General features: G+C 41.6%; 9 protein-coding genes and 1 pseudogene across 18 annotated transcripts; 4 read left to right on the forward strand and 6 right to left on the reverse strand.

Moving 5' to 3' along the window:
- Nucleotides 1-87,034: 87,034 nt before the first annotated feature.
- SORCS3 (sortilin related VPS10 domain containing receptor 3) lies at nt 87,035-626,509 on the reverse strand. Its single transcript, XM_033131434.1, has 27 exons — nt 625,396-626,509; nt 457,253-457,320; nt 387,240-387,339; nt 337,289-337,447; nt 278,160-278,233; nt 236,928-236,992; nt 226,736-226,854; nt 197,437-197,526; nt 189,265-189,444; nt 180,309-180,455; nt 178,588-178,690; nt 173,304-173,380; nt 170,294-170,385; nt 161,976-162,083; nt 132,976-133,093; nt 131,821-131,954; nt 122,435-122,548; nt 120,091-120,262; nt 117,557-117,743; nt 112,522-112,655; nt 104,164-104,287; nt 102,657-102,769; nt 98,581-98,712; nt 96,756-96,855; nt 95,685-95,790; nt 90,226-90,386; nt 87,035-88,946 (listed from the first exon to the last, which is right to left on the reverse strand). The coding sequence occupies exons 1-27, from the start codon at nt 626,017-626,019 to the stop codon at nt 88,882-88,884; spliced, it is 3,666 nt and encodes a 1,221-aa protein (XP_032987325.1). The 5' UTR covers nt 626,020-626,509; the 3' UTR covers nt 87,035-88,881.
- A 134,449-nt stretch (nt 626,510-760,958) lies between these two features.
- On the reverse strand, nt 760,959-850,693 carry CFAP58 (cilia and flagella associated protein 58). Its single transcript, XM_033130845.1, has 18 exons — nt 850,556-850,693; nt 845,874-846,155; nt 843,626-843,774; nt 840,472-840,628; nt 839,405-839,599; nt 836,756-836,893; nt 834,624-834,783; nt 831,042-831,124; nt 828,408-828,599; nt 814,748-814,909; nt 813,969-814,115; nt 807,919-808,059; nt 806,936-807,159; nt 804,313-804,424; nt 801,844-801,948; nt 768,258-768,377; nt 765,750-765,883; nt 760,959-762,072 (listed from the first exon to the last, which is right to left on the reverse strand). The coding sequence occupies exons 1-18, from the start codon at nt 850,562-850,564 to the stop codon at nt 761,961-761,963; spliced, it is 2,622 nt and encodes an 873-aa protein (XP_032986736.1). The 5' UTR covers nt 850,565-850,693; the 3' UTR covers nt 760,959-761,960.
- On the forward strand, nt 825,583-826,056 carry LOC117035940 (riboflavin kinase-like; annotated as a pseudogene).
- A 21,148-nt stretch (nt 850,694-871,841) lies between the features above and the next one.
- ITPRIP (inositol 1,4,5-trisphosphate receptor interacting protein) lies at nt 871,842-896,181 on the forward strand. Of its 2 annotated transcripts, none has more exons than XM_033130436.1 (2): nt 871,842-872,498; nt 891,673-896,181. In XM_033130436.1, exon 2 carries the CDS (start codon nt 891,686-891,688, stop codon nt 893,342-893,344), a length of 1,659 nt encoding a protein of 552 aa, XP_032986327.1. In that variant the 5' UTR covers nt 871,842-872,498; nt 891,673-891,685; the 3' UTR covers nt 893,345-896,181. The 2 variants fall into 2 exon arrangements, with proteins under 2 accessions (XP_032986327.1, XP_032986328.1); XM_033130437.1 differs by lacking the exon at nt 871,842-872,498 and adding an exon at nt 887,412-887,822.
- A 6,897-nt stretch (nt 896,182-903,078) lies between these two features.
- Nucleotides 903,079-925,617, reverse strand: GSTO2 (glutathione S-transferase omega 2). Of its 2 annotated transcripts, none has more exons than XM_033129829.1 (7): nt 925,241-925,617; nt 919,376-919,489; nt 919,020-919,128; nt 918,261-918,483; nt 917,247-917,348; nt 904,947-905,053; nt 903,079-903,486 (listed from the first exon to the last, which is right to left on the reverse strand). In XM_033129829.1, exons 1-7 carry the CDS (start codon nt 925,263-925,265, stop codon nt 903,327-903,329), a joined length of 840 nt encoding a protein of 279 aa, XP_032985720.1. In that variant the 5' UTR covers nt 925,266-925,617; the 3' UTR covers nt 903,079-903,326. The 2 variants fall into 2 exon arrangements, with proteins under 2 accessions (XP_032985720.1, XP_032985721.1); XM_033129830.1 differs by having other exon boundaries at nt 925,193-925,617.
- A 979-nt stretch (nt 925,618-926,596) lies between these two features.
- Nucleotides 926,597-936,335, reverse strand: GSTO1 (glutathione S-transferase omega 1). The gene is made up of 6 exons (XM_033130452.1): nt 936,161-936,335; nt 935,825-935,933; nt 932,906-933,128; nt 930,256-930,354; nt 928,514-928,620; nt 926,597-926,825 (listed from the first exon to the last, which is right to left on the reverse strand). Exons 1-6 carry the CDS (start codon nt 936,192-936,194, stop codon nt 926,672-926,674), a joined length of 726 nt encoding a protein of 241 aa, XP_032986343.1. The 5' UTR covers nt 936,195-936,335; the 3' UTR covers nt 926,597-926,671.
- A 6,626-nt stretch (nt 936,336-942,961) lies between these two features.
- Nucleotides 942,962-1,019,596, forward strand: CFAP43 (cilia and flagella associated protein 43). 6 transcript variants are annotated; one of them, XM_033130447.1, is made up of 38 exons: nt 942,962-943,121; nt 944,499-944,752; nt 948,777-948,873; nt 949,921-950,088; nt 951,788-951,938; nt 957,439-957,598; nt 960,872-960,939; nt 962,707-962,838; nt 964,684-964,800; nt 967,008-967,088; nt 969,452-969,600; nt 971,628-971,731; nt 975,085-975,225; nt 976,016-976,188; nt 977,447-977,596; nt 979,477-979,607; nt 982,097-982,244; nt 984,390-984,494; nt 985,221-985,298; nt 990,469-990,594; nt 993,843-993,947; nt 995,012-995,128; nt 996,056-996,283; nt 997,877-998,083; nt 999,744-999,833; nt 1,000,129-1,000,209; nt 1,000,804-1,000,929; nt 1,003,585-1,003,704; nt 1,006,607-1,006,714; nt 1,008,241-1,008,327; nt 1,009,042-1,009,130; nt 1,009,678-1,009,891; nt 1,011,100-1,011,212; nt 1,011,906-1,012,065; nt 1,012,642-1,012,806; nt 1,014,847-1,014,927; nt 1,015,791-1,015,944; nt 1,016,134-1,019,596. In XM_033130447.1, exons 1-38 carry the CDS (start codon nt 943,054-943,056, stop codon nt 1,016,298-1,016,300), a joined length of 5,013 nt encoding a protein of 1,670 aa, XP_032986338.1. In that variant the 5' UTR covers nt 942,962-943,053; the 3' UTR covers nt 1,016,301-1,019,596. The 6 variants fall into 6 exon arrangements, 5 of the variants coding, with proteins under 5 accessions (XP_032986338.1, XP_032986340.1, XP_032986339.1 ...); XM_033130449.1 differs by having other exon boundaries at nt 1,017,058-1,019,596; XM_033130448.1 differs by having other exon boundaries at nt 975,178-975,225.
- A 51-nt stretch (nt 1,019,597-1,019,647) lies between these two features.
- On the reverse strand, nt 1,019,648-1,024,009 carry SFR1 (SWI5 dependent homologous recombination repair protein 1). Of its 2 annotated transcripts, none has more exons than XM_033130454.1 (4): nt 1,023,874-1,024,009; nt 1,022,940-1,023,061; nt 1,021,946-1,022,344; nt 1,019,648-1,020,890 (listed from the first exon to the last, which is right to left on the reverse strand). In XM_033130454.1, the coding sequence occupies exons 1-4, from the start codon at nt 1,023,884-1,023,886 to the stop codon at nt 1,020,699-1,020,701; spliced, it is 726 nt and encodes a 241-aa protein (XP_032986345.1). In that variant the 5' UTR covers nt 1,023,887-1,024,009; the 3' UTR covers nt 1,019,648-1,020,698. The 2 variants fall into 2 exon arrangements, with proteins under 2 accessions (XP_032986345.1, XP_032986346.1); XM_033130455.1 differs by having other exon boundaries at nt 1,023,788-1,023,914.
- A 31,770-nt stretch (nt 1,024,010-1,055,779) lies between these two features.
- COL17A1 (collagen type XVII alpha 1 chain) lies at nt 1,055,780-1,103,882 on the forward strand. The gene is made up of 53 exons (XM_033131250.1): nt 1,055,780-1,055,988; nt 1,060,812-1,060,874; nt 1,062,831-1,062,875; nt 1,063,901-1,063,996; nt 1,065,447-1,065,578; nt 1,068,079-1,068,126; nt 1,069,063-1,069,098; nt 1,070,248-1,070,295; nt 1,071,658-1,071,801; nt 1,073,123-1,073,281; nt 1,073,895-1,073,966; nt 1,075,206-1,075,277; nt 1,076,052-1,076,120; nt 1,077,162-1,077,320; nt 1,077,701-1,077,781; nt 1,078,924-1,078,968; nt 1,079,902-1,080,108; nt 1,080,707-1,080,931; nt 1,081,250-1,081,279; nt 1,081,625-1,081,651; nt 1,082,615-1,082,641; nt 1,082,744-1,082,806; nt 1,083,587-1,083,691; nt 1,084,410-1,084,472; nt 1,085,162-1,085,197; nt 1,085,879-1,085,923; nt 1,086,175-1,086,210; nt 1,086,737-1,086,772; nt 1,087,441-1,087,503; nt 1,088,147-1,088,182; nt 1,088,427-1,088,498; nt 1,088,898-1,088,924; nt 1,089,900-1,089,935; nt 1,091,791-1,091,826; nt 1,092,087-1,092,167; nt 1,093,531-1,093,566; nt 1,094,085-1,094,162; nt 1,095,069-1,095,122; nt 1,095,245-1,095,286; nt 1,095,842-1,095,901; nt 1,096,764-1,096,814; nt 1,097,361-1,097,486; nt 1,097,990-1,098,127; nt 1,098,617-1,098,682; nt 1,099,049-1,099,189; nt 1,099,751-1,099,840; nt 1,099,944-1,100,054; nt 1,100,565-1,100,711; nt 1,100,997-1,101,353; nt 1,101,891-1,102,028; nt 1,102,275-1,102,337; nt 1,102,489-1,102,569; nt 1,102,911-1,103,882. Exons 2-53 carry the CDS (start codon nt 1,060,823-1,060,825, stop codon nt 1,102,961-1,102,963), a joined length of 4,341 nt encoding a protein of 1,446 aa, XP_032987141.1. The 5' UTR covers nt 1,055,780-1,055,988; nt 1,060,812-1,060,822; the 3' UTR covers nt 1,102,964-1,103,882.
- Nucleotides 1,103,883-1,105,428: 1,546 nt separating this feature from the next.
- Nucleotides 1,105,429-1,147,536, reverse strand: SLK (STE20 like kinase). 2 transcript variants are annotated; one of them, XM_033130345.1, is made up of 19 exons: nt 1,146,776-1,147,536; nt 1,136,522-1,136,686; nt 1,134,727-1,134,775; nt 1,134,206-1,134,355; nt 1,132,991-1,133,063; nt 1,132,647-1,132,841; nt 1,132,017-1,132,098; nt 1,130,682-1,130,810; nt 1,128,997-1,130,334; nt 1,126,908-1,127,038; nt 1,126,570-1,126,693; nt 1,124,246-1,124,425; nt 1,121,784-1,121,876; nt 1,115,425-1,115,554; nt 1,114,693-1,114,817; nt 1,113,986-1,114,174; nt 1,113,307-1,113,432; nt 1,112,309-1,112,422; nt 1,107,061-1,109,071 (listed from the first exon to the last, which is right to left on the reverse strand). In XM_033130345.1, the coding sequence occupies exons 1-19, from the start codon at nt 1,146,923-1,146,925 to the stop codon at nt 1,108,925-1,108,927; spliced, it is 3,690 nt and encodes a 1,229-aa protein (XP_032986236.1). In that variant the 5' UTR covers nt 1,146,926-1,147,536; the 3' UTR covers nt 1,107,061-1,108,924. The 2 variants fall into 2 exon arrangements, with proteins under 2 accessions (XP_032986237.1, XP_032986236.1); XM_033130346.1 differs by lacking the exon at nt 1,121,784-1,121,876 and having other exon boundaries at nt 1,105,429-1,109,071; nt 1,146,776-1,147,535.
- Between the last annotated feature and the right edge of the window lie 5,897 nt (nt 1,147,537-1,153,433).

Here is a 1,153,433-nt window from a genome sequence, read left to right on the forward strand (position 1 = left end):
AATATGTAGTGCTGGGAAGACCGGCTCCTCTGTGCTGAAACAGGTCAGTGGCTGACTGATTGGGATGCAATCTGTGCACCCAAAATTGACGTACTGTAAGAGGGAATGTATTACCAAGCCCCACAGATATCGCTGTCATCAGACAAAAAAAAATATTTCTCCCGAACCACATATCCTTCCATTTCTTACAGCAAATTCAGCTCCATTTTAATCTTTTGGGACCACCATCATATATGCAGTCCATCATTATGGGGTATATGACTATAATGTGACAAGTAAATAGGTGTTTAACCAATGTTAAGAGTGTCAAATACTTATTTATCTCACTATGAATTGAAGAGGTAATGCTCAAAAGTACAAATTAACAATTGCTAATAGTATCATAGATACTATAATAATTACTGTAATTACTATCATAGATACTAGTGACTAGAAATATGGAAGTCAAGCCAAGTTTTATTTATAGAGACAGAGATGCATGTATGTGTGTCTATATTATTGTATATTGTATATTATACAACATATACTCTGAGGAGCAAGGTATTCAGGGAGAAGTGAAGTGGGGGAAGGTAGAGAGAAAATGTTTTTGTGGAAGTTTTGCAGTACCGTTTCATCCTTACTTTCATAAATGTTCTACTTTCATAAATAACTTTGGGGGAAAAAGTTTTGAAAAAAGGGAAAAACAGTCGATACCTTCATGTCCTGAAGGTTAATGCATTTAGATGGGAGACTGGAAAAATGAGACCTTTGTGTTGGTCACTATTCCTGTGCATTTTTATATGTTCGAATTGTTTTTGTAATTAAATCCTTAGGCTGTATAGTGGAGGTAGATTCTGCAGAAGTTGTTGACTGCTGGATGAATGGTTTGTGAGAGAAAGTAATAAACGGGTCCCTCATGAGGACAGAAGCAGTGCTCTTTGAATAATCAAACTTATGAAAAAGAATTCAAATGATAAATTTATTAGTTCTTTTCCCAAAGGTTCATTTCCATTTTATGGTTTCAAGTCTTTTCCGCTTGACCTAAGAAACATTCCTTAACCTCTATAGTTCACAACTCTCAATCTTTCTTAGCATAATAGGCCCTCTCTGGTCTATGCCTACATTAGAAATTAACATTCTCTCTCTCTCTCTCTCTCTCTCTCTCTCTCTCTCTCTCTCTCTTTCTGTCTTTCCTCCCTCCTTCTCTCTCTCCCTCCCTTCCTTTGATGTTTCTCTATTCTCTACCATGCACAGAATTAGACACACAATGTGTGGTATTTCAGATTGCTGCCCAGAAGATTCCAGAGCCCAGGGACTGGGGGTCTTATTGTTCTCAGTAGACTATTGAGAGAAAACAACAACAACAACAAAATCCCACAGTCTGTGACATCCGGAAACTGGCTTGACACAGCGAGGTGTTGGTAGTTTTAGAAGCTGGCCTGATGCTCATAGCTAGGCTGTTCTCCTCCTGTTGAATATCAACAATCTTACAAAACATGCGCATCAGACAAAGTCATTCCGAGACCAAGGTGAAGTGAGACAAAACAAGGCCACTTCATAATTGTGTAAGCACAGACAGGACACGGTCCCGGGGCAAACCACAAAATGCCAAAGTCACCCCTCCCAGCAGAATCAAGTAGCAGCTGCTTCTTTACCAATGACAGCTTTATTCTCACTCCAGTTTGCTTCCAGCAACATTCACTTTATTGAGATACTAGAGCACAGAGTTGCCTGTATTTCCTAAAAGCATTCCATCCAGAGCAAATTCTTGCTTCCTTAAACTCTTAAAAATAATAAATAAATAAATAAATAAATAAATAAATAAATAAATAAAACGACCCAACCAAAGCCCAAGTCCTTTAATAGTTTTTGTTTTGTTTTGTTTTGTTTTGTTTTTTAACACCGTCTTACTGAGACATCCCCCGGTTCCCATGGTGTCTGTTCTCCCTCACTGCGATGAGTAATAAACAAAACCCGTCCAACTAACAGTATGTTCAGAATGGGCTTTGGCTGGAGGGTATTAACACTTGGAGTTTTTCTTTGTCCACGGAAGCCTCCTAAACTGACTAGAGACAATTCTCCATGTGAACAAGAGTTGCTTTTACAGTAAAGATGGTATGACTTGGACGAGGTGTGCATCAGCTGGAACAACATGCCCAACAGTTCAAGTACACTTGCTTCTTCCGTCATGATGAAGTTGGTTTTCAATTCGGACTGTCAGATTTCAAATACTGGCCCCACTGCTTACTGTTTCTCTAATTACTTAGTCTCCCTAAGTCTTAGTTGCCTCATCCTAAAACTTGGAAAAATACCAGTTCCACCTACACAGGGCTAACATGACCACTGAAGAGATGACGGTCATAGGGGACCACGCACAGTGACTGACACATTTCAGTTCTCAACAAATTTTTATCATTAGTAATATTGCCTATTGTCTTCAATGAAATTATTTTGAATAAAGGAATTTAAGATTAAATTGTAGAAGACAAGGTTATTTTAAGGTCTTTTAAAACTGTCTAGCACATAAGTAGTAGGCATTCAAAAATATTTTTTGAATGAATGGGTAAAACTTATTTTGTAATATTTTTCCCTCATAGAGCTGAGTATGAATTCCATCTTTAAAAAGCATAGACATATTCAAAGTTGACTTCTGGTATATTATTAGTCAGTGTGAATAAACAAAATTTTGGGACTTATTTTTAAGTTCAGTGTTTCCTTAACATGAAGAGCATATCTGGAATATTGTGAAATACTGAATTTTTAGAGCAATGATGCATCATATAGTAGTTTTTATTGAATATATGTTGCTTTTGCTTAAAAGTAAAACAAAACAAAACAAACAAACAAATAAAAAACACCCATCTTGATGAAATGCTAAACTCTTTTTAATGATGTAACTCCCAATAAGATTTTTCATGGGTGTTACCAGTAGGTGCAATATTTTCACACAAGACCTTCCACTAAAGTATCACTTGTTTCTAAATAAATTCTTCATTTACACTTTGAAAAGAATATGTCCATCGACCATTCTTTTGAGATTTGGGGAGGGAGATGCAAAAATCAGCATGACCTAGCCCTGGCAACCATGATTTAGACCGTATTTCAACAATCAAATTTGACATTGTTAACAATTTCTCTGGCTTAACCTTAATTCTTATATACCGACAAGTCAAAATCTGGCAATGTGGATGTATCATATGCAGCTTCCCTAGTGTTTCAAGTGCTCAGTGAAGCTTCCTTCCAAGCTATTTCAACATCTTTCTGTGCCCTAACTCTATCTTAGAATAGAGTTTTTTCACAGGCTTTTAACTTTGTTTTCTTATTGTTATGCATGACCAAGTCAGGAGTTAAAAAAGGATTTAAACTGATCTATATGACTGTGTTTGTGCATATATATGTTAACATTTTTTTCTGTCAAAATATCTCTCATAAAATCTCAGTGATGATTTTTTTAAATATTATTTATGATTCACACAATGTCATGACTGAAATGCTACTTTTGATTTACATATGAGAAAAAAAATAGTTCCCAACCAAATTAATCCACAGCAGTGATTCTCAAACTTTAATATGTATTAAATAAACTAGTTAATTTTAGAATTTCTATTCTGAGGCTGAATCCCATTCCAATGAAATCTATGAGAATAGAAACTAGTCATCCATATTTTCTGACACCCTTTTCCAGGTTAATTCCAATGTGGAGCCATGTTTGGGACCAGAGATCCAAACCGGCTGCTTATAGCGTGGTCTGTGGGTTTACAGCACAGGTACTGCCTGGGAGCTTGATAGACCCAGGAGCAGAGTCCTGGCTCCCTTCTTAGATCTACTGATTCAGAATACAATCTAGACCAGTGCTTCCCCAACTGTAATGTGCCCTCCGATAACTTGGGGGTTCTTGTCAAAAATGTGAATTTGGATTCAGTTTTTTAGTCATAGAGCCTGAGACTCGGCATTTGTAATAAGCTCTCAGAGGATATCCATGTGGCTGGTCCTAAGACTACTCCTTAAGAAGGATCCAGCTGGTATAGGATGTCATCTTTTTTGGAGCATAATCATCATATCCTCCGATCTAACAAGGATAATAATGGCTATGGTTTTTAGGCAAGTACGACCTATCAGATAATGGGCTCAAAGCTTTCTTAACAAGCTCTATGGGAAAGAACTATGATAAGTTATATATGTATACATATATATGTATACATATATGTATATATATATACATATGTACACATATATACATACATATATATTAATTAAAATTTATTGGGGTGATAATGGTTAGTAAAATTACATAGGTTTCAAGTGTACAATTCTGTATTACATCATCTATATATCACATTGTATGTTCACCACCCAGAGTCAGTTCTCCTTCCATCACCATATATTTGACCCCATTTACGCTCTTCTACTATCCGCCATGCCCTCTTACCCTCAGATAACCACTAAACTGTTGTCTGTGTCTATGAGTTTTTGTTTCTTTGTCTTGTTCCTTTGTTGCTTTCAGTTTTATATCCCACATATCAGTGAAGTCATAAGGTTCTCTACTTTGTCTGTCTGACTCATTTTGCTTAGCAGAATAATCTCAAGATCCATCCATGTTGTTGCAAATGACACTATTTCATCTTTTCTTATGGCAGAGTGGTATACCATTGTGTATACACGTATAGACCACATCTTCTTTATCCAATCATCTATTGAAGGACACTTTGGTTGATTCCACCTCTTGGCCACCATAACCTGAATAGATATTTCTCCAAAGAGAACATACAGACGGCCAATAGACATATGAAAAGATGCTCAACATCACTAATCATCAGAGAAATGCAAATAAAAGCCACAATGAGATATCACCTCACCCCAGTCAGAATGGCTATCATCAACAAGACAAATAGTAACAAGTGTTGGAGAGGCTGTGGAGAAAAAGGAACCCTCATACACAGTTGGTAGGAACACAGATTGGTGCAGCTGCTATGGAAGGCAGTGTGGAGATTCCTCAAAAACTTAAGAATAGAATTACCATATGACCCAGCAATCCCTCTCCTGAGTATCTACCCAAAAAATCTGAAAAAATTTATCTGTAAAGATATATGTGCTCCAATGTTCTTTGCCGCTTTATTTACGGTGGCCAAGATGATTTATATTGAAACAAATACATTGAGGGTCAATGAGTTCAAGAGTGGGGCTCAAAGCTGCGTAGCTTCCCCTACCTATGTCAAGAGCTCTCAGACTTCGGTGTGATTATGAATCCTCCAGTGTACTCACTACATACATAAATTGTGAAATATTCTGTTTCAGTGTGGTTGAGGTGAGGGGACTCAATAATCTATTATGACTCCAAGAGGTAATCTGAGTCCCTTCCTAAATTTCAAATGATGTCATCAAGGCAATAGACTAGGACTGTAAAGTGATTCTCAATGAACATGCCAAACTAATCCAGAAGGATTTCTACTTAGCAACACTTTATAAGTGTCGGTAATATACAGATAACTGTATGTACTTATAGTAACAAGGCATACTATTACAATGCATTTTTTAAGGGATGAGCTTCTTAGGTTTCTAATAAATGGGAAGACACCATCACTGTGCTTACATTGCACAGTGACATTCAAAATAAGTTTAATACACAGCACATCCACGAAGCCACTTCTAGAGGAGACAGATATAAACCCATAAAGTAATTCAATAATAACTCAAGGTGGCATATGGTAGATGCCAAATGAGCAATAGAGGCAGTGTTCATAATGATAGTAGCTACCACTTATTAAATGACTATTATGTGGCAGATGTTTTATATAAAGTGCCTCATTCAATCACTACCATCTATGTAAGATTATAATTAATATTACCACTTCACAGATATGGAAAAGGGAACTCAAGGAGTTATGTGAGTTTTTCCAAGGACTCACTAATATTATATGCCAAATTGGGATGCCAACCCCAGTTCTATGTGACTCCAAGTGCAATTCTATTTCTAGAATACCTTATTGTCTCTCTTAAACTATACTACCTCCTCTGTATTCTTGGAGGGCAATGAAGGAAAACATACAGCCAAGAGAGAAAGTATCATGGGGAGGTTTTACATGAGCTGCTTTTCATAAAAACTGTTGGGATTTAGATAAGTAGAGAAAGGGCAGGAAGAGAAATTGAACCAGGAAAAGAGAATAATCAGGGAGCAGGACCAAGAAGCAGGGTGGTGTTCAAGTTGGATAAGGATGGCTTGTTTGGGGTGGTGTGCTTAAGTAAGATCATAAGGAAGGACCCTAAAAATCAGTCTCAGGGATGCTGGTCTAAGGACAGTGTGGGCTCACACAAGTTTTCAGGATACGGAGAGAAATGAGGAGTTTTCATAAAATGAATAAAACCTTAATGTGATGAATGGTTTGTAGGGTGAGAAAAAAGAAATTTGTAAAGTAGTCTAATAAACCACATTAAAGCTTTGAGGGAATAATAAGATTATCACAGTTAGGGGTCAGAGGGTTTCTTTATAGAGATTGAAAATACAAAGCAGTACTGTCTTGATAGTTCCAGATGGTGGAGAGTTAAGGGATTTGGACTTTCCTCTGGGCAGTGGACATCCATTATGAAGATCAGTCTAGGAGAGAGAAGAAACAGAAAGACTTCTTATTGAAAAAAGGTAGTTTGAATTGTGGTGGTAGCCGTGGAAATGGGGAAAAAGTATAAATAATAGGAGCTAAGAATCTCTAGATCAGGAGGTAAACGCTGACCGACTGGAACTTTGGGATTCAGAGAGAAGCCAGAATGATTCAAAGATGGTAACGTATGGAAGACAATGAATTGCTCATCTATTTCCTTGCACTTTAAAATCTAAACTTTGAATTGGTTTTGTAAAGGAAACTAAATACCACGTAGGATGCATTTTCCTTTTCAAAAAATCTATAGTAATAATAATAGCTTATGTTTGTACATTTTCTTGTTTTTTATTTATACATTTAATTGTCTTATTCAAATGACTCTTAACTAAGTCATCTCATGGAAATCTCACTTATCCATGAAAGAGTCACAGTAGAAATTATTACCCATATTTTACATATGAGGAAAGTAAGAAAGAGAGAGGTTCGGGCGTTTGCTTGAGGTCACTCAATGTGTAAGTAGCCAAGCCAGAACTGGGCTCATGTGTTGTATCTCTAAGTCCAAGATCAGTCCCCTTATATTAAATACAACAAATCCTAGGCAGAAGGAGTCAGGACTGGCTAGGGATGAGCACACAGATTTCTGTAGCAATGTGTCATTCCTTCAATTAGTCCATAAAACAGAAGACAAATCAATAAAAGTAGGTAATGACTTTGCACTTTAGTTGTCATTAGGCTTAAATTACAGAGGTACTTCTCATCAGTTTCCAGGAAAGTGAGAGAGCAGGAGAAATGAAAGTTGAATGAAGGTATAGTTTTTCTTCTCTTTTCTTTTTGAAGTGCAAGTTATATGTATCTAAATGTGAAATCACTTTGCATAAATCACTGACCCCTTAATTACTGAGCTCCAAAGCTATTCATCTGCTTGATCAGAAGTCTACTCTGAACGCAGGCTCTTGGGATCAATAATCCTCAGATACTGATAAGGACCCATAAGGAAGCCAGGCATGGAGGTCAGTATCACTCAACATTTGAGTTTTATTTAGAGTTTCTCAGGCTCCAACTGGTCAGCGAGATGATGAACCTTAAGATTGTATATACCACTGCTTATATCCAATATTGCTTTCTGAAAAGAAAGAAACAAACAAACAAAAAATGCAATTTTGGAGATCTGGACTATACTTGCCCATAAATTTCATATACTTGGGCAATCATTTAATCATTCTGTGCTTCAATTTCCTATCAACTAAAAACCAATGTAATTAATTTCTAAATCTATTTACTGCTTAATTTCACAAATTGGAGACCTTACTGTATGAGGTCTGACAATTAAGTTTGTAAACCTGTTGCAACAATGTTGCTAACTTTTTTTTTTTATATATCAGAGTGCTTATTCATTATGAATTTGTGCCAACTGGACAAACACTTAACCAAGTTTACTATTTGGAAGTGCTGAAAAGGCTGCGTGAAAAGTTAGCCGACCTGAACTTTTCGCCAACAATTCATGCTTCTTGCATCATGACAATGCACCAGTTTACACGGGACTGTCTGTGAAGGAGTTTTTAGCCAGTATTGGAACATCCTCACTACTCACCTGATCTGGCCTCCAATGACTTCTTTCTTTACCCGAAGATAAAGGAAATATTGAAAGGAAGACATTTTGATGACAAGGACATCAAGGGTAATACAATGACAGCTCTGATGGCCATTCCAAAAAAAGAGTTCCAAAATTGTTTTAAAGGGTGGACTAGGCACTGGCATTGGTGCATAGCTTCCCAAGGGGAGTACTTCAGAGATGACCATGGTAATACTCAGCAATGAGGTATGTAGCCCTTTTTTTAGGATGAGTTCGCAAACTTAATTGTCAGACCTTGTATGTCAAGGGTTGAGTTTAGTGCTGAGAAATATAGGTTCTGGGATAATACAGGTTCTACCCCAATAGAATCTTAGAGATTAACAGGAGAACTCAACATTAAGGAGATAATTACAAAAATAATTATATTTAATATCACTAACACCTCAATGCTTTAGTGAGACTTTGTAAAGTGAATGGGTTTCTAAATGTAAGACACTATATAAATGCAAGCAATTTTAAGATCAGGGGACAAGAGCCCAATTTTATTGAGCAGCTACTACTACTAGGTACTATGCTAGGATCTTAATATGCATTTTTTAATTTAATCCCCTCTCTAACTACACATTATTTGCTGTTATATATGTTTTCCCAAAAAGGAACAAAGGCTCAGAGAAGTTAATTAACTTGACCAATTCATTGTGCTGTGGTGCTTAAGAACCCAAATTCTGGAGTTAGGCTACATGGGTTCAAATCTCAGCTCTCTATCTTATTATCTGTGAATTTTGACAGTAACTTAACTTCTCTGTTTCTTAGTTTTCTCACCCATGAGATAAGAATAATGATAGTACTCATCTCATAAGGTCAATGGGCGAATTAAGTGAGTTCATTGTGCCTAGAAAAAAGGAAATATTATGTAAATGTTAACTATTGTATTATTCTTAATATTAGGTGGTTTCATAGTTAATTTCATGCATCATCTTGGCTAGGAGATGGTCTCCATTTGTTTGGTCAAATATCAGACTAGATGTCACTGTGGAGGTATTCTTTTTAGATGTGATTAATATTTAAATAAGTAGACTTTGAGTAAAGCAGAGTACTCTCCCTAATATGGGTAGGCCTCGTCTTATCAGTTGAAGGCCTTAAGAGGAAAGACTGAGGTTTCCTGAGGAGGTAGGAATTCAGCCTCAACTGCAAAACAGAGACTCTGCCTGAATTTCCAGACTGCCTGACCTGTCCTGTGGAATATGGACTCAAGACTACAACATCAACTCTTTCCTGAATTTCCACTTACTAACTTACCCTATGGATTTTCGACTTGCCAACCCCTACAATAGAATGTATCCTATTGATGATGCAGAAAAAGTGTTTGACAAAATCCAGCATCCATTTACGATAAGAACTCTCAGCAAAGTTAGGAATAGAGGGAACGTACCTCAACATAATAAAGGCCATATAGTACAAACCCACAGTTAACATCATACTCAATGGGGGAAAAGCTAAAGCATTTTCCTTAAGCTCAGTAAGAAGACAAGGATGCCCTCTTTCACCATGTTTATTGACCACAGTATTGGAAGACCTAGCCACAGAAATCAGGTAAGGAAAAACAGGGGGGAAGAAAAAAAATGGTATCCAAATCAGAAAGGAAGAAGTAAAACTGTCACTGTTCGCAGATGACATGATACTCTTACTATAGAGAGAGAATCCAAAAGATTCCACCAAAAAACTATTAGAACTGATAAAAGAATTCAGTAAAGTACCAGGATACAAAATCAGTATTCAGAAATTTGTTGCATTTTTACACACTGATAATGAACTGTCAGAAAGCGAAATTAAGAAAACAATCCCATTTAAAATTGCATCAAAAAATAATAAACTACCTAGCAGTAACTTTAACCAAGGAGGTAAAAGACCTGTATTCAGAAAACTATAAGACACTGAAGAAAGAAATGGAAGAAGATACAAATAAATGGAAATATATACTGTGCTCATGGATAGGAAGAATTAACATTGTTAAAATGTCCATACTGCCCAAAGCAATCTATAGATTTAATGCAATCCCTATCAAAATGCCAATGGCATTTTTCACAGCACCAGAAAAATAATATTAAAATGTATACAGAATCACAAAAGACACCAAATAGCCACACAATCTTGAAAAAGGAAGAACAAAATTGGAGGTGTCACACTACCAGATATCAAACTACACTACAAGGCCATAGTAATCAAAACAGCATGGTACTGGTATAAAAACAGACACATGAATCAATGGAACAGAATAGAGAGCCCAGAAATAAACTATGCCTATATGGTCATTTAATCTATGGCAAAGGAGGCAAAAACATAAAGTGGAGAAAGACAGTCTATCCAATACGTAGTGCTGGGAAAACTGAACAGATACATGCAAAAAGAAATGAAACAGGATCACCTCTTACACCATATACAAGAATAAACTCAAAATGTATTAAACACTTAAATGCAAAACCCGAAACCATAAAACTCCTAGAAGAAAGCATAAGCAGTCAACTCTCTGATATGGTTCTTAGAGACATTTTTTTGATCTAACTCCTCAGGCAAGGAAAATAAAAGAAAACATAAAGAAATGGCACTATATCAATTAAAATTTTTTTTCACAGTAAAGGAAACCATCAACAAAATAAAAGACATTTTACTGAATGGGAAAAGATATTTGTCAAGATGACACATCTGATAAGGGGTTAATATCCAAAATTTATTTTAAAAAACTCATATAACTCAACACCAAAAAAACAAGCAATCCAATTAACAACTGGGCAGAGGATCTGAATAAACATTTCTCCAAAGAGGACATACAGATGGCCAATAGATACATGAAAAGATGCTCAAAGTCACTAAACATCAGAGAAATGCAAATGAAAACCACAATGAGATATCACCTCACACCTGTCAGGATGGCTATCATCAATAAATCAACGAACAACAAATATTGGCGAGGATGCAGAGAAGAGGGAACCCTTGTGCACTGTTGGTGGGATTGCAAATTGATGCAGCCACTATGGAAAACAGTTAGAAGTTTCCTAAAAACATTAAAAATAAAACTACTTTATGACCAAGCAATTTCACTTTTGGATATTTATCCAAAGAAATCCAAAACACTAATTTGAAAAGATACATGCACCTCTATGCTCACTATAGCACTATTTACAATAGCCAATATATGGAAACAACCAAAATGCCCATCAATAGACAACTGGATAAAGAATAAGTAATATATATGTGTATATATATATATATATATATATATATATATATATATATATATATATATATAATGGAGTATTACTCGGCCATAAAAAGAATGAAATCCTACCATTTGCAACAATGTGGATGGGCCTAGAGAGCATTATGCTAAGTAAAATAAGTCAGACAGAGAAAGACAAATACCATATGATCTCACTTATATGTGGAATCTAAAGAACAAAATAAATAAACAAGCAAAACAGAAACAGACTCAGATACAAAGAACAAACTGATGGTTGCCAGAGGGGAGGAGAGTTGGGGAGCTTGGTGAAAAAGATAAAGGGATTAAGAAATACAAATCAGTAGTTACGAAATAGTCACAGGGATGAAAAGTACAGCATAGGGAATATAGTCAGTAACGTTGCAACAACTGTGTATAGTGCCAGGGTGTATTAGACTGATTGGGGTGTGGTCACTGCATACATTATATAAATCTCTAACCACTATGCTGTATACCTGAAACTAATATAAAACAATATTGGGTGTCAACTGTAACTGAAAAAAAAAATTAAAAAAACAAAACAAAACAAAAATGTATTCCATTGGTTGTGTTTTCCTGGAGACCCTGACTAATGCTGGTGATAAAGCCTGACTGAGTCCGACTCTGATTGCAAAGGTTGGTTCTTTGCCTCAAAGTTACATTGGACTTTCGTGTGGGTAGACTCAGAACTGTTTAATTTGTGCTGCTCTCTTTTACCAATTGGTATTAAAAACAAACAACAAGCACACACAAAAAGATTTTGATGAGTTTTTACTGAAAATGGCAGGGGCAATCAAGTCCAAAGAAACAGGACTATAGGTCTTTTCTCTTCCTAGTGCAGAATGTTCCTTCCCTGAGGGCTGTGTCATGGTGAATGGGGGCACATCTGACAAGTCATATTTCTTTCATAATAGAGAGAAAAGTTTAAAATGAGATCCTAGACTTTCATTAGTTTTTGTGCTGCCCTAATTTCTTTTTCTCCTTTGCTTTCACACCAGCTGCAGACTTTAATTAAACTGTGGCAAGTCTCCTAAACTTGGCGGGCTTTCCAGAGAAAACAAGGACATCTCCTCCCGGGGTGGACCTTTCCCGGAGTCCTCCAGCTTGCATTTACTTTTCCCAACTGTCTGGATTAGTGGCTGGAAACCTTGCACGCCCTCATATCTCGTTTCCACTCTTTGTTCTCTTCCACTTAGCAGATTTTACTAGAAGTTTCTGAGCTGTGTATTATTGCCATGATTAATTCAAAGGAATATTTCATGGCTGTAATTATGGTAAATTACTGCACTGGTTTATCATTTTGATTCTTAATTTTAAAGTAACGTTCATAGCCAGAGGATAAAGCCATCATGTCTGTATTTATGGATTAAATTAATGCATCCCTTTATTAAAGACAGTGATCCAATGAAAGGTGAAAAGGAAGCACAATTTATTAGACTGCAGACAATGACCAATATATTAGGGACCATCCCAAAATGCTCCTAAAACTCAGTGGCTAGGTACACGGGGCTTTGCTTTATGCACCCATTTGTGATTATCGAAGTATTAATACAGATAACTCACAGGCAAATTAAATATAGCTCATGTGACAATATTATTTAAACAGGCTGGTATATTTCTTTATTTAAAAGGTCATTTTCTTCTACAGAGAGTCTTCTGAAAGCTGCATCCCTGAACCTCTTCCACCTTGAAATAATATGAAACAGTTTATAGGAAAATTACAGAAAATGGTGATGTAAAGGCATTATCAACTGAATAAATAAGGAGGTTAAATGACAGGATAATTAACAGGGGGAAGAAATCGAAAAGTAAAGGCTAAGGAGAAGAAGCATATGCATAGCTTCTGCTGAGGAGTAATAATACAGGGGGACAAAGGCGAAATGATACTGGGAAAAAGCTGAAGAAAAGGTTTTCAACACAAAAGGGGTAAGATCAGAAGGTCCAGGAGAGCAAGCAACACTAGGAAGAAACCTAAACTAGTGCCTTTCTAAAACCTAACCAGGATTTACCTATATTAAAGGGCATTCTTTACCAAACAATAATCTCAAATGATTAGACATCAACCTATTCATCTTAATTTGGCACTGGACATAAATAATTGAAGAAATATTTATTGAGAATCTACCATTTGTCCAGCCCTCAATTAGGTTCTGGGATATGACAGTGAATGAGAGGAATATGGAACCTGCCTGCATGGTGCTTACAGTTTAATTAGAAAGAGACACATTAAATAAATAATCATGAAATAGCTGATTGTAGTTGAAATTGTTAGAAGTTCTGTAAAGAAAAAAACAGAATATTTTGAGAGCATATCACAAGACGGGGATCGCTTTAGCTAGTCAGAAAGCTCAAAGGAAACCTCCCTGAGGAAGTGATATTTTCAAATCTAAAAATGAATAAGGCTTTGCATAGGCTGTTCCCTGTGCCTGGGACTCCTCCCTTCCCTTAGTCTGGCCAAGGACTTAAGGCAGGAAAAGCCTGATCCTCAGAAGGAGGAGACATGTGCTTAGAGGACAATGAAGGAGGAGAGAAGGGGTGGGGGGGTGAGAGGGATCAGGTGGGCCTCAGGAAGATAGTACCAGGGATTCTTAAACCACATGAAGAGTTTGAACCTTCAGAGCAAAGAGAAGCAACTTAAACATTGTAAGCAGAGGAATAACATGATTAGATTTGCATTTTATAAAGATGCCTTCTTTTGAGAACTGGACAGTGGAAGAAGAGCAGGTTTAGGAGCAATCTGAAGGTGACCTTAGCAGCTAGTTTGTATAAAGAGAGTCTAATATCGGGGGTGCCAAAAAAAATATATACACATGACTTGTATTCGTCTTTTGTTATCGGTATATATTGAGTACGACAATTTTAATCGTTTCTTTTTTCCTTTCTTAAAATGTGTATACATTTTTTTTTGGCATCCTCTGTATATGGCAGGCAGTGCACTTAATGCATATTAACTCCCTTAACCTTTGCCTCCACTCTGTGTGACAGGGACTCAGAGCCGGTTGCGTGGGCACGCTGCAAAGGACCCCACACTCAACTCAGTTAGAAAGGGCTGGCACTCAGAAGGGCACTGCATTGAGAGTTTAAGACTCTATGGTGTCTGTCATGAAATTCCTAATGATTTGATCAGTGACTATATTTTGTATGCAGAGTTCAGTGGACAATGGACCATGTACTGGGCTTGGAGCCTCAGCTCCTACAATCCGGCCACCCCCAGTCTCTCTGCCTTGCTGGGTTGGGTTATCAGCTACCTTCTCCAGCCCTCTATCACTGTGGGCCTTACCAGACCTCTCCCTCTCCCTCTACGTCCCGTCACCACTGACAATCTGTGCCCAGACAGTGACCAAGTCATTCCGCCATCATCCTTGTGGCTTCCTATTCACAAGATTGTAGGATGGAGCTCAAAAGCATTGTGGCAGCCATCCCTGCCCACCGCCTGGCGCTGACCAGCACCACAGGACATTTGGTGGGTGACTTGTCAGGGACAAGCCTCCTACCTACACTGATCCAGGTACCAAGCACATCCTGGCATAGAGGATGAAAGCCTGTGGAGGTCACCATCAGCCATAGAGTGAGGCAGCAGGCCCACAGCAGAGGAAACTGACTGTGGCGAGTGCCTTAATCTGGCAGCTGGCTGACTCACCTTCTGTCATGGGGCAGAGGGGTGAGATGGAGGGGGGATCCCTGGACACCTGGGAGTGTCTTCATGAGTATTTCTATACCTCAGTGAGCATGACATTAAATAGCAAAAACTGAAACAAAAAAACACCATGACAGTTCAAGACACATACTGCAAAAGAAAAAATAAAAGCTTTATGCCTTAGTACCTTAATGGCTTTATTCTGCTTTTTGAGCAAGGGCCCTCACATTTCATATTGCACTAAGTTCCACAAATTATGTATCCTTCATATTACCGTTACCTCATTTTCCAGATACAGAAATTAAATTCTTTGTGGCCAGCTGTGTGACATCAGGCAAGTTATTTAAGCTCGCAGAGTCCATGCTTTTAACCAGCACACACAACTCCTTTTTAGAAAGGACATAGTTTTGGATATATTTATTTAAGGTGTTATTGAGGCACCTAAGTGTAGATAGTAAGTGTATATACCGGGTGTGCCAAAAAAATGTATAGACATGACTTGTATTCATCTTTTGTTATCGATATATATTGAGTATGACAAATTTGATAGTTTCTTCCTTTCTTAAAATGTGTATACCTTTTCTGGCACCCTCTGTATATATATTTGTAAATATGCATGTGCATATATACGTGTGTATATATGCGTATTTATGTATATGTACATATTTATGCATATACATACATGTGCATATGTATATATATGCATACATGTGTGTATATGCATATATATTTTAAATTTTTATTGTGAAACAATTTAGATTTATAATTCCATCTGTCTATCTATCTATCTATCAATCTGTCTATAGGTCAGAAATTCAAAAAGAGGGCTTTCAATGGAGTTATACATCTAAATTATGTCTCACAAGAAAATTTGGGAGCCAATTCACATGCCGAGGAATTTGGGGATCTTTATAGTGGAGATGGTCCTGTCAATAATAAACATATTGAGCACTTGTTATATGACTGACATAAATCTAAGCCCCTCATTCCCATTATTTCAGTTTATTTTATAACTTGAAGACCAATTGTTATCTCTATTTGACAGACAAAGGATCAAGTCCTAGAAAGTTAAGTAACGTGCCCGAGATAACACAGCATCATTTACAGGAACAAAATTTGACACAAATCTAGGTGACTTCAAGGCCACTTGTCTTAACCAATCTGAGGTACCATTTCCAATCAGTCCAGCCGTTTTAAACAGCTGGCAAGACCAAAACCAGAGAGTCTAGAAATTTTTCCAAAGTTCTGACAGGGTAGTAATTGCACAATAAATACCAGTACACTCTTCAGATCTTAATGCAAATCTCTTTGCTTTATAAATGGGCTTCCCCAAGCCCACTTAGCCGTTGACCTCAGCTTTACACAGCAGCATTTCGGCTTATGGGGGTTAAGGACACACTTTGCCTGTGTGCACAGCTCACAGGGGTGTGAGATGGAAGTTCTCTTCACCAATTCACCTCGGGAAGAATGAGGGCATCTGTAAACAAGTCAGTGTGTGGTGTGGCCCCTGCTCAGAGTCCACTGGGTCAAGGGCAAGTCCCCTGCTGAATGGCACATCCGGGGTCTTCAGTAATCTCCAGACACTGCCCTGGTACAGAAATTGCTGGTTTTCCACACTCTGGATGAGTGTGATGCAGCTTTCCTTTCAGGAGTCATGCCGAGGCTCCCTAATACACTGACAAGGAGGATTGCACTTTTATACCCCCATATTAACCCTCCCCCTATGTGATTGGGGAAACCAGTAAGAATAAATATAACTTCACAAAAGGCTCCAAGGATAAACCAACTCAACTGATAATAATCATTCATTCATGCATTCACGATTTAAATGTATAGCGTTATTACCTTTCTACTAGGTACCAGACCCTGTTCTGGGTGTTGGGAATTATAGTAGGGAACAAAACAGAAAATGTAATGCTCTTATGGATCTTATATTATAGTTGGGAGGTGACATGATAATATATAACATGTCTAATGCTGATAAATGCTATGGAGAAAAGCAAGCAGGTAAGTGCAAAAGGGAATTCAGGGGAGCAAGGCAAGGTGCTATTTTCATAGGGGGTCAGGGAAAGACTGCAGCTGATATATTTGGGCAGAAACCTGAAAGCAGTAAAAGGCTAAGCAACAGACTTCTCTGGGAAAAAAAAAAAAAGAAAAGAAAAGTAGTTTCAGGAAGCATTCCAGCAAGTGCAAAAGCCCTGAGGCAGAAGTTTGCTTATCAGGTGCAAGAAAGACTAAGAAGGCTAGTGTGACAGGAGTAGAGTGAACAGGCCGGAGAGGTGATGGCATGGAGAGGGGGATATCACCTAAGGCTTTGTAGGTCAAAGCAAGGACATTGTCTTTAACTCTGAGATGAGCAACCACTAGTAGGGTTTCAACAGAGTGATCAGGTGACCTGACATTTTAACAGGCTCACTCTGGCTGCTGTGCTGGCAAGAGACTGAACCAGGCTGGGAGGGGGTAAAGGCAGAAACAGGGTGTCCGGTTTTGATGATCCTGAGAAATGTTGGTAGCTTGGCCCAGAGTGTGGTGATGGAGGTGGGGAAAAGGAGTCAGTTCTGGATAAATGTCAAAGATAGAACCAACTGGATTTGCTAATGGACTGGATGTGAGGAGCAGGAGGAAAAAGATGACGCCGCATTTTTTGGCTTGAGTCATCAACTGTGATGAAGAATGGAGTGTGAGAGCTCAGTTTTGGACGTGTTAAGTTTAAGATGCCTATTAAATATCAAAAATGAAAATGTTGAGTAAACAAGTCTATATATAATCTGTGGTCTAGGGGAGAGGTCTTGGCTGGAAATAAAAAGGCGAAGTCTTTAGCTTATCGATGGTATTTAAAACTATACCACTGAATAAGACTGCATAAGGGGAAATGTACTGAGAAAGAAAATATAATTAAAATATAAAAAATACAATATATGCAATATGTATTAATTTAAGGAAACATACAATAGCTCTGCAAAGTAGGTGGTATTCATCTCATTTCACAAATGGGAAATGCGGGAAGGTAAAGTGGCGTACCTAAATTACTTCACGAAGGAAATGACAAAGTGGGTCTCATAGCCAAGATGCCTGGCTTCAATCCTCACTTCCTTTGGTATAGCTTGCTTGGTCACTGTGTGCTCTGGACACCCCAGCTTTTACAAAGTGCATGTTCTTTTCTCCTTCTGAGATTGTAAATGCTCGTAGGCACTGATCCTCCTGTGTCAAAGCACCAGAAAAAAGCTATTTTTTTTTTGGAAAAAAGCAAAGCAAAGCAGAGAGAGGCTGCTGAAGGATAACGACCCTTGCTTTAACATCCTCAGCCCTCTTTACTGGCGGAACTTTCTTCATATTGAGTCTGCTGCCTTGAAAGTATCCAGAAGGGACCTCAAGAAAGGAGGCCACTGGAATTGAGTGATTGTGTGGCAGAAAAAAAAGGGGGACTACAGAGTTTTCTGCACATCCCAGATGTGCATGTTCCTAAAGTTTATAGCTGATGCTAGAAGGACAGTCTTGCCCTGAGGCTGCTGAGAGCCGTGGGAAGCCAGTCTGGTAGGAGAATGGATCTGTGCGAGCAGCCCAGCCTCTCCAGGGGCGGCGCCCTCTGCTTCCTAACCTGGAGAGCCTTATGGGATTCTTGTGTTTGGTTGATTTTAAGTGCCTCTCTCTTTCCTGAATGCACCAGTTTTTATAGTGTTCACAGCTGTTAATTAATATAGACCTCTCTCCCTGAACAGCCGCTGGCGTCTTTAGTGAAGTTATGGATTTTCTTTCTCAATTGCTCTGGAGTCACCCTGAGGCTATTAATTTGGGCTATTAGCCATGGGTGATTTCAAAATCCATATTGATAATGCTAAGGCTGTTCTGTGCTGGCTGCTTGCTACATGGACCGGAAGTAAACAGTGGTAGCGTCCTCTGTTATTTCTGCTGCTGCTGAGCTTTCGGGAAGCTAAGCTGGATCAGGTCACTGTTATAGAAATCCTGTTCTGCTAATAACTTGGAGACAATAGCTGCCCTTCCTAATGGTGAAAATAACAGTAATCCTAATGACAATAAGTTAATATAATAAATTATCAATATTGTATTGGGTATATTCATTAGCATTGATTAATAAATTATTATTAATATCAATTAACAATAAAATGATTTTAATAAACAAAGATGACAGCTGTTTCTATGGTAGCTCATTTATTGAGTTACTATTACTTGCAAGGCTTTGTGCTAAGCAATATTTTTTTTTCATAGAATCCTCACACTTTCCCTCTGAGTTCAATATAACCATCTTACAGATGAGAAATCTGAAGTTAGAAAATTGGTGCAATCTGCCCCATCACATAGTCAGTGGACAGAGTTCAAACCATATCCGTTTGAGTTCCAAGCCAGCACTTCTGGTTTTAAATATTAGTCCTGCAGACTGGCTGCTTCCCAATCACTTGAAGGCATTTTTTAAATATACAGATTATAATACTGCACTCTAATCCATTCAATCAGAACCTCTGCAGCAGACCCCAAAATCTACTATAGTAAGAAGCTCTCCAAACAATCTTCACATATAGCCCACTCTGGTAACCTCTGTGTAACCAAAGGTGGCTTGGGCCACAACATTTTACAGGTATGGCTCTCAAACTGGACTGTTTGGCTGTAAATTCCACTTATTTGCAGCACATCATTGACAAAGTTACTTAATCTAAACTGGGCCTCAGTTTCCTCATTGTTCAAATCAGGATAATTATAATTAATACCTTAGCATGTTGTTCACTACCCCTCTTTTGACCACTTACTATGTGCCAGGCTGAGAGTGGTCAGGGTAAAGTGAATGAACACGTCGTGGCTTTCCGACAGTGCCAGGCACACAGTGAGTACTGGTTATCGTCAATACACTAGTCTTTGGGGAATCAGAGACCACAGCAGTCTATGGGCTCAAAGTACATGCCTTTTTATTTTTAATTTTTTTAGGACAGCCTGAGTTTTAAAACTGGGCAGAGTAGATCCTTCTCATCTTGATAGCTGAGCAGGATTTACAGTTGAAAAGATACCAGTTAGAATCTCACTCTGTGCCTTTCTATCGTGAGATATGAGTCACATAACTCTTTTTAACTCAGCTGTAAAATGGGTTAATAACACCTACCAAGCATTATGGTGCAGAGACAACAGATATGAAAATGCGCATCTTGATCTTGACGGCAGCTAAATGTTGCATGTGAATATTTGTTGACTTTGAGAAGCACAAGAAAGGGCTCTCCTATATAGTAAATCTGTGTCTCCTCACCATGCAAGACCTGCTCTAATGCCTTTGGAATCCACCATGCAGAATTATTTGGTATTAAGGTATTATTTCAGGTTAGACTGTAAATAATAGACATATTTTACATGTGAGTGCCTCCCAATTGAAATAAGCCAATAAAAAGCATGGATTGCTTGGAAGGATCAGACATAGCCTCCATCCCATTTACTTAGCTAACATCACAAAGGAGCAGGGTACACAGCACACACAGTGGAGTGGTCATAAACATTCTCCCATGTGAGTTGCTCAATAAATAAATGTGCTGGAAATTTAAAAAGCCAGAAGTTGAATGTTCCACTTTTTCGTCTCATCTACGTTCCAAAATTATCATTTGTATGTGATTTTTTTTATTTATTTATTCAAAAGAGTCTACATGTTAATGTTTATCAGGGTTTTTTTTTTGTTTTTTTTTCTTTTTCCCTTTGATGTTGTGTTGTTAGGGCATGGCTGCTGTGGGAGTTAGCAAGTGAGGACGGAAAAATCTAAAAAGGAGGAAGTCAAAGTCACACAGAAACTCTTCCCACACATATATATGCATATTGGTACATTTCCTTCCAAATACTTTCTATGATTGTATAATGGTGGCAATGTCTTTCCGATGGATAATGCAACGTTATCCTTTTTTCACCTAATATTTGTATCAGAAGCTTCCGCCGTCTTTGAAAATGATTTAAACACATCTTTTTATTGGCAGTCACAGGACGGATGTGCCGTAATTTACTCAAACAGCTGATTTTTGTTTGACATTTCAGTGGTCTGAAGTTTTTAGTCATTGTAAAAATGGTTGCACTGAACATGATAGTGTGTAAATCTTTGGTTTTATCTGCATTTATGATGACAATATTTACCTAAGAAAGCTTCCTCAACATAGCATATCAAATCCCACTTCTTTGAGGCTATTGATATCCCCAACCTACTTTCTAAGAAGGTGGTACCAGTCTATACTCCCACCAGCAGTACATTAAAGGGCCCCATTAATGAAACCCCCAGGAACATTCTTTTTACAGATGGCAGAAAGGCTGGGATCGTCATAAAATTTGAACCGCAAGTTCAAATTTTATCCAGCTTTACTACAGACTTATTTGCTAATTATTAACCATGTACATTAAGCAGTCTAATTTTAATCCCATACGTAGGATTTGGGATAGAAATAAATGACTGAAAATCAGACTAGAACAACCTCAATTCACATGTTTGAAGGTTGCCCAACTGACCTGAGTTTTTGTGATTCTATACTAAACCCACTCTCATCCATTCACTTCTTTCATTAATATTTATTGAGCACCTATTAGAATCATTCGCCAATTTAATAAATTATTGGAAACTTATTATGAGACAGGGCATTAACCAGATTCTAAGGCAACACAGGGGCAAGTAAGAAATACCTCCTCGGGGAGCTTCCATCTAATTGGACAAGTAATTACAAGTCTGATAAATGTTAGGCAAGATACAAGCAGAAATGTCAAATCTGGGATACGAAAAATAAGTAGTAGTAGGTTAGCTGAAAACTAGATAGGAGAGCATAATATGCAAAGAACTTGAAAAAGGAAGACACGCTTTCACTTGAGGAACTGAAAGAATGTCAATATGGTCAGAGCACCTAGAAGAAGGTGGACAAGAGTGCCAGGTTTGGATGGAGGGGATGTTGACATAGGTCAGACTTTGTAGGCCATTTATAACTCAACATTTTGGTACAAACATTGAAAAAGATCAAATCCAAGTAATCAGATTTACATTTTCAAAAGACAACTCCAGCTCCTGTTGAGAGAATAAATTGGAGAAGGGAAAGAGCGGAAACCTAGCAGCCGGTTAGCAGGTTAATGCAATCCAGGAGAAAGATGATGATGGTTTGGACTTCAGGATGTGGTAGTGATGATGGAGAGAAGTGGACAATCTTAATATTAATAATGGTTAGTGGCAAAGTGTATTGCCCTTTGAATCCCTTACACAGTGGCTCAAAAACTTTTCTTGTCCCTTGTTCAGTGAGAATAAAGGATTGCTAATCGCCATTAATTCTGTAAGATCTTTCTCCATGTCTAACCTAGATTATAAAGTTCCTCCTGGTCTTTCTTGTTCTCCAGTCAAATAATCCCATTTCCTTTCATCTTAGCTCTCAGGGCTCAAATTCTTTAAACTGTTGTTTAACAAAATTATTTTAGGGGGTGGTGGAAGGAAAGCCCCAAAGCTTTAAAAGGTTAGTGTGTATTTGTCATTTTCCTATTAGGCAAGGCACAGTTGTGGGGTATTTTCCTTGGTTATTGTAGAAATTCGGCATATATTTAATAACCTATTTATGAAATGCTAGAATTTTATAGTTTATAAAGCAATGTTTTTATTCCATTCGCTACAATTTGATGAAAACATTACAGGACAGGAGAACGATATCTGCAAATGTATTTCTTTTGAGGCATGAACACAGGAGTTTCCTCTGTTGGGCAAAGATGCAAAACTCAGAATGGTAATTTTCTGGAACCTTATCCAGTTGTTTTTGCCAAGAAGGTGGGGACAATGAGAATTCCTCAGACTCTTCCATTGTCTTGATCTTCAACTCTTTGCCCCATTTCTGTTAACCAGCTCACTTTATAAAAGAAAGAAGTAAGCATTAAGGAGATACCCTGTGTGACTTTATACAGCTCCTAAAAATAAAAGGGATATATATATATATATATATATATATATTCAATGCATTATGAATCTGTGTTTGTATTTGTGATTTTTGCAAAGTTGACTTCTCCCCAGAAGTTCCTGTTTTCTAATTCTGCATTGGGAGAGGAATTCAGTATTAAACCCTCTAGCAAGATGTTTCTGTTAAATCAGGAGAAACAGGGGGCAGGCAGCTTTCATTCACAGTTTGTCTTCTCAATAGCCAGTTCCTTTCTCTTTTACCACATTGCCAATCTTTGTACTCTCTCTCTCATTTCAAGCAGACACAGCCCTACCTCTAAATGACTTCACAACATGACTGTATCCCTTATTCATTGTTTTTTATCGTTACATGATCTCCACTCAACAGATAGCTTTGCCTCTCTGTTAATTGTATGCTTGCTTTGGGAATCAAGAGAGAAGGATGCTGTAAAAAAATCAAAGACAGCGATATGTGTTCTGCCATTTGCCTCACAACCTTGTACGCTGACTCCTTTCTGTAGGCTTTGGTATCATATTTGATCCTGTTCATTATGTTACGTTTGATGACAGTGACGGGCTGAGAGTGACAATCTGCCGAAGTACGTCAGGCAGTCAGGGGTGGTAGGAGATTGCCCGTCGTAATTCCATGAAGACACCTCAAACCTAAGCTTTAATTGCTTTCCCCGTCCTCAGACATACCTCCCAATGACTTAAAACAATTACTAGAATTATGAGGTGGGCCCACGAATCAGGTGATTTTGTCAGGCTTCAGGAACACCAAAACAAGCCTCACGTTCTTGTTTCTTTACTCTTTGCAAGCTTTTCAGTGCTGAGCAATAAAGGACAAAGGAGCAGAAGTCAAGAAGGTGTGTGATGGGGATGTGAGCTGAGCTTCTCCAATATTCCTGCCTAGAGTATTATTTATGCTTGTAATGATGCGGGCAGGCCAGACCTCTGCAAACCTGGAGCCACTTATATCACTTCCTGTGACCAGCACTAAAGCTTGAACTTTGCTTGCTCAGTTCCTGGATGAAACTCTTGTTTATTTATTTGTGATTTATAAAATTGCACCCTTGGCAAACCACTGGTTTTGGGGAACAAGCACACAACTGAGCCCAGCCAGTAAGTCATGTAAAGACCATTACTGCAATCCACAGCCTATGTCAGCGGGGAGTGACGTAATGATTCTTCTTCTTCCATAGCAGTCAGGGCAGGGATATTTACAAAGACGGGGCCTTCTCTGAGCCCTGAGAAGGGGGAGATAATGTTTTCTTCTCCTAAGACTCAGAAATCCTCTTAGAGCAACTCTATGTTCTCAGGAGGCTGAGACTTGATTCTTGACAGCCAGGAGAGAAATTCTATTCTCAAGGAGTCTGGGAAAGTCTCAGCAAATCTCTTTAATCTAGAGCCTCCTGTGCCTAGCCCAGGGCAGTGTGTGGGGTAGGTGAACATTACTTAATCTTTTATTGAATTAGTGTCTTCTGTGTCAAGCAGAGAAATTATATCTCCTTCTAATCCTTGTCTCAAGGACTTTAAAAGGGCAGTTCCCATGGCCTATTCAGCTGATAAGATGAAGGAGCAGGGGGATCAACCCCAATCATGCAATTGGCTTTGCGAATGAAGGAAAATAGCAAAGCTCTTGCCAGAGGAAGGATGGTTAGGGAATATGTGACATTTTGAAAATGTGGTCTTGCTGTGCTCTTTGTTTAAAAGATACTACACAAAAGCTGAATGGTGACAAGGCCTTACACATATTTTTTATTATGACTGTCATTAGAGCTAAGGAATAAACGATGGACCACTCTACTCTCTGTTTCTGCCTCCACCTGCACCACCTGTTCCCTTTCACTCTCCTCCTCAAACTAAAGAATGAGGGATTCATTTAGATTCAAGTACAGCATTTATTCAAATCTAGACTTTCTACGTTATTGGCTTTGTGACTTTAGGCACTTCGTTGGCACATGTAATGTGTTTGGTGATTAATGAAGGGTGGCTGGCTGTTTTTGCTCTTACAATTATGGATGCTATGTTCTCTGGGCCTGTTTTCTCAGCTGTAGAAATTAGGTTAAAAGTTTACCATGCAGGACTACTGTGAAGATTAAATGAAACCATGCATTACGACTCTCTCTGACGTTCTCAAAGCTATATAGCAAAACACTCATCCCATCACTTCATGGATCCTTCTATCCCAGTGGTAGATCTTTCTAATTGTTATCATAGTTGTCTACGTACTTATGATCACAAGCATGAGACTAAGCTCCTTGAGGGCAGGTATCTTTGTTTGGGGTGCTGTTAAAAAATACCATTGACTGGGTGGCTTAAATGACACAAAATTACTTATCACAGTTCTAGAGGCCTGGAAGTCCAGGATCAAGGCACCAGCAGATCCAGCTGAGCCAGCTTTATTTGTGAAACAAGGAGATAAAGGCTACTTCTCTTAAAAAAAAACAAAAAAAAAAAACAAGGAACAAAAGGCACCAGCAGATCCAGTGTCTGGTGAGAGCCTAGTCTCTGGTTTGTATCCTCACATGGCAGAGAGAAAAAGCTCTGGTCCCTTCATCTTCATAAAAGGACACTAATCCCATTCTGGAGGCTCTACTTTCATGACCTCACCTAACCCTGTAGTCTCCCCAAGGCCCCACCTCCAAATATCATCACATTGAGGATTAGGGCTTCAATATATGAACTTGAGGGGGACACAACCATCGTGTCTATAACAGCAGGGAAATTGACTCTTTCTAGTTTGGACTCTCAGGGACTAACATACTAAAAACTACTCAAGACTATGTATTGGGTGGATGGATGGATGGATGGATGATGGACGAATAAAGTTTTCAGCCCTTAATATAACCTGAATAAAAAACAATAGTGTCCTTCCTTCTAATGTTGGCCCAGGACACCAGGACACTCTATCAATATGGCCATGATAGAGCTTCTCAGATGGGGCTCAATTTCTAGTCTCTCTCTTTCCCTTCCCCACAGTCATCAGACCTGAAATGTATTTTATTCCTAATAGAAAACTAATGGCAGCTGGTTGACTAGGTAAGAAAAAAATAAGCAATCGCACAGCCACATTAGCACTAAAATGCTAATGACCAGCACAGTTTAATATATTTCCTCATTTAAAGATATTTGCATTTTAATCAGGCATAGTGCCTTAACCGAAGGACAGGTGTATAAAGGTAGTTTGTCAGGATTCAACATTTACAAGCTGGATCTTTCTATAGTATCCTGTAGTCACAACCACCATCCATTCACCTATCCCCAAGACATTTTTAAGTATGAAGTTAGTTATGAAACAGAACATCCATAAGAACTCCTTTTTATTTCTTCTTTGATCAAGAAAAAAAACCTGTCACCAAAGCTGTGGCACCACCCTAAAAACTTACAATATGTACCTATGAGATATATTCAGATTTTTGCCCATGTGACGTGAGGGGTGGAGGGAGTGCTCTTCCTGGTTGTGTTTTTGTGCAACCACATACCTGGCCCTTCCCCGCTCAGGGCCAGACCTCAAAAGTGCCATCATTTCCACCATGAGTGTGGCCAGTCCCAGAATCAGACCATGTGGCCTGACAAGTAGACTTTGGGACGTAGGGGTGGGATCATTGAAATCTCAACTTCCGTGGAAAAGGTTGGATGTGGGATTCTCCTGTACCTGTGTGTGAGTAAAATGACTGCCTTTGCCCTACCACATTAGCCCCTTACTGGACAAGTCTGGGCACGTGCAGCCAGCTCTACAGGGAGGCTTAGAATGCAAAGGCACCATCCCATGTCAGTAAACATGTCAGAAAAAGCCATGTAACAAAGGGATAGTCTCATTCTCAGTGGTGTGGCATGAGGGAAAGAGAATTTTGTTTTTGTGGTCAATAAAGTGATTTGTCCAAGGTCACCCATCTATTAAGGAGAGACCTGCCCTGTATTAATGCCTTTAAAAATTGCACATAGCATTTAAAGAATGATTTTTATTACATTTGATTACAAAAAATTACTGTGGTAAGCAGGACAGAGTAATCACTTCCATTATATAGATAAGGAGAATGAGTATCAGAGTTGTTTAGTCACACCGATATCCCAACTTAAATGCTGGTGTTTTTGTATTTCCTTTGTTTCATTGGCTATTTATTTGTTTCAGGGTATGATTTCACCACAAACACACTCTATCCCCTTTCTGAAGGAAGCAGAGTACATCAGCATGAGTCATGAACTGACGTATCAGAACCTGTCCGTCTCTGCCAACATTCAGCTGGGTGATCTTGGACATGCCAGGTGATGGCTCTGACCTTGGAGTTTCCATCTTAACCATGGGGAGGGGGTGCACTATGTGGTTTCCAAAAAACTTTCCAGCTTCCTTTAAAGAACAGTCACAAACTTTGTTCATTCTTCTTGCCAGGCAATGTCCAGGCAGCAAAATCATACCTGGCCTGTCAATGGTCCTCTCGTTGCTTTGATGCCTAATTCTTCCTTTCCATGCTCAGTGGAGAGGAGGAAAGCTGACCAACCCAATCGTATTTCTGAGTTCCTAATGATGGTTACTTTTGTTTTTGCCTCTGATGCTCAGCAGAATTCTGTCAAGAAGGCAGCAAAAATATCATTGCCCAATCTTACAGCAAAATAATTTAGGATATCAGGTCTTAAGTGAGACAGTCCTGGGATCCAGTCTAAGGTTCACGAAAATCTGAGTATGTGGCCAATAAGTGGTGGTATTAGAAACTGAGTATTCAGAAACTGAGACCTGGGAGATTATTCCGCACAGCTGGCTAGGGCTCAGCGAGGACAGAGCAGTGAACCCTAACGTGAGGTAGTGGGACGAGGGAAGAGGGGGGCATATTCAATATTATAATTATTACTAGATTATATTATAATTTAGTATTTGTACATATACATTTTATTTTTGTAATGCACAAAAGAAGAAAAGTACTGCCAATCTGGGGATACATGGCACATATCCAATTTTGCAAAAGGGAAAGAGTTTTCTGTTTCTCAGACACAGATATGGGTTTTCAAAATTGAGAAACCCAAGTGTAGCTTTGCCACTGTGGCACCCACGTAAATCGCTTAACCTCTCATGGCCTCAGTTCCCTCCATTTGAAATAAAAACCTGTGGCCCGGCCTTGCAGAGCAGAGCAGGCGCTTGTGGGGAACGTGCCAGACCGTGGTGGGCACTGCTCACTGTTTGTCCTTCCTCCTGTCCTGATTCACCTTCCAACACTCCCTCACTGTCATCACAACCATCGCGAGAGTAGCCTCTTTGCTCTTCACTGTCCCCTAGGCTGGGTGTCTGCCTCTGACAGCTGCCCTGACAGAACAGGCCCTGACCATCGTTTCCTGTATTACTTCTTCTCAAAAGCCAGGCACTAAAGATGCCAGCTGCTGAGCCCTGACCTTGCTGTCTTAGCCAGAGCTTGTTTCCCAGGCCTGGCTGAGAACAGCGCACCTCATCTCGGAGATTTTTGACCTTTTCCCAATGTCTCTTTGTTGGTTGCCTCTGTCCTTTCTAAAAGCTTCTTATTGATGTTTGGCCCTAATAGGGAAACGTAAACAAGAGATAGATAAAGGTTAACAATACCCAATCAATTCTGCAGAGAGAGGCAGCACAGGGAGGGAGGTATCGAAAGGCCAAATGTAAGAAGAGCTCTATTGACAATTTAATTGCATTCATTCTTTCCCCCTTACATGTTGAACTAATAACAGGGCTGCCTGATAACCTTTCATTTTAGCTTTGGTAACATTTTTTTTCTTTTTAATAAATGAGAATAAAATACATGCAAATAGGTATAGTATCACTTTTCTTAATTTTTTAAAACAAATTCTTTCTCAAACATTCTCATAGGTTGCCTATTTTCAGTGGTATTCTAAGTTATTCTCCCAGCCCTGAAATGTATTCCCCCGTCTTCCATCTCCTCCTGTCCTTCTGTTAAACTTGATCTAACCACGGAAGCCCAGTTCCCCTGCTGGCCTCCCTAGAAAGAATATCCCGAAACTACAATCTACAAATGATGCCTGTTCTTCTGTCACTGCCAATATGCTACCGCTTCCATGGTGCCTGTGCTCTCTCAGACCAAAACTAAAACCAAAACTCATAATATGCACAAGGCAAATATTATTCAACAGCTGAGGAATGAGAAAAATGAGACTCAAAGGGATCACACGTGTTTCCTGGGGTCATACTAAATGTTAGAAGATTTGGAGTTAGAAGTTAGTCATGAACTAACTTCTACTGCATTTTTCTACCATTATCATTTAGTTTCTTACACAAACAGCATGAGATGAACTGGTCAGTAGCACATACTTTAGCTATACATAAAATATAAAAAGGAGGGAGGGAAAGAGCTGGGAGGGAGGGAGACAGAGAGGAAAGGAGGAAGGAAACAAAGAAAGAAGGCTATGAACCATTCATTGGCAGAATCCTATGGAGGAGAACCAAACCTCTCTAACTGATTCCAATATTACTCTTTTTCTTTATAATACTTCTCTTGTCCCAACCCTTGTTTTTCACACCTCTGCCTCTCTCTTACCCAGCTTATAGCCTTGTAAGAGTGAAAAATAAATATTCTCTTCTTCAAAAAAATCTGGCAGGTGAAAACCTGGAATTGAAGAACACATAGGTGTTGGTGGCAGGAGTAGGACTTAACAACAATAAAGCCTATGTCTAAATACTTCCTCCTTCATTACATTTTTATATGATTGGGAATCTCGACATTTGATTTACCAAGTTCAAATTATAGAATCACGTATGTTGAAAAAATAGTTAGGACTGTTAGACAGAAAACCTGTGTTTTATCTACTTTGCCCCTTATGCAGCTTGCCCATCTCTATGTGACTTGCAAATAGCAAAGTGTGTGTCTAAGAACCTCATGTCCCATGACGTGTGTCCAGAATAAAGGCTGTATTTGAGCAGAGATCCTGCAAACCAATAACTGCAGGATGCTTTCTGAAAGTGGGGAGAAGAAAACCAAGGTCTCCACTCCCTTCAGAGGAGGAAAGGAGGGCAATGGGTGCCAGCAACTGAAACCAGCCCATTTTCTGTATTCACCCCCATTTACATGCTGCAGGAAGAGAAAGAGCAAAATACTGTTGCATCAAAGAAAATTGCAGCAACTTTTAATTATGCACTTAATCATCCTCTTCCAGAAGGGAAAGCTGTCTTTCATGACATTTTTACATATTTGAAGACAGAACTGTGTGAGCACATGGCAGGATGCTGGGTTTATTAGATGTCGCAGACAATTTCAACTGACACTGATGGGTTGATCCAAGGCACCAGAGCATTTTAAGGGATGTGAGCGCTAGACACTAGAGAGACATGCAATGCCCACTCTCCGAATTTTATTCTGTTTTGTTTATTCACTAAAACACTTGCTGAAATTAATTCTATGAGGTGTAATATTTTAAATGTTAGAGACAGAAAGAGGAAAGGTAGAACCTACTCTGAAAGAGCTCCCAGTATAATTATTGATGCAAACAAATATGTTAAAATATACTGAGATATGAGCAATATTAACAGAGGCGCAGGGCAGGCTGAGATTGTCTTGATCTGGGGCAAGAAACCATGAAGGGTTCTGGCTTCCCAGAAAATATTTGGAAGGTTCTTAGCAGGGGGTTGAGAGATAAATGGGAATTTGAAAAGCAGGCAATGTGGTACTGTGTGTTTGTGTGTGTCCCTTCATATGCCCAAGGGCACACTTCAGAATAAAGGAGGGTGGTCTCCAGGTAGAAGGAACAATACCTGAAAAAAGCTGTACATATTTTTTTAAAGGTAATATCATACTTTTTACAGTAAAGATGACCAAAAGCAGATGTAGCATAGAGATGTTGAATTATTTTCCACAGTTCTTTCAACATAGAATCTTTGTTTCTGTAACAAGAGTTGAATTCAATCAAGGTAAGATATCAGGACAAAGGTGGAATCCTTGTGATTGACTCTTCAACTGTATTGATTTTTTATAGTGTCTTAACTTTTTATTGTTCCTCTTGTTTTTTCAATTGTGGCAAAATATACATAACATAAACGTTGCCATATTAATATCCCTTTATAAATGCACAGTCCAGTGGCCTTAAATACCATATTTTGCCATGTATAATGCATCCTTTTTTGCCCAAATTCATGACAGAAAAATAAGGATGCACATTATACATGGATAGTACTAATTCCATAGCTATATAAATGTTTTTAATTCTTTTATTTATGCTTATGAGTTAAAAGTGTAACTCTAGAAATCAATAATGATATTGTATGCAAAATAATACCCTGGAATACAATAATAGGTTTTGTTGAACTTAAGATGAACTTGTAACAATGAAGAGTTCTTGGCCTTCTATGCTGTGTAAATATTGTAAATTTGTTACCAGTATATAAAATTTCTTGTACCTTGTATCTGTTCTTGTGTTTTGTAATTATTTGCTACATAAAATTTCTTGTACCATAATATGTTAAAAAGTAAATGCTAAAATTCCTTTGTAATACAAAAAACAAGTACCTAAATGTAAACAAATAAAATTTTGAATTAAAATGAAAGATATTTTTCCTGAAAGTTTGGGCCCAAAATGTGGGTGCACATTATACATGGCAAAATATGGTACATTCTTATTGTCGTGCTACTATCACCACTATCTGCCCACTGAACTCTGATCATTTTGCAAAACTTATGCTCTACCCATTAAGCAATAACTGCCAGTACCCCTTCCCTCGAGTCCCTGGCAACCACCATTCTACTCTCTATGTATTTGACTACGCTAGGAACTTCATATAAATGGAATCATACAGTATTTGTCCTTTTGTGACTGACTTCTTTCAATGTCCTCAAGATTCTTTCATGTTGTAGCATGTATCAGAATTTCACTCCTTTTAAGGCTGAATAATATTCTATTATATGTATATACCGTGTTTCCCCAAAAATAAGACCCAGCCGGACAATCAGCTCTAATGCGTCTTTTGGAGCAAAAATTAATATAAGACCTGGTATTATATTATATTATATTGTATTGTATTGTATTGTATTATATTACATTATACAAGATCCAGTCTTATAGTAAAATAAGATCAGGTCTTATATTAATTTTAGCTCCAAAAGACACTAGAGCTGATTGTTCGGCTTGATCTTATTTTCGGGGAAACATGGTACTACATTTTTTCCCCATCATCCATCAATGAACACTTGCATTGCTTCCACCTTTGGTTATTACAAATAATGCTGCTATAAAAATGGGTGTATAGATTATCTCTTTGAGACCATGCTTTTAATTCTTTTGAATGTAACCCAGAAGTGGAATTGCTGCATCATATGGCTCTTCCCCCTGATGGTAAGGATAACATACACTTCGAGGTATTCTTGTGTTAAATAAATAAAACCCCTAAAACTCTGGCTGCCCCATTGTCCATAATCTTAGGAATTTGTATTCTAGAGCTCTCAGATTCTTTGTCCTCGCCTTAATTTTAACCTCTATTTCTCGTCCCCTTGTCCCTTACATATCCCCATCATGGATTTCAGGTTTTTGTTTTTGTCTCATTTCTCCTGTCAACTTCTGGTCTTTCTCTCATTTTCTTTATCTTTCTTCTGGCTCCTACATTGAGACAAGCTCCTCTCTGCAGGTAAAACATTTAAGATTCTCAAATAAAATGAGGTCACAGATAAGATGTTGGCTTCTATAAAGTCCAGGATACTCAGTGGGGCTCCTTTGGGGTCTTGAGGGAAGCAGGGGAGAAGCTTAATTGAAATAGTTCCATCTGATTCTCAAAGCTGGTGTCACTTCATTTTACTTTTATCAATGTAGTCTCAAGTAAAACATAAAAAAGTTTAAAAAATGTTTTTCACAATAATGAATGCCAACTATAATATTATATATATATATATATATATATATATATATATATATGTATGTATACATTTACAAGAGGCAGAGTACATCATTGGGAGTGGAGATGGTGGAAATGGGATGGCTCGGTGCGATGTCAGAGGGATTGTGGATGGGGGGCGGGGGGGTCCACAGTGTGAGGGATATAAATGATAAACGTCTAAGAAAAAACAAACAAACAAACAAAAAAACTCATAGACACAGACAATAGTTTAGTGGTTACCAGAGGGTAAGGGGGGTGGGGGGTGGGAGATGAGGGTAAGGGGGATCCAATATATGGTGATGGAAGGAGAACTGACTCCGGGTGGTGAACACACAATGGGATTTATAGATGATGTGATACAGAATTGTACACCTGAAATCTATGTAATTTTACTAACAATTGTCACCCCAATAAATTAAATTAATTAATTAATTAATTAAAAAAATGTTTTTCAAGGCTCCCTTTTTCCAAAAAGAAAAATATTATTACATAACTGCATGGCCATTTTCACACTTAATAGCATTAGCTATATTTTTAAGACAGTATGTGATACGTATGATAGTTCATGATCGTCTCCAAAAATTTCTTTTTACAAATAGTTTGTTCATTGGGCATTTACAGAAAATGTCCATTGTTACATTTAGTTGTTTTGTCTCTTCAGTCTCTTTTCAGTCACTTTTAATCCAGAATAGTCCCTCTTTTCCTTTACTTATTTTGCATTTTAAAAAATACTTTTAATAAACTGGGTTAATAGTCTTGGAGAAAGTTTCACATTCTGAATTTGGCTAATTATTTCCTCATCGTGTCATTTACTTGCCCCTCTATCCCCTGTGTTTCCTACATGGACTGTAGACTGTAAATTAATCCTAACGGCTTCATTAGATTTAGGTTAAGCAAGTTTGGCAAGAATACTTCACAGGTGGTAGTGTGTAGTTTAGATTGCATCACACTAGGAGGCACATAATGTCTGTCTCGCTTTTAGTGATGTTAAATTGATCAGTGGGTTCAGGTGGTGACAGCCATATCTCTGCATCGTTCTGTGATTTGCCAGCAGAGAATAGATTAGGTAATTTATTTTAAGTGCCAGGAGCACTGCCTTGTCTAGCCTTCATGGAGACTCTCCATAAATACTAAATGACTGTATGTATGGATAAACAAACGCTTCACTTCTGGAGCCTAATCTCCCTGAGATTTTAACAATGATGCTATTTACTGGGTGTGTACAATTTGTCAGGGACTATTCTAGATACTGTACAAGCCTTAACCCATATGGGTTCACAATAGTCATTCACATTTTACAGATGAGAAATCTGAGGTACAAAGCAGTTAATTAACTTGGCAAGTTCACATGGCTGGAAAATGGCAGTGGTGAACTTTGAATTCAGCCCATCTTACTTCAAAACCTCACTCTCAGCCACTCCCCTCCCAATTCCTGCACAGGTCACCTCACGTCTCGCTGTTCACCTCAAGTCTCACTGTTCCCAGGAAGCCATCTTTTACTCTAGTCCTTTCAATACCCCATCTGACATAATGCAGCACCTAAATTATACAGTGTCCTATATTCTGTATTGCTATGCAGCAGAGAGCATAACCCACCTGAAACAAGAGATGTGGACCCAGGAGGGGAAAGTTTATTTCAAGCTGTCACTTTCTAGCTTTTGTCTTGTTTTGGGGCAACTTAACTTCTCTGGGTCTAGTTTTCTGACATAACAACACTTTTCTCTTAGAGTTCTTATGAAGGTCCAAGGAAGGAATATGAAAAATCTTTGTAACTTTAAGGCACTGTCCCAACATTTTCCACTCTTCTCATTCATTCTTATTCTCTTTCTTCCTTTCTTCCTTTCTTTCTTTCTCTCTTTCTCTCTTTCTCTCTTTCTCTCTGTCTCTCTCTCTCTCTCTCTCTCTCTCTCTCTCTCTCTCTCTCTCTCTCTCTCTCTCTCACACACACACACACACACACACACACACACACACACACACAAAACCTCTCCATAATTAGATTTTATAGTTCTCAGTCAAGGACCTTCTTGACTGTAACTTTTTGTTTTCCCACAATTTTTCAAAATGTGTCATTGCTTAGGACCTTTCCTAGAACATCTGCTGATAAGCTGACTTTGCTAAATACTGAAGCATCAGAGCCCCTGCCTTCATTAACCCCCAAGGCTTCATTTCCCAGTGGACCCCCAGCCCACACATGACTCAGGAACCCAACGGTTTGGCACTGGAGAGTTGCTGGGTCTAGCACTCTGTTAGAATTACACAGGAGGCAAAGAACACAATTTATATCAAAGTCACATTGACTTAGATTCTTTTTAGTCACATCATTCAGACATGGCGAATGTGCTTCTAATTCAAAACCAGCCTTTGGCAACATTATGAGGTTGCAAGACTCTCCTTTGTGTCTAACCCTTTCTCTCCTTCCCCTCCCCTCCAAATCTGCATGTAGAAGTCCCTTGCTTGATCCCGAGATCTTCTGTAGGGTAAATCAATCTTTTGATTTGTGTGTATGTATGCATTACTATAAAATGGAGCTTTGTGTTTTGTTTATGCTTAATTCAGATGAACAATTTAGTTGAGGCCTTTAGATGAGTATAATTTTACACAAGGCGTTAGCTCCAAAAGTGGAAACTGTAGACATTCCTTTGGCGTTAGGGTCATATTAAAGGGAATTTGAGCCAGACATTTCAGAAGTCGTCAAAATGACTTGGAAACAGATAATGTTTATTCTATTAATCAATAAGGAAGTCCATCTTCGATGTAAAGATTGAGAAGTTCTGAATCATTATTTCTTCTGTGAACTTTCGGGAGTTTTTCTGTCCAAAAAGTGAGCTTATCCTAGTCCAAAGTTCACTGCTACATTGCAGTTTGACTAAAGCATCTAAAGGTTATTATTTGAGACTTCAGCTTGCAAAATGACACACTGAATTGCCATGGGCTCACTAGAGTTAATTAATAAGACTTTATTGAGCATCTACTTGGCAGAGAAGGCAATTTAAGCTGAGAAAGATATGAGTTTCCTCCTTATGGTTGCCCATTCGTGTGCAGCACCATGCAGAAAAATGGATATGGACAAACCTGAGTTCAAATCTTGGCCCTGAAACTGACTAATTAAGACATGATTTAACCTCTCACACCTCAATTGCTTTCTCTGTAAAATCGGAATAAGAATTCTAATATGCCAGATATCCTGTTTTATGAATAACTTAAAAGACACAATATAAGCAAGTGCATGGCACATCATGGTCTCTCAATAAATACTAGTTTCCTTTCTGTTTATAATATACTGCAGATTGTGATGAGTTTCATAACATAAGTGCAAAGTATGACAAGCCTATGGGGAAGAGATTAATTCTGACTGAGAGATGTTTTATTGTCAGGCTGTGTCATTTTGTCTAATGGAACCCTTATATATTATGCTTTAAAAAAAAAATCTCACTTAACTTTATTTTCTAGAGTCCATTAATCTCTCAGCTTCAAATATATAGAGAGTTTGGTTTCAGAAAAATGTCCTCAAAGAAAACAGTTTCCAATTCATACTCTCCACTATGCCAAACAATCTTATGTTTGCCCAGGAAACAGCGTTTGTGTCATTCTGCAGTCTCTCTCATTCACTCCCCATTCCCTTTCTCAGTCATATCTAGCCAGCCTGATGGGATCCTTAGATATTTCTCCTAAATGTTATTGTGTATCTCCTACAATCACAGCCTCTGTAACTGTATGGGTTAGCCATGTTTCAAAGAAAACACACACACACACACACTCCTGGACTCTGTGTTTACATTTGCCATTTGGAAGAGAACATAGACTACCAAATAGTCCTGCACTCATTCATTCTTGTGGTTTTCTTCTTGATGTTTTTCTTCCCTTCTGTTTTTACTGTTATTTTTAAACTAAAGCTGACCTCACTGAATACTTAAGTTTCCATTGTGTGCTTTACACTGTTCAAACATAACCAGGCACTTTCCTCATTCTTCTCCTATTTTCCGATAAATGAATGAATGGCTGGTTGAAGCACATGGAGCCCACCCCCACACCTCCAAAAGGAAGAAATCTACGTGGATTCTCAGAGTCAAAGTCACATTGCCATAAAAGGCCCACCCTCATACTGTCATGCACACACATGTTGTTGCTGTTGTTGTTCTTTATAAAAAACAAAGTAAGTAAGTGAACATTTGTCTTCCCAGCAAACGCGAACATTCACTGGCCAACTCTGCATAAGGTGAGATCTAAGCACACACAATGGACAGGCTACATATACCTTTTGGAAAAGTTTTGCTAGGCAGATCTGAATTTGCTCTTATAATTGTGTGCACTGAAGGATATAGCTGCATCTGAAGTAGGGTAACTTTTTACCTCTGTCTCCAAATCCACTGCTTATCTTAGCACTTAACCTACGCTGCCCTGTATATTTTATCATTTTGTGACTATAAAACTTGCCACGGGGTTTTGAAAATTAATCTGGGGAACGTAATTTAGTGGTTACCAGAGGGTAAGGGGGTTGGGGGGTGGGAGATGAGGGTAAGGGGGATCAAATATATGGTGATGGAAGGAGAACTGACTCTGGGTGGTGAACACACAATGGGATTTATAGATGATGTAATACAGAATTGTACACCTGAAATCTATGTAATTTTACTAACAATTGTCACCCCAATAAATTTAAAAAATAAATAAATAAAAATAATAAAAAAAAAGGAACAGCAAAAAAAAAAAAAAAAACTTGCTTTCTGTCCACAAGACCTTGTACCAAATTGAAAACACAAGTTTCTCATTTTCCATCTTATTTGCTATTTGATTAGTTATTGCCTTACAGACAGATAACCATTGAAAATCATCGGGGAAAAGCAATCAAGGAACAGTACATAATTATACAAAGTGCTATGCGTTTGCTTAGTGCATGCTGACCTTCTCTGTGTGCTGGACCCTACATAGAGGCGGCTATGATGCAACAGGACTCACTCACATCCTTAAGCCGTAACATTCTCCTCCATGTCATAGGAATAATTATTTTGAACCCTTGGGGTTAGAATGAAGACAGATTTCTCTGTAAGCCACAAAGTGCTATGTAAATATTGGATTAATGTCATTTTCTTTCCCAGCTTATTTTCACTTATTTTTAACAGATTTGTCTTTTTTTAAGTTTTATTTTAAAGGTCCTAAAGACTTTTCATATCCAGTTATGAATCCCCACACGACATTTGATAGTCTTCACACCTAAAAATAAAATGTAACATGGTAATTCTTGCCTAACGTATTTCTGGTTACAAGCAAAGGACTGATGTCAAAGCAGCACAGGCAAATAGAGACTTGTGCGCTTATGTATTTAAGACAAGTGGCTGTCTCACAAAGCCCAAGGGCAAGAAATACTGCAGCATTTAGCAAACGACTCAAAAGACTAAAACCAGGAATGGGAGAGAGCATAGAAACCAAGCCTGAGGCTTCTCAGCATCACTCTCGGATCTCTATAGTCTCTGCTTCTTTCTGCATGTCTGCTTTATCAGTCTCTTTTCTCTTCCATGCTCATGGCTGAGAAGGAATGCCCCACAGCCCCCAAGTACATACAACTGCTGTTGAAGCAAGCACACTTCAACATTCCAAGGGGAGAAATTCTGTTTCAGCTTAGGTCAGGTCTTCATTCATGGCCCATGTATATGGCTGTCCCTCTTCATCCCTGTTGGTAAATGGGGTGGGTGTGGGGTTCAGGTGTGGTAGAAATGTTCTCCAAAGAAGGTGTTTTCCATAAGTTGCATAGACACTGCAAAAGCTGCTTTGTACAATTACATTCTCCTTTGTTGTGTTTCCTAATTATTTCACCTCCCAGGAAGAGTGTAAATTTATACAGTACCATGTACGATGAGTCAATAAGCCAGAAAGGAATATCCCTTTCTTAAGTGTACTCCACAACCACCACAAGGCACACTGGTTGTTAAGAAATATTTAATTGTTTAATAATAAAAACTCAGCATACTAAATGGACTCTATATGGGAACACTAGAAATTTTAAATTTTTATATATTTATATGACATATATAAATATATAAATTATATAAAATATATATTACATGTTTACATATATATTATATATATATATATGTATTATTTTTAGCTTAAGCCAAGATCTGAATCCATGAATTATATACAGTTCAGTATGTTGGGAAGTGGCCGAAAGGTTGTCTTGAGTGTCCTTGGGGCTGAAAGGGACAAGAGAATGCTCAATTGATGACTATCAATCTTTCCTATATCTGAGACCCTTCACCTAATACGCTCCATAATGAAAAATCCATAGATTGTAAGAGAATTTAAGATGACCAGAAGCCCCCTTATGAACATTCAAGAACTAAGGCAAAAGGGAAAGAAGGATTTGGAGAGAGCACTGCCCTTCCTTAGATCACCCTTCCAAAGGGAAAATGTGCGTATTTCAGTTTTGCTCTCCATTTTCAGTGACTTGGAAATCTCTGTCATGGTGTATTTATGAGACTTTAAATATTTAGCACCATAATACAAGCCTTAAAGATGCATTATTATTGTTTTTTTAACCAACATTAAAGTTTAAACACTGAATAAAAGCTTTGCTCCATAATCGACCAGATTCTCACAACTAAGAAATGGAAGAACAAATCAGAGAGCAAGATTTAGAGTCCATGGGAGGACACATCTTATACTGTTTCTTTTGAGGATGCATTTTTATTTGTATGTTTCTCTACACAGAGTTTGGAGAAGAAAAGGTTTGGTAGTTAACTAGCTGTAGGACATTTACGTTTCCAAGATAGGAAAATGACCTGCAAACTAATTCAGACGGCTGGTTAGTTGCCCTTGGATAGGATCCAGTTTGTACAGTATTGGTCTATCCAGTGTCTTTAAAATGGAAATTAATCATCATTTAAAAATCTGTCATTTTTGCATTCACCTTTAAATTTCTGGCTTTATCTTAAAAGTTCAAGAGATGTTATAGCCTATGCAGAATTTGCTGAGTTGAAAAGAGGTTGTGCCATTTAGTTAGTGTTCCTATGTTTCATGTTTATCACAGTCTTGTGCTTCTGTTGTCTTGTAGACACTGAGATTGCATGCCAGTTGTCATTTACTATATAAAAAAAAAAGTGTTTTGGCTCTTGCCCTAGGACTCTAATCAAAGAAAGAAAACAAAACACACAAAGAACCAAGAGACCATGTATCAAAAAAAGTTGGAGAAAGCATACCGTATGTCTTAGTGGAAATAAAGAACATAACTCCATGTGTATATGTAAGCTATGAAGTAATATAATTTAAGTCACCACAATGATATAAACCCAGGTTGCTCCACCCACTTTTTTATTAAACACCAACAGGACCACGTGTTTGACTCATGGATTTATTAGACCTCTTTCAGTTCTAATACCCTATTATTCGATTCTAAATGTTTACCATTTTGACAGATGTAGCAAAATAATTTTCATGTGGGTTTATGAAAATGAACAGTGGAAGAAAAGATAATGGTTTTCTAGAAGGAGAAGGACACAAAATTAGAGATAGGAACCCAGGGATAGAACACAGATCCCCTACGTCACAGCCCAAGCCTATTTCTACTACTATTTCTATCATTTCTACCCTCTTTTAGATGCATTAACCAACAGTGGAGATATTTGGATCTCCAAGCCTTCTTTCACTTAAGAAGAAAAACAAAACACAGATCTTTTGAACTTCATAGAAATCCTTTTCATTTTCTCAATGACTTTACATTTTGCAATGATAAATTGTATTTTTTTTCTCTCTTCTGTAAGTACTTCTTAGATCCCTTTGTAACTGCCTTATCTCTTCTCAGTTCTTAGAGTTTAAATTCTACTCTCACTGAAACTAGAAGTAAACATTTTCTTAGTTTAACAATAAGGTAGGCTTGCTTCCCAAGACACATAGTCATCGTGCTTGATGCAAAATTGCCTATTGCATTTTGACCATTAATGTTTCATGATGTTTTCTACTCTGCTTGCCAATGCCAAGTTTTATACTCTGCAGGGAAAGCCAGAGTTTCTCCCTTTTCCAGGCTGGAGAAGTTACTGGAGCAGAATCCACAAGGACTTGTGGCTCATCAATTTCACAAAAGAGCAGGGGAGTGCATTTCAGGAGGGCAGTATTTCAAGAAGTCCAAGGACTACGCTCCGGAAAACAGGCACCCACACTCATACACAGGGCAGAACTAAGGCTCAGAATGAGGCCCCCTCGAGAAAAGAAAACACTGGAAAAGTTAGTGCTACAGGAAGCATTCCTCGGCTTCTTACTGTGTGTTTTAAACTGAAGTAATGCTTTATGAAACTAGATTGGAGAGTTTTTGAGGTAAGAAACACTTGTTAAAAGAAATCCTGACCGATAGAATTGTTCCAGATGATGTGACTTCAGGTATTCATAAGTTTCTCAAAAACTAATACTAAGAATTGCATTAACAAATGCAAAATAGCCAGATTCCTCTCTGAATCTGCTGAAAGTCTGCCTACATTTGTAGGTCTGCAAGGTAACAGCCCGGAATCTTGGGGTTTCTAAATAACAGAAAACGTACATTATCTCTTCCAGGAAGGGAGGATTAGTCCAAGACCTCTGACTTCACTTACAACTAAAGTGGACAAATTCTATTTCTTAAAATAAACATATTATGTAAGTTAAATGAATGACATGATGTTTCAAAAGCTATGTGGAACAAAAAAAAAAAGTGACTGTAATTACATGCAACATATTTAGTAAATAAAAACCCATGAGTCCATAATAATAACAAAAGGGGAAAACTCATTTACTACCATTGGAGCTTATTATTATACCAATTCCACACTCTGAAAATTGGCAATTAAGAATGTAGAATAATCCTTTGAATAATAGTATAAAGAGAACAAGATAATGATAAAAATCATTAGATGAAGTTGATGGGGAATGGGATATTTGGACAATTCCCAAGGATCCAAAGATGTATTTGAAATCTGTGGCTACCTAACAAATCACCACAAACTCAGTGGCTTCAAATTACACACAACATACAATATAGGGTCTCACAACGCTGCAATCAAGGTGTCAGCAGGACTTGTTCCTTTGGAAGCCAGCTGGAGTTCATTGCCAAGTGACCTCATAGACCCTCTACAACAGGACAGCTTACTTTTTTTCAAAGACAGAGCAGGGGGAAAGGGAAATGGAGGGTCGGCTGTTCACTGAGTACAATGTTTCAGTTTTGCCTGATGGAAATGTTCCAGTTCTAGAGATCTGTTGCACAACAATATGAATACAGTTCACACTACTGAACTGTACACTTAAAAGTGGTTAAGATCTTTCACAAGCAGGTCTTGATAAGTGTTTATGCATGGGGGCTTGCCCTCTCTGAAAAGCTGCTCTGAGACTACCATGCCATGAAGAAGCCCAGAGTTTAGGTAGTACTTGGAGGGGAAAAAAAAAAAAAAAAGGTGGTTAAGATGGTGAATTTACATTATGTGTTTTTTTACCAGAGGCTTAAAACATTCCAAAATAGGAAGCACAAAACACCTTTTGTCATTTTGAGGATTAATGTTGTAGAAGTGAATTAGTACTAACCTTTGCTAGGTGTTCTGGAATCGTTAGCACTTACCAGTCCTTGTGGCAAGCTGTGGCTCAGGTCCGAAATACGCTCAACGATGTTGGCTCTGTATGGAAGGGAGTGGCTCTTACACTTTAAATAATCAGACGTGCCAAGAGGTAGAAAAAGCTTTCCCAGTAGAGAGATTTCCCTGCCACACACTGCAATCAAGAATAGGTGGAGATGGCTTGGGTGGGTGTTTCTCAAGATTTACCGTGCATAAGAATCACCGGGAGCCTGTTCAACTGCAGAGTTCTATGCAGGAAGTCTGGGGGTAGGAGCTGAGATTTTAAAAGTCTACTAGTATCTCCCAGGTGCTATTGATGCTGCTGGTTTAAGGACCACACTTTGAGTCGCCAGAGCTTAAAGAGATTCAAATAATTAGCAAAGGTTGAAATAACTATGCAGTGTTTACCAATTTCATCTAGTCATAAGAACCACCTGGCACTCTCATTACTACTGGTGTCTAGGCCCTGGCCTTGGGGAACAACTGCCTTGGTTGTTCTTCAGTGGAATTCTGGAATTTGTGTTTTTCACCTCATAATTGTTATGATCAGCCAATTTTGGGAAATATTAACTAAATACTTTTTAAGATGGGTTTCAGTATTGACTTTCCATGATTCTGTTTCTCTGTATTTTTCATAGGGCTGGCTATACACTAGGTTTTCAATACATAGCTATCTCCAGCTTTGTCTTGCTGTATTGTTTCATCCCAGGGATATTAAACTCCCTCGTGGAAAGTATCATCTACTTTATTTTTAATAACCAAGAAAAGCACTCTCTATATATGGGGACCTGCTATCATCATTAGGTCATTAAGTGATTTCATTAAGTGATAAAAATTTTCTTTGTATGACAACTCTGAAGGTTTATATTGTTTCCCTCATCGTGTGGATTAGAAATCAGAAGTCGATATATGTCAGCTGACTTGCTCAAGGTCACACAGATGGAGGAAGTTGTGGGGTCTGGATGTGACTCTCCTCTCAATGCTAAGCCCGGTCACTCAGACACTGGACACCAGATACCCTGTGGTGCCACCTCCCCTTGGTGTTTATGAGGCACACGCCTGTGCACTGATCACCTTTTCTGCTCCTCCCTCCTCAATGTCTCTATCTCCTCCACCTTCTGTCTCCTGCTCAGGACTTGATGCTCTTCCTGTTTTATCTGCTTTGCCTAGGTCATCCAGCACTGACTATCTGCCCTGATCCTGACCAGTGTCCGGTGCAGACTTGCTCTTTCCAACCTCTCTATGGTCGTTGTGAACATCCATATTCCTCTCAGTCTGGAGAAAAAGCCCAAGTGTGATGCAATGAGGTTCCTCTACAGGCTCTTCAGAACAGAAGTGAAATATATTCCCCAATCAGAGCCAGCTGTTGGGCACAGAGCCAGGTGGTGGTGGGGCTGGAGGGGTGGGGAAATGAGCCCTTCCTAGGTGTTAATGACTTTTGTTGGTTTGTTTCTGTGTCTCAGTGATCATTAGTACAAATTGCATGGAGATTACTTGTGTAACAGCTATGCATTGAGCACCTGCCTGCACTGTACAGGGTACTTGGAGATGCAGTGCTGAGCACAAGCTGACATGGATGGTGTCCTCATGGAGCTTCTGATTCAATGAGGGAGACAATTTAAATAATTATAATAATTCACATGTGATTATAAATAGAGATCAGGGCTACGATGGAAAGGAACCAGATGTTAGAATAAAGTCACAAACATGTGGTAGAAATCAGCAAACAGGTCAGGTTAATCTCATTTTTCCTTTTATCCTCTTTAGTAGAGTTCTAATGTTTATAGATGTAAAAGAGCTAACATTTATTGAATCCTTATTATGTACAAGTGGTTTCTTATAAGCACTTGATATGCTTTATCATATTATAGCCACACACAAACCATATTAACCCTATAAAATAGCTACTCTTATTCCACTTCAGTGTCTTCATTGATGACTTTTGGATAGAGTGTTTACGTAACCTGCCCACAGTCATACAGCCAGTGAGCAGTGGGTGCTGAATTGAACACAAGTCTGGCTGCCTCCAATGCTCAAATTTGTAACTGGATCACTTATTGCCTTAGGGAAACATGGTGGGCTTGGTGTGTCAAGAGCCAGTAGGGGTTGCAACAAGTTGTCTCATTTCATAATTGGGCTCAGGATGGAGAGAGCGTGGCAACATGTAAGAACAATCAGGTAGACTGATAACTAGTTGAACAAATAGATCCAAAGGGGATTTTTTGATGGGTGACCAATGGGAGGAAGGTTTGTAATAGCATGGCCCGAGGCTCTGTCCTTGGCTCTTACCTGAAATATTTTGTCTGTGGACCTCAGCAGATGCATGAAAGGTCAGTATTCATCACAATTGTGGATGAAAAATGCTAAGAGGAGGAACTAATATGTTGATCGACAAAATCAGTATTCACAAAAATATCAAGTGAAATGAAATTCTGCGTCAGGTGTGAAATTTAATGCAAATGAAAGCGAAGTCTTACCTTTTGAGTTCAGGGTATCAACTGCATAAATACACAACTGGGGAGATGACACTTAACATTTTAATGTAGGAATTTTGTGGATAGGATACTCCAAAGGAGGCAGGAGTGTAAGGTTATTTGTAAAACCCTAATGAAATCTGTGCTTCACTCTGAAATGTGTAAAATTTGGGAAAATTTAAAAACACAGGAGATAAGAAACAGTGTTGCTTTATCTGAGCTGACAATTTATGGAAAAGGGTATTCTACGGGGTTTTGGCACCTTAAAGTGAGGTTATATATAGACTGAGTCATTTAGAGGAAAGAAGCCAGGATGGTAAAAGCTTGGAAATAATTTCATATGAGAAGAAATTAAAACTTGAATAAATAAAATTAGGTAGATAAGATTCAGGGTAGTTGACAAGCTGTCGCAACATGTGGACTCTTCTAGAAGAGGAGGCATGACATCAAGTTGGGGTTATTGCTGATGAGACCACTGAGCACAGGAAGAGGAAATTATCTTGTTTCCAACTAATAGTTGCTTTTAGTCTCCATTTCACAGAGGAGAAAGCAGAGCTCTAAAAAGTTTCAGTAAGTTTATTCTGGGTTAAGGTCTTGTTCCATAACTCAGGAGAGAGGGAAAGCAGAATAGGTGAAAGCTTTTACGGAAAGCTTCGGAAAGCAGATCAGAAGTCAGTACAAATAGGTACCCAGCCACAAAAATAATTAGAGGTACAAATGTATTGTTCTTATTATATACCAGCCATTCTGTGCAATGTTTCACATCGCTGGTCTCATTTAATATTCCTGGTAAATCCCTTGTCCATTTCAAAGAGGAGAAAACTGAGGCTGGGGGAAATTAAGTGACTTGCTTATACATAGCAGAGCTGAGACTCAGCCATATCCGGGCGAGTGTCCAGAATCTATGCTAATAGCCAGCTCTTTGTGCTTCTAATAGTGTAGAGCAGGTGGAGACCAACAAGTTGGAGTTGGAAGGCAAGGGACACTGGGCTAGGAAAAGAGAGACATTTGCTCAAGGGGAGATATTGCAGACCCTAGTATGCATTGAGCTGGAGATACAAGTGGTCGGGATGGGGAGTGATGACATGAGGAATTATGAGTCACTAAAATAATCAAGAGCGTGGTAGGCCCTGGAAAGCACTGGCTGTAACCAACTCCAGCTTCTATGAGTCTTCCCCGGGGTTGGGTCTTTATAACACATCAAAACCCTTAGACAAACGCATCCAGCCCGATCTCACATCCACATCCTTCCAGGGCAGCATCACTCTGCTTGAATAGTGTTTTCACCTTCTTTTGTCTCCACAGGTTGTCTGCACTCCCTTTTTTAATGGAAGAAAAAAATCATTAAGGACTAACAGGACACATACTAAGTGCTTAGAACAGCAGGGCTATCACACTGATATCCTAATTTGTATTGATGTAGTGCCTCCCGCCCCAGCTTTACATATTTTCTCTCTTGTAGATGTCACACGGTTAGCACTACAGAGATAATCTTTCTCCCCAGGTGCCAGAAAAAGGAAAGACACTATGCATTCTAATGTTAGACTTAGTTCTGGGGAAATGGAGGCTAGCAGGGAGGGTATGATCTGAGCCCTCAACATCAAAGACCAAGTCAGAGGAAAACCCTCCGCAAACTTTGCTTCTCAAAGACTATTCCCCCCAGCGTGGTGCCCCTGCTACTTCCAGAATGTAATAAGACCACGTCTGGAATGGAGCAATGGAGCGAGGACTTAGTGGTGGAAAAAGTATCCCACGCCCACCCCGGTGAGTTCTTGCAGCGGAGGCCTCTCTTCCCGGCTCTGCAACAACTTCCGCGTGAGTTAATTCCTCCCTCCTCCTCATCTTGCTGTGTACTGCTTTATTAAGAGGAATTTACTCTTCAATTTCCTGTAGTGATTTCAAATCCCCAAGGTTACTGCAGTGCCTTGCTTCGCAGCAACAATTACACACCCCTCCCTAAAGTCTTAAAGGATTTGGAAATACATCCTCAGCAGAACCTTTGGATGTCAGATGCCACCAGCCTGCAACAGCATTAACTGTCATTAGAAACTCCCGTGTGAGATGCTCGGAGGTGGGGGAAGAGAAGGAGCCCCAAAAGAACAAGGAGAGGGTTCTTTAAATATCCTGGCCTGCTCTCAACACTCAGGGAGTGCCTTGGAGAGAGGATCACAGCATGGAAACAGCCATTGGTTTTCTCTTGCAGAGAGCAGTTTCATGTTTGCAGGGGGTCGGATTTCTTTCTTCCAGCCTCTAATCACATAGCCACATAACTCTCTTCCCAAGAGTGGTTATTTTAAATGGTTAACATTTTCAAAGAAAGCTACTGCTGAGGTTCTTTAATCTTCAGAGCCAGTTGGTAGGGGGCCTGTATCGTGCTTCTCGTATGGCCCTCTAACAATTCCTTCAGGACAGAGTCTCTAAGAATCATACACTCTCCAAATGGGAGTTGGGGACAATGCTACAGGCCATCAAATGCAACTCCCATATTTTTAAAAGAGGGAAACTGATCCTCAGAGAGGGTATATGCAGCTCAAAAGCTAACACACTGTAAGTAAGTTGGGAGATATTTTTCTTATATTTTTAATGCCCATAAATCCCATACTCACCACACTAAAGATTGATGCATTGATTCACCCACAGGTTACTTTTTTATTTTTTTAATATTATATACTCTTTAATTCAGTTCCGCTTTATAACAACCCAAACTTGAGGGGCTTATGAAGAAAATAAACCAGGAGTGAGCAACTTCTGGTTCTGGAATTAATTTAATCTATTTGAGATGAAAACGAGATGTACAATCCCCATTAATAGCGAGAGTTGGAGAAAGACCAAGGCTTTGGGAGGGGTTAGCAGCAGCATCACCAACAATCACAAGATGAAAAATTACACCACAAAATTGTAACCTCCTACAAGCCTTTCTCAGGCAAGAGGATGGAGAGAAAGAAGGGGCATGACCCCCAAGTCCTTACATCTATCTGCCTTGTTCTTTATTGGCAATCACTAGCTTCAGTTTGGCTATGAAACAGTGGTTTGTAGAAATATCTATCAGTAGATGAATAAGTTTGTATTTCACATGACTATTTTGTAAACAAAAGAATATAATACTCCATGTTTCTATAGCTATAATTGCAGTGGGGATTTTCAAATAGGGTGCAGAATAAGTTGAGGAGTATATGTCAGTGACCTTTCTTTGAAAACAGTCCCTTCTGAAATAGAAGACCTAGGAAACTTCTGAAATTGAGATCTTGGTCAGAAACCTTGCCCCCAAATCACTTATGTTGTTACTCAGTATGCAGTGTTTGAGTAACTACTGCATGTATAGTACATGGCTCAGCCTTTGTTTCAGGTGGGAAATACAGGGGCTCAAATTAGAGTGTTAGTAAAAACTCATCTAGGAGACAATCACAGCATAGTAGCCTCCTAAGAAATTCAAGAATTAAAGTTTCGGAGAAGAGAAGAGAAATGAGTATCTGTTGAGCCCTCTGTCCAAGAAGACATTGAGCTGAATGCTCTGTTAACATCACAATCTTTTCAGTTATAAAAGGAATTTAATACCCCCCACTTTTTTTCTGTGGAAAAGTTTAATTACATTAAGTAACTTTCCCGCAGTCTCCCTTCTGGTAGGTGCATCTAGGATTAGAATCCAGGTTCATCTTGTGTCCAAAGCCCAACACTTCCCATTATTCTGCATGAATTGTTCGTTGGTGTAAGTTTTATATACAGGTGATGAACTAATAAAACCCACAGATAGGTTAAAATTAATTTTTATAGAGTCTGCCAGAGCAGAGTTTTGTCAATAAGAGATGAGTTAAGCCTCGTTCCAAATCAAGTAATCGCTGCTTTTATAGGGTAATGTAACAAACACAGTGGTAACCAGCCTGGGCTCTGAAATCCATCCTTGTGATTTTGAATCCTAGTTTAACCACTTGCCAGTTTTGTGTTGTAAGCATGTTATTTCATCACTCTGAGTCTCAATTTCCCCAACATATTAGTCAAAGTCCTGCTAGGAAAAAGACTGCAGAATTTGAGGAAGGTTTAATAAAGGGATTGTTTTTTTTTCCCCAAGGTGTGGACAGATTCCTGGAAACCTCAAGGAATGCCTTGGTATCCCCAGCAAGTGACAGTGTCAGGAGCTGCTATGTCTCCAAGGCTGAAGAGATTAAAGGAGGAAGAATATTGGAACCCACAGAAGAGGGAGAGCTAGTGGAAAGGGCTGGTTGTCAGAAGAAGTAGGCTTCAGTCAAGAGACGCATCCATCCAGAGGGCATCGCGCCATGAGGGAGCTGGAGGATAAGTTCCCCAACTTCACTCTCACTCTTTCCTACAGTGTCCTGCTCCCCATTAGTAGAACCGTAACAGAAGGAATACCATTCACATAGGTCAGCCTCCCAAGTATTCCAGGAAGATGGAGAATAATGGCAAGTGGATCTAAAAACAAACACACATCTATCAAATGGGGATGATAGTAGAGCCTACCTCTGAGAGTTGCTGCAAGGATTACCTCAATTAAATAGGTAAAATACTGACACTGATACCAGTCACATGATACACTCAGGTATAAATCCAGAATTGAAGTGAACTGAGCATGACCTACTCCAACATCTTCATTGGACAAATGAGGACACAGGCCCAGAGAGGAAGGACTTGTCCCAATTGTATAAATAGGGACAGAGTCAAGACTGAAACTCAGCACTCCCATCTAGTTGTCTACCTGTATCTGTAGTTGTCTACCTAAGGCGGGGCACAGACCCAATCTCAAGCCCCAAAAGGTGAACAAAATGGACTCTTGGATCTGCTGAGCTCATATCTCCCTGAGACTTTCAACATATTCCTTTTAATAGTCTGCATTCCACAGAGTGGACTGTGATTTCCTGGTATAGCAGGTCCTCAGATAATGTTTCATTCCCCATTGTTTCGTTATAACAATGATGAGCTGCTGTAGGAACTTAACTCTTGTTTGTATCAATTAACCTATGGTAAACGTGGTATTGTTAGAAGTCATTTTGCTTAAAGTCACAGAATCTATTGATAAGATTAAATGCGGACTATAGTTGGTGCACTAGCTGACTTGCATTTTTCTCTCTCATGGGTTTCTCTGTATAAATAAGAATCTACATGGTAAATCTTAAAGGACCACTAAGCAAAGAGCAGGGACCTTCTATTTCTGGCCTACCCGTGTAAAGAACAGACCTCGTCTGGTCCTCAGTGACCACGTCACAGTAGGAAGCAGAGCCAGCACATACTACACAGCCGCCTCCCCTTTTCAGGAACAGAAACACTGTGCAGGGGCAGCTTTTAACTAGGGCCCTTCCTGATAACTGGAGCCAATTATAGGGCGACTAACCATCCCAGTTTGCCTAGGATTATCCTATTTTATCACAGAAAGTCCTGTATCCTGCAGCAATCCCCCATCCCACCCCACCCTGGCCAGTCCAGGGCAAGCAGGATGGTTGGTCACCTTATATGAGTTCAGATCCGATGAGTTCAGATCCGATGAGAGCCCTATGCTTAGGTTCTGGACTGTTACTTAATTGCATCCTTTTGGAATTTAAACAGTTGCATTTCTAAGTAATAATCTGCATTTGCCTCTGGGAATCCTAATAAGCAGAGCTAATAAATCAAAAAGTGGTCACAAGGATAGAAACAAAAACTAAGATACAGCTTAGAAACACAGGGAGCGGATGATACAACTAGTAGTATTTTGTAAAGGACTGAATTCCTGCCCAAAACTGCTCGAAGCATCAATTTATCTAGTGAGCAAGGATTGGTGTAGTGGCCACCAGAAGACCGGATGGGAAATAAAGAGGTTCTCAGTACTGACTGGGGTCAGTAAACATATTACTAGTTACTCAAGACATCCCTGTAGTATCATGCAAGGAACTTAGACTACAATAATATGCAATAAATTCTTGGTGAATTAATGACAGAAGCAAAAAGGAAAGAGAAAGACGCCTTAACTGCTACGACAGTTTGAGAAGAGGGTCTTCAGTGTCATTATTTCTAGATGTTTGTGAACTTCAATTTAAGTTTGTTTCCTCAGTCAGCCTGCTGTCACCTGGCCCCATCCAGAGCCTAGTCCCACGTGCTGGATTACTGGGTGACATCAGGGAGAGCTGTGCACTGCCAGCCTTGGATGCACAATGTAAACTCAGTGAGACTCTGATTACACTTGTGATGAGGGGAAAAAAGAGTCAAAGATATCTAGGATGATCCTAGCCTTTTCCTATTCCTGAATTAGGTAGTTTGGCCCACATAGTGTTTATTGTTTTAATTGCACCACATGTAAGACAGTTCTGATGTGCCGGATATCTGTGGTAGAAAATTAAGTGAAAAGGTAGGAAGGCTGTTATTTTGAAGAGTGATTCAGGACAAGAGAGAATGAAATTGGGAGTTTTCAGGGATATTAATGGGGCTATGATTCACCTTCATAATATTCTAGAAATGCAAGTTAGAAAAATTGAATTAATTTATGATTAATTTTGTTGCAGGAACTGTGTTCTTTTAAAAATGTCAGCACTGTGGGATGGAAACACATGGCTCATGAATCTTTGAGTTTAAGATAACATTCTGTATGACACAATTTTACACTACTGATGGAATATGGCAAGGAAATCGGCTATTCTGGTATTTTACAATCAATGCAGAGCTGTTACTTTATATCAGTGAATACAACTTGCCCTGACAGATATTCAAATCTATATAACAGCATACAATTCTGTTGTATATTCTGTTGATATTCTATCACCTAAAATTTTATATACAAGTATTGCATTTTCAAACAAGTCTGTGGTATAAGGAAGTATGGATAATGAAATCATTTCACTAATTTAAATTATGGCAATTTTGTTTAGTAGGAAGTACACAGGATCCAAAATCAGAAATTCTGGCAATCCCAGCTGGACCACAATTTGCTATGTGAGTTTGGGGACTTTCATTCATCTCTTTAGGACTCAGAGTCATACGTAGAGTCATACTAACAAGATTTGGGGGCTCAAACTTGACCCAAGTAAGCCCATTGAGAAAAATCCTCAAGTTCTATACAAATGAAAAGTTACTGTTATATGCACTGCATGAATGGAAACTTGCTAGAGTTAGGAAGATACAAAGTGTAGCTATTATTAAGTGGACTCTACTTTTCCTGTGATGATTCAGAAAGAACAAAGGCAAAGCAGGTCCCACAAACTGTTATGGGACAATTTGGTGCAGTGGCTATGCTTCTGTTTTGGATTTGACCATCAAAGTGTTAAAATTTTTAGTGTGAATTTAACTGTCCTTAGGCTTGCCCTATACTGAGTTAGAGACCACTTCCTGTTGCCTTTCCCAGCTCCTCTGCACACACTGGCCCAATCTTACTGGCCTCTGAATACATTTACTGTAGCAACCGCTGCGTGCACTCTGGAGCCAGGCACGCCTTAGGCTCCTTATTTTTAACTTTAGCCTCAATGCTAACCAGCACCAGGGAACCCTGGCAGAGAACCCCAACTGGTAGAAGGACAGAGCAGTCTCTCTTACGGCAAATCCCTGACTACAGGATTTGCCTTTGCCATGACAAGGTGGAGGGAGTAGCCAGAAGGAAGCTTTGGTGGTCAGTGGAAGCACATTCTGGAATTACGTATTAATTTTTTGAGCCCCGTTTTTTTCACCTATTATATGAGGTTACCTCCTTGTACGGCTGTTTTAAAGACATCATGAGATCACTCATGTTCAACATCGAGTAAAATGTGGGGCACATAGTAAAGTACAAAGTACCTATGTTTTACCTATTATTATTTTCTGACCTTCTACATTAAACCAGTTTCCACAGTTATATAACTCTCACAAAACTGGATTCGTTTTCTTCATGACTCTGATAATGACTTGTGTTATATGTTCATTATTGTCATTCTTTGCTTACAGTCTGTCTCATTGGACCATCACCTCGGGAGCACGGCATTCACATCCGCTTTTGCTCAGTACTGTACCTTTAGCTGCCAATTCAATGTCTGGCACATTGTAGGTGCCCAAGGCATATTTGTTAAATAAATAAACAGTGATGTCCATGGAATTTATACTAATGATCACTAAAGTACAGAAAGGAAAGTCAGCAAAAGTCATTATGAACCACCTACAGGGGCTAATTTCCCCCAGTCCACCAGCCCCATCACATGGGTCTGTGGCCAACGAGTAGCTCTGATTGAAGAATAGCTAAGGGAATATACAGACGGTGCCAAAAAAAATGTATTTACGTTTGAAGAAAGTAAAAAAAATATATTAAAATTGTAATACTCAATATATACTGATAAAAAAAAGGTGAATACAAGTCACGTTTGACTTCTGCAATTACAAGAGGTGATCAATGTGGTTACCATCAGCGTCCAAACACTTCTGATTACAGCGAACTACTGCTTGAGCAATGTTGACCAAAGTGTTCACTTGTATACTGTTTTGGGGCACTCCCAAGATTTTACTGCTATTCTGAAGAGCATGTCAAAGGAACCTCATTGCATCACATTTTGGCTTTTTCTCTAGACCAAGATGAATATGGATGTTCACAACGACCATAGAGAGGTTGGAAAGAGCAAGTCTGAACCCAACACTGGTCAGGATCAGGGCAGATAGTCAGTGCTGGAAGACCTGGGCAAAGCAGATGCAACAGGAAGAGCATCAAGTCCTGAGCAGGAGACAGAAGGTGGAGGAGATGGAGAATTTGAGGAGGGTGGAGCAGAAAATGTGATCAGTACGCAGGCGCGTGCCTCACAAGCACCAAGGGGAGGTGGCACCACAAGGTATCTGGGGTCCAGTGTCTGAGTGACCGGGCTTAGCATTGAGAGGAGAGTCACATCCAGACCCCACAATTTCCTCCATCTGTGTGACCTTGAGCAAGTCAGCTGACATATATCGACTTCTGTTTTCTAATCCACACGATGAGGGAAACAATATAAACCTTCAGAGTTGTCATACTAATAAAATCATATCACTTACCAAAATCACTTTATCAGCTACTGATGATAGCAGTTTCACATAAAATACTTATTCTTGGTTATTAAAACTTAAAGGGTGGTGTGATTCCTTCTAGTAGCAATCTTACTATCTCTGAGACAAAAAAAAAAAAGGCAAAAGAAAAAATAAACTAACAACAAAAACATTTCAAGGCAAACAAAAAAAAGTCAATAGCTAGCTAACCCTCTGGGAAACAGAGGACTAGCATTGTGGAAAGATTGTGAAGATCATCTAGTTAGTGTTTCCCAAATTTGCCTGATCGTAAGAATCTCCTTCTTAAGCACAGAGTTTCTGGACTTCAACCGGAGATCAACAAAATCGCAACTTCCATGGGAGGAAACTAGAGAGCTAGCTTAACAAGGATACTAGGTTATTCTTACAACCAAACCAAATACAGAAGCCGTCTTATGTCACTCTTTCCTAATTACTGGAAAGCACCCAAGTGTGTTCCATGTAGCAGCAGTATGACTATCACCTGGGGATTTGTTAGAAATTCAGAATCTTACGTCCTACTTCAGACCTATACACGATTACCGGGTGATTCTTATGGTCAGTAACATTTGAGAAGCTCTGGTCTAATGCATCCCCATCTATTCTTAGACACAATCAGTGACAGGAAACTCACTCTCTAAACATTAGTTATAATGTGGAATCTGAAGCAATATCAATGAACTTTTACTACTCTATTACATTAAAATTGGTTAGTCTATCTCGCATTTGGGTAGCTTTTTTTATACCATTGAATGGAAAATATTGGTTCAATATTCCAAATATTGACACATTCCATTATAAATTATCAAACAAATCACATTCATGAATATCACCATTGATCTCATCAGAAATGTCTTTAAATTTTTTGTAATTTGTCAAGGTCAGAGTGGGTTAAACATGTTTTACAAATTTCAACTTCTTCAGTTTTTCATTGGTAACAAATATTGTCAGTTGTTTTCCTTCAAGTCACGTACAATATTTATTTTTCTAAAGATGTTTGCCAAATACTTAAGCTGAATAACCTTAAATTCTTTGTCAGTTATTCTTTCAAGTAAAACCTGTGTTCTATGAAAAAAAGTGGCTAGTTCACCTTGCAACTCAAACAATTGTACAAGTGTTTTTCCTAGAAGCCGCCATAGTACTTCAGATGGCAGCAGGCATGCTTTATGCTTTATTAAAATTCATCTGCAAAGGCTGATTCTGATTCAATCAGTCTGAGGTGGGGCCTGAGATTCTGAATTTCTGCCTAGTTCCCAGGTGATGTTCATACTACTGGTACATGGAACACCATTTGACACATTCCTTTCCTCCACGATTTGACCATAATAGGGTTTATTGAAAATATGAATCAGTATTAAATCATCTCTGTATATGTAACAGTCTTTAGGGTATCAATAATTCAATGCACTTATATGTACACTAAAGTTTTACCTACAGTGATTCAATAATCTAATGTGAGTCAATCACCTAAAATGAAAGATATGTCTGGAAAAAATAAAAGCTTACAAAATTTTATTATCCTTGTGTACAAGAAAACTTGTGTTTTCAAGAAAACAGAAGTCACTATATGTATTAAGATCTTCATTTTAATTTAATAGAGACAATTGGTGACAAAGGTTATGGAAAGACTAAAAAGAAACCAAACAGCTGGGAGAGAAATCCAAATTTTAGCCACAGCAAAAAGGCATCACCAAGGAAAAAAGGCTACGATGAGAAAAGGAGAGATATGGTGGTGTTCTATTCCAGGGGCTGGAATAAGTTCAATTCTGAAGTCAATAATCCAAAGTAGACATTGCCTATACAACCAAGAGACAATGTTCAATAGAGTGAATAAATCTGGGAGGAAATAGGCCAAGGATTGGCACACCTTGGCTTTGTGTGATCTTGCCATAGAAAAACGCCACTTATTACTTTTTTTTCAACAAATGTTTATTGAGCAATTACAATTTGCTAACCCCTGTCCCAGGTAATAGGGATTATTGTAAAACAAGGAAGACACGACATGAAGCTGATGTTTTAATGAGGAAAGACAGACAGATAACAAATATCTCCACACTAAAAGTTGTATTAGCTGTGCAGAAATTTAAAACAGGATGATGTGATAGGGTGATTGAGTAGCTCTTTTAGATCAGGCATAGAGGCAGGGGTACACTGAGAAGATAATGTCTAAACTGAGATATTGACAAGAGGGACCAGGCCTGTGAAGACCAGAGGATATAACTTTTTAGATCCTAAAGGCAGAAATAAGCTTGATATATTAGAGAAACAGAAAAAAGGCCAATATGACTGAGATTCGTGGGTAGAATAGAAAGGGAGGGAATTAGGTAGAAGTCAGATAGTATAGGGATTTATCAGTCTAGGAACCTTTCCATTACGAGTTTGTAAGAATTTTCTGTTATTCTAAATGCAATGAAATGTCATTGGGGAATTTTAAACATGGGAGTGACATGATATAACTTATTTTAGAAGGTTCTCCGGAGGGCAAGAGTAGAAGGAGGGAGCTATTGAAGGTCAAAGAACCAAGAGGAAATCTACTACAGGTACACTGAAATCATTACGAATGATCTCGGAGTAGAGGTGGAAGAGAAGACGATGAGCCAGGCATTAGTTATCGATGAATGCAGGGGTCAGGCGATTGCACTGGGATATGTAACAAGATCTGACAGCATGAAATTCACAGAAGCAATGGTTTTGAAAGAGAACTAAAGAAGTGATTTGTCAGTGGCTATGTGCATGTTCTGAGGTCATTAGGGAAAGGCAATGCCTGCCACGCAGCTTCCTCTAGAGGAGACCATTATTTGTAAGGGGATATCCAGATTTCTGTTAGGGCAAGAAGGTGAAGAGAAAGTTTAGGAAGAGGGGCATGGTATAGGGTAGTTCACAGCTAAGCGATCACAGATGCAGAGGGCTCAGGGGACAGTTCTGTGGGAAATCAGAAGTACTTAGTAACTACAGAGATTAGTATGAAGAGGGGGGGTCCTGACAATGAATAGTTTACTGTGTTTCCCCGAAAATAAGACCTAACCGGAAAATAAGCCCTAGCGTGATGTTGCAGGATAACATCCCCTGAACACAAGCCCTAATGCGCCCTTTGGAGCAAAAATTAATATAACACCCCGTCTTATTTTCAGGTATACATGGTAGGTATTATAAGGACCACAGAGAACAGCAGTGTGAGACATGATTGGATTAACCCGGGCTATCCCTTAGGAAGATGTAGTAACCAGGTTAAGCTGGACAGCTACTATTTCTTTATACTTGTGGGCATGGCAAGCAATGAGTGAGCCCAATGCTCTTTGGGGACCCTCTCTTCAGTGGCTGTGATATGGTGGGCAGCACAGAGATGGCAGTGGGGGCTTATGCTGAGGTTTGTCTTGACTCTGAAGCCTTGCAGGTTGTGGCAGCACATGTCACATTAGCCACTGTCACTTCTCACCAAGGCCTATTCATAGTGGATGAGAAACTGGACAAGCATGAGTGAGCTGCAAACTTCTTAGCTGTATCAGCCTTGCTTCCAGCGATCATGATGCGAAGGCCCAACACAAAGTCAAAGTACAGTCTAAACGAGACCCAGCCCACACTCTCAACCCTGAGACTGCAAGAGGACTTCTCAGGTCCTCTCGGTTTTAAAGAGGCAGGCTTCACACACCTCGAAACAGTGCGATCTCTAAACAAGTCCCAAGTCTCAGAATTTGGTAGGTATTATCCACACCATTCTGGCTAATGTCAGCAACCATGACGAATATGGCAGAGCCTCACTAATTTTGAAGAATGAGGCTAATGTGACTCAGTGACAAAACTAAATTACAGACATTTTGTTAACAAAGTGCAATGTTATTACTCTCAAGTAGAGAATGAATTATAAACTGAGCTATACATGGATATTATTAAGCTGAATGGAAAAAGTTTGTGTAAAAATACAGCTCACAATAGACTTGCATAATGTGGCAAGGTATCACAAACATGTACATCCTTTAGCATAAGGGAAATAATTGCTATGGTTGAGAAATTGGAGGCAGGGTGAAAAGGGTCTTTGACTTGAGTCTTTGGTGTATAAAACTATTACTTGTAGTTTAAATTCTCTCTTAAACATAAGACTCTGAAAAATCAAAGATAAAGAAATTATTTCAACATTTACTTGAAGAAAGTAAAATGTAAACATTATTGAAAATCCCAAGTGAATATGGTTGGAGAAAATGAAATTCCGTTGTATATTTTGGCTTGGATCCTTGATAATATTCCAAGACAGGTACTGAGTTAAATAATTTATAGGGGTCCAGGTCTCCTCAAAAATTTAATATGTCATTGCCATACCCATGTAGGTTTTCTCCTATGTTAATTTCTATGAATTTTACAGTTTTTCACTTTACGTTTAGGTCTGCAATCCATTTTAAGTTAAGTGGTATGAAAGATCTGTGTCTAGATTCATTTTCTTTGTAAGTGGCTGTCCAGTTGTTCTATGACTTTTATTAAAAAGACTATCTTTTCTTCAAAAAACAAATCTAATATACTAAAGTGGAGTGTCTCAAACTTTAACGTAATTATGAATCGCGTGGGGATCATGTTAAATGATCCCCATTTAACAGCAGATAATAGCAGATTACAATTCTGTAGGTCTGGGGTGGGACCCGGGATTCTGAATTCTCCATACAATGCCAGTGCTGCAGGTCTGTACCACACTTTGAGTGGACAGGTACTAAAATGCATCCAGACATTATGTTAGAAAGCTGAGTAGGTATAGTATAGCATTTTTGATATTACAGATCTTTTGTGGGAAGAGAAAGAAGCATAGAGTTTTAAGATGATTTTATTGTAAATTTTTGTGTATATGATTTACTTCTATTAAGTAAGATGATCGTTTAATTCCAGCCTCTTGTCTGTTTTCTCATCTGTGTTTCCCCTAAGCACTTAGCAGGGGGCCTTTCATTAGAGAGTATTAGGCAAATTACATAGGAAAATCAAGTACAGAATTCCTTAACCCAAATAATCTGATGTTGGCATAGGGGTCCTTTTTAACTTTTAAAAAAAAATACTGTATTCTCTTTAGGTATATTTATGTCAATTCACTAATGTTTAGTTAATGACTTTACCTTAACATGCTTTCGGAAAATTAGTTGCTTCACATAAAAGAAAAGCCAGCAATTGCTCTTTAGATTCCCAGACTTACAGAATTCTAGATTGAGCAGGTTGTCAGAATATATATTACCTAAAACTCTCATTTTTCAGATAAGGAGGTAGAGAGACCCTGGTTACATCATGTGCCCGATATCCACAGAAAGGTTTAGTCCCGATATCTTCAGTCTTTCTTCACATTTTTAAAGGAAAATGTGAACCTCAGTGCCTCTTGAATTTAAACTCAAATGTTGCTTATATCATGTACTTCTGGCTTATTAAAATAGTTACAACATATTTGCAAGTACCTCAGTGGAGAATACACAAGTTTTATGCACCTACTTGTAACATTTTCTTTACTGTTTCTCAGATGCTAAAAAGTTTGTGCCTTGAACGGTGTTAGGAGAGCAGTTTGAAGGTTTAATGTCAAATTGATTGGTTTGTCCATTTGTCCAAATTGGTTTTGGTTGTCCATGTTCAGGTTTCAGGTCCATAAGAGCCCTCGTTCCCAAGTAGATTTAACAGAATGGATGTAGCGTCCTAGAATGAGACATGTTTAAGGGAGATGCAATGCAGGTTCAGGATCACAGACTTACACAGCTTCTGATTATTGTCCACACAGGGCGCTGAACATCCCCAGTAATATGCAGAAGGCATGCTCTCCAGCTCCAGTTGCTTGCCACTTAACCCCAGTGAGCTGGCTGGTCTCCAATTCAGGTAATTGCATCCTGTCTGCTCAAATTTCCTTTGCAATTCCAATCAGATATGTTATCCTCCTTAGCGTGGCTGCCCAGAATGATAGTTTAGGATTCCCTTACAGCTGCTAAACAGCTGTTGTGTTCAACCCAAGAGGTGACTCCATTTCAGTAGTGGGTAAAGTGATTCCGTGTTATTCCTTTTTGCCATCACAGAGGCATTCCAAGGCTTAATTAATTAAGATGTGCACAGCTTCCAAGTTGCAAGTTACGGTAAAGATGGCAGACATTTATTATTAAGCGTTTTTAAAGGGTTCTGTGCCTGCCTTCATCTTAAAGTGAAATTTGGGCATGATATGTTCCTCACTCTACAAAATATCCTGTTTAAATTTAATAAGAAAATTATGTCAGAAATAAGAATTGGTTGAACTTAGAATTATACAACTTATTGCCTTTTTATCACTTTAAATGATCTTCAGTACTAATGAAGAAAACATCTTAGAACAGCATCGATAAACTTTTCATTGATGGCTCCACATTACTACTTGCAGATACTATTAGGTTGGTGCAGAAAGTAATTGCAGTTTTTGCAATTTTTTTTAAATCTTTTAAACCACAATTACTTTTGCATCAACCTAATACAAAGGTGTAGAACTGTTTTGTTCATCATTTCCCCAATTTTGCTATATGACTTTCTATGCATGCACCTTGCTCATAAATAGGTGCTGCATAAAAAAAAAAAAAAAAAAAAAGACTATCCCAAAGCTTAATGGCTTAGAGCAAACATTATTTTATTACTTCTCATGATTTTGTTGATCAGGAATTTAGGAATATCACTGCTCCGCGTGACATTGACGGGGGTCATATGGTATTCAGCAGAGCAGGACTACTCTGGAGGAGATCTGCGATAGCGTTATTTACATGCTTAGTGTGTTGCCAGATTAGAAGGAAGACTGGGCTCAGCTGACTCCCTGTCCATTTAGTCTCCGGGCCTTTTCCTTGGTCTCTCCAGTAGGGTCATCAAACTACTACATAGAGACCCAGGACTTCAAGAGCCTGAGACAGAAGCTGCCAGTTCTCTAAAAAGGCTGAACCTGGAAAAGGCATAGTGTCACTTTAATTCTACTTCCTTGGTCAAAGTAGCCACAGGCCAGCCCAGATTCAAGGGCAGGGAAAATAGGTCCACCACTTAATGAGAGGATTGTCAAAGAACTATAGACATGTTTACTCCCCCACACTGTCCATTTTAATAGTGTTCTTGTCCATGGTCATTTCAAAGATATTTTGAGTTTTCCACAAGACACATGACTACCATTAAACATCCAGGCACAAAGACAGATATTACCAACCTTGTAGCTTTAACATTGGTCTAAAATACCTTTGGAAACCAAAAGCAGCTATTTCCTCAACATTAGCACCCATAAAAGGTGCTAATCACAATAATAAAATTTCAAATAGTTTAATTATTCCAAGTCCATTTATACCTAAAATATCCGAAAGACTTTCAGTGGAGATAGGTTTTATACATATACATGTATGGGTGTGTGTGTGTGTGTGTGTGTGTGTGTATATATTTTTTTTTTTCTATTTTGCTCCTGAGGAATTTAACATAGGGAGATGTAGGTGATTTGCTAAAAAGTCCCCAGGTAGTGAATGATGAGTCACTCATTGACAGCTTCCAAGTCTACGACTTCATTATCTTTACCCATATTTTTTTTTCCCTGTTAAGATTGGACTCACAACCTAAAAATCCTTGATGAGGATCAAGGTTCCTAACTTCACTATAGTGAAGATGTTCTTGCAAAAGGGCAAATCCATTTTCACACTGGATTCACATTTTCATTGAAAAATGTATAAGTTGGAACTGCTGCTGTTGTCCCTAGTCTGTTTCTCTAGGCATGAAGTAGGACAGTCTTGCCTGGTTGAATAATGTATGGTTTGCTCTGGATGGCCACATCGTGGTCAAAGATGCAAAACTATTCCAGTCTTCTAAATCTTCTCTACCTTAAGCAAAATGCATTGCCTGCATTATTCTTGCCTTTTTCTCTAATTCTTCATATCCTTCTCTGTCTTGAGGACTCAACTCAGTTCTCTCAATTGCTCTAGAAAGATGTCTCCCATAATTTTAGTCCACATTTCACTCTTTTTCCTGAACTCAAAGAATTTTACAGTCTGAAGCATGCAGTGTCAGAAATCAATTATATTCATCCTTTCACTCATCAAAAATTTTCAAATACCTTCCTTGTGTGTATTTCTAGGCTAGATACCCTGCTGATACAAAATCGATTACATGTGGATCTTGCTCCAAAGAGCTAACAACATTTGAGAGGCGAGTCACTGAGGAATCATGACACACCATGCACTATGTATGAAATAAGGGTTTCACATACGTCATCTTACTGACACCTCACAACAATCTCAGAGGGCTTCATAGATGATGGAACTGGAGCACTGCAGTCCAAGGTTACATTACTAGTAAGTCGCAGAGATGGGACATTAGCCCAGAACTGTCTAAGTCCAGAAACAAAGCACGTGGCCATTAGGTTATAATGTCTTTAGATAAATGCATTATATGTATGCATTTCCATTTAATGCATACGTTTGTAGATATAGTCGTTCAGGGAAATGTATGGTGACATTTATATTTCAAATGTCATGTGTAGACAAGAAAGGCACAGACAAGGTGCTACGAGATTCAGATGGGAGCAGAATAACTTCATCTGAAATAAGGTTCATGATACTTGACTTGAGCCTTATCAGGGGAAAAGTGCGTAGTTTGGTTTAACATAAGAAAGGTATGGATGAGCATGAAGAGTAAGAATATAGTAGGACAAACACGTACAAAATATGCTAAAAATTTGAATTTGGACACACGGTCATTTCTAAGATTTTAATGGTGTTTAATGTAGGTTGACAAGATCAGAGATGAACTTTAAAGGATTAATCTGTCAGCCTGAGCAACAGGATACGTTAGAGTAGGACCATGTCAGTGATATAAGTTTAACTCCTTCCAAAAGCAATTATGAGTCTATTGCAACAGTCCAAGGAAAGCAAAGTAATAGAAGTCTGACTTCATTATATATCTAATCTTGGCTTGTTTGTTGATGATTTTAAGAGTGCAATTCCTGAGTTCTTAACTATTAGTCATAACAATAGCAACTGACATTTTTTTTCTCATATTTTCCTCCTTTCATTGGACCTTCACATACATTATCCGATGAATTTTAAATAGTGCGTTGACGCCACAAAGCTGAGGATCATAGACTAGCAAACTGCTGAGGATATAGTTACAATTCAAAATGTTTGGCTAATTTACTAATTAATCTATCTATAAGCAGCCATTCTCCTTCTGTTCTTAGAACCATTCTTAGAGCCATTTTCCAAAGCATCTCTACTTATGGTATTAAAGCATAAATAATAATCACAAAATAATGATAATATCTTCCCATAAATAAGTTACTATTAATAGTCAACATGAATCAAATATAATTTAAGAACAATTGTAAAAGATATATGCGAGGTCTGACAACTAAGTTTGTGAAGGTGTTTCAACAATGTTGACAACCTTTTTTTGATATCAAAAGGATTATTCATTATGAATTTGTACCAACTCGACAAACAGTTAACCAAGTTTACCATTTGGAAAAGCCTGCCTGAAACAGTTAGAAGACCTAACTTTTCGCCAATAATCCATGGCTCTTGCATCACGACAATGCACCAGCTCACACAGCACTGTCTGTGAGGGAGTTTTTAGCCCGTAAACAAATAACTATATTGGAATGTCCTCCCTACTCACCTGATATGGCCCCCAATGACTACTTTCTTTACCCAAAGATAAAGGAAATATTGACAGGAAGACATTTTGATGACATTCAGGACATCAAGGATAATACGATGACAGCTCTTATGGCCATTCTAGAAAGAGTTCCAAAATTGCTTTGAAGGGTGGACTAAGGTGCTGGCGTCGGTGCATAGCTTCCCAAGGGCAGTACTTCGAAGGTGACCATAGTGATATTCAGCAATGAGGTATGTAGCACGTTTTCTAGTATGAGTTTGTGAACTTAATTGTCCAACCTTGTATTATAATTCCCACTTTATACATAAAGGAACGAGGGCAGAGAAGGTTAAATAATTGCCCAGGCTTAGATATCCATTAGGAATAGTTCTGGGATTCTAATGCCATCATGATGACTCTAGAGCAGGGGTGTCGAAACTTTTTTCAACGTTTTTCACCAATGGCCATATGCGGTAAAATACACAAACAGCCGGGCCACTCACTCGAGGTGAAGTACGTCTTGCCTCACCTGGTTTATTTAAGTAAACTAAATATATTTTTGGAATTTGCTGCGGGCCAATTAACAATGGGTTGCGGACCGCAGTTGGCCCGTGGGCCACAGTTTTGACACCCCTGCTCTAGAGCCTTGTATACTTACTCACCAGTCTCCCAGATCTAGATTATCTAGTCTTGGTTCCTGAGTTTCTGCGAGACCAAGAGATCCTCAACTAAGGGCCTCAGGAAGAACAGCTATATTAAAATATATATATTTTGGGACACTCTAATCTAAATAGAGATATTTGGCAATGCATAGCTATATTTAGGGTATCATTTAAAGACTGTCCACATTGCAAATCATGAGTTTAAATTTAACTGTGTTTCCCTGAGCTTAATATGTCTAAAGGCAAAAAGGGAACTTGAAAACCAGTAAGTGGAAAGAATCCAACCTCTTTTATCCAAAATAAGACTTAATTTCTAAATCCCCAACAGGTTTTCTTTCGCTCAGCCGCTGGCTGCCAGGAACGGAGCGTGTTCACCACAGCCCTGCACAAGATTTAATGGGGTAATTAAGAAGTGTGTTGAGTATTTGGCCCGGGACTTGTTTCTGTTTTCGCTCTGCAGATTTTGTGTTGGTGGAAGCAGTTCAGGCAATCCGTTATTTATGCTTGGCAATGCCAGTGACACAAGTCAGTTCTTGGAATGCAGTAAGGTTCACCCGTACCAAGTGGGTAGCCACAGTTTGGCAGCAAGCTATAGAGGCTTTACGGGGCCCTTTGGCTATGGTTAGTATTCCTCTCAAATAACTGTTAGCAGCAAGTGGCAGGGGAAAATGGGACTGCCATTCCCCCAATCTGCCCAGACTTAGATTATATCTTTTTTTTTTTTAATTCTTTCTACAACTATAGGTAGACTTGCTTTAAAAAGAAAGCTTCACATGATATTGCTAATCTGATATAAGTGATAAATGGTATCTGTAGAGTCCGAGAATGTCTAATTATGAGTGAGATCTATCATCTTTTTAAATGTTGGAGAGCCATGTACATTTCCTTTTCTGTGAACTCTGTTCATTCCATGAAGCAAAGATCCACAAACTGCTGTGGTGAGCTACAAAGGACGTGCCCACAAATGATGATTGTAGAATCATAAATGGGCACAACAATTTGTCAATATCTGGTAAAAATTTTAAGGTGCTCATTCCCAATAAGTCCACTCTTATGTATTTATCTTACAGACCAACCTATGTCATGCTTCTAAGCATGACATACTTAGAAGACCTTCACTGCAGCATGTTAGGTAAAAATAAGATAGAAAACAACATAAATATCTGTTAACAGTTGCCTAAATAAACTGTGGAAGGAACATCTACTTCTGGCCACGAGGAAGTAACTGGTATGAGATAGAACTCCAGCCGTAAATATCTGTAAGACTGGACAAAATGCATGAGGAATATTTTTTCAGTATTGAACAATAGACAGCACAAGACTGGAATCTCTGAGAAGAGGGAAACTACAACTGTGAGGCACGTGATTGCCTAGCCTTCTTCCTGGGAATAATTTTCTAACCATGGTACAGAAAGCTAAAGTCAAAGCAGGCCTTGGCTGTCCATCTGGTTAAGGAGGCAGAGATCTGGATGTAGGGACGCTGAGAGGGCTGGACTTTACAGCATGGATACCAGAGATGACGGAAGAGCTAGGTTCAGAAGGAACTCCAAAGAATCTGCACAAAAGCCACGTATACATCTATACTGGCAAAGAACAACTGGGAATTAAAACTAAAAACAGTACTACTTACAAAAGCACACAAAAAAAGAAACTTAAAGGTATAACTAACCCAAATATGGACAACAGTTTTATTCTGAAAACTATAAAACATTATTGAAATAGTTTTTAAAATACTTAAAAAACAGAGATATACATAGCACATTGTCAATTAGAAGGTTAGTATTGCTAAGATACCTATTCTTCCACGATTGATAAATAGATTCAATGTAATTCCAATCGTGTGGACGTGAACAAACTAAAATTTATATGGAAAAGTAAAGGAACTGAAATAGCCCAAATAATTTTTATGAAAAAGGATAAAGTTGAAAGTCTCACACTCTCTAGTTTCAAGATTATTATAAAGCTATAGTAATCAACACATAGATTAAAAGAACAGAATAGAGTTCAGAAACAGATCCACACATATTTGGTCAATTGATTTTTGACAAAGGGACTAAGACAATTCAACCAAGAAATGACAATCTTATCAATAAACGATACTGGAATAATTTGATATTCATTAAAAAAAGAAAAGGAAAGAAACTAAGTCTATAGCTCACACTAATATAAAATTTAATTTAGAGTGAATTATAGACCTAACTATAAAACCTAAAGCCATAAAACTTTTTACAATAACACAGAAAACTAAATCTTTGTTACCTTGTGTTAGACAAAGATTTCTTAGATAAGACACAAAGAACATAAACCATAAGAGAAAAAAATGGATATAACATACTTTATCAAAATAAAAATTGAATCTCTTTGAAAACACTGTGTAGAAAATTAAAAAGATAAGCCATAAACTGGGAGAATATTAGAAAACCACATTTGTATCCAGCAGATATAAAGAGCTATCAAAACTCAATAATAAGCAAACAAACAAATCGATTCAGTTCAAGGGGGAAAAGGAAGTATTTTTTAACAAATGGTGCTTGATCAACTGCATATCCATATTGTAGATTTGGGGAGAAAAACTGATGGAAGGGGAGGAGAAACTGACTCATCTTACACCATCTGTAAAAATTAACTTGAAATGAGTCATAGTCTAAATGCAAAACAAAACCTATAAAACTTTCAGTAGAAGACATAGGAGAAAATCTTTGCAACTTTGAGGTAGGCAAATATTTCCAAAAACACACACAAGAAAACCCAAAACTATTTCAAACATTGGACTTCATCAAAATTAGTATCTTTTGTCCTTTAAAAGACACTGTGGGAGACAGAATTATGACCTCCCATGCACCCCCCCCCCCAAAAAAAAAGACTGTATGCCTAGATTCTGCATATGTTATATTATATGACAAAAGGAACTTTGTAATTCCAAAATTAGGTTACTAATCAGTTGACCTTAAAACAAGCAGATTATCCTGGATCTCTCTGGGTAGACCCAATGTAGTCCATGACTCTTTAGAAGCTGAAGAGGAAGGCAGAAGGGAAAGTTGGAGAGATTTGGACCGCTTGAATAATTTAACATTACTGGCTAGAAGATGGAGGGGGCCACATGTTAAAGAAATAGGGACCTCAGCTCTAGAACTGCAAGGAGCTAAATTATGATAACAACTTCAATAAGCTTGGAAGCAGATTCTTCCTCAGGGTCTCGGGAAAAGCACATACTCCTGCCAACACCTTGACGATGGCCCCTTGAGACTCTGGGCAGAGAATCCAGCCATGCTGTGCCAAACTTAGAACCTACAGAACTGTGAGATAATAAATGGGTGTTGTTTAAAGCCACTCTATGTATGGTAACTTGTTAACACAGCAATAAAAAAAACTAACACAGACACTGTTAAAATGAACAGGCAAACCGCAGACTGGGAGAAAATATTTGTAGCACAATATATCAAACAACGAACTAGTATCAAGAATGCATAAAGAGCTCCTACAATTGCATAATAAAAAAACAAACAACACAATTTTAAACTTGGACCGAAGATCTCAACAGATACTTCACAAAAGACGATATGTAAATGCCCAATAAAACTATGCAAACATTAGTCATTAAGATTCAAATTAAACACACAGTGAGATATTTTTGCAAACCCATTAGAACAGCTACAATTTAGAAGACTAGACATACCAATAGTTGCAGATCATAGCACAAGTGAAATTCTTATATGTTACAAATAGGAAGGCAATAAAATACACCTCTGAAAATGATCTGACAGTTCCTTAAAAAGGTAAACAGACAACTACCATGTGACCTTGCTATTCCATTCTTATATATTTATGAAAGACAACTAAAAAGTTATGTGCACACAAAGACTTGTAGATTTATTTGTGATAGCCAAAACTTGAAACAAACAAATAAACAACCCACAAATGCCTACTGACAGTTGAATGGATTTCTTTTTTTAAATAATGGCATATCTATACAATGGAATGCTTTTGGCAATAAAAAGGAACAGACTACTGATACATACAACAAAATGGTTTAATCTCAAAAGCATGATGCTAAGTGAAAAAAGTCAGACAAAAATAGTACATAAGATTATATAAACAAATCTTTAGTGATAGAAGTAGGTCAGTGATCGCCTAGGGGTAGAAGACATAGATAATAAACTAGCATGAGAAAAGTTTTAGAGTGATGGAAATACTTATTATTTTAAGTGTGAGGATGGTTTCATAGGTCTACACATATGTCAAAACTTATCAGATTGTACACTTTAAACATGTACAGTTATTTACTTCAATCATGTCTCCATAAAGCAGTTTAAACAATTATATGGACCACAAACCACATCTTCCAGCCAGAAAGGCCTGGCCATCATCCAACAGTTTGAATTCTCAGGTGTCACGATTATCATAAAAGTCAGAAGTACACTCTGAGATAATTAGAATTGTGTCACAGAAAGATCCAAGGTGGGCTACCTATGAAAGGCAGGTGGGAAAAGGGGGAATTTTCCTTCTCTGTCTTAACTATATTGCTGACTTGAGGAAAATCCGCCCTCTGAACTATTTTGTGATGGTTGACTGCCTTAATCCAACTTGTCATAAGCCATTGAATCATTGAGTCAATGAGTCTTCCAGCACTGGGCCTGACAAAGCCACAGGGATTTCTAAGATACAGGACTTACTTCTTAGGATTCTAAAGACTTTATATCTGGGCCCCTGCTGTTATCAGCATTGCTTTGAGCTTGTCAGTGGTGGCCAATGCCATAAGCTACAGACAAATCTCAGGGACTCCTTAGGTCTAAGATAAAGAAAATCCCCTTAGGAATTTTCTAGCCAGCCCCAGAGTAGCAAGATGACTTTATCACATCCGGGAAAGAAGGAAATTGTTCTAATCACATCTTTCGATCTTTTTTTTTTTTTTTTTTTTCAATTCCAGGGCCCACTGAGAGGCCTTTCCAGGGCTAGTTTCCCAGCTCAGGCCTCTCCTGAAGTCACAGCTGATGGCTGAGCAGAAATCCAGAAACTGCCAATGCAGGGGAGAATCTTTCTCCTCCCGACAGGAGCGCCTGCAGCATAGCAATGCAAACCAGCCTCCATCCCTCCTCCAGCGTGCCTCAGCCCTGGCACAGAGAACAGCCAGCTGCAGAGACTTTGACCCTTCCCTTCCTCCACTAACAGCAGTCATTGCCAATTTGGGAAACAAAAGAAGATTTAGCTGCTTCTCTGTCACTGGCAGCCAGATCAGCAGGTACCTCAGATAAGGGTCCTCAGAGGACCTCATTCCTCTTATCCTGGAGACATCTTCCTGACAATTCTTATGCTCCAGAAAAAGCATTTCATTGCAACTTGAGTAGGACAAACCATTTAATCTCTTAGTACCTCCTTTTACAGTTATCCATTCATTCATTTATTTGATAAATGTATACCTACTATGTGTACAAGTCACTCGTACATTTCTGGTAGGAATCATTAAAATCTAGATCTATTAGAACAATGTGTTTTTTTTTCTTTATAGCAATAATATTATAAACTATCATTTGTGAACCCACTATTAAGCACCAGCTGTACTGCATACATTATTTCCTTTCCTCACAATGCAAGTTAGATATTATACTAAGCACAATTGTTTAACAAAGGTTAAACAATTCACCCAAGGCCACCAGCTTAACAACTGTCCAATCTGGAATTGGAGCACAGATTTAGAATTATCTGAAATGCATGTACTTTCCACTCTCAGTAGATTACCCAGTCTGTTTGAAGTGATTTTAATACGGTGATGTTTCCTTGTCTATAGCACTTCTGCAAAACTGTCCACACTACTATCTCTGGCACATTTATAGAGCATTACAACAGTAGGTGACATCTGGCTGCACAGACCCTTGGTGGATTCCCATAGTCCAGTTTTAGGTTTTCAGACTTTAGGTTCAGAATTCAATTTGTCTATCAGAAAGTAATTTGCTAAGTACACAGAATTTGATACATAAATAAGAATTCTAACTTATTATTTATAAGGCTAAGTTGGACCAGAAAACAGAGTGGAATATTGGGCATAATGTCTCATCCAGTCCACAAATATTTATTGTGTATCATGAAGTATGATTGAAAAACACAATGAATGTTTAAATTTAAAAAAAGATTATTACAGTAAAAGACATTGCCATTAATCCCCCTCAAAATACTCCCCCTCTCTTTGAACACACTTATCCCACTATTCTTGCCACTTTCTGAAGCAGTTCTGGAAGTCCTCTTTCATGAGTGTCTTTAGTTGCCTGTTGTGGCTGCCTTGATGTCCTGAATACATTCAAAACATTTACCTTTCACGGTCATTTTGACTTTGGGGAAGAGCCAGAAGTCATACGGTGTCAGATCCTGTGAATAACGATGACAACAGAGCTGGATGAGAACACACCGTGAAGTTTTTATTTGACAGAAATTGCTGTACCAGAAGCGATGTATGACACGGAGGCTTTCCGTTGTGATCAACAAATATGGTGAATGCTGCTGCCGAGTGCCATCCAACTGAAAAGGAGGGATCTTCAATATGGGAAGCGGTGTGTGACAAGTTTCTTCTTGTTTGGTGTAGTCATTCAGGGGTGAGAGTCAGGTTGACAAAAGGTGTGGCTTAAAGTGTGCCATAAATCAACCTCCATCATGACAACGCTCCATGTTACACATGACTTCTGGTAAAACAATTTCTGTCAAATAAACACATTATGCTGTGTCCTCATCCACCTTATTCACCGGATCCGGCCCCATGTGACCTCTGGCTCTTCCCCAAAGTAAAAATGATTCAGGACATTGCAGCAGCCACAATAGCGCAACTAAAGACACTCACGAAAGAGGACTTCCAGAACTGCTTTCAGAAAGAGACAAGAATGATGAGATAAGTGTGTTCAAAGCAAGGGGGAGTATTTAGAGGGGGATTAATGGTAATGTGTTTGTTACTGTAATAATTTTTTTATTTAAACATTCACTGTATTGTTTGATCACAACTTGTAGGTGCAGGCAGGGTTCTAGGTGCTGTAGATAAGACAGTACATATGATTAGGATGGTCCCTGCTCTCATGGAAATGACATTGTCAGTCCTGATGATTTAGATTACTAGTTGGGAGGAAAACAATCACACAAGCTATAAGGTGTTCAGCTTTGACTATGTAGAGTCTGAAGTTTCTATGGGTTAATCAAGAAGACAGTTATATAAACAGTCATGGGGCTGTAAAGTACAACATAAGTAATATAGTCAGTAATATTATAATAACTATGTATGGTGTCAGGTGGGTACTAACCTTATGAGGGTGATCACTTGTAAGTTACACAAATGTCGAATCCCTATGTTGTACACCTGAAACTAAAATAATATCGTATATCAACTTTAATTGAAAAACTTTTAAAAATTAGAGAAAGGTGACATTTCCAGCAGATGCAATGGTGTGCTGGGGCTGGCTCACACCAGCTCTGGAGAGCCGATTGTTAAATTTTCAGTTATTTTGTGAACTGGTAGATGTTAACTCAGGAGTTAAAATCAGCCATGATCAGTATATTTATGTCATAGAAATTGGCATATTCAAATCAGAGCCCCTCTTTTCTCTTCCCACGAGAGCCCACTGTGAAAGATTTACTGGCTTATTGTTGGATAGAGGAGCAGAGGCCCAGATATGTAGACCAGGAGAAAGACTTTGACTCCCTTGGGTTCTACAGCATGTAGTTAAGTTTATGGGGTATTAGAAGGCAGATGGTAGTAAGAGTCTTAGGATAGATACACTAACCTAGGGGAGAGTCATAAAAGCAGATGACTGAGAAAAGAGCTTTAAAAAGTTAAAAAACAAAAACAAAACAAAAAACAAAAACAATAGTTAGGCGAGAAGCAAAGGGGGAATAAAAGCCTCCAAAGAGATTTGAATGCATCAGATTTGAAGTAGCAGGAAGGAGGTCCACAAGGGAAAGTTTAATAGGACATTTCCAGAAGGAAGTGTTCCACTTGGCTGCGTTCATCTTGTTAAATTATTGTCTGAAGATTAGAAAGTGTCCAAGAATTTTGGTGGCTGGGGTGAGGTGAATCGTTAAACTCAGACAAAGCATGTTCAAAGAGTAATGGGAAATGAAGTCAGATGCACAAAGGTGAAAAGTAGGTGGGAACTGAAGTGGCGATAACAAGATACAAAACCTCCAGAACCGGAGGCACTCACTCTCCTGAGATTGAAGACACCTAAATCATTGAACTTGGAAGTTCAACTGCTTACCATTTAGGGTAGGTTTTTCTACAGATGGCTAATTTCATTTCCCGCATGTTGAATTCTTCCTAGTGTTCTGCTCAGAAGGTAATGTAAATTTCATGCTTAGGGAGTACCATGAACATATGCTCCAAGAGGGAGTATTTTCTCTGATCATTTTTAACTCATAAAAGATGCAGCAGGCTTGAGGGAGAGGAGGAAAAAGAAAAGAGTATGACACTTACATTGCCTCTCTGGCAGTAACCATCCCAACCTCATCTTAGAGAAGCTGCTTCATCTCTATGCAACTGAAAGGGATGGTCCCGTTCTGCACCGTGATATCCTGCTATCCAAGTCTCAGCGGACGGGGTGGGGGATGGGAAGCTACTCAGCAGATGGCCATTTCAAAATCTCAACAGACAGTGACTTGCTGGCTCCAAAAGACAAGCTACAATAAACAGATTCTCTATCTCTACAACTTTTCTCTAGGACTCTTTCTTTGCTTGAGTCCTTCTTGTTGCAGGAGCATGAACTTGAAGAGCAAGTAAAACTAGGGATGAATATGGGCAGACAGGCAGGCAGGTCGGCAGAGGAAATCAGAGAGGAGAGACCATGTGGTTCCTGTGAGACAGAGAGAGTAAGCTTACCATTGAGCCTCCTAAGAACTGGAACTTAGAACTGGAAAGTCGGAAACCAAGAACAAAGTCAAACACAAAGGCAATCTACTCAAGATCTCAATTGATGATAACAAAACAGTCATAACTAATATAGGCATGGCTTTTATCCAAGATACTATCTTTTCATGATTACAACTTGATTACCCTCAACAAACATGTAGTAAGTTCTTACTCTATACCAAACACACAGGGAAGAAGGTACAATCTTCACCATCCTCAAATAGCTCTCAGAGTGGAAAACGGAAAAGAAAAAGCTCTGTGCTGAGACTTCCCTGGAAAAGGCCGAAAAGGAATATGGGAAGCAGCAGCTCAAGTCACAATTTGGGGGCAGAGAATTTCTCAATTATTGAAGGGCAGCGGATTTTCTATCAGCAGATGGAGGGCAGCTCGGACTCAAAGAGCTGAGCACAGAGGACTTGCAGCTTACTGTGGTTAGAACCATTGCTTCATCACTTCACACAATGATATTTAGCCTACTTGGCAGGCTGATTGGTTTCTCTCTGCTCCAGAGCCATAGTCTGAACACTACCTCTGGGTTCTACCAAAAGGAATATGTTGATTTGGCTTGGCTAACTCCTATAAAATCAAACATGTTTTTCTTCATTGATAGCCACAAATCAAGTCACAAGACTAACACAAACCAAATACACCCAGATGAACACCTGATAAATGAGATTGATTATCTCATGTAATCCTTAATCAGTACTATGCAGTCCCTACTATTATTATTCATATTTTGAGATGAAAATAAAGGAAACTAAGTCTTAGCTTTGTTAAGTCACTTGCCAAAGTCACCCGCCAGAGGTGACAGATGAGACCCAGTCCTATTTCCATGATCTTCATTATTACACTATGCAGAAGGCATCGTACAGAAGACTTCTTATCCAAATGAACACATACCATTGGCAGTAGTAAGACAATCAATAGTCCAAGTTATACATTCACTGATCGCTCTCAGAGGAGTCATTGCCTTTGGGAAGGACAGCTGTAAAGAGCCACCTGGAAAAGGTGGATTTAATTAAATAAAAGATAATGTTTGAGTGCATATTCAATTTTTAATTTCTTTATAACATCAAGGTGCCAGATTATATCTTCCATACACACACATACAAATTTGTGTGTGTGTGTGTGTGTGTGTGTGTGTGATATATTGAAGAAAAAAAAGAAATCCACAGGACTAATAGCAATTGTTATTGGGAATGATGAGCTGATCCTACTTAATTAGCAATAATTGAACAAGGTAATATATGGCAGTGTTTTTGTTGGCAAACAGAGATGGTGGAAACTTGTAATTAGCAAGAAAATCCCTCAAGTTGTGGCTCATGTCCCCTCCCGCCAGGCAAGGGTTCCATAAAAGCAGGGTACGCAGTGATGAAAACACTGAGGTAAATCATGAAGCAGTCCTCCAGTGCTTGGGATGGAAGAAGGATAGCCAGTATTCACTTAGTGTTGACTGGAGGGAGGAAAAGGAAAAATATGTAAGACTTCCATTCACACACCAGATGTTTCCATTACACAAACACTTGCAAGAAAGCTCAGCTTATGGATGATCATAATTATTGAGTTTGAGGGCTTAGCAACCACGGAAGAAAATTCCACAGAAGAGAGAGGACTGCCATCTAAGGCCTAGTGCTCTGACAGGTCCTGGTGCTCTAGCCTTGGTTATGGTGGTGGGGGTGGGGGTGTCCAGCCTGCTGTGTATCCCACTGGACACACAAAAAACCATTGCCCTCCATCTCCCAGCAGTCCTCAGCTCTGGCTCACTACTGGACACCAGGACTGTAGCACTCACCTCTCTGGGTTTGCGGGTAGTTGGGGAGCTGATTTTCCTGCTCCTTGAGATATTACATTGAGAACAACCTAGCTGTGTCTTATATATCTCCTATCTGTAAGTACACTTTGAATCCTAAGGATTGGAATCTTGTTTTGGGATCTGAATACCATGGGATGGTGTCTTAGGTTGGGTTCCTTAGAAGCAGACCATGAGACAGGGATTTGAGCCATGTAATTTACTGAGAGAGTGTTCCAAGGGAGAAAAAAAAGAAGATGCATGAAGTGGGAAAAAGAGTCGAGCAAGGATGCAGTCTCAGGCTAAGTTTGGTTTGGACTTGATCCCCAGGGTCCTCTGGAGCATACATTACACCACAGACTTGCCCCATCAAGGAGTAGGGTTTGGGGTGTTACTTCCAGGAGAAATGTGCAGGAGCAGCTGGGAGACATTAGCAGCCAACACTCACAGATGCTGGTGTTGGATGTACTGCTGCAAAGAAGTGCAAATCCAAGTGTAGGGAGAAGCCAGGAAATTGCCTTCATACTCAGCAATTTGTTGTGGCAGCTCGGAGCCAGTATATTAAATTCATTACAGGACGAGGTCTCTCATTTGATACATACAATTACCTGATAAGATATAGAGGGCAGACATAATTTCTAGTCAGTACAGACTCCTACTTTCTAGCAGAGGAAATGTGCCACGAGAGACTGAATCGTTAGCCTAAGTAAGCCAGACAATATGAGAAGAGTTGGAACTTGAATCTAGGACGTCTGATTTCAAGTTCTGTGTCCTTTCTGCTACATCTCTCTGTCTCTTACCTCTCTCATGGTAAAGCATGAGAAAAGTCCAATGATAACAGCAAGCATGTAGATAGCAGAGCAAACGAATGCTGTAGGGAGCAGGGAAGGGTGAGAAGACTTGAGCAGCCTTGTTGAGGGAGCCACATCTATCCTGGGTCTCTCCCATGTGGTTAGGATTTAGATGAATGGATGGATGAGCACTTCCCAGGCTCTGCTCAGGTAGTACAGAGACCAGAGCGATTGGGGTACCTCTGGCGTACAGCGTGTGGATCAAGCTGGAGAGAGGCTAGATTTGTACCAGCGATATGGAGCTGCATGTCTGTGTTGGGAAGAGGGTCCTCAATCACTGTGGCTTGTCTTTCCTTTCACTCATCTCCCACGTGGCTGTTCTCCAAGTACTCGCCCTACTCCCTTCTCTGGCTTCAAAATTCGATTTCAGGGTCTAGTTGTATCAACTTCTGAATAAGTGGTCCTAGACAGTGGAGAGCTGCATAAAATTGCCTTCCATCATCAGATGAAGTGGAATAAAGTCCTTTTGTCTCAATATTCAGTTTCTATGAAGTAATGGTAGGATTTAATAGAATTTAGATGGTTTAGGAGAGGCCCAAGTATTCAAAAATGCCCAACTTTTGTCTCAAACACTCCTCCCCAAGAGGTTTCCAAGAGTCTCAGGGTAAAGGACAAAGGAAAACAAATTGCCACCTTCTTGTTCCTAAGACCTGGGCCATAAAGCCTGATGCAGAATGTTTTGAGAAACCTGAATGATACACGTGACCCAGTGTAGATATTTATGAGGCCTCTTCACCAACCTTCCCCTCTCCTGGGAGTTCCAAAGAAATCAGAGCATGTGATGGCTCCGTCTAGCTCATGAAAATAGAAAAGTGCAAGAATGCATACAAAATAAAACTCCGCCTTTTTGCTGAGAATGGCACACACCATAGCGGCACGGTGATCCCCATCACTAGCAAAGGAAACCCAGTGGATGTCCTGGGATCTGAGCAATGGGATCACTCTCTCTCTCCTCCTTCAAAGAGAAGCAGAGGCAGGGGTATCAGTGGGAAATAACTTTTAATAGTGGGCCAACAGGCTTGTGAGATTGAAAGACTCGTACGAACTAAGGTATCTAATAATAATAAAGTTCAAAAATATGGACCAGAATAGCATGCTCACAGCACACAACCCGGATTCACTGTAGAGAGACAAAGAAAGGACTGGCACTGGCCTGGTACATTTTAATGGAGAAGGAAGAGTTAAGGGAAAGAAATGAATCATGGGACCTGGCAGTGGATGCTGATTGCTAAGGATGAAGAGCCATCGTGTAATGTTGGTCCCCACACAGATACTCTGCTTATTCCAAGTGTTATCCTTTTGCCTGCATCTTTATCTTATTTTTAGGAATGAGTCTATGGAATGGGCTGAAAGGATGACTCTCCAAAAGATATATCGACCCAGAACCTGTCAGTGTGACAGGTTTCTTACTTGGAAAAGGGATTTTTGCAGATATAACTGAGGATCTTTGGATGAGATCATTCTGAATGAACTGAATAGACCCTAAATTCCATGAAACGTCTCTTTATAAGAAAGGAGAGAACACACAGAGAAGTCATATGAAGATAGAGGCAGAGATTGCAGTGGTGCCTCTACAAACCAAGGAAAGCCAAGAATCGCCAGCAGCCACCAGAATTTAGGAGAGAGGCAGGGAACAGGTTCATTCTCAGGGCCTCCAGAAAGAACCAGCTCTGCCGACATCTGATTTCGGATTTCTGGCCTGAGAACTGTGAGAACAAATTTCTATTGTTTTAAGCCACCTGGTGTGTGGTAATCTGTCATCACGATTTAGGGGACTGACACCGCCTGTTAGGGGCTGCTCTTGGAAACCCTCTTGACAACAATAGTGTGAACAGATGAGTCACCAGGCTGCCCCAGCTCAGGTACCTCCACTGTGAGGGAACAAATCAGCCAAACAGTGTTATAATCTGCATTGAACCATGGGAGTTCCATAGTCTCCCCAGGGCCACTGACCTCACGCAGAAGCTTCTGCCCTCAGCTCACAGGCAGCATTGCAGCTCAAACACATCCGATTACACCCGCCTCAAGCACATCTTGAGGCCCCTGGGAAATATACTCAAATGACAGAGCTGTTCTCCTTTTGGCAAAGGTCTTTATCAAGCAACACAGAATGTATTTTCAGTCATTCTCATCTCACAATGAAGAGATAAACCCTATTAGTGTGTGTTCGCTGAGAAAGGGAAACACACACAAAAAAACACAAAAAAGACGCAAAACGCCATGGCTTGGTACCCCCAGGGACTAGCCAGGGCTTTGAGCCTTCATGAATCTTAGCAGTAGCCAGCGAACTGTAATTCAGTCTTTTTAACGTCATGATATATATTCATGTCAGAGACTTTAAGATAAGGAAAAGACTTTTGTGAAAAATGAAACTTCTGATGAATAACTCAGAGGATGCTGAATAATATACAAATATTGCTTTCCCCTCAGTCAGAGAGATTCCAAATCCTGCTGCGTTTGCATCCCTGTCAGTGCCATTCTTTCATAAGGAAAACAATTTGGAAGAGGAAAGAAAAACCTTGGCATTTGGGGCAGGAGGAGGGAGGAGTGGTGGAAAAGAGGAGGGAGAGGCGGAGAGGGGAAAGGCCTGGAGAAAGAAAGGAGGAAAAAAACTCAGCATATAATCACTGAAAGTTCTTAAAAGATGCAGGGAAATTGGCACATTGGTGATAATCACCATAATAACAAAGTTAATGATAGGCTCTGGGAAGGACCTTGCTTGGTCTCGCGGATTTGTTATAATGAAAAGGAGCCATTCAGCTGGCAGGCGTGGCTGCATTGAACAACGTGTCATTTATCCTACAACAGCTCACCAGTCACGTGATGGCCCTGACCACTTGTCTCCTGCACTGTCCCAGCCCTCATTATGCCTCTGCAAAATTATTGGCATCTTGGCTCTTCTCTGACTCGGCAAAAGAACAGGTGTAAACATTCATGGGGTGGTGGGGTTGGTTTAGGGGCTCTTTTTTCTAAACTTGTTTCATTGTTTCCTGTACAAGGGAGGGGAGGCAGTACTGGGTTGATGGATTGGCTGGAGTAGGGCTCACGTGGCCGTGGGGCAAGGAGCACCCTTGGGGAGTCTGAGCCTTCCTACCCTTCTGTCTTGCAAGGAGCCTTGCGGGGAGCCATACAGGTGTCCTAGGAAATTGCAGAGGAAGGGTGGAGGCAAAGGGATGGTTCATTTATGCCGAACCTATTATATATTTTCTATTCATTATTAATTTTCTTCGTAAGAACAAAAGAGAAAATTGAGGCTTGGGGAGATTAGAGATTTACCCAAAACCACAAAGCAGAAGCTGGCACTGAACCCAGACCTCTATCTAGCTTTTCAAAGGCTAAATCCTTAGGGCAACATCAAGTTCCTGCCACCAAAGGTGAAGGTAATGCCCTAGATGAGTCTGCGGTAGGAAGTGATCCCTTAATTCTGAGAGCTCAGCGTGGGAGAGACTTCATTTGAAGGAAGGAAGGTTGCATGATACAAAGATAAACACATAAAAACTATAGTCTGTCAATGGAAAAATTGTTTAGAGAGCAGACTATTTTCGAAAGCTGGGAGGGCGAGTTTGAGCCCCACCACTCGATGTCTCTCCACTGGGTGATCTCATCCAGGTCTGTGGCTTCCAGAGTTCCCTTCTGAACCTTCAGGCATCACCCTGTTTCACAGTGTCAGGTAGGTGCTAAGGCTCAGGGAAGAAGTTCTTCAGCTAAGTTCTTCACCTCACAGTGTGTGCAGAATCCCCGGCCATGTTTGATAACCACTTGAAACCTTAATTTGTGTTGTTCTGTTCCAACGTTTGTTAACAATGGCAAATTACTTAGGATGGGACGTTGCCAGCAAAATTGTGAAACACAAAAGTGTCTCTACTTTTGCGAAAGGCGTAAGACAAAAGAGTAGCAGAGAGCAACATAAAAGCCATTTCTTTTGCCAAGAATCTTGAGTAATGATTTCCTGCATCTTTAATACTCATTGTGAAGGACCTAAGTAATTACAGTTTCGTTTTCCATTTGTAAAGACCAATAAACCATTCTCTAGCAGATATTATGCTACTACAAGTCTATTTTAAAATTATTGTCCATCTTTGACCTATGAATGTTCCTATTTTAACGATGCTTAATAATCAGTACTGCCAAACAATCTCATTATGCTTTTTTAAAGTTTATTAAAAAGGACTCTAGTGAAATACCCGGAAATCCACTAAATCTCGAACACAATTATGGACATTTGATGTGACTTTTACTTTCTTCTTATTGTTTTAAATTATGAAACGAATATATGCTCATTATATTCATTTATAAAGTTAGAATAGTATTGAAAATACAAACTTTGTCATGGACAGATTAGAAGGTCAGCATTTTTCTAAATTCAACTCCTGATTTTTTATTTGTTATTTCATAGTTGTCTTTCTAGCCCATTTCCCACTATCCCTCCATCCCTATTCATCCTCCAGTTCTGCCACTTCTTCAAAACTCTTATCACTTTGCCAGAGAGAGAAAGGAAAAAAAGATTCTAGATGGGAAAAACTGTATAAACAAATTCCAACGTTATTAATGCCTAGTGTAAATATACTTTCCTTCTATAATTCTTCCTTAACTTTCACCACCAGCCTAATTACGCCTCTCCACCCTTCTGTTACCTTTCTCAAAATTATCAAAGCACTTTGTTTCCTCAAAAAGTGTGATAGAAAATAGAATGCTCTTTAAATTATAGGTTCCACCAAGCCAAGGCAGGGCTTACATATTTGTCCCCGAACTTCTAACACCTAACACAGTACCAGGCACTTATTTTTTTAGTTTATGCTCAATAAATATTGAAAGCATAGTGATTTTACAAGTTACTTGAAAGGTTATTGTAGTGAACATTCATCCTTTGTCTAGCATCTATTGTACCTTCATAACCACTCACGTATTGCCTTTGGTGGTGGAGGAGGGATAACTTTTCTCCTCGTGCATCTAGTCTAAGTGGAATAGTAAATTCAAATGCATCCACTCCCATTTCAAAAGCCAGAGCCACGCTTCCAAGTCTATTTCCCACATGGTTTTCCTCACTGCTTAGTTTTCTAAGGCTGTTATAGCAAGTACCACAGATTGGGTGGCTTAAACACCAGAAATGTATTTTGTCACATTGTGGAGACTGGAAGTCAGAAATCGAGGTGTCCGCAAGGTTGGTTTCTGAGGCCTCTCTCCTGATCGATAATCATCTTCACCCAGTGTTTACATGTTCTTCCCCCTGTACCAATCTGTGTCCTAATTTCTTCTTATGAGAATGTCAGTCAAATTGGATTAGTACGAACCCTAACAGCCTCATTTTAACTTAAATACCTTTCTAAAGTCCTCATTCCCAAATACAGTCAGTCACATTCTGAGGTACAAGAGGTTAGGGCTTCAACATATGTATTTTAAGGGGACACAGTTTAGCTCATCACACTGGTATCATGCAGTGAGCATGTCATCTAAACTTTCCCAGTTGGGAAATTTATCTGGAATTTTGAATCTTTAGTAAGATAGGGATAGAAGAGATGATTAGAGTTCATTCATTCCAGAGGAGACCTTCCGTAGGATGCTATCTGCCAGAAAAACATTCCTATGTTTCCTGATTCTCATCCCTCCAAAGCTAGCTGACCTTCTGCCTCTTTCCAAGCTGTGTTCTCCAAACTTGAGTTGAATCCATGTGCTCCTAATGCCTTCCCATAAATTCCTTTTTACTTGAATTAACCAGGATCAGTGTCTATTTTCTTATTAACTGATATACAATATATATTTATTTAAAAAGCATCTAAAGCTATGCTCACTGACCTTGACTATGTAGGAGTCCACCACCCCAATGAGAGTCCCTCAGAAGACTCCAAGGCTGATAGGGGATCTCCATAAACAGCTTTTAGGCTCAAAGAATTAGATTTCCATCCATAGGTCATGGTCTGAAAGGGAAAAAAACAATCCAAGGGTAAATGGAACATGGACACATCTCTGACTTTATGCTCTCTCTGAATTTTAAGTTAGGATGACTGTAATATCCTGGTTTGCTTGAGACAGTCCTGTGTCATGCTTGTCTTCCCAGAGTAATTATTAATAGTGTTCCACTCTATGTCCCAGTTTGGATAAAAAATGATATGGTTACCCTGCATGACGTGGGTTCTGATCATTGACATATTCCCAGTATCCAGAACAGAGCCTGACAGAGAGCAGGTTTTCCATAAATATTTTTTGAATGAATGAATGAAAGGGTTCTTGCCCCATTATCAGCTACAGATGCATGTTTAATTATTTATTTCTATTCTCCCTGATGTCACTTGCTGGGTCTAAATCATTAAGCCAAGAGGCTTTGGAAGGATAGCACCTTGCTATGGAGAACTCTTAGAAAGGAGACGTGTGTTGGGAGACCTGCCATGTTCCTGTTAGCACCCATTCAAGTGGTGGCTGCCTCTTTAAAAGGGATGCATTTCAAGGCAAGGTGTGAAGTCCACCTGTTGTTGGAAAGTTTGCCAAGGTGGATCTCCACTTTGCTCAGAGCTCTTTCTCCTCCTACCTGCCCATCCCCACCTACTGCCTGGTTGAGGCTCCACCTTGTTCAGCAGGCAATCAACATTCCACTAATTAGGAGGCACAAGGCATAGCATTGGATGATTAGCTCATGATGAGCACAGGCTGCCTCGAGTGGTCTTGTTACCATTATAAATAGTTTAGAAATCTTGGGAGCATTCATAGTTTCCCCTCACAGAAGAGAACCTGAAATTGACAGGTTGAAATGAGAGTATGTCAAGTGGAGCTTTGTAATGGACAATGATTAACTCTATTTCTCTAGACTCATCTCTTCTCTCTTCTTCCCTTGGTGTCCCTCTCTCAAAATGTCCCAGATGCCAATGGAAAAAGCCCAACAATCCTCTAATTGAACCATAAGATTGTGGAAGGTCAGTGCAAGCAAATCATTCTGGTGCTCCAAGGACCAGGTGTGCTGTTTATGGAGACAATTTTATGCTTTCCAGGTGATTCTATCTAGAAACCAAGAAAGACAGATTAGTGACAAGAAAAACAATTCTGTCCTGTCTCTCTTACTTCTGCACAGCCTCCTTTCTCTTCTTATCTACCATGCTTGGACACAATGTTAATTGCAGCTACTTCTTGGAAGACTGATTTTAATAACCCTTTGGAAGGGAGAATAAGCACCAAAAGACCCTATCTCATAGGAAGAGGCTTCTGGGAAGAGGCTCCAGGGAGAAGAAGTAGGGCTTTCTTGGTGGGGAGAAATCCCTGGGGCCTAGGGATTTCTTCAGCACATGGGACACTTTGGGCACAGACATTTCAGCTAAGCAGGTCTCTGTTCTTCAGGGACCAGACCACATACTTTCTCAAGAGCAAATTACCGAAAGCTCCACTATATCTGGTTAATTTCTAATAGCTGCAAACAGCGCCATTCCCCAGAGACTAAGCCATAATGACAGATGGCATGTGTGCTTGTCATGATCTATTTTCCTCTGTCTTTCCTGACATTTTGAAAAGAATCTCAATGTTGTGTTCACTCTCCGAAAGCGCTCTCCTTGAGCTGTGACCAGAATCGAAGGCAAGAAACCATGTCCTCGATACCTCCAGATATATAAAAGGTATATATATATATATATGGCAAATAATTGTTTTATCTGATTATTTTTCAACGCGTAAAGATGTAGGAACTCAAGTCAGTGACCCTCAGAGGGGCTTTGACGGACCCCAAAACCTGGAACTGCAAACATCATCATCAAAGCTTCATACCAGAAGGGGGAGTCAACAAGAACAAAGTTATAAATACTGGAGCCTCAAAGCATAAACAAGCAAAGCCGAACTATTCTTGTCCCAGCAGCATGGCTACCTCCAGAGCATCACTACATTTATCAAGGATGAGCATGTTTCAGAACCTGAGAGCCTTCCATCTATTTTTATGAGTCATTTCTGGCAGTCCTGATTAGAAGCGTCCATGTCTTATCTCTTCCATATTGTCCACGGAAAATTAAATCGGTTGTATTTATAAAATAAAATTTAAAAAGGCAATAAAATGGAATCAAGATGTCAATACTGGATTTTAACCCAAATCTTCTTCCTTGTGAGGGGGAGCAGAGGGAGATGTCTCCCCAGATAATTCTGAATTATATCCCTGGAAGTACAGCCCTAGGTGAGAGATTAGTCAGATCATTTTTACAACTTAAGACCAGGGAGGACAGAGGAAAAAGATGCAGCACAGCAGAACTAGAGCTTCTCAGATTCAATTCATTATTTGTCAGGCCCTCATCATTTTGTGTATGTTTACCCAAATTATCTCATTTCATCTGGGTTCCATCCCTGTGAGATAGATATCATTGTGTTCAATTTAGAGATAGAAAAATTGGATACTGATTATGTCATTTTACCCATCTGGGCCTCAGATAATTAAAAAGTAATGGATCCAAGTTTTATTGAGACTTTTAGTCTCTGAATAAATTGAACTCTGGCCAGGCTCTCCTTCCCCCCGCCCTTTTTTTTTTTTTTTTTTGTATACAATGGCCCTCTGAATGAACCGATATCTCATCATGGTATATGGTCTGAAAACAGAGGCAAAGAGCATTTTAAAGGGTACTGTGCTACTGTACAGTTAATGGTAACAAAAATAAGTTTAAGGGACATCACGATGCCATAGTACTTTGAGAGGGAATTGTTGGGCTACATCTGGTCTCCTTTGGCAGTACTGTTGGAGCAGGTCAGAGAATTTGGCGGGATCTGGTGCGTGTGTGTCAGGATGAGGTATCCTCATTGCTTATGTGTGTTCTCTGGCCTTCTTCCTGTTGAACAAGGCCAACCACTTTAGAGCAACACAGCATGTGAAGCCGGGGCCTGGCAGCTGTCTACTGAGCAGCCTGACTTCCGTCCAGTGAGGGAAGTAAGGGCATCAGGCCATGGGCTGCTAAACAAGTGGGTCAGGAGGGTAACAGGATGTGGACGGATGTGAACTACTGAATAATGAGCACACTTAGGAAGTTAGAATCTAAACCATTCTGGACATTGTAAACATGGGAGCCATATTGGCATAACCATTGGCTCCCTACTGACTCTCAATGATGTGCAATTCAGTCAGCTTTGCATTTGTTAGGGAGTGGTATGGTGGAAAGAAGACATGGATTCTAGCTTCAGCTCTGCACTAGTTTGCTGTGCAACCTTAGAGAAGTCACTTTCCTCTCTGAGTCTCTGTATATCCCTTTACAGAAGAAGAGAGTTCTCCTAAGTACAGCCCATAGTAACCATCTCCCAATCATTTTGGAATTGGCCATGTGCTTTTCAGACCTCTGGAAAGCAAAACGAGCCAGTAAGGCAGGCTTTAAGTGCTTTCCTTTTACAGATAAGGAAATCGTGGTCTAGAATTACTTGCTGAAAGTCAGAGATCTCCTAATTCCTGGCTTAATATTCTTTCCAAAGTACAATCCATCACCACCTTAATTCACAGTGTGTTTCTGTTCCAGATAACTCAATTAGATGACTCTCTCAGAGTTGCAGCTGTTGCCCAGAAGGAAATGAGCAAATTTGGAAGCTGTTCTCACTTCTGTAAATTAGATGCCTGTGTCATGGTGACAGAAACCAGGGCAGGTGACTTTTACTCACTCTCCCTGAACTATTTCAGTAGCAGATAGAGAAGTTATCCTCAAACATCAGTGCACATGAGACTCCTCAGAGAATCTGCTTACGGTGCTGAGAGCTAGGTTCCAACTCCAGAGTGCTTTCGCAGGCTTACTTATCAGGTCTAGAAATGACTTAGAGAAGACAATTCTGATGCAATGTCCTCATCCTGGTGAGACACCCAGCATAGAAGTAGCTACAAAGCTAGTCACACTCTCTGCCATCTGCCTTTGCTCATCTACTATTGAGAAATCTGACAGACCTATGCTGGTGCTGGATACAGAGATTATATTCCTAGCACAGCTTAGCCCGAATGAACCAATTAGTGGTAAAGTGTTTTACCACTTTATTTCACTTTTATCCTTTTTAATCTGGTGGAACAATTTTATCAACCTGTCATAAAATTAACATGGAAAGAACTCAGATTCCATTGGAAAGCAAAAACTAATGCATGTAGAAAATTCACCTTTGACTTGGGATAAGAATATCAGACACTTTACACTATTTGTGAAACTCAAAACTATTAAAAAATCCCTTAAAGACGTACAGGTACTTTATGTTATAAACCACTAATTAGACTGAGAAAACCAAGTACTTCTTTTAGAGGTACCATAAGTGACTCCTTAATATTTAAGAAAGGTACTTATATAATGTAAATTTGTTTAAAAGGTGAGTATAACTCAAGAAAACTTATACCAATAAAAATTTGTAATTTGTTAAATAGATTCACAAATATAAAAAGCCCACTTTTGTTTAATCTTACATGTTCAATTTGAGTCCAGCATATATGATTCCTCCAGAATAGCCAGTTAGTATGCAAAGTGTGGCAGCAAATTATTGACTAAAGCTTTCAGGTTTCTCGGATCTGTGGAAATTCATCATATATTTTGAAACACTAAGAAAACTAAAATATCCAGCTCTTATTCTAGATATTTATTTCACATTCCCTTATTACGTAACATGGAGAAGAGCCATTCACTCACCCTTCCAAATTCCTTACTCAGCACAGGCAAGAGAAGGAGATGTTACAGGTGTGATTCATCAAACAGCATGAAAATGGTAAGAGAGAGCGAGAGAGAGAGAGAGAGAGAGAGAGAGAGAGAGAGAGAGAGAGAGAGAGAGAGATTGATTTCCTGCTGATTTCCTCTCCTGTTTTTATTACTCCTTCTGAAATCTTCAAGACCTGAGTTGGAGTTCCAAGAGGTCACAATCAAGTCCAAGCAGTTACCCAGACATCTGCGTAGAAGTCCTGGCCACAAACATTGGGATGGGAAAGTTGGATACTGATTCTAATAAGGGTTCCCCATGGTGGCCATAGTAAATGAACAGGTAGAGTAAATGGAACTATTGTTCTAAATCCTTCATGCCCTTCCTAGATTGGAATTACCTATCCACACCTTTTATCATGTAACTCAGTAGTGTCTTACACCAGAGTAGGCAGAGTCTGTTTCCCTAGTCCTTGATGTTGGACATGGCCATGTGGTTTGCTTGAGTCCATGAAATGTAGGTGATAGGTAAATAGAGTGACCACTTTGAGCCAAGGCATTAAAAGCATAGGGTATTATGTCAGCCTGACTTGGAATTCTGCAATCCACCATGAAAAAACATACCCTGGGTACCTTCTGGTCTTGGAATGATGACAGCTCATGGAGCAGACTTGAAGCAACTGAAGCCTGCATCCAAACTAGCCCAGGTGAGCCTGGTCAGTCCCAACTGAGCTCAGCCAAAACACAGCAACCTGAAGACTCAAGTGCAAAACATAAATGTCTGTTGTTATAAGCTATTGAGATTTTTTTTTTGGCCGTGAAGCATTATTATAGCAATAGTTGACTGATATAATAAAGAAAACTGCCCAAAGAGAGAAATCTCTGACAACTATATAGCTTTGATGTACAAAAATACATTTATTTTCAACAATTTCAAAACCACTGTCTTTTTTTACAGTAGAAATATTCAAATGGAACAATAAAACCAAGAACAGTATATGTACATATACTGTATATATAGATATGACTCATGCATTTGTATTCCAGTGTTTAGTACAAGTATTGCAATTGTCTGCCCCATTTAACCCTCGAAACAAAAAAGCAGGATCTTTAGAAATACTCCTAACCTTGATCTATGCTGTAGCCAGTAAGATTTCTGTAGATCACATTCTCTCAGTGTCTCACAGAGAAAAATGTGAACATCCCACAAGTATGAACAGGTACAAAATTGGCCTTTCCTCCCATATATACAGTATATCATTTTCTAAAAGTGTGCACAGGCTAAGCCTGGGGGGAAACAAAAAGAAGGTTACAGCATGGCTTAAAGTGACCCTATTGAAACCAATTGATGTGTGTAAATGGGTAAAGGGGCTGGGGTGCTGGAAAAGAGAACACTGGCTTTGAAAGTCAGTCACTCAAGAGGTAAGAACTATCTTAAGGGAACTGAAGGCAGACATTTGACTTTAAGAAAGTTGTGTACATCTGACAAGCAAATAGCACAGCTTTGCTAAAATCATCTTTGACTAATATCATTAAAGACTAGACCCCTACTTGGCCTGCAGGGTTTGCATGGGCTCATGGTTCCACAAATGCCACCCCCCTCCCAACCTCTCTAAGTCCTCTTATGCCAAGAGGCACTCACTGGGCTTAACCTAGTGCCCAGGGAACTTTTCTGAGCTAAGAATAACCCAAGAATTCCCCAGGAGCACAATACATTTCCTTGGAATCCAACCAGAAAGCAGACCAGTGTCATCTTTAGATCCATTGCATGGCTTTGTTAGAGAAACCATTTTCTCAGGCTGATAATATCCTCAACCTTTTCTTTTGGGAGGGGAAGCCTTGTACCCCCATCTCCATCTCAGTTTGAAGTCTCTAGCGGGCTTCATCTTGCAACTTCTCCCATGTCACTGATGGAACAAAAAGACCCCCATGTTCTACAATGTCACCATAGTCCCTCCCTTACCAATTGTCCAACGGAAGCCCTCCCCCTCCCCCCTTATATATATAAGTAGAAACCAGCTATGTCATGGACACAGAGATGCAAGAGTTAATTGTGACAGACAACTGGAGAGCATCCAGAACCCAACACATCAAGCAGTCCTGGGGGTTGGTCAGCTCTGAGGGTGAGTGCATAAGCCAACACACACGTCTTTCTTTTTTCTGTTTTCTTTTTTACTAAACATTAAATTATTTCTTAGGAAATAAAAAGTTATTTACATTGTAATTATATACAATAAGCCATCAGTAGCCTCGCTATTGACATGCACGAGGCAGGGCCTTTCATAAAGGTGTGCACGCTTTCTGCAGCTAATGTTCACTCCCCATCAACCTACCTCCTGCAGATCTAACTGGGAAATGGTTTATGTTTTAAGTGTGTGTGCCAGGGGAAGGGGACGGGAGAGAGAAATGGGAGGTGAATGAGAAGCTAACCCAACTTTAAAAATAAAGAGAAAGAGAGACCACAAGGAAAAAGAGTCATTGCACTATTAATGGCAGAAAAAAGCAAAAAGGCCATGGGAAGATGTATACTTTTCCCATAGCACAAACACAGCCATTTATCCTTTTTGTCTCATTTTAATCAGCTAAGAATCCCTTTGCCTCCCAAAGCTAAGCATCTGCCTGCTATTCATGAAGGGGCCCTTGGTAAACAAAGGTTAAAAAAGACATTTTCATAATAATAGTAATAGTAACCATCAAAAATAAAAAGTCAGAAAGATGGTGGACCACGTGGCTTGTTGGTATTAAACACTAGTGCAGTTGGGGATCTCCTTTGTGCTTTCACTGTTTGCAATGGTGGCAATGCCTCCTGCAGGGGAGAGAAGACAGGGAAAAAAGGGTGTAAATTTCACAAAGGTGGGGATCTTTTTTGTTGTTGTTTAATTTACTGCTAAATAAAAAATCCACCTTGAACAGGTGCTTACTATGTTATTTATTTCATAGGGCACCTGTATATTCCATCTTATCGTGTTTCCCCGAAAATAAGACGTAGCCGGACCGTCAGCCCTAATGCGTCTTTTGGAGCAAAATTTAATATAAGACACAGTCTTATATTAAGACCGGGTATAATATAATAAAATATAATATAATACTAGGTATGATATAATACAATACTAGGTCTTATATTAAATTTTGCTCCAAAAGACACATTAGAGCTCATGGCCCGGCTAGGTCTTATTTTCGGGGAAACACGCTATTAGCTCACTGGCTTACCTCATCTACATTTGACATTTGCCATCTCCCACACGGGCGCACAAGGTAGGAGAAATACCTTGCCGTCTTCTACTCTAGTGAGAGTCCACATGTACTGAACACTGACTAAGTGGCAGGCACTGGGCTAATGACAAAACATCATTTCATTATCATGACAATCTCAGAAGGTACTGTGTTTCCCGGAAAAATAAGACCTAGCCGAACAATAAGCTCTAATGCATCTTTGGAGCAAAAATTAATATAAAACCCGGTATTATATTATATTATATTATATTATATTATATTATATTATATTATATTATATTATATTATTATATTACATTATTCCCAGTCTTATATTATAGTAAAATAAGACCAGGTCTTATATTAATGTTTGCTCCAAAAGACGCATTAGAGCTGATTGTCTGGCTAGGTCTTATTTTCAGGGAAACGTGGTACGTACTATTATTCCCATGTCACAGATGAGGAATGCAAGTCCCAGGGAGGTAACAGAGCAAGTCGATGGGCTGAGCAAGAAAATGGACCTAGGGCTTTCTGATGACAGAGCCAAACTTCCTGTGAGTATTAATTAGGACAGACCATGCTTTTGCTTCATAGAAGAAAAATAACAAAGGCCAACAGTGATGGATACTTGGCCTCATCCCTCCCCAACTCCAGCTCCTGCATTTTCGATCTTCATCTACTTTTAAGGAAAAAGCATTCTACCTGTTTTGTGTGGTTAGAGGTGGCAGGCAATTTTCAAACATGATTATGTTCCTGTATCTTTTCCCCTTCCCTCCAGCCCAGTGCCATCTGAAGAACAGGCCAAGTGGGGTGGCTGACCTTGTGTTTAGGGGACAGAGGACACAGAGCCTTGGGGGTAGCAGCACACATACCTATGACCCGGGTGTCCAGCTCTTTGTCCAGCAGTTCCTCGGGTTCGGTGAAGTCACTGAGTGTGATTTTGGGGGTGTTTTCACTTTGGCTCACTGACCCAATCATCTCCTGCTCCTTGTCATGTTGAACTTGAGCATAAATGTTAATCCAGGGGATTTTCCTACATGATGGGGGAGTAAAATCAGATTATGATCACAGGGCATGTCAAACGTTGGCAGTTGGAAACATGGATAAGAGGGGGAAGAAGCTTTTTACAGGAAAAGCCAATGTCTGGGCAAAGGGCTGGTCACCCAGATACCACTGTGGTCATGAGGCCAAGAAAGACAAGGTCAGAGACCCATGTGCCCAGGGAGATGCACAGAACTCCCTGAGTAACGCATCTTCTTCGGGGGTAAAAAACAAGCAGGTGCAAACAGAAGGGTAACATCGTCATTCAGATATGCACTAAAACCCTGAAAACAGACCTGTTAATAAGTTTTTAAAGGAACTGGACTTTGAGACTCACAAGGTTGTATCATAGTGAAACTTGCATCAATTTAATCAATTCATGTTGGTTCCTTTATGAATAGACAAGAAATAAAAGATTTATAGCCACTGCTACCATTTTCAGAACACCATCCACAGGCTGAGTATCTTAAACACTTTAACAGTCAGTTTCCTCATCTGTTCAATGGGAATCTCAGTAGCTTCCTTTCAGGAAAGGAGTAAGGCAAAGACTGAGAAGCTAAATAACTTCCTTCAAAGACACAGAGTGGGTTTGGAAACAAGGCAGGCAGACTTGAGGTTGGAGGAATAGGCAGGTTCAAATGAAAAGCTTCTCAAAGATTCATCACCTTATTCTCCTGACCCACTGTGCACCAGCTTCTGTAGCCTCCTTTGAATTCCTCTAATCCAGTGCTTCTCAAACTATAATGTGATTGTACATTGCCCACGTTCTCGTTAAAATGCATTTGTGACTCTATAGGTCTGGGCAGGACGCATTGAAATTCTGCATTTCTGCCAAGCTCCTGGTCATGCTGATGTCACTGGTCTGAGACCCAGACTTTGAGTTGAAAGACTCTAATACATCAAACTCATCCCCACTGTGGTGACTTTGCACCAACTGTTTCCTCTACCTGTAACACATCTCCTTCTACCCTTCTCATGACGGTGTCCTTCTTGCCTGTCACAACTTGGCTTACAAGTCATTTCCAAGAGGTCTCTCCTGACCACCCAATCTCTCCTGCTATAGATATGTAAAGGGACTGTGTCTAGGAAAGATGTGAACACGTATTGGTTTAGGGTGATGTAATAGGCAATGTTTGTTAACTTGTTTCCTATCTTTCTCTCTCTCTAGACTATAAGCCCCATGTGTGCAAGGTCCAGGCTTTTTTCTTCACTGTTATACACTTAACTTAGTACAGGGCCTGGCACATGGTTTACATTCAGCAAGATTTTGTTGAAGGAATGAATAAATGATCTGAAGGCCTGTGCTCTTTCTCCGTTCATATATTATGTTCTCAAACAAAAAGATCACACTTTATCTCTTGGAAGAGATACATCTAGAAGAGATCTCTCTAACTCAATAAATGATGAGGAAATTGGACTGAAGTCCTGACATTTCATGAAGCTGACTACTGGCATAGATGTTATTAAAACTTGAGACATCTGACACCCACCACAACCCAGAACATTCTGTGCATTTCTGAAGAAGAATCATTCTGTTGTCCTAACACCAACATGTGATATTTTCAAGCTTCTACATTCCCTTCCCCACTCCATCCCAAACCCCAATGAAGTATGGAGACATTTAATAAAGTTTTTCTACAGCTAATTCAAAAGACAAGATCCAAAAATAGGTTTAAAACACAAGTAGTTTTTACCTTTCTTTTACTTTCAGTTTTCATGTCTCTAATGGTTGCTTTCCATACACCGAGGGAGGTGTCCTTGGGATTCCTACTGGTCTGAACCAGCTTAATATAATTTATAAGAACCTTGAATGAATAGACTGTACGTGAGGCAGCAAACTGCCAGCTCTCTAAATGTGTCTAATTAAAAATTCATGCTGACCGTTACTTTCTTCTTATCTAAATAGAAATGCAGCCAGATGACTTAGATTTCTTCTAATCATAAAAGTACATATTACTCATGAACATTGGAATCAACTGTAATATTTATTAGGTGCTGGGGGCAGTCAAACCATTTCTGATCACACAAGCCTATATACATCAAAGCTGTAGCCAGAGTTCACTGTCTCGCCCCCACCCTTTCCTGGTTTCCTAATGATACCTGTGAGGATTTAGATAAATTTGTCCTTATAAAGATTGTTCACTTTATTTCAGTCTCCAAAAACAGGAAGGATTATTCAACATCTTTAATAGATGGTGGAAGGGAATGAATTTTATATGTCACAATTTTCAGCCTTTAAAAAAATTGTCAAATTGTTTTTCATTTCTTAACATGCCCACTTGTAGTACTGCTGAAAATCTAAGACTAAACCCAAAGTTTGCAGATAAGAAAGGGTGGCAAATAGAGAGGTATAGAGGTATGTCTTGGGCTACACATTCATATAGGTTTTAATAAGAGTAATAAGATGGATCAACCCAAGTCATCTATAAAAACTTAAATTTTCATTTGTTTGTTCTAACTATGCTAGTATTAGAAGCCCACTTGAGGAAATTAGAGAAAGCAAAGTCGTCTTCGGACTATGATGAAAACATTACTGAAAAAAAAAAAAACAGTGAAAAAATATAAAAGCTCAAAAGTTATCTTGGATAACCAGAAAAAAAACAAATCTACAGTAGAGAAAGAACGTCTTATTAAGCAGAGTTTTCAGAAAAGAAAAAACATTTCATAATGATTTTTAATTATATTGCCTAAAACATCAGATAATAATAGTCACTATCCAAGAACAAGATCAAATGTGAGAGACTGGGTGATATTTACTTACAGGAAGCTTGAGGCCAATGGTAACTCTATTCTCCTCCCCTGTGAAGTGATGACTTGGGATATTGAGATTCTTTTCAGTGCCTGTCACACAGTAGGCATGCAAGAAATGTCTGCTGAATGAATGGCTTACTGACTTAATGCTGGTCGTCACAGAGAGAAAATTTGGGGTCTGAAAACAGCATGGCCAGTGATACAGAAACAGAAACAGAGTTGTCCATTCCCTAGACTGTGCTAGCCAAGTGTTTATTAGCCAGGTGTAGCTTTTTAAATTTAAATGAACTCAAGTTAAATACATTTCACAATTCAGCTCCTCGATCACATTAGTACCGTGTTGGACAGTACAGATTTTGGAGCATTTCTATCACTGCAGAAAGTTCTAATGGGCAGTAATAAAAGAAGCAAAGGAGACTCTGGCAATCAGGTGTAAGAACCTGACCTTTACTTGTCTGCAAGCCAGGCACCCTCCACAGCGCCAACACTGGAATTCCAGATGATGGGGAGGAAAGAAGACCAAAGAAGGAAAAGAATATCCAACAGGATGTCCACCAAAGGGCTTGAGCATTGGGAGGAAAACTTCTAGAATAGGTGGCGAGAAAAGAAAATTGCTGATTGGTAACTCTTAGCTGACTCCGCTGTTTATCCAGTTGGACTGGTGTTTGTTTCCTGTAGCCTTAGCCACATAATTCACTGTCAGGGACATAGAAAGGGTTGGCTGCTATTTAGGGACTACAAAGGTAGAATAATTCAGAGATGGCACTACCTGGCGTAGGTTCAAGTATTGAAGTGTACACATTTAGAGATGCCTACTTTCATAAGTTGACTGTCTAAGGAGTTTAGCAGCATTTATAAGAGAACAGAAAACTCTAAGCCACAGGATAAATTTTGCTTGAATTTGGAGATGTCTGACACAAATACCGTTTTGTAGGACTTCCACTGGCCCTGACCTCAGCCACCATGGAGTTCTAGAAACCAGAAAGATAAATTTGGTTTAGTTCATCTTCAAATTCCAATAACCACCAGGCTTCCCCACAATCAAATCCTTGGATGAATGAAAGCGTGTTTTGCATATAACTGAAGTACATCGAGAAATGGGTGTTGCCTTGACTAGACTGTTTGTGTATTGAATCTTTGCTCTCCAATTGTAATATAACCAGTTTTCCGCCCATCCTCAAAGGGAACAGGGCAGGTGGGCTGACACGCATTGATCCAAGAGGACATGGACTCACACACTTGTCTATAAATCAAGTAGAAAGGTAAACCTCACTCCGTCCTTCAGCTAGAGGGTGTTGAAGGATCCCTGCTGTTGTGGCTAATGCTGAGATGGATATTGATTAAAGTGGTGTTCTTAAGCCTGAGATATCCACTACAGGAGAGTTAAAGGGGGCTGGGGAAGGTGTAGAATGAAGCATCTTTACCACAGATTGCTTCCAAAATCCAAAAAGCATCACTTCCAATATCTAGAAAAACTCCCAGGACCAAGTTACGCTTTCAAAACACATCTGACAGTAATTAATGATATTTCTACTTTACCCAGGCTTCCAACGAAGCATATTTCTATGCCACTGATATGATTTTTGTGAACCTACTATATGCCAGTTTGTGACAGAAAGGGCACCTCTGGAAGGTATATTCTTTGTTATTTATAACAATAGCTTAGATTTGTTGATTAGTTAGAATGTACCAGGTATAGATAGTATTACATTTAAATCACATAGCAAACCTATAAAGTGTTATTGTTTTTCCCATTTCACAGATGAGGAAACTAAGACTTAGGGAGGCAAATTCAATTGCCCAAGTTTACAAATGCTAAAAGTTAAAATTGGGTCTGTCTGATTTCACAGTTTATGCTCTTAAACAGTGTACCTCTTGGTAGAGTATTACATTATTCAAATAATAGTACATAAGTATTGATTTCAATTTCATGTTTTTAATAAGTATTCTGTTACATCACCCTTCCTGTGGCCTTCAAAACTAATTTCTGAATACAAGTCAAGTTTGGTTTCCCTGATCAATTTCCCTTTAGAAACCGGGGAAAAAAAGGTGGGGGGCGGGGAAAGGTTGTGTGTTTTTAGCATGCAAATTTAAACAGGAATACTGCATAGCTGTAACACAAGAAAATGTATGTGTGTATCTGTGCATGTGTAACAGATTTCAGCTGCATTTTCTCTACTCCACTATCATGAATGGTTGTTAAGCTGTAGAAAAAGATATCCTGAACATTTGAGACCTGACTTAAGAAATTTTGGTGAGGTTGGAAAACCCGAAAGTTCCCTTGAAGAGCACAAATTGATTTCATAGACTATCTCTTCTTTCCCTAACTCAATATACTTATAAATTGGATAGAGTTCAGATTCTTAAACTTATTTATTCCCTTACCCTCAACCATTCCTGCTTTTCCCCAATGCCAAAGAGAGCTTCAAGGAGAATTAATATCACAGATTTGGATTGAGTTTAGGAATGTTGATTATATGAAGAATCAACTCCCATGAATCAAGCTCCAAGATCGAAACTGAGTGATCACAGCACATACCTTTTAAACTTGTAGATCAAGAACACGGCCAGGCCGACAAACACCACTGACAAGAGCATCAGCATGGCTGAGCTGCTGCGCCCAGCACTGGAGTCCACCAATGGAGCTAGGAGGCAAGAACAGTCATGCTCACTCGGCAGCTATTAGCTGGAGGGCATACCCACTGGATAAAGGAGTCTCCAATTGCCCTGCATGCCATCTGGGCACAGAAAGCTTGGTTTCAATGACGAAATGGTACCCCCAATTACAGCGTCTTAGGGAAGGTAACCTCCTCGGCTCTGCCTGGGGAGACGCTGTTCTTTGTGTAAACTGAGCAATGTGTGTCTAGTAAGGGGAGTACAAGAAGGACTCAGATGCTCTTTCTCCATTGCCTGAGTGTCTATCAACACGATTATAGGTGGTCCGTTGGGAATTTTGGATTAAACACTTATACAATGTTCCACTCTCTTCCTTTACACTGTTCTGGTGAAACAGTGCTAAGATGAGCACATTTGGAATCCCCCCATCTGAAAAGTCTTTTATTAATAAGAAACATTTAGCAAATAGGCTCTCCCAGAGAGCCAGTAGTGGATGCCCAATGGGACAGGTCTTATTTTATTACTACTTTTACAAATCAACCAACTAGAGTTGATCCTGTTTCCATTTAGACTTATACACTGTAAATCAAAGGGAGTTTTAAAGTCCTTCGATCTGGCCTCCAGACCAAGATTCATAGAATCAGAGAATTGCAGAAATTAAGAGAGTTAGAGGACTGCCTAATAGAATCCCAACTGTTGCAGATGAAAACAAATAATAAAGTCAAGGCCCAAAGAAATTGTAGGTTTTCCCCAGATCATCCAGGGATTCAATAGCACAGCCACTTCCAACAAAGTCTTCTTGCCACCTCAACAGGAAGCCTTGAGAAAGATGTAATTGATCTTTCTTAATCATCCATATGCAAAAGAGCCCTGCCACAAAGCCATTTCCAGGCTGTTATGGAGCAGCCTTTGGTAATTACCTCCTCCCTTTTCTCTCCAGGAAAACAGATCACCGTCTCCATTTGCCCCTCCATCCCAACAGGCGCTCACTCACCTAATGTCAGCTGTGTGACATACACAATGATTTGAACTCCTGGCTTCAGTTCAAATTGGACCAAGTTTTGATTTAGAGCATTAAACAGAATCTCTACAATCTAAAAGAAGAGAGAGAGAGGCTGCATGAGAAGGCATGACATGTGACAATGTTCCCTCATGGAGTAAGAAATCAGGCTCAGTAGGCAAAAAAATGACTGTGTTCAATCAGAGGACAGGACCTCGGAACCCTATATCAATTTGGTTCTCTTGGAGCCTTGTGACGCCAAGGAAGTAGTTGGTATTATTCACGTACACTAGAGAGGATCGTGAGACACAAAGAGGTGTGTCCAAAGTCACTTGGTAAATTAGAGTTGATAACGGACATCAATGTTTCATTCATCTCCTAGTTAAGAGCTCTTTCACCCACACCTTTTAACTTACCATAGAAAAATTTGTGAGTCCCAATGAAAGCAAGTCAACCCATCATTTGTCCTTTAGTCTGATCAAATAATACACACAGGGTAGAGAGGCACTTGCTAGAATAAAAGCAGGTACGGATATCCCAGCCCGCTCCTCTGGGTTTTTTTTTTTTTTTTTTCCTCTTAGAGACAATGGTAGGCAAACATCAAAGCAGAAGCTGCCTCCTTTTTATGGGATAATTTTTCCTCTTTACTTTTCCTCAGCAAGTCTCAGAACACAGAACATCGATTTAATCACTCCGTAATTCCCACATGAAAGCAGAGGCAGACTTAGGCTGTTGTCCCTAACTCTTATCTCGCTGTACACGCTTTAATATCACAGCTGCTATTCATCACCATAATTACCTATTTATCTAAATGGATGGATATTGTAGCTTCCAAATATAGTTCACACATGCCACTTGCTATTTCAGAATAAAGAGGTCTTGTAAAAGTGATGCATGCACTGAGAAGTGGAATTTATTTCTGGCCAACTTCAATATGCAACCCTGCAATGCAAGGATCCGCTTCATTTTCCAGAGAAACTGACCGTGATGACATCTATGCTGCTTGAGGAGGACTGAAGATGGATGTGGGGATGGGGGTGATGGCCAGGTGAGTGTCAGAGGGAGGTGCCTATACAATGATTACCTTATATGGGAGAAAATGTATTTGATTCATGCCGATTTCTAGCGGCCTCATTTTCACTTATTTCTACTTCTGACTTAGCATCAAGGGAAATTAGGGGAGATTGAAGCAGAGCACAGCCACTAAGACCCCAGTAAGGGCAGGGAGTGACAGAGGGAGAACCATGGGACTGGCCAACTCCTTTACTTCCTGAATAGTGTGCAGATCACAGGAATGATATGCCCGTTTGGTAAGGACAGTAAATCACAATCTCGTTTGGAAACGCTGCTTCCTTAATCAAAGCAAGATGAGACAACCCATCTCTCTCCAAAGACACATGTTGAAAGGAGTTCATGTTCTCACCAGAAGCAGGACTTAGACTGACCAGGATCACTAAATACAAGAAGCACAGTTTCCCAGAAATAAATGGGGAAACACAAATTCCTCTCCCCCATCTCTCTCCCCTGGGAAAAGTCATTGGGAGGGAGATGGGAGCAAGTTGCAGGGATGCCAGCTGTTGGAATGATGATGCCAGGGCGCTTTTCCTTCCTGGGTGGCCAAATGCTCCCATCTATGTGCATTTGTGTCTATTCTGAGTAAGGCTGATTGCTCTTCAAAGCCCTGGGTGCTGGGCCAATAGTGACAGGCTGATGGGCCAATGGGAGACAGCTTGTCTCTCATTTTGGCTGGAATCATCTTTGGGTCCCCTTAGAATGAGAAGTATAGGCAATTGTTCTAGCTAAGTTTTCTTTCACTTACTTGTTCCAGGTCCCCGTCATTGCCTTTCCTCCTCTCTGTCACGTTCTTCGGGGGGAGGATAAAGAGCTCTGCTGACGTTGGGAGGCCAGGGAACACAGCCACCAGGATCTGGTCTTCGGGGACACTGGTTACCTGTGAAGATGTTTAGACTGAAGAGTGAGGTCCTCAAGGAGGACACAAGTGACAAGGAGCAGAATACGCACAGGGCTAAGGCTTATGCATGGTTTTTCAAGGCAGCATTTTAGGCACAAGTTCCAACACACATCCAGGCTTTCTTTCTGTTGTCCCCTAGAACTGCTAGGTAAAGAATTCTTAGTTTCACTACGACCTCTGCTCTTATATATATACATTTTCACTGAAACTAAAATGCTATTGCAAATGATTTCCAAATTATTGTTTGCTGGAAACTTTTGCAAAAGCCCCTCCCATATTTTCTGTACTTAGAGGGCGAGAGCTTCTGAGTAAAACATAAACAGACTGGCTGCAAATGAGGAATAAGAAGTTATAAACAAACATGCGGAAATGCAAATTAAAGAAAAAAAGCAAAGCAGCACTTGTTTTCACTTACGAAAGCAGGATTTTTTGTTAACTTAAAATAGCTAATATTGGTGAGACTTCAATTAAGATATTTCCTCATTTGTTGCTGGCAGCACTAAAAATTTCTACATATTGCCAATTTGTTTTTCAAAAGACTCACTTTAAGGCCATAAAAATATTCAGACCCTTTGTTCAGTAACTATAACTTGGAGTGTTTGTCATAAAGAAATAATCCAAAATATAGGAAAAAGGCATATCCAGGAAGAAATGCCTACAACTTTATTTATAATATAATAATAGCAAATAAGTGGGAAAAACACAAATATTCAAAAACATTAAGTAAATAATGATATCAACTTGATAGAATGTTACTCCACCATTAAGATTAAAATTAGTACAGTGAAAAAACACTTATGATAGCTGCATTCTGATCTATCTCCTTATATTTCTTGGGTTACAACTCTATAAAAATAAAAATGTGCAGGAGGGAAAAAGCAAAACAAAACAGTAAAAGTTGTGTCAAGGTGCGGATATTGTGAGTTAATTTTTAAATTCTTGAGTGTTTAGTCAAAGGATTATATTGTGTTTTTTTTTTATATAGTGTTTTTGATAAAAACTTAAAAGCTTCTATCTGAAGGCAGATTCCTGAAGAAAACAAAACTCTGAGTTTTCCCCCTGTAAAGGGTATGTCTATTCTTCCCTCCGTGTCTCCTAAAAGTCTTTTATTCAGAACAACACCTCTTCTTCTCCCAATCCAATTATGGTAATGTAGTTTTTAATTTGGCAGAAATGCCTGTCTCCTCCCCTGAGTATCTCTGTTTGCAGTGCACCCCTCCATGTCAGCACCCACCCCCCCACAAGCCCTTCCAAAATACCACCCCCACCACATCTCAGGAACTTAGATCATGACCTCTATGACAGATGAGTACATCCATCTGCTATAGTCTTTTGTCTGATAGGTTCTTACTGTACGTTTGCGCAGACATTCCTGGAGGTCTTTGGGGGCACCTCACTCTTTCAAAAGATGCCCGACAGAGTAGAGACTCAGTAAATAGTTGCCGGATTTAATAGAAGTGGAGGGGTTAGTTGTTTCCCATTTGCTCAGCTCTGATTCCTAACTGTAACTAGGCTGAGAGATTAGAGGTAATTCTCAGAGATGTTATAACGAAGAGTAAGTTTCGACTTGACTTGCGAGATGTAGCAGGCAGCAGTCAGAAGACTAAAAAGTTCACCAAGCAGAGTCTTTCCTTGGAACCTGAGGAGGCTTTGCCAGCTGCCTCCCTATCCTGCGGGAAGGCATGATCCCAAGTAGCTGGAAGTCTCCGTGTCCAGGAGCACTGGGCCAGAAAGCCTTATCTTAACCAGCCAGGGGAAACAAGTCTCCAGAGACCACACTGAGGAGCAAAATGCAGAGAATTGCCCAGGGGAGTGAAGTGAGTGAGCCTGTGAGTGCAGTGACTGGTGTAACCCTTTGTCCCAGGGAATTGTGGTCTTAGGGAGCGTGAGTCAGTTAGGGACCTTGGAGGGAACTTGGAGATATGTGTCTAGAGTCACTTAATCTCATCCAAAGGGGTGTATGGGTAATTGGTCTTCATTTAAGATTTAAATCTTCATTTAAGATTTAAGACCCAGGCATGAAATGGCATGGCTGATTATTATTATTTATTGGGATTATTATTACCAATTATAAAATTATTTTTGAAAAAGCTCGTATGACTTTAATAAATACAATCATACAAAATACAACACAATTCTGGATCTTTCACAGTCAAATGCATCCCAGAGCAGCCTCATTTTCATCCTTTTCTATGAACAGTCTCTTTATAAAAAGATTTGAGGTGAAGTTCATCTTTTAAACAACTCCCCACAGGAATGCTCTTATGGCATTCTCTTTTACTTCTTCCTGTCTGCCGGCCTGTTCTCCATGTCCATCCCTGGATCTTTCTCCTACAACTTGGGAAGCATCAACATTCGTGTCTGTCCTGCACCCCTACTATCCGTGGGGGGTGGGGGGTTTATGGACCTCCACAGCCTCACCTCCCACATCTCCACCTGGCACGGGAACCTCTGTTTGATCTTCAGATCCATAGTTTCAACTCTCCTGGTTATCTTCACCCAATTGTTTCTCATGTGCTCCAAATGCATATAAATGATCACACCATTATTGCTCCCCCAGCATATTTCTCCTACATAGTCCCCATCTTGATTAAAAGGCCATCTCTTACCTACTCTTGTAATCAGAAAGCTTCTCCCTCCCTCTCCCCCACACTACATATTATCAGTCATTAATTATATTGCTCAACTTCCTAAGTAGCCTTTGAATGTTTCCATTCCAGGATCATTTATCTCTAGATAACTAAAGTCATCTTTTAACTGGTCATTTTTGTGACATCTCTCCCTCACCATGTACACTTCCCATCTCAGCAGCCCATCCTCTGTATTGCTACCAGAGTGGGTACCTGACATGTAAATCTATTGTCAGGATTTTTTACTACAATAAATGCAACACATCTCACACTTCCCAGTGCCTATAAGAGATATGTCAAACCCCTGTTCGCTTCTCAGACCCTTCACAAACTACCTACTCATCCTAGCTCAACATTAATCATACTTGCCCTTAAAACCAAAGATTGCCTACACTAAACTCTGCCCTTTCCCAAATATGCTATGCCTTTTCAGTAGTCCATGGGTTTGCACATGCTGTTCATTCTACTTGAAAGATATCATCCTTTTCTGTTAACTACAGTTTATCCTTTAAAGCAGAGTTCAAGTATCTTCTCTAAAGACCATCCTAATAGTTCACAAGTATTTTTTGAGTCACAAATATGTGCTAAGCCTTCGCTTTCCTGGATAGAGGGACTCACACTTCTCTCCACACTCTTTTGAAATGCTGGCCATGCCTCTATCATAGAATGAGTTGCATATTAGAATTGACCATGTTTTAGTCGTTGTTATATTCTAGTACCTAGCCCTGAGCAAAGCGTTAACAGCACCCTCTAAACTTTCTTTAAGGCAAATCTGACGTTGGGTTAATTTTACAGTCTGCTGACATGCTCTGTTTCCTGGCCTGTAGCCTTGATTGCCATGTATGGCCAATGGTAGTCTTGGAGTCTGAGTGAGTGTCTGGTTAAGAAAACCACTTTGTTGGGCAAACAGCCAATAAAGTGAATGATAGAGCGTAGATTCAATGAGTGGTCCTCACCATTTCATTAAAGGAGTCAAGCTCTTGTCTTAGACAAACTTAGGATAAAGATGGCGCCAATCTCCATCCTGAAATGCTCGTCTCTCTCTCTCTCTCTCTCTCTCTCTCTCTCTCTCTCTCTCTCTCTCTCTCTCTCTCTCTCTCCCCCCCCACCGCCTGTCCCCCAAACCCTCATCTTTCTTCACTTCTTCCATTTCTCTCTCTCTCCCTCTTTTTACAGAGAAATAATCCTTATCTAACTGTAGAATGGTGATTTTTAATCCATGAAAACATATTCTGGAGGACACCATGTGGCTCTTTATTCCTAAAGATCGCAGCAAAAATAAAGCCAACTTACTTTAACCAGAGCTCGCTTGATGACATTGCCAATATCTTGCCTCCACTCAGGAATGTCAGGATTGTGGTAATCCAGATTAGGAGAGAATGACAAGAGCTGGGACTGGAAGTATTCTGCAGGAAGAGAGAGCGTGTGACTGAGGCTGAAAGAGGGTGTGATAGGCAAGGGGACAACACAATCCCTGTGTTTAGGGAAAGGGCATTCTGTCATGTAGCATCAGCTATAATTCCATCTTTTCAGCCTGTTTCTTGGCTTCTGAAAGGAAGTGGAATTTGATGATCAGGAGTAGATTTGTGCTCCTACCATTTTTGTTAGTCCCTAAAATCTTAAGCCCATCTTCTTGTAAAAGAATATTACCTGAAATAAAATGTAAGTATGAAACCCCAGAAGAAGGACACTTTTGCTACTGTAAGTGATATCATGCAGAGTTATTGATACAATTTTAACAAGTTGGACTTAATGAGAATGGAGCCTTATGTCCTTCCTTCAGTTCCTTTGTACATCCTGCTAGTAACTGCCTCAGGGCGTTAAAAAGCAGATTGAAATCCTCTATCGAGGGTGTGAGCAACATTCAATTTCTTGACCTGGTTAGCAGGTATACAGCTTTGTTCACTTTGTGGTAATTCATGAAGCTGAAATGCTTATGATGTGTACTTTTCTGTATTAAATTTATACTTCAGTAAAAAATGTTTAATTAAAAACCAAAAATCTTCTAGGTGCCGAATGAGAGAGCCTGAGCATCAAGTTGCAGACATGTAGGAAAAGACATTCACCTGAAGTGAGGCTGAGGAGATGTGGTCTGAGTCAGAGAACCTTAGTACAACTTTCTAGAAAACCCCTGGTGTAGTGGCTGTTTTTAGGGGCTTGGGGGAGGTTGTGTGAGATGGTAGTAAAAGCACAATTTTATTTAAAATAAATTTAATAATTAAGAATAGTGCTCCAGGATTTAGAACAGGAGAGGGGCCATATTTACCACTCTCCTGCCTTGTCTGTCCTTATATTCTTAGCCTTATGTTCAGCCTTTGCAGTCAATGATGTTGGAATCTCCACCAATCAAGAAAACACATAGATTATGTGAGGTTCATCTCAGTACCTGAACTATGAGTTCTTCAAGGGTAGGGACCATGACTCCTTCAGCTTTTGAAATCACTGGTCCCCATCCTCACAAAGAGTGTATGCGGCATGCGTGTTGTAGATACCTCAGCATGACATAAGATCTAGATGCTTCTATTTCTAGTTTAGCATCACTTCAACTTATGGTAAGTCTCTGTCTAATGAGACCATCAGGTTGTGATGCAGACACATCACAGAAGACAAAAAATGCCTGTCTGTGCCTGCTTCTCTGTTCAGGAACAAGGTAGGAAGAAGGTTTCGATACCTCTTGTGGACCTACATCATTTTGCCATGGTCTAAGGAGTTTCCAAAGCAGTCAGCAACTGTCACTAGGATAGGTAGAGGGGACTGACTGCACAGGAGGGGGCATCACTGGACCATTTCCAGAGCTTACCATGAACTGCAATATCTTTTGTATCCTGGATAAGGGCATTCCCAGCGGCCACCTGAACGGTGATGGTGTTGGTTCCCTCTGCAAGGAAGGTGAAGGAAATGCTGCTGTCCAAGGTGATGAGGGGCTAAAAGACAGTAGAAAGACAAATGTAATCCTCTGTGGGATATGAGATGTCCTCCTTTACTATAAATCTCAGATGGTCATAATTCTGTACAGCATTTGCATATCCTCAAGGGGTCCTAACATGAAAAAGAAAAAAGAAAATTACACAGCTTCCTAAAACTGTGATTGTATCCAGTATCCAGGAAGAGTATTCAAACACTCAAAAAACACTGTAAAATGTTTATCCTGAGTGATGAAGATAAGACTGGACACCCTGGATTTTGCTTGTCATTCTGTTCATTTTCCTGGGGCAAAGTAGAAGCAACTTTTGTAACCTCTTTCTATTGGCTCTGGGAAGAGATCATTTCAGTTCCCCAATACTCGGTGTTGCTTGTATTTTCATCCTGTATTCGACTGGACTATAAGACTATTCAGAGAAGTGACCTCATTTTATTTACTTCTGTATTACTTATCCTTGGCATATTGTCTTACATACAGCATAATAGATATGTAGGTTGGATGCAAGGTCATATAACTGGTTTTTAAATTTATTTTCTATTTGCAAGCCATTTCTAACATTGTTAATAGGTTAGAAAACATAAACCTACATATCTGTGATCATTTTTTGATGCTTTTTTTTTTTCTTTTTCTGTTTTATTTTCCTTACCTACCAGATAGGGACTTGACAAGGATAAAGAAAGCAACAGAATGATTCCCCCCCCCCCCCCTGTGAATTAGGATCTCAATACAATCAGGTACTTGTTAGAGAGAAGAGAATGAAGATTTTGAGATTCAAGAGTCACTATTCAGTGGTCATCTCGAGCCCATGCCCTCTCAAGTTCTCCGGTGTTTGCAACGTAAGACATAACACTAGCAGGCTTCTCTAAGGCAGCTCCTAAAGAGATATCACAAGCCCGGATGAGGACTCCCTCTCGGAGCTGTCAGGACAGCAATGGGATACAGAGGAACAATGTAGCCAGTTGGGCATATACAGAGCTGCCCTATAAGGGGGTGGGGGTGGGCCAGTGCTCACACAGCAAACTCACGTATCTAGCTGAACGTCGTCTGGAAGTATGGGCTAGAACCCTGCAGAGGCTCAGAGAGGCAGCTTTCAGACAGCACCCCTGCTGCAAGAGTAGGTCTTTTTTTTTTGTTTTTCCTAACTCAAAAGTTTCAACTGGGACCCTGAAGTAATAATTTGATTTCTTCTACTTTAAAATCCTATAGCTCTATTTTATGCCCTGGCTGATGGCTGGAGTTTGGGAAGATTAGAGATATTGCTCTAAGCTCTGACACCCTTTCTTCTCTGGTTGCTAAATGAAAGAGGTTGAATATGGAAAGAGATATACGCTTTCCCTTATCTAAGGGTAAAACCCAGAATTCAAGCATTCTCCCCTGTATTTATGGCTCTGTGATGAAACACACAAAGGTGTGCCTACATTAATTAAACAACAAATGAGGTACAAGTAGGTTCTGTGGTGCACATCAACTCCAATGGGCCAGTGGTGACAGTTCAGTGTCCTGTGTTGAGGAGGATTCTGAAGTTAAGCTGGACTCAGCATAGCAACATTGGCCATGGTCATTGAATAAGGCAAAAACAACATGTGTACCCTGGGTTGCCACCTTTAGTATAACAAGAACAGAGACTTGAAACACTGGCTCCATTACTATTTTAATGAATGACCTTGGGCAAAGTTTGTTCCCTTTCTGCCTCTTAGTTTTGTTTTTTTTTTGTTTGTTTTTGTTGTTGTTGTTATCTGTTAATGAAAGGTTTGGGTTAGAAAAGCTGTGAGGACTCACTCAGCTTGGAATATATAGTCTAGATGACTGGCTTTATGCACACTTTCTAGTTCCTACTAGTCAACACACTAGGTCTTATCTGTCAGAATCCCTTCAACTGCTTCATTACCTTAGAAAAACTTCAGTTTTACAAGAAATTGCAATAATTATTTCTAAAGTAGTTGTGCCATTTTATGTTTTATGACTTAGCAGTCTCAGTCAAGTTAAAAGAAAATACATGTCAACAAACAAACAAACAAAATGTCCATAGCAGTGTATTTGTAACAGCCAAAAACTGAAAAGAGCCTAGGAGAATTCATCAACAGAAAAATGAATTAAATAGTCATAGTATATTCATACAATGAACACAAAAGTACAAATGCTGATATCCACATCAGTATATATGAATCCCAAAACCATAAGAAGTGAAAGAAGCCTTACAAAAAAGAATTCATATGGTATGATTACATCTCTGTGAAGTTCTAGAAGAGGCAAAGCTGACCTATGATGAAAAAATAGTGATTGGTTCTGGAGATTGGGGGCGGGAATGGACTGGGCACGAGAGAACTTTCAGGAGTGACAGTAATACTACATATTTTGATGGGTGGTATGAGTGTAAACAAATATTGAATTCTAGTTAATGATTTGTAAGCCAAGGCATCTAGGACAAAGTGTCTAAAATTTGCTTTGAAATGGAACATTTAAGTGTCTAAAACTTGCTTTGAAATGGAACAAAACCTCAATATCAATTGGTGATGGATGGAGGGATGGACAGATAGATAGATGTGATAAAACAAGCATAGTAAATGTTAACAGTAGACTACAGGTAGTGGGTATATGGATGTTCACTGTAAACTTCTTTCAGCTTTAGTGTATGTTTGAAGTTTTCAATAATAAATGTTGGGAAAGAAACAAAACGAAAAAGGAATTGATGTGTTCTTATTTTTCTTGATTTCATGAATTACCTCTCTTGGATCATGACTATGCTACAGTGCCCTTCCATTTTGGTGATTGCCCTCAGCTATCTCTCATCTCTTCCTACCTCGTACACCATGATATTTTTCTCCCTTGAAAGTCAGTTCTTTAGGGAAGCTTCACTACTTCCATGTCACCTTTTCAGCTCTCAGCGGTCTACGTGGCCCCCTCTCCTTTCTCTGCACACTCTTCTTCTCTTAGACTCAGTGGTTGGTGCTGTGCTGGGCGTGACATCCCTTTTTGAAGGGACTAGAATTCGTCTTGTCCCAGCAGATTTGATCTCTCTATCCAGCTGCTTTCCTAGGAGAACCACAGGCCAGAGACACAGGGTGGCAGGACAATGGAATGTCATCTGAGGTGGGAAAGGGTGTGCTATCCCATTAGCCAGTCAGGGATCTGAGCCACAGCAAACAAACTGCTGAATGGTCACACTTGGTTTCCGGGTGGCAGGCCATAGGGTTCTGTGCTGGGGAGATGGCAGAACCTAATTCTGTTTTTAAAATGGCTTTTGTTTTTCATCAGCTGTTAGGGCATCATGGCTGATATTACCTTCCTTGCAAAGCTGGAACACTCAACAGGATCCTTGAATTCTTTCTTGGCTACCGATATCTAGCGAACAATGCTAAATTAAATCAAATATTTTAAGGTTCATTTACAAAATCTATTAGGCAAGCAGACACATTTATTAAGCCAGACCTCTGTTAATCCCAGCAAATTAGCCTTGCAGAGCCCCACAAATCCAACAGGCGGCCAATTGACTTCTCCGTCTCTATGCTTTGTCCACACTGCAGGGCCAGCCCACAAGGAAGCTCCTTAGAATACCATATTTGGCTGTGTATAATGTGCACTTTTTTGTCCAAATTTGTGAGGGAAAAATAAGGAAGCGCATTATACATGGTTCGTACTAATTCTGTATCTACATAAATTTTTTAATTCTTTTATGTAGGCTTATGAGTTAAAAGTGTAATGATAAATAAATAAATGCTAAAATTCCTTTATAATACAAAAAAACCCAAGTACCTAAATATAAACAAATAAAAATTTGAATTAAAAAATTAAAACGAAAGACTTTTTCCCCTGAAAACTTGGGCCAAAAATGTGGGTGTGCATTACACACGGCAAAATATAGTAATGCCTCATGCCTGCCTAGGGTTTGGAGTACCTCCCTTTACACAGAGAATCCCTCATGTGCAACACGTCACATATTATCCACTGAGCCCAGGAAGAAATGGACAAAGCTCTGAGTGACTATTTAGTTGTGATATTTTCACTTGACCGATGGAACAGGGAACTTCAGGGAAATCTTTGGACGTAGCTTTCACCAGTTTGCCAGGCACAGTAAGTCAAGTTAATACTGAATATTATAAAATCTGCACAATTTAAATATATACCTTGGTGAAAACTGCCATTCCGAAATTGGACAGACTATGCAATCAATATTCTTGCCTTACTTAAAACCTCCATCAGATTATATAGTAATGTGTGAAAAGGGCTTGTCATATAAAGTGGAAAAGGCAGAATATATAATTTGGATATACTATGATTAGAACTATGTAAAAGCTCTAAAATACACACTAAGAATATTTTGAAAGAAATAAAGCAAAATAGTATGTATAGACTATTATTGTTGACTGTAGTAAAAGTCCTCAAATACACACACACACACACACACACACACACACACAGAAACTCTTCAAAAATATCTCAGGGCCTAAAGTATCACTGTCCATGAATTTGGTTCTATCTTCCATCATTCTATCTTAAATCTGAGTTTCTGTGACAAAATAAAAAGCATCCATTTACAAGTATGTCACTCAGAGCCATCTGTCATCTGTCCTCCCCACGATTCATTTTTCTCTCTGGTTTCTGCTTAAGAGAACCTTCTGCTTTATCTGAGTCAGTCTACACAGACCACAACCATGCCCAAAGCCTTACCTTTACACAAAGCCTTACCCTTTCTCTCCTCTCTGCCTCAATTGTGTGCTGGCCTAGGGCCAACTTCACCCAGGACTTCTTCCATGACCAATAAAGCTTGCACCCATCATCCTCTAAGTTGCTGGACTGGGCCAGTAAGATTATTTCCCTTAATATAGTACCTTAGAGTATCTATTACCTTGTAGAACCTAGCTTTGGAGGTTAACCTCATATTCACAAATAGATTATACTTCTTGAAGGCAACAACTGGAATTTAACAACTTGAAGGCTTTGTATTCCTCACAACATGTAGCACAAAACACAGGCTCTTGAAAAGGATCCATGGAGGTACCGGTGCAATTTCACATCTTCTGAGGATAGGTTTGTAGGTTTAGGAAACTACAGCTGGATTTCAGGAAAGCTTGTTCTCTTTTATTTACTTATACATCACACTTGCACACCAATCATTGCATGTGTGTTCATCTTGCCTTCTACATGGAATGCAATTTCCTTCAAGGTAGGGGCAATGTTCTGTATGCTCTTTCATTCCTAAGCAGAAGGCTGGATATAAAGGAGGGTATTAACTGATTTTTACTGAGAGATTGACTTAATTCAGTCACCTGGGTGAACCTGTCCAATTCACCTAGTCTCAACACACACACACACACACACAAACACACACACACACACACACACACGCAACACTGCCTTCCAAGGTTATTAGCCTAAGTGTTTTCTCTGTAAAATGGGATAATTTCTCCTTTATCAGTGATGATCTAATGATTAAATAAAATAATGTGTATGAAGAGTCTCATACGAAGCAGTACTAGGAATAAATGCTTAAAATTAGTATTAACTCCTTGTACAGGTCAGTTTGCTAGTCTCTAAACTCAGAGAACTCACAATGACACTGAGAAACACTGACATTCATTTATGAAGCAAATATGGTGCTCATTGGATCGGTTATTGGGTATAGTGGCCACCTTGATATGTTTATAGCACAGTGTTAGGAAAAAGCACTGAAAATGTATCTCTTTCAAATGGACCGAGTAACCATTCTTGGAGGTGAGAGGGAAATCTACGGAAGCAAGTCAGGTTTGTCACTGAGATATGGATGAAAACGATGAGAAAGCACAACAGCGACTGTATTTTCAAGTGCTTGCATGTGTTCTAAGAGTACCTTTTTTTCACTCAATCCTCAAAGCAATATCACAGTATAGTTACTACTACTCTTATTCCAACATTACAATAACAAAACTGAGGCCCATAGAAATTACATGATTTGACTGAAGGTGTACAGCCAAGAAAAATCTGAGTCTGAATCCCAACCCAAATTTACCTTATTTCAAAACTATTTTATTCAAATGGCTCTCATGTGTTATCATTCTCTTGTTTTCTTGGGAACAAAAAAACAACTAGTAAACCTCTGAGGTATGGGTATCTGTGTAGCACTTTATGCTCAAGTTTATAGATGGAAAATTTCTAGCTAAAGGAATACCTCAGTTCATCATCATTTTTTAAAAAAATAAATTTATAATGTCATTCTGTAATTTTAAAATGGCCCTTTCATAATATGGTATAATATAGATTAGATAGATAGACATTTCAAATAATAACTCAATGTTCATGGATTAGACATTAGTATCCTCGCTTTAGAAAAAAGAACATTGAGACTCAGACCAGGTGATTTGTTCGAGCCAACACAGATAATCATCAGAGAAATAAAAACAAGACTCCCCAAACCCTTTATCCACTTGCTGCTTATTTATCAAATATTTATGAGCTACTGTCTGGTATATCAGGCCTTAGAATGAGCACTCAAAGGAAGAAAAAAAAAAAAACGGTGCTGTAGAGAAACACTATGTCTCCAGTTCCCCGCGGGCTGCTGAGTAAATCATCCTGTTGATAACAGCCAAGAACTGCCCCCTTGCTCTCAATAGTTTCTCAGTAAAGATCATCAGTGAACAAGGACAGCCAAAAGCTCACATTGTCAGCGGAGAAATGAACTTAAAATCCCTCTCTTTATGACTTCCTCCCTTCGTATGAGCTTCTCTTTTTCCTTCTCCGCATCTGTCTGCTAGCTTTTGAGGCAGGATTTTAGGGTCTGTAACCTCTAGGTGACAGAGGTGCAGCTAAAGCATCCCGGGCCTGGGGGTGGGGCGTGGTAGATGGGAGTGAGGAGACCAGGATTTCAGGTCTAACTACAATTAACCAGCTGCTTGACCTTGGGGTGTTCATCTCACACAGGGAGCTTCACTCCTCTAATGAACCAATGAGGGTCTTATTAATAACCTCCCTATCCATTGTCCTGGTGAGTAATAACCCCAGAGATGCATCAGTACAAGGCAAGGATCTGAAAGTGTAGAGCATGAAAAATGCGAACAGAAAAGGGGCCCTTGGGTCCATGAATCTAGTTTTATTTTTTATCAATCCATCCTAACTCACAGTTTTTAGGACAAAATAAAAAGTATCCATTTAGTGAGTACCTAGTGTGTGCCAGGGAGATCATATTATCTTACTTAGTTTTCACCACATCAAGACGACATAGATATTCTTTCCAGTTTCCAGTGGAGTGAATTAAACTTCAGGTCAAATGTCTTGATCGAGTTCACAGGGCCAGCTGTGAGCATGTGGGAGCCCTGGAAATCTCACCCATCTCTCTCTAATTCCCAGGCCTCTGTTCTCTCCATCACATGCTGCCTCCCTAAAAAAGAGCAGGGATGAAGCCTCTCCCACTCTTGTCATGCAGGGGCCGAAGTTCCCTTTGCTCATCTCAAAACTAGCAAACAAAACCAGCATTGTTCCATCCATGTTTTAGAGGAATTACTACACCAGTAGCTGAGTATTTATTAGCTTTTCTTTAGGTATTCAGCGTTTCCAAGTCTAATATGATAGACTTCCTACATTATTTAAAAAAAAAAAAAATTAAAGGTCTCTCTAAGAATGGTCTCAAGAATGGCCAAGGGAAATGCAAAGACTAAAATAGGAACAGAGAAGAATATGAATCCCCTAAACTGAGGGACGCTCAACCTAACTGCTTTCAGCTTCTGTTATACAAGCATGGTCATTTTTGACACAAGTGTCACCGTCACTAGGGGCTGGGAGCAGGGAGTCTCTGCAAAGTCCAGAGTTTGGCCCCTTCCATTTCTTTCTTTGCAACTTGACAACATCAATGCCATGGCCTCCGTAGAACACCTGGTCTGTCTTGATAAGGATTTTTTACATATCGATTCAGATTTTGCAGATTTTTTAATCTCAGAGATACTAAGTGACTTCCTTGATATTATATAGCTATGAGTGGAAAGGCCAGGATTGAAACATGGAGCAAAAGATGTTTTAGAAATGCTGATTAAAGGAGCAAGAAACCAGATTTGTATACTTTCTCAAAGTACTCTCTTCCCTAGGATTATCGGAACTTTCCCTATTATAGTAACGAAGTTGGTGTAGGGAGGTCTGTGGTACTCAGTTATGTGCATGCATCACTTCACTCAGTGCATCCTCTTGCCCGCGTCCCCATTGTCGCCAACATCAATACAACATCAATACTGCGTAGAGATCTACGCAGAGAGCAAGGAGAAAGGGCCGAACCTTTGTGCTGTTGCCGAACCACCAGAAATAGGTAAGGGTCCCCAGCTGACTGGGCCACACGACTGCACTGATGTTGACCTCCTCATTCCTGATGGCGACGAAGGGAACTCGGAGATGGACATGCTCCACAGGACCTGCAGGAACAAGGAGAGCAATGTCAGTGTTTAAATTCCTGGAATAAGCACTCAGACTTTATCACACTCCCAGATTCTTAACCTTAACCCCTTTTACCATCATTGTAATAAAACAAGGCTTATAAACTCACAAATGTTGAGAGGGGTGTGTGTGTGTGTGTGTGTGTGTGTGTGTGTGTGTGTGTACTTGAAATGAAGCACCACGTATAATAGGGAAATCAAATCAAATCAGACATCAGATTTTTTAAGTGACATTTGAACTTAATTTAATTTAACATCTGATGAGCCAAACCACAAATGCTTGCGAAGCTCCAATCCAAGGACAAAGCTAGTTTACTAGTCACTTAGCCAATATATAGGAAGACAAACAGCAGTCTCTTTCATTTCTGACGATTAGCCTGTATTGTGATTTGGAGTCAGTGCATTGTATGGAGACCGCTTCCGTTATCCTCAATTGTTAGTTGGTTGCATCCTCTTTAATCATGGGCCATTGTGCCTGCGTTGGCAGTACTCCCTTCTTTTACCTTTTCTCTCTTTTCCTTGCTTTCTTCCTTCCTCCTCCTTTCCCTTCATCTGCTTCCTACTAATCAAATCCAATTAAAATATTCTAATTATCTGTTCACAACAAGAGCACATTTTCCTGGTTCCATTGTGATGGTTTGATGAGTGAAAGTGACTAGCGGTCACAACTGCACCAAGGACATCGCTTTAGCCAGTTCTTCTCATTGGTGGGACATGTTTCAGGCCACCCAGCCTTTGCTATTTGCATCCTTGGTCATTTTAAAGATGACTCAGTTTAAACTGAAGAAAAGAAATGAAAACAGAAGGATGCTTCTTGTTTCTGCTCTGAAGTTCAAAGTTACCTATACGGGATCTTTCCCTCTATCTTACAGGGTGTCGACACTACACAGACTATTACAGAGTCCTAAAAATAAGGGACAAAACTTTCCCTGTCTCCCTTGTAGCAATGAGAACATATGAAAGTGATGTGTGGCTGTGAAAAGTATCATATAGTTAATTATGGGTTGCCACTATTCCTACAATGACAACCACAACCACCACAGTGTCACTGTTTCTGTGTATCGTTGTGTAGACTTGCCTCTAAGGACAGTGGGCATTTGCCTGGGTCTCCCTGGGCATATTCTGTGCCATAGGTAAATTTATATTGGGGGAGAAGGTGTTTGGACGTGGACTGATGTTTGGGGGAGGAGACCAACAAAGCCTGCTTGCCACTGTCCAGATTGCACTTTCCTGAACAGTCACCACGTCTTCAAGCACCTGCGTATCAGCTTTCTGACCTGATCCCAGACATACGGCACCTCAAGATTTCTTCCAGCAAATAACGTGAACCTTGTCACTTCAGATACTCATTTGGCTAACGGCTTAATTATTTTCCGTTAGGAAGCTGTTCAATTATTTTTGTATGGCTCCATTGTTGGTGAAAGTGAAAAAAAAAAGTGGGAGAAAACACTGGCTTCCACTGCTTTCTTGACTGATTTTTTTAGGAGTTTACTTGATTTATCTCCCTTTGTGGTTTGTGTTCTACTGATTAATGGAGGAGAGAATGAGGCAGTTTGAAGGAGTCCCTGGCCAGCTCAGGTCCAAAGAGGGAGATGAGAAATCTCCCTCTCCAAGCCCAGGTGTAGACCCCTCATTCTTTCTCTGCTGGGAAAGGGACCTTTTTTACCCTCAAAGTCAATGTTCCTGTTCTCATGGGAGAATGGCCTAAAGGCCACTCCCCTGGCCGGCTCATGGGAACCCGGGGCTTTTCCACAGTGAAGGAATGAGACCACTGCAGCTGTGTTTCTACAAATTCTTCTCAGTAAGCTGTCACTCAGGGGCTGGGCCTTACATTGCCAGGTCCATGGATGCCCAAGAAGATAAAAGGAGACCTCCTTCTCCTTAAACTCACAGAAACACAAAAGGGATGGGGCTTCCATGAATTGGAACTCCATCAAACATGGTCACATTTATTCCAGCTTCAGGACAAGCATCTTTGGGTAAATAGAATCTCAAGGAATAACAATATGTTAGTAGCTTTTTAAGGCAAATAGCCTGGGCCAGAAGTGTCAGGCTTCACCCTAGAGATAGACCATGGATTAGGAAGAAGAGAGCTAAAGGGATTCGAGAGAGAACCCAGCAAACTCCTAAAATCCTCACTGTCAAATAGTGCTCTTTTTGATAAAAAATCTAATAATCTGTGCGAGATTGGTTATTATGGGCAGCTAACAACTACTTTTGTTAGCTAATGGCCCAAGGTGAGGCCAAGAGCAGTTTCCACTGTAATAACTGTCTGGTAAATGCAGCCATGATTGATTTGGAGGGAATTATGAGCACGATAAAAGTTTCAAGGAACATTTCCTCCTTCACGCACATAACCCATAGTATAAACCTGTTCCTTGCTGTTGTGTTTTTTGCCACAGTCTAAGTTTAAGACACAGTCTTTGCACCCTGCAGGCAAAGCCCACTCTTGCCAAAATTAGGAACATGGATGGGGCAGGTTCTTGGGATAGAGGAAAGTAATTTTTTCTTGTCTTCATTTTTAAATGCAGCAGAAGTGTCAGGCAGAAAGTTAACAGGAAATCCTTTGTACAGTTGACCCTACACGTGGATCTTCTTCAATAAATATGTACAGTACTGTAAATATATTTTCTCTTCCTTATGATGTTTTAATAACATTTTATTTTCTCTTACATTTTATTGTAAGAATATAGTATATAATACGTATAACATACAAAACGTGTTAGATTATGTTAGCAGTAAGGCTTCTGGTCAACAGTAGGGTATTTGTAGTTAAATTTTGGAGAGTCGAAAGTTATACGTGAATTTTCAACTGTACAGTGGGTCAGCACCTCAACCCCTGTGTTGTTCAAGGGTCATCTCTACTTACCATAACAGGTAACATTTATCATGTGCTAAGCTGGGCGATAAATAGCATTTTGCACACTGCGCAGAAAACTGTTAACACAGACCTGAAACTGCCATCCTTTGAAAGGTCTGTGTACAAGACTGGCCCTTGACTAGCATCTGGAAACTTGGCTCTGGGAGTTTTCCCAGTCAATAGTTAACTGATAAGAATGGTTCATTCTGTCGACAATATGGTTTATTCTGAACACCTGCTATCCTCTCAGAGTGTGGACTTCCGATTTATGTTAGGCAGAGGATGCCTACTTGATCAGAATCCAATAAAAATCATGGCACTGAGTCTCCAGTGAGTTTCTCTGGTAGACAGCTCTTCATGCATGTTGCTAACCCTCATTGCTAAAGGAATTAGCACGTGCTGAGTGACTCCACAGGGAGAAGACTTAGAAGCTTGTGCCTGGTTTCCTCCAGACTTTGCCCTATGGACCTTCTCCCTTGGATGATCTTGCTTTGTCTCCTTTCACCGTAATAAATTATAGTAATGAATCCGACTATAGGCTGAGTCCTGTGAGTCCTTCTAGAGAGTCACCAAACCTGGGGTGATATCAGGGATCCCTGACACACACAGATAATCCAGTTTGACTCCATCCCTTATTCTGAACCCTGGGCTCACAAACACCCTACACACCACCCACCTGCTGCTTCTGGCCCAGAATGATTAGAATTTGTGTAGTTATCATCACTTGGGCCATTGGTGGCCCATTTCTGACAGCACTCCTTCCCCCATTCCCCATCAGAATGTAAACTCTGTAAGGGTAGGGCCTTATCTGTATTACTGCCTCCCCAGCACCTAGCAGAGTGCCTTGTACACATTAAGAACTCAACAAATAGCTGTTGAACAAATTAGTGAATGATTGGGTGTTTCATTTATGCTTCCTATTTACTGTTGCCAGAGCCCTGTGAGGCAAGGTACCAGTTAGAATTAAGCCATTTTAAAGTTGGAGTTCAGAAGACTGAGCAATAAAATAACTTACCTCATGGCCACATAGTCTGGCAACCGTAGGAATACAATCGATCTATAATCCAGGTCTCTTCCCATGTACTACCTCTATCTCTGTTGGTCCTCGTGCCACTATTGTGACAGGAATGTTAGGAGACTAGCTAGATTTCTATTTGCAAGGGAATTCTTAAATGCAGATTGTTTATAAGGTAGAGTTTATATCATCACTGAGCTGTAATACGAAAGGTGCTCCCTGTATCCCCTCAGACTCTCTTGAAACATAATTTTCACCATATATATAGCATATTATCCAAAAAATAACACTTCAGGATGTATAAGTAAGAGCCACCGCAATGCTTAGACACATGAGTGTTGCTGACAGAGGTTTAGGAAGCCAATACCGGCCCCATAACACCATCTCCTTGACTCAACATTCTAAAATCATAATATTTCAGTTTCAGTTTACATGAGTAAAGTCCCAGGATAGTAAACACACAAAATGCATCCAGAACCAAATATTCAGAACTTCAGCTGTTGCTTTGGTTTGTGCCAAGCAATAGCCAATAGCAATGAAATACATTCTAGGACAGCAAAAACATTTTGGAGAGTTCTTAGAATAGTTTGCAACAAGAATCAACTTGTAGTACCCTTAGATGTAAGAATTAAAATCTTTCGTGTGTTCGGTTCTACATTTTAAAATATCTAAACACGTATTGCTTAATCATTCTTTGGCTCTTCCAACAGAGACAACAAAGGGATTTCCACCTCAATGTGTGTCTGCGCACTTACATCAAAACAGAATGGAGCTGAAAAGGAAGGGCCAGTTGGTGATATGTTAGCCAAACTTTGAAAATAATCAATCAAGTTCAGCATCACGAAACTCTGAAATACAGAGGAGCATGCATCTCAATCTTTCAATTTGGGTCCTCATTTAACGTAATCGTCAGGTCCAGCGTCAGCCCTAAATCCCAGGAAGTCTGGACAGAGGGAGTCGTCAACTGGGAGGAACATAAGTAAAGGGATGGCTTCTGCTACTTACAAAGCACATGCAGGAAGAGGACCGCTGTGTCTGAGCCCAGGTTGTTCTCCGCATAAGCCGTCACCTGGAAGATCCCCGCACTCCTGTACACATGCTTGATGCCATCCTCAATGGGACTGAAGTTAGCATAGGACACCGCAATTCCATCACCAAAGTCAAGCTGGATGTTTGTCCTTTGGAGATCACCCTGCAAAAGGGAAGAATAGTTCGCCTGGCTCCATTCACATGGTTCAGCTTGACTCCTATCTGATGCATTGACCTGTGCCTTTAGCACCACCTTCTAAGGACAGAGAGTCTCTCCCACGGGGCTAAAACATCCTCAAAACCATCATCAGATTCCTATCTGATATCCACTGAGCACTATGCCAAACACTATGGACCTATTGTCCCTGTCTGCCCAAACTCAGGCAGGCTGAGTGGATGTGACACCGGCAATAAAGGGGAAGGTAAAGACTCTACGAAACTTAAAGTGGGAAAGCCCAGGGCTTCTCTGGTTCTCTCACGCATGCTTTAATTAATTATTCCTCTCCCATGTCATAATATTAACAATAGCCATAATAATAAGAGCTTACACTTATCATTTTTTTTCAGTTCCAAGCATTTAACTTCCTCACAACTCTGTAATGTAGAAAATATTACTGTCACCATTTTGGGGACAAAAATAAGTAATTAGACCAAAGTCTTGCAGCTAGTAGTTTGAGAGGCAACTTTTGAACCTAGGCAGTCTGGTTTCAATACTAATATCCTCAACTGCCATGCTCTAATTATAATTTTCTTATTTTGTAGTATTTATTATTATATTCCAAGAATCATGCTAATCATGTGACACATATTATCTAATACCACCTTCAAAATAACTCTACGGGATAGGATGATTATTCCCATTCTACAGATAAACACTGCAGACCAGCCAAGAGTACATCTGTGCTCTGTCGACCTTGGACTTCCTTATACCCACCTAAGCCCCTCTTCCCTGAAGCCTTTCCTGACCCTGCCCATTCAAAGGTACCTCGGCCCCTTAGAAAACCAAGAGACCTGGTCATGTGATATCAACGGTTCAGGGGAGCGTATCTTACCACCCCAAGCCAACACTCAGCTTCTTGAGGGCCAATGCAAACCCCCTTCCTTCTTTGTGCTCCCCCACTCTCTGTAATGGACCAATACTTTGGATAAATGCAATTAAGCCTGACCACAAAATAAGGATACCAGATGAAAAAGAAGAATTGGCTCTCTCTGTTTATATATGAAGATGGTTGATGGAATAAAAAGAGAAATACATCATTTTGGAATCAGGAGCCAATCCTTCTGCCCAGTGAATGTGCATCGATCATAATTTCGCTTTCTGTCTCTTCTTCCATGGCAACCCAGATGTGAGTGAAATATTGATAGCTGCTCCCTTGTCCCACATACAATGGCAACTACCTTTGAGTTTATGAATATAAATTAAAGTGGAAATGAACTGGAGGCAATTCAAACGGATAAGATCATGGCTCTTCACATCCATTCAAGAGAAGGCTTTTATAACGCTGGTCCTGGAAACTCCCTAGTGGAAATGTGATAAAGACCTTCTCTGAATTTCAATTTTTTTTTTTTTTTTTTTTTTTTAATGCAAGTGCCCAGTGTAGGTGAAAGCTGATCTGTCACCCCAGGATAAGGAGCCTTCACCATCCTGTGCAGTGTGGACTTGACTTTAAAGGTTTCTGAAGTATTCACCCTTGGGGAAAAAAACTCCTGATCTGCTTTGGTCTCTTTCCAAAATCTGAAGAGCACAGAACAATTTGCATATAAATCTAGAGGGCTTTGTAAATCAGGTAAACGTTCTTGCCCACAACCTCAGCGAGGCGTGCCTGGAAACCTCTCTGATTTGGGAAGAGATTAAACAGCTCATGTAGGGAGCAAGAAGCACACAGCAGATCTATTTCCCTTCTGGAATGAATGAATACAGTCTGATTTTACTGCCCAGTGTGCAGAAGGCACTAAAAAGTGAACTAATGGAGCAGCTAGCTGATGGGAAAGCAACTAATACGACAGTCTTCGTAAAGATAAATTGAAAGGATTTCAATAATCTTCCCCCATTCTCACACTCATTGTTTTAAGACCTTTTGAAAGCCTTATGGGCTTTTTCATCAGTGAAGTAAAGGGTTAGAATAAAGCAAAAGGGGTTCCTGAAAGCAACAGATAAAATTTGCATTCCCTTCTTCTGGCAGTTCACAGTATATGGTCTTACGGTGATAAACTTTCCTTCAACAAAGCAGAGCTTAAAGGGAAACCTCAAAGAATATATCCAGATCTGCTCTGCCTAGAGACAAGTGGGCCCAACTGCAGCCTGAGTCCGAGTCTGTATAGTGGGATGAAGGCAAGAAGGTCTCTAAACACCCCAAACACTCTTTTCCTCCTTCTCTCTTCTCCTAGAAGTCTCAGCTACTCAACATTGACTTTGGTGCAGGGACCCGAATACACCATATTTTTTTCTTCCCTCAAAGAGAACAGGGAATGACCTGCTTGCGAGTTCAGAGACCCAGGCCAGCACCTACCTCCTCCATGAGAATGATAAAGGTCGCATTGTGCCCCTGCTCTGCCACCAGGCGTCCATCGGTTGTCACCACGTGGAGGCCCCGAGGGGCTTTTCCAGGGCACATCTGGGCCTTGGCAGTGTACTTCTCCCTCAGCCCATCTGTGCAGTTGTTGGACACGATCCGCCGGTACCTAAAGAGTGTTGACAATTGTCAGTGGTTCGGTTGTGTTGTGCGTGCGTGTTACAAAGCCAGTGCAAGGGAGCAAGAGCAAGACAGATATTTCGCACAGCTGCTCCTAAAAACTGAGTCTCAAAGAAGACAGCCATTTAGGGAGCTAAACAGATGCTGAGGAACCGCTCTCCTGCATCTCAGGAAGAGTAGCTCTTTAAACATTATTATTGATCCTACCTGGTGAGCCACGGATCGCATCAGTGTCTAAACCAGCCAAGAAAAATCAATGTCTGACTCACACGAGATGGGAGGAGGCAGACCCACCGGCCTAGGGGAGCAAGGAGAGCAGGTGCTTCTCTCTGAAGGAGTCTTATTTGTGGTTGCTGAGGCCATCCCCAGCTCTCTCCGTACCAGAAAGCGCTAGAAGATGAGACTTCGAACTCTAATCTCTCAAGAAGCCTCTTCCTGTCTTCCCTGCACCCCCAGGATATCACTCGATACCTCAGTACCTAACAGTCCTGACTCTGGAGCCACTGGGATATTTTATGACATATTTTCTCTCTTGGTTAATGTTCATTTCCCGCTCAACACAAATGCCAGATTAGAAGCACAAGTTTGAAACTCCTATTCAACCCGGCCGAGGTAAAATGACCTCAGAGGAGCAGTCAGCATGGGAAAAGCTCCCACAAGGTGCTGTGACCTTCTAGGACAAGGGCATCTTTGTGCAGTGATGTCACGTCATCTCACTTGACCACCGACCCCAGCGTGTGAAGTCAAGCCAAGAGCTTGCCCACAGACTTGGCCTAATGATGGCCATTATTTCCAGGCACAGCACTATCTGTAAGGCTGCAGAAAATCAACATTCTGGTAAAACCATATAAAATAAATGCACCACCACTATCACAACAACCACCACCACCCCCTCCCACCATCATCATCATCATCATCGTCATCATCTTCTTTCACCCTTTCTATCAGGATTAAGTTACCAGTCCATCCATGTTGCCTTCTTCTGGGGGCCTTGAAAGCAGATGAAACCAAATTCTTTATGTGTGATATCGGCCCTCCACTAAACCTGATATTTCTCCTGCCCCCTCCCCCACAACAACATTGCTGAACTCCTAGGTATGCTCTCCATCCAGAGATCTCAGGGGGATGTTAAGCAAACGTCATATGTAATTATTATCTCAGATGGAATTACAATATATGCTCTTGTAAATATATATTACTTTCAATTGCCAAGTGAGCTCATAATGGGTTGGGAGCTGTGTTGCCAAATTTGCTAGCCATGGTCCACCTGTGCCTATTGAGCACTTAAAATGTGGTTAGTGTTACATGTTGGACTGACATGCAATGGCATATTGTGTGAATGGCAGAAGAGCCATTGGAAGAGGTGAGACTGGCATCCAGACACTGTAGTCCCTGGCTACTCAAAGAGTCCTGGGACCAGCAATGTTGACCTTGCATGGGAGCTTGTTAGAAACGAAGAACTTCAGCCCCACCCAGATATCCCACATCAGAAGGTGCATTTTAACAAGATCCCCAGGTAATTCATAGCACATTAAAATTTGAAAAGTGATGTCTTAGACCACCCGTCCACTTTCCAAATCCATTCTGGGCCATGGAAGTGGCCAAGGAAAGGGGAAGGCAACAAATGTCAAAGGACATTTTTTTCAAGCATCTGAATGAGTAACTAATAAATGAACAATGAGAGAGTCATAGACATAATTTGACAATTATAGAAAATGTGACTTGACCTTTTTATTCTAAGAATTCCTAGGACGGAACCTTTGAATTTTCATTATAAGATTTCAGCATCAGTCATGAGAGCTTCAGTTCACCTATCATTAGAGAGCATCACAGCATCTGCATACCACTTGTGTTCATTTATTTCTCTTAGAGCCCAAGAAATAAGGAGGCATTTCTTTCCAGAAGAGAAGGCCTGACCAAAACAATACGTATAGCTATCGTCTGTCAAAATGGTAAAAGGTACTGAAATTGAGTAATCAGAAATATATTCTGATGTTCCTAAAAGGCTCCTCTCAGCTAAAGAACTCCTCAGTTTTTCTCAGAAATCACATAAACAAACTCTATCTATACTCCATCCTGTTTCAATAGTGACGCTCCCTTTAATCTCAATTTGGAGAAACAGAAAAACACTGAGTGGAGTTCCTTCAGGTGTTTTACTTACCCAGTGCTGTTAAGGTAGCTTTGACCAAGGCTGCAGTCCTTTGCTGGTGTTGCTGGATTGTACCAGAAAGCTGGGACACACTGGCTCTCTCCATGTCTCTCATAGCCATAGTCACTGTCCGGAAAATGAATATTGCAAAGTGATATAGATGCACAAATGCTAAAATACCCAGACAAACACACACACACACACACACACACACACACACACACACACACACACACACAGAAACACATCCCTATAGCCATCCACAAGGCTGCAACACAAATCTTTAAAACATTTCCAGTAAGGGCAAATATTCATACTTTGAGAATTAATTTTTAGATTCAGAAATAATCCCAAGTCATTTAGAGTCCAGCCTATAAAAGAAATAGTGGATTATCAAATGGATATTCTAGGTTTAAAAGGGTATGGATATACATAATGTGGCAGGTACACTGGCTTGGGGTGGGTATGAGGGAGGTTAGAAACTTAAACTTATATTTTGGATCACAGTGAAATTACTGAAATAAGTAGATGATAACCAAGAAAATGACTTAAAAGGTCAAGATTCATTTATGTGTTAAGATTCCACATGTGTTATTGAAAATTCATTTCATTTTTATGTTTCCTACAAATTCTCTCTCAAACAGATATATACAGTTGCATTCACGTATATTTATATATAGTCATTCAAACTTCTCCCAATTACATATAACTCAGGTCCCTTGTTTCCCTCAACTAACAAAACAAGACAAACCCTAAACTGTAGCTCTTTTCCATGGTTTCATAAAAGCCTACCCATAATAAAATGAAGAAAGAAAGTCAGGTTCCCTTCCCCTTTCCTCCCCATTACAAATTGAGAAACTAATAAACCAGTGTAGGAGAAGAGGGTCCCATCTGAAATCTAAATGATGTTTCCTTACTTTTTGGAGCTTCATAGGCCCCTAGATATGTAATTGTCAGGGTAGAAAAAAAAGCAATAAAGTATTACTGCTCTGTAACCAACCAGAGGTCATTGAGGGTGCCATCGCATGGCAGGAGAATTTATGTGTCTAAGTTAAGCATCCAAGGGTTTCCTGAAACCCACAGACTGTGCAGAGCAATCTGGACATTTGAATATCGATCCACTGAGTGTTAATGAAACATAAAACAGCAAGGGAAATCATTCTCTCTGAACCCACCCCTCCTTTGTTTCTCTGCCTCCATATTCTTTGAGCCAAGATTTTATGAAAGTCCAGTGAAATCAGAGGCCAATTGTCTATGCGTGTAACTAGAATAGGAGTGAAAGGGAAATAGGAATGAAAGTTTAATTCCACATTTCTTTGTCACTCAATATGTGCCCTGTCTGTAAGAGAAGTACAACCCCTATCCTCAAAGGGTTTTCAGTCTTTTAAAGATAGAGATACAATGAAAGAACAGAATAATGCACTATGAAGCAGAACATGGTATAAAACAGTATGAAACAGTGAAGATGTACCAAGTGATTAATGAGATTATATAAATTATCTTCCCACTTTGATTCCACCCTACTTTCCCACCATCTTCCTCCACACCAAATTCACATCTGAATACTCCAGGCCAACCTTTCCACCCTCTTTGTCTATGTTATGCCCTTGGCATGGAACACTCTACCACCTTCTGTATTTGGTAGTTTTCTACCTATCTTTCATCAATATCTAGGTCAGATGAGACCATCTATGATTCCCCAGACACAATTTTTGCGGCCATAACATGTTAGGAATACTGAGGTTAGGTTATAAGAGAGCAGAGACCTCTGTTGGTTTTGTTTGCCAATGTGAGTCTAGAACGAAACCTGGGCCACTGAAGGTATTAAATAAGTATTTACCGGGTGAATGGATATTCCAGTTACATTTTAAAATGATTGCACTAAATTATGCCATTGCATTTGGTCTGTCTCTACAGGAAGACTGGGAGCTCACAGTTCACTTTTCAGTGTGGACCACACAGAGTATCACAAGTGCCCAACAGCTGCCTGTGGAGTGAGTGTGAGCGAGAGTCATTCGAAATCGCTACACGGAAATGTGGAACTCAAGACCAGCTTTGATATGGCCATGTTTAAATGAAACTGAAAGAAAAGAAGGAGAAAGGGACCTGTGTGACAAGTAAATCTTTTGCCATGCCTCCTGATCAAGGACTGGTGATCTCCCAGCCTGAGACTTCATACGGACTTGGTGTTGTGCCAGCTTGTAACAGCCCATGACAGCCAACTTAAAATTTCAGGGATTTTGCTAGCTGTTTAATGGCTGGTAAACACAACCATTATTAAAAATTATATGAAATTTCAATTAATAATTACATTTAGAAAGTAATAAATATTCAAAACACAGACATTCCTTATTACTTTACTACGTAGTTTTATATATAATATCTATTGTATAAAAGGTTATTAAATATTATCATATTCTCTATGGCCTTGAGCTCATTTACATCTATGTATCTGTACACTAGAAATACTACATACTGTTGTGCTATCACTACACATCTCTCCCCAACTCTGCATTCACAAGTGTCATGTCGGTAGCCTGAAATAGGCCCTGGTGGGAATACTTATAGCAATCAGCAAATGCTGCTCTTTGGGACTTATTTATTTAGTTGTTTGCTCCCAGAGATCCGGTAGTTAAACCTTTTCCATCACACCACTGAATGTCTGATTTCTAAGCACTGTTTATCCGTAGAAACATTGAGGCTGTGGTGTGTCTGTATTACTTCTAGAAATTCCCCCAATTGCTTTATGAGATAAATCTGTTGAATGTCCTGCTAATCTGAAGAAATTTAATAATCTTTGAAGGAAGTGTGCTCTCCTAAGCAGCTTTGGGAGAGAGAGAAATGCCTTGATGCTCTTCGCTAAATGTAACCATCTTTAGCAATGCTGTTCAGCTCTGCTACCTGTTAACCATACAGTAATTAAAAAGGGGGCATCAAGCGTGCTGCTTTGCCCCGAAGAGAAAAGGCACCTCATTAATATATAATACCGTTAATGGAAATATCACGGGTTGCCTCCAAGCTGTGGACTCCTTCATTAACTTCTGATGAATCCATATTAATTTCTCTCATATGGCCCAACCTCCCTCTCAGCTCTGGAGTCTGCATGATTTAGACAAACAAGCAATTTCAGCTGCTGCTCCAGCTGCCTGGGGAAAGGCGTTTTTCTGTTGAATTATGAAGTTTGGAGGGAATGTACCAGGAACTTTGAATTGCCTCAGGGAAATACGCTGCCACAGCTTCTTCAGACACTCAAAAACGGTTTCCTTCAAGAAATGTTACCTCTGCGCCTCTCTTAAAAGGGTTTAAAACTTCTAAAAGTTTAGGGGAAAACTTGTCCATTTCTAGGAACCTGTATGTACAAATCCCATCCAGGGATCCAGGGAGAAGCCTTAGATGATCTAAAGAAGGCATAGACAGGACAGCTTCAGAAATCAAAAGTCTTCTGCATGTCAGAACAGGAAAGGACACTTGTATTCCTAGGGTCCAATCCCTTCAGTTGGTTGATTGGAATGGAGGAGCAAAATGAGGAGAAATGACTTGGTTAAAGATTGTGCATAACTGAAAATGGAGAAATGACTTGGTTAAAGATTGTGTATAACTGAAAATGACAAATGGAGGTGATAACTGAGACTCTTGACACCTGGTTCAGCATTAGGACAGTCCCAAGGGGCACCACTTCATCAGTAGGGATGGCCCTCTGGTCCCCAGGAATGACATTCCGAGACTCTTAGAGCAAGCCAAAAAGTCATGGTGTCTGTTGGCCCAGCTACAGGGGCTGTGCCCACAGCTCCATCGTAGCCCCAGTGACCCCCAGTTCCTCCATTCTCCCATTTGGCAGTTGGGATTCCAGTATCAGTGTTCCACAGGTGGCCCTATCCCATTTTAGGGGTCAGCACAGCATGCTGGGTTTGGGATCAAGCAGAGAGAGGTTTTTCTGGTAGGCACAGAGTAAACACTCAACAAACAGAAGCAACCACAACAAAAACAATGAAATAATAACTTCGTCGTTTAGCTAAGGCATAAGCCTAAATGCAACTGGAGAAAGACAATTACATCCAAACTATTTCAGAAATTGTTTGGAAAACCCAACAATCTTCCCTCAAGTATTTCTTCTAATCTAAGCCCATTTGGCCTTATCCCTCCACTTGTATATCTGCTTTCCCTGAAGCACTGCCTGTTTTCCTTGTACTTACTCAGCAGCAAGTCTACACAGCTCCACCACCACCTCCAGCAGGAAGCCGTTCGATCATTACTCCAGTCCTCAGTGCTCAGGGCTCACTTTGTTCTGACCCTTTCTAGCACCTACCAGTGCTGTCCGATTGAATTTTCTGTGATAATGGAAATGTTTTATATCTATGCTATGCAATATGGTGGCCACTAATCACATGAAAAGTGGCTAGGGAAAACAAAGAACTAAATGTTTAATTTTATTTCATTTTAAGACAAATAGTCACATGTGACTAGTGGCTACTATAACCAGATAAGCATAGATCTGGATCATAAAATTCAGCATCTGATTATACTTTTTATTATTTGCTGTTATGCCTTCTTTGAGTTCTGTAACTCTGGTTTACACATCTTTGAGTTTTCCACAATGCCTACCCTATAGAAAAAACATGCATGATTGTGCTCTATATGCAGAATACGAAGGGTTGAATGGATTTCAGACACACCTGAGTTTATGTACTGTGGCACCCCAAAATCTCTTCTATTCTACTTTCTATATCACCACCTGATAAAATAGCTCTGTGTATCTGGAACCATACTGAACGTGGTGGAGTGTAAGACATCCTAAGGCTTAGGACTCTGAAATCATAACATTATTTTGAGTGAGTTACTAAACTTCTGTGTCTCCATTTATTCATTTCTAAAATGCCTATAGTAACAGACTGTTATTTCAAGAGCTGTTTGAGAAGATTAAGTAAAATAATACATCTAAAGAACTTGGTACATAGTAGGTGCTCAGCAAAAGTTATTGCTAAGTAAATGGCTGGGTGAGTAAGAAAAGAGAACTACTAGGCGCAACCTCTGATCCAACCCAGTTTCTCACTGAACAAGTATATTTGGGTGTCCCAGAGGGTAACTCATTTCTAGCAGTCCTCATATGACTTTAGAGCTAGCTCTTTATGTTACCTTTATGTTACCTATGTTACCTGACTATACACTGGTCTCGGACAAACTTAATTCTTAGGGAAGATTTGTTCCTGGCCCCTCACCAGTGCCACGGTGGAGGTTGCTGCAAAGTGCCTCCCTAGAGTAAGCATGAGACTGGGAGGTTTACAAGGCTATTAAGCAGAAACATCATAATTTATGAAACATCATAATTTACACAACATTCATACATGATTTACACCTGCTCTGGATGGAAGTGTAAAAATTATGAAAGCTAATGGTGTTCCATAAATAAACACTTTTGAGAATCTATAAAACCTTCCCTCTTAGAGCAGAGGAGGCGTACAGGTTGCTCTCCCTAAGTTTTCCACCAAAACCAAGATGTTTGATCATCCTCCCCAGTCTCCAAACCTCCCACCAACCCCAATCTGATTAAACTACGTAGGTTAAACACTCTCTCTGTTATCTCTGAGACCTAAAATTTGCCTGGACCATTCAAATGGCAATGACCTAATATGGCTTAGCGAAACAACTAAGCAGAATATGCATGATAATTTCTTATACTGACTGAGCTGGGAGTTTCAGATTCCTTAGCTAATAACACTTCCTGGTAGGAAGGACCACTGAGGAGGACACCAGGCTACGGAACTTGCCATACACTGTTTTCCAGCATGAGCAACAAAGACAAACAGACCAACTACATTTGATTGAAAAACTATATTTTTAAACTGATAACTATGCTTATTGAAGTTAACTTAAAATCAGACCGTTTTAAATACTCAGTCCCATTGTCCACAAAAATCACTGCAAAAATCCTGGAAATTTCAGAAATCAAACTGCCTATTCCATACTCAAGGGTAGTACAAAAATACTTTTTGGGCCACTCTTGATTTTTTATTATTTTTCTGTTGTTCTCCGTTTACGACCAGTAACCCAGCATCCAGCCTTGTGTGTCTGTTTCTCCTACTTCAGACTCAAGTGGTTCTTCTATCTTCTTTTTAATATGAGGCATGATTGGCTATAGAAAGACAAACATACAATGCCTTATATAATCCCACCAAATTCTATAAAGTCTTCTTGAAAACCATACATCTATTACAATTCCAGTACCAATGGTCAAAACTACTTCATTTATAACTGTTTTAGAGTTAATGGAACATTTTATATTACACTTCATCAATAGCAGTTAACCTAGGTCATTTGAGGATGAGTTTTAATTTTAAAATAACTAAACTTGGGAACCCTATTTCTTCTGATACATAAAGTGAATCGAAAATAATAAAGACTTGTTTGATTTCTTGAGAAGTGGCATGATGTAGAGGCAAGAGCATGGTATAATATTTAGCTAGACTTGCATTTGAACCCAGCTCTTTCTCTCTTGGTTATGTGAACTTGGTCAAGTAATTTACACTCCAGATGCTCATTCTTCTCATTAAAAATGTTGTAATAATGATGCTGACATTATGGGATCTTGGATCCAGGTAAGTACTTCTACCAATGCAAGTGTGAGAAGCACAGAACACCTTGCAAGGACTCTCTCACTTTACTTATAGATGCATTCTGACGGCAATTCCAAAGAAAGGTTCAGAACTATTTTAAGCAATGCCACCAATATTAAAATAAATGGATAACACTCAAAGGTAAGACTTTGAAGATAGTGCTTATTTGAATGTATAAGCTCTGGTTTACTTGCTGAAAATACCATGGGGACCACTTAACCCTGGGGTACAAGATTAACAGCAGCAGCAACTACTGTATGGATACCTACAACACTAGGATAAATGCTTTGTTCACGTTAATGATATATATTAATTCATTTATTCCTCCCTAGAACCCAGTGAGATGCATGCTATGTATTTGTATTTTATAGCTGAGGAGGTAAAATCATAGAGATTAAGAGATTTTCCCAAGGTCAAAAATTGTGAAAATCAGAGCTGGGATTTTTTTCTAGATTCACAAATGTAATTGCTGAAGGAAATAAAAAATGTTTATGTTACGATTCTTACTCTTTCTCAATTGTGTCTCAATTGTGAGGTTTCCCAACAATGGGTGAGGGACTAGAGCCCAGAGAGACACAGGAGAAGATGTAGCATGACATACACAAAGACAGTGCACCTCCATGGAGTCAGTGTACAGAAGGATACAAAGATGCCTGATACTTGTGTGCGGAATATTTAGGTTGACATAGATATGTCATGAATCATAATTCTGAGTGGCCTACTGTATACATTGCTAGGACTATTTTGCTGGATTGCAGTTAATAATTAAAAACTATTCTTCCCAAGTGTGAAGATGTCTTTTGTTTCCAAAGAGTAAAAGTTGACACTGTCATTCATATTTAAATTCCATTTAGCACAACCCATTGGAATGATTCTTCCTGAAGTTCAAATTTCGGAGGCATGTATTCAGGAATGAACCTCTATGACAGTCACCTGGCTGGCTTACAGTTACTAGTTATAGTCCTAGGAGGAAGCAGGAAACAAAGATGGCTTCCAGCACAAATAAACCTTAAGAAACAGGTTGTATGAAATGAGCATGGAAGGGGTCATCAGGGGTAGCTGTTCTGTGATCATTTGGACTTACTTCTGTTATTCAACACCAGAAAAACCCAAGTGCCACTGTCATGGTCCTGCCCCTTCCATGTTTATAGGCTCATGCCTGAGACCTTAGCTTTGTCTTTTAAGCTGGAATGGCTTATGAAAATATCTAAATTGAACTTCAACTTTTTTTTTTTTTTTTTTTTAATTTATTGGGGTTCAACTTTTGATTGTGATGCAGAGGAAGAATTTACCCAGCTGGGATCAGATATGTACTCACTCCCAGAACTTGGAATGTTTTTGACTCTCCTAACAGGAACAATATTTAGAAACATGGTACAAATATTTAATGCTTACTATTGGCTAGATGCTGAGGGTGCAATAATAAAGACAGTCTAAAACTCCTGCACTCATAGCACTTACATTCTACTGGGGAAAGACAGGTGATAATAAAGTGATCGAAAAACATGATCGCTCCATATGGTGAATAATACTTAGAAGATGATAAAAACAGGCCAAGGTAGAGAGTGCCAGGATGTAGGTGAGATTAGATGGTCTCAGAAGGTATTTCTTAGGAGCTGATATTTTTAACTGAGACATGAGTGATCCAAAGGTGCCAGCCATGCTGAGATTTGGAAGACATCCTAGCACACACTATTTCCTCTGCTAGGAATGAGCCTGGATTAATTAAGGCACAGGAGATGATAGTATGGCTGCAAAATGGTGAACAAGGGAAGAATAGTAAGAAATTAAGGCACGATGGTAGCAGCAGAGGCCAAATCACTTACAATGAAGAAAGCCAAGGTAAGAAGATTGGCTTATATTTTAAGAGAGGGGGAAGCCATCGGAGTGTTTTAAACTTAGGCATGATAAGATCCAATTTGGGTTTTTTAAATTTAATTTTGGTTGCCGTGAGGAGAAGGTGACAAGGGTGGAAGTAGAGAGAGAGTGAGTAGACTGCTGGAGGCATCTAGACAATGGTAGACATGGGTAAATGTGCTTTGAGTTAGAATGTCTTTTGGAGGTAAAGACTTGCATGGACTTGTGGATGGCTTGGATCTGAAGGTGAGGGAAAGGGAAAAATCAAGCTCTCCTGGGATTTCAACTTAAGTAACTGAATGGATATCTGCACTGGGGTGGGGATTCAAGAAGAACCAAAAAATTGCTTCCAATAGTGGTGATTCAAGAAGAGTTCTGCTTTGGTCATATTAAGTTTGAAATCCCTGTGAGCAATTTAAGGGGAAATGAATGCTGAATAGATAGACGAACACAAATGTCTCCATGCTAGAGGAAAGGGAGGTCAAAGCTGGAGATAAATACTTGCAAATTTATGAATCATTGGCTCATAGATGAGATTTCACTTTGTTCTTTGTGGTTGTCATTGGAGGGGGGAAAGATATGATGATGAGAGTTCAAATGCAAGAGCACAAGCTGAGCAGACTTGTCTGGAGGTTACTGCCCAAGGCAGTAGCTCCCTAAACTCTGTCAGTGCCCAGCCCAACCTCTCTGGTACTTTCTAATATTGTTGCTAACTGAGATGAGAAGAAGTCCCCTTGGACATACTGCTCCGATAGAACAGTGATCTTCCCAGTAAAAATACCTTCTTCTGTCCCTCCTCCACTAATGCAGACTTCCCATCTGGCTGAGGAAGTGGGGCCAGTCGTTCCTCTGCTAATTCCAACTTCATCTACACCCCCCAAACAGGCACCTGTCTGGTTGGAATTGACAGTGAGATGCCAAGGGACTTACCACTCAAAGTCCCAGTCGGCACAGACACAGGGTTCTGAGACCACTGTCCCCGAGGCGTCTCGGCCTAGGGCACACTGAGCTCCTGGCTTGCGTTTCTTAAATATTTTCCTTTCTCCCATGACACAAGGCTCCCCCTTAGAAAGAAAGTTCACAATGAGAAAGGCAGAAAAACACAACGAAGGTGAAACAAACCAGCTTCTCAACAAGAAGCATTAGCCTATTCGTTCTCTTTTGGTCACTCTATGTAGCAGTCTCATTCCCAGTAACCATTCTGGAGTTTTAAGGATAAAACGGCTGCTGTCTTACTACTACACAACAGGAACAGCCTCCCTATGGGGGGCTAGCCTATCACTACTCATCCACCCAACTTGGCTAGGGATGTCTGCTCCATCCTATTTCTTTTCCATCTCCATAGGAATGCAAAGACTCTAGTCATCCTCACAGACCACCAGGCAATTGCCCAGCTGACTTTAGCAAAAGTTCTAGTGGAAAGGTTCCCACTTCTGGCATACATGTACTTTTAAAATCATCTTCAGAGTAAAACTGAAGTGGACCCAAAAGTTTCCTCTCTATGATAAACAACCATGTCCAAGTCTTTATTCCTAGTCAAGGGCAAAAAGAGCAGGAGAAGTTGGTACAACTTACAAGGACGCAGTGCTTCTAAAGAACACAGAAGCCTGACTATATTGTGTACCGATCAATATCTGCCATTGCTAGAGGCCCTAACCCCCAGCCCTCACCCTTTCTCCGTGGCTCTGTTCCCAATATTCTGAGGCCCCTTCCTTCAGGTTGGCCTGAGAAATGCCCTCACTCTCCTCATGGGAAGGTAAAATGATAGATCCATTCTAGGGTCGCCTAGCTGTCTGGGCTTATTTCTCCATGGATAGAGCTAAAACCCCAGGGTATCATTGTCACCTCTCCCCCCTGCTCTCAGTGATTTCAATGAATAGATCAGGATACCAGGATGCAAATGGTCCCAAATACCATCTACTGGACCTGGATGTGTGGGTTTCAACCCTTCCCCCAAATCCACCATTATCCTCAGTTGGCCCACGACCTTCTTCTTCCAAATGGGGAGGCCCAGGTATGACTAACCAGGGCTGCAGTAGCTCCTCGCCTAGAAGCCAATACTTCCCTCTGCACCGTGTGGTGTACCTGATTGAGCAGGTGCCAGGTCTGATAATCTTCTTTGGTGCAGTGCCGGCTGAAGATAGATTTGTAGTCCACTTTCACCAACTGCCATTCAGAACGGAGGCTGAAGTGGCCAAAAACTCTGAGTGTTCAGGGAAGGGATAGGAAAGACAAGCAGAAAAGCCTCATCATCAGTCACAAATGCACAAAGACTGGGAGGATAGAGCACTGAGTTGCAGTCTGGACTTTAACTGGTTCTGCCAAAGTAAGTTCTTTGAAGGCCATTGAGGAGAAAGGTCACTGTCCACATAACTCCAGCCAATTGACATAGCATTCACAGTGGGTTTAAATTCTCTCTCTCTCTTTTTATTGCAAAAGTAATATATAAGCTTTACAGGACATATTCATAATATAGAAACGTATGCAGAAGGAAAAAAAATTACCCAATAGTCCAAAATCCTCCACCCAGATAGAATTGCTGTCCACATTTTGACATACTTTTTTCTCCTTAATTACAAGCATTGGTGTTTTGTTTACTGATGTCCACTGACAGGGACTCAGTTTCCTCATCTGTAAAGTAGATCATATGTGTGTATGTTAGGGGGAGGGGTGGGTTAGCTAATCTAAAGTGTGACCCTGCAATGACAAAATTCTGACTGAATCTGAGTGCGTTTTAGTTGAAATCTCCATTGCTTATTCACATGACAACCACCCTCCTTCCCCCTTCCCTGAGAAATCTCAGGAGTGTCATATAGAAAACTCATATTTATGGATAGCAAAGAAGCACACCATCTGCGTGACTTAGATAATCAATACTGACCTTTTCAAAGCCCAGCACTTGATAGCCCTATAAATATGAATAATCAATCGTTTCTAGAAAAATAGATTGATCGTCCATACTCCACTTGGATGGCATGTCTTGTAATTACAATGCAAGACATCTATCACAGTGATAGAAAGGAAAGACCAATCATGCCGGGAACTTAAATCAACTGAAGTCTTTCAAGGAATTGGATGGCTTCCATTTCATCAAGACATATTCATGTTCCCAGCCCTGGAGTCTCTTCTCTCCAAGTTAAGATACTTTCATGGTGACACCAAGAGACTAATTCTCTACAAGGGATACTTCCTTCTGCAATCTGAAAGATGAGGATGCTTTGGGAGGGGTAGGGGCTGACTAAAATCGTGAATTGGGGAAAGAAATAGGATTGTTGTGTAGCTCATACAACTTAAAATACATCTCAGGAAATGACTTTTAATGTCCTATAGATAAAACATTAAATAAAACTTTTTAGAGCTTTGTCTAAAAGAAGATTAAACAGACTATGAAGGAAAGGCTGAAGGTCTCTACTGTTGTAAAACTCTATGGTCTTTGTATGAATGTTAGCTTAGCGTTGAGTAGTAGAAACCACAGGACTTGATATCCTGGATTGTGTGACTAACAATGCGTGGAGCAGAGTGAACATAAGTATCTCCCCTGGTTCTCTCCGTTCTCTTTCTTTCTTGCTATATCCAGTGGTCTGCAAATCCAATATATCCCTGACAGGTCTCCACTAAGGTAATTCTACCATTTGGTTCTTGTTCATTTCATGGAGTAGTCATGAGCCAATCCATTTTCAATCTTTAACAAAACAGTTATCCGATTTTAAAAAAGCCCTCTTGTTTTAAAAGAAGAGAGTTAAGTGGAAAGCTCATCAGGTAAAAAAGGAAAAAAAAAGACAGACAGAGAGAGAGAGAGAAAAAGAGAGAGAGAAAAAACAAAAGCAGTGGGAGAAGACTTTGATAAATTTCTTCCTCCCTATCTATCCAGCCCCTCCAAATCCTGCCACATTGAAATGCCACCTTCTCTAGTAAGTCTTCCTTGATTGGAGTACTCTGAGTAGCAGGATATTAGTGATGCTAAACCAAACACTTCTGCCAACTCCAAATAGTTTACAGTTATTTCATGGATCACAAAATACATCATGTCAGATTAATCCCATCCCTTTCTATGAAAGGATGAATAGGCAGACAGAAGAGGGAAATATGATCAGCAAGGCATCTGACATTATCTGCCATAGCAATCTTGCAGAAGAGATGAAAAAATATGAGCCAGGCGCTAGTAAAATTATGTGGCTGAACAGTACCTAATTAAGGCATTAAAATCAACCAGGAGGGAGGGTGTGAGTAGTCAGCTCCAAGGTTCTGCTGTCTGCTCTTTCTTGTTTATCATTTTTATTAATAACTGGAAGACATGAAAATAATGGTCAGCAATGGAAATCACATATGCTGATGACAAAAAGCTGGAAGAAACAGTCAATATACTTGATAGCAGAATCAGGAACCAAAAAGGTCTTGACAAAATGAGAGACAGACTAAATTTAATAACATGTGAAACAGCAGGAAGAAATGTCAGGTTCTCCCCTTGACAATTACATAAGTATTGGATGAAAGAAACGGGGCTTGGTGAAGCTTAAACAACAACAATAATAATGGTAGCTTAAGAGTTTTCATATACAATGTAATTAATATACGTATATACTTCAAAGAGACCAAAAATATTAAAGGTGATCTTAGAATGCATTAATTAATACAGAATTTTTTATATTACCTAGAGCAAAAGAGACAATATCTTGTTCCATTCTACATTAATTAGATCACAAAGAAAAACTGTAGTTAGTTTTAGATGTCATCATTCAAGAATGATGTAGAGTATACTAATGTATAGTACCCATATCGGCTGTGGTGGTGATAGTGGAATTTGAATCTCCCGAAATTTTAAATAAAAATATGCATTTGTTGGCATGTGCATTTATCTATGGAGAAATTATATATATTTATCAGAATTTCTTTTTCCCCCTTTTTTTTAAATTAAAGTTTATTGGGGTGACAATGGTTAGTAAAGTTATATAGGTTTAAAGTGTACAATTCTGTAATACATCATCTATATATCACATTGTGTGTTCACCACCCAGAGATTTTCAAAGGGGTTCACAGTTCCCAAAGTTTAAGGATCACTGAAAAAAAGAGTGATTAAGATGGTGTACTGAAATGAATAGTGGCTCCCCAAAGAGGTATGACCATGTTCTAGTCCCTGTAAAACCTGTGAATGAGACCTTATTTGGAAAAAGTTCTCTGATTTGTAAGTAAGTTAAGGATCTCTAGATGAAATCATCCCGGATTATCAGGGGGAGCCCTGATTCCAATGACAAGTATCTTTATAAGAGCTACAAAGAAGAGAGACATGTAGAGAGGAGAAAGCCATGCAAAGACAGACGTAAAAAAAAAGAGCAGGCCATGTAATGACAGAGGCAGATATTAGATTTATGAAGCCACACGCCAAGGAACACCTGGAGCCACCAGAAGATGAATAAGCATAGAACAAATTCCCCCCTAGTGCATGAGAGGGAGAGATGCCACTTTGATCTTGAACTTTGGCCTCCAGAACTGTGAGAGAATACATTTCTGTTCTTTTAGCCATTCAACTGGTGGTGATTTGTTAGAGCAGCCACAGGAAATTAATACAGATGGTGCTATGACTTGAGACTACTTTTCACCTATCTGTCTAAGAAGTGGTATTAAAAATGATGGCTAGTTAACCTGGAGATGGCTTAGGAAGGGCCGGAGAAGGAAGACCAGTAAGTGGGTACTCTAGGGAGATATCTTGAATGAAATAAATAAATAAAATAAAATAAAAGTGTGAAAGTTTACAAAATGTGAGAGATCCTTTCTAATAAAGTTGCCCAGAGATGGAAAGGAATGCTCGAGAGTAAGGAAGCACAAAACTTCAAGCTCAGGCTTAACCACCTCTCAGGACTGATGTTGAGAAGGACGCAAGCATCACCCAGGAGCTTGGCTTAACTGACCCTGAGCGTCTAAGGATGTCCATGTTATTGGTCTTCCCAACTCTTTGGGATATCTATTTATGATCTCAGAGTGTTCGTTTCAGGACTAAACACAAAAACAGGGGCCCAGTCAGGCCTTGTGGACTAATTCAGAGTCTTCTTTTCTGCTATCTTGGCAGGTGCATGCCTTTCATCTATATTTCTTGGGCGTCTATCCCAAATTTTCTTACACTGTGTGTCCCAGGTTTTTCCCCAAACTGTAAATTGATATACTAATATTATAACTTTGAAGTGTTCTAGTTTTCTCTCCTGTGGTCACTTCCATATGGCCGGTGTAAAACTTCAATCATTTAATGTTAGGATTATGAGCTTTCCTCATTTTCTTACTGGACCCCAACTAAGATATGTTGGGGGAAACCCCTTAACAAGTTTCAGACATTAATGTACTCCCCATCTCTCCATTCGTTATCAGTTCTGGAAAGAAGAACGTTCATTGTGGGTCCCCTCTCGTGGAACATAATTGACTCCAACACAGGGTTTCTCATTTGAACAGATCTAGCTTCCCTAATTCTGTTCAATATTGCATTCATTCATTGCTCTCCTGATTAGAGCTCATGGAAGCTAAGAAAATGGCAGAAACACAGCAAACTAAGCAGGATATAAAATAAGGACTAATTTAAATTCAAGCCTGTCTCATTCCTTTTCATAACTACACTTTGAACAAGTGTTAAAATTCACAACAGGATCTGTGGAAGTGAGCACCCAGCATAGAAATTAGGGTGATCATCATCCGAAACCACGTCCATCACTTTGCGGTAATCAATATTGACAAGGTCCATTTGGTTCTGGATTGGGAAAAGAGAAATCCCAGACTGGTTCTAAATACTTCTACTACTACTACTACTACTACTACTACTACTACTACTACTACTACTAATAATAATAATAATAATAAAAATAATAAGTTTTGAGAGAAAACTTTCTTATCCAGTAGAAATGTTTCTCTAAAGTTAGGGAGCTTCTCACCAATACAGTAGGTGCAGTGTACTCATCCCACTTGTGGTAGCTTTGGGAGAACAAAGTGGTTCATATATCAAGTGAATATGAAAACCAAAAAGATGGGTGGGACAGAGGAATGAAAGACATGGAACATCTCTAAAAGGATAATGTGATTCCCAAATCAGGTGCAACTTTTTCCAGAAAGTCTTCTGTGACTATTCCAGCAACATTGAGCTCTCTTTCCTCAGAAGCTCAAATGGCCCTGATATCTCTAGACCAGAGGTTCTCCACTGTCTGAATCAGAATCACATAGAAGCCTTGTCAAATATAGGGTTGTCCCACCCCCAGACTTTCTGAATAGTATGTTTTAGGTACCTGATTGTGCAATTTTAATAAGTCCCCAGGTGATGCTGATGTTGCTGGTGCCAGGAGCAGCCTTGAGAAACAGTGCTCTAGACCACTGACTCAGCATTTCTTAATTTTCTTATACTGATGGTCAAATTTTTGTCAACCAGTTAGAAAGCTCCTAAGGCTGAGCAGGATTCTTGTACTTTGTACCCCACAGAGGTACAAATTCAACAGTAATTGCTTGACAAAAAATGGCTAATTGATTATTGAGTGCCAATGGAATAAGGCAATTCTAGAGGGTGGTTTCACTTTCAAGTCTTTGGCAAAAAGAAGCTAATTCCTAGTCGATCCACAGTCCCATTTCCTTGCAATTACCAAGATAAACTATTTTGACCTCCTTCTTCAGAAATGTATTCCTAGTCCCCCCTTTTCACTCGAAGTCTATTTTTAGCAACACAATCAAAACCCTATCATGTAAGATAATGTATGTGAAAATCTTGAGAATCTCAATGGACAACAAATGTTTATTACCATCACCATTATTCTTATTACTGGAACCCCATGGAATCACACACAAGGCCCTGCTCAGCAAGAGCTTTCCATAGGTTTTGTTCAAAATCGTTTTCTTCAAGGTACACACTAACCTCAAATAGTGGGGCTTTCTGTGTGTGTGTGTGTGTGTGTGTGTGTGTGAGAGAGAGAGAGAGAGAGAGAGAGAGAGATCATCTATAGAGCCTTGGCGAAAGTACATACCTCATTCACAAATCCAGGTGACTGGATACAGGTAGCCTACCCTTTACTTCCCCTATAGAGGTTGCTCCCAACTACAGGACAAAATAAATGAATTCCCCAAGCCATTTCTCACTATATGGATTTTTAGAAAAATATCTATTAGAAATTATTACTTCTAGTTTTCTTTTTCTTTTTACCTTGCCACCTAGATTTTTTTCGTGAGAGTTTTTGGCTCCACTCAAGATTCACCTTCTTGGGCTCCACAAATCTAAGAGTCTCTCTCTCTCTCTCTCTCTCTCTCTCTCTCTCTCTCTCTGTGTCTCTGTCTCTGTCTCTCTGTCTCTCTCTCTCCTCCTCTTCCTCCTCCTCCTCCTCCTTGTCTTCCTCCTCCTCTCTGGTGCTAAATGTCTACACCACAAAGGTGACTCTGGTCACAGAGTATTATCCCATGCTTTTGTGCTATTATTTCACTTGTAACATGCAGGTGGTCTGGGCATGACAGCAAAGTACTAGGCAAGGAAATAGAAGACTTGTCTTTCCCTACTGCTCATCTGCCACTAAATTAGCTAGCTAGGTAACCTTGAGCCAACGACTTCATCTTTCAAGCTTCCTTAGAGGAGATGATTTTTAATCAGTGACATATATACTCAAGGGATGAGATGCAGAAACAATCTAGACATAATGTGGCCCTTTCAGGATAATTTCTATGAGTTATTTTCTTTCAATCCCTATGTTTGCCTCCAGGTATACAAGCTATCTATCTCCTGGTGACCCCATACACAAAGGATTTATCTAGTCATTCATCTTTGTCTCCACTGACACTTCTTTCATATAACAGATGCTCAATAAATAGTCTGGGTTGATTAATAGATAGAATTAATCTATCAAATCATTCATTTCTTCCAAAATTGGGGTAATAGCTTTATCTGCCCTTATTTCTGGGCCAAAGAACATGGTTGAATTGTGTGTCCTTTGGGGTTTAGAAGGACAAAAGCAATCTCAAGGAAAAACCAGCAGCAGTTTCACTGCCCCTGGTTATCCGGGACTATGCTAGGATTTTCACAAATAGCTGTGATTTGCTGGGGCTCTGAATAATACACTTTCTCTAATCCACCATCCAGATCTCAGTAAACCTTGTGGGGAGAAGAGTAGGTAATTTGAGGGAGGGAGGTGGTTCACAAAATAAAAGACTTCATTAAAATTCCATACACAAACAGGGTTACCTACTCATTAATTAAGTGATTTCAAAAGGGGAATCTTGGTATGTAATTGCTATAATTTAGGTGGAAACAATGCCACACTAAATATAATTAGAGGAGTAGGCTCTGTAAAGATGTTTTTCTCTTTACCAGAGAGCAACTCTGGGTCAGCTGATTTTCTTCTGCATATTAACCCAGTTCTTTATTCCATCTCTAATTATACCAACTTTTACACATAGTTATAAAATCTGAGAGACATTTCAAGGGAAGCGAGGTTGACTAAAACCCTTCAGAGAGGAAGAGGAGGAGGATTCATACTAGGAGGCCACTAGAAATGTGGAAAAGAAAGATCAAACAGCACTTGGGGAATTAGATGAGGAGGACTTCACTGCAGACTGACTTTTCTGGGATCATTTGATTGAATTCAACCAGGATAATAGTGTGTTGTTATCAACCCGCAGCAGAACCTCCTCCTGTCCCTTATCTCCTCCGTGACTCCAGGACCTGCATCACGAGCTCTCCGCAAACACCAACTCTCCCATCTTTATCTGCCTGAAGAAAATCTGAAGAAACAGAACAAGGCCAAAGCTGACACTGTTGGTTTCTTCCTGACTTTGTTCTTTCCGTTATTGCCTCAACTGAGTCTTCAATCATCAGGCTAGACACCTCTGCATCAGCAGGCTCAGTCCTCAACTTGGTCCTCTCCCTTAACCTCCAGTCTGACTGAATCCTTTTCATTACAAGTCTACGAAATCTCTCACATTCATCGGCTCCATTTGAGTCCCATTCCCGTGTGCTGATAATATTAAGGGCTACCACTGGCAGCACGCTTATGTGCCAGGGATTCTGCTCCACAAATTTACACAACTATTATCATCCTGAATGCTTGCAACGCTCTGAGAATCAGAGGCACAGCGATTTCAGATGAAGAAACTGAGCTCTAGGGCCCTGCTCAAGATTAAGGGTGAGCTGGAATTCAAGTTGGCATTCATGTGAAGCCGAAGTTCTTATTGGCTGCCCTTCCTCCTGCTGAAGACTGTAATCCATGCTCTCAGTACTTCTTGCCTCCTCATTAATTTCCCTTGTTTACACCATATATCCATCTGCATGAGACCTCTGCTCTACCTGCTTCCAGACAGTTGTCTTAGAGCATTGTTCCAATGACACTACATGCCTGCTCAGAAAGCATCGCTGTATTATAGCCCACAGTCCTAGAACTAGCATTCCATTCCCGATCTGGACCTCGCATTCCTTTCCAAACCTTTCTTCCTTCATCACTCTTTGTTCTAGCCAAACTAGTCTATTACCCTTTGTACAAATGTCTACTCTACATAGATACTTGCATGTGTGCACACACACACGTACTAGTGATAATAGCTATAGAAACTTTTGTAGAGTTCCTGAAACACACAAACATGCATTCCTGATTCATACCTTGCTTGTGTCATGCTTTTCACTAAAAACATCCTCCTTTATTTTCTGCCTGCCCCAATCCCAGCTCAAGCCCCTACTTAAATGTCACCTCCTCTTAGAAGCAACCCTTAGGTATCTCAAGTTGAACTGATCTCTCCCTCTTCTAAATTTTTGGTGCCTTCTCTTCCTTTTTCCATTTATGACTGCCATAACTTAAGCCTTCTTCTTCTCTGTCCCCGGTCCCTATACTTGACCTTGGCAATCCTATTCATTTCCCCAACTTCCACCTCTATGTAAAAAACTTCCAGTGTAGCTGCCCTTGTCCTTGAACTCTCGCAAGACTTAGACATGAATATCATGCTAATAACTTTGATTTTTATTCAAGAACCTTCTGCATTGGCCTCCATCTACCTTGGAGGTATTATCTCCTTCTACTCTCCATTTTTTCACTTGTGCTCAAACAAAAGTCCATTTTGTTCCACTAAAAGAAGAGTGATTTCCTAGTGTCTGCTTTTCCTCTGCTTTGAATACCTTTCCTATCTGATCTTGTCCAACTCCTACCCATCCTGCAAATCTCAAGTAAAATATAGAAAGTAATTCTTGGGAGGGGAAAAGAGGGAAGGGAAAACCTTTTAATTTTAAATATTTCATAGTGATGTTTTGATTTCCTCTTTAAGAAACAAAACTACTCCAAAATAACCCAGGGTTTTATTTCCAAATATATGTTTACCCCTTTATTTATTTACCTTGTGATCATTTTATTTTAAAATTTTGATCTAATTGTAATATTTAGAGAGAACATGATATCAGCTTTTTGAAATTAGTACAGTGTTTCAGGTGTGCAGTAACTTTACTAATAATTGTCACCCCAATAAACTTGAATTAAAAAAAGAAATTGTTACAGTGTATGGTCCTTTAAAAAATACTATGTTTGCTTAAAAATATGCGTTTGCTACTTGTTGAGAGGAGGGTTGTATAAAAGCCTTCTAAATAAAGCTTGCTAATAGTATTATTCATATCCAAAATCATACTAACTTTTTGATTGCTTGGTAGAAGTTTATTAAAATATTCCCCTAAGATATTTCAAATCTTCCATTTTTCTTTGTGTTTTTTGTAGGTTTTTGCATTATGTAACAATACCCTAAAGGTTTTGAGATTATTCTCTCCTTGATTGGTTCTTTTTAGTTTCAATTCAAACGCTAACTTTTCTGTTATGCCCTCCATGACCTTTCCTCCTGCTCAATGGTGTTTTATCCTCCTTGCTACATTTCTCAGAAATTTGCAATTTATATAACCTGTACCTTACACATCACAAGTGCTTGTCATATATTTATCGCCTGAGAGCCAGTAGAATGAAGTGGTCAAACACACAGGTGTTAGGATCAGACAGGAGAGATGTAAGCCACGATCCTGGACCTATGGAAAGTTCCTTCCACAGAATAATTAGACTTCAGTTTCCTCACGTGCAAAATGAAGATAACAACAGTACACAACAGAATTCTGAAGTTTAAGTGTGTTATGTGTCTATAATGTGCAGTATAAATTAAAAATGAATAATTTAAAACTGTTAACATTTTTACGTAATTGTATTTAATTAGAATAATTTAACGTCTTAGAGTTTTGTGAGCAGATAGTGTGCCTATGCTTTTATGGCTCTACGATCCTTACTACAACCCTTCTAAATAGTTGGTACGCTAGTAGAAGTCAATCAAATAACAATGATCGACCAATATGAGTAAGAATTTATTGAACACTGATAATATGCTAACCACTTTGCATGGATTATCTCGTTTCATTTATCATTTCCATTTAACAGATGAGGAAACTGAAGCTCAAAGAAGTTAAACAACTCATCCAATAACATTACACAGCAAGTAGGAGCTGGAGCCAGGAGTCCATCTTAGGCAGTTGCTGCTAATGTTAAAACACAGTTCTCAGCACTTTGTTTTCAGCAAGGTTCATACCCCGTTTTAAGTGTTTCATGGCTCATTAGCAATCACTTGACTGTACATTTGGCACTAAAGTATGAGCACGGGGGTGCCTCTTAGCTCTAATTCATAATAGGCTTCAGGCACAAGAGGCAAAAACACCTTGAAATATATAAAACTAAAAGCATGGTTGGAGAAAGGAGGAAAAAAGAAATCTACAGAGATGTATCTAGAGAGTTTCAATTATGGCCTTATTTGTCTCAAGGTTTAAAGTATCTAACATGTGGGGAATTACATACTTAAACCTGAACTACGACAATCTTTATTGACTTGTTCTCTAGATGGGAGTCCCTGGGGCATGAAAAGAAAACAAACAGAATTATAAAGGCTTGTTATTGGAAGGGTTCTTAGGAATGAACTTTTGACCCAAACCCTTCATATGTTGGTGGGGAAAACCAAGACCCAGATAAAGTAGTGGCCTGCTCAAGAACACAAAGAACAAGAATCCAGCTCTCCTGAAACCCAGCTCTTTCTCCCACACTGAATGTTTTCCGTGGGAAACCTTTGCAGCCTGCAGGCTGAGTCACAGCACACCACACATAACAGGAGCACCGTGAATAATTGCTGGAGGAATGCAGGGTAGATAAGTGATCACAACCAGGATTATAGTTAGGGAGGGCTTCAGCTAAGATCCACTATCCCCATTTTGCTGGCTTTTCTGCCAGGCTGCTATAGCTAACGGGTGCTCTGGCTTTGCCAAACCCTAGCCTGCCGCTCTGGAACCACAGATGTGTGCCACTCGTGTCTTCTAAGAGAGACGAATTGATTTGGTGTGCTAAAATCTGGCACGTCTTTCCCCTCACTCTGTTGGATCAAATGAATTATCACAATGACACAGACAGTAATGTATCCTGGTCTCTGGGGAAATGAGCCTGCTCCCCTCCAGGGACCATTTAGCTGTTCTCATTGAACCCCTAAGGTAGGTGAAAATCATAGGGTAATGGAGTCTAAATTGGGCTTCCCTGGTGGCCAGAAAGTTGGAAGGCTGGCACAGTCCTTCCGTTTATAAAGGAGAATGCCTGCAAGTGCTAAGGCAGAAGAAGACTTCTCCCATTGGCTCAGGTGTTGCCTCCACATTGACATATAGATAAATATGCCCACATCAAATGCTCTGCAATGACCCTGTCTGGCTACGTGCAATTTCCCCCATTGACACACTGGATTTATTTCTCATTCTTCTAAGTAAACAGTTAAATCTGCTGTGGATTCCGGTGAGTCACACACCATCTTCTCTGCCACCTCTGTCCAGGACTCAGAATTAGCCATTGCTAGGAAACAGCAAATCCCAACTCAATCCTTTTACCAGCCTCGACTTCTTTCACTGGCTGGATGTCATTAATTTGAGAGCAAATTATTAGAAATCTGGAAAACAGTTCTGAAATGCCTGCAAATTTATGATGAAGTCATTTCACAAAAGGTCATAGGCAATCCTGCTATAATTAAATCTTTCATTAATTTTTAAAATACACAATAACTTATAAATGCAGCATAAATTAACCAGATGACCTTGAAGAAATTATTTAGAGCCCTAATTCATCAGAAGCCACTATCTAGTAATTGTCTGAATTTTTATTCTGCAAGTAGGACTTGTCTATTTTTCATTCTTATCTTTGATTGGGTTCCAGTAGCCTATTTATGTGTAATTATTTAGCATTACTTTATTCAGAGCATTAGTGAGAACTGGGAAGTGATGGAGGGTAGTTAAGGTTCTCCCTTGCTTTAGGTCACCACCTCACAGGTAGAGTAAGTATGACCCACATATAGTGAAACACAGCCTCTCTCTTTCATTAATAGGGAGATACTTTTTTTCATGTATCTATTTCGATAAATGAGTTCCCTTTTCTCATTACAAAAAATAAGGAATTCTCATAAAATTTTCGAAAGCAAAAACAATCTATAAATAAGTAAATTTAAAAACCCAGTGGAGATAACCGCTTCTCATATTCTGTGCTGTCCCTTTTCATTCGCGGACAGTGCTGTTCTTGCTCAGGTGAGGAAATAAGCAACGATCTGAAGCGACATTCAGGGTTCGAATCTTTGCAACTTAGAGAAACTCGGAGGTTGATGGTAATATCTTCTCTCTCTCCCTCTTTTTTCTCTTCTCTTCACTCCCCTCCCCTCCCCACTGCTTCCCTCCTCTCCTCCTCCTCCTTCTTCCCCACACGGCCTCTCCACCACCATCACTCTTAAACGCTCCAAATTGGATTGTAGAACAGATTCCATGAACATTAGAACTGATGTAAACCTCATACAAAACTGATCTTTCTTCCGTAAGGTGTGGGACAGGCTTTAGAACATAAAACTCCCCAGCAGCTGAAACCTCGACTATTTTGTTTATGCCCTAGCCCAGCTCCCAGAACTCTTAGAACAACCCCTACCTTGTAGTGGACCCTCAATATGTATTGTTGAATAAAGACATAATAAATGTTCTTGTAATAGGAACTTGATCCATGAGGACCCCTGAGTCCTTTTGATGAACATTCCTATAAAAGTCGAGTTCTCTCTGAAAGGTCTGGCTTCCCCATGTCTCTGCTTGCCTCCTGCCTCCATACTAAGCCCTCCTTTCTGCTTCCATGGGAGAAGCTGCTAAGGACAGATTTCAAATCAAAGCAGAAAGAGCAGTGTTCTGAGAAGGTCAGCCATCAGCGGCCAGCAATTGTCGGTCTCCAGAAATTCAGGCCACAGCTCTGGTTATTGGTACGCGTCCATGCCACCTGATTGTTTTTCCATTAGGATGTAGATGGGATTAGAGGGAAAGGAGGTCAGCAGCTACAGGGAAACGGCACTGAGTGAAAGTGAGACATGAACTAGACCTTAATAGAAATAGGCAGGGGATCAACAGCAAGAAATCTTGCAAGTGGAGCCTGTGTTACTTACACAATATAATGATCGGTGAGATGGTGGAAAGAGGTAGGGATTAAAAGGCTTGAAAGTAAGTACTGGGAGAGGAGGTGGGTAGAGGGAAGATTAAGAAACCAAAAGGCACTGGCACTGAAGAAACAAAAGAAAGAAAGCGGACTTTAAAAAATTAATTTAAAGAAATCCTATGTCCAAACAACTTGGATTCTTTTCTCAAAACCTAAGTTTTCTGTCTCTGGGCTTGAAACCTTAATGTCCACAACAGTGGGTTAGAAACTGTGGTCTGCAAAAGATGAGTCAGGAGTTGGGTGATGTAGGAAAACTTAACAGATGGAAAGAAGAGGGAGAAGATGGATATCCAAGACAGGATTTAAGAGAGGAGGAAACATAAAGGAATTAAAAGAGCTGTAGGAGAGAAGCAGAATGATGGACACCTGTTTTCCTACGTCATTATATTTCTCAGTCTCCTACTTTGTGTCAAATCCTGAACCAAGAGCTAAAAGCATCAGCAAAGGCGTAAAATTCAGGCCTTTCCCTTAAATAGCTTGCAGTCCGGTCCAATAGTATTATTAACTCACCATATGTCTGCTGAGCACCAGTTACGCACAAGCCTCCATGTTCGGTGCTGTGGGGGATGATGAATAAGACAGTTGCAAACCTCATGAATTTTACAGACTAAAAAAGACCTTACACTTTAACTGCAACCACAACCAATACATAAAACAATTAGGAAACTGTGCAAAATAAAGGTCACAATGACAATTCATTGTGACTCAGCAAGTCCACTTGTAGGTATGTAGCTCAGAGAACTTCTATGTATGTACTTGGAGGCATATACAAAGATAGGACAATACTGTTTGTAATAATGCAAAACCAGAAACAACCTAAATGTCCATTGGTAGGAGAAATAAAATTGTGTATATTCATATCATTACAAAATGCCATGTAGTATTAAAAGTTTCTGGACCAGATGGATATACCCCAAGATTGAGTGACAGACACATGTAGAAGAACGAGAGCATTTAGGTACATTAAATATTTTAAAAACACTTAATGCAATACCACCTATAGCTCTATGAATAAATATATGAGATCAGACAATTAAGTTCGCGAATTTTCCACTGTGTATGCGCATGGTGGAAAGTTCCTGAACTTAACTGTTTGACCTTCATATGTGTTAAACGCATCACCTCATGTGCTAGAAGGATATATATCAAAAACATGGCAGCCACTGAACTGCATCGGGAATAGGGAAAGGAGTCTGGAAATGGGCAGTACTGAGAAGACCAGCTCTATGTGAAATGACTTGCACATTTATTTTTAAAGTCTGGAGCCAAAGTGATAACGTATTAATATTTATTAATTCCAAATAGTTAGTACACAGGTGCTTGTGACATTATTCTCTGTACTTAACTGAGTTTTTTAATTTTTCAAAAATAACTATAAAAAAATACAGGTATGAAATTGTGAAATTTACATTGGGAATCAAACACTCAGAATCTTACAGGAGCCACTAGGGCAACTTAAACAAATAATGAGTGAGCTGAAGCAATGGGAGCAGATGCATGTACCTCGGGTATGAGATGAGGCAAGAAATAGCATAACTAGTCAAAAGTGGGCAACTGTCATGTAGTAGCTATCGCAGACTGTTGAACTATGGGCATTTGGGCTCAATGCTGCCAGATGTTTCTGACTTTGCAAATTTTGGCTCCATTTAAAAAAAAAGTGCAAACCAAATGAAATACACCTGTAAGCCAAACCCTCAAGCTTAAGATAGGAATTCATTGAAAGGAAATGAGGTTGAGCTGGGCAAATCGTGGAGGGCTTCATGAAAGAGGTTAAGACAAGTCTATGTGATCTGGATCAGAAATGAGGACACTTCTAAGCCATTTCAAACGATTTTGTCTTTGCAATAGTTCATAAGAGGATGCACCTGGAGAAGTACTTTACCGGGATGGGAAGTTTGTAGAAACTGAGTCAGAAACTCCGATGATCTCTGTAACATATCTACAATGGTTGAAGCTCCATGTGTACTCTCTAATGTTCAGGGTCTGCCAATGACAGCCTGTGGGACAAATCTGGCCACTACTTGTTCTGGATAGCCTAAAAGCTAACAATAGTTTTTACATTTTCAATAGTTTGGGTAGGGGTAGGGAGAATGAAAAACAGTACTTTATGACATGTGAAAATTGTATGAATTGCAAAGTTCAGTGTCCATAAGTAAAGCGGATGTCCAATCATTACATATTGTCTACGGCTTCTTTCACATTAGATGGGGAGAGCCAAGCAGTTGCAACAAAGACCACGTAGCAGGCAAAGTCTAAAATCTTTACAGAAAAATTTGCTGACCACTGCTCTAGTTGGCCAAGGTTCTTCCCTGCAAGTGGCCCACTTCTTGATCATTAGGAGACTACAAACAGCTCTAATGTCCGTCAATGGAGGTTATTTCACTTAACTCTCACACCCACGTGAGGAAACCTGAGTGCAGAGGGAGGATAAGTAAAGTGTCTAAGGTCACATGCTTGGTAAGTGGCAACAAGAGCACTCTCTCCCGGGAACACCAACCTCCAAAACCCATACTGTAAGCTGTCCATCCCACATAGGAATCCATCGGTCAAAAGAAGCCTTTCTTTTTCCCCAGGTTACTGCTAGCCTCCAGTACATCCCAGTACCATCCAAAAGTCCCTATGCAGGCATGCATTCTGCCTGTGTGTTCCTTGGCACAAATGAGAATGGGCCTTTGAGTTGATGGCAAGTCTGATGACAAACTGAAGGATGTGAATCCGGCAGCCAGCCTGAGACGCAATGACTTCGGAGTTCCCCTGGATTTGCCAATTACCCGAATGACTTACTTTAGGCAAAGTCAAGTCAAGCTCTTCCAGCAAACAACAGAGAATTGAAAAACAGATCAATGGAAGCAGTGCTGGTTCATTTCCAACGACTTTATTGGATGCAGTTACTGGAGGCTAAACAATGCATTTGAGCTCAGGGCTGGGGCTCTATGATGTGCTAAGGCTGTATTTCAGAGCATGTTTCCTGCTGAGCCTGTGGTCACAGTTTCTTAAGTGGAAAGTAGGTCTTTGTTTTTGTTTTGTTTTTAAACCTCTACAGCTTTGGGGTTTGCATAATTTCCTAGGCAAAAATGCTCTCTCTCGCCCTTCACTTTGGCTATTAGTTTTGCTGGTATTTTCCAGTTAGAACTGGATTTATACAGTGAGTCAGCAAGGCAATTGGCCCTACACAATTTACTGAAAGCACCTCTATCCTTTCCCGTCTCTCACTCTCCCCTCCCCAGGCCAGGCCTGTTCCTGCTGTTCCATCTTGGCTCGCATGGCTCCCCCACCTGGAATGCCCCCCTCTCCTTCCTCTCTGCCTAGCCACGCATAGCTACTCTAGCTTCAATCACTTCTTTGCTACCAAACGACAGCTATAATTTGTCCCAGACCACACCAGTTAATTGTCCTCTTTCACATGTTTGTCATATCTTTTCAAACATTGGTCTGAATGGGTTTGCTGTGACTGACGTGGTGGGGTCTGGCAGCAGTGTAAATACTTGGTGGGGAACAAATGACCTGCCACTCTTCCCACAAACCCTGGTCCTTTACTGAGCACACCTTGGAGAATTCTAGTACCTTTCCTCAAGTACCAGCTCCGATCCTGGAGTTTGAAATTCATATTCCTTGCTTTCATTTTGCCTCTTTCAGAACTAGAACGTATGAGCTGAGCCCTTAACCTTCTGAGCCTCAGTGTCCTCAGAAGCCTGATGATAATCTGATCTACCTGGCAGGGTTGTTGGGACATTTCAATGAAGTCAAGTTAGTGAAAGTGATCAGCAAGATGCATGACAGGAAGATGTCGAACAGAGATAAGCTGGATGCTGTTCACTCCTGGTAAGAAGTGCCTGCTTTCTTCCAGGAAAGCTGTGCCTCTTCCTTTTTTGGTTATGTATGTATGTATGAATGTATGTATGTATGTATGTATGTATGTATGTATGTATGTATTCTGGGAGGCTGTTACATTCTCACTGGCCTTTGTAAAAGATCAGCTAAATCACAGCCAGTAGGTTGAAACATTTCATATCAAGAATGAATTCTGAATGCAGCTTTGAGGATTCGGGAAAACTGTTTTTATCCATCTGATTTTACATCTGATCCAAGCAAAACAAAGCTCTCCTAAAAGTGCTAATCTGGGGGCAAACCTGTCAAGAAACAGTGGACTAAAGAAGCCCAGGTGCTCTAACTAGCACAGGCAACTCATCAGCTGGAAAGACACAGCCTGAGATGGCAACAGGCCCTCCAGCTTGTCAATCATCCAGTCCTGTCCTATGCCTTAAGTAATAAGAACGGTCACATTTCACTGTGAATTAGGCTAGACTAGATGGTTCCTGTCAAGTTCACCAGGGAGATGTTGAAATAATAACATTTGAAAAGACAGCAGAAAAAGGAGCAATAAAAGTCAGCAAACCGGATGCCTGCAAGCTGAGGACTGTTTCTCCCACACCAATTCCCCTGCAGAGTTATAGTGTTACAGATTTCGGATTCCTGAGCTCTTGCCTTCCACCCTCCTGAGAAGTGGAAGCCAGACAGATTCTTGTGGAAGGTGGAAGAATTCAGAAATCATTCCCAGGAGGGACTTCATTCTCTAGATGCCTTCTTGTGCCCATCTGCCATTCCACCCCCCGCTTTATCAGCCTCCCTCTACACACTTCTGTGCACAAACCCAGACTGCTCTGATTCCTACCCCGTATCTTCCAACTACTGGATTCTGATTATAGTACTTCAGCATCTCTAGGGATCTATAATCAACTTCCTAAAATGCTAGAGCCATGAGCCCGAGAAGTAACTACAATCACAACACTGGTAAGATTACTAAGGACCGTGTGATTCACTAGTTAATTCATTCACTTTCATTCATTCATTCAATACATATATACTATTGAATCCTCACGGCTAGCACAAACTGAGAAACATGAAGAACAAGATAAACAAAGATCCTTCCTGATGGGAACTTATAGTCATATGCATGTGTGTGCCCATGCAGGTGTGTCTGTCTATCTTAAGGGTGGATGTAGGTGGAGGGTGAAGCTACTAAACAGACAAGACCATGTTTTCACTAATATTTATTGCCGAAAGTGTCATGAACAGTGTATCACACAAGAACCCAACCTCACCTGATGGGCTAAAGGAGGGGGTGACAGAAGAAGTGATATTAAGTGATACTTAAGCTGAGACCTGAAAGATACTTACAAGTTTGGTTGTTCATGTGGGAAGGGCAAGCACACTGCAGACAGGTACACAGACAGAGACCTTGGGGCAGGATGGTACCAATGGATGAGAAAGGGGTGGTCAGAGTATGGAGGCCAGAAATGAGGTCCCAGACATCTGGTCAGTGTAGATATTTAGAGGCCATCCAATGAGTGTGGACTTTATCCTAAAGGCAATGGTAAGACCTCCATGGGTTTCTAGATGAGGAGTGGTGTTACCATATTTTCAATTGCAAGAACATCAGTCTGGATACAGGTCAAATTCTTAAGCATAACCTAAGACCCTTCACAGCCTCAACCCCTTAACAACCAGTCATTTTTTTTTCATGGTACTTTCCTTTGATTTCTGTGCTTTGCCTTGAAGTAATTGATTCTTTCAAGACATAAATACTGACATCCTACTATGTGCCAAACCCTCAGTTAGGCACTGAGACACCAGTACTCAACAAAACTATTAAACATATGTGCTTTCTTCAAGCTTACATTCTGTTACGTATCAATCAGTTTTCCACTGGTGAACTACTATTGAAACTTTCAGACCAACTCAGTGATGACCTTTTGTATGTGTAAAGTCTTCACTTCCCTCTACTCATATCCTGGTTATATAACTAGGGTTCCTTGATGATTGGAATATCCCTACACCCCCAGATACAGTGGCCTCAGAATGCTGTAAAGGTAGAATTTTATTTACCTATTTATTACCCCTCAAGAGGGCCTGAAACGTCTTAGAGGCTTTTTAAATGTTGTTAAATGAATAAACTATGTATTAGGGCTCTCCAGAGAAACAGAATAAATAGGAGACACACACACACACACACACACACACACACACACACACACACACACGGCCTAATGTAGGGTGAGTAGGCAACCTGGACACCCAGGAGAGCCAGTGGTGTAGTTCCACTCTCCAGGCTAGCAGGCTTTGGACCCAGGAAGAGAGAATATTTCAGCTGGAGTCCAAAGGCAAGAAAAAGCCATGTTCCAGTTCAAAGCCAGCCAGGCATGAGGAAGTCTCTTTTGCTCAAGGAAGGGTCAGCCTCTTTGTTCTAGTCAGGCCTTCAACTGATTGGACAAATCCTACCCACATTAGGGATGGCAATCTGCTTTACTCAGTCTACTGATTTAAATGTTAATCTTATCCAAAAACGGCCTCACAAAAACACCCAGAATAATGTTGAATCAAATATCTAGGCACCTTGTGGTGGTCCAGTCAAGGACACATAAAATTAACAAAAAGAGGGGGGAGACGTCATCAAAATGGCGGCATGAGGTGATCCTCTGTAAATCTCCCCTGGAATTTACAACTAATCGAACAACTAGAACTCCACAAAGCACTCCCTGCACTGCAGAAAGGCAAGACGAAGAGGCCCACTACTGAATTCACCTAAAGGTGGGTGAATTGCGTGAGCCGGGGATGAGGGAATCCCCGTGTGAAAGTGTGGAGACGGAGCCACGCGGGAGTAGGACGCAGACCTAGCTCAGTGCTCCGAGCTCACTGCCTCCAAGAACTACCCCAGCTGTGGGAGAGGGAAGAACTCGGACTGCTGGGCTCCATTTATGGCCCACAGGGCTGAGGGGACAGCATATAACACGGCTGAACCCAACGCTCATGGCAGAGACTTCGGAGAAAAGACTAAGGGAAGAGGGCTGAAAATGGTGGTTTAAGCCCTCACTGCCACAGAGAACAGATGCCTTAGACACTGAGACGAGCCGCCCCCTCTCTACCTTCCCAGAGATAGCCCCTGCCCTGTGCTAGAAGCAGAACAGTAGCAGTGTCAGATCAAAAGAACAGAATATTTGCTGTTCTGAGAACTGTGGACCACAGACAGCCCAGTCTAGTTCCGGCCCAACTAGTTCCGGCAAAGGGGAGGGAGCTGTGGAAGCAGGACCGGCTGTGGTGGTGGTCGCCGCCATTGCTCTGGGCCACTGCTCACAACTCATCCCACCCCTGGCCTCACCTATCTGGGCAGATCCCTGCAGGAGTAAACAGAACTGCTGAAACATAAGGGCTCTGAATCTGGTAAAGGAAGAGCTTTGGAACTTCAAAAGCTCTCCACATACCCACACGGACACTGCGTCCTGTGACCCAGGCGAACTATTAACAGAGGAGAAGCCTATCTCCCAGGGAATCCCCTCATTGTGTGAGAAGCTGGAATAGTGCAGAGAAAACATAGCACTACCAAACATAGTGTGAGAGAGAAAAAAAGGCTGCAGTCGGAGAGAAAATAAAACATTCTACCAAAAAGTACTGGAAACCAAAAGAAAGACCTCTTCCTATCAACCTGTTGCAGAAGCAACTCCTGTAGATGTCTAGGAAGAGAAATAATAAATCAGTAATTGCCATGAATAACCAAGGCAACAAGACATCTCAGAAAGAAAGTGAAAAGTCTCCAGAAAAGTAACTTAAAGATATGGAAATATGTGACTTAAATGACAGAGAATTCAAGATTGCAGTTCTGAAAAAACTCAACGAGATGCAAGAAAACACAGAAAGGCAGTTTAATGAACTTAAATCAAAGAACAACATGAGCATTTTACGAAAGAAATTGAAATTTTAAAAAAGAACTAAATAGAATTTCTGGAGATTAAGAACTCAATAGAAGAAATTAAGAATGAAATAGCCAGCTTAGGTAGTAGAGTTGACCAGATGGAGGAAAGAATCAGTGACATCAAAGATAGAAACCTGGAAATTACACGGATGGTAGAAGAAAGAGACTTGAGACTTAAAAGAAATGAAAGAACTCTACAAGAACTTTCTGACTCCATCAGAAAGAGCAATATAAGAATAATGGGCATACCAGAAGGAGAGGAAAGAGAGAAGGGAACAGAGAATATATTCAAACAAATTGTCAATGAGAACTTCCCCAACTTGTGGACAGAACTGGATCCTTGAATCCAAGAAGCAAATAGAACACCTAATTACCTCAATCCCAACAAGCCTTCTCCAAGGCACATTGTATTGAAACTGTCTAAAATCAACAACAAAGAAAGAATCCTCAAGGCAGCCAGGGAAAAGAAGACGGTAACCTACAAAGGAGAGCCCGTTAGATTATCATCAGATTTTTCAGCAGAAACGCTACAAGCCAGGAGGGAGTGGAACCAAATATTCAAACTATTGAAAGAGAGAAATTATGAGCCAAGAATAATATATCCAGCAAAGATATCCTTTAGATATGAAGGAGGAATAAAGATCTTTCCAGACATACAGAAGCTGAGAGAATTTTCTAATACACGACCTGCACTACAAGAAATACTAAAGGAGGCTATTCGACCACCATCAACAGGGACAATTTGTGGCAAACAAAACATAAAAAGGGGGAGAGTAAAGGCCTGAACCAGAATATGGGAATGGAGAAAGTAAGCGTGCTGAAGAAAATGGAATACTCTAAATATCAAACTTTCTTTTACATAAACTTAAGGGTAACCACTCAAAAAAAAAATCCAGAACTGAAATATATACTGTAATAAAGAAGAAACAAAGGGAAACATCATAGAATACCACCACACAGAAATAACACAACAAAAAGGCAAAGAAACAAAGGAGACACAGCCTTACCAGAAAACTACAGATAGAATAACAGGAAATCCTCACATATCAATAATCACCCTAAATGTAAATGGACTGAACTCACCAATAAAAAGGCACAGAGTAGCAAATTGGACCAAAACACTAAACCCAAACATATGCTGTCTCCAAGAGACACATCTCACCTACAAGGACAAGCATAGACTCAAAGTGAAAGGGTGGAAATTAACACTCCAAGCAAGTGGTATCCAGAGAAAATCAGTTGTAGCCATAATGATATCAGATGAAACAGACTTCAGGGTTGAAAAGGTAACAAGAGACAAAGATGGACATTTCATAATGGTAAAGGGGACTATACAACAAGAAGACATAACAGTCATCAATATTTATGCCCCCAATCAGGGAGCACCGAAATATACCAAGCAACTACTAACAGAACTAAAGGGAGAAATTGACTAAAACACAATTACACTAGGGGACTTAAATACATCATTGACAGCTATGGATAGCTCATCCAAACAGAAAATAAATAACGAAATAGCAGCCCTAAATGACACATTAGATGAAATGGACATAATTGACATATATAGAGCACTTCATCCTAAAACATCCCACTATACATTTTTCCTAGTGTACATGGAATATTCTCAAGGATAGACTATATATTGGGACATAAAATCAGCCTCAGCAAATTGAAGAAGATTGAAATCATACCAAGTATATTCTCTGATCACAAGGCTTTGAAATTGGATATCAACTGCAAAAAGAAAGCAGGAAAAAACACAAATACCTGGAGATTAAACAACATTCTTTTAAAGAATGACTTCCGGTTCAAGGAAGAAATTAGAGGAGAGATCAAAAGATACATAGAGACAAATCACAGTGAAAATACATCCTACCAAAATTTTGGGGATGAAGCGAAAGCCGTTTTAAGAGGGAAATTTATATCATTACAGAAACAAGAAAAATCCCAAATAAATAACCTCATGTTACACCTTAAAGAACTAGAAAAAGAAGAAAAAATGAAACCCAAGGTCAGGAGAAGAAAGGAAATAACAAAAATCAGAGCAGAACTAAATGAAATAGAGAACAAAAAGACAATAGAAAAAATTAATGTGACAAAGAGCTGGTTCTTTGAAAAGATTAACAAAATTGACAAACCCTTGGCTAGACTCACTAAGATAAAAAGAGAGAAGACACTAACAAAATCAAATGAAAAAGGAGAAGTTATCACGGACACCACAAAAATACAAAGGATCATCCAAAAATACTATGAAGGACTATATGCCACCAAATTCAATAACTTAGAAGAAATGGACAAGTTCTTAGAAACATATAGCCTTCCTAAGCTGAACCATGAGGAACTGGAAAATCTAAACAAACCGATCACCAGTAACGAAATTGAGTCATCCAAAACCTTCCCAAAAGCAAAAGTCCGGGACCAAATGCCTTCACTAGTGAATTCTACGAAACCTTCAAGGAGGATCTAATACCAATCCTGCTCAAACTCTTCCAAAAAATTGAAGAAGAGACAGTACTCCCTAACTCATTTTATGAGGCCAACATTACCCTGATACCAAAACCTGGTAAGGACAACACAAAAAAAGAAAACTACAGACCAATATCTCTGATGAATACAGATGCAAAAATCCTAAACAAAATTCTAGCAAATCGAATACAACAATGCATTAAAAAGATTATTCATCACGACCAAGTGGGGTTTATCCCCGAGGCACAAGTATGGTTCAACATCCACAAATCCATCAATGTGATGCATCACATAAACAAAATAAAGGACAAAAATCATATGATTATATCAATTGATGCAGAAAAGGCATCTGACGAGACACAACATCCATTTATGATTAAAACGCTTAATAAAATAGGTATAGAAGGAAAATACCTTAACATAATAAAGGCCATATGTGACAAAACCCTCAGCTAATCTCATAATTAATGGTGAAAAACTGAAGCCCTTTGCTCTACGTTCAGGAACACGACAGGGCTGTCCCCTATCACCTCTGCTTTTCGACATAGTGTTGGAAGTCCTTGCCAGAACAATCAGGCAAGAGAAAGAAATAAAAGGCATCCAAATTGGGAATGAAGAAATTATATTTTCACTCTTTGCAGATGACATGAAGCTATATATAGAAAACCCTAAAGACTCCACCAAAAAGCTATTAGAAACAATCAATGAATACAGTAAAGTTGCCGGCTACAAAATCAACGTACAAAAGTCCATTGTATTCCTATATACTAACAATGAAATCTCAGAAAAAGAAATACAAAAAACAATTCCTTTTGCAATTGCAGCTAAAAGAATAAAATGCCTAGGAATAAACTTAACCAAGGATGTGAGAGACCTATATGCTGAAAACTACAAGACATTTTTAAAAGAAATTGAAGAAGACACAAAGAAATGGAAAGACATTCCATGCTCATGGATTGGAAGAATCAACATAGTTAAAATGGCCGTATTACCCGAAGCAATATACAGATTTAATGCAATCCCCATCAAAATCCCAATGGAATTTTTTAAAGAAATAGAACAAAAAATCATCAGATTTGTTTGGAACCACAAAAGACCCCGAATAGCCAAAGCAATCTTAAGAAAAACGAACAATACTGGAGGTATCACACTCCCTGACTTTAGCTTGTACTACAGGGCTACAATAATCAAAAGGCATGGTATTGGCAGAAAAACAGACACATAGACCAATGGAATAGAATTGAGAACCCAGAAATAAAACCACATAAATATGGACAGATAATTTTTGACAAAGAAGCAAAGAACATACAATGGAGAAAAGACAGCCTCTTCAATAAATGGTGCTGGGAGAATTGAATAGCCACGTGCAAAAGAATGAAACTGGACTGCTATCTGTCACCATGTACCAAAATTAATTCAAAATGGATCAAAGACTTAAGCATAAGACCTGACACAATAAACTGCATAGAAGAAAACATAGGTACTAAACTTATGGACCTTGGGTTCAAAGATCATTTTATGAATTTGACTCCAAAGGCAAGGGAAGCAAAAGCTAAAATAAACGAATGGGACTATATGAAACTTAAAAGCTTCTGCACAGCAAAAGAAACCATCAACAAAATAAAGAGGCAACCAACTGAATGGGAGAAGATTTTTGCAAACAGTGCCTCTGATAAGGGGCTAATATCCAAAATATACAAGGAACTCATGCAACTCAACAACAAAAAAACAAACAACCAAATTGAAAAATGGGCAGAGGACCTGAAGAGACATTTCTCCAAAGAGGACATACAAATGGCAAATAGGACATATGAAAAAATGCTCAACATCACTAGTCATCAGAGAAATACAAATAAAAACCACAATGAGATATCACCTCAACCCAGTCAGAATGGCTATCATCAACAAGACAAATAGTAACAAGTGTTGGAGAGGCTGTGGAGAAAAAGGAACCCTCATACACTGTTGGTGGGAATGCAGACTGGTGCAGCCGTTATAGAAGGCAGTGTGAAGGTTCCTCAAAAAATTACGAATAGAATTACCATATGACCCAGCAATCCCTCTCCTGGGAATCTACCCAAAAAATCTGAAAACATTTATACATAAAGACACGTGTGCTCCAATGTTCACTGCAGCTTTGTTTACAGTGGCTAAGACATGGGAACAACCAAAATGTCCTTCGATAGATGAATGGATAAAGAAGTTGTGGTATATATACACAATGGAATACTATTCGGCGGTAAGAAAAGATGATATAGGAACATTTGTGACAACATGGATGGATCTTGAGAGTATAATGCTAAGCGAGATAAGTCAGACAGAAAAAGCAGAGAACCATATGATTTCACTGATATGTGGTATATATCAAAATATATATATAAACCAAACACAACAAAAGAACAAGACAAACAAATGAGAAAAAAAAAACTGATAGACACAGACAATAGTTTAGTGGTTACCAGAGGGCAAGGGAGGTGGGGGATGGGAGATGAGGGTAAGGGGGATCAAATACACGGTGATGGAAGGAGAACTGACTCTGGGTGGTGAACACACAGTGGGATTTATAGATGATGTAATACAGAATTGTACACGTGAAATCTATGTAATTTTACTAACAATTGTCACCCCAATAAATTAAAAAAAAATTAACAAAGACAAATATTTAAATCTTCCAAATGAAGGTCACAAGATGAGACAGTAAAATCTTAGTGTGAGTGAGCCAGGCCTTCTTTTTCCTGGACCACAGCTCATCTACAGTCAGGGTTAGCAGTGAGGGGAAGATACAGAATTCAAATAGCCTACATCATTAATAAGTTTTTAGTTAAATTGTGAGGTTAAGCATTTTGTCTCCAAAATGGACTCCCTGTCCTGGCAGTTCCTAAGGAATTGATACCTTATTTTGATCTCCTGCTTCAATCCTTGTGATTTCCATTCCATGAGGGCAAAGCACTGGTCAGCCCTACTGAGCCACTTAGCTTTAAAGTCCTTTTCAAATCTAGGACAGAAACAGAAACTGACTCTTGGCAATCCTTCCATAGCTCACCGCTTTGGCTGTCTGATGAACCCTGGCAAAACTTGTATCATTTGCATACTACAGAAATACCAAATTTAATAAAAAGTTAAAAAACATGTAGCCTGAATTGTTTATACTTGGGTGGACGACTGCTTCCAAACTTATCTTAATTTCATGAAAACACAAATACCTCTCTGTCCCAAATCTCATATAAGAAAATCATGCACTATTCTAGTTCCTTTTCTACTTATTAGCATTGAAAGCATCTCGATAAGCAAGGTAGAAGTGGGGGTAGAAGCTGTGCTGTGCTCTTGAGGAGCTTGGTGGGGAGGAAGGAGACATAGGAGTGCTATCTAGTCTTTTCAGTAAATGGTTTGACCCTGAGGTCAATCTCCCTCATTTCCATGTGACCAGCTAAACTCTATCTGAAGCTGAGGGAAAAAAAAAAAAAAAGTGAACATTTAAGATAAGATGAACATAGAATTTAAACTGTGGCCTTAAACTTGCTAAGGAATGCCAGGTCATGCAGAGATTAGTGTACACGCGATATTGTACACATGTACATGTGATGCCCAAGAGAAGCATGCGGTGAGTTCAAACAGGCCTCATCCAAAAGAATGCAGGGTAAATCACATTATGAGATGAGGAGAAAGCAAAATAAAAGGAGGATCAATATGTCTCTCTGGTACAAAAACAGGGAATGCCTGACTTTCGGACCATGTATATCTACACTGCTGACGCGAGGACCATGTCAGATTTGAATGTGATGAGAAGCCACATCTGGCTTGATAAATTCAAGCAGATTGCATAACCTCCTTGAGTGTGTCTACTTTCCCTTACAGAATTTCCAACTCAATACTTAAACTCTTTGATGTCCACATCAGAGGAAGTCCTAGAAAAGAGGAAGGTTTTCTTTTTATATCTGGTGATTAAGTGAAGGATGGGAAATAATTTGAAAAAAAATATATCAGTTCATGGTCAGAAATCCTGATGAAAATAAAAAAAGATAGAGATATTTCTAGCATTCCATTTCCTTCCTGGAATTCACAAGAACAAATTTTAATCTCTTGACAGAGTATTCTGGGTAATGTGCCGTTTTTACATCACATTTATTTAATGGGCAAACATGCAAACTCCATGAGAACAGGAGTTTCTCTCTGAGTTTTTCATCTAGAACAGTATCTGGCACATAAGTAGCACCATTTTTTTTTTCTTTTTACAGTGTAACTTTATGAAGGTCTGACCAGGACCCTAGATCCTTGAGATTTCTTTCTGACTATATCTCTGTTATCTCTCTTTAGGTATATGTACATGTGTGTACATGTCTACATATGTATACAACCACATATACAGTCACTGCTTATATATATATGTATATATTTACCAAATCATTTCTATTTTAGAAAAAAAAATTATTCTACCTATATGATACTGCCTTTGAACATCGTACTTATGCAACATATTGTTGCTATGTATCCACCAAAGGTTGAAGCTTAGACTCTAGGCATTAATAATATACTATATCTTAAGTGCTGTTTAAGGCCTGTACAGCTAAACTTGTATGCAATATTGTTAACTCTTAATACACTGATGTGGCTGCTTAACGATAGAGCCTGCTTATGACAGGAGTGGGGACGTGGGTTGGTATTGGATGGTGGAGGGTTATCATAACTGTTCCCCATATCTCCCTACATACACATAGGAACACACACACAGAGAGGTGATTCACTTTTTAAGAATTAAAATTTGATATATTTTTAGAAAACAGTATGAAATTATTATCTTTAATATTCAGAAGGTACTTCAGGGCTTTTTACAGCTTTAAGATCTATATCCTGACCACCTATTAGCATTGCAAAGGAGTGTAGTAAAATTTTCACAGCAAATTAATTTAAAGTGGAACAAGTACAACTGTGAGTGTGCGTGTGTGCACACGTGCACGTGCAGGCACCTGCATGTGCGTGTTACAGACTCTACGAGTTGCCCTTAGAATATCCTGTTTTCAATATGTTGGCTACTTTTTTCCCTCTATCCCTGTCCCTTACTGGACTGTGTTTGGAAACAGAGAAATACATCTAAAGACATAAGCTTTCTGTTTGCTTGGGCTTGACTATTGATTATTACAATACTAGTTTAAGTTCCGTTAGAAATCTTAACATTTCAATCAGAAGCCTAACTTCCCCAATCCTATCAGTAGACTGTTCTATTGGTGGTGCAAGCGACATATTTCCATTTTACAGATGAGGAAACATTGTCCCAGATAGTGAAATGCTTTCGTTTCGGGCTCCCTGGGAAAAATCCCTGGCCTCTTTCGAAGTACAACCCAGGTCACTGGGCTCCTTTGGACCATAGCAGAAGAAGTACTTACGTCATGATTTGGGTCTCCATTCCTGCCTCTACCAGAGCGCCGTCGACAAAAAGAGGAACCGAAGTGAAACCGTACTTGTCCCAGGAGTGGCCCTCGTCAAAACTCACCCTGGGTTGGAAACAAATACAAGAAAGAGACAACTGAAAACGAAACTACACTCTTCGGCAACCATCTTCTCAGGTTATTAAATTCTCCTCTGTGTCTCACTCTCTGGCAGTTTGGATTATCAATAGGCATTAATCGCCAACATCTCCCCATATTATTATGGGATTTGATCAAAACTGCATTTCCTGGCCTGGGAAGAGACAGCAACAGAGCTGCAGACATATTTCAATATATTAGATAGAATCAAAAAAAAAAACAACAACCCAAGCAGGAGGGCTTCATGAATGGAGTGTCACGTTTCAAGTCCTCTGAGTGAAACCTGAGGTTCCATTTACAGTACAATCAATTCAGCCCTTGGAGTTTTTGACACAGATAAATTGAATAGTGTGGGGTGTACCCCATGGGAGGGGAGATGTGTGTCTTTCAGATCAAACCTTAAAAAAAAGCAATTTCCTATTTGTTCAGAATGGATGTTTGGATCATTTTCCCTCCCTGATGGCACTTTAAGGGGCTTTCAGGGAAGAGTACTGAGTGTCTGAGATGTTCTACGTAGCACTGTGCCATCTTTCGTCCAACAGTAAGAGGAAGGACTGGCCCTTTGTGGATACAGCATCGGAAACGCTTTAGGGAATGCTACTAAATGGAGAAGACTGGAGTGATCCTGAGTGCTTGCTTCCTTGCTTTTCTTGGTATTATCAAGTACCTGTCTGCCACTGATTTAACCAGAGGACAGAACTAAAACACCATCTCCTCTGGAAAGCTTTTCCAGACACTCCTTCCACAAGGCAGCTTTATTTGCTCCATTCTGTGGGTCTTTCTTGGTCAGGTTAATTCTTAATTCTTCTCTGACTTCACAACACAGGATTCTCTGAGTTCAACTATAGAAACTCTTTTTTCTTATAACACCCAGGCCTTCTCCTATATTAGTGCTGAGTGATGGTTTCTTAACTTATCTTGAATCTCTCAATTCAACATTATAATTTTGGGAGTTCAGGGGCGGGGGGTTATGTATGTCATGTTCATTGAATGACCCCTTAACACCACCTACATATCTTTATTACAGTGCTTCTTTCCTGATATCACATATATATTATCAAAAAATATGTCTGTCTTTCCCCTGAACTGTGAGCTTTTTGAGGTCAAAGACTATACCATTCATTTTTGCATTGCTAGTACTTAGCAGAAAAGTTGGCACGTGGTACTATATAAATGTTAAATGAATAAATTAATGAAAAAAATAAGGAATGATTAAGGACACTCTTCTAATCCACCAATCATTTTTTTCAAGCATAATTTACACTGGCAGGCATGAACTGGATGTGGGAGTCTCTTTTTCCATTACCAGACAACCTACTCAGTCCATTCCATACTTATTTATATTTTTGCCTCTCTCAGATTCTCTGTCTTTCTCGTTGTCTTATCCTCTCTCTCCCGATATATTGATTTTAAAAATTAGGCGGCCCATATCTTTACCCAGCTAGAATAACTAGTCTCTCAAACAACATTTTTTGTATTTATGGTGTACCTAAAGGTGGTGGCAAGATAGGACTACAAAGTCAAACTGAAATAAAATTCATTTATCCAATATTTATTGATGCCTACTATGTACCTGGTCTGGAAGTGGCCTCTGTTCCAGGGATATAATAGTGAACAAGGAAAGGAAGGCCCAAGCTTCAAGAGAACTTACATTCCAGTTTGAGGAGACAAAAAGCATGCAGATAAATGAACACAAAAATAGGAGTAAGAAATAAGTGTCATCAAGACAATTTAAAATGGAGTGCTGTGATAAGTGACTGAACAGCTACTTTGTATTAGGTGACATTTAAACTGAGATCCGAATGACACAAAGGAACTAGCTGTGCTAAGATCAAGGTGAGAGCAATACCAGAGGTCAGATTTAATGTGAAATTAAGTTGCTGTATGGGAAGAACAGAAAGATGATCAGTGGTTGTAGGTTAGTGGGAAAGGAAATTAATAGAAGGAAATCGTGTCAAGAAAGTAGGGCTGGGCCAGACCACAAAGGACCTTTTTCTGGTTGAAATGAGAAAGATAAGATTTGATTTAAACTTTAAAATATAACTTTTATTTCTTGGTGGGGAATGGATTGTTAGGAATCAAAGTAGATGCAAGGAGATAAACTGGAGGGAGGCGTAGTGATTATAAGTGACCGAGTAAGAAAAGGGACTTGGATAAAGGTTATAATAGTACAGATGGAAAGAGGTGGAAAGATTTAGGAAACTTTTAGAGATGAAGTCAATAGATTTTGGTGATGGAATGTATAGATCGCTTGAGTAAAAGGAACACAAACAATGTGGATTTTAGGGGTTAAGCAAATGAGGTAGGAAAATAGAAAGAACGGGAGAAGCAAAGCCTTCTATTTGTTTGTTTCTGTTTAGTCCACATCAAAGATTAGAAGCTTTTTGGACTTCCAGCCTTTGACACTGTCAAGGAAACCTTTGGATAAATGGATCTGGATTTCTTGGGAGTGAGCAAAGCTGGGAATGTAGATTTAGAAGTCACTTATAAGGTGGGACCAAATTAAAGAACGATGCTTAATTTAAAAACAAGCAAACAAACAAAACAAAACAAAAAAACTCCACAGCAGGAGAAAGAGGAGAAAGGAAAATAATAACTAATAAGCTAAAATAACAAACTGGGGTCATTGTCAATCACAAAGTATGTCCCAGCAATAACATTATTGTGAGAGGTAATCAAGCCATTGGGGCTAGTGTGTGTTCACAGATAGATAGCATACACAATAAAAGAAATTATCCTTCTACCACATCCTAAATACTATATTCAGTTTCAGTCATTGTAGAGAACTGACAATCAATATGATTAAAGGTTAAAAAAGAAAAAGTAGGTTGTTGTAGAAATAGATTCTATGAATTGAAGATAGCATAGGGAAAAGAAGCATAGAACTGAATTCATTACCATTGCTTTTTTATTCTAGTAAGAAAGCTTCTAAATAGTTAAACCAATAAACAAACAAAAACAACCCTAGTTAATTAATACTGAAAAGGGGTAATGTCTGTGAAGGAAATCTGAGAGAATATAGTTAGATACATGAAAACATCAATTAAAAAATACAGATAGAATAAAGGAGAAGACTTCCATTCTCATAATTCTTCTAAAGATTGTAGTCAAATATTTGTGTACAAGAATGTAAGCGCCAAAGTATTTTGCCTTGTTCATTGATATATCTCAACCCTTTACTAATACTGGATAAATAGTATATGCTCAATGAATATGTGAGGAATAAATGAACAAATGCATAGAATTTGTTGTGAGTTGCATATCTGATCATTTTCTAGAACCTATAAAGGCTAGGCAAAGAAATCTCGTGAGGTCCTTTCCAGTTGTGTTTCTTTCCATGGCTCTAAAAATCACATGCAATTCTGGAGCAGACATTCTGCATAGATGTGGCCAGCAGAACAGGGACTGTTGGATAGAAATTACAAGTAGGTTCATTATTGCTCAGCACAAAAACCATCTTTCTAAAAAACTAAAACCATTATACAAGATGGGAACTCTCTGTCTTGGGTATTTGCAAGTTGGTCAGCATCGTGGTATTCTGCTGAAGTAGAGTGATCGTCTTAGGTGCCACAGAGGTATCTGCTCTACTAGTTGTGAAAGTAGAGCACATGTTTTCTAAGACCCTTCCTTGCTCCATGGGTCTATGACTTTATGATACTGAGATGAGACCTACTAAAAGGAGCAGAATCTTCGAAGAACTACCAGAACGCTCCCTGGAAGTCTCTAGCACAGAAATAGAGTTGTAATGGTCATTGAGAATCAATGTTCCTCCCTTTGGTGAGATGCATTGCTCCATTTTATTTTATTGCAGTGTATGAGGTGGTGGCAATTTAGCCACCAGGAAGTTCTTCAGAATAGCACATGCACTTTCCCTTCTCAGAGGCATGGATTAGAACTATCGTTTTCATGTGAATGTTTCTCTGAACAAAATACTAATGCTCACAACCATCTAGAGAAGAGCAAAGGAAAAAACAGGGCCAGGTAATGTTTCACTTTCTGCTTCCAAGAGCATCCCATTGAAAGGAGACACTGCAAACAGTAGGACCCCATCTACCTGCCGATTAGCAGCTCTGTCTATTGTGAGGTGTCAGCGTTCTGCATTCTGCGGGGCTCCATTGTTCATTTCACTCTAATGCTTCGAAGGCACAAAGGTAATACTGGATGGAAGACTCACCTGAAATAGCACTTTGGTTCTAATCCCTATGCCTCCCAATGTACATGGTCACAAATAGATGGGCTCATTTGTATGCCATTTGCTTTCATGCATATCTAGCTCCCTATCATTCCAGGTTATAGGAAATAGTATGCCTTGTTAGCCCAGCTAAAGTTTCCCCAGGTTTTCAGTTATGACTCCTATTTTCTCTGAAAGGCAATGTAGCTATTATTTAAATTTGAGAGTCAATATACCCTTGTATAAGAGTGGCTAGGCTGGTGTCCTTTTCACACACACACACACACACACACACACACACATATGTATATATGTGTGTGTATATATACACATACATACACATCCTGTATACAAAATAATGTTGGTCTGAGACATACAATAGAAAATAATAATGAACTGATTACTTAACCTTTCTTCTACTTAAAATGAGCTATGTGTTTATCTCGAAGGTTGTGGCTTAATTAGAAGCTACTGGTAATGAAGAAACTGTGTTTGAGTCTCACAAGCTTGCAATGCATAAGCAGGAAAATCATTTAAGAATGTTTTAAAGAAACACTGATGATAATGGTATGGACAAGCCCTTACAAAACACTCACTTAGCCTTTGAAACAGAAGTGCAAAGGAGAATTCCTGAATGAGTTATTTGTGCTTGTTGCTTTTTAACACACTCAATAGCTGGCATTTAACCATTGCAGCCATTATTTCAGAAAGCCATCAGCCATTCATAGATAAGCAAGTAAGCAGAAACTGTGGGTGGTGCCCAAGTTCAGGGAGACATTTGTAGCATTTATGACAAATGACAGTGTCAACATCCTTTATATGGAGAAAATACTATCTTAAAAACTCAGTCTGAAAAATCATTTTTAATATTGTGTAAGTTGGAATAGGCCAACAAAGGCAGGGTAGTATTATCATTATTATCAGAGGAAATTCAATGGGAATGCAGCTTATATTTTTCTGGGTTCTATATTTTTTTTTTTTTTGCCAACAAAAGAGATATGTAATAGAACAAAGGAAAACTCAAACTTTGTATTGATTACTTTGAAAGGCATGATTTGATCCTGAGTGAATCTGAAACTATTTTCCCAACTTAGATGGTTTCCCTCCAGAATATCCCAGATAAGTGCTCCTTTTGCAACTGATCAGGTCTCTGAAGAGACACTGTCACAGAACAGACTGAACGGTCAGATGTAAGGATGCGAAGATGCACCAGAGCCAAAACTCTCTCTAGTCCCTCTGCTCCATACACTCCTTCCATGCCAAATATACTCTCCCCTTCTATCACCAAAAGGAAATAACAACAAAAGCAATTTTTTTTTATTTCTTAAAACAAGGAAAATTTTGTTTGAAAGGCCCTAAAGGTCAACCGTTAAGTAAATACCAGGTTCCTACCATAATGAAGGAGAAAGAGCAGGAGGTCGATGGTCAAGTGTAAGATGAGGTTGTCACCTCTTCTGCTAGGACGTAAATGGAAGAAATCTGCCGGCTGTATCTGCCTGCAGAGCATTTATCAATTGTCTCTCTGAGATTTAGATGGAGGCTCTTAAAATATCATGATATGGGTTAACAAAGGTTGCCTTCATTAGTTAAAAAACAAACAAACAAACAAAAACAAACTTGTTTTAAGAGTCAAGCTGTCTTCTCTGAGAGGGCAAGTCCTACTCAGCCCTCAACAGAGGGAGCTCTTCCCTCCATAGAGAGAGAGAGAGAGAGGTCTTTATAGTAGAAGGAATTACCTACAGGCTCAATCTGAACCCCTTTAACTGGCATTTAAGTTCTTCTGAGTCCTATCCACCCTTACTTACATTCTTGATTCCAACCAAATGTAGTCTTCTGAACCCTCCCTACATTACCTGAATTCCTGGCTTTGGTCAGAGTTTTCTCTTCCCTTGGTTTGCCTCCCATCACCCCTCCTACTCCTGGCATACTTTCTTCAAGGATCAGCCCCCATGACTCCTACTCCATCCTCCTTCAGGATTCCAGCAATATGTATACCCAATATCCTTTAGCAGGTATTGCTTTCATTTCTGGTGATATGTGAACTAAGTTCTTATCTTGACTATGATCTCCCAGAAGGCCTGGACCATGTATCTTCTGTGTACTCATTAAAGGGTCTGAAAATTGGTAGTTAAAATAGAAGAGCATCTATGACAGAGGCTCAACTGGGTGCTGCCACGTACTGAGTAGCCTTGAGGAAGGTATTTAATATGTCTGCATTTCAGTATCATTATAAATATGTGATGAAAAGAATACCCACATACATAGGGTTGTTTCAAGAATTAACTTAGGTAATTCATGTAAAGAATTTATAACAGTGTCAGGAATGTAATAATCCTTCTGTAAATGTTATCATTAATATCAAGTAATTCCACACCTCTGATACTAACCAAAAATGTATGTAATTGGTAGTAAAAGGATGATAAACAATTGCATTGGGAACTTTTACAGGCTCATTCTTGAGTTGGTAGAGTACTTTTCCTACAAACAGCTTCATGCATCTTTTTAAAATTTATTTTTATAATCTCTAAGAGGATATAGTTAGTGGTTGGTGTAATCATTTTACTTTATGTTAGGTTGAGCTAAAAAAAACTAACAATATTTGATCATTTTGACTTACAAACATGGCAATTTCACATGGTTTAACTTAATAAATGGCCAGACTGAGCAAACTCTTCTTAAGTCCTTGCCAAGATAGCTAAAGCTTGGATTTGGTACCCGGGGATCCTTTGCTTTTTCTTTATTTCAGTATGATGCTTTAGAGTAAGTAAAACTCTTACTCTAAAAATTCTTAGTCAACAAATCATGCTCCTGGTACTTAAACCAGATTCCATTTTCCAGCCCATGGCTAATTCAACCCCACTGAACTCTAGATAACATATTCTCTATCACCAAATATTCACTTAGCTGAATCTAAAGCCTGATATTCTTTCCCTTCAGGATATAAACACCCATGAGACTTATCCAACTCCTGCCCAAAACAAACACAAACAACAACAGCAACATGATCGTCATCTTTACAATCATCGCCATCATAATATATCCTCACTCAGCTCTTTGTTCTCACCGGAGGGTCTTGTATACATACACTCAATTTCATTCTATAATCTACTTTTCTGAAAAGACCTATCTACTCTGTCTTTGCTTTACCCTATTGCTTATCACTCATTCATTCATTCAACTATTGCAATCTACCTTTCAACCTCACCTCTTTTTGAATCCACTCTGACAAAAATCGCCAATGACCTCCTATATTGCTTAATCCTAGATTTTTTTTCACTCTATAACTGACTTGATCTGATTATGGAATTTGGTGCTATTGATCATCCCTTCCTTCAGCATCTATGAAAACATTTCTCCTGGGTTTTTATCTTTTCGGCTATTTCTCCTTAGTCTGTTCCATAATTTCTCCTTCCGCTCTGTTTGTTGGTGTTCACCAGTGTTCCATAGGAGTCCAGAGTTTCTCCATGTTGTACCCACTCTCCTGTGCCACTGAGCCCACTGCCATGACTTTACTATCTAGGCTAAATGACTCTACATCTAGAGTATCAGCCCAGACCTCTCTCCTAACTATCAGATGAATATGTCTGATAACTAATGGTCACCTCTGCTTAATATTCATAGTCATCTCAAACTAAACTAATCTAGAATTGAACTTAGTATGTGCTACATGCACCTAAACTTCTTGAAGCAATTTCCATCTCCCAAATTTTGGATACTTATTCTTGTCTGCTTGAATTCAGAGCTCCTTTCTGCTCTTTTTGGCCTTATCAGATCCTCCTACCTCCTCACCCTACCGATCATACTTCCCCATCTAAATTATCTGGCCTACTACTGCTACCTAAGAGATAGATGATGTAATGTATATCAAATGGATGGATGGATGAATGGATGAATGAATAAACGGATGAGAAAATGGGAAAATGGGCACAAACCCATGCAGAATAACTTGCCCCAACCATTTTCACTAAAAAAGTTTCTCATTCATAGGGTAGGGAGCTCTCCTTACCACAAATGCCTGATTGGCAGAGGTGTGTGTTTCATGGCCACGAGGGCGCCACCCCAGTCTAGGAACCAGACATTGTACTCTTCATCAAAGATCTGGAACAACAACAACAACAACAACAACAATCATAGCAAGATCTTACATTTGCACAGTGCTTGACTGTTTACAAAGTCTTTCACACACATTGTTCTTCTAGATTCTGAGCCTTCCAACAACCCTATCAGGCAGTTTGGCAAGTACTATCACCCCCATTTAATAGATGAAGAAATGGGCTTGCAGACGACAAATAACTCTCCCTAGGCTAAGGAAATGACATTTCCATGGCTCTTTCCACTAGTACTGTAAACCAGTGTGCTACAAGAAGAGGAGGCAACAGGATGCATGCTCAACTAGATAATTCAAAGGAAAATGTAGCTTCAAAAAAGCTTCTCTGTCTTTATCTTAGTAGGTTACCACTCAGCTCTCTGTTCTTCCTCTTCTATTCAGATATTGGCTAATTTATAAATGGCCGGTGTCTAATAGTGTTATTTATAAATTATCGAGGAAGTTAAAAGACATTTCTCTAGAAATTATGCTATTCATGATGACTGACTTCCCAGAGTTAGCCACCACTTCCTAGGTTCCCCTAAAAGATAGATGAAGATCTAGATTTAGTGCTTGGGGATCCTTACTCTAAATGCTCATTGGAGCATAGTACTTCCAGGGACCTAAAGCTATTCATTCTTTAAATTATCCATTGTCCATAACCAATCTCCTTACTCATTAACACGTTTAATGATCCATCCATCTATCTATCTATGTAGGCATTTACTAAGCATTTACTATAGCTAAGAGAAATTCAGACTTAATCCCACATACAGCAATACTTCTATTATATATGACTTTCAAATCACCAACCTGAAACAGGAAGAAACATTTCTCCAGCAGACAACCAATCCCCTACTTTAGATCTTCTAGACCAAAGTGGAATTGGAGAATTCCTCTAGCTTTTAAGCACTTATGATGGCTCTTACAGACTGGATGGAGAGGTTGGGATGGTGGGTTAAGTGAGAAGTACTATGAGGGGTAAGAAGTTATAGGCGGATTGGAAAGGGAGAGAGTAGGAGGAACGGGGCCTCCTACACATATGCCCCAGGGAACACTATAGAAAAAAAGGAAGTGGGTTCTCAGGTCTAAACCTCAATGGGTTTTATTTCCCATATTTGACTTTTAAGGAAAGAAATATGTCAATACTAATGGTTAGTCTTAATGCACAAAGGACATAAGGGGGATTCATTAATATTTCAGAAATAAGTATAGACTCTGAACCTGTAATGCCAACATTTTCTCTCCAGAGCTCATAGGTGGTCTCTGTGATAAGACACATAATGGAGATGCTGGATTGAAGTGTGAGGATAAGGACTTAACAAAGGTTCTTGACAGTGGAGAGGAGAGAGATCTTGTTATGCTCACACTTCCCTCTTGACACTATCATTCCGGCCACTGCCAACTCTTGCCCTGTCCAGCACTAGAATGGAAACTGGAATCCTTAGCTGTTTGGGAAAACAGGAAAGAAAACCCAAGTAGTAAGAGCACAATGAAGGAATGTCACTATCACCAGTTGGCTGGGTGAGCTATTTCTTGATTTGGAGGAATAACAGTTTGTCTCTTTGGAATTTCCATTTGGAAAATGCTAGAGAATTCGCATGCCAGCTTCCATCCTCATTTGGCACTAATCACTAGATTATCTTGTATTTTGAAGGTATGTTTTTATTTATGTGTCTTTTCCTCATCCACTTGGTTATGACCGTGTAAGAATCCTAACTTATTCTTTGCTGTATGCCTTGTAGGACTCTAAAGGGCTGTGTCTAGTAGGTCCTTGGTAAACATTTTCTGGTAGTGGTAGTGAGGACAGGGGTGGCAATGGGGGTGGTGATGATGATGCCGGTGATAGTGACCATAATCCTCACTAAGGGATCCAAACAGGGACTTATAAAACTAGATTTCAGATGGTGACTGCACCTACATCATCAAGATATTCAGTGCTCTTCCCTTTCCTTCCCCAGGTAGAAACCTTATGACATTTAAGACTGAGCAAAATGTCAGCTCTGCTTGTGGAGTCTTTCCCAGTTTCCCCAAAGTAGAACAACTCCTCCCTTTTCTCTGCATGCTCATAATGCCACTAAAATATTACAGTCAGCCTAAGCTTTAGTTGGGTTATTTATGAGCCCATTTTCTCTACTTAATTTTGAACTCCTTGAGGAAAGCTGTCTGAGGTATTCAACTGCCTCCTCCGTTCTGTACTTGACACCTAGTTGACATTGTACAAATCTGCATTGTCCAACAGAGTAGCCACATGAGATTCTTCAAATTTAAACTGATGAAAACAAATAAAATTAAAAATTCAGTTCCACTGTCACATCAGCCACATTTCAAGTGCTCAACAACCCACATGGGGCAGCATAGACACAGAACATTTCCATCATCACTGAAAGTTCTATTGGACAATGCTGCTACAAATGTTTGTACAATTGGATTACTCTTTCATGTAGTCATATATCTATAAAGCTGTTTCATACTTACTTATGGACTTATACAATACTTAACCACAGACTTCCATGGCTTTGCTGGTTTAAAAGGCTACCCCCTTCCTCTTGCAGATACAGAAACAAAGCCAGAAAGGTGAAGAGACCTGCTTGCCAAGATTCCATGGCACATTAATGATAGAAACCATTTTATTGGTTGTATCCTCAGCAACCAGCACAATACTTAGCATCTCGTGACTGTTCCATACATATTGCTAAATAGAAGAACGAACGAAGTGGGAAAATTCCAGTTCTTATTTCTTGCCCAGTGTTCTTCCCATTTGATCCCATTGCCCACCCAACATGCCAGCCCAATTGCCAAGCTGAGCAGCTGCTTCCATTTCTTTGCAACGACAAAGTCATAAGAAGCCTGGGAGTCTATAGGAAGGAGAGAAGTTGGCAGAAATTGTCGTAAATCCCTTTTTCTCCTCCCAGAGTCTCCCAGTTACCTGTCTCCACGTGTTGCCCCCATCGGAAGAAATGAAGACACCAATATCAGTGTATGAGAGTTCCGGGCCAATGTTGCCTGAAACATAAGCAGAGTATTTGAAATTGTCAGACAGTTTACAGATTATGTGTGCTTGGGGTTAGAGGACAGGGCAGCAGTGAACAAAGGTTTTCTGAATGATGTATAGAGATGATTCGTGCAAGCTCTTTCTTAGTGTCATATTAAAAACCCACCAGGAAGATAAACCCAGTATGGGAGAAAGTAAATAACATAACAGGAATGCATCTTTAAACGATAAGACTCAAAGACCAAACATTGATTAGCTTGGATCTCTTGAACTGTTCATTCTGTATACCAATAATCTCTTAAAAACTGATCTTGACAGGTGTTCCCCAAGGTGGCAAAGAGAAGAGTGGACATACATGGAGAAGCTGGGCCCAGGGATACCTTCCTCCTCATATATATATTAGCCTAAGAAAACCTGGTGTGTGCGTGTGTGTGTGTGTGTGTATCTGTGTGTGTCTATATGTGTGTTTCCAACTTTAATTTGTCAACATGTTTCTTACATGCAAGGCAACTGAGTGACCACCCAGAATAAGATAACTATACTTAGCTGACCATGGCCATCGAGCCTGGCAGTAAAGAAGTCACCTGGTTTATATCTAGACTGATCACAGTTACTGCTTCTATCCCTTCACATCCACTTATTTTCTTCCTCTTGTACTTCATCACCTTGTGATTTTATTATAAAAGAAAGTGGTTCAGATTTTCTAATATATCTATATTGCCCAAGTTTCTCCAGTGGACACCTCCCCCTGCCACATAGCCTAGAACAGTGCCCCAAATATAGCAGTTAGTTGCTCAATAATTAATTGTGGAATGAGTGAATGAGTAAACAAATGATTGAATCAGCTGACAATATTAATGTGCATTTGGGGAGGTATTGAGAACTAGGAAAGTACCCTAAGCATGTAAGAATTTATCATTTTGACTGATATTTTTTCTTTAAAAAAAAGCAGGAAAAGAATGTTGGCTCCCACACATCTGTAGCCTAAATAAGAGCACAATAAAAATGCAATAATGAAAATGTTAATTGAGCTCCTGACATTTAATGCTTCAAAATGAGAAATTAAAGCCAGGCTACGTCAAGCTCCCGTCAGCATCAGGAGTGCACAGCTAGCCAACTTGTTTTGACACTCAGGCTTCTAAAAATAACCCTGGGGCTTAGGGCTCAGGCAATAGGTGCTAGTGAGTGGGGAGATGCACTGCAAGCAGCTCTGGGGAGATCTGTTAGGAATTTGGAATTCCAGTCTCCAGATACAGGTTTTGGAAAATAAAGAAAGATAAGATGGATGGGGCAGAGAATATCAGAGTTATTTGGTGATGGCTGCTCGGAGCCCAGTACTAAGAAGGATTCTGGTCATATTTGGTTCCAACAGAATAGAGTGTGGAGATTGATTAGTAATGTCTACAAAGGGTGGGAGAGGGAGGGAGAGAGAGAGAGAGAGAGAGAGAGAGAGAGAGAGAGAGAGAGAGAGAGAGAGAGAGAGAGAGAGAGACTGATTCACCTTAGGGCTAAAATCTGCCATGCCTGCCATAGTTTCTAGGATCTGTCTCATCACCTCTTACCTGCTCCCTTCAGGAGGTGGTTCTGCCAACATCCATAGCCTCCCTTTCAAAGCTCAGCCAGACTGATTGTGAAGACTTTGAGGTGGGGAGAATCGAAGGCTAACAGTGAAGTCTGTCTTTGGAAATATGTCCTGTCAATTGAAAGGAGCCCTGAAAGAAATGCTGCTGATCACAGGGACCAGAAAGTAGGTTCCCCGATGGAGAGACAGAAGGATGTACCCGGGATGATTTGATTTTTGAACATATTCAGTCCCTAAGTGGCCCTCTGGGAAATCTCTGACAGGAAGAGTCTGGAATATCATGTCAGAGAAGGAAGATTTGAGTAACGCACCTCACTAAAGTGGAACTGGGGCGGCTTACCTCCAAAGGTCCGCTGGCCAGGTTGGAAGATATAGCTATTCCCCACTCAAGTGGTGTGATGGGGGAGGAGGGGGAAGGAGGGGAGAGATGGAGAAAAACCCGGAGCTTCTCTCACTCATAGCTTAGCTGGCAAATCCGGGAGGTTCTGTTATCCTTTTGTGCAGCTTTAAAAACTTGCTTTTACCCCTCATTTCCTCCCAGGGCTACCCTTTTCCACTCCTTAGTTAAACACTAGTGAACAAAATGAGAGGGAGGAAGGAAGAGGTGGAGATAGGAAGAGGAAGAGGAGAAACAGAGGGAGAGAGAGTGGGGGAAATAATTTTGGAGTCCTCTGCGGTTAGAGATGCTTCTCTCACCACCTCTGTTACCTCTTCAGGGCAAACGAGGGGTCAGAGGAAGAGGTAGCTCGGTGCACGATCCACTGCAGGGAGGGCAGGTGCCTCCACGGAGGGAATTCCAGTCTCCAGATACAGGTTTTGGAAAATAAAGAAAGACACGATGGATGGGGCAGAGAATATCAGAGTTATTTGGTGATGGCTGCTCGGAGCCCAGTACTAAGAAGGATTCTGGTCATATTTGGTTCCAACAGAATAGAGTGTGGAGATTGATTAGTAATGTCTACAAAGGGTGGGAGAGGGAGGGGAAGAGAGACAGGGTTTGAACACTTGAGTTTCTAGGAAGCATGACAGGGAGCCCGGGGTAGCTGTGGAGCTCCGGGCTAGGTCTGGCTGAATGGTTACTGGACAGACTAGTCTCAGAGCCAGAGGGAATGTGGCCATGGGCACGACACCCTTGGTCCTCTGCCTCTTCATCCGTAACTGAGGAGAACAGTATTAGCCTTTTCTACATCATAGAGTCACTATGTGCCCAAGGCGAGGCACGTGCGTTGCATACTGAAAGTGTTTTGCACGGTGAAGACGTGAACACTACCTTGAAACCACAGTGGTAAGGATATTTAGAACCCTGGTGATTCTGCTTGCTTAAAGCAATTGCCAACCTCTCCAGACTGCAATTCCATCTGCCTTCTGAGACGACCTCAACAGGAATTAGAGATGCATCCTGGGGTGTACCTTCATCCATACAGCTGCCCTGAGACCACATCTCCATGCGAGATGGAAGACGCAGTGAGTAGTGAGAGTGAAGAGGAGAGAGCCCAGGGTCACTGACACCCGAAAGCAGGTGAAATGCACGGATATGGGAAGGGCCCTGGAGAGACATTGAGACAATGCAGGCCATTGAGGAAACCATTGGCTAACTTCATAATTATTTTCTGAGAGCAAACAACCTCCCAGGGAGAGCTGGCAAGCTGAGGAAGGGGAAGCTGGGTATGAGGAGGTGTGTGCCAGTGGATCCAGCTCTGGCTTATCATCCGGATCTCGTCAGCTATATTATATCCCTACCAATGTCCCAGGGTCCAGCAAGTGGTCATACAAACTTACAAAAGTTATAAAAGGAACAGAAAGGAAAATTAAGTCAATTCTGAAATATACGCATAAAAATCAAAAAACAAACTCATCTTTAATGGCTGCACATTTGTTCATTTATAAAGCCTTACTTAACATTAGACTAATTTAGAGGCACGTGCTGGTCACAGGTCATAACATCTACCTGTAATTCCACTCATGACGCTCTGAGCCTCTGTTGGGTATTACAGACACTCTTTCATCTCTAATTCTTACACTGTCACAAGGTAGAAAACATCTCTGTTTTACAGATGAGAAAAATGAAGGTCAGAGGTTAAAGAACTAAGCTGAATTCACAAGGCTAGTCAGTGTTAGAGCTCAGCTCGGAAAGCAGGATGACAAGGTTCCTGAGTGTATTCATTCATTCAGTGTGTGCAGAGTGCATACACATCATTTATGGATTCTATTGAAGTAGATGAGGAAATCCTAGTCTTCCGTTGCAAAAACAGTGGTTGTAAACTTCTGTAATATTAGTGACGGCAACAGGTTAACATATATTGAACATTCAATATGTCCTAAAAACTGTTCTGAGCACTTTAAATCTGTTGCTTCGTTTAATTCTTCAATTCTGTTATGTCAGTACAGTTATACCCACTCTGCCAATGCAAACACTGAAGCTCAGAGTGGTGAAGCCACACAGAACAAAGCCTGGCCACATAGTGCACATGTAAATAACATTAACTTTTATTACTGATTACTGTTTTCCAGTGTTGCTTCTACGCCAGTCCAGGGCTTCCTGTCAACCTTGAGGGAGGCAGAGAGCGCAACCATCCCCTAGTTGGGAGGTGCAAGGCACACAGATTACAGACTATGGGGACCGCTCCCCAAGTCACGAGAATAGCAACAGAGCCTGCCCTTACCTCACTGTCCTGGGCTCCCTGAAGACAGCGGTAGTAAACATGGGGGACCCCCACCCTAAGTGGTTCATAGTTGTTGCCTGAAATACCGGAAGGCTACACTAGATGTCAATCTGATGAGAGTGGTTGGACACTAGTGGCATTTACACTTCACACAGTTGGAGGTTTGGCCAAGGGAGCCACATCTAGGGGGGCAGTAACTGCTGGGTCAGAGCTTCAGGTTGATGAGAAAAAACAGGACGTACCATCTCAGAAAGTCACTGTGAATCTATCTGCTTTTGTGAGAAGAAAGCTGCCTAACACCAGAGCTCTAACTTCTAAGATTAGAAGCCTGCCTTGCTTTATGCCATCAATGAACTCCTGAAAAGGTGCATGTAAATCAAATGCAAGCTAATTGGAGCACCTTCAGGGGAGACTTTTCGTTTCATTTGATGGGCATCTTTCTTCCTGACGGATGTTCAGTGGACATGGTTCCAACAATGCAACCTGTAGTTTTTCGGCCCTTTCCCCCAGGCTCTCAGCCAAGTGGTTAATCATGTATAAACAAACCTTTACATGCATCAGACCCATCATGATTAAAAAGAGCTCTGGGGTGAATCCTCTGGGTAAAGAGAACTACCCCAACTTACATTTGGTGACCTAGGAAACTCACATGTCACATGTTCTTCAAGTGGGAATTCCCTATTACAAACAACCTTTCGGACCAGTCAGTTTACTTTCAGAGGAACTCTGGCCTCTTGCTAAGCCCAGGGACTGCTCTGTGCCTGTGTGGGATGAGGCACTAAGCTAGAACTTCCAAGTGTCTGGAGCCCCTTTCCTGGCTTGTTAGAGTGGCCATGGGGATGCATGATCCCTGCCTTTTCTTCTGGGGAGAGTGCCCCTAACTTTTATCTGTTGCTCAAATGAGTCCAAAGAGGTTATAAACATATGCCAGCAGCCTTCGGTAAAGAAGAAGCCCAGGGAATGTCTTCCTTACCTGTAGCCACCACAAGTCCTGGGGCTGTTGCCTTGCTAGAGATTCTTCCTGAGGAATATGGATTTTCAGAGATCTGTAAGTGCAGGTGTAAGGAGCAGAAGGGCTACAAGGGAGAAGAAAAACACAGTTTCATTCCAGTAAACTCCTGACACCCTCCGACCCGACCCCATCAGAGATGGGGTTTCCAGATGTGAAGGCTTTCAGAAGCAGTAAGGATTGGATGTGAGACACACCCTTAACTTGGGGCAGGAGTCATCACCACCTGAGATCAGCGACATGTTCACATCAGAAACTGCCCTGAGCACCTGTCCCTACCCCCACTGCAACTGTGTGGCAACCCCCCTCTTCCTCCCCTCAGCCTCCATCAGGATCCAGGTCATGGTCAGCCTCCTGAAGCCTTCCTGAACATTCCTTACGGCAGCGTGACACTGACCTTCTCCCATATCTGATCCTGACCGTCCCCCTGTGCTTCTTAGAGCTCCAAGGGCCCACTGAGAGGGCTGAAAAGGATACGCTGAGTGCAACAGTCTCCAAGCTCTCTACCCTCTGCTTCAGCTAGATTGTCTCGGCTTCTGTTTGATGTATTTTGTTCCTGTTTATAATTTTACTTTTAAGTGATTGAAGTTGTTATCAAAAACGTATAAGTTTGTGTTCGTTATTTATTTACTTATTTATACTATTTGGGTATTTTTTTAAATAATTAGGAAGTTACAGGGATATATGTGTATATATATATATATATATATATATATATATATATATATATATATATATTTTTTTTTTTTTTTAAATATAAAAATGATGAAATTGGAAAAAGGGGAAAATTAGGTTAAGAAAATGAGATGAAGCCATGGGTAAGGTAAGGTTTGGGGTGGGGGGGCGGGAATCATGCTGTGACCAGTTCCTAGAGAGAGGCAGGCATTTGTCTCTGACCTTCCTAGTACCCTAAGCAAAAACCATGGAGTTTGTATACTACAGAAGGGGAAAGGCCCTGCCTGCTCTATTTACCACTATATCTCCAGTTTTTAAAACAATGTCTAGAATACAGTAAGTGGTTAATAAGTGGCAGAAAGCAACTTTCTGCTAAGGAGAAACATAACCATTTCTGGGACCTTAGAAGAACTTCTCACATGGGTCCACTTTAAGATGGCACTGAGGGTTGTGAATGTCACTGATAATTACCTGTCTTCCCTCCATATCAGAAGTTGTGGCATTTTATATATCTTGCCCTCCATCGTGCCTACCCCAATATTCCATACAGTTGGAACCCTGGGAATGCTGATAGATGAACTATTTCATATGGATATACCAGACTGACCCTTCCTGGGTTTCCAAGGCAAATTTTGCTTACCTTGATATCCATCAAACACTTATCAAACTGTATCATATCGGCATCGGTTAGCAGGTGTGTTGCCACTACTAAGCTCCATCTGGGACCCTGGAACACAGGCACTTTCTCTTATATGTTTCTTTATCTTACTAGGAGTTAGAACACATGGTATTTTCTCGGTAAAAGCCTGTGGAATTCAACTGAACTTTCCATCTAAGTGGTATGGCAGTCTGAGTCCACTGATCCAACCCTGGAAATTGTAGGAAATCTCAGCCCAGTGTCAGCCAAGTTCCTAAGAGCCCCTGATGAAAGAAGTCCCCTAACACAGCATCCTAGCATCCTTAGGGAACCAGCCTGCCCTGTGGACTGCACATGAGACTGAGCGACTGACCAGCAGGCAGTGTATGGGGCTTCCTCTCAGGTCCACGTCTGGAGCTTGCAATAGGCGCCAATCCCTGCCCTTGTTGTAAGTGATGTATGTCTTCACCTGGTCGTCCACCTTCTTATTTGCCAGAAATATCCCTTTGATACCTGCTACCTAGGAAAAAGGGTGAGAGATGGAGAACCATGTTGGACCAAAACACCTGTAGTCTTGGAGAAGTCCTGGGAGAAGTCCCAGTATGTTCCACAGGGTGCTCAAAAGAGAAGAGGTGGACCATGGGGAGAAATGCCATACGACATGTGGTCTCTGAGAGAAGTTTAAGTTCATCTCTGCATCCTCCACACCCCACCCAGATGTCTCATTCGCCTCTTATCCACCTGCTTTTTTCCACTTTACATGCCTCTGTACTTTGTTCCATAGGACCTTGTCCTTAATTAACCATTAGCATTTCCCCGGAGGTGGGAGGGGTCGATAACAACTAAAGGAGTTACCCCTTCCAAAAGAACATGGGTTTTGCTCAGGAGGGGTTCGTAAACAGGTTTTCAAGGCATCAAGGTATAATCCTTAATGGTGTAAGTTGATATATTTTTGGGGCAGATGACCCAGCTTGGCGACCTGGAATCTATCTCTGGCTGTGTCCCTAGCTCACTGTGTGACTATAGATAGCTCCGATATCATCTTTGGGTCTCAGCCAAGGGTCACTTTGAAACCGGCAGTATCAGTCCTGTCCTCCCTTTTTTCCCACAGTTGGCTGGCGGTGGATACATGAGCTAATACAGAGCACTCTTGCCAGAATTCCCAATTATTGGGGTCTGCATACTCTTAATATTTTGAAAGGAGAAGAGCATCACCACAAAACAAGAAGCTAGAGGGTTAAAAGAGATTTATGATCTAGAAGGTTCTGGAGTAAGTACAGGTTCACTCAAACTTTTATTCTTACTATCTCTACATTCTGGGCAATAAGAATATTGACAGCATCCTATGTCAAAGATAGATTTCCTTAATTTCCCACACAATCCCAGCATGTTCCAAAGCTGAAAGGTAATTCAAATAGACTAAATAGATATAAACAAGAGGTTTAATGGCAGGTTTTCTGGATAATAGAGATCTCAAAATTTTAATTGTATTTATGCCCCGTTCATTAAGGATCATGGTTAACTGAGGTTTATTGCCATTCTGAGAAAACACCAATGGAAAGAAATTCCACAGAAGTGAGCTCTTTTACTTTTTTAAAGACATAATTTAGTTTATGAAATAAGAAGTCTTTTTAAAATAAAAAAAATAATAACCTGACTGGCCTTGAAAGAGAATGTCAAGCCAAATAAAAACAAACAAACAAAATGGACAAAGAGTGTCAGGAGGAGAACAGAATTATCTGGGAAGGACACCACTAGGGGAATTTGACAAGTGGCCAACAGTGCAATTGATTAAATTCCCAACTTGGACAGAGGGTGGGTAAGGAGAGAAGCCAAGATAGGGGGAGGGGCAGTGGTGTCAGTTATACCCTTCCCCAGAGGTACCCTCCTCCCTGCCCTAGCTGCTTAAAGTTAGTGCCACCTCCGGAAGGCTGGCATCTTCTAGGCTCATCCAGGGGCTATGAGACCCTCAGATCACCTGTCTTTAAAACCAACTCAAAGATGTTTTTCTTAATCCTGATTGCCAATTATTTCTTAGAGAGACTAGAATATGTGTTTCTTTGGAACCTTCTGCCGTTTGGTATTTTCTTTAGCTACAGAGCTGGTGCCTTTTCTTTGGACCACCAGATAACGATTCCAAGAACTCTCTCCCCTAACCCCCTCCAACATGTAACTAGGGCCTTGCAATCCACTTTCCAGAAAATACAGAGTCAGACTTAGACTCCTGAGTCTGCTCCTGTGGAGCTCAGGTCACCCCACCCCCTGCCTCCTAGCACGAGGCATTACAGTGTGAATTACTAGTCATTCAGCTGCCTCTTGTGTTTTGGATGCACATGCTTAGCAGATGGAATGGTCTCTACCATATTTTCCCATGGAGAACTCCACCCCTCGGATGGGCATTTTCTGTGTGTCCTACATATTCAGAGAACAAAATCAGGAGACTGGAGACTGAAAAGCTATAGGAAGGGGAGACTTCTAGGGAACCCATGTGTAGCTCTGCAGGCCTTCCCCTGCAGTCGCACATAAGGCACAGCAATCTCACTTGTGTCTGAAAGAACCAGAACACTCCCCCCCTTCTATCTGGATTGGTCAAAGCCTTTATATTATTACTGAATTGCTTCTTGGCTCCATATCTTGTACAAATGGACAACAGGTTTGGAGGTCACTTTACTTCTGTGTAACTTAGGCCAACAACTTTCAGCCTCTTTTACTGCAACCCAAATATGAAATACAATTATGTTGCAGCTAGCAGACTCATACCCATATAGGCATGTCCGTGTACACATATAGGTACATATATATCATAAAACACAACTTACCCTCACTACATGCAACATAAAGGAATTGAATAATGAGACACACATTTTAACTCTTCTCCATCCAAGGAGGTACTCAGCATCTGCCTTACACATGCTTCCTCCCACTGTTGTTTGAAATCAGAAGCCTGGCTGTTGCTGTTGGGCCCAGCAGTCCAAGGAAAAGAGCACCAGCTGGTGATGGTCCCTGCATGGCCCACTTTCCCTCTGGGAATCAATTTGAATTGCAAAGGAAAACTGCTAAGTGGTCCCTTGGAAGAGCACTGAGTCCAGGTGGCATGGTCATCTGTCGTTCACCTTCCTGAGCCCTCAGGACAAGAAAGCCAGGGATCTGCTGAGAAAAGCAATTACCATCGTCTGCTCTGGGCTGTCCCTAGAGTTGAACCTGTAGTGAGGGACTGGTGAAGGTCAGTTTGGAAAAAATGTCCCTGTGGAGTCTGTAAGCAGCTGTCCATCTGGCCAAAGAAAGGTCACCTAAGTTCATGATAGAACAGGGTGGAAGGCAACACTGGGGACAAAAAAAGCAAGGAAACATCGATAAGATGGGCAAAGAGATCAGAACACTGAGCATGGCTCAGAGAGCTGCATTTTATCCATCCAAGTATAGTGGGGTCAACACAATTAGCAATGAGGAATTTCAAATTAAACCCACAATTAGGTAATACTAGGCTCCTATCAGACTGGCTAAACACACACACACATACACACACACACACACACACACACACACACACACACACACAACCTGATAATACCAAGTGTTGGTGAAGATGTGAAGCAACTGGAATATCTCATACATCTCTGGGGGAAACACAAAATGATATTGCCACTTTCAAAATAGTTTGATAACTTTTTCTAATCACATACTTACATTCAATCTAGCAATCTGACTCCTAGGTATTTACCCATGAAAAATAAAAACTTATATTCCTGTGAATATTTATAGAAATTCTGTTCAAAATCACACACAACTGAAAACAACTTAAATGCCCTTCAGCTTCTGGATGAATAAACAATGGTACATCCACCAAAAGGAACGCTGCTCAACAATAAAAGGAACATCTATGGATACTCAACAACTTGGGTGACTCTCAAATACATCATTCTAAGTGAAAGAAGCCAGACTCAAAAGAATAACTACTGTATAATTCATTCATATGACACTCTAGAAAAGGCAAAACTGGAGGGAGAATGAGAGAAAGCAGACCAGTGTTTGCCAGTGACTTTGGGTGGGAGGAGGGTTGACTGCAAAAAGGCCGTAAGATAGAATATTTTGGGGTAATAGAACTGTTCTACATCTCAACTGTGGTAGCAGTTACTCAATTGCATGCCTCTATCATAACTCATAGAACTGCATACCACAGAGGGTGACTTTTACTGTACATAAACTATATTTCAATAAAAAATTAATATGAAGCAAATATAGTGGGCAGTGCCTAGGCTTTTTAGTCAAACAGACATGGGTTCATTCAAGTGTAGTGTCGTTATTTCCTAGCTGTATGATCTGAGCCATGTTACTAAATTGTCTGCATCTCTGTACTCTCCTAGGCGTAATGGGGAATGGCACCTACCTCAAAGAGATATTGTGATACATTTTTAAAAAGTATGTAAGTCGGTTAGGGTTGTGCAATCTAATACCATAGCCACTAGCCCTATGTGGCTGCTGAGCACTTGAAATGTGGCCACTGGGACTGACTTTTAATTTCATTTAATTTTAACCAATTTAAACACAGATACCCAATTCAGTTATTGGCAATCTTTTAAGTATATTTTGTAATAACTTGGGTATATGAATCAGCTTTATCTACTGTAAATTTTATGAAATGTAAATACTGATCAAGTATTTCTGGTTAAAATGCAGCATGTAAATTGAGATGCATGGACAGTGTAAAATACACCCAGGATTTTGTAGACTTAGTATGGAAAAAATATAAAGTGTCGCATGAGTAGTTTTTCATATCAAACATATACTGAAATGATATTTTAGATATTTTGGTTAAATACAGTGTATCATTACATTGAATTTCACCTGTTTCATTTTATATTTTTAATGTGTGTAGTAGAAAATTTAAAAATGCATGTGTAGCTCACATTATACATTCATTCAATAACGCCAGTGTAAGTAAGGCATTGCCTCGTCGGCTGCTGTTGTTATTATAGGAAGTTACAAGTTGGATGCTTAATATCCAGGAAAGTATTGAAAAAAATACATCAGACTGGCAGCTCAGAGCATGTTTCCATAATAAAACTGAGGGTGTTGGAAAGAATATTTGTTTCTTGATTTATCAGTGGAAAACAACTAAGAAGAAATAAAGTTTATAGTTAAAGGTGTGAAGAAATCACCATAGAGCTCTATATGGAAAGAATGTCATAAGAATAATGGTGAGCACACATAACGGACTACATTCATGGCCAACACTAGACTTGTTTTGATAGAATGGGCTCTGAAACCTCAAAGACGAGATGCATTATTATTTGGCCTTCAAGAATTATTTCCCCTCTGATTATGTAATTATATCCACGACAATATTGTACTTTGAGGCAGGGATTAAAGGGAGAACCAGCAAGAGATGTTACACAGCAGTAGATGGTTCCAACAGACTAGGAAAAGAACAATGACTCTGCCTTTTTAGGTTTTAGGGAGTTTAGTAGGTTTGATCCCCATTGGTCTCCAAAGTCTCTCAGTGCCAAGACCTGCTAGGTGAATTCTCAAATAAGTTCTCACTTTCTTTGTCCCCTTTCCATTGTCAAGAAAAGTCTTGTGAGGTCCATGTGGAAGATGGAGTGATATACCAGTAGCTTCAAGTGGCCGTGGTCAGCCTGGGCCACCTCACATCTGCGTTACCTACAGGCATTGCTGACATTTCAGACAAGGGAATACAAGTGTATTGCCCAGTTTTATTATAAAGTTCCACATAAATTTGGCATAGGGGACTACATCATGCATGGAACTATAACTCACTACATATGTAGATGTAGGGTAAAAACAGAGAAATACTAGCACATCGATTAAATGCCCAGCTCTTCAGTCAAGTTCTTTACCAGTATCTTTGCAATGTTTATTTATACTATTCCCCAAGGCCACTCAACCGTCTATAAAACATGGACTTCTACTCATCACACTCTGGTTCTCTTCTCATGTTGGGACTCCACCAAGCAATGTTTTCCTCCCAAGCTCCAGGATTCATCCTTTAAGCCAACTCACCTACAAGTCTACCCAAATTCCTCACGTTAGAATTAACCTTCCACTTTAGTGATGCCACAAAATGGGGAATACCTTTAATAAAAGTTAGACTGTGATCACTAAATCCTAATAGAGTCACTTATGTCTTTCCAACAGATCGTGAGTTTCATGCACCAGCCTCCTTTCATCAAACAAAATACACTCTGTGAAAGTGTGTTAATTTAGCTGAATTGAATGTGAAAGCTTACTGGTTTTCCCAGATGCATTACTCAAGGGCATTCAGAGTCCAGAAGAATTATAGTCTCTTTGCTAACCTTCCATATGGTACACAACCTCAGTTCCTACAAGAATCCCCAGTGAAGAAGGTGAAAGTCTAATGACCTCTAGAGACCAATTAAATTGAGTTTTGTCTCCAAATCACAGAATGTATCTCCGGGTACAAAATAGCATAGCTCTCTAAAAACCTTCAATACGTTCATGGTCTAGATAGTGTCAGGATCCAATTTATTCCCCTAGTATTAAATGCCTTCTAGAATCTGAACTCCAACTATGTATGCAGCCCTCATTCTTATACCTGACAAGTATCTATTCCATGCAGTTAGACTGGCTAACTCACAGTCTTACAAATCTATACCCTCCATCCAATTCCTGGCTCACGCCATTCTTGATACGTGGAACGGCTCCCACTGCTTCACTTCTTTGTCCCCAGAGAAAAAGGATTGATAATGACTGGTAACCTTGAGAAAACTAACTGGGCATGTACAACTCATTCCCAACATCTGCTATTATATTTTTGGGATCTGCCTGCAAAGACCCCATCTTCTGTACCCAAATGTGATGATGCTATAGAAGCTTCCACAGGAGATCTTTTGATTTCTGCCTGTTACTGGATGGATGGGTACAATTCTGGAGTGCAGTATTAGCAAGCCCATTTCCTCTTACATAACTTTTAAAGCGATACAGCTGATGTATGATCTCCATTTGTCTCACCCTTTGTCTCTGTATCAATTGGTTCCAATCTTGGGCAAGTAAAAAAAAGGAATTTTTTTATTGACCCCTCAAAGCCCAACAAACTAGGATGCAAGTTCCCTAAGGGCAAGAGCCATCATCTCTCCTGTCTTCCTTATGGGCGAGAATACAAAGTAGGGGCACAATCAACACTGATAAAATTGAATGGAGAACCATCTCAACAACACTGGTTTTAGAGAAGTCACCTTGTCTGGCACACCTTGCTTCTTTATAGACGCAATGACATCATGCATTTTCCCCCCTAGCAAGACCAAAAATGCAAGACTGACTTCAGCAAAAAGAAAAAAAAATGACACGGCTCTGGGCACATCCTTCATTTTGATCCATGCTCCACTTCAGATCAGAGTGTCTCACTGTTCTAAATGACCAAGGAGTTTCAGTCTCGCTTAGGAAAGAAACAGCACAGTGACAAACTCACCCACCATTATCAATAGGGCCAAAGACAGATATTTTTCAACTTAAAGGTCCTGGGCAGCAATGTCTACCCTCTCCTCTTGGGTTCTGGCCACAGGAACATGCATAATCCTCCTATGTCCATAGCCTCAGTTGTGCAAACAGGAAATGGGTTGGAGTGGCCTAGTCCTGGGAAAATTCGCCCAAACCTTCCCATGAGATGTGACTTATTTCCCAATAACAAAGGTATATTTCTGCTTCCTGATATGATTATAGAGACATGGAAATGGAAGCTTCCCAGAGCCATTTATAAACCTTAGTCATCTTTACCAGTTTTCCTAACTCTAGGAAGATATCTGGGCCATTCTCCAAAGAGACTTTGTTGTTAAAAGAATTATTTCAGCATTTGTCAACTATCTCCTTAGGAAATCAGAATATTTCTACTGGTTTTGTTTTATAACCAAAACATTCACTTCTCTCTTTTTAAAAATATACTTCCATTCATCCCACACCCTATGGAATCCTCTTTCCACCTAATACAGTAACTAGAATCTTACGTATTTCCACCATGATCAGTAACTGAGCAGCCAACTTAGGTACCAATACAGGGACACTGGAACTTTCACAGGCGCGACTCAGAAGAGACAACTGTAAAGCAGATACCCATACACTGATCCCTCTACCGAAAGCCATGCTCACCCCTCAAAGAGAAAAACTCACAAGGGGGCAGCTCACCCAAGCCATCCGAGGCTACCACCTACAACACACAACTTTTCCTTCCATGAGTGAATGACCTCAACCAGCACAGCCTGTGTGGGTCTGACCACCAGCCACTAGTGAATATTGGATAATGAGACACATTTTCTTTGCTCAAATGAATCCATCAAACTGAGTGGACAGTCAAGTCCCTTTACTGCGGCCTGGATGGTCAAGGTCATACACTGTCAGAGGTATAAAAAAGTACTACATCATTAGGGTCCCGGAAACAGTTCTTATACAGAGTCACTGGTTTTCCTAGACAAAGTATTCTTTAACTGGTGATCACATATATATATATAGAGAGAGAGAGTGCCAAAAAAAAAAATGTATACACATTTTAAGAAAGGAAAAAAACTGTATTAAAATTATACTGATGGTAACCACTTTAGCACCTCTTATAATCGCAATGCCAAATGTGACTTGTATTCATCTTTTGTTATCAGCATATATTATTATAATTTTAATACAGTTTTTTCCTTTCTTAAAATGTGTATACATTTTTTTGGTACCCTGTGTATGTATGCAAACTCAATAAAGGTGTTCAAATTAAAAAAAAAAAAAAAACTAAATGTAAGTAAAGGCCAGTTCTTCTTCATGCACAGATTTGCTGACATTTGGTGGCATTTTAGGGAAACCCTCACTTCCATCACTGAAGTTTGATTTTCTTTTCCTATAAAAGTTGTTTATAAACATGATTCTCCAAATAATTTAAGACATATAAATAACATTACTTCCTCCACCCAGAGTCCATAAGAAGGAACATAGAATTGAATACTGTATTTAAGAGATCACCTGAGCCAAACACCTTCATTTCTGGCTTGTAATTATGCTCATATACACAAGAACTTGACTCTAGCTACCATTTGTTGAAGGCTTATTGAGTCAACCATCACATTAGATGTTTTACAAACAAACATTATCTCTCATTCTCACTATAATCTCATTAGATAACTATTTTACCCTCATTTTACAGGTGAAGGAATTGAGGCACAGAGAAATTAAGTCCCTTACCCAAAGTCACAGGATTGCAGAGTGGTGCAGCTGAGATCTGAACCCAGGACTATCTGACGCCAATGCTTGTGTTTATATTATTAAAACTCATGAAAAAGAGAGGCAGATCCAGGGGTGGGGTAATCTTAGCTACATACCTCATACAATTCAATAATGATGTTTCCCATTAGACCTCGGCTGCTCTTAATATTCTCCATGGCCAGGGTGAAGTAGATCCCACGTGTGTCTGAGATGTAGAGGTTGTAGGTGTCATTCTGGTTCCATTCTTGGACCGCTGCAAACACTTGGTTCTCATCGGTACTGATGATGTGCATGTCCTGTAAGAAGATGGAAGGCCTATAAAGGCAGCAGATCTCCATATCTCCCTGCCCATTGGGACCCAGAGTAATTACCATGACATATGAAATGGTTGAGAAAAAGCTTGATTTATAGGCAATGTTAAACAATTTTGTGTCAGACCAAGGCTATAAATTATGAGTTTCATGATTTCTGCTCCTTGCTAAGTGACAGCAAGATGGGTGTAAGGGGCTTTGGTGGGCATGATTTTCCATGGCTTTGAGGGATTCATCCACTTTCATTTTTTATTTTTATATCTGAAAGTTAGTGTTAGTGCTAACAGAGACATACAGCCTTGCAAGAAGAAACTCACACATGCCAAGAAAGCAGGGCCTATCTCTTCTTTAGATCTTCATTTATATTTTCAAACTTTTATTGTAACAGTTTTCACACTTTTCTTTGGAATCAACGGTGTCACGAAGACTGCAAGATGGGTGGCATGGAGGCATTGCCAGGGATTAGGGCTCTAGCCTTCCAACCCTGTTTCAACCAGAGCAGAACCACTTGAATCTGTTTTATACTGGAGTTTGTGTAATATTTAAGGAGTAAAAGGTGACGGAGGGGTTCTTCTACTAATAAAATAATATTTCAAAATCACTGAGATGGAGGAAAAGATACTCAACTTGGAATTTAGTTTGCTGGGTCATAAAAGTGCTTCTATAAATAGGCTGTATGATGTGGAATGTGTCAGTCTCCTCAAGCTTCAATTTTCTTACCAAAATAGTGAAGAGGCTGGGCTACAAGTGAAAAAAGCTAACATTTGGGCACTGCTCTAGTTTATCTAAATGTATTATTTCAATTAAAAATCCAAATAATTTTATAATGGAGGTAGTGTGATTAATCTCATTTGATTGAGGAATAATCTAAGGCAATTGAGCTTTACCAACCTGTTTCTGATTACATAGCTAGTAAGTGGCAAAATCACACCCTTGTCAGGGTGGTGGGAATCACTGGTGATAGGAGCACAGGCAATTGGAGTGGACAGTAAGTAGATAATCAGACTAAATCTAGCCTTTACCTTATTTGGCCAACCTTTCCCAGAAATGGTTTCAACAATAAAAGGAGGCAGCGATGTCTATAATATCAGGACCATGGAGAGATCCTCCAAGATGATTTCAAAAGCAGTGAGCCCATTTGATTGGGACAACTGGGAGGCAGGGAAAGTGAGAAAGCAAGTTCTGGGTTTTGTTTTTGTTTTTTTGTCTTATTTGTTTGTTTGTTTTTTAGTTTCAGGTGTATAAAATAACATGTAAATGTCTAACTAATTACATTGTTTGTACGCAAGTTCTGGATCTTTGCAGTGGAAGTCTGTCACATCTCAGCCTTTGGCCTTGAACTCTCTAGGTCACCTTGACTAACCTTGACTAAGACCTCACTTACACACCTTGTAGAATTACAGGTTCTTGCTGAGCTGCTCGAAAATGGAAATAAGGCTTACTCTTAAAAACCATGTGATGATATCTTGTGCTGGTCTGGAATTAAAGCCTAAGAACCCAGTAGGAGGGGAAACAGCAGCTGCAGGAAACACGGATTAAATTCACTTACTCTTAAAAATGTAATAAAAATGCCTGGCTTTTCCCAGATGTTTGGGTCATAAAAATGAATGAGCTAAGTTATTTTAGACTAAACTAATGTAAAAGAAGTGGGAAAAAAATAACTTAAAACATTGGGGTATGGTCAGGATTCGAGGCAGCCAGTTTTGCTGTGAGTGCATCTTAGTTTAGAACTGCGCTGGGACTGTGTTACCTGGTGAACAGATGCTGCAGGCTCTGGGGTGAAAGACTACTTTCTAGTATCTAGGATTCTAGGATGTCTGCTTGAGAAATTCTTAATCTGCCAAAGTCACTCAGCTAGTAAATGATATTACTAAGATTTGAACCCAAGACTAACCTAATCAGGAAACTAAGCTCTGTATCTGTGGGGGTATAACTTCAATGTGCATCAAAATGACCTGGAGATCTTAATAGCATGCAGACTGTGGGGACACAGCCCCAAAAAGCAGTTTCCAGGCTCTCGGCCTCACATAGAAAGGTGCTGGCTCAGGTAGTAAATGGCCATCGACTGTGATCAAATGGCCAGCAGCTGTGGCTAGTTGGCCGTCAGCTGTAACCAGTGAGCCATTGGGCACTAATATAACTGCCGTGGCTACGCTAGCAAAAAATAGGGGGGCTAGCAAGAAGATGGTGGCTGAGCCTGCAAGCGGCGCAGTGAGGGTTCAGAATTGTGTGGCTCCTGTTTCCTGTTTCTCCAACCCAGCCACCAGCGATAGTATAGAGATATGACTCCTCTACGTATGGCTCCATGGGTGTTCCTTTTTGGCCTAGCCATACCCTGCATTCTTATGTGGGGAGCGGGACCAGAGACCCTGCAGGCCGTCCTGCATGACACTTGGCGTAGTCGGCAGGATACCCCACAGACCCCACAGGCCACCCCGCCTGACACAGACTTATGTGTCCTATTGCCTGAGGTTCTGACTCAGTATGTCTGGTTGGACCCTTAGAGTCGACCATCTGAAGAAGCCCTCCAGATGATTTGGGTGCATGTCATCTGGGAAATCACTCTTTGAAAAGCTCTGAGCTTTGTGTCCTCTCACCTAATAGGTCTTATGGTTGAATAAGGATCAATCAACAATAGGGAGAATATTGTCTTAAGTAATAAAGAAAATTATTATTAGATAAAATTGGTCCATTAGGGATCTGAAAGATGATGAAACTTATTTCTTGAATTCTTTTACCCTAACCTAACTCAAAGCGTGTGTCACCAACTTACTAAAATAACTATAAGTAACAGTCCCCCTGTACAATCCCAATAGAGTAATTTGGGAGGATCAGAGTTGCTTTTTGAAAACCTAAACCTGTGACTTCCTAGGTGAACAGTGGTGAAAATACTTCCCTGCTACTGAAACACTTTCTTGTGATCTGGGCCTAAGGTAACTTCATTTAAAAACATGTTGTTAGGCACACACAATGTGCCAAACACCACAATATAAATACAGAGAGGGACACAGTGTAGAAAGTAACCTCAGAAGGTGCCCACCCAGTGGTGGAGATATCATATGCTCTTGTGGCTGTCCATGAACTTGAAAATGTTGCAACAGAAGGACTGAAAATGGTAATTGGGAGTAGAAAGGTGAGAGGAGTGAGAGGTGAGAGAAAGGGTGTCATATTCAAGGAAATGTGTGGACCTTGGAATAACTTGAAAGCAGTTTTCCTCTGAGGGCAGTGAGGATAGAGAGTAGCCACATAGGAAGGGGTTCTATATGGCACACCTAAGTTTTACCCAGAGGGAAGTACAAAGCTATCACAAGATTGTAAGCAGGAGAAAGAAAGGATTCGAGTTGATCAAGGCATAGATTGGGTTGGAGAAGGTTAGCTTGATTGCATGATCATATTCATTGTGGAAGCAGGATAAAGAGTGGATTAAAGTGGGGCAGGGAGGAAGGCTTAAAAGGTCATTGCAACATCTAGGTAGTAACAAATGAGGGCCTGAACTAAGGAGTAGGTTTTCTATAAGAACCCTATGAAATGGATCAGTGAGACATTAAGGAGTCAGAATCAACAAGGAGCAAGGGAGAAGGACATATCTTTAATATTTCAGGTATATGACTTACAAAATCCTCTGCTTTTTTTTACAGTGCTCACTAAAAATTGTAATGAAACGTTCACTTGTATAATTACTTATTTGATATCTGTTAGATTGTATCTTCTTAGATTGTAAACTCCCAGAGGGCAGATGCTATGCCTCTCTTATGTATCATTTTATTCCTACTACTTATCAGAGTATTTAGTACATGGTAGATATCCAACAAAAGTTTATCAAATGACTAAATGGAGTAAGTAAACATGGTAGAAGGAAGGGATATGAGGGATATAGAGACTCTGAGCTCAGCTGTGGAGCTGTGAAATGGGATCTTTAAGGGGATGTACTTCGAATAGGCAATTGGAGATACTTTCCAGAGTTTAATGAAAAGCTATAGGCTGTAGCTGCGGACACAGGAGTCACCAATATGAAGAAAAGGGATGAGGTCACTCAGGAACCATGCAGAACGCAAGGAGAATTTAGGAAATCATCATTTAAAGAGTGGCCAGGGGAAGAGGCTCCAGAAAACGAAATCAGAACAAAATACTACCAAAGGGCAAGTATCAAGTATGGATTGTTTTTCCCCTTCCCCAACAGTGTCAAAAGCTACAGAGAGGTATAAAAAGACAAAGAGCTCGAGACGACTGTTGGATTTGGCATGTAGGTAGTCACTGGTAATGTTAGTGGAATAGTAAGAGAACAGACGTGGGAAAGCATAGGGCAAGCAGCAGAGCGCTGAAGAGTGAACAACAAGTGAGAAAAGAGGTTAGAATTACAGATACCTCTTTAAGATGTGTGTCTGTGACACAGCAAAGAAGGGTAAGTCAGCATTTGGGGACATGTAAAAATTAAGAAAAATTTTCCTAAGGAAATTAAGGTTACTACCAGCGTCATGATAATTATAATAAATTTTCTAAACTGTATTTCCCTTTCTCTTTACTAATTCAAAATCGGATTAACCCCATTCTACTGTCAAATGAAAACAAACCCAGACTTAAGTAAGAAGAGACTGTGTTTGAAAAGACGGTTGCCACGCTCCGACCATAACGTCAGCACGCACCTCACAGTGAAGGCAGAAGAGAATCACTTTGATAGGGAGAAGTCAAACAAGGCTACAGAGAACCGAGTGTGAGGAGTGGGTGAATAGATGACATACTGAAGCAATTAGATAGGAAATTGTTCTCCTCAGAGCCAGGTGATTCCAGAGGGGCTCCTAGGAGGAGTTGTTCTGAGTTCCAACAATTGGGTAAGCTCCCAATGCTCACATATGCTCAAGAGTGGGTCACAGTTTAGGGGCTTGAGGGAAGCAGAAGAGCTGAACTTAAGTTGATGAAGTCAAATTAGCAAGCATTTTGTCCAGATTGGTCAGTGGGAACAGACACTTCAGCCGATTGTTTATGAGACAAGGAATGGAAATCGGGTCTGGTCAGAGGTAAACACAGGGGATCTTATCAAGGCAAAGGGGAAGGGGAATTCTTTGTAGTAAGCCATGTCCAGAAACACAAAAAAGGGGGGGGGGATTTCTTAATATTGCTGTTTTCCAGAAGTACAGGACTCAGATCAAGTTGAAAGTCATCACAACCAAGTTGAATTCCATATAGAAACAAACAAAAAAACAAATTTTCTCTTGGGGAAAGACTATTAGAATAGCAAGTTAAGAATAAATCCGGAGACAAAAGAGGGTGTATTAGCACCAGAGTGATAAAGTGAGGGCCTCAGACAACACTGAGTCCAAGAGCAGGCTGGGACATGAGCCCACGAGGAGCACTGCTCTCCACCCCGCAAGTTTAACAGCACGTATTTCCCCCTGGGTCACAATCATTGCTTAGCCTTATCTATCCAGCACTTTACAGTTTATCAACAATGAGCCATTCATTAAGTCCTCACAACTTTATCAAATAGTATGACAATGCCCATTTCACAGATGAGAAGACCTGGGCTCACGGAGAAGTAAGTGGTAGAGCTGGAATGAGAGCTCAGGGTTTCTGTTCATGAGCTCCATCACCTTTTCCGGAGGCCACCATGACTCCCCTTCATCTGCTCCCCTTCCCCATACTGGTGGGTGCTTCTCATGCCTGTTGGACAGAGCCGATGCCCAGGGACTGGGTTTGGAGGACCCAGCACAAGGTTGCTGACCCTAATCATGTTGCTTATTATTAATGGCATTCATTTCATTCTCTGAGAAGCACTTCAAAGCCACGGAGTGCAGCAGGTGAGCAAATTCTGAATAGACAGACTAGGAGTAGAAGTGTGAGGGCAATGATGACAGGGAGCTTCTCTGTGTTTTTATTTTTAAGCAAGATGCTCAGCAGCAGCCGCAGAAGTACAGGGAACAACAATAACTTGCTTAAAAGCCATTTCCATTTTTAAACAATGAGCGTTACCCATCTCCCTCCACCTGCTCTGTCCTCACCTCCTCAGCCTTGGCGATGAAAATCTGGGCCAATGTCAGCTAATAAAGGGGATCGATAACCATCCAGCTATTTTCACAGCAGCCCTCATATTAATGAGATGCTGCTGTGGATGAAGTTCTATAAAAGGGGCCGCACGGATGGTACTCCACCACAATAAATGACCACGGGGTTGCTGATCGTTAATGGAGTGTTCTGGGGTTGTGATCAATTCCAGGCTTCATTTGTCTTCACCTGCACCTGCACTGCCCAGGGGAAGCAAACTATTTGTTTTCCTGAGAACATTAAAAATACAGAAAATATGCACACATACACAGGAAAAACAGGCCCTCCATTGATTGGAAAGAAGGTTTGGAAAGTTCCGCACACTTTTCCTGGGCCAATACACAGAAATCATCAGGTTACTGAGAGGCGTCATTCTCCTTTAGAAAGAGCATGATTACAAACTTCCGTTTCCTCATCTTCTCCAGGCAGGGACGCCGCTGTCCTGCTTGGGTTTAGAATATCTGATGGGTACACCGTGCAACCACAATGCTACACACCCTATAAAAGCCCATCACAGACAGGCTAGAGAAAATGAGACATTGGTCCCCATGTCCCTGGGGCTGTTTAATATGGGCCCTGCCCGCCTCCTCAGCCTCTTCACCTCTCTGCAACCCAGTCTCTCGACATGGCTTTTTAGTTATTTGAATGAACCATACTCTCTCTTAAAAGAAAGCCTATGTGTGTGTTTTCTATTGGCTTCTCCATCACTTCTTTGCACGATTAACTCCTTAGTCGTCTTCTTCATTTTTTAAAATCAGTTTACACGTCACTTTCTTTAGGAACGTGCTCTCACTACCCATATTTGGTTAGCTCCAACTTCCATGCCACAATGGTCGTTGAGCTCCCATACCTATAACACCCTCTATACCTACCATCATTTGTTCAGTGTCTCTCTTCTCTACCAGAATAGAAGCTCCAGGAAGGCAGGGCCTGTTTTTCTTATTCACTACTCTACCCATAAAGCTTAGGTCCGTGCTTGGCACAAAGTAAAAACGTAAATGGAAGAAATAATAGTTCCATGGATTAAAAAAAAAAAAAAAAGGAACAGATGAATGAATGGACTGATACATGCATACATGAATAAATGAATGAATAAAAACAACCAAAGGGTAGAAAATTGCCCACCATCTTACCCCACCCTCCCTCCTACCTCTGTACTCAGTTAGCCTTTGACAATATGTTTCCTAGCACCAGCTTAGAGACCCAAGTCTTTGCAACATTACATGTGATATGCGTCCAACCTGAGACTCTGCTTCTGTGCAGCCTCGTTAGGTGATGTCTTATCCAGTTCACACTGAGGTCCTAAGATCCATCTCCTCCCAAAAGCCATTGTTCACAGGGGATGGGGTCCTCAGAGTACGTTTTATGATTTTCCAATAGAGGAGTTAAAATGTCATCATTTGATATTAAAATTATAGTAAACCATTCCTTTCTAATTACTCATAGTGGCAGAAGGGAGTGGAAGTACAGGCAGTGCATTTATAAATTAAAATATAGCATTAAAATCTAGAGAGAAGCAAGAAAACCAGCAGAGTCACCTGTGCAGCTTTATGTACATATGTATATATAGCATCTGTGCTTCCACCTCGGCCATTCTGAGCCTGTCCCTCTATTTGGCAGTAAGGCCCTTGCAAAAGGAACAGGTCCTCGGAAGAGATTCCAAAGCCAGTACTCCTTTCACTACCAATACTGGGGAATGATCCAAGGTTATGCTGGATATTTGAGTCACAGAAAATCAAAACTCCTCCCTGTGTAACCTGCTGAGAGGAGAACACAGAACCCAGGTCCAGCGACATCAGCAAAGGCCAAACCCCGCAGTGGTAAGTCAGGCTGAATGCCAGCTGTCTCCCAGGCAGGGATCAAACCTTCCACAGACCTACAAGGCAGCCTCTCCCTGCCACTTTTTCTGGCAGGACCCAGAATGCAGGTGGTGCATACCTTTGGCAGCGAGTATTTGGGCAGCTTTATCTGAGCGAAGGCTTCTCTTCGATAGGACACATAGTAGCTGGCTCTTCCACCAGTTGTTACCTGGATCATGGGGAAACACAAAGAGGTCAGATGGGGCCATGGATCATGGCATGAGTTGGAAGGTATTACCCTCTCCATCAATAGCCACAGTAGGTTTATGACAACCTTTGAGAGAATATCTCTTGCTGGCTTTGAACCTCCAACCCCAAGGCACCCTGAGTTTCTCCCATGTCATCAAGCTTAGAGAATAAGTGTGTGATGACAAGAGTCTTCCCCCATGGCTGGCACTTTCTGTGAGAGCAGGGACTCTGTATTTGGTACCTGTTCTCGGCATACGATGTCAGATAATGAAGTTCGCGAATTCATCCTAGAAAAAGTGCTACATACCTCATTGCTGAATATCACTATGGTCACCTTCAAAGTACTCCCCTTAGGAAGCTATGCACTGACGCCAGTGCCTAGTCCACCTTTCAAAGCAATTTTGGAACTCTTTTTCTGGAATGGCCATCAGAGCTGTTGTCATATTACCCTTGATATCCTAAATGTCATCAAAATATCTTCCTTTCAATATTTCCTTTATCTTCGGGTAAAGAAAGAAGTCATTGGGGACCAGATCAGGTGAGTAGGGAGGGTGTTCCAATACAGTTATTTGTTTACTGGCTAAAAACTCCCTCCCAGACAGTGCCATGTGAGCTGGTGCATTGTCGTGATGTAAGAGCCATAAATTGTCGAAAATTTCAGGTTGTCTAACTTTTACACGCAGCCTTTCAGCACTTCCAAATAGTAAACTTGGTTAACTGTCTGTCCAATTGGTACAAATTCATAATGAATAATCCCTGTGATATCAAAAAAGGTTAGGAACATCGCTGCAACAAGTTCACGAAAATTGTCAGACCTCGTATGTACACATCTAACAAGTATTTTCAACTGAAAACAGAGAAGCTATTATGTGGGCTGTACCCATGATTTCAGTTTTTAATCCATTGTAACCATGACATGATTGACAAAGAAATTTCTTTCTTGATCGGAATAATTACTATTGCTCAAAGTTCTCATTACTTTTAAATTAATTTCACTTCTGATATGAGCACAATTTTTCTTTTCATATTTATAAATTAATACATTGAGCAGATATTTATTGACTCTTCCCATGAGCAAGTTCCTTAAAGGTGTCAGAAGTCAGAGAGAGAACCCTGGATTTGAAAGCCAGAAATCCTGGGTTTGAGCCCCAGTTCGGCCATCTCATGACTGGGGGTGGAGGAGCCAAGATCTGTGACCTCACTTGGGAACAAATGGATTCTTCACGGAACCTGGAAACCACTCTAAGAAACCAACGATCCTCTGGCCTGGGCTTAGCGACAAGTCCTGGCGACACGGCCTAGCTCTGCAGATGGCTGCTCTCGGCCCAATCAGCCTAACTCAGGGGAAATTAATATTCACAAGAGAAGATAACACAGCCTGTTCAGAGAAAATAGCAGGATGACAATCGCAACCAGGCTGCTGTGCTGAGGAGGCAATTATTAGAAGCACAGGCTCCGTTCTCACCAAGGCCCAAGCACTAGTTGGAGATCAGCCAGTCCTCCCACTTTCACCCAAACCTGGCACCCGTCCACAGCGGCCGCTGAGAGTAGGAGAGGTGGAACATCTCTATTGAAATCCACCCATCACTACTCTCTCTGAGAAATGGTATCTCCCATGGCTCCCCCTGGCTCTGCACAGATTGGAAGCACACAAAGCAGGCACCATAAGCTGCCAGGTAGAGCAGATGTTAGAGGCAGCGTGAAAGCAGAACCTTGGGGAAAAAATGGTCCAAAGACGTAGGCTGTGAACCTAAAGGAGAAACTGGTTTTCTCCCTGATGTTCACTGCTCTCCTTACATCTCTATTTCTAATTAGAATGATTTTTGTCTTGTATTCCAGGACTTTTTTTTGTTTTGTTTTTTGATAAGACATCTGTTCTGAATCTATATTGTTCCTCATTGGCTTCGAGGTGGGGTGTCGACATATGAAGATCAATGAGTTGCTGAGAAGTCTTTTTTTTTTTCCATTTTAAAACAAATCTCAACTGCATGGAATCAGATTAAAATATCATCCTTGGCTCTAAATACACACTCACCATTAGTTTTTGCAGAATCTTATTTATTTATTTGTTTAAGTTTTTATTGTTAATTATAAAACCAACACATGTAAAAATAATTGCCAACCCAAAACCTAGAACAGTAGTTTTTAGACTTTAGCATGCATCAGAATCCCCTGGAAAGCTTGTTAAAACTCAGTCAGCTGAGTATCTGCTGACTGAGATACCCACAGAGTATCTGATTCAGTCAATCTGGGGGAGGCCCTAAGAATTGTCTTTTCTAATAAGTTTCCAGATGCTGCTGACGTTGCTGGTCTGGGAACCCCACTTGGAGCAGCTCAGAACTAGCACTTTAACTACAACTGACAGACACCTCTGTGCCTCTGTGCCCTTCACTTTTCCTGACCCCAGCCTCCCTCTAGGTGTAGCTACTTTTCTGAAACTCTGTTTACAGTGAAGATAATTTTGTTTTAATTGAGGTGAAATTCATATTACATAAAATTAAAACTTTTCAAGTGTATAATTCAGTGGCATTTTGCATATTCACAATGTTGTGCAACCATCACCTTTTACAGAGTTCTACAAAATTTTCATCACCCTCAAAGGAGAATGTGTACCCAGCAATAAAGTTTTTAAACCCCAAAATATTTCCTTCGGTTGCCTATATGACTAAAAATCCATTCCCTACCGGACACGTTGACCCTCACCAATTTTACCCTTAGTGAATTAGACAGGCCTCAGAGAAGACAAGTCCCATCTCTGAATGCCAGTCAGAGCTCAGCAATTAAAAGAAGACCCACTCACATCCACAGGGACCCAGTCACATCTACAGGGAACAAGATGACAGCATCATTAGGCCTCTTCTCAGCACCACAGAGCAAGACTGGACCCTTTAGGATTGCCAAATCACCGAGGGCTACAGGAAAATCAAGTGTTCCCCTTGATAGGGTGATGGACCCCACCTCTTGGGAACACAGGCCAGTCATGCTTGCTTCAGCCCTGTACAAGCACGGACTCTCACTTTCACAAGCTCTTACAACATGGAAGAGCTTGCGGTTGAGTAAATCATGAAGATGGAAGTTACGCTTTGGATCCAACATGGAATAACCCAAAATATTCAGGGGTTGCATGAAGCCCGAAAGCCCAAAGGTTCTCCCAGGACCTCATACTATAGTATCCCCCAGCAGGAACAAGCTGGTTCCTGCAGCTGTTCCCTTGTCCTGGCCATGCCCCTCTCTGTACCATCAAAATCCAACTGATGCTTTAAACCTCAGTGTAAGACCCAGAGTTCACGGAAGGGTTTTGCATGGCACAAATTCATTATAATTTCTCCTTCCTCTAAACTCCTGAACTTTGTTATTTCCATTTCTTCAGCACTCTCAACACTTACTCTTCTGGTATACATATTCCTAAAATTATCCCTCCATGTCTTATTACAAGATTGCAATTTCCTGATTTGTAGGCAGAGCTGGTCTTGTGGCAAGAGATTAGTGGCTACATGATAATAAACATAATGATAAAACTGTCATTGATTGAGTTCACCTACCATGTTCCAGAACTACATGTAGCCCTTATATAAATTGTCTACTTTAATCCTCATGACAACCCGACAGAGGCTATAAGATACTGAGTGACTGGCCCAACGCAAATTTGAACATAGTAAAGCTTGGCTCTAAGGTTTCTCCACGTCCTGTGACTTATATGGGTCCTCTAGTCATCCTACTCATCTCACTGTAACAACAGTACAGTTCCTTGATTCCAAAATCTTTAAAACAAGTTTTTAAATCTCTGTAATTTGCATGTGTTTATATGTTTGTGTTTCTTTGTATTCCCAGAAAATCTGTCAGGGCATTTACGCTGCATTTTAATAAGATGTCTTCTTAAAAAAGAGATGAGGTTATAAGACAGTAATAATAATAATAACCACCATGCAGTAAAATCTTATTACACAGAAGATACTATGATAAGCAGTGTACCTCATATACATATATTATGCATTATGTATATGCATAATACCAAAAAATGTATACACATTTTAAGAAAGGAAAATTGTATTAAATTGTATTACAGTATTAAAATTGTAATACCCAATATATACTGATAACGTAAGATGAATACAAGTCACCTTTGACTTCTGCAATTACAAGAGCTGCTCAAAGTGGTTACCATCAGCATCCAGACACTTCTGATGACAGCGAACTACTGTTTGAGCAACATTGACCAAAGTGTCCACTTGTATACATTTTTTTGGCATCCCCAGTATGTATTCTCCCTACTTGATAGGTCAAGAAATTGAGGTTGAGAGTGACAATGACAGCCTTCCATCGTCACAGCCTCTATATGGCCCCAGCCTATGCTGGGTCCTTAACGAGGCATGAGCACATCCCCAAACTGTCAGGGCAGTGGGTCAATACTTATTGACTAACTGAATTAACAAAATGTGATTAATCCGCTTAAGCAGAGACTGCGTTTAATTTCCTCCAGTGTTCAGTGACTAAATCCTGGAGGTAGAGAAGAACTCTCTATTCCTGCCCAGCCCCTGGATGGCCACAGGATCTTGTTTTCAAACAGAAGCTCTAGCACTCCCCCTTGGAAGCAGGATCATCAGGAGATTGGGATGGTACCAGGTTAATGCATTTGCAGCCTCTCTGCTATTTGCGTGACTCTGGCAACCACACAAGGAAGAAATAAAGTTTAGTGACTATTAATCTATTTTGATGAACTTTTCTCTTCCTTACAAGCAAATTTGCTGGCATTGTAAATCCCAGAGATTATTACCACTTTCCCTTTCAGTGACACCTTTTATTTTATATTTGATGAATGTCATCCAATTATTTGCTCTGGGCCCATCCGTCATGCTAAACACAGAATTAGCTGGGTCTTTTCCTCACTAATGACTGGCTCGTTAATCTGATTTTCTGGATTTCCATTTTACAGGTTTAATTGGGCTCCTGGCCAGTGAAAATGATTCCTTTGGACAAGTGCAGTGGCCATTAAACACATCTGTCTCTTCTGACTTGTTCCCACTCTTGCCGTAACAAAGTCTAACCTGGCATATCCTTTATTTTTTTCATTTCTCCTTGCTTGTGGATAATGGCTTACCCTGGAGGAGAGAGAGAAATCTACCCTCCAAAAAAATGGAACCACAGGGCTTTGGAGTCATATTGAGCCTGTTTCTTCCATAGAAGAAAACTTGACATGTCTCTAAAATTCATAAATAGGCAAAAATAATCTGAGAAGAAAAGCAGAAACTAACATTTTCAAATATGAATTATATGATGTCTGCTTTACATTCATGACATTATTTAATATCCATGATAATAATGATTACTATTCATATTATTGTTAATAACAGCATTAGAACCTTACAAGATAAAAATATTAATAGCATAACATTTTTTGAGTATTTATTATATGTCACGCACTGTCCCTGTGTGCATCCAGCCTTCACAATCTTTGAAGACGCACCACAAATAAATAGTGGAGCTGGAATTTGAACCCAGGTTTATCTGACTACAAAGCTTGCGCTGGTCCCTCAGGCTATGTGAGGTTTTCAAGCCTCTCTGTGGAGGGAAATGGATCGTATTCCACTCGACTTCCAATTTCCCAAATAAGATGCCCACCAGAAAGGCAGATATTTCCATGGGAGGGTTCATATCAATTTCTCCCGAGAAATCAATGGTCTATTGTTGCAGAGGAGTGAATGGTGCTCCTATTGGAATCTGAGAATACGAGGGACCATAATGGAAATAAATTTGGCTTATACAAGAGCTGTTGCCTTCATAGGAAATGACATTTAGAAGCTTTTCCAGCTAGAGGAACTTGCTGGGTCCACTCTAATGTGAATAATCTGTCTAAGCCAAGAGAAAGGACCACCTTTACAGACACACGTTAGTTACTTCTCACACAGCCTCTGCACCATTTCCTCCTCATTTTAAAGAAACAAGAGGGAACAGCCAAGTTGCAGTGATGCATAATTACCTTTTCCAATTTCTTTGCTCATTAATTCTATTCAGATTATTTAAAATAAATCTTTACGTTGTTAGGCCTTTCTCCTCCTCTCTTCCTATGTAATTCCTCCAAAGATCACATTTCTTTTTCAAGAATAAAGAAACAGGCTTCTGATTCCTGGGCCACAACAGTCTATAAATAGCCATAGGTCTCATAGGGATATTGGCCATAAGTGTCAGGATGACCTGGGAACTTCTTCATGGCAGGCTAGGTTGCCACTGCCCTCTAGACCTCATTTTCCAAAAGTGCTTTGCTAGGGTACCACCCTGTGTGTCTGAACCAAAAGTGTGGTACAGCACTGGGAACAATGAGACACCCTATCAGCAAGCCATCTCCTCTGCTAAACTGTTTGATGTTGAATTTGAGTATTTGTCAAACTTGTGCTTGCTCATTTTATGTCCTGGAGACTCTGTGAAATTAATGTAATATGCAGTTTTATCTGCTTGTTTCTTGAAAGAGTGGGTCTAATATCTAACACAGCACTTGCACTGAGGCTGAACCGCCTCTGAAACAGATTTGCACATAAAATTTGTTATTAGAGCCCTAACATAACAACCGAAAACAGCTTCACCAAGAATACCGTGTTTCCCCGAAAATATGATCTAGCCGGACCATCAGCTCTAATGCATCTTTTGGAGCAAAAATTAATATAAGACCCGGTCTTATTTTACTATAATATAAGACCGGGTCTTATATAATATAAATAATGTAATATAATGTAATGTAATATAATGTAATGTAATGTAATATAATATAATACCAGGTCTTACATTAATATTTTCTCCAAAAGACGCGTTAGAGCTGATGGTCTGGCTAGGTCTTATTTTCAGGGAAACGGGGTAGATCTGGGATAAGAGAGTTAACACTGAAGCCAATATTGCTCTCTTTCTTTATGGCTTGTGTGTGTGTGTGTGTGTGTGTGTGTGTGTGTGTGGTGTACTAAAGTTGCCAGCACAGTCATTGGCCAAAAAATACTGACATCTCAAATGTCACCTTCACCAGCACTGCCAAGAAACTTCTTGAAGCCTTTACTATCTATTAGAAATATAAGTCAGGCAGAGAAAAGATGATGATTCAGAATAGCATGAGACAAAGACTATGTATCGAAACCACAACATCACTAGAAGAAGAATCTGTGCGCCTGACTCATTGAGGCTGATTATTCCAAATACAATAAAGGACTTGGACTTGATAAGTTTCCAATTACATATTTTCAAAGAGTCTGATCTTTGCCTTTGATTTGTAAGCATTATAGTGCCTTTGGTTGGGGATCCCAGACTTGTGTTTGAATCCTGCTTTTGCCACTTGCTGGTTTTGTGACCTTGAACCGGTAATTTCACCTTCCTTATTTCTTCCTCTGGAAAAGAGAGATACTAATACTACCTACTGACATGTTTTCATGAGGATTAAACACAATACAGCATGTGAAGGGTTTTAGTCCTGAACCTGGCACATACGAAGTATTCAGTGCATATTATATGTCCTTGCTGAACTAAAGGCACAAATGCCTGCATCAGTCTAACATCTTGGAGGCCTTATGGTGACATGGTGACAGCTGATTCATGCAAACTGGAGGCTTCACGAAGTGTTGGAGTAGCTACGTGGACCACCTGGTCAGAACTGACCAGGGATAGAGGACTGATACTCTTCTTGTTGTCTGTAGCAAGTATGACTTCATGGAGAAGACCACCTATGGAGACCACTAAGCCAATGTGTTTTTGCCAGCGATTTAGCCATCAATGGCTGCAAGACTTATCTTCATGATCTGGCTTTTATGATTTAGAGGGAGGGGAAATGTTCTTGGGATGCTTGCCTAACCTTTCAAAATGAAAGTTCTTTGTTTTTCCTCTCCTCTTTTTTTGGGGGGAGGGGGGTATAAGTGGGAGGATGATGAAAAGGCAAGGATAAGTGCAGAAATAAAAAAGAACAGATATGGATTTCAATTGTTATCCTGGAGGACAAAATTTGGGAGCATCTGGATATTCCCAGTTAATATAATAATAGATAAAAAGCTAAAACCTAGACAGTCTGCTTTGAGTGTTCTAAATTCAGGATGTCAGAGTTTCACACACACACACACAAAAAAACACTACTCATGGAAATACTAAAGAGAAAATTTAATACTTACTATCAAAACACCGTCTCCCTTCCACTTTTAAAATTGGCCCTCTTTCTTGTGGACTCTGAGTTTAATATAGTTTTGCAAAAGATGGAACTGAGAAGAAGCTATAGAAGATATTATAAGAAGTCTAGCTCACAAAGTCTCCCTACACTCATGTAAGCTTTTCTCTTTGACTCAAAATATCACATAGCCTATTTCCTTTATACAGGTGGAGATTACGAGGACAATTAATTGACTGAAATCTTCCCAAGCTATATATTAGCCTCTGTCTTTTCTGTAGTATCTCAGAATTTCAGAAAATCACAACCAAGTGGAGGGAAAGGAGAGGAGGGAAAAGTTGTCCAGCACCTGTAACATCTGCGATTTGAGTTTGGCTCATTCATTTATCAGACATGCTATTTTAGCATGGCAATGAATCTTCTGGAGTTTCAGTGTTATTTTTCTATAAAAATGAAATGAATAATAATTACCATTCACTTACAGAGAAGTAAAAGAGATGATCTAATAAAATGCTTTCATTTAACTAGAAAGTGTTCTACAAATATGATTAAGATGTTATAACTGACCTATGGTATGTATCCAGGAACCTAAAGATTTTAGAATTATTTTAATTGACAAATTGCCATAGACTGAATTTTGCCTCTGCTACCCCAAATTCATACATTGAAGCCTAACCCCCAATGTGGTGGTATTTGGAGGTGGGGCTTTTGGGATTATATCATGAAGGTGGAACCCTCATGAATGGGAGTAGTGCCCTTATGAAAGATGACCCAGAAAGCTCCCTTGTTCCTCTCTCACGTGAGGACATGGCAACAAGACGGTTGTCTATGGACCAGGAAGTGGGCCCTTATCAGACACCAAATCTATCAGTGCCTTAATCTTGAACTTATAAGCCTTCAGAACAATGAGAAATGAATTTCTGTTTTTATAAGCCACCCATTTATGGTCTTCTTTTATAGCAGCCATCAAACAGAAATCAAGCTGGCGATCCAGATATGCCCACTCTATTGATTGTGTGGGGCACTGAAATTAGCCAGTGAGGCTATAGCTCTCCACAGACTGAAAGGCTAGAGACAATAAGGAATATGGCAAAAGAAGAAGGGGACGGATGGGCAAAGGTATAGAACAGAAGTGCTTACGCCATAGGAGATGAACGACAGGTGCATATAGCTGCTGAGAGGGTGATTAAGTTTATCGATACGTTCAAGATATTTTAAATATCTTAAAAGGCCAAAGCAAAGAAAATCACTAATTTTCTAGAGAAGCAAGGATGCTTGTTTGGGACATGGGATTTCCAGATGGCCTTGGAGATATGGGCGGGCTGAAAGATATAACAGCAAACCTTTATCAACATGGGATTTGCATGCCTCATGAGTGAATTTTGGGACAGCAGTGGATGGATTTAAACCATCTGTCAAGCTGTTTCTCAGAAAACACTGCCACCTCTCCAAGAGAGCCATGAATATTTGTGAAATGCCAACTGCTACTTCTCAGAGCTTCCCTGTTGCACTATGCCACGCCTTTCCTGTCCTCCACCTGCAGAAGCATCGTATTAGAGAGTCAAGCTCTGTGCTCACCACCGTCTATGCACTGTCTGCTCTCTTGCACAATGACCATGTAGAGGAGATGCTATCAGTAAAGCAGCCTGATTTACTGATAAGTTAATTGACACGCATAAGGTCACTCAGCTTCAAAGTGGCAGTCAATTTTGAACTTGGGTCTTTAAATCCTGACAATATCCACTACACTCTGCGACCATGAATGAGCCTAAAGTATCTACTGCAGAGCCTTTTCAAAGAAAGGCCAGTTTAGGACCAGTTACCTGGAGGGATTCATCAGATCCAGATCACTAGAAGGTTCCAGCATCAATGAATTTCCCAGTGGATTCTGTAAAAAACTACCTTCTTAATGAAGATTCTCCCCAACCCCAGTTTCCCATTTGGAATTCATCTTGTCTTTCTCTGATTTCCACAGCTTTTTGTTTGCAGCTCTCTTGTTACAGTTACCCACTGCTTTCTTGAATTATTGGAAAGTGGGTACCGCTTAGGTCTCTCGTACTATCTTTGATAGTAGATAATGTTTCTGGTCTCTATTTAACCCTCTCTTAATATCTGGCACCCATGTCATAACAACTAATATTTGTAGACTACTCTATGGTATTAATTTTCATTACTGAACTGAAACTCACTTTGTCGGACCACAACCTTGCAAGTAAGGTATAATTACATTCCCATTTTAGAATTAAGGGGCTGAGGCCCAGACAGGCCACTTTAGGTCACCATTTTTACTAAAAGGTGAAGTTCAAAGCCAACCTCAGGACTTCCGAGTTGAAACACTAAGCTCTTTCCACGTTGCTAGGCTGCTGCGGTCTGTGTTCACTAAATCAAGATCAGAAAAACACAAAGTGGAGATAATTGCATGGATTTTTACAAGTGGGTCATGCTTGTACATCAACTACTCCTTTGAGTGGTTGGCAACAACACAACATGGAAAAACAAGGACGATAAAAGAGTGTGCTTTTCTGTGGGAAACGGGGAAGCAGATTACAAGATGTTCTTTCCCACCCATTGCTGAATTCACATATTAATTAAAGGGCTGGCCAAATTCACATCATTCCTGGAACACTAATCATGTTTGGACATCCCATTATGGATATGGTCCCAGTTCTATTCTGTGTTACATTTACCAATCTATCGGCAAGTACCTATTCCGGTCTTTGTGCCCAGGCTGTGTCCAGGCTGTAACCTCACAGAGTTCACCATTCCTTTGTAAAAACAAGCCTAACATATAAGAAGTACATGTGACAACATAAGATCAGTGATAATGTTATGGTGTCCTGCGCAGGGTAAAAACTAGGTGCTATAAAACAGAGAAATTCCCTCCCCAAAACCACAATACTTTACTCATCTGATTTTCATGCTCCTTCTAGAATTACAATAAAATCAGTGCTGGGCACTGTAGAGTCCGCACTCATCCTATCTCCATTTTCCAGATGATACGACTAAGATATGGAGGTGGCAGAGTGACACTGCTAGCACAGGGCTGAGCTGGACTTTACACTCATGTTTGTCTAACTGCAGATATGGAGACATAACCACTCTCCTGTACCCCCCTCCAGAGTGTGACCTACATAAACACCTGCATGTGGGTGTGAACGCACACCCTGTAATATGTAGTATACAAACCAGAGTTATTTATATTCCCACGGACTTAGGAAAAGATTAGGTCCTCAATATTGAAGGATATTCTGTTTGCTAAAGGTGACGATGGCTTTGAGGTTGGAAGAGGAGAGAAACCAGGGCTTGGCTGAACTGTTCTAAATGACAAAGGGAGAGATGGAGAGAAAAGGTGGGGATGATGTGAAGCTGGATCTTGAAGAAGGGAAAGATCACCAGCAAAGCTACAGTGGTCACAGGAAGAGATGTTCAAGAGGGTGGATCACTGGTTGTAGGTTCCAGAAAAGGTACTTTGGAGTAAAGACAAGAAATGGTGGGAGTGTACAGGTTTTACTCAGGGCTTTTGCTGTGCAGTATCTAACGTGAACACGGTGATTTATTTTTGTTTGACATTTTCTATAAAAAGTCTACATTACACTGCTCAATTATCTTATTATAATTGTATTTATTTTGTTTGTTCATTTTTGCAGAAGTGGTTTATATCAGGGATCTAGTTCTGCTTCAAAAACATGCCCAAAAGATGCAGGTGGGTTAGCAAGAATTTTATCTTTCCCCTCCTTTTGGGTTACTTATTTAGTTACTTGTGAAAATTAACGAAGAGCTCCGAAATGGAAGCCTAGGAATGGATTCCAAAACTCCCTTCCCCTATTGGCTAGTATGGGTCTTTGGGAAAAGCATTTAACTCTCCTTCCAGACCTCAGTTTCACAGGCACACTCAGAAGATGAGGCCCAACATGTGCCTGCCACAAAGTAGGGACTCAAAAGTGTCATATCCCCCATGTTCTCATCCCTTTACTTCCCTGCTTCCTTAGCAGGAAGGTCTTCTTTAACTCCTATATCCGCATAGTTTATGCTGCCAGTTTCTTCTGCAGTCAGTCAATGATTCCACAAACATGGTTTAAGCATCTACTTTGTGTTAAAGCTTTCTATCCCTACTTACTGTCCCTTACACATTACTTGACCCAATTTGCCTCAGGCAAATAAGAAAGTGTACATTGTAACTCTCATTTAAAGAACAGAACAAGTGCAGTGGTTGAGAAAGAAGGCTCTGGTGTTAGCTTGCATAGGTCAAATCTCTGCTCCGCTCTATATTGTGTGATCTTAGGACAATGACTTACCCTCTCTGTGCCTTTTCTGTGAAATGGAGGTAAGAGTAGGACGTACCTCCTAGCATTTCGTAAAGATTAAGTGCATGAATAATAAGCCTAGCTCATACTAACTACTCGGTAAGCCTTGGCCATTACTATTGTACGTAATTGATTCTCCAACAATTACATATTATTCAATAAGAAAATTAATCAGGAGGTCAAAAATCATAGATGAAGGCTAAGGACACATCTTAAACAAGAAAGTGCTGAGAACTACATACAGAAAAGTCATGTGCCATGTACTTCACAAAGACTCATCTCCGGTATTTCACAGGGAGTAAGGAAGCCAACACTTCTACGCCTTCCTCCCACACAGAACACACAGAGCACCCAGAAGCAATTGCATAGCACAATAAAGTAATAAACATAGTCGCATTAAGAGCACTTTGATCATTTCTCCATACTGCCATCTGGAAACCATGGCCACTGGAGGAAGGCAGGCAAACTGCAGGCGTTTATTCTGGAGAATCTGACAGCAGGCCTTGGGGATGGCGGACTCTCCATTTTAACTACGTTCGGTGGAATTACCACTGTGCATTATTACAAGGTGTGCAGACCTTCCAAAAACATTTTTCAGAGAAGAAAGTATAAGCCATTGTGCCTGGCCTCGAGAAGTTACGAGGCTAGAGGGAGAGGCTGGGAGTGGCTAATTTCATACCCTCATCACACACAAACTGGCTTAGAAGAAAACAAGGAAGAGGAGATGATGGAGATTAAACAATCAGACATTTTTAAAGCCCAAGAAGCACAGAACGGAAAAAACCCAATCAATTTCTTTCTTTTTCCTTTTATGCAACAGATGTTTCGCTTGCAGTTTCAAATCTAATAGTAGTTGGTATAGTAAAGATGAAGTAGTAAGAGGAAGAAAAAGAGAGAGCTAAAAAGGAAGGGAGGGAGGGAGTCAGTCTGGCAAACGGGAAGCTAATCCCCTGGGCCTCTATTCTTCCCGACTGTGTTGTGCTAGGTTCTGCCCACTGGGGACAGGCCACGAGCCTGCTACCTAGCCTGCCGTGTGGTTCTCCTCAGGTCTGCCATACAGCCGTCCCTCCCTGCAGGCATTCCTCACCAGGACGGCAGACGTAATCAGGCCCGTCCTCTACACATCTCCATTCTATTAGTTTCATAATCAGCTTCTAATGTTCTGTTCGATAGATGTGGGGCCAACCAGACCAAGGGCTTGAACAGCTGCTCCGGTCACAGAGCTATTCTCTGTGCCATTGATCACACAGACAAAAATCAATCCTGGCTAAGGAGAAAGAAGTTAAAAATAAATTGCCGTGATTAATTTCTGTTCAGACCTTCTGACTCCCAGTTTAGGAAGGGGGAAGGGAGCGTGTGCGTGCATCTGCCTGTCGTGAAATCACTTTCTAAGTCCCAGAAGGATATTTTACACACACACACACACACGTTTCTCTTACTTTGTGCTTCTATGTTGTTTTCGTTGTGTCTCCTAATAACTATCAGAGATAAGAATCTTCTATATCATAAGCTCGTATGAGAAGTGTATTGGGTCTGTCTTGTTCATTACGAAATCCCCAGAGTGTGGCCCCATGCCTTCTAGACAGTAGTAACTCCAGAAATATTTACTGAAGGACTGAGAATAAGTGAATGAATAAACGAATGCCCTCCCTGCCATTACTGTTTATTACAATTACAGTTATTTCTTCATAAATTTAGCACAGTATGCAATCATTTTTCTTATTTATCGCTTTGCTTATGTTTTCTCTCTCTCTCTCTCTCTCTCTCTCTCTCTCTCTCTCTCTCTCTCTCTCTCTCTCTCTCTTTCCTTCCCTTCCTCCCTCCCTCCTATAAATCCTCTTATCCAGGAACTCTTTCTTATTCACATATCAATTTCTTATATGCTGCACGATCTCCGGGGTTATAACTTATTTATCTTTTTGCTTTTTGCTTTTGATTTATTGCATTATCTCCATATTGTGCCCTCAGTAGATGTATGTGGAATGAAGGAAGGAAAGAATAATTCAGCAACTCTCTTGACAAATGAACTACATCCCAAAGATATTATTATTATTATTATTATTATTATTATTATTATTTTGACAATGGAGAAACAAGTTGGGAAATACTTCTGAATGATAGTCCCCTCCCTGCGTCTGAGCGAATGGAGTGTCCTGTAAAGTGGTCAGACTTTTGCACTTCTGGAGTCATATAGACCACTGCCTTCCCAATCGGATTCTACGGAGTTCTAGAGCTCTACAGCGATGCCTTGGGGGTGTCCACAACAGGGTGAAGAAGAGGCTGGGAGAGTGGAGATGCTGCTGATACAGCCACTAATCCTTCTAAAACTAGATCCACTCCACCTGCATCCGTTATAGATACTGGAATTCCTTGAACAATGTTGTCTGAAAAGTAGTTCCCACTGCTAAGGATAGCAACAACGCAAGGCTCACAAGCTCTTCTTTGATGTAATTCTTTCATTTTGTGATAAGGAAACTGAGCTCCAGGGAGGGAAGATGATGGTCCAAGGTCACAGTGTGAATTGATGGTGAGACCAGACTTAAATCAAGGGACGCTGCCCTCCCCACACCTGCCGACCCCATCCTGGGCACACTGTCTCTTGGCATTGAAGGGGCTCTCTTCCTTAGGCGCTGCCTTCTCCAGGAAAGTGTCCCTGATGATAGCATGCCTCAGGGATCTCCCTCACTCTGAGAAGGAGCCTAGCACTTTTGTAAGTGCTCTTGAGCTTTGCTCACAGAGAGTGTCAGGCCATCAAGACCTACTTCCTCCTCTAGACTGAACACAAAATAAGGATACTTTGTCAATTTTATTTACCCTTTCATTTAGAACAGTAACGGAGCATCTTAAGTGCTCAGTAAACGGTTGCTAAATGAATCAATCAATCAATCAATACCACTGTCTCAGACAGAATTTATCACAGCCCTGGGTACATACTAGGTGCTCAATTAAAGCAAGTTGCTTGGTTAGTTAATGGCTCTGCCACTATTAAACTCCAAGAAGACCTTATTCTGGATGACCATGATGGCCTTCAGAACCAGATTCTTAAAAGCTGCTTGCAGAAATCCGAAATGTTTGTTTATTCCATCAGCTAGCGATGAAGTCAAAGGCAAAGTGATTAAAATTTTTAAAAGCTGAAACTCTGAAATAAATAGATATATGCCCTAGTTAGAATGGTAATGGGGAGAGAACTGGACTTAATAGTCTACTTCTCAGTCAGCAGCCCAACTGCCTTCATTATCTGCACTGTTGTTTTTACAACAATATAATTATCTGTAATAGGAGAAGGCTCCAGAAAATGGATCCTTCTGGGAGCTGGCCTTAGCAGAGTGAGTGTTGGGGATTTGCTGGGGCTTGGAAGGGAAGGACAATGGGGAAACCTTGCTGTGTCACAATTCAACAGCTCCTCTGTACCCTGGAATGGGACTCAAGAGAAGCTGTGCCCAAAACGCACCATGGAGATTGGATAATGCATGGCAAGAGGATCAAGACAGGTGGGAAAGGCTGGAGAAGAGTGGAGCTGGGGATGGTAACGATGATTAACCAGGCTGCCACTCTTCCCCGTGGCACCCCATTAAAGAGCGTTTGAATAATCCTCCAAGTATATCTGAGGGACAGCTCTCAGAGGTGCAGGCGTGATTACATTGTGCTGAATCCCATTAAGCTCTTCTTTGGTTAATGATGCAGAGAATTTCTGATCTGAAACAAAATTGAAACAGATCCAGACAAATAGGCCACTAAATAAGGAACGGAGTGAGGTTTTCCTGCCCTCGTACCTACCAAGATGGAGACAACATTTGCCTATATCTCTTTTACAATCATCTGCAAAAGTTTCTGGAAACACCAGCCATTTGGTGCCATTGTGAAGATCCTCAGACTGGGAAAATGAAAAAGAAATAAATCATTGTCCTCTTTTGTCATCCTTCTTGAACGCAGTCAGCCCTGAGGTCATATCCTGACCCTACCATTTATGGAACTATACGACAAAGCGTGATTCTCTAAACTTCTCTGACATTCCATTTCCTCCATTGAAAAACAATGGTAATAGTTAACCACACTGAGATCCTGTGACAATAAAAGTAGAATTAAAAAAAAAGTAAAATGCACCCATGCCAGGCATAAACTGGGCACGAGAGAAATGTGAGCTCCTTCTCCAATGATGACAACAACCATTTCCGTTTGCTGACCGGTGGGTGGAAACTGGTGGTGTGGCTAGGTGGAAAGCACATTCTGAAGAATCGCTGCTTTGCAAATAGGGAATTGCAGATTTCCAAATAGGGGAAGAAACTGAGAGTTGTACAACTGATCTCCCTTCTTTGAGCTGAATATACAAATGCTTGTGGTCCCCTGGACGACAAAACCCGCCTTCCAGACCAGAACTCACAGGCTACGTCTAACCACATGAAGCTTGCGGATAATTAAAGACAATGAACACCACTCTTCCTGTAAAGCCCAGCGCATAGTCTACTTGCCACCACTCTTCTTCCCACGCCCCTGGAGACACCACTAATTAACAACAGCAGTCTCTCCGACGGAGCCACAAGAACACCGCCTTCTGTGCGGCTATTATAAGCAATCACTCAGAGGTGATACACAAAATGAAAACAACTTGACACCCCTGAACCAGACACATGCCATCCATTACACTAGAAAGCAAGTGCTTACATGATAATATGGAGGAAATTACCGAACAAGTCTCTGAGCTTAAGGGAAAACATACCTTGCTATTTTGGCCAAGTGAGAAACATGGAACCTCAGCACACCTCTTGGGAAGGGAGTCGTAATAATTTATTAGGGGCGTGCAGAGAAAAGCTCTGAATGGAATAAAGAGATTGCCATGCCTAAAGGATGGGCGGGCATCCTGTAAATAAGGAGCCCCCCCCCCCCGGGAGCCATCATCTCAGCAGCATCTGGGTAGTGATTAATGCTGTGCTGTAAGAAAGGATGGGGTGGGATTACTCAGGGAGAGGGCAGCAGGTGAACAGAGAAAAGGAACCTGGGAAGGACTGTGAGAAAAACCCATATTTAAAAGGTAGGCAGAGGAAGAGGCACCAGCACAGGAGAAGAAGATCCTGGGAGGTAGGAGGAGAAGCTGGACCACACATCATCAAAGAAGTAAAGGGGAGAGAGCACTTCAGGAAAGAAGCAGCAGTCAAGAGATTCAAATGTTGCAGACAGGTCAACTAAGTTAATTATGGAGAGACGTTCATCGGGATATAATTCTAAGGTATCTTTGATGAGCTTGGCAAAGGTAATTGGAGTGGTGTGGCAGAGGGAGAAGTCAGTCTTGAGTGGGTTAAAGAGAGAAGGAAATGAGAAAATGGATAATGAATAGGGACAGCTCTCAAGAAATGTGGTTGTGAATGAGAGATGGAATCTTTATAGAGAGGAGTGTGGAGGTCAAAGAAAGTTGGGTTGCTATTTTAATTTAAGGACAGTAGATATTTAAAAATACTTAAAAAAAAAACACCTTAAAATAGAGATGAATAAGCTAAAGACATAGGGAAAAGAAGGTTAATCAATAAAGCCAGGACCCTGAGAGGTTAGAAGGGATGGGTTTGGGTATTCGGACTGAGGAATTTTACAAGGGAACGAAGTGGGTTCTTTGTACTTTTCATGCATAATTAATTCTATAAAGCTGGGTACATAGTAGGCACTTAATAAATTTGAGTCTTTCAAAGTTGTCTTGAGTTGTGTTTCCCCCCCATAGTAGAGCCTGAGACAAGGACTTTTATGCAGCTAGTTTTTTTTTTTTGGACGGGTGGGGTGGGGATGGTTATTTGTTTGTTTTTGAGAAATGATCCCAGGGAACATGACTGGCAGAACTAGGACATAGGAATCAAAGAGGAAGAGAAAGCCATCCCAGGGCTTATTACTAAACTGGTTATTACTACGAGAAGCTGGTTCTCAATCCCACTGGGGACCCTATGAGAGAATGAGGCTCAGAATTGTCCTTCTGACACAGGAAGAGAGGAGTACTTACCATTGACTCTTGATTCCTACTGGTCAAATTGTCCCAAAGGGACACTTTGCACTTCAAGGTTTGCATCTGCACCCGAATGGCTAAGGGGTCTCTGTGAGCATCCCACTTGGGGAGAAATGGCCCCCGAACAAAAAGCAAGAGGCTCCTAGTGCAGCTGAGGCAAGGTGAGATCAGACCACCTCTGTGCACAGCTAGTTTCTGAGCAAACGTGAGCCAGAAGGATGTGAGATGGGACACATAACACAGTCAACACAAAGGTCAACTAAACATCACTACTTCACAATCAGATCACTAATTTGCCTTTCTTTATTCAAGGAAGTATTTCAAATGCTAACAGCAACTTTTACCTCAAGTTACTAGAATCATTACATAGAGAGGAGACATATCCCAGCTACATGCTATGTAAAGAACTTTCATTAGTGTGGGCTATTATAAACACTTTTAAGAGTCTCAAACAGCTTCAAGAATATTCACCTGAAGATGTCTTTATTGGATTTCTTTTGAAGATTGTCTCTGCAACTCTTTCATTTTCGTTTAAACTCCTGTGTTGTAAATGTGTCCCTAATGATGAAATTGCTATTTATTTAACATTTCAAATCTCTCCCATTAAGACCAAATTAACATCATTTAAAATATTGCCAAATAGATTTTCTTTGAATAATTACACTCCACTAATTCCTGCCTCAGGGCTCTTTTCTTTCAGAAAGACAATTTATTAGGGAGACAGTAGTCATGCCATAGAGGCTTTCCTACCTCCTGCATCGGTGCATAAAGCAGGATCTTAAACAAAATATCAAAACCCAGGTGAGCTGGGTTACCAAGATATTACAAAAAGGTTTTCAAGAATCTTGAAAGATAATTAAACACCGGAATATCTACAGTTACCTATGTATTACTAGAAGTTGGTTTCTTTGATAACCAGCACTCTGAATGGTATGTGGGAAGATTTTATCATGCACATATGTCAGTACATGAATTGAGTCTATGAATAATTTAAAAAATGAATTTGGGGAAAAGATTTAGTAATCTTTTTTTTGTGTGTGTGATAGGCTGATAAAAACCCTTAAAAGAGAATGTGCATACACAAAATAGTGAGGCGGATATTTGCATGCGGATTAGACTTATTCTTGCTTTTTATAGGACTATGTAGTTTCCAAAGCATTTCAACGCCATTATTATCTCCCTTGATCCTCACAAGACACTTCCCGCTTAGGCAGGGCAAGTAGCATGAGTCTGTCTACAGAGATGAGGAAATTAGTGCTCTGAGAATCCAACGGACTTCCCCAGTGTTTCCTGGCTAGTACACAGCAGATCCCTGATTACAACCCAGGTCTCTAAGTTCAAGGTTCTTTTGCCCACATCAGACCACTTGCTGCTGGAATCATAAACCGCTTGAGAGCAGGGACAATGTGTTCTACCTCTGCCATGTTCCATTGCACCTGGCACACTTCTAGGGGCTCACCAAATATCTGTTCATTGGTTACTGCTACTCACTAATTGCTAATACTCCTAGACACTCCCAATCCTTTAAAGCAGTGCTATTTTTCTATGTGTGTACCCAGAACTCTTAAAAACTAATAGCATCTTGTATCCAAACTATCGACTGGATTGACTGTGGTGCTGGAATTATCCTAGAAGCACTCTTACGTGTGCCATCGCTGCATACTCAGAATGCCTCGCTGTAGAATGGGGCTTCTCTTTTGACTGTATCTACACAACATTACCAGGAGATGAGCGTGACATTAGGTAGCAGATGGATTTACACACTGTCACTGGTCTAGTTGCGCATGTGGGGAAGGATTTGGCAGAGTGGGGATAGCCTTCCCTCCTCCTATTTTCTGCTTTCTCCACCCTTCTAGAGGACTTTACTTGTTCTTTATTATCAATCTGCTTTTTCCTCTTGTATTTCAGATATTTGAAGATACATCAGTGTCATACTTTTTTTTTTAACAAACAATTGCATGCACAATGAAATTATTCAACGAGTGAATGAATCCTTACCATACCGAAGGCCAACTCCCGTGCCATGAAGGGGGGGTGGGGCTGGGCTCCTTGCAGCTCCGTAATGACACACGCACCTCTTACCTACGATGGCTTACGAAGGCTCTGTTCTTGTGTCTTCATCCCACTCCCTAACAGCCAGGGTCTGAGTCCCATCACCGAGCGGATTTTGACGCTACCACTGCTGAGCTACCTATTCTCCAGAATAATCACTAGAAAAGCTACTCCACAGGAGAAAAGACAGGATTTCCAACCAGTTTGGCTCAGAACACAGTAAAAGACTTATATCTCTGTCCGCCTGCCCCTACAGAGGAAAGCCTATTTCTCCTTTATCCGTGTGGAACGGATACATTTCAGGCAGACTCTTTCCCATTAAGACAAGGGCCCTTCTGGGAAGGATTAGCTCCTTTTGATTTCACTAGGACATCGCAGGCCCTGGGCCCCCTGCACAGAAAAGGCACCGACAGATTGACAAATGTCACGGCTTTCTGTACATCTCCAGCTCAGCTTCCCCAACAGCAGGAGAGCAAACACTAGGAACCCTCGAGCAAAACCATCCAGATGATTTCCTTCACTTCTTTGTCAACGGAAAACTAAAAGGTGAGGCAGAACCTTTGGCGTCTCTCTAAGTTCTAGCAGCATGAGTAGTATATGGCCTTTCCACCACACAGAAGATACAGGTCAGAAATAATAACATCATGTCTAGAAAAAGGAAATTAGGACTAGGCACAGGAGCTTTCCTTTAGAGGGAAAATGGGAGAGGGTGATTTTTTTTCATGCAAAATGAGTGTCATGGGGAAGTTCATGAAGAAGAGTTTACTTAGGGTTTGGGTTATTTAAACTGCACTCTCAAATGCAGATGCATTTGTGTATAATGACTCACTGACGGGTAATTGATTATGCCTCAAATACCTACTTCACATTTATTAATATGTAGGGAAGGATATGGGCCTGGATATCACCTGAATTCCTACTGGTTCAGTGACCCGCACCCAAAAAAAGGCTGACCCTTGACCCATGGAGCCAGCAGTGCTACACAAAATCAATGGTTTTCAAACATTTCTTATGAGCAGATTCCTTCTAACAAATTAAAAAGTATTAAGCGCGCTGATATACAGAGCAAACAAAAATAGAGTTGATCAATTTCAGGAGGGGCTAAGAGTCCTAGATTCCCACCCTGCCAGATACCCTCCTGAGACAAGTTCCCTAAGACTCCACGGAAAAATGACCAAGAAACACGTTTGGCACGTAAAGGTAGGGAAAGAGTGAGGGGGACAGACTGACTGGTCTCCTTTTCTGTGATTTTTTTTTTTTCTCCCCTCAGAATTGTATGTCTGTGGTGGCACAAAAACAAAACATATTAATACTTTAAATAGTATTAATACTTTAAAAAGTTAGAAAATTGAAGGTGTAAGTCCCTTAACTTATGAAAAACCAAACCCACCAAAACCATGCATGTGTATCCCACTATTATTTAGCTGCTCAAATTGTAGGCATAGAAGAAAATAAAGTGCCACTACAAGGCTCTTCTTTAAAAGCCAAACTATGGAGGGGCAGCAAGCATCTTTCAGTGGAATTTATAATTCTCAGTGTCAGTTCTGCCTTATTGGTACTCCCTGGAGATGCCACCCAGGAAGGCTGGGCTGGCCCTACGCCTTGCTGAACTATAGCTTCTTCTGCCAAGATCATTCCTTAGATTTCTGGCAGGGTAGGTAAAACATGTCTCACCCTGATGCCTGGATACCTTGTTTAGATATAAATCTGTGGTTTAAACCCTGTAGGATAAGCTACTGTTGGTCTGAGAGTTATCTGCTCTGACAAACGCCTTCGAGGCAGCTTTATCCCAACAAACAGGATGAGGAATTCTAGTCCTTTCCCTGCTTCAGAGGTAGATAATAATCATGGCAGTGAAAATCTTACCTTCTCCATAAAGCCTTTCCTGATCCCCATTTCAATTTTAAAACTCATACCCACCAAAAAACAAAAAAAAAAGAAACCAAAAAAACAAAAAACAAAACAAAAAAACCCCCACACATTAAAAACCTATATTGATTTCAGAATTTATTTGAGATGGCTCCCATACTTTTCAAGAAACAATAAACAAACAAAAGATTTTTAAAAAGCAGCAAAGTAATCAAATATGACCAATGGAAGAGGAGAAAGAAACAATAATACCCTAAAGTTTAATGCAAGAAAGTGGCTAAAATTGACACAAACATTAGTTCTGAGCTTTGTAGCAACTATAAAGAGGGAAACACAAAATTACCTACATTTAATTAAAAGAACTAGCAAAGGTTCACCTTTCCAGAACAGTTTTCTAATTTATTTGCCTGACACTTCACTCCCTCCTAAAAATACAATTGTCCTTAGACAAAGAGGTCCTGGTGGGGCATTCTGGTCTGTCACTTCCCTAACTTTACCCATGCCGTCCCCTCTACCCAGAATGCCCTTCCTTCTTCACCTGGGGAACTGGTGCTCACAGTCTCCCTTCCAGGAAGCTTGTACTGACCCCCCCGGGGCAGGATGAAGAGCTCTCCCCCTGGCTCCAACAGCAACAGGTGCTTGTCACTAATACAGCCCTCAGCACACTACGTTATAATTGTTTAGTTGTCTGTGTGCCCCACTGGGCTGAATACATTTTAATTTATTTAAATGAATGAATATAAAAAGGACACAAAATAACATAATGGATAATTTCTGGACAGCAGTTTTGTAAAAATGCAGACACATTCTCCATATGGTGATTTCTTATGCAGTAAGCAACTGCCAATTACCCTAAGCCGTCTTATATTATTAGCTAGAGAAACAAGGTCCCCTTGCTTTAAAAAGATAACTAACTACACTCCCTGAGAATAAAGACGGTGTCTTATCTTCTCAGTTCAGTTCAGTTCAACACACATTTATTGAGTATCTGTCATTACGCTAAGTGCCGGAGAAACCATGATGAATGAGACATAGTCTTGTTCCTCTTAAAGTTTACAGACCTGGCCATGGAGACATAATGCACACAGATAAGTAGTCAGCAAAGGAGCCTGGTCCGATCCTGACTAAGGAGGTCAGGAAAGATTTCCTAGAGGAGGCATTGCCTAAGCTGAATCTGAAAGGGTGAGTTTGTCTGTTAAAGGGACATTCCAAACAAGAAAAGAAAAAAAAAGGCATATTAGACAAAAAGGACATGGTGTGTGCATGGAAACTAAAGAAGGGTTATTTTTATTGACACGTTAAAATATAACAAGGAAGGTATATGGGGACAATGGCAGGTAAGGAACTCACAGGCTGATGGAGCAGGTGGGATTTGTAGGCAATGCTAAGGAAATTGGATTTTAACCTATAGGTGATGAGCAGCCACTGAAGTCAGGAACATTGATTTTTATTTTAAATAAATTATTGTGAATGGTGTTGTGAATGGATTGGAGGGAGGAGTGCTCATCTGGAAGCAGGGAAATCAGTTAGCAAGATATTGCAACATTTCAGAAAAATGCATGATAAGGGTTTATAAATGGTTTTAAATAGCCAAGTAATAATGGTGCTTCCCCCTTTTCCTCTCATAAATCACCCTGGAGCAACTAGAAAAACAAGAAAGAAAAATGCAAACTCTATACTTAATGAAAATATAACCCTGAAACCCAATATATATGAAACGGAAGCCAAATGCAGTGAAGAACAAACAGGGTATAAACAGTCATTAGGGCAAAAATGCCTACAGTTACAAATCTTAGATCCTAAGAGAGAAAATTAGAATTCTCCAAAGATGGCAGTTCCAAAGGAGCAAAACTAACAATCTATTATTTGGAACCAAGGGAATGTGGCAGTGGGAGCATTCCAGGAACTGAATGGTGACAAGGAGAAGCTGGAGAGGCATGGCAGGAGAGAAGCCACTCAGGTGGTTCTACCTTATGAGAAGAATCCACTCACAGACAAACCATCTTGAGTTATACCGACTCTCACTGAGACCCAAGGACGATTGTTAAGCTGAAACAGAGCTCTGATCTAGCACCAAGATACATCTCCCTCCTCAAACAGTTCATCCAGGAAAAGCTCATGACATTAAAAAATAAAATGGTTAATAGCATAGCAATAAAAGAAAACAGCACAAGAATGAGAAAACAATACAGCAAAATAAAAGACGACAAAGACCAGGAGAAACAAAGAGCAGACATACGATAAAAAATGCTTCCATGAGGCAAATAAAAAGCGTGACCACACTACCCAAAGGAACCTGGATGGCAATATCACCTCTGTACGAGAAGAGTTCACAGCAGAAATACAAAAATTGAGGGGAGATGTTTGGAGACAACAAAGAGGGATAAAATATAAGCTGGCAAAACTCAGGAAAGAAGTTAAACAATAGCAACAAAAAAGGTCAAGAGGAGCTTGGACATTGCTACTCATTCAATGATAATATGAGGGAGACTTTTTTTTTTAATCTCATTTTGCGCAGGGAATTAAAATAGATTAAAAGAAAAAATCTGGCTCTCCTTTGTCTTTCCTGTCCATTGTACATATCCTAAGTGTCTTGGAGGAAGAGAGCCAAAACAATGCAACTAAAATAAAATATATGTTTCAAAATATAAATCATAGAAACTTTTGAGAAATTAAAATGGAAGGAGAAATTGAACCCATTGAATGAGACTTATATTCCAGGGGAAAGAACTGATCCCGTATGACCAATCACAAAACATACACTGGATAAAGTAAATAGTATTCAAATATATATTTTTGAAAAAAAGGACTTTAGGTATCAAGGGGAAAAAAATGAAGACACCTAAAAGGGAAAAATATCAGACCGACCTGATACAGTAACATTCAGTAAATTAATGGAGTGAAATTATCTTGGAAAACAAATGACACATTGATTTTATAAACAATATTAAACCATAAAGGGCATAGAGAAACATACTTTCAACACTAACAAATGAACCTTTCTTGAAAACATTACTAAAGGACAAACTTTAGTCTTCAGACAACTAAGAAATAAATGAGAAAAATTATAATAAAAGAACGGGTGGTCACCGCTGAATACATTTACGTATAAAATTAAAATAAATGCAGGAAGGATGGTTCGGAGCAGGACGTAAATGCTCTAAATAATTTAATTAAAAAACTGAGGTTGGACAGAAGAGAGAGAGTAAGAGGTCATAAACACATGCTATTTTTCTCCACCTTTCTTCAGTGTCTCATAAAATATTTAAGTTTAACAGAATTATGTTTTAAGTGAGAAAAGCAAACACTAGAAGATAATATAATCAAGCAAACTTGAGTGGTGGAAAAATTAAAGCGAATAGGGAGGAAACAGAATTTCATGGAAATACAATAATCGTATAATTACTCACAAGAGGAAATCAATAGATATTATTCAATAATAGATGATTTACCATGTTATAAAAAGTTATATCCATAAAGCCAAGTAGTTAGAACAAACACTCAAATTGTCAAAGAAACACATCGGCAGGAAAGCAAGGAAAACAGACCATGTAGTGAGTTTGTTTTAAAAAAGTGATTACACCTAAAAACTAAGCATACACTTTAGATCTAAGACAAACCTGTACTATAACTCAATGCAAATGGCCAAACTCACCTCTGAGAAGGAAAGGTTTCTCTAATTACATACCGATGGCCAGCCAATTTATATTTGTACCTGTAAAATGGATAACTGTTTATCTGCCACCTATTGACATTCTTTTATATGGTTTCAATCTTAGCCAATTGATAGTTGAAAATAATAGCATTTAATCTGTGTTTATTTGACGATTCATGAAATTCAGTTTTCTCAAGAGTAATTGGCCTTTTCCATTATTTTGGGACATTGTTATTCCATTGCTTCTCATCTATTTCGTAGTGAAAACAAAACAAGTCCTTAAAACAGCTTTCATTCTAATGTTATCTCTAAAGTCTCTTTGTAGGTTCTCATTCCCTACTTCCTTCACATCTCCCTAAACTAAATAAGAGAGTACCCCGTGGCCCAGTCTTTGGATTGTTTGTCTTCTCTCTCTATACTCCCATGGTGACTTCAATGTCGTGGCTCAAAAATATCATCAGGATGCTGACACCCTTCCAATTTATATTCCCAGCCCCTACCACCCCACCATTCCTACTTCTAAACCCAGCCACAAATCTCTACCTGCCCACCCTGCATCTCTGTGAGGAGATGGGGGCCCAGGGCCCCACACACGTGGCTCCATGTCTCCCTCTGACTGCTGACTTCTGCCACCCACTCCCTGGTATACTTCCAGTGTAACCTTCCCAGGTCATTCTAAATAAAATAGCAATACCTACAGAAATCCTAACATTCACAGTCCCTCGTTTATTTTTGTCCGTAGCATTGTTGTCAACTGATATATTTTGTAGATATGGAAATAGATACCCGATGGATAGAAGGATAGAGAGCAATATTTATATAACATTGTTTTCGTGCTTTCATATAATCAATAAATGTAATCCTCCTAGTGACCCATGAAGTGGGTACTGCAATTATCCTCTTTTTACAGATGAGTCAAATGAGAAACAACTCAAGGTCATGCAGCTAAGTGTGGCAAACCAAGGTCAGAATAATGCAGGCCATCAGTCTCCAAACTACAGACAGGCTTTTAACCACAATCCCTTGTAGCCTTTCAAATTAATGTATATATCGATGTATATATCACATACATGTTTTTTCCTGTGTCCCACTAGAACGTAAATGCCACGAAAACAGGAACTTTATTGTGTTTTATTACCTTAACCCCAGCATCTAGAATAGGCGGTCTGGAACATAGTAGACAATAAAACTTTATCGAATAATGGGAAATCATATCTCTTTCAAACAAAATAAAATTTGATGCTGATAAAAGAGAAAATGCCTATTGGTTTCCAGTATAATAAGAAATCAAAAAGAGAAGTGTTTCAAAATAGTTAGAAAAAACTATCTGGATATCTGCCTGCAGAGTTATAGAAAACTTTATGCAATGCAAGGAAAAATGAAACCAAAAAAATGTCAACATTTTAAATGCTAAGTCATGTTTCCCAGAAACAATTCTGGCCTGTTCATCATTATATGCAGTATTAGCATTAAGAAAAGGGCAATCAGATTGGTAAATTCATAAATCACCCCTGTGTTTCCACCTTAAAGAAAATTAAATAGAGAGAAAGTGATAATAAAGCCTTAAACTGGGACCGTAAAAATGGGGATGGAAAGAAAGGAAGCACTTGAGAAATAACTAAGGGTGATATTAGCAAAAGCTGTGGGTTCATTTTAATTTGGTAACATAGACTGACTTCCAGGTTTCTATCTTGAGTGACCTAATAGAAGGTAGTATTTCCACCAATGTATCATGTTGCCACGCAGCAGCCTACCCGTCTGTCTCCTTGTACCTGCCCCTAAGGAAAGAAGAGTCTGTGAGATGGATCCTTTCAGGGACTTTGCTTCACCTTTGTGCTTGCACCTTATGTCTCCCTGTTTGGCCCCAGAAAGATGGTTGGTCAGCCAATGACGGGTACGACTTTCCACATGGAAAGCAACCTAAGACAGGGAACAACAAGAGTAGTGACTGGTGCTGTCTAGTTTGCATTGTATGTGTTCAGTAAATACTTGTGAATAAAAGAAGGATACTGCCAATGATCTGCCAAATTTAGGAACACCTTTCTGAAATTCTGGCTCTTAATTAAGCTAAGAAACAGTGATCTCTTTAAGCCACAAAGATCTCTCTTTCACTCCATCTTTCAAAGTGGCTTTTGAGTGGTTGACTCCTTTTCCTATATTTTATTAAACCTCAAAAATGCATACAACTAACTTGCAAAATGAAGTAACTGTTACATCCACAATCTATCAAAACAAGTAGGTATTGAGCCTCCCGACTTGCAAAGGCGTCTTGCAAGGCAAAAGATGAGGGGTAAGTTGTGTGCATAAAATATTGCCCCTATCCTCAGAGAGTGTAAAATACAATTTGGAAAGAAAAAGACATGTAAGTAACAACTCCTAACTTGGGAATATTCCAAAATTCAAGCTTCCTAGAGGAAAAAAGTCTGTAAAATAACTGATGACAGAAGGGTGGGAAGGCAGAGTGGGGGACATCAAAGTTGCCCTCGAGTGCCAAGTATGACTTCACACACACACACACACCACACAGTCAGTCACCTAGGGGAGCATCATCTTTCGTTTCCCCTCATTTTTTCAATCTATTTTGCACCTTCTTCTAGTGAAACCTAAAACCTAAAACAAGATTTCCTTTGTCTGCCTAAAAAACGTGAGTCCCACCTCTGAGTCAAAGTTCTTGAAATAAAGGATTTTGGACTTGGACATTTGAAGAGGTAATCGGCACTGAAAAGAGAAGGGAAGATGTAGTGCGTCTTAGATTTTCCCAGAAAGAAAATCCTAGAGATGCTTAATTTCTTGGAGATTCTCATTCTCAAATTAGACAGGTCACTTAGACAGAAATAGAATGTGGCTTTGATAAACTACTTAAAGTCAACTACCATTAGAGATTTGACTCCGAATTACCTCAAACCACAGGTCAAATCCCTGCCATTTCAAGACCTCTGTGGTATAATAAAACAGCAACCCAACCGAAGGACTCAGTGGGCCGCTCAAGTTGCCTGGAGATGAAACTGAGCCACACCGCCTTTAACTTTCACTGGAAGTCTCGGATCTCTCCAGGGGGCCCGTCCTCAAAGCAAGCAAGGGGCAGCACTCAGCTCCACACCCTCACAGCCTCAGAAAAATCACCCTCATTTTCCTAGGCGGCACGTGACGTCACCTATGCATCTTCCTTCTATCACTGAGTGCGTTTCCTGGACTCACCTGAATGAAGATGTATTCATCCTGGACCACCAGGGAACTGATGTCAATGGAGCGAGCAAAGGGACCACTCCGCGTAGTCTCGGCGCATTCCTGGATCCTGCAGGTGAGGTAGTGAGCATCTGAAATGGGAGGGCAGAGCAACACTTAGATACAAGGGGAAACAGTGAGCAGACCTCTCATCCACCCTCATGGGAGATCAGTGATGCAATTTAATACATCGCCGAGATGCCATTTTCTTGCCCCAAAATTTAAAAAATATATTTTTTTAAATGATAAAATCAGGCAAAGGAGTGGGGAAAGAGTTAATCTCATGTTCTGCTGGCAGAAGAGTAAATCAGTATACCTTTCTGGAAGAACAAATTTGAAATATCTATCAGAATTTTAACTGTGCATACCTTACACCAGCAATTTCAAGGGGTATTTTCTACAGAAATACTCCTGTATTTTCACAAAGAGGCAAGGGCAAAGATGGTCACTGTGTCATGTTCACAGCACTGAAAAAGCAGAAACAGGCTAAATGTCCATGCATCAAGGAACATCTAAATAAACTAAGGCACACATATTATGGAGTGCTCTGCTGCAAAAGGGTTAGGAAGAACATAGGCATCACTGTGTTGATTTCTCCAAGATACACTATTCTGCAACCTTTAAAAAAATGATGTAGCACCACGTATAGTAAGATGTTTACTATTATTACAATAATAAATTATTTACTTATTACTTATATAAAATTTATAAGACTTATATAAATGATTTGTAAAATCTTTTAAAGATCTCAACAGCTGAACCCCCTTCAAGTAACCGCCTCCCCCCCAAAAAAAAAAAAATCATGACAGCAAGCTGGGAAATCCTTGACTCTCAAAGGCACCTGATTATGACAACAGGGTCATACAAAGAAGACAAGCCATTTGGTTATTTGTTCCTTAGTGAAAAACTACAGGTGCATCTCTGTGAAGAAAACTAGTGTATACATTTGCTTTAAAAATGGTTATTATTCATTTAATAGTATTTAAAAATAATAAATGGTCAAAATGGAAAGTGGGGATTATTTTAGGATTCAAAGCATAGTGTCTCTGTTTTCATTTAAAACCACCTGCATTACCTACCTCATGCATCTAATGCAATTGTCCCCTTGGATATGTGCATGGGTGTGCATTGGTGTCAGGGGCTACAACAGACAGGATGGCAGGCAGTAGAGACAAACAAAGGCAAAAGGTTTAAATAAGAAAAAAATATATGACAACTGAGTTTAAAACAAGGTACTTAAAATTATCCCTCACTGTCAATCTTTAATGACAGCAAGTATTTCTTGTGTCCATGCAATGTATTGGATCTTGCATAGGTACTGCAAATATAGCAGGGAATGAGACAGAGATTTTCTTTTCTAAAAGCACCTGCTCTCCAGGAAGGGGCTTGCTCATATTATTTGTAGGTAGCTATTATACACATGTATTTATAAATGATTCTAATTAAACAATAAAACATATTTTGGTAGAGAATGAATTCATTTCGTGCTCTATTCCTGCTTCTCAAATGTCTCTATCTGAGCAAAGTCTATTTGCTTTGGTATCTATAATCTGAACATGGTCAAACATTGATTTCATCCTCTCCATCAGCAGTCTCATCATCTGCCCAGCAGCTCAAGCCTCTTAACTTTTCTTTCTTCCTCATGCCATACAATCCAGCTGGTTCCTAGCCTTGACAATTCTGCCTCTGGAGTGCTTCCAGAGTCTCTTCTCTCCATGATCCCTGACACTTGCCTGGGACAAATCCTTTCCATCCGTGTCTCTTATTGCATTCATTTCACCACCTGTGTTCATGTGCATGATCAACTGGAAACTGGATGGACCTGAGGCAAGGAGCAGGGGTCAGTTCTAAAACCTAAACCTGAGCTAATCCCTCCTGGCTTCGAAACCATCAGCAGTTCTACGTGCTTCGGGACAAAGCCCAAACGCCTTTCTATACAATAGAAGGCCTTTTACAAGTAGCCAAATAAAATCAAGTGCAGAAGGATTCGGGCAAATGTATAAGAGTAAAGTGAACTGGGGTAATAAGACAAATGGCAGCTGGCACATGGCCTTGGTGTTAGGGATCCCTGAGGAGTAATAGGGACAACAGTAAAATGGCCAACACTTGCCTCTTTAAGGGAGAGGTGCTCTCAGTGTCAGTTCATCATTGACATGCAAAAATAAGACATTCCAAGTTTCTACATAAAGCTAACTGTCCCTACTTCTTAATGTAAAATTTCCTGATTTCTTTTTTTTTTTAATTGACAGCTAATTTGAACTTAAAACAGAGCACAGGCCAGACACTGCAAGTCCAAACAAGCCCTGGGAGCCACTCATTTCCCATGTCTGCTCCGCAATTTGGTTCCTACCTACCTCTCCAGAGAAGAGACAGGCCATTTTCCCCATTCCCTGACCCGTTAGCAAAACCAGCTTGATCACCATTCTGTTTTAAGTATAGCCTGCACGTCCCCTCCTCTTTGTTCACAGAGGAAGCCAAACATGGCCTGGCTTTCCACTTCTGGCTGAGAGGACAAGGGAAGGCAAGAAGCCCAGGCTGCGCTTTGGAGCACGTGGCCTGCCCACCAGGAATTTCTTGGACCCACACAGCCTAGTAATTTGCTCTTAGAATAAAGCACTAAAAACCTAACTAAAAGTTATGGTAAATACATGTAAAGAAACCCCAAGTGTTGACATAACCCACTTCCTTCTCACTAGCAAGTATCTCAGAAAGCTGCTTCCACTGGTAATCAAAGGTGCACACAGGAGGCCTTCTGCGTACCCTCCACACACAAGCTCATTTCCTCCTGTCTATTTATGATTCACTCTGGCATTTGGACACTTTGAAAACAGAATCAAGTGTATTCAAGGCCACCTTAAACAAAGCAACACCTACCTAAACCTTGGCCCACGGCAGGTAAGCCATCATGCCAAACTCATCCCATTTCCTGGCCACGGCCAAGCATGGAATGAAAAGTCCAATTTAACGGGAAAGCAGCCCTAAAATGAGTTTTTGAAATCCACATAAAATTCAGTGGCCTTGCAGCCTCTAGCTGCACTCATGTATTAGAAGTCTCAATGCTTTTATTTTGCAAAACACAGAGAAACGATAATAAGCACCAAAGTGGGAGCTTGGGAAGAGTAAATTATTAGGCAGGTTTGGCCACCAGATGGAGGTGACTGTGGGTCACGAGGGGCTTTGGGTGTTAAAGGTGATCAGGGGACATCATTTGACTCGAGCCTTGCATTTGCAAAAATTCTCAAATTTGGACCTCGGACATTATCTCCAAATGAGGCTGGATAAAGACTTAAAAGAGTCTATAATTAAACTGAAAGAATGTATTTATCATATAACGTGAAATCCCAAAACAGGCCTCTAACAACAGTGGCTTTTTTTTTTTTTTTTTTTTTTAATTACAGCAGATGCCTGATAAAATGGAAGAGGTCCAGATCTCTCAAGCATATTGTGATGCTGGAGAGCAGGGCTTCTGACGCAAGAAAGGGCTGAGTTCGAATTCTGCCCTTGCTACTTGCCAAGTACCCTTGGATAAGCAGCAGCATTGCGTTTCATCTGTGACATGCTGACAAGTTACCTTTTGCCTCAGGATTGTCATCAGGATTAAATAAGATTATGTACGAAAAATGCTTACTTAGTACATTATTGGATACAGTTTAAAAGATCAATAAATGTTAGCTCTTTTTATTGTGAAGAGAGAAGGAAGGGGATTTAACACTCAGCGTCCCTCATACATTCAATTAATAATAAGTGATGTGTTTTATTGTGGAGAATCAAAAGACCGTGACAGCACAGGTCCTACTACAATAGTAAAATCATATTCTGAATTTATATCATCGTTTACTTTCTTTAAGTGCTATGGTAGTTCAGACAAGAAAAAAAGAGAGTCTGAGCTGGAATAATCAAGGAGCACTTGAAAGAGGAGGCAGTCCTGTCTTTAGCCTGGATGGAGAATTATGTTACTTGAGAGTGGAATTCCTGAAAGAGGGCATGGAAACTGAACACAGATTTTTAGGTAGGCAAAGCTCATGGGAGGCACTATATAATTACATGTGGACTTTCATTAATCCTTATTCTTGAACTTCTATTTTTCTCTCCCTGCCTTTGAAACATTCTCAAATGAAAAACTAGAAAGACCAGATTGAATGAAGATCTCATTTGCATATCCCCTTGGGAAAACCAGAGAGTGATTTCCCCAATGATTGAGAGTCACATCACCTTCATGATTAATGTATTTCTAAATGTCAAATGTCTTTCTAATACATTTGTAAGACCTGGTGTGGCCACTGCTCCACTTACAAAAACTAAAAGTCAAAGGCTTTGCTCCCTTCACAGTGAACAGAGACAACTGCTTAATAACCAGAAATATCTGGCCCTATTTCAGCGAGCTGTACTGCTAGCAGGACCTTCCGGGAAGGTGGTACCCTCTTAAGTCATGTGTCCAGCCTCCACGCCTTCTCATCCTAGATGTTGGACCAATGGTCTCATATGGTGAGAAGGGGTAGCCTCAGACCAACTGATTCATTCTTTTGCATTGGCTTACGGTGTATAGAGAAGTTGCAGGTGTCAGAGCGTCCCTGAGATACCAGGAACCTGGGAGCATAAGAAAGGTTCTTGGCCTCAGAAGAATCCCAGGCCAATGATAGAGACAGGATATTCCCAAGTGAACGTGCCTTGTGGTCTGTGCTGGATAGAGGATGATCAGAGAACTGGGAAATGTGGGAACAGGGAATGAAGGAGACAACCTGACATTCTTAGCTGCCTTTTCTTCCTAAGGAGTTGCATTCCTGCTAGGAGTTGTGCAGAGCCTAGGGAGGCAGCCTCTAACTTTCTCCATTCAGCAAGTCGAGCTTCTCATCTGTCTACATCAACAAGTTTCATCACACAGTCCAACATTTCTCACTCTGCCAAACGTTCTCCAAAGAGTCACCTCCTTTGTAGCAGGGATAAAGTTTTAGTCATCTTTGTTTTTCTCCTCAGGCTGATTTTGTAAAGCCTCCGTAAATGCTACTTCAACTGAATTGAATTGTATTAAAAGCCTACATATTTCTGTTATGTTGAATTATATTGTGACTAGTGATTATATTTTGCCTTTGAGATTACTAAATAGTCAAACTATCCTAAACGTCATGCCTCTTGCCACCTTACAGAAAAAATCTTTTCATTATTCGCTCAACTTCCATTTCTTTGGGTCATATATAGTCAAAAACTGCAAAAGGGAATTAAAATTGTGAACAAAAGCAAATTCAGCTGTTCGGGTCTTCTCTTAGAGAAATACCCTAGAGCTATTTATTTTAAATAAGAACATTAACTCTCAAATGCAAATAAGTAAAACCAGGTTCCAGGAAAGTCTTCAAAGTTATTTAGCTTTCCTAAGCTTCCTTCTCTTAGGGGAGTGGAGCTCACCTGTGCATCAAAAAGGACACTGACATTGCTGCCAGTGCCTAACATAGTACTTGAGACATGGCAGATACTAAAAACAAACAGAAGCAACGAACTGAAAAAAGTAGCTTCCATTCCTTCCTGTTGGGCTTATGAATTTAGAGTTTTTGCAGAGCTTCCAATAGCCCATTGGAGAATTCCAGTGTCTGTATCTTCTAATGTCACATGGAGGGGGGGAGGATTGGAAGAGCAACAGAAATCATAGCAACCTTGAATATCTTAGGACCCTTGACACTCCATGCAGGGCTCTTTCCTCTCCACTTGCCAAATGAACTGATGCTGACTATGATGACTAGGTGATGATGGTGGCAATGGCGATGATGACAATAAGTCACATTTTCGAATGCTTCACTCGATGTCATCTGGTGTTGCAGGAAATGCACACAATAACTGATTATTGTGAGAACAAAAGGCAACAACCCAATAAGGAGTTAGGATGATTATCATCCCCATTTCATAGATGAGGAAACTGAAGCAAAGGATGATTATGTGCCTGAATCCCACAGTTCTAGGAAGTGACACACCTGGGATGTGTGCTAAAATCATGTAAATACCTATCCATCTCCCCCAAATTCTGTACACTCATTGAGGACAGGGATGATACCACCTTCACCTGCACGTCCCCCACAGTGTCTAGCACATGTAGATTTTAAATAAATACAGGTTGTATAAAAGAGCTAAATGGATTAATTAATTAATTAATTAGAAAAGGTAGAAAGTTTTTTTAGCACTAGATACCAAGAACTCTGCCTTCTAGGTTTTTTCACCATTGATTTTATTTTAGTAGTCTTTTAAAACAGGTGTTTGTTTTAATTTATGTACAAATTTGTACATTTTTGGCATACACTTCTAAAGTTTTAATAGATATGTAGAGTAATGTAATTACCACCACAATCAGGCTACAGAACATTTACATCACTCTAAAAAATTCCCTCATTCTGCCCTTTCTTGTCCAATACTTCCCTCACACTGGAAACCACTGATCTATTCTCCATCCCTATAGTTTTGCCTTTCCCATATGGTCCTATAAACGGAATCATATAGTATGTAACCTTTGGAAACTAGCTTATGTCATTCAACATAATGCCTTTGAAGTTCATCCATGTTGTTGCACGTATCAATGATGCTGAATGGCATTCTATTTTATAGATATACCACAGCTTGTCATTCATCCATTCAAGAATTTTTAGGTTGTTTCCAGTTGGGGTGATTATTAATAAATCTATTATAAACATTTGCATATAGGTTTTTGTGTGAATACAACATTCATTTATTTAGGGTTAATATGTAGGAGTGAGGTTGCTGTATTCTAAGGTGTGTAAGAGACTTCCAAATATTTTTCCATAATGTCTATACCATTTTGCATTCCCACCAGCAATGTATAGGAGTTCCAGTTGCTTCATATCATTGTCAAAACTTAGTATTGTTGTCAGTTTTGTTTATTTTAGCCATTCTAATAGGTATGTAATGATATCTCATCATGGTTTTAACTTGTATTTCCTTAATATCTATTGAAGGCTTATTTGTCATCCTTATATCTTCTTTGGTATAAATCGTCTGTTCAAATTTTTGCCCATTTTTTTTTAATTGACTTTTTCCTTATTGCTATATTTTGAAGTTCTTTTATGTTCTGGCTATAAGTCCTTTGTTAGGTATATGATTTGCAACTGGTTTTTTCCACTGTCTTTATCATGTCTTCTGAACAGCCAAAGTTTTTTATTTTGATTACATCCAATTTACCAATTCTTTATTTTGACAATTTTGTTCTTGGTGTCAATTCTAGATCACAAAGATTTTCTCCCATAAGTTTGTAATTTTATATTTTACATTTAGAATATGATTCATTTTAAGTTAAATTTTGTACAAATTTTGAACCATAGGTTGAAGTTCATTCCCCCTCTTATGATTGCCCATTTTTTCCAACACCATTCGTTACAAAAATGTTATTTCTCCACTCATATGTTATAGCCTGCAAACTAGCTCAGCCTACTTATTAGTTTTAGAAGCTTTTTCGGTGGATTCCTTGTGATATTCTACACGGACAATCATGTCAACAAGATTAGCCACAATTTTATTTTTCCCTTTGCATTTCATTTTTATTCCTTTATTGCACTGGCTAGGACTTTCAGCATGATGATGAAGAGGTGTGGTAAGATAAGAGTAAATATCCCTGCCTTTTCCCTGCCCTTAGGGGGAAAGCATTCTGTACCTCACCATTAAGTATGATGTTAGTTGTACATCTTTGTAGAGGTACTTTGTCAGAAGTCCCCTTCTATTTGTAGTGTGTTGAGAGCTTTCTGTTCCAGTTTTTATTTTATCAGTCGGCTAGCTGTATGAATCTGGACAAATTCGAGTCTAAGCTACCACATCAGGCAAAAAAAGAAAAGGAAATAAAATACATTTTGTGCCTTTTTGTGATGATCAAAAGATAAAGATGTGCTTGTATGTGTGAGTATAAGAAAGCACTCACCACCATGTCACAAAAGGAAGGTGACATGAATTTCATTAGAATATGTAAAATAAAACATCCCCGAGCTAATGCAGTCTTGTTCTGTGCACTCTCTAAATAAAGGTGGGTTAGAGCCAATTCACTAGGTTGAGAGAAGATTCTTTTAACTATTGAAAATCTAAGTTTAACAAAACCTAGATAATGGAACACAATGAATAAATACTATACTTTAACCTGAGTGTGGCATATGAAATTTATCCCTGTTATATTTCTGCATTTTTTTTTTACAATTCTTCACAATAGGCCCAACTCTTTTATGTGCTTTGCATTTTTAATCTCATAAAATTTCATATCACTCTTGCACCATAGGTCTCACTCAAATTTGGACCAGAATTCTTGAACTTTCAAAAAATAAATTTAAGCTTAATGTAATTAAATTATCTGAAAAAACCCCCTAGGAGCTGTGCAGCAGGAGCGGAGAATGTGTCTTAAGCCTGAGCACGTGGAACCTGAGGATACATAGTAGAGGTTTTGGGGGAAGGTATCCCTACATGAAGTATGAGGTCAGATAGTCCTATAAAGTTTTCTCCACATTTATGGCTTTAAAAGGTTGACATGGGAAGCAAAGCCAAGACAGAGGTTGTCTGAAAAACTAGCCTGTTGGTCATCATCTGAGAGTTACTGTCTGCTCTTTTCTTCCTGCTGCCCTACTAGGCTCCGTCAAACCTCTACACCTAATTTTTCTCCCAGTTTTTTTTTCTTTTCTTTTTTTTTTTTTTTTTTAGCTCTGAGTCAGTTAATATAACACTGAACCTGAGTTTCATCACCCTTATGATCTGTGAATTTGAGTATGTGACCTTATCTCCTAAATCGTAAATAGTTCTTCTATTAAAGATTATTTTTAAATACTCTGGGTTATTCCTCATCCCTGTCTGCTTCAGAGACTTACATGTATTCAAGAATCAAATGGGACTCCCCATCCCCGCCAAGGAAAAAAAAAGAAGAAGAAAAAAAACTTAGCAGACTGCCAGACATATAGTAACGAATGCTGGTTGCTTTCTAACTCTTTGAAAATAAAAACAAAGCAAATACATTACCCAAAATGCATGTTTCTGGCATGCATCTGTGTTTGGCTTCAAAAGCATGTTTGGACAAAACACATGCATTTTTGCTCCATGGATTCTAAATGATATTCCAGCACGTACAGCCAGGTTAAAACAGAATCCCCTTACATTTGTACAATATTTTATAATTTCTACAACATTCATCCCCATTTGGTCAACCCATAACCCTGCGCAGTGGGCAGGGCAAATATGAGTAATCTCTGTTAATAGAGGAAGTCAGAGCACAGAGAGTTTGAAGGGGTCTCCCCTGGTCTTGAGGGTAATGGGTGGCAGAACCCGGTGTCCCGACTCACTGCAGGTGCCTGTTCAGCTGCATTCCCCGGTGACCCCTGTTCCCAAAGATTATTTGTCCATATTTTTGACCTAGGATATGCTAATTATATTTTCATGTATTTTATATATATTGCATATATATATATATATATATCATATGTTTTCACATGTTTTGTATGTTTTTGTTGTGGGTGGTTTTATTTTTCTTGCATAGGGAAGAGACCTATAAATATGATCAACTCTGGGAAGAATAAAATGCTTAAAGTGGTGCAAAATGATACTTATTCGGTCAAATTCTAAGATGCACATAGGTGCATGATGTGCAAAGGTGTCACATGTCCCAAATCTCGGGGTTTCATTGTTTGTTTGCAGGGACAGCATATGTCTTGCTCACCACTGCATCTACGGAACCTAGAACCTTGGCACATAGTAGGCTATCCACAACTATTTGTGGAATGAATAAATAAAAAGTTTTGCAAATAACAGCCAAGTTACTTTTTTGGTAAGCGGGACTCCATGAAGGGTTTGCTTTTTAAAGCTGGCAACTCCTGCAATTCACCATGTGAATGCAAAATCCTGTGATGAGCTATGGATATCCCCTAATTCGAACTGCACCAAGGATGCCAAGAAATTACTAACAGGAGCCTCAAAATTCATCACATTAACTCACATCCCCAGAAAATTCATTCCTGAGGGTTTATTTCAATGAAATGTCTCCCTTGGGACCAGAAGCCTTTCCCCCACTCTAGGAAATAAGGATGGATATGGCAGTAATGAAGCTTAGGGCTTTTCATCTTCCCAAGTCATTAAAATGCAAATTGGGGGAGGAGAGAGAGCTGCAGGCAGGTCTCCCTGGGCCTAGCCTGGCAGAAGCAGCACTCACATCCATCTGCAGTCCTCGCCTCCATGTGTACCAGGTCCGGCTCCTTATCCAATCCGGCCACCGACCTGGGGAAGGAAGGGAGACAGAAGCTCAGTGACCACAGGACCATGGACAACAAATGGTAGCACTCAGGGTGATTACTGGATTTGAAAGTCAAGAGGGACTGTCCTGCGCCATGCGGATCCACAGCATATGGCCTGTAATGGTCACAATGCATGAGTCCTGGAGTTGTGTCAGAGAGTTGGCGACTGTCACAAACCATGAAAGAATACAGAGTCCACAGCAATGCTGGTCCAAATCTCCGTCCTTGCCCCTCCTCCACCGTCTCACACCTTGTAAGAGGTTCTCTCTTCCCCTTGGTCTTCCTTCCATCTTGCCACACCTGATTACTTCCACCACTTCCTCCTCTTCTGCCATCCCACTGAGAGTGTGCTATTCCCTACCCAGCTCTGTCCCCCAGGGAAGGTGCATTAGCCTCAGTCCTGGCTGTTTGCTTCAAGGCACTCTTGCCCTCCTAAGTTGATCCATCTACCCTTCCTCCCTCGTGCCTTGCAAACAAACGTTTGGTGACAAACATTCAAAATCTGGCCTGACAAGGATCAAATTCTCCTGACGATCAGAGTAGGGAAACTTAAATGTCTGTTGCCAAGAGCCAGAAGAAGAAGGCTAAATGAGAATCCTTACAAACGAAACCTCCTGGGCCACAGACCTTCCACACATAAAGCCTAGTCAGCCGTCTCCTGCATGAGATATCCAGGTCAGAGTAAGACCCAGAAACTCAGCTAAAAAAGGCAACACAGACATTAAAACATTCATGCACTAAAGAAATCACATAATCCACCCTCTCTGGAGAGCGCTTACTCATAGTCTATTCACTCTTATTTTAAATATCATTCTAAGATTGGTTTTCTCGCCTTCCAGTCCTCAACAAGTAAGAAGCAGTGAGTTAGAAAGAAAAAGTGGAATTTAAAATGGTGAGAATCGACAGCTGATGCCCAGATCGCAAGAAAAATAGAAAACATATGAAAAACAGACCGAAGAACTCAAAACGCAATCTCCCACACCATAATGTCTACACTTCTCAACGGCCCTGAGATCATTACTGTATTAAAGCATCAGTATTTGACGTCTATACTAAGGGACTAGAGGCATAGGAAACCGGAAACGGAGCTAATGGCACCAGTGCACTCCGTTTAAGAGACTAGGGCGACAAATGATGTATGGTAGGAAAAAGAAAATAATTTTTGTTAAAATAAAACAATTATGTTTTGAATGGTTAAACTTCAGTGACTTAAAAAGCTTGTTTATATAAAATGCATCTTTCCCCAAAGAAGCTAAATAAATGAGGCCTTGCTCTAACACTATCAATAAAACAAGTACTAAAATTGTTCCCTAATCTAGGATTGCTCACTCACTTCCATCTATGTAAAATCTATCTGATCAATGGACAGCTCGGTTGGTTCCATATCTTGACGATTATAAATAATGCTGCGTGAACACAGGGGTGCATATATCTTTTCGAGTTATTGTTTCTGTTTTCTTTGAATCAATACCAGAAGTGGATTTCCTGGATCGTATGGTAGTTCTATTTTTAATTTTTTGAGGAATCTCCATACTGTTTTCCATAGTGGCTGTACTAGTTTACAATCCCAGCAGTTCCTTTTTCTCCACATCCTCACCACTACTTGCTTTTGTTGATTTATTAATGATAGCCATTCTGACAGGTGTGAGGAGATATCTCATTGTGGTTTTGAATTGCTTTTCTCTTATGATTAGTGATGTTGAGTATTTTTTATGTGTCTATTGGCCAATCTTTAGGTGTTCTTTAAATGTCTATTCAGGTCCTTTGTCCATTGTTTAATTGGATTGTTTGTTTCTTTGTTTTTTGATGTTGAGTTGTATGAGTTCTTTCTATATTTTGGATATTAACTCCTTATTGAACATATCATTTGCAAATATCTTCTCCCATTCAGTAGGTTGTCTTCATTTTGTTGGTTTCCTTTGCTCTGCAAAAGCTTTTTAGTTTGATGTAGTCCCATTTGTTTATTTTTACTTTTGTTGCCTTTTTCTGAGGCGTCATATCCAAAATAATATTGCTAAGACCCATGTCAAAGAGTTTATTGTCTATATTTCAACCTAGGAGTTTTATGGTTTCAGGTCTTACATTTAAGTCTTTAATCCATTTGAAATTTTAGGATATGGTGTAAAAAGTAGTATAGTTTCATTTTTTTTGCATGTATCTGTCCAGTTTTCTCAATACCATTTATTGAAGAGACTGTGTTTACTTCTGTATAAATTCTTGCCTCCTCTGTGATAGATTAATTGTCCACGTACGTATGGATTTATTTGTAGGCTCTCTATTCTCTTCTATTGATTTATGTATCTGTTTGGGGGCCAATGCCATACTGTTTTGATTACTATAGCTTTGTAGCACAGTTTGAAATGAGGGCACATGTGACTTCCAACATTGTTCTTCTCTCTCAAGATTGTTTGACTATTCAGAGACTTTTGTGGTTCCAACTTTGAAGACTATTTAGCCAAATAAGCCCATCACACGCCTTTGTTTGTGAGGGTATTTGTATATTTTATTTGCTTAATCCATCCATTCCAAATAGAATAATTTTTATTAATGTACTACCCATCAGACAGTGAGCTTTCTAAGGACAGAGACTCTATCTTTTTTCAGTATTTACTACCACACATTGCTCAAGATGAGGCACACCTACAGATTAAATAATAGGGATAAAAGATTAGTACTTCAAAGCTGCTCTGTCCTTGGGTCCACTGGCAGGAGAGATTAAGCTGCTCAGCTGGCCAGAGGCTGAGCAAAAGAACTTGGGTGCCAAGGGTCAGGAGAGTACTCTTGCTTTTGTCCACTTCTGCAGTACTGCCAGCAGTAGCATAGTGCTTCTCACCACCGGCACAGTTGACATTTGAGGCTGGATAACTTTTTGTGGTGGGGCCTCCCCTAGGCAATGCAGGATATTTAGCAGCATGCTCAGCCTTTTACCGCGTTTCCCCAAAAATAAGACCGGGTCTTATATTAATTTTTGCCATAAAAGACACATGAAGGCACATTTTCAGCAGATGTCTTATTTTTTCATGTACAACCATCTACATTTATTCAAATACAGTCATGTCATCTTCTGGAACATCGTCATAACGTACTAAATGTGTCCGTCTGGCTGACGATCTTAACTGGGGCTTATTTTCGGGGTAGGTCTTATTTTCGGGAAAACACGGTAGATGGCAGTAGCATCCTTGCAGTTCTGACAACCAAAACTGTCTTTAGACATTGCCAACTATCTCCTTGGGGCAAAAACCATCCCCATTTGAGAACCACTGCCCTAGCTGGACACGTTTAATTAATGCCTGGGTTCTGTGTGTCCCCTACTAACAAGGCGCCTTAGCAAAAATAAGCATGCAATGATTTCACTTCTTTACGTAGTCCTAACACTGCTGAGATACCCTTGAACTGTTGCTATTCTGGATCACGCCATCTTAGCAGGAAACTCTGATGTTCATCAGGTAGAATCAATCCAGACCTTAATGTTAAGTTCCCACTTCTAAAAACCTAATGTAAGGAGAGTGCACACAAATACAGCAAGCAAAGAAATACAAGAGGCAGATATTTGGTGATTTGGGGGGAGGAGGTGGAAGTTGTAAGGGATAAACGTGTGGAAATGTTTGAGAAAGTTCATATGGTAATAACGACAAATGCTAATGAATGTTGAGACCCTTCGCATGCCAATCATTGTGTTTCCTTCATAAGCATTTTCTTCATTAATCCTCAAAACCAGGCTTTAAGGATGATACCATTCATCTAATTTTCGTCCTTGGTAAAATGGCGATAATAAGAGCAATTAAGTAATGATCGATGCTCGAGTCATGATAATAACAATCCATAGATATTGAAAGTATTGTGTTTCAGGCAGTGTTTTAAATATAAATGCTGATCTCACTAATCCTCACATCAATCCTATGAGTCGGGAATCATTCTTTTTCCATATTTTAAAAGGGCACAATTAGACTTTGAAAGCTTAAGCAACTTGCTAAAAGTCACACAGCTAGGAAGCAGCAAAGTTAGGGCTCCCACCAGGCAGATGGCTTTGAGTCTCAAGCTGAACCTCCCCTGTAATCTGCCTCCCTGACTGGTGAGAGAAGGGATGGGGTTTGAACCCTGTCTTTTCTTCCAGAGTCAAGGATCATAACCATTGTGCCCTATTGTCTCCTCTTCCCCCATAGGTAAGTCCTTTACAGCAGCACTGTAGGAAAGGTAAGTGCATTCTGCATACATGTTCAATAGTTCTGAAAATTTTGGAGCTAGAGTACATGACCTGGGAGCCACTCATATTGGTGATGATCAGTAAGAAGGAAAAGTACCTCATATTGGTGATAATCAGGAAGAAGGGAAAATGTTGGGGATACAAAAAGGAGGTTGGGCCGATGGCAGAGGAGTAATGAATGGAGAGTTTTGCAGAAGTCTAAGAAAGATAAATAGAGTGGAAAAAAGAAAATTTGGGTTTTGGGCTTGACTGTTCTTTAGGTCTATGAGAATGGAATGAGCCAAGACACGTGTAAGACAAACCATGAAACTGCCATGAGTATAGAGGAGGGGATGAGAGGCATACCGGCTTAGATATGCCAAGCAGGTAAATAATTGACCCTGACACCTCTTCCATCTCAAGTATCCAAGTTTGTGGGGTTTTTTGTTTGTTTGTTTGTTTGTTTGTTTGTTTGTTTGTTTGTTTTAACATCCAAGTTACATTTCTAGGACCCAAGTGGGGCCAGGGTGGACCACAGGTCCAGCAGCAGTATCCTTCACAGAACCAGCCAAGGGACAGGTCAAGTAATGTGTGCAAGTAAGTAGTGGTGAATTTGCAAGCATCCCATTGAAGCTACATGGAAAGAAACTCACAGAAAGTTTCCAGAAAGCACCAAACCCTAAAATGAAATTATATCAGTAGGTATTAATTCTAATGCAAAATCAAAACAAGTCATTAATAGTGCTTTTATTTGGTTTTATTGTATTTCCGGTTTTAACTGACTATAAAACAGAATAACAGAACAAAACAGAGTTAAAATATCAAGAATAGGTATAAATCTATGAAAGTCCTTATGAAATTTTAAAAATCCTCACTGGTGAATGTTCTTAAGATTTTTCAGAAAACTAACATAACTGGGGGAAAAGTAATCTTTTCCAGTGGACCTTTCCGTTCTTCCTCAATAAGGGAAGCAGGTCAGGCCAGTTTCTGCAAACTCCTCGTCACCTTTTGAACATAACGAGGGTGCCAAAAAAATGTGTACAAGTGGACACTTTGGTCAATGTTGCTCAAGCAGTAGTTCACCGTCATCAGAAGTGCCTGGACGCTGATGGTAACCACTTTGAACACCTCTTGTCATTGCAGAAGTCAAACGTGACTTGTATTCATCTTTTGTTATTGGTGCATATTATTACAATTTTAATTGTTTTTTCCTTTCTTAAAATGTGTATACATGTTTTTGGCCCCCTCTGTATATGCACATAATGACTTTTTAGTTTCCACATCTGTAAAATGGGAAGACCATAATACCTACTTCATGTCATGTCATGGGGATTAAAAGAGCTAAGTAGTAAAAACACAAAACAGCACCTGACACAGAAAGCATTCTTTATATTTTAGCTATTTCGTTTCTCATTTGAAGAACAGATAACTTCATCTGCTTTGCTGTCTGACTTCTTCCCTCCCTCCTACCTCAATTTGACATTTGCCGAGTCCCCAATCATTACGGCATTGTTCTAGGCACTGGATATGAAAAGTCCCGGCTACTGAGGAGCTCTGTTTAGGCACATTCCTCTCCATATTGATTCTACATCACAAATCCTGTGAGCCAACTGTTGCTCAGGGCTCCTATCCTGCCCTGTTCTCCTCTCCAGTGTAGGAATCAATATACTGGACTGCAATTGACTGTTTTTACTTACGGGATATAATGTCATGGGCTTTTGCTGGGTCTTTATATCAACACATTCATCACAATGCTTGGAACATGGTAGCTCATCAGTGAATACTTGTTGAATGAATGATTACAACACTTTCATCTAGTCAGACGAACTTTGTTGAGGTCCTGTGTAAGCTTTAAGCTCATCCTTGGGTCTCAAAGACAAACATTTTTTTATGTCTAGAAGAGATCTCATTTTCCTACCTGTGGGTCAGATAGTGTTTACCATGTGGATTGCTCAAGTGGTGCCGAAAAGGGAAGAAAATGATTTTATAACCATTAACCAGCCCAACATCGCACATACAGATCGTGTGGAACTCTGGGAGGAAGGGTAGTGATTATTCCCTCACATTGAGAGCCCTTCTGAGCCCTGAGCACAGACCAAGGATGCAAGGAACAACAGGAAATAAGGAGCCAGACAAACCTCCAGGGAAGAAACAGAAATCGGCTCCTAGAGCCATGGACTCACAGATGTTATGGAGGGAAGTACCTGAAAAAGGTCAAGTGGCCTTCAAGTTTACTTTTAGCAAGTGAACTTGCTGTCCAAAACAGCCTCGGAGTCCCAACATATAAAATAAGTCAAACAGGAATTGATCGGGAACGTTAAGGGCTCACCCAGACACAACAGTGCCCGAGGACCTGGATGCAGCAAATTTTGGACGACCTGATCTCACGCAACCCCTTCATTTCATAGAAATAAAAATTGAGCCTCACAAAACTGTGCAGAAACACACAGCTAATTTGTGTTGTGTGGCCCTAGAATCCAACTTGGAACCTCAGCCCAACCTCTTTGTGACATAATTGGCTGCCATGAGGAAGGGGCAGAGCTAAACCCCTGTGTGTTTTCTGTCCTTGTGGATGTGAATCCCAGAGCAGAAGCTTCCCCAGAAATAAGAAAACTGGACCTTGGGGTAAGCATGAGGCAGTGCTGAGGGGAAAAGACTGAGAAGGTCAAAGTACAAATGCTTTATCAACTGATTAGCTAGACACTTAAATTACAAAATAATCTCATCTCAATATATTTCACCAATTCACACACAAATACTCTCCCCCTTTATGTCTTTGCTCAGGCTGCTTCCCCTCTGAAATACTCGTTCTGTTTCACTCTGCGTATTCCCTACTCATGGCCCAACTCAATACCTGCTGTCCATGAAATCTCCTGACCCTGGCTAAATATTATAATCCCTTGGGAAACTTTCTAAAAACATTGAATAGTAACACACAGTCCCTAGTCCCAGAAATCCTAGTTTAATTGGTCTGGAGCAATAGTCCTCTCATTTCTGTAGCATCAGACTCTCCTTGTTAAAACACAGATCCTGAGCTCCACCCTCAAGGTTTCTGATTGGGGTGGTAGGGAGGAGGGCCCAAGAATTTGCATTCTTAGCAAATACACAGATGATATGATGATGGCAGGGATCTCACTCAGAACCATTCGCCTGGAGTGTAGCCCAGAAATCAAGAGCTTTCAGATGCTCCTGGGTGATAAGATTGTGTGGTCAGAGTGGGAGAACCACACATTATAGCTTGAAACACAATCTCCACGACATTTACCTAAAATAGCCTCTCCTTCTCCTGTACTTGCAGGCTTGTTAAGAGTATGAATTCTGGTGTCTGACTCTAAGTTACAGTCTTGGATCCGTCCAGTCCTTACTAACTGTGGGATCATAGGCGATTTACTTAACCTCTCTATGCCTCAATTTTCTCATCTGCACCACAGAGAAAAAATAATAGCACCCTTCTCATTGCTCTTAGGAGAACTAAATGAACTATAAAATGCAGGTAAAACATTTTGAAGACAGAGAAGCATGTGTTAACACTTGACACTATAGAATGCTCACATGATCTAAAATGCAATGAATATTTATTGAGTGCCTAATGCACCAACATTTTTACTATCAATTTAATGATATCTCACCTTAATCCTTAAATAAACTTTTGAGATAGGTACTATAGTTTTTTTTCCGATGAGGAAATGACATTTTGAGATGTCAAATTGCCTAACCATTGGTACAGAGTAAGAAAAAGATGGAACTTGGATTCAAACATAATCTGTCTTACTCCACCTTTAGTCATTTGTGTACCTAAAATGTGTCTCCTTTTGGATTGTGCTATTCTTAAAGACAGGCTCCAGATCTGATTAAATTATGTTTTCTATTAGTGCCTAGTACTGTGCCTTGCTCTGCATTTATTAAATATCTGTTAAGTAGATGAATAAGTACACAAGTGGGAGCAATAATAACCTCAGTGGTATGTATGTTTGAGACAAATGTTGACAACAGCTCCATAATATGGTAAAACAGATTTCATTTGTTTAATTAATCTCTAGGCAATTAAGTGAATAAAGTCTTCATTTTCCGTTATTATGTTGCTATTTTCACCATTTATCCTCAAAGCCATATTGGATCTGTCAAACACACAGTCATCTGTGATTTGTTTGACAAATGTGATCATTCTATGAAAATGCTAAGGCAGCAAAAACGCAAGATCTCATCCAGTTCAAATGAACATCGTGCCTCTAGTGGGCACTCTGGGAGTTTTCTTCCCAAATCACAAACAATCCCACCTCTGTCAACTGCAGGCTCCCCTAAATCCACAGATTTCTAGCGGCAGATCCCTAAGCCCATGTCTGTGCTATATGGCCCTGCCCCTTACCTATAGCAGATTAGAACAGCACTAGAACCTAAGTTGGGTCAAAGGTATTTGTTTAGGCTTAGTTTGAAAAACTGTAGCATGAGACTTGGAGCAACTTGTCTTAGACAACTTTAACTCTTCTGCAAGAAGGAAGAGAGAAGCAGAAATAAAAGACATAAAGGGGTCCTTAGAGGTCTAACTGCATTTCTTCTCTTGAATCCTAATTATTCTCTTCTCTCTCTCTCTCTCTCTCTCTCTCTCTCTCTCTCTCTCTCTCTCTCTCTCTGATTAAGCTAACTCAAATGATTTACTGTTTGTTGCAACCAGAGAGTTGTTACCAGTACCGTCTCCCCAAAATTTGCTCAGCATATGCAAGGGCTTCTCATGACTCCTGGATCAGCTACTGCCCCTTCAGCCTTCTGTTTCTCCCAGCAAATGAAAAGGGCCATTGACTCTTAGATCAGTGTCACTCAAACTGTGGGTTGTGATCTATTAGTGGGTTATGAAATATACTTATTGATTCAATTCTCTTTTTAATAAAATGGAATGGAATAGAAAATATCAGAGAATATCTCATATAGAAGACTATTTTTCATGTAACTTTGTTTAAGATATATAAAAAGATATAGGTTTATACTAGGTCATAAGTATAACATTTCCTACCAGGTAAGCAATATTTAAAAAAAAGAGAAAGGGAGGAAGGAAGGGAGGGAGGGAGGGAGGGAGGGAGGGAGGGAGGGAGGGAGAGAGGGAGGGGGAGAGAGAGAGAGAGAGAGAGAGAGAGAGAGAGAGAGAGAAACAAACAAACAAACAAACAAAAGAAAAGAAACTATATGGTCTAATTTAATATATCTTTCTAAGTTCTAGATGGCAGAACCAAATCCAGCAATCACATAAAACATTTTCAGGACCAGGCATAGACATATCAAGAGGTCACTCCCAACAGACAAGGAGATTCATCTCAACTGAAGAATCTCAGTGAACCATAGCCAACACCATGCTACATGCCGGCAGTAGTAATTTAAAGCTGGTCATTGGGGTTTCATGATTGTGTTAATGTGGTGACAATCCGTGAAGCTTTACCCAAATACACTGAACAACTGCTCTACTAGGAATATGATCAGTAATCCCTTGACAAGTACTTACTGAATACACACTGTGTGTGAGTACTTGGTCCTGTTGGCCCACCAGTGTGGCCCGTGGCTCCCAAAGCAAGAGTTTCCCCAGAGTGTCCTGTGTGTCATATTGGAGACTGGGGATAAGATGAGGTTCAGGGGGCCAGAGGCGTGAAGGGGTTGGTGAAGTGGGGCAGGATATAATTTGAGAGAGAAACATATTCATAAAGGTATAAAGACCTATCTCTTGAGTGTATACTATTCTGGTTAAACAAAAACAAGTAGAAATGAACAAAACCCTCATTGCCCCGCATTTCCCAAGCTGGAGCTTGGAATGACACAGTTAGTACTTGTTGGGGATCCACTGGTCACAGTGGGTATTATATTTAACTCATAATGTATTTTTAGGATAAGTTGTCTCCTCTACTGTCCAGTGGTTAAGAGAGGAGCTTTGAAGTCGTATGTACATCCTAGACCCAATCCTGCCTTTACACCTATAGCTGTGTGACCTTGGGCAAGTTAACCTCCAATAGTCCATAATAATCACAACTTCATCACTGGTCGTGATGAGGATGAAATGAAATGATCTATGTACACGTTTAGCAAACGTGCATGCTCGATTCTAGGCATCTTATGGAGCATATCCAGATGCACACACATGGACACATACACATCCATGTCATCACCTACTGATTAGGTAGAAAGTATCTAGGAAAATCTTGCATCGGAACATAGTACAAAGAGAGCTGGACTGAACTGAGGGCAAAGACGTCAATTCTGGTCAAAGTCTATTCACTGACCAGCACTTTGGCTTTGAATGTGATACTCGACCCCTCTGGGCAGTTTCTTCCTCTGCAAATGGAAGGGGTTGCAAGGGCTGTGGGGTGGAGGGTGCCCAGGGATCCTATCTCTGGTCTGTGGTGTTGGGTAACTCCACAGCTGAAGAGGGTGGGATACATAAGATTTTCCTTGGAACTGATCTTACACCCCGATCGTCAGGTTCCTCCCTGCTCCATTCTTTGAGGGGGAACTTTTCTAATCAATGGAATTCACCAAAAGGCAGAGGACTCTCCTGCTGGTGAGGTCCCCAAAGTGTCACTCACCCCCAGCTGGAGAGGGCTTGTCTGATCATCCTCACGCTACCCTCATGCTGTCAGAACGTGCCTGTACATGCACCTCCCTGGGGACCAGAAGAGCAAGCAGGGCACAGACAGATGAAGGGGCTACTGGGGATCAAACTGCCACACTGGACAGTTTAGAGAGCACTTTCACAACACTGGCTAATTTCATTGCCTTCATCTTGGGAGGTACGTGTCATTGTTCCCATTCCACAGATGATCAAACTTAGGAAGCAGAGGTCACTTAAGACTGTCAAACAGAGCTGAGGCTCCCACCAGGTCTACTGACTCTGAACCCCGAGCCCTCATGCTGTGGCCTCTCCACGGCTACCTCTTAGATAAGCCAGGAGACCACAGAGCAATTAGATGCAAGATTATGTGGTACTGACTGGAAGTGCTGGCGGAACTCAGAAAGTTAATGTAAAAAAGGCAAAGGACAGTAAGGAGAAGGCTTGGGAGGATATTCTGTGGAAGTCCTAGAGAAGGAAGAGAAAGGGACCAGGTATATTTATAGACTAATAAAAGTGCAGAAGGGGGAAAAATGTGCTGCCTCCGGCAGTTCTCATCAAGTTAATAGATATTGCCAATTACTGTGGTAACAGTCTTAATTGTATCTTAGCCCTAAAGAGAATAAAAACAGAATTTCTTAGTCTTTGCCTCAGGACTGTTAGGGGCAGACATTCTGGCACATTATGCCAGTATAGACATAGCTGCCTAGAGTCTATATAGACAGCCCACGTCACTGAAAAGCCTTACTCACAGCTGTCCCAGACCTATTTGGGGCTGTAAGGAGTAGTTAGAAAAGGGCATCTGCTTTATGAGTTCATGTGTATAAATGGGTGAGGAAGACAATAGGCAAATGTGTGGGGAATCGTTCATAGTCACACGGACACCCTGATGGGATGTTCCCCAATGACAATGTGTAGCTAGTATTTGTGTGCTTTCTTATGATAAGTTGTCCCTCTGATACAATGCTTTGTGTGGGTGGCCTTATTTAATATTCATAATAATTCATGTGATTCTTTGAATAATGTCTGCAACCCCTTCTAGAGTGGAAGGTTCTGGAAGGGAGGGGCCTGGCCTGCTTTGCCCACCAGGGTAACTCCACTTGCTAGCATAGAGCCGACACTAATCATGCTGTTGAACAAATGATTCAAAACTCCCACGAGGGTGGTGCAGTTTTCGTCTGCATTTTACCAAAAAAAAAGACTACAGGCTCAGAGGGGCTAAGTGGCTTGTCTAAGCCACTAAACTTAATCGATGGCAGCTCTTGGATTCAAACCCTGAGTCTGATGGACTCAGCTTGGAGCACATCCTGTGATGCACCACGACCACTTTTTTTGACTAGAGGAAAGCAAGAAAATCACCAGCACATGTTAATGAGCTACTCTGTGTGCCAGGCACCTTATTCTTTTTACCCCATTTCACTCTAAGAAGAAACCTATGAAACACGTATTGCCCACAAGTTGGAAATGCAGAAATGGAGGTTCTGAGAATTTAAGTGCCTTGCCCAAGATTTCTCAGGTAGCAGAGAAGAAAATAGGGAGAATTCAAATGATTCCATAACTTAACCTCGGCAGATCTTCCCTTTACTTCATGGTTCCCATAGACTGATATCATGCAGATCAAATTACAGTATATCCAGAAAACACAAGGTACAGATGGGAAGAAAATAAAAATGTATAGTTTCCTGTTCCTTCAAACAAATCCTTCAGGGATAACTTGGAGACAAATCATGATACAGATAATGCTTCTCTGGTGACCCCATCCCTGTCCCCGACCCCATCTCCCCTTTCAATACTTCTCTGATTTCTTCATCCAGTGGCCTCATTCTTCCCATCCTCATGCCTCTGCCTCCTGGATAATATTCTGGGATCTAAAATCAACCACCAACAGCCCATAGGTATGCCCATGCCCTCAGCCAACAGCAGCCAAGGGGAAATAATTGAATGAATGAAAAGATCTCCTTTGGGAACAAGCAAGGCCGTCTTGGGAGGAGCAACAGGGCAAACCAATATTAACTAGGTATATAGCATAGCAGGTCCTCAAAAAATGTCATTTTGTTTAGTCTTTTGTTATAATGTTGATTAGATGTCATAGGAACTTCGCTCTTATTTATATAAATTAGCTTACGATAAAATTGGTTTTGTAATATGTCGTTTCTCTAAAAGTCACAGAACCTAGCGACGATGTTAAGTAGAGGAGGTACTGCGCTTATTATGCATGAACCAGTTACCGAACACCATCTGGCCAGCACTGTTCTCTAAGCAGGAGATGCATGAATGAAATACCCATTTTGCCTAGGCCAGGAAGGGATCACAGTCTAGGTTCACACAGATATGCAAACACCCCCAAGATCTCTATACCCAAGACCAGCACAGAGAACTCATGGCAAAAGCCCCAAACTTCCCAATTTAGAAAGCTAAACCTGGCTGATGTGAGGATTACCTATCAATTCAAAGTCAGCACTGGTCCCTTCCCACCTTTTCCTCCTTCTCACTTCAACCTTGTTCAGTACATTTTACTATCGTGCTTCCCCGAAAATAAGACCAGGTCTTATATTAAGGTTTGTTCCAAAAGATGCATTAGGGCTTATGTTCAGGGGATGTCATCCTGAAAAATCATGCTAGGGCTTATTTTCCGGTTAGGTCTTATTTGCAGGGAAATACGGTATGAGGCAGTAACAGAATATAGTGGGGTAAAACATGCATTTTGCAAACTCAGAGTACAAATCTCAGCCCCACCATCCACCAGCCAATTGACTTTGACATGCCTCTGACTTCTCTGATCCTTAGAATCCTCATCTCTGAAAAGGAAATAAGAACATGCTTACCTCAAACAGTTGTGAGAATTAAACTTAACTCAAGGAGTTACTGAAAGAATTAAACTAGACAATAGTATAGTTTAGGCTTAAGAATGCTCAAAACATGTTAGCCATTAGTGTTTCTGGTCTTCCCAATGGATCATCAGCCTTTGACTCTCCACTACCATCATGAGCCCCAGCCCCCAAATTTACCTGCATAGACACAGCAATGGGCACATCCCCTGGCTAAGAGGAGAAACACACAAAATTAACAGATCCTATCGATAGGTACTGGAGATATTTAATTTACCCTCAAAAAAATGATTCTTCCAAAGCCCCAGCACATTCTAGAGGCAACTTGTGAAAAATCCTAGGTTCTGGAAAACTGAGTCCAAGATAAGCATACACAACCCTGACACAGGGCACCATCATCCTCTGAGGTAGTGCTCACACCTGCATCCATCCTCCAAGAGAAGGGCTGCCCAGGGGAAGAGCAAGAAGTGACACCCTCTGGGATAATTAAAATTAGAATGAGCCAGACACTCTGGAATCCTCTCCTGGGAGTCTTTCTGCTAGTCCAGGGCTGGGGCAACATCACTTAATAGGCCCTTTTTCATCTTTAATTTCTCTAATTCCGAAAGTTTACTAGATCAATTGCTAAGAAGGCTAATGTGAGGCGATGAAGCAGCAAGTTGCTCTGGGCCCAGAGTCAGCTAATTCCTTAGCTTCTAACTAGAGCCCATAGGGACCCACTTATACAAAGCCTGAGGACTCGCCTTGCACAAATCACCCCGGCCACCCATAAGCCCCTCTAAATATAGAATTTGAATTGCAACCCAGAAAGAATAGCATATCAACCTCAAGCCAGTCAGTACTTCCCAGGAATCTTAGAAGAATCTTGCTTAATACAGTTATGCTTCGGTCCAGGGCAGGTAGGGCTTGTGGGTTCAGAGCCTGCTCCTCTGTTTTCACAGCAAGGGTTCCAGGAAACTTGCATTTTCAAAGATTATCTAAAGCAATGCAACTTCATAATCAAGTCAATGTGCTCTCAAACTGCATGGGTTTACATCTCATTTCTACTTTTTCTAAGCCTTAGTTTCCTCATCTATAGATGGGAGTCACAATAGAGCTTTGTGGGCATATAGCTAAACGATGCCAGAAATGTGCTTATCAACGCACCTGCACTGAGTAAATGCTAGCTGTCACTCACTGTCCATTATACTTGGGCCACCTGGTGCCAGCACACTGTGCTCCTTCAAAGGATTAAGTCCAAATGGACCCAAACTATGAAGCTCTTGTGCTTCATGGGAAAAACAGGACTATACTCAGATTTCATTTTAGCCAGTGCCCTAGTAGCTGCTGCATCCCCTGAAAGGAGTCCCAGCCTTTTCATTTCTTTTCTCTATCTCCTTTATTCCTGTAGTAAGTTAAACCCTCCCCATGGGAAGCCACATCTAGGAACAGTGCTGTCTGATGACAGTCTTACCAAACGATGCCTGGAAAAGCACAGAAGTTGCCGCCCATCCCGGAGACTTACACTCTCCAAATGGAAACACAACCCAAAAGGGGGATAGCTCATACCTCCAGGACCCTTCAGTTTCCCTAACAGGACATTACTTCTCTTACTCCATCATTTTCTGCATATTTTTCTTCATGATGGTAGAATTTTAACAACTCTTTCCGCACAACTGGCTCGGGGGGATTCTAGAAAGTCTGGGAAGGAAGTTTCAATTTGTTCACTTGCTGAGAATGAATTCTGCCTCATATAACTCCTGACAAATTGCCATTTTTAAAGGGTTTGTTAATTTCCAATGAGCAAATGGCACATCAGATATCTTGTTTATTCAACAGATGCTCCTGAGCTAAACAAATGGTTCTTGTTTAACAAACATGGAAACATCTTGTCAGCTTTACTGAGATCATCCTACTTAACTATCAAGGGAAGGTCTTGTGATTTGTGGAGAAAATATGAGCTGTCTCCCTCCAGTGTAGAGTTCTCAAAAGTGTTAGGGACAGTGGTTCCATTGAAAGAGATGATATAAAGCTCCGTCACCAGAGGCTGGGAAGTGGCTCTTAGACAAAGGACATTGGATTTCTCCCTTTCTCTGCAGATATCAGGTATTACAGATTCAGGTCTATTTGATCCAGAAATCTCCTTGGTGCTGAACTTGAAAATAGCCTTAAAGGAGACACCAATCCGACACACAGAGGTGGTATAAAACTATGGTTAACATGGCTTTGGAGTAAGACTCAGTTGGATCCTAGCTCTGTCACTTACTCATTAAATTGTGTGAACTTGGACTGTTCACTTAAACACTCTCAACCTCAGTTCCCTCATCTGTGGAATAGGTCTAACAATGACATGAAAGGCAAAGATGCTGACAATAGTGATAAATGATCATCCTGTCAATCCTAATAACATTTCAAGACATTTCTAAATGGAACTGAAACCCGAAGTGAGTCTAAGGGGTAGAGAGACGGTTGGGAAGAGTCCAATTCCTATGTCCTCCATTGTTTGGAAGGAATAATGTGGCATGTTTGATAATGTGATGGCTCAATGACTCCAGTCAGAAATGAAATTTAAACAGAGTGGAGTCCTTCCAAGCCTTTCAAACTCCAGCCTGCTATCATAATTACATTCAGCCAGTGAGCTAAGGATCTGGCTAGACTAGGAGGCAGGGTAGGATGGGGAGGGCTGGGAAAGGAAAGGAAAGAGGCCAGCTTACCAGGAGCAAACAAAGACACATGGAGAGAGATGATGGCCGACCTCTGTCAAGTCTGAATGTACAAGGATAAATCCATATTCCGATGGGTGCATCACAGTACAACATATTAATTATGAGAGGGATGGCATTTCAAAGCCTCCCTGCTGGAAAGTGTCACAGAGAATTACCTTGGGACAACATCTAACTCACTGAAAATTAATTTACTCCACAGTCTAGATGCTTCGGAGTGATGCAAAGTGAGGTTGACCCCAGCTGAGCCTGGCATTACCATGTAGTGTCTGATAGAGTTGCAGATAGTAACGAATCTGAATGCGTGGAAGGGCTGAAGAACCCCCAGGCGTAGTTAATTACCTGACAGAATCTCCGCAGTAAATCTATGAGGTTGATATCATTATTATCATGACCACTAAACTGAGGAAGAAACTGAGGTTTAGAAAATGTACCCCAAATATTAGAGCTTCTAATGGAGGAGCCAAGATGTCTGTCTCAGGAAACATGTTCTTAACAACTCTGAAAATGTGTGAGTGTTCAGGCAGTTGCAAAAGTAAGGTAATTTTTCAGCAAAACTTTAGAAGATATCAAGTAGTTTGCCTGGAACTACACACCATGCCGTTATTCTCCTGGCAACGGGGATGCGTGAGTGAAGACCTGCAGATAAACAATCTCATGGCACGTATGCAGGAGTGATGGGTCTAGAGGATGAGTGGAGAGATAAAGTAGATGATGGTGAGTTTGGAAAATTGTTACAGGGATGTGGTGTGAGAAGGCACTCTATGCCATGCTAACGGGTTTGGAATTTAAACTTTAATTTCGTTTTTTTCAATCTTGATTTCATGAAAAATCTATGGTGGATGCTGGTCACATAAGACCCAATCAGGCCGGCATACTACGATTTTGAGAAAAATCTCCAACAGTCTTCAATGAATCCTGCACAGCGAGGATTTGCATTCACTACATCTCTTTATGGTCCCTCCAGAAAGGCAGCTTACTATGATCAGTAAGAGAGACAAGAGGCTGGGGACACATTAGCTAGCATTCAATGGATTTTGTTCATTTAGGAATGTGAGTAGGTAAGAACGACATAATTTTACTGACAACCTTGAATTGCCTCAAATTTAGCAAAAAAAAAAAAAAAAAAAAGAAAAAGAAAAAAGAAAGAAAAAAAAAAGAGAGAGGTAACTGATCAACATCAGTTCTTTTTCATTGGCCGAAAAAATGTTGTGACACACTTCACAAGTAATCATGACTCACTAGTGTGTCATTATGCTTATTTAAACTTCTTTTATAGTTCTCTCTCGACTTCAACAGCAGTTTTCAACCAAAGGATAACATCATTTAGTCTGCATTTTAGACAAATTCCAAGACAATATAAAGGACTGACTCAAGTGGTGGCAAAACTGAAGGCAGAGAGGAAGCTGGTGCAGGCAAAAGGTGATGAGAATTTGGCTTAAGGAAGTACCAGTAGGAACAAAAAGGTGTAATTGGGAAAGAGGTCTTGCAGGTGCCATAAACTTGGAATGGGGATCAAGTGGGTGGGGATGACTGGGAGAAGGAAGGAAGGGAGTCCAGAGTGATTTGAGATCTCTAGGTCAGGCAAGTGGACAGATGGTGGTATTCTTAACTGAGATAACCTAAGAAATCAGGAGGAATATTGTAAGCAAGTTGGGGGAAGGAGGAGATGCAGTTTCTGTGCACTGGGGAATGGGAATATGTTCTGTTATGGATAGCTTACGCTTTGAGGTACATGAGAACTATCACAGTGGAGCCGTCCAGCAGTATCTGTGCAATTTTGGGGGAGAGATGTCTACTGGGGCACGGGGACTGCATGTCTGTAATTCCAGAGAGAGCAGAGTGGGGGAAGGATTTGGTGGTCTTTATAGGAATTAAGTAGTGATGAACATGGGTATGCTTTTCTGGAAAAAAAAAATTGATCTCTTTTCAAAAGCAAACAAGACAATGATGAGAAACACTGACATTTATGGGTTTCCTGAATCAGAAGGAGTCAATGAAGGATGCAGCACAGGAATCCTCAGGAAGATGGAAAGGAAAGCAGAAGAAAATCACAATGGTCAAAGAAGGACAAAGACTCTGGAAGGAATTTGACAACAGTGAGAACATTTGCAGAAGTCAGGTAGAATGAAGAACGAAAAGAGAGCACCAGGTTTGGCACTAGGAGGTCCCTGATGATAACCATGCAGGGAGTGGTGGTGCAGAAACCAGACTGAGTGGGTTTGAAGGTGGTCTGAAGGTGAGGAAGTACATTCATCATAAATAATTTCATACAACTTGGCAGTGAAGCAAAGGAGACAAAGAGGAAAATACTTGAGTGGAAAGAAGGACAGGTTTGTTTCTTTTTCCTCTTCTTTTTCAGGATGGAAGAGAATTACTGATGTTTTTTTTAAAACAGAAGGAAATAAAGAGTGAAGATACTAGACCTAGAGAGTAAGTGATGAAGCAAAGCTCCTGAAAGGTGGGAAGAGACAAGATTTTTAAATGCAAATGGAGATTTAAGTTCACTAAGAAAAGGTACATCTATTCTTCCAACACAGCGGAGAAATATAGGGAAAGAGAGAAAACTTTGGGTGGAGAGGGGCAAGGAAACGCTGAGTACATTTACATGTCACAGCCTCTATTTTAGTTGTTTGTGTGTAAGACAGAAGGCTAAATGACTGCTGCTAGTAAGGGCAGGGAAAGGAGGAGGGAGCTGGGGGTGAGTGGTAAAGGTTTGAATTAGCCCACATAAGGACCAGGAGGGGAGCCAATTAGGAAAAAACACTATGTGGCAAGAGCAAGGACTGTTTGGCTAATCTACTAAGAGGAGTGAAAGGGTATCATGGCTGGTGCTGGACTATTATGATTCTCTTTCTTCAAGACGGAAGTGATATGTAGTGGGTGCCTAACAAATAAATGACAGACAACGATAACATATCCCATGAGGTCTCTAGATATAATGATCCACTGTGATGTGGCAAATCCATACCCCTACACCAGCTCTGCTCCTGGCAAGAACAAAGCAGTCTTTTGTGGCCAATGAAGTGGCAGCCCCAGACTGTTCCTAATTTATCTCCAGCTCTTTCAACCTCTAAACCCAGATCCTTCTCCTCATGTCCATTTCTACCTCAAGTCCACTGTTTCCTAGCAAGACCACATGTCTAGAATAGATACTCCTACCTTGAATATTGTAGAAGAAATTGATGTTCATAGAGAAAGGTTTTAGCAGGGATGGGCGTGGGGGAGGGGTGACTTCTTAGTATTAATGCAGGTTTTTCATGAAATGTGGTCACAAAATGTCAGGGTGGATCGTTCCACTGGATAAGCCCATGAATGAATATTAATTTTTAAAAACCCTTTCTGAGTATTAGCTTTTTATAAAACACAGTGTTTACCCAGGGGATACCCATAACGGCAGTTAAACAGAGACACTCTATTTCATTGTGTTTCCAGGGTCTTGGAGAATAGAAATCCTTTAAATACCTTTACTCTGCTTCATGGGAGTTACTTTTCAAAGTTTAAATTGCTTATATTTCACACTACTCACTTCCTAAATTCCATTTATAAATCAAAGTAGCTTTTGAGCAATTTGATGGGAGTGAAATGGATTAAGAAAGAACAAACATCAAATATATATATTTGGTCACCTGAGTTTATTGGATTTTTCTTTCTTTGTTCTTCTAACCTATTTTATGCATATGCTCTGAGTGAGGTCTGGTGTGTTCAGCGTTGACCTGGAGATCAGGTGTATTGCCAGGAAATGACATGTTGTGACTGGCTTCTTAGAATACCAACTTCTGACTCCAAGAATATCATGATATCTGTGCTCGATCAATGCACTGGAATTGACCTGGTTAATGTCTCAGAGACCCAAGCTGAAGAACAGTTGATTCTTTCTACAATAACATTTTCTCATTCATAATTGCACAAGTCCAGGCTCTAGCTCTCACTTTGGGTATCTTTTAACACTGATCTAGAAGTTTCTACCCCATCCACATAGAATCAAAGGCTCTTAGCACTGCAAGCGTTCTCAGAGGTCATCTTGCATAGTTAGTTTTCAAACTACTTGGGATGAATGTATTTTCCCTAACTATTACAGGACGATATTTTGGTAAATGCAGTAAAAATACCACAAAATGTCAAACTGCTGTACAAGTTTCCGGAGACTCTCAATGGATATACTTATTGGTACTTACTTCTTCATGGACCAATAGCAGTTTGTGGACCACCATTTGTCCCTGGACTGTACTATGAGGAATAATAATGCTGATACGAACGGTCATTGTTCAGTTAAGGAAGCTGAAGTACCCAGGGAGAAGGCAATTAGCCACAAACACACAGTTTCTTAGCAGGAGGGTTAAGTCAGAACCAGGACTACTGACACCATCCACAACTTACTGAACCTCCTCAGACTCACGCAGGTATAGAATAAGACAGATGGACGCCCGCAGGAAGACGCCTTGTTATCTGCACCCTACACATTTTGAGTTTGTTCAGTGTATAGGTATATCTGGCTAGGTTTCTTGTTATGTATACACTATTGAGGAAGGCCTTCACGACTCCCAGACTATGCTGGGTCCATTGGTTTTACACTCACATGGCAACGTTTAATTGCCCTTCATTGCTTTTGTCACAGTCACCCTGTTTCCCCGAAAATAAGACCTAGTCGGACAATGAGCTCTAAATGCATCTTTTGGAGCAAAAATTAATACATGATCTGGTCTTATTTTATTATAAGACCCGGTCTTATCTAACCTAATATAAGACCGGATCTTATATTAATTTTTGCTCCAAAAGACACATTAGAGCTGATTGTCCAGCTAGGTCTTATTTTCGGGGAAACACGGTAGCAATTACATCTTTAATTGTCTGACTATTTGATCACTGTCTGTTTTCCCTGCTGGACTAGAAGTGCTAAGGGAGCAGAAACCGTGTCTGTTTTGCCTACCATTATATCATGCTGCCCACTATCGTGCCTGGCTCCTAGTAGGTGTTCAACGGATGTTTGATAAAAGAATGAATTAATGAGTGGAGAAGTAATGCTAGGGTTGCACACTGGGGCCTCCTGCAGGAACTGGGGGAGCTAGCAGGATGGCCCGAGCAGCCAGCCTGAGGACACCAGGACTGCCAGACATCTGAGCCTGACTCCACAGCCTGCTGTGGGCTGATGTGCTCTTTCCTCCAGGGCAGTTCAGTTTCTCATGTCTCGCAGCTTCTCCAGGCTTATTTCCTGTGGTCCTTAATCAATACAGCAGGCAGGACAGTTCCTTTCTCCTCTTTCCATTCCTTCCTTTTCTTCATCCTCCCCACTCTCACCTTCTGTCCTTTCTTTCCTCCCTGTAATTGTTCATATATCTAACACCAGGTGAGGCAATGCACTGAAGGCTAATCTGGCAGGATTTCTGCTAATCTAGTTGGGGAGACAGATAAGTACATATGATCAGTCAATAAGAAAAGTCAGCAAAAATAAACAGACACTGTGAGCTCCAGGCATTTCAATTCCTCTGCCTGGGTTTTAAGTCCTTCATAATGAGATCATATCCTGCCTAGCCATGATTATCCAGCATGCTTCAGAAAGCCCCTGTGCCTCAGCACCTCCAAATATCACAATGTCTGAACCTCTGGCTCCTGCTGTGACTCTGGGAAAATGTCCCCACCCTCCTTCTTCTGGCTTTGCTAGGTCTCTTCTTGCCAGAACTAGCTCAAATGTCACCACCTCCGAGACCTACACTACCCTTTGGTTTTCTATGGCACAAATTATCTGTATGACACAGATGAACACCAGGCATTTGACACCATATGATCAGGTCTCCCAGTTGGATTGTAAACACTCTGAAGGAAGGGATGGTAGCTGGTATATATCCACTGGCCCCACAGTGCTCCAAGTGTGAGACTGAATGAATCCTTCAGTGGAAATACACTGCAAGGCCAAAACAATTTAGTTTCAGGTCATTTTCTGGGACTGCCACCATCTGGAACACATCAAAGCAAATTCAGGGCAACACATGCAAATAGATGTCATTAAAAGACATTGTGCCTTAGCTTAGAAGTGGTTAAAACCTACAGAAGAGTTTGCTAAGACTCGGTTTGTCATTTATAAAATGGAGACAACAAGGGTAGCTGGGAATAATGGGAAAAAAATACATGATTACTAGTAACAGCAGCACGATAGATACAAAGCTGCACCACTGTACCCAGAGTGATTCTGGGTGGGTCATTTTACCTCTCTGGGCCTCAGTTTCTTTATCTGTCAAATGAGGGTCCTGGGTCTGTTTTCTCAAGATTCCCTTCCAGCTCTAATCATCTGGGGATCTCTTAGACACCAGCTTGTCTCTCTTGGGTTCTCAAAGTCCACGGCTGTTCCAGAAATAGCTGCTGATACCTTCTGAGCAGCCGGAAGGAAAAGGTTCTTATTCATTACACAGCCTCATAAATCATCTGGAGTCCATAGGATGTTTAATACGGAATCACTTAATTTAATAGTCATTTTGACATAAGGAATTGTTTTCTTAAAGCTAGAACTGGCTGTAAAACCTCAAGTGATATTTTATGGCTGCCATATAATAAAATCATTCAGCAATTAGTGATTAATGACATACAACGGTAATTTTCTCCATGGTCACCTCCCCCCGCTGCTGTTTCTCGCTGGTCTCTCCCACTTGCCAGTCCAGCAATCGTACCTAGAGTGATGAGCCTCCTTTTATAACCAGGGCAGATGTCTGAGCCTAAAACACCATCCCCTCCATCAAAAAGTGTGTGATGGAGCCTGATGCTGTGAGGGGCCCGAATGGAAACGTCTAAATAGACAGGATCCATGGCAGGGAGGACAGTTAAAACGCACAGGGCTTCCTTGGACAAACCACCAAGGGAGGTATTCAGTACAAAAGAATGAAGTGTTGCTCCCCTAGTTTTTATTCTTTTTCTGACCGGGTTAGACCTTGCTGGGGAAAGGCACCTCAACACTGTGAGCTTGACAGTGTTCTGCACCTACCTGACTAGCAGTCCTCTCTCTTTCACTGCACTCGTAGTCCGGGCTCCCCCATACCCCAAATGCCTTCCACCCTCTCGCTGAGCAAGGTCCCTATGGTGGCACCCTCCTCTGGCTTACCCTCCAATAAACACCAAAAATTAAACTTAACAGTATGGGCTTTGAACGCAGAAAAACCAGCGCCACTACTTCCTAGTTCACATAATACTTGCCACAACCCTATGGGACAGACTATGGGTGTTAGTCATACGAAGAAACAGAGGCCCTGGGTGCCCAAGGTCACACAGCTTAATAAGCAGTACAACCATGATTCACACATAGTCAGTCTGCAGCCAACCCCGCACATCGGACCACTACAGTGTTCTGACTTCATGCTCGTGAAAAAGATAACTGCAATTGTGGGTGCCACGGACCTCGCTCATTGCTTGACATAGCATAAGCCCTAGAACAGGGGCGTCCAAACTGCGGCCCACAAGCCATTGTTAACTGGCCCGCAGCAAATTCCAAAAATATATTTAGTTTACTTAAGTAAACCAGGTGAGGCAATACGTACTTCACCTCGAGTGAGTGGCCCGGCTGTTTGTGTATTTTACCGCATGTGGCCCTTGGTAAAAAACGTTGAAAAAAGTTTGGACACCCCTGGTCTAGATAAATAACTTATCATTATCATTGTTATGTATTGTATAATGTTACTTATTATTGTACTGTTATTTACTGCTATTATTATAAAAGTCCATCTCCCTCTTGGGAACCAGGATAAAAATTGGGAGCACACCTCCCTGGCCCTGCTGTAGTGGATACAATGGTGACTGTCCAGACCCCACTCTGTTCAGGCATTCACTCCCAGGGTTAGAAGTGTGGGTGCCTGATGACTCTCAGCTGAGTCTTTCTCTGAGAATTTTCCACAGCTGGTGACGGCCACCTCACCAAGGTCACAGCCCCTCCTCAGTGGTAGTCCACATTTATGGCTGGTTATTGTGGAGGGCTAAGGCCTAATCCCTCAGCTCACGGCTGGACATCTCCAAAGGGCCATGCCAGGTACACAGTTCCTGCAGGACCAGCTGCTCCAACTGCGTCATAGCCCTTCCTCTCCCCTGCCTGCGCTGCACCCCTCACCTCTCAAAGGAGGTGTTATTCCTGAGAGCCCCCAGGAAACCTCCTGCAGAGTCTCTACTTCAGAGTCTACTGACCAAGGAAACACTGCCTACAACCAATACCCACACTCCCAAATAAACAAACCTGAAACCTCTTAGGGAACATTGTTTCAGTGCTTTTCTATACTGGGAGACATTACACCTAAGTCCAGAGCATGGCTTTCCACAAAGTATGTAAACATCATGCTGGATTTGAACACTCATTAAAAATGGATTCGTAAAGTCTATAAATCTGTGGTCACTACAACCTGTTGATTTACTGCCAAGTAGGATTTGAGTTTTTAGACATTAAAAAGACAAGAAACAACATCCTAGGATGGGAGAAGGATTTGGACTTATTTTCTATGCTTCAAGATGTTCTTTTTCTTTTTTAATTGCAAAGCACATTTTTTTCCTTAGAATTTCCTGGAGTTCCATCTCCTCTTTCCAGTATTCACTACACCCAGTAATGGCCTTTTAATAGGCCCCCTGGTCTCCAGCTCTTCCTTCTATGATTTGCCCTTCATCCCACTGAGAGAACGACCTTCCTAAAAGCCAGTCCTGAACACGCCTGGCTCTGAGCAGACCCTTCAAAGGGGTACTGTGTTAACTGCAAACTCTTCAACCTGGCATTTAAAACTTCTAAGTTATCACTTTAATCTTCTTTCCAGCTTTAGTGGCATCTTTTCTATCACAAGCGTAGAACTTGAACTTTGCAACAGCCTAAACAATTAACGATTTTCTAAACACGCCTCATGCTCTCTTTCGTGGCTTTCCTCCTGCCTCTTCCTCTGCCTGCAACGCCCATCACTACATGACCGCAGAAGGCCCACAAAGCACACACATACTAAGCTCTGCCTGGTGTAATTGAACACATCCTTTACGGTTCCTCTCAGATGCCACCTTCTCCATGAAGGCTTTAGTGATGTCATCTCCCCTGATCCCTCTATCCCAGGTTGTACCTCTCTTGTGGCACTTCACCACTATCCTTTGTGTCAGCCATGTGTCAATTTTGTCTCATCTTTTCTTTGTCCTACTGCATCAGCCGTCTTTGCTGCACAATGAACCATCCCAGAGTTCAGTGGCTTACAACAGTTATTATTCTGCTCATACGTCTAAGGGCGAGCTGGGCATTGGTTTGTCTAGGCAGGCGGGGCCCCATGGGACGTCTTCTCCACGCTAGAAATTGGGAAGAGCTTGGCTCCTCACTGAGGTGTGGGCTTAGGCCTGCCCCATGTGTTCATTACAGAGTCTGGGATAAAGGGCAGGAGCTACTATGGGATGGCAGAGGAAATAGACATACATCCAACTGGGTAGGCATTTTAAAAGCTCCTGCTTGGGTCACATCTGCTAAACCTGGAGAAAGCAAGTCACACGCATGAACCCACAGCTGCGGGGTTGAGGAAGCGCCTGCTGCATACAGTCGAAAGGCACTGCAAAGTTACATGGCAACGAGTTTAAATGTCTAATTCTATTACTTAAGAGTAGGGACTCCAAACCATCTCTAGAACAGAATTCCTCAGTAAGTACATCTAAAGGAACACAGAGAAAATCAATAACTTCATTCAGGCCATAGTGTTAATAAAAACTAGACGCATTATTTTAATAACTTCTATACAACACTGTACAGTTACAAAACATTTTAATAATGCCTTACAACTTTCAACGCGTACTTTATTATCTCACTTAGCATGGATTGTGTGCATTTTAAAAAGATACCTGGAGGTGGCAATGTCTTCATTGGTTGCAATTACTCTTTAACTACGGATGTCAAATAATGCAGAGAAAGGGCAGGGTTTGGGGAAAGGGGTCCCAGACTACACTTCTCAAAACACAACACCTGGTACCTCAATGATTTGCCTCCCTGGTTTTCAAACCACTGCCCATCCACCTCCTCTGGTTGCTAAAACCTAATGTGCAAAGGAATTGCCAGGAGACAGTGCTAAAATAAAGATTCCTGAGGCCAAGTCTAGAGATTTGGATCAAAAACCTGCATTTTAAATGAGCACCTCAGGACAAGCCAGTGCAGGTTCTCTCTTGACCATCATCTGAGAAACAAAATTCTCCCTATCAGAAGAGTGAACAGGCTTTCCTCTCCTGCAAACACCTACTGCTGGAGATTAACATCTAGGCTGCAAGGGGATCATAGACTCTTGGGATGAAATCATTGGACCAAACCTCCAAGACCTTCTAGTCAGCCCTTTGAATTCTATAGATGAATACCTAGAAAGCCAGAGAAATCCCAGTGCCTGATTGCTATTCCAGTGGCAGAAGGAGAATTAACACCCAGAAGCCCTGACTCCTATTCAATCTCTCTTTCCACTACACCTCAAGGTCACAGATTTTCTCTAGCTAATTTATTGAATTTCTCTCAGCTCTGGAAAAAATCCTAACAAATTTCACATTAAAAAAGAAGAAGAAGAAGAACGAAAGAAAAGCAAGGAAAAGAGAAGGAAGGCATGGTCCCCCAATTATGTAATTGGGGTCCCAAATACCTTCTTCCACAAAAGTAGAAAATTCCATTTGTTCTAGTTCACTGTAATTTCTTATAATGACACTTGTTAAACGGGGACAATAATGCTAAAATGTAATGTATGAAGCAGGATCTTGGACCTCTCACTCCCAGCCTCACTGGGACAAATGCACATCCATTCCATTTTAAACACCCTAGTGTATTGGGCCTGGCTTGTTGGCAATTATTGCATACTTTGGCGCCTTTTATAGATCAGAATGGTTACAAGGTTTGACCTTTTAAAGGTTCAGTCTCCTTAAATTCATTGGAAATGCTGCGTGGGCAGATCAGGGATCCCCAGGGGCTGGCTCTCTCTGCCTCCATTGTGCACAGTTCTGCCCAAATTGCTTGACAGCTTCTCTTCCACACTGTTAGGGAAAAGGTTGAAGAATATCTGAATATGACACATCTGGCCAGTGAGGAGATGAGAGGGTCTGGGGCATGCCCCTAATGCATCATCCAGGCGGTCTTTCCAAAGAGCAGATGCAAGTGAGATGACTAAAGGGGAAGGATGTGTCCTGATTTGGGGGGATTTAAGGAGAAGCACCATGGATTCTTGAATCATAATTTTGTCCCTTATTGTACTTGTAACCAAAGGGGATTAAGGTGGTAGCATATGCCGGTTGCTAGATCCAGATGTACACAAAAACATGTACGCAGGAGGAAAACTGCTGCCTTTGAAAAGCAACACTCTGACAGCTGAAAAAGCCTAACTTCCTAAAGAAATCTCCTGTTGTAGGCATCCCTTTGAGAATAAAACAAGCTAGGGTTAACTGATCCTCAGTGCCATTTGCCACCAAGAAAATAAATGGTCCATTTCTTCCAACCCAATCACCATAGACTTAGATCCTCTCTCACAACCGGTTCCATGAATTAGCACTTAAATTGCCAAAATCAAGTCCATGTGAGTGTAGATAGTGATCTTCTCACCAAAACAAGATGAGCGAATGGACACTATCCTCACTAACACAACGGGCTTAGGCAGTTTGGCAGACTAACCATTCAAGCACTGTCTACAACACACAGTTGAACATTTCAGGGTGGTGTAAGCATCGAAGAATGATAATCTGACGACTGTTATACCAGCATGCAGCTTGTGTAAACTAAAACAAAAAAACAAACAAAACAAAAAAAAGTCTATATCAATGATTTTATAAAAATTTTTCTTTGTTTCTTTAATAATTGGTCTTCTATCTTCAAAAGTAATATTCTGAAGAAGCCTAATACATAAAACTAATTAAGAAGCTTAGTAGTTCTGGATGAAGCAAAAATGGAGGGCCTGATCACTAAGCACTCCACAGGCTTCTCAATGTATCAGGTGGGCCCTGGGGTAACTTATCAGAACTCCCACAGAACTTTTAAGGGCACGACTGGAGAAATCACTAGACCAGATTATCTTTCAGAGTGCTTTCCACTCTAACTTTTTCAGAATCCTTTAGTATAAGCGAGAGTATATCAATGCAGTGGAATAGTCTTCCACCATCAAAATGACCTTTATGCATACATACAGAAAATTATTTAGGCTAGGTGTAAGTGAAACAAAAAAGACATAGAATTGGAACATAATATAACTATAATTTTGTGAGAAATTACTTTCATGTGTACACAAATTAGAAAAGGGCAAGAAAGAATGAATGGTGAGTTAAAATGATTAAATCTTTAGTTTAATAAAATTCTATAATATTATACAATTAGAGTATAAACAAAAATGCATTGTTTTAAAAAACATATATTAGGTATATAGTTTTAAGGAGTCTACAGTTCCATAATTTTTCATTGGAGAATGTAACTTGGGATCAGGATGCTTTAAAAGATTTGCATCTGTCATGAGAAAAATCAGTAGTTTATCTATTGACAAAAATGCACTTGCACACCTCAAGGAAAGTACCAAATGTCAATAAATCTTCATAAAACATGACTATCATATCATTTCCTTGCACAAAAGATGAATGTCCTCCATTACCCAGACAGACAAGTCTGAACCACTTATCTGGTATTTGAGGACCCCCTTCACAATCTGAATCTGGTCTATGGCCCTAGTTCTCTTTTTCACTGTTTCTCAACACAAATCCTATTTTTCTGGCACAATGGTTCTCAATGGCAGGGTGGGGAGGGTGGGAGACTATTTTGCCCCTCAGAGAACATTTGTCAATATCTGGAGACATTTTCACAACTAAAGAGGAGCTGTGGGCATTTATGGAGCAAAGACCAGGGATCCAGCTAAACCTGTCCAATGCACATGATAATTATCCAGTCAAAAATATGTCAAAATGCTGAAGTTGAGAAACCTATTCTAGCTGCTAACTGCTCTCCAAACATACCATGACTTAAGCATTTTTCCAATTATTCTCCCTTCCCAGGAAAACCTCTTTACCTTTCTTATGTGCCAATTCAATCCACTTTTCAAGATTCTTCAATTCTCCTCGTAGAAGCCTTTGGTGGGCACACTAGGCTGACCTGAGCCCTTCATCCTCTGAGCAATTATAATTCCCTCTAACATTCTTCTGGTGTTTCCCATTTCTGGCCATGGTCCCTTGGCAATCTGTATGAATCTGTCTCAAATCTGCATCACATCTATTAAAGCACACGTGATCTGACACTGTACAATATTATTTAGGTTATGGTCTTACAAATTTCATTAACATTAAGCCAGAAATAATTTTCTCTAAAAAATAATTTTAACAAATATAATAATAAAGCATATGCTGATAGCTGGTAAAAGAGATCAGAAATAGAAACACTGACCATCAAGCAATGGGATTTGATTGTGGGAAAAAATTTTCAGACATACCCAACCTTGCTTAGTTTCAAAGAGACACTAAGTGCTGTTGGCCACCAAATTAATGAGGATGGTCAACTCTTCCAATTATCCTCTCACAAGTTGTTTTATAATTATTTTATAGCTCATATTTATTAAGTACTTACTATGTGTCAGGCTGAGAAGACTGACATTCAGCCAGGAGGCAATGGCAAGATATACTAGCTAGTGTCCTTTCCAACCAGTGGAGCATCAGGCACAGAGATAAATACAACTGCCAAGGTTACACAGCTATTAAGGAGAGAGCTTTCCTCCTATTTTGATCCCCAAACTCCCACAGGAATGAATCCCTAGTCACATCACACTCTGCAGTCACTTAAAACACACACACACACACACACACACACACACACACACACACACACACGCATTTTATTTATAGCATAAAGAATCTTAAGGTACCAACTATGTATGTATGTAGGCAAATTAGAGATACACCTCCTGGTTACCCAGTTCAGTCATGCCAGTCTAAAGAGAGATGCTTTGTAAAAAATATCTTTACTTAAAATAGCACCAAAGGTAAAAATTCCTAAAAATAATATTAACTAAAACTGTGTAAGACTGATATGAAGAACACTATACAACTTTACTGAGGAACACACAGAAATGGAATAAAAGGAAAGATAAACCATATGGTCAAAAATGGAAACTAGATATTGAAAAAGATTCAGTTCTCTACAAATAAATTTATAGCTTTGCTGTAATTCTAATCAATAGTCTAATTAGTTGCTCTATTGGGTGGGGTAATTGGGAGATTTGGGAACATGACAAAGTGATTCCAAATTCATTTGGATAAATACATGAGTATTATAAGCAAAGAATGTTTTGAAAAAGAAGGTGGTATTTATTTCAGTTTTATTTTTTTATGTTTTTCAGGAAAGGAGATTGGCCCAGCCGGGCACTATGTTGTGTTATAAACAATAATTAAATGCAGTGAAGTCCAACTGAGGGCACAGAGGACTGATGAATCCATCAGAATAAAAGCTGATAAATGCCACCACCATCAAGGGTATCTAACTTATGACCAGTTTCCCCTGCAGGAAACTATGAGAGGAAACAGAAATATGAGCACAGAATTAAGTGGGGACATGTACGTTGGATTTTATTTTACTTAACAAAATAGAAATCCTATAAGGTCTAAAAACATCTATCAGTATGGATAAAATTATTAAACTTATTAAATGATGAGATAGTTACAGGATGAAATATTATTGTGAGATTTCTGAAGCATAATGTAGGAGAAAGCTCAGCATTTTTACATCTGATATATTCTCTAATATATAGAATATATAAATAGTATACATTGTATATATTATAAATTTAATAAAGCATCATTACAAATCAGAAAGCTTCAGATAATAATTACATCATCATTGGCTGAGAGCACTCTCTGAACATAAAGTAATAGAAGGCACTATAATGAGAAAAGTAAAAACATTTGATCATTTTTTTAAACTAAAAAGTATGTTCAAATCATAAGGTAATTAAATCCCAAAGAACAAAATGGGGACAACATTGAAACAAAATGAGAGACCATGTAAAGAACTGATAATAAACAAGGAAAACAGAGGATCACATAAAAGAAATACAATGGCTAATAAATATATGAAAACATGTCTAAACTCACTAGTCTGATAAGAAACGCAAATTAAAACAAGGAAGATCCATTTTTGCATATTAAATTAGATTACTTTTTAAATTAAATTTTTATGAGGTGTAGTGAAATGGTATTTTATTAGTTGAAGTGGAAAGGGGTATAAACTTTCTGGAGAATAATTTGGCATGACAATATTTATATATATTGTTTTGGTAGTTTATCCTTAAAATTATAATAATCAGACCTTGAACAAATAATTACGTAAAGGTTTTCAAAACAACATTCCAATGCCTTCTTCAATAGTAAAAGATTAGAAGATCAATGTTAAGTGATAAAAGAGCTAATTATTACATATCCACCAATTAGAATACAATGCAAGTCATGCAAGTTTTAAATCATGCTTAGAAAGTGTAGAGGATGGTATAGGAAAATTTCCAAGTTCATTTTTAAAAAGTACAAAATTTTATTAACAGCATGATTTCAATTGTGGTAAAAACTTAAATGCATATTTACAATTATACTATATTACAATAGGAGAAAAGTCTATGAAGAAGTACTCGATTTTTTTAAGTGGTGATTTCTAGGCAGTGAAATGATAGGTAATTGTTTTCTTTTTATTTTCCCGTGTTTTCCTAAATGTCTACAATAAGTTTGCAATGTGTCTATAATTAGAAAAAAGTATTTAAAGTGTGTCCATTTCCTTTTAACCTGAGTTTTGTAGTTTTGGCATTGCCTCTCCATCTTTTCTCACCAGCCTTAGCCATTTCTGCTACAGAACTCTTGTTGGTGCGCTCGCTAGAAAGTTTGTTTTCCTTCTCAAACTCTTTCATGCTTTTTATCCTGCTATGGACTCAAACACCTCCCACTCCCGACACCACCAGATTCATATGCTGAAGACCTAACCCCAATGTAATGGTATTTGGAGTTGGGACCTTTGGGTGGTAACAAGGTTTAGATGAGGTCATGAGGGTCCCTCATGATGAGATAAGTGTCCTTATAAGAAGGGATACCAGAAAGCTTGCTCTCTCTTCTTCACCATTTAAGGACACAGCAATAAGGTGGCTGTCGACAAGCCAGGAAAAGAGCTTTCACCAGACACCAACCATGTTAGCACCCTTATCTCAGACTTCTGGCTTCCAAAAGAGGGAGAAAATAAATGTGTGTTGTTTAAGCCACCTGGCCCATGGTATTTTATTATGGCAGCTCAATCATACTAACACACACCCAGCCCAAAGTGGATTAGAACACTTAGATTTCCTCAGGGAGAAAGAAGATGACTTCTCCTGCCTGCAACCCTGTATCCAACCTATATTTTAAGCAGCCTCCAAGCCCTCATTTTGGTGCTTTCGCCTTGTCCTGCTCAGCCCAAATCCTTGGCTTTCCACTCTTTTTAGGCCTCTCCCTGCCCCTCTAGTTCTCATATTCCCCAGTCATAAGGCTGCTGAGTAACTCGTTACTATCAATGAACTCACCGTCCCCACTTCAGGTAAGGAGCAAGCCCTGAATGAGTAATCTGAGTTTCAGAAAGACTATAGCAGTCAGGATGTGCTACTCCATGTGGGGTCTCTACTAACCCACCCTCAAAGGGCAGTAACTGGATGAAATCTTACCCACTGTAAGAATAGTCACATTTGCTCCCCTCTGAAAGTTTATTGTCAATGAGATTCCACTGTCTCTGAACTGAAAGAATATTTCTCACATCGTCTGCATAATCACCTGGGTGGAATAAGCATTTGGAAGCCATGTGCCTTTAATTCTGGAGACAGGGCCAAAAAGCTAGGGAAAGAGAAAAGAATGTGTTTTCATTTCCATCTTGGGATTTCTGTTATACTAGATTAAGTGAGTGGATGTGGCTATCTTTGAACCTGTGTTTAACACATACAAACCTTTTCAGATTCCCCAAGGCAGGATCAAATATAACCCCTTCGCTCCATAGCAAAGGAGTCATCATGTATATAGCTTCCTATGGTTCCTTATTTCCCTTCCCTCACAGAACTCACATGTGCTAGGCATAATTATCGCATGAGTCCAGTATACCTTAATTTCAACCAAGGATGTGAGGATTCTGTCTTCTTCAGTGCACTAGCAGACTACCATGTATAAATTCTGAGCACTGTGTTTTGCTCTTAGCATTACGATAGTTCTTCCAAGGCCAAGATGCAACCAGACATACAGCATGGGCAGCCCCCACCTGCAAAATAGAAACCGTTTTCTGCTTGCAAGCTGAGATTTCACATCTCGACCCTTTTGACCTTGCATGCATTATTTTAGATGTAATGTATTTTTAAATTGCTTCACCATTTTAAAAATGTAAGGGAGAGCTGAATTAAATATTATTTGTGGCATACCCTGGTTTGCAAAGGGCCTCTAAATCTGATCCCTTATATCAGGTCGATGCCTAAATCCCATTATTTGAGATTGCAAATGACTGCGTTTGCAAAATTTTACATGCACATTTAGAGTAGCCTCAGAATTTCATCCCATAATGTTAACTTTGTTTGAAAAGGTCTTGATTTTCCAGGAAGCAATCTCAAGCCGTTCCGCCTGTTCCTTAACTCTGTCTCTGTCGTGGATAATGCATTAATAGCCTAAGGATGACTCGGCACGTGGTTCTTCAGGAACCCTAGTCTAGATTCTAAATGAGTTCCTAGCTGAAGAGATGGAGCCCAATTTTGCAGCAAAACATAGAATTCATTCGAGAAAAGCTGAGATCTACGGAGTTTAAATTGAGGTAAAAGTGCAAAAGGGTTCATACCAGCCACTTTATCTCAACATAATTATTCCCCATTTTCACCTCCTACATCTCAGCCCTATGTTCTCCACACCCACAGCTGCTACCAGGCTGAGATGGGTAAGTCTGAGATCCAGACATAAGGGATTTTTATTCACTAAGTGAAATTAGCACTTATCTAAATGGGCATGTACACACTTGGCTCTGTGTGTATACACACACATATATACACAGACATGCACACATATTCAGAATTAACAATATTCTCAGAAAATGCAATCCTGCCATCAATGTAGGATGGGAATAAAACAGAATAGAATAGACCAGAACAGAACAAGGTCAGACAACCTCATTATATTAAATGAGCCTCAATCAAGCTAAGGATAAGGCTCTGAGGTCGGTTACTCAACCATCAAACCGCACAGAACCTGAGCATCAGGAGGACAGGAATACCAAGACACCATGATATTTCCCTACTGTAAGGGTAGACTCAAAGAATTAGCAAAATACACCATCTGGGGTTGACAGCAATGAATAGAAACTAGAGGAAGTGGTCCAAGACAGAGCAGTTACTTTATGTTCAAAAAATAAACAAGCAAAAACTAATGATCATGGAGAAGTGTATTTGTTGTCTATTTCTGGGTGACAAATTACCATCAAACTTAGCAGCTCAAAACAACAAGTGTTTATTATCTCACTGCTCTTATGGGTCAGGAATCAGGGCATGACTCTGCTGGGTGCCTCTGTCTGAAAGTCTCTCACAAGGGCTGTGCTGTCCAGGGCTACAGTCTCATCTGAAGGCTTGACTGGAGAAGTATCTGCTTCCAAGATTACTCATGATTGTTGGCAGGATTGGGCCTCGGTTCGTCACTTTCTATTGGCTGGAGACCTACCTCAATTCCTTTCCACATGGACCTCTCCATAGGGCAGCTCACAACAGGACAGTTTGCTTTGACCAAGCAAGCAAGAGACCACACCTAAGATGAAAACCATCATCTTTTCATGACTAAATCTGTGAAGTAACATCTCATCACCTGTGCTACATTCTGTTCACTAGAAGCAAGTCACTAAATTAAGCCCAAACTCAAAGGGAGGGGTCTACACAATGGCATGGTCTCCAGAAAGCACAGATCACTGGGGGCCCCTTGGCGGCTGCCTACCACAAGGAGCAAGTAAACATTCATTACAAATAGACTAATGCCGTCATATGATATATATGCAAATATATTATTATATATATATATATTTCACACATCTTTGTCAATATTTTTTATTATAAGTATTAAAATACGCAAAATGTACATTTTGATGTAACTACTCCCCTTCTGGCGGTGATTAAACCAAAAATATTAAACTTTAACAATACAAATCCCCCCTCCTCAATGTTCTAAGGGACATAGGAGTACATCAAAGATACATTGCAGTGATTTGCTGAGGGTGGGGTGGCACTGATAGATGGAGAGGTAAAGAGAGCAGGCAGATCATTCTATACAAGAAAAGCTATCGTATTGGGGAGGAGGGTGTGTGTGGGGGGCTGAGGGCTCTAGAAGGGGATGCATAGTAGCGACAAACCTCTGGGACCGACGGCCCATGGTAGGAGAAGGAAAAGGAGAAATGAAACACTGTGATGGTCAGGACTTCCGGGGGACAGATGAGGACAAGGGCATTTTAGGAACACTTGCTGTGTGTTGTGCCGTGCAATGCTTCTTGCAACCCTTTGCGAGGAAAGGTTTGTTAAAATCTACATTGCTCTGAAAGGCTTTTGGTGTTGAATTTGGGTTTTACTGTTTAAACTTGACACTATGCTGAGACATGGGAAAAACACAATCAAGTTTTAACTTGGGCTACATAGGACACTGGTCCAAGAAAACAATCCTAGGTGTTAAAGAAATATGTACAAAATATTAATGAAACAGATATTCATGATAATAAAAAAATGTGAAAATGTTCAATGTCCACTAAAAATAAAATACAGTAATAAAGTATGTATCTTTACACAATAAAGTGTTGTGTAGACAATTAAAAATTATGGCTATAAAGAGTTATTATAATAACATAAAAATTGTTATAATAGAACATTAAGAAAAAAAGGCAGATTATACAAATTCATGTGTCGCATGTTTAGGCTACATATAAAAGAGCAGATGCATACAAACAGAGGCTGGGAAAAATAAGAACAATGAAAGATTAGAAAGAAAAGATTGTAATAAAAGGAATTTCCGTTTGTTCTTTTTTTCCATATCATCCCTTCCTCTTTTAAAAGACATTTCCTTAAAGCCTCCTGTGTATACACACCAGGAGGGACATGCTTCACGTTTCTGTTCTTCCCACCTCCCACCCCCACCCCTCATGGCCTTTCTGAAAGAGCAGAAAAGGAGCTGCTGGCCCAACCATCCTATAAATCAACAACTAGTAGTCTAACTTAGGCGAGTGCAGTAGAGACTTGGAGCCCCTTCTGACTCTCCCTGTGTCCTAGCAACTCTTCAGCCTGCAAGCAGGCTCTTAACAGCTCAAAAGAACAGTCCTCAAGGACCCCTTCGCTGCACCCCCCAAAAATAGGCTGATCTAGAATTTCTACTCCATCTGCTGACTTTTTCAAGGGTTTCTTACTCTCAAGACCAGTCCATGTTGCAGTCCAAATACCCCAGAAAAGGGGTAAGAATTTAAGTCCGTGACACCTTAGGGTGTATTACTTTATCAGAACATCCTCTTACAGTGATGGCAAAGAAGAGAAACAAAAAGACCCTGATTTTCCAGGAGAGAGAATAATTCAATAAGGAAGAGATTAAAGATAACCTTTCTGTCTTCCACAACATTATACAAGAAAATGGCCCCAGAGACTGTAGGCACTTAGATGCCAGTCCACACAGAGAATTCAGCAAAGCCTAGGATGCCTGTGAACACATTGAAAAAGATGCCAGAAGAGGGTGAACACCTAGGGCGGGTGAGGGGCCACAGAGGCAAAGCTGTGAATAGAAGCAAGTATTCACATTGGATGTGCAAAGAAAACAATCTTCCCACTGCAGCATGCACATGCCTGTTAAATGTCTCCCAGTGGAAGAGTGGAAATACTATTCATTTGCAGCTCAGTAGGATATTAAAAAACAACAAAAAAATAAAACTAAACTGTTTTTTCTCCCATGATAACTCTGCCCAAGCAGAGACCACAAAGGGATTATGTTAGCACAGTTATTCCACTGTTGTGCTTCCCGCAAATTTAATAGTTAAAGCAATTGGGATGATGAATGGGGAGCGTAAGACGGGCCTGATGACCTGCCTCTTAACTATGTAGGTATCAAATGAGTGAAAGGGTCACACATATAAAGGAGTTTTTTATCCTATTCTCGGGGCATGTGTTTGATGGCCTAGTTACTCCATAGTGTAGGATTCCTAGGTGACCTCGCTTGCTGGAGTTAAAACGTCTGGAATTCATTTGAAACATTTTTATCTCTAAATAAAGAATTTATTATTGATGCTAATGAATATTATGCCCCATGCCCTGTGTAACCCACAGGCACTGTGGGCCACTAAGGAGAAAGGGATAAAAATGATGGCCCCTTACAATTTCCAGTGGATTTCCACAGCCATGACAACCGTCAGTCACCGTAGATGAGAAAGAGAGTATGAGACATGCGTGTGGTCAGTTCTTCTTCCTGCACAGAAATCACTTCTGGATCACAGTGTTCTCCCCACAAGTCTCTTCCAGGTCACTACTTTCTATCCCTTGAAGGTGACATGGGAGAAGACATTCATAAAGGATCTATCCCTAGACATATGCAAACCTCCAAATTGCAAATAACAATAGTTGGACAATATTGCTTATGTTCATTCTATTTGTCTACATACCACAAGATACAAATCTTTTTAACATTATTTTTTCATTTCAATATCTTGCTTTTGGCATATTGCTCTTCCCCTAGTGTTTCCCCACCGTCCCTCATGCCACTTTACTCTGTGCCATCCCTCCCAAAGAAGTACTTTTAAGGCTTTTGGCTGTTGATTGTATTTTTTTGTTGTTGCTGTTTTTACTACTTCTTAAGAATTATGACTCAAAGAGTAGAAGAATATAAAGTTAGATTGTGCTATGGATCCCTGGAAGTAAATTAAAACCATTCAGTTGTTATTAGATGTCCATGGGCTGTCTCACCATGCATGGGATTCAAACTTGCTTTGCAGAAAAATGACAAATCACTTTTGTGCCATGGTCTTCAAAACTGCTAATATAGTCCTTAAAGACTTACAACTTAAAATTATCAATCTGAAATGGACAAATGAAATCTCCAAGTGTCCAACCGATCATACCTGGTCTTTCCAATAACATTATGAAGTTGACCAGTAGAATATTGTTCCCATTACACAGATGAGGAAATCACAGCTTAAAGAAGGCCTTGTCTCAGCCAAAGCTGTATTCTACACCCAGAGAAATGCACACTTTGTCTTTTCTCAAGAAGGTGCTGAGCCAATGTTCCACTTCGAACACATATAGGCCATGTCTCTTCGACATAACTGGTTTAGAGCTTTCAAGATTCTGTCATGGGGAAAAAAAAGGTCTATGTAAAAAGTTGCTCTTCCTCTGTGACTCTTATGACACCTAAAAGGATAATCATGGCAATTATACACCAGAAACAAAGAAGTGATAATTACAAAAATGGAATTTGCAGCTATCACTTGGCTAGCCAGCATGAGCTCTGACATTTATATTTCCCCATGGGGGCATATATGAGAGAAGCACAGAGTGGAGGAGGGACGAACACAATTATCAGGACCGCGGCGTTTATCCATTCTGCTATACAAAGGAAGTGGAAGGGCGACAGCAGCTAGAATATTCTCTTCTTGCTCTTTGCAAAGATAGGAAAACACTTCCCCTCATCCATTTATTTTAATTTCCTTCAGAAATGATGACAAGCCTTATCCAGTCTATTGTACTTTCCTTCTCCATCAACATGACTTCCTAGTTAGCTAACTGCCTTACCATCTCAAGAGTTCGTTCCAGGAATAACAGATAGCTTTTTTTTTCCTTTTTGAGGGATTTCTGAGTGATGGTACATTCAGAAACTGGTCCATATTAGCTGAGCAAAAGGCTGTAGTTGTATAGCTGGAATGTCAGAGAAACAAATATTTCCTTTTTTTGCCTTAGTCTATTGAAAAATCTTAACAGTTCAAAATACCGACCAAATATTAATTGTAATACTTGTTACATACCAAAATAATAGTTGGTCTGAAAGAGCAAAATAACTGGGGATAGTCCAAATGTTGAGTCAAGAGCAGTAATATTCCCAACTCCCTTTTCTCTCTTAGTATTCTAAACTGTGTTCATAAAACACAATTGGTTTTCACAGTATGCTTCGGAAGTCATCATTTTTAATTCTGGATATAATTTGTGGTACAGAGTGTACCAGGTAAAGCCACTGCTTCCAAAGATGTTGGTGTGGATGTGCATATGTCCAAGGAACTCATCACCACCTCCCTGACATACTACCCCTTATCTCGTGTAGAACATAAATGGCCATCTCATGACTTTTTAAGGGAATAAAATTAAGGTATTCAAAAAGAGACTAGGAATAGGTACTGCTTCCAAACATTGTCAATTTGGGTTTTAGTCGACAAATAAGTTTGCGAACTTGTGACGATGTTGCTAACCTTTTTTGATACCAGAGGGATAATTCATTATGAATTTGTACCAACTGGACAAACAGTTAACCAAGTTTACTCTTTGGACGTGCTGAAAAGGCTGTGTGAAAAAGTTAGGCGACCTGAACTTTTCCCCAACAACTCATGGTTCTTGCATCACGACAATGCACCAGCTCACACGGCACTGTCTGTGAGGGAGTTTATAGCCAGTAAACAAATAGCTGTATTGGAACACCCTCCCTACTCACCTGATCTGGCCCCCAGTGACTTCTTTCTTTACCTGAAGATAAAGGAAATATTGAAAGGAAGACATTTTGATGACATTCAGGACATCAAGGGTAATACGATGACAGCTCTGATGGCCACTCCAGAAAAAGAGTTCCAAAATTGCTTTGAAGGGTGGACTAGGCACTGGCATCAGTGCATAGCTTCCTAACGGGAGTACTTCGAAGGTGACCATAGTGGTATTCAGCAATGAGGTATGTGGCACTTTTTCTAGGATGAGTTCATGAACTTAATTATCAGACCTTGTATTAAGCATATAACTAATTATATTACACACCTTGGTGCATGCTCCCTAATCTCTATTCCTTTGACCTTTCCCTCTACTGAAATAAAAGCAAAATACAAGTAAGAAGCAGCTCACATTATAGTAAGGAAGAGTATGAGATAAAATTATACCAAACCAAGCTTATTTTATGACAACCAAGAGTATGCACGTATAAAAGAACTTTGATTAAAAAAAACACTTTCTGATTGGGGAAGGCTTAATTTTCCATTTGGAATATGCATTCACTCTTATAAAACCTTATAAAAGGTTTTTTCAAGACGTGCTCCACAGAAGTTGTTCTAAAGCTTTTACTTGTTGTGACACAAGAAAAGGATTCTGTAGTGAAACAAGTTAAGATCGGTGACTTAAAGTTTGGCAGGCTTCCCCAGACTCCTCAATACCCCAACTCATCCTGAGTCTTCAGGAGGGTAGAGTTTGATAATCAGTACTTCAAATTAGTGGACCATAGAAGCACTGATGAAAGGAGAAGTATGTTGTGGAACTAGTGTTTTTCATAGATCATTTTAGGAAATACTGCTTTTCAGAATAGGCATGTACAATACATAGTTTTTCAAAAAGAAAGGAGATTAGTATATAGCTAAGAACACTTGACCATGACCTTCTCACGGAGCTCTGGAGGCCAGTGCTTTCTAAACTTGAATGTCCACGTTAAATCACCAGGGAGCATGTTACATGAAGGTTCCTGATCAGCAAGTCTTGTCTAGGACTCGGCATTTCTAACAAGTTCCCAGGTGATGCCGATGCTGAACCATGAAGCACACGTAGAGCAGCAAAGGGCTAGAACCCATGTGCCTTCAAGTGATGAAGGTGTCCGAGAATTGCCCAGAGTGCTATGCTGTCAGCCCATTCTTTAACCAAGCGGGAGGTGAGTCTGCGGATGGGGCTTACCAGTAAAACCTGTTGGGGGTGATGCGTTCATGCATGACTTGCCACCGTCTCCCAAAGTCCATGGAGCTGTAGAGCTGCAAAACAATGAAGTGAGGAGAGCATCAGCATCAAGGGGCACTTTCAGTATGGACACCTGGGTCTTCCCCCTGGAGAAGAACTTCCCAATACACCAGAATGCCTAATATACCCAAGTAGGCCTCTGTTTTGTCCAGATAAAACATTATGAATATGATTGCTCTATGCTTATCATCATCATGCCTTCCAGCACCAAACTGCTGAGGATAAATCCATTTCTGATGTCATCCATCATGCTCTCTTTTAGGGGTAAAACCTTTAGTAAAATTATCCTTTTTTTTCCCCCTAAAAGCTATGAAAGTCTTTAGCTATATCTAAAACAATCCGGCATCATTTACTTAAAAAGTATTGAAAGCAATAAAGGAACAAGGCAAACAAACAAACAAAAACTCATAGACACAGACAATAGTTTAGTGGTTACCAGAGGGTAAGGGGGTCAAATATATGGTGGTGGAAGGAGAGCTGACTCTGCGTGGTGAGCACACAATGCAATATATAGATGATGTATTACAGAATGGTATACTTGAAACCTATATAATTTTACTAACCAATGTCACCATCATAAATTTAATAAAGGTTTAAAAAAGGGTTTAATGGACAATTCCTACATGTAAGGCACTCTGGTGGATATCAAGATAAGGAAGAGGTAGATTCTGTGCTCAGAGGGAAAATGGGACACCTATGTAGAAATGCTTATCAGCTGGTATGTGACCAATATTCTATGCAAAATAATGGACTCTTTCAGTTTCATCTCTTACTGCTCCTATATACAATCTCAATGAAAGACACCAGGCCCAGTTATACACACATCTTTGCAAGATGGAAAAGATAAGGCCACTTTTATGCCTAAGTAGAAACCACTCATCCATGCAGGGGCGTCATGAGAGTGACTTCCTTTCCAAAGCCGGTTCTGACCACGACAGTCCACTCATCTTCCTTCCTTCTCAATTCACTGTACTTATCTTTTGTTTCCATTGAGCACTTAGCACAGGGTAATATATAGTTATGTGTTTCAGATTTGTCTGTACTATTTACTTGTGTTTATATACCTTGAATACATGTAAAATGTTCACCAAATACCTGCTGCATAAACCAATAATCAAAACAGGCAGGTAAGGATGGAGAGAAACACTTGGAATGAGAAAGAATTCCAGAAGCGCCCCAGAACTTTGGAAAAATAAAACAGAACCTTCTGCATGGCTAACAGAGTCGGTTCCACATTCACTTATTTTATATGTAGAGACTGACCCCTTTGTAACAACACATGCGGGAAAGGCCAGCATCTCTAGAAGAGACTAGCTAGGAGTATGAGGTTTATTTTCAGCTGAATGCCTGGATTCGATTTCTAAATATGATAATAAAATAACAATAATAATAATAATAATAATTCAACCATGTTGCTCTTTCACAACCATTTGAGCCTTACAAAGACATTGAAAGGAAGGTAGGACATTTATTACTAACTTAAACTCTTGCTCCCATGGATTCTACGGTACACCCATACAGGGTTAACCACTCACGCCATGGTGCCACCACTGTTTTTACTGTCTGCCTCTAAGAAGCTGTGTACACTATGCCATTACTGGTTGACATGGCTCTCCGCTACCATACTAGACTGTTAGTCAGAGAGAGGTAGGGATCATGCTTTAATTCACCTGTATGTATCAGTGGTTCTACCATGCCTGGCCCATAACAGGTGAACACACAAACCTGTTTCATAGTTAACGAAATTCAGTCTTAGAGAAGTTAAGTTTCGGTCAAACGAACTAGGATATAATTTTTCTGATGTCTAGCTGACATCTCCTTCCATAGAATGGTATCTAGTTTATAATGAAGATTCTACCATGTTTATGTTTCTCCCACAAACTCTTATAGGTAGAGAAATTGAGAAAAGCAGAAGCAGGTGGCTCTCAAGTTTACAGAAATGGGGTCAGGTGAAGTATATTCCTGTAATCATATCCTCAGTAGCCGCTCACCTGTACGGAGGTACTGTCTGGTACACCACACCACACTGCAGGTAACTTTTCTGTTAAGTTCTGAGTCCATAATCTTACAATCCATATAGAAATAATTTTTGAATGAACTTCTGGTTATTTCAAAAAAGCTTTGAGAGGCTTGGAAATGTTTTGGCCCATTTCAATTTAATTCAGCAAATATTTATTGAACATTGGCACTATAAACTACATAAAAAGTATTTTTGTCTAGTAAATGAAATGTATGTGTGTGTGTGTGTGTGTGTGTGTGTGTGTGTATGTGTGTGTGATATTGCTCCATATACTGTCTTTTGATACTCAAAATAGTCAATAAGGTACTTAAGGAGATATATTTACATTCTCATTTTATAGATTAAAATACTGACACTTGGTTCTACAAAGTGACTACTACAGCAACTACATGGAAAACCAGGATGTTGTCCCTGATCTAGCTGATGGCGAGTTTACACTATACCACACTAACTCCACACCAACTTGACCTGTATTTATCCAAAATGGGCTTTCACTCCATGAGTAAGTACTAACTACTATGTGTGTCCAACTCTGCGCATGGGAAAAATAGGCAACACTATTCCTCATCACTCTTAGTCTCTTTCTTTTTTTTACCAACGCAATGAATAAAACAATACTGTCTCTACACCATTAAATTACAGAGCACACACAACCACATCCAATTCTTCAAGCAGCAAAAATGGGTAACCGCTTACCATCAAAATATACATACAGGTACATCACGTAAAAGGGGAAAGTGGGGCAAAGGCTCCACATGTTGAGAAATGGGCAAGATTAACAGGGGTAGAAATGGAACAATGAGGCTTCCTGGAGCTAGAACCAGGCCCTTGGAGATAGATGGTGTGGACAGGAGAGAAGACGGAGAGAGATTTTGCTGGGTGGAGTAGACAATAATGACAAAGGTGACAACATGGCCAAGGTTTTGAGCTCTGCTTGTGGGGGAACTTTGCAGAGGAAGGAGGTTTGTGATGACTGTTACTGTCCAAAAGGAGGTGGAGGTTGTCTGTCTGTTCATTAGTTTATTTCTCTTTCTATCCATCCATCCATTTGTAGATATTTCTATCTCTACCTGTATGTACATTTATATCGGTGAGGGCTGGGCGGAAGGAGAGGTTTGGTGAGGACCAGATTATCCCACTGAGAAGGATATATCCATATATTTTATCGCAAGGATTGGGTTTTCTATGCAGAGTTTTAAGAAATGGATCACTCTCCTTCCCATGGCAGGTGTCTGAGGGCCAGATGCTCAGACTGAAGACAGATGTTTCTCAATTAAATACAGAAGAGATTTTGGTTGGAACCATCTATAACCCAACGATATCAGACTTTGTCAGTGTGATTTCTATCTTAGCAAACAGAGCCCCAAATTCCTTCAACTAAAACCCAGCATGATTGTATCTTTCTTTGCTCCAAACACTAGAGATGGCAGGGAAAAACCATGAGGGTCACAGTGACACTGTGGGAGTCACAATCCTCCAGAGAAATGATCAGTCCTTCCATCACAGAGGAGGGTGGTAGTGGCAGGGTGCCACCCACTACAGCTCCTGCTGATACCCACTTTGGGAGAAGCATGGCTCCTCTCATCTTGTGCTCTCCCTAACAGAGAAAGAACAAGAGATCAGCTGCTGATCTCCTCATCCAAGTCTGTTCCACCTCCTGCCTCCCTTGTCTCTGGTTTTGCTTTTTCAGCTCTTCAGTTTGACTGATGGGAGAAAAATTAAATTGAATTCTCTGCCTCAAGGCTGATTCAGACGAACAGAGAACAGGCTCCTATTCATTAAGGGCCCTGGGTTAGGTACCTCGTCTCTCAATCTACAGGAAGTTGCTGACTCTGAAATAAATTTTATTTGACCAAGAGCTGGATCTTTGCAGCCTCTCAATTCATACGTTTGCCCATCCTTTTCTTCATTCATTCATTCATTCATTCATTCATTCACTGTAATGTATCAAGCAATTACTAGGCTTTAAGCACTGAACTAATAAAGCATGTAGGCAACCATTCAATAGTAAGTATTAGAAGAGTACTGAATGATATGAAAATGTTCATGATATTTATTTAAAAATATATAACAAAACATGCATACATTGACCCCAACTGTATTTAAAGTAGTATTGCAAAAGCTTGAAACATATTAGAAGAAATTATGCCAAAATATTATCAGTTGTTATTTCTGAATTGTGAGATTATTGGTAATTTTTATACTTTTTAAAGCTTTCCTTCATTTTCAGATTTCTTTACAATGGATATGTATTATATTTTAATAGCAATATAAGCCTGCATTTTTTAACTTATACGTTCATAATAATGTTCTAATTATAATACATATATTTATCTCTTAGACTACCTTTTCAAAGGCCAAGAATTAAAATTCCATTTCTTTTAATGAGGGAACTAGAATTAGACAAGACAGCGTGGGATTTTCCACAAAATCTTATTTCACAGAGATGATTGTGGATAGTGGTGAATCCTTCCTTGGACAGGTAGTGTATTAGCTCACACAGTTTTTAAACTGTCCTGCCTGGCTTCAACCACATGGGCTTCATGCAACATTAAAATAAAGTGTATTTTCCAAACAATAAACATCTTTAAAAACATTTCTTTTTTATACAAAGTGACATATACAAGACCATGTTTTCCTCCATATCCTACCTCATGACGTCACCTCCATGCCCAGACGTCATTCCTGGAACTTTCGGCAGAGAGCATCCTAGATCCTCTCCTTTCCCTTCTCCGCTATATGTCATGGTCTCATCTCTCTTAAGAAGCACGTCCTCAGTGGAAACACACACACACCTCCCTAAATGAATCATCAGAACAGCTGGCAAACATGAAAGAACACGCTCTTTTCCTTATTGATTCAGTTATTAGTTCCCTAATTACATCAGCCTGCCAGGGAAAAGCATCTGATAGCTGAAGAACTAAAGAGGCAATTTAATCAACGTAATAATATTCCACAGGAAGAACAAGTTGGATCTGAGAAGCTTAAGTTCAAAGAATAATGTTTGCTTTCAGAGGCTATGGGATGAATGGTGTCCACCAAAATGATATGTTAAGATACCCCCAGTATCTTCGAATGAGCCCCTTTTTGAAAATAAGGTCTTTGCAGAAGTAATCAAGTTAAAATGAGGTCAGGGTGGGCCCTCATCCAATATGGCTGATACCCTCTTAAGGAGAAATGTGGACACAAAGACACGCACAGAGGGAAGGCTTTGTGAAGATAGAGGACTGCAGTGATGTAACCACAAGCCAAGGGATGGCAAAGATGCTGGAAAATCATCAAAAGCTAGGGAGAAGGGAGGAGCTTTCCTATAGCTTTCAGAGGGAGCATGATCTTGCCAACGCATTGATTTTGGACTTCTAGCTTCCGGTATTGTGGGACAATCAATTTCTGTTGTTCTGAGTCACCCACTTCGTGGTATGTTGTTATAGCAGACCCAGGAAACTAATATAAGCATCTTACACCAACCATCAGAAGTCATAATGATAGGTCTCTTTCTACATTACTCTGTCGTGTTGTTTTTTTCCTTCACTCCTAGGCATTTAGTTATAAAGCCACGGTCTGGTTTAGGGCCAACTGTTGAATCTGTGGTTACAAGCCAAACTCTCATTTGCCAGTATTTTTCTGTCCTATGCATTTTCACCATACCCCTAAGGATATTTTTAAGAATAAATGTGAGTTCATAATAACCACATAGCAGCAACCAGACATAATCAGAAAAGGCAACAAAATACACATTTTTATGGCAGCTTTTGGGAATCTGGCAGCCAGATTCCCTAGAGCCAGCAGGGCTCCCAGATAGAGGAAAAGATGGCATAGAACTCATTTATATAAAAGCTGTCCCCTATAGGCAAATTCAAACTTAATGTATAACTGCCTGGGTTTTTTCTCAAAACATGTGGAGTTTAGGTAGCATTCTGCTGAATTGTGGTCATGGTGATTTTGTCTTTCAAATAAAATGAGGCTGGTTTCTTCTCAAAATAAGAAGGTCTCTGCACCCACTTCCTTGGTAGCTAGCTACAGAGGGAATGGGAGATCTGTGGGGCTGCAGGGAGAATGCCCTGGGCTGTGGCAGCATTTGTGGTAGGCAGGAGAGAAACCAGAGTCACACAGCAGTAAACAGTCCTTTCCAACATGTGCCTCTGGTTCCTTCCTTAGATATTCTCCAAAGAACTCCTCTCTGGATAACTGGTGAGGACAATCCCTCCCAATGGCCCTCAAAGCGCCGGGTACATAAGAGCTTCGGTCCTCAGCAGCCATTTTCCTTTGCCCCTGGAAGATATAAGGCATTTATAAAGATATCCATTTAAAAAGACATAGGCATTCACTTAGTCATGCCATTCTCTGTAGAAGGCAACATCTTTCTTCCCTCTTGAAGATTTCTAGCCACAGAGGTTTTTCTCCCTCTCAGGTGACTTCCATCATTCATTCCTTCATTTAACAAATATTGATCAAACGTCTATGAAGAACCAAGAACTGTTCTATATGTTTAGGATTCATCAGTGAACCAAACAGACGAAACAACCTCTGCCCTCAGGAGCCTTACATTCCAGTGGAGATCAAGAACTTAAATGCTTTCAAGTTCTTAGTGAGAGGATGTGAGGGAGGTATAAGAAAAATAGTACCATTGTCTGTATTTTTTAGACACGGGTTCATTTTGCTGGTGCTTAACACACAAAGGAAGTTTCTTTGCTTGCCCAAGAAGATTTTTATTGAAACATTTGGCACTCTAGGGCTATCTTTTGTTTCCCTGCTTTAGATAGAGACACGAGTTCAAAAAAAAATGTTTCACTTTCCTTTCAGCTCTAAGGAAAACACAGTGCAAGTGTGATAACACTTGACATGAATGGCGGATGACATTCACCACAGAGCTCGGCAGAAACGCAATCCACAGAGCTTACACTCCATCTAAAAACGGGCTTAGCTGTTCCTTAGCTGAACAGGAGACCTGAACAAGTGTGGTCAGGCTTTATAATTCTCCAAAGGAACCTGAAATTTCAGATTTTTTTCTTTTTTTTAATGGGAAGTCTCCATATTTTTCTAATGTGGGCAAACAATTTAAAACATATTGCAGGGCAAATAACACATGTTTTGATCAAGAGGGTCAGAAGCTGCTGGAGGGCCACCAATTTGTGACCTGAATCTTACTGTAGCTGTCCAACTGTGTCAGGTGGAGAGCGGAACTATTTGATCTGGAAGTAGGACTGCCAGATATAGTAAATAAAAATGCAGAATGCCCAGGTAATTTGAATTTCAGATAAAAAATAATCTTGTGTGTGTGTAAATATGTCCCATGGAACATTAGGGATTTTTATTGTTTTAAATGTTGTTATTTATCTGAAACTCAAACTTAGCTGGGTGTCCTGTATTTTATCTGGCAACCCTACTTTGATGTCCTCTCCCGTTTCATTTCTAAGCATCTGGATCATAAGACACACTCCCTTATATTAGGCTTCTTTATTCTTTCACATTAGAAGTCATCAAGTGAATAAAACAATCTCAAAATTATTGTAAGTATGCCCTGTAGACAATTAAATCATTTCACTCAACTTACTTAGCATTAATTGAGCATCTATCAATTGCTAGACTTAGTGCCAGGTGTGACGACACAAAGATAAATAACGAAAGGTCCCCTGACCTCCAGACACTCAAAACCTACATGGGCAGACAGATATGCCAACACGCAATTGCAACACAACATCAGGAGGCTGGGGCCAATAGAGGCAGAGGAGTGCTGGGAGAACTCAAAGGAGGGTGTGGTCAGTTCTGCTGAGTTGGGCACTGGGCCATGAGCTGAGTCATAACAGATGAGTAGGAGCTGGCCTGAAGGGTAAGTTCCCCCAACACACTGCAGCTAACAGAGATAAAAAAAAAAAAAAAAAATCTGGTCATTAGGGAAGATGTTGGAAATGAAACAGAAACATTATCTCATCCTCCTACTAAAGTACAATTCGCTTGGCCCTGCATCGGTGTACATTGGTCCAACTGCCATATCTGAAAGAAGAAAGAGCAGAGGTGGAGAAGAATCCAAACAAGGTCATCTAAAGGATTCCAGTGGAAGAGAAGCAACAACTCCACAAGAGTGTGGGTGTGAAGCAGAACTGAAGACTTAAAGACGGGCTGTGATAGTGAAGGCTGTAAAAGCAGAGAAGTGTAGGGAGACACATACTTGTTTATCGAATTTTGAAACACCCTCCCTTGAAAGCTAAGAGGCAAAATTACAACACCAAACAAAAAAGCATTACTTTTTAAAGTAAATTCATAAAATTCACGACTTATAAGAAGCTGATGAAAAAAGCACAGGATAGCTTATAAATGGTATCAGACCTGGTTTGAGACTCAATGCTTGTCAAAGTTTTTCATCAAAACATCTCTAACAGCCAAAGGGAATGAAGCATCTCACTGAGAATCCGGGGGTTTGCTCTGAAGCAGTGTGACGTAAGGGCAAATGTTTTCAAGTCTCTAATTCTTATCGTAAAATTCCATGGATATGTTGTAGACTATAATATATCTATGCTTAGAATAAAAGATATGTTTCTTCACAAATCTTCCAAGAGAAGCAGACCCACCAGAAAGACACTCCATATCTATTATACTGCCTTTACACCACTGACCCCCAGGGGTCCATTTTTGAGCCCCACTTTGTAGAAGAGGGGGGAGTGACACCAAGAATGCTTATGCATAATTAGCATAATTAGCGGAGGGGTGTTATTGTTGGAGGTGACTCAGCTGTGTTACCTGTATGGTGAGTACAAGTCGGGCAGTGATCATCCCTTGGTGCCTATTTCCATTGGAATCCTGGATTTGATATGAGCCTTCTACCTCCCAAGTCCTACACTCTGCCAGAGGTGCTGGTGACTCTCGAGGTGAATTTGAGAACACACAGAACAGGTGATGCTTGCCCCCAAACTCCCCAATGCCCACCCCACAGTATAGAGTGCTTTCCTCCAAATGGGCACATAGAAACTGGCTCATAATGATATGGATCGCTGTCTACACTCTGTCAACGGGGTGACACTATATTCATTTTCCCCTCACCTTTTCCTCCACGTTTCTCTCATTCTCCCTTATTTTCCAAGTTCCAGCCTCATTGGCCTTCTTTTGGCTTCTCAAACGTGCCATGAACTCTTTAGTCTCAGGCTTTTTGCACATTCTGTCCCCTCTTCCTAAAATGCCCTTTCCCTCTTTCCATTCATGTACTGAACTCCTACTCATATGTCAGGTATCAGCAGAAATAACACGTCGTAAGGAAAGACCTCTTTTGTCACCTTGTGCCCCAGACAGCACTGGGTCCACCTGGGATCTGCTCTCACGCCTCTCCGTTCCCTTATTTCATAATCTTCATCAAAGCATTAAGTTATTAAATATTTGTGTAATTATATGATCAGTGTCTGTCTTCCATTCTACGTAGTAGGGTTCGCTATTTTAATTGTCCCAAGTGCATAACACAGTGCCAGGTAGAGCAGAATAGATGCTCAATAAATATTTGCTGAATGAAAACATGAATATTCCTCTTCAAGTCTTTAAAGTTCTATTCCTTCCCTTCCCAAATTTGTCTAAATTCTATGCTTCTTTCAATATTAGTTCAGATTATCTCCTTTCTTAAGCCATCATTGCCCACACTTGGCCTAAAGAGGCAAGATTACAACAGGAAAACTGAAGAACTACTGTTAAAAGCAAATTTGCAAAATTCATTACCACAAGATGGTAAGAAGGAAAGAGTACCCCATAAAAAGTATCTCTCTTCCACCCATATTTACCACCCAGTGTCCAACCAGATTCTAATGACAGGTTTCTCTTATAAGCATTAACATTGCTTTTATTTAATTCATCCAAACATTAATCTATTCCTTCATTCACTTATGCATCAAAATTTCACGTAATCTCTTCAAATAGATTAGAGGCTCCTAGATGAGAGGAAGTCCATCTGAAATCTTGATCCCCAAAAGAAACTGCCACTGGTCTTCCCAACAACATGGAATCAGAGAACAATAAACTTTTATAGCTGACAGTGGCCTTAGAGATAATCTGGACAATTCTTTTGACACATCAGGGATTCTTTTTACACTCAGAAAACCTAAGTAACTTGCCTAGTGCCCCACAGCTAGTTAGTTGTGGAGCTGAAATTCAAACTTTTTTTACTGTATGGTGCTGTCCTTTTTTGTTAACTGCTTGATTTGGAAAAACAAACACAAAAAAGGTAATAGAACCTCATAGGAATAATGGCTCATTTGCGTACGCCATGCATGAACGACACTGTACCTTGAATTTATCTAGCACTTTTATTTACAAATCAGTTTCACATTTCATTTTATCCTCTTTTATACTGCAGAGTGTTTTCTGAGCTAATGGGCACATAAAACAATCTTACAATTCACACAGTATTTACCAAAATCTATTTTTTTTTGTCTCCACAGTCATATTCTCTTGACCATTTTCTGTTGCAATCAGGTTCTATTCATTGTTATACATTATAATTCAGAAACACCTCATATTTAGCAGTATCTTTTGGACATAAATGTTGGCCTTCTTCTGTGAGTTATTTGTTCTGACCCACGTTCCCCTCCCCCCACCTATGTATCTTCTCCCCTTAATGGTTTGGTTTCACATCACATCCCATTATTACTATCCACTTCATTGCCTGCTATCCTGGCCTTTTCACTGTGTCCAATTTGTCCTTAACTCTTTTCCAAGTGCAGATCTGTTTTTTCCTTCCCAAAGGCCTAAATCTAAAAGAAGTGGGAAGAACTTAAATCTCTTAGTGTTTGGTCATTTATTTAATTTAAATTACTATCTCTACGTATCAAAACAATACCACCTGCCTTCAGTGTGGTACATATGAAGGCTTTATTATCCCTACCATATGAAACACCATTGGAAACAGTTTTCCAGGTGGACATTTAAATATGTTCATCATTGCAGTATTAATATATGGCCAGAAAAATCTGAGTTCATTCAAACTCAAGATAATAAAGAAAAAATAATGTATACTTCAAAGGCTAATCTTTCAGAGGAAAAAAGAAAGAAGAAACTAACACTGACGGAAGATTTTCCCAGACAGGTATTTTTGTATATGATATCTAGTTTAATTGATGCAAACTAAATAAAGTTTGATGGCTATTTCTGTCCATACTTCCTGAAGGAAAACACGGAGGCCCTATGGGTTTTGTGAACTTGTTCAAATCCTCAAAGAATATTTCAGGACGTCTGATTCCAAAACTCAGTGTTCATCCTAAAATACCTGGCTGCCGTTGAGAAATGAATGCTTTCAAGGAAACACCCTGAATTGTGAGGGAGCTCAAACTATGTCCCAAGAGAAAATTTGTAGAAACTTGGGATTGTTGGCACAGAAAACTGACCAATGTGCAAAGAGGTTTATAACTGTTTTCAATGTGGGAAAATGTTCTTCTGTGGAAGGACAATGAAACTTTCTTCTGGGCTGCAGCAGAGGGTGAAACAGGACCAAAAGGTCAAATCTAGGTGGAAATAAATGGTGGCTTGATATAAGAAATAATATTCTAATGGAAAGAACTCCCTGAGGCTTGGAGAAGCTGTCTTGCATGGCAACAAATTCTGCAGGTAGTTGGGGGACGTGTTTCAGTATAAAAGCCCTTGGATTAGATGATATTGTCAGAAAATTAAAATGTTAGATGGGGTTTAAACCAATTAGTTCTTAGGTCCATTAAGATTTTGGATTCTTCATCCCAGAGCAATAATCCTAAGAATAAACCCAAGGGAATATTTACTATTGATGCTCCCTAGAGATTTGTAAAAGCTGGAAGATAAACATTTTTAAAGGCTCTCAAATGCATGGGAAAGGGCCAGGACTCTGTGTAGCAGGCTTTGATGGATTTAGTCAGCCTCCCTGTATCTACAACTTTTGTAAAGGAATTTAAAGCTCCTCCCTTAAAGAGCTAGAATTTGTTTCCTCTCCCCTTAAATTGAGCTTGCCTTTGTTCCTTGTTTTGGCATCAGAGATGACAGTGTTCCAGCTCTGAGTATAGACCCTAAGAAGCCGTGGACACCTCCAATCTTTTGGAATGCTGTCACCCTGAGGTGAACAAACATATGCTAGCCTGATGGAGGATGAAAGATCACATAGAAGAGAACCCAGGTATCCCAGTGGAGACCATCTCAGACCAGGATATAGCCTAACCAGCTGAGCTCAAACACAAGAAAGAGCCCAGCCAAGATCAGCACAGCTGCCCACTCAACCACAGCTGACCACAGACACATAAATGAATCTCGCTGAGACCAGAATTATCACCCTCCTAAACCACAGAGTTGTGACTAATGATTAATATTTACTGTGTTAAGCCTTTAAGCAGGGAGAGATGGTGACACAGCATTAGCTAGGGCTGCACAGACCTAGAGTCAAGTCTTAGCTCTATCAATGACCTTACTGCGTTGTTTGGAGGAAGACTTTAAATTCCTCAGTCTTGGTCTTCTTATGTAAGTATGATGAAGGGCCTTCTCCAGAATAGTGGCTCTCAAATTTCAAAGTTATTCAGACACCTTGTTAAAAATGTACATTATAAGCATGTCTACAGAAATTCTGATTCAGGAGGTCAAACAGATCAAGCATAGAGCCCAGAAATGTGCATTGTAACACACTAGCAGATGATTCTAGTGGAAATGTTGAGGGACCACACATTGAGAAACTCTGTTCCAGACAATTAGGGAAGCTCAGACATGTGTAACTATGCTCATCCCCCTGCCTTCAGGCAACCTCTCCCTCTATCACAGATAGACAATGTCCAGCTGAATATTTGGAGCTCTTTAGAGGTGGGAGTACCACAAGCTTGCTCGGGCCCCTTAGAGAAGAGTGACTTGACTTTAGGTCTGACACTGTTGGACTCCTGGGAACCCACTCCTAGCTCCATCACAGAAGCCATGGTCTCTTGACAAAGAAAATGGGCAAACTATTTCCACTTAAAGTCATTTCAGCCAATTGCCAATTCTGGAGGAGCACAATTAAATAGCAAAAAGCATAGCTTCAGCTAAAATGCACAGTAACAGCTGGACTGTGTTCCCTGAAAGCACGATGCATTTATTACACAGATAATGAGACTTCCCTCTAGATACAAAAGTGCTGTGGTCTGAGCATTAAGCAAAGGGAACTTACCACAGCCTGGCCAACACTTGCCCAAAGACCTCACACAGTACTGAGCCCTGGGTTCTAAAATGAGGTGAGGAGGGAGCTGGGTGGGAATAGGGAGACAGCAAGGACTTTGAGGTTCTCCTGGCCATGGCTTTAATGATCCCAATCAGTGGCTCTAATCTTGGCGTTAGAATTTTCTGTGAGTTTTAAACACCACTGATACCTGCGTCCATCTCAGAATAACTAAATCAGAATCTCTAGGAATAGACTACCCGGGCAGAGGTATCTTTAAAGCTCCCAAGTGATTCTAATGTGCAGACGGCGTTGGTTAAAGCAGAGGATGGCAAACTACGATCTGTTTTTGTAAAGAAAGTTTGATTGGAGCATAGTCATACTCATTCAGAATTGAGTTGTTGCAACAGAGATGGCAGGCATGGCTGGCCAAACCTAACATATTTATTGCTCAGTCCTTTACAGAAAGTTTGCCTATGTCTGCTCCTAAATATGGATCTTTAATACCAATAAGGGGCCCCGACAAGAATTTATCCCGAGTGCCTCCTGGCTTGGCTTCACAGCCTTTTGACCTATTTTTCCAATAGCAGGATCCCAAAGTACATAATAAGAACACATCTAACAAGTACTTATTGTGTATCAGACATTAGGTTAAGTGGTTTGCATCACCTCATTTAGTCCCTACAACTATTCTGTAAAGAATTTTTGATTATTTTCACTTTCTGGAAGAGAAGACTACGATTTGGAGAGGACTAAGTGACTTGATGGAAAACACAGAATAAGTGTGGAAGTCAGAGGCAAACCAGGCTGCCTGATTCCATGGCCCATGTGCTCTAACCACACAGCCAAGATTCACAACATGAAAACATGGAGTCTCTGAGCCAGGCTGTAGTGTGAACTGGGACAGGCCACGTCAAGGGGTGGGGGTGGGAGAGGATCGCTAACATTCTCCCCCCTGCAGACCTATGGTAAAAAAAAAAAAAAAAAAAAAGGAATAGCATGGTGCCTAGCAAAATGAAAATGTCTGGCAGACTAAAATGATTATTTTGTCAGATATTTTGCTTGAGACTTTCTTGACTCTATTTCACTAAGGTTTCTCATCCATTTAATCACTCAGTAATTGGGTGAGCACCTTCCATGAACCAGGCATGGTTCCAGGTATGTAGGATACAGCTGAGAACAAGATGCTGGAAAACACAATTTGCCAATGTCTGACTTCCTGGAGTTTACGTGGTAGTGGGGAAAATGGGCAATAAACAAATGGATATTTATATATACATAAATCAGAAAGCATATGTGTGTGTATTTATTTACAGTCGGTTCTCATTATTCACAGTAGTAATGTTCTTTAAAGTCACAGCAAACACTGATTCAGCAAATACTAAACCATTGCCTCTAGGGGAAACACAAGGTTAGATCCCTGGGAGTCTATGGTCACAACATTTTCATCAAACAACCAATACACACCCTGTTTTAGGTGTGTTTCTGTTTAAAGACGACACCTTATTGAATATCAATTGTTAATTTAGTAACATTGGCCTCATGCGTGAAGGCAGCTTAAGTGACTCACACATTTACTACCTAATGCATATCCCGGCCTTCTCGTGCTTTAGGACCCTCAGCACTATACTTGGGGGCCATTTTTCACAGTGAAATCAACAAGGAAAAAGCACAGAATTATAAAAAATATGGCACAAGGTAGACCACGAAAAGAACAATTCCTTACGACATCAGAACTGAAACAAGAAGGCAGAGCATCCCTTTGTTCAGCCTCAGCTGAAAACATGCACATTGGCCAGCTCAAGTGTTTTGCCTCTCGGCTCATGTCCTTGGATGACCATGAAAACTCTTGGAGTATTGACAAATTTTAGCGAGCAGGTACATTCACAAATACAGAATCTTCAAGTAATAAAGTTGACTGTATAATGTCATGCAGAGATAACTGCTAAGTAGGAAATTAAAGCAGGATAAGGGGATAGGGCAAGACGAGTGGTACTATTTTTAGGAGGGTAGTCAGGGAAGACCTCTCTGAATAGCTAATATGTCAGCGGAAGCCTGAATGAAATGAAAGATCAGGTGGTGTGAACATCTGGAGAAGAGTAACCTAGGATGGAAGAGGAGCCTACAGTGGTAGCCTGGGCGTGGGAGGCGTATTAGAGGGACACTGCAGGCCAGTGCAGCTGGAGCAGTATGCAAGAGGGAGAAGCAGTGGGAGATGAAGTTAGAGAGAAAATCAGGGGCGACCTCATGTCACATGCATGTCTGCCCCAGATAGGACCTTGGGCTTCCTTCTGCGCATGATAGAAATGTATAGAGGTGTATGAGGAGAAGGCTGCCACGATCTGATTTAACTTTTAAATCTGCTCTGTGAAGGACAGAAAGTAAGACAACCAAGAAACAGCAGAGACCAGGGAAGAGACGACTGAGGTGCACCAGGGAGGAGGGGTGTGGTGGCTTGATCCAGCGCGTGAGCAGTAGAGCTGAGGCTGTGGAGGGGTTTGCAAAATATACTGGAGGTAATGCCAATAAGATTCGGTAATGAGACGCCTGTGGGGTGTCAGAGTGAAAGAGGAGTCACAGAGAACTCGGAGATTTGGACTCTGTCAACTGAGTAGTGGAGGAAGGTGACAGAACTGATCATATTCAGGACATATTTTGAAGGTGGAAGTGACAAGATTTGCTGCTCTATTGGAGTTGGGGTTGAGAGAAAGTGACCACTCCAAGATTTTGAGCCTGTGGAAAGGGGTGTCATTTATTGCAAATCAAATCTGGGAAAGGAATGAGTTTGTGGGGGTTTCATGAGTCGCATGCATTAACTTACTCTTCTTTGTGTGTTTTTTGTTTGTTTTGCTTTGTGTGTGTGTGTGTGTGTGTGTATGAGACACAAACAGAGAGACAGAGAAGAGAGAAAATTATAATGAAGCAATAGGAACTTATTAAATATTCATAAATTACTTATTCTGTATGCTCTGCTAAATCTAGGGATAAGGCAGAAATAAAACTCCCTGGAGGAGCTTGAAATCTAATGGGAAAAACCGACAAGAAAACAGGTGATTATTAAAAAAAAAAAAAAAAAAAATCTTAATACAGATTCTGAAGACAGAGAGTGCCAAGCAATGCCCAAGGCTGCGCAGAAAAACAAAAACAACAACAACAACAAAAGAAACTATCAGAATGAGATCCGAAAATCCTAATCTGTGGAACTCCAATTTCTACAAAGAAAATCCTGAGAAAGGATGATTTTGTTCGTCTCAGAAACACGCAGTCATGAGTTTTCAGCTCAGGTAGCTCAGCTGATGATTCAATTGCTACTCGAATCTCCTTGGGAAAAGGCTTCTGAGAAACCTAGTCGGGCAGGCCGGTGGCCACGGTAACATGATGAAGCCACATAAATCTCTCCTCTCTCAGAGGACAGCCCACAGATAGTAGGACCGGCATCCCCATATTCATTAATTCCCCTGCTGAACTTGCCTGTAGATATGCTTGTTGCTTTTTAAGTGTAACCAAGAGCAACTCTTGGGTAGAACCGCCAACAAAACTAAAAGCCCTCAGCCAAGGGGATTGCCTCCACAAACAAAGCACAAATTCCTCCAAGGTTTGAGCAAGGGAGAAAAAAATAGCTCTCTTGAGGAAAATCCCTGTTGAGGGCAGGATACGTTTTCTGAGTTTATTTCTACTCTTCTCCCTGGTTCCAGTGCTGAGAGAGACGAAACTGAAAATAAGACACAATCCTTTCCCTGAGTCCCCTCAGTACAGCTGTTAGAGGCCAGCATTTTCAAAAAGAATTTACTAGAGAAATCCAAAAGGGAAATAAACAAAGAGAATATAAAAACTGTAAAACTGTTGTACTCCCGAAGCAGAGGTCCCTGACCCTACAAAAGCTAAGGATGTACCAGACACACAGACCCTATCTTTTTACACATTCTGTCTGAAAGCTCCATGTTCAGAAAATGGCTCTGCTTAATTCTTAAGCAGGCAGCTCATGAACACATGCACATTTATGTATACACACGGTTTGGCTATCTCTTTTCTAGATAAATGCCTAGAGTGGAAACTCCAGTCCAGTGGCTGTATGGGGGGAAATGAGTAGGTATGGAGGGCAATGAAACTCCCCTGGGTAAACCATGCAAAACTCATATTCCTTCAAGCACATAACAGCAAAGGCACAGGTTAAACAAAGATTTGCTCTCCTCTTCTCCATTGCCTCTGCCCCTATTCCATCCCTATTTCATGCAAACTTGGCATTTCCGGGCTGGGAGGATTCCGTGCGATCAGTGCCGGAATCCCGGTTGCAGCCAATAACCCTGAGCTACGCTTAGATCTGTTTGGCTGTAAAGCGCTCCCACAACCCGCCAATGTTGGCATTTCATACACAAAGCACAGTAAAGGATAATAGTCAAATGCATTCTCAGATACATCAGTGGATATAAGACCAGAAACGTAGGCACAACCTTTTGAGGAAAACCAGAACGACACAGGGGCTAGTCAATGTATTCTCACCCAGAGTTTATTTTTGTGTTATTCGTATCCCACATGGAGTATGAATCATGTATAGTTATGCATGTCCCCTTCTGCCATTTTATTTTCCATTTTACCTTTACCGTTCTTGCACAAAGAACATTAAATTCCAACAGTATTTCCAAGACAAAGTCAAATTAAAGATAAAAAGGGGAAAGGGGAGACTGGCTTCTCCTTGAAATGGAGCCTTCCCGGCTCCTTGCTTGCCCCAGTAAGCACATTGGAACTACTCTGTATGTGACCTCAGCCTTCCAATTCCAACTGGATTGTATAGTGCGATAATTTCTTGCTATTTGTCTCCTATGACCCTATCCCTGTCCATAGGTCATAGTTTTGCAAACAGTGAGAATTTAGTTTCCATTTATTCCTTACTGCATTGCTCAGCAACTACAGAGGTGCCTCAGACTGATTTCCCACCACCCTCCACCACTGTCCCCAGGCAAGGGACGAAAGTTCCTATTGGACCCATCATTTGGACGTGCTCACTCTCTGTGGCATGATTTATAGAGAGACAGCCTCAATTACAATTTCTCTTACTCCTTGCATTGACAAAAATGCTGAAAATACAGAATTGCCAAGATGGCACGGTACACAGCCTCTGACTCAAACAGCGTTCTGCCTACAGCCCCAGGCACACACACAATAAAAAGCTGCAGTGTCAAAAACAATGACTTAATCCATCAGTGTTAAAGAAGGGAAGACCGGGAGCTGTTTTCCTAACTCAGAGAGGTGGCCCACCACCACACCTCCCCTCTCTCCAACCAATACTGGGAACTCTCTGCTCCCTTTCTTCTGGCTGGGAGCTTAGAGGCAGCCACTGTATGGGCCAACCAATTTCAGACAGGAATTGAGAGGAATTCAGACAGCAGCCAGCAGACAGGAATTGAGAGATCAAAAAATAAATCTGCATATGTGTTCCTTCCAGGCCTGGTTTACTCACAGTGATTAAAAAACAAAAACAAAAAAACCAAAAAATGAAAAACACATGAAACCAGTAACTGAAATAAAAACAAATAGACCATTTAACTACCAGCTTTGGTTTCACTTCTATTCTGTTGAGTTGAGTCTGGTGGGAACTCCATCAGCACACAGGAGAGTTTGTGGGAATAGCTTACCCGGTTCTCCTAACAGGAGTGAGCCTGGGGCCAGGGAGAGAGGGTACATTAACACGTGTCAAGTTGGTAGAAGAGGGAGTGTAAGAACAACCAGGTCACTCTTGGACTAGTACCTTCTGGCAGACACTCCAATCTATTTTTAATCCTGTCTCATCTAAAGTCTTCTTATCACAGACTTAATGATCATCATGGCACCTTAGAAATTCTGGGTTTTAAAGCTCAATGTTTGGAAAAGGAACTCAAAGGCATTAACTGTCATTTTTGGCTTACACAGTCTACTTTCAATCCACTTAACCATAGTGATATTTGCAATGTCCCTCCCAGGATGTCCAAATGGTTTGCTGGGTAAAATTTCTAAGAGGTCATCTCTTGACGATTAGGGTTATTGTATTGTCTTAATAACTTAAATTAAGATTTTTTTTAAGTTAATGGACTTTCATATTTTTGGAGCTGTTTTATGTTTACAGAAAAATGAGTAGAAAGTACAAGTGGAGAGTTCCCATATCCTCTCATATCTCCGTCAATATTAACATCTTGCATTGGTGTGCTACATTTGTTACAACTGAAGGTCCAAACTTGATACATTATTATTGACTAAAATCCATACTTCATTCATATCAGGGTTTACTCTGTGTACATTCTATGAGTTTTGACAAATGTATAATGACATGTATCCACCATTGTAGTATGATACAGAAATTTTCACCGCCCTAAAAAATCCTCTGTGCTACACCTATTCATATTTCCTTTCCCCCCAGACCCTGGCAACCACTGATATTTTTAATGTCTCCATATTTTTGCCTTTTCCAGAATGTCATTTAGTTGGAATCACATAACATATGTAGCCTTTTCAGCCTGGCTTCTTTCACTTAGCAATATGCATTTTGTTTCTTCCAGGTCTTTTTGTGGAAGAATTGCTTTGTGCGTGTAAACATAGGGTTGGCACTAGTAACTTATAAAATTGTAAAATGTCTCTCCCAACTTTCTCCTCTCTTAACTGTAATCTCTGAAGTAGATCAGAGACACCATGAAAAACCGGTGAAACAAAAGCTTGGTGCTTCCTCCTAATACTTGTAAGGGCAAAACCACAAAGATGCAGTTTATATTATCCCGTTCATGTTTACAGATATGTCAAGTGAGTCAACCAAAATTATCCCATCTCAGGGAACATTATTATAATTACTAGTTATTAGAATTATTCATTATTAAAATGGGAATGTGTCAGAGTTCAGGAGGAAAAAACTGCTTGAACTCTGTAAAGCAGCACGGAAGAGATATTTATTCAATTGATTGGTTAATTTCATTTTAGTGTACATACCTGCTGATGGAACAAGCACCGCCTAAAGGATGTTATCTGACAATCTAGTAATGACAAGCTTTGCTCAGTGCACTTGGGCATGTGGAAGTCCAAGATACACGCTCTGCACACTAGCAGCATATGATTTCCTGGGGTGGGGGTGGTGATGGTTGCAATAATTACTACAATGTTAGACATTCTGTGCTGGGGCGGGGGAGGTACAGATGATTCGTGTCAGGAAGCTCAGACAAGTAAGGGAGATTGTTTCTGACTGGGTGGTATGTCAGCTGGTAGCCCATCAGGTAGGGCAGAAAGTCAACTATAAACAATGGTACAAAGACAGAACAGCATAAGCCGGACCATGGCCGTGGTGAGGTCAGGTACCATTTATTCATTCATACTTTCATTTATTTTGTGTGAGTGTAGAGGCCTCAACCTTGTGATACAAATCTCGCTTTTGTGATTTGTCTCTGTATGCTTTTTAAAAGGGGAGTTGCTTCGGTTGACTTATTTTTATTATTTTTAAATTTTATTTCTTTTTAACTTGAGTTTGAATATCTTTAGGCAAGGCATGTGCACACCAATTCACTATAGTCCAAAACCTTTCTTATTTATATAATCTTCCATTTCCTAATGTGCATCTGAGATGATAAACCTATGGTTTAGAGATTGCATAGAGAATCAGAGAACAATGTCTCTACGTATGATACAAACTGTGGAAAGGCTGAATTCCATATTTACAAGCTTGTAGTCCATCCTGACGGCAAGGAAGAACCATTTAAGATTTCGCAACTTTGTTTGGAAGAAACTGTGTTACATGGTCAATAGGGATGACACCTTTGCCTTAAAGGATTCTTTTTCCATAAAGAACAAGTCCCATCTCCTGGATGTCCAGTGACAGGTAGATATGGACAGCCCCACGGATGCTAACAACAGAAAGGAAGCTTCCTGATGCAGCAAAGAGCCTATGGCTACAGGGCTTAGAAACAAGAGACTGAGTTTGGGCTCAGTCTCTTGGGCTCTGGTAGTCACTTGCGTTAAGGGAAGTCATAAAGCATTTATTTATCTTCTAAGGCCTTGAAGATCAAACGTAAGTAGTCGGCGCTTCTGCAAAATTCAAGGAAGAAAAGAGAAGGGAATACATTTCTATGGTAACCAGGACCCATCTGATATGGAACAGAAAACTCAACTGCCACTTTAGTCAGAAAAAAATGGGCCCCTGCGTTAAGTTGATCATAATTCAGCAATAATTGCATTCCTTCTTTATTAATTTATTCATCCATTCTGCAAATGCCTATCGATGGTCCTCTATGTGCAGGGACTTGTTCTGGATGCTGGAAGAGTAACAAAGATGATAAGACAGATTCATTCCAACATGGTTTTGGGGTTAAAAAAAAAAGGAGGTGTGTATCACTGAGCCAAGAAGCATAAGTGCTTAACACAGGATATGGAGCTTAGTATGCACTTGATGAATAGCTACTCTTAGTATTAGATGAAAGAAAGAAAGTCAGGTGCAGCCTTAGAGGGAGTGTGATCACTTTGTTAGATGGTAAAGGAAGCTTTATGGAAAAGGGGCGTCTGGTTATGGAAGTTCATTAGAGTGTGAGTTGGAGAGGTAAATGAAAGGTGGGAAAGAGGCAGAACAACAAATGTTTACAGAATGGAACACAACCCACATGTGTCTAGAACATGAAGCGTATGAAGGGAAGAAGTGGAAATCGTAGGGGCGGGGTCTAGAATGGAAGTGTCAAATTTTAACTTGAAGTACGAGCCATGGAGAGCAATTGGTTGGTGATTCTGTGTGGGAATGACATACCACATCACATGGAATACCATGAGCTGACTGAATGGTATTAAGCAGTTATCTGAATTTCTCTTCAGTTTTGTCACATGTAAAATGAGAAAAGAGTAGTAGAGATGACTTCTGAAGAATCATCACATACGCCGATCTGTACAAATTTTAATTTGGTATCAGTATCTAGGAAGCTTGGAAGGAAGAGACATGGAGGGACATCTGAAGAATTAGGACAAAGAAGGTAGAAGTTTTTAAATATTTCCTCAGTGTCCCAATGAACACAAGTTTAAGAGAGAGAGAAAAACTGACTTTAGAGTACGTAACTATAATTAGTCAGGGGAGAATCTGGATGAGCAGCTGTAGCTTCTAGACTCCACTGAAGGGAGCAATTCAATTCAATCGTGTTGAGTCTGTATTGAATCATTACTGTATATTCTGTTTTAAAAGTTAAGAGAGAAAAAAGATGAAAGCATAGACGCACTTGTAATAATCTTAAAATTTAGCAGAGCAAAATACCAAATCCATGTTCTTATGTAAAACAACAGAAGACATCTCTGTGTGATGTTCGTTGCTTTCCTGCTGTGTTCATTTCTTTCTACATCTTCCCGTAACACTGAATCTGATGGTACCACTCTTCCCCCAACTAGTTCAGGAGATTTGGGTGGGACTGTGCCCCTCGCACGCTGATATTGGAGTCAGCATGTGATTCAGGCCAAAGCCAAGGGCAGTGGCCTGGGTGATTAGCGTAGGGGTGGGATGTGGCACAATCAGAAGCAATCAGAGCCAGTCCCAATGCTTTCTGGTAAAGGAGCCCTCTTTCACCAGGGTGACCTACAGACAAGACAGAGGCCTGGAGTTGCTGTCAGCCATCTTGCCACTCCTGAGAACAAAGACAATGTGAGGGGCAAAAAAGGAAGCGTTGAAAGATGCCAAAAAACAGAGCACTGCTAGCATGGTTTGAGCTCTTAGACTCACCCACACTTGAAGCCAGGTCTTCCCTTGAATTCACAGCTACCTTACTCCATAAATTTCCCTTTGCATATGACAGTTAGAGATGAGATTGTTCTCACTTTCACCCAGAATATTCCTTTCTATACATGGCATATGACCACATGTAACACTGCATCATATAGAAACTAAGTCCAGAGAAAGGCATGCAGTCTACGTTAGCCAGTGAACTCTTCATGCAAGAGTCCAGTTATTGGAGGTTGGTGCACTGTGCTTTTTATTAGGCATTGCAGGGAATATAAAAAAGAATCTCAGTGCAGCTCGTGCTAATTGGGGACCTCATGATTTCATATAGGAAACAGTTGCATGCCTAAACTCAACAAAAGAGTGAACAAAGTTTAAAGAGACATAGGGTGGAACCTAACAGAGAAGGGTCTATCCTTGTGAAACAAATGAAATTAAGGAGAACTGTGTTTTGTTTTGTTTTACAATTGCAGCATTCATTGAGCAACATTGTAGGTGCTAGAACTTCTCACATTTATTATCTCTATAGTTCTATTCTCAAAAGCAACACTACTACTCATAATAAAATCCATAAAGCCCATGACTGATTTCCTTTTTTTTTTCATAGACTGGACTGTGCAATCTAAAAGTCCATGCTTTAAGCACTGTATAATACTACCTAGCAACTTTTGGCTGTCTGGCTGATTGAGTCATACTTTCTGTGAATCAGTCAAACAGGACTGCCCGTCTAAGGCAGGGCCTTTCTACTATTGCCACTAAGATGCCTTTGTGGTGGACTCCCCCACCCTGCCCCTGGAGACACACACCCTAACCATACAACCATTTCACACAGACAGGCAGAAGAAGCAAATGGCTCCCTCAAAAAAATTCCCCTTCGTTACAACAATAAATAACCTTGATAATTACCCAAAGTGGCAGGAAAAAATATCACTAGCATGGGAGAACAAGCAAAACTTAATCTTTAAATGAGACATAACGGCTTTTCTTGCACTACATCAAAGTCATTGTTAAAAATCCTGTTCTCCAAATGAGAACACGTCTCTCCTGATTCCAAGAGTCAAATCAGTTTACACACATCTTTCCCCCGAGGCAGTTTTCAAGATTAATAACATAGTACGTTGTTTGGGGAAACTGTTTTCTTCCCCTGAAATTCGGAATAACATTTATTTTGTGAACTTTAAGCAGGCCAGACATCCATTTCCCCCACAGACATACGGAGAGTAGAGACAATGCATGTTTTGCCAGGATGGCAAGAAATCAGAGTGGCTGAGAAGGGTAACAGTGATTGCAGCCAAACGGGTCCACCTTGCAGCCAACATGACAGAGCCCTCAGCAGCCTTCATCTTACATGGTAACCATTTATATAAGAGGGAGTACAGAACAAGTGATCATCATTTGAAAAGTGTTACAGTTATAAAAGTGACAGCTATTGTTGTGTTATTCAGCCCTTAGACTTGCAGGAATGACGCTGAACAATTTTAGCGCTACAGTTTCTTCAGTGCTACGTTTCAGCTTTTTAAAAATCCTGCAGTATTTCATTCTGATAAAATACATAGGTAATACTTGTAACATGCAATATGTAATATACATGTAAGTGATGAAGCACAACGTAACAAATGCCTGGGATCTTACCACCAAAAGTTGGGAACTAGGACCTCTCACTTCTCCCATTGAAATGAACTGTGTGCTCTCTGTCTGAACCCTCAAGGCACGCACTCACCCAAACTGGAGTTTTACTGTCCCTTGCTTTTAAAAATAGTCCTACCCCATAAGTATGCAACTCCAAACACTATTTCTGAAAATTACTGTACATGGCATGACACTGTATAAAGCCAACTTTGATGGGATTTGTTTCCATCCAGGATTAGTTTTTCAAGATCCATCCACACGGTTCAATGTAGTTTTAATTAATGTTCACGGCTGAATAATATTCCACTGTGTCAATGTAAAACAATTTATTCATCCATTCAATAGACATCTGAGTGACTTCCAGTTTTTGTGCTGTAACAAAAATTATGAACATTCATGCCTAGGTCTGCTGGAAAGAATTTCTCCAGAGTCTATCCCCAGGAATAAATTGTTCAATGGTGGGATTTGCACTTAGGTGATATCAAAAGTACTGCCAGCATTAGGAATAGAGACAGTGGAAATGTAATGGCTCTGTGCGATGTCCGAGGGATAGTGGATGGGGGTAGGGGGGTTCACACAGTGTGAGGGATATAAATGATAAACGTCTGAGTATTACTTTGTCTTGTGCACCTGAAACTAATAAAAATAAATAAATAAATAAATAAATAAATAAATAAATAAATAAATAAATAAAACCTAAAAAAAGTATTGCCAGCTTCTTTTTCAAATGGTTGTTCAAATTTAAACTGCTGCCCAGGACATACTAGGATTCATTTCCATCAAACCTCAACCTGCTTCATACTTAAAATGATGAGGTATCTTAATTTTGCTAGTCTGATGGATATTATGTGGTATCTCACTGTCATCTCAATTTGCATTGTACTGATTACTAAATGAGGCATTTTTTTCGTGTTTATTTTCCATTAGTGTTTCCTCTTAAATGTTAAGCCTTTTCATTTATTTTGACAATCATTTTGTTAATCTATGTTTTGGCTTATACACAAATTTGTAATATTTCCTCATATCAAATAGATACTTATCCTGAGATACTTGTTGCAAATACCTTCAAGTGTGTGGCTTATATCTTCACATACTATTTTTGCTGTTTTCTAATGAACAACTATTCTTTATTATTATGAACTTTAATTAATATAACTCAAATGTATTCATTTCATGGCTAGCATTTTTGTTTCTTAATTAAGAAGTCCTTTCTTATCATAAGGTAAAAAAGAGAGTCTCTAAAATTTTCTTCTTAAAGGTCAATATTTTTCTTCCACATTTAAGTCTTAAACCATCTGGAATTTTATTTTTGTGTATGTTAAGAAGACCCAAATAGATTTCTTCCCCATGCATAAACAATTGTTTTCGCATAATCATTAAACAGTCCATCCTATGCCCACTGTTCGGCTATGCCAACTCTGTTATATGAAGTTGCCATATATGCTTTGTATAGATCTGTTCCGGGTTCTCTACTCTGTACCACTTTTCAGTTTGCCCATGCCATATGTGTATATGCAAACTGAACAGGAGTACAGAATAAACCTATCATTCTTGAGAACTGTTAAGTTCTCCACCCCAGTCCAGCAACAAACACTTTATTCTCCTTCAGGTAAGTCTGGCTTATTCCTGGGCCTTTGGTGTCTTTTATGTGTTAGAAAATGAGGTTGATAAGTTTCTATAAACTCCTGTTGCTATTTTGATTAAATTGTACTGAAACACAGCAACTTGCCGAGAAAATGTTTTTAGGTTATTGAGGCTTCTAGTAAATATGAGTGGTATATTTCTCCATTTAGTTTGGAATCTTTGACATCTTTTAATAAAGTTTTTCTTCATAAAGTTCTTACAACTTTATTCTTGTAGGATACATGAAGAAGTTATACCATGTAAATTATATCTTTAATTATGTTTCCTAACTCATTATTACTGGGGAATAAAGAATCATTTGATTTTGCTAAGCTTTATTAAGTTTAATAATTTGTCTCGAGTTTCTTGAGTCTTATATGTAGAGAACCATATTATCTACAAAGAATGACTTTTCACTTTCTTTTCTTACTTTATTATGATGGTTAAGACTCCCAGTGCAATGCTGATTTGAAGCTACAGAAGTGGGTCTTCTTGTCTTACTCCTAATTTTAAAAGAAATGATTCTAATATTTTACAATTAATATTTGTATTTTTGGTTATCAGGTTACAGAAGCACTCGTCTTCCCCTGGTGTACTGAGAATTTTTTGTTTGTTTTTTGTTTTCTAGTTTTTGTTTTGTAAATCACTGATGGGTGTTGAAGCTTGTTCAAGAATCTTTGTGAGTCAAACAAAATGTTAATGCAGTTTTTCTCCTAATAATATGGTGAGTTGCATTTTTAGATTTTTCTAACATTAAATGATGTTGCATTCTAGAAATAAACCAAACTCAATCATAATATATTCCCTTTTGCATGCACTGCTGGATTCATTTTAGTTTATTAATTATTCATATTATGAAGTATGTGTTTTACAATCTCATTACAGAGTATTATTTAATAGGGTTATGACAATGGGTAAAAGCAGAACTTGACCTCAGGTCTGTCTGACTCCAACCCCCAAGATTTTAATCATCTGTCATAGCTCTCTGGATACTTTAAAGTTAACAACTCCGGAGGAGGCCTCAACATACAGTATTGTCATAATGTCTCCTAGGCCTCTAGTCCAGTTTTTTTTGTTCGTGGGACAGTAAGATCCCAACAGGTTAATACAATAATACGTTTGACTGGTGGACCTTGAAAGTCAACACTGTAGGTGTGTGTGTGTGTGTGTGTGTGTGTGTGTGTGTGTGTGTGTGTGTGTGTGTTTAAGGAGGAAAAGAGGAAGAGAACTGCTGAAATTAAAATGTTCAAAGACAAAAGGGAAAGGGTATAAATGAAAACTGAAATGTCCTTTTAGGTCTATTAGAGGGAATGACTAGAAGTTTATCAGGTTGCTATCTTAACAGGAAGTGGCCTGCTCATTTCCTTTCCATGTAAACTTATGAATCTATTAAATCTGTTTACCCAACCCCACCCCCACAGAATTTCAGACGTCTTCTTTAGGACCTTCACCATTAAGTCATTCAATACTTAACTTTATGTTGAAAGGGTTCACCAGAAAAAAATGGCAAGCTCTCACCATCCAATGTCCAAAACTCCATTCAGACTTGCTCCTAAACATGATTTTCCTTCACTTTGAACATACATGTTTTCTTCAACTTACTCCAGTTTCTCCACATCCTTTTCTAAGTTGAGTCACCCGAACCAAACATCACAGAAAATTCAAATACATGTGTTAAGAATGCAGAGCTCTTTGGAGTCCAAAGTCTTGGAAAACGTGAGAATGAGTGTCATGAGGCTCCACCCCTTCTGCACTATTAAAAGCCCGCCCATCTTCCCGAGATCACGCTCTGGATATAAGCGTTACGCTCTGGATATGAGATCACGCTCTGGATATGAGCCCCACCGTTCTGGCTGGAGCCTCTGCTCTGAAACTTTGGGTCTCTCAAATATCACTGTCTCCACGAGCCCTTCCCTGACCAGGCTACTCCTAAGTTGCGGCTGTCCCAGCCTGGCTCTCCCTAGTCCCCTTCCTTGTGTTATTTTCCTTAGAGCACTTAGAGCCAACTAACAATATATGTTATTGTTAGACCAAGTGTAAAAACAATTGGTCAATTATATAGCAACTACTAGAACAATAAAAGTTATTGATATATATATATATATATGATATGTATATCATATATATATATGTGTGATATGTATATCATATATATATATATTTCTTTTAATTTGACAAACAAGACAAACTTCAGGATAGGAAGGATTTTTGTCTGGTTTTTGATTATTCATTTATTTCTTGATGTAACTAGGCACCTAGAACAGCACCTGGGATATATCAGTGTACAATAAATATTGATGGAAAGAGGAAAGGAAACTGGGAGAGAGGGAAGGAGGGGAAACCCACCTCAACCTCTCACTGTGCAACCTGGACTGGGAAATGTTGCTCACCACTGCTGGTCACTAGAGCTGCTCCCATATCCCTAAAATGTGTTAACAAATGACCTCCGCTCAGATATACATAGAGAGTTTCCCAAGTACCAGAACCAGCAATAATAGCTATATGATAAAGTCTTGTGATCATCGTAAAACACCATAGCCAATAGAAAGGAATAACCTACTGATATGCTCATCAACAGGGAATCCTTGTGCTCCACGAAAGAAGCCAGGAACACAAAAGAAGTACATACTGGATGATTCCATTTATTTAAAATGCCAAAAACCTACAGTGATAAAAAGCTGATTATTGTTGGCCTGGGGGCAGAGCTGGAGGGAGGGATGGACCAAAAAGGGGCATGAGGACTCTTTGGCAGAACAGAAATGTTCTGAATCTTGGTGGAGATTTTACAGATGGTTACAACTGTCAAAACTCATTGAACTGTGTACTTTACATGAATGCAGTTTATTACACATAACTAATTTTTCAATAAAGTTGATAAGGAAAAAAAAATACCATAACAGGGACAGGGAGAGGCAAATGGCTCTTCAACTCAGTTTCCTATTCAAAGAACAATAGCAGTCAGACTTGGTATAGTTATCAGGCCAGATAGCCACAAAGTGTAATGTCAACTCTGAAGTGTATTGATTTTCTCTGCTGTGCCCTTCCCCTTTCTCTGGCCATCACTCCTCCTGAGACTAAGAAATCCTCTAACAGCATCTCATGCATGCACCAGTTCCACTCATCCATCCCACTGACTGTGTGGTCACACTACATGTTGTTTGCATCAGTTGTCACTATACTAACACTCTATCTGGACAAAAGCAGGCATAGCCCCCAACATCTCCCTGGAGAATCTCACCTTGACCCTAGTCTGCCTTTCCTGTTCTCTTAGAAGTGTTTAAGCATCAAAAAATTACCAGAGAAAGAAAAAAAAAAAAAGAAATTGTGTTTCCAATAGAAAGATTTTTCATTTAAATGCACTTTATTGTGTGATGTATTCCTTTAATTAAAGTGTGTGTCTGGGTGCATTGGTTGCTATTACAGTGCAATTCCTCATGTTTATTGAATGCAAGAGTAGCTGGGGCAATGCAGTAGAAACACACATTAGCTAGAGTGCAACTTAAAGCTATAGTTCCCTGATCTTTTGAGCTTCGAAGAGGTAATCTTCTAAGATAATCTTCAGGGTGATTTTGGTTAGTGGCTGTGTGTGATGAGATGTCTTGTATCGATTTGAATAGGTCGAGTCTAAAGAAACAAGTTTAATTCCAAATACCTTGTTTGGCTCTATCTTGTTATCTAACTCAGATGGCATCCTTCACCTCTGGAAGAAAGAGCCAGGCAGAGGAAGGGTAGATGCTAAAAGTTTTCACCATCCTCAAAAAGTGGTGTAGGAAAGAATTAACAGTCCTCGCTATTCATATGTGTTTTACAGTTTACAAAGCACGTTTATGTTTCTTCATGGACTCCTATTAAGAGGTGTGTGAAGTATTATTACCTCCTATACTGACTTAGGAACTAAGACTCAGCGGACAAAGTTGCACAGAAAACAGAAGAGATGCACTAGACCCATGCCTTTCACTCTGAGTCCAGTGCTCTTCTCACCACAGCAGAACTAGCAGTCAGGTCTCTGTTCTGATTCTGCCACAAGTTATGGGACAAATTTTGGGACAAATTTTGGAACCTCCCTGGGTTTTAGCCTCCTCATCTGTAAACAGGGTATTTCAAAATCCCTTCAGTTTGTACACTCCAAGAGTCTCTGTCTGCGTCCACAAACTGAGAAATGGGAAACAGAGGAAAAGAGGTTTCATTTTATGATCACCTGGAAGACTGGTTCATCTCCTTTCTAGCCAGGGCTGTGTTATACCATGATAAAAAGCTAGCCTTTCCTTTGGTATCACTCCTGTTTTTTGTTGTTGTTTCATTTCAGACTTACTGAGGAAAACAAAAGTCATCATAAAAAACATCAGACTGAAAAAAATCTGTAATTAATCAGTAATTCCAATAGATCAACCATTTTCATTTCCCCATGATTCCTGCCCAGCCTTGCCAACATATATCTACACGTTTCCATGCAGATATTTCATCTCACTGCCGTTTTCACAAAGAAGATCCATGGTTTTGCTCTTCTCTTGGAATAAAATTGTATATTTTCTCTCCACCTCAATTGTGAGCTTCTTGAAGGCAAAGACCCGAAATAACACCTCTTTGGATGTGCCCTGGCATTTATTGTTTACTGCTAGGAGCACAAAAAGTAGCAATCAATACACATTTATAGTGTGTTCCTCTGCTTCTTGAATTTCTCCTTTCTTAATTAAAGCTCACCTTCCTTTTCCAGATTTTGTTAATAAAATGAATTTCTCATTTTGGCTCTGGAATCTACTAGCTCTGTGTAGGGGAAAATCACACACTCTCTATGATCTGTTTTTAATTCTTCAATTTCCAAATTAGAAAAAGATGATGATGATGAAGAAGAAGAAGAAGAAGAAGAAGAAGAAGAAGAAGAAGAAGAAGAAGAAGAAGAAGAGGAAGAGGAAGAAGAGGAAGAATTGGAAGAGGAACAACAACAACAACCAACTCACCAGGTTATTGTGCTATGAAAAGCACACAGAAACACTTAGCACAATATCTGGTATGTAGTAGGCACTGAATAAATATGTGAGATCCAAGACTATAAAACAACACGTGTCTATATTCACAGTTAACCCTAGAGTTAAAGGGGAAAAAGAGAAGAAGAAAAAAACTGTGCTGTCATAACTTGACTTAATCCTACCTTCTCAGAACTATTCACCATTGTTCTGTCAGTGACATTCAGTAGAATGGACAACATCCTCTAAAATCACCCTGGCTATGAAGCATCTCACCTCTACCCTCTTCTGATGACTCAGCTGCAACAGAAACCATAGCTCAGACAGCAAGTGATAGTTTAAAGCCACATCAGAGGGATGGATGCATCCAAAATGGTGTTACGGCCTACAGGTTCAGCCAGGTTTGAATATATTTCCTTGGTCAGGGACTGCTGATGAGAGGAAGGAGATCCCTTCACCCAGAATTTCTCCGAGACATGAGTAAAATGCATACCTTAGTCCATGAACTTTGGGTATTTACTATTATATTGGGCATGAAGGATTCACAGTAGAAAAGACAAGGTTTCTTCTCTGCTGTTCCTCACAGTCTGTACAAAAATGGGTGATTATAACAGGAAGTGGCACATGCTGAGATGGAGATGTATCTGTGCAGCAGTTGGAAGGGATCTAAGACAGCGCGGTAGAGATCCAAAAGGCTTCCCAGAGATACTAAAGCTGAATGAGAACTTGCTAAACAGAAAACAAACTACACAACCAGAATCATGCTTTGCCAGTGATTTCTCCGTTTTCTCTCCTCCTTTCCTCTCCAGCTACACTATATTTCTTTTCCCATCGTTTAGGCCAACCTTAAATCTCTCCTTCTCTGTGGCATAGCCAATCATCCAGCCCAGAGGGAACTCTTCCCTGGAAGGAGACTGCGATACTTCTGGATTTCCAGATTCATCCTGATTTCAAATGTATGTCCCTTTACCTGCCGAGCTTTTTGAAGACAAGGTCCATGCCTGGGGTTGCTCATTACTTTACGTCCATCACAAAACACCCTGCCTGGTCCCTAGCAAGCACATTCATAAATATACAACCAATGATTAAGCGTCACAACAACTGGCATGCCATGACCTGATCCTGTACTCTAATTTTTGTTGTGGTTGTGGTTGTTGTTCAGAAAACATTGTCTATAATTATGGCCCTGAGAGTCCGCCAGGTGGTTTGTAATCCAGCTTCTGCTGCTGCACTCACTGCCACCATCCTCACAGACTTGTACCTGTTCACCTTGGAAAAGTTACTTATGCACTCTAGGCCTCCATTTCTGCATCTGTTCATTTCTTTCTTTGAAGTGGAGGTTGGCAGGTGTAGAGATAACAATGGTACTTTTCTCATAGTGTTATAAGAATTAAATAGTTTTCAAATGTAAGATTTTAATACAGTGCCTGCAAAACAGCTATTAATATTACTGATATTAATGCTAATTACTGTGTTTGTGTTTGTGTGTGTGTCTGTGAATGTGTGTGTGTGTGAAAGAGAGACAGAGAGAGATTCACCTCAACTAAACTACAAAAGCCCTTGAGAGGTGAAATCATATCACATATTTCTCTGTATTTCTCAGAGTACCCAATACAGGGCTGTACGGAAAATGGATTCCTAATGAACATTAATTGACCAAATGGTTAAAAAGCCCACCACTGGATAGGACTTCAGGATGAAAGGGAACCACCAATGCTAGACTGGAGTAACCCCCCTTCCTTCCTTGGGGAATGAGCTTTCAAAGATAAGTCCTCACTAAAGTGAGGATCTTATGTAAGGACTTGCTCACCTTCATGCATCCAGCCAGTCAACAGGTAGTCTAAAGCACCTGTCCTAAGCAAGGCTGTGACCAAGGTACTGAAGATGGATTTCAGGACAAAAGAAATCAAGTCCCTGCCTTCCTAGAGCTTTAATTCTGGTGGGTGTGACCAACATGCTGCACAAGAATTAACATGCTGTATGGTGGCAACTTGTTAAGAAGAAAAATAAAGCAGAATAAGTGGTGCCAGCAGTGGGTCAGAAAGAAGTTGCATTTCACAGAGGGTGACTGAAGAAAGCATTTCTACAAAGATGGATTTGAACAGATATTCGAAGGCAGTGAGAACTCGAGCCAAGTGAATAACTTGTATCCCAAACACAATGCAAGAGAAGAGGACTGAGACAGGACTTGGCAACTGGGGGAAGAGCAAGGAAGCCTGGGGGCTGGGGCCCAGTGAGTGTGTGGAGAGTAGTGGAAAATGAGGTCAGAACAGGGGCAAGGGCAAGCAGACAAGGGAAGGCTATCCATGACCTTGTGAGCCATGGAAGAGACTTAAGGTTTTACTCGGAGCGAGATGGGATCTATTGGAGATCTTCGTACAAGAGTGATTTAATATTTACATTTTAGTAGATAGTTCTGGCCACTTTATAGAGAGTCAATAGTAGGTGGACAAGGAAGGAAGAAGGAGTCACAATAACCCATGTGAGGGAGTGATGATGGCAGCATGGACCAGATGGAAGCAGTGGAGGAGGGAATTGGGAGTCCTGGGATTCTAGATGCATTTTTAAAATAGAGCCAAGACAATTTGCTTAGGGAATGATGGTAGAGTATAAAATAAAGAGAAGAGGCCAACACTCCAAAGTATATGCCCTAAAAAATTAGAAAAACGAAACTGAATGAGGAGCAAATATGCAAAGGGGAATGAACAAAAAAGCAGGTGTTTAATTTTAGAATGGAATATTTGGTATATTTATGAGATAATCACATTGAGATATCAAATAGGCAGTAGGAGATGAAAAAGTCTGGGGTATAGAGAAAAGAATCAGGGCTGATCATTAGGACAAATAAATGATATTTACAACCAGGGGCCTGGATGAGATCATAAAGGGAAGGAGTGAGAGCAGAGATGGGAAGAGGTCCAAGGACTCGTGAGTATTTGAAGAGACCAGAAAGATGAGGCTGAACCCTGAAAGGCTTCTGAGAAGGAGCCCACTGAGGGAGAAGACACAAAGGAGCACAGGGTTCCGTCTTCCACCTACTTCTGTTCCCACTAGAACTCCTCCCCCTACTACTGAATGCTTTGTGCTGGCTCTGCTGGATAGCTTCTATTCAAGCCCCCAATCTCAGCCTTAGTACTAATTTCTCAGAGAGAACTTCCCCGATCCCCAGTGTAAATGTTCTCCTTCTTGTCACATCACATTGGGCTTCACCTTCTTGACACTCTCCATATGAATCTATGTGTATATCTCCCACGAATATGGCAATTTGTATCACCCCATGTTTGTTTATATGTATATACAATGAATATCCACCTTTAACTAGACTATTGGCTACCTACATGCAAAGGCTCTAATTCCATTCACCCCAGGAATTAATGCAAAAATAAATACTAGGCCCTGGGCTGGGTGTACTATATTCATTATGTAATTTCAACTTAATAGCAAAACTGTGATGTTTATAGAATTAGTCCCCCCCTTATAGATACAAAATTGAGGATAGAAAGATAAATAACTGGCCAAAAGCTACCTCACTGATAAGCAAATATACCAGGAGTAAAAGAAAACCCAAATCTACCTGACTCAAAGCAGATGTCCTTTCCACTTCACTGCTGCCCCTACATAGCAATAGTTCAGTAAATATTTGATGCTGGTCTGTTTAGAAAGTGGCTGATTAAAAATGGTGGAAGAAAGGGGGAAGGGAATTGATAAGCGTGAACCTCATATTTCCAATGCACCCCCCTACTTCTCCCCACTTTCTCCCCATTTACTCCATTACCTCACACTCATACTACACAGTGGCCCACATCTGTCTATGCTGATTAGTCTCCATTTGTCCTCACTCCACAGCCACTTTCTGCCCTTCTCTAGCCTGGTCTATGCCCCTGCAGGGCTCACGTCCATGGACTATGTTGGCCCACCTGGCTTCCTTGCCTTTTGCCTTCCAGGTGGACTGAGCCAAAGAAAGGTACTTGCAGGAGTCTGGCAGATGAGAAGAGAGAGAGGTTAGGCTTTCTCTTTCCACCTGCCCATTTCCTGCCTGCCTGCCTGGGGCCCAAGTTTCTAGCAGGTGTTCTAGCTCCTATGACTTCAGCTATTGATGCCCCCATTCTGCTTCAGGTCACTCCAAGAATTCATGGACTGGTGTTCTGTGCTTGCTCTTTGGGCCCCAAGTTCTAACAGCTTCCTATTGCTGCTAATCTCTGGGTGCCTCGCCCTGCTATACTGACTCCCTTAACCCTGCATGTCCCTGTGAAGAGTCCCATCACCCACTTGTCACTGGAATTCTAGCTAGAGCCAACCTTGTCCTCTGGGGCCTGGACCCTGACTGACACAAGGTCACCGTGCACCCCTTCTTGGTGCTGTCCCGCGCTGATCCCACCCCCTCTCCTGCCCCCCGCCCCTGCTGCCTGTGCCCACACTGGTTGTATAGCCATCCAATCCCATAACAATCAATGGAACAAAAACCCAGAGAATTTTTATCACACCCGACAAATTCCCCATAACTTTCCTGAAACTGTCCTGGATCACCTGTGAAAAAAACTTAAAGAGAGGCAAAAAAAAAAAAAGAAGAAGAAAAGGTTTGCCATCCAGGTGTAAACTAGTGGTAATTCCCGTCTTTACCCAGACTGGATGAAAAATGAGTGCCCACGAGGAGCACAGCCTGTCTGAAGACTGAGATAATGTCTCCTGTCCCTGCACTTCTGAGGGCTGCACTGTTTGCATAAACATTGTCAAACCCCAGTTCCTAACTATGTGGGAGCGAGTCTGCAGCATAAAGCCGAGCCTGGTTAGAATGAAAAGTTAGGGGGACAGGCGCCCACAGCAAGCGCCCAGCCTGGACACACTCGGCTGGGACACAGGGTTAGCACACTTAATGACCCAGTGGCCTGTACGGTAATCATACTAAACACCTGGCATTGCACCTTTTCCTGACACTCAGCGATTAACCGGTTGCATAGTCTAATACTTACACACGACTTGGAATTGCGCAGTGCAAATGAGCACCCGTTTTCATGTAATCAGAGAATTTGGAAAAGAAAACAGAGTCTGGGGACATTTTCTTTCAACCCCCACATGTTACAGATAAGGAAAGTAAAGCAGAGAAGGGGAGGGAAGTGTCCAATGCAGGGAGAACCAGAGCTAAGGGCCCGCCTTCCACTGCAGTCCTTTTTCTGCCATACTTTGCTATTTTCCACTAACGAGAGAAACAAGGTGTCTGCCTCTCCTAGACTCTTGAAAAGAACAAGAATTAGAGTTTCTCCAACTCACTTGAAGGGCACAGTAATAATAACGAGCATTTCCCGTGTTCTTCTCTATGCCAGGCAGACGCTAAGATATCAAGGGAGTAGAAGATTGAATTCTCCCAGCATCACTATGAGGTTTTTGTCATTATCAGGAATTATGATAAAGATTGACAGCACTGATTCTGGGTCCTGACTGCCTAGGTTCACATCAGCTCCATTATTAATGAGCTGCGTGACTTTACTGTTCCTGTTTCTACATCTATGAAATGAGAGCAATAACAGCACCTACCTCACAGGGTAGTTGTACAATTACATTAACTAATGCAAATAAAGCAGTTACAGAGGTGCCTGGAACAGGGTGAGCACCCTGTAAGATGTTCCCTGTATTATGGCTCAACTGCGCTCCCTCTTTGGTAGATAAGAAAGGCAGAGAGATATTTTTAAAACCTGCCCAAGAACATGCACAAACATACAGCTTCTAAGGGACAGAGCCAGGTTCTAACCCAGGCCTTCTAATTCCAGAGCCAGGGCTTGCTCTCCTTGCTCTCACTGACACTGGCCAACAGAACTTTCTGTGATGATGGAAATGGTCCACAGCTGTGCTAACCAATATGGTGAGCACCATATTGGCCACTGAGCACTTGAAATGTGGCTAGTACAGCTGAGGAATATAATTTATTTTATTTTACTTTATTTATTTATAATTAATTTAATTTATAGCCACATCCGTCATTTGTTATTGCACAGATCACCTTTTCACTACCTTATTCATTTTGTCATCCTTTTACCCTAGCTTAGGGTCCCACAGATGGTAGGCACTCTGTGTCTCTCTCTAGGATATAAATCCTTATTCCCATCTTTCTGATGTTACTGCCTTCACAAGTCTGTGCTAATAAAGAGTTATAAAGCCAAGGCGAACTCATCAATGCCTGTAGGATGAAGGAAGAAATGAATGAAACTATCCTCTCAGCTAGGTTGAGAAATGGCTCCAGGTGAAGCAGGGTGGGTCTTCTAGTCTCCCATCCTCTATCATAATGCAGACACACTTTCCCCAGCCTGTAGCCTTCTAGCTTTTTTCTACTCTTAAGGGAAGACCAGTGGGTGAAACTCAGCAACCAAAAAGATCCTGAATCACCTGTGACCTAGGTCCTACCTGGGCACACAATCTCAGGGTCTGGAAGAGAAATTTGGACACACTGATCTCTCATTTTGTTTCCAGAAGTCACACATCTGCCAGGGAAATTACAAGAACCACCTAAAACAGATCTCATTGCCTTTACCCATTTCCACTGCCCCCATCACCCCTTACCCTCTGGTAACCACTTGACTGTTGTCTGTGTCTATGAGTTTTTGTTTGTTTCTCTTGTTCATTTGTTGCTCTCAGTTTTATATCCCACATATGAGTGAAATCATATGGTTCTTGACTTTTTTCTGTCTGACTTATTTCACCTAGCATGATAATCTCAAGACCCATCCATGTTGCTGCAAATGGAAGTATTTAATATTTTCTTATGGCTGAGTAGTATTCTATTGTGTATGTATACATACATATATACATATCATATCATATCTTCTTTATCCAATCATCTATCGAAGGGCATTTTAGTTGTTTCCATGTCTTGGCCACCTTGAATAATGCTGCAGTGAACACAGGGGTACATATATCTTTACGAATAAATGTTTTCAGATGTTTTGGGTAGATACCCAGAAGAGAGATTGCTGGGTTGTATGGTAATTCTATTCTTAATTTTGACTCTTGATGGTGAACACATAATGTAACACATAGAAGATGTATTATAGAATTGTACGATTGAAACCTATATAATTTTACTGATCAATGTCACTTCAATAAATTAATAAAAATTTAAAAAACAAATTACTAAAGTAGTTTCACTATTTTTTAAACCAAAACAAACGAACAAAAATACCAGATCCTAAAATGGTACCTGAAAAATTTAGATGCCTCACTATGGAGTCTGCCAGCTTTTGTTTGAAACCTAATTCTATCATTTCTATCTCTAGTACCTTGGACAACATCGATGATCTAAAACCTTACTTGCCTCATCTTTGAAATCGAACAACAGTATCCTTTTCCAAAGGGTTGAAAGAGACACAGAGCATGAAGAGCTTAGCACACAACCCAATATGTTGTATGTGTTTATGAAAGAATATTCTGTCTCTCCTTGCAAGGCTAACGTGACCACAACCATCTCCTCTAACTGGCCTGTTGCTAACTGATTCTTCCTTTCCATGTTTTTCTCCTGATGGGGTTCTGTAGGCAACGTCCCAAAGAAAAACTGTATTCAAAGTGTAAGCATTAAACATGATCCCATGTTTTTGCATAAATTTTTCAGATAGGAAGTGCAACTTCAAGGAAAATTTTGGATAATCACATCAGCATCAAAAAGAATACTTAAGTGCTTAACCTGTTGCCCCAAAAATAAGACCTAGCTGGACAATCAGCTCTAATGTGTCTTTTGGAGCAAAAATTAATATAAGACCTGGTATTTATTATATTATATTATATTATATTATATTATATTATATTATATTATATTATATTATATTATATTACATTTATATTATAAGACTGTGTCTTATAGTAAAATAAGACCAGGTCTTAAATTAAATTTTGCTCCAAAAGACTCATTAGAGCTGACTGTCCAGCTAGGTCTTATTTTCGGGGAAACACGGTATTTGCAAGTGGTGCTAAATGAAGAGGACAGCACTACACAGCCTCTGCCCTCCTGGCCCTCTTCAAAGAATCACTTGGACACAATCTGTTCTCTTTAGAAAAGGGTTAAATATACAACGATTTTCTCAGCCCTTACCCCTCGAAGAGCATTTGATTCTTGTCCAAATGAACCACATTCCTCTCCTTAAAATCTATGGCATTTTTCATTCCTAGTTTTCCTTCTGCTTCTAGGAACATTCTTCCTTTGTGTCCTTTGCTGGTTGCTATACATCTCTGTTCTGCCACTTACTGGCTGTGTGACCTCTGAAAATTGCCTAACCATCTTTAATCTTGGTATCATCCATAAAATCAAGGTAATGATACCTACCACATAGGGTTAGTTTGAAGACTATATAAGAGAGATAAAAAGGCCACAACTGGATGGGACCTCACGTCCCAACAAACATGTTGACACGATAAAGTAAAACTCAAAATCTTAAATAATTTCTGAGCTTGAAAGTAAATTCCTGCCTGTCAAGAATCAAACTAAGAATTTAAACCAAAATGGTAAGTAGGAGCTGACTCAGTTGGGATTCATGGTGTTTGTGAAGCAAATATAAGCTCTGGTGGGTTGTAATATCTTCACAAGGAAAAGACTTTTGTCCTATGCCCTATAAAGTACATATCTGGAAATAACCCATATATGAAGCTTGAAGTGTCACTAGATAGGTACATGGAGCCTTAAAATATGTTAGCCACTATCTGGGCGACCAGCAACAAATTGCCTTCAGATCACAGCCCTGGATTAGGGTGGGGGGAGGTGAGCATATAGGGGAAAAAAAAATCAGGCTACCTACAACTGTGGATCTGGAGTTTGAATTCACACAACCTGAATGATGAAGAAATCTACAGTACATAAAGACATAGTCTGTCCACATCCACTGATAGTCCTCAGACTCAAACAGAAACAAATTGAAAACCACATATGAGGGATATTTTACAATCCAGACTCTCCTGTAATAAAGCAAATTAGACAAGTCCATGTGAAGATGAGCTAATACTTAAAACACATACATAACCGCACATAACCACCCCCACACACACAACTATGATGTTTTAAATTGACGTAATTGATGAATGCATCAGAAAGAGGTGAGAAGAATAAAATTAGCATAAGTACACTTAGCACAATGCTTAGTGTATACTAAGTGTTCAGTAATTCCTATTTCCCACTCTCTTTTCTTCTATACCCTAAATGCTGGTTCCAAGAGTCTGTTGTTGTCTCTATTGGTTTGGTACATTTATATTTGGTTTTTTTATACTTCATTCATTCATTCATTCATTCATTCACTCAGTCACTCATGCAGCAGGGTAGTTAGTGCATGATCAGAGCTGACTTTTAGGAAGACTGTACTGTATGTGACCACCATACTGATTTGTTCATCACTGGATAAAAAGGATTAAAAGAACCAGAGGCACTAATGGAGACCCAGGACCTAGCAAGAGGCAGGTGGTCCAAGGGAAAGGTAATTCATCTGCTACCACTAAAGGGACGCCATGTGGTAAAATCAAATATGAGAGAAGGAGCTGAGGGGAAATAGCCGGCAGCCACTACGTAATCTCTAGCTCCACTTGTGGACTCTAATGGGCTGGATCCATGACTTGAACCCAAAGTTTCGTAGAATAAAGCATTTTTCCAAACTTTCTGTGTGCACTTAAAAGAACAACAATTGGACCACTGGGGCCTGAACTTGCTAGCCTCCACCTTACACAACAGGGTTGTAATTGAAGTTTTTAAACGTTATCTTGTGGAGTGAGAGATGTTTATCTCAGAGAGGACAAATGATACAAGTGCTAAAGCTATGTCACCTATGTGACGGGTCCTCATAAGGAGACGGTGGGGGGAGACTTATTGTGGATTTCAGAGAGCAGAATGTTTGAAGGAGGTCGTCTATACAGAGAAATTATTTCCGATAAAGGACTAAAACAGGAATATTTTATTTTTACATGTAAGGCCTTAGACAGTAATCAGAATTCTCTAAAACCAGGATTGGCTGCTTTAAGGACCTGAGCTCCCTGAAACTGGAAATGTATAAACAGAAGCTATGTGACTGCTGGTCAGAGCTGATATACAAAGGATTTGGGAGTTGAACTAAAGACCTGTCCAGCTCAAAGATTCTATAGGAATTCATTAAGAAAATGAAAAAAGAGAAGGTTAAAAGCAGCAGCAAAAACAACTACAAAAACATTTACCAACAAGATTATATAAACTGAATTCCATACCTAGACTTATTAATAAAACAAAAATGTTTAATTAAGTAAATGATAAGCACGTTTTTTTCTCTCCCCTTTTCCAGTTTTAAAACAGAGCATGAGTGCATCACACAACCCATCCAAAGAACACCACCCAGGGAGGCTGGCACAATTGAAATGCTAAAAATGTCATAGTTCACACATTGTCATAACTTTCCTCCTCTGTGTATATTTCCATGATAAAGAGAAAGCGCTGGATAATATGAGCACTGCTGTCTTCAACGCAGTAATTAGAGAACATGTGCCCTGATGAATTGCAAATGGATTCAGAACCCCAGCTTGTGACTTAATGAGCAAAGACAGCCCAGTCACAGACGTCCATGCTCCATTTCAATCAACGGCTGATGATTTTCGGCTAGGAAACTCTTCAGTGATAGATGGTCCTATTAGCCACCTCTTTCCGAGTTGGCTTCCTTTGCCTAAGACCTCTGGCCTTTCTAGTTCTGAGTCTGGACAACTAGGCATTAAAGACACTGAAGGTTCAAAGAATCTTGACAGACAATTTCACCCAAGAGAAAATATAATACCACCTGAAGTCTTCGGAAAGTTAAAATTCAAAGTTGCAAAGGAAGAGGAGATTTTAAAGGTAAATAAATAACTGCCTGGAAAGAGAAGGAAATCTGGTTAACTCAGCCAGTGCAAAGACCAGATCGTATGAAAATTAGTGTCATCTACTCAGCTGTGGGGCCTGACAGGACACAGAGCTGGTTTATTCCAAGCAGAGATTTAACCAATGAAAAGAGGCTTAGCATATATATTTCCCTTCTCCCACATGATTCCTACAAAACACCTATGAGCGTTCCATCATTATTCTCATTCAATAAAAAATGAAGCAGGTTCAGAGAGGTTAAGCCATCCACTCCAGGTAACACATGGGAAAAAGAGAAGCATGGATTAAATCCATGCCTTTTGAATCCAAGTCCAATTCTTTTTCCAGAGCCCAGTACAATGTCTTTCAAGGAGGTACACTTTCAGCTGGCTATTAACTATGAGGAGCCCTCTAAAGTATATATTCTTCTTGACTGAGCCTCTTTTATAATAACTGACCTCAGGCAAAGTATGTATTGGGCACATAATAAGTACCTAGTAGGTTCCTTTCTTTGGTGAATACCCCTCATCCTCCAATAGTCAGTTCACTCTCTCCCCCAATATTATGTAATCATCAAAGACCCTTCCCTACTGCTGGTCTCAGAAAGTCACTGGTTCCTAAGGTGCCAAAGACACCGTACGTGATTAAGGGTTCATTATTTTTCCTTCCCATATGATTGAGTTACTTCAGGGAAGGTCTGAGTCTGATTCATCCTTATATTCACACAAGTGCTGCATATAATTATTTAAATCCTTCAAGTCCTCAGTAAAGATTTGCAGTGTGAAAAGTAGGTTCTGGCATGAGGAAATTAGGGTCTTGTTACAGAGCCAAGATGTACACATGAAATAGACAGTGAAGAAGAGAAGATCATTAAATGCTAAACTGTATGCCCCAGATTTTAATTGCTGTAGAGGTAATCCCCAAGCGGGAGTCTCCAGAAAACAAAGAACACATATACATCTCCCTCACCCTAATCCTTGATGTGCCTTCTCTTTCTCCCACCGATTGAGAGCACTCACAAAGGGCTGTTCCCTAAGACTAGAAGACAGACATGTTAGAGGCAAGTCATTGCCTGATCTAGAATGGATTTCTTAACTGGGATGAGATCATTGAGGGAAAGGTCAAGTCTCAGGCCAAGAGAAACAGAGAGAAACAGAGAGAAACATTCACATCTGAAATTCTGATAAATTGGAGATTCTCATGAAATTGATGAAAGGCAAAACTGAAGATTCTCTTTAGGTTAGTTCAGTTAAAGAAATGACTCCCTCAAATAGCCTTTATTATTTTAACATAGACAGTTCCCAGCCTCCACATGGACCATGTTAAAAAGCAAAGAACTAATCTCCAACCTACATAATAAAACAAACTCCCTAGACTAACACACAAAGGCCCCCACTGGCTGCCCTCAGACTAACTTCCTGACTATTCCCCATCATACATTCTGTGCTCCACCCCAGCTAAACTGCGTGCCAGTCTTATAGCTAAGATTGGCACGCAGTTTAGCTGGGGTGGAGCCCCTTTTCCCCCACCTTCACAACTTTACTTAGGTTGCTTGCACTGCCGAGAATATCTCTTCCATGTGCTAATCTGACAGTTTTCCAGGAACCAAATCCCCCCAAGCCACTTTTTTTCATCTTTCACACACCCTGGCCCTCTACTTCCACTGAACTCCTGAAATTTCATCTCTTCAATGGGTTTTCAAAGTAGAAAATTTTACTTATTTAACATTTTAAAGTGACGTTTCAGTAGTAAGGATTTTTTTTTTTTAATTCTTGTCTCTAATGACTTACAAATACTTTCTCATACATTAGGTAATTTCACACTTCTCTGAAACTAGTAAAAATTTCCATTTTAGAGATGAAGAGTTACAGTCACTGTACTCAGTCACAGAGGACCAGTAATAAAGCTACAATAATCAAGATAATGTGATGTTAGTGTCAAAATATAAAAATAGATGAATGGAATGGAATAGAGTCCAAAAATAGACAATTGATTTTTAACAAAAGTGCAAAGGCAATTCAATGAAGATATGCAATAATAATAATACATTTTGACTCATATACCATATACCTTTTAACTTAAAATAGATCATAGGTCTAAATATAAAACTTAAATCTATAAAAACATCTAGAAAACAGCAGAGGAGAAAGTCTTTTTGATGTTGACTTAGGCAAAGATTGCTTAGATTGACACCAAAATCATGATCGAAAAGTAAATAATTAACAAATCATCAAAATTATAAACTTCTCTGCATTGAAAGACACTGTTACAATTAAAAGATAAGCTACAGTGTGTGGGGGGGAATATGTACAAATCACATGTCTGATAAAGGACTTTTATCCAGAATATAGAAGGACTTTCAACATTCAATAATAAAACAAAAAGAACCAAATATTTAAATGGGCAAAATATTTGCTCAGGGACTTCACCAAAGAAAATATATAGATAACAAACAAGCACATGCAAAGATGCTCACAACATTCTTAGTCACTGAGAGAATGAAAATTAATCAAAGTAAGATACAACTACATATTTACTAAATTATTAAATTTAAAAAAAACTGACCTTAACAAGTGTTGGTGAGGATGTAGAGCAACTATAACTCTTATTTACTGCTAGTAGAAATGTGAAATGGTACAACCACTCAGAAAACAGGCATTTTCTTAAAAAAATCATTTACCATATGGTCCAGTCATTTCACTACTAGGTATTTGCCAAAGAGAAATAAAAGCATATATTCACACAAAAAGTTGTACTGGAATGGTCATAGCATCTTTATTTGCAATAGCCAAAACCTAGTCAACTCAAATGTCCATTAATGGGGGAATGGATAAACCAATTTTGGGATACACATACAACGTATACCAGCCAAAAAAGAAAGAAAAAAAGAATAATCTATTGATATACTCAGCAACATGGATGAATCTCAAAATAATTATAGGAGAAAAAAGCCATGCAAAAATACAGAATATACTGTATGATTCCTTTTATACACAATTCTACAGAATGCAAAATAATCTGTAGGTACAGTAAGCAAATGTGCAAATGCGAACATGGTGAGGGGACAGTGAAGAAGGGAGGGAGGGAGGAATTACAAGAAAACTTTGGAGGGGTGATAGATAGGTTTTTTTGTTTTTAACAGTACTTATGACTGCATGGGTGTGTCCATGTCAAAACTTATTAAATTTGTATACTTTAATTTGTGTAGTTATTGAATGTCAGTTATACCTCAATAAAGTTGTTTAAAAAAATATGAAGGCAACTCATAGAGTAACCATAGTTTTATTTTAAATGTTTATAAGCACTTAAAACTGTTTAACTCCAGGAGACCAGGAGAATATCTCAACTCTCCAATACAGTAATTATATCAAACATCTTTGAAGATAGGTCAGTTCTTCTCCCCAATATATGTGTTGATAAAAATCCACACTTCTGTTTTGTAGCACTTCTCACCACTGGCATTAATTATTTATTTGATCAATGTTTCTTTTTCTAAGACAGCAGAGATATTATCAGTATTCTCCGGGTACATAGTAAATATTCAATAAGTATTTGTTGAATATAATATCCTTGACCTGGTATCTGGATAATAAAAAGCAGGCTGTTGATACCTCCCAGGACATACACTAAAAGGTAAGAAATGGTTTTTGCTCTCTGTGCATTTTTCCTTTGTTTTCCCATTCATTGTATCAATATTCACTTGACCAAAAAAAATCAATATTTTAAAACATGAATCTTTGTTAAAACATGCTAGACTCTGATATCTGTTAGTAAGTTACATGGGAGGGAAAAAGGATAAATGTTGTGGCGCAGTTTTCAGTTATTTTTAACGATTAAGTTGTGATACCTGTAAGGGAGATTACATGAATAATGTCAGCTTTGTACCTGTTTATTAAACTGGCATGTTCAACATCAAAAAAGGGAAAAATATTGTATAAACCTAAGGGTGGAGAGATTATATCAGGAGCAATGATCTATTACTGAAACTTGAAAGCTCCCTTTGGGAGCTAGACCCTCTAGGCTAGAAGGTTCTAGAGCCCATCCATGCCTGAGACAGACACAGGAGAGAGTGGATTCCTCAAACACTTTTCAGCATCTCGATTATGAAAACATTCAAAACCAATATTAGTACCACAGTAGTATTAGAAGAAAGGAGAGTTAATACATCTTTGTTCTCTCATTCATTCCCCGGCTGCTTATTACAAATCTTCTAGATTACCACTTCTGGTATCTCTACTGAGCACTTCAAATGAAAAAGTCTCCATTTTTAAAAGCCTTGTTTCAATAACTTAATCAGACAGCTACTGCTTGCTGCTGCCTCCAATGTTCAACATGTCAGAAAAGCAGCTAAAGGAAATAGCAACCACAAAGGAAGGTCATTATCCCCTCCACGGCACAGCTTGGTGGCAGTGCCTACCAAGCCTTCCCCCTCTCTCACCCCATGTTTTTGAGAAACAAGCATCTCCCTTGTCAACAAAGAAACACGCTGTGGGCACAGCCCTTGGTCTTAGATGTTTTTCCAGCCAATCGGACTATCAGATCGATGGTGGCCTTTTGGCTGTTATCATGGTTGGGGTTATCAGGCACCTTTCCTTCCTGTGACTTCTATGCAGTTACAAAGTCTGCTTGTACATGCTATAATTTGTCCCATTTCTTTTCAACCCCACAATTATCAACTTAGTCCGGCTCCTCTTTCTCTCTTGTCCAGGGACAGTTTAGGATGTTTGGATGTCCCAAACACTGAGGAAAATTTTGGTCCCTCCACCCCTTAACTACTTATAAAATGTAAAACTGTAAAATAAAAAGCTTTCCAGTGTGCAAATGTGAAAATACCTTCTTTCTAGATTTTTGTTCAACCTCTTGATAAGTTTACCTATGTTTCCATAGACCAGTTTGTCTAGGGAAAGCTTTCTCTCAAAGGCTTTCTTGCATTGAGTTTTGAAAGGTAAATAGGAGTAGCCAGATGAAGAAGGGGAAAAGCACTCCCAGAGGAAAGCACATGTACTAAGTCATTTTGGGGTGAAACAGGAGGATGCACCGCTGGTGCATGAGTGAAAGTGGTGTTTGGGACGAGGGGTAGAAAGTTAGACAGAACTACGAAGGTCTATATGGTGAGAGAACTTTATCCTCCAAGTTCTGGGGAAGCCAATGATGAATTTTAAGGTTTGTAACATATTCAGGTCAACCAAACCTCTTTCTGTAACATCTGGCACATCTGAGATCTACTGACCCTTTCAAATGCAAAGAGAGAACAAAAATAAAACACCAAAATAAAACAAATCTAGCTTATACGAGCAAATAGCCATGATTCTTAAATATAAGTTTCCATCTGAGATTCTTTCAAACTCTGTTCCCTCAAAGTTCTTCCCAGTGGTCTTCATGGTGGGGGTACCATCTTTTCTATTGTATCCTCCATGATTTCCTAGTCTTTCTCAGGATCAAGGCCAAAGAACAGTTTGAAACCTTCCTGACAGTCTCAGGGCTTCTCATGAGGATGTGCTTTCCATCTCAGGAAATGGCCCCACCCTCGTTTTCTTACCTCCCACCCCCATTGCAAATCCTGTCTGGTGGTTGTTTCCATTCCATGTGCCTCAGGAGCCCTCAGGCTACACAGCAGGAAGAGACTCCTACTTTCACAGAACAGGAGAGACACGAGGGACAACTAGCTTTTCATCACTCAGCAACCTTAACATGTATATATGTTCTGGGCTGAACTCTGTCCCCTCCGAATTCATAAATGAAGTCCTAACTCCCAGTACCGCGGAAAATCACAGTATTTGGAGACAGGGTCTTTAAAGATAAGGTCTTTAAAAGTAAACTGAGGTGATTAGGGTGGGTTCTAATGCAACTAGACTGGTATTTCTGTAAGAGGAGGAAATCAGGACACAGACACACACAGAGGGAAGACCTTATGAAGATGCAGAGAACAGGCCATCTGCAAGCCAAGCAGACAGGCCTCAGAAGAAAATAATCCTGCTGACACCTTGATCTCAGACTTCCAGTTTTCAGAACTAGGGAAACCTTACATTTCTGTTGTTTAAGCCACTCGATCTGTGATACATTGTTAAGAATAGCAAACGAATATGTGACAAGATGATGAATATGTTTTTCTACGGGAATTCCTCTCAGAAGGAACTCTTCTTATGTCAAGACTACCTGGATCAGCGTGAAGAGAAGTCAAAATATGGGTGGGATGGCCTGTGTCTGGGTCTGGACACTTGGGCTTCCAAGAAGCAGGTGAAGATAAGTGGAGGACTTTTCCCTGCTGTGGGGCAGAAGGTCCATTAAAGCTGGGGGAAGAGTCCATGAGTGTACTAGTTTCCCATCACTGATGTAACAAATTACCATAAACTTAGTGGCTTACACAACTTTATGATTTTTCAGTTCTGGGAGTCAGAGGTGTGAAATCAGTCTTATGGGGTTAACATCCAGGTGTCAGCAGGGCTGTCTTACTTCTGGGGGCTCCAGAGGAAAATCCATATCCTTGCCTTTTCCAGCCTCTAGATGCTGCCTACAGCCCTTGCCATGAGGCTTCATCTTCAAAAGGCATCACTCCAGTCTCTGTTTCCACTGTCACATTTCCTTGTTTTGGACTGTTCCTTTTCTGCCTCTCCTTCTGGAACCCTGTGATTACATTGGGCACACCTGGGTAATCCAGGCTACTCTGCCCATCTCAAGATCTTTAACTTAATCACATCTGCCAAGTCTCTCTTATCCTGTAGGGGAACATATTCACAGGTTCTGGGGATTCGAAGGGAGACATCTTTTGGGAAGGGGACATTATTCAGCTTATAACAGTGAGGAAAACCAGAAGGTGGCATGGCTCAGGACAGACTAGGAACACAGAAATGTCACAGGGGACTTTCTGGGTGGAAACCTGTGTGCTGAGATCCCTCTTCTTGACCCCACAAACCTTCAGCTACCATCACCTGAATTGCAAAATGCTTGGCACAGTTGGTTAGAGTTCCTTCAGGTGCAGACACTGAGACAAAAATTTAGTAGTTTATTTGGGAGATGGTATAGAAATGAGCCAGGCAATGGAGGCAGTCAGTATATGGCATATTATAAAGCCAGCTAACACTGTGGGCAACTGAGCTTAATCCTATTGGGAAGTTCTGGAAAAAACTTTGAACCACATGCCTCAGAGCTGTCCCACATGAGAAGAAAGGCAGCCAGGGTATCTATACACCAGTTTCCACGGGTGACTGGCTAAATGCTGCTCCCACAGGTTAAGTCTTGGTACTTCTATAGTGTGTTCTGCAAAGGAGTGAAGTAGCCTCTACTGGGTTTGGAGAAAGTCCTCCAACAAAGAAATGCAAATCTCAACCATCAGAAGCCAGTGGGAACATACTACGTTGGAACTACCGAATGGACTTGGGCAGGATATCAACAATGTCTGCTTAAAATTAGATTCCTCACAGAAATCAGCACCATGGCTGAGTTTTGCATCGTCACTGATGTGGGGTTGAAATAGTCCATAAATATGAGGTAACAGCTGACATCTGGATTACACAGAGAATGAACATCAGTGGAACAGTGACTTCTGCCTATAGAATTGCCACTATGGCAACTCATTCTGTAGACTGTTCCAGAGAAAAAACAGCCTTGAACTCTGTGCTATCTGGCCCTGATTCAGGACTTCTGTGGAGTCCCCATTTCCAGCCTTTCCCTGGTCTGGAGCCAATTTCCCCCTCCTCTCTCACTCTCACCACATTTGGCTTAGAACATCAATCTGCACTGCTACGCATCTCTATTGCTCTTTTGAGTAGATGAAAATGTACTGGATAGAGTTTCTCTCCACCTACTACTTCCTCCCTCGATTAAAAAAGAAAATTTTAAAAGAAATTACAAAGAGAAAAATCACCAACTGTGTTTCCCCTTTCATTTTCTCCCTCCATTTCACTTTGAGTCCTCAGGCTTTCCCCTCTCTTCCCAGCCATGTATCAGGCAGTTGCGGAGGTTCTACATCCAAATGTAAGAGGACAATATGCATGTGGGTACTTTTAAGTAAGAAGTCAATGTTCTATAATTTAATTTTCTCCTTTCACATTAAACCTGCCATTCTTTGCATAACCAGAGTGATAAATGCAGAGTCAGACTTCGTCTTTCTGACATTAATACACATCAGTACTTCAAATGCAAACAATTGTGACATTCGACTTTATAAAAATTACCAAGTGCACCAACTCTGCTTAATTAAACCATTTAAAAGTTGCTTTTGTTACATTTAATGAATGATATATTATACTGCAATGAAACATGCAGCAATACAAATACTTCACAATGCTTCCAATTAAGACTCACTTCACTTATGCCAATTGACAACACAAGTGTTCCACACTTCATTCAGTGTGTGCATTTTAAATGAACTGGTTACTGAGAAGGGTGCTTCTTTGCTAATGAGTTTTGTAATCAAGGCATCTATTTTAATTTCAAATTGGCTAGATTGGGGAAAATTGCTAGACTAAATGACTGGTACTAATTAGGATTATAAAAATATTCATCATGCCGTGGAATTAACATGGGGGTCTGATTTTCCTACATTTGCATATTGCTTGAGTTTTGGGGGAAAAATCTTGACAAATTGTCTTCTCTTTAGCAAATTGAACAAACACTATATCTGTTTTAGCCCTTCTTTTCATTTAAAGCATAATACATATTCATGATTTGTAAATGAAGTTAAATGATTTCAACTTCTATCTTCATTACCATATTAAAGATGTCTCCATAAGCTTCCTTAAAAATCTTCATATCATAGTATTACCTACTTAAATGGCAAACATTTTGGTTTAATCTATATATTAACCCAAATGTTGAAACAAACCAATGGGAAAAGTGAAGCAAAGCTAGACAAAATCTGAGAAAAACACAACCGCCTTGTTTATCTTCTGCATGGCGCAGAATTAATTAGTCCTATGGCCTATCATCCATCAGTAAGCAGTTTGATGACTTCCTTCCTCAAAGTCCCGCCCCAATCATGCCATCAGCTAAGGGGTGTAACAGAAGAACTTCTGCATTCATTTGAAGGTCTGGTCTCTTCATGGCTGATTGTGCTGTCTCACGATCGTAAGTGTTCTCTGGGGCTGAGGTTCAGTGTAAAATGGCCCATAGGGAATTCTGCCCCGAGTTGGTGGAAAGTTTGTTTACTAGGGACAGTGCTGTGTGGTGGTCTGTGGGGTTGTGTGTGTGTGTGGTGGGGAGGGGACGTGAACCTCAGCTAAGCCTAGGATAGAGAGCTAGCCAAGCCCCTCCCAGGCTGTGTGACCTTGAGCAAGTTAATGTCACCTTCAAGAGTCATATGCTGACCTGTAACTTGGAAATAATAATTCCTCTGAGGATTCCTAAGAGGATTCAATGTAATAATATATATAAAAGCACCTGTCAGTGCCCATATGCAGGAGATACTTAAGCACATATATCTCCATTTCCGAGAAGCACCTGTATGTCCAGCATTGAGTAACATAGGGAGTGTAAGGGTTACTCGGCGCAAACCTTAATTCCCTGCATAGGTCTACACCTCCTGGCTCCAGAGCATCTGTTTCCATTACAGCTGTCAAATCAAATAACCAAATACTAATTCAATTTGGGATACAGCTGCAAAATTCATCTGAAAACTACCAGAATAAATCACTTCCTTAACATCTATCTATAGTGGGTGCTTCTAAATAATAAAACCTATATCTATCACTGAGTTATAAATAATATAGATTGAAGTTATATCCAACAAGAGTACACTTTTTGTTAGGAGAAAAAATATAATTCCTAGAGTTTCACAGTTCAACAGGGACCATAGTGAAAAGCAAAGCTGAATAAAAGAGAAACCACCACCTCAGTGTACTCCTAGTTTAGGGAAATTTTCCCCTATGCCACATTGCCTCTTGAAAAGGTATTTAAATAATAATTTGAAATGATTTTACCTAAATTGATGCTATTCATACTTAAAATCTTTTTTAAAAGCACTGCCTTATAATTAGGACTGAACGTAAGCTATTCAAGGTAGATTACTTTTCAGAATATTTTAATTATAAAACTACTCTAATGAAAGAATAGAAAATTTGGAAAACAAATGGTGTGAAAAAAATCCATAAACATAATCCCATCATCTTAAGAGAAACGAGAACACTTCTATTCTTTCTAAATGTTTCTCCTTCCTTCCCTCTTTGCTTCTTTGGTTTTTCTTATTTTTGTATACCTGTATTCAAAGAATACTACTTTATTTAATAAGTGTTATGTATGGATTTATATATATATATATATATATATATTCATATACACATATATAACATATGTAACATGAGATCTATATGTAATAAATAGGTATTAATATGTATCCATGTTGCTAATGGTCATCATGACCACCATTTTAATGGCTGCATAATATTCTTGCAAATGCATATACTATGATTTAACGTCCCTTATGTTGGGACTTCACTAAGTTTCTACCCAGTTTTTCCCATTAGGAATGACTTTGATAAACATTATGCCTAAAGCTTCATGGTATTATTCCATTGGTATAGTCTCAAAAGTAGAGTAACTGAATCACTGGATCAAAGTTATGAATATATACATATCTTCTGATACACATATCATGAAGATTTTTCCTAGGAAGGAAAACTTATGTGCATAACATCAATACTACTTCAGAATATGAGTTTCACCACAACTTTGCCAGCATTGGTTATTTTCCTTATGGCCCAGAAAGGAGCACATTTTTAAAAATGAAAACTGTTAATTTTAAATGAGCATTTTTTTTTTAAGTTTCTTATGAATTCTCTGGATTAGTTATTCAGCATTAATGAATTCTTACCTTTGGTTTAGTCTAATCTTCTGTTGTTAATACTTTAAAAAATTCTCTATCTCTGTTATTTACCTCACTTGCTACTTTCCAACCTGTCTCCTAAGGAATTCATCTTGTATCTATTCCTTCACCAGTTTACCCAGTCATCAGTTACCAACATAAAATTAGAAATGACCGTGACTGATAGCAGCCCCACAGGGGTGTGGAAGATAATTGCTGGAAAAGTACACACGGTATATTCTGGGGTGCTAGTCATGGCGTGTTTCTTGATTAGGGTGCTGGTTTCATAGGTGTAGTCAGCTTGTGCAAACTCTCTGAGCTCATGAAATGTGCACTTTCCTGTATGTGTATTACACTCTGGTTTAAAAGGTTTGAAGATTGACCCCGACTTTAAAAGACTAGGTGCTGCCATACTGGGGTGAGTGGTCAAGATGGACGCCGAAAATGGAGAAAGGATAGAAGGCATGATCAGGTCAAGTAGACAAGATCGTAAATCTAGAAAGGCTTGCAAAGGAAGAAACAAGCAGAAATTCCTGAGTCCAACTGGAAAACTGGAAACCTAGGGTCAGAATTAGGCAAAGGGGTCAAAGTTGGGGGCATCGGGTAGAAGTGGGAGCACAAAGGATCACCGCATGTGTGATGACAAAGTGACTCCATGTAGGAAGTAGGTAGAACACCGAGAAGGCTATGAAGCTCCATGGTTCCACCTCCTCGCCCACCTGTAGCTATAGTCACCTTGTTCACCAAAATACTACCATGGCTGAATTTCTACTGCAAGCACAGTTGTTTGAGAAAGATGTTGCTGGAAAAAAGTATCTGAGTACCCTTCTTAATACATACATACATACATACAAACAGATATACATGTATACACATACACTGCATCTTCCACTATTTTAGCAAATGTCCTTTTCTCTGGAAAAAAAAATGTGTCAAGTTACTAAAATGAACACCTAAAAGGTAGAGGAAAGGAACAGAAAGTCTGGGACATGATATAGGAAAAGCAGGCTTGGAAAGACAAAGCCACCAAATCCATAAGTTTGCTGAAGGTTAGTCCATTGAGCTAATGGTCTCGTGAACAATGTGAACATAGGTGAAGGTCCTTACTGCACCCCTCTCATTGAATACAAGTTAATATTCTACATTAAACCAGTTATTTCATTCAGAACTCAGCCCAAATAGATTAATGGTATTATTTGAATAATACAGTGGTTGCTCCACCTCCTTTACAAAAAATAGGGCCATTCTAGGTCCACTGTTTTCGTTTTCTACAGGAAAATGGCCTCGTGGAAACTGGTGTTTCTATGGTGATGGAGATAGCACATCTTCAGTGTACTGATGAGGCATCTGTAAGAGCAGTGTCAGCTTGTCATTGGTGAGTGGGACTGGATTTTCTTCTCTTAAATGATATGCAAATGATTTTATAGGCATGGAAGAGGTCGTAATGAAAATGCAATGTTTTTCTTTAAACAAAAAGTGTCCTTCAGTCCTATGCTTATTCTATGGGGGATAAGCTTCAAAATCATGGTCATCCCTAGTTAATCCCCAACAGCTTTAGCCTCATCAGGTGGGGAGATGTGATGCCTATTTTTGTCAATGGCTGCTAAGGAAAGTTATCACCACCTGCTAATCCTGGAGGCTCTGGATACAGTTACATTTCTAATCTGAGAGTTTATATGAGCATATAAATGAAAGAAACAGCTTCATTTTTATCCAGCACTCCAGAAATACAGCTTTAAACTTCCTTTTGAATTTTCAGGTCCTCCACACTACAGATACACTCTAATTCCCCAGTGCCCTGCTTGTGTATGATGTGGCAGCCCTAGGTAGGATCCAAGCAGCAACGCCCACATGGAACCACTATCAACGCCTCCACTGTGAACCCTATGTTGCAGTGACCAACTGCATCGGCTTCTTAACCTGCTATTGAACTTGGCTGGTAGCAGGTGATTAAAAAAACCAAACAAACAAACAAACAAAAAAACATAGTTGCACACCCACCTCCCCAACTACTGTAACAGCAACCTATCATTAGTGTGCTAGTATTTCAGAAAGTGGTTTTCACTTTGAAATGATTGGAAATTATAGAATAGCGTTGTCCAGAAGTGTCTGAAAAACAAGAGTCTGAAATCGCATTGAGTTCCTCATCTCTGATCTCCAAAGCCAGCTGTATTTGTTAAAGTTTCATTTTGCCAAGAAGAAAAATGATAATAAAGAGCTTTGCAATACCACCTCTGATGCAGAAAAATAGCTATTGTTAGCCCTCTATCTCCGGTGGAAGCCCCTGTGGCAGGATGTATGCATCTGTGAATATATGAGCACGTGCCCATTTTTAAAAAAACTACAGTCTCTTGTCAAAACGAGGGATGTTTAAACAACCAGCTTTCTACAGCAATGAGGATAGCACCTAGGTATTTATTTATAGGATTGCAATGTCCTCAAAACCTATCTCAAAATCTTTCAAAAATTTTCAGTTTTAATAAGATTATTGATTATCCAGGTAATTCAAAACATCACACGGTAAGCTATTTCAGTCATCAGTGAGAAAATAGCCTGATGAAAACAAAACAAAACAAAAGAATCCTTCCTTTTAAATAATTGGTAAATATACAGCCCTCAAAAGATTTTCTAGAGCTTTGGTTCTCACAGGAGAGGAGAAAGGAAGGGAGGGGAGGGAAGAAGAGGGGATTAGCTTTTCTTTTATTATTTCCAAATTGGTCAACCATAACCTATTACTTTCGCTGGTTGTTTTTTAATTGCAGAGATTCTTGTAAAGCATCTCCAAAGATTCTTATATCCAAGAAAGAATCTCTTGTCTTTACTAAGTACTTTTTAAATTTACTAAGAGTCTTTTTAAATTAAAATTCAAGATTATAGGAAAATCTGTAGGGCAGAGGAGAAGCTGGCACAGGAATTGGCTGGAATTTGGGACTTTCACAGGGAGTCCAGGATGGAAGGACTTGATCAAAAGCCCAAGTCAAGCTGAGCGGGATACAGAAAGGACTTTGCTGTATTGGTACTATCAGAACTGGAGAGGCATGGCCCTCCAACACGGTCAAGCGCAAGGTGCATTTGCCCCTTACCTCACTATCCCTTTGCAGCTTTGGAACTTGGAAGGCTTGGAAAATCTTCACCCACAATCTGACCTTGACACCAAGGCAAGATAGCCATGTTTCCCTGTTGACTCAAAAGCTGCCAAAGGGCACCTCAACTAACACAACGCTATGTGCACCACTAAATTTCTAGATACAATTTTGTTCTCTCCAGAAGGTATTTTCCTAGTTCCGCTGCAGGAGACTTGCCAGGAGATCTCACTTGGTAAAAGGCACTGCTGGGGAACTAGGAAAATGCCTTCTGGAGAGAACAAAATTGTATCTAGAAATTTAGTGGATATTAAATTGGATATTGTCCCTTTAAAATATCATTCAATTAGGTCTTTTGTAATACATACAAGAGAATGTGATAGCCTTACCGATTCTAAAGAAATTGCTAGTGCATTCCATCAAAGGCACAATAATGGAAACATCGATTCACTCCTCATCACAAATATGTCCCTTTGATGCTGCAGCTACCTTAACACTAGCACTTTTCATTTTCTCTAGAAGAAACCAGCTGCCTCATTGCATGCACATCAGACAAGGCTCCAGTCTGAAATAAGGAACTGTATGTCAATCTCAACTACCTTACATCTTCATTTGCTGCTGCATCGTATCACTTTCCTTGACTCTAAACTGATAAATTACCCCCCAAATAAAGAAACACTCTTCTGCAACCTGGATGGCTGGGTCTGGGTGTTTCATGTCATCTCTGCAAATGTTGCCAGAGGCATCATCTGCCTCCTCACACCACTTATTTAAAAGAATGACAGGGCACCGGTTCGAAACCGTACGGGACTGAAGAACATTCAGCCACTTGACACAAAAGGTGTCAACAAGAAAGAGGACCTAAGGGAGAAGGCATCCAGAAATGTGCAGTGTGGTTAGGGAAATCCATCCACACCCACGGCCACATTTCCAAATATTTTTACTAAGTGTAAAAGTAGCCCCCAAGTCTGGAAGTGTTTCGAACGCATTATATCCACAAGGGTAGGTCCTTTTTGAGCAGTGCCCCAAATGTTCTCACGACTGTGGTGATGGAGAAAAAGAATACTCCTTCTGGATAAACATAAGGCACACTGCATTTGGTTTATCAACCTCTTGGCGTGAGAGGCCTGCTGCTTCTAATGTGGATAAATGTTTTTGAATAAATAAAAACATGGTTTAGGACTCCTGAGCTTCTTCTAAATAAATTACCATCCAGCCATGGAACAACATGCAAATCATTTATTTTTTTCAATATAGCTTCGAAATCCCTGGCTATACTAAGCATCTAAACTCACAGACTACCTGACATTTGGCTAAGTCTTTCATACAATATCCACTTGATGCCATGAAAGAAATGTGTTTGCAATGGCTTTTGCTCTGCAAATGTCATGTGGGTGTCCTTAGGGGATTGAATTAAGCACCTGATGCCCACCTCAAGGCTCCATTAATGAGAGATATAAAGGTTATGTTGAAATTATTGTTTAAAGGTGCTGACATCACACATGCACACACACACTCACTCACTCACATGTACAGTCACATATTCAAATATACACTGAAGAGCAACCGCTTTAGGATTTAAGAGAGAACAAAGAGAAGAAGCTATTTCAGCCAAGATTATTCTGTGGATATCTCTATGCGAGACAGGGCTTGAAATTTTCTATTTTCCTTTACTGATTGATTCCACAACGTTATTACATAATAATTTGGCATCAAGCACTGTACTTAGGTTCTGGAGATGGCAGGAAACACGAAGAAGAATCATCTAAAGTCCATTTTCTTAAGTTTAAGTTGACCCTCAATAGAGGGTTTGTTACCATAGCATTTATGCATTCATCCACTAATCCGCTGACTTAACAAATATTTACTGAGCACTTATTAAGTACCACTCATTGTGCTAGGGACTGGTGTTACACAGTGAGCAAAACCAGACACGGTCTTGCCTTCCAGGAGCTTGTGATCTGGGGAGTAATGAAGATGATCCAAAAATCACATGAATCAATGTAGAATCTCAACCATGACAGGTATTCTGAAGGGTTACTGATAGTCCTTCTCACAGCACTGTGAGAAAGAATATCAAGGATGATAAAACTTTGTCAAAGAATTTAGGGAAGAAGTCCTGAGGAAGTGATATGAGATCTGCGATTTGACAGTGACGAGGTTTACTTTAGGGGAGAAGATTCTAGGCCTAGGAAATAGAGCAAGGGAGACAGCTGGGGTGAGGGGCTGAAGGAAACCATCCAAGGGGAAGTGAGTCAAGAGAGAGAAGGAGGGATCAGACCAAATAGGTGCTTACAGATCCTACCGAGGACTTTGGTCTTTTTTCTGTGAGCAATGAGAAAATGCTGAAGGACTTGTAACAAAGTCATGAAATCATAAGATCTAAATTCGGGAAATATATCGTCCAGGTTGTAAGTATGAACACACTGGAAGAGGCTCTGGCAATAATTCAAACGACAGATGTAACCTATGTTTGAGGGGTGGTGGTAATAGAATGAAGTACATGGGAATCAAGAAATATTTAGAGATAAGACTTGACGGATTAGAGATGCTGGGTTAGGAACAAGGAAGTATTAAGGATGACTCCCACGTTTCTGACTTTTGCAACTAAATGTATACAATTAGGGAATACAGGAAGAGAAACAGCTATCCTGAGAGGGAGAGATCCGAAGTTCGTTTATGGAGTATGTTGAATCAAGAGGCTTCTGAGACATACAAAGGACAAGGTCAAGTACACAGCTGGATATATGGATATGGAGCTCAAAGAGGAAGACTTATTGGCCCTCTATATCTGGAATGTACTTTTAGAAAATAACAAAATGGACATATTTGAGGTTCTACTTCCTTTGCTAAACTCAGAACAATGGTATATTCAAATTTTACCAAATCAAGACAGCATGGCGTGATGGAATACACCCTTGACTTGGAATCTGACAATGTGCATTCAAACCCTGGCTCCTCCAGTTACGAGCTGGGTGCATTTGAACACCTCTATTTACAACAGTCACTATAAAACTATTATGAATACACATTTGCTGCTTTCTTCACAGGGTTGTTTTAAATGTCAAATGAGTAAAGTTATAGAGAAAACCATCTTGTATCTATGAAATAATAAAGAGCAGTGCCAATAAATGAAAGAAACCTGCCTGCAAATTTCGATACTAAAGAGTGCAAAGGAAAGTTAGTTGCTGCAAATAAAATCAACTTGGTTGGAATAATGAAATGCCACTGAATCCCCTCCAAAATTTGGATTGCATAAACAAGTGCTTTTCACAAAGTGGTACCTGGGTGACAAAATCTGAATGAAAACAGTTTTTGTTCACCTTTTGATCCAGACTGTAGGCCAGCACCCAGTCTTCTTGCCTGGGATGAAAGAGCAGACTCTGGATATAGAAGGTGAGCCGGTATTTCTGATAGGTCGCCCCTTCGTCTGAGCTTATCAATATGCTGCTTTCCATTTCAGGATCACTAAGAAGCATGATCTAAAAAAAAAAAAAAAACAAGGAGAGAGGAGAAAATAGATAGGGTTAGTAGGAGAGAATAAATACAAGAAATTAAAGCATAAATATAAAGTCATCTGTACTTGTATATCACCACATAGAAAGGGGCGTCTGGGCCTCTATATGAAATATTGGTATTTTTTCACCCTGATTTAGTCCTTCATTTTCTGAATTGAGCTGAAATATTGTGCAAGGTTAGGTCTGCATACAAATGAGGTTTCATTTTTTTGATGTCTCTCCCTTAAGTACTGGAAGCATAATCTTTTGGTTCTCTGTCCCCTGACCTTGGGGACACCTCTCTCTCCTCCTCTTCCCCCACTCAATTCTCCATGTCACTCTTCATCACACTATTGCTTTTATTGCTCTTTAATCATGAAAAGGATTCCCTTATGATTGCACTGTGTATTTTGTTCTTTCTGGATTGTTTTAGTGATTCAGTTGATTGAAGTGGTTTCATGATCCCTTTGTTCTCAATATTTTCCAAAGCACATATCTCCAAAGGACCTTGAGGCAAATCCTGCTGCTCAAGAAAGTTTGTCATCCCCAAGCCAAATGAACAGAAAGGTGTAGTCTCAGGTTTTGGCAGCAGAGAAAGCAAGTTCAAACCTGAACACTTTTCTGTTCATGTTGTGCCACCTTGGAAAGTGACTTAACCTCTAGAGTCCCTGGTTTCTACAACAATGATTGAGTATGATGACACCCACACTGGTTTTGAGCACTAGGTATAATGAATATTCTTGACAAGCGATAGCTATGATTGTGATTTACCTTTCGTTACTTACTTAAAAGCCCCCACGCCCCCATCCAATAGATACAATCTGGCTTTTACTCATAGTAACTCAATGACACTGGGCTCACTAAAAGTGTCACCGACTTTCCAGTATTTAAATCCAACAAACACTTAGGCACTCAGACCTTTTCTTTGGCTAAACTAAGAATTTTTGATTCCACTGGCAATTCCATCCTTCTTGAAGCATTCTCTTCCAGGTGCTTCTGTAACACCATTATTTGTCCGGTCTTCCTTTTCATCCCTTTTGAATACTCAACTTTCTCTATTATCCCTATAATATCACCATTCCTCAACCCCCAGTTTAATCTTCTTTTCTTTTCGTTCAACATACTGTTCCTCAGTGACTTCTTTCACTCTTGTTTTTATTTTCCTCAATTACCATCTTTCTAGGGACAATTCATAAATTAAATCTCAAACTGAGGTCTCCTCACAGTTTCAGAATTGAAAACTTAGCTTCCTGGTTGATTCTTCTATTTGGATGTCTTGCGAACACCTCAAACTCAACATGTACCTTCACAATGTACATCCCCCCAGCTTTATTACTCCCATCAGCATTTCCTGCCTGACTTACTGTTTCTACCAACCATTTATGTGAAGCCAAAAGCCTGAAAGTCATCCTTAACTCTGCTTTTTCACTTACCTCCTAAAATTAATCCCTGAGCCTTGTGTATTTTACCTTCTAATTAGCTCTAAAATCAGATCCATTCTGTCCCTGCCAATTGTGATTACCTTAGTCCAAAATGTGATGATTTCTGTGATGGATTATTATAAAACACTACTAGCCAATCTCGTGGTTTTTGCCTTGTCCCCTCCAATCCTCTCTGCACACTGTGGTGAGAACAATCATCTTATAATACAAATCTGACTCTACATTATCCTCCTTAAAACCATTCAATAGCTTATCATTGATCTCCCTATATTCTACATTTCTTAAAATAGCCTGACAAAATCTGCCCACTGCCTATGTCTCTGGCTTTATCAGCAGCATAGTAATTTCGACCTTTATTATCCAGCTCAACCTCACTTCTTTGAGTTCCTAATGCTTGCTGAGTGACTGAATGAGCACATGACTTTATTTCCTCGTATACTTTTTCCTGTCTTTGGTTCTACTGCCACCAGTTGTTAGGGCTATTTCTACACATGGTATGAATCACGGGGCCCCAAGTACAAAACAAAGCCAAAAAACATTTCCATACATTATAAAATAAAACTATTAAATAACAGGATTTTTTTAAATGTTAGCATAGCATATATTACTATTATAAAGTAAGCTTTAAAGCAAGTTCAATCCCTTTAGCTGCTAAAATTCATAGTCCTTTTCCTCTTTTATTTCTTTACAGCTTCCAAGACAAGTTTACTTTCTTTTTCTGAAATATTTGTTTTGGCTTCTTTGAAATTAGGTATTACTAGTTATCAGCAAATATTTAAGAAAATATTTATATAGTATGTAGCTTGGTTTTTGTTTTTGTTTTCTATTCATGTGTGAATAATCTATGAGGAAAGCTCTTAGATTGCTAATTCAGACACAGAATGACTTTCTCCTCCATAGTCACTGTGACAGGATGGGGACAACTGGGAAAAGCACCCTGCTGCCTTTGAGGGAAACTCAGAGAAGCATCCATGCTCCTTGCAGAGCTTGAGAGGACAAATATACTGGGTCGGAAGGAGGCTTTCATAACTGACCTCACTGGCTTCACCCCATGTACTGATGGGCTACATAACAGGCACTGAAATCAATTTTCTCCAGGTGCTGAGAAATTAAACTGCTCGTTTTGTGCAGGTATAGAGAAGCTGCATGCCTATGATTTTAATTAGAAGATAAGCCCAACATCATAAACAAACTTTATTTTATACACCGTGAGTTACAATATACTGAATAAGGGTTACCAGCGAGTAGCTAATGCAATATATCCTCTTCCTCCAGCCCTGTTCTTTCTTCACACACACCCACACTTGCATACACAAACACAGCAATTCGCACACAAATGTCGCACACATGTGTGCACACATACACTTACACGTACACTGATATGGCATATACGTGCATGCACACACACGGAAACTAATTCACATATAAGGCATATTGAAATTGCGTGGTGGTTTTGGGTAGCTTTTGTTAAGAGCACACTTTTATTGCAACCTTTCCCTGACATTCTCATCAGAAATCCTTTTATATACTTTGATATCACTGGCAGCGTCTGTATTCAATCCTTGTTTCTAAGAAGAATAAAAGGAAGGGAAATAGCAACCTACATGTTCTGGATTTCTAAAGTGTCAGACACTTTTCTGGATATTTTATCAAAACCACAAACAAATTATGTGAAGTATCATTCCTTGCATTTTACAGATAAGAAAACTGAGGCTCAGAGGAGGAAAGCAACTTGACTTTGACCTCCTCTGATCAACTCAAACACTGCCACCTTCCCTGGACACCCCCCCTCCCCACCGCCACATACCCAGTAATACTTTACAGGACCTTGAAACCATAGCACTTTAATATCTTTACCAAGGGACAAGGAAAAGTCAGAGATGCAGGTCTACATCTTTTTTTAAAGCATCGCTAAGAAATATACACACACACACACGCACACACAGAACCCCTTTCCTCCTCTAACACATACCTACCACTGGCCAAGTGGACATGCAGAATTAAATGAACAGGAATCCAACAGGAAAGTATAATGTCAGTGCTAAAAAAAAAAAAAAAATCGGAAGGAAAGGAAAAGGGCAACCATGATATTATATTAACAAATATAATAAGAGACCAAATGCCTCATCAGAAGTTGTCTCAAGCTAAAACATGTATATTGTGTATTGCTATGCTGCAGATATAGAGAAAATCATTCCATGTACACCCACTTTTTTATTGTTAAGCAGGAATTCCAAACACAAATACCTAAGAGGGCAAAGCAGGTAAAGTGAGTGAGTGAAGCAGATAAAGCCAGACAAGGAGTGGTGAGGACAGCGCCAAAATGAAAACCACACACCTTTCCTTAAAATGTTTACAATTGAATTAAACAAAAATGTGCCCAAATTAAATGTCTCTGGACTGAATTCATGAAGTAAGCATATGACTTGTGGTAATGCTATGATAGTTGGTTTCTATCGAAACAAATTTACAAACCTTGCCTTTCCATTTTTAATTCAGTTCTGGAGGTATAAAACTTATGACGATATCTGTTTAGATGTCTGTGAGTTCTGCATTTACGTGACTTTCACAATATGAACAGGAAAGAATTCCTATTGAAGATTCTTGGGATTTTTTTTTCTTTCGCTTTTGCTTTATTTTGCTTTGATTCTTTATCCAGCTTTTCCTGACATAAGATCTGCAGTGAGAGTATGCATGTACTAGAAAAGGAGAAGGGATATTTCAAATCTGGTTTAGCAGTTATTAATGGTATACATTCTTGAGGCAGGTGGCCTGACTTTAAACCATCAGTCTGCTATTTTATGTGTTAACATGAGGCTGTTATTCAATTTTCCCAATCTGTTACCTCATCTATAAAAAAAATAGCAGAGAATAATTGTATCTAACTAACAATGCTGTTGAAATATTTAAATGAGCTAATGATTAAAACAACTTCGCATAGACCCATAATTGCTAAATAAACATTAACCTTTATCTTTAAATCACCCAGATGACGAGCATAAGTACAGTCAGAAGCAGTGCCAAGCTGTTTAAAGACAATTAGAAGCGATTTGGGGATTATTTGCCTCCCTCTTGGCTCTCTTCACTACTGAGCTTTGGGGATAAAAACTAAAGGGATAGGTGGTGAGGAAAAAGGGGACTTGCTGTTCAATGGGAATTGTTCAAAAAAGAGACAACAGGCCCAAAATGGAGTCACCAGTGTTAAGGCCCCACATCAGCAAAACAAGACTTAATCTCATTACAGCTTACTCATGCTCCAGGAATGTGACCTGCGACCAGCAAACCTGGACTTTCCTGGTCACCACTAGAAGGCAATCCTCTGAAGGATCCCCTTCCATTCCCCTTAGGAGGGCGACTGCCTGAAAAAATGCATTCATTGCTAATAAGTTCCTTTGTCCAACCCCTCTCTGCCTTTGAAAACCTCTCTGCTTGCTAGATGGGATGCTATCCCATTCATGAATCAGTTAATAAAGCCAATTATAGCTTTAAAATGGACTCGGTTGAATTTTTGTTACTTCACATTATAAAGTTTCAGTCACGCAAGATGATCAAGTTCTAGAGATCTGCTGTACAATATTGTTCTTATTGTTAACAATACTGTACTATACAACTGGAAGAGTTTGAAAAGGGTAAATCGCATGTGTTTTCTTTTACCACAATTAAAAAAAAAACATAAAAGGAGAGGAGCAAAAAAGTATAATTTACATTTATTTTGCATACATTTTACATCCTGATAACAATGTAAGAAAAATATGCTCTATTAGAAAATATCAACACCACCCAAATGAACACCAGTCAGTAGGTAATTGTCAATTTTCTAAATACAATTGACATTTTTTTTTTTTTTGAATGACCACTCTCATCTCTTCAAAGGGAGGCTCCAACTTCTGCAGCCAACTAAATACACCACTGCCTTTGGAGTGAGAACCTCATAAAACCAGTCTCTGTATTTGATCGTTCACTATACATGAATTGTCTGTATCTCAGATTAGAGATGGACAAATTTTAGAGTTTACCAACATACAAATGGTGCAACATCATTTTTTTTTTTTACTTGTAATGCTTTTTGCAGGAAATTCCTGGGAAATTTGAATAATAGTGGCCCTAATTTTAATGGTGCGTTGCAAATTGCAAAGGACACAGGTGGAAGTCAGGAATCAGGCAAGGGAGGTGCTTAGTCGACTTAAAATTTCAAAAGCCCATAAGCTTATTTATGTCTAAACCAGTCAAAATTACTGTTGGAGATGTCAAAATCCTCCCCGGAAATCTTTGCAGAATGAAACTTTCCTGCTGTTGGGCAAGTCTTAAAATATCAGAGATTAATATGTTATACTTTATTCAATTGTCATCCTTTCTTTTTCTCTTGTGTGAACGCTATAAAATGTGGGTGAAAGCTAAAGGTTTCTCATTCTTTCACTCACCAGAGATCCCAGAAATGCAGAGGAAACAAATTTTAGTCCTATACTTTGAAAATAGTCTCAGAGTAGGAGTAAGTAGATGTCCTCTGACTAGAAAAGGAGAAATACTAGAATTTACTGTACAAAGTGTGATCGAAAAACACGACAAATGTTTAAATTTAAAAAACAATTTATTACAGTAAGAGACACATTGCTCTTAATCCCCCTCAAAATATCCCCCCACCCACCCCCTCCTTTGAACACACTTATCCCATCATTCTTGCCACTTTCTGAAGCAGTTCTGGAAGTCCTCTTTGTGTCTTTAGTTGTACTGTCATGGCTGCTCCAATGTCCTGAATAGATTCAAAACATTTTCCTTTCATGGTCATTTGACTTTGGGGAAGAGCTAGAAGTCACATGGTGCCAGATCCAGTGAATAGGTGAATGAGGATACACCGTAATGTTTTTATTTGACAGAAATTGCTGTACCAGAAGCAATGGGTGACACGGAGACTTGTCATGATGGAGGATGAAGCAAAGACACTCATGAAAGAGAACTTCCAGAACTGCTTTGGAAAGTGGCAATAGCAATAGGATAAGTGTGTTTGAAGTGAGATGGATTAATGGCAATGTGTCTTTTACTACAATAATTTTTTTTTTAATTTAAACATTCACCATATTTTTTTATCAGACCTGGTATAATTAAGTCTTAATAAGAGAATCTCAGCATAATTTGTGCTCAAGAAGAAATAACAATAATATCAACACTCACTCACAAAGAATAAAAGAGAGATATTCTTTAGGATGACCCCTAAACCTATTGACGTAATTGATATATTGTTGAATATTGACTTACACACATATAGAGGCTGTTATAGATCAGGCTTTCAATCATAATATAATAATAAACCAGGATACCCCCCGATCTATCAATTTATCTAACAAACACCTCCTCTTATAACAATGATTCTCGACTGGGGTGTGGGGAAGGGTTGCCTCCCCCCACCCCCCGGGGACATTTAGCAATGTATGGAGACATTTGAATTGTCACAACTGGAGGCCGGGCAAGGAGTTACCAGCATCTAGTGGGTAGAGGCCCAAGATGCCGCTAAACACATTAAGGTACACAGGACAGTGCCCCACAGCAAAGAGTTAGCCAACCCAAAGGTCCATCGTGCTGCTCTTGAGAAACCATGTTAGTATATATGCTGTTATGGGCAAATATGTAAATTACATATACATTTTACAGCTAGGACAGCAATGCATGTGTATGCTTATACATGTGTTTCTTTCACCTACTACAATTTATACATGCCATTATCTTCTCCAAGATTAGACTCCCCACCTTTCCGCCCCAACACAGTGTTTCTACTCATCCTTCAACATTTAACATAAGCATCATCAATAAAACAATAAATCATTGAGGCCAATCAGGAAAAAATAAAAAACACTAAAACAACTCAACAAGAACAACAAAAAAACAACTATGAAAAAGTGGGCAAAGGACTTGAATGGATTTTTTTCCAAAAAATATATAAAAATGGCCAAAAAGCACATAAAGAGATTCTTGAAGCACTAATCATTAGAGAAATATAAATAAATCCCACAATGAGGTATCACCTCACACCCACTGAGATGTAAAAATAGAAAATATAATAGGTGTTGGCAAAGGCTTAGAGAAATTGGAATCCTTGTGCGTTTTTGTTGGGAATGTAAAATGGTACAGCTGCTATGGAAAACAGTATGGCAGTTTCTCAAAAAATTTAAAAAAGAAATTACATATAATCCAGAATTTTCTCTTCAGATAATACTCAAAAATATTGAAAGCAGGGTCTCAAAGAGATATCGGTACACCGATGTTCATAATAGCATTACTCACAATAGCCAAAAGGCAGAAGCAACCCAAGTGTCCACTGATAGAGGAATGGATAAACAAAGGTGGTATATACATGCAACGGAATATTATTCAGTCTTTAAAAATAAGGAAATTCTGACACATGCTACAACATGGATGAAACATAAGGACATTATGTTAAAGGAAATAAGCCAGTCACAAAAAACACAAATACTGTATGATTTCCACTTACATGTGGTAATTAGAGTAGTTCAATTCATAGAGACTGAAAGTAGAACGATGGTTGCCAGGGGATAGGGAAAAGGGAAAGGAGGAGTTGTGGTTTAATGGGTACAGACTTTTAGTTTTGCAAGATGAAAAATGTTCTGGAGTTCAGTCAAGTCCTCATTGAGAAGGCAACATTTGCAAAAGGATATGCCGTGTTTCCCCGAAAATAAGAACAGGTCTTATATTAATTTTTGCTCCAAAAGATGCACTAGGGCTTATGTTCGGGGGATGCTATCCTGAAAAATCATGCTAGGGCTTATTTTCCAGTTAGGTCTTATTTTCAGGGAAACACCGTAGGAGTCCAGTGAGCTAGAACTGAGTGAAGAAGGTAGAATGTTGGAAATGGGGTCAGTAGGTGACATAAGCACCCAGGCTTTATCCCAAGTGATGTGGAAAGTCCTGGTGGGCTTTGAGCGAAGCACTGAGGAGACTATGGCTTGCATTTTGTTACTTTCACTCTGACTGTCATTCTGGGTCAATAGAGCTGTGTGGGAGGTGGGGAACAGAGGAACAGAATCAGCGAGACCAGTTGGAAGCGACTGGAATGATGCAAACGGGGAGGCTAACGGCCTGAACTAAGGTGAAGTGCCGAGGTACTGAAATGTGGTCCATTTCTGAGTGTATTTTAAAGTGAAAGTCAAAACGGTCCACTTACACATTAGATATGGGGTGGAAGAGAAAGTGAGGAGACCAATTAAAAAGTTTTATACCTGTACGTTCATCTCAGTGTTGCTTATCATAATTAAAAACTGGAACTAACTCAAATTGCCTAATAGGTTTGTGGCCTGAACAATTGAGAAAACAGAATTAGCATTTATGAGATAGGGAAGCCTATGGGAGGTGCGTGCTGGGGTCTCTGGAAAAAAAGGAATTTGGTTTTGAAAAGGCTAGATGCCTACTAGACATCCAAAAGGGGACGTTTGTAGACAAAAGATGTACTAGGCCTATTTTCAATAGAGTGGACTGGCCTGCAGATAAGAACTTAGGAGACATCAGGGCTTGAAGAGCATTTAAAGATATAATCTGCAGATCACCAAGACAGCAAATACAGATAGAAAAGAGTCTGGAGAATGGAGCTCTACGGCACTGTTTAAGGGTCAAAGAGATAAGGAGGGACCCGATAAGGAGAGTGAGAGGGAAAAAGACAACCTGGAAACTGCAGTGTCCTTGAAACCCTAAAACCAAGGAAAGCAAGTGTATCAGGCGAGGGAGTGTTCAACTGTGTCAAATGCAATTGACAGTTGAGTAAGCTGAGTGCTGAGAATTAACCATTGAATTTAGCAACTTGGAAGATGCTGGTGACCATGGCAATGGCAGTGGAGTGATGTATGCAGACCGTATTGATGTATGTACAAATTGGCATGACTGTCCTGGAAAGCCATGTGGCTATATGGAACAAGAATCTTATAAATTTACACTTTTGACCCTACAATTTCTCTTCTAGGAATCTGTCCAAGGAAACCATGAGGGACCCGATAAAAGGTCTATCCCCTTGTATGTTCAGCTCAGTGTTATTTATAATAATAAAAAATTGGAAGCAACCCAAATATCTAATAGAATGATTAAAAGAAGTTAAATCCATTCAGTAGAATATTATGCATCCATTAAGTATGAGTTCAAATAGTTTTATGACACATGAAAAATAATATGTTTCAACGGTGTGTAAAAAGCAGGCTAAAAACACATGAAGCATAGTATCAATTTTGTTAAAAATGGTTTATATTTATGTCTGTATTTATGCATAGATAAATTCACTACATGTTAACAGTAGCTGTTACTGTGTGGCAGGATCATGAGAAATTTTCTTTTTTTTCTTTGCATTTTTCTATTATTTCCCAAACATCTGCAATTCTGCAATGAGAAAATATTACCTTATGGTTTTCTTCTCTGTCACTCTACACACACACACACACACACACACACACACAAACACACATGCACGCACGCACGCACATTTCCCCACTAGCCCTCTCAAGAATCTCAACAAGGTTATGCTAACCTGTTACCTGCCCTTGGAAAACCTGAGAAGCTGGATAATATCTGTCCACATTGTGAACACTGCTCTGAGTGCAGGACAGGTGTGGAGTGAAGGTAGGGTAGCAAGGGGACCTCAATGTAGACAGCAACGAAAGCACCTCTCAATTCAGGGAGTAGTCTTCCTGACCTCCCCTCTGGAGAAAAACGCTCTGCCCTCTCCCCCCGTCCACCATGCTCCACATTATGTGCCCCCCACCCCACTTTATGATGGAGCTCTCCCAGTCCAGCTCTGATCGTGACTTTTCCCCTCCACAAGGAACTCCAGCAACTTCTATATGGCACAGAAACCAAGCCTGGCACCTCACACACTCCACAATTGGGACCCCATGTGGTTCTCAGGCTTGACCTCTAAAACACAACCCTATGTTCTTGCCAAACACTCCCTAAAAGTTGCCTTTTTTGTTTTTGTTTTTTCAATTTCAAATCACGAGGCCTTCTCCAACATTCCTGTCTTTGCTGACGCTCCTGCCTTACCCAGAAAGCACAGCATTCTCTCTGCCCAGGCCTCCCAAGGCCCATTCCAATTCTCTCCCTTCTAAGGAGCCTCCCAAATGTTCCAGCAGAAATATCTCTGCCAAATTTGTTGTCACAAATTTGATATGACATGTTTTGAAATGTTTAAAATATCTGAAAGTTTATAAATATTAGTGATATTTGGTTTCACTTGTATTCCTCTCACTTTGTCCCCTAGATATTGTTCTTTAAAGGCAGAGAACTTCAGTGATATCACACTCTCTGGTCTTTGGTGGGCTCAATGAAGCCCACGCTCAGTAAACATCTACTACATGGCTTGATGAAGTTCACTCAAATGTTTCTAAGTTTGCTTGGCCTAATGTTCACTGCATTATATTGTGGCTTAGCAGTGCCCTGGCCAGAGAGGCTGGCTCCATCTCAGTAAGAACAGTCAGCAGATACCTGAAGCACTGCCCACTGGCAGCCCAGACATTACCTGCCCCAGCAGCGGTAGTCGTCACTTAGGGCAGTAGTCCCTCTGCCTCCTCCAGTTATGTATTGTAAAAGTCTAATATGGACAAAGTAACAAATTGTTGGCCATGTTAATTTTTTCAGCAATATGTTTATTTCCAATATTTTTAAAAAGCAAGCTAACCGTGGGAGAAATCTACGGGATTGTGTTGGAAGTAATTTTCATGACTTTGGTTGAATTATCTTTAGTGTTTTGTTAAGATTTGATCTGGGAACTTTGGTTTGTTTGTTTTGTCTTTCTCCACGTTAGGAGCACTGAAGAAAGATGCGAACCCAGATGTGTACTCTGGAGATCAGACAGAGGGTACTGAGATACGAGTTAGACAGGTTGATGGCATGGGATTTGGCACAATGTTATCACGAGCGTAGATGATAACCAAGTGTACTGGGGAAGGTTTTGAGAAATGTCAAATCAGTTGAATCGACTTTGCCCAAGGTGTTTGGTTTTTCAAGCATCCAAGTTGCTACTGTGCATGTCTGAATCCCAGAGTTAGGAGTCACTTCAAATCCTAAAGTCAGAAAGGCAATGACTACATGAAGAGATAAAGAAAAAATGCTTAGCAGCGTGTGTAGTCTCTACCACACAACAAACCTAATTTATAAGCATCTTGTTGAAGCTGTGTAGGAGGAAGATCCTGAAAAGATTCTGGTGCACAAGAGATGGTAAACGGAAATTAATTGCACAGTCCCCATTATGACTAATTTAAGAATTGTAGATTGTCAGTGATACAGTATTTATTTAGTGAGCTATCTTCTGTATTTAATTTAATGAACATTAAAAAAAGAGGGGGCCAGGGCTTTCATAAGTTCACCTGCTGATTCTATATTCCCATTGGATCTTAAATTCTTCATATGAGAAGCTTCAACCTAGGCAGTTTCCGGGTACCTAACATCAGATATATGGGAAGGATTATTTTCGTTAGGAGAGGCAAGATAAGCTTTAGGTTACCATAAGGAAAACGATCAAAGAAGAAAATAAGCTTGGAAATATCCTTGTCTTGGTCGAGTTGGGAGAGACTACACAATCAAGAACTTCATGGCCGTGGCCATTGCTAGCAAGGTCACTACATTCTGGGAACACCGTCCGGTCTAGTAAGAATGGTGATCATGTGAACACATGCTAAATCTCAACTTCTCACCCCAAGTCACTGCCCAGATTTCTGAGGGACAGAGATGGGCTCACATACAGCTAAGTGCTAGATGTGATTAACACGGAACATGGCAACTTTCTGAAGTGACAGCTGTTTGGGCCAATGGACCACAGAAGAGTCAGGTTGTAACAACCAGTAGCATCTTGGAGTGATCTCACCAGTGCAGGAACTGTCCGGAGAAAAAGGGAGCACTGATCTCACTCCCTGAGGGGAGAGACATTTAACTCTCAGAAAAAGTGGAAACAGAAAGGAGCCAGACCATGCAAGGAGTTGGGCAGACCCTTGGTCTGTGCTTTCTACCCCCAGTTCAGGATACCTGCTCTGTGTACCTTTACTTTGGTAGTTAAACAATATCAAAGGTTTTGGAGTTGCATTGCATTTTGTAGTTTGCCAAGTCCTTCCACAGCTATTCTCTCCTTGACCCTCACTCTACTTCATGGGGAAGGCAGGGCAGATGTTATTACCTACTGTCTTAGTTTCCTGTTGCTGAGAACAAATTACCACAACTTCAATGCCTTAAAACAACATAATTTTATTATCTTCACAGTTCTGGACGTCAGAGCCCAAAATGGGTCTCACTGGGCTGCAGTTAAGGTGTCTGCAGGGCTCCATTTTTCTCTGAAGGCTCTAGGGGACAATCTTGTATCTTGTATTTTCTACTTCTAAAGGCCGCCGCCATTCCTTGCCTCCTAGGCCCTTTCCATCTTCAAAACCAGGAATGGACCGCAGTCTAGTCTTTCTCATATGGCATCCCTCTGACTCTGCTTCTTCCCTCTTCCACAGTTTTCAGGACTTATGATCATAATGGCCCACCTGGATAATCCAGAGTATTCTCCTTATTTTAATGTCAGCTGATGAACAACCTTAATTTCATCTAGAACTTTAATCCTTCCTTGCCATGTTATTTAACATATTTACAGTTTCTGGGGATTAGGACATCTTTGGGAAACTGTAATTCTGCCTACCATGCCCCATTCTGCAGGCAAAGAGTTGCCTGAGTTAGAACTGAGCAATTTGCTGGAGGTCACAGCTGGTTACCAAGTGTTAAAACTGGGGTTCAAACTCAGAAGTTTACCTCCTAAATTGAGTGTTCTGTTCTTCCTGCTGTGCTCTGTGTTGGTGACATAGTGAAGGAGAGAGAGAGGACACAGCAAGTGAATGACAGGGTGAGTACAAACAAAGGCAGAAAGAAAATCAAACAGAAATCAGGAGAAGCTAGGAGGTTTTCACCCCATGGGTCTTTGTCCATGGTGTTCTCTTAGTCTTGCCCTCTTCACTATCTTCCCCTTTTGTTTTCATCCCTACAGCTGTACATTTGACCCCATTTCCCAAAAGAAAAGGCTGTGTGTGTGTGTGTGTGTGTGCGTGTGTGTTTTCTGCTGGGTTTTTAGAGTGTTCTGGTTGTTTGCCATTGCTTCCTCTCTTTCCCAACGTGAAGCAGAGAGGAGGGGACAGAGAGGTAGCAATTTTGCCAGGCAGGTACACTCTGTAATGACCCATCATCCTATGCCAGGTAGTCCCCAGACCAGCAGGGAAGAGAAAGCCACAATAACAGTAATAAACGGAGAACAGGGCCATCCAGTAACAGCGTAATGAGGCGCTCCAGCTGCCTCAGTCAGGGAGGTTAGGAAGAGTCAGGAGAGGAAAGACTGAAGGGGTGAGAGATGGAGGCGCCCAAAGGTGGCAGTTTTCCATTTTGCCCCGGTGAATGCTCTGAGTGTGTGTGTGTGTGTGTGTGTGTGTGTGTGTGTTTGTGTGTGTGTGTGTGAGTGTGTGTGTGTGTGTGTTTTCCTCATTGCTCAAAGGAAGAAAGCAACACCACACACACCCTCACAAACTTTTTGCTGTTGTTAAGGATAGAGCAGCACATTTGTCAAAATGTACAAGTGCCACTTCGGATCCCTAAGTTTGGCAAAAGGATCCACCCCTATAGTGATTTAGATTAATTGCTTCTCATTAAGAGCCAATAAACAAACTGCATTCAGAGAGCTCCTCTCAGCCCAGCCCACTGTTGCTGGGTATAATTGCCGAGAGGGAAAGCAGAGGCACACCAGAGAGTTGTCAAGTGTAATTTATAGGTTTTTAAGATCTAATCATTTTCTATAATATTAGATTAAATGATCATCTATATTAAAAAGGAAATTACATTTCAACTTGCTTTCTTCACTTCCCCCCCTTTTCTAGTTCGGCTTTTCAAAAAGCTCTAATCCCACAGCAAAGGGCCAGAAAATATCCTTGACAATGTACTTGAGAAGGATCAACCAAGGGACTTCCCTGGACCCAGCTGTCTGTGCGGAGAAGCAGGACAAGAGACAAATGGGTATATTCTCTTAGCTGAGCCAACTCCATCCAGAAACCCCACAGAGTCCCCCGCGCTTTACTTCAACCAGAGAGAGCTTTGTCATCTTATCCCTTGACCACACTCACTACAGCTCCAGAGGATTTACTTTAGTGCTTGGGGTGGTAAAGAGGGCCTGGAGTAACCCCAAATCTTATAAAATCTCATCACCTTTAGATTTGGCATCAAACAGACCTTGCTTTTTCATTTAGTCATTCAGTCATGTGGTCAACTGTTTGCTCACCTTCACTCACTGAAGCTCTAACTAACTATGTGCCAGGTTCTCGGATGAGTGTGCGGATACAAGGATGAGTAAGATATTACTCAACGTCCATCTCCACTTATTAGCTCATGATTTAGCTCCTTGACTTCAAACCTTCAGTTGTCCTCAACTGTAAAATCAAAAAAAGGAAGTCCTATCCCCCCACCCCCCGGCACCACCACCACCACCATGGTGGGTTTAGAAAAGAGGAGAAAGAAAAATAATGTTTGGAAAGCTCATGACCTATATTTGCACTCAGCAGATGTCAGGGCATTTCTTTCCCTTGTGCTCCCCATTGTGTTTGAGAACCATTATTTTCAACTGAGATGGGGGCAAAAGTACAGAATCTGTTTGTGGAAGGAGAAGGGGAAGTCACTAGGGCTACCCAGGTGGGATGTATGAAATGAATACAAAAATGTAAAGATTGATAACCACTGTCATAGAAGGATAGGTCCAATTCTCAAAGCATAAGAAAGGAAGAGTGACAATCATCTGTTACTGTGCCCTGCTTGGGATAAACCATGTCAGATTATAGAGACTAACTCATTAGCCTGGAGGTCACGGTCCTTCACTTACTGGTTCCAATAGAACTCTCCACCCCTGTGTCCTCTAAGTGCCTATACTCTTATAAAGACTTGCCCAATGTACTATTCTCCACACATCCTGCTTCCCCAGCTGAAGTCACTGCTGTGGCCATTCCTCTTCCTGAATGTTCTTCTTCATACTCTGTACACCTAAACCCTAGTTGTCCTTTAAGGCCAGACCCAAAGTCCTCTAAGAAAGCTCCGTGGATTCCTTCCTCTTCACTCGATCATGCTTTTTAGAGCTCAAAACTACCTGACTAAAATACAGTAAAACTGTAAGCTCCCTGATGGCAGGGAGATTTCTCCCCATCTTTTTATTCCCCCCAGAGCCCAGTTTAGTATCTTTCAGAAGGAGAGCTAAGATCCACGGCTCTGTCCATGCTGCCTGCATTCATGAGCCCAGCCTGAAGGAGCAGACCCTGCCACCCCTGCAGAACCCCTAGAGGATGGAAAGGAGTCATGGCAGGGCCTCAAGATGGTACATAAGGGTGCTGTCCACAAGGCACTAGTCACCTCTTCTCTCACGGCATTCATTGGCCAAAACAAGTCGCATGGCTAAGCCTGTTCCAACTGAGGTAAGGTGTATAATACTCCCAGGAGGAGAATCCCAGTGGCAGGCTAGAGGCAAGAAATGTTTTGTACCAATGATATACCCAAATTCCACTCCTAGGTATGTATTCAAACGAATCAAAAACAGATAAACAAATACACGTACATTCATGCCCATAGTAGCACTATTCACAAAACGTGGCCCAAACATGTGGAAACAACCCAAACATTCATCAATGGATGAATGGTAAACCAATTTTGGTACAAACACATGGAATATTATTCAGCCATAAAAAGGAATGAAGTATGGATACATCTACAATATGGATGAACCTCAAAAACATGCTAAGTGAAAGAAGCCACTCACAAAAGGTCATATATTGTATGATTCCATTAATATAAAATATCCAGAATAGGTAAATCCAGAGATTGCAAATCAGTGGTTTCCAGGGGCTAAAGGTAGGGTAGAATAGGAAGTGCCTGCTTAACGGTTACGGGGTTTCTTTTTGGGGTAATGAAAATGTTTTGAAATTAGATAGGGATGGTGTTTGTACAGCACTGTGACTATATTAAGTTGGTGCAAAAGTAATTGCAGTTTAAAAGGTTAAAAATGACTGCAAAAACCACAATTATTTTTGCACCAACCTAATACTAAACGCCACTGAATTGTTCACTTTAAAATAGTTAATTTTATGTTATATGAGTTATATCTCAATACATAATCAAAAATACATAAAATAAGAGAACTGTGGCCAGCACTCATTGGCTTCAGCCCCCCTCTTTCTTGTGAAGAATATTAGGATGATTATATTAAGCGTAAGATACCAGTAAGCAAAAAACTCACTCCCGTGTAGCTTGTAAAGTGACTAGTGTCCTGATAAACCCTCTGCTTAATGTAAAATAAGTATACAGTTTTCCTAAACAGGTACTTAGACCCCCACCGTAAGGAGAGCCTGAACAGCTACACTAACCCCACAGCCGATTACTGGTTAGTGAATCTTGTTACTGGTCTGCTTTCTTCCTGGATGCCCAGCTCCAACTCAAGCCACAGCCTATAAAGACTCCACATGTCCTGCTAATGTCAGTGACAGTTCAGGGGGACCACCCTTCCCAGGAACAAATACTATTCTAATTGCCTCAAGCTTCCTCTTCCTACTTCTTAAAAGTTTTCACTACCAATGGATTTAATTAACACGCAGAAACCCCCTCCTGCCTAAACGCCGTGCTTGAATGCTCTCATTTTAAAGGATAGTGCATACATGCTAGCTTTATACAGCTTTATGAAGCATGCGTTATAAAAGCACCTAACCTAGATGACTTTTTAACACCCTGGCAGTCCATTCAATTCAATCCCATAAAATCCCAGCAATATTTAAGCGTTAAAGGTGACTTTCACTATGATATTTATTATTAGATAATGAGCAATGGACAGATTTTAGCCTTCAGAACTCCAGGCAATGGAGTAAACCACATGTCTTCTAAGCTTTTAATAACAGGACCACCGTATTTCCTGAAAATGACACAAATCTCCGGAGTCTCTTTTGAGAGTCCCTCTTGGCAGCCTAAGTTTTATTAACAGTTTTGTTTTGTTTCGCTTCTGAGAAACCAAATCCCATGTCACTCAGTGGAAAGTCAGTTAGTTTAATACTTGGATCTGCCTTCTCCAGCAGACTGGACATTTTTTAGGACAACCTTGCCCTTCCCACATGACCAGGAGCACCCATGATTCTTTGTCTTCCCTTGCTGTAGCTATACCTATAGAACTTAATAGAGAGAGCTATCAGAACAGAGCGGGGCTTACTCTGTGTCACTCTTCCCAACTCTGGATCCTCTTGGGTCCCATGTTCTGCTGCCATTATACCAGCCAGTATGCTTAGTGCCATTTATTGCTCTGTATGTTTTTATCCTCAGACTGACATCTCTGAGAACAGTGACTGTGTCTGATTTATCTTCCTTATCCCTGGCACTCAGCACAATATCTGGTGCATTGCAGATGTTCATAGATATATCTGAGTGAAATAATGGTTAACTAACTGAGAAAATTATTATAGAGCAAGATCATCCATCGCAACTACTTAAATATGCAGTTGAGGACACGTGAGAGATTCAGTCATCTTCTTAAAATCGCACAGTTATCAATGATACAATTGTTAGCCAGTAGTGGCAACTTGGAAAAGACTGTCAGAAGCAGCCAAAGTGCTTGCTAAACACTGCACCTGCCTGGGTCCTACCTCCGACATCCTGAATTGGAATTTCTGGCTCAGGGAGCAGAGCCCTGAATCTGCCTTTTAACAATCACCAAGATTATGCTAATGCACACACAAATGTGAACACCACCTCATTAGAATGTTTGCGGCAAGAAAACAATTCTCCTCCAGGTCCTTGCAGAATGGAAGCAAAGTGCCAGTGCCTGATAGCGCCCATCCAGAACATGGCACCAAGGTTCGGAGGACTCTTACTAGGTACAATGGAGTGTGAAATACAGAGGCAGCCTTCATCAGAGGGGTCAGCTTCCTTGGACTCAATTGGAAATCAGGGAATGCATAACACAGTGTTGTGGTACTGGGGACGGAACTGATTATAACACGAGAATTAGGACATCCTTTGTTAGCTATCCTTCTCTGAATAACCTTTGATCCCCCACAATATCAGAAGTGGGGTCTCCAAATATCCCTTTTGCAACTACTAACTATACATCACACCCCCAGAAGGTGTGTGGCTTTTCCCCTCAAAAGCCTACATTTCAGGCTTTCTAAACGCCACCAATTTACTCATAACACGGTTGGAAAGTAATTAGCATCCACTGTGGAGCAATGAGCTGCTGCTTTCACATTCTACATTTACTTTCTAGAATAGAAATGAGCAGGAATTAGCCATTCTCCTTCCTCATTAATAGGCAAGAGTTGCCATCCCTGCAAATTCACAACATGTTAACACAACTCCAGCTATTCTCTGGCTTTTGTGCCCAGCTTACAATCACATCAAAGGGGAACAAGTACCAGTATTTGGTGTTGGTGTGGGCGTGCATTTAGGCTAGAGAGGCAAGCATGTGGGAGGGAAACTCCAATCTGATTAGCAAAGAGTAAGCCTGGCTCTCAACTTAGTCACAAGGTGGAAAATGGAAGGACCTTCAGCATTTGTTCCTGCCCCTTGGGTGAATGCAATCCCCAGGGATCCTGGACATCTCGACTTAGAAGAGCCAATTGAAGGCTCAGGGAAAGAAAGATAGAGTTTAGAGCAGGACATTTCAAACTTGAAGATGCTCATGAATCACCAAAGATTTTATTAAGATACAGATTCTGATTCAGCAGATGTGATGTGGTCCAGAAAGTTGGCTTACTTTAAAATAAAAAGCAATTCAACTTCAGATGCTCCTGTTATAGCATCACTTTGCTGAAGTCGTTGATATTTAGGTCACAGCCTTTTAGTTATGAGACCACTGGGAGAACAGCATTTACATATAAGTTTATGGGTTTCAACTTTAGTGTGGTTAAGAATCCCCGGAAAGCTTGGGGACAACATTCAAAACCCATGTTGCATGCTCTGGAGATGCTGATTCTGGATTTCTGAGGTGAAAACATAATGCTCCCCACCCCTTTTTTTCTAAGACAGAATTTCCCACGTCTGAGCCAGAGGAAAATGGTGCTTTTTCCCCAAGCCACTTGGACTAGCCTTTCTATTCAAACGGAAATTTACAGCAAGTTTTCTTCAAAATCAATTTATAAAACATTTTTGTAACTAAACCAGAAATATAAAAATAGCCTTACAATCATAATTACAATCATAAAGCTAATATTCCTTGCTCTTGCTGTGTGCCAAACTGTACACTAAGATTTTTTTTTTTTTACATGCAATGTTTCATTTAACCCTCAGAAAGACTGTAAGAGCTAGGACTCTTTAGTAACCAGTTTTCAAACATAACCCAAGATCATACAGCTAGTAGGTAATGTTGCAGGAACTAAAATCGGATATTTCAAACCCCCAAACTTACTACTGTACAGTGTCCTAAAATTAGCTTTTCTTTTGGGGAGTGGGGGCGATCAAAAAAGACAATAGACAGTATCTCATGGGTTTCGGTAGTGATCACACATGGCTTCATTTCATATGGTAACATCTTGAATGGGGTAGAAGGTTTATGCAGAAACAGAAGGGTGTTACAAAGCCCGGAACAGAGGTATAAAGGTGGGAAAACTCAGAGGACTCCTGCTTTCTTTACTTCACTTGCTGCTACACTTGATTTTTGCTCCACCTCCACCTGATGTCTTATTGTCCTGGCTCCTACCTCTGCATCTTAGATCGATGCTTTCTGTGACTCACCTGGCATCTGGACAGGTAGGCTCGTGCAGCTTAAACAAATACTGCACACAAATTGAACTTGTGTAAATCGAATCTTATTCCTCCACTGACTCATTACCGTTTCCCTTCAAATTGATATTCAATGTGTAATTTAAAGTTGCTCTCCCCTCAGTTCTCCGCCAAGCAGCTAATGATCTGCACATGAACAGTGAACTACACCAAGGAACTGACCAATAAATTCACTATTTCCCCGACCCCTCCCTCCTCCGTACACACAGAAACTCAAAGCCTACATGTTTTACAATTCAAAATGTTTGTATACTGGACTTGCTTACACGGGATGCAAATTTGAACATGCACTTGGTTTTACTCAAAAAGCTACAACGATCCAAAGCCTAGACCAAGCCAGATTGTTGCTGTAAGATTCTGTTCATTATATATCTATGTGTAAGGAAAATAGAATACACTTATGAAATGCTTCAAGGGGTTCCAAGAGATAGCATCAAATTTCCTAAGAAATAGAAGTCATATTTAACTTCTTTCCTTAATACTCCATACTTTGAACCCCTAAGAGAATGTCTTCTCTATTAAACTGTTTCACTCTGTTACTGGGAAAAATAATTCAGTTCATCTATCATTCCCTTGAACTGCCAATTCAGACTAAAACCTGACTTCCCAGGCATGAACTACTTTCAAAATTATGTTGCTTTCTCTATAGCACATCACCAATAAAGCTCCTTCCCCCACCCTTTCATGTCTCCCCAACTGATGTCCAAACATAAACATAGTATCTGTGGAAAACATAGCAATTTAAAGACAAAGCAAACATAGCAATTTTAAATACAGCCAACTTTCAATTTTCTGCCTCTGGAGTGGGGCGGGGATTACGTGTACTAAAGGGACCTATTGATTTTTTTAAACATTGAAGAAAAATCAAACTTGACTTTTCTTGTCAAAGCTTTGTTATTCATACCGTGGAGAAGACCTCGAGGGGTGTGTTATCCACGTGGTAACTAGTGAAAGCCTTTTTCCCTTTCTGTCCTGGATGATGGTCTTTTTTGAGACAAATTAAATTGATTTAACTTCGGCTACTATTAGCATGAATTCACATTCCTTGACAATATAAGTAATATTTAGTGGGTTGGCTGGGAGGAATGAGGGTGGTAGCAAATGGGACTGGGAGAACAGTGGCCTACAATGAAATACCTCCCGTAGAGACACCACTGTGAGTTATCAGCACTGGGATAATGGAGGCCATGCTGGGTGTGGAGGTATCAGCCCCATTCGATAGCCCCTAAGGAGAGGTAAATCTGATCATTCATTCATTTCCTATGAGCTCTTCCTCTTGGGGAGTTTCCCTTCATTTAAGACTCTTCTTTTGGACTCATAAAGCACGTCAGGGTCAAAGAAAGAAAAAAAAAGAAGAAAGAAAGAAAGAAGAAAAGAAAGGCATTCATAGACATCAAACTGGAAAGTTAACAACATGAGAGCAAGGCTTTATTTGGGCTTTAGCTACTGTGTCCCCAGGGCCTGGCATCATGAAGATGCTGTGAAATGAATTCATCACTATGCAAACTAATTTCCCAGCTGGACCACTTCTCTCACGATTCCATTCCACTCACCTCCACGTTGCTAATTCATCTCCATTTCTCTATAATCACCTCCATACCTTCCCAGTCTTTACCGTTTTCATGCCAAGATGGATGCCTATGTGATGTCTGAGGCTGGCTTCCTAGCTCCTTGATGTTGATTTCTCCATCTTGTATGAGGCACCGACATCAGAATTTATTGGTAATGACCTACTAATTTGGTAAAGCCCTCACTGCTGTGCTTTGCATGCTGTTTTTGCAACATGTACCACACACAGCCGACTGTAAAAGGACTTAAACAGCTCAGGTGGGGTGCAGTTACCACTCCCTTGAAGGTGAGCAGGACCCAGGGACACTCAAGACAGGGCGAGATAGGGGTCAGGATCCCGAATCCATCAGAGAGGTGGACAATGTACAGTTGGGAAGAGCATAAAGGTTGTACATGTGTTATTTGTTCCTCATTGGGGTCCTCTTTTATAAAGAGTCCTTAAATATTCTCAGTCATTTTTATAATGACCAAAAAAAGCTCTAGTGTCCAGACAAAAGGACTTTTGTTTTTTGAATGTTTATGCTCAAGGTCTTTAAAAACCATCAAACCCAGTGTTGGGGTAGGAAGTGGAACCCGATAAGCACTACTTTTCTCTGAGCCAATAGGGTAAGGTATTACTGCTGCACAGGTCAGCCTCATCATCCATGAAGAGACAGCACCTCTGTGTTGGGGCAAGGACTCACTGAGCCTCCGTTAAGAGGAAAGAGAACAAGACTCCTCTCTAAATCCCAGCATTTCCTTCTGTCCCAGCTGGAGTATGTGCATCTTAAAGGTGTCAGTCCTTTCTAGCACCCACAGAGAAGGAGACATTTTCCCTCAATCTGCACAAAATATGGCAGGCATAGATCTTACTGCCAGTCTCTGCCACAGAACCTTCTTTTTTCAAAGTGCACCTCTCTCCAACAGAATCCTTCCTTGGCCACCACACTTCCCTTCCTGGAAGGAGAAACAGAGGAGCTCTTCGTATGTGCAAAAGAAAATGTGAGAATGGGGATAGCAGATAAGACCGGGTAACAGCTAATTTTATAGGCCACACTGCTGTTTTTTCGGGACTGTGAGCTACCATTTCCTCTCTCAGCAAACAACCCAACCTGCCACTCCCAGAGGTAAGTTTGGTTTCATGTTCCCTGCTGTCCCCATTCCTGCTACATGTGCTCAGACCAAAGGAACAGCCTGGGAGCTCAGAGGGAGCGAGGGCTCTTATTTCTCTAGGACTCAGGAATCCTACCAAGGAAACGTCAAACTTTAACTCCAAATAAAGAGAAGCATGCTCTGATGCCTTCGCTCCCACTCCCTCGAGGCACATGCAATTGGTTCTCATGCAGAAGGAGAGAAGAAAGGAGAATGTATCAGTTAATCATGCCCACTGGGAGGAGGGTAGGAAGGAGGTGAGAAGTGCAGAACTGAGTGATCCCGGGAGGTGGCGATATTCCCTGACAGTGGAAACGGAGCTTCTGGTACCAACCTGCAGGCAACGTCATGTCAAAGCAGGAGATGGGTCCTAACTTTCACAAAGAGTTTTGAACGCCCTGTCTCCACATCAAAGCCCCTGCGACGGTCAGGCCACACAAAGTGCAGATCAAACAATTTGGGTTTCTGCTGATAAAGTGAAGAAAGGCTACCTCCATTATAACCACACACACCATTCGTAGACAGCATGAGTCAGGCAGGGAGCAATGGGACTGGAACTCACTGAGCTACTGTGAAGACAGGAGAAGAGGAGAGTGAAGAGAGGGCCCCAATGGAAAAGATGAGAGACAGAGAGAAGGAGGAACAAGATTGGCAGTCCTATATTCAGGACTCTTTATTCTGGGCCCCCTATAGGAATCTTAAACAGTCCCATATACCCTCCTTTGCTGGTAACAGTTGTCCCCACCACCAAACCTGTCTTGTATTGAGTACACTCTACATGCCAGTCTTTGTGTGAAGCACTTCCATAAGTTATCTCATTTGCTACTCAACAACATCCTAGGTGGTAAGTACTAATCGTATGCCCATTTTACAGACAAGACGCTAAAGTTTTCAGAACTCAACCAATCACTCAAAATAACACTGATAATTGGTGATAGAGCCTAGAACTCAGGTCTACCTGAAGCCAACGAGGGGGCTGTGAAAAACCACACCAACTGGGTACAAATGGCAACCACTTGAGTCAAAGCCCTTCCCACAGTGCCCTGCAGGGTCAGCTATGCCACTCCCACTTCCCCAACCTGACTGAGGATATAGTGCTCTAGAGACAAAGTACAGATGTCATGAGGCAAACACACTTCTTTTTGGTGTGTGTATTTATGTGGGGTCAATTTTGTGAAAAATATGTGTGCTGCCAACCAGAGCAACCACAGCCCGCCTTTTAAATCAAGGAGCCTCATTATCGTTGCAAAATTATTCAACGTAAACCATGTATTCAAGTCAACACACATAGTTCACAAATCATAAGGGTACAACAGGTGAGTGTGCCTCTATATTCACTTCCAACATAAAGAAAAAGGATATTAGCAGCACCTCAGAAACCCACCTTGTGTCTCCCCAAAGTAATCCCTGTCCTTTCTTCTACTAACAATGATTAGTTTTCACTATTTTTAAGTGCTGTATCAACAGAGCCACACACTGCATTCTTTTCCGTCTTGCTTGTATGGTTCCACATTCTATGAGCTTAATCCATCTTGTTGCTTGCTTATAGCAGTGACTCGTTCTTTCTCTTTACTGTATGGTCTTCCATTGTATAAGTATTCCACAAGTTACTTGTCCACGTGACTGTTCATGGACATTTGGGTTGGTTCCAGATTGTGAATATTATTGCTGTATGCCATGTGATGCACAGATGCACGCATTTCTGTCGATATATACCTAAGTGTAGAATTGCTGGGTCATAGGCTATGTGGATATTCAGCTTTAGTAAATGCTGCCAGTTTTTCAAAGTGATTTTAACAATTTACATCCCTCTCAGCCATGTCTGAAAGTTCCAGTTGCTTCGCATCCTCGTCAGCACTCAGTACTGTCTACCTAATACACTGATTATATACAGGGATCTCAGAATGGTTTTCTTTTGCATTTCTTGATGACCGATGGGCAAGTTTTCGTGTGTTTATGAGACATTTAGATATCTTTTGGGAAATGTCAGTTCAGTCTTCTGCCCATTTTTCCATTACGTCATCAGTTTTTTTCTTAATGATTTGTATAAGTTCTTTATATATTCCAGATGAGTCCTTTGTCACATATATATATATGACAAATACGTATCTTCTCTTATTAAGTGGGTTATCTTTTCACCCTCCAATAATGATTACTGAACAGAAGTTATTCATGTCATTGAAGGTCAATTTATCAATATTTCCTTTTTGGTCAAAATGTTTTGTAGCCTGTGTAAGAAATTTTTGCTTATCCAGAAGCCATGAAGATAATCTCTCATGTTTTTGTTGGGAAGCTTTCTGGTTTTAACTTTCACATGTCTATCTGTAATCCATTAGAAAAGGTTTTTGTGCAGAGAGTAGGACAGCAGTCAAGAATCTTTTTTTAAATTATATAACAACAACAACAAAAAACAAGTTACATTTATTAAACTATAACCCTTTTATCAATGCATTTCAATGTTGCTTTTGTTGTACATCAAAATACCATACACACACACACACACACACACACACACACACACACACACACTTCTGGACTCTATTCTGTTCCACTGGTCTATTTTTCCATCTTTTTTGCTGATACTATACTGTCTTAATTACAGCAGCTTTAAATAAGTCTTAATATGTGGTAGCATAATTCCTCCAACTTTTTTTCAAGATTGTCTTATGTATTCTTGGCACTTCACATTTTTTTCTATAAATTTTAGAATTAGCTTGTCAAAATCCATATAACAAGTCAACTGGAATTTTTATTGGGACTGTTTTGAATTTATGGATGAGTTTGGGAGAGAATTAACATGTTTATAACATCGAGTCATTCTCTCCAATTTATTCAGGCCTTCTTTAATTTCTCTCAGCAATGTTTTGCAGTTTTTTTTATTGAGGCCTTGCTCATTTATTACTCTATTCATTATATTACTATATTACCTACACTTTTAACACATTATTAAAAATACCATTTTGTATTTTTTAATTTCTCTTTGCTTGCCACCATCATATAGTATATACCATGTTTCTCTGAAAATAAGACCTAACCGGAAAACAAGTCCTAGCATGATTTTTCAGGATGATATCCCCTGAACATAAGCCCTAATGCATCTTTTGTGTGTGTGTGTGTGTGTGTGTGTGTGTGTGTGTGTGTATACTGTATTCAGTGACCTTGCCATATTCACTCAATGATTCTATTGGTTTGTTTACAGACTCTTTTGAATTTTCCACATAGACAATGATCTGATTATTTCTTTGTCTACAATCTGTATACATTTTCTCTCTCTCTCTCTCTCTCTCTCTCTCTCTCTCTCTCTCTCTCTCTCTCTCTCTCTCTCTTCTTTTGCACTGGCTAGAACTTCCATTATAATGCTGAATAAAAGTGACAGTGGGCATACTTATCTGCTTGTCACACTACTGTGATGTTTTCTGTAGCATTTTAAAACATATGTATTTTATCAGATTAAGGAAGTTCCTTTTTTCTAGATGGCTACAAGTTATTAGGAATGGATGTTGAGTGTTAGCAAATATTTGTTTTGTATCAGTTAAGATCATCATATGATTTTCTCCTTTATTACATAAATGTGGTGAATTAAATTTTGTTTTTAATGTTAAAGTAATCTTGCATTCCTGAAATAAACCCAACTTGATTGTGATATGTTATCCTTTTTCTATTTTGCTGGCTTGAATTAGCTAATGTTTTGTTAAGGATTTTTGCATCTACGTTAATGAGAGGAATCAATCTGTAATTTTTCTTTCTTTTAATATCATTCTCAGATTTTGGTATCATGATTACATTGCCTTCATAATGAGTTGGAAAATCCTCCCCCTTTTTCTGTTCTCTGAAGAATTGAGATCTCTGAGATCTCATGGGTCTCTGAGATCCATGTCATTTTTTCCTCTACCATTTGGAAAAATTTACTAGTGAGGCCATCTGGGCCTGATGATTTCTTTTAATTCCAGAATAAGTTTTGCCAATAGGTACTAGACTTTAAGATGTTTCAGTATTCTAAACTGTTTCAGCAGCTGCTCTAGGTAACTATGATATCTGACTCCTAGAAGTCCTTGGAAAATGCTGCACTACGTTCCTGGTCAGATTCCATTCGTGATTCCCCTTGCACAGTCCTGATCTTTCAGTCAAATCTCTTTGATCCTCATCCTATCTCTCTGATGAATGCAAGATGTTTCTGTCATTAAAACAGAAAAGACACTCCCTGTCCTTGTAGCAGGGTGATTTATTGAGAATTTAACACAGCAGGATAACCTATTAAGACGTAAAATTATGTCTTCTTTCTCAATGCTCCAGACTCATCAGGCTGAAACAAAACCTAAGTCCCAATTCCACACATCAACCCTTCCAGACAGGCAGCCAGGTCTTACTTTCCAAGGACTGGACTCTTTTTTGGCCCAGTGGGGACTTCTCAGTTCTTTTGTTACTTTCAGCCAGAGCAAGAAGAGATAGAGACCTGTATTTGGAAACCAATGCTAAAATCATCTTTGCTTTCTTCTCCATGATCAAGACCAGCCCAGGGAAGTTAGCCAGGTTGTCTATGTTTTGGTGGTCAGGTTGAAAAGAACAGAGTCCAAACCCTGAAAGTCTTATTCCATAGCAGTAAGAAGAGTTGTAACTCTCTGAGTCTGATAAGCAGCAATGGAGTGGCAGAAATTCAAATGAGTATGCCTGTGAGTGCCTATATAGACTGTGAATAGAGTTGGTGGTCTTGAGAACCCCAGAGAAGGCACACACAGCCCAGTTCATCACAGAGGGAGTAAAGATGGCTTCAGAGCCAGCCATCTCCAAATGAGTCAGACAGACGCTTGTCCAGGGCCAAGTGTAATGAAGACAATCACTAAATGAGGTCAAAGATGCTCCCATTCTCACCCTGGGTTGTGTAAAATCCAGCATTTTTACATGATCCAAGGAGGAGAAAGCCAGAAGAAAATAACTGATGTGAATTAGAAGTCTGGTGATTAAGGGCTCAGTCTATCAATTTTTTTTAATAGATAAAAAAATAACATTTTATAAAGCGTGGCTTATCTTTTACCCTATGAGTCATGTGTAGCAAGAAAAATCCATGCCCAAATCTCTCCGGACTTTTTGGAGCAGGGTGACTGTAAAAATCTACAAGGAAATTGGTTTTTTGACGAGACCAGTCATTTCCCAGAGCCTCAGAGCCTTCACAGTTTGGTCTGCCTTCACCTCCCTCTTCCCCAGTGGTACTTCCACCCAGAGGACAGAAAATGTCCCCTAAAGTTCTAGTGTGCAAGAGTGTCAAGCTCAATGGGTCACTTAAAGATTTTAAGCAGAGTAGCTGCAGAAATAATATAGAGTCCAGATAGTTCACCTCCTTTTATTGGACAATTTCTGGAATGTTCTCACTTAGTAATTGTTTATTGATCTCAGCTTAGTTGAAATGTCGACCCAGTGCCAAGCACTGTGTTAGGTACCAGAAAGCCTGGACAGATAACGCATGGTTTTGGCCCTAGGGAGTTCAATGTTTAGCAGGGTAGACAGAGACATAAATGGCTGAGCTGTAGGGAGATGCATGTTAGGACAGGAGATAAACAGAATGCTGTAAAACTACCGAGGAGGGAGCAATCAATTGCACCATAAATGTCCCCCTCACTTTCTCCTCCCAGCAGAAGGTTTGAGGCTCTGAATTCTGGCAGAAGATGCTGGAGGAAGGCTATAAGCTACTACAGCTGGAAGCCATTAGTCCTGTTGCAATGACAGGAGAGGCCAGCAGAATGCTGAATACAGAAGGTGAGTCCAGAAGGAACAGCCAAGCTCAGGTGCCATCTGGACTAGGAAAGCAGACCTGGGAAACTGGGATAAAAGCTGAAGCAAAAGCCATCTTCATTAGTCAGCCCTCCACAGGCTTTGCCCAGGGAAACATGGAGAACCATCCACAAGTGGCTGGGATCCAGCTACCCTGGAACTGGCTTCAACACCTGCACCACGGCTTCCCTCCAAGGCAGCAACAAGCATGCTGTGCTCTGAAAGCATGCAAGACCTTGCACTAGGCCCTACAATAGGTACAGGAATGGGGAAAACGCAGTGCCTGCCCCAAAAGAGCTAGCCATATTTCTAGAGGCAAAAGTGGAAATGCCAGTAATGTGGGAGGAAACACTAAGCGAGTTGATCAATAAAGACCTCTTGGAAAAGATGGCTTCGGCATAGGGCCCTGAAGATGGTTAGAATTAAAATAAGAGGGGCAACTATGTGAAAGGGCATCCTAAGAAGACACTATGAGCATAAGCACAAGAGCTGCCATGGAGTCAGAAGAAAACACGGAGTGTCGGAGCCATTTAAGGGTAGAAGAGTACAGGGGAGATGAGGCAGGAGCACCTGTCTGCTGCAGGTTACGGGGGAGATTCCATCCCCTGCTTGGAGTGGGGCCTGCATCCTGAACGCAGCGGGCAGTCACTGGCTGATTTTGAGCAGGGTAGGGAACTGCATAAAAGCAAATTATCTCACAAAACACTTCTCGGAAAACACTCTCCCCTGACCAATAAAGGCCATTCAATGGGAATATGTCAAAGCAAAGCCTGGGCTCAGGTTATAAATTTACCTGCCAACTACTGCGAGCCATACAGCTTGGGAAGGTTTGGGTCTCTGCACTCTATTTATTTCCCAGTCAAAAATTTCAGGCACTAACAATAGTAGAGAAAGAGGCAAGCTGAGGTCGAATGGGCTCCTGATGCACAGAGAGCCCTGGAAGCGCAGGAAACACATTAAACCGCAACAAAAGCAAAGGGTAAGACGGAAGTCCAAACACTGCCTATCAGTCATCCTTCGCCAGGTCAAGCATCTACCACTTGGCTGGCTTCCATCCCCACTGGCACCAGAATGTGAACCACCACTCGTTGCTGTACCTTGTAATTAACGGTAAAAAGTACACACAAGTGCTGCCAAAGGAAAACGACCAAGCACATGGCGAAGCAGCATTTGGAAATGCCCAGTGGTGTGGCAAGGTGCGTACAACAGTGGGGTCCTGAAACGACTTTGCTAAGTGACCTTCAATAGCGCCCTGAAGGAGAGCGAGAACGGGTTCACCTCCTTCTATTTAAGCAGCTGTGGGAAATGAAGCATCTGCCTGGAGCTTGACTTGGCTCCTATGGACTAGAGGACAGTCTAACACAGACACCATCCTCCTGGACTCAGATCTTCCGTGTTGCTTTTCCTCCTACTAAGTGAAGGTGATAGGAGCTTTCAGCCAACCTGAGAGAGGACTCAAGCTGGCTTACGAAACACCTCACCATTAGTTGTCTTAGAAAGGAACTTCTTGAATTTCAGAGGAGACTCTTCTAATGGATTTAACACTCAGTTCTCTGGCATGCAAATTAATTCCCTCTTTTCTGGACTATGCTTAATTTCTAAAGTGAAATTCACCTGCAACCACAATGCATAAAGCGTTGATCCACTGGGCAAACTCTAACTCATCTTTTAAGGCCTGGTCAAATGGAACCTGCGCTCTGTCTCTTCCTCTAGCCACTCATGGTAGATTTAATCACAGCCCTCCTCTGTGTTACCAAAGCTCTCCATACACATCTCTATTATAATATGTTTCCTTGGATAGAGTCCAAGTCTCATTCATCTTGGTGATCCCAGCACCTGGCATTGTGCTGACCACAGAGTAAGTTTTCAATAAGTGTTTGCTGAACTGGTGGCAAACTGGGTTTATTTGCACTTGCTCCTATGTTCAACAACAAGAATTGAAAACAGTCTTTATTGTTGAATTTATCTCTGTTTGCCAAGACTTGGGTGTGCTCTTAAGCATAAGCCTGTCTCCTAGGATCTAGACCCATAAATCCAACTGCCTAAAAGCTTTCTTACCTGGATAGCCCATAGGGTCAGACTCAACATGCCCCAAGCAAACAGATTATCTTTAGCCCAAAACCTTTTTCTTCACTCCAAGTAGACCAGTGATTCTTCAATCCATGTCTTATTAATAACCCCAACCTCCACTCATTTACCCAGCCACTCAACTGAAATTCTGAGAACCACCCTGAAATCTTCTATCGTATCCCACATCCGAGCAAGCACTAAAGTGGGTTGATTCCAGCTCCTACCACTTCTCATAGCCAGTCCGTCCTCACCATCCTTCCACCACGGCAGGAGTCCATGCCCTTCTCACCCCTCGCCTAAAGCACCATGTCAGCCACTTTCTTTGCTTGCTTTATTTCAAGCATATAGTTCTATAACCTGCTTTTTTTTATTACTATTTATATATAGTAATAGCTTTTCACATCAACAAATATGATATTTAATAACCACTTAGTATTCCCTCATACTAATGTATTTTAATTTACTAATGAATTTCTCATGGTTGGGCATGACTTCTAATCCTTTTTGCTTTTATAAGGCAATATCATACTGGACTCTCTGTTATCAGTTTCACCATCCTCCACCCTGCTCCCAGGTGATCTTTCTAAGACACAAATCAGATTCAATGTCATCCTACTCTGTTAAGAAAAAACCAACCAAACAAAAACCTCCTTAGCCCAGTACAAGAGACCCTCACTCATGTGTCCCTATACCACCTCTCTTTCCTTCTCTGCCACCTCCTCACATGTGCTTTCACCTCCTCCCCACCAAAGTTCTTGGGGGCCTCCTGGACATACCTTACTCTCTCACATGTCAGTGGCATCAAACATGTTATTTCCTTTCCCCAGAAAACGCTCACCAACTCACTCCCACCATTGGTCCTTAGTAAACCCCTACTGATATGTTGACTCAGCTGAAATATTAGCTACCCCCTGAGACTTTCTATCCCTGCCAGGTAGAATTAGTGCCTCCTTCCTCTATGACCCATTGCACTTACCAACTTCCAGGAAATGCCAACATGAAAGCAAAGGCCCAGGACACAAGACAGCCTCCAAAATATTCTACACATGGATGAATTTTTCTTCACTCCAAGTAGACCAGTGATGTTTTTTTTTTTTTTTTTAAGGTGGTAAATTTTATGTTATTTTTTTTTCCCATTCATTGGGGTGACAATGGTTAGTAAAATGACATAGGTTTCAAGTGTACAATTCTATAATACATCATCTATATACCACATTGTGTGTTCACCACCCAGAGTCAGTTTTCCTTCCGTCACCGTATATTAGACCAGTCGTTCTTGATGATGGAAGAACTTTAGTACCATCCAGAAAGCTTTATAAATTACTAATCCAGAAACTTGCTCTAGATCTATTAAAACAGTCCCTTAGAGGAGCCCTGGGCATGATATGATTAAGGCTCCTTCAAGAATCCTGAAGGGCAGCCAGAGTTGAGAATCCATGACATTGACTCCAAACCCTTTGAAAGCAGTGATGCACGTTTTCTAGACCCCCAGTAGAGATAGTAGATCAGAGTATGGAATCTGGAGTCAATCATACCTTAGTTTAAAATTTATGTCATCAACTTCTTAGTGAGGCCAAGTTCTCAAACTTTCTTGGCCTCAGTTTCCACAGCTGCAAAATGGGGACAGTAACAGTGCCTAACTCACAAGGGTCACAGGGCTGTTCTGAGGATTAAAGACTTAGCCCAGTCCCCAGGACACAATAAGCATGTTATGGGCATGTTATTTATGTACTATTCCTTCATAGTTCCCATCAGTGCCCAAAACAAACCAATGTTCACCACAGTCATTTGGGGAATGCTCACGAACGAGACAACTGTTCTGCTACTCGGTGGCTCTGTCAGCTCCCTGCGACTCCAACAAGAAGTGCTGTAACTTGTCGCTCAGGTCATTACGGGTAAAAGGAAGCAGTGCAAAAAGTGCCCCTTCCAAGCCGTGGCTGTTTGCAGAGACAATGTTAGGTCAATTTTGGCTACTTCTGCTTCTGCAATCTTAAAGGAAATCACAGTCAGACTTTCCAGTTGGTTATAATTCTCAAAGGCAATAGAAACTCTGGGCAGCAAGACGAGCTGAACAGGAGGAGGCAGACCTGTCTTCCTTTTTGGCAGGAACTGGCAGAGGAAGAAATCAGGAAACCTCTTTGGGTTGTAATTTTTAGAATACTATGTGTATTGATGAAATGAGCATACACTTACCCAAACACACAGAAAAAAATCTGGAAAACATTTTTTTTTTAAATCCTTACACTTAAAAGACTCAACGAAAACACAATTATTCTAAAACTTGATAGAAAACACAATTACTCTAAGACATGTACCCAGGCGGTGTGCTAAACAACCACGGGCACAAAAATATATGACATATGGTCCCTGCTATCCAGCCAGGAAGAGAATTTGAAAAGTTATCCACTGTCTTTACAGTGTGTGATGAAGCCCAGATGTTAAGTTCTAGGAATTAGTTCTAAACCTGGCTATCCATCAGGAATACATAGGAGAATTTTTTTTTTTTTTTTGTCTAATATGTATCCTTAACCTTCTCCAGACCTATAGAATCAGAATCTCCAAGGGTAAATGAGGTCTGAAATTCAATATTCCTCAAGTTTCCTCAGGTTATCTGATGCAGTCAATCCGTAGACCGGCTATAGAGTTTCAGCAATCAGGGGCAGACGTTCTATCTAGGAGAAAGAAAGGAGGTGAAATACTGGGATGTCAGGGAAAACTTCATGGAGGAAAGAAGATTAAGCTGAACTTTGTAAGAGTAGTAAGATTTGGGTAGGTGAAGTGGACGAAAATCATTGAGAGTCAAGACATAAAGATAGGACCGACGGTAAACAGGAAAAATGCTGACATTTACATGATTTACACGGCTTATCTCATTTGATTCTCAGAAGACCCTCATTAGGCAGTGTGGCAGGAATTGTTGGTTGCCTAGACAACATCCATCCATGCCTTTCCTTTTTCCTTCCTAACGGAACCTATATTCTGTTGAGGTATCCCCCTCCTTGTGGGCATGTGCTTGGAGGAGACTGGGCCCCACTCTGGCTCCCCCAGTTTACCCACCACTGCTAGGGGAATGCACATGGGATGCAGTGCTGGGAGCTGTGCTCTTCTGCAAACAGTTCCTTCATTAGGAAAGCGTGTTGTCTCCTATTCTTCTTCTGGACATTTTCATGTCCAGACGTGATGCTACAATCTCTACAACTATCCTCTTATACATTAAGAGGAAAAAGCCTGAGGACCAAGACCAACACTCTAAACGGCAAAGTTAAAAAAAACAAACACACAAAAAACAGAAAGAAACTGGTCCTTGACAACGTCAAGGAGCCAATGAATTCACAACCTGGAAGTGCTATGCCTTTAGATTTCCTCATGTGAAGTAATGATTTCCCCATGTTTCAGCCAGTGAAGGCAGTTTTCTGTACCTTGTAGAGCCAAAAAATCCCAGCTGATATAGGTAGGTATTAGGATTTTCATTTTGTAGATAATGGCCCGAGGTTTGGAGCATTTAAAACATGTCCAAGGTCACAGAACTGATAGTATTCAGCAGGACACAGAGGAGGCTAGACAGTTACACTCAGAACCACTTGCTATCCCACACGGGTGTACTCTCCCACGGATGCTGCGGAGCTCTTGAAAGTTTCCAAGCTACGATCGGCAAGGTCAAAGTTGTCACTCCTGAAAATAAATGAAAACTTCTGACTGTACAGTAGTCCACCCTCATCCGCGGTTTTGCTTTTCGAGGTTTCAGATACCCGCGGTCAACCAAGGTTCGAAAATATTAAATGGAAAATTCTAGAAATAAAAAATTCATAAATTCTAAATTTCATACTCTCTGAGCAACGTGATGAAATCTCACACCATCCCACTTACTCTGTCTTGCCCGGGTCGCGAATCATCCCTTTGTCCAGCGTATCCACACTATATACACTACCCATCTGTTAGTCACTAAGTAGCTGTCTCGGTTATCAGATCGAATGTCATGGTATCAGTGCTTGTGCTCACATCAGCCTTATTGTACGTAATAATGTCTCATTCACCTCCCTTCATCTCATCATGTGGGCATTGTATCATCTCAAATCATCACAGGAGGATGAGAGAGAGAGACCACATTCACATAACTTTTTTGACAGCATATTGTTATAAACTCTATCATAGGTATGTATATATAGGGAAAAATATAGGATACGTAGGGTTCAGTACTACCTGTGGTTTCAGGCCTCCCCTGGGGGTCTTGGAACATATCCCCACAGACAATGGCCTGCTTCCTCACCGCTTCCTTCTCCCTCACTTCCAGGGGTTGATTGTCTGGGCCCCAAGTACCTGCCTTCAGACTTCAGGGTAAACTCAGCAAACATGAGTTCATAGGCAAGCAATTGTGAGGCTAAAGAGAAACAATCTTTGTAGCTGCTGAAGGGAAGAGAGTGACACAGAGTACTTCAAACCGTTTTCAATTGGCTCGGGGTCCAGCTGAGGCAAGACAGTGTCTCCAGACAGCCACGTCACAAAGCTATTAGTGCTGAGGAAATCTCCTCAGAGACATAACTCTTTACAACTTCATGTCTGCAAGACTGGTCTCCTGGGAGCTATGGAATGCTGTTGCTCTGTGATGGGATCAAGGCGGGGCCACTGACACCAGGAAGCCAGCACTTTGTTATTCCAAGCAGGCTTTCCAGTGCTAACCTACGCGCTAAGACTCTGCTCTGACATCAACTCACTGCGTTCCAAAGGTCCAAAGGAGTCAGGAAATCTCCATGCATATATATGCTGTCACTGCCTTCCCCAGGATGATTGAAGGTTCGAGGTTCAGGCCAAAGACCACTTTGGCTAATTACATCCTATCTCTCTGCCGCCCTTATGTGACTGTCCTTCTCGTCTGGCCCACTGACTGCCTTAATCACTCAAATGCCACTCCTGCTACCATCCTCCCAACAAGCAAAAGGTACCCAATAAAAACGTGCTGCGAATAACCTCACAGTCTCGGTCGGGAGGCCCATGCCCAGGCCTGCCTTTTACTCCATGGCCTGTCTTCCCTCCTGGCTGGTCTTCTTGTTTGGGGCCTTTCCTCACCCTTTGGATGTTATCTGACCTTCACTTTAGACCTTTTCTCTTCTTGTTCAACATTGACTCAGACTCTTTGATTCTGCTGCCGTTGGCTTCTCAGGATCCAACTTGGCTTATCTGTGGCCACATGCCCTTGAGCAGGTTCCCTGCCGGTCACTCTGGTCTGAGAGATTGACCTGGCCTCGTCTAATCCCAGAGACCTGGACACTTGAGATCTACTGGACAGAGACACTGAGTGACTCAAGGCTCCTAGCTGTCAGCATCCTCCTTAGCTGCCTGTTTGCCCAGGTCTGCCTCCGTCGTACATTGTTCATTCTGTGCAATTTCGTAAGAAGAGCACTGGGCTTGAAGCCAGAAATCTGACTTCCAAAACCATAGTTCTGCCATTAAGCGGCCATGTAACCTTGAATAAGTGAGACTCCCCCGACTGGGACTCCGTGTTTTCATCAGTTTAACAAGAGGCTTGAACCAGACAAACTTTCAGTCACCACCAGCTCCATACTTCTCCAAAGAGATCACCCGGTGCCCGAGAATGGGCCATGAGTGCCCAGCCAAGCTGAGTACCCTCCATAAATGGGCACTGCCAACATGGGACTACCCTGTTTATAGGAACCAGTTTTCCTGAGATTAGAGCGATGATAAGAGTCACAATAAATAGTATTTACTAACTGAGTACCATGGGTCAGTCACTGGCCAAGCATTTACAAACACTTCTCATCGAATCCTCGTGTCAGCCTCTGAGGTAGGTACTAGTATTATCCTGATTGCACAGACGAGGAAATGGAAACTTAGAAATATTTAATAATGTGTCCACGCCACCAGCTGCTAAGATGTAGAGCCAAGATCTGTACCAAGTGGCTTCTTGCCCAAGTGGAAATAGACCCTTGGGAACCCTGCCAGCCCCCGCCCTATGGGGGCTTCCGAGTGGGAATGCCAGAGCCCAGCCCTGCTGCTTGCTCTTGTGAATTATTTAATGCTAAGACATTCTCCTCAGGCTATTTCCTGCCCCCCTCCACCCCAGCCTGTTGTTTGTTCTATGTTTAAGAAAACTCAGCAACCCGGTAGCACTCTGACTTCTCTCACCAGTAAACATTTTCATAACTTCTCAGCACAGGACCATGGTATTGTTGCACTAGAAGGAAACACATCCGTCTGCATATCTACACTCCTTTTTGTAGATACATAAAGAGGGTCTGGAGGGTGACAGTGCCCATCTAAGGCAAGGGGGCCAACAAGACTCCATACTAAACGCTTATGTTTTGAAGTTGGACAATCTGTTGTGGCCATTCCCTAGCTGGGACAATTTTATGCTTTTGCGGAGGCAAAAAGCTCCCCTCCCCCCACTTCCTTAAGTACCTCGAGTCATTCTCACTCTTTCTCCTCCTGGCCTTTCTCTTAAAATGAGGATAACAGTATTAATCTTTCCATTATATATTTTTGTATGTAAAAAAAAAATGTTCATGTAATACCATTTGCATTATACACAGTAAGTGCTCAATAAACGTTAGCTTTCTTTTTTTGTTGTTGTTGATAATGTCCAAGCTCGTCCTGACGTCTAGCTTAGCAGCTGCTGCCATAACTGCAGCATCTGAGGTCTTGGGCCACGGGCTCTCCTCTCCTAGCTCTCATTCCCCAATGAGAGTTCCACTTACATACAACGTCTGCCAGTGTGGGGTCCAGGCCTGATGTGCCTGCATGTTTCCTGGGCCCGACACAGTGTTCCCCAAGGAGTTCCGTGCATGTGTGGTGTCAAGAAGGATGACGGATGCAGCATCAAGAGGGATCCATGAATCTGGATGTGCGTCTGCACAGATGGAGCTGCTGCTCGTGGGGGTACAACGCTGGGGAAGGTGTCTGGGGCGCAGACGCCAGGGGACCTGGATATGAATCCCTGTGCCACCATTTCTATCTGCCTAATGGGGCTTGGGTGATAATGGGTAGAAATTTGCTTAGCACACACTGCCCAGGGCTGGCACCCATCATTTTTAATTTACACTTCATTAAGTAAGATAGAAGCAATCAATGGATCAGTAAGAAAAGAAGGCACACAAGGCAGGTGGCTGGATAGAGAGAGAAATAGAAGACATGCAAAAGAGCCAAGTTTTGTTTGGGAAGTTGAAAGGACTTTGCCTAATGCTAGTTTGAAGAGAATAGTTTCCTTTTCCCAGGACAGAAAAGTCAGCTATGTGGATATGGGGTCCCTGGATTTGGGAGGTATCATTGAGCAGAGGAGAAAGCCAAGGAGAGGTTCACTTAATGGGGGAGGAGAGAAGTCACATTGCCAAGCACCTACTCTGTGCACTCTGTATACATTATTATTTAGTTCCTACCGTTGTTCTTTTAAAATACTATTGTGAGCCCCATTTACAGATGAGAAAACTAAGGTTTGGCGAAGTTAAATAATACATTCCAGGTCACACAGAAGTTGAGGCACAGACCACGCGGTGAAGCTCTTCCATCCACATCATATCACCTTGCTGGGCACTAGTAAGGAACCTGGAAGAGCTGCCAAGTTTCTAAACTGAACGGTACCCTTTCTTGTCCCTGGCAGCCGCGAGATCCTCATGTGCATTTCTCACACCTCCATCATCCTCTCTGGTTCCTTTCTTTCCTCTGTTTGGTCATCATGAGACAGCTGCAGCCATTTCGCAGTGTTACACTCGTGCTGTGGAACGATAGAGCTGACTGTCTGCATCTGCTGCCGGGGGCCCTGGGCACGGGGCTGCCAGCACCAAGAGAGGCCTCCGTTGGTCACTGAGGTCAGCGTCTCACGCTGCACTGCTGGCTCAGACCCCAATGTGTGGGGACAGGGACTTGCTTGCTGCAAACCTGCCCCAAGCCATTTGGAAGGCCCGAGGATCCCTCGTCCCTCATGACGCGGACACGCTCACCAGCACAGTGTGTGTGAAGCACTGATGTCTGTCTTGCTGACCTTGTGCCGGTAATGGGCGGACAGGCCAGGGGGCGAGGATGCATGCCAGCAGCAATCTCTCTGCTTGGCTGAGCTCACTGAAGAAGAAAAAAATAGAGTCAATTCTTTCACTAGTGATGGTGTTCCTTTCCGTTACAGATATATCCACCTCAGGGGCATCGAGATCCATTTGCTATGTAACCGTGAATCACAACATTAACACGAGCACATCACCCTGCCTTCCCCAAGCTCTGTGCTAAAATCGCTCTGCCCGTGATGTGCAGAAAACACACCCGGAAGGTCTGGTGAGGCCAGGGCAGGGGAGGAGAGGTGGAGTGGACCGCTTAACACGGGCACCTCATCCGTCCACGAGGCTCCCGTCAGCATTTCTTATACTCAGCTCTCAGGCGATCAGCCCCTGCTCAGAAGCCTGCTATGGCTCCCTACTGAGGCCTAACTCCACCCCTGAGCTTTTGGTGGGGGGGTCTCCTATATCTAGTCCCACCCTATCTCTCTCCCGATTTACAAATGCTAAACCGAATATGCCACATCCTAACTAACTCCCTTATCAGATTGCCCTTTCTATTTCCCTTCTTCTCCAAATCCCAAGCTTTTTTCCAAACTCGGCACGATTTTTGCCTCTGCCTTTCACTGGCTCTGATCATGCCACAGGATATCTTTCTTCAGGCTCCATGCTGTATTAACTCTTTCAGATGGGGATGCATTATCTTTCTTTTTATAGGCCATCAAAGTGTAAAATTCCCATGATCTCCACGGGTCCTCCAGGCCCGGTTTAGAAGGCCCATCAATGTCGGTCCTGTTGTTACTTTCTCTGATCCGGCCTGATGCCCTCATGCTGCAGTTCAACGCCCTCTCCTGTGGGTTGGGTCCTTGGTCTTTCTGCCTCTGTTACTGGCTCTGCCTTAGTCTCTACCTTTGGCTGCCACCCACCCCTGAATGGAATTCCTCCTCACAGGCTTGACTGAGCAATGATGGTGGTCAACCAGAGTCCTTGGGATGAACCAGGCAGCAAAACAGATCCAGCATCTCATGTGACCATCCAGAAATATAGGCTTCCTTTAAATCCTTGGATCATTGTAAACCAGAGTTTGCACAGAAGAGAACAAGGCTTTTGTTATTTCTTAACTCTGAAGTTTTCATAATGCCTTTTGTTGAATATCTTCTGTATACACACAGATGCATATGTAAGCACGCGCGCGCGCGCGCGTGCACACACACACACACACACACAACCGAAAACCAATAAAAATCAAATTAAAACAAATAAGTTAGGCCAGAAGCCACTAAGAAGTGCAGTAAGTGGCTAATTTCCATTATTCCTTTTAAATGCCTGGATAATCTTTACTGCAAATCATATCTTTATTTTTTTAAATATGATATACTCAATGCAAACCCCAAAGGGCACTTTGGAGAGAAGCCAGGCTATAGGTTTATATTCTTCCCATTTCCAAATAAAATGCAAAAGAAAAAAACTAGTAATCATTTTAATGAGCCTTTAAATAAATTCTTGGCTAGAGCACACTGCAGTAATTTATACAGGGAACCACACATATATATATTTGCTGAGAAAGGGACTTTGTGACTAAAGAGTGAATTTCCAAGAATTACTCTAGTTGCCTTTTCCGTTAAGTGATTAGTTTGAATTGAACCACACTTCATATCCACTCCTTTGCTGGGTCACACTTGCAAAGGCAGATGGAAATTTGTACCTCTCCTGTTTTCTGATTCTGGTTCTCTTTCTGGGCATAACCAAGAATAAAAAGGTTTGGACTCAGAATCAGTAAAAAAGAGAGGTTTGGTCCAAGTTCTGTTCTCTTCCTTCTTCTACTCCATCCTTTCACATATTTTCCCCTAAATGCATCTCCTGAAAAACTGCTCTGGCCTCTGGGTAACTGTTAATTTATGAGTCAAGAGAAACAAGGTGGTTGTGAATTAACAAGTGTGGGATCATTTCTCTCCACCAGCCGAATCATCAATCTTTCTCAAGCACTCAGCAGGTTTGGTTTTAAGAGACAGGGAAGAGATTGGAAAAAAGAAGGTAGCAGAGTGCCTCCTGGACAGGGCAGGACACGAGGCTCTTAAAAGCCCAGGGTTCTGGGAGCTGCATCCTCCCCAAGGAAGCCAAGATGCAGGCACCCCCCAGGGGAGGCCCAGGAGCCCCTGCAGTCAGCACCAGGGCAGAGTCAGGGAGGCTGGCTTCTGGTCTGTTACCATGATGCCAGCTCCTTCTGAATAGATACATCTTCCCTCCGTTTCTGGATTTTATTTCCTCCAAAGCAAGATTATATTTCTCATTTTATCCTAATGTTGTTCCCAAAAGGAGGGGATAGATAAATGATCTTTTATTCCCACTTTACAGACTGAGAAACAAAGATTCAAAGAATTTAAATGACTTTCCCAGTGTCCCACAGCTAATTAAGAGAAAACCCTGAACTGAAAATCCTGATTCCTTCCTGGACATCTCTTCCCCAGAGGACGGAGCATCTGGCCTCAGGCACGCCACTCCACTACTCTGTGCTTCCAACGTGGGAAAGCAGTTTGGATTCCAGGTCCTTGGTTTCTCATCCAGGTTCATTTGAAATGTGATTCCAACTGCAGTATCCTGAGGGCTTTGGGACCAGAGAACAGTGAAGCTATGGATGTTTGCATGAAGCCTACAGCTATAACACACATTCAGCGAGACTGTTGGGAAGGAGGTATCCCCAGCTGCTCCCTGCTCGCATTCGCCATTGGACCCAGTCAGGGTTCCCCGTAAGATCTGAGTGTTCCAGCTGTCAACAGGCTTTGGGCAAAGAACACTGGATTAGGAGTCCCAGAGACCCAGTTCCAGCACCAGCGCTGCTGCAAATGACTTTGTGACCTGGGGCCAGTCCCCACGTGGCCTCTTCTGTTAAACGAGAGCCCGCACAGGCAGTCTCTGAAGGCCCTTTCAGCTCCCACATGCAGTGAATCTAAGAATTAAATGTGAGGGAAAGTGAGTTAGATGAGCACATTAGACCAACGTAAGTGACCATCAGCAACCAAATGTGAGCACGGCGCTGGCGTCTCAGTGCCAAATTCATCATTTGTAAATGGAATAATGATGGTACCAACATCACAGGGCTGCTGATCAAGTACTAAATGAGTTAATTCATATAAAGCATTTAGCATGATGTTGGCACACTGTAAACCCTCAGAAAATGCTAGCTGGTTATCGTCATCCTCATTAATATCACAGACACGTGTTACCTTTGAAAACAGACACAGATATTAGCACGAAGAGGGACTTCTCGCTCTTGCTCTGTAACACATAGCTTACTATGCACCTTTTCTGAAGGGAAAAAGCAGGGCCCACAGAGAGGTTGCGGCTGAAGCAAGTCGGCGGCCGTGAAGGAGGAAGTGAGCATGGGAGCAGAGCTGGTCCCTCCCTGCTATTGTGGCGCTTGGGGTTCTTGCCCCCCGGGTCGCCGGGACAGATCCAGAAAGGGTCTCTAGATCTGTTTCCCACCGGAGGAGGGCTGCACGTGCCGGGATGGGGACCGTGATGTTCGTATGGGCTTGTATCATCAGCTCATCCTGACGGAACTCCTCGACTGTGTCATGGACGATTCTGCTGCTGTTCTGAGTTTCGCCAGCAGAGCCAGCAGGTTTAAAGGAACCTCCACCTTCTGACCAAGTAACTGTACCTTCAGAAAAGCTGGCCTGGATGGGAGGGCTTGGCTGGCCCACATGTGGCTGCAGAACCTATGGGGATCACGACTTCCAACTGGTTATCCACTGAGCTCAAAGTCCATGGATTGTCACATATCCTCGTGTTGTCTTCTGAGCGGCACTGTCCAAATGCTGCAATCCGGACCACCCGAGCTGGAAGGAACTTCAAATAGTGTAGGAGGACCTAACCTTGCCATTATATGAGTGAAGAAATGGAGGCTCTGAGAAGAGACGGGCTTCTTCAAGAACACTCAGTTCCTCCAGACCAGAAAGCAGATGTCTGCCTCCTACTCCTACTCTGGTGGTCTTGCCCTTACATGACACAAGAGGTCTTCAATGCAGGACCTACTATGTGATTCCTTTGAGTCAAAGGGAGGACTTGGTGAACCATGCTGGACTTTGTTTCTCTCTCACGCAGATCATGAAGGTATCACTTCAGGCCCCAGCAAGAGCGGCTGTGTAGTGTGTTCCCTTGTGGCCCGAAAGACCACTTTGCCAATACCAGCTTTCACCTGGAGATGGACTTACGACTCAGAATATGGCACTGAGACTGGTGCAGCCGTTATGGAAGGCAGTGTGGAGGTTCCTCAAAAAATTACGAATATAATCACCATATGACCCAGCAATCCCTCTCCTGGGTATCTACCCAAAAAATCTGAAAACATTTATACGTAAAGACACGTGTGCTCCAATGTTCAATGCAGCTTTGTTTACGGTGGCCAAGACATGGAAACAACCAAACTGTCCTTCGATAGATGAATGGATAAAGAAGTTGTGGTATATATACACAATGGAATACTATTCGGCGGTAAGAAAAGATCATATAGGAACATTTGTGACAACATGGATGGATCTTGAGAGTATAATGCTAAGCCAAATAAGTCAGACAGAAAAAGCAGAGAACCATATGATTTCACTGATCTGTGGTATATAAACCAAAAACAACAAAAGAACAAGGACAAACAAATGAGAAACAAAAACTCATAGACACAGACAATAGTTTAGTCGTTACCAGAGGGTAAGGGGATTGGAGGTGGGAGATGAGGGTAAGGGGGATCAAATATATGGTGATGGAAGGAGAACTGACTCTGGGTGGAAAACACACAATGTAATTTATAGATGATATAATACAGAATTGTACACCTGAAATCTATGTAATTTTACTAACAATTGTCACCCCAATAAATTTAAAAAAAAGACAAGATGGAAAAAAAAAAAAGAATGTGGCACTGGATGCCAGCTGGATACAAGGGATCGAAGTAGATTTTGAACAGCCCGCCAGCCCCCACACCCTGCACTCCATATCCTAGCCTATCTAAAACATTTCAAAATACAGAACTTTCGTATAAAACTGTACAGAGGAAATCTCTTAAGAAAATCAGAAAATGATGACAGTATGTCATAGCTGCACTGGGCCCTCATTCTCCCATGACAACAGTCATCTGTTGCTTATCAGTGACAGCTCCTTTCCAGAGGCTGCCTCAGTCGCCACCTGCCCCACATCACTCAATGGTATCACCTGCCTGGCCTTTGTATGCATTTGAATTTGAGACCCCAGGTCCATGCATGCAGCTGTTTTTCTGTGTAACATGTCTTCCCAGGTAGACTGCATTTTTCTGAAAGCAGGAACCTCCCTTCATCCCTCCAAAATACTTTGCTCACAGCTAGCCATTAGACATTTAACAAATTGCTTAAGAGCCTAAAATCATCTTTCTTTCCACATTCTTTTTAGCTTTGCTTTAGTAGAGGTTTTAATATCTATGAGCTGAAAGCATACTACCCTAGAGCTTACTTTCCCTGGCCTTCTAACAATCGCAGGAGACGTGGTCGGGGAAAGCAGGAGTCCAATCCTCTCAAGTTCTGTGTTTTGCTTTGTTTAGAGGTTTGCCAAGGTGTCAAAGAGAGCTCAGGGTTATGCTGTTGTATTAAGAGAATGACACAGGAACAACCAACATCTAGCCATACACACATTGCCTCTTAACCGCTTGACACAGGTGGCTTGCCCATCAGAGAAATCTGACTACTAATCCCCACTGTATTTCTGCAGGGTAGCCTGGAAGTAATTATCCTTCTCACTGATAAATCAATTAGAAAAGGAGCTTCTAGCACTCCCTCCCCTCTTCCAAGAAACTGCTGATCTTCTAACACAATGGGCAGAAAACCCCAGGCAACAGAGTTACTACTCATAGAGTGATGACTGCACTCCATCTGGTCTTTACACCTGTGGCAGGGCAGCCAACCTGTATTAGATCAGAGTGTGGCCCTTGTGGCCTGACAGAGGTGAAGTGGGGATCCTGGACCCTCTCTTACTTTATAAGAAGCAAGAGGCTGCCTGAGCCTCAGTTTTGTCACCTGTCAAATAGGGGTAAAACCACCAGGCTCAAGGGATTAGTAGTGAAACTGAGAATAAAGTGTACAAATGAACTTAGCGCAGCGGCTGGGACTTACAGTAACTCAATAAACAGATGTCATTATCCTATTCCGATGGCAGAACTTACAGTCCGCCTCCCCCCAACAACCCCCCCCACACACACACACAGAGGCACACACACCTCTACCCTGCAGTATTGTGGTCTCATTCCCTGGCAGTCAGAACTTTCTGTCCTCTGTCATTTCCAAGCCACTGTTTCCAAATCTGCAGGTGGCAGCCACTTTTGAGCTAGAGCAGTTCGGCCAGAACATGCCTGCATTTTCCTATCCACACAAAGATTTGTTCTGAAATAGACACCCATGGGAACCACACCCCTCTCTTTTTGAGGCACAAGGACGTCAGCCTCTTTGTACAAAGCACAGATCTGTTAAACACAGGCCTGATCTTGACACGTGCCATTCTGCATGGGCCTGAGGTCAAGAGTCACCTAACAGTAATGAGTTTTAGAGACCCAGGGTCACTTATCTCCTACAAGGGGAAGGAGAAGCTGTGACCTGGAGCTCAGAACCCACCATAGCAGAGCCCCTTTCACAGAGGCAAACCTCGCACATACCTGCTTCTAGAACTAAGACAACTGCTCCTGGTGTTCAAAATGCCAGGCTCAGACCTCACCAAGGCAATGAGCTAATTGGCCAGTGATCAGAGAAAGGCAAGCAGAGAGGGATGCAGAATTCACATCAAACATAGCCAGGGCAGGTCAAGGTCATTAAACTAGTGCTAAAGCTACCACACAGGATGGTCTAGAGCAACTTCAACTAGAGCAGCTCCCAGCACTTCATATCAATACTCTCCTTTAGAGAAAGTCTAGTAGACCCTATTAATTCAAATCTTAACTTCCTTAAGGGAATCCAGCATTGTTGGATATAGCTTGATTAATTTATCCCCCAAATAAAACCAATGAAAATGCTGTCACTGAACCACCATTTACAAGTAGTAGAGCTTCTGGATAATTTGCATAGGGTCTACTTTCTTATCTTGCCTGCCTTCTAAAGTGGATGGGAGGATTGCAGATTATATAGATTAAGCTTTTGAAAGGAAGCTTAGTATACCATATTTCCCCGAAAATAAGATCTAGCCGGACAATCAGCTCTAATGCGTCTTTTGGAGCAAAAATTAATATAAGACCCAGTATTATATTATATTACATTATATTATGTTTTACATTTTATATTATATTATGTTATACCCAGTATTATATTATATTATATTACATTACATTATATTATATTATACCCGGTCTTATAGTATAGTAAAATAAGACTAGGTCTTATATTAATTTTTGCTCCAAAAGACGCAGTAGAGCTGATTGTCTGGCTAGGTCTTATTTTCAGGGAAACACAGTAGTAGGTGCTCAATTAATGCTAAGATTATTACTGAAGGAAACTATTCATATGTTAAAATTCCTACTTTCAACCTAATGGCTTACTAGCTATCTGCATTTAGAGATTTTATGTTGTCAAAATAGTGTTAGAAAATCAACAATTGGCCTCAGGAACAACTACGAAAATACAAGCACAATTTACTATCTTGCCAAAGGCAATCCATCTCTGATATTCACAGCCTGCAAGGAAAGGAGTAGCCATCTGTTAAATAAATAACTCTTTAGGTGAGAAGTGTTTCTGTAAGATTAACCGAAAAATCTGCTAGAGAGCAGGACTGTTAGCTGGTTGATGAACGTGGGGAGCTACAGATAATTGGGGTCCTGAGAGAATCAAAGGAGTCTTGCATAATTCAAGCTGAGATGAGAGCCCAGATAAAGACAGGTTTAAACTTCAAGACTTATTTGAAGTTTAATACTTTAAAAAAAAAAAAAGACACTTAAAAAAAAGAAGTCACATTACACAGTCATAATGACCCAGAGCACTAAACCAATAAAGAAAGAAATAAGAGTATTTTCCTTAATATCTAACTGCCATCTTGTCTACATGGGTGGAAAAGGGCAGTTCTGGGAAACTGAATATTCTGATTAGGAGAAAGTCCCTATGGAGAATATTTGTGCATTGTCAGTAGGTACAGGCTCAGAACACAATAAAAAACACTTAACAATAAATTGAAACAAAATCTACTTTCATCTTTCCTTGGATGATTCAGAAAGCACTTCAGAATCACATAGTCTCCTTACGCAATTAATTACTATTGTCATTTTTTACAAAAAAAAATAATAATTCCATGGCATTAGCTTGTCATTTGTCTTCCCCCAATCTGAGTGAAGAAAATCTCACTGCCTAGGTGACAGTGCCTCGTGGGTGGGACTTAACTGTGCTTTGGTGGTGTTTCTCAGAGAAGTCAGACTAAATAGACGCAAGTGTTAAGCAGGCCATCATTCCTGTGAGAATTAGCTCCAGAGAGCCCATGTCGCCCACGTGACAGAGAAGTGGAGGTGGCATTTCTGTGCCAGTGATCTCCAAACCTCGCTTATGTGCCTTCCAACCCTCCGCATCTGCTTTAACCTTCATCTCTCACACTTCTGAGCACCTCCAGGCTATGCTAAGGGGAGTTAAAACCGCCAGGAGTAGAGAAAAACAGCAAAGACCAAAAGAAACATTGTTATGAGTAGGAATCCAACAGGAAATGCACCTGGCAGATGACTACCAAAATGGGTAAAAAGAGGCGTGACTCTTTCATAGACCACTTGGGGAAATTCTCATGAAGATGGCTGACCTACCATCAACATGAAAATATGGTTAACTCTACTGTGGTCCAGACATAGGTCAGAGATCAGACTGAAGGGCACCTGCTATGTGTCAAACAGCCACGTCCTGCTTCTCTCCAAGTGTATACACACCCTGTGATTCCATCTGACCCCAAGTCACAGGTGTGAGATGGGAAGAGCTTTCAACTAGGAGTCATGAACCAATTGCCAACTCAGCTCATCACCAGCTGAGCGACCCGGGTGGGATATTTGTCATCTGTGGGATTCAGTTTCCTTCTCTATGAAGGGAGAAGGGTAGAGGAAGAATTGAGATAGATCATCACTGACTCAATTCAATCAAGTTTTATCACATGGCCATCATGGACTTGGTACCAAGCTTTAATTCAAAGTCAGGAAGCAACTGTCTCAAGCCTCCAAATCAGGACTAGATCATCAATTTTCAAATCTATGCTGTGTCTGTATAGGAGGAAAAGGTGCAAAGTGTGGTCTGAAGCACAGAAATCTGGACTAAAAGTCAAGAGTCCCAGGCTCTGACCTGGCTCCTTGTTTTACCTGGCTGCGTAAAGCCATTTATCTGGGCTTTTTTGGCTTCCATTTTCTCATCTGTGAAATGAGTCTATTGGGGTAGATTAAAGATTCTTAACTGAGACTCTATGAACATCTTTGGTCCATGGGTGGGATTCAAGCTATTCACAAACCCCTAAAAATTGTTTTCAAATTTTTGTGTGCAGAGGCATATTTCTAGAAAGGAAGTATAGAGCTTCAAGCACTTTTGCAAAAGAGTTGAAGTTCAAAAATGATTAATAACTGTATCGGTGAAATCTATGATTGCTTCCAGCTCTAACACGCAGTAATTCAAATAACAGTACCGAACAAAGTGAACATGGCAGTGCTTTTGGACAAAGAAAAGCGAAACTACTCAGCTGAAACCAGTAACAGGTGCCTGAACAGCCATCCTGATTATCAGGGTTTTGACGCTTGACTGGTGGGCACAATATCAGGTCTGGGGACTCCTGAAGCTGCTGAATCTTTGGGCATCCATCAGCCACACTGAACCAGGATTCACCACATCTGCTTCCACCCTTTGCTGGGGATATTTAGGGACATCAGAGGTGGAAGTGGGGAGAAGGGGCGGGGCTGAGTTATGATGCTAAGGATTTGAGTCAAAGCTGCTTTGAGCAGCATAGACGATCAACATTCTAAGTCACAACCTGCACTCAAGTGAGTTGGAGTCAGAGATCAGGGGCATTTGCACAACACTTTGAAGCTCACCCCTGATCTTACCTCACTGAAGGGAAGGTTTGCAAAACCACTGGGGAATGCAAATCAGTTTGCAAGAGGAATGCTTGGGAGTGCCATTTTCAGCCTTTTAGAAACACTGAAATAGCCTCTTATATGCCTGGTGTGTTTATCGGGGCCAGGTCTACCTAAGTTGCTAAACAGCCGTGCCTTCCTAGCTGGAGAAAGATCACTTTTCCCCAAAGCCAATATATTGCACAGCATTTATTTTTCTAAAACTGCCCATCATTCCATGGAATCCAGGTCCCCTCCTCCCAGTAGGACTCCATGACGGAAGTCTGACCATATGTGATTCCATCCACATCCTGGCCGTTAAGTCAAAAGGAAAGACAGAGAAACACAGGGTCTGGCGGAGCCAGGTCCACTCTCCTGTGCCTCAGAAGCAGCTCTGGATCAAGAGGATGAATCCAGAAGCTGCCTATCTTTCCCTTGGCAGAAACTGATACCCTGTTTATGAGAAGTGCTGTGAAAATAGATCAGCCAAGAGGGAAGCTGAAGAAGGGCTAAGCTCTGGAGTCAAGCTGACCCATTCCCAAATCCCAGATCTATTATTTACCTACCGAGCGCTGCCTGGCTTCAGGCTAGAAAATTACATAATCTCTCTGAGCTTCAGTTTCTTCATCTGTAAAATGTGGACAATGGTCATTTTAACTCCATAAATTCATTGTGAGAAGACATGAGATGAGGTGTGAAAATCACTTGGCACCTCCTTGGCACAAAGGAACCCCTTACATGGTTATACAGTTTTACTGTTGTTGTAGTTATTATGATTTCTACTACTAGGACCAAGACTATTGTTAGAATTACAGTGTCTGTGATGACCTTGACATATAAAGCAGGCTCTCTAGAAGCTATTCCATGGCTATTGGGTTTTTCTTTAATGCCTGGCCCTAGGCAGCCCTGGTACATGCAGGGAATGCACCAGACCCACTGACCTCTCCTCTTACCTTCCTTTTATTGGTGGGATTGACGTAGAGGTAACTGAGGACAGTCTTCAGACCCACTTTGTCATTCAGCTTTTCATAGGTGGTGCCATAATTCGTTGATCTGCAGGTAAGAGAGAAAGGGAAAGACTGTTTTACCAGATGGGGAATTGTGTTTAAAGGAGAACTGGGCTCCCCTCACACCAGCACCTTTGTTCCCAAATCATATGAGTGCTTAAAAGTGTTTTTCAGAGATAAAAGTCCCCATCACTTTTAGAAGAGCAATTAGACGAATGTATCTGCTCACTACCTAGGCTCATTCACCTTCGCTCCTGGCCTTTCTCAGAGACCCACTTTCCTGCCTCTTGTGAAGAAGTGCTGAGAAAGGAGCTGCAGGAGAGGGCACCTCCCACGTGCCCAGCCCCTGGTTCTCGGCATGGCACTGTGGAGGGGCACACATTCCCACCAGCAGGAGCTGTGCAAGGAGGCCATAGGGAGAAAGGCTGGACTGTCACTTGAGGTCACTGAGGGGCAACCAATTTCACGCCCCCACCGCTGAGCTTGAAGCAAGGGGATGCTCCGAGAGGCAGGAAGTGCCATACCTAAGAGCTTGTGGGGACCAATAGCCAAATCAGGCCATGGCAGGCAGACAGTTTGAGGTTTCACAGAGGAGCAATGGTTGTCAGAGTGAAAAGCCAATGACATTGAACTGCTTGCCAATAGTTCATCATTCCAATTATCCTGCTGGCTACCTGCTGCTCATTTGGGCCTAATTTTCCAGGACCTGACCTTATACCAAAACAGAGAACAAAGGCAGGCCAATGCCTACGCTCCTTCCTACCGATCTCACCCTTCTGTGATGGAGGAAGGAGGGTGAGTGTCAAATAATGAGATTCAAGTAGCCAACCTCCCTGCCACTTTTCACCTCCCTTCTCCAACCTCTGCTCCATACATATCTCCCTCCTTTTTCAAACCACCAGTATCATCAGGTTCTCATCCTCTCTTTCTGTTACCATCTTCCTTGGCTAGACTCACATAATTTCCCCCCACCTGAGCTTCAGAAAGTCACAAAGTTCCGTTTATTTTCTCTACGGCCAACTAACTTCATGGGAGCCTTCATTCTGCCTTAAATCTCAGTTCCTGACTCTGGCCATGTGCCTCTTCTAGTAACTCCCTGCCCCTGTCTTTCCCTTGAGTTTTTATCTACCTTCTAACTCTAATCTGCTCTTGTCCCAACCCACACAGCTTTATAAACCTAGTAGCCAAACTATGTGATGATCTTTAAGAGTTATCCACACCTCATCCAACCTGGCAAATTCCATGTCCTCCAGCTTAAATACCCACGCTCACCTCTGTTAAGACTTCATTAGCCTTCTTCCCAATCGCCACTCATCTCTCCACTGCTCCAGAACTAATGTCCCCATCCATTATGCTCCCAAGACACACATGCGTGCCTCTTTTTGACTCTTCAACATTGTCATGATTACTTTCTTTATGTTCTGTTTCCCCAAGCACAACGTAAGCCCCCCCAAGGACGAGGAACTTCAGAGAACATTAGGGAGAGAGGAATGAACGTGAACTTTGGGCAGGCATAGCAAAATCTCTGTTTCATTCCCAGATCTGCAGCTCTCTGGTTGCCATGTGCAAGTTACTCATCCTATTGGAGCCTCAGCTTTCTCACCTGAAAGGTGGAGATAATTTAATCTCACAAGGCATTTGTAAGGATGCAAAAATATAACACACGGGAAACCTCCTAAAGGATGTAGGCATACTGAAATGTTAAAAAATAAAAAATAAAAAAAAAAAGGACATTCACTTCTCTTTTCCCAAAAATGTACAGAACCAGGCATTATACATCCTGGGCACTCAGCACATTTACTGAATAAACAAACATCAATATTTCAAATCCCTCCCTAGGCTACTGGCTCCACATGGTCATTGGATCTGCTAACTTTAATAATCAGTCCCAAAAAACTGACGTCTTATCTTCTGTCTCCTAACTTAGGCATGGCAATCACTCTCAAGCTTTCTCTTTGCATTTATCTTTCGGATCTAGATCAGTCTCCAAGTCTTAAGGATTCTATGTCCTAAATAGCTTAGACTACTGGTCTTTACCTTCTCACTCCAATGTTGTGGCTCATGCATCATCATTCTTCCCACAATTTCCCAATCGGATGCTCTTCTTCCAACCTTCTCCCCCTCCCAGCATCCTCTTTGCTGTCATCAAGTTGTATTTCAACTACCCAGATCTGTCTACCTCACTCCCTGGTAGTGACTACATACTGCCTGCATACTGTGAAGTTGTATTTTCCAAGCTTAGACTTGTAAAATCTGGCTTCAACCTCCTTTACTAGACTTGTTTCCAACCACTTGCTCCTCTGCCCCTTTCTTTCCAGCCTCATTAAATTTTCCTGAATGTCTTGTATTTTCATCTCCCTCCATTTCTGCACATCATTCCCTTTGCCTGGATTATCCATGCCCTGTTTCCCCTACTTGGTAAATTTCTCTCCAACCTTCAGCACCCAACTCCAATAACACCCTCCTTCCAACTTTCCTCTGGGCAAATTAATCACAATTTCCTTTGTGTTCTCCTTCCATCTTGTATATATTTCTATTTTAGCATTTATCCTACTGTCTTGGTCATACAATTTTTATTCTGGGACCTCTTCCTTGACTATCACTCCCTAAAGGCAACAGCTGTTTCTTGTAACAGCCCAGATGTCTTGCACCGTGCCTAGTACAAAGCAAATGACGCATGTATTGATTTTTGCATTGTTTTGCTTTGTCTTTATTTGCAAGAATAAATGAATGAACGAACTTGCCCAAACCTACAAGTTCTTGACCAACTGCTAATGTCTAGTGGCAACTCAACACCTACCACAGCTAGAAAACACACCTGACCTTTTAGACTCTGAACACCTGGTAAGGTCTAGCAGAGTCTGGTGCCAGAGAAGGATCTATAGTTCACTCAGACTAGCATTAAGGTTAAATGGCCAATCGCCCTGAGCTCCTATCCAACCCAGGGCAGGGGAGGAGACAGGCCACAATCACTAGAGGCTGTCAGTTGCATAATTTTATGAATCCAAATAAAACATTTTTATCGAATGAACTGCTTCTTGATCTTACACTTTTAAAGGCATGAAGACATCATGGCATAGGGAAAAAATATTGAGCTTAGAGTATGGAAATCTAGACTCTAGAAGTGATTCTGAAATGTCCTCAAAATGTTACCCTGGACAAGCCAATTCTCTCAGTCTGTGAAAGGAAAATCTAATCTGACATTTGTTAAAATAGTTAGGCAGACTTCATTCAGGGCTATTGCAATAGGAAGACTACAGTAATGGGGCTTGCAGTAGGAGATACAGATTGCGCTCAGCTCTGAATACAACAAGGAAAAGCGGAACTTATAGCCAAAAAGAATGGTTGGGGTCGGCTGATAAAACATTAGTATGAGGGTAGGGTAGTTCTTTGCTAAACTCACCTGACAGGACGCTTGCTAAAGGCAGGCCAGGGTGATCAGACATCACCTGGGGCACGGTGGGTGTTGAGGAATCAGGTCAGATCTTAAGCACGATGAGTGCGGGATTCTGGCTAAGCAGACTAAGCAGGAATCTTGCTAAAACTGGGCTCTTAGGACATAGCCAAGGACAGGGTTCAGGTGAAAAAGAGCTCTAGAAGCCTGACTATAGAGTATGCTCTAGAAGAGAATCTTGTCAAGCCCCATTCCATCATCAACACAAGAGGCTCCTTCTGGAACTTAAACCTTATCATCCCACCAACGCAGTGCTAAGCTGTTTTCCAACTAGTGACTTTTCCTCATACTATATGTAACAGACATCTTACTTACATCAGGTAAATGCTCAGGGCTCCCTGCATGACTTGTATCACAACCAATTTCCTTCCAGAATCCAAATAACCCGCATCAAAGGTAGTATGCTTAGCACCACGCACAGTCTCTCTTTCTGCAAGTGTCACAACAGATTCACACTGACTTTGTTGTTTTCCAAAAGGGGCTACTGAGAGTAAGGATTTCCCTACAAAGGGTACTCCACATTTCAGCTTCCACCATGCCTGGGGCAGTCTCTGCTCCTTCAGGCTGACAGAAGCAAGTCTCACTCACTAGAGACACCTCAAAGAGCCAATGAGCCTGTGGGACCAAAGGTGACCTGCCCTCTCCTTTCCAGCATAAACTCTGCACCCCGAGTCAGTTGATCACAGAGTTCTGCAGGCCCCCGTTGTCTGGGGTAAAGGGCAGGTGAAAGAGAGGCTTCAGACCCATTGCCAGAGACAGTTAGGGTCATTTAGAGGAAACAGGCTCATCTCCCCAATTTTAAAGCTAGCCTCCCAAATTTTGACAATAGGCTAAAATGTTCAGAAATGTTCAGAAAGCTGGAATCATCACACACATGCACTGAGCACCCACCATGGGCTGGGCACTGGGCCAGATTCCATTTTGAGTTGCTCAGTACACACGGCTAACCTGGAAGATAGCACGTAATGTGTGCACAGCCCAGAGCATGCAGCCGCTGTGCCTTGGCTTAGGTTACTCCAATTCCAGCAGATAATTCCACTGTCGTGTGCGCGCCCACATGCATGTGTGCGTGTGTGCCTGTGTGTGTGTGTGTGTGTGTCCCTGTCTCTTGCTTTGTCTGTTTTATGAATTATTTCCAGCACACAGAAAAGCACAATGAGATGCCAATCATATGCCCACTACTAAATGTAATGAATATTTGGGTTCATAAACAATCTTTTCAAGTCTTTCCCTCTACATAAATCTTATCTTACACGATACATGTTCCAAAGCTTGCTTGTTTTGCCCAACATTGAGTTTTAGGGATTTATCCATACTGACACTGGGCCATAATTCATGCATTTAAACCGCTGTAGATCACTTAGTTTATAAATAAACCACTGTCTATTTATCTTCCAACTACTTATAATTTTTTTCTTTTAAAATTTGCTATTACAGTGTTTCAGTGAACATTCTTGTACATGGCTTTTTGTGTATTTGTGAAGAAAAGGCTTTCTGGGGAGACATCTTGACGTGCAATTACTGCTACATACTCTGTATAACTTCTACTTTGCTAGTTATCAACAAAATTTTCTCCAAGGAGGTTGTCCCTTCAAAGAGACACTCCCTTAGTCTCTAGCTCCAGCAGCTGGGTCGTTCTTCATTCTCAGAGCCTGAATCCACAGCTCCTGACTGGTCTCGTCCCAGCTACCTCTCTTTCCAGTGCCTGAACCCAACCAGCAGCGGGGGCCCAGAATCCTGGCTTCATGAACACCATCCCTGGTTTTCCTGTTTGCTTCACTGCAGGTCACCTGCTCTGTGGCTCCTTCGCCTGCCCAGCAAGCTGCTAGCTGTCTGGCTGGAGCTCCCAGCTGCCAACTGCTCAGACTACTCCCCAGGTACCAGATGGTGACTGGCAGACTGGATGCCCTTGCTCTTCCCAGAGGTGGACGGGTCTATGCCAGGACCCTGACTCCTAGTCTTAGCCCTTCAACTATTCAGGAACTCTTGTCCCATCCCAATAGGCTTCAGAAGAGCTCCGTGTAGGCAGTACATTCCAGGAGGACCCCTCCAGCCTAAACTGTCATAACTCTGGTTGTTTCACAAGGCCATTTCTCAAGGACAATTTCCAGAGTTGAGTTGTGGGTATGGTATACTTTAATCTACCCAGCGAGCGCCAACTCCTCTAGCGAGCTTCTGGGGGAGAGGCTGGTGGCAACAAGCATATGGGCTGCTATTTTTAAAGTGAAAGAACAGAAAAGAAAAGCTTCCAGCCAACACAGCCAAGTCAGCCTCCCTGTAGAGCTGAGCTGGAGCTTAACACCCACATTCCCAATGTCACGTTCCTGCCAGAGGTGAGAGGATGCTGGGCGGCCCTCTGCCCGTTCCCACCAGACCCACCAGATGTTCAGAGTCGAGGTGGGCACCCGGCTTTCCTCGTCCAGCCACTGCCTTCTCCTCCTTTACCACCGACGCCCCTCGGCCCCTCCTCCTTCTCTGAGAAGGAACTGGGAAATGACAAGTCCTTTACTCTTTGATTCTCTTATCAGTCCCTCATCTTCTCAATGGGACTCCCTTCTGGATGATATAATCTAAAATTAGCAAATAACCTCAGTCATGATAGTTCATTGTCCTGTTAGCAATTATATTTTGCTTTGCGTGTTTCTTAAGATATATCTACGAGATCTGACAATTAAGTCAGACTTCGTATATCTATGTATTCTCTACTATTTACATGTGCCAGGTACTAGGCTTTGCTTCCCCATTCCGGACACTTATGAGTAGCTCTAGCTCAGGTTAGCAAACTGATTTCTCTAAGATGGCCAGAGAGTAAATATTTTACATTATGCCAATCTTTGTTACAACTACTCAACTCTGCCCTTGTAGCTCAAAAAAACAAAAAGCCAAACACAATATATAAAAGAATGGGTGTGGCTGTTTACAATAAAACTGTATATTTACAAAAGCAGGCGGTGCATATAGTGGCCACTGCCCCGTGTGATTGCAACATCAGTGGCTACTGTTGCCACCACCACCCTGGCATCCCACTCTGTTTTAGTCTTTAAAACTTCCCAGGATTCCTGCCAGGGTCTCTGATGCCCTAACTCGCCCTTCCTGCCTGGCTGCTCTATCAGGTCAAAACGCCTGCCTAGGCCTGGCATCTAAAGCTTTCATTTTCTGTCCACTTTACATCCCATTTGCTAATACTCTCCCAATGAACTTAGGGCGAGCAAATGTCCGCCTTTTCTCCTGTGTGACTCCCAGCTCGACTACTCATTCCATCCTGGAGACTTTTCCTACAACTTCAGCCCACACCCTCCTCTGCATTTATACTAACAGCTCCTAGTAGATCCCCATTTATTCTCTGAATATGCATATGTGCTTTTGATTCATTTCAGCAATTGCTAAAAGCTCCTTAAAAGTAAAATAACAAACGAAATGTGTTTTGAAGCTCTGAAATTACAGAGCACAGCTCTTGGTAGAGAAAACAGGGACGATGGGAGCAGTGTAAAGAAAACTAGAGCTGCAAGAACTAGACGTGAGCTCAACTTCTATGGCCCTTGGCTCAGACAAAGGTGTTGTCATGGGGACTGAGTAAAGAGTAGTAAGACGCCTGGCCTAGCATCTGATGAAAGCCCTTGTCCCATAAGTGCTTATGGCTGTCATTTTTATGAACATCCCAGACTATTTTCTTCAAGGGAAATCACCTTGTTTTCTTTTCCTTGATTTAGACTTCTTAAACTTAACAGAGGGTGCTGCACGCGGATGCCAAATAAATCATTAAAGAATCCTTGGCCACTGTTTCCATCTGTCACTGTGATAGTACAATATGGCCAGCTGCCTGGGAATCAAAAGACAAAGCATGCTTCTGAGCACCAGGCCTTGGGAAGCACCCACCAGTCATTCCCCGGAGTGTACGCCCCTGATAATCAGCAATCAAAGCCCATACGCAATTAGGGGCTTCTGTGTGTGGTGAACTTGGAGACCTTCAGACCTCCAAGGTCAAGGTCTGAAGTTTCCCCAGCACAGCTCCAGACCAATGGCTGCCCAGAGAGTTTTTATAATTGAAATGGGAAAACCACTGATACTCCCCTCTGGCCTGTTCCACTCCTCATCTCAGGGCCAATGCTCAAAGCCACATTAACTTGTATCTTTGAAGTGGCAGAAGCCCAGCCTGACCACAAATAACCAGCCATATAACTAATTTCAGACCTCAAGCCAAAAACAAGTCATTTAAAACAAGTCATAGCTTCATTCTCCAAGTGGGTTATGGCCCCACCTTCTGCTTCAGAAAAACCACAGGCAGGCTGGTGCCAAGACAGAAGCTCACAAAGCTCTCAGTGACCTCTTCATGTCGTCTGACTCCTCAGTTGCATTATCTAGTCTCACAAAGAGAGGCACAATGAGACAGCGTAATTAATTCGTCTCTGTGTCTTCCTGACACAGCTATTTGAATGATAGCCATCACTGGGTTCCAAATGCAGAAAACTGGAGGTTAGCTTACTCTGGAAATCAGGCCATGAAGAAGTCGTGGCTTATAGCAGATAAAATATAGAAGCAACAGCCGCAGAATCCCACCACAGATCTAGGAGGGAAGGTTGGGGTGCATGCGGTTGGCCAGACTTTCTGATTCTTGGTCTTTCTTTCTCCCTGTGTGAGCACTTCTGTTCTTACTGAAGAACCTCAGTTCAGACAATAGGGTTGTTGAGATGTTATTTGAGGATTCAAAATGCCAAAATATCTCAATCCCATCAGCCAACCAAGAGGCCTATTTGTGTCATACAAGTGAGGGGAGGAAAGAAGCCCTCCAGGGAAAAGAAAGTATGAGCAGACCCCCAAGAAGCTGTGACATCCCATAATTCACTGTACGTTTGTTCATAGAACATAATAGAATGGCAATCATTAGGGAAAATCATTAGAGGAAACACTAAATAAAATATAGTGTATTTTATACACACACGCACACACACGCACACACGCACACACACACTGTATAACAGCATTAAATAATAAGGTACATATCTGGAAATGGCTCTAAGACTTATTACTAAATGAAAAAGGCAATTGAATAATAAATATATTAAATATACAAATAGTATACCCAAACAAAACAATATATTTCCATTAGGTCTATATGTGTGTACACAACTGTATTTTAAAAATTCGAGAGGAATACACAGACAACTGGGAACAGAAGTTAACTGGGTAGGAGACTGGGGTGGGGTGGGTAGCTTTGGGGACCTGAGTGTATTTGTAATGTTGCAGTGTTTTAAAACAAAAACGTACTCATGTATCACTCCAGTAGTTAAAAATAATAGCAATAAAGTGAATTGTTACTGAGCAGTTACAATGCAGAACAGTAAATTAACACATCCGTAGAGGAACTCTATTATAGATAACGATTTGCATTCAAAAAGGCAGCCCACCATAATCATAAGAGGATTCATTTCAGAGCCAAGCAGATTTTGTTTCAAATCCAGCCTGTGGAACCTCAGGCTAATTACATAAGTCTCATGTTTCATATCTGCTCAATGGGAGTATAAATATTGCCTTCATAGGATTACTGTGAAGTTTAAATAGCCCGAATATCATGGAGTTCACTTCACTGTCGGTTGTTGGGAGACTCCATGGTAGAACAACAATGTAATCCTCGGAGGAGGAATTGTACCACATATTTCTGGGCAGACAGCAGCGGAGTTATAGTTACATAAGCAACAGTGACCAGCTAATGTCATCTCATTCCCACCATATCAGCAGTAAGCTACCAAAAGGCACATGAGAAGACAGTGGTTGCTGCGCCTAAACAGAGATAGCCTCCAGCAGGTGGCCGATGCATACAAATTAAAGTCTAGGGAAAACGGACTCAACTTTTTACACTAAGTTTTCCTGGGGAAAAAAATAATGAGGCACGAATTAGAAGGTCTGGACAGTTTTAGCAAGGCATCTCTGCCTGGGAAGTGGATGTTTACCATTTCCCTTTAAAATGACATGCAGTCAGTTGGGTCCCTCTGACATGCACACAATTATGTCTGTTTGGGCACATCCAGTAACCCCAGGATAAAATGGGTGCTGCCTAATGGAGACATTAGAAAGCCTTCAGATAGAAAGCCTTCAGATCATCTCTCTAACCGAGAGAAGCTAAATTCGGTGCCCCGTTTATTTATAAATCGTTTTCTTCCCTGGGCTAAGCACCCAATGCATTAATTATTTTATCAATGAATGCAAGTCTCTTCCTCATGGGAGCAGTCAGCCATGGAAAGGAGAGAACATCTTCTCTTGCAGCTATCCTCCTCCATGAAGCCTCTCATCTCTCCTGCCTCTGGTTTCCTAGCACCTGGCATCTGTGTTACTCGCAGGGAGCATTGTACCTGCTCCCTGGGGATATACATCTCTTCTCATCTGCTGTTGTTTTATGTCATTATGCAATTTTTTGTGCATGAGGCTTCTTTCTCCACAAAGAATAAGTTCTCTGAGGTCAAGGGACTACCTTGAGTATCTCTTTTAACCCCTAAAGCCTGCTGAATAATGCCAGGCAGAGTAGATACTCAAAATGAGCAAATGTACTCCAGGGACTGAAATAGTCACATTCAGACTGATTCCCTTCCAATGGTGGAAATGTTCTGCTGTGAGAGACTAACAACAAAGCAGATGTTCCTTTATGCAGCTCCGGTTCTATCAGTTATCCTACTGGTCATTCAGAGGAGAAAGGAAACTAAAGTCTCCCAACATCTCTCAACCCAGGAAAAACAAAGGAAATCCCCAGACACCAAGGAGTGGATTACATGCTCTCCTATTTGAGGCTCTTACACCATAGTGACCCCATCTCCACATGGGCCCAACAGCCTGAGGTCTCATGTATCTCTTCCTTTAAAAGAAATAGGCATCAACTGGGATGCTATCTGCACTGTGCCAATTGTGCAACATTATTTAAACAATTGCCTTGTTGAACCCCACGTTCTACACTCTAAATGCCCTTGACAATAGACCAGAGTTGTACGGCACGAAAACCAATCCCAGGTTTTTTAAGCTTTCTTTTGAAAGGCTTAGTAGGAAAAAGCAATTAGCTAGAAGTTGGGTTTATTCTCAAGTCACAGAGTAGTCCTGAAACCATCACTGTGGCCCTTAGAGTAATGCCGCTCCAGGATCTGAGGCAGCACTCACCTGAATCCCAGGTGACACAGGCTGGCTCAGTAGATTGATTCCCACGACCTTAGCTAAAAAGAATGCCACACTCTACGGTCTTCTTAAAAGATAAAAGTACGGAAAATTCATGGTGGAAATATCATAAAATATAGAAAAGGATAATGTGCAATACAGACATCAATTATAGCCCCACCATATAGAGAAAAACTCAGTTAATATTTTAGTGTATTGTTTCTGTAATCTGTGTTCATGTGTGTATTTACAAAATTTGGAATCATTCTTTATATGCAGTTTGGTGTTTTGCTTTTTCACTTAACATTTTAAGCATTTCCCCATGTTGTTAAATATTCTCTAAAAAATCATTTTAAAAGCCTTCCAACATTCCAATGTATAGATGTATCACAATTTACTTTAACTCTCTTCTTGGCCAGTGGGTTAGTTTCTGGCCAAATTTTTACATTCAATAATGTTAGTGTATATTCTTGTACATAAATCTTTGTATGCATATTTATTTGTTTCCTTAGAATAAATTCATGTAAGTGCAATTATTCGTTCAAAGGGTAAAAATGATCATTAAGGCTCTTGTTATAAATTGTCCTACAGAGATATCCTGGTCAATTTGCACTTCTACTAACAATACATGGGAGTATCAGTTTCCCTGCATTCTTCTCAAATGTGGCGTTATCATTTAGAAGGGTCTGGGCACAGGTGTTCTAAGCTGCCCAAAGGATATATACCTTGGCATCAGAGCGTTATAAAACTATGTGAGATCTTAACTGTGTCTTCATACCAGGATATCGTATCTGTAAAAGTGGTTTTCAAACTTTTATGATGGAGGACTCATTCATACTTCTAAAAAGTATTGAGGACCCTAAGAGATTTAATTCACGTTATATCTATCAATATGTAGTATATTAGAAATGACATTTGATAAAATTTTACAAGACTTATTAATTCATTTTAAAATAAATAATAATACATAAATAACATATTAGGTTGGTGCAAAAGTAATTGCAGTTTTCGCAATTATTTTCAACACTTTAAACCGCCATTACCTTTGTACCTGTTAATAGTTTTATAAAAAACAACTGTTGGATTCTTATATGTTTTCCTGCCTTTAATCTATTATGCTATCACATAAGTCATACAGCTTCTAGAAAACTCCACTGTACACTCTTGAGAAAATGAACATAAAAAAGGGCAAATCACTTTTCATTATTTATTAGAAAATAGTTTTGACTTCACTAATCCCCTAAGAGTCATGCACATGTCCTAAGGGTCCTAGGACCTCACCTTGAGAACTGCTACTCTAAGCCAACCAACTACTGGATCCCAAGAGGATTGAAGCTTACAAAAAGTTTTCATTTTTTTTCTTTTAATTAAAAAGTATGGATGTCTCACCGATCTCCCCTCACTTCAAACACTGTTCTTGTCCAGACCCTTTAAAATTCAACTCCAGCCTCCTGTGTGAAGCTTCCTCATCTAGCCGGTCCTCCAGTGATCTTCCCTTTCTCTGATTCCCCATTGTTTTTATATCACGGCAGCACAATCTGGCCTATACCTCTGATGTTCATAGTCTCTTGGCCCCACCAAAACTGTAAGTTTCTTGAGGTCAAGGATCAAGTCCTTGGCATCCACTGGTGCTCAGTAATTGATTTCTCGGAAGAGCCTCACCCTAAATCACTGTGGCATTTAAGTGACTGACATTTGCATAGTGTTCTATACAAACCACTTTCTCTTGAAATATTTCACTTAGTTCTCACAATGACCCTTTGGCATAGGTATTTTATCTTTGTCATAAAAATGAGGAAACAGACTCAGAGAAGGTAAGTGAAAGTAAATGACAGTGCTGGACCTTGAGCCCGGGGCAACTGATTCCAAATCCCGTATACTCGACTAGAATGCTTGGTTTTTTACTGAAGCGGTGGTAACCGAGCTTCTGCTTCACAAGGTGTCACATGGTATGGGTTTCACGGACTCATCCTTTCAGGGGATTTCCGAAGGCATTTCCCACCAGGAGGCATTCAAGATAATAAAAGGGAGTATGTCTGCAATCAAAATTAAGCTGCAATTCCTATTCTCCCAGTTACTAGCAACATGACACTGGGCATATTGTCTTATCTTTTGGGGCCTCAGTTTCCCCATCTCTAAGATAGGAATAATCATTGCCACCAGGAAGGGTTGTTGGGAGAAACTTGACACACTTTCACTCCTTCCTAAGGCCATCTTACCACCAACCCCTACTTCCCCTCTGGAAAACAAGAATGACTTCATGTAATGAAGACAGGTACTTCCTATAGTCTGAGCAATCTATTAAACAGAAAGATATTTTACCCCAGACATCTAGATCTAGGGTCTTTGGAACATAAAGGGTGCAGAAGCCCAGGCCAAAAGTACAAAAGTATCACTGAAAAGAGAAGACAGTGTTTTGTTTGTTTTGTTTTTGTTTGTTTACCAAAAGACCGATGCACGTGAAAGCCTGGGGGGACAGTGGCTCTGGAAGCCAGTCCCCTCTCCGCCCTCTCTCTTGAACATACCCAGACATTCCTCAGGCCCATGTCTTTTCAAAGATGCTGAAACTCAGCACCTTTCTTGAGATGGGCTGGCCCCCTGGAGGAAAGGTAGTGCTCATCAGGCAAGTTGAGGTGTTAAGAAGAACCAGATACCTGCTTGGGAACAGAGTGTTTCTTAGCCCATTAACAAACACCAGCACTGGCAATGACATGATGCTATTAACTGTCTCCAGTGGCTCAAACTTAAACATTTGGCAAGCCTATAAGTTCTGGTCTATTGGGTTTCCAGAATCTCCTTGTTAGACATTCCTTGTCCAACCAAAAACAATAATTCACAGCTCCATTACTCTCTTCCTTTGTAAAATGAGAGGGTTGAAATTAATGATCTCAAAAGTCCCTGCCATCTCCAACCTTCTGTGCATCTGATCAAGCTCCAAGTGGCTTCTGGTTGCTTCCAAAATATGTATCTATGTTCTAAGGATGCAAATCTACCATCACTGAAGGCCACTGAGGTTTTGCAAAAGTGCCCAAGTCAGGGCATGTCCCTGGAATAAGTGTTCAGCTTCCCAAAAGTCTATCAGCCTATGGACGACCTAATTTAGGCACCTACGGGTGTCAGAAAGACTCATTGGGAAGACAAGACTATCTTTCATTGAATAACTAGAAAGCAGGGCATGAGTGAGCCCTAAAGGCCAAAGGATGACACACCTCATTTTAAACACAACACATGGACCACCAGGAAATGATGAGCAAAATGACATAGCACAGACTGACATGTGATATAGTCCCCTCCTGGAAAAAATTAGAGGGAGAAGCTTGGGGAGGGAAGTGGCGATTAGGGAAGGGGATCAAGAACACAATTAGATAAAACTCTGTGAAGACAAGGGCCCCACTGAGACTCTAGTGTCCATTCCCTGGAATTCCATCACTATTTTTAATAAATAAATGAATGAATAAAGGATAAATGCGTGGGGAGTAGCTGGACCAAATGCAATAGGATAGCAGAGTGGTTAAGTGCGTACATTTTTGGAGTCGGAGACATGTTGGTTTCAAGGCCTGGCTCCACATCCCTCACTAACTATGCGATCTTGGGCAAGTCACTTTACGTCTTTGAACTTCAGCTTTCTCTTCTATAATATATAGAAATTATCTTAACTAAGTACCTCGCAGGTTTGAGAACATAATGAAGAATCTATGAGGAAAGGCACACAAAGCATTGATCACAATGTCAGGCATATTACAGGTTCTTAATAAATAATGGTTATAATTAATAGGATGATAATGATGATGGTGATGATGGTAATGAAGACAATAACAGTGCTCGAAGACTCAGAGAAAAGAAAGGAAGACTCAATGGAAGGGGTGAGCCTTAAGGAAAAAGTAGACCATTGGGAGCCCGAAGGAAGACAAATCATGTCCAAAGGCTTGGAACCTGAAACACGCAAATATTTGCAGAAGATCATTAGGAGATGGGCCAAAACTGAAAGAAATGTTCTTACACAGGCAGAGAAGGGGGTAATTTATATAAGCTGAATATCTGCTAAGGACTTTATCTTATAAGCAATGGGGGCATCAAAGGTTCTTGAATAAGGTAGGGACATGATAAGAGCCTGTTTGGAAAGATTAACCTGTTGGTGACGTATATGATGGATTGGTGAAATATATTCTCCTGAAGGTAGAAAGACCTATTTGGAAATTATCTCACCAACCTGATGACAGTAGGTTGTAAGAAATGAAAGCCAGACGGAGAGAAGAAACATAATCTGTTCATTGGACATGGGGCAGAAATGAAGGAGAAGGATCAGGTGAAGAAAGCTTAAAGACTCCAAGCCTGAGTGCTTAAGAGAATAGTGTTACGATTGACAGAAATAAGAGTGAAACCAACATCTCTGGAACAGATTATAAATTTACTTTGGAAAAAAAAAAAGAAGAAAAGAAAAACATCCTAGGCTGAGTTCCCTAGAATCAGAGCCTGAGTCTGTTATTTGGAAGCTCAAGAATAATCAATGGAGTGCTTTTAGGCAAAACCTTACAGCAGAGAGAGAGGCAAGATGGGGAAGGTGCAACAGACAAGCAAGGATGTGGCTCCAGGTAAAGCCTGATCCACAGGGGAGCTGTGGCGCATAAATCTCACCACACACTTGACCAATTATAAGGCAAGGGGCCAGGCTTTTGTGCCCCATACCAGCCAGTCACTGGCCATTCCAGATGTGGGAACGTGGTGACCTCTATAGGGGGTCACCACTCCTCTTGTAGCAGCAATCAGTAGGGAATGTTAACCTGAAGCTTAGCACATAACACTTAACAAATGCCTTCTATTACTATTATGAAGGTTAGCGTTAAGAAGATGACATGATGTTCAACATATTTGATGGATGAAAGAAAACAACTTTGGACAAATACAGTTCTCTGCCCTTGCACAGCCTCTGTACAGGAGTATAATTCACTTACCCTCCATTTCCTGACCTTATTTGTGTAAGCAGCAGAAAGCTAAGTAGTTGTCATTTGCTGGGTTTTCAGCATTGGCCATGCAATTCATCAGAGGTGCAAGAGCATGAAAGAAAAGCTAGGCAAGGCTTCTAAAAGTGTGTGTGTGGGTGGGGGGGGGCAGGGTTAGCTCTTTCTATTTTAAGCATTTAAATATGGATCGGAAAACCTGGCATGGATGCTCCACTTCTTCAAGCCCGTGACATTCATTGCTGGTTCATACATTCTGGCCTGGGGCCCTCTCTCCTGGATGGAGCCTATCTGCAACGCTATTCTAACACTTCTAGGGATCTTTATGGCTGAATTTTCCTTTTATATGGCAGGAATCTCCCTGAAAGGGTGTGTGTAAATTTAATGTTATTTTTAATGTTCCAGGTAACCTGAACTCTCTGTTTAAAAGCTGTATACTAAATCTTGTAGCAGAGAATCACACCCAAATGCATATTTCCTCCAAAATATCAGCTCTAACATAAAACATGCTCGCATTTTATAGGAAGCTGCTGTTTCATTCTTTAACCCAGGAATCAATCAACACATGTTTATTGAGTGCCTATGATGTGAAGGGCACTATGCTAGATGCTGGAAAAACACAGCATGTCTTGGGAATAGTAAATAGACATTATGGCCGGAGAACAAAGCAACTGTAGGAGTAGGAGAGCTGTATATGCATTTCAGACATTGTATACATTGAGGTAGCTAAGAGAAACAGCAAATGCCACCAACATTTCAGTGACAACACTATGTTAAAAGTGGCTCTGCTCTATTCAGCGGTTTGGAGACCCAGGGTCATTTCACAGAGATTCTACTATCCTCTAGATCTTAGGAATTCTCAATTGAACTGATGGTTGGGTAAATGAGTGAGCATGGAGAATGATGCAAGCAGTGTTTTGATCTGGTATAGATGTGGCATCCATCACTTCAGCCCATTCCATGGGACAGAATTTAGTCACACGGCTATATCTCAATGAAAGAATGTAGTCTATCTGCTTGTCCTGGACTGAGATGAAACATATTTAGTTAATATCAAATCAATCTCTGCCACAGGAACATAATGTTGAGGTTCAGAACTTTCAAATGAGTTTTTTGTCTTATACGTAAAAGACTGACCAGCTAATGACTTCTTGCTCCCAACAGATCTGAGCTCACTTGAGACACTCAGAAACACATCCCACCCACCAAAAACAGGAATAGAATTTTTTGATTACCTATTCATTTGCCAAATAGTTATGCAGTGACTGTGATGCTATGAGGCTATGATGCTTGCCTGATGTTATTGTAGATGGTCGAAACACCACAATAAAAGGAAAACAAAATGTGTTGGGAACTTTAGATTAACATAGGTATTTTTTGGTTTTCTCCAAGATATCAAATTTAAAAAATCTAGGTTCTTTCAATGTCTTTTCATGATAGATAAAACAAACAAACAAGAAACAAAAACATACAAAAAAATCCACAACTGTCAACACACTGAGTATGGAAGGAATGTAATTCAACATAATAAAGTCCACATATGACAAGACCACAGTTCATGATATTACTGATGATTACTCAATGGTGAAAAGTTGAAAATGTTTCCTCCAAGACCAGGACAAGACAAGGACTCTCATCACTCTTACTCCATCTAGTACTGCAAGTCCTGGCTAGAGCTACAAGGCAAGAAGGAGAAATAAAAAGCATCTAAACTGGAAAAGAAGTAAATTTGCCTCTGTTTGCAGATGACATGATCTGATATATAGAAACCCCTCAAGATTCCAACAGAAAACTGTTAGAATGAATGAACAAATTCAGTAAGTGGAGGATACAAAATTTATATTAAAAAATCTGTGTATTTCTATATACCAACAATGAACTATCAGAAAGACAAATTAAGAAATAACCCCATTTATAATTGCATCAAAAATAATAAAAACTAAGGAATAAATTTAACCAAAAAGGTGATAGATCTGTTGATTAAAACTATAAGATGTTCATGAAAGACATTGAAGAAGACACAAATAAATATTCTTTTTTTCATGGACTAAAAGAATAATACTGTTAAAATGTCCACACTACTACCCTCTTTAGTGATCTAACGAGATTCCGTGCAAGCCCTATCAAAATTCCAAAAGTATTTTACACAGAAATATAAAAAAGAATCCTAAAATTCATATAGAACCACAAAAATATCAGAAATAGCCAAGCAATCTTGAGAAAAACAATAAACAACAAGGCTGGAGTTATCACACTTTCTTATCTCAAACTATATTACAAACCATAGTAATAAAAACAGTATGTTATTGGCATAAAACAGATATATACATCAATGAACAAAATAGAGAGTCCAGAAATAAACCCATGCCTAAATGGTCAATTAATTGTTGACAAAGGAACCAAGAATATATCATGGAGAAAAGAATAGTTTCCTCAATGAATGATACCGGGAAAATTGGATAGCTACATGCAAAAGAATAAACTGGACCTCTTACAAAATACACAAAAATCTACTCAAATGGATTAAAAACTTGAAAACAGAAGCTTGGTTCTGATATAGGACTATATCAAGAACAGCATAGCAAAAGGAATGGTCAACAGAACAAACAGGCAACCAACTAAATGGGAGAAGTTATTCACAAAAAACACCTCTGATAAGGGGCTAATATCCAAATATATAAAGAACTCGTACAACTCAACAACAAGAAAATAACAACCCAATTAAAAATGGCAGAGGACCTGAACAGACACTTCTCCCAAGAAGACATACAATGGCCAACACATAAATTAAAAAAATGCTCAACTTCGCTAGTTATTAGAACATGCAAATCAAAACCACAATGAAATATCACCTCACAGCTGTTAGAATGGCTATTATTAACAAACAAGTAATAACAAATGTTGGAAAGGCTGTGGAGAAAAGAAACCCTCACACACTGCTGGTAGGAATGTAAATTGGCAGAGCCACTATGGAAAATAGTATAGAATTTCCTCAAAAAATTAAGAATAAAATTACCATACGACCCAGCATCCCTCTTCTGGGTATTTACCAAAAAAAAAAAAAAAAAAAATCTGAAAACATTGTCTATAAAGATATATGTATCCTTATGTTCATTGCAGCATTATTCACAGTGGCTAAGACATGGAAACAACCAAAGTGTCCTTTGGTAGATGAATGGATAAAAGAGATGTCGTACATATACATAATGGAATATTACTCAGTCATAAGAAAAGATGAAATAGTGTCATTTGTGACAACATGGATGGATCTTGAGATTATCATACTAAGAGAATAATTCAGACATAAAAAATCAAGAACCTATGACTTCACTCATATGTGGCATATAAAACTGAAAGCTCCAAACGAACAAGACAAGGAGATAAACGCATAGACAACAGTTTAATGGTTACCAGATGGTAAGAGGGATGGGGGTGGTAGAAGAGGAAAAGGGGGTCAAGTATATGGTGACGGAAGGAGAACTGACTCCGGGTGGTGAGCACATAATGTGATACATATAGATGATGTATTACAGAAGTGTCCACTTGAACCTTATATAGTTTCACTAGCCAATGTCACCCCCAATAAATGTAATAAAGATTTTAAAACTTAAACTATAAAATTCCTAGAGTTATATATAAGGGGTAATTTCCTTGGCAATGGTTTTGTCATGATCTTTTGGATTTTACACTAAAAGCAAAGGCATAAAAGAAAAAATACACAAATAGGATTGCATCAAACTAAAAAAACTTTTGCGGAGCAAAGCAAACCATCAACAAAATGAAAAACCAACCTATGATATGGGAGACAATATTTTTAAAACCACATATCTGATAAGGGGTTAATATAAAAAAATATAAGGAACTCATACAACTCAACAGCGAAAAACAACCCAATTAACAAATGGGCAAAAGACCTGAATAGACTTTTTTTTCCCCAAGAAGACATACAAATGGCCAGAAGGTACATGAAAAGATGCTCAACATCACGAATCCTCAGGGAAATGCAAGGCAAAACCACAATTATCACTTCACACCTAAGAAGGAAGAAAAGGGAACACTTGTACAATGTTGGTGGGAACATAAACTGGTACAGCACTATGGAAATCAGTATGGAGTTTCTTTAAAAATTGAAAATAGAACTACCATATGATCCAGCAACCCCAATTCTGTGTAAATAGCCAACGGAAATGAAACAGGTTCTTGAGAGATAGCTGCACTCCCACGTTCACTGCAGCATTTTTGACTATAGCCAAGATATGGAACAAACTAAGTGTCTGTCAATGGATGAAGGGATAAAGAAATGTGATATATACCGATCTCTCTCTCTATATGTGTGTGTGTGTGTGTGTGTGTGTGTGTGTGTGTATACATCATATATGTACACACATATATACATATTTATACATATATATGTGTATATATGTATATATAACATGTAACACATGCAATGGAATATTATACAGCCTTAAAAATAAGGGAAATCCTGCCATTTGTAACAACATGGATGAAACTGGAGGGCATTATGCTACCATGAAACAAACCAATCAGAGAAAAACAAATACTGTATGGTACCACTTATATGTGGAATCTAAAACAATTTAAAAAGTCAAACTCACAGAAACAGAGTAGAACAGAGATTTCCAATGCCTGGGCAGTGGGGGGCAGGAGGGAATAGGAGAGACTGGTAAAGAATACAAATTTCAGTTATAAGATGAATAATGTCTGAGAATCTATATATAACATGGTGAAGTTGATCATATTGTATTGTATAAGTGAAATTTGCTAAGAGAGTAGAACTTAATTGTTCTCAAATAAATAATAAATAATAAATAAATAATAGAAGTGTTTAACAAATTTGATCACCCAAGTAGTTAAAAACCTCTACTCTAAAATCTATATAAGTTCTGTAAATGGACGGTGGTGATGGTTGCACAACATTGTGAACACATTTAGTGCCACTGAATTACACTCTTAAAAGAAGTTAAAATGGTACATTTATATTTTGTATACATAAAATATAAAAATATATTTTATATAAAATATATTTAAAATATAATATATATATATAAATATTTATATATATATATTTATATATATTTACATAAAATATATATATTTGGTACATTATGTATATTTCATCACAGTAAAAAAAATGTGGAAGGAAGGGAGGGAGGGAGGGAGGGAGGAAGGAAAGAGTCTCAGAGAGGCTAAGTGACTTCCTAAAGTTCACATATCTGCTAAGTGGCAAAGTGGGTGTTTTAAACGATCTACTTGACTTCGGAACTTGCTCAAAGTATCCCATTCTTACGACCCACCAAGTGCTTCACCTGCAAGGAAGACTGTTCTGGACTCACGAGAGAAACATAAAACAGACTTATCTCTCTAACTTCCTTCACTGACCCCTAATAAACTATCATCCCATAGTTTACCAAACTATAAAATGGGTAAGAAGGTCATTAAGTAGATTGTTAGGAGAATAATCGAAAAAAAATAAAAAATCTTGAATTTAATATAGCTTTTCAGATTAAAAAGGTATTCAGAGTATTCCTTAAAGAAAGTAAATAACTTGAACTATCTGAATTACTTTTTGAAGAATCTTACAGATTTTAGCAGAACTGATCTTAGTGGCTGGATATATTGTGATGTCTGAAGTCTGTCCGTCTCCAAAAAGTGTTCCCCAACGTCTGCCCAGTGTGTCAATTTTCATGTGTAGATAGATACTCATTTCTTTGGGTTAAGCAAAATGCATTCATTGCAATCATTGTTGGAAAAGGGAAATTCCTGGGCAAAGTATTAAATGTTCAATTTCTTTATGTGAATTATTTTAGTTGAAGATCGTTTGGTATATGAGGACCAGGATGTAGGATGGAGTGAAATATTGTGGTCCCATAGATCTTTATCTCGTGGAAACTCTGTCTCAAAGAGCAACCCTAGTCTCCCAAGTCCCAAAACGTAAAGGTGTCATTGCTTTGACATCCTCGGGGGATGGGCATTTGGCCCAGGACTACATGGTAAATGAGCTGTCCTGCCCCTAATTAACACTGTTGCATGGGCAGCACCCAACAGTGTGAACCAGGCATGCTGGGGTTCAGAGCCCAGGTTGAAACCTATTGCTTCCCTGAATTTGCTCTCCACAATTCCAATCATAGTTCCTGGGACCCTATGCCAGGGACAGTTAACGTTTTTCTGTACAGGGCCAGATGGCAAATAATTTGGATTTCGTGGGGCATGTGGTCTCTGTTGCAGCTACTCAACTCAGCCATTGTAGTACAAAAGCAGTCACAGACAATACATTAACAAATGAGCCTGGCTAAGTCCCAATAATACTTTATTTATGGACACTACAATTTGAATTCCTCTTATTTTTAAGGTGTCATAACGTAGTATTCTTTTGACTTGTTTTCAAGCATTAAAAATGAAAAAGCTGGATTTGGCCTGTGGGTCACAGTCTGCTGACCCTTGACCTCTGACACTGCCTACTTGACCCCTCCCCACCATGAGCTCCCATGACCTCTTGCTAATCTAGCAGCATCAACACTCCGCATTCCTCCTACCCTGTTTCCCCGAAAATAAGACCTAACCGGACAATCGCCTCTAATGCGTCTTTTGGAGCAAAAATTAATACAAGACTCGGTCTTATTTTACTATAAGACTGGGTATAATATAATATAATATAATATAATACAATACAATATAACACCTGGTCTTATGTTAATTTTTGCTCCAAAAGACGCATTAGAGCTGCTTGTGCATCTAAGTCTTATTTTCAGGGAAATGCGGTATGCCAAAATCTACACTCATACTTTGATCGATGCCTTCTTTGAGATAGCCTTTGCCTGAACCACTCCAGTGCCCACTATTCTGGCATTTGCCCTTGGTGGCTGGCATGCCATCTGATTCACTATAGTTTTAGTAGTAGGAAAGCAAACAAAGGGGCTGCCAAATACTGTGATTCTTCATGACTTAAAAACATCTGCAATTTAAGAATGGCCAAGCTGCAGCTTACCCAATGGACCAACATGCATGATGCCCAAGCTGGGCTTCTTCCAGAAAAGATGGGAAGCATCCACCATTTCACTTCCTTTGCCACAACACCAGTGAGGAAGCCTGTGTCCTATAAAAAGGGGGACTGATATCTCCAGTAGGTGAAAAGATGCACTGAACCCATCTGGTCAGCACAATCTGGCCAGGCCCATGTAGCTATGCTCATGTTGCCTAAAGCAACAGGTTACTTCCAGGTTGGAAAATGGCAGCAATAACAAATTAATGGAACCCAGCCAGATAGCTGGCTCTCAATACCAAAAGACACTGCATAAGAAGAAAGGGGTGGGGGGATATTTATATACATAGAGAAAGATATTATCTTCTTCTCCAACACATTTTTTCCAAGTTACAAATCTATGGGTTCTATTTATTCCCATTGAAGGGAAAAACAAAAGCTCTGAGATTTATGATCAGTGTTGTTTATTTATAATCCAAGAACTCTCCTCATACCATATGCTTGGTAAATTTACAGAGAAACAAAGTGAGAGGAAATTGCCTGCTTAATTCAATGGCCTTGGCAAAGCTAGCAGCAGAGAGAGCATCCCAAACTCTTCCTCTGACACGTGTGTAAGCGTGTACAGGCGTGGAGGCATGCATGCAGAGAGCTGAGGGATCCTTTCCTTGCCAGCAAAGCCACAATTCAGTGCAGTTGGGGGTGAAAATAGCTGGTGAGACCAGCTGAGGAAGCTCGCCTCATTTCTCTATTTTAGCACACAAGTGAGACACAGATACAGAGAAAAAGAGAGGAAAGCAGAGTGAGGGCTGAGGGATGCTGGAACAACCGGTTTTCTGGACCAGTAAAGAGGACACATGGTAACATAAGTTCTTAGGAAAGCCAAGTGCACACAGGTCTCTACAACACTTTTGTTTAATTATTGTCTTTCTTGGTGTCAGTGAGAAATAAGTAAGAATGTCTGATTCTCTCTCTGCTGCCCAATGTGCTTTGCAAAGAGAGGTTATCACTCACTGCCTTTAAGGAACACGACGTACATTTACACCTGATGTTTTTATTTCCTCTGCACTGTACCCTCCACTTTCAGACTAGTGACAAATGAAAAGAACGGAAACCACTGAGGTTGAAGACTATGAAATAGTGCCCAGATATGGCAAGAGATTGAAAAGGTAAAAATAAAAATATGCAAATGACACGATGGGTGGGGTCAGAGGACCTTATTGAAAAAGTCCCACGGACAGTTCCTGACACAGCACTCCATCCGCCTGAAACACACAGCCCCCGGGACCGCTCCATACCACACTGGGGTTCCACACCAGCTTCCTGTAGTTTTAGCTGCCTTTTCATATGCGTATGATTGCTCCTTTGGTTTACCTCCCTGTTCTGCTTGGATGACTCCCAAAACTTAACCTGCTCCAGCCTCTCCTGTGTGCTCCAGTCCCACATTTCCAAAAGCTGGGCAATGAACCATTGCTATTGCAATTCCAGGATGCTAAAACTGAGCTCATCCCTTCCCCCACCTTCCTGTGCCCACTTTTCCTCCCACCACTCCCCGTTCTTCCCTCCTTCTCTTCTTCTATCTCCTACTTCTGTAGTGGGACCAACCCTCTAACTCTCCCAGGCCTGAAACATTATCATCATCTTGACTATTGTCCCTTCCCTCTCCTCGAATCGCTGCCAAGTCCTGTGAGCTGTATCTCAGAAACATATCCTGCATTGGTCCTCCTCTCCCTCCTTCTGACCGACCCAAGTTCAGCACGACGGCCTGCCTGGCTGGCTGCCTGGGCAGCTGTAATACTCCCCTCACTTGTTGTCCCACCTCCAGACAGCCGCCTCCTCCTCCTCAATCCAGGGTTCAAAGTGGTGTCAACTCTACCCTCCTAAAGCAGAGCTACAAGCACCAAGTTTCCAGCTCAGGAAACTTCATGGTTCCATATTCACTACAAAGTATAATTCTGGTACTCAGTACCCTGTCTGCATTCACCATCACCACTGCTCACCCCCCATCCCAGGGCGCTGCACATAGTTGAATCTCAGGAACTGCTTGATGATGAAATGGTTGGTGGCGTAACGATACTGAAAAAAGCAAGCTTTTTTTTTCCTTTTCCGCTCGCTATTGGGAGAAACATTGCTGTTGACAGGACTTGTAGGCTTATAAATATGAGCACATTTGACAGTTACAAATGTGTAAAACAATGATAAGAAAGCAAAGGGTGGAGAAAAGAAAGGAGATTACACCAAAGTTCGTGACAAATAACAGGGAGGAAGCCCAGTTGGTGAGCAGCCAAAATAATTAAGGACAAGACCCTAGAAAGGTCTGTGAATAAAACAGAAGGGCCTGGGTGATCCAGGGAGAAGTAATTTATCGACGAAGAGTAGACACAGCTGAACAATGAAATGAATTTGTCTGTTAGGAGTGTTGCAGAAAGGGAGGAGGGAACAGGTGCTGGAGAGAAGCGTAAATTTGCCGCAGGAGAAAACCCAAAGTCCTTATCAGAATGAGCAAGGAGTGTCTCAGAAGAGCAGAAGCCTGGCCAGACTGGTAAGTGGGACAGGGCTTGGCTCAGAAGGAAATAATTGGAAAAGCAAGGAGCTACCCATCTTGCCACTGAGACCACTGGCTTCCTTTCAACATGCAGAGCAAGTATGGCAAGGAGTCTTGGAAGGCAAGGTATGGCAAGGATCTGGAAGGAAATGAGACCTAATTCATAGTAACAGACTCCACAGAAGCACCAGTTAAAAGTTCCACACCAGAGGACTGGGGGACCTAAAGTCAGACAAGGGACACAAGGGGACAAGAAGGACAAAAGTTTTGTCACATGCCAGAGGCACTGAAACTAATCAATACATACCACTGATAGAGTTCCAAAGCCAAGAAATCATACCACAAGCAGCATCAAACTGGAGTGTACTATGTCCTGCCTTATTCTGATTGCCAAAGCTGACAAGGCAGCGTGGGGACTGTCATTAGTCACTCTCTACCCAGACTGAGGTGTTGTTTGTACTTGGTGATGCCCAGGGGACTGACACACATAGTTGGAGATTCGACTCTACAAGTGCTCACTACAAGGCTCTCCATCAGCCTTGCATTATGATACTACTTTATAAACACAAATTCTAACACATGTAAACCAGCCTCCTCCTCCTCAATCCAGGGTTGGCCTGGGGCCTGGGGCCCAAATCAACCACATCATGAGTGATAAAGCAAACAAAATCCAGCTTCATGAAGCTCATAGAATAGAATGGAGAGAAACAATGAACTAGTACACTAAAAAGTCAATTCAAAACCTGAACTTACGAAGCACACTGAGCGAAATAAAGAGGGACCATGACAGAGAATGGTAGAGGGCAATGTTTCCTAAGAGGCAATGTCATTTAGATTGGACCTGAAAATAGAAGCATGCCCAGAGTGAAATCAAGAGCATCAAAGAGGAAATGCCATGTACAAGGGTCCGGAGGCAGGAAAGAAGTTGACCAGTTCAAGAAATTCAAGAAAGGCTGGAGTACAGTGAGCAAGGCAGACGGAGGCATGCAGTGAAAAGACACTACATGGTCCGGCTTCATGTTTGACTCTGGGAGGACACTAAGTGGTAGAAAGGAGCTAACATGCATTGATTACCTTCTATCTCTCGAGCACTGGGATAGATAGTTTTCAACCACAGCCACTGCCTTTGCCTGTAGAAGCTTACAGACAGAACTAATATGCATGAAATGGAATAGTAAGCCATGCTAGAACCATTTTTATTGGTCTTGGTTTGGTAAAAATTTGTGTGTAAGACATAATCTTATTTTATACCCTCAGCCAAAATAACACCTACTCCCAACTAGCCTGATGAATCTCCCTAAGCACAGCTCTGAGCTAGTCAATTATTCCTAAGTTTTTTGCATACTTAAAATCTAGGTTTCCTAACAACAAAGATGGACAGAACCCTGAAAGGACATCTTAGCTATCAAACTGGAATATTTTTAAGGGACACTTCAAGGACCCTGTATACATATTTTACAACATCAATATGAAGTTGCAAAACTTAAAAAAGGAATTCTCACAAATATTCATGCTGATACACAGTCTGTATCTTCTTCCCAGGGGTCACAAACCTGTCTACAGAAAAATGTGTTTAACAAATACGGGTCAAAGAAGAGGCAGGGATTCCATAAGCTTCACTCTGTTTGTGATTTAAATATTGTCTTTGAAGATTCAAAAGCCAAATCATTACCTTTGGAGGTGGCAGTGGCAGTGTGTGATACGACTGAAAGAGCATAAACACGGAAGAAAAATACCTGGACTCCAGGGCTAGGGCTGCCACTAAACTGGCTAAGCAAACCTTAGGTAAGCATTCACCTCTTTCGATGGCAGTTTTATCAGGTATAAAATAAGGCGTAGGTACTGCTGATTCTAAGCATGATGGAGTAACAGGGACTCAATCCACCCTCCTCACATGAAAATAAAAAAAAATAAAACAATAATTTTGAAGTAATTGGACATCAGAAAAGGAAAAACAGTGATCTTTGAGGGATAGGAAACAAATGAGGTAAGGCTTACAACTGCCCCAGACTGCAGCATGGAGAGTTTCCAGGCCACATGCAGGGAAAAGAAACTTAGTGAAGACTAGTGATCTTCCCAGGTTGAGCAGATGTAATAGGGAGTCTGGGCAGGCAATGACGGCTAGAGATTTCAAGAAACAGTCCCTGAGAAAAGGCAGTTACATAAGTAGAGAGAACTCTAAAGATACACAGAGGATCCCCTCAAATCTTCAGCCAGTTATTTATCAGTTCATGCATGTAAAGAAACTACCCAAGATTGGAGACAGAACCACATAAAAGGACTAGGGGAAATAATCCCAGAAGCTCACACAGAGTCAATAATAGTTACTGTACCCATCACCCAGAGCGGTAACCCTCATAAATCTTGGAATATCAGGTAGAATACTTCAGAAAAGTTCTGCCTCAGTAACAGGGCAAAATTAGTACTGAACAAAATGCTGTTCTGATTCCAATTTATAAAGCTTAAAAGCAATAACTAAAAATGAAAGAATTCAACCATTTCCAAGTAACTTCAGTGTGTCCCAGAACAAACCTCAATAATATTTACAGAAATTCAAAACTATCCAGTACCCAATAAGATAAAAATGATAATATCTGGCATCAAATAAAAATTATTTGGCATGACAGAAGCAAAAAATTACAACCCATAATGAGGAGAAAAATTAATCAATCTAAATCACTCAATTAGGGGTTGATTTCCCACCCCTCCAACCTGGAAACATTAGTCAATGCATTTAAAAATTTGTAATTGTCATTACGGAAGATACTACTGCTATATAGTGGGTAGAAGACAGGGATTCTGCTAAATGTCCTATGATACACAGGAAATTTCCTAACAACAAAGAATTGGTCAACCTAAGATGTCAGTATTAACACTGTTGAGAAATCTTATTCACAATCATCTCAGAAATGACACAAGTGATAGAATTAGTAAAGAACATTAAAACAGTTATTATAACTATTCCATAAGTTCCAGGAGCTAGAGAAAAAGTGTATATGTTAATTAGATACATGAAATGTATTTTAAAAGACACAAATCAAACTTCCAGAGATGAAAGTTACAGTAGCTGAGTTGAAAAGTACACTAAATGGGATTAACAGCAATTAGACTTTGCAGAAGAAAAGGCAAGTAAAACTGAAAACATAAGAGAAAGTGTACAAAATTAAATGCAGGAAAAAAACTGGTAAAAATGAGTAGAATATCAGTGTACTGCAAGACAACATCACGTGTAATTAGAGTCCCTGAAATGGGATGGTGGAGGGTGACAGGAAACATATTTGAAATAGTAATGGCTGAATATTTTTCAAAATTTGATAAAAACTAAACAAACATCCTAGAAGCACAAAAAATCCCCAGCACAAGAATCATGACTAAAACAACATCAAAGCATATCACAATCCAATTGCTTAACACTGGTAATAAAGACATAAGGATACAGGGAAAAGAAAGATGAATCACATAAAGGAGAACAAAGATATGGATGACAGCAGATTTTTTGTTAGACACAATGTAAGTGACAAGAAAGTGAGGTTGCATTTTAAAAGTACTGAATGAATAAAAGAAAACTCTCAATCAAATCCCATACCTAGCAAAAATGTATTTGATAACCAAAGGTAAAGAAAGGCTTTATTGAAAAAAACTGAAAGAACTCACCACTGCAGACTTGCACTATAAGAAAAGTTGAAGTCCTTCAGGCAGAAGCAAATGATACCAGATGAAAATCTGGATCTACGTAAAGGAATGCAGAGTACTGAAACGGTAAACTAAATGAATAAACGTAAGTTTTTCTTATTATTTAAATATATTTAAAGGATAAATTATTGTTTAAAGCAAAAATAATGATGTATTGTGAGGTTTATAACATTTATGAAAAAATAAATGCATGGCTACAATGGTCCAAGGGCTGGTAGGGGAGAAATGAAAGTATATTGTTGTAAGGTTTTTATACCATATGTGAGGTGGTTATGTCACTTGAACCTAGCCTGTTTTAAGTTAAAGATGTGTACTATAAACCCAAAAAGCAAAAAAAAAAAAAAAAAAAGTAAAATGGAATAACAAAAAATTATTCAATCCAAAGGGGTAAGCAAAGAAAAAAAATGAAACAAAGAAAAATGGGACAAATAGCCAAGAAAGAGTAAGGTGATAGACTTCAATCCAAACATATCAATAATCCCATTAAATGTAAAAGGTCTAAACACTTCAAAGACAAAAATTGTCAGATTGGATAAAAAAGCAAGACCCAAGTATGTGGTGTCAATAAGAAATGTACTTTAAATATAAAAACACAAATAGGTTAAAAACCAAATGACATGAGGAAAGATGTACCAATCAAAAGAAAGTTGGAGTGGCTATATTAATATTAGAAAAATGTAGATTTCAGAGCAAAGAATATTACCATGGATAAAGAAGAACATTCCGTAATGATAAAGTAGGCAATCTGTCCATAAAACATATCAACCCTAATGTTTTTGCATCTACTTACAGACTTTCAAAATACATGAAGTATAATAAGGCATAAGCAGGGCTAATATTCAACTATTAAAATGTTAAAATAATGGAATTTGGTAGATTGCTTTTGCCCCTAGGTCCCCAAATATCCCCCAGCCATCCCTGTTTACCCCACCTCCTGGATCTTCCCACAACTGAGAAACTAAAATGGTATTATCTGTCTTAGCATGGCTGGGTAATTTATGATTTAGTTGAGGAGACCAAAGATTCACATAAGCAGTAATTATATGAAAACTTAAATCCTACGTGAACAAATGGCATAGACACTTCACTGCAAAGCTAAGGACTTTAGAATAAAAAGCAATCGTTATGGACTGGAATGGTTGGGAAGGATTCCTCGGGTGGGTCAGCTTGAGCTAAGGCTGAAAGGATGGATAGGAAGAGCTGGCAGAAAAGAGTCATAGAGTATATTCTAGAAAGAGGTACGGCATGAGCAAAGGCTTGGTTCAGACATGAGCATTCATGGGAGACTTCGTGGGCTTCGTGGGAGACTTGGGATCCTTCAGTCCTGCTGGTGTGGAGAGGAAGTGCTCTGTTCCAACCCTATAGCTTCTATTTACTCTGATTGATTGATGCCTATTCCTTAGTATTTTAAATATAACCTCTGGGCTTAGATAAAGGTAATCTCCAAATTTCCTGCCATTTCCAAGGTTTTATCATTGCATTTATTAAAACTAACTCAACATAGAGAAAAGGTTGAGTGCTAGAGGGGTGGTTAAAAGCAAAAAATCAAGAATGGACAGACATCCTTACTTTACACTGGTAATATGTGTAGAAAACATACTTGTAGAAATATGCAAAAGAAGGGCCTCTTCCGCTGGGCCATTTTGCATTTTCATTGAACACCACAAAGTCTGATGTTCTGCATGAAAATACAATTAAACTCAATTCTTGGGATCAACCAGCAGATGAGTCTCTTGGCCCAACTGCTTGGCCAGTCAGGTAGCTAGGGATTTATGGAAGTGATGTCAATGTTTAATTTTCAGTTTTATTCTCAGTAGCAGGGGAATAAAAATCAGAATAAAATCATTTAAAAGAGGGTAACTGTTAAAATTGTATGAGACTCTAAAAAGTGAAAGTAGGGGGACCGGTTTTACAATGCTCCCTAAAAGAAATCTAGTATGAGGTCTCAATGCTGTAAGCAAGAAGAAACGAGGTCCTAGAGGAAAGCACAGCTTCCTAACTGCCTTCAAAAAAACAGACCATAAGCTCAAACTCTTAGAAGCACTCTCTTGGTCTCAGGCTGTCTCCATTTGCTTGTCCCTCTCCATGTTGCTGGGAACATACAGGAGATCAGAGAGGTAGCCTGCCTTAGTACTAAATGTGTAAGCACCTGACACCCCATGCAAATCTGGCCACTGTAAATCATGACAGATGCAGTAGAGCTTAAAACATCTGCAGAAACATGAGTAAAACAATAAAGTAATGGAGGTGAGGAAGAGGTAACCTTACTCAAGAGTGGTACCATTTGAAAACACACCAGTTCACATAGGATCTAGATATAATTCTAGATGAGAGCTGTGCACAAACATCACCACTTGGTGGTCTTGGGGCAGAGAGAATCCTAGGGCAAGCACCCAACAACTTGACCCAGAGTGGCAATTCCACCCCTTCCTATAACTGGACTCTTGTCTGAGGGCTGCCGTCTATGTAACAAGCCACGAGGAGCAAGTCTAAATGCCTTGCTGGAGCTTTTAAAGCTCTCTAATGTCTCCATCTTCCCACTGCCATGACTGTAATTACGTCTCTGCACTTCCTCTCCACACCAGCAGGACTGAAGGATCCCAAGTCTCCCACGAAGCCATGTTCATGTCTGACCCAAGCCTTTGCTCATGCCATACCTCTTTCTAGAATATCCTCTATGACTCGTTTCTGTCCAGCTCTTCCTATCCATCATTTCAGCCTTAGCTCAAGCTGACCCCACCTGAGGAATCTTTCCCAATCACTCCAGTCCATACCGATTGCTTTTTATTCTAAAGTCCTTCAGCTTTTACAATGAAGTATCGACGCCATTTGTTCACATTGGGTTTTAAATTGTCATATAATTACCGCTTATGTGAATCTTTCGTCTCCCCAACTAAATCATAAATTCCTGTAAAACAGACACTCTAAATAATTTGCCCTACTATGCTCTCTGAGGTATTCACTAAATGACTTGCTGAATTAAAAAATTTGAATCATTAGGGTTCCCCAGACACTCGCACCTAAGTATTGATTTTGGAAAATGTTCTTGTCAACCTGCACTAACTGAGCTCTCAGGCAGTAAAGTGAATAACCTTCATAGGTCCCAATCAGGTTACTTAAAAAGTTGGACCAAGAAGGTAGTGTGTAAACTGTGGGGGGACAAAAAAGTCTAAGCAGTCCCGAAATCTGTCACCATAGATAAAACTAAACATTTTATTCAGGAAGTCTAGGGATAAATATTTTCTCCACTATCTTACAAATTTTACATTTTAATTTAAACAAATAGCATAATGGCAAATAGGTTCTGTCTTGTATGCCATTTCCTGTCAATACCTAGTGACTATCTTGGGTTCTCATCTAAAGAAAGAGTCTAATTCTAAATCTATGTTTATGGGAAAAAAAAATATATATATATATATACATGCATACATGCATACAAACACATACCTACATATCTATAATATTTTGTATATTGTATGCATTGTAGTATGTATATAATACACACACACACACGTTTGTGTGTGTGCAGGCATCAGGACATATTCTGTGTAACTGCCTATTCTGAACAATTATAAATGTATATAAAATTAAGTTCATAAAGTAAATGGAATGAAGTCACCAATTATTCCTGCGACGGCACTATTCAAATTCAATTCCCAGGAATACTAAAAAGACAGAAGTAGTATAAGAATTTTAGAACCGCTGATGAAAACAACAGGGCCAAATAGATCTTGCTGCTTCCATACGGGGATGACCAATCATGCATCATAACCCCCAAAATAAAAGCCTCCATCTCCAATGTATTGTATAAAACTATGAATTAAGTTATTACTACTAGATAAAATGTATTAAAGATGTGTTTAAAGACTATGGAACATGGATCCAAGAGATATAAACTGTAGTCCTCACACAGCTATGATCTCGCTGGATATCTGTGAGATCATCACCTGATATTTTTGGTCCCTCAGTTTCCCAATCTGTTAAATGGGAGGAATGGCTACAATGTCTCTTCTAGCTCTGAGGTTCTTCCTTGACTTTGAACATCACCTAATCACCTGTCACAGAGAACAGATATAAGTACGTTCTCTCTTATTTATCTCTCGTTTCTAACTATTCTGCTTGACATTGTTGCCTTTACCGTTCAGCTTCAGATCATGTAAACTAAGAGAAATTCTTGGGACTATTGAATTCTTGGGACTAAGGATAAAAAGTAGAAATCTGTAAACGTTTGGATAGTACTAAGCTGCACCCAAAACGTTCCCAGGATAATGGGCTATTCATCCTAGATGTGTTCTGTCCAGTTTGATGCAGCCATCTCCTTTCCATCATACATCTCCTGTAAGTAGGATGGCATTGGGAATGGAAGAGAAGTAGAAAGAAACAAACATACATATACATATACATATACATATACATATATATATATATATATATATATACACATACATATAATTTTTGGTTATGCATTTTATATTTGAAGGAGAACCTTTTTCTCCTAAGCCTTAATACCCTGAAGGCATTTTAAAAGAGGATGACCATAAACATTTTTCTAATCCTAGCAAAATTAAAATACACGCAGATATACTTTAAAACTCTTGCTGAGTACTTAAGACCATATTATCACAAGGATCACCTACACAGCAAGTTCTCTGGTATAAAAGGGAATGTTAGAACATCTTTGAAGAGCATCTAGTGTACTTGAAACACAAGTGTGTATGCCTTCAGAAATCTACGTCTCCTGGCAGCAGAAACTGAAATCCGCTATCCCTGAGATGATTGTTGACATGACCCTGATAAAGGCAAGACTTGTGATTCCAAAATGTCCAGTAAAGAGACACCATTGACAGAGGAGTCAGTGGGCTACTTGGCTATGTCTATGAGCATCTAGAAGAGGATAGGGAGACAATCTTTCAAGGGTGAGCAGCAGGGAAGTCTCCCTTTCATCAGCCCGGCTTTAGAGCAGAGATCAGCCACTACACTGTATTCCCAGGGCCTGGCATAAGGCCTGGCCTGTACTGAATTCTTGGGACCGCTTTGTTAAAATATTGACTTGGAAATTTACTACGAGTCCACCCACAATTTTCTGACTTCCTACCATTTTCAATGAAGCAGAAGAAATGGCGTGAGAAAACAATCTAGAGGCAATAAAAGCAAGAGATGCTCTAGCAAAGTAACTAGTCTAGATTTGCTGTGATTGGTAGCAAGCATCCATGGAGGGATGCGGAAGAAAGAAAAGCTAGAAAGGTACATGAAACCAGATTGTGGAGAGATTGCTGGTGGGTACCTTCTTTGTCATCTAAATTGTTACCTATGGGAACAATTCATTTTGGAAATGTCTTCTTTTCCTTATACCCAAATGTTTTAAATGTGATGGGTTTTGTATCCACATTACCTCTCAAAAAGGTCACCTTCTGCCTATACCCAAAGGAATCTGGTCCCCTTTTCCTAAGACCGTCCTTTTATATATATAAAAATTTGTATATATATATATACATATATATATATATATATATATCTATATATCCTTTTATATATATATATATTTTTATATATATGATATATATATATTTATATATGTATGTCCTTTTATATATATATATATATATATATATATATATAAATGTATATATAGTCCCCACAATACAACCTGATTATTCTCTCTAACTTCTATTTCTAATCCTCCAACACCCACCCAAAACCTTTAACCGCTCCCAAATTCTGCACACTGCTTCCTTAGCCTGGCAGCCAAAATACACTATCCTACATTCTTTTTTAACTTCAGTATTATATTTAAAGGTCTCCATAGAACATATTGATTGTTACATTACAGACCCTAGATGTTGGACTGCTTTATATAACCAGTTAGATCTTTTTTATTAGTAGTCGTAGTTTCAGGCATACAGAACAATATCATGATTAGACATTTACACCCCTCACAAAGTGAAACCCAAAAAAATCTACTAGCCATCTGACACTGTACATTGCTATTACTCGTTAGCTCTATTTATCTTTTTATCTCCTCCATTATAAGCCAGCAAGTGGTAGTCCTTCCATGTTTAAGAAATAAAATGAATGAATGAATGAATGAATGAACCAACGTATACTCGTACTAAATATCTCTTCTCTTCTCTAAAGGTGTTTATCAGTTGTAGGACTGCAAACTGGAATCTATGGGCTAATTCCTCCTGAACGTGTTTGATTTGGCTTTCCAAGAACTGTTTAAAAATTCAAACTCGAATGACTTCCGAGGCGACATAAATGCTCCTGTTAACATTTCCCCACCCTTTATTACCAGCCCTGCTTCACTCATTTGTTCTCCTCTGGGTATCTAATTCTATAATCCTGGACTTTAAGTTTAAAAATATTTGAATCATAATAATAACTAACACTTATTGAGTGTTTACTTGAGCCAGAACTTCTAGGTATTTTGTACGTACAGCTGCATTTTACACAACCTGATTCTCAACGATAAGGTCATGGTGCTGTGCATTTAATAGTACAGTGGTGTTAGCCACTATCCCCAACTGTACAGTAGGATCTACAATAGTAGAAAGCTGGGTCCTCCTGCAGTTCACACACAGAAAGACCTGAAGGTGTAGTTACTGGCTGCATGAAGGAGAGGTGCTATGCCTTCTTTAAGAAATCCAGGAAAGCTTGGAGGAAGCGGAGTATTATAGTCTCAGGGGCCAATCTAACAAACGCACCTCCCAGTTTGCTCAGAGGAAAAGGAATTGAGTTTCCCTCATCTGGCTTCCTAATACTTAAGAAACTCCAAGTAACGCCATACCTCTCATTTCAGAGCCTAGAAATTCTTAGAAGGGGCACAGAGTAGTACCACCAATAAGAAATAAGATGTTCCCCATTGATACCAGCCCCAGTGGCTGCTTTATGCAACATCTCTGAAAGACTTGACTCAAAGGAGCCATTTTTCTTAGCTCAGACCCTCCTCCAATCTTTTTATGATGCTAATAAAGGAAGTAAAGTCTAAGATTTTGCCTTTAAAAATACATATTTCAGAATTTTCTTAGCTTCTCTTCATTGCCAGTGAATCACTGACAGCCTTCTCAAAGCCTTTGCACAAAGGCACTTAATCTTGTCATCTAATGACACCATCTATGGAAAGAAGCCGCGGTGTCTCCATTCACCAATAGCCAGATCAATCATGTGTCTCCAAGAAAATGAAGTCATACCAAGCTGGTTTTTAACATTACTGAGGGGTGTCATTAAGACCTTGTAGACTTTCTGCCGAGGGGCTCTCATAGCTTATGATTAATTAGGCAGCTCCTTCCCGTAGACTCTCTCCCTGCCTCTGCTGTCAAACCCGCTCACCACAAGGCAGAGACTCCTGGGTTCCCCAGACCCTGTGGCAACCAGCCTAAATGAGGTCCAGAAAACTTCCCCACATCCACTGCTCTGCGGTGATGTAGAAAAATGAAGCTCCTAGCCTGTCTGCTGAGAACTAACCAAGCAGATGGCACAGCCACCTGTAACCTGAAAATGTGTGCCGTCCTTCCTGGTGCTCCTGTGATGTTGGTCTCCTGAGGACCAGGATGCTCTCTTCTGTGCTTCTTTGCAAATCAGCAGCACCCTCTTTGAAGTGGAAGAGAGGGATCAAGTGGGGAAACATTGTGTGACAATGAAACGGTCAATTCGCGTTCTTTTCTCTAGTCCAAATGTTCTACAAAGATGCTCTCATCCCAAGCTGTGGCTGGAAGGCGGCAGTGCAAGGAGAGACTGGAACAGGCAGCTCTTATAGGCAGGTATAAGACGGGATTGGGGAAGCACCAAACGGGAAGGTTGTCCAAGGAAACAGAAAAATCATAGTGTACGTTACAAGCAAGGGAGTGACCAGCTGAATGCTTCTTCCCTAAATAGGAGGGCTGGGTCATATCCATGAACACATTTCCCAATGTGCTTTTTCTCTTCAGGTCTCAGTTTCTTCATCTGTAAAATGATTCTGTAGAATTCTACAGTTCTAGGAGGTCATGCTCCTTTCCCATCATACACACTGAGACCGTACCTATCAGGATTTCCCTTTAAAACCTTAAGCATTCTGAGGATACTTGCTTCATAAGCCGGTTCTCTGACAGTCATTTTTCCTTTCTCATTCACATACTAAGTTCTGTCATAAGAGTGTCTGAAGCCAGATTCCGTTTAACCAAGGAGATAGTCACACTTTTGATCATGCATCAAAGCTGAACAACAACAAAAACAGTGAATTGGGAACTACTTTTATGATAAATATAGTCATTTCACAAGCCGTCAGATTGAGAACAAAACAGACGTAGAAAGGAAATCAGAGTGATCTACCCACAATTTGTTGGAAAAGACATTCAGACCTTTCTTCCACTCTAGAAAAGTGGGGTACTTATCAATGACAGTGATCTATTAAAATGCTTCAAAGGGGAAGCTATAATTTTCAAAGGAGAATTTACCTTTGAAATTACACTGTGCATCCACTCAGCAGCTCATCACCTCTGGCTTTAGATCCCATTTGGGGTTTATTTTTTTTTCCCAGAGGGGAACAGAGATGCTTGCAAACTGCTGAAGATGCAAAGAGCTTTTATCCCATTCGATCCACATGAAAATCATGTGAATTTCCTAAGGTAAGTATTGTTGCTCCCATTTTATCCGTGAGAAAACCTGAGCCCAGACAAGGAGATGGCTTAACCAAGGTCATACGGCAAGTTAGGAATGGATGTGGCTCTAGCATCCACGTCTGATGACACGCCACATTCCATGGTCTTTCTGCTGTGCTACTCTGCTTGGTTTTTCATAAAACAAGTATATACCTCTTCAATCATCAGTAGATAAAAGCCTCTGTCTTTATCGCTGTCAATGTGTGTACTTATCTATATCTAAATAGAAGCAATTGCCAAGTGAACACTGCCCGCCATTCCATTCTTAATATGAAATTCTTCAGTCTGTTACTGTTTTCTCTATTAAAATAATTCTCTTTAATCATGAAAAAAGGCTCAGATTCTATCTGCATGTTGTAGGTTCCCTCCCAAGCTTGGTCTTTGCAATTGAATATTTCCATTTAAATGTTCCATCAATTCAATCAAAATGTTAACATTCTGATTACAAAGTATTGCTCTATGCATTATTAACATGTGTCTTTCCCACTCCCTTCCCCCAGCAAAGCATGGAGTTGGAGTTCACAAATAAGCTGGTCATTTTGGTTTAAAGGGGATAATTGCACACCACAATGCTATAGTAATTGATTAGTAAAAATATTTCAGGAGATTAAACTACAATCTTTTGCATGCACTCACCCATACTCTTATCTCTTTTGTACTCTGCACACAGCTATCGCACAGCTGCTAAAAACTCTGCGTGTTTGTAATGATTGCGGAGACCAGTAAACTAGCATCTGTCCTTTTAAATCTGCATTAAATATGGGTTTAGTGATGTTATCCAGGAGTGTAACTCTTTTTTCATACTTTGCTACATAAATGATGCTGACGTTGGAGCAAATAAATAACCATGGTTTCAACCTCAAGGCATTATCTCTCAGACTACAGAGATTATATATTTTAACAAGTCAGATTCGCAGAACCATCTCAGGGATTTTGAAATATTAATCTCTTTCTCCCCTGTATGTAAAGTGACAAACATGTGGTTTTGAAATCCAATTGTGGCTCACATCATGACATCCCCATTGCAAAATGGATAGCCTACAATGGGGGATCTGCTCAGGAGTGTCCCCATCAAGACGAGCCACCTCCCTGCTTCTCTGCATTATAATATTACAGAGCAAGGCAGGGAGGCCAGGCTGGGGAGAAGCAGGATTTCTAACATGAGGTTGGAGAATGTGCTCAAATGTTCAGCAAGAATGCCTCCTACCCATGGGGTCGGGGAAGGAGGGTTGTTGCTAAGAGGCATTGATGAAGGAGGTGGCAACCTACGTGATAGGATATTCAAAGTACAAAAAAAAGCCCCTGACGCCAAAATGCTTCTCCCATCTGCTCTGACAATTATTTGAACACAAAGTAAAAACATTTATCCTACAATTAGGCATCAAAGGCAGCAGTTAAAGGTGAACCAGGGATGAACGTAATCACACTTGTGTATCAATACCGACGAGCAGATTTTTACCTAGGACAGGAAAAGCAGAGAGCATGAGGCAGCCAGATGGGAGGGACAGAGGTTCCCACGGAGGAAAAGAGTGTTCAGGGAGAGGAGATGAAAACTTTGCTGTCTGATACTTTTTCTCTGTGTTGCTATAAAAACAGACAATGATGGTGTGTGTCGGTTAGCCTCATAGGTCTTTTGCGACTCCCGTGACATTTTATTTGTCATTAGTTAATTTAGGCCACACGTGTCATTAAGTATTTAATAATGAGGTTGGGCTGTAAGGAATGTAAGAAGACAATATAGGCTCGCTGCGTTCCAGGGACTTCTCACCTGGCTCTGGAGGCAATATACTCATGTAATTATGAAAAAGCATAGATAAACGTATGAGGAAGTGAATCCGACAAGGCCTGGGCCCGGCGCGAATGAGCTGAGCTGCCGCATCCTCACCTGCAGCAGGTCATCGCCCAGGTTTACCATCACCCCATCCCCGTCACCCTAGAAACACACGGCAGGTGCAAGTCGTTGGACTTGAACACCTCTCTTCTAGAGGGTTCGACCCCTTGACCTGCATACTGTTGTGCAGAGTGAAGGCATCCTGTCCAGGAAGGGCGTGGATCTAAAACCCAGTCTGTCTTCTGCTCGGCAGGCTGTAAGCCCTGGCTCAGGGCTGCATCTGCCCAGGGGATTCACATGCAGGCTCCACCTTCTTGCCAAGGGGCAGTGTCCAACCAGAGAAGCTGCCTTCGTGCAAACTAGACAAATGTGTGTCCTAGACAATAGGCGAGGGGTGACCGAGCCCCACCATCTTTCTCACCTACATTGCGGTAGGCATCACAATGGTCTCCAGAGGTGTCCACGTCTGAATCCCTGGGATCTAGGAATGGCACTTACAGAAGGGACTTTGTAGATGTGGTTAGGAGTGCACATCTCAAGAAAAGAATATTATCCTGGATTGACAGGTGGGCCCAAACTAATCATGTAAGTTCTTAAAAATGGAGAACGTTTCCGAGCCTTGTCGATTCAGAGAGATGCGACATGAGAAAGACCCACCATTGCTGCCTTTGAAGATCATGATTAACAGAATACAAGCAGCCTCCAAAAGAAGGTGGAAAGAGCAAGTAAATAGATGCCCCCCCCGCCCCCACCCAGAGCCTCCAGGAAAGAATGCAGCCTGCTGTCACCTTGATTTCAGCTCAGTGGGACCTGTGGCCAACTTCCAACACAGAGAACTGCAAAATAATACACTTCTGTTGGTTTAAGCCACCAACTTTATGGTAATTTGTCACAGCAGCAATAGAAAACATGATCCATCATAGTCTGTTCACCCTAAAACCCTCAAAAATTGAATTCTAACATGTAGCAGAAGTCTCAGGAAAAACATGTTCCAAACCACCTTTTGTAACATTTTTTTGAAACCACCAACTTTGCTGACGCAGACTGGAGGAACAGGTTGGCGTGTCCTGGGCTTTCCTAGAGATTCTCCAGAGCTGCAGGGCAAGCCCTTAAAAACACCCACTATGGTGCTGCAGGCTGCGATCAACGGCAGCATCCCGACCTAGAGTCCCCCAGCCCTTCCAACAGCTTGTACAATTCTCTCTAATTGCCTGCATTTAAACCTTCAGTACTTGGAATACATAGGGTGGATTCCGTAGAGACTGAAACATACCGATGATGATATAACTTTACGTACTTACATTCTAACTCACACAATTTTACTAATTTTTTTCACACAAGAATTTTGTTATGTTATTTTAAAACAATTGTAAATCATATCAATGATCAGACAGTATTTTATCATATAAAATAAATTACTTAACCATTCTCCTAATTGGGCAATTTATTTTTTCTTTTATAAACATCTTTTCCAAATAATATATACACGGGCACACATGTACACACATGCACATATGCACGCGTGCACACACACACACACACACACACACAGTTAAAGACAATAAACACAAGAGGCAATAGCTCAAATTATTTGCAGGTTTTAAGGAACTCTTAAACATCAAGTACCTTCCATGACAAATAGCCCTTTGCTCCAAATGCTCATATAAAAGAATTCTCCCCAGCCCCACTCCTACCACCCTGCTTTCCCTATCACAGAATATTTTTATTTTCTTCAAAGTATCTATGTTTTGCTTGTTAATTTATCTGATGGTTCTCTGCTTCCCTACTAGCATGTCAGCTTACCAAGGGCAGGGACCATGAATGTCCTATCCACATCTATACGCCAAGGGCATAGCACTCTTCCTGGAATGGAGTGTGGACACAATGTATTTGTAGAATAAGTGAGCAAATACAGTTCTCCATGGAAATCTCTATGGCTATACCGTTCTCCCTGAGCCAGTGCTCAATGAAAGACAAAAGAATTTCATGAACAAATGCAGTTAAAGAATCTGTATACATTTTCTAAAAGCTGGATTCAAGATCATCAACATACTATCGGGCTACCTGAAATCCTTTCTGGAAAATGGTAAGATATGTACAAATAAGTAAAAAAAAATATCAAAATATAAATGTCATTACAAAGAGACCGCTTAAGAAAACTAATTTTATAACACAGAGAATATAGAAGACTTTCAAGGTCATAATGTTAAAGACATAAACTGTACATTGGAAAATGGTAGCTAACAATACAACAAGGGCAACCTACATGGTATCTGATTCTGTCCCAGGAAATCTCTTTCTTATCACCCTGTATAATTAGTTTTCCTCTCTTCTCTTAGCTTGCTTTCTGTCCCTCATGCAGCATTCCTTTATGTAGCCTTGAAATGATCCAGGTACATCTTTCTTTATTTGATTCTGAGACCCTTGAGAGGGCAGCCAGTGACTAACTTGTTTATCCCCACTGCCCTTGTTTATCCCTACACACAAGGCTTGAAGAAATAAAGGACAATAAGCTAAATTAATAGGGGTGAGAAATTATATTTATTGAACATCTTTTGCGGGTCAAATACCTTTCCACTGACTACTGACTTATTTAATCCTCATAAGATCATAAGAGGTAGGATGTAATTGTATCCATTTATCAGATAAGGAAACAGGTTCTAAAGTGTAAATAAAATTGTTGGAGGTCATATAGATCAGTGTGGGTTAGAAAGAACTGGGGCTGAGCATTGAAATAGGGAGAAAGTTGGAAAAAAAAAAGGCAAAGAACGAAACAGGAGGAAGACATTTAAGGGAAAACAATAAGATGGGAAACTATAGGGTATGTTGGATAATGGTGGGTGGACTACCTGCAGACGAGGTTCTAGTTACTGAGAAATAGGAAATGCTATGCTTAAAACAGGTAGGCCTGGACCAGGACATGGTGTGCATGTGATGTGCCAGCATTTAATCACTGAGCAGAGTTGTGGGCATGTGGATGAGGTATCCCTTGCATTCTACAGTCAACAAGGGTCAGAGCCATGAGAAGCTCTAAGCAAGATTCCTAACGTCCAATGGAGGCTCTTTCTTTGATATCAAACGGAGCAGTTATTATTTTCTAAAAGGACCAGAAGGTCTTTCGGGGTCTCTGGTGTCATGCCCAATGGAAACACATCTTTAATTTACATAATCTCTGTGTTCCTACAGATAATTATGAAGGTTGCGTAACTATAAAATGTTTTGGAAGCTGACTTGCTTTGTTAATAGCTAAAAGGCAGAAACCCAAAGATAAAGGATAGTGGTAAGAAAATAAACTCCACCCTCCAACAGCCAAAAAAAATCAAAGCAAGTCATTAACATCTGATGATAGAGTTATCCAAAACAAACTGGCTACAAGAGGAGATGTCTACGATCCTTAGAATACAATCCCTTTCAGGAATGTTTGTTGTCCTTAGTGACCTACAACAGTTGAAGTCACAGTCCCCCTTTGTCAACAGGATTTGCTGTTTTTCTCAAGAAATGCCAGGTCTAACAACCATGCCAAGGTGAGAAATATGTTTTGCCCCTTACTGGCATTTGACCTTGATGTATGGATTTAATGCTAACTAGAGAGAAAAGACGTGGTTCAAATAATAAACCTTAGGAGGCCGTGGGCTTAGGTTTGTCAGTGTTATGTGAGAAACAGCCACTTCTCCATTTGCCATGTGAGTCTATTTAGCCAACCTCAGGCTTTCCCATCAGTGTTATGGTGTCTAGAGATTCAAAAACACTAATAATTATGTCCATTGTAAAGCTTTGCATTGACCATCAGCATAGCACTTATTCACTCAGACAGGCATGCGGGTTTTACAATTTAGAAACATTCCTAATATGTACCATTGAGCCCGTGAGACCATCTATTTTTTTTCATGGACATGAGCAGGCCAGCGGCAATAACTAACTAGGAATTTCATTAGCAGAGGGGGGGCAGGGGCGCTCAGCCACACTTTATAGAATCAAATGTCTTCAGTGCTTCAGAGCTGAACCTGAAATTTCAGAGGTTCATTTTAAGCAAACACTAATTCGAAACTTTAGCAGGTCAATGACTTCTAGTAATAATAATTATGATTTTCTAAGAGTTTACTAAGTTCTGGGAGTTACGTTAACCACTTTACAAACATTAATTAATATAATTATCACAGTTACTTTAGGTGGACCCGATATAAGAATCCCTATCATTATAAGGCGGACCCTATCAGCATGCCCCATTTTGCAGATGAGAAAATTGAAGTCAAAGGAAGTAACTTGCCCAAGATGACTCAGCTATTTGATGGCAGAGCCAGGACTTCATCTCAAGATTGACTGTTCATATAAACCCCTATTATGAAACCTAAGTGCAAATGATGGGATATGTACCCATACAGTATCCTTGATCCAATGCATATCCCGAAATAGAAGTCAGAGTGTAATTTTCTTCTTGATTGGTCAAACACTCTTGACTTGAAAAAAATCTACCAATGTCAAACACTCATTGAGCATCTATTCTAAGCAAAGCACTGTGTATACAGAAGGCTTGATTCCCAGCTTCAACAAAGAGATAGGCTTTTAAAGAAGACATGTGACTTGAGGACTAGAGACTAAGGAGAGGTTGAGAAAATGGAAGACATCATGCACTCGAACAGAGAGAAATTCAGCAGCCATAAGAGTGTGAGATAATTGGAGAAGTAAGAGAATGTGATCAGAGAGGGATATTTCAGCGTTCAAAGTATTAGGTAAGACAGTCCCATATGATGGTGACCATTTGGGACAAAGATTTGGGAATACTGATAGGTGGCTGAAGAAGAGAGCAGAAGACTAGGAGATTAGAATACTGAAGGCATCTTCTAATATGGATGGAGAAGTCATCATGGAGGACATTAAAGGACATGATGAAGAGACTTGTAAACCAGGTACCTGGTAAGGAACACTTGGCAAGGTATTACAACCTAGAAGAACAGTGGTAGGCAGGATAATAGTTGCCATCCATTATGACACCTTCACAGAGTTGAAAGATACAGTAGCCACTCCTAATTTCACCCATCCTGATTGCATATAAAGTTTGCTTCCATTTACTAAGAAAACTACCTTTTAGGAGTTTTCAGAAGACTCCATAGTCTTGATGTCCTGAACCTTTGGTGAACTAGTCAGGCTACAAAAATCAGGAGGTATAGATGACAAACATTGGAAAGAGACCAGCACACACAATTCAGGGGACAATAAAGCTTATAAATGTTTCTGATAACAATTAGAATAGCTCTCGATGGCAGATGTTCCTAATGTCAACCTGAACAGCAGAGTATGCTAGAGATGAGATAGCAAAGGGAAAATGCAGGTAAAAGAGAAACCCAGCTGAATGTATGTGTCTCATGGTGGCAGATAAGAATGGCAGATACTGAAAAACAAACCAAGGACCGTCTGAAAATGCCTGGTATTTTGTCATTTATTAAAATTTGTTAGCATGACCAAATCCTCTCATTCAAACAAAGAAGGGGGGGATGGGTGTGAGGGGAGCAGATACGATAAGCACACTGCATTCTCACCCCTATTAATGTGATTTCTCTGCCTTGTTCAGGATAAGCTCCCTTCACTGTATTAGCCTCACCATGGCAGTAAATTTTTAATGCAAATCAACTGTCTAACAGTATTTGTATTACAATAATAACCTGGAAGAACTTGTTTAATATCGAAAGACTTAGTGGAGCAGATGAATAATTCCAACATGATATCCATGGGATAGAAATTCAATTAAAAACCGCAAGTAGGGCTGTAGAGAGGTAGTTATTGTTCACCACATACCACAGGGCCCTTTGCCGAAGCACAGCTATTAACTGAACTGGTTGAGAAATTCTGTTTTCCTTTATGGCAATCTGTTAGCTTGTGTAAAGTTAAATTAATAAAAACACTGCGCTGCCTCTGTGGTTGGATTGCAGAATGAGGCCAAGGGCTAGTTGCATATTTTATAATTATGAATTAAGTGCATTATGCCACGCAAATTAAAGATATGCCACAATTATAATAAAAATGAGAGACTGCGCATCTGTAAATGGTGATTATATGAGTACAGCATCCCAAAGAGAATGCGGGGCTCTACCCCACAAAAGGCAATCGTTTCCACTGTTAAAAAGCAGGAGGAAATTACCTTTCATGCACACTTTCCTTCGGAACAGATAGATAGAACGTCTTCTGAAGATAGTCAGGGAAAAGCCAAAAGGGGCTGGTGACTGCCTCTGCTCTGTGCTCAGAACGGTGCTCCAACGCTGAAGAACATACACATTGCAAGGGGAGCACTGTGCAGTGAGTGGAGGTCATCAAGCCTATTTAGGAATGAATGCGTCCCCAGCAAGGAAAAATCTGACCAGAAACTAAAGAAAGAGAGGTCTTATCTCACGGAGGGAAAGTGGGTCCAGGACAAGGAGATCCAGTTTTCCACACACCGCACTGCATTTCTGCGTCAGAAGCCCTTACTATGTTTCTATTTTGGGCTAGTTTTGAAAACAGGAAGCAAAAGCTCTTCTTCTGAAAGTGACTGACACATCGGCATCCCCTGCTCTCTGCTGCCGAGAGGGCGAGGATTTTTCAAACCTCTCTTTGCTCTTTTCTTAACACATTTGTTGAGTGGGAGCATACGCAAGTGGCAAGAGCATGAGTGTCTGTGTGTCTGTGTGTGCGCACGTGATTGTAAATCACATTCTCCAAATGGAATATCAGTCCTTCTAGCCAGAAGCTTTCACGCATGGCGAATGACGACACTTCCAGCACATAACACAATTTTCCTTCTGCCAAGACTTCAGCATATTGTGCTTTTCAGAAAACAAACTTTTCAACCCATATTGTTTGTAATGGTGGGAGTGGGCGTGCGTGTGCACATTTGGGCAAGCCCACGAGACACACACAAGGAAATGGAGCTGAAGCAAGGAAGTTTGTCAGAAACCCAGACACCCCAAAAAGAGGTGTCAATGGAAGTAGCTGTCTCCTTCACTCTTCCCCTGTTACAGGGCATCTCAGATTATGGCTTGTGGACCAACTGTATCGGAATCCCTTGCGATGTTAGCAAAAACACGAGGCCCCCTAGGGCCAATCCCTCACTTACTGGACCAGGATCCCTGGAGGATGGGACCAAAAGCTGGCATTTTAAGCAGGACTGTGCCCTGTCGTGGCCAGGTAACGCTGTTCCACACTCACTCCAGTTGAGAATGAGTCCCCTAGTTTCTTCCCCAGGCCAAAGGCCCCAGTATGCAAACAGATTCTCAAAAATACTTAACCAGAGTATTATTAGACACACACCCCATTTTCCTGGCAATGAAGCTGAAGTTCAGGGAAATAAAACCAACTTGCCAAAGGTTACGGGGGAGTCACTGCCGAAGTTCGATCTAGGCTGGTGACAATGCCTGTCATTTATAATTTAATGTATAATTTAAAAAGCATTTGCCAATTATAATCACACGCCTTTCTCACATCTTGCACATTTCGTGTGGCAGTTGTTATTACATTTATGTTACAGATGTGAGTGTAGAGACTTAGAGTAGGATTTGGTTGACTACAGTGTACACCGTGTGTGCTTTATTCAGCCAAGTAAGCAAGTGCTGGGCTACGTGTGTGAATTGAGGAGTCAGAGTGAGCAGATCCATCAAGAGTATGGGACTGAGAAGAAGCGACCTCCTTGACTGAAGTACAACTGTGTCCTAATCAATTAAGACTATAATCAGGAACATAAGACAAAGGGGTAAAATGAAGACCTCTCAGCAGGGCTGAAAGTGCTCTAAGCAAGCATATCCACAATCCAGGGTCTACCCATCACCCCAGAAACGCCCTGCCTCCCTCCACAAGATTCCAGGAAGAGCAGAAACAAGATCACCTTTAACCTTTGTCTCGGGGGCAAGAGCACCTCAGCCTCAGCTCACAAACATTGATAGAAAGGATTCCAGCAAGGCGGCTCAAATAAAAATGAATCGAGGATTCAAAACCAATTACCAAAACATAATCTCACTCAGATGGGCACGCCAAGAATAATTACTCTCCGTAAGAAAAATGTCTGTTGTAGACACATTTCAGAAGGCTGCATAATTAAATACAGCTGCCAATTCTCATTTATCTTTCCGGCAATTTGTATTTGAGGGTCCACCTGGATTGCCAAAACCCCAGTGCACAGTGGGGTGGAAAGCAGGGCCTGCACATTTCTAAGGAGGAAGGACGCTAATGAGGACACATCACCACTGATGAATAGGACTTTGAAAATCGGTTTGTACCCCTTGTTTACCTAAGGGGACCCCATCGACAGACCACATGCCTTTCCTCCTTCCTTCCCGGAAAGCTCTCTCCTTTCCCTTTGCATAAATAAATCCTAGGCATCTTTCAAGGCCTAGTTCACAATGGAGCTCTCAGTGAAGACTTCTCTGTGCCTCAATTGCTTCATCTCCAAAAGAGGGATCATTCAAGTCCTCAGCTGCTTGGAGTTTTGTGAGAATTTGAAAAGCTAATCCATGTGCATTTTCAAACAGAGCGCAGCAGAGTAATCTCTCAACAGACATGCCCTCATTCTATCCTCTGGCTCCTCTGGCCACCACTGGCTTGTTTCTTCTCTGACTCTTCATCTCCTCGAGCACAGAGGGTCACCCATGAGCATGTAGGACTGTTTAACCCAGCGCAGCAGAGTAATCTCTCAACAGACATGCCCTCATTCTATCCTCTGGCTCCTCTGGCCACCACTGGCTTGTTTCTTCTCTGACTCTTCATCTCCTCGAGCACAGAGGGTCACCCATGAGCATGTAGGACTGTTTAACCCACTGTGATTTCTGTTCACGCCTGTGCTGCCCTCAGGCCCCGGGCAACCTGAACTCTCCCACTTGCCCCAGACCCCCTGTCAAAAGTCTTTCTCCAAACCTTCCCTCACATTGAAATGCCAGGAGCTGATAGCAGTTTTGGGTGTTACCTTTCTTTGAAGTAATATAACACTGTTTAACAAGAACCAAAACATTGATGGAATCTAATAATGATCTGTCAGTTTCATCAAGGGGCTGGCAGGGAGCCTGGCACAGGGTGGGGCTCGGGAATACCTGATGAATAAATGCATGAATAACTGCATTGTCACTGACTAAAGGTGGCTCGATGTTTCTCTTTCCCGAGGATTTCGATTGGCCAACAGGGCAGTTCCAGAGCATAGGACCAATGATGAAAAAATATATATTAGTCTAATTGCGTGCTTTTGTTTCTATGTTTCAACTGCAAGATAGAAATAGGGTAAAATTGCCTCATTCTTTGAGAGCTGTTGAGACTTAGAACATGCATCAACTTTGTGATACAATAATAGAAAATAATAATGATAATAATCAAGTGTATTATTACTAGAACTCTTTATGATATGCCAGGCACTGTTCCAATAACTTTCTATGTATCAACTCTTTTACTGTGCACAACAACTCCACGTATTGGATGCCATCCTCACTATGCCCATTCTGCAGATGAGGACATCAAGGTACAACAATGGTGAATGATTCACAGCTAATAATGATGAAGCCAGCAAGAAAACCCAAGCAGTCAGCACTACACAACATGTTCAATAATCATGCTTCCTGATAGTCCAACTGACTCCTGTGTTCAAACATCTAATCTAGAAAATTTAAACATGATGCCCAGTGTGTTCTGCTTTTGGTTTAAGAAGAGAAGGGTGGTGGCAGTGTCTAAAGAGATTTGAGAGATGGCCATCAGGAAAGCAGAGCAAGGGGGAAATATCTCTGGAATGGTTGGGAAAAGCCTGGCATGGATGTCATGGCTATGGACTAGCTAGATTATGGAGACCTCTGTCTGAAGCAAAAGACTCAAGTGAGCATCTCTCGCAAACTACACAAAATGTAGGAGGTGAGCAATCCCATGAGAACACAGCTTTGCAATTGTGCGAGATTCTTCAAGGGAAGTGCTCCGTCAGACTACATTAGACAGAAAGAGCAATGCATCATACATCATTCAGGAATTAGAACTTTGCTCGTAATTTTGGAACTTTGTGATGCAACATTTAGCAATGATGTATTAATACTGTTAATGTGCTTTTAATTAATGGCCTACAGTTGCACATGTTATTTATAAAGAGACATTTCCCCAAGAAGGCAGCCAAGATACTCCCTCTCAGTCAGAGAGAAAACTCCCACCACATTCTGAAGTCAGAGTAAAGGAGGAAATGAGTGGGACCACCAGGGCTGAGCCACAAGGCTCCTCAGCAATTAAAAATAACCAATATGAACCTACAAAGCAAGGACGGGGGCGCATGTTCCCAAGAACCATGCAGAGCCAGAGTCCTGCTAATTAATACAGAGCAGCTCAGCGTTGTAAAACAAGATGAATACCACCCCTCATTAGTGCTGCATTTGATGGCTGCGTAAAAGGAAGAAAACGATCCACTTAAAAAGGGTCTTTAACATTGATGGGTCAATTTTGGCAATTACAGGATTTACGTGGATATCTTCGCATCACACTGAAATGAGCCACAGCAAATGTAATCTTCACTTACTTGTTTAGCAGACGACCAGGCAGCTCTGCAAAGGCCTGGCTCCTCATTATCTTTTAGGTCCCAGCTCAAATGTCACCTCCTAGGCAGGACTGAGCCGAGCATGAGATGTGCAAGCAGGGCATTTAGGGCTCAAAATTGAAGGAGGCCTCTCTAGGACTCTAAGAGTGAGTGGCTCCTTAAATATCGCACCCTGGACACCCCACCTGCCTCACCTTAGTCCCAGCCCTGCTCCTAGGTGAGGTCGCCCCTGGTCCCTGAGCACTCTAATAAATGGATCCCTCACCTCTGCTCTCCCATGCCCACCTCAGGTCTATCACACCACCCTGTGGCACTCACCATATTCAGCTATCACCTAGTTTATTATTTCCTTATCTACTATCTGCGCTCCCCACTATTGTCTGGGACATTGTCTATCTTCCTCACCCCTTTCTTCAAACCCCTATTGCTTCACACAGTGTCTTGCCTACAGTAGACTTCCAGGAATTTAGCTGTTGAATGGGAATAAACAAGAATGTGAAAGCTTTTATGAGAATGGTGTCCAATGGCTTTAGACAATCCAACAAAACCCTCCTAAACCCTAACTATTCCTATTCATATTCAAGTACATGGGGAAAAAAAAGTGTCATGGGGACGTGTTAAAAATTAAGATACTCCAAAAGAGATTTCGGGCAAACAAACCACCTGAGTTGATAAACAGTAATTCAGAAAATATGATCTCCTCAATCATTTGGGGCCACCTTTTCCAAATCATTGAAGAGAAAAAGTGAAAATGAACGCTCCCATTTAACAGGCATTTCAAGATTATTTCAGTTAATGTCCACATTAAACTCTGAAGTAAATCATATTCCCATTTCCCAGATGAGGATTTTGATGTGAGGATTACAGAGCTTATATAATCTCTTTATGATTTTACAGCAAGTAACTGAGGTATCCGGTGTTTAAATTCAGGTTTCTGTAAGCATCAAAATTATTCTTTCACATGACCTGAAAGAGCACCGAGACTGATTTAACTTCCAAGACTCAACGTGTGAACACAATTACTGACGGTCCTCCCTAAATGCTCCCAACTCTGGATCGTCTAAAGAATTCCTAAGTCAATAAATCCAATACGTCTACCCTTAAAGAGCAGTGAACATAGACCATTTGTTTTTCAGAAATATATACCTTTTTACATATTTTACATATCCATCCTGCTACTTTCCCACCGTACTAGTCATCAACTTGTGTGACATAAACCCCACTCTCCCTTGCCTTAATCTCTCTTTCTTCTTGTTCATACCACAAGGCCCCAAGTACCTGACTCTGAACATTAAGTCAAACTTCAGCTCAATTCCTCAAAAGAAGCTGCTACAATGGTATCCTTTTCCCCTATTAGGCCTTTTTTCTAACTCACTGTTCCCTGTTTTAGCTGCATGTTCAGTGTTATTCCCTTGTTCCCTCCCTTTTCAAATTTCAGGGATAATACATATGAGATACAAACCACAAGCTGGTGAATGAGGGAAGTAAACAGAGATCCCTACACATCTGATCCCTACGCATCTTCCTCCCATAAAGACTCGTGACGAGGACAGAAGCACGGCAGTCAGTCTCTGTGTGTGAAGCACTGCCCTGCAAAGGAGGCAAAAGACGTGCTAGGCTTCCATCCAGAGTCCGCTCTAGCTTTCATTGTCAGGTGCATTGTGCGCAGCTTGTAGCTTCTTTTTAGGGAAAAGAAAAAATGCTATGTTCTTTCAAGGTCCCTTTGGGAGAAAGGCTTTTTCAGACTCACAGCTTCCTCCTGGGTGAAAGCCCAGTATTTGCTTGCCTTCATGTTGTTAGTGTCCCACTTCTTCTATTGTTCCTCTAAAAAGCAGAAGGGTTTAGTCACAAATCCCTGAAGACTGGACTTCGAAGATCTTTCAGGGATGCCTGCCTTCTGTCTGAAAGCGTGCTGGTGTCAGTTTGGGTCCAACCTCTTGTCCTAACCAAGTGATATGGAGCAAGTCATTTCCCTTCTCTGAGCCTCACTTTCTTCTTCCCTGCTTGTAGGGAAGGCTTGCTGATACACGTTTCTCCTAGCATGAAATATCAGCAATCTTGTTAAGAGAATTTATAAAGGAAGAGACCTACAAGGGGTTAGGTCAAGAACTGCCACCAGGGAATTGGAAATCTCGTGTCTACCTGTCCTCCTGGCTTCTGTCTGTGGGTTCTTTGCCTGCCTGCCTGCCTGCCTATTGCCCCGTCTTCCTCCCTCCCTTCTTCCCTCCCATCCCATGACTCCCATCACGTGCAAGCACAGTGCTTGGCGGTGAGAAAACATGTTCTATGAGAAAAACACGACCCTGCTCTCAGTGTGTCTCTGGTTAGTGGGGAAGGTAGTGAAAGAAATCAGTAACCTCTACATAAGACATAAAATGAAATGATTGTGAGTTGTACAATAAGTAGTGCTGACAGAGCTTGAGAGACAGACAAGCGCAGAAACCGCTCTTAGATAGATGGCCAAGTAACACCTCTATGGAGAAGAGATGCCTACATTGAAGAAATAAAAAGTTAAAAAAAATAAATACTAAGCTTGTGAAAAAGGTTATTTGGGGCAGGTGGAAAGGGGGCGGTAGGGAGGAGAATGAGAATATTCCAAAGAGATGTGACCTTCCCAGACAGGAAAAGCTTGATTAGTTTTTGAGACTGAAAGAACACCAGTTTGTCTTTGGTGACTTGGGGTGACATGCATTATCATCCTACTCTGTGCTCTGATGAGTCTATATAAACCTGGTGCCTTCACCTTACCACTGATGCTTTAATCTTGGACAATAAGAAGCATAATGACGATCTATCTCTGCTATCTCTGATGCAAAGATACAGGGAGCACCCTGTTCCAGCACTCATTGGCTGATGCCGCCCACCATCGCACACCAAAGGGCCATGAAAAGAAGAGAGTATCACCCAGTGAGATCCTTATGGACAAACTTTCTAAAGCTTAGTCCAAGGCACCAGTCCAGAAGTAGACTGGAGATGGGAGAGAACTGGTGAACTCTGAAGGATTGAGTGTGGCTTTGGTGCCAGTGGGAATGGAAAGGTCAGTGGAGTTTCCTAAGATATCCAAGGCTGAACAGTTCCGTCTGTGACTGTATCCATCCAGTGATCCCGGGGGCGCCATGCTCCTTGGCACTCTGGGGTTGTGGCTGCAGTAACACTAAGCTCCCCCCACTCCTATGGGTTACCAGCAGAGAAAAATATATTTAAAGTGGTTTTTTTAAGGTTTTTATAAACATATCATAATTTCTGACATCTCTGGACAAGAGAGCAAAACCAAAAAGTCATGCAGCATACATGTAGCATCGTGCCCAGCTCAAACCATACCCAGTACTGCTCCCAAAATCTTGCCATCAGGATGTCTGGATTACAGATAGTATCAGAAAGTACCTATCCCTGCCTCCCAACAGCCATTCAATATATGCTAACAATTATGATAACTACCCCCAAGCACATATTGCCCCCACTTCTCCCCCAATCTCTTGGAAATGTTCCTTTTGTCAATCCTGATAAGCAATCTGGCAACTGCCTCAAAACAGCCAGTGAATTTCAATAAGTGTGGCATTCTCTGTGTGCCATTCTCAGTTATCAGCTGGCTGGCTTCCAACACATTGTCACTCTGAAATATCAATTTATCCCATCCTACACCATCTAACAGTGACAGAGAACAGGCTACAGAGCAGAAAACGCTGCCACTGCAGTGCTGGTGACAGGAGCACGAGCGGCACCAAGAACCAAGCGTCTGTAGTTGGCTGTCTGCGTTTGGGGGACCGGCAGGAACTGAGGCTGCTAGACCCCGCCAGGCTTTCAACAGACTCCCAAGGTCAAGACCAAGGCACCTCAGGCATATCCTGCTCCTCCGCCTACCCCAAAGACATTACAGACATCTACTGAGCACATACGACCCTACAGCACACAGCCAGGTGCTATGGAGGATCTCAAGGAGCCACACGTGTTAAGTCCAAGTAGCAGATGAGTGGGTAGAAAAGCGGATTGTAAGGGACACAAAAGAGAAAAGAGAGGGTGCTGGGCGAGGGGGCTCCAGAAAGTCTCCAGAAGAAAGCAGAACGCGTGTGTGTCCTAAATGAGAGGAGGAGGAGAGAAGAGGGAGTTCCAGAATGGGAGGTGACGTAAGTAAAGGCAGAGATGCTGGCAAGCGAGGCAGCAGCCTGTCTAGATGGAAGCATTTGCTCTGCTGGGAACTTCCTAATTTCCATCTGTACAGTAGGTCCCCAGCTCAGAAGTGATTGGTGGAGCCACCCAGGACACCACTCGAGCTTCCAGCTGAGAAATTCCTTGGTTATGAATAAATCATGAGTCTGCCCATGTGGGTTAAGAGCCCGAATCCACCTGTGTGAACTTCAGCAGATGAGTCAGTTTATTAAAACCTCAGTTTCCCCATCGGCAAAAAGGAAAGTATAATAGTTCCTACTTTGCGCGGTTTGGAGGAGGATTTGATAAGATAATTGATCCCAAAACAAGCAGATGTTTCCCCCAAATAAATACCACAGCTTATTCAACAATTTTTAACACACATTTCCCTTCTAAAGGATGGATGTGCTGCTGCGTCAAAACATATTTAAAAGGTGAGAGCTCTTCCATCTTAACCAATAAAACTAAGAAGGAATGTGATTTTTTAGAATAAAGGTTAGCAGATTTGATTTCCAAAATGTAAAACTCCTCCTTTATGAAAACCAAAGCTATGGTAATGGGATAAAACAGAACGAGGGAAATATTGGCGTCAAATTTAACAATGTTTTCAGGTTATACATTGTATTTTTTAAATGTACCAAATGATAAGGAAAACAAATCACCAACAGATCAATGTACAAACTCATGAAAAAAATGCATATGAGGAATGGCAAGTAGACAACAAAACAGAGAAAACTGTTCCATTCACAATAAAAATTCCCTAATAAAAAATTAAGTTCGCTAATAAATCTTTAAGACATTCATTAAATGATGGCACGCCCCTGCTTAAAGCCTCCTAATTGCCTCCGACTGTGCTCGAAGTCAAACCCAAACGGTTTCCAATGCCTGACAAGACACCACAGAGTACGCCCCTCGCCACAGACCAGTGGTCCCCTCATCTCACGGACCACTCCTTCCTCACCCATTGGTTCACTTTGGCTTTTTGAAAGGGCAAGCTCCCACCCACCACCGGGTCTTTGCACAGACCTGCCTGCAATGTTTCCCCTCAGCTCCTGGTTAATTCTATCTCCTCCTTCATCCCCAGCTTGGGCACTTCCCTGATGCTATGAGTTGAATTGTATGCCCCCTAAAATTCATATGCTGAAGTCCTCACTCCAGTACCTCAGAATGTGACCTTATTCGGAAACACAGTTGTTGCAGATGAAATTAGTCAAAATGAGGTCATAGTGGAGTAGGAGGGGCCCCAAATCCTATTGGATACCATACCCCTATCCATAAGGATACCAATATGGCAGATATCCTTATAAAAAGGGGGAAACTAGGACAAGGCACGCACACAAGAAGGCTGCCATGTGAACATGAAGGCAGAAATGGGGTGATGTTTCTACGAGTCAAGGAGCACAAAGGATGGCCAGCAAACACCAGAAGCCAGGGGAAAAGCACAGACAAGATGCTCTGTCACAGTCTTCAAAAGGAACCAACCCTGCTGACACCTTGATCTCAGGCTTCCAGCCTCTAGACTGTAAGGCAATAAATTTCTATGGTTTAAGCCACCTAGTTTGTGGTACTCTGTCACGGCGGCCCTAGGAAACTAATACACCCAGAAAAGCCCTCCGTGGTCCTCCTGCTGAGTGAGTTCCTGCAGCCCCACTGTTTGTGGAGCCTGTGCCCTCCTTCTGCCAAAAGTACTCCATCCACATCTGCCTCCACACTGGAGGGAAACACTAAAGGAGCAGGCAGCGCGTCCTTTTGCGCCCTGTTCTACCTGCAGTATCCAGCATGTGGGGCACTCCATAAGCATTTGTTGGTTATGTCTGGGCAACACGGGAATAAGTCCTGACAGGCATGAGCCCTCACAGGATCCTCGAGGGATTAGGACAAAAGGCAGACCAATCCTGACTGGAATTGAAGCAAACATTCAACAGAGCACGCACTTCCTCTGAGCCGGCACGGTTTCAAACACTTCACCATTACTAACTCAGGACATCCTCTCAGCTGCCCAGTAAGGTAGGTTCTGTCAGCACTCCTTTAGAGATGAGGAAGTGGAGCCCAGAGAAGCCAGTGCCCAAAGCTCACAGCTGGGCAGGGCGGGGATTTGAACCCAGGCAGCATGCACCAGAGTCAATGCTTTTAATCTCTCTGGATGGTGATTCTCAGGAATGTACAGGTAACCAGGGATAGGTGACAGGTAATGATATGGTGCTAAGGTCTGGCTGCCTGCTGCTTGCAAGAGTTAAAAATTGAGAGACATGGTTGGTAGGAAGAAGAGCAGGTTTATTCCGAATGCCAGCATTCGGGAGGATGGCGCACTCCTGTCCAAAGGCCACCTCCCCATTCCTAGGTGGGACAGAAGGTTTTATAGGTACACAAGAAGAACAAAGGAAAGGGGGAGTCAGTCAGGCAGGTCAAAGGGCTGACAGCCTTCCTGGGGTCTGGCCTCTTTTAGATAATACTATCTCTGGACTTGGGACTCAGATTGGACCACCAAGGCCTGGGGCTTTATGTGTATTCCAGTGTCTGGGCACCTGAGGATTAAGAAATTGCTCTTTCCAGGTTACGATTTTGTTAATTAAATGGATTAACAAGGTATGGGAAGTCTTGAGAAAGGGAACAAAACAGAGTTCTTTAGTTAATCAGTGAGGGGAGAAACAAAGAGGAAATAGCTGAATATCCGGGCGGATCTAACTGCAAACTAGCTAAGTCTAATTACATTATTGATTTACCAAATTTCACCCTTATAGTAAAACAGGTACAGAATAGGTAAGCTTCAGTTTGACAAGTCCTTTCAGGGTTATTAAGAGAAATGGGGAGGAGTTGAGACTTATCCCAAAGCTTTACAGAAAGGAAAGAGACTAGACGGTCCCATGCCCCTCCCCTTGACGATTTCATAACAGACAGTGCCTTGGGTTGGAGGAGTCAAGGGTCTAACACAGGAGGAATTTTCTCATAGCCTCCTTCTTTCACATGAGTCTTCCACTAGGGTCTTGCATTACGGGGTTTGTAATTCTTAGACATAAGAGACCCGCAATAACAACTTCCAGACTTGGTCAGGTCTTACTTAATGATTATCTAGAATAGCGTTAAATGCACAGGCTCTAGAATTCAGGGTCTGAATCCAAATCTGAGCTCTACCATCTACCAAAAGCATTGGCCTTGGGAAAGTTATTTAAATTCACAGGCCCTCAGCTTCCTTGGTTGTAAAATGGGGGGTATTTACCTTACTGGTTTGCTATAAGGCTGGGTTAAACATATGTAAAGCACTTCACTTATTGCCCGGTATATAGTGTGCAGTAAACATGAACAGCTATTGTTGTTGATGTCATTGCTATTGTTTTCATTGTATCTGTTCAGATGGGCCTGGATATTCTCAGTCAGCAGAAGAAATGCAAGTTCTTCATGGAGTCTGGGGGTACATCATTTTCAAGGGTCTCATTACCTACCCAAATCTTATTCCAATAACTTGACAATAATTTTAGACATGCTAATGACCCTAAAGCATGTAAATACAGGTGTGCAATATGCATATATCATACACATATATACAAACTATGTTAACTTTTCTCAATTTCAGAGGTTTTTTTCCCCTGGCATAAGAGTTTCAGAAATGTACCTTTCTCAACAAACTTGACAGTATTCAGTAAGAGTCTTAAAATTTCTCTTCTAGAAGTCTATCCTAAGGAAATAATCTAAAACGCAGACAGAAAAAACAAAAATTCATGTACCTAGATATTCGTTACAAGAATTTTAAAAAAATGGAAAACTGTAAAACAATGTAAATCTGCAAAAATAGAGTAATGGATATAGTTAAGCAAATTACAAAAGAGCAATACAATACACTATTATGCAAACATTAAAATTATGTTTGCAAAACATTTTGAATAACATAGAAAAATGCTTAGTCTAATGTTATATGGAAATAAACAATTATTTGTACAAGAGGATCTCAATTATGTAAAATATATAGGCAAAAATGTATAGGTATACATATGCTGAAACTTAACATTGATTTTAAACAGGATTACAAATGGTAGCTATTTTTATGGTACTTTTCCTTTTTCAAGCTTTCGAAAATTATTTTTATTAGTGAAATTACTGCATAAAAATTTAAATATGCTAAAAAGAGAAAAACTTCTAAACTTAAGAAACTCATTGTTTCTTCCCTGTTGGCCACACAAAATCTTGTACAATATCTCAGTTTTCAAGTCTGAGGGAATCCAAACAAATGCATTGAAAGAGAATGCTAATATAAAGTATCAAAGCAAATCAGAATTAGGTGCAATTCCAAATTCCTCACAATCTTCACTGTTACAATCCTGCCTTTCACAAACCTTTGCTGTTTGCTGTTCACAAACCTTTGCTCTTTCCTCTCTACCCAACAGACAAGGATCTAAACTGCTTGGTCAGGCATTGAAGTCTTCCCCAGTGTGATTTTCACTTCCTTTCCAGCCTCCTTCTTAGTCACCTTTCCTGCACTGCATCCACACTTCAGCTCCACTGGGCTTCTAATCATACTTTACATGTGTCCAGTGAATTCTCTCCTCCTAGATTTCAATCTATTTCTTTATCTAGCATGCACATTCCCTCACATTACCCATCAAAGTCTTTCAATTATATTTCTTTCATGCCATAATATAATATGAACAATTTGTATTCTTTAAACATTTGCATATTTTAAGTCACCTTTATATTAAATTACCAGGAAAGGCATGTGATGTCTGTGAGGGCTATTGATTTGGGATTCCCAGAGCCCTTTCCTAGCTTTCTTCTGGTGGCCCTGTGCATAGGAATGAACAAGAGAGCCAGCCCAGGCCAGGAATTTCTCATCTGTGAGCACAGATAAAGCTTTAACTACTTGACTCAAGTGGTCCCTGCCATTCTCTCTCTCAGGCAAATCACAGAGAAGGTAGTTATCCCTGTTATGGCCTCCAGCTGTCATAGGCCCTGGAAATGTAAAGAGTAGAGCCATGACATGCCATGGTCCCTGGGGAGGCCTAGGATTTTGTTGGTCCTTAGGTTTTGTCATTATCCCTTCCTCAAAATGTGGAGCCATCCCAGGATCCTTCCAACAAATCATCCATCTGGCCCAAGTTAGTAATGATTTCTGTTGCTTGCAACTAAAAATTATGGATGGAAAGCCTTCCAAAGTCACCTGGACACCACCATTCCCCATTAGTTATGTTCTCTGATCCTCCAGGGAGCCTCGATTCCCTGCTGCCAAGTCACCCTCATAGGGTGTATCTCAAACACAACTCCATGGAGAGCAGCGCCTACGACCATTCTCTTATGTTACCAATCTCTAAAATCGATGTTAATTGCCCAATTAAACAAGCCTGATGCTGACAGAATGGGAGCTAATTAGTAAGTGCCAGAGCTCATTCCAGTTATTCACCTTTATGGTTCTCATTTATAAAGAGAAGGGTGCAACTATGGATTTTCGCATGAATGATTGTGCCTGTCATTCTGAACCAGCCATAAGGAAAATGGGTAAGAGTAAAAGGTACCGTTCTGGAAGGAAGAGTCCCCAAAACAAGTTTCCAAGGACCCTTCAGAAACAAAGATGGAGTCTCTTAAATCAGTCTCTTAAATCAGTGCTTACATCAGAATCAAGTGAGGAGTTCTTTATAAGTTCCTCGATCTTAACCCCAGAAATTGACTCAGTAGATTTGGAATAAGGCCCAGGAAACTGGCTTTTTCTTCTATTTCCCAGCCACTTCTCATGATCTACCAGTATTGAAAATCACTTAAACAAATATCCAAGGAAACTCATTCCTAGCCCCCAAAGTAGCCCTTTAGCCACAGCGCTCTTATGAGTTACGAATGGTTGCCAAACTAGAAAGGCCAAGAAAGAGGGATTACTAATGTAACAGCATGAGCACAGGGCTGCTGAGAATCGGGAGACCTAGATTTGGGTCCCAGATCTGTAACCACCAACCACCAACCAATTCAAGGCCTTAGTTTATGCATCTGTAAAATGGAATATTCAATTATCCAAGCCTCATACTCCTGTCAGAAATTTGAGACGTGCATGAGTTCATGTGGGAATAACTACAACTATGATATCAATTTAAGAAATTATTATCATTGAAGGGGGATCTTTGAAAAGATAAACTCTACGTATTGTATTTTAGGACTTGACATTAGCTTTCACTTGGGCACAATACATGTAGAAGCAACAGCAAGAGGTAAAATCCTTCCTTTGTAAATTCAGTGATTCCAGAAAAGAAGCCTCACAAACATGTGACAGAGAGAAGAGGCCATTTTACCAGTTTATTGCTCCCCAAATAATGTCTAGGGCAGTGATCTTTGTGGGGAAGCTGCCAGAAGCCTCCTAAAGACATTTATAGTCTATGTCCAATAATGTAATTGGCCACCAAACGATGAGAAAGTAACTATGAAAGCCGACTACCTGATCTTTACAGTTGTTATATATATAAGCAGGAATGGGGTACGTAAAACTCCACTCTCCTATAAACTTGGAAATAGGTAGGCTCTGTGTGAGGTGAAAATGCCAGCGCCCCCCCCCCCCCCCCCCCCTTTTTTTTTTTTTTTTTGGCTTCAAACCACATTCCAAGGACCTACTGATCATAGTTTTACACACGTGGACATCTGGCAGGAAATAAACTAAAGCTTACCTTAGAGGGTAGGAAAATGTATACATTTACACATGTTATTTTAGGAGGGACTGTCTGATCCTATTGACTTATTAACATCATTAGAAGGCTAAGGAATCTACTGCTGAGAAAATGAGAGGGAGCTCAGGCTGCGAAAGGGGACAGGCAGAATTTCACACCCCTTCTCCAAATGGTGGGGTTATTTATGATTGTGATAAAATGGCACTGCATTTGAAGGAAAAGAAAAACAACATAAAATAACAATCAACAGACACAATCCCCGCAAAAGTGTTACATTCTCTCAGCCACTGGACGAAAATCCAGATTTATACAGGTCTGGGTCCTCCCTAGGGGAAGAAAGAAGACTAGGCCATAAAAAGAACCCCTCTTTCCCATAATAAATAGGAAAGCATTAAATCTGTAACCCAGATCTGCTTCTCCAGTGTTCTCATTTCTCTATTCTCTAGCAAAATAAGATGTCTGCGGGCTCAGTATTTAGAGCAAACTCCTTTCTCATTCTACTTTTTGGAACAAAGGTTTTCATAGATTGAATCTTGCTCCTTATCTTTAATGAATTTAAATTAAATAGTTTGGGCAGGTTTTCTGGCTAACGGCCACTGTCCATGAGTGAACAGCACGTTAGCGGAGTGTGTCCATGTTGGTGACACTACCAGGCTTTTTAAGGAGCGTGGCTGTGCTCAGGAGTGGGGCTGTCATCTACTGGGCATCATAAATCCTAATGTCCGTGCTTCCTGTTTGACTTCCCAAGTTGGTAGAATCTGTGGGCTTTGTTAGGCCATATTTAGGCCAGGAACAGGAAGTTTCTTATCTTAAAAGTCATCTTGTCTTGCTTTATACCTTGTACCTGCCACCTTGTGTTTGCCTTAGGCCTGGAGAAGCCGCCTGGAATGTAGAAACAATCTTATCCTGTCTCGCTTTGTGCTTTGCTTGTCTCCTAGGGGCTTGTGATCAGCAGGCCTGGGCAGGCCTGGGCGGTCAGGACAGAGGCCTAGGGGCCAGGGTGTGGAGCCGGAGGGCGTGGTCTTGCCCCTTGGTCTTGCCCCAAAACCCTTGGTTGCTAGAGACAAAGCAACAAACCCCCCTGAAGCATTGCAGGGGGAACAACCTCGTTTACCCCCTCCTATAAAACTCCATACTCCTTTTTGCTCGGGGATGTTATGGTCTTTTCTAGGCTGACCTCCCTCAGCTCAAACACTTCAAATAAATTCTAATAGACCAATTTTGGTCTCCCGCGACTCATTCCTCCAGCCATAACCAACAGGCTTGGAGTCAGAAGAGACTTGAGAGAACATTTCCCCTAATACCTTTCTTTATGAAGAAACAGAAAGATGGCATGAGTAACCCAATCCATTAGTAACTGAGACGGGCCTAGAACCCAAGCTCCCGCTGAGCTCCATGGTTCCCAATCTTACCTAAAGATAAGAATGCACCAGGGAGACAATGAGGAAAAACTGAGGGTTGCTAGATGGGTGGGGTGGGGGGGTGGGGTGGGGGGGGAGGGTGAGGGGATTGGAGGGCAGTCGGTGACCACAGGATGGCCACGGGGTTTGAAAATTAATCTGGGGAACGTAATTTGGTGGTTACCAGAGCGTAAGGGGGTTGGGGGGTGGGGGATGAGGGTGAGGGGGATCAAATGTATGGTGATGGAAGGGGAGCTGACTCTGGGTGGTGAACACACGGTGTGATTTATGGATGATGTGATACAGAATTGCACAACTGAAATCTATGTAATTCTACTAACAATTGTCACCCCAATAAATTAAAAATAAATTAAAAAAAAAAAAAAAGAATGCACCAGGGAGCTTTTCAGAGTATACATCCTGAATAACACCCAGCCTTTCGAAATTCGAATCTCTTGGGTGGGGCCCAGGAATCTAGTTTTGTAACACATTCCACAAGTAATTCTCAGGATAGCCACGGTTCAAAACCATGCATGATGTCACCCTGCCTTCCAGGTTAATTACTTGGGAGATCACAAAGCTTTTCAATGGGCTTAGAGTCACTAAGAGTTGCATTACAAATAAAATAACCATTAATGAATGCGTTAACACTATGTTAGGGAAACTTGAATCAGATTGTGCTTTGCATCTTGCACCCAAAATCATCATTACCATCATTTGCTGTAGGAAAACTAAGACCTATATTAACCTTCCCTTTGGCGAAGCACAGATGATTAACTAAAGGAGAAGTCTCTAGAATGTTCTCTCAATAGAAATGTATCATTTCCAAGCATTATGTGCTTAGGAGTCTAGATGTGTTCTGCACCCCACCCTCCTAAAGATATCAGCACAGCTGTCATCTGTAGCCTGGTGGAAGCTGCTAGACTAGCAGGATATGTAGGCCTATGAACAAATAATAATTATATTAAGTAACCACTAGGTTGCCAGCATTTTGCATTCCATGAGTCATCTCACTGAATCCTCACAAAGCTTCCATGAGATAGGTCGTCGTGTCATCCCATTACACGGATAAGTAAATGAGGTTCAGAGAAATAAAAACATCGCTCAAGGTGGTACAGCTAGGAAGCAGATCTGGGATTCCCATCCAGACAATCTGACTCCAGAACCCGTTCCTGTAACCACCAGACACCCTCAACCCCATCTGTTACCAGGTGTTTCTGAGAACTCTGGGAATTACTAGTATATGAAATAGTCTTTCCTCTTAAGAGTTGCACATCCTAATGGAGAAATAAGATGTTTTATATTAAACAGAGAAACAAAACATACTATGTGCACATTGATCACTTCTGTAATTCATTGCTAACATGGCTCTGCATCCTTTATAGAATGAGGTGGGGTGACAATACTAAAAGTGTAAGTATTTCCATAGTAGGACCGCGCATCGCAGACGGCACTGTATTTTGTTTACACATACATCTTCTTGCAGATGCCTGATCCTGCTTCCTATGTGCGTTAACCTTGTCTGTCAACCAAACTAAACATTCTTTGAGGCTAGCAATCAGGACATACTTATTCTGCATCTCCCGGCAGTGAGCGCTGGGCTGCTTACATACGGAGGCTCAATTAATATGTTCATTTAAATGCTCGCTGACCCATTCAGGAGTTTCCACCAGATTTACTACCACTGAAAGCAAATAGAAGGCCCAAGTTCTAGAGGGAGGATTTCACAGCCTGTATCAGCCCAGCCTTCGGGACCTCACTTATGACGAGACTAACGAAGAGGACGGAAAGCTTTTAATTAACAGCCTCGCAAAAAACAGTCATTCCAATCTGCAGGTTGTTTCCATTAATTCACTCAGATTCAGCAGGAATGCCACTAAGGAATAGGGGTGAGCAGCTGGAGAGGGAGGAAAGCACATAAATAAATCATGAGTGTCATTAAAATTTGTAAACTAATAACTTCTGGAAAGTCTTAGCAATTATTATCAGGGTTTTCTTGGCAAACAAAAAATTAATAAATCCAAAAGGTCTCCAATTCCTATTAAAAAGAAAAAACAAAAACAAACACAAAAAAAAAGAACAGCGTTCTCCAGAAAGGTCACTGACAGAACAATTAGCGAAGGAAATAAATGGTCCAGACAACAGCTTGCAAAGCATGTGAAAAGTCACAGGATTCCCCAGTGGCAGGAGGTTGAGACAACTCAATACAAGGAAGTGACAGGGCAAAGAGGGTGGGGCTGGGGCTGGGATTGATTGGGGCTATCGGAACGTCAGTGCAGTTCTTCAATCCCTTATTTAGCGTCGCCCAAGTGCCAGGCTTTGTAGATCCAAAAACCAGAAAGACACAGGGCGCCTGCTCTGGAGAGATTCCCAGGCTGGGAACCAATCACAACACAGTGTAAGGATATGACATGAGCAGTGAGCAGAGGAGGGGCACCCCACCCAGGGAGGAAGGTCAGGGAAAGTGTCCGGGAGGATTTGCCCCGGAAGTGATACACTCCATAAACACCCCAACTAGGAACACCTGGGTCTAAAGCCCCCTTTCTCTGAGGGCCCCACAGCCAGGCATACAGGAGGAATGGCTGAGCTGCCTGCCTACTTATCAAAGAGTAGAATGTCTCCCATACTGCTGGGCTAGCAGTGGATGACATGGAGCAAGAGAGCAGAGCGGAGAAGAACCGAGGTGAGGTAGCAGTAGAGGGAGACCATCCATTGCAAAGAATCCCCGGTTCCTCTTATGCCTCCACAATTGCAAATTCGTTCAGCTCTGTGAGTACACCTAATCCGATAGGAAACCAAGAGGAAAGTTTCTGTAAGACCTCACACCTGATCAGAAACGGACCACTAGGGATTAGCGCCTGGGATAGACAAATTGAAGTTGGAGGATTGCTTGCTAGCTCATCTCCCTCCATAAACCAATTCCTTCAACTACTTTTCTTCTTTGAGGGAAGGATGATGTTTTTCAGTCCAAGTGTTAATGTTTAAGACATCTAGAACTGCATCCAAGAAGCAATTTGCCAGTCAGAAACACAAATCCCCACCATGGCTTACGTTCAAAACTAAAGAGTCCAAAACCTCAGGCAGTGGAATCACTGGACTTCTCATCGTTTCCACTTCCTTGCTGTCAAATTGAGGACCATGAATGCCACCAAATGAGTCAGAGATACACACACCTACGCTTGTAGAGGGGCACGAGATGGCACCAAAACGCGTGCCACATGTCATGTCATTGTCAGAGAAGTGAGGAAGAACGTGGCCCTGTCTACGAGTCCACGATGCCTGCACACCACATGACAACAGCCTATTTTCACCAGGAATGAAGGAGACATGAAGTAGACGGTTATATCCAGCTGTAGGGTTTCCATTTAGGAGGACGTGTGACACCGTGGAAAGAGGCTCCGATCAGGAACCAGGGAGCAGTCCTAACCTCAGACTTACCACCTTAGTCCTGGATCCTCTCACTTCTTAACTATAAGATCTGGGACAAGTTCTTTAACCTCTGAAAACTCAATGTCTTCATCTGTGAAATGGGGCCAGTGATACCCAACTCAAGTTTGTTGTAAAGGACGTAACTAGATAGCTTAGGTGAAGAAACCAGCATACAGAAGCAGCTCAGTCACCTGTGGATTACACGATGACTAACTCTCCTTGAGCACGTTCCATTCATAGGCACTATATGCATATGCCAGGCACTTTTCTAGGCAGTTTATATATTTTATTTCAGTGAAATATCATAACCACTCTATCAGGCAAGTGCTAGCATAATCCTCATTGTACAGATAAAGAAATGGAGGCAGAGAGAAATAAGAAACTTCTTCAAGGTTACTCACTGGCTAAGTGGAGAAGCATGGACTTGAACCCAGGCCATCATCCCAGAGCCTTCACTTTAATTAATTTGATGAGGGGGACAATGTTTCGTGCTGAGCCTCCTGACCCTGCCTCATCTCTCCTCCTTGGGCCAGGCTTCTATAAAATCGAACAGAGACAAGGCCCAATATCACTCTTGACTGATGGGCAGCCTCCAGGCTTGACACACTATGGGCTGGAAAAAATACCCTGAAAGTGAAGGCCTGGTTCTTTTTTAAAAAGTCATCCCCTAACCCTCTAGCTTGAAATTCTCTAGCTTGAAATCTCACTAGTTCTCTAGCTTGAAATCTTATACGTAAACTATTATTTGAGTAAGGGATGCCAACAGATGGTTGTGCTAATGGCCAGGTTACACAGCCATCCTTGTATTGGTGGAGAAAAACACTTTAACCACCTCCAATATAACAGCACCAAGGAGTTCCCAAAAGAATGTCACAAGGACACAAGATACTGCTACATTGTTGAATGCTTTTAAACAGTCTGGTCTATTTAGAAGTAGATGGCCTCTGAATTACTAATCCAGTGAGGCAAATAATCATATCGCACTGGTACCTGCCCAGGAGGGTCATCCTGTCATGACAGCGACTGCTCCTGTCTGTACAGAAAATTGAAGAAGAATCACCAAATTCAATTTCAACTTGGTTAAGCACGCTGGGCCAAATCATGAAACTGAAAGGGAGCGTGTTTAATTTCGCTTCTTTTCCCTGCGCGCTGTCTTAGTAAGGGAGATCACAGCGCCCTGGGCCCTACCTCTAAATGCATCCTCATCAGCATAGAAAAGAGAGTGGGAGACACAGACCTTTAGGGGCTGAGCGGAGAAGACAATAAAAAGTCAGAAGACAACCTGTGAGGCCCCAGCCAGTTGGAAAATTCCCACAAAGTGTAGGAGCAGTCCCTTTCCTCAATCATACTCTATCCAGGAGTTCCTAAGCTGGGTTTTATCAGACCTGTGAACCCTCTAAAGCACAGCACAAAAATACATCCTTATGTAACACTTATGCAGAGGGAACGCCCATAGTATCCACCAGCATTTCAAATCCCTAAAAATAAATCACACCGCATGGAATCTGTTATCTGTAAACTACACTCTAAGTCACCCCCTTGGTTTGGCCCCTGCTCCGACTCTGGTGAGTCTCCATACTTCCTACCAGGACCAATACCCAGCTTGCCTCCTGCTTGGCTTCCTTCTCTCCTGCAGGCCAACCTTGCCTGGCCTGTTCCCTATGCTAGGAACATTCTTCCACTATTCCATTTGCCAAATTGCATCCCATCCATCATTCCAACACCCAGCTCAGAGAATCTTGTCCACAAAAAAACACCTCTGGCTAGGTTGAAATTGATATTCCAATTCCCCCCCAGGCAGCACAAGGGACAACATTCTAAATCACACCTCTCTTTTCCCTGTCCCCTACCATTACCCCTTGAAGAGCTCTGTCAAGTCTTAGGTAAGTCTCGGTACCCTTGGTACAATCTCTATCACATGAACCCCTGCAACCATGGATCCTTACAAACAAAGTCAATAATGGAATGAAAACTATACAAACAGGGTTATCGCAATCATTAATTATTACAATTAAGTCAGCAGTTCCTGCTGTCCTAAGTGTTTGTTCATTTATTATTCCATTGAATCCTTGCAATCCATCCACTAATTTATTTATTGAGCAAACATTTATTAGGTCCCTCCAAGTGCCAGATACTGGCACTAGGTGTTGAGGGTACAGTGGTAAATGAAAATGACAAAAAAAAAGGAATTCTCTATACGCTTAGATGGGAGTGTAGGTAGACAATACATAAATCAAAAAATAAATACTTAGCAGGCCAGAGGGTGATAAGCGTTAAGGAGTGATGGAAAGTGAAGTCCTGGAGCCAGGCCTCGCTGATTAGGTGAGCAAAGGAGGGAAGGACTGAGGGAGTACCCACCCTGGAGAAGAGACCTCAGGCAGAGGAAGAGCCAAGTGTAAGGGTTCTGGGGAAAAGAGACCGGTGGGTACAGGGAACAGCAGCAAGGATGTGTGGCTGGAGCAAAGGTAGGTTCTCCGACTTGTATTTAGGGAAACTGAGACTTAGTGAAGTGAGTTGAATGGTGCCCCTCCACCCCCCAAAAAAAGAATATATCCATGTTCTAACCCCCAGAATGTGTAATGGGGACCTTATTTAGAAAAAAATGTCTTTGCAGATGTAATTAAGGATCTTGAGATGAGATCATCCTGGATTATCCTGGGCCCTTCTGATAAGTGTCCTTCAAGAGCCAGAAAAGGAAAAGACAGGCACGGAGGAGGCCACGTGAAGATGATGGAGGCAGAGAATGGAGTCCTGCAGTCACAAGGAATGTTGGCAGCTACCAGAAGAGTCTCCCTAAGCCTCCTCAGAGGAAATGTGCCCTAAACACACCTTGATTTCAGACCTCTAGCCTCCAGAACTGGGAGAGAATAAATTTCTACTGTTTTAAGCCACCCGGTCTGTGGTGCTGTTATGGCTGCCCTAGGACACTGATCAGAGAGGTTAAATAAAGTTCTCAAATTTACAGAGTTCTTTGGGTGGGCAAACTAGGACTTGAATCCTAACAACTGGACATCAGGTTATCCTTAGGGTCACTCAGCTGTCTACGATCTTTGGTACACACCAGTGAATATATTGGCTCTGATGAGCATGGGACACACACTGGGTCACTTAAGAGCCTTTAGCATTAAGTACCTGGCCTTGGCTCCCTGGCTTTGCCTGGCCACCTCCTAAAACTAGCCCAATCTTTCCTGAAACATGGGCTGCCAGCTACAGCTGTTTCCCATTGTAAGGACAGAATTTTCTGGCTTGTTTCATTATTTGCACCATGCAGACAGCATGGGAATCAGGCTGAACGGATCACCACGGCATCGCTGTGATTGGGCCTGAGGGTAAGGTTTCTGAGGCTCTGATTCCCTAGGAGTCCCGAGTGGCAATAGGCTTGTTTTCATCGATTAGAGGCAGGCTGGTTACTTATACCTCTGCTAATTTTCACTGAGCAGCAAAATTAGGTGTTGGACATCCTACGCAAATGGAGGCAGGCCTCAGTCGATAGCAGCAATTAACCCCTAAATATTTAATAGATGCTGTGACTGCTGCTCCTCCCTGCAAACACACAAAAAGGTCAGATTAAGAAGAAACAAGGTGCACAGACACTCATGTCCCTGACCCCTTTGCTCCAAAAGCTCAGGAAACCCTCAGAACAGGGAAACCAAGTCAATGACCTTTTGCGTCAGTGTTGCCCCCAGCCTTTACAAATAACAAAGCAAGCAGAATAGATACACAACCCTTGAGTCCCATGGACAGAAAAAGCATACAACGTGAAGCACCAGCTCAGTGGCTGAAACCACTTGCTGCTGTCCTGTGTGGCCGTGAGCCTGAGAGCGCATATGCATGTAAGGAGGTATACAGAAAGGTAAGTGTGCAGGTGCTTCCTCTCCAGGGACACTCCAAGGCTCATGGCTTCAAGCCCTCCCTGACTTATCCCACCCACAGCCTTCCTCTCCCTCTCCCACATGCCCCCCGTGTCCCACTGCGGCTGACTTATCCAGCACACGCAATGGGTGCAGTGCCTGGGGCACAAGTGCTTTCATTTCCTTTAAAGTCAAATTAAACAATGAAATTTTAGGCTCAAAAAAGTGTTTGAATATATTTGTCTTTACACCAATGCACTCGTAGACTGGATCTTTTAGTATGATTTTATGGAGGAAGCAGCCCACTAAAGCTAGGGACCATGAAAGTCATGAAAGTCACTGCACAGCCCTGACTCCCACATAGGTCTGTGCTCCTAAGGACAGTCGTCTCAAAGCCAACCTTACAGACACGAAGGGCTGAAAACAGTCCCTCCTACAGCCACGGTCTCCCTTGTGTCAGGCACGCTCCCTTGATCTCTCCAACCAGACCCATGTCCATCAAAGAATGAGACACTTGAGGAATGCAGAAGTAACAACACTCCCAAAGAGAATGTGTGACAGGACCCAAAAGAGATAAGCGGAGGGCTGAGGGAATTCACAGGCGGGCGCGTTAGATCCCAGGGCATTAACGAGGGCTTCCAGGAGGACGCCCATCTGCAGCTCCTCCCAGCTATTTAGCTGGCATTGCTCACGTGAGCGAGCCAAGTAACTCCTTAAGACTCGAATTCACTTACCTCCAAAGTGAACTCTCAGTCACGCTGCCCAGGTTGAAGTCATACAGCTTCGTCAGGATAAGTATAACCTGTGAGGAGGGTTGAGGAGGAGGGCAGAGGAGAGGAACAAAAGGGGAGAAAAAGGAAGCTTACTTTAGTTTGTGTAACAAGATACAGTGCCTCTCAGATCCCCCAGAGGACGGCTTAGTCGTTATCCACTGAGTTCAGGGGTATTATAGGATCAAGCAAGGGGGGAAACAGTAATTTAATGCATCCCATAACTGGTAGCATTTCTTTTAATCCTGAAGATGCTTTGCATTTGAAATAAAACATGCCAACAGGAATTAACTGGTATCTGCAGTGGTTTTTCCACATCTGTCCTCCTTTGAGGTCAGGCACAGGCCGGCTGGCTCTGTTCACTAATGTGGTCACCCAGAGATCAGAGGACGGGCTTGCTTTTGATCTGGACATGACTCTAACTTACACACTTGGGCTAAAAGGGAAGAAGGAACTGGGCCTGATTCTGTCTAGAAAGGAGTTCAAAAGGATTTTGTGTTTCCATCACCAGGGCCTCGGCAGCCATAGATACTTGAATGGCAGGCAGGCCCAATCCCCAACAGCTTCTGATGCCATCTGCCAGCTACCATGCAGCATCTGTCCCCATCGTGGAGTAGGCAGGTCATGGGACTCCAGTGGGCTCCAGGACCACTTTCCTGACTCCAGTTGAAATGACGAAACCCAGAAGGAATCTGTACCTGTCAGAGAGCTAAAGCTGTCTGTTAGCAGTTTGCTGAAATGGTCTTGGGCTGGTCAGTCTGCTACCATGACTTTTAAACTTCTCCAGCTGGGGACTTGGCTATCAGACATTTCCCTGCCTGCCCTTCATGTGCCTGGACAATGGCTTAGGCACAACTCCTTACCTACAAGGGCGCTAAGCGCATGCACCTAAATCGATGTTAATCAAAACGCAGGTGCCTAATATACAGCGTCTGCCTGGATGCGTGATAATCCAGTTACACATAATTGTGTTTATCTAAATTTAGTGCACAACTCATTTCACTTTTCTCAGCTCCTTCCCTTTCCACAATTTAACTTCCTCCAGTTCATTTGCACAGCAGCCATTAAACTCTTTCTGAGATAATGAATTTCTGCTACCAAGATGGGCTTTCCCATTCTAGGTATCCATTTAAGATTAAAGAAAAATAACCAGCCATTATATTGAACACTTTTATGGCACTTAACTGACGACAAAACGCACTTCGATATTTATTCTCATCTCCTCATGGGGTGGGTCAGTCCCATTTCCGTTTCTTTTATGTAAACTAAGAAAAGAATTAGAGGCAAGGATGTGACCCATTATAGGTCAAAGAAAGTCCACGGCAAAGTTGGTTTGGGACATTCAACTTTTCTGCAGGGCCATTGCTGGAGAGCTCATAGGTCTCCCCTGTGATTGTGTCCTGTGATGGGGATGGTGGATTAGCAGGAAACAGTGAAGCCCAGAAAGACATCAATGGCATGGTATTTGTAGACTAGTAAAATCTACCCCGCCACCTGTCCTATTAGCATAGTACATACAACAGCTAGGAGTGTGTATCTCATGCAAAAACATTCTCCACAGTCACTCAGCGGTCCTTCCCTCTCCCATTCACAGAGAATTTCTTCATTTGTTAAATTCAGGGGCTAATGAAGGCAAGGGACTCACCCACACCTTCCACAACCAAATGCCTAGTAATGTGCCAGATAATTCCTGTTTTGTTGAATTAATACACACACACATACATACATACGTACAACAGACTTCTTCTCCCCTTCGTTTTACCTTCTTTCCTCTACAAAGTCATTCTCACAGTCAGTATGCAAAAGCAAAAGTGGCTATATGTAAGCCATCTCAAATTCTGGACAAACGGAAAACTATGCTCTTCGAGGACTAGGTCAGCACACCCATCGAGAGCTCTACAGGAGCAAGTCGGAACACTTCAATTTCTCCCAACATCCAGCCTCCAGGGACATCAAACAAGCTCCAAAAAGTGCAAAGTCCACGTATAGAGAAGAAAAGGATGTTGAGGGTTCCACTTAATTACTAGGGCGTCTAACAAATAACTGGCTATGGAAAACCCTTCTAAGAACCCAGAGCCATTCTCGTTCTATCCGTCTCCTTACCCAATGCTTGGACCATTCTCCTCCTTTCCTTTTCTTCCTCCATCTTGTCTGTCCCTAATGTTTCTTGTGTATCTAATTTGATCTTGGTGTCTGCTTCTTGAAGGATCCAGACAAACACAGCCTTCCAAACCTCTATGAATATTATTTCTGCCTTCAGAGTAGAGAGTTTCAATTCTGCTTGAGTTTATTTACTTTCTTGATTAGAAATCTTTACTGGCTCCCTCCATCTAAGGATGAAACCCAGATTCCTTAGCCTGGTATATAAGGCACTCCACCGTCTGGCTCCTCCAACCACTTTTCCCCAGTTCTCAAGAAACTATCATCTGCTTTAGCAATCCAAGTTTCTCAAGGTGCTGCAAACTGTCCAAATCCATTCTCACACCTATTTGGTTTTTTTCCTTCTGTATAATTGCATCATTGCCTGTCCTTTCATTACCACCTGCATGTGCCTTCCTGTTGTTCAAGAAATAGCTCAAAATTCTTCTTCAGGCAGCCTCCTAGGACCATCCCAACCATCAGAGTTATTTCTCTTCTGAAGTCCTATTGTGCTCAAATTCAAATTTCATAATTTGCTTCTTAGTTAGATACTACTTTGACAGTGTCTGGATGTCACATGAGTTACCTTCTCAACTAGATTCTGAATGACTTGAGGAAGGGTTCATGTTTTGTACTTCTTTCTCCCTAGCAGAGAGACCCAACATGTCAAAGGTTCCTAAAAATAATCATTTTTGAGTCAATGAATCATTAACAGAGTTTTGGTGTAAATTATAGTCTTCAAAAAGAGATGGTATTAATCTCGTCTATTACCCTCATTGTACAGGTGGGGAGACTGAGGCACAGAGAGAGGAAGTGACTCAAGTTAAAGTCCCATTAATATATGACCTTGACCAAGAGTCAAGGCGACTATTCTTCCCGCTCCGTGAGTAAAGCTGGAGCCTAACAGTCAATGGGGAGCAGTGACACAGATTCCCTGGCCCCACTCCCAGCAAATATGACTTAGTGGGTCCTGGGTAGAGTCAAGAATTCTTCCTGTGGTGACTGGAGGACCGCAATTTGAGCAATACTCCATCACATCACGGTTCCTCTTCCAACGCTGTGGTGAAATGACACCACACTTCCCCCTTGCTGAGATCCTGACCTAGAAAAGCATCATTTCCTTTGAATTGAGTTTAACCTAACACAGGAAGCAGGCAGTAGGAGAGGATGTCTCTGTAAAGTCACCTCAGCATTCCCCAGAGAAAAGGTCCCAATTCACGTGACTGAGAATTGAGGGCCTGAAGCGTCCTTTCCCCGGGAGCCAGCACAGAAGAACAAGAACAGAGCTATGAAGAGATGATTATCTAACCTTAGCCTTGAAACAGTCTATGCCAAGCGAACAAAACTAAGAGCCAAAAGCCCACCCACCCAAAAACCAAAAGCCTGCCCGCCGCTGGTTTCTCTCACCACTCAAGAGCCTTCCAACGGTTACCAGGCAGGAGGGAATTACCAGAGAAGAAAACTGAAAGCACAAGCGGTAAACTCACCTAAGAAGCCCCAGGCTGCTGGGCAAGTACTCGGAATAGAAAGAGAAGATGCAACTGTGCCTCAGGAATCACCAGGGCATGGATGTGGCGTGCAGGAAGGGTGAAGGACCCACAACAGAGTCTGATTTGACTCCCCTCCAGCAGGGTCCCCCAGATGAGAGTGAACTCAGATTCAAAGAAGGGAAAACACATTCATTGAAGCTCTCCATGTGCTAAACACTATGCCGGATTCTTCGCAAGCCTCACAACCAACTTGAGACTGAGTGAGTGTTATATCCCCATTTTATAGATAAGGAAACTGAGTCCTAAGTGCTAAGCAAATTGCCCCCAAGGTACCCAACTACAGAGCCAGCATTCCCAGCCAGGGCTACAGGACTCAACCATGCTTGTTCTGCTCTAATGAAATATTCCCTCATTCAGGAATATTCATGTGGGATTTGTATGCAAGGCAATGAGTAGGAATACAGAGAAGAAAAAAAAATACCCTGGCCCTCAAGGAGTTTATCACTCATTCAAGGATTCTACAGCATCTCTTATGTGAGTTAGAAAGATACCTGCTAAAATCTGGAAATCAGGGAGGAATCCAGGGCTCAAAGTTCCAGGTGTGAAGATCACTTTTTTCCATTAACCATTAAATTTATTTACATTTTAAATTAGTTTCAGGTGTAAAAAACAATATAGTGATTAGACATTTGTTAGACATTTACCTCACAAAATGATGACCTCAATAAGCCTATTACCCAACTGACACTGTACATAATTATTACAATGGTATTGACTATATTCCCTATGCTGTACTTTATAACCCTGTGACCATCTTTTTTTAATTTAGTTGATATTCAATATTATTTTATATTAGCTTGAGGTATCCAGTGTAGTGGTTAAACATGTATATAATTTATGAAGGTATCCCATCAATAAGTCTAGTTAGTTACAAAATAGTCAATAAGAGTGAAGATAACGTTTGATTTCTTTCTTCTTGGAGAAAAAAAATAATAGGAAATAGAGATATGTACTAAGAAAAAAAACTAGACAAATTGTTGAGAGACCCAGGTTCATCAAATAAGCTTTGGCAAATAAATACCTTTTTGACCTAACAGGCTATAATCCCGGAGAGATTTTAGACAGCAGGAGAAATGAAAAGAAATTAGAATAATTCTTGAGTAAATAGCACTTCTCTCTTAATATAAGCTATATACATACAGAAACACACATAGATAGTAGAGAAGCTCCCAGATATACGTGAGTGTATATGTAAATATAGCTAGAAAAGCTCATATATATTTGCAATATGCTTCTCAAATCTCACAGATGTGTGTGTGTGTGTGTGTGTGTGTATACACATACACACACACACATAACCTATAATTGCCATCTGACAGCTTCTCTGGAATAACACTCTGTTCATACATCTCTTATAGCTTTTAACACATTGGGTTAAAGTGATTTCTCCATATGTCTGTCTTGTCTCATAGATTATGACCACTTTGAGGTCAAAAATCAAGTCTCATCCAACTCTGCATCCCCAATACCTAGCATACTGCCTGCCATTTATCAGGTACTATATAAGGTCCATTAAATGAATTATAAATAACAATAAAAGAAGGGATGAGAAGATAAACGTGTGAAAGAGGTATAGATGATGTGCTATAAGAGTTGATAAAAACAAGCAACTAAGTCCAGAAAATGTGGTCAGCAAAGTCTTCACGAAGGAGAGATTATATGACCTGGGACTTAGAGCATGTTGAGAATTTGGATATATGGAAATGGAACCATCCCTCCCTCTTTCTTTTCTTTCTTTCTATATTTAAGGAATTATATTATAATAAGGGGCTTATATAAAAGGTGCCAAAAGGGACATGGCTGGCCTCTTACAAAGTTAGTTAGTGCTGTCTTTGTTGACTATCCACCTCCAATTTTCTTGTCCCCAGGCATCTAGTGTCTTCTGCTGCCCCCAGATGCTCAGGCCAGCCCTCAGCTAACTGCCTGATCTTTAGACACACACGATGCCAGTTATTAATATCTTTATTTCTCATTTCCCCTTCTTTCTTCCATTTATCTATTGCTGCCTTATGCTCAGCACAGCATAAGATTCTTGGTGATCAAGTAAGTAAAAGAGAACTGATTCCTGTCTTCATGAAATATATAGTCTCCCTTCACCTGCTGCCTTCCAGGATTATCCATATTTGAACTAAGGAGACCAAGTCCCTGGCAGGGTTGGAATGAGTGATGTCTGGGGTTGAGGATGCTTTCTACACTCTCCCACCACTTCCTCAGTGAAAGGAGGTACACATTCTCAGAACTGCAGACCAAGAAGTTTCTGTTCCGATTCTACCTGAGAACCCTTCTAAATTTCCCCATGTCTAAAGTCACTTACCCCATTGGGTCCAACTGGCTGCCTCCCTTATGGGGCCCATGGGGCAGCATGGGCAGATAGGACACTTGGAATGAGAGAGCTGCACAGTAAGCCCCATCTTACCATATGCGCACCTTATTTACGTCTTCAAACTCTGCTCTGATTTCCTGAAATGGGGATAATGATACACTTCCCCCTGCGCACCTCACAGCATTGTTGATTCAAATCAAATAAGGGAAGCTGACCTGCTTTATAAGCTGTACTACACAAATATGAGTTATTAGTATAATAATTATTCTTCCAGAGACCAGAGTTCCCTGTAATCTTTATTTGGTAGGAGGGAAAGGGAGAATTTCGATTCTAGAGTTGCAAGCTCCTTCTTTAAAAAAAAAAAAAAAAAAAAAAAAGCCCATCCATTCTAGACCCCAATGGCAATACAGGAGGCTGCAAATCAGATCCAGTGTGTTGACCTGGCTCCTGCACTCAGCTTCGGAAGGAAGGCAGGAGGCCCCGGGGAATCCTGTCCTCTGAAAGGATAATGCATAATCTGCAAATTCATAAATCAGGAGGAGGCTCTCACCCGTGAGCATATTCAGTGAAGTGAGGACCTTTAACGCCTGTAAAATTTTACTCTGAAGGAAAATTACTTTAGTTCATTAAATCTTCCTAAAATCTTGGTGCCTTTAAATCATGGGGTTCTCTACATGTCCCCCTCCAGTTCCCCCTCACCTCTTACCACCTCATTCTGGCCCTTAACTGATAGTTCTTTGTTTTCAGCCAATTGGAATAGAGACGTTGGCTTTCTTTACCCAAACTAGTTGACAAGGGTAACATTACAAGGATGCTAAAACATACTCCTCCGGGATCTCCTATAGGAGTATATTTTTCAGTCTCAGCAGAGTCTGAATCCTGGGGTCCTCCTCCCACCTCCAGGAGCATTCCCCCAGAAATCCAATGTTTATAATCCCTAACCCAACTGACCCCAGTACAAGACTGCCCGGGCACCAACTGGGTATCCAGAACTGTGTTGGGTGAGTGCCAAATTCCGAATAACATAAGCAGTGCTCCCTGGCTACCATGCGTTTACAATCTAGTTGAGAGGACAAGGAAATACTACAAGAGATGTCAACTTTGTCATATGTGATGCATAGAATTTCACAAAACTCTTGTCCCCCTCCCAGTTTTTTTTAAAGGGCATATCATCAACTCTGTGGCTCAAGATAAAACCTCGCATAACCCTTGATTCCTCCCTCATCCCACACAGAGCAAGATAAACACCGAATCGTCTAAAATGTATGGCTGTCCATGGTATCATCCAATTTCAGGCCCTCATAATTTTTTCATTCACTCACTAACCAAGCATGTATGGAATGCGTCCTGTTTGCCAAGTGCTGTGGATTCAGCAGCGATGCAAACAAAACAGGCTCTTCGTCCTCATGAAGTTTACATCTGGCAGGGGAGATAAACAAACAAATAAGAAGGTAAGTGACACAGTAGTCAGATGACAGTGAGTGTTATGTGGGGGAAGAAGTAAACCGAGAGAGAAGAGTAAGTGCTCATATATAAGGGCAGTCAGGGGTATGCAGGCTCCAGCAGTAAACAAAGAGCCCAGGAAAGTCCACTAAGAAAACTGATGCTCAAGGAAAATCCGGAAGGACGTGAGGGATGAAGTCATATTGCTGTCTGGGTAATAAATATCACAGACAGAGGAAGCAGCAGATCCAAAGACCCTGAGGCAGGAGTGTGCCTGGCATATTCAAGAAACAGCCAGAAGGCCAATGAGGCTGGAACTGAGAGGGAGAGCAGTAGGAGATGAGGTCAAGGAGATATTGGGAGGCTTAGGTCTTGCTGGAACTTGTGAACCATGTAAAGACTCTGCCTCTTATTGAGTGAGATGGGAAGCTGCTGGAGGATTTTAATAGAGGACTTCAGTTTTAACAGGGTCACTCTGGTTGCTGTGTTGAGAAAGGCAGTAAGAGGACAAAAGTGAAATAGGATCCTGTTTCAATCATCCAAGTGTGGGTTAGGCCAGAGCAACAGCAGTGGACAGGAATAGGAATGTGATGTGAATATATTTTGAAGGTAGAGCCAGGAAGATTTGCTAACAAATTGAATGCAGGATGTGAATGAAAGAGGAAAACCCTCAGAATTTAGGACTAAGCAATTGGAAACACAAGAGTTGCCATTTTATGAGATGAAGACTACAGGAGACGGAAGTTTGGAGTAAAGATTAGAAGTTTAGCTTTGGACATTAAGTTTGATAAGCCTGAGAAAATTCAAATGGAGAAGTCAAATGGTCAGCTGGATAAATGAGTTTGGAGTTCAGGGAAGAGAGTCCAGGCTAGAAATATCAATTTGGGAGTTGTCAGTGATTAGATGGTATTTTAAGACTTGAGACTAGAATAGATCACCAAGAGATGAGGTGTGGACAGAGATACGAGGATAGAAAGCTGGGGCATTTCAGCATTTAGAGATTAGAGAATTAAGGAAGGGAAACCAGTATGTGTTTGGACCCCTTGAAATTGGCACAGTGGACATTTGTGTCCTGTGTGAATGCTCACCAAATGGTATTTACTACAGAAGAGACTTTCAATAATCAGAAGGACAAGAGAGCCCTCTGTTGAGGTCTTCAATCTTTCCCCAGATACTCCTGGGTTTGATCTGTGGGCTCTTGTATAAAGTGGCCATTGTGACAGAGACAGATGTTTTGGCCTAGATTTGACGTGGACTTCCCCACACCACGGCTGATGCAGATATCACCTCTGGTGACTTTCCAACCTGCCAACATCAGAAACCAATGCTGAGCCCCCATTATGGAACCTGGTGACAGGTTGATACATTGCACCCTTCCCATAACATAGAGGGAACAATTTCCTTTCATTGGAATTGCATTCCCTGCCTGCAGTGACTATGCTAGAATCAAAATCCTTCCATTTCAGAACGCCTTATTCACTGTCATGGTGTCCCATACGACATTACTTCTAACAAAGGAACTCATTTCACAGCAAATGAAGTGCAGTAATGGGCGTGCCCATGGACTTCACTGGTCTTACCATAGAGCTCATCACCCAGAAGCAGCTGTCCTGATACAGTGGTTAACTGGGCTTTCAAAGATGCAGGGACAGGACTAGCTGGGAGCCAACACTCTGAGGTTGTGGTGCTTTCCTCCAGCACGTGGATTCGACCAATATGTGGTCAAAATATAAAGGTCCGAGAAGCAAGGGGCTAAAGTGGAAGTGATCTTCTCATTATTACACCCAATAAGCCATTACATAATATATTTTTCATGTCCCCACAACACTGGGCTCTGTTGGTAGAGAAATTTTGACTTCCTTAAGAAGGCAATTGTCGCCAGGAGACAAAACACCTGTTCTACTGCACAAGAAGCTGAAACTAATACCCAGCACTTTTGAGCTCCTCAAACCCACCGCCGAACCAATGGGAAAAAAGGAGGTTACTTATGCATAAGGGATGGAAATGGGTACTCAGAGCAGCTAAAGGGGGGGATTGTTACGTTTCTTTAACCTTGGCCTGCTTTCCTGCCTATGTATGATAGGTAACCAGGACCCTGAGAATTGTATTTCTAAGACTCTCCTGTCAACTAGCTTCTAATTGGATTCCGCCCATTGTGGGGGGTCGGGGGACTTGCAGGGACCAGTGGAAAAGAAAGGGAAAAGCTACTCTCTTCACATATCTGTGTTCTGGTGACAACCGAACAGTAACAACAGAGCCACTGGTAGCACCAGCAGTGGTGTTGGTGACAGGAAGTGCAGGCGCTGGGGTTCCTGCTTATGTTGCTCAGCACACAGCAGGACTCTGGGTGGCAGAGACTCTTGGCCTCTTGTACTGTTTTTTCTCCTCCTGTGCAATGGTGTAATGGTTTCTGCAATTACCAATCTTTGAGCAACTTTGCCTTTTTTTTTTCTTGTTCCTCCAGCCTTTCTAGCACTCTTGTAATCAATTCCTGCATTCAATGTCTTCTCTTAGAAGTACTTCGAGTCAGAGACCTTCCGTGACACAGAATGGTCTATGATATTAGAGGAAACCCAGAAGAGTGTTCTGGAAGCCAAGTAAAGAAAATGTGTCAAGGAAGAAGGAGTGCTCAGCTGTGTAAAATGTTGCTGACAGTCCGTGTACAAGAAAGATTAAAAACGGACCATTAGATTTAGCTACTGGATGATTGTAAAGGCCTTCAAAATAACTAGTTTACTGATTTCTGATCTTCATCCCTGTTCCATCCTTACATCAGAATGACTTTTCCAAAACGGAGGCTCAATCCTGTTACTTACTGCCCAATAATCTCTAGTGGTTTTAGGCTGCCTTTAAGATCAACTTCAAATTCCTTATCACGGCATAAAAGGTCTTTCTCAACCTGGCCCCAACTGACATTTTAACCTTCTAGAACCACTTTCCCAAAATGACATCTAAATTCCAGCCACACCAGAATACCCGTCTTTCTCTCTGCTCCATACTCCCACATCGCACAACTTTGTTTTTCTCCTGTGAAAGCCCTTCTCCCATTCTCCACCTGAGGATCTCTTTCTCATTCTTCAAGGTCCACTTCAAAAATCATTAACACTCTGATGCTTCACCTGTTCTCCAAGACAGAACTGATTCCCCCTTAATCCATATTCCCTTATCTTGGTGCACATACTTCCAATTAGGCTACCCAGCAGATTATAATTTTCCATTTGCATATATATCTTCACCATTAATCTATGTGCTCCTTCAGAACAGGGACCTTGTTTTTCTCATTACTCTATTACAAGAGTATTATTACGCTCTTCCCTAACATGGTACCTATGAACCAACAGAAACACAACACATTCATTGAATCGCAAGTGTCGCCATAGTCATTCAAAGGAGGAGAAGATGAGTCTGAGCTGGGGCTATCACGATGCCCACCTAGAAAATGAGAGGTGTAAGTGACATCATAAGAGAAGCCGGGAGGTGGAAATTCCCCACCCTCTTCTTTCTGGAGTATTCTGTAAACTTCCAGATTTTCTTTTTCTTAGTGAAGGTAGACTGCCAAGTCTCTCCAGAAGGGAGAATGCAAAGTGGCTTATGAAACAACTTCAAGAATATCTGTCTAGAAGCGAGTAAGAGAAAGGGGACACAAGGGCAGGGAGGGAAGTTGGTGAAAGCAATCTTCTAAAATATAACTGCATTAAATTTTCAATAGCCTTTTATTCTCTACTGACTTCTGAAGAGGACAAAGGTATATACCTATACCTGATGGAATGTAGGTTAAAGAAAACACTAGATGCACGTACAAAAGCAAGACTTGATTGAGTAGTTTAGACAAAAGCAGAACAAATACAAATAGGGCCAAGGTGGGGACATTAATATATTTTGAGCACCTACTAACTGCCTAGCACCATGCTTGGTACTCTATGTGCGTTACACAGATAATGGGCATAACCACGGTAAAAGGTAGATAGCATCATTTACATTGTCAAGATGAGGAAACTGTCAAGGTCATGCAGCTAGGGAGAGGTAGGAATCAGCATCCAAACACAGGTTTTTCTATTCCTGCATGATCCAAGGAAGGGACGAGAGATAGAGAAATTAATAAGCATTAGTCATCCCTATTTAAAATAGGGCCGTTGTTTAGAAACTACTTTGCAGAATTTGGTAGCTGAATACGGCAAGTGACAGATCAAGGAAATGGAAATGCAGTGTTGTTGAAACAAGGAGCTTGTGAAAAATGGCTATTGAATAGTGGGGGTTTTGTTCTGGTTTTGTGGAATGAGCCATTATCAATGAATTAAAAATCCATTAACTCTTATTCCCTAAGTAACTTTGAAAATGAAAGACAGCCATCTTTTGAAAATAATTGTGTAGCATGCAGCCCAGTAACAGGGGTGGGGCCAAATGACCCCAGAATTCCTTACAGGGTTTGTATTCCATGATGACAACTCACCAGAACTAGAGTTAATTAGCTCCAAAGATGTACCATTAACTAGGGATCTGAGCTCCTGCCTTCCCACATGTCCATCACTCCTTCCATCCAACCACCACCCTGAGGAGGAGGCCAAACGCAGAAAGAGATGTGAGCACATGAAAGATGAAATGGTGGCTCCAAAGCCACTGGAGTGAAGCTTCCAGAGATAGTCATCAACACAGAGGAAACATAAACAATCTTGTTTCTTTTGGAAAAGAGCAGAAGCCCTAAGCCACACAGTCTTGGTGTGGAATCCAGGCTTTGTCACTTACTCTCTATGTGTTCTTAGGCAAGGGGCTTACCCTGTGGAGACTCAGTGTCCTCGTCTGGCAAATGAAGCCAATATCCTTCCCTTCACTGGATTGTAGTGAGAATTATTAGACAAAAGGTATCTTGTGTCAGGTACAAAGTAAACCCTCAGTATATATTAGGTCTCTTCCATTCGCAGTCTCTTAGCAAACCATGTCATAATTGCCACCAGAGTAGGAAAATGCCATGTCTCCGAGAGGAAGTATATCACTTTTTTAGTGATGACTACTTGAAGTTTACAAAATAAAGAGCAACCTCACCAGGCCTCTCACTGATATAGAGATAAAAGCTGGGCGCGTCACCCGAGTGCTGGTGTTCGCTTTGTGTGGACATGCATTGACACCCTTAGCAATGGGAAGACCACAGGTCTCTCAAGTCCATTTTCCCCAGTGTGTGATACTACACACTAGTCTTTTTCTATATCAAGGTCTGTCTCTGCCAGTCTTGCCTGCAGGCACACACACTCCCCTTCCTTCTACCACTCCTGTCAGGGGCACCATTCCCTTTTGTGTCTCAGGAGCTGAAAGAGCTCTCAGCCGAGCTGTTTTAGCTTCTGACACCAGTGGATTTTCTGGGGATCAGCAATCCCCCAGATTGGAAGTAGCTACCAGCCTGAGCTACATCAAATGAAACCAAGAACAGGGACTTGACTATATGTTAAAATGCCTCCAGACAAACACATCTGTCTTCTTACTATAGCTTTAGCACCTAGGACAATGTCCAGCACATCCCAAATCCCCACACACAAGGGTGAGGCAAAATGACCTGTCACCAAACCCATGATCTGGCCTTTATCACAGCTTATCTCCTGTTCAACCCTACAAATCAGTACAAAGTCTCTCTTATGGTAGGTAACATACTATGCTAAATACTATAGAGGATGGACGGATGAGAGCCACAAAGTTCCTGACCTAAGGCACTTTCAGTGCAAGAAGAGAGATGTACATTTGTGCAACTACATTCAGCCGGAATTGGTCTGATTTACAGCAGATTGGCTGGAGACGTTGCACCTATTGTCTCATGTGAGTCTCACAGTAACCCTACAAGGTGGACATTCTGCTAGGAACGGGTGATTTCCTAACAAGAGTGAAGGAGAGAATTACCCTCCATGAAAATTTTTACAAGAGGTGATATTTCATCTGGCTCATTTTAGTAAGTGAAGAAGGCAAAGGGATTTCCAGGCTAAGGAAGCAACATAAGAAAACACAATTAGGTTGAAATTGCCTGTCATATTCCAGGACCGGGGGCTGGTTTGCTTCAGGTGCATGGAAAAGGAGATGGAGAACCAGACTGGGGTCAGATAATGATAGTTTTAAACACCAGCCATGTAAATTTCCTATTGTTGCTCTAATCAATTACTACAAATGTAGTGGCTTAAAACAACACAAGTGTATCATCTTACAGTTTGGTGAATCAGAAGCCCAAATGAGTGTCAAGGGCTAAAATCAAGGTGTCAGCTGGGCTTGTTCCTACCTTCCTTCTGGAGGCTCTAGGGGACAATCCATTTTCTTCTCTTTTCCAGATTCTAGAGGCTGTCCCCATTCCTTGCCTTGTGGCCCCTCTTCCATCTTCAAAGCCAGCAATAGCTGCTCAAGTCTTTTTCATATAAAGACTCCAACTTACTCTTCTGCCATCATCTTCCCCATTTAAGTATCCTTCTGATTACACTGGGCCCAGCCAGATAACCTAGGATGGTTGTTTTATTTAAGCTCAACCGATTACAACCTTATTTCCATCTACTATCTTAATTTCCTTCTGCCATGTAACCTAACATAGTCACAGGTTCCAGGGATTGGGACATGGACATCTTTGGGAAGCTACTACTCTGCCTACCACACTAGATAGAAGAGTTTTGACTCTACTCAGTAATTTTTTTTTTATTTCAGTCTGTTATTTATTAAATCTTTTTATCATAATGAAGCTTCTAATTTTGACATCAGATTTATCAGTCTTTTTTTTTTAATTTATTGGGGTGACAATTGTTAGTAAAATTACATAGATTTCAGGTGTGCAATTCTGTATCACATCATCCATAAATCACACTGTGTGTTCACCACCCAGAGTCAGCTCCCCTTCCATCACCATACATTTGATCCCCCTCACCCTCATCCCCCACCCCCCAACCCCCTTACTCTCTGGTAATCTACTCAGTAATTTTTTTTCTTTTTTTTTTTTTAGTAAATTTCATGGAGATGTCTAATGTATTCGAGCAGGTGAATGATCCATTGGCACATGTATTTTGGAAACAAAACTGTCCAGAATATGAAGAATGGTTCAGTGAAGATGAAAAGCAAGAATGCTAGTGAGAGAAAAAAATATTGCAATAGTCTAAACCTGAGAAGTAAGAGATCTGAATTGAGGCCATAGCAGTGGGAAAGAAAAGAAGGGAAAAAAGAAGCCTACGAAAGTGGTTGCTGAAAATTGCAAACGGAGCATAACAGAAAAGAATGAAGTCAAAGATGTCTCCAATGTTTCCAGGAAGTTAGTGTGTTTCATTGTAATTCCAAGGCCTGAGCTTGAAATCCAGCTCTGGAACTTACAGAAGGACTATCTCATCTGTTCCCATGGCCTAACCCTCATTTCATGCCGCAGGTTGGTTGGTTGGATGAGTTTCCAACTCATTTCCCTGAATCTATGCATCCTCCCTTTCTTAGAAATGAGCTCTTGGCCATAGTTCTTCCTCTGTCCCATCTTGCTCTCATCCATCTGCCTAAGGGCCTGATGGACATGTTTGCTACTACCTGCCCAACTGCCTTAACTTCTGAGAATCTCCTTCCCTAAATTAACATTTCTTATCCTCTCCCATATGTCTGGTCACCTCTTGGGGTCTCCTCATAAACAACTTGCCTGGATTTCCGTTGCGGGTTGCCTAGCTTTCCATGTTCTTCCTGAGTAGGCTTTGCTCTAGCTCTTAACCCAGAACAGCAGAAAACTGGGCCATGACCACCACATCCCAAGACATAACAGATGAAGGGCTGCCCCACTCATGAAGTAGAAAGTGGGGAAAGGGAGTAGATTTTAATGTGTTCAAGCTATTGATTGAAACTCCAGAGGTCTGTGCCATATATCACATAACCATCCATTCAAGCAAAAGAGTGCTCATAAATCCTAGACATCAGAGGTAGAAAATATTTAAGGCATAATCAGAGCCATGCCAGACCCAGAGAAGAATTGCTCCCCTCTGGTCTTTTGCAGTGGCCAGCACTCCTCTCGCAGCCACACTAATATTTCCAGTAGAAACTTATCTGGATTGCCTAAAATAACACAAGCCTGGATTTTGTCTCCATATAACTCCTTCGAAAGGAGCAGAACTTCTACCGGCTGATGGCAGATGATTTAAGAGCCGTCTCTTGTGTAGCCTAAGACATAATAACAAAGAACACATAATTTATTTGTATTGATTCACTAGCACACATTTGATCATATCTCCTTGTCCTTCCTTTCGCTAAGAATCCATGGCCATGGTCCTGAGAAATATATCTTTTGCAAAATATGTCTGTAAAAAATACATTCCCCACATATCTTGGCTATAGCAAGAGTACAGGCCAGAGAGACTTGCCAAGGAAAAAGGGACAGGGAGTTGGCAATCCTTCTTGTGTGTTGACCCTGGTCAAAATAGTCTCCCTCCATGATAGGAAACAGACAAGGTGTGCTTAGGAACTAAAGCCTCCATTCTGGTACAGGACCTGTCAGATACAGAAATAGAAATTAAAGGCAGGTTAAATTCCTGTTCTAGAGGAGTAAGGAGCACAGAGGAGCTGGTCAGATTCTGAGATAAAGAGAAGGGATGAAAAATAAGGAGCAGAAACAGGTTTGTTTCTGAGATGACTGCTAGACTGAGATGGCATAAAAATGCCCAGGTGTTCAGCACTGCTTTCATTCAACCTTCATTCAAGGTTATTTCATTCAAAGAATCTTGTACTGAGTATCTACTATGTACCTGGCTCTGCTCAGAAGCTGGAATAGGTTAGATATAGTTTCTTCTCTTTAGAGACCCTCAATCTAATTGGGGGGAAACAGGCAAGTAAGCAAATATTTTATTTAATGTGATTTCTGTGCTAACAAGGTGCTTACTGCACTAATGAAGAATTTTGGTGACACATGATTCCATGGTGCAGAGGTTTCCTCTAGAATAGTACAGAAAACAATGAGAAAATCAAGTTACATTTTGACACCTGATCAACTTGAGAGGACACAAGGAACTTTAGACCTGATGTTCAGTAGGATACCTGGAAGGAAGCCATTTGCTTTGAAATTGCTGTAACCCACGGTGTTCCACAGAGATGTGGCAGTAACAGGATTCCATCTTTAGACTATTAAGTTGCCCGCAGCATTAACAAGACTGATCTAGAAGACCCAAACAGGAACATAAACCCTCCCGTGTCACCAACAACATGTACAGAGAGTCATCCCTCATTACTTCAGTCCACACTCATCTCTCCATCTGCCGACAACTACGTTCCCCAGTATCTCCCATCCTACATGCTTATCGTATCTTACAATTTGACCTTGACATTCCTTTCATTAAGTGGAGTCCATGTCCCTCCCTTTGACTGTGGACAGATCTTTGTTACTGCCTGGACCAATAGAATATAGGGGAAGTGGTGCCAAGTGCCTTCCAAGGCTAGCTTCTGCATTCTTTTTTTCTTTAATTCAAATTTATTGGGGGGACGATTGTTAATAAAGTTACATTGGTTTCAGGTGTACAATTCTGTAACACATCATCTATATATCATATTGTGTGCTCGATAGATGATTGGATTAAAGAAGTTGCAGTATATATACACACAATGGAATACTATTCTGCCATAAGAAAAGATGAAATAGGACCATTTGTGACAACGTGGATGGATCTGGAGATTATAATGCTAAGCGAAATAAGTCAGACAGAAAAAGCAGTTGTGCATTCTTAGGGAGGTAGCTCTGAGTCCATGTGTGAGGAGGCCCAAACCAGCCCACAGCAGGAAGGACCACATGCGGTGGCTACGGTCCTCAGCACAGGCCCAGTAAGGACTCAGTGGAGAGTGAACATCCGTCACTAGATATGAGGGGATACCCTTTCAGATGACTATAGCCCCAGCCATCGTCAGCCTCAGCTTTGACTTTCCAGCTGAGGTTCAGGACATTGATTATATACATCACGCCCACTCAAAATCCTTGAACTACAGAATCCATAAACATCAGAAAATGTTTTTCTTTTCCACCACGAGTTTTGAGATGGTTTGTTTGAAAGCTTACCTGAAACACTATTCATACAATGCATGCAGCATTTAAGATTTATAATCATTATGCATGTGGAATTTTTTCCTAATGATTCAGGTAGACCTAATCTCCAGAGAGAGAATGTAAACTCCTTGAGAGAGCAGATTAAGAACCTATCAGACATCTTCCCACAGGCGTGCTAAATTCCACATGTCCCAAAGAGTGTTCCTCAGGGAACCACTCAGACCTACCCCACTCCTATTGGAATGCCACATCTTAAATAGGATGCAATCATCCCTTCAGTCGTCCAAGCCACATATCCAGGAATCCTGCTATATTCCTCCCCACACCACCTGCAAATGCACAGTTATTCTGCCCCTAATATTCATACCTCACTCTTCTATGCATCTCCACCACTCCTTCCCAAGTTCAAATTCTCATCCTCTAACGGGTCTCCCTACATCTAGAGACACAACCCTGTTCTACAAGACGCCAGGTTGCCTTCCTAATATCCAAACATGATTACATCATTCTTCAAAATCCTCAAGGACTCCTTATTGCCTATAGTGTAAAATCCAAAGGGAATGGCAAGGTATGGCCATGTCAACCTGGCCCTGGCCTACGTCTCTAGTCTCATTTCCTGTCCCTAGCTTTTCAATTTAGGGTTCTACTTGTGGGTTACTCATCCAAACCACAGAACAGAGAAACAATGAGAGTGACTTTTTTCAATTCTTCCCCAAACCAGGGCATTTAGGCCTTCTCTCTCTCTCTCTCTCTCTCTCTCTCTCTCTCTCTCTCTCTCTCTTTCTCTCTCTCTCTCTCTCTCAAAAACCCTCTCTAGAGCTATAGCCATGATCTTCAATACCATTGCCATTAGCTATATATAGTATTTAAATTTAAATAAGTACAATGAATAATTCAGTTCTTCAGTCGCACTAGCCACATTTCAGGCACTCAATGGTCACATGTGTCCCCTGCTATTTTCTCACCTAAAATTCAGACTTTAAAACCCCATTACTGATGATGTGAAGAGCTGGCTTCCCCATGCTTCCCAGGATCCATGCCCTCTCCTCCTGGAAATAATGCCCCTTTGGGGAAGCAGTTCTCTCAATGATGAACCATGTGGTTCAGGTGGCATGAACCATGGCACTGACCCTCAGTTTGAGGGCAGTCTCTACTGCCCTAAGCCGATCATCCACCCCACCCCCATAGTACAGTGACTGGTTCAGGGAAAAACACGTTGCCTAACTGGAGCCAATGAGACCGAAGATGAGTCTTGCTGGGGTTTCTTAGAAAGAGAAGCATCCTCTTCTTTCCTTTAAAAACATTAGGAGATCCATTTCTTCTAAATAACATAGAACAAAGATGTGAGTCCTAGAATGGCTGCAAGCATTTTGCTAGCTTGAAGGGAGTGCCTAACGTTGCTGAAGGATCACAGTGTGGAACCTAAGGATGCAGCCACCACTGTACAAGCCAGAGTAGAAAAACAAAAGGAATCTAACTCATTGATGATACCATTTGAGCTCCTGGATCAACCTGACCTGAAGATATTAACCTCTAGTATTTCATGTTAAATCAGCCAATAAATCCTCCTTTTTGTTTCAGCCCATTCACGTTCTTAAGTGTCACACTTGAAATACTCTTCCCACCCTTTAAGCCTCAGATCAAAGTTACCTCCTCCACAAAGCCCACCCTGCCTCCTCCAGACAGATTCTATTCCTCCTTTTATATGACCCGCGATCACCCTAACTTTATACCAACTTCCTATTGCAGTGTCATATTAACATTTTATCTTCTTACTACACTGTGAGATATTTGAGAGCAAATTTGAGCCTCTTCATCTTTGTTACAAATAAACAAACAAACATAACCCTACCTGATCCATAACAGATGCTTATAAACATCTGTTAATGAGTAAATATGTGTAGGATAAATTGTAGCCAAGGGGTAAATTTCAGTTAATAATATTGGTAGTAGGAGTAGAAGTCAGCACTTAAATCCATTATCTCATGTAAACCTCACAATAAACCTATGAAATGTTAAGTATGATTATTCCCATTTCTTTCAGGGATGAACCAGTCTGGGAGAGATTAAGTAACTAAGCAAAGTACCACAATACATAAATGGAAGCACCTGATATACTCTTCCTCCAAAAAAATCTGGCTGTTCTGTCCCAATGTTCCATATCCCACCTCCTTCCTGACTAAGAGCGTCAATTAACTCAGCAATTTCAGCATCACTGAAGTTACTGTGGCAACTGGCTATATACTAGACCCTCCTCGGGAATCTCAAGACTAAGTTCAAAGTAAACAAACCCAGCAAAATCCTCAAGATAGAACCTCAGACTCAATCTCAAGACAACCCTATTCAAAGCTCGGTGGTCAAGGGATACATACAAAACTGCAGGTCTGGTTTCATAGCTGACTGGACAACCTCAGCTGTTTGGGACCGAGGACCACGACACTTCTTCTATATATAGTTCCTTCCTGCCTCTCTATTCTCCTGAAACCCAGGTTCCACCGCCATGTTTTGAGTCACACTTCACTCTCAGTTTGTTGCTCCAGACCACCTACAGGGCAGGGCTCAGAGGGCAGGCTCATGAAACAATAGGACTATTGCAATTGCTAACTAAAAATTGAAATAACATGCATGAGCAACCCATCTTAGGTACCTAATAAGTGGTCGTTTCACTTGATTTCCTGGAAAGGAAATTTCACTGGCTATATTCTCCCTCTGACACACAGCTCCTGCTTGGCCAGTTCTTGCACAAAGCATGCTCAGAAGCAGTGTTCGCCCCTTCAAGGTGGAAGTATAACCACATGCAGGTAAAAGTGCCAAGGGGTCCAGCACAAGCAGAAAGTGCTTAGGGCCAAGTTAACACCTAGCGCAGTGTTTCAGAAATAGCAACACTCCTCTGAGCTTTGGGGAATGGACACATGCTGCCCCAGAAGACAGAGAGCGGAATCTAGGCAATGTGAAATCTTAGGTACCTGGGCTGAAGGCTCAGCTTCCTTCCAGACTAGCAGCTGGGTTCTTACTGGGACTAACCTGTGCCTGGAGGTGTCCTCCCATCAGCAACTAGGGGCTTCAGGCTGTTACAGGGGCTCTGTTCCTACACACACCTGAATTATTTGCAGGAGCCTTCAGAGGCCAGATGGCATGACCACCTCTTGGAAAGTTGGATTTGTTCCCAGAATTCCAATGACTCAAGACAATCTAGAACTACATGAGCAATCCCTCCAGAAGTTATCGTCTGGAGGAAGGGGCGGGGCAGGAAATATGGAAGTAGGGCTAAGGTGTTGGGAGCCACACCACAGCTCATGACTCCCAAATATTTATTCCTGGCCCACCTTGAACGAGGAGGATGAATTCCACACTTTAAGGGCCTTTATGTATTTGAGTTCTACGGTTCAGCAGAAGCCCAGCTTCCTTTATATAACACATATGAGCATCACTCAAGTTCTCCACCAGCTTCTAATTAACCCAGCCCTGAGCAGCGTGGGTGGAGCATGAATAAAGCCCCACCCAAAGGTGGGATATGTCCCGCCAGACTCCCAGTATGGCGTGATGTAGGCACAGGGGGCCTATAAGCCACCACTGACAACACGCCTTTGTGCTTCAAGGTGGACCCATCTCGTAGCGCTCACCTCCACCAGACAGCCAACGCCTGCACAGGATAGTCCCCATTGACTGCTGGGGAGGATGGAGTGCTTAGGAAACTGGCTGAGGCTCCAGCCTCCTGGCTGTCCACAGCAGACATGGAGCAGGAGGTACTATACTGCTGCAGCCCAGCACCTAGGTCAGGGACTGGCTCAAAGTTGGTGCTCAGCAAGTATTACTGGTTGGCTGACCAAACGCAAGAACAAAGCAACAATGAGCCCCCGGTGTATATACCGGTGTACATACTACTCAGCAGAAAAGAAACACCCTAGAGACTAAATGTATAGTAAGTAGTTAAAGCCCACATCCTGAAAGCACGCAGTACCGGGTTCAAATCTCAGCCTCACCACTTCCTGTGCACCCTTGGGCAAAGTAACCCCTGGAGCCCCCCTTTCTGCTTCTGTCACCGACTCACTGACCTCATAGTGCTGCAATGAGGAACAAAGAAAAAAAAACAACAATCAAGAACTCAATGTCGGCACATAGAAAAAAGCTGGGCAATGTTAGCTGCCATTAGAATTAGTTCCATAAAGTTCCATTTCTTTTAAAAGGTAGAGGAGAAAAGAAGGGTGAGAAGTTAAGTGACAGAAGGTACAAAGTAAAGAGAGACCACTCTAAGTGACACCAATATGATGTTTGAAACAATCCTCCAAGCCGGCTTCTGTTCTCCCCAGCATCCAGCTAAGGAAGCTCAGGCTCAGAGAGGCTAACAAACATTCACAGGTCACACAGTACAGACCTAGTATTCAAGCTCAGGCCGGACCTCAAAGCCCTTGCTCTTTCCTCAACACAAGATGGTTTTTTTAAAGCCTCTGGTGGGTCTGGAAGGTGACCTGAGCAGAAGCTAGTCCCTACCTGGCCCCCGTGGCACAGCTAAGAATCTACTAAGCTCACAAAGAATCTACTAATGCACACAGATGGACATGGGACTGATGTCATTTGTGTAATGTGGAAATAGACTGGGAGGTAAAGAACATATTCAAGAAAAACAATTAGCAAAGTGTTATAGCTCGGTTCTGTTTTTCCTTGTACTGTAAAGGATAACCATTGGTTAGTCTAAGACGAAGAGCTCTGTTTACAGGCACCAGGGCAAGGCAGAGATGCCTGAAAACAAAGAACAGGTAGCTTATACATGAAGAAAAGTCGAGTGAACCAACCTGAGAAAAATATCCAGCAGCCCGTCTTCAGCTGACTACAAACAGCAAATGAATTCATTTCTGAAATGCCAGGATACCGTTTCAATTAGTGAAACTTAATTTGGAAGTTATGAAGTGGACGGATATTCTAAAGAAACCGGTATCCTCTTCTCCTCCAGGGACTAGTTTGCTGGCTTGGGTCTGCCAGGGAGCATTCTGGCAGAATGACAAAGCTATTTATGCCCATTAACCTGCTAATTCCACTTTGGATATATTCTTGTGTCCCAAGGAAATCATTCAAAAGTAAAAAAGAAAAAAGCTATTTGTATGGAAATGTTCGTAACACTGCTATCCCTCACAGGGGAAAAAAAGCAACGAAACAACCTAAATGCCCAGCAGCACAAACATATTCAAGCAATTAATAGCATATTCTATGATGGACTCCATATTATTACTACAAACTGAAAACTGAAACGACATGGTCTATATTAAAACAGGGGGACTATGTAGGAACCTACGTAAGCTACAAATTAGAGCAAAAGGTATGCTCATGCTTATATAGCTACATGTAAATATGTATATTCATTGATAAACTATTTTATATTAATGAGATTATAGCCTATAAAGTTATATGCATAATGAAAACTAGTTTTTATTTTATGTACTCACTGAGGCCTACCTACAAAAAAAATGTGTGTCTCTTTAATACGTAATTGTGGAAATGCAAATATATTCCCCTTTATACTTCACCATAAGTGACAATCAAGATAGACTAATGTTTTTAAACAAATAATTAGAATCGTGATGAATCTACTTTGTGTCTCAATTTCAAATCTTTACTTATATTTCAATGAATCCAAGAATGTCATGTGCCAGGATCTCCCAAGGCTGACCCTCCAAATTGTTCTTCACGACTATGGATAGCCATTAGCAAGGCATGTGGTTTAGCTGACATATCAGCGATAAGCACGCACACATATCCTCCTTCGGTTAACACTGTTTGTCTCCCCGGCCTCCTCCTTCAATCGCAAGCTTTCTGAGAGGAGGAATTGTACCTTCCCTCTTATTCCAGGTCTATCCGCCAAGAGCATCTTTGAAGTTCTCATTCACAGAGCTCAATTCGGATTTCATGATGAGGACAAAGGAATCTTGTGACAAAAGGAAGAGTCATAAGTATCAATGATATTTACAAGATATAATAATGCTGGGAGACTGAACAATAGGAGTTAAGGACATAAAATTTACTTGCTGTGTTTTATTTTGCAAAGGTCGTGAAGCAAATGAAACACTCTCCATATCCATTATTTAATAGTAGTATGTAGTGTGTCCTAGTCATACAAACATAAACTACACCCATCCCGGCCCCCGCTCCAGATTATTTCATATTTAGTGAGTTAGATACATGAACACCCAATAAATACGTAAAGAGAGTGTCTTTGATGGAGGTTAGCATGAGGTGCTATCAGTGAATAGAGGAGGGCAACTGGGGCAGGCTTCCAGGAGGAGTGATACCTGAGTTGAGTCCTAGAGGATGAATAAGGAATTGCCATACGGAGAGGGGTGTTGATGGAGGAGCAGGAAGGAGACAGAATTTCAGGCAAGAGGAACAATATCTACAAACACAGAGGCATGATAATCAAGAACAGCAAGTAGATCTCAAACACAGGGTTTGAGTTCGAGGTTGCTACGGCTGGGTCCCTGGAAAGCCTGGCCTTTGAGGGGGTCTCACTCAGTTATTTAGGGCAGTGTGCATCCTTGGAATAAGGAAGGAGGGCAGGAAGACTGGAGGGAAGGAACAGAGAAAAGACCAGTGCCATATGTCACTTCAGGGAGAGAGAGAGGGAGGCAGAAGAAAACCGCTTTCTGAGCACTGCCTTCAGCATCAAAGGTAAGCCGATTTCATCTCCCTAAAATGCCTCAAAACAGCAGCACGCCCACTGCAGAGTGACTAGCAACTTGGAAGCTATTCAGACGACAGATATTCTAGTGAAGTGTTACGTGATTAAGAGAGAGAACACATACCAATTTTACTTGATAAGTTGCAAAGTTACTCTGGAATAGGGTGAAAAAAAAATCATGAGTTTTCCTAAATTACTCATAGAAACCAAAAAAGAAAAAAAAAAATTGACTCCCCCAAATACAGTTTATCAGTGAGAGAATTTTTGTTCCCTGCCTAAAGAAACAGCTTTTAGAATTTCCAAAATGTTCACGACAGTGACAGAAGGGAGATATCTTATTTTGTTTCTTACCAAACCCATGAAAACATTGTCGTCTTGGTTACTAATTTCCTTTCAAGCAGAGATGGATTATTGTGTGTGTTTTTTAATGTCATTCTTGCCAGCCCAGAATGTGCTCAGTGGACTCTTCACATTCACGGCCATCAGTTCCACCCATGAAGAGAGACAAAAGGGTACAGAAAGGACCACTCTGCCCAACCTTAAAAAAGGAAAGCCTCCCTGCTCCAAGGATGTGTGATGGTGCCCAGTCACACTGGAAATGAGCTGATAAGCCCACAGAAATGGAATGTCTTGGGTTCAATCATTTGACAAACAGTAATGAAGACTCCTATATTTTGGCCACTGAGGTGGGTGTGTACGTTAATATATATTAGTGTATACAATAGGCTGTCCCTGTCCTCATGTAGGATTAAATCTAGTAGTGAGAATGAGGCTTGTAAACTACACAAAAAAATGAATATCTAATTACAAATTCAACGAAGCCCTCTGAATTATAGAATAGTAAAGAAGATAGCTTTTCCACCGAGAGGTCAGAAATGCCTTTTCTAAATGATGAACAGATCGTGAGAAGTAGCTGCCCATTTGAAAAGAGCAGGAGGAAAAGCATTGCACTGACAGGGACCCCAAGGCTGAAAACACCTGGGCACCTGCCCGTCTATAATACCCCATCAACAAGGCAATGGAGGTGAAACAGCCCACACTGCCATCAGGTATTACCCTGGTTATCCTTTGGGAGGCTCTGTATGTTCCCCTTTCTCAGGTGACATTCCGGGAGAGCACCTCAGCATCACTCTGCTGTCTCCTTACCCGGTCCCCACCACAGGCCAGCCCACCTGCCTGAGCTTCACCTGGACCATCTTAGGAGTGAAATCTGGTTCAGACCTGATCAGACTCCGTTGGGGGCTGGGATGCTCAGGTCCCAGTCTTTCCCATCCTTCTGCACTTGCACCACCCCAACCCTCACTGGAGTATTTCAACACTGTGTGCTATTATTTAAGAAAACAAAGCTTTTGTGCTTTGGGAATGGTGAGCTGGGAGTGGACATAAAAAAAAAATAGAAAGGAAATCATATTTGAGTGGAAGAGGTTTTGTTTATTTGCTATTTTAAATGAAATAATACAACAAAATCTAGGTCAAAGAGGTCTTTTTTTAAACTATGTTAACTGAATTAATAAAAGAATTGCTATACAAGCAAACAAAATCCTGGAATAACTACAAATGGGCCTAACTAGTGACTTCCTTACTCTAACATGCATCAACTGCCTTTGGAAGTGGGACAGCTCTCCAAGGCGGACAGAAGGCTCTATCTACCCGTCACCTAATCCTAGGATGCTACAACAATTAATCTCTTCCAATGTGCACCTCTTGGCAGGCAACTCCCTTGTTCTCAAAATATTAATCGCTTCCCTATCGACCAGCTGAGATCCCTAGCTCTTAGTTTAGAATGCAAGGTCCACCACTTTCCTCCAGTGCTCCCCTACATGACCCTCTGGTCTCCTGCCTGACCTGTTTCCAAGCCTCTTTCCATGAGATGCTGCTCTTCAGTCATTCCAGCTCTAACTCCACCCGTTCCATGGGTTCATCCTAAATTCCAGTCCCCCTTGAGGGACCTAGTGATTAGGACAGAGAGCACAGATCTAGGGGAATCTGTGACTCTGCCACGTTGGAGGTGGGTGACCTCGGGCAAGGCATTTAACCACTGTAAGCCTCAGTTTCTTCGTGTGTAAACTAAGTCCAAGGCCCTTGCCTTTCCAGGCCATTGTGAGGAGTAAACGAGGCAAAGCACCATTTTTCCTTCGTCTCTCCTATCAAACTCCCTCCCTTCTCAGAAGCCAGCCGCAACTCCCCCTGGCAGGCTTTTCCTCTTACAAGTGCATCTGTTTCGATAATTACCATGTCAGTGGTAATTATTTGCAGGTCTGACTCCCGTGATGCTGGGACCCCTTTCAGAGCAGGTACTCTGGCTTTTCGTCTTTGTATTCCCAGGAAATGAACAAATGAAGGAATGCATAAAACACGTGGCCCAGTTCCTAGCACAAAAATGTGCTAATAATTATTTTCCCTTCCTATATGGTCCTTTAGTGTTGTAATTATTGTGTGTGTGTGTCTTATCTCTTTCACAGATTTTAAGTTCCTTGGGAATACGGGCATGTCTTATTCATTTTTTTAAATTTCATTTGTAAAATTTACTCTTTTTGGTGTACAGTTCTATAAGTTTTGACAAATGCGTAAAGTTGTGTAATCACCTATGTTAGGTGTTTGTATTTCTCCCTGGCTACTTTATCTCTCTATAAATGTTTACTGAATAAATAACTAAATGAAGGAAACAATGGACAAACAAATACTTGCTGGGAAAGTTTCTAAAATAGCCACCCAGATAGTTCCTGAGTCAAAGAAAATTCAGAGGATGAGATTATCCCTGCTATACCACCTTTCTGCAAAGCAATTTCTCAATATCTGTCAGAAATCTTTTAAAAAATGGTTATTCCCTCCGGCTCAGAATTTTCACTTCTAAGACTATACCCAGAGGAAATAATCAGATACTCACATGACTTAGGTACCAGAACGGGCACAACAGCATTATTTATAATAGCAAACCATCAGAAGCAACATAAATCTCTAACAATAGAGGAATGGTTAATTACACTGTGGTACTTCCATACGATGAGATAAAATCATATGTTCACATTCTTGTTTTATAGCATTGAATATGATGTGTAATTGTGTAATGTTAAGCGTAAAATACAATCTATAAAGCAGTATATATAATACTAATAACTGTTTGAAAAAATACATACGCACAGGTGTACATTCTGTAGAATGACAATGTTAAATCAAAATTTTTACACAAAATATTAACCTAAGTTTACAGAATAAATGTATATGTATGTTGACATAATCATCAGTATGTGATAGGTGGTTTTTATTTCCTTCATCATATATTGCCAGATTTTCTAATTTCTTACAATAGATACTCCTATGTCTTCTATAATCAGAAAAACAAGTTATAAAAATAGAGTTGAAAGGCCTTTATTTCTGCTTTAAAAATCTCATAACCTTTATTTCATCTCTAGATGATTCAGTGGTGGCTAAATTTTAACATTCAAAATGCAGCATATGGCTGTGCTTACACGAGAACGTGCTTTCTGTCTGAAGCATGTTCAGAAATAGCCCAACCCACTGGTGGGTGACACACCTACCGGAAGCAGCGCCTGTCGCAGGAGGCTGAGACTTCAACAACAGTAACGCAGGAGAATGTCAGATAAAAAACACTGGGTACAGTCTGGGACACGCAGAGCAGGTTTGCCTTCACCACCAACAGGTACGCGATTTTCCTTAACCTCCGTGCTGGGACTATGCTTTACTCATTTCTGTACCCCTAGCAACGAGCAGAGTGGCTAGCCCATACAACAAACAAGTACACTTGTTAAATGAGGATATATGAGACAGAAGTTAAGAGTTGGCCGGTGGAAGAGTGAAGAAGTCCTCTGAAACTGTCAAGTAGTCCCGCTTTCTTGGAGAACATAGGGGACAAACTACCCACAGCAATGGCCCCAACTGCCTTATTTCCCTGTACCCATATCCGTTTCCAGGCGTGACATGTAGCTTCTCCTAAGAGTCAGACTCTATTACCCTAGCCTTGTAATCTGGGTTGGCTTTAGACTAGGTTTGCCCCATCGAATATGGCAGAAGCAATGGTATGCTCCAGTTCTGGGCCTGGGCTTCCAGACATATTGCCTGTTTCTACCTGCTTTTTTAGAATCCCACCTAGCCACCACAAAAACAATCCAGGGTTAGGCTGCTGTGGGATGAGACAGGTGGCCAGTCACCCTGCAGGGGCAGAGCCTCCCAGGTGACACGTGCACGACAGCAGATGCAGGAGGAGGCCTAACTAAGACCAGAACAACTGACCAGCTGAGCTCAGCCCAAACTGCTGCTGCTCAGAATCCTAAACCAAATAGATGGTTTTTAAGGTACTAAGTCTTGGGAGGTGAATGACAAATAAGCTCTTATTTCAGCTTTTAAATCTCTACTTGTATATCTTCAAGGTATCTAAAACCCAGCACACTTCAAACTAAACTCCTGTTCTCCCTTGCAGGACTTCTAGAATTCTGTGAATGACAAGATTATCCTTCCCACTGCTTGTGACAGAAATCTAGAAATCATCCCCAAATCCTCCTTTGTCCTCTCCCACATTCTTCTATATCCGATGCATCACTGAGTTCTGCAGATCCTGTCACCTAAATATTCCTCAACTCCATTTACTCTCTCAGTCTTGATCACTAACACATCTCCAAGTTATTATCAATCCATTTCTGTCATGTGACCTCTGGCAAGTTACTTTATTTCTCTGATACTCTGTTTCCTTGACTGTGAAGTGCAAATAATGCTAATAGCTACTTTATGGAGTTGTTGTGGACATTGAACAAGATAACACGTCTAAAGGACCCAGTAGAAGACCTGATATAAAGTAAGTGCTCAGTAAATGTTAGTTTATTTGCCGTAATAATAAGGCACATAGCACCTGATTATGATGAGTCCTACTAAGTCTTCTCATCTGACAGTTCCCAGCATCTCACTTACATGGAGGCAATAATAAAACTGCCTTCACCCAATGCCTCATTCTCTCTCTTGCCTCCAGACCCTTCCATGTGCTTTTATTTCCTTCTGGAATGTCCTTCCCATCCATCCTTTACAGATGAACTCTTATCCATCCTTCAAAACCCAAGTTATATTTTACCTCCATACTTGCACCTCTCCTTGAGCCCACCATACAGTTAACGACTCCCTCTAATCAGTCCCTCTTTTATGCTATCCCTATGTTCTACACATACTTCTACTGAATTGTACATTATCATAATGTATTTATTTATATGCACCTGCATTTTACTGTGAGCTAGCTGTAGGCAGTGGTCATGTCTTTAAATCCCTAGCATGTGAAAGAGCACCCGGTACACAGTATGTGCTGAATAAATGCTTAGTGAATGGATCAATAAATAAAGGAAGATCTACTATTATGTCCTCCCCCACCTCACAAAAGCAGAATGTGCCCTGAATCAACAGAACCAACTTCTTCTTCAGGAGTCCTAGTTCTTTCAGTGCCAAAGGAACTGGCACCCATGTGGAAAATATTTGCTGTCACTCCCCCACCCAGATTCCTAATTCCAGTCAAAGCCAAGTGCCTATCTCCCTGCCATGGCAACCCACAGCTTTACTGCAAATGTTTCCCTCTGCTCTTTTCCATGTATAACCTTAGCTATATTATTTACTACCGTGAACACCATAATGTGTATTTAAATATGCTGTAAAGGTCAGACAACTGAGCCATACCCCTTCTGGGGAATCCATTTCACACCATGCCAGAGACAGGCCTCCCAGAACTCAGTCAAACCCAGATTTGAAGGTAAATTATGAAGCCTTTTTTTATGGTGTGAGGACGACCTCCTCATGCATCATATTCTATGGAATAATAGCTATAAATCCATCTCCATCTGTTACAAGCCGGGAGAGTAGCAAGTGTTGGAAGCCACAGAACAATTTTAACTTCTGAGCTGTCACCCTCATATACAGAAAGTTCAGCTATAAAAATCAACCTCAAGTTAAAGTAAGTAAATAAATAAATAAATAAATAAATAAATAAATAAATAAATAAATGGAAAAGAATGAAGAAAGTGTCTGTAGGATAGATGCTGCTTCCCCACCACCACCAACCCTAGATGGCTCCAAACACCTAATTCTTAATCTGCTAGAAGGCCACTCATCTCCTCTTCTTCCAGTCTAGTTCTCTCTTTTGTCCCTTGTCCTGATGCCTTCAGTTCAGTTCTCTGAAATTTAGAAGTTCCAAGAGCTCTTAGAGAAATAATTAGATGATGGGTCCTCTCTCCACAGAAACATACACTTCACATAAATTTTTCCACTCAATATCAGGGTGTTTGTGAATCCCCTTAAGCCTCTTAATGAACCAAGGAACCCCCCCAAAACAAACTGGTCCTACATTATCTCTCAGCTGAGACTGAAAAAATAAACAGTGGAGGTTGAAGCCTCCAAAAACAAAACACAGCAGCACCCCACACATACACACACACACACACACACACACACACACACACACACACACACACACATTTTGTGCAGGGAACTTAGTAAAGAGATAATTAGGGAAAAATTTATTAAGAGAATCAGTCCAGAAGTGTCTTAGGATGCTGCCTGGGGATGCCATCCTAGGAGACTTTCCCAGAGGCATTCAGAATCCAAGAAGAGGAAAAGGTTTGGGTTGTGGGCTCTATGGCGCCTGGCTCTGACCCCAAAGCTCCTGGGATCCTGGGAGTTTTCGAGAGTTTGTCATCACCCAAAGTGGCAAGGGAGACAAATTGTTCTCAACACTCAGTGCAAACCCTACTCTAGCAAACACCCCTCCGTTGTCTTCCATATGCTTTCTTTTTATTTATTTATTTATTTATTTATTTATTTATTTATTTATTTATTTAATTTATTTATTTTTTATTAGTTCCATATGCTTTGATTATGAAAACCACAGAACCAAAGACAACTATGGGAAGAGGAAAAAAGTGTCATCCATAATCACACTAGCCTCTTACAACTATTCCTATCTTTATGATTCCTTTCTGGTTAGAAGAAATGTGGACCTGTGTACAGACTTGTGCTCGAGGACACATACCACTTTGAGCTACCTTATGGTTTGCACCTAACCTATCATGAATGTATTCCTATTTTTCCATAAAGCCTTCATAATGATTATTATTTTGATCAGGGAACATACCCTGTTATGTTTCCTTTTTAAATCTTTTTGTCATGTAATTAGCATCTTTTCATTTTTGAACAAGTTCTTAGGATAAATTCCAAGGTGTGGTATTACTTATTTGAAAGCCGTGATCAATGTCATACAACCTTTGGGTTGTGCAGCTTTAGGTACAATGTGACATACTGCTGGCCAAAACAGTTGTTTCGATTTACAGTGTAACCAGCATGATTATTCCAGATTCTCCCCAACTGAAGAAGGTTCTAGAGCTCACAGCACCAGTAGTCACATTCAGATGTGTTGCTGTTATTTGAGGCCACTTTCCATGATCCTACTGCATCATCTGTAACTAGGTTCCCAACTTCTCTATGCCTAGACTTACTGTCTGGGCACACAGGAAATTAACTCAGAGAAGACAGCCTCAAATGGCGGAATGACATAGTATGGACATTTATTCCTAAGTATACTGTTTAGATTCCTGACTCTACTAATTACTAGCTGTGTGGTCTTAGAAAAGATACTTGGCCTCTCTGTGCCTCATTTCCTCATCTGGAAGTTCGGGATAACTTACGGATAACTGGACTTACTTACAAGAAAGCTTACAAGTAGCAAAAAATTATTAATCTGCAAATGTCCATAACTTCTATCCCAATACCCACCCTCATTCCATGAGCTTTATAATGTAGGCTGAGGTAATTTGCAGGAAGATAAGCAGGATATCTGAGACAGAGTTTAAAAATAAAGAACTGAGATTTACTCTCGAAAAATAGAGGAGGGAAAAAAAGGAAGGATAAATGGCAGAAGGAACAGGAGGAGGCAACACAGTTTTGTTGGGGGGGTGGATGTATAGAGAGGGGTCCTGGACTGCAAACTGAAGATGAAAAACATGAGAAGGTAGGAGAGTGACAGTAATTGAGTGTCACTGTGAGAGAACTGGGTGCTATGCTTAATAATACACCGTGTTTCCCTGAAAATAAGACCTAGCCGAACAATCAGCTCTAATGCATCTTTTGGAGCAAAAATTAATATAAAACCCGGTATTACATTATATTATATTATATTATATTATATTACACCCAATCTTATAGTAAAATAATATATTATATAATATAATGTAAGACCCGGTCTTATATTATAGTAAAATAAGACTGGGTCTTGTATTAATTTTTGCTCCAAAAGACGCATTAGAGCTGATTGTCCGGCTGGGTCTTATTTTCGGGGAAACACAGTATTAGGTCCCTTCTCTGCTCTCCACCCCCAAATTCCACTCTCAAGAAGAAAGTGATTGTGACTGGTCTCAGTCTTAATGCTTTCTCAGATCCTATCATCTTCCACTCAGAAATCCCTCGTTACTTCCAAGGAAAGTCCTAATTCCTTAGGATGACAGTTCAGCCCCACTTCCAATTTCCTAAAATGAACCACAACACACCATGTTTATTAACGTCTTCCAGCCAAAACTACTTTTAACCAAAATGTGAAAAAATGAGATTTCTTGACAATTCCTTGTATTTCCCACTCCTGAACCTTTGCTCATGTGCCTTCTTGATATGGCTTCTCTTCCATGAAGCCTTCCCCAGATCCTCCCATTGGAATTCTCTCATTACCCTCTGTGCTCTCAGGACAATTTTATTTATGTCTCTTCTATAACCAAATCACATTCCAGCTGTATTAGTTCTGTGTACACATGTCTCTTTCCTTCTTTTTAAGGGTAACAAACTGAAGTGCAACATGGTTTGGAGACCCTTGATGACTCATACAGAGGAAGCATTCATTACAGTTGGGTGGGCTCTATTGGAAAACAGAATTCATTCCATGCAGTACCTGAGAATCAGCAAAGGGTGACACTCATGATTTGTCTTCCTCTATTTATCTACTTAACTAAACCCTATTTATTTGAATGAATGAATAAATCAATGCACAAGTGAATGAATGAAACTTCAGAGTGTCCAGAGTCATCCTTTCTGAAGGCACACAGGAAGCTTACACCTACCAGCCAGGAAGAGCCAGAGGAGAAAAGAAATCAGAAAAATAATCCTGCCTTTCATGAGAATCCAGAAGCAAAAATGGGATCACTCACCTGCAGTGAGAGCTCGAGTGATTAAATGAGCCTGGGAATTCAACACAGGAACATTAAATGCATTTCTTATAAACAGCCACCCAGAGACACCCAAACAGGGGAAAAGGTGATAAGGTAGAAGAAAAAAAAGTGCCAGTGATGAGAAATACAGAAGATTACAGAAAGTGCTTACAGCACTGGTTTTCAAAAATATTTTAGTCCAGGAAATCTTACTTTAAAGAAAACCGATGTGGAAATCCAGTGCATAAAGCCAGTAAGGTCAAGGTGAACTAGATGAGGAGAGGTTTGGAGCCTCAATGCTCAGCCCCACAGCCTCTCCATCAACTGCTGGCAGCTTCTGAGAGGAATCTGAGGGACCCTAAGGGATCTGACAGCAGATTTATAGATGATGTATTACAGAAGTGTACACCTGGAACCAATGTAACTTTACTAACCATTGTTACCCCAATAAACTTTAATTAGAGAGAGAGAATGAGAGAGAGAGAGAGAGAGAAGGAAGGAAGGAAGGAAGGAAGGAAGGAAGGAGAGAGAGAGAGAGAGAGAGAGAGAGAGAGAGAGAGAGAGAGAGAGAGAGAAAGAGAGAGAGAGAGAGAGAGAGAGAAAGAAAGAAAGAAAGAAAGAAAGAAAGAAAGAAAGAAAGAAAGAAAGAAAGAAAGAAAGAAAGAAAGAAACTGACTTCGTTCTTTCTCTCTCACTGCCATCATGGACGTGACAATGGCTAGCTTCAACCATGTGGAAAGGACAAAGTTAGAGGCTAGTAGAACAATAAGATGGAAGGAGCCTGGGTGTCCGGATGATGGTGTGAGAGCCACCTCCCCTCCCTGGACCACACACCTATACCTGGACATGGGGAAGAAAGAAATCTCCATCTTGCTCAAGACTCAGCATGTTAATAGATGCCCTACGACCCACTAATCAGGTGTGAAGGAGGGAAAGAGAAAAGTGGGAAAAACTCAGTTTGGTATCTCCTACACCATCCCCCCGACAAGATCTTCTCTGAGCAAGATAAACTCTTGGTCACAATACCAGAATAGTGACCTCTTTGACCTTTAGAAGTTGTTCTTAGCTTTGAATTCAGATTCTGTGTATTTTTCATTTTTCAGGGAAAAGAATTCTGTATATGCTCCATAGGTCCTGACTGGATCCTAGGACCAGACTTTGACAGGAGGGAGTTCCTTTCCTCTCTTTGCTGTGGCTCCATCTGGGCCTCAGAGCTGGAACTAGGATTTCACAATCCTGCATATTCTCTACTTTCCCGACACTGTTACTTCTGGGCTATTCCCAGAATAAACCCATTGTTTTCTGGGGTAACCACAGCTTGTAGCTCGTTCTTTAAATCCCAAAGAGACCTATCAGCTCAGGCTGAAAAGTGCTACCTCAATTCCAAGAACTATTACAAAATGTTGAAAAATAACTTTGTATAAACCCTACAAAGTCCTGTCTCTGCTGCGGCTGCTTTTCAGTGCTTCATCTCTTCTATTTTCTCATCTTGGCTGATTCAATTGTCCAATAAAGCCAGAATCAGGAGATTTTAGGTCCTCCATTCCCATCACCTGACAAGCTCACCATCTCTTGGCTTCTGAGATGTAGAATCTTTACAAAACCATTGTTAAATACTAGGACATTACTGAAAATGATGATGTTTGAGGTGTATAAAAGAAACTTAATGCCTCAGAATATAAAAGCTATTCTAATCACTACATCTAATTACCAAGAAGGATGACTCACCAAAATATTTTAAATGTCTTAAAATATAGTAAAAAGAAAAGAGATAATGTGAGCAATTGCTTACTGAGCTGGCAATGAGAATAGATCTCAGAGAATACAATTCCCATTTTAGTATCAAAGAAGTCAGGATCTTTCAAAATCATTGGACGTCCTATTTTTATCAGTGTTTAAACTTAAGACCTTCAGAAGTGGCAAAACTTTTGAATTTTTTAACGAGATCTGAAGTTCTCCCTAGCTATATAGTACAATGACATTATAAACTTTTACATATCTGTAAATTCACATACGATTTTGGTGTTAGATATAAATGCATTAGTTTCTCCTTTCAGGCTCTGTTTCAAAACATACATGCCCAGATGAAAGTCCTAAGATATAAAAATTATGTTTGCAACAGATTCATATCTTACCCTCAAAGATTCCATTTGCACTGCACTGCAATACATCATTCATTCATTCACACACTCACTGTTTATGGCAGCATGAGTGACAGGCATAAAAGGGATAGTAGCACTGACTGAGCCAATCACAAAGCTGGGCCTTTCCCAGGGGTGGTATTTTTCACCCTCAAAATTACCCTGAAAGGTAGGCATTTTTAATTCCATTTTGCAAATGAGGAAATTATGGTTTCAAAAGGTTAATTTTTTTCAAGATCGGAATCAAAGATATGTCAGGCTGCAGAGCCTGTCCATTCCCCCACATTGTCTCCCTCCGTGGGACGGGGGAGAGTAGAAAACAATAAAAGCTGCTGTGCCCGCATCTATTAACCCTCAAGTCCACAGGAGATAGGCCCTCTTAGTCCCCCCATGTTTCCAGGTGACCATGCCTGGGTACGAACAGATTAAGGAGATTTTACGTCCTCCATTCCCATCACCTGACAGGCAGATGTTCCAAGGTGACACCAACAACAAATGGCTGAAGTGGAATTTGAACTCAGGCCATCTGGCTGTACCCATTTCTGCTACATTAAAGCTACCTCTCTATACAAAAAGAAGTGAAATATATAAGTGGGAAAAGAGCAATAAAATAGTCACCAATTTCTACAAATTTGGGGGAAGAGTCAGTTCTGGCTACGGGAATCAGGCAAGGCTTCACAGAAGTGGCACTTTTCAAATTCAGTGACATAAGGGGAGGATCAGCCTAGTCGTCAAAAGAACCATGAGTGAGGACGAAAGTTGATACCCTCAGGTTCTTCCGTGGTCTGACTTGGTCTAACCCCAAAGCCTTTATTTCACATTCACTCTTGCTGTTGCACATTTTACGGGTTTTGACAAATGTATAAAGACATGCAGCCCCCATGACAGTAGCATGAAGAACCCTTCCACTGCCCTAAACATCCTTTATACTGCACCTATTTCCTCCCCCACTAACCGCTGGCAACCACTGGTCTTTTCACTCTCTCCATAGTTTTGCCTTTTCCAGAAGGTCACATAGTCTGAGTTACATAGTATGCATCTTGTTCAGGTTGGTTTCTTTCACTTAGAAATATGCATTGAAGGCTCCTCCATGTCTTTTCACAGCTTGGTAGCTCATTTCTTTTTAAAACCAAATACTATTATTCCATTGTATGGATGTACCCCAGTTTATTCATCCATTCACCTACTGGAGGACATCATGGTTGCTTCCAAGTTTGGGCCATTATGAATAAAGCTACTATAAATATTCATGTGCAGGATGTTGGGTGGCATATGTGTTCAACTCATCTGGTTAAATACCAAAGAGCATAATTGCTGGATTGTATGGACTGTATGGAGAGTACATTTGGTTTTGTAAGAACCTGCCAAATTATCTTCCAAACAGGATGTACCATTTTGCGTTCCCACCATCTGAGTTCTGTGGCTCTAAACCCTGGCCAGCATTTGGTGTTGTCAGGGTTTTGGATTTTTGACATTCTACTAGGTGTGTAGTGTTATCAAAGTTGCATTTTTAAATAGCGTTTCCCTGTGGTTCTCATGCAGATGGCTCAAGGCTTGGAGAAATATGGAACTTATAGAAAAAAAGACTTTACCAGCAGCTTGTAATTTCTCACGTGAGGGTTACCAGGGCTGACACTCAACTGATACAGCCACACCAGTTAAAACATTGACATACTCCTAGGCCCATTAGTAAAAAGCCATTGCTCCAAGCTCCACATTTGTCCCAACACAACTCAAGTAGCCCCAGACATGCTGCTTAGACTTCCCATCTTGTCTGATATCCTGTACAACAGAGCTATGGCTTGGCACTGGGAGGACCTCTAGAACTCCAGCTACAGCCAGGGTTTTTTCTGAGTAGGCAGTGCCCAGGCCCTTCCTGGTTGTTAACCATTTTAAATAGCACCCCTGGGATTGCCCTACAAGAGTTATACACTGTTGCCCAGTCTGTCCTGATGACTGAACATACCTGCTGAGCTTGTCAGATCATCGATCGATCCGGCCTCACTCTCAGAAATGCTGATTCAGTAGGTCTGGGTTGGGGTCCAGGAACATGCATATGTGTGTTGTTGTTGTTTTTTTTTTTTCCAAACATCCAAGATAACTTTTTTCAATCTCCCAAGGTGATTCTTATCTTTGGGAGAGTTTGGCAATTTAATAAAAGGCGCAGGAGGGAATATTTCCACCCAGGCTACAAAGATTCTTCTAGGAAAAAGGTAGCTAAGTCCCATAATGTGTAGACACATTAGCTAGAGATGTAAAATTCAAATTCCAGTGCCACCTTGCCTGCTGTGTGACTTTGGGCAATTGACTTAACCTCTCTGAAGCTTAATCTGTCTGAAGCTACTGTTTGCTATAACGATTAGGTGAAATAAATGAATGTGACACATAGGAGTTAGTCAAACAACTACAGCCAATATTGTAAGTACCCAGCCTACTTATGGATTGTCCCTCAGCTTTTGAAAGATCAGCCTTGATTCTGATTCAACATTTTGCTACCTTTTTCAGAGCATCAAAATTAGCCAATATCGACTTGGCAGACAGCTTGGCTCCATCAAACCAATGCAAATGTGGCTCCTTTGATCTTACTTACCTGGTGGACATCCAATTTCTTAAATCATATTTATAAAAATAACTTTTGAAACTCCATTTTGAGTTAGAAAACATTTAACTCAAGCCACTGTCATTAGTCACTAAAGGTTTCATTTCACAGACACATCTTACCTATGCTATTTATTCTTCTCTTTCTATTTTTGCAGCAGCAAATATTCTTGGCCCAGCTTCTTGTGCTGTTCTAAACTGGGGAGGGACAAAAATAGGCAATTCTTTCTTTCAAAGAATTTCACCCCTCCTAAAGGCAGAATGATTCTTGGGAATCCCAGCCCATCCCATGTCATTAGGGATGAATGCCACCTTGTCATAAGTGCTAGGCTGCAAAGAGTAGAGAAATGGGCAGATAATGAAATTACTGAACACTCAGAGTGTCAGAGACTGACAGGCTGGGGCCATCTATCACCGATTATATGAAGCATTAACATGCTGCGATCCTATCCAGGGACAAAGACAGCAACAAGAATAGTAAGTAGTCTGGAGTGGGTCTGTGCAAGAAACCAGTAATTTAATAAACTGACAACCAGCCAAAACCCTGAAAGTGTGGCCTGCCTGTGTTCTAGAACTTGTTTTACACCCAGGCGTCTGCCCCTTGAATGACATCAAATGGCAGTGTTTCCTAAACGTCAATCCTTCCTGTACCACCTTCTCTGCAAGCTACATCTGTTTGACACCTGTACTAAATGTAATGTATTTCTTTAAACTAGCTCTTCTTTGTACTAAAATTAATTGATTTTGAAAGAAAACTTGGCATTACTACCAAAATAGAAAATCCGTATCACCTGTCATAAATGCCGCATAATCGTGAAAATAATTGCAAAGCAGGGAAAATTAAGGCCATTAAAGTCTAGTCAATACACTTCCCTGCTGTGGGGTCTGAGCCTGAAGCTGGCCTTTTCTTTATTAAAATAGGAGATTATCAAGTGTTAGAAAGGTGTTAAAGAGACACTTTCTAACACACTAGCCCCAAATGGAGGTTTTCTCCTTGATGCCCTAAAGGGATTTAAAGCAAACTGATAAAGGATTAATTATCTCACCAAATGAGCCAATGTTACTTACGCCACACGCATGTACTAGAGGAACTACAAGTCTCACACGTTGGCAAATACTGTTTAGCGCTTTGGCTGTAGACAAGCACTGACAGTCTTTTCACAAATACAGAACTATGGAAACCTCAGAACGTAGTAAGTCCAAATGTGAGAAAAAAATGGCTCTACCCAGCTAAAAGGTAGACAACTCATGGAATCCCTCCTCAGGGACTTTTCTATATGACATCTTACAAGTTATCACCCTTTCTTCCTTTTGATCCAACCAAGAAGGTTTAGCCAAAGTAACACCACGGTCAGAATTGTTCTCAGTCCAAAGCAGAGCAAGGAGGCCTGGTGGGCGGCCTGGCTCTCGGGCACATAAGTCACCTCATGGAGAAAGCTAAAGTTGGCAACTAGAGCCTTGGATCAGGGAGCCAAGAGGGGTCACGCAGTACATGAAATCTGTCGAATGCGTCCACGGGAATCAAATGAGCTTGCGCCAAAGTCTGCGCAGCACCAGAGACAGCTCCTCGCGGGTCCCAAGAATTGATGCAGAAGATAACTGGAGCTCTTCGGTTCCCAGTGGAACTGGTCTTTCCTGACCACCACCAAGACTTTTTTCTTTTTTAATATGCATGTATTATTGGACACCTTACATGGGTTATCCACAAGAGAGCTACTGGCCCTTAGAGGCCATTTTGAAAATTTCGTGGGATGAAGCATATTGGATTTATTGGGCAGAGACAGAATGCTGATCATTGTTCTCCATGTTGTTCCATGGAAAATCATCTCCCGTCTCACGCAGCCTGAAATAGCCAGCCAGCATTCTTGTAGGGAAGGGTCTGTTTGGCATTAACCAAGCCTAGCACCGAAATTCGTTTCCTGTGTAAGCAGAAAATATTTTTGCACAGTATTAACAGAGCCAATATTCTAGGCATATAATTACCATGGAGGTTGAGGGAAGAATGCCTTTTGCTTTATAAAGAACTTTACCAAAAAAGTGTTTGCCATTTTTTAAAAAATCATATGCTAAATGACATCATTTTTTTTATTATTATTATTAGTCTCAGGTCTACAAAACAATGTAATGGTTACACTAACAACATCATTTATAGTGTTTGAATTGCCAGTTTACACACCTGTATCAGGCTGCTTTTGTAGCTGCCTTACTCATGGCAATTGTTCGTCTAGGAGCAAGTACCTGACGATTTCATTCTATCTTCTAGTGTAGTCACACCTGAGCATTTATTGAAATACATTTTGTTATAAATTCCTCTCCATTTTTATCTTCTCTATATTAGAGTCAGGGCTTTGTGTTGATTTTAATTATGTGTGTAGGCAGGTTACATTACCTCTGAATTTCATTTCAGTTCTGTAAAGTGAGTGTTTCAAAACATTTGTTACAAAAAGAGGGGAACTAGGCCTAACATGCCGGAGAATGCTGTTTGCAGAGATCAGGCCCATGGTGGTTTGTCTAAAGCATTTCCGTATCCCCCACTGAGTCCATCTAGGGCCTTCCTTAGGGTAGAGGAAAGCAGGCTCCACATCCTCATCAAGCCCTGTGTGGGTCTTAGGCTATGACATCCAGAGAGCTAATGTACTTGGGCAAGGAGTTCAACTCCAGCGTGGTCCCTCCTGAATCTACTTGTGACCCCACCAGTCTCCTTGTCCTGGCAGCAAAACCTGTAAGAAGGCTTGTGCTCCTACTGAAGTAACTTTCCAGATCTCCTCCTCTTCAGCTATGCTGGATCACAATCATACACACACACACCATCTACCTTGATACCTGTTCTTGATCTTTTGTTTAAATCCTTCTGATGGAGGTTCTTTTGGTCCATTTCCCCTGGATTCTTGTAGCAATGTCTCCTCTGGGCTTTTGAAGGACTCTCCGCCCCATACCACCGGCATCTGTTCTGAGCCCCAGAGCTCCTTTTATCACTATTTGTCTTTCCCATGTACAGCAGCCACTTGGCTCTTTATCACTTTGGCTTTGTGATAAAAAATGTCTCAACCATCAACCCTTGACGGAAAACAGGCGCATTGGGAAATATCTCATGCTTCACTCCAGAGAGCTGATGAGCAATAAGTGTACAACATTTTCCATACCGAAAACCTGGACACAAAATCTGACAAAAATATGGGCATGAAGTCTAACAAGAGAACAACGTATCTGAAATCATGACTGTTCCAGAAATTCAGGGATGAATGATCCAGATAAGGAGATCTTGGAACTCTTCAGAGATAGCTGCCAAGGACACCAACAGCTGCATGTTACTTTTCTCTCGCCTGTAAACTGAGGCGAGAAAAAGGCCCAGTCCTTGCATTCCTAACACTCTGCAGGCATCTCTTTCGGCTTTGTCATCCCTGACCTGCCTCACTCTGCCCCTTCAATTGCGATCATGCCAGGTCCCAACTTTACCCCTCCCTCTCCCTCCACATTCTATTCCTGGGAAATGTAATCCGCTCTGACAACTTCATTACCACCTAAGGGACCAGTGGACCCAGAAGTCCTGTCTCCCATTCAGAACTCCTCCCTACTCTTCAGTCCTATAAAACCAACTGACTCCTCAAAAATTCTAACCTTTTAACTACTGGTACTTCAGTCATAATATGTCAAAATCACACATATTCTCCTTCCTCCCCTTCTGCTAAATAAAACGCCTGCTCCTCTGTTTGTATTGTTGTCTTGCTTAATGGTGCCATTGCTCTTTGAAGCACCCTAAAAGCCATATTCCTGACCTGATTGCTCCCTGAACTCTGTCAATCCCTGCTAAGTCCTAAGAACTCCATCTTAGTGATGACAACTTGTTATCACATCCTCTGTCTTCCCACAACGTCAGTGCAGAGTTTTCTCATCTTTTGCCTGGAATACTGTACTACCATGCACTTCAACGAATCCCTCTTCCTTCCCACGGCTCCTTACCCAGGCCTCAACCTCCGAGCAATGTCATCCTACTAAAACACGTTGTCAAATGTCGCACTTAGCTCCCCATCAAGCCTTCAATGGTGAACGTTAGTGCAGAAGACAAATTCCCAAACACAGCCCTCCATTACTGTGTTCTTTCAGTCAGGAAGGACGAGAATATTTGAATCAGGCAGACCTGAGATTGAATTATAGGTTTACAGATTACTAGCTGTGTGACCTTGGGCAAGAACACGAGTGCAGACTCATTATTGTAATTACCCTAATTGTAGAGTCTGTGTTTACTGTACAGAGAGTTCAACCTCCTTTTCAGCCACTCTGGCTAAAAATAAATAAATAAATAAATAAATAAATAAATAAATAAATAAATAAATCACTCACTCATATGAGATGAGGTTATGTTATCTGACATTCAAAATCACCCACTTCTAAAGTGGTAAGAATCTCTTTCTTCCCCCTCAAAAATGGAGATAATAACAATGCTTATCCCAAATAAGCAATGTGCTGGAAGATATAGATACATAGATATATAGATACACACACACACACACACACACACACACACACACACACAGAGGGTGCCAAAAAATGTATACACATTTTAAGAAAGGAAAAAGCTATATTAAAATTATAATACTCAATATATACCGAAAACAAAAGATGAATACAAGTCATGCATATACATTTTTTTGGCACCCCCAGTATATATATATCAGAAGAGTATGTACACACACACACACACACACACACACACACAGTTCAACTCAAGTTCCAATAAACATAACATTGATACACTGAAATTCCTTATTAAGGGATAAACTTGGAAAATCAATAACCCCAAAATCACTCAGTCCCAGAGAAGGAACACAGCCATTGTGGAAGACCCAAGGAGCCCACAATCTAGAAGAAAAAAAAAAAGAGATAATGCACAACCTACAAAAGTGTAGGAATTTAGACATGGTAGGGCCATATAAATCAGAGTCATTAGAAGTTTCATGAATAAGGCTGCTTTTGAATAATCTTCTTTGGAAAGAATAATTATGAAGAAGAACTGTAGCCACCTTGATACCAAGAATACTTAGAAGTTCACTTTCCAAAGCAGGAAATGCTGCAAAGACCATAAGGATAAGTTTTCATTGCATTTCTTCTAACTGCCAGGAACAGCACAAATACTACGAGCAATCCAAGGGGAATGAAATACTCATTGCCTACAAGGACCAAATAGTCTTCTAAAGTCGTTAACATGCTTATCTAGTGAAGCAAAGCAGAATGGGATGGAGTTGAAAAGAGGAACTAAGCACATGCCACAGGAGGATGACACAAAATAGCAGCAAAGCTGCACTGGATACACAGGCTATAGCCAGGAGACTTAGTGTAAAAATCCAATCTCACTTTTCACTTTTTCCATCGTCTTCCCTCCAAGCCCCATTACCTAGATACCTCTATCAGGATAGGCCCAGGATGTTTCAGGATAATTCTGACTTTTCTTGGGCCCTGAGTTTTTAATTCAGACCAGCATCACCCCCAAAACATGATCTTCTCTTTGCAGGGGATGTAGACACTGGTCCAAGCTTCCCTCTGCACTTATGCCTCCTATCTGTTCCCCTCCCTTCTTTCTGATTTGATTCCAAAACAGAAATATAACAACTCTGGTCTCAGCAAGATTTTAATCACTGGTTTTGTTATGGAAAGAGGTGAGGAAAATATAAATATCTGCTCTGACCACAGCCACTTAAAGATTCCCAATTGGGAAAGGGCTGCAATTTTCCCCCAGTTGCAGAGTACTCTGGATGAGCCATTACGTAGCAACAGAAGAACTTATCTGCTTATGAACGAAGAGGGAAAGGTTAAGGAGACACTCTGGCCTTAGGTGCCGGTGGCTGCTCCAGGTCTAGACCATCTCGGAGCAGCTATCTCTAAGTCTTTCAGTGTCACCCAAGCACAGCAGCCAGAGGACAAAGCCTTTACACTCCAACACTCCTGTGTTCCAAGCTGAGAGTGGAAGTGGAATCAGCTGCTGAGGAGTCTGGGTTTCAGCTGAATTAAGTGCGTTCTTCTACCAAAATCCAAATCTGAAAAAATGTTCACAAAACGGCCACTCCACACACCATTGATCACCACTGGGTTATCATCAACTAGACCTTTAAACTCCACTGAGCCTTTTTCAAGTCGTCTGTTAAACAGAGGCAATATTTTACTGACATAAAGGCAGAGGGCTGGATCAGATGGCTTCCTGAGTTATCTTCCAGCTCAAACTTACCTGCATAGCAACGAGGAAAAGGAAGGGCTGTTTTTCAAGTTTGACAAGGGACTGATTGGAGCAGAGTTTGGACAGATATACGTTTGTTTGCAGGGCTCTGAGTCCACATTGCCTCCGCAAGTCCACAAACACCTACAAGTTGACCAGTTAACGAGAAAGCCGTCTGTGTCATTAATTTCACCAGCCGTCTGAGCCCAGGACCTACCTGCCCCAGGCCCAGCCCTCTCACTCCACCACTGTCCTCCTCCTGAATTCCTGAAATCCACTTTTCGCCTTTTTCAGACACACCCACCATTCCACTGGACTTGCTTTAACTATCGCCTGCATGTTCTTTCTTTAGCTCTCAATGCACCCTAGAAGATGTGTTCCCAACTGTTGGTTAGGGCTATTTCCAGGTTCTACCAGTCCTACTTATTCTTCCATGGACAACGGGCCAAAAGAATGCCACTGTAGACGATAAAATAGAGCAATAAAAGAGTTGCCTAAGATTTGCCTTTAGGCAAACTAAGAGTGTCATTCTTAAGAAGGTCAAGTAGCCATGACCTTAATTTCGTCATCTTTAAGACAGGGAAGAGAGGGTTGATCCTGGTTCATTCAAAAGAGATTGCACATATACTGTGCAAAGAACTGTACTTAATTCTGCCAAAGGTAAATGCCATCAGTGCTAAGACTACAATTTGTTCATCTAAGCATCCCCCACTAGCACTGGGAGTGGTTTATAATAAGTGTTTACTAAAATAGTTGTTAAATTGTCAGCACCAAGTCATCTCTGCCTTCAGAGAGCTTATACGTTTGTAGGAGGGGAAAAAACAAGGACACAATTAACCATCATAAAAGATAGAAAGTCAGCACAGCACTAAGAGAGAAATGAGCAATGAAACAGAGTTAAATACTAGGAGGGAAAGTTGTTTTCATCTGGAACATCAGGGAAGGCTTCAGGGAGGAGGTGGCATCTGAGCCACTAAATAAGTAAATTATTAAACTGTAGAGACAGGGAAGAATTCTTACAACAGTGGGAACAAGGGGTCCTTCCAGTCTACCTGGGGATTCCAATTCAGGACCATGAGATTTTTCTCTCCTACCATCTTGAAAAATGGTTTCCTTTCCTCTGGCCTTCTTTCCAATATAGCTATTTTTTGTTCCCCCTTCTACTACTTCCCCATCTACTGCAAACTCCTGTTGGGAAGTTGTTTGTTAATGTTCTTCCTTTCTTTTTGTCTGCCTTACATTAATGGGCTTCTGGCTAAATACATGAATTTATGCACCCTACGTTGTCTTTACAGCACCGTTTTCAGTAATTTATAGGAACCGTTGTCTGCTGCATTGTTATTTAGTACGGTCGATAGCATTCGGATATAGTCTGCACATGGGTGATTCTGCAGGGGAGAGAAGCAGTGTTATATGGAAACTGGATGGGCTCTCGTTCTTCTGTTCTGGGGAAGAAACTCCTGTACGGGTGAGTTACCAAAGAGAGTTATGGCAGCGTTGGCACAGAACCTCCTGAGTCATGCCAAACCATTAAGGAGAGACAGGGAGATGAGGGAGAAAGTCCTAAATTATCCGACGAAGTTGAGACAGCTAAGATCGCTACTAGCCAGAGAAAGCCAGACGGAGAAAACATTGCCCCCCAGATATTCTTTATACGTGGTGGCAGTAGAGGACTCAGAGTAGGACAGACTAAAGTACGCACTTCCACTTACAGCTACACTTTCAAAGGGCAACCATTTTTTGGTTAATGCTTCTCAAGTCCCTATTCTGAATATACTTGTATATTATGCTAAGAATTATTCCATTTGTTTATTTAATTTTCTCAGCAATTCTGTTCTAGATTGCACATTTGCTGTCACAGAAATATGCTCTGGAAGAGAGCTTCCCAGTTGCAATTCTATAACTCAGCATGACTTGAGTTTTCGAAGAACAGCCCAGGACAAGATGTGTTAACCTTTGCCTTGAGGAAGGAGGTACACAAGTCCTCACCCGCCAGGAAGCTGACGTCCAGTGGAAAAGATGAGATACCTTTTCCATAACTTGAGGCAGAATGCACAGAGATACAAAGAGGCTACTTCCGGCTATCTGGTCAACATTCCCCTATAGATTCAACACCAATGCCTAGGAAGCTGTTTTCTGACTCGTGAGGCTTCTATCAAAAGTGCAGGGTCGAGTGTTACTGAAGGAGGAAGAAGGGACATCAGAAAAAGGTTCAGGAAAGGGATTGTAGAATTTCTCAGACCTTGGACAAAATATGACCTGCAGAATTTTTTCAAGCTACATTTGGTTGTTTTCAAGAAGAGCATGTCCCTCTGGGTGCCAAAGACCTCACGACTTTAACTGCCTCCCATGTGGCCACTCCAAACACTTATGCTACCTCTTTGCTCCCTGATTCACAGAAAAAAAAATTCTAAGAGACTCAGAGGAACGGATTGAGCACCATGCTAAAGAATCACACGACATCCCAGAAGAGGCAGGGAGCCTGGGTGGTAGAAACAATGATGTCATTAGCAGAGATGTCCAAGCTTTAATAGATGGCACATAACAAATCGGTGTGGTATAAATGCAATTTATGTGGACCATAATGTACTCAATTCATCCCCATAAATGAAGGTAAAATCGTATCTCACCTGACAGGTTCCAGTTCTTACTTATCATTAGCAGTGATAAATCCCGCACAATAATGGGAGTTCCTGGAGACAACTTTTCATTTCTGGGTATCTTCAGTTAGTCACATTCAAACCACAATTTGCTCATCCTTCCAAAAGCAAACCTTGCTAGGCATTATTAGATTTGAAATTCGTTTTTTAGCCTTAAGTGATTTTTGAGAAAGTAACACAAGAAATAGTGAAGAAAAAAAAAAAAGCCAGAAGCACAAAGGATTTTCTACATACCAGGTTTGACAATTAAGTTCTCAAATGTATTGCAACAATGTTGCCAACCTTTTTTCATATCAGAGGGATTATTCATTATGAATTTGTACCAACTGGACAGTTAACCAAGTTAACTATTTGGAAGTGCTGAAAAGGCTGTGTGAAAAAGTGAGACGACCTGAACTTTCTGCCAACAATTCATGCCTCTTGCAACACAACAATGTACCAGCTCACACGGCACTGTCTGTGAGGGAGTTTTTAGCTAGTAAACAAATAACTATATTGGAACACCCTCCCTACTCACCTGATCTGGCCCCCAATGACTTCTTTATTTATATGAAGATAAAGGAAATATTGAAAGGAAGACATTGTGATGACATGCAGGACATCAAGGGTAATACGACGACAGCTCTGATGGCCATTCCAGAAAAAGAGTTTCAAAATTATTTTGAAGGGTGGACTAGGCACTGGCTTCGGTGCATAGCTTCCCAAGGGGAGCACTTTGAAGGTGACCGTAGTGATATTCAGCAATGAGGTAGGTAGCACTTTTTCTAGGATGAGTTCACGAACTTAATTGTCCAACCTTATAAATCTTTCCCTCCTCCCCAACTCTCAATCAAGTCTGTCCCTGGTGGCAAATACTATTCCATATTTCTTGTGAATATTCCCAGAGATCACCCTTGTAGATACAAGGTACACACTTATAGATCACTCTTACTTTTACACAAATGGAAGCTGAACTACACTTTATAAACACTGCATTGCACTCTTCTTTCTCATTTCACATTGTGCCATGGAGATCAGTCCTTATCAGTGGAAATAAATCTCCCTCACTCTTTTTAACAGCTGCATAGTATTCTATTTTGTGGATGGACCTTAATTGATTTAACCAGTTCCCAACTGATGGACATTACGGTTATTGTTCCAATCTTCTGTTCCTATGACGCAGCAATAAATGAATGGCCCATTGGCTCCATTTTAGTTTTCTTTCAATGCAGCCACTGCCTGATTCAATTTCCCCATCTTCTGCACGTAGATTCAGGAGCCAAGCCTGAGAGACAGAACAAATGTCTCTGCAGAGAGTCGTGGTTCTCAGCAAAATGAAATAAAATAAAATCCTCCCTCCCTTAGACAATCTGAAGGGAGTGGCTGCTATGAGCCGAGTCTATAATAATAATAAATTTCTCTTGACACAGGAGCCCAGGCTGTGGCAATGGGCTTCTCACTTTGAGATGTCGACTGGCAATACTGAAAGCAGAAAATGCAGCCATATAAATCTGTAATTGTAAGCCCCATTCTCACGGGCAGAGAGCTGCTTACCTGGAGCTGGTTTTCATTACCTGCTTACAACTATAATTTCTCTGTGTTTTTTCTTCCCTATGCTGCTGTTTGCTGGGGATTCAAAGCTGGCGTAGCAGTGCTGGCCTTTTTTTTTTTTATTTTTTAAAGAAGGAAAAGGTACTAGTTACAGAAAAGGGATTTCCTCTTTTGAATCCAGCTACTAAGAATGTCACTGTCCTTCTTCAGGTGAGGACATCGCAACCTCGTGCAGACACAAATTGTTTCTAGAAAAAGAAATCCCACCTGCCCAACTTGCCCAAAAGCATCAGATGGTGAGGCTGGATTGTAGCTCAAAGGACTTGCCAGCTCCAAAAGGTGAGCTCGACCTCTTCCCAGGCTGCCTAAAGTATGTGTCCTAGCCCAAAAGGAGTGTAGTGTTTTATTGGATTCATTAAGATTCATCATGGAGCCCAAACAAGGCAGACCAAACAGAGGTAACCATGGCATCAACATGATTCATTGCAAAGGTGTTCCTCGTGCTGCAAACGTCTCCCTCTACGGAGACTTCATCAGCGAGCCCCTCAATAAAGATGTGATCAGAAAAGTCAGCCTTAATCCCTATCAGGATTAGCAAGGAACCAAGGACATGATTCTACTACACTCAACCCACCCCATTGTGCCTTATGCCCTTCTCCTTCAGCAAAAAATACGGGGGCTGTGGCCCACAACGTGTTAGCCAAGTCCTAAAACCCCAAGATGGAACTCTCTGTGTCATCTGTACCTTTCCTATAATAACTATGAGGCACCACCCAAGTGGCCCCAGCTCTGCAGAGGACACTGAAAACGGGGAGTAGGCCAAGCTGCCTTGGGACACTGGAAGGTTCTGGATCATTTCTTAAAGTGCTTTTCAGGCCAAGCTTGAGCCCAGGACAAGTTGACCCTGCCTGGTGCTGCACAATTCTTCAACCCATCAGGCAGAGCTTAGACTGAGGAAGCCAGTGCCCACAGAAGTCCTGGTCCCAAATGGCTTGCTTTCACTCAGGTCCCGCTCTCACCGGAAGCTGAAGCTACTCCTCTCAGCTTCTATCTTCAGGGCTCACGTGTTGTCTTTCTTTTTGATTCCTATATCCTTTATTGTTGAGAAAGAAGACTGTCTTCTTGTCTTTGACTCTCCAGTGGTTAATACTGCACTGGACATATAGAAACTAAATGAAAGTGTGCTGAATGAATGAATGAGTTAAGACACAAGAAGTTACTAACTCACTGTGTTAAATTATCATTCCCCAAGTACCGGAACTGAGGTGGCTCTTTCTCTTGTACACCCCAATGATGATGCTCAATAGACAGCCCCAGAAGCATCCAGTATCGACAGTGTCCCCTAATTTAGGCATGTATGATTCTGAGTTCATGAACACAGAGGTCCGTGCGCCACTTTAAATCACCTGCAAAATTATGTGCATGTATCTGTATGCATTTTTCTGCAAGAAGTTCATTACTCCCATCATATTCTCCAAGGGATCCACAGCCCCCAAAGAGCTCCATGTTCACTGACTTAGAGAATCAGAACCCCTGAGAAGTAGAAGAGTTTCCTCTGTCCTCCCTGATATGCAGCAGGGTGAGGGAGGGCTGCAGGTGTGAGTTCTGCTGTCCAACAAGCATCATTGCTCTGCTTCATGGAAACCGATAAATCCCCAGGATTGAAAGAATCCCAGTCCTGGAAACACTCCTGTGCTTGACGGCAAGCACATATTTTTCCCACCAAGTCAACATTTCCAGAAGGAGCAGCCAACCCTGTCAGTCCAAGGAAAAAGAAAAGAGGCTTGGAGCAAGATTAAAGAAATAAATAAAGTGCAACATGCAAGCTGGGAAAACAGGCTCTTCCAATAATGATGCTAAACCACTTTATTTTGGGAAGGGAGGACAAAGACGAGGGGCTGGCCATGTCAGCCCTGATGCCCTGCAGCGAGAAGGGGCCTTTCACCCCTGTCCACCTGGGGCTTCAGGGAAACTGAGTGCTCGGCTCTGGTTTGTTACAGTGGTGTCCAGGGAAATATCGCCTGAGTGCACCTCTTACGACATTGTCTAGAAGACATTCCTCATCATCAAAGACAACCTGATTTTGCAGGGCCTTGCACTGCCTTTAAAAAGACCCTGTCCCCTGCCTATCTCTTGAACAGGGTTTCGCAACCTCAGCACCACTGACATCCGGGGCCAGATAATTTTGTTGGGGGGGGGCTGTCCCGTGCATTTAGGATGTGTAGCAGCATCCCCGGCCTTTATTCACTAGATGCCAGGTGCACTCGCCCCGCAAGTTGTGACAATGAAAAATGTCTCCAGACTTCGTCAAATGTCCCCTGGAGAGCAAAATCAACCCCCATGAGAACCACTGCTCTAGAATCTCCCAACCATGTCCCAGGGAACCCCCATACTGAGGAATGCGAAGAGTTGTTACTTAGAGAATAGAATATCATGCTCAAATAGTTTGGGAAACCTTGGATTAAACAAAGATAAACAGAACCCTCCCTGATGGATTTCTCAAAGTCTGAAATAGATCAGGATGTGTGGTGAATCTCTAAGAGGGAAACATAATACCCAGCATTTTCCCAAAGGCATTTGGCCACACAATCCTTTTATCTCAGGGCATTTAGGAATAGTATTCTGAGGGATTTACTTTTGGAAACACTTCTGTAAGGCAAATTGGAAATGTAACTCTAAGACAAACACACTGGGAAGAAGAGGTGAAGAAAAAGCTCAGGGCTGCCGTCTGTGTACACACAACTTCCCGCAACACAAGTTACCCTAGAACCTCCGACTTCATCAGTTAGAGATGCTTTTTACCAGGTTTAGACTTTAAGGACTGAGAAGTCCCAAATATATTGGAAGACATTAAAACTCTGTATCACCCTCAGCTAGCACTTCATCTAGGGAAAGGTGATCAGATAATTGCCTCAGGATGAGAGCTGGCCAGGTCCAATGGTCCATGGAGAGTGGGAAAGCACAGGGGCCCCTGGAGCAGGAGAGAGTAGCTCAGGAAAGAAAGTCAGGAAAGAGGATACCACAATCAACCTCTCTGAATTCACCATTCTGACAAGGACTGCCTCAGATGTAATATTCGCATTCACAACCTGCATGTATGGACTTTAGAAAAGTCGGAGATAGCAGAAAGGTTGTCTTGTAAGAGAAGTCAGAGTGGTTGTGTGAAAAATGGATTTAAAATAGCATTATTCCACTAAATAGACTTCATTATAATTTCTACAGATTTCAATGATCATAAAACATTAGAACTGGAAAGGACCTTGAGTTACCTAGTCCTATTGTTTTTTTAAACTTTCTTTAACCTACAGGAGTCATTTACTCAAAGCCCAACATATAAAACACAAAATCATAACTATTATCATTTAGTATGGCTGGAGTCCCACCCAGCATATACCTCCCACTTCAACCTCTTTTGCAGCCCCTGAGGAACCTTCCAGAAAGCCCAAGCTTCTCAGAGTGCTATTTGAAACCCAGTCCCTCCCATTTCACAGGCAGAGGAAACTGAGACCCGGACAGATTATGTGGCCTGCCTGAGGTCCCACTGCTTACGGTGAGACAGTTACAAGAAACCCAGCTCGTGCCTGACTCTTAGCCCAGTGCCATCCCGTCTCACCACGTGTTGACTAAACATCAGGAAGACTGTGCTAACCCTGCAATATAGAATGAGCCGCCTTGGAAGGAAGCCATCCCCTCATCTCTCCAAGAACAGGCACTGACCATGTATGTGTAAGGTGTGGGTACTGCACTGATGAGAAACATGAACACGACATCTTTGCACTCTCAGTCTCGATATCATTACCACATCCTCCCTGTTTTTAGTGACAGGATGCTCAGGGACACTGTCTCTAGAGAAGCGGCACGGCCTCAGACAAAGGGCGACCCCAGCCCCTTCTGTCTGGCTCCCCAGCTCCTGCCTTTTCTTGCTGGACACAGGCCAGCTGAAATGAACAGCAGGCTCAGCGTGGGTGAGCGATGGTAGACAACCAGGTGACACATCCCTAAGCTAAGTCAACAATTCCAGGCTCAGTGTGTATCAGGCAGAAATATGACAGTAACTGTCAGTCACAGGAAATATCATAAGGGGGTTATAAGATAATAAAGCTGCCTTGGAACTGGTGATCCAAATGATCCATGCACAAGACGGCAGGTGCTGCTCCAGGTTATTGAGTGTGGGGGGCAAGTTCAGCGCAGGCCCGCTTGGGCGGGTGTCTGTGGGTATACACGTACCCCTCTACGCATAGAAACAAAACAAGCACTGTGTCTGTGAAGCTCGATGACTCCCTCTGATTCCACCTCAGTCCCTCTGTCTGCAGGAGACCCCTCTGTGCAAATGATGGCAGAGGAATGGGGCGGACCCCAGGATCTGGGGAAGGGGAGCAGGAAGATCTGCCCTGATACCAAAAATCAGCACAACTACATATGCCCAACTGGGCCTGACGATCAGCAGGAGGAAATGGGGGCCCTGGATGAATCCCACCCATCATCCATTGTGCTCCTTCTGGAATGTAGGAAAGCATAATTGATATTTGGTCATTAGTGAGGTATAGGAATAGTGACACGGCTTTCTCTGTTGCTTGTTTGTGTGTTTTTCTTCTTCTTTTCTTGTGTGTGTGTGAGAGTTTTGTGTGTGTTCTCCAGGAGTCACCATGCCCTCCAAACACATAAGCTAGCAGGTGGCTCAGAGCCATGTCCTCCAACAAGTGATTGCCTCTGAAACCCCCAGCACAAGCCCAACCCTACCTCATACACCCTGTCTCTGTGAAGGTCAAAGGACATGACTGATGGAAAAGGACTTGGAACACAAAGCACTGTGACACATGTGCCACATATGAATATATAAGCATCTGTGGGGTAGGCAGCTGTGGTAGGTGGAACAGTTCTGGCCTTGGCATCACAAGGGATTCAAATTCCAGCTCTTCCACTTACCAGCTGTGTGATGTAAGCAAGCTACTTACCATCTCCGGGCTGCAGTTGACTGCTGGGAAGATCCCATGAGATGTAAAGGTGGATACGAGCTATAAAACATTCTGCAGATGTTAGATATCAGTATTACTACTACACCTGCCTGCAGAGTTTTCTACACATCCATATTGGTCCAACAGTGCTATTTATTACCAGTAGTCGTAGTATGTACTACTAATAAAGTTATGTAATGTACCTCTCTGATATTAAAGAATGATATTTTTAGCAGTGCTGATAACAGTCACATTAGCAATAATAGTCTACAGTTAGTATCTATGTCCTGTTGTTCACTCCCTAAGCAGACAGTGAGCTCCTGAGGAAAGATCTTATCTGACATTTCTGTGTCCCCTGTAAGATGAGGCTCATTTCTCTGACACTCAGCAAATGTTTGATGGTTGGCAAAGAACACAGGGGATTGCTGGTCGGTGCCCATCTCAGCTGGCCACCGGCTTCCCACTGAAGGTAATTGGTATCGGAGCCTGAGTTCAGCATATTCTAGCAGAGACAGCCCTTATCTCCCATCCCACCCAGAGATCCAGTTTCAAACCTTATCATCCCACAAAAGGAAAATTTGCTTTTGGATCAGAAGCCCCTCCAGGTCCAAACAGGGAACAGGACCAGAACTGGCCTTCTCCCTTGATAGAAACAGTCCCTCTGGAAATAAGAGCAGCTACCCAGGGCTCGTGATAATAGCCCAAGGGGACTCCTCTATCATCAGAGTCTGGGCGAGAGAGCGGAGCCTGGAAGGGTACAGTGTAGGAAAGCAGTGAGCAAACTCTGAGGGTGGTGTCTAAGGCTTATTAACAACTTCCGTTTCCTCCTTTCTTCCTCTTTACTTTCTCATCTCAGGGTGACCTCCATAAGTCACACCACAAGAGAACATTTATTAGTATTATAATTACAGTGATCATATTGGTCCGTATGCTCACAGATGCCTCTGAATGTGCACCGTGCTAGTTCTCCTGCGTTTCCAATTCACAGTGTCTGGGAGCCAAAAATACTCTTGCAAATTACGCTCAGCTAGTTTTTTTTTTTTTTTTTTTTAATCTGCCTCTTTTCTCAAGGCAACTCTTCCCAATTCTCTACCACGCAGCCAGTTACATTCTTTGTCCCACTCCTCGCTCCCCTCCACCCCCCTGCCCCACCCCACCACTTCCCTCCTCCTTCCCACCAGCAAAATGGAATGTGCTTAAGGTTAGTGTGCCCGTCAAGCCTCCCTCTGATGAATGACAGGTGAAAGATGTGCACATCTCCTTAAATAATTCATTCCTCTAATAACCATGTTAGTCAGCACTTACACCGCCCTCATCAACTGCCATGGGGTAGTGCAGGGTGAGGCTGGGGAGAGTGGAGACTTGCATGACAAGGAAGGGGAATGAAGAGGGCTTCACCTGCCACCCCCTATAATCAGAGTTACAGCGGGAGGCGGTTAAAGCTGCTTCCAGAGCATGTAAGCCAGCAGCAGGAGCCACTGTGCTGTCTGGAAAGGAGGGCAGGAGACCAGACGGAAGACTCAACGTCTAAGGTGTCAGTGGATCACTGGGCAAGAGAGAAGCCATTTCCAAGATACCAAAATGCCTTTACAAGACATCAGCTGGAGACCTCAGGGGATGGCAGCCTTCCCACTTCCTTTGAGAAATTCCCTGGGATCAATAGGACCAGTGGGGAAGGATCCTCACTCTCAACTTTTCCTCTCAAATGTTTCTTTTTGCTCTTTGATGCGAATTCTCCCAACCTTTTCAGGTGTAGGTGTAGGTATAGGAGTGGGTGAGTGTGTCTGTCTGTCTGTCTGTCTGTCTCTCTCTCTCTCTCTCTCTCTCTCTTCTAACTGTTTAAACAGCAGATGTCTGAACTCCCTTTGACCACTCAGGCTTTGTGGATAGGAGACCGTCATAAGTGTATTCGTTTCCTCTGGCTGCTCTAACAAATGACCACAACTTGGTGACTTCAACACAACACAAATTTATTCTCTTACAGTTGTGAAAGTCAGAAGTCCAAAATGGGTCTTACAGGGCTAAAGCCAAGCTGACATCAGGGCTGGCTCCTTCTGCAGGCTCTAGGGAAGAATCCACTCCCTCGCCTATTTCAGCTTCTGGAAGCCGACAGCATTCCTTGACTCAAGATCCCTTCCTCAAATCACTGCAACCTCTGGCTTCCGTTGTCCCATCCCCTACTTTCTCCTATTTCTTGCCTTCCTGTTATGAGGATCCCTGTGATATCAGTTTCGCCCACATAATCCAGGATAATCTCCCATCTCAAGATCCTTAACTTAATCTCGTTTGCAAAATCCCTTTTTCCATGTAGGGTAACATCCACAGGTTCCAGAGATTAGGAAGTGGACATCTTGGGGGGCCATTACTCAGCCTGCCACAGTCAGAGTAGCTAGAATGTGCCCCAACTATAAAATATGGTTGTTGTGAAGCCTTTTACAATAAAAGATAATTGTAAAAGCATTTAACACGGTGCCTGGAATATAAGCGATTGATGACTGTTAAGTCTCCTTATTATCAAACACAGTAGACTCATCTGACAGGTATAAACACCTACTTACTGTTGGCCAGGAGCTTTGACACAGGTTATCTCATTGTATGCTCACTGCAAACCATGAGATGGATGACGTCGTCCCTCTTCTGAGGATGCGACAATACAGGCTCAGAGAATATGTGACTTGTCCAAGTCACATATTTGACAAACGGCAAAGCTAAGGTTAATATCCAGATTTACCTGAATGGACACATAACGATGTTCTACCAGCACTGTTACCTTATCCATTGTTTACCAAAACAGGCTCCACCTTTGGAGCTAAGTAGCAATACAGATTCCTGGGCCCACGCCTGGACGTTCCGATTCAGTATACGAGAGTTGCATCTGGGAATATATCTTTTTTAAACAAGCTAGATGTATAATTTTGATGGTCAGGCAAGTTTGTGAAACAGGAGCCTAATTCACCCCCAAAATGACATCAACACCCTCCCTGCAGTCACAATGAACACTTGTCTCTTTCAAAATACACCCCCACACACACACACTCACACACAAAATCTGACACACAGAGTTTCTCAACAGCAGCACTATTGATGTTTGAGGCTGGATAAATTTTTGTCGTGAGGGGTTGTCCTGTGCATTGCAGGATCTGTAGCAGCATTCTTGAACTCTGCCCATGAGATGCCAGTAGCGCCCTCCCCGGGTTGTGACAAATGTCTCCAGACATTTCAAAATGTCCCCTGGAAGGCAAACTTGCCCCTGGTTGAAAACTGAGATGAGGGAATGAGAAAGAACAGGTTATGAAAGCAAGGTGATTGCCCGCAGAAACATCCACTCTTTGCTCAGTTCACGTCCCTCAACTAAAACAAGAGGGAACGGGGCAGTAGGAAGCACATAGCCTGGGACTCAAGAGTGCCAAGTTCTCACCCCGCTTGCCTTTCCATCGGTTCAGCATGTAACTGGGGTCCCTTCCTTGAGCACAGCCACTGACTCTCACACATGCCACACACTTGTGGAGACAGCGAGCAGCTGTTGAATTTCCCTCGTCTGGGTCTCAGTTTCCTCATTCGCAAAATAAACATATTAAGCAAGAGTATCTTTAGGGTCATCTTGAGTTCTAAGTTCCTCAAAGGTGAGCCCAACCTTCCTGACCATGAGAAGACAGGACCAGAAGGAAGCTTGTCCTTGGGGTCCCAGGAGGAGGGCACAGCCACGACATCCGCAAAGCCACAGCTCACTGTGACCTGGTCACGTGCAAGGAACCAAAAAAAAAAAAAGTCTCTACTCCCCAACACCCCATTGTTCCCCTCACTCCATGAGCATCTCTATCTCTCACCCTTGTAGGTGTTTTACCCCCCTCTCCTTCTTCTCTCTCTCTCTCTCTCTCTCTCTCTCTCTCTCTCTCTCTCGCTATCTCTATCTCTATCTATCTCTCTGTTGCCATATAACAAAGAAGAACTATTCAGGGCTTTGTGAGTCTTTTTTACTTATTTATCCTGTTGCTGAATAAGCTCAGATTCTTTTATTTTTATTAAAGCTGATATCTTCAGTGAAAATGGTACAGAAAGGTTCTCTGAGTTCTGAGATATATGGTTATTACAATTTTGCCTGACCCAGGCTCTCATAAGGGTGAGCTGATACAGCCATCCTGGGTAAAGACTCAAGAACAGGCTGGTTCTCTGAGGCGGGCATGGTGCGTGTTTATGTTCTGGACTGTCCTTTCAGAAAGATAAAAAGACAACCTTCCTTGCAAACTATATTTGATGTAATTATTTGGCAAGGTTGTCTGACACAAAACAGACAGACAGTTAATTCCATTTCAAATTAATCTTATTTCACTAGCAGAGTGTGATTTGAAAAAAAAAATTTTTTTAAGCCAACAACAAAAATACCCAACTATTAAGCATAAATGTCTTGTCCCATTTTCAAAAGGCAAATGCAATTGACTTTCAGATGAGGGCTTCATGCCAACTCCAACAACCCTTGCAATGTCTGGCCTGGCAGAAAGAACTCCAAACAGACATAAGAATTCCCCAACCTTGGGGAGTGTTAGAGAACTCCATGGCATGTTAGAGCCCCATGGTGTGAAGGAAGAATTGAGTGAACAGTGCTAAGATCACTTCTTCCAGAAATCCTCCCCTGGACTCCATGAACCCCTTCTTCCTACAGCTTGGTGCACTCACACACCCCTCACATTCATGCTCCCCGCTCCGGCTCCCAACCCTGTCCCCATGTCCTTAGCACCTATCATCCATTGCTAAGCATCTGTCTGTGCTTACTAAGATGTGTCTGTCTTCCCCGTCAGACTGGAATCTTTCAGAAGCAAATACCAGGCTCACCCGCTCCAAGAGCCTCAGCACTTAGACACCCCAAAGTGTTGAGTATCTGCTTATTTAATGAAAGGAAAGGAAGGAAAGAAGGGCAGAAGGGAAAGTGCTCCATTACGACGCACTTGACATGGTCAGAAGCAACTACACGTTCTGCCTCTAGCTTCTTGCTATTCAAGTGAGCAGACCTTGTCCCCCAGCTAAGTCAGACTTCTTGGCCTCAGGGGACTGTTTCTGCTCATCTAGAGAATCCCACCACCCGTCTGCATGGTGCCAGTCTGGCACTAGATACCCAAGTGCCAATGCTATTCTGCCTGGAAGGCTTCAAGTACAGTGCTGCCACGAGGGACAAGGTCTAAATGTCATGCCCAAGCCCCAAGTAGCACTGAAGGGCATCATTCTGTCTTTACAGAACTGGCCCCAGCTGCCCTGTGTTTGCCTTTCCTCATTGGCACTGGAGCACGCTGGCCACTGGCTTGCTAGTTCATGACTCTATGGCTAAACATCTCTGGGCCCCAAATCATTGCATCCTTACCTGAAGTGCCGATGGACACCTCCTTACAGACTAGGTGTCTGTCTGCCTGCAGATCAGTGGATGTCCTGCAGACAGGAACCCCCTGACTTCACGTGTCTGTGTATTCCTAACTCTTAGTCAAGGTTGGTACCGAAAAAGGAAAAGGAGTGACACTTATGGAGCATTTGCCTGCCTCAAGCCTTCTGCTCTAGGCACATTCTCTTATGTATTCCTCAATGAGGAAGGCACTCTTTCTACTTTATAGGTGAAGAAACTGAGACTCGGAAAGTTTAAGTAATGCTTAAGTTACTTAAGAACCCAAAGCCACTGCTAACAAATAGCAAATCACAGATTGAAACCCAGGTTTCAACTCAAAATCCTATGTGGCTTCCAGTGCGTCATACTTCAGCCGCAGAGTGGACACTCAGTAAATGCTTGCTAAGTTAAACAGAATTCCCAGAACACTCTTAAATGGAACACACACACACACACACACACACACTCACACACACATACCCCAGACTCCCCATAGCTTACTGCTGCTTATTAAAATTATTCTTGGCTAACAAGAAATAATTAGAATCCCTGGAGTACAGTTCATTAGAAATATGTCCTTGGGAATTAGAACATAAAACAAACTGAAATAGGACTATCTTTGCTTGTTGAAGTTCATAAAATCATGGAATCTCAGTGCAGAGAGGGGCCTTGGAGGACACCTGGTTCAAGTCCATCCTTTAGAAAGAGGTAAGCTAAAGCACAGACGGAAAATGACTTGCTCAAGGTCACACCTCAAGTTGCATCAATAACAGGACCAGAATCCATGATGGTCCCTTTTTGTTCCCTTTGGGTTCTCGGCTCCTGACCCTAAATGTCCTGCTTGTCATTCCTCGCTGCCCACTGCCCTCAGAACCAAGGCTCACGATGGACTCTTGGTCAAATCTCTCTTTCTTGTCAGGTAATTGGGACTCATGGCCACAGACGGAAACTGCCACATCATCTCAGCATTTAATCACCCGCAAAAGCCATTTCTCGCCTCATTTGCTCCACTGCCAGAAATATTATCCTTAAACAATCAACACACGGCAGGCACCCGCGGAGGGACAACACAGTCTTCCCTTTTCCTGGGGACATGGAGATATCAGCAGAGGGTGCAGAGTAAGAAGGGGTGCTGCTCAGCCGTACACCCTCTGAGGCATGGGGGTTAACAATGCAGCCTCAGAAAATCAAGTCATAAATTGCAGGGAACCCCAAGAATGAAGAGAGCCCTTTTCTTGCTGTCAGGGGGAAGGGCTGGGACAGTCTGTTCCGTCAAAAGTAAAGGCTGATCATATTATAATCAATAATGTTGTAAAGATTTTGTAGGGTGTCAGATGGGCACACGTCTTAATTGGGAGACCACTTCATGGACAGTGTAGATGCCTGACCACTGTGCTGTACACCTGAAGCTGACGCTGAATAATAATGAATGTCAACTATAATTTAATAAATATATAGTCACAGGATATGGAGTGCAGCATAGGGAATAGAGTCAATGGAATTGTAACAGCTATATACGATGTCAGAGGGGCAATAGATTGGGGGTGGAGGGTTATCACTTTGTTAGGGGTTTATTACCTAACTATTACATTGTTTTGTACACCTGAAACTAATAATTTTAAAAAATTAAACAGTAAAAATAAAAGTAAAGGCTGCTCTCCCACTGAGAGCTGTGAGAAGGGGTGGAAAGAGGGGGTAGCAGAGGAGCTGGGGTGATTGTAAGTGAACAGAACAATTATTCATAGAGTTCATGCTTTATAAGAAAGCGTATACCACACCTTTTTCCAAAAAAAAAAAGGGGGGGGAGATGGCTGTGAAATTAAATACAACATAGAATGTTATATTTTACAAGGTAAAATTTAAAACCATAATCAAAAACAATTCAAAAGGAACAGAATAGACATTTCCAGTTCGTGAGATACAGGGATAATTGAGAGATGGAGGAAACCAGCCTGATCTGTTTTGTTAGACCTGAACTGGGGGCTCTCATTTCAGCAGCTCTTCTCTCTTTCCTGATACCCATCTTCTCGAATCCATCTCAATAGCTCCATCTGATAAATGAGAAAACTGAAGTTCAGAGAGGCTAACCAAATAACTTGACCAGCAACAAACACCAAAGTATCTATCTCCCAATTCTGAGTTCCTTCTTCTCCTTCTTCTCCCACCTACTGCCTCCTGCTTTATATGCCCAGCACTGTACGGCTGGCGGGGCATACTGGTCAATGGTTCAATACCAGCTCTCTGAAAGGAAAAATACAAGAACCTAGATTTATAGCAGTCACCAATTTCCATAGTGTAAATACTGTCATCGTGGCCAATTTCAAGCAACCCATATGCAATAACCAGCTCACAAAATTCCTGAAAATGCATCAGTCAGCTCTCCAAGTCACTAGGCACCAGCACATTGCTGCTGCTGGGGAAGAACTGGAGGTCTCTCGGTGAAGACCCCACCTGCAAGGAGCTCACAGCCTACTTCGGAGGACCAGATCAGATGAATGCCCATGATGCAACGCCAAGGCAATGACATGCTGGGATGGGGCCGTGCATCCCTTCCCCGTGGGTTTGACCCCTGCTAGCTCTCTAGCCTCAAGACCCTCTTCCAGAAGCCTGGGGCTCATACCTATGCTATTCCAGAGCTTCGATACCGACCCCTTCAATCCTCATCCTAACCCTTGCTTCTCCAGGGAAGCCTTGCTTGAGGCGGGTCTCCCTGTAAGACACTCCCACAGCACCAAGATTCAAATTGCAATAATCCATTATAATGTGGTGTGTCCATCCGTCATCCATCCTCAGCCCAGGGATCCCAGAGTCTCTCTACCGGGTCAGAGGCCAGGGGGCCATTGCAAGAGCCAAGTGCACCCACTTTTGCCCACGGGGGACCTTATTTCCTCACGTCAGCTGTACTTATTAGCTGCATCCACAGAGAATTTGAGGGACAGGAAATCTTGAAATTAGAAGAGATGGCACCTAACACAGCTTCTCAAAGTTTAAGGTGCACAGAATCCCCTGAGATAGTGCTAAATGCAAATTCCGATTCAGTGAGTCAGGTGTGGGGCCCGAGATTCTGCATTTCTCTAGAGCTCCCAGGTGACACTGATGCTGACCTTTGGACCACATAGTAAGTAACAGATCTCTTAGATCCGTACTGTCCAATACGGCGCCCACCGGCCACAAGTGGCTGCTGAGCACTTGGGTCACGGCCAGTCCTAATTAAGATGGGCTGAAAGTATAAAATCTGCACCAGATTTCCAAGGCTTAGTAGAAAAAAAAAGTGCAAAATGTCGCATTAATAATTGTATATTGGTTACATGCTGAAATAACAATATTTTGGATATACTACGTTAACTAAAATAAATCATTAGAAATAATTTCACCTATTTTCTTTTTTTCTTTTCATGTGGTTTCTAGAAAATTCTTAATTTTATATGGGACTCACATTGTATTTGTATTAGACAGTGCTATCACAGATCCTCCCATGAAATACATAGTAAACCCCCAAAAGCATCATCCCCACCGAGTTCCATGGAACTGCTCTGGTAGCCTCAAAATAAGTGTCCCCCTCTCCTCTTATCCAATAAAGTCCTACAATCAACTCTGGAAACACTGAGCTAATCTAAATCAAATATATTCCTTCTCTATTGGATTTCACAGAATCAATCCTGTGCTTTGTGAACTTCCAACAAAGTATATAGTGTACAGGGTTTTCCAAACATACTTAACCTCTCTACAGCAGCACATTGCTTCAGATCCATTTTTCAGGATAATCACCAGGTCCCATTCAAGCCTGTCAAATTAGAATTTCTGGGGGTGGGGTCCAGGAATATAATGTTTTAGTGATCAGATGATTCTGATGAAGATATCGTGGAATCAGTCCAAAGTATTCTTTGTGGCTTGAATTCCCCTAGTAACAAGGAACTCATCACCTCATAAGGCACCCTGTTTCACTATTGTGCAACTAACACTGTTATAACATTATTACCCTAATTGGGGACATTATTATAACCATCATTATTCCCAGTGGCCCCCAAAGAAGAGTCATCTGAATAAAGCTTGTAACTTATAAGATCAAGCCAGGACTTAGGGCTCACCAAACCCAAACCCTTCACTTTACAGATAAGGAGCCAAGATACACAGAAAGGAAAGTCCTACCCCAGGACACACATGCAGAGAGAGGCAGATGTCAGACTCCAGCTAGCGCTCACTGTGACAGCTCTGCCTGAGACCTCAGCAGCTAAATGGCCCTCTGGCTCTGGGCTGATGTTTTAGACCTCTTGGAGGATGGTACCAATTCCTGGCCAACCTCCCTTAGTTGGAACAAGTGGTCTTGAAGAGCCCCCTCCCTCTACCAGAATGAGACCCTGGCGATGCTTGCCAACCTCTTCCATCTGATGCTGAATTTTGTCCTGGGGCCCCAACTACTTAGCAGACATTTCACCACACCTGGGCACATTTCCCAGAACAAGGATGGCGGCTGGCCTCACTCCAAGGGGTAGGAATGCCCGCTGTGGTACTCCAAATATCTCATCAGAGATATTTGTTCTAAAACCGCTTCTAGAAGTAGCTACCACTGGCAGCACCCCTGTGGGCACAGTGCCTGGGGCAGCCTCCACAGCCAGCCTCTGTGAACTGGCCTCACCCCGGCTTTCCCTCTGGCTATCAGCTGGCAGGGGCCCAACCTGCCGCCTGATACAGCCCCCTGGGGATGTGTCATCTTTTTCACTCTTGTGTTCTTCCCTGTGGAGTTGTGAAGAGTCCACAGTCGGCGATTCCTTCATTCCTGGTGAAGCCACACTTTTCTAACACCACAGGATAGATCCTCAAACTCCCTTAAGGGCAAAGAAACTGGTAGTTCTTTGACCCTCTCTTCTGTCACTCGTGAAAATAGAGGAGGTAGGAAGTTTAGAGGAGGAGGATGGGGCAGGAAAGAGGAGATGCAGCAGCAAGAAAGTATTACAATAACGTGAAGCCTGATGTCAGAACTCTACAGAGAGGGTGCTCAAGGGTGCTCAAGTATTTACTGTGCATTTTCATGTATGTAAATCATGGCCTGTGTCAGAAAAGGTCACAGAACCAGCTCTCAGAAGAGTGGAGCTGCCCTCTGAAGCTATCGGGATTCTGTCTGCAGTCAGTAGCACTCCACGAGCCGCCCTTGACACTGACCTCCTTCTGTGCCCAGATCTTTACACACTTGTCCATGTTCTGTGCATCCATTCGCATCGTGTCTCCACGTCGGGTCACTCCAGTGTCATTCAGGAGGAGGAGGACCGCTAATTACACAGAGAAGCAGATGCTTTCTGCATAGAAAATTGGGTTGGAGGGAGCAAGGGGTGACTCCTGACTTGTGAAGCTCCGGAATAGCAAATTCTCCATCAGCAGAAGCTCAACAAGCACTGAATGACTAATAAGAACCACAACTTCGCTATCGCCTTAAAGCACCTCGGTGGATTATTAGAGGTGCTCTGCTTGGTGGCCATGGATACCACACTGTCGAGGAAAACAAAAAAATCAGATTAGCAAAATGATGTTGTTTTTCCTTTTCTGTATGTCAAGCATTTCCTCCTCCCACTTTCCCTGGCCCTATCTCAAATACAACTTCTCTTTAAATGTTCCTTGAATTATAAAATACAATGTACAGAGTGCTGGTTTTAGTTTTTACTATAAGAAACTCTCAGATTTCCCAAAAACTGCCCATTCTCCACCTCCTCGTTACTGAACTCCAATCCAATGTGCCCACTTCTCTCCCCCTGAGGAATGGAGAATGCCTACACTAAATGATTCTCTAAATACAGTGCACAAAAGCATCATGTGGCAAAATTATAAAATGGTCGGTTCGTGGTGCCTCTTTCCTACAGACTGATTTTGTGTGCCTCCTTTGGAGCTCAGGAAACCATAATTATAACAAGTACAGCAGATAATTCTGAGGTGGTTTTCCTCTGAACCACACGTTGGGAAGCTTTGTTCTAACTGTTCTCACCCAGGTCAAGGAGACTATATTTAGAGGCTTCTTTTCAGAAAACATTTGACTAAGTGCTAATTCTGCTTTATCTAGTTAAGCACCTATTCCTGTCCTGGAATATCCTGAGCATCTCTTCACCTGTAGTAAAACGATTCATTGAGTGGCACCTACTGGCCATCTTTTATACTACAGCCAAGCTCTAATAAACTTGTAAATAATATGAATGAATGAATGAATGAATGAATGAATGAATGAATGAATAAATAAATGGAAAGAGGAGAGGGCCACATTTCTAAAGAGAAGCAGTGACACTTAACTTTCACAATAGAACCTAAAAGCTTGCCACTGTTAAGTCTTCTGGAGTTGGCATTACAAAAAGGTATTATTTCTACAGGCCTGGGAGGTAGAGTTTCACCTGTATCTTAAGGTAAAATTTCATCAAGCGTGTAGGCTAGAGATCCCAGCATTCCCTAGAGCTGTGATTCAGAAAGCCGACCTTGCCACCCTCTTGGAAAGGTCATTTTCTCAGCTACTCCAGCATAGATTAAGTGTACAAACACTGACTCAACAAGTATTTACTATGCATTTTCATTCATGTAAACCGTGGTCTGTGTCAGAACAAGTCACAGAACCAGCTTTCAAAAAGGTTACAATTAAGGTGGGAAAATAAGATGTTGACTGTCAGAGCCACATTTAATTAGGGGCAAGGATGACTTAGGCACATTATTCACCAAAAATACTGAAGGAATGTGAATCCAAGGAACAGCTACCTTTTGTATTCTTCCTCTAAACCTAGAAAAACTGGAAACATGACAGTCATTACCTAAGGAACAACGGGTCTTACTGATCATACTGGAGGGCAAGTAATATTTATGTTAATTCAAACCCCATAGGCAATTATGGTGGAGGAAATAATGGGAGAACATGTCACAGAAAGCCGATATGCACCTTTGGGAAGGCCACAGAAAGGAAGCACCTGTTTTCAGGCAAACAATTCAAGTTACAATGGAGAGTTATTCTTTCCACACCGTGGCCCCTCATGTTCTTGAACCCAACGTATGGCATCTGCTCCTCCTTCCACCTACCATTTTCCCAGATCCTGACTTCATCGTGGTCCCTCAGCAGTAGCAAGAGAAAGCCAAAGTGAATGCCCAACATGTCAATATGAAGGAAGAGAGCCTCCCCAACAGACAGCAGGACAAAGGATGCATTCACCAGATTTGGTCAATATTTGCCTCCTCGGTCCAGTGCTGGAGCCCTTCCTACAATAAGTCACTCAGTCACAGTTCATTTACCAACTGCATGCCCAGTGCTTGAAATATAAGAAGACACAGAGTTCACACAGGACACAGACAAGTAAACAAGCACTGAAAATGCCACTACAAGGACAGACATATATAAGGATGCCGTGTTGTTCACTTCCCGCAATGCTCCTCTGACCACTCAAAACATGGGAGTCAGGGTGGGGCTCCAGCACTGGGTCAAGGAGGCAAATATTGACCAGATCTGATGCATGCATTGATTCCACTAGCAATCTCCTGGTCCACTCTCTCAGCTCCTCTCATGTATACCACAGCAGTCAGACCACAGACTCACCCTTTTGGTTCTCCTTGGCCCAATCTTACAGCGTCACTGGGTCTATTCCAGACTTAATCTCATTCCCCTGTCTCCCATCCTGACTTTGCCATGGGTCGTTTCTCCCAAAGCAGGAGCAGAACACCAGAATCAAGGAGAAGTGCTGCTCCCAGAAATTCCAGAAGATAAGAAATTCTCCAGGAAATAAAGCCAATATCTCTGGCCCCAAAAGGCAAGCTAGTGGCTGTGGATACCAGGATGCCCCCCAGCCCTGGCCTAGCGGAAGCAGTACGTTCCAGTAGCTGAAAGCAGAGTCTGCAGCCAGACTCCCTGGGTGGAACCCAGCTCTGACACTGACTAGCTGGGTGATCTTGAACAATGTATTTAGTTTTTCAGCCGCTGTTTCCTCGTCTGTGAAACAGTACCTAATTCACAATGTCGTTATGAAAATTAAATAAATTAATATTTACAATGCACTTCAAATTATACCTGGCACAGAGCAAGAGCCCTGGAATCTTTTGTTACATAATTATCCTTTCTTCCCATCCAACAGCATGCATGAAGGTCATCTAGATTCTATGCCAAGTCAGGTCACAACCCCCACCCTATGCCAACATGCCAATATCATTAAAAAGTGCACACAGTATGCAGAGGGCCTGCTGAAAGTGGAACCAACATTGGCTGAATGCCTACCATATCACTTATACAAAATCACTTACACATTATAACCTCTCAGCAATCCTGAGAGGTCAAAATCACTATCCCTGATCTTACAGATAAGGGGACAGAGGTTCAAAAGTTCCTCTGGCCTATTTAGGAACTAGAGCCTAGTTCCATGTCTGTATAGTGTTGTGTGGAGACATAAACCTCTTAACTTTTTCATGTCTGCATTTGTCTGTTTCCATGGAAAGATTAGGAGTTGGGCCACTAAGGGAATGGAGTTGATGAGGTAAGGTGGAGCTGGGAAGACTGACCTCCTCTCTGTTCAGATCTATGGAGAGAGATCACAGGGGACAGAGGAAGTGTAGCTCAGGTAGAGAAAAGATTAAGGCTCCAGGGCAGCAGAAGGAAAGAAAGGTGAAGCCGGGGAGCTGCCACAGGCCGATAAAGCAGTCCCAAGTTTCATGAAAGGGATTTCTGGCAGTCTCTAGTTCTTGGTGGAAATTCAACCTAAGTCCATCTGGCTCTAGAAATCAGCTCACCACTTTTCCTGTCCTCTGTCAAAGGCGGACATCAATAATCGATCACAAGCACTCCTGCCTACAGACCTGGAAGCAGATTCAGCATTTACACTCCAGGAACCCCTGCCAATTAATCAGAACTGACTACTAGATAAAATCTATTTGCCATCCCTTCTCTTCACCACGCTGCCAAATGTAGGTTAAGAAGCCCCCTACTTCTTAAATTAGTGGGCCATTTACTTAGGGAACTGATTAGGACAAAGGAAATGAGTACAAAATATATTCCTAGGGCCTGCTGGATGAATCTTAGTGAAGGATTCTGAAAAAAAGAAAAATCACCCCATTACAATAGGCTGAGAAATGCCGTGCAGTTAACTGTGCTTTGAGAAACTAATAATTCATTGCTTTTTAGCTTACACTTCTAGACTACTTTATGATATACAAATTACCATCACTTGACCCCCACAACTACCTCACCAGGCAGCTAGGCACCTTGTAATGCATCATGCATAAAATTCTTATTAGTTTTAGTGGCTTGTAAATTTTTTAAGTAGGCAATCAACTTTGCAAATAATGTCCTTTGCAATTCTCATGCCTCTCCTTCCTTTTTCTTATTTTATTGCATCAGCCAGAACTTCAGAGCCATGCTACTCCCTGTACGGTCTATGAACCAGCATCATTGGTATCACCCAGAAGCTGGCTAAAAATGCAGAGACTTAAGCCCCACCTCAAACCTCTCAGAATCTGCATTTTAACAGGATCCCCAGGTGATTCCCATGTACATTAAAATCTGAGAAACACAGATCTCCTACCTGTTGAAAATAGAAATAGTAAAATTTTGCTCAGTAATGAGAATGTCTCTCTATTTTCATCCTTATTTATGATGCTTATAAGTTTTTGATAGATATCTGTGGGGACAGAGCCAGGAATGCAGTTTCCAGGCTCTCGGCCTCATATGGAAAGGTGCTGGCTCAGGTAGTAAATGGCCATCAACTGTGATTGGATGGCCATCAGCTGTGGTCAGTTGGCCGTCAGCTGTAACCAGTGAGCCATTGGCCACTAATATAACTGCTGTGGCTACGCTAGCAGTAAATCGGGGCTAGCAAGAAGATGGTGGCTGAACTAGCAAGAGCAGATTGCAGAGAGGCAGATGCCGCCAGCGAGAATACAGTGGTGTGACTCCCCCATCTATAGCTCCGTGGATGTTCCTTTTTGGCCTCACCATGTCCTGCGTTCTTATGTGGGGAGCGGGAGCAGAGACCCCGCAGGCCGCCCTGCATGACAATATCCTGTATCAGTTAAAGCCAGAAACTCTATGTAAATATTAAAAACAATGAAAAAATTGAAGTCTATAGAAGTGAAGTGTCTGCCACAAGACTACCCAGCTTCTAAGTGGTACATGAAGCACTCAAGTCCACGCTTGTGCTACCTGGATGCTGACTGGCCATCATCATCACAAACCTAAGAAACATAATAATACTAATAAATTATGACAACAATTTGTAACTTGTAATAACAACAAATTATTCATGCCTAGTCTGAGGTTCCTGGCCAATCAATACATATTTGATGAATGAATAAAAATGAATTTCATTGTACTCTGCATGAGGTTCCCAGCCATCAACACATATCCGTTGAATGAACAAATGAACGCATTTCACTGTAATTTGTTTTATATGTGTGTTTCTATATAGCTGAATGAACATTAAATATTAGATCTTTGAATATTTGTGAAACACATGATTCAGTACACAAGAAGAAACCTCTATTTTAAGGTACGCTGCACTAACTAAATCCTTTCACAAAGAGGGAAAAAAATAGCTTGCTTCATGAAAATTTACTCCTTGATAGATTTTAATCATCAAGTATTGATTGGGCACAGCTGTGTGCCTATAACTGTCTTTAGTTCTAATAAGGATTCAGAAGACATAAGAGCGTTCTCAAATTTAGCAAGCCTCAGAATCACCTGGAAGGCTTATTAAACCACAGATTGCTGGGCTAAGTTTCGCACCCAGTGGTTCTGGGGTGTGGACCACAATTTAGCATTTCTAACGAGTCCCTGGGTGGTATTGCTACTGTGCATCTAAGGCAGTGGTTCTCACCCAGGCTGTCCATTTGAATCACCTGGAAAGCTTTTAAAAATACTGAGGCCTTGTTTCCGCCAGTGACCAGCTGAATCAGAAGCTCTGGGGGCAGAGCCTGGGCATGAGTATTTTTCACAGGTTCCCCAAATGTTTCTACTATAAAGTCAGCGTCGAGCACGACTGAACCTTCCAGTTTAGTTGGGGAGGTAAGATAGATATGTAAGAGTCCTGGGGCAGCACATGCAGTGGTGTGCCAGAACCAGCTGGTACCAGCTGGAGAAAGCCAATGAGCACATCTCACAGCTCTGCATTCAGGGACATTATGTCCTTAGCTTGAAATCGGCTACTGTGAGAGTATGTAGGCTACACATATGGTCGAGTCCTACAAATCAGGGTTCTCCCCTTCCCCTAGAGAACCAGTTTTTAAACATTTACCAGCACACCACTGAATAGAAGGCAGATGTGACAAGTACCAAACGAACAAACGAACAGTCAGGCAACGAGCACCAGGGAAGATGAGAAGCAGTGGAAATCCCACAGGGCTGGAGTGAACAGAGAGGACTTCGTGGGGGTAGAGGGGCCAGAGAAGGGCCATAAAGCATGGATAGGATCTATATAGAAAGAAGGCCACCTGCCTAGAAAAAAATGGGAATACATGTTTGGAGGTGGGACAGGGCAAGGAGCCTCTGGGCACAGTGAGAGGCCTGAACATGCTCAAAAGGATGGATGTAGAAGAGTGTTTGTATGAAAATGTGGTTTCAGAAGTTTAGAATTTCCTACAATGGGTTTCCATGGAAAAGTGCATACATGCAGTGTAGGTCCATACATTAGCCAGACTTTCTGTATGATCATTAAGACAAAAGCTGGCCATGGCATAACCACCTCGGTTCCATCATTGCTTCCCAGAGACCCCTGACTTTGTACCAAGTCAACGGCTTGTAGGCAGTGCCTAAGTGGCACCCTGGACCAAACCATTGGTCCCCGTTTTTATCCCTTCTATGACACCAATTGGTTTGATCCCATCTACCTTCTCCCAGAAGCCTTTGGGGGTGGGGGTATTTGCATCTTCAAAATGCTGCTGTAATTCTGAAGGGGAGATGGAACTGTCAAATCCATTCTGTATCCTGGAAATGGTAAGAAGCAGATGCATCTCAGTTTATTGAAAAAACAAGGTGTCAGGATGAGAAAAGAGGAAGTTGGGATTGGAGGGGGAGAGCTTTTTCTATCCCTCCCTCCCCCAGAAGGTCAAAGATAGGCCTGCAGGTGCCATTTCTACATGCTTTCTGTACTCAGAACATCTGGCTTGGATGCTTTTCACTCCTGTATCTGGAGAGGGAAGAGCAGAGAAAAAAGAAAAATACCCATGAATATTTCATGCAGTGCCTCTGCTGACTTTTTAGTTCCCTGAACACCCATTAAAGTGCCACTGTAATAATGTCATTGTTTGCTTGTCACTTTGTACCTGGCTCTTAGGGAGGGAGAAAAACAAAAATAATAATTCCTTGCTCTGATTGGGAGGTCACAGGAAATCATCTACCACTTGTACTGAGGCTTTTGAAGATCAAAGGGCTAAACAATCGCATTTTCATTTATTTGGCATCATTCAATGAAGTGGAATACCATAGAAGCACATTTTTCAGATAAATGAAGCTTATCCTTAAGTACCAGATTTGTGTTTGAATTTTAACTTTTTCAAGTGGAAATTATTCTAGAATGGTACCCACTTTTCTGTTTTCTTAGACAAAATTCATGGAACAAAATGTAACCTTTTTTGTAGTACTTCAGTACCCTCATTGTAAACAGCGTGTATTATTGCCATGCTCTAAAAGATCATGTCCCCGCTTCCTGTGATGCTTAGGGCTGCTTGTCCTTGAATTAATAGCCTCACACTGATGAGCTTTCTGGATTCTTGGTTCTGGTTTTTTTCTTCTCACCCATCTACTTTCTTGTTGCCAGTCTGTCCACAATCCCATCATCCTCACATCATGATGTTTGCCTCCAGTGTCGATGTTCCACCCCTACTCGCTTCCAAATTACAATGTGTTACTCTAAAGTTGATAAAAATTAGGAAATTTAACAACCAACACCATTATAATAATATGTAAAAAGAAAGTTAATAAGCTCTAAACAAGGGCCAAAGGCAGTGTTTGCTACATCAATTGTATGACTCTGAGCCCTCTTGCCTTGGCATGTCTGGACCATGTTGATTTACTGATTGCTTCTTGATGCATCTTGGTTAGCAAAATGTGCCCAAGAAGCAGGCCTTAGATAAATGTGTTATTGCTCAGTGATGTTTAATTAACATGTTTGCATCCAGGTGTTTATGGTTATCCATTCAGCATGTACACACATATATATTAAGGACGACTGTGTGCGAGGCGCTGCGCTGACAAAGGTTACGGAATCCTTTCCACTGCTACCATGTTTCCCCGAAAATAAGACCTAGCTGGACCATCAGCTCTAATGTGTCTTTTGGAGCAAAAATTAATATAAGACCCGGTATTATATTATATTATATTGTATTGTATTATATTATATTATACCTGGTCTTACATTACATGAAAATAAGACCAGGTCTTATATTAATTTTTGCTCCAAAAGACGCATTAGAGCTGATGGTCAGGCTAGGTCTTATTATCGGGGAAACACAGTAGCTCAGTCTGGCAGGGAGACAAAGCTTCCATAACTCCACTCCTGCTCATTTCATCAACCCCACCCCCACTCTCCTGCTCAGTCGCCATTTGGCAACCACTCAGGCCTGAACACGCAGGGACAGTTCTCTCCCATGGGCTTCTGCACTTTGTGCTTCCCTCCCCTGGAACTCTTCCTGCGCAGATCTTTGCATGACTGTTTCCATTCTTTCAGGTCTCAGCTCAGCTACCGCCCTCTTGGGGAGGCCTCCCTGACCTCCCTATCTCGAGCTGCCCCTGTCTTCTTCTACCACATTGCTTTGTTTTGTTTTCTGCATAGAACCCTCCAGAACCTGACACTGTTCTGTCCCCTCACATGCTTGTCATCCACTTCCCCATTTCTGTGTCAGCTCCCTGAGCACAGGGTCTCCTCTGGGTCACCCCCCACCCAGGACAGAGCCAGGCAGCAGCAGACCTTCCAGGGAGCACCTGCTAAATCAACACAGCAGCACCAGCGGTTAGAATACAGTGAGGTAAGTTACAGGAAAGGAGAGCAGAAAACACCTACCCAAACCTGGGAGTAGAAAAATATACATCAAGGAGGTGAGATCTGAGCTGGGTCTCCAAAAATGACATTAGCACATCAGCAAGAAAAGTCAGAGGTATTCTAGATAAAAGGCCTCATATAATAAACATGCCAAAAATATATATTAAAGTAACCCCTACAGAAAATCTCAGCCTGCTGATTTAAATATTGTCCATGAATGCCATGCACTGTGGACGGGCTGCAAAGAAGACAGAGCCTGTCCACTGTTTTCTCCCTCTCTAGGTGATTATTCTTCCCCTCTGCAAATCCAAAAGGGCACTCTCAAACACTTTTGTGTTTGGAGCCTGCATTCGTTTGTTAGGGCTGCCATAACAAAGTACCTCAAATTGGGTGGCTTAAACAACAGAAAATTTTTGAATCATAGTTCTGGAGGCTTGAAATCCAAGATCAAGGAGTGGACAAGGTTGGTTCCTTCTGAGGTCTACGAGGGAGAATCCGTTCCATGCCTCTCCCCAAGTTTTTGGTAGTTTGCTGGCAATCTTTGGTGCTGCTTGGCTTGTAGATACATCATTCTAATCTCTGCCTTTTATCTTCACATGCTGTCCTCTCTGTGTGTCAGTCTGTTCAAATTTTCCTTTAATAAGGATACCAGTCATTTTGGATTAAGGACCCCCCCTACTCCAGGATGACCTCATGTTAACTAACCATGTCTGCAGTGACCCTATTTCCAAATAAGGTCACATTCTGAGGTTCTGAGGATTACAACGTCAATATATGAATTTTAGGGGAACACAGTTCAACCCATAATGACCTTAAATTGGAAACCAGTGTCTCTAGTAGTGTCACTTCTGCAAAGACATGTCTGGGGTCGACTTGGAACACTATGCAAGCCGATGTAGCCACTAAGTGTCAGGCCACTAAGTGGGGAGAACAGATAAAACAGGCCCCCTGGGTCTGAGAAGCAGCCTGGGAGAAGGACTAGAAGAGGGATGGAAGCTCCATTCCCACTCATGGTGAAGCCACAACATCCCAGAGTCCCAGCTAGATTGCCTTTTCAGCTCAAAAGCCCTGCAAGATCCTAGCTGTCACTCTAAAGTGATACGGCACAGGGCATTCAGGACACTAGATCTATCAGAGCCTGGACCTTGGAGAGAGACTGGAAAGATGAGGAGATGGAGACAAGAGTTTCCTCAACTGCAAAATGAGAGGCTGGACAATGACACCTACGGACCTTTCTTGCTATTGTGGTCTCTAGTTCTAGGCTGTGGCACACTTTATATCTGGGAGCCACTTGATAAACATTCATCAGGCAGCTGAAGAAGGAAGGAATAAATGAATGACTCCAGAGCCATAAAGGGTAAGGTGCGGTAACCCTCATTGTACCTCATTGTAGATTGTAGTTAACCCCCCTCAAAAAAAAAAAAGAAAGAAAGAAAGAAAAAACAGACCAGGAATGAATCTGGGTTAAAGATCATTGCCCTCTGGAAGTAGTTAAAATAAAATACTATTGTAGGAACTGCAACAGAGCAGTGCAAACACACCAAGGGCCTAATTAGACTTCTGAATACATATGTGCACAGGTCCTGCCAGAAATTTCGTTGCCTCAAAACACAGATCTCAGACCTTTTCTCCCCGACCAGGATCTGTATCAGGTGCTGGGGTTTAGTCTAAATCCATTCCTCAGCATTGAGATGCCAAACAATCTACTCTGAGAAGCAATTATTTCTGGGGCTGAGAATTCTGTTTCCGCATCCCAGCCTGATGTGAGTTCTTCCTGCAAAGGGCTGAGAAGCTACAGCCAAGAATACAATCAAAAAAGAAGGACAACCTGTAATCTTAACTTTCCCTTTGTACTTAAGACAACCATTATCAGCATCAAGGCAGTGGGGGGAAGAAAATCCTACAAGTGGAGGAATCAAGCACACATCTGTGTAGTCAGACTTCACCCAGAGAAAATGAAAACGCCTCACTTTAACGCCAGCTTTTAAGAAGAGAAATCTCTTCAGAAATGAGAACTCAAAGGAAAGAAAGGGAAAGAGAAAGAAATGGGGAGACAAAGTTCATGGCCCCCAAACTGAATTTCAAACCACCACCACAAAACAATATCCTGCTAAGAAAAAGCCAGCAGAAAACCTATTCCCCCCGACAATAAAACAGCCGCCCTCCGAACAAACAGGAACACAGCTACACAGGCAGAAGATCTGGAGCTGAAGTGCAAAGACGAGTGCCAAATTCATGGCGCCATCTCTGAGAGCAGAGCAGCCTGACGAAGTGGCCCCCTGAGCCAGCTCGGCTGTGGCAGCTGCCTGCTGCCTGAAGGACAAGCATTCCGGGCTGCATCGGAGAGCTTTGCAAATGAGATAAAGATCAGCCTGCACTGCGAATCGGGGTACACGGAGGACAGGAGCTAATGGCAATTATTTAGTTTTAATAACTGGGTAATTGCTGACCAGACCAACAGAGGCCAAAAGGCCAATGCCTTTGCTTTGCCAAAAAAACCAAGGGTGAGATGTTAACTGCATAAAATTAAGTGGGCTGCTGCCCTGGTCACTTGTAATTGGGCTGTGGTGCCACAGGATGTGGGGACAGACCATTTGGGTCAGTGTCCTCTAGAAGAACCCCCTGGACAGAGCAGGCACAAACTTTGTTGAGGTGTAATTGGGCTAAAACACCTTAACTTGGACAACAGCAGCTGTTCAGTGCCAAGGTGGGTTAGGGGTCTGAGGATAATGGTCAAACTTGAATATCAATACAGACCTTCCAGCTTCAGGAGAAGCCAAGGGACTGTCTCAGGGGAATCCTGAAAGCAGGTGGAACTCTTAGAAGGTCAAATCCTTAGCATTCAGTCCCAGAAATCACTAATCTGAAAGTCAGGAAGGTTCCCCCATGCACCAGCACAGACATGACCATCCAGTATCCCAGCCAATGTGCTGCCAACAGCTTGTGAAGGGAGGTACTTAAGCTCCTAAGGGATTTATCTTGAAGTATCACCCTGACCACTCTTAGAGGTGCCACGTGAGGGCCACTCCAACTCCATAGGCACCTTCTTTCTGCACTCTCACTCCACCTCCACCCCTTCTCTCTGTCTTTTTCCACTCTTAGGATGCCTTCTCTTCTCCCATTCAAACTCTGCCTGGTATCTTCCAAGTCCCACCCTAGCCCATCTTGACTCCACCAAGTAACGCGGTTTGTGAAGAAGGCGAATAAGCACTACCTACCCTTCCCAGTTATTAACGCCTGCTGAACTCTTGGAAGCCTCCATGAATTTCAAGTTCACATTAGATATCATTCAGTCCAACTTTATAGATAATAATAAGCCAAGGCCCTAGCAGATTACATGGCTTACCCAGACATTAATTTGTTGATTTCTGTTTCATGTATGGGGATCTTATGCTTCTAATATGCTGTATGTTTCTGAAAGGCGGAGCTCCCATATTATTCTTTACATTAGTATTTTATATACCCCCTTTTAACATAGGAGTAGACAGGAGTGGATCCTTAATAAATATCTGTCCATCATGGGACCTTTTCCTCCGCGGTCCATTGATGACCTAACTCTAATAATAGTACGGCGAGTCTCAGAATGACCTTGACTTCCTCTAACCACACTGATGAGGAACCACATGATAAGCTAACAGTTTTATAGCAGAGCCAACCACTTTGGTTTGTGTTCTACATGTAGCAGGTGACAAGGAAGGGAAGAGGGATTGGTCCCTCACCGTTATCCAGGTATATCACCATTCAGTCGCCACACACTAACTGGGTACATGCTATTTGCCAGCTTTGTGTAAGTAATGGTACTTGAAAGCCACAGTCCTTGCTCTTGAGGAGTTTCAATAGAATGAGAAAGACAGGCGAGAACACAGATCATTATGACTCTGTGTGACAAATGTGATGACAGAGAAAAGGCAAAGTAGTATCATTCTAGATCATTAAACAGAACTCCATAGCTCTCTCTTGACTCACCAACATTCATCTTCTCCATGAACACAACATGACAACATGGCTGGCTTGACTGCTTGCCAAAGCCCCCAGCATACCTCTGCTTCTAGATTTTTGCTCACACCATTCTCCCCACCTGAAATGTCGTCACTTCCATGTAAGTATAACTTATGTTTGAAACTCAAGTTTCAAGTTGAATCCTGAATCCTTTAGGATTATTCTTTTCATCCTTAACAGGCTCTCTTTAACTATTTTGCCACTTCATTTCTGCAACACTTCCTTTGCCTCGCATGATATTTCTTGTTCAATTCTTATGTCCTTACTTAACTCCCATGCAATCATATTACTGATCTAAATTTTAAATCCTTTAATGGTGGGTCTCAAGTTCTCTTCTCTAGAAAATTCCCATGCGGACAAGTATTGGATACATAGCAAGTGGTCAATATATCTCCTTACAGAATAAATGCATGAATGAGTGAATGAATGAATGGGCCATATGATTAGTCAGGTTTCACTTGTTGGTCAATAAGTCCTGATAAATTTATCCTCTAGCTGTCTTCTCCCTATTACCCACTAACACACGCAGACACGTGATACTATTTTTGGTCAACAAGAATGAGTTCACCTAAAATACATTGGCCACAGATCTCTGCTTAGATTAGCCAGGTTATTTCAAAACCCCTTTCTCATTTAATTTTTTCTTTGGCATTCCCCTCCAACCTGCCCTGACTCCATCTGAACTTTTTTTTTTTGGTTTGGGGAAAAGGAGAAAATGAGTAAATGAACTGGCAGGAGTAAGGTATAATTCTGTGGTTCAAATTGCCATGCTCTAATGAGAGGAATAAATCTTTATTGATGCTGATAAACAAGATGCCGATACATGGGCACAGAGGTCAGGGCTCAACCTTCTACGGCCCCAGCAGGGACTGATTTCTGTAATCAGTTTTCATTCCTCTATGAATATCCCAAGGTATCAGCAGGCTGCCTGGAAATCGTTTCCTGCGTCTGTTTCCGTGTCCTAGGACAGGAAGCCAGGCCGTAAGCCCAAACATTGCTTTAAACCACCAAACCCAGGGAAGCCTATCTTTCAATGTCTCTCCTGACTTCTCCCATTACTGTACCTAAATCAGAAATGTCAGGGAATGAAGGGGCTTTCTCACCCTCCCCGCCCCACTATTTTGGACTTTGTCTCTAACATCTGCTAATAGGTACACGTGCACAGGGAAAGTCCTCACTACAGGGCTACTGTCTAAGGCAGGCAGTAATGCCCATCACCCAGACCTGGCCAGGCATCCAAATCACCTAGAGAACTAGCTAACAACAGCGGGAGAGATTCTGACTCAGGAGGTCTTGGATAGATTCTGACAATCTGATTTATAACAAGGGCCCCAGATGATTGTGAGGTAGCCGACCCATATGGCAGAGTGGTAAACAAATGGAAACACTGCATTATATAAACAACATGTGCTTTGGGTCAGGCAGGTCTAGATGGAAATCTCAGCTCTACTATTTACTGTAAACTGGGGCAAGTCAGTTAACCTCTGTTAAGAACAGCTTCTTCAGAAAACTACTGTAGAGATTTAAGCACTCACAAAATTAGTAGTACAGGGTCTGCCACATGGTTAAATTTTAGGAAATAGAAACTGCCCACGCATTGAGTCCCTGAGCTCTTACCTTCCAGACTCTCTGGCCCAGTCCAAATCATATGAAGCCTATCAAATTAAGGCTCTATATCAGGATGTAAGTGTATGGATTTAATCATTCCATATACAAAAATTATCAATTAGAAAAAAAGCGTTTTGGGGGTCTTTGAAAATACAGTCACCAAAATGATAGCACAGGTTTCCATAGCTATAGGCCAGCCTTGGGCTTTCAGGTCATTGATCTCTGAAGAATGTCATGATAATGTTGCCTCATTCGTAACAGAGTGCTCCAACATAAAATCCAAGGACAATGTCATACTAGAAAATAAGATCATGGATGACGAAGTCCTTTGGAAAGTCTTCTATAGAGTAATAAAAGTATCCTTTAAAACCACTTTTAGAGGGAACAGAAGAAAAACCATTAACAACATCACACTCTAGGATCCTTCTTGTACTTCTATTATCAAGGTTAATCATTCGTGTAGTATGAGGAAAGGGGCTCTTAATTAATGCTAAGTGTTGCTATCAACAAATACTTGCATTTTTCTGTTCTTGCTTTTTACAAACACTTTGTATTCAGTGCAACGTTTAGAAGCCAACTTTAATGGAAACTTATGCAGCACATCAGCACATAAGTTCTCTTCTTGACATCACCTGGTCTACTCACTCTAAATGAATGTACTGGGGATCGCTTTTTTCCCTCTCTATTTCTTGGCAAGAAAATTTGCTGGTAAATATCATTTAACCTTTCTCACACAGTGAATGTGGCCCTGGTTCCATCCATCAAATGGATTCCTCATTCTTAATTTAAAATATTAGAAAGTGCGTTAAACCTTTTTCTGTGGGAGAGACCCAATCAAATCTTATTTGGATAGATTCCCCGTGGTTATCTAAAGTCAATGCCACATTCTTAAAAGATACCTAGCCGGGTACAGCCTTTAATTAACAGAATGTCAGTCAACAGAGTAGACATACTCCTACTTGAGTGGTTAATTGCTAGAAAGAGTTCAATAAATTATTTTTTGGAACCAAAGTCCTGGTTTCTGCGAAGGGTTTTTCTTTGTTTGTTTTGTTTTATTTTGTTTTCTTAAGCACTCACTGAATTCTACCAGCAAACTCTTTCTAAGGGTGTTAAATAGCTAAAGACAAACAGCTGTCTTTAGGCATTCACGATATACGGAAAATATATAAACTCTCTTTTAAGTACACAGTAACTGTCTGAAACCCAACAGTAACTTTATTATTATATACTGCCTCAGACCATTCTATGATCTTTTATTTTAAACATAAAAAATTCAGATGAGAGTAATTAATTTCATTTAATGGAATCGAGGGCTGGTGAAAGGAAGTTAAATGTCACTCACCAAGCAGAAATGACAACAATCACAATGGAACACACCTAACATGCATGAGATCTAGTCCTGCAAGAAATGGAAGAGGGAGGCTAAATGAATCAGTGAGCCACCCAGAGAGCAGGCCCAGCCCACAGCAAAACTGAAATGGTTTAAATGTGTCCTCAAAGTCCTGCTTTTTCTAAAATCAAGACTTAACTTCAGTGGTGATTCACCACTCCCTAAGTTTGTTGTAGCAGCTTACCCAAATTTGCAATCCAAACACTGCCACATGCTCTGAGACAAGCTTTCCTTTTCTTAACACCAAAAATTTCTTACATCCCTGTGTTTAGCTTTTAGAGGACACTAACCAAAAACCTAACCCCCACTAGAATTAAACTATTAAGTAGTTTTAGAATTAAACATGGTTAACATGTGGCCCTACCATTAGCATTTGTATATTTTCTAAGAGAAGAGAGGAAGACTTAGTTCAACTGAATAAAACCCGAGTGGTGAAATTCCACTCACTCATTGCAGGGGAATATAAGATAATATATCTGGATAGAAGCCACTGCCACTTCCCTCTTCACATCACACTATTTAAGTGGGCAGTCACACAGCTGTAAATGCACTTTCCCTAAAATGGGATTATTATAGCTCATTTTCATCACAGACTGTCATCAAGGAAAGGGATCCTGAATCTGGTCTCTCATTTCACAGTTGAGGAAGCTAAAGACCACAGCTATTTAATGATCTGCCCCAGATCACACAGCAAGTTATAACCATATCTTATTTACTCGCTGTGTTTTACAAGCAATGGATATATTGTTTTGTGCTTTGGTGCAATGGATATATCTTAGACTCTTCTGCATTTACTTAACCCTTACATCCAACCAGTTGCCAAGTTTTGTTTCACCTGGACAACAGTGATAGCTTCCTAACAAGTCTCCCTGATTTCAGACTAGCATATCTACGGTAGGGAGTAAGAACCTCTGTCATTCAAATGTTCAGAGTCTCTCCATGCAGGATACACCAGAAATCTACAGGAATATCTCTTAAGAGGCACCCTACATGATCTTCCATCTTAGGGTTAACTTCCCATAATACAAATTTCAACATCTCCCAAGAAAACTTATCTCATAACCAGGAATTCCTATGAGGAATTTATTCATTATTTTGAAACCAAATCTCTCTCCCTGTGGCTGCCACAAATCAGCACCAGTTCTGCGATTTGATACCATATTAAGCAATTCTAATATCTCTTGTATTTGACACCATCCCTTATATCTAAAGTCTGCTATCATGTCTCTCCTTTGCCTTCTCTTGATCTTTTCATCTAATACCCTGTTTCTTCAAACATCTGCTGTATGGCATAGTTTGAAGTCTTCTTATCATTTGGTTCTCCCTCTCCTACATATCTTTCAATTTGTCCAAATCCTACCATGTATCCACCAAAACTGAAAAAAATATTCCAAACTAAAATATTACAAATGCAATATTCCAAACTAAAAAGTGTAAAACACAAAGAAATCACACCCATGCTCATTCTAGACTATACATCTATTAACATAGATTAAGGTTTTGTGAGCTCTTTTGGCTTATTACATCAGCGCAGACTCACCGTGACCCTTGCACTTACTATGTCCCGAGTCATTTAATAATATTTTACTCATGCTACTAATTCTCTGAATATCTCCCTCATCTGAATTTGTGCTGTTTAATTTTGGGATTTGTAGAACTTTACGTTTATCCATACTACATTTGGTTCTGTTAGATTCGGCCCAGATGTGTGATCTATAAATATCATTTTATATCCTGTTTCTGTCTTAGTATTCGCTGTCCCACCTGTCTTTGTGCTATATGCACGTTTGTTGAATTTGCCATCAATATCTTCCCCAACCTGTTGGAAATGATGCCTGCATCTCTTACGTAGGCAGGAGATCAGGACCAAGGACAGCACCACATAGCAGGCTATGGGGAGACTATGTCCAGGTTAACTTTCAACCATGGGTCAGTAGCCTTTGAGAATGTGCATTTGACCAGTTGTTAACTATCCAGTTTCCCTGACATACAAATATACATCCATATTGTCCACAAAGATATCACAAGAAAGTTGTTCAGATATGTTGTGGAGATCTTTTCTGCTTGTGTTATTTTTTTCTCACCTAATAGATGACAAAAGAATCAAGATTTATGCTAGCGTTAATTGCTTGCATCAAATCCTCACAACATCCCAGGGATCATCACCTCCTCTTCATTGCTTTAATATTCTCTTCTAAAATCTTGCCTAGGGTCATTTTCACACCTACTGCTCCAGGGTTGTGACGACCATCTCACATCTGTATCTAATTCTTGAAGTTCCACAGTCTTTAACTGCGATTTCCTAGGGTAATGTCTTTCAGAGCCCTTGCAGAAAGTCCTCCATGATACAAGACTTGAATTTATTTAGATCAATATGATATTCTATAAATCTCTTCACATACCTTGTAGTTGTTCTCATTTATCCATGTTCATTTACACATGTTAATTCTACACTGTTGAGTCCAAAGATCATTTTTCCTGACACAGAAGACAAAATTAAGTGAGAACTGAGGTGCTCTGCTTTCTCCTTATCATTCATCATGCTAATATCCTTATTCTATATATTTACAAAAATCTCATTCTCGTCCTTGGGATTTTTTTTTGGAAAATGATATTCTAAAATTTTTCTTTCCAAACTTTTTTTAGGTCAATGCCACCCACTAATTTATATTACACATACCTTGTCTTTGAGCATTTATTCAAATATATTGCTTAAAAATTGTGTCTGATCCTGATTAAGACAAAATAAAGTGACAGTCATTTAATATTTTGATTTTTACCATCTGTTTATTTTCAGAGAATGGATATTCAATTCCATTATTTTGCAAGGGATCTATAATTGTACAATGCAGGCTCAGGAAACACCAATGAGATTACACTTTTTTAAAAAATGAAAATCTTTCCATGTGGAAATTAAAAAAAAAAAGGAAATAGAAAAATATCAGGTATGTGAAAAATGAGCAAAGTAATTTACGAAATCCTATAAAAAGTGAAAGCTAGAATAGTATAGTAGTGAGGAGTGCTGGCTTTCAGTTTAGCAAAGCTTAGTTTAAATGCCTTTGTTCAGCTCAAACTAGGTGTATAATCCTGAGATAGTTACCACCTTTTTCTTAGGTTCCATCTCCCTTATTTGTGAGATACGGATAATCCTAGTGCCTACAGCTTAAGGGCTGAGAGGATCCAATGAGAAAGAGGAAATAATGAATTTGTACAGTCACTGACATAAAAATACCCATTCACTAAACTCTACAGTATTTTCTATGTTTCCATTTAAAATCCACCCTTAATATTGAACACCTGGGCCAAAGATGCTCCTATTTTTTAAAGAGCATGGAATATGAGATATATATAAATAACTTAGGAGAAAAGGACCTAGGGAAACAGCTGATACAGAAGTCACAATCATGTTCAAACTGATAAAGCCCTCTCTCAGTTTGGTTATGGCTTTGCACTATACCCTCCTAAAAGAAAAGGTCCAGGAAATATGCTTGTCTGTGACCAAGGTGTGTGTGTGCATGTGTGTGTGTACACACACACACATGCACGCACACACACACACACACACACACACACCTTGCACAGAGTGAGGTACATGGTAAGTGCTCAATAACCATGGTTGACTGAGCAGGGATCTCAGAGTTGGAAAACAAGAAATTTACAGTTCTGCAGGCTACCCAAAAATTAACTACAGTTGATATACTGTATACCCAGGTCTCCTATCCGTGAGAAGTGCCTGGCCCACACAAAGTGGTGGCCTCCTTTGGTGGTGGTTTTGCTTCATGACCCTATACCTTTGGCCACAGCAACTTGGTTTAATCATGAACATCTGACCACAGCTGGGAGAACTGAGTTCTCTCTTCAGGGGATCAGTTAAGACTCTAGTTACACTACTGGTGAAGATATGGAAGGAAGGTCCACAAACTCCTGCCTCTGAGGCCTTCGATTTTCACTGGTCCCCACACTTTTTGGGGGCCTTCTTGTTCCCTGACATGCCTACAGTAGTACAGTATTTTTCTTTACTTAAGTGAATAATCTTCTTTACTTACTTAAGTGCATTCCAATGGGTCTCTGTTGCCTTCAGTTAAAAAAGGAAAAAGAAGAAAACTGAACTGATACAGAAAAATGAAAAGAAGGAATACTGGTTTCATCAGCCTGGCCCTGCCCATGGCTGCACATGCTTTTTAGGCATTGAAAACAACCAAAACAAGATGTCATATTTACTGTGTTTTAGAACACACTGAATGGGACTCAGTAAAGTTATTTAGGAAGAAGATTATGTAATCATGTCATCAAAAGCATCATCAAGATCCATTAGAGATTATAAACTTTAGAGTCAGACCACACAAAGTCAGAAAAAAACCAGAATTTGCTGAAAGAAAGATTTTTCTGAGCAGATTAATCAAGATTTCACGGCAAACTTAAGAGCCAGCACAGGCTCAGTGCTTACTATATGCCAGCTACTGCTCTAAGGGCATTAACTCAATTCTCTGGACAACCATGTGATGTAGAGCTACTATCAGACCCCGTTAAAGATGAGGAAACTCAGACTGAGAGGTGAAGTATTTCCCCACGGTTTCATGGCTTAGCAAGCAGCAGATCCAGCTTCAAACTCAGTGCTCTTAACCACATACAGTTGGGCATCCTGTAAGCTGACTGCGTTTCTCCAGAACCTGGCATATTCAGGAAGTGCAAAGGAGAGAGGCGATTATCTTGTGGGAGTTGTTTTGCACTTTCCATGTGTACTTGTTCATTCATTCAACAGATGTTTACTGAAACCTCCTACACACCAGACACTGTGCTAGGCGCTGAGAACAGTCTCAGTGGCACCCCTCTTATAGAACATGAATTCCTAGGGTTACAGGACGTGTGCACAGAGTGTAGCACAGTATCTTGTAACGAGAAGGCAATCGATAATCTTCGAGAGTCAACCTATATACTCCATATGGGAAGCATTTCTTGCCTTCCTACAAACTACAATTGAGATTACCCCTTTCTGATTCTCCAGGAACCTCATGTATCACAGACTTCTCACAGCACTTTGGAAATATCTGTGTATCTATTTACTTCCCTATAAGCTTTTTGTGTATGTGACTGGGCTATTCATCTGTCTCACTAGGGCTGGGAAGAATTCCTAGCATATGTAGATACGTAATAAATGTTTGTTGAATGGATTCCTTAATATGATCCATTCCCTCGTCATAAGCCCATCCTTTGGGGGGAAAAAAAGTCATAGTAGGACAAACACTTTGAAAAGCTGGTCCACTGGCACAGTTGGGTTTGTCCTAAACCAAGCATTCTCTTTACTCCTGTCTTCTTTAGGACCAAATCTACCCATCTGGGAGGAGGTCAGCCAGGTGAATTGCAGACCGAGGAAGTTTGCCACTTTGGATGACTGACACCACTCCTAGTGCTGCGGGCGTGGATTTGAGCTCACACATACCTTTGAGTCAAACCCTGCTTCTCCACCCAGCAGTTGTGCAACTCTGAGCAATTAAACTTCACGGAGCCTCAGTCTTCTCATTTTAATACTTGCCTCATAGTCATCCTGAGGATTCTGCAAGGATCACACAAGTGAAGGTGCCAGAAACTAGTAAATGTGAATATGTAGGAACAGCCTACCACTTGGCTAAAGCAGCATATGTCTTTTAAAAATATATACTGATCCTTTTAGTTATTTTAGAATCTACTTTTCTATCTCCTCCTTCTCCATATTTCTGAGTTGGTAGGCTTTTTAATATAGGTGTGACGATAAGGAACAGCTGTGAGCTACAAATGCTTAAAAAGGAAAAACCACACCGCTAATTGAGGATGATGGTCTTATTAACTCAGCTCTCTGTAACATCTTGCATGGGAAACCCCCTTGAAACCTGCCAACTCACAAAAACCCAAGGCTTGCAGCCATGTTCACCGTGCAAATGAAACATCACTCCTCAAACCTCAACTAATTTTGTGTTTAACTTTTTTAAACAAACCATAACAAATACTAAGTGTAGCTAATCATTCCTTGATTCCTTGGGTATTCGTTGTAATAACAGTAATTACAATAAACACATTTGGAATTAATGTGCGTGTCATATGCATATATCAATTCCGTTCTAATTTGCCATTGATTAACACCCATGAAGTGAACAAGGAATCTTCAGTTTTAATACCTCACTCACGCCTTGGGCAGCACAGCCTTAAAATGGGTCCCAAGCAAGCAACGCCTAACCAACAGCCTACAGACAGGCAAAGGGCAAGAGAGAAATTGCAGGAAGAAGATTCTGCTTGTCCTTCGCTTTTCATTGTTCATGATGTATGATAAGAGGTGCAGGCAGAGTCTAGCTTCTTCGGCAAACCCAACCTTAGAAAACATTCATGGGGGAGAAAATGAGGTTTGGGGGCTAACGCGTAGGCTTGGGATCAGACAGGCCTGGCTTCAAATCCTGGCTTTGCTCCTTATTAACTATACTGTTTTAGGCAAGCCACTCAATGTCTCTAACCTTCAGCTCCTTCATCTGTAACAGTGGCGATAATAATACGTTTCTCATAGGACTGTTGTGAGGATTATGTAAAAAAAAAGCAAACACTTCACTATTCTCAGCATATGGTTTGTATTTTAATTTAAAAAATAGCATTATTATAATTAATAGTAATAACCATTATTGCTATTATTAATAGAAAAATTACTATAATAAGGTAGGAATGTTATCCAAGAGGAGGAACTGGTGTAAATAGCACCAAGCAGGCCCAGCGCGTTCAGGGGCCCAAGAGTGAGGAGGGGAGGGGAGGCAGAGCAAAGATTTCTCTGACAGTCTATTTGTTTTTAGTTGTTTGGGGTTTGGGTTTTTCAAGAGATCATTTTAGAGGATTGGGTTCAGAGGACAGCACATGACAGGGCAAGCCGGAGAGCTTGGAGTGAGAAGACTGCTCCATCACCCCAGGCCAGCCACCGTGAGCAAGCCCATCAAGCTTTTAAGAGTTGGCATCATTATAAGAGTTTATTATTACTGTTGTTGTTAGTATAATTATCACAATCATCATTATCACTAAATGAAGGTTTAGGGAAGCACATTCTGAAATCATTCTATTAGAATCTTACCCTTTAAAAAGATGCCATAGGGCTGGCCCGGTGGCTCAGGCGGTTAGAGCTCCATGCTCCTAACTCCGAAGGCTGCCGGTTCGATTCCCACATGGGCCAGTGGGCTCTCAACCACAAGGTTGCCGGTTCAACTCCTCGAGTCCCCCAAGGGATGGTGGGCTCTGCCCCCTGCAACTAAGATTGAACACGGGCACCTTGAGCTGAGCTGCCGCTGAGCTGCCGCTGAGCTCCGGATGGCTCAGTTGGTTGGAGTGCATCCTCTCAACCACAAGGTTGCCAGTTTGATTCCTCGACTCCCGCAAGGGATGGTGGGCAGTGCCTCCTGCAACTAAAATTGAACACGGCACCTTGAGCTGAGCTACAAATGAGCTCCCGGATGGCTCAGTTGGTTGGAGCACGTCCTCTCAACCACAAGGTTGCCGGTTCGACTCCCACAAGGGATGGTGGGCTGTGCCCCCTGCAACTAGTAACGGCAACTGGACCTGGAGCTGAGCTGCGCCCTCTACAACTAAGACTGAAAGGATAACAATTTTAAGCTGAATGGCACCCTCCACAACTAAGATTGAAAGGACAACAACCTGACTTGGAAAAACAGTCCTGGAAGTACACACTGTTCCCCAATAAAGTCCTGTTAAAAAAAAAAAAAAAAAAAAAGATGCCATGAAGTGTGCTTTTCATTTTCCTCTTTCTAACCTATCTTCTAAGCCTTCGTGTCCACTTCTGTACAGACTAGGGAGATTTCCTATTTCCCAGCCCCAGACCTCTGTCTTGAGGAAGCATGCTAATGTGCACAAAGGGCCTGAGGAGAGCATATGGATGGCTCAGAACAAACTCATCCCCTCCCCTTAGGCTGTCTGAGAGCTCACTCTCAGTAATACCAACCTATAGAAGAGATTTTCTTGGGCACAGTTATAGGGCACCCAGCTCCTAAGCCCCCTAATCCCCATGGGTTTCATCTGGTCAAGAAACCCCCAGCACAAGGTAAGTGCTTCTCACAGCACATCTCTCACCCTGCTTTGTACTATACCATTTGAGCATTAAGCTCAACCTCACCACACTGGACCATGAAACCCCTTGAGTGAGAGATCATTTGAACAAAAAAGACTTTTACATTCCCAATATATTAGCCTATTGTGGACGTTTAACAAAAATAGTAAATAAAACTCAAAGATATATATTGGCAAGATTGTGAAGCAATTGAAACCCTTATACACTGCTGGTGAGAATGCAAAATGGTGCAGCCACTATGAGAAACAATATGGAGGTTCCTCAAAAAAATTGAAACAGAACTACCTTATGATCTAACAATCCCACTTCTGGATATATCCAAAGGAATTGCAATCCGGATCTCATAGAGGTACATGCACTCTCATATTCATAGCAGCTTTATTCACAATAGTTTGCTTCCAAGATATTGGAAACAAACCAAATGTCCATGTCAGATGACTAAATAAAGAAAATGTGCCATATACATATAATGGAATATTATTCAGCCTTCAAAAAGCAGGAAATCTCACCATTTGCAACAACATGAATGGAACTGAAAGATGTGCTAAGTGAAATACGTCCATCACAGAAGGACAGAGACTGTGTGATTCCTCTCTTATGAGGCATCGAAAATAGTCAAACATATAAAAGTAGAAAATAGAATGGTTACCAGGGAATAGGGGAAGAGGGATATGGGGGGTTCTTCAATGGGCATAAAGTTATAGTTATACAAGAGGAGTAAATTCCAGAGATGATGTACAGCATAATGACTACAGTTAACAACGAGTGTTAACAACGAGTGTACTATGGACTTAAAATTTTGTAAAAAGGATAGACCTCATTTTAAGTGTTCTTATCACACACACACACAAAAAGGGACACAGGAAATATTTGGAGGTGATGGATATGCTTACCAGGATTGTGGTGATGTACCATGAGTATACCATGAGTCCAAACTCACCAAATTGTACGCAATGATTATATGCAGTTTTTGTATACCAATTACATCTCAATAAGGCTGGAGGACAGGAAAGAAAAACAACAAAGTACTACAATTGGTTACCAAAGGAGGGTGGGATTGAATAGGAGTGTTTGTCAGGGGGGTATCAACATGTTCTTTATAATCATTGAAATTTTTATTAAAAACATTTTAATCTCAAAAAATAATAACTGAAGTTTCCCCAAATTTGGCAAAAGACACAAATGTAAAGATTCAAGAAGTTTAGCAAACCCCAAACAGGGTTATCCCAAAGAAACCCATGCCAAGACACAACACATTCAAATTTCTGAAAACTAAAGGCAAAGGAAAAAATATAGAAAGCTATGAGAGAAAGGCAACACCTTACTTATAGGGGAAAAACAATTTGAATGATGGCAAATTTCTCTTACTTATAGGGGAAAACCAATTTGAATGATGACAAACAATTTTAATGATGGCAGAAATGAGGGACACCCGAAAGAAGGGGCACATTTTTCAAGTGATTAAACAAAAATACTGTCAACCAAGAATTATATATCCAGTAAAAATATCCTTTAGGGATGAAAGGGTGAATCAAATGAAAGAAAGCTAAGAAAGTTTGTAGCCAGCAGACCTATTCTAAAAGAATGGCTAAAGGAAGCTCTTGAAACAGAAAGGAAATAATCAAAGATGGAACCTTGGAAAATAGAATACAAAATGGGGCACAGGAGAAAGGAGATTGCACTGATGCTGCATAGCCTGAAAAACACAAATGCATGATGAAATCAGTGGATACCAGAATGACTATCAATCCAAAGGGCCCTTCTGTTTCCTCTATTCTTACAAAATGTGCTATTTTTCCACCTATGCAACAGATTCTGATCTTTTAAATAAGTCCTCCAAAAATGCTCTTGCTGCACCCACTTGGACTTCAGGAATGATATTAAATGAAGAGCATGTCCAGCCACATCTGTTTCCTGTCCTTACATCGAAGAAACTCGCAGCCCTGTGTTTTGAGCACCCAAATACAAGGCCAGTCCCAGAGGCATAGGGTGCCCTCATCCTGGCCCCACTATTTCTTCATGCAAACTGTAAAGAGGATAATCTCATCACTAAGAACTGTGCTCTTTGTGAAGTCCCAAATTTTGCAAAAATAGAAAAAAAGAAAAGAAGAAAAAACATGTTATGTGGTCAAGGGGCATCGCTTCCCTTTCTACTCAGCCCTCACTCTGCCTTCACCCGCTGACAATTATTTCTTTTTGGAATCCCAGAGGCTGACCTCGTCTGCATAGAGGCCTCCTGTAATGTGACTGGGGCTCCACTTGTCCCCCATTAGGGAGAGAGAGCAGAAGGAAAGGTGACCAACACTGGAAACCCCTGGTTGATGACAGACAACTCCATCTCCTGCCTACAGGCTTCCCATATCCCTACATGCATTTGTACTATGTCATTGTCTTTTCATTGGTATGGATCTGTTCTCTTAACTGATATGCAGAAGAAGAGGGAGGGGAACCAATGACAAAACGCTGGCTCTGGACCTCAGTGCCCTCTGTTCTGGGTGTCTGTGGAGTATAAAGAGGGGAATATGCCCACCAGGATCACAGAGACCATGCGTGCTCTTAAGATGGTTGGGTGGTGAATGTTAGCATTACCTTCTAATGAGTGACAAAAGTCTTTAACTTCCTTTTTGAAACCGAGAACTTCAAGATACAAAGCTAATATCATCGTGTGGATCGAAAGGTAAACTCTGTTTACTTGATTTAATAAGGCCAATCAGTATGCAAGATCCTGGAAGAAAATCAAGCCCTCAACTCCCAGAACCTCCCAGCTTCTACACCACCATTTCTCCATATAAACCAGTGTCCTTGCCTTGAGACATAAAGAAACAAGGAAATTTAAAAAAAAAAAAAAAAAAATCAGTGCCTTTGTAAAGCCTCTGTCTGAGGCACATTAATCCATTGATCTTTCATGGAGCAGTGCACGGTGTGTGCCCTGGATGCTGTGATCTGTTTCTGAGAAGGAAACAGGGACTCCATGCCCTTATGGAAGTTACCTGGATGACAGATACTGAGCAAATTACAAGAGGAGCATTTAATACAATTTCTTTTGTGCTTGGAAGGACCAGGTCCAGGCTATGAGAACATAAACAAGGGATTTCTCAATCTGGGTGATAAGACTTCCCCAAGTAGGTTGCATCAAAGCAGTAAATAGAAGCAATAGGTGAGACATAATAGGGGTCACAGATATTAATGTCTTATGATCATCATCTGATCCAGGTAAGTTCCTACTCTTGAGAAGCTTTCATTTTACCAAGGGATACAAACTTATGAATTATTTGACTCAGTGATATATGTGTGAAGAGAAAGGGTCCCACCAATTTCTAGGACTACATAGTACAGGCAGGTTTTTCTGAATGAATTTGTTATAATCAATGGTAACCTTTCAGTTCTACATAATGAAAATATTACCTAGTTTGTTAGTATGTGTTGCAAAATTTTAAATACACACCTTTTAGTTTTTTTGGGTTTTTTTGATCATGCTAAGAAAGAAATTCTATACGCAAATTAAAGGGAATACTTTCAATCTTGTCAAAAGTAATACTAACTACCATTTTGTGGTCCAACTCTTTCCACTTCACCATTAAACACTCTTATCTCCTTACATACTTCCTACACAAAGGGAGTACCAAGTAAAATGTTGATCGTTGAATAAACAAGAAGCTGCAAATTAATGGAAATACAATCAAAGGAGAGAAATGGGAGTGGCAGGATGTGGGAGAAGGTATGACCTCACCTGTCCTAATAAACAAGCAGCAGTGACTGAAGATCCCTCCAGAAGTCCTGGGAGCCCTCCGAGCCCGATGTCTGAGGAGAGGGCTTTAACTGAAGAGCGTCTATTGGTGAACTCCAAAAAGCATGGACTTACCATGTTGTGGGGATGACTTCAAGAACCCTACTTTGTGAGGTACGAGTACGGACACAGCACCTGTCTAAGGTGACTTGTCTGTTTGGTGATAGAGACAGATAAAAGGTTTTCATCTGCCCAGAGTGCCTTCAGTTCTCCTGGAAGAAGTAAATTCAGGAAAACCTGTCACTGGGCAACGTGATCAGGCTCTCAGAGAGTTGGGGCCAGTAATCAACATGGGCCTGAGTATTCACCCTGGGATAGTGAACATCTATGTGACTATGGCAGAAAAAAGCTCAGAAAAGATTCAATCCAGTGCCTGAACTATATTTGAAGACCCATGTTGACTATTCTGCATGGGCACAGCTTCTTCATCACCTGTCTCATCAAGCCTTTGGAGAGAGAACCAAGATGGTCTTTTCACTTGTCCCCAGTGTTTTGACATCTCTCAAAAACAAAGGAACCAGGTCAACATGGCCCTGCGGCAGCTGGTAGCAGAGATTGAAGCTGACACTGTGCCTATAGTGACCACCTAGTGCTGGATAGTGATGTTCTGTGTTTATGAAAGTCTGCTCCAGCAATGGCCAATGGCTTCCTCATATAGTCTAATGACCTGTAGCAGGTCGGACGTATGAATGGTCAGCAGAGTCTACCAGAGAGCTCTGAGATGTTCATCTCTGTGGCACGTGTCTTGGGTTCTCCTTGCTTCATCTCTCGCTGACACTAATGAAAGGTAGAGGTCGGAGAGTCAGCCAAATAGACTATGGGTGTTTTCAGGAATCTGCAGATTGTCAGGGAACTTTCTCTGTGTCTTCAGACCTTGGGTTCTGGGTTGTGAGTCTTAGGGGAAGACCTGAAGTTGCTATCACTTCTGAACCATGGACTGTTCTCCACGTGAATACAAACTTGCAGAAAGTGAAGATTTTCCTGGATGGTGACCTAAAAGCCATTTCATTTTCAATGCCACTGATGGTGTCCATCTATGCACGCCCAAATGTCTGTCTCAGAGCCTTTGCACCCACTCTTCTACCCAGGGATCCCAAGAGATTGTAAGAACATGGAACTCAGGAACATCCGCCACAAGAAAATTACAAATATTGCAATTTGGTCACAGTGCCCTCAAGAAGTCATTCAAAGTCTGTCCAGAAAGAAAGAGCAAGTGGGGAAAAAACTACTGGCTCACATATTCCAAAGTTTTTCTGATATTACCAGATGTTTATAAGAGGCTGCATCCATGAACTGATGCTCCAAGATGAATCAAGAACCTGTTTCTGGAGAGTGCCTGGGTTGGATCAATGCACAATGTCATGATGTGTGGGTGAATTGTGAACAAAGAAAAGGTCATCGCATTAAAAGTCTAAACACCAAGCAAGAAAGATGACAAATAACTGAGTCAAATTTTCAACAGAAAACGTTAAAGGAGGAATCAGAAGTAGAAACATTTTGAAAGGAAAAGAAAAAGTTCCCTTGCAAAGAGTACAAGGAAAACAGTCTTCAGAAGGACTCATTCCCCAAATAAAGAATAACTATTTAATCGAATAAACCACAAAATTAACAAGGTCTTAAAAAAATTATTAACATGCCAAAGCTCCTTGGATCTGCTGACAATAATACCCAAAACCATGAATGGTAAGTTCATGAAGGTCAATTTAAAATATATTTCAAAGTCTTGACAGAATAACGAAGTATCTCTGTGCTCTCTAAAATTCTCAGGCCTAAGAAAACACAGCCCTCACATGCAATAAAATACACGCGGAGTGTCCTGATTGTGTAAACACACGTTCCCCTAGAGTGTGTCCTTTCCACTTGCGTGTTTATTTCTCTCAGGAAGACATTGAAACATTAAGAAGAAATTCTCCCTTGCAGATGAACAAGAAATCACTTTGTTTTTAACAAGCTCACCACCTCTCCTGTGGCCTCATTCCTTTTCCTCCTTCCATGTTTAAAGTCAGACCCCAATCACCATGCCTTGTGAACTCCACCCAATGAATTCATAAGAGGGTCTGGCTGAGGGCAAATGACTAGCCATGTTCAGCAATGACATTCACAGTCCTGAGGCCCAGGAACTCAAGCATTCAAAAATTACAACAAATTTAGTTCAGTCGCTGGAGGACAATTAAGAAGGCTGGCTGGTTTGTTGCATAAGTAGATTCCTGGGCAGCCGAAGTATGACAGCTGTTTAACACAGGCCCAAGGGGATGAGCCAAGATGAAAGACAAAATGAGTTTAATCAAGCCTCATTCTGCTATTAGAAAGAGAGAGAGGAGAGAGAGAGAGAGAGAGAGAGAGAGAGAGAGAGAGAGAGAGAGAGAGAGAGAGAGAGAGAGAGGAAGAGAAAGGAAGAGAGATGCATTTGACTTCACTTTGAGCTACTGCTGTATTGTGTTTGGAGGGCTGTATATTTTTTTTCCTTGAGGGAGCGTATGGTCAGTTGAGGGAAAGAGGTTACATTTTGAAAGAAAAGGAAAATGGTTATTAGTGAGCAAATCAGAGCTAGTTCCAAGAAAGCTGAGGCCTGGATGGAGCCCATGGCATGTGTGATAACTGTACCCCAAATAGAAATCCTTGTCAGAATGTTCGTCCCTCAAAGCCAGCTTCAATTGCTGCCTTTTCATCTCAGCAACCACCAACAGGCCAGCAGCTCAGCAGCAGCTTTCATTAATTTCTGCTATCATCACTGATCTTGAAGCTTTAGCCAGGAAGGGAGCCAAGGGCTTTGTCTTTTTCATAGGTAATTTACAATTACAAGGGCCAGTTTCCTTGAACCTTAAGGGTGGGAGAGATGGGACTGAGGAGCAGCAAGCTTCTTTCTCTCACAGTGAAAAAAAAAGGATTGGTTTAAAAAAGAAAAAAAAAAGAAAAAAAAAGAAAAAAAAAAAAACAGACGGTGAGAGCTCATGAATATCCCAGCTCTGGCTCCAGCCAGAAATAAACATGAAAAGTAATGAAAGTCCTGAAAGTGAACAGCTGAGGATGCATCTCCGGCTGCACTTGGGGGCAGCTCTCAAAAGGCACCTGGAGTTTCCTGAATCCCAAGTAATAACTTTCAAACTATTTCCTAAGCCAATTTCTTGAGACGCCTGAATGGCGGGCATAAGTGCCAAGAACAATGCAGTGGCAGAGCTTCCACAGAGCAGCCAGCCCCCTGCCCAACCGACATTCACCGGGCAGCAGACCCACGTGAAAGTGAAGCTGCAGGGGGACAGCCCCCTCTGGGATCCTTTCTCTTTCTCCACATTCTTCACCAACTCTTGAATTTGTACTCTACCCATCCTCAAGAAAGAATTTCTAAACTCAATACCTTAAAGAGTAGATTCTTTTATTAACTACAAAAATAAAATGTTACACTAAGAGAAACCTAACTTACCAGATGTATTAATAATAAGTTAGTAACAGGCCCGGCACACATGTCATCTCATTTAATGTCACATATACAAGGTCAGTATTGTTTTTATCTCCGGTGATCAAAAAGGTTAAATCGTTCGGTCAAGGTCATGAAGCTATAAAGTGCCCAAGCTGGGATCAAACCCAGGTGTGGCTAGCTCCGTCCAAAGCTGCAGATGTACTTCTCACTGCAGAACAGGGTGTGTCCTGTCAAGGGGTCCTGAGCAAATCAGCACAGGCTATGGAGAGCGACATCACAGGTGAGCCTCCCTGCCCACATGTGGACACCGCATGATTCATTCTCACAGTGATGGATGCTAAAGTCGTCATGCCTACATGAGGCTGAGACTCACAGACAGCCCTTCCTGAGGTCCTGTGCACAGACAGGCACAGTGTCTTCTATGCTCTGGTGACATACTCTGCCCTGAAGCTCTTTCCATCTGATTGGGAAGCCTAAGCTGAATTACAAAAGAAGCAGTTCATGTTTGGTCGGGGAGCTTTCTCTACTTTCTCTGTCCTTTCCCCTGTTTTGTCTCCTCTTTTCCACCAAGGGCTCCTGGCCACCTCTCACTACCGTAATTTCTCCTAGAGCTAAAAGAAAAGGCCACTGACTAATTCATATTAAAGTTTACAGGACTACAGATGTTCATCCTTACAATAAAGAAGTACATTTCTAATGGTAAAAATTACCGTTGCACACCGGACTAGGAAATAGGATATATTTCTAGGGAAGAGATCTTTCTAGCACCCCTGAAAACAAACCACAAAAGTAAACTTTTGTTTTCACATTTGAGATGAAACCAACCTAACGCATACATACTCACACACAGACGTGTGCACGCACATGTATGCACAGACACAAACAACTTAACAATAGTCGTATCTCTACTCCAACTCAATCCAATTATTACATGCTGAGTACCTACCACTGTGCGGGCCGTGAGAGCACGTTGCCAAGATAAGCAGGACACCGGGACCCTTAAGAAGCTTATAATCTTTCTAGGGACAGACATGCATCTAAAGACACCATAGGAGGACCATCACAGACCCAGTCCTTTTGTTTTAAGGGGATGTAGGCAAAAGAGCAGCCCCATGTAAATGGGGTTAGCTTGATAAGCTAGCTCAACAAGGGGGCTCCTCACCCTCCCGTACCACAAAACAGGGATTGAGGAAATAAAAAAGAAACCTTTGAACCTTACAGCAAAGCACCAAACCTGCTGTTTCCCAAGGGAAACTTAAGGGGAAACCCCGCAACGGTGCTTTATTTAAACACTAGGCTATTGGAATTATATTTCCTAAAGCTAACTCAATGCCTGACACCAAAAAAAAAGTGCCCGAAGATTTGGTGAATGAATGAAAGAACAAATGAACAAATTCTAGAATTCGGGGGAGACATCAGGTCCAGTTCTTTTGGGCCTAGCTTGGCCTTGTACAGGTCCCTTAGCACTCTGCATCTCAGCTGAGGGGACAGCGGTGCCGGCCCTTCTCACCTCTCAGGGCTCCTGGGAGCATCAGGAGCTCATGGACTCCAGAGCATTTTCAGAAGCATTCTGCCAGTTCAGGGGTTGTTATTACATATTCTTTTGCAGATGCCTATAAACAATCCTCAGCAATTCTTGTAGGGAAACTGAATCCATCCCTGATTAATCAGCCTGTTTACTGCAGGCTGGTTGTAGCCTGACTTGCCCTCACTCTGGCTCTGGGGCTCCCTCCTCCACTACTTTGCTGCTCTGCCAGTCAACCTTCAGATGCCAGAACCAGGAATGGGGCCTGGAAAAGACCCTCCTCTTCTATGGCGTTGGTCTGCATAGGGTCCCGTCACCCCCAGCTCTATACGCACCTCCATTCTGGGTACACATTCTGCTGTATCCAAAAGGCCTAATAAAGCCCCCCAGCTAAACAGTCCTTCTAGGTGTCAAAGCACTGCTGGATCCCTGCTCCGCCCCCCAGCCAATCCTGTATTATTAGCATGGCTATTTCTTTTCAGGGAAGTGATGAGATATCTCTGCTCCACAGTATGCACATTTTAGCCCAAGATAAAAGCTTCTAAACGGCAGGGGCAGCAGCATGTGTGCGAAAGCACAGGTTGATCCCAGTTAAGACTGAAGCTCATCTTTCTAGTAATTTCGTACACTCCCATCCCCTCTGGCGGTCAGCAAAGGCACTTGGCACTTGGCGTTTTTAACTTCCCTCAGCAGAGCCTGGTTCTGAGTATTCCTCTCTCTCACTAGCATCTATCGAAATTGTTAAAAGCAGTGTCGTCCTGGAGTGACTTGCCTTTCAAATACAAGTGCCACCGTTTAGGAACATCCTGTCCGGAGACAACAGAGAACACTGACGTAACAATGGCCTTAACCTCATGTTCCTCTAGTTCTCTCTTTGTATCCATAATGTCTGCTATTAAGCCTGTGCACTAGCACAATTCTGTTAAAGCAAAACAATACTGTGTTTTATTGTAAATGTGCTAACCCTTTGCTGAGCCCGCTCTTGCTTTCTTTGTATATATTGTGGTTCTTATCCAATAAGCACTCAAGATGGATTTATTGAGGGCCAATTAAATACCAAATCAGCAGTAGTAAGAGAAGGCGGTGTCTTGCCCTCCTTCTCCTGACACATACGCTAGAGCTAGCTAGGATGTTTTGAACACTTGTGACTAGTAAGAGTGTCATGTCCATAACTTCATTTAAATCTCCTCCCAACAACCCTATGAGATTTCCTCCAGTATTTAAGAAACTGAAGATTAGAGAATTTACCTAACGTGCCCTAGTTAGTAGAAGGGCTGAGATTTGAATCCAGGCCTCTGACTTCTGAGCCCATAGTTTGAAGGCAGCATCAAGAAATCACCAACAGGAGACAACCAGGGAACACTAAAGGGCTAAATGGTGCCGAATGGTGTTCATCCCTTCATTCGTTCTCATTCATTCTTCTAACGCTATCTATCTACTAAGCATCTTTGGAGCGCTAGGCATAGTCTAGATACAGGGATCAGTTACTCCCTTCAGTTACTCGTAGTTCAGTAAATCTGGATGGGCTTAATAGCCCGTGCAGATCCAGGCAGGGGGAAAGAGTACACAGTAAAACTTGGGAAAATAAAGAGCACATCACAATGGGAGAAAAACTGAGGGCCAAGTCCTAGAGCCTGGAAGGTGGATTAAAGGTGACAGGGAAATTGAGGCTCCTAGGATCAGAGTGGAGGAAGAGTCAGGGATTAGGCACTCTTTTCTGGAAGAATCCCAAGCAACGACTCCTGGGAGGGAGATGATTTAGAGTTAGATGCCAAGTCCTGCTCTTTCTCCCAGAAGGAGCATGGCCCAGTAAATAAAGATGCAGACTAAGAAGACACATCACTTTGCATCTCTGCCTCTGGCTGGGACTAAAAAAAAATCCTTTGATATTCTCATGCATCATCTGTTATGCACCATTCCAGAAAATACCATTTCCCCAAAAATAAGACCTAGCTGGATAATCAGCTCTAATGCGTCTTTTGGAGCAAAAATTAATTTAAGACCTGGTATATATTTTATTATATTATATTATATTATATTATACTATATTACATTATATTATATAATGTAAGACCGGGTCTTATATGATAGTAAAATAAGACTGTGTATCATATTAATTTTTGCTCCAAAAGACACGTTAGAGCTGATTGTCCGGCTTGGTCTTATTTTCGGGGAAACACAGTAGCTGTGACTCATTGATGTGAATACTTGGGGGTGATGGTGTTTCTCAGAGGCTCCTCCAGGCCTCCTCACCAGGCAATCAGCTCAGCAGGAGCCAGGGTGGGGTGAGACCAGATAACCACACAGCTTCCGGCTCTCTTTGGGCATGCATTCACTCATAAAAGCACACCCCACCCAGTCCCTGCCCTCCCAACCCTGACAAATACATTCACTTCCAACTCAACCTTGGCCCCAGGTCATCCACAGGGTGGAATGAAAAACCAGGGCTCACGATTCTTTTTCAATCTGGGAGGGATATTAGTGATTATCTAGCCAACTGTACTAAGGATCCATCTGAGGAAAACATGGTGGAGAAAAGTGGCAGGCAGATGGAGGGACTGTAGAGATATGACCCAACTAGTCAGGGGCTGGTCTTGGACTCAGACTCTTCTGGTGCCCAATCCCTCCCCATAACAGCGTGACAATTTTCAATACTCTAGAATGCAAGAGATGAAACATGATAGTATAGACAGGGAGACAGAAGATCAGGTTCTAGCCCTAATTCTGCCCTGGCTATCTGCAGAGCCTTGGTCTAAACACATCTCCCGAGTCTCAGTTTCGTGATAGGTGAAATGCCAGCAAAAGTCATACCTACTTCACAGGGCTATCCAGAGGGCAAATGAGATAATCCAAGAAAATCACTCAGAACAATGTCTGGCAAGTGGAACACATCCATCTCATATGCCTCCAAGTCTACTCCTCTGCAGACTGCAAATCTTTACTTGACATGAATTTCAACTCTTCTTAAAATCTTGTCCATTCCCGTTAGCAGGAACAAAAAGAAATCCAAGACTGGCCGAGCACCAAGTCTGAACAAGGCTTTGTTCTAAGTGATGTCCACAAATTACATAATCCTCACAAAACTTGATAAATTAACCATTCCTTGCCCCATTTTACTGATGAGGAAACTGAGGCTCAGAGAGATGAACACATTCCCCAAGGAACCCAGAGCCTGTCACTGGCAGATTTGGAAGCTACCACGTTCTATCCCCTCTGGCACACTCTCTGCCTTTTGTTTTCTCTCTCTCAAAGTGCTGTGTCCAGAGCGAGTCACCTCATTCCAGGTATAGCACACCCAGGGCCAAGGGAGAAGTACTTTCTCCAGCTTCATCACAGTTTCTGTAGTTTCATTCACACAACCTGACATGGACTGAACTTGACACTTAATAACTTCTGAAATATGAGTACGCCAAACCTCCTCATCCTGCACTTGCGCAGTGGTTTTACTTTTTTAGTGCAAGGATAAAACCAAGCATATGACCCTATTAACCATCATTTTGATAAATTAAGTTCGTTTTTTCAAGCCTGAACTCATCATTTTGGATCTGAATTCTTTCATCCCACATATCCATTATCTCTCCCATCTTCATGTCACCTTCATATTTCTTTCTTTGTCATTGATGAAAGGAAATGTTAACAACTCAGGATCGAGAATAGAACCTTGTAGTTCTAGAAACCTGTCTCTGGCTTAGGAATGCTTCATTAAAATGTACTCTGGGCACAGTCCATGAATAACTGATCCAGCCCAAAGCCCTCTGCCTTGAGCCCAAGGTTATCCCGCAAGGCGTTTCCAATGCCCGGATGAAATTAGGATACTCCATGACTACCGGTAGAAGGGAATGAGGTTAACTGAACCACACTTGCTTTTTGTTTAGCACATGACGATTCCCAATGATTACTGTTTGCTTTTCCAAGGTTACACAAACTATCTTTTTTTTTGTTTGTTTTTAATTTATTGGGGTGACAATTGTTAGTAAAATTACATAGATTTCAGGTGTGCAATTCTGTATCACATCATCCATAAATCACACCGTGTGTTCACCACCCAGAGTCAGCTCCCCTTCCATCACCATACATTTGATCCCCCTCACCCTCATCCCCCACCCCCCAACCCCTTTACCCTCTGGTAACCACCAAATTACGTTCCCCAGATTAATTTTCAAACCCGTGGCCATCCTGTGGAGGGCAAACTATCTTTTAAAGACTGTATTTTAGAAGCTTGCCCAGGATTTAAACAAGCACAGTGAATCTATAAACTAGCTCATACAGACTATTTTGAAAATAGGAATAATTCTGTCTCCAACCTTCTCAAACATTTCCACTCTGCAATGATTTCCTCTAATACTACCAGCAATATTACATTGCACCAAATTTGACATCTAACCCAGGATGTAATTGTTGAGATCAAGAGACTTGACTTCACTTAAGGCAGGTGACTTTCTCTTCTAATCAGGTCATCAGGGCTTGTCATCCATACTTACTAGTCCTAATCTACCCCAGGCTTGTAAACTGTGGGACTAGCTTCCCGGTGAGCCTGGTAGAAACTGTCGCTTGCTAAGCTCAGACAAGCTGGAGCTAGAAAGATCAGCCAGATACTAGGACTTTCCAGGGCTTATAATGAGATGCTCTTTGAGCCTACAGGCCCCAGGAGAGCCCTATCACAGAAATTAGTCCTTGATTTCTGGTGGAACAGGTGTGCAAGTCTTCCTGCCTGAGGCAAAGATTTACTGCAGTAGAGAGGTCCTAGAGATCATAGTGCTTAGTGTAATATATCCCCAAATTCAAGAGTCTTTGACCTGACTTGACCCAGTCTCACCGCTTGCACTGCCCTAACCTGCTTCCCAAACCCTTTCCTGGCTCTGACCATCCTCCTATCATCATCTCAGGCACACACAAACTCCAGGAATCCAAATCCACCATAAAGAGAGTTCATTCTCAGCGTTGGCTCTGCAATAGAACTCAGTCTCCTCAAACCTCCACCATTCAAGACTTAGAACAGCATTAGAAGTGCAGGGTCATGGCCAAAGTTGAGACCTAAGCAAAATTTAACCTCTAAAGCTCGCTGACTCTATCAAGGGTAACCTGCAAACTACAAACTGCACCCTGACTTTTAAAATCACTCAGAAGGCTTTGGCTGAGAAATTCCACCTCTAAGAATTTATCTTAAGGAAATAATCAGGGATGGCAAAAAGATAGAGTCAGAAGAGCAAAATTTCTGAAACAAACCTAAATGTCCAAGAATGGGGGATCAGTTAAAAAGGAAAAAAACTACTGGTACAACCACAAGTTGAATAATAGATAGAAGATAGATACATAGATAGGTATAAATATATAAATGGATAATATATAAGGATAAACATATGATATATTTGATATGTAAGGATATGTCCTTTAAGAATTATGATAACAATATTAAATGCATGAGAAAATGTTCATAGGTTATTAAGGGAAATAACAGGTTACAAAATAATATGTACCATAAGATCCAAGTATTTTTTTAAAGCTATAGAGAGATAAATGATGATTGGATAGATAGATGGAAAGAAGGTAGGGAAGATACCGGAAGGAGAGAAAAAAGATATTAATAGAAGTTACATCTGGATAGTGGGTTTACAAGCAATATATGTGTGCTTTTCTATATTTTACACATTTTCTGCAAAACCACAATGAATATTATTCTGTAATAGATAAAATTGAATAAAAATCAATCAGTGTAGTTATGCTACATACCTTTACTTAAGGGATATAATTCATTAATGCATCCAATAAGACCTGCACACCTTCCATGCAAAAGCACCTATGCCAGGTACTCCAAAGGATCCAAAGAATAGGACATGATCTTTGTCCTTGAATTATTTACACTTCAGATGGAGAGACAATAAGTGAGCATAAACACCTAGGGAAAAGCCAATAAAAACAGCTGGTGCCACATGAATGGATAATGAGTTCTGGAGCTCGGAGGTCCAACAGGAAGCTGAGTGGGACCTTGAAAATGGGTGAAAATTCAATAGGTGGAGATGGTGTTGGAGGGGTGTGACCAACTCTTCCTGGTTTACCCAGAACTTTACCAGTTTGAGTACTGAAAATCCTGTATCCCAGGAATCCCCAGTCCCAGTGAACTGAGACTACGGGTCATCCTCTCTGGGAGGTGCTCTCTGAATGAAAAATGGCTGAGGCATTAAGATGGCATCAGGTAAAGCTTGTTCAGTAGATGGAAGGCAGCCCACTTTGAGAAAATGTAAAGAGGAACCAAACTGCAGATGGCTCTGACGTCTTGCCAGAGCAAATGGATTTAAGCCAGTGACAACAGAGAGCTACTGAAGATTTTAGAGAAGGAGCATGTGGGGACAGAGCCAGGAGTGCAGTTTCCAGGCTCTCGGCCTCACGTGGAAAGGTGCTGGCTCAGGTAGTAAATGGTCATCAACTGTGATTGGATGGCCATCAGCTGTGGTTAGTTGGCCGTTGGCCACTAATATAACTGCTGTGGCTACGCTAGCAGCAAATGGGGGCTAGGAAGAAGATGGTGGCTGAGCTAGCAAGCGGTGGAGTGAGGGTTGCGGATTGCGTGGTTCCTGTTTCCTGTTTGTCTAACCCAGCCGCCAGCGAGACTATAGTGGTATGACTCCCCTACCTATGGCTCCGTGGGTGCTCCTTTTTGGCCTCACCATGTCCTGCGTTCCTATGTGGGGAGCGGGACCAGAGACCCCACATGATGCCCCGCGTGACAGGGCAATTTTGGAATAATAATCTGGTGGTCGTCTACCTGGCAAACCAGAGGAAGAGGAAAGGAATAAAGGGGAGATCCCAGAGAAGTGCCCGAGAGAGAGTCCCTCCAGGGGAAGCGGTGTGGTAGGATGGCACTAACGCCATTTACATGCAAGCATGCAAAGCAGAGCAGGGAGGAGAAGCTCCATGTTGCTCCTAAGGTTTACATCAGATTTTTCAACTCTTATTGCACACACAGGCTCTCATCTCCAGCCACCACCTCATCACCCAATCCCGTTTGTCTAAAGCAAGAACCCAGATGAATAAGCAGGTTTAAATTCCCAGTAAAAAACACACTGCCTAACAAAGTAAAATACTGCTTGCAAGCAAGTGCCTTTACAGTCATGAAGAAACGCCAGGCTCCAGCATTCAGGAGATGGCAAGACCAGATGTTTCTCAGTCTCCCCAATGGGGAGGCGCTTTCGAGAGTACAGGATGGTAACACAACATAGGGAGTTCCTGGAATTCAGAGCCGCTGAACACTAAGTAAGGTACATTTGCCTCTGCTGGCTTTAATTGCTAGGCTTGTTTACTTTAAAGATCTCTCTGAGCAGAAAGCTCAGCTGGCTGATTAGATTTCTGACATGGCCTTACACACATAAAGGGGAGAGAGAAATCTGTTTTCAGACATAGCTCCCCCAGCCCTAAGAACTTTAAGATGCAATATACATTTGTTTCATTCATGCCAACGCCTATACAAACACACTCCTCCAGTCAAAATATGAGAATAAATCATATTCTTGCTACCAACATGGTTTCTTGCTACCAACAAAGTTATCTTCATGCAAAGACAGGGGAGGCCCCAGCTGACTTCAATTGTCTTAAAATAATAATAATAATAATAATAATAATAATAACAATACACCCTGCTTTACATGTGTGCAGTGTTTTTTACCTTTACATCGCTGTTCCTTTATCCTTACAACAGTCCTTGAGGCAGGTGTAAATTATCCCAATGTGCCCATTTAACAGAGAAGGAAACAGAGAAATGGAGAAGTGAAGCAGTTTAGCCTAAGATCAGACAATGATACCTAATAATGTCTTTCTCTGCGTTACATCCACTATCCGTTTTCCACAACATGCCCGAGTCAAATTCTCTCAGGGCCTGAGTCAAGGGACACAGAAGTAAAGGGATGTAGTTCTAGCCTCAAATTCCTTACATTCAATTATACTGACAAAACCTAAAGACCGGAATTAGCCCAATTCACACGTATATGAGCACATATATACTAGACACTCAAGTAGAAAGGGCAAGCAAAACCAGGGACTGATGATAACGACAAAGAAATAAAAGAATGGGGATTTTAGAGATGGATAGAGAATCTACACCCATACTGTCCAAAACGATAACCATTAGCTATGTGTAAAAACTGAGCCTGAAAAACATGGCTAGTTAGCTTGGACAGGGACTAGAGGTGTCAAATACCACCACATTTCAAAGACTTGCATGTAAAAAAATATATATATCATAAATATTTTATTCAAAAATCATTAATATTTTATATTGATTACATGTTAAAATTATAATGTTTTGGATACATTGGGTAAAATAAAATAATCACTAAAATTAATTTCACCTTTTTTCTTTTTACTTTTTTTAAGTTGGCTATTAGAACATTTTAAATAACTCACATATTTAAGTGGCTCACATATTTCGATAGGACAGCACTGTTCTAATTCAATTTTCTTCTTTATTTTTTATGGAATAAAATGAGAATTTCCTGTTTTTCCAACATTCTTAATAGCATGTAAACAGACGTTTCTATAATGGCATATTCCTGACATGTCTCCCACTTTCCTGGACCTCTTTCAGCCCTTCTGGCTTACTTTGTCCATCACGTTGACCTTCTTCTCAGAAATAATCTGAGTTTCCTTTTGGGCATTGCTGAAATTGCCACACCCAACACACGCAATTACAAAGCAGGTTTCCCTCCATTGGTGGACTCCATGTCTCTTTCCTAGAGTAGAAGTCATTAGGAGAGAGTCAGGGCATGATCAGATTTTTCAGACTCTAATTATACTTCAGAGGCACCTCCCAAACTTTTCTTGGCCAGCTTTTATAGAGTAGGTTCCTGAGCTGGCCCCTGATTTGTCCATTTCTATGTAAATGAGGAATCAAAATTTGCACAGTCTGATTGGTCCAAATAGCACTGTACTGATTGGTCAGAATCACATGTCCTGATTGGTCATCATGGAGCCACTCTCAAATGAGAGTGCAAATGAGGATATGGTTGTGCAGCTCCAATTGGACAGGCCAGGTCTCAGCCTATTGGTTAGAAGACCATTTCAAGAACTCCTTTGTCCGGGTTGACTCAGAAGACTGGAATGCAGTATAGGAGGCTTGGCAGCTCAGTCTGTGGCTTTTTCCCTGATAAGCAATGCTCAGGAGAGGCTCCTGTCAGCATGATTGCTAGACTGTGATTATGAATTTGAACCCAATTGACCACAAGGAGTCCTACTTGGCCAGTATATATCTTCTCGGGCTCAACATCTACCATTTATTTCAGAAAGAAAGTATAATGGTTCTCCACAATCTCTTCTAGAAAAGAGAATCAGAGAGCACATTTCCTAACTCATTCCAAGAGACCAGAATTATCCTAACACCAAAACCAGAATAAGATATTACAAGAATGGAAAACTACAGACTAATATCACTTATAAAGATAGATGTAAAAATCCCCAACAAATATTAGCAAATCAAATACAACAGTGTGTAAAGAGAATTATAAAACACAAACAAATGGGATTTATTACAGGTATGCAAGACTAGTTCAACATTCAAAAATCAATCAGTGTAAGCCACCACATTAATAGACTAAAGAAAAAAAATGATCATGGTCATGTCAATCAGTGTGCAAAAAGCATTTGACAAAATCCAGCATCCATTCGTGATAAAAACGCTCAGCAAATTAGAAATAGAGGAGAATTCTCAATTTGAAAAGGAATACATCTACCCCAGAAACCTACAGTTCACATGATGCTGTGAGCTAAAGAGAAGACAGAGAAGTAACCCATCGAAAACGACAAAGGGTACAAGCAGATTTTTTCCTCGGGTTTGGAGAAGGCTGTAGAGGCTGAAGAAGTCGGGGCCCCGTTTTTCTTCCCACCACCCTGAATGCAGTTGAGATGATGCCATGTGCTGAGATGGGAACGGGTGACGTAACACTTCCCTGGAAACCCATGCATAATGGCATAGCCCGTAACCTGTCTCTGTTTTTCTCTGTAGCACTTACCACTTTCTAACATGCTGCATAATTTATTTTGTTGACTATCACCCACTGGAAAGTAAACTCCATGAGCCCACGAGGGTTTTTCGCTGTTTTATTAACTGCCACATCCCCAGCATACTGTAGGTGCTTGTTTATTTTCATTGAATGAATGAACCAGTTTGGGCCTTTGGGTATTGTAAGTTACTTGGGGTCCAAGAACACGGGGAGAGATGGTCCTGAGGTTGGGGACAGGAGGACAACAGCCATCCTTCAGCTGTGGGCACCTTCCCAGAAAGGGACACTACATCACAGAAGCTTCCTCTGTCTCCTGCTCCTCTAGACCTACCCACCCTGCAGGGAGCATGCTGCCAGGCTCAGGACTGCAAACTGGCTCACCTGTGACAAAGGAGGGCATCTCATCCATCCTCAGCCTCCACAGCCCCCCTGAACCCCAAACCTGGAGCGGCTTCCTGAGCCAAGAAAACCATATGTGAGGATGGCCTAGAAAACAGCACCGTGCGAATGTTTTCATTCAGCAGCAAAATCATTTGATTTCACTCAAGCTTGTCTTTGCAAGGGCAATTGAAGCCAGCTTGACAGAGAGCCGTTCAATAGACTAATTAGGAAATGATTTGGAGAGGCGGTGCGGCAGAGTGAGAAAGAGTCAAGCAACTAGGATTGGGTTCTGGCAGAGTTACTTACTAGCTGTGTGGCATCTGGCAGGGCGAGGAACCTCTCTGAACCTCTATTTCCTCATCTTTAATATAGGAGCAAAATAATGTTATTTCACAGGTTGTTATCCCGTTTCAAGAAAATGAGGCATGTGAAAAGTGCTTCTTAAAGTGGGAAGTACTATCGAAATCTATCTGTTGGTATTATTTTATTATTATTATTATTACTATTATTATTATTATTATCATTGGAAGAATCACTAGAGTAGGAAAGGGGAGAATGTAGGTGTTAGGGATGCAGTACAGAGAGAAAAAAACACCTAACAATGGATAGCAACTTGGCTATTTGAACTACACCACAAGCACTTCACAAGAAGCATGGGGAAGCAGGAGAGGCCACGGCAATTTGCTCTCTCCCGCTTCCTTTCATGTCTCCTCTGTTCACAGAACTCACAGGGCACTACCTTAGCTCAAATACCCCCATCACTGAATTGTCCCTAAGGTATCCTTTGAGGCCTGGCCTAAGAAGAGATTTCTGGTGCTCAGTAGCCTATGATGCCTCCCAAAATCCTTCCAGTACAACTCCACCAGCATCCCCAGAGGCTGCTCCTCACCTCCAATCCCAGTTCCTGAAGATACAGGGGTAGGGAGGGGGTACAGCTTGGTGCTAGGGAACTGCCTAAGGCTGGAGCCAGCCTTGATTCTCTCTGCACCCGAGAAAGTGAGTGTGGCCGAAGCTGGGCTGCCATGAGAGGGCAGCTTAGCAAAGCCATTAAAAGCACAGCCTTTGGGTCAGAAAGACCCGTGTTAGATTCTGACCTCCGGACAACTACCCAGCTACGCGTATGTAACTTGAGTAAGATGCCCGATTTCTCAGAGCCGCAGTGTTCTCATGTGAAAGTGATAGAAGGAAGCATTTAGCTTACAGCTCTTGCCTGGCCCAGAGTAAGCGACAGAGATGTTACAGACTGCCCAGTTCCAAAACTTGGACAGGATACTTAGGTGCTGTGCAACCCTGGGTATATTATCAACTTCTCTGTGCTTCTGTTTCCTCAATCATAAAATGTGAACAATAAAAGAATGTATTTCTTAGGTTTATTGTGAGGATTAAATAAGCTAATCCATGTAAAGTATTTAGAATAGTGCTGAGTATATTGTAAGGGCTCGATAATAAGAGCTAATATTTGTTTAATAAAAATAAATAATAATAAGTGAATTATTGCTGAAGGGGCTTGAGAACCAAAGCAGTCCCACTCCATCCCCCAGCCTGTAGCATACAATAGGAAATTCATAAACATTTGCAGTGAATGATCCTAGAAACTTCCATCTAGTCGCTCAATATTGTTGTTTCATCTGCTCATGAATTCTGTTCTGTGGCCACTAGGGGCAGAAAACGTAAATCCATGTTACTGTCCCCTGGTCCTTGTGCTTTACATACAGCCATTCTGTGGTGATGCTGTTTACTTCCTCAGTAGATTTCCTAATGAAAGGGAGACAGAGATGCCATTGCATTCATTCTCCCCAGAGCTGGTCTGGAGGAAGCTACTATGAGCCACGAGAACAGGTAGGCACAGAAGACTCAGTTCAGGTCAATTCATTGCTCTGAATGGGGTGGGGGTGGGGTGATTTGGTCTGAAGATGAGCATAAATCTCGCGGATATGCTGTTTCCTCTGACGGAAATGCTCTTCTTCACTCAAGCTTTTCTCGAATATCACATCCTCAGAGACGCCCTCTGCAACAGCTCCCTTAACATTCTGTACCCGTCATCCTGCTTTGTTCGTCTTCACGGCATTTTACGTGACATTTGTTCATTAGTTTATCATCTGCTTCCTCCAAGAGAAGAGTAGGGAGACTGGCCTGTTGTGTTCACTGCTGAGCCTAGAAGAGTCCCTGGCACATACATAGTATGCACTCTAGAAATACCGAACAAACTAAAAGACAAAGCAAAAGTCCTCCCCCAGCAGAGGTGACCCGCCAGCAGCCTGGCTGGATTGCAGACTTGACACCCCTCTGCCAAATGACTTTTCTCAAGCCCAGGAGGATGGGCTGGGTTGGACTGTAGGGCAAAGGGAAACTATAAACTCGGGTCCCAGCTCCATTCTTTCTGATGGATGGTAAGACTTTGACTGCCTTTTATCTGGAAAACACACTCAGTGACATTCCATCATTCAATTAGAATGTTAAAGAGTTGCAACAAAATTAATTTGCTTATCACCAGGGAAATTAAAATGTCTGCAAATAAATTCTACCCCTGCAGCCCAGTTTCAGGTGGTTGATACATCTGATGTGTTGGCAGCAGTAAGAACCAAGAGTATTGGGAAAACTAGTTTCTAGCTGGAAGGGAAATTTCAGCAAAGGTAAATAATAATAATAATAATAATAATAATAATAATAATAATAATAAAGAAAGAAAGAACCTTCCCTGTGTGTCTGTGTTTTTAATGTCTTCTCTAAAATAGACAAATGTTTAAGGAAATAAAATGTAGGCTATACAGTTAACATCCCTCTCTCTCTTCCTCTCTCAAGCAGAGAATTCAGACGTTAATTGTATCCCCAAATGTCTTGAGTCCTGCCATTTAACACATTATTCGAGAGTATGGGCTTTGCAATTAGACAAGCCTGGGTTTGGAGTTCATCTCTGCCACTTAACGTGTTTCCCCGAAAATAAGACCTAGCCAGACAATGAGCTCTAATGAGTCTTTTGGAGCAAAAATTAATATAAGACCCAGTCTTATTTGACTATAATACCAGGTCTATATAATAAAATATAATATAATATAATGTAACATAATATAATATAATATAATATAATATAATATAATATAATATAAACCGGGTCTTGTATTAATTTTTGCTCCAAAAGATGCATTAGAGCTGATGGTCCAGCTAGGTCTTATTTTCGGGAAACATGGTACTGGCGTAACCTTGGGATAGTTACTAACTTCGATGAATCTTGAATTCCTCATCTGTAAAATCGGGATAATAAAATTAATCTCGAAATAATGCATAATTGTACCTAAAGCAGAGTAGGTGCTCCATACATGAAATATACTTTTATTATTATATTAATGATGTTAAATATCAAGAATGTAAAAAATAACAATGGCAATAAAACATTAAGGATAATGTATCCTATTGACAAGGGGGAATTGTAAATATCAAAAAACATAGTAGGTCTGGCAAGAAATCGCACCAGGACTGCTACTTCTCCTGCAGTTTTCCTCATAGCCCTTCTGTTCAAGACCCATGTGACATTCCTGTTCCAAGCAGGACACAGATGGCCTGGAATGATTCCCAAGAGATGAATGAATTCCATGTGACTCATTCATAACTCCAAACACCCAACCCAAGTCTCCCCACTATCCTGCTGGTTCCAACTCCCACTCCATCCACCTCCTTCCAAACACACAGAAGATGCACACAATTTTTAAGAAAGGAAATTAGTGACTTAGGAAAGCATCCAAGGGGTGCTCGCCTGGGGAACGAGAGTGAGAAACTGGAGATCTAGGCAGAATTGCTCTCAAACCCAAAGCAGAAGTGAGGAGACAGACAACATAAAGGGGGCCAGAGGAGGAGGACGGGGTGAGCTCCACTGCACCCTAATGAGCCCCTGTCACGATGGCATGACGGGATGGCAAAGTCACTTTCCCTTTTGTAATACTACTCTGTTTCCTTAGAGTCACTAACAATTAAATAAAGTAAAAAACTTAGGTGCCTCAAAAGGGCTATGTGATTGCCTGAGGGACAGGAGTAAAGAATGAGCAGGATGCGTTTTTGGTTGATTTATTGATAATAGCCATTCTGACCAGAGTGAGGTAGAACCTCATTGTGGTTTTTCTTTGCATTTCTCTAATGATTAGTGATGTTGAGGAATTAGAAAGTACAAATTGGTAGTCACAATACAGCCATGGGGATATGAGGTACAGTTTGGGGGAATATAATCAATAATGTTGTAAAAATTATATAGGTGCCAGATGGGCACTGGACTCATCCAGGGAGACCACTTCATGGATGATGTAGATGCCTGACCACTGCTCTATACACCTGAAGCTGAAGTTGAATAATATGGAATGTCTGCTATAATTAAATACAGAGGGTGCCAAAAAAATGTGTACACAGTTTAAGAAAGGAAAAAACCGTATTAAAATGGTAATACTCAATATACACTGATAACAAAAGGCGAATACAAGTCACGTTTGACTTCTGCAATTATGAGAGGTGCTCAAAGTGGTTAGCATCAGCATAATTTTAACACAGATTTTCCTTTCTTAAAATGTGTACATTTTTTGGCACCCTCTGTATATGTATGTATATACATATATATATAGTCACAGGATGCGGAGTACAGCACAAGGAATATAGTCAGTGGAATTGTAACAGACATATACAATGTCAGAGGAGTAGATGGCAGAGGGGGTTAGCACTTTGTGAGGGGCATAAATGTATAACTATTACATTGTTTTGTACGCCTGAAACTGAAAAAAAGAAAAGAATCAGCTGGAAAAGGCATCCTATTCAACATGGGAGAAATATAATCCCAAGGAAGGAAAGAGACAGTAAAATATGGCTTCTTAAAAGAAACCCAAGTCAAAGTCAGAGGCCAAAAACACTGATAAGTGTAAAAAAAAGTGGCCAGCCCAAAGTCAGCAAGTGTTGGGAGATTTATAGAAAAACAGGTTTATAACCCAACTCCAGTTCTCTCCAGCTCAGAGCATGAGTTTTTGCTGGTTGTATTCACCAAACAAATTATTATAAGCAATTTAGCAATCAGTTAAGCAGTGATAAATGGACTTACTCTCCCTTTCTTACCAAATTCTCTAGCCTAACATCTTGTATTGTACAATGACTCACATGGGCAACGGGGATCCTTTCTTACTTTGCTACCTTGGGTCTCTTGAGAGGAAAGAGGGCCAGGATGTAGGTTGGTAAATGTCTATGCTTAATTGCAAGGCTGTGGTGGCATGCAGTGCCATCAAGAAGGCTGCACCAGGTGACACTGGCACAGTCCATATTCATTCACAGCTGTGAGTGGGTTTATCCAGGGCACCAATTATCTAATTGCTGCTAATGTTCCATATATTTACTCAGCTGCAAATTTGCAAGATGGGACCTGACTCACAAGAAGAGGATAATAATGGGAGATATATTTCCATTTGAAAATTCATGAGTAAGCAGTAAGAGCCCTGTTTATTAATATTCAGATGCAGATAAACAATGAGTATAGTTCCAGGAATAATTGCAGGGTTTTCACAGTTGCAGAAAACCAGTCCCTTTGTCAACACTTCATTGTTCTATTTATACCGTGGGAGATATTGCACTGAGTTTCTATAAATACAATGGAAACTCATTCATCTCAACCCCTCTCAAGTGTAAAGTTCCAACCTTTCAATAATAAAATAACTGCATCCTGGGTGTATCTGACATTAGGTCTTAAGACTGTCAGAGGCGAGTCCTTCCTCATATAAAGGATAAAGCAGAATAGGCTGGGGTTGGACTTGGAAGGGGGAGGGGAAGCCACAGACATTCTATTCTGGTTTCTGAAATAGATGAAGCAGATACATCTTTTTCAGGTCTCAGCCCCTGAGTGTTAAGAATCTCAGTTCTTAAAAGCAAAGGAAACAAACTGCCCAAGATAACTTGACTCCTGCACTGGATAACAACTCATCAGTGATACTCATTTATACATTTTCTTTGAATACGACTCTGTCCTCCTCTGTGGCTATCAGGCCCCTCTTCTATTATATTGCAAACCTCTATCGTGGTGATCTTGAAATCTACTTCTTTGATTGCCCCACCCCCAAAGTACTTAGCACAGTGTCGATCAGAGTCTGATTCAGTGAAGGTCTCCTGATCTCAAGCAGCCCAGAAAAGTGTCCCCATAGCAGGACAAAATTGTGCTGTCACATACACAATTAATATGTATAACGATATCACATTTTTAAGTGTGTACTGTGTGGTGGGCACTGTATGAATTACTTTCCACATGAAAATCTAACCAGCCCACTAGCTCTGTGAAGGTGGTCCTATATTACTCTCTTTTTTATAGACTAAAACAAAAATCAATAAGGTAAGTTGCCTAGATACTCAGCTAGTAAATAACAGTCCTGGACTTGAATCCAGACTATTTGAATCTAGGATACATACTCTTAGCCACTGCATTAACATATTTTTTTTTGGCTTCCTGGATCCAACTTCACACTGCTGTGTTTTGTGGATAAGCCCGAGTGCTTTGTCTTTATGCCATGGCTCAGACAAATCTTGCTTCTATCAATTCATTACTTTAACGAATCCTCCTCACACACACATAAAAAGCTTTAGTCTCTCTCTCGATAATCCCTAGTTTGCAATAACTGACCCTACATCCACAGCAATCTTCCCTGTGTCCACGTGATCTGTCTCATGGTTAGGGGGAGAAATCATTTTATATAAAAGATACAAAGATATATAAAAGGCAAATAAACTCATATATATTACTCATATATATGTATATGTATGTGTATATATACATATATATAATGCATATATGTACATAAGTGTGTCACACATACATTGTAAGCTTCTTGTCAATGTCTCCGTACAGGTAAGGTAAAATTATCCACAGAGAAGTGGTTCCATACCAGAAACGGGGCTCTGATGTACATACCACACCCCTCTCCAGCTGACGTTCCATATGCTGCAGTAGATCCAGATTCGTTAATGGGGTTTACACATACAGAATTTTAATACAAATGGCTTCCTTCAGTGGCATATTTCTCTAGAAACTCTAGTCCCTAAACATTTCACAGGTTTCAGAGCCTAAGTAGAAATGGCTGAAACAAGAAGTAATGGCAAGGTCTCCGGGGAGTAAAGGAGACATTTTATCCTTCAATCATCAGCAAGACGGCAGCTGTGTTAGAAGGTGGGGTTTGGGGAGACAGCTGGCAGGCTCATCCAGAAATCTGTGCCCTGTTTCTCTTCACAGTCTCATTACACACACGGTGGGGAAAGTTCCAGCCTTTTGAATTGGGCCCAGCACCCCTATAGATAGAGGAGATGGCCAACTATGAGTTGAAATATCGGTGGTCCTGAAAAAGTCAAATCCCCTAAAGTGCTCCCCTTTACTTACTGGATTGTTCATGCATCCATTTAACAAATGACTGAACACCTACTTACACAGGCTCTGGAGTAACTCAGTCAAGACTACTATCCCTAAACTGAACTTTGTTTCCCGACATGCCAGATTAACCATGTTCTCCATTGCTTCTGAGGCCCACGTGACGCAACTCCTACCAACTGGGTCACATGCTGGTTCTCTCTCCTGTACCCGAGCATTGCTTCTCCCACCAGCTGAACTATGTTCACAAGAGCTAATTGTGTTTCTTCTCGAAAGTCACGTATAATTGTCATACTTGCTATTATATTATTTAATAATATGTAAATCAACAGAAAATGAGTAAAAAAAAAAATGTTTCCATAAAAGCTTATGTGAACGTTACGCAAAGACTTGATAAAGATGAGTCACTTTCAAAATGCAGTTGAATTTAGTGTGAATAGGAAAAGTATAAAACACTGGGTGTGGGAAAGACTCTAGAATCTTTAAATTGCCTTGCCAATGTTTTCTTACTTCATGAAAAAAAAAATATCAGGAACTGGAAATTAGAGGTCATGCATTACAGGTTGGGCTTAAATAAGAGAGATGATCTAGAACCCTAATCAGCAGACCAATATGTACAGAGAAGACCTACAGCCTGCCTATATAAAAAAAAAAAATGGGTAAATAAACATACAATACATCTCCCTGTTTTAAATGAAAATAATATGTTCAGGGTATACATGTAGTTTTTTTAATGATTCCCCCAAATGTCAGATAAATTGTTAAATTATCAGTATCTGGTCTCCCTTATAAGATACAAACAACCACAATCCAGAGCCATGAGCTGTAATAAAGGCATATGGAGTGGGCGTTGGAGGGAGCAGGGGATGGAGAAGGTGGCTCATCCGAACCAGTATTATGGTAGGCAAGGAGAGGAAGAGGAAGAAACTTCAGGAAGAAGAAACATATAGTCTTGAGGAAGAAGAAAGAGCAGCTTCCGTAAAGGCACGTGGTACATTTGTGGATCTCCAAACAAGTTAGTATGGCTGGGACACCAAACATACAGTAGCAAAGGTGGTTCTTTCCACAATGATTTGCACACTTGTTGTTTGCCAGTTACCTTCCTAGGATCTGCACTCAAGGGGCACACATTCCATCACACTTTACAAAGCCTCTTCATACACTCTCCAGAAAGTCGGTCCTCTAACGGCTAGAACCAGGTTTGCCTCTGCTTTGGTATCCACCCCATCTCAATCCCATCTCCAGTTTCCAACCCAAGGCAGAGCACAAAGTTTTTTCTCAGTAAATATCATAGAAGTGAACCAGGATAGCTTACCAATCTGATCAACAACAAATTCACCCTAGCTGAAAAGGACCCAGAGTTGAAAAATAACCTTGTTATTTTTCCCTCCTGTTTGCTGCTATTTCCTTCTAAATTGAAATGATTATCCAACAACCCAAATGCCGCTGAAATAGGTGAGAGCTGAGATTACCTGATACACCTCTACACCCTCCAAGAAATTTCCTAGTAATCACAGTAGCTGCTATTTTCTCTAGCTGGTTGCTGACAACATTTCAAAATGAGTCCTCCTACATTTTTATTTTTACCTTTGACTAGTTAATGGTAATCTTCTTAGGTTTGGAGCCCAGGGGAAGTTGAAAATCTCTGATTTCTTTCAGAAGTGAATTTTGGTAGAAAGCAGCTCGATCCGATCACTCTTAAACATTTTGTTTTCATCCTCTCCCTGCCCTCATCCCCAACCCTTACCATTTTATCTAAACTACCATCCCATTGGCTTTCTTGAGAGTTCAGCTTCCAAACAAAGAGACCAAAATATCCCTTGGTCTTTAGGATGATCTTTACTTTATAAGGTCAGGGAAATCTAAACTCTTATATAATCAATCATTTTGAACTTCTCTCTTCCTTAACATTAATTAATTTGATCATTGGTAAGTATTTTGTCACTAGTATAACCCCTATGCCTAGCAAAGCTATGACTGGAAGTAGGTGCTCAGTAAAGGGAAATACAATGAATGGGTACTCCTCACAACAGCTCCCTTGGGGTGAGCAAGGTGGGTAGTCTTACAGGGGAGGACAGACTCCTGAAGGTTAAGTAGTTTTCAGGGTCCCTCAGTCTAGGATTCTATCAATGTTTGTCTAGTACCATTTTACTAGACCTTATACCTGAACTCCAGCACTGGAACAAGAAAATCTTTCTGATCCTTGCTTCTGCAGAGCTAAAATCAGGCCCCCAAATCCAGTCCAAGCTCCACTGATCTTAATACGGAAATTCAGCCATTGGAAATTGGGCTTTTAGAAACACCACTTAAAAATTTAATCCTGTAATAGTTCTGCAGGAAAAGGGAAGGGAGCAGGATGGAGGCTGCAGAAACGCTTTGATAACACAGTGTGTGTCAGCTGTGCTCAGGCAGAGGTGTCCATGTGAACTCCAATAGACTATACTTCTGCAAACTACTGCCCATGGGCCAAATCTGGCCCGCCATCTGTTTTTGTATATAAAGTTTTATGGGAACATAGGCTCACCCATTCATGTACATATGATGTATGGCAGCTTTCACACTACAACAGCAGAGTCAAGTATTTCTCAAAACCAAAAATATTTGCTATCTGCCCCTTTACAGAAAAGTTTTTGCCAATTCCTGGTATAGAGTCATTAAGTAACAACATGAGCATCAACAGCAGCAGCAGAAAAGAAACGAAGCACTACTGCTGTTCAAAGAACTGGAAAGGATAGTTTTCTACCCAATACCTAAATAAATAAATAAATAAATAAATAAATAAATAAATAAATAAATAAATAAATAAATATCACAAACCCAATAATCTCAGCACTTGATACCTGCTTGGAGGCTCTTGTCGATAATATCTACTCTTACACGAGCTCTTGAACCAGATATCTACTCCCTCCATTACTACTGCATTAAGGATTAGTAATCAGTGGAAAAGCTACAGACAACAAACTTTTTTCTACTCTATTTAAAAAGAAAATTCAGAGAAGTGCACATTGAATGCAGTGCTACAATAAGTGGAAACGCAGCATGCCTTGTAAAATGGTTTAGATCACATTAAATGATTTCTTGCCTATTATCCTTTGAGTTCACCAATGGATTTGAATGGACGCTCCAGTGAAAGTGAAAGTTTAAGGTTCTATTCTTTTGAAAGGAAATAACCATTAGAATCAGAAAAGAGGAAGGCCAATTCTTAGGAAAGCTGATTTCAAATTAAGAGTGCCATTTTTTTGTCTTTAGGCTTTGCCACTGATATTCCCCTGCAAATCTCTTCACCCTCCACCCCATGTCTTACTTTCCTACATCTACCAAATGGGGAAAATCCTATCTATCTCCTACCTTCTATCCCCTTCCTCCAAACTAGTAACTAAAAAGGATGCTTAGAAAAACAGCGTTTGCTGTGAGCTTTTTAAGAAACAGTTACGGGGAAATGCTAAACATTGTTGTGCACATGTTCTCCCAGCTCAAGCTGTTTTCCATGGAGGTGGAATTCAGTAAATGTGAACATGGCACAGTAGAACAAAAGCCATGGATCCAACGACAAATGACCCATTATTCACTGATCTCCTGCAAGAGTCTTATCCCAAGTACAGCAATGTAGGATGGAAAACTCTGTGAATTGAATGCCAGTGAATTCTAAAAGAACTTTAAAATCTTCATCCTCTGAAGGCTAAGCAATTGTTGCTTTCTATCAGCATGAAGAGCTTTTCTGGAATATGAGGTGGAAATTCCTAGTTAAGTCACTTTCTCCAGCCTTAAAGAGCTTGAGTTGTGGTTGACTCCAATATCCAGTATATCCCTGTCTTTGATAACCACATCTTTTGTTGCAGTCCAGGCTAAGGTGAAGTCTCAGACAGCAGCAGTTGGTAAGGTGATATCACTTTGATTTGAGTCAGCGCCTCTCTCTCTCTCTCTCTCTCTCTCCATCTCACACACACACACACACACACACACACACACACACACACCTTGGCCCACACTCCTGTCTTTGGAAAACAGTTCCTCCCCACTCCATTTTATTCTGATAAGGCTGTCAGTCAGAGACTTCTACCACCTCAAGCTAACCAGCAATTGGCCCAGAGGTGGGGTTGACACATGAACTAAGCGGGGATAACTTTTTCAAGGACAAAAATTTTTAAAAAGGAAGAGGAAGATGAGGAGAAGAGAGACTGACTCCCTTTGGTCAATGCAAGCTCTAAATTGTCATCTTTTCCTCCCACATGAGAGTGCCTGCTGGAAAATGAAGCTGAGAATAAGGAAAGCAGTGTTGGACATGGAGAGAGAAAAAGACAGACTCTTAACCACACTGAGCCTCTAGGTCCAGCTACGGCTGAAGCTACAACTACTTTGGACTTCTTAGTTAAGTTTTGGTTAACTTTTTACTTTGGTTAAACATTTTGGCTTACATCAATTTGAGTTTAGTTTCTGTCACTTGCCACCAAAGCTTTCTGATCAGGACAGTGAATACACATCTCAAGCCATCTCGTTTACCTTCACAAAGTGATGGAGGGACAGAATGTAGATGGTTCAGGGCAAACCATCCGACACCTAAAATCATAGCTCAATACCTGCCCAAACACTCATGCATCTGAAGCAGTGCTTTAACTTCATGCTGTGCCGTGGTATATTACATTTGCAATTGATCAACAGCCCCTAGAATGGGTATTTATTACATTTTTATTTAGAACTGGGTGAGAAAATAATTTGTAAATATCTTGGAATATATTACTTCTACAATAAACCTCACATCGCATCCAGATGCAATTACCCTAATGAGTAACTGTAAATCACCCATCTTTTAAAATCATGTGTACTTTTAAAATCTATTAGCTCGTATTATTTTCTGACAACCAAGAATTTCCTGATCTTTCTCTTTTTTTCTTATTTTTTTTATTTTTTTTTCTTTACAGTTTATTGGGGTTTTGTGATCTTTTTAATCTATTTTCCTGATTATAACTTTTTAATACTTTGTACCCAAATTCCTAAAGCCTTTGAACCGATATTAAAGACTCCCATATCAGAGCCCCATTTCTCCTCCTCACACCTAATATCCCACAGATACCCTGCCCTCCAGAAGAACCGGTCTACTCTTTCCCTCACATTTGCTCAGGTAGTTCTCTTGACCCCAAAGGGTCTTCCCACTCATCTCCTACTCACTCTTTTAGCATCCCCAATCCTAGCTCCTCTTCAAGAGCCAGTCAGGTCCCATCCCATCTTTGAAACAATACTAGATGTCCTAGCACAGAGTTAACTCTCTCCTCTCTGAGTGTGTAGCTGTTTGCTATTTGGCATATTCTGTACTTGGCAGAAGGATTGGGCAGGCTCCCTGAGGACAAGTCTTCCCCACACCACTGTCATCTGCCCTCAAGAGCTTTGTACACATGTCCCGTGGTGATGATGATGGTGATGACACATGGGGTGATGGCTAGGTAACCAAGGACACCAAAGCTAAAGCCAAAGTATTCAGTCTGAAAGATATTTTGGTGGCCCAGGCTTTTACCCTTTTATGCCCACATACTTGGGCCTTTCTGCATAAAGGAGTCCAAGGAATCAATGATTCAGACACTCTGTGAGCTCCCCGGGAAGCTAATAAACATCAGAAGCAACATCATGGATCACTTCTGCTTATAACTACCTGACACTTCCTCATGAACCTCCAACTCCTGGAGCTCACAGGGTCCTAGAATGTTCTTCCTTTTCCCTTCATCTAAGTGCTACCTAGCTTCTCAGACCCTCCTGTTGTCAGAATACAGGGACCCACAAAATTCTCTCTTTAAAATTCTAGGGAAGGCTTCTGTGGTTCATGATGGACAGTTGATTACAAGTTTCCCTGTGATAGTTAATTGTCTTCTCATCTCAACTAGATTGCAAGCTCCTTAGGGTAGGGACAGTTCTTGGCACATTCTGTTTACCTTTCCTCTGTCCAGCCCAGACTTACAGAGTTGGTATTCAATAGTCAGTCATTTGTTCAATGAGAGGTCTAATTAGATTTCCTTATAATGAAATCACTCCTCTTTCTCCCTAACTGGCTTTATATTTGATTTGTGAGAGGTGATCCACACGTATGTGCATATGTACCTGTACTAAAGAGAATGGTCAGCAGTAGGCTGAACCATGGGAGTGGCAGTGAAAGGGCTGTTAAATTTCAAAAGCAAAACAAAACTCCCAAAACTCTTACCCAGGAATTTGCACACATTGAATTTGCTCAATGGGATGTGTAAGCACACACAGTCTCTGTGTGCACAACTTTATGCCCAGTAAGTTGTTATTTGCAGAAAGAGACAAAGCAGGATATCTGCATCTAAGGTCCTGTCATTGGCCCTCTATGACCTTCATAAACCACTAAACTCTGATCCCCTAGGTTCCAAATCTGTAAAATGGGTCTACTAATGTCTGCCCTGTTGTGCAAAGGAAATGATGGAGTGCTTTGGAAAAAATGAGTGCTGCAAATGAACTTGCATGGTTCATATTTTCCTGGAAAGAGTTACTCCAATTAACAGTCCTCATGAAAACCTCCTCCTCTAAACTTGAGTTAATACAGTCCCCCAAAATCCTTAAGAAGTCCCTTCAATAAAGCACGGTGGGGGCAGGCAGCATCGAGTGGTCTAGACTTGCTTGGGCTCCTGGGTGATGGAATTAAACCACAGGCAGCACCATGAATATGCTGAGTGGCTTCATTACACTAGACTCTTCACTTAGATACATTAATGGGGCTATAGATCAACTACTATGTCTCAGAGTATGTTCTGGATGCATTTTAAAATTAACTCTTCATGGAGGATCATTTTTGATGCTTATTTACATTTGAGAGGCTCTCTGAACAGTCCCCCTGTTATATAAAGCCTGAGACACCTGTGAGCATTTTAACTGTCTTAGGTGTCCTGTGATCATCATCAAATGTGCTTGGATCAAAGTTCATACCCTAAACCTACAAAGGAAGAAGACATTGCTTATCCTAGCATCAACATACAGGCAAAGACCCCTCTTAGGAAAGGTTCCTGGGACACAAAACAAGAGTGGCCGGCAGGACCAGGACCAGGACCTGGACCATCGAGCCAAAACAAACTTCCACCAAGGACTTCAGTGCACCAGACTCTTTTCTTGTTCAAATCTATATGATAGTCAGTCTCTCCTGAAAAATCAGTGCCTGGCTGTGTACTAAGGAGAGCTATGCTCTTTAATTTCTCATTAAGCTGCACCTAGCCTTCAATTCACTGCCATCATTACTGATTCGGCACCTTGCTGTGCAACCCTGTGCGAGGCCGGATATAATGGTAAAAAGAGTGTATGAGGAAGGATAGTCACTGCAGCTTTGCTTACTGTATTGAAAATCTGGAAACATCCTGGGGAGCCACCCAGAGTAGGTGTCTCAAATAAATTTTAGTGCACCATTCCATGGAGTATTACACAGAAACATTAGGAAGAATGAAGTAGGTTTATACACACAGATCTGGAAAGATGTCCAATTAAAGTAAGTGGGGAAAGAAAAGCAAGTTACACAGTAGAATGTATGATGGAATTTTATTCATTTAAACACACACACACACACACACATACACACATATATCATCATTAATCTGTATGCGTATGATCGTACATGTATAGAGGAAAGCTGAGGGAGATGTGAGTTGTGACAATGGTGTGACCTCTGAGAAGTGGAATTTGTGTTGAGAGGCAGGGATGGAGAAGGGCCTTTCCCTTTTTATGTTGTACATTTCAGTAATGGGGGAGTTTCTTTGCATTCCTTTTCTGCTACTATCACAACCACCTACAAAAGACGTTATTTTAAAATGGTACACTAAAAATGTGTAACTATGTTATAGTGATGGGTATTAACTAGAGTTAGTGTAGTGATCCTTTCACCATATATACAAATATTGAATCATTCATGTTGTACACCTGAAACTAATATGATGTTATATGTCAATTGTATCTCAATTTTTTAAAAATGATATACTAGTCGCTCTTCCCTCAATGGAGCTTCCAGTACCCTAACCACAATGGTTACCATCACCTAAGCTCCCTAATGCTCCAGTGAACAAGAAACCACAAATACACTCTTAGGGACACACACACACACACACACACACACTTGGAAGAGTAAAAGAGCAGGTATCAATAATAATACATTCCCTCTTTCCCATACTGGATTTGCACTTCTTTTCCTCATTAATTCCTCACTAAAAGATCAAGTTTGTTTAAGGACTTCCTAAGAGTGAAAATATCATTGGGACTTTGCTTCAGAGAGCATATGATTTTTAGTGAATTTTTTTTTTAAATTACCATGATAAAATTCCATCACACAAAGCTGATCTGAATGTCTCAAACCACTTCTTATAATGAAGTTGGATATGAATCAATAGGAGGGCTTTCTTCAGAGTCCCAAAGAATTCCTACTTTCACTGAAATGTATTGAACACTGCTCACGACTGCATATTCAATATTTTCCCAAAATGCAGACAAGTGGCTTGAAGTTTTACAGCAAAAAGTTTTATGAAACTTTAAAGCTAATAAAATAAAAGCTTTATTTATAAAGGACCTATTGTTTGTCAAGCACTACACTAGGCACTTAAATCAATGATCTCACTGAATTACCACAAAACCCTGTAAAGACGGTGTCTTCAGTTGTGTACCCAGGACTTTGAAGCAGAGATTTGCATGCAGGGATTTTTTTGTGAGGAGGGTGGGGAGTGGGGAAGGCTAGATAAACACCTGTGGGGAAGTAAAGGCTACAGGACTGGGCAGAGGGAGATGAAGTCATGAAAGCAGAGGAATGTTGCAGCCACAGCAGTGGCCTTAGCACATCCATCAAGCTCTGGAGTTATCTTCCTTTAAGTCAAGGTGGCCAGGCCATTACACTTCAGACATTGATTGATACAGATTGCCCCCAGGGAGTGGGCACGACCTTGGGCTTGGAAGCTCCCTTATGATGAAGGCAATTCCTAGGGAAGGACTCAGCTGCCAACACTCCCAGCAGTTCAGGGAAATGAAAGCTCATCCCGAAGGGAGGATTTGGGTGACATAGGACATTCACTATGATACTATGCGTGTCCTAGAAATGAGGACACAGCAACTGAGAGAAATTAACTAGCCCAAGGTAAGCTGAGAGGCAGGATTTGAACCATCTCCTTCCCAAACTCCGTCCTTAATGCCATGCTGCCTCCCCAAACCAAGTACCCACTTGGAACATCTGTCTCAGAGAAGTGCAGTTTCTGGTTCTACATCTCATCCTGAAAATTTGGACTTTTATGCAGAGAAGCATATCCATTTGCCCACCAAGAGGAAGGGAAGAAAAGAACTCTTGAATCTTATGTTCTATCAAGCAGAAGACATCTGTCACAAACACAGGAGAGGGGCTTTGCTGATAACCACACGGATTATCACAGACCTGTTGCTTTGTAATCACTCTGTTATCTGTTCTCTATACAAAAACCTGTGCTCATCATACTTACACTGTGTGTCGTACTGAAGGAGGTTTGGTTGCAAATAGATCCTTTAAAAAATCCATTCAAGTCCATTCCCACGTGCCATGTCCTATACTAAACTATCAAAAATAGAAGCTACATAGGATAAACTGGATGAGAGAGGAATGCACATTTGGTACTTGGAAGAAGAGAATAAGAGAGAGGAGAGAAGGAAAGTGAATAAAAGAATCTCTTTCTTGCATAATGCTTCCAACCTAGAGACTGGCATCAAATCTCACATCCTTCCACTAGCTGCTATAAATCACTGGGCAAGTTATCCTTGCAGCCTCAGTTTCCTCCATTGTTAAATGGAGATTGATGATGCATTAGACCTCCTGAGGCCACTGTGAAGATTAAATGAGATCATGAACATTAAATGCTTAGCACTGTGCATGTACAGAGTGGGTACTTAATAAATATTACCTCTTGGTTATTACTGTCAGGGCAACACCCTCCCAATCACCAACTGTCGCAGGAAAAGTCAGAATGAAAGAAAGCGCAGTATATGGGTTGTGTTTTTCTGGGATTTCTGCGAAATAGGTTGGCTTATAAAAGGCTTTGCATTCCTATGTTTAGAGACAACCCCCAAAAATGGCAAGTCCTCTCCCAAAATTCTCTATCCTCTCCTGCATTTCACAGCTCCCATGATGTGGCCAGCTGAAATGACAGGTTCACCCCCACGGCCTGCGTGCAAACCTCACACACCCAGTGAGGGCACCATCACGTTCCAGTCCATAGACTGGAGTTCAGCCAGTCTGCCTTCGCTTCCTGGCTTCGTGAGGTAAGGCTAAAGAAGGACTAAGTTGATGTTTTCTCCTCTGCTAGGGAAGGCAAGGTTCCTGGGTCTGCCAGCCCCTCAGAGGCTATCTTACTGTTGTTAAAACGATTTGTGAATACCCTAAGAATAAGAAGTCTTGAAACTTTCCTGGCTCAGGGGGTTTCTTTGTATGAGGAATGCCCCTGCAGTAGACCGGTGTTTCTAAGCGTGTAGTCCCCAGTTGATCTCCATCAAAATCACCTGCATAGCTTGTTAAAAATAAAAATTGAAACAGGTTTGCAGGACTGAATCGGCATCTATGGGGTGGGGCCCCAGAAGCCGCATATTTAAACAGATTTCTTTCCAGATGATTCTCAGTCAACTAAAGTTTGAGGACGCCTCGGATACAGACATACTTTTCATTACAGCTTAGATCACCAGCATTGGTTATCATGACCTTTTTTTGAACTTCCTCAATCTCCAACCCCTGCTTCCCATATCCCAAATATTCACTCCATAGTCAGCAAATCCCTATTGTACACTCGAAACGCTGTCATCTATTAATGCCCTGGGGGTTTGATGATCCTTGGAGAGATGTTTCATTTTCTCAGGTAGAGTGTAAGCTTGAAAAGGACAAGAATGATGACTCATTCAACAAACTCAGGTGTCCATCCTTGCGTAGGTGCCATGAGGGATAAAGAACTGCAAGCCATGGACCAACCTTACCAGAGCTCTTTGTGTACACACGAAAAGCTCAACGCATCTTGTACCTAAAGCCTCAAAGACTTTTTGCATCTAAAGCTGCCCTTTCCCACTGAGGCACCTAAAATCCCTGGAAGGCCAATATCCACCTTCCTTTCCTCTGCAACTGTGGGCACAGCACAGCCTGCTGCCATTTATCCTACCCTCTGTTCTTTCTCCCCATGGCCTCCATATTCTCCATGCCACCTGCCCTTCCCCAGCTGAAGAGGAAGGAGAACCCAGACTCAAATCCTTCCTCAGCTCCATGTTGAGATGCTCCCATCGCAGGACTGCCAGGTTGCTAAAAAGACACCAGGCACAAAAGCCTGTTCCCAATCACCTCACCCTGATCAAGTCATGATCAACTCACAAATATCAGCATGTGTCCATCACCTAGGGTAAGAAACCAAACACTTGTCTCCAAAGCCAGGGTCAAATACGCCAGACCAGACAAGGATTAGGAAATCCAAATGGCACAAGTGGGGAGGGGAACAAATCAGGAAATACTTCTAGGAAGATGTGATCTAAAGCCAGATCTGTATTTTTTCTTTTATTGATACTTATCTGTCAGAGCCTTCTCTATTTCTCCATCTTTTAAGAATTTTTTTTCTTTTTTCCAAACCCACCCAAAACAAGTTCTTCCACCCTTCCACACTAGTCATTTTCACTCTTCTCCCACCAACACACCCATCATAGATGGCCATAGCCTGGTTGCTAATGCAATGGGCTAACTGGAGTCTGATAGGTCCCAGGGTCCCCCGTCACTATGTGGATGGAATTCCTCCATTTGGTTGCTATGACACCATGGCACTAGGGCTCTCCAGCCTCGTTACCATGGAATCCTCCCTTCCCTTTCTTCTCTATCTCTTACAACATGTCAGGAGGACAACAGCACTGCAGGGCAAGCTGCCCACAGGCTACTGGCCAAGCCTGGCCCTCTGGACACTGTCCTAAAGTATACAGTGATCGGGGCCAGCTGCAATCACACACTTGAACCAAAACAGTTTAGGGAAGAATTTCCTGGTGGCCCCCTCAAAAGGTTAAATACATAGAAACAGCCTTTTAAAATCTGCATCTGAAAAACAAAGTGCTCTAGACACACTTGGATATGCTCTTTCCTGAAGGAACCACCAGTTGGGTCATTGCTAACAGAGGGGAGCCTTCAGCACAGTCTTGCCTGGTCCCCAGAGGCATAGCTAGAGGTCAGCAGGGCCTATTTGCACCATGGATCACTTGGAAACGCGTTTCCCACCCAGGACCCCGGAACCCACGCCGTTGCCTTCATTAACTCAGTCTTCTCAGGATGATGAACAGGAGAGAGAAGGAGGAACACGAAAGAAGAAAAGGTTTATCTTTGTACAGTGAAAATAAATATACGGGTTCCTGCTGCACAGAAGCCCACCCCTCTGAATTAACATCCTGGACTACATGAGGGTCTAGCTATGATGAGGACAAAGTGTCCCAGATGAGGTGACATGAGACCTGGGTTCTAATCCTGTGTCACCCTGGTGACTTGAGCGAAGCATTTCTTTTCCATAAACCTTGGTGTCCTCCTCCATAAAGCATGGGGCTGTGAACATATCATCCCTCTGCGCCCCTCCCTGGATGGGAAGGACTAAGTCACTCTTAGCGGGGGTGTCAGGGATGGGCCTTCTGAGTCTGCCCTCCTCAGAGGAACGAAGCAGCAGAAGCCAGGTTACCAAGGACTAAATCTTCATATGCACATCCCATTCCTCTGCCCCAAGGAGACCCAGGGTCCAGAGAAGGGCTTCAACACCAAGAACAGGCCTTTGTGGGTGCTGCCACCCAGGGCCACATATATTTGTAAGGGAACCTCCCACCTGTCGGTAAAGGATAAAAGAAACGCCAGCCTCTCGGTGTCCCCAAACCCATAGCTGACCCAGGCATTGTAGCTGCTCTTCATCAAACTCCTCTATATTTTCATAAAAAGAATGATTTGCTTGGCTAGACAGCAACCAAACTGAAGCATTCCAAAGAAACAAACAATCAAAGTAAAACATGCAAAAGGGAAGAAATGAATGATGCCACACAGTGACAGTATCGGCTCCAAATGCGTCTAAAGGAACCACAGACGAGATGGGATGGCATAGTGCACAGAGGAATCAGTCCCCACTGCCCTTCTTCCCAGGTAACCACATCTAGGGATCCTGATTGAAAGTTTCTTTTCTCCAGGCCTCTGTGTCTGCTCCCCAGGCCTCACTCTCCAACCCATAGCAAACGGCACAGGGCCAGGTGGCGGGGATACAATGGCAAAGCAGCTAACAGGGACCTTGCCCTCATAGCTGTTATCATCCAGCGGTGAAGACTGACAAACGAGAGATAAATTTCAAGCTGTAATAAACCATTGCAAGAGAAAACAAGGTGTTGTAATAAATAAAATAATCTAGGGGTAAGGAGAGTCAGGGCAGGCCTCCTGGATGAGGTGACATTTAAGCTGAGACATGCAGGATAATATGGGGCCAGTCTCATGAACAGTGAGAGTACGAGGGCTTTCATGAAGAGCCAACAGCACGTGCAAAGACCCTGAGGCAAGAGTGATTAAAAGGCACAATTTGAAGAACTTCCAATCTGGATGAAGAGACAGATAAGCAAAGAATCAACCACAATTACATAAGATAACAGGGGCTTCACTAGCAACATGGACAATGTCAGCAGACCATAGGAGGAAGCTCTAAAATCCAATTTGGCTAGGGGATTGTCGGGAAGGCTTCTCAAAGGAGAAAGTATCTGAGCTAAATCTTGAAGGCTGAGTGGATCTTGCCCAGGCAGGAGAAACACAGAATGCACAAAACCCTGGAGGTGTGAGGGCCATAGAGCTTTCTTAGAATTATAAGCAGTTCCATATACCTGGAGCTTCGGGTGAGAGGAAAGGAGTGATGGAAGGTGTAACAAGAAAGAGATAAAGGAGGCAAATCATGAAGGGCTTTGATGCCAAGGTAAGACGACTAGGGAGCCAGAGTTTGAGTCCCCTAGAGATGGAAAATTACAAATTAAGTGGTTAACAAGCCACTCCCAGCTATCCTCAAAACTGACCACACCTCTATGTGATATATCCTCCCTTACCTGGCATGCCTGCCCACCTGGAGGGGATGGACTCATCTCCCACAGGTCACACAGAACCTGCCCTTGTTTCTTTGTTGCAGGGGCGATGCTGCCAAGAGCTGGCCAGTGGGGAGGTTCCAAGAGTCCGCAGGTGGAGAGGCAGAAGCCTGGGGCTAGGGAAACATCACGATGCGTCAGAATCCCACCCACACCAGCTCTCTCAAAATGGCTGGTATGGGGGCAATTCTAGAGAGAGGGAGAAAAAGAGAGAAGAGGGAAGGCGGGCGGGAGAGGAGAAAGGAGCAAAAAGCGCAGGAACAGGAAAGAACGGGAGTCGAGGCTGCCCTACACACCCACTGGGGTGGGAAAGCTCTGAGCTCTGCTGGCTGCTTCTTTCAAGAAGAAAAGAGACTCGGTCCCCAATGCTGTGTTCCAACTCTGAGAGCTGCGGAATGTGTGTCTCCACACGCGCTGCTACTCTCTCTGCCCACGGCCTGTTGGCAGGCACTGGAGTCTCCGCACTCTGATTCACAATGCCCGCTGCACCCGCCAGGCACGCAGCTTCTGTGTCAGGCTGAGTGCCACCCCCCAAGTCCGCCCACACACACAGCCCCTGCCCTGGCAGCTCCCGACACCCCAATCACCCCTCCTGCCTCCATAGGCTCCATAGGCTGCAGGACAGCGGTCAGCCAGCGTGCGGCGCTGTGCCCCACTTCGTCCCACTGTCCTAGTTGGGACTAAGAGAAGATCCAAACCCAGCTTTGAGTGGCTCAGTTGATTATAGTTCCCAGATAAAATGCCAGTTAAATTTGAATTTCGGATAAATCCATTTATTTGTATTTGTATTCGCTCAATCTGGCAATGCTACGACTGATGGTTCAGATATGCAAATCCATCTTGCTCTTGCTCCAAATTCCTCTCCTGAAGCTACAAATGATGAGGATGAGGATGATGACAACTAACATTCTGAGCTGTTACGTGCCAGGCACTGCGTGACATGAAGCACGTGCCTTATTTCATCAAATCCTCACAACTACCCTAGGAGATCGGTGTCATGGAGAAGCTGAGGCTTAGAACTTGTCTGAAGGTGCACAGCTGGCAGGCAGGATCTGCAAGTGGAACGACCAGGTCAGACTCCAGAGCCTGTGCCCTCCAGCCCTAAGCTCCCGACCACCCTCTCGAGACACACAGAGATTACAGTGACCCAAAGAGTTCTTATGCTCAAATTTTTGCCTTTCAGTTGGAAACCACTGGCCCAGGAGCATCCTGAAGAGCTTCTGCCCCCATGTCTTAATCCTCTGTGGTATCCACCTACCCACCCACTCACGAGGGCTCCCTCCTGGCCTCTGCTGCCGGTGCCCAGCCACACTCACGGAAGAAGTTCACGTCAGTCATTTACACCTTAGCGTGTATTTATGTTTGGTGTGACCTGTCCCCGACATTTGAACTTGGGGCGGTCTCCTATCAGAATAAAGATGTTATTCACCATGAAAGGAAGCTCAGTCACTGCTAAGCGTTTGGTATCAGGAAAAGGGCTTTGCATTCACCCAGCCACTCCCTACCTGAAGGCAGCAGGAAATGGTAAGGGACCCAGAAGGCTCCCAAGTGTCGCAGGTTGTGCCTCATTCCCCAGGCCAGACTGGATGGATGCCCTTTGAAAAGTCTGTCATGTGCTCTGACTGAGGAAGCTGACTGTCCAGCTGGGAAGGAGAAGCCATCTTGGTGAAGGGAGGACCTGAGGCAGAGCTGGGATGGGTGAGCAATGGACAGATGGATGTACAGGCAGGTGGGTGGGTCGGTGGACGGATGGGATGAGAGCCTAAGAGGGGTGGGCTTGTGGTTCTGAGAGAGACAACTGGCTACATGGGGCTCCTCCCAGCAGCTCTTCCGTCATGTACAGTGACAAGTGTTAAAGACGAGGAGAGATGAGGAAGGGATGGGAACAGGACAGCTAGGAAGAGTAAGGACAGAGGCAGCAAGGCAAAATAACATAGGGGAGAAGAAAGAGCTTTATGGCATTTTGAATTCATCTGGCTCCCTCTGAGTTTCCTGAACTTTCGGGGCTTATTACACCAGAATAGAGGTGGCTCGTAGGAACCCCAACTTTTCATCTCTTCAGTTGACTGAGTGTGGGTGTTCTAGAGCTCACGACACTCAATTATTTGTCACTTTATTTATCCAGGAGGCTGGTGCAGGGGGTGAGTAAGGCTGAAGTGTCTGAGTCTGCAGCAGTTGGCTGTTGGTTTCATCAATTGTTGTGTTCCCTCCTCCAGCCCCAAGCTAGTCGTCATCACTGTTCCTTATTTAATACCACCCCCAAAAACTAAGACATGGAAAGCACTCCTACAGAGCCCATTTGCCTCCAGGAAATCTAGACCCCTGCTTGGAGCCTCACTTCTGGAAAGAAGGCAGCATCCCCCGTCCCAACCTCCTCTTACCACAAGTGGAGTCTGCAAGACAAGCCGGGTCTGCAAGACAAGTCAGAGCCCCGGCCCCTCAAGAGACGTCCTGTGCATTCATTTCCGTGACCATAGCTATTCTTCTCCCTGGTATTTCTTCCCTCCCACCCCAGGACCTCACTGTCACCCAGCAATAAAGGGCAGATAAGAGGGGGTCAGCCAGCCCCAAAGAGGAAGAAAAGTCAGCAAAGAAACCCAAAAGTGGAGAAGCATAAAGCTATCCCATCTCAGCTCCAGTGGATCTCACTGGTGGTGGTGCCATGCCCTAGCGGACATTTGGAAGGGGGAGGGGAGAATACCAGGGACACTGACGGGGGAGCAGGGATACCAAGTCCTGCAATGCACATCACAGTCAGGCACCAGAGACAATGTTTTCCCTGCCCCGGAAGCCAATATGCCCCCTATTGAAAAATATTGCTTAGAGCCATGCCTTCGTTCCAGAAATATACAAGTTTTTATAAGAACTCAGAGGTGGGAAAGGTGAACCAGAGCTGGAGCCAGCAGGCTACGCAAATTCGATAAACTAGCGGAAGCACTGCTGACGTCACATGGGTCTGGATGTGTCAGGAGTGCCAAGTACATGCGACCCTTACAGCTGCTGCCTCTCCATTTTAGCTGGGCAGCAAGAGCCGATGACAGCCCCTGACCCCATGATCTCACTCCAGAAGGGCACTGGTGGGTGACCCTCAAAGCCTCTGCCCACTAAGAGGATTGCCTTGGAGCCAGGGCGTAGCAGCCTTGGTGTTAGACGTGACTCCAGGGTGACCAGTGAGCTCATCCTTGGACACTGAGTGGAGCAACCTTTCTCTCTGCCTTGCAGACACAGGCTGTGCCTGCTCTGTGCTCCCACAATGCTCAGTTCAGGCTTCTTTTAGAACTTCTCTCATTGCATGTCCATTATCCATTTACTGTCCCTCTCTCCACCTTTAATCAACGTTGACATTTATTGAGTACTTTCTACCTGGTAAATAAATGCCTGGCACCATTCTCTTTACACGGAACAGCTCATTTATCCTCACAAAATCCTCATAAGATAGGTCTGACCATGTCCCCATTTTACAGACAAGCTGCCCAAGGAGCAGAGCAGGTTAGAAACTGGGCAGAGGTCCCACAGGTGGTCAGTGGTGAGCAGGGCTGACCAGCACCAATCTGGTCAGCAGAACCACTGTGTCCCACTGCCACACTGCAGTCCACGCCACCGTGCAAGGCCAGGACTCAACCTGATGCCTCCCCGTGTCCCAGTAACTGCCCCTGTGCTTGGCACACAGAGGGTGCTCAATAAATGTCAAACAATTGAAGGAATGAATAGAATGACTAGATGGATGGAAGGATGAATGAATGGGACTCACCTTCTCTGTGCGGCGCTATTCCAGAGGATGTGCCCATGTAACCAACTAAAGACAGGAACAAGAAATGAAGCAAAGGATAGCAAAGCTCAGGGGATGATAATGGCTCCATTTACTGCCACGGACCACACATACTTCACAAAGGTCACTTTCTTTAATCCTCTCAGCCATCCATGATTCCCGGGCTCCCAGTCATTTGTTTGTCCAGAGTCACTTCCCTGGAGAGTGGCAGGACCAGGTGCGTCTGGCACCAGAGCCAGCCGTAAACCACTATAGAATCACCACCTTGACTCCTGGAGCTTCAAGACCCAGTGCCGTGTCACCTCTTCTGTGAATTACCTTGGTGGAGTAGACAGCACCTGTTCTCTGTTCCTACAGAACCTTCTGTCAACCCCTACTAGAGAACTCTGCAGGCTTTCCAAGATCTTCCTTTAGACTATTATAACTCAATGACAGGCCTCTATCTTACCATTATGTACCCGCAGCACAGCGCCCTGAGCCAAGCTTGGGGAAGGAACTCACCAAACGTTTGCAGAAGAAGTAAGCAGGCTGTTTAGTCAGCTGAACAATGAGACTTTTCATGAATGTGGAGGGACTCTGCTATGAACTGAATTGTGTCCACACAAAATTCATATGTTGAAGCCCTAATTCCCGGTGTGATGGTATTTGGACGCGGGGCCTTGGGGAGGTGATTAGGTTTAGATCAGGGTGGAGGCCGCATGATGGGATTAATCCCCTTATGAGAAGAGACACCAGAGAGCTTGCCTCCTCTCTCCATCTCTCCATCCACATACACAGAAGAAAGGCGACGTGAGGACACAGCAAAAAGATGCTACCAGAACCTTAACCTTGCACTTCCAGTTCTCCAACTGTGAGAAGTAAATTCCTGTTGTTTAGGCCACAGATACGATAAGTCTATGGTATGTGTTATGGCAGCCCAAGCAGACCACGACAGGCCCACACCAGGTCTTGCCAGCCAGTGGTGTTGCTCAGCCATCACTTCTGAATCTTAGTTCCGCTCTGCCCAGAATCACCAGTGCTCCATAACTGACTTCCCCATTCATTTCCCAGGTGTGCTTTGGCTGGGGACAAGAGTCAGGAGATGAGCACTAAAAATTACCTCCAGCCTGTGTACAGTGAGCCTGCACAACAGTACCGAGGCAAAAGGGTGAACATAACTTTCTCTCCTGTATTCAGTCTCCCTTCACTCAGGGCTTCGTGCCGAGGGCAAAAAATCACCCTGGAAGCTTCACTGACCCACCAGATCACTCTTGGCTGGCCCCATCTTTTCCATCTCTCCATAAATGAACACGTGTGAACCTGCAATGGTCAGGCAGCCACACTCCTTTACAAGCACCTGCTTTTTCTGAGTCGAAGGCACTGAGAGTCCAGGCGTTCTGGCCCTGAGAAGCACATCCTGTCTCTATGACCAAGGAGCAAACACAGGCTCACACTCACAATTCCTTTTCGAGCACTGTGCCCAAAGGAAAACGCTATCCCTTTCCAAGTCTTCTCAGGCTTTCCGGACTCATGACCTACCTCCAATGTCACGTTATTTGAATGGGTCATTGCAGGGGATGCAGCAGGATGAGGATACCTGTCTCTACCACTGGGACATTTAGGGCCTTTCTCTGAGCTCTGCAAGGACATGGGCAAAGCATGCTTAGATGCCCTGGGTAGGCAGAGTCCCCAGAACACTGGCTGAAAGCCCGTGACTCTCAGATTGGCCATTATGCTGGGGAGGATCTGATTACTACATAAGATCCTGGGCCAGTACTAAACAAGACTCGGGAGAAGGAAGCAGAAGACTTGGGGGCTGCCTCCCCCACCACAAAAGCAACTCTAGGCTATGTTTCAGGGCCCAGAGCCAGATCCATCCACCCCAGTTTCCCCCAGTTTCCTAACCCAGGTACCATTTTGGAATACTTCTCTTCTGCCTAGATAGCCATTCTCCAAAGTCTTTAGCATTATGGAAACAGTGAAGTTACCTGTGCAACCTGGCTGGCAGCCCCACTCTCCTCTAGGGCAGCAAGGGAGGCAGGATGCGGTCACCAAATCAGTGCCTACGGGAGTCATTTATTGAGGGTTTGACCTAAATTCTATGGAGGGGACATCCCCGGCCTGGAAGTAGAATGTTAGAGCTGAAAGTACTTTTCAAAATAATAGTTATCCTGTTGAGCACTTGCAAAATGCGGGCATTCTTCAGACCTGCATGGACCCCTCACAACAACCCTACAAGGTAATTACATCACCATCCCCTTTTCACAGGAAAGGAAACCAAAGTCAGCAAGGCCCAAGGCCCGAGTTCACAGAGATGGTAAATGAGGGAGTCCAGGCCACAGGGCCCCAGGCCTGGCCTCATGTTCATTCATTTAGCAAATATTTATTAGGTACCAAATAGAACCAGCATGAAGATTATTTTTTTTTCCAAATAAACAAACTGCTTTCTGGAAAGGCCATTTCTTTTCACAGCTCAAGAGATAAAGGAGAGCCAGGAAGTTTGCAATCACAACGTGTTTCTACCACCTGGCTTTGCTCAGTCCCCACCCCCCATCACACTCACCCCTGTACTATGTGGAAGCTGGAAACAAAACAGATAAATGTCCATCTTCATGGAGCTTGCCTTCTCATGGGGTGACAGATTACAAATAAGACAAATTAGTGAAATGCATGTATAATATGTGAAATACTTACAAGGAGGAAACTAAAGGAGGGAAAGAAGGTGACTGTGAGGAGAGGTAGACAATCATAGACTGGACGGCAAAGGCAGGCCACACTGAGAACGTAATTTTAAGTAAAAACCAGGAGGCAAGAGAATGAACCATGCAGCCGGCTGGTAACAGAGAATCTGGAGAGAGGGCAGAGGCAGTGCAAAGGCCCTGAGGCAGGAGCCTTGCTGGCATGTTAGGGAAGAGAGAGGCCAGTGTAGCTGGACCAAGTGAAACAGGGGAGCAAGCAGGAGTGACAAGGGCCAATCCAGCGGCCTTGAGGGTCATAGTAAGGACTCTGGCTTTGACTCAGATCAATCCCGTCATGATAGACGAAGAAACGAGGCTCACAGATAGCTGGTGATTAATTAAAAGCCGCACAGAGCTCAAGTTTAATCCAAGGCCCTGAAGCAAAATCAACCCTGATGCGTCATCCCCCTAAGGAGAGACCCCAGGCATCTTCCTCCTGCCCACAGCCTCTTCAACCTGGCACCCCATCCATCTGACTTAAAACAGCTACAGTATGAACTGATGTGAAAAGGCAAGCTGGGCGGTCCTCAGTGGGAAGGCTGGAATCCAGGGCTCTCTCGTCAGCCCCCACACTGTCGTCAGAGGTGGGGAGGATGACAGAGAAAAGCCTCCAGAGCCAGGAACACCAAGGTGCTAGAACCCTCTGGCAATGGTGAGCTTTCTGGGTCTCCTTCAGCAATCTGGCTGTAAAAAGAAACCACCTCTCCAGAAAGTGGGTTTGTTTACTTGGAGAAAGTCCCCAGCTGGCTCCTGAGCATCTCCCCATGTGTGCACTACAAATAAATAACTCCCATTTCCCATTTGAAAGCAGGGAAACATGACCCACAGCAGGCCGCATGTGTTACACCCCCTTGTGTGAGTGTGTCTTCCTCCCTAGAGAGAGAGGGGGAGCTGAGGTGGAGATTTCACAGCGAAGTTTGAGATTTTCCCTTTTCCTGGCTCTCTGTTCCCCAAGGTGCCTGCCTGGCCTCCTGCTCTATCTGGGCGCTGGTGTTCTGGGAGGTGTTTGTTAAGGCTTTGCCTTTGCCCCCCTTTTGCTGGCTCTCAGGAGTGGGTCAGAACTCTCAACAATGCTCACACGTGGTTTGCCTGTCTCCTAACAGAGCAAAACCTCACAAGGGCCCTCTGAAGAACCTCGAAGTCTATAGCAATAAAGAAGCCCCAAGAATCCATGGGCCAAAGCCTCAGAGCAAACAGCAGCAGTAGCTAACATGGTCACAGCTCAGCACGTGTGTGTGCCAGGCAAGGTTCTGGGTGCCTCACATGCATCAAATCAACTAGTGTAGCCCTCCCAGCAACCTGTGAGGTAGGTTCTATGATGAGCCCCATTTTACAGATAAGGAAACTAAGTCACAGGGAGGTTCAATGACTTCACCCATCGTTAAGTGCCAGAGCTGGGATTGAACCCATCAGTCTGATTCCAGAGTCTATACTCTAGACAGCCCCTCGGGGGGAAGACTGGTGGCCCACCTCCTTCTGGGACATGCCCAGAGATAAGCCCCACTAGTCTGAGAGAAGAAGCATTGAAGGTAGAACCAGTAAACTATTAAGTCCTAATGGGGAGCATCACCCCTATGCCACATCATCCACCACCATGGATAATTACTCTCTGCTCCTCTGGGAATGCTGTCTTATCTGTTACCTACATATACCATACAACTCTGGCATGGTTGATTCGTGCGCCTGTCTCTTCCAGGAGTAGACTGTGAGCTCCTGGATGTCCCTGTTCTGTTCTAGTCTATCTATATCCCACTGAGAAGCACTATGAGGGCTCGGTAACTAGCAATCAGTAAACGTGTGCTCAGTGAATGAATGAATGAATGATTGAATGTGTGAATGAATGAATGTGTGAATGAATGAATAAATGTGTGAATGAATGAATGATTGAATGTGTGAATGAATGAATGAACCGGCCAGATCCAGATGTTTTAATATGTCCTTCAGGAACTTTAAGGCAGAACATCACAACACGCAGGTCAACAGTTCCTATCTGCCTTCCACACAGTCCCACAGCAGGACTGAAATAGAACATACATATGTTCCCTCTTTTTCCTTTTATTGCATTTAATTCTATGTTTCAGTGTAATTAAAAAACACAATAGCTTAAAGTGTTGGATCCTGATGCACTGTGCTATTCATGCATATTTATCACTCTGGGCTACATAAAATTGAATAATTATTAGCAATTAAAAGAAGATCAACAGAAGGCTTTCTGGAACTCTCCACCAAAGAAAAGGGGAAGAAATGGGACGCTGCATTTAAGAGCCCTGGCAAGGACTTTACAAGAAAGGGAAGTTGGTCTTAGCTAACAAGGCAAAAACCCATGTATAGAGGGCCACCCAACCCCTTGAAGAAAGTTCCAGAAGGGTTTGAAGCAGGTCTGCTCTATCCACAAATCATTTATTTAGATATGAAAAAAGTGGACTTGGTGTAAAGAGTCCAATTGACAGCACAGGGTTCCAGGAGATCATTCAGAAAGGAAAATGTGAACCTGGGCCAAATTACTCTACTTGCCAGAGTATGTCTCCTTCTCTACTACTCACCTGAAGGTGTTCTGAGACAAGTCACGTAAAGAAAACACCTGACAATGCTCCTGACACATAGTAAGTGTTCAAGATGGATAAGCTTCCCACCAACCCTAATTGGTCCAAATGGGCCACCCCAACAACAATTATTTCCCTCTCCACAAGCAAGAAAACCCAGTTCTCACCTCTTGTAATTTTTACTTTAGAAGGAACTTTGAAAACAGATTCCAAAGTCCTCCACACACACAACTTGGCAGCCACTGAAAAGATCCCCGAGACTCTGCTCGCCACTTCTCCTCAGGGCAAAGTTACTCCTTAGGCCAAGAAATCAGCCTCCTTGCAATCTTGTCTATCTCCAGTCTAACTTTATCCGTAAGGCTGTGAAGAACAATTCTCATCCTTCTCCATAGAGGCCCTCCAAACAAGAGAAGACCCCACAGCCTCTAGGTCTTCTCTTCTCCAGGCGAAACGAACCAAATACTTTTAACAGTTTATTTTACAAGAGGGTTCCAGGATCTTTTCCTGCCCTGATCACTCTCAGCGAATGATGCTCTCGTTTGTCTTGGGCCCCCAGACCTGACAGGAACCTTGCAGACGTGGCCCAGGTGGGGAGAGCAGAGCAGGACCTCACAGGTGGACATGATGCTGTTGTTTCAGATAGTGTTAACTTTGGGGGCTACCACAGCTCACTGTTGAATCATTTTGAGCACGTCTTTCATTCTTTCAACAATATATTTTGAGCACATGCCGTGGGCCACGGACTACTGGAACGGATGTGGTCCCTGCTCAGGAGGCTAACCATGGGAGCAGCGACTCCTGAGCACATCCCCACCAGGTGAAACCCTGCAGAAGTTTCAAAGAGGCAGGTAAAACACTTGAAAACAAGTGGTCACACTGAGTCCCCCTCACTCTCCAGTACTAGATGCTCTCTAAATGGTATGCATCCTAAATGGTACGCTTGCCCCCAAACCCTGACTCTATGGACTTGCTTACCAGGCCCAGATGGTTATTATCTTCACCTCTTTTCAGCAATAATACTCATATTTGCTACTACTGAAGAGGTACATACTATGCGCCAGATATATCTAAGTGCTTTACTAGAATGACTGATTTAATAGCTGCCTTTGCAGCTTTGAACTCTGCCTCTGGAAGTCACTCATGTGCACTAGGTCAGGTCTACCCAACCAGTCAACCCCAAAGAATGGGAGTCACCTCACTGTGACAGGACTTACTATCACTAAAGCCTCATGCCATTGTCACACATCATCCTGAACTCAACTACCTGAGGGCGAGGTCCTTCCTTGTTGACTCTTGAAGTGCACTCATGGGGTCTATGCCCAGTTAGGAAATTCAATTGCAGCATCCTCACATTTTTCCATTCTAAGACCATGGCCATGTGTTGTTCACCACTGACATCAATCTATCCCTATTAGAATGTTCCCAGGAAGTGAGAGGCCGACGGCATTAAACAAATATCGAGCCATGCACCATACCTTTTACTTTAAATTGTTGAATAAGAGAGAAAAAAACAGATAATCTCAGAGATGAAAGCAATTCCAGTGATCTTTGCTCAGCATGCGTGCACATGCGCATGCGCGCACACACACACACAAAATGCTTTGTTTCCAGGAATGGGGACTGGATGGTGCTGACTCCTCCACCCTCCGCTCTTTCTCCATAAGGTCATACGCAGAGACAACTGGCCACTGTTAGGACACTGGCGGTAGCCCTGAGGTGCAACAAAAGTTGTTATCTGTACAGAACAGGATAATGGCGGGTAACGGCCTCATTCCCAGCACACTTCACCCCCTGTACCAACCCCTCAGATGGCCATCCCTGGGGACCAGTAGATGTTTAGAGTTTCAGTAATGAAGATGATGATGGCTCAGGAGCCCTCAGCAGGCAACATCTCAACCCAAACTTCAGCCTTTTCCTCAACAAACTTTTCGGCCAAATAACAAATGCACCAGGTTCAGGGCGGGCTGTGACAGATTGGCTAGCATTAGGGGAGCATCTCAAATATATTAAAACATTGCATAGCTTATTTTCATTCATCTTTCAAAGAGTAAAAAAATCCTTCTTTATTCTGTTTCTTCTTCAGTGCTTTTTTTTTGGTGGTTGTTTTATATTGTTTTTACCTTAAATGGAACCATCCAAATTCAGTCAGGACTAGAAAACCAAACAATAATAGCCTCAGGGTAAACTTTGTAAAAGAGAAAGCAAAACCAGCAGGAGAACTGGGCCAGCTGCAGTGAGCTCAGGCAGCAAAGCAGCAGTATGGCTTGCAAACACTCCAAGATTGGATCTGAGGCAGTGGCCTCAGCCGCGGAAGATAAGCTTGGCTTGTAGCCACAATAGGTTGGGCTTGTCTGGGGTGAAGAGGTGTGGTTGAAGCCTTTGCTCAGCCTGAAACTTGCTCAGTCCTCTTACTCCGTGTGTACCAGTAAGTACCAGATGGCTATTATTTGCAGAGAGCTGCCACCAAGACCACAGGGAGCTGCCAGCTACGTCCATAATCTCATGTCCCAGCCATTGTGATCTAAGTGACACAGGATGACTGGCATTATGCAATAGGCGTCTCAAAAGCTGACTTAAAATAAGAGGTAACCCAAAGGAGAAGAGGCTCATATGATCTGGATGGAAGAGGAAAGAAGATACACACCACCATTCTGCATTGGAGACAGAATGAGATTGAGCTGGAGTCCAAGAGTAAGATCAAGGCTGAGATAGAGATTGAGAAAGATTCAGTAAGGAAAAAACAGGTATGGAGAGACACGGCAAAAATACGATGCCTTAGGCCCAAAGGAGGACTTTGTAATTGCCGTTATCTTCCTTATAGGTCTTCCTTTTGGTTTACTCTCCCTCTGGGTGCAATAGAAAGAACAAGACCCTGGTTCCCAGAAGAACTGGGTTCTTACCCAGCCTCCAGGACTCACCAGTCATATGACCTATTGATCACAACTTACCTGGGCTCTCAGTGCCTACAACATAGAGGGCATCCAATTTTTTTTTCTTTTCCTCTCCATTTTAGCATACTTCTTCATTTCCTTCTCTCTCTTCCTCTCTTATTCTGACTCATGTTATCATCACTATGACTCCCTTTTATATATCAGCCTTTACTTTTTCCATACAGAGATAATCATGAAATGTGAGACTTGAAATAGAGACTTTTATCCCTTACCTGATAATAGGTATCTATAACCACCTACAGCAAACATGGTGATTCATTGTGAAATGTTGAATACAATCCCGCTGAACTCAAGAACAAGAGAAAGATGTCTACTATCACCGCTTCGTTCAACACTGTGGGAGGTCATACCCTGTGCAATAAGGCAAGAAAGTGAAATAAAAGGTATAAAGCAAAGAAACAAAACACCCTTTCATTATTGACAGATGATATGGTGGTATGCAAAGAAAATCCAAAAGAACCTAAAGATAAACAATTAGAAAATAATTTTTTAAATTATTTTTTAATTATTAACTATTTTTATTTAATTATTAATTATTTAATTATTTTTTTTAAATTCCCACTTAAAATAGCATCAAAAAATATCAAATTTCTGGGAATAAATCTACTGAAAGATTTCCAAAACCTTTCCACTGAAAACTGTGAAACACTGCTGAAAGATATTAAGGAAAACCAAAGAGCATCAAATGACCAAATGATATAATGTAATCCTAGCCCAAAAAAACTAGGAGGCTTCTTTTTATGGAAATCAGCAAGTTGATTCTAAAATGTATATGGGAATGCAAAGGGCCAAGAGCGCTTTGAAGTTGACAAGCTTAAATTATCAAATAATAATATGAATTATAAAGCTAAAGCATTAAGACCTGAAAAAAATCAAAATATTGATGACTCCCAGGGGGACAGGCTATTGATGTGAAGGGGAATGAAGGAGCTTTCTGGGGTTCCATAAGTGCTCTATATCTTCATCTTATTTGAGTGATGGGGTAACATTAGTGTACTCAAATGTAAAAAATTCATTGAGACGTGCACTCTATTGCATGCATATTATACACCAATAATGATATTGGGGAGGGCGGAGGATCTAGTAGCCCTCACCTTATTTCCTTCTATATCTGATGATACTGCGCCCCACAAAGGTGAACGGATTTCCTTAAAGTCAGACAGCTGGTTTGGAGTGTCAGTCCTGGCAAGCCTCTCTCACGTGGTCAGTGTGTGCACGTCAACCCACACAACCTTCTGGTTGAATTTCCCCTCTGTCAGTACCACGTGATGAGAACTGTTGACTCTCAGAGACAGGGGACTACCTGTTTAATTTGCTCTTCCAACTCTAAGGTCAGGGCCACACTGGGGAAAATACTACCTCTGGTATATGACCAAGTTCTCAGAAACCAGTTCCATACCAGGAGTTATACTGTCTTGGCCCCCTTCACCTTTGGAGGCTGCAAATCACAAACATTAAAAATGCCAATTATTCTGATCCTTCTAATTCAAAATTTGGGAAAATCTAGATGTGATCTGGATTAAAGTCAAAGTTTTGCACTGGGTTCAAAAAAGTGTTAAGTTACTGGGAAAAAATGCAAATGGTACATTTAACCCACTTAATTATGGTTAACTTTAATGAGACAGACATCATGATAAGATTTTACAGGCATATCTCACTGAATCAGAACATCAACACCACGAAGTACGTACTAAGATTCATGCCCCTTTGGTAAACGAAGATATTTACACATAGAAACACAAGTAAAATGCCCAAGATCATTTAGCTCATAAGAGGCCCAAACAGAATGCAAACCCATGTCTATATCACTCCCAAGCCTGTGATCTTAATTAATTCATTATATGACTCCTCATGCATCACTTTAAAGAAAAATGCCACTTAGTAGTTCTGAATGTGCCGGTCATAATGGTTCTGATAGAATCAATAAAACAGGTCCAGAAGGGACCTTTAACAGTCAGACTGAGATATTCCAGGTCCTAAAGAACAAGCTTGGAGTGTAAATGAACCTAATATGGTTTACTAATTAAAACCTGCACGCTTGTGTGTGTGTGCATACACCCACCTCTACACCTACACACACACACACACACACACATATACACCTGTTACAGGAAAGTACAGTATCAGAGCTCCCACCAGTAAGATGCACAGCTGAGATGAGCAGCCTGGACCTTGGAGACAAAATAGAGACCTGTCCACTCTGATTCCTAGCAGTGCAGAAGAGGCCTTGAACTCAAGCAGCAAATATTCCTGAAAGCTCAGCAAGGTGTCACAAATAGAGAGTCATGGGCTTCCTTAGACCCATCTATTGCCCCGGTGGGGCACCAAGACAGCAGCACCCAGACGTGCTCCATGGCAAAGCACCCACAGCTCTTGGAACCCTGCAAAGCACTAAGTTACCTGATGCCATCCTAGAGACTAGATCAGTTTTACTAAGAGAAAATGTGGCCAGATCAAATGACTACAATATGAAATTACAATCAGCGTGAACCATGCAAACAACAACAGCAAACCAGCTGTTGAACTAAGCATGATTAGCCATTTCATTGCAGGGGTCTCTTTTAATGCTAATTTGTTACTTGTTCATTCATGTATCAGCCAAAATTTAATAAGTCTACACAAAAATATTTTTTAACCATGCAAATCTAGCCCTTTTTTTTTTTCCTATCAAAAGGCCACTGCTCGTTTATTTTTGCAGCAGATATTCTAGCTTAATCCTTGGGCGAGCCAAGGATGTTTTATATCAGAGGAGAATGACTTCTCTCTCTAGTGGAGTTTATAGTCTAGAGAAAGAGAAGGGGAGGGGGGTTGGTAGAAAGAAACAGTATCAAGGGAGGAGGACTGACAGGAAGACTTCAGGAGAAGAGAGCAGATAAATGGAGAAGGGAGGCGCAGGAAGATGGGGACGTGGGCAGCCGAAAGTAGCTGAGGAAGAGGGTAGTCGTCGTGGGGCCCAGAGGCTAGCTCAGGCAGGCAGGAGGATTTACGAGCACAGTGCCTTACATGTGTAAGGGCTCACCTTCTAGATGTACAGCCATGTCCCACAGTTAGTAATATATGACCATAAGTCCATTCCCGCTCGCTCTCCATCACCTCCTCACTGAAGCAGCACGTTTATGTATTCTCTTCATATCTACTTATATTTTATTTATATTTATTTTTTATATCTTATATTTATATGTTATTTACTTAATAATGGTCTCCAATACACACACACACACACACACACACACACACACACACACACTAAACTGTAAGCCGCATGAGAGCACAGACTACATATTCTGCCCCCACTTTTCAGCTCTGCCTTCCCAGCTGTGTAACTTTAGGCAGGCTTCAATATTTCATGGAGACTTTGTGAAGATCAAATGAGAAATGCCTGCAAAATACAGAATAGCTCCCCTTAGAATTATTCAGTTTCCCCTTATACTGAGCAAGAACCAAAGTCCAGGGTCCATATTCCACAACAGCATTGCCTCCATTTCCTAGACGAGGTTCATTCTGGCAACCCATGGTGAGACTCTCCATTTCAGGGTCCAAACAGAAAAGTCCTACATCCCTACCATCCCACGCTGTTTTATTGGAATTGCATCCCTCCGGGCTATTTCAATCCAATCCTCTCCTCTCCTCTCCCCCTCCTCCTGCCTGATGCTATGATGCCACAATCCAGTCTCTGTGACTCGGGAAACGTTTCCATGGTGATGAGCAGTGATGTCATAAAGGGGGGATTGTTACAGGGTTGAATGATATCTGGCACCAGGTGCGCCTGCCTCCTTATATAAGGCGGGGGCGCGGGGGGGAGACCGGGGAGACAAATCCTGTGCAGTTCCAGAAAATGGGAAACCAAATCACCCAAGGGACGGCGAGGGATGACCGGAGGGAGAGGAAGTTGCAGTCCCTTCCACGCACGACCAGCCCCATTTGGAGAAGACTGGATTTAACAGACCTCAACCACACAAGGATCGTTTTTCGCCAAAGGAAATCAAAGGCACAAACACGAGGCAGTGACCGCCGGAGACTCCAGCTTCTGATCTAGGAAGACCCGAGCCCACAGTGGCTTCATCCACCACAGCCCAATGGAACAAACATGTACAGAAGAAACAGCCATGGCCTCTTCCTTACCAGAGTCTTCGATTGCCAGGTGCGTCTGATTGCTCCAAAGACAGACACTGTGATTTTCAGCCCAGCATGCATTTTACAGTAACGAGTCTTACCGGAAATGGCACCCACCCCCAGCTGAATTCCTAGAGGAACTCAAACCACCTTGTTCAGAAAATTCCCATTTTATAAGGAACATTTTATAAGGAACATTCCATAAGGCTGTCTGACACCTCTGGGTTCTCTAAATGCAAGCCCCGCCTTCAGAAAGGTTTGCCTGACACCAGAGGAATTTGGCTGCACAGCTGGAGGAAAGAGAAGCTGAAGGGCAATACTTGGAAGGAGAGAAGCATGGGTTGCACTGGAAAGGCCTGGTCGGGGTGGCCACTGTCACGGCCAGTTCCTTCTCTGACTATCCCTTGAAATTAATTGCCACAACTGGGAATGCCAAGGAATTGTTCCTTGGTCTCTTCATTCCTCAAGAACTCTGGAAACCAGTGCTTTAAACATTGCATGGTCCCTCACTCTTTCTCTGGACAGCGGGTTTTCCTGAACACGCTGCTCCTGCCGTGCTTGGTCCACAGCAACAGCTAAGCACGTGTGCAGTGTGTGTGTACTTTTATGGCCTTCATCATTATTTATGAGCTAACTTCAAAGGGAAGTCATTTCCATCCAGGAAACCTGACACACGCTTTTCCATACCCATACATGCAGAGAAATAACTGCACTTTCTTATTATTCCAGAGAGCACAGGGCAATCTTTTCTGGATGTCAAGTATGAACAGCACCAAGCTGTCCACCATGTATCAGAGAAAAGCCAAATGGCCTGCAGGCTACGTCTCTAGGTTACTCTCCAGTTCCCAAACATGTCACAATGTCTCATGCCTCCTGGCTTGGGCCCACGCTGTCCTCTTGGCCAAGAATGTCCCCCACCCCACCCTGTCCTCACAACCCCTTCAACCATTAGATCTGGGCCCAGGTCAAACGGCGCAGATCTTCCTCTCTGAATGGAATGCTTCCTTCTAGGAAGAGGTCCCGCCCTCCTTTCCTGTCCATCATCTCCACTACAGTGCAGCTCTCTTAGGGCACGGGCCATTTCTTCCTCACACTGCACACTGGGTGGGAACACGTGCCCCTAGCTTCTGCAGTAAAGGTGCCACGGGGAATGGTGGGAGAGAAGCCGAGTCCTCACTGCCACCTTCAACTGCCCCAAAATAAAAGTTGAGTTTTAAAAGTAAGTTTTGGTGACTCAAGTGACCCATTTCATGGACTGGGGTCCCTTAATAAGACTGAAGAGGAGCAGTATGGTCAAATAAGAAGGCCTGAGACTCCAGAGACCCAAATTCTGGCTGTGAGACACTGAGCAAACTGTGAATCCTCCCGGAGCTCAAATCTCCCCTTGTATAAAAGCAGAGAAGGGTGGAAGTTTCTGGGGCTCCAAATCCACTTCTGACCTTCTAACTCACTGAAGCACTGATGGCATTTTCCTATCTTGAAACAGGAACGTGTTATACTTCAAGGATGATTCTTCAAGGCACTTTGCTGCTCTCCTGGGTTGATAGTGTCCCTTTTAGTCGCCCTTAAAAATACCTTCTCCTGTTTATTACTCATAGTGCACTCTGGGCCAGGGAGGGATGACAACTCCCCATGAAGGGCAGACTATAAAGACAAATGGAAACTGCTGCCTAGTTGAGCTGCCCTTGTTAATGCCATGTCACCCAAAGAGAGCTGTCCCCCTTCCCAAATACCTCTGAGCCTAACCTTGGCCAGGCACCCCCCCACCCCCAACCCCACCCATCACCACCAAAGCTCTTCCACCGTCTTCCGTGAGCGGGGCCAATTCCATTATTTTGCAAATACATCTCAGTGTACCTGTGCATTTTGTCATTCTCCTTGTCCATGACAAACGCCTGGCATAAAAATTACCTTCAGAAATGTGTGAAGGCAGGCAGCAAGCACAGCCAGAGGCCTGGGAAAGGTGAGGAGGCTGGAGATTGGTGGAAATGATCTTTATTACTGTGCATCACAAAAACAAAAGGAGAAAGAGGAATGGGGGTGCCAGGGTGAAGGAAAAAGTACTGGTTCATTCACCAGCACCATGCACATATTGAAAGTCTACCCTCGTTGCTCAGCAACCAAGAAAAAGCATTTCAGAGAGCAAGGGGCTAATTGGATAAATGAAGTAATTAGACATTTCTGGAGTCGGTGCCATAAATGACAACAGGCTTGAGGGGCCAGTTTCTTGCTGGCTAAAGTATCTTCCTCTCCTACCTGAGCTTTGGTCCAGCGAATTTAGGGAGCTGGGGAGGGTGGGAGCCAGGTAACCACAGTGTGTCAGAGATGCTATCTCGGGAGGGGCAGGTAAGGGAGGGAACTCTGCCTTGGGAGAGAAGGTGAATTAAACGACCTTCGAGATTTCTTTCAACTCTCACATTTGATCAGTTTTGCCCTGCAGGGCAGGAAAGGCAAGAAAAGGAGTAAGTCCCCACTCTGGCAGCCTGAAGGGGACTTAATAACCTGCTTTCCCACACCATCCCATGGGGGTTCCCTTTGCTGTATTTAAGACAAGCAGGTTCCCATGAAAGCCAATAGATGGCAGTTGTTAAGGCGTTTGTGTGGGACTCAGATGTGTTGCCGGTGGTTGCTTTTTCCCCTTGCTCTGCTTTGCTTCCTCCCGTTGGCTTCCTTTAATTACAGCAGAACCCCACTGGTTGCTGAATGATGGAGAGGGTGCTGCTGCACTGAGCTCACAGTGGAGAGGCGGGAGCAGGCAAAAGGCCCTGCTGGTGGGAAGGGGAAAGCCAGCAGAGGAAGAAGGAGACCAGCAACAACCACAGCCCCGACTCTGCGGAGGGGAAATGGCAATGTGAGCTTCTGATTTTGCTGCCTGTAAACAATTTGCTGGGAGCCTCCAGACAAGCCTCTACACCTCCCTCCAAGTAGGGAGAATGAGTTTTGGGGTGCTTTGAGAACAACTGATGTTATTGCTAATTACATCTCTCCCTTGCTCAAAATTACTCAGGCAAAATAAAGCCAAGCCTGTCGGCAGGGCACGCAAGGCCTCCAGAATCTGGCCTCACCTCTTCCTCTCTCTCCTGCTTCCCAAATAGACCCTAATACTTCTCACTTCTAAGCTTTTTTTCATCCTGCTTCTGGCCTGGAAACACCAAAACGTAGGTACAAATTACTGTGAAGGCTTCTAGAGAAGAACAGGATGGTCTGATTGGGAAAAGGCCCGGGAGTTGAAGGCCCTGGTGAGATCAGTGGTTGAACCTCACACAGCTGGGGCCTTGCTCTCCTTGATGTTACAAGTAGGGAAGTGGACGACATGAGGCCCTGTGGTGCCCTGTGGTTCGTAAGCAGCTCTCAAGTCACACCCCCAGGGGACTTGTGGCTCAGTCACTCACCAGCTGTGTGGCCTGGGCAGGTATGTAAACTTTCTGTGCCTTTGTTTACGTGTCCTTACAATGAGGCTCATGACAGCAGACACCTCAGGGAGATGTGGATTAAATGAGATGGCAATGCAAAGATCACAGTTCAGCATCTCATAAGAACACACGGAATGTTGTCCTTTATTTTTATAAAATTATGTCATTCTAGAACAAAATAAAAGATGATCTCTTCACCTCTACCCACCCATTTGTTCTGGTTCTCTCAGCCTTCCTCACTCTCAAACTCCACAATTTCACAATTTCTATGTCAGTAATACCGTAGACTCAATGACTTCCACCTTTAAAAAGCACGTTTCTCTGCTTCATTACTGCAGCTATTTCATTCTTCAGCTGGTTAGCTGTGTGACCTTGGCAATCTATGTGACCACTCTTCATCACAGTTTCCTCATGTGAGGGGGAAATGAGATGACACCTATAAAGCACCCAAGACTGGCACCTGGCACATAGTAGGCCCTCAATAAATATCACAACCCATCCAAAAAATCTTCACTTTTGGTTTCAATATCGGTTTGGTATTTCCATCCTCCTATCTTCATGGACTTATGTTAGATTTCAAGTTCCAAGAAGACCAAGGTCAAGTCTCAATCTGAATTTTTATACATATACAGAGTGCCAAAAAATGTATTAATATATATATTTTAAGAAAGGAAAACTATTAAAATTGTAATACTCAATATATACCAACAACAAAAGATGAATACAAGTCATGTTTGACTTCTGCAGTTACAAGAGGTGCTCAAAGTGGTTACCATCTGCACCAAGACACTTCTGATTACGGCAAACTACTGCTTGAGCAATGTTGACCAAAGTGTCCACTTGTATACATTTTTTGGCACCCCAGTATACATATCCAAATCATAACCACACAACTCATCACCATTCACTACTTTTAATAACAATGATAATAAGGAGTATAGGAGATAACTCACCTATGGAGTACGTTTGTTTCAGGTCTCAGCTATATATATAAACAAGTTCCTATTTAAAAAGGCTTAGCCGAGGGCTGGCCCAGTGGTTCAGGTGGTTAGAGTGCCATGCTCCTAATGCCGAGGTCACCGGTTCGATTCCAACCTGGCTCAGTGAGCTGCGATCTCTGTAACTAAGACTGTGAACAATGGTGACCCTAATGCTGGCCCTGAAGGCTGAAAAGTTATAGTACAGGTTATGATTTCAGGAGTTCCCATCCCTAAAATACCTTTTCAAACCATCCCCAATAGAGGTGGAAGATTTTCATTCTCTATTAAGAGGTCAAATTTAAAATGTGTGTCTCAAAAGACAGAGAAACATCCAACAGAGGTATGAAAAATGCTCAACATTGCTCATGATCAGGGAAATGCAAATCAAAACCACAATGAGATATCACCTCACACCTGTTAGAATGGCTATCAAAAAGACAAACAATAACAAGTGTCGGTGAGGATATGGAGAACAGGGAACCCTTGCGTATTGTTGCTGGGAATGTAAAATGGTGTGGTCATAATGGAAAGCAAAGATTCCTTAAAAACTTAAAAATAGAATTACCATATGATCCAGCAATCCTACTTCTGAATGTATAGTCAAAGGAAATGAAATCAGTATCTCCAAAAGATACTTGCCCTCCTATGGTTCATTGCAGCATTATTCACAATAGCTAAGGAATCCACCTAACTGGCCATCAACAGATGAATGGAAAAAAAAAAAATGTGATGTGTCACACAATGAAATACTATTCAGCCTTTAAAAAGAAGGAAATCCTGTCATTTGTGACAACATGGATGAACATAGAGGACATTATACCAAGTAAAACAAGGCAGGCACAGAAAGACAAATCCTGCATTATCTCACATATATGTGAAATCTCAAAAAGTCAAACTTGTAGAAGCAGAAAGTGGAACGGTGGCCAGAGGCTGGGAGGTGGGAGAAATGGGGAGACCTTGGTCAAAGTGGGAGAAATGGGGAGATTTTGGTCAAAAAGTACAATTTGCAGTTTTGCAGGATGAGTAAGTTCTAAAGCTCTAAGGTATAGCATGATGACTATAGTTCATTAAACAGTATTGCATACCTGAAATTTGCTAATAGAGTAGATCTTAAATGTTCTCATCACCACCAAAAAAAAAAAAAACTGCTTATTATGTGTGGTGATGATGGGTACATTTATTAGCTTGATATATATATCAAAAATATATAATTTTTGTTGATTATAACTCAATAAGGTTGGAAAATAAAATTCACAGGACTCAGGAAAAAGAATTGAAAGAGTAAAGGACTAATAGTAGAACACTTTTTTCCAGAGCAGGGGGAGAAACAGAAGTGGAGGTTGCTGGGGACCAGGGAGAATAAGAGCCAGGAAAGGGAACACACTTCAGTGCCTCCCTCTCTTTTCATATTTTGCTTTCAGCAAACATTGGCCCAGCCCCTATGTCTGAGAAGTGACACAGGCTCTGGGGTATTTCAGATTCACTTCTGTCCCTGGAAATTCCATCTTCTACCCAAGAGTTAACCCATTGGTGACCCTGCTTTACTTGCTGTAAATTTACAATGGGTCCTACCCAGCTCACAGGATTTTCAGGATGGACTTGTTAGAAGCAGAATAAACTCTCCAATTAAAAAAAAAAAAAAAAAAACAACCTGAAACTCATTTTCAGGAAACGACTTTAGTAACTTAAATCAAGAAGAGACGCCACAAACAACCCAAGTAAAAATTGGGCAGGGGACATGAGACATTTTTCTAAAGAGGACATACAGATGGCAAACAGACATATGAAAAAATGCTCAACCTCACTAATCATTAGAGAAATGAAAATAAAAACCACAATGAGATACTACCTCACCCCAGTCAAAATGGCTATCATCAATAAATCAACAAACAACAAGTTCTGGTGAGGATGTGGAGAAAAGGGAACCCTTGTGCACTGTTGGTGGGAATGCAGATTGGTGCAGCCACTGTGAAAAACAGTATGGAGGTATCTCAAAAAACTGAAAATGGAACTACCTTATGACCCAGCAATTCTACTCCTAGGTATCGATCCGGAGAAATCCAAAACTCTAATTCAAAAAAATGTATGCACCCCTACATTTATTGCAGCATTATACACAATAGCCAAGACATGGAAACAACTGGAATGCCCATCGGTATATGACTGGATTAAGAAACTGTGGTATATTTATACAATGGAGTATTACACAGCCGTAAAGAAGAAAGAAATCTTACCATTTGCAACAACATGGATGGACCTAAAGAACATTATGCTAAGTGAAATACATCAGACAAAGAAAAACAAATACCATATGATCTCACTTATATGTGCAATCTAAAGAAAAGAATAAATGAACGAACTAATCAGAAACAGTCTCAGAGACATAGAGGAAAAACTGAGGGTTGCTAGATGGGAGGGGGGTGGGGATAAGGGGGAAGGTGAGGGGATTAGAAAGCACAGTCGGTAACCACAAAATTGCCACGGGATAGTGAAAGTTAATTTGGGGACTGCAATCAATAATGTTGTAAAGATTTTTCAGATGGACACTTGTTTTATTAGGGAGACCACCTCAGGGAAGATGTAGATGCCTGATCACTGCACTGTACACCTGAAGCTGAAGCTGAAGAATAATGAATGTCAACTATAATTTTACATATATATATATATATATATATATATATATATATATATATACATATATGGTTACAAGAAGTGGAGTACAGCATTAGGAATAGACAATGGAAATGTAATGGCTCTGTGCGATGTCAGAGGGGTAGTAGATTGGGGGAGGGCGGTTATCGCTGTGTGAGGGATATAAATGATAAATGTCTATTACATTGTTTTGTACACCTGAAACAAATAAATAAATAAATAAATAAAACCCATTTTATATAAAATGAACTATACTTCCAAGGAAAAAAAGAAGAAGAAGAGAAGCCCCATAAGACAGAGCCATGCAGCATATGGATGCAAGCTCTTCCCTTGTCTCATCTTCAGAGTCACCAGCTTGCTGTTCTTTGAAGATGGTCATCCCACCTTCTGCCAACCCCACCCCAATAAAATGGGGCAAAAACTGTCCCTGTCTGAGATTAAAGAGAAAGGAAAGGCCACTGGCAAGTCATGGCTTACCCCTCTGGCCATTACAGGACTATCTCCTGCTGCACAGGGCTTTCCTCTGCAGGAATCCACCCAACCCTGGGGAAGAAAAATGATAGTGCTGGAAAGGGCGGCTTCCCCCTCCCTTTAAAACATGCACCCTCATGATGGGGAAAAAAATGGCTCGCAGGAGGTTGACCTACTATGAGGCAGACCAAGCTAATCTTCAGAACCTCTTATCACCTAATAATCATTTCCTACCCACTGTCAAGTATCTCAACCACAGGACAGGCACCTTGCCAAGCATTTCAAGCTCACTGAATCCTCACAACAGCTGTGCAAAATAAGGATTATAACCCCGATTTTGTAAAGGAGAGAACTGGGTTTCAGAAAGTAACTAGCCCAAGGACACACAGTAGTCAGTGGCAGAGCTAAGATTCAAAGTGAGGTCCATGTGACCCAAGCACTACTCTGGCACCTAAATCATCCCGTCCCTTATGACTCCCCACAAATTCTCTAATGTATTCATTCTGCTCAAGCCTCCCTATGTGGAGAAAAAGCCCCAGACTGTATTAAGAACTTAATGGAAAACAGAAGAGCATCAGGGTGTTGCAGAAAGAGCACTGAACTAGGAGTCAGGGAGCTGGACAGTGGTGTGGGCGCCTCCACTATCTCGGTGAACTTGGGCACTCCACAATCTCTTCTGGCCACATTTTCCATAGCTGGAAAAGAATGTGGTTAGATCATTATGTGTTCTTTCCAGCTCTTTCCAGAATTATTTATATTTCAAGAGGATCTTGGAGAGGACAGTGTTTAGTCCACAGGAATGACTCCCAAATTGTGAGGTTATGGGGGGAATAAAAACTGAGCAGAGAATCCTCTGCTGCCCCTCAAAATCACACAAGTCTGAGCAACTCCTCCTATGATTTAATAACAATGGCGTCCCCTTCAACATGTCTGTAACTCTAAAGTTTATAAAGCCCTTTCAAACATACGAGTATAATTTCAGTTTGATCCTTGCAACTATTACACAGATGAGGAAACTTGAGTCTCACATGTTGATTGACTTGGGCCATTTCAAAAAGCTGATAGTGATATGAAGGCTGGTCTTCCCATTTCAGTTTAACCACAGCCAAAGGAATGCTCCTACCTATATACCTGTGCTTAGATTTAGAGACGTACTACACTATGAGCCCATTCACGTCCGGTAACAACTAAACTGTCATCATCATCATCAATCATCCACATTGATCTCATGTGAGCACGTAATAGACACTAAGTCATAGTTGTTAAAACTGTTAATAAAGGAAGCTGGTACTATTTCAATACATACATCCGAACACCTGCCCACTCCATCCACAGGTAAGACGGGCTCTGCTTGAGGCAAACACATACAACACTCACATGTGTACACAGATGATCCCCCTACTATTTTCTCCCCTTATCCCAGCTCCTGAAAAAGGCACACTGATGAGGCCTCTTATCTAAGACATGATTCTTTCAGCATCCCTTAGTCTGGTACTGCAAACAGGCTTGGCTGAGGCAGGGGATTGTCAAGGAATAACAGTTTTTCACTACCCCCTGCCTAGATTCAGTTACAAGGTATGACAACGCCCATTTCTTTAAAAATTCATATGTGCACAAGAAAGAAAAGAAAACACAAAACAAAACCAGAAGGGGGAAAAGGCACTCTTGAAATGAATTCGACTGCAGAAGCTTATGTTCCTGCAGGCATAGTAGATATTAATAATTCAACAAAATATTACAGTAATTACTATACTTTGCAAAATCACAACAGTGCACTTTAGCACAACTCCTACCAATCTCCCTGCAACTGCCATTAATAAATAAAACACAGTTCCTTATATTAAATTTGTTGTTTAAAAGCTAAATATTTTATCAGCACTAATATATTTTAAATAATCAGTCAAAACCAAGAAAAATCCCTGGCCCCACATTTCTCCACCACCCCCCAAGTGAAATCCCATCTTCACAGCTAGAACAGAAATTGATTTCAATTCTAACAAGAATACACTGAGTGTTAAGGCTTGAAGGCCCCCATTGAGGGACCCGAGGACCACTCAGCTCCAACTCTCTGCTGGAATCTGATTAGGCTGCTAGAAAGGGAGTGAGAGAGAAAAAGTGGAAGATTAATTCTTTTGGACCATGAATCCAACCTACTTCATTCAGCTCCAGAAAAAAAAGCCACGAATTATAAAGAGAGATGAGTGGCAGGAAACCACCAAAAAGATATACCTAAGTATAGCCCTGAGCGTGTATAAGACTAGTGACCTTGAAATTTAGGAGCTTCACTTTGCATTTTAGTTATGTTCCCACAAATTTTCTACATTCAATCTATCAAGTTCTACTGATTTCACTTGCTATATCAGTTAGTTTTTGCTGGAAAAAAAAATGTTGCAGAACAAACCACTCAAATCTCAACCACTTATTTTCACAACAGTCATTTATTCTCATAAATGTACAGGGCAGTTCAAGTTTGGCTGATACAGCTGGGCTCAGCTGGGCAGTTCTGCTGCTCATTGCTGGGCTGGGCTGGGCTCGGAGTCGCTATATGTGACTTGTCACTCATCCTCTTACCAGAATCAGTAGGCTGGCCTGGGCATATTTTTCACATGGCCAATGCAGAGGCTCAAGATAGCAGGTAGACACACAATGCCTCTTGCTAACAAAGCTTAGCGCTGACATCTCTTTATTGGCCAAAGCAAGTCACAAGGCCAAACCCAAATTTAGGAAGTGGAGCAGAATGCCCCATCCACAGAGAAAGGGCACTACAAAGGACCGATACAAAGGGAATTACAGGAAGGAGAGAAGAATTATAGAGAAGTGCCAACTACACCTGCTACATATTTCTTTAGTTGGCTCCTTCTTATCCACCCCCACTGCCACCGCCTAAGCCATCATCCTCTTTAGCTACGGCAGCAGTCTGGTCTCCTAGCATCCATCCTATTTTCCCTCCAACCCACAGGTTGACTTTTTAAATGTGAATTTAACTATATCATTCTCCTACCTTAAACCCTCCCATGGCTTACCCCTTTGATCTTAGGATAGAGAATAAACTTCCCCTGGGCCCATACGACCCTGCTTGGTCCTACCCATTCCTGCCTGTCTAGTTTCATTTCTCACCAACCCCCAGCCCACGACCCTCTGCTCCAGTCAAGCCGTCCTTCTTTTTGTCTCTTTCGGATACCTTGCTTCCTTATGCCCCAGAAGCTGTGCGTCCAGAACGCTCTGCCATCTCCTCTTCACTTCACTGACCCTGTGCCCCTTTTGCTTCTGCCTCTCTGCCCTCTCCAAGTTAAATGTCCCCAAGTTAATCTTTGACAGTGTCATGACACTCCCCCTCAGAGCCTCGCAGCTCCTGCCACATGAAGGGTACTCCACAAATATCTGTTGAATATTGACGTTTTGAAAACCTATTTTTTATTTTTAAAAGGTAGCTAACATTACTTTTTAGTTGTTGAATTTTATATTAAAGGTATTCGGATAACAAGTGCCTATGGAAACTTGCTCCGTGGAGTGTTTAATCGCCCACACCATACTGATTTTGTATGTATCTGGTTTGAATGCATCAGGTCTCCTTAAAGGGTTGTGCATCACCAACGTGAACAAAGCCACAGTTGTCCCAAGCTAGGTACCTCCTTTCCCCACCATAATCAGTCCCTGAGTGGGAGGAAAGACACATATCATCCAAAAAGAGCAGATCATACATAACCAGCATGTAATCTAAGTACTTGAAAGATCCAAGGGAAATTCTTCTTGACCCCGGATTTCTATGTCCAGATGAACCATCAAGCCAATGTGAGAACAAAATGAGTTTTAGACATGCCAAGAATGAAAAAAAGCAAAAAGAAAGTATCGCTCAAACACTGGGTGACCATGTTATATTTATCATCCAAGCCAGGATCTTTCAAGAGTTAAAAGGAATCTATTGGTATTTATGTCAAGACACAGGAATAAGCCAGGACATTCCCACACACTCTCTGAAAAAGAATACTTGAGGATATGCCACAGAAAAATGAAAGAGGAATGGGATCCAAGAAACAGGAATTGAATACACATATGAGGGTTACAATAGGGAAGCCTAGAAAGAAATCAGTACAAGTTAGAATATCCAATAACAATACAATGAAGAGGCGGAGTATCTTAGTACTAGGGTGAAAAACAGATGTTTCTTCTGTTTATAAGGAAGATAAAACAATTAGAAACTCGAGGTAAAACAAAAAGCTGTATAAGAAAGTTAGCCCAAACTAGTACGGCAGAATTCTGAGCCACTGTCAGAACAAGATCATCTATTTCACCTCAAAGCGCAGAACGCTCCTCACCAAGTGACACGGGGTTAGTCATGAGAATTAGATCTATTTCCAACCATGCCGCTGAGTTTGGTTGTAGATAATAAACACGACCGTAATAGTTAAGCATTATGTTAGTTTCCATTTACTGTGCTTTTGATTACATTCAATGTATTTCCTAAGTATGCTTGAATTCACAAGTATTCTATGTTATCTCACGTTGTTCTCTGCAATGTTTATATAATATGTGTTTCTCACACACCAGACTATATAAGCTTTGTGGGTATCCAGTCTGCATCAGATACTTTTTTGCACATCCTGCATCACTAGGCATATAGTAGAGGCTCCCCAATACTGCATATTAACTGAAAGGAATAAGGTAGCACAATCAGTACAGGTCAAATCCTGGAATAAAGGTTTAAAAAAAAAACATGCAAATTACATTCCCATCTGAGAATGCTATTATATCAGATGTGACTTGAAATACATTGTACAGCATTCCTGGAATAAGAATCTTGAGATTTTTAACACTGGGTATGTGTGCTAATGAAAGTGTTTCATTAGTGCTGGGAGAAGGCAAAAGAAGTTAGGTGCTGTCCATGGTTCCAAATCTGCCGTGGAAGAACCTCCAGCAATTTAAGGGATAAAGGAGAGGCTAGATGAACTAACACCTTTAGTTCATATCGCTCCCTGCTCATGTCGCCTTTTCATGTCACTTTGAAAAGCGTTCTTTTCAAAATGCTTCCAAGTGCAGTAGCTCATTATTTAACTGTGACATAAAGGGAGCAAATAGGATTGTCCCCATTTCACACATAAAGAAATGATTGACCTAATACCACACCTAGTTTATGGTAAACTGAGCCTGCATCAATTTATGCAACTCTTTCATTTCATATATGAAGAAACTGTATCCCCCAAAATTCAAATAAATTAGCATCACACTAAGCAAAAAGAAAAAAGAATGAATGAAAGCACATCTGCTTGGGACAAGACCAAATGCTTGAAAGAAGCATTTTTCCATTTTTTAAATCATTGTTCAAGACGGTCTCCTTACTAATGAACCCATAAAAAAGCAAATCCTTATTCATAGACATGTAAGCTATACACTTGGAAGGGTCTTTCACTTACACCTGAGAAATGGTGACTTGCTAAAGACAGTTTATGTAAATCAAGAACCCAAACCTAGAGACCCCAACTCCCTGGCCCATACTCTTTGCAACATATCATGATGGCCCTCACTGATATCTTAGAAAGGTGAGGTGATGCTCCTTAGCCCTGAGAAATGACAGTGGAGACTAACTGGGAGGTGTGTGTTCCCTCCTCAAAGCCCAACAGCATGTTCCTGCTTTTCAATATAACCCCGGATGGGACTCCTCTCTTCTGGAAGGTGCTACTCAAAAGGAGGACCCTCTCAGAACTAGGGTCAGGGACTTCATTCTCTCTCATTCCCAACACATAGCATGGTAGAGCCCCACGCAGGAGTTTTCAAAAGTAATAGAGAAATTCCTGACTTGGTGTGATGGTTAATTTCATGTGTCAACAGGACTGGGCCGTAGGGTGCCCAGATATTTGGTCCAACATGATTCTGGGTGTGTCTGCAAGGCTATTTCGGGATGAGGTTAATGTTTGAATTAGTAGGCTGGGTAGAGCAGACTGCCCTCACAATGTGGGTGGGCCTTATCCAATCTATTGAAGGCCTGAATAGAACAAAAAGGCTGAGTGAGAAATAATTCTTTCTGTCTGCATGACTGTCTTCAAACTGGGACATTGGTCTTCTCCTGCCTTCAGCCTCAGACTCAAACTAGAACTATACCATCAGCAGTCCTGGGTCTCCCGCTTGTGGACTACAGATTGTGAACTTCCCAGCCTCCATTACAGTGTCTGCCAATTCCTTCCAGCAAATCTCTCCACACATACAGATACATATATACATTTGCATATACATACGAATATATATACACACATGTATAGAGATTTACTGAGGGATATGTTTGTATGAAAATATACATTCACATACATACACAGATATACATACACATGTACACATTTATACATATACATATATATAAACATATATTTATACATATATATGTATTTCCTATTGGTTCTGTTTCTCTGGAGAGCCCAGACCAATACATTGTGAAATAACTAAGGTATCTTAGTTTGCGTTCCTCCAGAAACATACCCTGAATCAAAGATTTGAACTCAAGTAATTTATTTCAGAGGTGATCCCAAGAAATACTGACAAGGGGGTGGGGAAATGAGATTGGGATGGAAAGGCAGCCCATAAAGCAAACAAGGTGACACCATAGGCAACTGGGGCTTAATCCCTCTGGAGACTCTAGGAGACAGTGTAGAAAACAAGCTTTCAAGTTACCCCACCCCAAAGGCAAGGGAGCTGAGGTATGTATCCACCAAATCCCACTCGTCGTTGATAGGTGGCTGCATCTTACTCCTTGGTGGGAATTAATTTCCTGACACTTCTTGCCTGTGCCTTGTGTGATGAAAGCAAGCTCCAGCAGGCAAACAGCCCCTGATGCTGGTGGTTAGAAGTCAGGCCAGCATGTAGAGGAAGGGCAAGGACAAGGGAATATGGGAAGGGTACCAAAAGATCTTCTACAAATGGCTACCAATTCACCCCACCCCACTTCCTGCCTAGGCAGATGCTGAGAACTAATGTTCTTAACCAATAGAATAGCCTACTCTGCTAGACCCTTTATGTGTGTTATCTCTAAGATTCACAACAGCCCTGCAAGCTCTGTATTATCCTCATATTACAGCCAGTGAAACTAAGACTCTGGGACCTGTTCAAAGTCACTGTTGCTTGGGGACCTTCTCATAACAGAAAAGACAGTGTAGAGTTTTGAGAAAGCTTTCAGTCAAATGTGTGTTTTCAAGCATGAATGACACTGAAAGCAACAAAGGGATGTGAGCAACTCTTTCGCCCCTCAAGATACCTTCCTCTACACCACCACCCTGGAAAATAAGTGTTTCTGCATCTCGTTTCAGGGCCTCAAAATTCTTCTAGAAAGCTCCCCCAGCATGTGTAGTCAGATTTGGATACGGAAGCTTGAGCTACTCTTCTAGCCCTGAAAACAAAAAATGTTGAACTCAGTGATGGTCTCTATCTCCCACTGAGAGCAAATTTCAAAAAGAAAAAGTTCATTTTCTATGCAGCAGTGTAATCTTTAACCTGATTCTTGTCATCCATAAAACAACCTGCCTATCTCACCATAGATGCCAAAAAGTCTTTGAGAGTACTGAGTCAGGCACGTGGGACCTCAGAACAAGTGAGTGACAGCTGTGATGTCCCAGGGGTGCAGACTCTAGGCGGAAAGGCAGCCAGAGGGGGCCACGTTCTTCCTCATCCCCAAGACACTCCTTCTTCACACAGGCAGTTTGAAGTATTTAAGGAAGTATTTATGTCATTCAACTCAGTAAGCTTCTATTAACTGACCACCATGTACAAGGAAGTGAAGGGCACAAAGGTGAAAAATGCAGAAGAGATGGGAGAACCAAGCCTGAGAATCATTTCCAGAGTTTTATTCTATAAATAATGGAAATGTCATAAATAGGTTGAATGGACTGCAGAATGGATGTATTTGTACAAAACATCCATTTCCTTTTTTCTGCAGGAAGAGGCTGAATGATCAACCCTCACAGGATTCAACCGCTTTGTTACCTATCAATTATTCATCTATGAGCCACCAAACAACCCCTCTCACAGTGCCCTTGCAGGTGGTGCTGCTCTTCTCTCCTTTGACGTAATTCCTCATGCAGCATTCTTTTATTATTTCATTCTGTGTATTTTCACTTCTTTCCCAGGGCTCCCTCTAGTGTCTGTGTAGGGATCTAGGGCTCCATTTTTGGTGCATAGGGCGAAGGCTAAAAGGGAATTCAAACCTGTAAGGTCATGGGTATTGATCACTGCAAAACATTAATGGGTTTGGCCAGTGTGATCATTCTGGGAAAAAGGCTACAGGTATTCTGCAAATAGTTCCAACCATGGACATTCGCATTTTACACCAGGCACAAAGCCGAGCTAGGAGATCGAGAGGAGGAACAAACCTGGAATATCAAGGCCCATCCCACAAATTCAACGTAAATGAGTCCTGGGCATTATAGGCTCTGTTGGCCAACCAGACTCAGGAGCCCAGTGTTCTCCTGTTATCCTAAAGCTACACGGTTCGCTCACTTCCTTCAAGAAGTCTTCCGTGATTCGCTGTGAGGTGTAATCATGGATTCCCAAGCCAAGAGAAGCTACTCTTCATCTTTCTGGATATCTTTCTCAGGCCTTCACTCAATGAAACTCCTGGGAAAATGTTCAACTTTTTAGCTGGGAATTAGTGGAATCTCTAACCTGATTCGAATCATCTGATTCTAACCATTTCTATTACAAATTCAGAGTCTGAGTTTCAAGGAGCCAGGTCCCCAGCCATTCCCTTCTCTGTCACATTCACTATCTCAGCACCACACAGAAGACAGATATCTCAAAGACGTGTCTCACTGAGGCCACGGGCTGTGGGAGGTGGCTGAAATAAGCATCTCCCTGAGAAGTGGGTTCCAGCCAAGGCATTGCCATCAGCTCCCTGAGAAACTCTGAGCAAGTACCTACTTCCTCTGCTTCACTGTTTCCATCTGAAAATGTAAAACTAACAACTAAACCAACTAAAATCTCTGGAGGGCTTACTACAGGTCAGGCACTTCTTTTAAGCATTTTGCCATGTACCATGTCTTGTTTAATCCTTACAACAGCCCAATGTGAGAGGTACTATTACCATCACCCTCTTTTTATAGACGAAACATAGCCAGGAGAGGGTAACAACTTGCCCCATTTCACGTCACGATGAAGAGACAGAGGCAGGATTTGAACCCAGGCACCTGGCTCCAGAACCCATACTCCTAACTATTCACTATATGACCTTGTTTCACGTTCCCAATCTAGGTCTGTTCCCAATTAGTCCTGAAAAGGATTGCATTCATGATGAGAACCCTCAATAATTATGAATTCACACAAGACATACCATCAATATGTCTGGTGTTAAGTGTTAATAATAATCCCCAATCCACAGCCTAATAGGATTCTTGATTACCCTGTAGAGCTCTATTTTCAGTTTTTGCCCTAAACTAGATTCTCGTCCAGTGGGTGCCAAGTAACAGGCCCCTACTTAGCTGTGGGTTACTGACCAACAGCCCTGAATGCTGGCCCCCACTGCGCTGGTCCCTCTCATTTCTTCAGCAAGGAGTTAACAGTGGAAAGCTATTAGTACAATCCTGAAGTTCTTAGACTCCATTCCCTTTTTTTTCTGAAATTTACTATAGCACAATTATTAGTGTAGTATAAAGAATAGCATTTCCATAAATAATTAAACCCGAGCTACACTGATCAAAATAAATGAGCAAAATGTTCCTGATGATGCAACAGGCTTGATTCACTTACTAACTCAAATAATGAGGTGACTCACAAGCGGCCCTCATTAGCAGTAGTTAGGAAGATACAGATCGTCCCATATTAACAAGCTTGGTATTTATTGTCTGCAGCCACAGCAGTGGGTGGGCAAGATGACCATAGGATACAGCCCTGGAACCGGAGGGAAAATCTGTTCCTAAGGCTTTCCAGCCAGCCTCATGTATACTCATCCTAGGCCTCAGTCTATCCTACCTGTAAAATGGGTAGTACCCTATCTCACCTGAGTGAAAACACATAAATACTCTTGTAGTGAAAATGGTCTGTTAAACCAGGAAAATGGAGAAAATTGGGAGTGGTTAGAGGACAGCTTTGCAGAGAAAATGAGTAGTTGGGAGTCCAAGCTGTAGGGTGCCACATTTCTGTCTGAGCTTCAGATCCCTCATCTCTTTGCTAAGTGATTTGAGGAAGACAGTTTCCAAGTGCATATCCAGCCTTGGCATTCTGTATGTCTAAGATGCCCGTAGTATCTCTCACAGTGATCCTCTCTCCTCTGGCTCAGAGCCTGAAACAATCATTTCACCGTTAACCATACATCACCCTGTGGCATCTGTCTTATTGTTATGTGTTATTTAACTTTACCAAAGAGCAGTCTCATCTCCAAAGCATGTTGGAAGAACCTTGAGGCAAACACTATCTTATCTTTGTCTTCTCCCTCCATCACATCCCTACCAATCCACAGTGCCCAGAACACTACCACACAGAGGAAACACTTAGCAAACGGTGGACTATATTACATGAGCCCATCTGATTTCTGGAGTACGTAAGGAAGAAGCCAGGAGTACTGAGTAGTCCCTATTTCTGTCTTACTAAGTGGGATATCTATCCCACTGAAATCTTATGTTAAATCTTATGCGATTAAATCTTATGCTAAAATGCGTATATACAATAATAAACCAGGTGTATAAACTCAATGCTATTAAGAGATCATGTTAATTTGTCCTATTCCCCCAGCTAAGGCATTGTCCAGTGCCCGGGGTCCACTCAGTAAATATGTACAGAGCTATGTCCCCAGCACTGTGCCACACGCCTCAAGACACATGTGAGAAGAGCAAAACTCACCCTTTCTGTTTTTTTCATCTTCACCCTCACAACACTTACAAAATAATACTAGATTAAAGTCACCAAGTATTGAACTAAATACAATCAAATGTGAGTTGTAAATAATGGGTACATCTCAATGGAGGCAGACGGGTATCCTGCGTGAGGAGACCTCAAGAACGAAGGCTTCGAGTCAGAACGGTCTTGGGACAACGAAGGGGTTTCTTCAATAGACTTGAAGGAGTCAACCAGGGAACAAATACAAGTTGGAAAAGTAAACCCAGGACATACTTTGGATTTGAATCTAAGATGCTAAAGATACTCAAGCTAGAATGTAAACATACTGCTTGAAATACTCCTGGTTATAGCAGTTATCAAGTTATGAACAACCTGAGAAAGATATCATCAATACACCAAAGGATAAGTATTTCCAATTTTTTTTGTAGCTCTGCTAGATGAGACTTGAGACTGTCACCCTTTTCCCTACCCAATCAAACATGATCGAGTACCTACTACTCCATGTAAGTCTCTACTCATTGCCAACAAAGTCTGAGCACCATCAGACCCTTTCTCGGTCACCTACCAGTTCAAAGGAGAACAAGCGTGGTACGCCAAATTCCATTCATCCCACCGCGCTCATTCTGATGACTAAGGCGGCCGACCAGACACTAGCATTCTGTTTTCCACTTCCTACTCCACAAGGTCTCTTTTCCCCATACTTGCGGAAAAATCATATTTTGACATTTTCTCCCTGTGAGGGAAGTGTCTCAAGCCAGGCAAGAGGCCAAAGGAAGCAGGAGATCAACAGGTGAGTCAAAGCATCAACATTCAGGTGTACCTAGCCTTGGATAAACCCCTGACCTTCAGACACATCTTCCTGTCACAGCTTGTCTGGCTTTGTTGCACCTTTCTGGTCCTCCTGGGATGATTCAGGGCCCCCGGATCATCCAGTTCCTAAACTCCCCTAGTGACAATAATAGATTTACCCAGCCCAAGGAGAAAGCAGTTCTCCCTTCCGCCCCCTGAGCCTTCTTACTACTGTGACCACAACCCAGCCCCCTTCCCTTAAATCCAACACAATTGTAGAATCCACTTCCTGACTTCCTGAACTTCAAAGCAAGCTCCAACCGCTGCATTTCTGTAATCATTAAACCAGGCCTCTTAATTAAGGAGTTTGCAACTTTTGCTTACCTTGGAAATCCCTGCAAGATCTGAGAAGCAAATCACACCCTGTAACCAGAGCCATAAAAGGAGGCTCAAAGCAAACAGTCTGTTGTCTGCCCGCCCCACCCCCTCCCGGAAGCCAACAGTGACCAGGAGCAATTAGCGCTGCTCTGCATTTCCCAGCTACATCTCAACTGAGATGGCTCCCCTTGTAATATTAATTAAAAACACATTCTTTTTGGCAAACCCCTGAAGAATGGGTTCTGTGGCAGGCTTCTTTATTAAGCCTCCAAGAAGGCGAAATGCATTAAGATATTGTGACACAGGGACTGTGAGCAGATATGATGAAAACTAGACAATCCAGCCAAAAGCCATTTGAAAAATCTGTTTGGGAGCCACAATTAGATGCTCCAGTGAGTGACATACAATTAATCTGATCAAATCTGTCACTATTTTGCACATTAGGAGTAAATATTTTAGAACACAGTTCAGCTGAATTAGTTCCGGGTATGAAATTCCACCTGGGAGGATCTGTGTGTTCCACCTCCTAGCGTGCTCAGGGAAGGGTGACCAGGTAGGGCCCTGGAATTATCAGCATCTCCCCATTTCTCTTCATCAGGGTGCACTGTTGGGCCCATTAGCTGAAAACTGTTGGGCAAGTCGTTCCAACCAGATACATTGCAGGGGTACCAGCCTGTAAGTCGCTGTCTCTGGGAGCGAGCTGCTGGAAAGCAATGGGGACCCATCTAAGGAGGATGCAACACTCTCACCTCAACACCAGGAATAAGGGATCCCCATCAACAATTACTCCAAGAAGGACGGGGCATGGAAATTGGGCTGTTGCCTTTACAACTTCCCACTCTCCAGAGCTATTTGCCAACTCACTGACCAAGCAGGCAGGCGTCTTCCTTCATTTGAGACAAAAAAGCAGAATGATGTGTTTTTCTGTTCCCCAGTCAGCCATGGGGACTGGATTCCCTCTGGGTGTTTGTGAAACATTCTCTAACCCATTAATCATCAGCTGGAGACAACCAGAGAGAAACAACCAGAGAGAAATCGATCCCCTAGAGTAGATGCCCCAAACCCAAGACCACTCACCTGTCCCCTACAACAACCGGAGGGCAAGAATGGTCAGAGGGGGACCCAGACTCTATCCCCTCCTAATGCCTTCTGGCTCAAGCCTGCTGGGCACCTCCTCCTTTGCCCCTTAAAGCCATCCCACCCCATTCCTGGAACCAAAGTGAATGTGACCCAAGCCTAGGACAAGGATGCCCTTCCGCCCCCTGAAGCCCTGGGCACACACTAGACACATGGGATGGGGTGGAGATCCTTCTCTTGTATGTCCACCTCCGCATGCCGGAAACTTTCAGAGTAGAGGTCAATTCCCGGTTATATGGGGGTGACTGAAAAGTCTCCCCAAAAAGGAGTCCATGTGAAGTCATGACGTCCACCAAAGGCAATTGGAAGAAGAGCAGGAACCCCCATAATGTGTTAATTTACCTGGTGGCTTTCCCGAGCAGACTATGTTAACACTTTTAAAGTCAGAAAAGAAGATGGAATTCTCTTTTTGTGTCAAAAGAGCCTGGTGCTAGGACCCAGGTCCTCTGCCTTGGGGACATCTCTCCACTTTGAAGCCAATGATGAAGGCATCCTTCAGAAAGTTCATCACCCTCATCACTCCTCACCTGGCTTTTATTTAGAACACCTTCTTTTGCTTCCCCCGGGACATGGGGAAGGGAGAAAGAAACCACCTGGATAATGTAGCAGAAACTGGTTTCCCAGTTTCTTTCCCAGGGGTTGTTTCCTTAAAGTCTCTCAAAGACAGGGTCATGTTAACATGTTTCCCCATCTTTCCTCAGAGTGGCACAGACCTGATACTCAACAAAACCTTTCTCACTGGTACTGCATGCAAAATGTGGTCAAAAGAGGCAGATCCAGCCCAGGAGCTAGAGAGGCAGTCCCGCTCTGGACCAGACAAAGAGGACACAGCAGGGTCCCTGCACCCACCTGTGCTGCCTGGGACACTAAGACTGGCTACCATCACAATAAGTAAACCCCTAGGGGGCCGTCTGAGGATTGTCCAAATCTCATCACTGTTACTAAATACACCAAGGCCAGCTGGTCCATTCCCCAGTCCCTTTTGGCCTTCTTTTAACTGAAGAGCCATTTCCCCAGGGAGCATTGGGCTAGACTTGCCCCCCTCACTTCCTCTGCTGCACAACTGCATGGAAGATGGGCAGAGACAGCCATGCTCATTTAACCACTATTTGCAAAAAGCATTCTCTAAAGACTCATCTTCAGGGGCTTTGTCAACAAAAAGAATCCTTCAAATAAACGCAGAGATGTAAGAAAACTTTTTAGGCACAGTGATTTTATATTGTCCAAATGTGGCAGTAATCAAGTCACAGATAGTGAGGACATTACCTCCTCTAGCCAGGACATCTACTTCAAACATCCTATCCATCCTCCTCACCAAATAAGAACACAGGAAGGAACACACACACACACAGAGCCCGCTGAGAACTTGCAAGTCTTCAACCACACATCCCTGCAAAGGTACACACTTTGCCCACCCCCCACGCCCAGAGCTGTCCACTCCAAAGCTATAGGGTCTTCACTAGAAGCAGATGAAGTAGCCATGGCACTGGCTGCAGGGAGCTGGACTACACAACTCCTTCCCACCCAGCACCTCTTACCCAGGCTGGGCTGCCTGCGCTGTGTGTCATTAATAGGAAATCCGTACTCAGGATTGCTGACGTGCTGCTGTGCTTTGGACTACTTAGCTTTTCTGTTATTCACTACTTGCCCCTGTGACAACCCCAAGCCTTGTTAAAATAAGGAGAAAATTTTGCAGGGAAATCTTTAATGCCAGTCATGAAGAGATATACAAAGGGAGGAGGGTGGTGCTTTCCCACCGAATGAGTTCCCCAAAGCTGCCTGTGCAGACATCCATCATCCTACTGCCCAACGCCAGGTTCGCATCTGATCCGAAGCGCCAGAGAAGAAAAAAAGGATTTTTGTGAGACTGGCCCCAGTGATGGTGGCGGAAGGGAGGGGAGTGGGGTAAATCGTGGGAGCCCACCCCACTCCACCCGGAGAGTTCGTTCCTTGGCTTTTCCTAGGTTTGGCTGCACAGCACTAGGTGCAGGCGGGGTGGGAAAGGACACCTCCTGGCAAGCTCTTGCGACTGCCTGGGGTGACAGAGCACTGGGTGCTCCAAGCGGGTCGCTGGATGGAGTGGAGGTGGCCGACTGGGCTCCACGGCGCCACCTCTCGGTACAGCCACTTCCAGGCTAACCTGGACACGGACAGGAAGGGGTGGAGAGGTGCACCCAAAGCACAGGGACCCAAGTCCACTTTGGGAGCTGATTGTGGTGCAGGACGCAGCAGCCGCCGAGGCGAGGTTTGTGCTCAGCGACTTCTGTGTGCTTGTGCATGCGTGAGGGTGAGGGGTGAGGAATGGGGGCTGAATTGCACTTCACTGCTTTAAACTTTTTTTACTGCCTCTCCTGTAGCTTTCCAGGGCAGCCGCCTGGGTTTTGAACGGATGATCGGTGTTACCTGGAGGCCAGGCTTGGGCCGAAGTGGTCCAGCCTCCAGCCAGGGCATGAAGAAAGAAAGTTCGCCTGGCGCGGAGAGCAGCAAACCCTAAAGTGGGAGTAGGAAGTCTAAGTCGCCTGGTCTCCTGGGTTCCCTTCCACGTGATTGGCGGGGCAAAGGGGGAAGCCCCAGCAGTCTGAGGAATCCGTCAGTCTGTCCAGCGGCTCCCTCCCCAAATCAGTCAGTGTCTCACCCAGGAATTCAAGCGCCCAATGGGAAAACTGACTCGCCGAGCCGAGTACCAGAGAACGTGACCACAGACCCCTCCCCTGCTCATCTTTAAGTACCCTCTTCCCCCAACGCCCTCCCGGCGGCCCCAACCCTAAGTCTTCAGTAAACAAACGCACACAGCACACACTGTCTTAAAACAAACTCCCGCTAACCTGTTGGGGGCGTAGGGGAAGCCGGATGAACCTGTTCTCTCTAAAAGTCAGTGCACACCACCCCCCACCTCCCTCATGGACCCTCGGGCAACTATTTGTCCCTCCTTCCTGCCCCCCATTCTCCCTTGCAGTCGGGAGACAGTGAGATCCACTGCCCGCCGAGTGGGTACTCACGCTGCTGTTGTGTCCCGACCAGTGCACCATGGCTTGGTTGTGGGCCGAGTCCCCAGTCAGTGCAAAGGAGGTACTGGGCAACCGGAGCTCTTCGGCCGCCGCACCCCCAGCCCGCAGCGCCTTCCCCTCCTCCCGGAGACCCTTGGCCAGAGGACGGCTTTCTTTGGAACCGTCAGCCAAGGCAGTGGCCCGGGTGTCCCACCGTTCCAGGGCACTGGGGGGCTGCGCCCGGCGACTCCTCCTCACATGGCCAGGTTTGCCAGGATCTGGGATGCCCTGTCCCCACCGTGCGCCGGCTAACGACGGCCCCCCATCTTCTCCCTGCTTCTTTCCACCGCTGCCACCGCCAGGCTGGGGCAGCGGCTCTGGTCCTGGCCGGCGCCCCAGTGCGGCGCCTCTCCGCGCAGTCGCCAGCTCCTCCGGCCACTGGCTTGCCATTGCCCGAGGCAAGAGAGGAAGCAGCACCGGCCGTGAAACCGGGGCCGCCGGGCCCTCAGGACCGCCTGTCGCACCCCAAGTGATCTCAGCACCCGCCAGGACCCACGTCGATAGAAGCAGGAGCCCTGTCCGGGCGAGGGGCGCCCCGGGCCAGCCTGCGGGGCGCTCGGTGCGCGCCACCTCCATCCCGCTGCGGCTGCGGCGGCTCGGGCTGCCGAGTGTGTGGCGCCTGCCGAGGTGCGGGTCCGGCGTGGGGGGTGTGCGCGCTCTGGCGAGCAAGAGAGTGAGTGTGTGTCGGGGGAGTGAGGAGGGGGCGGCCGGGAAGGAGGGGGCTCAGACTGGAGCTCCTCACGGGTCCTCTCCACTCTCCTCCTCGCTCTCAGTCGCTCGCTATCTCGTCCAGAGGGTGATTCCAAACCCGAGAAAAAAATTAATAATTGCCCCTTCTGTTTTTTCTTTTTTTCTCTTCTTAAAATAAGATCCCTTAAAATCTTTCCCACCGAGCTCCAACAGAAATTTTGTGAAAAGGAATGTTCATAGGTAATGAGAAAATCCTCTTTTAAAATATGAAAATCAAGCCAGATCCAGGAGGAGGGGCTGGCAAGGGACCCCAATCCAGAGTCTCTCCGAAATCCAGCCTCCAACCTGCTCCCAGTAAAGAGTTGGGAGCCGCTTCTCCCCGCGTTTAGGGGGTTACTCTTCTGGCCTGTTGTAGAGGGCGGGAGATGGCGCGCAGGGAGGATGGGTGGGGGGAGTGTCTCAAGGGAGGAAAAGGGGGAGAAGGCGGAGGAGGAGCAAAGTGTTTTCAGCGCCAACTGTTCGGGTTCGGAAGCCGAAGGGGAGCTCGGAGCTTTCTCGTGGGGAGATAACACACCGAAGCTGAGTGTGGGATGGACCCAGCCTCCACTTGGGATGCCCTGGCCCACGGCTCCCACTTCCCACTCACCCCCTACCCTCCCCTGGTGGTCCGCGCCCCGACCCAGTGCCGGGAGTGTGTGCATGCGCGTGCGTGTAGGCGGGCAAAGGTGAGGCAAGGGGTGCGCCCGGGGCTGGCAGACAAGCGCCATAGGGTGGGGGTACCTGGCTGTGGGGGGTGTTGAGTGTGAGGGGACTCAAGGTTCTGCGCGTGCGTGCGCATTTGCACGCTCTTGTGTGCGTGTTAGTGTGAGCGATGGGGTGTGGGGCGGGGAAGGGTGAGCTCAGGCCTTGGGCACGCGCGGATCACACACCGGCTGTTGGCATTTTCACAAGCCTGTGAGTCGTCAGAAAGGCAATACTGAGAGCTAAGCAGACCGCTCAGGACAGCCCCCACCTCCTGGCGCCCTGTGCTCCCCTGGTTCCCCACTGCCTGCGTATGTAATCTAGTACTCCTTAAGCCTACTGGAAGGTAAGGGGAGAGAACTAGAAGGTTCCTGCCATGGGGTCAAGGGTTTACCAGTCTATCATGGGCTCTTCTTCCTGGGACCCCCTGCGGGAGCTAGGAAAAGACAGCAATCAAAACCCTTTGTGCCCACTGGGAGGATCTAGCCCCCGTCTTCCCTCCTGGGACTGTGTGGTCGCACCCTCACTCTGCCTATATTCGTTTCTGAGCGAGCTTAGTTGTTCTTTCAAAGTGTCAGCTGTCAGTTAGAGGGTCCCAGTGGCCTATCATACCCCCCTGTACCCTGCTACAGAAGCACAGCCTGGGCTGGGACCCATCGAGCCCTCTAGGAAGAGGGAGACTTGCGGTGGGCTGGAGAAAGGGAAGCTAAACCTGAGGCTCCAGGTTCAAGATGCGATTTACGACCCTAGGGAGCGTAAGTCAGCCCGCCTCCTCCAAGAAGTTCCCGGGATTTCTAAGGGCTGAAAAGGCAGAGCTGGATTATTTTTTTAAAAAGGAGCAGGGTTTAGGGAGGAGACTTAGAAAGCGTGATGGCCTCTAGGCCCTTCCCTTCCCCTTCGGGATTAGACGAATAGCTCCTTTTTGGGAGATGGTTCAAGCACAGCGAGAGGGAAAGAAACGGGATAGAGGGGAGGGGAGGAAGATGGGGCGAAGGTAAAAGAACGGAATGGATAGGGAGAGAGAAAAAGGAAAGGGAGAAGAAGGAAGGCGAGATCATGGTGCTGCGAACGAAAGAAAGGGGAAGAGAAAAGAAGAGCGCGCGAGCTGAGGGCCAAGAAGAATGGCAGAGACACAGGCGGTGCCTGGGAATCTGGGCCGGCCGAGGGAGGGCGACAACCGGCGGTTCCGGGAGTCCCCATTCTAGCGAACTAGCTTTTCCACCCAGCGCTAAAATGGAAATTGGGACCGAGGAGGCTGGGTTGGATAAGCAGGCCTGCGACAACGACGTCCAGCCCGGAATAAGGCGAGTCTTGGAGTCTGTGGGTTTCCAAAGGCTGCGGGCGATGAGCCGCCCCAAGAAAAGTTCAGCTCGGAAGGCTGCGGTGGGCGCGGGATCCGGGCCTGGCTGGGAGCAGGCCATCCGCGGAATCCCAGCGCCTCTGCCGGGGAATGCCCGGTACTGCAGCCCTGGCCGCAGCTTGGGAGTTCGGGAGGGGTGAGGCGCCTCTGCTTGCGCTCTGGGCAGAGGTGGCGGGTGGCACGGTATAAGCAATCTGGGCTGTCAAGCCGATCTCCAGGACCCACGGCTCATACACCTGTGAAGGTGCGGCATTCCAAACCCCACGTCCTCAGAGGAAATGTGCTGTCCAAACCGGAGGCTCTCTGAAGTAGTACCATGAAGGGCAGTCATTCTCAAGAATAAGGCTGGAGTCTCCCCTCACTCTCTCCCATCTGAGGGAGGCCCTACCAGGATGGAGCCTGTGGAAAGGTCAGATCCTGGACTTGTGGACATGTGGCTATTAAGCATTTGGGGGGTGGGGATGGATAAAAGACCCTCACAGATGCAACATTTTCACTTATCTCCTGCACCAACTTACCCTATGGGGCTTGCTCCATTAATTATCACCTCCGCCTATCTTTAGTCTCCCTCCTTCAGCCTTTGCCTAACAATCCGTACACTCAGCCCTGTACTGCCCTCCCTCCAGCCTCCCCACCAATCTCCTCTAGTGCCCAAACCTGTTCAAAGAGTTCTCCGCTATACCTACGTCTCCCCTTCCACACCAGCCACACCTCACCAGATGCCATCGTGTTGATGATAATGCTGAGTGTTAACATATACTGAGCACTAACTGGACCAGATGTGTGGTAAGGACCCATCAGCATTCTAGCAGAGTGATTATAAGTGCATACTTTAAAGCTAAATTACCTATGTTCAAATTCCAACCATACCAACCACCAGCTGTGTGACCCTGGACAAATTAACCTCTCTTTGCTTCCACTCCTCATTTAGGGATGATGAAAATATTTACCATATAAGGTCATAGTGAAGATTAAATGAATTAATGTACATAAAGCAGCTGAACAAAGTGGGGCCCAGATGAAATGCTAGATAAGTTTGGTTATAAATGTTCTTACTCTTTTTTTTTTTTTTTTTGCTTTTTATCCACTTCAGTTTTAATGAGATATAATTGATATACACCACTGTATAAGTTTAAGGTGTATAGCATAATGACTTGACAATCATACGCAGTCTGACAATTAACTACGTGAACTTGCCACCGACTGCTTACCTTGGCAGCACTATACAACAGCTCAGTAAGGTTTCATAACCTTGGTATATCAGTGTCTCACAGCTGTGTTCGTGTTGAGGTATGGCAGTGTCTTACTGAGTGGTGTTCATTATTATTGTTGCATGTTTTTGTGTGCCGTCGCGAGAACTTCTGAGCTTGAATTAGAACAAGGAATGAATATTTAATTTTTTGTTAAACTTGGCAAGAGTGGAAGTGAAGTCAGGGACTTGTTAGCCCAAGTTTATGGGGATAATGCCATGAAGAAAAACAGCAGTGTACAAATGGATTAAACGTTTTCCTGAGGGGAGAGAATACATCACTGCTGAAGAGAAGTCAGGGCGGCCAATAATGAGCAGAACTGATGGAAACATTGCAAATATACATCAAATTGTGCATCAAAATGATTGGCTGACTGTGAGAAGCATAGCAGACCATGTAAACATTGATAAATGGGAAAAATCTTAACTGAAAGTCTTGGCATGAAAAAGGTGTGTGCAAAAATGGTCCAAAGGAGCTCACAAATGAACAAAAGCAAAGGAGAGTCGACCTTTTGGAGAGGTAAGACCTTTTGGAGAGGCAAGACAATGTTTTTTGGGGCTGTGTTATCACTGGTGATAAGACATGGGTGTACCAATACGACCCTGAAACAAAGTGTCAAAGTGCACAACGGAAGTCAGCCAATTCTCCATGACCAAAAAAATTCCATCAGTCCAAATCAAGAGTCAAAACGATGTTGCTAACCTTTTTTGATATCAGAGGGGTTATTCAGTATGAATTTGTACCAACTGGACAAACAGTTAACCAAGTTAACTATTTGGAAGTGCCGAAAAGGCTGCTTGAAGAAGTTAGATGACCTGAACTTTCTGCCAACAATTCATGGCTCTTGCATCACAATACTGCCCCAGCTCACATGACACTGTCTGTGAGGGAATTTTTAGCCAGTAAACAAATAACTGTATTGGAACACCCTCCCTATTCCACCTGATCTGGCCCCCAGTGACTTCTTTCTTTACCCAAAGATAAAGGAAATGCTAAAAGGAAGACATTCTGATGACATTCAGGACATCCAGGTAATACTATGACAGCTCTGATGGCATTTCCAGGAAAAGAGTTCCAAAACTGCTTTGAAGGGTAGACTAGGCACTGGTTTCAGTGCATAGCTTCCCAAGGGGAGTACTTCGAAGGTGACCATAGTGATATTCAGCAATAAAGTATGCAGCACTTTTTCTAGGATGAGTTCACGAACTTAATTGTCACATCTCATGTGTAGAAGTTTAACCTAGTGCCTGGTCCTACTAGGTCTTCAAGAAAGAGTAATGGAATGAATATACAGAAAACAGAAAGGAGGTTTGGGTAATTTAATTAGAATATCCTATGCCAGAAAAGCAGAGGAGTTGTTCAGAAGGGCTGGAGATGAGGATATGAAAGGCTTTGCCAGTACTAGTTGAGAAACTTTAACAAGTTTCAAGGTTATGACAGGGAAAAGAAAACCCACTTCATTGAGTTTGAGGGTTAAAGGAGAGAATTTACAAGGAAACACTAGCGAAACTTAATGGGCTAAATGCACAGGCCTGTTGTCTTTGCTGACATCGGTACAGTTACCAATCTCATCTCCTCAGACATGGCATCTTCCGGAATCAAGCCAACCTAGAGTTCTGGTTTTTGGAACCAAGTATGTGCTTAGACAGTCTTTGCTGCCTTCAGCCTCCCTTTTCTGTTTCCATGACTCCTAGTTCTGTGCTCTCCCAACAAAGTTTGTACACAGGGGCACATCTAATTTGTACTTAAATGTTCATGTCTTAATTTACCTCTTCCCAGGAGTACAATATTTGCTTTTAAAAAGGCACCACCAGATGCTTACCAAGTTTAGCAAGTGGCTTAGACAAGCATGGGCAACTCCAGGCAGCATTGACAATGAGACTGAGGCAGAGCTGACCTATTCTCCAGGGATGACACTGGTGGGTTAAGGCATAGATAACAGAGGAGAAAATAGAACTGGTGGAGGGGGGAAGGACTGGAAAAGCAAAAGGAAGAAGAGAGAAAGGTGAGAGAAGGAGAGAGAAGAGAGGTGTCGTGGTGGTGGTGGCGGTGGTGGTGGTGGCGGCGGCGGCGGTGGTGGTGGTGGTGGCGGTGGTGGTCCAGGTGGTGGTGGTAGTGGTGGAGGAGGTGGTGGTGTTGGTGGAGGTGGTGGTGGTGGTAGTGATGGTGGTGGTGGTGGTGGTGTTGGGGAGAAAAGAGAAAAAGACAGATAAGCTTTCAGTGACTAGAGATAGGACTCGATTTCCATGGAAACTGCAGAGCCCAGTGGTCAAACACAATGACTCCGGATTCAGACAGAGCAGAGTTCAAATGTTGGCTTTGCTTTACTAGTTGTGTGACCCTGGGGAAAGTGTGTAACCCTCGGCTTCATCTGTGAAATGGAAATATCAATAGTTCCTATCTGAAGGATTATTTTGAGGATCCAATGAAATAATGTCTGAATAGTATGTGACACGTAATAAGCATTTAATAAATCACTATTCGACCCCTTTTTTCTCCCCTAATTCTTCTCTCCACCCTCCTCCCAAAAATATGTTCATCTGCCCGATGATGCCTGCATTTCCTTCATGACAAGTCAATGCTTTTATTCCTCAAGTTACAACTGCAGAATTAAAGAGCAAATAATGTCTTAAAAATCGCCTTGGTGGCTAACCTTAATGCTATGACTGTGAATGATTGTGCGCACACACACACACCCTTCAACCTTCCCAGAATCTCTATCTACAGATTGAGACCCCAGTGCTCAGAGAGCTTAAAGCCACCCTCCAAGGCTAACAATAGGGAGGGTTGGGGATTTCCTAAGAGCAAGTTTGGATACATGAGCAGCCTTATTGGAGAAACCAGGGGGAGCAGCTCCCCAAAGGAGTGAGAACAGTCAAAGACAGGGCTACCACTCAGAAGAAGCACCCCACTCTGGAGAAGGATGGACTGTAAAACCCTCAAGAATGGCCCAAGGCCACAGTAGCTGCTGCCAAAGGAAAAGGAGAGTGCCTCAGGTTTGAGTGTGGCCCTCCTGCCCTGTACTCAGAGGCCACAACCCTTACGCCCATCCAGGTGTCAGAATCAGGAGCACCAAAGGGGACCTCGGAGAGCAGCAGAGCTCTTGGTTCTTGGGAAATTGTCGGAGCTGTGGCAGAGAGAGCAGAGAACTAAATATAGCCTCCAAATAAACATGTGGATTACAACCGAGCATCAGGAAGGTGGAAGGGAGGGAGAGCACCTGCCCAGGTCACTGGAAGCCCAGATGAGGCTTCTCCTGCAGAAAACCAGGCAGGGGTTTTGCAGTGCTCCTGGGAGCTGCCTCACTGCTCCTTCGCCAACAGGTCCAGCCTCCCTCCTGACACAGTGGGGTCTTTGCCCATGTTGCTTCTCCCCTCCCTAATTGCCTAATTCACTCTCAATCTACCTTCAGCTCTGAGGTCTAGCTTGGCCTCCTTCAGGGAGCGTCCCCGACCTCAGGAAGTCCCCTCCCCTATTATTAGAGTGACTGTGTCCCAATTTAGGCTCATGTTCCCAGCCTAATCACTAATAGCACCTTTTTTCACTCTCAGAAGTGTCTCAGTTTGAGCAATAAATTATGTCGTCATATTCTCCCAGGACTTACCACTTCTTTTTAAAGCGTTATTATAGTTGATTTTACATGTGTTTGGATAGAGGTTTAATTAATGCCTCTCTTCTCCAGAACACTATAAATCCCAACAGCAAGGGGATCATACCTATTTTTAGTTGAACTTTTAATTTTGAGATCATTGTAGACTCAGATGCAGAGTAAGAAATAACACAGTACTCTTTACCCAGCACCCCAAGGTAACATCTCGCAATACAGCATTGCAATACAATACCACCTGGATACTGACATTGAAACAGTCAAACTACATAATAATTCCATCATGGCAAAGATCTCCATGGTGCTTTTTTATAGCTACACCCACTTCCATTCTATCTCTCACTTCTCCTTAACTCTTGGCAACCACTAACCTGTTCTCTATAGTATAACTTTATCATTTCAGTGTTAAAGAAATGAAATCATTCGGTACATCGCCTATTGGGACTGGCTTTTCTCACCCAGGCTATCACCCTGGAGATTAATCCAGGTTGTTACTGTTGTCAATAGTTTATTCTTTTTTAATGCTAAATTGTATTCCATGGAATGGATGTGTCAGGGTTTGTCTAACCTACTAAAGAACATCAGAGTTGTTTTCAGTTTGGGGCTATAAATGAAAAAAGCTGCCACAAACATTCATGCACAGGTTTTCTATGAATATGTTTTCATTTACCTGTGATAAATGCCCAGCAATACAATTGCTCAGCCTTATGGCAGTTGCATGTTTAGTTTTTAACAAACTGCCAAACCGTTTTCCAGGCTGTCTATATCATTTTACATTCCCACCAGCAGTGAACCCTCTCTAGTTATCACTGTTTTTTCAAGTTGTAGCCATTCTAGTAGGTATGTAATGAAATCTCAGTGTGGCTTCATGTGCATTTCCCTTATGGTTAATGCTGCTAAACATCTTTTCGTGTCCTATTTGCCATCCATATATATCCTCTTAGGTGAAATGTCTTCATGTCTTTGACCCATTTTCTAATTATATTAGTTCAATTTTCTGTTAAGTTTTGAGAATTCTTTATATATTCTAGTTATTAGTCCTTTTTGGATATATGGTTTGAAAAATATTTTCTTCCAGTCTATAGCTTGTCTTTTCATCCTCTTAACAGGCTCTTTCATAGAGCAGAATTTTTTTAATTGTGATGAGGTTCAATTCATCAATGTTTCCTTTATGGGTTATGTTTTTGGTGTCATCCGCACTTTTTGCTTAGCCCCGTATCTTGAAAATTTTCTCCTGATTTTTTGTCTATAAGTTTTATAGTTTACATTTTATATTTAAGCACATGATGTATGTTGATTTAGTTTTTGTATAAGGTATGAGACAAGTTGAGGTTCACTTTTATGGCTATGGTTATAGAGGTTCAATTGCTCCAGCACCATTTGTTGAAAAACTGTCTATCCTCCATTCAATTGTTTTCATACCTTCCTCAAAAATAAGTTGGGCATATTCAGATGGTCTGTATCTGAGTTCTCTATTCTGTTCCATTGTGCCTATCTTTCTGCCAAAACCACACAGACTTCTTTATTGTAGCTATATATTAAGCCTTGAAATCAGGTAGAATAATTTCTTCCTTTATTCCTCTTTTGAAAAATGGCTTTAGCTATTTTAATTCTTTTGATATAAATTTTAGAGTAATCTTATCTATATTTATAAAATCTTGCTGAGATTTTGATAGAAATTGTATTGAACCTGTACATTGATTTGGGGAGAACTGCCTTCTTTACTATATCATGGAGTGGAAGCAATCCATGAACAGCATGTCTCTTCAATTATTTTTATCTCCTTTGATTCTTTAATCAGCATTTTGTAGTTTTTAGCATATAATTCCCATAGCTGTTTTGTTAGACTTATACCTAAGTATTTCTTTGGGGGGTGGATTATAAACGGTATTATAATTTTAACGTTGGTACCCATGAGTTTATTGCTAGCATGTAGAAATACAATTGATTTTTAAAATTTTCATCTTATATCCTATAGTCTTAGGGTGGGTCTGCTGGTAACAAATCTTGTTAGTTTTTCTTCATCTGAGAATGTCTTCATTTTCCCCTCATTCTTGAAGGATATTTTCACTAGCTATGGGATTCTTGGTTGACAGTTCCTTACTTTCAGCACTTGAAAAATATTATGTCACTTCTTTCTGACTTCATGGTTTCTGATGAGAAATCCATTGTCATTTGAATTGTTTTTTCCCTAAAGGTATTGTGGTATTTCTCTCTAGCTGCTTTCAAGGTTTTCCTTTGAGTTTATTCTGCTTAGGGTTTGCTCAACTTCTTGAATATGTAGGTACATTTTTGCCAAATTTGAAAGGTTTTCAATCATTATCCCTTTGAGAACTCTTCTATCTCCATTCTTTCTCTCCTCTCCTGTCAGTCCCAGGACATGAACGAGAAGTCTTTTGTTAGATTCCCACAAGCGCCTAAGACTTTGTTCATTTCTTTCAGTCTATTTTCTCTCTGTCATTCAGATTGGGTAATTTCTACATTTCTATCTTTGCGTTCCTCTGTCCCCTTTATTCTGCTGTTGATTTTATCATTTAAGATTTTTATTTTTAGTTATTATGTTTTTCAGTTCTAAAATTTCCATTTGGTTCTTTTTTATATCTTCTATTTCCTTCCTGAAGTGTTCTATATTTTCTTTTGTTTCAAGCATTTTTATAACTGCTTGCTGAAGTATTTTTACAATGACTGCTTTAAAATCTTTGTCAGATAATCCTAATATCTCTGTCATCTCCATGCCGGCATCTACTGATTATCTTTTTACATTTAATTTTAGATTTCCTGTTTTTTGGCATGGCAAGTGGTTTTTGATGGAAACCTGGATATTGTGAGTATTATGGTATGAGACTCTGGATCTTATTTGAACCTCTGCTTTAGCTGGCTTCTTCTGATACTTCCCTGGCAGGAGAAGGGGAAAGGGAGCCACCCTGTAGTACCCAGTGAACGTATAAGTCCACATTCCCTACTTGGCCTCCATTGACACCTGGAGGGTGGTGCTGGGCCAAGGTCGGAGTTCGCTGTCCCCACCACATCTCTACTGATACTTCTCTGGCTGGGAGGGGTGGGAGTATGTCTCTCTACTGCTTCCCATGTGGCTTTCATTGACACAAAAGGGTGGAGGTGATGGGTGGCCTCGTTACCACTGGGCAGAGGTGAAAGTCCTAACTCCCCGAGGCTTCTTCTAACACCCCTTCAGCTGGTGGGGCAGGGGTGCCTCATTACTGCTGGCTGGGGGTGGAAGTGGCTTCTACTGATGGCACAGGTAGGGCTGAGGAGAGCCTCATCACCACCAGATGAAAGTCTTGGCTTCCTACATGGCCTTCTCTGACACTACTCTGGCAGAGGGATGGGCTGTCTTGTTACAGCCTCACGAGAGTGGAAGTCTAGCCTCCACCTCCAGCCTTTGCAGGTATGAATGGGGGTGAGACTGCGGTTCTTCTGCAGTGTTTGGCGAGAGTAGAACTGTTGTTGTCTAAAAGTTCTCTGTCTTGCCAAGCTGCCCGTTTCCTTGTCCTTTGGCTAAAGAGAGCAGGATTTTCATTGTCTGCGCCCATTGGTATTTCCAGGTTGTTGGTTTCTTCATCTCCCAAGTCTGGGATACATGAGGAAAAGAAAACCTAGGGAACTCACTGCTATGTCATTTCTTGCGTCCCAAGTTTCCTTGCTGATTCGCCATTTTCTTTCCACATTTCAGAGTCTTATGCTTGTTGTACACACAATTTCCAGGGTTTTTTGCTGTGCATAGCAAGAGGAGTAAGGAAAAGTATATCTACTCCATCTTCCCAAAAGCTAATCATACCAGCTTTTGTTCGTCATATTTTCAATACCAAACCCAGTTCATGGCACAGAGTAGTAGATCTTACACAAATAGTTGTTCAATGAATGTATGACTACAACTAAATCCAAATTTGCCAGAGTTCAAGTAAGCCCCTCCCACAAGCAAGCTTTTCCATGGTGCTACACTCTCCCAGGCTGTAGAGGGTTCTCTGAGAAATAGATGACCTTTCATTATCTGTAGTAGGTGCGTCCCTAGAGGGTTATATATCTATACAATTGAGATAATCATAGAATCAACTTTATATGTTATAGTAAGGATTAAATAATGAACCCATATAAACTGCTAAGAAACACCTCTGTCAAACTCTCCATAATACTATCATTGTGCAAAAAAACTGAATTTTTGTCAGTTGGATTGCATTTCTTTCTGATTTGCTTTATCATTTTAGAGGTGATGTCATTTCATTTCTGATTCATTTTCAACCTGACAATGGTCCCCAATGCTTAGTTTCTCCGCCTCCCTCTCAGCCTTTGTGACAAGCCTACAAATTGACTGACGGTCAGAACAGCCAAGGGTCTTTAGAGTTCATTGACTCTGGCATTCCTTCTTTTGCCCATCCCTTATATTCCCCCCTAATTGTTCCATTTTATAAACTCACATACTGGTTTCTTTAAATTCTGCATGTTTGGAGGTGAGCGTAATGAGCTCTTGCATCCACATGCCGCCCCTTATAGAGGTTTTCCATTGGACACTCATAGGTTGCACGGTTATAATACACCTTTTTTTCTGTTGATAACCATCATCATACTAATAACAATAATGTCTGCTTATGGAGGATTTGTTATATCCAAGGCCCATTTTCAGAGCTTTACCAGCATTTTCTCACTTAATCCTCATGAAAGAACTGGATTATAGGCCCTCTACTCATCCCCACTTTTCAAGTGAGCAAACTGAGCTTTAAAGAATCAAGTGACTTGCCTAAGGTTATAGGATTACTAAGTGTTGGGGCCGGCATTCCAGCCCAAGCCTGTCTGGGGCCCAGCTCAAGTGCTCTTGCCTGGGAATTGAGGGTCAGCTTCTCCAGCTGCAACAACCACGTCACAAATCAATGTTTCCCCAGGGGCCCCCTTTTCCAGAGGTCAAACAATTTAAATCCTGAGCAAACCTCATTCATGGAAATCAAAAATTCAAACAGGCTAACAGGAGGAGTTCTGAGTTCTGCTTAATTGACCCACGATAATTATTTCTATTGAATTGCTCTATATCTGGGGATGGGTATTCACTAAGCAGACTGGCCCAGTGGTTTCCTGCAGCACCTGTTTCAGTCTAGAGGCAGTTAATTGCATGGAAAGTTCTCATCTAAATCACTGAGTTTCTTATTCCGACCAATGCCTAAAACACACACACAACACACACACACACACACACACACACAGTCTTGTACCAAAGGGTTTTGCTAGAAGATGGACCTGCCCTTTAGATGAGATGCTGCTTCTGAATGACACAGCTCAAACCATTTCGAGGCTCTTAGTAACACGGTTATTCGAGACAGCCAAGTAAGGCCCTCTGCACTCCAGAGAGGAGACAGCAAGGAGCAGCATGACCTCTGGACCATGCAGACCAAAGACACCACCCCCCACCCCCCAACCACCACCACCACCAAGAGAAACAAAACAGAAATAGGATGCAGGGAAAATGTACTCGGCCAAAGTTGCTTTCTTTTCCTCTTTGTAAACACAAGAAGATAAATTACAGTTTCTGTTAGTAACATAATCACTTTAATTAAAATTTAGGGGGTCAGAAAAGCCAATTCTGAATGTCACATTTCCAGTGATGTGTGTTAAGCCTGGGAGAATAAAAATATAGCCCTGTAAATAACTGGCATATTATAACTGGAGCTGTGTATGTGTTACAGTCACTTAGAGTTAGAATAGCAATTAAACGCTAACCAGGATTCCATTCTCTGCCCTCACTGCCTCTGCCCTCATTTCACACCAGGTAATAACTGCATGCATTTGACTACGGTGGCTTTCCCCTTCTCTATCCAAACAATAGCCAGCCTCCAAAGCCCTTCTCATATTCTGCCTTCAACTCTTTCCTGAAGATTGTCCCAGAGAAGTCCTCCCACCCTAATCAGCCACTGTGCTTGTTTTCCGCACCAGGCATTTTCCCTTTTAATTGGACTGGTTTCAGATTTGTATTGTAGTCTGTCATATATAGCCCTCTAATTGTGCCGTGTTTCCTTAACCAGACTATAAGCTCTTAGGAGGCACTGAACGCGTCATATTGAAAGCACAGATATTTAGAGCTGGAGGGATCTCAGAGACCATATTGCCAATGAGAAAATAGGTCACCGAGTTAGTTGCGGGCTGAGCTGAAACTAGAGCTCAATAATTCTAACTCTTAGCTCAGGGGGTTCCAACCCTGCCCTGGTTCAGGGGCAGGTTTTGAATAAGTCCCATCAAGTATCACCTTGGTCAGGTATGAGGGAGACGGTGCTAGGGGGAAGTTTCCTTAGACCACCATCACCCCTTTAAGTCCATTCCAGAGGGCTTGTCACATTGGATGGCATGGGACAAGGCAGGTTAGGTGAAGGGCTGAAGAGAATCTCTGATCCAGAACAGTGTGCTGTGGCTGACAGAGGACCAGCCAGCTGCTGTCACTTGGGCTGGGGGGAGGCTCTACTCTCTGAAGGACAATGAGAAAGGCCAGGCTGGCCTGACTTCCCGTAGCTCCTTGATCTGGCAAGGGATAGGGCTTGCATTGAAGACTTCTCCAGCTCCCTCCCTCTCCTGTCCCATCCTAGGTATCTTAGCTCCAGTTCCCCAGAAGCAGACTGAGTGGTTGGTAAAGGTGATGCTCCCAGAGAAGCAGGAGAAACAGGAGAAGTAAGGAGAAGCCAACAAAGGGTACAACTTTATGAACAGTTACATGGAGGGTAGCTTCACCCTGATCCTGCAGGAATGAATGCTCTAGAATATAAGTTACCCCTCAGAGTTGTCCCAAACAGAGGACGGGGAGTTGGGACCTCATACTCCCCACCTTCAGGCATCAGCTAAGGACCAACTCGGGGGACATAAGTTCCCAGGCCCTTCTATCTTCTCATACGATTGGATAGACTGAGCTCCAGGAGCCCAAGGGTAGATCTCTGAAAAGCAGCCACAGGTTCTAACCATTAGAAGTTCCAGGACACTAAGGGGTGAGGGGCATAAATGGTAAAAAGGGATCCGAGGACATCTGGGCAAAGCACCAACATCATCTGTGACACTAGGACATTTTTATCTAGTCAACTAGCAGCTTGGAAACTTAAACAAATATCTGTGGCTTTTGTTTCCTGGTTTCGTAAAGAGGTGACTCCTATCTAGTGATCTGGACCAGATCCGGTAGGAAGCAGGCAGGGTTTCCAGGAGGCAAAGACCCTCAGGACACAAGTAAAGGCAGGTGTTGGTTTAAGGATGAAGGTATCCTGGTCGACAGTTTGAAATCATCTCCCACCATATTTCGTATGCACAGGAAGGTTGCGAGTCACTGAGAAGGCAGGCTGACAGATTGCCAGAATCTCCTCCAGGTGGCATTTGCCTTGGTACCTCAGAGGCTCTGGCGTATTTTGTTTAAGAATACACATTGGTTTTCAAACCCAGCCCTACAACTAACCAACTATAAGTCCCTGGAAAAAGTACTTAACTTGTATGAGCCTCATCATCTGTAAAAATGGGGAATAAGAATTATCTCATGGATTTGTTGTAAGGAATACATAAGGTGTGTGTGTGTGTGTGAGAGAGAGAGAGAGAGAGAGAGAGATTTATCAAAGGCATTGGATGTAGTAAGTGCTTGCAGTAGGTTGTATTTTCCAAAGAAAGTCACAACACTGTCTCCCATTGCACATGTCCCTTCAGAACCTTGGCATTTTCTCATCAAGAGGAGGAGTCTATTTGCCCTCCCTCTGGATCTGGGTGGGGCCTGTGACTCACTTGTAACAAATAGAAGACAATTGGAAGTAATGTGACTGCTGTGGCAAGATCAGAGAAATTGATAGAGCTTCCAGTTGGTTCACTGAGAATCTTGCTTGTGGAGCCCTGGGAATGCCATATTGTAAGGAAACTCTAAGCAACTCCCCTGGTGAGAACAGATGGAGAGGTCCTGAGTCCTCATACAGGAAGAGAGAGAGATGCCCATCATGCCCCAGCTGCTCCAGCCGTTGCCCAACCACAATTCAAGCCAGAACTGTTCAGCTAAGGCTTCCCAAATTTCTGATCCACAGAAACAGTGGGAAATAATTAAATGATTGTTTTTGATTGAAGCCACTAAGGGGTGCTTTGTTACACAGCAACAGGTAATTGCAATGGTGCTTAATAAAAGCTATGGATTGCCATTGTTGTTCACCACAGAACTCAGAAATCATCCACAGCCTTGCAGGTTCTGAAATGTGGTTTTGTTTGATTGCACTGAGAATGAATCAGCGTCTCAGGGATGGACTCTCACTAAGCGAGGTCACAGAGGACTGACTGATGTACGGCCCAGAATGCCAACCTATTACCACAATAGAATTGCAAGGGGGTTAAACCTTCCATCCTCAGGGGGCAGATTGTTTCCTTCACGTAAGAAATGTACTTTGTAAAATAAACTATAATCAGATTGTCTAGTGAGAATAAAGTGAGAATAAGGGAAATAAGTTGCCTGACTCGAATGATTCAGTAGTAGCAGGTCAAGAGAGCACATTGTGTCCGTTTCCCTGGTAAAAACCCACCAGCTGCCAAGACCTGACAGCCCAGACCTTGGGCCAGGTCATCATCTCCTCCAATTGGCACTTGGATGGACCCTGACAACATCTGTTCATCTGATTGTCCTTTTTCCAGCTTTAATACAGATAATCCCTCTTTTTATTAGTACAGCATTTCTTTAGTCCAGCAGATATTAATAGTGTTCTATAAAAAATATTATGTCTCATAGTGTTCTATGAAAAATGAAAGTCATGTAAGTTCAAGAAATACTAGATTCAGAAAAGTGCACAAGGGTTCATTACTACAGGACTTCTCAGAACCTTGAGTATGTGAATTCATGCTGCAAACCACCCACCCAAAGGCAGATATAATGAGACAATGAATCCCCCATACACACATATTTCCCCCGACCCCCAGATGACAGTTTATTGAATGCTGTTTTAAAGATAGCTTCAATCAAGTCACGCTATGAGCCAGGAATCATTCTGATTACTTAAGCTATCTTTATATATGATTTTTCTGACCCATTAAGTTGGTTTTGTAATTGAACTCTCAGAAGTTTCCCCTCATTTTCCTTTTGTTCAAACTCTCTTGAAGGGTACTGGTCTCTTGCCCTTAAGGAGTTCTGGAAGTGAGGGGGTGTTAGGATAGAGATTCAAAATACCAGAAATGACTTCAGAGAGAGGCAGCATTTAATGGGGGCTTTGCAGAGAGAAGAGGAGTTTGACAGTTCGATAAGCAGAGTTGAAGAAAAGAGCACTTCAAGCTGAAGGAGCAGGCTGAGCAGAGGCCTAGAGAGAAGCAAGGAACAGACTATTCTGGAAGTTGGGTGGAGCACATGATGATACAGGGATAAAGCTGACAGTGCAGGAAGAATCTAGAATGCCATATTAAAGAGAGCAGGCATTAAATGAAGGTGTAGGGACACAGAGATGGACTGTAAATGAGGGAGGGTGGCCAGATTAGTCTCAGGAGCTGGGAAAAGAACGATGAAGCTAGTGTTTGGAAAACCCTGGGAAAGTAAAATATGGGAGGTTACTCAGGAAGCAATGACAATATCCCACAGGAATGTCATCTGCTACTCAGAAATATGTGGTGGCTCCATCATCTCTTTTCTACTTTGTGCAACAGGAGACAAACTATTAGAACATCTGCTGGTAAGAAAAAAGTACTGAGCTCTGTGCTTGGGGCTCTTTGAAAAATCGTCAGCAGATCATTTCAGCCACGCAACTTCACACAATGACAAAACAAAGAGAAAGCACTCCTCAGTGATAGCACATAAGCGAACCACATAAATCCAGCCCCGCAGATAGGAGAACAGGATTCAGCTCCGCTCTCAGTACAGGAGACATGAGGATACAGCCAGACATTTCCAAAGCTAACAAAGCTAACATATAGTGGTTGATGTCTTGCCTCTTAATCAGTACTCTGCGCTGAGCTCTCTCCAACGTCACCGGAGGATATCCAGTTCTGTAACCCAGTGGGGCTTCCTTTTCCGTGCTCTTCAAACATCCCAGCGTTCTCGTACATCCTCAATTTTCAGAGGAAAATCTTATCTTCAGTCCTCACAATTATAATGTGATCCTGGTCTGAACTACTCTGAGAATTTGAGGGGGCAGATCCAAGCCTGAGCCCAGAGATGTTCCAACTCAATGACCAAGGGCACAGTATCCAGTCTCCCAGGTATCCACAAGCCACCTCACAGCAGTCCCAAAGTGGGGCATTGGCATCTTCCCTTACAAGACCCACAAAAGCCACTCTTCCCCTAGTCTCAGCAAATCTCAACACTGCTTCCCCTTCAGCTGCCTCTGCCTCTCCCCTCCAAAAGCCCTGATCTAGCCCTAGGCAGAAACTCAAATACCTAAGAGGACCAGCAGGTGGTGCTAATGAGTGGTACCTGCCAGATGGAAGATGATGGAAATTGACTGTCAAGTCTGGGTCAGGAAGACAAGAGGGAGGGGTAGGGACTGTGGCTAACCAGAAATGTCTGCTTAACGAAGGGGACAGCACCACTGCTGGAACGGCAAATGTGGAGTCAATAGTGACTGAGCACTCGATTTCTGGAAAAGCCTAAAATCTGGGTTTGCATGTAGAATCTCTCCATTAAAATTTTTTAACAATCATCAGACTTAAAATGCTGTACTAATACTGTTCCAACCACACCAGACATATCTCTTCACTAGCTTCAGCCCTGGGCCTCTTGTGTGATGCCCAACTGGTCTAACAATCTCCTCTCAAAAGGCATGGGTTTCAAAAACAAAGGAAAAGTCTGCTGTAGTTTGGAAACACAAAACTGCCTGAGGCAAAGGGACTGAAAGTTTTGTCTGTTTTATGTTCTTGGTTAGGTTCTTGGAAGCTCTGTTGTCGATTATAACTACAATATGAAACACAAATTGAAATCTCAAGAAGGAACCCTGCCACAACTGTTCACAGAGCAGCTTTGGATCAGAGTGTCTGTGGGTGGCCGGCGGCCGTAAGGTCCCCAGGAGGGAGGACTAGGGGCAGGGCTAACTGACCACATTATTTTGGTTGTGCCAGCTCTTGAAGTATGGTGGGAAATCGCAAGTGAGATCCATCTGATCAGAGAATACATTGACAACACTCTCTTCTTCTTCTCTCCCTACATTGCCAGTTTGAAGAGAATCTCTATTCTCCCCACTGCTTCTCTAAGACTTTGTGTACATCAGTAAGTCACCCAATTTTCTATCAGCTCTTTTCTCTGCAAAATCCCTGCTTCCTCTTATTTTTTGGTCATGGCTGTCCATGGTTGTCCCATGTCCAGAATCAGCAAATATGAGTTTCCCTTTTGTCAAAGTAGAAAGGCTTCAAGTCCTCTTACTACACTGAAGGAAAGAACTAAGAATAAAACTGTTAATTTTCCACATGAAAACATTCTCAATCTTCATATCTTACTACAAGTAGTCTGTCACTCATTTGCGTCTTTGATCTCAGATACATTCCTTTCTTTTGCCCCCAAAACTACATTTCCCAGGCTTCCTTGGCTTCTGGTTCAGGCAATGAGAGACAACGTTGGGAGACTGAAGGGCAGAAGAGAGGGAGAAGTCAGGGTATTTCTCTCTTTCTGCTTTGATTGGCGTCTCCTCTGTGGTCCAGATCACACCAGGCAGTCTCCTAGATCCAGCTCCTGCTGGGCAGCCACCGGTATTCTCACTCAAGCTAGATGGCTCCAGCTCTTTGGATCTGATCACACCAGCTCCTCCCTTTATTCCCTATAATTTAGAGCTCGGGAGTCTTTCTGCTTTTGTTAATCTCTGGGTTTCCTCGTGGTCCCCTCTTCAGCTCCCCCAAAACCTTTCTAATCAATTCCTCCTATTACATTCCTTCTATTGGACTGCCTAGCTTTGTTCCTCTGGCTGGATACTGGCTGTGTCAAATAGGTCACCTCGTCATCAGAACACCAGCCTCAGGACTCCTATTCTTAGTTGCCTATTGGGGGGGGGGGGCACGATTAGTATCAAAACAAAGAACTGGGCAGCAATGCATTAACAGGGTACTGTCCTTGAGACCCCAACTCTTTCCAAAGTCACCACAAGCTAGGACCCTGTCTTTTCTAATGTATATAGTAGTTATGTAATAACAAATTTCCTTTTAGTTCAAAGTGAGAAATCTCCTTTTGTTTAAATGGCAAATGATAGGAAGTCTTGCATTTATTTGCTTCCAGGAAATTCCTAAGATGAAAAGTGAACTCACCTGTCTGGAGGAAAAGAAACTGATCAAATACTGAAATCCAGTTCAAATTCCTTACCACTCATGAAAGCACAGGTTGGACCTAAAGGTCTTAATCCTGAGCTATGCCTCAATTTGGAAATTAAAAATAATTCTGTTTTTCAGAGTAAGTTTTTGTTATTGCTATTTGTCTTTGTCATATACAATGACTGGTGAAAAAATGATGAGACTAATTAGTTCCTTCAAAAATGTGTAATTGAAAAACTTGTCATGATTATGTGTTATTTTTGCCTACCAAGCATCCTTCTCTAATTCTCCTGATAAGGATACTCTGCTTTCCTCCGGAGGAAGTAGCAGTGTCTTACTTTCCCACTGTCCTTTATGTAGAGCTGCTTATACCCCAGGCATCATGGGTAGTCATGTGACTCAGGTGAGGCCAATCAGGGCATCACATGCTCATAGCCATGGCGATTGATTGGCTCAGGAATGGGCACATGACCTAATCCAAGCCAATCAAGTCAAAGCTAACCCTGAGACTTTTTGATTGAGCAACAAAGCAAGAAGTATTTTATTTTTCTCAGGGCTTAAAGCTGTGAAGATGCAAATGTGGAGCTTCCACCTGGAGAGAAACTACCTCAGAGTGAAGTAAGAGAGAAATGCACCAAGGAGAGACAGAGAGAATCCAGGTCCTGACAGCAAAATTTGGATGTCTTGATAAAGCTGCTCTGAAGTTTGTCTTCAGTTGACACACACACACAGACACACAATATTTTTTTGGTTTAAGGACGTTTGAGTAGGTTTCTAACCCCCACAACCAAAAGAATTCTGACTAATATAACTATAACCAGTAAGGCATCATGTTAGGCTCTGTGGACTATCTCAAGATGAGCAAACTCTCAGGTAGTTTAGAGAGGAGAGGAGTGGTTCCATTACTTGAAGCAGATGATATAATGGGAACAGGAGATAGAAAGCACAACCACCCAACTTCTATTTTGCCTCCATCATTTTAGGAAAAATAATCTTCATGTGGAGAGAGTAGAACAAATCTTCTTTCAGGGTTCAGAAATCTGAGATAAATGAGGATATAGGAGAAAGCTCTTCACTCCCTCAAATGCGTCTAAATCACTTGTCCCAACTGAGTCACACTGAAGTGTCCCCACAGCACTTATAGATAAGAATGCCACGCCACCGGGATACTCTTTGAAGGATGGTGGGGAATGGGCACAAGTAATCCGGACTTTTACATGGATTTTAGTATTGACTGTCCGATGAGTTGTAAGTAATCTTTGGACACATTAGAAAAATGTGTTCGTTTTTTTTCAATTAAGTATCTTTTGAAGGAACTAATTAGTCCCATTTATTCACCACTGATTGTATAGGACAAAGAGAAACAACAATAACAAAATACTTAGTCGGAAAAAAAGAATTATTTTTAATTTCCAAATGGAAGGATATCTCAAGATTAAGACCTTTAGGTCCAATCTGTACATTGATGAATGGTAGGAATTTGAATTGAATTTTAGTATTTGACCAATTTCTTTTCCCCCAGAACAACAGCATGGGTTCCAAATGAACAAGTTATACCAAACCACTCCAGTCTCCTTTCTTTAATAAAATTATAAGATGGGCATAAAAGAGAATGTGACAGACGTAATGTATTCAAGTGGTAAAGTAATTGGCACTTTACAAAAACAGTGATCCGGTTTTTTTTCCTGTTTTTGGAAATCCTTGTTTTCAAATGGAGAAACAAGCCACATGATAGTACAGCTATGATGATTAATTGATCAGAGCCAAAGAGTGTTTGATCAATGGAGTAATAAAACCTGGAGGGTGGTCTCCAAGGGACTGCTACGAGGCTCTATCCTATTTAAAACGATTTATCAGTGAGTTTGATACTTATTGATTTTTAAATAATATAAACCTGGGAGAGATTTGTTGATGAAATCAGGGCTTAAAAGATCATAACAGGCTACAATAATTTACTTCAAAAGCAACAAGATGATTTTTAATAAAAAGATAAAGTCCTACATTTCAAAGACCGGTTACACATGTGCAGGATGAAGACCTTGACCACAAAGTACAATATGACGTCATCACTATGTATAATAGTGTAGAAGGATATTTCCTGACATGGGAAAATGTCTATCACATTTTCTTAAGTAGATAAAAACCAATTCACCCAATACACACGCATATACAGGTATTAATAGAAAATAAAGACTCATAAGGTAGCCGTGGTTAACTCTCAGTGCCGAGAATATAGGTGATCTTATTTTCCTCCTTGTGTTGTTTCACATTTTACACATTTGCTGCATTTACTTTTTATAATAAAAATGTCATTGTAGCTTAACATGGATCAAAAGTGTCACATGGCTGATTTAAACAACAGGAATGCAGTCTTAGGCTGCACACTTAGAATTATATTTTCCAGAAGAGAGACGCTTTCACTGTGCTCTGTCCATGGACAGCCATATCTGGGATAATGAATCGGGCCCTGGATGCCATGTCTCGAGGGGGCACTCTGACAATTTGGAATGCATATGGGGGTTGGAAAGGTGTGAGTGATCTGAAGGTCAAAACAAGTGGAAAGTATGGCCTATAAAGTAACAACTTAATGGAGACATGTTTGCTCTCTTTATATATATTAAGCATTCTCATATGAAAGGGGCAGTAGATTTGTGATGTTATAGATGGCTAAAATTTCTTTGACACTCATCCCATTAAGAGATGGAAGTCTAGGTCCCTCCCCTTGGAACGTGGATGGTTTCTGTGACTGCTTTGATTGACAGAACATGGAGGAAGTGTCTCTATGCCAGTTCACAGGCCCAGGCTTTAAGAGAATGGCAACTTCTACTTCCTGTCTTCTGGGGAAGCCGGTGGCCTCGTCAGAAGCATGCCTACACTACGACCTCCACTCTGTGAAGAAGCCCAAGCTAGCCATGTGCAGAGACCATGTAAAGAGAGAGATGTTTGACCAGGCCCCAGCTGATCCAGCCTGCCTAGTCCAGACACCAGACATGTGAGTGAAGAAGCCTTCAGAGGACTCCTTCTGACTGCAATCAGATGAGGGAGGCCAAGCAAGCACCACCTAGCTGAGCCCATCAATCCCAGAATCATGAGAGATAATAATACAGTGCTACTTTAAGTTACTGAGTTTGGCGATAGTTTGTTATAGAGCAATAGAAAATTGGAACACTTTTTATAGCCAGCTTGATATTAATATAAAATTCAGTAGGGGATCACTGAGGGGTTTTTGAGCAGACAAGACATTATTGCCCTTTATAAGTGTCCTGACAATACAGTGTAGATGGAAGGATGTGTGGCAAGTGAGACAAGCTCAGGGATGACACCTCAAAGCATCGTAACAAGCTGCTAGATAACGGCTACCTGTGAGGCAGGACGAGGCCACAAAGATAACAAAAATCAGCTCCTTCGTCAGCGATCCCCATGTGGAAATGGGACTGAAAGCAGAAACGGGACACAGGCAAATATGGGGTGAACTGAAGTATGAACTGAACTTATAGTCCCTTGGGCTAGTGCATATCTGTGCAAACTGAGGGGGCACCTTTCCCTACCTTGCTGGTAGTGTGCGATCCTGGTTTCCTGCTTCTTATCTTGGTACCACCTCAGTTCCCTCTTGGCATGAGCCAGCCAGATATTGGGTCTAACAGACTTCAGGTCCAGACTTTGGATCACTCACACCCCTCCCAACCCCCAAATTGATGGAGTTTAGGGGCCTCGCCTACTCAATGCATGAGAGTGAATTTCACCACAAGAATTCTGAGTTCGTGTCTGGGACGAGAGAGAAGAAGCCATACTTCCCCAGCACCCGGCCTTAGCACTCCCCAAAGTAGGAATACCAGAACGTTGCCCAGCATTTCTCCAAAAATGTGTGAACTATATATGCTCACATATCCTTCAGACAAATCCTCCCAGGAAACACCACAAGAGGATGATGGACTTCAGCACTAGATTTAATAGTGTATCATCCAGCAGGCAGCATCTACTTTAGCTGTGTGTTTGCCAGCATCTATTTGTACAGAATTGGGGGAAACTGCCCATCCCCAACTTTTCTCGTCTGCAAACTGAGGTCTCTGGGTTGCGTAGTCAGGGGGCACTCCCTTGCTGAGTTTTCCCTTCCATGATTTCCTTTTACAATTCCTCCACTAGTTTCACTCCCAGCATTTATTATAATGTGTAAAATGCCTTTTTTTCCCTCTTTCACTGACTTCTGCTCCACTAGCCCGTAGGTTTGTGAGGGCAGATACTCTGTCTTGGTTCATTACTGGGTCCCAGAGCCTCAGACAGTACCTGACACAGTAAAGACGTTCAAAAAATATTCATTAGATAAATGAATACCGGAGGCTTTATTTTATTTTCCTGTGCTGATCTTTGAGTTGAGGATTTGTTTACTGTATACATATTTGGTAAACTTCCCACATACATCAAACTCAGAGGAAAGGGAGAAATAATGGAAGTGTAAGAAACCAGTTATCAAAATTTCAAAGTTTGGGCTTGGTACATATTCCCAAATAACTAGGGGACAGCCGCGGTGTGGCAGATTAAAAGTAAATTGTGTTCAAATGATTAATGTTGCTATCTCCCCAAACACTGTCATTTAATCTCTTTTGACAGGGCACCACCAAGCAGAGAAGAACGATAAGACAATTGTTGTGACTTGGCAAAATATAAGAAAGTTATAATTCTTCTGAGTGCTGGGTGTTTGTGTTCTATGGATTCATATTTAAATCAGACTCTGAGCAGATGAAAGGAAGGTACAATAAGTCAGCTTGAAGAGAAAGACAGGCATATTTGCCCCCAGGGAAAACAACTGGGCCTGTAGCAGATACCAGGACTTGGGGATACGGGGACCAAAACTGGGAGGGAAGGAGCTGTCAGTCTCTGTGCCACTTTCAGACCCACGGTAAGTGCATTTCCATAGGCACATTACAGCTCAGAGGAGCCCTGAAGCTCAAGGTAAAGATTTCCATATGGTGATGAAAATTAGGACCCCTCCACAGAGGTGTCTGAAAAAAAAGCCAAGAACCTGGAGAAATGCTTGGAAGCAGCTTGAAGAAAGGAAAGTTCGGTGAGAGGGAGACAGAATGTTTTTGGCTAAAAGTTGCTGCTTGGGGTTGATGATGCTGTGTTCTTAGCATTGGGTTCTCTGAGCCAGGGTCACAGATAGCAGAGGGCTGGGTCTCTTGGCTTTATCATTTAGAACAAAAGAGAAATGCTCCCTTCTTTTACTCTGCCTGCTTTGAAGATCCCACCTGATTTCCTTTGCAGCTCGCGTCTCTGAGGCTCAGCCTCCTTACTACAAATGTGTGGGTCTCTCTTCTGCAGCCTCCTCCTTCGGCTCCTCTGAACAGGTGACTTTCTCCCTGCTTCCCCTCTAGCCTTCACCTCTAGTTTACAAATGACCACTGTCCGGTGCTTTCCTTAGCTACACACACCCAAATACCTTGTCTCACTTGATCTGCACCACAGTCCTTTAAGGAATCCAACAAGGAAAGAGAAAAAGCATTCATAACTGTTAAGGGTACAGTCTCTAAAGCTAGGCAAAGCTGAGTTTGAGTCCTTTCTTGCTTCCCATCTGTGTGACTTCAGCAAAGTAACTAACCTTCCTGTGCCTCCATTTCCTGATTCCAAGATGACTTTCAGCCCAGGCGGTGGTAGGGAGTTTGGTTAAGAGGTTAGAGTCCGAAGCCTGACTGCCCCGAGGAGAATCTCTACCACTGGCTGGCCATATGACCTGGGGGCAAGTTACTTCACATTTCTGTCCCTCGGTTTCCCCATCTGGTAACTCGAGATAATGATAGTGTCTCTAATGCAGAGGTTTGTTGTGAGGATTAAAGAAGTAAATCTATATGAAACACTTAGAAAACAACCTGGCATGTAGTAATCACTATTTACTACTAGCCTTATTATTCCTTAAGCAGATATTTTTTGTCCTGCTAATAAAATTAATACATCGACATTGTAAAAATCCTGGGAATTCTCTATTTTGCTATGTATACTTAATTATATTTACTAATAGTTTTAGTAAACACTAAATATTCAGCGCATGCCTCCGCTCGGTAGCACCATCCTCCTCCCTCCAGGCTGCCGTAATTACTGAGCCAGAACACATCTGAGTTCTCACAGATGTGGAACACAGAGGCAGCTGCAAAGGTCTCCACCCACCATCTTTTCCCTCCCCCAATGGCGACACCAACCGCCAACAACCAAGAGAGAAGAAGTTCCAAAGTAACGCCAGAAGTTTTTTCTTCGGCGCTGGTTGCCTATGTACATTACATGAGCTTTTGTGGTCATTTTAATTTGGTCTCTCTGTGTTGCCTTCCCTCTGGCAAGTAGCCACGCACCTTCAGAATCAAGGAAAATGACAAAGTTCCCATAATGTGTGCTGAACTGTAAAAAAGAGGGGGGAAATACATATCCCTAACTTCTCCAGGAGAAGGAAGGAGATGTTTTCTTCATGGTTCTCCCCCCTGCAGCCTCCTTGACAACACCAGAGAAGCCCCGTCTCCTGGAGCCAACAGGATGCCAGACATCCTTCCCCAATGCCAGACGGAGCCAAGTGGTACTTCCCGCCACACTCCTTTGAGCTACAGGGGAGGGTTTTTCTTAAGTAGGTCAAGTATGAGGAACCACATAATTTCACATCTAGCCCAGGAGAGCTTTAAGGTGAAAGGGGCACAGTTAACAAGAACAGGAAGGTAGGTAAACCCAGGATGGGCGGCCACTCTAGAAGTGTCCAAGTTTACATACCCCGTCAGGGCCAGTCCTGGGTCCCATATGTATAACTGCTTGGTAGCCGAGGTCTCCTCACGAGAGTTCTCACTCCCAGAGCCAAATCTCCTTTCAGAGATTCAAGTTGACCCACCTTAGTCTTTTCTGCAGGTATTTACATATGACATTACAATGTTCTGGCTAGGGTAGAGCAAGTAAATGTTCCTCCAAAACAGAAGAGATGTGCATGCTTCCTCATGAGGGAAGGAAGGAACTTCATTCCAGTACCAAGCCCCCACTTGGCACAGGCTTCACTATTTGTTGAATAAATGGTGTTAAATTAGAGTAGTTCTCAAGAGAATAAAAATAAATAACACTGATTGAGTATTCTCTCTCTGACAGGCACAGTGCTAAGTGTTTTACACATCTATACATCCTGTCTCATTTGATCCTCATAATAACCCTAGGAGATAAAAACATCCACACATAACAGATGAGGAAATAGAGGCTTAGACAGGTTGAACAATTATCCAAGGTCACAGAGCTGGTAAGTGGTAGAGACAAGACTGAAATCCAAATCTTTCTGCCACCAAAGTCTACTCTTTTAACCACTAATAATAACAACAATAATAGCAACAACAAAGATAATGACAATAATAACAAACACTATGCCAGGCAGACAAAGCATTTTACATGTGTTAATATACTATATATACATAGACCGAGATCTGACAATTACATTTGCAAACTTTGTTGCAATGACGTTGCTAAACGTTTTTGGTATCAGAGGGATTATTCATTATGAATTGGTACCAACTGGACAAACAGTTAACCAAGTTTATATTTGGAAGTGCTGAAAAGGCTGCGTGAAAAAGTTAGACGACCTGAACTTTCTGCCAACAATTCATCACGACAATGCACCAGCTCACTCGGCACTGTCTGTGAGGGAGTTTTTAGCCAGTAAACAAATAGCTGTATTGGAATACCCTCCTTATTCACCTGATCTGGCTTCCAATGACTTCTTTCTTTACCTGAAGATAAAGGAAATGTTAAAAAGAAGACATTCTGATGACCTTCAGGACATCAAGGATAATACGACAACAGCTCTGATAGCCATTTCAGAAAGAGTTCCATAATTGCTTTGAAGGATGGACTAGGCGCTGGCATCGGTGCACAGCTTCCCAAGGGGAGTACTTCGAAGGTGACCATAGTGATATTCAGCAATGAGGTATGTGGCACTTTTTCTAGGATGGGTTCGCAAACTTAATTGTCACACCTCATATTATCACTTAGAGCATTTAGCGTTGTTATGCCCATCTTACAGGTGAAGAAACTAAGGCACAGAGAGGCTAACTGACATGTCCGAGGTCACACAGCTCTTAAAGTGCCTAAACTGAGACACAGACCCAAGCAGTCTAGCTTGCGAGGCCCTGTCCTCCACCACCCCTCCCAGGTCTTTCCACTTGGCTGCTGTATTACCTATGATGACCCAAGACAACATTATTTGGGTAGAACTTTTCTCTGGAAGCACTCTGATAAAATAAGGACCCAGGCAGGTAAAACATCTGTAACGTAAAACATCTGTGTTATATTATCATTTAGTTTGCCCAAGGCTTCCTAGGAACTGCCAAGGAGACAGCAGGAGATGCATGCCTTTGCTCTCTAGGCCCTTAAAGTCCATTCGAGGCTGACACTCTGTAACACTAGCATTGTGCTAGGTCTTTTTCCATCCGCATACTGCCTTTGATCTGCACAACGATCCTGGGGGTAAGTATTGTTCTCCCATTTTACAGGTAAATGAACAATGACTTTCACAACAGAAATCCCTCAGCTACTGGCTCTGGCCCCACCTGCCCAGGAATTCTCCCCGGCCTATCCTCAGATCAAGTAGCTTTCCACATAACAGCGGCACTCACACTTAACCTTTTCTTAGTAGTCTGCGTACACAAATACACACACATACACACACGAAAAGCCTAGCTATTTAAGAACTAAATATAGAACTGATTATTGGATTCGGTGTTTCTTCTAATCCATCCAGGTTCATAAGGTCCCTTTTAGGCCAAAATAAGGCTGAGTCACATATGTAAAAGAAAATCAGTTGATATTTACTTATAAGCTCTATAAAACATGATGCAAATACTTAGGCAGAAAAATACAACAAGAGCATTTACACCTTACCCAAATGTCTCCCTAGCAGCATCTGGAGGAGGCTCAGAGAGGGCTGAGAACCAAGAAAGTATGAGGTTCGGGCAATCTATGAGGGTAATATATTCTAATTACTAAATGAACAGGGTAATCTGAGAATATTGGATTCAAATGGATTTTCCTGTGTTTGCAAACCTACTGCAGAACACGGAATTTAGAAGACTAGACTCATGCACTAACAAACACATACACACAGACCATGAAAGAACAGAGGTTGTGACTTCTGCCTGAAATGTTCATAATTGTTGCCATTTCCAGGACAAATCCACTCCCTGTGCCCAGCTGGGTGCTACCCACGCTCATCATTCATTAAATCAACAACCACTGTGCCTCCAGTGTCTCTTACTTGACCTCCCCTGTATTGTACATTGAAGATAAGAACAGAAATGTGGTCCCTTCCTTCGAGAAACTTACCACGTGACCCCCATGGATTATTTAAGGAAGACATTGGTTGGGATCCATTTGATGAAGTGCACCAAAGCCCACTGGAAGTAACTCAAGGAGGCAGGAGATTTCTTGGCAGGAAAAGCAGCATCTGAAGGAACCCAGGTGCAGGGAACACAGCCAAGCTCCTGTCCATTTGTCCTTCTGTCTGGGACCCCTTGGTCTCACTCTCTCATCTCCATTCCTGGGGCTTCTCTCACCTCATCTTTCTCTCTCCACCAGCCCCCCTTTGCATCCACACAGCAAGTCATGTACAGAGTGGACAGGGACTCTTGATTTGACAACTAAACCTGCTGCAAAGGAATGAAGAGACTGCCCAAAGGCTAAGAAACACTCAGAGCCACTCAACATCCCAGCTTCTGAGGGAGGAAGGTGTCACCTTGGGAACCTCTTGTCCCATTTTGTGCCCACAGAGAAGGAGCAGGCTAGCTCATTTTGCAGGGGCTTTGAAGCTGTCCCCAAATCTTATTCTCTTGTGGGAGAAGGACTCTCTGTCATGGGGCCACTTTCCAAAGATATGTTTGAACTTATAGAGATGCCCCACATCTGTGGATGTCAGAGCTCCTAGGACATAGAGAGGGGGAAAAGGCCACCAAAGGCCTATGCCCCAGAGTCTGCAGGAGAAAACAGGGCCATTTCACAGCTGCCTCAGCTCAGAACTTATTGACTTATAATATTCTCCAATCCACAAGCATCAATGGAGAGGCTACAGCAAGTCTATGCTTGGCACAAAAGGGCCCAGAATTAGGCAACAGTCACAGCCTCAAGGACTCTGAACCCTACCAAAGACTACAGACATGCCCCCTAACCAACCAGAGTACAAGGCGAGAGGTGGAACCCGCCTCCAAACATGGGGAGGAAACTAGACTACATCAAAGGATCACTCTGCGCAGGCATGTGAGCTCACACTCTCCCTGACAGAAGTGGGGTTAACCCAAGGTCAGGGAGGCGAAGATATTTGTCCACAGTCACACTGTTCGTTGCAGGATTTGGACCATGCTCCTTCCGCAATGCCGGGCAGCTTCTCCCTAGAACAGGGCACTGATGGAGAGAGGTACAGAGGGCCCTGAGAATGCAATGAGAAAGGAGTAGCTAAGACTGCATGGGAGAGATTTCCACCAGCCATGTGGGGAGCCTTAGTCTGTAAAATTAAATTACTAATGTACTTTCACAGTCTACAGTGTACAGGGAAATAGAGTTTAAAAGATTTGTTTGAAACAGGCACGATAAGAGATTGACGATGATGAAGACAGACCCAAGACATACCAAGGGCAAACCCCAAAACAGCATTAAATGAGGCCATTTAGTGTAGGAGCAAACCTCAGCCGGCCCTGCATTACAATGTTACATGGCAGTTAGTGTTCCCAATGATACCTGCGTTACCAAGAAATGGATACATTACATCGACATGTCGTCTAAGGTGAATGGAATGTGTGATAGGGAGTCTTTCTGTTGACTCTGAATCAGTCTCGGGCTCGCTGTGTGGTCTTAGAAAAGTCAGGTAACTCCTCTGGACCTCAGTCCTCTCACTGGTGAAAGGAGGTGTGTGGCAACTCTAAAAGTCACTTGTTGCAAACAAAGGATCCTGGAGAGACAAAGTATCACTGACCATTCCACTCCAACAGTGCCACGGATCCTTGGGGATAGGGGGTCAACCAAATTCTTCCTTTTGGACCCAGTGCCACGGATCCTTGGGGATAGGGGGTCAACCAAATTCTTCCTTTTGGACCATCCAATTCATATATAGTCATTTATTCCAAAGACACTATATTGCTGCTTCCTCTCTCTGCTCCATTTCCCTAAAAGCCCTTCTTCTCCACAGCAGCTCCACTTTTGCCCAGGTTGTCACTGGTGGTAGCGTGACCACATTTATTTTAAATCAGGGGGTACTTTGCTACTTAGGAAAAATGAAAAATTATTAACATGGCAGAATTATTTTTACTTAGTATTTTTAAGGGCCCAAGTCATGCAGTTTAGAAGCTGAGCTACTTTTCCCATCTCTAGGCAGCACAGGTCCCTGAATTGCTACAAAAATGAAAACGTGTGGCAGAGAAACCATGGAGGACTCTGGTTTCTATAGTGGAGGTTGCCGAGGCTGAGTGCAAGCTGCCTCTGCTGTGCTCGAAGCCTGGCAGTGCTGAGGGTTTGGGGTACGTTTTATTGCCCTATCTCATGTTCAAGGGTCAGAGCCAGCCTGGACCAGGGAATGAGATTGAAAGCCTCCAGCCCCCAATTTCGTCCAAGTCCCATACTAGAAATCACAGCATTGGAGGCCCAGTCTTGCCTTGTTCTTTGCCCTTCCAGAGCGCACCGTTTAAAACCATCTACATATCCTTGGGGGACGCAAGACCTTAATCCATGAATGGTAAATAGATTTTATCTAAACTACTAACTTTGATCAATTGGTAATGACTGCCTGGAGTATTGTACTGAGAAACATTCTTTAGTTGTTCCCCAGGGTGATATTCAAAATATTTAACTACCCACAGATCAGCACAGACAATAGCTCTAGGGGTGGAGGGGGCTCTATCAGCCTCCCCACCCTCCCCTAACCCTAAGTCCTAGGACTCTTCCAGGCCCTGGCTGGTTTGGATGTTAACTCTTTAGTTGCTGGGTCAGTGTGGGGATGCCCAAGGGGTGCCCTCAACAGCTCTTTACCAGCTGATGCAGATGTTCAAACCACCTGATTACAGGTAGAGTATCAGCTCCCCAGTCCCCCAGGTTCATTGTTACTGAGCAGCAATGGTTAGGGTGTCAGCCTTAGATGGGGCAAGGAGGGCACAGCACTACGTGAAGCGCTTTCTCTCCCTGCTGCAGACCCTACCTTCCAAAGGTTCTGCATTTCCCTTGCTGGGCCCTGGGACCAGAAGCTCATGTGTTGCAGGCCCTGTGAATCTTGCCTCGATGCACATAGAGAGCCGAGAGGGTGAATGTCAGATAAATTCATACTGGACATGTGTGCCTTGATTTGTTTTCTACTGTCAGTAACCTGGTGAGGTGAAACCAGAGCACTCATTGCTCACAGTGTACCCTTCCTAGAATTAACCTTAAGGCAGCTGAACATGATAGAAGTGTTTCTATTCTACTTCAGTTAAAAGTATGGGTAGCGTCAAGCTTGCTGGCCTGACAAGATGGCGGCTTTCAGACCCCAGGAGCCCCAGAAAGGGGGTTGAGTTCTCCCAGCCCTTCTTGGGTGCTCACTAATCAGAAGTTCTTGTTAAAACTCTTAGGCAGAGGGCAGTGCAGGTTAGCCTGCAGGTTGGGCACCGGGCCTGGCAGGTGGAGCAGATCACTCTCCACCCTTGGAGGACACCTGGGGGCTCGGGTCGAAGTCCCTCTCAAACCACAGTGTGCTTCCGAAACACCTGGGAATGTGTTACAATGCAGGTGCATAGGCCTATCCTAAAAGATTCTAGTTAGGCAGGACCTTCCATTTTAACAGCTTTCCAAATGGATTCTATTGCAGGTTGTACATGACATTTTGAGAAACCTTAGTGGGAATGAGAAGCCAAGAGGCTTCCGGTTCCGGGGGAGATGGAGGCAGACAGCAAGATGGAGGAAGACAGTACAACAGGGACATGGACCCCATTTAGGCTTTCCTAATGGGTGGCCAGATCCTGCATTTGTCAGATCATTAATTAGGTTCATTTACTGATGCCAAGTGACAAGTGGTTGCTAGACACTCATTGGTTCAAATCTCACAGCAGCAGCCGCCTAGATGGAGGCACTACCATCATTCTCATTTTAAGGGGAAGAAACTGAAGCCCAAGTCAGCCCAACTTGAAGGTGTGAAACCAGGATTTGAAACAAGACAGCTTAACTCAGGAGCCGCGATACCACCCACCTGTGCTGCCCACGTACGAGAACAATTCTGATGTGTCTGACACAACAGCTCATGCTATCCTCGTGGACTAGCTAGAATATAAATACAACTATCAGCTTTATTTCAACTTATAATATTACTGGTTGAAAATCCAGAACAGAAAATAAAACTGACAGTGGTTAGAAGGGCACATGATAAATTTCATTATAATTAAAACATGACTAAAGTTCACGTCTCCTTGACAAAATTTAGATTTGCAAAATCAACTCTGAAAAAGAAAACTGAATCTGAAAAAAATAAACTCATTGTGGCAAAAGCCAAAATTTGAAATGGTCCAAAACCAAGAAAACCATACAAACAAAAAAACTAAAACCTGAGTGATGAATCAAATATTTATTGTACTATATATGGAGTAGAATTTCTCATAATAAAAATGGAAATGAAAACCAGAATGATTGGAAATTTTTAGATGCATCACATAGCAAAAAATGATCAGGCACTGAATTTATTTAATAGAGTTTGCTCCCTAAAATCGTTTTTGACAAAAATTAATGTTTTTATTATTCCAATCAAAATGACTTTATTTATAAACATAGAATCAAAATGTCTTTGGGGGGTCAAAATAGTAAGGAAGAAGCTTTCAGTAGGTCACACTGGGCTTGGGCAGACGCCCTAGGGCCTCACTCACAATTAGCATTTGTGGAATACTCTGGACACAAAACCATGTGACAATTGGTGAGATACTGGAGTAGGGCATGTCCCCCACATGCCCCCAGCGGTACAGGGCTTCCGCTTCCAGGGGAACCCCAGTTGAGAATCATTGCTAAATTGGGAGGTGCACAACATTCCCCAGGAGGGCTGGAAAAAGATGTTTAAGAAACATTGCCTTAAATATTGAGACTTTCTCCTCCCTCCTTGTGTCTCTCTACCCCACCCTCTCTCCCCTGGGTTTTTAAATATCAGAGTTCGGTTTGCCAGCTACTCCTCTAGTCTACACCACCAGCTCTCATCTGAACTGCTACAGTAACCTCACCAGGCAGCCTTCTCCCCTCTGGCCTCCTTACAATCATTCTTCATTCTGCAGTCAGAGAGATGTCTCAAAAAGATAAGGCAAATTATGTTCGTCTGCTTACGCCATTCAATGGTTCCATATTGCACTTAGAATAAAGCATAAAATCCTTATCCTGGTATACAAAACCCTTTACATTCTGACCCTGCCGATTTCATCAGATATATCAGTTATATCTCCCATCTCTTCCCACTCTTACCACACTGCCTTTCTTTTGTGCCTCGGATTCCCACCTCGGATCCTTTGCACTAGCTGTTCCCTCTGCCTCCAGTACTCTGCTCCTTGATTTTGTCCTGCTTGGCTCTTTCTTGACTTTCAGATCACAACTTAAACATCACGTCCTTAAATAGGCACTTTCTAATCAACACCCCACCAAACCAACAAACCAGCCGCAGTTGTTTCATCCTGTTTTAATTCTCGGGACAACACTACATGTATCTGTCCTTGTCATATCTGATCCTTACATTATTAAGCTCCATAGGACAAGGACTGATTTTATCTTGTTAACTACATGTAAACATGCGATATATGTTAGTGAATATAGTGACTGGGTAGACAGATGAATGACTGAGCAAATGAACAAGTGAAGTACCTTAAGGTAGCTGAAATGTGAGGAGCCAGTGTGCTGGAGAGACCAAAGAGAAATGAGGTAAGGGGGATCTTCCTCTTCTCAACCCAACGTCCTCCTCAAAGCCCCCGTCTCCCTCAGGCAGCCTGCCCGCTCCACAGTGGCTCCACCTTCTCTGAGCTCCCATAGCAATGACTTACATTTGCCAGTAACCCTTCATTCCACAGCAAACGCACATCCCCTTCTGCCACTATATTGCTTTATCTTCCATACGATATTGCTCTGCTTCATGGCCCTAGATTGGATCTCCCCAACGACAGTCTTCTCTTCGCAGGTTTGGGCGACATTTTTTGTAACCTTCACCTCCTAGTTGGCACCCAATAAATAGTTCATAAACTGTAGCAGCTCAGGGTTGGAAGTGATCTGAGAAATCACCTCCTGGAAACGGCAGGGTGTTGGTCAGAGAGCTGAGACCTAGAGATGTGGAGTGACTCACCCAAGACCAGCACACAGGAATGCTCCTCGAACCTGTGCTCCTGTTTCCCAGGCCACCGCTCTTTCCACTACGTCGGTGGAGACCTGGTTAAATATGCAGATTCCTGGGCATCCCCCTCAGACCTGGGACAAGGTCCTGGAATCTGTATGAAATGTCTGTGGTGGGTGTGGCTCCAGGCGCCTAAAGACAATGCTGCTTCTGTATAACCTGAAGTCAGGTGGGACCATATGAAATCGCCGACATTCAGCAGCTTTTGATGTACAACATGGCAATTTCATACAGTTCTACCTAATACTCTCTTGGGCATTACGTGCTAAGTGTAACAGAGGAAAAGACCCAAAAGAGAAATGATAGCTCTCTGGGAGAAAAAAAAAAAAAGAAAAAGACAGAAAGTCTGAGAAGGATAACAAATAGGCTCCCAAGTGGAAATTACATGAAGACCAGGAGAACTTTCTTAGTGGACCAAAAGCTGTCCTCAGGTGCCAGGGAGGGTAAGGGTATAACCCGCCATAGCAAGTTCCTCATCACTGAAAAGGTGATACTCAATAAGGAAAGTCCTTAAAGATGGCTCTTATTGAGGGGCTTCTCTTGCCAAGGACTTGATATGTAGGCACTTCACGTGCATTGACTCGTCCTTACTGCAGTCTCACTAGGTCAGTGCTATCGTTGTTCCCACTTTACAGATGAGGAAACCGAGGTAGCGAGGGGGGTAAGGAACTAGCCCAAGGTTAAGGATCAGGAAGTGATGGAGACCATGCCCTCATCCACTACACTAGTTTGAAGATGTTCCAGGGAAAGTCAGATGACTGCTCAGCACGGACTTTGGAAAGCCATCTGCAGTGTGGGGTGGACAGTTGAATAAAAAGGAACCTTCCAGGCCTGTGGTTCTAAGATTCTAGGACTCTGAGTGAGAATTTCTGGTAGAGGGTATCTCACCCCAGTGCCACTTTCCTCATGTACTCTCCTCCTCCCTGCTCTTGGTCAGGCGCGCACTGTTCCGGGGGGACATATAGGGACGGGTCTAGGAGATTGAGGTTACGAACCCCTACTGATTACACACCTGATATGTACCAGGCACTTGTCTAGCCACAGAAGACAATATGTCTGATACACTCCTCTCAACATCACCGAAGTAGGTATATTCCCCCATTTTACAGGCGAGAAGACTAAGTCACAAGAGAGGGGCCTGGCGTTAGCTGATCAGTGACAGAGCCAGGATTGGAACCCGAGTCTGATTTTAGAAGCTTGTCCCGAGTCTAATTCCAGAAACTTATGCTGTTTCCACAAAACCACAGAATATCCGTGAAATGTGGTTGTAGGCAAGAGCTGTCTCTTCCCTGTTCTCCATGTTACTGTGGCAGGAGAGGCCAGTGGAGCTAAAGGGGAGGAAAGGAGGTTTCTAATTCTTGGTTCTGACTGCCAATGGCATGTGCCTCCTGCAGCCTCAACCCCTGCATCTGTGAAACTGGCAGGCCAATTAAGTTTATCCCAGGCAATTTCCACACCGTAGGCCCCATCCAAAGGCATGAGGTGGATAAACAACGTGCCTTTTCTAATTTAATTGATCAACAGACTTGGAAACTCATGAGAGTTTGTCAAGACAGTCCAACAACAAATAAAAGGAAGTCAGGAGGCTCATTATACTTGCAAAATGTAGCCCTAGCCCAGGCCCCCACAAAATGTTCTTCTCAGGTGAGTCAGTAGGAGCATTTGCTGAGCTGTCAGCTTCCTCGCTCCTGGGTGAGAACTGCTTCTCCACAAGGCCCCATAGCAGCCAGCTCCAGTTCTGGTTCCTGCCATGGCAGGGACAGCTGCTGTTTCCACTACTTGTCTGGTAAGCAGTTACCTTACGGGTTCCTTTGGCTGGTTTTTGTTTTATATGCTACACAAGTTCTCAATCAGCCTCTCTCCTCCACCATCTGCTGATGAGAACGATGGCTTCATGGAAGTACCTACAGAGAGTCCTTTCCCTTTTTACTCAGAACCAGTGATAAGTGACACAGAGCTGGGCTGCAGACCAGAGTCACTGCTTCCCCACTGCAGGGAGACTAGACATGGCGGAGAGGGTGAGGGTCTGCGTTTCCTATTCGATGGGAGAAAACACTCCGGTTCTGAGGCCGAATCCCCATCCACCGCCCAAGATACCCTCTCAAGCTGAGCTTTGCCTGGCAAACCTAGGGTCACTGCATTCACCTTTCCGAATGTCTGCCTAGTAAGAGCCCTGGCCTGAGTCATCTCAGGGCGGCACAACCAGATGGTGTTGTCAGGCCCAACATTCGAACTGTGTTTCCCACACCGTTCTTCAGAACATTCATTAACATAGGTTTGATTTAAGTGTCCCTTGATCAAATGCAATAAAACAAGCTACTCCCAGGTGTTTACCCAGGAGAAATGAAAACATATGTCTAATACAAGCGCTTGTACACAAATATCCACAGCAGTTTACTTCTTAATCACCTAAACCTGGAACTAATCCAAATGTCCATCAGCTGGTGGGTGGATTAACAAACAGTGGCCATTCCACACAATGGACTACTACTTGACAAAAAAAAGGAACTCACTTCCAATATACACAACATGACTGACCTCAAAAACACATTATGCTCAGGGAAAGAAACCAGAGACGACTTACTATATGATTGTATTTATGAGAAATTCTAGAAAAGGCAAAACTATAGTGATACAAAATCGATCAGTAGTTGCCGAAGGCTGAGAGTTTAGGAAAAAGACCGACCAGAAAGAGTAAATTTTGGGGCTGGTAGAAGTGTCCTCATTGTGCTATTGGTTACCTATGTGTATATATGTACACAAAACTCTCTGAGCTGCACTCAACGTGAAGGAATTTTATTGTATGTAAATCATACTTCAAGACTAATTATTTTTTTTTAAAAGTCAAACCAATTGTTCTTAAATCACAAGACATTTCAGAACCTTTAATATGCTGATACGCATTTTAAATCTTCAAGAAGATTTAAAGAAGATTAAAGAAGATTTAAAGAAGGAGGAGCTATGATGTCCTAGCTTTCTCAAATTCACTTGACAAAGGGTTTAGTCAAAAGTCGTACAGAACACCAGTTAAAATCTCAAGGAAACAGAAATTGCATTAGAGAATTACCAACCTTTAGCATCTTTTTTAAAAACTCAAACACCCTTGAGAAAGGAAGCACGTTCAGCATGACATCTACATGGTATTTAATTTATATGCAATTGCCTGCAGACTGGAGGACTGGTTTAGCATGAGGATACTGAGTGAAGAAGAGGGTGCTATGAGAAGCGAGTGCTGGAAAACTGGCTGAGGCAATTCGTCCGTCCACCCATCCATCCATCATTCATCCTGTGAGGCACTCGGCCAAGTGCCAGGGAAATAGTCATGTTTGGTGCCAGCCCTCCAGAAACTCACTGCCTTGCCCTCTCTTGTCAAGAGCTGTCTGTCCCAGGATCACACTGCTCACCCTCCCTTCCATGACTTCCATCTCTGGCTTCTCATTGTCTTTTCCTAGAGGGAGAGTAGGATGGGTTTCTGACATTTGATTCTGGCATATTGCTACCTACCTTCAACCAGTGTAGTTACCAGCTCTAACCAGCAGGTCGTCCCAGACTGAAGGAATTCAGCACCTGCCCAGGGAGTTCTGGCAGATGGCAGCAAAAGGAGAGAATCTTCAACCTCATTTAATCTCAAGCCACATTTAGCTTCTCCCCACCCCTAGCTGGGTCTGTCCATTGCTCTGAGTCAGGGAAAAACCAGAGAAGAGAGCATCACAGAGATGGCTGCGTGGAGCAGGCCTGCTTTGTTAAATGGACAAGCCCTGGTCCAGCTAGCTCTGCCCTCTCTGCCTCTTTCCCTTCGCCCTCTCTCATGCCTCCCAAACATGACCATCGGGCTCTATTCCAGAAATAGCCGTCTCCAGGAAAGCAGAGCAAAAGCCAAGATTGGGACTCTAGTCTGCCCTTTCCAGAAACAGCTTTGAATTGCTGCACTATGCTGGGATTTTTGTTGATTTTTTTTTTTAAATAATATTCCCTATGCTGTACTTTACATCCCTGTGGCTATGTTTTTTAATAATTTCTTTTATTTTTAAATTACAGTTGATATGCAATATTAAATTAGCTTCAGGTATACAACATAGTGATTAGACATTTATATAACTTACAAAGTGGTCACCCCAATAAATCTAGTACCCATCTGACACCATGCACAGTTATTACAATATTACTGACTATTTTCCTTATGTTATACTTTACATCCCCATGACTATTTTGTAACTTCTTAATCCCTTCACCTTTTCCCCCATCCCTCGACCCCCTCCCATCTGGCAACCATCAAAATATTCTGCATCTGTGAATTTATTTTGTTTATTTTGTTCTTTAGATTCCACATATAAGTGAAATCATATGGTATTTGTCTTTCTCTGTCTGACATACTCCACTCAGCACAATGCCCTCTAGGTCCATCCATGTTGTTGGAGATGCCAAGATTTCATTCTTTTTTGGCTGAGTAATATTCCATTGTATATATGAACCATCTCTTCTTTATCCACTTATCCACTGACAGACACACAGGTGGCCTCCACAGCGTGGCCATTGTAAACAATGCTGCAATGAACGAACATAAGGATGCACACGTCCCTTCAAAGCAGTGTTTTGCGTTTCTTAAGATAAATACCCAGAAGTAGAATTACCTGGTCCTTCTTTGTCACTTGTCATAGCCTTTGTTTTAAAGTCTATTTTCTCTGATATAAGTATAGTTATCCCAGATTTTCGTTTGTTCCCATTTTCACGAAACGTCATTTTTCATCCCTTGCAGTCTCTGTCTTTTGATCTGAAGTGAGTCTCTTGTAGGCCGCATATGTAAGGGTCTTGTTTTCTTATCCATTCTGCACTATACTTTTAAGTTCCTTCCCTGCCCACACCTAGGAAAGGAGGCAGATCCAGATTCTCCTCACCCCTTTCTGTATTTAACTAACTTCCATTGCTTCTGTGAATGTTGTGTGTACAACACTCATTGCCTCTAAACCAGCACTTGTCAAGCTTTGGATCTCAAGACCCCTTTACACTGAAGAATTAAGCCGACCCCTCACCCCATGAGCTATGTGGGTGATATCCATTGATATTTACCATTTTACAAATTAAAAGACTTTCTAAAAAGAGATTGATTCATTTAAAAGTAATGATGAACTTATTACACCTTAACCTAAACTCATAAGATGTTGAATTAGGTGTTCTTTTTAAATGAAAATTAGCTATATTTTCCAAAAAATAATTAGTGAGATGATGGCACTGTTCTGTATGTTTGAAAATCTCTTTAATGCCTGGCCTAATAGAAGTCAGCTAAACTCATATATCTGCTTCTCCACTCAGTCTGTTCTGATATCACAGCTCATGTAGCTTTTGAATAACTCCCCTGTACATTCTTGACAGAGATTGAAAAGGACAAATGCCTCAGTGTTACTATAAAAAACACATGAGAGTTTATATACCGCCTAAAAGGGTCTCAGAAACCATAGGTGTTTCCCAACCACACTGAGAATCACTATCAAACCTTCCAAAGTTACTTATAGGATTGACTAGCTGAGCTTATTGAGGAAACCTGAGCTTGGCCCTCTAGCGTTGGTGGGAATGGCAGCAGAAGTAATTGTCACCATCTCACTAACAAGAATCTAAGTTCCAGGAGGGCAGCATGCTGATACTATATTGTTCATTGCTCTATCCCCAGGTCCTAGAGCCCCCAGTAGGTTCTCAATAAATGTGTTGAATGAATGAATGAAACAAATGTGTGTATGTATTTTTTAAAGGGCCTATTTTAAAAGAATGTTTTTAAAAGGAAGAAAGAAAAAAGAAAAGCATAGATGTTTTCGGTGATAAACCACACACCTGGGAACACTCAGCCATCCAGAATGATAATTAGACAAGGGGCACCTAGATGGCTGATTCTGTGATTCACCTGTATTCACCTGTCATTCACCTGTCTAGCACATCACAAGAAGTTCACCACCTCACAGGTGCTCAGTCAGTTGCAGAAATGACCACGTACCGTGTTTCCCTGAAAATAAGACCTAGCCAAACCATCAGCTCTAAGGCATCTTTTGGAGCAAAAATTAATATAAGACTCGGTATATTATATTATACCCAGTCTTATAGTAAAATAAGACCAGGCCTTATATTAATTTTTGGACACATTAGAGCTGATGAGCCGGCTAGGTCTTATTTTCGGGGAAACATGGTAGAGGAGAAATGACTTATTCTTTAGCTATGTCAGGAGTCTGCTGTGCCTATCATATCATTGTAGTGATTTCCACAAGCTACTGGAGACAGATTCCTCAAAGCTGTAGAATCTGTGAGAAGGCTGAGGAATTATCTAGTCCAGTCATTTTCAATTTCTTCACAAGAAAATCATTGTGAAGGATGGAATCTTGTCCTGAACACCGCGGGAGAAAGGTGGGGTTGTTCCAGACGAGGCAGGCAGGGAAGGCGAGAGCTACGGGAAATCGACCTCTTCGTCTGTCCCTCTATGCTTCCCCATAACACCCTCCAAACCCCCCACCCATGCAGCCCCCATTCCAGGAGCAGTCAGTGGTCATGGGCCACCCTGGGCACGCCCTGGAGAAATGAGAGTCTTGGCAGCATTGAGCTCCTGCTTCCAGGAGAATGAAAGCCCACCTTATCATCCCCCTCCCTGGGCTCTGGGAACCACCTGTGTGCCCTTAAACATTTTGCGTTTCGTTGCTTAAACCAGCTTGAGGAAGGTTTTTGTCGCTTGCAGCCAAAGTGGCCTTAATAAAGCTAGCCAATCTGTTGTGGGCTCTCTCACAGGTGCCCCTAAGCCTTTGTCTTTTCCCAGCATTCACCCCAGAAGACCTGCTGCGAGCCTGCAGGCCGCGGATGGAGAAGCAGCCAGAAATAATAACCTGTGACCTTCTAGCTGACCAGCACGTCCCAGCCTGCAGGGCAGGGGCCCTTCACACTAGATGAAATCAAAGTTAACCCCCTTATTTCTCTTTCAGCAAAAAAAAAATAAGTGAGTAAAATAAGAGAACTCTTTCATTTTTGGCAAGATCTAAATGCAATTATAACTCAGTAGAGCCCATGAGAAAATTGACAAGAGCCAATCCTTTGCACAAGGCATGTTCTGATTTCATGCTGACAAATTATTTTTTAAAGGGCATTAATATCACAAGCTGATGACTTCTAGCCCTGAGCAAATGATGCATTTTAATGTTTCTTTACACATAGCTCTCAGCCCAAGTAGAGCTGTCTTCGGCAAAGTATCAGCAAACATTTACATTTCAAAACTCAACAGAATGGATGCTGGGTTTTTCTTTCTTTCTTTTCATATATGCCTGGACAGAGAAATCATATTTCACATGTTAAGTGTAGCATTCTGTTTCTAACCCCTGGCATCCCGTTAGTAGATAGTGGCACCTGGTTTTCAGGCATATAATCTGAAGATTGGTCTTGAAAGGGAGAAAGAAATACAGCGGCATCATCAAACACTATTACTTTTGTGGCAAACAGGCTGTTTCTGGAATGGCAGTGGATTTTCATGTTCCTTTATTCCTACTCAGGAGAAGGTACCAGACATTTAGAGCCTACTGCTGTCTGGGGGTCAAAACAAGATCCTCGAAGAGCAAATGAGCCCAGTAGTTTATGTTTATTTTTCCAAGTGGAGCCAAAGCCAAAATGACAGTGAGCCCAGCAGTGGGTGAAAATTAGAGTCAATTGCGGGTGGAGACTAGGTTTTCATTTTGATGAACTCAAAAAGGTTAAGAGTGTTGAGTGTGCTGTCAGGATCTACTGCATTTTAAGTAGTCGTATTACATACAATACAGTCTATACTCTAAACCAAAGTCTTCAATGCCCCTAGTGTAATGGTTTGGAGCCTGCAAACTCTGTAGGCAGAGAGGTATGAGTTCAAATCCTAGTTCAGCCACTTCCTAGCAGTGAGACCTTGTACAAGCAACTCAACCTCTGTCAGCTTCAGTTTCTTCATCTGTAAAATGGGAATGATAAGTGTGCCCATCTCTTTGGGTTACTGCTAAAAGGAAATGTGATTTTTCATGTGATGAGGTTAGCATGGCCCCTGGCTCACTGTACATACACAATAAGAGCTGCTGGCTCTTCTCATCATTTCTTCCCAAAAGGAAATTCCTGTCCAGGCCACTCTACCACTTCCATTTCTTAAGTTTCCTGTCCTCACAAGACTGGCTGTGCATCTTCCTGCCACACTTTGCAACCACCTCCAATAGCCATTCAAGCTAATCATTCAGAGGAATAGGATAATAAAAATAACCATTGTTCTAAAACAGGTTTGCAGTGATAGTTGTACAAGTCTAGGCATTTACTAAAACACGTTGAATTGTACATACACAGTGGGTGAATTTTATGGTATGTAAATTATACCTCAACAAAGATAACAAATAACAAAGACAGAAAAGTTACCAACTTCTAAAAAGTTAGTCAACAAAGATTAACAAACGGGTAGAAAGCTCCCCAACGTCTGAGAGTTACAGTGTGGGGCAAACATTCTTGACTCTTCCTCTCCTGTCCTTTAAATAAGCAAGCTTGTCCATGGCAAATGGCCTTCTTTATCTCCCTTCACCCCTCTGCTCTGTGCCCAGCGGTTGGGATGGCGGATTGTGAGTCTTTAAGGGAGGAGTCCCACCTTCTTGCCCCCACAGAGGAAATCTGCTCTCCTGCTCAGGGCCCACCTTTCCTTCCGCAGATGACAGTGATTAGAAGGCCCAGGGGAGATGCTTACGAAAAACCCAGACCCAGAAGCGATCTTGTTACTGAGCTTGGGGAAAGCTACCGAGAAAACACAATCCATTTCACCTAATGTTCACTCGTCCTGACAGCTCATCTCTCCCACACACTTATTCCCCCAAATATTTATCTGTCTTGCTTCCTCTCTGGGTACACCCCAAGCTAGCTGTAACAGAGATGACATTTTCCTGAAGAACGCCCATCGTAGTGATGTGTGCGCTCTGTTATTTTGGGAGCAGCAGACATCTGGGCAGGGTTACAAGAGGGCTATTTCGTGTCCCCAAGGCTTCTTTCAGCTGCAGAATGCCTCCGCTCCCTCTTCACTCTCCATCTCTGTCCCTCTGAGGTGGGCACAATTTCTCCTGCATCAAGGTGACCATAAAAGGAGGGAGGGGACAGCTCTCCCAGGTGCCTGAAGAGGACATACCAGCATTTTTACCTCTTTAAAAGCTGCTGACGACTCTGCTTTCTACTCCAGACCCCATACCCCAGTACCTCCTCCGTGCAGTGAAACTGCACTTTGAACTCCAGTTCCCACTTCCAGAGGTTTGCTCCTTGCTTATGTCTTACAAATGTTCTCAGGATAAACTGAGTCCAAGTCCTGTGTTTTTTCCCAACAGCCCCTCTGCCGATTTAATATAAGGCAAAGGAAAAATGCAAGCAAGAGGCCCCATGGCAACCCCAGGAGAGGCACCAAGATGGGCAGATTGTAACCGCCCTTGCTGCATCGAGCCAGCCGTGGGCTAGCACCAGCACCACCTACGCGGATGACCAATCTAGCTAAGTGCTCAGAGGGCCATTCAGGACCCAGGCTCCCATCAGGGATTTTATCTCTTACCCCGCTTACATTAAGGAGCAGAGGCCAGCAGGCTTCCACAAAAATGGAGAACAACGGGGAATTGCTGAGACACAGAAAACGAGCCCAGGCAGCCCTTGAATGCATCCTACCCACTGATTGGATAGGTGTTAGTGGAGTCTGGTTCAATGACACCCTCATCTGCCTGTACCCAGAATATCCCCCACCCCACATTCTTTTCAGAATTTTTTCTGTCTGAACATATCCCAAGTTCATTTGTTTCTCTCCATCTTCACTAATGCCACCCTAATGTCTCTGGACTCTGCAACAGCCTCTCTGACGTGTGCACGCTTGTGCCTCACCTCCTGTTCCTCACAGAACAGCCAGATGCAAACCGTCACACCACCCCCTGGCTCCAATGACCTCCCATGGCACTTGGAATAAAATCCAGACTCCCTTCCATGATCCCCATGATCCCACTAATCCTCAGCCTACCTTTCAGACTTAATGTCCTACCACACACTATGATAGCCTGCCTCACATATAGGTCAGTCTCCATCTCCCTTTTCTTCTGAAATAAAAATAGAAACATTCATAGAGGGCGCCTGTTGTTCTGACAGCCATCAGAATCTTACCCCACGCAAGCGCATGTCCCCACCTCTCCAACCAAAGTCAAAATTAGGGGCATCGCCTCTTCGGTTCAGTCAGTTTTCTACCCGGGGTTTAAGCTTTACCTTCCAACATCACCCCTTCTTCTAAGTTCACACTGTTTTCTTTTAATTGTGTACCTATGCGCTACACACAGCAGAACGCAGAGAAGTAGGGCCCGCGGAAGCAATGGAAACTCTTTGGTGCCCCCTTGTGGTCATGTCTAGTTAGCCGGCTGAGAAGTGTCCACAGGAATGCTTGCTTTTCTTGCAGTTTTGGAGGTGGACAAGGCTGCTCTGGGGACTCAGCAAAGGGGAGCCTAACCCTGGAGAGGGAAGTAGTCTTGCAGGTAAAAATTCTAGAGATATACGTCCACCACCCACAGGAGGAGGAAACCAGATTAACTTACCATTCAACTTCTCTAAGTCTCAGATTCCTGTTTGGTAAAACCGGTATAATAATTCTTGCCCAACCATCCTAGTAAGTGTGTTGTGAAGCTACCATGAGCTCATATGTATATTTTTGTTGCTTAAAAATACTTATTTCTAGTACTCATCTTGATAAATCCTAAAGTGCTTCTCCTTGCCCCTGCACCCCTGCCTATTCATACGAACTTTCTGCAATCACCAAATGAGTCAGGCAGAATGGAAATGAGGACGTAGTTGAGATAATGTGTGTCTGAGAAAGAAGTGCCCATATGCCACTCATCGTCATACAAAAATGTACCGGAGAAAATGTCAGTGACAAGATTTTGCCAGGGGTGAAGAGGAAAGCTGAGGGGTGTGGTTATCTCCTCCGGGGAATCTCAAGGGCGGATGCTGGGTTCTGGTGTTTGCAAAGGAACAGGAGCCAGGTGAACAGCCAGGTATCTATGATTAAGAAAACTAACCCTCATCTCCTGTTTCCAACCCTTTTTAAGTTCCTACCCTAAAGATAATCATTTTTGCATTCCCAGAGCCTATTGAAATGTTTGACACCAAATAGGTACTTAATAAGTAGGCAGTGTGTGCATTAATTAATGAATCAATTAATTTGATTTTGACGAAATATTTGCAATATCTACAGCCTTTAGCTCTGAACCTGCTTACTTTCTAGTCCTACCCAAGCCACTGAGGACCCAGTTTTTGTCCCCTGTAAGCCTTAGCTTTTTAATATCTCTTGAGGATAGTGAAAAGATTACATGACTAATTTTGTCATGAATGCCTGAAGTCTTTAAATCCCTCTCTCCACACAAATAATTTTGCATTGTCTGCCCATTACATTGCCTTAGACTGATTAAAGAAAATCCCCCTAATTCTAACAGTGAAAATGGAGAACTTTTTCCTCCAAACCAGTAGTTCTTAACTCTGGCTGAACATTAGACTAAACTGAGAAGCTTGTACACACACACACACACACACATATGTATGTATGTACATACATACATGCATGCATACGCACACACCCCAGTTATATTAAAATCTCTAGGGACCAGGGCCTGGGCATCAGTATTTTTCCAGTGCTCCCCAGCCTGTTCTAATGGGCGTCCAGGGTTAACAGCCACGGAGGAATGAGCTGGCCTTTGCCCAGACAGCACAGACTCACCAATTATGAAAGAAGTAAAAGCAGGACTTAATGTTGCCTTCTCAGTACCCTTAGGCCCAGGCTGGGAGGAAAGGCAGGATCTCAAGCCCAGGGCTGGTAGAGAGTTTCAGTTTTCACTCCTCCTTGGGCCCCTCTCTTGTTACTGGCCAAGAGGAGAAAAGGACCCAAAGCTAAATCTCCCTCATCCAGGTTGGGCATGGACTGCAATTCAGGAGCAGTTTCCAGCAGGTGTAATGGCTTCAGCAGACTCTAGTGTGGTTCTGCCAGCTCAGGCTGGCTGAGGAGTGAGCCTTGGGCATGGTGAAGGGAGGGGAAGAGCTCCCTTTTAGGGCACTAACTGGGTAGAAACTGGGCTTTCAATGCAAATAACCAGACATTCAAGGGTATGCTGTATAAGGAACACACTATTCATTTTAAATTAGGCTTTCAACAGCCACTAATATATTTCAAACACAGCACAGAACCTAATTTCAATCTGCTGCATTATAATTTCTTGCTTTTAATTTAAGGCCGCTAGGGCTTCAACTAATTTAAGGGACAATCTGGCAAGGAAAAGGAGACTATCTTCTCACAAAAAAAATATCATTAGCACCAGGCACTGCTGCCCAGATTTGGAGTACGGTTGAGACTTCCCAAATCTTCCCTACACTTTAGGAGTCTTTTCAAGCTATGCACCTGAGCCATACACACGCAATGAAATAACGTCTGTCTACTAGTTAGCAAATCATGGCTATGTCCAGCTCTTCTCCACCAAACCAATGGTTCATTTAAATGTCTCTGTGCTCTTAAACATTAGGTGGCTGCCTTTGAAACCACAAAATAAACACGAACATGATTCATCACTATACCGTGTTTAAACAGTGGTTTCACTGTGTTCCGCTGGGTCTCCGTGAGAACAGTAGTCATGATCTCATCAACAAACCCCAAGCTGAGATCAGAAGTTCCACCCCAGGCACAGATGCCAGTTGTCCGTCACTGACAGACGGAGCATTGAGACCAGCTTGTTGTGTCTGATGGAAACACAGGGGAGAAGGCCACGTTTTAGGGCTTGCTGAAGGCAGCTCTCACCAGCAGGTCAGATAACAGGAGGTGCTGGCTCACAGGCATAGGAGGCAGATAGCAACGATATTGATTGTATCGGCTAGATCCAAGCAGGCGCTCTGAGGTTGCCATCCTGGGACATCCCACAAGGGGCAAAAGTTCCTTCAAAGGAACTTTTGTCCATAGTGGAAAATAAGTTACAGCCTCTAATGCTGGTTTTTAGAGGTCTCATCCTCTGTGATTTGCAACAAAATAGCCTGAGTTTTTAAAAAGCCTTGACTTTCCTTTGCCTCACCCTCAACCTTCATCCTCACCCACTTCCCCCTCCTCTTCAAAAAGCGCTTGCCACAGAGAACAGTCAGTAAATATTCATAATAAAGTTCCCAAATAGTAAATGAACAGTCCTCCTTAAAAAAGCTAACCCATGAGAAAAGAGAAAGAAATCTGGGATAGTCTCCTCTTTTGTCAGAATTTTTGTTCACAACACTTTCATTCACTGTAAGCACTTGATCTTAGACATTAGTGCCCTGATGGGACCTCTCCTGCCCCCTAAAGAGTGAAGAAAAGAAAACAGAAGGTGATGTTGGAAGGAGTCTTAGAGATTTCTTAAATGAACCCCCCTTCTTTGGTGGAAGAGGGAATTGAAAGGCAGAGATTTAGAGACTTACACAGAGAAAGCTCTCAAGAAACGTTGGTTCCGTGAATAACTAAACAGTTTAGTTGCATGGAATGTGCCAAGACCTCTGTCTTCCAGCTTCCCACCCAGTGCCCCGTGCATGGCACCACCCCACAGAGAAGCAGGTCAGGACACAGCCTAAATCACCTTCCTGCTCAAATGCTCTGGGTCATTTCCACTGGAGCCTACTCCTAAGTGCCATCCAGCCTTGGTTAGGCAATGTTTCCAGGGAGCTGGAGAGACACAGCAAACTTGAATGTGATATTGTGTGTGGGGAAACCAAGGCATGCTGGGCTCTTGAAAAGAGCCAAAGGGAAACAAGCTCATGATTGGTCTGAGCTTCAGAAAAGACTGTGCTGAATGAGAGATGAAGGCATGGACTTGGTGGGAGGGGGAAGGGGAAGGTTATGAGTTTGGAGTGAGTGATAGAGAGGAAGGAGCTGGGATTTAAGGGGAGACAGGTCTAGGTGTCCCTCCTCCCCCCAGCTCTTACTACATGTATGACATTGGGCAAGTTAGGTCACCTCTTCTTGTAAAAGAAATCTGTAGTAGTGCGACCCAGAGTATGCTCACCAGAACATTCATTGTAGGAGACGTAATACTGTCCTTTAAAATATTCCAGAAAACCCTCCTTCTTCTACACTGGTCCATCACAGTGTAAAAGAGAGCTACAGTGCATCTTGGCATTGTAAGGCTCTGAGCATTCCTGCAGCAAAGGAACCTCCCTCATTCAGTATTGTCCACCCATCCACACAACCTTTTGCCAGGGAGCATCTCAAGGAATTAGTTTAGTGGCCTGTGGGGAGCGGGCTGTGAGCTGACAAAAGCCTTGCACCTGCAAGGTCATTCCCATGGAAACCCTCGCCTCAGCAAAGTTCCATGTAGGGAGTGGGCTGTAAGCTGCAAGGCCTTTGTCAGCTCACAGCCCGCTCCCCACACATCCCCCTTCTCTTTTTGCTTTAAGCAGTGGCCTATGTGTCTCATATAAAAATAGAATTAAACCAAATCACCTTAGTCTGACAAAAGAGTCATGAATGCAATAATAATTGTTGTATGTACCTCTCCAAGGGACAAAACCTTATGTTGATACTTACTGAAAAGAATAGATGGAGAACTGATGTTAAACTCAAATTATTGAATACAGCCAATTTGATGACCCCTACGTGACTGTGTCTGTCTTAGGTTGTTCCTTCCTTGAGGAATCTTACCCGTCATTGACTAGCCAGCCATCTCTTTGGGGTCGAGTTCTCCAGATGGCCCCTATGCGGCTGTGCCTGGCTTAGGTTATTTTTACCCGTCATTGACTAACCAGCCATATTTTTGGGGTCGAGTTCTCCAGATGGCCCCTATGTGGCTGTGTCTGGCTTAGGTCGTTCCTCCCTTGAGGAATCTTACCCGTCATTGACTAGCCAGCCATCTTTTGGGGCCCCACAGGGAGACATAAGTTGTAAGCACAAAGGTGAGGTAAAGTCCCCGAAAGGATCAGTCTCACAGACTCTTTTGTGTCATCTAAATTTTTCTGGGGTGAGATGTTGGGGTGTAGCCTCAGGCCCGAGGCCTCAGGCATCTGTCAGCCTGCAGCCCGCTCTCTACAGTGGCCAACTAGTTTAAGGAAATGCTGGTGTATAGCAGTGCTTCTCAAACAGGGTGATTTTGCTCTCAGGGAACAGTTAGTAATGTCTGAACACAGTTTGGGTTGTCACAACTGGAGGTGGGGGATAGGGTTGCTACTGGCATCAAATGAGAGGCCAGGGACACTGCTAAATATACTACCATGCCCAGGACAGCCCCCACAACGAATAATTGTCCAGTCAAAAATATTAATAGTGCCTAGATTGAGAACCCATGGTCTACAGTCATTTATACATTTTTTCATCATTTATTCTCTTCATTTCTGGTAAACGGTCTAGCTCTGCCTCCTTCAGTTCACCCACATGCCATCTTACTACCATCCAGAAGCCTGTTCTCATTTCTCGTCCAGCTTGACCTTTCTGAGTCACTTAACATTGATGATCTCAATGGCAGTCTTGAAACTCTTTTCCTAGCTTCTAAGACCTTTCTCCTGGCTCTTCTTCAATCTCTCTGGCTTTCCTTTCCCTTCTCTCTATGTAAACCAAGGATCTTTCTCCAACTTTCTTCTCTTATGGTTCTTTTATCTGTAGATGATCACATCTACAGAACCCAGTAATGCTTTTTACATGGCAAATGCCCTAGGGAACAGGGATACAGCTATGAATAGGTGGTTTCTGCTTTGTAAAAACAAATTTGGAGAAGAAAAAGATGTTTATTTGTTCAATAAAGTACCTATTAAGTGCCTACTGTGTGCCAGGCACAAAAGTAGACATGGTCCCTAACCATATGGAATTTAGAATCTAGTGGGAGACACTCAGGAATCAAATTGTCACATGGACAAATGTGAATTGCTTCTGAGGTACATAAGAAGGAGAGGCACCTGGTAAAAAATGTCTACAACAGGGAGGTGGGACCTGGTCAGGTGGTCAACTGAAACTCACACAAGTGGCTGAAGGAAACACAGGGTTCACACCATGGAGGCAATTGAGAGATGGGACTGGAAATGAAGTCGGATTGTGTCAGATCTTGAAGGAACAAGAATGCTAGAACAACGAATATGGAATTTACCCTGTGAGATGTTGTAAATCCACTCAGAACTTTAGAGTCTAGGAATGGCACAGTGAGGGAGGGAAGGGGACTGCTTAATGTAAGAGATCAATTAAAAAGATACAACATTGCAAATAGCTGGAGACTTGGGTGACATAAGACTTCCTGCAATATGCTGTTCAAAAAGAAGTTCAGAAATACTAGCTATTACGATCTCAGGCTGAATACCCACCCCCCAAACACCAGAACCATCACATGACTCACCAGTTTCAAGCTACTAATCAAAATACAAAATACCAACCTCATGCCAACAAAAATCAATTTCTGTTTTGCCCTTTGCTTTACAAATGATCTAGATTTTCCAAGTGCAGAATAAGGTAACTTTTCCAATAAGATTATTTCATGCAAGAAACAGACTCCTTTTCAATAAATAGTTTTAAACCATTCTCCCCGGATTCTGAATTACACTACTCTCTGAAGATATATAAATATCAGGTAGCAGTTTTATTTCCTGTGAGTGGGGAGCTTAGGTTTAATGAGGAAAGAGGCAGGGTGATAGACTTTGGAGATGAAGCAAGATCTATTAGATCATCTCGGCCATTTCGCTGGGCCCGCTGAGATTGCTCCCAACTGCATTGGCATATTCACTACTGCTCTGGCTAGTCCAGTTTTAAATGATTTAAGGGTAATATATTAAAGGCTCATGACCAGCTATAAAGAGGTGCTTCCTCCTGAGACACTAGTGAAGGCTTGGCTGTAATTATAGATGGATGCTCATCCTACCAGAAGTTGGAGGGCACCCTGCTGCCCTTCAGCCAGTACCATACCAGGGCCGTGGAAGTTATGCCCATCTAGACTGTGGTCACCATCCGAGGAAAAGCACAAACACCATGTACATTTATCAAAGCCTGAAGGCAACCATGAGCTGTGCTGCTGAAGGAAAGAAGAGCATTCGTACTATCCATGGCACTCAGTACAGATAGGGTCATTCTGTTCCCTTCTAATCGTGGTTTGTTTACAGGATGGGATGCACATCTCAAGCAGTTGCTCTTGGGGTATCAGGGCGGAGAGGGGCAGGCATGGTCACCTCTTCATCAAGAGTGCATATTGCCATCAGTGAGTCCTGGGACTGAGCCATTGCAGGACTGGGGGCTCCAGAACGAGGCAGTTCCACAGTCCCACACACCCTCAGCTACACAAGGCCCATGGGGTCCAAATGCTATGAGTATATTTAACTGTTTGAATGCCTTGGTGGCATTGTCCAGGCTTAAAAATAGAGAAGGTAAAAAGAAATGAGGTAACTCAACCCAGGGATTGGAGGCCATCAATAATCTCTAAACAAGTCTTTTTTTTTTCTTTTTTTTTTTTTTTACAATATTATATTGGTTATATTAGTTTCAGGTGTATACTTTAGTGATTCAACATTTTCATACCTTACAATGTGATCACTCCACTAATTCATTCCCCTCCTCTTCTTTAGAATTACAATAATCACTAGATTTAGCAAGCACTTACTATGTACCAGATACATACACAATTTCTCCTTTTATGGTACATCCTTGGGTATTTTCTATTACTAGTCTTGTTGTATAGTTAGGGACATGGAGGTTTAGGGCAGTTAATTCATCCACCCTTATTTTTATAGCTCTGTCCCCCACCCATACGATCAGCTGTGTTTGTGCCCCTCATAGACTCACTGTCATTATGTTTCACTTGGGTCATTATGGCATTGGTATCCCTGGGCATTTATGAGAAATCCACAGCTAACATCATACTTATTAATGAGTGACTGAAATCTTTACCTGTGAGATAATGAAAAATACAAGAATGCTTGCTTTCATAACTACTATTGAACATTGTCCTGAGAGTTCTATTCAGAGCAATTAGGCAATAAAAAGAAATAAAAAGTATCCAAATTGGAAAGGAAGAAGTTAACCTACCTTATTCATACGTAGATGGCATGCTTCTACCTATAGAAAATCCCAAAGAATCCAACACACACACACACAAAAACCTACTAGAGCTAATAAACCAATTCAAAAAACTTCAAGGTATAATATCAACATGTAAAAAAGCTGTTGTTCTTTATACACCATCAATGAATAATGCAAAAGGAAAAATTCCATTTACAATAGAATCAAAAAAAAAAAAAAACCCAGAAATAAATTTAACCATGGAGATGAAAGACTTACACACTGAAAACTACAAGATATTGCTGAAAGAAAGTAAAGAAGATTTAAATAAATGTTAAGACATCCTGTGGTCATGGAGTGGAAGACAGTACTGTTCAGATCGCAATACTACCCAAAGCGATCTGTAGATTCAGTGCAATTTCCATCAAAATTCTAGCAGCCCTTTTTGCAGAAATGGAAATGTGGATCCTCAAATTCATATGGAACTGGCAATGCACCCTGAATACTGAAACAATATTAAAAAATAAGAGCAATGTTGACAAACTCACATTTCCCAATTTCAAAATTTACTACAAAGCTGCAGTACTCCAAACAGTATGGTACTCCCATAGTGATAGACACATAGACCAATGGAGTAGAATTGGATGTCCAGAAATACACCCATATATCTATGGCCAATTGATTTTGCAAGACTTTTGCAAGACTATTCAATAAGGGAAAGAATAGTCTCTTCAACAAATGGTGCTGGGATATCCATATGCAAAAGAATGGAGTTGGTCACCTACCTCACACCATATACAAAAATTATTCCAAAATGTATCACAGTCTGTATATGTGCTAGAAACATAAAACTCTTAGAAGAAAATTAGGGGTAAATCTTCATGACCTTGGATCTAGAAATGGATTCTTAAATATGACAACAAAAGAAAAAAACTAGACGGGATTTCATCAAAATTAAAATCCTCAAAGGACATTATCAAGAAAGTGAAAAGAAAACCCATGAAATGAGAGAAAATATTTTCAAATAGTATGTATAACCACACTCTAGTATCCAGAACAGATTTTTTAAAAACCTCTTAAGAGCACAATAACAAAAAGACAAACAACCCAATTTAAAAATGGACAAAGGACTTGAATAGACATTTCTCTGAAGAAGACATACAAATAACCAACAAGTACATGAAAGGATGATCAACATCATTAGTCATTAGAAAAATACAAATAAAAACCACGATGAGCTACCACTTCATATCCACTAGGATGAGTATTTAAAAACAAAAAAAATTACAAGTGTTGGTGAAGATGTGGATAAATTAGAACTCTTGTTCACTGCTGGTTGGAATGTAAAATATTCAGCTGCTGTGGAAAAGAGTTTGGTGGTTCCTCAAAAAGTTAAATATAGCTGCAATATGAACCAGCACTCCCACTCCTAGGTATCTATCCAAAATAATGGATATAGCAACACAATATCTGAAAGATGGAACCGCAAATGTTTTTCAATGGATTAAAAAATTGATGTGTGTGTGTGTATACACACACTATACACACACACATACTATACATACACACAATATACATACACACAATGAAATATTATTGAGCCATATAGAGGAATGAAGTACTGAAACCTGCTACAACCAAGATGAACCTTGAAAACATTATGGTAAGTGAACAAAGACAGACATAAAAGAATCACACATTGTATGATTCCATTTATATAAAATATCCAGAACAGCTAAAGCCATAGAAACAGAAAGATGGTTGCCAGGGGCTGGGGGAGAGCGAAATGGGGGTGGGGGTAAAATTGCTTACATTTTGGGATGATGAAAATGTTTTAGAACTAAAGGTAATGGTTGCACAACATTATAAATATACTAAATGCCACTGAAGTAATCACTTTAAAATGGCTAATTTTATGTTATGTGAATTTCACCTTGATTAAAAAGAATAAACCAGATAAACCAACTTTTTATTTAAAAAAAAAAAACAAAGCTAGTAAAAGTAAAAATCAAGTCTCATTCATTTTTATGTCCTCTCGCTCCCATGATCTTTAGCACAGGGTGGCACATAAAGACAATGAACAGTGTCTGCCTGGGGGAATAAATAATCTGAAGAAGAGTTGTATATAAATTTTGGAGACTTAGAAATCCCATAAAATCTTCCTTACCTTTCATTCATCCCTTTTGTTTGCTTGCTTGCTTGTTCAAATGTTTCCTTAGATTTTCTTTTCTTTGACCACAAAAGCAATACTCACTCATTGCTACAAGCCAACAACAAACAAGTATATAAAGAATGCCCAGCCTACCCCGAGCACTGCCACCTCTGCACCCTCAGAAACATCAGTTTCCCGATCTTAGCAGGTTAACAATCTGATGTGTGTCTTTCCTGTTTTCTTCGTGCTTATTCAACTATCCCCACATGATGCATACAATCCATCACTCAGTTATTATCTCGGTATTAGTATTCTGAGGGTGAATTACTCCTGTGTGCTTTTATTCCTTCATCTCTTCCCTCCAGATGCTGGGGGCCAAGAGGGAATGATTAGGCAAATTTTCCCAGGTCAAAGGAATGACATTTCAACTGCTACATGCATTGTCTAGTTACACAAAGTAGGAGTTATATTTGAAACGTAACATGAGAGAGTTTAAGTGGGTAAGACATTTGGCAACACCCATTCTCCCACCCCTTATATATGCTGGTTCCTATTTTATAACCATCCCATTTATCAGCAGAGACCGTCTGCTACCCAGCATGAATTTTATCTAAAAGTATTTCGACTCCTATCAGTCCAAAGATAGAATTTCATCATGTTCTAATATTTACTTACTCGTTTTGCTTACTGTCTGCCTCCCCCACTAGCACGTTACAGAGCAGAGATTTTAGTCTCTTTGGTTCATTGACATATGCCCAGCACCTAGAATACTGCCTGGCACACAGTAAATGATCAAAAATATTTGTTGAATGAAATTTTACAGGATCTCCTCTCTTGAGCCTCTTGTGAACGTTACTTTGCTCTGGAAAAAGTTGGAGAAAGGAATGTGGAACATTTCCTCTTCTCTCCTTACTGGTTTCCCAGCAAGATTACAGCTAAGTAAGTGGGGGTGAAGGGGGTGCTAGGGAGTTGGTCTCCTGACAAGGCTCTGGCTTGCTTGGAGCTGCCAGTTTCTCACCTTGCTGGGTCCCCAGTGAAGTCTGAGATAATAAAGCCCTCCATGCAGATCATCCCTTGAAAATTGATGAACCCCTCCACAAGATGACATTGGATCCTCAGCCCATCCTTTGAGAGAGGCAGAGAAGGGCATCGCCATTTAAAAGAAGACATCTGGGAGGCTTCTGAATGACACGAGACACCTGGGACCAGAATCTCCAGCTCCAGATGCTTGCTAAGGAGTATCTCTATTTCCAAGGAGAAAAACCACTTCTCCCTAACTAAGTTTCATTTTAAAACTTTAATTTAGTATCCTGTTTTTCTACCCCAGCAAGCAGTATCCCCCAAACCTATTTTGAGACCAACAGAGTACAGGGAAAATCTGTACTATTTTGCAACTTTTTCTGTAAGTACAAAATTAATTCAAAATAAAATATTTTAAAAAGTGGTGTTACTTGTTCCTTGTTCTCCTCACCTCTATTTACCTGAAAAGAAAGAGGGGGAAAGACACACATCTTTCTAGCTCCTTTAAAGTCACAAAGGTAAGAGTACCCAACCCCAACCAAAATGAGAACTGGACAGCTGCAGGTAGCTTCTGGGCTCAGAGCTGGATGACCAGCAGATAGTAGGCTCTTCCTGGAATTCCGAGATGGTCCACCTTGGACAGTTTGCCAAATTTTTTGTTCCCACAAACTCAGCTGTATCCTGATAGAGGAACCTGGATGATTGGTCTCATTGGCCAAACTTGATACCCACAAGAGGAGGCCCTTGCTCTCCCAGCTGTCTACATAACCACTCATCTTCTCTGTATGCCGAAGCTCTACCAAGGCATGCAGTTGTGAGCATTTCAGAAGACTGATCCCCCTTCCCTGCCCTGATCCTAACTCTGACCCAATTTATGCTTGACGTTTTCTGCACATTCACTAAACAAGTAATTTTCTACTTGTACTGTGTAATTTTCACATCATCAAGTCATACTCAATATGTTGGTAGTATTTGTGAAGTTGATATCGAGTCACTATCAATTGTGGGTAGCAAAAAAAAAAAAAAAGGACTTCCAACAAACCCCTATCTACGACACCTCATTCATTCAATAAATATTTATTGGAAACCTTCTGAGTGTCAGGTACCGTGGAGCAATGGGGAGTGATTCATCTCCCATCCTGCCTTCTACAACACAGAGTGAGTGACCCCTCTTTGATGAGTCCAGACCTACAACTCGTCAAGAGGTCTAGTTTAGTCTGGACCCAGGCGATGCATGAAGACCCACAACACACAGAGAGCAAAGATTAGGGTCAGTGTGAGAGGGATTTTAAAGGAATGAAAAAGGACACCGAGCTATTAACCAGATATGGAGGTGTTTGAAAGGAGAAAAGAAAAGAATAATGGAGCCAGCCTCTATTCCCATTTCTAGGTGCCTGAGGCCAGATTCTAGCAGAACCCTTAGATCTTACATCAAGGAGGCCTTTCCACCAATTCTATTCATCTGTTCAGACTGCTATAACAAAAATGCCATAGACTGAGTAGCTTATAAATAACAGAAATATATATCTCACGGATCTGGAGTTTGGAAGTCTGACACCAGGGTACCCTCATGCTCAGTTTCTGTGTCTGGTGAAAGCCCACTTCCTGGTTCATAAACAGCTGTCTTTTCAATATAACCTCACATAGTGGGAGGGGGCAAGGGAGCTTTCTCAGGCTTCTCTTATAAGGGCACTAATGCCATTCATGTGGGCTCAGGTGACTTAATCACCTCCTAAAGGTCCCACTTCCTGATACCATCACCTTGGGGTTATCATTTCAACATACGAAGGTTTGACAATTAAGTTGGCAAACGTGTTTGCAATGAGGTTGCTAACCTTTTTTGATATCAGAGGGATTATTCATTATGAATTTGTACCAGCTGGACAAACAGTTAACCAAGTTTACTATTTGGAAGTGCTGAAAAGGTTGCATGAAAGTTAAATGACCTGAACTTTTCACCAACGGTTCACGGCTCTTGCATCACCACAATGCACCAACTTACACGGCACTGTCTGTGAGGGAGTTTTTAGCCAGTAAACAAATAACTGTATTGGAACACCCTCCCTACTCACCTGATCTGGCCCCCAATGACTTCTTTCTTTACCCAAAGATAAAGGAAATATTGAAAGGAAGACATTCCAGAAAAAGGCCATTCCAGAAAAAGAGTTCCAAAATTGCTTTCAAGGGTGGACTAGGCACTGGTGTCAGTGCATAGCTTCCCAAAGCGGATACTTCAAAGGTGACCGTCGTGATATTCAGCAATGAGGTGTATGTAGTACTTTTTCTAGGATGAATTCGCAAACCCGATTGTCAAACATCGTACAAATTGTGAAACATTAAGACCATAGCACCAACCAGTCTCAGTCCCTATTTCTTCTGGTAATAGATTAAATCTTGGACTCATCCTTACAAATGGAAATGAAAAGTAAGAATGATTTGGATTCAACCTGACATGAACTTGAGTTTTAAGGTTCTGGACTATTATAAGGGAGTGTAATACTAAGAACACATGAGTTTGGAAACAGACCCAAGGACCCAGAGAAAGCTTACAGACCCTGCCTCACTTTTGTGGATGTAATGATATAACCATGGTGTTTCAGAGGCCTCTGACCACACCTCTGAGTCCCCACTCCTCCCACTGTCCACCACTGTTTGTGTTGCTGAGCTGGAAAGGTGATGAGTCAACAGTGCTGAGAACCACCTTCTCTGGATGCTGAAAGAAGCTATTTTTCATTTTGTTCCTTCAATTTCTCTCAGCGTAAGTGAAGTGCAGCCAGCTCCCTTGTTGCCCAACACGTCAGGGAAGAGTGGCTGCCCCACATCTTCTCAGCTCATATTTTTAATCGCTTAATAATAGTGAGTGGGCTTCCCTCCTCCCTTCCAGCACAGCAGTGTGGGGTGCTTTGACATTCAGGGTCCGGTGTGTGGGCAGCAAACACAGATGAGGCTGGGGAAATGTCAGCCTCCTACAGCTTCTCTCCCTATTAATCACGGCGCCATATGACAGGGCGCACCTCTGACGAGGAACACTGGGCTGGCGGTCCGAGGGCTCGGTTCCATCCCTAGCTCTACTCCTAAATTAGCCGGGTGACGTGGCATAAGTGGCTCACCCCCAGGAGCCTCCAGTTCCTACTGGTTTGCAACTTTTAAGAGAGGAATAGGAATTGGAAAAGAGGATCTTTAGGGGTAGTTTTATAGGATAGTGATTAAGGCACAGATTCAAGATCCAGGCCACCCAAATAAGTGATTTAACCTACCTGTGCCACAAGGCCCTCAACTGCAAAACAAACCTGATAATAGTACCTACTCAACAAGGCGGTTGAAAGGACTTAGAACCGAGCCTAGCACGAGGTATGCCTTTAATAAATGTTAGTTGATATTATTATCCCAATTCTTGTCATCCTATTTGATTGACTATATTCGAAGTTCCAAGGGAAATATTTTCAAAGATGAATAAAACATGGAATTTGCCCCAGATACTCATAGTCTTATGGGGAAGACAAACACGTGCATAAAACTGTTGAGGGGTAAGGGAAGTGGGTTGCCACTTGCCGGGGCTCTACCTGCATTCTCCTATTTAACCCTCACAGCTGCCCAATAAGGTGTATCCCATTTTATAAAGTGGGAAGCAGTCTCAGAGAAGTTAAATAATTTGGCTTAGATTACAGAGCTTCTAAGTGTCAAAGACAGGATTCCAATTCAAGTCTAAAGTCATTGCTCCTAAACTCTGCATCCCCGGGGGATTGAGTGGGATTTGGAGAATACGTCACCCAGGAAGCCATATTTGAGCAGGCTAAGCCTCCACCTTTTCTATCATGAAAAGGCAGGATTTCTGGAGCACCTCCCAGCTTCTTAGCTCTAGAGTTGACTTAACATCTCTGAGCCCCAATTTCTTCCTTTCTGAATAATAGTGCCCACCACACAGGTGGTGAGAGAAATAAATGAGTTTATATATGTAAAGCTCTTACCAGTGCCTGGGACATAGCAAGTACTTAATAGATGCAATTTGCTATCACCGTTGTATCATCACCATCATTATCATCACCTGTGTTCAGTTCCCCCTCCGCTGACAGGACCACCCATTGATTAAAATGAACCACCTCCATTTTCACAAGGGCTCTCCAGATCATTTCCTAGCAGGTGCCTAAAATGTCACAATCAACCATTTGTTCCTGAGGTTAGACATTTGTCCTATGCCCAGGGTCTCCATGTAAACATAAAAACCACCAAGAGGAATGAATAACACAAGCAATTCTTAATAGTGTTCAGTTAGCAAGAAAGAATCTATGCTCCCAGGAAGGATACATAGCTAGGAAGGTGAAGCAGAGGAAGAAAAAAAACCCCTACAAATGGAGACTAGAAATAGGGAGGGGGGTAGAGTTAGATGCTGTCTCCTTCATGATTCCGCCAAAGGCTGCGCATTATATGTCTGCCAAGTGGCTGAGCTCCCTCCCCACCCCGAGCCTTCCCTTTGGGCAGGGATGGATGGTATACGAACTGGGCCCTCATTAGCATGTGCCACTAGAGTTCAGAGGGGTGAGTGATGGCTCCCCCAGAATGGAGGCGTGTTTGATGCAGGCTTGTCAGTCCTGCCATCTTTCACCAGGACCTGGGGCCAAGAGTCATATCCTCTCTCAGAGGCTCATCTAACACCCTGAGCTGGCCTCCACTGGAGTCCAATTTGTACACCCCCTCCCTGAAAATGGCAGGTAATCTTTCAGGGCCTGGAAATGGGGAGACACACAGCAACGCTCTATTTTCCCTGGGAATAGCTTAAGGATTGGAGTCAGGATTAACTAGACGAGGGAAAGGAGAAAAGGAGGATTCAGAAGGAATGCATTAACCATGGCTTTTTACCCGTTTTCTGCCATTATTGCATATGCTCTTCCTTCCCCATCCGGTTTTCCCAGGCAATGTCACTTTGAATAATGGTATATTATTCAGTATCAGATCAAGATACTAGTCTGTCACAATGGGCAGTTCCTCACCAAGAGAAAATAATGCCATGATATGCCAAGATCAGATTCATATGAAAAATAAAATCCTCACGTCAAAATGAAATAGTTTGACTATTCAGTTAGAAGCTTTTGTCACCTTGCTCCATTTTGTGTGTCATTTGGGTTGTCATGTCTTTAATTTAATTTGTTAAGTTCATATTATGTGCTGGGGGCCGAGAGACATGCAATGATGAGTGTGGCCAAGTGCCCTGCTCCAGGAGCTCACAGTCTTCACCCTGTTCCTGGGCAGGAACTAGGCATGGGGTGGGGTTGGGGGCTCACTCTGCCCTGGGGCTTCCACACTGCCTGGCACACAGTAGGTGCTCAATCATGCCTCTTCAACATTAAATTTCAGTAGCATCTTTCCCACCAAAAAAAAAAAATGATGCAGAAACAAACAGGAGTAAAATCTTATATTGCTTTCCCTGATAGATCAGGGAATCCATTCTGGTTGGGGGTGGCGGGTACTATTTTCCTCATTTTTCATTAAGATTGGACCACAGTAAAACTACTACAAAACTTGACACCACGTACCCAGGCAACATTACTATACTTTGGCGTGGTCCTAGGGGAAGGAATTCTAGGCTGGAGGCCACACATTAATGCTGGCTCTGCCCTATGGATCCTGTGTGACTGTGGAACCTCTGGCTACTCTGAGCCTGGTACATGTGTGGCTGGCTCGTCTTCCTGATTATCGGGATATGAAAGGCAGAGGAGCTCAAAGATGCTTTAAAATATGAGTTCTGAGCTGTGGGTTCTGCTCTCCAAGCCTAAAGCTAAGGAAACAAAATGGCAGTCCCCAGATGCTGGTTTGGAGCCCACACAGGGTTTTAAAGAACACCGAGTTCATTCCAACTTTGAAAAATTAGGAGACTTTACATTCTAAAATCTGAATATCCAGCTGCTCTTGAAAAATAGAAAGTCTGACAACACTACACCAGCAGCTCAACATGAAAACAGTCTTACATACTTGGAGAGTGGTTATGTCCCTTAGAAAGACCCTGTGCTCCGCAGGTCTCCACAGTTCTCTCTACAGCCACCTTTCCTCTTTTAAGCCACCTCCCTGGACCCTGCAGTCACCTGACTGGGTAACAAACCTGAGCAGGTCAACTGCTCGTCCACGGAAGCATGTGCCCAACACCATCTCGGAATTTACACTTACAGGCATAAGTGGCCCCAAGAATTCAGAGGAAAGGGAGTTCCAGGATTTGGAGAAAGGCAAGGGAGGCAGTCAAGAAAAGTCATGTAAAATGTCAGTGGACCTACTTGGTGTCAGGTGTCCCAATTGCCTGGGCAGGGAAGCTGGGGCGACATGGCTGGAAATGGTAAGTTTAGCCCTTACCGTTGGAACAAGGGCCCTGAATGCCAGGTAACATTTTTCCCAGCTTTTCATGCCAGAAACTCCAGATATAATGTGGGGTAGGGACTAAAGCTGCCAAGCTGCCCCCTACACACATTTCCACTCCTACCTTCATGACCAGAGTTGAGGTAGGAGTTGAGGCTTCAGGAAACACAAGGCTGAGCACAAAGTTCTGGAAACCACCCCCACCTTCACAAAGTCCTCATCCTGTAGGCTTCCTAAAGTAGCCGGAGGTTCCCTACAAAGTCCCAGTGGCAGCAGGGCACAAACTCCTGGGTTGAATTCTTCCAGAGATCCTCAGGGGGAAAAATAGGAGAAAGAAAGAAGGGGGAAAACCCCCCTTTTCTTCTTCATTAAAGTTCTTGCTTAACTGAGCTAAAAATAAAACTAATTGCTTTTGCTATTCTAATGTGAAAAATCAGTTTTTAAAGGATCAAGATTCTTTCCCTGGCTGGAGAAATCATTGAATCAGTAATAGACTGACGGCCAATGAATTATGAATGTCGTAATCAAGCCTTCTTGGAAGGCCAAAGTCTTGGTTACAAATGGGCACTATAATTAGAAATATGCTAAGCTGCCTAAAGCAAACCTCCTTTGTCTTTTTTTTTTTTTTTTTTTTTTTTTTTAGGAGGAAAGAGGCCTGGACAGCTCTTCTCCAGGTATCGGGCTTGTTCTTGAACCATGCCTTGTTCTCATTAGAGGACATATCTACACGAAACAAGTATGAACAGCATCGCTTCCCCTTCTAAAAAGTCCCACCAATCTCCCCCAGCAGTGATCGAGGAAGTGCTTCAAGTCTCTGCATCTATGACCTGGCATTCTACAAACTATAGATATTCTAGGACAACAAGCAGCCTCTTCTCAAATCCAAGAGGGCTAGGGTATGGGCAGGGCTCAGTCAGGCACACGTTAACATTCGTGGGAATCAGTTGGAACAAACAGCAGAGCTCTGCAGGACTGGGAGCTGGAGGAGATGCGGCATGCATAGCAGGGAGGAAAATGAGAGAAACGCAAGATTGAAGGTCGAAGTTCCAGGGAGGACGGATGGGAATAGGGCTGCGTCCTACCTCCAAGCCCTCGACCAGGAAGGATTAGAGGTCCCCCTACACACACACACACACACAACTCAGTCAATGAGAAAAGCCAGTCACGATTGACAGAGCCAGAAACAATAACACCCTCCCCTGACCCTCCCAAGATAGAACCATGCCTGAGAAGGGCTTGTCTTACCTTGTTTTCTTGAGAATGGATCCAATTTAAGCAAAACAATGGCTGGGAGTTTCTGTCTTCCCTCAAATCCTTTACTTCTGACTTGGCCTCTGGAAATGGGATCAGTTCTAACCAGAAAGCTCCCTGAACAGGAGCTACTTCCAAGAGCTTATCTTATCCTAGCCCTGGAGTGGCCAGTTGTCGGAAGGAAAGAAGTCAGGACACTCTGCCTGTCTCTGAGCCCTGGACTGAAGCTGAGCCAAGCTCCTCAATCTCTCGCCGCTTGCTGAGTACAACCAGATGGGCTTAACCCGTGCTTCTCGGCCCTGTTGCATATTAACTTCACCTGGGAGACTTTTCAGCGTTGATGCCTAGGTCATATCCCAGATGGATTAAATGTAATACTGAGGAGTGGCTCCAGGCATCACTGTTTGTTAAAGCTTTCTAGTGATTCTAATGTGCAGTCATGATTGAGAACCGCTGACTTCATCATGCCCTTCCAGCAGCTGTTCTCGATCTTCCTGCCCCTCCTCTCAACTTCCCAGACCTACACCGAGGGGCTTCTCTAGCACGAGAGGCTCCAGAGGCAGTTTTTAGCAATCAGAGCGGGCAGCAGGTTCTAGAGCATTTCTGGAAAGCACAGGAAAACTTCTCCACACCCCAAACCATCCCATTAGAAGAGACCTTACCACTCATTACCAGGGTAGCAAACAGGATTCATTCTCAAGCCAACTCTGTTGCACCAGAATGAGGCCTAAATTCTATGCGGCAGGAGTAACAGTCCCTCTGGAGGATCGGTTCTTGCCCAGTCAAAATGTCCCCTCGTACAACAGTGTTCAAAGGCCCTGGCCAGCCTGTCTGCAGACCCTGCCCATCTCACAAAGTTAACGTATATGGAAGTACTTTGCAGATACTAGAGATGTGCAATGGACAGTATCAGCATGACTATATGAATGGAAAACCTCAAATGGAATCTTAAGAGTCGTAGATATTTTCCTATCTTTTATTCTTTCACAGTCTTGTGTTTGTGAACAGAAGATTTTGGGGTGATTCTAGTTATGTTTGGATCCTGTCTCTGGCACTTCTTAGTTGTGTGATCTTGAGCAAGTTATTTTTAACTTCTCTAGGCCTCAGGATTGGGTAAGAGCATAAAGGAGTATCTCTGTCTCAGTCACCCCCACCAACAAGCAGTCCTCCGACAGCTATAGACCTTAGGGACCATCTCACTACTAAGGTCAACATCCCCACTGGGATAGCAAACCCCCAAAACTGACCCTCCCTCTTCAAGCACAAACCATCAAAAATTGCCACAATTTTCTCACAAGAGCCAAGGAGACACCATCCTCCCTCTATGGGCAGGGGACATGGTGCCAACAGCAGAAAGGCCCTGATTTCTCTTGCGCAGACCTGGAGCAGCTGAGAGTGTCAGAAAACTTGGGGGCTCCCAGAGTTATTCCCCGCTGCCCTCCCTGTTCACAGAGGGCCCGCATGGCAGCAGCAAATTGTGTATGAAATCCATTCCTCAGTGCTGCCAAGTGCAGGCGGTGGGGGGAGTGTTTTGAAGTAAAGCTATAATATGCCCGCCATAAAAGTTTACCGGCTTTTATATAGGTTCCCAATAATGAGAGGAGATATTTCAGCAGTTCAGTGCCGTGAGAGGAAAAGCAATTCCCGGCACCACCTCTCTAAGGCTAGACTCTGCCTCCCCCACACGGTACCTAACTGGGAGTTTTTCCCGTTTAAAAGGGATTGCAGCAAGTTCTGCCTCTTTCACTCCTCATCAGGGTTTGTAATGATTCCTCGAGTCTTCTGAATGAAGAGTTCATAAAGTGTAATTTTGCACTGGAGATGGGTGGTGAATTTTTATGCCCCTCAAACCTTGGAAGAGTCAAGAGTTACAGCAACAGAAAGGTAAGGAGGTGAGGACTTCTAGAATGTTCTAGCAGTTCAGAGCTGGGGGCCGGGCTGTGAAGAGAGACTGTGGCCTCAAGTTGTAGACCTTGGGAAATAAATTGAGGCTGGATCCACGTGTTGCTACTCTAGACAAAGACTCTAAAAGGTGGTCAGAAATGTAAGAAAGGGTAGAGGAGGGTCTTCCAGAGTGCCTGGGAAGGGGGCACATTTGGGGAGCCAAAGAGAATGAGTGGCCACCCAGGAGAGGGCAGCATGAGGGAGGCCAGGACAAAGGTCAGATGCAGAGAAGCCTGCTCTTCTGAGCTGCTCTCCCATGTTACCAGAGAATAAGGGCTCTTCTCCCTACGCAGGGGACTGATGGCAACCTGGGCTGAGAGGCCCCCGTGATCTGAACACACGTCTGGGGCCTAGTGGTCGTCACTATACTGTGGGCATCATGTCAAACCTCATTAACACAAACATGCCTGATTCCCAACTTGTGATCTTTTGGACACAGACAAGACTTGAGTTGCCATATGAGCTTTCAGTGAAAATAGAGTTTGTTACACAAATCAAGAGTGTGAACGAATTATGGGCCAGAGGGATAATTAATCTAGTTGGGGAGAGACCAGCTGATTTCAAGAACTTGGAATGACCTTAGTTCCTCTCTCTTTGCATCCAAACGGTGTCACGTACAAAGAACTGCTGTCTCACCTTGGTGTAGCCCCCACAGATGCTCTGCGTCATAACACTTCATTAGTCTCTAATTGGTATTGTTGCACACGCCTAAACTAGCAATAGTAACCCTCCCCTTCGCTCAAGGTCCAGCTCAGATCACCCCTCCGCCCCCTGCCAGGACTTCTCAGCCCACATGACTCTCCCTAAAGCATCCAGTGTCCGAGCCACCTATGTACCATTTACAGGTTCCCTTAAACGATGAGTTCTCCCGTCCCGTGCCCACATCTTCCGGACCTCACTGGATTGGACGGACTTGGAGACCAAAAGTGGGTTTGATTGAAGGCAATTTGACTCATTCAGTCACCCAGCACTCTGTGTTGGCTCACTGAAAGAGAAGTGTAATTTTCCAGCAAAATATTTATATATTGATACGATTAGGAAGCGATTACAAAGGACGAGTTAGAGCTCTCTATATTGATTGACCTAGAAAGATACCCGTTTCACTTTTAGTGGAAAAAACTAACTGTGGGGTTATGCATATTGAGGGATCCCATTTTGGAAGAGAAAAACTATTGGTTGGAATATTTTATGAACATTTAAATATGTTCGAGTGAGCATAGAGAAGAGGGAGGAAGGATACACATCAAACCGTGAACGTTTGTTTTCTCAGTTTGGGAGGTGGGGTTGGGGATGGCGGCAGAAGTGGGCCTTCCTTTGCAGGGCTCCGCGTTATTCGGCTTGTTGAAATGAGCACGCATTACGTTTTAGTTTGGGGGGAGTCAGTAAGCATCACAAACAGTGCAACGTCCAGCTATGTCCGACCCTGCACTAACCCAGACAGCATGGCCTCTTCCCCATGAGGTTGAAGGCCAAGCTCAGGGAGGGGCCTGGCAGATCATCAGTTTCCCCTGCCACCCCATGTGACAGCCACACCGTCTCCACAGGGAGCTTTACAAGGGACCTTCATAAACTCCGCATGCCCTTTGTTCCCACCTTTGAGGTCCGAGTCTCATCACCTGCTTCTCCTTGAAGTAACCATGAGTGGATCTGTTTCTTACACCCCAGAGAGCTCTGTCTAGAATCAGGAGATAGTATTAGAGAGCTGGATATTGTCTGCTTTTGTGTCCAGGTCCGCTCTCTGCCCCCTCCAGGAGGCGGGCATCGTGGACTCCCTCAGTAAGACTCCCTTACCGGGTTGGGTGTAGCCTACGGGAGGAAACCAGAGGTGGGAGTAGAGAGCAGTCAGAGTCTTCATCGCCCCAGCTCTCTCCCAGTCCATCCCCAGGCTGCCAATAGTTGCGTCCCTCTCCTAAAACCCACAGCTGCTGTGGGGCAGCCCTTTCTGCAGCTATCGCTCTCTCGGGGTGTGGTGAGCACTTCATGGCTTGTGAGGGGGGCGAGTGTGGTAATAGTTTCTTGCTGTTAGTAAGCCCAAGGTCCTGCACATCCCTCGCTGGTTCCCTCAGAACTGCCGACGCCCTTGTGAAATGTCCCCTTACTAAACGCTGTTCAATCCTCCCCTGTGCGAGTGCCATCTGCTTCTTGCCCAGACCCTGATCTGCTTCCCTGCTCTCTGCCACTAGCAAAGGGCTCTGGGATGCTCCAACAGAGAGCAAGGGCTGTCTTCAAATGCTGCCTGCACTGTGAGAAGCCTCTCCAGATCAGAGACCTGTGCACCCCCCTGGCAGACTGTCCAGTCTGAACCCAGGGAGGGTTCCAACAGTGATGCCTCTTATTTCTCGCACCCACTGGCCATGGAGAGGTGGTGAAGGAGCCCAGCTTACTTCCTCACACCATTTGAACACAGGAATCCAGGTGAGCTAAAAGAGATGGAAATCTCTGTGCCCCTTCAGGGTAGACACGATCAGAGGGGTGCTGAGAAGCCAGCCACTGTGGCCAAATCTCTCCCATAGCAAAGTTATGCTCCTGAGACACCCTCTCACTCGGCAGGTGTCATTCAGGCGAGGAACAGGGAGAGAACAGATGCAAACAAGCCAACTAAAAATACACCCACTGCAGACTTTGTTAAATGTGCAGAAACATTCTCAGTCCCTGGGGCAATGGTGAGACCTGAGGATCTCCAGGGACAGGAGAGGAATGGCAACTAAAGTAAAATCCAATAAAAAAACAACAGAAGGAATGACAAAAATATATATCCAATGCCACAACAACAACAACAAAAACTGTTCATGTTCAAATCCTGGCCGATACTAACACCTAATTATTAATCAAGCTGAGCAAGATTGAGCTGTGGCCTCGGAAGCTTCCTTCCACTGCATAGAGCCCATCATTCAATCTGTGTGTGCTATTGAGCCCATGAACTTCAGGAGATGTGAGAGGGGACCCGTCTCGGACCTGCTCCTACAAGAAGCAAGAGGCTCCAACCAAGTGGGGCCTGAAGGCCAGGCAGAGACGACAGCACACAGGAAACGACCCCTCCTCCACTATCCACCACCTTCTGGCAGCAAGAAAGTGAAAGATGCTCCAGACCCAGGTTAGAACAACCAGAGGACAAAGGACTGGTTTTCACATTCATAAAGGCCCACGTGTTACCTTTAGTTTTGTGAGAACACTGGCTGTGTGTTGTAGAAGTCCTCTTTAAACTGGCTTAAGCCAAAAGGGGAACAGCTAAGTCCAGAGGTAGTTCAGGGATGGTTGGATCTAGGTGCTCAATGAATGTCACCAGCAATCTCTAGCTCTCTGCCTCAGATGTGCTTTCCTTGCTGGGACTTGATTCTTACTCCTCGTAGGTGGCCCCCAGCAGCTCCAGGCTGACAGCTGTTACTAAACAACTCCAGAGGAAAGTGCATGCTGCTTCCCAAAGAGTTCCCACTGCAGCCTTAGATTGGAGTTTCAATGGTGTGACTTGTGTCACCTGCCTGTCTGTAACTAATCTCTGTGGCTAGGAGAATGGAATGCTCTGATTGGCCAGGTCTGGGTCATGTGCTCATCCCTGGGTCTTGGAAGTGCAGTAGTCTGGCATACGGTAAGCATTGAAAAAATATATGTTTAATCCATGCATGAATGAGTAAAGGAACGGCCCAGAGGTGTGAAAGTTCACACAGTACACTGGGGGAGAGTGAGTTGGCCACTGTGATGAAAAAACCAAAAATGCACAGACAGTATTTAATGTGCTTGCCATGGGCCAGGAACTTGCCAACTGGACACTATAAGCAAAGGACACACGGAGAAACCCAGGTTCACCACCTGCCTTTCGGACTTTCCACCCTAATAAGAGTGGTGTCACAACAACCTACGTGTTATAACACAAGGCAAAGGTGATGGGCCCTACAGAAGCAGAGAGGATATCTTCCCACTTGGGGAGGGAGTAGGACGTCAGAAACCTTTTAGTGGAGGAGTTCACTCTCTGTTTGGAGTTGGTGACAGGGAATCAGTTTGGACACATGAAGACAAGGATGAGAGCTTTAGGTGGAAACTCTGCTTGGGGAGACTGGGTGAGGGTGGATAGGCCTGTGAGCGGAAGGGCTAGGAAGTGGGGCCCTACATGGGCTCAGAAGGCCCTGAGGGAAGGCTGAGGCCTCTGGGCCAAGGATTTCGACCTTTGCTCTGTTGGTTGTGGGGCACTGTGGTCGCCCCTTGAGCCAGCTCCTCTAGGTCACTATCCTAGAAATTGCACCTACATTTCTTGGGCCATATCAATTCAAATTCATGCTTTTAAGAAATGGACAGGCTCTCTCCTGCTGACAGGCTGCCTCCCCAGCCTGCTGCTAGGGGCTGGCTCCTCTCTGAGGGGCAGCATCTTCAGGCTGCAAATCGCGTCTCCTGACTTTCAACCATTTCCAGCAACAATGGCATAGCTCATCTTAAAGAGGCAGGTTTCACGGCCTGCGTGATAAACTCAACTTTAAACTGATTATTGAAATCTACAAGCTGTTAATCCAGTGGCTGCCAGCAAAGCCCCATTCTCTGCATGGTTTAATCTTCACTTACAGTGACAGGATTCATATGTTCTCTCAGCTGCTCGCAGCCTCCTTCCCCAGACCTCTCCTGCTCTCCTGCAGTCACTCCACATAGAAAATCCATTCACATAATCTCTGTCTCTCACTCCCTCTATCCCTCCTTCCCTCCCTCCTTCCCTCCCTCCCTCTCTCAATGTATCCTAGAAATTGCTGGTCAAAACAAGCACGGAAATCATTTGACGGGGTAAATTCTAGGCAGGGGCAAAGTATGCATTCTCACGGATTTTGATCAAGGGAATGGTCCAGTAGGCTCAGAGGACTGCTCAGTTTGATCAGTGGGAAGCCTTGTCAGCGACTTCCTGGGGGTAACCTAGGAGCAGCACTACAGGCTGTGTTGTCCCCTTCCCACAATAAGCTACTTTACTGCCAGCCTGGGACCCATACCTGGCAAAGTCAGAGCTGCCTCCGGGTCCTCAACACCAGATGAACCACAAGCACCAGGGTAGACCAGGCCCACATCTGCTTTCTCATTGTTTTTCTACCTGTCCCCTACTCATAGCCCACCACGAAGCTTCCAGTGGCATCCGAAATCTGCCTCAGACTGATCCCACTTCCTGCCTTCTCTGCGCCCCCATCTTTTCACATACCCTTGGATCAAGCCACACTGAACTGCCCTGCTCTCCCAGATACCCTCTACCCTCTCTCATCTCGGTGCCTTTGCTCCCCCGACTCCTGCACCAGGCCACCCACCCTGCAGCCATCCCTCCCCGACAATATCCAGGTCTCAAAATTCTACCGAACCTTCAAGTTCAAATATTATGCTTCCACAAAGCCTTCCCAGGTTCCTGAGCTCACTTGGGACCCCTTCCAAGGAACTTTCATGGCACTGTTTGTGCATTTGTGGACATTCCTCCTCTTTCACTTTGTATTAAAACAGCATAGTAGAGAATCTAAGAATATATAGCTTTGCTGTGTGGCTCCGGGAAAACAACTTAACCTCTCCATGTCTCACTTTCCTGGTCCATAAGATAGAAATAGTATTCTTACCTCAGAGAGTTGTGGAGAAAAAAATAAATGGGCCAATATTTTAAAGCTCCTTTGGCAAGATATGGCATAGAGTAACTGTCTAAAATCACAAGTTGTATTATCTTTAAGGTGGTTGTTTCTATACTGATTTTATTTCTTTTACTGTGCTGTGAGTTCCTTTAGGATGAGACAGTGTCCTGCTCATACCTGAATCCTTCTCATTGCCCAGCATATTTACAGCATGCAGCCTATATTTGTTAGTTGATATAGAAATGAATAAGCAAGCAAAAGAACAAACTGCATAGCTCTGGCTTTCCTGCTTGGATTAATTAATATTTTAACTTCTTTTCCTCTTGGCCCCTCTTTACACACACACACGCGCGCGCGCGCGCGCGAGTCTGGCCACATCAGCCACCTTAGTCATAGAAGGAGGACAGGAATAAGCCTCCTGGGAGGCCAGTAAATGCTGCTTTGCTGGGGGTCATGCACAGAGCACTACAATGGTCCTTCTCATCATGCAGGCACTTCTTTCATTTAGTCAGTCAATAAACCTGTGCTTGGCACTTACTCTGCACTAAGCATCACTGGGCTAGTCAAGGCAAGACAGGCAAAGTTATGCCCTCACGGAGCTTGAAGCTAGCAGAGAAGGTAGTCCTGAATGAATATTAACTCAAAAGACTGTGAAATTATAACCTTACCTTCTGTAGTGCAGGCTCAGAGCAGCAACAGGTGGTTCATGTTGAATTTGATCAACTTAGCCTTCTGAATTTCTTTGAAGCTTATTTTCCTCAGAGCCAGTGGTTCTTAAATTTTTATGAGTGTTAGACTCTCTGAAAGGTTCTGTTCTCCTTTAGAAAGCAAACCTACAAACAAATGTCTCAGATCATTTCAGGGGATTTATGGGGTCCCTGAACCCACCTAGACACCCTCTTCCCGTGCATACTCCATCCCGGGTTCAGACACCCCACCCTAAGTCTCCACTAGCAATGCCAGCGCAAGCTCTGGACACCTGGGAACCTTCTACGATAGCTTCTCCTGCCCTTTCCTAAGGCAGAAGTTTCTTTCCTTCTCCTTCCTCTCTTCCTAGAACCCAGACCTACTTTGTCAAGCCCTGAGATTCCAATGGCATCAACTTTCCTATGATAACCCCCGCTGTGAAAACCCCAGCAGTTCCTTCAAAGCTAGTCTTTGCCACATCTCTTGCCTTTGCCCAAGCTAACACATGAAAATCCTTTTGTAGGATTTTAATGTGGATTGCACAAGAAAGAAAAGGAGGGGAGACGTTTGTGAAATATATTTGGGAAACACTGGAGTTAACCAGGGTAACTCTGTTTCTTTGCTTTAGGACTTCTCATTGCTTTTAATATGCTAATGTGTTTCTCAGGTCTATTTGACCACACAACCGTTTTTCACAGCACTTCTCATGGGGCCAGGGGTGCACGGAAACTTTTAAGAACTGCCATCCTAAACCTCTTCCACCACCAGCATAGAATTAGGCAGCTCCTCAAAAGTGCCCTTACCCTCAATTTGGGGAGCTGGCAATAGAGATTTGGAACAAATGCATTGGTTGGTCGAAAGCAGTGATTTTTTTTCATCCTTGGCTACACATTAGAATTTAGGTAGCTTTGAAAATGTCCCATATGTACCGCTGCCCAGACTTCACTCCCAAAAGTTTCAGGTCTTTTTGGTCTGGGGCGGGGCACTGTTTTGCTTTTTTTCCCTCCAGCTCTCGGTGATTAAAATATGTAGCTAGGGATAAGAAAGTGTTAAGATTCTTACTGGATTAGTTGTGACTAAGTTCCACTGAGTGGAGAAGATGAAATAAAATGACTTAAATAAGTGTTTATTTCTCTTTTACATAGAAGTTCAGAGGTAAATAATCTAAGGCTGGTATGGTGGTCCTGCTCCATAAAATCCTCAGAAACTAAAGCTTCTTCCATCTCCCTATTCCATCATCTCTAGAGTGTGGGCCTCAACTTCATGGCCCAACATGGCAGCTAAAGCTCCAGCCATCACATCTATGTCTTCCAGGCAGCAAGAGAGGGAAAGAAAACAGGAGGGGCAATGAGCTGTGCCCACTTCCTTAATCTTCATTAATTGCTCCCAAACTGACAAATGGCACTTCCACCTACATTTCATTGACTAGAATTTTGTCCCATGGTCAGTCGCACCGATCCACAAAGAAGGCTGGGAAATACAGTCTTCATTCTGGTTGGCCATATGCCCAGATAAAAAAATCACATGTTCTATAGAAGACAGACACAACACATATTGGAGGACAACCAGTAGACTCTGCCGTGGGTAACAAGAAGTTTAATTCGATGGTGCATGTACACACTTGCCAAGCATCCTATCTGGCTATCAGTGATCACAAAGAGGCTAGACTAGTCTTCGAGAGTGGCAGGGGTAAGGATTCACTTGGCAAGAAAGATTATCCAGGAAAAAGTCTTTCCTAGGACCCTGGTTTCACAGATGGGCAAAGTACACCCCCATGGAGGCTTGTGACAGCTCCAAACCCTAGGCTGTCTAGGTACGAAGTTCTAATACTTAGGTTGCCTGGCAGAGGGAAAGGAAAGTATGACAACATTTGTCTGCCGCAGAAAGAGCCCAGACATGCACAACTCAAAGCCCCCAAGGCCTTGCGTTAGGGTGAAGACACAGCCTTTGTTTGATTTTCTAGAGTGGGGGCTCTCCCCCATGTCCATCCTGCTAGGTTAAGGTTTTGCCTTCTGCAGGCCTCTGACGACATCAAGTGACTGACACCCATGTTACTAAGCATATGGCAGGGGAGGGGAGGGGAGGGCTGGAGGACCCGGAAATTAATTTATTACATGGTAGTGGAATGGGGCGTAGAAGAGGAATCTGATCACCAGTGGTAGGGCTCCTTCCGGGAGTGGGGTGGGCTCCCTGGGTGTCTTCCTTTGTCACATTTGATCCATTTGTTCTCCTCAGCACTGTGCTCTCTTTACTCAGATGATTCTCAGAATGAATTCCCAGCCAGGTTCAAAACATGTCGCTGGGTAGTATCTGATGACATCAATCATCAGATCAGCGGCCCGTGGAGTGTGGCAGACTGATGACACCCAGAGCTCTGTGCTTGACCCTCAGTGGGAGGCAGGGGGCATGACACAGAAGAGGCATTCCTTTGTCGGAGAGCTTCTAACTCATTAGACAGACAGAGGAATTCTCCCAACCCTCCAGATGACAATTAAATTACCACCAAAGGCATGTGCCTGCTGTCTTAACAAAGGTTCCCAGCAGCCAACGTGTGACACCTCTGCTTACATCTCATCTGCCAGATGCGAATGCATCTACCTTGAGCTGGGTCAGCTGGGCTGGAGCAGGAGGCTGGGGATGAGTGGTCCTAGAAGGCTTCATAAAATATCCAGACTTGGCAAATGCATGTGCACATGAGTGTGTGGAAATGTATATGCATGTGTGTGCAAGGGTGCATGTGTGTGTATGAGTGCATCGTGCATGGGTGCATTGAGTGCACGGGTGCATGTATATGCATGGGTACAAGTGTGCACGTGCAGGGTGCATGTGTATCTTCAGACTGGTCTTTGCCAAACCTGTCAAGCTGCAGGTTTGTCCCAGCCTCCATTTTAAGTGCTCTTCTCCTTCTTTCTTCAGCCCCACCCCACCTCCCCATGCTCACCTCCTCTGCTGCCCACCCGCAATATGCGTAAGAACCAGGGGCTCCCTCCAACCCCCAGAGATAACAACTTTATTACGCTTAAATACATGACCCCGGCCAGGGGTATCTGCCTCTGCATTTTGAAAAGGGGCAATGCTTAACCCCTAGGACTGGACCCCTAATGGGGAGTACCCGATGGGGAGATAGGTTTTCTAACAAATTTAAAAGTCTCCTTTAAGTCATGCACAGTGCTGGGCAAATCATGTTCGTTATCGCGTTCAACCCTCACAGCAATTCTGAACCCATTCCCGGCCTCATTTCTGAGAAAGGGACACTGAGGCAAGGAGACAGGAACAGGACTTGCCCAAGGTAACCCAGTGGTGGAGCAAACTCTGCCCTTTCCCGATACCTGTGCCTCAGTGGGGACCAAGTGTCAGAGTAGGGACAGGACAGATGGGAGACACACTCCTCAGAGCCCTCCCAGGCAGGCAGACGTCTACACAGAACTACTTCATTCAGCAGACCCCACACCTGTCAGCCCGAGGTCCTTCTAGAGCCCTTCCCCCAAACCCTTTCCTTCCCCCACCCTTCCTCATTCCCCTCTGTCCCTCTCTCCCTTGGTCCTCTGTCACTTGAGGAAGTAATTCACAAGGCAGGATTATTGGCCCTTGCATTCACACCTCCCAAACACAGGCTGGTTTGGGGCCATCCTTAAGCAGATTTTTAAGAAATCTATCTAAACTGAATTGAGTGTATGTCCCTGCCTCAGATTTTTAGCAATGGAGTCATTTCTCCGGAAATCATAGTGAAAAATGGCCTCCAATTATTCGAAGCCTGTTTCCGTGAATAATTTAGGAGCAAAGGAGTCAGGGCTCTTACCTGCTTGTCACTACAACCTTCCCCCACCTCACCCCCTCCCACACTTCTGAGGTGCTTCTTAGTTCCTCCCAAAAGATTGTAAATCTCTGCACACTAAAATACCCAGAAACTTGGTCACCTGGAAGTACCAATTCCGATAACCACCAGTATTTGTGGAACCTGTGCCATGTGCCAACAGTGGGTTGAGCATGCTGTGGGTCTATCCCCATTTTACAGATATCACCCACATTTGACAGATGAGGCAGCAGAGGCTCAGACAGTGACAGAAATTATCCCAAGATCATATAACTAGACAGTGACAGAACAAGGATTCAACTCCAGGAGATGCCAGCATCTGGGTTCTCTATCAGCACTCTACTGCTGATATCCATTTACACACAGGTCCATTCGTGACCACTCCCTGTCTTGCCCCCACTCTCAACACGGAAGCAGGAGAGTTCTTTCAGCTCATTCCAGTGCTTTAGGATTTGCACAGAATCTGGAATGTTTCTGGACCCAGCTTACGTCCTGGGCTTCTTGAAAGACCCGTTCGGTGGACGAAAACCTAGGAAACCTTCTAGAGCCCTCTGGCATCGAAGGAGCAGGCTTTGCCTTGTCTCAAGTCCAGCTCCTCGCAGGAAACTTATACAAAGTTTCATGTGTAGGTGAAAACAGCCTCCGCACTCACAACCCCCTTCCCCATCTTCCTGTCCCAGCAAACATGTCCCATCACAATGAAGAGGAGAGATGGGAGGAGCCAGCTTGCAAATGGAGGTTAGCCTCCTGATCTAAGACGCTTGTGCTTGGGTCTGCTCTCGTTCTTTACCTTCTCCCTGTGAGACTGGGCACGTGGTCCCTGGCCTACCCTACGCACAGGGAAGGGGCGCAAGCCAGCCAAGACCCCAGCAGGAGACCAAAACCTAGATACCCAGTAAAGGGAAAAGGAAGAAGGCACAGTTGGCTCTGTCCACCCCACTCAGGAAGGGGCTTTAATCAGTTCCATGGCAGAGCCAGCCAGGGGCCTCCCAGCACCCATCCACCTTTTTTCCTCAGGAAGTGAACACCGAGATTTATTCTGAATCACTGTCTCCCAGAAGAAAGATCACATTTCCTGGCCTCCCTAGGCACCTGGGTTCTGACCACATGAAATGTGACAAAAGTATGGTGGGAAACTTCCAGTAAGTCTTCCCTTTTCTTTCCATTTGCTGCCCAATACTCAGATGTGGAGAGGACCCAAGCCATTGCCAAAATGGCAGGAAGAGCGTCCCTCATCTCATTTGTCTCTTGCCCTCCTACCACCTGCTGGCCCCTCCCACTGGCCAGACCCACCTGGCAGAGTGTGTGTGTGTGGTGTGTGTGTGGTGTGTGTGTGTGTGTGGTGTGTGTGTGTACTACATTTTGTTTAGGCATTCATCCATCAGTGGACACTTGGATTGCTGCCACCTTTTGGCTACTGTGAATAATGCTGCTATGAACATGGATATACATAGTCTATTTGAATCTTTACTTGCAATTCTTTCTGACATACACCCAGCAGTGGGATTGCTGATTCACATGGTAAATCTATGTTTAATTTTTGAGGAATCACTATACTATTTTCCACAGCAGCTACACCATTTTACATTCTCATGATAGATGACTTATTTCTCATTATTGTTTGCATGACATTTTATGTGCCTGTGTTGTTTTCTCAAGCAGACAATCAGCACCTCCAGTGCTGAGCAGGACAACACCTTCTCTAGCCTGTGGTTTTGACATCAACTACACTATATGGGGGACCCACTTTAGAAAGACACTACAGGACACAAAGCACATTAACAGAAATGACCAAGACACTTTCCTAGACCTCAAGAAATCAAGATTTTCAACCTAGAAAGGAAAAGTGCCAAGAAAATAAATGCAGTGACATAGGCTGTAACACAGAAACAATATGCTAAGTCCCACACGGGTATTTAAGGTAGTCTCCCGGGTAAAGATAGCATTTGAATTGGGCTTTGAGAGGTGATAAGAATGTCTACAGCTGACACTGAGAAAGGGAACTCCAGGTAAGGGAAACAGCAAGAGCAAAGGCGCGAGGGTATGAAAGCTTCTGGTGTGTTTAGGGAACAGAAGGTTTGGGAGGAGGCCAGCAGTGAGAGTGCAGGGCCCGTGATGACCTGAGAGGCAAAGGGGTGAGCTGGGGTCAGGAATGAAGACCTTGTTAGCTGCCATGCTGGAGAGTCTGCGAGTCCTTGGAAGACAATGGAGAGCCCCTGAAAGTTTCTGATCAGGAGATGTCATCATCACAGCTTTGTTTTAAGAGAAGGAAAACAATAGCCATGCAAAGGATGAGTTAGGAGAAGGGGATTCGAAACAGGAAGCCACGTCAAGAGGCCATTGCAAGTTTGACCTGTACCATATTATGAAGGACGGAGTGGGTCTATGTCTGAGACTCTGGTAAGAGAGCACTGGCAGGGTGCCCTAGAGAATGCAGGCTCATCCTCTCCAAACTGAAGAAACTCACTGCGTGCTGCCTTCCCAAGCCTCTCTCAGTTGACTTGTAGTGTAGACTTGAAGTGAAGAATCACTTGGCCTTCTGTGGGACTCACTGAGGCAGGCGTGAAATGACCCCACTTCAAAGGCTGGGGATAGGTGCCTGGGCTGGCACCTAGAAGGGCCCAGGAGGGCAAGGAAAAACACAGGGGTTCCCCTGGTAGGAAAAGCTAAGGGAGGCCCAGTCAGGATTTCCACTGAACCCCAGAGCCTGAGAACCAAACAAGCTTCTGCCCTCCTCTCCTCCAGTGCCAGCAAGATGAGCAGTGATCAGGTAGACAGGTGACGTTACTGTGGAAACCATGTCGCTATGAAACCTCTTGTACCTTGATGATGTGAGAGAGGCCCCCATCCAACCCAACATCAGTTTGGGCAGGGCAGAAATAAGAGAAATGAAGCAATAGCCCAGATTGGACGACATAAAGAATGTTTTTCCACTCATCAGAATGTTGGACCTATTGTAGTTGGAATGGAAAAGCTACAAATTCTGTACCAGAGAAGGAGATGCTCTTAAAACTTTACCTTTCATCCCTGCACTTGGAGTAGAATTCCACCTAAGGGACCTAACGTATGCGGCTCAGCACGCCCTGGCAATGCAAGCCAGGGAGGCAGGTCCAGACTCACCCCTCAGAGCTGTGGAGACATGGATGAGAATTAAGGAGCGGGGCGCTGAGGAACAGGGCCCTGTATACGCTCCTACAGGACCTCTAGGTCATTCGTAAGGGCTCCTGAGTGATGGGAGGCCTTTTTCTAATTTGCACACAGACTCCATTTAGAGTGGCTATTGCCCTGATAAGACAAAGATTTTTAATTGGCAGGAGGGGGCTTCTGAAATCATCTCCCATCTCTGATGTGCCAAAGTCAAACACCTCTATGATTATCTCTCATAGCCCGTGTCAGTCCCATGAGTAGCACCCGTCACAGTTACAAGTATACACACATTTATGGGAGTACTTTTCAATATCTGTCTTCCCTCTGGATCTTCAGCTCCATGAGAGCAGGGGCAAGGGGTTTCTTTGATGCCCAGTAGTGCTTGGCACTTAGTATTAATAGACAGTCTATAGAAGTTTGATAAATGAAAACTACTGACCCAGCTGTGGGTCACACAAGGCTCTCTCTGCAGGATGAATTCCATGTCCCAATCCCTTATCCAAAAGCAGGAGAACAGCTGGGGATTAGAAGTGGATGACAGGTTGGGCCATCATTATGCTCTGGCACCTCCAGGTTTTGAAGAGAATGCATTGTGTGAAAATCCTCAAGCCACAGACTAGGGTGGAACTCAATTAAGCTCCCTCACCTCTTGTGTCCCATCCCTTATGCCACAGGATAATGCGATGAGCCGGCCAGGGCATCCCGTGACAGAATGATGGAAAAGTCCAATTTTCTAAAAGGCATCTAAGTCAGACTTGGTCTGAAATCCACACACCCTCGCGTGCACACACAGACATCATTTTAGGTTGCAGAATTACAGACATCAGCCACGGAAATTAACACGTTTTATAACTATGGGGAAAATGTTCTTAAAGAAGCCCAGTTTCTTTGCCCTCCCCAAAAGCCGTCATCATTCAGGTTTTCATGGCAACAGGCTTGGCTTAGCAAGAAACATGTTTAGGGAAATTTTTACACCTGCCTCCACCTCTCTTCAGTCTTCCATTTGAGGAATAATCAACCACTTCTTCAAGTCAATCCCCCATGTCCCATTCTTTCTAAAAGGTCCTTGCTATCCCTTACAAACAACTAACACCTCAAGGCCGTCTGTGTTTTTCCAGCCAACACTTCAGGTTAACAGTTGTATGACACAACCATTGCTACATTGCAAACAACCTCCCCACCCCGGTGGCAGCCAACAATAGGCATTCGTTTTCTCACTCACTAGGAATGGTCCAGGTCGCCTGGGACAGCTTTTCCCATGTTTCTCGTCCTCATCCTGGGGCCAGGGATGAGTCAGGTGATGGTAAAAGCACACGAGGGCAAGTCAACTGCACCAGCACATCCCAAGCCTCTGCTTGCATCATGGCCGCTAGCATCCCGTTGGCCAAAGCGTGTCCAGTGGTCAACCTGATGTCAAAGGGCAGGGAAACATAATCTACCTTTGTGAGAGGAACAAAGAGACATGGATACAGAGAAGGATAAGCCCAACCCCCATAATAAGTGAACTATCTGCTCTTCACCAAGTCCCACATTTGTTGAGTTTCCACTGCTTGCAAGGCACTATGGGATACCAAGTTGAATTGGATCCAGTCTCTGCCTTCCAGGAATTTACAACCCAATAAAGGAAACAAGTGAGTCCATAAAGAGGTGATATTTGAATGTGAAGCAAAGAGCTTGGGAACAGTGGGGGCAGTGACACATTCGGTCTGTGAAAGTCAAGAAATACTTTGCAGGGCAGGGGGGTGGGGAAGCAGACATCTTATGTATAAGGATGATTTTGATGGGTTAGAAAAGGAAAGGACCCTTAGCATTCCAGCCAAGAGCAAGAAATCCAAGGTCAATGATGATGTCAAACATTGTGTTCTTTAATGCTGTAAGCTGCTTCCATAATCCTGGACAGTGACACTAACGACACAGAGGGTACTGGATCGCCAGCACGATACTGCTGAAGGGGATCAGAGAGACCACCCAATCCAAGTCTGTATCTGAACCCCCAAACTCTGCTAAGCCCTGGGGAAGCAAAGAGGAACAACACATTTCTCTGCCTTCAGAGTGGTCTGAAGTTTTAAGAGTCCTTGAAACTCTCAGAATACATGAGAAACACTTGCACATGTGGACAGGTGCATGCCTTGTGATTGTGGGAAACCAGCAGGACCAGTTTGTAATACCAAAGCCACTCAAAACAAGGGACATGCTAAGGTGGCCACCTCAAGGACAACAGAAACGCTGAGAGGCTTCTGGCCAGGTCCACATTCTACGCCTTTTCATGGAAGAAGATTTGAATTCTCTCTCTGCGTGCGGGTGACTGGAGTAAGAATTCATAGCTTTCCCTGTATTGATACTCCCAGTACAATTAGGATCACCTACCAAAAGTTAAAAAATTCGATTCCCTCATTCCTTCATTTCTTCAACACACACTTATTGATGCTGACAATTCAGAGACCACATACCCAGCCCTGGGATAAAAGAAAGACATCACCCCAGCCTGCAAGGAGGACCCTCCGAACGTCATCTTGCTCTTCCAAGAAGCCTGTTAGGTTGGCAGAAATTGAAACCCTTTCAGAATGTGGGCCCATGTAGCTACCTAAAATTATTCCTCGGGATTCCTCTCCCCTCCACACCACTCTCAAGAATTATTTAAGGAGCGCCCCCTGGCTGTATCTTGTTTAATTGCTGGAATCATGCTTTGGACTAAGCCAATTTTGAGGCAAATTCATTTCTAAGGAAAAAAAAAAAATCAAAGGTCATTCCCCTCCTTCTCTCCTCCCCTCTCCCTGCCACCCTGCCCTGCCCCAGTTAGGAAAAGCTCTGTTTTCTCCTTGAAGAAGCATAATGAAGACTCTTCCTATATTTATGGTTTATGGAAGAACATTAGAGAATTGCCATGGTTACAGGCCCCATTCTGCCTCCATTTGAGGACCAGAGGGAGCTGGAGGAAAGCATCGAGCAGCAGCTCCTGATGCCGCTTAGCCCGGAATCACCATAAAAAAAAAATGTTTACATCAGAGGAGAAATTGCTTCTCAAACAGCAAAGGAAAAACACCAGATTTGATGAGATTGTTACACAGAATCTTGGCTGGATTGTTTCTCTCACTCCCCTTTCCCCCTGATCCATTATTATTTAAGGTCATATTGAATCAGGCAAAGGGAACAGATGACAAAATGCAACTTGGTGTTGGCCGCTCTGGCAGGATGCCCAGGCTCGGTGCTGAACCCACATCTCATCCTCTTCATCTTCAGCTGCCAGGATCAGTATCTCCCTGCATCCCCAGCTCAGAGCCAACCAAAGTGACTCCACTCCATCTCCCCAGGGGCTCACAGGCTGGAGTAGACCATTCTGATTCTGAAACAGAATGAGGGCGGACTAGAACCAAGCAACCAGGTCCTAATCCAGCTCTGTTCCTTACTTGCTGTGTGTCCTTGAGCAGGTGTCTTTGCCTCTCTGAACTATGATTTCCTTTAAAACAAGGACATATAGGTAACATGCTGAAAGCAAAGCAGTGGAATGCTGTTGTTAAGGGTCTAGTCCTCTCTGTGCCTCATTTCCCTCACCTGAAAAACAGGAATGACAGTAGCACTTACTGCATGGAGTTGTGGGAATAAATACAGCAAGCATCACTCACAAGCAGGTGTGATTACAGCCCTTTGTCCTCACAATTATCTGATGGGATACATATTATAGTTATTTCCATTATATGGATATAAAAGGGGCCATGGAGAGGCCCCTTCAAGTTCCCAAAGTGGAAAGTGACAGAACCAGTATTTAAAATCAGAGCTGTCTAAATCCAGAATTGAAAGCCCTCTCTCTGTGTGCCCATTGGTTCCCTCCTTAAGACAGAAAGGGAGAACTATCATAAAAGCACAAACCAGATCTGTTTAACCCCAGAATCCAAGTTCTTAGCCGTTAAAAGTTCCCTTTCCGCAAGGAAGCCCACCCTAAAAGGACAGCGCAGCTACCAAACCCAGCTAAAGAGCATTCTGGGAATGTCTAAGTGCGGGATGAAGGCCGGGGGTATAGACACAAACGGAAGGAGACATCCCTGAGGGTTGCTGACAGGAGGTGAGAGGAGAGGATGGACTCATCAGAGCAGAGGAGGAACCAGCCCAAGCAAAGGCAGAGAGATGGGGATATATCTCGAAGGAGCAGAGGGAAGAGGGGAAAGCCCAGTAGGGCATGCTGAGAAACACAGTAAAGGAAGTCCCCTCCAGTGGGCCGTGAGCAGTGGCAGGAGTCCTCCGAGTGGGTGTGAGACGGACTGCAGGGCTTCAAGAGCGGCTGTGGGCTCTGAACTCTCAATTCCCAGCTTGTCCCACAGAGGGACTCTGGGAAAAGGAACAGCAGAGCTCAGACCAAGAATCAGAGCCCTCACACCCCACCCTCCCCTAAGCTCCTTACTCAAAAGGAAAAGCAATTTTCCATATTAATGTATCTGAGTCCCAAACCTGCTGACCTGTGAAAAACACTTCCTAGTGATTTATTTGTCTCCTCTTTCTAAGACAACTGCTTCATTATTTTAAGTCACGCACACAGCAAAGACACTCGCTTCCTTCTGGGGTCAGACTGGGTTTGTCATGGGGGCCAGAGAATGCCCAGAACGGGTCTCAAGGGGCATCTGGCCCCAGAAAAGAATCACTTAGCAGTGCCACTTACAGCACTTTGGGACCACAAGGAACTCCTTAGAGATCCCAGTTGGTGAGAGATTTGGCCCAGGAGGGGCCAGACCAAGAGAAAGTCTGGGCTCATGCCAACAGCCAGTAAAATAACCTCTGGAGGCTTCAGCTTACTACCTGTGAAACCAGGGCACCTGTGTCATGGCAGACATCCCAGAAGAGCTTTCATGGATTCCACAGTGGACTCAGCTGTGATCAGAAGCAGTCTTATACTTTAAAAGACCTTATTCTCAGATAGCAATAGAAAGAATAATAGCCAAATATTCCCACTCCACTCCCATTTCCTCCTTTGCTGGAAAAGGAAAAATGTTAGGCAGTGGAGGTTAAAGACAGGTCAGACTGAAAACAACTCAGAAATGGAAACTCAATTCATAGTGGAACAAACATTGACGCAGCATCTGGTACATGGCCATCAAGCTTCCCAATGTGCATGGAAAAGAAGGGGATTTCACAAGGGATATGGCAGTGCCCTCCCAGCCACCCTCAGCCAGAGAGGATGGATGACAATGGATGGATGGATGGATGGATGGATGGATGGATGGATGGATGGATGGATGGATGGATGAGGGATGCATGCATGCATGAAGGTATGGATGCAGGGAGGCATGGATAAAATGACCTTATCCTAGGGAGAGTTCTCTGGCCTCTTGGTCTCTTCAAGTTTACCCTGAATCTGTACCTTCTTTCCTCTTCCACAGGCTCAGTTATTCCAACCAGGCTACACACAAAAGCTTGAGGGGCAGGCTGATTAGTTTTCTCACTTGCTTATATTGTAAAATAAATAATATAAAAACAACAGTGTATCACGTCCCAAACATCTGCCAATGCTGCCAGCCTCCTAATTAATGGCATTGCCTGACAGGAACTCAGCAGCCTGTCCCCCTGAGCTCCCTCTGAGCCCCCAGGTCAGGCCCGCCTGGAGCAGCCTTCATGGAGTCCCAGCCCGTGATCTCTCCTGCCCACCCTAGAAGCACAAACAGTCCTGAAAAGTTCAGTGTGAGTCAGCTCAATGCCATCACACGCCCAAGAGCGTGGTTACCAAGATCATGTAGGAAAATAGGCTGTGTCTTTGAGGAAATGCCAGGATGGTCCCTTTAGATCTTCCTTTTACAGCCTGAACTCTTCTCAACCCAAGTCCCATCCTCCAGCGAGCCTTCCCTGATTTCTCAGCCCTCACTGATTCCATTTCCCATAGAGTAGACAGAAATTAAAACTGTCTTTCCCCCCCCAGCTCATATTTCAATTTCAGCCATCCGAGAAGGGCATCTTTTACTAGTTTCTCCCAAAGGACAGTCTACCAAACACATAAATAGTACTCCTCAAAACTGTCAAGGTCATCAAAAACAACAAAAGTCTGAGGAACTGTCACAACCCAGGAAAGCCTAAGGAGCTGTGATGACTATATGTAATGAGGTATCCTAGATGGGATCCTGAATCGGAAAAGGGACCTTAGCAAAAACAAAGGAAATCTGAACAAAGTATGGACTATAGTTAATAATGACGTATAACATTAGTTCATTGCGTAAGGCAAATGTACCGTGCTAATGTAAGGTGTAAACAGTTGCGCAAACTGGGTGTTGGGTATCCGAAACTCTCTCTTACTATTGTTGCAATTTTTCTATAAATTTAAAACTATTCTAAAATTAACACTTTAGTTTTTTAAAATGTTCATGGAAGTATTTGTGCCCCAAACCCCACCCACTCTGAAACCCTAACATATATACATCCCAGGAAAGAAAATATTCCGACACTATCTCACCCTGCCATTTAGTGACCCAGTATGTTCAAGTTCCTTAAAGGCAAGAACCAGGTCTTCTCTTTCTCCTACTTCATGGATAGATTCTTAGCACAGAGCCAGCATGTAGTAGATGCTTAATAAAAACCTGATGATTGTTTAAAACACCTCAGGACCTCAGAAAGTTTTGGAGGTGAGAGGAGATGGTGAATGCGGCCCAATTGTGCATTTTTGTATAATATATACTTTCCACAAAGATATTAACTATGATAAGCTAAATGAGGCAAATTATTGCAACTTCACAATTAACTGACCTATACAAATAATAATAAGTCACTCATAATATTTAATACTTAATGCAGGAAGTACTCAATACTATGTCAGATGCTGTGCACTACCTCATTTAATCCTCATAATAACTCTAAGCAGAGTTTGATTTTAACTCAAGCGGAGCAGTCTGCCTGAATCTACTCTGAGCCAGTACGTCCTACCTGGGCTAACGACCTACCAACCTGTTCACTTATTTTAACCTGTTTCTCAATAAGGTTTGTGAGTTCCACGTTCAAATGGTTGCAAACTCCCAATAAGCAGGTCAAAATAAATAAGAATATCCAAAAGCCTCAGTCCAGACTACCAGAGAGAGGTTGCCCAGAGTTTCCAGAATACCTGCTTCTCCTCCACAGCAGATGGCCTGTCTTCCAGCTGCCGCTACACGCTCTGTTCTGGTCCTGGCTCTGCCAGCCAGTGGCTGTATCACCATTGATTGGCCTCAGTTTCCCGTCTGTACAATGTGAAGGTTGGACTAACAGATCTCTGAGGTCCTTTCCAACCAGAATATTCCAGGACTCTCAGACACAAATGGCACCCCAAGCAGGCAGCCTCACCTACGTCAGAACCCTGTGGTGGGGGTACAAATGGATCAGTGTCTAGGGAGCCAGCCTGCCTTTGTCTTTTCACTTCAAACAACCCCAGTTCTATAGTCTCTTTTCCAGCACCCAGATCTCAGCAATGACTGGCCCGTCACCCCTCCCTAGGGGCTGATTTCAGTTCCCACGCACCTACCTAGAACAGGGACCATCCCAAGCTCTAGTGTAAGAATCTCCTGAATAAAGCAGATGAGAACAGGTGCCTTGAAGAATTTCCCTCGCGGACTCCTTGTTTGGGCTTCCATCCTTTCCTGTAAGACAGCACATTCAATAATCAGGCTATAATCATAAATACAACTGGTATGTGCAACCTGTGGGCAGGCAGGCTCCATCTCTAGCTGCACCCAGTCTCTTCTCAACAACCGCTGAGACACCTGCCCAGAACCTTCCATAGCTGTGGCTGGTGGTGGCTTCCCTACTGAGGAACAGAACCAAGATAATCAGGCTCCTTGTCCAGACAGGCCAAGGCCCCTGCTTGCCTAATGGCTCAGTATAACGCCTCCAGAAGAAGCCCCAGGAAGGGATAGCCTCACCTTGCCCCTTCCAGGAACTCCTGAAACACCAAAATACCTTTAAAGAAGTGTGAACATATTACTAGAGTTTAGGGGACCCAGAATCTAGTCCCATCTTTGGCATTCACAAGCTGTGGGTCTTCTGGGCTTGTCAACCATCCTCCTGAGACTCAGTTTCCTCATAGATTTAATTATTTTCAATCCTTGAATAAATGACATAATGAATTGTAGTAATACCTAAACCACTTACACATGAATTCAGTTAGATAATAGACAAGAGCCCTTCCCACTTAGGGAGAACTTACGTTACGCCAGGTCCTGAGTTAAAGCCTTTTACAGTCATAAAAAAAACTAAGCATTTTATGCATAACAAATTACTACCATCTTAGCCGCTGAAAAACAATATCCATTTGTTAATTTTTAGTTACATGGCTCAGAAGTCCAGGCCCAGTGTTGACAGCTTTCTCTACTCAAAGTGTCATAGGAAATCCAGGTGTCAGCCAGGCTGCAATCCTTTTTGGTGCTTCTGGGAGAAAATCCACTCCCAAGTACTGCAGTTCCTTTTAGCTGTAGGACCGAAGTCCCCATTTTCAGGCTGGCTATCAGTTAGGGGCTGTTCTCAGTTCCTAGAGGCCCCCATTCCTTGCCGTGTGGCTTCTTCCATGGGCGAGGTGATAGTGGAGAACTTCTCGTGCACGAATTCCCCTCACGCTTCACATCTCTGACTTCCCCAGTCTCTAACCTAGATCCAGATTTAAAGGGCTTGTGTGACGATGAGGTCAAGCCCACCCAGGTCACCTCCCTCTCTTAACCTCAACTGATTTGGGACCTTCATAATATTTGCAAAATCACTTCACAGTCATACCCAGATTAGTGTGAATAATTGGGAAAAGGTTCATGTATACTAGGGGCTGGGAATCTTGAGACTAGCTTAGAAGTCTGGCTACCACAGAGTTTTGGGCTATTACAAATAAAGTTGCTATAAACATTGTAAAACAAACAAACAAAAAAAACAACTAAGCATTTTACATACATTCCAACCAGGTCGACCTGGTGTACATTGACTTGTATGTTCTCAACCTCCGTCATGGGCCCACTGAATGGTAGCTGAGCCATTGCAGCTCTCTATGCCTCCGAACCACCGGCAGAAGTAGGCATCAGAGCCCTGGCTGGGGTGATTGATCCAGAGAAGGTGACTGACCCAACGGGAACTGGGTTGCTGTTCCACAGTGGGGCATGAGAAATTGTCTGGCCCTCTGGGGAATCACGGTACTTCCGGTATTCTTTTGTCCAATAATCTTGACTGATACAAAAGGCAACAATCTAAGCAATCCCACAGGAATGAAGGCTTGGGACAACAGCCAGATGAAGAACCCCATTCAGGAGGAGTCCACCCGGCAGCAGGGGGCCTTTCTGAACTTTTCTCCTTCTATTTCTGAAGGGAAAAATCCAGCCACAGCAAGCCTACCCAGATGCTCTTGTTGTTTTGTGTTAAATCACAGGGACAATCTACTACACAGACTTTTAAGACTGAATCACAGAATCTTCAGGTTGGCAATCACTTCAAAAATATCTAGAGTAGTCAAACTCATAGAGACAGAAAGCAGAATGGTGGTTGCCAGGGACGGGGGGGGGGGGGGGTGGGGGGGGGGGGGGGGGGGTGGGGTGGGGGGGGCGGGGAAATGGGTTCTGCTAGATGCAAAGAGATCTGCAGATTGGTTGCACAACAATGTGAATGTACTTAATGCCCCTCAACCTAAAAAGTGGTAAATTTTATGTCATATGCTTTTTTAAATTGCAGTAAAATTTTTTTAAAATTTTTAAAAAATAATTCACAATTAAGAATATAATTCAATTCAAACCATCACCACCACCAATGTTTAACCCCACTCGACAGCATTCCTTCTAAGAGGCCCAGTCCATCAACACCACTGACACCACTCTCAGTGTGTTCTGAACTGGCTTCTTTGGGAGAAAGGCACTGGAGGAAGGGAAGACCGGGGCAGGAAACGGGGAAACAGGATATGGTTCTTGCTTTCCGCAAATGTATGCTGGGGAAATCCTAGAGGCTCACATTTTAAATACACACACAGACTCTAGGCCAGTGGTCGCCCGTCCCCTGCTCTGACCTTGGAGAGCCTCCTGTGTCACTTGGTTTCTGGCTGGGTTGGCCCAACAGGAAGCATTAATAGGAGGCTGGAGGGCAGGCGGAAGGGAGAAGCCAAAGTATGTCCCCTTCCTTCTTTATCCAAGGAAGTGTTTTTGTGAACAGATGCTTCCTTAACTGGCTCCTGCCCCATAAGAAACACCATGCCCCATGGCTCCAGTTTCCACCAGATGACACTCCTGCCCCCACTTCTGGGCTCTGGTGACACTACCTCTTCCCTTTGATCATCCAGCCCAAGGTGGACAACTACTTCCACTATTGCTAACCTCTGGGTTGCCTCACAATTCCTTCTGGCTTGAGGGTTTTCTAATGTTGTATTAAATATCCAGCATTGTAAAAACTTCAGTGGTGCCTGTTTTCCTGGTTGGACCGTGTGTCCTGATACCAGCTCCCCGGGTTAGCTCAGAATCTCAGGCCTGGAAGGCAAAGCACCTTTGGTCCACTACTCTCCACCCAGCTCATCAGTGGGCCTGTGCTCCAGAGGAGGGAACCCCCAGTCCCCAGGCAGCTAAGAAAGGAGCTGAAATATCTTGTGATCCTGGGGATTCGAACCGCTAGTCCTAGAGCTCCTCACCTGTAACTCAGTCTCTCTCCCTCTGTGGACCTTCCTTACCCTCCAGATGTGTTTGAGAACCCAATGGCCAGATGTGCTCAGAGACTGCTGAGAGCTGGGAGAATCTGCCAATGACCTGAGAGCAGTGGGTGCCCTTGGTGGAAGTCTGGAGCAGTCTGGGGTAGACTGGAGGGAAGCCAGCTACCCCTCCACACTCCCTCTGTTGGAGACACGTAAACTCTTGCCAGGTGTCCAGGGGTTCCACAGAGCAGCATTTGAGGGTCACTCCCTTCTAATCAGGAGTGTTCTTATTCATAGACCTGCATTGTCCACAACGGTGGCCAATAGCCACATATGGCTTTTTCTCATTTAAATTTAGATTCATTAAAATTAAATAAAGTTTAAAATTCAGCTCTGCAGTCACACAAGCTATATTTCAAGTGCTCGCCTTATGGCTGGTGGCCGTCGTATTAGCCTGGATATAGAATGTTCCCATCTATTGGGCAGTACTGTGGGTAGGTATAGCAGTCTTTGTCAGCACAGAAAGAAATGGAACCTGTATAATACAAATTAACCAATTACATTTAACAACTGAACAGTCTCCGAGCCATGTGTGTGACCAAGGGATGATTGCGTTTTCATGCAGAAATGGCTTTTAGCTGGACCAGCTGGGGTTTCAGGCAGAACGGAAAGGAAGAGACAGAGAGACTATTTGCTAATGCCTTTTCCAAAGATGCATAAATTGAGAGTTGATGGGATTAATGGAAGGACACAAACTCACCAGAGCGAGGAGCTTTTTTAGAAATGAAAGATATTTACTTAAATGGAAAAGAGAAAAACAACATGTTTCCTCTTTACTTGGTTCTTTGAAAAAGAAAAGAAACAAAGAGCAGCAGCTAAAATGTATTTAACTATAGCACAAGCTTAGAGACCAGGACTCGGAAGGCAATGCCGGCAGTGGGTGAAGGAGACAGAGTATTTAACCTGTCTGCTCTGACAAGAAAATTAAAGACAATTGAACACGGCATTAAGCCTGGAGAAACAGATGGTCCCTTTGTACTATATCTTCTCTCACTGCAGCTCTTAGCTACAAGGAAACAGCTCTATTTCCAGTTCATTCAAAATCTGCATACTAACTGGGGATGGGAGGGAGGGAGGTGTCCAGGGTGCCAGAAGGATAAAGGGGAGTCATTTGCACGTGAGCCCTGAGAAAGCTAGCCCTTTTATTACAAACCAAAAGCGTCGGAAGGCTACAGGGGTATGGTCCTGACCTGAAGAGAGAGTACCCTGTTCCCTAAGAAGTGGTTCTCACTAGCAATTTTCTGGACTCCACCTCCTGATTCAGTCAACCTGGCGGCATGGGGCCCAAGAATTTCCAGGTGAGGCCGATGCTGCCAGTGGGAGCCACTCTGACAACCACTTCTCTAAAGAGAAGTTCCAGACGGGACAGCGCAAGGGAGGCTCGTGTGGACTGCTGTGTACTCAGAGGAGTGTCTAAATGAGCAGAATAGGATGCACTAATGTTGTTCTTGGTTTTTTTGTTTTTGTTGTTTTTTAATGTTATGTTAGAATACTGTTTCTCTTGATTACTGGGGGTTTGGTGCCTCCCTGCTTAAATTTTGCACCCAAGGTGAGTGCCTGACTCTCCTTACCCTAGTCCTGGTCCTGGCTGCAAGATTGGCACAAGGATGCCCATTTTCTCCCTTCTGAGGCTCAGAGATGTGGAGTGACTCGCCCAAGATCACACAGTAAGTACAGAGCCACCACTCAAGCCCAGGACTTTTGACTCCCAACTCCAGGACTCTTTCCACAAATTCATTTGGGAACCACGGCTTAGTGTTAACACCCTCTCGGATGCCTGTTTCCCCACCGCTCCTGTGACTCTTTTGGGCAGGTTGGCAGAGACTGGTGTCACCTCCAAGCCACCTCCCATGTGTACAGGGAACTGCTGCAGCCCTCTGTCTGCCTACACCCCCAGTCCACACCGGAGAGACTTTCTTGTGTCTCTTATGGGTGTCCAGCTGGGAACTGACAATTCACCTACTGAATCATAAAAAAAACTGCTTCTCAAAACAAGAAGAGGTAATTGCTAACATTAATGTAAGATTTATCATGTGCTACGCACTCTACCCACATCGTCTTCGTCAATCGTTATATCAAATCAGGGGAAGGAAGTACTGCTGGCATTTCTATGTCTCAAGTGTCAGGTGCAGAAAAATATGTCTGTCCAAAGGTAGTAAGGAGAAGACCCAGAATTCCAACCTGGATAACCCCTGCTTCCAGAGTTCGGACCCATCACCTCTACCCCACACACAAGAGGAGAAAGGAAGGTCCTAGATTCAGCATATGCCCACAGCAACTGTATTAATTACGTAGTCCATGCAAGGATATTTCCAATTTCTTCTTTGAGCTAAAGACTGATCACACACCTACTATGTGTAGGCACCCAATAAGATTTAAAGATTCTCAGGTCCCAGGTCCAGCCCAGGCCTCGAGGCTTTTACATACTTACCTCTTTCAGACATAGAGAGGGCTGGTCCTTCATGGATAATACCCAGACCACTTTTCTTTCAAAAACAAAAACAAAACAAAATAAAAAACAAAATGGGGAAAAAAGGCACATTTTTAGCAAGTAAGAAGATGCCAGAAGATAATTAATTGCTTTGCAAATTACTCTAAGTTATAAATGGATCAATGATTTTCTCCAAAGTTGGAATCAACTGTAGTTAGCAATATGTAAATCCTGCCCTAAGCCCTTTGCTGGCCAAAGTGAACGATTGCCTTAAGCAACCATTTACATTCTTTCAGAGGCAGCCCTGATGGAAGCACATCAAATGGGGTTTGCAGGCTGTGAACTGAAGGAAGGCGGAGAGGAACAGAGAAAACCTGTGTTCTGCTGAAGTTGGAGGGTGCTCCTAGAGCTCTTCTAGCAAAATCTGTGCCCCTGTTCCCAGCTTGGGCCTGAGTGTGGATAGTAAAGAAAGATCTGCATCAGATGGGACATCCCTTCCCCACCGAACAGTGAGGTTGGGAGAAGGGTAGGAAAGCTATGCAGATTTAATTTGTAAATAAAATGGCTATGTCTGTCACCTAAATGAAGAAGTTAGCCTGGATGAGACGAATGAGCACTGGATGAGAAGTCCACAACCTGGTACTAGTCCTAGCTCTATACTATTAGCCTTGAGGCTTTGAACCAGGCACCTTGCCTCTTAGGTCCTCAATTCTTCATTTGTATAAGGAGTGGGTTGGATGCAGTGCTCCTCAGGATTTCTCAATTCATTTATTCAAGCACTTCTTCTGTGTACTATGTGCCAGGCACTGTTGCAAACACTAGAGACAGAAACCCAAATAGAACTTGTTCCCACCATCAGGAGCTCTCAGTTTGCCAAGAGCATGTATAACCAGATTATTTTTAGGATGTACACTAAGTACCCCAGTACACACATGAACAGGTTCATCCCAAGGGAATCAGGAAGGCTTCTTGGAGGAGGTGACATTTCAGGTGGTATTCAAGGAATGATTCTAAATTTCATTTCTAAGCAATGCATTTATAACTTTTCTGGGGTCACAAAAAGATTTAAGGCAGTACTTCTTGAGCTTTTTATGAACACATAAATCTTTGGGGAGCATATATAAACTGTCCATTCCTGGGGCCCATCTCACACAGATACTAATCAATCTCTCTGGGACTAGAGCTGAGAATCTTCATTTTAACAATCTCACCAGTGATTCTGGGCAGTTGGTCTGTGGGCCACATTCTGAGAAAGAACTGGTTCAATCCTTCTTCTTAATTCTATCTGTATTATTACAGAAAAACAAACAAGCAAAACAAAACTCCTAAGGGCTGTTTTCAGACACTTGATAAGACACTTGACATTTAAAAATAATTCCAGAAACTTCAACATAGGTGTCCCGCCACGGGAAGCATACCAACAGCTACAGCCACAACAATGGTGCCACCAAGAGTCCCCAAAGAGCTTCTTCAGAAATGAGGTCCCACTCTCCACCCATTCCCTGCGAAGGGCCCGTGGCTTGGTCTGTTCTTCAGAGGCACCCGTGAAGCTGTCTGGGAAGATGTTCCCCAGGCTGTTCCTTCAATCCCAGTTCTCCTGCTAACTAATGGCTGGCTCCATAACCCAAAGGCACTCGGTTTTCCTCCCTGCAGTTTCCTCCTTCTGTTTCCCCCACCCCTATCAAACAGGGGTCTTCACCAGCTCCCGCCTGGAAGCAAAGACAGAGGGGGCATTGTGGCAGAGAAAGTGACACTGTCCTGCCTGGAATGCTCGAACGCTAGTTCTTCAACTGGCTGGCTCCACAGTCAGGCAGGCCTCAGCTCAAATGTCACTTCTTCAGAGAGGCCTTGCGCCCCAACCAGCCCCCCTAAAATCCCCACCCCCACCTCATCAGTCTGCCCATCATCCAGTCTAGTATCTGGGATCGCCCTTTAAATGCTGGTCCCCGATCCATCATGCCGCAGTATTTATGCCCTACACAGCATCATCCTATTGAATCCGGGCTGGTCCAGTGACTTGTTTTAACCACAGAATGCGGCAGAGGTGATGCTGTGCCTTAAGAAGTCCTGACAGCTTCCACATTTGTGTTTGTGGAAACCTGGAGCCCTCCTCCTGGACAGACCACGTGGCAAAGCCCCATGCAGGGGGAGAGACACTGAGACTACATGAAGAGAGAGAGGCTCAGCCGACCGAGCTGATCCCAGATACAGCCAATCTGACAGCCGCATGCAGCCGCCACACAGGCGACCACCAGCACCATCAGCAAAAGAGCCACGCTGCGGAGTTCAGCCCTGATTGCAGAATTACGAGCACATTGAATAGGTGTTGTTTTGAACCACTGAGTTTTAAGAATGGTGTCATTATGCAGCAATAGATACTTGACACCATATCACTCTGTTTCACTTTCTTTATACCATCTATCACAAATAAACAAGAAACTCTCTGTTCACCTCCTCTAGAAGATAAGCTCCATGAGGGCAGGGGCTGTTTGTTCACCACTGTATCCCCACCACCGAGAGCTTTGCCTGGCACAGGCAATACTGACCTTAGTATTGACGGGATAAATTCACCACCAAGCATCTGAGCCTTGGGCTGGACTGGGAGTAAAATGTAAGACAGTAATCTAATGCCCACCAGCCTCTCTGGCAGAGCCCAAGTCAGAAAGACACGTGGATTTTCCACTAACAAACTTCACACGAATCAAAGCACCCTTTAAAGGATAAAGAAAAATCGGCTGGTGAAGGATTCTATGCTTGTTCAGAGGCACCATAAACAGCTGGCTTATAAGCAGCCAGTGCTGCCATTCCCTGGGGTCACAGAACGCAGCTGAGACCAAATGGCACTAACACCAGTCCTTGCATGGTCCCAGAGCCAACGGCTGGCCTTCTGCGGCCCCTCTCACCTGCCCCTCACAGAGCACGCCCACCCTGAGCAATATCTCCTCCCAAACTGGTCCTCTGCTGCCCCACCCTGCAGAGCACAGCCAGCCGCTGGTACCGAATGAAGCCAAGGGTCCATCTCTGGGGTGGGCAATCCGACTACGTGTGGGACGAAGGGAAACAGTGTGGGAAGATGCTTCCTGGCTGCTTTTTGCACACATCACCCCCTGACACCAAGCACTTAACTCCCATTGCGCACGCTCTTCTGGCTACTTAGTCCTCCTCCCGTCTGTTTGCCTGGGGGACCTCTCTCTATGGGTCACCTGGGCTGCTAGCAAGTGTGAAAGAGTGCTATCTGCCAGGATCCCCAGAGCGCCCAAATCAGTTGGAACTGGGATTTTTGACGGGGCCTAGTCCACCCCCTTATCTTTAACCTTTCTAAGTGTCCCTGTCTTCTCTTTAACGGGGATGCTCTCGGCACTTTTGTGAGGGTTAAATGAGGCAGTGTATTTGAAGCAGTGCTTCTCACATGCACATCATTTGTTAAAACACAGATGACTGGGTCTCACCCCAGAGTTTCAGTAGGTCAGGCAGGAGGCCCAAGCATTTGCACTTTTAACAAGTTCCCAGATGATACTGGGGCTGCTGGTCCAGGGAGCCCACTTTGAGAACCACTGACTTAAAACAGTAGAAACATACTCGTAAATGTGACCATCTTATATGCACACACAAAGGGACCAGATTTTTCTGGTCTTATCCCAGTTTTTAGTCAATGGAAATATATAAATCATTTTAAATTGCCCTTACTACAGCCCTCAAGGGGCTGTCAAGAAAATAGCCGTGTGGCAGAGTGATTGTAAAGGAAGCCGAGAGGAGAGGATAAATATTTCACGGGCTCAGCCGTTGGTGTTCCTCATATGTCCAGAAAGAAGCCAGGGAGTGTTGAGGGAGAAGAGAAAGGAATCACGCACCTTCTGAGTCCATTAGCCAGGGAGCATTACTTCGTTACTCATCAGTCAAGGAGGACTTTTAGGTGGAGGTAGGCTTTTAGGCCTGGGGGTGTGCTGATGTACCAGGCTCGAGGGAACACCCTCCTCAAGTTCTAAGATTCGTGGACCTGCTGTATCAGAATCACAGAAACTCGCGCCTCCAGACCTGCGGGATCAGAATCAGGGGAGTTGTAGGATCATTTATTTAAATGTGATCCCAGGTCAGACTTACACACTTGAGGAGTTCTTTCCTAAGGTGTCTCAAATCCTATCAAAGATGTAAGGGGCTGAGGCGGGTGGGGAGGAATGGGCAGTTAGTGTTTCGTGGGTACAAAGTTTCAGTTTAGGAAGATTAAAAAGTTCTGGAGATGGATGGCAGTGATGACTGTAGAACAGTGTGAACTACTTAATGCCACAGAACCGTACACTTCAAAATGGCTACAATGGCAAATTTGTTGTTCTGTGTATTTTACCACAATCAAATATAAAGACCCATCAGGGAGATAAAAGTATAACCAATGAGATTAGTTGTATCTGATTAAGTACGAATTACCGTGAAAAAGTTGTCACAATGGATTGCACAGAGTGCAGAAAGACAAAAGAAATCATGTTGGGAGGGATCCCTGCCCAGTAGAATGGGTGGTCTGATTCTAGTAACAAACAGTTCTGAATAAGGCAAAAGTATCTTCAGGATAAATAGGAGGCAATATTCCTGGTGAATATCCAACGCCCGGTGCGCCTCTTCTGGTCTCCCCAGGCAATATTCTGATCTACAGTGACGGTGGCTGTCATGTGGGGCGGCCTGAGGGGTCTCAGCTCCCGCTCCCCACATAAGAACGCAGCACACGGTGAGGCCAAAAAGGATCACCCATGGAGCCATAGATAGGGGAGTCATACCACTATAGTCTCAGTGGCAGCTGGGTTGGAGACACAGGAAGCAGGAGCCACACGATCCGCAACCTGCCGTCCACTTCTGTGCCAACCAACTGTGGGGACAGAGCCAGGAGTGCAGTTTCCAGGATCTTGGCCTCACGTGGCAAGGTGCTGGCTCAGGTAGTAAATGGCCATCAACTGTGATTGTATGGCCATCAGCTGTAACCAGTGAACCACTGGCCACTACTATAACGCCGTGGCTATGCTAGCAGCAAATGGGGGCTAGCAAGAAGATGGTGGCTGGCAAGCGCAGATTGCAGTTAGGACGGCGGATTGTGGACAGTGTGGCTCCTGCTTCCTGTGTCTCCAACCCAGCCGCCAGCGAGAATATAGTGGTATGACTCCCCTATCTATGGCTCTGTGAGTGTTCCTTTTTGGCCTCACCATGTCCTATGTTCTTATGTGGGGAGTGGGACAGGAGACCCCACATGACACCCCGCGTGACACCAACCAACCCCACTTGCTAACTGCAATCCGCGCTTGCTAACTCAGCCACCATCTTCTTGCTAGCCCCCATTTTCTGCTAGCGTAGCCACGGCAGTTATATTAGTGGCCAGTGGCTCACTGGTTACAGCTGACAGCCAACTAGCCACAGCTGATGGCCATCCAGTCACAGTTGATGGCTATTTACTACCCAAGTGAGCACCTTTCCACGTGAGGCTGAGAGCCTGGAAACTGCACTCCTGGCTCTGTCCCCACAGGGGCCTTCTTGAGCACTGCTCCCCAGCACTCCCAAACGCCCAGTAGGCAATGTCCCCTGCAGATACATATGGCTCGAGAGGTCTTCCGTTATAAATGTCCTCATCTGCTCTCCACTACATGCCTCATTCCCCTGGGACCAGAGTCCTGTTTGGCCACAGCACATCCATTCCCAGAACCTCAATGCCTGGCCAATTGAAAACGCTGAAGTTCTAAACCTGCAAAGCTGAGGATGCAAATGACCCCCCAAGAGGATCACAAATTCCAGAAGGCACAGCCTAGAAAGGGAACTGTCAACTCCATCCACCTTCCTCCTCCCAACACACACCTGCTTATAATGAAAGTATAAGTCAAACCTGAGAAATGCTCTCATTTTGCCCAGGAATGGAAGAAGCATTATCTGCTTATGCTTTCCAAGCTCATCGCAGGGCTCTGTCAAGTCCAACTTTAATCTCACCTTCTCAGCAAAATCGTGGCTGAATTCTCCAAACTCATTTACCCCCTCTGTTCTAAATGCCTACTGAATCAGAATCAAGGATTTGGCATTTAATTATACATGGCCTTGTGTCTTTTCCTGGCTTAAGTAGCTTGACAGGGTGCAAAAGGTGTGGGTTTTGAAGCCAGAGAGATTTAGGTTCCAGGCTAGCCCTGCCACTCCGTGGCTGTGTCACTTTGATTCTGAGCCTCAGCCTCTGCACCTATGCTTAAAATTTAAGAAACTCAGTCAAAGTAAGAACGAAGAAGGTGGTATAATGGCTACAGGCATGGCCGGCGCTGTGGAGGCAGCCAACAACTATTCTCTGAACACACTATTAAGCTTCTAGGAACTGAGAAACACACACGCTGCTCCCTTTCTCCCAGAGCCCTGGTTCTCAGCCCTGGCTGCCTAGCAGGCTGGTGAATAGCTTTGAACGCCCAGAGATCCTGGGATGCGGCTCGAGCATCTCTTCTTTTAAAGCTCCCCCAGCCACTGCCCTAGAGCAAACTGCACACTACTGACTTCAACAAATCCTTGAGAAGGACTTCATAAATTGATTGAGATGCAGAGTTCTGCGATCAATATGACTGACAAGAAGGGACTATTCCTTGCAGGTATCATCATCATTGCTAGGTCGCATTTTCACAGCGGAAAAACCCCACCGAATATTAGATAACTATAGATGAGCACTAACTGAGCTGCCAAACACTTGGTCTTAAGACCAAGGACCCCAACAATGTTTTTGTTAATTATTCACATTCGACAACAGTTGTCTGTTCATGTACTGAGACTCCTTATTAGGGAAATAACCGTCTTCTCCCAGACATACCTTGTTTGCACAGTGGTAATAAAATAAAGAGGTCACAGAAGAACTTTGGGAGGAAGAGCTGAAAAGCCCAGTGGTATATAAATAGATAGCTGGATGGTTACTAAAATTGACCCCAGAGTCATATAATTAGCGAACAGGGGGTGAAAACCTCATTAACTACGAAAATTATTAACAGAGAAAGAAAGGAAAGGGAGGGCTGAAGGTGGAGGTTTTGAGCTGCCCAGGGAAGGCTGCTCTGAAGGAGGCCGGGCTGCAGCCACAGCGGGCTCTGTGGGTCAGAGCGGGAGTCTGAGACATGGGGAAGAACCAAAGAGCTGCTTGGCCCCCACATCCACCCGGAGTTTCCATAAGGATAAGACAAGAGGTTGGAAATGCTCGGCGCAGTTAATTGGCCACAGTCTCTGTCTTCCAATGCCTAGGCCCAGGGTTGTGTGGCAGCGCTGCCTGCAGGCACAGGGTCTGCAGTGGTGGCCCTCACTCTCTCCACGCATGCATGGACATGAAGGGTCTTCTGTGATCCAGAGAGTAGTCAAGGAAACTCAGAATAAAGCCAACGAACGAGACTAGCTGGGTCCCCGGTTAGCGAGCCCTATCAGATGCCTGCTGCCCAGATCCCAGCTCCCTCTTGAACTCCCCAATCCTGGACCTCGCCTTTGACCCAAGTAGGGTGAGTGTTGACTCCTGTCTCATGACCAAAGGGGGAATTTGGTTTTTTCGGTTGGATTCATTCAGCCAGTCTATGGCTGACTTTAAGGCAGCAGCCGCAGGCAGGATCTCTTTGGGGAAGCACAAAGTGGAGAGAGACGTTCCTTCCCACTGTGCCACAGACCACCATGCTTTGACACCTCAGTGAAAGGGCAGGTGTTTGTGCAGGGAGACTGAGGTGCTCTGTGAGAGAGGGCAGTGGAGACGGAAAAGGGACAGTGCGACTGGGGACAGGGCCATGTCCAGTAGAAGCAGAAACAAATACACAGCCGGCCGGGTGGCAGCCGTGCCCAGCAGAGACTGGCAGCAGCTGACCAGGCCTGCTTGTGAGCTCTCAAGGGATATCCTCTAGGTACATCCAGGAACACAGGGAGGCCTTTGGCAAAGATGGGGATCCTGCATTAGCAGGCAGGGGTGCAGCTAGGAGAGCGTAGCTTACTGATGACGTGACCCACTTTTAACCTGAGGCAACTTATACTGAGTGTAAGCAAGAGGAACTAAGAACCGATACCCACCCAGTGTGACTTTTTTTTTTTACTGACTCTGATTTCTTTCAAACCAAAAGGGCAAGTTAAATGGTAAAAAAAATAAAGAAAGTTGTTTATTTAAGGGCAAAATGAGGATAAACAGTTTTAGTCACACACCACCACTCTCCCCCTAAACGATCCTCGGTATTGATGAAAATGTTTGACTTAAATCTTTCCATGTCTCCTGACCAGCCCTGACCATCCAGGGAAAAATCGACTGACTCCATGAGCAGAACGTACCTCACGTCCCGCAAGCCCATGGCGGGAAGGACCACACTCAGCTACATGCGAACCCACGGCACCCATACCATGCAGCCCCACCTATAGACCACAGAGCTGACAAGACAGGGTTAAAGCCTCAGCCTTGCTTTTCCTCAGGAGATGCCATGTGAAAAATTGCTAGCCTGGCAGTGCCCTTTGGCTTTGGCAATCAGGCAAGGAAGGCTAATTAGTCAGTCTGCGATCCAAGGGAAATGCTGACAAACTCAATAAGCAGAAAGTGCCTGGACCCCAGGGGGCGCTAGAACCACAGAGGGCAGAGGGCAGCAGTCGGGGGTGGGGGGAGCAGTAGAAGGGTAAACAGGTGTTCTCCAAAGAACTCTTTACCTGCTGACCTCTTCAGCCTTTATTCCAGACATTATTTTCAAGCAACATTGAAGAGGCTTTACCAAGCGCCAGACACTGTGTTCGTGTTTTCTCAGACACTCATACCTGTGAAATGAAAGAGGGGTGGGTGGTGGTGACAGACAGCGGGTGCCAAAAGTCGCAGGGCTTTGCAGGATGTGCAGAGTATGCCATGGTCCTGGAATGTCAATTCTCTATCCAAAACTGGCGGGGGGGCGGAAGGGCAGCAGAATCATTTGATATCAGAACAAGCATGGGCATATTACGGATGCAAACTCCACAGAAAGATGTAAAATAGAGCAGAAGGCTTCAGAATTAGGGCTGTACTCTCAGATCTTCCAGGGCACGTGATCAGTGTCCCTTGGAGTTAGGATACATCAGTGAAAAAGCAGAATATATTTTTACTTTGTCTTCATATACCAACTGCAAGGGTTAGATTTCAGTATCTCTTTCTCAAATTAAAATAATAATAGTAATAATAATAATAATAATGACTAGCCCAAGCTCACTGAGCTCATGACTGAGCTAGAAGTGTAAACTAAGCGTGTCTGATCCACAACCCCATTCAAGAAGACAGGTTGGAGGGCCTAAATTCCTGTTCAGACCCGGAGAGCATTCAGGCTCTTCAATTATTCCCCAGGTTTCCCACTGAGGGTACCCTGGCAGGCACAGAGGGATGGCTGTTCAGAAAAGGACACTGGACAGGCCCAGATAGGAACAGGTCACCCCAATGTCCAACCACCACTAAGAGAGATAAGGAAATCCTGAAACAAAAGTAGTCCCTTCCTTTAGAGGTGAGGTGTGATGGACACTGGATTATACAGAGAAAAAAAAAGTTTCTTTTTCATCTTGTATAACACACCTTTCTTTTCATGTATTGTGACTCAGGACAGAAGCCCACCAGTTGTGAAAATCGGATTAGATTTAATAAATGTATTCACATACTTTCTGGACCTTGGGAGAAACACTCAATTATAGTGATTTCCAAGTATTTTTGAAGATTCAAATTCATAAAGCTTGGGTGAGTTTTTATTTCGCGAGCATATCTTTATTTCACTTATTTCCTTGCATATCTTCCAAATCGAAAGATACGCTGCGGGCAGCGGAAATCAGGTCTGGAGGCTGCCCAGACAGCCCTGCCTCGAGGTTATCCATAGCTGAGCAAAGGAGCAGACAGTACATGGCTCTGAAGTTTACCCATTCGACAGATAGGCACCATGCCAGGCAACTGGGCACACAACAGTGAACATAACAGTGAAACGTCCTGTCGTCTCTCTCAAGGAGTGACAGAACTGATGCAAATCCAGACTCTTTGGTGAGTAATTGATGCTGCTCTAAGAATAGCACCAGGAGCCGCGTGGGAATAGTATCCTTAACCTGCTACCTAATTTACCTCACTTCCCCAGATTTTACTTAGTTTCCTAGCCTGTACATGAAGGTGGCAGCAATAGCCATCGTGATGGGGCCTGCGAGACCTAACTAGTTTAAAATAGATAAAATAGGAAACACAGTATATAGCACTGTGATGACATAGGCTTGGGGTCAAAGACCTGAGTTTGAGGATGTGACACCTCGAACAATGCCTGGCACACGTGAGCACTCCGTAAATATTAGCTTTTCTTATGAACGATAATACAAATTGGAATACATAGAACTGATTGCTCGCTGAATGCTATTTAGTAAGTGTTCAATATGTATACCAGTTACCATTCCACCCTCCTCCTCTTTCTGTCCCCAGCTGGGTGACAATAGGGGGGCTGGGATCACACTGAATGTTAATGAATCTGTGCATCCAATCTCTGGCTTCACTTCAAACCAAAGGAACAAATGATTTTGAACTTCTTTGGGTTTTGCATCAGTTGTCCCTGAGGAGAGCTGAATAGTGTGGCAGCTGAGTGGCGCAGGCACACCAGGCCAAACATAGGGCTTAGTTAGCATTTTGCTTCTCACCCTCAGTAATCCAAATCATGGCCTTGATTCCCCCGTAGATAGGGGCCTGGAAGTAGCTCTCCTGACCTGATAAAAATAAACAAATCTGTGAGGCAGGGGGAGGGGCAGGAATGCAGAAAACTGTGTCCACTGGATTAAAAGAAAAACTTGGATCTGTGCTCTATTCCCAAATCCAAATGGGACTGGCTCCACCAAAGGTGAGCATATTAAGAGCCCAATCCTGAGCGCATACCTAGAGGGGAGAAGGGAGAAAGTGGCTCGCCCCAACTCCCACTAACTGCCCCCCCTCCGTCCCCCACACTGGCTTCCAGCTGCAATGAGGAGGAGCCATTCTCACAAGGCAGCGACACTGACGGAGCCAGTTGAGGATCTGAGGGGAACAGATGTCTGATTTCCTCCCTGGCTCCTTAAAGCTGCTTCCAGCTTAATTAGCCAACTGTGCTCCTCTCACACCTGGATGGGATTCTGGAGGGCTGGGCAAACACCCACTGGGCCCCTTAAAGGGTGGCCCACACCCTCGCTGCCCTCCAGGCTTTGTCTGAGCCACAAGAGCCACCTCCCCACCGGCCTCTCCCTAGGAGTCTGGGCTGTAGCCAGTCCCCTCTACTGACTGCAGAGACCTGATCTGAGGGGAAGCAGGCTCACGCAAATGGCCTTTGCTTCCCAGCTGCCACCTCAGCCCCCAACTCACTGTGGTCCCTTGGAGGGGAAGAGCAGGATCTCAAAGCACCGGGCACCCTCCTCAGTATCTTACACGTATGGATTCCCTTACTCCTCACAAGAAGGCTACAAGTACAAGATGTTACTTTTTTTTTTTTTTTTTTTTTTTTACCAGTGAGTGAACTGATGCAAAAAGGGATTAAATGATATGCCTAAAGTCACTCCACTAATGAGTAGTTTAACTGGGATTAAACATGGCATTCCAGTTCTACAATCTGTGTTCTTCACCATGACACCAGATGCCTGATGGATGAACTCACCGGGGAGCAGAAATGGGTGCACGTGTTTTAGGTTTGAAGACAGAAATATGGATGTTACAGCCCATCAGTTCAGTAAGCCAGTGTAGCACCAAGCTGTCCTGGAGAGATCAACAGAGGAAGGAAACGTGGCTTCTGTTCTCGCGAGGTTTACTGTTTAATAATGACTGACACTGGTCAAGCAGTTACCCATACCCCAACCCTATGTTATTATTTCCAATTTACAGATGAGGAAAACTGAGACCCAGAGAGGAACATATTCAAGGTCATATAGCTAATGCAAGGTTGAGCTGGGATTTGAGTGCAGTTCTATTTGTCTCCTAGGTAGATATGCTGGTCCCTGTGTCAGGTTCGAAGGCAACACTCATTCAGGCATAGGGGCCAATCAGGAGTAGGAGGACCTCTCCCCTCACCCCTGCTCCGTGATGCAGAAACCCCTGGGCCAGAAGACCTAGACTTGGCCCCACTCCCCATCAAGCCCACCTTTGGATCACTTGGGTCCTCCTTGAAATACAGCAGAATCATGGGCTTCAGCCCCTGACTCGTGCCCATGCAGTCCCTCTTGACCAGGGAACCAAGGTTTCCAGCAGCATGTCTTCCAGCAGAAATCCTTCTCCAAGCTCCCAGGAGAGTAGGCAGATGCCCAGAAGAATCTGGTCCTCCTAGCCTGGAACTGCATCTGAGCCTGCCATGGAAGCCTGCTCAATCCCCACACCCACCTGTACCATCTTCCCAAGGGACAGAAAAGTACAGCCTGACAGCCTTTAGAGGATGCCCTCAGTGATTTCAAATTTTTGTTTAAAAGGCTATTTTGGACTTTTTCAGAAGGCTCTTCTAAAGCACTCAGTTTGGAGCTTTGTATGTCCATGGGATCTGTAGTGATGTCCACTCTCATTTCCGATTTAGAAACGTGTCCTCTTTTTCTCTTAGTCTGTCTAGAAGCTTATCAATTGTATTGATCTTTTCAAAGAATCAGTTTTTCGTTTCATTGATTTTCACTGTTGATTTCCTGTTTTCAATTTCATTGATTTCTACTAATTCTTGTTCTTTTCTTCTGCTTGCTTTGGGTTCAATTTGCACTTCTTTTTCTAGTTTCCTAAGGTGAAAACTTAGATGATTGATTTTAAGAATCTCATGCTCTACCAACTGAGCTAGTGGGGCAAGTCCCTAGATGACTGATTTTAGATCTTTCTTCCTTTCTAATACATGCATTCAGTGCTATAAATTTCCCTCTAAGTACTGCTTTCACTGTATTCCACAAATTTTAATAAGTTGTGTTTCTGTTTAGTTCAAAACATTTTTTCATTTCTCTTAAGATTTCTTCTTTGACCCATATATTATTCAGAAGTGTGTTATTTGATCTCTATATACTTTGGGATTTTCCAGTTATCTTTCTGCTATTGATTTCTAGTTGAACGCTACTGTGGTCTGAGAGCAGACATTGCCTGGTTTCTACTCTTTTAAATTTGTTAAGTTGTATTTTATGGCCCAGAATGTGTCTTAGTGAATGTTCCATGTGAGCTTGAAAAACATGTATATTCTACTGGTGTTGAATGAAGTAATCTATACATATCAATTATGTCCAGTTGATTGATGCTATTGTTGAATTCAATTATGTCCTTACTGATTTTCTGCCTGCTGGACCTGTCCATTTCTGATTGAGGGATGCTGAAGTCTCCAAGTATGATAGAGGATTCATCTATTTCTCTTTGCAGTTCTAATAGTTTTGGCTCATATAGTTTGATGCTCTATTATTAAGCTATAGAACAATTATTAAGGATTGTTATGTCTTCTTGGAGAATTGACTTCTTTATCGCTATGTAATGTCTTTCTTTATCCCTAATAAATTTCCTTAGTTTGAAATCTGCTCTGAGATTAATATAACTATACTCTTGTTTTCTCTGGGTTAGGGTTAGCATGGTATATTTTCCTCCATCCGTTTATTTTTAATCTGTATATGCCTTTATATTGAAAGTGATTTTCTTGTAGACAACACACCATTGGATCTTGTTTTTTGATCTACTCTGACAATCTCCGTCTTTTAATTGGTACATTTAGACCATTAACTTTCAAAGTGGTTACTAATATAGTTGGATTAATATTTATCACATTTGTTACTCTTTTCTATTTGTTTCCCTTGTTCTTTGCTTCTGTTTTATCTTCCACTCCTTTTCTGTCTTTTGTGGTTTTAGTTGAGCATTTATGATTCTATTTTCTCTTCTTAATCTTAACACATCAGTTATACTCATTAGTGTTTTTGAAAAGTTGCCATGGTCATTCCTTTCCAGCCTTATTTCTGCCAATCTAGGCTGTCTCTCTGTTCTTCTTTTACCAAATCCATTCCATGCAAGCCACGTACCAGTTATTCAGTAAAACAACTTTATCTTGCAGTTAGATCTAGGTATATGGTGATCCCTGCCTTCAGGAGTTATGATCACACTTACCATTTATCAAGCATCTGTTATATGCCAATCACTGCCTTGGCTGTTCTTGAATACTTCAATACAGGGACATTATTATTCCAGTTTCAGAGATTTGCTGCAGAAATGTTCTTCGTTCTACATTGCTACCACCGGTTTTTCCAAAAGATATTAAGAGAGTCCAGGGCCTGAGCTGAAATCTAAACTCGAAAGTCTCCTCTTGTCAACAGGATAGAAATCTGACTTTTTGCCCTCTGATTTCCTCCCAAGTTCATTTTTTCACCCCTTGGAGAGGGATTCAGTTCGCTTCAGCAGCAGAGAGTGTATATTGCGATTTTTAAATTATAATATTTTTTTCATTTTAAAAATATAGAGCAGAGGCATTCGGGGACAAGCATCAAAAAGGATGGCATCCGCCCTTCTGAGCATTCTGATTGAATCTTAGCTGTGAAAAATATTGTAGTAAGATGACAGGGGACACCAAACAATTTGGGCACTGGGTCTATAGCTGGTCATCGTGCCCATGTGATGGCCTTTGGTTTGCCACTGTTGGGAATTTAAAATGGAAACTTGGAGATTCAGCCACAGATAGGAGCAGATCAGAAGTGGAGTTTAACTGAATCACTGCAGTGCTGAAGCACTAATTCAAGGTCAGGAATTCTGCTGTAGCTCTTGTCCTAGGAGTAGCTACGGCCTAATTGTCCAGATTTTACTTGGAGTCCAGCATATCCATAGCCTTAGAATATTCTCCCCTTAACTCGAGGGGACGTCTGTTCCTAGCACATACATGAGCTCTTAGCATAAACTGATTTTGCTTTTAAAAATAAAATGTACCTCTTTCACAAAAATAGAGAAGATATTCTCTCCTGAGGTTCAGGTCATCAGACGCTAACTATGGTCAAACACTCAGTCAGGTGGGTATGGAGCTCCCACCATGCACCTGACCCTGTGCCAGGGCTGGTAACGGAGGCTGGATGGTGGCAGCCTAGCCTATTCTGTTATGGAGGGAAAGGACAGAAGTGAGGGAAGAAAGTTTGGCTTAGGCCCTAAGGGAACAGGAAGAAAGGTTAAGGAGCCGGCTTTTGTTCCGTGCTTGCTCCTGGCCTGCTGCCAGCTTTCTGGCTGCCACAAGATGGGCTGGGGGGTTTCCTGGGCTGAGTACTTCTTTTCTGGGAGCTTGGAAAGAGAAGAAAGCCAAACCCTCGCTGACACCTTTGTGAAGTCAATCAACTGAGCTTCATGGGAAAGGTGAGTTCACCCAAGGACAGTTATCACTTTGCAAGATAGGAAAGGAGCTTTTTTACAGGAGCCTTAGGAATGAAAATAGAACAACTTTTGAAAGTTTCATGAATCTGTATACAGAGTGGGTATGTGTACGTGTGTGAGTGTTTTGGGGGGGCGTGGGGGGTATTTATTTTCTTTCCTCTTTGGAAAGGAAAGCAGTGATGGAGAAAACCACTTACTGGGTGTCCATGAACAAGTTACTTCTTTCAGCCTCAAATTTCTTCATCCATAAAATGAAAAAAAGATAACACCTACCCCATATGGTCACTGTGTGAATTAAATGATCTAATGTATAATGTCTGGTATATAGTCAGCATTCAATAAGTGGTAGCTTTTTTTTTTTTTTTAATTCAGTTAGACACAGGGAGTCCTGCCAGATGCCACAACAAGATCCCTCGTAAACTCTTGCTGTCTGGTTAGAACAGAACATTCCACCAGTGTGAAACTTAGCCCCCCACTCTTATAAACCAAAGCCCCACAGCATTGTGATATTTCTTTTCCCTTACAGGAAAGTTGTTCAAGGAGAGTGGCAGAAAAGGAAGCACAGGGAAAGGGCCGCTGTTCCTCAGCACCTGGCATTCCGTGCCTCTCCCACCCGGTCGCCTCTCCAATAACCCAGATGAGTCCATGTGCCCAGAGACCACCCTCAATGCACGTAAGCATAGCTGGAACTCCCGTCACACAAGAACTTTTGTGTGACCAACTCGGGGGCTTCACGTTTTAATACAGCCAATATGTAAATATGAGATTTTATATTTTAAAAAGTCCGGATTTCTGGTCCGTCTTGAAAAGCCAGAAATCAGGCCCCGCCGGGCATGCCTTCTTCTTTGTCAGCAATAGGTGGGCAATGGGTAGCTGAGGCTCTTCCAGCTGAGGCATGGGGTCTTCAGTTTTCTATAGTCCCCACCACTCCCTACTGTTTTATCTTCATGTACGTTCCTTGCCTGGCCCTGTGGGCATCTGTAACATCTGCTTTAGAGACACGTAGTTAGCTACTTTCTGAGTCAAATCTTTACCCTCCATCAGCCCTGTAAGAAGACAAAGAGCAAGGATCCTGTGGGGATCTGTGAAGTCCTTAGAATGGTGCCATAAGAAGAGGCCAGGACATTTTTGTCCTCCAGACTTGGTTTCTTCCCCAGTAGGAAACGAGCACTGGGTTGGGAGTCTGGCTCCTGGGTGTGTAAATTCATGCTCCCCCATGTCACCTGGCTGGATTTCAGTTCCTGCTGTGACTTGGGAGCACTGGAGGAGAGGGACCCAGGTAGCTCCCTGGGCTCTAATTTGTCATAACTACAGATCAGCAAGTATCTAGTTCAGATGGGAATAGAGCTGCACGAGGACCCCAGGGGCCTGAGTCATTGTTCAGAGCTAGTCATGCCCTCCATTTCCTATTAGAGGGAGGCTGAGCCAAAAACACCCAGCAGCTGGAGCTTCAGCATTGAAAGGGAGAAAGCTAGAAACCTTTGTTTCTTGCTGTGATGGTTCATTTACAACCCAAAGATGCATGGTGGGTGGGTGTCAGAGAAAGTAGAGTCCCCACACTGGGGTCAGGAAAGTAGCAGTGAAAACTTGGAGTATAGAAAAAAACATTAAGAGCCAGAGGGATGTGGGGAGGAGGGAAATAAACGCTGAACAGAAAGGTGCCTGATTAAAAAACTGCATAATTCTGGACTTAAAAAAACATTAAATCCGGGGGGAATAAAAACACTAAAAAGAGTCATCAATTCATGTCGTGACTTATTCCAGTGCCACCGCAGCTCCTTGAGGCATTTCTGACCCTGGCTCCCCTGTCCAGCCCTGCCTGGGAGGAGTTCTATCTGCTCACCCTCCCTCTCCCTCTGCCCCTCCGAGCCCTGGCTGCTTCCAAATGAGCCCTCAGTTCTGCAAGCCATTTTCTTAGATTGCATCTAACGCAAAGTGTTCCACTGGAATAATTTTGTTTTCATTTCACCAAGCAAGAGAAAAGACTTGAGATGCTTTTAAAAAGCAGCTAAGCCCAGGCAATTTTAATAGGCTAGCGGGTGGGGTAATAAGAGTACTTTAACACAGATTTACAACAAAGTAAACACTCCAGAGAGAGAGACAGAAAGAATAACAGAGAGAGAGAGAGAGGGAACTCGACCACAGAGGAGTAAGTGTTGGATCATCCCTTGCAAACTCTGAAATCTCACATGAAACCCACGACGGCTCTAGGAAAATAAGTGTCCCCTCCCACAACGTCCCATCAACAGTCTCCATCAAGCACCTCAGACGCGACACACTATGCCCACAGCTGGCACCTTAGACAGACGGCACCCATGAGAAGCTCTCGGCCATATGCTAGCTCGCCTATGGGTGACACTTAGGGAGATCTGTGTTTTTTCCAGAACGGGTACAAAGTCTTTGGCCTTTCAGGAAATCCCATAAGGAATCCCGCTCCTCCTGGGGCTGTACGTCACCAGGCCCCCTGGCAATGAGATACCAGGGAGTTCTAAACCCAGCCAACTCATGGGTAGAGAGTGGTCCTCCTTTAAACCTGAGTTCTGGAACTTCCTGGTGGTGGGAGGAATGGAAGGGAGCAGTCCTGTCCACCGATAATAAAAGATAACTTCTTCATCACTAGCAGTTGCCTCCTAACTGGCTTGTGGCCTGCCTGACTGCCATCCCCAGGGCATTTTCTCACTGCAGCCAGAGACTCATCTGGGAAACCTAGATTCCATTGGGGAAGGATCTCATCTGCTGAAAATCCTGCAGTGACTTCCCATATGTTAGAGTCAGAATAAAATCCTTAACAAGGTCTAAGAGGGTGACCATATGCCATCCAAACCATGACAGTGTTGGGAGTAAGGGGGAATCTCTTCCTAATTTGCCAGGGGAAAAGATGCAAACTAGGACTGTCCCCAGCAAACTGAGATGCATGGTCACCACCCATTCAGGCCCTGCATGTTCTGCCCCTAATCGCTCTCTCCAGCTCAGCCTGAACTGCTGGCCCTCTTTCATCCCCAGAATTCCTCATGCTCCTTCCTACCACAGGATCTTTGCATGTGCTAAACCCTCTCCCTGGAATCCTTTGGCCATCCCCTTTAACCAAATAATTCCAACTCATCACCCATATCTCAGTTTATGGTACTTTTTTTTTTTTCAGTTTCAGGTATATGAGCAATATAATAGACATTTACATCCCTCACAAAGTGACAACTCTGCTCCCCCAAGCTACTACCCCTCTGACATGTTATACAGCTGTTACAATACTATTGACTATCTTCTTTAGGCTCTATTCCACATTGTATGACAATAGAGAGATGGTAGATAGACAGATAGATGATAGATAGATAGATAGATAGATAGATAGATAGATAGATATGGTTTCCCCGAAAATAAGACGGGGTCTTATATTAATTTTTGCTCCAAAAGACGCATTAGGGCTTATGCTCAGGGGATGTCCTCCTGAAAATTCATGCTAGGGCTTATTTTCTGGTTAGGCCTTATTTTCGGGGAAACACAGTATATGTATTTAATTAGAGCTGACATACGCGTACAATGTTATTCTGCCTCCGCTTCGGGCATACAGCGCATGGCTCAGGCCTCTACACAGTCGCTGAAGTTATCAGGGGTCATCACCTCACAGACTGCTTTGAAGAGACGCTTTCCCTGACACGCAGCCAGCCCTGGCCAGATCTGGTTGTTATACGTTCCCGAGGAAACATGTTTCTTTCCCTTAGCTCAGTTACTTCCCTGTGCGGCTATTCGCTCATTTGCTTAATAATGTGAGCGCCGTCCATTCCCCTCCCCCAGACTCCACGAAGGCAGGATTGGATGTGTTCTACTCACATTATGCACTCAGCACTGAGCACCACGTCTGCACTCAGCACTGAGCACCACGTCTGCACTCAGCACTGAGCACCACGTCTGCACTCAGCGCTGAGCACCACGTCTGGAAAACAGTAGGTGCTCAGTAACTCCACGAAAAATGTATGACTATTGTCTCAAGCCTTTCTAGAACATGCAAGTAGACTCACTTTGTCCCCAACCCCCAAGCTCTAACCAACTTCGCTGAGGTCCTCCCACCCCATCACCCATCCCTACTCCTTGTTCTTTAATCCACTCTGACCCCACACACAGTCTGGACCACCACCTGTAGCACTGGATTGTAACCTGCTCTGGAACATTCTTGAATGGTTTCATGGGTAACAGTTATGTCTCCCAACTAATGTAAGCTCAAGAACATGAGCCTCTGAGGTGGAGGGAATCTCCGAGTTCTGAGCCAACTCTCCACCTGAGTCATTCTCAATCTTTATTCCTTTTCCTGCCCCAACCCACCAGTGACATGCAGCACCCTCTCTTCAGGCTTCAGCTCGGTGATTAAGAGCACATATCAGAAAGACGAACTGCGTAGGTTCGAATTCTCATGCTGTCACTCATTAGCTGGGTGGCTTTGGACAAGTTGCTTTACCTCTCTGTGTTCTCACCTATAAAATGGGGATGATACTTGCACCACACTATATAGGTTGGTTAAGAAGATGAGATAAATTCATGTGTGTGAAGCATTTAGAATAGGCAGTGTTCTAAATAGCACATACTAGATGTGTGAGAACCAGTGGCCATTATTATCAGAAACACTCTAGCTATGATGATCCGCGGAGGCGGTGGGGATTGAAAATCTCAACGAGTCATCCCCCCCAAATCATTTAAACCACATTTCCTGGGAGATGCCTCACTCCAGTCTCCCCCGCACCCTGACATGGAAACCACTGCCCCAGTAACTATAATGACTAGAATCCATTCAATCCAGAGACCTCTCCTATATCTTCCCTGACTTTGCTTCCGTAGCTTGAGGATCACAGAAATCACCCTTCCCGATACAGGCCAATCTCCTCAGACACAACCTCACTCTGTTATTCCTTCACCAAACATTCTGCAAGGCTCTAAAGACTGGGGAAGCCCCTCACGATCAGAACCATGTCTCTTTTGCCCACTAATGTATGCCCAGTGCCAGGCATGGTTCTGGCACATAGTGGGTTCCCAATAAATATTCTTTGACCAATTGATTACTTTGTGCCAGGCACTAATCTTGGTATAAGAGAATACGACGTTGAGTAAAAAAGACACAGCCTCTGCCCCATGGAGCCTACAATCTAGCTGGAGGAATAAAGACCTTCAGAAACCATTACGTTACAGTAGGCTAAATGGTGGGGGGGTGGGGAAGGACAGGGTGCTATGAGAGCACATAGGAGGAGCATCTAACCCAGACTCAGGGAGACAGGGAAGGCTGCCTGGAGGGGCATTAAATCTTTAACCCTTAGATGAAGGATGAGAGTCATCCAGGAGAAGAAGTGGTGGGGGGAGGGTACGACAGGCATAGGGAATAGCACTGTGAAGACGCAGTGGCAAGAGGGAAGAGGATAACTAAGGAACAGAAAGAGATCTGGGGCAACCGGATGGGTGGTGACGAGGAAGAGAGTTGGAGGGAGTCTGGTGAGGGCGTCAGACTGCTCTACGCAGGACCGGAGAAGCCATGCTAAGGCACCGGGACTTCATCCCCAAGCGGTGGAAAGCATTCAACAGATATTGATTAAGCAACTTCCATGTGTCAAGACTGGGCTACACACAGGCTGGGGGAGGTATGGGGGGACGCAAGTCAGATCCTTGCCCTCGTGGACTTTAAAATTTACTGCGGGAAACGTGAATCCAAAAGCAACTGAACCAATCCATGTGTGATCCATCATAAAAGGAGATAAGCAATCCAGAACAGCCCTGCCCGGACCTTTCTGTGATGGATGGATGTGAATATGGCACAGCCCCATACGGCTTATGTGCACTTAGAACGTGACTGATGTGACCGAAGAACCAAATGTCTCATTTTATTTAATTTTTATAATCTTCAATTCAAATTTAAATAGCCATAGGTAGCTAGGAGCTGCTATGGGACAGCATAGAAAAGAATGAACTCAGTTCTGAGAGCACATCACAAAGGAACCTGGTCTCAACTAAAGGATCAGAGTGAGCATTCCTGGGAAGGTGACATGAGTTAGGATCTAAACTGTGAGCTGGCAGATACTGTTGACTGGCTTGTCTCAAAACCCTTAATAAATGGTGGGAAAAAACACTAAAACTAGAATCCATGAGATTTAGGCTCTAGCCCTGGCTTGGTGACTTCAAGTCCCTGATTTGCTCTGAACCTCAGTTTCCTGATCTATTAAATGGGAATAACTGTTCTACCTAATTCACAGAACTGTTATGAGAAAGGAGCAAATGAAAGGATGTATGTAAAAAATGTTGGAAAGTATGAATACTACATGAATGTAAGATATGATTTTAATATTTCTTTTGCTCATTACAAAAGAAATACATGCCCATTGTAGAAAATTTGGAAGAGATTAAAAAGATTTAAAGGTGAAAAAAAGATTAAATAACATTTTACCTGTCTCTTCAGTTATTTTTTTCTTTGTGTATGTGTGTGTTACATGTAATTTTTCTAAACAAATCCTAGGAGCATACTTGCATGCTTTTTTGTAGTCTGTCTCTTTTCCTCAGCTATTTATCATGAACCTTTCCCCAAGTCATTAGATAGTTTTCTACAACATGGTTTTCAATGGCTGCAAAGTGTTCTGTAAGATGTTGTCATTTTACCTTCAAAGCCCATTACCTTCTTCATTATCAGGTTGAGAGTGAGTAGAGGGAAGTCCTCAACTGTTTTCCCAACCATGCAGCTGGCACTGGGCCCAGGGATGCTGCCAGCACATTCAAACTCCACAGTGCCCGGCTGCTAGAACCCGCTGCCTCAATGTCTCCGAACAAACCAAATGGCAAACGAGGAAGTCTCCCAGGGGACTCAGCTGATCCCACCTGTTCAATTGCTTCCCAGACTCTGGAATCAAGCCAAGCCCAGAGGGCAGCTCGGCCAGCCTCACCAGTAATTACACAGTGTGCTCGGCACCCAGTCCCATGTGAATTCCCCAGGGGTGACCAGCATGCTCCCCTCACCAGCCCACCCTTACACTGGCCACTTGGGGAACAGCTTCCTTTCTTTGTCACAGGTGAGCTTTGCTGGGCTTTGATATTTTCAAAGTTCAGGTGGCCCTGGGCCCTCGGAGCACACTCCTGCTGAATTGGTTTGCAGACTGTGCCACTTTAAACATGATTCAAGAAAAATTACCAGAGCTTCCACTCCATCTGTCTCTGGAAATGGTCTTTGTGCTCAGATCATTTGCCAGCGACACTCCATCGCCACAATTACCTCAGCTATTTTATCTTTATCTGTCTGGAACACTGAAGGGGAAGCAGCAGATAACACCGTTATTTAAGTGACTTGTTCAGCTTAAATAGTTTTGCACCTCAGAACATGAAATACCCTCCTGCTGCACTGGCCTTTCCCCAGGGGGACCAGCCCTGGCATTGTCTTTAGGTTTTAAGCATGATAAAGAGACTGCCAAGGAAACAATTTCATCATGGGGGGGGGGGGGGGCTGCATCCTTAGAAGCACAGCAGGATGGGTAGTCCTGTGGCCTAGGAGGGTATTTTAAGACCAGCATGGCTTCTATGCAGCTGGAATATTCTGCAATGGACAAAGCTTCAGCATGCCTGCAAGGTCAAGAGGAAAAGAGCAAGGATCAGACAGTCAGGACGTTACCCCACCTGGTCCCCACATGTGGATCTTTTTATGCACTTAATATATACATACTGTAGACACCAAGAGGAAGAAAGATGTTACCGCATGCCTCCTGCCTTCAGGGAGATAAAATAGGGAAAGATAATGAACAAAACCAGGCAGTACATGCCAGGTTAATAATAACAGCTAGCAAGGACTGAGCTCTTGCTACGTGCCAGGCATTCTGCTAAGTGCCATCACATTTTCTTATTTACTCCTCGCGACTATCCTTTGAGGTGTACATGATGAGACTCATTTTTCAGATGAGGACACTGAGCTATAATGAGATTAAACAACTCGCCCAACGTCTCACAAGCAGCGGTTGCCGCCAGACCTACCTGCTTTGTAAGCAAGACGCTGCTGCTTCCAAAGGGTACAATTGGGAGAAGGAAAGAGGGGGCCCAGCTTCACTTTCTAATAAAGCCAATCTACTGGCTGTTTCAAGTAATTGGACCAAAAACGGATAAAAAAGAACACAGGGCAGCACCCGTGGGTGGTGACCACAGCTTTCCATGGACCCTGGTACTTCTCTAGAGACAAGTCCCTACATTTCATGCCCCAGGTGTGGTCCTTTCAGGCTTTCTTTTTCTCTATTCCTTCTTCCTTTAAGAATGAGAGTCCATTCTTTCCACTCAAGGACGAGGTCCAAACCAGCAGGAATACCAGCCACCTGGGCCAGGAAGGGTACTGGGATCAAGCCAGGTCACCGATCAGAGGGGTCCAAGGCAGATATGACCTGAGAAGTCACACGAATTAAGGTAAGGAAGGGAGCAAGAAGAACCCATGACAGTACAAAACAAGCCACGGCAGATCTTAGACGCAAGGTGAGAGAGTCAGGGCAGAGACAGGAAATGAGGAGTGAAGTCGTAGGTTGTGAGCGCCAGAAGCAGGCTCTGAGACAAGGTTGAGTGTGAGTGGTTTGTTTGGGAGGTGACTCTGAGCAGTAGTAGTAGGGGAGTGGGGAACTGAGACAAGGGGAGGAAGGAAGAGAATGCAGGGCATGTTAAGAAGAAGTTTACCATGGGTGGCAATCGTAGCTCAATTGCACCGGGGAACTCTGGGACATGACATGCAACATACCTCAGAATGGTCCCGCCCAAGGGGCTAGGGAGCTGGGGTATTTGTCCACCGACCCCTTCACATGAATAGTTGAGGGCTGCTCCCACATGAGATGAGTCCTCCCAGCATGTCAGACCTCCCCCTGCTCAGGCTCAAGGAGCTCCTCCTGCAACCAGAGGATGCCCCAAGGCAGACAGCCTCAGGTGCTTGCAGGAAAAAGCCCTGGTTGGGTATATGGGCAGGTACAGGACAAGATCAGAGCCAGAGCAAACAGTAACTGGGAGGCAAAGAATGAAAGGACATAGTGCAGTCCTCAAGCTACAAAGGAGACAAAAGGATGGAGAGCTCCCCGGTACAGCCTGTACTGACCACAGGACACAGGGAAAGGCAGGCCTGAGAGTTTCAAGGGTCAGAGCTGGGCTGATGGGGAAGCAGCTCCCATGGGCAAGTCACTCAGGCCCTCTGCCCTTCGTGGACCTGTTCCACGATCTATTCCTTGTGCCAAGGATGAGTGGGCCCAACAACCTGAGAATCAGACCCCAGGAAACGGGAGAGCACCTGCAGGTCCTTGGTCCCTTTGTCACCTTCTACCTTCTCTCCCGACCCCCACACTACTCTGCAGGGCTTGATCCCTTGGCCAGGGCAAGGGTGAGTTTACCAAGATCATACCTCCTCTCTTTCAGCTCAAACCTATTGCCTGACCCTGTGACAGTGGCCCCCAAACTGTCACTCTGCAAATAATTGTGGCCAGGGAAAGAAGGACAGAAGTCAATGTGAGGACCTGAGGCACATACCTGTAATTTCACATTTGGGGAAACCCAGACTTTTACACAGCAGTGCTATTTCAATATTCTGACGCCCATCCTTCTTTAACCTTAGACTAAGGGGGAAATAAACCCTCTTTGATTTGTAGACTGAAAGTTTTAAAGAGCCAACCTGCCCTTTTTTAAATTTATTTTTTCCTTTTGCTTGGGGCAGACATCAGAGGCCCAAAATGGGAATCTGTACCTTGCTCAGATGGCCCAGAATGCCAGAGTTACCACGGGGAATAACGTGCCACCAATCATCTTTCCTTCTAATCCAAAAGTCAAATAAGTCCATAGAGGGCTTTTTTTTTTTCCCCTAGAATTTCAGGCTCCCCGAGGACTAATTTCTCTGAAAGCTGCATTAAACTAATAGCACCATAAAAGGCCCATTGTGAGATATAATTGGTTTGCAGGACTTTCCTATAAAAATAATAAAGAGACTGCCAAAGGCAGTTTCCAAAGGTCAATTATCTTTGTGTTGCTTGAGCTGAGTGGAGGTCAGTCCCAGAATTCCATTTTATAGGTGTATTCATCAAAACACGGCCTGCCCGACCTATCTGACCCCATCAGCTGTCAGAGAAGTCACAGGTTCCATCTCATGCTGATCTTCAAGAGGGTGCTTTGGGCTCCTTTATACCCGTGGAAGGGACTGGCCCATCCCCACATCAATACAGAGCTGGAAGCTGAAGTTTTCCAAGCAGAATGAAAGAGAGAAAAGCTACACCCTGAGCCTAAGAAAGAAGAGATGATACTCAGTGAGTCAGGCAGGCATGTGCCCAGCTGTGTGCTTCGGTAGAGACTAGGCTAGACAGGGCCCCTGTCCCCAAGAAGTTGGGGAAGTAGTTATGACTCTTGGTTACAGCTGACCAAAACTAACTTCAACTATCTTAAGTGAAAATGAAAAGTTTACTCATAGATACAGACCACAGATGGCTGGTTACCAGAGAGGAAAGGGAATGGGGGGAGGGTAACGTGGGTAAAATGGGCCACTTATATGGTAATGGATGGACACTATAGTGTATATAGTTTATATAGTGTATATAGTGTATAGCAAGCTATAGTGTATACAGATATCCAATTATAATGTTTTACACTGGAATCTTATATAATGTTACTAACCAATGTCACCTCAATAAAAAAATAATTTAAAAAAGAAAAGTTGGCTACCATTACTGTGAATTTTAAGGATGGCTGGATTCAAGGGCTCAAACAATGTCAACTCACTGATGAGAAAATGTTCTCACCTCTCTCTCCCTCCCTCTCTCCCTTCATCCTATTCCTCATCTTCGCTCCTTACATCTGTCTCTGCACTGCTAGTCCCTGCTCTCAGACAAGCTCTGCCATGTGGCAGGCAAGAAGGCATCAGGCTGCCATTGTTGCCTATTTTCCCCATTGAGCTGCCTCAGTATAAAGAGACTTTTCCTCCTAATGTTCATGTATCAATTCCAAGAAACCCTGTTAGTCCTATTTGGATCATGTGGCCACCCCTGGGCCAGTCATTGTATCCAATGGGTCGCAAGAATCTGATTTACTCAGACTGGGTCACATGCTCACACTTCTGGCTAGGAGGTCTGGAGAGAGGGGACACACAGCCTATTTGACATTTAACCAGATCACATCCAGTGAGGGAGAGGAGGCTCCCCCAAGGACAGGATGCTGGCAGACAAAATCCTGCCCACCCAAACAAAGCTACCCAACTCCAAAGTGCACTCTACTGGTTAACTTAAGGTGTTCTCATTCCAAGAGATTCCATTAATCTATTCATCCCTCCTTTCTTCCATCAATTCATCCCGTCAGCCAGCCACCCAGCCAGCCATTTATCAGGCCAAAGTGTTAGTTTTAAAGGAACAAGTTTTTCTCCGCTTGCCCCTACTCGAAAAAACATCTCAAAAACAATTGCTTGTACAGGGCCCCAAGTTTCTAAAGGAATGAATTCTTCTCAAACCCTAGCGTCTGCAAGTCTCAACAAGGACGCATGAAAAGGTATGTAAGGCCACACACTTAGCTCTAAGTGGTGTGTATGGCTCCTTTTTTCTCTTTATTGCATATCATGTTTTCTCATCTTTCTGCAATGAAAATGCACTACATCTATAATTTTAAGAAGGAAAAAATAATGTTAAAAGCCTCTCAATCTCATTAGTCTGATTCTGTATGCACCAAGCAACCTTTCTGAGACTTAAACTGGTTTCCCCAGTCCAATTTGCTACTAAAGAAAGAACAGGCTGTCCGTTCTGAGCACAGAGTAGCTGTGTCTTTCCACAAGAAGAATACTCAGCTATGCTAGTTTATCAAGTCTTTTCTGAGTCTTGGACACGGAAATCTCCAGCTTACAAGGTGCTGGCCCAACAAACAGACAATCTGTTTGGCAAAATTTGAAGGCAGCACCCAAAGCCCCGCAGGATGAAAGCGTTCGCCTTCTCACAATAGCCCTACTGTGACCAGCCGCAGAGCCATTACTCATTAGCAGCCAAGTAAAAAGCCAGCGCATTTTCTATCATCTACATGAGGGGGTTGTCCCTTGATACAATTAGTGACCGGCCACACCGAGCATAAAAGAACGTGCCTTTCCTGAGAACGGTGGCAGAAATGTTCCAGCTGGGGTCAGGGGCTCCATAAAGAGTCATTTCTGTGTTGGCAATAAAAGTGGAAATGATCAGCCCTTTGAAATAGCTTAAACTTAGATCTTAATATTTTGAATAGGATCAAAGAGCCTTGGTATTCCAGTACAGTACTTTTCATGGAGTCTTTTGTCACATGAGTATGGAAACAGAGATATATGTTGGTCAAAAATATTTTAAACTTTTATACCCAGACTCATCTTGGAAGAGGTAGGATTGCTCATCAAATAAGGAATACAATTTTTAAAGGATGTTGGTGCTTCTCAGATGTGACACTGTTAAATGACTGAATACTAAGCTACACGTATAATATAAACATGGACTGAATCTATTTACCAAGGAAAACATTTCTCAATCGGAAATAAACTAACATTTACTATTATTATATTACTATTCATCTGTGATTTACACATATTATTTCAAGTAGTCCTTTACAACAGCCTTACAAGTTTTTGAAGGTGGGGAATTAATGAATAAAATTGGTAATTGGAAGAACCAGAGTTTAAGCCAAGGCTGTCTTGTCTCCATCCCGTACCTGCTTCCATTACCCCTATGTACGTTTCTCAGCAACACCCCAACTGTATCTGCCTGCACATAGAACGTGCCTGTCAATAGGCGTCACAAGTTTGATACGCTTGTGCAATGCTTAGGTGCCACATTTTTTCTACATCAACTACATATTAATACGCAGGCAACAGAAAGGGATGCCAAGTGAGAAAAACTCAAATGACAAAGGAAAATAGAAGGTAAACTCTGAAAGAGTAAAATCAATCTTCCCCGGCACAGAAAGCAGCAGCTGAGCAGTGGATTCTGGATGGGCGTGGCCATTTCTGGCTTAAAGACAACCTCTTAGAGGATATTTCCTGAAGCATCAGGTGGACATAATTCTAAAACGTAACACTAAACATCAGCAGGGAAATAAACACTGGTTATAAATCCCATAAGGAAATAATAAAAATATCTCTGACTAGATAACAGCATGACACACCAATGTTCCAGAAAGACAAACATAAACGTAAGTTGCTGCCTACTTTTAAAAAGAAGAGGTACTGACAAATTCACTCTGGCCACTTTGCCGAATCCTTCTTATTAATGCCTGGAAAGTTACAGGGCCCCAGAGCCTGTTCTCAGACACCACTTTCTGGGACAGGTGCCGGCCAAACTGGGTTTATTTCTTCTAATGCTCAGACTGGGGAAAGTAGAAGTCTTTCTTTAGAGGTTTATAGACGACTGGCTTATTCAGGGTATGGCTTTTCTGCTCTTGTTCCTTACAATAACAAGAGGGTTTGGAAACACACTTGGGTTTATGAAGTATAAGTCCTGTTTAAATCTATTGAAGTTAAGAAGACATGTGATGGTTCTTTGGAGAAGAAAGCAGCACCTGTGTTGGGCTGCACTGAGCAACGGTCTTTGTTGTTGGAGAGATTGATAAGTCTCCAGGCCTTCGACAAGGGGAGTCGAGAATAGGAAACTCATTTCAAATCATATCTCAGGTAGGCATCTGAGCCAAAATAACATGAAACTCATTAATTTCTTTTTCTATTAAGCCACCAAGCACAAGTGGAATAGTTCTCTCCTTTTCTTATTTCTATCTGAAATCTGTTAAGAACAAGAGCCAAGATTCTTGTTCTGTATTTTCAGAGAATTGCACAAAATTGTTCTTTTCCTTTCTCCTTAACAAAAACAACAAGGTGCGAACAAAACTGTCACTTAATATGGTAATTAATATAGAGAAATATAATTAGCTGCTACCAGCATTTCTTTCTCATCTCAAATATTGCTGATGCCAAGGCGATTAACGTCTATCTCTGTTAGGGTAATAAGCCCACCTGATGGATAGGAAGCTTTACCTGTCTTAATTTGATAACACGATGTCCCAGTTAATTTCCAAATGATAGTTCCAAGGCCTCTTCATAGACGAAAAAAGTCACAGAGGCAAAATCCTTCTGCAGGCAAATCTTCACATTTGTAAACATAAATAGCCTGGTAAACAACCACTTAACTTTCTGTAACAACATATATATGGGTAACACCAGTAAGGCAGCCAAAAGCTGACCCTGAAACTCAGGGCAAAACTGGAACAATCTCTGATGGTCACAACTAGACAGACAGCACTCAAGTATTTAACCACCTGAATCAAAAACCACACTGCCTTCAGTCAACATAAGATCCCACAACAAAAAAGATTAGAACTCCGTCTTTAGCAGGCTGTGTTTAGATGAGGTTGTGTACAGTAGCACAACACCTGGCTTTCTTTTTATTACAAGAAAGCCAAGGCCGTTCAATCAGAAAAGAAAATCCAGGCATGCAGTTTGCTTAGTGATAGCATGCTGCTTATTTATCTGGATCATTCCATCACCACTCTCAACCCTCTCTCTCTCCATGTAAAACAAAACACAAGCTGATGGTGGTCCCATTACCTTCTCCCATGGCCCAACTTTCTCCCTACATCTCTATTTCTAACCATCCCTGTAGCTTACATACTTGAGTCAGTTCACTGTAGTCTTTGCTTCCTGTATTTTTTCAAATTGGGAGCATTTATGTGGTCTTCCTTATATAATCAGTTAGAAGCTGCAATTACTCCCTTATAAGTAGCATCTCCATTCCATCAAGTTTATTAATTCTTCAGGAAAATGGGGTTACATAGTATTTGAATTGCAATGTGTCAGCTCTGAGCTTTCTCCAGGGCACAAATCCTGTTGTCTTCGATAGCCTGATTCATGACCTTGTCCCTCTGCTTAAACACTTCAGGTGGAAAGAAAGTCACCATAGTTGAGGCAACCTGTTGCATTGTAAGGGTGCAAACAGCTGTAGACTTACATTTGCTGCCTTACATTTGCTGGAGACTGTCTGCCACAACTTGAGGTGTTGATACTGATTCCACTCTCAGGGATTCCAGAGAATACGTTAACTCCCCCTTCTAACTAGGTAACCCCTCAACCCACTGGAGACAGCAATTTCATCTGGAGGAATGTTGGGCACAAACACCTACAAAAGCCAAAACAGGTAGGCTCGTGAGACCGTGGGGAGCCAGAGTGCGGCTCATCCAAGGGGACCAGCAGTGACTTGGCACCACGTGACTGTTGTCATAGATAAATGAAGACCCAGTGCCACCAGATCTTTCAAATTGCCAAGAGAATCATAAAATCTGGATTTGTATGTGAAATTTCTCAGTTTTTGGAAGTTGACGAGCAAATCAGAAAAATCATTTTAAACAGCATGTAGGCCAAAATGAAACTCATCTGGATGCCAGGTCCCAACCACAGAACACAAGTTGGAATCTATTTTTCTAAAACCTTCTCCTCTTCACACCAGAGGTATATGGTTTAGATAACAAGGACAAAAATTGTTTGGGATCCCTTTTTATTTTTATTATCTTACACACTAGCCTGCAAAAAATGGTTCAGTGTCTTACTGAAAGCATATATTTGCATTTACCTGGAGATTTTCCTTTTTAAACCACTTCAACCAAACTAAATCCTCATGCAAGGCTGCTCACATGAATACAAGTCAGACGGCTCTAAGTCACTTAGATAATTAGCTGACATCATTAGTCATACATCTATGTATAGCCTTAGAAAATTCACTTAAACTCTCTGAGCCTCAATTTCTACATCTGAAAACTGGGATAAAAAATATCTTCCTTGGTGGAATGCAATTACTACCATCCCTTCACAGGTTGAGGTTGCACTACAATTTGTGACTTGCTTGAAAAGAACACAAAGAACAGAACAAGGGAAGAGAAAAATAGTCATTTTACAGTGGAGAAACCTGGCAAACACTAACTTAAGCAAATGATAAAGGTGAACATCACCCGCGAGGACATATTGTGATCGTGTACCGATACTCCATCTCTATGGTATTCTTCCGCCCCCCAAAACATAACTCCAATCTAATCATGAGAGAAACATCAGACAGTTTCACATTAGAAGTCATGTATGGGATAGTGTTTCACGAAGAGGAAGTAGTCCTGTTGGGTCAAATGTTGCTGAGTGATTGTATAAGATTAGGACAGGAAAGGTTCCAATGACTTGAGTCTTTCCAGGGCTGTAGCTGGAGACGGAAGCTATTAGGTTCGTGCAAAAGCAATTGTGGTTTTTGCAATTATTCACCTGTTAATCTGCAATTACTTTCGCACCAACCTAATAGATTGGAAAAGAGTGAGTGGAACCAAGGATAGATAATGGGTTCAAGAAGGTTTTCTGGAAAAGAAAGAAGACAAATTGGGGTGTGAGCTGAAGAAGGATGTGAAATCAAGGAAGACTGTCGTTGGTTTTTAATGGGCCATGTTAGTAAATAGCTGCAAGTTAATGAGAATAATCCTGCAGAGTGGGACAGAGCAATGATGCAGGAGAGAGGTAATAAAACTTGCTGAAACCACAGGTTCTCAAGAAACTGAGGAGACGGGATCCAGAGCACAAGAAGAGAGGTTGGCCTTTGACAGAAGTGGGGACACTTCTCACCTTTTAATGGGAGGGAAGTAAAGACAGGCAAAGCTCCAAGTAGAGTTCTAGTTTTGTTGGTGGGGAGATTATGGCTTCCTTCAATTAAGTATGAAGCAAGCCATGAGTTACAAGTCAGAAGGGGTGAGAAAGGGTGGTAAAAAGATGACAGTGGGAACATACTCACACTACGAGCCTTGACAGTCTATTACAGCAGAGCAGGAGGGTCAAGGGCTGAAAGAGCTGAAAGTGTTTGCAAGGAAACCACAGTAACTGTGGGCCATAAAATCGAAGCCACGTAAGGAAGTAGGAAAAGAGACGAATAGTGACAAAGTAGTAGAGTCTAAGTTTTAAAGGGCTCAGTGATATTGAAAAACTATTGTATTTGTTATTCTGGAGCATATCATCCAGAAGAACACGAAGAAGAATATTGAAAATCTAGGTTTCAAGACTGGTGGAATAATTGGATGACAACCTGTAGCGGAAGGGAATAAAAGTTGTTAGAAATGAGGAACTCAAGGAACTGAGAGCCCAGGGCATTGCATGAGTCATCCGTACAGTTGCTGAAATCACCAGAAACAATGAGAGGAGCAGGCATGAAAAAACAACCGAGAGCTAGTACCTAGGCCTGTGGAGCATGAAGAACATGCCTCGGAGGTGGGGATATGAATGAGTGAAATTCGAAGAGTTGGTGGGTGATATAGCAGGATGGCACAACTTCAAACATACTGATATTCTGAAAGAGAAAAGAATAAGAAATAAAGTAGAAATACAGAGCAAGGAACACACCTACTCCATATGCTCAACTTGAAGCACAGAGTACGTGACATTCAAGAAGTAAAAGGTCTCCACTCAAGAGGGCTACAGGGGAGTGTGTCAATTCTCTATTAAGAGGAAGAAGGGAACTTTCGTTCAGAATAAAAGGTTGAGCATGTAGGAAGTTTGCTGATCACAGGTCAGAGTTCAGAAGGCACAATGTGAACACACAATGGGATTTGTAGATGATGTAATACAGAATTGTACACCTGAAATCTATGTAACTTTACTAACAATTGTCACCCCAATAAACTTTAATTAAGAAAAAAAGGCACAATGAGGGAGTGGAAGGATAGGGGATTGGGTCAGTTAGACTAAAATGAGAAAGGGACAGCCAGGAGCTTGTGTTTCCACCAGGGACTGAGGAAAATCTCAATGTCATGATAAGGGGCATGATAGGATGAGTCAAAGAGGTGTATCAGTTCAAGTCTTGCCTCTAAAAATCAAACTCCATGACCTGGGAGGATGCTTCCTCTCTCAGTAGTGATGCCACATGGGCCACGTGAGGGGCTTCTCTCAAGAAGGAGATACTGTATGTGAAGCAGCCATTCTCAAGCCTAGTTAGACATCAGAATCATCTGGGAGCTTTTAAAAATCCCAATGCTCACATCACAGCAGGGCCAAAGAAATCAAAGTCTCTGCGGGGGAGGACCCAGACATCAGTATTTTTGAAATTTCCCCAAGTAATTCCCATGTGTAACTAGGTTTGAGAACGTGGGTTCCTCTACCAAACATCTGGGGTATGGCCTGGGCATTAGAGTTTTTAAAATCCTTTGTGATGATGGCTATTACTTTTATTGTTACACATGTTCAGTTCCTTTGAGTTATCACAATGGGAAGGAGGAAAAAGAATTGTCTTTGTTTAAACAGAAGAGTGCTATCTTGAAACTAGAGGAAAGAGTTCCTGGCATTGTCTCAAATTAAGAAAGAGTAATCACTTATATGAAAGAGATGGAACTGGCACAATATACTTTAATAGCCATTCAATCTTCTAATACCTATATAAAGAGCATAATGGGAGGCTTCACAATCCAGGGAAGGTTCTTGACCATATCCATTCTGAAAGCAGTTAAGCAGTTTTCATGATGTTTATTATCTATTCACCTGACCACTTAAAATAATATTTTAAAACTGTCCAGGCTATTATTAGGAGCAAGGAGATGATTTTCAGATAATAATAATTAAGGCTGACATTTATTAGGCACTTACTATATGCTAGGTACTGTGCAAATAATCACATGTAGTCTCCTATAATCCTCCTAACAATTCTATGCAGTGGGTACTGTTATTATGCCCAGTTTACAAATGAGAGTCCAAAGGCTGGAGACTTGTCTGAGATCAAACGTCTATAATTGAAAGGATATGGATTTAAATTTAGAAGTCCACCCAGTCCTAAAACCTGTGTGCTCTTAACCACTATGCCATCCTGTCTATTTACAACGTTCCTGAGACACGAAAAGATTGTGGGCAAAGATGGAGGAATTAGCCTTAGAGAAAAGCAGACATGCTCTCTTGCTTGACAGAATGAAAGAAAGAATGGGTGGCTGGGGTGAAGGATGTAAAGGAGTTTGAAAGTGATAAGGAGGAAAACTCAAAAATTCTAAAATTTACAAGGACACCTTCACATTTTCTAAAGTACTTAGCATAATAAATTATATACAGTATAAACTCAAAATATCCAGTTGACTTAATATTCTTTCAATTGTCATCATGTCACTAAATGATAAATCTTAATGGAAATAGTCAATTTGTCAAAGGGCTCGGGTTCTAGAAGCTTTTTGCTCATTTTTTCAGTTCTCATACTTATTACAGCTATATTGCTTGTATAAATATCTTAGAAAATATAAATACTAAGGAAGGAAGGGAGAAGGAAGGAAGGAAGGAAGGAAGGAAGGAAGGAAGGAAGGAAGGAAGGAAGGAAGGAAGAAAGGAAAGAAGGAAGCAAACATTTTTTCTACCAGTAACAAGCCAGCTAATAAATGAAGAAGAAATGACAGAATAAGAAAATCACCATTTGGCAAAATATTATCATTTCTGTTGATTCAGGAAAGAATCATCAATGATACTAAAACTAGAGGGTAAAGATTGAGGAAAGAATATTGACATAGTATCAAATTATTTACCTGCTAGATATTTATTTCTTACAATGGGTTGAAGAATAAATTTACAGTGGAGAAATATGAAAGTTATCACCATAAGCAAACTATCAAACTTAATGTGGTCAGTAATGGGACTTACCATCTGCCTCCTGGTATGATGCATTGAGAAGAACTTGACATCACTTCTGTGATATTCCTGCCAAAAGTGTATGACCTAAATGTAACCATAGGAAAACATTAAACAAAATTGAATTAAGTTTGAAAAATAACCTTCAATGTCATGAAATACAAAGACTCAAGATCTATTCCAGATTAAAGGAGTCTGTCTAAAGAGATATGAGAATTGAATGTAACATATGTTATTTGGATTTTCATTTGCTATAAAGAACATTAATGGGACAATTTGTAAAATCTGAATAAAGTCTATAGATTAAAAATACTATTATGTCAATGTTAATTTTCTGAGGTTGATTTTATTGGAGTTATGTTGCAGACTTCCTTGTTTTTAAAAAATATGCTCTGAAACAAAAACTCATAGACACAGACAATAGTTTAGTGGTTACCAGAGGGTAAGGGGATTGGGGGTTGGGAGAGGAGGGTAAGGGGGATCAAATATATGGTGATGGAAGGAGAACTGACTCTGGGTGGTGAACATACAATGTAATTTATAGATTATGTGATACAGAATTGCACACCTGAAATCTATGTAATTTTACTAACAATTGTCACCCCAATAAATTTTTAAAAATAAATAAATAAATAAATAAATAAAAATAAATAAAAAAAATATGCTCTGAAGTATTTAGGGATAAAGAGGCCTTATCTGTACAAGTTACTCTTAAATGGGTTCAGAAAACAGATAAATGAATAAAACAACTGTAGTCAAATGATAATAATTGGATAATCTGAGTGAAGAGTATCAATGAATTCCTTGCACTATTCTTGCAACTTTTCTATAAGTCTAAAATAAGTCAAAGTAAAAATAAAAAATAAAGAATATATATACATAATAAAACATATATATATAAACATAAATCAAACACATATAAAAACATATATATAAACATAAATAAAACATAAACATAATAAAACATATATATATGTATATATAGAGAGAGAGAAAGAGAGATACAGAGAGAGAGACAGAGAGAGATAGAGAGAATAAGCTTCTAAACTAATCCACAAGCAATTTAACTACTTACCAAAACAAACTGTTCACGCTTTAAAGGAAGACAACAAAATCTAGACACTCAATAGTATAATACTCACAATATCTAGCATCCACTAAAAAATTACCAGATATGCAAAGACACAGGAAAAGGTGACCCAAATCAGGAGAAAATTTCAGTCAGTAGAAATATCCATAAATTACAGAGATGATGCAATTAGTAGACAGGGATTTCAAAACAGCTATGGTAAACATGCTCATGGATGTAAAGGAAAGCAGGAACATAGAGAGGAAACAGAAAGAAGATATAAAAAGTAAGAAAATGAAGTTTCTAAAGCTGAAAAGTATAATATCTGAAATAAAAAAATTTACTGAATGGGGTTTAATCATAGAGTAAACAAGGAAATATTAGGAAAATATTGACATAGCAATAGAAACTATCCAAAGTGAATCACAAAGCAACAACAAGACTGAAAATACAGGAATCAAAGCCTTATAAGATACTATCAAACTGCTTAACATAAAAGTAAAGGATTCCCAAAGAGAGGATGTGCACACAAAAAAAAGTTTTGAAGAAATAATGGCTAAATTTTTCCAAATTTTATAAAAACTATAAGCCTACAGATGCAAGAATCTCAATGACTCTCAAGCAGGATAAACATAACGAAAACCACACCAAATCATATGATAATCAAATCCTAAAAATCAGTTTTAAAGGACAAAGTTTGTAAAGCAAAAGACACATTACATTCAGGGGAACAAAGATAAGAATACTACAGACTTATAATCAGAAATAATACAAACCAGAATATAATATAACAACAAACAAGGAGGAGGATGGTAAAAGGGGACAAACTTTCAGTTATAAGGTGAATATGGTCTAGGGATTTAATGTAGAACATGGTGACTATGGTTGGTAATACTGTATTATATAATTGAAATTTTCTGAGTAGAACTTAAGTATTCTCACCCCCTTCAAAAAAAGGTAAATTTGTGGGCTATAAATTAACAATGGAGGGAATCCTTTGTGGCCTATAAAACAAGTCAATAAATTTGGAATGATTCAAAGCATACAGGACATGTTCTCTGATGACAACAAAATTAAATTAAAAATCAGTAACAAAAAGATATCTGAAAAGCCCCTAAATGTTTGGAAATTTAGAAACGTGATCCTAAACAGCCCATGAGTCAAAGGAACAGTCATAAAGGAAAGTGAAAAGTAGTTAAACTGAATAATAATGAAAACAAAACGTATTAAAATGTGTGGGAAGAACTGAAAGCAGAGCTTAGAGGGAAATATATTAGGTTTAAAGGCTACATTTTTTAAAAAGGAAAGGGCTAAAATCAATTACCTTAAGAAGCTATAAGAAGACAAAATAAGAGAAAAATTTAATCCAAATAAGTAGAAGAAAGAAAATACTAAGTATCAGGGTAGAAATCAATGAAAACAAATGGCAATAGAGAAAAGTTAATGAAACAAAAAGCTGGTTCTTTGGAAATATCAATAGAATTTTACTGATAAACCCCTAGCTAGACTTTCATAAAGAAAGAAGGAGAGAACATCTGTTGAGATCCTAGCAATGTTAAGGATAGCAAAAGAATATTTTGAACAACTCTGTGTCAATAAATTCAACTTATATGAAATACTCAAATTCCTTGACAGACACAAATTATCAAAAAAATAAAAGATGAAATGGAAAATCTGAATAGCCCTATATCTATTTAAAACATTCCCGTAGGAAAAAATTATAATTCAAGGTGATTTTACTGTCAAATTGTATCAATGATTTAAGGACAAAATAATACCAATTCTACACAAAGTATTTCAGGAAATAGTGGAGAGGGACATTTCCCAATTTAGTTTATGAGGCCAGCAAAACCTTGATACCAAAACCAGGAAGTACATTATAAGTACAGACCAATAATCCTCATGAACACAGTTGTAAAAGCTCCTAACAAAATATTGGAAAGTCTAACTCAACAATATATAAAAATGATAATATGTAGTGACCAAGTGGAATTTATCTAAAGATTGAAAAGTTGGTTTAATATTTAAAAATCAAAATAATTCACCATGTCAACAAAATAAAAAAGAAAGAGCCTTTGATTATACCAATACATGCATAAAAAAGCATTAATAAAATTCCATACCCATGCATGATGAAAAACTCTAGCAAATAATAAATAGAAAGGAGCTTTCTCAACCTAATAAAAGGCATCTATGAAAATCCTGTAGCTAACCTCGTACTTCATGATGAAAGAGTCAAACTTTCCCCTCCAAGATCAAGAAGAAAGCAGATATGTTGCTCTTTCCACTTCAGTGTAATATTATGCTGCAAGTCCTGCCCAGTGCAACTATGATGATTATGAACAAAGAAATCATAGAAAGCATAAAATTGGAAATAAAGAAAAACTGTCTTTGTTTATAAAAAACAGGATTATGGTCACAGAAAATCCTAAGTAATTCCAAAAAGCTGTAAAACAAATGAATTTAGCAATGTCATGGGGTACAAAATTAATATACATAAATCAATTATATTTCCACTTATTAATAACCAATGGAAAATAAAATTTTAAATACCATTTACAATAACAGCAGAAAATGCAAAATACATAGGCATAAATTTAACAAAATATATGCAATATCTGTAAAACTGAAAACTACAAAAGGTTGCTGGGAGAAATTTTAAAAGATCTAAGTAAGTAGAGACTTATATACCAAGTTCATGGATTAAAAACATCAATGATGTTAAAATGACAACGGTCCCCAAATTAATCTATAGATTAAATGTAATTCTACCCAAACTCACAGCAAGCTTTTTTGTAAAAAATAATAAGCTGATTCTAAGCTGTATAAAAATCAAAGGACCTAAAATAAAAATAATTCTAAAGAGAAGAAAAAGTTGAGGATTTTACACCATCCAATATCAAGACTTACTATATAGCTATTGTTATCAAGATAGATATGGAACTACAGAACAGAATAGAGACTTCATAAATAGAACTACTCAAATATAGTCAATTGACTTTTTACAAATGTGCCAAGGTAATTTAATAGGAAAATGACAGTCTTTTCAGTAAATGGTGTTGAACTACGGGATATCCATAGGAACAAAAATGAATTTGTACTCTAACCTCACACCACACATAAAATTAACTCTAAATGAATGATAAATACAAACATAAAAACTCAAGCTATAATAAAACTTATGGAGAAAAACACAGATAAAAAATCATTACAGTCTTGAAGTAGGCAAAAATTACTCAGGACAAGAAAAATACAAACCACATAAGAAAATAAGGATAAATTGGACCTTATGAAAATTTTAAATGCCTGCTTGCTCTTTAAATTATACTAAGAAAATGAAAAAGTAAGCCACAGACTGAACGAAAATATTTGTAATATATGCATCTGACAAAAATTTTATATCCAGAATATACAAAGAACTTTGACAACCTAATAAGAAGATAAAAAATGAGGAAAAGATTTGAAGACACTTCAGAAAATAAGACATATGAATGGCCAAAAGTACATGAAAAAAAAGTTTAACACTATTAGTCATTAGGAAATACAATTGTAAATTACAATGAGATATTACTATATATCCAATAGAATGGCTTAAAAATGCTGACAATACCTAATATTAACAAAGATTGGAGTAATTAGAGTTCATACACATTGTTAATAGGAATGTAAAATGGTCCAATCAGTTAGGAAAATAGTTTGGCAGCTTCTTAGCAAATTAAATACAGACTTACCCTTTGATCCAGCAAATCCATAGCTCAGTATTTACCCAAGAGAAATGATAATATCTGTCCAGATAAAGATTTGTACATGAACATTCATAGCAACTTTATTCTTAATAGCTAAACACTGGAAATAACCTGAACCCATCAACAGATAAATCAATAAACAAATAGCAGTATGTCAATATAATGGATTATTCAGCAATAAGAATGAATAAATTACTGATACACACAACAACATGGGTGAAGCTCAAAAAAAATTACACTACCTGAAAAAAAGCCAGACACAAAGAGTACATAAGTGTATGATTCCATTTATCTGAAATTCTAAGACAAAATAAATATATAATGACGAAAAACAGATCCGTCGTTGCTTAAGCTGGATAGGGACTGGGAATACTGACCACCAAGGGGCATAGGGCATTTGGGGGGGGGGTAGTAATTGTGGCTACTTGGGCATATTCATTTGTCAAAACTTCCCAAACTGCACACTTACAATACTTTTACTATATATAAATTATTAGGTTGGTGCAAAAGTAATTGCAGTTTAAAAGGTTAAAAATAATTGCAAAAACCGCAATAGCTTTTGCACCAACCTAACATCCCAATTATATCTTTGATTTAAAATATATAGATATAGATATAGATATATAGATAGATATAGATATAGATATATATCATGTGTATTTATTTTAAGTGTCCATAAAGATGCACTCAAAATTATAAAGCAGTAGTATTTCATAGGTAATATTTAAAATATTTAACAATTGAGAATTATAAGCACCAACCAGTTAGAACAAATGATGGGTATGAGCAAGTCATTCAGCCAACTCATGTGAATGATCCAAGTGTTAGCCCAGGAAAACAACAGTTCTTAATAAGTGGTGGGATTATTGCTCTCCTCTTTCTTCTTTTGGCTCATCTGTATTTTCTAATTGTCTATCCATATTTTCAATCAGATACTCTAACTAAAATAAGGGGGAAATCTATATTTAATTATAAAAAAGAAAAACAGCTCCTGTTACGATCACATCTCGTACTGTTATAAAATTTTAATGGGTCTCAAAACCCTAATGGAACTTTTAAATAATAGATATGAGAAATGGTATACTAAAACAGCATTGAATTGGAAGTTAAAAATGGATAATGCCATAAAAAAATATTTCCCATCTACTGCAAAGAAAATAGTGAGATGTATTTTAAAACTATTGTACCATTTTAATATTTTAAAATGCTCTCCCTTTGCTCCTATTCCAACTTGATCTCCATATAATTGATTATGTGTAAGAGAGAGACAATATCTTTCCTCAAATTGTCCAGGCTCTGAAATGCCATACTGCTCCAAATTCATTATATAGTATTTTGCAAAGGGTATCATGGGCTAGGTCAAACTTCAGAATCTGGCTGAGCAAACCAGGAAATCCAACAATAATGATCAACCGTGGGTAAATTTTTATAGCAAAATTACAGCCCATGACAAGGAGAGATGCTACCATCTCCTTCTCGCATGACTACTTCCATCTCTAAGGCTTATGACAGCAACAAACCTTTGCTCTGAGCAGTTTCTTCAGAGGTAAGCACAATAAAAACCCGGCTACAAGAGCAGTGGCTGAGAAACTATGGTCAGCAAATAATGACCAGGGAGGTCCCTTTATCATGTCTCTCTCAACAGAGAAACCGTACCAGCTCCCCAGCGGCCCAGCCAAGAGTCAACGGTTGGTTTAGCACTTTGACTCTTTTCCGCAACTTTGAAAACCCCAGGGTAAAATGATGCTACCACACAATCTCCTAATGTTGCTTTACTGTGCTGCTCAAATTTGTAATTTTAAAAGCACCTCAGCCCACTGTGAGACCACAATTATCCTTAATGATTTGCAAATCTCAGTGCTTTTAACAGCTCATTTTTGTACTGCGGCTACGGTGGTAACACCTGCACCTATGTAGTTGTAGCTTATAATAGCCAGGGCTGTCAGGATGTGCAGTAAATGAGACGCAGCAGCAGTACCTTCCACCTTTCCCAGCCTTAATTTACTTCTGCTGCATTTGAACATAAGCATATTGAGCCTGCAGAGATGCCGCATCAGCTCACAGAGCCTGAGCAATTGCGGCTCATGAGACCTCTGTCGTCAGCAGAAGCTGACCACCCTGCTCCATTACATGGAGAAAAGCAAGGAGATGGCAGCTCCGGTCTTTTCTTCTGGAAGCTCTGACTTCTGAAGGGGAAGCATCTGTCCCCAGATTTCAATTGCAAGAAAAATGTAACAGAAGATTTTATGAAGCACCCAATGTGGCATTTTTACAAGCTATTCAAACTATAAATTCCATGACCAAATTCTGCTTTATCCAGACATGTGTCATCCACTCTCTAAATAAGCATCAGAATCACATTTACAGTTGATACAATAAAGCATTACGTAACGACGTTTATTCTAATTTCAAAATATCAGGTATCTCTTACGGAATAATAACAATGGTGGCGATGTGTTAAAGAACTGCTATGTGTCTGACATTGTTGTAAGTTTACGTGCATTAACTCATTTAAACCTCAGAACAACTCGTTGTTATGCTGAGTCAAGATTTGAACACAGCATCTGTCTCCGGAGTCTTTGCCATACTGAGATAGATCAAGAACCACAGGCCCCACTTCCCTAGAGAAGTGAACTGCTTACAAAGTCACCCAAGGACTCAGCAGGAATGGCTACACTTCAAAATATCCCTGAACAAATGGGGAAATCTCCAGTGTTGTACATGTGTCATAACTGCCTTACCTTACTTTCAAGTCTTTTGTCTAAACAGAATCTGGTTAGCTCCGAGGGAAGATATCATCAGTGATTTTCAAAAATGGAAGTGCCCCCCTCATGCTACCCCCGCCCTGTGATTCTTTAGGTTTAAAGTGCTCTCAGCAAATTCTGTAGGGTACACACCTCCACACTCCAGCCCTGTGTGGTACACAAAGAGCTGATGATCACACCTCACCAGAGTCGCCAGCTACACTGGAGCTGATTGCCATTTGCAGTTCTCCCTCTGGGACCATCTGGGAGAAGCAGCAGAGGATAGCTCTGCCCAACCCATTTATTTCCCCAAACCCTTAACCACTTTCACTTCCAACAATCAGCACCAGCGGTAGTCGCTTTGTCTGTCTGAGGGCCCCTCCTAGGCAGCCAGATCCTGCTTTGCCCGTGGCAGGGAGAACCAGAAGGACCCCTCCAGAGTAGTCCTTGGTCAGTGACTAACAGTATGAGGGATATAAATATGCCAGCTCCCTCAACCCCGAGCGGGACAACGCTGTGGTGTGATTACAGTGTCTCCAGAGCCCCCTGCAAGATCCAGCCAAAGTCTCCCCGCATGGAACTTGACTTGATATTATACCCTCGCTTCATCTCCTTCCCTTCCCTGTCCCGCTTCCCCACTCTTACTGAGTTTCCTGGGATCACTTCATAATAAATCACCTTCTCGGCCATCATTGCATTGGGTCTAGTTCTAGGAGCAGAACATGCAAAAGATCCTCCTAAAATCCCATCTCCCTGTATAATCTAAACAAGCACCATGGGGTCATTGGTCTCCTGCTCCTCTCCATAGGAACCTCGGACCCACCTGTATTGTCCTTGATCATCCCTGAGCTACTTACTCCTCAATAACAAAAAAATTACAGAAGTCAAGTTATTGTGAGAGAGATGGCCATCAAGTCCTCATATCATATTAATGAATGAGCACTCTTAATGTGGGAACTTGGCACTGATTCCCACATAATTGTGGCTTCAACAAGAAGAAAATACAGTGGACTGAGTGGCTCCACATGCTGGCCTGCAGCTTGGAAGCCAAACAGATCCCTGTCCTATGTAACTTGGTTCTCCAAGAGTGAGGTCCAGGAAGAAGACCCTACCAAGCATACCCGCCCAAACTCCTCATTTTATAGTCTTGGTTCCCCTGAATCAAATCTTTATGTTACACATTTCTAACAGTACTTTTAATCTTTAATTACTTTCCCAAAGCAAAAATCAACATCTCTACAAAGGTTCTTTTTTTATTTTTTATGATGAAGTATTTATTAGTGTGTCTCTTTGGAATAGATTTTCATACCCTAGGCCTGAAAAGAAATTCCACATAGAAATCATTCTCAAAACAATTTTTAAATACTTGAGTTTGTCCTTCTTTCTCACCCCATGCTCATTTACCACTTGTTAATGAGGAATAATTAAAATAGATCCTTATTAATAAGAATGCACTGCATTTCAAAAATATTTTTTTAAATATAAAAGCTTCAAGTGCACCTATGTCTATAACAGAGAAATTAAGAATCCACGGCTTCATCCATACCGAGTGTCTAGATGGGGCACATTTCAAATTAATCAACGTGGCATTAACAAAAGACCTGCTTTATGCAATGGGTCAGCCTAATTGAACAGATATAATTATAATCTGTAATATCCATGTGGACCAAATAGAATGCCATCACTCTTATATGTACATGACTATGATAGTACTATGTTTCTTTCCATCCTGTAATCTGAGCAGTGATTTGCCTAAATGTCTGTGACCTAACAGGTTTGAAACAGATTTCTCCAAAATGTTCCAGAGCAAATTGCGTGAGCTGTTCAACTGGACCCAGCCAGCAGCTTCAAGTTAAGACTTCATTTGAGATGACTTGCTGAGGGGAAATCCACCCCCAGTGAAACGAGGGCCAGTGGGTTTGGCCATTGAGAAGGCATTATCCATGGATATTCTGTCCTTGTTTCTGTAAGAGAGGAGGTGAAAGTTAACCTCCTTAACGTCTTTTTCCTTTCCTAAGTTTGGTGTTCTCTAAGTTCCTAGGGTGAGTTAGCCACTGCAAACTGCTTTGATTAAAGCTTCCAGTTTTAGACAAGGTGGTTGTTAAAAATCTAATTAGGTGTTCACATAGAATTAGGGAAAGACACAATTAAATGTGCCCTCCTAATGTTGATCTAAATATGGACAGAAGACCTCATTAAAACTCAAGCACTATGGACTTAAGGCTTCTGACTTCTAATCGTCTTCCTGTTTTAAAAAAAACAGTTCCAAAGATCAGTCAGAAGAATCTTTCTCTTGACTCAATTACAATGACTAATTTATCATTTATCAACTTGTATATTCCAAAGCACCAGTACCAACATAAATATTTACCACATATACACAATATCTTCATCAAACTTGGACATTTATAATAACAAGTTTTCCTGTAACTTTAGACAAGCAATAATTATTATTAAAAATAGTTTAAGATTCAAGAAAGGCTTGGAAAGATAAACAAGATAGCACATTTGGCAATAAAGGGAATTCTGCCCTAATATCTATGCGGTATCTACTATACAGATCTCCTTTAAATACACACACACATACACACATTCAGGTATCATACAGCAGTACCTTAAATTTATACAAATTACCCAAGTGGTCTTATGGAAAACATCTTGGGAATCCCTTTTTAAAAATAAAAATTAAGCAAACTACTGAGACCAAAACCAATTAGATTTGAGAACTGACAATGATTTGCCTTAGGGAAAAGAATCTATCTTTTGGAAAAGAACCTGACTGGTACTGCAGAATCTAGACCAGCCTGGGGGTCCAGGGTAGGGGAGCTGGGCCAGGTGGGTAGAGCACAAGTTGGGACCAAAGCACGATAAAAAGAGTGTTTGAGAAAAATGAAAGAAAGCAAAAAGGTGAAAATGATATGAGTTGCTGTTTTATAAAACACTTATGTGGGGAGAACATCCACAGAGATTATTCTAAATTATTCCATTTGGAAAGAACATGCAGAGGGTTGGTTAATCAGTCCAGCTGTCTCTTAGCAAAATTGATTTCATTGTTATAAAAAAAAAAAAAAGTCCTCCATAAACAGGACAAAAGCTTTAGCTTTGAGTGGATCCAGGAGGAGAATTCCTCCACGTACTTTGGCCACTTGTCCACCTCCTGACTGTTGTTAGATGCAGGCAGTGCTTCCTCCTTCCCCCTGCCCTCTCTTACCTTAAATAACCCAAATTTTCCTCTCTGAAGGAGCATATACTTAGTGCTGCTGGCTTGGCCTACGCTGACTAATGGGAATAATGTCTCCTTTATATTTCCTTTTTCATGTGTTCATAGACCATTATTATGACTCCCTCCAGCCTTCTCCCTTCCAATCTAAACCATCTCAGCACTTTTGTTCTCACCTTGGCTTTTTTTTTTTTCAGCACCCTAGTACTTTTTTTGCACTTCTCCTATGAACTCATCTCTGTGTCTACGTCCAGTTTATGGATCCCCAACTAAATGGAACCACCAGTGACACTCTAACCAGGTCGGAGTGGCTAAAACTAATGAGCATTTAAGGGCAAGAAGAGGACAGGTCAAGACAAATATTCTAGGGCAGCACAGTCTGATGGAAATTTCCACGATGGTAGATAAGCTCTATATCTAGGCTGCCCAATGCAATGTCCACTCGCCACATGTAGCTAGTAAGCAGTGGAACTGTGACTAATGCAACTGAGGAACTGAGTTTTTAATTTGATTTTATTGTAATTCACTTATACTTCAATAGCTACAGGTGGCACAGGGCTGGGGCAGTATAGCTCCCAGTGGAAGTGCCATTGGGAAATGCTGAGTCAACAGAGGGGCGCCATCTGTTGCCTGGGCATGCTCTCTGTGTCCAGAGAACTAGGGGAGGGAAATCAATAAAGATCCAAGGGAGACTAGGCTAAACCCCAGGGCCAAGGCAGGGAAGCTAATCAACTCTAGAACAATAATTAACTGTTCAGCCAAGCTAGCTGTTCATAACGCTGTAAACTAGACCACTGGTCTCCAAAATGGAGTACATCACTTCTAGAAAATGAATGAGATGACCCATTGGGGGTGGGAAGAAGATATTAGAGATTCAATTTATACTGTATCTTTAAAAATTACAAATCTCATTTTAGTAATAATTACTCAAAAAGTGACAATAATATATGCATGTAATTTATAGATTAAAATATATCGGAAGTAAAAAAGTATTCTAAAATAAAAATTTTATTTAAAAACTATATGCATATATATTGGGAGGACGGCAAGTTCAAAGACATTTTACTGATAGGGTGTGTAATCAAAAAGCTTGAAAGCCACTGAGCTAGACACCTGCCTCACGTGGAAACCAGCCATGTTGACACTTCATAAGCCCGACTTTAGTGTCCTAAAAGAAAACTGCAGTGTTTCCACTCCAACATTCATTTAATTCACATCATTAATATCCACAATTCTAAAACTTCAGTGTACAGGAAAACCACCAGCAGGGTAATTAAACAGCAGATTTCTGAGGCCCTCCAGAGCCTGCTAAATCCGAATATCTGGAAATGGGGCCTGGGAGCCTGCATGTTTAATAAGTCTATTTCAGTGATTCTGAATCAGACAGTTGCCAGACCCACATGTTAAGAGAGACTTACCTAAATTTGCTCTAATTTTTAGCAGTATTTTATTCTACCAAGGAGCTGACATCTGAATGTGGAATGGGGGAATATTCTGATTTACAAGAAAGGTACATATTTACTGGCAAATAAATTTGCATACCGTTACTTGAAATAGTTGTTTGCCACTAATAAATCAAAGCCAAATGCATTCAAATGCTCTTTTACCATGTCCCTGAACAGCCCATGTGCATGAAATACCAAACTTGACTTTCACCCCATACAGTGAGCCACAATAGAGTGAACTAGATGATTTGGGCAATGCCACGCAGCCAAACCAAGGTTCAAACCTACTGATTCATGTGGGCTCACTCTCCCACCCTGAGATCAGGCAAACGATAACAAAGTGAAGGGAACATTGACCCTGAGACCCCAAATGTTAACCTGCCATCTGCATTATCATCTCCTAGAAGAATGAGAGCTCACACCGAAAGCCCACAGCAGATACTGAAGTCAGTTACTAGACAAAGGGATTGTTCAGAGACAGTTTATCTAATACAGATGAAAATTATCCGTGCATGCTCCTGATTACAGGGGTACAGCCATATTATAGAAAGAACAGCTTTACCAAGCTCAGACCCCTTGGCAAAATGGCGGTCTTACATGTGAATTCTTCAGCCAGTATAAGGCTGATGGTGAACCGCATTTGCAAACATAGTTATGACATGATTATCTCCAAACTGTGAGAATAGTGTGGGAACAAAATTACACACTGTTTCCTCTACTCCACGTTAGGTCCACCAGTGAGCAGATATTAATGGATCCCTGTTAGGGTCCAAACAAGGGGCCTCAGTATCGGATGAGACACTGATCTTACTCTGCTGATACATACCCAGTGAGTGACCTGCAGAATATCAATTGTTCACCCTGTGACTTAGTTTACCCCAGGGAAATCTGCAACTCTGTGATTGCCCACCAAATATTTCCTCATCAGCAGGTAATAGGCACAACACAACTAGAAGAACATATGACTAATTCTTACTTCTGAATGTGTTCTTTACGTTTCTGAGCGAGATATTTCTTCTTTAAACTTAGTAGATCATTGGTGAGTTTCTCAATCTCATATTTATATTCTTGGCTCTGTGACTCATACATATTCAGTTCTGAAGACAAAACCTAAGGTGGCAAATGAAGCAGCATTAGCAGAAAATATGCAGTGAGACAATATCTTTGTCTGAAAAATCTTTTTAACCTGCTGCCATTTCTAGAGGTACAAAACCATGCCCAGTTTAGTAATCTTCACGCTTCCTTCCAATTCAAGCTCTGTGTCTGAGTGAAAATCTCACTGAGCACTGAAGATTGTCCCTCATAATCCAGGGACAAACTTAAATGAAACCTTATTCCCCTGCTTAGAAAGGAGAACAATCAGGCAACAATCAACAGGCTCACACATGAATGGTGTCATGTGTTTCAAGGAATATTGTGAATAGAGACAGAAAAACTCTGACATACGGAATAAAATTGCCTTTAAAACCTTTTTTAAAAAGCATTCAAGAAAGACATCACTAGGGAATGCGATTCATCTGAGGGTTATGGTAAAAATTATCCTGGGCTCATCCTGCCACCACCACACCAAGCAGGAATTCAATTTATGTGTTTTCTGCTAAATGCCTGTCACCTCTTTATTGTTTTCCTAGGGACCGTTCACAGGTTCTTGCTTCATCCCAGCACTGAGACACTTTCCCCTGAGAATCAGAGAGCTATGACATGTGTACGTGAGAGTCTAATGCCTGTGAGGGGCTGTAACAGGATGCCTGATTGTCTGCCTCTTCCATTCTTCCATTGTGGCATTCAATTCATGTCACTGACCTCAGACTGGGGAAGAAGAGTGGGAATTTACTCGTCTGAACAGAATATGGAAAGCATGCCAAAGCCAGGGGTGCGCCCCACAAAAATCAACGGGAGCAAAGGAAGGCTATTGTTCTAAGGGGCATGCAATAGACTCGGATTTGTTTTCCCTCTTGCTCCCTATTTCAAAAATTTGTAAAAAAAAAAAAAAAAAAAGGGTGGGGGGGATTTTTGTCTTTTGAGTGTTCATCTGCTTCTGAACTCTTTCCTCTTCATTGCTGTGAAAATAATTCTATGTTATTATGAGCTAAAGAATATGATTTTCCTGTTGGAATAAAATCTACCTTAACAGTTAAACTGTTAGGAACAAAGACCTTGTTCCCAAACAATGAATGTGGAATTTCCTAAAAAGGAGTCCAGACAATGAGGGCAAGCTGGCCAAGAGGCTCAGGACCATCCACCTCTGAACCTCTTCCACCAATGGTCACATTTCATTAGAGCAAAAACCGGGACTTCCTGAAATAAAGGGTTAATGTAACAAAAGGCTCCTATGAACCATTGAATGCCATCCAGCGCTACATGTGGCTGACAGTAGTGTGAAGACAGACAAGTGCTACTCTAGTCTATACCCACCCCTGAGAAAATAGGCTTTTATTTTTTTTTTTTTTGCTGTTGTTTGGAATATTGAACTGAAAAAGGGGATGAAAACAATCAAAAGATTATGCCTCGTGCAAAACTCAAATTATGTCTCAGGATGATCATGTGAAATGAACCCTTAAGAGTGATAAGATGAAAATTAATGTTCTAATTCGATTTGTGTTTCATCTGCCTTTTTTAACTAAAAGGATGCAATTTTACAAAGTCCTATTTGTGAAAGGATTAGTCCTATATTAGTAGCATGGCGTTTATTTTATTTTACCCCAGGTAGAAGGGCAGGAATTATTACCCTCAGTGTGCAGGTAAGTGCCAGCATTCTGCAGGCGTGTGCTACATTCTGTGCATGTGTGTGTCTAAGACTTCCCTGGCACGCCAAGAATACAGAAGTATCCACTTAGGAGGTAAAGCTCAAAATATAATGGGAATGCAGAGCTTTTTAGAAAACTTTAAAAAGGCATGTACAATAGTAAAATATTCCATCTCCCCAACTGAGGTCCTTAGGTCACTTTGAAGGGAATTTATGCTAAGAGGATCCCTGCATGATTTTATTTCCCTTTCATGGCAATTGATTTGATAGATGGTCATGAAGCAAGGTCCTGGGAGCTGGGGAGTAGCTGGTGCTTTGTGTGCATTTATTTCAGGTGGAATGGAACAGCCAAGCCCTGCTTTGGCACTGTGGTCTGCTTCAGTGGGCAGTGGTGTTAACACATTTCCTCTGTTCCTCCCTACCATTCAACTCCTCTAAGTCAACTTGTGATGATCCATAACAAACCGTATCCCCCAAATTTCCATCCTATCGCCATCATCCTCTCCCCAACTCTTCCCTGACTTGCTCACCTCCCTCTTTCAGGAAATGGAGAATTGTGGGGTCTATCAATGTAGGAGCAGAGGGGTGGCACTGAGGTTTGCCCTGCTCCTAAGGCTGATCTCGGTGGAGCATGTCATTCGTGAGACCAGCTCCTTGTGCTGAGGCAGTGGACACGTCCGGAGTGTTCCCCACAGTGTGGCCATCTTCAGCCAGGAAAGAGCCGAGACTGCCACTTACTTTAAGCTGCTTGGTCTTCTCCCGCAGCGTGTGGCGGTATATCTGTAGCTGCTCCGCAGCCTCGGGCCCAGGCTGCCGGGCCAGGACGTGCTTTAGTTCCACATACAGTTTCTCCTTTTCCTGGTGGAGAACATAACCACACACAGAGATAAATAACCCCATGAAGACAATGAAAGTGTCTTTAGCAGCATGCTCAGCTTGGTTCGGGACCATCCTCAGTTACATCACAGCTCCATGCTGATTACGTTCCCCTGTAGATTCATTCAATCATGCATCAAACCAACCCCGGATCAAGGGACTAGCATGTGCCCAGCATTTGGATACAAATAATCAGGCAGATGAGGAAGAGAAAGTCCTAAATTTATGATCACATGCCTGAAAGACAAGGGCAGTGTTGGAAGATGTCAACAAAGTGTTGTGACCCGTAAAAGGAGTAACTCTGTAACTCTTGTTGGAGGAGTTGGGGGAGATTTCACAAAAATGTCACCTGAATTGTCCCTTGAAGAATAAATAGGTTGCCCCCATGCAGAGAGAAACAAAAAGAGCTTTTGAGGCCAAGGTTCAGTGACAGAGCAGGGGAGTGATGAATCCAGCTCAGCAGGTACACAGGGCAGGAGGCGGCAGAAGCAAAGAGAAAAGGCGGAGCTCATAGCTTGGGACCAGACTGTGTGTGTCATACACGATGTGCTTCCAGACCACATCGTTTAGGCAGTTGGGAGCCAAGGATGAGCCACACCTGGGTTTGTCTTCAGAGGACTGACTCCAGCAGGAAAGCAGAGAACAGAATTAGGAAACTGCTCAGGGCACCGATACAAACAGAAGATACAGAAAGCTGGACCCAAGTCAACTAGGATGGAAGATAGGCAGATACGAAGACATGTCCGAGGTAGAACCGGCGGGATCTGATGAATGATCAGACAAGTGAAGGGAGGGGCAGGAGCCCAGATGACTCCAAAGTCTCTAATGTGGATATGTGGGGGCTGGGTGTGGTGGTGGTGATGGAGGCAGCGAGGCCAGGAAAGCAGACAGTGTGGAGGGAAAGGAAAGGGAACTGTTACTGCACTCTCTCCTGAGAATCAGCAGGTTCGGGTTATGCCGAGCGTGGGGCCCTGTAGGACATCTAGAAGAGGAGTTGAAAATGTGGTCCCAGAGTTGAGAACTGAGGAGCAAGTTGGAGCTAGATGTGGGTCGTGGCTAGAGTCCTGAGAGTGGATCCATCAGCCAGGGATGGCTTATAGGATAAACCAGGACAACAAGATTTGGGGGAGAGCCAGCATACAAGCAGTAGGCAAGTAAGAAAGATCCAGAGAAAGATAATAAGGAAGAGTAATTGAATAGCCCCCAAACCAAGAAAAGGCAGATGTTTTGAAAAGGGAGGAATGATTTGGGTGGTCAGTGACATCAAATGGGGTAAAGAGAAGAAAACAGAAGGCTCTTGGGGTGGACTATCAGGAAAGCACCGCTGACCTTGTCAGAAAGGTGGCGGTAACATTTTGGGAGTACAAGTCACACCGGTTGAAGAATAAATGGGAAGTAGGAAGTACAGAAAATGACTCTTTTAAGAAATATGACATAGGAAGAAAAGAGCTCTAGTAAAGGTGTGAGGGAATCAGTAAAAATCCAGGAAAACTAGGATACACAAATTTGTAGGACTAAAAGAAAGGGCTTCCTAGAAACCCAAAGCAAATGACCACTAGGTAACAATTTAATCTATAAACAATATAGAATTCCCATTTATACCCAGAGTTTGTTTGCCACGTGTTTTTGGGTCCTTGATTTAAAGATATTACATATAAGCAAAGATTTCTAAAGCATTCGGATTCTAGATTCTCATTCCTCTAAACTGTAATAATTTGAACAAACATTGATAAAAAAAAAGTAGTATGTCTACTCATTTGTCTCTGTACATATTAGTGTCTTAAGGTAATTAAAGGAAAAAATATAAGTAAAAGCGCTCTCATTAAATGAAACATCCAGTCAAATGGAAACTATTTTTTACCTAGAGCTAAGTATTCTTAGCGTTGTCATCAAATGATCTGCTTTTGCCAAAGAATAGAGAAGTCGTTTTTAAAAACGACTTTAGTCATTCTTAACCATTTGTCTCTGTTTTTCCTTTTCCCTGGCCAAATTATAGAAACTTTATTGTAAACAGCATGGCTCTATTTTCAAAAGAATATATGCAACTTAAAAATTAGTTGGGTGGAATAAACTTCTGGAGAAACAAATATCACCTAATACCCAGCATTTTAATAATAATTCCAGAAACGACAAAGAAATCCAAAAGCCCACACCAAAGAAGAACAAATTGAACTACAAAGTAGTGACTTTCCTTTGCTGTACAGACCTCCTGTCACACCTTACAATATAATCTTCCCAGTAAATGGATGTAGCAGGCAATGAGCAAGATATCAGGAGGTAAGTTTATTTTCTATAGCCACTTAACACCTGCTCTGTTGGAAAAATAACACTTCTGACAAGGCTTCAAAATTCAATTTGGAGAGGGTAATAAGTAGTGGAGAAGTTCATGAAACTGTTTTGTCCATTCTTTCAGCTCACCTCTCTATATACCAGAATACAGGGAGGCTTGAAAAGTAAACCCCACAACGATGAGGAGGAAACAATCTGGTTTGGGACATAATAATGTCTTAAACTGAAAAGACCATCTTACTCCAACAACCTTCAAATGTTTCACAGCGGTAATTCTTTTCAATTGCTCCTGGGAAGGAGGGAGGAAAAAGACACAAAAGAAAATCTGGAAGAAGCAAATATTTGTTACCTCACCTCATAGGTGAGAATCCCAAGGTCCACAGGGATGAATGGCATGTCCCAAGTCCCTTGACAAGTCAAAAACCTCAAGAATCACTTTTAGATAGACTCAAGAATCACTTTTCCCGTGTAACACCTCCTCTGGGGCTTGAAAACATGCTATAACCCTGAAAGAATTTGGATCAAACTGAGCTACATAAAAGGCTACACGATCACATCAATAGAAGATGGAGCCAGGTTCAAAGCCAGGTTAGAGGGTTTTAGCGGGAAGTGCATGACTCAGCTCCCCCGTCTCCTGACCTGCGCCATCTGAATGAGCCTTGCCTATGTCCTCTAACAGGATGTGCAAGAGTGAACAATCCTGTCATCTTCTATAACTTCCTGTGTGTGTGTGTTTGAGACTGCAAAGTGAATTAAAATGGATTTATTCTAAAGGATAACAGAGTGACTGAACAGTAAATATCCACAAGTGTGAAGAAACTCAGTAAATTAGCATTAAACCTGCCTGAGTACTCAAAGTCAAGAAGTTCTGCGAGTTAACTAACCCAGGACAAGTGAGGCATGTGTGTTCACGGTGGGTGGAAAGAATAGCAGATGAAACTTCAGGGACTAAGACAGTGGAATGTATGAAGAGCGGAGGGAAAGGCAATGGCAGGGTAGTGGTTGAAATGCACTGCCGGGCTCCAACGCGCATGAATTTTAGTCTATGCTTACGAGGGAAAACCTGTTAAAACCAAAGTGATGTCTGATCAGCATTAACATTCTAGCTGTGTGTATCATACAGATTTGTATTTTGGGAGAACGTGCTAGTAATTTAGATAAATATGGAGTGTTTGATGGATTGATGGTCTTAAGTACGATTGTTTTCCAATTTATTTCTCTCCTAACCCTCTATAAGGGCCAACCAAGCTCTTCAAACATTGTGCAATGGTGTGTATAATAACCCCATTTAGAGACAAAGCATGCAATTCTATTATAAAGAGAATCTATCTTATGCAACAGAGACTCATTTGCTGTCCAATGTATATTGTCTCCATAAGCCAGTAGTGGCATAACCAGCTGCCTGGTAATACATATCCTGTCCTTCTTCATTAAGGCACCTCCATTTCTTTTTAAACCAAGTCAATTAATTTGTCAGTGGGTTAGAAGCACCATATGCCAATGAAATATCATAAGAAAATCATAAATAGCTTATTATTTCCCCACCAACAAAAGATTGCATCTTCAGGTTGGCATTTCTTTATTTATTCAGAGTTTGTTCATAATGCATATCAATATTATTTTGTAGCATGCCTCACTCTTTAAATTATTTTATGAACAGCTACACTGGAAAAAAGGCTAGACTATTAATGCCAAGAGACTAGCTTTCTTTTTGGCTGAGCATGTCTTGCAAGCATTAACCATACTGTGCCCATTCTTGAAACGATGTTCTCTTCTCAGACATCCGTCTCTCAGTTGGACAGACTGTCAGACATGGTTATGGATTCTTTTGTTCCAAGAGTCCCTGCCAATTTATGCTGGATAACAGCATGGTTCATTGTCAATATTGGCTGAGTAAAGTGGTACGATGTTACAGTATTAGCTTCAAATAATGCTATCATTACATGGTGACAGTCTCTAACCACATGCTGGAAACTCAGATATGGAATCACTCAGACTTCAGGTGTTTGTATTTTATCTGACAATAAAATAAAAGTATACATTCTGAACAGTCTATGCAAATAAAAGTCAATATTATTCTGGGTACAATTCAGAGGAAGAAATTGAGTTGCTCACGAGAACTCCTTTCCATCCTGAGCTACAGTCTTATATTCAGTCTCTGTTTATATTCTGTCTTTTGCTTTGCACCTTCAGCTGAAAACAGAAGGTAGTCCACATTCAGTGTGCACCTTAATACCCCTTCTTCTTCGGCTCATCTACGCAAGACAGTCACTAAGAGGATCTAATTTGTTTTGTTTTAATCGGAATCTTCTGGCAAATGCCAGTGCATTGGTTCTGCTCACCTTGGATTCATCGGTTTGCTTGAGAGTGTTGGGAATAATCACCTCAGCCCGTGAACTAGCTAACTCGCGTGAAACAGGCAGCTTTCCCCCTGATTCAAAGACACGCACTTATCTACACCCTCCAGGATGAAAGCCACCATTCAGATGTTTGGATACCACACACTCCAAGAAACGCGAGGCTGTCTAGTCTTCACTCTAGCTCACCCAATGGGTTCAAGATGAAGGGAAATTATTTTAATCCCATAACCAATGTTTCTGAGAAAGCCTACTTTACAGAATACACAGAAAATCTGCTTTCCAAAATGTCAGCATATGCCTTATGTTACTTCAGTATTTAATCTTCATGAGTCCATTGTTTCTCTCCAATTGAATTATGAGCCTTTAAGGTCAGTATCACCATGGATCTTACCATGTATCTCTCATACCTACTACTGTGCTCTACTCATTCTAGGAGCTCAGTAATTTTGCTGCTTGCGATTATATTGTCAACAAACCATGCCCATCATATTTTAGGAGTACACATCAGCAGAGGTAAGATATATTCATGTTGAGAACTTTTACTTGAATTAGACCATTGGCTAACATCTTCCAATTAGTGAAGCTTGTGTAATTCACCCTACTGAGCTGGTACTATAAGTTTTACAACTTTGAGCTAAATTTTTCATTGTCTATATCAGATGGAACTCAGGAAACCACTTGTACAATTTTGATCTCTTACTTAAATGTTTATAGTGGTTTTCTGATAGTGTGAATGGTTTCAAATACTTTTTTAATTCATAAGATTAGCAGATGTATTCAATTAATTGGCTCTGAAAACCCTACTTGTATGTACATGTGCATATTGATACATTAAGTATAAAAATGCAAGCATAACTCTTAAACTACAGTCCTCAACTAAATAATGGGTTGACTTTTTACAACAGCCTCCTTAAACATAGAAATTCTAATTGCACACATCCCTCTTTTCCACACTTAAAAAAATGTAATACATTTTTGCCTCTTTGCTTGGTTTTCATCCTTTTTCCATCCTCCCACCCTACCCATACTTCTTAACAAAAGACTAAAGCCAGATTTAAAATCTTAAGCAAAATTGTTTCCCTCTCTATATAAAGGCAACTTCAGAACACTGCATAATTTATCTTAAAATGCCTGCTTTCATTAGTAGGAAAATTAATTAGAAACTCTGTAAATATATTACATTTCTATCTAGCTTTAGCAAAGGAAAAAATAATGGCTGGTACCTTGGGACTTGCTTGTTTATTAACTTTATAACAAAAATGTCAGCTAAATTGAAGTCTGGACCTATCTTGTTGATGATGTCATGAAGTGGTAAAGCCCCCTGGAGAGAACAGGAGAGGCTGAATTTGGGGACGAAACAGAATTACGCGGCTGAGGTCCCTATGAGCAAAGAACTACTTGGTTACACAGTGGTTTTTGGCTTCCAGTGTAGATGATTAAGTGTTTTATGGGGCATATGAGAAATTTCTATGCACTAACCTTCTCCATTTTTTTAATAATAGGGAAAAAATGCTTCTGGTGCTTTCTGATATAAGCAACACAAACTTTCTTGAGAAATCTTTTTGCAAGGGGTTTTATTTCCAAATGCAAATATATGTAAAATCCTGTACAAAGTACATAATTGTCTAAACTAGCCTGAAATTCATTGCCCAAACTGTGGACTTATTTCACCTTTGTATCTTACCTAGCAACTTAATATATGTGAAGCACTTGCACATATTAAATAATGATTGCGTTGACTTTTCTTAAAGCCTGTAATGAAACAGGTCCAAAATCTTCAAGTTAACTAAGTTTCTATTTATTACTAGTACTATGCATGTTATGGTGCTAGTTTCATACAAAGATAAGTAAGGCCAAAAACTTCAAGAAGCTTACTATTCAGTTGAGGACAAACAAGGAACTAAGTCATGAAAGAAGACAAAGTAATGTCAGGTCCCCAAAGAGAGGTCAGAAGTAGGGTGCAATGTGTGAGTAGGTTCAATGGTAGAAATGATATCCATTTGATGGAACACAGGGAGGGAAATAGTTTAGATGGATCTTGGTGAGAGTAACAGTAGAAACAACAATATTTGTATGAATGAATTAGAGAAGGACCTCACGAGCAAAGGGCAAATTTAATACATAAAGTCATTTGAAGTCAATCCACTTAAATGGGACCAATTTTCGTAAGACATAGTAAAGAAAAACTTTGAATGAGATATTTTTCCTTGAAAAACTGATCTAATACTCATAAAAAGAAGTTTATTTTCTCTTATAATTTAAACCTTTACATTTTAATTTTAATAATGTTCTATTTCCTGGAACAAACAATCTATTTAAATGATTTGGGGTTTTGACATAAGTAACAGCCTTATATTATAGTACAACTGACTTTCTTCATATATCTGACTTCTGTACTCCAAGTTTTTCTTAAATTTTTCTTACGTAACAACCATACAAAAGTATATAGCATATGTCACTATAAAGCATAGTAATAAAACTAAATAGAATATTATTAATTACTTAGAATCTGTGTATTCCCTTCTCCATCCCATCCCTGTGCCTACACAGACTACCATCAGCCAAGGTAAGCACCATTCTGAATCCTGTTAGCACTCCCTAGATTTCTTTCATATAATTTTAACATATATCTATTTTTTAATTGTGCTTTACTTTGAGCTTTATAAAAATATATCCGAGTGTATCTAGTTTCCTTTGACTTGCTTGTTTTACTCAACATGATGGTTCTAAGATTGATTTGATGTTGTGTGTTTCTGTTCATGTCATTCATTCTATTGGGTGAGAATTCCATAATTTACTCCTTCTTCTGTTGATGGGCATTTGGGTTGTTTCCAGGGTTTTGTCTTTATCAACAATGTTGCTACGAATATTTTTGTACATGTTCCCTGGTTCACAAGTACAAGTCTTCCCAGACTGTAGACCTAAAAGCAAAATAGGAATTGCTGTATCTTAAAGATATATGAATATTCAACTTCGTAAGATCATGTAAAATCATTTTCCAAAATGTTTAATAAAAATCCCACTGACCTGCATCCTTGCCATTCCTTAGTGTCGTCAGGCATTCGTAAGCAGAGAGCCCGCTAAATCATGCCCTGACCAGACACCTCACCCACTGAAATTAGAGACAATGTGTGCTGTTTTAAGCTGCTGAATTGGTGGTAATTTGTAGCAAAGCAACAGATAACTAATACGGACATCTTAACTTTTGTCTTACTAGAAATAGTAAGATGGTATCTCAATGTGGTGACATTTCATTTTCCTAATTATAAAATAAGGTTGAACATTTGTTTTCAAATTTATTCATCATTTGTGTTTCTTTTTCTGAGAAATACCTGTTCACATAGATTGTTTTCCTATTTTTCTACTGAGTTGTTTTTTTCTTATTGATTTTTAATTCTTTATATATTCTGGATAAATACATATAATACTGTGCCTTGCTCTCTTTATGACTTCTTTTGAAAAGCAGACATTCTTAATTTTAATGTAGTATGATTTAGCCATAATTTCTTTTATGATTACTGTTTTTTGTATCTTAGTTAGGTATTCAGACCAATTATTTTTAAAAGATTCTTTTATCAGAAATATTCAAAGATTTTATTAATTTCTCCCAAATCTCCTCTTAATCCTTTGATATTTAAAACTTTCTTTTTTGAGGTACCTGCACTTACAAGTATATTTGTTTAACTTTCTCTTTTTCCACCAGATGCTGATTTGTCATTGCCTTTGTATATGATGCCAGGATTTCTTAAATATCACTTTCATTAACTGCATGAGATCTGGCACCTTTTGTAAAGTTTACAATTTTACTTTACAGTTGCTTTACTTCGTATTTGCATTCCCTGTTGGGTATGAATACCATTGGACAATCCTACTGAAAAAAGGAGACCAGTGATGTCAAGATGGGCAGGAGTTAGTCACATGACCTGGGAGACATGTCTGAGTAGGCAATAGTCATAATAAATGGCAAGCTCATTTGTGGATGTATTTATATTACAACATTCACTTTCCTGCACATCTCACAATTTGGCATTACTGGACAAAGAATACTGGAAAAGAGTAACAGAAGCAATAACAGCAGCTCTCACGATAGAACAGGTATTAGGGATGTGTCAGAGATGGTACTAAGCCCAACACGTGTTATTTCAATAACTCATCACATTCAACAATTCATTCAGCCAACCATTCATCTATCCATCCCTTCAACACATGCTGATAGAGGTACCAGACACTGAGCTATACTCTGGCTTCATCATCAATGTTGTCATGGTTGTTCTCATTGTTACCAGCTGCCATTTATTAAGCAACTACTATATGCCAGTTACTTTTCATAAATTATGTCCAATTCTATAAATCAGTGAGTATCTTCATTTTACCCATGGGGAAATAAGTTAAGTAATTGACCAAGGTCACTAGTGCTAGAGCTATGAAACCAACCTAATTCCAAAAGACCATAAGCCTTCTTTTATACTGTGTTGTTCTCAAGGAATTTAGACTCTAATGAGAGCAATAGACAAAGGAGTCAACAATATGTTGTGATAAGAGCAATTCTAGACAGACAAAAATGATACCACAAGAATAAAAGAAGGGACAAACCTTAAAAGAAAAGTCCCTAAGATTCCCCTAATAATGGTCCGTCACTTCCCAAGCTCAAAGGCCATCTGGCTTTCCCGCTGGATATCTCTCTCTCTCTCTCATTCTTGCTTCTTGGTGATTTGTTCAGGTGTGGGTGAACTAGGCTGTATAAATGTAGGGGTTCTAGACAGAGACAGCCTAGGAGCACGCTTTAATCAAGTACATACCCCTTGGTCCTAAAAGGGGTGCTCCTTCCTCAGGCCCTATTTAATTTGTCTAACTTAGAAGAAGACCTTGAGGCCTCCCACACTTTTCTCCTTAAAGCCTGGGGTCAAGAGTCAAGCCAGACAGTGAACTCCCAGCTTCCTCTCACCAAGGTGCCACTGGCATAGGAAACATAAGGGAAATTCTAGAACCATAAATAATTAATCAGGCCCACAACATGAATGATCCTTCAGGGACTAATAGGATAAGGCAGAATGATTCCAATTATTCATAAAACAATAATTATAATAGCTAACATTTATTGAGCACATACCACAAGCTCTGAAAAACACTTTATAGATATTATCCATGATTTCCTCATACATCAACTCCATTTCACAAATGAGGAAACTGAGGCTCAGCAAGGCTAAGTAATTTGCCCAAGATCACACACCTACAAATAACACAGCCAGAATTCTAACCCAGACCAGTGTGACTCCAAGCCTAGACCAGCACTCCCTTGGCTTCTTCTAGTCCATTGCCAGACAACCCCCTTCTACCACTCTCAGTCACCAGCCACGCCAAAGGGAGTGAGGGATCAGGAGAGAAGAGAGCAGCTGTGTAAACTGTACACTGACAATGACAGCGACATAAAGAAAAGACTTTACACAACCAAGTTATTAAAATATGCAGTGGGGCCAATGTACGGCAGCTCAGGGAAATCTCGCTAACTTGGAAAATTCTTTGGAATTGTGTATGGTTTTGAGTAAGCCAAATTAAATTTTAAAATGAGTAATACTCTGGTGGAATTACTCAAGTTGAAATGACTCCAAGTAATGTGGATATTGTGATTAAATCCTAAACAGTAATAGGACCATGAGATTACAGCATGGGCTCAGAGCAGAGAGGATGCCATCCTCACTCCGCTCCCCTTCATGTTCCCTGCGTGCCCGTCACACTGAGTCATTGTCACTCCCTGATCCACCAGGTTCATTTCAGCCTCCTTGCTTTTGCACTGGCTGGCCGCTTATTTACCCAGAATGCCCTTCCCCCACTCCCATCTCCACCCCTTCTCATCCATGAAGACCCTGCTCAAAGTAACTTCTGTTGGGAAGCCTTTCCAGTTTCCTCAACTTGACTGCGTCGTTGGTGTTATCACAGTGCTGCTCGGTACTTTAACCTCGGGCTGATTTAGTCATATTCTTCAGTTCATGGTACATTCTCTTCATTAGTCCCTCTTTAACTTTATATATAGCACAAATAACACTATAGAATAAGCATCTTCAGTATGACATATTTTTTACACAACTGCTTTATTTTCTCTGGATTCATTCCTAATGTAGAATTTGAGTCGAGTTTGCACATTATTAGGCCTTTAATACATACTACCAACCTCTCTTCTAGGAAGTTTACATCAATTTAAACTCCACCCACAGTATATAAAAGTGCCTGTGACCTCCACATTCTCACTAGCACTAGGTAACATCATTCTTTTTTTCTTTTTTGGCAATCTAATAAGTAAAAGAAAAAAAATATTCTTTTAATTTTCATTCTTTTGATTACTAATGTTAGTCATATTTTTATATGTATATTAGCCACTCATAGTTCTTCCTCTGTGACTTGTTTACTTATGTTCTCTACCAATTTATTCGATGAGGTGATCATCTTTTTCAATTGATTTGCAAAAGTTCTTCATTTACTAAGGTTATTAAATCTTTCTCTGCCATATTTGCTGCAAATATTTTTTCCTTTTGTTGTCTTTCCATTTTTAAAGTGGTTTCTGCTGTACTAAACATGTTTCAAACTTTTTATGTAGACAAAGCTATCACTCTTTTCCTTTGTGATTTCTACTGTTAGTATTATTTTTAGAAAATTTTTCCTCCACCTTTACATACCCTAGAGAGATGTCCACATATGTGTACAGAAAGTTGTACAGGAATATCCACTGAAATCACTTTTATAAAACTGAAAGTTTGGGGGGAAAATTAATTTCCATCATAAAAAATATATATAATAGAGATACACACTAGAATTAACTACATCATCTATGTGTATCAACATGGATGTTTCCCAAGAAAAAAAATAACAAAATGAATAATAATCCATGCAGTACGACACCAAGCATGTAAATGTAAAATATATCAAGTAATTTTCTATGTTGTTTGTAGATGCACTGATTTGCAGAAAAAGTATCAAAATGTACTGAAGGAATACACATCAAATTCATGATAATTTCTATCTCTAGAAAGGGCAGAAAAGAAATGGGTCTTTGAAGGAATATAGAGAGGTCTTTACCCAATCTGAAAGATCTACTTAATTTGTTTTTTAATCTGAAACAAATATGACAAAATATTAACATTCACCATTCTGGGTAGGTAGAACATATGTTTGTTCTATTATAATCTACTTTTCTGCATACCATTTTTCCCCAATGAAAAAAGGGAGGACTTTCCAAGAATACATAGAAATTCAATTCATTTTTATTTTATTCTAGAACTTTTGCGATATTTCTTAAATTTTAGTGTATGGTATGAAGTAGGACTGTTATTGAATGAATGAATGAGTGAAAAAATTGGTAAGTGAATGAAAAGAATGATGAAAGATTGACTCATCTAAATAACTAAATAATTCTCTGCCACTGCCATGAGTGTCATCATTCAGATTACATAAACAGGCTCAGTAAATCAGAAAGAACTTAGCAGTCAAGCTAGTACTCAAGCAATCATGGCCATGAAATAGATCTGTGCTAGTCAATACGGTAGCCACTTGCCACATGTGGCTGTCATGCACATGAAATGTGAACAGTCTGAATTGATATGTGCTGTAAGTATAAAATCCACACCAGATATTGTAGACTCAGTATTTAAAAAATGTAGAATACCACATTAATAACTTTTAAAACTCATTTCATGTTGAAATGACATTATTCTTTATTAATTGGGTTAAGCAATGTATATCATTAAAATTAATTTCACCTGATTCTTTTCCGCTTGTTATTGTGACTACCAGAAAATTTACAATTACCAATCTGGTTCACACTATATTTTTAGTGGACAGCACTGAAACAGAGCAGTAATGTTGTTTTAGATCCAAAATTGTAGAAGAAAAATACATGTCCAGTTTTCGCATTTGCCTAATCTGAATGCAAACCAACCACCTCTTTATATAAATAATGGCATGAAACTAGATGAAAAAGTATGAGGTCATTATGCTGCAGAGCTGACAACCAGGAAAATTAGACCTTACACAAATTGTTCCATAAGGCACTTAAAATTTTAGGGCAGTGGAAAATTTTGTATTCAGTTCTGTAATACAAAATAGATTCATTTCCAAAAGAAGACCATAAGGTGAGAAGGTAACATGAAAAACAGCTGTAGAGAAATGACATTTTTATGGTCTGTCTCCTAACGTCGCCGTTGCCCCATGGATCATTGCTGTATCAGCTCATGTTATTTTAACGGTCCTGGAGTTACTCTCTGTTTAATGCAGTCCACTCTTGACTAAAAAGTGATGACTCCAGTGTAGCCCCATTGACCCTAAGACCCATGTTCTCCAGTCATGGTCAAAGAAAGCTACCAAGAAATAATTTCATACTAACTTCAGAATTTCTTTGGTATCAACTACTGGGAAGGGAATATATTATCCATATCAGTACTTAAAATCCCCCTTCTCTCATCACCTGCAGCTACTCTCACATCCTTGACTTCACAATTCCTAGAAAACTACTTTCATGTGCTGCCCGTCTATCCATCGCTCACTGTTTTCATGATTATGTTTCTTAAAAGCCAAGAGAATGATTCTGGCAAGGATAGACGCTTCCCCCACCCTGAGTGGGAAGGGGAGCTGACAGTGAGAAGACAAAGCCAGAATGCTCTCGAATAGGCAGAAGAGGAGGAAAGGCTGTGAAAAAAAAATAAGTTTAGATTTTGTGTGCTGTCTAAACCAGCCATAGCCAAGAGGTATAATTCTATGAGTAGCTAGAAGGTTAACATGGGTAACTCAACAGATTAAAAGATCAGATTTTATAAAACAAAAGCAAGGGTTGGTACAAAAATGTACCTTAAGTCATTTTTTATTTAAGAGAAATTCAAGTTGTGTCAAACCTTGCAGACTGGAAGGATTTCACAAGTCAGAGAGCGTCTGTAATAGTTAATATTAAAGAGGAATTAAGACTTCTCCAAATAGATGCCATTTGATTTTCAGAAGTGACACTTACTAAAGGGCCCTTAAAAACAAGGAAGTTTTGGTAACCAAATTTGGGAAACAGGATATGGAAGACCACAATAGTCACTGGTTTGGGGGTGGGTTTTTGTTGTTGTTGTTGTTGTGGAATTTATTTTTTTTCTTTTATCTGGTTGAAAACGTACACCTGAAATTCCAAAACCACTTTAATCTGAACGTCATTAATTCAAGAGCAGGCTTTAAATGCCCTAACTCCATGTTTCCCTTCTCTGAACGCAAACTCCTAAGTTATTTCTCTTCTTCCTTCACTCTCTCCCCTCTCTGGAACTACAATCACTCAGCCCTCCCACTGCACTCAGCCCATTGGCCCCCTCCTGGCTTTAATGTCTGCCCGACTTCTACCCTCGAGTCAGCGTTCCAAGAGCCCTCTACACTTGGACTCCCGCATCCTGACCTTCTGTCCTGCCTGCTGTGCACAGTCCCAATACTACCTCTTTCTGTCTGTCTAATTCCTCAGCTCCCAGGCCACCCAGTGCTTCTGGAGGGCCCTGCAGAACCTACAGAGTGGGGCCATTACAAATTCAAACTAGCATACTGCTTTGCTCCTTCCCCCTACTCAGCAATTCTCACTTTCATTCCTGTGAATACCCAGGTATCACCTCCTCATCAACCCCCTCAGACCTCTCTCTTCAGGACCTCTTCCAGCTTGGTCACACTCACTCTCAGCAAATGACCTGATCTGAACAGATAAAAGGTGTCTAAAGAGATCCTGACCTTCATCACTAGACATCAGTGCTACCTAAATCCTCTCTTCCTTCCTGTCCATGTCACGTGAAAGCTGGTTGCCCTCACCCTCTCTCCCAGTACGTGTGCATGAATAAACACGTGGATATAAACCCATGCATATAAAACCATACATACTAAACCCCTCCACACACACAAACATACCTGTCTACCTTGAATCTCCTCCTCTCCTTCTGGGCTTACTCTCTGCACTCATGCCTGAAACCCACATGAGTCTGAACTCTCTCTCTAAAACATTTATCAAGGATTAGAAGAGCACATGTCATTCCATTACACCCAGGGAGTGGGGCTGCGACAAAAAGGGACAGAGGTCCTGCATGGTTTATCCTGTGTGTTTCTAAACTTTTTAATTCTTTTATAACAAGAATATTTTATATGTGCATTTCAAATTCCTTTCCCTCAATCCTTCATAGCCAAATTTCTTACGTAAGTAAGTCTACTGCCTCCATTCTCTCACCATCTCTTCCCTTCTGAGTCTTTGGCAGCCAGGCTTCCATGCTCAACAACCTCCCAGAACTGGACTCACAAAGGACACCAGTGGCGACTTCCTTGTGGCCACATCCTTCCCCCAATTCTACTTCTCTTGGCAGCTGCCAACAGTGATGACCTACTCCCCACTTGAAATTCCCTCCTCTCTTGGCCTCTGTGAGACTGCCCTCTGAGTTCCATGGTAAAACCAAACACATTTCACTGAAGGACACTGCAAACAGCCAAATGGTCTTTCCCTTTCCTTCGAAAATCAAGGGAAGTGAGAGGAGCTACAGAATGGGGAGCATGTGTTTGCACATGCAACGCCATCCTCTACATACCTTTGCACAACCATCTTCTCCATTGTTTGTACTTTGGGGGAAAACCAAAGATGATAAAGCCAAACCAAAGTTTCCATAACCCTCCGTGTTGCCGAGGGGCTTCTGGTCAACCATCCTCCACATATATTCCTCAAGGGACACAGGGCTGGGTCCTCCTTCCTGAGCTAGCTCACTCAGTTTCTCTCCACCCCACCTCTGTCCATTACCTCTCCCTTGTGAGGAAGAAGCGAAAATAATCTCCTACCTGAACAGGATTTTGAAAAATGAAGAGAGATTCAGTACCTGGACAAGGCAAGAATGGACATTTTCTGTGGAGAATTTCATTTTCAAAGACAGAAAAGAAAATCTGTGTTTAGAGAACCACAAGTAGATAAACCTTTTGAGTGTACGTAAGAAATCAATGAGTGTGAGCATTAAATGAGGTAGTGTAGATGGAAGTACTTTGCAAAATGTAACTTGCTAGACAAATGTTAGATACTTCCATCATCATCTGTCACACAGAGTTGATAAGGACCAAATGAGAGGATATATGTAAAATTGCTTTGTCAACTGGAAAAAACATTTATAAATTATAATTATTATGTGATATTTTACCTCTAGCTAGATTAAGAGTCAGACCCTGGCAATACTGAAGAAAAATAAGATACCTGCTAATTTCTTTTAAATCCACATTTCTGGAACTGTTTATAAACAGAATTCTAATGAATTTCCATCCTCTCATGTCTTTGCAGATGAATTGATTGCAATAAAGTACAAAATCTATTAACAACAGAGTCAAGTTCCTGGTAATTATCAACTAGACTACAGGACTTTGAATTTGAGGCCTGAATGTCATCTTTTGTGCCAGGTCCACAATAGCAAGGCCGGTCCATTTTCTCTTGTGACCATTTCAATTTCCTTCAGCATCGTAACATCACAATTCTGCTGCAGTAGTTTCCGGGCCATTCACTCTACCGTTAGCCTCTCTGAATTCCTACCCATCCTTCCTAGAAGGGCTAAAAACTCCAACATCATGGAGTTATCATTCTCACTAATTTTTTTAATAACTGATACTATAAACAAAGTGATAAGTCAGGAAATTAAAACAAATTGAATAATTATTGGAAAGAAAGAGGAAAACCATCACTTCTTAGAGAAGGTATAACTATATACCTACAAAGCCCAGAAAATCAACTGAGAAGCTATTTAGTAGGATGGGTTGGATACAAATAAGCATGTAAAAATCAACAGCTTTCCAATACACCAGCAGTAACCAACTGGAACACATAATGGGGAAAAAAAGTCTTTCACTCTAAATGCCAGTCCCTAGCAGAGACACAATCAGGAAGAGTGAAAGTGGGACGAAAAGATTACTAGAGTCTCCGGTTTTTCTGTGATAGTAACTGTTTGCAGCCTTTACGTGGCATGGGTTTTCTTGCCTGTTTTGTTTTTGCCTTTCGTTCAAGGTTTAGAGTCTCATGGGCCAAGTTTCAGCCTGGACAGCTGTGTGTTGGGGGGAGGTGAGATGTTGGAGGCGCAGGAGGAGGAAGAGGGGTGTGGTGCAGGCAGTGGGCCAGCTGCCTTAACCTGGGAGTTATCACTGACCAGGATGAAAAACTAAAAGTCACCTTTGACTCTTCTCCCTAGATCAATTGCCAAGTCCAAACAAACAAACCCAAAATTGGCAAGTCCTATAAATTGGTCTTTTTAAAGATCTCACGCACTCCTTTCTCCTCAGCCCCAGTACTTGTCCTTCATCAATATCCTTGGCAACTTGGGACCAAATTACAACTGTCTCTTAGCTGCTCCTTCAGCCCCATCCCTGACCCCTGTGTCCCTTTCAGTCTCATCTCCAGGTCACTTTTACTGTATCACACCCCTGACTGGTTAATATCCTACAGAACGTAGGTCTGGACAGCCAACCAACCTGGGCTAGAACACAGGATTCACCTCTTACCATAGACTGCGTGGGTTCGGGCCCCACTCTGCTACTAGTGAGCTCTGTAACCTTCACCTTATTACTTAATCACTCTGAGTCTCGGTTTCCTCATTTGTAAAACTAGCCTGATGCGTAAATAATAAAAACTACTGTGGGACTAAAAATAATACATCAAATAAAGGACCCATCACAGGATTACACTTATAATAATACAATAGGCATTCAAAACCCGTGACTGCTGCCATGGGAGTTGTGGTCATTGTCACAATGTAGAGTCCATAGTTGTCTATGGGAGCAAGCTGAATGCCCATGCTTGGTCTCTAAGAATACACAGTTGATCCCAACCTAACACATCCAAAGGTACTCCGCAACACAAAATAGCCAGATCTATGTCCCCACTGCTCAGCCCCGTCTCCCCACCCCAAACGTACCCGCTCCCATCTCAGAACTTTGACTCTTCATCTTCCCTCAGCCTGAAATGCCCCTCTCATTGTTTTCAAATATGCCTCCTTCAAGAAAACTTTCCATTACCTCGCCCAGGTGTCTCCACGGTGCCTTTCCTACACCGACACCACCTCCGTCCTATACACTTAGCTCTGATGACCCTGCCTGCCTGACTCTGTCTTGGGAAGTTTCAATGAGTTACCTCATCTGAGCCTCACAACCACCTATGAGCCAGTTACTACACTCACCACTGTACAGCTGGAGTCACTAGGGCTCTGAGAGGCTCAGCTGTTTGCACAAAGTCACTAAGTTGGTCACTGGTAAAAGCAGGGCTCAAAACTAGGTCTGAACTCTCTACTGCTGCTAGCCCATCCTTCTTCAACACGTATTTTTAGGGAATGACTGGATGAGTCATTTTAACATGGCAAAGTCCAGCCCAGTCATATCTTCTTTGTCCCTGAGAAGCCAGTTCTTATTCATCTCCCCTGTTTTGACCCCTTTGGCACTTACAGCTGTTTTAAACTATCAACACCATATTCTACACTGTCCTAGACAGTATCTCTACTGCATAATTGGGCACGATTGTCAGTATCCAGCATGTGATTACACATAATTGGGTATTGTTCACTAAGTGGAACCATAAAGTAATGGTCTGGCTTTTTGCACACTGCTCATAGAGACCAGTCTCGTTTCTTCACAGATATACATCAGGAATCTTCTTAAATAGAATATAAATTTCTTGCAAGTAAGGACTGCATCTTATATTCCTTTGGGTCTCACAAACCTCTGCAGACATTAAAGATACCCCCAAATACCTTTTGGCTCATAATTGGTCTTCCAAGCAGTCTTTCTTAAATTGGGGGGACAGCAGGTCCCTGAAGGCATGCAGGACAAAAGGATATAAGAGGGAATAACCTTCTATTATCATCTCAGAACAGACAGCACACTGGGTGCCTTATATACATTGGGGAAAATGTTTCTGATTATGAGAAGCCAAAAGCAAACTGGGTTTCATGGCCTCAATATAATGCTGAATGAGCTACATATTTGGCATCTGTTGCATGGGAGACTGCGTTTCAGGAACTCGTAAAAGGTCTCCCGGGCATATAGGCAGCTCTCAGCCTGTCTCCTACACATTAAGTACACTCAGAGTAGGGAATATACATTTTTTAATGCATGAAACATGAGCCAAAGTTGACACCCATCTATCAGACCTGCTTTAAGGATAATAAAATCAGTGCTGCCATTATAAGGAGAGGGACTTTGATGACCCACTGGAGATTTCTTCCAATCTAAATGATTCTATAAATTTCCCTAAAATCATAAAAAAGCAGGTTAAGGATTCATGTAGGTGTTTGGACTATAATATAATTTCCACTCCAGCCACAATTTTTCTCCTCCTTATAAGAAGCACCTCTGTCTCTGAGATATTTTTGGGTGATACACCAACAAAGCAGCTAGAGAGAGAGAGAACTCCTTCAGGTTCTTGTTGGTAACAATTTCCTTCTAATTTCACAAATAAATCTGCATCTTGAAATGAACTGAATTGAATCTTGCTGCTGTCCAAAAGCATTTATCACTGAAAATCTGTTTTGTTTGGGGAGTAAGATATAATTGTGTACAGATTCAATAGAACCTAAATGTTCCACTGAGAAATTATTTATTGAAAATGTTTTGTTTGGACTCTAAGTAATCTATTTATTTCATTCTCAGTTTCTAGTCATATAATTCTATTTGTTTTTACTAAAAAAATGTGTGCTTAAACACTGCTCTTATTTAAAAAAAATCTTGAACAGTTTGTGATATGAGAAACTCATATTATTCTTCTTCTCACTTGGTTTTGTGAAACTTAATTCAAAGAAAGAAAATTAAATTTTTTTAAATTCCCTCACCTATTAGAGCTCAATAGAAATCAAGAGATAATAGTAAATAACATTTTTAAAGGTTAATTTATCAACTAATACATTTTTGGTTCACATATGTACTCTGATTCAATATGAAGTCAGAGACCAAAATAGAAATGAATAAATGGATTGTGGATCATCTTTCGAAACGCATGGGGATAAATGCATATCCCTAAAGAAATGGGCTCAATTATGACATCACAGCTGTTTCTCCTATAAAAAGAACTATGTCCTGCAGCAAACTATAATTTCCCAAATAAAAGGAATAAAAGATTAAAGAAAAGAAAAACTTGTCAGCAATAAAATCCTAGGATAGGGACCAGATGCCAGGCATATTAAAATACCGTATCCAACAAAGGATTAAAAAAGGAAATCTTATTCCACTTGAATACTTAAATGCAAAGTATTTCCGCTCAAACTCATCAAAGAAAGGAGATTGAGGTAGATTGTTGCAATAATGGCTGCATGTATCCATGATCTTGGAGAGTCCTCTCCCGCATTTACTGAGGGCTTGGCCATGTGACCTTCTTTGGCCAATGGGACATTAGCAAGCATGACACAAATGGAGGCTCAAAAAGTGCTGAGGACTTGTCCATTCTTTCTGCTCTTGGAAATACTGAGACTGTCATCACGAGAACAAACCTGGGCTAGCCCAGTGGAGACGTGTGCTTCAGTCACTCCCCTCACCCCGGCCAACTGCCAGAACAACCACTGTACATGTGACTGATGCCATCTAAATCAACCAGCACCTAGCAACCCACCAGCTGCCTGCAGGAACATGGGTGAGTCCAGGCAAGCCCAACAGAAGAACTGGCCAGCTGAGCCCAGCTCCAACTGCCAACTAATAGAATCACAATCTAATAAATGATGCTTGTTTTAAGCCACCAAGTTTTAGACTGGTTTGTTATACAGCAAAATCTTACTGATACTTATTTCATGAGCACATCAATTATTGGACTAGTTACTGTAGAGGGAAGGTGAGAGGGTGCCCTAAGGATCGGAGGGTCTAGCAATTATTCCTGAAAATGAGTTTGCATTTGAAATGCTAAGTTGTTGTACTAAGCTATTTATAAGCCACTAGCTTGCAGATCCATCTAGAATGTACATCGAAAGTGCAATACCATGATAATAACAGCTAATATTTATTAATTGCAAGCATTGAGCTATGTGCTTGCTAAAGATGATCTCATTTAATCTATATAAAAACCTCATGTGAAAGGTATTCTTATTATTGGTATTTTACAAATCAAGAACTGAGGTTCAGGAAGCTAAGTAACTTGCTCAGGGTCACACAGTATTATGAGTGAGTTTGGACTCAAATCTGATTTGCTCAAGAGTCAGAGTTCTTAATTACTATGCTTTTCTACCTGATACCACCACACTACCTGCCATGAAAGTCTTCTCTAGTCCATTGCACTGGGGAATTGACTGGACTGGGAGACCTACTCTCTCTTGAATCTTAGATGGCCAGATAGAACAGACCCAATGAGGCTTATCCACCTAGTCAAAGATACAGAGGCAGTAGGATGGACGGTGAACTTAGTGGGTCTTGCCCTGGCCTGCTGACCTCTGACACAGAGAGCAGACCCAGAAAGCAAGAAAGCTTCAGTGTGTGGGCAGAGGCTGGTTAACACGTAATGGCCTGGCCCACCAGCAATGTGTGGCCAAGTTCTCTTGCGTGTAATCAGATTAGCAATTCCTCCCTTTCAGCCTTGGGGAGGTGGGGGTGGAGAGGGAAAAGGAGTCTTTGGAAGGGGTTGGAAAAATAGGTGGAAAGTTGGGCAGAAGTTCTTTTCTTCCTGTGGGTAAAGAAGTTGTTTCCATGAGGAAAGGGAAGAGTTTCAATACCTACTGCACATTTAATATCTGTCTGTTCTTTATTAATGAAACCTCTGGAATCAGACCCGCTATTCCTTGGATTTCTGACCGTTTAAAAAGGCCTCAACCTAACTTTTAATATTGAGAGGAAAACAAGAGTGAGGGGAAGGAAGTCAACCAACACAGCCCCTTTTGAAAACCGCTTGTTTCAAAATATGCAACATGAACAAAACCCTTGCTAACCACATCCAAGATCAAGCCCACCACTCAGATGTGTATCTCCTTGAGTTGAATGAGATTCAAGTGTTCAAGTTACTTATGGTTGAAGATATAAACTGGTTTTTAACTTCTATCTGCCTAATGGAGCCTACTAGAGCCAATCTCTTTTTAAGAAACTCCTAATGCTTGTAGGACTCTAACACCACGGGAAGTTATTCCTGCACATTTATTGAGAACTAGTGAGAGGAAATATGAGAAGGCAGGAGATAATTGAACACATTAAGTATACCTAGGCAGGTGTAAAGGAACATAGGTTGAGAAAGTTATTCACCTTAAATGAAGCTGAACACCATTTTAAGAAAAGTCTAAAACATCTGCATATTAAAAGCCTACTCCCCTAAAGGAGACCAGTGGGTTCTAGAAAACCCTGAAAAATCACCCTTTGACTTAGGGCTGCCAGCAATGATAAAGGCATTTTTTTTGAGGGTCCATAAATTTCTCCAGCCTTTATTTTCCTGATCTGTTAAATGGGGTTGTTGAGAAGATTAAGATATAAAGTAGTAGTTCCTTGATTTTAGATTTCTTGAACCTAAATAATGCCTCCCAAGATTTTGGGAGGTACCAGCAGAGTGCTGCTAATTTTTTCTTTTGCTAAGTCTTAACATGCAAAAGACTAATAGATGATGTTAATATAGTGTAATGTAGTGCTCTGGCCAGGGTCTATTCTAAATGTTTTACATATGTTAATGGAATCTCCCAACAACCCGAGAAGATAGGAATGATTACCTCCACTTAATAAATGAGGAAACTGAGTTACCATGGACAGGTTAAGTAACCCACCCAGGGTTTCAGAGCTAGTGGCAGAGCCAAGAGTCAAACTGCAGTAATCCAGCTCCAGGATCCATATTCTTGACAAATAGGAAATTTTTAGGAGCTCTTCCCAATTATTTCATAAAGAAAAAGAATGCACACAAAAAAATAAGAGAATGCCATTTGAAAAAAAATAACATTTTACATCTCCAAAAGTATGAAAGAAGGAACAAAAACAGAGAACAGTTCCAAGAATTGAAAAGTAAAAGTGCTTTATGCTACGTAGTCATTGTGTTCATTTCGCTACAAACCACTGAATATTCATGTTTGGGAACATGTCGATTCTCCCAGTGCCCAGAGTAGCCTTGGGGAACCACTGAGATACCACGTATGGAAAGCCCTTTGATACCGTGCCCGTCATACATGAATGGTTGCTATGGACTATACGATGACGAGCAAGGTGCCTCGGAGCCCACCCTCTTGGCGTGCTCACACAGAGGCTGTTAGCCAAACTAGCTTACATTGTGCCTTTCCATCCCTCAGTCTCTCTAGTGAGGAAGCAACTTCAACAATTTCAGCTCAGCTTTGGCAGGGATACCCACTGGCAGAGCGGGCAAGAATGGCGGGTAGTGTAGGCGACACCACCAGCGACCGGGAGGCAATATTAGAATTCTACTGCCATATCTTAAAGCAGTTCTCTAATAATTGCACAATTCCTCTGGAATTTGCAGGACTGGGTGGGGAGGGGGTCGTTGTGGAAATGGAATGTTTAGTGACTTGGGAGGCGCCGTAGAATAATGGTGAGTGGCCCTGCTCTGGATGCGAATGACTGAGGTTTCTAAGAGGGATTGGTAAATCATCCTGTAAAGGGCCAGACGGTAACTATTGTAGCCTTTGTGGGCCACACAGCCTTTGTCACCACTACTCAACTCTGCTCTTGCAGCATGAAAGGAGCCATAGACAATACGTGAATGGATGAGTGTGGCTGTGAGCCAATAAAACTGGATTTGTGGACACTGAAATTTGAATTTCATATCATTTTTACATGCCATGAGATACTACTTTTGATTTTTTTTCTAACCACTTAAGTGTATAAATACCACTCTTGGTGTGGGCCACATACAAACAGGCAGTGGGCCAGTTATGGCCGACTAGGGGCTGTAGTGTACCAAACAAACCCTGGTTAATAACTGCAGCTCTGGCATTTCTCAGCTGTAAACTCTTGGGCAAGTTTTGTTCTAAAGCCTCAGTTCCCTTCTCTGTAAAATGGAAACAATAACAGCATCGACCTCATCTGGGTTTCCTGGGGGATACAGTGAAAGCAAAATGCTTTAACATGGGGAGGTTGGACATGTACTCAGCATGCAATAAATGCGAGCGGCTCCTGCATTTTCCTCCTCTCTTTCAAACTCTCCGCAGCTTCTGCAAAATCCTTCCAGGCTACCATCAAACAGGATCAAGGTTTTCATGTCTCTGTCAACAAAGAAACATTCTCGACTTTTCATACTAACATGAGTTGCCTTCGAGCATTAGTGGGGCCCTAAAACACGCCTCAAACCATGGAAGCACTCATTTGTCCGTTTCCTCCTACATCTCAGTCGCTGCAGTTCCAGAGCTGGGGACCAGGGTATGAGGTTATCATGCTGCGAACAGGAAACAATGATATTTTTTCAGCACTGGCCAGTTCTCACGGGCTCTGGCACTCTGCTAAGTGCTTCATGCAGTTCTTTCCCTTTGTCTTCACAACAACCGAAGGGTGCTAATGAGATGATGAGCTCCAGGTTTCAGAGAAGGAAACCGAAACGTAGGAAAGTTTAGGCAACTACGCAAGGCTATGCACCTAGTATCCAGAAGACAGGGGGTCCCTTCCTGAACCACGGCTCTTGCTTTGCAGCATAGAAAGGGGTGACCATCTATTAGGGCTCCCATGCCTCTCTTACTGAACCAGTATTCTGAATGCCGGGGGATCTTGTTAAAATGCAGATTCTGATTCATTAGGCCTGAGGAGGTTCTGAGATCCTGCATTTCTCAGAAGCTCTCCGGTGGTGACACTGGTCCTAGGACCACACTTCAAGCAGCAAGGTGAGAAATGTGAATTTTCCCCGTTAATGACCAAGGTGGTCTACCCAAGATGAATCAATGACCACGGTTTTCCACAGTGAAGAGCTTTTGGAGCCCTACTGCAGAAGTTACAGCCCTGACTCCACCAGGTACCAGATGTGGGCCTTGGGGCCAAGCCTCTCATCCTTTTCATGCCTCCTGTTTCTTGCCTGTAAAGGGGAAAGGTAACAGCTCTTATCTCCTAGGGCTGTGACAATGATTCGATGAGAGTGTATATATATGTGAAGCATTTCGAGCAACATCTAACACATTGTAAATGTTCAATAGATGAAAGATAATCAGAAGATCGGGAAAAATGAAGAGCTGTACCAAAGAATTATCTAAAAACGTGCTATATGAGGTTTGGTCCCTCTGCACAGCTAATAACTCATGCATAGCCATTCAAACCTGCATATCACTCAAGCCATTTTACAGTTAAGTAAACCAGACTTGCGTCTAGTCAGTCATAAAATTAAATTAGAAAGTTCACCTTGAAAGGGCAGGACCCAGAAGCCAACAGAGACGCAGCAGCCCTTTCCAGCTTATTCATTATTTATTTATCTGAGGAACATGCCTCTTCCCTAGACCTCTAGGCACAAGAAACAATCAAGAATGCACATGACAATTTCCTAAAGCGACACTAATCTGAACTCCAGTTTGACACACTGAAGTCAATTCAGTGTGTCACTCTTCATTCGGCAGTCATTCCCATGCATCCTAACCCCCTCAAGTAATGAACCCCTCTCGTAATATGCCACTACAGTACGTATTGGGGGGATGTCTCAGTGTTCTCATCTGTAAAATGAACATTCTGGGCAAGATAAACCAGCACTAACATTCTCGTAGTCACCTCCTGCTCACAGGTCATTTCACACCCCCATCCCCACCATCTGGGGAGCCCTGGTTCTCTGAGTGCTCACCAGCATCCCTGAGGTCTATGCATGGGTAAAGCACAGTGCCAGGCACACAAGAAGCACTCAATAAAGGGTGGCTGTGATTAGAACAAAATAAGGGAGCCATCTTTTAAAGGAACCACAGTATGACCTGTGTCATCTGATTACTGACTAGCAACTGGAACGGCAGTAGGTGGGTGGAATGGGGCAGACCAAACGGGACCTTGGTTGAGACAATGGCCACTCCGTTTTTAAGATGGACTGGCAATTTCTCGGTCAGGTGAGAAACTGAGTAAGCCAGCTGGGCGGTGGCCTTCAGGACCCATCAGGAAACCCCATCTCCTGTAGCAGATGCTTTTAGGGCCCTGAGCCTCATCCGCTCAGTCCATCTTGAAATTTCAGCTACAGCTGAAAATCCTGGCACACTGGGATGATCGTCAGTTCCTAGAACAATCTGGCAGCTTCCACCTCAAGGGCAAGTGGAGTCAGCTTTTCTGCTGCAGGCCAGGACTTCCTTAGAGGAGGGAGTGGAAACAAGTAAAGTACCCTCTGTTTTCAGAAGCAGCCCCCAGGGCAACTTTCAACCAGTGGGGAATGAGAGTCAAGGCACAGCTTCTCAGCCTCCCTTCCTTTGTTGGGAAAATCCTGCATTTGTTTCGATATGGTTCCCTCAGAAGACCTCCAGCGATATTGGGACTCAGATGCCCACCTCTGTGACCAGTTCTCTCTCTCTCCCTTACTGGCTTTTCCTCCTTCCCTGTCTCACTCTCCTGCTCCCTTACTCCAGCTTCCTGAGACCACCTCCCAGATTATCAGGACCCAAGCCCTTGACTCGGTCTCTGATTTGGGGAATCCAACATGAGACTCCTGACCACTCCCAAGTCTTGTTCAGAATCTCATAGCATCCTGTACGGAACCACAGCCCTTGTCAGACTGCACTCTGCTTGCAGAACCAGGAGGTCCATAAGGCCAAGATAACGTCCGTCTCATTCACTCGGGAACCCCAGGTACCCTGACATGTAGGCAGTGCTCAGTTACTGTTACTTGAGTGGATACCAGCAATACATCTACTGCCTGGACACCGGAGTGTCAGGAGGCAACCTTTGGTCTTTTCAACAATTCAGGGAAGTCCTTTTCTGTTCTAGAAAAGTTTGTAAATGAATTGAGGCATATCATTAGCAGCGGGGGAAAAGACATCTTAAGAAGGTCCACCTTTCGTGAAGCTAACCCACCGCTGCCCCACAACGCATACCCTGGTCCCCTCTCCCTCCATGCTCGCCTCCTCGGAGGACCCAGCCTCGTCCACCTCTGATTGCCCATCACTGCACACCAGCTTCCTCCTTCTCCTCCCTTCACATCTCCACTTCCCCTGTTGATTCTTGTACTCTGTACTCTGTCAAGAAATCATAGCAAAGGACTGGACCAAAGAACAGAAGTCGAAACAAGTAAAGCTGATGGTGCTGCTGCTGTTCCTTTCAATCTCTTCCCCCTCCCCAGGCCTTGAAGCTACAAGTTGCAAACTCGCCTCCTGTGGGTCAAGGAGAAACTCAGTTGGCAGGTACGTTTCTCAGAAGCTCATGCAATGTTCTTAACATTGCCAATATTTAAAACTCAGTATACTGCACATAAAATTCCACCTTCCCAGCTAGTCTTGAAAAAAATGAACGATTGACAACACGAGCTGCAGTCAGCTGGGGTGGGTTTAGCTGCTTCCTAGAGATGGGACCAGCAGCCCCAATGTGCTGCAGTCCCCACCACCCCCTTTTGCCTCTGACTCTGAGGCCCCTGCCATTGCCATTCGTGATCGTGATATGCCAAGTCCACTTTGCTGTTTCTTGTTACGTGCTTGGCCCTGAGGGTGAGTGTATTTGAGCTTGCTGCCTCATATTTTAAGCACTTGGAAAAAACGAGTCTCCGCTGCTGTGATTGTTCCATGTGTTTTTAAGTGCCTCTCACAAGAGGTGAGAGCTTCCTCCTTTCCTGCTACCATGCCTTATGCCATTCTTCAGAACCCCCATCGTAATGACGATGACAATGATGAGATGATGTAATGATACCCCGGAAATGGAGAGCAGTTACTCTTGGCACTTATGTCTGCCCAATCCTACAGATGCTTTTTTTTTTTTTTTCAAAAAAGTCATTAATACTGAGGGATTCAGAAGGGATGAGGAATAATGGGGCAAACACAGAAAGGAGAGGCCAGCAGGAGGCACATCTCAGGAATCCTTGTATTGCCTTTGCTTCCTTCAAGGGGAGAGGAGCCTGATGGGCAAAAGAAAAAAATTCTTCCTATCCACATCTTAGATTCTAACTCTGACAAGAATACAGACTGCTTCCTCTTACCTCTGAAGCTGTAAAATCAAACTCAAGAACCATTCCACATTAACCCAGAGCAAGGGGAGAACTCTTAGAGCACCACGTGAATCAGCCTGCCTCAGCAGGCAAAAAGGACACTGACAGTTCGAACCAAGTTTACAGATCCATAAATCAACCCACAGTAAATTCCAGGCTCCTGCAAAGCTGTAAGTTAATGACAAAAACATGCAAAGGTAACAGGAAGAGTAATTCTCATAACCTCTCCAAGCTCAAAGACAATTTAAATGACTGTGAGACTTACTTCTTACTGAAGGACCCCATTCTTCCATCATTTAATCAGTCACTAAACAAATATTTACCTGTGGGCAAGGAACTGGGGACGAAGTGATTATCAAGATAGACAGAAGAACTGCCGTTGTGAATCTTATGGTCTAGCAGAAAAGGGTCATTAAACACACAATTACAATTATCTTATTAATTACAAGTGTGACGAGTGGTATGAAAGAGAAGTCAATGTATAGGAACATGCATCAAGAGACCTCACCTAGGAAGAGGGCCGCTAGAAGAGGAAAAAGCATTTCAGCTAAGACCAAAAGGCTGAGTAGCAGTTGCCCAGGCAGAGAGCCTGTCCATCTTTGTTGAGCACTTACTCTGTGCCTGGCGTTGTACCAGGCATTGGGGTTAGAGAGATGAATTTTCCAGTGACTTTCCTCAAAGCACTCACTGCCTACTGGGGGTAAACAAGCTTCCATCATGTCTCCTGCTGGGACATGATGGGGTCTCTTCATCACCATGAACAGAATAAGCAGTCATTTAAAAAATGTTCTGAGACTTAGAAGAAGTCAACCAAAAATCTTCTTAACTGCAAAATGTTCTGTTGTGAATACAGAGAATGTCTCTAATAATTTAATAAAACATATGAAAATGAGAAACTGTCAAATCGTGTGGAGCACCTGGGGCTTCACCAAGATAACAGGCTTGCTGTCTGGGGATGCACAAGCTCCAGGACGAAACTCACAGCAGGCACAGGGCCACTCAACCATCAAAGAGAAAGGTTAAATGAGGAATTGGACAGAGGGAGGGAGGCAGGATACTAAACTTTGGAGAAAAAAAAAACTGGCGATTAATTTATTAATAATCATAATAATAATGCTAATGATAACTAAACACTCTGATAAACCTTTATTTGTACTTAATTAACATACTCAATTCTGTGGGTAGGTACCATTATTGTCCTCATTTTATGGATGAGAAAACTAGCGATTAAAGCAAAGAAGAAATTTCTGTTTATGGCAATATGGCAGACTAAACAGCCTGAAAACTAAAGTTCACAGAGCATTAGACATGCTGAATAAAACAACACATCCATTTAATCACAAAATGGAGTTTGTAAGTAATGTGATCCTCAAGTGTCAAAATCAGAGTGAACTGCATATTAGTGCAGTGAATAGATATTGCACTACCCCTTGAGGGATGATTGAGACAAGTGGCTGGACTCACTAAACAAAGGGCTTGGATTTTAATGGCCACAGGTGGACAAAAGATGAGGTGCTGGGCCTCTGCAGAGTGGGTAGTTGGTACTGAGACTCCTCCACATAAAGCCAGGGACTTAAAAGAGTTACACCCTCAATGAAAAGGAAATCTACCCACTGGGACAGGAAGACCAAACGGAAACCTAACTATCTCTCCTGGGCTCTGAGGGGGGAAAAATTGGCTATCCTGAGAATCTGTATCCATGAATCTTCCATCACAAGTGTTTGAGGGTCTAATATTCATTTACCAAGTGGTCCAGAAAGCCCCAAAGTGAGAATTCAACCTAAAAGAATTATCCTAAGCAAGTGATATCTCCTAGGCACGTGGCAGAAACAAATGAAAAGATATAAAGATATATCCTTAACCCGAACCATTCCCAAACCCTATAAATAAAGCCTTTCTGAAAATCAGTTAACAATCCAAAATCACAGCACAAAAGGAAAAAGATCCACTGTAAATGAAAATAAGCAATCATAATAAACAATCAGGAAAGACCCCCAAGACCCTCAAATAACACGACAATAAGATAAAGACTATAAAATGTTTAAATTAATTGAAGACATAAAGAAAGGAATAAAAGCATAAGAAAGGATCAATTCACTGTCGACATAGACCAGTCATATATGAAAAAGAATTTCTAGAAAATCAAAATAAAATCATTGAAAATAAAATCTTCGTGGTTTGGCTCTTAGCAGATAAGTACACCTATAAAAATATTTAGTAAACAAGGAGATAAAGCTGAAAAAAATGTAACACAAGAGACAAAAAGAAGAAAAATATCAAAGAGGTCAGCAGATAAGGAAGAAAGAATGAAAAAATCCAACGATCATCTAAGAAGAGTTTCAGGAGTGAACAGAGAAGAATAAAGGAGAAACTATTCAAAGACATAGGAATCCTCAGATGCAGGAAATACAGTGAGTCCTAAGCATAGTAAGTAAAACTAAATTCATACTAAGTGTATTGTGCTGACACTCCACAACACCAAAGACAAAGAAAAGCTCTAGTAATCAAAGAGAAGAAAAGGCAGGTTACCTAAAAAGGAGAAATAATAATTAGACTGAACAGACTATTTACTAGCATCCCCAGAAGCTAACAAAGTCCAAGTAGAAAATAGGATTTCAACTTAATCATTTATAGTAAAGCTGACAAAAAAAATTTTTTTCCGACAAGCAAACTAAGATTGTTAACTATTGAAATGTTTATCACTAAAAGGATATACTTCCAAAAGAAGATGGAACCTAGAAATAAGGAATTGGAGATATGAAGAAATAGAAAACAAAAGGACTGGTACACATCTTGGTAAATCTGAGTAAATATTTATTGACACTGTATAATAATAATGGTGATAACTAATGCTGGGAGGATTGTAGGGGTAATTGGAATGGATAAGGCATTCTGAGTCCTCATGTTGTCTGTAAAAAGGATAAAGATATTGAGTGACTTTAGGTTTGTTTAGACTTGATGTTCATTAACTATGCATGTTAAATTTTTAAGGAAATCCATGAGTGAGAGAGAGAATGAATGAATCACATTGAGTGGTGGTAACTATTCAGAATAAATAATCAAGAAAAAAGGGAATAGGGAGGAGTTAGGAGAGAGAAGTGCTGGGTGGAGAGGGGGAAAAGGGAATTAAAGAAACTCAATCTAATGGAAAGTAGGAACGGACTTCTTTTGAGCACTAAAAAAAAAAAAATCGGTAAATAATAGAAAATAGGAAGGTAGAAATAAACCTAAAATTATCAATAAGCATAAATAGATTAAACACCTCAGTCAAAAGACAAAGATATCAGATTGGATTTTTTTTTTTAATTACAAAAGACTCACCTAAGGGAAACAAAAGAAAAAATAAACAAATGGGACTGTCTCAAACTAAAAAGTTTTTGCACTGCGAAGGAAATCAACAAAAGAAAAAGACAGCCTAACTGAATGGGAGAAGATATTTGCCAATGATACATTTGATAACGGGGTTCTTGTATAATATAAAGGAACAAGTCGCCAGGAAAAAATAAAAATCGTTACCTTTTATTCAGCTTGTGAACATAATCTAAACTGTACTTAAAGCAAAAAAAAAAAAAAGAAAAAAGAAGGAGAAATAGATAAACCTCTAAACTTTTTTCCAGTCATTAGGCAGACAAAAAATTAGGAAAGATATAGATTTGCACAATACAATTAGCAAGGTTGATCTAACGCACATCTCATGGACTCCTGAACCTTGAACATTTAGAGAGAACATGGCATTTACAAGCACACACGCGTAGGCATCAGTTATACAAACTCACCACTTGGTGGGTCACAAAGTAAGCCTCAACAAATTCCAAAGAATCAGTATAATACAGACCACGAAGCAAAAGAAGAAAGTGAGAAATCAATAGTAAAAAATAACTGAAATAGATACATATTTGGAAATTTAAAGTTGTACTTTTAATTATTACCATAGGAGAAATAGTGACTATTTTTTAAGACTTACTCAAAAGAGAAACAATTCTGAAAATAGAAAATATTTAGAACAAAATGCAAATGAAAATACCACATCTCAAAACCTGTGGGATGAAACTAAAGAAAAATTTTAAGGACACTTTATAGCTGTACATGTTTCTATTAGAAAGGTAGACTGAACATTAATGCACTGAGTGTCAGTCAATCTTAAGGTGGAAAAAGAACAGAATAAACCCAAAGTATGTAGAAAGAAGGAAATAATAAAGTTACAGTAGTCCAGGAAGTATGACAGAAACTTACAATAGAGAGGTCTGGCAAGACACAAAATTTGGTTCTTTTTAAAACTGACAACGTACGAATAAAAGGAGAGACAGGGCGATGAAGTGATAGAAAACCTGGGCTCTGGAACTGACTGCTTAATCCCCACTCTGCCACTTAGCAGCCACATGGGACTGGACAGGTGACTTGTGGCTGGCATTGGTGGAGCCACAGCTCAAACCCCGGACTGCCAGAGCCCAGAGCCCAGGCACTAATTGGCTATCCTTACAAAAGGACATCCAAGTTGTATACTCTGGTGTATCTTCCTCCCATAAGGAAACTGGGTATCATTATCCCCACTTGACAGATGGAGTAACTGAGGTTTGGAGAATTTACGTAATTCTCCCCAAATCATGAAATATCAAGCATTGGAACTGATTCAAGACCAGATCTTTCTGACTCCGAAGTTGGCTCTCTTAACCATCCTGCTCATCAATAAGAGAAGAAGAACATCCCTGGAGCCACTGGGCATAGCGGTGCTCTGGAAAGCTACTTACTGTATAACCCAACTTCAGGGAAGGTGTCTTTTTTAAGGTAGAATGTCAAGAGAAGAGGCAAATGCCCCTAGCTCAAATACAGAAGTTCCTACTCTCACTAGTGGTAACCCAGAGGTTAAGATGACATGCCTTTGGAATTAGAAATAATAAGAATAATGGCTAATATTTATTAGACACTTACTATGTACCAAGCACAATGCTAAACTCTTTCAATCCTCACAACATCCCTTTTCACAGGTTCTACTATTCTCCCATAACGTAAATTAAGAACCTCAGGTGCAGAGAAGTTAGCCTCACACAGCTACAAACCGGCAGATGCAGAATTCCAACCCAGACCATCTACCACCAGAACTTACCTTTGTTACCACAATAAACTCCTGGGACCCAAATGCCTCATCCATTGATTGGGGATGACAACATCCACCCCTGAACCGTGAAGAGGAATTGACACAAGGTAGGTAAAGCCACCAGCACAGGATCCAGCATGATGGCAAAGATGGTGACGACAGCTGATGCTTGCAAAGATGTAGGCTTAAAAGGATGTTGCATTCCTGATCGTTCCAGAATAACTTCCTGCACAAAATCCTCAAAAAGAAATCTTTCCTCCCATTTCCCTCTCACAAGTCTTCAAGAGGACATATTGTGCTTTATGTAAAAGCTAATCTTCAAAATCAAAATCATGGCATTTCACATTATGTGAAGATATGAAGGAAAGTATTTAAAAGAATCTGACAAATAAAACTGTAGAGAAGTGGAGGGAGGGCACGAAGCTCACATTTCCCAACGCAGTACGTCTAGCCTTGAACTTATTTTCCAGAATTGTTGAAATATCAGTGATAGCACCATAAAAGACCAATTAATCAGGTTGTTTGTTCTCCGTGTGTGAGTCACTGTTGCCATCTACAGTTACAAATGGGGTATGCAACACGGCCAAAGAACTAATTCTGAAAAAACACAGTCCTGGAGGTGGTGGCGCTGAGAAAATATGCTTGTGCAACGAGTGCAGAAAAGGAAAATGCTACCTGAAGGAGCAGCTCTTTCTCAACCACCTCTTCTGTCTTGCTGATGAGATGCTTCTGCAGGGTGTGAATTTTCTGTATCAGCTCAAAGGTACTGGGGTCACTGGCCTGTTCAAGGGAAAACAAATAAAGCAGCTGAGATACCATCAATTTCAAAGCAGGAAGGCCCCTATGCGAAGTCATGATTATTTTATAAAAGTCTACTGCAAACCTGCAGACCCTGGACAGAGAATGAGAACCTAAAAAAAAAAAAAAAAGTATAACAGATGGAATGGTTATCAAAACAGATGGACGTTTGGCTAATGTTTTATCTGTTGGTTCTGGTTAGCCAATAAATGGAAAGTGAATATTTTTATTCCACCAGGGACACAGCACTAACAATAGCAACAGCAATAATGATTTCCACTGGGCAGGATACCTATTCTTTGCCACCATCCAGACACCACGCTGAGTGCTTTGCATTACATTATCCAATTTTAGCCACAGGACAGCCCTGTGAGACAGCATTAGCCTTCCCTTTTTCCAGATAAGACAACTGAGACGCAGAGGATTAAGTCATTTTCCTGCACTGGTCAGAGCTGGATTCCCGCCCAGATATGCCAGGTTCTAAAGCCTGAGGTTCTTAATTGCTATGCTCTAAGGCTTCCCCTACCATCATCTCGGTTTCCGTAGGAATGAGACAGGGTTCCCTAATTCATTCAGCCCCAAGATTCTCCTCGATAATTGTTAACGAGAAGGTTCATTACAGCCTATGATGGAGAAGGCTTCTAGGATGCGGTCTTCTGCTAATAATTGGCAGCAGAACACAACCGTGGCATTTCGCTCTCAAACTGTGTTATCAATCCACAAAGCTCTGATCCTCCTTCAATCGCGATCTGTGTACAATTCAAATGAGGTCTACACTTCTAAACTGAACTTCTGTCCTGCAGACTTTGAGCCAGAGATTCACTTCCAACTGTACTGACGTTTTGAAGTAATGTAGCAGCTAAATATTTTCAACTGCCGCCCAGAGTCTCTGTTTTCTAATTTTTTCAATAGAAATTGACATGGAACTAGAAACTTTAAAGATCTGCTTCAAACCACATGGAATAAACTAATGTGACAGTAAATGGATTTAAAATCTTCAGTTCCACTTCCCCAGACACATCCATATTATTGTTAGTTTAGTAAACTACACCACTCTTGGCATTTAAAGGGGAATAAATGAGGGTCCAAAAGAGAGTGGGGGAAGATATTCCATTAACTCTGACTTTGCTTAAGAAACACGACGCAGTGCCAACTGATACCCATATATTGGGATGAGACTTGGCATATTCACTTGGCAAGACTGGATGTTGTTAAAATTCAGGCCTCATGTTTATATAACAATTTACAATGCATTATCCTTAAAGCCTTCTTCATTAAAAGGAAAAAAATAAACATGAAAAACAAAAACCTACTTGGCTCATTTTCTCCCTTGTCCTGCTTTTTGTTAAATCACAATCTTATATTCTCCCAACACCCTAACTGTTCATTTAGTTAAAGCCCCTTTTGGCCCTCACATGGCTAGGTACAACTACAGGAGATGGCCAGCATAAAATAAAATATGGTGTCTACAGGCAGACCTCAGAGATATTGTGAGTTCGGTTCCAGGCCACCATAATAAAGCGAGTATTGCGATGAAGCAAGCGCGTCATAATCTTTTTGTTGGTGAAGGGTCTTGCCTTCAGTTTGTAAAACAATTGCAACACCTATGAAGCACAATAAAGTGAAGCACAATAAAACGAGGTATGTCTGTATTATCCATCACCTACCGATGGGACTTTGGCTGTGTCCTCCAGATCCTAAGAGAAAGTGTTTGGCTAACGTAAGGCTAGTCCTCTGAAGAGACGGCTAGTTCACAAAAGTCCTATGGTGATGGAAGGAGAACTGACTCTGGGTGATGAGCACACAATGTGACGCATAGATGATGTAGTACAGAATTGTACACTTGAAACTTATGTAATTTTACTAACCATTGTCACCCCAATAAATGTTAAGTTGAAAAAAAAAGTGCCCTATTTCCTGCGTGAAATAAAAAGATGCAAAGACCAGTTGAAAGGTGGCTGAAGATGCTGGTGGCCAATGTATAGCTAGAGGAAGTTAACAATCCAAGACTCCAGGCAGCTGCAGGAGAGCTGATTGACCAAAAACTACTTAAACAAGAAAAGCAATGTCAATTGGTGAGGCCAGTTTGCAGCTTTCACCGGGTCTTCTTTAGGCAGGAAGGATTTTTGTCCAAGACTTTTTAAACAAAACCCAAGTGAACTATCTTGTTCTGGGAACTCTTGTTCTTGTTCTGGGAACTCAATTGACGTTTGATCCAGCCTTACATTTTACATGACAATTTGCATAGCATTAAATAAAACCATGCTTCTCATTGGGCTTGAGGTAGGAAGCCATGTGGGGTAAAAGAAGATTTGGGGGTGGAAGGAAGGCTCTGCCAGAGGTTACCTCGAGCTTCCGCCATCTGTGCACATTCATGGGGTTCTCCAGTTCCTCCTCCAGGGCTCGGCATCGTGTCCTCTCCTTCAGGAATTCTCTTTGCATGTGAAAAAGCTCCTGCCTGGAGAAGACACACTTCCTTTTGCAAAGGAATCTCCACCCCTGTAAATATCTTTCTGTGGTTACACACATGCTACATCTTACATAAAATTTGAATTAGGGAGACCTCTGAACACCAAGACCGGCCTCCTAACCTGGGCCAGACACAGCTGATATCATTTCTTGCAGAGCTCAAACTTAAGCCGTAGCTTTAAAAAAAAAAAAAAGTGCCAGAACTTCAGAATCATGATTCTGAATACCCAAGGAATTTAGAAGTATATGAAAAGAACAGGGAGGAAGTGAATTAGGAGAATTTCAATAGACTTTTTAATGTTGCTAAGTGTCTCTACAGTAGCAGCAAGAAAACAATCTACATACAGTCCACCACAAGGTATGGCACCTGACTGCAAGACGTTGAGGCTCAGGTGATAAGCTGCCACCAGTTAGGACAGTGCATGGCCATCCTGACTTTGCATTGTAATCACCTGGGGAGCTTTGAAGACACCTTTGCCTGGACCCAATCTCCAGAGGGATTCTGCTTGAATTGGTCTTGTATGTGGCTTCGATTTTGTAGGTTTTAAAGTCCTACTGGTGATTTCTATTGTGTAGCCAGGACTGAGAAACACTTGAGTTAGGAGTGGTATTTTATCTCATGTTCCACAATTACACAGATGGCTGAAAAAATCCTGAAAAAACTAGCTCTGGCTCAAACATACTTCTAAAGTCTGTGGGAATCTCTAGTTAGTTAGTGGGTAATGTGCCTCAGCCATCCACAGTAACCCCTGAGCTGGCTGCCACCCTATTGAACAAGATGCTTTGTTGTGGGTGGAGGGTGACGAGGCAAGCATTGGCATTGATATGGGCAATAAGGACGGGCAATAAGGAATTACCTGTTCTCATCTGCTGTGGGTGTGCAGATTAATACTATGCCATCTCTTTTACTTAATTGCTTCATGTAAACCAATAATACAACTTCTCCTCATTAGCAAGACAAACCATTAGAATTAACTGCATGATATTCACTCAACAGGGAATTCAGAACAAACGTCTTAGAATTAAAAGCATATTTTTAATACTTCTATTTTCTATTGTGTCATCAGAAGAGGAGGGCAAGAGTATTAGCTACCATTATTGACAGTTTATTTTGTACTAGACTCTGTGGGAGGCACATTACGTGTGTTTTCGTGTTTAATTTTAACTGCAAGTCTAAAGCTCAGAGATCTTAAGTGATTTGCCCAAGGTCACACAGCTTGTAAGTGGCAAGGCTGAGACTGGAATTCATGCCTGCTTGTCTCTGATATCTTTATTAAGCTGTCTTCCCATTGAAAAGAAAAATAAAATCTATTATCAACAAACCAGCAATATTGATTAGGAATGGGTACAATTTGGTCCTTTGTGTATGTAATAAAAATAACTCATGGCTGGCAAGTGTAGTAATGGTCTCAGAGATCATTCAATAGCTACTTAGAATGAATCTATTTGTCTCCAAAATGTCAATGATGGTATCTCTGGGTAGTAAACTTATGAGTGATTTTTCTAATCCCTTCTTTATATTTTTTCTGCATTTCCCACATTTTCTACAATAAGTTTGTATTACATTCATCATTTGAAATACAAGCAACTCTTAGAAAAAATTGTATTGATCCATCCTTGATAGTGGCAACTTTCCTTGCTATTCCCTGTATCTAAGTATCAGAACTATCATCTAACTCAGTTAATTTAAGAAGGAGATCCAAACCGTGTCCTTGTCCCAAGGTCATCAAGGATACTGTTCATCTACCAGTCTGTGGGAAGTAGGGATAGTTACTGAGAAAACACCAGCCCTCTTATTCGGTTTCCTGCAATTGCCTATATAAAACACGGTGATGTTTTCCCACAGGGAAAGTACGTCTTGTATAATGTAAGATTTAAAGCAAGAAGAAGGCGCACTAAGCTAAAGTGAAAGCTGCAAAAGATAAATCAAGAGTGAGATATAAAATTTGGCCACCTTCTAAGGAAACAGAGTTTTCAAATAGTGATAAAATTAAATTTTTCCCCTCTTTCCATTCAGTATATAATTCCAAGAAAAAGATGGGTGAATGTTACCAGGATTAAATTTAAATATTGATGCTCCATCTCTTGCATACTGCCTTATTAAAGAAATTCTAAAGAGCTCATTGGGAGACATTTTTTTCTGAATTAGAAATACTTTGTGTGTTGTGATTTGACTTGAAATATCTTTTTTAAAACCCAGGATAAAGTTTTGGGCTTTTTTTGTTTGTTTGTTTTTTGTTTTATTTTTTATCCTTTTACACTTGCTGATATTCCCCTGAAAGGGAACTAGTTCATTTCTTGTGACATAGAATGGGCACAATGTAGATTCTGTATTATAAAAAAAGCTGTTCTCGTTATTTGCTAATAATATCAGCATATAAAAAAACTCATTTTATACAACTAGATAAAGACCCTCGATGACCACCAAAAGGGACACAAGGGCATTTTGGGAGCTCCCCCCAGACTGCTGTGCCCTCAGTTCTGAAGGGTCTCCTATTACCTGAGTTCGTCAACATTAGCCACACTCCTGGCAAGAATCCCCTTTTCGCGGCGAAGCTTCTTGATCTCCAGCCTGAGGATTCGCATGTCCTCCACCCTCTGGTTGTACTGGCTCTCGCCTTTATTCAGCACCGACTGTTGGATCTTGATCTTCTCATACAGCAAAGCCAACTCATCATTGCGCCGAACAAGCTGTGACCCAAGGATATCTCTCTCGCTGATGACCTAGGAAGGTAGGAAAGGACGTGGCTACCAGGGGACAAAAGGTCTCATTTTTCATTAAGGCAGCAGCATTCATTCAGCCAATGAGTATTTAGCCAATGCCCATGTGTGCTAGGCACCCAGTGGGTGGCGATTGGACATTGGAAATAGCCTGCGAGGCAATCAGCACTGGCCTCCTCCCATGCGCCTTTGCAGTCTTGTTGGAATCAGAAAGAGTCAACAAATAATCCGTAATAATAATAATGACCCAATAATCCTTGGCCCGTAAGTGTTTGGCGGGTTTTTTCCAACCCATTATTTTATAAATGTTTAAATTTAGATGACTTTATGGTGAGCTAGCTCTTGCCAAGTTCCACCAGTCCTTACTGTATCAGGCTGGCCAACTTCTCTCTTTAAACGTGCCAGATCTCTGAAAGCATATAGGTTTCCACCCCTCAAGTTATGTAATTATTAATTGCAATTCTATGTCAGCAATTGTATTAGAATGTAAGCTCCCTGGGGACAGGGACCTACTTTTCTTGTTCATCAATGTATCTCCAGTGCCTAGAGGAGCAACTGACACATAGTAAGTGTTCATACATATAACTTGAATAAATGAATAAATGTTTTATAATTAATCGACAAGCGATAAGTCTCTGCAGCTGTTCTTCCGATAGACTGAATGGAAAAGCTTAGAGAAGAATGAGGATTCACGAGGAGTTGAATCAAAACAGTTTGCATCTGCTGATGAGGTCTGTGGATCTGGTGAGGAGATATTCCTACCTGGTCTAATTCCTTCTTTTGTCTCAGCCTTTCCCCATCAGCCTCGGCAATGATTCGCAGGAGTTTTCTCTCTTCAGCTTCCTGCTTTTCAATGAAGTGTTTGGTCTCCAGGGCTTGTTGTCTCAGCTTCTGTAGTTCAGCCTGACAAAGGATGAAAGATATGGACAAATTTCACTCTGTAACAGCACAAACCAGGACACAAACCAGGGCCCAGAATGAGACATAAATATGTTTCTTATACTCTCCTCTGATGTTTCATTTAACATGGTTTGATCACTCTCACAAGCAAAACAAGTTATACACACACACACACACACACACACCCCATAAAGAAACGGCAATGCATGTTACAGTGACCATGTTTATTCTATGAGTTGTACCCTACAGGGATTTCCATCGTTTTTCTATGTATTTGTAGGAGAGGCTTCATTGGTATTCAACAGCACTTCTCTTATTGGCTAACCACAGGGAGAACTCATGAGGAATAGTGCAGAAGAGGACGTGGGGGTGAGCATGGGGGTGGGGGGCCTTTGTATGTACCGGCTCCTGTAATGGTCCTAATACCACCAGCACATCAACTGTGGAGATGAAGCCCATTTCAAGCAAAAATATAATTAATAAAGATAACAACTACCTATCTCATAAAACCTCTTCATGGAACAGAAGTTACGGTATAAAAAGATAGCTAGATCCTACTCCTAAGATGCTTCCAATCTAGATGAGAAGATAAGATACACAAGTATTATGGACATATTAACAGGTTCAAGCAATAACATTTCTATATCTTTATCATCACAAAGACAGTGAGGTGATGTTATAGGAGGTGAGAAGACTGGGTTTGTCAGGTAGCCTTCATGGGAGAGCTCAGATCTGGAAGCTCTTGAGGTTACATGGAAGTCGTAAGAGTAATGGGGAAAGGGTGCTTTGGACTAGTGAGTTTCGGAAGGAAAATTCCTCCCATCAAAGGATACATTCACCGCATTTCCACAACTATATTTGTAACCTACAATATCCTTGGCATGATACCAGGTATTTTGCATAGCTACTCTTATCCCCATTTCACAAATGCAATTACAGAGACAAAGAAAAGTAAATGAACTCACCCAAGGTCACAGAGCTAGTAAGTAGCAGAGTTGAGATTCCAGCCTACGTCTTTTGATTCCGAAGCTTATGCTCCCTCTGCTATCATTATCATGCAATTCATCCAAGTCAAATACAGGAGGTGAGTAAAACATGAGGTATTCCCCATCCATTGTAGCTGACAAATACAACTAACCACACTACACTGTGGAAATGCCACCTACAGTATGAAAAGGGACATGGGCGTACACAGGAATAAGTTCTTATTTCTGCCTGGGGTTTAGACAGAAGAACCAGTCAGGGCCTTGGCAGTTGACACATCGTTCCAAAGTGGACAGGTATGTGTTGGAGTACAGTAGCCAATAGACAGGCTGGTATGAACAAAGGCATGCAAACTATAAAGTACCCGGTGTGTCCACCAGACAGCAAAGCATCTCATGCTGCTCGGTTAGAGTATCAGGTGAGGAACGGCAGGAAGTATGGCTGATAAAAGAGCTGAGCCAGCCTGGGAAGGGCTTTGCAGACCACACACTGTAGGGAGCAGGCAATGGGGAGCCACAGAGGTGTTCACATTAAAGGAAAGAAGAATATGTCTCTGAATGGTTCCATGCCAAAATGGGAAGGACAGGTGTTATCACAGACCAGGTCAGCACAAGAAGAAACAAATGGGAGGAGAGTTCTGCGTTCACCCATGCCGGGAATCACAAGGGAGATGATTAGACAATATTAAGGTTTCAACTTTTCAATGACTTGCGGATCAGCAAACGACAGTGCAAAAGTAATAATTTTCTCCTTCAAAGAAGTATCGGCACCACCCCTCTTCCTTCACCCACCCGGAAATGTCACTGGGATGATAGAAAATCCCATATTTGCAAGTACCTATGAGCCAACCCAACTCTCCATGACCTCTGCTTTTAATCCATGAAGACCAAGAGTCATGAAACTCCATACCTCAAATTTACCCAAACAGTAGAAAATACTGCACACCAAGTAACAGACGTGTAATGTCACAAAAGAAATGCAGTCAGCTACTATAAAACCAAGGGCTTCTTTTATGACACTTTGTTTGCTCATTCATGAAATACATTTTGGTCCAGGGATAAACAAAAGGAAATACTTATTGAGAAAAGATCTGATCTAGTATTTACCACTTTGGGGGTTGCGTGTTAGGAAAGAGATTGAAGAACCAGCCTTTCTATTTCTACCATCATTTAAAGTGACAGTGAAAACAGTAATAAAATACCTGCTTGGCTCATGCTTTTTTAATAAAACTTTTATTTTCCCAGATGTGCAACATTCACTTCCCTGTTCCCAAGTGCCAAGAGCTGATCAGAATCCATCAGCAGAACAAAATGAAACCCCTATTACATTAAAATGCAATCAACGGTGTGTAAAAGTATCTGTCTGAAATGTAAAACCATTCATGCATTTGGCATTGCTGGGTGTTTTTTTTTTTTCATAATATATCAAAATTCTGAATAGTCTCCTTATGTCATAAATTTATGGGCTGTAAACAAGATGTGGCATTAGATGTTGGCAGCAAATGTTAACATCAACAAAATACCTTGGGTCTAATGCATTTAGTAGCTATAAATCTGAGCTGTCTCACCCAGGAAAGATGGTAACAACTGCTATGGACCTAAATGCCCATCAAACAACGTTCCAGGTGGGACCCAAGGTATCAGCATTTCTCAGAGTGTTACTGGTGGTATGAAGTTGTAATACGATAGCCGGGCACACATTTTAGTTAATGCTTCCACAATTACACAGTTTTGTGGTAGGTGTTTATGAAATATATATCATCTAATTTGGCTGTGGAATACGAGTAAATCACATCTCAAGAACCACAATCATGGGAGTTTCACCCATTCACAAATGATCACAACATTCAGTGGATTTCAAGAAACCATTTGTTTACATCTAACAAAACAAATAGGACCACCTGAAGCCTTCTAGCCACGAGAAGAATTAGGCATTCTCTCTCTCTCTCTCTCTCTCTCTCTCTCTCTCTCTCTCTCTCTCTCTCTCTGACAGTTCCCATCTATGTCATTCTAGAGAGTCCACTAAGTAAAAGGATGTGGTGCCCTGAAGCCAGTTGCTAATGTGATGCTGATCTCTGGACATAGAGAGTTTGCTGCTGAATTATTCACCAAGAATCAGAGTACTGTCAGATCAATGTGGGAAGACTGGAAGGTGATGAGACAGAATCAGGGGCTTGTTAGGACTGAAAGGCAGACAATCCAATGAGGTGGCTCCTTCAGTGCTGATGAAACAAGACTGGGACAGAATGGGCAGATGGACACAGATGCAGTAACGTCTACAGAGACCGACTGACATTCTGTTGTAACCATAATGTGCTGACAATGGCTAGAATCCTGAGGAGTCAGTACAGCCTGGTAGCAACTGAAAAAGGAAAAGAAACATGAAAGGAGCAAGATTTTCTCTTTTGAGGGGGCTAAATGAGAAAGGGGATGACCTAGTATGGACAATTGTTTGTCTGCTGGCTTGGAGAAGTGGTAAATTGGGTTGTCCCGGCAAAAGGCATCTCCTGGTCTACCACACAGGCAAGGGCTTGCCCTTCACAGAGGGCTATGTGCCCACATAGTTTTGTGGAACTCACAATAATAAGCTACATGTCTCTCGGAACAAAGTTACTAGAAAAATCTTCCCTTTTGTCCAGGGTATTTGTTTGCAAACGTCAAATGCATGAAATTCAGAGACTTATGGGGAACAGGATTCAGCTTTGAGGCTACAAAAGGCAAGAGGCTGAAATTCAACAGTTGAGCCACATATTTTTCTAAAGCATGTCAAATGGGCTTAATGAGAGGCCAAAATTATCCACTCGAAGCACCATTGCAGTCACCCTTGGATAACCTCAAATAATAAATCAAGCTGGCATCCTTTTTCTGTTCCCCATTCTTGCCCTAATGGGAAATGCTGGGGGAAAGGTATCCTAGCTTAACAGTAAGTCCAAACCAATCATCTTCCTATAATCGATGATCCAAAGTGATCCAGACCTACGACTCCCCATTTAGAATGGACTTTCCAGAGCAGGAGCGCTTTAATCATCTTTCATGTGACCAGCTGCCAACTCTGCTGGCCCAGGACCAACAAACAGGGCCCCGTCACTCTATATTTTATTTTATTATGATGCTTCTTTGGAACTATATGTGTAGATGCTTGATGATGGAGGGCATACGTGAAACAAATGTTAACCGAACTCAAACTCTAAGGAATTAGGAATAATGTCTCTTTTGCATAGGACATTGCTTGTTCTAAAGCAGGATTTGTAGAAGGCAGTTAGTTCCACCTTGGACCCCATTATAGGGTAATAATCTTTTGACTAGAGCACTACTTGGGAAAGTAAGAAATGAGGATCAATGTCATCCTCTAAAAGGAAAGAGAGTTACACTGAAGCCTTGCTAACATGGGTCCATGAGGCCCATGGGTAAAGCAAGTGTTTATAATAAGATTCTTCTAAATCATTCAATGATAAGTAAACCCATTCCACTCCAGGCCCCAGGGTGGAACAAGCTACCTTCTATAAAATGATGCTTTCAAATAAAGAGAATAAGGGCAAAGACACAAGACATTTTCAAATTTTAGAAAATGTATTCATGTTTCTTTATATGCACACGTAACATAAAATTTACCATCTTAACCATTTTTAAGTGTACAATTCAGTAGTGTGAAGGAGATGTAAATAAATTTTAATGCAGATTTTTCTGTTCTTTCTCTATCATAAGCTGGAATTGGGAGATGAAAGTCTCAGACAGGTAAATATATCAATTACCATATTTTTTTTTGTAAAGACATCTTTGCTACATTTTAATCTTCCTCAAACCAAATGTGCTTTCAGTTAATTTAATGTAGTAGCTGTATTTCCATGAAGACCTATCATTAGTTGACAAAACCCATTATTGAGAGTGCATATTTCATTCTATGGCATTTTGGAATCAAGGATATATGGCATTAAATCTGTCCAAAACTAGATACACATTTTCAAGATAGTTCCTATCTTTGAAAGCTAGTATGTGCAGAAACCAAGGTATCCAGTTTCTTATTTGTTGTAGGTAGTTCCTACAAGTGGCTCATAGGCATTCATGAGTATTCTGCATATACATTTTCACAATAAAAGTGGCATCATCCTCTTAAAAGTTCCTTTTTTAATTCTTTGGTCAAATGGATTAAAAGGGAAATCTACTGGATCGGACAGGAAAAGGAAAATAGATTAGTTTTAGTAAATGTGTATGATAAAATAGATTTGGTTTGAGGATTTGAAATAGTGTAATTACTTGGTATGTATTATTGGAAATAGTCTCTATGTTAGTAGACATAGAATGTTCTAAAGTAGTAGATTTTAAATGGTAAGGCTTAGCACACATAAGAAGTCAGAGGTGATTCCCTGGAGGAGGGACTAAGTTCTTAAACCACAGAGGTAAGGTGAACTATGAACATGGCGGAGGGCAAATCAAGTGAAGACAAAGCTTCACTCCCAGTAGCTAATGATATTGCAGGCAGAAAAGTCATGTGCAGGTGAAGCAAACAATTAGGAGCAGAGGGGCAACAGGTCTTGCCTGCCATCATTGGCTTACAGAGGGCCTGGGGAGGAGTGTGGGAGGGTGGCACGGGGACACAAGGGCTGGACTAGGGTTGTGAATGGAAAGGGATTGTAGAAAGCCTGGAAGCTCCAGGTGCCTGGGCACTGCTGACCTGCAAGGTTCTCTCCCGCTGATGTGATGGTGGCCAGCCTAGGTGAACTAGGCACTTGTGCATGTCCACTGGCCTCCTCTCCTGTTTACCTGGCAGTGCTCCCTGGAGAAAGCCCAGTCTGCAGCTGGTAGAGCCCATGCTCCTGGTGCCTGGGTTCTCCTCCCTGCCCCGCGTTGCCTTCAGTGAGTGTGAAGCCTGCCTCAGGTGGGTCACATAGATGGATATTTGGTCCACCGCTTTTCTAACAAGACCTGTACCTTCAGTGTTTCCTTCTCCTTCTCTATCCGCTGCTGTTCCAGGTGTAGTTTCACAAGTGCTGACTCTTTGGCAGAGATTTCTTCTTTCAGCTGATCTACTTGATGGGTCATAATCTTTAATTTTCTCTTCATTTCTATTATTTCATCCTAGCCAAATGCAAGGAGAAATGTTTGAAAGGGAATTAAATAGACGTCACCATCCCTATGGAAGATCAATACGCCGTAGAGAGCTTTTAAGAAAGATTCTCTCAAAACAATGGTCCCTTGGCCAATTACAACTGGACTATTTCTTTGTATATTGTGCCCACCAACCTCTAAGTACTTTATAGCATTAACTCTCAAAATATTCTCATGAGACACATGCAAAGTATGCATAGGAATAACACACACACACACACACACACACACACACACACACACACGCTATTCCTCATTTTACCAGAGAGGAAATGGAACCACAACAAACATTATAACTAAAAGTCTACAAAGCAAAGCTCTGCAATTAAATGACAAGACTATGCTGCTCCCCTCTGAGTCACAGCAGCTATTAGCAGTTTTAAAAATTAAAAACAGGAGAATGGCAATTCTACATAATAATTAAAAGCGGGACCATGATCTTCACATCCTATCAAGTTGTGTCATTTCCATTTCAAACAATCTAAGAGTTCTGCATAAACTCATCTTCTTTTTCAGATGAGTTCCACAAGACGTTTGCTTGATCGATTTTAAATTCTGCCATTAGGATAACAGAAACTGCTTTATATAAATATATTCTTTACCTGAGCCTCCACCAGATTCTTGCTATACAAATTCCTGTCTGACCTCACAGCTTCATACAGGTTCTGTTGCTGTTTTAATTTAGTCTCTGATTCAGCGATTTTTTTCCTGTAGTCAAAAATCTGCATTTCACGGACTTTTATGTCTTCCATGTTCATGAAGACCTGGAGGAGAAAGTATGTGAAGATGATTAAACAGCCCATCTGTGATTATCGGTTCAAAACACACAGGTGTTTATCTAAGGGTAGCTAGTAGAAACACCAGCGATCAGAAACTCTGACTATAGCTATAACCACTGAGGTATAACAGAAATTCAGCCCAGCTGATTAGGGGCAAACATACATTTTATCTACTCCAGAATTCTGCTCAAGCATGAAGTCTTAGCACAGTTATTTTGTCATCACAAAAGGGAAAAAAAATAATGAAATTCTGAAAACATCCCCTGACCACCCCCACCCACCAAAAACAGAAAGTACAAAGAAGGCACAGGCTTAAACAGATTTTATCACAGAGCACTAAGAAAGATAAGAGATAACGTAGCTGTTTGGGGCTTTATAAAGCCCTTTATTAGGGCTTTGTAAAGTTAACAAGAAAGGAAAGTGGCCTTTGAATGTTAATAGCAGTCACAATGCTGTCTCACTAATGTCAAACTCACTCCATCAGGGAAACTCAAAGGACTTCATAAAAATGCATTCTGTTGTGCACAAAACACTTCCAGGAAAGACGAAATGCAAGAACGGCCTCTTTTTGCAAGTATGGAAAACCGAGGCATGAAATTCCACAGTGAGCCAAGACCTCTCACAAGCAATCCCTACAGTAGAAATTACATAATCATCGCTCTCAAATGCAATGTCCACAGAAATTGATTTTTTATGGACAAACTTCTTCAAAAATTCCTTAAGAAGAAAAGCATTAGCGAGGAAGATTGAGTCAGTCAATGGAACCATGGTCTACACAACACATAGAACTAGAATATATAAGAAGAAAGTTCTTAAGACTTCACTGCATTTTAGTGAAGTTCTCTTAATTAATGGTGACAGTTGAAGGCAACAAAAAGAGCAGTGTGACAGAGAATGGAAGGGGATGTACGTTACGTAACACAGCCAGGGAAGGTTCCTCTGAAGAAGAGGACTTAGGTTTCTAGGTAAAAAAGTACTTTGTTCAAAAAGTACTTAGACCTTTGCCATGACAACATCCATTGTGGTTCAGGTATGGGCCACCTATGAGTAACATGTTCCCAAATCATGGGAACTACAGAATCCTTTTTTATTCCACTTTGGAATTAGTATTCCAGAAAATATACTCAGAGAAACCCTGTTGTAATATTTTCCCTTCAGAGTTAATGATGGCTGGTGTTTAATATATTTATCCTTTATATCTACAAATAAACACCTTTCAAAGTATTCTTAGACTTATCATTAAGGAGAGATGGGATTAAATTTCAGTAAATGCCTTTTCAGCATATATTATTTTGTACTATATTTTCTTGTTGGCTCTATTGATTTGATATACTTGTATTCCTTTCATAAGTATTTTAATTTTATTTCTTTATACGTAGTTTCATGCGCCATAAGTTAAAATAAATGCATAAATGTGAAACATACATTGATTTTCTTTTCCTTCTTTACTTGGACCTTCCTTCTCCCTTCAACCCCCATCAGCTCTTCATCAACACATAAAGTAACCAGATGAGTAATCTAGGATGTGTTCGTCCATATTTTTCTTTGAATTCTGCATGTTCTATTCAGGTCGAGTAACCTCATCATCATCATAATAGCTAATATTTCTGTTACTTTCTATGTAGCGGGCACTTAACATATATTAATTCATTTAATCTTCATAAAAATCCTGTAAGTTGTGCATTGTCATCACCCCTATTTTACAAAGAAGGAAACTGAAGTCAAAGAAAGTAATATCACTCACAGCTATTCAACCAGCAAATATACAGATACAGGAATTTGCTTGTTTTCCTTCTGGGGCTTTGTTTTTATTTTTTAGCAAAATGGGAGCTTCTTATATATATTTTTATGCACTCTGCTTTTTATCACTCAATGATACTTTGTGGAAATCATGTGGAGTAGCTCAGTGTGGGTGGACCATCATAGACTCAGCTCTTCCTCTCTGATGGGATTAACTTGGTTTCCACTTTTTTGCCACTCTGAACCATTATGCAGTAAACATTTGTGTACATACGTCCTTTTACTTCTTTCATTTGTGCTTTTACTTCTGTTGGGATGGCTTCCCAGGACTGGAATATCTGACTCAAAAGATACATATTTTTTTAAACTTTAATAATATTGCTAGATTGCTTTCCAAAAATGGCTGTAACACTTTACATTTCCATACCGCCAGCAATAGTTTTCTTAATAGAAAACTCTGCTTGTGCTTTCAGAACAAATTCTCTTTGGTCATACTGAGTGATTCTTTTAATGTACTGTTGAATTTGATTTGCTAGAATTTCATTTAGGATTCTACATACATATTCATAAGTGACCTAAGTCTATAGCTTTCTTTTTGGTTCTATTTTAAAATTAAGGTTTCTGCTCGTTTCAAAAAATGAATGGAGTACCTTTGTGTTCACTTATTCATTCACTCACCCATTTATTCATTCACTCAAGGAACATGTATTGAGGACCTATCAATGGCATGCACTGTAAAAGTACTGGTGATATAAAGTAGAATAAGACTTATTCCCTACTCTCAAGTTCACCTCTAGTGAGTGACTCCACCATGAAATGGATAATCAAGGAATGGATACAATCAGTAAACTGAGATATGCACAAGGTGTTATGAGAGAATCAAACACTGGAAGGTTAATGGATGAGGAAGGTCCTACCTATCTTATCTAAGCAGTTAATATTCAAGATTTACATAATTTGTGAAAACTACCCCTTCCTTCTTATTCTTCAGCCTTCCCAACCTTGAAGCCCAAGCTCTCTCCTAGGTTTGGAATCTTTAGTCGTTATACCTGCAGAAGGCATGGGTTACATTAACATAGCAATGTCAATCAATATTACCCCAAAGAATACAAAGTGCAGGAGTATCACTTTTTCTAAATTCACAAAAATATTACATAGCCTCAGAATTATCTTAAAAGTTTAAAGAAACTCAGTTTTAAAATCCTTAGGCCCTCGGTGACAGTGTTGAAGCTAATTTTCTCTCAACTCTTTCAGTGACTTCCATAGTTAATGATCTTTCTATATTTTCTACTTCTCCTTGAGTCAAACCTTGATGTACCTACATGTTTTTGAGAGAATTGTCTATTTCAACCAATTTTTAAAATTTATGCGACTAGATTTGTACAATGTATTTTTACATATTTTTACTCTTTTATTATTATTTCTTATCATCCACTTCGTGTGGAAAGAAAATGGCCCAAGGTAAGAATATATACAGACTCTGGTGAATGGCTTGGAAGCTTGATTGGAGGCCTGGAAGGAACAAAATTAGAAAATCTGAGACAAGAAGGTCTGGGGAAGAACCATGTGAATAGTTCTGAAATGAAAAGAAATCCCATTCCTTCTTCGTCATTTCTTTGATCCATATCTTTAGATTCCTTAAAAATGAATATCAGGTGGCCTTTCAAAATACCACATTAGTAACTAAAATGTATATAAGTTAGGAATAAATGTGAAACCTAAATAAGGTACCCATGACTGGATCTGGTATTTGATGTTTTAAATAGAAAGGTACTATCTTGGCCTAAAATTTAACCTTTCTATGAACGTGATCACCCTCTCTGGGGTTCAGTGAAATGAATAGATTGAAGATACTTTGAACAGCATGATCAGCATTCAGAATATCAAGCAGCACATCAGAGAAAAGAAAAACAATTGCTTCTTCAATCACTCTGAGAGATGTTAGAACAAGAATAATCCTTTGCACGGACAGAAGAATGCTCCAGAGAAAGGACGCTGCCAAGGGTGTTTCTTTTTTGGGACATCCAGCTAGCAGGGTCCATCTCTCTGCACACAACAGTGCACAAATTCACAACTTTGCTTCTGGATTCTTGAAGCTAGGAGTAATAAAAACCCATTATGCTACTAAGAAGATCAAAGGTATTTCAGTTAAAAGACAATGAAAGAAGAAAAAAGTACTGAAACGAAGGGGAAAGACAAATTACAAAGCCATTTAGTTCTGTGTGTTGGAATTCAATTTGTTTAGATGGGACTCATTCAAACCAACGTCACACAGAAGTTCCAGTCCTGAAAATTCTTTAAAAGTGTGGGATATTAAGTAGGCGCAAAACCTTTCCTCAGCAAAATGTCCCCTGTTAAAAATAGTGTATCAGAGAATATGGGATGCCAGCTGTGGGCCTGGAGCTTAATTAATTGATTACACTTTAGATACCTCAAAGCAACTCATGAAATAAATCACATTTTAGAAAGTTTTATCACAGCCAGAGAGTTGGAGCTCCTAGCATTTGTAGGCCCTCTTCAGAGGAGCCCAGAAAATGCTTACGGCACATTCTCAGGGTACAGTCCCCGTTTATAACCTACTCCTACCTTTTCTTTTTCTGTTAAAACAACCTGCCAATGGAAATGAGGCGGAGATAAAAATCAATAACACATGCTGGAAATCTGCAGCATAGTCAAAACATCACATAGACTAAGGAAGGATAAGAAAGTAGGTCACTGAATTTGGAGCCCTTTAACTTGCATTTGATGAAATATCAGTACAATAATCTTCTCAAATAAGTTTTTCTTACTCGACAGTTTGAATGCTGATAATGCCTTCACCTTCTTAATGAAACTGAAAACCTCACTCTCTAAAAAAAGAAACTATGTGCCCAAGATGTGAAATTTTAAGTCTCCTTATTTTTCTTGCCTTCTTATTTTATCCTCTATCTTAAATTTATAGAGGCATTTCTATGTTTCTGTTTTTTAATAGCATCTTACATTATACAATGAGGTATATAATAATATCCACCTCAAAGGACCATTATGAAAATTTAAGGGAGAAAATATATATATTTGTGCCATCATGGAGCTACCAAGCATATCATAATTTAATCATTTAATAAATGGTAATAGATTATTACTTAACAAATCAATTTGATTTTTCCATGGATGATATTCTGTTCTGCAGGAAAATAGTGATCCGTAGTACACTTCTTTTATTATAATACAACAAGCTTATAATTTGTATATACCCCATTGAAGCTCCTCTCCAGGATCCTAGCCTATTAAAGATGCTCTGTATTAAAACTTCAAATAAACATCAAAAAAACAGGATCTTCATTTCGTTATGAAGTACCTATTCAGTGAACAATATTTCTTTGATCTTTTGCTTTTCTCACCTACTTCTAAGCCCTTGAAAGCATGGTATTATTCATTTCTTGGAACGTCTGTCTAGAAGAGCTTTGCTTGACACTGTTATAGGCAAATAAGTGGAGAGCTAAGAAACTTCTAAGTATGGATTCATTGTGAAAGACTGCTTTCTGGTATATAAAATGTCTAGGAGGTAATGGCCAGAAGTTTAATATTTAGAATAAAAAAAGCAGGGTCCTAAAGTGAGCCAAGTGTATGGCATGCAAAATGCTCCTCAGGTTTAAAAATCAGCTAGGAATGGTTTTACCTAGAATTTGTAACAGCTCAGAAAAAAGTAAATACAGTAGACTACAACTTACAATGCCACTCCTGGTTGCCTGGCAATTTATCTGAACAGTAAAATACAGAGTGCAGCACAGGAAAAACCGTAAGGACAGAAAGTGCTGAAACATGGTAGTAGATTACTTTACGGTTCTCCAAATGCTCACTCCCTCTCCCAGTCCCCACCACCTGCGTGGAAGGAGTCTATTACCCCTTGCTGTTGAGGTTGGACCTAGACATGTGCCTTGCCATAGCCAATGGGACATCAGAGAACTTTAGGCAAGTGGAGAACCATGAAAGGTGCTTATGTGGTTGGGTTTATCCATAGCATTCCTCCCTTTCTCCATGAGAATACCACCCATCCTAGAGGATGATAAACGTGTAGAGCAAAACTAGGCCAATCCCACAGCCCTGTACCGAGCTCAGACAAGCCCAGCCTAGATCAGCTGACACCACCCCCCCCCCCCAGGCAACTGCAGGTGTGTGAGTGAAAAATAATCTAATTGGCTTATCTTTGTATGCCAATTAGATTTGCTGGTTGTTTATTATGCAGCTATATTAGAGCAAGTGTTGACCGAGACAAACAGGTAAGAAAAGGTATGGGATTCTGAGCTGTTCAATTCTGGCACAAAAGGGGATCTTCTTTCTTATTTGCAAATGCCAAGTTAAATTAATAAAATGTAATGTAGGGCTTTCAGCATCTTAGATTCCACCTTTCTTTTTTTGTACAGAAAGAACCAGAAGGCAAATGTTGATACTGTTTTTGCAGCCAAAAGGAAGAGACAATGCCAGAAGTCACTCACAGCTAAAATTGCCAAGAATGATTCAAATAACATTGTCCATCACGGCACCATGTTGCAAAAGAATTTAAAGGGTGAGTAGACCCATCCTGACAAATATATTATTGAAGGAGAATTTGCTCTACTAAAAGTAGTCTTTGAGTAGTTAATTCAGACTCTAACTATGCTTTCCATCCATTCTTTCAAAAAAATATTTGAGTGCATACCTATTTAGTAAATAAGTAACATGAAGAACTCAACATTGAATAAGACTTGCCCTCAAAAATCTTGTAAGTCGAGTGAGGCAGACACACAAATAAAGGTAAATTGGCACAGGATTTCTTCAACTGCCAGACAGGGGAACCAAGTACAGAGGAGTCAGAGATCACCTTTAATAAAGGTCCTTGGGAAACTGGGAGTGTATTTGGTCCTTAAAGGAAGGGCAAGGTTTTATTAATACTTTTTCCTTTGTTTGTTTGTTTTTTTCCTTTTGGGGGGGGGGAAGGTCAGGATATTAAAGTAATACATATGCATTTTAGAAAATTTGAAAAATACAAAAGCACAAAAGAAAAATTGAAAATGATGTATATCCCTACCACCCTAGGATAACCACTCTTTTTCCTATTAAAATAAAAAGGCAACTAGGCTTCTTTTTTCCTTGCCCAATTCTCAGAAACTACTTTTCCTCATCACTGTAGGTAAAACAACACACACACACACACACACACACACACACACACACACACACACACTTCCAGGGCAAGTCTCTATGAGCTTCTCCTGTCACTGGTTTTGCCTGGGACATGGTCGAGCTGCAAGCACAGTTCTTTTTTCATTTCCAGAAAATATTTTCCCATTACATCTCTGCTTTGGATCTCAGTTCTACCATGAGAGAGCAACTGTCTATAGGCTGGTTTCTAGTCCCTTTCCTGTTCTCTTCTCTTCGATAATTTTTACCTTTAATTTTTTTTTCCTCTGCATTCTAGGAGAACTACTCAAGTTTTCACTCCACTTCACTGTACCACATCAATTCTATTCTTTACTAACTTTAATGAGGACTTTAAACGTCATTTTTGTGTTTTGTTTGGGTTTTGTGTGTTTTTTCATCTCTTTACAATTGTTCCTTATTTTATCCATCTCTTTCTTTTTATTTCATCTTTGCTTTACCCTAGAGGTAATGTCATCTTGGACTTATAACCCAGATGACAGTCCTGTGTCCTCTGGGGTCACCCCGTCCTTAACAACCACAACAAAAAGTCTAGAAGTCCTATTCTGTATGCTAGGACACCCAATATCCCATCTACTACCTCCAAGAATTCTTAAAAGAATTCTATTTCTCCTAATGAACTGAGGCTTTGATTTCCTGTTTCCATAAGATTCTGGATTCTCAGCTGGTATCTTGTCTCTGGCATGTACTGCCCCCTTTTCTACGATGTGTTACCTCACTTCCCTCACCATCCAATTCCTGCTTCCCTTCAAAGTGCAATCCAGTCACAGGGTTGATATAGCCAACTGTTACTGAAGGTTTGAGGTACAGAGAACAGTGAAGAACTTAAAATCAAATAGTAGGCAACCCTGTTCTTAGCAATTCCTGGGTCATTCCTTCCAGAAAAGCCCAGCCTACTGGGCTTTTCTTGATGTTGGGACTGTCTGCTCTCCTCTTTCAAGCTTTTTCATCTCCTCCCCATTTCTGGCTCACCACACTCCCTAGCACTAATTTTTGTACATTTATACTCTTGGAAGGAAGCCAAACCTTTTCTCTGCGTTTTCGTCTATTCGGTTGAACCTTAGGAAATCCCTGAGAGTCAACTGTTTTTCACTTACAAAATTGGCTATTTCAGAGGGTTCAACCTAAATATCTTGCTATTTTCCGAGCCAGGCTTTTACTCTGGGGCTTCCAGAGGCCATTCTTGTCCTCTGGTTCAAAGGCATATTTTTTCCATTGGCCCCATTAAGCTGCGTTTTCCCTTATTCATCCTTGAGCAAGGTGGGATTTATTGCAACCTAGGAGCAGCACTGTTAAGGTCGCTCCCGTCCTTAGTGTCCTAGAATGTGCTAGAATCCACCTTCAAATCTCCAGCTGGAAACAGAGCCCCGTCCAACTCTAATCTCTAGTATTCTTGCATTTAGGGATTTGTAGGAGGCCCAGGCCCAAATGCCTATTCTCTGTCACTCTGAGCTGAGGTAGCCTATGGAAAAACTGTAAATCCTAGTATGGCCCATTTTTATGGGTGATTCTCTCTGCCCTGACACCTCCCTAAGCCACCATCCTCAGAATATATTGGGCCACCACCAGTTCCTCAGCTGCCTGCCTTCCCACTCATTCTCTGGGTTTGCTGTAATTGCCAACTACCTGGACACAAACAGTTGACTGGCAGGTGGAATGACCTGGTCAGTACAGACACTGAGTCAGGGAAGAGATGGTGGGAGAGTTCTAAATCATCTGTCTAGATCTTCTCAAGTATTCTCTTTTATGAAGCAAATTCAAGGGACCGTGAGTTGAGGTCCAGGTATTTTTTCAGTTCACCTCTGGTGGTTTTAAAATCCTCATCCATTCTGGTTTTTTTTTGTGTGTTTTTTTTTTACTTCAGTGTTAGGCTTTATGTCAGCCTTAGTATTTGATGCTGGTAAAACTTTTCACCTATGTCTGCACTTTATTGACATATAACAAGAAGCTGAGAATAGCTACATTCAAATACTACTTTGAAGAAAAAACTCTGGACTATTTATCAACAAATTTACTTACTTGCTTCCTTGCTTCTTTATTTATGAAAGGTTTACACAGTATTTATTATGTGCCAAAGATTGTTCTAAATACTTTACAAATATTACCTCACTTAATCCTCACAACCACCCCTGATGTACCCCTCCAATCCTTTTCCTGTGCACATAGATAATATTGGGGTCAAACCACATAAATAATTTTGCAATCTGCTTTTATTAGATTCATATTGTAAACATGTTCCCCATTGTTAAAAATGTTTTTCAAAAACCTGATTTTAATTGTACAAACTATTGTATCAAATAAATGTGGCACAATTTATTTTGAAGAATATGCTTTTATTAAAATCTTTGCATTTCTTTTTTTTTCGTCCATTCAGTCTTTACAAAAGAAATTGCTGGGTCCAAAGGATAAACTTGGAACAATGTATATTCACGTTAGATGTAGATGAAAATATCAGTTTCGTAACATCTTCCCCAGCCCCTGATATTATTCCTCAACTCCCTATAAATAGAATGCATGAGAGGGAACGGTTGGGAATGAGGGTGTGTGTCAGAGAGAGGAAGGGGGAGAGAGAGAGGAGAAATAAATAAATATGGGGAGGATGCAAGAGATATATGTCTTAATAAGAAGTCCAGAGATGGCACAAGTTGCTGTAGCAACTAATATATGCTGTCAGGGGTTAAGTAAGAGATAGAAAAATTATAGTTGATAAATAATATTTTAAGAACGTGTACTTAAATTATTTAAGTGAGACATTATATAACCTCATGCAGTTAAAATCAGAAATTGTGGAAAAGTTACCAGCAAAACTTGGTACCAGTATCTCTCTTTTACAAGGAACCAGAGAAAAATATACACTCCTATAATAAAATCAGTGGCAGCATTCTTTTTAACACTCATCATCTATCCATTTGTTTAACAGACACTTTTTTGGTGCCTACTCTATGCCAGCATGTTGTAATGAAGAAATGAATGAGATAAACTCCTTGCTCTCAAGAGCTGACTGTAAAGTAGGGAAAACAAATGTGCAAATAAGTAATTACCCTAGAGGATGATAAGTGCTATTCCCAAGATATCTACAAATCCAAAGAGAAGGAAGTGACTAGATCTCCCTAGGGAGTGAGAGCAGACTTGATCCCAGAGATGAGTATTTGTGCTGGGTGTTGACGGGAGAATAGGAGTTTTCCATGCAGAAAGGAAAGGAAGGACTCTCCAGGGAGAACAAAAAACTTGGACTCTGCCCCATAGTCAGACCATACCAACAGCTGAGTCTTACATGGGTTACAGGAATGTACAAAAATACTGCTTCACTCTCCTCACTGGATGGCCAGGTAGGACGGGGGCAGCTAGCATCCCAGGTTAGTCTCCTCCTGCCCTCAACAGTCTCATTCCCCTTATCCCCCATGACATAGACATGTTATGTTTTACATGTGCTGTGATGCAAAAAACGTTAGAAAGCATTACCCCGGGTTGCTGAAAGGTGACAGAAGTTTGTAAGACCACTTTGGGGTCTTAGCAGTTAGCTCTGGCAGCCTCTGAGTCGCCTGGCAGCTTCTATTGGGTTAGCAGTGCAAGGGGCTTGCCACCCCTCATTTCCAGTGCCTCCTGGCCCATTGTGCCTCTACCCGCCCACAAGCCAAGCTACTGCCTGTGTCCCCTGGCTGGCGGGGCGGGGGGGAAGTGGTGCACAGGTTGGCACACTGCCTCTCGAAGACAGCTCCGCCCGACCAGTGGACGGCATCATGTGGCACCTGCCTTACTTCCGCCACCAGCCAAGAGGTGCAGGACTTTGGCCATGGCTCCAAGCAGCTGGGCATCCCCACAGCTAACTTTCCTGAACAAGTAGTAGATAGTTTTTCAGCTGATGTGTCCATGGGCATTTATTATGGTGGGACCAGTACTGGAAGCAGTCCTTGAGATGGTGGTGAGCAAAGGATGGAATACAAGAATGGAATATTGCAAGAATGCAAAGAAGTCCCTGGAGACTCACATCATGCATCCCTTCAAAGAGGACTTTTATGGGGAAATCCTCAGTGGGGCCATCATTGGCTACTTCTGACCAGAAAAGAACTTTGATTCTTACAAGTCACTTATGTCAGCAATTCAAGGTGATATTGAGAAAGCTAAGAAACGATTAGATTTACCAGAACGTTAAAAATGCAAAGAAGACAAACTTCTTTCAGGTTCCTAAGACCAAAATAATGAATGGCCAGTGATGAAGAATCGTCTTATTTATTCATTCACTGTTTTCTAGTATGTTACTGCTCATAACTAGGCAGTCTCAACTTGGTTATATTTTAAAAATCAAACATTTTCCTACAGCTGTGAACTAGTTTGAACAGTGCAATGTAGTTACCATATTATGCTTCAACTGTTCGATTAAACCCATCATGTTACAGCACTAAAAAGATTCATTTTAAAATCAAGATTCTTTTTATGTAATATGTTGATTAAAATTTACCACTAGAAAAGTCTTAAGTGTCGTATAATGGAAATGAAATGTATATAGCTATGGGTAAAAAGGCAAGTCACTAGTTGGAGATGAAAACTATAATTCCCACGGTAAAATACTAGCATATACTTATATAGCGTGTCCTGCTCAACAGAGAGGGCTCATAAAAGTCAATGTACTAAATAGAGGTTTGATAGTTTATTATAAACCTAAGGGGAAAATTCATACTCTGTGTTTTTGATATTTTGTGCATTAATATATTATTACAAACGTGAAGACCTGTGAAATTTTATGTTATTAGTCAGTTTTTTTATGAGGTCAAATCAGTGTATTGTGTTCATTTTTGTTACAGCTGTCTCGGTTCCAATTGGTCTAGACCCCCTCTACCTATCATGTTTTGTCTGTGGTTTAAAATATTAAAATTAGCGTTTTTCAAAAAATGAAAATAAAAACCAGTTGGTGTTATGGCAGCCAGGAATGGAGAGAGACTGATTATCAGGAAAGAGAAGTAGGAGGCTACAATAGATTGCATGTTCCGCTATATTTCCCATCTCACCATATAGGCCCCTTCCTTAGAAGGACCATATTCTTGCCCAGAGATGTCAGGCTTAGCCACCTGACTTGCTTTGGCCACTGGAACATGAGTGAACAGATCCTGTGCCCTTTCTTGCCTGCAGAAGCTCTGAAAGCATCAGGAAGGTCCACTGTTACACTGTTTTCCCTCTGAAGAGGTCAGCACATCCCAACAGAGTCAGCCTGTAGTCAAGAGGACACGAAGTAGGGCTGCAGCTGACCCTCAAAGGCCATGAATATGGGCAAAAATAGATCTTTGTTGCTGTAAACGACTGCGATTTGGGGGTTGGTTGTTACAGCTTAAGCTGAATGACAAAGAGGCTAACGGGCTAGCCCAAGCTAGAGACTACAAGTGCCTGAACTGACAACTAATCTTTTCAGAGTCAGTAAATCAATCAGTGGAGCTTCTAAAATGATTAAGTCAGAAGAGAAACATGCTGTATTCCAATGGTTCCCAATCAGGGGTGTGAGATTCACTTGGGGATCTTTTACCAGGAAGATACGTCTGCCCAAGGCAGGACTGAGCATATGCATTTGTGCTTCTCCAAACTTATATTCTGCAAATATCTGTTCAGCATTTATTTAGTCTAAATGGAAAGAAGCTGACTTCCTCTTAGTAAAGCTTGTTTCCCACATTCTTCATGTTTATAACTCAAATGTTGACTGTCTCCTTGGCATCTTCCTTGAGATTCCACTCCAAAAAAAGCAAAACAAAACAAACATGCAAGAGCATAGGTAAACACTGTAGAATTTATAGCAGATTTCATTGAGGAGCTGGAAGAGAGGGCTTACATTGCATAGCAGGCAACACTTTGCTAGAGGGAGAAAAAACCCATTAAATGAGTCTTTTCTCCCAAACTCTCTTCTAACCTCATAACTAAAACGTCCCTTCATTCCCCAGCCCCCACCCCTATCCTGAAACCACTGCCCATTGCCATCTGTGAATGCACCAAAAACAATACTAGTTTAACCACTCCTGCTTAATGCAGGCAATGTGCTAAGACAACTGGGTGAAGGGAAATCCAAGTCCCTGAAGTCATTCTCAAAGATGCTGCCTTGAGCCTTCTCCCTCTCAAGAAGTTTAGAAGAAACAGAGCCCGGAAGTCAGCTACACAATGTGTGAATTTCCACCACTGGTGAAGTTTTAGCTTCACAGTAGTTTCAAAATAAAAAAGCTCTTTGAATGTGTGACACATTTAGATGATGCCAGTCCTTACTTGCCTCTTAATTTGAGGTCATTTAATTAGATGCTTTTCTCAGTAGGGCAACAGGGAAGATGGAGAACCGGGAAGTTGAGAGAGGGGCTTGAGGAGGGGAAACTGAGGTCACCTAGCCCAAGCCTTGCCCATTTCACAGTTTGGTCCAGGATCAGCTCTGGGACAGCTTAGACACGGTCAACATCATTCCTCTTAAATCTTCACGTGAACCACAAGCTGAAATCTGAATAAATGGTCTTTGCAACAGTGTGCCGATCAGAAATGTAACAATCAGAAAGAATGTGAGGTGCTCCCCTCACTCACGTCACCACAAGGAGTGGCTTACCTTTTGGGTTAGGTCACTGGCTTCATTGATGTACCGATCTCGCTCCTTTTCCAGCTGAAAGATGATTTTTCTCTGCTTCTGAGCCTCCTCTTTGTAGTTCTGGATTTCTTCCTCCAGGTTCCTCTTGGCTTGTTCGTGGAGCTTTACCATGTCTAGCTGCTTCTGGGTCGCGTTGACCGCCTTGAGCATGTTCTAAAAATAAGGACAACAGAGCAGCCCCATTACTCAAAATGTTAGGGGTTAAATTTGCTCCCTGCCTCAACCCTAAAATAATTAGATGTGTTGTTTTGGATGAGTAAAAACAATCATATTCTCTATAGCTTATCAAGAGCTTATTGTGTTAATTTTGCACAAGGTACTTTAAACACACATATAAATGGACGAAGAGACCACAACATCTCTAGGAAGTGAATATACACTGTGAATGTACTAAGTGTCACTAATGGTAAATTTTGTCTTATGTGTATTTCACCACAATAAAAAAAAAAAGAGTTTTTGTTTTAAATGCAGATGCTTATGTCTCAATTCCAGAGATTCTGACTCAGTGAAATTGAGACGGAACCTAGGCACCTACATTTAAAAACAAAAAAAGCTGTACTTGTAGTTTTAGATGCTGAAATGAAAACACCATGGGTTGGCTGCCCAAGAAGCCAGGTTGTTCCCCAAAACACAGAGTTAACAGCAATGCAAGTCTGACAGCCATGCTCATACAAGAGGATCTGCTTCTCTCTAGCCACAGCTGAATGGACCAAATGACCCTTCCCAGGGACTTTTGAAATAGGGCCTTTAGATTTTTGCAACTCAGTATAAGATATACACGTGGGAGCTGTCAGTGATAACCATTTTTCTGCCATGTGGACTGGGAAACAGAGCAAGACAATCTTCACTGAAAGAGGGGAATAAAGCAAAAACTCAGCAGGAAGTCTAGTGGTAGAGGCGGGTGAGGGGTGGCTTTCTGTGTATCCCAAGAATGCCAGGCCAGGTTCCTAACAGTTCCTGGAGCCCAGCTGTATCTTTGGGTTCCATGAGACACCTCATCGTCCCTTCCCAGATCTCTAACCAATCAGACCTGCAGCCAGGTCTGAAAACCACTGAAGTATAAACGGGTAAAATGTACATTAAACCTTGCTTAGGTGATAACATAGAACATAGAAAAGATCAACTTTATTTTCAAGTATTAAACATTTACTCTGTAAAAGACAAAGCCACTTCGCATTGCACTGAAAGAACCAAAATATGTTAACATAGCCGCCTGTCAAAACTATGTCACTCCTTCAGTCAATGAAGGTGGCATTTCAAGTCAGTAGGGTAAGAATGTATTATCAATCAATGTTGACTGCATAGCTGGAGAGGGTTGGGCATTGTGCTAGGCCCAAAGGATGCAATGACCAGGAAAGAAAAGGAAGTATACCCTGCCCTAAGGGAGGAATTGACATGAATCAAATCAAACAGATAAATGCAAAAATAATGTGCTACGTGTCCTATCACGGCAGAAAATCAATTGGTCGTTTACCAGTATATATAAAGTATAAATGGATTAAATATTGTACATGTTAAAAATAAATGTAAAAATCTATGTCCAATAATATTGTTTACATGTAGAAATTTACAGAATAAAGGAACAGTTTCCAGGATTATTAAAAAAAAAATTTAATAATTTTCTTAAGGCGCTCTGAATGTAAAGATATCTAATCTCCCAACTATTTCCTGAGATTTCCTAAATAGTCTACTTTAAGCCAAAGGGTAATTTATTGTTAACAGTTATTCAATTCTGGAAAACCTAAAGAAGTAATGAAAAGTCAGAACGAACAAATCGAGGCTGTAGCTACTTTGACGAGATGAAGCTGTCTTGGCCGAAAGCCATCAGGCTGTCATAGAAGCAGCCTCCCAACTCTACACCTGGCCAATCACTTTTTGGAGGAAATCCTTGAGCAGGGAAGTTTACCCTACATCCTTGAAAGTAGTTAATCTCCTAAGAGTGACTGTCTATTGAGGGAAGGAATCCTCTGGAAGGGGCAAGGAGAGGAAAGAGGTGGGGAGGGGGGCCTGCCTCGAAAGGAAGATCTCCAGGCCTCAAGCTTCCCCAACTCCTCCCTCAGCTTTGGGCCATATTGAGCTCAAAGACTAGGAGAATGAGGGCTGAAAACAAAAAACAAAACCTACAACAATCCTGAAAAGATGGAGGAAAAGTCAGAGACTTTTTATATCACCAACCAGCCATCCCTATACCTAACACGTCAAAGTTAAAATTTTATTAGCACTCACCTGTATTTTCTGGATTAGCAAAAGTTACAGATTACAGACATTAAATTCAGAAACTGGGGAAGTGTAGGACGCTGAATAACACACCAGCAATAAAAAACAGAGCCCACAAACACTCTGAAATCCCCTGCTGGTTTACATGATAATCCTCCAAAGTTCCTTTGTGCTCACAGGTGATAATGCGGTTTCAATTCAAAATCAGTGAATGCCGGGCTGCAGACAGCTGCTTAGAGGAAAACTGAACACTATTATTTATTCTAATCTACTTTGGTTTGCCTCAGAGTTTTCTTTCCCCATACAACCTGTTATGGGCAGATATTGTAGTGCTAAAGAAAGACACTTATTTAACCAGTGTTACTGGAACAAACTCACCTTATTTAATATGTCCCTTTCTCTCAGAAGCTCATCCATTGCTTTCTTATCAAGTTCTGCTTGTTTCTTTGAAGCCTCCATCTCTAAATCACCAGAAAGAAAAATAATAAATAAATATGGAGTCAACCTAAGAAAGTATCTGCCAAAGCCAAAGTGATACAAAACTACCTTATATGTTTACCTGTAGCCATAAAAATGTTTGTTAACTGTTACACAATCTTCATTATTACTCAGTGAGATAGGTCTTCCTGTTCACTAAACCGATGGAAACTGAGGCTTAGAGAAATTAAGTCACATACCAAGGGTCTGCAGCCAAAAGGTGACAGGGCTGAGACTAGGAGCACGATTTCTCTGACTCCAAAAAGTTCTTACTCTTTTTAAATCTTATTATACAACCAAGTAGAAATACAGAAAGAAATTAGAAATAAAAATAAACAAAAAGAAAAAATTCAAATCAACCACACTCTATTTAGGATTTTTATATGTCTCTTTCCAGACTTTTTCCTCTGTAAATATAAGTGTTATATAATTATAAGTATACATACATTCATATATATATATATATATATATATATATATATATATATACACCAAAGGGAATAATAGCATACATACTTTTTGTATCTTGCTTTTATAATTAACAAACATAAAATAAATGCCTCTCTATATTATAAATGTGCATCTACATCAGAATTTTTGATGACTCCATATTTCCCATATGAAAATAGATAACTTATTTAGCCAATCCCCCTTATAACATTTAAGTCGCTTCCATTTTATTTATTTGTAATTATAAGCAATAATCCTGGGAAAGTTCTTGTTCATTTGTTAATGTAGAAGAGGGAGTCCTGGATCATAGCGCAGTAAACAAACAAACAACAACAACAAAGAATACATTTCTCTTCCACTGCCAAATTTCTCTCCAGAAAATTAATAGCAATCTAAATCCACACCAAACCACCACTGGGTATTATCATTCTCTTTGATCTTTTGACAATCTGATAGATCATTAAAACTAATAGGCCTGTATTTAATTTACATTTCTTTGATTAGTAGTGAAGTTGACTACTTTTTCATGTCTAATTACCATTTATTTGTATTGCTGTTTTTCAAATTGGCCACACATGCCAATTTTTTTCATGAATTGTTTGTCCTTTTTGTAGATTTATAAGAACTCTTTATATATAATAAGGATACTAACTCCTTGACAGTATTTTGGTCAATTGCTTTATAGTATATAGTCTTTGATACATATAAAAATTTAGCTTTTATTTCACTTAAATAAATCTCTCAACCTCGGCCTTATGCTTTCTACATCTGGTGTTAACTTTTTTTCCCCAAAAAAGTCGCTTGTTGTCATGCTACCATTTTCTTAATAACCCAGACTGCACCCTGCTATGAAACAACACTTTTATCTCAAGTGATAATCCGGGGTCTTTCCGTGGCCTTTCCAGTCTTTTTCACTGATGTGTTTATTCGGACATCTTCATTATACTATTTAATTTTTGAAGCTTTATAATATACTTAAATAACTGCTAAGGCAAATGCTTCCTCATCACTCTTCCAGAATTTTATGACTATTGTCACATGTTTATTCTTCTGGAGGAACTCTAGAATCAGTTTTCAAGTCCCAGCAGTATAACTCACTGAAATTTTTATTGGAAAAATTAAATGTATAGATTAATTTAGACAGATTTATATCTTTATCATATTAAGTTTTTTCATCCAGGAACTTGGTGTAGCTCTCCATTTTTCAAGTCTTCCTTTATGTCCCTCAGTAGAATTCTGTAGTGCTTTTTATACACAGGTCTTGCAGATATCTTGGTAACTTTACTCATAGATATTTTATTACTTTAGTTGCTGTTTTGAAAAGAGGTTTTTCCATCATGTATTCTAACTGACTCTTTGTACAGAAGAATGCTACTGATATCTATATATTAATATTTATTTTATAACCTGACACCCTATTGAACTCTCGTGAGTTCTGGCAGTTTTTCAGTTTGTTTCTTGGGTTTTATGGTAGCAAAAACAAATGGAGGACTCATCCTCTAACTACTATGTCCAGTGCCATCCTTTGATCAGGCACATCAGAAGAAAGAAAACCTTAAGAATAAATATCTATAAAATAACGAAAAGAAAGAGTATGATGACTTTTGTAAACATGATTTAAGGATGAAGAATTGGGTTCCACACTGAATAGATGACTTTTTTTTTCCCAAAGCTTAGAACTATTGCAAGCAAAAATACAGAAATTTAAATATGGAAATGTTTTGAAAGTCACTAAGCCAGTTACAAAACAAGCTTTACAAGTTTTTCTTCACATGACTGTATGTCACTGTAAACATTAGATTGTAAATTCGTGCCACACTGTAAGTATCCTGAGTGCAGGGACCTCCACGCACCCAATGTCTAGCACAATGCCTGCACATACTCGTAGAAGACACTCAGTTTTTTGAGTGAAAGAATGAATGGATGAATGAATGAATGAATGAATGAGGAAATTGTCAAGATAAGCTGCAACTGCGTCTCAGTAAAAGATTTTTTTGCCTCATGTCTTAGAGGGAAAAATACCTACACTTCTCAGAGGTTTACATGACAAATATTTCTAATGATGTTATCTGGAGATTTAGATTTTACCTAACTTTTAGCAAGGCGATGTATGTTTTTATGTTTTTACATATGTTATCTCAATCAGTGATTTACAACTCACAGCAGCACGTGAGGTGAATGCAGTGTTTCCTGCCTCACATGTTCTGGTACAGTCAGAATTCAAACCCAGATCCTCTGTCATCGAGTCCAGGGCTTTTTCTGACACCTAATTTGACTAGTATACCCTGTTTTCAATTATATTCTTTTCAGAATGAGATAGTATTCTATCTTATTACTGGTATAAATGGTAATATCTGGAAAATAATAGATAACATTTAGCAAGTATGTGCCACGTGCCGTCTGCAAGGACATTATGTGTATTAGCTCATTTCATCCCCCAACAGCTAAATATGATGGAGGTGGGACCTACACCCAGAGTTTGTATCCTTAATGATTATTCTGTGCTATACTGCCTCCTATGGCACTTAAATATTTCCTCCACAGGTGAATGTGAGAGCTGATAAAACAAGTGTTTGCCATATGATAAAGTACTAACAGAGAAAAAAAATAGAAGCCACTTATTTTTGTCCCATTGCTTCTTGGTACAATATTGTATCAAATACTGCTAATGGGGGACATTCGTTTTCATATTTTCATTTATCCCCTATCTTCTGTGGGGAAAGGGACTAAAGCTAAAAGTCATATAGAACCCAGACCTAACAGTATAGATGTTATTTACTCCACTGACAAGTACTGAACAAGACTTTGGGCTGGATTTATACTGTGCCAATATAGTCTGCTGAAGAATTTTTTAAGGTATTGAAAATGATGTCCCCTCCATATTGTCTACCTACCCGTTTCAACACTGTTTTACTGATTTCATTTGGTATTTTTGTGTTTGTATGCCTGGAGCCCTAGTTTGCCAAATGACATTAGTCACCAATGAAACGTTATAAGCAAATTTTTAAAAGCACAAAATGTTTGCTGGTTTACCTCTCTCTAATCCCAAGATCTGATTTTTTAGAGTTTCCTTGTGCTGTTCTACTTCTGTCTTTTGATCTTCAATCTGGTGCAATTTCTTATGGATTTGATCTTTGACTTTGTTGAGCTTCCCAATGTCAAGTCGCATTTGATGGACTTCGTCCTCTTTGGCCTGTAATTAGTGAGAGAGAATTAACCAGGGATACTCAGTAAATAAAGGGCTGGTGACTGGATGATGGTAAACTCAGAACCAATAAATTCTTCCTATGTTATTGTGAAGTTGTTCTATCGGATTAAATCAAAACACACACTGTTTAGTTCTGAGGGAAATTGAAAAACTCTATTCTCTGAATAAAATATGTGGCTATATAAACTAAAATAATGAAAAGACTGATTAAACCCGATGTCTCAAGGCACCAGTGAATGCTGAATCAAACAAGGTAAGAATGCTGAGTTGTGTGTGTCATGAATGTGTGGATTTTGTGTACAGATGCTATATTCAAGTAGCAATTTTCATGGACTCATAATGTGATCTTTCTCAGAAGGTTATTAACATGCTACAAAATATTCAAATACTCTTTTGGACCCACGTGGCCACTGTAGCGCAATTACATACACTAGAGAAGGGGTCCTCTTTCCTCAGAGGATGTTAATCTATGGGTATATATGTGGACAGGTGGACAGGTGGGTATATATATGGACATTAATTAGCAAGTTTACATGATGGCAAAAGGTACCAAAACAATAATTTTAGCATAGGAAAGCACCAGATTTTAGCCTATGGACGTCAAGTTTTACAAATTTTTTTCAAATTAAAATTAAATTATTTTTTTATTTTTTAATTTTGCCATTCTTAGGATTTACTGGAAAAGCAACCAGTGCTTCTTCCACAAATAAAGGTTAGCAATTATCCCCAGCACTTGACAATGAGGAGATTGAACTTAGCTGGGCATGTTACCCTCAGACTATCGGTGGAAGCAGAATCCCATAGGCTGAGGATCTGATACCAAAAATATATCATCGTTCAAGGTGCCCATTTGTGTAGTCAAAGGAGAGAATTAATGGCATGAGTACTTTCACTTTAATTTCACCTTAGGGCCTCATATATTATTTTGCTTAAGTAGTCGTTTCATTTCTGCTTTAACTTACAGCATTCTCATAAAGAATGGTTTCAAGTCAAACCATTTAAATGTTCCTCAGCCTTAGGTGCTACAGGACCCAAATTAGTTGACCTAAGACCTATTTCAATTACAACAATAAGATACTCTAATTCAGTAGTTATTAATCCAGACCCCATGATTAGATTTCAGAAAAATCCTGGAAACCTCTGGGACTGTGTGCAAAACAAGATACAAGATGTAAGTAAGTGTGTGTGTGTGTGTGTGTGTGTGTGTGTATGTGTGCACGCACTTTTATCAGATTCTCAAAAGGGACTGTGATGCAAAATTGTATGATTCACTACTCCAATACATGTATTATTCTTGATCAGTCACTCTTTTTATACCCAGTATTCTAACATAATCAGAGTAGGGTTTACGGATTCTGCAGAATTAGTGACAAACATAGAGTTTCTCTGTTAAGTATGGAGGCATAAAATATGTATCCAAGTATAAAACTGTTGTCCAAACTTAATTAGCAAGCATACTTCAAGGAAGAAAGGGAGAAGAATAGGAGCCTGTCTTGAAATTTGCAATGGACAGAGTGAAAATCCTGCTTCTACAACCTTAGAAGTAAATATCCAACAGTACCACTCCATCCCCCACCGCTCCCATTCCACCTTCTCTGTACAAGTAATAAACTATAATCTGACATCTTTGCTACTTGCTCTTGGAAATGGTTTCTGGCTCTGGGCAACTGGTTTCTTGCAAGGCTAAGTTACAGACATGAACATCCGAGCTCGGTTTGGAAAGCATTTGCATAATCATGTGATCAATAATCAGGTTTGTAATTTTATAAGTAAGAATGGAAGGTGTCACACTATCTGCTCCCAGGCATGAAGCAATCATGGTAGACTTATGCCTGCCTCTGATATATCAAAGCTGATAGAGGTTACAGAACCAAGGGCTCCGACTGCACGGCAAACCTATATTAATAGGGAAAGACGGAGGGAGTGCTAGGTAACAGGTATGTCACTTGGTGTTTACTTTGAGCTCCAGTGCCTTCTGCTGGTTTTCCTGGGATAGCTGTTCGCAAGTCAAACTGTGTTGTTCGTTCTCTTGCTGAAGTTTAGAATTTCTCATCTGAAACTGCTCCAGTTCCTTTGCAGCTCTCTCATTCAGTATCTGAAAGATGCAGAAGGAGCTGATTGTTGTTTTTTAATCTGATTACAATATCTGCATGTATACACAAAGGAGGCCCTGCAAACCTCCTGGGACAGTCACAGCAGCCACACTTTTTTTTTTATCTTTATAGAAATGGTTCTTTATCCCCAGTGAAAGCACTAACACACTCAAATATGATGAATGTTAAATGGCTGAGGAAAATGACGCTTTCTAATGAATAACACAGAGAGGAAAATTTTTTTCTGAGAGTCTTGGGAAGTCTTGTTCACAGGTGGTGGATAAATATTTTAATGCCTGTTTGCCATTTGGCAGGCTTCATATATGCAACAATTGCTATAATCATTGCAAATGAGCTAGAGATTCAAACGAGTTTTATCTGCTGTGGGGCTCAGAAGCTACATCTTCAGAAGCAAATTCTGCATTAACATGCCCACAACATTTTAGGGAATAGAATCCTTCACTAATACCAACACAGAGACAATTTTCCTTTAATCCAACTTAAGTCAAAACCCTGGAACAGCAGTGAAATGATTTCTATCTGCCTGACTTCAGTGTCAGCCAGATTTTCCTCTTCCCTACCTTGACTATACGTTTCATAAAAACAGAGGATTATATTTTATGGCGGCCATGTCTATTGGGAGAAAATTGGGAAGATGAAAGGATATCAAATGGGCTGAAGGGGAAAAAGAGAGCAGACGGACACTCCAAAACAGAGTTGACCCTTGAACAACACTGGGATTAGGGGCGCTGACCCCACACACAGTCGAAAATCCAAATAAAACTCTGAACTCACCCAAAACTTAACTACAGTCATCCCCCAGTATCCACGGGGGAGTGGTTTCAGGACCTCTGAGGATACCAACATCCGCAGATGCTCAAGTCCTTTCTACAAAACGGTGCCAAACCATGCATACAGTCAGCACTCCACATCTGTGGATTCCCAACCACAGATTCCCAACTGTGGATCCAAAATGCTACTTTCAATCCATGGTTTGTAGAATCTGCGGATGTGAAACCAGCAGATATGTAGGGGCAACTCTATATTTATTGAAAAAAATCCACATAATTGTGGACCCGTGCAGTTGAAACCCCTGTAGTTCAAGGATCAACTGTATAATTTCCGTGCAAGCAAGAGTGAAACATGAAAAGAATCCATCCAATTTCCCATTAATAGGGACTAAATAAAATATAGCCAGCTATGCTAAAAATGAAATTGTTTTACATGAGATCTGGATATTGCTGAACAAAGCACTACAGTTTTATCATCATGTTCGAAAATCTTCCAACTTTCATTCCCAAAGAAGTCTCATGTTTTTCTCAAGGATAATGCATGTTGTATATTATCTATTTTATTTCTGGCTTTATGTAAAATAAATGAAGCAACTGACAAAAAAATGTATTCTAATATCTATTTTTTTAAATAGAAAAATGCTATATAGCTTGACAATTCTTTGGAAACTTCCTCAGAGAAAATATTTTCAAGAAATGAATTTGTTTCAATTACATGAATTGCTTCTTTAAGAAATGAGGAAAGACAGGCTAGCGCTATTACCATTTGAGTTGCCTTAAACCACTATTACAGGGGAAATGTTAAAAAAATAATAGTACCATATTTAAAATGCATAAAGGCTGACTAGGGTTTCCTAAACTTGAAACTTAAGAATAAACCTATTAAAAAATAAATCATGTTATATTCACACAATAGAATACTATACAGCTACGAGAGTGAAGGCTCCACTGAGCGCTGTCCAATAGGACTTTGTGCAATGATGTAAATGTTCTCTATCCGCAGTGTCTAATATGGAGTCTTCTAGTCACATGTGTCTATGGAGCACTTGAAATGGTGCTAGGGCAATCAAGGAACTGAATTTTTGATGCCATTTAATTTTGAATAACTTACATTTAAATAGCCACATGTGGCTAGTGGCCACCATATTGGACGGTGCAGTTCTATAACTACGTGGCAACAACAGAAATGAATCTCACAAACAGAGCATGGAGAAAAGGAAGTTAGACACAAAAGAGGACAACCTGTATGATTTCATTTCTGTAAAGTACAAAAACGGGCAAAACTAATCTCCGCTTAGAATTCAGAAAAGAAGTGGCCTTTGGGGGAGAAAGTGACCAGGAAGGGGCACAGGGGGACTTCTAGGGTACAGTTTCTTAGATTGGGTGCAAAGGACAAAGATGTGTTCAAGTGGAGAAAATTCATCAAGCTGTGCACTTGTCATTATATACTTTCCTGTGTGTAGATTATATATTGATAAAAGGTTAAAAAGAAATTAATTAGCTGTTGGAGCTGACAAAGAAAAAGGAGGTTATATCTACCTATAAAGGAGGGTATATCTACCCACAAGAGCCTTTCAAAGTGCTAAGCTTTTGTTACCAACATCAATAGTGAAGGGAGTTTACTGCTTTCCAAAGAAAACTCAAAATGCCCCAATGGGCCACAAACCACAGCGCCATTCTCACTTCTGCGAGGACCCACCAAGCAGCCCACACACAACACACCTTCTGCTCCTTCAGCTGCTGCTCCAGCTTCTGGAGCTCCTCCTTGCTCTTCTGCACATACTGCTGCAGGGCCTTAATTTCCGTCTGCCTGTTGTCCATGTCTGTCTGAATCTGCCTGAGCTCTTTCTCTAGTTTCTCCTTCTTCCGAGACTCCCGAGAAGTTTCATTCTGACGTTGCTGGATTTCTTGTTGGAACTATGGGCACAGAAAGGACAGGGAGGAAAGAGATGAACTCCTCGCCAGGACAGGTTTCAACCTCCCTCTCTCAGATCCTTCATTTTCAGGGCAGCCGCTTTGTGGTAGCACTTCCCCTGTAGGATAGTCATCTTTGAAATCCAGTGTTCAAACTTTTCAAGAATATTCTGTATTGTTTTTCAGAGCCTTGACACCAAACATCCACCCTGATAGTGGGAACAAATCCACAAAGAATGATACAAAAACCGATTAAATATGGAAGCCCAGAATTCTAGAGAAGTTAAACAGGGAAAGAATTCATCCAATTCTCCATCAATGGGAACTAAATAAAATGTAGCCAGCTACCCTAAATATGAAATTGTGTTGTACAGGACTACTGGATATTGCTACACAAAGCACTATAGTTTTATCATGATGTTCAAATTCAGTGAAAGGCCTTTCTCTTGTCTCATGCTCAAAGAAGTCTCATGTTTTTCTCCTAGAGACATGACTTGTGTGTTATCTGTTTGATTTCTGACTTAATATAAAAGTGTTCAGGGGGTTCAGCTAGATGGCTTCTTTACAAAGGAAAAGGGCCAAGGGAACTACTTCCACCATCCCCAGATGCAGGATACCCTGGTCAGCACAGGGGACATCTTCCAGAATTGTAAGCAGTGCCCTGCCTTAGTGACTTCTCAGAGAATGCTGAGAAGAGGGACTCAAGTAAAACTGCTCTTGTGAGAAAAAACCAGAAAAACAAACAGAACAGTGGATGCTTCATTTGGGCAGTGGGGTAAATATGAGAGAGAAACAAGACAGGGAGACTGGGGAAGGACAAAACATCCTTCTGGAAGGTAATGTTCCTTCCTCGTGCCCTCCATGGCAAAGCAGACCTGACTGATTGCATGCTCAGCCTCTTCTTTGTGTTGCTCCAGTTCCTGCTGCTGTTCAGTGGTCTGAGCTAAGGACTCTCGTAATTTCACCACTTCTGACAAGAGCTGGTCTCGCTCCTTTGTCACTTCTTCTTTGAACTTCAGTAAATCTCGGATACTGAAAAAGAAGAACACAGGAGTCAAAGTAAACGGCCACCTGTTCAGGAGTCCTTCTTATCATCCTCTGAGCTCATTTTCATGGGAAAGACTTCACGTCAAGGATGAAAACTATCCAAGCGTGAAAGAGAAAGATCTTTATGCCCTCACATGGGAGCTGTTTGTGAGTTGTTAACTGAAAAAGAAGTTCCAATAATAACATAACATGCATAATGTAATCCCTGTTCTTATATTTAAGAAATTACAGTGTGTGCGTGTGTGTGTGTGATAGACATTTTTTTATGGAAGTCAAAAAATAGACACCAAGGGGCCGGCCTGGTGGCTCAAGGGGTTAGAGCTCCATGCTCCTAACTCTGAAGGCTGCCGGTTCGATTCCCACATGGGCCAGTGGGCTCTCAACCACAAGGTTGCCAGTTCAATTCCTCGAATCCCACAAGGGATGGTGGGCTCTGCCCCCTGCAACTAAAATTGAACACGGCACCTTGAGTTGAGCTGCCTCCCGGATGGCTCAGTTGGTTGCAGTGCATCCTCTCAACCACAAGGTTGCCGGTTCACCTCCCACAAGGGATGGTGGGTTGCGCCCCCTGCAACTAGCAACGGGCAACTGGACCTGGAGCTGAGCTGCGCCCTCCACAACTAAGACTGAAAGGACAACAACTTGACTTGGAAAAAAGTCCTGGAAGTACACACTGTTCCCCAATAAAGTCCTGTACCCCTTCCCCAATTAAAAAAAAAAAATCTTAAAAAAAAAAGACACCAAAATGTTTACTGGTTATCTCTGAAAAGTAGAAATGAGGGTAGAAGAGTCAGGGGGTGGGGGTGATTTTTACTCCTTAGTTTCCACACCTTTGTGTTATTTTGAATTTGTTACAATAAGACTGTACTGCTACTGTCAACTCTTGTAATTAACACTAAGGAGATGTCAATTTAGGAAGTTGTTTGTTTAATATATCCACTGGAGGCCTATGATCACAGCTATAAATTCTAAAGTAAAGTATAAATGTAAACAAATAATATGCATTGCCATTTTTCTATCCATTCACCCATACAGTTTCTCCAAAAAAAAATGCAACCCATTTTCCAACAACAAAATTTGGAAAATCATTCATGATGCCAGTTTTTAGAGAGTACGTGATAATATTTGTTGATTTGAATTGTAAACCAGTTACTTCCACATTTCAAAAACCATTACATATAATATGGTATGACTTTCTGCAGAATTAGCATTCTGAAAGTAGAAAAACTATATCTGATATGACTTGTGCCGCAGAATTAATGTAGAGCAAGGCAGCTACTTTAGAGCTGAGAAAGCAGACGACTTGCATTTGAGGCCCTTGCAGCTGACAGTCATCAAATGACTGTTGGGAACACAATAATTTGATGATGTTTATTTACCAACAACTTTGATATAACATAAAGGAACCTTGAAAACCACATTAAAACTCTGCTTCAGAAATAAAACCTCGAATTCTAAGGTTACTATGAAGAGAGAAGCTACGCCTGAGTGTACTGGTTGAAGATAAAATTCTGGGCTGGATAATTTCTTCAGATCTCCTCCTCAACCATGAGCCACTTCTCGTTACAACACCTCCCAGGTGAATCAGTTCCCTCACATTGCTCGTCAATAGTTGCTATGATGATGGTTGACTTCTTTAATAAGAAACAGTCCATTAAGATGGACACCACGCCTCCTGTTTGTTTTTACTTGTTCCCTCCCCAATACCTGCACTTAGAACTATCTAGCACCATTGGATAAGTGCATCTAGAAAGCATAAGAAACCCAGATGGCAGTTAAATTTGGTGAAAGAAGCTTAAGGAAATGTATGTTCATTCTTAATTAATGCAAGGTTTTTCATGACCTGCACAGAGCTAGACTCCCGGAGGGAAGGTAAAGGTGTCTTTCTCCAGGGAGTTCACAACCTAATGGGTACAGAAGCACATCAACAAATACTTTCAGTACAATGTGATCAGTGCTGTACTTGAGGCAGATGTTGGGTCCTAGGGAAACAGAGAACACAGTGACTCTTCTGCTGGATCATTGAATCTGAGGGTGGGGAGGAGCTTAGAACAGAGATGCTGATGATGAGGAGGTTAAGATGGTGTGTGAGATGGGTCTCGAAGGATGCATAGTTGTTTACTGTGTGGAGAAAGAAAGAAAAAGCATTCCTGGCATAGAAAACAGCATGTTCAAAGGTACGGAGGCATGAGTAAGCAAGGTGTTGCTGGACATGAGTCTAGCAAGGATGGCGGGGGCAGATCTAGGAGGGCCCTGAAAGACATGTTCAAGATTTGGGGCTTTATCCTTTGGGGATGTGTAGCTATGGCAGGTGTTTATGCTGGAGATGGAAGCATGCAGATATATGTTTCAGAATCATACATCTGGTATGTGGACGATGGTAAAGAAGGGAAAAGTCTCTTTGAAGGCAGGGAGACCAGTTAGGAATCTACTGCTAAATCCAACAGACGATGGGAGGCCCAAACCAAGGCAGTAGCACTGGCAATAGAGCAGGGGAAACGGAATCGCGTGATGCTTAAAGACAATCAACAACATGATGAAGTTTTAAGGGATGAAAGAGGGGCAGGGGCGAAGAGGAACTCTGCTTTCTGGCCAAGAACCTGAGAATTCAGAAGGATGGTAATAGAACTAATCATGCGGGGGGGGAGGGGGTATGGGAGCTGGAAATCTGGGCAGAAAGGCAGCCCGTTCCATTCCACACAAGTTTGAGAGAAATAAACCTAAAACCTTTACTCATTTTGAAACTGTAATATTGATTTTCATAAAGCCAAAAGTTTAATAGAACCACCAATTAGGAGTTCTTGGGTATGGAGAAAGGGAGTATTCAAAAGAAAAAAAATAGCAATAGACAGAACACTCCGGGAAACCCACAAAGAAGGAGAGTCGTGTATCACAAAGGTGACACTGGCAAGCCCCAGGCTGTCTGTTAAAGGAGTCCCCTACAAAAGCGAGTTCAACACACATCAAAAAGGCACCACCTACTTGCTGTCCTGGTCCATCGATAGTCCAGATCCTTGCTCGACTAGTTTCGTTAGGTTCACTATTTCCTCTTTCAGGGCAAGAATTGTCTCCTTTGCCTTCTGCTCTTTATCATAGGCTGAGTCCACCATCTTCCAGGCCTTTTCAATTTCCTAGGTGGGCCACAGGATGTCAGTGAGAAAAACCAAACTAAGTTCCAGATGTAAGACAAACGGAGTAAACTGAGAATAATAAAACAACTGCAGTATAGTAGTCACTTATGGGGAGAGAAGAGTATATATTATACGTTAATGCATTAAATTTATATTGACTTACGGAATTGTTCAACATGAGCCAGTCCATACTGAACAGCAGTTTTTAGGAAGGGTATTGGAAAAGTGTCTTTCTTCTTGAGTAGATGAGAGTAGCTACAAAGCTCACAGACTGCAAGGACTGCTATAACTAGGAGGGTGTTTCAAATAAAAATGTTAAGATAGGTTTACAAAATTAAAAATGACAGCTTCTGTGCTTTTCATGTCCAGATATTTTTTTTTTTTAAATAAGCTTTATCCCATAAGGAATAATCTTGGATCCAAGCCCTAAATTGGAAGATCTTGATAGATTTCAAGTAAAAAGTGTATTTTTCCAAGTGAACTCCTGGATTGGCAATGTGAGCTTTACAACAATTCATAGCAAAGTGGTCCGTGCTGTCACCTAATTGTACACAACAGCCTTGGTACTTCCCAATTCCCAGAAATTCAAGCCCAGGCCTTCTCATCAAATGCTTACAGGAGAAAAACAAAAGCCATGGCAGGGAATGGAAACAATGACTCACGCAGCTTTGGCTTCCTTACTATTACGAAACTGCAATGTGGACCATGAACACTTGCAAGTGAACTCCAGCCATTCAAATAAATGAACAAAGCACAGTAATATTGCAATAGCCTTGAGTTTTACCCTGCCACTTAATTTTCTTGCAAAATTTCATCCAGTGGAATGTGAGTCCTTTATACAGGTAAGAACCTATTAGCTTAAGGAGAAAATATTCCACTTTCGTGTTGACAAGCAATAAAATGAGTGGTAGAGAGTATTTAATTAAATAAATCCATGTGATTACAATAGAGACGACTCTTGGGTCACTGCAGCACATAATTTAGCAATTCAAAACAAAATGTCAGTTTATGAGATAGGCTTTTCTGTAGCAACCATATATACTATTTTCAGCAAAACAAATGAGGGATATTTAAATGAAAATGTGATTATATGAAGACTTGTCCAAATTTACATCATCGATTAGATTTTAATCAATTCATGACTTCCATCCCCACTTTTTAAATTTAGAGTAAAAAGGAGGTTTTTAATCTCTCGTCATAAAATGAATTAGAGCCTTCTTAAGTTGGTTTTTCAGCAAAGAAAAAGACAACAGGGAGAAAAGAACACCTCAAAAAAAAGTCGTTTCTAACAAAACATCATATTTTACACAGGTCTTGGAAATTCTTTTGAATTGGCTGATGTTTAACTGGATGATATCAAGGCAATTATCTTAAAACTTTGTGAATGATTTCTCATCACTGGGCTTTTAATTATAAATTAAAATATCTTAACCTCTGATCTCCCTGAAATCAACATGGAACATTTATGTTTTATCTTCAAAATAATGCAACACACTTGAGGATGGAAAAGTAAAGCGTAAAACAAAGTCATATTTCCCCAATTACTCCTCCCACTCCAGGTCCCCTCCCCTCCCAGAATCCCTGTTCTCCCATCACGAGGAACTGGGGGGATCAAGGAAGAAGCAAAGGGATGCTAAGAAGAAATATAATGAAAATGATATTTCTGAGAATTCCTAAGGCAATCTCTCCTAAAACAGTAGAAAAAGTAGAAATAGGAAAATACCCTTAACAAACTATTATCATGAGATATTTAATTACTATTCATCTTGCATCAAACAAATCATACTGAGATTCCTAATATTGCACTTACTTATCTCTAATTTTTTTGTTGTTGTTGTTAACCCAGCATTTCCTAGAAACCAAGCCAGTAAGTAATGTTCTACATTGTTTCCTGAATAGTGAAATTTACCCAGGCTAATTATTTTCTTTAACAATGAACATTATTCCCTAGGCTTAATGAATATATAAATCATGTAAATGTTTACTTAATAACTCATTTACTACCAGCCAAGAGCTGCCAATATAATGAACAGATAATGTTTTAAATATAGGATGCATTTATGGCAGCTCTCCTTTGGTCCTATTTCTAAATCACTGACCTTCTTCAGGGATGCAATGGTGGTCTGATCATCCTGAGAGAGCTTCAGCGCAGTGGCGACCTTCGCGGAATTAACCACAATCTCTGCATTGAGCTCTCTGCATTTGGCCATCAGACGCTTTTCATTGTCATAAGACTTTTTCATGACAGCATGAAGCTTCTCATATTCAATCCTAAATCTCTCCAGACTTTTGTCTCCTGAAAGTTCATTGAGAACCTCCAGAAAATCCTTTTCGATTTCTTCAAATGCAGTTTCTTCCAGCATGAGTTTTTCCCCCTTTTCCTGGACAGAAGAGCAGGGATGGGAATGAGCATTGTAACATTTACACCATTACTATTCAGGAGTTACTGTTAATATCCATGAATAAAGGACCTTCACATAAGCAAAATAAAAGGCACTGACAAGTAGAAAATTTAAGACTGTATGATGGGAAGGGAACAACTATATGACGTTCATCCCCTGATGCACACATACTATGTGAAGTATTTCCTACCACATGGTGTTGTTACAGATGAGATTAAATGGGATCATTCATGTTGAACACTTAGCCACGTACCTGGCAGAAAGTAGGTACTCGATAAATTTTCATAGCTTTTATGATTATTCCAAGCCCTGATTCCTTTTCATTTCATTCTATTTCTTACTGCCCCAAAACTGCAGGGGGAACCCATGGCAGGTTGAGGTCAGACTTAGGGACATGTTGGTATAAATACCATGAAATAACACATATTCACAATGAAGCTCATGTGAAATATGGACTAGTCTCCTAAAAGATATTCCATCAGTTTTATCCCTTAAGAAAATTAGGCCAGGTCATCTCCACAAGTATACTGAAATGTCCCCTATGGAAGGCTCATGGCTTTTTCCACATTTGCTTTCCATGATGAGCTGGACAACAAATCATTTAAAAATATAAGCCCAGACATGGAAATGTAATTCAAGCAAGTCTGGCTATGCCTTACATAAGAACCCAGGAGTTAGTTATATGGGAATTCTTATTTCCCTGGTGCATGGGTAGAATTGTGTTCCCCAGAAAGTTATGTTGAAGCTCTAACCCCCAGTACTCATGAATGGGACCTTATTTCAAAGTAGAAGCATTGCATATATAATTAGTTAAGTTGAGGTCATACTGCAGTAGGGTGGGTCCTAATTCAATATTACCAGTGTCCTTACGAAAAGGGGGGTATAGAATTATAACTATGTGTGGCAATGGCTGTCAACTAAACTTACTGTGGTAATCATTTTGCAGTATATACGTATATCAAATCATTATATTGTACACCTGAAACTAATACAAGGTTACATGTCAATTATATTTCAATAAAAAGCAATGGAGGGGATTTGGACACGGAGAGACACACACACACAGGAAAACGCCACGTGAAGACGGAGGCAGAGATCAGGCTGATGTAGCTGCAAGCCAAGGAAAGCTAAAGATTGCTAGCTACCAGCACAAGCTAGGGTTTTACTCAGAGTCTCAAAGGGAGCATGACCCTGCCAACAACTTGATCTCAGACCTCTCGCCTGCAGAACTATGAGACAATAAATGTCTGTTGTTTTAAGCCACCCAGTATGTGGTACTATATTCTGGCTGCCCTAGCAAACTAATACACCTACTGCTTGTCAGATACAGCACAATAACACAAAAAGAATGTGCATGGTTAATATATTTGTTTATTCAGCAAATATTTATTGAACATCTGCTATATGTAAGCTGGAATGATGGTACCTGTAGGAGATACCCAGGTAAGGAATAAACAACCCTCCCACAGGAAACGTGTACATTAATAGTTGATGAGGTGTGTTTTCAGAGATTGGAAGTACATACAGAATTTTATTTCTGCCATAAAATGGATTCAAAGTTCTACAAGGACCTATACGAAGACAGAATTACTCCCAGCAGCAAGAATTAAGGCAAATTTTATAAAGGAAATGGGTTTTGAGCAGGCCTAGAAGAGAGAGTGGAATTTTCACAGGTGGATACAGAGAGAAAGGATATTCCTGGCAAATGGCAAAGCATGAGCAAAGGTTCAGGGCCAAGCAAGTGTCCAGGATTTGAGACTGGTTAAGAAGCTCAGGTTGGCTAAACTGTAAGAAGTATGACAGGGAGAAGGAAGGAGAAGACTAGACACGGAGTTATGGACAGACTGTGGAGGAGCTGAATGGCATTCTAAGGAATAAGGAGTGAATTATTTTCTAGGCCACAAGAAACCACTCAAGGCTTTTGAGCCAAGAACTGATAAGGTTTGAAAGATCTCATTTATGTTTGCAACATAATGCTTTATTATTATCTGCCAGGCAGATAGTCTACACTAAAAAGGGCGTTGGCATCAAAGCTCTATTGATAATCAAAGAAATCAACGGAAATGATCTTTAATCCTAATAATAAAGCAAAATTCAAATTCACCCCAAATATTTTGGGCAAATAGTCTAGTTTCCCTTCTGCTTTGACAAGACTGTCTTGCTCAATATGGAGAAAGTCTACCTATTTTTGATTTTTAAAAATATTTGTACTATTGATTAAATTTCTAAAGATGACATGTAAGCAAAATAGAGTCCTCATCTTAAAATAAATCTATAACATTTTGTGTAACAATATTAGTGCTATTGTTAAACTTAACAGAAGTTTTCTTCCTAACTAAAAACAGATTATTGCAAAGATCACAATATAGCAATTCCACAAAGGAGGAAAAATCATATTAAGGAAATATGGAGCTGCTGTTTGCTGTGTGCTTTCCCCTTGCTGATGCTAAACATGAGCACACAGAAAAATATACGACAGCAATGTTCTCGGTTCAATCCCTGTAAATGGTATTAATGTCAACACTTGATCACCAGCCTAGTGATTTGTTGGCAGACTAGGTTTTCCCTGTACACCTGGCACTTAGCACAGGAATGGAAAAATATCAAAGAAAGAAAAGTTTTAAAGAAACTTTTATGAACATAAGAGATTTTGTTCATATCGCTATTTAAAAATATACTGCTGTAAAAGCAAATCAAAACTAATCTCTTAGCTGTGACCAATAGCCAGCTGGTATTTATACTGTTATGGCATATAATGGTATCTACTTCAGAAGCATGGTTTCAGCATGAACTAATCAGAAAGGAACAGTGATGCTCCTTCATTCAACACTTACCTATCTGCCAGGCACAGTTCTAGGTGCTGGAAATGCCGGTTAGAGGGGAGAAGGAAAAGAGAGCTGGAGTGAAAAATGAGCCCAGAGTGGAAATGAAGACTTATGAAAGCAAAAGTGAGAAGTGAGATGAAAAATAGAAGGAAGGAATAGGGGAGATAATAAAAGGGAAGGGAGACTAAGCAATAATTATTTCACAGTATTGGTATCTGGGGCTTATGTCTGAAAAATGAAGAAGAATGAAATAAACCAAAATTACTAGTGAAAGAGAATAGGAGGACATATGCAAAAGCAAATAATAGGGAGGAAATGAAAACTAGAAGGAACAGGAGGAAAGGGGAAGAAAGATATGAATGAGTGTGGGTGCTGGCTATAAGTAATGTGGCCCCAGCAGTATGGATGCACAAGAGACATGAGAGTGATGGCACCCAGGGAGTGAGGAAGACAGAGGGTATGAAAGGGACTGTATGATAAGGAGAGGGAGCTGTTGACCAGAGGAAGATGGAGTTTAGAAGGGGAGACCAGATATGGAGGAGATGGAATGATACGGGGATGTGAACGGTATAGAGGAGACAAGAGAAGCAATAGGGGTGGAATAGGGGTGGGGTATGATGGTGATGACAGGAGCTGGGACCAGGGCTGGCCTCATGGGTGTGACCTACGCAGTGGCAAGGGGCCCCTTGCTCAGACAGGCCCCATCCCCCCGTCAGTTTGGTACTCTGCTGTCTCATCTTGAAATTCTTAATTTTTAACAAGGGGCTCTCAATTTTCATTTTTCATTGTGCCACACAAATTATCACAAAAGCTGATTCTGAATGGGACTGACCATGTGATGGGTGAAATGGGGGAGAGCCCTGATGGGGCCATGAATGATTTGGGTAGGGCCATGGTGGGTGGGGATTATGAATAGCAAGTGATGACAGGGACCCAATGTGGAAGTTATAAATGAGGGTACTACGGGACAGACAGGGGGTCTTTAAAAAAATGAAGAAATGACCCCTCATCAGTGAGACTGAAGATGGTGTGTACTACAATGTGGGGGAGTGAATGGTGGTCAAAGATAACACAGGTAGTGGTGATTGGCTGAAGAGCTTAATGAAGATGTGTCACAAGAGGCAATCAGTTGATAGGGAATCATGTGATGGATGGACAAGAGTCAGTGAATAGGGGTGACAGTGATGCCTATGAAGTCTTCTTGTATGTCCCCCACCCCACCCCCCAGTCGGTGAGACATCAATATGTCTGTGTATCTCTGTGGTATCACCTCACGTCTCATAATCTAAGGATGGGTGCCTGTCGTGAAATTTACACCCCGTTTAGCACAGTGCCAATTTCAATTTAATATCCGGGATGAGAGGTATCCACCCAGCTAAAGGAAAGACAGGAGGTAATGGGGCCAGAGGCAACTGGGACAGGGAACGGGTTGAGGCTGCGGGGGGGGGGGGTGGATAAGATGTGATGGGGAGAATATTGGAATTAGTGGATAAATCCATACAATAGGGAGGGGTCAAGGGAGAAGCAGCAGAGAGAGGGGGGCTGACTCCTGACCTCAGCCATCCTGATGTTCTCTGGGGGTGGCCTCAGAGGCTGCTGTGGAGATCGCAGAAACTGGGCCCGAGTCTGAGGACGGGGCTTTGCACTGCCCCCGGCGTCTAAAACCGCACGACGATATTTCTATTCCCCGCCGGGGGCGAAACTCGGCGCTCAGCGCGTCCTCCTGTCGCCTGGCAACCGCCACGCCCTCTAGAGGATGTTCGAAGAGGGAGGGGCCCCGGAGGCCCTCACGCCGAAGTACCTCGGAAAAATACGTAAATATCCCGAATGGGGCGGGACCAAGGAAAAAAGAGGGCAGTGACTCTGAGAGTCTGGGAGGAGTCACAAGGTGTGCGCAGAAATCAGAAACACCAAGAGAAAGGAGAAAGCGAATGGGAAGAGGCCACTGAGAAACAGGGAGCTGGCAAAGGAGAGCCGAAGACTAACGCTTACAAGGAAATATGGATCGGACGATTCTGGATGAGGGAAGGACCAGCAGCCACACTCCGCCCTCTGTGGCAAAGCGATTAGGTCACGGGAACAAGAAATAATCTCAATTCGAGTCAATTACATCCCTTATGAAACAGTTACTGTGTGCAAGACACCAGCAGGGAAAAAGAAGGTAAAGAAAACACAGGTCCTGACTTCAAAGGGTTTACTTACTAGTGGTGAGAAAAACAGGATGTAGATAGAGCTCAAGGCACCCTGGGAAAACGTATTTGGGGCCACATCATGAAAAACTGCCTAGCACCTGGGGCTCCTCTCTCAAGACCCTTTCTTCTCCTTCTCCCTCTTTCCTCCTCCCCCTTTACCTCCATACCTTTTAGACTTCAGGTACAGTGAGTGGGAGTAATTAAACTCCTTGGTCCATAAAACATGCAAGGCCCCTCTCGTTTTATTTTTCCTCCTTTATCCCCATCTCTACTCCCATTCCTCATCCTCAGTTCCATTGGCATTCATGTTTCTGTGCTTGGATATGTATTTCTGAAAAATGCATACCATTTTTGTTAGTGCATTTTCAAATGTTTACTAATGGTATTAGACTTTAAGCGTCATCTTATTTTCTACTTTTTTCACTCAACATTCTTTTTCAGGATCTCTCTCTGTTTCAGTTGGTATTGTAATCCCAGTTCATTGCTTCTGACTGCTGCCCACTATCCTTTGTTGGACATCCACTTGTTTTACTTCCATCCCCCTAAGTGATGGATACCAAGGCTGCCTCCACATCTCCAACACCACAATCAGTGCAGCGGTGATCATCCTTGTCCATGGTCCTTTATGGACCTGTGTGCAAATTCCTCCGAAATACCTAGGAGTGCCTAGGAGTGAGATTGCTCAAGTCACAGGGGATGCATGGGGCATTGCATTCGGTTATGCAACTAGTCCTGCACAAAGACACCCAGCCAGGTAGCCAATGGGGACAGAAAAACAGTCCCTACTCTTCTGCATGTCATGTGTCCGGTTACTGGAGGAAGATATCTCCTTTTCTTCCCACAAAAGCTCTGTTCACTATCAAAGGGTTTGGTTACTAGTGGTAAGAGGTGGAGGCTGTGACTATCCAGAGGTTATATCGTTTACAAATTCATCTGCCCAGTGGCAGACTCTATTTTCCAATGGCACAAAGATGCCTAGTAGCGTGGTGGAAGCCCTGGGTACTTAACTTCACCAGGTACTGCTAGATTCACCAAGTACACCAGAAGGGCTACCCTACACTTGGTATAAGGATTTCTTTCCCCCACTCCCATCCTTGCAAGTATGTGGTGGTTTGTTTATTTATAAACACTAATATAGTGTTTACTAAGTGTCAGATACTATTCTAAGTGCCTTAAATACTGATTCATCTAATTAGTCAATTTTTAACTTTCTGTCAATATCATCGAATAGTGTCAACACATTTTTGTTTACATTTGTATTTCTTTGACTACTAGTGAAATCGAGCATTTCTTTATACATTCATAAGCCACTTGGGGTCCTCTTGTGAACTATCTATAACATTTGCCTTTTTTTTTTTAAGGAGGGTGCAGCTAACAGTGGCCCATGCAGGGATTGAACCGGCAACCTTGGTGTTATTAGAACCACGCTCTAACCAACTGAGCTAACCAGTCACCCCTTGCCTATTTTTCTATTGGTCTTTTCCCTTATGATTTGCAAGAGTTCTTTGTAAAGTCTAGACATTAATCTGCTTTCAGAAACTGGAAACTTTGCCTGTGATGTTCTTTGCAGAACAATAATCCTTAATTTTGTAACCCTTCTTTTTTTTTTTTTTTTTTTGTGTTACTTTTAATGTGCTTTTCCGGTATGATTTAAGAAGTCCTTCTCAACCCCAAGGTCATAAATGTATTCTCTGTCATTTTCTTTATTAGCTTTAGAGTTTTCCTTTTCACACTGAGTTCTCTTATCCATTTGGAGTTCACCTTTGTGTATGGCGAGAGATAAGGGTCCAATTTTATTTTTCTCAATGGAGTGCACAAATTTGTTCAACATCTTGGTTCCTAAATATACCTGGGTCTGTTCTGAGCTCTCTGGTTTGTTCCTGTGCCAGTACCACAGGTTTTACTACCAGGATTTTGTAGCCAGTCATCATAGTTGACAGGCAAGGCCCCCATCCCTACTTCTTCTGTCAGAATTACATTGGCTATTCATGAACCTTTATCATCCCATATAATTTTCAGGATGTTTTTCAAGTTCCTCGTGAGAAACTGAATTGGAACTCCGTTGAATTTATGAATTAACTTGGGGAAAATTAACGTTTATAAAATGATATCTCATTCATGAACTGAGACTGTCTATCTGGTGGACAAATAGGACAAAATATGGCTGAGACACGATGTGCATAGAGGTGGTGGGTAGTAGCTGATGCTGAAGAAGCAGTCTGCACCAAACTGTAAGCCAACAGAAATGAGGTGGAGATGCGGCAGGCATCACAGCGCGGGCTGCTTGGTATGTTTACAGGAAACCTGACTACATGCTGGGACCACCAGCTATGGGACCACCATGATCTAGAGACACTCCATAACATTCCTGAAGATACACAACATCAGAAAATAACTTAGAAGGCCCTGTACAATTGTGGGGCTCTGTGTCTTCTCATTTCCTAGGAATCGCCTAAAGGACCATTGCACAAGCAGGTGGCCTGCTAAGGTGATAGTAATTCTATCCAGGAAACACTTTTTTAAGTATCTGCTACATGACAGGCATAAGGCTGACACAGGAACCACAGAGGTGACTAAGGCAGAATCACTGCCCTTGGCGTTGAGGGAAAGAAAGGAAAATCTACAATTCATTCTAACATAACATGATGGGATCATTTAGAATGTGCTTTGTCAACAGAGAGCACTGTGGGTGCTCAGGGAATCTAGACACTGATACTTGAGAGAGTTATGTATGAGGTGGGGAAAGAAAGACTGAAACATGGGAAATCAGCGAACCACAGGAAGTTGAAAGGAATGTGACATATTCAACTGACAGGCAAGACAGGCAAGTGGACATCAGTATGCATGAATGAATGGATGAGCACATGGGTGGTTGGACCAATTAATTTATGCTGATGAAAGGAAGTGCTTTGTTTCTAATTTTTCAGGTTACTAAAGAATACTCACCACCTTGCTCCTCTTTGTTGTTGTAATACAAAGGAGCACTAGGTGGCATCGTACTATCAAAAGTCCTCACCTTTTCGAGCCTCTAGGAATAACACATCCATCAAGATTGGGTCAACCCCTAATTTAGACAAATAAAAGTTCTTCCCTCAATCTCATTTCTTACTGCACCCACTTAATTGATTTATTGAGCACCTACTACATTCCCAGCCCTCTGTTGCATACTGTGAAAGATATAAAGGAGTTGAAAGGATCTCCTCCCTAAAGGAACATAGGGAGGAGATGCATGCCTGTCACCCCTCCCACACGTGCAAAAATTTAAAACAGTCCGAGGCAGGATATAGTAAGCACTGAAATGAAGATGTCAAGACATACTTTCCAGTGTAATCTGACCCTTTTGATCTTCTGGTGCCTGCCCACCACTCACTCCTTGTCACACTGGATTGCTCAATTCCTCATAGACGTCATGTTCTTTCCCATTACTTGGAATTCACAAACACCAATTTCTCTGTTTAGAATGCTCCACCCTCCCCCGTTAACTAGCTGACTCCCATCCATCCTTCCTACATTTCTCGTTTCTTCAGGGAGACCTTTCCTGACCAATCCCTCAATACCAGACTACCTTTTCAAGTACCACGTGCTCTACTTCTTGGACCATCTAACAATGGTAATTAATTATGCATTCATGGAAATGATTGTTTAATAGCTGATTTCTCTACCAGGCTGCCAAACAACAAGAGGACCAGAATCACATATGTCTTGTTTAGCCCTTGTCTTCACTGGTGTTATGGGCTGAATTATGTCCCCCTAACATTCATGCGTTGAAGCCCTAACCCCCAGTACCTCCAATATAACTGTATTTGGAGATAGGGCCCTTAAAGAGGTGACTAAGTTAAAATGAGGCCATTTGGGTGGATTCTAATCCAATCTGACTGATGTTCTTATGAGAAGAGGAAATGGGGACACACAGGGAGACACCAGGGATACACACACACAGAGGAAAGACACTATGAGAAGGAGTCCATCTGCACGCCAGGCAGAGAGGCTACAGGAGAAATCAAACCCTCCAACATCTTGATCAACTTTCTCACCTCTGGAACTGTAAGCAAACAAATGTCTGTTGTTTAAGCCTCCAAGTCTGTGGTACTTCCTTCTGGTAGCCCCAGCAAACTAACATAAATGACCATCCCTCCTCCCAGTATGTAACTATTAAGTGAGGAACTATTGAATGAATTCCAAAATAAGGAAGACCAGTAAAGGATGGCGTTATTAGGGAAAGGTACGTGGTAGACGTGGCTCTTGAACTTGACCGTAAATGATACATATGAATTATAGACATGGAAGAAAAGAGACGGAATTCCAAGTATGAGAAATACCACTGGGCAGATACCAAGAATGCAAAATCCTGTGATAGGGAGGGTGGGGTCTCTATCAGGGGCCAGTGGACACTAACATTGATAAGGGGGTGTGGATGAATGGTGGAACTTTGGAAGAATAGCAGAGAAGCGGCTGCAAACTCAAAGACAAGGGACAGCCATGGACACACCCATTCACTCTGCCTGAATACTTGAAAATAATGATCATTGAGCTGTGACACCTCAGCACAGCTCCTTGTTTAAACCTGGATGTAAATGCTTCCTGTAGCACCCTCCTAGGACATCTAAGCAGTGTGCTATGACTCGGTAATAAGAACAGCGTTATGTATACAGTGCTCACCTCTTCAGCAGCACCCAGGAAGGATATAAAGTGAAACTCCAGAAAAGCAGAAAGAAACACTGATATGAGCCCAAATGGAAATCCCCAGCCTGCAATACAAAGCAGCTGTGCCCTAAAAGGAACCTACTCCTCTAATGGATCAGAAAGGTCCTAGAAGCAATTTGGGGGGAGTCTACACAACCCACAATCCTCTAGTGAGACTCGTGAGGATATTGTTACTCGTAAGACTAGTAGCCCCCACCCAGAAATATGTTTCTCCCCGAAGCCAAAATGTTCTAGATGGCCCTACCTGCTCCCAGGGCCATACCTAGAAGGGTCATGAGTGAAGACCTGACCCACATAAGGCCAATTCCATTATTTTTCCTGGGGATTTATAGTTGGGACCGGGAGTTGCAAGGCACTCGGTGCTGGGGGCCTGGAATGAGCATGTGACACACAGGAGAGGCAGAGAAAGGTGGGCTGCATAGAGGGAAGAATAAAGCAAGGGAACAAGGAGGGGAACTCACAGGCCCAAGAGAGAGGGAGAGTTGAGGGAGAGGAGGCTGCCTGGGTTGTGGGAGCCCCTTCAGATTCTGGTACAGTCCCTGAGGAGGCTCAGCAATACCTGTGTCTTAGGCTTTTGCTAGATACTTTGCATCCTCCTAACAGAGTCACCTTATTTGTTTTATCCAGATGAAGTGATTTTCTATCTGCCCCCATTACAAACAAACAAAAAAACAAACAAACAAAAAGTCCTGACCCACACGGATCCTATTTATACAGGCATTCTTGTGCTATATCTGGATTTAGTGTCCGTGAAATCTAAAACCGGCATTTGGGGCCCCAAACAATATGGTAAAAACTGCGCAGGTCATCATATGTAACATTTCTGCTCCAGGCTGTTGGGAAGATTAAAAGCCCACGTGTTGCAGAAAATTGTTATCATTTATCAGCTGACCTCATGCTCACCTTCAATGACAGAGCACAGCCCCAGTTGGCTAGTGCTTTCCAAAACTGTTGAGACCATATTTTATTCCTGTAATCTGCTCCATTTCCAGCCTGCTGCAGAGCTAACTTCACGGAACGTTTGCAAGGCATTTGACATCGGTTCCCAAAGGGTTTCATACAAACTCCCCTCTTGATACCACAGGAGGCAACGAAGCTCAGGCACATTTATTAGGAAGGCTGAAAGAGCAGGCATGCGGAGGAAGCAGCCGGCAATCTGCCACCGCAGATCATTTTTACCAGAGAAGAAGACACAATGTCACCACCACGCAGCTATCTTACTTGCCTGGAATTGTATTACATTCACAGCAACTGCACTTCTCCCAGCCACATTACTTTTGGGGGTGACTAGTTAGGCTAGTGTGGGAATCAATGTTAGGAAAATTTGCCTTCATTGGCTGATGTTATCTTTTGTCTGTTAGCTTTTTGTTCCCCCACAGGAGAGACTGCATGTGGGGTTCCCTCACGTGAGAAACTGCACGTGAGGTACTAGTTAGCTTTTGATTAGCTTTTTGTTCCCTCATCTGTGGAGGACTGCATGTGAGGTTTGGTTTGTTTGTTCCTTCACATGTGGAAGATTGCATGTAAGCTCTGTCTGTTCGTTCCCTCGCATGTGGAGGGCTGCATGTGAGGTTTTTCTGTTTGTTCCTTCAGATGTGGAGGACTGCCTGGGAGGTTTGTCCCAGAAAAACTCCGAGTTGGTTTTTTAATCTGTTTTGCCCACATCAGCAGATAAGGTAGAGAAGTAACTAAGTTATATCAGAATGACGTGACAGGCACGTTGCCAAGCTTTGGAAGGCCTTGGGCCGATGGTCCCAGAAAAGAACAGTAAGTGTTGTTTGTCCGAATGAACTGGGCCTTCAGGCGGATAAGCAATATTCTTATCACAGTAACTGCCTAACCCTCCCGGGAACTGGCCATTCCTGGAGGGGGAGGCAGGAACCAGGAGCTTTCTAAGGTACATCTGAGAAAATATATAAGACAGACCTCAATTGGCAGTGTAATTTCATCATCCATCCTTGGTGATTCTTCATCATTCCAGCATTCTTGGGAACTAGCAAGTAGCCGAGGGAGACGCCTCAGCTTTCTCAGCCGCAGACCTGACAAGGTTTTGATTTCTGACTTTTCCAGTGCTGTTTTCCCTTGGTTCGGTGAGCTTCTCTGGTATATATTTTAGTCTTAGTTGCCCTTACTTTCTGTCACTAGCACCTCGTTTGAATTGCCTTTGTCTTTTGCTATTGCATGTTGCTAAATAAATTAATTAACCCCTCTCTAGCGAGCTCCTCCTCTTTCTTTTCCACCAACTCATTATTATAAATTGGCATAGTCAGGCAGGATAGGCTTCTCATTTCGAGGGCCCGGGGTCTCCTCCCACATCCCGGGATGGGAGGACACCCACTTCATGCTGTTAGTGAAGCAATGGGCCCATGGGGTTGGCCTCTGTGAAAACTGGGGTGCTTTTTTGCATCGTGCTGAGCCGGAGGATATCCGGCAGGCGTTAACGATGGTCATGAGAAAAGGAAGTAAAGAATTCTTGGCTAGGCATGGATGGTGTTTGTTAACTGCTTATGAAAAGATGGTTCTGGAACGGGATGCTTTGCTTGCTACAAAGGTACAGTTAGAAAATGCATTAGAAGATGTCCAGTCCTTCTTGTCTATTGCACAGTGCCATTTGCAGGTATTAACAGACCACGCCCGCACACAGCAACACATGGCTGAGACAACTGCCATGCAGGTTGCTAAGTATAAGAATAGAGGAAGACGGGAAAACATTAATGTTAGGAAAGTGCAGGTGGCCCTGGCTTCAACTGGGCCAGGATGGGATCTGAATATATGGGACGGAGACATATGGGATGACAGTGAGCCTGAAGATACTGAAGAAGGTTCTGGAAAGATAGAAAGGAAGGAAGTAAAGCCTTTAATACAAAGGAGGCTGAAACAGCAAGCAGGTGGAAATGTTAGACGAGACACAATAGAGGACTATACTCAACAGGAGGTAGACAGGATAAGGAACATTTTAAAACAAAATAGAAGGGAATCTTTGTTAAGTTGGTTAGTTAGACTAAAGGATTTGGGTGCTGGAGGTACCAGGCTGGATGCGGGAGATGCAGCAAAATTCATTACTTTGTCACAAGAACCTGAGGTACAGGCGACTTTCTGGAATTGGTCTGTACAGGCTCATCCCCCTAACCTTAATTGTCAAGCAACCTATGGAACTTTCCCACTATTACTGGTTTAACTATTATGAGTCCAACAGTTCTGGACTTGGTCGTTCTGGGTGCAAGACAAAAATACCCCACCCCAGAAGCATGGCCACCTGCCAAACCTTGGTGTGCTCTTAGGGATGGTGTTCAGAGACTAAGAGAGGAAGCTATGAAGACTGCTGTGTTTCTTGAACCGGTAGATGATGCTGACCTGGTACCTCTGGAGGGGCCTTTAAGACGAATAATGCCCCCCTCCGTATTGTGCAGTCTTGATGTCTCTGCTCCTCACAAAGAACGGGGAGTCAGTGGAGGATGTTTTTTCCGCCTTGGGAGAACTGGGTGATGTGGGAGATTGGTCAGCATGTCAAAATCAGTGGGATGTTAACTCTGGAGAACGAAAAACAGAAAGAAAGAAAGAAGTGGGTAACTGGGGCAGAAACTCGGGCGATATGAACAGAAATGTTTACTGCTTTCCTGAGGGCTGGTGTACCATTTGAACAATTAGATAGAAGAGGAACTAAAGACTTGTGGTGCCTCTATAAACAAAAGGGGCTGGATGTTAGGAAGGTAGACTGTACCTCTGACTTGATTTCCCTCTCTGATCCTTCGGTTCCAATAGCTCTCCCTCCTCCCTTTTCTCTTTCTCTCCCAAATAACGATCTTTATGATTCTCTTCTGGCGCAGGCACAATTAACTCAAGGACAGAAAGGCCAAGCCCTTGTGCAAGTCCAACTGGGGGGAGTGGACTATGGACCTCACGTGACATTAACCATTTATTGGTGGAATACCACCCCCATCATAGCTAGGGCATTGTTAGACACAGGGGTGGAGGCCTCTTTAATTTATGGAAATCCCTCAAAGTCTGCTGGGAAATTTGTGTTAATTAGTGGATTAGGCGGAAAATAAATTACTGCTAAACAAATAACTTTAAAAATGAAAATTGGAAGCATGATCCTGATACACTGTCCTGATGGTACCCATATCTGAATACATCATAGGGATTGACATTTTGTGAGACACGACCTTGCACCTGCCAGTGGGGACATATAAATTTGGAGTCTGGGTGGTCGTAATAGTTAAACCAGTAATAGTGGGAAAATTACGATATGAAGTTGACGTCCCCGCCACTACAGGGGTAGTGAGCCTTAAACAATATTGCACCCCAGGTGGTCAGAAAGAAATTACTGAAACCATCCAGGAATATGTGGATGCTGGGGTTTCGGTACGAATAACTATACGATGGAATAATCCAATCTGGCCAATTAGAAAAGCTGATGGTTCGTGGCATATGACAGTAGACTACAGAGTATTAAATAAAGTCACCCCACCTATTGCGGCTGCTGTTCCCAGTATTGTTACTTTAATAGAGTGAACACAACTAGCGAAAGAGACCTGGTATGTAGTGAAAGATCTAGCAAATGCCTTCTTCACTGTTCCTATACCTAAGGCACGTTGGGAACAATTTGCTTTCACATGGCAAGGACAGCAGTACACCTTTACCCACCTGCCGCAAGGATATATCCATTACCCTACTATCTGCCACTAGCAGGTGGCAGAACATTTGAGTGAACATATTTTAGTCAGCATGAGATAAATTGTGTCCATTATATAAATGATATTTTGCTACAGGCAACAACTGAAGAGAGGGTTAGGGAGGCACTGGAACAGGTCCTAGAACACCCACAAAGCAAAGGATGGGAAATAAACCCCTCAAAAATACAGGACCCAGCACAGGTAGTCGAATTTTTAGGTATAATGTGGAATGCAGGTGGACAGGAAATCTTACCAAAGGCTAAAAGTAAGATATTGAAATTTGCCACCCCAAAGACCAAAAAGGAGGCCCAGAAGTTTATAGGTTTGTTTGGATTTTTGGAGGCATCATATACCACACCTGAGTGCTGTTCTAAGGCCCTTGTAGTCAGTTACTCAAAAGAAATAAGAGTTTTCTTGGGGACCGGAACAAGCAGCTGCATTTGAAGCTGCTAAGATGGCAGTGCAAACCACTTTGGACCTGTGGCCAGTAAAGGCAGGGCCTGTAGAACTTCAGGTCTCTATTGATGATGACTACAGTAGCCGGAGCTTATGGCAAAAGCAAGATGGAAAGCGTATGCCCTTAGGTTTTTGGAGCAGAAAGCTTCCAGAGGCCACCAAGGCCTATACCCCTTTAGAAAAACAATTAGCTTGTTTTTCTGACTCTGAAAAACACTGTTATAGACTCTGATAGACACTGAAGCTTTAACTCTGAACCACAAGTTATTCATGAGATCTATGATTCCTATAATGTAATGGATACAGAGTAGTCCCAAGAGTCACAAGACAGGGCATGCCCAAGAAGCTAGCATTATAAAATGGAAATGGTATATTCAAGACAGAGCAAAAATAGGTCCGTCAGGAACCATGATGTTACATGAGCAAGTGGCACAGATGCCAGCTGACATAAAAAATCTGGACCACCCACACCTTTACTAGGATGAAGGGACATCCCAGTAAAATGGGGAGTCCATTTTGATCAACTTACTGCAGCCAAAAAAAAAACATGCATGGCTTACTGATGGTTCTGCTAAATATATAGGAGACCATTGACACTGGAAAGCAGTAGCTTATAACCCTATAAAAGGACAGACCCAGGTAGCTGAAGGAAGTGGCCAGAGTAGTCAATATGTGAAATTATATGCTGTCTTTCAAGCATTACAGACGGAATTTGGGAAAGAATGTTACTTATTTACAGATTCTTGGTCAGTCGCAAATGGATTAACTACCTGGATCCTATATGGGCTGAAAATGATTGAAAAACTGCAAAAAAGGACATATGTGGAAAACCAATCTGGGAAGATATTTGGCACCTAGTACATAAGACTAAAGAAACTGTTTTTCATGAAGATGCTCATGCTAACTTGTCATCCTCAGATTGGATACAGAACACTGTAGCTGATCAGCAAGCCCGGACTAACGATGCAGAATTACCCTCTCTGAACGTAGAAGATTTAGCTAAATAGGTCCATCTCAAAGCTGGACACTTAGGAGCCCAAGCCACCTACAGGTGGGCCCGACAGAGAGGATTACCCTTGACCTTAAGCTCTGCCCAGAATGCTGTCTCAGATCGTCAACACTTAAAGAGTCAAAGTGTCCCTCAATGATTGACATGCTATATTGAACGGGGAAAATTATCAACCCAGGTATGACAGATTACATAGGGCCCCTATACCAAGATAGAAATTGTCAATATATCTGTACTTGTGTGGATACATATTCAGAATCTTTGGTGGCTAATGCTTACAATCATGCCACTCAACAAAATACAATTGAGACTTTAGAAATCCTTACACTGTATTATGGTACCCCAACCCAAGTACATTCCGACAATGGCACTCACTTCACAGGTAAGTTTATTGGTAAGTATGCAGAAAAACATGGTGTTCAATGGATCTATCACATACCCCATTATCCTCAAGCCGCAGGACTGATAGAGAATGAATGGTTTGCTAAAAATACCAGTTATGGATATTAGGTGGTGGCACGTACCGCCATTGGAAAGATAATTTGGTCGTAGCCCTTAAACAGTTGAACAATTGTCCCATTAATGCCCAAGAAACTCCTCTAATGAGGATGATGGTCCCCAATTTACCAATAGCTTTATCAGACATTCCAGTTAAGGAGGTTCAGTTTTGGTGAATGAACCCTAAAGCATATTTGCCTCAATTTGCTACATCTGGGGCTGCCAGAATAGATTTATATAATCCTGAACACCACACCACTCAGCCGGGGATTATTTCCCTTACAAATTGGTATTATTCCACCTTCCCATCATTTTAGACTGTTAAAAATTCGATTCAGTCTGGCCAGCCAAGGTATTAAAGTACAAGGAGGAATCATTGATTCGGATTACCATGGAGAATTAAAAGTTATTTTACAACATGACACAGATAAAAAGTGGATATGTAGAAAGGGGGATTGTATTGCCCAACTTTTAGGGATCCCTTGTAAGATGTGGCCTGTTAGTGAAATTGATCCCCGGCACCTCCTGACTCAATAGGGTGTTGGTGGTTTCGGATCTACCTTCACCCTGGTGCAAAGATTTGGGTGAAGAAGCCACCCCAGTATATTCCCCAAGCTGGGGAATTGATAGGCCTAGGACAAGAAAATGTTGGTGTAATAATGTTCCCTAAAGAATATCATGTTTCACTACCTTATTGTTTTAAGGAGCAATGATTTGTCAGTTTGTTGCAGGGTGGCTCCTCTTTGCCCTTTGTCAAGGAAACACCTTTATAGATTGGATTATTTGTACGGCTGAAGCTTTGAACCCATCTCAATGTGGGCTATGTGGGCAGCTGCCAGCATTTGCCGGAGCGGAACGTCCTTGGGCTATTCGTACGACAAATCAATCAGAGTGGAAGATAATGTGGACGCGGAATGGCACCACCTAGCCATCCACGTGGAAATCTTGGAAGGACACATATCAACGTATTGGGTTACATGGACGAGCTATGCTTAACTGTCGTACTCCAAGCATGCTGATAAATGGCCCCAGAAGATTTGGACTAGACGTAATTGGGAATTAGGGTTGGCAGTGTACCCTTCTAACGTGAGTTACTGGTGTGTTGAAAATCGTGGATGGACAAGTGTTACTGTGGGGTGGGCTCACCCTAGCATTTGTACCAAATCCTAAATGTAACTTTGACCTCAGGCATGAACCCCATGAATACCTCCCTCACTAGCCCCATCCCTTGGGGAGCCCTGTGGGTATGCAGACATTTTGGGTGGAGGTATCTTCCGCCCCCTTGGAAAGGATGTTGTGCATAGGGATGGCCTTCCTACCACCATTTATAAAACTTTACCCCAAACTCCCCATAATTGGCCTTTAGGAAAATCCCTATGGGGAAGAGTTCGTAGGACCCCTTCCTCATGGTTCTCCACTGTTTCTATTTTCTCTCCACAGCCTGGAGCCATCATAGCAGAATCCCATATCGAGGCTCTGGCAACCCATATAGAAAAAGCTCTTAATGATTCACATAATAGTATTAACCTATTGAATCAAGAAACTGCTCAAATTTGTACTGCTATATTGCAAAATAAAATGATATTAGACTTGCTTACTGCCGCTCAAGGAGGAGTATGTGCTATAATAGAAACTAACTGTTGTGTATATACCCCTGATTATAAGACAAATGTATCACCCCTTATGGAAGATATGCAGCATCACATTTCACAAATTGATAGTTTAAGAGAAGACCCTGCAGCAACTTGGTTACCTAATATGAGCTGGAATATTAAGGGTTCTGTTTTTGTTTTTGCTGGTCTATTACTCTTTTGCATCTTTATCTCTTGTTCGCAGTTTTATCGGGCGTGCTGGAATGCTACTCGTACACGAGTGGCAATGATGACTTATTACCAATGACTGCCGACTTTGAGGCCAAATTGTGGGAATGATGTTAGGAAAATTTGCCTTCGTTGGCTGATGTTATCTTTTGTCTGTTAGCGTTTTGTTCCCCCACATGAGAGACTGCATGTGGGGTTCCCTCATGTGAGAGGTACTCAATAAAAGTTGATGTCCTGCTTCTCATAGCAGCAAAGATAGGCAACTATAAAATGAAACTCTTTGTTATGTTATAGGAATAGACTCTCTTTCCTATCCTGTAGATAGGTTACTTTCATTCCAATATCTGCTGCCAGATCTACTGAATAATTTCAGCAGCAGAAAATGCCTGCTGAGCATCTACTGTGAACAGGTGTTCTCGAGACAATTCAAGGGAGGCAAAAAGCCTGGACCAACCCAAACCCCAACCCCACCCCACCCCAAGGAGCTGGAAACCCAATTTAGGCTAAGCAGGATAATTCACAACTCCTGGATGGCAGAAACCGGTCTAAAATATCACTGTATTTTAGAATCTAACACCAGAGTCTGAAAACTTTTTCTGTAAGGGACCAGATTAAGAGAGATTTTGTGGCCTCACAAGCCACATGGTCTTTGTGGCAGCCACTTGACTCTACCATCATAGCACAAAAGCAGACACAGACAATACTTGAATGAATGGGCATGCTTGTGGTCCAAATAAAACTTTATTTACAGAAACAGGTGGTGCTCTAGAGTTGGCCTGCTGGCCATACTTTACCAATTCCTAATTTAGCACAATGCCTGCCATATAGTTGGTGCTCAAATATTTATTGAATAGATGGATGGATGGATGGGTGGGTGAATGAAGGTTTCCCTAAGGTCAGAGCATGGTGATTTGTTTTAAAGCCCCAATGTATCATCTTTAGACATTAACTATAGTGAGAGCAATAAATACCTACTGACCAGAAATTACTTGACAGTCTTTCCCACTCCAACAAATGTGTGTGGATGGAAATTTAACATGTATAAATTACTAACAGTTTTCGTAACAGAGATGTGAGCTACAAGGGTAGTTTAAAGAAGCATTTTTTCAAACTGTGGATCATGACTCATTTAGTAAATTGTGGCCTGCATTTTTTTTTTCAAAAAAGGGTAAGAGACAGAAATAGAAAAGAAAAAAGGGAACATACCAGGGGATATTACAAGTACAAAACATAAGGATTGTTTTTTAAGGAAACTGTCTTTCAATTATAACACACTGGTGTGTGTAAGTATATTGGGTTCTGAGGTAAACGTATTTTTAAAATACTTTGGAAAACATTCTAATGATTGTAATCTCATTCTTGGGGAAATTCAGTGTAGTTGTACATTTGAAGGGGATTCACTTTGAACAAAAAGATATAGAGTTGTAGTTAAGGGCAAGATTCTGGAGCCAAAGTTTCTGGTTCAAATCCTAACTCTGCCACTTATTAGCTGTGTGGTCTTGAACAAGTTACTTAGCCTCTCTGGGCCTCAATTCTTCATCTGCTAAATGGGAATGCTACTGATACTACATGAGGTTATTATGAGAATTAGATGAGATGTTATTTGTAAAGTGCTTAGAGGAATACCTAGCACATAATATAAGTTGTAGCCATTATTATACTGTCTCCAAGCAAAAATGTGACTTTGAGTGTGGACCTAACTTCTCCGGGCTTCATTTTTGTTGGTAAGTAATCTCTAAAGGCCCTGCTGGCTCTAACATTCCTAGAAAAGATGGAGGGGTTTCCAGGACAGACCTTGAGGAAAGAAAGAGCCAAATGCAAAGCACCCATCCTGTTCAGCTGACACCTTTGAGGTCTCATCTCAGCTGAGCATCCTATTCCAAGGAAATATCCTGTAAGCCAACTTGTTATTATCTCTTGAAATTGAATGCAAAGGTGAATTCAGGACGATGAGAGATTGACAAAATCAAGGAAAATGGTCTTTTTTTCCATCCATTAGACCCTTAATGACTAGCATGGGCTTCCTGACTCTCCCATTGTCATGTATTTTATTCCATATCCTGGGATAACCACAGCTGGGGGTGAACAGGAAATCTGTCCCCATGTTTGTTTTTTGGCTTTTATTGCCAATGTTCCTGACTGTGAAGTATAGTGTGAGACGGCCCAGCAGTTGGTCCAGTGTTTGTCACAAGTCAACTTTCACTGTGGAATTTGAAGCCACATCAAGTCTCTAAGAGCATGAAAAAAATTCCACTTACTTCTACATACACAAACACACACACACACACACACACACACACACACACACACAGAAAGAGAGAGAGAGAGAGAGAGCCAACAGAAAAACAGGTGAAGTTATAACTGACTATTCACAAATAGAGAAGTAAAAATGGCAAGTAATAATGTTCCATTCAGCCTCACTTATAATTAAAGAAATGCAAATCAAGACACTGAAATATCTTTTTTCACTTATAAAAGAAGCAAACTCATTAAAGTTAGGAAATAGCCAATGCTGAAAAAGATGTAGGGAAACAGGCATTCTCATACTTTATTGGTGAGAGTCTAAATTGGTGAAACATCTTTGGATGACAGTTTTACAATATATATCAAAACGGTAAGTATATATAACCTTTGACCAGCTCCAAAATATGAAAGCACTGAGCCAAAGCAGTCAACTATCTACAGACTTAAAAATAAAGCCCTGTTTGTTTAAGCCTCTTGTAGTTTTAGTCACGTAGAAAATTAAATTCAGGTATTCTTTACTTGCAATCAAACACATTCCTAATTGACAAGTTAAAAAAAAAATAGGTAAAAGAGAACATCCTTATCTTGCACTGACTTTAACATGAAATTTGCTATTATTTCCCTCATGAATTTTATCTAATGGTTTTTCAGCATCTATGGTGATGATCTTCCAATTTTTCTTTTTTGATCTATTCATGATATATTTTTTTGATGTGCTACTGGGATTCTGTGTTAATATTTTATTTAGGATTTCCAACACAGTATTTATAAATGAGATTAATATGTTGCTTTTCTTCATTTTCCCCTATTTAATGAGTTATTTTTTTGGAATTTTGACTGATATGTTATTACTGTGTTAATGAAAAAAGAATTCTAACCATTGAGGGTTTTTTTAAAATGTAAATGGCTAAAGTTTTTCTCGATATAGTGCATTTCAAATTTGCCTCTTCTTTTTTCAATGTTATGTTCTATCATTTTGACTCTGTAATTATTGAACATAACAATTTTATCACTCTCTTCCAAATTGTTTTATTGTCTCAAGTTCTTAAGGGGTTAATTCTCCTGTGTATTGGTCCAATCCTTCATGTGGTCCATTTCCTAGTTTGGTTTATAAGTTCTTATTATAAACTCATCTTCAATGGGAATTGCTTATTCTGTGAGAGATCAGAATAAACAACTGGATTTTGCACATTTCTGGCAGGACCAAAGGGATTCATCACTGTGAAACCAGCTTTTATATTCTTTGTTGATGTCAGGATTCCCTCACCACATGGGTAGTGTAAATTAGAACCTCACACCAACACATGGCATAGTCAGGCTAGTCAGTTTCTATAGCAGACATTTTTTCATTCATCTGGAGAGCCCCAGACACACCACAAACTTCCTTGCTGTGGCTCTAGACCAGTGGGAGGATTTGTTTTCTCCATCCTCTACTCACTAAGAGCCTTCCAGTGTCCCAGTTTTAAGCTGGGTCCCGGTCCAGGTCTGTACCTTTCTAGACCCTAAGGCCTGAGTGGGTACTCAGCGCCCAGTCCTTAGCCATTTGGGCTTATATTCACATCAAATAGCCCTATGTGCCTCAAAGTTCCCTCTTCCTATCTCATACCTAGAGATCCCCCTTTCTTTCTTTCAATTGTTGATATTTTTTTCAGCATTTCTGGGTTTCCAGCAAAGGTTCCCTGACTTCTTGGCCTCTCATGTTCCCAGAAGTTGAATCCTTTGTCCTTTCTGTCTTTTAAAAACCCTTTCTAGAGATCCAGGATGGTGGAGTAGATAAACACTGTGCCTGCGTCCATCTGTGAATACATTAAAATTACAACTAAATTACAGAACAATCAACCTGGAGAACCATCTGAAGTCTAGCTAAACAGAAGTCCTCTAACTGAAAATATAAAGAAGAAGAGAGGGGCGGAGACGCAGAACAGACCCCTCACGTCCCTGAGGCAGTTGAGAATCAGAAGGAATATCTCAGCCGTGGAGATTACGCCCAGAGGACTGAGGGACCCCAGCCCCCCACACCAGGCTCCCCAGTCCCGAGTACCAGTGCCTGGAAGAGGAGGCCCCATAACATCTGGTTGTGAAAAATAGTAGGGATTCCAACCATCCATGGCCGGAAGGCAGCGGGAAACCCAAACATCCTCTTAAACAGCCCACACACAGGCATTCACAGGCACTCACCCCGGGCTCCAGCAGAGGGATGGTGACTCAGGAGGCCTCAGAGACATACGGGGGCAGAGTGAGGAGTGTGGCTTCAGGGGAAGGACTAGAGAACAGTCAGCATTTTCCTGGTAAGGGGTCTCCTTCCAGTGCAGCCAGCGGATAGGCGCCATCTTTCCTATGTTAAGCCCACCCCCACAGGCTAAATCTGAATCTGATTGGCCTGGTGAGCTCTGCTGCTCCACCCTGTTGACCCAGCTGGGACCCTGCTCCACCAAACTTGAACACCTCCGGAGGCACTTTCTCTAGGAGCAGCCACCCCTCCTGCATTGCACTCTTTCCAGGAAAACTATTGGAGTCCACGGGCCCCCGGTAGACAGTGACTGGCCTCAGTGTACTCTGAGACTTTTCCTGAGTGGCTCCAGGCTCAGCACGGGCACCAAACCAGAGTCTATGTTAAACTGGTGACCACAATTCTTCCCCACTCTAGTGACTCCCTGAGACCTTGTCTCACTTAACTAATGTACCACATGAAGTTTTATCAGTAGCTGAACTTTAAAGGAATTGGCAGGTGACAACAGGCCTCCAGGTGTCTTGGCTTTTTGCCGAGTTACCCCAGGCCCGGTACTGGTGGCAGCATCCTCGGTTCGCAGCATGGCCTCTCCCATGTACCTCCTGGTTCAACACAGGCAACAAACAACTGTGGATCATTTTGTAGCTCCTACCAGGTAGCCCCCAACAGTCACAGGCAGTGGATGACATGGGCCTGCACCGGAGCTACTTTGAGGGGACATGTGCATCCATATGTCCATTACAGCATTGTTTATAATGTCCAAGATGAGGATGCAGCCTGGGTGTCCGTTGATGGAAAAATAAATAAAGAGGAAGTGGTATATATATATATATATATATGTATGTATGTGTATGTATATATATATACATACATATATATGTATGTATATATATATACACACAATGGAATATTGCTCAGCAGTGGAAGGGAATGGCTTCTTGCCATCTGCCGTGACATGGATGGACCTGGAGGGTTATTATGCTGAGGGGAGTGTCAGATAGAGAAAAACAGATGCAATGTGATTTCGCTTATATGTGGAATCTAAGAACAAAATAAACAAACAAAACAGAAACGAACTCACAGATACAGAAAGCATTTTGATGGTTACCAGATGGGAGGGGGTTGGGGTGTGGGTAAAAGAAGGGGAAGTGATTAAGAAGTACAAAGTGGTTGTGACAAATTAGTCATGGGGATGTAAAGTAAAGCTTAGGAAATATAGTCAATGATATAGTAATAATTATGTATAGTGCTAGGTGGGTACTAGATTAGTCAGGGGGATCACTTCTTAAATTATATAAATGTCTAACCACTATGCTGTACACCTGAAATTAATATAAAATAATATTGAATGTCAACTGTAATTGATAAATTTAAAAAGGGAGAGGAAGGGGAATAAGAGGTCCAAATTTCCAGGTATAAAACAAATAAGTCATGGGGGTGTAATGTACAGCATAGGGAATATAGTCAATAATATCGTGATAGCATGATACAGTGTCAGATGCTTGCTGGACTTAATCATAGTGATCACTTCTTTAGGTGTATAAATATTGAATAACTATTGTGTATCCCTAAAACTAATATAATACTGTATGTTACCTATATTTTTAATAAAAATCTTTAAAAAACAACAAAAAAAAACCTTTCTAAAATAAGCACATGGTGCTACAGAAACGGCACAGTGGGGGTGGGGATGGGGGTGGGGTCTAATCCAAGTATTGGTGTTCAAGGAAGACTTCCTGGAAGAGAAATCCAAGACAAGAAGACTGAGCTCACGTTAGCCAGGCAAAAAAAAAAAAAGTATCTGTGCATTGAGGGTGACAGGTTGGAGTAAGAGGTGGGGTGAAGGTTATAAGCAGAAGATAGAGCACGTGTGAGTAGCCAAGGGGGTAAAACAAACCACTTATCACATTCTGAGAAGCACAAGTTCCAAGAACTGCAAGGAGTTTGGTGTGGAACATGGAGTGAGATATGAGGTTGGTGAGATAAGCAGAGGCCAGCTCGTGAACAGCCCATGTGCCAGGTTAGGACAGTGGACCTAACGCTGAGAGCAGAGGGAAGCCAATGAAGGTGACCATCAGATCACGGAGAGTGAAATCATCAGGTTTAACAGAAATACAAATCTAATAAATGTTTGTTATATAAATGAATATGCACAGCCAGTTAGAAATTGCTGAAACAACTTTGCACACAGGATGACAATCCCAGAGAGCATCCAAGCACTAACTGTGACATTCCAGCAAATTGTAACCCTGAACTCTTACCCCAAGGATTACAAGGGAGTGTAGTGTGCTCAGTCCACTGTCCCCCACATCCCAGCAATTTCCCTCACCTGCCTTGGGGATGAGTACTCCACTCATCCAACTTGCAGACATTTTGTAAATACACAGCTCTTTCGAGAACATTTCCTCAGATCTCCCCATTCCCCACCTCTCCCCACCAGCTCCCAAAATTCTGCCATAACTGTGCCTGATGTAAGGAAGGAGCTGTGAGCAGAAGCTTGAAAACAAAAGTAACCTGGGCCAAGGGCCAGGGGCCTATTTTTAGAACTTTTCCTCATCGCCTGTTTATCTTTCAGACTCAGCCTAACGTCTTCCAGGCGAGTGTTAACGTTCCTTAGCTGGCTTGAGGACCAATGGTGATAATCATTTGGACAGTGTGTTCTCATAATTTCCCTAAAGTGCCCTCACTGGCATTTGACTCCCCCAAAGCAACTTCATGTAGGATTTATTCAAGCCTCTCCCGGCCACTTCTACTGGCTGTGGAATCTGGGCAGGTCACAAATAGAAGACAATAGGCTATGGATTTCATAACCCGTTAAGTGCGGCCAAGGTGCTGATGGTGCTGCCCTCCTGGCCTCAGCTACCCGGTCTAAAATAGGGGTCTCACAATTGTGTAAACAAGCTTTGGAAACTAAAGCGCCCTCTACAGATAAAAGCATTTAAGTCATCATTTTCCTTTGTGCCTCGTTACTTAGGGAGAAAGGCAACGATGCATTCATTTATCATAAAATTTGGTGAGTTATTTTAATCTATTCAACCTGCAAAAGAGAAAAGGGACGGGGTTGTATCTCGATTTTTATTTCCTTCCAGGGACAAAAGAGGTAGCCCCAGGAATCCGCGGCTTGTAAAACGCGCCGCGGAAAAGGCACAGTTGACTAGCTGTGACTTAACCCCTTCCGTTCCGCGGGCCTGGACTGGCTTTTAAGGACGTCCTCCTCAACTCCTTGTCGACTCGCCCCAGTTTATTCCAGTGGCCAGATCTCATCTCTCCCGTTCACCCTTCAATTCTACTGTACCCTCTGGAGTTCCTAAGGGTGTCAATGGGCAGACTTCCGCGGCGGACCCTGGGCCCGGCCTCTCTAACTCGAACAGTCCTCCTTAAGGAGCTTCTGCGGACGAGAGTAGAGGCGGGTGTTTTGTTCTTATAAGGAGGAAAAGTTTCAGTGACATCCAGGAAATGAGTAACTCCGACGCTCTTTAGAGCCCGGCTGATGGAGGCCAGAAGGCGGGAGCCTGCCTGGGTATCGCCGCCCCCGACCCTCTAATTGCCCCGCAGTACGCGGCACCTCATCCGCTGCCAAACTGTGGGCCCAGGCCCTGGGGACCCGCGAGTGCAGCCTGGGCCCACGCGGTCCTCCCCACAACGGGGAGCGGGAACGAAGGCTACAAGTAAGTTTGGGTCAACAGCCGCGAGGCTCTGCGTCCTCCTCGTGGGTTAGAAAAGGGGCGCGATGGAGACGGGTGACGAGGCGGAGCTGCGCCCCGGGTGGCGTCCTGGGGTGGGGGCGCCTGCTTGGCCCCCCGTACTGGGACTGACTGGAGACCCAGGTACAGCTTTCGTGCCAAGGCGGGGCGCATTGTGGTCTGGGGTTCATGCTTCCTACTTGCGCCGCGCGAGGTCCCGAGCTCCACGCTCCGCTCCAGCCCCAGCCGCGGGCAGCTCCTCCTCCTGGCGCCCGAAGCAGGATCATGTCTTTGTTCCTACTGCCCCGACGATCCTTACTTTTGACCATCTGAGCTGAGTGCTAGGGCAAAAAGACAGCCCCCATCCCCGCCCCCCCCCCCATCCCCGCCGCCAGTTCTTCAGCCTCTCCATTCCCGCCTTTCTTCCCCTCCTGGAAGGAGGGAGCAGGAGTGGAACTTGCTTATTCTGTTTAAGGTAGTGAAGCTATGAGGTTGCTGGGGCGGGATAAAGACCCCACCTCTTCCTCTTTCGGGACTGTTAGTGCAGGAGACCCCACGCTGTGCAAAACTTTCTCTAGGGGCTGCAAATAGTCTCTGCCACCTGACCCTTAACTCAGCTCAGTCCCTTCCCAGTGCCTCCGCCTTTCTAACTGCTGGCTGAAGTGACTCAGAAGCCCCACCACCGGGCTTCCCATCCAGAATGCTCCTTCTCTTTAAAAAAAAAAGAAAGAAAGAAAAGAAAAAAAATGCTCCTGCCCAGGAAGGGAAAATATTTTACTGAACCTTAGGAACCTCACTTTGCCTTTTGACCCTCCGCCTAATGTGAAATGCCGTCCCCCATCCTCCACCCCCTTCAAAAGTAGAAGAGCAGCAGATACTGACAGATCCTGGCCCCTGGTCTTTTGGATCTAAATCAGTTTCGGAGTTGTATTCTGTTTTCTTGTTTCTCTTTTGGATTTGACCCAGGGCCCTTCCCTTTTACTAACCAGTTCTACCTTGGAGAGGCTGAGGCTGCCAGGTAAAGCTAATCTGTGCTCTGTGCAGTCACAGGCCCATGTTAGCGGGGAAATGTACAAGGCACACCTAGGTAGAATCGCTGCCATCCACCTCTTTATTGACAGGTTGTGTGCTTTTGAGTCTTCCTTCCAACCTACCTACATAAGTGGCTTCCATTGTTTGCGAATTCCATGTCTGCTACTGCTCCAGGCCTTTCTGCCCTCCTGTTTCCCACTTGTGGGTAATCATGAAGTGGTTATACCAATGCTGCTCTCCCTGGGTGGATTGAAAGGCTTTTGTTCAAGTGCCATCGTCTCACTCCGTAATTGTCAAAGATGCAGCAATTTCAAGCTTTTGGGGGCAAGGATCTGAACTTTTAACTCAACGCCATCATCCCAGAACCTGTCACCTTACCAGGAATAGTCTCTCGACTCTTCACCCATGCGGGAAACAAAGAAGAAGGGTATGTGGGTGACCTTTAAATCTGAGGGCATGTTTAGGGAGGAACTTCTGGATAGAGGATTCTGGCAAAATTGCCCACCAGAGAAGGTATTGTCTGGGAGGAACCTGGTTTTGTATTTTTCCCTCTTGGATCCTTTGGGATCCAAGAAAGAGAAAGAATGTGGGGGAGTCTGTCTGATGGAGAAGGTACACATCTGGACAGGAGGCAGTGATGAGCACCTCAGGCATGGAGCCCAGGAACAGTAGAGCTGGGCTGCAGGAGGCCAGAAGCACCGTTCTCAATGCCTCTTCTTGTGAGGGACACCACTGCCAAATGGGGATGTGTCCAAGAAGAGGGGGTGGATGGCATGGAGGGCCTGGAAAGTGAACTGGTAAGGGCGCAGAGAATGAACCGGCACTATTTCCTCTAAGGATGACAGTCCTCTGGCCTCAGGGCTGTGGCCTTTAGGAATCTCAAGCATTGTCAGGAGAAAAGAAGACTTGCTCTGTCCCGCCTCAGAGACTCACTGGTGAGAAGCAGGGAGATTGATCTTACTCAGAAGTAAGAAGGAAATTGTCAACAACCGGAGATAATGCGCTGCCTCGTCACTCAGCTGAGACAGGTGGCCATCAGCAATTACGAAAAAGAGGGTCCCTTCGGAGTGTAAGATTCTGGGGCTCTCTGTGTTTGGGTCTGAGAGTCTTCCAGTGGGCATGAGGTGGTAGGGCAGCCTGTGGGGCTTTTGAGGAAGACCTTAACCAAAGAGTGTCCTAGGTGAGGGCAAGTGCTCCAAGTGAGCTGAGAAGCAGGACCTTCTGTATGGCTGAGACCAGTCCATCTGGACCTCCCTCTAATCCAGTCTTGATGGGAAAGAGGACATCGCCGTGAGAATGCCAAAAGCTGATGAGAAGAACCTCCAGGGCTGCTACTAGCCTGTTTCATCCTTTGCGTGAATTAAAATAAGGTGTCCCTCTAAAGAAGAAAATGGCAACTTGGTGCCATTTAGAAAAAGGAGTCTCGTGGGTGGACACAGCCAAGGCCCATAGCTGGACAAGCAGAGTGTGTGAGCTGGATACATCCTCAACAACCCCCAGCCGGGTGTTTTTGAGCAGTACACCATCTGTACAACCATACACAGCAGCCCTGAGAAGCACCAATTATTGAGAACCTAACATGTGCCAGGCTTTTTTTTTTTAAACTACTTTGCCTGTGTTAACTCATTTAATCTTCATGGTAGCGCTATGATGTAGGTATTGTTATCCCCATTTTATAGATGAGGAAACTAAGGCACAATGTAGTAAAGTGCTCAGGAACCTGGAAGTTGAGTCCCAATTGCTGAACATTCCCAGAGCAAGAAGCAGGTTAAGCTTAAACAGCTAGTTTGCTTGGGAGCCCTCAAGGGAAAGAGGGAAAAGCAGTGGCCTTTTTCTTTCTTTGTCAAAGGAAGAAAGACCTGCTCCCAGCTCAGACAGAGGAAAGATGGCAAACCCATCTGGCAGCAGAAAGGCATGGAAAGAAAGAGGCAGGCCCTGCCTCGAAGGCTGATGGGAGGCCTGGCCCAAGCATCAGATGACTTTCCCTCTCCATAGCTGGGCGATGTGAGGTGGCAAATCCAGTTTGGGACCTGGCATGAGGGTGATGAGTAAATGCCACCTGGGTGTGGTGCAGAGGGAAAGGCCACAGCTACACAGGGCCCCTGATCTAGGTAGAAATCTCCCCCAGGAATGGGACGTGGGGAGTGTCTGAACAAGCTGTCCCGATACTTCCCCCCCACCCTCCAAATTCCCCATCCTGCCCAAGTCCCGTTCACCTGCAAACACCCTTCCCAAGCTCATTCAGGAAGCCTTTCCCAAAACTCTTACTTCGCAGCTCCATCTTTATGATTACTCATTTTCCACCAAGAAACCTGGTCCCTAATCTGAATAGCTGCTTGGGGAAGTGGCAGGGCCAGGACTGGCCGCTTACTACAACCCCTGTGTGAACATGGAGCAGTCCTAAGGCAGTGCTGGCTTTGGCTGCCTCAGCCACCTGGCCTGCCCAGCTAGCCTCTTTGGATTTAAAGGGCTTTCCCTGGTCTCTGTCCAGGCCCCCTCATGGCCTGTCTTAAGTAAGCTGCAGACTCCAGGTGCTCCAGAGCCAGTGACATGTGACCCACGTGGGCTTTAAAGGAGGGCAGACTTGGATTGAATCCTGGTTCTACTGCTTAGTAGTTGGGTGTTCTCTGTCTTTGGGTAAGTGCCTTGACTTTTCCAAGCCTCAGTTTTGTCATCAGTAAAATGGCAATAACCCTTCATAGCGCCTGTGTGGAAAATTCTGGGCACATGACTGGCACAGACCAGCAGTCTGGCTAGTACGAACTCTTAAAGACAATAGAGGGCAATTGAGAATCTACATTCTTTGCCAGATTGGGACCCTAGCTTCCCCTTGAATGCCACTGCTCCCTCCTCTGAGGTCTGAGCAAAGGGCAAGGTCGCAGGGACCCAAACAGTTCCAGATGGTGAGAAGGAGCTCATCAGTGCCCTTGCCTGTGGTTTGTGAGAGCTGAGGACAAAGCTACTCATCCTGACCTATCAGCTGACTCTGGGAGAGGGAAAGTCGGGTTTGCGGCGTGGCCTGTCACAGGCATCCAGCAGGGAGAGAAGTGTGAGAAGGGTTTCTGGGAGAGGAAGGGGATCATTTGGGAGTGCCCAAGAGGTCCACAGGATCCTCCTCACCAGTTGGGGCCTGTGATGTTTTCCCGCAGAAAGCACATCCCCCTCTGTTGATATGGCCCACCCCATGACATCAGCAGAATAGAAGCACCTTGCAGGTGACATCACTGTTGCCCAAGGCAACACCTCCACCTTAAGGTAGACAGGGAAGAACAAGAACCAGCCCAACTGTAAGACACAGGTTGAAGGGAGGGAGCACAGAAGACGTAACATCCATAGGTGTGTTTCTCAGAGGAGGGCAAGGGGAAGAGGGAGCCAGTTGGGGGGGTGTCTTCTGGCCTTGGGTTTGGCCCAGGGGAGTAGAGCACAGTGCTGACAGCTCAGTCTTGTTTTGTTCTCTGTACTGCGACTAGAATGGGAGCAAAGAGCATGACTCCTTAGAGTAGCTTCCATGGCTCCGGGCCTCCCACCTACAGCCTGAATCTGTGAAGGGAGACAGGAGGAGTAGGCTGGAGCAGGGATGGGGAAATCAGAAATGTGGCTTCCCTCTTCATTACCCTCAGCCCCTAAAAAAGCAAGAAACACGGATGCCCGTGTCCTTACTCCTTTGCGGGGTGACTAAGAGAGAAGCTTCATTCACTGACTGTGTGAGTATTTATTGTGCACCTGCAATAGGCCAGGTGCTATGCTAGGGATTCAGGGGCCACATGGAGCTTTGTGATCGAATGCACACAGCGGAGGAATGTCTGGAATCCACTGCCCCAGGAGTCAGTGCCAGCTGGAAAATAGAAGAAAGGTCTCACCGGTCACCTCTCACCCAGCTCTAGCATTCCCTGTGGGATTCCCATGGTTCACAAGGGTTCAGTGAAACCTGTGAAATCTTCCTACCCAGGAGTTCATGCAGGAATTCGGCGGTATCTGAGACATACCTGAGACTTTGGGAGTGGTATTCGAGAGGACAGCTACAGGTGTCTTCTGTGTCCTGCCAAAGGCAAAGCCTGGCGACAGCCCTGTTTATAAGGCTGAACTCCACTGGCGATTCTGATGCTCTTAACTTGGTGAGCTGTGGCTTCAGCTGTGTCTCGTAAGGTGATGTGTTCTGTTCTCCTTAAGATAGAAATTCCTAAGCAAGGACTGCCCAATGCCAACACAAGTGAAAGATGCAGGAAATGAAGAACTCCTTGCCCTGAAGAAAGGTGAAAAGTAGATGACACGGTAGCTTTCCTTCTAAAGAGGGTTCAAAACAGGAATCTCCTTGTCTTTCAACTTGAAGGTATCTGATTAAATTAGTTTTTGCTTTGTGCAACTGGCCATAACTTCAGATAGTCTAACATACGTGTAGCTTCCCTGACATTCATCCAGCATATCAGTGGCTAAAGTAATTGCCCTAATTTTTGTATGAATGTAGCTTTTTCAGGGTTATAAATGAAAGTGAGAGTATCGTTGCCAGAGAATATTATTTGCAAATTGTGCTTCTATTTACAAATCTGGTCCTCAAAGCAGTTGTCATGCCCTTTTGTTCATAAAACTAGAATAGCCTTTAAAAAAAAATAATGGTTTCATTCATTGAGCACCTGCCCTGAGCAAAGCCCCATCTAGAGGCTTTGCATATATTTATTTCTCTTCCTCAAACAGCCCAGTTTTACAGGTGAAGAAACAGGCTCAGAGAGGCCAAGCAACTTGCCCAGAGTTGCAGAGCTGAAAACAGCAGAGGCAGGACTCAAACCCGGATCTGTGCCTCCCAGAGCCTTAGACTCTTTCTGCCACTGCTGGCCTCTGCTGGACATCCTGGCCCAGTGAATGTGAAGGCAGCATACAGAATCCCACAAAATCTAAGTGTCAAAGGTGAGAAGATAACAGGCAGACCACCAACTCCAGGTTCCCTCCTGCTGTGACGCGCTCTGTGATACTAGCTGATGGAGCTCAGTTTCCTTGTCTGTTAAAAGGGGACAGCAGCAGCCAGTATCAGATAATATTCAGAGCCCTTTGAGATCCTCAGATGCCAGTCCCACAATTTTCAAATGACTCACTTACGCGTGAGTAACGCAACGCAGTGGGACACTTGCTGCGGAGGAGGAGGAGGGGCTCAGCTTTGAAGCTACCCTGGGCTGCTCTGTTCTCCCTCCAGGTCATTCCTGGATGCAGGAGAGTCTCTCACCAGCCTGGATCAAACCAGAGGGAGGGCGTTGTCATAATTCTGGCCCGGCTTGTTGGTGCAAAACCACGTGCTCATAACAAACTGTTCTCCTGGGAGCATGTTTCAATAAATAGCCTTCTTAGTAGCAGACAGGGGACATGCCTGAAGTTCATGAAAGGGTCCTTTGTTTGCTGAGACTTTGTTCCAGAGTCGCAGGGGAGGCTGGACCATAGTGTGCCTGGGCTGGAGGGGCTGGAGGGGAAGAGAGTGGGGGATTCCTGGCACCCCTGTCTGCTGCCCCAGAATGCCCCCAGGACATCCATGCCACCTCCTCCCTGTTGCCTCACCCCAAAACACACTGCCCAATGTCAGAAGAACCTTCACTCCCTTTCCTAATCCACTGCAGAGAAGGCTTCTCGGTTCCTTTGGCACAAAGAGCATCTCATCCCAGATCCCACCCCCAGAATCTCTTCATTGAGTCTAACTCCCTGTTTCATGCCCAAATTTCACCTAAATTGTCACCTCCCTTTCCCTAAACAGTACAGGGGAAGAAGCCCATAGGTGCATGTCTAATGTTTCACAGAAACCAGGTCAATGAGCAACATCATGGGAAGACTGAAGACTGGGAAGTCAGACAATCCTGGGTTCAAATCCTGGCTCTGAGACACTGAGTGAGTGGCCTCACTTCTCTGTGCCTTAGTTTCCTTATCTATAAAATGGGGATAGCGCCTCCTTCAAAGGTTTAGAGACATAAAGCATTTTGCACGATGCCTAAATCCCAATAAGTGTGGTACATTGGTTGCTATTTACTAAACCTTCCCATGGGTAAGAGGGCCATGTGGCTTGTCAGGTTTTCTCCAGAAAGGGAGACTTGCTCATCACTCTGCCTAGGATTGCTTCTCTGTTCCTTCTTTTACCTAAATTGCATCAAACCCTGAAATTCTCCATTTACCTTCCATTTCTGTAGGACATCTGAGCACGGAGGTGGGTGTCGGGGAGAGGCAGCTGGGGGTCAGAGAAGCTGATGTCATGGTTCATTCCTGGGCCATTTTCTTGTTAAATGGTGGTGGTGAGTCAGCTTGCAGTTGGATGAACGCTGTCCAGACCTAAAGCGGCTGTGGTCTGTCTCCAGGGCTGCGTCTGGAAGGGTTTTTGCGCATACTTCCCAAGGCACTTCCTGCTTTTGGCGCTTTGCTTTTCGGAACACAGGGTGCCTCCCAGGAAAAAAGCTTAGAAGTTACTTCATCCAGGACTTGCTACTCTACTCCCATTTCAGATTCCTACTTCTGGGAGTAAAGGCAGTAAGGTTCTTTCCTAGTCCTGACTCCATTCACTCATTCATTCAGAAAGCATTCATGGAGCGCCTGTACCTATGCTGCTGGGCATCAGAGAGCAACACTGCTCTGGCCTTTGAGGAGCTCATAAGGAGTGGGGGAGCTGCCAGTTGATGCTGCCCAACTGGAGGGCAGAGCTGAGCTTCCCAGGTGCCAAGCTGCCTGCTCTCCCTCTGTGGCAGCCCCTGGGGCCTTTAGAAGAGAACAAGGAGGTGGGGGAGACAACTTAGCCATGTCCCCACACTTCTGGCGTTGCTGCAGGGATGCTGGTCACCCCCTTCTTCCCAGAGGAGTCCCTAAGATGCACCCACCAGGATTTAACAAATCAAAAGGGAGACCTGGCCTTATCACCAATACCAATGCCAGTGGCAGTGTCCTTTACAGGGCACTATTGTGTGACTTTGATGCCCTAAATAGGTACTATTGTCACAGGAAGTAGGAGAGCCAGGATTCAGACCTAGGCCTTCTGATTCCAGAGTGTGCCCCCTTGGCTGCTATAGCTAAATCTCTACCAAGTGTTAAGCTCTTCTGAGCTGAAGAGCTGTGAGCTGTATCTTTCTGGGTGGCCTTGGGACAAGAATTATGTCCTGGTGAACTTGGTGGTATCTGTGGCTGCTTGCTGTCCACTCCCCACCACTGTATACCTGTCACTGGTTCAAGGACACCTACTATGTGCCAAGTGCTGCCTCCAGCAGAAGCCAGGGCAAAGAGAGCACAGGCATGACTCAACATCCTTCCATCCCTGTGGCTGGAAAACGATGTAGTTGTAGTAGGTTGTTGTTTTGTGTAATTCACAGGGAGTGTGACTCTACAGTCATAGGTGATTCTGGGGGTAATATTGCTAACTGTTCCTGGCCTTCTGGTCTAGGCCACCTGCTTTCCCAGGAGGAGGAGAACTGCTTTGTTCTGACTGGTGTGGCCCTCGTGTGGGAGGGTACCCAGGTCCCAGCCAAGAGGCCGACCACAAGCTCTTAAGTTTTTTACAACGGGCTTGGCCTTCCCCTTGCCTTTGTGTCTCTTGCTGTTTTCCCGTTTATTAAGATGAAAGGGGTTTTAGATCTTTGCAAGCACAGGGCGTGTGTGTGAGCGTGTGAGCGTGTGTGCGTGTGCGTGTGTGTGTGTGTGTGTGTGTGTGTGTGTGCAGGAGGCCCATGCTGCTTCCTTTTCTCCCCACCCGTCTCTCCCTCTCCCTCTCTCCCCAGCCCAGCTGGGGCCCAGGCATTGTGTCAGGTACCGCCCAAGCCACAGGGGACCAGGGTGGGAGAACAGCCCAGGAGTTCACTGTGTGGGGGCCAGAATGTCTCCTAGCCAGGACATGAGTAAGAAGTGGTGCGGTGGGGAGGGTGGGGAGGGGAACTGGCTTTTCTGTGGCCATGGAAAAACCCTGAGGAACCGTCATCTCCATGCTGAGAAGCCAGGTTGTCTTTCTGAGCTGGTCTCTCTGTTTCCATCCAGGGAAACAAGGAAGGTGACTGCTTGACACCAGCAGTCTGTTTAATCCCATCCATCCCCAGCTTATCTGTGAGAGGGGGCAGCGGGTGTCCAAGGGAGGGCTTTGTGTTCCCTTGGTTATCCTTTGTATTTATCCTCTGGTTGCTGCTACACCCCTTCAAGTCTCCTTCCTCCCCATCAAGCCAGTATGTTTGCTGTTGTCTGGACCCTGCTTTCTGTCACTGCAGCCTACCCTCCCTGGCCCCCAGTGAAGTGTGCTGGCCCCGAGCATTCGCTGCTCTGCTTGAGGCTGGGGGTGCAGAGAACACAGGGTGGAGGGAGAGACAGGGGACAAGTTTGGGGTTCCCTGGCATGGCTGCTTGAGGTGGGTGTTATTGTTCCCTCCTCCAAAGTGCAGGTGCTCTTGTGGGTGAGATGGGTCCCACAGACAGAGGGAAATTGTGACAAATACAAGCTGAAGCCAAGCCAACGTCTGACAGCAATGAGGGCTGCTTCACCACGGGAAATGGTTAGCACGGTGTTCTATTGTTAGCACGCCCATGTGATTTCAGGGCTAGAAATCTGAGGAGGGAATTCCAGGGGTCAAGGGCCCCTCGGTGCACTCTCTCTGCAGGAAATGCACCCTTCCTAGGAATGGAGGGCGCTGAAGCTGGCCTCCTATTGAAAGTGGGTGTGTCCAGCACGCAAGGTGAGCACGCTGCTGGGTCCCCAAGATCGCGTGTCCTTAGTGCTATGAGCAGGCAGCCTTGCATTTGGTCTCTGCCAGGCAGTCTGGGGGATGGCAACACAAACAAGCCCTGCCTGGCCCTGCCCAAGGAAGGCAGTAGGCTGAGACCAGAACTTAGCAGCTCACTGATAAAAGGGTTTTCTCCAGAAAGGGAGACTTGGGGTCACTGGGAAAATGGTGGGGGTCTGGAGCTGCAAGCCTGGCATGGGTCCAGCTGCTCTGCTCTCTTCCTACTTGTGTGGCCTTGAGCTCCTGCCTGGCAAATGGGGCTGCTGCCCAGGTGAGAGAGCTAACTCAGCATGAGTCCTCACCTACACAAGGCGCCAGGCACTTGCCTGCACTCAGAGGGGCTTCACAAATATTCCCTCTCGCTCCCCTTGTCGTCTCCCTTTCAAGAAAGAAAGATTTGTCTCGGAGATGGGGGTGGGGAGGGGTCGGGAAGGCTCCTGGAAGCTGCTTCTGAGATGGGCTTGCTTTGAGGACTGTCGCAGGGTTTCGGCTGCAGATGGGAGGCGTGGACACGGTGCAGGGGACGGTGGGGAAGTGTAGGGGGTGGTCAGAGACAGTGGATAATCTGAAGTGGCAGGGGCAGGCCCGAAGAGAACGAGGCAGGCTGGGGCCAGGCCATCAATGTCAGGTTTAAAACTCAGTCCTATGTGGCACGGAAACAGGAACCCTCTGAAGTGAAGAAGGGAGATCTCCAGCGCCAGGGAGGCTCCCTGGGCTGGCTCAGAGGGACTGATTCCAAAGGTCCATGCAGGCTTTGCCGGGGAGCCCCATCAGAGTGAAATCCCCAGGCTTTGGTGCAGAGCAGACACTAAGGCGGAGGTGGCTGGGAGAGTGGAGGTGCCGAGCAGACTGGGAAGGCCACTTGGGGGCCTGGGTGGGGAGAGTGCATTGTCGTTGAGATGCGTTAGTCTCCTGGGGCTGCCGTAAGGAAACACAAAATGGGTATCTTAAAACACAGATGTTTTCCCTCAGAGTTCTGGAGGCCAAAGGTCTGAAATCAAGGCACCTGCAGGGCCACACGCCCTTCAGTGCTCCAAGAAAGAATCCTTCCTTGCCTCATCCAGCTTCTGGTGGCTCCAGGCCTTCCTGGGCTGTGGCACCATCACTCCCACCTCTGCCTCCATCTTCCCTCGCCTTCTCCTCTTGGTCCGTTTTCTCCTTTTCTGTCTCTTTATAAGGACACTTATCACTGGATTTAGGGCCCAGCCGGGTAATCCAGAATGATCTCAGCTCAAGATCCTTGATTTAATTACACTTGTAAAGACCCTTCTTCCAAAGTCACGTTCAGCATTAGCACATAGACGTATCTCTTTGAAGACCACCATTCAACCGACTACAGTGACTCTTGGATTTGAGGTGACCTGCGGAGAAAGGGGGATGTGGGCCCAGACTCAGCGCTGGCAGGGAGCCCCTCCCTTCCTTGTCTCTGTGACCTGCCGACGCCCTTGTCGTCCCTTGGCCTATTCCCCCTCCATGACCCAGCCCAGTCTGTCTGTCTGTCTGTCTATCCCAAGATGCTGTGATTTTCCATGATGTCCTGTGGGCCAGGGCGTCTGCTGTGAGGAGTCAGGCAGCCATGTCCTTCCTGGGAGATTGATGGCTTCCCTGCCTTCTATGTCCTCTGGAATAGGAAGGATGTGGGCTCTCCCACCCACGTCGGCAGAGTCCAGGCCACTGTCCTTCCTGTGCCTGAACTAGTGGCCACATGACCTCAGTCCAGAGGATGGGATTGGCATCCTGGTAACTTTTTGGAAACGCTTGCCTCTCCTCAGAGTGGGCCTTGAGGAAACTGAATGCTTTGGCAGGTATGACCAAGCACCCGCTGTGAGTCTGGCCAGTGTGGCCACAGGCTGTCACAGCAGAGCTCACCTTGTGAGAAGGCTGCTCCCCTCGCAGTGGATACTTTCCCACGGGCTCATCACTAGGTCCAACCTCCACTGGGCATGGGGACGGGGGTCTCTTCTCTCCGCTTTTATTCTGTGCTGCTCCCGTACCCTGGGTCCTCCTGAGCCTGGGTCCCTGCTCAGTCTGTCTGGGATCTTCCCTGGGTTGGGAAGGACAGTGGAACTCTGGGGACCATAGACCTTCGTCTGTAATACCGAGTGCTCCCAGGGCATACCCATTAAGCTATAGGGTCTCTTTCTCTTTTCTTCAAGTCCCTGGGGAGGCCGTGGGGAAAGCATTTGTAGAAGCCCTGAGCCACAGGTCTGGCTCGTAGTTAGCCCCCATAAATGCTCGTGGTTATTCTGAGGATAGCTTCTGGGACCAACTGGGAGACATTGGAAGGAACTCAGTGACCCGTAGGGTGGCAGGTCCGAAGAAGTTGAGCCTAGTTGGACAGACTAAGGGCCTGCCCAGTGGGAGAGATGGAAGGTGGTGGGGAGAGTGGGGGCGTGGGGCGCTGGGGAGAAGATTTGCAAAGATGCTGAGAAGAGGAGGTGCTGGGGGCCCAGAACTGCATCCTTTCTACCCACTTTCTCAATTGTTTTTTGTTGGGCCTCTTCCTTCCTCTTTCCTTACTTCCTTTTTTGGCCTGCTCCTGAGGTCTGCCAGGACCCAACCCCCACCCCCAATGCGGCTCAGCCCCCATCTTGCCCCCTACAATTCCCCTCCCACATCTCTATTTGGGGTACAAATGAAAAGAAACGTCAGCCAGAGATGCCCCCATGGTGGCTCTATGGCCTTGCTCTTGGGACGTGGGCCAGCTCTGCAAGGCTCCCTGTTCTGGAAGAGTGGGAGCCAGTCATGTTGAGCAGCGGTGTATTCAGAGGTGCTCTTATCAAACCATCTGTGCTGAGTCTGTCTGTCCTCTGGTCCTGAGTTAGGTGAAGAGGAAGACATTTGTGGAGACTTGTCACTGCCACAGCCGACCATCACCTCCCAGATTCATAGTAACTCAACTCCCACTGACTCTGGGCACCTGCAGTGTGCCCTGCACTGAGCCTGGTGCCCTGGCTGTGGACCTTGCTAGAGCTGCAGGTAGGAAGGCAGGGACCAACTGGTAGGTGAACTGACACAAGTAAAGAGCAGGAAGGTGACTTGACATGATGGAGTTCAGAAAAGGGCGGGGCAGGCCTGCACTGAGGGGCAGGCTCCTGGGAGGAGGGGCCCCCGAGCGGGCCTCGAAGGACAGTGCTACTGGACTCGGTGGGGAGACTGGTCTTACCCCAGTATGGGCCATGGGCTCTGCTAGAGAGAAGCGTGGAATCAGGTATGAGGCAGAGAGTCCAGGCCACGGGAGGAGAGCTTCCCCAGGGCTTCAGACAGACTGCTCGAACTCCAAACCAGGATTCAGGGTCAAGCTGGTGCTCTGTGTGCAACCAATCCTTTCTCACCGTCCTTTTTCTCCAAGGCCTGGGAAGCGTGGGGGACAGCTGATCTGGGTGATTTTGGTGGTCACCACTGGCAATGGTGCCACGGATGTGCCACTGGGCAGTAGGAGGTGGCAGGACTCACTCATCCCCTATGGGAATGGAGGGAGAGAAGAGAGGGACAGAGTCAGTACAGACAGGGAATCTTACAAGCCACCCCGAACTCCCTGACCATCAGTCTCTTCATAAGATTTTCAGAACTGATGTTCTGAAAATTAAATAACAAAACACATGCAGAGTACTTAGCTTTCTAAATGGGGGCTGTTAATGAAAATATGACTTTCACTACTCCTCTCCTGTCTATGCGGGAATCCCTGTGAGGTCCACAGGGTGATGGCCAGCCTGCCTGGACCACCTCTACCTCCACTACACCACCTCCCCCACCCCCAGTCAAATGCATCTCCTCTTTAGGCCTCGGTTTCATCATCTGTAAAATTGGCATAGATTAGTATAACTCTAAATTCTGACACTCTTAAATTTGTGGCTTTATTGCTCCCAAACAACTGTGTACCTCCTTAGCTGTAACTGCAAAATTTCAGCACAGGCAGGCAGGCACACAGTAGGGGTTCAGCCCAAACTTATGGAGAGCTTGGGTTGCCCTTGGCCCCTTCTTTCTGGGAGGACCCAGAACCTAAGTAGTGAGAAAGGGATGCTTTGGGGCAAAAAGTGCCCTCCTTTGCCATCAGCCCACCTCCCTTATTCCATCCTACGGAATAAGGAAGCACATCAGCTGCTGCTGTGCGCTCAGAGGACGGTGCAGCGACCCGGCTGCTTTTGCTGTTGTAATGGGCGTGGGGCAAAGCCTTGGGGAACTCCAGGACCTGGATTGTGGGGATTCTGAGGAGCCCCACCCTCCTCCTTGGGCCTGCCTGCTTTGGGCAGGGGTGAACTCCGACTTGAGAGGGCATTAAAAACACTGGGGGGGCTCAGGAACACACAGATGCTGGGCCGCAGCCCTGGAATTTCTGATCAGCAGGTCTGAGAGTACACCTGCATTTCTAACAAGTTCCCAGGTGAATCTGGGCTGCTGTGCTGGGAACCACATTGGAGAGCCACTGTCCCAGGGAGACTGCTGGGCTGCTGAGGAAGGGGTCTTAGGCACCCCTGCTGCTGAGGCTACAGTCAGCCTGCCTTGGGTGGGGGAAGGCGGGGGATGGGGTAGAAGGCGTATGGATGATCATGTCATGGGGTTGGACACAGGCTTCCACTGCTCCGGTTTGTTACAGAAATTCTGTCTGGAAGGAGGTGGGGAGGTGGAGCCGGGGTTGCTCACGCATAGCTCCCCAGGAGGTGGGCACAGGACCAGTCTACAGAGCGGGAATGAAACCCTCTCCCTCAATCTGTTTGTAGCCTGTTGCTCACACGCAGTTTATGCCCCACAGCGCATTCTGTCCTGTGACGTACTTGGTGGCTGGCCGCTTCCCCACGTGGGTTGTAGTGCTTTTACTGCCGAGGATCATGCCACGCTCATGGTTGTGGGCCCTGCAGCACCGGCATGTTCCTTGAGAGCAGAAGGTGCTCTGTACACATTCTAGCACCGTGGAAAGAACTTGGGCTTTGCCAGTAGAGGCAGACAGAATAAGTTAAATCTTGACCCAACTGTGCCTTTTCTAGTTGTGTGGCTAGAAAACAACCTTGTCTTTTGGGCTTTGATGAACTCATCTGTGAAATAGGGATAACCCACCACTTAGAAGGTTACAGGGGTCACTGTGTACAGTGCCCCGCACACCTACTGAGGGCTGATGAATGGAAGTGTGTCACTGTTAGACAACTCATAGTGGCATGCACTGGTTAGGCTTGGTGGAGGTGCTGTAGGGCTCTGGGGATACACGGGAACGAGGGGCCCCAGGGAAGGAGGGGCCATCTTGGATTTCTCCCCTAGGATCTGGCCAGGCTCAGAGTAAGGGTCTGAGTAAATCATCATCGGTCCTGGCCGACCACCTGCAGTCCTCCGCCCCAGCCCCTGCTGCCCCGTGACCCTGGCCGTTTGCCAGGCTAAGTTTAGCTGTGACCTGCATGGGCTGCCATGCTCTGTGGGCAGGGGCGGGGGTGGAGAGGAACTCAGCAGGTTTCCTGCCGACTTCCTGACAAGCAGATAGATACAACCCTCAGAGTGACCCAGGTTTATTTTCAAAACCCAACCCACCAGCTGGATATTTCTGACTACATGTGTGGGGCAGCCTCGTAGAGGTGAGAGCTTTGGGCCAAGGCGGAGATAGAATCCTTGAAATTGGAGGGGCAGGGGGCTTTGAGGATAAGTGTGTGTGTGTGTGTGTGTGTGTGTGTGTGTGGTTTTGTGAGAGGCTCCAGGGTACCTGTCCTGTCCCCATGGTCTCCAAAAGTCTTCACTGCCCAGATTCTCTCCCTTCGTTCTTCTGACCCTGGGTCCCCAGGGCAGTGTTCCCCGTAACTTGGTTTCGGGAGGGGAGGTAGAGGAGACTTCAAACTCAGCCTCATCTAGTGGGCACGAAGCAGCCACAGCCCGGCCTGTTCCCCGTCCCGGAGGTGGCCGTAGGCAGGGCCAGCCTGTGCAGAGGTAAACAAGGAGCAAAATGACTGCTGGGATCCCATCTGATCCCTGGGAGGGAGTTGATGTTTTAAGTAAGGAGTGAGTCAGAGGGAACTCCACCTCCAAGAGGATCCAGGTCTCAGAAGGCTTCTCCCCTTTGCTGGGGGGCAGGGTGGACAGCATGGTGTGCCAATCAACAGCAGTACTGGGGAGCATAGGTGCTTTCAAAGCACTTTTGAGCGTGTGTTCCTCCACGCCCCAGGGACTTAGGTAGGGCTGCTGTGCTTGGCAGGTGAAAACAGGCCACTGGAGGCCTAGGGGAAGGAGCTAGTATTGTAAGGTGCCTACTCTTGGCCAGGCACTGTGCTAAGCACCTTAGATGGATGATCTCACTTATTAACCCAATCTCCCTATGAAACAGGGCCTGTTCTTAGCTCAATTTCAGAGGTAAGGCAGTGGAGCCCCAGAGACGCCAAGTGACTCACCCAAGACCTCTCAGCAAGGAGCAGAGTCTAGGTTGCAGCCCAGGCCTGCCTGCAGCCCAGGCTCCTTCCACTATTTCCCTTGGGCTCCTGTTGAGTCTTGTTTGTAACTCTACTCTACTCAGTGTTACTGTGGGCTGCCTGCATGCCTGCATCCTGCCAGAGTTCCTTGTAGGGTCATCTGTATGGCCCACTGCATCTGGAACCCCTGCAGGCAGGTTCATCTGCTATTCCTGTCCCATCACAGTCATCCTTTTATAAGAAAACTTGCTCAGAGGCAAGCATTTTGCTAAGTGTTTTATATGCGTTCTCTCATCAAGCTTTACAATAGAGGTATTATCCCATTTTATAGATGAGGAGACTGAGGTTCTGAGAAGTTGAGTGATTTGTCTAAGGTCACATACCCAGTAGGAGCACATGCTGGGTGCTAACCCAGCCAGTCTGTCTCCTCCAGAGTCCATCCTATTACCCTCTCATACACGGACTCATCCCTCCAGTTGGTCTGGAGTTTTGAACTTTGCTGCTCCCGTACTAGGAGGCCTTTATAGCCCTTCATCCTCCAGCAGGCATGAGGATGGACGCAGGGAGCCCTGTGGAAGCCGTCGGGTAGAGAGGAGGACTTCCCAGTTGTAGGGCTTGGCGGGGCACCACTCCCCAGTTGGTGGCATCCTATCTTGAGTTGGCATGGAAACTAACCTAACCTCCCGAGTTGAGAGTTGCCAAGGGCTATTACTGTGACTTGTTAGGGCCTGCTGTGCCCAAAGGTGGCTGCCTATGGTACAGAGGCTCTAAAGGGCCTCAAACCCCCAAATTATCTCCTAACTGGCTGCTGCCTGAAATTCTGCTATTAGTACTCCTTTATCTTAAAACTCTGATCCATGTTAATCAGCCAGCCTCATGGCTGGGGCTTGGACCACCCTAGCAAAACTTTCCATTGATGTTTCTCTAATATAGAAGCCAGGGCTGACCTGTTTCTGCAGTTACCTAACAAGCTGCTCCTTGTCCTGGGGAAGAAAACCTGGCTAGCTGCCCCCTTACTTTTTTTATGACCCCATCCCCTTCCAGTCTGACTTACTCCACTTTCTCCTGTCATCACTTCCTCAAGTGGAAACATGTAAGTACTTTTCAGAGTTCACCTCTGAGGCCTGACCGTGTCTGCACACTGAATTCTGCTCCCGCTGGACCTTCCTCCCCACCAACCCGTTTGGTACCTGCTGACACATACAGCTGTGTATAGGGTGGAGTTATATCTAGGCAGCAGGTTTTGCCCAAGTAGAGGAACTCAGGTCATCTACAATGTGGCACTGCCAGGGAGAACCTGCAAAGATGCCCTTACCTGGTGACAAATACCTGCTTGTTGACACCATTAGGCTAAGAACCACAGCAGGTGGCTTCAGCGTGCAAATTCAAGATCAGGGAATGGGCTCAGGCAAAACGAAGACGCTCCTATCAGCAGGTGTTGGCGTGGGGGGAGGAGGAGGGAGGAAGCCTCTGTATCCTCTTTGTTGTCCAACAACTGATTTCATTTGGCCATTGGCTCTTCTGGCTGAAGTCTGGCAGGAAGGGAGCAGAGCACGGGTGGAAAAGGCCCATTGTTACTTCCTTAAGGCTCCTGTCAGAGAGAAGAGAGGGTATAATGTAAGGCTTACACTATAAGACAAAGCTTCTCAGGCTTTAATATGGATGGTATTAAAATGCAGATTCTGGTTCCATAGGTCTGGGGTGGGGTGACATTCTGCATGTGTGACAAACTCATAGGAGATAGTGCAGCTGCTCAATCTGAATAGCAATGATTGTAAGGGGTCAGTCCTTCCCCCAAAAGTCACTGGATACCTGAAGATCCATTTAGCCTGGAGGAATGGAGTGTCTCCTTTCACAAGTAAGAAGTTGGATCCAAGTTCAGATGACTGGTGAGAGGAAAGCCAATGACTCAGTCACTCTGGTTGTCTCCAAGATTGTCCTGGGGGAAGACCCAGGAGAAGGGCAGGAGATCAGTGTCTGAATTTGGGGTAGGTCTTCCAGATCAGGACAGGTTTACAGTGAAGGAAGATAAGGGCTCAAAACTGCCTCAGAAACAGTTGCTGTTCAAGGAAACCACGCCATGCGTTGTTCACTGTGCTGGGTACGTAGTTTGCATGGATCACCGCATCCATCAGTATGACGACCCTGTGGGTACTATGGCTTTCCTCTTGTACAGTAAGGAAACGGGGGCTCAGAGAGGTGAGTTAACATGTCTAACAGCTAATCAGTGATGGCTGGCTTTGGAACCCAGCCCTCTTATTCTTAACCACTAGGCTTTACTGCATTGAGGAAAGACATATTTGCCAGGAAGCATTCACTGGGGGGAGATGGGGGGATGTCTTACTTCGGTACTATTTTGGTTTCAAGTGATGGAAAAACAAACTGACTTCATCACAAGGGGAAATTTATTGATTTACATGAGTCCAGAAGTCATAGCTTCAGGACTCCAAGGGGTCTACTTTCCTATTTGTTGGCATCTTTCTCAGGCACACCCTTGGCTTTGAGGTAGCTAGAGAGCCCACAGCACATGTAATCTTATTCCCATTGGTCCCAACAAATCCTACCTCTGTCTCCCATTGGCCCAAATGGAGTTACATGCTCTTCCCTGAACCAATCATTGTGGCCAGTGGGAAAGCGGGGGGCGGAACTAGTCTTGTCCTAGGTTATATGCTCACCCCTGGAGCTGGGAGTGGGTTTATTCCCACCCAAGCCGTAAGGACTGGGAGTAGGAAAGGGTTGGTTCCCAGGGAAAGTGGGGTGCTTGCTACCAGAAAGAGGAACGTCTGGGCAGACAGAAACAGAGGTCCGCCACAGTGGGTTGTTCAGCCAGGATGAACAACTGGTGTAAGACGTTGGGGTTCTTGTTCCCCAAGTTAGTCTTGAAGCACATGAGGAGATGGTGGGTTGGGTGCAGGGAGAACAGTAAGACATTCATCAGCTCTGCAGGCTAGGGGTTGGTGGGAGGGTCCAGGGAAGATGTGATGTTGAAGGAAGCTTGGTGTGACTGTCGGTTTCTCTCTGTTCCCAGGAGAGCTCCAGCCATGGCACTGGGGCTCTTCCGGGTGTGTCTGGTGGTGGTGACAGCCATCATCAACCACCCACTGCTGTTCCCACGGGAGAACGCCACGGTCCCCGAGAACGAGGAGGAGATCATCCGCAAGATGCAGGCACATCAGGAGAAGCTGCAGCTGGAGCAACTACGCCTGGAAGAGGAAGTGGCACAGCTGGCGGCCGAAAAGGAGGCCCTGGAGCGGGTGGCAGAAGAGGGCCAGCAGCAGAATGAGAACCGCACGGCCTGGGACCTGTGGAGCACTCTCTGCATGATCCTCTTCCTGGTGATCGAGGTGTGGCGGCAGGACCACCAGGACGGGCCATCGCCCGAGTGCCTGGGTGGTGACGAGGACGAGCTGCCTGGCCTGGCGGGCTCCCCGCTCCGAGGCCTCACCCTGCCCGACAAGGCCACGCTGGACCACTTTTATGAGCGCTGCATCCGGGCGGCTACAGCCGACGCTGCCCGCACCCGCGAGTTCGTGGAAGGCTTCGTGGATGACTTGTTGGAAGCCCTGAGGAGCCTCTGCAGCCGGGACACAGACATGGAGGTGGAGGACTTCATTGGCGTGGGCAGCATGTACGAGAACTGGCAGGTGGACAAGCCACTGCTGTGCCACCTCTTTGTGCCCTTCATACCTCCTGAGCCCTACCACTTCCACCCAGAGCTCTGGTGCTCCGGCCGCTCAGTGCCCTTGGATCGCCAGGGCTATGGCCAGATCAAGGTGGTCCGGGCTGACGAGGATACGCGGGGCTGTATCTGCGGCAAGACCAAACTCGGGGAAGACATGCTGTGTCTCCTCCACGGCAAGAACAACCTGCTGCGGCCCGGCAGCGAGGTGGAAGACCCATTGTGTGCCAAAGGTTCCCCATACCTGAACACAATGCAGGTCATGAAGTGGTTCCAGACAGCCCTCACCAGAGCCTGGCACCGCATCGCCCACAAGTATGAGTTCGAGCTGGCCTTTGGCCAGCTGGACACCCCAGGGTCCCTCAAGATCAAGTTCCGCTCGGGGAAGTTCATGCCCTTCAACCTGATTCCTGTGATTCAGTGTGATGACTTGGACCTATATTTTGTCTCCCACCTTCCCAGGGAGCCCTCTGGGGGGACCCCGGTGTCCAGCACTGACTGGCTCCTGTCCTTCGCTGTCTACGAGCGACACTTCCTCAGGACCACATCAAAGGCACTGCCCGAGGGTGCCTGCCACCTCAGCTGCTTGCAGATTGCTTCCTTCTTGCTCTCCAAGCAGAGCCGCCTGACCGGCCCCAGTGGGCTGAGCAATTACCACCTGAAGACGGCCCTGCTGCACCTCCTGCTCGCCCGGCGGGCAGTGGACTGGAAGGCCGGGCTCCTTGAAGCTCGTCTGCATGAGCTGCTCTGCTTCCTGGAGAAGAGCCTGCTCGAGAAGAAGCTCTATCACTTCTTCATCGGCAATCGCAAGGTTCCTGAGACCATGGGACTCCCTGAGGCCGTGCGAAGGGCCGAGCCTCTCAACCTCTTCCGGCCCTTCGTCCTGCAGCGAAGCTTCTACCGGAAGACAGTGGACTCCTTCTATGAGATGCTCAAGAATGCCCCAGCACTCATTAGCGAGTACTCCCTACATATCCCCACAGACCATGCCAGCCTGCCCCAAAAAGCTGTTGTCTCATAGAGCAGCCAGGACCTCGAGGGCCAAGACACAGGGCATCCCACCTGTATACAGTCCTGGGGGCATCGACAGGCCCTATCCTAGGAAGATGGCAGGCTTTGTTGGGAGGCCTGGCGCAGCCTGCCAGGAAAGCCAGGCCCTATCGTGTGCAGGAAACAGAATATCAAGCCAGAAGCTGGTTTGCTTTCATGCTATTGGGGCCTGCTGGTGAAGCTATTTGGGTTTGGGGACTGATCCTTTGCAGGTTGCTTTTGGATCATCACGAATGGCCAAGATGATGATGGAACACTCTGTAGACACTGAGTTAGAGAGAACGCAACAACAATTTGGGTGTAATTCTTTTTACATCCTAGGTCCAGTCTTTACTTGAATATCAACAGGAATGCTGATCGACAGGAATGCTGACAGGGATCCATGTTAAGACCCTCACCTCTGTTTCCAGTAACACTTGACCCCGGCGTCTGCAACCAAAGCACTAATAGGGACAGGTGTGGGAATTCGCAACCTTCCATCCACAGCCTGCACAAAAGGGGTCCCACTGTGGCTGCCATTTTTTATATTATTTGGAGTAAAGATCTAGTAGAGATTCAAGGCCCCAAATGGCTAGTCTCTGTTGCATAGAGGTGGGTACTTAGGGCAGGGAGTTTTCAGTTGACCACTGTTTCAGCTGCACATGTCATTCAAGGTGCAAACCCTTCTCTCTGCCTCTCCCCCAGCACATCACTGTGGGGGCCACATACCACGCCAGGTCCAAGCTCAGTGGCCCCTCACCCCTCTCTATTCTCTCCACAGCTGATCTCTCTGACCATTAGTGTGGTACAGGAGGGCAGACGCTGAAGGCCGAAGCTGATAAAGAGAGGCACAGGGTGGGGTGAAGGACAGCCTGGCATCCAGGGTGCTGGGGGTTTGGCTTGCAATCTGGCCTCTGATACCCAGTTCAGAGGAAGTTTGCAGAGCTGAGAGGTGAGGGATGCTGTAGCCCTGAGTCCTCAAGGTCCCAATCCTAGAGCAGGCCAGGCCTGGCAACAAGAGCTGCCGTGGAAACCCAGCTCCCATCTGCAGGCCCCCAAACCCCCTCAGCTGTTCACTCCAGCGGGGCTCCCTCACTGCACAGAATCCCTTTCTGGGTGGTTCTTGCTGGCTGCATGGATAACCAAGACCCAAAGAGCCTGACAGAGATTCAGCTGACTGGGAACACACAGGAACAGCACTGCGGGCATAGTCCCAGGCTTCAGAGGCCACCTTGGCACTACTGGGAGCTGCGGTGACTTGGCAAGCACCAGAGCCTGCAGTTGGAGCTGGCCTGTCTCCGAGCGTGGTTTAGGCGGGTTGGGAAACCATTCCCCCACTTGTGGCTTCACTGGTCCTTTGGGATTTCTTTTTTTGGCATTGCCTCAGTAACCCTTGCAGAGGGTCAAAGCAGCACAAGAATGAATGTGCCTTCACCAGCACGTGGGTTCACCTTTCAGGGTGTAAGCTGGCCATGCCTCCCAGACAGCATACCCAGTTCCATGGAGGTGTCAGGCTCACCACGAACTGAAGAAAAGATCCTGTCCCTACCCCTGGAGTGCTGTCAGCTAGCCTCAGAGTGCTTAAGAAGATGGACAGTTTTCCTGGCAGGCTCTATTCAGGGTGGGAGGCTCAGCTGTGATGGGGCACTGACGTCTGTAGAAAGCCTTCCGTGTGAGCTGGACGTAGACAGAACAGTACTTGGGTCTCCCCCTTCTCACCCCCGAGTCTGCCAGGATGCATTTCCAAAATTGGGGTGAATTTTCTTATTTATTATCGCCTCTTCATCCTATTTCATTGTGCGTAGAAGAGATCCCAGCAACCAAGAACCAGCCTCCAGAAGCCAAGACCAAGCCTGACTCTCCTTCAGCTTCCCCTTTGCTTCCAGAAGAAAATTCATTGAAAAAAATACCTTCTGGCTTCTTGTTTATACAGGGGCCAGAACTCAGTGGGAAAATGGAGATATTTTATGCACCCAAACTGCTTATGGAGCAGAAAGTAGCAGGGCTCTTGGTGTTTCATGCTGCCTTATTTATATTAAAGAAAGAATTCTTGCAAGGAGTAGTAACTGGTCACGTGCTTGTTTTTAACTTCAGGAAATCGGTGAGGTTCCTGAGGGAGGTAAATTTCCTATTGACGAGCAGAAGCTTTCACTCTTTTTTATCCTTATGCTTTCAGGAAACTTTTAAAAAATAGCAAAATAGAACATTTCTAGCCCATCTTTGAGGCAGCCTGGAGAGTTCCAGAAAGGTCCTCTGAAAGCCGGCTCTAGGGTGGAGTCCAGCACCTTGTTTGATAGAGTTTGGTGTGTGCCAAAAAATGTGGGAGCTGGAAGTAATGTGAAGCTTTTGGTTTTCTAGAAAAGAGCCTGTCTTTTAAATGGAAGCGTTTTAGTCCTTCAGGGCACTTAGGCCTTTCCACTATGGACAACCCAGCCGTCTTTCTCCGAGGTACCTCTTTTCCTTCCCAAGGTCGCGTGGCTTTTACCCAGCATCTGCTCACTTGCTGTGCAGAACGTTCTAGGACTGCATTGTGCTGAGCCTCTTGACAAGGCTGAAACGAGTAGTGTGGCCCAAGGCCAAGAGGTTGGTTAGGTTGGGAAGGGTCTTGCATCCTCAAAAGCCCCAGCCCCTTTCTGCCTTGCTAAAGCACAGCCCGGGTTGAGAACCTGAGGCCGGCACTTTGGTTCATAATCAAGGGTGTCATCAGAATTACCTGGAGAGCTTGATCAAATGCCCACACCCCACGTTGAACCTACATGGCACCCAGGTAAGGCTCTACTTCTAAACTAAAGCTCCCTCAAGTGACTGATGACATCCCTAGTTGACGATGGCTTTGCACGCCCTTTCAAAATGGCAAGGTAAAGAAAACTCAAGTGGACTGCTTTCCTGAGAGAGCTGTTGGCAGACAGACCTACGTAAAGCCCACAAACCTGCTTGGGATCACCTAAGTGGCCTCAGCTACACCACAGCTTCCCTCGAGTGCACCCACTCTCACAGGGATAGGAGGAGCAGGAGAAGATGGGGGAGGCCAAAGCTGGTGAGCACCTCTTTCTAGCAGGCCATTAACAGTCCCCAAGCATTTACGGGAGCCTCACCTGTGCGAGGCATTGTGGGGGGGGGGCGGAAAAAAACTAGGACCAAGCTTGTGCCCTGGGAGGGTCAGAGTACGGTGGCCTCCCACCGTATGAAAATCATTACAAGAAAGATGGAAATGCACTGCTGGTGGGGTCAAAGGAGAAGCCCTGTTAGGGCGTGCTCTAGGTGTGGCCCCGCGCTAACCACCTGGGTATCACCTGGGGGGTTTCTGGGCCATCCCGCAGCCGTCAGTGGAATCTCTAGGAGTCCCACAGGAATCTGTATTTTGACAAGTTTGCCAGGTGATACTGAGAGCCCAAGAATCACTGATAAACCTGGGCGGATTAGGGCAGGGCCTGATGATAGAGCGCTGCCTGGTAGAGCTTCTGCAAGATAAACAAGACTGACCAGGAAAAGCACTCCAGCCAGAACCATGAAGTGAGGGTGGGAAAGCGTAATAGGTGTAGGCAACATTTAAGTAGCACCTACTGTGTGCCAGGCACCTTTCTACATGCCGTTACAATATATTAAGGCATTTAATTCCTATGTCAACCCTATGATGTGGGTGGTGGTGTTATCCTCCCATTTTCCACGAGGCATCAAGAGTTAAGTGACTTGTCCAAGGTCACCCGGTGTTAAGTATCAAAGTCGGGATTCGAACGCAGGCAGTGCTGGAATATATGCTGATACACACTGGGAAATCAAAGCAAATGAGTTTGAAACGTGTGGGGCTGACCATGGGAAGCCTTGAACGCTAAGCGAAGGTACATTTGAATGTCATACATTAAGTTATTTCATAATAAAATTTGGACTTAATACAGTGGCGAGCTACTGGCAATTTTTGAGTGAGACAGTAACTTGATTCCCCCAAAACTACTTAGTCCTGAACTATGTGACCACTATGTAAGGTGCCGTGGGGGGTATGGCTGGCTTCAAGTGGGGCGGGTGGCAACTGTGGCAATCGTCAGTGACTGTCCCTAAAGTCCTAACTTCAGTCATGCTGAAGGCTGTGATTCAGAACATTCTCACGCTCCCTCCCATCTCCATCTCATGGGACAGAGCTGGAAGGTTGTTTGGTTTGGCCCGGAGACGGAGAGCAGAGCCAAGAACCACACCGTGAAGGAAACGAGGGCCTTCAGCTCCTTCAAGTCACCTCGTCCCGCCCACTGTCCCCTCCCTGGCCTTGACCCACTCTACCACCCAGGAGGGGCATCTTTTAGTTAACTTTTCTCATCACCAGCCAAAGACAGCTTGTTTTTCTAACTAGATTTTTTTTAAATAAAAACAATACAATCATGATAAAAAACAATCCAACCACTGACAGAAAAATAAAGTGACATAGAAGCTCCCACCCCTGACTTCTCGGTCCATTCCCCAGCAATAACCAATGTGAAGTTTCTTGTATACACTTCAAAATTTTTTCTATGCGTGTATCACGTGTGTGGTTCTTATTTACATAAACTGCATCACACCATCTAACTTCTCTTGGGTTGTCTTTTCTGAACATTTCTTTGGCTGTACCATATTCTTTAAAATAGCTGCTTACTATCTATCTCACTATGTATGGATATACCCTGACTTATCCAACCTCCTCAACTGAGCAACACTTGCTGTCTACTTTTTTTGCGATTATAAACAACACGGCAGTGGCCATCTCTGTGCATAAAGCCTACCCCTCCTGGTAATCGCTCTATTCTGTCCTCACTGACTTGCCATCTATAGTCTCTACCAAGTATCTTACCGTAAAAATAAACTATTGCGTGGGATTTATTCAGTCATCATGACTCCAGAGTGAGGAAAAGGTATTTTTAACCAAGCACAGCTTGTGTTCCACCCTGGGTCACAGAAGCACAAGAGTAGGGCCCTGTCCCCAAGAAACTGGGTCTAGGATGAAGATGAGACCAATGACCAAAAAATAAGCCCGAGCCCAATGAAGGGTGGTGAGCAACTGAAAGTGAAATGATGTGGCTCTGAGACTCGCATGGCACATGGGGAATGGAAGAGCAGCCAATCAGCTTTGGGTTTGAGCTGTGACAGTTTTAGCTCCCTCATACACAGGAAAAGGTGAAAAACCTCCCCAAAGAAAATCAAATCAACGCAATTGTCATTCTGTCCCCAAATGCTTGTGTTCCAGTCATCCAAGTCCAGGCCTGGCTTATTTCCTCCTGCACAATGTGGGGCCCCTACTTTCTAGGTGAGAGCGGCATTTCCCATCTCTTTGATGTCCCTCTGAGCCCCACAAAGAAGCCAGGAAACAAAACTGTCAACCACAAATTATCTCCCAACAAGAAAGAACCACATAATCTCAGAAATGTTCCAAGATATTTCTACTTTTCTTGATGGGAAAAGGTAGGTCTTAAAAGTGCAAGGTGAGATTTGCAGAGCAGGGGTGGGGTAGGACAATGGGAAGAATCTGATCCCATCTATTTCTGTAAAACCCTCCATTAGTGATATTTTAAGGTTCTCCTAGGGTAACTACTTAAAATAGAAATAGAAAGCAAAGACCCATTTTCTGCCACTTCTCACAAGCCACCCTTGGGCCAGAGATGACTCACCCAGCCCCCATGTCCTCATTGCGCACCTACTTCTGCAGAGTGGACTGAGCTACATTAAACCAAAGGTCTCTCGGGACAGAGGTCGGACCCCCAAAGGCTAACAGACTCTTGAGTCTGTCCGAAAAGTCATGTCTAGTGGTGAATCAGCCGCCCAGGAGTCAAACCTGCAGGTCAGCCCCAAGATCTCCTAGCCAAGGAGGACACAAGTCAGCCCATATTTTATCCCCACCCCAGGAGACAGAACCAACAGAGACCACAGCAGAAGCCTTAAGTAGAACCAGAAGCAGGGCCAGGAGGGTTGGTGGCATTCGTTCCTCTTACTAGTCACAGTTCTGTCTGGAACGATTCCTAAGGAGCCCTCGCCACACATTTGTTTCCTCCTTGCAGCTCAGCAAGTCTCAAAATTGCTATGAGCCTTGGTTTTGCCTCAATTTCTTTTCCTATAAAATGGGAATGCTGTCCACCTCATGGAGCCATTGAGAAGACTGAGTAAAAAGGGCACATGTGAAGCATTTAGCTTAGGGCCTGATAGGGCCTGACAATAAACTCAATGATGACGAAAATGGTAGCAGTTATTATTCTTGTTTTTAGGAGGGCTCCTTACAGACAAATTCCTACTTCCTGTTTCCCTACTGGTGACAAGGCTGTCCCTCAAGTAGCTCCTCCCACCCTACTCATCTGCATGTGAGTCTCTGTTCCCTGGGGGGATCTCAGCACACAGCATGGGACCCACAGGAACTGTTTCCTCCACACCTACCTTAGGCACAGGCACATGCTAAGGAAATATTTTGCAGCTGACCAAACGGTGCTAAGCCCCTTGCATGGATGATCCCATTGTTCTCCAACAACTCTATGAAATAGGTACTCAGTTGTCCCATTTTGCAGATAAAAAACAGGCTCCGAGAGGTAAAGCAACTTGCACCCAGAATAAATATGTGGCACAGCTAGGATTTGAAACTGGTGCATCTGATTGCACAGCCCTGTTCTTATCCACTATGGCACACCACCTCTTTGCACAAAGAATTTTGATACGAATTTTGCAAGAGAAAAGCTGGTTGGAAAAAACCAAAAAGCTGCTCTGAGGAAGATTAAAGAGTAAAGCAAATAGCATTTGCAAAGGCTCAAGAACTCTGACAAGCCAGATGTGAGCAAAATGTTTGAAAAGACCAAATGTCCAGCCTTCCAGGGACTCACAGATGAAGATGGATGGAAAATGAGTCTCCTGGGTGGGCACAGTGTTCAGTGTGAGGAGGAAAGAGGGAAAGGGGCTGGAGGCTAATCAATGAGAAACCCGTTGGTCTGGATATTTGGTTATTTGTGAAGACTTTAGATAACAAATGGAACTTAAACCATGGGAGAGTCAAGCTTGGTTGTCGAGGCAGAGCAGCACCGTTTCACCTCCATCATGAAGGCCATTGACTTTGACAAAGGAAATGTGGACCAGACAGGCCATGAGGAGGAGTAATCAAGGGAGAGACACGCCACCATCACCACCACCAAAGCTCCACGGAGCAATATGGAAGCACACACCCTGCAGCGCCGAAGGGAACGCTCTAGCTTATACCTGATCCTTTAGATCGAATCCACTCTTAACACTCGCAGTCACTCTGTTGTCTGAGATCGGGAAAATTTAGAACTATAGGTTGGTGCAAAAGTAATTGCAGTTTTTGCAATTATTTTTAATCTTTCAAGCCACAATTACTTTTGCACCAACCTAACAGAAGAAATCTCAAGTAACATTTAGTCACCATCTCAACACCACCACCACCACCACTGCCAGCTGTCCAGGCCACCCCTACTCCACCCCCCACCATGTCAGGATATAATTAGACTCACTCCAGATGGGCTCCAAAGCAGAACCTCTAAGGAAGGGAGCTCCACACGACCTCCTCTGGCCATCAGCTCAGATGGTAACATCACCTATGACAGTGAGGATATTTCAAATGCTGTGGTTTAAACTGGTTTTCTCTTTTTTCAATCTGTAGGACATAGAGGACAGCTTTAACCTTAAATCCTTAAATTTAACACGCTTTTATAAGATATACACCAATTATTAAAAGTGGTTATCTTTGATGTGGTTATCTGAGACATGAGATGATGGAAGACCTCCTATTTTTTTTCATTGTTGTGGGTTTTTTTTTTTCTTAACCTTGATACGTTATTTCTTCCCTTTCCACCCAGTTCCCACCCCACCAATAAAAGAAGTGATACCGTGTTTCCCAGAAAATAAGACCTAGCCGAACCATCAGCGCTAATGTGTCTTTTGGAGCAATAATTAATATAAGACCCCATCTTATTTTACTATAAGACCAGGTCTTATATCATATAAGACCTGGTCTTAATTAATTTTTGATCCAAAAGACGCATTAAAGCTGATTGTCCGGCTAGGTCTTACTTTCGGGGAAACAGGGTATTTTAAAAAGCTCCTCATGGAGCATTATTTCATTGCCTCTTTTCTCTGGGCTAAGTCCTAGTTTCATTCAGAGGCTGACAACTCAGATTCCTCTGTGGGTCAGACAGGTGACATAAAGGAATGAAAAAGTGGAAGGTGGCAGGCAGCGCAGGTGACCCTGGCAAACTGCAGAGCACAGGAGGCAGAAAGGCATTCAAATTCCAGATTGGGCTGTGGGCTGCCAGCCTGCAAACTTTCCCCACAAGTACTGCTGTCCATACGTTACTTCCTGGTTCTTCACACTTTCTAAATTAGTATGTGGAGCCCAAAAGAGAATGTCTTTGGTTTTAGCCATCAGAGACATGCTATTATCTGTTGCACTGACAGCAATTTTGGTCCCGTGGCAAACACTCGCCAGCATACAGGATTTATACCTGCAAAGACTGATGAGTCTCCACCTTCTAGGAGAGGCCACAGGCGCCATGCAAAGATCCCAGGGAAATGTGACTCACAGACCTCACTCTGCATTGCCTTGAGCACCATGGAAACAGGGCACCCCATCCTGAGCAGATGGCACAGCAGACGGCCCTAGTCACGCAGCGCCTGCTATGGCAGATCAGGCCACCTCACCAAGCAGGCTTGCTTCTGTCCAACTGGCACGGAGTCACACTGGTAACTATTTACATGAGTCAAAATCCACCCAGAGGCAGCAGATGGCCAAGCCAGGCTTAGACAAGGGGCGCGAGGGGGAGAAGGGGAGGTGGAGAATGGGGTGGTTTGGGCTGTCAGAGACAGCTCCTCTATGGGCACCAAAAAATCAAAATACTCCCCTTGCTGCCTGGTCTCTCAGCCTGGTTGGAGGCTGGGAAAAGATCAGGCATGAAGAGAGCTGAAAGGATCACAGTCTGATCCCTAGACCCTGAGACAAAATGTCATTGGACACGTCCGTCCCACTCCTAAGGCACCTTCCAGCAAACCAGGCCATTCTTCTTGGCTCTTTGTCACCTTCAGTGTTGAACACAGCTGGACCGAGCCAGCAGAAAGGCCAGATCTGGCTGAGACAAGCATCCCTCCTGCACGACAAGCAACTCCAGAGTACTAGGTTTAATCCCACAACCAAGACGAATGGAGGGATCAGAGGCTCCTGTGTCTCTGTCATCTTTGTCATCTTTATCCTGCACAGGGCCCAGGGCTATACACAACAGGCAACAGGCAACCAGAGGCATTTGTTGGGATGAATTGAAAGAGTATGTGACGCAAATCCAACGGAGTGACCTTTGCCTGTGACCGGGTTTGGGGCTTGTATATTGTTTCAAGGCAGGATGTCGGTTACAGAACATTTTGTGAGCCATCATCCTGAGTCCCGACAGCACCGGTGAAATTCTGACGTCGTTAGTCCAGGGTGATAACGGGTGTTTCATTTCCTGCTTTGGAATTCTTTCAGTCATAAGACCCTTAGTGTCTCTCCCAGGCCCACAGCCAGATTTGGAACGAGAATGATACTCATGCACGCCCACGTGGACTGCAGCTTTCATGTGCCAAGTGGAGAGGATCTGAGCCTGAAGTGTTTTCTTCTTCCTTCTCTTCTCTTCTCTAGCTTTCGTCCCACCAGGGAGGCTGTGGAGGGTGCCATTCTGTAGTGACAAACGCCAATGACGGATGGGTCTTGAACTCAACATGAATATCAATAACCTGGAGGTCAAACTGGGCAAAACCGAGGAGCTGGGAGGCACACCAGGCTCCCAAAATGTGCTCGGACATTAGCACGGGGCACTATATTTGTATGGGCTAGATGAGTCATGCAAATGGTTATTAGAAAGAATACATTTTCTTTGTTTATTGGGAACCTCAAAGGAAATGAACAGAGATCGACTGACCCACCAAAACAATTCCTGATACAGAATCATGAATGCTTGGGGATTCTGGATGGGGAAGGGGTGGACGGTGAGGGTTCAGCAACTTAGCCCGTAGTCAAAGGCTCCAGGGTCGTTCTGAAAATAAAGATTCAAGAAGCCCAGAAAAATGTTCTTATCTATGAGAAGCGCACACACTGCCGGGTCCTGCTTCATGGCTTCTATCCAGAGCCGAAGTGCTGGGGTGTGGGTCACACAGCTGCAGGACAGAAAGAAGTGTTAGTTCATCTGAAAGGGAAGGCGTCGGGAGAAGTGGCACGTGTCACTTTTTACATTTGAAAGATACGAAAAATGGGTTTCTTTGGGCAATCAAGTTATCTTAGTGATCCTTATTACCAACTGAGTACGGTCACTGCCCGGAGGAAATGCTTATTTTGGGAATACCTGTGTGTGCTTCTGAACAGTAGACAATGTTGTTGATTTGAACACTACAGTTACAAAGTTGTGGACTGATGGCTCTGGGAAAAGAAGGTGGCTGTGCCGCACTGTAAACCAACAGAAAGACAACCCCCTGAAAGGAACATTCTTCTGTCATTCTCAGATTTTACGTTAGGGGGTTTGAAAACAAATAAAGACAAGTAGTTTCCAAAACCACTTTGAAATAAATGAGTAAAACAATCACCAAACCTTGAAATAATGGAGCTGACTGGGCCCTCTCAAAGGTGGATCGGGAAGTTTAGGTCTAGGATATGTCATGTGACTCGCTCCAGATAGTACAACTGGTTAGTGGAGAATCCAGGAGTAGAAGTGAGGGTTCTGAATCTGTGGTTCAATACTCTGTCCCCAGAGGAGACAGGTTTTTGTGTTTATGTTGAGACATAGTTTAAAATATCCAAATATCTGATATCTGATCTTCCCTCAGAGATAGGTGAAGTGGAGAGCACAGGAGATGATTCCTGGGTAGACTCAAGCCTGTGCATTATGAGGGCACAGACTGGCTCGGCAGGACCAGATTTCCAAATGCTGGAAATGTCTAGCACCCCCACCACGTGACTGGCTGGGATTAGAGCAGGTGCCGGCACACGTCCAACTTCTCCTCTGAGCATCATGGGAACTAAGCCCGGGTTCTGCCCAGGGACCCACAGTCTCCCTAAGTCTCCCAGGCAGTTTCTTCTACCTTAAATATTCCTACATACCCATGGTGTACGGGTGGCCATTTCATTTGTTTGTTTTAACACCAGGCAAATATCCCTCTTGAAATCATTTGTTTTTTTAAGGATATTCCTATCTGGAGAAGATTTCTCAAGGAACTAAGATGTGAGTAAGGTGTACGGTGTCCACTGGGTGACTGAGCAGGACCAGGTGCAGAGCCACCAAGGAAGCCAACAAGTCACCGAAACCCTGTCACTGAGACTCTCCATCTGCTTTCACCACAGCCCTGAGTTTGCACAGGCTGGTGAGGACAGTGGCTCTGAAGCACTATGGGAGGTTTTGGGACTCAGGGTCGTCTTAGCAGAAATATAGGGAAAGTTTAGATCCACAGTGGCAGAAGTGCACAGTTGCATTTTGAACAAGGAAACACATAGTTTTAAACCTTGATTTCATTTCACATGCATCATGAAACATGTCTGAAAGAGGGTAAATGGCACACAGATCATTTCAACCACTGTTACCCAGTAGGACCCTAGGAATTCACGACCACATGGCCAAATGTCTTACTCAGCTATTCCATACACATCCAGCCGCTCAAACCAGGGCCAAAAGAGGTAATCAATCATGGATATACAGTCTCCACCAAAGAAGATGGTGTTCTGATAGCCAAGAATCTAAAAGTTTAAAAAGAACAAAAGCAAGTTAACTTACAGATCTGCTGGCGTAGTTATGGACCATAAATACAAATATCAAATTACTTCCCAAAGAGGGAGAACTAAAGGCTTTGATGCCTCTTCCAATTTGTTAGGTGAATGCTTCCTCCCTATTTCTGAGGTTTCCACCACCTCCTTTAGGGTCACACTCCTGGCCACCCCTAGTCAACACTGGGGGGACAGTGTGGCTCATTGGAGAATTTGGGAGGATGGCACAGGCTGTTCCAGGTGCTAAGCTCAGCCCCTGGAAGGGGGAGGCCCTGCCTCAGGCCAGCCCTGCCCATTACCGGGAGGGAAGGGGGCCACAGTGGGAACGCCACTTGTTGCAGTTGTGACCCCCATTCTCCAGGATCCACTTTATCTGTAATAAAGGGGATACTGGAGTCTCCATATGTCTTCTTCTTTTGCCTTATTTCTCAATCGATTAAAAACTAAGGCAGGAAAGAGCAGTGCTATTCAATGGATTCCTCAAATCCCAACATTGTCTTTCTATCATATTTTCTTGTTTATTTGAGCTCTTTGAACTTCACACTTCTTGGCCACTCAACATTATCAACTTTTTATATTAAAATAAAATCTCTCATTCCCAAATGGGACAGATCAACCTAGAGAGATGGACTGCAAAGTAAACAGATAAACTCTTAACAGATAGACAGTCAAAGACAATTATTAAAAAGGCATCTGAAAATGTAAAAAGCCAAAGTGCTTAACAGAGGTTATTGTTGGGCCAGGTCTTCCCAAAGGACGGTGCCAAATATCTAGTTAAAGTGAGCAAATGACGCTCTTTGACCTCTATAACTCATAATCAACTAAGTATTTCCCAAGAGCTATACACCTAGATTCCTATGTCCTTTATCTAGATTTCTATATTCCTAGCTCTATCACACAGGCTTGATGCTTCACACTCCAGACCAGCTGTTGACTCTATGATGTAGTCTAAGGCTGTAGTTTAGAAGGTGAGTTCTGGAGCCAGCAGACCTGGTCCTATGCTGGGTTCTACCTCCGATTCAACATGGAACACAGGGCAACTTATGTAACTCCTCCTGCAAGCCTCAATTTTCCCATCTGTAAAATGGTGCTAATGTTAGCGCCCACCTCAGAGGTTACGGCGAGGAGTGATGTATCACGTATGAATAAACGTGCTGTCTTGTGATGAGAAAGCATAGAGACGCCCAAAAGTTACCCCTACAGAAAGCAAATCCACCCGACAGAAAGGATGAGTGGCATCCCCCACCCACCACCCGTCTCAGAGGACAAAGAAAATCTTGTGGCCCTAAAATCTAAGTCTTCATTGTCTCCCAGTATGGCATAGAGCAGTCCCCCTGATTCGTTGTCCTGGAAGTCTGAGAAAATGTTAGCTGGCATCACTGCTCAAAGAAACTAACAGGATGGTAATAAAACAGCAGAATCTGCCCAATGAAAACTCCAAACAGAGGCTGTTTTCAGTCATTTGTAAAGAAGATCTGACTTACAGAGGAAAGAAACAAAGTATTCAGTTTGTATGGATTCCAGAAAGCCCACAACTTTATTTATGTTCAGGAATAGATAATAATTACCCAAACTTTTACCACTGGTTTTGAAATGTATACCTCCAGCTTATTACTGGCCTTCATGGCACAAATCAGAATCAAATCTAAACTGATGGATCTAGAATATCTGTATAACTCTACTGCTTTACAGAGCAGAGGTGCTTTTGGGAAAATCCTTGTCAAAACAAGTTACACATGGACATTTAAGGGGACCCATGATGGGTCCTTTGGTAAAGTGATGAGATATTTTGAAAATAAATAACTGCTTAGTAAGTGATGTTTATTTAGTACATATTTCTAAAGCTTTTCATTTACTCAAAGTAGGAGTATGCCTTTAAATATATATGATCTTACAGATATGATCAATTTATATATAAACTCTCATAAAGTAATTCAAGCTCTATCAAGGTACTTTGTATAATAAAAAGTCAAGATGAGCATATGGATGAGTCATCAATTATCTTCTGTCAGCTTCCCGCAAACTCCTGAAAAACATATACACATTCCCTCAGACATCCTTAAATCCAAGTGTGACTTGGGACCACCCCCATCAAAATCCTTGGAGTTCTTGATACAGCTGCAGATTACTGAGCTCTGCCTCTGAAAGACAGACACTTCTCCACCGGATTGCCCTCAGAGCAAGTCTAAAAACCCCAACAGAAAATCTGTCTTCCTCTACACCAGCACAAAATACTGGTTCCTTTATAGACACACCCCACTGATATAGGAGAACATACAGGCCAGGCCTCCTCAGAGGTTAATTGAAGTCTTAGGACCCTCAATAGAGCTCCCTTTTATGGAATCCTGATCCCTTCCAGACATGTGAAATGACTTTTCCCCCTAGAATCACACAGCATCAGTACTGGAAGAGCCACCGGAACTCATCTAGTGTGACTCCCCACCCATTTTATCATTTTTTATACCATGCTCATCACACAAAAGATTAAGGTCTAGTGTAAAAAAAATGGGTATAATACAATATTAGATATGAAAAATAATAAAATGCTAGGATCAGGGAAAATAAAAGAACAGAAGGTCAAAACAAGGAAGGAAAATGGCATGAAGATATCAAGCCAAGAGTCCTGCGGAGTTCCTTAAAGCTTTGAATTTGATTTGAGTTTCCTGGCAGCCCAAGTGGAGAGGAAAGCATGCTGGTAAGCTGATTCTTGTCTCTCACATGGAAGCACAAGAGACTCTCACTTTACATAGAAGGAAACTTGTCCCAGGGAGGTAAAGGGATTCTCTGGTTAGTGCCAGAGCGAAGACAAAAACACCATTCTCCTAATTCCCAGACTATTGTCAATCCTTGTGTCATTCAACTTCAGATATATATGTATGAGGACTCTAATCACGGAAGCTTACTCCTTGTGAATTCTTTGCTTGTTCTTTAAACTTAAGTAACAGCAAAAAGCTTAGAATCAGCAAACTCTGAAAGCCTCTCCTCCTCTACAGCTCAGGATGCACATAGCTCGGCTCAGCTTCCCTGTGACAGCTCCCTCCGCAATCCTACTCTTCCTCACTCTGTCAATCGGGGATTCTGCCAGAGCACCTGACAGGGAGGTGAGTTGAACACACATACTCATGGTGAAAGAGCTTACCAAAATTCTCTCCTTCCTGTTTTATTCCATTGATAAGAAAGTCTTCAGGCAACTTTACTAAAATAGTTCTTCTGTGCGCTCAGTTTAAACCAGTCCCTTGGTTATAGTTGATTAGCACCCCTGACAAATTTGAGGGTAGGCAGAGGTAAAATAAACTGGCAGTCTTATCTTTCCTAAGTGTTTTGTCATGAGAAATGGAATATGAAGATGCTGCTATACCTGGCCCCACTTAGTAGTGCTTATGTCAATATCCAATGTCATTTTTTTAAAAAGCTATTTTGAGTTCTTTCTGTCATCCACCTGCCATGCACATAATGACGCTGGCCATTCTTTATGTTAAATAGCTTCTTCACAATAGAATCACTTTCAGGACTATTGTCCTTGGTATCACCAAGCAAGGCAAAATAGCCTGCTTAGAGGAGATACTTTTCCTCCAAGGTCCCAGAGGTCCCCCACAAGGCCACACATGGGGAGGAAACTGAGGCTCTAGCTTCTAGCCCTTGGGTTTCCTAAAAGTATTAACAAATCTTCAATTCACGCTTCAGAACTGAGATATTTTGGGGGAAACCATTTGTTGTTCTGGAATAGAAAATATTTTTTAAAAATGTTCTGTCCTCGGCCAGACCAGTGGCTCAGGCGGTTAGAGCTCCATGCTCCTAACTCCAAAGGCTGCCAGTTCGATTCCCACATGGGCCAGTGGGCTCTCAACCACAAGGTTGCCAGTTCAACTCCTCGACTCCTGCAAGGGATGGTGGGCTGCGCCCCCTGCAACTAGCAATGGCAACTGGACCTGGAGCTGAGCTGCGCCCTCCACAACTAAGACTGAAAGGACAACAACTTGACTTGGAAAAAAGTCCTGGAAGTACACACTGTTCCCCAATAAAGTCCTGTTCCCCTTCCCCAATAAAAATCTTTAAAAAAAAAAAAATGTTCTGTCCTCCAGTTCATTGAATGCTGACTACAGAGTGTTACCTTGCTTTTGTATGTGATAAGGAATAATGAGTGTGCAAGCAAAAGAAGAGGGAGGGAGTGTTTGGTATAACGAGGGTACAGTACTTCCAACCCCTGAACGTGAAAAGCCTGGAAGGACCCCTCATCTTTTGCGAGGGCTTCTCGGGCTCCCCCAAGGGTCAGAAAGGAGAATCGCGCTAGAGCGCAAGTGGAAGGAACAAGCGCACCGGGCTCCCCCTTGTGGCCATACGTGGTGAGGCGCACTGACTGTGCTCCCCCAGGAGGTTCGCAATGGGGAAAATGACATCTGTAAGATTAAGACCACAAAGGAAAGCGAATCCCAGACTTCTTCAAACCAGTCATTCTAAAAAGGTTCAGTCTACAGTCCTGGACTCTTGGATTCAGCTTCAATAACGCCTACCCTGCATCACTGTCATTTACACTATTGCCAAGAAATCCTGGCCTCTAACAAGGACAGACAGCGCATGGTAGCTCACAGCAGGCGCTGCTGTACTTGCTGGAAGAGGAGAAAAGCGGTTTTTCTTGATGAAAATAGTTCTTCGGAAGCCGAACCTCCTCCTCCTTCTCCTCAAAGACACAAAGCCACCTGCCAATAAATCAGCAATGCAGGTCCTAACCCAGAAGCAGCAGTAAGGTACTCAACTCCAGAGGAGCAATCTTTGGAGTTCATAAAAGATAAGGGGAGATACTCAAGATTTCGAATTTCAGGTCCCTGCTACATGGCTATACAGCTGAGGCTGCCTTAACGACAGTGAACCGATTCCCTGTAATACAAACCAAGGGTATAGAACAAACAGAGTGTAAGTAAAACCATTTCTCGTCTGGAAAGAAGACTTAGATGTAGTGTCTGGCAAAACACGACCCCCGCACCCCACCCCACTCCCTGCTATTCACCACTTAGGAACTACAGTCCTCTACGAAGATTCACAATGACACTTGTCAACAATTGGGGATTGAAGGACCACCCTGAGAATTTTATGCTGGAATCCTTTAAACGGGCTTAATACTTTTGTCAAAATATGTCTGTAATGTAGTGAGGGGAGGGGAGCCAGTGGATGGTGGATGAAAAGATAAATGAATATCAAATCTCTGAAGGCAGAGAAGACTTCCTATGTATAAAAACAGTGGAAGAAATCACAACAGAAAAACAGCACAATATTTTTAAATGTTATATTTCTACACGTACAAAAAAAGACAAACCAAATTAAAAGTGGTAACAAGAGAAAACTAAAAAAAAAGTGTCCTAAAAACAGGCACATATCCTTAATATATAAGGAACCCTTTAAAAGGAACTGTTACAAATCAGTAAGAAAAACAGACAGATGGGGAACAGACCCTCTCCACAAACAGAACACAAAAATATGGCATACTTTAGGGCGGAATCTCCCATTTCACTAGCAATCCAAGAATACACTTTAAATCAACAACAATGAGAAACTATTGTTTCTCTCCAAAACAGGCAAATATCTTTTTAAATCTCCCAACAATGAAAAGGGGAGAGGGCAAAGAGCATTTCCATACACTGCTGGTGGGGGGTAAACAGCACAAGTCTTTGGGGAAGGATCCAGCTACACACAGCTCCAGTCTATAAAGTGTTCATCCCCTTTGACCTGGTAATTCCAACCCTGGAAGTCTGGCCTAAGCATATGTTCTAAAACAGAAAAAACACCTTTAGTGCAAAGAAGCTGCGGCTGCCTGCAGCCTCATTCAGAATGGTGAACGACTAGACATAATCTAACTACCCTAAGGAATGTGCTGGATAAATAAATTTATGGCTTATGCATATAGCAAATTATGAAGAATGAAAAGTTATTTTTTCCATTAAAAAATTACACATGTAATAGAGAAATGCATTCTCATTATTAAAAAAATTCAAACACAGAAAGCAGTATTAAAGGCAAAACTCTCCTTCCCCCACCCCTGCCCTTAACCACTTTTCTTTCCATCACGGTTCTAATCCCCTTCCCAGTAGTAGCCTCTATTGGGAGTTTGACGTGTATCTCTCCAGACATTTGTCTAGGCATTTATTTACATATATACGTGTGTGTGTATCTATACCATATCTATATGTATCTATACCATATATATATATATATATATATATGGTTTTGTTTTCTTCTGACAAATGGGATCATGCCATCTGCATTGCTATCTAATTCACTCAAATGTTTCTAGCTAATCTTTTCATGTCAGTATACATGGATCTACCTCATTCCTTTTTAATTGCTCTACAGAATTCCAGAAGATGAACATAATTTATGTAACCATGCCATCTTATGTACATTAAAGTTTAGTCTTTTCACCATCACAAATAATGCTGCTCTAATAAACACACACACATATATATATATACATATATATGCATTTATAGAGCTTGTAAAAACATGAGGGAAATCCTTACATCATAACGGTAATCAAGTTCCATATACAGTACAATTTCAACTACATGATAATATACATAGCAGAAAAGGACAGGAAATAAAAAAATAATACCAGTGGTTGTTTCTGAGTAGTGGGGTTATAAATTTTTTTCTTAATTTCTATATTTTTATGTATTTTCCAAATTATCTCTAATGAACAAGTATTTATAATTGGAGAAGAGTAAAACTAATTTTAAATAACAATAATTATTATTATTCTATTATTTATATTGTGAGAGAGAGTATAGTGGAAGGTTATTAAAAGAAATACAATACTAGTTTACCTAGAAAGCAGCTGTCAGAATTGGACAATGAATGAACTTACCAAACTAGTAACATCACTCAAACCACTCAACTAGCCATTGTGAGTAGAGGATAATAACCAGTCCCCTAGTGTGGAAGAATAGTGATTACAACTAAAAAAATGGCACATCAGTGGACATGCTAAATTAGTTGGCAAATCCAAGAGAGTTCACAACATACATCCAACATGTATACCCATAAAAACTTGTATACCCCTGTTCATAGCATTATACACAATAGCCAAAAAGTGGAAACCCAAGTGTCCATCAACTGATGAATGGGTAAACAAAATTTGGGATATCCACACAATGGAATATTAAGTCATAAGAAGGACTATAGTTACAGTGGCCAAGAAATGGAAACAACCAAAATGTCCTTCGATAGATGATTGGATAAAGAAGACGTGGTATACATACACAGTGGAATACTACTCTGCCATAAGAAAAGATGAAATACTGCCAATACTTGTTACAACCTAGATGGATCTTGAGATCATTATACTAAGTGAAATAAGTCAGACAGAAAAAGTCGAGAACCATATGACTTCACTCATATGTAGGATATAAAACTGAAGGCAACAAAGGAACAAGACAAGCAAATAAAGAAACAAAAACTCATAGACACAGACAACAGTTTGATGGTTACCAGAGGGTAAGGGGGTGGGGGGAATGGAAGAAGAGAGCAAAGGTGGTCAAATATATGGTGATGGAAAGAGAACTGACTCTGGGTAGTGAACACATAATGCAATATATAGATGATGTATTATAGAATTGTATACTTGAAACCTATGTGTTGACCATTGTCACCCCAATAAATTTTAATAAAACAAAAGAATGAATAAAGAATGAACCTTGAAAACATTAATCTAAATAAAAGAAGCTCACGAAAGACTAACATTATATTATTCCATTTATATGAAATGTCGAGAACAGGCAAATCCATAGAGACAGAAAGTAAACTGGTGGTTGTCAATGGCTGGGAGGGTTGGGCTGAAATGGGAAGAGACTGCTAAAGACTAAAGGATTTGTTTTTAGGATGATAAAAATGTTCTGAAATGAAATGGTGATGATGATTGCACAACTCTGTGAATATACTAAAAACCACTGAATTGTACACTTGAAAAGGGTGAATTTTATGGTATTTGAATTATATCTCAATAAGCTATTATAAAAAATAGCTCATAACAATGAATTTAGTTTGTAGATGTGTTAGTTGATAAAAAAAAATAAATTTAGGGCAGCCGGGTGGCTCAGTAGGTTAGAGTGTGAGCTCTCAACAAGGTTGCTGGTTCAATTCCCACATGGGATAGTGGGCTGCGCTCCCTGCAACTAAAGATTGAAAACGGCAACTGGACTTGGAGCTGAGCTGTGCCCTCCACAACCAGATTGAAGGACAACGAATTGGAGCTGATGGGCCCTGGAGAAACACACTGTTCCTCAATATTCCCCAATAAAATTAAATACATACATACATACATAATTTAGCTTGTAAATATTTTGCCAAACACAAAAGGCTATACAAAATTATTTTCAGTGAACAATTTGCCAGATATACACTTTCTTTCCTTCAAGTCTTGGTGACATCAAAGGAGAAGCAAACAATTTATAAATAATTTTATTATTGAAATTAATAGAAATCAAGAAAGAAAAAGAGTAAAACTTGACTAACACCACATAATCTAATTGGGCAAAATGTATTCTTTTCTGTAATTGAGAAAATAAAGTTCAGATTAAAAATAAGTATTATGGGTAAATTTTTGAATCAAGAAAATATTTAACTACAGATGCTCCTAGGTCATGTACATATAATTTATGCAAATTTGACCTCACGCAAACTGCTATACGTATAAGGCTTCTAATCAAATTTGGCAATGTCGGAAACTTTGTACAGAAATGCAAAGTAAAATAGCACAAAGCATGCCAGAGACAGCCAAGAAATAAAAGCAGCAAGTGTCCTGTAGCCACCAGAAACTGAAGGCCTCAGTTTCTGGGCAGGTTCTCAGTCCCTCAGTGTTATTCTATGTTACCCCCTTTTCATTCTCCTTTATTGAGTTCTGATGATGACTTAGTAAGGATTCAAGCAATAGCCAGAATGTAGAATTCATAAGCACAGGGACACTGACTTAGAGCAAAACTCCAAAGCATCAAAGAAATATGGCTGAATCTAGCCCTTCACTGCACTTGAACTTGATTTAACTACTTCCACAATGAAAATATTTAGAATGAAGGCACTGGCAAAAATAGAACTGCTAAAGGTGTTGCCACATTCAACGCCACAAAGTTAAAATGAAGGTGGGCTCAGGTGCTATTTTGAAATAGAAAGGTCAATAATAAAGCTTTAAAAAATGTATGCTGCTTAGGCTAATGATTCATAAAAGGCTAGCAAATGGGTTTGAAGACAGAAAGTGTGGTTAGTATGGTTACAAGAGGGCATCCCAGTAGTTTTAAAACTCATGAAAATGTTCAGAACAGGAAAGCAAGTGGGAAGGTCGCTGGTTCAATAATAAAAGCAGCAGTAATGTATCTCAAAGAATTGTAAAAATATTATTTTTAAAATGTGGTTCTATAGCAACCACAATAAATCTTTATTTTTGATGAAACTGGACTTTTTTTAAAAAAAAATTTTAAAAGTCGGCATGTTTTCCAAAAGGAGGAAGTGTCAGGAGTTCAAGGCTACGACAGGTAAACTGGGTCGTGCGCTCAAGGATAACAGGGCAGAAGGTGATATACACTGCTATCTCGCTGATCCCTCAGAAAGCCCGTGTGTAGTTAACATATGTTCAGATCACACAAAGTCTTGATTGTATAAAACCATGAGAAAGAGGTGCATAAGTCAGGGGACCACCTCTATTAGAATTACTCTGACAAGTTTCCATATACTTGTATTTAGAGGAATGGATCAAATCATTCACGCTCACAAGCAGGTTTCAGATTCTGATATTGCCTTACTTAAATTCTTGCTAACAGTTCATAGGACAAAACCCACAGTAAACCTAGTAGAGCACTGCTGACTATTCAGTGAGTGGTCCTTAGGGAGCATCTGTGAAAGCCACCTAAACCTGGGCTCATTAACAAGTTGTTTCCAGAACTCAGCTACTGAAGATAAGGTGGAAGCATGTTATTCAGTGATGTGCTAGAACTGACTGATGACCCACATCTCTTCCGAACGCTGAGTTGAGAGACATCACATTCGTAGGTTAAAATCAGCCCTTCGTGGGAGTGTTTACAGCGCTGAAATCAGCAAATCCCACAGATCAGGGCATTTTCCTTCTTCTTCTTTTAGAGAGAGATCATTGTTACGCATTTATCACCACACCACTGGCTATATTCTTAATATCTCTGGTTAAATGGTGGCCACAAAAGTAAAACACTGAGTTTCAATTCTTGTTCTTATGATTGATGCATTTTATAGCTCTGTCAAGTGTCTTTGCCTCCTCTGTTTATCCCTAACTTCAACAAAAAGAGTATTATTTTTCAATCTGCAGAGTAGGGATAGTACCCTTTACCTCATCAAGGTTGTTGAAAGACTAAACAAGATGGGGTGTGCAAAGCACCTGCAGCATGAGGCCTGGCACAAAAGTGCAGTTCACTTCCTGCGGAAGAGCCCCAACTAAAGAACTGCGGCCCTATCATGTGATATACTTATTTAGCAATCTGTAACTTAAAAAGGTCACTCATCATCCAAATGCACAGTGGGAGGGAGACAGGGCAAAATGTGTTTTCAATTATCTTTAAATTCAAAGGGTTTTGTTGCCCGGCTCCTTTCCCTGACCCACCATTTGTCTGTAAGAAGGTAACCAGGTGTGACAGAATCAGATCAGCTAATCTGTGGAATAAAGACCTTAAAAATTCCTATGCACAAGAACTTTAAAGCTTCTTTTTTGAAAGCAGCAGTCCCCCTGCCTCCCCAAATGCTATCTTATTAGATGTTTTGTTAAGCACAGTGTCAAAAGCAGAGCTGTTCTGGGTGAAACAACATCTAGAACCACCAACCAGGCCTCTGCAGAACCCAGAGGCTCTGAGAACACACTTTTCCAAACACTCCCTCGTTCTATAAATGTGGAAACTAAGGCACAGAGAGATCCAGAACCTTGCCCAAGGTTCTGGAATCTGGTAAAGCCAAGCCTAGGATTCAAGACTCTTTCCATCATGTCATACTGCCTCGTCAGAATCAAGTCCACAATCTGTGGTCTGAGGACCAAAGGTTGGCATTTCTTACACATGACTATTCATCATCCAAAAATACTGCAACTGTACAAATCTAAGACAGGCATCTGGAAATGTAAATAAATTTAATCTGCTTCCACTTGACAAAAGTCAAATGGAAGAGTATTAATAATCAGCCTTTCCTTGAGGGAATAAAAATAGCATTCTCTGACTGCCAATGGAGTTACAAACCACCCATAAAGGGAACATATCAATTTCTGGAACAAAGATAAAGGAAATCAAAGAACCACCTTCCAGATTACTCTAGATATAAGGGGTAAGTAGCCCTATCTCTGCTAGGTTAACGAAGGAAGGAACTGCTGGCAAAGACTGCTCCTTGCCCACCCATACCCACTTTCCCCTTCTTTCTTAATTACAGAACCCTGATTTTTATTTAGGGTGTCCCACCTAAAAGACTAATTTTCCCAGCCTACCCTGCAGATCGCTATGACCCTACAATTAAGTTCTGAACAATGAGATTTAAGTGTCATTGGGTAGGACTTCTGGGAAAGCTCTTTAAAGGGGCATTGCCTTTTGCCATTTTTCCTTTCTGTTCTCCTTCCTACAACATGGAACTTGGATGTGATGGCTGTAGTTCCAGCAGCTATATTGTCATTTTGAGGATAAAAGCCTTGCACTAAAGATGGCAGAGCAGAAAGAGAAAAAGAGTCTCGGTCTCTGATGACTTCAAGAAGCCATCAAAAGAGCCCTGAACTGCCCTTCCTCTGGCTTTTTTATGTGAGAGAAAAAAAACCTTGTAAGGTAAATTCACAGTAGTTAGGTCCCTTTTACTAGCAGCCAAACACAACCCCTAACAGATACAGACCGTGGCCTCATTGGCAGAAGCTACAGAAGCTATGCAGAGATACTTAAGGAATGTGGTGACTCCAGGAAAGGAAGTAATGCCCCCCTCTCCCACTCCTTGCCAGATTTTCAAGAATAATTCCAAAACGGGGTAGTGGAAGGCAAGCACCCACACATTTAAATCAGATGACTAGTAACTGAACTTAGTAAAGTCGGGCAGAAAGAATAAACCTGTGAAAACAGAGGGTGGCAGGGGAAACCAGGTTAGCAACCCTACATCTTTTTCCACTGCGTATAAGCAGAAGAAGGGCTCCCTTTCATACCTCGTCAAGCTTGCCGAATTCCTGACGAAGGACTAGCTTCAGATCAGTGCATTCTCTCCCGCATCTCATTGCTACCAGACACTCCTTGGTCAAATGTGGGACCTAATCAGAGGACACAAGTTTCTTAGTGGAGAAGGCTGTGGGAACTGCATGTTCCTGCTCTTCCTAAAAATGCAGCCAAAGCTTTGTCACTCCAGCTTAACAGGCCAACACTCACATCCCTGCTCCCCAGCTCCCTCTGAGGGGCATCTCTGTGGTTCCAGGAACCCACCTGTCATAACACCCTGGTAAAACAAGGTGCTTTAAAAGGGCTTCTCCAGTGCTCCTTACTTGATCAGTTACTTCCATGATGTACAATCTTAGGTGGGCACCTAACCTCTCTAAGCCTCAGTGGTCTCATCTGGAAAATGGATAGTTATAGCACCCACCTTAAAGGGTAGTTGGAAGTGTGACATGAGTTAACCTGTACAAAATAGTTATGAGAGTGCTTGGCATAAGTACTCAATATATGTCAGTTATTTTTATTTCATTTCAAAGAGAACGATTTTAAAATTTCTCCATCGTTTTTTTCTCCTATTATCAACAGGTGCCCCTTGTCACTCTTCTTCACATTTCCTGGACAGTAAGCACTTTTGCTCTGCATAGAGAACAATCCCCTTCCATTCATTACCTTCTTTGCACCTCTGAAAGCTTAGAAATATTCCCTTTAAAGCACGAGCACTTTTCAGCTCTTTCAATATTCCTATCTCAAGTCACACAGTTATAATTATGCTATAACTGTACCTCTTGAGACTGCTAGTTCAAATGCAAAAACACCTATCAGGGAAGCCTTTAACCTTTACGATCAGAGGTGATAGCCCTACTATAATTCCATACTACTTATTCTCCAAGGCACACGTAGTATTAAAACAAAACAATTTCACCAATGCTTTGGCTTTTAAAATGGACTGAGGTTTGGGATAGAAATACAAAGGACAATAGAGTGTAAGGTGCTTTTTAAAAAACTGGATATACCTTATAGAATAAGTCCAGTAACATCTTTTGTCGAGCTCGCTCATAAGGGTCATATGGACACAGCTTCTTTCCAGGATAAGCATCATCCAGGTACTCACAAGCGATGACAGATTCGTAGATCAGCTGACATTTGCTGTTTTCCAGAACAGGAATTTGGCCAAAAGGGTGCTTTGTATAGTACCATTCAGGCTTGTTTCTCAGGTTAATGTTGATAACTTCATGTCTTAAAAAGCAAAGGGAAAACAAGACAACAAAAAGGAGGGGCTTATGCAGGGAGACACTCATCTTGAAAGCTGAAGTAATCAATTTGTAGAATTTAAATTTGCAATTAATTTTTGCAAAGTTTAGGTCTCTTCCAAAGAAAAATCCGTAATGACATCATTGTCTTCATTCCTACAGTAAAATGTGTTAAATGTTTTTCTATGCCTTCTCTCATTTGCTCCTGGGTTCCTGGCTTCAGGAGGTTGAATCTCCTGCCCAATATCAGATCTAGGAAATCTGACTCAAAGCTCATATGCATAACCACCACACTACAGTTCAGCTGTGGAACTTTGCATAGTTCAGTTCAGTGTACTCTGAGTCGTCCTAAAAGTTTCCTGCACACGCACAACTCTGCATTTTAGGACCGTCTGCTAAAGATCCCGCCCTTTTTAACCATTTACTGGCTTTGCCTCATACGAAAAGGACAGGGCGTCTCCAGATTTTAAACATCCCCCCACATCCCGCGCGCCTGTGGGGCGCTGACCTGCCGCTTTTCACCTGATGCCTTTGGCCCGGAGGATGAGGCGCGTCCTATGTGCATAAGGGCAGAACCTCATGCTGTAGATGCGGATCAGGCCCTCTGGTACCGGCCCTGGGTAGACGCTTCCTGCCGGGGACGTGGGGGGAGGACGGAGAGGTGGATTAGCAGAGAGGAGAGGGGCGCACTCGCCTCTCTAGGACCCTAAGAAGGCTGTACGCTCTGGGCCTCTCGAGTCTCAGAAAGGCACATGGCTTTTGTGCAAAGGAATCCTTCAAGTCCCTCCCCAAACTGGTCTGGGGCCAAGGCCAGGCAGATCCCTCTACAGAGCCCCACGGCTCCCCCACCCCCGCGGACAGCTGTCAAGAAGACTCACCTTTCCCCAAGGTCTTGCTCGCTTCATTGGCCATGGTTTCCAGGTTGCTCAACTCGCAACGCCCAACGCGGCAGCCACAGGTTCCAGGGACACCTATGCTCCCGCGCGCCCCTCCTGCCCAAATTCAATTTTGAGTGACAGGCCTCTCTAGGGCAGAGAGCTGGGACGTAAGCTAGATAGGATCACAACTGCAGAGGCATCGCCCCAGATTCAGAAGCTGAAGAGTAGGAGTGGGCAAAACAAAACAAAAACCCTGAAAAGCACCCCTTGCTTTGAACACGTGGGCATAGCATTTAGTGGGGTCTCTTTTCCACATCAAGAATCCGTGAAGAATGGGCATTTCAACTCCAGCATGTATTTCAAGGGAGTTTAATAAGACTTGACCAGGGTAATGCTGTTTTCTTTCCCACTCCAAGCCCTTCCTCCTGCATCTCTAAGACAACTGGCTACATCCTCCATATAATTAGTACTTCAAACAATAATAAGGCCAACCTTTTTCATGACATAGCAGGTAAGAAGAAAACTTGTTAGCGTTGGGATCTTGCACGACCCTGAGAGTGTCTCTTTAAATTTTGCGCCCTAGCCGTCTCACTTGCCTCACCCGAGTTCTGGCCCTATTTATGAGATTTTTACACAAACTATGAAAAACGGGTAATGAATTAGAAACAAGATACCCAGAGGCAAAGAAAACTTTGTGATCTGTCCCCACCCCTCAGCATAAAATTCAGAGAAGATCCTTTATATTTGCTAAGGACGTGTTGCCAACAGCCCTGCAAATACAAGGGCCACTTGGATAGCTAGTTCTTCCATCTACATGAGATGGAAGGAGGCAGCCGGCCTCTGCTCTAACCCTAAGAAGCTGAGGTCCTGAAATTTAACAGATGGAAAGATAATTCCTTTCATTTTATAGGATTGAGCTGAAATGGGAATTGTCTGGGAATGTATTTTATGGGGTTTGAGAGGTAAAGAAGGACAGAAAAGTATATGCTTCGCTCACACTGACTAAATGATTTCCATGGATTACCTTGATTCCCACAACTACTCAGTTAGGCAGCTGTTATTATTCCTATTTTACAAATCAGCCTCAGAAAGATGGAATTATTGGCCCAAAGTGACCAGCCAGTAGAGTTGAAGAACTTTAAAAGTCCAGAGCCTGATTTAATTGTCTTGGCCTCTAAAGCTGTTAATAACAGTGTGGAAAGGAAAGGATCTAAGTCCTGGAAAAGATACAGCACACAATAGCTCCTCAACAAACGTTAGCTGAGTCTCAATATATTTTGTTAAAATGTCAGAACCTAATTATATAGCTTATGAATGGGCACCTTTTGTCCTTTGGAATTCCAATCTATCCAGAAACTCTTGGCTAATAGTGTTAACATATTTTTCTACTGAATAAGAATCTTAGAAAATCCTCGGAATAGTTGACTTAACTGTATTTTTTGCTAAGTCATTCAGAGTCATTTTATGTGAAATATGGCAAGTAGTTCTTGCTATATAAGAATTGGGGAATGGCAAAATGTTTTAATAAATGTTCTCTGAAAGTGCATATATCAGCAAGAAATCTGGTATTGGAAAAGAAAAATTGGTTCTTGACTTGCCGTGCCGACAATTTTGCATTTTGGAAGATCCAGAAAGTAATAGAACAACTACGATTATGGGGCTAATTTTGATCAAAAAGAACAAACTGAATGGTAAACCAGAAGCAACGAAAATAATCATGTCAGATGAGAAACTTCTGATAGACAAGGAGATGACTCCTGGGCCGACAAAAGTATTCTTCAGGTAAAGAATGCAGATGTCAAATAGTTGAGAGAAAATATATCCGGATAAGAATGCGAAATTCTCAAAATCAAAATAAATTATTCCTAACATATATTTGGTGCTTTATGCACATTCACTCACTTAATCTTAAAATAGTCCTATAAGGGTTCTATTATTATTTCATTTTAAAAGATGAATAAACTGAGACTAACAAGGTTAAGTCACTTGTCAAAAGCCTTACAACTAGTAAGAGTTGGAGGGAGGATTCATGAAGTTTCACTTCCGGGACAGCATTCCAACCAGGATCTTAGTCTATACCAGAGATGGTCAAGCTTGTTCAGTAAAAGTCAAGATAGTCAATATCTTAGGCTTTTTGAGCCATCTTGTCTCAACTACTTAACCCTACCCTTGTAAAGTGAAAACAGCCATAGGTAATATATAAATGAATGAGTGTGGCTGCATTCTAATAAAACATTGTTTAGGGAGTTTGAATTTGAATTTCATGTGTATATATTTTAATAGGCTTTATTTTTAGGGCAGTTTCAGGTTCCCATATACCTACTACCGCCACACATGCACAGCCCCCCCCCACCATCCACATCCTGCATCAGAGGCACATTTCTTACCATAGATGAACCTACGCTGACACATCATTACCACCCAAGTTTACATTAGGGCTCACTCTTGGCGAATTTTACATAATTTTCACACATCGCAAATTATGATTCTTCTCTTGATTATTTTCAACCATTTAAAAATGCTTTTAGACTGTACCAAAACCAGCAGTGGGCTGGATTTGGCTCTCTGGCCTTAGTTTGCCAATCCCTGGTCTATGCTGACAATGACTGAGTTAGTAATGGCCAAACGGAATTCCATTCGTAAGATAAAAGGTTCCTGGATTCACCTTTCCACTATGGCAAAGAAAACATATTTCCAAGTTTTGCTTTTTTTCCCTTGATCCCACCTTTTAAAGGAAATCAACTCTGAGAATTGGGACATATTGTTTATTAAAAGTGTATCTGTGGATGGGAACTCACTTTCTGAAACTCAAGCCTATTTGGTGTAGTTAGGGGAGAACAGATAGATGGAAACAGTTCTTCCTCTGAAGGGAAGCAATATAATGTCAAGGTTCTCACTTGGCACTACATTTGAACCCTGGCTTTGGCACTTATGTAAGATATCTAACCTCTCTGGCCTTCATCTTTCTCACCTGTAAATGAAAACACAAATAATACCTACTTGATGGGCTTTGAATATCGAATGAAATCATGCAGGCCATTCTCAGTATAGTAAAGCTCCATGTACTTTAAAATTAATGACTAATACTAGTGAATAAGAACACATTTTAAATAGCATTGTGCATTCCAATTTTGTATCCATAAAGATGAAATGCACTGCAATTCAACTTTGCCAACCACATCAGAATTAGAATTCAATTCAGAATATTTATTTCACCATTTACCAGTTAAATGCCAATTGAATGGGCTGAATGCTGCAGGCTACATTTCAATAATGTGGTTTTTAATCTTACCATTGAACACTATAGATTTCCTAGAAAGATTTTAATTATGACCTTTAAGCTTATCCCTACTTCCTTTTTAAGATCCAGTAGGCACCTCTTTGACATCCTCTTGGTAAATATTCCTTTTAAGTTATTATACATGTTTACATCTCTATTATACTGACTCACTCAAGCACAAAACAAATGGTAACAGGGCCATATTAACCTACTCCAATTTGGTTTCCAGCTCCCTGAAATATAATAGGATCTGTTTGAAAAATGTGGGGCTCTTGAGTCATAGGTATTAATGACTTAAGTCTTCTAGGAAAAGAATGCCACCACAGAAATAATTTCTTCACTCTGTTTAAATGAATCTGTTTTGAGAAGATGAGGAGTTTGCACTTTTCAGTTTTTCAAAAATTTTTTCTCACACCTCTCTCCAATAGTGGCAGAAACTGGAGGACACTCCTCTTAATATTTCAGAAGCCTAATTTAAATGAAAGGTTACATTATTGGGTGTTTGGATATTATTCACCAATTGGATATTGTTCACCAATTGGATATTGTTCAACAAGTTCAAAGAGTGAGATAAGTGAAGAAAAGGGTTCTATTTTCAAACAGACTAGATTCAGGACTTGTTTCCAGGAAGTTAGGATCCTAGGGAATCTTAAGTTCTAATATCTTTGGGACAACTTTTTTTTTCAGTTTTGAGATATAATTGACATACAGCTCTGTATGAATTTAAGGTGTACCACATAATGACTTGACATGCATATATTATGAAATGATTACCACAGTAAGTTTAGTTAACATCCATCTCCTTATACTCGTATAGTTACAAAAAATATTTTTTCCTCATGATGAGAACTTTTAGGATATACTCTCTTAGCAACTTTCAGCTATACCATACAGCAGTGTTAACTATAGGTAGTCATCTTGTGCATTACATCCCCAGGACTTATTTATAATAACTGGAAGCTTGTATTTTTTGACCACCTTCACCCAATTCAACACACATACACACACACACACACACACACCCCAACACCCACAAATCTGGGACATATCAAATAAGATTGTTCTTGACCAAAGTTGTGAGAGGAGGAACTTCATCTCCCCACTGGGGAAAGCAGAGTCAAAAGGAGACTTCCTTTATAAGTACTTGATTCTGCTTTCCTATCCCTATTTCTATTTTACAGGGTGTCATGCAGGAGATCCTGCTGACTACGCCAAGTGTCGTGCGGGGCGTCCAGCGGGGTCTCTGGCCCCACTCCCCACACAAAAACGCAGGATATGGCTAGGCCAAAAAGGAACACCCACGGAGCCATAAGTAGGGGAGTCATATCTCTATACTCTCGCTGGCGGCTGGGTTGGAGAAACAGGAAACAGGAGCAACACAATTCTCAACCCTCACTGCGCCGCTTGCAGGCTCAGCCACCATCTTCTTGCTAGCTCCCCCCTTCTTCTGCTAGCCTAGCCACGGCAGTTATATTCATGGCTAATGGCTCACTGGTTACAGCTGACGGCCAACTAGCCACAGCTGATGGCCATTTGATCACAGTCGATGGCCATTTACTACCTGAGCCAGCACCTTTCTATGTGAGGCTGAGAGCCTGGAAAGTGCTTTTTGGGGCTCTGTCCCCACACAGGGTGAGGGAGCAAAGACAAAAGATTTTTAAACATTTTGATGTAGTTACATTTGAATGAACAAAGGCAGATTTTCAAGATCCTGTAATCAGCCAAAGTCTAACATTTGTAAAATCAAACAACACGGTGTACATCAACACTTTTGGTTAAATCCCAAGCATAATACCAGTCGTATGTCAAAAAGGTGGCTACTATCCGCACCTGGCTCAACCTCTAAATGCTAGAAGTGATTGAGTAATGAGACTGGAGCAGGAGCATAAGTAAATTCTTATCTCAAGAATGGTCTGAATGACTAAGAGTTCAGGCTTGATTTGAATCTCCTTCAGCATGTACCAGCTGGTGACCTTGGGCAAATCACAACAACTTTCTATGCCCTAAGGTTCTCATTTGTAATTCAGAGTTGATGGTACTAACACATCAGGTGGTTTGGGGAGGATTACCGGTAATTCAGATACTGGATGAAAATTGCTTAATATTTATTACCTAATAAGCATTCAACATTAGCTATTATTTTTATTATTAGAACGCAGCATGTAAGACCCATAGTCCTCACAAAGACAGGACATTCCCTGGGACCAAATTCCCCTGCCTGCGGGTTCCCTATAACGTAGCTACTACACTGGTGGTGCCAATGCAGGGCTGAGAATTAGTGATTTTGAGTCATCTTTACCTGTTTCCAGCCAAATCAGAAAAATAAAAAAAATTTAATGTTTTTTTCCCTTTGAGTTAAAGGTATTGCTTTAAAGACCTGTTCTTTATTCTTAGATTATATAGACCTTGCACTTTTTTAAATGTTAAATTCTTTGATGAAATAGTATGGCTTTCAAAAACATATTGGGCAAAATTAAAAGTTGGCAATCCTATTCAGGGCCCCGAAATCGTGAAACTTCCCAAAATTCAGAATTGACCTTAAACCCCTCTTGCCTTCAAACGCAACGCTGGCCGGACCAACCCACCCGGAAGAGGTGACAAGAGAGACATCCCGAAGCATTTACCCCCGCGAGGCAGACGAAGCCGGAAGTAGAACGACCGCCGCAGGCGGCAGAACCCACCCCCTAGAACAAGATCCTACCCGCCAACTGGCCACGACACTAGGAGCTTCAGCCAACCCTCAAAGCCTTTGGAAGGGCTCCAGCCAATCAGTGCCGAGCTGAGCCAATGAGCAGCCGCGTTACAAGCTCCTGGATACCGGGGTCTTGGGGACTCGCAGATGTCTCATACGGGTCCGCGCAGAGCTTGGGCGTTGGTGGCTGTCGAGGGTGGGCGGCCCGAGGCCGTTTGTGAAGTCAGCCGGTTCTCAGCTGCTTGTCGATGCGGGCCCGGGATCTTCTGCATCACCATGGGGCGGGGCGGGGCGGGGCGGGGGTGGGGGGATGGGGGGTGCTCATTTCAAATGTGGACTTCCCGGCCCACCTCGGACCTACTGAATCTGAAATCCAGCGGTGGACCTTACGTGATTGCTATGCGCTCTAACGTTTAAGTACAGGAAACCAGGCTGTATTGGGACAGGCTGATCTATATAGCCCTCTAATTCTGTTAGTATGAACAGAGTACTGGGTGTGTTTTCCAGATATTTCTGCCAGCGTTTTAAGGCCTCATTTAACCTCGCGACCTTAGTTGAATCATCTGTAGAATAAAAGACTCCGACCCACCTTCTCCTGGAGGTGATGGGATGACAAAAAATTAAATAGAAGCCCAATTGGCTATGGAAGTGTATGGAAGATGGCATTAATATTTCTGAATGTGAATATTACCTATTACTCATCCAGCCTTCCATACTGAATTGAGGGATGTGGTCCTCACAGTATTTAATTATATACGGGACACCTGCTATATGCCCAGCATGGGATTTGGTAAGAAGGATTTGAATGGGATAGAAATTGGAGATTGGGAGACCAAATAGGTCACCTAGTCACCTGGCTTTGAGGTGATGTGGGTTTGCTCTTCAGTGGTAACAATAGCAATAAAGGAATGAAATGCAGTTGATGATGGAAAGGAAAGAATGAGGAATTGAAATTTTCTCAACTTAGAATTCTGAAGACAAACTTGAAAGGGCATCTTTGAAATGACAACAGGGTATCCAAGTGGAAATGTCCTAAGGGTAGTTAGAAATCTAGATTGAAGTCTAGATCTCACTAGAGAGAATGATTTAGAGATTTTCAGCACAGACTCTGTTAGAACCCTTAGAGTCATGTGAGCATCTGGAGCAGGAAATGTGTTTACATTCTGCGGGAGGGCCTTGAGGAAACCTCACAGTTAAGCTGTGATGTCAACTCAGAGAAGGTGATCCAATGACACATGAGAGCACTCAGTAAAATTAAAGCATGTTGTTATTCCTATTAGTGAAGGAAAATATCAGACATATCTTCATTGCTGACTTGCCCCCATCAGAGCCCATAGTCACAGGCCTGGAGGTTATCCTGCAAGTAGAGATCTAAGAAACCTCGATAGGTCTTCACATCAAGGAGGAGGGCTGATACTGTGGGATCTTTCCTCATGGCTGCCATCCAGAGCTTAAGTTTTGGAGTGTGGTCTACACACCTGTGGGAGATGGAAAGAATGAAGGCATGAGTTAGACTAAGTAGGAAGGCATTGCAGTCTCCTATATATCATCACTCTGAAGTTTCATTTTCTCCTCTAACCTTTTAAAGTAGTTCTTTAAAAATATTTCTTTAAAATTCATGTAATCATAGAATACAGGCAGGCCTTGTTTTATTGCACTTCTCAGATACTCATTTTTTACAAACTGAAGGTATGGGGCAACCCTGCATTGAACAAATCTATCGGTGCCATTTTCCCAAGAGCATTTGTTCACTTCGTGTCTCTGTGTCACATTTTGGTAATTCTCAGAGAATTTCAAACTTTTTCATTATTTGTTATGGTGCTCTTTGATCACTGATCTTTAATGTTACTAGGGCAAAACTCTCTAAAAGATTATGACTCACTGAAGGCTCAGATAATGGTTAGCATTTTTTGCAATAAAGTATTTTTTAATTAAGGTTATGTACATTGTTTAGACATAAAGCTACTGCATACTTAACAGGCTACAGTATAGTGTAAACAACTTTTATATGCATTGGGAAACCAGGAAATTTGTGTGACTCACTTTATTGCAATATTTGCTTCATTGCAATGGTCTGGAACCAAACCTGCAATATCTCCAAGGTATGCCTGTATTAGATTTGGAACATGTTGTAGAGGTCTTTGTTTTATGGAACAGTAATTTTAAAGTAAAATGACTTGCTCAGTTAATGTAAGAACTTTTGCAAACTGAGACTGGTAACTTTTTTAACATGAAAGACAACCCATCTATGGCCAGATTGTAACTAAAAGGAAGGGATTAAGAAGTACAAATTGCCAATTACAAAAAAAGTTACAGGGCTATAAAGAACAGCACAGGTAATATAGTCAGTAATACTATATAAATGGTGTCAGATGGGTACTAAACTTATTGGGGTGAGCACTTCATAAGTTGCATAAATGTCTAATCACTATGTTGTACACCTGAAACTAATATAATATTGTATGTCAACTGTAATGAAAACTTAAAAAAAAAAAGAGAGATCAAACTTTTTTTGCCAGCGGGGAAGTGGTGATAAAGGTGAAGGGGGATATAGTCAATAATATTGTGGTCAGTTTGCATGGTGACAGATGATTACTAGACTTATTGTGGTAATCACATTGTAAGGTATATAAATGTCGAATCATTACACTGTACACCTGAAACTAATACAGTATTGTATACCAACTATACTTAAAAAAATGTTTTTAATAAATAAAAAATTTTTTAGAGAATAAAGAAAAAAGAAGTAACCCTGAATGCTCTAAGCTCTGAGTTGGGAGTAAGCCAAAGTGGCTGCCAAACTTCAAAATACACAATTTGGAAAACAGTATGGGAATCTTACTGGTAAATGGGAGGTAGCATTGATCATACACTCCTGCATGACAGCCTTATAGAAATGTACATCCTTATGGATTTTTAATCAGGAGGGAAGGAATAAATTACTTTTAAAACATTTTACTACATGTCACAGAACTCCTGCCCCTCCTAAATGGGGAGGAGTGGTGAGTATAGGTAGATAATATGCCCAAGTCTTTCCTCCTGTCTGCTTGTTCCCATTCATACCAGTTGTATGAAATATTTTAATTTCTGTGCAGAAAAAAGGTCGACATATACTATTCCAATTATCATTATCCTAAAATATACACAAAACATTCAAATGTCTTACTCAGTTAACTCCAGTCCTTCCAGCCGTTCAAACCAGGGCCAGATGAGGTAATCAATCATAGAAAGCGAATTGCCTCCAAAGAAGGTTGTCTTCTTATTGGTCAGAACCTGAACATTAAACAGCATAAGAGTACTTATTGTGCAGCTAGTAAAACATCATCAGAGATGACACAGGTGAGTTAAGTAGAGTGGTGAGAGCAGCAGTATTTACCCTGACATATCCAAGTTGGCTTTTTGTCTATTTGATCAGTTGAAACTTTAGAATCTGTTGGTTTGAGATGAAGCAACAACAATCAACAAAATAAACTGGAAAATGGAGAAAAATAAAATAAGGGATAGAGTACAAAATATTTGTAATAAACAAAAGACTGGTATTCAAAATATAGAAAGAACTGGGAATCAAAAGAAAAAAGGCAAACACCCATTAGAAAATTGGGCAAGTCTTGCACTTCACAAAACAGGATGTCCCAGAGGCCAATGACCACTTGAAAAGGTGCTTGCTCCAACTACATTAGTGATCAGGGAAATGCAAATTAGAACCAAATGTAACACCACATTCTAATACATCCATTAGAATTGCTAAATGAACAAGACAAAGCAAGAGTGTGGAACCACAGCTGATAGGAATGTAAATTGGTACAACCATGTTTTAACAGTATCTACTAAAGCTGAGTGCATATATTCTCTATTACCCAGTAATTCTACTTGGAAATGTGAACATATATTCACCCAAAGATAAGAATGTTCACTGCAGCATTATTTGTAACATAATTTGTAATAGCCCCAAAGTGGAAATGTTTACTGTCCATCGGGAGTAAAAAGGATTAAAAAAAATTGTGGTACAGTCATAAATTGGAACACTATACAAAGAATAGGAATGAACTATGTACAACATATAGGTATACGGACTTCACAAACCTAATACTGTATGAAAGAAACCAGACCCAATTATATGATTCCATTTGTATAAGGCACAAAAAATAGCCAAAATTAATATTCTGTTTCTTGATTTGGGTGCTCGTTCCATGGCTGTGGAAGGACAAATAGTATGTTTCTAAAATTTAAGAAGGTGAATTGGTATTACAGTTTTGTCAAAGCAGGGAACAGAATATTTTCTGGATAACACCAAACCAACTTAACTTTTATAAACTAGTTTTTCTCAGGGCACACATAACATTCTGCATTGTAGACTGATTGAATCTACTTGAGTATTTGGAATGTCTCAAGGCCAAGAGGAAGACTCAATCTAAAGACCCAAATGGCAGCTCTACCCGAAAGGAGATGAAACAAAAGTGTCTGTAAGATTCATGGCAAATGCTTTGTGGTGGAAAATGTTTATTATATAATACTAAGTGGAAAAAGAACACAGAATGGTATCTATGCTCTGATTATAGTTATGTACATTTTTTTTAATATATGGACAAAGACTGGAAAAAAGAAAATAGGTGACACATTGTAGAAATGTTGGTGAATATCTCTTTTTCCTTCTTATTTTAATGTCACTACAACAAAATGTTTTAAAAGCGAGCTCATGACACAATATTTTTAGGTGTTTTGGTTTACATCTTAAACACAGTAGCTTATGGCAATCTGTTGTAAACTAAAAATTTTTACTTGGTATTATTATTACTAATTGCTATAAAGTGTTTGGGAAATGGTAATATGAAGAAAAGAGTAGAAGGAAGAAGAGAGTAGATACAGTGTATCATTTACTGATAAAAGCTAGGAGAAGTGATTGATTACCTCCTCAAGCTTGCTGAATTCTTTACGAAATTCTTCTTTTAGGCCAGACCGGTCTTCCTTATTTTTACTTCTAAGAAAGCTTCCCACCAAAGGTGGTATCTAGATAGAGAACAATTTCTTAGTTTATCACGGGAGGCTAATTATACCGGCCTCATATAAAAACACAATAGAACCCTCATAGTCCCAGTATCAGTGTTCAAGAAACTTCAAGGGTGCACTAATTCCTGTGTTCACAGAGATTATATGCTGATCTTAGTATAACAGTTTTGTGGCCTAAGATATTGTGTCGGTCAGGATTTTATAAGTTCCAAATCATAGAACGCACCGTGACAAGTTTGAGCCAAAAAATATCTTTAAAGGACACTGATTATCTCACTGAATTGTTGAGAGGCTGAACAAATATGCTTGGAACTAGACTGGAACATTCCAAAATCATGCTCAGACTGGCCTGATGGAAAGCACTCTGAAACTAGAGTTTCTAGTGCCGGTGAGCTGAAACTAGAGGTTACAGTTTGAGTCACTGCCAGAACCTGGACTCTCAAGTAACTAATGCCACTAGCACCAAAGCTGTTTCTACCCCGGGAATTTAACCTTGCAACCACCCACCACAGCTCCTGAAAGCCAGAAGCTCTGCCACCAGCCACTCACCAGCAGAACCAGTGCCCCCCACCAAGCCTATTTCCTCACATGGCTCGTTTCTGAATTGAACTCTACCATGTGTCTATCTGACTGGAGAGCCTAGGTCCCGGGCCTTGGCCCCAGCTGCAGAGGGAGCTGGGGAAGAGAATTTTTCTTCCCCAGCTCCCTCTTAGGGAAGACATGCAAAGTCTTCAAAGGGGACTGACTACCTGAAGACCTGACAGGTGTAGTGTCACATGCTTTAATGCTTGTGGTGGGTGAGTGTTTTAATACTTCGGTCTTTGATATCATCTCACCGCAAGAGAAGTCCACTCATCCCAGTTTAAGTAAGCAGGCACTCATAAAAATATGGATACTTGTAAAAATACGAAGTCTCCTGAAATCCCACTGATGTCAGTATAGCTTGCCCTCATTGGAACTAAAGATTTGCAGGCAGCCATTCGTCCACATTTCCATCTGGGCCTGCCTGGTCTTTCCTCTGCTTCTCCTTAAATGTCTATTCCATATTATTTTCTATATACAGTTCCCTTTGCAGTGCTCTGAATTTCCACTTGCTTAAAATTTTATTTTTATGGGGCTTTGGTTTGTCAAATCTCCAATTATTAATATATATATGGCTCCAAAGCTTTCACACCTTTACTGCCTTAGTCTCTGTATCTCAGTTCCAAATTTCTAAAAGAGAAGATGATTGAGCTGGGGGTGTGAGTGGGGGCATTTCTGGTTTGCTGAGCTGTGGCCAGAAGGGTGGGGTCATATGGTACCTAAGACCACCTTTTCCCTGAATGTGAGCAGGAAAGTAATAGTGCACATCTCCAGCTTTTAGCTCATTTTCTTTCTAGATGGTACAATGAATTTCGTTACTTTTTTTTTTAATTCTCCAACATCTTTCTTGTAAATGCCATATTCCCTGTCCACCATTTTTGACAGCAGCCATCTCTACTGTTCTTTGCCCCTCATCCTGCTAAGCCAGACAACTCCCTCTTCCTTCTCCCTTTGCAATGTCTTCTTAAACAATATGTCTTCCCTGTAAGTCCCATCTTCGAGTATTTCTTTAACCATTTCTTTCTCTAGAGACAAGGTTTTTTCTTTGTATGCTGACATTGTACGCGATTACAGAGCTATAAAGTAACACGATTACAGAGCTATAACCTGAGCTATATTCTTCTCCACGATTGGTCATTTCTTTGTTAATACTAATTGCTTGAACTAATATACAACATTGATAGTAACTAAGATACAAACAGTTCTTCTACAGGAATGCCATTTACTCAGTCAGCTGAGAGCTGTCTCCAAGACTGAGTACATGCTCACTGCTAGACACTGTGGTTAGAACAACTAACACTATTTACCACGTGTCGGACTCTGCTCTCAGTGTTTTATATGAACTGGTTCTTATCTATGAGGAGGGAGCAGCTATATTCATTTTACAAATGAAGAGCTGAGGTACAAAGGTAAAGCAATAAGCAACTTGCTAAGAGTCATAGAACATGGAAGTGGCAGAGCTGGTCACAAACCCAGGTAGGCAGTGAGCCAATAGTGATGGAGACACTGCCCTCACCCTCAAGGAGCTTACAGCCCTGGTGTAACAGGCCAGAAGGCAAGCAGTCACCAAAAGAGAAATGTTATATGTGGGAACAGAGCTGGGCATTCCCCCAGTCTGGACAAGCTTCTGGAAGGCAGCAGTATCTGAGCAGATACATGAAAGAGGATTTGGAGATAAGCAGGCAAAGTGAGAAGAAGAAGAGTCTCCCAGCAAGAGCTGATAAGGTGGCGAGTTTGGGAAAACTGAAAACATTCAGTATGGCTGGAATTTAAAGTGTTGGGAGAAAGGTGAAAAGGGGTAACTTTGGAGAGGTAAACAGAAACTAATCAAAAAAAGGCTTGCAGGACACATCAGAGCTGACAAGAGTATAATCCTTTCTAAATTACTGAACCATAAATGACAGCACTGAGGTAGCTTAAAAAGCAAAGGTTTTTTTCAAGTAGGAACTGAAATTTCTTACACACATACCTTAGAAAATAACTCAAAGGTCATCTTCTGGCATGCTTTCTCATAGGGGTCTTCTGGCAACAGCTTCTTCCCTGGATATACTTCATCCAGGTACTCACAAGTGATGGCAGATTCGTAGACCAGGTGACCCTGACTGTTTTCCAGAACTGGCACCAGACCAAAGGGATTCTTCTTAAAGAACCACTCAGGCTTATTTTTCAGATTGATGTTGATGACTTCATGCCTAAAAGACACATAGAAGACAACGAAGGGAGTAAAACATTTTTTGTACTTCTGAATAAATCCTCACTGGTCCTAACGCCCACTTAGCTGATCAGACCCCAGATTTAGGAGTCAACTCAGCCTGGATTCCTTCCCGCCTGCATCCTCTTCCTCAAATGGATCAGCAAGACCTGTCAGCTAGACCTCCAAGTCATACTCTGACTTTAATCACTTCTCACCGTTACCACGGCCACCTCATCCAAAACATCATCTGCTCTCTGGGCCTCCGCAACAGCCCCCGACAGCCTCTCAGCTTCCACTGTGGCATGTCTACAGTCCATTCTCCACACACGGCCAGGTGGAGCTTTAACAAACGGAAATCACATCAGCCTGTCCTCCTGCTTACAACCTTTCAACTGCTGCTCATTGCAAAGAGGATAAACTCGACACCACTTTCTATGACATGCAAGGCACATTTGATCTTGCCCCTGCTTACCTGTTTCCTACACCTTTGCCTCTAGTCATGATCTGGCCACACTGGCCATTTTCTATTCCTTGAATTTGCCAAACAAGTTCTCACCTAGAGCATTTGCACTTACTGGTTCTCTGCCTTCTCTGCCTGTCTTTCCAGATCTAAAAGCACATGCTCAGTTCCTTGCTTTTTACAAGTATATTAAGGAATTAAAAAAAAAAAATCCACCCACAAAATAAGCTTTCAGATTAAATCTCCATGCATTGATACATTTTTTTAAATGTCGCGTGGTAAATCATACAAAGTAAACCCAAAAGGAAGAAAACAGGTGAACTCTGGGGCTATATTCAGATTGTAATTATATCTTGTATCTTGCCTGAGAGATTTTAGAGGAAATAAGAGAAAGGAAATTTTCACATAATTGTTAAAGCCAGGTCCATATAATTGTCAAAGCTGGATGACTGTTCAATAGAACAAATTACTCAAAAATAACATACACTAACACTTACTGGTTCCTATTTCCCCATCCACCCCAGTAGCTAGAACAGCATTTAGTTTGAGGGTTTAAATATGTAATTCCTCCATGGAAACAAAGTACAACCAGATTAAATGCGAGCGTGTGCGTGTGTGTGTGTGTGTGTGTGTGTTAAAAGGTTAATGTGCTGAGAGACAGTGGACACTCAAATACAAGACACTGCAAGAAAAACCAGGCCTCCTGCCAAGGAATTGTCAACATTTCTGAAATTTTATACTGTGAAAACAAAAGGTAGATTCTGGGCTTTTGTGATAAAGGTTCTCATGACACACATGCATTTGGTGGTAACCTGGCATTGTGAGCCAACAAGTCAACACATCTGCTACAAGTTGGAAAACATACCTTTTAGAGAAAACCATACTTTGTTAGGTTATACCATGTGGTAAAAACCTAGTACCGCTGATGAAAGTCTCCTGGGACTCAAAAGCGATCCATGAATGTAGTAGACCTCTGCTGTTTGCACTACCTGGTAGCTGTTACCACTCTTCACCGCCATACACATGCTATGATGGTAAAGCCATTTCAGTTTTCCTTTGGAAAACTGTCCCACTAAGTAAGGTAGGGTTGTTTTCAACCCAGAGTTACAGAGAGGCACTTACCTCAGGACTTTGTGCCCCAAATCCATCTGTGTCTTGCTCTTGGACTTTACAATTATATGAGCACAAGGTAGTCTTTTTTTCAATCCAATTTGAATTAGATTTCTCTTACTTGCAATAAAAGAATTCTAATACAGTGACATTACACTACTGGATAAAATATAGTGTTTGGGATAAATGTTACTATGTTGAGTATTTTGCTATGTGTTCAGAATTAATTTCATCCAAATAAGATGCCAATCTTAGTGAAGTGATGGCTAACCTGAAAATAATTTTTTTTTTCTTTAGAATGCATCTTACATTTCTTTTAGGGAAAAGAATTGCCTCCCTAACTCTCCCCCTAGAAGACTAAAATTTGTTTGTAAACCCTAAGCACATAGATGGAAAATTTCTTAAGAATGGGGGCTATGTTTTAAACTTACACACCACAGATATCTGATGCCTGTTCCATAGATTGCAAAGGGAGGCGGTTCCAATGGATATTTGGCATAGCCAGAGACAAGCAAAGTGACTATTGCATAATACTTGTGGCTAACCCATATGTCAATAACCATGCTAGTTTCAGTGAGGCTTCGGCAAAAGACAATTTTTAGGCACCGGCCAACAACCCAACCCGGTAGGACTATGTACTGTATAGTTAACGCAGCACACTGCTAGGAGGGTCAAGGTCTGGAATGGTTATCGACTATTCGACAATTCGATATAGAAACATACTCAGAATAACAGCAAATAGTATCATAAACCGGTCAGCAAGGGAGAAGTAGGGTGAGAGTGAAAGGCAGTGAGCCAGGAGTCAGGGATCTACCAGAACTTGAAAGAGCTCACTAACTTTACTGGAACCCCAGTTTTCCTAATCCATAAAATGGCTGGGTTAATCTAAATGGGGAGTCCTAGACTTCTGGAATCTGTGGCATTCCCCTCTCCACCACCACCTCCCCAAGGCCACCCCTCGAGGGGAGGATCCATAGCTTGCTATGTCCCTGCAAAAGGCTGAGAATAGTAATTATTTTGCAGTAAAGGAAGCTCTGGGGACCCCATCAGAGATTCCCTCCCCAGCCTCCCGCAGCAGCTTATTCCCGGCCGGCTAGAGGAGCGGCCTCCGCCTTGGTCCTCACGGGATTCCCTTGGCCTTCAGGACGAGGCGCGTCCTCTCGGCGAACGGGCAGAACCTCATGCTGTAGACGCGGATCACGCCATCCAGGACAGGTCCTGGTGGCGCGCTCCCTGTAGGGGAGAAACAAAGGTGGTTACGGCCCCGAGAACGGCGGGGATCCCCCGCCTCCCGCTACGCCTGGTCTCAGCCGCGTAGAGGTCCCAAGCGCTGCAGCCCTTGTCGGTTCCCTGGAAGGAGTAGGCGCTTCCGGGAGGCTTGGCTCCAGAGCGGCCGAACTAGGACCGGCGGCCGGGAGTCGCCGAGATCTCCCCGGCCTCTCGCGGCGGTCAGGCCTCACCCTTCTCTAGGCTCCTGGCTGATCCTCCAGACATCGTGGCGCAGTGCAGACTGACCTTGGCGCACGGGTTTGCAGGCTATTCAGGAAGTAGGTGGCCCCTCCCTTCCTCTCTCAGAATTGCGAACCTGGGGTGGGTTGACAGCTCCACTTGTGCTGTGTTCCCAGGACCCAATGCTGCCGGGGTCTTGGAGCGAACCCACGCGCAGCGAGCCCTGTGGGCGACCCAGACCGCTGCACCAGGATCTATTTCCCACCCTCTGCAAAAAGGAACGCCCCGCCGCTGGGGTTCCAGTGCCTCAAGGGAAATCGACGCCCAGACGCCCACCCGTTGCGCCCGAATCCAGGGCCAGCCTTCCCGGTTTGGTGGGGGTCGCGTTTAAAACTCTGCAGCTGGCAGGTATGCCAAAGTGTATCGTGCTGGCCAAGAGATGCCCACGAGATGCACAAAAGAAACACTCAGAGCCATTCCCAACCCTGTACGATGATGTCCGCCCTCCACAGGAGTCCACGCCTGACCCTGACCTCCCAGATTCCACGTCCCCTCTGGGAAGCGCGCTCCAGCAGCCCTCAGGTGGCTCGCAGATCTGGTCCAAAGCTACCGTCAGCTCCAAAGCTTCCCCAACTTCAGGGCCTGTGGCCTGGACCCAGCACTCGCTCTCCTTTCTAGAACGTGCTCTCCAAAGATTACTGTTAGAGGCACAGTGACAGGTCGCCCAGCCAGCCACCTGGACAGCCTTTTCCTTTCTCTGTCAGTACTAGCTTAATATGACTACTGCGAGGGCTGCTGTTGCTACTGTCACCCACAGGACACATCCTCTTAGTTTTAACCCAAAGGAAACAGCACAACCCTGGATATACTCACCTCAGATGGTACTGCTTTCAAAAATCTATCAAGTTCTATTTTGAAGCTCTAGTAGGGGCATAGTCTCAGAGTCAGTCAGGTGGACTGAATAAATTTAGTCCCATAGGTCTATGAAAAATATCTGGCCAGAGCATCTGCTCAAACAGAGCCTCTTAACTTAGGAGTTAGGAAAGAGGGTTCCAGGGCACTTGGTACAGATACGGGAAAGCGTTGTCAATGTTTTGCTTGTCTGCTTAGATTTGAAAGGTGGTAACTCCTGTGCCATTTATTTGTGGGGAGAGGGGGTGGTGGTGGTCTGTTTCTATTTTGATTAGCTCTATTATGGGAGAGGCAGGGAGTAAGGTGATAAGTACACGGATCTCAGAGCCTTCCTGTTTGGATTTGATCCTGACTCCAGCCCATGCTAGTTTGCTAGGGCTAGGGTAACAAAGTACCGCAAACTTAGTGGCTTAAACAACGGAAATCTATTCTCACAAGTTCTGGAGGCCAGAAGTATGAGATCAAGTTATCAGCGCAGTTTTTCCTTCTGAAGCCTGTGATAATCTGTTCCATGCCCCTTCCCTAGCTTCTGGTGGTTTGCTGGTAATTGTTGGTGTGCCTTGGAGCCTAGAACCATTACCCCCTCTCTGCCTTCATCTTCCCGTGGCATCCTTCTTGTGTGCGTATCTGTGTCCAAATTTACCCTCTTTATAAGGACACCAGTCATATTGGATTGGGTCAACCCTAATCAAGTACGACCTCATTTCAGTTGAATTAATAACAACTGCAATGAAACTATTTACAAATAAGGTCACATTCTGAGGTATTGGGGATTACAGCTTCAACATATTAATTTTTGAATTTGGAATTTGATGTGAATTTATTATGAAACCATATGAATTATAATAACCCTTTATTAAACATGTGAATGTGGGAAAGTTCTCTCTGTGTTTCAGTTCCTTCATTTGTAAAATGGGGTGGAAAAAGCTAATGCCTCTCTTACAGAGTTTAAAGAAGAATTAACTTAGTAAATATGTAGAAAGCACTTAGAACAGTTCTTGGCACAGAATAAGTTTTAAATGTTTGTTACTATAGCAGATACTATTGAGACAGGTTAATTAGCATTTTGTCAGGTAAATAGGGAAGTCCCTGGTAGAATAAACAAAGGCTAGCCATATCCTGAAAACTCCAGGTTCTGAAATACTCATTCACTCCACGACAAAAATGTAATTGAGCTCTGAGGTTAATACGTTATGTCATAAATCCCTTTAGACCGGACAAACAGAACAAATCTGATAGACAGAAATAGGTTATTTCATAAATCCCTTCAGGCTGGACAAACAGAGCAAATCTGAAAGACAGAATTCATTTAGAAGGCACCAACCCCCTTCCCCAGCATGCAAGAGAAAGTATAAAATGAGAGCCTTTTGCCTTAGCCAGTGGGCATCCCTGTTTCGGATACCCCCTCTTGCAAGAGAGCTGCACTTTCGCTTCGATAAAAATCTTTGCTCCTCTACTTCTCCTTCCGAGTCCGCATTCTCATTCTTCGGGTACATGAGACCACGATCTCCGGCACCGGACACCAGGGTCCTATATCACTAAGTGAAAAAAAAGTAGACCATATTTTTGCTAAAGTATGGGTCTTGCTTAACTCTTTTATAGAAAATTAACATTTTAGGAGGTCTTGTAGCACATTAATACTATGCTAATTTAAATTTGGCCTGCCAAAACCTCTGATTGGCCAAACTAAAAATTTCACATCAAGGTATTATTTGAGAATTTTTACTTAGAATGGCCTGTCCCCTAATTAGTATGAACAGTGTAACATTTTGTCGTAATGATTTGAAAGATCCAATTCATCAATAAAGTAAAAGTTAATTCCTCAAAGGAGAAAATTGAAAAGAAAATATATGTCCCAGGAAACTACTGAACTGTAGCACTGCTCTGCATTATAGTGGCTTATCTCCAAGCCCTTTGTGGTTATGCACATAATATGTAAACATCTGGGGACACACTGCTGTTAGTCACAAGGAAAAATAATATCTCACCTTTTTGCCGCTGTAATTGTCAATAATTAACCCGAGTGGGCTCACCTCTACTAATTCTGCTAGGTAGAGATCAAGAGTTAGAGGTCCTAGTGATAAGAAATACCTCCTAAATATCATGTCGAAATATCATCATATACACACACTTGACACAACATTCTTCTGTGACTTTTCAGGAATGCAACTTAAATAATTTTCTACTTACTAATATATAATAAATTGATATCGATAAGGTGTTTTTTATAAAGTTAGGAATATTGAAAGTCACATGAAGTGTTTCACTGTTATTATTTTAATTAATTATATTTAAAATCTCTTTTAAAAAATTAAGGTCCCTTAATGTGAACTCGTGAATAAGAATGTTTCTTTAAAAATTAACATTCTGTGACAGTCCATAGCAGGGAGAAATAGCCTTTATCAAAGAGATTCCAGGGAAAGATTCTGGCTGAATGATTGAGTGAAAGAATTTGTAGGGCCCAGAGTAAGGTCAAATGAAATAAAAAATTATAATCCTCACAATAAGAAGCCATACAGGAATAAATGCTCCATAAAGAAAGGAGCTTGAATAATATATATATATATACACACACATACATACACCAGGGGTGCCAAAAAATGTCTATAAATGGACACTTTGGTCAACATTGCTCAAGCTGTTGTTCCCCATAATCAGAAGTGTTTGGACGCTGATGGTAACCATTTTGAGCACCTCTTGTAATTGCAGAAGTCAAATGTGACTTGTATTCATCTTTTCTTATCAGTATATATTGAGTATTACAATTTTAATAGTTTTCCTTTCTTAAAATGTGTATACATTTTTTGGCACCCTATGTGTGTGTATATATATATGTATATATATGTATATATATTCACTCATAATCACTTCTAAAGTACTTAGTGACCTTTTTTAAGGACAAAATGCATTTTATTTAATGATCAAGTACAAAAATACAAATACACACACACGCGCGCGCACACACACACAGATATTTGCAACATTATTTACCTTTACCATGTGGGATGCATTGTGAAATTTTGTTTCATGTTCTTTCATTTAAAAAAAGGGGGAGGGCTGGTAATGACTTAGTAAAAAGGTCATATGTCCTGCAGGGTGTCGTGCGGGGGACCCTGCTCGCTACGCCAAGTGTCATGCGGGGCAGCCTGCAGGGTCTCTGGTCCCGCTCCCCACATAAGAACGCAGGACATGGTGAGGCCAAAAAGGAACACCCACGGAGCCATAGGTAGGGAAGTCATACCACTATGGTCTCACCGGATGCTGGGTTTACACGACGTGCGACCTGCTGTCCGCTTTGCTGCCAACTGACCTATTCTCCTCCACTCTCCTTCAGTCTCCTCCTCTCTCCTCCTCCTCGACTTCCCTCCGTAGCTGCAGCAGTTATATTAGTGGCCAATGGCTCAATGGTTACAGCTGACGGCCAACCAGCCACAGCTGATGGCTATCTACTACCTGAGCCAGCACCTTTCCACATGAGGCAGAGAGCCTGGAAACTGCTTTCTGGGGCTCTGTCCCCACATCATACCACTAATATGTTCTAATCCATAACTGCTCTAGAACACAAACTTGTGTTACTGATGCCAATTAATAATTTAAGGGAACTTGATAATCTTCCTTCTTAGACTTAGCCCACAATAGTATTCTATGTATTCAGAGAAAAAAATTTGGCATAGCCTTGTGACCAGGTAGCCAGGCTGAACGTGATGCATGCACGTCAGTGTGCACGGAAATCACCTTCCTTCCCAGGCTGAACAGCTGGGGGAAATGACTTCCAACTATGTAATAAGACCATGTGTCTGTACCACACATTTTGTATATAAAATCTTTCTCATATACATTATTTCATTTAACAACCCTGTGAAGTTAGGCAGGAAAAATATTATTTTCACTTTACAGATGATGAAGTTAAATTACAGAAAGTTTCAATGGCTTTTCCAGTTACCAACTACACAGTGTGAAGCAGAGACAGAGTAAGAACATGAATTTTCAGGTCCAGGGCTCTTTTCTATAAACCACATAGCCACTGAGAGTATAAGCTGAACTCAGATATTTTCATCACTTCATCCTCATTTTCTTGTGGACACAAGCTTTTGTCAGAGAATACAATGAAATGCCCGATTGTAAACTTGTCAGGCCAAGTGTCTACCAGTAGAAACTTGTGATCGCAGAACATGTATTTTTTGGAAAGCACTGTTTGTCTCTAGAAACACAAGTAATGTGAAAAACCCTAAAGGCAAAAGAAATTGAAGGGAAGTCAGATGAAAGGATATAAAGTATAAAGGATAGAAATGTACTGATGAATTTTGGTGCTTTTAAGCTTTTACTTTTGTGAGAAGGCTCAATGGAGAATTTAATGCAGATGAGACTTGAAGCTTTTGAAGAGGATCGTAAGTCTTGGTGAGGTTATTCAAACTCAAATCTTAAATGTGTAATGATGGTGAAGCAGGGCCCGGTTGGGACCCCTCGAGACATCCCCCCGCTTCACCTTTCCTTGACCTGCAGAGGTTAGGCTCCATGCAGAGTCCCAGAACCCTCACGTAGCCTTTAGAGGAACGCCCAGATTTTCCCTTAAATACCCCAAGCTGGTCTGAGAATGTTCAGGCAATTTTTGGAGGTGTTAACCTGCTGCCTTCTCAGACCACCAGTGCTCTGATAATAAATGCTTATTCTATGACCCAGCTCCTGTGTCGGTCTATTAGCTGAGCAGCGAAGACAAGCCACAGACTCGGTTGGCCTCCGGTTTCAATGGTAAACCATGGTCTTCAAAAACTTGGTACTTAATGCTCTCCTAAAGTGCTATTTTAAGTGATATTTGTGCCACAATTCAAATTGATTCCTATATTTGTAAAGTAATATATTTTATTACATTTATAAACTCTGTTTCCTCTTTCATCAGCTCCTACAAAGTTTTCCTCCTACATTATGTAATCTTTCACTAAGTGCATAGATTGTCAAACATATGTGACAGAGTGCCACCCATGACAGCTACAAAGGGTGCCCCTGCCATGCTTTAGAGGACCGATCCATCTGTAGAGCACTCAACATTCCCCAAGGACTCAATATTCCCCCAGCACGGCTGCCACCCTAAACAACCCTAAAGATCTACCATTGTGATTAAACCCCTTCCCCACCCTAGAGAAATTCTTCTCCACTTTTGCCCCGGGGTCCCTGAAACAAAAGACTACTTACTGTGTTTGAATGCTGAGAAGTTTGTGTGTTGTGCCCTATCCAGCCCAAAATGCCAATAGTGCTGAACCTGAGAAACCCTGCGTTAGCTTCCCTTGTCAGCACCATAAAATCACCTTCTAACATCTTCCTATTTCTAATCTCCTACCAAATGGATAATCTTCCTGCAGACAGAATAATCTTTCATAAACATAAATCTGATCATATTATTCCCATTTAAAACCATGTAATGCCGTTCCTGGGCTCTTAGCCTAAGGACCAGAATTCTCAACTTGGCCTTTACCTAGATGGCCCTGGGCTCCTCCAGCCTCATCTTCAGTATTTTCTACTTATTTCCCTCCGCTCCAATCACACTGCCCTTCCCCGTTCATCCAATCTGTCGTCCTGCCTTAATAACTTTCCAAAAACTGCTCTCAGCCCCCCCCGTTCCCCCCCCCTTGGGGGCTTCAAATAACATGTGGCTTGGTCAGCACTCAATATTAATTTCTGCTAGTGTTATCAATATTGTAAGTATTTGCCACAGGGTTGGCCCCGCCACGCCAGCTCCGAAGGGCCCGCCCCTCGCTTCGTTCGCCGCCCGTCCATTGGCCAACATGAGGCAGCCCTTCCACCAATTCGCTCGGCTCTAGAAAGAACAGGCCGAAAGGGCAGAGCCAATGGGAGCAGAGGTTACGGTCTCCTGGCTACAGTGCAAACAGTGGAGGTTACGCTGGCCCTGCAGCTGGGGACCTCGGCGTAACCGTTGCAGACCGGGTCCGGAGTCCAGCGTTTGCTGCCAGGGGACCCGCTGAGAGAAACGCGGCCCATGGCACAAAGCCGGGAGCTAGAGGAGCGCCACTTGGCCAACACTGGCAGCGCGTCCCTGTCCGTGAGGTGTGGCGCCGCTGCCCCGCGACTGACTTCGGTCTCGCGGAAACTTCTTCTGACCTATATCCCTTCCCTACCATCTTCTTCCTCCCATTCTTTAGATCTGCTCTCTCCCGGAAACTTCGACCTCTTCTCAAACCCATCGCCTTCGAGTAGACTCCCTCTCTGTGTGACCTCTTCTCTCGATCCCTTTATTCAATGACCGCATCTCCACTTGTCTTTCTCCGCACCTCCGGCCCCCAAGTCTCCCGCCCCTCTCTCACTTACCCGATATTGCTCTCCTCCACTGTTCCTTTCTGCCTCCTCTTTCTGGCTCAGTATTGCTGTCAGTGATCCGTTTTCCCCAGACCTTTCATAAGTACCCCCCACCCCTACCCCATCCCAATGACAGCCCATCCCCTTCTTGTACTCTTTGGTGATTTCCCCCCGAATTTACGTCCGTCAGTCCCTTCCTCCTAACTGCTAACCACTAACTTGGGATTTATTTGCTTTTATAGTGGTCTTTGAAAAGCATAAAGCGCTGCACAGATAAAGGTGGTGTTTTTTTCCTTCCGTATTCTAGACTGTTATCTGCTCTGTTCCACACAGCATACTCCGCCCGGTCCTGGCTGTACTCTCCAATCTCTTGAAGTTTCTTACCAAACCAGTGCCCTTCTCTTGCCTTCTCCACCATCTATCTTTAAGGATATCTTTAATATTTAAATAAAACTAGAATCTCCCCTCATCTCAAACTCTCCTAACTGCTAGCATACACCCACCACACACTTCTTACGTAAAAGTATGTTGCTTTTATGTTCTAACCTCCTCATTCATGTTGACTTAATTCCTTTTATTTTGTGCCCTTTTCTGTGTTTTTAGATCTAAAATATGGCTATCCATGCTTAATCTTTGTAAAAAGGCAAATTTCCTACTCCACTTACAACCACAAAGCAGGCTGTCATATTCACAGTTGTTTAAATTTATTTTTTAAATCAAAGCTAATTACAAAAGAAAGGCCCAGGATACACCCTGTTTTCAATTAGGATCAAGCTCCTCTCTCTACTGTTTTCACTTTTTCTTTTTTCATGTATACAAGACCCCAGAAATCCTTCTGTGACTTTCTCAGGTTTGATCAGAGGATTTGCTTCACTGAAAAAGTTCTCTAAGAAGGAACTTGAGACCTATAGAATTTTAGGTCTACATTTAAATTTCTATAGTGCCTGGACTCAAGCTGTCCTCACAGCCAGTATAAGTGTTCTTTTATCTCAGAGATTATTTTGGGCAGAAAGGGTGAAAATAGAATAGATGTGTTTCAGAGATTTTGATGACCTTTTGATTCCTTTGTCAAAAAAAGAAAATATTTGAAATGTATAATATTGATGGTGACATATCTTTTCCCTAAAGATGGGTGCAAGGATTCCCTAAGCAGGATGTTCATTTCGTCAACGATAGCACCATTTGCTACCCCAGTGGGAATTTTGTAATATTTATTAATATTGAAACCAAGAAAAAGACTGTACTCCAGTGTATGAACGGAATTGTGGGCGTCGTGGCAACTAATATTCCTTATGAAGTTGTGGCTTTTTCTGACCGGAAGCTAAAACCCCTCATCTACGTATACAGCTTTCCTGAATTGACCAGAAGGACCAAATTAAAAGGTATCTTGTAAGACCCTTCCTCTGCCATAACTGAAAGATTTTGTTAGAAGATGTGACCAAATCTAGTTCTTATAAATAAAGGTTTTTTTGGACGAGGTGTGTGTGTGTGTCTGTGTGTGTGTGTGTGTTACACATTTTTAAGGAAGGAATCAGGCTGACCACAAATGATGAAGTGGGCTAGAGCCTTGCTACGCAAAGTGTGGTCTGCTTGCCTTCTACAGTAGCATCTCCTAGGCTGCTGGTCATAAACGCAGAAACCGCTCTCATCCCAGACTTACTGAATTAGAATCTGCATTTTAACAGATTCCCCGGGTGATTCATATGCACATTATGCTTGAGAAGCATTACCCTAGAAGACTCATTTACAGCACTAAATGCAGCTTGAAAACTTTTTCCAGAACAATTTTTTCTTTCCTGATGATTTATTGAAAATCTAGGTGAATTGATGTGGCATAACTTGTAAAGATAAGTCTCTGAGCCTCAATTTTCTTTTCCGTGAAATGGGAGTAATGGTAGCATCTACAGTTAAGGCTGTAGTGACACTAAATGAAATTATATGTATACACATGTCATATGTGACATATGTGACATATATAATATGTCAGTCACTGTTACCTACCATTTAAATGATCAATGACTCATTCTTAGATACAGCTGACTCAGATGGGCTGCTGTACATCTACTGGAGCCTCCATCTCATGAGCCCCTCCTTCATTTAACACATAAATCTCAGGAGAGCTTAAGGCTGATCTTAGTTCTGTAACCTGACGGGTCAAGATGTTTTTGGGTCAAGCCAGGGAACTTTACTATAATTTAACATCTTATTGGTGAGAAATTTGTGTTCTCACAGATTAAAACAACTTTCAAAACATAACCCATTTGTACAGTGGGAACTGTGTGTGTGGATTGTACCTACCCTTCATCTCTAAAATTTCCCCAGCTTGGTTATTTGGCTATAGCCCTATCCAAGCAATTGAAAGGTAATCCAAACCAATAACCAACGTTCATATTGAATTAAACTCTACAGGCATTCACAGTAAAATTAGGAATAAGTCATCAAAGACACCTGTTATTACCATTATTAGTTAATATCAACGTGGAAGTTCTAGCCAATGCAACAAAATATGAAACTGAGAAAAAGTATCGCTATGGGAAAAGAGAAAATGGGTAATGCAATAGTCTACTCAGACCAATAAAAAAATGCTCAATAAGATGCTGGTTTCCAAATAAATATCCACACAATTAGAAGATTTAAATACTTAGGAATAATTCAGAGAAGAAATGTGATTGACGTCAATGAAGAAAACCACAAAAATCACTGATTTAAAATATTTAAATATATTAGAGACATTCCCGGATGGAAAGCCTGGTTATTATAGACACATTTCTGATATTCTTCACAGAAAGTAATTCATAGGTTTACCATATGTTTTACAGAACCAAGAGTACTTAAGTGAAATGATTTGAAAGTTCATCTGGAAGAACAAAAAGTAGAGAATGGGAATAATTTAAAAGAGAACAATGGCAAGGCAAGACGGCCTTTTTACCATGAGGATACTATAGTAATTAAGAGTGTGGTATTGATGCAGGGATCACAGGATCAGTGAAAGAGTTGCAGACTGGGGACAGATTCTAGAATATACTGGGGGTGCCAAAACAGTGTGGGCACATGACTTGTATTCATCTTTTGTTATCGGTATATATCGAGTATTACGATTTTGATACAGTTTTTTCCTTTCTTAAAATGTATACATTTTTTGGTCCCTCTTGTTATAAAGCTAAGTACATGATAAAAGACACTCCTACACACACACAAAAATAGATGATATGGATTATTCAACAGTGGTGTTAGGAGAACTATTTGAACAGAAGTATCTAATTAGGTACCCATAGTATACATCAAAACATGAATCAGCCGAAAATAAGAGTTCAATATCAACAACAAATCCATTGAAAAGTAGTAGAAAATTGAAATGATTTTTGGATGAGGAAGAACTTTTCATAGAAAGGAAAAAATTAAAAATAGAAAGATTGACAGATTAGATACAAATTTAAAACTTAAGGAACATCAAAAATACCCTGAAAACTTAAAAGGCGAATAAACTGAGGAAAATATTTGGAATGACTATGATCAAATATTTTCAGAGCATTTTTGAAACAATAAGGAAAAAGACAAATATCCCATTAGAATAATGGAAAATGAACTTGCCCACACCACAAAATACATATCTTTTCTTTAACTGTAATTTTGCTTTTTCTGGCTATAATAATCATGGATTAAATATACATAATTCATTTTAAAAAATGAAACTTGGATCATACATAGTATTACTCCTATAGGTTTGTTGTTGTTGCCTGTTATTGAACATTTTATAATTAATAATTCTTTGAAAATGTGAATTTTAATGTTTGCATAATCACTTTATGGGATATTTTAACTTATTTAGCCATATTCATGGTTTTGGAAATTGTAGGTTGTTTTCAGTCTTTTGCTACGATACCAGTGCAACTCCTTTGCACACAAACCTTTGACCATATTTCTGATTACTTCCTTCAAAGTGAATTCTAGGTCTTGAAGTGGGTTTAACTGAGTCCGATAGAGTAAATATTTACTTCCCAGAAAGATTGTATCAATTTATACTCCCACCTTTAGCAAAAAAAGTGCTACCAATTTCATTGCACTTTGCCTATGAAGTATCGGCTTTAAAAATAAAAGTGACCTTAATAAGCAGAAAAATCTCACCTTGGTTTAAATGACACTTTTTAAAATGACTATTGAAATAAAACATTTTTTGATGCTTAAAAACTACAAGCTTTGTGTGTGTGTGTGTGTGTGTGTGTTTGTTTTTTGGTAGATCAGATTATGCTAAATAAATTCAATAAATGACCAAGTTTAGCATTATATTGTGGTCAATTAAAGTGAGAAGAGTGAAAAAGCAGGAAACAGAGCCATTAAAAATACACAGAAGTAGCAATAGGGACATGAATGTAAAAAAGACAGGCATAGGACAAGGCAAAAAGCAGCAGATAAAGGAGAAGGAAAACCAGAGCCTCATATGCAGGGAGGCAGAAGCAGACACTTCCGTTTTAGCATCCTCATGATGCACGTTTTAAACACACTGTTGCTAAGACTTTTAAAGTCATGTTTCATTTCTTCAACTCTAGGTACGAATGAGAATAGAGCTTTTTGTAGTACTTCTAAGAACCAGAGGATATTAAGCTAAGGGCCAGATATAGCCTAAGGTATAGAGATATGGAAGTAAGCTATTAGGTTGGTGCAAAAGTAATTGCGGTTTAAAAGGTTAAAAACAATTGCATTCATTATTGTTCAGCTTCAGCTTCAGGTGTACAATACACTGATCAGGCATCTCAACTACAAGTGTATGTATGTATATATATATGTATGTACTTACAAGAAGCGTTAGTACAGCATTAGGAATAGAGACAGTGGAAATATAATGGCTCTGTGAGATGTCAGAGGGATAGTGAATGGGGGGAGAGGAGTTCACACAGTGTGAGGGATATAAAAGATAAACGTCTAAGTATTACTTTGTCTTGTGCACCTGAAACTAATAAAAAAATTCTAAATAAAAAAAAAAATTGCAGAAACCGCAATTACTTTTACACCAACATAATAGAACTATTACATCTCCCCCAAGGTATTTAAAATTGTTTGAATAACTTTTCTAATTACAATGTTCCATATATTTATGGACTATTTTATGGATCTTGGGTCATTTCAAATCACATTGGGATATACATGGTGCAGTGTGCTCAGTTGCACCTTGAAGTCTCGAGAAGGTGAATTCATAGTCTTAATTCTCTCTAAAATCTTTTAAAAATGGATCTTAACTTTGCTCTTAACTTTCTGTTCATAATGTTAGAAATTAGCCAGGAGATCTTATTTAAAGAGTTAAATGTTTTTGGATTACGTGAAAATTATTAGAAAAGGGAAATGAACTATAGACTATAGTTAATCTCAGAATATGATCATTATTTCCTTGTAATGGATTTTATATTTTAGGCAATGTTCTTCTGGACTACACTTTACTTTCATTCAGTTACTGCGGCACCTACCTGGCTAGTTACTCCTCTCTCCCTGAATTTGAATTCGCTGTGTGGTAAGTTCTAGCATTCTGCAGCATTCCTTTCATTTGGGTTACATTTCACTTGTTGTAGGAATTTACATAATACCTTTACATTGGGTCACTTGTCCTTCTGGACTTTATCACAGCACATATACATGAAAAATCTGAAATGAAAAAAATGGAAATAATAAAAGCCCTAATCATAACATTTAATATAGTTACTAGTTTTAGGCATAAAATTTGGTAGGGCAAAAGCTAAATGAGAGCTAAATTAACTATCATCTTTCTCTTTTTATTAACGTATTATAGTAATTATCTCCTTGTCAGGTAAACAAACCATTTGTAAATACATAAAGTTTCATCTTTTTTAAAAAATAATGATACCTTTGAGTCATTTGCATATTTCCCACTAATGTTAAAGTTAAGATGGTCTCTATATTAGAACTCAGTTTGAAGTAGTTGTTTTTAGAGACATTGGAACAATTATGTGTTCAGAGAGTGGAACACTGTACCAGCTGTACAGGAAGTACCTGTGCGTAAGACACATCTGGGTCATTCCATGTGGCCAGCTTCAAAGCTGCACTCACTCTTTCATCCATAATATAAACTTCAGGGGAGCCTTGTTAAGGGGAAGTGCCAAATGTTCCAGAAATGATTGAGAAAATGCCTTGCATATCAGTAGATGATCAATTGGCATCAACGTGTACAGTACACCCAAGATCTCTGGAGTACTCATATGTAGGAACTTATAGACACCTACACTTACTTTTCAGCAAGTGTGATGATATATTCCATTTTCTCAATTTGGATGAGTCAAATACAGATTTAATAAGGAAGATTAAAATAGCCTTGGCAGCATATGATAGGATGATGTTTAAAAAATAGTTGTTTTACTTTCTTAGGTACAGTATAATGATAAGCATGATTATTTATAAATTTGATATTAATGTCATAGTTGTGTATAATAATGTATAATAAATTAAGTCTCAATTTATGTAAATTGTTTTCAGATAATTAAATATTCTCAAGATGATGAAATTCAAATGAATTATTTTTCACCAAATGCAATTTTTCTCTAAGGAACTGGGAATCGAGTGTCATTTTGTGCAAGAAGTCACAACTCGGTGTGGATGTGAGCCAGATGACTTTTAACCCCATGAACTGGCACCAGCTATGCTTGTCAAGTCCAAGTTCAGTGACTGTGTGGACCGTGGAAAGAAGTAATGAGGAACATTATCTCAAAGCAAAGTAAGAGACTTCATTACAGCACAGTAAAGTGGTGGTCTCTATTTACATTCATGTAATGTGATTGGATCAATTTGATTAATTAAGTGGTTTTATACATACATTTTAAGTTATAATATCTTTCTACATATATAATGACCTTGGAGTGGTTGCATTTCACAAAGATTCTCTGTGACTTGATTTCCCAATGAGTTCCTTGTAAATATCAAGTCCTCCTAGAGCTTTTTCCAGCATGATTTAATTTTCCAAAATTTTATTTGTGCTTACTGTTTCAAACCATGCCTGTTGCATAAAAAGAATGGTTATGACCTTTTGCTCCGATTACTTTGATGTCCAACTGAAATCTCAAACATAAGAAACTTTTAGCTATGGAGATTTCATACATAGATTATACACCTTCAGCCACATTATCTACAAAGAAAAGGGTAGTTGCATACAGTAAAGTCATGGGAGTTACTTATTTAAATAGAACTGGGTCAAAGAGAAATACTGTGACCAATGTCCTGGTGATGGCTGATGATAATGGTATCTTTGTTGAAAAGAGTTCAAAGACTCGAGATGCCCCTGAACTGACCATACTCCCCCAAGTCAAAGACTAAAGAGATGTTGGCCTTGTACATCTGTGAAATTGCAATTTTTGACAAATTACCTTCTTAAGAGAAATGTAAAGCTTGTAAATCCAGTTTTGTAAATGCAGAACCCCGAGAGAGGGCACTTCTTTCTCCTCAGTACTCGTTATGTCTCAATTTCATTTTTACAAGCACCCTTTGAATAGCCACATCTGTCTCTAAGTAGAGTTGACAACCCTGTAGGCCATGACTCGAGCAGATCTTTGCCAGGGCGGGCAAGTAATTTATCATACGCTTCTCTATTTTTGCTTCCCTCGGATATTCTCTTCTAGTTCTGAATGCTGAGTTGTGGTTTTTCTATAAGCAAAGTGAGTGGATTTCTGGTTCAGAATGCAAGCAGAATACTTAAGCTTCATATTTGAGTAGTAGGTACTGTTTTACATGATCATTTTGCAAAATTATTCATCACTTATTAACCATAACCAAGGAGGTTTTGAATTTAATGCATGAAGCCATGAATTCTCTAAACTCATCTTGATAGCTGTATTATGGATTAAAAGTAAATACATGGTAAATTTGAAAATGAATTCTTGATACCAGGGGTCACAAAGGTAGCTGAATACAACCTACATATATGTTCATTTTGGCCCACAGTGTTTTTTACTTGAATTGATTGCCAACATTGTAAACTTGAGAGATCTTCATAAATATCCAGATTATGATATTCTCTTGAAATTTTGGAACCAAAATTCTCACATGTGAGCAAACACCCTCTTGGCTGGAGCTGAGTGGTGCCTGCCACTTTTAGGAGGAAAAACAATTTCACATTTGCCACAATTGCCACCTTGCACACTTCACCTGCCTGACCCTGTCAATATTCAAATTTACAATCCTGCTTTAGATGTTAACTTTGGGAAATTTTGAAAATCCCTATGTATTTAACTTCTAAAGGTGCATTACTTCTCCTTTTATGATATATATTTTAAAATCTACTATTTGGCTTTTATCTGTTTTATTTTGTTTCTTTTTTATAAGTTATAACACCTCTCCACGTTGCTCACCAACAATATACAGCAGTTACATTAATGACTAGTTTCTGCTGATCTGATTATTCTGTTTCTTTTTTTCTGCAGGTCAATAAAACTACCTATGGAAGATGGGTCAATTTTTGATGAAAAGGACTTAATTTTCCCCAGCTCGTTGCCAAAGGATCTTATCTATGGACCTGTGCTCCCAATGTCAGCCATTGCTGGGCTGGTAGGCAAAGAGGCAGAAACTTTCAGGGTAATTACCTGTCACCTCTTCCTGTTGACCTTCCCATATCCTGCATGAGACCTGCAGGATAGAGAGGATCATCCTGGTTTTTAATACAGATTAGCCCTGGAGACCACAAGAGATGAAGACTCTGGAGTTACGAGTTTGGGTGACTGGGAAAATGGTGCATTGCTGACTGGAACAGGGAGCCCAGATTTGATTTCAAGTTGGACATACTGAATTTGGGATGCAGGGAACGCATCCAGGTGGAGATGCCAGGTGGAAGTTGGCAAAGTGGACCTAATGTTAGAGAGAAGTCAGGGCTGGAGACACACAGATGTCAGTCATTCCCACAGAAAGGCCAGAGGAAGCACTGAGGGGAGGGGTGTGGTGAAAAGGAGAGAAAGTGTGTCAGGGAAGTGAGCCAGAGAGGATACTGAGAGCCAAGAGTTAGGAGGAAGAAGAGGAGTCTGAGAAGGAACAGTCACAGAGGTAGGAGCAAATCAAGGAGAGAACAGTGGAAGGAAGTTTCCACTGTATGGAAAACAGTGGAAGGAAGTTTCGAAAAGGAGTTTGTCAACATTTGCACATTCATTCTTTCATTCATGCAATAGATTTATCAAGTTCCTTCTATGTAGCAGGAACTGTTGTAGGCAGTGGGGTCACAGGGTGACCAACCAGGCATAATAATCCCTGCCTCAGAGCTTACATTCTAACAGGAAGACAGAGCAACAATACCAAAGGAAAGAAATGCATTAAATCATTGTAAAATGTGATAATTACTATAACAGGATAAATGAGGGATGGAGGTGAGGACAAGATTAACATATGCTGGAGAAGGAAGGCCTCTGAGGAGGTGACACTTAAGCTGAGACTTAACGACTAGGAGGTGTTACTCATGCTACAGGGTAGAGTGTTTAGGCAGAGGGAGAATTGCATGTGCAAAGGTCCTGGGGGAAGAAAAGAGTTCAGTATGTTTGAGGAGCTGAGAAAAGTCCCGTGTAGCTAGAGCACAGAAAAGGGGGGAGTCAGTGGGTGTGAGGTGCAGGTGATGTTCAAGAGGCAGGCAGGGAGGGAGCAGAAGTAGCACATGCAGGGCCTTTGAGATGAAGGTAAGGAGCTTGATTCTAAACCTCTCCAACCTGTATTATGCTAATGCTTGTGTTAAAACTCCAAGCTGAGGATAAAAGAGATACAGGTTCCCAAAAATTTTTGACCACTGCAGAGAATTAAGCTGTAGATGTTCAAAATAATTCAATGTGGTAAGTAGTTTATTTAAAAAATCTCTGGCAAGCAAGAGAAATGGTTGTATGCTTTGTGTTTCCTCTAAAGCAGAAGTGTCCAAACTTTTTTCAACGTTTTTTACCAATGGCCATATGCGGTAAAATACACAAACAGCCGGGCCACTCACTCGAGGTAAAGTACGTATTGCCTCACCTGGTTTATTTAAGTAAACTAAATGTATTTTTGGAATTTGCTGTGGGCCAATTAACAATGGATTGCAGATCGCAGTTGGCCTGCGGGCCGCAGTTTTGACAACCCTGCTCTAAAGGATGACACTCGCTTTTTAAATTACAGAAAATGACTAATTCCTTTTAATAGCACAGATCTTGCCTTGGAAATACAACCACACTCAGCCACAGTGGGGCAGCAAAGTAAACACAAATAGATCAAACATCAGGGTTTACAACTTGAAAAAATGTTTTTCTATGTTTAGTGTATGATGGTTAAGACCCCAAATTTTCAACTATCTCAAATCTTTTTCTGTAGTAAATCTATGTAGGAGCCCTCATCTTTCATATTTTGCACCAGCATGATAAATCCTACATAAAACACTTAAAATTCAGGCAATTGTCCTTATGATTTGAAAAATGCTATGAAATGCCTTTCCTAAATACTTAAATATGGAGTTACCATTTTAAAAAATGCTCATAATTAAACAGATATCTTTATTTCCTAGCACTTTTGTACTCAGTGCATTTTAACCTTTTTCTGAAAACAAATTTAATGTTAAAGTTTGACATCTCAAAATCATACAAGGAGTATTACTAAAGCCATATATACACTTTGCATTTAAATTAGAAATTAACTTTCCCAGTATTTATTTTTTCATTTTATAGGTAAAGAGGTGAGAAAAATGGCTAAAGCACTAATTAGTGTTTGTACAATGAGTGAAAGCATAACCAAAAAATAGATTTCAAATGTCTTGATTCTGCATCTTCCTTTGAATAGCATTTTTTGTGACCTAGGTACCAAAGGTAAAGAAATGAATAATGACTATATAAGAGTCTTAAAAATTGACAAGCTGTGGACTTTTACAAAATTACAAACATTAAATACTCCCATATCTCTCTTGTAGCTAACACTAGAAGGGCATAAATAGGCCTGTGTCACATTACCCAACTTATTTAGGGCATTAGAAAGGGAATCTAGTTGTAGCATGAGGGAAATCAAAGGCAGATGTTATCTGGCCAGAAATTGGATCCAAGACAATGAATTTAATCTCAGGTATCCAGTTTCTTTTTTCCATCTACCTTTTTTCCCTTGGAAAAAAAAAAGCAACAAGTTGTTAAATACGAATCTCTTTTATAAACTCAAGTATTCGGAAACACATTTATGTGTTTATATTTTCTAAAGCAATATTAAGTTGGACTCACATGTTTCATGTTTGGTCTTCAAGTGACCATAATGTTTGGTTTATGATTCCAGAGGACTGAACGAGGAGATGGTGTTATCAACAAATATTTTTAAATACTGTTGGCACCTTTTCTTTTACAATTCTCAAGTTTTTTAGAATTAAAAAGTACAGAACATATTTATTGATGAAAGGAAGTAATAGGAAGCACAGGTTTATCCTGAAGTAAGAAAAGCCATGGGGTGACCGGTTAGCTCAGTTGGTTAGAGCATGGTGCTGGCAGCACCAAGGTTGCCGGTTCAATCCCCACATGGGCCACTGTGAGCTGTGCCTTCCTCAAAAAAAAAGGCCACATACAATACTAGTTTAAAATTCCAAGGTCATAAAATTCCAATTTTTAATCCTCACTTTCTGTCGCATATGCAGATTCACTGGTGTGAGAACCAGATGTGTGTGTGTTTTTAAGATTTTGAGCCCATTGCTATACCAGGAAGAATCTGTTCCTCTGTGATTTTTTTTTTTTTAATTTATTGGGGTGACAATTGTTAGTAAAATTACATAGATTTCAGGTGTACAATTCTGTATTACATCATCTATCTATCCTCTGTGATTTATAGTCTAAGTTTATATGTCATCAAGATAGCGCAAGAAACTTTTAAACAATGGTGATTATACCACGGTGTTCAGTGAGTAATTCTTTTCTATGAGTTAGGTCTCAGACACCACAAAAATGTCATTAATTAGCAGCAGTTTAATCCATTTGGGTAGTATTGTCCCTTTTGTTTTTTTGGTTTACTGGGTGGCCACATTGTTATTCAAGTATGTATTTTCTAACAATCCAAGGGTATGAGGACATGAAATAGACCAACTATACAAAGTTAACCTATCCTTTTCAAAATTATCGTGATGATTGCTCCTATGTATAATTTCTGTCTTAGTCATATTTCAAGGTCCATCCCAAATGATAATTCTCTGTACTTCCTTCACTCCACCAAGAAGAACCAATTGCTTTCTTATGCTTGTGCCCATAGTTTTTAAACACTCCTCTACTATAACCTACCATGTTTTTTTGATTCTGATATTTGTTGATATTACTTCTTCCTTCAATTGGTGACTGTTGTACTGAGAAGAGGAATTCCTTAGGACTTGGAACAACACTCAATAAATGTTTGTTGAAATATCAATTATGCAACAAATTTATATTAGTTGAGAATCTAGCAGAATTAGTTAATTTAGCAGTTTCAAACCTGCTGTACATTGAAACTACACACCTTTTCTAAATTAAAAAACTAGTATATAATATACATATTATTCAATCAGTTGAGTATGTATTAGAAAGGTGGCTTGCATACATTGGGAAGTTTTGAATGGAAAAGTCACTGTCTACATGGTTTGAAGTATTCCCCAACTGTGGAACCACTTCCAACTTACCCTGCTTTATTTTTCTCTACAGCACTTTTCAATACATATTATTCTATATATGTTACTTCTTGACTTATTTTTACTCTGTTTCCACTCATCAGGATGTAAGCCCTATGAGGGCAGGGATTTTTTTGTGTTTTGTCCACTGCCACATTCCTGTGCCTAGAACAGTGCCTGGAATGTAATAAGTATCCAATACATACTTGTTAGAGGCACGAATAAATGAATGAAATAAACATGGAACTCTCAAGGAATTTAACAATTCTCGTAGTTTGCCCAAAGGCTTATTAAAAATGTTGTCTGTTCCTGTGGGTATAAGGATGCCTAAAGAAAACAAAGACATTATGTTGTAGCTAATGCAATTCTAAATAATATTAATAGCATAGCATAACACAAAGCTCAGATAATCCTAAACATTGTGTTCTCAATACAAATTAAACAAACAAATGTAAGTTAGTATGTTTAACTTGTTTAAATAGAAAGGAAGAAGTACGATATTACTGTATCCTGAATTCAGAATCTTAAATTGGTGCTGGGATGGGGGGTAGGGGCCGTGCCCAGAATAACTGCCACAGCTATCTTGACCTTGAGGAAGGAGAGCAGGTGGTCCTAGGCTTATAAAAAGGCCTACTCTGTGCTGACACAAACATTTACAGCTGCAGGGGCATCATTCTGAGTATTACTGCCTAAAGCAGCAATCAACAAACTACGATGGCCCCAAACTAAGAATGTTTTCTATACTTTTTAAAGGGTTGTTAAAAAAAAAAAGGATATGTGACAGAGATCTTTGTGGTCTTCAAAGCCTGAAATGTTCACTCCCTCGTCCTTTACAGGAAAAATTTGCCTTAGATCTTTGGTCCATATTATTTTCAGTCCTCAAAGCCAGCTTTTCTTCTAGATATGTCCCATAGATTTTTCTTTGAGTTTTCCATGGAATCAGTCATGTAGGAGGTCTCATGAACCAAATTAGAAAGGCCACCAGAAACAGACAAGAGCCCTTCTTCTCATTCCCCATGAAAGCTAACTAAGCAGAGAATCTAGGCCAATCTCTCCATAGCCACTACAGGAAAAGCACATCCATGCCCCCTGCAGAACGAGGAGGGAGAAATGGTGACAAAAGTCTTCCTCAGAAAGGGTGATTGTAGCTAGACAATGACTTTCTTAGATTCAAGATACAAAAAAAGTCCACCAAGAAACAGTGTAGAAGATATCACTCAAAACTTTCACAAAAATCTGTGACGCTAGAATTCTGAATGTGTTGGCAAATATGACTTATTTTTTTTCCCTAGTAAATTAAAATGTAGTGAGAGAACTGGAGGAAGGAAGTTCCCTTAGCTCTTGGCAAATGTACCAATAAATATATGTATGTCCATATTTATTTGATTCCTGTTGGAAATTGTTTTGATGGGTATTTCTCTGGCTCTTGTGCCATGATTGTTGTCTTAACACAAGGTTTCTAATCTTCCCCTGAAGCCCAAAGATGATCTATATCCTTTGCTTCATCCAACTATGCACTGCTGGACTCCAACAAATGACCTGTATGTTGGCTGTGAAGAGGGTCATCTTTTAGTGATTAACGGAGAAAACTGGAAGGTCACTATTCTTAATAAGATAGAAGACAGACTACCAATGGGTAAGAACCTGTTTTGTTTCGTGTTTCTAAAAGTGTAGCCATTGGTGATGGTTTCTTATTCGATGATGGAAGTTTTGTTTCCAATTTTCCTTTTTTAGAGACATCGTTAATTCCTTCTTCTCCTTACTCCTGTAGTTAGTTACCAAGTCCTATTCCTTTTAGCTAGCTAATGTTTATCAAATGTTCTATGCTCTAGGCATTCTGCTGTCACTCAAAATGGCAGATTTCATGTAATTCTCAAAAAACCTTTACAAAGAGATGCATTTTTGTCTCCATGATATAGATGAGGAAATGGAGGCATTGAGAGGTTAACAAATATGCCTGAATTCACATAACTGGTAAACTGCAGAGCTGATACCTGAATCTGGTCAACAAGACTTCAGAGTCCAAATTCTTAGCTGCTATGTTCTATCCTTTCCCCTACATATGCCCGTTTTGTTTAATAAGCTAATCATGTTCTTTCCTGTCCTCTCCCGCTCTCTACCCCCTTCTCTGTAATGGTCTTCTCTTTTAAATCCGACCGCCATCTTGAAAATTACCTTTATGTTGAGCAATTAGAATTCATAAGAGAACCTATCTATTCTCTTTAGGTCTGGTGTCCATTCCTGGTCCCGTCAGCTCTGGCCAGAGTTGGGCCTCAGTCACAGAAGGGTGTAGGTATAGACTCTTCGAGAAGGGAGCATTGCCAAGGCAAGCTCTCCAAACCTGTCCAATGCACCCTGTATTCCACTTGCTCTTATTATTTCACACCTTGATTTTTGCAGCAACTTATGACTGACTTCGTTGACCTTAATCTACAACTGACCCAAACCAGGCAGCTCATCCCTGCCAAACTGCCCTTTTTGAAGACCATTTTCAACCTGTTATTCAAGGACTGCTCTGCCTTGATTTTAAGCTCTCTCTAATCTGACCCTACCAGCTCCATTGGTATTAGTTCCTACTATTCCCAAGTGTGAATTTTCTGTCTAGCCAGTCAGTTCTTCCATCTCATTTCACAGACATGCCTCCTAGCTTATTCCCGTGACACTTTGCTCTCTGAATCTTCCAGTTCCCAGCTCAAACACCACATCCTACAGCAAGTTTTCCCAACTGCTGGGTCCTTCATCTACTCCCTCCCCCATTCCTTGATTCACACTTCACTGATAAACCTCAGACCATAAGGTTTGCCTTTCCTCCCCCAGCCCCACTATCTTCCCTTTGCTCTCCTTTGTACCCTCCAGGCTTAGTTCGCTCTCTAATCTCTCATCCACAAAGCCATCCTACATATCTCTAAAACGTAAGCCTCTTTTCTGGCCTGCCTTTCCAGTGTCACCTCCTCCCACTTGAGCCTTTTTAGAAGTTCTCATTTTTTCTGTGCTCTCCCCCAGTTCTGCCTGCTGGCATTTCCAGTTACCTTTGTCTGGGATGTCCTCCTCTTTCTTGTCTACCTGGTGAAATTGTCCTCTGTCCAGCCTTCCCTATCCTCACCCCAACCTTCAGGCACAGTTGGGTGTCCCTGTCTGGGGTTCCATCAGACTCACTGCTTTGGTACAGCCTCATCCTGTGCTATGACAATGTCCAGTGCATGTCTGTCTTGCCCATAGTCATCAAGTCTTGGAAGTCAGCAACTGTGTTTTACTCATTTTTTGGCTCTGAAATGTAATCCCAGAGATTGCTGCAGAGTAAATTAGCATCTACATCTGTTTGTAAAATGAATTATAAAACAATGTTTCTCGTCGCCAAACTCCTAGCAGACTTGTAATATGCTATACACAATTTAGGATTTAATCATGTGTAGTCTTATATTGTTCACTATTTCCTTCCTGTATACTGTTTATAATAATTTTCATGGTTTATTATAAATGCTTTGGAGTAGACATTTATCTAGCCTCTATAATGTGGAAAACATTAAGCAAGGTGCTCCAGAGTTGACATAGATGGCAAATATATAATCTCATAATCTCTACCCTCCAGGGATTTATGTTATTAAAGAGAATATATGACTAGTAGTCATGTAATTCTAGCCAGTAGTCATGTAATTTCTCATTTCACTGAGAGAGAACTTCACAAAGTGCTGTGGGAATTCAGAGGAGGGAAACAGGCCAAATGAAGGTTTGTTGTTGCTGTTAAGTCATTCTGAAGGTGGCATTTGAAATGGCCTTGAAGGATGGTTTCGCAGCCAGAGATAAGGGTAGGTGGACTTTTGGGCAATGATATCTGTGTAGACAAAACAAACATGGGGAAGGTGGAGACACAAGAAGTGGTCCAATTTGTCTGGAGCATCAAGTTTTACACAGATGTACTGGGGAATGAAGGGACGTCGACGCTATAGCTAACCTTGTATGTCCGGCTAAGGTGTATATACTTAATATATACACCTATACTTAATTCAGCTGATAGTGGGCAGACATCAGAAACTCCTGAATAGGGATGTACCCTAACTTGAATTGTGCTTGGGGAGATTAATTTAGCCATCATTCAGGAAAGGACAATCCTGGAAGCTAGTGGTTATCCTCTAGGCAGCAGGCACCTAGACTTGGGGAGGAGTCATAAGAAGCTGGACTCCAGTGGTAGTTGGATTGGGAAAAATGGGACTGCTGGGAAGTATATCGTCCTTGAAAGAAAGGACAGTATGCTTCTTAGCATCTGGCAAAATGCCCAACATGTAATATGCAGTAAACAAATAATTTGATGGATGCCATCTGAGCTTTTGATCTTGCAGTTCTCATAGTTTATCTACATAAGAAATAATATGCTTTTGTTATTTTCTACCAAGGAAAATATTTTATTTATAATTAACATATAAGGGCAATATATGTTACAACATACAAAGGCAATATTTTACTAATAACAAATGCTCTGATAGAACTTTTTACTTTCTTCTATCCACTGAGGTTTATTTACTAAGGTATGAATTTACATACCATAAAATGTACAAGTCCTAAGTGTACAGCTTGATGATAATAATATAGTTTCTTTTTTCTGGCCTCAAACTCTCTGACAATGCTTTCCTAAAAAAGAAAAAATATTTACTAAATAATCCTATGATATTATATAGATCTGATGATACCAACCATAAAACAATTCATGTGCTTTTTATCAGTAATCATTACTAAGCAGCTTTTATTATTCATTGTTTGGGAGGTATAGCACATATTCTAATATGAAGTTGATTTTTAGAAAAAAAGATTACAAAGAAATAAATAGTTCTAGGAAAGCAAATGAAATTAATTACCTTGTATTGTACTTTTAATTATGTGTCAACTGTTTTATCTTGTTTTCCTTTTCCAAAAGATGAAAGAAATTTTATCAGTCCAGCCACCTTGGTATATCAGAAGGGAGGCGTCCTTGCTTCTGGAATTGTAATGTATTTTTTTTTCAAAATTAATTGCTTTCAAGAAAATATACAGTTTCCATTTGCTGCCATCTATTATTATGAGCCATAATTTGGGATGTCAGATTCTATCAGATTATTAACTGAAATTGTGTCCTCTTTGGATGCTATTATAAAACGTTTTATTATGAAGAATTTCAAATATATACAAAAGTATCATCACAGTATAATGAACTACCGTATATCTATCTTATTACAAATAGGCAAAAATAAAATTTTAAAACTCCATGTCCCCTCCTCCCCCACAAAAAAACCTCCTAATATACGTCACCCAATTCCATGCCTGTTTGTGCACTTAATATATTAGGTTGTCAGGCACAAATGTAATCTTTTGTCTAAGCTTCAGCTTAGCCTCTTGTGTGTGTCCATTTTGCTTTCCTGTATCATATTGTTATTGCCTATGTCAGAATTACTATTAACAGCCTTCATTTACTTGATGCTTGTTTTGTGCCAGGCACCACGTTCAGTGCTTTGCTTGTATTATCTTATTGTCCTTCACAACAACCCTATCAAGTAGAAACTATTGATGATGGAACCAAGTCTTACCGAGTTCATTCAGCCTCAGTACATATGAAAAGTGGTCAGACCATGTTACTTTGCCATGCTGTGGTAATCAATGCTAAGGTTTGGAGCCAACCTAGACTAAACTCTCAGGTGTACTGGGAGCTGTCCCGAGACCACTGTTAGCGTAATCTCTTCTGTTGGCACAGAGTATATCCCCAAAACCCTGAGGGCACCTAGGCAGTGAGGTCAGGGTGAGAGATGTAGCTCCACCAGTGAGAAGCAATCTGGAGCTCATAAACTCAACTTGTAATCCCCTGCCCCTAACCTTGCAATGAACAGTACCCACCTCCTACATTTAGTTTGCATTTGTGGCCTTTTGTGACTCTTGTCCTGGTGTTTTCTTCAACTTAGTTTAAAGGAATGATTGGAGCATCTGCTCTGTTGAGGAATAGAGAGTGATGACAAGCTTTGACAAAGCACCTGCATGTTTCCTTCCCCAGGTTCCAAGTGTCTGAACCCAGCCATCTCACAAATGCCTCCTTTTAGTTATATTGGGGTCTGATCTAGAAATGATGGATGAATTTGTCCAAAGCCTCTTCATTATTGTAGAATTAACTCAAATTCCTCATGAGAGTAGTTAAATCAACCTAAATCTGGTTACAACCAAGGATTCAACTAACCAAGCAACCCATTTTTATTGGACACTTGCCATGTTTCTAGTGCTGTGAGAGAAACTGGACAGGAAAATACAAAGGAAACAGCACATTACCTACCATTGGGTCATTTAAGGAGATAAGAAATACACAAAATGATTAAAGAACATACATTAAGACTAGTGTACTTAATAAGACTAGAATTAAGGAGACTGCCATGTATGCATATAAGCCCCACAATAAATCTGCCTCATTTGTCCTACCTCCTATGTAATAAAGAATGTGATAAGAATATAGATGCTAGAGAAGTTCAAGGAAAGGAGATCAGTAAAATTTTTTGGTAATTGAAAAAGATGTCACAGAGAGATAAAAATGAAACTTGACCAGGAAACATAGTTACAAGTTACCTAAATAAAAATAAGAAGACAGGAGATTCTAGATAATGTAAACAGATGATGATTCAGAAAATAAACAGTAGGTGGCAATCAATAAGCGTTAGCTTGTCTGATGAGGGAAAGTATACTGTGCATTGACTCAGACTGATTTTCTGCATTTATTTCATTGTTTTTGGTCTCTAGGATGGCTTTGTGTATTCTTTTATTATTAAGGATTCATATTACAAAGTAGAGGATTTTCTTCAGGTTGAAGAGCCTGTGGAGCATTTGATGTTTTCTCCCAATTACAAAAGCTTGCTGATTCAAACAGACAAGGTATGCTTGATGGTGATTTCTTAATATGAAAATTTCAGATATTATTTTCATTGCATGACAGGAATAAGGGCAGAATATGCTGCATAATGATATTCTACTAGTCAAGACTCTTTAAGTTGCGAATGAAAAAAAATTTAAAAGGCCTTAATAACAAAGGGATTTTTTTTTTTTTTTTTTTTTTTTGCATGTAACTGAAAGGGCAAAGAGTTGATCTGAATCCAGGGTCTCCCATAATACCACTGGCCTTGTTTTTCTACTATCTGTTGACTCTCTTTCCTCTCTGCTGCCCCCCTTCCCATGCAGCCTTTCCCCTGTAGTGTCACGAGAGCTCCCTGTAACTCAGTATATCTATCTATCTTTTCAGTGACTCTGGTAGAAAGATATGAGGTGGGTAAAAATGTCCTAGAATCTAGATTCATTGTACTAAGTTGGGTCACCTCTCTCTCCATGGGTCAGTCACTATGTCCACATGGATTCTAAGCTCTGATTGGCTGGGCCTAAATCACATGCCTACCCTAGGACACTGGGTAGAGTCAACCCACCCAAACATAGACTGAGATCTAACAACCGAGTGAGTATGTTTGAAATCCAGAAAGGAGACAAAGTTGGGCAGAGGCAATATTTAAAGAGATATTTTTCAGAACTGATTAAACACATGCATTTACAGATTCAATTTACAGGACCAGTGAATCCCAAGCAGGATTCATAAAAAGTCATCCTCACTTTGAAATTAACAAAGTGAAATTGTTGAAAACCAAAGATAAAGAGAAAATCTTAAAAGCAGTCAGAGAGAAAGAAAAGATTATTTCAAAGGAATTTCAATTAGACTAACAGCTGATTTCTATGTGGCAATAATGTGACTAAGAAATAATGACTATATCTTCCATGTAGTGCAGAGGTCAGCAAACTATGGCCAAATCCCCCAGTAGAATGTAAGCTCCACGAGAGCAGGGACTTTTTGTCTATTTTGTCCTCTGATGTAGCCCCAGCATCCAGAGCAATGTCTGGCACAGTGTATCCATTTAATATTTATAGAAGTAATAAATGAAAGGTAAGATCAGTAAATACCTACCAGATTTTAGATTCTACAGAATTGTATTTTTTATATAAATAAGAACAAAAAATATTCATGTTTAACTCAAATAAACTTGAAGAACTTGTGATTAGTAGAAAGCAGACTTCTTATTGCTAGTTAAGTGATGGTAGCATATTATAGTTACTTGGCAGAGATGTATAAATGTATAACTTACAGGATAGGTTTTTTTGTTGTTTTTTTTTTGAGAGGTGAATTTGGGACCTGAGAATGGTAAACAAGTCATAAAGTGACAACTTTGGTCATACCTCCACAATTACCACAAAGGCTTATTAAAAGTTTTCATAGTATGCGATGGGATTTAACTCATCTTAACAACTTTTTCCACATTTTCCAAGTTTTCTGCATCAAATTATTTTTAAAGTCAGAAAAAAAGCTTTTCGTTATGCTTTACAACTTAAAAAACAAATGCTTGTAGTTGGAGAAAAGAAAGTCCTATTTATTGATTATTTTAAATGATGAATGAATCAATAACAAAAAACAAATCAAGCATCTAGATTTTAAGTTCCTCAAGGTCAGGGCCTTCCTAAATTGATCTCTAATATTCCATCACCTATTCCTATGTAGTGCTTTGCTCACAGTGGGCATTTAATAAATATTTGTTGAACTGCCCACACAACAATTGCATTAATTTTCTTTATTTCTCTTCCTTCCTTCCTTCCTTCCTTCCTTCCTTCCTTCCTTCCTTCCTCCCTTCCTTCCTCCTTCCTTCCTTCCTTTCTTTTTCTTTTTCTTTTTGATATGTTTAACAGGGATCTGTTTATATTTACACTTTTGGTGAGGAGCCAACCTTGAATAAAATCCTAGAGGCTTGTGATGGGAAATTTCAGTCAGTTGACTTTATCACACCTGGAAACAAACACTGCATGGTAAGGAATATTTTATTGTTTCACAGTAAGATTTAAAGACGCGATTTTGGAAGTTCATGTGCACCCTGATGCAAATAAGAGGCAGAGGGTATTCTTGAAGATGTGGTAGAAATGCCAACCACTTTCATCTTGAAATCTATCCCCTGTTAGAATGACATCATCGTATTGGGACTCTGTAATATTAGGGGTCTGCAAATGGCTAAAGCAATTGAACTTTTAGGAGCAATGCTGTTTGTAGTCACCATACAAACTTTCTAAGCCAAAAGTTTAAACACATTCATTGCTAATGAGTCATCAACACTCAAACTATTAGTATTTATCGTCTTTCAGAGTGATGCAGACCATATGAGTATGAAAGTGAAATAGTTGCCATGCACTACATATGAATTCAGTCTACTTAGAAGAAATAAATACCCTCTACATTTAGAAAAGAAACGTTTTTCCTGGTGTTTAACTGTTTACCTGTTGTTTATCTCAAGAAACATATTTCACTTTTCATATGATTTACCAACAAATCCATTAAAATTTGGGGAGTTCTAGCAAATTAAAAAAAAAAAAAAACATAGGCTATAGAATAGGTAACACATCAGGTGTCTTCCAATCTTGAGATTCTAATTATATGATTTTTCTTCCATGTGTCCTCTGGTAAGAATTATGTCTTTTCTATGGTTGTTTCAATTCAATTAAAAATATCATACAGTATTTTCATATTTTGGATTTAGATACTTGATCCATATTTTTATGTTACCCACTCCCTAATATTAAAAAACAAAACAAAACAGCACTTAAATTATATGATGTTGCAGTTATTTTCAGCTGCTTTCAGCCTTGACCCTGTGAAAGAGTAAAAATTATTTGTAAAAATGAACAATGTGAACTTTAGTTTTCCAGTCCAGCATATAAGGAGCCTTACAAGAAAATAACTAAACAAATTTAAAATCAACAATTCTTCTTAGATCCATCAAAGAATTAAAGTCATAGGGAAAACCTCTGGCCCCAAAATTATAGAGACAGACAGGCAGATACAGAGAACCACAGCTTTTGGAAAGATGGCCAGAAGTAGAAACCACCTCTGGAGCCAGTACCAGGGGGATTACAACTGAACAATCTGCACATCTCAGACCTTATTTAAGATGTCTCATGGAAAATCCAAAGAAAAAACAGGAGACAAAGTTTTTTCTTAAAAAAAAAGGACACCAGAGGAGGCAACCAAGATGTCCTTCATTAGGAAAATGGATAAACAAACCATAGTGCATCCACACAATAGATATTATTCAGCACTAAAAAGAAATAAGATATTAAGCCATGAAAACACATAGAGGAACCTTAAATGCATTTTGCTAAGTAAAAGAAGCCAATCTGAGAAGGCTATACAATTCCCTCTAAATGACATTCTGGAAAAGGCAAAACAATGGAGACAATAAAAAAATCAGTGGTTGTCAGGGGTTCGGTGGGGAGAGGGAGGTTAGCAAGAAATTAAGAGGTGGAACACAGAAGATTTTTAAGGCGGTGAAACGATTTTGTATGGTACTGTGATGGTGTATACATGTCATTATACATTTGTCAAAACCCATAGAACGTATAACACAAAGAGTGAACCATAATGTAAACTATGGGCTTTAGTCAATAATAATGTATCAGTACTGGCTCATCAATTATAACAATTTACCACACTAATGCAAGATGTCCATAATATGGGAATTGTGTGTATGTGGAGGAGAAGGTATGTACAACTCTGTACTTTCTGCTCAAATTTTCTATAATCCTAAAACTGCTCTTAAAAGCAAGGGCTATTAATTTTTTTTAAATGTATTATTTTCTATTTCTAGGCTCATTCACTAGGCAATAATCCCACTGAATTTCCAAGTAACTTTTATCTGAGTTACATTACACGTAAAAAATTCTTTCATTTGTTTAATTTTAATTGGTTTTTATGTCACTCAAATTATATTAAAGATAATAGTTAATATTTGTTTAAATCAGGAGTATTTATGTTGAGATTGTAAAGTAATTATAATCCACACAAATAAAATGAAATTTTATACCAAATCATCTGAGTGATTGACATATTAGAAAGGGATTTTTTAAAAAGTAAAGAAAAAAAGAAACAAAGAGGAAAAGAAATTGGGGGGAAAAAGGAATTTAAAACATGCTTCCATAGCAGTCTTATTTTCCATTTAGCGTTTTATTTTTCTTTTCTTTTACAGACACTCACACATTCAGGGGAAGTTTGTATTTGGTCTATGGAGGATGGTGCTTGTGTCAGCAGGATTTATCTGAAAATCTCAGTAAGTGTGCCTTATAAATGGACTTTTAAAAAAAATATTGATTTCTAATCCAAACTGCTTTTTCATATTCACATGTCAAAAGTCTGTGGCAATATTTGTTACCAGATGCCTTATTGCATTTTTGCTTATATATTTAGAATAATTCCATGGTAAATATTTCCTAATGTCTTACTAACGTCCATGAACTAATCACTGTGGACAGGGGGATCAGAAATGTTAATTGGCTTAAGCTTACCCCTAGAAATGGGAGTCAGATCTATTCCACTCAATGCTGAAAATAGGAGAGAGGTGGGTGGATATTCAAGAAATTTTCTAGAGGAGGGTGGGTGTACGAGTGCTGGGTGGCAAACCATAGTTTCTCACAATACCTGCCATAAGGTGGCCATAAGGTGATACTATTATGTCTGCCATGTTCTCAGTGCATTTTACATAAAATACTATTTCTAAAAATAAGAGGACCAAACAATGGTAATACAATTTTTTATTAAATTATCATCATTTGCTGTATTACACAGTTCTAGATGAGCTACAGACTTTGGTAGTAGATAGGGAAGTTATCTACAATCCTTCTTTTCCCTTTGTAAAATTAAAATCTCAATGATAAAACAAGATGAAGCATCATGCTATACATACGAGGAGGATTATAGAATGTAAAAGAGACATAATTCAGTGGGATAAATAAAATTCACCCCAAATGGTAGAGATAAAAATTCTTACCTAAATGACTAAAATATTAGTAGACTCCACAACCTGTGTGACAAAGGCTTATATATATTTATTTTTATTAAAATTACTAGAACTAGTAGAGGTCTTGAAGTTCATCTGATCACATCTCCTTTTACAGAAAAGAGACATACAGATGTTTAACAACCCACCCAAGGGCCTGTATAATCAGGACTGACCTTGTTCTTCTTGGCTAAGGAGGGAAATAGGCACCTTTGGAAGGCCTGCTTTCTGCTTCAGACATCTTCCCTTCGCCTGACCAGAGGGAAGAGATTCCAACAACTTTCACAGTTAATCTGACAAACCTTCACTGAGCTTCAAGCCACGCGTGGTACACTCATGCGGTTCAGCCCACACTGGGGAGAGTCAGCAGTTTTACCTCACGGTGGAGGATACTGCTGCCCTGTGGGAAATGAGAAGCAGACTGACCCAGTTATGCTGAGGCCAGGTCTCCCTGCCTGAGCCCGGGACTGTGTTCCCCAGGAACGTTTTAGGTGGTACTCCGCAGAGATCCTGGCCCAGCACTGTGATGGCAGGATACCTAGATCCAAACTTCCCTTGATGGTTCCTTGATGGTGAGGGTACATGAGACCCTCCAGATATTGCTGTATATTTTTACCCTAGCCCACTATTGCTCTGGAATGGAGGATGATCTCAACTGAATATTTTGAGAATGCAACACAAACGCACACACAGCTCCCATAAAGTCTTTCAGTTTAAAAACAATCAAAAAAACCTCATTATTTTGTTTCTAGTGTCACACTGAGATACCACTAAAGACTCAACTGGGTTAAGCCTTAGAAAATTCACTTTTTAAACTAAAACAAAAACTTCCTCAATTGGGAAACTGTGCATTCTACTGAGGCAGGACACCTGAGAACTCGTCTGAGCTTTGACACCAGCTCTGGGATCCTGGCACAAATTGTTGCTCTTTTCTTGGCCTCCATTTTCTACTCTGCGAAATGATTCTCTCCTAAAATCTTTCCTATCTCTAACGTTCTGTGATTTTATTCAAAACAACCTACAAAGTGTAATTTACAGAGGAATGAATCTGATTTCTTAAGTGTCATGAAAGCAAATTTAGTCTCGTAGACATTATATTCTGTAAACGACTGTGAGAGAAGCAGGAATCTGTGATGCATTTCTTTGGTGACTGAATACACAATCCAGTGATAATGGTTGTTTTCTGAATTCTTCCTCAGTCATACCAGCAGCCCAAGATCTACCATTATCCAGCAGATGAATGCTGATTTTTAAAAAGTGCGAACATTTTATAAAGATGTCCAAAAGATGCTAGGAATGTATTTTAAATTTCTTATTTTATTTTTCATTGTTATTGGTATAATTGGTATAATTATTTCATTTAGGGATAAAAATGAATCCATGGTTTAAAGTTCAAGAAATTTTTAAATATTTTTATCATTCTAATTTTAGGATAAAAGAATAAGATGTGCAAAGTCCTGTGACTTCTTATGCAATCAATTAGCTCAGAAATGTTGAGTGTATGCTTTGTCATCCACACAACACTGGCCACTCTTCTCATTCTGCAGGCGTGGCAAATAAACTAGAATTCCAATACGTAGGACAGCAGGCTTCGTTTTTCGGCATCGTAAAGTTAAGCATCTGTTTATTTTAAACAGGCGACGGTTTTGGCTTGCTCTCCGTCCTCCTTCTCTGCAGCGGTGGGCACCGTGGGTGGCTCTGTCCACTACCTTGACCTCTGGGACACCAAATCCCCTCAGGCCATTCACAAGGCCTTTGTCTCTGAATCCTCCGTCCAGCATCTCCTGTAAGTACTGCCCGATTCTGGCAGCAACTTTGTCAGGCCTCGTCTGTTGAGAACTCCAGGGAAGCCATAATTCCTTTACATTTTCAGTGTTACATGTTTTGTTTTGACAATTAATATATTGACTGGGTTCAACGTTCAAAAAGTACAGAGCGGTGTGAAGTGAAAAGTCACTCACCCCACCCTTGTCCCCAAACACCCAGGTCTCCTCCCTGGAGGCAGTCTGTTACCAACTTCTCATGTCTTCTTTCCAGAGATAGTTTATCCAGAAACAGGCAGAAAAATAAGTCCTTCCTTTTATTTACACAAAAAATTTCCAAGCACTGGGAGGATGCCAGGCACTTCTATTGTACTAACTTTATGTGAAAGATACTTTCGTTGTCGCCATTTTACAGATGAAGAAGATGAGGAACAAAGAGTTTCAATAAGCTGCTTAATATCACACAGGTGTAAATGGCAAATGTCAGATTTGAACCCAGGCAGTTGGGCTCCAGAGTCATTGCTTCTGCTCTAAAGGGGAGCAAACCATGTACAATGTTCTGCACCTCATTTCGTTTCACTTAATGGTGTATCTTGGACAATATTTTCTATCCACACAGAAAGACCGTCCTCATTTTTTTTTTACTGGTACATAGTATTCCATACAAATATACATCATTTTAAAAAGACAGTATATCGATGGGCATTTAGATGATTTCAAATCTTTTGAAGCACTACTTTTAAGAAGGTAACATGGAGACATTGGATTTGGACTCATGTGTTATTATTCTTTCTTTTATTAATTTATCAATAGGAAATATTAATAAGAACTGACATTTGTGCCTTGCTTTGAGGTGCTGTCACACATTGTACCTTATTGAATGTGATCCTCATCCCACCAGTCAGAAAGGTATTATGCTTGTCCCTGTTCCACAAATGAGGAAATTCAGGTTCAGAGACGTTAAGAGGAGGGTTTGCCCCCGATTACCCAGCTAGCGCCTGGAGGAGTTGGCTTTCCGCCGTCTGTGCTGTTCCTGCAAGTTCTGCTGCCTACTGTGTTTCCCTGAAAATAAGATCTAGCCGGACAATCAGCCCTAATGTATCTTTGGAGCAAAAATGAATATAAGACCCAGTCTTATTTTACTATATAAGACCGGGTCTTATTTTACTATAATATAAGACCGAGTCTAATATAATATAATAATATAATATAATATAATACCGGGTATTATATTAATTTTTGCTCCAAAAGACACATTAGAGCTGATTGTCCGGCTAGGTCTTATTTTCGGGGAAACAGGGTAAGGTTTCCCCGAAACCTCCCTCTGTAACCTCCCTCTACTTACACCCTGCTCCTTTCTACCATATTTTTGGTGCCTCTTTTTTCTCAGATGCTTCTCTCTTACCCACATTTGCATCTTCCTGCTTTTTCTAATTTGATGAAAGTGTAGCAACATTTCACTACATTCTTCCTCTTCCTGCCAGGTACTGGTCCTGCAGTGTACTGAAATGTCACACTCATCACTAATGTGAGGATTGCTTATTTCTACTTGAAATATCGAGAAAGCTCTATTATCATATTCCATTAATGTATGATGAAATAGTTGCCCATCTTTAGTGAATCTTCTTGAGTGTATTTATAAGTTGAGATTTGTAAATAGTATTAGCCTAGAATGTAATGATTACATTTACATGTAATCACTTGGCTTTTATAAGGTCAGATAATATTAAGAATCACAGACCATAAGAATGACTGGTTTTAAATGTAGCTCTGTGCTGTCATTCAATATGTTTGTGCACCATCTTACCATGTTTCCCTGAAAATAAGACCTAACCAGCAATGGCTTGAACCGAGTGGGGGGTGGGCAGGGGAGGTGGAAGAAGGCGGGTGGGGGGGGGAAATAAGCCCTAGCATGACTTTTCAGGATGACATCCCCTGAACATAAGCCCTAATGCATCTTTTGGAGCAAAAATTAATGTAAGACCCGGACTTATTTTCGGGGAAACACAGTATTAGCGAAACAAGTAAAATCAGATCTCTTCTTTTCTAGTTATGACCAACGGGGAATGTATCTATTAGTTGGAACATCAGAAGGATACATCTTTGTTATCAATGCGAACCCTTCAAGCATGTTTCAGATTCTTGGATTCGTAGGTACTACATAAAATGCTTACTAAAATATTGGTCGCTTTATTCCAAAGAATTCAAGGTTGTGAAAATGAGGCTCTAGTGAGACAATTATTTGTGGTGTTTTTTCTAAAAGAGAAACATTTAAATAACTGTTCAAATTTACTTAGGAGAATCCCCCCACCATATTTAGAGGTTTTTGGTACATCTGTTTGCTACATAGTTGATGCTAATTAAATTTTCTTGACTCAGTCAGTGCATTACTTAATGAAATGACCGAATATTTCTAATGTTATTACAAAAGGGGCTTGGGTTGTTTGTCCCTGAAATGTTTTTTAAAATAATGTTTGATCTCTATTTAATTAAGATATCTAAAGAAAGTTTTATTATATGAATTTTTAATGTTTCTTCTTTGAACAAAATGCTATCCAGCTTTTTCAGTAGTGTTCATCCAAATGCCAAGACAAACAACAGATCTGGTAGGCAAGATGGCGCTTATGTGATGTACAGTAAGAACTAATACATGTCTCTCTGGCTTCAGTACTAAATACATATGTATATTTTCCCCCAAAATATATTTTTTAAATTCATTCGTTCATTTTTTTTTTTTTAATTACTGAGTGCCTGCTAGGTATAAAATGCTGAACCTAGGCCTGTGGGGCATGGAACGGTCAAGGAAACAATTTAGTGAGGGAGGCATAAGCAGAGTGCTGTGTGGGCTCAGAGGAAGAAGCGATTAATTCTGCCAGCTATGAGGAAAGGAGTAGAGATAAAGGGGGGCATAAATAAGAGGGGGTGCAGAGGATTGGGGGGAGTTTTCTGAGGGTTTAAAGTAGTGGAAGATGGGGCATGTTAGTATTTCATCTCAAGATAAAAGTGTGAGCAAAGGCACTTGGAATGGTAAGAAGTCTGGTGCAATAGGTAAACAGAAGAGTTTGCTGGGTGATGATTATGATGGCGAAGTCCGAAAGAAGACTAAGTGTCTTGAGTATCATTCCAGGGAGTCTGGACTTTGCTCTGTTGTTCATGAGATATTATCGGAGGGTCAAAGATGGGACTTGAATGATTTGACTTGGTTTTTGGAGGACGACTTGGGCACAAGTGAAGGATGGAGCAGAAAGGCAAGAGAATGGAATAAAAAAAGATGAGTTAGGCAACCATTCTAGTAGCCCAGGCAAGGTCGATATTAATCGTGATAATAGCCAACAATTACTGAGGCATTTCTTACCATATGATAGCCAGTGCTCTAAGCACTTGGCATGTGTTTATTTAGTTCTTACAGGCAACTTTTATGAGGTAGGGACAGTTATTGTCCTAGTTTACAGATGAGGCAGCTGAGGCAGAGCAAGGTAGGTTAAGGACTGCTCAAAATCGTGCAGTTAGGTTGTGGTGCAGCCAGGACTCAAACCCTGGAAATACGCCTCCAGGGCTCGGGTTCTTACCCAGAGCGGTTACACACATGCAGCCTCACCCATGCAGTCACAGAAAGAAAAAGGAGGGAATGGCTATGAGTGATGGGATTGGTAGGACTTGGTATTCAGTTGTATGTGCAAGGGAAGGATTGGCAATGACTCCAGAATTTCTAGCCTGGATGGTGGAATCTTGTCATGTCACCCATTGAAATAAAAACTCAAGAAAAAAGGAAGTTATGGAGGTTGAGCAATAGGGTGATCTGACAAGCTCTGTAGATTTGAAACCAATAATAAGCTCTTCATTTGGGGCTCTTCAGCATCAGTTTGGAGATGGAGATATGTAGGTCACAGCTTAATGATAGAATTCTGATCTTGAAATCATGGAATCTGATGAGATGGCTTAAGAAGACAGAGTAGAAGGGGGTGGCTGAAGGGGGTTAGGGGATTAGGAAGTACAAATTGGTAGTTACAAAATAGTAATGGGGATGTAGAGTATAGCATGGGGAATATAGTCAGTAGTATTGTAATAAATCTGTATGGTGTCAGATGGCTACCGGATTTATCGGAGTGATCACTTCATAAGTGATATAAATGTTTAATTACTGTGCTGTATACCTGAAACTAATATAATATTGTATATCAATTGTAATTGAAAAATTAAAAAAACAACCAAAAGACAGAGTAGAAGCAAACCCAGTTGCTTAATGAGGCCAAGGCGGTAACCTAAATATGTAAATTAGATGGCATGGAGTATGGTAGGACCTGTGGCTGACCTCAGAGTAGACGCAAGTTGTGCCAATATATTCCATTTTTTAACACATCAGAGTGTGGGGTGGAAGAACTACTTCCTTTGAAGTTGTGGACAGAAAGAGCTTAAAGGAGGAAGGTGAGTGTGGTGAGGGCTGGGACGAGGCCCTCGTGTATTTGCCAATCGTAGGTGACCCCTGGGAGAGTAATTTCTTTGGAGTGGAGAGACAAAGAGAGAGTGGCAGTCAGAAAAATGAAGTCAGGAAGTGGCAACTCCTGATTTAAGAAGTCTGCAGGACAAAAAGGAGAATTAGATGGTAGCTGTGGTGGGGAAGCAGAGTTCAAGGAAGTTCCTAATTTGAAGATAGGGAAGTCTTGAGAGCTGAATAGAAGAAACCATAAAATACACAAGAAAATAAAAAGGTAATTGACAGCACATGGTCTAATAGGACATTGGAGGCATAAGCTCAAAATCACAGACGGAAAGGGTTACATTTTGTTTCTACAAAAATGTCAGGAAATGAAGGGGAAGGATGGGAACAAACAGAGAAAATGAGAAATTTGGGATAAGCAAGTTGAGGTCAAGTTTGTGTCATGCTTTTTGTCTTCCTCGCCAAGAGAAAGTCATCCACTAACACCTGAGGGGAGGGGCTGCTATTGGGGGCCTGAGAAAGTGGACACATGCAGAACAGCCCCCATGGAGAGTGGGAGTAGTGAACCTGGAGAGAACCCACAGTGGGCCTCAGGTATGACCCCTTGCAGAGGTCAGATTACCTAGATTTCTGGAGGGCAAACCCAAGTCCTGTGTATTTCCACCACACCTGCAATACCTTGACTACAGATGAAAAGAGAACACTGATGCCTGAGTTTATCTAATATTGGGAGTGAGCAAACCAGCTAGAGTGGACATTCAAAGGACCAGAGCATGCAGGTGCTGTTGAGTGGGGTGGACGTGGAAGACTCTGGAGGCCTTTTGGGCTGGGAAAGAAACTGAGCACATCTGAGCTGGGTTGAATAGGGCAGCTGAGACATAATCAGGAGAATCCTCCAAAATGTCCTCATCACTTATGTTTAAAGGTCACTTTAAATATCCAGTAAATACATTTGGATCTAAAGATTTAGTAAAGGCAATTCTATAATATGATCTCTTACTTGGAAAGATAAAAGATTCGTTAAACTTGTCAATGACCACTTGTAGTATTAATTTCCATTTGCTTTCAGAGGTGGACAAAGACATTTTACAAATATCTACAGTGTCTCTTTTGGACTCAGACATAGTGAAAGTGATGGTCCTTTCCTCACTTCCACAAACAGGAAGAAGCAAACTGCAAATATTTACTCTGCCTAAAATACTACCACAAGGTAAAGAACAGACAAGCAATCAGACAAGTAATTGCTATAGCTTTTTTTTTTTTTTCTGGTGATAGTGTTTTTTTGTTTTGTTTTTCTCCTCTTAACTTGTGAAGAGATAAAATGGCCACCTTTTGAGTATTTTACAAAGTGAAACAAATGTGGCTGCTAAACAATGTGAAATGTGGACTTTCTTCTAGTCCTTGTCATTCATATGAACCTGTCATATTACCAGAGAAAAGAAACAGGATCGACTGGCACTTTTGTCAAATTGATTTGTCATTTTGTGACGTCTCTTTTTTGTACTTTTAAATATACATAGTCAAATTCAGAGAGGTTACTGTATAGTTACTTTTACTGATAAAATTATAAAGAAAGCTTTCTGGATAAAGAGGTCTGATAAAATAGATAATCTTTGTTTTCGATAACTATCTGGGTAGCTATTTTGCAAATATATAATTATGGAGAATAAGAGAGCCAAAGATGTCAAAGTACTTTGATATTTTAATTAACCATATTTTAAAGACCATCATGAGTTTCGTTTAATGGTCTGTCTCTACTTAATTGATGAAATTAACCACGGCCGTATAAAAGATATTTTACCCACTATCAGTCATTTAATCCTCAATTATTTCTAATGGAACCAAGTTGTTTTTAAATAATATTTTATCACCCAATAGGCTATGCATTATCAATTGAGCATTTAAATTTTTTGTTTCACTTTTCATAATTGTTCATAATGATAAAAAAATTAAATCAATATATGGTGCATATAATCTCTTTTCTTCCTCAAATTTTATAGTTTCTACAAGCATTGCTGATCAAAGAGGGAGGATGATAGATGAAATAATTCATAAATTCCTGTATGAGATAGAACACCCTCTGTCCTCTGCGGTGTTGGACTTTAAAAGCAAACGAGTGTATGGCTTCTGTAAAGAAGTACCATACATCTGCAGCTATCTTCTTCCAGAGCAAGTATGCCAACACTTAAGCATGCTATCGTTTATCTTACCATGTTTCCCCGAAAATAAGACTGGGTCTTATGTTAAGTTTTGCTCCAAAGGATGCATGAGGACTTATGTTCAGTGGATGTCATCCTGAAAAATCATGTTAGGGCTTATTTTCGGGGAAACACAGTAGCAATCAAGATTGACACATTGTATGAATTAGATGTGATCCATGCTTTAACATTATAGTCCAGTTAACAAATGACTTTTTGTAGTAACATAATTTCCTTGGATTAGATGTATATTAGCATAATTTGTTAATCAGTCATAAAATCTTTGAGCAACCTCATACTTGTGCTACATACTTGTATATCACACTTGTCAGATAAACATGCAGATGACACAATATTAGTTTAGTGCCTTGAAAAAACAATCTAGCATTAGAAAATCTATTCCACAGGTGTCAGGGGCTAAAGAGTTGATGATTTTCAGTGGAACTTTGCACTTGAGCCCTAAGTAGAATTGCACAGAATAGTTAAACTATGTTTCTGGCATCCTTTTGTTACACTGTCTTCACACTTCTCCCATATGGTGTCACCTCCTGTTGTATACACTGGCCCAGATTACCTACTGCCCTTCCTCTCTAAACCCTTTAGTCAAAGCCCTTTTCTCCCGAAATAGCCGATGTCAGCAAGGTGTGACACAAAGAAATTCAGAGAAGGAAGAAATGGCTTATGGTAAGAAGAATTCAAGAAAAGGATCATGGGGGAAGTGATATTTGAGCTGGACTTTGAAGAATAGGTTAGATTTATGCATGGAGAAATGTTGTGGGCAATCTTGGCAGGGAGCTGGGTTGCTGAGGTAGGAAGGGGCCGGATTGGTGGGGATGTGGTGGGGAAGGGCGCTCCAGACAAAAGTCGTGGCGTGTGCAGAGGCTTGGAGGGGGGAATACATGAAACACATAGAGGGCATAGCGAGTAATTTATTTTGACTTGAACGTGGGGATATGTGAAAATGATTAGTGAAAAATAAAGATTGTCAGTATAGTCTAGGATCTGTAATGGTAGCTAACATAGAGAAGACTTCTTAGTTGGCTGAAATGAACTTTTATTTGCAAACAAAGATGAAAAATATGATGCAAATACAGGTGCCCGCTTTATCATGTATCAGTTTATTTCCAATGACAGTTTGTAAATTTGAATCTGACTGTATATGTACAACTGCAAATCCGAAGGTATCGCTTCCCTGATCTTTTCCATAATGTGATTATTTTCTTTCATTGACAGGGCCATAGCGGTATTTGCATTCTTAAGCCACACCAAAAAGTGCAATGCAAACATTATGGACCTGGAATGCTCTCTCTGTCTCCACATGGATCGTGGCTCCTATCAAGAGCTAAATGTGGAACTCTGTGTATCCGAGACATTAACACTTTGGTAAACTCTTTTTTGTTGTTGTTGTTGTTTAAATCATGGAATGTGTATCTTGATCTCATATAAGAAACAAAAGCCCTTAGGAAAGGAATTGGAACTCTTTCTTGGGTAAATTGACTCATAACTTATTTACCACTGATGGTATTATTGACTCTAACATTAGGTGTATTTATGTACTGAAGTTTGAGTCTCTGAGGGAGGAAACACCAACCAGGGACTTAGGTCTGCAAGGAAAGAGGTGGGGCAGGGCTACATAGGTGAGCTCCAGCCTAGCTCCACCACCACTTAGCTGTGTGTCTTGGAAACTCACTGAGTTTCCGATGCTCCTCTGTAATATTTAGGGAAGGCTTGCTTGCTGTCACCTTGTAGTGAGAGCCAGTGAGAGGATATATGCAAAACTGCCTTGGAAATAGTGAATTGCTGTGCAAACTTAGGGATGATTGCTGCTATCTCGCTGGCTGGAAAGGCCTCTGAGCTGGTTGTAGCTGTCTCCACCAGATTCTTCATGTGATGCTGGAACCGAGTTGTCTGGTCATTATTATAATTCAGTGTGGTCAGTGACTCTTACTCAGGGTTCTACCCGATACACCTGAAGCATCGCAATCACATGACACATCCCACGGGTCCACAGATCAGCTGGTTGTGCCCATCCAGCTCTCCTTGCTCAAGCATTTTTGGAGCACAGTTGGGCAAAAGTGATATTATTATTATACAGGAAAAATCTTAAATCCCTTAGACATTATTTTTAAGTGAACAATTTGCAAACTCTGTTATACTGTGTCATTTGAATGATTTCTAATGTATACTACAACTGATAGCAGTATAATATGGCTATGCATCAAAGATTTTTTGGGTGATTCTATGTAAAGCACCTCATATATGAGGTTATCCATGGTAGCACTTTTTTTAAAGCAACCTCATACCCATCAACAGAGGACTGGATAAATAAATAATGGTACATAAACAGTACATAAGTAAAATATGGAATACTATGCAGCTATAATACAGAATGAGGAAATCCTTATGGAACAATATGGAAGGAACTCCAAGTTACAATGCTAAGGGGGAAAACCAAGGTGCATAATATATGTATTATGGTACAATTTATGTTAAAAACTGTATAAAACTTTGTTTATATGCATAAAAAAAAACCTCCGAAAAGATATTGAAGGTATTGTCTTTTGGGGGTTGTTGGGGAATGCTGACAGGAAGGAGATTTCACTGCATACATTTTTATAGTTTTTTTTTAAATTTTGAACCATTTGAATGTATTACCTATTCAAAGGCTTTAAAATTTTTTAAAAGCATCAAGGTTGAGAACCAGAGTGACACAGAAATCCCAGTTTTTAGTCAAGGGGCTCAAACTGTTGCCCTGTGTACGAAATGAGTGATGTGTTTTGTTTGGGTCCTGATTAAACTGGCTTAATTAGCACCCTCCATGTAAAGCATGTTATGCTTCCTTCTTCGCAGCTCCCTTCACCCTCACTCATCACACTCACCTCTTCACATATAAATGGAACCTGCCTGATTCTTGACAGTTGTCTCAGTTTGTCCCCTCCGCTTGCTCAAGGCCCCTTCCTTAACTTCATAGCCTGCAGCAAGTCCATTTGCTTCTCTGTGTCTAATTTTCCTATTATAGGTTAGTGGTAATAATCCCTCTCCTTCTATACTACACAAATGGAAGGATGAATCAGTATGGGTTCAGAATGGGTTTTGAAATAGGGATTTTCAGTGCTATGTATTACCCAGAGGCTACTTCCATACCAACTAAAATGCTTTTAACAAACAGAAGAAGATAAGCAAAGTGCATGTAACCCCCTTAGGAAAACCATGTGGTAGAATTGCTTTTGTAATTTCTGCACTTTGTTCCTAAAACTATTGAGGAAACATTTGTTTCCTGTCGGAGTCATTCTCACCAGGGGCACGGAATTCAATCGGTGAGAATTTCATTGGATGGACAAAATATTCTGGTGAATGGGAGAGAAGATGGCACCCTTGTTTACCTAAGATGGAGGTAAGTACAGTCTATAGCAAGCAACCTCACATGGTATGGTGTTTTAAAACACAGATTTGATTATTTAGGTACAACAAGGCCAACATAACTGGAGACAACTGCCATTGAAAAGATTGTTATACTCACAAGTCCCAAGAGGAGGGCATATGCAATGCTATTTATTGGTGGGGGGGGTGGGGGGGCGTGGCACATGGGAAAGCACCAGAGAGGGTAAGGAGATAGAGGAAGCAGGGCAACTGTGGGCAAGAGCCTTTATTTTGGTTTCCATGGAAATGAGCAGGCAGATTTAGGATTGGCTAGTTTGGATAATATCCACGGGTTCTGGGGCACAGGGGCTACCCCTAGTTATCTGGTAGTGGGCCCTAGGGTGATTGGGACAGGGAAACAGTGGCCCTGAGTATGGAAGACCCGGGGAGGAGATGTTGGGATGTGGGCTCTGGATTGGTTGGTTTGCATTTGAAAGGGCAAGTTGTTTACTGTCTCTAGAAATTGGCTAGCCCTGGGAGGGGCAGTCCCTCCAGAGTCACCATGGCCCCAGGTATTAAAGCATCAAAATGCAAAAAGTAAAAAGACATGGTTAGTACAAAAGACATGTTCAAGTCTTCTCTTTAATAACATGTGTTGGAGGAACACAAGAAATGAGGACAATTCTGAATAGTAGATAGCTTTAAAAACTCCTGTTGATCCTTAAAAATCCTAACATAGATACATATGTATGTGTACACACATACGGACTTACTTCTCTAATTAGACTTCACTTAGACAACATTAATTGATTTAGACTTTGATTAAGCCAAAATTAAAATTCTAAATAAACAAATACTACCAAAGCATACACATGTTGACCAGGGGGTAGAGAGCGTGAAAGTGACAGCCTGGACTTCAGCTGTTGCCTTATTTGACCTGCCAGTGGACATCACTAGTCAACATGCTATTCATGTCCCCCAAAATAATACCTCACAGCGCCTCCTGTGATCAAAACAGTAACAAAACATGGCCTCTCTCAGTGACATTTGAAAATGTTAAGTCTCGTGGAAATTTTGTATCATAACAATTTTGGTAGCTATTAAATACTTACTTCAAAGACTCCTTTAAAGACTGCACCATCATGCCCATTTTATACATGGAATCTTAATAAAATATTAGCTTGTAGCTCATGTAAGTTCACGAGCTTAGCCTAGAAAAAGTGCTACATACCTCCTTACTGAATATCACTAAGGTCACCTTCAAAGTACCCCCCTTGGGAAGCTATGCACTGACACCAGCACCTAGTCCACCATTCAAAGCAATTTTGGAACTCTTTTTCTATAATGCCCATCAGAGATATCGTCGTATTACCCTTGATGTCCTGAATGTCATCAAAATGTCTTCCTTTATTTTTGGGTAAAGAAGTCATTGGGGCCCAGATCAGGTGAGTAGGGAGGGTGTTCCAACACAGTTAATTGTTTACTGGCTAAAAACTCCCTCACAGACAGTGCCGTGTGAGCTGGTGCATTGTCGTGATGCAAGAGCCATGAATCGTTGGTGAAAAGTTCAGGTTGCATAACTTTCTCACACAGCCTTTTCAGCACTTCCAAATAGTCAATTTGGATTAACTGTTTGTCCAGTTGGTACAAATTCATAATGAGTAATCCCTCTGATATCAAGAAAGGTTAGCAACCTATGCAACAAAGTTAGTGAACTTAATTGTCAGAACTTCGTATAAAAGTACTAACATATTCTTTACAATCAGTGGACGAGGAGCATCTCAGTTAACAGCACACTGGTGCTGGAGTCCTCTTTATGGAAGTAAAGTCATTTCCAGCCCTCCCCAGGCGAATCATGTGTACTTCTGACTCAAAGTTGAGTCTGAAATCTCAGTCCAGGACTTACTAGCTTGTAACCTCAGGTACCTGACAACTCCTCCAAATCAGCTGTGACAAGGTGGGGTCTGCAGCACCTTAGAGCTTGTTAGAAATGCATGTTCTTGAGCCCCACCCGGACTTTCTGAATCAGAATCTCTGTGGGTGGGACCTAGGAATTTGTTTTAGCAAACCCTCCAAGTGATGCCAGAGTTCCCAAAGTTTGTGATGCCCTGGTGTATTGAGAGGAAGTAATACTCCCCTCCGTGGGGGTGGGAATGTGAGGACTGAATGTGATCACGTGGTTACGTACTACGTGAAGCAGCGCGATACCTAGTACGTTCTAGGGGCTCGACCAGAGTAGTGCCTCTTCTGTGCAGTGGCCAAGGTGGGTACAGAGGACACATAGGTTAAGGGCATGGAGACCGTGTGAGAAAAGGTCACCCAGAAAGGTCAAGCGTCTGGTCCTCTTTTGGAGCCCATAGAACGGGCTCTCCTCTAAGAAGCAGAGTCCTAATGATTACAGAGCACCGCAAACAATTGTCCACGTATTTCTTTGTATAGAACGGGTTATGTATCTGGAAATAATACCGCTAAATGTGCGTTTTTTAAATTGTGATTTTGTGTTTTCTTTTTTTATCAATATAGGCGGTTGGGAGGAATCTTATCCACTGAAACTCTTAACTATTGCCAGCAACTTTTAACTATTATGAGCAACACCATGGCAGAAGAGAATAATTATTTAAGTATGGCACAAAGTGACTCCTCGAGTTTGGTATCAGTCTCTGAACACACAGTTGAGTTCCAATACAGTTTTCTTTCCCCTTCTGTCGACCTAAGAAATATGAAAACCTGTAAACAATTTTTACAAGAGTTTATTTGAGCTAAACTGACAACAATTGCCAGGAAGCAAGATCTCAAATGCTCCGCAGAATGAGAGTTTCACAGTTTCTTTTATGCGGTTTTGAAATTAAGGAGGAAACTAAGGGAGATTATATGAAGGTAGAAGAAAGCAAGGCGGGGATTGGATTACAGGATAGTTAACAAGATTCTGTGCTCTCCTGAGGGTGGTTACTGTTTATTTCAAAGGTGTGTTGACCTAGATGCACAAGAATAATAGACAGGGCTTTTTCAAGGCGAAGATAAACCCTTTACTAAAGAAGTTAAATGTCTGAGGCGTGACTACCTACCATGACCTGCCCAGTTAGGAATTTATGATCAGATCACCTTCTCAGGTTCCTTTCCATGGACCCCTTTTTTGTCCACTCTTCCTTGCTTTCTTTTTAAACCAAATAACAGTTTTTGGGTTTCTTTTAGCAGATATTTAGTAATATAATAGTCCTTTTCACCCAGCTGTCCCATGATTTTCAAAAAGAGCATGAGCTACATCTGAGATAAAATATTCAGCCTTTCTCAAAGCAATCACAAATATTACACTTCAGATCTTATTTAAACTATTGTACGAGATCCAGGCTTGCCTGAAAAAAGAAAATCTTACTACCAATTCTGGTGCTTAGTCAAAATGGTCTAACTTTTATGTCACACACATGATTTAGGAAGTATCTAGCCAGAGAACCACATTCATTCATTCGATCATTTAACAAATATTTATTGAGTACCTACTAAGTGCTAGGCTGTGAGAGGTATAGGCATGAACAGATAGAAAGTTCCTGCTTTCATGAAGCTTACGTTCCAATTGGGGGTTGGGGGTGAGAAAAGAGAAAGATAAATAAGCAGATAAATAAGAAAAGATTAGGTAGTAACTAGATCTATTCAGTGAATGAAAATGGCATCCTGTGATAGTATTTGGCTGGAATAGCCTCTCCAAGGAGAAGACTTTTAAGCTGAGATCTGAATTAAAAGAGGGTGCCAACATGCAACATGGGGCAAAAGTACTCAAGGCGGAGGGGAAAAGAGCTTGGCATGTCTGAGGACCTAAAAAAGGCCTGTGCGGTTGAAGGAAGCAAGAGAGAGAGTGGTAGGAGATGAGGTCATCAAGGTGGGAAAAGGCCAGGTAATGAAGGGCTTTGTAAACCAGGTAGAGTTTGGATTTGATTTTACATGTAACAAGAACCTATTAAAGTGTTTGAGGAGAGGATTTACATGATCTTATTTACATTTTTGAAATGATTACTTGCCTGCTGTGTGGAGAATGTTTCCTGTGGGGGACAGGAGTAGAAGCAGGGAGATTAGTGAGGAGGCTATGACAGAGGTCCAGGTAACAGTGATGGAGGTGAAACGGTGTCGGGGAGAGGAAGTGGTAGATTCCGGGTAGGTTTCAGAGGTAGAGTTGATAGAAGTCACTGATGGATTAGAGAGAGAGGGAAAGGAAGGACTTAAGGATGACACCTAGATTTTTTTACCTGAACAATTATGTAGGAGATGATACCATTCGTAGAGGTGGGGAGGGGAGCCACTCTGGGGAGACAAAAGGGAATCTGAAACCAGTTAGTTACTCATGCCAACCTTGAGAAACCTGTTAGACATCTAAGTGGAGATACCAAGTAGGCCACTGGGTAGTCGAGCCTTGAGTTCTGGAGAGAGGCAAGGACTGGAGATGTTGATTGGAGAGTCAAGCACGTGTGGGTGGAATTTAAAGGCAGAAAACCAGGTGAAGTCATAGAAAAGTAAATGACAAAAAGTAGAAGGGGACCGGGACAGAGCAACTTCTGGAGATCCAGGAGAAAAAGGAGACTGAGAAGGAGCAGCCAGTGAGGTTACAGGAGGGCCAGGAGACTGTGACATCTCAAACTCTTCCAAGACATTTTGCTGCCTTGGGAGAATTAGAAAGGGAGTAGTAGCTAAAGGGGAATGTGGTCAATGGAGAGTGGCTTTCCAAAATGCAACAAATGCAAAGGGCTTCAAAGCACTTATATGAAGTAGGGTGAGAGGAGAAGCTGATAAATTTTCAATTTAATAGCTGTGCTTGTCTTCTTCTAAGATAAATGAGAATGTGAGTTTAAGCATTGACTCATCGCAAGAGGCATTATTACTCCAAGTTGATAATACGAAGGAAATTCCCTGGATACAACAAAAAAACCAAGAGGTATTTATAAAACATGGGAGAGGTTTGAAATAATGCTTTGAGGATGTGCCAAATAGACTGGTTTTCTGTGAAAACCTGTTGGAAAGTTAGAAAGTAGAACGAGATCCTACTTGAGAGAGCATTATAAGTGTAACTTTCCTGAAAGCAAACAAACGCGCTCAACACAGCCTGGTCTTTTAGATTCAGTTACAAGAGCTTTAAGAACTGTACTTAAGTTAATAGGAAACCCAACAAGAATGAAGTGTGATACTTCATGTTGGGGATGCTGCATGGTTGCCATCAAGAAAGGGGTGGGTCGGGAACAGGAGACGGGGTGTCGTGGCTTCAGATGTGCAGGAAGGTGACAAAGGATTTAGCCTGCTTGTCCAGTTTCCCTCAAGTTCCCACTAAAACAGCAGACTGGTTTTCCTTTGTCAACTATTCTCCATTTAATTTTTCACTATTTAATTATTTTCTTTCCATTGGCCTTATAATTGACATCAGATCCAAGACGCTGCAGTGGTCACTTACACAATAGCAGTTGACTTAATGAAGGTGCTGCAGTGGTGTTATTATTAGCCTTTAAAGTTGGTCTTATTTGTTTCTAGAGACGTGCTACCTATTATGTATCTATGGACCGATGCGTGTACGTGTATGTGTGTATATAGGTGTGCATGTATCGTATCTGTCACATGCTTTTCTATCATTCCTTTTGCCTGTTTAAGTGATATACTTGTCCCATTTCAGGCCCTCAGAATGGAGATTAAACTGTTTTCCAACAAAAGGAGAGAGATAAAAACAGGAATGAAAGAACTTGCTAAAACTGTAAGTGTTGTGGTTTCATATACAAATACATTTGGCCCTTGGCCTAAAATTATTTTTTGAACTATAGTTTATTCAACACAGCATGAGGAGCTATACCCATTTTTTTCTCTGCCTTTCTCTTCTACCTTTTCTGTTTTCTGGGGTAATTCAACAGGGTAGAATTTTTACCATACCACGCTATATATAAACAGTGGTTTTCTTCTCTGTCTTCCCCAAATACGATGTCTTATTTTTTAAATAATTATTTTAAACTAAAGTTATATGTTTACATTTTTACAAATTAATGACATAATTTAAAATAATATTTTAAAGCAGTACCTGCCCTGCTTATTTATTTTTTACTATGATTCCTGTACTCCAGAGATAACTATTGTCAATTCTTTCAGCTTGTCTGTTTGGTTGTTTACCTCCATCTTCCTAAATAGTCTTCTTAATACTGTCTCTTGATATTTCTATTTGACACTATGGGTTTCCTGGTATGGAAGATGAGTGTTTAGATTCTCTTACACGGCAACCTCCCATCACTGCAATATACACATAGATCGGTACTAAGTATGGACACTATTATGTTATGTAAATATTCTTCATAGCTGAGCCACATGGCATATTATAATTACATTTTCATTTTTACAACTTTATATTTCTGGCAATTAATAATTGCCTTTGTTTGGGATTAAGCCTTTCTAGTATGTACCTGTTACCTATTCAAACTCCACTAATGCTAAGTACAAAAAGCCTCTTCGCAATACAGGTACCTAAGGAAAGCAAGCTGTCCGAGCTTTTTTATTTTTTTTAACTTTATTTTTGTGACCTGCCTTCTAGAGCTTTCCATCTTCCATCTCCAGTCTAAGCACCTTGCTCTCTAGCCCAGGCACACAACTGCTGTCCTAGAAAATTCTCTTGTCCACCTTCCTGGGAACTCCTCTCACCTGCCCCCTGAGTTGGAGCCCCTGTTTTCAGGGTGCCATGCGTTTTTCTTTGTTTTCTTGGTGTGCATCTTCCAGCAGCTTCCTAAGCAGAACTGTTGTTTGTCCCATGCTTGGGAACATCATTTATTATGTAGCTGTGCTTCTGACGGACCGTTTAAATGTAATACAGTGTGAGTCGTACAGTGCGTTGGCACTTGAGAAAGGGTATATGGGAGCTATGTTTTTTGAGACTTGGTTTTTCTTAAAATGTCTTTATCCTACTCTTACACTTATCTGATAGCTTGCCTATGTCTACAATGATTTCCCCTCAGAATTTTGAAGGCTTGCTCCATTGTTTTCCAGCTTTCAGTGTTTGCTTCAGAGAATCTAATACCTTTCTGATTCTCAGTTCTTTGTAGGTAGCCAGATTTTTCAATCTGGAAACTTATAGGATCCTTTCTTTATCCCTGCTGTTTGGAAATTTCACAATTATGCACCTTGATATGTTTGATGGATATTCTTGGTTTGCTGGTACAAATATGCTCTCCACCCTTTTCCACCCTGTTCTGAGCTCCAGGAGGCTGGCCTTTTGTGGATGGCATCATTGGGCTCTCTTGCCTCTGACTTCTGCTTGGGTTTAGCCACTGAGTGGTATCAGCAGGAGGTCAGAGGATGGGAGAAGAAGACTAGGGTCAGGGTTTTTAGTCCTCCAGGGTCCTCTTTGTGGTGTTAGGAGCTGGCAGTGACGGCCAGCCCTCTTATTTATCTCTTCAGGTTCCGTAGCCACTCCCCACCCTTGCCCTTCAGACCTAGCAGTGTAACAGCTTCCCATGGCTGCTGGCCTGAGATACCTGATCATGCCTTGCTGGTTTCCCTTAAGCTGCTGATCTTTTCTCAATGTCTCCCTCCCCAATTACCCTATTTGAGTGTGTCATCTGTTTCATACCAGGACTCTCTTTTGTATGTTTTTTGGGTTTTTTTTTTCCTCTCTCATGTGCTGGGCATTGGTGAGCACTTTAAATAAGACAACTTTGTCTTTCAGGGTGTTCTTAAATGTTTCTTTGGTAATTTCCCCCCCCCCTTTGTTTTTATTTTCCTGATTACTAATGAAGTGGAGCATCTTTTCATGACTCTAAAGACTATTTGTTTTTCCTCTTCTGTGAATTCCCTGTACGTATCCTTTGCCCATTTCTCTATTGGGTTGTTGGTCTTTTTCTTTTTGATTGTAGGAGTTCTTTATTATTAATTTATATTTATTTATGATAATTAGGGTTAGCTAAGCTGTGATAATAACTAACCTCTAAAAACATAATGGCATAGAGATGAGAAGTTTCTTTCTCAAATAATAGTTCTGGGTTCAGGTCAGTCATTCAGAGGCTGACAGAGACTCTGCTAGCTTTATCACATGGCTTCTAAGGTTGCCTCACGTGATGTCATCCCAGGTAACTGGAGGGGAAAAGAGCGTGGAGGTGTGCAGGGGGGCCAATCTAGACGTGGCCATTGTTATTTGAATGAACCATATTAAATTTCTTTTTCATATGGTGCAACCTAATATACTACAAATATTTTCTGTCTTGTCTCAACTTTTATGATGTGCTTTTTTAAATAACAGAATTTAAAAATTATGATTCAAGAGTGTTGATCATTTTACTTACAGCTTTTGTTTTTGTGTCTGATTTCTAAAGGTCTTCCAAAGTCTCACATATTTTCTTCTAATACTCCTTTATTTCACCTATACATTATTTTCATGAATGGTGTGAGGTGTAGATCTAACTTCATTCCCCACCCCCCAAATTAGCCCATTTTGTCAGTGCTTATTATTGAATATACCACTCTTTCTCCACTGATTTCTAACTTCTCTATCAACCCCTGGAGTCCCATGTATATGGGAATGTTTCTGGATTCTCTAGTCTGAAATTGAGTATTGATCTTTTTGTTGAGCTATTTCCAAACGATTTTAATTGTCATAGCTTTATAAAGTATTTTTATATCTTGAAAGTAATTCTCCCTTTGCTCTTCTTTTTCCAAAAATGTTGGCTTTGTTATGCATAATTTCTTTTTTGAATTTTAAAATCAGCTTGTCAAGCTCCATGAAAAACTCTGATTTGATTTTGATTGAGATTATATTGCTTATAGTTTGATTTGGGGAAGAATTTATTTGCTATCTGAAATTATATATAATGCATATAAATTTATAATATAAATCTTATATATGTATTATATAAATATATCTCTATTCAATTTTTAAAAAATATTCTTTAGTGAAGTTTTATAGTCTAAAAGTGATTTTGTATAATTTTCTTACTAAGTTTATTTTAGGTATCTTATAGTTTGTTTTGCTTTTGTAAAGGAAATATTTTTCTGTTACATTTTCTAATTGGTTACTACTGGTATATATGAATATTACTGACTTTATATCTGATCACCTTGCTGAATTCTATTTTCAGTTCTTCTATTTTATCAGTTGACTTTCTTGAATAGTCTAGGAAGACTATCATATTTTCTGAAAATTACATGTCTCTTATCAATCTTTATACTTCATTTCTTTTTCTTGTCGTATAGCAAGGGCTTCTAATATAATAGTGGTCACGACAGTGGACATACTTGTCTTCTTCCTAACCTTAACAGGAAGGCTACTAACTTTTAAGTGTGAAGTTGCTGTAGCTTCTGTTAGATATCCTTTAACAAGTTAAAGAAATTCCTTTCTATCCCTGTTACCTAAGAATTTTTATTGTGAATGTGATCAAATACCTTATAACCCTCAGATAGACATTCGTCATTTTAAGTAGTACAACAGATCTGACTTCAGCAGGTATTTTTGTCTGTTTTCAGTAAAAGAAATAGGGTGGGTGGTGTTGGGAAATGTCTTAGCCAGGGGGCCAGTGTTCTCTAATTCCTTCTAGCCACTGACAGATTCCTTGGGCATTTCTCTGTTTCTCCCATCCTCTGACTTCTGCTTGGGTTTAGCCACTGAGTGGTATCAGCAGGAGGTCAGAGGATAGGAGAAGACTAGGGTCAGGGTTTTTAGTCCTCCAGGGTCCTCTTTGTGGTGTTAGGAGCTGGCAGTGACGGCCAGCCCTCTTATTTATCTCTTCAGGTTCCAGTGACCACTCCCCACCCTTGCCCTTCAGACCTAAGAGTGGTGACATCTTCCCATGGTTGCTGGCCTGAGATGCCTGATCATGCCTTGCTGACATTGCTCTGTTTCTCCCACCCAAATAGGAATTCCAGTTTCCTCCACCTGGAGGCAAACACCCCGTTACTACTGCTGGGCCCCAGGGAGTTTTACCAAGTGGGGTACATGTACATACAGGTTTTCCACTGCTTGTTTCTAATGTAGTACCCCTAGCTAATCACTCTGCCAGCTACTTCTAGGCTACCCCTCACTCCGGTATCTGGTGTAGCTTCTGTCTTTTGTTCAGTATTGTCCTGGGGGGCTCTAGGGGCTATGATGCATCATTCAGATTCATCTGATTTTCATCTTTCAGATGTTACAATCGTCATGCTAATGAAGCATACTTTTTCTTTTTTTCTTCTTATTTGCAGTAATGAATTTATTTATTTTCTCTTAATTTTATGGATCAGGGCAGGAAAGGAAAATTGTAAAGGCCATTCTGAGTCCACCATTTTGAAACTGAAGTCCTCATTTTTTCTATCGTATTGCTTGAGTTGTTTTGTTAATTTGGAAGGGCTCTTTATATTGTGAACATTATCATATATGTTGCAACGTGTGTCCTTTGCCCCTGAATTTTTTGAAGTTATAAAAATTTAAAGATAGTTTTTATTATGGTTATTCTGGAAATATTCAAATATATATATAAGGCAAGAGAATAATAATATAATAAATCCAGTTTCCAATATTATTTCATCTATACCCCTATCCACATCCCCTCCCATGATTATTTTGAAGTAAATCTAGATATCATATTATTTTCTCTTTAATTATTTAAGTATCTATCTCTAAAAGACAAGAATTCAAACACATAATCAAAATACCATCTGCACACCTAAATATCAATAATTCCTTAATATCATTCAATGAAGTGATGAATTTATACATTTTTGTTGTTGTTCTTTATGAATGAATGACCTCTTAAAGGTTAAGCCTTAAAACTTAAATAACCACAATGAGTACATAACCTAATTCTTTACTCAATAGTTGCATTTAGATAAACAGAACAACTATTTTTTATTGATTGCTAAGAGAATCTTTAACGTTTAATTCTTTTCTTGTTGCCATCCTTTCCTACTTTAAAATCCAGGTTCTGAATATGATGGAAGAAAATGAAACAGTAGATAACATTGCAAAATTAGAGCAACGGGAATTTGGTCTGGATCTTGAGGAACTAGAAAGGCTTCACGACGAAAGTGAGGAAGAAATAGAAAAGGTACGAAAAATCTGATTTAAGCACCATAATGAAGGGAACAAAAAGAAAATAGGAAGGAGAACTTTCCCAGATTATGGAAACAAAACAAAAACTTTTCCAGCACAATGTGAATAAAGCAAACCTAGTGCATATAAATAGAATGAGTCAGAGAATTATTGAATTTGGGGGTTAGGGGAAGAAGAGCATCTGGGCTAGCCAGATATCTGATGTTTGTCTCTCCTCCATGACCTTCATACCAAACATCTTCCACCATGTTTGAAAATTTTTGGAAATCCCCTCGGCTACCTCATGTCAACTTTGGGCACTCTGGTTTAATAATCCCTTTCTTAATTAGAGTTGAAATCTTTCTTACTACACTCACTGATTCTTCTATTCTTTGAGCACCATCTACTCTATGTCCTCTCCGAAAATGGTTAGAGAAGATTAGCAATTACCATGTTCCCTGTGTATCTTCTCTTGTCTCAGGTAACTATCCCAGCTCCTATGAAGATCATATAATGTAGTTTCGATAGCTTCATCATCATCACACAATTTTCCTCTGATTTCATTATAGTTGAGTCTGGCATCCACAAAAGAATTCCAATTATTATCTGTCCAGTTTAGAGAAAAGCATAAACTTAAACCTCCACTTTTCTAGATACTACTATTTAATTCAGCCTTTGCATCTTTTTTATTGCAATCACATCACATTGTTTACTCATATTGAATTTATTTTAGGTAAAAGCCCTAATTGTGTTTTACATAAGATGTTCTTAAGCTACCTCTTTCTCAACCTGCACAGTACCCGTGATTTTTTTAATGTGCAAGTATAAATACATCTTTCCCTCTGAACAAGAGAATTAAATATAGCTGGATTCAAGGACATTTAAGTGGATTATAGTTGGTTAAACAACTACACAAAAAGAGACTGATTACTTGATTGATGTCTCTAGGAGAGAGGTTTCCAGTGATATGCCCCAGGACTGTGTCCTGTTAAACATATTTATTAACGACTGGGTGAAGATGTAGAAATGAAGCAGATTTGTCAAATTCGTGAGTGACATGAGGCTGAGAATGAGAGGAAATATATTGGGTAACAGATTCAGGACCAAAAAGACCTCAACAGACTGACCCAAAGAGATAAAATTTACCTGGATGATCATTCATCCATTCATTCTGCAACATTTATCGAATACCTATTACATGCCAGGCTGGAAATACAGTGAATAAAACAGATAAGTCCTGCCCACATGGGCCTAATCTAATGGAGAAGACAGGCCATAAATAAACAAATCTCTCTATGTTGTATGATGAAAACAAACTGGATGCTATGATAGACGTGGGAGATCTACTTCTGTGGTCAAAGAAAGCCACTTTAAAGGGCTGATATTTTGATTGGGAACTAAAAGAAGAGAGAGAGCTGACTATGCAAAGATCTGGAGGAGGAGAATGTCAAGCAAAGGGAGCAGCAGGAGCAAAGGCCCTGAGGCAGAAATGGCTTGGAGTATTCCAGGAACAGAAAGACCAGAAGGCTGTAGGACATGAGGTGACGAGAGAGCCCCATTGAATGATGTGGGAGAGGCAGGCAGAGGCCAGTCTGAAGACCTTGTACAGGTGTATCAGGGTAAAGAATTTGGCTTTTGTTATTACATAAATGCACAACAGGAAGCTATTAGAAATGATCCCTCCCCTTTTTTTTTGCTATAAAAATTGGCATCAATTTAGGGGCTTTTTGAATGTTATTTATTTTGATTGTCAGAACAATCTAAAAAAGTATGTTATTGTTTTTTCCACTTGAAGAAATTAAGGCTTCGGAGCTAAAGTCACTTGGCTAAGATCCCACATCTGGGATCTGAGCCAGGAAGCATTCCCTATCTGCCCACAAGGCTTCAGGCTCTTCTCCTTGGCCCTGGCTTCACTCAGGCCTGTAATCTCCCTTCCTATTCTGGCACCAGTTTCTCCCAGCTCATTCAGCTGGAGCGCTCTGCAATGAGTCTGGGTTGGGTGCCCACCTCCATTCTTACTCTAGCATTGCTTCTCTCTTCAAACTCATATCTGACTACCTGGCCCCAGCAGCCTGCTCCTCTGACCTGCTGACAGCTTGGACACAGTGTTAGGGACCAAGTCTGGAGGTGTTGATGAAATAGCTCAGCAGTAGAGACAGAAAGGCTGGGAATCAGACAGGTTCTGACATTGATACTCCAAAACAGCTGTTTATTTAAGAAAAAATAAAATGTATTAGCTATTAACTCAATGCATAAAAACAAAACAGAAATAAAATGCAAATTAAGCAAAGTATTCAGACTATAAATAAAATAAATATGAATAAATGAATGAATAAATAAATAAGACATTTTGTAATTGGGGGTGGGGGGTGGATATTATTCTTAGCTAGTTTGCTAACAATTCTGCAAACAAAATGAAATGCAAAAAAGGATCTGAAGAGGATCCTAAGGACTAGAGATTACTGGGTCTCACTTTCATACCAGCTCTCTTGACAAACTTTATTAAAATGAGAACACTTAATCACTTAAATATTAATTAATAGGATTACTTAAAGCAGATAAAACTAATTGAAATAACACATAAGTTTCTAAGTGGGGAAATGTACATTATGTGATCCGCAAGAGTAGCAGAGCATTCACTTCATGGTGGACACAAATAATAGAAGAACTAAGTGTAGTAAAGGCCCCAAGACAGAGGTCACAAACTGGCATTTTACATATGCAATGACAAAAATTAAGCCAACATTTAGATATCTGGCAGTTTCATACAATTACAAATTTCAAACTTCTCTAATAAAACAGGAAGACTTGGCATAGTGGGTTTGCTACCCCACCCTGTACCCACCAGCTAGATTTGTGATGACGTGTGTGTGTGTGTGTGTGTGTGTGTGTGTGTGTGTGTGTGTGTGTTAGCTATCCAGCCCACCATGGCTGTGCTATTGTCCCCACACCCACCTTGGCTCATGTGTGGAAGTTGCCTGCCCTTAGAGGTGTTTGTGTTGACACCCTGGTCCTCAAGGAAGGGAATCCCGAGCCTCCAGACTAAACTTCAGGAGAAGTTCTCCAAGACAGGGAAGTGTTCCCACCCAAGTGCGTCTCAGTGCAGGGCAGCTCTATGTGCTGGGGAAAGATCAAACTCTATCACTAAATGTGCAGTCATGACTGGCTCGTTAATGTACTATGGAGATTATTTTTTTAAGAGGCCACATTTTCATTTTTATTTTATTTTTTATTTTATTTTTCCCTTCATCTGTGTTCTTCAAGATAAAGAAGGATGTGGAGATGCATAATCTAGCCAAGAGATATTTGGCTGAACTCATTAAAGAAGAATGCTGGAATTCAATGGCTGTGAAAGGTCGAGCTCTTAAGGTAACATATATAACTCCAGGTATAACACCTTACCAATGAGAATTTTTATTGGAAGTCTCATGGCAGAAAATTTTTTAGAGAAAATCCATACATAGCAAAGCATTCAAAGCGTGCCTCGCCCATTCCTGTTCCGAATTCTCCCTAGATGTTCACTTTTTCTTGTCTTATTCTTCCCTCTCTGCTCAGTCCCCTTCTGCTTCCACGCCAGCATCTCTTAAGATTTACCTTAGCACTTCTTTCCCTCTTCCTCTATGGCGCTACCTGCATCCAGGTCTTACTACCTGTCTGTTCCAGGAGGCCACCTCACTCACTTTCCATACAGATTGAAAACTAAACGATATTGTTCATATTTCTACCTCTACCTGCCCTCACATTTTCTAAAGGGCTGTTTTTCATGCTTTTTCATTGAGATTCCTCCCAACGCAACTTTCCTCTTTGTGTAGGGGGACCAAAAGTCCCAGTTTATGCCTGTGGTCCTCGAGTAACTTTAACAGCACCCTTTTCACTTTCAAATATACCCCCCACCCCACACACCTGTTTGAATAGTGAAGTCTATGATCAGCCTACATTTATGTGATTGAGTATTGCTCAAAAACAGCATTTCTCAAGAGTGGCACATTTGGGGCTGGCTAATCCTTTGTTGTGGGGGCTGTGCTATGGATTGTAGGATGTTTTACAACATCCCTGGCCACTCTCTACTGGACCCCAGGAGCAGCCAAGCCACCCACTAGTAAAAATCAAGAATGTCTCCAGACATTGCCAAATGTCCCTGAGGGGCTGGGGCGGAGGGCGACAGGGCAGGAATCACTCCGCAGGAATCACTCCGGGCTGAGAACCACTGCTCCAGAAGTAAATCCTTCACAAAAGCACAGTCTTTTTATACAAAGTTATACCAGTGTTAATGGCATACATTGTTTTATTTTAAAGAAAGTTTCCATTTTCAGTTTCACTCATGCATAATAACCTATGAATTAATTTTAATCAGGGAAAACATCCTTCACTCCACCCCAGACACACACACTTTTATTAAAAATGGATTTATTTTGTGTGTTTTTTCCCCCAAGTGCTTTCACATCCCCTGCGTGGTTGAGAACTTTCCAATGAAAGAACGCACAGATGAAGAGTTGAAAAAATTGAAGAGAGTTTTACAACAAAAGAAGATTGAAACCGAGTGTCTTAAAGTACAATTTTAAATATATGTATTTATATAAGTGATGTGGTTTATTTCAGGGTCTTCTTCATACAGATTTGAGTTGGGATACAATTTAGGATAAGTTTAGATATTGTTTGTATTTATATTTTCATTCCTTGTTAATATATAGAATACATTCTAATGAATATAGGAGCCAAATCCTCACAATAAATCAAGAAGCCTATATCCTCGACAACACTGACTAGCCCTCAAATATGAGGATATTCTTTTAAAAATGTGCTTTGGGTTTTGTTTTTGTTCTGGTCAGAAGTTGTCTTCATCTACCCATATTCTGTTCATCTTCTCTTTTCTCTTGGCATGGTATTTTGAGATAATTGACAAAGATGAAGTGGTATCTGTTTTGGAAGAATTATGGTTTTCCTAAAGAATTCCAGCTTTAAAAAAAAGCAGCAATCTCTATCAGACTACTAAAAACAAAAACAAAAACAAAAAAGCCACTGCCCTACTGGTGTAGTTTTGTTTTGGCCAAAACTTTGCATTCATTCTTTTTCTGAAACATAAAATGAAGCTATACTTAATTCTTAACCTACATCCACGAGTCCTATATGAATGAGTTCCTTTGTAAAATATGAAGAAAAGGTATATTTTTTAATGTTTAAGTTCCAACAAAGACTCAAAATATTTACAAGCAGCTGTCATCCTGACAGCAAAATGTAAATATTACATACTATCAAGGACCATTTTTACTCTTGTGATTTATCCAGAATTTATCAGTTTCCAAAGCTTTAATCTCATCTGCAGCAGTTTCCGGATCTATCTATCACTTTGAATTCAGTTGTTGACGAGACAATTTAACATCTTAAAATGATTGTTGAAATAAGTTGTCACAAAACTGCTCTTTAGAGAAGAATTCTTATTATTGCATAACTTCCATGTCATCTTTTTCTGTGTTTAGCTACGGAAAGAAATTGTAGAGTTTCAACCTACAAAGACTTTGGTTAAAAAGCATCATGAAGAGGATGATGAAGAAGAGGAAGACGATGTAGCAGTAAAAGATACTAACTTGCCCAATTACATGTTTGGCAGTCAGAGTACTGATTTTGGGATACATGCCTCTTTGTTGTCAAGCCAATTGGAACTTCATTCGAGAGAGGAGAAAATCAACCAAATTATATTATTGAAAGTGGGTGAATTTTTTCTTTATACTTGAAAATCTCTAAAAATCTCTGTGAGCTGTCATGCAAAGGCTCAAATTGAAATTTAATGCCAGTCAAATGTCTTTAAAGTACACAGAGAAATATCCAGATGGCTAGCGAGTATTCATGTTGCTTATGCTGAGCTTGTGTACAAGAGTTGCTTTTATCCATTTGGACCGAGTTCTGTGACAACAGGTTTTTCTAAAAAAACATCCTACACTGGCTGACACCACAAACAAACCATTCTTCTATTTAGATCTTCAGTAAGCTCAAAGATCAAAGAAATCCTTGAATGCCATCTTCTAGGTAACCCAGATGTCAAGTAGGACCTCCTTGTATGATCAAAATGTGATTGCTTATCTATCCTTTTAACCTGAGGAAATGCAATTTTCTCTCTAAAATTTGTGTAACTTCTGGGGCTCAAGGATAAGGGGCAGTGTCCCTCAAGCTCTAAGCTCCTACTCCTTACTTTCCACCAAATAAGTCAGTCTCAGAACACATCTGTGCATGTCTACTGAAGGTTTTGAAAATTCAATGATGGTGTTTGCAGCAATGCAAATTGTTTGAAATTTAATATCGGCCATTCCTGATCCTGAAAGTCCTTCAGCCATGTCTGCAATTTGTGTTCTAGCCTCCTGCCATGTTACCCTGCTTTCTTTTCCTATCTTTTCCTCTTTTCCTCCTTCAATCCCTGAAATTCCTGTGCATTTATACTAAGAGCTATTTAGTTACCTCTTTCCTTGCTCAGCTTCTGCTGACTCATGCCCTCAGGGTCTCACTTTCCTACTTCTTTATTAAGGCATTTTCCAACAAAAAGGAAATTACAGCCCAAGAGAAATTTCCTGGTGCCAGCTTTTGAGAACATTTTTCCACCCTACTTTACTGGTTTCATCTTTAGTAGGATAGCTATATAGACTGAATTCTGATGGTAAAATAAAGGCCACTTTGAGGTGACCCATTGTTCTAATCATCAGCAGAGGTGAGGACAAGCCAGTTGGACCCACTGCCACCTTAGTAATTGGCTGCTCCAGCTAGCCAGCTTGTGTACGCTTCCTACCTGAGAATGACATCCCTATACAGAGGAGAAGTATTGTCTGTGGTTTTGCTTCTCTGGGAGATTCTCTATACAACGTCTATAGGCCATCTCTTCCTCACCACATCACCATGGTTCCAAAGAAAAGACATTTCCCTATTTAAATACTGCATATTGCCTTTTAAATATTTCATGATGGATTTTTTTTTTTTTAAAGAACATACACAGAAGTAGAGAGAATATTCCAAAGAGCTTTCAAGGATGTATCACCCACTTCAGCATTTATCAACACACCTGCACATTGAGTTACACTTGCATTTTGGGAAGTAAGTTGTGGTATAACAGTGGTTGCCTTAATCCTACCAATGGTGGGATGCCGCTGTTCAGCTTACTGAACCAAGAAATGACTTTCTATAAACAGTGTTTTACAAAGATTAATTTCCTGATAACTTGTAAATGATTTTGGAGGGAAAGTAAAACTGTGGAATCATGTTACCAGTAAAGGTATAATATGTGATGTGTTTTCAGTTACATGTTGATATTTCAGGATATCATTTACAAGGTAAAAACTGCTTTCAATAATGAGTTTGATGCTGCATATAAACAAAAAGAGTTTGAAATTGCACGTATAAAGGAAAGAAATGTAAGAATTCAAGAAATCATTTTAGATCTGGAATTGCAAGAACCTGTCTGGCAACCGGAATTTGATGACCACGAGAAGCCGGAGAGAACCCTTGTTGTGGAAAATAGTGAGGTACTGGCGAATTACATTATTCCTACCCTTTTCTCTCCTGACATTTTCCCGAGCTCTTATTTATCCATCTTACTGTTTGCACTACTGGAAGCAACTACATGAGGTAGCATTCTCAGTTACAAGTAACAAGAACAGTTGGCACAGCCTCAACAATAACGAGGATTTGTTTTACGAGTCCCACAGAGTTCCGGAAAGATATGGATACCGAGCCTAGAAAGAAATAGGAACCCCAGACTGGAGCCTTGTGGGGAGTCTGGAAGTCCTTTTTTCTTCATCTCTTAGCTCACTTCTCTCTGCATTTCAGCTTCCTCCAACAGTTTTGACTTTATACTATTTCCTACTCTCGAGAGAACTGCTGGTCTGAACCAGAATCTTTTAGTCCCAATTCTGGATTTACCTGGGAAGAGGCTCCTCGGCCCAGGTTGGGTCCAGTGTTGGGCCACATCATTAGGCGTAAGCCGACAGTGCTCCAGCAATTACCTAGGTCATTAGGGCAGCATGGGTCCTAGAGAAAGGGGGTTTGCTGGGCAGCCTTATTAAAAGGTGTTTGACACAGAGGGAGTTACAAGTAAATGCCTTAAGAAAACAATTAAAATAACCACATTTTATTTCTAAAAGTAAAAAATGCTAGAGAATACTCAAAGAAAACCCCTTGCTCACATGAAATCAACTAAATTACTTTGGGGCAATCACGTTGCTTAGAAGTAACAGCAAACACTTACACAGTACAGTCCCACTTAAAAGCCAGGCACCATTCTAAGTACCCTAGATAGATTGAGACTAATTTATCATTACAAGACCTTATAAGATAGGTACTAATATTACCTCCATTTTATAGATGAGGAGACTGAGGCACAGAGAGGGTAAGTAGCTTGACCACAGTTACAAAGCTAGTTAAGTAACAGAGTTAGGGTTTGAATCCAATTATAGTACTTCAGAGTACACCCTCTTAACCTCTACACTCTATTGTTTAAGGAAGTTGCTTCTTCCAGAACCAGACTCTTGCCACATGACCTAAGACTGAAGGACCTCACTCTGCTGCTCTCACCAGTGTCCTGCTCTGAGCAAGCACTTTGTATGTGCATAATTCACCCCACCCTGCTTGCTTCTTCCTATATGCTAATGCCCTCTACACTCAGGAGAGTGATCTTGTTAAAACCAAACATTATGTCTTTCCCCTGCTTAACCCCTGCAGTGACTAGCTGTTCATCTCACTCCTGATAAAGCCCTCGGGTCCACCGTGGGCCCACTTCACTTCAGTTGTTCTCCCCACCTTGCTCTGTGCTGACTACACTTACATTTTCACAATTCCTTGCATCTCCCAAGCTATTGACCTCTCAGAACCCTCATCCAGCAGGATTTGGCTTAGATGACATTTCTTTGGACCCATCCCCCTACCCCCCAACCTAAATCAGGTCCCCTGTTATAATCTCTTTAGTGAAGGAGATGGACTTAGAGAGCTAATGGAGAAATAACGATGTGTTTTTTTCAACCCTCTTCATTTCAGATCTCATCTTTATTCCAAAATAGGAAATTGGTTGTGAAATCTGGACAGTCCCTTTATCCCCTTGATACCTTCTAACCTCCTCTTGGTATGTGGAAGGAAAGTTCGGTTGAATTTTGTAAAAATAACAGCAGGAAATAATATTTTCTCTTTCAGATTGCAGCTCAAAAATATGTTAATCCGTGGCGAAAAGTCAAAGCAGAATTAACCGCGGTCCATATATTAGAGGAGGGGCTTCTAGCACGGGTATGCAGTGTTGCTCAAACAGTACCTGAGACCCTCCTTTCCTTTAGGGATACCTGTTCCTAATTTGGTCGAATAGTCTTGTACTTGAACTCCACTGTGGAAACACATCAAGGCTTTTGTCACGGTCAGAGATCCCTGGAATCCGTGGCCTCTTTCCCCTCTCCCCTCCATACCACTGCCCACCCTCCCCAATCCTGAATGCAGTCATTCTAACATGGGGTGGGAGGCTGCCCCTGGGACCACCAGTGTCAGATCTCTGTCTCAGCCACCTTCCCTGACCCTGGCTCCTTCCCAGGGCCCTGACACCAGACGTCGAGCCCTGATGGACATGATGGGAGGAGTTCTGGAAGTCAAGAAGGAAGACATTTTGAGAATGGTGAGATTTCTGAACCTCCTTGTGGAAGGTGGAATGGGGTGGAGAGTGCACTTCAATTTGACCACTTTTGCTATATAAAGCTGAGTTTTAGAAATTCTACAGCAACAAATACACAATCTTATAAACATACAACATCAGGCAAATAAGAAATTTGAAACCTCAGACCTGCCTTCCAATCTGACAAAACAAACAAAATCAAGCAGCCACAGTGGTTTTGGTCTCTACAGAAAGCACGGCTAACTCTGCACCTGTAACTCTTCAGATACACCAAGAAACACTCCCTTTGATACCTGATATAGGAGTCCCTGGAGCTCAGGTATAGTTCTAGTTATGAAGATATCAATATTTACCTCCAAACCTGTCACCTAAGAGTCTGGGTATCCCACACTGCCCACTCTTAAGTCACAGAAAAACAATTATAACATTTTTTTCATGTTCTTTGGTCAAAATGTCAGGTCTTGCCTATGTGAAGAACTATATACCCTGTTAAAGGGCTCTTTTTTTTTTTTTTAACTATAATGATAACTCTGAGCTTTTATTGTACTGTTACATTTATATTTGAACTATAGTATATGCTTTCCTTTGTATCTTCAGGTGATTCCTCCTCCTGCTTTCATAGCAAAACCTGATGCTTTGTGGTCTGAAGAGGAAAAAAAACAATTCAGAGACTATGAGAAAAAAGTCAAGGACTTAAATGAAGAAAGAGATAAGTATAGAAAGGTCAGAAGAGCAAAGAATTAATATACTCTACCATATCCAGGGTTTTGTTTCAATACGCTTTGGTAGCTTAAGGATAATGTTTCAGCTTAAAATCTCAAGAGAATTTAGGAAAGTAGATGGAGATAAGCTTAAAGAAGTAGAACAGTTTAAAACAAAAAGAATGTATTTCAATGAGTTTTTTAAAGTTCTTATTGATTTCAACATTTCGCACCTGGTTGCAATTCATTTTGTCCTCCATTCATTCTTCACATATTTAATGAATACCTATTATAGTATGTTCAAGGCACTGCTCTAAATTGTCTACATCTATTAGAGTTCAGTAATACTGTTGCTTGATTAGTTCTCAATCTCAAGAAAAGGACTTGAAAGAAGAATGATGCAATCAGTGCAACACATACTTTACAGTTTTAATTTGAGATTTTTGCAATGCAGTTCTACTTCTATCTCCTTCCATCACAAAGAAACATTCCCACATTAACATTGCTTACAATTATAATAGAGGTATAAAAGCTTATAGTATACAGCCAAATAAATAATATTTATTCCTCTGTACGAAAGTAAAATCATACCACCATTTAAGGCAGGCCATTTTTTTTTTTAGCTTTTTAGTGGCTGTATCGCATGAACAACTTCTTTGAACCAGTTATTAACCTATCCCAGTTTTTATTCACTGAAGTCCTCTAACAGTGCCCTTGCATTTTATCCTAAGATGGCACTTACCTGAAAGCCAAAATGAGTAGATTTGAATGCAGTAAAGATTTCAAGGAGTTAGGGAATAGAGATAAGGTGGTAGCATTTACTCCATGGTCTTGCATTGTAAGACCGCGCACTGCTTACACCCTCACCTCCCTGTTCCTTGGTCACTGGTAAAACCCAGCCTGGATTAAACCCAGTACTTGGCCTTCTCTGCACCTGCACCTGCAGTGGATAGAGAAAAAGAATACTGACTGGTTTCACTCTAAGGGCCTTAATTTTTATTAGGTCCTTTGTAAAACTGCTCAGCAATGCTAAGCTGTTTTCCCCCAACTTAGTCCACCTGGGGGATCTTGTTAAAAATGCAGATTCAGATTGGGACGTTCTGAGGATATGGAAGCATCCTGAGATTTCTAACAAGCAACCAGGCGGTGCAGCTGCTGCTGGCGAGCAGACTGGACTTGAAGAAGGGTGATTCTAGAGGACCACTTCACATGTTCTCCTCTGTCCTCCAGCTTCTAACACCGACCCCCTCGACTCTCTCTCACCTTATTTTCTGTTTCAGTAGGAGAAGAGAAGCAACCAAAAGAGATTTTTCTTACTCTTCTATCATACATCCCACCCTCCTGCACTGAATCCGTAGGATCTCCCTGCCTTTCTGTTGCTTATGGATGCAGTGGCCTTGCATCTACCCAGGCCTGGTCCTCCGCTTGTGCACTAGATCCATGCCACCTGACCCATTCAACATCGTCACACCAGCAATTTGCCCCCACTTCCTGCATCATCAGTTTTTCCCTCTATAGGATTTTTCCCACCAGCATAGACACATGCTGTAATCTTATACGTACATCTTATACATCGCTCCTCTTATACAAAAGAAAAAGAAGACTTCCCGGAAGGGGATTCTGGAGTTCTTACTACTCTTCTTGTGACTTTTATGTTAGTCTGAATTTATTTCAAAATAAAAAGTTAAAAGAAAAAAGTCAAGGAGTTAATTGAGTCCCAAGGAGTTCAATCCACTACTCAATATCTCCTCAAAAAACCCCAAAAACAATTTATGTTCACTGTCTCCAATTTCTCTCTTCTGAATTTAAAATAAAGGGGTGGGGGATGGAGGGAGGCGAGGAAGAGAAAGGGGATAGATACCGAGCAAATGATAAAACAAATGGGGCATAACATTGGCAACTGATTAAATTGGTAGAAAGTATATGGGAATTCTTTGTGCTGTTCCTGCAACTTTTCTTAAAATTTGAAGTTATATCAAAACTTAAAAGTTACCAAAAAACTTAAAGGTAAAACTTGTTTGTAACAATATATCTAGAATTGATCTGCAGATCCTGTTCTCCTTAAATATATAAATGTATAGCTTTTCCCTTACCTACTACATGCTTAGCTCTAACTCCTGGTGGAATTTTTTAAAAAGGAGGTGGGACTTTTTACCCCTGATGTAGAACTGTTTGGAGAGACAAAACATACAGAAAACGAGAGTAAGCACACACACACACACACACACACACACACACACACACACACACACACTTCTTTTATTACCTTAAAATCTAAAAAATTCCATGAAGATATATTCATGAGTTTTTGGGGTTTTTTTTGTATTCATGACTTACTAAAACATCAAGATTTCTTTTCCAGGCCAGATTGTATGCCTGGAAATTTCTGTTCTGTAGAGAGTCAGAATTTTCTGGAAAGATTTCCTGCGATTTGTTTTACTAGGCCTACTGCTGCCTTCATCATCATACTTGATTTTTAACATTTTTTTAAGTGTAATCTTTTCTAAACAAAAGATTCACAATATACTAAACAAATTCAGGTGGAACATCTCTGGTTGAAGGGGGCGGAGGCCCCAGAACACCTCACAAGTCTTGCCAGCCACCTACCCCACCTACACCACTTCCTAGGAGCGTTTGATGTTCCTAAACATTAACTTTGTTATTGACTTCCTTTCAGTCATTAGAAGCAGAATTGAGGAAACTTCAAAACTCAATTCAAGAAAGCACACAGAATTTTGATGACTATTTGAAAAGACTCTTTCAAAGGAGAGTGAAAGCAGAGATAGTTGTCAACCAGGTAAATGAAAGTTTTACTTATATGACCTTTTCTTTTAAGGAGGCTCCAGGGCCTCTCAGTGTTGTTGGGATAAAGACCAACATCCTTTCTGGCACTAGGTCCTGCAGACTCTGGCCCTGGCTCCCACTCCAGCTTCATTGGTACCACCCTCCAACTCACCTGCCACACTCCCTCCTCTGGTGCCTTGAGCACACACACGAGTGTCATCCTTCCACCTCTGCCAGTAATACTCTGTGCCAACTTCTTTGCATCCTGGCCTATATCTATTCATCTATCAGGTACCAGTTTAAAAGCTAGTTCCTCGGACTAGGTTAGATCTTCATATTATATACTCTGTTCTTTTACTTCCTAGTACTTATTGCAACTGAATTTTAATTTATATGAGACTACTTTTTAATGCTCCCAGGACTATAAGCTCCATGAGGGTAGGGAGTGAATTTGTCTTGTTCATCCCTGAATCTCTAGCAAGTACCAAACGGCTGGGCTCATACTATATGTTAAATGAATGAATGATCCACATGCCCAAAAGATCAGATAAAGAAAATCTGGCTTAATTTGATTCAGCAGTAGGATATAAATGAAGTGTGCAGTAACTAGAAGCAAGAAGACCAAGGAGTGAAGCCTTTAAATTCTGAGGGAAAATTATTCCAAACTTTGGATTTTATACCTGGCCAAACTATCAACTAAGTGTAAGAGAAGAATAATATTTTGAGAGATGCAAGGTCTTGAAAATTTATATGCACCCGTTCTCAGAGAGCTAGTCAAAGATGTGTTTCACCAAAGCAAGGGGCCAACCAAAAAAAGATGAGGGTAGGTAAGGGAACCTCTGGGAAGGTGTCTATATCCTCAGGGTCCCCACAGGAATGGTACACCAGAAGGGTTACACTTAAGAGAGTTTAATGCGGGGACTTTTTACTGAGGTACAGGCCGGGTTAAGGGAAACAGCAAGAATGGTGAGGCACACGGAGACTAGAAACAATGGAAAGCCAGCATCATCTCTTAAAAGGCAAGAGAAGGGAGCTGTTACCAGGACCCAGCAAGACCTGTAGTCATAGGAAAGGATTCACTCCTCCTCAGTCATGGCCATAGATAGAACACAATGACTGAGTCAGCAGGAAGGAAATGTACCTATATGGTAGTTAGGTGGGGAGATTGGGAGTGAATGCCCCAGCATCAGTCATAAAAGCAGTATTTTTCATAATGGCCAAAAAGTAGAAACAATCCAAATGTCCAACAATTATGAATGGATAAGTACAATATGATTTATTCATATAATAGAACATTATTCAGCAATGAAAAGTAGTAATACATGCTACAACACGGATAAACCTTGAAAACATGCAAAATGAAAGAAGCGAGACATCCAAGGCTACATATTGAATGATTCCATTCCATTTATATGAGATGTTCAGAATAGGCAAGTCCATAGAGACAGAAAATTAATTAGTGGTTGCCGTGGGGTGGAGGCAGGGAGACCTCTGGGGTGGGGTGCAGTGTGGGAAGAAATGGAAAATGACCTACTAAAGGATTTCTTTTCAGAGTGATGAAATATTTTAAAATTGATTGTGGAGATGGTTGCACAACTCTGTGAATATACTAAAAAGGATTAAATTATACACTTTAAATAATTATGTGGATTGTGAAATACACCTTAATAAAGCTGTTATTTTAAAAAGATATGTTTAGAACATCTTCCATACAAGACAATGAGGAAGCCATCAAAGACTATTATCAAAAGGACTCAGGAGCCAACTTTTAAAAGTTCCCTAACTTTTAAATGTTAAATGGAAATGTTAAATGGAATGTTAAATGGAACAATTTAACACTCAACAATGATAACAATTGCAATTAACTGAAACCCATCACATTTGTTTAAATGTGTGATACTTTATAAAGAAAAAAGTCCAATTGTTCACCTTCAGAGGTTGACAACCAATTCATTATCTAAAAACTGATAAAGAGAAAGCATCAAACATCTATTCTGCCTTCCTATATGAACTATACCACTAGGTAACCAAAAAGCAGATAAGGAGAACCATCTCTTTATAAAATAATCTCAATAAGTGAAAAATAAATAATAGAAATAGAATATTACCATTTTGCAATTCTCAATGAATTAAAGGATCTGGACATAGCTGCTAATATCACAAAAAGAAAGACAACCTGATATTATATGTCTCCTGATCAAAGAACACTTACGGTCTTGTCAAAGGGACCAAACATGGATCTGATAAAAAAGGGACCAAACATGGATCTTATCCAGCTGCCAATTTTCAGGAAATACATAGGATAAAGGACCTTCATGAACTCATCCTAAGTATGTAGTTAGTAAAACCCAGACTAGGTGAAACTACAGATAACTACAAATAAATATAAGGAAAAGAAAGGGATGGAAGGGAACCTGTGGAGTATAGAGACTTTAAAAAAAAGTGACCATTTTTTTTAATGGACAAGTTATACTATAGTGCCTAGAGATATGTACTTGGGTAATAACGCTATAAAGAAATGCAAAGAAATGATTACTATAAGTCAGCACAGTAGTTATTACCAGGGTTGAGATTATGATGTGCACACGTGAAAGGGGCTTTGGGCAGCGGCAAAGTTCAGTTTCTTGAGCTGGGTGGTGACTACAAGGGTGTTTGCTTTTATGAGAACTCATTAAACTATACGTTTGTTTTATATGTTTTTCTATATGTGTTTTATCTGACAATGAAAAGATGAAAAAGGTGAAATAACTGAGTCATTATTGTAACCGTTTATATTCCCATTTTCTTAAAAAGGATTTCTCTTACCTGTATGTCATAAACTTGCGTGATGAGTGCCATGCCTATGACCTACAATAGAACATCCTTTCTTGGGCAGGAGTATTGATCATTTCCACCCCTTTTAAATATTTCTACAGGAAGAATTGAAAATAAATAACCTTATGTTTTCTTTACTGTTGGATGAAGAAATAAACTCCAGAGAAACCTTCCTAAACAATTACCTTACAAGGAAGCAGGAGGAAAAAGTAAGTATAGTATCTAATATCTGAGTACAATAATTTTTTGATAGATGTGCTCCTTGTTAACAAGAGCTCACACACCTAGACCCCTTCCTTCCATCCTTCCTGCCACGTTCCTGCTCAGCTGTGTGCGTTCTGTGACTCCCTGTCTGCGACTTTGCTCTAAGGTCAGGTAAAAACACCCACTCCAATCTGTTAATAAAGTTATGTGATTCTACATTTACAATGATTCAGTCAAAAGAACCATACACCTTTCATGTAACATATGGTTTATAAAATGAGGCCATATAGCTTCATAGTTGAAAGGACCCACTTTTAACCACTGACTGGCTATGAGAACTTGGACAAGACATATAGCCTTTAAACTATTTGCAGACTCTTTGCTAGAGAATATTGTTCTCTCTGGACCATTTGGCACCCTAAGTTTTACTAATCGTGTAAGTAATGGGTTAGCTTATAGAATAAAAAGATGTCATATTCTGAAACGCTATCTAGTAAGTAGGAGCATGAATAGATATGTTTCACTAAAGAGACGATGAAAACTAAATGCTTGTCACAAGAATTTTCAAAATATGTCAGCTTTTACTGGTAATATTAATAAAGGACATTTATAACATACTCTTCCTTTTTGCTAAGAGTCTGTAAAACAGCATAAGCAAAGCACCTTCTAAATACAACCATACTCGTAACAACCCTGCAGGGTTTTGGAGGTCCTTCACAGATGCAGAAACAATCTCAGAGAGACTGGTAACACTTCAGTCACCCACTAGTATGTAATGTAGCAGGAACTGGAGGTGTGGAAATAAACAAAGACCATCCAAATAAGAATACAGACTCTTTACTCAGAACTTGGGATAGTAAGGGAAACAGCCACCATCATTTGTGTTTGGCAGACACTCAAAGGCAGGGAGGGGGATAGGAAAGCTTTAAAATGAAAAGAGAGGGCTTCAGGTGCACCCTGATCAAGTCGTTGGCATGGGGAAGCTGAGGGCAAGTTAATTAGAAACCAGGAAACCTATGTGATTGGTTTAGGGAGCATATTTAGCTTTCTCTGGTTGGTTCTAAGTTGAAAATGGTGGCAAAATTAAAAAAACTGAAAGTTGTTGTCCAAGTCTTTATAGTTTGGGGCTGATCACTGCAGAGTTTGTGGGTCAGAGTTCTATTTTTATATATGGCCTGGCCATTGTCCGTTTATATACTCGTATTCAGTCTCTCAGAATCCAGGTCCAGGCAACTCCCGAGCCTGTGTGTTTTCTGTCATCCATACGGCCCTCCCAAGAATGTACTGTGCTCTGTAGTCGCTTATATACTCACGTATAGAGCTGGCTATACTCAGAAACAGGTGATTGGATATTTGTTCTTTCAAAGGCTCCAATTGATTTACTTTCTTCTGTAAATTTTATCTGCAGTGGATACTTCACTGACACATTTATCTTGTACTGGGAAATTCCTTATTTTTGTGTTATCCCCAATATTTTTGTTTATCCTGAAAAATCTCCAGTTCCAACTGGCTATTCCTAATGTTGTTACAGGACCAGACTTCAGAGGCCATCAAGAAAGCTAGAGAAGACCTCGATGTGTACAAGGAACAGTATGACAACTTACTGGCAGAAGACAAAGTGAGAGCCATTGTCTTATCTGCCACCAATGCAGTAGAGTTGCTGCTGCCTAGATTGGGGGGAAATTAAAAGAAATATAATTTAACTTCCTCATAGACATTTCTCCTACAATAATTCTTAGTTACGGGTGAACTTCATCCTATGCCATTGTATATTTCTGAAAATCACTGTGTAACATAAATTTTTGTAAACTTCTCTGGTTTAAGCTTTCTCTTGCACAAAAATGAGAGATGTCATCTAGACTTTAAGGCTTTTCAAACTTCAGGTTGCAGGCCCTATTAATTGGTCATGATATCAATTTAGTAGACTATGACCAGCAATTTTATAATGGAAAAGGATATAATAGAAAAGCATAAAGAAGAATGGAGGGAAAGGGAAGGGAAAGAAAGGGAAGGAGTAAAGTGGAACGGAATGGAACGGAACGGAACAGAACAGAATAGAAGTAGAATTAGAATAGAGTACCTTGCATGTTTTACGGGTATAATTTTGTGTTTTCTAAAACCTCTTATATGAAATATTTTTAACTCACTGATGTGCTTCCTATTCAAAATAAATCTCTGAGAAAGCCTTGCACGGTGAGTGGTCACCCAGTAACAAGTCTACTTTATAAACCAAGTTTTCATGAATTTTTAAAATCAAAGTGATACAACCCTATATTTTAAAGGGTACTGTCAACAAATAGAATGTTTCTGGCAATAATCTGTTTGTCCTTAGGTTCTGGATCGCAGCTTTAAAAAGGAGTTTTCTGAAATTCCTACTCATCAGGTGGATATGCTCTACAAACTTTTTAAACGCCGACCAAGGTTTGTTTCTCCTTTAATATCATGTTTCTGAGGAAAAGTTTGTAAATGAACAGGAATGCTATTAGATTTCAGCTTTTACTCCCAATTAGAAGGAAATATTCAGCCTAACATCTTTCACATGAAAATTTTCAAGTTTTTATCATAACTCAGTTTTTTAAGATTATTCTTACATTTTCATGTGCTTAAAGAATACCCTTTAACATTTGTAAAGCTGGTTTAATGGTGATGAACTTCTTTAGGTTTTCCTTTTGTGGGAAACTCTCTCTCTCTAGAAAGTGAGATGTTTTCTAATACAGATAAATTTGCCAATGCTGACAACAGTTAGGGACATCTATGGTCCAGCCAAGGTCATGTTTGGAGGTCTAGAGAGTATGGACGGTCAAAGTAGGTGTTTTCCTCTTTTGACTAATCTACCCACCTGCCCTCAAATGCCAAAGAAAAGTGTCATGCAATGTCATACGTATACTAAGGGTCATATTATAACATGGATTATTTTTTGTCTGTGTGAGAATATGAAAGGTTGACGGGCTTTTATTGATAATACCAGGATTCCCAAACCAAAAGTACACTCAGATGCGGCCAGTACTGTGCCTTTTGGAGAGCGACCAGAATCTGGGAAATTGAATAAAGATGCCTTTGCCCAGTTAATGAAAGGCATGGACGACATGGACAATATTAATAACATGCCAGAAGGCTTGGACCCCTCGGTCTGGGAACATTTCTGCATGACCAGACGAGTAAAAGTGGAAAATGAACAGAAAGTATGTAATAACATTTTTTTCATTTCATTTAGTTTATTAATATAAATACATAGTTTTTAGTGTACTAATATAAAGTATATAGTTTATGGTGGTCACTTCCAGAAAAGCTAGTTATTTAGGTTTTCCTCCTAGGGTAGTAGTTAGTAATATTAATAATAATGATGATGAAATAAAATATTAATCTTAGTGCTCTTGAGGGCCACGTATAGGTCTATACTGGTGTAGACCCACACTGTCTGTGTGGTTATTGTTTACTTGAAATAAATATGGCGAGTCCTAATTGAGATATGCTGTCGGTGGAAAATACACACAGATTTAAAAGACTCAGTATTAAAAAAAGTAATGGAAAATGTCTGGATATTTTTGCATTCATTACAGGTTGAAATGATAATGTTTAGAATATATTGTGTTAAATAAAATATATTAGCAAAATTAATTTTACCTGTTTAATTTCATTTTTATAATGTAGCTACTATAAAATTTTGAATTACATATGTGGCTTGCATTCATGGCTCACACTGTATTTCTCTTGGCTGGCACAGAACTTCCTCTTGCCTCTCTGCCCTGGTCTTCAGTAGTCCTCATCTCTTTTGGTGTAGATTAGAATTATATTTCATAGATTAGAATTATATTCTAATCTATGGTGTAGATTAGAATATAATTAGAATTATATTCCAGAACCAACTTTATAGTTTTGCTAGATTTTTTTTTTTTTTAATGTAGTAAAGGGCAAAACGTTGAGAGTGTTTAATTGGGAAGAGGCTCCTTCCTCTTGTTACTTCGTGACCTGCCCTCCTGTTACTTCTCTGCCTCCCCTCCTCCAAATTCCCTAAATTCAGTGCCACATGCGTCAGGCTGGCATGTTTTTGCTAAAGCATCTATGATTTTATAATTTTATCTAAGATGATGAGAACAAATTTTAAAATACGATATAAGAAAAATTCTAGTTGCTTGCATATTTGATTTTCAGCAAGAAGCAAATTTGACACTTTCCAAATTATTCATGGAATGTACGTGTAAGTTTTATATATCTTATATTGCATAATGGCAGGGATATGCATTTTTATTAATCTCTTAGAAACATGGGATTGTTAAGCCTTTGTAACAACGTTAAAAGATGTATGTTTTCTGAAGTTCTTTAAAATTAGTTTGCTTTTATTTCTAAAGTTCCATATGTTTTGAGATGTCTGTGGTTTGGTTTTTTTCAGGTAAAGCAGAAAGCAGCTGGATTAGTGGAAATGGTGGCTTTCCTCCGGAGGAGAGTGGAGGAGGATGACAAGGTGCAACAGGAAATTGAAAAAGTGTTCCAAGAACTCATTCTGTAATTTGAACCTATCATTCATGTTCATTTATTCAAAGTCTAAGCTAGAGCTAAGTTACGTTGCATTATCGCAGGGGAAGAATGCCTACTCACTGGTTTACAGCTGGCAGAGACTGATCTATTACTATCTTGTTGGGCTTTATAATTTATGTTTGAAAAAGTGCATTTTGTTGCATTACACCTTATTTCTATTGCCATATTTACAGCCACATTGTTAAATACTTCTATGACGTTCCCAAATCCAACATCATACATCATTTTCAGATCTAGGCTGTAAGGAGAAATATGAATTCCCTAGAAATCGATTTGATCAGTAGCTTACAGATTAAACATTGTTAATAGACTATCAGGAGTCTATACCTAGTCAGAACTTTAATAGATTTGTTATTTGGTAGCATCATTAATTTTCTTCCAGCTACATGAATCTTTTTTTAAATCACAAAGTAAAACTTTATGAATGTATTTTTGTCTCTACCATTCTTTGAGCAGCCCAAGTGCAATTCCATACCAATAAGAAGAGGTATCATAGAGACCTCTAAGAAAGTTTATCGTTGGGAAAATATTTTCCACATTAATCTCTAGCATGTTTTCCTTCAGCTGAAGGAAAGTTTGGATTTATATTCTCAGATAATAGGTGAAACTTGAAATATAAATATAGTACAACTACTTACTTTGAAGTCTTTTTGAATTTAGATTACAGGAAGAGAAAGTGAAATTCCAGTTGAATTTGACAATCCAAATTCTCCTTAAACAAGGACAAGTAGAGCTGGAGAATTTCCAATTATTTCTGGAGTATTCTGATGCAATTCTCATCAACAAGCATATAATTGAAGACCTGAATTCTGTGATTCGGGTAATTATCATTTTTTGAGGAGAAAAAAAAACCCCAACTTACCACCTGCTATACCAAATATTTTTCATTATTCTCCCATTTCCATGACAAAGGTGTTCATTTTCTTCTGGCTTACAGGGTTTCTGACAAGATGCCTACCACATTTTTTTTTTTTATTCCTTGTTCCCCTTAATGTAATGTTTCTGCCTTTGAGATTTTCTTTTTCTCTTTCTCTTTCTCTTTCTCTTTCTCTTTTCAGCAGTTTTTCCATAGTATCAGGAAGCAGAAGAGAGAGTAGGGTATAAAGGCTTACAAAATGGAAGATTGGTGATGGCAAAAGGAACTCTGATCTAATCATTGACATATAAATTGGCTATACCATTCAAATGTATCTTATAATTCATTCTGTTTAGTAAGCTTTATAGTGATCAGATGTTGCCCAAGTAATTTTTTAATATTAGCTACATTTTTAAAAGAAGATAAAATTATCTACGATCCAAGTGTTTTCTAATAATAACATCCAGCTTCAAATATTCTATATTCTTTATGCAGAATTGTATTATATGAATATCATAATGTGCCTTTTTCTGTTTAAAGAGTCAAGGACACAAGAAAGTTACTAGCATGATGGAAAGTAAAGATATCCACAAAGGAATATTTCAGATTGAGTGGGAACATAAGAAAATGGAGATGGAAATGGAAGATCTAAATCAGAAGGCTTGGGATATTCAGATGTTATTTTTTTCAAGAGAACGTCAAAAGGTAAGTTCTACCTTCTCCACTATATAACTTTAATTTCATTCATTGATGCATTTTTTCACTCAACCCAGTATTTAATAACAAGCCTCTGTGACATCAAGCATTCTCTAAGCCAGTAGTATTTCAAGTAGTATAATAAGCCAGTGTGCCTATTAATTCTGTCTTTTTCTTCTAGTAATTTACATTTGCTGCTTTTGGTTCTTTGTGACCCATTCAGTTGTACAGTTCTATCTTGCAGTTCACTGAGGATTTCCTAATTGTCAAATCCAGTGGTCCCTTTCCCAGTCTTCACCATCTCTCAACTCTCTATGTTATTTGACCATCTTAATTGCCCATTCCTTTGGCTTTTTTGTTTTAATATAAGTTTTATTAGGGAATATTGGGGGGACATTGTGTTTCTCCAGGGCCCATTGGCTCCAAGTAGTTGTTCTTCAATCTAGTTGTGGAGGGTGCAGCTCAGCTCCAAGTTCAGTTGCGGTTTCCAATCTTTAGGTGCAGGGGGCGCAGCCCACCATCCCATGCGGGAATTGAACTGGCAACCTTATTGTTGAGAGCGCGCGCTCCAACCAACTGAGCCATTCGGCTGCCCACCGAGAGCTCAGTGGCAGCTCGTTGTCTTCAATCTAGTTGTGGAGGGTGCAGCTCCTTGGCCCATGCGGGAATTGAACTGGCAACCTTATTGTTGAGAGCTCGCACTCTAACCAACTGAGCCATCTGGCTGCCCTCCTTTGGTTTTTATCATCCATGTTTTCTCCTGATTTTCTTCCAACATGTCAGACCACTCTGCCTCTTTTACTGATTTCTCTTTGGCTTCTAATGCTTAAATATTCTTTAAGATTCTGCCCTTAGCTCTGTTTGTATTTCTTTCCATGCCCTCTCCTCTGACGATCTCTATTTCTCTAACTTCAATGATCACTTCTAAAAGACGAATCTAAGCTCTCTGGATTCCAATTCAATTCCAATTGCAATCCAACCTCTTTGGCCGTAACCTCCCTCAAGCCTTATTTCTATATTTCCCACCTCCCAGCAGCAACTCTTTCTTGCTTATTTCTGTTCTTTCCAGCTGCTCACTCAGACTTAAAGTTGTAGTCTTCTTTGAGTCCCTTCTTTGCCTTGCCTTCCAAGTCTTTCCTAGTTAATCTATTTTATTGCCTCATTCTCTATCCCCACTGCCTTTACCCTGGCTCAGGACTCCTTTGCAGTGATTTAGGCTATTTTGTAATAATCTCCTAACTGGTCTCTTGACCTTGGGTCTTTCTCTTACCTAATCTATACTATATACTACTGCCAGAGTAATATTCCTATTCATTTCTAATAACATTACTACTCTGCTCAAACATTTTAAACTGCTACTTCTTACCTGACAAATGAATTATAAAATCCTTTGGTTGGTGCTCAGTGTCCTTCAACCTAACTTTTCAAATCCATTCCCATTGTTCTTCTCATACATCAGTATTCCAAACTGACTATTGTTTTCTAGGATCCTATGTCTATACCTAGTTCTTCTACCTGGAATATCTTTCCTCATTTTATTTTCACATCCCAAATGTCGTTTTTAAGGTCTAGCTTAAATGCCATCTCTTCCATAAAGCCTTTTGATTTCCCCAGTCCAGAGAAACCACATCTCATCTCAAACCACCTTTGAATTTGCATGCCTTTTTACATATTTTCTGGCAACTAATCAATTCTACATGTTCTGTTTTTCTTGGAAGTAAGTCATGTTATCTATCGTTGTACTTCCCTCAATGTCTTTTAATATGGGACTTGAAGGAGATAATAGTTATTTGGTGAATTTCAATAAATGAATGAATCAATGAGAAAATAAACTCTAGGCATTTGTAATTATTAGCATATGGGTGAGCATATCAGTGTCTAAATACAAGTAAATATTATGGTGCAAAAAGTCAAATCAATCTTAGATGAATAATTTTTATGAAAACAGTAACTTTCAAAACTAAGATAATCTTTATAAAGTTATCTATTGAAAGATGTAAAAATAAATATCCTCACATATATGATGGGTTTTTTTTTCTTCTCTCAAAGTACCTAAGTGAACCAAACTATGAGACTCTGATTGCTGTTCAGATTGGAATAATGGAAGAAACCATTGCTGTTCTGGATAAGGTAAGTCTCAAAGACACTGAGCATTGTAATCCCAATAGTGATTCATTTGAACAAAGTAATAGTGTTCCAAATTATGAATTCAAACAGAACCTAACAAAATCTTGGTCCTTTATTGATATTTAGGATGTAATTGGAGGTCCCTGAATAGTGTCTTTGCAACCATAACAAGTCTGGTAGACTGAAGCACTTCTTTTAATATTAATATCCCTTGGGAGATATCTGAGTATACATGAATTTCCTATTAAATGTTAAGTTATGATTTGTGTAATAGAAATGTTGATAGTCTTTTCTTGGCATTGCTTTTTCATAACTGCTTAACAAATGTTCAGTTTTGATTGTGTAGCATATATAAAATGAAAACAAAGTAATCACAAAGCAATGTGTTTTTTATCTTCTCTCATTTTTAAGAATACAAAGGGTGCCAAAAAAAATGTATACACATTTTAAGAAAGGAACATTGTATTTAAATTGTAATACCCAATATATACCAACAACAGAGGATGAATACAAGTCACTTTTGACTTCTGCAATTACAAGAGGTGCTCAAAGTGGTTACCATCAACGTCCAGACTCTTCTGATTATGGCTAGCTACTGCTTGAGCAGTGTTGAGCAGTGTCCACTCGTATCCATTTTGTTGGCAACCTCGGTATATAAGATTTTTTTCTAAAATGTGGGTTTGACATACCATTCTATCTTTCAACTAATAATTTAGGTACCTACTATGTGCAGGCATTATGCTAGGCACCAGGAATATGGTGATTAGACATCTTAATGACAATGAATTTAAATTTTAATAATGTCTTTATAAAATACATTTTTTCAAAATTATTTTTGTGGGGTGTCATGGGAACAAACATTTCAGACCCACAAAAAGAATGTGGAAAACTGCAAAAATCTACTAAAAAAACTGGTCAAGTTCGGCAATCAAAAAGATGTAGCAAATTATACTCTAAGCTGCAATTTAAGAGAAGAGTTGGTGGCTGTCTCAGAGAGAAAAGATATCTGTCATGCATTAGGTAAGCATCTTTTTTCTTTACTTAACTGTAGGTTTCTTTAAAAGTAATCAGTATTCCAGAAATCTATACAGTTGTTATAAAGCTACCAGCATTTCTTCCACATGCTTAATTGACTCTGAGTGCTGTTCTTATATTTAAAAGTATAGCTAATAATCCAACTAATTCCTTTCTTCTTCATTTTTGGGATAGGGCCTAAACTGACTTGTGAAAAGATTGCCAAAAAACGATATGAAAACATGATGCAACAACAAAAGCTAACAAATATTTCAAAAGAACAAGCCGAACAGATTTTAATACTGCAGGCTGAAGTTGAAAGATTAAGAATGAAAACATTTCCTGCTCTTGTTCCAATGTAAAAACACTGGTGGGAAACACAAGGCTAAATCAACCATTTAAAAAATAATTTAATTCGATTAAAATGATTTTTTTATTCTTTTATATAAGGAAACTTAAGTGGAACTTCTTCTCAATTGCATATTTTAATAGAAAATTATTTAATTTTAGCCTTGATCATTATAAAAATGTTTGTCCTGCATGAATAAATGTATAAAATATCATGAATTGTTTTCAAGAATGAACAAGATTTTAACTCAGAAAGTATTCAAAATCTAATTTATTTGGTCTTAATTAAATCAATAAGTATTTTCACAGCAATAGTATAAAAGTCTTAAAGACAAAAAGAAATTATTCTTAGCCACCACTGGCATTTCTAATTTTATAAAATTATCAGAAAATTTATGCAACTATGGATGTTGTTTATACTTTTCTATATTTCCCAAGATTTCTTCAACAAGCATTCCTTCTATAATCAGAAAAAAATTTACCATAATGTTTAAGATTATTCTTTGTTCTAGCAATGAGAACAAGGTAAACTTTACATTTACCAAGCCATACGTCATTTGTAAATTACAACATATTTTCTTCTACATAAACATAACATAATCTACATTTCATATTCATTGTTACGGAACTCAATCTTGTGCCCTACCCAACAGCGTTTGGCAAACAGAATGTTTTCTGATTTCCGTGAAAAGTTTATTGCTGTATTCATGTAGATGATGATAACTAAATAATGTGATTAACTGGTCAGAAAACTGCTCTGCCCTTCCATAGATTGTGAACTGCTGCATTCCAAGATGATACCATTGGGCTTATTGACCACAATCTCCAACTGATGTCAATGCTTATTGTTCTGGAACTTGTTAATTAATTGTTAAATTTAATCTGCAACACCATGTCCAGTGTACACTGGTGTCGGTCAAGCAAGCGAGCTATTATAAAACCTTCTACTTATAAAAAAAATATTTAGAAGATTTAAAATCTTTTGTTTAGAAATTTCCGGGCTAGTACCACAATTGCTCACCCATGCACTGATCAGTGCTGGGTGGGAACGGTAAGAAATTATAGGATCAACATTTTTGATGACTCTTCTCCTTAGTACTAGAATGACTCGTGAAGTAGTCAGTTCAGCTGATTCAGCAGGAAAGTCCCCATGGATAACCCTACATCTAGGGTCCTTCAAAATTATCTTTGACAGAAGGACTGTGTAGGGTGAGAGGATGGACCCAAGGATGGAGAAGTGTATGAAGAGTACAGATACTTTGTACTTAAGATGGAATTGTCAGAAATTTTCTGTCCTGTTGGTTTGAGTCAACCATAGATATACTAGAGTTTTGGTGTTTCTTTTTTCTGGTAATACAAATTCCATGTCACCTAAATTAGCTGCCTGGAGGCTCCATTTGCTAATAGCGAATGCCATAAATTTCACTAGATAATGTTCTGTGGATTCCCAGATCTTAACAAACTGAACAGCCTGTGTGATTTCTATTTCTCAGTGGCCACCTGGGTGACTCTGGCAGTGCTCCTTGCTTGAATGCCACAGCTTTGAGACATACATAGAGTGGTTAGCAGGAACCTCTTGCCCCCAGGCTGTATGCTAGTAGCAGCACTTTTCAACAGGAGGTACTTCTGGTTTGGGGGTTAGCTTTGGAAGGGCACATGGGTCATACACCCCAACCTACTCTTGATACTGTCCATGGTACTGATTACTCTCAGCTTCTGCTGAGATAACAGCAAGTATATTTTTATAGCCCTTTAAATTATCTATATTATTAAGAAATATAATTAATTGGGTCAAACATAGCATGGCTTTAAGCATAGGACCTAAATCCTGGTTTCAAAATCCTGGCTCTGCCACTTCAGTTTTAAACAACTACTTAGTTTTTAAATAACTAATCTTAAATTTCTTTATCTTGAAAATTGGGATGTTGATAATTGTAATACTCAAATGAGTCAACATACTTTTTAAATTGACACAAAGCAAGTGCTAGGTGGTAGCTTTCATTTTTATGAAAATGTTATTCAGTGGCTTTTAATACAAGCATACCTCATTTTATTGCACTTTGCTTTATTGTGATTCACAGATGTTTTTTACAAATTGAAGGTTTGTGGCAATCCCGCTTTGAGCAAGTCTGTTTCCAACAGCATTCACTCACTTCATGTCTCTGTGTCACATTTTAGTAATTCTCACAGTATTTCAAACCTTTTCATTATTATTATTTGTTATGATCATCCATGATCTCTGATGTTACCACTGTAATTGTTTTGGGGTGCCACAAACCATGCCCATATAAGACAATGAATTTAATGGATAAATGTGTGTTTCTGGCTACTGACCAACTGCCTGTTCCTTTCCTTGGGATCCCTATTCCCTGAGACAAACATTTGAATTGGGCCAATAACCCTACAACGGCTTCTAAGTGTTCAAATGAAGTCACACATCTCTCACTTTAAATCAAAAGCTAGAAATGATTAAGCTCAATGAGGAAGGCATGTTGAAAGCTGAGATAGGCTGAAAACTAAGTCTCTTGGGCCCAAATTAGCCAAGTTATACTGGGAAACCAAAAAATTCGTGGTCTGGAACAGAACCCACAATACCTCTGAGGTACGCCTGTAAGTGCATCCCATTAAATGGAGGTGAAATTCAACAGAAATGATTTTAGAAAGAGAGAAAAGGATCACCTCTCGTGTATCCCTAGGCCCCAAACTCTTCCAAAAGCCAGATCCATATTCCATGACCCACGTCCTGTTGCTGGAGTGCCCACTACTGTGCTGTTGGAGCCCGCAGCACCCAGCCAATGCCTTGGAAATGCCCATTACTATGACCCCATCTGCTCTTCTGAACGCTCCCAGAATCAGATTCCCACGGATGCTGTAGTTTCTCCAAGTGAACATGTCAGGGTGATTCCAGGGGATGTGCTAGTCAGCAGCCGGCAGCTGTAGACAAAATCCAGCACCATCAGCAGGGAAACCCCTTCGTCTACCACATTTCGGCTCTCTGGCTGAGCAGCAAGCAGTGATGGAGGCTAGTAGGCACAAAATAGTACAGCTCCCCAGGGGTGCCCATCCAGGAAGCCCAGGGCCAGGGGAGGCTCACTGAGGCCTGGGCCAGTCCTCTTGGGTTCACAGAAGCCAATGGCAATGGCAGTGTCTAAAAGGCAGAGGAGATAGGAGCAGGTATGGACACGAACACTTAGACTGGATGCAAGAGCTGAGTCCTTGGGTCTCCTGCTAGGCCACATATTAACAGCTTGTTAGATTACGGGGAGGAACTGGGCTAAAAGTGGGGTGCACTTGGAGGACAGGGCCTACTAGTAGGGAGGTACTTATTTTTAAGTTTTTTTTTTGTTTTGTTTTGTTTTTTTAACTAACTAAAGTTGGTTTAGCCCTTAAAAAGACCCAAAAACAGACATCCAGAAAGCCCTCAAGATAGACTGGAAGTACACAAGCTTTTCTGCCTCCAAGGTGACGAGTACATAAAATAGCTCAGCCACAAAAAGAGATGAGCTTTCTTTTCCTGAGCAGAATTCCGAATTCTCAGAGACTGGCTAGCTTGGGTCATATTTCTATATATGGCCAGGATGACAGGTAACATTGTACAACGTGGCAGCCAGAAATACAACCCTATGAAGGTGGGTTTCTGGCTGAGGAGTAACTGAACTAAATAGATGGAAAGCCCTCAGACTCAGCTGTGATTTTACCTACCACTCCACAGGCCTGTGCCAATCCATCTCCCCATAGAAGTAGTTCAAGAAAACAAGTATGAAAATCTTAGTTTAATCTATTTCGTAGATGAAGCTAGAAAGGTAGATGAATGTGAAAGACCTGGTAGGCCATACCACCTTGAAGTGGGAGAGGGAGATAATGTGGTTTTGTAAGAGATAGATGGTATTTCACTAAATGAGATAAGGCGTACAAGAAGCAAATCTGAAGAGACAGGAAGAATAGACTTCTGGACATATGAGTTTAATTACCTGTAGGACCATCCAGACGGAAATATATGCTAAATACATGGAAACAGATTCATAAACTTAGGATAGAGGCAAGCATTTTTTTGACCAGTTTAGGTTTAGACATTCACCAGACTGGACTATTTTTTTTAACATTTAAAATAAAACATTTTTACCACAATAAAACAAAACAATGTATTACAACTTCCAGAACTGCACAAATTATTTTTTAAAACACAATTTAAATTTTTCACATTTTTAAAATGTAAAATTTTCTTTGGCAAATTTATCCAAAATAAAAAATTTTCATTTTAGAACTTAGTTTACAGCTATGTAACAGAGTACCCTAAACTGCTGTTCATCAAGATACCTTTCTCTAAGCCCTAGTGGTTTGTATCTTCCCTTTAAAATGTAGTATCTTTTAAGCTGTCATTCTCAAAGATATTCTGGAGAAAACAATATGAATTAAACATCTATAAATTCTTCTTCATTTCTGTTATAATGTAGCAATTTATCATCTAACCCATAGTGATCTATTAACTGACTAAGGCTGAGTTGTTTGTTCTCCTCGGACATGGCTGACTGCAACTCATAAAGCAACAGCTGGCTACAGCTTCTCCACTTCTTTATTAGCAACTGTAACTGAGACAGGTCATTCTGAAACAGAAAAGAAAAACATGTAATTGTATAGACAGGCATCCTATTTTAACTTTCTTAATGAAAGCTGTTAAATCGGTCAGTGAGTAGGTTTGAAGGGTAACACGCTTGTCATGAATGGGACTTCTACCCAGGAAAAAGTAGGGTGGTTTTAAGTAGAATAGTTACAGTGACACTCAGATTGAGTTCTATGGCTATTTTGTTTGGTCTAAGCTCTGGGCTTACCCTCAGGGAAAAATCAATCATTAAATAGGGCAAAACTGTGTATGTAAAGAAGCAACAATGTAGATTAAAAAAAAAAATTCACTTTTCTTATTACAACTGTACTTTAAAATTGAGAATACTCAAATTAAAAATATTTTTCAACATTCACTGTCTCATAAAACAAAAGCAGTTATATTTAGAAAAATTTTTAAAACTCAAGAGAGCAAATAAGATATATTATTCCATCATTTATTCCATATCACTGGGGAAGAAGGAGCAATTACATATACATGAGTGATCCAAGGAAGTAAAGGTTATCATCTTCCAAGTGCCCAAGTTCTATTTAATTCAACCTATCTGGGTTGAAATCTAAACTCGAATATATACTTGTTTTCTCAAACAAAATGCCTGAGAACTTTAATAATTTGGAGGAACAAGATCATTAGTAAAAATATTTTATGTACTCTGTGGCCCATTTTTAGCTTTTTTAAATCATTCACTGTCAGCTGTCACTTCCATTGTCATTGTACTTGCATCTAACATTTGATACTTCTTATACTGCTACAGGCTGGAAAATTTCCAACTGCATATTAAATGAGAGCTGGAACTTTTAAAAAAGTTGTATCTGGTGTGTAGAGGCCTCTTCTACTGTACTCTAAATCTGACATATTTGAGTTAAAAGTTGTGGGAAGCCAGGTTTCTGGATGCTTGGCTTATTGCTCATTGTGCTAAAACAATTTTCTCTTTTTGAAATGACTTTCCTATAATTTATCTAAAAATAAAACCTAAATTTAAAAAATAATTTTAAAAATTTAAAAATAATTATGCAATGGTTCTAAAATTATTCTCACCTTTGATCTGTACATTTTGACTAGTTTTAGCCTCCGAAGAAGGTCTTCTTTCTCCTGAATCTGCTTCACCAATTTTGCTTTTTCTTCGTTTAATCCCTGTTTGGGAAGATTCTCATCCGCAGAATCATTTTGGAGATCACTGCAAGACCCAGTAGATTCACATGCATTGATATTCTTGATGGTATTTTTCAAATATGTACTTTCTTTAAATTCACTGTCAATGTGTTTAAAATTTTCTTGAAATTCCAAGCAGTTTTCTTCTGTTGAAGATGCTGGTTTCTCTGAAAAGTTCTGATTGTTTTCTTCATTCTCTATTTTAAGACGTTTTACCACACTGTAACAGGAATTAAATGAAGATCTAGTTTTCCTTAACCGTTCTCTAAGTGTTGCACTCATAGGCTGTAAAAAGGTACAAATATTAATAATGTTAATCAAGAAAAACATTGTTGACGTAAATAAATCTACTACTAGAAATAAAGACCTTACATTTCTATGGTACACACCACTAGATGGCTTTCTGTCTCCATGTATCTAAAGCAACCATCACAAAATGTCTAATTCCTGGAAGCTCCATTCGTTTTATTCTTTTTATTTTAGCAAAGTGAGCACTCTTCTAAGTGTTGAGATACTTATCCCAGTAATCACAAGCATTTGTTCAGCAACTAGCACATGCCTGACACTATTCTAGGTGCTTCAGAGTTACAAATTAAGGAGAAGACCTAGATCCTGCCACCAGACCTTCATGACAATGCAGATTCAAACTTCTTCGATTTGTAATGTTTTAATAACCTGATCTGAAACTAAATGAAATAATTGATTCAAGATGAAAATTTGCAGGTGGGGAAAGGTCAAATACATTATCTTAGATCTAAAATACATACTTATTAATGCTACATATCATGTTAACAATCTTCAGGAGATTTAAAACCACCATTGCCACAATAATTAGAAATGATAGAATTGATCCACTCTAAAAAACTAAGATTTTCCATACTTGTTTTCTTGAACTACTTTTATGGGGAGAGGGTGGATTGGCACAGGCACGTGGAGTGCTAGGTAAAATCACAGCTGAGTCTGAAGGGCTTTCCATCTTGAAAACGAACCCTTGGTTTACCTCTAAAAAAAGACAAAAATAATCACAAAATAGCAATCAAATTAACCCACATCTCCATACATCCCTCAGTTTTTATCCAAGAAGTTTTTATTGTAGGTAACGTCAGCAAGTAAGCCAGTAACTTCCTCTCTCATTTAGTTGTGATTCATTCTTGCTTTTTGTTGTCATTTTCCATTTACCCTCCCAAATAAGGTTGTGTTGGTCCATCGTGACTGTTTTCTAATTATAAATTAACTAGCTAGCGTCTCTTAAACAAGACTCTCCATTTGTTTTTAGCAAAATATTCTCAAATCTGCCATATGGGGGTTGGGGTAAAGAACAACTTTGGACAGTCTGGAATTCTTTAATTTCGTTACACCAGCTTCATAACGAAAGGAAATATAACTGATATTTTGACTCAAAGGACATTATCAGACCTGTCACACTACCCTAAACCGTAAAAGCTGTTGTGACTAGAACCAATGACGCTTCAGGCCTGAGGGATAAAGAACACAAGCCGAGATAAATTTATAGCTGTCTGCGTCGTTTTAGTTTACTTAGTGAATAGACCCTGAAAAGCAGAGTGGACTTCTTTGTTTCTTCAAAGGCATCAACTTTACAGGTAAAAAAAAAAAAAAGAAAGAAAGAAAGAAAAACAGAGAAAAAGCGTCCTCCTTCCCTCCCACCACTGCAGAAAACCGACACTAGCCCTCGAGAGACCCCAGGCTCAGGGATCCCCTGAGCCTGACCGCGGAAAAGGAGCTCTATTCGACTGCACAGCCGATTCCGGACGCAGTCCAGCTCTCAAACATCCACTCGCCACCCCGTACGCTACCTCCCTCCGCCATCCCCAGAGCGTAGGGAAACCGAGCAACCACGGCCGCGAATGCTCGCGTTCCAGGGGTGGGGCCGCACGGGAAGCGGAAAAGACATGCGATTGGCCGGAATAACTGACATGCGCAGCTCCTCTTCTCCCCGCGGCCGAGTGGCAACTGCCGCGCGCTAAGCCTCGAGCATCCGCGAGGGGCCGGGGGCGGGGCGGGGCCACGAGGGAGGCGGCAGAGTCGAGTGATTGGCCAGATTGACTGACGCGCGCAGCTCTGCTCCATCCAGCGCTTTAGCACGGCGGGAATGCGCGCGCGCAGTCGCGAGCCTTGGCCGCGTTGGGTGCGTGTTGGGATGAGCTACTAGAGGGGCGGACAGATCCCTACGAGACTGCGCTCCTCTTCGCGGCTTCCCCTCCCTCGTCTTTCCATGCAAAGCCTTTCCTGCCTTTTGAGTGTTAGTGCAGTACGCCTGAGGAGGCCCCTCCTACTCTCTTGGCTCCGGTCTCTCTCTTCTCGCTCACGACAGCAAAGGCCTTTCCTCAGACTTGACCGCATCAAAAATCGCAGGGCCTGCTGTGTGTTCAATTTACAGCTTGTAAACTCCCCAAAGGCAGAGGCCACAAAAGAGCAGCGCTGAGTTAAATGGCCTGTTGAGAATCCAACATGTTAGAAATGTCTCCAAGAATCCCTGCGGATGCAAGTGAGCTAATTTCTAGCCTTTGCTGCCACAAACTTGGCGGTCCAGTCACAGGTTTTCTATTGTATCTACCTCAAAATGTAGATTCCTTGGCTTGGCTTCAATTCTTAGTCAAATCTGAGAGAAAATGGAGGCCAATGAAATTTGTTGTGCAATAAAGGAAGTAGAGCAACCCCTAAATAACATGATATTGGACCAGAATTAAGATATTTGAAGCAAACATGGCCCTTGCTGAATGTTGGGCGGCGACGTCCTCAGTCTAATACATCCTCTCCGTTTCCCGTGTGGCGATGTCCTGTTGCTGCGCAACAACAAAGTTAACTCAATTGGGTGGAGCCCTGCATTGAGGGAAAGACAGTTGAGTAATTTCTGAGTCAAGAGGAAGTTGGGGATTTAAGGGGCCAGTGTTTTCCATCCTAGTGAATGGCCATTTTAAACGTTGACACTGTCTCTTTACGAACATCTGTCTGATAATGGCTTAGAAGTAGCCAGGACCCAAAAGAATACGAAGTCCTAAGAAGTCGGATATAAATACAGAACCGGAAGATACCTAATGAAGTGATTAAAGACTTCAATGTGGGAGTCAAATTGCCGAGGTTCATATCCTGACATCATCATTCTATGTGCTTTGTAATGTAGTGTCTCTGTGCCTTGGTTTTCTCAGTGGGTAAAAATGGGGTGTAATAGGGATTGGAGATTAAATGAGAATTTATTACAGGCAATGAGAACAGCACTAGGTATCTAGGAAGCACTCAATAGTTGTCATATATGCAACTGTATTCACCATTCCCTAATTGATTTAAAGGAATGCATCACATAATTCCTTCATCCCTTCATTTATCTCCCCCAAAAAGGCCACAGATTTTTCTTAAAGGTGCTGCGATCTGTAAGATGTCTCACAATCTAAGCCATAAATAGCAGAAAACTTGGCTCCTCCATAATAATATGTATTCCATTCCTTCTAAATTTTTCAAAACTTATATAAATTAACCTCAAGGAATTTACAAAAATGAAAGCGAGAACTCATCATTTTTTGATACAGGTGTTACTCACTTAACCAAGCCACAGTTCCTAGTTTGTACATTTACTTCTCCCTTTACTCATCCATTGGCATCAGTAACACTGAAAAAAAGCAGAATGATTTGTCCTGACACTAGACACATAATGCAGACTCTGCATATTCTTTATACCTTGGGGCATAAGGTTGGGTTGTTTTTATGATTCCCTAAAATCAGCTGCTCCAAAAACCTTTTATCATTACAACCTAAGCTTAGAGCTGTTTTTGCTGGCAGCGTAAAGGAAAACAACATCTTGCCTTGTAAATGTTCTAACTTGCTTATTATGTGAACTGGTATATTAAAATGGAATTGTTTTGGCCAGATTTTCAAAGAACTTCAGAATAAGTACTCAGAAAAACCTGTTGTTCAGAAATGTGCATTTGTTGACCTGTATCTCTGACTTCATGTATTATTAAAATTGAATGATCTTCCCATACATCAGTTTGTATTTTACTTACTCCCATCATATACCAAAATGGAAACATATCTTCCACTCTCAGTTTATTTAAGGGATCTGGAATATAGCCCCTATAATTTTCATTGTACCTTTAGATGAAGCCTAGCAAATGTTTTCATGTCTGTAGGATCCTGAAATCTACTGACCTTCAAGATGTTTGGTATTTCTGACACAAGACATTGTATGTTTCATATGAAACTTTCTAGGTGGGGAAAAATACTGCCCTAGAGAGCCCGAAGGCAAGGACTCCTTACTCTACCATGGAGAATAATTTGAGCACTAGAAGTCAATGACAATAGTAATTAATATCAATCTAAGGCAGGCTTTCTCTGTGTGTTTTTAAATTTCTTCAATACCCAAGGCTACTGTTAACCACTTTGTTATTCATCAGGGAGTGGTAAAATGCTTTCTTCCATTCTTGTCTGTGATTATTGTGGGTGGGATGATGACATAGACCTAAAAATCTTTATGAGGTTTTTTATTCTTTTTTAATAGCAAGAAGAGAATAGTGACTAGTGTCTCCCTCTCCCCGCCCCCCTCGTGCCTTTTCTCCATACAAGCACACACCCACTTTCAAGCCACAATTTAAAATTTCATTTCAGTAGACTTATTTATTTTTTAAATTCTTGCTTTATTTTAGCATTATTTTTGAAATCCTAACAATAATCTCACGATTACCTAAATTCTATTCCATTGACTTTTCTGTGTTGACAAATAATTTTATATCATGCAGACATAGATAGTATCCATAGGTATTTTTTAAACAATTAAAAAATATAAATATACACTTTAAAAACTAGGATTTAAATCCACTTGGGTGAGGAATTATGCAGAATCCACATGATTAAGGAGACATAATGTTCATTAAGACAAGTTAAACAAATTTAATACAGATTTATAACAAGAAAATCTACTAAATTTTCTTAATTGGCTTTAAGTATTTCTTACAACATTTATATATAATGGGAAAATTGCCTTCAAAAACTCTCCTCTAGGTTTCTCTTGCCTTGAATTCAAGTCTCATCTTACAGATCTATCCATGGTAAATAAAAGGTGTTTTAGTACTCTGTCATCTCATAAATTTCCCTTTGAGAATAACTGATGTACTATTTCCATTTCTTTTCCCTATTACCTAAAGATCTCATATGGAATTCTATAATGTGTAAGTGATTCGCTTGTATGCAGTGTTAAAGAATTTATCAAAGGGTGACCTTTGTGGGTAAACCGTTTAATATTCTTTAGCCAAGTTAAGTAAAAAAGATTTTATCTTCAACCTCAAGATGAAAGAGCCCTTGACTTAACTATTAGGCATGCCTGAAAAGTTGCCTCACTGAGTGGAACAGCTACCTAAAGTGTAGAGATATGGGGATTTTCAATAGTATTAGTGTGATAAAAACCTGTCCACCACCAGGCAACTAAAAAGTTTATCTGATAACTAATATTGAGGGTAATATACTGAACAAGAACCTAAAGAGCTCCTTTCACCTGAAGTTCCTTTCCTTTTATTCTCTCAGATCTGGCATTTTGTCAAGACCATTGGAGACCAGAGAAACAAGACTGTCTGTGATTCACTGCTATTACTGGGGCGTGTTCTCCCCGAAAAGAATGGAGTGATTCAGGTTAGATTAATAACTGTGAGGAAGGGGGTAGGGTGTGTGTGGGTGGGAGGGTCATGGCAGAGGAGTTGGATTGTGGAAAAGTAATGGTAATAAAAGTATTGCTCAGGGCCACATCTTTCTCAGATCCTTTATTAACTCAGAAATGTCACCACTGCATTCATTTGGAGAAAGAAAAAGGCATTAGATGTCAGCAGCAGAACATGTTTTATAATCATCTTTAACTACTTGAAATTTGAGGGATAAAAATTCCCAAGATAATTTCACAGTGCTGTTTTGAAATCTGGTTAAAGTGACTGCAAAGAAGTCAACTCACTTTTCTTTCAACGCTTGCCTCTCATGTCATTTCAGTCTTGAGAATATAAAAGGTTTCTTCTTGATGTTTTTTAGAGGAGGGAGCAAGGGTGTCTAATGGTACCAGGAAAATAGGACTAAAGAGATCATTCTACCATGTTCTAGGACCCTTTTGGTCTTTTTGCTTCTGTTCTTCCACCCCTTGGCAAACTTTCATGATAAGTATAATACTAGTAGAGAAAAATCTGTGAGTTAGCCAGTACCAGGAATTTTCCTACCCAATTCAGGATCTGAGAGCTAGATTGAAACTTAATCCCTTTCCCACTCCCAAATGCAACATGAAATGCCCTAGATTTTCATCATGGACCTTTACGAGCAGTACCAAATCCACTGAATGCAGAGTTCCTGACCAGGTAGTCTGAATCACCAGGGAGAATCCATTGGAGAGGCATGATCAAAGATGGGGGAGGTGACTTGAGCAGAGGCATCTCTTCCTTGATCCTCTCCCTTCCACCTCCAAGACTGTGCCCAGTGCCCATGTCCCCTACACCGTGTTTAAATTACACAGCTCATCAGTGACATCAACATTACCCAACTCTCCACCTGTGTCACACCTGTGTGGCTAACAAAAAATAATGTGTGAAGTTTAATTATGACGCTTATGATCCTCAATTGACAAATACAATCACTGTTTTTGACAGTGACCGTGTATCTTTCCCATGGATAAGATCTTGGAAAAGAAAGAGAATACAGGTACGTTCACCATGATACGGTCCTCCAAGATTCACCCAGCAAGTTAGACTTTGTTAACACAAGATTAAGACTGATAATACTTTTCCTTCAACAATGTATATCTTTAACTTGACTTTTTCCCACCCTCCCACCTCCCAAAATTTCCCTTTATGGACCATTCTGGTTATTATTATAGCAGCTATGAGCGGGGTTAAGTCCCTAAAATAAACTCTAGGAAGAAAATTCATTTCAGAAAAAGGAATTCATGGATACCAAATAGTAGATGCAATGAGCCACACCTGAAGTGCCTCCCTATATCATCTCAGTTCTTTTTCACGTGGTGTAAGTGACTAGGTCTGGATCAAATTATCCTTTTCTTTTCTTTTTTCTTTTTGTTAGTTTCAGGTGTACAAAACAATGCACTAGTTAGACATTTCACCCCTCACAGAGTGATAACCCCCCTCCCCCCAATCTATTGCCCCTCTGACATCGTATATATCTATTACAATTCCATTGATTCTATTCCCTATGCTATACTCCATAAAACTATCCTTTTCTTAAAGTCACTGATAAGCCTTTCTTTTATTATTTTCTTAAATCAAGAGAAGATTATTTGTTTTCCAGTATTTGTAGTACATGGAAATGATGGCTTAGTGTATTTCCATTGTGTTGTTTACTCTCTTCCTTACACTCTGTTATAAACTGTGAATCTATGCCCTTCTATGAATGCGGGACATTGAAAGTTCAACTTCTATGTTGCTGAAGATCTGCTGTGAGTGGAATTCACACCAAATGCAGGGATAACACCAGCAAAAATGGCCTTCTCAGACTTTTGAAAGCCTGTCATTTTGCAGATACCGTGCCATGATACCAAAGAACCCAGGTTCGGGTTTTGGAGAGCTGGCACCTAATGACATCCACATTTGTTAAGCAATTTATTATGAAACTATAAATTATAAACTGCCCATAGGTTTTAAAAAAGGAACAACAAGTGTTACTACAGGTTGACATTATCTGAAATACTTTCCTAGCCTACCTCTGGGCCATTGAAATAGGGTATTTTGAACCTGCATGTACACGTTTAAGATTTTTGTGAAGCTGCCAAATCTTTAATACAATATGTGCAATTGAGCTGCCCAAAAGGAATGAGTTTGAATCTTTGACAAGATATTCCTCTTTTTAAAAAAGCAGTTTCACAAGTACGTATTATTTTCACTCACAGCTGTTTTCCTCAGATTTTGAAGGTATATAAAGCTGACTTTGTTTCATTCCAATAATTATCTACAAGGATAGCAATTTATTTTCAGTCACTAGTTTTCAGGATGAATCAATCAACCAATTTTACCCACCATTACAAACCTGTCTGCTATGAACACTTTCATTTTTATAATTTGAAAGAATTAGACTTATTGCTCCCCTCAACCTAGGTAGAATTCTTCCATGCTCAGAATGGGATTAAGTCCCCAAAATAAACTCTAGGAAGAAAATTAATTTCATAAAACGAAATTCATGGATATCAAACAGTAGATGTGGTGAGCTAGTACCTGAAGTGACTTGATGTTGAGAAGTGAAAATAGCATGTTATCACAGGTTTGAAAGACTACAGGTAAGAATTATGTGGACTAATGAGAGTACTTAGGAGGCTGAAATTGAACATTTGCATACGAATTGGCAGCTGTCAAGGCAAGCCTTACCAGCCCGTCACCTTCCAATCAATAACTGCTCAAGCTAAGACTACAAGAAGACTTTCTGGGCCACTTCATTCATAACTGAAGCTGTTCTCAAGAGTTCAAAATTCCCTGCCAAGAATTTTGTAGGACAGGGAAAAGGAGGGGAGGAAAAGGAATGAGAAGGAAGTGGGAGGAAAGGGAAGAGCCTGGTAGGTGAGGGGAAGAAAGGGAAGGAGGAAAAAGGGGAGAGGAGGGAAGGGCAAGAAAGAGGAGGAAGACATCTTGACTACATGTTTCTTGCCCTTAATCAGAACAAAACTCTTGTGTTTTAAAACACTATTTTTTAAAAAACAGATTGCTAATGACTAGGCTTGTTGACTTCATACTATAAATTATTCTGTAGATTTAACCTGGATTTTGAAGTCCAAATAGCAAATCAAACACCACAAAACCTGGGCACACTTAATTGGGGCTAAATTCTGGAGGAATCATCATTTCTTTCTTAGTGAGAAATGCATATTTTATGTTATTAAGGTCTTTTGATACAACTGAATAGAAAGGATTATGGAAATACAATATTTTGTGATTAATAAAGATGTAAACATGCATTATAGACATACATGTATTTTCATAGGCCTGATGGAATATTATAATAATCAAATTAAACCTAATTATATCTTGTAAATTAGGTAAGCCACATTTTACAGTAGGTGAAATTTTAAATGAGTAAGGCTGTAAGCCACAGACCTTACTTACTTGAGTTTTCTTAGCATTCCAAAACCTTTTCTTTGTTGATTTTTGTTGCTGTATGCAGCAAATTGGCTATGAAATGGACTGTGGTCACAAATTATGAAGGTGAATCTGTACTAAACATGATGTTGCGTGAATCTGTACTAAACATGACATAATCATGGTTTGTCAGTTTAAACTGGGGAAGTCACTTGGGATTTTTGTTTGAATACAAGTTGTAATGAATACAAATGACACACATTGTTGTTTACAACACTTTTTTTCTGATTCATTCATTCTGATGGGAAATATGGCTGCAGCAGGGGATTGGACTGAATCAGAGAAGCCGAGTTCTTTACTGACACTGCCACTAACAACTCATGAGCTATGTGACTGTCAGATTCTATTAAATTTTATCATCTGTTTTTTCATCTATGAACGATAGAGAGAAAGATGATCTTTTCCAGCTCCGAGTTTCTCTGATTTTAGTTTTGGTACATTTTGTTGCATCTGAAAAACCAGTCACCCCCCCCCCACCAGTTCACAGAGAGTTAAGTTACAAATAAAATTCCCTATAGAAACCACATTATGACGATATTAGGTTGGTGCAAAAGTAATTGCAGTCTAAAAGGTTAAAAATAACTACAGAAACTTCAATTACTTTTGCACCAACCTAATACTATGGAAGATGTGCTAGGTGCTGAAGTTGGAAAAGTAAATATATTTTTAGGAGTTTACAAAGACGCATTGGACACATTGGTATTTATCACAAAGATTCATTCAGTACCAGCCCTGGGGAGAAAAATTGTTATATAAAGAACTTTTTGTTTAGTGACCATTCCTTCCTCTTCACAGCCCTTCCACATCATCTAAGTCCCAGCGTCCCAAGCCCAGGAATACAGGTTAAGTCCCATCACCCACCACTTGCCATTACAGGACGTACTTGTAGTTACTCTGCGTACTCGTATGGCCATCTTCTGGAACCCATGTCTCTCCTATGTTAATATTTGATGCTTACTATAGGTGCTCAATAAATGTGTTTTGAATGGGTAAATTTAAGGATGAATGGATTAATTATTTAATCAGTAACTCAAAAGGTGAGAACCCCAAGCCAGGTAAGAAGAGAGTGATCGTGTAGCAGTCTAGCAGAGGGAGGGACAGCAGGAATATTAACAGCAGGCAGAACTTTCACTGTGCTCTTCAGATTACTGATAAATTACTGAATTTATCCTTCTTTAAAAAATGATAAAATGTAAACTAAATACAATTGATACAGACAAAAAGACTAGTGAATTTAGTGCCATGGTGAATGAAGAGTGAGTTTTGAGAGAAGCAGTTGTAACCACACCCCCCACCTCCTCACCCCCATCCCCCACCCCCAGGCAAAATCCTACTTTTAAAAAGCTCTTGCATTGCTGGTGGGAATGTAAAATGGTACAGCCACTGTGGAAAAAAGTGTGGCGGTTCTTCAAAAAATTAAACATAGAATTACCACATTGTGAGATAATAGGCAATATATATTTTGGTGTCTGCCCTCTCTCCACCCCCAGTTGCTAGCACAGAGCTCCTGAAACCCTTGTAAATTCCTAAGTGATAAGAGCACTACGACCACCCTTTGTTCAAATTTTGGTCTTTTACCCTGGTTCCTGACACAGGGCTCCTAAGTTCCTTGGAGTTTTCTGGGTAGTAGGAGTAGCTTTCCTTCTAATGAAGTAACTCTGGGTGGGCTCCAGAATGGCTCCTGGAGGGGGCCTGGTGACTAAAAGACCAATGACTGGTATTTTCAGCCCCGCCCTCGCCACCCCGACTTTTCTAGAGAGAGGAGAGGGGCAGGAAATAGAGTTAATAACTGATCCTGCCTACATGAGGAAGCCGCCATAAACTCCCAGTAGGATGGGCATCTGAAAGCTTCCAGGTCTGGGAACACATCCGCGCACTGGGAGGGTGATGCACTTCAACTCCGTGCAGACAGAAGCTCTTATGCTCAGAACCCTCCCAGATCTCGACCTGTGTATCCCTTCATCTGGCTGTTCATCTGTATCCTTTACCATATCCTTTGATACTGTGTTTCCCCGAAAATAAGACCTAGCTCTAATGCATCTTTTGGACCATCAGCTCTAATGCATCTTTTGGATATAATATAATATAATGTAATATAATATAATACCTGGTCTATAATATCATATCATATCATATCATATGATACCAGGTCTTATATTAATTTCTGCTCCAAAAGATGCATTAGAGCTGATGGTCCAGCTAGGTCTTATTTTTGAGGAAACACGGTAATCTGGTAAACATTTTTCCCTGAGTTCTGTGAACCATTATAAAAAATAATCGAATCCAAGGGGGAGAGAGTCATGGGAACCTCCAATTTGTAGCCAAACGTGACAGCAGTTGTAGGGAACCATACTATTTATGATTGGCATCTGAAGGGGGGGGAGCCTCATGGGACTGAGCCCTTAACCTGTGGGATCTGATGCTACCTCCAGGCAGACAATATTAGAATTGATTTAAATTTTAAGACATCTAGCTGGTGTCACAGAATTGTTTGATGTGGGGGAAAAAAGCCCGCACATCTGATGTCAGAAGTGTCAGAAGTAGTGTGAAAGTAAAGGAGAGACACATAGGAGGAAAGACTGTTGCTGTTTTTTCCCGAACACACATATCATCAGCAATTCCACTTCTGGGTATTCACCCAGAAGAAATCAGGGACTCAAACAGTTATTTGTACACCTATGCTCATAGCAACCTAATTCACAATAACCAAAAGGTGGAAACAACCCAAATATCCATCAACAGATTAGTGGATAAGCAAAATGTAGTATGCACATATAATGGACTATTCAACTTTAAAAAGGAATAAAATTCTGGGTGAACCTTGACGACATTATGGTAAGCCAGACAGAAAAGGACAAATATTGTCTGAATGCACTTATGTGAGATACGTAGAGTAGTTAAATTCATAGAAACAGAAGGTAGAATGGTGGTGACTAGGTACTGGGGGGTGAGGGAAATACAGAGTTTTTGTTTAATGGGTACAGAGTTTCAGTTTGGGATGACAAAAAAGTTCTGGAGTTGGATGGTGGTGTGGTGATGGTTGTACAACAATGTGAATGTACTTAATGCTATTTTAACTATGCTTAAAATGGTTAAAAGGCCAATTTTATGTATATTTTACCACCCTCCCCCCCAAACCTCCAGGGAACGATATTCTTTGGCATAACTGATACAAATACTGCACAGCTTCTCTGAGGGGAAAACTGTTTCTCAAATCTAATCTAAAACTTTCAGTTGCATGTCTTGTTATTTCTTATTGGTGCTTCTGTCATTGGACCAAGGAATCATAGAAATGTGCACTAAAGATGGGCTTCTTTTCCGGATGATGCCATTCTTGGAAGTGCTGCCTTTTGAGTTGCTTTGTTCACAGTGGGATGGTTTTTAACAGGTGTATCTTTTCTGCCCCTTACCCAATCTCCTTGTGAGAGGCAGCATAATTTGTAGTCTGTGTAGCCAGGGAGGAGTGAAAGTAAATCAGGTTCATGGAAATCAACCCATAACTTCAACTTCAGGAAAACAAGTCAGATGGTGCAGCAACAAGTAAATATATGATGGGCTGCATAAAAAGATGACTAATTCTATTAATTCTGCTAACCGTGCTATATACCAGTAGTACAACTTCTGGAAAAGGTGAGAAATTTGAATCTTTTCAGGGATAACATAAAAAGGTAAATAGGTTTTATTTATCCGAAAAGCTAAGATTACTGTTTTATTTTGCCCCATTATTCATCTTATTTACGTAAATATGTCTTGTGTCTCACTCCTTTTCAACATCACTGTTGCTGCCCGAGCTCTGGGCCGGCTTGGATGCTTCCAAGAGCCTCCTGACAGCTCCTGGCTTCCAGGCTTGCGCACCACTTTCCCTATGCATCTCATTTCCCACGCTGTTTGTTCTCTAGCCGGCTGCGAGGATGATCTAAAGATCTCAAGATCTTTCAGTGACACCGGATCCTTGTCAGGATAAAATCCAAATTCCTCACCAAGTCGCTCATACATACCTTACCAGCTTCATCTTGTGCTATTTCCCAGCACACACCCTGCACACAATCCTTATCAAATTATGGACTTGTAGTTCCCATGACAGGCCAGCTTCTTCTCCTTATCATCCTGCTTCGTTCTTTTGCCTAGAAAACACACGCGCATGTGCACACTCATGCACACACACAAACACATACAGACCTCTCCATCTGCCTATTCCCACCTCAAGACTAGGATAGAGGACCAAAATGCCCACTCCCTCTCACTTTTCTTCCCAGTAGCCCACACTCTTCTTTTATTCCTCTCCCACAGATCTTCTAGATATTGTTAGATGTCTTTCCTCTTTCACAGCATCTTGTAGGTATCATACTTGTAATACATATTTTATCAGAAGTTATTTAAAAGCAGGAACTGTCTTTGATCTTTGTATCCCCAGCACCTGCACAAAAGGCTTAGCAGATTTTGGGTGTTCAACTGGGAGATAATGTGCTAAGGGTTAGGGAAAGTGCTAAGGGAGTTCAGAGAAAGTTGATTCAAGGGAAGCTTTAGGGGGGGAGTGGTATTTGAGCTATATCTTTATAATCTTCACAACAATCCCGATAGATTCTTCCTTCTTGGTTTTTCAGCCAACATCTTTTTTATATACAACTAATTCTACAATATAGTCTACAAGTATATAAACCTGATTACAGGATACTCCTTGGGTAATATAGTGATAGGTTTATGATCGAAAAGTTTTTAAGCACCTGATCAAAGGGCTTATTGATGTGCTTACAAAATTCAGTGGGTTGTTATTTTCTACTCTTGCTGTTGTACATTGGGTCATAAAGAAGGATGTATAGGGTAGCAGTTAAGAAAATGGACAGTAGAGTCAGACATACCTGGATTTAGATCTCAACTCTGCTCTTATAAGCTATAATAAAAGTGTTTCCTTATATATAAAATGGGGCAATAATATCTACTCCATTAAATGTGGTGATGCTGATAAAGTGCTTAATATGGAACATGGGAGATCGTCACACTAAGCGTAATGGTAGTGAAGGTGGTGCTGGTGGTGATTCCTTTAAAGCTGAGGATGGCTGCACGTGGCAGGGCAGTATAAGAAAGCTGCTTAATGAGAGAACTTTTCTCATCTCTTTCATTTCGCTAAATTTTTTCAAATTTTGCTCCAATAGAACAATGGTATTCTGAAGCTGGTCTAAGATGTTTCATAGGAAAAATTAAAAATAGGGTGATCTTTCTAAATTTGTAGGGAAAAAATAAGAAGCAGAATGCTTTCAATTATAATTTTTTTCCTATATACTCTTCTTAAAAGTTTAGTGTCTGATCATGGATGACAGGTCGAATGAATACGTCACAAATGAATGTTAAGAGGAGACAATAAACTGATTTATTTTAAATGTTTATTCAATATTCAACAAAAATTTGTTATTAAAAGTTTTTTTTGGTTTTTTTGGGGTAAAAACCTGTAAACGTGTAGTTTGGTCACTTTTCTTGCAGTATTATTGCTCCTATTTCATATGACAAAATCAAATGTCGCTTTATTTCATGTTGTTCCACTAAAAGCACCATGTCATCCCCATGCTCATTGCCAGCATTCCATTGTCTGAACCAAGCTTTAGCATCCTGGTTTTCATGGCACCCTGAAGATATTACTAAATTATCCAGAGTGCCCAACAGTTCGTCTCTTAATCCACTTTTACATTAGAGGAGCACTGCCTTATAAATACAGAATTAAAAACAACAACAACAAAGTCTTGGTTGGTGCACACTTCTGTTATTTATGGTATATACTCTGAATAAATGAGTACATCTGTACCTCCTAGAGTTAGTGTATATGAGGATATCCCAAAGAGTGGGAGTAAGAAGAAATGGGAAGTGTGGAGGAAATATGTCCTGCTTTAGCCCATGCTCACACCTGTCATCCTCAAGAAGAGAGAACTGTGCTATTCACAGCTAAGGATTAAACAAGGCAATTGCTCAAACTTTGGGAAATACAAATGATTCAATCTTGAATCATCTCAGAAATCCTCTGAGGTTCAGAGTAACTTGTCTATTGCTTGTTCTTGACAAGTTGGTGAGTCTAGCACATTTCTAGGTGTTGACTGGCATGACTGATTTGTGAGGACTGCAGGAAGCCTATCTAGCCTTGGGCAGCATTCATCTCACAGTGTGGCTCACTGTTGCTTCTTCTTTGGTTATCCTAGTAAGTCTCCTATGTTTATTCAGAAGCCTGGAAGAAAATGATCTGGAAATCTCATTATCCAGACAAAAATAAAATGGCTCAAAGAACATAGCATGAATTTTGGGACCCAAGTCTATTCTTTTCCAGGTAGTCCCATACTGCTGAGGGCCTGGATGAACACTTCTGTTTGAGTCAAATTTGATTTTTGCAAGTAATGCTTCACATTCAAAGACCTATCATAATCATAAATTTAATTATTTGTATTTTTATTAATTGTTTATCTCAAGTGTTTGCTTTATTGCTTTGAAGTGAATATAACATGCTAACAAAAATTTGGAGTAGCAGTCTCTTTTTCTAAGGCTTCTGTACCCAGATCACAGTTGGATTTCTAAGGAAAGTTTCATGGTTAGCTTTAGTTTAAAAAAAAAAAAGAATTCAGAACCTTCCTGGGAAAATTTCGTAGAAAACTCTTTCTTATTGTAGCTATGTGAGCCCTGATATTGCTAAATATACCACAAACAAATCCTTAAGTCTATAAACTCTTTTTCTACATGCTATCAAAGATAAGTACCATATGATCTCACTTATTTGCGGATTCTAAAGAAAAGAGTAAGTGAATGAACTAATCAGAAACAGTTTTGGAGACAAAGAGGAAAAACTGAGGGTTGCTAGATGGGCGGGAGGGGTGGGGGGTGGGGGGGAGGGTGAGGGGATTGGAGGGCAGTTGGTGACCACAGGATGGCCACGGGTTTGAAAATTAATCTGGGGAACGTAATTTGGTGGTTACCAGAGGGTAAGGGGGTTGGGGGGTGGGGGATGAGGGTGAGGGGGATCAAATGTATGGTGATGGAAGGGGAGCTGACTCTGGGTGGTGAACACACAGTGTGATTTATGGATGATGTGATACAGAATTGCACACCTGAAATCTATGTAATTTTACTAACAATTGTCACCCTAATAAATTAAAAAAAAATTTAAAAAAAATAAAAAATAAAAAATTTTGAACTTAAGGAATTAGAATCCTAATGTTTTTTACTCCTAAACAAACAAACAAATCAAAATATAAAATGTATAAAAAGAATAACCAAACTGGGTTTATTACATGAGTACAGGCTGGTTTAGAATTTGATAATCAACTTAATTTATCCTATTAACAGAAAAAAAAAACCATCATATGACCATCTAAATTGATGGTTGATAAAAGCATTTGATAAAGTTCAATATCAATTTATGCCAAAAATCAAATTAGTTATTAAAATGAACTTCTTTAATAGAGAATTTAATTTTTTAAACTCTGATAAATACAATGGTAAAATGTTAAAAACTTCCTTTAAAACTGAGAATAACATGGATGCTTGCTATTATCACTTCTAATTATTGTACTGAATGATGATGTAATTCTTACTACAAAGTGTAATAAGGCAAAAAAAAAGAATAAGGATTGGAAATGAAAACATAAAACTCTCTATTTGCAGATGATATGATTGAATATACAGAAAATCCAAAAGAATCTACAAATAAATTACTCAAAATAATATGTGAATATAGCAAGATAACTACACGTAAGGTCTATATAGTAAAAGAAAAATCTATTAAACTTCCAATAGAAAATGAAATTTTAAAAGGCATTCTTTCCAATAGCATCAAAAACATCAACTATACATGAGAGACATAAAACTTCTACGCAGAAAACTGTGATATGTATAAACTATAAAATTATGGAACATATAAACAATGTGTTTATAAAACATAAAAACACATAAAATATAAACATTAAAACAAAAACTGTATGTTTATAAAGCATATAAACTATACAGTATATGCAACTATAAAGCATTATTCCAAGAAATTATAGCTCTAAATAAATGGTGGCGTAGCCAAGGCTCATGAATTGAAAGATTACGTTATAAAGGTGTTGATTCCCTCAAATTGATACGTGGATTTCATTAAATTTCAATTTAAAAAAAATTTTGGGCAGGTGTGTGTGTGTGTGTGTGTGTGTGTGTGTGTGTGTGTGTGTGTGTGTCTGATTCTGAAGTTTAACTGGAAATGTAAAGGCCCAAGAACAGCCAAGTTGCATTGAAAAAAGAACAAAGAGGAACAACTAGCTCTCTACTGGTTACCTTGATAGCTAGGCGGTGTGGAATTGGAAAAAGGACAGATGAATACCAGTGGAACAGAGTCCAAAAACATACCCATGCTTTATAATAAAGCATGTCACTTATAATAATAAAGATGTCACTACAGAGAAATGGTGGAAAGAATTATCTTTTTAATAAATGGTACTAGATCAATTGGATAGCTATGTGGGGAAAAAATGAAACTTGGCCCCTAACTCACACCATCACACGAAAATCAGTTCCAAGAAAATGTAGATTCAAATGTGAAAGGTTAAAAAAAAATGACAATTTAGGAGATTTACAGGAGATAATGTCTTCATGACCTTGGGAAGTGGGTGCCACAGACTGGCAAAGGTATTTGCAATATATAAATAACCGACAAAGGAAATAAATAGGAAAAAGACAAACAATCCTAATCTTGAAATGGTCGTGAAACTTGAACACATACTTCACAAAAGTGTATATGCAAATGGCCAGTAATATATGCCTCATTAGAAATCAGGCAAATTCAAATTAAAACCACAATGTGACAACTATTACAGATCCACCAAATTGGTAAAAATGAAAAAGTCTGACCATACCAAGTGTCAGTGTGGATATAGAGCAACTGAAATTCTTACACACTGCTAGTGGGAGTGTGAATTGGTGTAACTCCTGTGGTATATCTGGCATTTGTTACTAAAGTTTAACATGTACATACCTGTTATCCAGAAAGTACACTCCTAGGTAAAGATCCAGCAGGGATTTTGTGCACTTGTTCAACAAAAGACAAGTACAGAATGTTTAGAGCAGCATTTTCCATAACAGTCAAAGTCTGAAATAATTCAAACGCCGTCAATAGACAACATATAAGTAACATGTAATATATTCATACAATGGAAACTGTACAGAAATAAAAATGACTTACATATAACAATATGGATGAATCTCATAAACATTATATTGAGCAAAAGAAGCCAGACACACAAGATTACATACTTTATGATTGCATTTTATTAATTTCAAAAACAGACAAAATTTATTTATGGTACTAAAAGTTCCTGAGAAGTGAGTTTCTGAGGTGCTGGTGACGTTCTTCTTCTTGCCCCAGATGTTGGTTATGTAGGCATGTTCACTTTTTGATTATTCATTAAGCTGCACAATTGATGATTTGTGTACCTTTCCGTATGTGTATTTTTTAAAGCAATAAAAACTAAAGACAAGCAGCCCATGAATCAAGAACTTTCTCCACATGTCTCAAGGTTTACTCCATTTTTGAATTCGGGAGTTATGAGGCTGTAACAAGCATTTCTACATGTTAGTCACATTGCCGAATTTTAAAAAATCATTTTGTTAATAGACTTTATTTTTTAGGGCACTTTTAGGTTGCCAGAAAAATTGAGCACAGAGTACAAAGAGTTCTCATATACCCCCTAACTTCCTCTCCCCACAAACCACAGTTTCCTTTATTCTTAGCATTTTGCATCATTGGTGTGGTACATTTGTTACAATTGGTGAGCCAATATTGATATGTTATTATTAAGTAAAGTACATAATTTACATTAGGGTTCATTCTTTGTAATGGTCATTATATGGGTTTTGACAAATATATAATGGTATGTATCCACCATCACAATTGAATGGATTTTTAAATTTATTTTTAGTTTAAGTTGGTATTTGGTTTCTTAGCTTCCTACAGTTTCCATAATTATTATTCTTCCCCATTGCTGATAGATTTTGTCTTCTTTACAACCAAAGCTATTTACCTGAGAGAATGTAAATTTCTTTTTATGCCATTAGCCAACTGTTGAAGTTAAATAACATCAAGTTAAGGATTTAGGGCCAACTTTTTGCGCAAAAGAAGCTGCTTCCCAGCCCTAAAATTTCAGGGTGAGCCTACCTTCCACTTGTCTTTGGTTAGATGTGTCAACATTCTGATAAAAGATTTTATTATAATGTTTCAGGGAGGACTTGCCATGGGCCTTTCTGTCTTCAGCCCCGACAGTGAAGATGGCTGAGTCACACTGTGAATCAACATCAGACTCAGGACAGGATGTGTAAGTTCTTACTCCTGGCACAGTCATCTCAAAAGGCTTAGTATACCTTAATATGTGAATATCGACCATACTCAATCTGGGGAGGGTCTGGACACCAGATTTCTTCTCTGCTCCTCCCTCTGCATTCCTCAACGTAGCATCTCAGAAATGACTGACATTATGACAGGATAGGAAGATAACTGTTCTCACCTGCCTTAGTTCACAAAGAAGAAGCAGGTAGTGTGGTGGCTTCCAGTAAGTACTCAGAACTAACAGGGAAAACCAAATGACTGTATTTTGTGAACTTTGTTGGATACGTAATTATGAGCACTGGATTAATGATAAATCCATTTTTTAGTCATTGAAAAGAACATACTGGGAGTGTTGATTATACATTGGAAGAAGAGAAAGCAGATATAGGCAAATGTGTTCAGAAACAACCAAAAAAACATGTCATAAACACAATCCAAAACCAGAACTAATAACGTCAAAGGCAGCTCAAAGTTGTCATGAGGCAGGATGGGTTTACCAACATGTTAAGTCAGATAATATCAAAATGACCACTAATACAATCTCATTACAATTCTAGTTTTACTAAATTCAAACAGTGGGAAGGATTAGGTTGACATCTAATAACCCTAGGCTTAATGAACTTTTTCTTCGTGAAAAATATTAAAACAATAATATTGGGGTAATTATTTAGAACTCTAAGGAAATGAAACTATTGTTAAACACTTTAAATCTCTTTGTGTACCTACAATCATGATAATAATTACCTATTAAATGAAATAGTGCCAGTAGCTGTTGAGTTACAACAAAACGGTGTGTTACCTAATTCATTAATTCAGGTTTTCTCCTATATCATGCTCCTTTGCATGAAGATCTTGGGAGGTTTCAAAGTAGCCTGAATTATATTTCCTTCCTCTGTCACCCATTTTTGTTGTTATTTAGAGATTTCCATCCACCATATCATAAATCTTCTTTAAAAATAGCAAATATATAGACTTCCCCTTTTTTTCTAAAAACATTCTTACCCAATGTACACCATGACCCATGGGTTCAGGTGTGGCTGGAAAGGTCTCTGAGATACCAACAGGCTTTCCCTTTCTGAGGCCAAGTCTGTCCTCTGACAAACGCCATTAGCTGCTTTCTGAAGTGCAAGGTCCTCAGATGTGTTTAGGTAAATAGAGCTACACAAACATAAACACTGGTAGTGGAATGCAGAATTCATCCATGGGGTCAGTGATTTGTGGAATATCAGGACTTACCAAAAAGTGAGCTGTGTGCTCATTTTATTTGCTGTGTGGTGTATGTCATTTGCTTTATTAAGAATTAATGTGTTTTTCTTCTTACATGAAAAATTTTCTTGCCTGTGAACTCAAAAATTTTAGGACAAACCCTTGAATTGTTTGGGGGTTGTGCTGAGTCCTAATCTATACTGTTGTCTACTTTCCTTGTGAGCACCGTGCTTGAGGGCAACCGATGAGTTATGTTTTCAATATTCATTTATATTACAAACCTACAGAAGACTCTTAATAGAGTGTGTACCACATAAATAATTTATTTACATGAGTACTTATACTGTTTTATTTAAAAGATTGCAAAAAAGTATATGCTTCAAGTCTCTAGGCCAGAGGTTTCAGCAGGAAGGGACCTCCTGTTGTTGGTTTTCACACCCTGCCTCATGCACTGACTGAAGGAGTTAGTTCACAAACTCTTGTCCATTTATATTTCAGTAAAATTCTCCATTCTAATAGAAAAGCCTCTCCCAGGCATTCCAGGAATCTGGGGTGCATAGACTGATACTGAGCATGTGAGGATAATTGCCTTAGGAATAACAGGTGCTTTCACTGGTTAAGAAAAAAAAATCACAAGAGTCCTTTAAGCCTCTTTTTGAAACAAGTGTTGAAAAAAAAAAGTTTATCTGGAAAATGCTATTTTCATAGATCTAAGCACCCTTTAAACTATGAAATACCAGCATGATTTTATCAAGTCCCTTAAAATGATGAAATATTCCTTACACATTTCCCTGTGGGCTATAATGTACCTCCCACAAATAAAATCAAGGTGTGCCTGCATCTTGCCTTTACCTGAAAATGTCTTGAGGTTACAGTTATGACATGTCACCACTCAAAGAGATTAGAACATCTGACTTAAAATAAGCTGGCAACAGAACCCCAAAAGAAAACACACAATAAGTTACAAGACTTATTACAGGACCAGAAGAGCAAGCAAGATCTTGTCCCTTTATCTCCTTCAGGCAAAATAGGGAATCATTCCCCATGGGAAAAATAAATGAACCTCAACCTCAGATCTTCATTTCAGAGCCTCATCTCAAGAACTGTGTGGTTTAGGAAAGAGGAGTCTAATCACACTTTTAATTTTTGCCAAATGTTATATAGAAACATGCTCCGTAGTGGAAAATAGCCCACCTGCTGATACCTGTGTGTGCGGTAGCGGTCACGGCTGAAAAGATGGAGACATGCCCTTCAGTCCCCTCTCTCATCACATCCATTAAACATTGAGAGTCTAACACAAACTGGAAACTAAGAAAACACCGGAGGGACGTGAAGTAAGATGGGAAAGTGTTCTAGCTTTTATTTCAAGGGCTCTAGATACATTTTATACCCCCTGATTTCGGGAAAAGCTACCTAAAATATATTTCTCACTCTCCTATCCACTACTGTCCTCTTTTCTTTTTTGCCTCTATGATTCTCTTCTTTATATTACTATTTTTTCCTCATACTTATTTTCTGTTCTCTTTTTCCTCACTTTTATTGTCATTCTATTTTGAATGAATATTTTCTCAATACTTACAGTGAGCATGATACAGAATAGGTCCCACAGACAAGGTCTCATTAGACACACAGACAAATACAACACTAGAGGCATGGCCCAAGTGCCATAGCAAAAATCATAAAGCAAACAAAAAACCTATGTCTTAGTTTTGACTCTGCCATTACCTTCAACAACTGATGTATTTTATTTGGGTCTCAATTTTCTCGTTTTCATCCTCATTAGGTGATCTCTAAAAACCTCTTTGAGTTTCAAGATTTTATGATAGTAATATTAGAACTATGCCCATTTTTACTAAAATTAGTCTTAAAGATTCTAGCAACTTCTGAGAATATGTAATCTCTTCATGGTACATATACTATGTGATCTTTTCATTGAGGAAACTATAGTCTCAACCTTTGTAAATGTGAATACTTCTTCTTAAGATCAAAATATTTTTTAGAGTTCCACATAATGATACATGTACTTTTGGACTGAAAAAATTAGGCAATGCCAGGGGCTACTGTGAGTCTAGTAACATTTAAAATGAATTTGTATTTTATGATTCACAACAATACCTACATATATTTGGAGAATATTACTGATTATTATGTATCAGTGAGGATGCTTTCAACTCCAATAACTGAAAATATCACCTCAAATTGGCTTAAATGATAAGTTTGTAATCTCACATATAAGGAATCCAGAGGTAGAGTGGCTCATGACTGTTTATTCAGGAGCTCAATGTTGTCATTGAGGAGCAAGGATGTTTTCAGTTCTCATCTCTTCACTGAGGTGATTTTGCCCTAGTGACTGTAGTAAGTTAGCAGGTACACACCACATCCAGACATAACAATGCCTTGAAAAAGAAAAAGCTGCTCTCCATTGTTTCCTTAGAGGCAATTAACCTTTCCTAAAAGTCCCTGGACAGGCTTTCTTCATGTACCGTTGGCCAGAAATGGGTCACAATTCCTTCCTAAATCCATCACTAACAAGGGCAATGGATTAAGATGAACAGATTGAGGGAAGAATAGGGAGGCAACCACCATGACTTCTAGAACAAATAATACATTCTCAGTCCACACAGAGTGATATGCACAGAACTGTGGTAATAACTGGACATGTACTACCTACTTCTGGAAATCCTTGTTCAATTCCTCTCTATAAGACCAAAGTCTGTTAATGATTTGTATTTTTCTGTGGGGGAAGAAATAAAATCAATAGTTCTGAAGTAAATGACTCTAACTTGTATGTGCATCTTTCTTAGAGGACAAATCACAAATATTGCAACAAATAAAACCAAGTAATGATTTCTTACTATTTAATGTTGCTACTGAATAAAAACAGAGATCTTACCGCTGAACCAGTCTCAAATGAGATCACAGAGATTATGATTGGATATTATCACTACCAATCATTTCTGCCACAAGAGTGCTAATAAAAGAAGTCAAAATACTTCTGTTTTTTGAAACACCTGATGGCAGGCAAAAACCACTGCACCCAGTGCCAATTATGAAGTGGGTATTCCCGAATAGCTAGGTCAAAAGAGAAGAAATATCACTAGCAGAGGGTTGAAATACATATGAGGACAAATTCGAATGATTTTAAGTACTGTATTGGGAAGAGAATAAAGGAACAACAGAATAACCTTTGATTGTCTAACTCTCTTGGTGTCCTAATAATCCCACCCTATTGCTTTTTTATTTTTTACTTTATTTTTTTGATTTTAGGATTTCCACATAGGCCTGGAATGTAGAAAGCCGAAATGAGCATTACTCCCACACTAGGAACAATAAAAATCCAGATGAAGTACAAAATCATAAATACCCTTGATTCCATCAGAGAACTGAGGTTGCAGGACAATCAAGCAGCGTAAAATTAACGAAAAATAGGTCTTTTAGGACACAGACTATGGGTACTGGATACCTGTAGCAGAACACAGGAGAAAGACCCCAGTCATCTTACAAGGAGGTAAGAAGAATTCAGGTAAAATTTTCCACCGATTTCAAAAGTCTTCTTTCAAAGGTGTATGAAATAATCATGAAGGATTTTTCTAGGATATAAAACAAACTTCAACAAATGTAAAGGAATTGAAAACATGCAAGGTATGTTCTCTGACCACAACATAATTAAACTAGAAATTAATAAAAGAAGATATTTGGAAAATTCCCCAAATATTTTAAAATTAAATAGCATAAACATGTGTCAAAAAAGGAAGTCACAAGGGAAATTAGAAGATATTTTAAATCAAATGAAAATAAAAACAAAGCATATCAAAACCTGTAGGGTGCAGCTAAAGCAATGCTTAGAAAGAAATTTATAGCGGTAAATGTTACATGAGAAGAGAAGCAAGATCTCAAGTCAATTATTAATATCTAAACTTCCATCTTAAGAAACAATAAACAAAGTTAGAAGGCCGCAGAAGGGAGGAAATAATAAAGGTAAAAGCAGAAATCAGTGAAATTGAGAACATAAAAACAACTGAGACTTCTGGCTTCCACTCCATCCTAACAAGTAAAAACATAAATAGACTGAAAAATCAACAACTCTTCTTGGATCCATAAGAGAGGGGAGAACACAGGGCAAACCACTATCCCCAAGATTGGAGGCAAATACAGGGAATCAAGGCTTAATGGAGCAGACTCACCAGCAGAAAACTCCACAGAACCAGTGCGGGGGCAGGTAAAACTGAACTATACCAGACAAATTGCTGAGGCTCAGGGGCACAACTCTGAGAATTAAAAAGTTCAGGGGACCCATAATATTGTGTCCCCATAATATTGTGAGACTTACCCTCCAGGGGCTTGACCACATTCCCGCAGTAAACCTTGGGGGGAAATCCTCTCTTGCTTCTGGCAGGAAGAGGAGGAAAAAAGCCATGTTGAAATACAACAGAGCATTCTGGTCTTAACAAGGCCTGTCGTTAGCGGAAACTATTTAACTAGAGTCTAACCTGCTGGAGTACTATTATGAGCCTAACTGATCTGTGGAAAGGGAAATATCCAACTCTAGCCAACCCTAGCTATCCTGTCCCACCTAAGGGGCGAGAAACATTTGTGAAGTTCACAGTCCAGATGTGTAGGCTCACTAAAAGACAAACCTAATCATAGGACTATAGAAGGCTTCCCCTCTGCCCACACCTCACCACCACATTACTAAAGGCCCAATTACAGCAGTTTCTTCTAGCCAGGAAATCATGTCCAGCTATCAAGAAAAAATTACAAGGCCTACCAAAAGGCAAAAAACACAATTTTAAAAATCAGGTAAGCATCAGAACCAGACATGGCAAAGATATTGGTATTATCAGACTGGAAATTTAAAACAACCATGATTAATACGCTATGGGCGCTAACAGGTAAAGTAGACAGCACGCAAGGACAGATGGGCAATGTAGGCAGAGAGAAGAAAATCTAAGAAAGAACCAAAAAGAAATACTAAAGATAACAAACACTGTGACAAAAATGAAGAATGCCTTTAATGAGCTTAATAGTAGATTGGACCCAGCTGAGGAAAGAATCTCTGAGCTAGAGGATATATCAATATCTCAAACACAAAAAAGTAGACCAATATCTCTTATGAATATAGATGCAAAAATGCTCAACAAATACTAGCAAATCTAATCCAACAATGTTCAATGAAAAGAATTATACACCATTGCCAAGTGGGATTTATCCCAGCTATGCAAGGTTGGTTCAACATGAAAATCAATTAATGTAATCCATCACATCAATAGGCTAAAAAAGAAAAAGCACATGATCGTATCAATAGATGCAGACTCATAGACCAATGGAACATAATAGAAAGTTCAGAAATGGATCCATTATTATATGAGTAGTTGATTTTTGACAAATTTGCAAAGGTAATTCAATGGAGAAAGGATGATCTTTTCAACAAATGGTCTTGGTACGAGTGGACATCCTCATGTAAAAAAATGAACCTTAGTCCATCCTTTTCCCCTTACACAAAAATTAACTCAAAATGATCCATAGACATAAATGCAAATAAAGCTGAAAATAATAAAACTTCTAGAAAAAAAATATGAGAAAATCCTTGTGAACTTGAGTTAAGCAAAGATTTCTTAGACATGGTTCCATTAATGATTTATAATAGGAAAAAAAAAAAAGATAAATTGGACATCCTCTCCCAAAAACTATGTTAAGAAAATTCCCTAGTCAAAGGCTGGGATAAAATACTTGGAAAAAACACCTGTCTGATAAAGGACTTGTATCCAGATGCATAAAGAATTGTCAAAATTCAATAATAAGAAACAACACAATTTAAAAATGAGCAAAGATTTAAGCAGACACTTCACCAAAGAAGATACATGAATGGCAAACAAACATATGAAAAGATGATCCACTTCATTAGTCACCAGAGAAAGGCAAATGAAAACCGAAGTGAAATACCACTTACAGAACGGCTAAACTCAAACATGGACAATACCAAGAGCTGATGAGGATGCGGGACAATGAGAACTCTCGTACATCGCTAGTGGGAATGCAAAATGATACAAATATTATTTAAAATAATTTTCCAGTTTCTTATCAGGTTCAATATATACTTACCTAGGCCAGCATTCCATTCCCAGGTGCTTACCCACGAGAAATGAAAACTTATGTTCATATATAATCTGTTCATGATGTTTATAGCAACTTTATTCATAACTGACAAAAATTGGGCACAACTCAAATGTCCATTAACATATGAATGTATAAAAATTGTGCATCCATATACACAATAGCTAAGGCATGGAAACAACCAAAATGCCCATCGGTAGATGACTGGATTAAGAAACTGTGGTACATTTATACAATGGAGTATTACGCAGCCATAAAGAAGAAAGAAATCTTGCCATTTGCAACAACATGGATGGACCTAGAGAACATTATGTTAAGTGAAATAAGTCAGACAGAGAAAGATAAGTACCATATGATCTCACTTATATGCGGAATCTAAAGAAAAGAATAAGTGAATGAACTAATCAGAAACAGTTTTGGAGACAAAGAGGAAAAACTGAGGGTTGCTAGATGGGCGGGGGAGGGTGGGGGTGGGGGGGAGGGTGAGGGGATTGGAGGGCAGTCGGTGACCACACAATGGCCACGGGATTTGAAAATTAATCTGGGGAACGTAATTTAGTGGTTACCAGAGGGTAAGGGGGTTGGGGGGTGGGAGATGAGGGTAAGGGGGATCCAATATATGGTGATGGAAGGAGAACTGACTCTGGGTGGTGAACACACAATGTAATTTTATAGATGATGTGATACAGAATTGCACACCTGAAATCTATGTAATTTTACTAACAATTGTCACCCCAATAAATTTAAATAATAATAATAATAAAAAAAATTGTGCATCCAAACAATGGGATATTACTCAATAATAAAAAGAGACAAACTGATGATACAAATAATGATGTGGATGAATCTCAAATGTTAAGTCAAAGCCAAGCTCAAAATGCTATCTACTGTATGGTTCCACTATATGACATTCTGAAAAAATGCAAAATTATAGGGATAGAAAGCAGATTACTAGCTGCCAGGGACTAGAAATGGGGGTGGACTACAATGGAGCACAAGGGAATTTGGGGATATGATGGAACTTGTCTATATCTTGAAAGTGGTGATGGTTACCTGACTCTGTGCATTTGTCAAAACGCATGGTACACTAAAAAGGGCAAATTTTACTGAATTTAAGTTATCTGACTTATATGTGAGTCTGGCAAATGGCTAAAACACCAGGGTCCTCACACCACAAGTTGGGAATCACTGCTATAGCAATAGTTCAGAAATTCTTAGCTGAGTGTTACCAGTGGAATGTCGAGTCAATGAGTATGTCGGGCAACAAGACCTGATTATCAGCGTAAGTCTGTGTACTGGAAATATACCCAGAGGAAACTATTGGTAACCACACACCAGATAATAGGGTGCGGTCTTCATCTTAATGAAGCTAGTCCTTGTGTGGACATGTTTTGTGAGAATCAAGCCTGTCTTCTGAATCATGGCCTGCAGTGCAAGAGAATGCTCAACACCTGACACAGACTTTTCGGATCTTCGGGCTAAAAGCCATTAAAATCCAGTAAGAAACCCATGTGTCATGTGGCTTCCTGCTGTTTTGTTGAATTGTTTTTCCTTGCTCCCCAGTAGGGATCAAGCTTCACACATATTTTAAACAACTGGTCTATTTATATTAAGTAATTCACTTATGAGAGCACATCTTTTGCTATGAGCAGTATTGAACTTTTCATCTTCTTGATGCTTCTGACAGCCTTCTTGTGTCACTTCTGAACAAATAAAGGGCAAATAACTTGGCTTGCCCCAGTTCTTAGAGAGGCTTAACACTGCCAGGGTGGGCAGGTAAACACTTCCAAACATAAGACTAGAAATGACTTGTCGTCCAGACAGAAGGATTTTCATTTCTTCCATGAATGGGGAATCATTTGGAATCCAAACGATATTTTTTCCCTGATTATGAAAGGGTAGCAACTGCTAAGACTAACACGTCACATGTTTTTCTTTGGCTCATTGCTGCCTTTTGGTGAAACTAATTTATAAAATGTTAAATTATTAGAAACAAGTAACAGATAATTTAGTAGGGCATGTGTTTTAAAAAAAAAAACACAGTGGCTTTAAACTAATAAATGTATCACCTACAGACGATATATTCTAATATTATTGTGTTCATATCTAAATTCTTAAAGACATAAAATAAACCATTTTTTAAACCTCACGTTCATAATATGTTAGGTAATGAACACAGGGCAAAATAGGGGCAGGGAAGAGTCCCAACCAAAGGGAATTGTTTTTTTCAATCCCCTCCACTTAAATGTAAGCTCTAACAGGTGGACCTTTGAAGAAGGTAACTTGGCAGGGAAGAGGAGGGAAGTTGCTGTGGTTAGTGGTTGGCTGGGAAAAACCTCAGCAGCATCCTAGGCCTCTCTCACCCTAAAAGCAATCCCCGAATGCTTATCTCTGCCCAGCCTCACTGACATTGCCTCCCTCATTTCCTTTCCTTTTTCATCCTCACCTTGCTAAACTTAGGTCCTTATTATCTTTCACCAAAATAATTGCCATAGTGATCTGATCAGTCTCACTTCCTCGTCTCTTTTTTTCTGGTCCATTCTCTACATTGTCGCCAAATTAATCTTTGTCTAGCCCAGCTCTCATCATTTCATTTTTCACTTCCCATAACTCCCCCTCACCCACGGAATGACATAGACACTCCTCAGTCTGGCATTTCAGATTCTCCACGACTTGACTGGCATACGCTACTTCTCCAACCTCTCCCCATCTACTCTTTTTTCACAATGTTCACCATCTTCCACCTGAGCCTTACTCTTCCCTGTATGTGTGCCTTTCATGCTGTGCTTGAAATTCTAGCTCTGCCCTGGGCTTTGTACTACCACCCATCTTTTAAAGTCCAGCTCAAATGACACTTCTTTCATGAAGCATTGACTGACGCCCACAGCTGGAAGTGGATTTCCATTGTTCCTAAATCTCTAATGGTTTACATTCTTCCTTATATTGTAGTTATTTGTACATGTAAATATACCTCTATATCTTTCTTTTTTGCATTGTTAATTCCTTGAGGGCAGGTTTTACATCTCATCCTCAATTGTATCTATACACCTACTGTCTTGCTCATGGTAGACCCTCAATAGGTATTTGCCTCCTCACTCAACAAATATATATGAGTTTTGAATGGATAAATGAATGAAAAGATCAGAAATTAGAAATGGAAGAAAGGAAACCAGGGTGCTTTGTTTTTATAATAAAGGCAGCAAGGAACATAGTTTGGGAGCAATTCAAAAACCATTATAGACAAGAAAATCTGATGGAGACCTTAAACCTATGTATGAAGGCAGGAGTTGGTACTATTTCTCAGCTGCAGCCTTCTAAAAGCCAAGTGCTCCATAAACTGTGACATATGCTCTTGTCATAATTGTCGTGACAATTATGTATTATCCAGGAGTACATGCTAACCTAAGAGAAAGCTAGGCAGAAATATTGTCTTCTGGTCTTAGAAATGTAGTAGCAACCTGCAGCAAATAATTATCGTATCATTTTATTTTAACATGTAGAAATTCACTTTTTTTAAATCAGTGGATTTACTGTCCAACAAAAGAGCTGAATCAATGATTGTAGATACTGTGTTTCCCCGAAAATAAGACCTAACCGGAAAATAAGCCCTAGCATGATTTTTCAGGATGACATCCCCTGATCATAAGCCCTAATGCATCTTTTGGAGCAAAAATTAATATAAGACCTGGTCTTATTTTCGGGGAAACACGGTAGTGAAGTTATCTCACGAAATATAAAAACATTTTCTCTCACCTCCTTCTCGGTGAACTTCACTTCTTATTGTCTCTTAGGGATGCAAGACAAATGTGTCCCAAAGCTTTCAGATCCCTGGATGGAAGTATCATAAAAACATATCACTATCATGTGATGCTGTTGTATGGAAGGAGGGTCGCAGAATACGTAGAAATCCATCTATAGGATATATTCCTTTAAACCAAACCAAGAAACATCTGTGTTCACAAAGATGAATAAGGTTGTGAATAGTCATTCGACAAAAACACTCACCCTCGTCACCAAAAACTGGATTTACACATCACATTGCTCAGCAAGTGATGAGTCTGGTCACCAGGTGCCAATCTGGGCTACACATGAACAGACATCCTTTCTCCCCAACCTACTTAAAAGTTAGTAGATAATTTTGGGAGAATGACTATTTTTCTTGTTGCCTTGTAAGGAAATTTTCTTTCCTGTCCATCAAAAATTGATTAAATGTGACTCATTAAAACAGCTCCAAAAGGAGCAGGGAACAAGAAATACATTTCCGGTGTCTTAGTCATTGCTATTTCCTAAATCTGACTCCTTGTTCCTTAATTTTAGCAAGAATTTTGTTGCTTTCTGGTTAATCTGAAACATGTAAAAGACAGTTCCCTTAGTACCAGGATATGGTAGGAACTTAGCATAAGGATGTTGAATGAATACAAGGTTTCTTTCACTCCATGTACCATTTTATTATAAATGATTTTCCCAAGCACAATAAACTATGAACCTTGAGTAACTAGACTATAAGCACTTAGATGCTGTTCATTTTCTTCTGCCCTGGAGGGCCTAGTACAGGAGTCTGTAAACAGTACTCACATGCACATATAAATATGTGGGAGCACGCACACGCAGACTTACTAGCTATTGAGTTAGCTTAGAGGATCCTGAATGCATTACCTTGGGGTTTATCTATTTTAGGTCTGAGTTTTCCTTTGTCCCTGGAGAATGTCAGTGTTATGAGAGGAACCCAAAGGGAAGAAAAAAAACAGCCATGCTGACTTCAAAGGTTGGTTAGCATGTTTGGTTTTTAGTAGTTATATAAATTGAGTAATTGATTGGTCTATGGTTGCCAACTCCTAATACAGAGTTTTATATAAAACCATCAATAAGTTATACCAATATCATAATGAGGTTGACAGAATATATCTCCACTGTTCAGATGGTTTTAGTTCTTACTTAATGTGTCATTTGCCCTCAGCCTGATCTGTTTTGATATTTCCTATTTCTTTTCAGTTCAAAGCTATGGGCATACTTAAGTCTTAATAATACACAGGCAGTGGGAAATGAGGGTTAAATAGTGGAATGTAGGCTCTGCACTGTACAGAAAAACACCTCCCAGTCCTCCTCCTGTGTCTTTCTTTCTGACACCAGATATATGAGGGGTTTCTCACAATTCTCTATGACACCAAGAGAATTCTCTGTGACACTATCTAGCTACAATTTAACTCAATTCTGACACTATCTGCCTGGAGATAACATCAGATCCCACAGGTCAAGGATGCTCGAGACTGGCCCCCCACTTCAGAAGCCAATCACAAGTAGTAGGTCCCCAGGTTCCCCACAATTTCTATATGATTTGGCTACAAATTTGAGGTTCCCATCACCCGCTCCCCCTTGGATTTGATTATTCTCTAGAGTGACTCATAAGACTCCCGGAAACACTTACATTTACCAGTTTATGAAAGGATATAATAAAGGATACAGATGAAAGGATACACAGGGTGAGGTCCTGGGTGCAGGAGCTTCTGTCCCCATGGAGTTGGGGTGTGTCACCCTCCTAGTATGTGGATGAAACACATCCACATTCACCAACCTGGAAGCTCTCCAAATCCCATACTATTGGGATTTTTCGGAGGCTTTATCATGTAGGCACCATCAAACATTTAACTCTTTTTCCAGTCCTGCTCCCCTCTCTGGAGCCACTTATTAGATGTAAGATCTTTGTCCTGGTTACTCAACTTCTCTGAGTTCCACTTTTCTCAGCTATAAAATGAAGATAATAGCACAACCCTCTTAGAGTTGCTGTAGGGATTAAATAAGATAATGTATATAAAATATTTGGCACATAATCAACCTTAGGAAACATTAATTCCAGCTCTCTTCTTTAATAATCTAAACACTCACGGAGTGCCTATATAGAGTTGTTGCCTAATGCCAACTTAAGAACATTTGCCAGCTACCAAAAAACACCTCCCTACCATGTTCTGTGTGGCCTTGAGTGATCTAGCTCTTGCCTATTTCTCCAGCTTCTCTTCCACTGCCACCCTTGCTTTGCTTAGTGCATTCAAACTCACCAGTTCAAACTTCCCAAATTACCTACACCAAGAGCCTCAAGCTAGTCTTTAGGGGTCCTGGAAAGCCAGATGCTCTCCAGGTAGTCATGAGAATTGTCTAGATTAGTGCAAATTGACCCTCTATGGTAGTCTAATTGTCCTGTGAAATGCACGCGGAGTTACAGGGCCTCTGGGAGTCCGCACGTGTATGGAGACTGCGTGGTTGCTGATTCAAAGGGCAAGAAGGTCCTTAACCCTCCGCAGCAATATCTCTCTCCATTAAGTGCTACATGCCTAAAATCCCAACACTAACATGCCACTCTGTGGACTCTGCGTTAGTCTATCTGGTTTCCTCATTTAAAAAATGAATCCCAATGCCACAAATTGCTCCACATTTTCAATCATTAACTTCTTTTTCTGATTTAGTTCACCCACTATTTCCCTCCAGGTGGTCTTGACCTGGCTTGGGTCAGAATGGGGTAAACAGGGCGAAGGCATATATAGGAGAAACAGGTCTTGACTATAAATTCTGCCAATGTCACAGTTTTTCTAGGGCTCAGGCCCCTTGACCACACCATGGCACCTTGACCCTCACATCCCTAGCTAACCCACAAATCGTGCACATTGGAATGTTGACTATTCCCGTGGCAGTAAGGAAAGGGAATATCAAGTTGTGTCAGTTTTCTGGCTATAGAAGATAAGGAGAGGTAATAAAAGGGAATTTCCTTTACATTGAACCTTTGTTCCTCTTTCCCCATGGGCCCATAAATGGTTAATGCACCTAAAGAGGTAGGAGAAACTTTCTGCCTTCTATAAAGTTTGATTCCTGGAGGCAGATTTTTTTTTTTTTAATTCAGCAAGTGTCAGATAATTGGAAGGGTGGAGTAACGCTGTAAACCAAGACACACCTTTGTCAGGACTTGTCTGGAAGCAAAGAACTGAGAGATACAAGGGGGAGACAAGGAGAAGTGAACATTTTTGAAAAATCACTCAGCTTTAACACACCTTGGCTGGGTCTGGATAAAAAAAAAAAGTGGGAACTGCAAACTTCTAGAAGAAAACATCAGAGGAAGAGAGAGGGGGGATTTATTCAAAGTTGTTTCCCATTCCTTCAAAATCTCAAACTCGGTAAGTAACAGAATGAATTTGACCTTTCTCCCCTCTTCTCCTGAGACTTTGATTTGAGGTTTGGCATTTAGAACTTAAATGTTGGAGAAAATAAGATGAAGTTGTTGAGTTTCAAGTGTTCTGGTTGAAGTGATTAATTGATTATAGATGATTACTTTGGTTTATGCATTCTGCTTAGGGTAGGTCTTTTAAAGAAGCAACAAGAAAGATTGATCAGTGGGAAAGAGAAGAAAAAGGCCAGTTAAGATTAAACTGGGCTCTACTGGCCAGATTTTTTTTTTTTTTTTTGCATTATTTTCAGTGTTATAAAATATCTTGTGTTCAGTTGTTTTATTTAGAATATGATGAGTTTATAATTTCTTCTCTCTCGATCTCAATTTCTCCTCTCCCTCTCTCTCTTTGCCCCCTTCTCTGTATTTTTCTCTCTCCTCTTGACAGCAGAGAACAGCTCAGAGGTGAAGTTGAAGTTAAAGTGTAGGTGAGCTTTTTAGAAGCAGCTCCTGAGCTGCCCAGGCCTCTGTGCTGGCAGGTTCTGATTAAGCTCCAGGGGCCGGGCGAACATTGTTGTTTATTACACTCTAAAATTACTACTTCCCTAATCTAAAGTAAAGCGAAATATCTGAAATGATATAATTAATCCAGGAATTTCCTGGAGTCGAATTTAGAACAAGAAAAAAAGAAAGAAAATTTTGTCTGTGTGCATACTTTAACTGGCCAAGTTGGGCCCCCCAAAATCATTTTGTGGTGAAAACTACCAGCTTAGGTGTCTCACAGGACCACATTAACTGCTAACTGACAAATTACTACTTCACTTTTTGAAATGTAGGCAAAGCCTCTGGCATATCACTTATTTTGAGAAGCAGTTAATCAGTAGCCTTAATAGTTGGATTTGTTATGTCCATAAAATGTAGTGAGATTTTAAAGAATTTCGTTTGACAAGCAGAGTTGTTCCTTCTCACCCCTGTATGCTCTCTCTTAGAGCTAAGGCACAGATCTAACTCAGAACTAAACGGAAGCAGGCATCTCAGCCCCCTCAGAGAATCAGAGGGGGTCTGCTTTACTCTCAGCCCTTTCAAAACACCCATACAAAAATGAGCGGAGTTTACATGGGGAAAATTAAAGCGAAGAGTCCTGATTCAAGCTTAGGCAGAAATTTGTTATTTTGATGAAACCAGTCCAACCTAAGAACTAACCATATTCTTAGATGCTGCCTGACCAAACGAAATCTGTGTGTCCATGATTTTGCTCATTTGTTATTAACAGCGGTAGGATTTAACCAAACATGGCACTAAACAAGTGGCATAATCACAAAGCTGGTGCCCAAGCTCCCCCACCCCCAAGCTATGAAAATGTAGTATGCCAAATGTAGCTAGTAGGCAAACCCATTGCTGGGGTAGAGACAAAACTTCTGAGACAACCCCAGGGCATTGATTGGTTTTCCTGCCTGTCAAACTGCTTGACGCTTCTGTGTTTACCGATTAATAGCTAATGGATGGGTTTTCTCACAGTTTTGGTCATTTTGTTGTATTGTTTTAGAATTTAAAGTGTACAGAGGTTGGAGTAAGAGTAGCTGTAAAAATACTTGTGATTCCTTAGCAGAGTATAAGAGCATTTATTCCTAAAATAGAAAATAGAAAAACACTTAGCGTCTCTGTTTGGGCATCAAAGGATCGGGCATCAAAGACCAAGTGTTTCGTGAGTCCTTAGAATAAGATAAGGTCAACACCATGGTTTACTGTCGCTAACAGTGGGTTGTCCTTGCTTTTGTGTGTGTTATACCACATCATCATTAAAATAGTTTTAGGTGGATGCAACGTCATTTAAATGAAGTGGAAAGAAAAAAAACACTCATAAAAGTAGAAAAATGATTTCAAATTGTGTTTTCCTGCATCAGAAATTGACACGGGATCATTTTAAACATCTTCAACAGAGTATTAACTATAAAATAACCATGAGCAGCCTATAGGTAGAAATTAGCATACTTTTGAAATTGAGAACTTGACTTGCTCATCCTCAGTGCTAGTGAAGTGACCCAAACATCCAAGAAGTTAAAAATCATGCTACTTGACCATATTTCCGTTAAGTAGTGTCTTTGGAGGAGACCGTACTGGTGAACATCGCGGGGAAGAATAGGATCGGGCTTGTGCTGGGCATGTAATTTCTTTTCCCTTATGTTAGTTATACTTTTTAAACTATTGGCACTTAAATATTTAAAAAGGAAGTCTTGTGGGAATACTGTAGGTCCCACGGGATGATCTCCGTCTCGGTCTGTGCCTCAACCCCTCACTTTCCATTTGATAACTCACTCACAGAAAGTTTCTTCTTACATTTGGTTTAAGGGAATCCATCTCCCAACACATGCCTGCCACTTCAGGCTATCAGTCTGGAAGAGATCTTTGGCAGAGTCAACAGAGTTCAGTCCTGTATGTTTCAGGCCCAAGAAATCATTCTGTATAGCCAGGGGACACAACGATCTGAAGGCTTCAGGCTGAGAGAGAAGGAAGGGGCCACCTACCTGCACTCACCTAGAGCATGTTCTATCCCAGGCTACCTGCCGGTGAGGAGCCCCCAGCTCCAAAGGCAATTAATCAGAGGCCCTGAAGATGGGCATCTGATTTCTTAGCAAGTTGTCTCTCCATGCTCTCTGGAAGTTGGGGAACCCTTGGCTTTTTCCTGCAGATGTCAAGGCTCCGTCATTAAGAAAAAGATGGAGGGGGCCGAGAAATGTCTGTTGTTTTTCTGGTACAAAAAGAACAAGAAAACACATGCCAGTCTTGCTGCTTGGACACTGAGACTCTTACCAAAGGGAGCTATCATCAGCCTGCCTTGACGGCTACAGTGGAATAAACCCGGCCAATCCCAAATTTATAGTTGCCGGCAGCAACTTTCATTAAAGGATCAAAATAAGCAATAATTTGTGGGAAGTAAAAGTTTCCATGGATTGTTATAAACAGTTCCTTTCAGGATGTTTCATATCAATTCAGGTGCCATCCTAGGTGGCTCTCTACTGGCAGCCAGGTGCATTCGAATGTTTAACCTCTAAAATGACCAATTTAAAAAAGAAAAAAAAAGGTGGAGAGGGCCTTCAGAGGTACCGAACGCAATTAATGCTTAAACAAAGAATTTCAAAGCGGATGTCCAGTTGCACGTATGTTTGCATGACATAAGTCATACAGGTTATTTCTGGAACACACAGTTACAGGCCAGGTTTGGTCTTCCAATGAGGCTGCACTCCATTGTTAAGCTGTTTATGGAGCCCCTCCTCTTGGCTCTGGGACACAGATCTACGAAAAGACCTTCTGTGGCTTCTCAGATGCAGCTAGGAGTTTTTCCTTGATGCCTCATTCCTGGCCTAGAGTTGCATTTAAGAAACTCCGACTAACACGAAGTTGGCACTTAAGACCAGGCCCTGAAGCTAACTGTGCCGTTCTTGGTTAATTCCATGGGGTAATGGTCCAGCTAGTCTCACGTGGTCTTGGTTTTCAGTGGGAAAGTTACTCAGGGCCACTTATGATTTTCATGGGCCCTGGGCACTTTTGCCTTCGGAACCCCTTCCTCCATTTAAAAACAAAAAAACAACCAAAAAAGAAACTTTTAAAAATTACATTTAGTTTATAACTGCATTGGAAGAATATAATCCAGATTGGATTGCGTCCGTCCATTTTTCCTACTGATTTTAAAAAGGAATTAAGACACTTTGTGGGCCCCTAAAAGTATGATGGGATTAGGTACTAAAGTCATCAGGCAGGCAAAAAAGCTTCAAAGGAGAGATCTTCAAGCAACGGGGGCATCCTGGGCAGAAGTAGCTTCTCCCAGAATTCTAGAATCCAATTTGAACTTCATCCAAAAAATAAACTGGGAGGAAGGGAAGGTTTGGGGGTTGGGGGAAGAGAACCACAGGGAAAGCCAGATTTCAAGTCCTTCCAGAACCTGAGACTGGGACCTATAGCCCAAAGAGCCCAGTTGGGATGGGGGTCCTTGCTGTGTTCTTCTGTGTGTTTAGACCTAAACCCCCACCCCAGCACGCCCCTTGATGTGTGAGCCCTGCCGCCTTCCATCCACGCTCCAGCACACAGTGGACAAGGTCTCAGTGATTTGCCTTTCCAGAAGCAGAGTGAAGGGAGAACATAGCTAACATGTACAAATATGTATTATCCTACATATTTCAATAGATTTTACATATTTTCTTCATACATTTTTTTCTATTAATATCTGCAAGGAAGCATACTAGGGCTGATTTGTTATGAAGAGCAAGTTTCATACTGGGAAAAGTGTAAAGTTCTGTACAAGTATGACCATTGTAATGATTTTTATCCTGATTTCAGTCCATCAAACATCACTCTCACACCCAAACTCTAAATAATGAAGCACAAATGTCTTATATTCATAGAGCTCCATATAGAACACTAAACATTATGGGATACATCAAAATGAGTTAGCTGAAAGCACTAAGTGCTTTGACAGATATCCTTCAGCTGTTTGTGACTTTGGCAAACAATGGAGGTTTTCTAGTCAAAGGTCAGGGCATCACATCCGTGTAAGCCCTTTAATGCCCAGCAGGTGACGGCCTGCTTAGTTAGATCCTGAAAAATGAGATCCCAGTACAAGGAATAGAATACAAAGCGGAACTATTAAATTACTCTCTGTTATAACTGATAAAAGAAGTGACAATGACGCATGTAAAAAAGTATGCACATGAAAGAATTATGCTTTGAATTCTAGGAATCAGACTTTAGGTTCTCAGCTTGAGTGGTAGGGACATATACTTAGGAAAAGTGATGGTAAGAGGCATGGCCCTTCATGGTTTCTGGCTTTTTCCACAGGTGGCTATGGTATGGATGTAACCAAGAGAAACAAACGAGATGGCACAGAAGTCACTGAAAGATGTAAGAGCATGATGTATATGTCATTATCAGAGTAATAAAAAATTAGAAAGAGTAAATAATTCATTCCTAATTTCACCAAAAGTACTGTATAATTTTTTCTTTTTATTTAGTTTTTTTTTCTTTTGTTTGCCTTTTTTAAAACTGTGTATCATTTTGAAGGTATTCCTAAACAGGCTTTATTCCTTCCTATGAAATGCCTTTTGTGGATTTTTATTTTAAGATTCTTGGAATCAAAATGTGTCCTGCTTTTTTCTTTTCAAAGATGAAAACTGCCATTTTGATGAATAGTTTTTATAACCATCATTTTTAATGCTTGCACAATATTCTGTTGAATGAATTTGCCATAGTGTATTTAACCATTTCCTTATTTAGGGATACAAGGCAACAGAAATCCCAAAGAATAATATCCACGTTATTGAAGAGACAAAGTTGGAATAAGACTAGTGTCACGGTTGTAATCTACACTGGAAATTGAAAACAGACACATTTCTTTTGTGAAGCTGCCCAATGATAACTTTGAAGACATTTAAACTGTCCCCTTAGCAGCTCTAACTCTTTCATTTATCCTGTGACTATCATATATCTCCAATTAAAAAAAGAAAAATTCTGGCTCGACAGACTTGGAACTTTAGGTTAAAAAATAATTTATTTTTATATGTCAAAGAATCCCAAAGGTCTATACATTGAAAGGTTTAGTGAAAGCTCAGGACCATTATTCAAATCAAGCTGCCATTTTAGTCTGAAAAACCATTTCCTTTTATGTGTGGAATGCTGTTTCTGTTACATTCATAACCTCATGTTTCTGCTAGGACAGCCAAACTCATTAGGAAAATGCAGTGTGAAGAAGGAAGGGGTCAGGGGGTGGGTAGTCAGACTGGTGTAGGGTGGAGCATTTGTGAGCAACACAGTTGAGAGTGGCTCGAAATGATCCTGCGCCATTTTCTTCCATCCTTTTCTCCTTTCACCCCCCACCCGTAACCACATGCATGTGCACATGCACATCACACATACACATGCCCCTGAGCGTGCACAGGCTTGTGTGCACACACACAGATGAAAAGCATTTAAAGACCAGCGACCTCAGCTAGGTAGGTGCTCCTTTATGTCCAACACAGAGGGAGGTGGTGGTGATGGTCACGATCAGAGTACAAAACCGGCCCCACTGTGGTTCTGGGGAATCTCCCCACTTCCTCATGCTTCTGCAGGGGGGAGGGTGACTCAGGAGGGCAAGAGGTCTTTCTTCTAACTGGTATTTTTAAAAGCACCAGAAACTTTTTTGACCTCCATAGACTCACCATCACTTGGAATCTAGAGAAACTCAATTTCGGGAGGCAATGGGACTGGTTCTTCAAGTTTGTCTTTGATGTTCCTCTATCCCTGATTTCCCCACACACCAAATGTGACTTACCTACTCCTCTTCCTTCCTACACCTCCTCACACTCACGGATGACCCTGAAGATTTTAGAATGAATTAGGCTGTTCTTGAGATACCCCCAAATTCATTTTTAAAAGTACAAAGTAATTATCCACTCCACAGCAAAATTAAGCCAGGATGATACCCTGCCCCAGCTGGACTGGGTGACCATTTGGAAGGGGCAGTGCAAAAATAGTGTCACTTGAGGGCCTGGTCCTCCTTCAATGGCAAATCCAGGCCTGACTGGATCTAATTTTTAAATGAGTAACATTGACACCAGGACAACTCATTTTTCGAATCAGGTAGCTACTTACTTTTGGTTCCAAAGGGATATAAACTTATTTTCTAGGTACATTAAGCCCCATTGTTACTGCACATATTTTCATGGATAGTGGAGCAAATCACGTATCTTAAAGCATAAGTATACAAAAATCTCTGTTGAGATTTAATGTGCTGAGCCTATGAGAGATATTAGGCCTTGCCAAAATATAGGGATTTTAGTGCATTATGTAAGAGCTCGTCTTTTCTTTGTCTTTTTCTAGTTATCACCGAAACTGTAACTACAAGACTTACATCCTTACCGCCAAGTAAGTGACTATCTCAAGCGCTTTCTTCTCAGAACGTCATGTCTGAAGGACTCTACGTGTAACCTTTCCCAGGGGCACTCACGCTCCAGCTAAGCAAATCCAAAATATCTGAAATCATTTTCTTCTTATAGTTGTATTGACATTAATTTATATACCATTAAAATCTATCAGTGTGAAATGTACAATTCAAATGGTTGGTAGTATATTTGCAGAATTGTGCAGCTGTTGCAATAATCTAATTGTAGAACATTTTCACCACATCAAAAAAAAAACCTCATGGCCATTGGCAGTCACTCCCCATTCTCTTTCCCCTTTCCCCTGCCCCTGAAAATCACAAATCTACTTTCTGTCTCTAGAGATTTGCCTGATCTGGACACTAAAATATCAAAAATCTTACCGAACCTGGACATGGGGTGGGAGCAGGAAACTGCCAGTCAGGCTTTTGTTTGAGTCCACTCTTCTCTGGAGGTCCTTATATTTAGTGGATTCTGTAATGGAGATCTGAGCCCTCAAGTTACCTCTGCACCTCCCAGAAAGCCTGGCATACCGAGGGGCAGGAAGGTGGAAATCCCACCCATCAGCACTCAAGGTTGGAGCATGATGGGCTACCAGGCAGGACACCAGTAACACAGAGCTGTCACTCATCCCTCCAACACTCCTAGGGGCAGCCATGCACTGACCAGGCATTTGAAAACAGCAAGCCGTTCAACATAGCCCTTGGCCTCAAGGAGCTTTTCATCACTGTCTAACTTTTCTAATACTTGAATTTTCCTAATAAGTAACTTGCTATGTTCCACCCAGAAGACATTCCTTTGAAATCAAATGGAATATTTGCTCTTGACATTTATATTAGAAACAAACAAAACTAGAGCATGGTAACTTGCACTGTGAGGTATAGATGGCAAAAGGAACCCAAACCAAGAGTGTCATGGTTGAGAAGCCAGGAAAGGTTTCCAAAGGGGCAAGGAATAAGGGACCCTCTGGACTGACTCCACCCATAAATTGTCACCTGCTTGTTTCTGCAGAAGGAGGGACCAGCAATGGCTATGCTAAAACAGGTGGAGGGAGCCGGCTGGAGAAACAGAGCCTGACACATGGTAGCAGTGGCTACATAAACTCAAGTAAGTGCCTGCTAATGGCGGGGGAGGGGGAATAGGGCAAGAACAAAAAGAGGAGGGGAGAGAGTCCTGCAAGGAGAGGGACAAAACTGTCTGTCATCCATTCCAAATGCCCCAAAGAGCTATATAAACAATACGCAACCCAGCAAAGGTGAGACTTTCAAATTATCTGCATTTGATGCCTGCTTAAAATGGGATCAATTTTTATTAAGTCCCCAATATAAATAACAATAATTAATTAAGGAGGCTTTGTTGGGGGGTGGCTGCTTTCCACTGAATCACTGTCTGTAAGCCATCTCTATTTGAAAAGGGCGTGCACATCTGGGGGTTTACAATTTGAATTAACAACAAAAGAAACTTAATGATTGGGTCACTGTGCTAAGGGAATCTGATTTGTGAGAGTTTCCATTGGGCAAGCATCCAACACAGGTCCATTTTTTCCCCATGAAACCCTCTTTCGTGGTAGCATTCAAACTGAAACAAAACAAGACAAGGGGGGAAAAAACACACGTATAACCTGTGAAGCCATTTAAAACATCTTGGAGTGACTAAAAAGAAGATCCAAGACAGGCAACGGCCAGGTTAACCAAGGGAAGAGCCTGCCCTTATCTGTTGAGGAATCTTCCACGTCGGATTTTGTTCTAGAGTCTCCAGCAGCGATGTGTGATTTAAATAAGGCCAGGTCCTTTAGAAAAGTCCTGCTGAAGTCCCTCCATTTCCATGCACTGTAGCCATGTGCGTCAAGGACCTCCCTGCCTTCAGTGGTCAGCTTGGGAAGGAAGGTGTCATGCAGGAGACCCTGCTCACTGCACCATTTGTCATGCAGGCTGGCCTGTGGGGTCTCTGGTCCCACTCCCCTCATAAGAATGCAGGATGTGGCTAGGCCAAAAAGGAACACCCACGGAGCCATAAGTAGGAGAGTCATATCACTATAGTCTCACTGACGGGTTGGAGACACAGGAGGCAGGAGCCACAGAATCCGCAATCCACACTCCGCCACACTCCGCCGTGCTAACTGCAATCCGTGCTTGCTAGCTCAGCCACCATCTTCTTGCTAGCTTTCATTTGCTTCTAGTGTAGCCACAGCAGTTATATTAGTGGCCAATGGCTCACTGGTTACAGCTGACGGTCACCTAGCCACAGCTGATGGCCATCCGATCACAGTTGATGGCCATTTACTACCCGAGTGAGCACCTTTCCACGTGAGGCCGAGAACCTGGAAACTGCACTCCTGGCTCTGTCCCCACAGAAGGGCAGGAGCAAATCCAAAATATCTGAAATCTGCGGTGGACCTTTCAGTGCTGATGCCATTTGGCCCCTCCATATGCCCTCTTTTACTATTAGCAGACTTAGTTAATATAACTTAGTTGGACTTAGTTAATGGACTTAGTTAATATACTTGGATGTCAATCTGCTGAACTGCTATGAACCGATGATGCTTCCCCACTTGCAGGTGGAAGCGCACGAGGCAATGCCTCCACCTCCAGTTATCGGAGGGCTCATTCACCTGCCTCCACTCTGCCCAACTCCCCAGGCTCAACCTTTGAAAGGAAAACTCACATCACCCGCCATGGAACATATGAAGGTATCAGTCCCACAGACTTTGAAAGAGAACCGCTCTCTTCCCCAAGTAACTTCACTCGTCCTTTAAAGATTGACATATTGGCACCTGTATTCACCTGTGTCTGCCCCCTCACCCTTCTCTCCACTCTTCCTTCATTTCTTTTATGGACTCATGTTACTTGGCAATTTTGTTGATCAACTGGTATTTTTTTCAAATATCTGCCGTGTGTTTAGCACCATGCAGAATGCCCTGATGGATGCTGAAATTAATCAGACATGGATCTTGTCTTTAAGGAGCCTATAGTCTAATAGACGAGTTAAGATAACAGATAAAAACGATAATGCAAAGTAGAACGGGATCATCATTTCCAGCTGAGTCTCCAGGGCAGACTCCAGGGGCAGGTAGAATCTGAGCTGGGCCTTCGGGACGTGTGAGATTTTGCTACCCGGAAGTGGAGAGATGGGGTGCTCCAGGCTGCGGGAGCAGCAGCACAGCAAAGACAGGCCAGAGTGTCAGGGCTTAAGTAGCAAGCAGCAGAGGTGCTCATGTAAAGAAGGCCTGCGCGACTTAGATCCAGTACTAGGCTAAGATGTTTGGACTTTATTCTGCATACAGTGAGAAGCCACAGAGATTTTTGAGCAAAAGAGTAGATCATACTTGGGACCCAGGACTAGCACTCCGGAAACTACATGTAGGGAGAATAGGGAGGGAAGTGAATGAACATGGTGACAAGTGAGGCCATGCTCAATATTCCAGGGAAGGGAAAACGTGGCTGGGACTAGGGGGTAGCAGTGGGAGGAGCTGCAGGTGAGAGGGACTGCAGAGATAGAATTGACAGGTTTGACAACTGATTAAATGTGGGGAGAAAGACAGTGTCAAAAATTCAGAAATAGCAGAAGTATAAAACCAAGGAATCACTGAAGTAGTAATTAGTAAAAGTATTGTGCACACACCAAAAAGACAGTTTGCAGACTCAGAGCACTCGAACTAAACACGAATGAGCCCCCGGGCATATTGTTTCAAAGCAGCTTGTGTAGTGAGGAGGCAGTGACTATTTATTCCTCACAATAATTGGTTATAGTCTTGGAATTGTCTTCAGTGATAGGGAATCCGTCAGTAGATGCCTCATCTTACCTTGGGAAACAGTTTAAGTTTTGCTTGTTATTTTCAGAGGCATAAGCAAGAAGTGACCCAGGTTAAATTAGTCTTGCAAAACACGCTAAATTAAGCTTTGCTTGAATGATTAAACCGGTTTTGTCCGCTCAGGGAATTTTCAAGGCTGGTCTCATTTATTTTTTAACAGGAGAAAAAGGAGTCAGCGATTCTGCTGAGATTTCAGACACAGGTGGTTGGGTTCGTGGTTGTGCCAACAATTGCAGCAGGGAGCCCAGGTGGAGGCCCCCATGGGAATGACTTCAGTTATTAGGTCCTGAAATAGAGCTGCTGGCACCGCTTTCGGATGGGGTACCAAGGAGGCAGTGGGACTCCCAGGACTTGAGCTCAGGGAAGAAGTCAGGGCAAGACACACTTTTGGAATCATTCACCAAGAAATGTTAGTAGAAGGAGGAAAACTGAAGGAGTTTGATGAAGAAAACAGTATAAAAATCAGAAGGCAGGAAAGAGATAAAGTTGGGGAAAAGGAGAAAAAGAGCTAGAGGACACGGAGAGGAAGAGCAGGGGGGACCGGGAACAGGCGGCATCATTGAAGTCAGCCGGAGAAAGTGCTCAGGGTCAAGAAGGAGGAGGCAGGGGGGAGACATTTGGATTCTGCTGCTAAGTTTCCTAGGGTTGCTGGTGATCTGCAGAAGCAGTTTTAGTGGAAAACAGACCAGCCAGGCAGCAAATGGGCCTAATGGTGAAAGGAGAGGGTACTGATGATGGAGAAGCATTACTCAGGGACAGGTAGCCCAATAAATAATTTAAGATCCAGAGCTGTCAGGGGGCCTAAGGAAGCCCCAAATTCAGGTGAGAAGGATGCTGTCCCTACAGTGCCTTCTGATGTTAGGCCTTCATGTTACCAGGGTGCATACTGAGGACGACCCTCACAAGGTCAGAGACACCCTGGTGCTGATAGCACGTTTCCTTGGCCAGGAACAGGTCACCTGCACCAGCACTGGTAGAGGGCAAATGTAGTCAAGGAAGGGAAAACAAAAAAGAAAATGCAAACCTCCTGTCTTCCTTTGTTCAAACGCTGCCCCACTGAAGTAGATCAGGGTCAGAACAAAGTGCCACAACCACATCCACCAGGCACCCAACAGGGTTAAATTAGGAGCCTGCTGAAGAGCGCCTGCCAACCTGCTGAACACGCCAGCTGTGAGGTTCAGAAAGGAGGGGCCATTGGGGCTTAAGTGACCTTTGGCACAGGCAGAGCTCAGAGATATTGCGGGTTCAGTTCCAGACCACTGCAATAAAGGGAGTCAATCTTTTTGCTGGTGGAGGGTCTTGCCTTCAATTTGTAAAAAAACTCAATACCTGAGAGGCGCATGGTATGCCTGTACTAAGTGTTTTATTCTCTCTCCAGGGAGCTCCAGTGGCAACTCTTCTCCAGAATACCCTCGGAAGGAATTTGGTATGTCCTGTCCTTATTTTCTGAAAAAAAATGGTCAGATGAGGCACTGGGGAAATGCCTGGGGTCGGGGGGGAGGGAATATCATGAGTTAAATGGATTCTTCTAAAGGAGTTTAACCTCTGCTGACCTTTATTCTCTTGCTTTTTATCCTGAAACATCTTAAGGGGACTGTCAACCACATTAACGTGCTATCATAGCCTTGGCTCATGATGCTAGTGAAATGGCAAGTTATTCCCACAAGGCTCAGGCTTGGACAGACAAGCCCTAAGACCAAGCAACAATTGTAGGATTCTGCTTTCCACAGGATGCACAGAGCCCTCCCAGCAGAGAGACCAGGGTTAGAATGCGCAAATGCTAAGCATCCCAGCACCCCAACCACAGCAGGCTTCAGAGGGGCACGTTTTATGCCAACTGAAACCCTAGGCTGTATCCTCACTTGGCTTAAGTCTTTGGTCCATGTTCTTGGATTCTCACTGTGCATATGAATTGATGATATGATCCTTGATTGTACAGTGCTTATGATTGATTTGCTTACAGCAGGAAAACGAAAGCCATCATTAACAAAAACTGAAGGGACGATCTGGCAGTCTTTTGATACATATGATCAGTGTGTAGTCAGCCAGTCCAAATGGATCATGCTCCCAAATGGGTTACCTTAGCTGACTTAACACTCTGAGTGTGAGCTAAGAACATGCATTTAGCTAACTTACATAACACCCTAAATGCACTGGGGCCTTGCGAAACTTTCTCTGCCTTTTGGCTCTATGGTCATCATTTATTAAAGCATCCTATATCCATAAGGACTCCTGTCTGGAAAAAAACACTGTGAAAACAACCTCTTCCCCCCACCCAAATAGATCTACGTCTATGTCAAAAATATTTATCCTGCCACTTCTTATATATATATGCCTAAGATGACTTTTCTTTCTTTCTCAGCATCTTCTTCAACCAGAGGACGGAGCCAAACACGGGGTGAGCTCTATCGCTGGGGTATTTTCTGAGCATCTAACACATGTTCAGCTTTGAGACAGGAAATGGGAGGAGTACAGAAGAATGAATAAGGCATGGTTCTGCCTTCAAGGAGCTTTCAGCATCCTGGGACTCTGCTGCTGGCTCTGCCAGGATGGGAAGGGTAGATTTTGACAGTGGTCTAACAAGCGTGCGGAGGCAGGAATGAAAACACGTGGTAACGGCCTGGGGGGGTCATTGGCCCTGCTGTGGGTTACCTGAAGATGCTGGCATTACATCTTGTTTCACATCTAGTCTCCTGGTTGACTTGAACAAGATGTGCTAGAATTGCCTTTATGTATCAAAAACTGAGCGATAGCCCTTTTTCAGATCATCCCAGGGGACTAGTACTCCGTGAGTTTTGCACTCTGCACAGCTGCCCACCGATAAGGCTATGGAAGGAAACATGGTCCTGGGGAAGCTGCTGTTTCTTTTTCTTTTCTTTTCTTTTTTTTTTTTAGCAGGGAAACCCAAGACTGCAGGGAGGGAGGAGCTGCTCTTGATGAGTCTGGTGAGGGTGGCAAGGAGCAGGAGTCTGTGCCATGCATGTGGCAAGGCTGTGGCAGGCTCTGGGAGTTCTCGATGACCAGCCTAGACTTCCTACGGGCCTTATTTTACACCAGTAACTTGAAAGTTAGGAAATACCAACCACCCACGACATCAGGCTAATAGTTGAAAGATACCAGTTCTCCACCTGAAATGAACTAATAATGTGAAACTACCCACTTTCTGCCCTTTTCATTTCTGAAGAGGCCAAAATGGCTACAGGTTTTAGAATTCACTTGCTAATGCCTAAGAGACCCTGGGGGCTAGAAAGAAGCTTGATTCTGGGAAATGTGTGATTGGAAAGGGGTTGGTCATTAATGACTGTGATGGAGCCACCCTGCTCAGCCTGGGATTTCTGGCAGAAAGGTGTGCAGTGGGCAGGTTGAGGTGTGGCAGAGGACATCTCTTTTTAAGCAGCACTCGGCCTGAGTACGCCTAGGTTTCCTGTTTCTGTGACATGGACATCTCAGAGCAGCACAATGATTTCACCACTGATCACAGCTCAAGGTCAGGCACTGTGGCCCAAGCTCCTTCATTCACAGACTTCTCCCTCTCTTCCCTGCACAGAGAGCGAAATCCGAGTTCGACTGCAGAGTGCGTCCCCATCTACCCGATGTAAGTGGTCACCGTCTTGCTGAAAAGAAAGGATCCAGGACCCCAGGGCCGTGTGTGTGTGTGCAGTCACTCAGTCATTAAATGTCTCTAAGGGCCTTCTGTGGAAGGGACCCTAGGCTAGGTGCTGAGGGTAAAGAGCTGAGTAAGGCACAGTCCCTGATGCTTCATGCTTCACAGACTAATGGGGAGACAGTCAACAACCAACCATGACAGCTCAGGTAGCAGAGGGAACGCGGGTCCTGAGAAGCCTTCTGGGTTAGTGTCACTTGAAGGGGAGACCAAAGGGTGGATCAGTTTGGCTCCATGGGATGAGCTGGCACACACATTTGAGGAACACATGATGAGACATTGAAGAAATGCTCAGTGTGGCTGAAGGAAAAGGAACAGGAGGGGACTTAATGAGATAGTTAGGATTAGAGTAGGTCAGAAATAGAGTGTGAGTTTCAACTTGATCTCAAATGTCAGCGATTCACCAGTCTCTGCCCACTGACGATGTTAGACTCCTGTTGTTCTTGTTAGAGGTTATTTGACATTTTGAAATGAGCCCAACTATTATTAGGGTGGGATCTGAATGCAAAGTGTAGGAGGAGAAAGAGCTGGGTGGGCGGCTCAGGAATCAGAGACCAGGACTTGTCCAAAGAGCTCAGTACCTGGGGCCGTGGGATCTGACTCCAGGCCTGCTACTGTCTCACCTGAGCCCTACCAAGCGAAGGGGTGCCGAGATCTCAGGAGAGGGGGTGTTTGGGCAGTCCTCCAGCACAGCCTGTCTGCAAATCTGGTTGTCTCCTCTTCTGCACTGCCCTTGCTCCACTAGATCACCTCGCGGCAAGTAATATCAGTCAGACGGATTTGAAATTCACTCCCATGAAAGCAGCATAATGGTTAGGAGTTGTGGGCCACAAATTCCTTGTGACATGCCCAGATTTATAAGGTCAGGGGCCTGACACCTGAGGTGTCCCGTGCAGGGGTTGAAATCACTGTTGATCCACTTGTTTCAAGGGGGCTGGTTCTCTAAGTGCTCTGGGAATAAATTTCCCTCGAGCTAGGATGAGAGTGTCTTCCAGCCACAAAATCATCCCTGTGGTGTCTGATGAGGTATCATTAGGAAATACCTACCGACGACTTTGACCTCCTTGTAGAGGCACTATACTTACCAGGACATTAATACTACAAAGGGCCAGGTTGGTAAGTGCTATAAATCGGCAAAATGCAAAAATGTATAAGACTGACCAAAACGATCCCAGTGTGGGAAGAAGATGGCATCCTCCCTAGTCTTCAGAGTGCCATAAATGTAATTCCCACTGCAGTTAGACTCAGGAAAGAATCCTGAGCCTAATGGAAAGTGTGGGGATTCTTTCACAGGGACGGAGTTGGATGATGTTAAACGTTTGCTCAAGGGCAGCCGATCAGCCAGCGTGAGCCCCACTCGGAATTCCTCCAACACACTGCCCATCCCTAAGAAAGGCACTGTGGAGACCAAAAAGGTGACGGCGAGCTCCCACTCAGGTAAGGCCTACAGCCCCAGGCTGCCACAGAGGGACGGGAACGAGGTGGCACATTTGTCCTGGCCCAGGAATTCAGCCATACCCTGGCAGGCCCGGCAGGCTGGGGCAAAGCACTGAGCATTTGGCCTTTGTGCTGCCTGGAAATGTGGGCTGTGCCTTTCTTACTCCTGCCTAGTCAACCATCTCATTTACACATTGTAGTTGAACTCTAGATCCGAGAGAGTCTCCCCCAGGAGATTCTGGCCATCTGAGAATGTGTTGGCCAGGTTCCCCAAATGAATATTGGGGAAAGGCATGGTGTTTTCATTCATTCATTCATTCATTCCTTCCGTGAATGTTTATTATATGCCTCCTCTATGCCAAGCACCAGACACTAAGGAAAAGCAATGAACAAGGCAGATATAGCCACTGCCCTCGTGGAGGTGAGGGCCTCTGGGGGAAGTAAAATAGATAACCCAAGGGATCGTAATCAGGTTGGATGTGTGTTGTTCAACACTCATCACATGCCTACCAAGTACAAGATAGGTTCTGTGGGAGGCGGAAAGAGGAATGAAAAGGTCCTTGAAGGCAGATGAGGAAAGAAGCCAGTTCTGCTAGGATGTGAAGCTTTTCTGTCATTTGCTACTGGGGGAAAAAAAAAAAAAAAACAAACTTTGAGATTGTGGCCTTCCTTTTGTTTTTGAATACAAAACCTCAGAGTACTTAACGACCTATGTGGCTAGCTCCCTCTTGTATAAGGAGAAGGCAGAATTGGCCTCATATGTGAAGAAGCACCAAAACTCCCTCTTGGGTGCAAAGTGTCCCTTGGGTCTAGCTGGTGTGTAGGAATGTTTAAGGAGAGTTTAAGCAGAGAAGGCTGCCATCCATCGGTGTGGCCTCATAAGTGAGCGTTGCCTACCTGTGCTTGCTGCGTGCCTGGAATCCTGCCAGGATTTGCTGTGGGGCATTGTTCACTGCTCCCTGGCACCTTTGAAGGTGGGGTCAGCAACAGATGGAGAGAACATTGGTGGAGACAGCACTCCAGGGGGTGGAAGAGGACGTAAAAGGAGAAATGGGCAGACCCCAGAGCAAAACTATTCTACTTCAAATTTCACCACGAGCCAGGAAGAATATCTAATCCAAGAGATCAAGTTTGCACCAGCTCCAAGATTTCAGACAGAAATGGGATGACAAACGACCCTGGTTTGTTCCAGATGGAGGGAGTTCCTGGGATGGAGACCTTCAGGGCTAAACCAGGAAAGTCCCAGCAAACCGAGCCAACCGGCTCACCCCAGCATAGAGTGCTGATTTGTCCTTCACTGGTGTGTGTGTGTTCGTTCCAGTGTCCGGCACCTATGACACAACTATCCTGGATGCCAACCTTCCCTCCCAAATGTGGTCCTCCACCTTGCCAGCGGGGTCCTCCATGGGAACCTATCACAACAACATGACAACCCAGAGCTCATCCCTCCTCAACGCCAACACCTATTCTGCAGGATCAGGTACGTGAAACATAGTGCATGTCTCCTCCCACCCCCTGAACCCTCCGCACATTACCTGGAGCTGAATGACCTCCCTGGCGTTTGCCATCCCCAAGGCTTCCTAGAGGGGCTTTCTGCGGCCAAACACCCGAAGGTTTTGCCACTGGAACTTCAGTTCAATCTCTAAGGTGTTTCTTTTGGTGGGTCCCCCATAGAAAGGACTACACAGTATAACAGAAAAAAATGTGGTGGGAAAGAACTTGAAAAGGTATGCAAGGAACCTACTGTCACTCCATGTGGATTTACTGTGTGACCTTTAATCACACAGTAAAGTTTAACTTCACTGGGCTTCAAGTGCCTTTTCTGTACAATGCTCACTAACAAGTGGAGCTTTGGCCGGAGCCAATGTCCACCCGAGGCCTGACCAACCTACGACCACTCCTTGGCTATCATCTAAGGCACATCGGAGACTAATGTATGGTTCTCTGCTGCAAGGCTAGAGCCTAAGATTTTCTTAAAAACAGAAATTTAAACAAAATATAAAAATGCAAGCCTCGTGTGTCTTCCGGAGCTTCCGTGGTACCCCCTGTTCTGGGCCAGGGGTCCCTCTCACCAGCCTTCCTCCTCCCTGCAGTCTTTGGAGTTCCAAACAACATGGCATCCTGCTCCTCCACTCTGCACCCCGGAATCAGCACCTGTTCCTCAGGTCAGTCCTCTCCAGTTTCACTCACCTTTTCCAGGTGGTTTGCTTTAAAAAAGCGGGTAGGAGGATGATCCCTCCTGGTGAGGAAAATGGAATGGTTTCTAGAGAAGGCGTTCTTTGTTCCTGGGAGTCTGAGGACATTCCTGCATGCACAGCAATGAGGAGCAGCGGCCCAGGGGAGGCACAGCGCCTGCCCTCAATCAGAGACAGCTCTGTCCCCAGGGGAGAGGACTCTGTGCTGGGCCCTTTCCTTTCTCTGAGAGACGGAGAAATGGAAGTGAAGAAGCTAAGTGAGACGTGGCCTAGGACATTTCAGGTGAAAAGCATTGTTAGTGAGAAGGCTCTTATTTCAGATCTTTCTCTAAATACAGTAGTTCACTGGGGGCTCAAGTTTACTCACTCTATTCCTATATATGTTGCAATAGCCTCTGTGTAAGCAAGTTACCAGCTACATCGTTTTCTAAAGGAATCGGCCTTCTCCCTGCGATGTCATGACTAACACGTAATGATGTGGGCCTTCCTTATTTCCTTGGCTGGCATATCTGCAAGTGCGAATGTGGCGTTCTGATTTTCAGCACCTCCAATGGACTAGCATCCCACCAAACCCAGGAGACACCTACTTCGTGCTTCATTTCTTCTGCCTTTGTTCTTCTGCTCTGCGAATAGATCTTGTAGACCCACGATCTTGTACCCTAAACACTAGATAGGATGGAATAAGAGAAGCTGTTACTGGGGAGGGATGAGCTTCTGCACATTATTAAAAACAAACAACCAACCTTTGATATCATAATGGGGGTGAGGGGAGCTTTATGTGTTTGTGTCAGGAGAAGAGTTCAGGGGAAACTAGAGCTCTGCCCAGTCAATGCCTCCTGGCCCCCTTGTGTCTGACGCCTGTGCTCGCAGTTCCCACCCTGTGCACCACAGGGAACAGGGAACCCTGGGATATTTAACAGTTTTGAGGGATACAGTCACATCTGTCAGACCCTGTGTGAACTACCACTAAGTTGTGTGGACCTAACTACTCAATAAATGAATCTGTTAGTAACTTTTGGCCTGATGTGAAGAGCTGGGCCATTAAAAAAAGTTACTGTCTTAGAATAAGAGAACAGAGAAAGTTCAGGAACCTCTGTCATGTGCAAAGGCATTTATCATCAAAGTAGTTTGGGGGCTCCTGGGGGATGCCTATAGCTGAGGGCCCTCTTCTATGCACCTGCGCTCACCTGTCCTCAATGTCTCTCACAGTGTTTGGCATGCAGAACAACCTGGCCCCCAGCTCATCTGCCCTGTCCCATGGCACAGCCAGCACCTCCACAGGTCAGTAGCTGAGATTTGGAGCTTAGGGGCTGGGAAGTAACGCCTCTTTTCAGCTATAACTCACAATATCCATTTTCAACAACTGAGTGAGAGGACCCAAAATGTCCCTAAAAATTAATCGATCTTTCCCCCCAAAGAAACAGCCCCCAGCCCCCACCCGAGAGGTTCCAACCATGATCATACACTGGCTCAGACATGAGTGAAACCACAGGGGGGCATAGCTGTGGACTGTCTCCTGTATATCCTCCTGTCTCACTGCTGTCCCTGACAGCCCACTGTCACGGCAAATCAATCATCTGGCTGCTTTTCTGGTGCACCCCCGGTGAAACCTGGGGGGAAGGGAGACAGAAGAGGTGAGCCTCAGCTCTGGCTCTCAGCTTGCTTCCTGTTGGGTTGGGGTAGAAAGTCTAATACACATGAAACAACTGGGGACTCGTGTAAGACGACATGAATGAAGCTGTGCAGAGCAGGTGTTAGGGCTGTAGGAGTTCAGAAGGGAAGGCGATGTGGGAGGGTCGAGGGGAACTTCATGGAGGAGGAGGCCTTTGGAACAGTCCTACAGCGATGAGAATTATACCAAAGAAAGTTCCATCCAAACTTTCCTTGCTGTCCCCGTGGCTGGAGAGAGTTGATTTCATTATTCATTCATTATTATTCATTATTATTGTCTCCTGCTCACCTGGGGAGGCTGCCAGGGCTGGTCAGGCTGCTTCTCAGCTGCGTGGAGCCGCCCTCCCACACTGTCCTGTTTGCTCAGTGGTTCCTCTCTTGCAGCATATGGTATGAAGAAAAACATGCCCCAAGGCCCTCCCGTCGTGAGCACTGGCGTGTCCACCTCTGCCGGTGGTGAGTACTGTTCCCAGCTGCCGGGGGCACACCACAGCACGCAGGGACGTCACATACGGAAGGAGGGACTAGACCCCATTTGTGGTCTAAGGTCTGCAAGTGGGACTCACCCCAGGGACCTCTCAGTTATTTCCAGGAGTAGAGGCGAGCACCCTGTCCCCCCAGCCTTACCCTGACCTTCCTGCCTATCCGAGAGGCAGGAAGCTCCCCCCTCCACATCTGCCTAGGCTCAAACACACCCCAGCCCCCACCCTTGTCTGGAAGCCTCTGGCCTGCTCCTGTTAACATGTCATGGCAAGAGCTAAGGAAGGAAGCCCTCAAAGCTGCCGCACCTTCCCTACTTTCTGTAGTATGTTTATCAAATTGGGCTTACGGTTGCTTCCTTCATGAATTTCCTTCCATTCAACAATTCATTCATTCAGAAAACACTCACTGAGCACCTGCTCTGTGTGAGACAGACACTGTTCTAAGTGTCTGGAGCACAGACATGAACAAAGCAGGCTACATTCCTGCCCTCTCCAGGCTGATAAATGCAGTGGAGGAGGCAGATAAACAAGTAGACAAAGTACACGAGATAATTTGAAGGAAAGAAATAGATGAGGTGATAGAGAAAGGAGTGTGTGTAGGTTAGACGGGGTGGTCAGGAAAAAACCCCAGGAGGCTAACACTTGAGACGTGAAGGATAGAAGTGAACCCACCCAGTTAATTAAAGAAGGGCCTGCCTGACAAGGGGGTACTTTTGCCCATTCACTAAAGATCCTGTAACATTCAGGTGGGAGGCAGCCCCATAGGCCGTCTCAGTGCTTCTGACATCAACCCAGCTCCTCATCACCAGTCCCAGCCAGCAGGGGAGGCTGTCTTTGGTCCCCAAGGTGCTTCTTAGTAGCTCCTGTGGGTGAGAGCAGGACACCCTTGGACGCACCCACTGACCTGTCTTTTCCTCCCTACTCTTCCTTCTCCTCCCTCTTCTGCTCATTTCTTCCCTCTCCCTCCTCTCGGCACCGTGTCCTTCCTCCCCACCATTTCTTCCCTCCCCAGCCTGTACCACAAGTGTCCAGGACGACCTCTTGCACAAGGACTGTAAGTTCCTGATCTTGGAGAAAGACAGCGCGCCTGCCAAGAAGGAGATGGAGCTGCTGATCATGAGCAAGGACAGCGGGAAGGTCTTTACTGCCTCCCCTGCCAGCATCACTGCAAGTACGCACAAGCCCACACGAGCTCCAGGAGAAAGGCAGACAGTGTAGGAGACCAAAGGTCCTAGCAAGGTGGTTTGAGAGGTTTTAATAATGAAAACATAGTCATCCCATCAAATAAAAAAATGCCTGCCTGCATAGGTTGTCCCAGTTCTGCCTTGAGTGCAGACAAGCCAGGAAAATTCTGGGAAAGAGCTCCCAGAGGGTTCTTTGAGCAACAACAACAAGACTCCAACCACAAGCATCGATCGGGGGATTAACGGCAGGAAAGCTGGATCCTCTTCCTATCAGGCTAACTTATACCTCCCCAAGAAGGAGAGGATGTGGGGTGGGGTTCAGGAATACGGAGAGAATATCCCAGATTCTCATGGGTTGTGTGCACAGCCTCTTTTTCAGAGGACACCCTAAAAAAGGAAAAGCAAGCTGCTTACACTGCTGACACCAGCCTAACGTCAGAGGCTAATGGTAAGAGCAAATCTGATCACTGTCCACCCTGCCTTCAGCCAACCCACATTTCATTTATTTATTTGTCTTCTGAGACCTTACTACTCAAAGTGTGCTCCCTGGACCAGCAGCAGTGGCAACACATGGGAACATGTCAGAAATGCAGACTCCCAGGCCCTAGGCCAGACTGCTGAGTCACAGGCTACATTTTAACAAGCTCCCCAGTTGATTCATGCGTCCACATTCTTGAAGCAAAAGCCTTAGACCACGACATGTCTAAGGTCCACAGTGGCATTTTTTTCTCATCTTCCCTTAATTTTCAGAACTAGTAGAAAAATCATTTGCAAAGCACTTGCTAGCTTTATTATCTGTCTTCTTAAATACCTGATTTTTTTTTTCCCGGAGAAGCACATTCCTTCACTGCTCTGGGTCTTGTACAATTTCTCCAAATCACTGATTTTTAGGGATATCAGTAAAGGAAGGGAAAAGTTACATCATAGAACATTTTTAGGTAAATGCAAAGGAAATCAATTACAATCCTGACAAGACCTGGCCCTAAGTCTTCTCCGTTAGTGGCTCCTTACACTTTAGGGGTAGAGGTCGGGATGTGGAGCCGAACGACCATTTCCGAATCTGATGAAAGCTATAAACAATTTCCCCAGAAAATTCCACAAATGCCCACAAACACTCAGTGGTCAGAGAGCATCAGGGACTCCTGAACTGCCCTGCGCCAAGCCCACCCTTGCCTGCTGGTTCCCTCCACCCCAGGTTAGGAACCTCTGTGCAAAGTCCCTTAACCAAGAAGTCGAGAGGTATTGCTCACAAGCACATTTATTGTTTGAAAGCAAAGGTCCCCCCTTGCGTGGTCTTCTGCAAATGTCTTGGGCTTTAAAGGTTTCAGGTCACAAGAGGGTTATGACGCTGCTTTTTTCCACCACTAATTGTTTGCTAAGCCATGTCTGCATAGATGTAATTATCACAAGTATCAGATCAGTGAGGACTGAGTGGATAATCCCGCACTCGGCTGTTCTTCTAGGTGCCTGGGGGTGGGGGTGTGTGTGTCTACCTAAGGCCCAGCCCAGAACCTACGCACAGGCTGTGCCATGGGCTCCTTGCATTTAAAAGCTGAAGTCAAACCTGTGTTCTCGGTATTTATCTTTCAGGACAGGTGAAGACTGTGTCCACAAAGGGCAAGGCCACCTCAGCAGGTAGGTGAGAACGACGTTCTCGGGGCTGGTTATGGTGAATGGCACAGATAAGGCCCCAGCCTGGGCCAGTGCACACCCAAGCTACCCAGCTCTAAAGAGTGACCCTGAAGGCTTGAAGGGAGCAGGGTGGGAGATAGCCGGGCTGCAGAAGAAGCTTAGGTCAGGGAATGACCCTTTATGTGCCTTTAGGTCCAGGGTCTCCCAACATGGCAGGGGCAACACAACAGGACTGCCATTGTCTTCCCACACCCCATACATACACAGGCTTCAGGGTGACACTAAGACCACGCACAGCTCCAGCTTTTTACACTTTCCTCACTTCCTCCTCTAGCCCTGTGAGAGAGACAGATCAAGGGTTATCACCCCATTTTAGATACTAAAAACCCTTTTTACAAAAAAAAAAAAAAGTTCACTGGGCATCTCTTAAATGCTGAGTAAAGTTCTAGGCACTTGGAGATTACAAAGAAAGAGCTGTGAATACTGAGATGTGCAGATGGGAACACCTTAGGTTTGGGCCTAGTAAAATACAGGAGGTTGTGGCAGATCAAAGTTCATAATCAAGATTTTTAAACCTAGAGATATGTGCTACATCCTCTGCTAATTACTTTGCATGCCTTACTTATTTCATTCAACAAGTGTCCTACGCAGTAGGTAATCTTTTAATCTCATTTTATAAAAAAAAGGAAACAGGTTAAGCGACCTTCTCAGGGTCACACAGCTCAAGCCCACGATTGTCAGATTTCTGCTCTTCAGCAGCCACGGCCCTGTGGTGGTTCCAGGCGCCAGCCTCACCCCTCACGGTGCTGCGCAGGAGCCTGAAAGCCCCACTCGCATTCTCTCAGGCCCACAGGAAGTCACCAAAAGCCAGGAAATTTGGAGGGAAGAGAGTAAGAGCCATCTGTGTTCACCTTAGCCTTACCCTCTCTTTCACAGAAAACCATGGCTACGACCAACATAATGGCAACAGTGGCTTTAAAGGTGGCGGTGGTGGCGTTGGCGGCGGTGTTGGCGGGGGCCCGTGGGGGGCGGCACCAGCCTGGTGCCCCTGCAGCAACTGCTGCAGCTGGTGGAAATGGCTGCTGGGCCTGCTGCTCACCTGGCTGCTCCTCCTGGGGCTGCTCTTCGGCCTCATTGCTCTGGGTACGTGGCAGCAGTGGCAGGAAAGCGGGCCCCACTGTCCATTCAAAGGGCAGGAGTCGCCCAGTGTCCCCAGGGTTGGGGCTAAGGGGCCGGACAGCATCAGTACAGACCCCTTGTTACTGCTGATGAGGAAACAGGCTCCAGGAGGCACCTGGTCAAGGTCACAAGGCCACCGAGTGGCAGAGCTGGGATTCTAATGCAGCTCCTGGTCCCGGGGGCTCCGCAGCAGCTGCCCTAAGCACCTGGCCGCCCACAGTGGTCAGGCCATCCCTTCCCGTAGCCTTTGCTGGCACTCACACCAGCTCCCAGGGACAGTAAGGACCAGCACTGTCACCATGTGACCAGGCTTGTCACCCCAAGCCTGGTTTCTTTAAGGCTCAGTGACAATTTTCAGAAGCGATTATAATCCCGCTGGCAGCCACGGCAGATTGTCTCCGCATAAGTATTCCAGCAAAATGTCCCCCAGTGGCATGAAGAACCGCCATAGAGCCCAGCGCCTCCATTTCAGGCTCCCCGGTGGGGAGAAAGGGGGGACTGAGTGTGTGCTGCGAAGGCCCTGGCTCTGTCCCTGGCTCACGCTGCCTGTCTGCCGTTTCAGCGGAGGAGGTGCGGAAGCTGAAAGCACGCGTGGACGAGCTGGAGCGAATCAGGAGTGGGATGTCGCAGTATGAGGAGGAGCTGATAAAAAGGAGCAACCAGGAGCGACTGCAGGGGCTGGCGCCCTCGGCAGGCGGAGGCTTTGGTACCTCTGGGCTGGACGGCCACAGTCAGGAGGCACTCTGGCTGTTCGTGAGGAACAAGCTGATGACAGAGCAAGAAAATGGTGAGCACTCGCACGGCAAAGGGCCAGCCTCTCCCGCTCCCTGCCCCTTTGCCTCTGTGTGCAGTGGTGCCCGCTCACGCTCACTGGACTCTCATGCTCCCTCCGCACTCAGTCCTCTCTATAGTCCTGGGTGGAAGGAGGGACCAGTACTGTGAGCCCATTTGACTGCTGGGAAAACTGAGACCTGGAGAGAATTGCCCATTTTAGAATCTGTTAGTCCTAGCCTAGGTTTCTTCCCACTGTAATACCACAGCGACCCCTTTCCCACGTATGTCACCAGAAGAAATGCGACTAACTCCGGTTTACTTTCTCTTGTAGGCAATCTGCGAGGAAACCCCGGACCCAAAGGTATTGCGGTGGATTGAGTCCTTTCCCTGTTCTCATTTCCTGCACTTAGAGCTGGTTTTCTGGGTGGATTGGAAAACTTTTTTTCCAAATTGAAGGTCTTATGGTATTTGTTGGGGGGGCTGAGAATTACCTTTACAGTCAGAATATCTAAGGTATCCTCTAAGGCAGAAGGGACCTAAGGCATCCTCTAAGAGAGGCCCAGTGACATGCTGAAGTGACACAGACCCCAAACCCAACTCACCTTGAAATGCAATTCACCTACTGTTAGCTGGTCTTAAAATACTCGGAGAGAAGAGCCCTTGGGCTCTCACCCCGTTCACAATTTTCTCATCTTTCTGATTTCAGGTGACGTGGGAAGTCAAGGCCCTAAAGGTAATACAACATGGACATTTTTACCTTAAATATTAGTGAGGGTTGACAGTTTAAAGCAATCGGCAAGTGTCAGAGGACCCATCTCACACTTTCCCTGGCCATCTCCTCTTTGTGGTGGGACCCGTGAATCGCAGAGCTACCTGCAGACACTTGGGCTTTTGGGGGAGCAGGGGGCTTCATGACAGCAGGGCTCTACATCTCTGGGGCAGAGCCGTCCTTGGCCCCTTCTCAGGGCTCCAGGGACCCCCAGAACAAGGACCCTGAGATGGCCCGCATCAAGAGCCTGCGTCTCCTCCAGCTCCAAGGGGCAGCCTGAGGGCCTGCTACTACACAACGCAACCCCACACCCCAGAGATTTCTAGAAATGTCGATTCCTGGGCCTTGCCAGGAATCAGATGCTCCTGAATCACACACTCTGGGGCTGGGCTCCCCTCCCCCCAGGTTTTTATCTGAGGAATCAGGTCAGGAACCACCATTCCAGGTGAGCAGCCTGCTCTCAGGGGTCTTAGCCGAGGGAGTCAGGGAAATAACACCCAGCAGTGGGTGACTGAGCTCCTGTAGGGGGAGATCCAGTAGGAGCAACACCACCTGCTTTTGGGGAGCAGGCAGGCAGACGCAATCACAGGAAAAGTGCCCCACAGTGTTAGTTGGGGCACACTCTTGTGGCACACACTTATGTGCTATAGGGAATTGATATATTTCTCAGAAAATACAGGCTGCCCAGTTAAATGTGAATTACACATAAGCAACAAATAATTTTGCATTATAAATGTCCCAAATAGTATATGGAACATACTTATACTAAACATTTATTCGATGTTTATCTGCAATTCACACTTAACTGCGCTCCCTGTATTTTCATGTGCTACATTTGGCAATCCTACCTGAATCCCACCAGTGGCACCTTTAGGGAATTGCCCAAGTCCTCTGGCTGACTTGTCTGTCTTATCTCTGTTTCCACAGGAGATCAAGGGTTCCCTGGGCCTCCAGGTGTGTAACCGTTGATGGTAGGGCTGGTATTGAGGGCTCTCCGGTCCTGGCTCCCAGGTTCTGGAAGGAAAATAGGGCTGAGGTATTCTTGTGTGTCCACAGGTATCCCTGGGGTCTTGGGCAAACCAGGTCCAGAAGGACCAAAGGGACAAAAAGGCAATGTGGGTAAGAACTGCTTTTTCCATTCGTTTCTTTCCTTCCTTCCTTCCTTCCTTTCTTCCTTCAGTAAACATTTATTAAGTGCCTGCTGTGTGCCAGGCCCTGTTTTAGGTGCTGGGGAGACATCAGTGAACAAAACAGAAAGCCCTGCTTACATTTGGGTTGGGGAGAAGGACAATACACAGTGAAGTGAAGTACACAGCAGAGTAGGAGGTGGTTTGGAAATGCAAAAGACAGTCTCCCTGGTGGGACACTGGGAGTCCTGGGGGCCATCAGGGGAGTCCTCACTGAAAAGGTGCCATTTGAGCAGACTTGAAGGGGGTGAGGTAGCCGGGCATGAGGAGATCTTGGGGAAACACTCCAGGCAGATAGAGCAGCCACAGGCCCAGGGCAAAAGTGTGTGCACTGGTCAAGGAGCAGTGGGGTGGAAGAGGAAGAAGTGCTAGATGCCTTGGCTGGAGTCCAGGGGGAGGAGAGTCCAGAGGAAGGGCTGGTGAGTGAGGCTGACCATCTGGGGCCTTGGAGGCCCCTGTAAGGACGTCAGCTTTGCCTCCCTGTGAGGTGAGAAGCCACTTGCAGGTTTGGGGCAGGGTGGGACATGATCCTCTTGCATCTTCAAAGGTTTGCTCTGGCTTCTGGGCGGAGCTGGGGCTATGGAGGGTGAGGGGAGGTACAAGGGGACCAGTGTAGAGGCTCCAGGCAAGCATCTTGCCAGCAAGACGCTGCCGTGGAGCCCTTGGCTGTGGCTTAGTGTCCTAATTCTGATATGGTCATTTCTGTTTTTAGGAGAGCCCGGCATCGAGGGGCCAATGGGCCAGAGAGGGCGTGAAGGCCCCATGGGACCTCGTGGTGAACCAGGGCCACCTGGGTCTGGAGAGAAAGGGGACAGAGGTAAGAGGCAGTTCCTTCACCAGACAAGTTAGTTGCATCCATGCTCACTTCTTTCACTAGCATCCTGGACGCCTGGAGCCAGTGTCTGGCCTTGTGGAGACAGTGGTCTAATGAAGGGCATAGGCCAGGCTGCAAGTCCAGGCCTCGGGCCCAGAACCCTGCTGGCCTCAGGAGGCATGGGAACAGTGGTCACAGGGAAAGGGGCTTCCAGAGCCAGGGGAGGAGTCAGAGCTGAGGGGAATGCTCATGGCATGGCAGAGCCTAACGGAAACTGAAGAGGGGTTCAGGCCCTCAAGCCTCTCCTGGCTAGAACTAGTCAGGGAAGGAGGCACAGACCTGGAGGGGCCTGGGAAGATTTTGCAATTAGATTCTTAACCATGAGTCTGTTTTTATCAGGAGCAACCAAGCACAGACCCCAGAAATCCTCTCAATGCCAACAGATTTTGAATATTTATTTTTAGCTTCCCTTTCTCTTAAAAATATTGCTCAAGAAGGCAACAAATGTTTATTGAGCATTTGCAGGTGCAAGACTTCATGGAGTATGAAGGTTCTGGGGCTAGAAACCAAAGGTGTTTTGCTGATTTGTGGCCTCAGGGAGGCACCAAATGGCTCAAGGCCACTGGCAGGGTGGGAACCATCCCCCACAAATGATATTGGCAGGCTGGGCGGGCAACCAAACTGGGGGGTATCTCTCAGAGTATCTCTCATTTCTCCCCAGGGCCTGTTGGTGAGCCGGGGATTCCGGGTCCACCTGGTGTCCCGGGTTCTGTGGGGCCCAAAGGTAAGTCAGGTGTCCAGGATGGTACCCAAGGTTGCGGCATCCAGGATGGATCACAGAGGTCCAGGCGCTGGCATCCCAGACAGCCCTAAGCCCCTGTTCCAGGCCTGTGCAGGGGTGATGGGCCCAGAGAGAATCCCCTCACAAAGGAGTCCCCATGGGTCAGGGTTGGGGCTGGAATTCTTGCTCCATGGTGTATTTGGGGCCACATTTCCATCTGTCTTCACTGGCCCCATTTTGTGGCCCCAAGTGGGTGGATGAATCAGGAAATCAGAAGTCAGACCATTTCCTCATCTGATTGGGGCCCAGATGCACACATTTGAAAGCAACATGTCTGAACAACCCGGGAAAATGGGGCCTTCTCCGATTGGTGCTCATCACTTCATCTCTGCTCCCTTTCCCTGCCTGAGCCCAGATGTTTACTCTGAGCCGGAAGGAGCAGGGGTCTCGATGCCACCGGCTACAGCTTCCCTCTGCAGGAGGACTTTGCACAGTCCTTGGGTCATCTTGGACCCATTGGCTTTCAGGTCCTGGCAGGAACCCCCACTGCGGGGACGATGCCCATACACACAGCCCTCACCAGGAAGGGAGCCCCCACCTCTCCACCTGACCTTCACCGTGGGGTCAGATGTCCTGGGCCTGGGCCTGACCCTTCCACCCTTCCGATAAGTGTTTTTTGTTGTCCTTCCCAGGTGCCAGCGGTTCTCCTGGCCCACAGGGTTCTCCAGGTGAGTGTGCTTTTTCTTATCTTTCTTTTGTGTGTGTGTGTGTGTGTGTGTGTGTGTGTGTGTGTGTGTGTGTGTGTGTTTGCGCGCGCGCACACGCTTTTTCTTTTAAATAGATTCTGGGGCAAAAAAAAAAAAAAAGAATGCTAAAAGGAAAAAAAAACATTTTAAAGCAAAAAAAGCAATTATAAAGAGAGCCTCCTGGACCTACAAAACTCATATCCACACTGCATCTCTTGTGACTGAGGTCAGGTACCGGTGGGTCCTGTGAGAGCCATTCTGACCTGGCTTGAGGCCCACAGGTCCCATCCTGCCCTCCTCTGAGCAAGTGCCTGCCTCTGCGTCATCCCTACAGGCCAGAGCTTGTCCTGCTACCTTGGGAATCTCAAGCTACAGCCAACATTATAATGAGGGCCAGTGTCTCTGCCGGGTCCCCTGAGGTGTCCTGAAGCGCAGGGCCTGGCAATCACAGGGGTAAAACACCTGGACCAGGACAACGTAAGGGGACATGGGGAGGACAGAGAGCAGCCTTGACTTTTACTCCAGGGTATATGTGTGCCTGGTGTGCATGCATGTGTGTGCACGTGTGTGCAGGTGTATGTGTCCGCGTGTGCCCATGTGCATATCCGTCCCTTCCAAAGCCGGGCGCTCACCTGCATGGTCCTCTGTTTGCGGGTCCTGTAGGTCTTCAAGGGCTCCGAGGTGAAGTGGGACTCCCTGGTATCAAAGGTAAGCTGGAGGGAGGGGCCGGGAGGAAATGGGATGTCACCGTCTAGATGCCACTCACTCAAGAAGAAGGTCTGAGGGCACAGGGAGGGTCTGATGGACATGAGCAATAGCCTGTGCAGGCTGACAGGTGAATGAGGAGAAGGGGAGGTCAGGACAATGGGGTGAGGGGGGCCTGTTTCCACACACAGACGCTGTCCTTCTTGGTCTTCCTCACCAACATTCTTTACACCAAGTGTCCATTAACTTTTCAGGTGACAAAGGACTTATGGGACCACCAGGACCCAAAGGTATGTTGCACCTGCTCAGACATCACCAGTCTGCCTGACTCCCAGGAACCTAATGTGACCGGAACCCCAGCTTCCAAGAATGTGGATGACTCTGATTCCTAGACCCCTGGGCTAAGAGGGATCTGGGAGCTGATTCTAATGCAACCTCTCAGATATGGAAACCGAGGCAGAGAGGAGCCACAAAGCCCCAAGGTCGCAGTACTATGGTTGGGTGGTCAGGAAGTGAGAATGCAGCTGGGAGGTCTTCTTGTCTGGCCCTCCCTGTGCCTACAGCATCCATTGTCTGACAGCACGGGCTGGGGTCACTTTGTGGGTGGGCTCTGACCCTGCGGGAAATAAACCGTGCACGTTCGGCGTTATGAATGCCAAGGTCTCACCCACAATCTGCTGACCGTAGCTTCCAGGTACAATGAGAACAATTCTGCTGCTGGGGGCCGGGGGTCAGGGGCCCCTCTTACTGGGTGAGAATGTTTTCCTTGCTCTTGATTGCTGTTTCCTGCCCCACCCCCTCCCATGTTTGTTTTAGGTGACCAGGGTGAGAAAGGACCCCGAGGCCTCACAGGTCAGTCCTACATGGGAATCCGCTTTGATTCACTAATGACTTTTTGTAAATCCATCAGGCGCGGGAGGTGAGAAAATAAATACAGAACTATGAGACAGAATCTTGGTCTAAAAACCTTCAGGGAACTTGCAATCTAGAAAAAACACAAGTGGTACCTGACCTCAAGACAAGATAACATAAAGCACTGAACTGAGTATAGGCCACCATCAAGATGAATCGTCCAGACAGTAAATGCTTAGGGCAGAAAAGGGAGTTTATGATGGTCTCTGATTCTTTTGGGGAATTCAGCTGAGGAAATGAAGCCCTTCCCAAAGTAGCAGAAAGTTTACACTACTTGTACCCCCTTCATCCACTTATCTGTTACTGACTTGCGTGATTAAAAAGGAAATTAATAGTAATGATACTTTGGTGACAAGGGTCAGCTCTCTGTTGCCAAGGAATAAGACTCATACACACCCCCTTTAGACCAGGCATGGCTCTGGGCCAGTCCCTGCCTGCGGCCCAGGCGGCCGTGACCATAGAGTCTAAGCAGCTTCTGGTTGGTACCCCAAGCTCATCTGCTTGGGGAGGTAGCAGGGTTGGGGTGAGCAGGGAGGGTGTGACATTCTACCACTGTCACAGATGCGGAGCTTGCAAGCCTCCAACCAGCTATCCCGTTTCCTTTGCAGGCGAGCCAGGCTCAAAAGGTCTGCCTGGTGCTGTGGGCGAGCCTGGAGCTAAAGGAGCAATGGGTGAGTGTCCCAAAGGAGCGAATGCAGTGGGTCTGACCCCTTCCAGTCATCATCATGGCTCTAGATTTGCGATCCTTCTAGAACCACCTCTCCTGTTCTCTGATCTACTCACCCCCTGGTAGAGGCACCATTGATAGGCCGTTTCTGGGCCTGCACATCCCTCTTGGGGCTCAAAGAGCAACAGCCGTCTCTGTGGGTTCCTCACTACTGGGGTGGGGGGTGCTTGGCCTCTTCCTGCCTCTAAGCCACTTGGGACCCTGGGGAGGACAGACAAGTGTTGGGGTCCTTTGGAACCCGTGAGGTCCTTTGGAACTTGGAGGACCTTGAGTAAATGAGGTGGGCATTTATTGAGCATCTGGTGTGTGCCAAGTCCTGTGAAGGGCACTGGAGAAGCAATGGGGAGTCACTGAACAGTTCTTAACAGGAAAGTAGACAATTACTGGTTCAGGAGAAGAGGGCAGGGAGAAAGCTGCATGCAGAGGATGTGACCGAGACTGACTTTTTCCATGTTTGACGGCTACGGGAAAGGCCCCCAGTCTCCCTTCCTGGGAGACAACTTGATGTGAGGCTGTTGGACAGTAGAGGGAGGGAGTCCCAGAGTCGCTCCCGGAGTCACTGACGTACTGTGGTTCTGCTTCCGTAGGACCTGCTGGCCCGGATGGACAACAAGGCCCACGAGGTTGGTCACTGCTCGGCTCTCCTCACTCTCACTGCCTCCCCTGCCCTGCCCACCTCCCCTAATTGTAACACCAGAGGGCACATGTCGTGGAGAAACGCGCAAAGTCCAGGCCTTCTTAGCCTTCTCCTTCCCACCTGCCTGCAAGTTACTCAGGAAAGCCCCAATGAACCACCGACTCGGACGTGCTGGCCCGGTCAGCTTTTCAGGAAGGAAAACATTTGCACATTGGTCCTGCTCTCTCTAGGTGAACAAGGTCTCACAGGGATGCCTGGGACCCGAGGCTCACCAGGACCTTCTGGAGACCCAGGAAAGCCAGGTGACAGAGAGGGAAGGGGAACCGGCCCTGCTGTGTGTGCGTGTGCGTGCACCCCTTATCCCATTTTCCTCTGGCAGCCCAGCAGGAAACTGCCACAACTGCTGGCTTGTGCCGTGTGTAGTGGCTGTGTGTCCTGACACCTGAGTCACCAAGTCTGGCACCTGGGAAGAGACTCAGTAACAGCAGAAAGCAAGCGGTTCTAGGCAGGGGCAAAGAGTCTCTTAAAAACTGCAGAGTTTAAGGCCACCTCAGTTCCTCGGTCCGCTGAGCCCTTCCGCTTCGACCGCCCTCCCCTCAGGCTGGCTGTACGTGGACCCTTATCGATCCCCGCCGGTCTGAGAAGAGAAGCCATTGTGGGCATCCTTTCCACTGCCCCCTCATGTGTTTTATTTTCTGTAGGTCTCACCGGACCCCAAGGACCTCAGGGTGAGTCACTGGGTCTCTCCCACCTCCAAACAGCACCTTTCAAGCCTCCCATTCCCTTCCAGGCTTCAGCAAATACATCTCCCACAGTCACCTTAGAGTTTCCTCTCCTCCTCCCCTCACTCTCCCAGCAAAAATGGGTTCAGGTCCTTTTACTGTGAGTCTTGAGAAACACCGTAGGAAGGAAAAATATGCACAGAACAACGCAGAAAGCCATTCTGGTAGAAATGAAGTTGATCATGTGCCAATTCTGTCTGCCTGTGCCCTGTTCCCCTTTGGTGCAGGAACCCCTGAAAGGAGGCTCCAGGCCCAGGAATTCCATTGGCCCCACAGAGGCCCCCGCCCCACTGGTGTGGTGGGGAGTGGGAGTTCACCTCCTGCAGCAGAGCCCAGTTTTTCTGAGCCAGCTGCAGTGTCAAAGTCTGTCTCATAGTGGGACCCGTGTGTACCCATTTGGATTTGGGAAACTGTCACCACACCCAGCCCCAACTCCTCAAGGAAATAAAGCAAAGATGTAAAATGAAATCAAGCAGCAGGTCCCCCCAAAAGTTCAGCTCACAGGGACATCCTTCAACTGCTCCCAGGTGGAGTTCAGCAGACAAAAGCAAGGAGGGGTGTGGCATCAGATCTAGGAAGCCACCCCTGCGTCCTGTGCTGCAGGTGCGAAGAGGGGATGGTGGCTGCTTAGCACGCTGCTGGGGGCTCATACCCCAAAGGGACTGGGTTCCCCCAAAGCCACTGCCTCCCTCAAGCCCAGCTGTCAGCCCATTTCCCAGAGAAGGAAAAGGGCTCAGAGCAAGAGCCTCAGTCCCCAGCCCTCAGGGGTCACCTGGGCTAGAGCAGAGGGCAGGGCCAGGTAGGCGTCCAGGTGTCCATCCACGACTGTGGCTTGCTGAGCAAGGACACCTAGTTACTACCAGGGGGCCTGGGATTGCTGGGCCGTAATCATCCTCACTGACTGCTTTTCAATCACATCAGGACTTCCTGGCACCCCCGGCCGACCAGGGCCTAGAGGTAAGTGACTTTCCAAGTTAAGATGGTCTTTCTTTTCACTAGTCATTTTTGCAGGGGGGAGGGGGATTGGCTGGAGGGAAGCCCCTCTCTGGCCAGAGCCTGGATCAACAGTGGCATCTAGTGGCTTCACTGGAAGGCGGTGAGGCTGGGGAACCAGAGACTTGTTCTGATCAACTAAGCCCCGAAAGCTCAAGCCCCAGCACCCCCACAGTCGTGAGCCTCACTGTGGCTCCTGGACATCTCAGGCCGTGTGGAGGAGGATCTGGAAGGTGTGGGGGCACCCACCCCACACGCCTGTCCATCCCCCAGCTTGGCTCTAAATGCCCCCCTAGTGCTCTATACCCCTGCTTGGGCTTGGCCCCCTGTAGTGTGACTCGCCCTTTAGGGTTTATCATTCACATGGGGGGGCTTTAGTGCAGGCAGGGAGGGGCATCTATGATGCTGCTAAGATGGGAAATCATCCCTGGGGTGTGACTGGGGCCAACGTGCTGAGTCTTATACACAGGGTGACACTTTTGTCCTGTTCTACTCCTGTACCATCATCCAGTTCTGCATCAGTAGGCCCCAACCCCGAGCTAGTCCAGGGATAAATGGTGCTTGGGGACAGTGCTCTTCCTCCTTCTGTCCCTGACCTTACATCCCTGAACCCTGACACCCTATGGAGCTGTCATGAGCAGTCACTGTCACCTTGGGGACCCAAGGAATAAAATAACTACTTTCCAGAAACTATTTCCATCGACTGGTTGGGCCAATAAATTCTTTTAGGATAAATGTAATTCAAAATAACAACTGAGTTCACAATCCCAGACGGATCTCTGGGTCCAAAGATCTGTTCATGGATTGCTGGTACCTTTAGTAAGACACGTGTAGGTTTAGGGGTTCCACCTTGTCCTTCTGGAGGCCTGCACTTCCTGTTCACAGGGAACTTCCGACCCTCCCTGGACAATGTGCACAAAAGGCGGACATTTTACCTAATGCTGGTAAAATGACCCCCGGGGCCTGGGAGGTGGCAGTGACCACCCTCCACCTCCCCTCAGGGAAATCCGTGTCCTCCTCATGTGCAGTGACTGAATTGCTCACAGACCATGGGAAATGACAAGAAACCCTGAAAGTCCCCATTGGAGGACATTTCCGTCTTCTGCTTCACTCCGTTTCTCAGAATCTGTGGATTTCCAATCCCAAGAGATGCTTCACTAAGATGGCATCTGGTGTGGGAAAGGATGAATCTGGCATCCCCTTCTTGGAAATTTCCTGTGTAAATGTGGGACCCTGTAAGACACAGGCAGAAAAGAGATCTGTTAACCGTTAGGTCACTCGGGAGTTCCCAGCTCACATGCCACAGAACCCCCTTGTAACTGCACAGCTCCTACTACTGTCCCAGGGAACTCGCGTCCAGAGGGGCACCCTGGAACCAGGCTCTCCCTGGAAGGCCCACACGTCCATCTTTTGACCTCCAGTACTTTTCCCACCCACGACCATTCCCAGGAAGAGCCTAAGATGCCTACTGTTGCAGAAGAGAGAATGTGGAATGGGGATGACTCTTAAGTCAGCCTCAATCCGGCCTCTCTGAAAGGCAAACCCTCTCACATTACCAATGAAGTCCCTTCGCGGAGTCCTACATCTTCCGAAAGCTAATGTGGGTCAAGAAGATCGATGCTCTGGCCTCTAGGGTCTGCGGTGCCGAGCCTGGCGCTTAATGCATCCTGCACATTCCCCTTAGTTCATTAAAATGCCGTTAGCCTGCGGGTTGCAGGCCCAGGAGTGGGTCTCAAGTGCAATCAGAGGCCTGGGAAATGATTTATTGGGCCATTAATTGATCCTGGGAACAACCGCTCTCCTTTTCCTCCTCTCCCAGGTGAACCGGGAGCTCCAGGCAGGATCGTGACTGCAGGTAGGCATGTCCTGTGCTGTGTCTTCTCATGTACCGGACATGTGCCCGGGCTCTGCCCAAACACCCTCCAAGAGGCACCAGTCTGCACAGTGCTTTGGGCAGCACTGGGCTCTTTGGGTCAGCAGCGAGGTGGTGGGGCGAGTTCAGAGGTGACAAGAATAAGAGGTGCTGGCCTGGCCCTACCCACAGCCTGGCCTGTGTCCCAGCACCTCAGAGCCAGAAGAGGGGGGCTCAGTGTTCCATGTGCCTTCTGTTTTCAGAGGGATCATCGACTCTCACTGTCCCAGGCCCCCCGGGACCTCCTGGAGCCATGGGACCCCCAGGACCTCCAGGTGCCCCAGGTCAGTCCATTTTCTTGCTTTGCCCCAAATCAGAAGGACCTGGGAGAGGAGAGTAAGGGCGTTGCTGAGAAAGCTCCCTCCCAGACAGCCTAGCGATTCCTCATTACACACGAGCAAGTATCCCAAGCACTGCCCAGGCCCTGCTTCAGCAGTCCCCACGGCACCATTGGAGGCTTGAGCTGGTAAATGACTTGCCCAGGGTCTCTCAGCTGAGAAGCAGCAGAGTCAGGATTTGGCCATGTCCTTCTGCCTCCAGAGCCAGTGTTTGATCTGTCAGAGCACTTGGTCCTCACATTGTTTCCTCTTGGAAAACAATTTAATAAATGCATTAAGGGCAACAAAAGTCCTAGGAATCTATTTGCAGAAAATATCCCCAAATTGTTCAACAATAATGAAATCACTACAAAAATATAAAGACTTAAAGTTGTCAGGAGATAATGGCAGTTTTTAAAAGAACAGAATGCTTGATAATGTGCACTCTGTGGTTGCAACGATGTTTTTACAAGATGCAAAAAAAAATGCTGGAAGGAAATAAAACAAAATACCTACAAGTTAAAGAATTACGGGTAATGCTTTTTTTCTATTTTTCCAAAATGCTTGTTATTTTGTTATATAATTTCCTCTTAAACAACATGGGTTTGAACTATGCAGGTTCACTTACATGCAGACTTTTTTCAATCAATATATTAGAAAAATTTGTGGAGATTTGTGACAACTTGAAAACGCAAACGAACCTTACGATTTTCTTAACATTTTCTTTTCTCTAGCTTACTTTACTGTAAGAATACAGCATATAACACATATAACAAAATAAATCGACTGTTGATGTTATTGGTAAGGTTTCCAGTCGATAGTAGGCCACTAGTAGTTAAGTTTTGGGGGAGTCAAAGGTTATATGCAAATTTTCAACTGTGTGGGGGTGGGGATTGTCGGCATCCTTAACCCCCACATTGTTCACGGGTCAACTCTATCTGCTTCTTAATTATTTTTAAATGTGTGTGTGTAAATGAGAACAATGATTTATCATGACCAGTGCAAATATGGACCAGCCTGCGCTCCTGATAAGCTCCAGTGAGAGAGGGCACACGTGGGCATTTAGAGGTCCCTCATTATTGAAGGACAGTGGCAGGGCAGTCCTGCGCGTCCCAGGGGCCTGGCAGAGGAATTCTCACACGGATGGACCATCGGGGTGGTCTCAAATTGCTTATTGTTCTCCAATAAGCAAGCTGACCATTTTGGGCCACTGTCCCATGCCTTGTAGGAAAGCTACATGTATACCCAGGACCTGCCTTTCTTCAGTTCTTCCTAGAACTGTGACCCTAGAGGTGTGACAAAGTCTATTCTTTCCCAACCCCATTTCCAGGCCCTGTCGGCCCAGCTGGTCTCCCAGGACAACAAGGTATGTCACGCCCTGAAACACCACCACTGTGGGCTGTCAGGAGGGCTTCTTTCCCAGACTGGACTTGGGCCCCGGTCTTTATGGGAAGCAAGAGACATGCATTTGGGGAAGGGAGGTGAGGGGTGACACAGTTCTTCACCAGGGGTCTTGCCAGGCCTCAGCTACAAGAGAAGACACCTCCTCTCACCCCCTTCCGTGTTTCTGAGAAGGTAGGGGTCCTTCGGACAGGAGATTGAAGCTCTGTGGCCCCCTGCACAGTGTGAAGCTCAGCTATTTTCACAAGTCTGAGACCTCTTGTGACCAGACCCTGATAATCGTGCCACTGTCCAGAGATTTATCCAGATACCAAAAAACAGTCGGGCTTAGGAAAAGCTGATCCAGTTCCCCCCGGGCTGTTGCTCAGCTGACAGGGAAGTTGGAAGCCAGCTCCCTGGCCTCCCTGCCCAGGCACCTCCAGAGGGAAAGCACTGACTCATTTCTGCGGCAGTGCGCACCCTCACCCTGTGTCCCCCGCTCAGGCCCGCGAGGGGAACAAGGACTTGCTGGTGAATCGTTCCTTAGCAGCAGCAGCTCCATCTCCGAGCTCCTCTCCGCCCGTGAGTGTCTCCATGTTCTCCGGGGCAGGCGACGTGGGGGCAGCAGTGGGAGAGATGGCAGTGCCCTGGGGGCGGTGGCAGCTGTACCAGTGAGTCATCAGGACCCCCAGATGGGGGTGAGGATGACAGGTTCCTCTGGAATGCAGTGGTAGCCAGAAGAAACAGCGGGGGTTTTGTCAGCGGTGGGGGGTGAGTCACGGGCTGGAGCAGCTGTCAGAGGTTCTCGGGAGGACCAGGGGCATGTGGGGCCGACGGAGCTAGACACTGAGTGTCGCTGGCAGGAGCGCTGCATCCCCACTCACTGGGAGCAATGACAAGGGTCCGTGCTCCTCAGCCACAGGCCTGGCCTGGGAGCGCGGACTCCTGGGTCTTCCTGTTCCCGAAGTCCGTTAAGGAGCCCAGGTGGGGATGCTGCCGGGCCTCCGCCTGGGCGCCTGATCATCTGCACACCTGAAAGGCAAAGACAACAGCCAGCCCTGGTCCAGCAGTCGCCGTGTGCCCGGCATCCTGCCGGGGCATCTCAGGAGTCTTCACAAGGCCCCTGTGACATAGGCCATACGCCTCTGCTTTTCAGAGGAGGAAGCTGTGGCCGAAAGAGGTCGAGAACTTGCCCAAAGTCACCAGCTACAAGTGGTGGAGCAGGGATTTGAACTCAGACTGACACTGAAGCCATGTTCTTATCCCTCATCGATACACCCAGATTAGCCGTCAGGGAGTTCAACTGCCTCTGAGCAAGGGAGCCCCGAGCAGAGAGGGTGCTGGAGGGTCGTGTGCCATGACCCAGGGCCTGATGTGTGGGGTGCGATGGCCTAGGGTGCCTGGCACTAATGATTCTGGTGAGGAATGAAGCGGGCGGAGAGCAGTCCCATGTCAGCTTTTGCTCATTTCTGTATCTTCTCTCTCCAGAGGGTCTTGATTTACGAGGTCCCCCAGGCCCACCAGGACCACCTGGGCCACCAGGTGAGCATCTCGGGAATCTTGGGGGACGGGACTGAAGGCACTTAGTGAGGAAGCCGAGACCCTGCTCTCGGGCAGAATCGGCCCTGAGTTCAGCAGTGCCTCTTCCTCCCTCTCTTCTGCAGGACCTTCCATCCCAGGCACATCAAGACCCCAAGGCTCCACAGGTGAGATGAGCTTCCCGGTGGCAGGTGCGGGATAATGGAACTCAGAGCCCAGGCTGCCTCCGGGCTGGCTCTTGGGAAAGAGCTTCCTTACACTTCTCCTGGGCAGTGTTCGTAGCCCTCCTCTTGGCATTCCTAAGGCTTAGGGGTTCTCTTATCTGGGGGAAGGCCTGCCAGGTCCAGCAGGCCCGCCGGGATCTTTCCTGACTGACTCAGATAATGTGGAGTGATCACACAGACTCTCCACCGCAGCCCCAGCCCCAGCCCCAGCGCATTCCACGGTCACAGGCATTTGGTCTTCCTGACCTACTCACCATGCTTCCTCCGGACTTCCCACTGGGGGTGTTTGCATAAACTCCACAGAGTAAATGATGCCAACGCAGCCACTCTGAGAGCCCCTAGCCTGAGGGAGGGAGCCAGTTCTGCCCTTGCAGAGAACTAGACTGCGAAAAGCTGACTCCTGTCCTTGGGGAGCCTCGGTCTGATAAAGTACTGAGTTAGGTGCTGCTCCCTCACAAACACAGCGTACACATTCAAAACTATTTCTTTCCTCTGCAGAGAACTTCTACCCTGGCCCTCCAGGCCCACCTGGCCCCCGAGGCCCCAAAGGAGACCAAGGTGAGAGCTGTCTTAGGGAGTGCAGGAGGCTGTACGTGCCCCCCCACCCAACTGGCAGACGGGAGAGTCTGGATGAGCTGGGGCATTTCCTCATTCTCCTGCCATATCCCATTAGAGCTCAGCACCCTGGAGCAGGGGGTGGGGGGCGGCACGATGGTCAGAAGCTCCAGAGAATTCCCGCCTCTGCATTGGCCTGGGGAAAGGAGAGGCACGAGGGGCCCCCAGCTATGTCTGCTCCAGCTCTGGGGCCCCATCTCCTCCCCATGGGTCCCTTGAAGTCATAATATCTGGTTCATACAACTCTCTGCCTCCTTTCCTCAGGCCCCCCAGGTACAGCAGAGCTGGCATCAAACAAAACCTGGGGTGGGGGTGAGGGTTGGGGCAGCAAGAGGGTTGAGCAAGACTAGATCTGAATGGTTGAGAATGTACGTGTGTATGTGTGTGCGTGCGTGGGAGCTCTTGGTACTGCCCAGAGGGCAGCACAACCCCAGTATTATGAACCCCTGGAGCCTCGGGAGGGGACGTGGTGACTTGGGCTGAGACCTGGGGACAGGGAGGAGAGCACAGCTGACTGTCCCCCCCTCTGCTCCTCAGGCTCCCAGAGCCTGAATAATGAGCAGAATGAGCTTATTGGTGCTAAAGCCACAGGAGGACAAAGAAGCTGAAGAAAGGAGAGGCTGGAGGGAGGAGGGAATGGGGATGTGGGGATACACAGTCTGCCCAGAGGGACCTCGTGGTATCACTGCAGAAACACACTAAGGGTCCGTTGTCGAGCCACACACTGGTAAGTGTGGTTGGGCTCAACCAGGGAAGTTTTCCTGGAGGAGGTAGTACAAACAGGGCTTCTCGTTTTGGATTCCAGGTGATCCCGGAGTCCCAGGGTCTCCTGGCATTCCTGGCGGTCGCTCTCAAGGTAAGAACCAAAGGTGACCAAAGTTCTCCTCTTCTTCAAGCAAGGCTGATCATGAGGACATTGCTTCTTTCATTCACCCATTCATTCACCCATCCATCCATCCGTCCGTCCATCCATGATTCAGTGTGGATTAGATACTTTCTCCACATGCTAGGAGCTGCCTTAAGGAGGTTACAAGTTAGTGGGGGCAGGAGGGAAGGACCTCTGCACCCCTGTACAATAAGGATGACTAACAATGCCAATGACAAAAGATGGAGGCAGCAGGCCCTGGGAGCTGGGTGTGTTCAGAGATGAGGGAGACTGGGGGGCAGTGAGCACGTGTCCAAAGGAATGAGGCTTTGGCCTGGAGAGCTCCCAGCTCTGTGCCCCTGGCAGACAGTGGCTGCTGCAGGCACTCCTTTCTTTTTGGGGGGACTCTCTTTGCCACTGCCTTTTTTCTCCTACTGAGAAAGACCGCCCTTCCCCAGACCATGGGAGCAGTGCCCCTGGGCCCTTTGTCTGACCCTCGGGTGGAGAAACCAGCTCAGAAGGCTTGCTTTCTTCCAGGGGGATCATCATCCAGCACCATGTTCCTGCCAGGCCCACCAGGGCCCCCTGGGCCCCCTGGACCCCCGGGCTCCATCAGCAGCTCTGGCCTGGAGATTCAGCACTACATCTCTGAGTACATGCAGAGTGAGTGCTGGGGTCGGAGCCAGGGGTGTGTGTTGGGGGGCGGCAGTCTGTATGGCCAGGCCCAGCTCTTCCCGCCTGGAGCTGGGGCTGCAGGTCCATGAGCTTCTGCTTCTCCTCACTGCCCACACACAGGGCCTCGGCCCCACCCCAGTGGAGGCTGGCCCAGCCCCACGCTTGTCCACGTGCACACACAGCTGCACCCACATTCACACGTGTGCACTCCCCGACCCCAGCCCTGTGCTCTCCATAGACGTGAGTGGGCACCAGGGCTGTGTCACATGGGTGGCTGGTAAGTCTTGTTGATCCAGAGCCCTCGAGCCCCTGCGGCCTCAGCACCAGCCTCTGCCTGGTTCTCCTTCTGTAATAGGGCATCTGGGCTCCTTGCTGGCCCTGCCTCGGGCCGTGTGGGATGGGCCAAGAACTTCCTCAAGTGCTTCAGCTTACCTCCTCGGGGAGGACGTGCCTGCTTCTGGACAGGGTTGACTTTATTTCTTTGTTGGCAGGTGACAGTGTCAGGTCTTCTCTATCTGGAGTTCAGGGTCCCCCGGGCCCACCTGGTCCCCCTGGGCCTGTCATCACCATGGCGGGTGAGACTTTCGACTACTCAGAGCTGGCAAACCTCGTCGTGAGCTACTTACGGAGTAAGCCTCTCTCACCCCTGAAATGACCCTCCCCCGCAGCATCCACTTTTGTTCCTGGAGCCTCGTCTCTTCATTTGCTATTGGCTTTGCCCTTCGGAACATAATGTTCAAATCTAAATTCACGGTGATCAGGCCACTGGGAGCTTCAAAAAAGGTTTGTTCAGATGAGGCAACAGTGCACAGCCGTGGTTAGGGAGCCTTCTCGTGGGTGGCAGCTGTGTCCTAAGTACGCGACAGGGACCCTTCGGGTCGGCGGGGTCTCGTAGGAGTTAGGCCAAAGCATAGTCTTGAAAACAAACCGCATTTCTTACCAAACAAAAGCAAAAACCTTTGACTTTTCCATGCTTTCAAAACAGCCTCCCACTGCCCGCATTGGTTTACCTCCCCCAAATGGAAATGGCCAGTTGACCAGGTCTTTGTGATTCTGGAGTAGTGGGGGTGTTGCTTTAGTACAGATACATAGGTAACCCCACATTTCCTTCCCCACAGCTTCGGGGTACAGCTTTGGCTCGTCTGCTTCCATCTCTTCTGAAGACATCCTGGCTGCACTGCGGCGTGAGTTGCCCGTGGCGGGCTCGAGGGTGGGATCCTTTTGCTGTCTCTTGACCACCCTTCTCAGGCACATTTTGTCCCTGTCTGAGCCTTGTGAGGGCTGCAAAGGGGAGTCATTTCTTCGGGACTAGGGGCTACTCCCTCACTGCTCCCAACCACTGGCAAGTCAGCAGCCGACTGGAAAGAGGGCAGCAAACCTCCCTGTCCCCAGTGCCAGGCAACCAGGCTGGTGCCCCTTCAGCTAACGTGGGCGCTTTCTGATTTCCCCGTGGGCCTCAGAACCAGAGCTCACACGTGTCACTCAGCAGGCCTGGCTGTGGCAGCGCCATGGCCTACGTGGGTCCACGCTAGCACATCTTCTCCTTTCAGGGGAGGATGTGATTCAATATCTACGTCAGTACCTGACAGGCCCTCGGGGTCCCCCGGGGCCACCAGGCGCCAGTGGAGATTGGTCCCTCCAGTCTTTGGACTACGCAGAGCTGAGCAATCGCATTCTCAGCTACATGTCGAGTGAGTATCTGTCCTCTGCAGGCAAAGGTGGTCAGGAGGGCCTGAGGTGAGGACATGGGCGCCGGACTTCCCTGAAATGGCCCCCTGACCCTGTCCTGCCAGGCCGCACCAAACCAGAGGGTGCAAGCGGCACTCAGAGCTATTCAAACCTGCGGCCCAGAGCACGTCAGGGAGCCTGGCAAGGGAAGCCGAATGAGTGTCTTGGGCACCATCCTGCGTGAAGTGTGCACACAGCTCACATGCACACCTCTCCACAGACATGCACTCCTGTCCACACACACACCACACACACACACTTCCATACACGTAGCAGGAGGAGGAAGGATTGGGCCCTTTTTGACTTGCACTCTTCCCAGAACCTGGGGACCTCCTCTTTGGTGTCATTACAGATTGTAGCTCTGCGTTCCTCCTTCTCTGCCTGTCCCTTCCAGCTGCCCCTCCTTTCCATTTATCAGCCACACTCTGTTCATGTTGCTTCTATCTGGCTCCTTCCCTGACAGGGAGTTTTTCATCAGTCTTTGCCTCTCTGAATCCATCAGAACTTGGGGTTTTGTTCCTCAGGTTCTGGAATCAGCATTGGGCTTCCGGGCCCCCCGGGCCCCCCTGGCTTGCCGGGAACATCCTATGAGGAGCTCCTCTCCTTACTCCAAGGTAAGGCTGAGCAGGGCACATCTGTCCAAGTGGTTTGGGATGGAAGGGAGAGCCCCTTGGCCCAGCCCATGACTGACTCCCTTGCTTTTCCTTGGCGTCCCAGGGTCTGAATACAGAGGCATCATTGGGCCCCCAGGTCCCCCTGGGCCACCAGGGATCCCAGGCAACGCATGGTCCAGCATCAGCGTGGAGGACCTCTCATCTTACTTGCATAGTAAGGCACAGGGAGCAGGGGTGAGGAGGGCAGAGGCCTACAGCCTGGCCTTGAGGGCTCCATGGGTGTTTTAGCAAGGGCAGCCATGGAGAGTGAAATCCATTCACCACTTACCAAGTCCTCCTACAGCTTGTACAGGGCCGAGCACTGGGGCCCTGAGAGCGGCACCCGAGACTTGAGGTGCTTTCAGCCCAGATAAGGGGCGCAGTGGGGAGACAGTGCTCCCAGGTGCAGCCCTCAGAGAACTCAGGAGCCTGTGTGGTCAGGTGCCAAGGCAGGAGTTCCAACTCGGTGCCAGAGGGCTGACCTGATTTGGGTTGAAGGAGGCTCAGGCCTGGGAGTGGGAAGGCCAGTCGGCAGCAGTTGTTCTGGGCGGTGCTTTGGGCGTGTTGTTCCCTCCCCCCCACAGGGTCCCTGCCTCACTCCCTCGGGGCCCTGGGACCAGGTGGGAATGCAGCATTCTTGGCACAGTAGTCCCTGATCTTTCTCTTTCTCCTTCCTCTCGCTCAGCTGCTGGCTTGTCATCCATCCCAGGCCCTCCAGGCCCTCCTGGTCCCCCAGGCCCTCGAGGGCCTCCAGGTGTCTCAGGAGCTCTGACAGCCTACGCAGCTGAAAACAGCGACAGCTTCCGGAGTGAGCTGATCAGCTACCTGACAAGTAGGTGCCCCTAACGTTGCTGTCCTTCCTATGCCCTCTGCCCAGGCCTTGCTTCTCCCTGTAAGGGGGGCAGAAAGTGCTTGAAGGAACCCAGGCGGCCAAATCCACGAGAGCCACTACTCGGGGAAAGCCCGGTGTCCTCCCGGCCACAGTCCTGCTCGTGCACAATTGCCTTCAAGTTCATACCCTGCTTCGGGGTGTTGACACCCTGAGAGAGAACGCTTAACTCCCACTTCCCACTCTCCATCAGACTGAGCTCCCCCTAATGCAGCTTCCTCCCCACAGGTCCTGATGTGCGCAGCTTCATTGTGGGGCCCCCAGGCCCTCCCGGGCCCCAGGGCCCCCCTGGAGACAGCCGGCTGGGGTCCGTGGACGGCTCCTACAGTCGTGGGAGCAGCTCTTCACACAGCTCATCGGTCAGCCGGGGCACCTCCTACAGCTCTTCCATGGGCATCGGAGGAACCAGTGGAGGTTCCCTAGGCGAAGGGGGAGCCTTTGGCCCGGACGGTAGCCTGGGCCGAGGCTACGGGGCAGCAGCAGAAGGTGGCGTGTACGCTGGCGACAGCGGCTCCTTCGGGGCCGGCTTTGCTGGGGGCCTGGATTACAACGAGCTGGCTGTGCGCGTGTCTGAGAACTTGCAACGTGAGTCAGGACACTGAGGCCTCTGGGATGGGGCGGGGCACGTACGCATCCCCACGTCTAGGCTCCAGAAATTCCCCCTCTTGTTTTTGGAGCACCCAGGCTGTGAGGCCAGCAATTCTGCAGCCAAATGGACAGGGGCTGAGCACAGGAGGCCCGAGTCTAGTGCTCGGCCAGCTTAGTTCAAGGGGCCCCGGGCGGTCAGGACTGGAACCTCTCCTGCAAGGACCAGAGCACACCGGTGTCTTTCTACTTCGCTTTCCCAATTCCTTGTGCGGGTCTCAAAAGTCTTTATGACTGAGATGGTTTTCTGCTGGGGCTGAGGGAAGGGTGTTGGCTAAAAAGCCCTTTCTCCCTGGAGCCTAGCAGCACAGGTATGCAGGCCAAAAGCCTTTGCTGAAAGCCCACTGCAGCAGAGCGTGGTGCCAGCCCACAGCGGAGGACACGGAAGCTACAAGGCTCTCCCCAACAGCACTTAGCCTCGTCTAGTTGTGCTGTGAGTCAGACAGTGAGCGCTGCCCTCTTCCTGGTGTTTTACAGGTCAGGGCCTGCTGCAAGGGTTGCCCTACACTGTCCAGGGCCCACCGGGCCAGCCTGGGCCCCAGGGGCCTCCCGGCGTCAGCAGGGTCTTCTCTGCCTACACCAACGTGACTGAGGACCTCATGGACTTTTTCCGAAGTAAGGGCCTCCTCCCCTGATTGCTTTCCCAACATGTAACTTGCTGCAGTCTCACATGGGGCCTGCTCCACAGAAATCAGTCTCCTGAAAAACCTCATTAATACTTGAGATGCTGAAAATCTGACAAATTCTAAATCTTGTTTTCCTCTTACAAGCCAAACTCTACCACTACCTGTGTTACAAATCACTTTATCTCCCCAGCTTCAGGGTAATAGCTAGTCTGAGGCCCATTTTTCCCCCTTGCAGCTTATGGAGCCATTCCAGGACCTCCTGGACAGAAGGGAGAGGTGGGCATCCCAGGACCCAAAGGTAAGTGGTGACAGGGAACAGCCCCAGGGATCCCGTGTAACAAACGCCTCATGCTGAACAGCAGCTCCCTTGCCAGTGCTGGGATGGGCTCTGGCCTGTTCCTCCCGGCCCCACCATTGTGCTTTACTTAGCATGCTATCTGTCCTCCTAGGTGCGAGGGGCCCTGCCGGGCCACCTGGTCATCCTGGGCCACCCGGCCCTCGAGGGCACAAGGGAGAAAAAGGTGACAAAGGTAAGCCTCTGCTGCCACAGCTTCTGGAGTACTGGGAGGCAGGCAATGTGTTCCATAGCAAGCTTGGACAATTAAGGCAAATGCCAACAATGTGGTTTGCATAACAAACAGGGAGAAAGAAAGTGCCAGTGCAGGGAGGAAAAAAGAGAACCAATCTGGTAATGAAATAGGCTCAACGATTTAAATAAATTGATAATCTTACAAAAGAGTTCACTTTCAAGCTAGTTTTGCAGTAGTCACAGTTGCCGTAATTGCCCAAGCTAAAGCTCTGCACGCCCCACCCCCAAACACACAGGCCACAAGATAATTTTTTAACTTCCTACTCATTTTCTAACTTTCAGGTGACCAAGTCTATGTTGGGCGGAGCCGGAGAAATGTCGCCCTCAAGCCATGAGCTTCCCTTGGCGGAACAGCCCGGACCAGTTCTTGCAATGGTTTATGGTGTTTAGGTCAAAATCTCTCCAAAGGGTGAAAGCTGGAGTCTCAAAGTCCTACTGACACAGCATTGCCAAACAGTCACCTAGAACACTTACTCTGGTCTGGAACTACATGTATAAATAATTCAGTCAGACACACAATCTGAAACAGCTTCGCTGGGTAGGCTTGAGTAGTTGCTGTGCTGTAGAAGGAGACCTTCTAACCACTACCTAGATCAGAGCTCGTCGGCCCCTTTAACACTTGCTTCAAGCCTCAATCTAGGGTGCCAGTTACATAAAAGTTGGCTCAGGACTCCTTGAGCTTTGCCTTAAAAATGAGCCCAGTAAATGGAAGACCAGGATGGGAGGGGGTGCCTTCCTGGGGGTGACACTTGATAGGGGATGTGCTCTGGTTAATGCTGTAAAGCTGTGCTATCGGCCCTTCCTCCCCTGTTCACTCTGTACTCTCTAGTCACAGAAAAGAGTTGACTAAGAAGCAACTCTTGCAACTGAAAAAATTAAGAAATTCACTTCCCCTAAAGGTGGTAACAGGGTTTCTACTAGTTATTTCTCACTATGTATCATATTCCCACTTGCTTAGAAACTTTGATTGTAGCTATGATCTATATCCATAGGTCAACACTCAAGTTTATAGATACGTTATATTGAACTAGACTGCAGCAGCAAATAGGAAGAAAAGGAGAAGAGGGAAAACAGACTATAACCTGCTGCTGGGGAAAGACGTCACCTCTGCTCTGCACTTAGCGAATGGCATCGGGGGCCGGGCGCAGTTGTTTTTTTAAGCATTTTTCAATGTCTCAAAACATTAATGTGGTCTATTAGATGAAAAGTGACTTCAATTGTAAAAATTTCCAATTAAAGGATTTTTTCCCTTTTTTATTATGTGTAATGTGGTCCATCTAACCAAAGTTAAAAAAAAAATTATATATATACACACACACACACACACATACATATATATATATATATATATATATTGGGTTAATTGGGTTTGACTCTAACACTATTACAAACACAAGAAAACAGAACTGGTTGTATTTCTGGCATTTGTTTAATCACTGAGATTGTTAAAGGCAGACCTTTATCTGTAACTAATAACTGAATCTGGGCAATTACAAAGCATCTGAAGGGTTTTCCTAAGCATAAATTACTTGAAATAAACACATAAGCAACAAGATTATTTTCAAGTAATGTAGTGATTTATCCCTGGGGCAAAGGAATTATAATTGCAGGGCAAGTACTATGGAATACCAGGACACCTATTAAGGAAGAATGCACAAATAGGAAATGTGCATGCCACACAAATGCATAGTAAAATCACACACGCAAATTCAGAAGAGGCTACACTTGGCCAACTTTTGAATTTGTTACAAACTATGACAGCTGCTGGATAATTTAAAATGAAGTTAAATAAAATTTACTTCTAAACCTCTACTCTTGAAAGAATGGACTGTTTATTTCCCATGTGGTCTCTCCTGAATATCTCACATATTATCCTGGGAAAAACACACCACTTAGTTCCACTATATCCAAACAACTGCTAGCAGCAACCAAGCACCAAACATTCTGTTTGCCTCCTTTATCAGATCCTGATAGTTACCTGCTCTGAATCAATATAGCAATTCTAAAAACGAGTTCATAAGGCCTTCAGAATTTCAAACAACTTTTTACTGTCTAATAAAAATTTGTGTAAAATAAATGATTGCATTGTGCTTTTTTAATATTTTAGTTTTACCTACAGGCTGAATCCATTTAGTTTTGTAATAGCTGAAAGGGCTCAAGTATTATATCCCCTTTAATGATTCTTGATTAACGAGAGGTATGAGTTTTACAGATTTACGTTTCTAAGCTATCCAAAAGTCTTCATAGAGTTCCATGACCAAGTAAAATAAGGCAAAACTCAAATCTGCTTACCTCCTCTGGACAGAATCCAGAAAGATGACGGGCAGATATATGTCCTCAGCTGATGGCGATGACTCTGAGCCTCGTTTGTTTCTATTAAAAAAAGGGTGTACAATGTAAGCATTAAGAATGTACAATGCTCCTGGATTAGAAGACCACATGCTTTGACTCCCTCAAGCCAAGTTGAATACTTGCCAAATGATGCTGCTAGTGTCAAATGAAATTTGTGTGATCATATCAATGACAAAAAGAGGTTATTTTTAGCCAAAGTGAGGTATCTCATGGTTTGTGAAATGTTTGGTAAGAAAAATAATCCATCCCAAGGGAAAAAGAAATAAAAAATATGTACATATACATGTTGATGGAAATATCTTTTTAAAGCACCTCTAATAAGTCTCAAAGGGTTAGAAGACCTGGAATACTGCAAGTGTTAACAAAAAGAGACCAAAAAGAGATGCAAAATGTTCTCATGCAGGAAATCCAGTTTCAATGGTTCTCAATAAAGGACTGCTTCTCAAAATAGATTCAGAAATAACTTTATTTTTCATTTGTCAATCCCATGATTGAAAAGACATGTTGCTCCCAAGTAGACAAGAAACAATTCTTTCTGAAAATTTAGCTTGTGACATTATTACACTGCAAATCCGAGAAGGATCACAAAAAGCTGCAGCCAACATTTAAAACTGGTAACATTCTAACCCAAGCTTAGCAGAAAATTTAAAGCTATATCAAAACTATGTCAGCCACAGAAAAGCAATAATAGAGTCATTAACTGTGGTGCCTTCAACTTAAGAAACGCATTTAAAATATCCCATTTCCTATAAAAGATCATTTCCCAGAAAAGAATTGATTTACTTAATCAGAAGACTATTGGAACTGGAACTAATTTTCCTCTTCCACCTCAGTTCTAGGTTTTCCTTTAATCAGTATCTCTAGCTAATCCTTTGACAGAATTTGGCTTCTCAGAAGAGACTTTGTCATTTAAGCACAGTGTGGAGTAAGGAAAAGTGTGTAGTTACAAGGGAACTTAGAAGAGTACAAAAGACAGTCACTTCTGAAACTCGCTGATGCTCAAGAAATCAGAGACCCTCCATTAAAATGGGTCTCATGTGCCTGAGAGCTGTGTGCTTGAGGAAACACTACTTAAGAGGTAGCTCTGGTTCTGGTTCATATTTAATTACAATTTGCTGTATCCTGTCACAGGAAAGTTCTAATATTTTCAGCAAAGTATAAGCACTCAATTTCCTCCTTACCCACCCTATAGCTTCCCCATAGAAAAGGGTAAGAAAAAGCTTAATTGTGACTCAATACAGAATAGCAGCTAATTCAGCAATTCACACCTGACTATGGATTGACAGGACTAGGAAAGGCAACCCGGTGCAACAGGCTCTAGGAGCTAGACCTGCAGAAGTGCAGCGGTCTGGTGTACTCACAGCACGCAGGGAGAAAAGGGGAGCGTGAGTAATTAGGGTGCACATATGGAGAATTTCTTTTATGCATTTCACAGCACCTTCTGCCCCAGCAACAAAACCAAATCAGGAATGGATCTGACTATATTCTTTGATTTCAAAGAACTCTGCGTCCCTCCTCCACTCCTATACTTCATGCAAGAAAGAAAGATCAATATTATCTATTGGAATATAGGGCCTAACAAGAAGTGAGCAGGGATGGGTACAAACAAGATATTCTATAACAAAACACTTTTGAAAAGATTTATGTAACTTTTAAGTGTTAAAATGAATGTTTCACCTCTACACATGTATCATTTTATAGCCCTGCTCCCCAATGAATAGGGTCATATTTGAAAGAGGACTCCCACATGAACACCGAATCCAAAGGGCATTTTTAAGGGAGATGCAAGAGTTGCAAACAAACTTACCAGAGTGTCAACCATTCTACTCTGAGCCTCTTTCCTTTAACTCAATACTCTGAATGTCAAGTTGAAAGGAAAACAAAAAATCAAATATTCAGACCAAATTAATTATGTGCCATAAACTATTTAGCACACAGGATATCATTTAAATGATACTAAAAAAATGTCTACTGCCTGAAGTATTAACTTTTTAAAAGCCAATGAACTGAAAATTTCAAAGGAGAAAGTGGTATGAAATCTTCCTACTCTCGCCCTCTTAAAATAAATCATTAAATACGCTAACATTATGTTGTCGCTTTTATCATAATATAAACAATTTCCATCATTATCCTGAATATTACTTTATAAAGATATACATTTTAAAAGGCTTTCAAAACATTTTCCAACCCAGCATTTGAGAATAAAGCATTAAAGGAGTTCTGTATGTAGTAACACATTCATATGATAAGTGTATGAATTTACAACCATACATAATATATATGTATATATATTTATATATATATTTAAAAAAACAACTTGGCCAGAAGTTAAGGCTACCTACAAAGTTGTCCAAGTAAATTACACTTGTCAAAACAATTACAAAATGAAAATTACACATGCATTTTTAAATCATCTAAACCACTGACAAAATAAGGTTCAGCATTCAGTTTTCAAATTAACTGCAAGAAAAGTGCTACAGATATTTACATTTTCTTAATATGAATCAGTGTTTCCACAGTTACATTTAAAATTTTCACCAGCCTCAAATGTAATATAACTACAAACTGAAACTTGTACAATTTGGTACCTAGTCCTCTTAAAAGAGAAGGCAGCGAGCATCACTTACAAATGTGCTGTCTCACACACCACAGTACAGTTCATAATACTGTTTGACTTGACACATGCTTGAAATTCTAAGCCTCAAGAGGGACTAAGGAGTGAGCATTTCATTAATAATTATACATATCAGCAACCATATCATAAAGGTTTCAGGCTTTTCCCACTCAAATCAAAGTAAATAATTTAAACATGGAACAAAATAAAAACAAAATATAAATGACTTTATTTCAAAACAACAAAGTCATTTCCAACATTGCCTAAATATTTTATTTAAATTCTTTTTTAAAAATTATTCTGAACAAACAACTCTTTTAATATCAATTTTAGAAAATACATTTATAAATATAACTCAGAGCCAGCAGGCCTCTGACAGTTTTCAATGAACAGAATTTGCTATGATGGGAGAAATAATCTAATCAGCTCATGTATTGTTTTTTAAAAATAAGCCGAGACAACTAAATCTGTATTTCTTTTAATTTGTTGAGTTTTACATTTCCAATTTGGACATCTAAAAGGTACCTTTTTTTTCCCCCATCTTTCCAACTTTGTACAACATATGTTTCAGGATGAAAATTTCTATCAAATGGTAATAGGAGCAAGATTTGAAAAACAATAATGCTTAATGCAAAGGGTGTTTTGTCCCTGTTGAATCAAAAATAAAATCCTATTTTAGACTCAACTGAAATTTAGTGTTTTAGGCACTATCGTAATAAAACTAGCACCCATAATTATTAGTTCATGCCTAAACAGGTAATTATTTTAGACAAATTATCGAAATAATTTTTCTCTTTTGAAATAATTTCTTCTTTATTTAAAGATAAAATAGATTTATTTACTGAATCAGTATCATATTTTAAGCAACTCATAGCTTTTTCGTGAGAGATGATTCACCAAAAGAAAATTATTTCAACTCTACAGCAGAGTTTCATCTATAGAATTTCAGTATCATTGAGAAATTAGATCAGATAAAAAGATATTTACTAATATTCAATGATGTAAGAGGTTTTTAAAAATAAATTTAAACATTACATCTCTAAGAGTTTTTCAGGTAACAGTGTATAAAGTACATAGTTTTTAAGATGAATACACAAAATTACGTTAGGGAATTCTGCAAGATGCTACTTTGCCTACACGGCCCAGCATCTGTCTTAGTTCCTTTCCCTTCATCTTTGCTAAACAAACAAGACAAACAAACAAAAAAACACCTAGAAGGTGAGGCAGGTGATTGTCTTCGTGCACTCTCTAATAATATAGGCTGTGGCAGAAGAAGAGAACAGAATGACATATTTAAAAGCCAAACCCGAACACAGAATGCTTCCCGTTGTTATGATCCAGTGGAATGCAAGCTAGGAATAGGATAGAATTTGGAAATCCGGCTCTGTGTTGTCGGGTTAAGGCATTCAGACTCTCCAGTCATTTTAAAGAACACTTCCTGTTCCTGCAGTTTCCTGGCAAATTCTTCTTCCAGTGTCTTAAAAAGGAAAGGAAAAAGAAATTACGTGCTGGTATTACAAACAGAATTTACTTTGCTAGCCAAGATAAAACTCTTTTCCCCAAACACTTTCTCTGTGCATTATCCTAAGGAAGGCCAGACTGCTCAATAGTTAGGATCAGAGGCTGAGCACAGCCCGGGGCTCACGTCTTGGCTCAGCCACACGAATGGATAACGAGTCAATTATGTAACTTCTCTATATTTCAGAATCATTTCATTCTTCTGCTATAAATAGGGGTAATGCCACCTTCCTCCCTGGGTTGCTACATGAGGGTTAAATGTGATAATGACGTACTTAACACATACTAGTTAAACAATAGATGGCCTCTATTATTAACTATTATCTGCCTCTCCCACATGGAACTGACCATTTTCCATTTTTTATTTTGATTACTGATGTACATACATGTCTTTTCTTCTGCACTGGACTATAAGCTGCTTGAAGGTAAAACCTAAACCAGATTCATCTTTACATCCCCACGATACAGAGTAAATATAAGAAGCGTTTTATAAATATCTGAGGTATCTATGACTTTGCAGACAAAGCTTCAGGGATAAGTGCTGCTGTAGGGGTACAAAGTATAGGAGAAGATGGAAGGATACAAAAAGGTTTCTCAGAAGAGATAAAACATTCATTGGCTTAGTCTTGAAAGAAAGATAAGAAATTGACAGAGTAGGGAAGGCATGCCAGACAGAGGGAGCTGAAACAATGCCGAGGCAGGAAAGGAAGGTTGGTGTGAGTAATGATGATTATACCCAATACTGGAACATGAACTGGGAACAAAGTGGCTGGTGGGAGAAGAAGACAGAAAGGATGACTGTGGCCAATGTGTGGCACAATGAAGGTTGAAAGTCAAACTGAGACATTTATATTTTATTTGATGGAACTGAATATTTATCAATACCACTGTGACAGTATCTGAGATCTTCTTGAAGATATATACTCTGGAGATGGCAGGCAAGTAGGAAGTAAGGAAAGGAAACTAGCGACCAGAAGGTCCATTGGGACATTACTGAACAATTTTAAGAAAGTAGAATGACAATATGGAAAAGAGAAATATTACGAAAAGAGAGTCGAAATTATTTGTCATCTGATTGAATGTGTGGTACAATGGAAATGAAAAATGATTCAGGTTTCTCGCCTAGATGTCAATTAAGAGAACAGGAATGTTGGAAAGAACATATGATGGTGGATGGGACTGGAGAGAGCGGGAAAAGGCGAGATGGAGGAAAAAGATGTTGAGTTTAGTTTTAGCTCCATTGAGTTTACAATCTTTAGTCAACATTCAACTATAGGTAATGATCATTTACAAAGTGCAGGAACTGTTCTAGAAGTTGGGATGTATATCAGTGACCAAAGAGATAATGTCCCTGTTTTCAAGGAGCCTATTCTTGTGGGAGAAGACAAATAAACAAAATGTGTCTGGTAGTGATGAATGTTATGAAGAAAAACAAAGAAAGGTGAGGGGATAGAGAGTGTTTGAGGTGGGCATGGAGTCTACTTTATATATAGTGACCAAAAAAGGAACCTTTGATGAGATAATACTGGAGCAGAGGCCTGAATGAAATGAGGAGGAACGGAACATCTAGGTGGAAAATGGGAGCTTAGAGCATGAACCAAAAAGAATGAAACAATAAAGAATAGCAACCATTTATTGAACCCTGACCACGGCTCAGGTATTCAGACAACTGCTGTACACACATCACATCTTCTGTCTTAACCCCAGTTAGGTAGGTAGTATCATCTTCGGTTTACAAATGAGGAAAACTGGGCTTAGAAATAGTAAATGACAAAATTAATCAGCGTTGGCACTAAGACTTGAACCCAGATCCGCATGACTTCGGAGTTCATACAACCCCTACTGTCCACATTTTGGTCTTGTCCTTAAATACGCAACATGACTAGCTGTGAGATCAAGATAAAGAACAAAGCTAAGGGTATAAAACTAGAAAATGTCTACATTTTGGGTGACAGGAAGACAAAGAAAAGGTGATAAAGAGCACAAAGAAAGTATGTCACAAAAGTTAGGCAAGAAGAGAATTTTAAGAAACGAGATTCTTAAGAACAGTTTGATAATGCATAGGATCTAGTCATTAGCAACATACTTGTGACCACTGTCAACAAGTTCGACAGGAGTTTGAGGTGAAAGCTAGACTGTAAAGAGTTCAACGAAACTGGAAAAAGGGACTTCTTACTGTTTATCTTTCCTTACCTTTTGAATTCTGAACCACATGAATGTATTACCTATTCAAGAATTTAACTATAAAATTTAAATTAAACAGCGACATTAGCAACTAATTTGGTAATTTTACTTCCTCTAGAGACCTTTAGCACATAATAGATACTAAATACATATTTCCTTAATTGACTGGATGAATGGAAGAAAGGAATAGTTGAAATGTACAGCAGGCAGGAAGCCCAAGGAAAAGAAAGGTTTAAGTATGAGAATTAGCAAAGGGATAAGACAATATAATGATAGCAAAAACATAATTGAAGTGGCTGATTAATTGGACCAGGCTAGCAGGGAGTCAAGTGCAAATAAGGAAGATGGCTGGCTGGCTGGCTGGATAGAAAAGGGAAGGGAAGCCATTCCAATTTTATTAGATTGTCAATTTACATAGCAACAATGGCCTTGCAATCTGGCTCCAGTCAACCCATCCAGACCAAGTTGTCATCACTTCCTACGTTCTCTCCCTCCCTATTGCGTGAGCACAGGCACACATTCACCTAGTGCTCCAATGACGGGACCTACTTATGATTCTTATACACATCTTCACTCACTCTCTTCTCTGTACTTAAATTGCCCCATTCCACCCCAATCTGTCTGTGCCTAGCAAGCTCTTACCCATCCTTCAAGTCTCACTTGACTTACAAAGCATCTGCGCTCTAAAGCTTCCCCGACCTCCCCACGCAGACTTAAGCAGCCATCCTCCTTTGCTCAGACATTGTGCTCCACTCTCTCTATCTTGTACTTCCCTCCTTCAGAGCAATGATCCTACATCTATAGGATCACTGCTTATCACTAGATTCTGAACATTTGGAGGACAGGGGCTTTTTCTCCTCAACTCTGCATCGCCTGTCCCTGACACTGTACCAGACACGTATTAAGGAAAGAACCAATACCTGGGAGGATGGGTGGCTGGCTAGGTGGGTGGGTGGACAGATGGACAGATAGATCGATGAAAGCATATTTTTTAAAAAGCTTTTAAAATTACCTTTTTCCTAGGTCTCAATTTCTCTCTCCACTCCTTTAATTCCTGGCTGTGTTCCTCATCTAATTCCTTTAGTTTCTGAGTCTCATGCTCAACCAATAAGTGGCATTTTTCATTCTGAAAATAAAGTTTGGATTAAAAAAATTTTAGCTCAACAAAGCGACTTTTAACAAATACAATTATCTTCCAAAATAATAAATTCCTCATCAAACACTATGCTATTACTGTCAAGCTACTCCTCTAAAAACCAAGGGCCAAGAATTATTAAATGAGTCATGGCTTCATTTTTCCAAGTTTAGAAGCTGGATCTGTTACCATATGAAAAGAACTTAAATAGAAAGAATTAGTTTGATCCTGTTTTTCCTTTCCTTTGCTCCTAAAACTGACACTGCAACAGGTAGTTTGTAAGCGTTTTTCTCATACTTGGTATCAAAACGTGGGATTCATAACTATTCCACTCTAGTAAAAGGAACGGAGCATCTCCACAATACATACACTACTCTGCAATTTTAAACATTTTAAGCTACATACTAGATGGGCAGCATATTCCAAGTAAGGCCCAAAACAGTCCTCTCTAAAGTTAACATTTACATTTCTTAGGAAAAAAAGTCTCATGTTTATCACTTTTTTCAAGAACCTAGAAGAAAATGAACTGTTTCTCCCTAGATGAAAAGAAATTTCAAATATAACAAAACTGTCTACACATCATTTTGAAAACTTTGTTCATCTTCTTTGTAAAATATACTAAAAATATTCAATCTGCTTTTGGAAAACTAAACCGCTTCTTAGGCTGTGTAATTGAGCTTCATAGCACATTAATTACGGTTATCTAACATGCGACCAAATGCCTAAGATACTTAAACTGAACTTCATTGGGTCTAATCAGGAAACAAACCCCCGCATTTTAATGGCAAGTACAGTTTGCTTTGTTAGCTGTTCTCGTCTCAAAACCTGTGCTGCCCGGCTACTGCCGGCTGTGTTCTCAGGCTCCAGTATCTAACCTGCAGTTGATGCAGCTCTCGGACATTGGCTTCACACTGCAACTGAAGATCACGCATTTGATTTTCATGTTTTTGATGCTGAGCCATTCTCTCATTTTTCTGCCTCTTTTCTTCTTGAGCAGCAAACTATAAACAAGAAAAACAAAATACAGTTAACAATGTAATTTCTGTATCTTCCAAAGGTATAATTAAGGAATCTAACAAAACTTAAAAGTATAACAAATTGAAGCTACAAGTAACAACATGCTCTCACTCAAAGCTGGAGTCCACATCGTGGCTTTAGTGGGGAATGGGGGGCTTCTGATTAAAACCTTGTTATCTGCTTAGTGACCTCAGTTCATTTGAGTGTGGGACATTTGATTACAGAAGTATACTGAGGCCATATGCTTTGACTTCAAAAGCTGTCCAAGTCATCTCATTCCCAGGGTTGCTCTTAGGACCAGGCTAGCTCAGGATCTGATGGGGGGCATGGGAGGGAGAGCTCTGCCCTCTGTGGCCACAACCCTAGGGAGAGTAAGTCGGTACACGCTAATACCTAGCTAGCCCAGCCCACAGAGCTAACGTGAACATCAGCAAGCCCAAGGGGGCTCTAAATGTCTATAACACAACTATGTGGCACTTCTAAAGGTCATGCAAATGTTTGTAACCTAGAAGAGAAGAAAGTAATGTGCTCATTTACCTGTTTAATTTTTTCACGGTCCTGATCTGGTGTGGCCGTTGAGTTAATTCTCAAACTTTTCTTAAACATGGCCATGCGAGTCTTGGCTTCACTGCGCTGAATCTTAGGCAGTCTTGCTCTTTCTTGAGTCTGTCTGTTTTTCAATTCCTCAATAAGTCGTTGATTGTAACGCTGCATTTGTTCTGTTTCCTAAAAAGTTTTAAACAGAATCCAGTGATGTAAATATAATTTAACACTCAGTGCCCACATGTATGCTCAAATAAGTCATTTTGTTGTTGTTTCCCAAAATTACTCTCTCCCTTGTTGTATACCAACCAGCAAAATACTAGGCAAAAAATAATTTATAAGAAAAACAAAGCTATTACTATTAAGAGTCTTATATCGAAACTCTTTTACTAAGTATAGGGAGTCCACACTTTTAAGATATTTGAATCACAAATGGAGCCACAATAGCTACTCTGAGACAAGATGAAGATTATCAGAGGCTATTAAGCCTTGTAATTAGTTACCTCCCTTGGAATTTGAGGAAAAAAGTTTGTAATCATGATTAACATACAATTAATTACTCTAGACTTCAACAAAAAAATTTTAAGATAAAATAAAGAAATCTGAAATTCATTCTCTAAGAAATATGTTTCAAAAACGAAATCTTCACTCTCCAAATTTTAAAATGAGTAAAAAAGTGAATAAATTTTCCTTTCATTAACCTTCTCATGGCGTTTAAGTAGCTGATGTCTTTGCATGAAATACTGATCTTTAAGTTGCTGTTTGAGTAGCTGGTGTTTTTCTTGTAAGTGTCGTTCTTCAAGCTCCCAAATTGCAGCTTCTCGAGCTAGAAGAAGAAACCAATTTTCAAAATGTCACTTTGGTCTTTTTACTAATGTACTTTAGTCTTCATTTTAATATTCACATAAAAGTGTTCTATATACACTAACTTATAAACACACTGACATCCCAAGCTACAAAAGAAATATTACCAATGCAAAGATAATTATCTATTACTACTTTCCATTCTATTCTAATGTCCTTTAAACAGAGAATGCCCCACTCCCAACATCAAAATTCCATTTAATCATCTTAATGAGAAGTTCTTAGGGGAAATAAGTGCTTAAAATTTCACTCTATCATGTAGCCAACTAAGTATAGCAACAATATAAGCTATAATGAGTATACAAAATTATTCAGGTATATTTCTAGCATCATCTGGACAAAAAAGATGTTTTAAGGATTATATGTTTATGTTTTCTACTGTCAAAAAGGAATTCTATACCTTGCAGTATTTCTTAATTTTATAAATTTTTTCCCTCTTATTTATCTTTCTTTATCTTTCCCTCTACCACCCCAGCAAAGGAAAGCATTCAAATCATTTTCAAGGTATAGCTCGGCAATGTTTTTGAGGTATCTTTATATATACACATATGCTGCATAATTTCATATACCTCTCATGAGCTGTTGTTTGTTATTCAGGCACTCTCTTTCAATATTGGCTAACTCTGCCTTTTGCTGTTGGATGATCTTTTTCAGAGAGCCATCTAATTCTTGTTGTTGCTTCTGAACAAACTCTTGTTCCTATTAGACATAGTTAACCATCAATTAATAAGTATTTACTGAGCAAAACATCCATTTATCTATATACATATATTAGTGGTTAACAAGATTTCTTAACCAAGTTTCTAAAACTAGTAGAATTAAAAAATACCAAAATTATATAGTATACAAATATATATATATAAATACAATACAGTCACCCAATTCAAGCCCAGAAAAAAGTACTAGAATACATATTATTCTAAACTTACGGACTAATACATACAAAAGAAGTCTATAATCCACTCATAAAATGCCATTACACTGATATCTTTGGGAAAATAATAAAATTACAGCTTCTAAAACTGACTATTCATTCCACTATGGTGTAGATAGAACAAGAATAAATAAGAAATGCCTTTTAGAAAGAAAGGCAATAAAGAGCACATAAGTAAAACAGATATCAGAATGTTAAACTCTCTATTTTTCAAAGAAATAAAGAGGAAGAAATATTGTGGTTAGACTAACAGAGAAAGATAGTTTCTGTATCGACAGCCTATGCCTAAAAACAACAATAGTTTGAGGACTTAATAAGAAATCGTGCATTGCTAGAGAAATGTGAACTAGGAATAGGAAAATGAGCTATACTTTATATTATCTATACACAAAATTCCTTACAGAGAATTCTACCAACATGTTTGGGACTTATCCATTCAATAAATATTGACTGAGTACATACTATTTGCCTAAATGCCAAATTTATGCTTTAAAAATGTCCTTTGATTACTGTGCAAGAAAGGAAATATTAAAGTGACTTATGGCTTTTATGCTAGACCATACACTTATAGAAGAAAAGGAACGATATCCAAAGTGAAGAAATGTAAATTTTGCCAGGAAATGTTTGGATCTCCATCCCTCCCTTGGCAGTTACAGCCATTTGTGATTAGCTCAAGGGATATTCTGATCACTGAGTGTGGATTTAGAAATTTAGGGTTGAAACACCACTTCACCTATAATCCCTCCTCTTGCACATCCAAGAGATGAAACCCCAAGATCCTTTTTGGAACTATTTTTCAGGCCTCGGACCGTCTGATAGGACCTGGATCACTACTAGCCAGGCCTTCCATGCACAAAGAATAAGCCCAGCAGTGTTCCCCAAGATGCTGGCCTTACTACTGTTATCTACTATGAAGATAATTCGGAGTCACAAATGCTTCTGTCTCCTTTGTATCATAATTTTTTTTAGCAAATACAAATACACAGTAGCAGAAAGACTAATGAATTACCTCTATAAAAAATAATTGCCAACTTGACTATAGTCACCTATATAACATTACCACAGCAAAAAAAGTTAAAAAAAAACTAAACGTTTAAATTCAACTATATAGAATAAGGCCTTTTGAGTTTTATTTAGAAAAATACAAAATTTCCATGTCTATCTTTTAAGCAGTTATAATAAAGTTGTTCAAGCTTCTCTTTTTCCTACAGGAAAATTTAATTTGTAATAAAAATTAAATTTTCTCCATATGCAAACTTGTTAAATAAACTTAATATAACCTTCAGATACATGAAAGGCTTTTCTTTTGTTCAACATTTTTGCCACTGGTTTGCATAAAAGACTTTTTTAAAGTATCTGTGTAGACAGAAACAATGGGTACAAATTAACCAGCACAAATATAAATATTACACTTAGACTCAAAGAATTCAAGTGCAAAAACACAAGATGGAGCAAATTAATATTTATGTGAAAATTAAAAAGGTAAATATAGGCCATTGCCACTAAAAAGTGAACGTAATTTCTTCTCGATGCCAATCTTTGGTCATATTACTACAATATATTTATGTCTAGATTAACAACATCAGAGTTCAGTTCAAAGAAAACCTTTATTAAGCAATTAGTAAATACTGGGCACTGTACTAGTTGCAAGGTTACTAAAATTAATAAAAGACAATATTGCTTTCAAAGAGCTTCACTCTATTGGTCCCAAATTGGTTTTCTGTTCACATAAAGGGTAGTGGGCCCCTTTCCTTAGTACTAGACTTTCAAAAGTTCAAAAGTAAACCACAGAAAATGCAAAACTGGGGGGTCCAGAAACTATGCTACACAATGAATGACTGAAAAAACTACAGAAGCATGCCCTGAAACAACTAATAATAAATGAGGGGGACTGAAGAGCTAAGACTGTTACGGGGAAGCAGGCAAAACTAGCATCGTGCTGCTCCAGAAGGCAAAATAAAGATCAACAGGTAAGAGTCAAGGCAGGCGATGTGTGGAAGTGCTTCCTAACCATCAGGGTTAGCAAAGACACCAGATGTCCAACAGAGCTATTGACTTGAATAATTAAGCAGATTCTGGATGATTACATAGTCACGGATACTGCACAAATAATTTTTTATATTAAAGCTAAAAATTACCTGAAAGGTCTCTTACATACTAATTAATATATTTTATTACCTCAAAAGAAATAAAATTTTAATATTATTCAGCTTTCATTAACTTTCCTAACTTCAAAAGCCAAATGTAATATATTCACAAGGAATTTTTAATTAGAAATTACTGTTAGGCTCTAAAAGAAAAGTGACCTTACATTCTAAAATGATTGTACAAATTACATTATCCTATGAAAAAAAATAAGTAACAGATGAATCTGATCACTAGGAGTAACAATTTTAAAACAGACACATGCATTGTAAAATGAGTGCCTTTTAAACATACAAGTTTGAATTTTGATAAGGAATTCTAACATATTAATCAGATAACTATGAACATTAAAAATACATCTTTGTGTTCTAGAAAACTATAAGAAAGGGTTATGATATACTGGGCTATATGTACAGAATTTGATCATTTTAACTCAAAAGAAAAGTTAAAAATGGTAATGATCAGAAAAGTGATCGTAATTCATAATTTCTCCCTCTCGTTGAAAAAGTTAATGTTTTGCTTACGTTTTTAGAAAACTATAGAGTCCAAGAGCTGCCAATAATAAAATAAAAAAATAAAATAAAAAGTCTAATTTCAGGAGAGGGGAAAGGAGGGGTTAAAATCAAGCTGTATTCTATCTACTCCAGTTGTACATATCAAACATCACAAGCAAAAATTACAGTATTAAATGAGCTAGTCACTTCCCTATATAAACTGTGAGAAAGAATACAGCCTGGAATTCCAGACTTAATATAAAACTACAGTAAGGAGAATAGCAGCAACTCACTATTCATTATGGACAATTTGAATAGTGAAAACTCGAGTTAAATGGAACTGAAGTCACCACGTTTAATATGGCTTTTCTGACCATATCCATAATTAAAACATCTACATAAACATATATGCAATCAAAATGTCACTTCACACACAGATAACAATCTAATCACAGCATTCAATTTCTCACATGTGCAAAACTCATAAAATACTATTGGGAAGAAATTTCTTGAGAAAGATGAAAATCTCAAATTAAAATTTGTGGTAGGGTAGACAGAAAAAGAACACTGTATTACAAGTGTTCCAGTTCCAGTTCTACCATTAATCTCTTCTGTGACTTTAGGCAGATCACTTAGACTTCTGTGCCTTGATCTCTTCATCTGTAAGATGAATATACTCCATCCCTGTATCAGGGTGGTGGCAGTGAGAATCAAATGTGAAACTCTTTGAGGAATGCTCTACTGTAAAGTTCATGTCAGGTTATCCTGTTATTGGCATTGCTGACATTATCATCTAGCAATCTTCTGAGAGTTTAACGAATGAAGCTAACAATGAAAAGGCACATGTGAGCCAAAGAAAAAGCAAGTAAAACAGGAGAAGGCATCCTCCTACAGGCACGTGGGACTTACGTCCTGCATTGGGGCGTTGAAGACTGCACAAGATGACAACTGAAAAGACTGAATCATGACCTGAGCAACACCCTGTGGATTAGAATACAACGCACCTCCCAGGTGAGAAAACAGCTGAATGACTTTTTGTAAATGGAAAGAATAATTATACAAATGTTGACGTTCTTGAGGCCTGGAACAAGTCACTTAATAGAGGAGCCTCCTTCTTATCTGTAAAATGAAGGATTTGAACTAGATCAATGGTTTCTAAACTTTAGTTCGCTCACGTTGTTTTTAAACCAAACATTCTTAAAAAACTCACCAAAAAATATATAAAATTTATAAAACAGATAAAAAGGGGTGCTGCTTAAGTTGAAGACAAAGCAGGGGCCCAGAGCCCCGTAGTCCTCGCTTTCTGAAGGATTCTTGAGGTGCTTCTTCAAACTCAAGAGCTCCTGGAAGCACAGTTTGAAAATCACTTGACTAGATGACCAAATACCTTCTAACTCCACGACTATATGGCTATTATTTATAAATTCTCAAAAATAGTTTAAAATAGATTCTGTAAAGTTATCAAGTTTTAGCACCTTCATTAAAAGCAGTAGCTAAAAAGAAGTACTTTTGTGCTCGCTTCGGCAGCACTTATAATAAAGAGAAGGACTTTGGAAATTTGTTAAGACTACTAAATTCTTCACTGACTTCACAAAAAGAAATTTACTATTGCTTTCAGCATTAGTTGAAACATATAGGCTAGCCCTCAAAATTACATGAAAAATCACCAACAGAGTTTTACTAAAGTAAGGGATCACCTAAGTGATTCAACACTAAATTCTCAATTTTGACTCTGAAGTCTGATATATTACCTTTTGGGATTAAAAAAGTCTATATTCCTTTACAAGGCAAAACTGTATTATTATTATATGGCTTGAAATCCAAATTATCCAAAAATAGATGTGCGACCAGCAAGGACTTCCTCTTCACCTAGTAACAAGACCTGGCCAACAACTGGGCTAAGCGGATGAGAGTTTAGATTTGGCACAGAAAGGGTAGCTTAAACATGGGAAGGAACACGGTAGGGTAGTTCAGTGTATGAAATGTGGAGCCAAACTTGCCTGGACAAGAATTCTGGCTCTACTGCTAATTAGATGTGACCTTGGGAAAGTCACTCAATCTTCCTGTGCTTTAGTTGCCTCATCTGTAGGATGAAGGTAACAAGAGTAACTACCTCATATGTTGTGAGGTTAAATGAGTTTATACAAGTGAAGCATTTAGAACAGTGCTTGACACATAGTAAATGCTGTGTTTGCCATTTAGTAATCTGCACACCAGCCAAGACAAAATTTTTCATTGGCTCACAGCAAAAATTAAATTTATTTAAAAAGGATAATTTTATCAAAATTTTTAATTCTGAGAGATTTTCTTATTTTCCATCGTGTTAAAATAGTCCCTCTTTTGAAATGATGGTAACAAGTAAATGGCTGTTTTAAAATACCCTTACTTGGCAAAAACAAAAAAAAATGTTAATGACAATCCATTTGTCATGGTCCCCAATAGTTTTTGTTGTTTCTGTGATTGTTTTCATGGGTGTGTAAAATTCAAAAGTCTGGGAACCACTTTTTAAATCACATCATACCACATTAAAAAGATAATTTAAAGCAACAGTTAATATATGTCTCTTCCTCCTTTCCTTGACATATGTAACTACAAATTGAGCTCACTTCTCTTTGCCTCCAGGCTGAGTGCAAACTTAATTAAAAGAAAAATGATTCCTTGTATAAAAGACCTTGTAGTCATGTGAAATAATTCTAAAAGAATGTTGAAAATACTGATTTATCAAGTTGTATAAATATAAAGAATTCACCCATTTTAATAGGCTCAGCCTTATCATAGCCTAGAATCAAGTTTATATAGGTAAAAAGTCTTTTTTTTTAACTGCTAGATTCTGAATCAAAAAGAAAATATACTTAGTATTTAAAATCTGGTTTTAAGTTTCTTATGTTGTTGACTTTAACAGTAACAAATGTTTGCTCTACCATTTAACATTACCTTTTACCATTTTTCTTTTAACTCTGAACTTTATATAAGTAATGGCCTTTTAACAGGCATTCTTACCCTCTATATTTTTCTGTCCTGAAAGTCTTTTATCAAACATTGACATTACTACTTAAAAATATAAGCTTCCATCATGATTAAAATAAGAATACAGTGGATTATACATTAACATACTTGTTTATTTCATCTGGAGTCAGCTTTCCCAACATTCCACTTAATTTCATATTAGCAACTTAAATGTCACCATTAGTGTGAATTTAGTACTACATAAAGAATGCCCTGCGAATCTTTGTATTAGGAAAAGTCAATGTTATGTAATGAGTACAGTCAGAATTTACCATTTCAGCCATGGTTTATTGAGCTGTGAGAATAATGCTGCTTTCTGTGTTTAGTAGCAGTAAGCTGCTGCTGTTACCTGAGCATGCTGGCTGTGTGCAAGCTCTTCTTTCCTGCGTTTCATGAGCTCTTTTCTCAGCTCTTTGGGTGCTTTCTCCACTTCATTTATAACCTACAGTGTATAAGCATGCAGGAGGTGGGGAAATACTTTCTCCACAGCAAGCATTTATGTGAGCAGACAAGCTACAAGTCAAATATTAAAGCTGTTAAGAAGTTTAACATGCATTACCACAGGTGTTAGTTTGGTGAAAAAGAATGAAAGGACAGAACATGCTTAATCTCAGTGCAGAAAGGAGCATTACACCATGTAGAGGTTAGTTGCTTAATTATCCCTACATATCATTCTCCAGAGACAATCAGTAAAGGATTACTGATGCTGAAGCACTGATGCTGAACTAAAGGTGATAAACTCAATTGACCTTCTTGAAAGATCATAAAATTATAAACATATCTATTGACAGTGTTTTAAAGAATGGACACAAGGAAAGCTAATGCCATTTATAAAAGTGAAAAATTTCATAATTGGCTTGATAAAACCAAAGAAGTAATTTTAAATAAAATCCACTTAATGAGAGACCAAAAGAAAAACAAACGGGAAACTAAGTCTTTGAATACACAAAAGAAAAATAAATCGACACTACATTTTCTTTGTTCATAAAACACCATTTTATACACGGTGTAACAAAAATGAACATATCTTATGATTTTGTGTTGGATTAGGGTAACATTCTCCTTTGCTGACCATTTAAGCCAAATTTAATTGACAATTTTAGTATCAATAATATAAGCACTCATAAAGTAACATTTCACTATGCTATAATTTATTATACCAGGTAAAGTATATTATAAAATGAAGTATATTTCAGAGCGCCTTCTTTTAATCACTTCAGAAGATTAGATACGTATTCCACCTAAAAACAGACCTATAATCCAACTATGGAAAAAAATCATGTGTTTACAAGTAGAAGCACCAAAAGCAACCAGATTCCAAATCACCACATGCTATTGATGGTCCGTGAAAGAGACTGATTTTGATTCAACACAGCGTATTTAAAATTTCCCATCAGTAATTCCTCATGAAACCAAATCACCATTAAAAGGAAGAGACTCCCCAAATGCAAGAAGTTTAGTGATAAGGAAAAAAATACATAATGATTTAAAATATGCATATCACGATCTCAAACATGTTCATTGGCTAAAACTCTCCTACCCAAAATAGTAACAATAACTAGACTTTTATATATTTAAGATTAAGTCATATATTTACCAGTACAATTTGTTTTATTTAATCTGATATTAAAAAATAACCTCTCAATGAAAACTACCCATGGTTTCAAGAAAATTCGTATAGCCTCAGTAAAAGTCATACATCATGATATAGAGCAATTCTATATAAAATTATTATAATAAAGAGTAACAAAACAGTAATTTTTAGAAATAATAGCCACATCAAACAAAATTATATGACGTTTCATTCATCTCTACCTAAAGAAATCACAGAGCACACTACATTTATGAATGTTTGATTCTCTCTTTTTAACGTAGATCCTCAAAGTCAGCAATATGACATTCAATGTTCTGCATAATTTAAATGTTCAAGTCAATGAAACTGGGTATTTGAGACATGCAACAAAAGTAAAAACGCATTCACTAGTTTGGTTGAGATACTTTGGTTCCAATCTAATAAAAATGGTCATAATTGTTGTCCCTGGGGTCGTTTATAATCAGGAAAAGGTAAATTCTCCTCCTACACTAAAAGTATAGAATAAACCATAAAATTATCTCTGAAAACTGCTTTCTTAGTTTTATTTAATTTGGGGAGAAAAAGACACACTGATACAGTATGTAAATCTTTCTGAATAAATGACAATCTTTCATACAACAATATGGAACAGTTTCAGGAAAAATGAAAAAATTCATTCTACTCAAATGACTTTACAGATATTTTCCATTGTGATTCTCTAAAGTATCTCGCAGTCTGATGAACATAATTATAGGTATTATTTCTACTTCCAGGTTACTCCACTTTTGTTTTGGTACAATGTCCAAGGCAATCAAACTAATCAAGAAAAAAATTTTACATGAATTAAATATTACAAAGAAATAATAAGGTGATTATTGCTACCTGCAAACAACATAGTAAGGTTTCTTAAAAAAATGTTTCTGTAATAGGCCTTAAATGTTGCAGTAATAAAAGAGAAGTGACAGATTAGAAGAAAAATGAAGACTTGGTTCAACGTTTAGCTGGACATTTAATGGTAATCTGTGAACTTGAACAGGTTATTTAAATCTCTTCTACTCTAGTTTTCTTGGCATAAAATGGGTAACACCTGACCTTACTACTACCCTAGATGACTGTTGGGAAGACCAAAAAGAATGAGTGCTATTTAACTATCAGGTAGTATTCCTAATTCTTTAGGCAGTCTTACGTGTACATTAAAAAAATAGCTATAGTATTTAAAAACAGTAAGTTACACTTACCTCTTTCTTTCGGTTCTTCAACATATTCTGAAACTTGGACAACTCTTTCTCTTGTTCTCCTTTAATGCGTTTAGCTTCATCTCGCAAGCGATTTGTGTGTTCTTGTTCTAGACGTTCAATAGTCTGTTTCTGCTGCTTTTCAAGATTCTCAATTTCTTGGTCATATTGTCGCTTTTTGCTCTGTATAACAGTGTAGTTCAAGATCATTTAACTTTTCTATCACTCATATTAACTCATTATAATGAAGATATTTACTAAGAACATAACAAGCATTTTAATTTAGTGATGTGATTTATATAACCTTTGTAATACTGAGCAAGTCAAGTGCACTAAAATATGAAATTTTTCGAAGAGATGAGTATTTCATTTCTTCTAGCATGGAAAATAAATACAGTTGACCCTTGTACAATACGGGTTTGAACTGCACAGGTCCACTTATATATGGACGTTTTTCAATAAATATACAGCTGGACCTCCGCATCCTCAGGTTTCTCATCCATGGATTCAACCAACTACAGATTGAAAAAAGTATTTTTGATCCAAGGTTGGGAATCTGCGGATGCAGAGGGCCTACTATATGCATTGTTCTGCCATTTTATATAAGGAACTTGAGCATCTGCAGATTTTGCTATCTGTGGGGGGGGGTCCTAGAAGCAATCCCCCATGGACACCAAGGGATAACCGTAGTTAAGTTTTGGGGGAGTTAAAAATCATACACAGATTTTTGACTGTGCAGGGTTTCAGAGACCCTAATACCTGCATTGTTTCAAGAGTCAACTGTACTTTTTTCTATTATACAAATAGTAGAATGTTTAAAAATTTTAGACAATCCAGAAGAATATCCAGTTACTACGAAGCACTAAAGAAAAATTCAATACTTAGCCAGTAAAACTTTCGACAAATCAAAGGTCTTATCTGAAGTCAATTTTAAGATTGTGCCATTGCATTTTCAGATTTACTCTTCTTCATTACAGTTCTTAAAATGAACATTCTATTTCATTGAAACAAATGTGTCAGTATTATAAATCTACTCTTTGAACAGAAGATTGCTATTTATATAAAACTTGAGTAACATGCAATTTTGGATATAGGTAGAGTTAAATATTTGTAAATATTTACAAATATTTTAAATATTTGTAAAAATTTGTAAAATTAAAAAGCAAAACATTCTGGGGGGTGGCTGGATAGCTCAGTTGGTTAGAACTCAAGTTCTCAACAACAAGGTTGCTGGTTCAATTCCCACCAAGGGATGGTGGGCTGTGCCTCCTACAACTAAAGATTGAAAATGGCAACTGGACTTGGAGCTGAACTGCTCCCTCTGCAACTAGATTGAAAGACAACGACTTGGAGCTGATGGGCCCTGGAGAGGCACACTGTCCCCCAATATTCCCCAATAAAATAAAATAAAATAAAAAGCAAAACATTCTGAAAAATATTTGTGGAGGAGAAACACTTGTTATAAGGTTCTGGAAAACAGACTATAAGTACTATAAAAATACTTAATGAAAACAAAAAGTTCATTATTTTCTTAGTAATTCTCAGTTAGGATCCAACAAATGTAATCAAGATTATCACACTTCACAAAAAACAATCCTTATTATTTACAATTACAAGAACAGCAAAACAACTATATTCAAAGCATGAATATGTACTGTAACATTTCAAATGATCTTTTTTCTAATCTACATTAAGCTAGATGTTCAACGTAAGTTATCAAAACGTATCACATTACTAATTCCTTTTCCAACTTCAGACACAAAGTAAAAATTGAAAGACTCCGTGACAATCACCCTTGACTAGTCAGCACTAATTACTCTAGCAGATGTGAATAGAGATGTGGAAGCTTAACTGTAGGAGCCAGAGAAGTGTGTTGTGAAAAAGGCCCCAAGAAGTTCTAATACTCAGCAAGGTTGAAAGACAACTGCTCTAGATTGGCTTAAAATCTTGGATTCTAAATCCGAGAGGTCACATTGTTAACACTGAAAAATTATCCAGCAATAGGCACATCTAAGAACTTTGTAAACCATCTACTAGCTTCATGATTCCAGGTTTTCATGACAGATTTCAATTAAAAAAAAAAAAAAGAGGACACCCATCATACTATAAGTCAGTGACAGGAAGACTGAGATGAAAGATCCTTTCAGACAAAAGGCAAAAGGCAAAAAACAAAAAAGGCATACCGAATACAGAGATAAAGAAAGGTCAGAGATACATCACAAAGTCAGAAAAATCTAGTAATCAGAGACCAAGTTCTAAAACCCACAAGTGGGTTCTTTCTGCGCTAAATTTCATTAACAAAATGGTACAGAGATCTAAAATTTTACCATCATTTCTTGCTCAAAGCGTCGGAAAATTTGTTCTCGCTGCTGTTGCAGCTTGCTATTGAGCTGTTGCTGGGCTCTTTGCTCTTCTTTTTGAAGAAATCTTAATTCCCGAAGTTCCTGACGTCTGATAAAATTTAATAGAAATGATAAAGAAAGCAAAAATTACACCTTTGAAATAATACTTTGAAAAAACTTTAAAAATAATTTTTTTCCAAACAGAAAATAGAAGAATAATCCAAAATTAGTCAAGATTTTACTCATTTCTTTAGTCTTCAGACTTTGCAGAGATTGCAAAGAAGTCACAAAACCAGTTTTAATTACGTTGTTTCTGTACTCACCTAAGAAACCTCAGTTCTTCAGTTTTGGAATCACTATCTGTAACTATCTTTGATGTTGTTACACTCACTTCTACACCATCAACAACAAATTTGCGTGTTTTCTTCAATGTTTTCTTTTGTCTTCTTGTTTCCTAAGTGAGATTTTATTTTAGTTAGGCTTATTGTGGGTAATACTAGAGATAGACAACAATTTCTTCTTAAAAAACAAAACAAAACAAAACTGAACAGCCATGAAGACTACACATACAAAGAATATAAAGCAACACAACTCATTTGTCATATCATCTTAAACCTCATCTGACTTGCACATGTCTTTACAGATGAAATTGAAATTTTTTATTAATTTTATTGAAGTGAAATTGAATTTCACTTCAATTTTTCAAGTGAAATTATGCATTTTGATGAAGTGCATGTAGAGTTTTTATAATACCACATCATAATCAGGCACAGTTTTTTCCTTCTTCTTTTCACTTTTTAGTTTCTCAGATACTTCTGCTTTTCAGTTTTAGAACCACTGACAAACCACATAAAATTTAATTCCTGGGGTTCATCCTGTAAAGAATCTAAATCAACAGGGCTGAGGGTAGCTGGAAATTTGTATTTTGAAAAGGCTACCCAGGTAATTTTTAAACACTGCCAGGACTGGGAATCAAAATTCATTTCATTGGCAACAATAATACAATAGTCCTCTTCCGTCTCAGGGCCAGAGATGTGTGATTTTAGTTACTATAAAGATAGCACCTCTACTGTATCTCAAAAGTGCCAGATTTGCCTACTAACTACTGCCTATGGTTCTTTATTAAGACCAAACTCTTCATTTCTCAAATGGTATCAAATGTTTTTTAAATGCAAATAGAAATAGTAGAAGTATAACACTCATACAAATAGATTTGGCAAAATGTAAGTATTGAGAGCAGATAATTACTTGATTTTGATATGGGGGAAAAGGTTAGAAAGCAGAGGGTGCAAAAGTGGAATGTGAAAATGCTAAACTTAAAATGCATTTGAATTTTAAAGTCTGTCTTTAGCACTTTCCAGTCACCTTTTTGCAACCTCTTATTGTTCTCTTATCCAGGCTCCCAGTATCCTCACACGCCTCTCCCTATGCCCTGGACTCTGGCACCTTACCTATGCAGGCTTCCGCTAAAATCTAACATGGGCATGTCTCAAAAATAGATCTACCTCCCTGTAACCTCCAAACTTTCCATTTCTTCAGCTCCTACTAAAGTGCCATAATAAGTATTACCTTAATTCTCACAGAAGTATTTGCATTTTTAAAAAGGCTAACTATTAAGTTAGTAAATGAACTTCGTATTAATAGAATTTCGATCAAGAAAACAAACTAAACTAAAAAAACTCTAGACAAGATATGTAATGATTTGGGGCAGATGGGCAGGCAGGCTGATCAGTCATGCTCTGTAGTCCTGTCCCTAAGACATGTTTTCCTAAGTTGTTTCTGCTTTTCACAGTCTTCTCATCTGCTACCTATCAACCCAGAGTCTTTATCTAGTCCATAGCTCACCTGTATCAGATTTCCAGGATCTTTTGTTACAAATACTGATTCTCAACACCCCCCCCCATACTTCTACATAACTCCCCCTAGTAACTCTATGTACACTAACACTTGAGAATTATGCTCTAAAAGCTGCGAGTGGTCTGGGTTTTAGTTTTGGGTTTTGTTTTCCCATGATGGTTCTCATGGTAGCAGATATGGCTATGACTGAGGAAGCAACCTTAAACAGGCTTTTAAAAAGATCATTCTTTCAAGTTCTCAATTCTTTCATTATTATTGATTCTTGCTACAATAGTATGTAGATACGTGCAATAAGAGAACCCAAATCATGCCAAGCAACTATATTATACTGTTTATATGAAGTTGGCAAAAATAAGTAGGTACTACCAAAAATTTTAAGGTCACATCCAAAATCTCTCTCCTTGGTTCTTTTTAATTAATTGCCTTCATAGAGGCCTTAAGAGTTTTATAGGGTTAATATTACACTGATTTAGTGCTGTTTTATTTTCAAGACATCAGTTTCTAATTTGCCAAAAAGACAAAGAAAAACCCAAACAAGGATACAGGTACACTTACTTGTAAAGATATTGATCCACTGTCTTTAGTTTTGCTTAGGAAGCTAGAGATGGATAAATTCAAATCAATGCTGCTATTATCGGCAGTGGAACCAGTGCCCGAATCAGTATCATTTTCCTTTTGATTCTCAGATTCTGGTGGCAACATAGTTTCAGTTTTTGATAAAGTACCTATGTCCCCTTTGTTTTCTGCATCTTCAGAATTGATATTAATGCTGGGTATTAGAACAGGCTGAGGTTCACTGGGCTGTGAGGCAGCAATGACTTCAGGTTCTCTTTTAATTGGCACTTCACATGGAATTTCTTTTTGCTCTGTATCTGTCTGAGTAGTGGCTTCATGAGCATCCTGCATTTCACTTCCTAAAGCTTCTTGGTCAGAATGAATCACTGCACTTTTGACATCTATTTCTTCAATGATTTCCCCAACTTCATTTGTCCTGGGTTCCTCATTGGTCTCCACTACGTTCTCGGAACCGTTGATTGACTGTTCCTCACCTTTACCTTCTACAGATTTTTGATCTAGCTTATTAGTTTCAACTATTTCTTTAATAGGAACTTCCTCGGTAGCACCAACCTCAGGACCCTCCAGGGGTTTACTTATTAATTCCTGGTCTACATCAACCATTTCTTTCCCATCATTACTCTGAGCATCCTCAGCATTGTTTTCAACTGTCTTCTGAGCAATATCTAGTGACTCATTTGTTCCTATCACATGGCTTGTATCATTGACCACATCTTTTTGAGTTTCCTCATCTTTTCCCAAATTCTCTTGGGTGTCTTCCTTCTTAAGTACAACTTCATTGTCAATTGCCTGAATATCTGCCTCTTTTTCTCCAGTCTCCTGAGAAACTAAATCCATTGTTTTAATTTCTTCAGATTTTATAACCTTATTTTCAATTATCTGTTGCTTTTCCTGATCCCTTTCTTCCTCACGTTTCAAATTCTGTTCAGTATTTGTTTCTACAGTTATGTTATTTTCTTTTCTTTCATTGACTGGATTAATGTCTACTGTTTCCTGGTCTTCTATGGCAGGTAGATTTTCAAGCTTGGGTCGCTTCTCCTCTCTCCCATTTTCCTTGATTACTGTTGTTCTATTATGGAGTTCAGCCATAGCTTCTAAATGAGTATCGTTAATATGTTCATTAATACCCTTCACAGCTTTTTCAGGCTCATCAATGGTGGGTTTTTCATCAAGAACTCTGTTAAATTTATCTTCAGGAGTATTACGCTCTGTGTTTTCTGAGACAGACTCCAAAATGCAAGCATTTTGTGAAAGTTTATCTTCTTCAGAGCTGGCAATACTAAGGTCAGAGGAGGCACGCTTATTTGCAGGTACTGGCTAAAAAAGAGTTTATACATTTTTAGTATTAAAACATAACTTCAAGATGATAACCAAAACAATGCTTTCAATAGATATTTTTATATTATTTAATTCATATGTATGATTTAATGTTTATTCAGTAAAATCTGATGAAGTTATAAAAATAAGTTAAAGAACTGACAAATCTTCACATAATAAATATGACAAAAATGAGTAGCAAGAGCAAACTTGCTATTAATCTTTACCTCTAAAATTAAAGGTTTTGTACTGCTATCCCTCAATTAATCCTTAGATACAGGTATAATCATACCTCAAAACTCAGCTCTAAAAATTACCTAAATCAAATTTTCTTGCTAAATACTGACCAGAGAATTTTCTGTTTCATCATCCTCCTCCTCTTCTTTGCCATCTTCAACTTCCTCTGTTACTTCAGCCTTTGCCTCTGCAATCAATTCTCGGATTGGTTTGTTGGAATCAACAGTAACAAAGGGATGCTGTTTGATCATTGAAAAAAGCGTGCTCAATAAGAGCTGAAATGCTTGCTCATAAGGTTAAGTTTCAAATACATAAAAGCCATTATTATGTGGTAAAAATATAAACGCATGGGTTGGAAAATACAAACAACTTCAGATAATGTTACATCTGGGAAAGGAAGGAGGAAAAGGGGATTGAGCAGGAGTAGGTGCTGCCTGCAACTGTATCTGGACCTTTTTTTTAAGAACCTGAAGGAAATATGTCAAAAATAATAACACACTATATCTGGGTGCTTGAAAATTTCTGTATACTTGAAAATTTCATAACCTAAAATTTAAATTTAAATTTCAAGTTTCTAGTATATTACCAGTTCTTAAAAAGTAACAAGACACATATAAATCCTGTATAAAGCCTCAATAAAAGAATTACAAAAAGCCTTGAGGTTACTACAAACACTTGTTTTTTTGACCTGGTTCTAATACTCTTAAGAGTAAGAGGACATTTTATCCATCTCTGTATACTCAGCACTTTAAGTAAGGCCTTCAAATGTGGGGGTAGTGAAATAATTTTTAAAAAGTATGTTCTGGGGATACATTTATTGCACAGAATAAGCCAATTTTTCCTGTCTCCCCCCAGATGAACAGATCAACCTAAAACACTGTAATGCAAGAGTTACACAGTACTCAACTAAAAAATAAGTATCTCAAGATTTGTTATTCTTTTTGTCTACCTATAATACTAATTATTGAACAAAGTTTTATTTCAAGTATAAACCGGTCCTACCATAAAACAAAATTATCCAATTATTTTACCATCATTTTTTAAAAGTCAGCAGTATTTACTGAACATTTACCCTCATTGTAAGAGACATAAAAAAATTAACCAGCTCGTGCCCCGCCTCTAAGGTGCCTGCTTCCTAGTCACTGGAGAGACAAGACGGAGCAACTAACAAAATGGAAATAACTCACAAAATTAAAAAAAAAACAAAACATAATTAAACTGAATCAAAAAAGCACAGGAAGAATGACTTATAAGCTGAACACCATTTAGCAATGGCAGCACATATGTTTATAAAGCAAATGTTAACTACTAAAATGTATTTGAGTTTCCACAAGGTAACTCAAGTGGAAAGAGAGCACAATGAATGGATCTGAAATTGCATTCTTCTTAAAAAGATGTTAAAACAATTATAGGGTTTGTTGTCATTGTATTACTCTTATCTTTACCTGCAGTAGCTGAGATGTAGTCCATCTGGAATCCACATTTTTTTCCAAGCATTTCTTTAGAAAGTCCTTAAAATTTGAAGACCTTCAAAATAAAATTTTAACGACATTCTGTTTTACTTTATTATTAAAATCAAACAAAACTCAGATAAATTATGCTTGTTTCATATGTAATTGTATTAATTCACATAAAAAAACTAGTTAATGAGAATATTTTATAAGTTTATAAGAAAAGATTTTATAAGTTATTCATCTATAAATACAAGTTAGATACATATGTAAGTTCATAGTTTTAGCCATTGAGATATAGCCCTATATTCACAAGTATGCCAAAAATCACAAAAATTCTTCTATTAAATTCCACAAATATAGATCAAACATGTACATAACTCACTTTCTCACAGTACAGAAAATAACCTTTTTCTTATTCAACTCAAATTTGCTGGTATTTTCAAATTTATGGGAAAAGTCAGTTATAAGAGTTTATAGGGTCCTTAAGTCTTAAAATAGACTAAAAATCAGTTTCCTACTTCATATAGTCTTTGCATCGTAAATTTAAGAGAACCCTTAGAAAGTTGGAAGAACAGAGCATCATGTTTTACTTCTTAAAAAGCTTTGTTTAAACTATTTTACCATTTTGATGGTTGTGCTAAGGTAGGTGGCTCAGATTTTGCTATTTTTAGCAACACTCGCATTGGATTTAATTCATGATGAGGTGGTTCTATCTCAGCCATTTCTATTAAAGTGATACCCAGGGACCAAACATCAGCTTTGTAGTCATAGGGTCTGTCCTTAGATGTTTCACACATGACTACTTCAGGAGCCATCCTATGAAAACAGAGAATTGAAGGTAAAGATGTTTAACTTAAGAACAGTGATTGCAAACCATATAAAAGATAGTATCAATTATGTAGACAAATTAAATACTATAATAACTGCTGACATAACACTGTAAATCCATAAAACTGAATACATACCAATATGGTGTGCCAATAAAGGAATCTCTTCTTTGAATTGTCCTTGTGTTTTTAGCTGATACTCCAAAATCCGCTTTAAATAAGTAATCATACAAAAGTGTTACTGATAGTTTTTAAGAAAAGTTCACTGTAGTCAACAAAGGAGAAAAGCGTATCACATCTTTCATAAGGCCACTCCTATTAAAGGGTAAAAGAAATAACTTCTCTACCATCCTAATTTTGATCACCATCTTCCTACCAGACCTGCTCAAAAAAACTTGCCAAAGAAAATATTCCATCATTAAAAAAAAAAAAGACGAGATCCTATCATTGATACAATCAATACCACCATCTTTATACAATCTTCAGATCACAAATTCTCCAGAATTGAAGGAAAAAAAGTAACTTTAAAAACAGTGTATCTACTCAAAACAAATGTTAACTAGTGCTAAAGAATTAAATTAATAGACATAAACATTTTTTCTACAGTGTGAAAAACAGAAATTATACCAAAGCAGCCTTTGTGACAGCATGTCTTGCTAATTTTTTGTAAAATTCATATCCTGGGTATATTTATCTTACATTTGTGTATTTGTGTGTGTGTGTGTGTGTGTGTGCCTGTGTGTGTGTATATATATATATATATATATATATATATATATATATATAAAATTAATTTACCATTTAAATCTACATCTATTTCTTCTCAGTGTAAAAAGTAAGAACTGTAGTCCTTATATTTATTTTAGGCATCCTTTTCAGACCTAAGGTTAGTTACTTTGTTAGTTTAGCCAAGATACCATATGTATAAAATAGAGTATAAAACTAAACATGGAAAAAGAATCTCATTAGACATGAGTTTTTGAATTCAAGATAAAACAAAGTTAGCAGTTTTAAATACTGTATCATATTCTAAACGTATTATATTAATAAATAGTAAGTCTTTATACAGAAGTTTAACGGAAAAAAAGAATTAACCAGTTTTTAAAAGCATGCCTTTTTGAAAATAAACATTCGCCCGTTCTTACATTCTTTTTAAAGTGTCTTTATATTAGATGAGTACTTAGGAATTCTGGGAGTTAATGAATAGTATCCAAGGAAGAATTTAAAAAAATAATAGGGAGTAACTCTCCATGTTTCACATATTTGAATCATAACAAAACAATATTAAGTCACATACAATATTAAATCTCAGAGCACATATTCAAATGTATTTATTTAAGGGAATAAACTTACCCAACTTAATAACTCCATCTAAGGTAAAAAGAATGTTGCCAGCCTTTAGATCTCTGTGGATGATTTTATTATCATGTAAGTAGTTCAACGCCTCTAAGGTCTGTTTACAAACTACTTGTATTTGGGACTCAGTTAACGGTCTCTCAAGTTCTATAAGGAAAAAGTAAACAAATCTGCATTTTTATAACAGTGAAAAGGTATCAGCAGGCTATATACCTTTACTATCACTGTCAAGGATCATACACAGTGAATTTATTTTAGAAGAACTAAATAAATATCTACAAAGATTACTTTCCTCACATATTATACTCAACCTTTTATTTTAGAATTTTATTATAATTATCCAAGAATATAGAAATATAATTAAGCTGATTTCTTAACTGATTAAACTTAACAATGATATATATAAATATGTAATATATATTATATGTAATATATATTATATACAAATATTATATACAATATTTTAAATCCTTTGATTTTTATTAAATATAAGAATATAAAGAGAAAAAGGTATTTACCAAGCATCACAGCATCCACTGCTCCACCTGCACAAAATTCAATAAGGATCTGTGGGAAAATAAAAAAACAAATGTCTAACACAACATTGAGTTTGAGCATTTTTTCTTAAATTTAACAAAAAAGATAAAGAAATAGCTATCAAATAGCTTAGGTTATAGAAACAATATTATGCTAACCATAAAGATTTTCTTTGTCTAAAGTGTTAGGAGTCTTAATGATATACATCTGAGAAAGCACAAAGACAACACATTTTGGAAGTGTATGCATTTTTGTTAATCTCCATTTTTTAGTGTCCTTGCTTCTCTAAAATAACAGAATTTTTCTTTAGAACAGCAGTATACCCATTTCATCACCACTGAAAAATTTTATTGCTCTCAATTTTAAGGTAACTATTGTGATTTAATTGATCAAAAATATATTTTTAACTTTACTAGGAATAGAAATAAATCTTGAAAATATAGAGACTTTAAAAAAAAATAGAAAAGAATACATACAAAAGCTTCAGTTCCTAGCTCAATTATCACTTCTTGATGGATGCCTTCCCAGACCTCCCGGGTACATACCACCATGTACCTTTCCTTCTTAACCCTTAACACAGCTGTAATTTTATATTTATTACGATTCTTTGGTTAATTAATATCTATCTCTCCCACTAGACTGTCCCTTCACAGTTGTCCAACTTTTTATTTTATAATAGTCTCAAGTAAACATCTTTTCTATTTATGAAATTGTCTAGGAATTCATTTTCATTATAATCTCTGGAAATATTCTGCTAGAGCCCCAAACAATGATATTAGAAGATACCATACTAATAATAACTATAGGAAAATTTTTTAAATTACATATCTTAACAAATTGCATAGCTCCCTATTTTGTTTTCCCTCTATATAATAACATTTTATTTTTCACAGGTGCTTGCCAATTATAAATTGTTTTCAAATGAATTATATCATTTGAAAAATAATTTGGGAGATAGATCATTACTCACCCTATAGGTGAGTACACAGACTCATAAAGGGTAATTGACTTATGCAAGCTCCTAGCTAGCAGCACCACGATCAAAATATATAGGACTTTTGATTCCGTCAGCTATTACTTGTGCTACCTACTCTTCTCTCATAACACTTTGCTGCTTCCTTCAAGGAGAAAAACGAAAAATCCATTTCAAAAAGCCTTATTGATTAGTGTTGGTGCAGAGCAAGTGATTGGTTGTTATAACAAAAATTAATATTTTATTTCTATTATCTATTTGTGCCTAATAGTTCCAAAAAATGAACAAAATGTATATATAGCCTTAGCCACTTAGTACATTATATACTAAAGCTGGGCCTGATAATATAGAAGATAAATATTTAACATTTCTAGTAACCATTTTATAATTTATTCATCATGTAGAAAAAGTTTAGGGTAAAAAAATTACAAACAATTTCTAGGAAAACAAAAACAACTTTAAAAAAAATTTTAAGTAAATGCTTCAATTTAAATTACAAGCAAGAAAAGGAAGGCCATCTAATTTCCTAATTTCGGAAACTTAATATTCTTAACCAAGTTTTTCAATTTGGGTGCAACGTCAAATAATCATAAAATATGGTACAATACGAAATATACATCTGAATATCTGTTGAAGCTAAGGATAATTATGCTGTGGATGAATTTCTCATCAACCCTCATTCAAGTAACACAAGTAATGAAACAGAAGAGGTAATATGTAAAGTAGGCTTTCACAACTTATAAACCTCTTTTGGACAATTAACTCATTTTGACTACTGCTATAAATCAACAGAAAATATTTACCCAAAGATTGTTCTCATAATAGAAGGCATCTAGAAGCTTGACTATATTTGGGTGATCACAAGATGCTAATATATCAATTTCAACCATGTAATCTTCAAGTTCTTCTTCAGATTTGGTGTCAATCACCTTTGCAGCAGCTAAAACATTGGTCTCTTTATTCTGGGCCTAAAAATGAAAGTAGCAGAAATGTCACAATGCATACTTGATTTTTCAACAAACTTTATTTTTTAGAATAGTTTTAGGTTCACAGCAAAGTTGAGAAGTACAGAACGTTCCCATATACCCACCCCCACTTCTACACATGCACAGCCTCCCCCACTATCAAGATTCCACACCAGAATGGTACATTTGTTACAACTAAGGACCTATACTGACATACCATTATCACCCATAGACTATAGTTTACATTTGAATTCACTCTTGGTGGGCATTCTATGGGTTTTGACAACTGTATGACATGTATCCACCACTATAATATCATACAGAATAGTTTCACGGCCCCAAAAAATCCTCTATGCTCTCTACCTGTTCATCCCTCCCCTCTTGCTAACCCCTGGCAACGACAGGTCTTTTACTCCACAGTTTTGTTTTTCCAGAATGTCATACAGTTGGAATCTTACATACTGTAGCCTTTTCAGATTAGCTTCTTTCACTTAGTAACATGCACTAAAGGTTCCTCCATGTCCTTTCACAGTTTGGTAGCTCACTTCTTTTTAGCATTGAATAATACAGTTCATTACATAGATGTGCCACAGTTTATCCATTCACCTACTGAAGGTATCGTGTTTTTTTCCAAGTTTCAGCAATTATGAATATAGCTGCTATAAACATATATGTGCAGGTTTTTGTGTGGACATAAGTTTTGAACTCCTTTGGGTAAATGCCAAGGAGCACAATTACTGGATCATCTGGTAAGAATGTTTAGTTTTGTAAGAAACTGCCAAACTGTCTTTCCAAGTAGATGGATCGTTTTGCATTCCCTCCAGTGAATGGCAGTTCACTGTAGAGCCACATTATCACCAGCATTTGGTGTTGTCAGTGTTTTAGATTTTCACCATTCTAACGTAGGTGTATAGTGGTATCTCCTTGCTTTAATTTGCAATTCTCTTAATGACATATGATGTCAAGCATCTTTTCATAAGCTTATTAGCCATCTATATGTCTTCTTTGGTGAGGTGTCTGTCCAGATCTTTTGCCAATTTTTTAATCAGATTGTTGGTTTTCTAATTGTGGAATTTTAAGAGTTCTTTATATATTTTGAATAACAGTACTTTATCCCATGTCTTCTGCAAATATTTTCTTCCAGTTAGTAGCTTGTCTTCTCATTCTTTTGATATATTTATTTTTTTAAATAAAAGCCTAAACATAAATATAAATTAATGCATACTATGCACCAATACCAAGTACATATCTTAATCAGGTCTTACAATACTAATTAGGCTTTTTAAAGACATTTCAATATTTTAAGTTATCACTTCAGCAAAACTGGAACTATTACCTTAAAATACAGAAAAAAATACCAAGCTGTTAAAGGCCACCAATGAATGTTTCAATAAATATCCAAATTCCTCTTTTAAGAATTTATAATGAGATAATTTTATAAAACAAAAAATATGCATATAAAAAACTACCCATCAAAGCACTATTTACAATAAGGACAACTGAATCAGCCTTAATATCCACTCACAAGAACCTGCTTAAATCACTCAACATAATTCTACCATGGAACATTAATATTTCTTAAGATGGAAAAACAGCCACAACACATAACTGAATGAGAAAGAGGCAACTTACTAAACATGAGAGGTTATGTAATTTTACAAAAACTACACATCCATTTTCACACATGAATAGCTGCATAAAAAGTATCTGGAAAGACATCATTAGTGACGATAGTGGAATTTCAGGTGCTTTGACTTTTATATTTTTTATATTGTTTGAACTTTTAAAAATGGACACGTATTATTTTTAAAGAAGCAGTAAGTAATTAAAGAATCAGTACATGGGAGATTTCTTAGTGATCTATTATCTAACCTTGACGATGATGATGAAAAGAATAAGCAAAGCACGTATCAGCCTGTAAATGGGAATTTTTGTCAAGAGAAAAATTCTGAGCTGTCCTAAATTAAATTACAGCAGAGAGAAGAGTGATAGAGAGACAGGAATAATTAACCAGTTAATAGCTGTGGGACTACTAACAAGACTGCTCACATTCCTGAATGTATGTTGGAGCTCTGAATCAACCTCCAGGGTCTATTACCTCACCACTAGGCACCACTGTATACTGCATAACTTTCCAGACTGTGACCCGCAACCAATGAAGTAGTAGTAAATATTTCTTCCTTACAGACTGTGTATCTACCATAGAACTGCCCCACTTCACCTTTTCCCTGCTCACCCCTTATCTGTAGCCAATGTAAATTCTTTCAAAACAACGTACATCTTTCTTCCCCAAAACAGAATTTATACGAGGTTGGACAATTAAGTTCACGAACTCATCCTAGAAAAAGTGCTACATACCTCATTGCTGAATATCACTACGGTCACCTTCGAAGTACTCCCCTTGGGAAGCTATGCCCCAATACCATTGCCTAGTCCACCCTTCAAAGCAATTTTGGAACTCTTTTTCTAGAATGGCCATCAGAGCTGTTGTCATATTACCCTTGATGTCCTGAATGTCATCGAAACATCTTCCTTTCAATATTTCCTTTATCTTCGGGTAAATAAAAGTCATTGGGGGCCAGATTAGGTGAGTAGGGAGGGTGTTCCAATACAGTTATTTGTTTCTGGCTAAAAACTCCCTCACAGACAGTGCTGTGTGAGCTGGTGCATTGTCGTGATGCAAGAGCCATGAATTGTTGGTGAAAAGTTCAGGTCGTCTACCTTTTTCATGCAGCCTTTTCAGCACTTCCAAATAGTAAACTTGGTTAACTGTTTGTCCAGTTGGTACAAATTCATAATGAATAATCCCTCTGATATCCAAAAAGGTTAGCAACATCATTGCCAACAAGTTCGTGAAATTAATTGTCCGACCTCAACTTAATTATCCAACCTTTTATATTCCAACAAGGAAGAAAAACTGCCAATTAAACTATGACAACACTTTATGATTTAGAATTTTTATGTTATACCTTTTTAAAAAACTCTTTTGGACCTATTTAGATTAAAAAATTGTTACTATGTATCTATTATCCTTGTGCATAAATAATTAAATACTTCATATTTAAGTTTTACTCTTCTGAATTACTTTTTCACTCAGAGTTATCTCATGTCTGTATTTTCCACACAATATCATCTCTGGCCACTAAAAGCTTTGTTAATGCAGCATTACTCCTCTACCACTGTTTCCAAAATTTTCTTCGAAGCCACTGCCTCTCATTTTGCAATTATAATGTTCATAATAGTTTCTTGATCTTACCACAGGTGCTAAAAGATTTTTAGGGAACAACTGGGACTCACATTCTCTCTTCAAAATGTCTTTAAATAGTTTAATTGAAACATCAAGGGATTGAACTGTATGATACCAGGGATACAACTAAGTTCAATGACAAACATATCACGACCTCCCCCCGGCCAATAATAATACTAAGGCATCAATCAATAAAGGATATATCCCAATTTCAGAAATGTTAAAAAGCAAAAAGTCTGTCATAACTGGTATAATACAGCATCAAGTTTATATCTCTAAGAAAGATACTACATTTGAGCCAATAATAACAATTAGAACTCACCCTCCCCTAAGTCAGAGGAAATAAGCCAGTGAGAGATAAGCCCTTCTCTCACCATTTTACTGTAACACTTCGGGAAGACAAGAGACCAGTCGAACTGTCCTTGAAGAGCAACACTATAAAATGTAAGCCCTCATAGGAGACCAAGGATATTGTGAGTGGAGTTAAAAGGCATCCTACTCCTGCCTGCTTCTACGGATGTCTTGAGAGATTTTAAAGATGTGTCTTTTACTTGTGAACGGAATGGCATGAAGGGGAAAAGAAACTAACACTAGAAAATATCTGAAGTTCTTTATAGTAACAAATTTCACTATTCCATTCTCCTGGATCTACTCGTGAAACCAACAATGGTACCATTTGGTTTAATGTAAGTAATAAATAAAAGTTACATTAGAAAGTATAGTGCCTCCTACATTGTTGCTTGAAAATAACTTGATTATTCATCAGGATCTAGTTCTAGAGAACTCTGAATCAAAACTGAAATAAACATTGATAAGCATGTGAAACTATACTTTAAACAAATATAATATAAAGTGTTAAAAAGAAACAGTCTCATCTATCTACTACCTAAAAGCATGAAAATTGTTCACATGAAGACTTAATGAAATGACTAAACAAATGTTAATAAAAACAAGAACGGAATAACAAACACCCAGGTATTACTTTAAAGAAGATATAACTTCTATTGATAAAAAGTTCTGAGATCAGTCACGACAACTTAAAAATCACTGTACTTTTATTATTTTCATGAATCATGAATAGAGCTTGGCCAGTTTACATAAACAAATAGGAGGATACAGGGAAACATAACTTATTAAGTTTCCTGCACTGGTTTCATGTTCTAAACAAAGTAGGGTAAAAATTACATCCTCTTATATTACTCTTGTTTCAACAGTGGTTATCTTCCTGGGTGATGAGGAACAAGCAATTTTTAAATTTTCGTTTATTTTCTTTCTATATTTCTACATTTTCTAAGACTACGTAATACTTCCATAATGAGAAATGTATTTTAATAAAATTCTCAGCTGGAAATCAAAAAGACCAGCGCAGAAAATATAGATAGATGACTTTAGTATCACAGAGGTATTTGTCAATCAAAAGAGAAAGGAAAAAAAAATAAAGAAGGATAAATACCAAAAGAATCTAAAAGACTAAGAATAAAAAGAAATGAATTCATTCACTTCAATAATCATTAGGATTGACTCTATTGATTTGGATGATTTGGATCTCAAGGTTGAGAGCTCAAAGATATTCCTCCTCCAACCAAGACAAGAAGACCCTTGCTGTCCAGTGCATAAAAACGTTCAACCCTAACAAAATATGAAAACTAAACAAACCAAATCACAGTTCATGAACATCTACTATTACATGTAAGGCATTAGTTGGAGGTGTAGAAAACACAAAGACAAACAGCACCCCACAGATAATCTGTTCTCAGAAAGAAATGCAAAATAAAAATCTATTAAAGTATGCTCAAGAACTGGTCTGCTAAAATCAATTCATTCTTTCAAGAAATACTGAGTACCTTCTATATGTCAGGCACTGTTCCAGATGCTGACAATGTGAAAAAATTACAAAATCCCTCTGTCCTTGTGGCACTTATAATTTTGTGGAGAGGACAGTCAACAGGCAAATTTAAAAAGTAGAGAGTATGTTAGTGATTAGTACTATGGAAAAAATAAAGTAAGAAGACAGACAAGGAGATGGGTTGGGGGGTGGGAGGAATACACAGGGAAGAGGTTACAATTTAAATAGGGTAGTTAAGTTAGATTTCACTGAGAAAGTGATATTTGAGCTTACCAGAATTAGTCAAGTTCAATGATTGTTTTTTGAACTATGTAGTTAAATTGGAAATTTTAGTATTTTGCAAAGAAATAGGGTCTAAAAATCAAGAATGCTATTCTATATAATAGTATCCATTATGCTATTAGATGATATTCATTGAACAATGATCCTGTGCCAAGCACTGTTCTCTGCACTCTCCATTTATTAGCTTATTTAATATTTGTACCAATCGGCGCCCAGCGAGAAAAAAAGAAATCACATTGATTATTTTAATAGAATTTAATATAAATAATTATTGACTCTGTTGTTAACTCGGTAAGAAAAAAGATAAAGAGAAAGTGAAGGGTCAGGGAGGTAGTAACAACTGCAGGAAAAAGCTACTACCCTAGGACCAGAGGAGCCAAGGGAAGGGACTGGAATTATTAAAACTCAGAAAATTGGAGGAAAGATTCTGCAGACCTGTAACTCAGGTCCCTGACGAAAGAGTGTTGTTCAGCTGCTTCTGGCATCTCTGAACTTGGAAGAGTGGTCTTTTGGGACGAGGATACCTTTTGAGAAAGGGGACCAGCCAACTGGAGCTGGTGTCATGAAGGGCTGTGATGAGGTTGGAAAAACTACAAACTGGATTCAACTGCTGTTGCTGGGGTGAAGAATTTCCACTAGGATGATAGTCATAGTAACAGCAAAGCAGACAGGGAGCCCACAGGAAACAGAGAAAGGTGCAAGTCCTCTCTTCCTCCTCCTCCTTGCAGGCTCCCTCTAGTGCTATATATTTGTGAAAACTAAAAGTGCGCAGCTAGCAAGGTAGAAATATGATTTGCAAAATGGTTAAAATCCAGAATACACTACAAATAAACAAGAAAAAGACATCCAACAGACTTGAACACAAAAGAAGAAATCCAATTTACCAATAAACCTATGAAAAGAATTACTTATTAGGAGTCAGAAAAATGAATTAAAATCACAATAAAAAAATATAATATCTGATTGCCAAAACTGAAAAATACTGACAATACCAAATGTTCTTGAGGATGCAGAGCAAGGAAATTCTCATGTGCTGCCGGTGGGAGTGTAAATTGGTATAGTCTGGCATCGTCCAGTAAAATTCAAGATACACTACCCTATAACCCAGCAATCCAACTCCTGAGTTAAGTCTTAGAGAAACTCATGCATATATGCATCAGCATTGTGTATAAAAGCCAAAAACTGGAAACAATTGATATACCCATTAACAGTACAATGGTAAATAATTTAACCATATAATTGAATTCTATGCAATAATGAAAACTAACTACAGCTCTAGGTGATAACAAAGATGAACCTCAAAAACATAATGCTGCTTTTGAATACACTCAATATGATTCCATTCATATAAAGTTCAAGTGCACACAAAATTGAATTTATAATGTTTAGGCATATACACCTAGATGGTAAGCTATTAAAAAAAGCAAAGAAATAAATAAAGATAGAATAATGGTTTTCTTTAGGGGGAGACAGGGATCAATTCAGAAGGGAGATGGGAGGGATTCAGCGGTAATGGCAGAATTCCTTGCCTCTGATAATTAATACAAGTTCACTTTGTTGTTTGCAAAATATACAAGTTTTTGTCCTTTTCAATACAAAGATTATATAGTTCACTATTTTAAAAAAGGTACACACCCATGAGTGCTATAAAAAGAATCACCTTCATCCAGCATACAGTCAGTTCAGCTTCAATTCAATACATAATTTTATGTCACTCTTTTTTTTCTTGTTAAAAACAGAATCCAAAAGTTGAAAAAACTTGTGAGGGATATTACATATTTTCATTTATATGTAAAAGAATACTACATTAAAAACAGAAAATAAAAAGATAAAAAAATAGAAGTCAGAAACTTAAAAAAAGAGAAAATAAATTAAAAATAGAGAAGTTCTTTCAGGGAAGAAAATAACTGTTACAAAGTTGTGTAGAGATGAACTGAGTGGAAAGAATACCACTATATGATGGGAAAATGTTTCACATTTAAGTACATAAAATGACCGCCGATTTACAATTTAATCTTTGTAAGTTACTAATGTCTATAAACAAATGATAAAATCAATTTTAGAAAGTTTTCTGTTGTTACGTACAACATTACATTAAGGTTTGATAACTTCCTCCACACACACACAGAATTGTATAAATTTAAAATTTCTAAAGTACATTGGAAAACAAAAACTTTTTAGGGAAAACAGATCAGATAAGTTTAAATTTTCTTTTTAAAAAAACTCAGAGCCTTGGAAGCACAGAATAGTGAAGCAAAAAGATGCAAAGAATTCATGCTCTTCAAATATCACACTAAAATAGTCAGCAAGCCCATAAAATTATCCTTGACACAATTTTATAGTGTTCAATTACATGGAATAAGCCTCTTGTTTTTAAGAAAATTTTCAATTGACGTCTTACTATAGAAAAATATGCTACGGTTTACAGGGTCATTAAAGAATTAAATCACAGAACGTTAGTATGGCCACACAATCATTCTGTGCCATGGGAAAACAAGAAAATGGTTCACTATCTTCATAGGTCCCTTTTCCTGTCCCATCCTATATTTTGCTTCTGAGCTCTAAATATAATAACAGTAATTTCTACCATTTACTGAACCCGTTTTATGTGTCTTATATTTATTACCTCCTTTAATTCTGACACACTGAGGAGTAGGTCTTACTGATGAAGAAAATGAGACATGGAACAATTAAGCAATTTGTCCATGCTCATAGGCTGCTACTGAGGGAGTCCAGAATAGTACAACTCCAGAGCCAGTGTCTTAATAATACAGTGTTCATATTCAATAATACATTTATACCATTAAAACTGCCCATAATCACCTACTAACCACTGGATTTCAGATGCCTTGAGGATTTATTTTTGTCTTTCCTAGACAACTGCATACTCACAGAACATTAACGGGTGAAAGAATCTTAACAAACGTTTAGGGAAATCTATGATTTTCCAGCTAAGCAAACAGAAGTCCAGAGGAGTGTAGGGCTCTGTCCAAAACCACAAAGCGGGTTTGTGACAGCCAGCCCAAAAACACAATTCTTGACTCCCAGGAGCAATCCTCCCACTGCACTAAAAACCTTTCCTACCATACATCTACATGGTAAGCTCTTGCTGAAACTCATACTCTACCCTCCACACCAGTACTGAAGTTTATTTTGCCAAGTTTCAAAGCATACAATAACCTCAATACCACTCACATGTAGTAACCCATTCTTTCAGCAAATATATAGAGAGATGCACTATGTGCTAAGGCAACTGAAATAGTCATCAAGTCCAGAAAACGTACACCATAATTTTTGATGAGCCCAAATGTACATCACAATTTTTGCCCCAGCCTTATCATAAAAACACAAACATATTAACTATAATATGTGACAAGTGCCATAGTAGCCATGTGAACAATGTGTTTTGAAAGCAGAGGAGTGGATATTTCAGCCTGAGTAAAGAACGAGAAAGACTAGGGGCTGTGAGTTTCATCTGTGACAGTGCAAAGACACAGAAGTGTGATGGTGCTTAGAAAGAAAGAAAAATGCTATCACTTTTACCAATAGACATTAAAGTAAAAAACAGTAAGAAACATGGGTCAGAAGACCTGAGTTCAAATTTAAACTGACTCTGAACAATTTCTGAGTCTCAGTGTCCTCTTCTGTGAAATATAGATACTACTGCCCTGCCTACCTCACAGGGCTTTTGTGGGGCCAAATTATGTGAAAGTGCTTTCAAAACTACAAAGTCCTATTGAAAAATAGTTATTTATGTTTTCACATCTAGGCAACCCTGTGGGTCCTTCCCCTAACCTGTGTCTCATAAAAACCTCACCCTTCAGGACGAAAATATTCCAATGACATCATTCATATACTCCTTATGAGGTAGTAAACAGTTAACATTAATGCCTTCAGGTTGAAACATCAAACCTCTTTCTACTGATTGGTGTGTGTGTGTATATATGTATATATGTATGTATATGTATGTATAAATGTATATGTGTATATAAATATACATACATATATACATGTATATACATACACACACATATATATATATAATATGTGTGTGTTTTTAATTTCTTAAACGCTGTTACTGACTTCTAGTCAATGCTTACTATAATTAGACTTAGAAACTAGTACCAGATGCAGGTTTTCTTCTGGAATTTTTCTATCAGAAATTCCATTCCATTTTATAGTATGTTGTCAAGCAACCAACTCAAGAATAGTCTGCAAGCAGAAATCACTTTGCTCTCACCCCAAGAGACTGGTTATGTTTTAGCTATAGACACCTATATGTCCTGAACCCTAAAAAAGGAACTGTTTTAGTACAAGCACACGACTGCCAACAACAAATAGACAAATACAAATCCACTGAAAAGTATAATGAGTTTCTATAAGTATGATTTTAAAATACTCGAGGACCACAGTCTGACCCCTGCTTTGAATTAAAGAACGCCATCATTTCCTTTCAAGTTTGACAGCGTAAACTGTATAACCTCGCCTCCCTTTAGCGATCAACTCTCTTTACACTACATCCAGGCCCCATTTTGTTCAACCTTAAATCCTGTCTTAGCTGCTCCGTGGATGATAACCTAAATAAAGTTCCAGAGCAAGTTTACGAAGTCAAAAGGGGCACGACACAGCAAAGGGACAAGGGGGACAAGAAATCCTAGTGCCACTTGGGCCAGTGGCTGTTTTATCTCACAAGTGCAACTTCCCTTTTTCTCCTTACCTTGTACACTTTCCCAAAGGCTCCGTCACCCAATTCTCCTATGATTTCCCAAAACTCCTCGGGGTTCAAGTCCCTCTTCACATGTTCATACTGTTTCTTCTTCTTCTCGCTCCCCAACTTGAAGATCTTACGGAAATTGAAGAAGGACATTTTTCCACCCAACAGAGTTCCTGGCACTTAAGGACTAAAACAACAATAAAAGGCAAAGTTTCTCCTCCCTCCTCTCCCGCGCGAGCCCGGCGGGCGACGGCGGGCGCGGGCTCTCCTAGCTCCCGCCGCTCCGGCCAGGCGTCCCTCGGGAAGGCGGGGCACGACTCGGGCTCTGAACCGGGGGGTGGGGGGGGTCTGCGCGGGCGATCCCTCCACCGAACCCGGCCCGCGGGCCGCGCGGTGGGCGCCTAGCCCCCGGCCTGCCCAAGGTAGGCGGCACCTGCCCGGACGCTCGTCCCAATCCGGCCCGGCCCGACGGGTCCGAGCGGTCCGGACGCCCGCGGACGCCGCGGTTTAGGCCCGTGTCACGGCGAGACTCCAGGGGCGGCGGCCACTCCGGGAGAGGGACGCAGTCGGCGACCTCTGAGGCCGGCAATCGACAGGCCGGGCTCTCCCGCCTCGGGCCGCGAGCCCAGGATTCCCTCCGCAGCTGTCTGCTCCCGCCGCGCGAGGCCCGCGCGTCCCCTCGGCTCGGGGTACCGCCGCCGCTTCGCTCCCTCCCCAGCCCACACGGCTTTGGTCTGGAGCGCGCACCGACGCCGACGCCGCAGCACGCCCGCGCGCTCCCCCGGCCGCGCGCCCCGCTCACCGCGCGCCCGCGCAGGGGCGTGCCCTCTGGCCCCGCGCACGCGCGTTGAGCTCAGCATGCTGGTGTCTCTGAGGGGCTCCGAGGCGTCCAGCGCGGTTGGCGACGCTGACGCTTGAGCTTTGCTACTTGAGGATTGCTCCAGGTTTGCCCTCCAGGCCCTAAATCCTGTCAGCCCACGGCTGTGGTGTAGTTGCCCCGTGGGCACGATTCTGTTGGTTGTGCTAGCGGATGTTGTCTCCATTCTGGATCTGGGAAAATTTGTAGCGTGAAAAATGAGCTGTCCGGATTGGAGACCGAAAGTGGACTTTTTCGCTCTCAAATGGGTCCCATAGTACAATGAGAGGGGGGGTATGTGTGATGCTGGGAGCTTTGGAGCCAGAGATTACCAGCTCTGTGACCTTAGGCGGTAACCTCTCCCAGCCTCAGTTTCTTCATTGTGGAGAGCAGTAAATGAGGCAATGGCTGTAAACCCATTGCACAGTGCCTGCTCTGGCAAACGCTCAATTTCAATTCTTGCTGTTGTTGCAAGTGTGCAGGTAAGATAGACATAGATGTATAAAAATCATTTAAGCCCACTTCTCGAGTGATGACTGCGATACTCCTTGAGGGTAATCTACCTTCTGGCCACTTCGCAGCTGTAATCCCAGTGCCACCCTTGTGACTCCATCTGAACCACTTACTAAGGCCCTGGCTTCCTGACCTGCCTCCAGCCCCTTGGACAGCACTACTGGAAGAATTTCTGGTGGGCGATGTAGGCGTTGGCTGCCATCTATCCGATAGCGACCCGCCTTCCCCTGCACCAGAAGGGAGGTCTTTCAGGGCAGTGGCTTGTTGCTTATGGTATCCAGATACCTGATGACATTCCTGGCGTATAATAGGAAGGCAGATCCCTTGAATGAATGGAGGTTATCTGGAGCAGAGGTCATGTTGCTGTCTATATAATACGTATCCACATACCCCTCCGCAACCATTTTGCCCTCCAGCCCCAAAATGGCCTAACAAAACCCTTCTTCCAGTAAAAGGGTTAGCATGATTTTGTTTCTCAAGATCCCTCTAATTTTAATAGTTTTGAGGTATAATTTATATACAATAAACTACACATTTGAAAAATGCACTTTTATGTTTTGACAAATGTATACACCTGTGAAAACAATGCCATAACAAATAATATTTTTAATTAGTATCATTTATGTAGGTGGCACTAGATGTAAAGGTAATACATGCTCATTGTGGAAAATGAAGAAATGTATAAAGAATAAAATAAAAAGTACTTTATTCTACCATCCGGATATAACCATCAGTAAAATTTTTTTTATATTTCCAAATAGGAGTTTTTGGTTGTGCACTAACTTTTTTTTATACGGGTTAAATTATACTGCATATAAAGGTTTGCATTCTACACTTTTATATTTCAGTATGATTAGTAATTGTTTTCTCCCATCTTCAGATATTTAAATTACATGGAACTTTTCTCTACTTTAGATAAAACATTGATAAATATCTTTGTTCACAAATCTTTTTCCACATATTTGTTATTTCCTTAGGCAAATTACCAAAAGTAAATTTAGGTCACAAAGGGTTTAAGACTGTTCCCTTTCTTTTTGCTCTTTTCGAAATAGAAAAATATTTACTGTTTTCCCAAATTAAAAGATAGTATATCCTTGTTGTAAATTAATTCAAATAATACAGAAATGATAAACTAGGAAATACCTGTAATTCTCCCCTCCTGCCTTCCCTCTACCCAACTTCACCCCCAACCTAACTGTTAAAGTTAAGCCTATGAGCATGACAGAACTATGGGGGTAACAAAAAAGTTCTAAAACTCTACTGTAGTAATTATTGCACAACCGTATACATTTACTAAAAATCATTGGATTGTGTACTTATAATGGGTGAATTTTATGATATGTAAATTATACCACAATAAAGCTGCTTTAAAAAAGTTAGATATATAGATATATAACTAAAGTTTTTTCTATGCATACACTTTTTTAATATAAAAATGGAATCCAATATGGATCATGGACATCTTTCCATGCCAGAACAAATAGATCTATCTAGTCCTTCTTAATAGGTTCAAAGAGTTCCAGGGCATAGCTGTCCCATAATTTATTTAAACATTTCTCTACTGGTCGGCATTTAGGTGGCTTCCAAATTTTTGTCATCATAAACCATACCTCAGTGAGCGTGCATATACAAGCATATGCAAGCATGTCTCTGATTATATTTCCTTAAGATAAAATATAAGTGGAGTTGCTGAGTTAAAGACCATATTAAGAATTTTTTTACCTGTATTGCCAAATTGCACTCTAGAAATGTTGTACTAATTTATACTCCTACTAATAAATGTATGAGAGTGCCAGTTTCGCCACACCCTCAGCAGCAGCAAGATATTAGCTCATCTTTTTAATCTTTGCCAAGGTGATAGCCCAAAATAACCTCTCATTTACAATTCTCTGATCATAGTGATGTAACAACTTTTCATATGTATATTGCCCACTTTTATTTCTAATTTTATGAATTGCCTCATCATATCAATGAATACTATCAAATGATGTTGTTAATATTGTATAAATGAGGTGATTGAATCTCACATACTTTGGAGACATGATGGAGTTAATAATAGGTTATACATTTTTTTCCATGAAGTTATAGGCATAAAAATTATTTAATAATAACCATGAGATGTCATTTAGACAGATTCCAATTTTCCCAGTAATGACTCTGATATCTAGTGTGTTATTTCTAAATCATAGTTTGGCTTCCTTGAATTTTTAAACCTTTAAAAGTGAAGTTTAACCAGTGGCCATGTAAAGCATTCATTTAATACACAATGTTTTGTTTCCACTCACCTTAAAAGTAGTTTAAAACATTCTCACTAACAGCTTGGTGGGGGGAGAACTATCTTCACAATTGACCAGATAATTACCCTTCACTGATAATAGTGATATCACTAAAAATTAAAAATTGAGTATGCGTTGTGTACTTACTATGTGCCAGCACTGTGCTAAGTGGTTTACACCCATCATCTCAGTTAAACCTCATATCAACACTATGAGGTAGGTACTATGACAGCCCCCAGGTAAAAGCAAGGAAAACTGAGACAGAGTTAAATAGCATAGTCATGACCTCAGAGACAGGAATGGCAGATTTGAACTGGAATCCACATCTTGGTAAACCAAACTCCCTAGCATTTAACAGCTCCACTAAGACTGTCTCCTTAGCCTTCCAGAGCTTCTGTAATAGCTATCTCACAGAATTGTTGCCACAGCTATTTTTTCCTCCTTTCCTTGAAAATGTACTCTACTCACCATCCCCACTTTGTTAGCTCCCAAACATGTATGTGTGAGTGGGTATATGTGGGTATATATGTGTATATATGTGAATATGTACGTTGACTCTGTGTATATGTGTGAGTGTATGGAAGTATCTGGGAGTGTGCATGTGTGTTTATGGATAAGCACATGTGTATCTGTGTGAATATATGTGTATGTGAGTATTTGAAGGTATGTTTGTGTATAGGCATGTGTATAACTGAGTATGTGTGTGAGGGTATGTGTATGTTTCTACCTCTAGACTGAGAGCATGTGGAGGGCAGGGACTCTGTTCTTGCTCATCCCTACATCTCCTGCATCTATTCCATAAATGTGTGTTGCATAATGAATGAAAATGAAAGAACTTTATACCTAGTGAAAGCAAATTACACATCAGTTCCTTTCCCCTTCTTCATTTCTAATTTAAGCTGTAAATTTACTACTAAGTTCTTTAAATGCTACTGTGTAGGTTACATGGAAGTAGTAAATTTCTTCGGTGTACAAGTACTCTGTGGTATAAATAACATTTGTCTATCTTTGTAGAGTTATATTTTTAGAAAGGAATTTTTCAGGTATTTTTTTTTAAAGTAAACTGCAATGATGACATTATTCTCCTGAAATAGGTTTGTGTGTCATTCAGAAAATTCCAAATTGAATTTTTGGTCACTTTTTCCTATTTTAAAAGTAAACAAATCACCTGATAAGCTATTTTTGTTTCAAAAAGGGAATCTAAAAATATCCTCCCTTCTACTTCATCTCCCTTTGCATCATGCAGAATTGTTACACTCACACTCCCACCCTCTCCTCATCCCTAGTTAAATGAATCATAAACATTTGGCAGTGTAATGACAAGTCTTAACTATTCATATCTGGGGAAATTAAAAAACAAAAACTGTACAGACATACTTCTTTTACAAGAGGCATTCATATTCCAGTTTAGAAATCTAGATACTGTAATATCTTTTGAACTTTAAGGACTTGAATGGTTACTATTGAATTGATTTCATTCAGACATTAACTAGCTGCAGTGTTCAAGCAACCAACCCTTTGGGGTTGATAAAAACCTTTGTGCTGTTCTATTGCTCCATACTTTTATATATTACAGTTCTTCTATAGTATCTTTGTTTCATAAGACAAACAAGTTGGATGTGACAGTTTTGAGCACTGGCTAAAAATTATTTGTCCTGTCATTAACTAGCTCTGTGAGCAAGTCACTACTCTATACTTTGAGGCTTACACACGCGTTTCACTTTTAACAGAAGTGGCTTCAGGGAGATGAAACAATTCAGAATGACTCAGAAAATAGGGTAACTGCTAGGGTTAGATTTAGGTAGTGAATTACTTCTTCAATATCAACCCTAAGAGCCCTTGGAACTGTAAGATTCTATTTTCATCCTGCCCCTAACTTCACTTGCCTTATGCATATACTACTAGAAATTGTGTCCATTTTTCTGACACAGTTGTGACTGAAGAGTAAATAGATACAGTTAGGATTTCAGAAACAAGAGCTTGTCTGTCTCAATTCATTGAGAATCCTGCTTCCACTGAAAACTATTCTTGGAATAACTCTTAAGAAATTTACCTAGTGAGATAGGAAAGGCTGCCATATGCCTTGGGTATTGGGAGGGATGTTTTCAGAGTAATGGTGGTAGCTATCTTCCAAAAGAAATTTTCAGGTATTCCCTGTAAAGAAAGAACTTCCCAAGTTCTGACTGCCATCTTGTACTCTTCCTCTTTTCCTCTTCTAATCTTTCAGAGCAACAAGTGAAAACTTTGTTAGTGTACATTCCTATTTCACAAAGCCACCACGACAATTAGAAACCACAATTTGTGGCTTATTACAGTAAATTATCAACACAATCATGAGATACTGCCCATTTGTCTGGGAATTAACAATCTTTTCTATTTCCCTGACTCGTATTTCATGTTGCTATAGGAGGAAATTAGCCAACATTGATTCCTATTAGAGGTATATATATATATGTATTCTTGAGTTTTTATCCATGTGAACTTTATAAAATGGCTGTTTCTAACAAAAATGAACAAATTATTTGTGACTGAGGATTCAGCTGAATAAAAAATGTATTCCAGAATTGACTCTTTAAATAACTATTTAGAATTGCCACCTTTCACTCCTTCGTTCAACAAATGGTCTCAATTTTCTACTATATGCTAGGCCGTATTCTACTATATACCCCAGTAGGGACGGTGAAATTGATCAGAATCAAAACAGACCCAAAGGGGGTGGCCGGTTAGCTCAGTTGGTTAGAACGTGATACTGGTAGCACCGAGGTTGCCCATCCCCACATGGGCCACTGTGAACTGCGCCCTGCTAAAACAAAACAAAACAAAACAAAACAGACCCAAAGAACAAATAAATAGAAACCTGCAGTCTATTGTGACTTATATTCTCAATGGTTAAGTAGGATTTAGCCAAATAATAAAGGACAGATATTCTGACCCAGTGATTCTCAACTGGGAGATGTTTTGCACCCCACTCCACCCCCAGGATATTTGGCAATTTCTGCAGGCTTTTTTGGTTGTC

This window comes from Rhinolophus ferrumequinum, chromosome 16, assembly GCF_004115265.2.
Source record: "Rhinolophus ferrumequinum isolate MPI-CBG mRhiFer1 chromosome 16, mRhiFer1_v1.p, whole genome shotgun sequence".
In the NCBI taxonomy this organism is placed as follows: domain Eukaryota; kingdom Metazoa; phylum Chordata; class Mammalia; order Chiroptera; family Rhinolophidae; genus Rhinolophus; species Rhinolophus ferrumequinum.

Coding starts and splice junctions, on each gene's coding strand:
- SORCS3 (XM_033131434.1), bottom strand. CDS start 626,019: ATGGAGGTGGCGCGCACCGAGCGCCCCGCAGGCTGGCCCGGGGCGCCC. Junction 197,527..226,735: donor ATGAATACATCTTCATTCAG/GTGAGTCCAGGA, acceptor CCCATGATCCAG/GTAACAACTGGTGGAAGAGC. Junction 170,386..173,303: donor GGGGCAACACGTGGAGACAG/GTAACTGGGAGA, acceptor TTGTTGTTCCAG/ATCTTTGATGAAGAGTACAA.
- CFAP58 (XM_033130845.1), bottom strand. Junction 840,629..843,625: donor TCGATGGACCAGGACAGCAA/GTAGGTGGTGCC, acceptor CTTCTTTTTCAG/TATCCGAGATTTACTGAAGT. Junction 836,894..839,404: donor AGCAGCTGAAGGAGCAGAAG/GTGTGTTGTGTG, acceptor TGCATCTTTCAG/ATACTGAATGAGAGAGCTGC.
- ITPRIP (XM_033130436.1), top strand. CDS start 891,686: ATGGCACTGGGGCTCTTCCGGGTGTGTCTGGTGGTGGTGACAGCCATC.
- GSTO2 (XM_033129829.1), bottom strand. CDS start 925,265: ATGTCTCTCTTGTCACCTCTTCCGG. Junction 918,484..919,019: donor CTCCGGGCCAAAGGCATCAG/GTGAAAAGCGGC, acceptor TTGCTTTTTAAG/ACATGAAGTTATCAACATTA. Junction 905,054..917,246: donor AATTCGGCAAGCTTGACGAG/GTATGAAAGGGA, acceptor TTAAACTTTTAG/ATTCTTGGCTATCAGAACAC.
- GSTO1 (XM_033130452.1), bottom strand. CDS start 936,194: ATGTCTGGAGGATCAGCCAGGAGCCTAGAGAAGG. Junction 935,934..936,160: donor AGCCAGGAGCCTAGAGAAGG/GTGAGGCCTGAC, acceptor TCTCCCCTACAG/GGAGCGCGCCACCAGGACCT. Junction 928,621..930,255: donor AATTCAGCAAGCTTGAGGAG/GTAATCAATCAC, acceptor TTTAATGTTCAG/GTTCTGACCAATAAGAAGAC.
- CFAP43 (XM_033130447.1), top strand. CDS start 943,054: ATGGCACAAAGCCGGGAGCTAGAGGAGCGCCACTTGGCCAACACTGGC. Junction 998,084..999,743: donor TTGTTGTGGAAAATAGTGAG/GTACTGGCGAAT, acceptor TTTCTCTTTCAG/ATTGCAGCTCAAAAATATGT. Junction 1,000,930..1,003,584: donor AAAGAGATAAGTATAGAAAG/GTCAGAAGAGCA, acceptor ACTTCCTTTCAG/TCATTAGAAGCAGAATTGAG.
- SFR1 (XM_033130454.1), bottom strand. Junction 1,022,345..1,022,939: donor AAAGTAGTTCAAGAAAACAA/GTATGGAAAATC, acceptor ACCTTTTTACAG/CCTATGAGTGCAACACTTAG. Junction 1,020,891..1,021,945: donor TCAAAATGTACAGATCAAAG/GTGAGAATAATT, acceptor TTTCTGTTTCAG/AATGACCTGTCTCAGTTACA.
- COL17A1 (XM_033131250.1), top strand. CDS start 1,060,823: ATGGATGTAACCAAGAGAAACAAACGAGATGGCACAGAAGTCACTGAA. Junction 1,069,099..1,070,247: donor AGGACGGAGCCAAACACGGG/GTGAGCTCTATC, acceptor TTCCCTGCACAG/AGAGCGAAATCCGAGTTCGA. Junction 1,082,807..1,083,586: donor GGGACAAAAAGGCAATGTGG/GTAAGAACTGCT, acceptor TTCTGTTTTTAG/GAGAGCCCGGCATCGAGGGG.
- SLK (XM_033130345.1), bottom strand. CDS start 1,146,925: ATGTCCTTCTTCAATTTCCGTAAGATCTTCAAGTTGGGGAGCGAGAAG. Junction 1,133,064..1,134,205: donor AGATGGAGTTATTAAGTTGG/GTAAGTTTATTC, acceptor ACTTATTTAAAG/CGGATTTTGGAGTATCAGCT. Junction 1,112,423..1,113,306: donor GAGAGCTGCATCAACTGCAG/GTTAGATACTGG, acceptor CTTTATTTTCAG/AATGAAAAATGCCACTTATT.